This window comes from Lissotriton helveticus, chromosome 2_1, assembly GCF_964261635.1.
Source record: "Lissotriton helveticus chromosome 2_1, aLisHel1.1, whole genome shotgun sequence".
NCBI classification, from domain to species: domain Eukaryota; kingdom Metazoa; phylum Chordata; class Amphibia; order Caudata; family Salamandridae; genus Lissotriton; species Lissotriton helveticus.
In genome coordinates this window covers 373028670-374017863 of record NC_136059.1, presented here as the reverse complement: position 1 = coordinate 374017863, position 989194 = coordinate 373028670, and the positions used below count along the sequence as shown (strand labels likewise).

At 45.2% G+C, this 989194-nt stretch overlaps 1 protein-coding gene across 4 annotated transcripts; it reads left to right on the top strand.

Annotated features, from left to right (window-relative positions):
• The first annotated feature begins 220664 nt into the window (after positions 1-220664).
• Positions 220665-931017, top strand: FYB1 (FYN binding protein 1). Of its 4 annotated transcripts, none has more exons than XM_078674989.1 (19): positions 220665-220720; positions 568063-569140; positions 663269-663458; positions 711190-711224; positions 711952-711980; positions 768299-768342; positions 783324-783435; positions 790976-791132; positions 792541-792682; positions 804612-804637; positions 807406-807472; positions 813434-813553; positions 820015-820052; positions 824416-824485; positions 833351-833459; positions 873637-873799; positions 890770-890797; positions 919166-919206; positions 930144-931017. In XM_078674989.1, the coding sequence occupies exons 1-19, from the start codon at positions 220718-220720 to the stop codon at positions 930164-930166; spliced, it is 2475 nt and encodes an 824-aa protein (XP_078531115.1). In that variant the 5' UTR covers positions 220665-220717; the 3' UTR covers positions 930167-931017. The 4 variants fall into 4 exon arrangements, with proteins under 4 accessions (XP_078531115.1, XP_078531113.1, XP_078531117.1 ...); XM_078674987.1 differs by lacking the exon at positions 220665-220720 and adding an exon at positions 237169-237247; XM_078674990.1 differs by lacking the exon at positions 220665-220720 and adding an exon at positions 523042-523274.
• The last annotated feature ends 58177 nt before the right edge of the window (positions 931018-989194 follow it).

Here is a 989194-nt window from a genome sequence, read left to right as displayed (position 1 = left end):
GAAGCCAATCTGGTGCGTGGGTATTATATTTTCCTCTTCTGCCCATTTTTCTTGGTCGTTGAGTAACAGGCGTGCATATGCCTTGGCCTCTAGGTCAAGCAGGGCAATGAGCCTGTAATTTGACGGCTGTAGACGGTCACCTTTTTTGAAGATTGGAAACAGTATAGAGCCCTTCCAAGAGTCGGGGGTTACGGCGGTCAAATAGGTGTGATTGAAGAGCGGAGTTAATAGTGCGGCCCAGAACTCAGGTGCCTGTTTGAAAGCCGGCGCTGGGATCCCGTTGTGCCCCGGAGCGCCGTCATTCCTCATGCGCTTGATGGTTTTAATGACCTGTCGGGTTTTGGTCCAGGTTGATACGGTATCGTCAGCGTCGACCGGGGACCTGTTACCCCTTGAGATGTTAGCTGGGCTCGAAGTCACGACTTCTGGGTATGTACTAGTCTGTAGGGCTTCCTCGGTCGACTCTGCCTTGACCATCGGTGGGGCTTCGTTGCTGGAGACTGTTGCATATATCTGTTTCACATATTGAGTCCACTCTTTTTCTGCCACCCCGTTTTCTCTCGTTGGTCCTCGGTTGCTCAGCTGGTTGATGTATTTCCAGAGTTGTGCAGAGTTCTTTTGTTTCAGAAGGGTAAAAACTTTAAGCCATTTGCTTTCCGTGTCGGCTTTTTTGAGTTCCCATTGCTTCTTCCTTATGGAGGTCCGCAGTGCGGATATCGGTGGCCCCTCTATTTGGCTGTCCCCTCTTTTCTTTGCTGCGAGAGCCTTACGTAGAAGTTTTTTGAGTTCTCGTAGGTCCTGAGGGCAGCTATTTCTTCTGCTGAGATGCTCATTTATCTTAGTTTTTTTTTGTGGAGTGGGGTTCCCGAGCTTGTTTTGCAGATCCTCAATGATTTGCTCCCATCCTATTATGGGCGGTTCCACTGTGAGCAGACTCCCTTCCTGTGCCTGGGCCAACCATGTTTGTAGCTTCTCTTCTATCTTATCCGTCCACTTGATCCTCCGCAGGACGCTGTGTTTCTCCTCCCCACTTGGCTCCCCAATGAATTGGTAGGGGGTGGCGGACGGGATGACCAGCTGGAATATTGCTCTTAGTGGCCTGTGATCGCTTTCCTGCCGATTCTCAACTTCAAAGTCAGTCATTCTATCCGCCAGTTATCCGCTTATCATGATGTAATCAATTCTGGACACGTTCCGAAAGGTGGGCTGTGGCTGCCAGGCATTCAATCGGGTTTTTTTCAGTGCATATGATGATGTTAATTTGTAACTGAGGAAAAGGTCATGCAGAGGAGCCGCACTTCCTGATCCCCGAGGGAGGCTTACCAATTTATCTAGGTCTTTTAGATTAAAGTCCCCTGCTAAAATGACCTGGTGTGTTTTATATTTATTTAGCAAGTCCTCCAGGTTTTTTGCCAGTGCCTCCAACTGATCTTTCATTAGGGTCTGCGCTGGGTTGATATAGCAGTTTAGTACCAGCAAATGAATTGGGTGTTTAATGAAGCTCAAACCTCTTATTTGAAGAGCTTGTAGACCAAGGGAGTTCACATTAATGGCGGTAGCAACAAGGGCACACTCATATTTTATGAAAATTGACAAACCGCCTGCTGGGCGACCGAAGATGTTCCTTTTCGTTGCTGGTATATGAAATTGGTAATACCTTGCCAGAAGGGTGGAAGTCAAGGCCCAGGTTTCTTGGAGACAGATTATGTCTCCACTTTCCAGGAACTGCTTTAGGTTTTCGTTGTTACCAATTTTGCTAATCCCTGCTATGTTCCAGGAGATTACGGTTAGTTGTGTTTTTGCTGTGGTTCCGAGCCAGGCATCCCCTCTGGGGTGCTCGCATTTGTGGCGGTTAGGAATGCTGCGTCCTCCAGCTTGCGGTTCCCTTTTGCACAGGGATAGGAGAGATGGTACGTATGACTCGTTGATTGTTTTCACATACGATTCTAATTCCCGTTGGGGCCCTTTGACCCGTCTGGCTTCTGTTTGAGGATCCCAAGCTGGTTGTCCCTTGCAGGACCGATAGAGTGGCCTTTCTCCCGCTGTCCGTAGCCAGGACGAGTGGATATTTTGGAGGCGATATTATCTGAACTTCGATGCCCCACTCCACGAGTACGATGGAATTTTTCTCAATGGCTTGTTGTGTTTCTTTATTCTTCAATCCCACCACAGTAGAATCGCCATGAATGTCGCCTTTCAAGGACTCGAATTTCACCCATTCTATATCCCCTGTTTGGGTCTTATCCAGAGTGTCTAGATGTTTAAAGAGACGTAGAAGGTTGCTCCGGTTCAAGATGTCGTGATGTCCCTTGCTGCAAAATCTCGGAGTCAGAACCACCTCATAAACGACTGCTGGTGCACTCTCGAGTTGAACCTCGGCTCCCATTTGTGTAGCTGGTTCTACTGGGGTGGTCACTGACCTGTGACTTCCTTGAGGGGTTGGAGGAGGGCCTCCTTGCCGCCTGATGTGTTGATCGTCGTTGGTCCTGTTAGATGGGTGAATGCTTAATTGAGATATCTGGAAATTAGCCACGTGTAACACGGGTTTAGCCGGAGATGACTTTGTGGGCTGTTTTGTGACTGGTGGGCTTATTCCGGCCGTTGGCTGGTTTGCCGTAGGGGTGTCTGAGGTACTGAAATTCTGAACCCGTTCCATAAAAGTCGTTGTATCATGACGATTTTGGTAGCATCAGACCGAAAATGGCGAGTGTAAGGTGTACAAGTATTTTCGTCATATTCGAGTGACGAAATCACTGTGAAATCAGAGTTTCCGTTCCGAACCCTCGGGTTCCATTTTGTGTACGGCAGCCATTTTGTGGTTGCCCTCACATAGGCCGATGACAGTTGCCGAACAAGTCTCCAAACACACGTACACTTTAGCTGACTTCTGAATGACCTGAGCAAGCGACCCTCTTGCCTGAAGCCAAACTTGTCAAGTCAGTTCCTTTCCCAGTAGCTGATCAAGATTGCTGATCAAGACACAAGACACCATCTGCACCTTTTATTACGCACAGCTATGTCTTATCTTGCTCACACCTGTCTCTGCTCCTTTCTTTATGGTCCGTTTACGATGGGGATGTGCCCATTTTTATGGTGGGTTCGATCGACTTGTCTGATGAAAAATGTTGGGTTTGAGCAAAAATTGATTGTGGGCTGGACAAACTGAAAACTGGGCTTGTCATCATGATTCTGCGGTTTTTGTCGTGAAAACATGTGAATGGCCAACTGTAAAATAAGGAATGTTTGCCTGAAGCATAATATTTGGTATAAAAAGGGATGACTAGCTTTGTAAAGTTGAGCAGTCTCCTGAGAACATACACCGTGTTGTACTTCTAGGATACCTGTTACTGGCTGCAGCCAATAAATTTGAGCTTTGACGTCACCAAGAAGTTTCTGTGTTTCTGTAGTCTGAGACAGGAGAATCCAAAGTCTTAGGGTGTGTCCCCTGGCACCTCTGGGTTCTAAATAACCCGGTACTTCATTTGGCGCCCAGCGTGGGGAGATTTCAGCTGTACCGGTCCAAGCCTGAGGTTCGTGAGGAGCTTTGTGTGAAAATTCTGGAGGAAGGCCAACCACTTCATCGACCCCTGCATGTCGTCGTGGTCCAAAAGTCTTTGCTGCGAGGTTCCCCGCTATCCGACGGCTACGAAGGACTGCTGCCCTGACTATCGCCCTGTCTTGGAGCCTTTGATGATTTGTAGAGCGAGACGATAGACGAGTCTTCTGGTGACGTCATCGATACCTCAGTTAAGTATGAGTGGAGCGTCTCCCAGTCCTTAGTTTTTGTGTATCCCCTTGGGATCTTTGATTTGGAACTTGCAAGTACCAAAGCCGAGGGACTCGTGTGTTCACGAGACTATCGTTTCTTGATATTCCCTTGAAGTTTGAACATAGACTAGAGAGCGAAGATGCCTGGTCTTAGCAGACTTGGAAATTTGTTTTGTTGTGGTCGAAATCGGGATTCCCGATTGGAGGACTCGTGTCCGGTTCCTCCAATTGGAACTCCAACATATGAGCTCTACGTAAAACATGGCGTGGGTCCTATCATGTATAATGAAGTGTGGATCCGCTACACTAGGAAGGACGGTGTTTTAAAGTGGCCCCAATATGGTAGCTACGACACCGAGATTTTAGATAATCTAGAAGTTAGACTCTTCAAGAAGAAAGCCCGGCCGGCGATGTTTGACTCTTTCCGCCTATGGCGAAAGGAAGCCAAACAGAGAGAAATTAAATTAGCGAAGAGGAATGAAAGAGAAAAAGGTATTTCGGTAATGCAGGCTGCTATACAATTTAAAGATAACGAAGAGGAACAAGCGAGTGAGCAGTTGCATAGACAACGTAAACTGGTGATTGATAAGTGTTATCCAGCTTTGCCGCTTCTTCAGCAAGATGCAGCGTAAGGAGCTTGAGAAAGATCCTTTAATGTCACAGTTGTTGAGTTCGCCACCTCCTTATATGCAGAGTGCTACAGCACCTCCGCAACATTTAGTTTCGCAACCTCCGGTTGTTATGCCTCCTGTTATTCCACAGCCGCCAGCTCCTCTTCAGTTGGCTCCTACTCCTTTGGTGCAGCCTCCTCAAGGCCTACCACCGACTTTGATACCTGCTCCGCCTTTACTTCCTACGACTTTTTCGCCTGTTCTCGCTGTTTCTTCTGTTCCTGCTCCTACATTAACCTTTTCTCAATCTGCTTTATCTCCTGTTCTGTCGACTTCTCCTTCTGTTCGACAGAGAATGACTGATACTGTTACCAGTCTTTTATCTCCTTTCTTTGGGTCATTAAGTATGACCTCTGTTTCAGAGCGTAAACAGTTGCGTAGTCAACTGCCTGATTCTAGAGAGCGGGAGGTATTGGGTCATATGGCGCATAAATGGGTTACTCGCCCTTTAAGATATGACGTAGATTCTGTCATGCATGTCTTCCGTCAATGGGAAGCACCGAAGCAGAGATATGTTTTTGATAAGATGTGTACTTTTCTTCGTGAGGAATGGGAAGATGGTGATTTGGGACAGACTCCGCCTGAGTTGTACCGTGTACAGTCCGAGTTTGCGAAGGGAACTATAGTGGGTTCCGATGTTGAGAAAGCGGTTGCGACATTGTTGTCATTTAGAAGTGAGGACCCTTCTCAGTCGTTGTTTGAGCCTGATCCTTCCGTTAGGAGAAAGGTGCGACAATATCCAATGAGAGAAGTTCCCCCAGTTTGGAAAGAAGGGGATCTAACCGCTAATCCACCTGTTCAGCCTAATTTTCAGCGTGTTTGGGTACATGTTCCATGGAAGCGAGCTGAAGTCTTGGCTCTTAAACAGACCTTACCTGACCCCCGTAAAAATCCTGCAGGTTATTATAAGGAATTATCACAGACTGCAGACTCATGTGTTATGAATTTAGCTGATATAGACATGTTGTTTGGAAATGTGGTCCCACAGCCTTTGTGGGGTTTGATTCGTCATACGGATCATGCGCAAGAGCTAGGTGATACTTGGATTAATATTGCTGCTGCAGATGCGCTACAAGTTGGTGGTACTAAACCTGAGCCTTTAGTAGCAGAACTCCCTGGTAAGATCGTTACTTACATGAAGACTATAATGCCTGCAATGCGTGTAAATTCGGATAAATTGTCTGCATGCAAGCAGAAGAAAGAGGAAACCGTGTCTGATTTCTTCACTAGGTTTGCAGAAACGTTTATCGACCACAGTGGTCAAGACATGAGTACAGAAGGCGGTCAAAGGTTGGTTGTTGACAAGTTTGTGCACAATTTGCTTCCCGAGTTGTGTAAGAAATTGAAAGATTCAGAGAGTTCTTGGGCCGTTTCCTCTTCAGCACAGATATTGGCTACTGCACAATACTACAAAAATAAGGATAAGGATGAGAAGGACAGAGCAGACAAGAAAACTAAAGAGTTAAAGACGAAGGTTCTTTTACAGCAAGCGTATCCGCCCGTAGTAACCAGCGTGACTATCAGCAACCTCAGCAGTTTCAGCGCAATTCGCAAAGGTTCGAGCATTCTCAACAACGTTTTCCTGTAGGCCCTAATCAGTGTGCATATTGCAAAGAAGAGGGTCATTTTAAAAGTAGATGCCCTGTGTTGTTGCAGCGCATGAATGGTGTTTCTAGCGCAAGAGGTCGGGGCGTTCCACAAGCTCCTAGAGGTAGAGGACGTGGAGGTTTCCCCCAGAACGCGCGTCCATTTCCTCCTCAAAATTCAATGAATAGTTTTGATCAGCAGAGTAACGCGTCTGGTAGGACAACTCAGTACTATGCTGATGACTACTATGCAGAAGGTGAGAATATGGAAGGTGATGATTGCTAGGACAGCCATAGACAAAGAGAGGGAGTTGTTTCAGTTCCAGTAGATCAGAGTGGACCTTATGTTGAGGTGATTACATCAGGTGTGTCAGATCCTTTTCTGTTGGATACTGGTGCTACGAAGAGTTCTATTATGCACTCTAAACTCCCTGGCGCACCTTTGTCTGGCGAGACGAATGTTTCAGTAGGTTTTTCTGACGCCCCGGTTAGGAACCCGATTTCTAGTCCTATGTCTCTTTCTGTTGGACCTTGTGAATTCGAAGCACCCCTTATTCTGACGACAGGTTGTGGTGAGACCTTGTTAGGATTGGATCTGTTGAAAAGATTGTATGCAACATTGTATTGTTCTCCTTTGGGAGTACAACTCACACTGGGTAAGAAAGTGGTCTCCCCGATGTATTTGTCGAAGGATAAACTTCCGGCAGAATTGTCATCTCTTCCTGATGTTCTGTGGGCTACTGGTCCTAATGACGTGGGTCTTTTGGAAATACCGCCATATGTTGTGACGTTGAAAGCGAATGTTAAAATGCCGCGCATTCCCCAATACAAGATCTCTAATGAAGGTGAAAAGGCGTTGCTAGCGATCATTTATGATTTGATTGAAAAGGATGTGATTGAAGAAACAAGAGGTAATGTTTGCAATAGCCCTGTTTTGCCTGTCTTAAAACGCACTGACTCTTCTTAGCCACCCGTTTACAGGTTTGTGATCGATCTTAGAGAGGTGAATAAAATCGTTGTGCCACAATTTCCTGTTGTTCCTGATATCACTGCCTTATTAACTATGATTCCAGCTTCCGCCACTTGGTTTTCGGTGATTGATTTGCAGAATGCTTTCTTCCGCATCCTGATTGCCGAGGAGAGTAGGGATATTTTTGGCTTCTCTTTAGGAGGTCGAAGCTTCCGGTTCAAGCGCGCTCCTCAAGGCTATTGTGAGAGTCCGTCAATCTATAGTCAGGCTTTGAAAACACAACTTGATACGATTGTTTTACCTGATGGTGCTGCTCTTATTCAGTACGTCGACGATTTGTTAATCGCTGCAGATACTGAGGAGATTTGTAAAGAAGCCACCTTGTCGTTGTTACGTCATTTGTCTAATTTGCATCATAAAGTGTCTCTTTCGAAATTACAGTATTGTCGACAAGAAGTGACCTATTAGGTAATTTCTTATCGAAGGAGGGAAGAAGACTGACCTCAAAACGAATTCAAGCAATTGCAAAAATGAGTGTGCCAGTTACACAGAGAGAAGTGCGTGCTTTCTTGGGTATCACGTCATATTGCAGACAATGGATAACAAATTTTTCCCTAATGGCCAAACCTTTGGTGGCATTAACTTGTAAAGATACACCAAATCCTCTCCCATGGTCTGATGATTGTCAGAAAAGTTTTTCGGAATTGCGCGATGCATTGTGTTCGGCTCCTGTGTTGGGTACCCCCGACTACAGTAAGCCCTTTACACTGTATGTCCATGAGAAAGAAGGATGTGCGTTGTCAGTGTTGACACAATCTTTTGGGGACAAGCAATGTCCATGTGCGTATTTCTCGTCGACTTTAGATCCGGTAGCTAGAGCGTTGCCGAGTTGCCTGAGAGCTACAGCGGCAGCATCTGTTTCTATTCGGCAGTCTGCTGGTTTGGTGATGAACAATATGTTGATCGTAATGGTTCCACATGCAGTGGACACTTTGCTAAACAGGACCAAGACACAGCACTTAACTAGTGCTCGGTTGTCAGGTCATGAGTTGACACTTTTAGCAAGTCATGTGCACATAAAAAGATGCAACACGTTGAATCCAGCCACGTTGTTGCCGATGGTAACAAAGACAGATGTTTCTGAACAGCATGATTGTTTTCTCAGGACAGAAGAAGAAACGAAAGGGAGAGTAGATCTTAGGGACACTCCTCTTGTGAAGTGCGATGGTACCTTATGGGTGGATGGTACGTGCTTCAAGCTTCCGAATGGTGATACGACTGCGGCATATGCTGTTACGACTTTGCATACGATTGTTGAAGCTGCACGTATCCCACATAATTCAGCTCAAGCAGCAGAATTGATTGCACTTACGAGAGCGTGTGTATTATCAAAAGGAATGAAAGTGACCATATATACTGACAGCCAGTATGCGTTTGGTGTGGCTCATAGTTTTGGACGATTGTGGAAAGAGTGTGGGTTTCTGACTTCGCATGGAACCAAGATACAGCATGGTCAGTTGGTGAATGAGCTTCTTGAGTCACTTACTTTGCCGTTGCAAGTCGCGATTGTGAAATGCAGTGCACATAAGAAGGTTACCGATGATGTTGGTCGGGGTAATGCGTTTGCTGATGAAGTTGCAAAAGAAACAGCAAGAGATGTGATGGGTCAAATGTATGTTGCGAGCCCTGCAAGATGGATTGGTGACGTTGGAATGTGTGAAGATACGATAGAGAGTGTGAAGTCTATTCAAGCTGAAGCTACAGAGAAAGAATTGAGTGTGTGGAGAGAGACTACGGGTAAATTGGATGCGAATGGTTGTTGGGTTGAGTTGTCAGAGCATCAGCGATGGTTGTTACCCGATGCGTACGTGCTTGCAGTGGTTACGATGGCGCATGGAATGGCTCACATCAGTGTGAAAGGGATCTGTAAGTTGTTGGCTCCAGTATGGCAAAATGCTGGAATTCCTAAGTGTGCAGAGAATGTGGTTAAAAATTGTATGGTTTGTCTGAAATACAATCCTGGTAAGGGAACTCCAACTCCAGCTGGTGATTTTGCGCCTCCAACGAATCCGTTCGAGGTTTTACAGCTAGATTTCATCCACATGGAGAGGTGCAACAACTTGAAATACGTACTCGTTGTTGTTTGTGCCTTTTCAAGATGGGTGGAAGCATATCCCCTAAAAGATAATACTGCCTTGTCCACAGCTAAAGCCCTTGTCAAAGAGTTCTTCCCTAGGTTTGGTTTGCCGATAATGGATTGGAGTGATAATGGGAGTGAATTTGTGGGTCGAGTGATGAAGAGAGTGTGTGAAGGGCTAGGAACCCGCCAAAAGTTCCATGCTGCAAATCACCCCCAATCAGCTGGTCTAGTGGAGTGCTATATTGGCACCCTCAAATTAAAGTTGGCCAAGATACAAGCGAGCTCTGGTCTTAAATGGCCTGATGCTCTGCCATTAGCACTTTTATCAACTAGGATGACTGTGCATTCATGAGTGGGACTTAGTCCCTATGAAATCATCTTTGGTCGCCCGGCAAACATATGGGGAGTGCCGAGGCCGACAAAATTTAGCGAGATTGAACACCCTGTATTGCTTGACTATCTGTATGATTTGACGGCTAAATTGCGTGTCTTACACCAACAGGTTCATGATACACTGCCTCAGGCTCCTGAAGATCCAGGACACGCAATCGATCCTGGATCGTGGATATTAATCAAGAACTTCCAGCGGACAAAGAACGATCAGCCCCGCTGGATCGGCCCATACATGGTACTTTTGTCCACGAGATCTGCAGTGCGAGTGCAAGGAAAAAAGAACTGGATCCACGGCGTACACTGCAAGAGGGTCCCTTTGCCTCTGCCGTTCGACCGGTGGGTCCAGTAGGGTATTGCAGATTCTGAAACTGAGACTGTGCCTCGTTTTCTGCCTTTCAGCGATGCACGTTTAATGGGGACAAATTCTGAGCGTGAAAGCGACGATCTTCAGTTCGATTGGACACTACTGAGCCTGACCTGTTGTTTCGTGATGAGACATTACCAGGGAAAAAACATTATAATTTGAGGCCGAGAACTATGGACAAATAAATAAAAATTCCTTGTTCTTTGCTATTTTTGAAAGTGCAGCTCTCTCATCTGAGAAACTATTTTGATTTTTGTTTTTCGAACCGCCATCCGGGTTCAGCTGTAGGGTCGCGGCGTCAAAGTCTTTGGAGTGCAAGCCGAAGACACAAGGTCGACGGTTCTGGTTGGTCCATGGGAGTTCCCTGGACTGACAGGCGCATTCCTTAGCACGGAACACCCTACCTCCGCGAGCAGCTAGGTTAGAGGATGGAGTTTTTCGAGATGGAGAGACCTGCCAAAGAGATGAATTTTAGAGCCAAACTGTGTACAATAATGACTAGAAAACGTTTTCTGATATTATGCATTTTCCTGTTGCTTAGCGTAATGATGTTTTTAATGGGATATGTTTTATTCTCTTTTCGAGTGACATTTGCACCCACTACGCAGCCCATACCTCCTTCTACTGTTGCCTCGCATTCTTTTTACCCTCTACCTGAACATGAGTCTGTTAGAAGATTAGAGTTTATCAATAACTCCTTCGTTCAGCTACTGCACCAACACCAATTAGTAGTGAACACGACTAACTGTTGGGTGTGTGGTCTTATGACTCATACTACTGATAAAGGTATTCCTTATCTGGTCCTGCCATTCAGCTACAATGGTTCTGTGTGGGCATACAGAACGATGTTTATCTATGCTCGTGAAGTCCACCCCCTGCGTTCTGTGAAAGACAACCCAAAGAATAGTGCTCTAGTCAAGGGAATAGTCGACATGATAAAGGGAGCTAGTTCCTATGAGGCTATCCCGAAAGATGAGACACTAGCGTATATTGGATGGAACGTGACTGGATATGGAGCGAGTCTGAGCGAGAACCAGCAAGCAAAAAGATCCTCTCTGATTTGGATTGTACCCCATCAGGGTCATCTATGTCTGCAAGGTAATGGCAAGAATCGAAGAGCTCAGTTAGGGAAGAGTATCTGCACTGAGACGTATGTTTTTGCGTCTCAGACTTCCCCATCGTTCCTAGCAGCTAAGGGTACCTATTTCATCTGTTATGACAGAGCATACACATGGTTGCCCCTGATTTCTCGGGCACATGTTTTGTCTCGTTCCTGTTGCCTCCCACCTACACAGCTGCGGCAGATTACCACAAGACAAGGGTAGTTAGAGGTGTCTTCAGTAAGGAAGATACTGCAGGACAAGAATTGGGAGATTTCTTGAAGGGTTTTCTGCCGTTTTGGGGACCTATGGTTAACAGCAGGAACATACGGCAATTGACGAGGGTGGTTGAGTCCACCGTAGTTGAAACTGCCGGTGCCCTTAGTAACTTGACTGCTGAGCTCCAGTCGGATTGTCTTATGACTCTCCAGAACAGAGTTGCGTTAGATGTCATACTTGCAGATCGAGGTGGGGTATGTAAAGTGATCCAATCAAGTTGCTGTGTTTTCATTCCAGATAATTCTCCGACAGTGTACCAGGCCATTTCCAAACTGCATAAGATCTCCGAATCTATACATGTGGATAAAGGAGATTGGTCGTTGATGGGATGGTTCAGGGAATTGTTATCCACGTGGGGATGGAGGATTCTGATGGTCATTGGGACGATCTTAGCCATTCTTTTCCTGTTCTGTCTGTGCATACAGTGTGCTCCTGCTATATTGGGCCTCTGTGCTACATCGTGTGTAAGGAAACCTGTATCAAGAGACGTGCTAAGTAATAGGATGATGCTACAGCAACATCTTGATGACCTGATGAGTATAGACCTGGACTCAAACTGACATGGGTTTAGGTTATTGCCTATGTAAGGGCAGAAGGAGGGTCTGAGGTACTGAAATTCTGAACCCGTTCCATAAAAGTCGTCGTATCATGACGATTTTGGTAGCATCAGACCGAAAATGGCGAGTGTAAGGTGTACAAGTATTTTCGTCATATTCGAGTGACGAAATCACCGTGAAATCAGAGTTTCCGTTCTGAACCCTCAGGTTCCATTTTGTGTACGGCAGCCATTTTGTGGTTGCCCTCAAATAGGCCGATGACAGTGGCCGAACGAGTCTCCAAGCACACGTACACTTTAGCTGACTTCTGAATGACCTGAGCAAGCGACCCTCTTGCCTGAAGCCAAACTTGTCAAGCCAGTTCCTTTCCCAGTAGCTGATCAAGATTGCTGATCAAGACACAAGACACCATCTGCACCTTTTATTACGCACAGCTATGTCTTATCTTGCTCACACTTGTCTCTGCTCCTTTCTTTATGGTCCGTTTACGATGGGGATGTGCCCGTTTTTATGGTGGGTTCGATCGACTTGTCTGATGAAGAATGTTGGGTTTGAGCAAAAATTGATTGTGGGCTGGACAAACTGAAAACTGGGCTTGTCATCATGATTCTGCGGTTTTTGTCGTGAAAACATGTGAATGGCCAACTGTAAAATAAGGAATGTTTGCCTGAAGCATAATATTTGGTATAAAAAGGGATGACTAGCTTTGTAAAGTTGAGCAGTCTCCTGAGAACATACACCGTGTTGTACTTCTAGGATACCTGTTACTGGCTGCAGCCAATAAATTTGAGCTTTGACGTCACCAAGAAGTTTCTGTGTTTCTGTAGTCTGAGACAGGAGAATCCGAAGTCTTTGGGTGTGTCCCCTGGCACCGCTGGGTTCTAAATAACCCGGTAATTCATGCTTTGCATTGCTGGTAGCTTTTCACCCTTTGTGCTCGAGGTACTTAATATTATGGTTTGTTTTTGTTGCTCTTCCTTTGGGAAGGGGTCTGGGGAGATCCTTTTGCCCCAGTTTTTGTCCGTGAATATTGGGTAAAGCTGGGTTGCTTTTGTTCCCTCTTTCAATGGTGGTTGCTTGGACTTCAATAGCTGTGGCTGTCTCACTTTTAGCTTTGTTTTTTTTCTGTTGCTTTTTTAGCTTCTTTTTTGCTTTCCTTGACAGGGGGGGATTCTGTATGTCTGCTGTGCCTGATAAGTCTTCCTGCCTAACTGTTCCGAAGACTTCGCTGTCCCTATGATTTGGGCTTTGTCGGGCTGTGGGTAGTGAGGGGCTGCTGTCTAACTTGATGGGCGTGTGCTCCGCGATTTTGCCGTTGTCGGCTATGTCCTTACCCGATGGGGCCCAAGGTGGCTGTGTCTCCTTCGGGGAATCACTGTTGTGCTTTGCTCGCTCTTCTTTGTTGATTATCGTTGGTGCCGCGGTTCTCCCTTTCGCTATTTCCATTATTTCGGCTAGAAACTCAGGCAGGGAAGCCCATTTCTCGATAAGGACTGAGCAACGACAGGAGCAGGCCCCCTGATTGGAAAGCTCGTGTTGGGTGATCCTATTAGCCAGGGCCTCCACCTTGCAGCTTATATCTGCCAAACGCCCGGCTTTTGCCTGTAGGAGGTCTATCTGTAGTTCCATCTTAGTTGATTGCCACAGGAGTGCTTTGTTGGTGGCGTTGTTTGTCTCCGACTGGGATAGATTCTCAATGGTCGTGGCTGTACTACTGTTGCAGATAAGATAGTCAGCTTTCATTGTGTGAGGCTGTGGAGACTCTAGGGGCCACAATGAGATTGGGGTTAGATCGAGGGTTCTTTCAATCTTTTGTTCTAGATTGTAGAGGAATGGTCCTATAGGCTGCCCAGCAACTGGCAGCAGTGAGTCAGGGGAGTCTGGTTTGGGGACCGTCAGGTTGGGGAACTTGTGCTCATGTTCATATTTGTGTTCATGCTGGGAAGTAATTGTGCCCAAGGTCTGAAAAGATGGAGCTAGGGCTTCAAACTGATGAATTTGCACTGTTGTCGTTTCGATGGGACCGCTTTTAAGAGGTGCTGAATCTGTGGTCTTGCTAGTTGTGATGACCTGCGTCTCGTCTGTGGGCTGGTAAGGAGAACCGACCCTTAATTGACCTGCTTGTAGCTTAGGGTGTAGTTGATCGTAGGCTACACTAGCCTTTTCCTGCTCAATCCTGGGTTCCTTGCGAGGGGGCGTCCCAACTTTGGGGGTGCCGATGGAGTTGGACAGTTGTCTGATGTGCTAGTTTGTACTGCAGTCTGGAACCGGGCTTAGTGTTCCTGGAATGGCGGTCTGGGTGATACCAGGGTTGCTGTTTGGGGGGTCCTTTTAAAAAAAAAAAATTCTAATCGACCCTCTTTGGTCAGCCTCTAGTGATTTTTCGTTTGGGCTGCCAGTTAGCGATTTACTCCTTGTCATCCGTGTTGTCTTGCTGATGGGTTATTGAATCGTGGGGCTTTTTTCCAGAGACGTCGGCTGGCGGCCCTTCCTTTTGGCCCCCATGACCGAGTGCCGAGTGCCCTCCTGGTGCCCTGCTGGAGTTAGCCTTACAGCTACTGGACAGCTTTTTCTTCAGGACCGGGGCTTTTCCGCCACTGTGTTATGGCCTTGCCGCGATGAAAGGACAGCTAGGGCGGCGTAAAGGTTAAGATAGCTGTAGGTTAAGGTAGCTGCTACAGAGCTACTGCAGCTGTTTGCTGTTGTTTGCTGTTTGGCTGCCTAAGGCGGTGATTGCACTCGTGGAGTTCTGGAGTTCTGGGCTAGCCAATTTGAGTGTGGGATAGAGAAGGGTGTAAAGGTGAGGTGCTGACCCACATTCAACTCTGGGGGGGCAGCGGGGGGGCACGAGCTCTGCTGATGTTGCTTGCTCGCGTGGGGGCCCCCTTACTTCCCTTTAAATTTTGAGCGGTCTTTGAGTCTTTGAGTATTTGCCAGTGGGCTAGTTGGTGGTTAGACAATTATAACAGGCTGTGAGGTGATTGAGATGATTGAGGAAATGACGATTACCTCACCTGCCGGGCTGGTTGCTGGACGCTGGCTGCTGGTTGCTGGTTGCCGGCTGGTTAAACTCTGCACGATCCGGTCTGGTCTCAAGTCTCAGGTTGCTCCCGCGCCGTGCCCCTTCACTCCCTGCACCTTGCAGGGAGCGATAAGAGAGCAGGCGGGGTGAAGGCGGGGGGGAGGGCAGGGGCAAGGGCAGAGTGTGCCGCCCTGTCACTTGGTTGCAATGCTCCTGCTCCCCCTCTCGCAGCCCCCACGTGAGGGTGAGTCCGTGAGTCCGTGAGCAATCCGAGGCAGGGCGGGGGCAACATGGCACGGAGCTGCGTAGTGCAATACGGTGCAATGCAGTGGGTCAGCTCCAGGATCTGCCTGACCGTTGCTGCGGGCCGGTAGTGTGGCTCTCACACCTGCTCTCACACTTGCAGAGCCGGTGGCTCTAGCGACTCCTGTCGCCGTCGCGCATTCACACCGCCCTTGATGCCACCCTTGATGTCGCTCTTGGGGGGTGAGAGAGGGTGAGAAGATGAAGCAAGGCGGAGAGCTCTTCTGAACACAGAACACAGAACGCAGGACGCCGAACCGTTCCTTGCTCCGTGCTCCTGCGCGCTCCTCGTTCCTCGTCTCTCTGGCTCACTGGCTCTCTCGAACGTTACTCAGCTACGCCAACTGCCGACCATCAGGGATATGTTACGTATCTTTCCTCCTCCCATCCGTTTATTTAGCTCTAGATTCTTATCATAAGATTGGACTATCGCCTCTCAATCCTTTATTAGCTTGGACTAAGTGAACGATAGATATTAAGGCAGTGGATCAGACTGACACCACATTGCAAGAACATGTTGACATGAACTTAGGTATGTTTTTCGTCGTTGGTCCACCTCTTAACAGTAGGAACATATGAAGACTCACTAGAGTAGTTGCGGCAGTAGTTAATCAGACTAAGACAGCTCTAGGTAACATCACTGAGGAACTCCAGATGGCAAGACTTGTAGTTTTGCAGAACAGTATGGTTCTAGATGTTATTCTTGCAGATCGTGGAGGTACATGCCGAATTATCGGTGCCAGTTGCTGTGTTTATATACCAGACAATTCACCTTCTGTTCATCAGGCCATTTTCAAATTACATAAGATAGCTCCTGAGATACACCAAGACACTGGAACATGGACCTGGTCTAGTTAGTTTTGGGGCATTGTTATGTAGTGGGGATGGATATTACTTGGTATTGCAGCCTGTATAGTAGGCGCAAATCTAGGATGTTGCCTTTGTATTCAATGTATGCCTATTATGTGCCCCCTCTGAACTTCTTTATGCATGTCCTGTATCCCTAAGAAAGTGGATATTCGTGATGCTAATAAGCAGCTTATGCTTCAGCAACAAATAGATGAATTTATGAAAATTGATACAGAAAGCTTGAACGATGCAGATATAGCACCTTCGACTGTGGCAGTATAACGTTGATTTGGTTTTTTAGTCTTCATGTATTCTGTATTCGCAAAGGTTTTTTTATATATATGTTTTTAAAATATACTCTCGATTGGACAAAATGTATTTAGCTGAGGCTAAAAAGAGGAACTGTTAAACGGTAATAAAAATTCTTTCGTTAAATTAGCCACCGCTAATTTTGTTTACCAGCCCCATTTTGTGTTTCTACGGGGATTCTGGTGAAGTCAGAAATTACGTGTTCACTGAAAGCCGGTTGTATTGATAAGGCTTGCGTGTCAGAGTAAGTAGCCCTGCCCTGCCGAAGGGCCTACATGCACAGATGTCTAATCTGTTTGCCTACCAACGCCTGTAACCTCTCTTGCCTATCTACAAAGATGAGGTGGGTAGGCGTTTATCTGGATTCCACTATACAGCATGTAGGCGTTGCGTAAGGGGTTATGTAAGCGTTATGTAAAAATACCATAAGAGGTTTATGTAAAGTGTGATGCAACCATGACAAAGGGGTTTCTGGTAAATTCCTATGGTACCCAAAATATATAAAAGGCAGGGTTGAAACTGTTCTAGTGCGTTCCCTCTCAGGCACATGTAGTGTCTGTATGACAGAGCCATCTCATGAGATATAATAATCCTGTGTTTTGTTCCACTCCAGTGTCGATCCTCATTTACTGAACCCGTAGACAAAGGGTGTCCCTGCACCAGTGAGACAGGAAGGAATCTCACTTTTGCACTAGAAAAATGCTCCGCTCAGGCAAGGGAGTCTGTGGGGGTTTCTCCATCTCTGCTGCTCAATGCAGCCGAGCTGGAGAAACCTAAGTGTGCATGTGTGTTTTTGTTGGCCTGAGAGGGCTGGCCAATAACACATGAACACTTAAGGAGTGCATGTAGCACGCCTAGGCCCTGCCCCTCCCTACAGAACGGGCTAAGAGCTGGCAAATGCAAAATAAAACAATGCAAGAACATTGTTTTATTTTACGTTTGCTGGCTCTGAGCCAGGCAGTGGGGCAAATCTCCTCCGCCATTGCGAAGGAGCCACTAATGGCTACACCTCTTTATATTACCTAGTAAACAGGCTGCAGGCACCAAATAGTTAGAAATAGAAAATGCTAACTTTCTAAACGTCGAATTTACAGAATTGTGGTTTCAAACCCAACTTTACCATTAAAAAGAGCTTTAAATTAAAATTCGGAAACAATTCTGTAGACATCAAACTCAACATACCGATAGGCTCCCAATTGAAAGTTATTGGTCATTAAATGTAATATGTTAACCCAATGTTATCCTAAGGGAGAGGTGGGCCTCACGGTAGTGAAAAATAAATGTAGGAGTTTTTCACTACCAGAACATGTAAAAGATATTGAACTTTTTACATAAACTGCCCCCTGCCCCAGGGCTGTTCTCGGCCTACTCTAGGGGTGACGTACATGTAATTAAAAGAGAGGTTAGGTCCTGGCATTAGGTGCATCTTGCCAGGTCAAAATGTCAGTTTAAAACTGCACGCACGGTTTGTAATGGAAGGCCTGAGACATGTTTAAGGACTGCCTAAGTGGGTGGAACAATCAGTGCTGCAGGCCCAGTACTAGCATTTAATTTACAGGTCATGCGTACATGTAGTTCCACTTTACTAGGAATTTACAAGTAAATTGAATGTGTTAATTGGGTGTAAGCCAATTTCACCATATTTAAAGGAGAGATAGCACAAGCAATTTTGCACTGGGTAGTAGAGGTAAAGTGCTCAGATTCCTAAAAGCCAACAAACAACGGGTTCAGAAAACAGGAGGGTGAAGGCAATATGTTATGGGATGACCTTACAGAAAGGGCCAATCCAACATGTACCAATTCGTTAATTTCCTTTCCAGAGATTTGAGATCAGAGATGTTCATCATCTGTAATCATTGATGTACCAGACTCTTGAATCACTATGTGATCTTATTGAATCTTTATTCTCCTGCTCTTCTGTCATATGGTTGCTTCTGTTGTTTCAATTTCACTGTGTGCTCGTCTACTTGCATTCTTGTTCTGTTTCCACTGTATCTCATTGATTCTTATTTCCTCTTTAGTCAGTGTTTTCCAATTCAGTCCCAAACTCAATCTGGGTCTGTGCAGAGCAAAGATTAGTTTTGTTTATAAATTTGCCATTCTTTTTTTTAACATCTCAAATTAACACCTTTGTCTTTGAAGAAGCTGCATATAGTCAGCAAATAGCAATAATTCAGTATTTGAATCCTGATAGTGCCTATCATCCTTGCCATCTGTAGTATATTGTCTCCTTCTTTTATAACTCAACTTTCGGCAGATTATTGCTCTCTGTGTTGCTCCTGGTTTTGGCACTATGACCGGTGCTCTATGTGCTTTTTCTACAAAGAACTTTGTGATTAACCCCTTCAGTTTCAACTTATTTACAACCCATTCCTTCATGAAGAATTCCACACTTCTCCTTTCAACCTCTACTGGTAGTTCCCTCAAGTGAATGTGATTCCTTCGTGAACAGGCTTCTTTATCTTGTGACCTTGCTTTCAGCTTTCTGGCCATATTCTTTTTGCTTCATTTCTAAGACTTCTTCTGTGATCCTTTTCAATGTGTTTTCCATGTTTTGCATTTTCAGATGCCTTCCAAATGTCTGTTCACAGCAAGTCTATTGATACTGCATCTATTCCGGGCTCCATTGATGATCCGGTTTCCTTAGTTGCTTCAAGCTGGTCCAGATGGTGGGTTCCACTGTTGTGGCAGTCTCGTTGAGTGCAGTCTTGGTTTCATCTAAGGATCTCTTATTTGCTTCCTTCCTCGTTAGAGGATCTTTGTGTAATTTTTTATTTTGTTACTTTGGCCATTTTATTTTTCACAATTTTTGCTTGGTATGTTTACTGATCAACGCACACTGCTTTTTGCCTTGCTTGACTATCTTAAGCCGCCGTAGTTCTCTTAATGTGAAGCAGTACTCGCAGCCAATGTTTGTTTTCAGCCAACAAAAGCTCATTCAGCTGAGTATTTTGTATGCAAGCTGCTCCTAGTGTTAAGTTCTTAGTTTCTAGGAAGTTTAGTATCTCACCATTAATTTTCCATATAATAGTGTTTAGTTGGAGCTTAATTCTTGACATTGAGGCTTCTTTAATAACCTACGACATGCAGTTCTACTATCAAGGTGCCTCAGCACCCACCGCTTGATTCGTGTTCTCTGATCGTGGTCAGCCTTTCTCTCTTTACTTTTGCTGCTTGACTCTATTGACTCTATTTTGCTGTTTATTCTCTCTTACCTTAGGGATTTCGTTGTGTGCAACAGGAAGGGCAGTCGGTCATTACATGCTCTATTATATGCGGCCCTTTACTCCATTTCAGTTCGTACCACTCACATCCATAGTGTGTAAAGCGTGAGCCGTGCTGGGGTCTCCTTTTAGGTCGAGCCTGGGCAGGGCATGCACTGCTCTGCGAGGCATGCTGTATTGAGAAACAGAATTAAAGCTCCACCCATTTCTCCGCCCATATTTTCAGTGGGCTCCTGTTACAGTCCTTTCACAATCATTGCTTTTCATTCATGAATAGGCTTACTAGTTCCTCCTTGGTACCACCATGTATGCATTTGTAACCTCACATAACGAATGGAATTTTTACTTGTGGTCTTACAGAGTCTGGTACATCTACCCAGTGAGCACTATTTCTTTATTGGTAATTAATGTAAAGAGCATGGAAGGCACAATAGCATTAGCAATGGCAAGCATTTTTGGGGGTTGGGTACTTGCAGCACGCTATGCGCGCTTTCCCTTTCGCTTAATGGGCGTCGGCTATAACTATGCCCCCAAACACTCTGCGCAGACGACATGCAAAGCGGGCGCTGTTAATTTGGCAAAACTGTTTTTAGTAAGTCAGCGCTATAAGTTTGAAATATGCTCCTTTACTTGCCCCCTCCCTCGTTACACAGACGCCTGCATTTATTTTTTTATCTATTTAACTTTTTGGTTGTTTTCAAGCACCCCCTGCTGCGCTTTCACATTAATAGAGGCCACGCCCCTTTTTTTAGACGAGCCATGTCTCAAGAAAGTTTTGTGGGTGCTCTTAAGGTGAAACCTTAGCATGGGGTGCTTTTACCAAAAAAAAAGCATTTGTTTGTCAACTTGACAAATAAATGCTTTGGTGTCTAAAAGTGCCCTATACCGTACTTTCACTTTATAGCAGCCACTGACCTTTCTTTAGGCACGGCCTCTCTAAAGAAAGGGGTAAGGCCTCTATTAACGAGAAAGCGTGGCATGGGGCGCTTGTAAATAAAACATATTTGCAATGCAATCGGTCTCGAATTTGGGAGAATTTAAGTTATTGTCATTTAAATTGTCAATAGATTAAACACTCATAAATGTGAGATCTATTGCATTGCAGATGCTTGTTCCCTTTCTTTCCAAGATGCTCTTGTGTTGTGCAAGCCCAATTTTCAGTCTCCAATCTCATTGTTCGCGACCTTTTCTTTTCCCACCAAGGGCATCCTCCACACATTATTCATGATGGTGGATTCCATAGTAGTGCTCAGAGCATTCGTTAGGATTGTTTTAGCTACTTTCTTATTTTTTCTGCCCAAATACATACATTTCTATAGTGTCTGCAATCTCTTCTTTCTTATGCTACTTAATTGTGCTCTTTTACTTATTTCTGTTGGATGCTACGGATTTCTCAGCCAGAGCTTGCCCTTGCTCCAATAGCGCCATGGGCGAAAAGAAATGTGCTGCCCCTACTAGTGCTGATGAATAACATGAAAAAGACACACAATTGATGGACGGAATGTAGAACAAACCAAAACATTCACCCCCAGTCAAGAGATCTGGGTTAAATTAATCATTCTTTTGCTTACCATGCTACCCCAGTTTAGACCTGGCCATATGCAAATCAGTCTATACCCTGTGCCTCATAGGAACAGTCCAGCCCGAACTGCCAAGCCAAGTCCTCCCTGGACCGGAAACAAGCATCCTAGGACTGGTTTCGGGGTTTCACCCCTCTTCAGCCAGGATAGATTGATTCCAGTGGCACAGTAAGCCCAGGACCCACATCTGGGCATACCTGGTGCACTTGGGGCGAGAAAGCAAAAGACACACAATTGATGGACAGAATGCGGAACAAATCAAAACATTCACCCCCATTCAAGAGATTTGGGTTAAATCCATCATTCTTTTGCTCACCATGCTACCCCAGTTTAGACCTGGCCATATGCAAATCAGTCTTGACCCTGTGCCTCATGGGAACAGTCCAGCCCGAACTGCCAAGCCAAGTCCTCCCTGGACCGCAAACAAGCAAACCAAGACCGGTTTCAGGGTTTCACCGCTCTTCAGCCAGGGTAGCTTGATTCCAGTGGCACAGTGAGCCCAGGACCCATGTCTGGGCATACCTGGCGCCCTTAGGGCTAGAAAGCAAAAGACACACAATTAATGGACGGAATGCAGAATAAATCAAAACATTCACCCCCAGTCAAGAGATCTGGGTTGAATCCATCATTCTTTTGCTCACCATGCCACCCCAGTTTAGAACTGGCCATATGCAAATCAGTCTTGAGCCTGTGCCTCACAGGAACAGTCCAGCTCGAACTGCCAAGCCAAGTCCTCCATGCACCGGAAACAAGCATCCTAGGACCAGTTTCGGGGGTTGACCCCTCTTCAGCAAAGATAGCTTTATTCCAGTGGCACAGTGAGCCCAGGACACACGTCTGGGCATACCTGGCGCACTTAGGGCGAGAAAGCAAAAGACACACAATTGATGGACGGAGTGCAGAACAAATCAAAACATTCACCCCCAGTCAAGAGATCTGGGTTAAATCCATCATTCTTTTGCTCACCATGCCCCCCCAGTTTAGACCTGGCCACATGCAAATCAGTCTTGACCCTGTTCCTCATGGGAACAGTCCAGCCTGAACTGCCAAGCCATGTCCTACCTGGACCGGAAACAAGCATTCTAGCACCGGTTTCGGGGTTTCACCCCTTTTCAGCCAGAATAGCTTGATTCTAGTGGCACAGTGAGCCCAGGACCTACGTCTGGACATACCTGGCGCACTTAGGGCGAGAAAGCAAAAGAAACACAATTGATGGACGGAATGCAGCACAAATCAAAACATTCACCCCCAGTTAAGAGATCTGGGTTAAATCCATAATTCCTTTGCTCACCATGCCACAACAGTTTAGACCTGGTCATATGCAAATCAGTCTTGACCCTGAGCCTCATGGGAACAGTCCAGCCCGAACTGCCAAACCAAGTCGTCCCGGGACCGGAAACAAGCATCCTAGGCCGGTTTCGGGGTTTCACCCCTCTTCAGCCAGGATAGCTTGATTCCATTAGCACAGTGAGCACAGGACCCAACCCACGTCTGGGCCTACCTGGCGCACTTAGGGCGAGAAAGTAAAATACACACAATTGATGGACGGAATGCAGAACAAATCAAAACATTCACCCCCAGTCAAGAGATCAGGGTTAAATCCATCATTCTTTTGCTCACCTTGCCACCCCAGTTTTGACCTGGCTTTATGCAAATCAGGCTTGACCCTGTGCCTCATGGGAACAGTCCATCCCGAACTGCCAAGCCAAGTTCTCCCTGGACCGGAAACAAACATCCTAGGACCGGTTTCAGGGTTTCACCCCTCTTCAGCTAGGATAGCTTGATTCCATTAGCACAGTGAGCACAGGACCCAACCCACGTCTGGGCCTACCTGGCGCACTTAGGGCGAGAAAGTAAAATACACACAATTGATGGACGGAATGCAGAACAAATCAAAACATTCACCCCCAGTCAAGAGATCAGGGTTAAATCCATCATTCTTTTGCTCACCTTGCCACCCCAGTTTTGACCTGGCTTTATGCAAATCAGGCTTGACCCTGTGCCTCATGGGAACAGTCCAGCCCGAACTGCCAGGCAAGTCTTCCCTGGACCGGAAACAAGCATCCTAGTACCGGTTTTGGGGTTTCACCCCTCTTCAGCCAGGATAGCTTCATTTCAGATGAGCTGGTGTGCTGGTGCGCAGGTGAGCAGGAAGGGAATTGAGTGGGCGATAGTGTCCCTGTGTTCCTGCACTTGGGGCCCCCGCCCTGCCTAGCCCTGACCATCTCAGCTCAGAACTGCGCACCTTGAGTAAAGCCTCTACTCAGATTTTGCATATTGTTATATTCCCATTATTTCTAATGGCGGCAGGAGTTTTCAATTGTCATTGATTTTCAAATAAACACAGCAGCAGCAGAAAATCGCGAGCTGATCTCCTTAGCATTGTCAACACGGCTGATAGCCTTGGAACTCTATCGAGGCCATAGTTTTGGGAACTCTGTATGCTCTGTACGCTGATCGGGAACTCCGCATGTTGACTGAGCGGCAGGTGGCGAAAGCGTGCGATAGCGTGCGAGACAGCACGGTGGAGCAGTAGAGCAGCAGAGCTGAGCAGCACTACGGAGCGGAGTGGTGACTTCTGCCTATCACCGACTACCAATCACCATCATCGACACAGGAGGGCCAAGCAAGAGGTTAAGTAAGAGGGGTTGGCTGACCGAGCACAGGGCGTGGGCAAGGACTACAACACGAGCGTGGACGCCGTTAGAGGCGGCGGCTAAGTAAGGGCCAGGGGGGCAGCCCAGGCCAATTTGACTAGGTCTAATTGGCTGGAGGCTCCTCCCGAGCGCTCCGCTCGTTTTTTTAAGATCTACCCCCCTACCTCTCAGTTAAAAGCCCATCCTAAAGTAAAGCGCAGCAAATAGAAGTGAATAGTGGCTATACACATAATACGCGTGTATCGGCGGTCTTACCCCCCGAATTACAATCAAGCCAACAGCTAAGGAGGCGAAGAGAGACAATAACTTACTCGTGCCCACTTCTCTCGTTTCACTTGGGATACCCACGGATCGACATGTTAGGAGAGAGCTTGCAGCTTGCATTCCATAAACCCATAAGACCATAAGCTGATTGCGTACTTTTAGAGCATAAGTCAAACAAACAAGTCCGCCAGTGTATTAGTCAACCAAAAAAAAAAAAAAAAGTTATAATCAATCCACAGCCTCATTATGGTGTCCAGCAAAGTAAGGAAAGCACCTGGAGAGAAGTCATCTGCCCCAAAAGGGCCGGCTAAGCGGAGAAGACATGAGAAAATAACAGCAAATAAGGCAAATATTAATCTGAAAAATCCTTTAATCTCGCCAATAGCTTCGCTCTTTGAAAAATCTGCATTAAACAAAAACAATCAATCGGACTCACGTTTTCAATTTTTGAAGGATCCAGGGTCAGCATTGTTCTCCCTAACAGGGGACGTTGTTGGCCTATGGATACCTATAGTTCCCGCAATAAACCACGCAGTAAACGAGACGAGGCAAGAAGACGACGCCTTCCACATACCCACTTCAGGGAAATCAAAGTTTCAACACAATTTAATTGATAAACTTATAGGCACAGATCAACCGGAGAACCCAGATAGCAATAAAAATCCACTTAAGGAAAAGAATAGTCTAACTACAACTGCTACAATACATTTTCCAGCTGAATATCCTAATACAACATCTGCTCAACAGTCATTTACGACAAGTTCAACAAATCAAAGCCAAAGTACAGGAAAAATTCACAATATCAAACAAAATAATTTGTATTTATTGCAATCTAGCACTGACGAGCTCTCTCCAACATGCCCTACCCAAAATAATCTAACTGTTAGTAGTAAAGCGAATGATTCCTTGGCTGACTCAAGTACCGTCCAAGCAGGGGGGATAGCAGCAGATGAAAAGGGCAGTTACGGTGAGTCTCAGCAATCAGTTACCTCAAGTAACCTGGAGAATTTACCGAGATTGACCGATAATGGCAAAATTTCATCATCAATCGCAAATGCTAGGCGGAAAACAACACCGTGTAAAGAGGACAAGAATGTACTTTATGGCGAAGCAGGCCCTTTGGATTTAGTTGCTCCTCTTTTACAAGCATTGCAGACTTACACAGCAACCTTAATCATGCAGTCTGATAAACTGGACATCCAGATCGATCTGATGAACGTTATTGCATCCTGTATAGCCGGGATAAACACCAAACTAGATAATTTGAATTCTCTAATTAAAAGAGCACAAGCGGACTCATGCTATTTAGAACCTATCTGCACCTGCGGTCCAGTCCTAGAAAAGTTAAGCTCATTACCGACTGTACTAGAGCGGATACTCACGTTAAACAAGCGCTTTATCAGCCACAATATGTGAGTCAGATCAAATAAGCTCACCCATAATAGAGCACCAACAACCAGCAGAAAACACGCTCAGGGCTGGTAGTGCTATTGCAGTTGACGATTCAAATGCTACAATTCCAACTGAGGTAAACTATTAAGAATCAACAAAGGCAGGATTATCAAAGCGACAAAGAAAAAAGGATAGGAACAAGAAATGCGTAAATGACCCAAAGACGGGAACGGGATTCTTCCCCATCTTTTTAAATACAAAGGCAAGATCAATAAAAGAAGAGGATACTTCGGAGATTCAATCGAAAGAATTTGAAAAAGACACCAGTTACGCTAACGGCCAACCATTGAACAAACAAGAAATCAAGAACTCCCAATCATTAGGAAGAGCGAGACCATCCTCACACACAGGCAAAAATCAGCAAGATGGGTCTCCAAGGGTGAACTTCTTGCCTGATACCGGCCTTAGAAATAAGACCATTAAAACTGTAAATTTGACAATAAATAGTAACACTCAGTTCAATGAAATTACACAGCTAAAAACTAGCCGACCAAGTAAGCACCAAGAAGATACCACTCTAACACCGGAACAAGACAACACAGAGGGACCAATAAAAACTAAGGCAATAGATACTGAATCAACGCTACAAATTTTGCCAACAACAAATCAAATTGTCTGTAAAGCAGGGGCCTCAGCCAGCGTTATCAGCCTACAACACACGGAGCATCAAAGCGGAACGGGACTTCAATTAAACTACCTCCCTAACACAAACTGGGTTAGGAACAAGCGATAAGGGTACGGCTGAAAATAATAGAACATAAGCAAACAGACCAGAGAGCAATTCGACTCAGAGTAACCTAAGATTTAACATAACGAATAAGTACAACAGGCAATTAATTCAAACAGATTGCAACGAGCAAATGTTAGATTCAGCTAAGCTCGATCTTGAGAGTCATCAAATTATTTGGGCACCGGAATATAAGACACAGGGTCGTCATGACATTTTGAACAGATGCAACGTCCTGAAACTAATAGCGGAAATTAGCGACTTAAGAAATATTGGAACTAAAGATCTTGAACAAGTGGAATTCCTAGCAGGACCTACAAACTCAAACGAACAAACACTGACAACATGGAAGCCCCCGGGATTGCACAATCAATATTGGAAAGATCAGACTCATTTCAAAAATGGGGCATTCGACTATCACAGCCTGTAACGCCCCGCTACCCGTTTCCGTTAAAAAAAACTAGAAGCCAGCAAATTATCAAGAACTTGGCCAAAGCGACTCTCCAAAAATCAGTTTATTCAATTCTACACAACGCCCAAGGAAGAAGCACTGAAGTATTTTCCCAGGAAGAGAAGGACGAGGAAAGAGGGGGAGAACTCCGATCTCCCACAGAGGATTGGAAATGGCTCCCCAGTTTGTTAAACGCGAAGCGGAAAAATTGACCAAATAAAGACACTGCGAAGCTAACTGACAAAAAAGGAATACATATTGTATCATGGAATATCGCTGGAGCGAAAAAACTGTTGGAGGACGGAATAGCCCTAGATGAATGGATGAATTGCGATATAATCGCTTTACAAGAGACTTGGCAGCAAGAAGAAATTGCATTGGTAGGCTTTACACACTACTGGGTAGCCGCAGAGAAATGTAAATCCTACGGTAGAGCGATTGGAGGCCTCTCAGTTTACATATCATCTGCCCTACAAATTAACTCAGAGCAACTTGATTCTCCAGACCCTAGTATCCAAATAATCAAATTATCAGGACTAACTGCATATAATAAGGTGACAACCATTCTGATCAATTACTACACGCAACCAAAAATACGAGTGAAAAATACAAAAAACACTTTATTATGCGAGGTAATAACTGACTTTCATAGTACGAAGCCAGCGTGGAACGTTATAATAACCGGTGATTTTAACTCCAACTTGTTACACTCCCCGGAGGAGGACGACATCCTAACAGCGGAAAACATGCACTGGAGTGTGCCAGAACAGACTCAAGGTGGGGCCAGGACTAAAATCGACCGAACAGGAATAAAATTGGTTACAGAGTTAGAATATCTGGGCATGCGTGTCCTGAATGGCAGGACCGACGAGGATCGACCTCCCAAAAAAACCTTTTACGGCCCGCACTCCCAATCAACTCTGGATTACACAATTGCAAGTCTTTCGCTATTTCCTTTATTAAACAACTTCTATATTGAATACTCGCCCATGAGCGACCACGCAATGCAACACATTAAATTCAATCTGTGCGTAGAAAGATTTCAATCTTCACATACTATGGAAGGCAAACTAAGTTCATCTAACCAAAAACGAATAAATTGGTGTAATTCAAATAAACTCGAATGGTTTTCGATAATAGTGGACACGATGAACAATTTAGGTGATATTCCAAAGAATGCCATAGAAGTATGGTCTCTCTTTTTAGAGAGCCTAAAACTGAAAATGAAATCTCCAGCCACGAAGGTCAAAGGAATGTATCCAAACAACACACTGCCGAAAGATTTGAGAGACTTGAGGAAGGAATTGAGAAAAACACATAAAAAGCTGCGAACGTATAATAAAGACTCTAGTCAAATGGACGTTTTTCTGGCCCTAAGGAAGCGCTATAAAAAGAACGTCTGGGAGCACAAAAAAGCTACCAAGGAAAAATTCTGGACCAAGTTGCTCCACAGCGCTAAAACCTCGAACGCAATTACATTCTGGAGAATTATAAACCAACTAACCAGACCGCTGAACATTCTTACATCAAACGTGCAGGAAACTGAATGAGTTACTTTCCTCCAGTTAAAATTTAAAGGAAATATATTAAACATTCCAGGGAATCAATCCTGTGAGCAACATCATAAAAAAAAGACAAGCGAGGTGAAAAATAGTACCCAACAGTCGTCAATCAACCCAAGCAAAGCATCAACTTCGAATATATCAGCTGGGACCTATCCTTCGGAGGAAATTACAAAAGTAATTAGTAAGGGCAAGAGTAACGGGGCCCGGGGCAAAACGGTATTCCTCAAGCGGTATTCAAACACGCACCTGAATACTGGAGCCTTTCTTTAGAGACCCTCTTTTCTGACGTTCAAACATTCAGTCAAGTACCTAGAAGCTGGCACGGTTCCATAATAACGCCTATATACAAAGGAGGCGATAGATCCAACCCACTTAACTATCGACTAATAACACTGCAGGATGTGGAAGCAAAATATTTTGCATCTCTTTTATTAACAGACCTGGTTAACTGGTCAAGCGACAGAGATTTGATCCCACTCAATCAAACGGGGTTCAGAGCTGGCATCGGAACTATTTCAAATATTCTATCAATAAGCCTGATAGCTGATAAATGCCAGCGTAACAAACAGGAGCTGAACTTATGTTTTATTGACCTGCAAGCGGCATTCGATAGCGTGGAGCGGGACCTACTATGGGCTAAATTAAGATCATGGGACATTCCAGAGAGCTTACCATACCAGAGGGCCTGTTGCTATTTTATACTGATACATGGACACAAGTTAAACTAGGCGATGGCATGCGATTGTCGAGAAAAGTGTCCACAGAAACCGGATTACAGCAAGGATGCGTCCTGGCGCCTCACTTGTTCAACCTATTTCTTTCTGACCTTTCCGGCAAATTAAACACCTGCAATGCTCACCCTCCGAGACTAGGTAACCTGCAACTCTCACATCTTGCATATGCGGACGACATTGTACTCATGAGCCTAACAAAAGTCGGCATGACTAGATTACTAACGGAACTTTCACTTTTCTTGTCTGCTAACAAACTGACTTTGAATTTATCTAAAACCAAAATAATGTTAATTTCCAATCGGCGCTCAATAGATTACAATATCTGCATAGAAGGCAAAAGGCTTGAAAGGGTCTCAAATTATAAATATCTGGGATATTTTGTTGACGATAAGATGACTCTAAAAGCCCAGAAACACAAACACTACCTTACGCAACGAACTGGAGCCTTGATCTTCGCATTTAGCTCTTTGTACAAAAACTAGAGGGCCCCTCGCTCAAACCACTACTAACGGTAATTGCAGTTAAAGCCCTTCCCACACTAACATACGCAAGCGCAGCAATGCACGGTAAGGATGGTGCCTTGTTGAATAGCCTGATTAGCAAAATTTATAAGAAAGCCTTTCAACTTCCTCGCGATGCTTCACCAGCGCAAATTTGCTTAGAATTTGGTCTCATGAACGAGTCAGTGGGAAGACTATACACGTGCATTAAAACCTGGTACCGTATCAAAATGAACGCCACTGATAACAACTTAAACAAATTCTTGTGGCAAGAAGTCGAAATGGGAACAAGATCAGAGGCAACCAAATTCCTGGTTAAAGCACTGGAATTAACACGTACCGCCCAGCTATGGGATAAAAATTTGCCATTTAAAACATTTAAACAGGTAATAAACAAAGCCGCTAAGTTACATTCTCTACTTATTGATAAGGAAATCTTTTCCCATCGCTCACATTCTTGGGCTATAATTAACAGCTACAAACTACTTACTCCGGCACTCTATTTGGACTCTACATACTCAGTTTTTACTAAAAAAAGGTTGATGGCTCTAAGATTCAGAAAATACCCAACGCTGGCTGATGCACCAGCCTGGAAACACACTGGATCTATTGCCTGTCGGCTCTGCGATTACACCAAAGAGGATATAATCCACATTATTTGTCACTGTACAAAGTTGAAACAGGAGCGAATGCTTCTTTTAAAGAATCATTTTCTGACTAAGGGATTACGCACCTGCAGGTCAGCTATTATAGGTTGTTTGGAATCTACGGACACACAAATTAACTGTAAGATTGTAAAGTTTCTGCTTGCCTTTGAAAAACGCTTGTTAAATAACTAATACCTCTAACACTGTACTGTGACTTTCTGAAACTACATTTTCTTTGTCCTTTTAAAATGATTATTTGAATTTTATCTTGATGTAAATTTTGAAGATGTATTTTAACTAATTTTAAATTTTAATATTGTGTCACAAGTGCAAAGGAAATTTTGTTATGGTTTTAATTAACTGAACAATTAAGTTTAAACAAACAATAAACAGTGACACAGTGAGCCCAGGACCCACGTCTGGGCCTACCTGGCGCGCTTAGGGCGAGAAAGTAAAAGACACACAATTGTTGGATGGAATGCAGAGCAAATCAAAACATTCACCCCAGTCAAGAGATTTGGGTTAAATCCATCATTCTTTTGCTCACCTTGCCACCCCAGTTTAGACCTGGCTACATGCAAATCAGGCTTGACCCTGTGCCTCATGGGAACAGTCCAGCCCGAACTGCCAGGCCAAGTCCTCCCTGGACCGGAAACAAGCATCTTAGGACTGGTTTTGGGGTTTCACCCCTCTTCAGCCAGGATAGCTTCATTTCAGTGACACAGTGAGCCCAGACCTGGCACACTTAGGGCAAGAAACCAAAAGACACACAATTGATGGGTAGAATGCAGAACAAATCCCATGGGGCATATGGCTGGGTTCAAACTGGAAAGGCATGATGAGCAAAAAATCGATGGATTTAGGCCCAGATCTCTGTACTCGGGTGAATGTATGACTTTGTTCTGCATTCTATCCATCAACTGTTGTTTTTGCATTTGTCACCCCGAGTGGGACGGTTATGCTTAGACGTGAGTCCCATGCTCTCCATGCCACTGGAATCAAGCTATCCTGGCTGATGAGGGTTGAAAGTACGAAACCGGTCGTAGGATGCTTGCTTCCAGTCCAGGGAGGACCTGGCTTGGCAGTTCAGGCTGGACTGTTCCCATGGGGCACAGGGTCAAGACTGATTTGCATATACCTGGGTTCAAAGTGGAAAGGCATGGTGAGCAACAAAACGATGGATTTAAGCCCAGATCTCTGTACTGGGGTGAATGTATGACACTGTTCTGCATTCTGTCCATCAACTGTTGTTTTTGCAGATGAATACAATGAAGCAGCAGCCTCTTTTCAAAGGTCAGGCTTTGGCTGGCTACATCAAGGCAGTGGCTTAGCTCTGAACACACATCTCTGCACCCCCTTCCCCCCCCTCGGCTCCCCCAGCTCACCTGAATCACCTGTAACTTAGCTCTGTCAGACTGGTTCCAAGTTGTTTGTTAGGGTGGTGTTGATGTGTGGCGGCTAGGGGACCCCAATAGATGGGAGACCAAGGTAGGGGACTGATAGGGTTCTAGAAACAGCAACTGCAGTATTTTAAAAACAATTGAAATTGAAAACTCCCACAGGTGTGCGAGCACCCCATGGGACTTCCCGCCGTTCACTTTCCCCATAAAATCATGGACCTTTGTGGTGTTAGAACGGCACCAGTTTATTCACATCACAAGCTAGTACATAATTCATCACGATTGATTGCATTGGTTATTAACATGCTCAGCTCTTTGCTTATCTTGCATTTAAATGTAAAGCATTATGATCATACTGGTCCTACAGTGTAATCTCTATTTCCATTAATACCATAACTTGCATATATTCAATGTACGCTCCTTAAAGTCATACCGTCTCTTTAATGGCAGCCATTAATCACTGTATGTCAACTGCAGTGACAGCTCTTCTCCTGTCACTTACTTAGTACAGTGGGTTGCAGCTTCGAGGCTTCCCTTGCTACCGAGTGTCCAGGTGCGGCTGGTCCATTTGGGTGGAAGGGCCCCGCCCCGCCCCCTTTTCCCCAGTAGGAACAGTGTCTGTCAGGCTGAACAAAAGTCAGTCTGACAGACACTATTCACTTTCAGTTTAAGCAGCCAGGAGACACACATGCGCATTTAGCGCTGACTCCCGGCTGCCTAAACTGAACTTTGCTGAGCTGAGAAAGTCACAGCTCCGTTGGGCGTGAGTTTCTCAGCTCAGCAAAGGTTGCTGAGGCCCTCCCCTCAGTGACGAGGGATAGCGTCACTGATTGCCTCGCACCTCGGTGTTTCAGTTTTAAGCCCTGAAGCGACCAGGGTCGAGTGTCAATCAGTGACACTCATCACAGAGTGGGGTGGGGTCAGTAGTGTCCCTGACCCCATCCCACTCTGTGATGACAATAGGACTGCTGCCTTCCCTCATGGGTCAGCCAATGAGGGAAGGCAGCAGTCCCAAGCCTCCTAGAACCTTCGAGGCACAGCAGAGCTGGCTGAAGGTAAGTGTTATTTATTTTCATTTTACATTGTTAGGTGCGTGCTTGCATGTATGAATGTTTGGGAAAGAGTGTTGTGAATGAATGTGTGTGTGTGTGTGTGTGTGTGTGTGTGTGCGCGTGCGCGTCTGGTTATGAGTGTTATGTGTATGTAAGCGTGTGCATGTGTCCCGTCCACCCCCTCCCCCCAAAACTTACCGGCCGCCACTGCGAGTGTCTGGCGTTCGTGGCCCAGTGGCCATGCCTGGGTTGCAAGTTCTGTGTCCACCCAGCACTGACCATTTCTTACCCATTTTGTTTGCACTCAAGTGCCCTGCTGTGAAGCATCCCAAGGACCTTGTTCGGGCAATTGTCCTTTTATGTCCTTGTGAGAAGATATTTTTTTGTTTACGCTTGTACTTCCTTGCCGTGGTCCACATGGCTGCAACGCCCGTGTTAGCTGGTGTAAGTGGGTGGGTCTCCGATCTTCTTCCTCAAGGCGAAATTATGCTAGCCGCCACCACTTGTCGACTTCTATGCTGTGCTTGTGGACACACCCCTCTGCCAGCATTGGGCCATTTGAAACAAGCTTGTTTTGTCACTCAGCTGACCACTGTCTTTGTGCATTTTTACGCCTTTCCCATTGCCGTGCCCTCTGGTGCCATCCACAGAGGGGGTTTTCCACCATCCCTTTAGGGTCGGCTGTGTGTCCTGGTCTGGTAGGACATCACTGGAGCTAAGGTAGAGGGGAGTTTCTGTTTGCAGGACCTACAAACAGTTTTTTTCGCTCCTCTGAAGACTGGCGCCCAGCCCTGGCCTAGCTCGCATATGCCAAAAGCCAGCCCTTTTCTCAGAGCACAGTGAGAGCTCGGGAATCTTATCTTTCCTATGTGATGGATGCCCACCTCGCTGTCTAACCCTACCACCCCCCTCAACCCACCACAGATCACCCGTATGTTTCAGTATTTTAAAAATTTGCCATTCGCCATAGCGAGCAAGTAGCAGGTGCTCTGCGCTTTGAATTATGCCTATCTGCCCCTCCTTTGACTTTGATAATTTACAGTCAGTTGTTAAGATAATCAATCATATGTAGTTTTTTATTAAAGTGATTAGAATTCTCTGTTTGTTACATGTTTCCCTTGCTATAAAAAATGCAAAGCATATACATCGTTTTTGGTTTTCCAATACGAGGCTGTAGCTCCCATTTCACAGCATAGTGTTTGCACAATCGAAAACGGAGAACTGTCTCGAGATGCCTATCTGCAGGAAGTCAAAAGAGGAAACTAATTGACAGAGGTCCATATTTAACACTAACACTCTGAGAGCTCATCGTTTTCCTGGGGTTTCCAGAAGTCAGGGCTGTAAATATACAAGTTCCGTTTTTTAAACCAATTTCCCCAGAAAAGGCTAACTTTGTCATTCTGTATTTCGATCTGGGCATTTTGTATAATGTGACTTTTTGACCAAACAAAAATGTGCTCTAGAGGAACAACAGCCATTTCACAACCCTCTTTTAGTGCTCTTCCTTGCTGAAATCTTGCTCTGATGTTATATTTAAATACAACTTTTAAATCAACTGGTCAGAAACAAGTAACACTTAAAAAAAGTATCTTTATTGTGTACAGTTTTTGAAGTTGAAGTGGATGAGTTAACTGAGGATCAACACATGTAAACTGAAAATATGGGCATAGATGAGCCTCGTAAACGCTGGTTATCATTAATACCCCGATGTTGAATATTTCTTAATGGTATGAGGGTATGGTGAAAGTTATACACATTTGAGTGCGACCCCTGATTTTTTAAATTATTTTTATTATTTAGAGCTCAGGAATTCAGTTCTCTGCTATTGTCTGGGGGCTGTTAAATGGGCTATGCTGTCATCTTCCCATAGCACACCCTATCCGGGCAAAAGTCCACTGCACTGTTTTAAGAGGTCCCAGAATCCTGTCTTCTGTGGTGTTCTGGCTAGACTTGTGTTTTATCTTCTGCCACCTTGGCAATTTTAGGAGTCCAATGGAGGTGCTTTATCTTTAGGTCTCGCTACAGTCAGCTTTAGCAGTCAACTATTTTTTCCCCAGTGGGCCATGGGCTCTTATGCGGCTGGGGAATCAGTAGTCATCTTTGATCTTCAGGTATAACTTTGCTTGTGGTGCTTGGTACCCTTGCTAGGCAATATGTGCTACAATGTTGTCAAACCTCACAACACGGTTGGTGATTTTTAAGCATGAAAGCCTTTAGTTTTCTACGGACTTGACTATGAACATTTTAGCTCTGAGAAATATGTTGAAATCGTGTTTGATTTGTAAATGAACTTCAAACTATTTTTGCATATTGGTATGATTTATAAAGACTGGTAGTGGTATGTTCTACAATTCCTCCTGTGACGAAATAGGATTGAATCTAAAAAGACATGTCATGCGTCTAAAAATGATGATGCACAACTGTATTAGAAACGCTAATATAGAGAATCACAGGATGCTGATGTCATTCTGTTTTCCGTTTACAGGCGTCCATTCGAAACTTTATTAATCTTCCACTGAAGAGTGTATAGTGATACAGCTGGAGGAAGATTCTCCAACAAAAGTAGAGATGAACATGCATTTGTTTCTAGGAAGATATTTAGGTCTCTTTATGTTTAGCTTTCACGAATTCATAGTACCCTGTCGTAAGTTGGTTATATGGAGATATCACTATGTTATATAATTTTACTGTTAGTAATATGTCCAGTGTTTCAGTAACAAGGTAATGAAGGTCCATATTTGACTTATTAAGATCCTCAACTACCCGCAACCCTCCTTGACCCCAGTAGTGACAAGACAAGGTGTGAAATCTTGTGTCTCTGTTTTATCTCCTATCCCATTTCTCTTTACCTCTAGCTTTCCTGTTCTAGTATATGTTTTCACTGATGGGGATGATGAGAATTTGAAAGGAACTTTGGATTGTTGGATCTTGCACACAAACTTAGTGCAAAGCCTGACAGCTGTTTATAGTTCAGACTGTGAATGGCAGCAGCGGCTCCACAGAATACAGTGCTGGGACAAGGGGGTCAAACTTGGGCTTCTTCTTCGCCTCCCAAGTTACCCAGGCTTTCCAGGAAGAGGACATTGCCAAGACTTAGAAGGGAACCTTTCCAAGATGGTGGTCAGTCCTTGGGTGTTGTTATTGGATTCCAATTCAAGATGAAGTAAGGCCTTTTTTATGTAATGTCAGTTCGAATGTGTCAAATCCTATATAAGGAGGCATTTTAAGCTGAAACACATTCTTGTCATTATTTTTTGTTGCATTCTTCATCCTTTGTTTCTATTGTTGTCACCAATTTGCTGCTTGCAGTGGATTTTCTCTTGGATTCATCTCATGACATTTGGCCTGGCTCTTTTCTACTTTCTTTTCACTGAGGGTGACTTTGCCATTTTTCAACATTTCTATTTCAGTAAGTTAGTTTAATTATTTTATTTAGGTCATTCATAAAACTTTTAAAAACATAGAAATTCAACTATTTCATATCATCACAATAAAATCCTAAATGAATCCAAATCTGAGCTGTATCAGTAGATAATCTGTCTGCCAGCGTATGAACCCAGCACAAATAGGGCTCTATCCCCTAACCTGACTTAATCAAGGCGTAGCCCTTCATTGTCCGCTTCCTTCATTCGTTCAATCGCTTTAAACTCTTGCATAATAAAGTTGTAAAACAAGTCAAATATTTTATTTTTAATAGGATAAGGAATATTTTCTGGTTTATGATGTATCCCCCCACATCCGATTGCTTCTATTTTATTTTATCTTCTTCAATAAAAATTCATGCGATTGGCCGAAGCTTTTTTCCCACTGTGGGTTTTTCTTCCCATTCCCATTTGGAACCATCTTAACGAGACACCTGGCACCTCTCTTATCTACTATTATGTGTAGGGTAGTATTGTGTCTTTTTCGAGGAGACACTGCTTCTTTTGGCTATCTAAAATGGGACTTAAACTGTTTAAGTGTCATAAAGTCCCAAAGGCTCGACTCCAGTTTGTACCGGACAATTAAGTTAGACTGTCTACCTTTCATCCAGATACCGTATGACATTATCCTTTGAGGAACCAGTGGAAGTGTCAAATCATCAAGACAGTAACTTTGACAAACATCCAAGAAGACACAAGTCTCTGTTTCAAGGTCAGACAGTGAATGCATAAAGTAAACATGTAATCTGAATTGAAGCACCTTTGTCATACTGGTTCATACCGGTTTGTCTTGATCTGTCAGGCTAGTTCATAAAGGTTATGCCTGGAATTAAGTGTAAATTCCCCAATGTAGGGTAAAGGTCAAAGGTCATGTAAGAAATTAGGTTGCTGGTTGACTGGGGTGTGAGCCCTAGTCAAGAAACAACCACAGTCCTTGTCAGGGTAAGACACGAGCCAACCCTAAATGTGCTAAACCCCCTGGTAGCTTGGCAGAGAGCAGACAGGCTTAACTTTGAGGCAGTGTGAAAAGTATGTTATTTGTGCAACACTTGAAACAGTATTAAAGTGAAAAATAGCACACAAAAAGAATCCCACATCAAGTTAGCTATTAAAGAAATGTTTAATAAATAAAGCAAGACCAAAATGGCAAAAATCCAATCATTAGAACTGGTGATTAAAGATTTGAGTGAAAATAGCATCAAAAACCACATAGCCCTAACTGTTGATATCTGGTTGCGCTTGACCGGGACAAAATCACCAGTTCAGGCCGACCACGATGGAGCGTGGGTCGGTTACAGGGACACCGTCAGGCTTGTTGAAATAGGCACCTTAAATCCTGCTTTGCAGAGCTTTACGAGGATGAGCGTCAAAGATGTGTCATGCAGCTGAAGCATGCGTCTGTTCCAAGGTACAGCGAGGCTGGGATGTGAGTGCCTACATCGTCAGTGAGGATCCCGTTGGCGAAGGCTTGCGATGTGAAGTCCATCATAGTAGATGCCTCACACAGTTGGGGCGATGTGTCAGTTTCAAGGAGGTGCTGAGCTGCAATGCGTAGTCTGGTGTTGTTGTTGAGCCTGCCATTGACAAGGGATGCAAGGGCCTGTGTTGAGGATGGGTTGCACAGCGGCAGTTCTAAAGAGGATGCGGAGGCAATGCGGGTCTCTGCATATGGGTTCAATCCACATAGCAGCTGTGATGCATCAGCTCTGCTTGGGGCTGCTCCGCACAACAGAAGAGATGTGTTGGTTCCGCTTGATCCACAGAGGCTGGCAGAGCACCATCGGCTCACTCCACTTGTAAGGGTCCAGGAATGAGGTGGCACCACTTTGTAGAATAGACTCATATATGGCAGAGTCTAGGTGCTGGGTTCAAGGTTGTTGGAACCTTCTGTCCCTGAGGCTCAAGTCATGAGGTCAGCCAACTAGCCATTGGAGTCACTTTGGGGTCCTGGGTCTTACAGATGAAGTTCATGTCCTTCACATCCAGACAGGAGGTCAGCACAGCAGGACAACAGTTCTTCAGAGCAGCAGTCCAGCAGGGTGGCAGTGCTTTCAGCAGCACGGCAGTCCTTCTTCCTGGCAGAGTATCCACAGGTCCAGAAGCGTACAGAAGAGATGGTGTCTGAGGTCCAATATTTATACCTAGTTGTGCCTTTGAATTGGAGAGAAGCTTCTCGAGGCATGACTTTGAACTGCACAGGTGCCCTGCCTTCCAAGCCCTGGCTCACAATCGCACTAACCTGCAAAGCTCATGTTTTCCGCAGGAGCAAGGAATGTCCACCCATTTCCTCCAGAACAACTCTCAGTGAACACTCAGCTATGCGGGCACTGGCAGATGTTTGCAAAGGGAAAGGGGGCTTGGGGAAGAGAGACAACTTTTCCTTGAAGCTGGAGGCTTTTTACGAGGCATGCGTTGGGGAATGTAGGCTCAGGATTCTATTCTGCTTCTAGTGGTTGATTTTTCTGCACCCAAGAAATACAGCAAACTGTTAGTATCACATTACAATACCATAACAATACAATGCCATATCAATACATGAGTTCTCAGATCTGACAATTACGAGTGCACAGTACTGAAATTGAGTGACCTGACAGTTCACTTAACTCACCCTAAGGCTTTTTGTCTGTTTAGTTTTTCTTTGTAAAGATCTGTTGCCTAACAACTCTGTTAGAAGCTTGCAGTAGTATGCTCGTTGTTTTTCTCAGTCCAAAAAATCACAGCAATCCAAAGAGAGTGTCTTCAAAATCCACAAAAATCACAGCACTCACCTGAGGGTCATCTTTCTTTTCTGGGTAGGTTTCACCGAAGAGCGCTGTTGTGCATTTTGAGACTCAGTTGCAAGATGATTCCATAAAAAAAGATGCAGGTAAATGAGGCTAGGCTTCAGGGTTGATCGGTGGCGGCTCTAAGTCACGCGGGTGCAGGTATATGCAGACTGTGTCAACATGAGCTCGCGAGGAAGATCCTTCTTCCTCAAGAATCAGGAAGGCAAGCACTGGTTTAAACAAGCATTTGCAATGCAATAGGTCTCGCATTAGGAAAGTTTGAGCTATTGGTATTGTAAATGGCAAAGTTTTTATTTATGTTTTTTTTTTTTTTTAAATAGCTAAATTAATAGCTTTGTCATTTACAATGCCAATAGTTATAACTTTCGCAAATGTGATACCTATAGCATTTGTAATGCAATATGTTTTGTATTTACATGACTTAGATGTATTGATATTACAAATAACAATGGCAATGAGTTGTCTCTATGTAGAAGACACTGAGTAAGTCGTCTACTGGTTTGTGGTCAATGCTCTTAGCTCACGAAATAGACTCTGTAGAGCAGTCTTTGGGCTTTTATTTGTTCGCTGATGTTTACTGTAAGTATATGATTAAATCTATTAAAAAAAAAAATCTATAAAAAAATAAAAACGACCACCAGCCAAGACAAAGTATTGTTCCAAAATAGGGAGCGGTAGCTAGCATTTGCCATGTGTGAACATGTGCCAGCAAAAACGGCAATGAGGATTAAGTGTGACAGGCGCAGAATGTAGTTAAAAGTCTCTCACAACTCTTTGGTTTCGCGTAGCACAGGCCGTCTTAAATGAGGACTGAGTGTGTCGGGTGCTGAATGTCGTGAAAAGTCGCTCTCTACTCTATTGATTTCGCGTAGCACGGATAATTTAAGATTATGGCAGCCTGTATGCATGCATTCTTGTCGGCTACCCACCCATGCCCAGCCGCCATCAGCTCTCACCAGTATTGAAAACGCAGCACGGGCCCGGTGTAGAGAGGTACGGCAGGCTGCCTCCGTAGCTCGCGCGGTTCCTCTCTTTCTGGCGTGACCACATTTTCTTTGGCCATATACATGTCGCGTAGGGTCAAGGCGCTGAACAGAAGCACAGACAGCAGGGCTTTAAGTGGTCAGATAAAAAGTCAAAACGAAACCTAAGAGCCGCGCGCGTGAGCTTCTACCGTAGACAGCTCACGTCGCGCGGCTCTTAGGTTTCGTTTTCCAAAGCGCATGGCAGAGTCTCGCTCGCACACATGCGCGCTCACGAGGTCAAATCCGAGATCCGAGACGGAAAGCGCGTGCACCTCCCCTGTCCCATTTACAAAGTATACTAAAGTATACTAGAGGTCCCTTCGCTACGCTCGACCTAAAAAGGTTGTGGTATTTGTATCCACCTCTTCAAAATGCCTGCCGATCACATGGCCATGCTTGAAGTTTCTCAACTTTGAGCGTGATTTCAGAAATGGCAGGAGACACTGGGGGGAGGCAGTGAGCAATTCAGGAGTCACTCTATGGTTCTTAAATATTAGTGAGCCCAAAATTAAATTCTTTAGTAAATGGGGGCAACAGGGAATACATCATTATTATACCCAAAACAGAAGACTAGTGACAAAGGTGTGCACAAAGGGGGGCTCAGGGACTACTTGTGGAAACACCGTTTAAGAAAAGAACCAGGGCACAAAGTGCTGCCCAAGGCGGGCGAAGTTGCGAAGGGCAGAAACAGTGCAGGCTTGGACCGTGGAGATAGTGACAACAACCACTAACTACAGTTGGTATGCAGCCCTTTGTGTGGAGGCAGGACACAGCCTATTCAAGTGTAAGTGGGGTTATGCCTAACTCAACTCCTCCCTCACATCCTGCCAGTGTGGCACACCTAAGCTCCCTATTGTGGGTGAATGTCTAGTAAAAATACGCGAAGCACAACTGTCAACTACACCCTGTCATGTGACCCAGAGACAGACTGCAGGCACCAAATAGCCACAGCTGGAAAAGGAAACTTTCTAAACGTGCCATTTTCAAAACTGTAATTTAAAATCTAACATCAGCATTAGCAGGGCCACTTGAATTATGCTGCAGGGGAGGGCCAAATTATGCATCAGGAGTTAGTCGATTATGCAGCAAGGAAAAGGCAAATGATGTGGCATGATGCAGTACATTTCACGATATTTACAATGTATTTGTCATTTTTACCCTTGTTAGCACTGTCTGGGCATTGGTCCCACCTAAATAGTACCATTTCAACACCCACATATAGCCATAAGCAACAAAATGGTGACCAGAAAAGCACTGTATGAGGCCTTCCACTGTGCAGCAGCACTCATCACTGCATATTTAGTAACTTCTGCACTGTTTGAGCTAAAAACAATTTTTTTTGTTAAAATCTGCAGATTATGCAGCAGATGATGGGTTCTGGGGCAAATGTACAAAAACTATAACTGTGCACAAAATGCCACAGTCACACAATTGCATAATTCCAGTGCCCTGACCATAAGTTAGGATTCTTCATTACAATTCAAAGACACTAAACACGAAACAGTTACCTGCTCGCTTTTGGAAATTGCAGCTTATTAAATGTAATAAGGCAACTCCAAGGCAATCCTATGAGAGCTGTAGGCCTTGCAGTAGTAAAAAACTAATTTATAAATGTTTCACTTCCGGCACATGTAAAATTTAAAAGTATATGTCCTGCTATGTTTATACATTGCACCCCTGCCCTCTGGGGTGTTCAAAGCCTACCCTAGGGGTGACATATGTATTAAAAAACAAGGATTGGGTCTGACAAAAAGTTCCCTTTGCCAGGTCAACATAGCAGTTTAAAACCGCACACAGAGGCTGCAATGGCAGGCCTGAGACGTACTTAAATTGCTAATTAAGTGGGTGGTACAATCAGAGCTGCAGGACCACTTGTATCATTTCATTTACAGGCTCTGGGAATAGGTAGTGCCAGTTTACTAGGGACAAAGAAGTAAATAAAATATACCAATTAGGAATAAGCCAGTTCTACCAAGTTTTGAGGAGACAGCACAAGCACTTTTACACTGATTAGCAGGGGTAAAGTGAACAGTGTCCTATAGCCAGCAAATATGAAGTCAGCAAACAGGAGGGTTGAAAGTTAGGGGGCAAACCACGCCAAGGATGCCAGGTCCAAAAGGTCAATACTATTAAATCCCTATGAAGTGACCATGATTCAGAGAGGACTTTAACCCATATTATTGCAAGAGGTCCTGCCAGGCTGCTGTACTGCTGTATCATCCATTTCTATGCCACACAGAATATATTTATAACAGCTCTAATAGATGCCACTAACAGCAAGAAAAGCGAGAATAATATTAACATTTCTAACATGGCTGGAATATCATTGGCAAACTAACACCCTAAGTATTACTTCTATGTGCTGCACTATGAGAGCATGAAGTAGATAACTTGACTCTAGAGTTTCTTGGGATTGAGTGCACTGCATACCTGTTCACAGTGGAGAATCTGTAGTTATCAGACTGTGGCTAGGAGAGAGTGTTCCCTCGAAAGGAAAATAGACATCAGCTGGGCTCAGCTTCTCTCCTCTCGGAATTGGCTCAGTATCAGCACTCAGCATAGGAATGGATGATACAGCAGTCTGGCAGGACCTCTTGCAATAATATAGGTTAAAGTCCTTTATGAATCAGTGGTCGCTTCATAGGGTTTACCTTTTGGACCTGGCATCCTTGGCGTGGTTTGCCCCCTAACTTTCAACCCTCCTGTTTGCTGACTTCATATTTGCTGGCTATAAAAAACAACTTTGTGCTTCTAAATTGTGAGTACAGTCACACCAAATATGGGTTTCCCATCTCCTCTGACTTGGAAATTGCACTTAGAAAATGTAGTGAGGCACTCCCATTGTTATCCTATGGGATAGATAGACCTTGCAGTAGTTAATACAAATGTAAGGGTATTTCACTACCAGGACATGTAAGTCCTACTTTTGAAATGCACTACACCCTGCCCATGGGCTCTTCAGGGCTTATCGTAGTGGTGACCCATATGTAATAAAAAGGAAGGTTTGGGCCTGGCAACTAGGTTAACTTGATAGGTCGAAATGGCAGTTGAAAACTACACACACAGGCTGTGAAGTGGCAGGCCTGAGACATGTTTAAAGGAGTACATAAGGGGGTGTCACAATAAGTGCTGCAAGCCCACTAGTAACTTTTGATTTACAGGCTCTGGGCATATGTAGTGTACTTTACTAGGGACTTGTAAGTAAATCAAATATGCCAATTGTGGATAACGCCAATGCTACCATGTTTAAAGTAAAGAGAACATGCAATTGAGCACTTGATAGCAGTGGTAAAGTGCTCAGATTCCTAAGGTCAGCAAAAACAGTAGGTCAGATGGCAAAAAGCCTAGGGAAACCACGCCAAAGATGCCAGGTCTAACAAATATATAGTGTCTCTTCTTAGGGCAGTACTTGTGTGTAAAATTCTAAAGCATGAAATTGGGTTTGTATGACCACTGCATCGCTGACCCCTTTATGGGAATGTTAGTAACCCAGAAAGCACCGACACCACACTAACAAGTATGGCAAATGGATTTTTGACGGTACAACAATCCGGACCTTCATGCTCAATCATTGGGTAACTGAATTTAATTCACAGCTGGAAAGCCAAACCCATAAGAACTAAGCCAGATCCTCAGTTTACAGAACATGCCACCCAATGTCAGTTTTCAGATATTTGGGACCTTTCAGTAGTGTTTGAATTTGAACACCCAAGAAAATCATCATTACAAATATACGGAGATGTCCGTAGTCCAGAGTAATCATGGTTAACTCCTACAGGGAATAAGGAAGCATCTATTAATATAGGTTTCTCAAACTTGACTCTTAAAAGGTTATTGAATTAGTTCAATTAAAATGGTGACTCCTGTTGCTATAGGAGTAAATTACTGAGAGGCAGTCTTACAACATCACAAGAACAAAGGTGTCCCCGATGCAGGGGCAGATACATTTGTAATAGATGTACATGCAGGGTATGCCTTTGAAACATTTTAATCAAGGGTGGAGATCAAGGTTATAGAGTCTGCCTCAGGGAAGTTTCAGGGTTACAAACCGGCAGCACCACTTGTACACTATAAGGCATACCAGTGTCTCGAAAATCCCTATAATTTACCAAGAGCAACAAAACACACACACACAAACGCAGACACACACACACACATACGAATGTTAGATTGAGTCCCCTAAGTAAAAGGAGGTGCTACATGGCCAATACTAGCTGGATATACACACTTTCTATGTCCTGAGACCCTACCACTTGCTGATGTTGTAGGGATAATTATTTACACAGTTTCCCTATACAGGAAACTCATACAAAATGTGCTACGAACCATGAGCACTAGACCAGCTCTAGCAGGACTAGGTTGCTGTATAAGCAATCAATCCATAGACAATAAATGATGAAATTGCCTTCTGGATTGCTCGCAAGAACAAAACAGTTGGAAGACGGTTTACCCTGACACGACACCCCAAGACAAGCATAGAATGGTGAGTGGAATGGTGCCGAATGAAGAGAAGTGCAACACCTGGAGAAGTATATTTCCCTGCACACACAAGTATTCATAAAACACCCTCGATCACAGTTCTCCCTGAGGTATTAAAACAAGTGCAAAATTAGCAAAGGATTGCATTGGCTCTGGACATAGGTATGAAGTGAATGGGAAACTTCACATCCGGTGCCTTTTTTAGGGGTAGGCACAGATGCAACCGGAGATCCCGGAGAACGCAGTACAACAGAGCAGCAACGTCCCATAGCACAGTCAACGAGGAGTCACAGAACCTAATCATCAACATTTCAAGAACGACCATTTCAACAACTCAAAATAGAGTTTTACAGAAGGGGATATCGTTTGTCCCGACCTACAACTTGAATGACCTTGAAATTCAGACCAGCCTGTTCAAATTTATGCGAAATTTGCGGTTAAGACATTTTTTTTCTAACATTTGTCCTACTCCCTCCAATACAGAGGAACATACATCCTTGGACTTACGTCCCAAAAGCAACTTCATGGCTCCAGTGAGCCACAAAACGTTGGACCTGTTCGAAACTTTGGTACAAAAAGACCTGGACAAAATTTGTAAATTGCCCACAAGACACAAGCAAAATCTGAATAAACAAGAGAAAATGGTTTTAAAACAATTAGCTACCAATCATAACATTACTATCTGCCCTGCAGATAAGGGCGGATCCTTGTTCATTATGGACAGGCAATTTTACCTGGACAGCGTACAAAAACATCTTTCAGAGACCAACATCTAAATGGAAATTCCATCAGACCCTACTAAGGAGTATGCTGCTATTCTTCAGACAATCGTTGACAAAACTGTGTCCTCAGGAACCATTACCACCAGAGATCGCAACTACCTCATTAAGAGTCATCCCAGTGTTCCATACCTATACATGATTCCCAAAATTCACAAGCATCCGACAAAACCACCATTCAGACCAATTGTTAGCACCATAAACTCAATCCATGAACCCATTGGAACCTATATTGACCGTCATTTACAACCATCAGTCAAATCCATGATCAGTTTTTTACAAGACACCACAGATTTCCTAGCCAAACTCAGTCAAGTCACCATTGATCCTCAAACATCCATCCTGTTGTGCACGATTGATGTAAACTCTCTTTACACTTCTATTCCCCATAATCTCGGAATACAGGCAGCAGAAGCGGCATTGTTGAAAACTGATAAACCACAAACTTTGCAAATTTTACTAATGGAACTCATTGAATTTACCTTAATGCATAGCTATTTCAGATACAACAACAAATTTTACAGTCAACTGTCCGGAGTAGCCATGGGCAACTGTGCTGCTCCGGCATATGCCAACCTGTTCATGCAGGACTTTGAAAATGAACACATCCTCTCAGTACCACATTGGAAGAATCACCTGCAAACTTACCATCGTTATATTGACGATATCTTTCTAATTTGGACAGGTACAGAAGAACAACTCACATTTGCCATTACCGATCTGAACAACATTGATGAAAGAATTCAATTCACCCACCAATACAACAGTTCCAATATCACTTTCCTGGATGTTAACATCACCAAGATAGATCACAAACTTGAAACATCCATGCACATCAAATCAACCGACCGCAACAATTATTTACATTATTCCAGCTTCCATCAATCCAGTCTCAAAATTCATTTACCATATTCTCAACTCCTCAGAGCAAAAAGAATAGCTTCCACTGATGAATCATTTGTACGGGACAATACTAACATCATGAAAAAATTTACCAAAAGAGGGTACCCTCAAAGGATTATCAACAACGCTTACCAACGCGTTAATTCCATTGTTCGTTCCACACTATTGCAACCCAAAGAGAAAACAAGTGTGGATACACAACCTAACGTGTTTGTCTCCAAATTCTCCACCAAAAGCTATCTGATCAAAAAATCCATCAAAACCCACTGGCAAATGCTACAACTAGAACCAGACTTCAACAAGATTTTCAAGGACATGCCCATATTTGCATATCAAAGATCTAAAAATGTACGATCATTCATCAAACCACAGAAGAATGAACCCATAGTATTCAAAGGAACCATCCCATGCCATAATTGTCAAAATTGCCACAACATCATCCCAGGGACAAACATTAACCATCCTAGTTCTGGCAAACTGATCTCATTGAAAACCAATGCCACCTGTGATTCCACCAACGTGGTATATCTTCTAAAGTGTCCTTGTGGATTACCATATGTAGGAAAGACAGAGCGCAAGATAAAAACACGCCTCAATGAACACAGAAGTAACATTAGGAATAAAAATGTGAAATCTTGCGTGTCTGCCCATTTCACCCAACAAAATCACACGAACAGCCAGATTCGGTTTTTGATTCTTGAAAATGTCAACAAACCGGAGGGCATGGACCCCAAAAAATATCTTTTACAAAGAGAACTGTTTTGGATCTTTAAATTGGGAACGACCGTCCCCAATGGTCTCAACGAACGCCTGGAATTTAGCAGCTTTATATGACTTTGTGTATAATAGTTTGAAGTTTTCTATCTCGCTGGTTGATCAACTTTTTTGCGCATGTTCTTACATGTATTGTACTCAGGATGCATCCTAGTTAATTTCTGGTTTTTCCTTTCTCTATTATTCTCGTCTATGCCACTTCATCTTCCCACCACTTTTTCTTCTAACTTTTTTTCTCTTCCACTATTAATTTTTTCCCCTCTATTTTTTTCATGTCCCCCAACATTTCTCACACACGTCCTGTTCTTTTCATTTGCATCTTAAGCAGATTTCTCTTCGTCTCCAGTTACACACATCTTTTTGTCCTCTGGTGTGTTTACGCTAGTCTTTTGTTTATGTTCATTTGTTTAAACCTCCGTGTTAGTCCGTTTTTCATTGCCACCTTCCTAATTCTTTAAACGCCACCGTGGTTTTCTAATCAGTTTCACTCGCGCATACCGGCGTCTTCACTACTGGTTCATTCGCGGAGACTCGTCTTTCTGTATGCTAATCCTCGGTAAGCACATTTGAAAACAAGTTTGTTATCGCGCAAAATTTGTAGGACACACGGGGTACTTCCCTCTACTAATTTTATTCTTTTTGGTGACGGGTGTATGCGTTACCTTTTTACGCAGTTAGTTAAACTTTTAAGGGTAATAGGGTTCACCGATTTCACCTATTTTTCAGACACTTTTGATTTCACCCGTGTAGCTCACTCTGATTTATTCATTTGTGTAACATGTGTACCGTTACCCGATGCATCCTTTTATGAGTTCACAGCACTGCATGTTAGTAGCTTATCACCGAATCTTGTGTTTGTTAGTTTTCACCCATTTCCGGTTCACATACTGATTCTACTCTTATTTACTTGATTTTCAGCTTATACCCCCTGACGAAGAGCCTCCGGGCTCGAAATGCATTGGGGTGAGGACATGTATATATGATGTTACCGCATTGAATGGAAATATTTTGGATAAGCTCCATCTTATGAACGAAAATGTGTTCATCATTTGACAATGATTTGAAAAACAGTTTTTGAGCTATATTTTGAACTCATTTACCTCAAAAAGAAAAAAGTGAATACAACTTTCTGGAACAATATTTTTGGATTACATTGGCTCATTATAGCAGATAGGTGTGCTCAGGTTCAACCACCCTGTGCCTACAGGGTTCTCTCACATTGTCTAAATTAGCAAGGTGACATTAACTAGGGTATCGACCCACTCGAGGGTGGAAGGGAGTAGTAAAGGTGCACCTTGGGTAATGTAGTGAGGATGGTGAGTTTAGAGTTAACTGAAAGATCGTGATAGGTTCAGCGTTAAGAGGCGGGGCAACACACCAGGTGTTTTAGTAGTTGAAAACTCAGCGTGCAGTTAACCGCCGATCGAGTGAGTAACAGGCTGGAGTGAGCAAGAGCATCAAGTTTTAGTGCCAAGGTATGAGTTTTTAACATACTATTTCGGGGGAAAGTAAAGCTGAACACAGGAAAGGGTATGAGAAGCGTTATGGTGGGTAAGAACTGTGACATTACGGGTAGGAACGGGAGGTTAAAGACATCCGGTACCATGGGGCGCCAGAGCATTCCTTAAGTTTGAACATGGAGGCAGTAGCCTCTGGGTCTAGAGGGAAAGCGTTGTAAACAGTAACATAGCACTATAGTTGCTCGAATGTCCACATGAATTGTGAGAAGTTGTGAAGGTAGATTGTAACATCCACGTTTTTTAATTTTGCAGAAAACCCCTGACGAAGGACTCAACAAAGTCCGAAATGCATTGGGTAAATTATGAACTGGCAACCAAGGATGTTTTGTTAAAATTTGTGTACGGAAAAAGGCCTGGATGGGCATAGCCGATGCATGAGAAGTTGTAAAACAGACGCATATCACGTGCAATAAGACCTATGAAAATAAAATGGTTTGATTTTAAAAAAACTGTCGGATTACATGGAGTATTTGTTACGAAAGTGGAAGAGGCATTGAAAAGGATTGGAGATTTCCGCAATTGCTGTGCACCTGGTCGGGAGTGCAGTCCCGCTCCCTTTATAATTATATTCTAAAGCACAACATTGAGTTTGAATTGGATTAAAATAACCTCCGAATCTCTCTCCCCTTCATGAGCACCACACCAAGAAGAATGTCAAGTGGGGTCATGTGGGGCCACAACAAACTGCAATTTTGTGCTCAAGCATTAGTGAATTCAACTAGGTTCAGGGGAAAACATGAGTGAGAAAGCCATATCTTGTAGAACTAAAAGGGAGACTTAGTTTATGCAACACAAGCAATACCTACTGTACCTACCTATCATATATAACTACCACACTTAAACTACTTTACCTAACCATACCTAACAGACAATACCTTTCATACCTACATAATTTATCATACTCAATCTATTTACTCATTCTAACCTAACCAACCTATTTGCCTTACTTAACAAACCAACATACCATGCCTTCTTACCTTACTAACCTACCATACCTACCAATCCTACCTATTACATCACACCTAACATAACTATCATATATATCGACCTCCCTACTATATCTACCTCTCTATGGCGCTTAAACTACTTTACCTAAAGTAACTAACCTACCTTTCCTTTGATACCCATCATATCTACCAATCATATTTAAGCTAACACATCTCCCTTAAGGTCCATACCTAACCTAACATACCTACCTACTCTAATTATCAAACAAACATACCATATCTAAATGCAAAACCTACCATCCTTATCATATATATTTACCTAACATTTACCTAACTCCCCTACCTAACATTCCATACCTAGTTGCCATAATGACCATACATTCCTACCATGCCTAAAATACTTTACCTATCATAACTTACCTAGCACATCTAATTTACCATACCTAAACAACCATACCTACCTATTAAACCTCCATACTTAACCTAACCATAAATAGCCTACCTAACGAACTATACATAACTTGCCTACTTTACTGCATAGCTACTTACCTTCCATAAAATGTATACCTTACCTGCCATATCTACCTAGCATAACTACCAGAGATACCTATCTACCAAAGCTAGCATTTCACCTTACTGAACCTTTTTCACCTACTACAACTAACATACCATATCTTCCACACCTCCAAATACCTATCCACCTGAACTAACCTATCATAGTATCCTAAAGAGGTCACTATATAGACAAATTTGTGATGAAATACCAGTTCCCTCCAAACTGTTTCAAATGAAATCTTTATTGATAAAGTGAATTCTTCCAATACTTTATTCTTTGCAAATCTCATGAAATAAGTGCAGAAACAGTCAACACATGTTTCAAGGAATCTTCTCTTGTTCAAGGCTGTAAATAGACATAAAAAAATGAAAAAAGAGTTCTCAAATTCAATGCATAACAACCAAGAAAAAAGAAAAACAGCACTTCATACTATAATCTAATACTGAAAATTCTTATCAAGTTTCTCGAAATTAAAACATGTGCTATGTAGGGTTTCTTGAAATAATAGGCATGAAATTAAAAGTATCCACTGTGTGATAGTTGTTGCACCTGGGTCCCGCCCTTTCAGAACAACTGAATTTTTTGCTTTTTGGATCACCCTGTTTTGGACTTTTAACTGTGGGTGAATCTCACTACATGTGTCTCATCCACAGTAATCACATGGCAAATGGATTGCACATGTTTACCACCGGTGTCCGCTTTTTAAGATGCAGTCACTGTGACACAGTTAGGGTAAGGGGCACTCAGATGGTGACACATGAATATGTGTGCACATGTGTGTGTACACGTGAGGGCTGCGTGTTCGAGACTACTGTTGTGTGCAGTGTGGTAACTGCACACACGTAGCCTGGCACAGAGGAGACTCTGAGGTAGGCCTTATTATGTTATTGTACACATAGGGGCCGATTACGATCTCGTTAGGAAAGGCCTCCATAGGACTCTGATCCGGAGGGCTTTCCTAGCGAATTGCGCTCCATGATCCGTGCGACCGATTCCCATGCACCCATATGGTGACGGACTTGGTTCGCTCGGACTCCCATTGAACTCTATTGGAGCCTGTATACCAAAGGCTCCCATAGCAACAAGCATTTACAATGCAATAGGTCTCGCAGCATTAACGTTTGAGTTACTGGCATTGTAAATGACAACGCTTTGCATATTTTTTTTTTTAATTTGCAATTGGATGTGGTGGTGTCCCAGAGTGATGTGGTGGTGTCCCAGAGTGATGTGGTGGTGTCCCAGAGTAATGTGGAGGTGTCCCAGAGTAATGTGGAGGTGTCCCAGAGTAATGTGGAGGTGTCCCAGAGTGATGTGGTGGTGTCCCTGAGTGATGTGGTGGTGTCCCTGAGTGATTTGGTGGTTTCCCTGAGTGATGTGGTGGTGCCCCTGAGTGATATGGTGGTGCCCCTGAGTGGTGTGGTGGTGTCCCTGAGTGATGTGGTGGTGTCCCTGAGTGATGTGGTGGTGTCCCCGAGTGATGTGGGGGTGTCCCCGAGTGATGTGGTGGTGTCCCCGAGTGATGTGGTGGTGTCCCTGAGTGATGTGGTGTGGTGCCCCTGAGTGATGTGGTGTGGTGCCCCTGAGTGATATGGTGTGGTGCCCCTGAGTGATGTGGTGTGGTGCCCCTGAGTGATGCGGTTTGGTGCCCCTGAGTGATGCGGTGTGGTGTCCCTGAGTGATGTGGTGTGGTGCCCCTGAGTGATGTGGTGTGGTGCCCCTGAGTGATGTGTTGGTGTACCTGAGTGATGTGGTGGTGCCCCTGAGTGGTGCCCCTGAGTGATGTGGTGGTGCCCCTGAGTGATGTGGTGGTGCCCCTGAGTGATGTGGTGGTGTCCCTGAGTGATGTGGTGGTGCCCCGAGTGATGTGGTGGTGTCCCTGAGTGATGTGGTGGTGCCCCCGAGTGATGTGGTGGTGTCCCTGAGTGATGTGGTGGTGCCCCTGAGTGATGTGGTGGTGCCCCTGAGTGATGTGGTGGTGTCCCTGAGTGATGTGGTGGTGCCCTGAGTGATGTGGTGGTGCCCCTGAGTGATGTGGTGGTGCCCCTGAGTGATGTGGTGGTGGCCCTGAGTGATGTGGTGGTGCCCCTGAGTGATGTGGTGGTGCCCCTGAGTGATGTGGTGGTGCCCCTGAGTGATGTGGTGGTGCCCCTGAGTGATGTGGTGGTGTCCCTGAGTGATGTGGTGGTGCCCTGAGTGATGTGGTGGTGCCCCTGAGTGATGTGGTGGTGCCCCTGAGTGATGTGGTGGTGGCCCTGAGTGATGTGGTGGTGCCCCTGAGTGATGTGGTGGTGCCCCTGAGTGATGTGGTGGTGTCTCCGAGTGATGTGGTGGTGTCCCCGAGTGATGTGGTGGTGTCCCCGAGTGATGTGGTGGTGCCCCGAGTGATGTGGTGGTGTCCCTGAGTGATGTGGTGGTGCCCCCGAGTGATGTGGTGGTGCCCCCGCATGATGTGGTGGTGTCCCCGAGTGATGTGGTGGTGCCCCCGAGTGATGTGGTGGTGCCCCCCGAGTGATGTGGTGGTGCCCCCCAAGTGATGTGGTGGTGCCCCCTGAGTGATGTGGTGGTGCCCCCGAGTGATGTGGTGGTGTCCCCGAGTGATGTGGTGGTGTCCCCGAGTGATGTGGTGGTGCCCCGAGTGATGTGGTGGTGTCCCTGAGTGATGTGGTGGTGCCCCCGAGTGATGTGGTGGTGCCCCCGCATGATGTGGTGGTGCCCCCAAGTGATGTGGTGGTGCCCCCGCATGATGTGGTGGTGCCCCCGAGTGATGTGGTGGTGTCCCAGAGTGATGTGGTGGTGTCCCAGAGTGATGTGGTGGTGTCCCAGAGTGATGTGGTGGTGCCCCTGAGTGGTGCCCCTGAGTGATGTGGTGGTGCCCCTGAGTGGTGTGGTGGTGTCCCTGAGTGATGTGGTGGTGTCCCTGAGTGATGTGGTGGTGTCCCCGAGTGATGTGGTGGTGTCCCCGAGTGATGTGGTGGTGTCCCCGACTGATGTGGTGGTGTCCCTGAGTGATGTGGTGTGGTGCCCCTGAGTGATGTGGTGTGGTGCCCCTGAGTGATGTGGTGTGGTGCCCCTGAGTGATGTGGTGTGGTGCCCCTGAGTGGCGATAATTCACCGAACTTCTCTTTCCCCACATTGCCTATTTCTTCTGGAGCCCAACAGCAACAAGTATTCCCAGCTTACATCTGTCGAGCAACGCCTTGCACTTCTCCTTGAGGCTTTGGGTCAATTACAGCTCGTCAGAGGCAGATAAGTGTTCACTGCCTTAAATTTTCAATGCATTTTCGAGTGGTGGGCCTAATGTTTCTTTTGCAGGTACTATATCCTGGACTATGCCAAGCACCTCCCCTTCCCCCCCATTCACCCCCTGCCATTGGGAGGCTGCATTGCAGCTCTGGGAGAAGGGAGGACCAGTTAGCCCACAAGCAACCCCCCACACGGGTGATCCCCTTTACTGTTTTTGACTTTCCTTGAATCTATTTGACTTGGACTGTAATGTTACATTTTTTTGTGCGTCTTGGGTGGGCAGTGGTCTGCAGAAACCTTACAGTAAAGGGATTGGAAACTGCTCAGTAACGCGTACCCGACCGAGCCTGCACAGAGAACGGGGCTGCAGTAACGGAGCCAACAACTTGAGGGGCTGGTTACTGGATCTGTAACGGTCACAGCCCACTAACTGAGCAGGAGAGGGTGGGGCGCACTACAGGCAGAAGGGATGCTCAACTTAAGAGGAGCAGCGCAGCAGGTGCTAGAGTAGCGGCTGAGCCTCCAGTGCCCCTCACTTTGATGCTCACACACTAAATACGCACTGACCGGGCAGAGCAAATGGCAGGGGTGGGTAATTGGCAGAGGGGGCGCGGAGCACAAGAGGAGGAAAGGTGCAGCGCAACAGAAACAAAGACAGGGCGGGGCACACAGTAGCGGTCATGAAAAGCAACTTTACGATAAACAGTCGCACTTGTGAAAAACACTCATAAATATTTTCCAAAGTAGTCCCTAACTCTGCTCAAGTAGTACAACGCCATTGTACGCTTTGGTACGGTGCAGTGTGGCATCACACTGCTCTTTGGGCGCTCACACACAAGGGTGCAACTGTTTTACCTAGGAGTGCAGGGGGTGTACTACCCGGTCCCCCAGCAACACGCCGACAGAGGCTGTAGATGATTGGGTGCACCGTCTCATGTTTCCACGCCGTTCTCTGCTTGCTCACCCTGCCTTGTAGCAAATCTATGTACACATACCCTCTGCTTGAAGAGAAAGCATCTAACAGAACAAGTCTACATATAATAATCTGCATAATTAACTAGATAACAGAGATTAAGAATAGAATATAAATGAGTGAGTTTTTAGCTGCGCTATAAACCAAAGGAGCAGTTCAGTTCTGAGGAAGTCACGATCGGATCAGCGCCGCGCGCCACTCTGCAGACTCCCCCTGCATTCCAGAGAGGCGCGCGTCGCGGTCCGGTCTGCATTGGCATGCTGTGGAGACAAGACCTGGCCGCGCGCACAACGTTATCCTATGGGGAAATGCTGCGTTACTAGCCGAGATCTAAAAACGAGTGAGTGGAGAAAAGCGTGCACCCTGTGGCGGGCACCCTATGGTGCCCACCACACTGTGCATGCATGGAAAGGGGGGACCCCTGGGTACCCCCACTGGACCGATTCGGAAGGCCCCGGGTGAAGGGGGTCCAGCTACAGTCCCCTGAAATCCGATTCCCACAGCTGTTTTATCTTGCTGAGACCGAGTTGATTCGGCTGTCCAAATTGTGCATCGTACTCGCTACCTCAGAAGCTGGCTCCATTGCGTGGTATGATTCGGCTGCAAACAAGTCGGACTGACGGGATCCAGTTCGGAAACAATCCGGTTGATGCAGATGAGATCTTCTCATCGTACTTGGACACTCGGAACGGGTGGAGATTCGGTTGGAAACATATGTTCCGAATCGGATTTGCTCGTTCCAGAACCAGTCTGGAGGCCTTCCTAACAAGATCATATCTGCCTCTAATAGGGAAAGTCAGTGTGATTTACTGTTTTGTCTGTAGTGACACTTTGTTATACACATTGGGGAAATTGCCTAAGATTGCAGGTTTTCTTCCCTTGGCCTACAATAAAAATGGGTGGAGCCTGTGCGAGAAAATCAAATCTACGAGCTCCAGGAGGATATCTATACAACTTATGGGTCATCCAGAGTTGTCATATTTTTTGGCTCAGCTCAGGATCAGAGTCCAAGCCTTTTGTCACTCTGCTGTGCCATGTTCATTACATTTCCCTCCAGAAGCAGGAACAAAGACTTTCCCGCAAAAAAGGAGTAATTAACAGTGCTTCTTTTTGTCCTGAGGAGGGAAGGATAGAAATAAAAAAAAATCTGATCCTGTTAATTACCTGTCATATTGCACCAGGGTTGGGGACAGCTCAGGCCCACTAAACAATGGAGGAAGCGAAGACAACTGATTCCAGCACAGGAGGGGGGCTCCTCTTTGACCTTTTTGTGGGAAAAGCCCTGGTGGTGATGTCAGTGAGAGGCGGAGCTGAGACCCCAGGAGGAGATGTGACCAGTGACTCCTGGATAATTCCATCTTGGGTTGCCCATAATGTTGTGCAGGATGGTTGGGCCAGGAATGGAGAGTTGATGTGGCACCCTTGGATTGACAGAGATGCCTGTCTTCTAGAACCTTCCATGCCCCTTTAAAATTGTTGCACATATGTGATGTTTTGTGATGTTTGCTGCTGGATTGTGGGACTGTGACAGCCAAGAACAACTGGAGGGAGGAACTCCCTGGTGTCAAAAAAAAGGCTAAGGACTCTACCCCAGTTGATCCGGTATTCAGACAAAATATCGAAATAAATATCCCCAAACCAAAATATTGTGTTTTAAATATCGTGATATGGAAATATCGTCAGCAAGAATATCGCTGTCAAGAATATAAATTTTAAGGTAAGTAGTGTTGATTTTTAAATATCAAAGTCATTAATATCGTTTGCAAAAATATAGTTGTTTAAAATATTGTTTTTTAATAAGGAAGTATTTTAGTATATATTTTAAATGTATAGGATGTAAATTTTTTGTATATTCTTGTTTATATTTTTTAATATATTTGTTCAATTCTTTGTAGTTACTAAATTTCATTTAATTACTTTTATCAGGTTGTGGGTTTATGGGGGTATGGGGTGGGAAGTAATTACATTAATGATTATTTTTTACTTAATATTATTTATTTAATTGATATTTACTTTTGTTAATTGTGCTATTCATTTTTTTAATGTAAATGTTATGTGCGGATTGTGGAGTTTATAGGGGTAAAGGGTGGGAAATAATGTTTTTTTAATTAATTAATGAGTTGTTAATTACTATTAATTCATTGATAAATAATTCTGTTAATTGCATAATTATTATTTTTTTTGGCGCGGGTTGTGGTGCTTATATTTGTTAAAATATAATACATCTATTTATTTTTTATAAATTATTGTTACTATTTGTTATATTAAATTTTTTCTATTTTAATTTATATATATTTTAAAAATGATATTTAGTAGAATGATATTCATTCCAACAATATTTTTTCTTCAATATTTTTGTTCTTACCATTATAAGCATAGGATGACAATATTTTTGACAACAATATTGTGGTCACGATATTTTGGCATGAGGATATTTTGAGGTTCAGTGAACCAGTCGACCCAAGGACCAGTGGGTCTCCCCATAAACAAAGGCAAGTAGGAAGGCTGCAGCCCTGTAAAGCAGGAGAACTAGCTCCCTGTAGATTACACCACTTTGGAGTTGAGGTGGTCTGCTAAACCTACTCCTGGTGGCTAGAACTCACATCCAGGAGTAAAATTAGCCCAGATAGTCCGAATCAGCCCACCATGACCTGAGATATGGAATTTTGAAGATTGGTGACCTGCAACCTTTCTTTCAACAACGGTGCATGTATGACTCCGCCACCCGGTCACTAATTACCCCCGGGTTGAGCCAAGGCCCGGGGTCGGCACACAATTTATTTATTTATTTATTCTGCTCCTAGGTCCCTGGCACGCCGAGATTCTCTGCCTCCACCAGAAATCTCACTTTTTAATGCACAGTAGATTGACGTTTTGTGGTGGTGTGCTTTATGACAGTTCAAGTTGGATTCTGGCTTCAAATAGTAGCCAGTTAAGAGCCTTCAGATGACTAAAGATGTGGTCAATATTTTTAGACCCTGAGAAGAGTCTTGCTGCAGCATTTAGACGTGCTTTTAGTGGGGCTGTAGAGATCTTGGGTAACCCTGAAAGAGTTGTAGAGCCATGTTCGATCCTATAAATGAGCAAGGCATGTGCTACTAATTTTAGGTTTTTTAATGTAATTTAAAAAAATCCACAAGCATATATGGATATGCGGAGAACATCTAAGAACCAGGAATTGAATTGATTCTAACTGAGAAACGAATCGCTAGAGAGGTTCCAGATCTTCTTATATGGGCACTCTAAATTGGTCACTACCTCCGCTTCAATTTCATTTAATTTATCACCACATTAGAAACACTCTATCGCATTTAATTCTCAAATAATTATTACACTCACTCACACAATCACATTTATGAATACGTTGCACGAAAATGTGCTTATTCCAGATGTAGGGTGACAATCCAATGAGGAACATTGGGTACACTACCCGATAGTAGCAGAGATAACATTGGAATATACGCTATGACCTATTTGGTGTATAGACTTGTGATCCTAATTGAATACGGGAGAATGTTGCCAGCATTAATCATGCTAATTGAATTGAATTCTTAACATATATGATATAAAAAATCAGTTGTTATTATGACACTAGTATCAATAATGTCAATTAAAGCAGTGATTATGGCTATTACCTAAGCAAATGAAATATCATTGTTTATTTCGAAGATCGATAATTTTATATATTAGGTTTATTTGAAATATCCAACAATGTGATTAAATCTCTGATGCATTGACCAGAATGCTAAGGGGCAAACTGTGCTGGGAGGTGAAGCAGTGTGCTCTCACCCCTTCCTGTTTGAAAAGGCTCCCATGAGCCATTGTGCTGACGAGCTTGTGGAGATGCACCTGTGCGCCTGTGAGAGGTACTGAGACCTGAAAAGATTGTGGCAGCCTGATCAGCAACCCCAAATAAAATGTGTTTTGATCTGTACTGATGATGGATGATATCCAGAAACACATGTCTACAGATTTACAGCACTAACCTGCACAAACTTTGGTGGAATACTCCAGTGAATTTTGTAGTAAGCATGTACCATAAACTGCATTGACCAGCATGCTAAGGGGCGAACTGTGCTGGGAGATGAAGCAGTGTGCTCCTACCCCTACCTGTTTGAAAAGGCTACCTTGAGCCATAGAGCTGTCGAGCTTGTGGAGATGCACCTGTGTGCCTGTGATAGGTACTGAGACCTGAAAAGATTGTGGCAGCCTGATCAGCAACCCCAAATAAAATTCGTTTTGATCTGTACTGATGATGGATGATATCCTGAAACACTGTCTACAGATTTACAGCACAAACCTGCACCAACTTTGGTGGAATCCACCAGTGAAATTTGAAGTTAGCATGTACCATGAACTGCATTGACCAGAATGCTAAGGGCCGAACTGTGCTGGGAGGTGAAGCAGTGTGCTCCCACCCCTTCCTGTTTCACATTTATGGATACGTTGCACCATAATGTGTATATGTGGATATGCGAATAACTTCTAAGAACCAGGAATTGAATTGATTCTAAAGGAGAAACAAATATCTAGAGAGGTTCCAGATGTTCTTATATAGGCACTCTAAATTGGTCACTACCTCCGCTTCAATTTAATTTAATTTATCACCACGTTAGAAGCACTCTCTCACATTTAATTCTCAAATAATTATTACACTCACTCACACAATCACATTTATGGATACATTGTACCAAAAAGTGCTTATTCCAGATATAGGATGACTATCTAATGAGGAACATTGGGTATATTACCCGATAGTAGCAGGGATAACATTGGAATATTCGCAATGACCTATTTGGTGTATACACTTGCAATCCTAATTGAATAAGGGAGAATGTTGCCAGCATTAATCATGAAAATTGTATTATTAACATATTATGATCTAAAAATCTGTTGTTATGATGACACTAATATCTACGGTGTCAATTGATGCAATGATTATGGCTGTTACCGAAGCAAATGAAATATCATTGTTTATTTCGAAGATCGATAATCTTATATATCGGGTTTATTTGAAATATCCAACAATGTGATTATGTCTCCGATGCTTATCATGCTCATATAGATTGAAAGCTGCAGGATCTCATCTTTATTGCTTTCTTCTACCGCAAACACGCTGCTCTGAGTTATAAGTCATAGCGTGGCTTTCTGTTTTTTCTAAAGCTTTTGATCAAGTAATTTTATTGACTACTATGACCACAACATTGTTAACAAACATGAATAGCCAAAACAAATAATCAAATGGCCACAATGTAAAAACAGTTTTATAATAATATGTACTGTAATCCCTGATTAATGTTTGTAACAATAACGAGGATTAGCGCATTTGTTTTATTTGTTTATTCAAAATATTACAGAGCCATACGTGAAGTATTTCCTCACTTTCCATGTACCATGGGTTGTACTTCTAAAGGAATTTGCACTATGTGCCGTTTTGTTTTCTCTCCAGAGTTCTGGAGGAGAATACGTGTGGTAAAGGAACATACATATATAAATAAACGAATATTTTAAATATGAATATAATTTTAAAAAATCGTTGATAATATATTATCATGCATTTATGTGTGTGTGTGTGTGTATATAAATATATTTTCGCCAGCAGCAGCCACCCCCCGCAACTGATTAGGAGCATTCCCTATGGAGAGTTACTCCGCATCCGGAGAAACTGCTCGAGATCGGAAGATTTTGAAGTAGAGGCTACGAAATGTGTGAGTAGATTTGTTGCCAGAGGCTATGGAGCAGTTCTACTTAATGACACCTTGAAAAGAGTGAGGGCTATTCCAAGAGATTCCTTACTGACACCTAGATCTACTATGAGTAAGGATCTTAAGACATCAACCGTTGACAGTGGAAAGTTCAGATTAATAACCCCTTTTTCCGCTGGAGCTGAGGATTTGAGAGCCATGCTCCGTAGAAATTGGCATATTCTCAAAACAGATACCACACTTAAGGATGATCTACCTACCCACCCGCTTGTCACCTTCAGTAAAGCCAGATCTCTTGGGGATCACCTAGTGACTAGTCACTTAGAGAAACCTCCTCCTAAGAGTAATACCTTAAGGACTATGAGTGGGTTTTACCCCTGTGGTAAATGCAAGGCCTGCGCAGGGAGCAAAAGGGTGCTCTCTATTGAGGTGCCCGAAACCGTGTGGCCTCCGCTACATAGGGAGCACCATAAATATGCTAAAACTACGGATCCTGGAACATCTAAGGGCGATTGATAAAGCCGATCCTTCTTATCCAGTTGCCCGGCATTTTGCCGAGAAACATAATAGAGACCGTAGCAAGTTGCAATATTTTGGCCTTGACACCATCAGATATAACGTGAGGGGAGGAGACTGCCTACGACGACTACGCAGGCTCGAATCACGCTATATTATAGATCTTTCCACAAAATGGCCTAAGGGTATGAATAGCGGAGAGGAGATGGTAGTTCACCTAGGCAAATGATGTATGTACTGTTTATAAGTCTCCATATAGGACCGGTTTTAGTCTGTTGAACCTTTGTGGATCTACTGTATGAATTGAATACACCTAAGACAATTGATAACTTAGACTGGAGAACTGTTGCCACACTGAACCTAGGCACCTGAATGAGGACTTTGGTTTAAAGCAATTGTAATGATAACTTATAGGTTCAAAGGGCTCTTTGATTCCTAATAGCACTGTGCATTTCGGCCAATTTAGATAGGGCGCATTGTCTTTGTTGACCTTTTCTTAGTTTATACATGCTGACACAGATTCCTTCCTTTATTATTTTGGTTACATATTCTTGCAAGTGTACGAGCTGAACTCACCCCCAATGAGCTAGAGTAATTTTGGAGGACAATTGCCGATCCACGGCTTTATTTCTCAATGCATTTTTAGCATAGTGATAGATGTCACCTTCTCCACTATAGCGGGTTGACCTATCTATAGGTTAGGTAATGCCTTATTACATCCATTATGAGTAGTGTATAAGGTAGATGTTGACCATTACAAGATGGAGTCCGCAATTGTGGGGAAGAATGTAGTCCTCTGTCTATGCTCATTAAGGGGTGTACACTTTACACAATTTGAATGCTTACTAAAATATATGTACCCGGTTGGGTGTGTGCACACACACACTGATGAAGGCAAATCGCCGAAACGCGTCTGTGGTGTAGCTAGCAACTGAATAAACTACTCCGTGTGAAGGAACCTCCCGAGTGCTGTTTTCTTTCCTGGGGATTGTTGCCGGGATTTGACGAGCGCAATATATATAGATATATATATATATATATATATATATATATATATATATATATATATCTATATATATCGTGCTCACTTGTCCATCTTAATTCCCCTGCGATCGGGTGCTTCTCTAGCATGGTGACGGGCACAACGCGGTCTGCCAGATCCCAAGCTCGCGGCACAGAAATGCACCAGAGCTCACAGGAACGCTTTAACTCCCAGATTTTATTTGTATTGAAACATACACGACCAGACGCGTTTCAGCTGCCGCCTTTGTCAACAGTGGCCGGCGCCGCCATGAGGCAAGTTTAAAAACAACAGTACTGGTAACATAAACAAAGGACACCTAACTTACTTCAGAAAAGGTGTCGGCCATTTCTAAACATGTTAATCAGTGAAGAAAAGCATCAAAAAACATCAGTCACATCTTAAACATAAATATTAATCAACACAAAAGTTAATAAACACATGACACCTGGATGGGCTTTCCAATCTATTCAACAAAATGTTATTTCATGGATAACTTATGAACTCAATTTAAAGTCACTCTTGCCCTGGATGGGCTAATCGTATGGCCAATTGTTATCCACTCCACCTGATGTACAAAATCCTTATCTAACCTTCTTGCCTAAGCTTCTGATATGATCTCAGTCACTTACACATGCCAGTACATACAAGAAATCCAGAATTACATATTGTTCAGAGAGTCAGAGTCAGAGTCAAAAATACTTTATTCGATTAATTAAAATCATAAAAGTATACTACACACATATTTATAAATAATCAACATAAATTCACAGATAAAACTTTAAAATTCACAAACAATTGTTAAAAAGCAGTTAAAAACAGTTGAAACAGTTGTGTGGGAAGTAATCAGGCACAGTTTAAAATTTATAATACCCTGTAAACCATCAGATTGATTATATAACTAATTTCATTGTCTTGTTACTTCTTGTTGACGGTGTGAACAAGCAGGGAAAAAATGAAAATGAACCGCTCATGATGGTAAAAATTAATCAGACCAAACTTTAGCTACTCCAAAACACATTCCATCATTGTGGTGTTCAACAATCTTTTACGTTTGGCACGCAACGCCGCTACTAGAAAGTTGACAACCCCAAACATTACAATAGGGGTCTCCATAAGCTGTAAAAACAACAACGCGGGTTTCACTTGCATAAATCCCTTGTCCCTCAGTAGTGGTAAAATATATTTTTTCCTCCCTTCGACAAAAAAGGGACAGAAAAATACAAAGTGCGTCAAGTCTTGGTCATTAAAGGCATCACATTTACACGGGGCATTGTCCCTTGGCTTATTCCATTTCAGGTATTCACCCAAAAGAAGATGCATCTGATTAAAACGAAATTTCGTCAATAGCCAACGATGATATGGTCTATTGACTACAGTTAAGTATGGCTGGATGGTCAAGATAGAAATTACCATGTAGTGAGCCCTTACTGTAATTTTTTCATTTTCCATAGCTTCCCGGTTAGTATTTCTAAAGTTTAAAAAATGGGCTTTCATCCATTTAACATCATCTTTACTGAGTCTTTCAGGGTTACAATACAATTCTGGACGACCTAATTGTGTAGCTAAGAATTTAATATGTTTCAGCCATTTAATGTCCATTGCTCTATCTCTCCCCATGCAGTCGGTGATAATTTTTCGATTCAATGACAGAGTAGGGTTCAGCCATACTTTCACCCATAGCAATAGTGGAGCCAAGTTAAGGGCATCCTCAATATGACCTTGCCCCAATTCCAAGTGGGCAGAGAACGAAGGAGTGGACTGTGGTAAACCCAATAGAGAACGCATAGATCTGTTCTCCTCTTTTTGAATTGGGGCTAAGTTCTTATAACCCCAAATCCCGGCCCCATATCTGGCCAGAGCCAGGGTTTTTGCTCTATATAGGGAAAGAATGGCTTCAATAGGTTTCCCTCCCAACCTCTTGGCGAAACTTAGTATGGCTGCAAAAGATCTTCGTACAGCTATCGCTTTGTTAGCAATCTGGGGGGTCCAGGTGACTAAATTATCAAAAATTACACCGAGGTAAGTGAATGTCTTTACTTTAGACAATGTCACACCGTTGCATCTCAAGATTTTTGTATTCTCCTTGCCTTTCCCAATTGACATAACGTGGGACTTTTCCATGTTAACAACCAGATCCAATTTCTGCATAAAGGCCCCAAAAGTGTCAAGGAGTAACTGTAGTCCATTGGGGGTTCTGGCAATGAGGACCGTATCATCGGCATACATCAGTAGGGGCAGAGGGGACCCACCCATACTAGGTATATCCGGTGTGACTGTTGATAGAGCTGAATACAGTGAATTTATATACAGTGAGAATAACATGGGTGCTAAAATGCACCCTTGTCTTACCCCTCTGGCTGATCTAAACCCAGCAGTGCATTTACCATCGGATGACATACGCACTGAGGCGGTCAGATCACTGTGCAAATAGGCCAGGAAGTTAACCAAAGCAGGGTCCAAACCCATCTCCAAAAGTATTGTCCACAGTTTCGACCTATTGACTAGGTCGAACGCTGTGGACAAATCCATAAATGCCAGATGGATTGCCCCCCTAGCAGCAACAGTATATTTACAAATGGTCATATACAGGTTAAGACACTGTTCCTCAGTACCCCTCCCCACCCTGAACCCATATTGGGTATTACATAAAATTTCATTTTCCTTTTCCCATTTATTAATTTTGTTTAAGATGACTTTGCCTAAAATCTTGAATGACGAGTCGAGCAACGATATCGGTCTATAACACCTTGGGTCACCCCTTTGACCCTTCTTAAAAACTGGTATAATAATCGAGTGTGACCAAGAAGTAGGAATGTTAGAGTTATCCATACAGACTAAGTTAAAAACATTTGCGAGAACTACGGACCACACATGAGAGTGTGTCTTGAACATATCGGCGGGAACCCCGTCCGGGCCGGGGGCCTTCCCACCAGCCGTGTTTTCTATGGCATTTTGTACTTCTTTCACCGTGATTCTTAGTGGGGTGTCTGAATTTATAAAATCAATAGGGGTGAAAGGAGTTATAAGGACCTTACTGCCATAGATAGTTTCAAAATGGTCCAGCCATTGTTTCTCGGTGATGTTAGCCTCCAGTATTTCATTATCTCTGCCATTAAACAATGGAGAATTCACTACAGCCCAAAACTTAGCACTGTCCCTCAGTGTAAGTTTATCATATAGTGATTCCCAGGCCTTGTCTTTAATTCCTCTTTTACGTGCCTCAGTTGTGATTTTGTATTCCTTCCTGCATTTTGACACTTCTGCTCTGTTACGCGGTGTACATTTCAAGGCTTCTAATAAGTTTTTATGTGCCTTGGAACAATCAGCGTTAAACCACCCTTGCGCTTTACGTGTCTTGTTGTTAGGTTTGCACGTAAGTGCCATGGCAACATTTTTGCAGATAACTTCAAAGGCTTTAATAACATCCCCTCCTGATGTCAATGGGTCTCTGCAGATGTTTAATTCTAGACTTACTTTGTCTCACAAATCATTAAAAAAATCATTGGGAATAACTCTAGACCATTTAACTCGTCTACCTTGATCATGAGCCCGGATTACAGTAGGATAAATTAAATGTGGTCCGGTAGTTATTATGGTAGGATTTGTGTTAATTAATTCCATAATAACCGGATTGTGGTCACTAAATGCCGTCTGTATTGCATTATAAGAAATAACATTTTTAAGTATACTGGGTGACCCAAAAATAAAATCAATGATAGTGTTGCTCCCACTAGCACTATATGTTGGAACTCTGTCTTTATTATTCACAAAAACGGGTTCTGATATGTCTAAATTTATCAGCAGTTCTTCTAAAGCTCCCCCTTTAACAGAGTGTTCAAAATGCGGGTGGGTCAAATAATCATCTTCCAAACAAACATCATGATAACAATTAAGATGACATATGTGTGTATTAAAATCACCAAGAAGTATATAATGAACAAATGTAGTTTGACTCCTTTTGTAATCATTTAAAAAATCTGTCAACATGAGGATATTTTCACTGCCTTGTGTACCCTCTATGGAATTATAAAAATTTACGTAAAGGATTTTGTCCCCCGAATTGTTCAGAACCTCCAATATTAAACAGTTGGGAGAGTTAACATTTAGCATTTTCATCACCCCCATATGTTTAACTGAGATTAAGAGCGCGAGGCCTCCCTTGCTCCTACCCCTAGACGACTTTTGTGCAGCTACAAAAAAAGATGTATAACCTTCAACCCAGAAATTGCATTCAGTGTCCCAAGTTTCTTGTAACGCAACCACATCATGTTGCTTAATAATTTCCAGCCAAATCGTGTCTTCCCTTTTGGCTTGAAGACCAGATATGTTCCATGTCATTAGCTTGACGTTTCGAGTGTCAATGTTATTTCCGGGCTGATCCTCCACCCCCTTCTGCGTGGACAGTCAGATGTTTGCGTCAAGGTTTGATAGAACATCAAAACTGTTTCTGAGTTCCGGGCCTGAAGACAAGGCCGCAGGGTTGTTATTATTGTGAGTCAAAGGGGAATTTAGAGGTTCGGTAGCCCAGTTAGCTAAATGCACATTGGATCGTGGTATAATGTTCTTGGTGTTTTTAATCAACCAGGGACTTTGTTGAGCAGGGCAGGGGTAGAAGAAACCTAAAGGAACCGCACGGATTTGCCCATGAGCGATATTTGTTCCGTCCCAAAATAACCTTGTGCAAACATGTGGATTTTTAAAATTAATGATGACACAGTCGTCAGAAAAGCGTTTTGCGGACGGACCCAGCCAGGAAACTCTTCTCGCTAGACTTATGAATGTAGAAATGTCTCTAGGTCCTGAGCAGTTATTATCGCACCAACTCTTTACATTTTCCATGAGGGTTAATTGTGTTTCTGAGTCTCCTTGTTTAAGCCTTGGTACATTGACCAGTACTGCCACGAATGGTGTTGCCTCTGGGGGTAAATTGACCATAGGTTTAAGGTATTGACCATTACTCGTTCTAGGGCAAGCTGTCTTTACGGCACCCTCTTCTCTGGATTCTGGTCTGGGGACATTTATAGGGTCAGTGCTATTCTGACGGGTTAAGTGGGGGGTTTTATCCGCAGGTTTAGACGTAAGGGTAGAAGTTGTGACACTTGTGGTGGGCTTAAGCGGCACAAGTACTGGGTCAGCACTACAGGACACCTCCATATGTTGGTAATGGTGTTTCAAAGTCTGTTGTGGATCTAAAGCGAGGTGGTCCGTCACCTTTTGGAGCACCAATGAGTTCATTCTCTCGCATTTATTTAGGATACCAGATACACAATCTTTCAACGTTTCTACTATGTCACTGGAGATCTTAATCAGCATAGTTTCAATGGTATCTGTGAGTACCCTTTCTAGCATATTTTTAATTGAACCTTCCAGCTTGGTAGAGAATTGACGTGCTTTGGTGCTAGCTCTATACCGTATGGTTTGTGCCTTAATGAGTCTGCCTCTTTTTCTGTTTTTATAAATTTTGGCTTCCACCTCCGGTATATGAGAACACTCGCGAGTCTCAGGGGCCACTGTAGGGTCCTGGTGTATCACTATATTTTGGCAGGTAGAAGCGATATCGTGTGTAGTGGTGATGATTACATTTGGCTCTAGGGGTATCCTTGTCTCATTAGAGTCTATAATTACGCCTTCCAAGCCCAGTTCCCGTTCTGTCTCAGCAATTTCTTTATTGAGCTTCCCCACCGCTGATGTTAAGTACGTCAAAATGCTTTCAGAAGCATGAGATTTGCGAGCAATTTTGACTTTGCTGGTACCCCCTGTAATCGAAGTCTGGAGTTTTCTCTTACCCATTTTCGTGTGGTGAATCTTAGGGATACGGCCTGTCCTGTCCTCTGCCGTCCCCTGACGGCCACAGACGGCCCGCCCTCTGCCCGGGCTCCGCCCGCGCGCGTCCGCGACGCGGAGGAAGCTGTTCCCTTTTGTGCGCCTCCTGGCGCTTTCCACAGGAAGAGGAAGCGGTGTGGTTGCAGAGCAGGCAGAGCAGGCTGGGGGCTGTAGTCCAGTTACAGCATCAGGAACCCAGCGGCGCTGCGTGGTTTTTCCCCTCGGCGTGCAGCAAGCAGTAAAGCGCTGTGACCCCTCCTGGAGCCGGTGTGCGCTCAGCTATGATCCCTGCTGTCAGGTCAGTGCAGCGTGCAGCAGTAAAGCGCTGTGACCCCTCCTGGAGCCGGTGTGCGCTCAGTAATGACCCCCGCTCCTCTGTGGAAGCTGTTCCCTTTTGTGCGCCTCCTGGCGCTTTCCACAGGAAGAGGAAGCGGTGTGGTTGCAGAGCAGGCAGAGCAGGCTGGGAGCTGTAGTCCAGTTACAGCATCAGGAACCCAGCGGTGCTGCGTGGTTTTTCCCCTCGGCGTGCAGCAAGCAGTAAAGCGCTGTGACCCCTCCTGGAGCTGGTGTGCGCTCAGCTATGATCCCTGCTGTCAGGTCAGTGCAGCGTGCAGCAGTAAAGCGCTGTGACCCCTCCTGGAGCCGGTGTGCGCTCAGTAATGACCCCCAGAGAGCAGTGTAGGTGCACGGCCATCTTCTAACCACCATTGAGACCTTCCGGCCTCTTAGTTTGGTTATCAATGATGTACCGTGATTCTAATCTACGTAACTGTAATTGTCTGTTTCCTCCTCTCACATTTAAGGGCACTTGGTCCGTACAGAAGAAGCTCAAAAGATCCCAATTACTTTGATGGAACATCTCAAAATGCCTAGCCACCAGGTATGATGGGTCCTTATTCTGTATGGCCCTGAGGTGTTCCAAAATTCTTATTTTTGTGGGATGGAATGTGCTTCCAATGTAGTGCAAGACACACGGACATATCAAACCGTACACAGTGTAGCTTGTGTTACAGGTCATCAGGCTCTTGATCTTCCTTGGTTCCTTCATGCCTGATACTTCATATTCTAACACTTTCCTGCTGTTCTTACATGCCCTGCACTTGAGACATGGGTAGAACCCCGCCAGTTTGCCAAATGGAGGTGCTCTACTTTCCCTTTCACAGTGACTCTGGACTAAGCTGTTAGGCAGAGATCTTGCTCTTCTGAAGATTAACAGAGGTGCCCTCGGTAGATCCTTCCCTATTACTGGGTCTGACCTCAAGATATGCCAATTGTTGGCAAAGATCCTCCCAATATCTGTAGCGTCACCGGAGTAGTCTGTTATCATCTTCAAGCTGTTAGCAGTGGCATTTTTTGCTTTCTCTTTCAGTTTGTTAGATCTTCCTACAGCTATCAAATCTTTTCTGGGCTTCCTTTCAGCTTTAGATTTTGCCTCTTCAAGCGTTTCCTTGCTGTATCCTCTTACCTCAAACCTCCTCATGCTATCTTTAGCAGCAGTCTGGAAATCACATGGATGCGTGCAGTTCCTTTTTATTCTTAAAAGTTCGCCATACGTGATACTAGCTATTGTTTTCCCTGGATGGCAACTGCTCGCGTGTAGCAAGGAGTTCCCTGCGGTCGGTTTTCTGTGCAATGCCGTGCACAGTCTGCCCTCTGCAAGGAACACCTTCAGGTCCCAAAAATTGACCAATTCCGCGCTGACTTCACCTGTGAATTTGAGGTTCAGATTGTTCATGTTGAGAATCTCAATGTATGCTCTGGCCGATTCCTCCCTGCCTTTATAGGCGATAAATAAATTGCCTATATACCTATTCCAGCTTACAACCCTACGGGTCCATTCTGCGTTCCCATCTGCCCGGGCCACCTGCTCTTCCCACCAGCCCACAAAAAGGTTTGCGTAGCTGGGGGCGAAGCAGGTGCCCATCTCAGTACCACGTATTTGTTTGAAGAGCTGTTCCTGGAAAAGGAAGATGTTATTTCCTAGGCAAAATTTAACAAACTCCAATAGCATTTCATTGTGCTCAGCTAGGTTCATAGGTTTAGTTCCTAGAAACCATCTCACTGCTTCAATTCCTTGGAGATGGTCGATGCTAGTGTAGAGGCTTGAAATGTCAAGTGTTATCATGATCATGTCATATCAGCAACACTTCACTTCACCAGCATTCAAAGACGAGAAGGCAGACTCAGGTATGATGTGAAAACGGGTTTATTCAGAGAACGCCTGCACCACCGCCATAACGAGTTTCAGCCTCCTCCGAGGCCTTGATCACATGACTCGTTTCTGAAGCATTTTTTTAAAATGACAGTGCAATAAACACACATGGAAAGTCCATGATAGACATAAAAGTTACACTGCAAACTGAAGTAGTGAACCTGATGCCACAAAGCCTGTAGATAGTTGATCCCCACTGTGGGAGTACAGTACATTAGTGCAAAATACGCAATAAATATTCATGTAGTCATAAATATTTAAAACCAGCATGGCAGCTTAAATAAATAAATGATTAAAAAAGTTAAGGTTTTGCTACATTTGACAGTATTCTAAAAAGCATTAGTATGAAATTGTTATAAAATAGGTTATACAACAATATATACAAACTCCTATTAATTAGTTAAGATTCTACTACAAAATCTGTCATAAACCCCCAAGACGACCCAGTGGTACATCTGATCATGCTGACTCCAATTTAGCCTACAAACTGGATTTGCACACTGGCTCTGTCAATTTAGACATCATAGGTTCAAAGGTCCTGCCTCAGTGGGCCAATATTCATGAGTAATGTGTAAAGTGCTAGTGCATGAAAAATATATAAAAACGTGCACTAACCCTCTTTGAATCACAGCCGTCATTCAAAGATGTGAAATCATATTTTTTTTTAAAGAGATACATTTTCTTACATTTAAATTCAATAGAGGCGGGGCTGATGCCAACTAAAAGGTACTGGATGTGAGAACAGTATTAATTAAAGGCAGGTGAAAAAATTCTCACTGATATTGGAACCATGTGGTGTTTTACAGTTAATCTCCAAGATGTATTTGGTTTGAAGTTTCCTAAGGAGGTATTCACGATTGCCACCCCTTCTGAGGGGCAAGACAGTGTCTACAGCAAAGTATTTCAGATGTTGTATGTTGCTATCGTGGTGTTCCTGGATGTGTCTTGCCACAGGATAAGTGTCATCTTTGTTAGTGATAGCCCTCATGTGCTGGAGTACCCGTTTGTGGACCTGCAGCTTCCTAATCCGCACATAGCGCAGGCCACGTGGGCACTCCAGCACATATACTGCAAATTCTGTTTTGCTGTTCAGGGACTTGGTGATGGCAACAGGTCTGGGTTTAAAGGGAGTGGTGTACGTTTTTGTATTCAGACACTGTTTACAGGCTTTGCAATTAGCACACTTGTAAAAGTCGGTTCTTCTGCCTAACCAATTTTTAGTCACTGTTACCTCGGGCTGCTCTTTACCAGAGCGTTGCTCATCGAGCACGCTTTCCTGTAGGAAATACTTGGAGTAGCTGTCAAACATCTTCCTAAAATTGGGTTATTAAGTACCAGTGGAAAGTTTTTATTACCGATTTGCTGAGGGTTTTATGTTGTCGGTTGAATGTTAACACTAGTCTGGTTGGTTCTGCTATAGATTCATTAGTAAGATTTACCCTGGGTGTTTTGGGCATTAATGTCGCTGAGCGCTTTAGTTTGTTTGCCTTCTCAATGGCCATCTTAACCACCCCTTCTGGGTACCCCCTAGCCATGAACCTTTCCCTGCTCTCCCTCTGGGCCTGTGTGCAGTCTAGGTCCGTGCTGCATATTCTTCTGATCCGCAACATCTCCCCGTAGGGGATGCTTTTGATCAGATGGCACGGGTGGTGGCTGGAGGTATGCAGTATAGTGTTGCCTGCAGATGGCTTCCTGTGTAGGCGAGTCTCGAACTTACAGTTCCTCACATCTACCTCTCTATCGAGAAACACTATGCTGACTTTGCTCATCTGAGCTACAAACTGCAAGTTCAGGGTATCATTGTTGAGTTCTGATACAAAGACCTGCGCATCCCTTTCACTCCCCTTCCAAGCTAAAAACAGATCATCGATGTACCCATACCAGAAAAGTACATGCTTGCCTAGGGTATCACTGTGTGTTGCCACGAGGACCCGCTCCTCCCACATGCCCATATGCAGACAGGCATAGCTGGGAGAAAAGCAGGCCCCGATGGCAACACCCCATACCTGTTGAAAGATCTAATTGAGGAAAAGGAAGAAGTTGTTTTCTAGGCAAATGGAAATCATATCAATTAACATCTTGTAGTGCGCATATATATATATGAACATACACATATCTGTGTTTACATTTTCAAAAGTAAGTATATTTGTTATATTTATTCAAATATAAATTTAAATATATTTTATTTTTATAAATTATTGTTAGTATTGAATATGCGTTTATTTTAATATTTAAAAATCGATATTTAATACAACTATATATTTGTAAACTAAATATTTTTTTCAATATTTTTGTGCTTACCTTTTTAAGTATAGGCAGTTGATATTTATGTATTTTATAGTTTTTTACTCTATAATTTTTTCATTATTCATAAAAAGAGCCCCTGGAAAGCACCACTTTCTGATCACATAAAATGCAACCACAGATTCATCCTCTAGAGAGCACTTCTTTACATCGTCATTACACACCTTCAGGACACATTAGATGTAGCCCTCAGACCAGACCCTGGAGGACACTGCACTCCCAGACATAAATCAATCAATCAATCAATCAATCAATCAATCAATCATATCATTTGTAAAGTGCACTACTCACCCGTGAGGGTCTCAAGGCGCTAGGATGGGGAATGCTGCTACTGCTCGAAAAGCCAGGTCTTGTGGAGTTTTCTGAAGGTCAGCAGGTCTTGGGTCTGGCGTAGGTGGATGGGGAGGGTGTTCCAGGTCTTGGCGGCGAGGTGGGAGAATGATCTGCTGCCGGAGGTCGCTCTTCGGAAGCGTGGGACCGTGGCAAGGGCGAGGTCGGCAAAGCGGAGCTGGCGGGTGAGGGTGTAGAAGCGGAGTCGTCTGTTGAGGTACGTTGGTCCGGTGTTGTGGAGTGCCTTGTGTGTGTGCAAGAGGAGCTTGAAGGTTATCCTCTTGTTGACCGGGAGCCAGTGCAGGTCTCTCAGGTGGGGTGTGATGTGGCTGCGGCGAGGGATGTTGATGATCAGGCATGCAGAGGTGTTCTGGATGCGTTGGAGCCGTCTCAGGAGTTTGGCCGAGGCTCCTGTTTAGAGGGTGTTTCCGTTGTCCAACCTGCTGCTGACGAGGGCCTGGGTGACCGTTCTTCTCGTTTCAGTGGGGATCCACTTGTAGATCCTGCGGAGCATGCTGAGGGTGTTAAAGCAGGAGGAGACAGCGTTGACCTGTTTAGTCATTTAGAGGGTGGAGTCGAGGATGACCCATAGGTTGCATGCGTGGTCGGTGGGTGTTGGGGCGGTTCCCAGTGCGGTCGGCTACCAGGAGTCATCCCAGGCCGAAGGGGTGGATCCGAGGATGAGGACCTCCGTCTTGTCCGAGTTCAGCTTCAGTCGGCTGTTCCTCATCCATTCAGCGATGACCTTCATTCCTTCGTGAAGGTTGGTTTTGGTGGTGTGGGGGTCCTTGGTGAGGGAGAGGATCAGCTGGGTGTCATCGGCGTAGGAGATGATATTGAGGTTGTGCCGACGGGCGATGTGGGTGAGCGGTGCCATGTATATGTTAATCAGAGTTGGGCTGAGGGATGAGCCCTGGGGTACGCTGCAGATGATCTCAGTGGCTTCGGAGCAGAAAGGGAGAGGGTGGACCTACAAACTGGATTGGCCCTGGACTGGACCACCTCCTTCCTCTCCAGCAGAACACAGAGCGATAATAACCCAGAACTTACTGCTGCAGGGCCGATTCAGGCATCAGCATGTTAAAAACGGTGATCCTCAAACCCATCTCCATTTACACTGATATTTAGACCAATTGAGCAGTAAGACTCACTGGGACGGCAGCATGCCTACCCGGCAGAGTCCGAAAAAGCAGCACTCGCCCCAGCCTCTCAACAGAGAGTCGACCTCTCCTAGCTCTGCTCTGAACCCGGAAGGCAGGGATAACAGACACCAACACCATGGTAGCGATGGCGCATCTGGGTTATTATCATTCAGAGGCCTGTTGAAGCTGTTTCTTTTGGTGCGTGGCAGACTTCCTCATGTTGTTTTTATTGACCCAGCCATCTTGCCCTCCTTCTTGCTCTTCTCTCTGCCTTTCATCCTCAAAATGGCAGACACCTGTGCTAATCCTCTTGCTATAGTAATGGAGAGAGGACTTGACCACAACTGATCATGAAAATAAAGATAGGACTACCTAATTGTGGCTGGTCTCCACTTTGCAAACAGGCAGTTACTTTGTAACATTGGGACTGATTACGATGGCGGGCGGACATGCCCTATCACTGACGGGACCGCCCGATAGGCTGTTGCGGTCCTGTAGTAGGCATTACAATGCGGCCACCACCTTGGCAGTCACAATGCCTATATTTTGCGTTGCAGCTGGTGCTGCTGGCTGCAGCACCCATTGCAATGCAAAAAAGAGACACTGTACATATCATTTCACTATGTGGCAGGCACCATGCGGTGCCTGCCACATGATACAGGGATATTTAGGGAGGGCTCAACAGCTTAGGGCCAGGGAGGAAGGGGGGGCCCGCTACAGGCCCCCGAAGTCACTTTCCACCTGCCTGTTCATGGCGGGTTAACCGCCATGAACAGGCGGGCAAAAGGGACATCGTAATCCCTACAGTGGTGCCTGATAGGCATAGCCACCATTGTAGGCTATGCCTCTGCCTCACCCGCGGCCTCAAGAAGCCTGTCGGATGTGTGGCAGTCAGTCTTTCCGACCACCACCCCTCCACCCACCATCCTAACGTGGCAGGCGGTAAAAATGGTTCCGATGGTGATGAGACCTCCACCGACAGCCTGTCGGTGGCGGTCTCACTGCCATCCTAGTCAACCCATTGTCATTGAACTTTCCTTCGAACAGAACAATCTGATGCTAGGGTCTGTTCTTGGGTTTTTGTTCCATACTACTTCCAAGGTAATCTTTTAGTTTGATGTTCCTTGTATACATCTTAGCTGGATCTTCCTTTGTTCCCATTGTCTTCTTTGATAGACAAAAGGCAGTGAGGGAAACAAATTATAACCGCACTTGTTATAATATCACTTCAAGTTGATTTATACTACAATCTGGCTCATGCCCTCCTTTGTAAGTTCACTGCCCTGGAACTTAATTTAGAAATATACACAACAATTGCACAAAGAGGCATGAAAAACAGCATATAATATGCACAATATAACGACACAAATTAATGTGAGAAACTTGAATTCTTGAAAAATCTTCCTTTATTCTTCATTCATACAGCCAACGCGTTTCGCCCATGCGGGCTTTGTCAGGGCTGTCAAAAAACAATACATCATTTGTAATTTAAGACCACAAGATCATACATAATATGCATAAAATGCAAATAATACCATATTAATTTTCACCCAGCCATCACACATGAAAGACAAGTGTAATGCAATGAAAGGTGAGATTAAAAACAAATAAAACACTCAAATGTGTAAACCACATAAAATTGACACAAAATTAGTGAAGACAGAGAGACCATAGACCCAAAGGAAATATAAGTGTACGGCATGAAGCATATTGTAATTTAGAAAGGGCATGCCGTTTGGTACCGTTAAAATACGGCACTGCGGGAACATGCTTGCTTTGACAGTGCAGATATATGAGAGGCACTGGTAAGGGATTACCTTGGTCTTTAAAAACTCTTGACAAGCAATTTTAAGATCAATATGTAGTATAATGAAGTTGTTTTATTTGTGTGCGTTACAAATAACATATTTATATAACAAAATATTTGTTACGTTTGTTTTCAGAACTCGCTGATGGTCGAGTTCTGGTTTTCTTTTTCTCTCTTGTTTCGAATTGGGTGACACACGAATACGGGACCCGATACCACGGACCACTTGAGGGATTAAATGAGACTAGGAAGCTATACGTTTCATTAGCTTATCGGTCTGGGTGCGGTATGCTTGTTATGTCTTGGACTCGGGTTCTGGCATTGTTCCAGGCGATCCAACAGAGACTTCGAAAATCATTAGTGTTACCTAACCTGATGCTTTTTGCCATAGGAATTGTCTGAGAAGAAGAATTTTTGGATTACGTCCTGTCAACTTGCCAAGACATGGTTTTTGATTCTCCTGAAATTAGGTATCTGTCTTTGCAACAAAAAAAGTTTGGGGAACATTTTCCACTTTTTGGATTAATGCTCATGGGTGTGGTAGTGTGGCCTGTTTTCACTGTGTGGCTTTTTTCTATATTGGTTCTATCTACACATAGGGTCAGGTTTCCTCTCTCTACGGTTTTATATCTGTAATGACTCCTTTTTGAGATTTTTTTGGTTTCTGGATTAAATCAGCTAATTCTGTTTTGGATAAGAAAGGCCAGATTTATAGCCTGAAGTGAGGTCTTTTGTCAGCCAAAAAAAACAAAACAAAAGGGGATATGCTTCATGCCGTACACTTATATTTCCTTTCGGTCTATGGTCTCTCTGTCTTCACTAATTTTGTGTCAATTTTATGTGGTTTACACATTTGAGTGTTTTATTTGTTTTTAATCTCACCTTTCATTGCATTACACTTGTCTTTCATGTGTGATGGTTGGGTGAAAATTAATATGGTATTATTTGCATTTCATGCATATTATGTATGATCTTGTGGTCTTAAATTACAAATGATGTATTATTTTTTGACAGCCCTGACGAAGCCCGCATGGGCGAAATGCATTGGCTGTATGAATGAAGAGTAAAGGAAGATTTTTCAAGAATTCAAGTTTCTCACATTAATTTGTGTCGTTATATTGTGCATATTATATGCTGTTTCTCGTGTCTCTTTGTGCAATTGCTGTCTTCTTTGATGACTGATTTCATTTAGTTGTGAGAGTTGAGGCTTCTATTTGTAGGTCCTGCTCAGGTTCGTAGCTTGGGTAGACATTGACAGAGTTTGTTCGCTGGTAATTTATGTCAAAGCGAAGGATCGTATAGAAAATCTGGCATTCATCCGTGACTACCCAGTGAGTGATACATATCATTATTAATTCTTATCCAAATATGTCCGGAACCAACCTGACACCAGCAGGTAGAAACTCCTACTCCATAATATACCCTAGCAACCTTTCCTGGACTGCTACCAGAGACTTCAAACACAATTTACTGAGGAATTACCCTGAGACATTGATCTTGGATTCCTTGTTCAACCTTAAAAAAGGCATTATTGTTAATGAGGTGATATTTTATTCCAGAAAAATTGCAAAATGGTGCTCCGCCATTGCCAAGATATTCACCACACAAAAAATCTAAAACATTCCCTATGGTACTAAGATCTTGGTTGCTCCATCGCAAAGATTAAGAGCTGATCTATCTACTACCATGTACAAAAACTGCATCGTTCTTATTCAAGCATCCAATAATGACGATAAGATATTCAACGACTACTTTGTCACTGAAAAAGTTCATGTGCTTAATAACCCGATCCCTAGATCCGCTATTACACGAATTGTCCCTGAGTCCAGCAGACTGCCAACTAGGACTGACCTTTCTATCTTGGAAGAGTACCAGCAGCTTAACCCTACCCCTAGAATAAATATATAATTAATTAAAATATAATACTACAATGTACTATTCTCAGTACAATTAACACAACAATAAATATAATTAACAAAATCGAAATTAATTATATTCCCACTTCAGTCAGTGCAACAGTAAGGAAAGTGTTGTGTTGCGGAGGGGTAATATTTACTAATCCCACTCCAGTCAATGCAACTGTAGGGAAAGTGTTGGATTGGCGAGGGGAAAAATGTAATATTCCCACTCCAGTCAGTGCAACTGTTGGGAAACTGTTAGACTGCGGTAACGTAACATTTACTATTCCTACTCTAGTCAGTGCAACAGTAGGGAAAGTGTTGGATAGCAGAGGGGAAAAATAACTATTCCCACTCCAGTCAGTGCAAATGTAGGTAAAGTGTTGGATTGTGGAGGGAAAAAATTTAATATTCCCACTCCAGTCAGTGCAACAGTAGGGGAAGTGTTGGATTGCGGAGGGGTACAATTTACTATTTCCACTCCTGTCAGTGCAACAGTCGTGAAAGTGTTGCATTACACAGGGATAAAATGTACTGTTCCCACTCTAATGATTGCAACAGTAGTGAAAGCGTTGGATTGCAAAGGGGTAAAATATACTATTCCCACTCCAGTCAGTACCACAGTAGGGAAAATGTTGAATTGTGGAGGGGTAAAACTTACTATTCCTAAACCAGTCAATGCAATAGTTGGGAAAGTCTTAGATTGCGTAGGGGTAGAATTTACTACTCCCACTCCAGTCACTGCAACATTAAAAAAAATTTAAATATCTTAAACAAAATGAAAATAATTAAAAAACACTGAATACATCAAAAATATTAAAAATGTAAAATGAATTTACTTCCCGACCAATACCCCTACTAAACCCACAACCCACATCTAAATTTAAAAAGTTTTCTTGCACAATTAGCATAATTATTTTTCAATTAAATAAGTATTATTAATAAAAACCTAAATCTAAATTCATTACAATTAATTAAAGTCCCAGTCTTTACCCATATAAACTCCACAACCCCAAACTAAAATAAACTAATTAAACAAGCAATAACACAATTAAATTAATTCATTTACAAGTACATAATTAGTATTTCACAAGAAATTAACAAATAAAAAGAAAATGTTTACTCCCCACCCTTTATCCCATAAACCCCACAACCCAAACCTAAAAACCATTTAACGAAACAATTAACAACATTATTAATTAATTAATTAATATTAATTAAATTATTTATTCATTCTTACAAAATAAATTACTTCCCACCCTTTACCTCTATAAACCTCACAACTTAAAAACGTAATTGCCAAATTAACATAATTACTTATCAATTACTTAATTATTATTAATTAACAAGTAATTATTATTAACTCAAAAATAAATTACTTCCCAACCTTTACACCTATAACTCCACAACCCGCACCTAAAACAAATTACACAATTAACATAATTAACTATCAATTAATTAATTGTTATTAATGAGCAACTAATTATTCATACATTAAAAATAAATTACTTCCCATCCTATACCCCTATAAATACACAACCTGCTAAAGAACTAAAAAACACAACATTTAATTAAATAAAATGTCATAACTACTAAAAATTAAACTAATAGGGTAAGAATCAAACAATAATTAAACAAAAAAATAATGTCATATACATTCAAAATGTATACTTAAGAACATAACAATGATTTAAAAACAATATTTTAAATAACTATAGTGCGTCTTCACTATGTCGGATGGACTTCATTCCATCCGCCATCGTATCGTATTTGGGACCGCCCGCCTACAAGGCGGCGGTCCCACAGGGCAAATTACAATGCAACCGCCACTGTGGCGCTCGCATTGCCCATGTTTTGTATTACGGTGGGTGCTGGGCTCGGCAGCACCCGCCCAAAGACAAAACAGACACCCCACATATATCCCTGCACTACGTGGCAGGCACCATGCAGTGCCTATCACATGGTGTGGGGATATGTAGGGGGCACCATAGGTGCCCCCCAGTCCCTGTCCTGGCCCATGGGGCCTGGGGGGCCTGTTATGGGCCCCCAAATCCGTTTTGGCCTGCCGTTTTGCAGCGGGTTGACCGCCGCAGAATGACCAGCAGAAAGGGATATTTTAATCCTTACTGTGGTGCCTGACAGGCACTGCAAACCTGGTAGAGACAACAAGCCCCTCCACTACACCAGCAAGCTTTAGGAGCCCGTCAGATGCGTTGCGGTCAGACTTTCCTATCACCATCACCACGCCTGCCATTGTAATAAGGTGGGCAGGAAACATGTCTCCAATGGCGGGGAGGCTGCCACCAACAGCCAGTCAGTGGCGGTCACCTCGCCATCATAATCAGCCCTTATATTTTTGCAAACGATATTAATGACTTCTCTGTTTTTAAACTTGATATTACTTACCTTGAAATCAATATTCTTGACAACGATATTCTTCCACTCAATATTTCCATTCCACAATATTTTCCACTCAATATAATTTTAGTTCGAATTTGTTTACTCAATGTTCTGTCTCATCACCGCGATTGCATATTATATGGCTTGAAAGTATATAAAAAGCACACAGACATGTTTTGCTCATTTTAAAATGCTATATTGATTTCATAATATTGAACCTTTGACCAAGCCAAGAGACTTATCTTCTATGCTCGTATGACCCTTTAAGGGATCAATGATGATTATGCAATGTCATCTATGGGATTTTGAATCTGCCCACTGTATATATTTGTAAATTAATTTGTATCATATTTAGTAATGTGCGTAATAAATGTTCTTTTTCTTTTTCTAAAGAAAAAGCACTGACTCGACAATAATTTAGTATAGAAGGCACCTGCGCTCTTGCATGCCTGTTGCCAGCTCCTGTTGCCAGTGCCAGCTTCTCTCTGCAGTTCTCTTGCTCATTGCACCTCGTTGCTGCCTAATTTCACCACGGCTTCCAGGTTTCTGGTGCTCCCGTTCCTGCTGTTCTGCCGAAGCCCCACCCACCCCAGGAAGTACTTAATGCAAGCTGCTGCACGACCGCATTGAGAAGGCACCTGAACATTTGACTGCCTGTTGACTGCCTGTTGCCCGCTCCTGTTGCTAACACCAGCTCCTCTCTGCAGTTCATAATCTATTCAGAAAGGATGAAAGTGGAGTGTGGATAAACTACCTAATCGACAAACCAGTATTACACACCAGTACGCACACCTCCAAGCCCTCTCCGCCTATCAAGTTGGATGAATCCTCTCTGCAGTTCTCTTGCTCATTGCTGCTTGTTGGTGCCTATTTTCACAGCCTCTGCCAGGTTTCCTGCTGTCCCATTCCCTACTCTACTAGAGCCCCACCTACCATAGAACCTACTTAGTGCAGGCCGCTGTGCGATTGCACAGTGGGAGTGCCCAGTGGGCATGCTGGTAGTCTTCGCCCCTACGTGCCAGGACTGCATCCAGCAAGCACAAGGAACCCTGGCACTCTACACCATCCGTCGCAAAACCATTTTCACAGCTGCATTAGAGCCAATTAATTCCCACTCTACACCACCACCATCCTCCACGGCCTCAATACCACACAATACCACACAATGGCCTTCATGCTGCTACTGTGCATCTCCCTGCACCACTGTAGGACCTTTCATCTGCGGCCACAGCAATTTCAACTGTGACACTTCAAACGGCAACCCACCGGCCCCAAGCAACCAACACAGTCCACCAAAACACAGATGCATGACACCATTGCCTCCCCACATCATCTGTCCTCTATGCTCCTTAATGACCGCTCACTCTGGAAACACTGCACAGAAATGTCATATCTCCTAATCAGTAATGCACCCGACCTTCTCTTCCTGACCGACATTTGGCTAAACCCATCATCCAACCCATACATCGCCACAGCCATCTCACCCCGTACAAAATCATACACCAAGACCGTACCCAGAAACCTGGAGGAGGACTCACCTACCTCATGTTACACTTCAAAATACAAACATACAACAACATCACCCTAAAGGGAATCCTTGCCTATCATCCACCGGGCACCCGAGCGGAATTCTGCAACCACATTGTGTTCTTCATCTCTCCCCTCTCCGTCAAATCAAACAACTGCATCCTCCTTGGAGACCTCAACTTCCACAGGGAAGATAACACAGATCCCAACTCCACAGCCCTTCTCAAAAGCCTCAGCAACCTCGGACTCTCCCAGCTATTCCATGGACCAACCCACACAGCAGTTCATACCCTTGACCCAATCTTCTCCTTCAACAACAAGATCACCACCACCCACATAACACCGCTTACATGGTCAAACCACTACACTTAAGGAGAAGGGCCCACTGAGTCACCCCCCAAAAAAATTGCACACCTTCCCGGCATTGGGGTAAAATACCTGAAGAGGAATGGACCTAGACTCTATAGGAACACCCTTCGGCCACACCGGAAACCTGATGTTAACACTAAAATCTTCAATGAGTGGGTCGCTGACAGCTCCAATCACATCAACCCCCCCCCCACCCCCTGTTATAAACACCAAAAAGATCAACAACAAACCTCCCAATTGGTACATGAACGATATCAGGAAATCCAAATGCTGCTACAAACAACTCAAGAGAAAATGTAGCCTCAACAAAAACACTACCGCAAGACTCACCTACAAAGTCGTCCTCACCCTCTACCACAAACAACTGCTAGAGGCAAAGCAAAGAACCCTAACCCTCAGACTCAAAGCCAGCTGAAACAATTGCAAATAGCTCATTACCTCCACCAAAGAGTTCCCCAATACCGCAGCAGCCAAAGCGGCATCACCCCATCCAAAACACTCTGTGATGACCTCTCAAACTTTTTTGACCAGAAGATCTACAACAAATTTGAGCCTTGGGCCACGACCCAAACCTTCTTGACTACCCGGATTCCACTATCACCGCCAAACAGAAGATCAACAACTGGAAGCCCCTCTCGAACAAAGACACCACAGTTCTGATGAAAACAATCCACTCATGAGCCTCCTTGGACCACTGCCTCCACTTCATCTACAACCTAAAAAGCACCATCATAACCTCTATTCTCACTACAATCATTAACTCCTCCCTAATCACCGCCAGCTTCCTGGCAAACTGGAAAAATGCAGAAGTCACCACCCTGTTGAAGAAGCCATTGAAAGTCCTCAACATCCACAGCTACTACAGACCCATCTCACTCCTACATTTCCCAGTCAAAGTCATACAGAAAGCCATCAACATTCAAATCTCTGAGTACCTAGGGCACCACCAACTCCTCAACAGATCTTTCCCAACCACAGCACTAAAACAGCACTCATCGTAGCCACAATGACATCATAAGCATCCTCGACCTAGGAGAAACAGCCACCCGTTTCCTCCTCAACCTCTCTGAAGCCTTCAACAGCGTCTCCCACAACTCACTCATCACGATGCTTCACCTCCTGAGCATCCGTGGGCAAGCCCTTCAGTTGATATTTTCCTTCCTCACAGGAAGAACACAATGCATGATACTACTACCCTACACCTCAGTACCCAAACATATAATCTGCAGGGTCCCTCAAGGTGTACCTCTCAGCAGTAGTGTACCGAAACTTGAGGGGGCCTTCCTGCAAGGTAAATGGAGGGGCCCCACTCCTGATTTATTCAGGAGCAGTAAGGCCAGAGTACGCTGCTGAGGGGGCCCCCCTACAGCTCGGGGGCCCCACCACCACGAGGGCTGCAGGGGCCTGTGTTTCGCCACTGCATCTCAGACATTGTCAGATCGCATAGCATCAGTATCATCTCATATGTTAATGATACACAGCTCATTGTCACTCTAACAGGCAGACCCAGCTCTGCCTAAACCAACTTCGCCAACTACTTGAGCAGCGTCACATTATGGATGAGAAACAACTGCCTCCAGCTCAACTTATACAAAACCGAAGTCCTGATTTTCAGAAACAACCACTCCCCCTGGGATCCCTCATGGGGCTCCTCCGAACTGGGCCCCCTGATAATGTCATTAATTCCATTCACAAGATAATTTGTGATATTTGTAAAAAATATATGATTGGAACAAAACACTTTATAAGTAAAGATTTCATTTGGAACAGAACAAAAGTTGGATGGGACCAGTAATTTTATAACTTATTGGTCTGCATCACAATCTCCATATGTAACTTAGAGCACCAACCTACCATACCTAACCTATAATACCTACCTTATTTTCATAAGTACCAGTAATACCTACTATATCTACTATTTTTAACCAGCAATCAATACCTAAGCTAACATACCTAACCTACCATACTTATGTACCTATATACTTACCACACCTGCTTACCTACCATACCAACCTATCATATTTATCTACCTACCATAGCTAACTTAACTAACATAGATTCCTATTGTACCTACCTACCTACCATACCTACCTGTCATAATTAACCTACTTTACTTACCATACTAAACCTACTACAGTTCCAGACCTAAGACACCTGCCTGCCATAGCTCGATCATCATACCTAGCCTGCAGTCCCAGCCCAGACTTAACCATACATTCCTACCTAATGTAATTACTAACCCATCATACTTAAATTACTTACTTACCATACCCACTTGCTTAACATACCTAATTACATAAGTTATCCTAATTACCATACCTATCATACCTTCCCAACAAAACCATCATACATACATACCGACCATACACACAAATAAGAGAGCAGTAATAGCCCAACAGTACTGCACAAGTGATGGTAATCAAACAATTTAAAATGGTCCCGCTTCAACTCATAGGGTCCTACTGCTCATGAAACCTGACCATTTGTAATCAATACTAACCAACATAGGGGGCAACTACACAATATCAGATAAGCAATCAGTAATTCATTGTAACTAGTATCCAAATAGTGCAAGGCAGTCCATCAGGATAGAGGATTCTTCAGCCCATTAATACACAGGAAGTACAATGTTGAATATCACACTTTTTATTCTTTAAACATATGTTTCCAGCCCAGCCAACAATGTTGAATATCAAATTTTTTATTCGTCAAACATGTTTCCAGCCCATCCAATTTCAAGTGGAGGACTTAATCAAGGATAAAGATATTCAGCAACCAATCACAATCTTCATACTTTTCTAAAAAATCAGTCATTTTGGATTCGTTAAAAGGTTTCCATTAAACTTTACATAACCTTTATCATCACTGAGTTGTCTCATGATTTCATTACTGTAATCAGATCTTTACATAGTACCAATATGTCCAACGTTCTCACCCTTTCGTAATACAATGGAAAAATCAGTACCCAAGTCTCTCAAAACATTTTCTTACTCATGTGACTATCACGCCTGTCCTAACCTACTATACCGAAATACCTCACCACCCTACCTTACTTATCATACCCCCACCATACCTACTATTGAGTCATTATCTATCATGCCTACAATCCCTTACCAACCATTTCAAATGCACTATATCTGACCTACCATACCGAACATTCTATACCTAACCTGCCTACTATAAAGAAAACTACCATAACTAAATCTCCCTCCACTTCTGCATTAACTGTGTCTTATACCTGCCTTGACATAGCAGTCTTCTGAAAAAGAGCAAGTTATGCATATGGAATCCCCAGTAATTGTTGCTACAAAAGCATGTGCCTCGTAAATGAGAGAACTGAAGTAAAAATCCTATGGTACTGCATCATACATCAGGAAGTTGCTGATTTCAGATGTTGCGGGCTATGAAAAAGTGAATTCCATTGCTGCTTCAAAAATAATGGCACCTTCTGGCTTTTCCAATACTCAATTTAATTTTCTATTCATCAAGCAACTGTGCTCTGATGACCGAGGATAACAGAGTGAGGGAGGCTTATGTCTATTCAACCGAGGCTAGAAGGTGACATGGGATGAAGGCAGCAAATCTGTAGTCCGGGGCACATGTCTGTTTGCCAGTATGCAGTGGGACACCTGCATATGGGCTGTACCCAGTTAAAGGTAAATCCAGCTCTAATAACTGCCTTGTTTTTCCTTTTTGTGCATTTATTTGCCTCCAATCTAATAGTGCCCTGGTTGCGATTGTGCCGAGAACTACTGGAGGTGTTTGAGCTTGTCAGCCTGATAGGTGAAGGTGCCAGTTGTGATGGCTCGGTAAATAATGCAGCTAGGTTTTCAAAATTCTATGGATCAGCAAGGGAAGTGCAGTTCCATTTGTATGGGGGGTTATATGGTCATATTTATTCAGGCCCTGATGCAACATGCTGCACATTGTTCTGCAAGGTGGCCAGTGTGTAGTCTGGGAGGCTATAGAGGCTATGGAGCAGGATATGGCCACCATCCAGATGTGAAGATGATGGTTAGCTTTGTAGTCTGAACCAGTTTCAGGGAGGCATGGCTTAAGGGGGATATTCTCATGAATGTGTGCTAATCGCAAAATTAGCTTAAAGCAACCTTTCACATCGCTGTCTATTGCAGCAAAATAGCACTGTGTTAACGTTGTATTCTCAACATGGCGGTACCATGCGATAGTCTCACCATAACGCGTGAAATGACTGCATTAAAATTAACGCAACGCCTAAAAAATGCGAAACACGAACGCGAAAAAAGGAGCGGTGTCCCAAACCGCGATACAAAAATCACCAAAAACCAGCGACAGGCCTGCAATTCTCACACGTCATGCGGGAAAATGCACCATAAAAGCAGATGAAAAATGCTGTGAGATAACAATGTACGAGTACAACCACACATCCGTGATGGAGTACAAATGTCCACTGTCCCGCATCAAATAGGCATCTCCTCACAAACAGTCATAATGTAAATTGCCATGCAGTCTGTATTTAAACTTCACCAATGCGTAAACATACATGGAACACACCGTGAAATCGAGCTCCCCTTTACATTGCAGAGGGACAATCGACACCTCCTGCAGCGCAGACCAGATATCACATCAGTGATGATGGAGACGAACTCCAGGACAACGACTACGACGAACACCAACGGTTCATGGACATCCTCTGCACCCCACCTCCAGTAGCAGGGCAGCTCAGCACCATCGAGGTGAGCCCACCCCCTGCACAGACCACACAGCAGATAGCACCCACCACCACGTCTGGCACCCAGCACCTCACCAAAGAACACATGGCATTCCAATGCCTTGTGTTAGACCGCCAGAAGGAGCTGGCTGAACAGGTGCGGGTGGGGTTTGACCTCATGGCAGCCAAATTAGATGCCATAAGTGGGTGTCTAAGTCCCATCAGGGACCACGTACACACCCTAATGGACACCCACAGTCTACACCATCCCCTCCAATAATCTATGGCGGGCGTCGCTGGAGTCATGACTCGGAGACAACAACAACTGTCTAGTCAGAGTGACCACAGCGATGTTATCCGTGATTTGGGAAACATAAGGAGGGTCATGGAGAACATGGAGTGGATGCAGGCACAACGAATGGCTACCAGGCCTGCACATGAGAAAGCTGTAGATGGGAACATCCATGCCCTGCAGATTCTCATCATGGGAGTGATGCCACAAGACATATGCGCAGATGAATGCTGCTGCTACTTCTACATCCACATCTCCTGCCCCTGATGTGTCAGTGTCACACAGTGCTGCAGACCAAACACCACCACCCACATGTGAGGCACATGAAATGTCAGAGGAAGAAGATCCGGATGAATATGCCTTAGTGGTAAGAAGGAAGCAGTAGCACTCATCTCCAGCACATGGCTTCTTTCTGCTTGGTTCTGCCCTCTGCATCATGCCCTGGAATAACACCTACCAACGTCCCCCGATACACTCTGCAACACTAACTTGGGCCTCGACATGGACTGCGATATTTTGTTTGCTTAACAATGACACAGCAACCAGCCTGCGGAATGGACTCTTCTCCTTCCAAGTAACTTGTCAATCCCTAAAGTACTCTGGCTGACCCTCCGCATTGCACTCACCAGTACGCACGCAAATTAATAACAATGATGACTAAAATATGGATAAAAGCATGAATAAGGTGTGCATCCTGCCCCCTAATGTGATGATTTTTCAAGAATGCCCAACCGGGATTGCACCCACAGTTAAAACGGTTTCAGCACGAAGAAGATTGTTTACAACCGATTCCACACATCTGGGAATTACAACGTGACTCATAATGGACAGAGTTTTATGATCTAGAAATGAATGTTAGATCAATTGGAACATTCACAAATAGAATTTTCGAAAGTATCAGTTGTTTTATTTAATGAGAATCACACTGGATAGTCAGGCTGTTGCAAAGTGGCTTATGGGGAATGTAGTTTTTCCCTAAGTAACCTTATCAAGTGGTAACTAGCATGCCGCAGAACTAACGTGATTGGTTTGTTTAACTGGGCGGGAAGCAGGATGGTTTAAAACAGAGAGTGAGGGTGGGGCGCATAAACGATAGAAGAGCAGCTGTGCAGAGGACAGAAAGTTTTAATGGCTTAGGGCAGGTACGTGTAAATTTAACCAACAGGGATACGACCGAAGGAAATACATCGGCAGCATTTTTGAGTTTAAAAGTATAGCGAGGAAACTGACAGAAGTGTTTGTTTAGCCCTGCGGTGGTTTTCAAAGCAAGGTTATGGCCAGAATATGGGCGGATTTTAGAGTTGTGAAGGGAAATGCTAGATGTTATTGTCGAATTGTTTTTGATAACTGAGGTCGTGGGAGGAGCTGTGAGACCATATAGATCGTATAGAGGCTGTCAGTAAATGGAGACAAGCGTAATCTGCATTAGTTTGGGGGTAGAGAGCAATAGGCGCAGTAAGGTATGAAGGTTTATTCTTTGACACGTTAAAGTACAAGGGACAAGATTTTGCAGGTGTGACTAAAAACGGTTGTTATTGTTGCATTCTAAATAGAAATCAAATAAAATGTTTAGCATAAAGTGACAACATGTAAGTAGTGATAGTCATCATATTTATTGATGAATGTTTTTTATTCATTGTAGTGACCCCTGAAGAAGTGCCATCAAGCACGAAATGCATTGGGTTTTTTAAGAATAAAACACTGCCCTGAATGAAGTTTGCCTCATTCGTGTTCTTTTACGGAGGTCCGGACGGACACAGTGGGAACACCAGAAACTTGGGAAATAGCATTTACACTCCACGTGTGGAACTTTAATAATGTTGACAAAAAGAATAATAGAGACGATATAAGTATAACGTTTAAGCAAAGAGAAGCATATAAACAGGAGCATATCGATGATGATGTTACCAATGGAGGTACAACACAGCAGTGCGACTGGTTGGGGTGAGATGTCGCCCCAATGTCAATGTGTTACAATTGAGTGCTTTTGGGCATTGCACTCACCAGTACGCATGCAAATTAATAACAATGATGACTAAAATATGGATAAAAGCGTGAATAAGTGACCCCTGAAGAAGTGCCATCAAGCACGAAATGCATTGGGTTTTTTAAGAATAAAACACTGCCCTGAATGAAGTTTGCCTCATTCGTGTTCTTTTACGGAGGTCCGGACGGACACAGTGGGAACACCAGAAACTTGGGAAATAGCATTTACACTCCACGCGTGGAACTTTAATAATGTTGACAAAAAGAATAATAGAGATGATATAAGTATAACGTTTAAGCAAAGAGAAGCATATAAACAGGAGCATATCGATGATGATGTTACCAATGGAGGTACAACACAGCAGTGCGACTGGTTGGGGTGAGATGTCGCCCCAATGTCAATGTGTTACAATTGAGTGCATTTGGGCATTGCACTCACCAGTACGCACGCAAATTAATAACAATGATGACTAAAATATGGATAAAAGCATGAATAAGGTGTGCATCCTGCCCCCTAATGTGATGACCCTCCACAGGGCAATATTGTAAAGTGTTGTCTGCATGGCCCAGTACTAAGACAGCTTCAACACTACTCTGAACGTGAACAATACATACCAATACACACAGATGTGTCATGTCTATGATCAATCAAGTATGAAAGCATGGACGAATGCAGGGGCAGCGATTTCTCTTACGTCCATGTTGCTCATGTTGTGGGACATGAGTCACAGGGTGCATCCCTGCATCATAGATGTACATATTTAAGCTCAAAAGAAGGCCTGTTGTCAATTGTAGATCACAAATGACAGCCAATGTGTAATGATTTGTGACATACATGAAACGCTGATGAGTGGGATTCCGTACTACCTTTTACACACAGAAATGGCATTTCAAATATGTGACACCCTAAACACCCTCTCTGTACAGAGGTGACACACCCACCAACTATTTTCAAATTATGAGATTGTTAGCACAACATGTTGCACTTACACTTGTCAGAGTGATGTGCTTGTACAGAGGAGTGACATACACTCAGGTGTTGGGATATAAATTCGATAAACACATGTTATTGGCCTAATATATACAATATAACCTTATAAACGTATAACTGTATGATTAGATTTCATGGTGCTAATATAGAAACACATGATTCACTTTTAGAGCGCCTTAACCTATTGATATGACCGGAGCCATTTTGTTTAGTTTCTCTATGTGCCAGTACTGTTTCCCTGAAATCACGTGGTCATGCTTTCCGCATGAAACCGCGATGGCTGACTTAGCCATCTACTTCATTGGTTAGCTTGTAGTTCAGGGAAACCCAAGCTCACAACTGCCCTTCTTGTGGGATGCGCACATTCTAGCAGAGCCCGTTCTTGTACTCCCCGGGCTACAGATAGACAGGGAGGCACCTTACTGACCTACCCCCGTAATAGCTAAGGCCTAGGCTATTTGCAATCAATTGTGCCTTATATAGGTATTCCTGCTGGCTCACTGACAAGTTGTATCTTTCCTAGTAGGGCGAATCTGTGGTGTGGGTGAAACGTATATATGCCTTGTATCTTTTGTATGTAACCAGTCTCCTCTGCGCACCTCCGAGGGTCGTGTAGACTGAGGCTCCCCTGTCAGGGCTTGTATTTGTATTGAATAAATGATTGAACTTTCTCCATTGCCGACTGAATTCTTATTAGTGCTATTGGTATATGGGCTATTGGTGAGTATGGTCCATTAGAGATATCTTGAATCCTTCAGTTGGCGACTCCGCCGGGACTCCGCGATAGGGTCGTCCCCTCCTGTTAACAGGAGTGACAGGACAAGGAGGAGTTCTGGCCGAGTGGGTGGACAGAAAGAGGATCCTGATTCAAAACACCAGTTTGGGGTACGAAAACAAGCCGTTCCACTCTCGAGCCCAGTATCCCTCCCAGCTGCTGAAGACCCTACGCCGGAGTCCTACGGGCTTAACCCGAGAAAAGAACACACTGTGTCGGTCTGTTTTAGTGTCGGCAGTGGAGAATTCGCAATCAACCTGAGTGCACCAGGTGAGTGACTTTGTGATTGAATTGGATAAGGAACACTCGAAGGAAGTGTTTTCCCTTTTGGTAACAGTTAACTGTTTTTGACGGTGGCCGGGGAAGCCGGACCACAAGGGAATCTGGGGTTCTGACGTTACAGCGAAGTGGCTGTGCGGGTAGATACCTCACGGACTTGTTTTCTGAAATTTTGAGACAACACCTGGTGCCTTAGCGGGGTACGGAGTTACTCGCTCTGCCGAATCTCCTTCGGGAAAGCCCTGGGAGCAACTGGGTAAGCTAGGGTTCTGGTGCCGAGTGCCCAGATGCCCGGCCCAACTAGGACAGGACCATGGGATTGCCTGTAAGGGGGTTTGCGGTACGCCTGCCAGGTGATCTCAGACCAGTCTAGTGACTGTTCCTTTTGTAGTGGAATTTTTGTTGGTCCGGAATTCTGTTGAATCGATTCCCCGAGCAAGAGTCGATGGGCTCTGTTCGTTACGTTCTGAAGATGTCATTTGTATTCATTGGGGGTTGCCTTGCACTGTTTTACAGCACTTTCTGGTGAACAATTGGAAGAAAGTAAGAGAGTGAATGATGAAAAGGACGCGTCTGAGTATGAGCGGGTTTTGATGTCTGAAAATAAGATTGTGTGATTATTATCATAATGCCTTGTTTTAGTAAAATATTTTTCGGGTGCTGCTGTCGACGAGGTGCACGGCTGGAAGAAAGACAGCCTGCCCCTCCCGAGGGCAGCCCCTGTTTTGAGATGTACGTCAAACATGGTCTACAGCCAATACTATTTAACACCCTGTGGTACAAATACACCAAAGATAATGCTAGTTTACAATGGCCTCTTACGGGGTCTTTTGATGAGAAAAAGATTAATTATATTCAAAATAAATTGTTCATGAAGAAAAGGTGTCAGTCAATGTTTGATTCCTTGAACCTATGGTTAAAGGAAGCAAAAAGACGACGGATCAGAGAAGAGAAGTTGGGAAAGATCAAATCAGGACAGACAGTCACTCAGAAGGCCGTGGCGTATGATAAGGGGAAGGTGGAAGAAAATATTGAACGGATGGATAGACAGTTTCGTTTAGAAAAGGACAAAAGTTATGTGGCTCGGCCAGAGACAGGAGACAAGTTAGAAGATTTACTGGAGGCTCGACCACCACAAACTTATGCCCCACAGGGTTTGTATCCAGCCGTTCCCTTGGTGCGAGCTGATCAATTAGGAGCTGCATCGATCGTTAAAGCATCGGTAGGACCGATCGCCACGGCCCCAACTGATGGATCAGGACATAATATTTTACTTTCCCCTCCCTCCCTTCGACAAACTACCTCACCCTTGATATCCCTTCAGCCAGACGCAGCTGTCCCTTCTCCTTTGCACCCTGTGTTTCTCTCCCCTCCAATTCAGACTGCTTTAGAGCCCCGAAATGCAGTTGCCACGCCCAAACGACCTTTATCTGACTTGAGTGATCAACAAGCTTATACTCGGTCATTGTTGGGGAATGAAGAAAAGATAGCCATAATAGTTCAAGCATCCCAGTGGATGCGGAACGCTATTTACACTTTAGAAGACATATGGAGCACCATGAAAGATTTCGAACCAGTTTCACAACAGCTGGCTTTAGAGAGCATGGCGATCCGATTGATTTCACTATGGGAACAGTGCTTCGAGGAAGGACTCCCTCCTCAGGTACTGCGTGATATAAGGCATCGAGCTCATAAATTTTACTTACATACTGATGAAGTATATGAAAATGAAACAACACTTTTGCATTATCGGGAACGACTGCACCGAAAGAGTGCCGAGTGGGGAGCACAGCACCCCATGAGAGAGGTGCATCCTCTCTTTTTCCCGGAAGTCCCTGAACTAAGGGATAACAGGGGCAATGTTACAAGGGCCCGAGTGGACGCTAAGCTTCAGGAACAATGGGTCTATACCCCTTGGAAACAAAGCGAGGTCCTCACTTTAAAAGCTCAGCTCCCCGACCCCCGTAAAAATCCTACAGCTTACTATAAGGAATTGACAGAGGCCGCTAATTCCGCTATTATGACAATAGCTGACATCGAGTTGTTTTTCGGTCTCTTGATCCCAGTAGATATTTGGAGACAGATACATGACACGGACCACATTCCCGAACTAGGAGGAACATGGGATCAACTAAAAACTTGGGATAAGGAACGGAAGCCTGGAGAGAAACCTAGGGATGAAGTCTTAGCAGTACCAGATTGAATTGTTACGTTCATGAAGACTCTTCTCCCTCCTAGAAAAGTCGATTGGGATAAATTAACAGCATGTAAACAAAAGAAAGATGAAAGTGTGTCAGATTTCTTTACTAGGTTTGAGAAGGTGTTCATAGATTTTAGTAGACAGGGCCTTTCTACGGAAGGGGGAATACGGTTATTTGTGAATAGACTAGTTACGAATTTACTCCCTGAAGTGATGTCCCGTCTCCAATCGGCTGAGAGCACGTGGACTACGGCTGCCCCGTCTGTAATTCTCAGTATGGCTCAATATTACAAACATCGTGAAAATGAGAGCAAGGAAAAGTCAGAGAAAAAGACTAAGGATTTGAAAACTAGAGTGCTGCTGCAGCAAGTCAGTAGAGGAAAAGCATCGGTAGGACCGATCACCACGGCCCCAACTGATGGATCAGGACATAATATTTTACTTTCCCCTCCCTCTCTTTGACAAACTACCTCACCCTTGATATCCCTTCAGCCAGACGCAGCTGTCCCTTCTCCTTTGCACCCTGTGTTTCTCTCCCCTCCAATTCAGACTGCTTTAGAGCTCCGAAATGCAGTTGCCACGCCCAAACGACCTTTATCTGACTTGAGTGATCAACGAGCTTATACTCGGTCATTGTTGGGGAATGAAGAAAGGAGAGCCATTATAGTTCAAGCATCCCAGTGGATGCGGAACGCTATTTACACTTTAGAAGACATATGGAGCACCATGAAAGATTTCAAACCAGTTGCACAACAGCTGGCTTTAGAGAGCATGGCGATCCGATTGATTTCACTATGGGAACAGTGCTTTGAGGAAGGACACCCTCCTCAGGTACTGCGTGAAATAAGGGATCGAGCTCATAAATTTCACTTACAAACTGATGAAGTATATAAAAATGAAACAACGCTTTTGCATTATCGGGAACGAAAGAGTGTCGAGTGGGGAGCACAGCACCCCATGAGAGAGGTGCATCCTCTCTTTTTCCCGGAAGTCCCTGAACTAAGGGATAACGAGGGCAATGTTACAAGGGCCCGAGTGGACACTAAGCTTCAGGAACAATGGGTCTATACCCCTTTGAAATGAAGCAAGGTCCTCACTTTAAAAGCTTAGCTCCCCGACCCCCGTAAAAATCCTACAGCTTACTATAAGGAATTGACAGAGGCCGCTAATTCCGCTATTATGACAATAGCTGACATCGAGTTGTTTTTCGGTCTCTTGATCCCAGTAGATATTTGGAGACAGATACATGACACGGACCACATTCCCGAACTAGGAGGAACATGGGATCAACTAAAAACTTGGGATAAGGAACGGAAGCCTGGAGAGAAACCTAGGGATGAAGTCTTAGCAGTACCAGATAGAATTGTTACGTTCATGAAGACTCTTCTCCCTCCTAGAAAAGTCGATTGGGAAAAATTAACAGCATGTAAACAAAAGAAAGATGAAAGTGTGTCAGATTTCTTTACTAGGTTTGAGAAGGTTTTCATAGATTTTAGTGGACAGGGCCTTTCTACGGAAGAGGGAATACGGTTATTTGTGAATAGATTTGTTACGAATTTACTCCCTGAAGTGATGTCCCGTCTCCAATCGGCTGAGAGCACGTGGATTACGGCTGCCCCGTCTGTAATTCTCAGTATGGCTCAATATTACGAACATCGTGAAAATGAGAGCAAAGAAAAGTCAGAGAAAAAGACTAAGGATTTGAAAACTAGAGTGCTGCTGCAGCAAGTCAGTAGAGGAAAGAATTCAGAGCGAGGAGTGCAAGGCTCGTTTCAGAGAGGTGCAGTAGCAGGGAGAGGTAGAGAAGGTCCTCCGAACATTGGGATAAATCAATGTTATTATTGTAAACAGGAAGGCCATTGGAGGGCGGATTGCCCTCTGTTGCTGGCACGGAATGGTCCTAGTAGAGGGCGAGGAGGGGGTCGAGGAAACATCGACCGAAATAGTATGCGGAGAGAGGATTCGCAACATGAAGGTTCTCGAAAGAATTATTTTGATGACCCCCAGAATAGACAGTACTACAACGAAACTTATCAGGATGATAGGTATGATGGGCAGGATTATGCATGAGACAGCCATGGACAGAGCGGGGGCCATATTACAGTACCAGTTGACCAAGAGGGACCTTATGTACAAGGAGAACTGTTGGGTACATTGGGAAAGTTTCTAGTGGATACTGGAGCAATGAATAGTTCAGTTGCCCATACACTGGTCCCAGGGGCTGCTCTGTCTGGCCAAAATAATGTATCAGTAGGATTCTCTGGAATACCGGTGGTAAGCCCCGTTTCGAAACCCCTGCCTTTTACCATAGGCCCCATTTCCATGCATACGCCTTTCCTTCTGACTTCTAATTGTGGCGAAAATCTTTTGGGTTTAGATATCTTGAAAAAATTAAATGCACATATTTATTGTTCCCCTGATGGTATTTTTCTGACTATGCAGAAACCACCAGTGACGATAGCTCAATACTTTGCCAATAATGAAACCCTTCCCCCTGAGTTCTCTACAATTCCCCGGACACTGTGGGCTACGGGGGACATTGATGTTGGTCTGTTAAGAATAGCCCCCGTGTCAATAACCTTGAAACCGAATGCCCAGCTGCCCCGCATTCCTCAGTATAAGATTTCACCAGAAGGTGAACAGGCCTTGTTGCACATTATTCGGGACCTCATTAAAAGAGGAGTGGTGGAAGAAACAGCTGCTAACATTTGTAACAGTCCGATTTTGCCGATTCTGAAGAAGACACCGATTGATGGTGCTCCAGATTATCAGACCACATATCGTTTTGTAATTGATCTTCGAGAGGTCAAAAAAATAGTGGTCCCGCAATATCCAGTGGTACCAGACATTACAGTAATTCTCACAATGATTCCTCCTACGGCTAAATATTTTTCAGTAATTGACCTCAAAAATGCTTTCTTTAGCATTCCGATTCATCCTGATAGCAGACATATCTTCGGATTCCCATTAGGTGGTCGAAGCTTTAGATTTACACTTGCACCCCAAGGCTATACAGAGAGTCCTAGTATATATAGCCAGGCTCTGAAGGCAGTTCTTGATGAATTAATTTTACCAGCAGGGAATGCGATCATCCAGTATGTGGATGACATTTTGGTGGCCTCCGATACAGAGGGAGGCTGCAAAGAAGCAACAGTGACATTGTTGACTCATTTGGCTGACAAAGGAATTAAAGTCTCCCTCTCCAAATTCCAATATTGTCAACAGGAAGTGACCTACCTTGGCCACTTGCTGTCAAAAGCGGGGAGACGAATAACTCCAGAACGTATATCTGTAATTACTAACATGTCTGTATCTCGTACTCAACGTGATGTTCGTGCTTTTCTAGGCATAACTTCTTACTGTCGCCAATGGATTCCTAACTATTCACTCCTCTCTAAACCCTTGTTGTATTTGACTACCAAAGATGTGCATGAACCCTTACCCTGGACGGATGAATGTCAGGAAGCCTTTGATTCTTTGAAATCTGCTCTATGTTCTGCACCTGTCTTGGGTACCCCGGACTACCGGAAGCCTTTTTCACTTTATGTGCATGAGGTGGACGGTTGTTCGCTTTCAGTGTTGACACAGGATTTCGGTGGAAAACAGAGACCCTGTGCATTCTTTTCATCGGTCCTGGATATCGTTGCACGAGCCCTTCCAAGTTGTCTGAGGGCCACTGCGGCAGTAGCGGTGGCTATCCGACAATCGGAGGGTATAGTCTTGAACACGGATCTCACAGTCATGGTACCGCATGCTATGGATATCCTGTTAAACAGAAGTAAAACCCAGCACCTTACAAGTGCTCGTTTAACGGGATTCGAGTTAACATTGTTTGCACCACATATTACGATCAAAAGATGTGCTACATTGAATCCAGCGACATTGCTGCCTCTCCCCTCCAATGATAAGAAGGATGACACCCATGATTGTATGTTTAGAACTGAAGAAGAAACAAAAGGGCGTGTAGATCTTACTGACACTCCTTTATCATAACCCCAAGGAGAGCTATACGTAGATGGTTCTTGTTTTAAGTTGCCAGATGGTACTGCAACAGCTGCATATGCTGTTACAACATTGAAGACAGTGGTGGAAACTGTTAGGATTTCCCATCACTCCTCAGCTCAAGCAGCTGAACTAATAGCCTTGTTACGAGCATGTGAATTGAGTGAAGGACTGAGGGTAAATATTTTTACAGACAGCCAGTACACTTTTGGCGTTGCCCATAGCTTCGGGAGGCTGTGGAGGGAGAGGGTTTTCTTTACCACACATGGCCAGAAAATTCAACATGGTCCTCTAATTGATCGATTGTTATTTGCTTTGACACTTCCAGAAAAAGTAGCCATAGTTAAATGCAGTGCTCACAAAAAAGTCACTGATTATACTGGAAAGAGAAATGCTTTTGCTGATTCAGTAGCTAAAGAAACGGCACATACTAAAATAACTCCCATGTTTCCTAGTGCTTCGGCTCGATGAGTGGCGGAAACATCTGTGTTTGATAATACCATTGAAAGTGTGAAAGAACTACAGAAGGAAGCTACTATAGACGAGGCACAGAGATGGGAACGGGAAGTAAGGATATTAGATAAAAATGAATGTTGGATAGATAGAACTGAGAAGCAGCGATGGTTACTCCCTAATGCATTGGTATATGCTGTAGTGACCATGGCTCACGGCCCAGCCCACATAGGAGCAAAAGGTATTTGTTCCGTATTGGACCCAATCTGGAATAACCCAAACATTCCCAAGACCGCAGCACATGTAGTTAAATATTGCCCTGTGTGTTTGCGTCACAACCCTGGGGGTAGAGAATCTGTCCTGAGTGGAAATTTTGCACCGCCATCTCTCCCCTTTGAAGTAATACAAATCGATTACATACAAATGGAGTGAGTTAATAATCTGAAATATGTGTTGGTGGTGGTTTGAGCTTTCTGTAAATGGGTTGAAGCCTACCCCACCAAAGAAGCTAATGCAGTTGCAACTGCCAAAGCCTTGGTTAAGGAATATTTCCCACGTTATTGTTTGCCCCAAATTATTTGGTCCGATAATGGGACCCATTTTAATTCCTTGTTGGTTCAAAGTGTTTGTGATGGTTTACAGATTAAGCAAAAGTTTCATGCAGCCAGACATCCCCAGTCGGCTGGTCTGGTTGAAAAATATAACGGCATTTTGAAATTGAAAATGGCCAAGATTTGCGCAAGCACTGGATTAAAGTGGCCTGACGCACTCCCTTTACCATTATTGTCTCTGAGAACAACGCCCCACACTAGAACAGGCCTATCACCTTATGAAGTAATTTTTGGCCTTCCTGCCAATGTGTGGGGAGTCCCCAGACCCAGATCTTTTAGAGATATTGATTATCCTTTGATGACAGATTATTTGTATACTTTGACTAAAGATGTGCGCTCTATTCATCAACAGGTATCAGACACATTCCGGCCGCTACCAGAGGGTCCTGGACATCGATTGGAGCCGGGTCAGTGGGTCCTGGTGAAGAACTATCAACGGAAATATAGTTTGGAACCAAAGTGGTCCGACCCTTATCAAATAATCCTGGCAACGAGGTCGGCGGTGAAAGTGCATGGGAGAAAACACTGGATCACCTCAGTCATTTGAAATGCCTGCCGCTACCTTTGCCCTTTGATTTGCAAAACCGCGAAGGAGTTCTGAGCCAAGAAGGAGAATTGCTCGAAAGCTTTGTGCCCTTCTCAGACGCCCAGGAAAGAGGGCAGCCGAGTGAAGTATTGCCCCCAAGTGAAAAGTCGTTGGCTCAACCAGCGGAGGCTGCTGTTTCTGGTACATCACAAGGCTCGAATGCATCAGATGCCCTTGCAACAGAGTTGTTTTCTGACCAGGAGCAGCCTGGTCGCAGTAAATACGACCTGCGGCCCCGAAAACAGCGCGGTACCCCAGATTCTAATGCTAGGAGTTAGACAGAGACTGGAGTTGAGGAACATCGGATAGATCTGCTGGGGTACTGAGCGAGACACTGGACTGAACCTGTTGAGAGCTTGGAACACTGTGTTAAATAGCTCTGTTCGGAAAGAAAGACTGAGTTAAGGGCTGCGGTCGTTCTCCTGGAGGAGGAAAGTTGTTTCCCTTTTGATGAACGATAGGAGTCTACCTGTGAGGCTCTAAAGGGACACAGGGAGAAGATCCCTTAGTGGGAAGAAGAACCCCTCTGGTGGCGTGCGTGCTTTGTGGATACAAAGTTAGTTTGGACTTATAGATAGGGACCGAGTTAGATTTGGACTTTTAGAGAGCATGTTTCCTTTTGCTCGATTTGCAATGGAGGATGAAAGACCACTGGCCCCTCCACGATATGTTGATAATATGCATTTGTTTTCCGGATGGTCCACCAGAGTGAAGGTGGCATTCGTTGCTTTCATTGTTATAATCACAGTGATTTTGATGTGTGTATTCGCATATTTAGAATTCCAGCATCCTGTACAGAAACTGTTAGGAACTACTGCTGCTCCGGAGGAACACCTCTTTTATTCTTTGTACCCTCATAAGGCGCGACATAGAAAAACTTATGTGAAAAATGCTTTTATTGAAATGTTGCATCAGACCCATAGCACCACAAACAAAACAAATTGTTGGGTTTGTGGGTTACTTCCATCAGTAATGCACCAGCATAAATTATTCATTTCCCTACCGTTATCTTACTTAGCTAGCTGTGAAGCCTGGTTCCAATTATTATCATTGATGTATTCTCATTATGTAGCTGAACCTAAGATATATACTGAAAGAGATTATGAGGCCATTTTGAAGTATATAGAACAGCATCAAGGATTTGATGCCGAGGGAAATGGAGGAGAGGGATCCCTGGATCCAAATGCTTGCATGAATGTATATACAGATTATAAAAGCATGACTTGGTTACAAGAAGAAATGCAGGATTTTGAACTTTTCAATTACACCATGTATTTTCAGCATTTTAAGGAACAAAATGCCACGAATGACAAAGCTTTGCCTATCCCTATTATTAACACCACCTCCCCTTTTTGCATACAAGGACGGGGTCATGTTAAAGTAAATGTAATTACACTTACACACTGCAGGTATATAGTACTCCACCTATGATTACCCCTCCCGATGTATATTTTGTGTGTGGAGAGAACGCGTACACTTGGCTCCCAAGGGGATGGGCCAGATGTTGTTATCTCTCATTCCTCTATCCTTCAGTTTATATTGCCCCACCTGATTACCACAGAACACAGCAATTGGTTCGTAGGGAGGTAGTGGTTAACCGAAACACTAGGGGCCAGATGTAGGTGGCCAATTACCGGTCGGTAACGGCCGAATTCACTGTTACCGACCGGTAATTGGATTTTGAGATGTAGGAGCATGCTTTACAGAATCGGTATTTTACCGATTCTGTATTTACAGATTCGGTAAAATTACCGAATCGGTAAATACAGACTCGGTAAAAATACAGAGTCTGTAAAAGCATATGTAGGTAGCACATCTTTGAGTGCCGCAGGCCTTTCAGATTCGGTATTTTACCACCCAATCCAATTGGGTGGTAAAATACCAAATCCAGGTGTGCATGCACATGTGTGCATGTACACCTGTGCCATGTGACACACAGACATGCCCTTAGGGCATGTCTGTGTGCCACATGGCGCACATGCCTATTTTTGGGGTGCCAGAGGGTGTCAAAGTGACACCCCCTGCACCCTTGCAAAAATCGGTATTTACCGATTCTGTAATTACAGAATCGGTATTGCCCGTTGATTCCTATGGGCTGCAAGGCCCATAGGAATCAATGGGTAATACCGATTCGGTATTTACAGAATCGGTAAATACCGAATCTTAACGATTCGGTATTTACCGACCCTGAAATACCTACATCTCCCGACCTCTATTTTACCACCTCTTAAATACCGATTCGGTATGAATCGGTATTTAAGAGGTGGTAAATTAAAATTACCTACATCTGGCCCTCGGAGTTTTGATACTGAGAGTACCGACCAGACAGACACCTCCCTGCAGCAATTCGAAGATTTTGCTAAAGGTCTCACTCCTTTTTGGGGACCTATATTCAATAGCCGTAGTATGAGACGTTTGTCTAGAATAGTGGAGAACGTGGTTCAGACCACAACTGGGATCCTAACCAACATTACTGTGGAGCTTCAGGCGACGAGGCTTGTTTCGCTTCAGAACCGGATGGTTCTTGACGTCATCCTCGCAGATAGGGGCGAAGCCTGTCGCGTGATCGGCAGCTCTTGCAGTGTGTTTATTCCTGATTCGGCCCCGACCATTCACCTTGCAATACAGAAACTACATCGATTCGCTAGCGAAGCACATGTGGACAACGGTACCTGGTCTCTTAGTAGTTGGTTTTGGGGTCTCTTAGCTACTTGGGGTTGGAAAATATTTATGGTACTTGCTGGAGCTTTTGGAGTCATGTTTACTTGCTCTCTGTGTCTCCAATGTGGCCCAGCTTGCTGTTCTTTCTGTGGTACAAGAATAACGTCCGCTTTAAACATCTCTCGTCAGGCCAAAGCCGAAAAGCAGATGATTCAGAAGGCAGTTTCAGATCTTATGCAGATCGATGAGGGAGTATTCGTAGAATGAATCTAGTTATATTGGCTATAGTAGGCCAAAAGGGCCGTCTGTTGGGATATAAATTCGATAAACACACGTTATTGGCCTAATATATACAATATAACCTTATAAACGTATAACTGTATGATTAGATTTCGTGGTGTTAATATAGAAACACATGATTCACTTTTAGAGCGCCTAAACCTATTGATATGACCGGAGCCATTTTGTTTAGTTTCTCTATGTGCCAGTACTGTTTCCCTGAAATCACGTGGTCACGCTTTCCGCATGAAACCGCGATGGCTGACTTAGCCATCTACTTCATTGGTTAGCTTGTAGCTCAGGGAAACCCAAGGTCACACCTGACCTTCTTGTGGGATGCGCACATTCTAGCAGAGCGCGTTCTTGTACTCCCCGGGCTACAGATAGACAGGGAGGCACCTTACTGACCTACCCCCGGAATAGCTAAGGCCTAGGCTATTTGCAATCAATTGTGCCTTATATGGGTATTCCTGCTGGCTCACTGACAAGTTGTATCTTTCCTAGTAGGGCGAATCTGTGGTGTGGGTGAAACGTATATATGCCTTGTATCTTTTGTATGTAACCAGTCTCCTCTGCGCACCTCCGAGGGTCATGTAGACTGAGGCTCCCCTGTCAGGGCTTGTATTTGTATTGAATAAACGATTGAACTTTCTCCATTGCCGACTGAATTCTTAGTAGTGCTATTGGTATATGGGCTATTGGTGAGTATGGTCCATAAGAGATATCTTGAATCCTTCACAGAGAATGTGTGTTGGAACGAACTTATTTGCACATGCTGTGTCTGTGGTAATTTTGTACTGTCACATGATTGCAAAGGACTGTGACAGTGTGATATGCTCATGTGAAGAAATTGCCAATTATGGTGTTCCTACTGGCTATTCCTGCTACAGCAGGTGTGGTCCACCTGCCTCATCTTCCTCATCATCGTCCGGTGGATCTGGCACATTTATCCATGGGGCATTGGTGCGTACACATATGTTGTGCAACACACAACATGCAACGATCTTCTTGCACACGATGTCTGGGATGTACAGGAGCCTTCCACCTGTGATGTCCAGGCACCTGAAATGTGACTTCAACACACCAAATGTGTGTTCCACAATGCCCTTGGTGCATTTGTGGGCTGCATTGTACTGTCTCTGGGCCTGTGTGTTTGGGGCTCGGAGGGGTGTCATAATCCAAGGGCACAGACATATCCTTGGTCACCTGTGACAGTGCAGAGAGACATGAGTCAATAGTTGGTTCTATATGATGTGTTGGCAGGCTCACTGGTTCTTTGTTGTGTGATATGTGTGACATAGTGACTCCTGTTTGACATGCACTGCTTGTAGCAAATGAGCTGCATCAATGTGTATTACGTAGCCTCACTGCTGCTTCCCCCTCCCCCGGAGCCTATTTACTAGTGTGCGCAGCGTGGTTGCATCACTTGCACTCCTACGACATAACATTGTCATGCCTGTCTGCGCATGTCCACAAGCCTGACAACGACACTGTGATCTTGTGTGTTGAAGGTGGGCAGCCATGTGTGTGTAGGCCGATGGTAAGGATAGGGCGGACACTGATGTAGAGTTCATGACTGGCTGAACACGCGATGCCGCTGAGGGTAGACCTTTGGCTTATGATGCGGTAATAGCGACACACATAACAGTTGGCATGTATGGTCCCGGACCACGAGCGGGCTTGCGCTCCCTCATTTACCCCTTCGCCCGAGCCCGCACCCCTGGTTCATGCTACATTGCAACACTGTCCATTGCGGGACGGGTGGCGCTGACACTACAACAGAGACACACACATTAGTTACTTTCTTGGATTGATCAACCACACCCCTACTCTGGACTGCAGTACGTTCGTCCACTCCGCTTCCTCATACAGAGGGGTACGACACCGCTACATGTCCCATGTCTACCCCACTGCCTGAGGTGACATGGTTGCATCCGCTGTACACAGCACAATATTATGTGTTAGGGCCCGGGGCCCTCATGCATACATAATGACTACACGGACACACTTAGATAGATTGTGGAACTGCCTATGGGCACGTGCGCCCGGACCCTTTTATTGCCAGGGTCACATGTCCAGTGACGCCTAACCTGGATGGGTGTGGGGTGAGTGTAAGCCAGCCCTCAGGGAGTGGTTGGTGCTGGCAACAACTACAACAGTGATCAGTCAATCATAAGTTCAAAGTTCAAACAGCAAAGGTCCATGACTAGAGCTGCACAGAGTTAGTGGACCCGGATGCACTGCAACCAACACAGGCACACTGCCAGGGAACTGTGATTTGCTGTGCCTGAGGTAGGGCCACAAGAGAGCTGAGCGGGTCCTCATCGAAGTCCAAGGTGAATGTCACGGAGTGTTTCGGGGGATAGTGGAAGGTATTCTTCCAGGGCATGATGCAGAGGGCAGAACCAAGCAGAAACAGGCAATATGGAGAAGATGAATGCTACAGACTCATTCTTAACACCAAGTCAGTATCAGCTACATGGTGATGAAGATAACCCCCAGGCATATACTCAGATGCCACCAAAGTTCAACCAGTGAGTGTCCATGAATGTCGGGCCACAGACTTAGTGGCACCGGGGCTGAAAGGGTATGCAGACTGCAATAAGGCCTGTATAATAATATAAACTCTTTGTAATAATATGGCCAAGTTCTCTCATGAAAAAATTAAAACTATCATTGATGAGTTGAGGGGATCGTCAGCAAGCGGCCTCTGGAACCATTGATACCATGGGTCTCAGCGATATTGTGGCGAGTGGCACTGATGTTTCTACTACCATCTCAGAAAGCTTGGCTGTTAATCATTTCACTGAGTTTGTACCTTTGACGGTGGAGGATTTCTGCAAGGTAGCATGTGGTATTTCCTCTGGTTCTCCTTTGGACCCCGTGCCACACAAAATTTGGAAAGAGTTTGAGGCAGAGCTGTTTCCTACTCTTCAGTCAATCTGAAATAAATCCCTTGCCAGTGGGCTAGTGCCATCCCATTGGAAACAGACACTGGTGACTCCTTTGTTAAAAAAGCCTTCTCTTGACCCGGAATGACCTAAGAATTATAGGCCTATCTCTCTTCTACCTTTTCCGGCCAAAATTACAGAACGAGTGGTCAGTAGGACTCTCTCTGATCATCTGGAGCAGCAGGAATTGCTGGAGGAGGCTCAGTTTGGTTTTCGGCCTGCTCATGGTACGGAGACGGCCTTGGTGACCGTGATGGACGAGCTTTGGATGCGGGCAGACAGGGGTCAGGCAGCTGTTCTTATTCTGCTTGACTTGTCTGTCGCCTTCGACATGGTTAACCATGGGACTCTGTTGAGTAGGCTGAGGGAGGTGTGGGTGATGGGCTGTGCTCTTGAGTGGTTACAGTCTTTTCTCTCAGATTGAAAGCAGGCAGTGTCCCTCTCCCCATATCAATCTGCCTTTACTAACATCACACATGGCGTGCCACAGGGCTCGGCAATCAGCCCTATTTTATTTAACACTATATGAAACCCCTGATTGTGGTCATCAAAGAGCATAATATTAACATCGTAAATTATGCTGATGACACCCAGCTTATTCTCCCCTTGGAGGGAGAGCAGTAAACCTCATTGGAAGAGTTCCATTGCTGCTTGTGTGATACGGCTCTGTGGCTGAATGGAAATTTACTGCAGTTTAATGCAGACAAGACTTGGTCCTCTACTGTTCAGCTGATATGGTTCCTTCTGTGATGCCCAGTAACTTCTGGCCAAGCCATATGTCAACTGTAGCTAGACCAGTTGATACAGGCCGTAACCTGGGCATAATATTTAACAATAAGCTGACAAAGGAGGCTCAGGTTACTAGAACGGTGGGCAGGTGCCTAGCAATTATTAGATCTCTGCGGAAAATCTTTCCCCTGCTGCCTCCCCAGGTGCGTGCGCTAGTGGCACAGAGCACCATTCTAAGTGGATTAGATTATTGCAATGCCCTTCTGTTAGAGTCCCCACAATTTCTTTTGGATAGACTTCTTAGGATTCAGTCCACGGCAGCCAAACTAGCCTTGGGCTGGCCTAGAAGGTCTTCTTCCTCTCAGGCCCTGGCAGAGTTGTATTGGCTCCCGCTGGGACAGAGAATTCAGTTTAAGTCCCTCTGCTTAGTGTTTGAAGCCCTGCATGGGCTGGGACCTGTTTCTTTGCAGAGGAAGTTTGAGTGGTACATTCCAGTTAGAAGCCTTCGTTCTTCTTCGGTGAGACTAGTTACGACTTTGAGGTTCAGGAAAGTTAAAGCGGGTGGTAGAACCTTTGGTGTAGCAGCTGCTAGACTTTGGAATGGACACCCACTGGAACTGAGACAAGTCAGTGATCTCCTTCTTTTTAGGAGGAGGCTAAAAATTGGCTGTTCCCCAAAGTCTAGGTGGCCTTCTGCCTCTCTTCGCACGCTCCTATACTGTACTCTGAGTTTGTCAGCGCCAAAAATAAATCAAGACTCAGTTCCAAAGGTGTGACCTACTCAACCGCAGTGTAGGCCGGAGGATGCGGTCAGCAAGGGCCCACAGCCATGTGTCGTTGGCTTGCAATGCACAGAGTTAGTGCAGTAGAGCTGAAAGGGGATGCAGTCTGCAATGAGGCCTGTACAATGATATAAACTCTGCCATAAATAAATCAAGACTCAGCTCCAAATGTGTGACCTACTCGACCGCAGTGTAGGCCGGAGACAGCAGTCAGCAGGGGCCCATAGCCACAAAGCTACGCCACGCCGCTGAATATGTTAACAGTTAACGGCAAGCATTTAAGCTGTGGCCTAATTAACTGCAGATCACTTATTAAACACTACTCTGAGATATCTTGTGTGGTAGAAGATTTAGGTCTCGACATGATGTTTTTAACAGAAACTTGGACCAATGATAATTCCTCATTTGAACTAGGCCTGGTGTGTCCACCTGGTTATAAATCATTGCATAACCCCAGAGTGACGGGCAGAGGTAGAGGTATGGGGATGATCTTCAAGGAGAAATGGGATTGTATTCCCTTAGTTCTATATGAAATTAAAGGAACCGAACTTTTGGGATTCACTATACAGGGAACTAAGGGAAATGTATTCTCAGGAGTAGTGTGTTATAGGCCTCCAGGACAAGCTACACACTATCAGCATTTTTATGAGACTATTACGAATCTTGCCCTGACTCATGCTAGATTAATTATACTGGGGGACTTTAATCTCTGGGAGAATGGGAATTTGGGGAAACACCAGAGAGACTTACAACAGACCTGTGCGAATTTGAATATGCAACAGTTGGTACATCAGAGCACTCATCAAGGGGGGCATATATTAGACTTAGTACTTGCCAATGAGGCTGGAACATCAATACGAGACATCCTACCCCAAATATGGACTGATCATTATCTGGTCCTTTTTACTACTAGTATAGGTGCTCAACAGGAAGGAGAAAGGGCTGCGAACACATATAGACTAGATAGGAAGTGGGCCAGATTGGACAATAATATGGCGCAAGCTCTGGTCGAAGAGCATGATCATTCGACCTCCATTGAGTCGGTGGAGGAGAGCTATCAAAAGTACTGGAGCACCATGGTTAGGAATCTAGACCGCCTACAACCAAAGGGTAAAATTAAAAATAAGGAAAAGCTCTCAGTCCCCTGGTTTAATGTGGACCTAAAGGAACTCCGTCTCCTTCGTAGAAGGGCAGAAAGGAATTGGAGAAGACAGTTTGAAGATTCAGATAAAAAACACTTTAAGCTAATCCAAATTAATTATAAAGCAGCCATTGCTAAAGCAAAAGCTAACTTCTATGCTACCACAATCCTGAACTCTACGAATAGCACAAAAACTCTTTTTAAGATTTTTAAGGATATCACTCTGCCCCCTAGTCAATGTAATAAGGTAACCGCCTCACAACAGCTTTGTGATGATATTGCATGTTATTTCCAGGAGAAGATTAATAACATTGTTCGGAACTTAGTTTCCCATAACACCCAGCCTATAGATACTGAATTGGGTGAGCCAAGAATTGAGCTAAGCGACAACTCTTTGCTAACTTCGTTTCAATAATTTACAGAGGATTCTTTTGCTAGCATGGCTCATAGCATCACCTCAGGCTCCCCGTTAGACCCTGTTCCCCACAGAATTTGGAAACAATTTGGTAAAATTCTGTTTCCACAGCTTCATAAAATTTGCAATCAGTCTCTGGAAGAAGGTGTGGTTCCAGCTGTATGGAAGCAAGCAACGGTTTCTCCGCTGCTAAAAAAAACATCGCTGGACTCCACACTACCAGCCAGTTTCAGGCCAATTTCTCTCCTCCCCTTTCCAATAAAGATTCTGGAAAAGACAGTTAGCAGAACCCTATCAAAACATCTTGAGGATAACCAGCTGTTGGACGCATTCCAGTTTGGTTTTCGACCAGCGCATGGTACCGAAACGGCATTGACCACAGTGATGGACAATCTTCAACTGCGCGCCGACGGAGGGGACGCGTCGATTCTCGTCCTTCTAGACATGTCGGCGGCTTTCGATACTGTGAGTCATACCGTGCTGCTGCAAAGACTGTGGAACAACAGAGTGAGAGGAAGAGCTTTTGAATGGTTGCAATCCTACCTCCTGGATCGCCAACAGACGGTGACCCTAGGACAGTTTACATCAGAAGTTTCCCCCGTCCATTATGGAGTCCCACAGGGATCATCAGTTAGTCCCATTCTATTTAACGTGTATTTGAAACCCTTGCTGTCCATCATTAAGTCTTTTGGTATCAGCGTCATAAATTACGCGGATGATACTCAACTGATTTTTTCCCTTGAAGGCAAGCAGGAGACATCGCTAGAGGCTTTCCGGGAGTGCATGAGGAAAACGGCTGGCTGGCTTAGGGCTAACTCGCTTCAACTGAACGGGGGGAAAACGGAGGTGTTGTACTGTTCAGCTGCAATAATTCCAAAGTACCCTACGACTGAGTTCAGACTCTCTCCAGAGGAAGACTCTCTTAGCCCGGCTAATACGGTACGAAACCTCGGAGTGCAAATGGACGCCAATCTTCAAATGGTGTCGCAGACTCTCGAGCCATGGTAGTGAGGAGTATAGTGTTAAGCAGGTTGGATTACTGCAATTCCCTGTATTTGGGGGCACCTCAGTATATTATTCAAGGGCTGCAAAGGGTGCAGTCGGCAGCAGCTAAGTTGGCTTTGAATAGACCATGGAGCTCCTCCACAACTTTGGCAGTGAGGGATCTCTATTGGTTACCAATAAAAGAACGAATTAGCTTTAAGTCACTATGCATCGTTTTTAGGGCAGTTCATGGACATGGACCACTACCTCTGCAGAATACATTTAATTGGTATGAGCCCCCTGAACATCTACGCTCCGCAAACACCAGCCTAATTTTGGTTCCCAGATTTAAACGGTCCAGAATGGGTGGCAGGGCCTTTAGTGTGGCAGCTGGACAACTATGGAACGGGCTGCCACAGAATCTTAGGGTAGCCGACTGCCTGCTGGACTTCAGAAAGGGCTTGAAGAACTTACTGTTTCCTAGGAGCTAGCCTATCCGTTATCAACCTTGAGCCGCAGTTATAGCTGTTACATCTTTGTCTGAGCGCCAGAATGCCCGTAGGGCGATAGTAGCGCTATATAAAAACGCATTACATTACATTACATTACATGTCATTATCTTGCCATGCATAGAGTTAGTGCACCAGAGCTGAAATGGGATGCAGTCTGCGATGAGGCGTGTACAATGATATAAACTCTGCCATAAATAAATCAAGACTCAGTTCCAAATGTGTGACCTACTCGACCGCAGTGTAGGCCGAAGGCACCGGTCAGCAGGGGCCCATAGTCACAAGTCGTTGGCTTGCGATGCACAGAGTCAGTGACACCAGAGCAGTTGTTGCTAGTGTTTGATCACCTCCATAACGATGATGCTTTTTTCCTCAGGACTGAACCACGTCTTCCTCTTACGCCTCTCCTTGCATACAATTATATTAACTCTGCCATTGAGAAATCAAGACCCAGTTCCAAATGTGTGACCTACTTGACTGCAGTGTAGGCCGAAGGCCGTAGTCAGCAAGGGACCACAGACATGTGTGGTTGGAATGCTATGCACAGAGTTGGTGGCACCACATTGAAGGGAGTACCGTGATATAAAACGTCCCGTTAACATGTCAACTCGCCCATCAGGATATCAAGACTCACTTCCAAATGTGTGACCTATTAGTTCGCAGTGTAGGCTGGAGGCAGCGGTGGGGTACATCAACGAGTAACGGTGCTTGGGGCCTGTGCCGCGGAGACCAGCGATGGTCTGAGGAGGCTGCCAAGGTCGCGGGCCTTGGGCTTGGAGCTTGCACCGGCACACGGTGGGCCCTCTTTGACACACGCCGGTGTCTGCTGGTGAGCAGTGAGGCCTGGGTGCGCAGGGGCGGGCAAGACGGGTCTGGGGAGCAGCAGGCCGCTCACGGCGTCGGCCTCGTGGCGGGGTGAGAGTCGCCGCCCTGGCAGACATGTCAGCCATTCCAGAAGAGAATCACGCCCAGAGCGAGGTGCTTTTTATTCACGCCCCTACGCTGGTCTGGCATACGCCAGACCAGTCCACTATGCTCACGCTTACAGGGGGGGACGTATAAAGCTACATTTCCCAAAAAGTGACACAACGGCGGCGCAAAAGTGATTCAATTGGCTTGTAAATCTGCCCCAAGGAGTTTTAGAGGACCATTTAGTACTTGAGCTGTGGTTGTCTCTGTGCTGAGTCCATAAACACAATTTCCCAACCTGAGCAACTCTAGAAATTATAAATGTCCATATCAATAAAAGCCTTTTACAAACTGATATGATATTCCGTGTCTTCTTTTATTTGTTCCAAAGTAAATTCTTTATTTCAGTCCAATCACTGGGTACAGATCATCAAATGGTTCTTCAATAATACAGATAGCCAACAGAACTTGCCAACATGTGTTTCGTCTAGGCTTTCCAGCCAAAAGACTTCGTCAGGGCTAAAGACAAGCAAAACGTTGTACTGAATTAATATGATTGAACCAAACAAATATTATAGCTCAAGTCAAAGAATCCTCCAAAGAAGAGGAAGAAAGAAAGAAAGGAGGAGGGGGGGAGAAAGGAAAAGAAAGAAGGAAGGAAGAAGAAAGAGGAAGGGAACCTACAAGAGAAAAATGTGTAGTGACCTAACAGTCGTGCTCTAGAAATTGAACGTGATAGAAATATACCATTCATAAGAAGAGATAAGTGAAAAGATAAAATATATATGTAAGATATATATAAAGAAGAAAAGAAAGGGAGTATAGATGAATACCTACACATATTGGCGTCGATTCCGATCCGGTAAAAAGCGCTCTGAATTGCCGTTCGGAGCGTTTTTCCCCGTACGAATCGTACCCGTATGCGTCCCCGTACGAACCAGCAAGTACGATCCCAACCAAAAGCGTCACTCCGTACGCCTCGTAAAAAACTCCGTACAAATCGAAAGTCCATACGAATTGAAGTCGGATGACGCTCCACGCTACGTCCGAACGTAAATAGACCGCGTCTCCCGAACCAGGAAGTACGATCCGTGTAGAACACACTCCGTACGGCTCTTTTTCTACGAGAGCTGAAAACTACAGTAAAACCAGATTCCGGCACAACCGCACCACAGTACGCGACAAACAAGACATGAACGCCATTGTCCGTCTCATCCCAATCCTGTACGGCCACCACCTCGTACATAGAAACCGACGACGGCGCAGACGGTGAGTACAACGAAGTCCAACATACCTGTACGTGGTGCCACACGCGCACCTCTCCATTGCATGACTGTAATGTCTGGGTACGTTGCGCCACACACTCCCGCACATCACCAGTGTAATACGGAGACGTGTCGCACCTACGTCATCGACCTCGGGGTACGGTACGCCACTGCACATCACCAGTGTAATACGGAGACGTGCCACACCTACGTCATCGACCTCGGGGTACGGTACGTCACCGCACATCACCAGTGTAATACGGAGACGTGCAGCACCTACGTCATCGACCTCGGGGTACGGTACGTCACCGCACATCAACAGTGTAATACGGAGACGTGCCACACCTACGTCATCGACCTCGGGGTACGGTACGTCACCGCACATCACCAGTGTAATACGGAGACGTGCCGCACCTACGTCATCGACCTCGGGGTTCGGTACGTCACCGCACATCACCAGTGTAATACGGAGACGTGCCGCACCTACGTCATCGACCTCGGGGTACGGTACGTCACCGCACATCACCAATGTAATACGGAGATGTGCCGCACCTACGTCATTGACCTCGGGGTACGGTACGTCACCGCACATCACCAGTGTAATACGGAGACGTGCCGCACCTACGTCATCGACCTCGGGGTATGGTACGTCATCGCACATCACCAGTGTTATACGGAAACGTGACGCACCTACGTCATCGACCTCGGGGTACGGTACGTCATCGCACATCACCAGTGTAATACGGAGACGTGCCACACCTACGTCATCGACCTCGGGGTACGGTACGTCATCGCACATCACCAGTGTAATACGGAGACGTGCCACACCTACGTCATCGACCTCGGGGTACGGTACGTCACCGCACATCACCAGTGTAATACGGAGACGTGCCGCACCTACGTCATCGACCTCGGGGTTCGGTACGTCACCGCACATCACCAGTGTAATACGGAGACGTGCCGCACCTACGTCATCGACCTCGGGGTACGGTACGTCACCGCACATCACCAATGTAATACGGAGATGTGCCGCACCTACGTCATTGACCTCGGGGTACGGTACGTCACCGCACATCACCAGTGTAATACGGAGACGTGCCGCACCTACGTCATCGACCTCGGGGTATGGTACGTCATCGCACATCACCAGTGTTATACGGAAACGTGCCGCACCTACGTCATCGACCTCGGGGTTCGGTACGTCACCGCACATCACCAGTGTAATACGGAGACGTGCCACACCTACGTCATCGACCTCGGGGTACGGTACGTCACCGCACATCACCAGTGTAATACGGAGACGTGCAGCACCTACGTCATCGACCTCGGGGTACGGTACGTCACCGCACATCAACAGTGTAATACGGAGACGTGCCACACCTACGTCATCGACCTCGGGGTACGGTACGTCACCGCACATCACCAGTGTAATACGGAGACGTGCCGCACCTACGTCATCGACCTCGGGGTTCGGTACGTCACCGCACATCACCAGTGTAATACGGAGACGTGCCGCACCTACGTCATCGACCTCGGGGTACGGTACGTCACCGCACATCACCAATGTAATACGGAGATGTGCCGCACCTACGTCATTGACCTCGGGGTACGGTACGTCACCGCACATCACCAGTGTAATACGGAGACGTGCCGCACCTACGTCATCGACCTCGGGGTATGGTACGTCATCGCACATCACCAGTGTTATACGGAAACGTGACGCACCTACGTCATCGACCTCGGGGTACGGTACGTCATCGCACATCACCAGTGTATTACGGAGACGTGCCGCACCTACGTCATCGACCTCGGGTTACTGTACGTCATCGCACATCACCAGTGTAATACGGAGACGTGCCGCACCTACGTCATCGACCTCGGGGTACGGCACGTCACCGCACATCACCAGTGTAATACAGAGACGTGTGGGACATACGTCTGCCATGTCAGTGTAAGTGTAAGAGGTGTGTAGAAAACACACCCAGCAGTGCCCAGCATTAGAATGTGTGTGTGGCTAAGACTGCTACCAGTGCCCACCAGTGCCCAGCCTCAGAGTGTGTGTGTGGCTAAGACCCCCACCAGTGCCCACCAGTGCCCAGCATCAGATTGTGTGTGGCTAAGACCCCCACCAGTGCCCACCAGTGCCCAGCCTCAGAGTGTGTGTGTGGCTAAGACCCCCTCCAGTGTCCAGCCTCAGAGTGTGTGTGTGGCTAAGACCCCCACCAGTGCCCACCAGTGCCCAGCATCAGAGTGCGTGTGTGGCTAAGACCCCCACCAGTGGCCAGCCTCAGGTGTGTGTGTGGCTAAGACCCCCACCAGTGCCCAGCCTCAGAGTGTGTGTGTGGCTAAGAACCCCACCAGTGCCCAGCCTCAGAGTGTGTGTGTGGCTAAGACCCCCGCCAGTGCCCAGCATCAGAGTGTGTGTGGCTAAGACCCCCACCAGTGCCCACCAGTGCCCAGCCTCAGAGTGTGTGTGTGGCTAAGACCCCCACCAGTGCCCAGCCTCAGAGTGTGTGTGTGGCTAAGACCCCCACCAGTGCCCAGCCTCAGAGAGTGTGTGTGTGGCTAAGACCCCCACCAGTGCCCACCAGTGCCCAGCCTCAGAGTGTGTGTGTGTGGCTAAGACCCCCACCAGTGCCCACCAGTGCCCAGCATCAGAGTGTGTGTGTGGCTAAGACCCCCACCAGTCCCCAGCATCAGAGTGTGTGTGTGGCTAAGACCCCCACCAGTGCCCACCAGTGCCCAGCCTCAGAGTGTGTGTGTGGCTAAGACCCCCACCAGTGCCCAGCCTCAGAGTGTGTGTGTGGCTAAGACCACCACCAGTGCCCAGCCTTAGAGTGTGTTTGTGGCTAAGACCCCCACCAGTGCCCACCAGTGCCCAGCCTCAGAGTGTGTGTGTGGCTAAGACCCCCACCAGTGCCCAGCATCAGAGTGTGTGTGTGGCTAAGACCCCCACCAGTGCCCACCAGTGCCCAGCCTCAGAGTGTGTGTGTGGCTAAGACCCCCTCCATTGGCCAGCATCAGAGTGTGTGTGTGGCTAAGACCCCCACCAGTGCCCACCAGTGCCCAGCATCAGAGTGTGTGTGTGGCTAAGACCCCCACCAGTGCCCACCAGTGCCCAGCATCAGAGTGTGTGTTTGGCTAAGACCCCCACCAGTGCCCACCAGTGCCCAGCCTCAGAGTGTGTGTGTGGCTAAGACCCCCACCAGTGCCCAGCCTCAGAGTGTGTGTGTGGCTAAGACCCCCACCTGTGCCCACCAGTGCCCAGCCTCAGAGTGTGTGTGTGGCTAAGACCCCCACCAGTGCCCAGCATCAGAGTGTGTGTGTGGCTAAGACCCCCACCAGTGCCCACCAGTGCCCAGCCTCAGAGTGTGTGTGTGGCTAAGACCCCCTCCAGTGCCCAGCATCAGAGTGTGTGTGTGGCTAAGACCACCACCAGTGCCCACCAGTGCCCAGCAGTGCCCAGCCGTTAAATCAAAAACATACCATTGTTAACCTCATTACCATCAGGAGATAGACACAAGTTAACATACCCAAATTTGAACATCACACCAGCTCCCAGGCACATAGCAGTCACAGACATCATCAGACAAACTAAAGTTCAGAAAATGAAATGAATAGCTTTATTCAGCTGGTTCAAAATTGAAAACGCAAATAAGAGTCCTTGCTCATAAAAGGCCAATGGCCAGTCCAAACAAGTCAGAATAACAGTTTGTGCCTTCATGGATGTGCTCACACCCAAACTTGCCTGCACATGTAGTTCAATCCGCTGTGGTAACTCTGGGGGCATCATCTGTGGAATCCTCTGGCACCGCATGGACAGGAGAGGGAAGGACAGGTGGAGTGGGATCAGGTGTTGTGGATTCATCCACACTGGCGGTGCATCGCTGAAAGTAGCAAGATAAACTTGGCTGCACACTTCAGCCAGTTCGGAAAAACTACCACATGAACCCGGGGACACATTGGGGGTGGAGGTAGAGGGCTGTGAGTCTGTTCTCCTGGGTCTGTGGATGCGTGTGTGAGCTGTGTCCCCTCTCCCTGTGGGTGTGCCTACATTCCCTTGAGATTGGGTGCGTGGAGCTTTGATCTTCTTCTGCCGTGTGGGTGTGCTGGGTGTGTCTGGTGTTGTGTCTGACCTGTGGCGTCTGCGTGTATGTTGGGTAGGTATGGGAGAGGCAGAGGTGGATGCGTCTGAAGGATGGGGGGGGACAGATGCTGCTGGGTGTACAGAGCTGCCGTCAGTGTTGACTCTATGGCAGCCACACTCCGACGTAGATCAGACATGGCAGATGACATGCCCTCCATGAACGACACCAACTGTGTAATGAGTCGTGTATGTCCATGGAGGACAGTCAACATTGATGTCTGACCTACTACAAGCTGCTGGAGTAGGTCCACAGACTCAGCACTGAGGGAAGCAGGGGACACAGGGGCAGGGGCTGCGGTGCCAGGAACAAAGGAGACACAGGGGCTAGCATGGACCCTAGGGACACTAACAACTGGGAGGGTGGAGATGGTACTGGAGGAGGGGAGGCCAGCCAAAGATGAAGAAGTGACCATTGCTGCATATTCCCCCTCCTCCGGAGAGTCTGATTCGGAGCCGTCCGCATGGTAGGATGTGTCAGTCACATGTCGTCCGGCCTGCAGACTCTCCTCACCCTCCGTGCCACTGCCTCCCTCTGACACCTCAAAGCAGGTGGCACTGTCGCTGGGTCCCTCTGCCTGGTCCGCGCCTGTGTCTCCTCCAGATTCAGATGATGATGCTGTTGGCAAGGAGAATAAGAAAAACATATCAGTCACCTGTACACATCAGACATATCAGCTAAAAATCCTTTGGGCACAACTATAAACATGGCATGCATCATGAGTCTCATGCCACAGAACTCTGCACAATGCTAAGTCTCGTTTTGGGCAATTGTAAGAGAGACAACGCTCAATGTATAGTAGGATACAAGCAACAAGCAAGTCAAAAACTTGTATGAGAGACACAATGATGAGCCACTGCCTGACAACAAGATAGCTGATGATGCATCACAGTTCATTTGCCCACCCTGCCACCCAAAGCCAGACCTGGTCATGTTTGTTTTGCTTTGACCTTGTGCCACATGGGAAAAGTCCTGCCTGTGTGGAAAATGACTAAAATTAGGTATATATAAGCGGCGTTCATTCATGTTCACTACAGCCATTGTTGAAAGTAAAGTGAAAATCGTGAAACAGTGGCCACGCCATCTTGTCCCTTTTAGGCCCCATCATGCACGTAAGTGGCAGCCATTTTGTGTGCCTTGGCCTCTCTGCCCACTGCCAATAGCCTGCACGTCTCTCCCCCTCACTCCCTGGCCTCGCAAGCATCCCCCGCGCCCTGCCGGCCCCCGATCTCTCCTGCCTGGGCCATAAATGCATCTCCAGCGCGACCCTGCCTCAGAGCCACATCCCGTGCTGAACCCCCGAACTCCTTTCATCTCACTCCTTTTGATAACCCCCTTCCCCTGTGCCAGATTGTCCGAGCTGATCCCAGGCTGTCACCTGGCCCTGCGGATGCAGTTTATTGCCCCCTACAGTGGGAACTCGCCTCTCTTCAAAGGGGGCCGAGATTAATCAATGTCTTCCCACCACAAGAACCGACTGATCGCCCATATTCCCGCTCCCAGCGGATTGTCCAGCTGCGCGATAGCCATCACGCTGAGATTGGGGTGGGAACCTCTACTGTAGATATGTGTGGGAACGGGCCTGAAGTGGGGATTCCGGGGATGTCTTTCCGTACATCAAAGCATTGCCAAGAACGTGTTGTATGCAATAAAGTCATAAACCTGTGTATAAGAGGCCAGGCCTCAGAGATGTTGTTAGAGCACCTCGAGAAGATACCCTGTTGTCTGATCTGACGTGTTCTGCTCCGTCGGAATAAACTCCTGTTTCCTGCCTTCCTGTCTCCAGCGCCTGCCTCTTTGTTTGGTAACCTCGAATGGTATGAGAGGCGGCTAACGCCGGGCAAATACTGAAGGGTTCTTGGTCGAATTCGGCCCTACCTTTTTACACCTGAACTGCCATGTGATGCCATCCTGGGACCTGAACCAAGTGTCCCAACACCTCACACTGGCACCACAGCTGTCTACACCCAAAGCCACATTGTGTGGCTGACCATCATATTATTTACAAACTACATGCAACATATTTAGAGAATATGCACACACGCACTGCCCAGTGTGAGTATGCACAAGCTAAATTTAGTGCACTTGTACAGTGTGCACCTGTAGCTAACACATGACAATTAGAAAATGTACCATGGAGAAAGGCCACTGAGGCTGACTTGTGGTGAAAACACATGTTGAGACCCAAGATCAGTGCCAAAATATGAAGAAGGGCTGACACAGTGCACATGTGGAGGTACATGTAAGGTATCAACAGGTGTCACAGACCCCCCTCCAAAATGATGATGTGCAAAGGAAGATGCATACTAAGACATTGCACCATAGGAGTACATCTGAAAAACAATCATTAGTCAAAGTGCTGGTCAAATGTGGAGTAGGGCAAGGCATGTAAAGAAGCAGCTGATGAAACTGGGACATTCTCATGCCAATGCATTGAGTGCCTGTCTGACCACATGACTCCAACTATGGGAGTGTTACCATGCCTCGGAGCACTGCAGGTAGCATGTGACACACATGACAACAAACAGACATGTACCTATCCCCTTCTTGCTGCTGTCCCTGCTGCAACTGCCTATGGAGGTCAGGGAACACCACCTCCAGGACCCGGAGCATGTGGGGGGTGAGGTGGCGGGTGCCGCCATGCCGGCCTGGATCTTCCAGCTTCAGCTGTACTCTGGCGATGCGGCGGGTCCAGCACCGGATGTCCTGCCACCTCTTCTTGATGTTTCGGAGCCTCCTGCGAGGCCCCCCCTCACTCCTGACAGCCCTGGCGATGGCCACCCAGAATTCACCCTTCTCATAGGCAGATACCTGTCACAAATGTAAAGTAAAAGAACATCAGTACACCTGGTCCATGTTTCAATGACACACATATGAACACACAATACTTGAGGACAACAGGGCATCGGAAGCTCCACACATTTGCATCATTGTCCAGGAGTATGTGGCCTGTGAGTAAACACAACTGCATTACATGCCATTTAAAGGCTACAGATGACATGAGGGGGGCAAACCACTCTTTGAGCATGGCACTCACTGAGCAATATATGCTACATCTGGGTGCACTGCAGCACGTGACATGCTGTCACACACCCCACTACAACAAAGAACTCTCTTGAAACAACACTGTACACCCTGGCACTCACTCCTAACAACATAGCATCTATCCGCTATACATACACAGTGGCTATAATGTCACACACACAACAGGTGCACACTCCAAGGTATTGCACACATCACTCACCTGATCCTCTGGTCTCCCATACAGCTTGCTGTAGTTTGGCAGGAGGGCATCCAGCAGGGCCTTGTTCTCACCATCAGTGAATGCAGGTGCCCTCTCCATGCTCAGCTAATCAGGGTCCAGAGGATAAAGAGACAGCAGCTGTGGTTACCACTACAATGTTGTGCAGGCAAGTGCCCTCCCATAGCCACATGCTGCCTTATATTTGTGCTGCAGAGGTCTGTGAGTCCAAGGAGTAGTGTGTGATAGGCCACTATAGTCTGCATCCTATGTTTCATCCAATCACATCACACATAAGGCCATGACACACATATGCATGGTTTAAAAACTGAGCCAGAGATGAACAACAACTTTTGCAACATTATATACTTTTGCCCAACTGAATTTTCCAGGATTCCTGTAGGAGGCTCAAAACTCTCTGTATCCATGACAACCTGGTTGCATTCTGATCATTCCACTGTTCCCCTAGATGTTCCCTATGTATTTATTTGAATACCCACACAAGTACTGTGCCATTGCCATTGCAAATGCAACCCATTCAATGATGTAACGAGGCGTACACACGCACGTACCATTGGGGTACGCTATGCTCGCGTATGGCTAAAATGCAATTGTGAAACGAGGCGTACACATGCACGTACCATTGGGGTACGCTGTGCTCGCGTATGGCTAAAATGCAATTGTGAAACGAGGCGTACACACGCACGTACCATTGGGGTACGCTGTGCTCACGTATGGCTAAAATGCAATTGTGAAACGAGGCGTACACACGCACGTACCATTGGGATACGCTGTGCTCGCGTATGGCTAAAATGCAATTGTGAAACGAGGTGTACACACGCACGTACCATTGGGGTACGCTGTGCTCGGGTATGGCTAAAATGCAATAGCGAAATGAGGCGTACACACGCACGTACCATTGGGGTACGCTGTGCTCGTGTATGGCTAAAATGCAATTGTGAAACGAGGCGTACACACGCACGTACCATTGGGGTACGCTGTGCTCGTGTATGGCTAAAATGCAATAGCAAAATGAGGCGTACACACGCACGTACCATTGAGGTACGCTGTGCTCGCATATGGCTAAAATACAATTGTGAAACTAGGCGTACACACGCACGTACCATTGGGGTACGCTGTGCTCGCGTATGGCTAAAATTCAATAGGGAAACGAGGCGTCCACACACACGTACCATTGGGGTACAGTGCGTCAGACATGCTCAAGTGAACGCTTGTGTAGGCTGTGTTCCTGACCTCCTTCATGTCACCATTGGGAGAGTGACTCCAGTAAATCACATTGCAGGGCTGTAGTCTACACTCATGTTGGCGATGTGGAAGCATACATCAGCATGGCATCATCACATCAGCATGCCCCAGGTGTGGCAGACATTGAAGAAGCACAGGGACTGTGACCTTGTGGCTCAGTTGATGTGTGAAGAGCTGTTGAGACATGTCAGTAATCAATTTGCACATGTGTATCACATACATTCAACACTTCGCACCTGAGTAATGTCTGCAACATATCGTGATGCACATCAACACTGGAATGACACACCATTCAGTACAGGGAACTGTCACATGATGACAGCAACATGCCCACTGTCACAGAGGTCGAATTTACGCACAGCATGACCCTGTCATGTGTGAGCCCTCTGCGACATTGTGCATGCTGTTTGCATATGAAACAAACAGGTCAGTATTATATTCCTCACCTTAGAATATCCCCAAGTGTCATCCTGGATATGGCAATTTCCGCTTAGCAGTACACTTGTGTGTCGGTAGGCATCTCCTGCGGCTCCGCGTGTGTCATTGGCGTTGTGTGCGCCGTGATGACGTTGTCTGAGTACTCATACGGCGCCTCTGCGTGCTCACGTCAGGTCCTCTATTTTCACACCACCAGCGCTGTTCCCGTATAAGTGTAACCGTACTCATTTTTCTTTTTCAAATCATAGTACGATCACTTCTGACCATTTAACTTGGATTGTCCGACTCAGAACGGTGCCAATAGGGATGGCTATTTCCAAGCCTGTGAGGATTGCGACCGACTCATGTCGGTGACTGACCCTCTGCGTCGGTGTTTCCACTGTTTTGACGTCAAGCACGACAACAAGAGCTGCTCCGACTGCCGGGACCAGACATATGAAGCTAGGTGTGAGTGGTCCCACAAGCCGCTCGGACTCCAGAAGTTGGCCCTGCACCACAATAGCTCATGGTCTGGACGGAGGTCAAGTGCCTGGGCGTGGGTGTTGAGACATCAGAGCCCCGGGATTTGACATCAGTCCTCCAGGGCAAAGTCGTCAGGTAACCACAAGAAGTCAAAGAGACGTCATCGCAATTCAAACTCACCACAATGCACGTGCAATGCTGCATGGGATTTGGGTAACACCGCCCACGCGGCTCCGTCAGATTTTCTGCCGTTGTAGCCTGCACCACGACCTCCGGTCCCTTGCCAGCATGCGACGCAGGAGGACTAAGTGCGCTTCCTCATGGCCATGATGTCCCTCACTCCACCGACGGCCTATGCCGCGGCTTAGGGCCCAGCGGACCCGTCTGGGGGCACTAGCGGGTCTGGTGCTTTGCCCCCGCCGCCGTCACTCGCTTTGGCTCTGACGCTGGCGGCGCCTTCGTCCCGGCCCCGCTGGGACAGACAGGATCTGATTGGTGATCCTGGTCGTAGCTGGTTCACCTCACAACCTCACCGGCAACAGTCCCCCAGGTGTCACCCTTGTCGCCGTCCTCGGGTTGTGCTGTCCCCGATACCACACACTATACGGCTCTAGCGTGGGAACTGTGCAGCAGAACACCGCTTTTAATGCTGCATGGGGAGGTAAACTTCAACGAGCCGGGCACAGCTTATGACAACCCTGATTATCAGGGAATGGGTGATAAGGAGTATTGGGAGGGTTCAGAAGACCCACTGACACGTGAGTGTCAGTCCCAGATGACAGGACAGGTGGACTGGGGGATGTGAGTGGTCTGGACACCTCGTCAGACACTGGTAATGTCTCTACTCCAAACGTGTCTTTGGATGAGCGGGCAACGTACAGTGTTGTGTTTACGTGGGCGGCCGAAGCCTTGCCCCTTCATCTCCCCGTTGTGGCCTTGAGGAGCAACCTCCTCACTGAGCTCCTTAAATGTCAGTCAAGCTCTGCAGAGCCTCTGCAGCCATTTCATGAGGAATTGACTGATGCTATATTGGCCACCATGCCCAGGCCCACTGCAGGTTTGGCTGTAGATAGGCACGTTGCCAGACGCCCACACCCCTCCCCGGACGACCCATGTTTCATGTCCTCCCACCCCAGAGAGCATGGGCATCCAGGCCTCCAAATCACATACCGCATTCCCGCTTGCTCCGCTGGACAGGGTATCCAAGAGGTATGAGCAGTACGGAAAGATAGGTATCATCCTCCCTGAGTCTGGGACTGAGGTCTCCCAAGATCACATGCCTCTTTGTCCGCTACACACACTCTCTGTGGGACACGGTTGTGGAACTGCTGGCAGAGTGTGCTTTGTAGGTACAGGCAATACTTGGCCAAGCCCTTGTCGAATGCCAATCAGTGACACGGTATTTGATCCGGTGTGTGCTGGATAGCACCGACTCACTGGGCAGAGCGATGGCATCCACGGAGGCAATTGGTTGCAAAGCCTGATATGTATTCCAAGTTAGGAATATGGTACTAACTACTGTTCCTTACAGATATTTCGTTACAAAAGGTAAGTAACTAGTTCATACTGTTCAGTATATCTGCTGTAGGAGCATCTATGTTGGGTCCTTGCCGTGATGACAGTGTTTCTAATGTACGCACACCATGCCATTTGTGCAAAATAACCGCTCATATGTGTGATGGCATCACAGACCATTTGTCTCAAATCTCACATTTATGCTGTCTGATGATGTCCATGTAATAGTTGTGGAAATGTCAAAAGGTAGGGCCGAATTCGACCAAGAACGCTTCAGTATTTGCCCGGCGTTAGCCGCCTCTCATACCATTCGAGATTACCAAACAAAGAGGCAGGCGCTGGAGACAGAAGGCAGGAAACAGGAGTTTATTCCGACGGAGCAGAACACGTCAAATCAGACAACAGGGTATCTTCTCGAGGTGCTCTAAACGCATCCTTGAGGCCTGGCCTCTTATACACAGGTTTATTGCTTTATTACATAAAACAAATTCTTGTCAATACTTTGATGTACGGAAAGGCATCCTCGGAATCTCCGCTCCAAACCCGTTCCCACACATATTTACAGTAAAAGTCCCCACCCCGATCTCAGTAGGTGATGACTATCGCGCAGCTGGATATCCCGCCGGCTCCCGGAATGTGTGCGGCTGATCGGATCTCATGGGGTGGGGGCTTTTATCAGTCATAGATTCTTTGAAGAGGGACAGCTTCCTACTGTAAGGGGCAATAAACTGTATCCGCAGGGCTAGGTGATGGCCTGAGATCGGGCAGGACAATCGGGCACAGAGGAAGGGGGTTTATCAAAGGATGCGTGATCATTAAAGCTACGGAGGGAGGTGTTAGTCGGGTACGGGATGTGGCTCCGAGGCAGGGCCGCGTTGAAGGGGTGGTTTATGGCCCAAGCATGTGAGAACGTGGGCTGTCAGCGCGCGGGGGATGCTGGCGGGGTCAGAGAGGGAGAGAGAGAGACGCGCTGGCTATCGGCAGTGGGCAGAGAGGCCATGGCGTTCAAAATGGCTGCTACTTACGCGCACATTTGAGCTAAAAGGGGACAAGATGGCGCCGATAATGTTTATGTCGCAATCTAGATTTTAACAGTCCTCCCTTTTCAACATATCTAGCCAGCTTGTCAATTTATGTCTATCCCCATCATATTACGGATTTCTACATCATACAAAGCTTTCATGCGTTCAGCTTCAAAGTTCGGAGTCTTAGGGCAAACACAGTTAGCAAATAGTGAACACAGAGGTGGCAAGCATTGAATACCCAGGCAGAGTCCGCATATTACGACGATTGGTATCAGTACAATCATGAGCAACCTCCATCCCCAGTCCTTTACAGTACTCCAGAACCAACTCCCGAGCGACCATCCTTCTTGTTCCTGATGAACTTCTGAGGAGAGTCTGTGGAGGTGTTCGATGGCCTTGTAAACGGAGGGTGAATTGTCTGGTATGTAGGTACAACAGCTGGACCCGATGATACGACATGCTCCTCCACGGTCCGCCAGAACCACATCTAGAACAAGGCGGTTTTGAAGAGCCACCAGACGGACCGCCTGAAGCTCGGCTGTATTGTTTGTGAGGATACCAGCTGTAATGTTCATCGTTGTCTCGACTGCCTGGGATAAATGTCGAATGGCACGACTGTCCGCCATCGGACCCCAAAGTGGAACAAGTCCTTTCATTGCATCCAAGAATTGTGCTCCAGTGGAGTCGGCCTGCTCGATGTCCTTTGCTCGTCTCTGTCGGTGATGGTTTGCCGGAGCCACATAGGTTGGAGGAAGGATGAAGGCTATGTAGCAGGTACCTCCCCAGCCCTTTGGGAGCTAGGTGTAGGCTTTTGTACCACAGACGAAGTACATGTTTGGAGAGGTGACAAAAGAGGGTGGGTCGGTTGAGTACAAAGTTCTGGTGATGCGGCAAGTGCTGTGGCCCACCATTTGTGTCCCATGGCCTGTGATGCATAAGAGGCCCGAGACATTGACGACAGATAGGGCCACAGTCAGGGTGGCAGCTGTTCGTTTCCGGAGGTAGGAGAAGGTGGGTCTGGCTGGATTGTTGAATATTTGCATCTCCACCATTTCTTTAGCGGGGATGTCCATGTGAACAGAGGCATTGGAGGATAGAGGGCAAAAAGGAGCAGCAGCTCTCCCGGTTTTGTTCAGCCAGACTCCATGATAAAAGTGTGACATAGTTTTGCTGGAAGTGGCATTGTCTCTGTAGCTCTCTTGCAAGAGGATCAGCCAGGCAAGGCAGGAGCCATGAACAGGGAAAGGTGAAGGGATGAAGGGGATGGAATGTCCGGTGGCATGTGGTATCAACCCACAGATCCAGCAATTCGTGGCATTTGCAGCAAGGTTGTGTTGGTGCAGCAACTGTACGAAGGAGTTGTTCCAGAACTCCTTACGCCTTTCTTGGATTTGAGGTGAAAGAGAGACCAGGTAGTGTTCTTTCATGGTGGTAGGCTGTGCAGTCGTTAGAAATGTCTTATGAGCCGGTGCGTTCTCTTCCACGATCCAGAAGGTAGTCATGAGGAGGCGGCAAAAGTGAAGAGTGATAAGAAGAGCACTAGTCTTTGAGCTGTGCAAACTGTCAGTTTTCGGGTTCCTGTAGCGGGTCTTCGGATGTCCAGTTGCTTCCATCATCTTCGTACCGGGCGCTTCCATCATCTTCAAGGTGCTCAGTAGTGGGCAGAACCACAGACTTCGTTTGGTTTCTCTCCTGGCAGCCTTTGTAGTGTTAGGCCGCCGCTCTGAGAATGATAACTAAGTCAGTGGTCTACTTAACCGAAGCTCCCTCCTTTCGTCGCAGGTTATACCCTTCTCTGGATGGCACAGTGGGATCAGGGAATTTCGCGAATTCGAGTGTCTTTGTTTCAGGGTAGCAGCTCAGGGATGGTCGGTCTTTGTTCAGGAGCTCTTCCTGGGTGCTCACGTCTTCGGTCGACGTCAGGGCCGGAGAGATTTTCTTGCAATGATGTGCATGCAGCCAATTTCGCTTCCCCTCCACTCGAAGAGCTGTTCGGGTGGTGATCAAGACTTGCCAGGGGCCCGTCCAGCGGGGTTCCAGACTCTTATCCCGCTGGAAGTTCCGAATCAGGACGAAATCTCCAGGCTGGATGGTATGTCTGGGGCCCCTGAAAGCATCGGGGATGGCCTGCAGCACCTGATGATGAATAACAGACAGTGTTTTAGTTAGGTTATACAGGTAGTCAGACATTAGGATGTCCGAGAAGTCGTGAATAGATGTCGGTTTGGGTGCGGACCAGATACTCATGGGCCGTCCGAAAACAACCTCGTAAGGGGTCAAGGGGTGTTTGGTGGGGGTGGAACGCATTGACAGCAATGCTAGGGGGAGAGCGTCTGGCCATTTTAGTCCTGTGGTAGCCACTATTTTCGGCAGTTTTAGTTTCAATGTGGCATTGTGCCGCTCGACCAGTCCAGCAGATTGGGGGTGAAAAACTGCGTGGAATTTCTGTCGTACCCCCAGTCCTTTCAGGATGAGCTGGATAACCTCGGCTACAAAATGGGGGCCATTGTCACTCCATAAAATACGGCAACGGCCGTAGCGAGGGAAGAACTCTTTCAGTAGTACTTTTGCAGTGGCAATAGCAGTGTTGTCACGCGTCAGGTAGGCTTCCACCCATTTGCTAAAAGCGCACACAACAACAAGTACATACTTCAGTCCTTGACATCTCTCTAACTGGATATAGTCCATCTGTAGGACTTCAAATGGATGGCTGGGGACCCCAAACCCTCCCCGGGGTACGACAGTTCCTTTCCCAGGGTTGTGTTGTAGGCAGACTAGACATTGCTGGACTAATCGTTTGGCTGAGTCTGTAATTCTATCGTTATGCCAAACTCGGGAGACAAGTTCGGCCATAGGGGCAGATCCTATGTGTGCAGGGGAATGGGCCATCGTCAGTATGGGGATCAGGTACGAGTTGGGTAGCAACCATTTGTTCGTGTCTTTTGTCCGCCAGCAGCCTTCATCATCCTTTAATCCCACCCGTGCCCATTCAGTCAATTCTTGTGGTGAGCTGGCCATTTGGATGTCCCTAATAGTTTCCCTAGCGTCCGTCCATTTTTCTGCTTGTGACCTAGTCATGTACATGCAAGTCGTCGTCCTGTTCTCGGCTGTGGTTCGGGCAGTGATGTCGGCCAGTGCATTTCCCTGCCCAATGATGTCTGTCACCTTTTTGTGTGCATTGCATTTGATTACGGCAAGTCGTTTGGGGAGGGGAACCGCTTCAGTCAGAGCGGAGACTAGATCTCCGTGCAGGATGGGTGTGCCATGAGATGTCAGAAATCCCCTCTCCTTCCATAAGAGCCCAAAATGATGAACCACCCCGAAGGCATACTGGCTGTCCGTGTAAATGTTTGCTGTCGTCCCCTTTGCTAGGATACATGCTCGTGTGAGGGCAATCAGTTCTGCCGCCTGGGCGGATCGTTGCGTGATGCGGGCGGTTTCAACTACAGTTCGGGCTGTGGTAACTGCATAGGTGGCTGAGGTGGTGCCGTCGGGGAGTTTAATGCAAGAGCCGTCTACCCATAGCTCTCCGTCAGGGTTTGGGAAGGCAGTGTCTCGGAGGTCAACTCTACTCCTAGTCTGTTCGTCCGTGAGGGTCATACAGTCATGTATTGGGGGCACATCGGGATCATTTTCAGGCAGAGGCAGCAAGGTGGCTGGGTTCAGTGTGGTGCATCGTTTCAGCGTGATGTGAGGTGCGAGCAGTGTCAGTTCGTACCCAGTCAGTCGCGCGCTGGTCAGGTGTTGTGTCTTGGTCTGGTTTAGGAGGGTGTCAACAGCATGAGGCACTAGTACCGTGAGGGAATTCGAGAGCACGATTCCCTCACTTTGTCGGATAGAGACAGCAGCAGCGGCTACTGCTCAAAGGCAGGCAGGCAAAGCTCTTGCTACCGGGTCAAGAGTGGCAGAGAAATAGGCACATGGTCGTTGTTTGGGGCCAATGGACTGAGTCAGGACAGACAAAGCGCATCCCTCCCTTTCGTGAGTGTAGAGAGAGAAGGGCTTTGTATAATCAGGGGTTCCTAGGACGGGCGCTGAACAAAGGGCGTCTCGTAGTTCCTTGAAGGAGGATTGACATTCAGGGGTCCAAGTGAGCGGGAAGGGGACATCTTTAGCCAGTAGGGAAAGTAGTGGTTTCACAATGAGGCTGAAATTTGGCAACCATTGTCGGCAGAAGGAGGTGAGGCCTACCAAAGAGCGGACTTGCTTCGGGGTTTTAGGGATAGGGGTCTCTAGAATAGCCTGTATTCGATCGGGTGTGAGCTTTCTCCCGTCTTTGGACAAGAGGTGGCCTAGGTAAGTGACTTGAGGTTGGCAGAATTGCAACTTCTTCTTGGAGACCTTGTGGCCATTTTCCACGAGGAAGTGCAGGAGTTGGATGGTGGCTGTGACTGCAAGTGGAGTGGTGTCGGCCGCCAAAAGGATATCATCGACGTACTGTATCAACACCACTCCATCCGGCAATTGGACTGCATCCAGCTGTCTCTTGAGGGCCTGGCTGTAGATGCTTGGACTTTCAGTGTAGCCCTGGGGTGCTTTGCAAAATCTGTATGAGCGGGATTTTAAAGTGAAGCCGAAAAGGTAGCGGCTGTCCGAGTGAATGGGGATGGAGAAGAATGCGTTCTTGAGGTCGATTACCGTGAAGGTGGTGGCAGTGGAAGGAATCAGGGTCAGAATGGTGGTGATGTCTGAGACTACAGGGTACTGGGGTACAACCACTTTGTTGACTTCTCGTAAGTCAATGATGAAGCGGAACGCTTTTTCATCTCCCTCACCCTGCTTCTTCACAATGGGTAGGATAGGGCTGTTGCAAACATTGCTAACTACTTCTTCTACCACTCCTGCCTCTACCAGGGACTGGATGATTTTTACCAACGCCTTCTCGCCTTCGGGCGATATCCGATACTGTGGGAGTTTGGGGAGTACTGCGTCCTGTCGAACAGTTATGTGTACAGGGTCTATCATCATGCGTCCTATGTCCGAGTCAGTCTTTGCCCATAGGTACAGAGGTAGGGTGTCGAGTAAGGACAAGTCAGTGTCAGTGATAGAAAACATGCGTTGTGTGCGACAAGATCTGAGCAGTGTTGGGTTGTCGTACAGAATGACTCGAACTCCGTCTTGTGAACACCTAATAGTAGCTCGAAAATGTTTCAATAAGTCAAGTCCCATAATGGCGTCGGGGGTGTTGGAGGAGAGCAAAAACGTCGTGTCAGTGGTGTTATTGTCCAAGTTAAAAGAGATCGGTGTGGACAAGGGATTAGTGGAGGGTGTTCCATCAAAACCTATTGATGTCACATGTGAGCCAGACAAGGGTGCCCTGGGAATCAATCGTTTAGACAACGCACTACGTGTTGCACCAGTATCTACCAGAAATGGAGACTTCGTACCTAGGACCTTAGCGGTGACATAAGGGCCTTGCTGGTCAACATAGAGCTCGACTGGATCCCTTCCTTGCCCTTGGCAGTCCTATGCAAAGTCGTGGGCATTGTCGCAGTCAGACTGTTGGCACTGATTCTGTCGGGGACGGTCAAACGTGTTCGGTCTACCAGGTCTGTCATTGTTGGTGTCGCTTGTGTGCCCTCGTCCCTGTCCTCTATTTCTCGGCCCACCCGCTACGTCTCTCGTGTCTTTATTTCTGAGTGCTTCTTGCAGAACTGGACATTGAGACTTCCAGTGGCCAAATCTTTTGCAAAACGCACACTGGTCCTCATCGAGGTCTGTTCGTGGAGCGCCGGGTGCGGGTGTGCGGTCTCTAGGGGGTGGATTTCTAGGAGCATTCGACTGGTAGTTTCCTCTATACTGTTCCCTTCCTATAGTCACCCCTTGCAACTGAGCAATCATCACCCTCTCTTTCAAGTCCTTTTTCTTCTTCTCAGTCGCTTGATCGTTCTCGTTCTTTTGTCGCTCATAGTATTGAGCCATCTGAAGGATAGCTGCGGGCTTGGAGGCCGCCCAACTACTCTCGCTAGTCTGTAGTTTCTGCGAGACTTCTGGTGTCAGGCCTTTCACATAGTTCTGGACAAACAAGTGATGTCCGGTCGCAGTGGTCATGTCCTGGCCGCTGTAATCGGAGAACACCGTTTCAAACCGGGAGAAGTATTCTGATACGTCTTCCTGGGGTTTCTGGCGACAGGCCGTTACTATCGACCAGTCCACCTTCCTTTCTGGAACTAGGGTTTTTAATTTCTGCACAATCTTATCCGGTAAGTCTAGAATGGCCTTCAAAGGTTTCTGTCCTGGCTCCCGTTGTTTGTCAACATTACCGAGTTGTATCCAGGTATGTCCGAACAGCTCAAGGTGGTCGACTTTCCGGATTTGCTTCCACACATCAGCTGGCAGACATAGCCCGAAAAACAAATCGATATCCGCTAGGGTCATAATCGTTGAACCCAGAGCGGTGGCTAATTCTGTATAGAAGGCTGTGGGGTTCTTTCGCAGATCAGGCAAGGACTTTCGGAAAGTCAGGATGTCTTGCCGATCCCATGGTTGGTAAACCCAGTTGTAAACTACCCTCCCTCTCGCATCTTGGTGGTTAATATCGTCGTGTGTTCCCTGTCCTAGTGGGGGAACCCAATAGGGAGCAGCCTCCTTTATGGGCATCATCGTGTCAATTTTTTCTACTCCGGCCTCAGTTACTGCAGGAGTCGTGGTGTTAGTCTCTGGTTTCTGTTCCGTGAGGTGGCGGAAAACTTCAAGCGTACGCGTGAAGAGGTTCGTCACATCACACTCGTCCCCATCTCCGACATCAACTTTTCTATACAGAGTCGTTAGGTTTTCAGGGCCTTTTCCTTGGTAGCGGTCTTCGTAGGCATTAAGGGTATGGTAACAAAGGCGTACGACAAAGTGTCGCCTGTGGCTATTGGCATATGTATGGTACATATCCGTTATATAATCCTCACTTTCCTTTCGCACCACCAGTGTCTTTACAATCTTATCGATCCCAGCTCGTTCATCCTTACTTAATCTATTCGATCTCGCAGGGTCTTTCCTCCCAGCTTCGGGATCATCTGAAGTCGCTGCTCGTGCTGCGCTGGGCACGAGGGGTTCGGTCGGCGCAGAGGCCATGGGGACCGAGGCTCCGGCACTACTCTCGCCTGTCGGTGGGGGTTGCGGGTTCTGCGCTAAGGGTTGGGAAGGGACGTATGGAAGGGGCATGTAGATGATCGGGGGACCTAATAGTAAATCATCGTTCGTTCGCTGTTTCGAAGGTAGCTCGGGGTAAAGTGTAGAGGGTGTCCTGACGGGACACTGGCCTGATGATTCGGAATCTTGTTTTAGCTTGGTTTCCTCTCTTTCTTTTATTTCTTCCCTTAATTTGTTAGCGGCCAGGTGAGCTGCCTTGCGTAATTCCTTTTCTAACCTGACCTCATTTCTCTTCTTTCGCTGTTCAGTTTCTTTGCGCCACATGCCGAAGCTATCGAGCATAGTGGGTGTTGTCTTATTGTTATAAAGGGCTGTTTCCAGCGCCTTTATTTTGTCGTTATCAAAGGATCCTATCAGTGGCCACTGACTTCCCCGATCCTTTCTCGTGTATTTATGCCACAGCTTACTATAATTTACAACAAGGGGTGGTGATGGACAGAGTCTCTGAATTAAGCAGAATACTCTCACCCAGTCAAGAGATCAGGGCTAGATCCAACACCGTTTTTTAGCTCATTGCACCATCCCAGTTTCAGAACCTGGCTGTATGCAAATTAGTCTGTCCCTGGCCCAGTGCATCATGGGAACAGGGCAGACCAGACTACAAAAGCCAATTCTTACACTGGGAAGGAAACAAGCTTCCGGGGACCGGTTTCTGGCATTTCAGCCGTCTTCGGCCCGGCTTGCTTGAATCCTGATGGTGCAATGAGCAAGGGACTCACATCTGAGTATACCCTTCCACGCTTAGGGTGGACAAAATTATTTACAACAAGGGGTGGTGATGGACAGAGTCTCTGAATTAAGCAGAATACTCTCACCCAGTCAAGAGATCAGGGCTAGATCCAACACCGTTTTTTAGCTCATTGCACCATCCCAGTTTCAGAACCTGGCTGTATGTAAATTAGTCTGTCCCTGGCCCAGTGCATCATGGGAACAGGGCAGACCAGACTACAAAAGCCAATTCTTACACTGGGAAGGAAACAAGCTTCCGGGGACCGGTTTCTGGCATTTCAGCCGTCTTCGGCCCGGCTTGCTTGAATCCTGATGGTGCAATGAGCAAGGGACTCACATCTGAGTATACCCTTTCACGCTTAGGGTGGACAAAATTATTTACAACAAGGGGTGGTGATGGACAGAGTCTCTGAATTAAGCAGAATACTCTCACCCAGTCAAGAGATCAGGGCTAGATCCAACACCGTTTTTTAGCTCATTGCACCATCCCAGTTTCAGAACCTGGCTGTATGCAAATTAGTCTGTCCCTGGCCCAGTGCATCATGGGAACAGGGCAGACCAGACTACAAAAGCCAATTCTTACACTGGGAAGGAAACAAGCTTCCGGGGACCGGTTTCTGGCATTTCAGCCGTCTTCGGCCCGGCTTGCTTGAATCCTGATGGTGCAATGAGCAAGGGACTCACATCTGAGTATACCCTTCCACGCTTAGGGTGGACAAAATTATTTACAACAAGGGGTGGTGATGGACAGAGTCTCTGAATTAAGCAGAATACTCTCACCCAGTCAAGAGATCAGGGCTAGATCCAACACCGTTTTTTAGCTCATTGCACCATCCCAGTTTCAGAACCTGGCTGTATGCAAATTAGTCTGTCCCTGGCCCAGTGCATCATGGGAACAGGGCAGACCAGACTACAAAAGCCAATTCTTACACTGGGAAGGAAACAAGCTTCCGGGGACCGGTTTCTGGCATTTCAGCCGTCTTCGGCCCGGCTTGCTTGAATCCTGGTGGTGCAATGAGCAAGGGACTCACATCTGAGTATACCCTTCCACGCTTAGGGTGGACAAAATTATTTACAACAAGTGTCCCTCACCACCCCTTGTTGTAAATAATTTTGTCCACCCTAAGCGTGGAAGGGTATACTCAGACATGAGTCCCTTGCTCATTGCACCATCAGGATTCAAGCAAGCCGGGCCGAAGACGGCTGTAATGCCAGAAACCGGTCCCCGGAAGCTTGTTTCCTTCCCAGTGTAAGAATTGGCTTTTGTAGTTTGGTTTGCCCTGTTCCCATCATGCACTGGGACAGGAACAGACTAATTTGCATACAGCCAGGTTCTGAAACTGGGATGGTGCAGTGAGCTAAAAAACGGTGTTGGATCTAGCCCTGATCTCTTGACTGGGTGAGAGTATTCTGCTTAATTCAGAGACTCTGTCCCTCACCACCCCTTGTTGTAAATAAACAGCTTACTATAAGCCACGGTGACTAGTCCATATTTAGTAAACATGTCCTTATTAGGGGTGCCCTCCAGTGGAGCCGGATGGTTCACCTCTAATAAGCGGTCCGGGCTGAACCAACTACCAACAAACGGGGCAAAAATAGGCATGACGGGTTACAAAGGGGACAAAAGTCTGCACTACCTATCCTTCACTATTCACAAGGACTAAACAGAGTATTGCGACTCTGTGCTTATTTGTAAATAGAGAATAACCCAAAGAGAACCAATTCCGAACGATCAATGTTCGGACAAACAATCAATCAAATGAGGGATAAAAATAGGCACGACGTATTACAACGGGGGCAAAAGCCTGCGTTACCTATCCTTCACTATTCACAAGGACTAAACAGAGTATTGCGACTCTGTGCTTATTTGTAAATAGAGAATGATCCAAAGAGAACCAATTCCAAAACAGTAAATTCTTGGATAACAATCAATCAAATGGAGAGGGAAGTAGGCACGACGGATTACAAAGGGGGCAAAGGCCTGCGTTACCTACCCTTCACTATCTGCAAAGACTAAACAGAGTATGGCGACTCTGTGCTTGTTTGCAAATAGAGAATCTCTCAGAAACAATCAAATGAGTAATACTAGTATTTTCAAACAATCAAACAATCAATTCGCAATTCGTCGTGTTACACGACCTTACCCGGACCGCATGGACAGTTTCTCGTCTTCCGCTTCCAGCGCCTGATCGTCCTCTGTTCTCCGTAGTTGCTGTGGCACGCCTGATGGTTCCCAGTCAGGACCGTAGATCACTCGAGAGAGGTCTGCTCGGAACCGGTTAAGTTCGGATGATCGGCTGCCAGACGAGGGTCTATCGGGCAGGAGCTCTTCCCGATCGTTGCAGTCGTTCACTCTGTCGTTGGGACCTCTCCCACTGGATCCATGCGTCGCTGATGGGCCCCACGTTTGGGACGCCAATTGTCGAAAGGTAGGGCCGAATTCGACCAAGAACCCTTCAGTATTTGCCCGCCGTTAGCCGCCTCTCATACCATTCGAGATTACCAAACAAAGAGGCAGGCGCTGGAGACAGAAGGCAGGAAACAGGAGTTTATTCCGAGGGAGCAGAACACGTCAAATCAGACAACAGGGTATCTTCTCGAGGTGCTCTAAATGCATTCTTGAGGCCTGGCCTCCTATACACAGGTTTATTGCTTTATTACATAAAACACATTCTTGTCAATACTTTGATGTACGGAAAGGCATCCTCGGAATCTCCGCTCCAAACCCGTTCCCACACATATTTACAGTAAAAGTCCCCACCCCGATCTCAGTAGGTGATGACTATCGCGCAGCTGGATATCCCGCCGGCTCCCGGAATGTGTGCGGCTGATCGGATCTCATGGGGTGGGGGCTTTTATCAGTCATAGATTCTTTGAAGAGGGACAGCTTCCTACTGTAAGGGGCAATAAACTGTATCCACAGGGCTAGGTGATGGCCTGGGATCGGGCAGGACAATCGGGCACAGAGGAAGGGTGTTCATCAAAGGATGCGTGATCATTAAAGGGACGGAGGGAGGTGTTAGTCGGGTACGGGATGTGGCTCCGAGGCAGGGCCGCGCTGAAGGGGTGGTTTATGGCCCAAGCATGTGAGAACGTGGGCTGTCAGCGCGCAGGGGATGCTGGCGGGGTCAGAGAGGGAGAGAGAGAGACGTGCTGGCTATCGGCAGTGGGCAGAGAGGCCATGGCGTTCAAAATGGCTGCTACTTACGCGCACATTTGAGCTAAAAGGGGACAAGATGGTGCCGATAATGTTTATGTCGCAATCTAGATTTTAACAGAAATATCACACCGCAATAGGAATAGGTCTGATCTGTGCAAATGATGGCATACGTGATGTGGGTGTGTGTATTGCTGTCAGCTGTCTGGATGTGCAGACAACCTCCTTATGCAATTTACGTGACGTGTGTCACTGACATGATACATTGTCATGCTCACTCAGACCTTCCCATCAGATCATTTGTATGCATGTCATATCCATTCCACAGACCACAGGTATTTTACTCTTCACGGAGGAGTGGCTGGCAGATGTTTCCTCAGTGTGTATCCCACGGCACACTCAAAATTGCCTAGATTTGTTGAAGCAGTGTTGCTTGTGCCATGTACATTGTTATTGTCTTTGTCTGAGAGTTGTACACATTTTCTACTAATTATGGTTTGCAGGGCACCCCCTCTGGAAAGGCCGTTGCCAGACTTGGAAGCCATGAGGGAATGTAATTGCATATGGCGTTACCGCTTCGGCAGACAGTTGATCAAGGACCTGACGGACAGGCTGGAGGTACACCTGCAACCACGACATAGGTATCCAACTGCGCTGACACCCAAGGTAAAGGTGATGGCAGCCCTACATTTCTTTGCCACAGGTACGTTCCAATTTACCATAGCTGATGTGGGAGGGATGTCTCAGACAATGTTCAGCCGTGTATTGACCGATGTATTGGCAGCTATGTTGCTGCACATCGATGAATTCATTACATTCCCTACTCCAGAACAGTTGACACATGTCAAGGGGGAATTCTATGCCCTGGGACGCATGCCACATGTAATTGGTGCAATTGATGGATCACATGTTACTCTGGTGCCACCACAGGCTCAGGAGCAAGCGTACCGCAACAGGAAACACTACCACTCGATAAATGCCCTGGTGGTGTGTCTTGCCAACATGATTATCTCACATGTTTCTGCACATTTTCCAGGATCGTGCCACGATGCTTTCATCATGAGGCGTAGGAGGGTGCCACAGATGATGCTGCAGCTGCACAACCACCGGGCATGTCTTGTTGGTGGGTAAACTCTGTCAGCTATGTATGTCAGTATGTCAATTGTTCATGGACTGCATCATATTACACACTCATTTCCATGATGTCAATTTGCAGGAGACGCAGGATATCCAAACATGCCGTGGCCAATGACTCCGCTACGCAACCCCAGGACAGCTGCAGACCAGCGGTACAACAATGCTCATGGGAAGACCAGGCAGGTGATCGAGCGAACATTTGGACTCCTGAAGAGCCGGTTCAGGTGCCTGGACAAGACAGGCAGAGCCCTCCAATACACCCCACGCAAGGTGTGTGACATCTTCACCGTGTGCTGCATGCTACACAACATGGCAGTGGAGAAGGCCGTGCCACTCTACCTTGATCCTGATGAGCTGGAACATCCGCCCGGTGATGATGAAGGCCTTGCCCAGGATGCCAGTGACGAGGAGGATGAAGATGATATCCGGAGTCACCTCATCCGCAACTTCTTTTCATAATGGTGAGTCATAGGTGCTTTTTGGTTAAACATGTACTATAGAGTTGGATGGGTAGCATGCTCTGTATGCTACTGACTGCATGCAATGTCACTTGGATGTTTGTTGTGCAGTGTCACACAGGTGCAGATGTAATGCAACACACATACGTGCTATGTGTGTACTTGGAATGTACAGGTGTACTACAACATCAGGCTATTCAACAGGACAATGTCAGAAGGACATTATACGGAACTTGACCCCTTGTGTGCCTCTCATCCCCAGGTCGCCCTGCATGTTGTCCGTTGGGGTCATCGTGGTCAGCCTGCTATTGCTCATTATGATTGCAACGTCAGCCGAATCAACGGAGCATGCATGGAAATGTTGAGAAGTCATTTTGGGTAAGGACTCATATGAGGCTGTTTAACGTTGGTATGGTTTCAAATGTGTGGTACATGTTCATGTGCATGTAGTTAGACCATGCATACATGCAACAACATAATGTTTCCTATTACATGTATGCCCACTCCCATGACAAGATAGTCACCCCATCTGACAGTCATCTGTTGTAGGTTTAGATTCGGGTGAATGCATCAATGTGTGTAGACATTGACACTGCAACATTGCATATACCATGGTTTGACATTGTGTTAGAGGTCACAACCACGGACTCTGTGGGGGATTGCTGCCTCACTGTGTGCATTAGAATGTGTCTGGTTCTTCACCTCCACCTTGTGGGCCAGTCCACTTTGTTTACCACTAAACCATGTCGTGTAGGTGTGGCCCAGTGTATGTTCCACATGTTTAGACAACTGTCCTGTGATTCTGTTCGCCTGGATGCATTGCCCCTTGTTGCAGTATGTCATGTCACTGTCATGTCGTTGCCTCAGTGCAGGTTGAGAATTCTGCAACACCAGCCTTCACAGTGAGTAGCAGTTCTGTTTTAATTCACATGATGCCATGTATGTTTAGCATTAGACATGACAATGTTGGGCTGATGTATACGTGAATTATTGTGTTGCACCAGTGAAATGCGGTCATTGACATGAATCTCTTGTCCCGTGCAGCATTTCTGTGCAATGGTAGGGTATCATTATGTGGCTTGGATCAACATCACTTGCTGTTGAGATATTTTCAACCTGCTTGTCATGTTTAGCATAGTGATGCTAAGTTGATAGAGCAAAAGACTGGCTACAGAGTGCCTTCATTGCATGTAGGTCATTAGCTTCCTCATCATATGTGATTCTTACAGCTGTTGTGGGCGTTGTCAAGTTTGCCTACATGGCCCTTACGGGTACACATAATCAAATACAGATATTACACTTTGCGTAAATAGCATTGCCATATGTTTTAATTTGTTTGTAGGGTCCACATCATCAGAGACAGTGAAATATTTTTTGTCCACATAGATCTCATTGCATGGTAGCTGACTTGTGAGCATTACACAAGACTCAAATAGATGACAGACTGTCCTAGGTTTTATGTGTCCGTGTTACAGCATCGGATCTCATGTGATAGCATTATGACTGATCTCTAATTGGCTACAGTCGTTACACTTCACAGGTGTGACTGGTACAGTGTATCTCATGAGGTATTTTTAGTGTCAGTGATTGAAAAACTACTCCTAATGGTTATTTGCCTCTGTTTCAGGTTTCCCTCCCTGCAGTTCCCATCCTCTCCTTCCCTCGCCTGATCACCCTTTTGTGTCTGTCATTTGTACTCAGACCAAGGGGCTATTTGGAGGTGGAACCCTTTGAGCATCACACCACTCTGATGAGGAAAGGTAAGGCCAGTCCCTGGCAGGCTTGTAGCAAATCGTTCTGCTGCATTACAGGTGAAATCATTCATAGACTTTTTTCGTCTTCTTGCCAATGCCAATGACCATGTATGTTTGATAATGCTTTATGGGCTCACAAGGTAAATCATCATGTTATACATGACGTGTGATTTCGACTGAATATGTCCTACTTATGTGCATGTATACTATATGGCATGAAGTAAGCTCATGCTTGTTATGTGTTTACGTGTACAGTGACTATATGCATGGTGTTGGTTAAGGCTAAAATACTATATTGTGTGTGAGATAGATGGCTGTGTAGCTGCTGGTTAGCTTGGAACACACTAGCTGTAGTCTACACCTGCTGATGCTGTGTGTCCTGTGCCCCACTTGTCCCTAAAGGGCCTGATCCCGTGACCGTGATCTTTGATGATTACTGTGCCATATTATTTGCTGTGACCCTGAGTGAAGCAGACACTCCTGCATTCACATGCACATGTCACTTTGTGGCTTGCCAATGCCCTTGTGGTATGTGCTTGTTTTGCTAGTTGTCACACCCCTCCTGCCGTCATGTCTTCACTCATTCCTGGTGCTTCATACACAGCCACAATGCAGCGCACACTATCCAGGACCACACACGCCTACTGGATACCCATCCTTCCATCCATCTATAGAGCATGCTCCAGCCACCCTACACACAGAGAACACCAGACAATCATCCTCCTGGTATCACGATGCCTCAAACTCAGCCATTACAGCTTCTATGCCTGTGTGTGCAACACATACTGTCAAGACTATGCTGAGCCACATGACATTGTGTCTACGTACCACCAGGTCATGTGCCTTGTACAGCACACACACACCTTCCATAGGCACAATATTGTACAGTGTTACCTTGTCAACACCACAGCAGGAAAAATTGGCTTCCTTACAGTCATGTGGCAGTACACGACCTGGTCACACCACTTCAACATAGCCGTCACAGTCAGTCAAGTAGCCACAGAGGACACACACCATGACCACGTCTCTTGTGTGTGGGGTGATTTGGACGTTCTGGTGTAGATAATTGTCAGACGTGGGTAGTTGTTCTGGATGCGTTGCACCCATCACAGGAGTATAGTACTTGTAGCTCCATAGGGGGAGGTCACCTCATCAGGTGAGCTTGGGTAGAGTGCTACAGGCCATTGCCCACAGTCTGTCCTGTCACCCTTGTCCTGTGCTCCATTCATCACATCAACAGTACAGCATCATGCTGATGATAGTTCACATACCTGATGACACAGATGTAGGTACTCCCTACGTGGACAACCAGTTTTGTCACACTGATCTATACACCTCAAAGTGATTCTCCTGGGCCTGGCTGTTATTGCAGTTTTGTGATCCAAACCCCCCTCCAGCATTTACTATCCCTCACAGGTGTGTCTTTCCATCCATATATCTAGTTGTTAGGAATTTGTCACCAATGTGTGTCCTCACCCAGATTCAGATCCAAGTGTGTGGATGGCTGCAGTTTGTTGAATAGCCTTGTATTTTATACATTTGCAGACACATATCATTTTATACTGTGGGTACAAGATAAGTCACCAAATGCGTATGATGTTTAGAATATTTATTGGGTGATCTTGTGCAGGAAACGTGAAGAGGTGCGGTACAGAAAGGGGGGGAATCCAAAGTTCACTGCTGGAGATGAGATGCCTTACATTTTGAATCAACAGAGTCCAGGTCACAGTGGTTGGCATCATTGGGCATACTGTGACCAGCAAGTTCATGTGGGAGAGTCTCATAGGTGATGCTATTGCACCCAAGGGCAATATGCCAGGTCCGGTGTCCTGGGAATTGTGCATGGCCCACTGCCACTCAACGTCTTAGCCGTGGATGACCCACCTTCCTTGGGGGACCCTCACGTGCAGGCATGGACGATGCATGGGAAGCTACGTCAGACAGTTCCTCCTCCTCCTCATCCCTCCCTGTGGCTGGTGTTGCACTTTGCCTAGATGTAGCTGGCCTGGTGACACAGGGAGGGTGCTGCATGTTGGCAGCAATCTGACGTAGCGATTGGCTCATTTCCCGATGCACCGTCAAGAGCTGAGCCAGACTTGCCTCCACCCGTCCATAATGTTGGTCTTGCCTGGCTATTTGCTCTGCCTGCTGTTCTTTCACCTGGTTGAGGGCTTTCGCTAGCTGGTTTACCTCCCTGGTGTCCCGCCGGTATGCCTCCAGGATGTTAGTCAGTTCAGGCATACCGGGGCCTGCAGCTGACTGGCCAGAATCTCGCCTCTGCCTTGCACCACTCCCACCACCCTGACCCACACGAGCACGCCCTGCGCTTGTGGGCACATCCGATCGATGGGCCCCCCGAGTGCTGGCAGGGTGGAGGTTGTCTGCCACCTCAGGGGTGCCCGACAAAGGGTGTCCCTCATTTTCAGACAGGCTCTCTGGTGGATCATGGGCAGGGCTCTGACCTGTCTGCTGGGATGTGGTGGGAATGGTTTTGGTGGTTGGCACAGATGTTGCTAGTACAGTTGCTGCAGGGGTTTGGGATCCAGAGGAGCCAGGTTGGTTGGGGTCATCCACAGTGCGTTGAGTGGCATCGCTGTCGGTGGGGTCAGGGTCCTGCTGAGCCTGGGACTGGGATCCTTTTCCCCACTGGTTGGGGGGGGGCTCCACACATTGCCCTGTGTGTGGGAGAGACAGACACTGTTAATGCACTATCAATTGACATCTTAATTATTTAGCCATTATCACCATCACAGTTCCACAAGCTTTACATTGTTGTCATTGTTCAGTTGTGTATGTAGTGGTAGTAAATTGACATGTACTCTGGGGTATTTCCTTCTTCCATTCTCTTGACAATGACTGACACAGCCATTGCTGTGTCTTGTCTTGCCGGGACAACACATATACAGCAGTGCTCGGGTTCACGCAACATCCAGGATACGGTGTAAATCCTTATGTCTGCGTCAAGCATGCACAGAGTCTAGATGCAGCATGTCCATGTAAGAGACAGGGCATCATTTTTTTGGATACATTCCTCTACTTTGGATAGGTGTTGCTGTTCCGTGATGGCCAAACAATGCCAACACCCCTGGACCTGTACACACACATCTAGATCATGGCTTTGGAACGTGGCACTTCTCTAAGACGCATCACCTTGTCAATGTCCATGTTGGTACTTAAGTGCATCCACAACGTTCATGAGATGGGGCACGTGCATTGTGTGAGAGGCACAATGGACAGGAGCATCTGCAATGTGCATGTAAAAGTTGTATGCGTATTCATATGAGTGAGTGTTTAGTTGTGGGACATGACAATTGTGACAGTGTTGCACTCCATTGCCTGTCCCCAGGGGATGAGTTTCTGTAAGGGGGTGTATGACAGGCCATGCTAGTAGTTTGCGTGTGATTTGCAAGAGTCCATCCTTTATGATTTGGCAGTCCCCTCATGTAGCATGCTGGCACAATCGTGGTTGTGTGTTCCTGCACAGGATGTGTGACCTTGTCCTGGTGTTTGTGTTTGCAATGATCACAGGAGGGACCAATGTGTACTACAGAGCTTTCCAACTGTGTGTCCTGATACAGTACAGTGTCGCATGCAAATGGTGGGTGTGTTGCAGGCACTTAGTAGATGACTGCTGGTAATTAGGAGACATCCCTAAACACTCTGCTCTATGGTCTTAATAAGGCCTGTGCAGTGCTTGGGTGCAACTGTGTGTGTGCCCAGGGAGCTGGGGTGAGGTGACAGAGGGAGGAACACTGAGGGATGGATACAGAGGGAGGGAGGGACACAGAGGGATGGAGGGAGTCAGAGGGATGGAGGGAGACAGAGGGAGGGAAACATAGGCAGAGGGAGACAGAGAGAGAGGGCGACAGGGATGGAGGGAGTCAGAGGGATGGAGGGAGACAGAGGGAGGGAGACATAGGGAGAGGGAGACAGAGAGAGAGGGCGACAGGGATGGAGGGAGTCAGAGGGAGGGAGGGAGACAGAGGGAGGAGGGCAACAGAGGGATGGAGACAGGGATGGAGGGAGTCAGAGGGAGGGAGGGAGACAGAGGGAGAGAGACAGGGATGGAGGGAGTCAGAGGGATGGAGGGAGACAGAGGGATGGAGGGAGTCAGAGGGATGGACAGAGACAGAGGGAGGGAGACATAGGCAGAGGGAGACAGAGAGAGAGGGCGACAGGGATGGAGGGAGTCAGAGGGATGGAGGGAGACAGAGGGAGGGAGACATAGGGAGAGGGAGACAGAGGGAGGAGGGCAACAGAGGGATGGAGACAGGGATGGAGGGAGTCAGAGGGAGGGAGGGAGACAGAGGGAGGAGGGCAACAGAGGGATGGAGACAGGGATGGAGGGAGTCAGAGGGAGGGAGGGAGACAGAGGGAGAGAGACAGGGATGGAGGGAGTCAGAGGGATGGAGGGAGACAGAGGGATGGAGGGAGTCAGAGGGATGGACAGAGACAGAGGGAGGGAGACATAGGCAGAGGGAGACAGAGAGAGAGGGCGACAGGGATGGAGGGAGTAAGAGGGAGGGAGGGAGACAGAGGGAGGAGTGCAACAGAGGGATGGAGACAGGGATGGAGGGAGTCAGAGGGAGGGAGGGAAACAGAGGGAGGGAGACAGGGATGGAGGGAGTCAGAGGGATGGAGGGAGACAGAGGGATGGAGGGAGTCAGAGGGATGGAGGAATACAGAGGGAGGGAGACATAGGCAGAGGGAGACAGAGAGAGAGGGCGACAGGGATGGAGCAAGTCAGAGGGATGGAGGGAGACAGAGGGAGGGAGACATAGAGAGAGGGAGACAGAGAGAGAGGGCGACAAGGATGGAGGGAGTCAGAGGGAGGGAGGGAGACAGAGGGAGGAGGGCAACAGAGGGATGGAGACAGGGATGGGGAGTCAGAGGGATGCAGGGAGACAGAGGGAGGAGGGCAACAGAGGGATGGAGACAGGGATGGGGGAGTCAGAGGGATGGAGGGAGACAGAGGGAGACATAGGGAGAGGGAGACAGAGAGAGAGGGCGACAGGGATGGAGGGAGTCAGAGGGAGGGAGGGAGACAGAGGGAGGAGGGCAACAGAGGGATGGAGACAGGGATGGAGGGAGTCAGAGGGATGGAGGGAGACAGAGGGAGGAGGGCAACAGAGGGATGGAGACAGGGATGGGGGAGTCAGAGGGATGGAGGGAGACAGAGGGAGGAGGGCAACAGAGGGATAGAGACAGGGATGGGGGGAGTCAGAGGGATGGAGGGAGACAGAGGGAGGGAGACATAGGGAGAGGGAGACAGAGAGAGAGGGCGACAGGGATGGAGGGAGTCAGAGGGAGGGAGGGAGACAGAGGGAGGAGGGCAACAGAGGGATGGTGTTAGACTTGGCCCTTCTGGCAGGTTCACCCCTAAACTTTTTGCTTTGTGAATGTGAATTGGAGGTAGTGATGTTTGATTTTGCACACTTTCACTGTGTCCCAGTGGAAAGTGCGTGTGCACTCTTGAGTGCGTGGAGTAAGGTTGGCCTGCCCTCCCATAGGAATGCATGGGGAATGTATGTGTCCCTGGTAGTTCCTGATGCGTGGGGTGTACAGGCTCGAGTCTGGTATGTGCGGACTCGTGTGATTGAATGCTTCGCAATGATGTAAGTGGCATGATTGTGTCGTGTGCGGAAGTGCCACTTCTAGGAGTTAGTGTAAAATGTGTCTGGCGTGTGATTGGCTGGAGCTGGCTGGGATGCCAGGCTCCATGAGTCATGATGGGTCTGCCCGGTGGTGAGTGTGGAGGTTAGCATGCTGATGGCTGGGGAGGATTGCACCTGTGTCCTGAATGAGGCTGGGTTTTCCCCACACAATGCTGGCTCCACCCCCTGTGGTGCGACTGATGACCCTAGTCCTGCCAGTGAATGAAAAGGGTGATTGAGCACATCAAAGGTGCTCACCAACCAGCTACGACTGGTTCTTCCCCTCACCCTGTGACAAAGACAAAGGAATGTGGTGTATAAAAATGGGGCTGTGTCCCCACCCAAACTGTTCTCTTCCAGGATCCTGCCAGAGGGGGCTGCTGCTGTTGCTGGGGCAAGGAGGACCGCCACTTGGACTGTCTCCCTGCCTGGAGACCCAGTGAGCTGGCTCTGGGCCCAGCCTTGCCCCCGTGCCTGCCTCCAGACCCTGCTGAAGCTTTGTCCTTGCCACTAGCGCTTGGGAGCGCTTTTCCTTGCCCCTGGCGCCTGGGAGCGCATCCCTTTTACTGCTAGCGCTGAGGGAGCGCTTTGTAGAGACAGAGACTTTCTTTTATTCCTACCCTAGCGCTGAGAGTGCTTTACTTTTACCCCTAGCGCCTGGGAGCGCTTAATTGCCTTTATAGCGCTTGGGAGCGCTTTGTTGCAGAAGGCCGGTGACCACCCGGCATTGGCCGCGGGATTCGCCTCCCTAGGGATTGAGAGCGCTGTATTTGCCGTGGGAGCGCTTGGTGCTCCAAGCCGGAGCCCACCCGGCATTTGCCCCAAATTGCTGCGGATTTCCATTTGTAGCGAGTGTCACCTCGCTTTATAATTAAATTCTGGAGGGAGCCTACCCCTTGTGTGTGTCCCCCGCATCACCGCCGCAGCCCGGGACAAACCGAACATCGCCGCCGGCCCACGAGCAGGAAGTCAGGCAGGCCAGCAGCCTACCCCGCCTCCCGCAGAAGAGTCGCGGCTGCACGAGCACCGGGGCAGGCAGGACCCGGGGATCGCCGGCCAGAGACCGGTGAGTGGGGCTCTGAGTGAGGCGGTTGGGGGGGGGTGTCGGGCATGCTTTCGGTGCCGCCCCCTTGACCTGGGCCCCCTTCTCCCTTCCCGCTGAACAGTGACCAGCATCAGCACCTAGGGCCTGGTAGTTGTAGAGCCACGAGGGCTCTAGAGGAGCATTTCTTTCTTTATCAAGCCACAGAGGCTTAAGAAGGCGCCACAGTTGTTTGCAGAGCCACAGAGGCTCTAGGGGGCAATCAGTGTTCAGAGCCCCCAGAGGCTCATGCTGCCTCCAAGTTTAGCCTTGCTGCTCGCGCCAAGTTACCTAGAGGGTGAGCAGGGGTTATCTTGGCGTGTAACTCCCTTGCCCTGACTTGGGAGTGGTGGTCTCTGACTGACTTAGGCGCAAGCCCTGGCCAGCCAGGGATCCCATTTCTAACAGATGGAGACAGAATGGAGGGAGTCAGAGGGAGGGAGGGAGACAGAGGGAGGGAGACAGGGATGGAGGGAGTCAGAGGGATGGAGGGAGACAGAGGGAGGGAGACAGAGGGAGGGAGACATAGGGAGAGGGAGAAAGAGAGAGAGGGCGACAGGGATGGAGGGAGTCAGAGGGAGAGAGGGAGACAGAGGAAGGAGGGCAACAGAGGGATGGAGACAGGGATGGAGGGAGTCAGAGGGAGGGAGGGAGACAGAGGGAGGGAGACAGGGATGGAGGGAGTCAGAGGGATGGAGGGAGACAGAGGGATGGAGGGAGTCAGAGGGATGGAGGGAGCCAGAGGGAGGGAGACATAGGCAGAGGGAGACAGAGAGAGAGGGCGACAGGGATAGAGGGAGTCAGAGGGATGGAGGGAGACATAGGCAGAGGGCGACAGAGAGAGAGGGCGACAGGGATGGAGGGAGTCAGAGGGAGGGAGGGAGACAGGTTGTTTGTGCTCGCTCGCTTGCTACACTGCCTTACTGTGTCCCAAAATGATGCATCTCCGAAAGGTGTGTCAGCAACATGAAATAGTTTATGAGCTGTGGTCTACTATTTTGTGTGATATTTCCCTATCCCTGTGCATTGGGCATGGTGCTTGGGTATGTCCCTGGGACATATGGGATGGGAGCAGCCTCTTACCCTATACCTTCCACCCTTTGTGCCTCCCCCTTGCAACTACCCCCATTTGGTTGTGTACTCCTCGGACTCATGGCCACCCACCCCATGCTGCTGGGCACTGTTGTAAGTCCACCCATGTAACATGTGTTTTTTTTACACTCACCAGACTCAAAGGCTCCTTCAATTCCGTGTACTCCCACCGGTGGCAGCAGGGCCATGACTTTCTCCTCCCAGGGATGGTATACAGGAGGTCTGCAGGGACCACCACCTCCAGTGTAGTGTGCATTGGCGTAGTCCTGGTCCATTTTCTTCTTCACCATCCTCCGCAGCTCATACCACCTGGACTGGCATTCCCCCCTGGTGCGCCTGATGGGTGCAACAGCATTGACCCGGTCTATGATCCTCGGCGACAGGGATGGAGGAAGTCAGAGGGATGGAGGGAGACAGAGGGAGGGAGACATAGGGAGAGGGAGACAGAGAGAGAGGGCGACAGGGATGGAGGGAGTCAGAGGGAGGGAGGGAGACAGAGGGAGGAGGGAAACAGAGGGATGGAGACAGGGATGGAGGGAGTCAGAGGGAGGGAGGGAGACAGAGGGAGAGAGACAGGGATGGAGGGAGTCAGAGGGATGGAGGGAGACAGAGGGATGGAGGGAGTCAGAGGGATGGACAGAGACAGAGGGAGGGAGACATAGGCAGAGGGAGACAGAGAGAGAGGGCGACAGGGATGGAGGGAGTCAGAGGGATGGAGGGAGACAGAGGGAGGGAGACATAGGGAGAGGGAGACAGAGAGAGAGGGCGACAGGGATGGAGGGAGTAAGAGGGAGGGAGGGAGACAGAGGGAGGAGTGCAACAGAGGGATGGAGACAGGGATGGAGGGAGTCAGAGGGAGGGAGGGAAACAGAGGGAGGGAGACAGGGATGGAGGGAGTCAGAGGGATGGAGGGAGACAGAGGGATGAGGGAGTTAGAGGGATGGAGGGAGACAGAGGGAGGGAGACATAGGCAGAGGGAGACAGAGAGAGAGGGCGACAGGGATGGAGCGAGTCAGAGGGATGGAGGGAGACAGAGGGAGGGAGACATAGAGAGAGGGAGACAGAGAGAGAGGGCGACAAGGATGGAGGGAGTCAGAGGGAGGGAGGGAGACAGAGGGAGGAGGGCAACAGAGGGATGGAGACAGGGATGGGGAGTCAGAGGGATGGAGGGAGACAGAGGGAGGAGGGCAACAGAGGGATGGAGACAGGGATGGGGGAGTCAGAGGGATGGAGGGAGACAGAGGGAGACATAGGGAGAGGGAGACAGAGAGAGAGGGCGACAGGATTGGAGGGAGTCAGAGGGAGGGAGGGAGACAGAGGGAGGAGGGCAACAGAGGGATGGAGACAGGGATGGAGGGAGTCAGAGGGATGGAGGGAGACAGAGGGAGGAGGGCAACAGAGGGATGGAGACAGGGATGGGGGAGTCAGAGGGATGGAGGGAGACAGAGGGAGGAGGGCAACAGAGGGATGGAGACAGGGATGGGGGAGTCAGAGGGATGGAGGGAGACAGAGGGAGGGAGACATAGGGAGAGGGAGACAGAGAGAGAGGGCGACAGGGATGGAGGGAGTCAGAGGGAGGGAGGGAGACAGAGGGAGGAGGGCAACAGAGGGATGGTGTTGGACTTGGCCCTTCTGGCAGGTACACCCCTAAACTTTTTGCTTTGTGAATGTGAATTGGAGGTAGTGATGTTTGATTTCGCACACTTTCACTGTGTCCCAGTGGAAAGTGCGTGTGCACTCTTGAGTGCGTGGAGTAAGGTTGGCCTGCCCTCCCACAGGAATGCATGGGGAATGTATGTGTCCCTGGTAGTTCCTGATGCGTGGGGTGTACAGGCTTGAGTCTGGTATGTGCGGACTCGTGTGATTGAATGCTTCGCAATGATGTAAGTGGCATGATTGTGTCGTGTGCGGAAGTGCCACTTCTAGGAGTTAGTGTAAAATGTGTCTGGCGTGTGATTGGCTGGAGCTGGCTGGGATGCCAGGCTCCATGAGTCATGATGGGTCTGCCCGGTGGTGAGTGTGGAGGTTAGCATGCTGATGGCTGGGGAGGAGTGCACCTGTGTCCTGAATGAGGATGGGTTTTCCCCACACAATGCTGGCTCCATCCCCTGTGGTGCGACTGATGACCCTAGTCCTGCCAGTGAATGAAAAGGGTGATTGAGCACATCAAGGGTGCTCACCAACCAGCTACAACTGGTTCTTCCCCTCACCCTGTGACAAAGACAAAGGAATGTGGTGTATAAAAATGGGGCTGTGTCCCCACCCAAACTGTTCTCTTCCAGGATCCTGCCAGAGGGGGCTGCTGCTGTTGCTGGGGCCAGGAGGACCGCCACGTGGACTGTCTCCCTGCCTGGAGACCCAGTGAAATGGTTCTGGGCCCAGCCTTGCCCCCCTGCCTGCCTCCAGACCCTGCTGGAGCTTTGTCCTTGCACCTAGCGCTTGGGAGCGCTTTTCCTTGCCCCTGGCGCCTGGGAGCGCGTCCCTTTTACTGCTAGCGCTGAGGGAGCGCTTTATAGCGACAGGGACTTTCTTTTATTCCTGCCCTAGCGCTGAGAGTGCTTTGCTTTTACCCCTAGCACCTGGGTGCGCTTTATTGCCTTTATAGCGCTTAGGAGCGCTTTGTTGCAGGAGTCCGGTGCCCACCCGGCATTGGCTGCGCGATTCACCTCCCTAGCGCTTGAGAGCGCTGTATTTGCCGTGGGAGCGCTTGGTGCTCCAAGCCGGTGCCCACCCGGCATTTACCCCAAATTGCCGCGGATTTCCATTTGTAGCGAGTGTCACCTCGCTTTATATTTAAATTCTGGAGGGAGCCTACCCCTCGTGTGTCCCCCCCGCATCACCGCCGCAGCCCGGGACAAACCGAACATCGCCGCCGGCCCGCGACCAGGAAGTCAGGCAGGCCGGGCGGGACAACCAGAAACCGGAAGTAGGAGGGCGGGAGCCTACCCCGCCTCCCGCAGAAGAGTTGCGGCTGCACAAGCACCGGGGCAGGCAGGAGCCTACTCTGCGCCCCTGTGCACTCGCCCAGGAGAGAGAGAAGCCTTCTGTCCAGCAGCGGGGCCCCCGTGGTGTGGGGAGAGCCCCGCAGCTGCCGATGAAGAGAAGGAGCCTGGAGACCCAGTGGCAATCTGGCCCTGTCTTGCAGAAAGGAAGAGTGGAGAGTGGCTACTATGTACCCGGGGTTACTACCCCCCACTTTGTGAGTAGTCAGGAACCAGTGGCACCTGGTGGCCTAGGGCCTGGTCTTGGCCGCGGACAGCTGGCGAATACCACTGGGGTAGCCCAGTTAGTTCTTACAGTAGCTTTAGAAAGAACCCTAGGGGTTCGCCGTGGCGTAGAACAGGAGGGTGTCCCTACAGTTGCGGGCCCGCGTCCGTGTTCTATCGCCCAAAGCAAGGAAGTCCATCACGGTGGTGATTGGTCTACCCTGCGTTTTGGCTGGAAGGGGGTTGTGTTGGACTTGGCCCTTCTGGCAGGTTCACCCCTAAACTTTTTGCTTTGTGAATGTGAATTGGAGGTAGTGATTTTTGATTTCGCGCACTTTCACTGTGTCCCAGTGGAAAGTGCGTGCGCACTCTTGAGTGCGTGGAGGAAGGTTGGCCTGCCCTCCCATAGGAATGCATGGGGAATGTATGTGTCCCTGGTAGTTCCTGATGCGTGGGGTGTACAGGCTCGAGTCTGGTATGTGCGGACTTGTGTGATTGAATGCTTCGCAATGATGTAAGTGGCATGATTGTGTTGTGTGCGGAAGTGCCACTTCTTGGAGTTGGCATATTAGTGTAAAATGTGCATGGCGTGTGATTGGCTGGAGCTGGCTGGGATGCCAAACTCCATGAGTCATGATGGGTCTGCCCGGTGGTGAGTGTGGAGATTAGCATGCTGATGGCTGGGGAGGAGTGCACCTGTGTCCTGAATGAGGCTGGGTTTTCCCCACACAATGCTGGCTCCGCCCCCTGTGGTGCGACTGATGACCCTAGTCCTGCCAGTGAATGAAAAGGGTGATTGAGCACATCAAGGGTGCTCACCAATCAGCTGCGACTGGTTCTTCCCCTCACTCTGTGACAAAGACAAAGGAATGTGGTGTATAAAAATGGGGCTGTGTCCCCACCCAAACTGTTCTCTTCCAGGATCCTGCCAGAGGGGGCTGCTGCTGTTGCTGGGGCAAGGAGGACCGCCACTTGGACTGTCTCCCTGCCTGGAGACCCAGTGAGCTGGCTCTGGGCCCAGCCTTGCCCCCGTGCCTGCCTCCAGACCCTGCTGAAGCTTTGTTCTTGCCCCTAGCGCTTGGGAGCGCTTTTCCTTGCCCCTGGCGCCTGGGAGCGCATCCCTTTTACTGCTAGCGCTGAGGGAGCGCTTTGTAGAGACAGAGACTTTCTTTTATTCCTACCCTAGCGCTGAGAGTGCTTTACTTTTACCCCTAGCGCCTGGGAGCGCTTAATTGCCTTTATAGCGCTTGGGAGCGCTTTGTTGCAGAAGGCCGGTGACCACCCGGCATTGGCCGCGGGATTCGCCTCCCTAGGGATTGAGAGCGCTGTATTTGCCGAGGGAGCGCTTGGTGCTCCAAGCCGGTGCCCACCCGGCATTTGCCCCAAATTGCTGCGGATTTCCATTTGTAGCGAGTGTCACCTCGCTTTATAATTAAATTCTGGAGGGAGCCTACCCCTTGTGTGTGTCCCCCGCATCACCGCCGCAGCCCGGGACAAACCGAACATCGCCGCCGGCCCGCGAGCAGGAAGTCAGGCAGGCCAGCAGCCTACCCCGCCTCCCGCAGAAGAGTCGCGGCTGCACGAGCACCGGGGCAGGCAGGACCCGGGGATCGCCCGCCAGAGACCGGTGAGTGGGGCTCTGAGTGAGGCAGTTGGGGGGGTGTCGGGCATGCTTTCGGTGCCGCCCCCGTGACCTGGGCCCCCTTCTCCCTTCCCGCTGAACAGTGACCAGCATCAGCACCTAGGGCCTGGTAGTTGTAGAGCCACGAGGGCTCTAGAGGGGCATTTCTTTCATTATCAAGCCACAGAGGCTTAAGAAGGTGCCACAGTTGTTTGCAGAGCCACAGAGGCTCTAGGGGGCAATCAGTGTTCAGAGCCCCCAGAGGCTCACGCCGCCTCCAAGTTTAGCCTTGCTGCTCGTGCCACGTTACCTAGAGGGTGAGCAGGGGTTATCTTGGCGTGTAACTCCCTTGCCCTGACTTGGGAGTGGTGGTCTCTGACTGACTTTGGCGCAAGCCCTGGCCAGCCAGGGATCCCATTTCTAACAGATGGAGACAGAATGGAGGGAGTCAGAGGGAGGGAGGGAGACAGAGGGAGGGAGACAGGGATGGAGGGAGTCAGAGGGATGGAGGGAGACAGAGGGAGGGAGACAGAGGGAGGGAGACATAGGGAGAGGGAGAAAGAGAGAGAGGGCGACAGGGATGGAGGGAGTCAGAGGGAGAGAGGGAGACAGAGCAAGGAGGGCAACAGAGGGATGGAGACAGGGATGGAGGGAGTCAGAGGGAGGGAGGGAGACAGAGGGAGGGAGACAGGGATGGAGGGAGTCAGAGGGATGGAGGGAGACAGAGGGATGGAGGGAGTCAGAGGGATGGAGGGAGACAGAGGGAGGGAGACATAGGCAGAGGGATGTGATGTATTCCTATAGGTTCTGTATCGATCCCCCTATTCCTGACCCTGTTCTGGTTAATAGTTAACTAGCAGCCATCCCACGGTACAAAAAAACATTATCTGATTAAGCCACACCACGGCACATTAACGCGTTATCTGATTAGGTCATAACGCTTGCCATCTAATTAGGCAAGCACTATTCCTCCAGCCCCTGATAAGGCATACGGAGTTCTCAAAACAAATCAAACCTATGACAACCTGGGAAAATCCCTGCAGCCATTGTTTTGATTTCACCGAGAACTTCAGCAAAAGAATGTGCGAACAAGCCCGTTCGTATGACATCCTTATTGTCGTATCCATGTCCATCCTTACGTCAATCTCGGCACCTTACAGGTATAAATATTACCGACATTGCCTTAAGCAAACACACGTGGTGGTGACGAGATCGGAGCAGCAAGACGCGCTGAGGAGCCCAGCAGAGAGCGAAGCCCACACGCGCTGCCCCGCCTTCCTGACGCGCTGAGAACGAGACGCTGCTTTTCTCCTGCCGAGAAATCCAGCTCCGGCGCTTCCAAGCAGCCCTCGCAGGCAGCTGGAATATCAAGACCAGAGACGAGAGATACCAGCCCTCAATCATTCTAGACCTCAGGTACAGAACTGAACAACCCCTTGCAGAGAATTCTTGAGTCAGTCCCTTGGCAAAACAAACTTAACTTAAACTGCTACTTATCTACTCCCGCCCATGTATTAGGCTTAGGTCAGGTACACTGGGGTAGGCGTGGTTAGAAGCACCAGTTGAGTACGATTAGTCAAATGTATATATGTATGTATCTATTTTATCAGTTTTAAATATCATATGGCTTAGAAACCATATCAATGCTTCTGCAGTATTATTTTATTCTCCTGCTTTTATTGTATGCACTTTACTTAACCATAAGTATCGAAATAATATCGATTCATTTCTCTTGTACGAGAAAAGAGACTGATCAATAAATACCATCTTTTATTGAACACGCCCGTCTCTTCCTTTTCTCTACAATCTGGTGAAACTAAGAATGCACGTACTGACTGAGTAAAATAAGTTGTCTTTTGTTTTCACACGACTCTAGAGATACACTCTTGATTAGGGGAGAGCAAAGTTGTCATGTTCTATGGTTGTCAGAAACTAAATCCCTTCTTGTCTATCCAGGGAGGTTAAACTCCTCCTTGCCTATTCGAGAAAGTTTCTAGTGAACTCTGAGCTAGCTGGCAAAACCAAAAACTTTAAGTCTAATATCGTCAGTAGAAGACCTAGTTAACCTCTGCCCTAGGTCTATACTATTGAAGATATTATTCCAATGCGCAGAGCCTATTGGGATAATAGGAACTACACTACATGGTGCCCAAACGTTTGGATAGGCGATAAAACTAACGCAAGACATTAGAGTAACTCAGTCGTGCTTTTTCACACAGAACCCCTTTTTTCCCATAATACTCCAAAGACGTCTGGAGTGGGTGAAAGGTCATATCCGCCAAACCTCGCAGGAGGAGACTCCTATGTATGGTTCTTGGTTTAGTCAACGTTGAAGGATACACTGTTCCAAAATATTGTGCATCTAATCTTTGTTTCCATAGAAACCTGATCTGCAAACAAACAGAATAACCTTCCTGTCGGTAAAATGATAGACAGTGATGAAGAAAGGGAGACAGCTAGAATAGCAGCTGAACTCCTAGTAGCAGACAATACTCTGCTGGAAAATGACCCAAAGCAATACTCATCCCGGTCAACATAAGGAAATCTATAACCTTAAAACTTATAGAAAATGGACTGACATCGAGAGGTGGTACAGTCATATTCGTAATTGAGGCACACGAATATCGGCAGACAGAGGTATTCTATTCATGGATAAACTTTCCAGCAGCAAACGCTGTAACAAAAGAGTTCCACTATTATAAAATAGAGGAACCACCGGATACCTACACTCCTTTCGAGGAGGTGGAAGTACCACTTAAATTCCAAGAGCACCTGCTCTTGTTTAAAGGCGCCCTAAAACATAATAATCACATCACCAGGCTCGGTCCACTAGGTAGACCAGGAGCAACGTGGCCGGTCCTAGCCGGATATACACCACATCCAGACATTGAAGAAATGCCTGCACCAGATCTGTTAATACAGCTAAAACAACTAATCAAAATACATAGACAATTAGTCCAATATGTAATGCGGACTTCAACAGTCCAACCAGCAAGTAAAATTCCACAGCTGAACCCTCATCAGGGTAACACAAATAAAATTACACCACAGAACATACAGTCCTGTCTGGGTAAAGTACCCGCAAAACGGGAACAAATACCCTTCTGGCTAGCACAAAAAATCACTCAAATAGAGGCGGTGTTTCCAGACACCACCCCGGTAGAAAAACACAGGATTCTGACTATCTGTCTTCCAATGGGAATCGCACCACACGTGGAGGACTGTGACACTTGGGGTACAGTCTTTGCTTCCATATACACAAAAACACATGGTGTACCATCCATGTCAGTAATACCAGATGTGCTAAAACAGATTCAAGATGAATATGGTCCAGAACCCGCTTTAACTCTTGGTATGAAATTACTGAAAGACTTCAAGCAGGTCTCGGCTATATTATTAGCCAACATAAAGGGAGAAGCAGCAAACGTGGCGATCCGCCAAAGGTTAAAAGAGACAGACATAGCAGACCAACCAACTGAAATTGCCAGAATCATAGAGAAATCCTATGAAGAACTAGGAAGGGATAGTCTGGGTGGAATACCGGTAAAACCTCAACTGATTGAAAGTCCTGAAAAGGCATTTATTAAAAATAATTTAAACACTCAAAAAAAGAGCTGGGATGGAAACAAACAATCCAATCCTAAAGAAAAAAGATTCCAGTCCAGAGGAAGGTCTCCTCGGCGGAGAGAAAGATCTCCGAACCAAGGACGCAGGTCTCCCCAAAGTGAGCCCTCTGGGAAAAAATACAACCTTAGAAATAGGGATAATCTGAAGAAACCTGATAGATATCAAGATAATGATACACGTCCCTCTCAATCTTTTCAGACTTCCTCGCAGAAATCGGAAAGAAGAGGACGATCTGAACACAGGGAAGAGCACGTCAAGTCCAAAGACAAGGAACCTGCTCATCCAAATAAAAAGTTACAATTTCCAAAAAAGAAGGTAGCCAGTATTAGAGTAATCAAAGATGCCGAGAATACTGAGAACACAGCTGAAAAACGGAGAATGTGCTCAGACAATGCTAGACAGCATAGCTCGCAAAGTCCTTATGAATCATCTGGAGACAGTGGACACGAATGAATACATTCAGGTGGAAACTGCAGATACCAGAGTTAGCAAACCTCATAACATATATGAAATAACATTACGTATAGAAGGGGATAAGACTAGAAAAATAAGGGGACTATTTTGGGATAATCTCTCCCAGGGCTATGACATCCTTCTAGCTGAGAAAGACTGGCCACCAGAGTTTGTCAGGGAGTGTCCTCATGGCGAAGAAATAATTATGCCTGCCTTCTCAAATCATATTCCAATTCATAAAAAATATACACTTGCTAGAAAGTGGGCAGTAGCTCAAGCTCCTGCTTTATATAAAAATCATGTGGGATGGGATGAGGACTCACCTCCTCACAAAATCCAGTTAAAATCACAACCTACTGCACAGAGGCAGAACCCAATTAAGCAAGAAGCTAAAAAACAGGTAAAAGAGATCCTAGATCAACTTGAATACCAGGGGGTGATTGAAACTTGCACCTCACAAATGAACAATCCTTTGTTTCCTGTCTCCAAACCAGACAACTCATATCGTCTAGTTTTGGATTACAGACACCTTAACTCATGTTGCAAAACCTTTGCAGTGCAAAACTCGCATAGTGCTGCACTAATGAATAACATAGTGCGCAAAAAATACAAAACAACATTAGACATCTCTAATGGATTCTTTTGTCAAAATATAGCACCAGAGAGCAGATATTTGACTGCGTTCTCGGTAAATGGCTCGCAAAAAAGTTTCTGCTGTTTACCCCAGGGGCACAAGAACAGCCCAGGATTATTCTCAAAAAGAGTAACAGAATTACTACAAACATACGATGACGAGGCATTATCATATGTCGACGACATTTACCTAACAGATGATGACTTGGATACTCACTTGAAGAGAGTGAACACCATAACACTTGGGTTCGCAGCAGAGGGTTACAAATTCAACTTTAAAAAATCAAGAATTGCCCATCTAACAGTCCTGTTTTTAGGATATGAATTATCAAGTGAAGGCAAAAGCCTGGCTGACAATTTCCTAGAGAAATGTGCTGTACTCCAAGCTCCTAGAACACTAAAAAATTTACAATCAATTCTAGGCTTCCTAAACTTCGGAAGAACATACATTGCAAATTACGCAGAAAGGGTTAAACCCCTTTATGATCTAATAAAACCAGATTTTAAAAGAATCAATTGGACTCAAAAACACACAGAAATTTTGAGATCTTTACAAACAGACATGTTAATTAAAACAAAATTAGAAACACGTGACAACACACGCAATCTTGTGATTCGAGTCATCCCAGGAAGATGCGGATTCACATACCTGACCTCTAATGAGGGAGAAAAGGTACCAATTGCATACAAATCACACTTGTACACAGAAGCTGAAAAGAAGTTCAGTATTAAAGACAACATTGTTCATGCAGTTCAAACGGCTATAGCAAAAGAAAAAGACAACGCTGACGGTAGACGTATCACAGTCAGAACAGCGGAGTCAGCCTTTGAGGCATTAACAACCCCATGTAATTTACCAACAACAGCGTTGAATCCAGAATGGATACAATGGGTGAATTCAATTACAACGGACAGAGTAAAATACTACTTTGATCCAGAATTAAAGGAATTAAGATATCTATAATATGAAATGACATACCCTCTGCCAATCGACATTCTGCCTTTACGACAGTACGCCTGTGAAATACATACAGACGGGCATGCTCAACCCTCAGTTTGGGGAGAACTGGCTTACAAGGCTGTAGTATTTAATGCTTCAGTTTCCAGTGCTTGTTTTCCTCTGCTTGTCTTTACCGTGTCACTTGGTTCTAGATCTCTGTGCTCGTGTGCCAGAGCTGTGCTGAAGGTTCTACTTGGGGACAGTTGGGAATCTGTTATATGACTGAATGACAAACAGACGTGTTCTCCCCTTGGGTTGTCAGCTTGACAATAAACTGACTTTAAAACTAACAGATGTTTGTGTTCTTCACTACATCTATTTTTGGCGACGAGTGCTGAACAACCCACACGGACCCACGATCAGCCTGAAGCAAATTCGGCGAAAAGCGGCACTCTTGACAAAAAGAAGACATCTCCTGTCACAGCAGTGCAACCTACCGTTAGAAATCTCACCTCGAACTGCAACCATCCCGGCTTACGCGGAGAAGCTGGTCCATCGTCTCTCACTCACGGTTGGTGCCGCTTCCCCTTTCCAAGTCTACAAAACATACGGTGAGCCGCGCATGCTGTGTACGAGTGCCTGTCTTCGACGTAGTGAGTGGAGAACCGTCCAGTTTAATTGTGCTTTGTCGCACTTTCTGCCATCGGCGCTGGAACGCAAGACAGCGATGTGCGTTCCAGCAACAGCAAGATGTTAACGTGGTTCACGCGTTGTCGTCACGTTTACAGTGGCGCATGTGTTCCAGCTTCAAACGCATCGGCTGTACGTCTTGATTGTGTCATCACGCTTGCGCTTCAATAGCATAGACGCTTTCTACCAAAAGAATCATACGTCACAAGGGCACCGTGACTGTGAGAGTTCTTTGAAGGAATGTGAAGCGTCATAGAGGCATTGAGGAACAGAAAGGAAATTGATGTCACAGAAACTTTGGAAATACATAAGGGAATCGTAGTCACAAAGACACAGTGCATAAGCAACCTACTAAAGATGCTCAGTGACAGTAAAAGCATTTAAAAAAAAAAAACTTTATGAACACAGTGTTAGCAACGACATTAATTCACATATTTAGTATTTCCCTTCCTACTAGATTGTCATCCTTCACGACTTTATTCCTCTTCCTGGTGACCCTAGACATGTCTTTACAAGGGGTTCTGCCACCCGCCCCATTCTTAGAAACACCCGGAGATCCACCTATTAAATGGCGCAAATGGTTTGATGGTTTTGAAACATATATTGGCGCTATTGGGGCAATGAGGTATCGGGCAGAAAGAAAAAAATACATTTTATTACATTCCATTGGTTTTGAAGGGAGGGAAATATACAAACATCTTCCAGATCCTATACTAGCTGAAGGTGAAGTTCTAGATGAGTATCAACAAACAATAAAGAAATTGGAGACAAGGTTTGATGTTCAACCCAGCTTAGTTGTTTTACGGCACAATTTTTTCAAACGTTCACAGAACACTGGTGAAGATGTGGACAATTTCATAACGGCGTTAAGGAGTCTTGCTTCAGACTGTCTGTTTGAAAATTTCACAGATCAATTAGTGAGAGACCAGTTCATAGCAAAATGCACGGATCGAGCGATTAAACAAAAATTACTCTCCTTAGGGAATCCCACGCTAGAAGAAACGATCAGAATAGCAAAAGGTATAGAGACGTCACAAGTATCTGTGAAAGAATTGGAAGAAAAGAAGAATGAGGCTGTCACAGCTGTAAAACTAAAAGAAACAAAAACTTTATTTAACAGAGTCGGAGAAGGACAACAGTCCTATGATAGACAAAATTAGTTCTTTAATAGATTTAATATCTGTTTTCGTTGTGGATATAAGCCACATGGGCAGAATGGGAAATGTCCTGCAAAGTTTGTTACGTGCAAAATTTGTAATAAGGTGGGACACTTTGCTAAAGTCTGTCAGACAGGGAAAAACAAAGTATTTCAAAAGTCTAATCCTGTAAAATGTGTTGTGGATACTGACACTTTCCAAACAGATGAGGAGTACGTAACTAAAGAATTGTGTGATATGGTTGTTGTCGTAAGAGATGATGGAGTCATCATTGGTGATCCTGACTTGTGTGTCGACCCATATGTGAACATACAGGTCGGAGATCGTGTATTAAATGTATTAGTAGATTCTGGTGCACGAATTTCAATGATCACCCTTGATCTCTTTCGTACAACGTGGCCTAATAAGGTTCTAATTCCTCCCGATCGGAGGGCAATTTCATATGAAGAACGTGAAATTGCTGTTACAGGATATTTTGAAGAAATTTTAGAGTTCAAAGGAAGGAACATTTTTGGGAAAGTTTATGTGGCTGAAAAGGGGCTGAATATCTTAGGCTGGTTTCACCAGGGCTTGTTTGGGATGCAACTCAGGCCCGGTACAAAGAACCAAGTAGTTGCTGTGAGAGACAGTCCAGAATTAGAAGAGCTAATTAATGATTTTCCTCATGTTTTTTCTGGAGAGTTAGGAAGGATAAGTAATTTCCAGCATAAGATAATTCTGAAAGAGGGCGCTTGTCCTGTGAAACATAAACTCAGAAGCATACCTTTTAGCATCAGGCAGGATCTGAGAAAAGAATTAGAGACTTTGCGTGATAAGGGCATCATTGAGCCAGTGGAGTCTTCCCTTTGGTTGTCTCCATTGGTTGTTGCGAAGAAACAGAATGGGGAGCTAAGAGTCTCTGTGGACTTGCGTTGCCTGAATAAAGAGATTTGGGTTGACTCATTTCCCCTTCCCAACATTAATGAAATGTTATCCAGTTTAAAAGATGCTAAGTTCTTTTCTAAATTAGATTTGGCTTCCGCATACCACCAGATTGAACTTACGCCTGAGTCCAGACCTCTCACAGCATTTGTGTCACCCTTTGGAACATTCCAGTATGTACGCATGCCATTCGGACTCGCCTCTGCGGCATCTGTGTTTCAAAGGGTCATGACAGACATGTTAAAGGGCATTGATAGATTGCTGATTTTCCAAGATGATGTGCTTATACATGCCCCTGATAGGAACACTCATGATGCCATTTTGAAGGAGGTTTTGTCTCGGTTCCAAGAGATTGGAGTAGTACTACGCCGAGACAAATGTGTTTTTGCCACCAGTGAAATAGATTACTTAGGGCATATGTTAAATCAAAAAGGAATCCTTCCTAAAGCTAGTTTGGTGGATTCTATCACTAAAGCCAAAGCTCCCACTGATAAAGTTGGTTTGAAATCCTTCCTAGGGTTATGTGAATTTTACTCAAAATTCATACAGGACTTTGCAACAAAACTCAGGCCATTGACACGCATGCTGACGAGAGGTGTTCATTTCGAGTGGAACAATGAGTGTGAAGAGATTTTTTTGTGGGTGAAACAGCAACTCAGTTCCCCTACTATTCTGAAACATTTTGATCCTTCCTTAATGTGTACCCTTACTGTTGATGCCAGTAATGTGGGGTTGGGGGCTGTCCTTTCACAGAACAAGAACGGTGAATTCAACACACTAGGTTTTGCATCGAGAGTGTTGTCTAGTACAGAAATGAAGTATTCTGTCATCGAAAAAGAGTTACTGGTTTGCTGGTGGGCTGTTACAAAATTCAAGAATTTTCTATGGGGGAAGAGATTTTGTATCAAAACAGATCATAAACCTCTCGTGTTTATCCTTAGTGGCAAGAATGTGAGAGGGTTCACGTCTAGGATTGCACGTCTGTCGTCTAAGTTACTTCAATTTGATTTTCTGGTGGAATATATTCCTGGGAACAGGAATGGGTGTGCGGATTTTCTTTCCCGCTCTTCTGATACTGTTGACAAAAATGATGATGCGGATGAAGAAGACAAAGATCAGTACTTGATTGCCGCGATAGAACTTCCTCAGTTGTGTGCTGTGTCTGAGGATGAGTGGAGACAGGCTCTACTTCTTGACTCGACTTTGCAGAAGGTCATTACCTTCATTAAGAATGGATGGCCCAGGGAAAGGAATCTTGCCTTTGATCTGAAAACGTTCCTTCAAGTTGCCGATGAGCTTACTATAGAAAGTGGGCTAGTTCTAAGAAATGATAAATTAGTTCCTCCGTTGGCTTTGAGAGCTAGGTTAGTTAAATGTGCACATGAAGGCCACTTAGGTGCGACCTTAACTAAGAGGAGAATAGGTCTTTCTTTCTGGTGGCCTTATATGGATAGGGATATTGATGAGTTCGTTAAGGATTGCGTTATTTGCTCTAGTTGCGATAAGTCTGTGAAACTGCGTACTCAACCTTTGTCTCCCATTGAGTTACCATCTGCACCCTGGGTGAAGCTGGGGTTGGATATCGTGGGACCTTTCAATACGCTTGATTCCTCCTCTAGATTTGCTATGGTCCTTATGGATTACTACTCAAAGTGGCCCGAAGTTAAATTTGTCAGGGAAGTTTCTACTAAGACTGTTGTCGACTTTCTCTGTGATGTGTTTTTGAAAGAGGGATTTCCAGAATTTTTGGTCCCGGATAATGGCTCTCAATTTGTTTCTTTGGAGGTTGAAGATTACTTGAACGAATGTAAAATCAAGCATTTGAGAAGTTCTCTGTACCATCCGGAAACTAATGGTCTTGTGGAACGGATGAACAAAGTCTTGGGGGAATGCATACAGTGGGCTCTGAAGAATAGTTGTGTTGTGAGCAGTTCAGTGAGGAGCATGCTTTGGTTCTACAGGACTACACCACATTCCACCACAGGGGTTTCACCGTTCGAGTTGTTAAGAGGGCGGAGAGCCTCTACCTTATCTTGTCCTGGTTGGATGTCTAAGTGGGTGAGAAGTGGAAAGTGGAGTGATGATGTTGTTCGGTCTAAAGTGAAGTCTGTCCAAAACAAACAAAAGGAGTATTTTGACAAAAGAAAGAATGTAAAGGTGGTTGAAATGATTACTGGAGATTATGTCTCTATTAAGAAACCTATTCATGTAAAAAAAGGATTGTCTAAATTCACTTCCCCTATTGAGGTGTGTGAGGTTAGAAGGAATTCTGTTAAACTAGTTAATGGAAATTGGTGGAACAAGAACCGGTTGGCGAAATGTTCATTATATAGTGATCCTTGTTCTTCCTCGGTTATTAGCCATAATCAAGATTGTACGGGACATCAAGTCCAAAGCCCCAGTTTCCCTGTTAACAATAAACAAGATTGTTCGGGACAATCTGTCCTGAGGCGTAGTTCACGTACTAAGCTCTTTTGCTACTTTTCTTTTCTTTACTTCCTGTCTTCTGCTTTCTCTCGAGTTCTCTTCTTTGTTCTCCCCTTCCTTCTCCTCTACTGTGTTCTTCTCTTAGTTCAAAACTTGTTTTCTAAAAGGAAGACATATGTAGTAGGATGTATGACGTTACAACGCATACTTTTACTCCGCATACCATTACAACGCGGTATTTACAACGAATACCGTTACAACGCATAGCGCTTTGGGGTGCTGGATAGTGGTAAGTATAATTTACTATTCTAACTCCAGTCCCCGTGGACCCTAGGGAAGGTGTTGGATAGTAAATTAAACTTACCTCTTATCCTAGAGCGCCCCCCAGCGCAATGCGTTGTAATGTCATGCGTTGTAATGCCCGCGTTGTAATGGTAGTGCGGAGTAAAAGTTGCGTCGTAACGGGTGTATACCATGTAGTATTTAATGCTTCAGTTTCCAGTGCTTGTTTTCCTCTGCTTGTCTTTACCGTGTCACTTGGTTCTAGATCTCTGTGCTCGTGTGCCAGAGCTGTGCTGAAGGTTCTACTTGGGGACAGTTGGGAATCTGTTATATGACTGAATGACAAACAGACGTGTTCTCCCCTTGGGTTGTCAGCTTGACAATAAACTGACTTTAAAACTAACAGATGTTTGTGTTCTTCATTACAAAGGCCACATGCGAAATTGTAAAAGAAGTGTGGCGCGGAGGTAAATTAAGACCTCTACTTACAAAAACACACTCTGTAGAAAATAATTCAGAACAAGAAACTGAAATAATAGCGTTAAAAATGGCACTAGATAATGCCGATCGCGAATTCCCGACACTTATTGTGTGCGATTCGTATTACTGCGTCAAATCATACAATAACGATTTACAGAAATGGATTCAAAACGGTTACAAAGATGACACAGGTGCAACAATAAAGCAAAAAGTGCTTTGGGAACAAGTAGTTCATTTGCAAAAAGAACTACCAAAGACTCACGTGATACATACACTGAGTCATCAACGTGATGGCGTTCACGTTGCAGGGAATTCATTGGCTGAGAAAGCCACAACGGCAGCAACTGAATCGGCTTCCGTAGTCAAGAAAAAGCGTGCAGTAAAACACATTGACGGTGAAACTATGCTGGCGGTGAAAACGTCATCAAAAAGCGACTGCTCAGCACTACCGATCAACTATCCACTCAATTATACATACATAATCGATGCAAACTCAGTCCCTTTTGCTCGAATCCCTGGAGTGGGGGATAGAGTGATTCCAAACACGGACAGGAGAGGCTTGTTAATAGCAGACGCACATATGGGTAAAGGTCTCAGACACCTTAAACAAAAAGATTCTCTGGAAGAATTACAATCAGTGTACTGGTGGCCAGGCATGAGCCTGCATCATCAGATTTTTGTAAAAAACTGCCCAGACTTCAATAGAGATCGCAGTGGCGAGCGAGGAGGACTATTACCATGGCACATCGCTCCAGAAAAACAACAACAATAGTTATATACCTATCACGAAAAAGCGTTATATTAACATAAAAAGACTAATTTCCACTTATGAAGTAAGACCCCAGCACTCGGCTGACGTCTGGACTGTTATAAAAAGATTTGCGAGTCTATAATGGCATATACGCTAGAGGCATGCTACGTCTGGCTGAATGTTTTTTCTTCTTGCCCTAAAGCGTATGAAAAAACATGGCCAAATGAGCATAGCATAGCGGGACTCTTCTCACTTCCTACCTGAGGGAACGGGATGGTGTAAAGAAAAAACCAAAGGCATAAAGCAATCTATAACAGCGAAGGTATTAGGTTCGGGAGCTGGGTGGGTCAAACATCTAATAAGTGTCCAACGTAGTCTAAATAACCTGCCAAGAAATTCTCTGAGGGGATTCAGTCCGTACGAATTATTGTTTGGAACTAGAATGATGATCTTAGATCTTGACAGTCAGACTTCAGTGGTTAAAGAAAAAAGCTTTGATATCAAAGATCATTTGGCTATTTTACAGGACTTAAACGAAACAAGGAAAGACCTGAGCAACATAAAGTTGAAACAACAGCCAACGACCACTGAAGAAAAACCACCTGTCCCAGCAAGACCTGTCTGGATTCCAACAGTCGGGGATCTAGTCAGAGAAAAGATCGCGGTAAAGAAGGAATTTGGGCCTTCTTACAGAAAAGCAGTTCCTGTCTTGTCTATCAACGGGACAAGATCAGTAGTACTACCGCCCCTTGCTGGTAAAAAGGAGAACAGGGTTGTATCAATCGACCTGATAAAACCACAGTCATGTGGCCGATAACAAACAGTAGGCCAAGTGGACTCCCGATAAGTAGCAGAACACCAAGGTTTGCTACAAACACAGAGGTTCAATCTAAGAGGCTACTCACATTTGAAATGCCAACAGAACAACAACAAGGACTATGCAACAATGCTATGGAACTTAAACCTCTAAAAACCCAAATAAAAACATTTAGCAGAGACACACCAATCTACAATGAAGTAACAAATGACTATGCTGCTGCAACAAAACACACTAATAAAGCAAACAGCAATCCTGAAACAATAGGAACAATAGACAGAACGGCATCCGGTTACTTCATCAACTTCAGTGATTCATCTGAAGACCTGAGTGAATCAAAGGAACAAACATCAACAAAAACCTTTAAAGATAAAGCTAAGGAACTTTTTCAACATCTGAAAGAAACCTATCTGATTTCTCCGTGGATAGAATTCTGGGTGGCCTTAGGTGCACTTATCCTCATACTTTGGCTCATCATGGTACTATGTTTGGGACACTTCATTGAGGGAAAATATGCTAAAATGGACACAGCAAGCCAGAAAATCAACCTGGTCCTCAAACCACACACGTCTTCACACGTCGAGAAAAGAGAACTTTCTTCAGTCAACTTCACAGCCAATCCTATACCCGGTGGGGTAGCATGGGACAATACTGATTATGAAATCTATGGTCCGGTTGAAATCCTGAAGTATCCACATCAAATCAAGATCTCATTGAGTGACTTTGTAAAACCAAGCTCATTTGCTGATGATTGGGACGTTGAAAGCATTAATAATATGATGTCTGACCTAGTGATGTCTGCTAAATTTACAAAACATGATTATTTGCAGGGTTCGTCTAATTATGATAAAATGTTCTGCTATAATCACTATAGTAATCATTATCTGCATAAATCTGCACAACCTAGAAATGTTTTGAATTATAATCAATGGGAACACTGTGCAACCCCTCCAAAAGGTAGCTCAAGAACTTTTTATGACAAATATTCATATTTTTCAGGGTTCAACACAAGCAATGCAGAAACATTTTATTTCAAATTATCAAATAAGACAGGTACAAAGACCATGCTTACAAACACTAAATTGATATATTCAGACTCGTTTTTTGAGCAAATGAGTACATTTGGTTTTGAATACTGGGACAAAAATGTTGAAGTAAAAAGTGTTTGGGGTACAAAGGAATGGCAAGTACAAGGTATAGAATCATTGTTTAGAGCCTGCATGATCCCAGAACAAATTATATTTTTGAATGACACTGTTCAACAAACTACCTGTCTTGGCCTAGCCAAAATCAAAGACTTAAACAAACTGTCTATTCCAAAGCCATCAATGAACAGTAATAGCTCTATAGATGTTGAGATAGACGTAAACCATATATTAAGCCAAAACAGAACACATCCTGATTGGAAAAAGTGGTTGATCTGGCCCACAGATACAAATAACTGTCAAGACAGATTCCTGAACAAAATCCAAGGGTTGACATTGACCAGGCCAGACCCTAGATATTCCCAAAGACAACACCCAGGGATAATTACCACGTACAGTGTGGGCAAGCTCTGCCTTCAATGGCTACAAACATCCACACTGGCAGAAATTAAGCAACACCTGACTTTACTTACTGATGGTGCTGACTTGCGTGATTTCATTATGGGACCGCGCAAACAGCGTCAAAAACGCTTCATAGCAGCCTCTCTATATGCAGCTTATAACGAAGCCTGGAAAATAACTCAAATTGAAACATCAGAGAGAATGCGGGAAATTGACCGTATTCATTTGGAAAAATCACTTTCTGTAGTGGACAATGGGTTAATGACTCTGTCCTCCAGAATATACTCTTTAGACAGCATTGTGTCTTCAGCAATCGACATAATATCGCAAGACTTACTGTTGTTACAACACGGTCAGTCTCAATTGCGTTCTATTGTACAACTTGGCTGGACGTTACAAAATCTGCGTTCAGGCTATGTGCCTTGGCGTTTAATCAACACAACGTCACTGTTCAATATCTTTAACCTTACTGATAAACAAATCAGTATGGCACAGAAGGGTGCTGATTATACAATCCTGAGCATTGAGAAACTCAAGAGATTACCATTGACAATGTCAGAACGACCTGTCAGTGAATGGATAATACATGGAATAATTAATATTCCAATATCTACTTTCAGGTTTCAATATTGCCAAAAATATATACAGGCTGGCATGTACGAAAAATTGGGTAAAGGGTACATTAAGTCAACATGGAACTTGCCCTATTCACATGCTTGTGTCAGTAATAAAGGCCGGAAAGTGTTTCTTAGTGGCAATAATTGTGCCATGTCACTAAGCGGTACACTTCTGTGTAATGGTACTAGTTTACACGGAGCCTGTGAAGGGTCCTCAAATAACCTTTCATGTCACCAGCTAAGCACACCTGCGACACAAATAGAACCATTCTTTAGGAGACTATCGAACGGGAGTTACATTATAATCGTAGACCGCAGATGTTGTAGCTTGGTGCCCGGAATAGCTTATCTCATAACTACGACTGCGAAGGTTATGTGCTGTGAACGAGTATTGTTCCCCAGCGCAATGCCAGACAGGGAGGCAAGGTTATGGCCGAATTTGAAAATTGCTTCCATTCGAGTTGATACTTTAAGCAGAATGAAAACAGTGCTCCTTCAGACGCCGACCAGGCTCACGTCATCAAAAGAAACGTATGATCTCCAAGTTGCAAGGACAACGGCAGAGATTAATTCATTGTTATCAACTAATTCCCCCATACATTTCGCAGAAATCCTGAACGAAATCTTAAATATTTCTGATACCAGTGGAGTCTCAAATGTATTTAAGACAGTGTTTTCGGGGGCTTTAACACCATTTAAAGCCATTTTGGGTATTTTTCCGGACTTTGTCCATTCCATCTTTGGTGGACTTCCTCTCCTTTTGGGACTAGTGGCAGGAATCCTATTTTTGATTCTGTTATTTCGCTATGGCAAACCGTGTCACAGACAAAACACCTGCGACAAGGGAAGAAACAATCCTAGCCATTAGATACCGGGACCGGATATCTAAAATCCTTGGAATGTCCCGGCTTAGAGACCTAAACATGACTTGGTTTCTTTCATTTAGACCAATGTGGCAAAGCTGTGTTTTACCTGTATTAAGGTGCTTGCTATGCGGAGAAGAATGCGTGTTAGACACCTGTCTGACGCTACAATCGGATGCGCCGATGGATGCAGAAACTTTGTTGGGTCCGGTCACGGCTCATGCATTGTGCTGTCCCCTGCGGCTACCAATCCTGATGACGGCATTCGTGGAGACTTCACCACTACGATTGAGGGGTAGTGAGGTTCAAGATGAAAGCAGCATCGATCAGGTACGACCTTCTGTCAGCTATGCTGATCAAAACATCAATGAAGGCAATCATGCTCATGAATGCATGGTAACATCTTTTTCCGAGTTAATGGAACTTTCGCAGGAAGCTGTTGACAGTTTTTTCGAGAGTCTAAATGATATGATGTTCTCACCAGAGCAGAAATAATGACTTTTGAGCAGGCTAGCACACGGCGTTCCCAACACCCTGAATTTGGCCTTCAACTTTGATAATAAAGTATCATGAACAATTTTTTCCAGTTTACGGACAGCGGAACATAATTTTTTCAGCGGTCCCCAAAAATATTTTGCAGTTTTTCGGGACACTTATCTTCTGCTTAAAGTAGAAACTATTCTTAGGGAACTACATTTCTATTTTAGGAACTTTAGAGACATTAGCTGCCCTCTGGCATGTTCAAATATATTTTATTTTGTGATGAAATGGTCTCGCATTTTTTTCTTCTGTCTTAAGAGCCATTTCATGTGTAATTTTCATATTTTATTAATAATGATGTATGAATATGCGTGATTTATTTAGCATTGTTATACTGCTTGAGTGCATATAATGCATATATATATCTTTTCGTATATTTCATGTTTTCAAAATGCATATGGATGTATTTTGGGGTGGTACGGTATACACATGCTCTACTAGTATATTTACTATGCCTAGATTTGTAAAAATGGACATAGTCTGCGTGGAGTGGGTGTGATGTATTCCTATAGGTTCTGTATCGATCCCCCTATTCCTGACCCTGTTCTGGTTAATAGTTAACTAGCAGCCATCCCACGGTACAAAAAACCGTTATCTGATTAAGCCACACCACGGCACAGGAACGCGTTATCTGATTAGGTCATAACGCTTGCCATCTAATTAGGCAAGCACTATTCCTCCAGCCCCTGATAAGGCATACGGAGTTCTCAAAACAAATCAAACCTATGACAACCTGGGAAAATCCCTGCGGCCATTGTTTTGATTTCACCGAGAACTTCAGCAAAAGAATGTGCGAACAAGCCCGTTCGTATGACATCCTTATTGTCGTATCCATGTCCATCCTTACGTCAATCTCGGCACCTTACAGGTATAAATATTACCGACATTGCCTTAAGCAAACACACGCGGTGGTGACGAGATCGGAGCAGCGAGACGCGCTGAGGAGCCCAGCAGAGAGCGAAGCCCACACGCGCTGCCCCACCTTCCTGACGCGCTGAGAACGAGACGCTGCTTTTCTCCTGCCGAGAAATCCAGCTCCGGCGCTTCCAAGCAGCCCTCGCAGGCAGCTGGAATATCAAGACCAGAGACGAGAGATACCAGCCCTCAATCATTCTAGACCTCAGGTACAGAACTGAACAACCCCTTGCAGAGAATTCTTGAGTCAGTCCCTTGGCAAAACAAACTTAACTTAAACTGCTACTTATCTACTCCCGCCCACGTATTAGGCTTAGGTCAGGTACACTGGGGTAGGCGTGGTTAGAAGCACCAGTTGAGTACGATTAGTCAAATGTATATATGTATGTATCTATTTTATCAGTTTTAAATATCATATGGCTTAGAAACCATATCAATGCTTCTGCAGTATTATTTTATACTCCTGCTTTTATTGTATGCACTTTACTTAACCATAAGTATCGCAATAATATCGATTCATTTCTCTTGTACGAGAAAAGAGACTGATCAATAAATACCATCTTTTATTGAACACGCCCGTCTCGTCCTTTTCTCTACAATCTGGTGAAACTAAGAATGCACGTACTGACTGAGTAAAATAAGTTGTCTTTTGTTTTCACACGACTCTATAGATACACTCTTGATTAGGGGAGAGCAAAGTTGTCATGTTCTATGGTTGTCAGAAACTAAATCCCTTCTTGTCTATCCAGGGAGGTTAAACTCCTCCTTGCCTATTCGAGAACGTTTCTAGTGAACTCTGAGCTAGCTGGCAAAACCAAAAACTTTAAGTCTAATATCGTCAGTAGAAGACCTAGTTAACCTCTGCCCTAGGTCTATACTATTGAAGATATTATTCCAATGCGCAGAGCCTATTGGGATAATAGGAACTATACTACAGGGAGACAGAGAGAGAGGGCGACAGGGATAGAGGGAGTCAGAGGGATGGAAGGAGACATAGGCAGAGGGAGACAGAGAGAGAGGGCGACAGGGATGGAGGGAGTCAGAGGGATGGAGGGAGACAGAGGGAGGGAGACATAGGCAGAGGGAGACAGAGAGAGAGGGCGACAGGGATGGAGGGAGTCAGAGGGAGGGAGGGAGACAGGTTGTTTGTGCTCGCTCGCTTGCTACACTGCCTTACTGTGTCCCAAAATGATGCATCTCCGAAAGGTGTGTCAGCAACATGAAATAGTTTATGAGCTGTGGTCTACTATCTTGTGTGATATTTCCCTATCCCTGTGCATTGGGCATGGTGCTTGGGTATGTCCCTGGGACATATGGAATGGGAGCAGCCTCTTACCCTACACCTTACCTTCCACCCTTTGTGCCTCCCCCTTGCAACTACCCCCATTTGGTTGTGTACTCCTGGGACTCATGGCCACCCACCCCATGCTGCTGGGCACTGTTGTAAGTCTACCCATGTAACATGTGTTTTTTTTACACTCACCAGACTCAACGGCTCCTTCAATTCCGTGTACTCCCACCGGTGGCAGCAGGGCCATGACTTTCTCCTCCCAGGGATGGTATACAGGAGGTCTGCAGGGACCACCACCTCCAGTGTAGTGTGCATTGGCGTAGTCCTGGTCCATTTTCTTCTTCACCATCCTCCGCAGCTCATACCACCTGGACTGGCATTCCCCCCTGGTGCGCCTCCTGGGTGCAACAGTATTGACCCGGTCTATGATCCTCTCCCACAGGCGTGTTTTTTCAGCCATGCTGGTCTGTCTGACTAATGCGCCAAACAGCTGTGGCTCGACTCTGAGGACTTCATCTGTAAGTATCTCATTCTCCTGGTTAGTGAACTTTGGATTCTTGGGTGTGGTCATGGTGTGGGGTGTAGGTGATTGAGGGGGTGATGGTTTTTATGGATGAGGGTGTGTGGGTCTGATTGTGAAGGGGGTGGTGTGGGTGTAGATGAAATAGGGTGTATGTGTGAAGGTGTGTGGCTGCAATTGTTGGTGAGATGTCTCTGTCTTCGCAAGTATGGGTATGTTGCAAAGGATGATGAGTTGTATGTGAGGACCCTTTTATTGGTCAAATAGTGGGTGTGGCTTAATTTGAATTGGTTGTGTTTGTTATATGGGGTGGGTGTTAGTGTTGACCTCTGTTTGCCTGTTTGTCTGTGACCAGGACATTGATTCTCAATGGTGTGTACACAGGAGACATGTTCAGTGTTGTTGTGCGACTCGTTAGAAAAGTCCCTGTGCTGGTTTCGGTTTTGGCGTTATGTGTGCGTGTCGTACTTGTGCATGTGATTGACTTGTAAGGGCCATTGGCGGGGTTCGCGTAGGCTTGATGGGGGGTGTGCGTGTCGTACTTGTGCGTGCGATTGACTTGTACGGGCCGTTGGCGGGTGGGGTATTCGCGTAGGCTTGATGGGGGGGTGTGCATGTCGTACTTGTGCGTGCGATTGACTTGTACGGGCCATTGGCGGGTGGGGGTGTACGCATAGGCTTGATGGGGGTGTGTGCGTGTCGTACTTGTGCGTGCAACTAGACTTGTACGGGCCGTTGGCGGGTGGGGCAGTTCGCGTAGGCTTGATGGGGGTGTGCGTGTGATTGACTTGTACGGGCAGTTGGCGGATGGGGGTGTTCACGTAGGCTTGATGGGGGGTGCGTGTCATACTTGTGCGTGCGATTGACTAGTACGGGCCGTTGGTGGGTGGGGGGGTTCGTGTAGGCTTGATGGGGGGGTGTGCGTGTCGTACTTGTGCCTGCGATTGACTTGTACGGCCGTTGGCGGGTGGGGGTGTTTGCGTAGGCTTGATGTGGGGGTTTGCGTGTCGTACCTGTGCGTGCAATTGACTTGTACGGGCCGTTGGCGGGTGGGGGGGTTCGCGTAGGCTTGATGGGGGTGTGCGTGTCGTACCTGTGCGTGCAATTGACTTGTACGGGCCGTTGGCGGGTGGGGGGGTTCGCGTAGGCTTGATGGGGGTGTGCGTGTCGTACTTGTGCGTGCGATTGACTAGTACGGGCCGTTGGTGGATGGGGGTGTTCACGTAGGCTTGATGGGGGTGCGTGTCATACTTGTGCGTGCGATTGACTAGTACGGGCCGTTGGTGGGTGGGGGGGTTCGTGTAGGCTTGATGGGGGGGTGTGCGTGTCGTACTTGTGCCTGTGATTGACTTGTACGGGCCATTGGCGGGTGGGGGGTTCGCGTATGCTTGATGTGGGGGTTTGCGTGTCGTACCTGTGCGTGCAATTGACTTGTACGGGCCGTTGGCGGGTGGGGGGGTTCGCGTAGGCTTGATGGGGGATGTGCGTGTCGTACTTGTGCGTGCAATTGACTTGTACGGGCCGTTGGCGGGTGGGGGTGTTCGCGTAGGCTTGATGGGGGGATGTGCGTGTCGTACTTGTGCGTGCGATTGACTTGTACGGGCTGTTGGCGGGTGGGGGGGTTCGCATAGGCTTGATGGGGGTGTGCGTGTCATATATGTGCGTGCGATTGACTTGTACGGGCCGTTGGCGGGTGGGGGGGTTCGCGTAGGCTTGACGGGGTGTATGCATGTCGTACTTGTGCGTGCGATTGACTAGCTTGGGCCGTTGGCGGGTGGGGGTGTTCGCGTAGGCTTGATGGGGGGATGTGCGTGTCGTACTTGTGCGTGCGATTGACTTGTACGGGCTGTTGGCGGGTGGGGGGGTTCGCATAGGCTTGATGGGGGTGTGCGTGTCATACATGTGCGTGAGATTGACTTGTACGGGCCGTTGGCGGGTGGGGGGGTTCACGTAGGCTTGATGGGGTGTATGCATGTCGTACTTGTGCGTGCGATTGACTAGTTTGGGCCATTGGCGGGTGGGGGGGTTCGCGTAGGCTTTATGGGGGATGTGCGTGTCGTATTTGTGCGTGCGATTGACTTGTACGGGCCATTGGCGGGTGGGGGTGTTCGCGTAGGCTTTATGGGGGGGTGTGCGTGTCATACTTGTGCGTGCGATTGACTTGTACGGGCCGTTGGCGGGTGGGGGTGTTCGCGTAGGCTTGATGGGGGTGTGCGTGTCGTACTTGTGCGTGCGATTGACTTGTACGGGCCGTTGGCGGGTGGGGGTGTTCGCGTAGGCTTGATGGGGGGGTGCGTGTCGTACTTGTGCGTGCGATTGACTTGTACGGGCCGTTGGCGGGTGGGGGTGTTCGCGTAGGCTTTATGGGGGGGGTGTGCGTGTCATACTTGTGCATGCGATTGACTTGTACGGGCCGTTGGCGGGTGGGGGGTTCGCGTAGGCTTGATGGGGGGTGTGCGTGTCGAACTTGTGTGTGCGATTGACTAGTACGGGCTGTTGGCGGGTGGGAGGGTTCGCATAGGCTTGATGGGGGGGTGTGCGTGTCGTACTTGTGTGTGCGATTGACTTGTATTGGCCGTTGGCGGGTGAGGGGGTTCGCGCAGGCTTGATGAGGAGTGTGCGTGTCGTACTTGTGCTTGCGATTGACTTGTACGGGCCGTTGGCGGGTGGGGTGGTTCGTGTAGGCTTGATGGGGGGTGTGCGTGTCGTACTTGTGCGTGCGATTAACAAGTACGGGCCGTTGGCGGGTGGGGGGGTTCGCGTAGGCTTGATGGGGGTGTGCGTGTCATACTTGTGCGTGCGATTGACTTGTAGGGGCCGTTGGCAGGTGGGGGGTTCACGTAGGCTTAATGGGGGGTGCGTGTCGTACTTGTGCGTGCAATTGACTTGTACGGGCCGTTGGCGGGTGGGGGGATTCACGTATGCTTGATGGGGGGGTGTGCGTGTCGTACTTGTGCGTGCGATTGACTTGTATGGGCCGTTGGCGGGTAGGGGGGTTCGCGTAGGCTTGAGCGAGGGGTACATGTGTGGTTTGTGTTGATGCAGCTTGCTGTGAGGCGAATCATCCCGTACAAATCAATCTTCATGCGCAAAGACTTTGGCCCGTACGAATCGCAGACAGGATTTTCGTACGGGACCGTACTAGTGAGTTTGTACGGCCTGGTTACCAATCGTACGGTAGGATTCACGATGCTTATTCGTACGGGTCACCGACTATGGTTCGTACGGTTCACTGATATTCGTAAGGAAATCGTTGGAAATGAATCGGAATTCGCAGGTCGGACGGTAATTTTCAATTCGTACGGATTCGGATACGAATACGACTCGTACGGTGGAATATTTTACTGGATCGGAATCGGCCCCATTGTGTCTAAAATACCAAATTCATAAAGAATTGAAAAGAAGGAGAAAAAGAAAACATATAGCTCCTACACCCAATATTGAAAGTGACATTAATTCTATACATAATATACATACTAAAGAACCTATCTATAGCTTACCAATAGTATAGGTTTATTTTCAGAATCGAAATAGAGCGAAGTTGAATGAAATCAAATATCTATAAAAGGAAATTACATAGTTGTTATAATACCGGTCTACTGAGAAATCAGTCTCAATATAGCAATCAAAGATGGCCTTTTTGCTAAACAATATACATATAGATATAGTCAGATGCAAACCATAATATAGACAATTATATTGATCTGAGATACTCGAAAACGAGAGTTGATATGTTTTCAAGAATTAGATACCATTCGTATCATCTTATCATATTAGCTGTGTCAAATGTAATATTTTATCGAGTATTTATGACCGGTATTGCTTTATTAAATTACCAATGAGGATAAAAACTTGACCTCAGGATCTCAACATAACGGAATCTCCCATTTCCTATTATTAGTCGTTCGACAGATTGAACGCTATATTACTGACATAGTTTACAGAGGGGTCGTGATTTACCTATTGGTAAAATTCATCAAAAATCATGTCTGCAGGACTTCAGTTCTAGTAACCAATCTCGTACGTATTGACCCGAATCTGTATTTAATATTGGAACAAACATTCAAGTAAAAAACGAGACAGCATATCGCATGATTCATGTCCCAAAATTGTATTGTGGATATTACCTCAGCTAGAAGGGAAATCTTCTCTAGTTGATAAGTATATAATCCTCTTGATCTTCTTGGTCTCGTTATTTAAAACCTAAATGGAGACCAAAGTGTTACACTTACATATTAATCCTATTTAGTTAGTTCCATCTAAATGCTTTCTCTAATACTAAGACTTCTCGTATCGGGGCTTGCAAGACGGGTCTGGGGAGCAGCAGGCCGCTCACGGAGTCGGCCTCGTGGCGGGGTGAGAGTCGCCGCCCTGGCAGACACGTTGGCCATTCCAGAAGAGAACCACGCCCAGAGCTAGGTGCTTTTTATTCACGCCCCTACGCTGGCCTGGCATACGCCAGACCAGTCCACTACGCTCACGCTTACAGGGGGGGGACGTATCAAGCTACATTTCCCAAAAAGTGAAACAACGGCGGCGTAAAAGTGATTCAAGGGGCTTGTAAATCTGCCCCAAGGAGTTTTAGAGCACCATTTAGTACCTGATCTGTGGTTGTCTCTGTGCTGAGTCCAGACAGGAAGTTATTGAGGAGGTTATTGGATATAATAAAGTATTGACAATGATAGCAACAGCAGTTTTGAGATTGGTCTCAGATTTTGATAATGCCGTTATTTGTCCAGTTTAGATAGAAGAGAGAAAAGTACTTTCATCAAGAGAGGCGTTTACAATTTTGGAAAGGAGGGTGCTCTGTCTTTCCGGCAACGTTTGGGTAAGACTGATTGTGGAGTGCCATTTCCATACAAAGAGGGAGTTGTGGGAAGGGATCATTTATGTGACCTCCTTCGGATTCTGATATGGAAGTTTGTGACATGAGCAGTTGCCATGCACCTTTTTTAAAGGCAGAGAATACTGCCTACTGCACGATAAATGCACCTCATGAGCGAGTAAAAAACATAGAAGAGCAAATCAAGTTGTCAACCTGAACAGAAACAACACAATCCAGAAACAGATTGAACCTATTTCTGCTAGGCCGAATGAAGCCAAAGCTAAAATAATCAATCATGGTCCCACAGAGATGCTGTGGGCATGAGGTCTCTCACTTAAAAGCTGTGGGGCCAAATGAATCAAGATAAACATAGCAATTTATAATTAGCAAAAATTACTGAATTGCTAATCCTATTGCATCATTAGTCACAATATGTAATAAACTATTCATTATCATAAAAAAATTATTTAAGCGAATCACAAATTACAATTCTGTAAATTGTGAATAGCATTCACAATTTGCAAATGAGTTTGCAAACAGGGGTGTAGCTTGGTCATTAAGATTAGCGGGGCGTGAGCTTTAGGTGCAGAATGTAAGGGGTAATTAGAATACAATATTTTGAAATATAAGCAACATTCTGTAAGACTTTTAAAACATAGATGCGAGAAAGATTAACAAAGAGCCTCTGCAGTCGTGGCTTCGCAATGAGAAACTGCTGTGTGGTGATTGTGTAGGGCCTCCGCCATGAAAGTGGAGACTCTTTGTGAGTTGGTAGGGGTGGGGGGTTCTTTGTGTGTAGGTAAAATTCCCAGGTGAAATCTGACAGACTCCTCACCATACGAGACTTAAAACACCAGCAGCCAACTATTTTCTAGAGAATAGATAAATTAAACGGGGTGTAGCACCCCAAACACCCCCCTGAAGCTACTCCCCTGTTTGCAAATTGTGAATGTCGCTCTAGCAGCAAGTTATGCCATCATAATGAGGAAGTGCCAAAGCGCATGTAAGAGTAGCGAAGGATACAGCATTGCAGAGGCACTGTGGGAAGATAGAATCAGTGTGCATCATGTCCAGTCAGGAACCATCTGGGGAGGCAAGTGCATGAAAGTGGAAGCACAAGTAGTGTTAGTGGTGGAATTAAGGTAGCCTCCATAATGAAGAAGATTTTGACAAAAGCATTCCTGAATTTTCCACTGGGCTTTAAACACAGGAGCTACTATATGCTGCTGGGGTGACAATGTGCCATAGAGGTGAAATTTGGAAAAGGTGGTATGACCTTCCATACTGGACAAAATAAATATTTGACAAACGACAAAGTGAGGCAACTGGCACTAGTAGAGGCCCTCAACAGACCCACCAGTAATACACATGGAAGAACTAATTGAAACTTCTTCTTGACCAGAATTAATGTAAGGGAGCAGCATCAACAGGTGAGCACCACTACCGACCCCATCAGATAGTTAAATTCACCCTATAAATAAATGTTTCCTTCAGACATAGAAACTAATGATGATGTGAATCCAGAAGGGATGCAAACACCACCAGCTGATCCGCACCACCAAGAAGGCAGCATTCAAGGACCGACTGGACAACAACGCCCACAACAGCAAGGAACTCTTCAACATTGTCAAAGAGCTCTTCAACCCCAACGCCGGAAACAACGACATCACTCCCTCGCAAGACCTCTGCGACTCCCTCGCCTCGTTCTTCCACAGCAAGATCAGCGTTATACACAACAGCTTTGACGCACAGACCACGCTCCCCACCACCGAGCCAACGCCCCCCACCACCACCCTCTGCGCCTGGACTCTGATCAGCACCGAGGACAGCGCCCGCGTGATGAACACCACCCACTCCGGATCGCCAACCAACCCCTGCCCCCACTACGTCTTCAACAAAGCTGACTCCATCATCGCACCCAAACTCCGGGACATCATCAACACCTCCTTCAACACCGCCACCTTCCCGGAAGCACGCCAAAAACACCGCCCTGCTGAAGAAACCAACGGCGGACCCCACCGACCTGAAGAACTACCGTCCCATCTCGCTCCTCCCTTTTCCCGCCAAGGTCATCGAGAAGACCGTCAACAGTCAACTGACCACCTTCCTCGAGACGAACGGATCCCTCGACCACTCGCAGTCCGGCTTCCGTGCCAACCATAGCACCGAGACCGCCCTCATCGCAGCCACAGATGACATCAGAACCCTGCTTCCCAATGGGGAAACAGCGGCCCTCATCCTGCTGGAACTCTCCGCGGCCTTCGACACGGTCTGCCACCGCACCCTGGTGCAGCGTCTCAACAACATCGGAATCCAAGAGAAGGCACTGGAATGGATCATCTCGTTCCTCACCGGAAGAACCTAGGGGGTCCGCCTGCCCCCGTTCAGATCCGAGGCCACCGAATTAATCTGCGGCGTACCACAAGGATCATCACTCAGCCCCACCCTCTTCAATGTCTACATGAGCCCCCTCGCAGCCATCGCACGCCAACACAACCTGAACATCATCTCCTACGCCGACGACACCCAGCTGATCCTCTCCCTCACAAACGACCCAGCCACCGCCAGAACCAACCTACACGAAGGGATAAAAACGTCGCCGAATGGATGAAGAACAGCCGCCTGAAACTGAACTCAGACAAGACGGAAGTCCTCATCCTGGGATCATCACCCTCCGCCTGGGACGACTCCTGGTGGCCCCCTGCCCTGGGCACCGCTCCCAAGCCAACGGACCACGCTCGCAACCTGGGCTTCATCTTGGACTCCTCCCTCTCGATAACCAGACAAGTCAACGCCGTCTCGTCGTCATGTTTCAACACCCTGCGGATGCTTCGAAAGATCTTCCGCTGGATCCCCACCGAAACCAGGAAGACGGTCACCCAGGCACTCGTCACCAGCCGTCTGGACTATGGCAACACCCTCTACGCTGGACCCACAGCCAAACTTCAGAAAAGACTCCAACGAATCCAGAACGCCTCCGCACGACTCATCCTGGACATCCCCCGACACAGCCACATCTCCGGACACCTGAGAGTCCTGCACTGGCTCCCCGTCAGCAAGAGGATCACGTTCAGACTCCTCACCCACACAAGGCTCTCCACGACCTGGGCCTCAGGTACCTCAACAACCGCCTGACCTTCTACACCCCCACCCGCCAGCTACGCTCCACCAGCCTCGCCCTCACCGCCGTCCCTCGCATCCGCAGAGCTACCACCGGAGGAAGATCCTTCTCCTACCTGGCAGCCAAGACTTGGAACTCCCTCCCCACCCACCTTCGACTGACCCAGGACCACCTTTCCTTCAGGAAGCTACTCAAGACCTGGCTCTTCGAGCAGTAGCAGACACCCCTCCCCCCCAAGCGCCTTGAGACCCCTCCGGGTGAGTAGCGCACTATACAAATGCTATGATTGATTGATTGATTGATTGATTGATTGAGTTTGAGATACTGTAGATGGCAGTGGGTAGTAATACAATACCTTGCACATTTCCTGGGCAACGGAAAGTCTTTACACATCCCCAATCAGTGAGACTACCAACAGAAACCACAACACTAGTCACAAGTTAGCCTCAACCTTGACAGTCCAAGTCAGTTACCAGTGCGAGGAAACTAAGGGGCATATTATCAAGACAGGCGATAAAATTAACGCCGTTTTAGGGACAGAAAACTGCCGCTAAAACGGCGATAATGGGTTTGATAATATGCTCTATTGAATTCCAATTGAAGCCCATGTTAGATTTGAAGGACATCTAACATGGGCTTCATTTGGAATTCCATAGAGCATATTATCAAGCCCATTATCGCCGTTTTAGCGGCAGTATTCTGCCGCCAAAACGCCAATAATTTTATCGCCTGTCTTGATAATATGCCCCTTAGATCAGTAATCCTGAGCAGACATCAAGCATGCTGCAAGAGAAAGAGACACTTCAGATGTCAAGGAAAAGGGCTGGTGCAGAATAGTATGGGCCCCTTTTTTGAGCTGACTGTAGGAGTGCGTTATAATCACCGGGCCCCGGGAAACAGGATCGCCCGCAATGCGAGCGGCGGCCTCGCACCTACAATTAGGATGCACGCGCCACACTTGCGGGCGCATCCTGCATTTGTTACATTGCGGCGGAGAGGTGCTGAAAGCACCGCCCGCCGCAATGCCACAAATGCAAGTTGTGCATTTCAATGCACAAAGTGACAGGCACAGCACGGTGCTTGCCACGTTGTACATTGAAATGCAGGGGGGTACCATAGGTACCCCCCATGTGCACCCCCCACCCCACAGGATCCCTGGGGGCCCATTACAGGCCCCCAATGTTGAAGACCGCATGCTTTCTAATATGGATGGCGGTGTCTACCAGACACTACCACCATATTAACAGTTTTACCGCCCGGTCGACTCATCGACCGGGCAGAATACCGGCGCACGGTCTTTCCGTCCGGCGGGGACCCCCCCCCGCCATATTAATGCAAAAGGGGATTTTGCATGCGGGTGGGGGAATATGTCGGGCGGATTGCCTCCGCCATGCGGGTGGTGGCAATCGCCCCGACATACTAATGGGCCCCTTAGTTGGGGATAACAAACTGAGGGGCATATTATCAAGACAGGCGATAAAACTATCGCAGCTTTAGCGGCAGAAAACTGTCGCTAAAGCTGCGATAATGGGCTTCATAATATGCTCAATGGAATTCCAATCGAAGCCCATGTTAGATGTCTTCACATCTAACATGGGCTTCGATTGGAATTCCATAGAGCATATTATCAAGTCCATTATCGCCGCTTTAGCAGCAGTTTTCTGCCGCTAAAACGGTGATTATTTTATCGCCTGTCTTGATAATATGCCCCTAGATGTATTTGCTACTTTGTTTAATATTACACTTTTGACCCTAATATTTTACAATTTGCTATTTGCAACTGCTATGGTACATATAGAAAATACGGTTTATTTGCATTGAAGAAGGGCGCACATAATGGAACCTGTGCGTTGTTAATTTAGCCTAACAGTTGGCCTGTAATGCATTTATGATGTCGTTTCCAGCTAAATGTTTGAATTCGCATTCTGCTTTCATCGTGGAATGTTGCATATATCTTGTGTTCCCACTGCAGGTAGACAATACTTCATTAGTTTAGAGAAAGGGTTATTGTTCTTACTAGATAGAGAGGCCTGAGAAGGAGTAAGGCAATAACGGATAGGTGATGAGTTCTCGTGGGAGAAGATGGTTCCAAGGACATATGAAATATCTCAATGCTTGAACATGGAGGCAGTGAAAGAAAGCTAGAGGAGTGCTGGAATAATGGAAACATATAAGTCCAACTGTGGGAGGTGTCTTGATTTAGCGATTGCTTATGTTGTAACGTAGTTAGGGACAGCTGACATTTTTGCTTTAGGACGCCTTGAGGAACAGACCTCAGACCTAATTTATGAGATTTTGTAGTAGGGCAGCAACAGACATCTGCGCTGACATCTGTCAAAAGAAAAGGGCAGGAATGCTCTGTATCTTAAAGATACAGCACATTCTTAAGCTTTTCCCCTGTGCTGATTCACAATGGGCTGCCATGCGCCAACGCAGGCTCCCTTGCACCCTGGTGCAAGGGTGCCTGCATTGCAAGGGTAATTGATTTTGTGCAAGCAGGGAACCTTCCTGCACAAAATAAGCAATTCAGGCGATTTTATCTTTCTATGTGTGTTGCAGTATGCAGCACACATAGAAAAAGGAAAAACTAGGAGAAATGAAAATATTTCTCCTTGTTGCGCCTTCTTAATGCTAACCCTGGGGATGCTACAGATCCTGACGCATTACCAGGTTTACAATGCCTCGTAAATCTGGTAATGCTTCAAGTTCCATGGGTGTTGTGTGGGAACACCCACAGCAAGACCCATGGAACGCACTTTGACACAATTGTCTGTGTGAAAGGGGCACATATTTACAAGGCCATGAAAAGCCACGTAAAGTGGCGTAATGTGGCCTTGTACATATTCCTCGGTACATTGCGCCACTGGAACGTCAAAATAGTGACGTGCCGGTGGCCGAAAAGTGACGCAGGGCCTCATAAATGAGGTCCCTCATATGTGCTTTTCTGTGGCTTTAAGCTACATGACCTGACTGGAGCTACTTCTTTGGAAGCCTCTCTGACGGCTGACACCTTTTTCTCCATCTTTACTGAAGCTTGCCTTAGGTTAGGGATTTCACTCTAAGATAGTGTAGGTACTGTTAGGGACTTGTAGGGATTTCTAAATGGAGTTTTGAGGCAATATCGTGTGCATTTATGTCTCCTGATAACTTGCCTGTTATAGAACTAGTCATTGTCTTTTTGTTATATAGGGGAAATCAGTGCTAGAGATTTGGCTTCACCCTATTCTCTTTGTATTTCTATACCATAATGCTTAGCTTGGTGTACATTAGGCTGTTTGCAATAAACAGATTAACCTGAGTTTAGCTGTTAACTTGAGTTATTATAGTAGTTTGGATACTTTGGGTCCCATTAGGATGTCGGGTGGATCGCCCGCCACCCACTGAGAGCGCTGTATTTGCCGTCGGAGCGCTTGGTGCTCCAAGCCGGTGCCCACCCGGCATTTGCCCCAAATTGCAGCGGATTTCCATTTGTAGCGAGTGTCACCTCGCTTTATAATTAAATTCTGGAGGGAGTCTACCCCTTGTGTGTCCCCCCCGCATCACCGCCGCAGCCCGGGACAAACCGAACATCGACGCCGGCCCGCGAGCAGGAAGTCAGGCAGGCCAGCAGCCTACCCCGCCTCCCGCAGAAGAGTCGCAGCTGCACGAGCACCGGGGCAGGCAGGACCCGGGGATCGCCCGCCAGAGACCGGTGAGTGGGGCTCTGAGTGAGGCGGTTGGGAGGGGTGTCGGGCACGCTTTCGGTGCCGCCCCCGTGACCTGGGCTCCCTTCCCGCTGAACAGTGACCAGCATCAGCACCTAGGGCCTGGTAGTTGTAGAGCCACGAGGGCTCTAGAGAGGCATTTCTTTCTTTATCAAGCCACAGAGGCTCAAGAAGGCGCCACAGTTGTTTGCAGAGCCACAGAGGCTCTAGGGGGCAATCAGTGTTCAGAGCCCCGAGAGGCTCACGCCGCCTCCAAGTTTAGCCTTGCTGCTCGCGCCACGTTACCTAGAGGGTGAGCAGGGGTTATCTTGGCGTGTAACTCCCTTGCCCTGACTTGGGAGTGGTGGTCTCTGACTGACTTTGGCGCAAGCCCTGGCCAGCCAGGGATCCCATTTCTAACAGATGGAGACAGGTATGGAGGGAGTCAGAGGGAGGGAGGGAGACAGAGGGAGGGAGACTGGGATGGAGGGAGTCAGAGGGATGGAGGGAGACAGAGGGAGGGAGACATAGGGAGACGGAGACAGGGGGCGACAGGGATGGAGGGAGTCAGAGGGAGGGAGGGAGACAGAGGAAGGAGGGCAACAGAGGGATGGAGACAGGGATGGAGGGAGTCAGAGGGTGGGAGGGAGACAGAGGGAGGGAGACAGGGATGGAGGGAGTCAGAGAGATGGAGGGAGACAGAGGGAGGGAGACATAGGCAGAGGGAGACAGAGAGAGAGGGCGACAGGGATGGAGGGAGTCAGAGGGATGGAGGGAGACAGAGGGAGGGAGAGAGACATAGGCAGAGGGAGACAGAGAGAGAGGGCGACAGGGATGGAGGGAGTCAGAGGGATGGAGGGAGACAGAGGGAGGGAGACATAGGGAGAGGGAGACAGAGAGAGAGGGCGACAGGGATGGATGGAGTCAGAGGGAGGGAGGGAGACAGGTTGTTTGTGCTCGCTCGCTTGCTACACTGCCTTACTGGGTCCCAAAATGATGCATCTCCGAAAGGTGTGTCAGCAACATGAAATAGTTTATGAGCTGTGGTCTACTATCTTGTGTGATATTTCCCTATCCCTGTGCATTGGGCATGGTGCTTGGGTATGTCCCTGGGACATATGGGATGGGAGCAGCCTCTTACCCTACACCTTCCACCCTTTGTGCCTCCCCCTTGCAACTACCCCCATTTAGTTGTGTACTCCTGGGACTCATGGCCACCCACCCCATGCTGCTGGGCACTGTTGTAAGTCCACTCATGTAACATGTGTTTTTTGTACACTCACCAGACTCAACGGCTCCTTCAATTCCGTGTACTCCCACCGGTGGCAGCAGGGCCATGACTTTCTCCTCCCAGGGATGGTATACAGGAGGTCTGCGGGGACCACCACCTCCAGTGTAGTGTGCATTGGCGTAGTCCTGGTCCATTTTCTTCTTCACCATCCTCCGCAGCTCATACCACCTGGACTGGCATTCCCCCCTGGTGCGCCTGATGGGTGCAACAGCATTGACCCGGTCTACGATCCTCTCCCACAGGCGTGTTTTTTCAGCCATGCTGGTCTGTCTGACTAATGCGCCAAACAGCTGTGGCTCGACTCTGATGACTTCATCTGTAAGTATCTCATTCTCCTGGTTAGTGAACTTTGGATTCTTGGGTGTGGTCATGGTGTGGGGTGTAGGTGATTGAGGGGGTGATGGTGTGTATGGATGAGGGTGTGTGGGTCTGATTGTGAAGGGGGTGGTGTGGGTGTAGATGAAATAGGGTGTATGTGTGAAGGTGTTTGGCTGCAATTGTTGGTGAGATGTCTGTGTCTTCGCAAGAATGGGTATGTTGCAAAGGATGATGGGTTGTATGTGAGGACCCTTTTATTGGTCAAATAGTGGGTGTGGCTTAATTTGAATTGGTTGTGTTTGTTATATGGGGTGGGTGTTAGTGTTGACCTATGTTTGCCTGTTTGTCTGTGACCAGGTCATTGATTCTCAATGGTGTTTACACAGGAGACATGTTCAGTGTTGTTGTGCGACTCGTTAGCAAAGTCCCTGTGCTGGTTTCAGTGTTGGCGTTATGTGTGCGTGTCGTACTTGTGCATGCGATTGACTTGTACGGGCCGTTGGCGGGGTTCGCGTAGGCTTGATGGGGGGTGTGCGTGTTGTACTTGTGCGTGCGATTGACTTGTACGGGCCGTTGGCGGGTGGGGGTATTCACGTAGGCTTGATGGGGGGTGTGCATGTCGTACTTGTGCATGCGATTGACTTGTACGGGCCGTTGGCGGGTGGGGGTGTACGCATAGGCTTGATGGGGGGTGTGCGTGTCGTACTTGTGCGTGCAATTGACTTGTACGGGCCGTTGGCGGGTGAAGGTGTTCGCGTAGGCTTGATGGGGGGTGTGCGTGTCGTACCTGTGCGTGCAATTGACTTGTACGGGCCGTTGGCGGGTGGGGGGGGTTTGCGTAGGCTTGATGGGGGGTGTGCGTGTTGTACTTGTGCGTGCGATTGACTTGTACGGGCCGTTGGCGGGTGGGGGGGTTCGCATAGGCTTGATGAGGGGTGTGCGTGTCATACATGTGCGTGCGATTGACTTGTACGGGCCGTTGGCGGGTGGGGGGGTTCGCCTAGGTTTGATCGGGTGTGTGCGTGTCATACTTGTGCGTGCGATTGACTAGTTCGGGCCGTTGGCGGGTTGGGGGGGTTCGCTTAGGCTTTATGGGGGGTGTGCGTCTCGTATTTGTGCGTGCGATTGACTTGTACGGGCCGTTGGTGGGTGGGGGGTTCACGTAGGCTTGATGGGGGGGTGTGCGTGTCGTACTTGTGCGTGCGATTGACTTGTACGGGCCGATGGCGGGTGGGGGTGTTCGCGTATGCTTTATGGGGGGTGTGCGTGTCATACTTGTGCGTGCGATTGACTTGTACGGGCCGTTGGCGGGTGGGGGTGTTCGCGTAGGCTTGATAAGGGGTGTGCGTGTCGTACTTGTGCGTGCGATTGACTTGTACGGGCCGTTGGCGGGTGGGGGTGTTCGCGTAGGCTTGATGGGGGGGTGTGTGTCGTACTAGTGCGTGCGATTGACTTGTACAGGCCGTTGGCGGGTGGAGGGGTTCGTGTAGGCTTGATGGGGGTGTGCGTGTCGTACTTGTGCGTGTGATTGACTAGTACGGGCTGTTGGCGGGTGAGGGGGTTCGCGAAGGCTTGATGGGGGGTGTGCGTGTCGTACTTGTGTGTGCGATTGACTTGTATGGGCCGCTGGTGGGTGGGGGTTCGTGTAGGCTTGATGGGGGGGTGTGCGTGTCGTACTTGTGCGTGCGATTGACTTGTATGGGCCGTTGGCGGGTGGGGGGGTTCGCGTAGGCTTGAGCGAGGGGTACATGTGTTGTTTGTGTTGATGCAGCTTGCCGTGAGGTGAATCATCCCATACGAATCAATCTTCATGCGCAAAGGCTTTGGCCCGTACGAATCGCGGACAGGATTTTCGTACGGGATCGTACTAGTGAGTTTGTACGGCCTGGTTACCAATCGTACGGTAGGATTCACGATGCTTATTCGTACGGGTCACCGACTGTGGTTCATACGGTTCGCTGATATTCGTAAGGAAATCGTTGGAAATGAATCGGAATTCGCAGGTCGGACGGTAATTTTCAATTCGTACGGATTCGGATACGAATACGACTCGTACGGTGGAATAGTTTTTCCGGATCGGAATAGGCCCCATTGTGTCTAAACTACCAAATTCATGAAGAATTGAAAAGAAGGAGAAAAAGAAAACATATAGCTCCTACACCCAATATTGAAAGTGCCATCTATTCTATACATAATATACATACTAAAGAACCTATCTATAGCTTACCAATAGTATAGGTTTATTTTCAGAATCGAAATACAGCGAAGTTGAATGAAATCAAATATCTATAAAAGGAAATTACATAGTTGTTATAATACCGGTCTACTGAGAATTCAGTCTCAATATAGCAATCAAAGATGGCCTATTTGCTAAACAATATACATATAGATATAGTCAGATGCAAACCATAATGTAGACAATTATATTGATCTGAGATACTCGAAAACGAGAGTTGATATGTTTTCAAGAATTAGATACCATTCGTATCATCTTATCATATTAGCTGTGTCAAATGTAATATTTTATCGAGTATTCATGACCGGTATTGCTTTATTATATTACCAATGAGGATAAAAACTTGACTCCAGGATCTCAACATGACGGAATCTCCCATTCCCTATTATTAGTCGTTCGACAGATAGAAGGCTATATTACTGACATAGTTTACAGAGGGGTCTGATTTACCTATTGGTAAAATTCATCAAAAATCATGTCTGCAGGACTTCAGTTCTAGTAACCAATCTCGTACGTATTGACCCGAATCTGTATTTATTATTGGAACAAACATTCAAATAAAAAACGAGACAGCATATCGCATGATTCATGTCCCAAAATTGTTTTGTGGATATTACCTCAGCTAGAAGGGAAATCTCCTCTAGTTGATAAGTATATAATCCTCTTGATCTTCTTGGTCTCGTTATTGTCCCAAAATTGTATTGTGGATATTACCTCAGCTAGAAGGGAAATCTCCTCTAGTTGATAAGTATATAATCCTCTTGATCTTCTTGGTCTCGTTATTTAAAACCTAAATGGAGACCAAAGTGTTACACTTACATATTAATCCTATTTAGTTAGTTCCATCTAAATGCTATCTCTAATACTAAGACTTCTCGTATCGGGGCTTGCAAGACGGGTCTGGGGAGCAGCAGGCCGCTCACGGCGTCGGCCTCGTGGCGGGGTGAGAGTCGCCGCCCTGGCAGACACGTTGGCCATTCCAGAAGAGAACCACGCCCAGAGCTAGGTGCTTTTTATTCACGCCCCTACGCTGGCCTGGCATACGCCAGACCAGTCCACTACGCTCACGCTTACAGGGGGGGTCGTATCAAGCTACATTTCCCAAAAAGTGAAACAACGGCGGCGCAAAAGTGATTCACGGGGCTTGTAAATCTGCCCCAAGGAGTTTTAGAGCACCATTTAGAACCTGATCTGTGGTTGTCTCTGTGCTGAGTCCAGACAGGAAGTTATTGAGGAGGTTATTGGATATAATAAAGTATTGACAATGATAGCAACAGCAGTTTTGAGATTGGTCTCAGATTTTGATAATGCCGTTATTTGTCCAGTTTAGATAGAAGAGAGAAAAGTACTTTCATCAAGAGAGGCGTTTACAATTTTGGAAAGGAGGGCGCTCTGTCTTTCCGGCAACGTTTGGGTAAGACTGATTGTGGAGTGCCATTTCCATACAAAGAGGGAGTTGTGGGAAGGGATCATTTATGTGATCTCCTGCGGATTCTGATATGGAAGTTTGTGACATGAGCAGTTGCCATGCACCTTTTTTAAAGGCAAAGAATACTGCCTACTGCACGATAAATGCACCTCATGAGCGAGTAAAAAACATAGAAGAGCAAATCAAGTTGTCAACCTGAACAGAAACATCACAATCCAGAAACAGATTGAACCTATTTCTGCTAGGCCGAATGAAGCCAAAGCTAAAATAATCAATCATGGTCCCACAGAGATGCTGTGCGCATGAGGTCTCTCACTTAAAAGCTGTGGGGCCAAATGAATCAAGATAAACATAGCAATTTATAATTAGCAAATTTACTGAATTGCTAATCCTATTGCATCATTAGTCACAATATGTAATAAACTATTCATTATCATAAAAAAATTATTTTAGCGAATCACAAATTACAATTCTGTAAATTGTGAATAGCAGTCACAATTTGCAAATGAGTTTGCAAACAGGGGTGTAGCTTGGTCATTAAGATTAGTGGGGCGTGAGCTTTAGGTGCAGAATGTAAGGGGTAATTAGAATACAATATTTTGAAATATAAGCAACATTCTGTAAGACTTTTAAAACATAGATGCAAGAAAGATTAACAAAGAGCCTCTGCAGTCGTGGCTTCGCAATGAGAAACTGCTGTGCGGTGATTGTGTAGGGCCTCCGCCATGAAAGTGGAGGCTCTTTGTGAGTTGGTAGGGGTGGGGGGTTCTTTGTGTGTAGGTAAAATTCCCAGGTGAAATCTGACAGACTCCTCACCATACGAGACTTAAAACACCAGCAGCCAACTATTTTCTAGAGAATAGATAAATTAAAGGGTGTGTAGCACCCCAAACACCCCCCTGAAGCTACTCCCCTGTTTGCAAATTGTGAATGTCGCTCTAGCAGCAAGTTATGCCATCATAATGAGGAAGTGCCCAAGCGCATGTAAGAGTAGCAAAGGATACAGCATTGCAGAGGCACTGTGGGAAGATAGAATCAGTGTGCATCATGTCCAGTCAGGAACCATCTGGGGAGGCAAGTGCATGAAAGTGGAAGCACAAGTAGTGTTAGTGGAGGAATTAAGGTAGCCTGCATAATGATGAAGATTTTGACAAAAGCATTCCTGAATTTTCCACTGGGATTTAAACACAGGAGCTACTATATGCTGCTGGGGTGACAATGTGACATAGAGGTGAAATTTGGAAAAGGTGGTATGACCTTCCGTACTGGACAAAATAAATATTTGACAGATGACAAAGTGAGGCAACTGGCACTAGTAGAGGCCCTCAACAGATCCACCAGTAATACACATGGAAGAACTAATTGAAACTTCTTCCCGACCAGAATTAATGTGAGGGAGCAGCATCAACAGGTGAGCACCACTACCGACCCCATCAGATAGTTAAATTCACCCTATAAATAAATGTTTCCTTCAGACATAGAAACTAATGATGATGTGAATCCAGAAGGAATGCAAACACCACCAGCTGATCCGCACCACCAAGAAGGCAGCATTCAAGGACCGACTGGACAACAACGCCCACAACATCGTCAAAGAGTTCTCCAACCCCAACGCCGGAAACAACGACATCACTCCCTCGCAAGACCTCTGCGACTCCCTCGCCTCGTTCTTCCACAGCAAGATCAGCGTTATACCCAACAGCTTCGATGCACAGACCACGCTCCCCACCACCGAGCCAACGCCCCCCACCACCACCCTCCACGCCTGGACTCCAATCAGCACCGAGGACACCGCCCGCGTGATGGACACCATCCACTCCGGATCGCCAACCGACCCCTGCCCCCACTACGTCTTCAACAAAGCTGACTCCATCATCGCACCCAAACTCCGGGACATCATCAACACCTCCTTCAACACCACCACCTTCCCGGAGAGCTGGAAGCACGCCGAACTCACCGCCCTGCTGAAGAAACCAACGGCGGACCCCACCGACCTGAAGAACTACCGTCCCATCTCGCTCCTCCCTTTTCCCGCCAAGGTCATCGAGAAGACCGTCAACAGTCAACTGACCGCCTTCCTCGAGACGAACGGATCCCTTGACCACTCGCAGTCCGGCTTCCATGCCAACCATAGCACCGAGACCGCCCTCATCGCAGCCACAGATGACATCAGATCCCTGCTCGACAACGGGTAAACAGCAGCCCTCATCCTGCTGGAACTCTCCGCGGCCTTCGACGCGGTCTGCCACCGCACCCTGGTGCAGCGTCTCAACAACATCGGAATCCAAGAGAAGGCACTGGAATGGATCATCTCGTTCCTCACCGGAAGAACCCAGAGGGTCCACCTGCCCCCGTTCAGATCCGAGGCCACCGAAGTCATCTGCGGCGTACCACAAGGATCATCACTCAGCCCCACCCTCTTCAATGTCTACATGAGCCCCCTCGCAGCCATCGCACGCCAACACAACCTCAACATCATCTCCTACGCCGACGACACCCAGCTGATCCTCTCCCTCACAAACGACCCAGCCACCGCCAGAACCAACCTACACGAAGAGATAAAAACGTCGCCGAATGGATGAAGAACAGCCGCCTGAAACTGAACTCAGACAAGACGGAAGTCCTCATCCTGGGATCATCACCCTCCGCCTGGGACGACTCCAGGTGGCCCCCTGCCCTGGGCACCGCTCCCAAGCCAACGGACCACGCTCGCAACCTGGGCTTCATCTTGGACTCCTCCCTCTCGATGACCAGACAAGTCAACGCCGTCTCGTCGTCATGTTTCAACACCCTGCGGATGCTTCGAAAGATCTTCCGCTGGATCCCCACCAAAACCAGGAAGACGGTCACCCAGGCACTCGTCACCAGCTGTCTGGACTATGGCAACACCCTCTACGCCGGAACCACAGCAAAACTTCAGAAAAGACTCCAACGAATCCAGAACGCCTCCGCACGACTCATCCTGGACATCCCCCGACACAGCCACATCTCCGGACACCTGAGAGACCTGCACTGGCTCCCCGTCAGCAAGAGGATCACGTTCAGACTCCTCACCCACACACACAAGGCTCTCCACGACCTGGGCCCCAGGTACCTCAACAACCGCCTGACCTTCTACACCCCCACCCGCCAGCTACGCTCCACCAGCCTCGCCCTCGCCGCCGTCCCTCGCATCCGCAGAGCTACCACCGGAGGAAGATCCTTCTCCTACCTGGCAGCCAAGTCTTGGAACTCCCTCCCCACCCACCTTCGACTGACCCAGGACCACCTTTCCTTCAGGAAGCAACTCAAGACCTGGCTCTTCAAGCAGTAGCAGACACCCCTCCCCCCCAAGCGCCTTGAGACCCCTCCGGGTGAGTAGCGCGCTATACAAATGCTATGATTGATTGATTGATTGATTGATTGAGTTTGAGATACTGTAGATGGCAGTGAGTAGTAATACAATACCTTGCACATTTCCTGGGCAACGGAAAGTCTTTACACATCCCCAATCAGTGAGACTACCAACAGAAACCACAACACTAGTCACAAGTTAGCCTCAAGCTTGACAGTCCAAGTCAGTTACCAGTGCGAGGAAACTAAGGGGCATATTATCAAGACAGGCGATAAAATTAACGCCGTTTTAGCGGCAGTAAACTGCAGCTAAAACGGCGATAATGGGTTTGATAATATGCTCTATTGAATTCCAATTGAAGCCCATGTTAGATTTGAAGGACATCTAACATGGGCTTCAATTGGAATTCCATAGAGCATATTATCAAGCCCATTATCGCCGTTTTAGCGGCAGTATTCTGCCGCCAAAACGGCGATAATTTTATCGCCTGTCTTGATAATATGCCCCTTAGATCAGTAATCCTGAGCAGACATCGAGCATGCTGCAAGACAAAGAGACACTTCAGATGTCAAGGAAAAGGGCTGGAGCAGAATAGTTTGGGCCCCTTTTTTGAGCTGACTGTTGGAGTGCGTTATAATCACGGCCCCGGGAAACGGGATCGCCCGCAATGCGAGCGGCGGCCTCGCACCTACAATTAGGATGCACCCGCCACACTTGCGGGCGCATCCTGCATTTGTTACATTGCGGTGGAGAGGTGCTGAAAGCACCGCCCGCCGCAATGCCACAAATGCAAGTTGTGCATTTCAATGCACAACGTGACAGGCACGGCGCGGTGCCTGCCACGTTGTACATTGAAATGCAGGGGGGTACCATAGGTACCCCCCATGTGTACCCCCCACCCCACAGAATCCCTGGGGGCCCACTACGGGCCCCCAATGTTGAAGACCGCATGCCTTCTAATATGGATGGCGGTGTCTACCAGACACTACCACCATATTAACAGTTTTTCCGCCCGGTCGACTCATCGACCGGGCGGAAAACCAGCGCACGGTCTTTCCGTCCGGCGGGGACCCCCCCGCCATATTAATGCAAAAGGGGATTTTGCATGCGGGCGGGGGAATATGCCGGGCGGATTGCCTCCGCCATGCGGGTGGTGGCGATCGCCCCGACATACTAATCGGCCCCTTAGTTGGGGATAACAAACTGAGGGGCATATTATCAAGACAGGCGATAAAACTATTGCCGCTTTAGCGGCAGAACACTGTCGCTGAAGCGGCGATAATGGGCTTCATAATATGCTCTATGGAATTCCAATCGAAGCCCATGTTAGATGTCTTCACATCTAACATGGGCTTCGATTGGAATTCCATAGAGCATATTATCAAGTCCATTATCGCCGCTTTAGCAGCAGTTTTCTGCCGCTAAAGCGGTGATAATTTTATCGCCTGTCTTGATAATATGCCCCCAGATGTATTTGCTACTTTGTTAAATATTACACTTTTGACTCTAATATTTTACAATTTGCTATTTGCAACTGCTAAGGTACATATAGAAAATACGGTTTATTTGCATTGAAGAAGGGCGCACATAATGGAACCTGTGCGTTGTTAATTTAGCCTAACAGTTGGCCTGTAATGCATTTATGATGTAGTTTCCAGCTAAATGTTTGAATTCGCATTCTGCTTTCAACGTGGAATGTTGCATATATCTTGTGTTCCCACTGCAGGTAGACAATGCTTCATTAGTTTAGAGAAAGAGTTATTGTTCTTACTAGATAGAGAGGCCTGAGAAGGAGTAAGGCAATAACGGATAGGTGATGAGTTCTCGTGGGAGAAGATGGTACCAAGGACATATGAAATATCTCAATGCTTGAACATGGAGGCAGTGAAAGAAAGCTAGAGGAGTGCTGGAATAATGGAACCATATAAGTCCAACTGTGGGAGGTGTCTTGATTCAGCGATTGCTTATGTTGTAACGTAGTTAGGGACAGCTGACATTTTTGCTTTAGGATGCCTTGAGGAACAGACCTCAGACCTAATTTATGAGATTTTGTAGTTGGGCTGCAACAGAAGGAATCTTGCTGCGCTGACATCTGTCAAAAGAAAAGGGCAGGAATGCTCTGTATCTTAACCGCATGCGTGCGGGCGGAATTCCGCCCGTACGCTGGGTTTTTAAAAATCGCATGTTACGTGACGAGCTGGGCTCGTCATGAGCGTGCGAGGAGGCTACGCCATGACGAGCCCAGCTCGTCATGAGCGTCGAAGGGGTTAAAGATACAGCACATTCTTAAGCTTTTCCCCTGTGCTGATTCGCAATGGGCTGCCATGCGCCAACGCAGGCTCCCTTGCACCCTGGTGCAAGGGTGCCTGCATTGCAAGGGTGATTGATTTTGTGCAAGCAGGGAACCTTCCTGCACAAAATAAGCAATTCAGGCGATTTTATCTTTCTATGTGTGTTGCAGTATGCAGCACACATAGAAAAAGGAAAAACTAGGAGAAATGAAAATATTTCTCCTTGTTGCGCCTTCTTAATGCTAACCCTGGGGATGCTACAGATCCTGACGCATTACCAGGTTTACGATGCCTCGTAAATCTGGTAATGCTTCAAGTTCCATGGGTGTCGTGTGGGAACACCCACAGCAAGACCCATGGAACGCACTTTGACACAATTGTCTGTGTGAAAGGGGCACATATTTACAAGGTCATGAAAAGCCACGTAAAGTGGCTTTATGTGGCCTTGTACATATTCCTCGGTACATTGCGCCACTGGAACGTCAAAATAGTGACGTGCCGGTGGCCGAAAAGTGACGCAGGGCCTCATAAATGAGGTCCCTCATATGTGCTTTTCTGTGGCTTTAAGCTACATGACCTGACTGGAGCTACTTCTTTTGAAGCCTCTCTGACGGCTGACACCTTTTTCTCCATCTTTACTGAAGCTTGCCTTAGGTTAGGGATTTCACTCTAAGATAGTGTAGGTACTGTTAGGGACTTGTAGGGATTTCTAAATGGAGTTTTGAGGCAATCCCGTGTGCATTTATGTCTCCTGATAACTTGCCTGTTATAGAACTAGTCATTGTCTTTTTGTTATATAGGGGAAATCAGTGCTAGAGATTTGGCTTCACCCTATTCTCTTTGTATTTCTATACCATAATGCTTAGTTTGGTGTACATTAGGCTGTTTGCAATAAACAGATTAACCTGAGTTTAGCTGTTAACCTGAGTTATTATAGTAGTTTGGATACTTTGGGTCCCATTAGGATGTCGGGTGGATCGCCCGCCACCCATTTCCCCCGCCATATTACTATGGTGGGGGTACCACGCCGCTTTTCCGCTGGGGTGAAAAGGGCGGAAAAGAGTTTAATACGGTGGAGGTGTCTGCTAGACACCGCCATCCATATTATGATGGGGGTGGACACATGCCTTTCCGTGGCGTTGCCACCACGGAAAGGAATGCGGGAATCTCTTGCGGGGGCCAGTTGCGGGCCCCCAGTGATTCTAGGGTGTGGGGGGGTGCACATTGGGGGGTTTCTATGGTACCCCCCTGCATTTCAATGTACAACGTGGCAGGCACACCGCGGTGCCTGTGACGTTGTGCAATGAAATGCATGACGTGCATTTTTAGCATTGCGGCAGGTGGTGCATTCAGCATCGCCCACCGCAATGTTAAAAATGCGAGATGCGCCCGCTAGTGTGGCGGGTGCATCCTAATAGCCCCCACGGGACGCCCTCCCTTATGGCGGGCGGTCCCTTTTTACATCGGGATGGCGGGCGGAATGACCCCCTTTGTGATTTGAATATTGTGCAAGGAGTCTCCCTTTACCTCTCATGCTGCGCAACAAAAACCATTGACCAAACTATCAAGGAGGTTGAGTTCTAGCTTTCCCAGATGATAGCTGCAGAGGATGGTTGTGCACTTGCATAAAGGGATAACTTAGATCCAGACCTAGAATTTTGCTAAAGCCCCATCCTAGCATCCCTAGTCTAGAACCCAAAATCGAGAATTGGAGGGCAAGCAGAGTTCCAGCGACGTGCGGCGAAGCCAGTGGCAGAGGAAAAGTGAGTATTAGTAGGGTTGTGTGCGTGTGGCAGTTGGATCAGTGATGGAATATCGAGGGACACAATATCGAGTGTCCATAATATCGAAGTCAAAATATAGTGGGACTTAATATCGAGTCCCTATCTACAAACAGGTAAATACTAAAATATAGAGTACAAAATATCATTGTTAAAAATATAGATAACTAAAATATCGATATTTTTAAATGTATTAAAACTGATATAAAAGTCAATAAACAATAAACACAATTAAGTAAAACATAGTTAAAATAATATAAAACAGCTTAAAATGTAAAAGTAATAAATGTAATGTAAAAAAAACTAAAATTAATAGTTTTTTAACAAATACATATTAACTTAATAATATTAAAATATAATTAATATTCTTAATGATAAAATAAATATAATTACATATATACATATATAAATATATATTATCTACTGGTGGTCACTTATAGTTAGGACCTATTATGCATAGGAAATCTGCAACATTCTATTGCCAATAACTTTGGCGCCGATTGATGAATCTTCTCATAATTTTCCAATCTTTTGGCCAGCTCAGTCCAGCTCCTTCCATGAAAGTTTGGGGGTTATTCGACAAGAGGGGCCGAGAAAAAAGGGGGTCCCAAAACGTGTTTTCCCCATGCAATTTCTCATAGGACCTTTAGCCACTACTACAGCCCGAACGGCTGAACGGAATTACACCAAATTTGGCAAAGAGGTAGTCCTCAGTTCAGACTTGTGCCTTTTGCTTAAATGGTGTTAATCTGTTCAGTAGTTCCTGAGAAATTGACGGTTAAAATCATTTATATATCTATGGGCATCGGCGATCCGCGGATTGTGGGAGGATTGGCATCGTATCATAAGCGCACCCTGCCGATCACGCACTCAATCCTAATTGGCTGTTAAGCGATTGTAAACATTCAAAACCAGGAACTGTTGGCAGCCATTTTGTGCCTCGGTAGAAGCGAGGCTGAGGAAGTCAGTGGAATATGTGTTCAAAACGGAGAAAGGGGGCAGGGTAGAAATAATTGTACCCTCTAGACCAGCTTAGGGGGTCCTAGAAGGACCCCCAGGGTCTACATTAAAAAAAAGAACGTCAGGTGCATTTAGGGTGCGTGGGCTGTGCCGTAAAATAAATAAAATAAGACAGAGGTTTTTCTGATAATTCGTCTCCGGGGGATTAAATACCGGGGGCAAAATTATTAAATTTTATGTGGGGCCCTGAGGGGCCTCCCAGCCTCGGGGATCGTCAGCCCCTGGGGCTAAAAAGAAAAAAATGGCGGGGGAGGGGTCGAAGGTCCTCAAAGCCGCGGGGACCATCACCCCTCGGGGGTTTATGTATTGTGGGAGCGGGACTATGTTGCCCCCCTCCTGGAGCACTCTAGGGCCCTGTTACCCCCCCCCCCGGGGCTACAAAAAAAATCATGGTTGGGGAGGGGGGCTCTAAGGTCTCCAAAGCCCCGGGGACCACCACTCCCCGGGGGCTTTATGTATTGTGGGAGGGTCAGCTTTTGCAGTGTCCCGGGGTGCCCATCCCTCCCTCTCATAGCAAGGAAATCTGTTCTCTCTTTCAAAATCTAAATCAGATTGCTTTTCCAGATGGGGAGCTGCTTGTTAGTAGCTCGTGATGTGGAAAAGTAATGCCGGCTCCCAAACACGTAGAAGTTGCGCATCAAAGGTGCTGGAGTCGCGCACCCTACAGATTATGAGTCTGGCATCAAGGGCATGGACACCAGGGGGCCGCACTGAGCGCTGCACTGGGTGAGCAGCTTTTACTTTTTCCGTAACAATATAGCCCCTATCAGTACTTTCTAATATTTCCGGGGATCGTATCCTTCGGGTCTTATAAAAAATGTTGGGGACCGTGACGGGAGCCACTATGCCCCCACGGTCCCTCCGGCTTCCCGCATTCTTCGGGAGCTTGCATTGCTTTTTCGCAAGGGGATATGCTAACTTGCACGTGGAAAAGCAATCTGCTTTGGATTTTGAAAGTGAGAACAGATTTCACTGCTCTGTCTTTCAAAATGCAAACTATGGGGCCGATTAGGATCGCGGTTTTCCCACATCCTCCGGGCTGGCGGAAGACACTGCCGGCCTGGAGGATGCAGGAAAACCGCTGGGGAGGCACAAAAGACCCACCGCCAAATTAGGATGGCGGTGGGTCTCAAAATCGGTCCGCAGCTTTTCCGCCGCGGTCGCCTTCCGACCACGGCGGAAAAGCTCTAACATGGCTGGCGGTGTCTCTCAGACACCGCCAGCCATATTAGGATGGCAAAAAACGGATGCCTTTCCGCGGCGGATTCTCCGCCGTGGAAAGGCATACGGTGAATTCTTTGGGGGCCCGTTGCGGGCCCCCAGGGAGAGTGGGGGGGTGGGGAGTGTATGCAAATGCTAAGCATGCATATTTAACCTTGCGGCGGGTGCTGCTTCAAGCAGCACCCGCCGCAATGTTAAATATTGGGGATGTGACTGCCAGGCTGGCGGTCACATCCTAATTGCACTAGAGGGACCGCTGCTGCCCCTGCGGATGGTCCCTCCTCCTCTAGGGTGGCGGACGGACGCAGGTCCGTCCGCCATCCTAATGAGCCCCTAAGTTTGCTATGGGAGGGCGGGAGCTGTGAGAGTCCTGCCCTGTCAAAGCAAACAGTAGTGTCCCGGGGTTAGGCACCCCAGGACACTGCAGGAGCAGGCTGTGGGCGTGGAGCCTACCTCCCACAACACACAAATCCCCGGGGGGTGGTTCCCGGGGCTTGAGGGTGTCATTGAGGCCCACACACTTCTAATTTTGTAGGGGTGGGCCATGGACGCGAAAGTGATGTAAGGGGGTTGTAAATCTGGTACACAGTGATTTGTTTTACTTTGCTCTCCTTTTCGTCTTGTAGAGGATCCAGGGTTAATATAACGGTTTTTGTACAGCCAGTACCTTTCAACCCTACCCCCATTAATATCATTTCTATTGGGGACCACTACCCCCCTCCAAAAAAGACGTATATACTTATTTTTAATTAACTTTTATTAAAACAATAAATAACTGAAAACGTAACTTAAAAATAACAATACAATAAATAACTAGAAACATAATTTTAACAAAACAATATAATAAACAAAATGTGATATGGACTCCAATAGAAGTACGGTAGGTAATCTGCAAACCAAAAAACAAAATTAGTGTTTAAAATTAGATCGATGTGACTAAATGAGGTCAAACATTAGAAGTCAAAGTAACACTTGACGATATTTCCTTATTTTTACATGTGCAGTGTGCCTGATACATTTCACTTGTCTTATAGGCCTGCGTTCAAGCGGTGTCTGTATGGAAGTGCCTACTGAGTCAGATTTACACTATAGATTAACAGGTCTTTAAAATGATTCAGAGATGAGACAGAATTAGGTGAGAGATCAAGTCATTATGCAGGACAATATTCTTTAGGGCTTATTTACAAGACTGTTGCGCCACTTTTGTGTTACTTTTCTCATGTTGAAAGTGACGCAAAAGTGGGGAAAGGGGCTTGTAAATAACATCTTTTAATTCTAATGCATTTAATTAATAATCGGAGTGATTGTATATGTAAGCCGCTCTGCTTACCTTGTGTAAACACTGTGACCAACAGAGTTCACAACTTGAACTCAGCTTTGGTTCCACACGTCAGAGTGGACAGCAGCGTCCATAACTTTAAAAGAGAGAGAAACGATGTGAGAGAAAGTGAGCGAAGAAAGAGGGAAAAAATAACATTCAAAGTGTGAGAGAGAGAAAGTTATAGATGGAGCAGTTAATACTGGAGAAAATACTCGTAGCTCACCTTTTGCTTCAGTTGTGTGTCCAAGGACGTGCTGCTTCATAGTGCATCCTCCAGTTTAGTGATCTGAAAGATAGTGTATAGAGTTAGTAATAGTATAGTACATGCAAATGCATACGTACATTTGTGGTTTATTTTTTTGTACACTCAGGATACTATATTACAACAAGTTCCACTGTATGGAGGTGTCTGTGCGCTGTTTTTTTCCAAAGTACTATATCCCAAGCATTCCCACTGCATAGCGGTGAGTTCTCAGTATTGGGTATCTAGACTGTTGCACCCCATTGACTCGCAGAGTCCAGAGGTGAGTATTTTTCTTGGGAAGTCAGAGGCAGATTTAGAAGCTCCTTGTGCCACTTTTTCCATGGTAAAAGTGACACAAAAGTGGCGCAAGGGGCTCGTAAATCTGTCCCTTAGACTGTTGTAACTTATCTATTCTCACTGCTCGGAGGTAATTGTACATTCCTACGCAGTGAAACTGCTGCTCACTACCCACTTTCTCCTTTCACTGATGATTTGTGGTTGTTTCGGTAACAAGCTTTTGTTCTCACCTTGTGCCATTGGCCTGATTCAACGAGGGTGCACTACGTGTCGAAGCAGCTGTCTCAGAAGTTGTTACGATGGCCACGCATCATTGCAGAATCCTCGTACGTTGAGTTTTAGAGGTGTTGTGGGGGGATGCCAATTTGTGAAACACAACCTGTAAGATAAAAAGCAAGTTAACATTGTGTGTAATTTTTTTTATCAAAGGAGAGAGGAAGTGAGAGAGTGACTGCAAAGAATATTCGCAGCTCAACTTTCTGTCACCAGTGTGTTTTTCACCACGTGCTGGGACATAATGCACCCTGAAGCTCTACATCTAAAAGATAGTAAAAGAAACATGTTATGATTGGTAATTGTTACTATATGGAGTCGAATAACATCGCCCTTTCACACACGTTCCCTCTCATATTTTAAAGAACTATTTGTATAGTTTATATTCCGGAGGTTTGCGCGATTATAAAAACTTTCCTGCTATTGGAAAAAAATATACATGTAATTTGATACACTATATAGGACTGTGTTCGTCTAAATCGCTGCATTGATTTTTTGTATCGAGTCTGCTGTACTCCATCCACTCCCTCCGATGCGCACTCAGGCCTCACTGCTCCCCTTTTTGTGGACAGCACACCTTCTACATCATTTAGTCCCGATATGCCACTAAGGTATCTCACATACGGTGCTGAGTCTTGATATCGGTATGGCTAACAACATATTCGTGCTCCCATCATCATCGCAGGTTCTTCACCCGCTCAGTCCTTCCTGTACCACTAATTCAGTGACCAAAGAGGCCACGCACATAGTGGTGGACCCACTGTTTGGTGGTTCGGGCCTATATGAGTCGTCCGAACCACCAGGATGGGCCATCACAGCGCTTGTGATGGGAGCAACTCTAAAATGGCGTAGAGCAAGTGCGCCCCGTCTTTTTTAAAGGTACGGTCACGTGTGTAGTGGCACATGTGCTGGATGGCTGTGGTGTGGGTGTATACCAGCCATGAGGGAGTGTGTGTGCTGTTCTGACAACTATACCTGGAACTAAGAAATCACTACAATGGAAATCTGGGCCATGTAGCATTGTTGTGTTTTCCTGGAAGCGTAAATGCAGTGGGCTGGCCTGTTGTATGCCAGTGCTGCGTGAGGGTCTGAACCATGACTCCGGAGCTATGGGCGTGGTCCCGTCATGAGCTATATGAGAAATTCAGTTATTCAGGTGTCTGTTTTGTAGTGCTGACGTCACTCGGGTCTTAAAAGCAAATGTGTCATTATATCTGTAAAGTTCCACAACTTGGCCAACATGGAAGGTACGGGGTATCACTGACTCTATATTCATTCATAGTTCACACAAAGTCCGCCCGTCATCCCAATGGCCCCTCATGTATTGCCGGTGGAGATGGTACATTTTGCCACAATTTTCTACATTCTTTGTTATCATAGTTCACAGAATGCAATGATTGAAGGAGCTTGCGCATACTAGGAGTGCTACAGCAATATTTTTTTCTCTGCTTTAAATTAATCAAAACTGAATTTAATTCTGTCTGTAGTGTAGATGGAAAGGTAAATTCAAGTTGTGAACCCTACTGTGCAGAGTGTATATGGAAGCTAGTAGCCAGACAGTTATAGAACAATGCTTTTTTCACTTGTTTAAACATAATCTTAATACATACTGTATAATTGTCTCTGCATTAAATAAATCAAGGTTGAATTTCTTACTGTCTATAGTGTAGATACAAAGGTGAAATGAAGTTGTAAACCCTGCTGTCCACAGTGTACATCTTAGGGTGGAGAGCATCATCAGCAATCATAGTGGAAGCAGAAGATCGAACATGTATGCAGCGTGCATTTGATTATTCAACTAATTCTATAAGTGATATAAAAAAGAATTTGAAGGAAGCATACTAAAGGGATATTGTCTCGGTTTTGATAGGTGTTATACTTATTTTGGTTTCCACTGAGTTAGAGGTGCCTGAAATAATAAGGTTCTGTGGAGCCGGCGATGATGTGTGGCCTGGGCAGGACGTACTGATAGTAATGTTTTTTGTCTGGTGAATTCTGGCTTAGTAAGGGCAAGTGGCTATTTTGTGTAGGTTTCAGGGAGGTTACTGTATTTGGTACTGCACTTTATACATAATGAATGAAGAATCAGTTCAATTCTGCCTGAATACAGCCATATGGTGATGAATTATGGTGCACTGAGTTAGTAGTACCTTTGGGACCGAGCGTATACGTAACCTACGATGATGCGTGCTCTGGATAGGCCGCACTGGGGATAAGTTTTTTTTACTAGAGAATTTTACATTAATAAAGGCTTGTGTTGATTATTTATGGTGCACTGAGTTAGTGGTATGTCTGGTGTTTTGCGTGTGCTCATCCTTTGATGATGAGTAGTCTGAACGGGCTGCATTCAAAGAACTGAATGTTGCATACTGGATTGTATGTATTTTGAGTAGGAAAAAAAGTGCTATTGATGGTTATGAATTCTTCAGCAAAAAATTATCAGAATCAGATGATTCTTCCAGTGGTGTAGCCATTTCTGTCTCCAAAAAAGAAATTCAGGCTTCCAATGAAGAAAAAGTGAGGTTCAAATTGTGACCTATGTTATCCACAGTGTAGACTATCATTAAGTGTACCTTTGCACTTGCAGCGTGAAATTTATTATTCAAGAAAATCTATATGTGATATAAAAAAAGTTGTTAAAGGAAGCATAATAAAGGGATATTGTATAGGTTTTGATAAATGTTATACTTAGTTTGGTATTGTAGTCTGCAAATAATAAATCAACAGTGTAACTAATTGGAAGCTCTGATGACCGCAGTGTAGGCAGGAGGCAGCGATTAGCAAGTGCCCACAACTACGTGACATTGATTAGAGCTGCACAGTATTGGTAATTTAGTGTGTGTGCAGCCAACAATGATAAATGGTGCAAAGAGTTAGTGGGCACCTGAAGCAACACAGTTCTGTGGAGTCTGCGATGATGCGTGGTCCAAGCAGGACGCACTGGTAGCAAAGTCTTTAAAATCAAGTTTTCTTATAAATATTGGTTGTCCATTCACAGAAGTAAGTTGAAGTATATCTCCAAAACTATGATATAGTTTCTTCTAAATAAGTCATCTCATTCAATACGGTCACGTGGCAATGATTTCTGGTGCACTGAGTCAGTAGTACCTTTGGCACTGAGCTTGTACGTATCCTGCGATGATGAGTGGTAAAGGGGGGCCGCATTCTGACCAATGTCTTTTCTCTATTGAATTTTTTTTAATACGGACACGTGGTGATGAATTATGGTGCACTGAGTTAGCAGTACCTTTGGCACTGAGCCTGTACGTAACCTGCGATGATGCGTAGTCGGGGCAGGCCGCACTGGGAGCAATGTTTTTTGCCTAGTGAATTCTACCTAATAAGGCCACGTGGAGATGACTTGTGGTGCAGTGAGGTAGTGGTACCTGAAGAAGTCAGTGTGTGCGCACCCTGCGAGGATTCCTGGTTCGGGCGGGTCGCACTGGTACAATGTCTCTTGGCTATTGGAATGCGTCATGTGCAATCATCATTCCACCTGAATCGTGAGCCCTCACAATGTAGATCGAAGGCAGTTGTCAGCACAGATATCGACAAATGATTTTTGTGACTTATGTAAAAAAAATCTGAACATATACAGTAGAATTGTCTCTACATTACATAAATCAAGGCTGAATTCCCTACTGTTCGTAGTATAGATGGGAAAGTTGTGAACCCTGCTGTCTGCAGAGTAAATTTTGGCAAGAGTCCACAGAAACATCGATGAATGCTTTTTGACACATACGTTAACAAAATCTGACGACACAGTAGAATTATCTCTGTCTTCAATAAATCCAGAATCAATTCAATGTTGATTGTACAGACATAGATGAATATTTGTTGTGGCATCCATTTAATAAAATGTACTCTTCCTTTCATAAATCAAGGCTAACTTGCATGCTGTCCATAATTGTCTCCGTATTAAATCACTGAAGGCTGAATTTCCTACTGTTCAAACTTTAACAAAATCTGAGGACATAGTGCAATTGATTAAATAAATCAAGACTGAATTCAATGTTTTCTGTAGTGTTGATGCGTAACTGGTATCAAGTTGTCAACTCTACTGACCGCAGAATAGATTGAAGGCAGTTCTCAGCACAGATACTGTAGACAAATATAGATCCAAAGTTGAATTCAAGTTGTGTACACTGCTGTCTGCAGTGTCGATGGAAACCACTAGTCGATACAGACATAAGTCTGCAGTGATGTGGCGCTGAGTTCGCAATCGGCCTGTATCGAGAAAGCACGCGGTCATGGCGGCAGCCACGTGGCAGGGTGGGGACCTTCGCTGCGGTGCAGTCTCTTCTCTTTGCAGAAGTGACCCACGCCCAAGGCGTAGCCTAATTATTTATAGTCTTACGTTGACGTTGTTTACGTTGGACTAGCCCACTCTGTAAAAACCTGAGTCGGGTCGGGGACAATCGATATTTGCCCGGCGGTATTGCCTCTGTGACCCTCTAGTTATTTAATCAAATGAAGAGGCAGGCGCTGGAGACTGGAAAGCAGGAAACAAGGTTTTTATTCTCTCCGGAGGAGAACACAACGAAACGGACAGAAGGTATCGTTCTGAGGTGCTCTAACTTACGTTTGAGGCCTGGTCCCTTATATACAGTGTTTGTGGTTTTTATTATAGTTTACATACATGTGACAAAGCTTTGATATACGGAAAGACATTCCCGGAATCCCCCTTTGGGGCCCGTTCCCACACACATTTACAGTTGAAGTCCCCACCCTAGTCATAACAGGTGATGAGTATCACGCAGCTGGATATTCCGCCGATTCACGGAATGTGGGGGGTTTGATCGGATCTCATGGAGTGGGGGCTTTGATCAACCCGGGGATCCTTTGATGGGGGAAGCTTTCTATTGTACGGGGAGGGGCAAGGAATGGTATCGGCAGAGCTGGGTGTCGGCCTGGGAACGGGGAAGACAAAACGGGCACACGGGAAAAAGGGGTTTGCATCTAAGGGCCGGAGATCATGAAAGGGAAGCAGGGAGGTGTCGCGCTGGGAACAGGATGGGGGCCTGGGGCAGAGCAGCGCCGAAGAGGGGTTTATGACTCAAGGCAGGTGCAAGCAGGGGGTGGTCAGCGTGCAGGCTTAGTGAAGGCGAAGGGCTATGTCAGGGGCCAGCGGCATGCAAAAGGGTTCGTTCTGATCGGGGCATCTTAAAAAAATGGCGGGCGCGCACTACAAAAGTGTGGCATCAGGGGAAGAGGCAAGATGGCGCAGATAATGTTCACCAAAACGGACTAATTTTCAACAGTCCTCCCTTTAACATATTCAAGACATCTTGCTGGTTCAGTTTCTACTCGGTTCTATTGTGGTGGGCATGAGAAAGAAAACGGTAGGAACCCTAGAGGAAAAGAGTTGTAAACAATACATTTTAACATTTCTAGTTTTTTTAGGAGGTGGGCCTATTTGATAAACTTTGATAAAACTTGTTCAGCAGGAAAGTCATAGGAATGTAATACAAAAACGATTCTGTAGCGTGAGCAGCAAGTACATTTCATACTGGCAGGTGATTACATATATTGGAGCATGATCAATACAATGGCGGCTGGGAGAGAAATGAGGTCTAGTAGAAACGGCGATTGGGGATGTCAAAATGTTCTTTGCTGCCTTTCGTTGGCGCTGTTGAGCACCGGCGGTGGAACTACGAGTCCAGCTCTGTTCTAAGTTCTGCGTTGCAGGGCACGACCCTTTCCTCGCGTTTCTGGTCGGAAAGGTCCTTTTCGCCCTGTGTCCTTTGAGGTGATTGTCAGAAAGTTCAAATGGAAGAAGAGCGTACAAAACAGTCCATAGGGTAGGTCAGAGGAAAAAGGGGGATGGAGCAAGGCCAAATTAGGAACAAACTAGGGGAACGAGAGACTTCGAATAGGCGGGCGTGTGACCGAATTCAGAGAGCGGGGACTTGTCGACAGGCACTGGACATCGAGCAGGGGCATCAGGTCGACCCTTTCTTCTCATGTTGTCGAAAACAGTGCCTCGTCCTGCAGCTCTTTTCAGTCGTGGTCTCGCCTTGGCTAATGTCGCAGGTGTTCCTTAGTCTGCAGTCGGGCCTCGTGCTCCCACATCCGGTCCTTCTCTCCTCCAACAGCAGTACCCTTAAACAAGTTTGAAAAGACAGTCTTTAGTGAATTTGCAGATGAAGATAATCAAAAAGTCTATTTCTCTCCCAGCTCCAGGCAAAGAATGAAAAATGCCCGTTATGTTAGTGTTTACAACTGGCATATGAATGACCGGTGACGGGTTTGTTGGATTTACTATGACTTTCCTTTACAATTAGTTACTACACAGGTATTTTGCTGAGAGACGAACATGGCTGAACATTTCCTTTCTATTGATGCATCCTGCTTTTCAACTACTACGGGGTTCATTTTGATGATTTCTTTACCTTGGACTAGTCTGTTAACCTTGTAAAACATCATTCTGGGTCCTACGTAACCTTTTATAGCCCGATTACTTAATTAGGAAGGACAGGGGTTTTATGGGAAACAACCAGGGACATAGGAAACTTGTGGTAAGGGCACAAATCGACCCATCTCTCACAACCGGAAATGGGGGGGGTAGTGTCATAATTCCAGTTTTGGGCGGCTGATACAGGGGAGGTAACAGGGGTGATCATTTTTCCGGTTTGGGTATTGCGACAATTCGGGGAGGGGAGGGTCGCGTATTCTGAGGTCCTTGTTTTATACCATAGGAGCCGTTGACATGTAGTTCCCTTATTTCGGGTCAGATTAGGGAACTTCTGTCGTTTTACCTGTCCTTTCCCTTACGGCCCAACCTTGGTTCATTGACTTCTAGCGGAAAAGGAGAGGTAACGATGCGGCCTCAGGGTGATTGTATTAAAGACAAGTTTTTTTTGCAAATACTGACGGTATTTGAAGCCAATTAGGTGGTGTGCTAGGGGTGGCAGTCTGCCAATTTCGGGGCTAATCACTCGGAAGAGTGGGAGTGCAAAAATAGAGGGAGAGAGAGAGAGAGAGAGAGAGAGAGAGAGAGAGAGAGAGAGAGAGAGAGAGAGAGAGAGAGAGAGAGAGAGAGAGGGAGAGAGAGAGAGTGCAACGGCAGACTAAATAGTACACGTGCAACAGAGAGGGTGGCAGTGTATTCAAGAAAGGCTATTTAGTGCATTACACAGTAAAAGGCATTCACGGGTCTGCGTTAGAATCTTGTAATCATGCAGTTTGAGCATTAGACAGGGTAGAGGGGACGTGCTTTGCGAAAAAAGGGAAAGAAGAAAGGAGGTACCATTTTGCCGCACTTCTCGCATTCTTGGTCCTTCGACCAGTTGGGTCAACGCCTCAGTCACACACACACATTCCCTCATAGTTTCGCATCATACGTGACATGGGTTCATTCATCCGGTCTGGTTTAAGGGTGATCACTTTTTATCAGGTTGTGCTAATTTCTTTCGGGTTTGTTCGATACGTGAGTAGTTTGCAGGCGTGCTTAGACACCACCTTGCGGCACCAGTCCGCTTCGTGTATTAGACATGGCGAGGCTTCAGCTCTTCGCCACACCTCGGCTGTAATCTCTGATGTAACCTGCAGAGGGAGGAAAAAGGGGGGGGGTGGGGGAGACAGCATTCGCGCGCATTCAAATACATGGATTCATAAGTCCTTTACTTACCTCTTACTCGTCTTTCCTCCTTGGGGCAGGGTCCCCGGGGATATGGTTTCTGGAGTCGAGGGGGGGTAGTGGGTCCATATAGGTCGTGTGCGGGGAAAGGAAAAAAAAAAAGGGAAACCAGAGGTGCCTAGTGCGAGGTATCTAGTCAAAGGATGTATCTCACTATCGGGGTCCTTAAACCTCTTTCAACGCTGTGGCGTTCTAAGGTTCTTCGGTTCTTGGGTCCCTGATACTTTGGAACGTGGTACTTTATAACATTTATATTATTTCATTTCACCCTCCCTTTACATTCCCTCATTTACACCATTCGTTTTACCCATCCTTGGAAGTCAAGGTCTTCCTCTACGCGAGGGTTCATGGGTCAGCCGCGTACTTTGAAGGCGGAGTGTCGTGTTGTTGATCCGATCCGTCCTCCAGGGCTGGGTAACCATCTTCTTTTAACCTTGAAGAGAGAGCAGAGTAGGGTGCACAGAAAAGAACTTTCCCACCGATCCCACATTTTTAAAATAAAGCATGCAATACCCGTCCATAGTTTCAAAAACTTTATTTTGCAAAAATTATTTCAGCATGTGGATTATGAGGGTGCGGTCGTATTCGGCCGGTCGTGGCAACGGCTAAAGTGCATACAGTGGGGGGTGTCGCTTGCAGCAATAAAAACATCGGAAAGTGTTACTCATTCATTTGTAAGAAACTAAAACGTCTATTAATTGGCTGGGGGTTCGGGGGCATTTATTTTCATAATTTAGAAGCATAATCACAATGGTTGTAATCAGATTTTCTATATGCATACCGTACGTGTGCGTCGTAAATGAGGTTTACATCAGTTATAAAAATATAATACATTGTACATTTGTAATTAACATTTGTATCGGGGATTCTTTCATACTGTTCGTCGAGTGAGTTCTCCTTGTCTTTTCTAGCCAAGTGTACAAAGGATCATATAAAATCTCAGAACATCAAGTTTATATTAGTGCGAAGGAACACCACGAGGTGTTCGTAAGTTCCGATTGATACCAGCGCCATTTTGGGCGGGGCCGGCTCAGTCCGGAAGCAGCATCAGGGGAAATGTTTCCCATTACTGGCAGTTTGGACCAGAGTCCTTTTCGGCAGTTCTAGAATTCATGCTAACAGAAGGAGTGGCAATGTCATGTTTGTTTCGTTGGCGATCAAGGCAGCCGTCCCTTACCGGAAGCCTGCAAAGGCCGAAGGTTCCGTCGGGGACCTTTGTAGGATCTTCAAGGCTGCGGAGATGCTGTCGGAGATGGGGGTTCGTGCTCCAGGGGGCAAATGTTCGAGTTATATGGCTGGTCAAAGTTACTCTAGTGGCCGGGGCCCGTCTTCCAGCGGACCCAGACGCCATTTTGAGGCCCTACCGGGGCCACTCTCGTCGAGTTTGCAAGAGTGGAAGAGACCCTTCGGAGTGAAAGGAAGAGGTCCCTGTTTTGTGAAAGCGGGACGTTCGGCTGGGGTGCAGCTGTGATGCCCCCACCTGGGGGGCGAGGGAGACTGGTTCGCATCGTCTCCTTCTCCCGGTGCACTCCATGCCGCTCCTTTTCATCGCCCCGCATGAAGGTTTCTCCACATCCGGTGTTCCCCAAGTCCTGTGCTCGGTGCTGTGGGAGTACGGCCACCATTGCACGTTCGGTGCTGCGCAAGTACTGGGGTGCCACCATGGTGTGTTCGGTGCTGTGGAAGTATGGGCACCATCGCCTGACTGGGGGGGTGTTCGGCGTCGGGCCGGGGGCTGGGAAACCTCCTACCGGTGGAGGTGGGAGAGGCTCGTCCGCGTCGCCTCTCCCTCCCAGCCCAACTTGGACAAATTGTTGTGGAGGTACGTGCAGGACATCCCGCCGTCCAGAGCTGCTGCGGCTGTTACGGAAGAGAAAAGGAAAAAAGGTGCCTTGTTCTCCTCTGGACATGTGGCGGGACTACCTACAACAGCCCGGCTGCTGGCTCCTGCCTCTCCTCCGGCTCCCCCATACGTTAAGATTTCCTGACCAAGAGTTGGCGGCCGGGCCCGCCTTATATGGGTTGCCGTTGGTTGGGCGTAGCCGTAACCCTGCCCAACTTTGGAAGGTTCCAGAATGGGGGGGGGGGCGAATGTTCTGTTTGACTTTCATTTTTCTACAGTTTTACCGTTATTATTCCTTGTTTGTTGTGCTAAATTAAAAGTTCAAGTTCATTAATGGTCTACGGATTTTGTTTTACCATTTCTTTCTTTCAAGGTTGCTTTTATGCTAAGTTTCTGCTAACAGAGGTTGAGTAACACGGAAACACGTGTAGAGGGATGACGCAGATTTGTACATTACATACACACAAACTCAGACGGGGGACAGTACAAGTACGACATACAAAGACCCAAGACGAATATAAAACAGTTATTGGTCATAATTATCTCTTTCCGTCTGTGAATTTAAAACGAGGCTGGGTTCCTGTCTTGACATTGCCCGACCTAGGAGAACTTGAGCATGCCGCTGAGATTTTCCTGGCGAAATCTGTGCCATCGGGCATAATCAAACGTGGTGGTTCTGTCTGGTCTGTCTATGTAAGTCGGGTTCTTCTTTGTCTCGCGCTTTTTTCCGTACTGCCGGTCTGTCGTTCCTGTCGGCCCTTTGCCTTTACTCACGCTCAGTAGAGTCGGGCATTGGGCTTTCCAGTGTCCGACATACCTACAGAAAGCGCATTGGTCTGGCCCTAAGTCTAGTCGTCTTTTGCACAGTGTCGGGGGATAAGTTGTGGGTAGCGGTGTCCTGGGGTTGTCCTGTCGGTATATTTCTCTACTTGGTTTGTCCTCGTCTTTTCTCTGTCGTTTCGTAGCCTCTCTGCGCCACATACCGAGACTGTCGAGCATAATTGGCGTTGTCTTATTATTTCGAAGGGCTATTTCTAACGTTTCTATTTTATCAAGGTCAAAGGATCCTGTCAGTGGCCACTGTTTGTCTTGACTCTCTTCGGTATACTTGTGCCACAATTTATTATAGGCTATGGTGACTAATCCATAGTTTATGAACATGTCCTTATTAGGGGTGCCTTCTAATGGAGCTATATGGTCCACCTCTAATACGCGGTCCGGGCTAAACAGGCTATTTATCAGTGGGGAGAAGACAGACATGACGGCTCGTAACGAGGGACTAAAAAGTCAGCACTGCCTATCTTATCACTAGGTGCAAAGACCGTACAGAATATTTCTATTCAACGTTGTTTGCAGGCAGTGAATACCTCATGGATCAAAAAAATAATAATAAAAACCAAACGACCAATAAATAACAATGGGGAGAATGAGTAGGTCCGCAAAGATCTGCGTTACCTACCCTTTTCACTATCTGCAAAAAGGGTGGTCTCTTCCCTGTTTGCAGACAGGGAATCTCCAGGAAACAATAGTTTGCGAACAACAGTTCAGTTTCAAGTAATTATTGAGTGGGGGAGAAAAAATAAGCACGGCTACTGCCCTACCTATCCTCCACTGCTTGCAAAGAGAGAGCCCGTTGTTTCTCCGTTTGCAGACAGTGAATCTCCAAAATAAAATAAAAAGAGCAATACTAGTATTTTTAAACAAACAAGCAATCAAGCAATTTTTCGCAACTTGTCGTGGTAACACGACCTTACCCGGACCGTATGGACAGTTTCTTGTCTTCCGAATCCAGCGCCCGATCGTCCTCTTTTTCTCGTATTTCTCACGGCACTCCTGATGGTTCCCAGTCAGGACCGTAGATCACTCGAGAGAGGTCTGTTCGGAACTAGTGAAGTTCGGATGATCGGCTGCCAGACGAGGGTCTATTGGGCAAGAGCTCTCCCGATCGTTGCAGTCGTTCACTCTGTCGTCGGGACCTCTCCCACTGGATCCACGAGTCGCTGATGGGCCCCACGCTTGGGACGCCAATTGTAAAAACCTGAGTCGGGTCGGGGACAATCGATATTTGCCCGGCGGTATTGCCTCTGTGACCCTCTAGTTATTTAATCAAATGAAGAGGCAGGCGCTGGAGACTGGAAAGCAGGAAACAAGGTTTTTATTCTCTCCGGAGGAGAACACAACGAAACGGACAGAAGGTATCGTTCTGAGGTGCTCTAACTTACGTTTGAGGCCTGGTCCCTTATATACAGTGTTTGTGGTTTTTATTATAGTTTACATACATGTGACAAAGCTTTGATATACGGAAAGACATTCCCGGAATCCCCCTTTGGGGCCCGTTCCCACACACATTTACAGTTGAAGTCCCCACCCTAGTCATAACAGGTGATGAGTATCACGCAGCTGGATATTCCGCCGATTCACGGAATGTGGGGGGTTTGATCGGATCTCATGGAGTGGGGGCTTTGATCAACCCGGGGATCCTTTGATGGGGGAAGCTTTCTATTGTACGGGGAGGGGCAAGGAATGGTATCGGCAGAGCTGGGTGTCGGCCTGGGAACGGGGAAGACAAAACGGGCACACGGGAAAAAGGGGTTTGCATCTAAGGGCCGGAGATCATGAAAGGGAAGCAGGGAGGTGTCGCGCTGGGAACAGGATGGGGGCCTGGGGCAGAGCAGCGCCGAAGAGGGGTTTATGACTCAAGGCAGGTGCAAGCAGGGGGTGGTCAGCGTGCAGGCTTAGTGAAGGCGAAGGGCTATGTCAGGGGCCAGCGGCATGCAAAAGGGTTCGTTCTGATCGGGGCATCTTAAAAAAATGGCGGGCGCGCACGACAAAAGTGTGGCATCAGGGGAAGAGGCAAGATGGCGCAGATAATGTTCACCAAAACGGACTAATTTTCAACAACTCTGCTTCTGTTTCAAAGGAGGGGGGTGAACACAAGTACATGACTGTAATATTCCCCAGTGTCTGAGATAATATGGTTGCGCCCACTAGTCAGTACACTACACATATCAATGGAATATGTACTAGGGTGGGCGGACATCTCCGTTCCGCCCATGGAATGTGCGGAGATTTGCCCTTGCGCAAAGAAGGTGGAGATTTGAGCAAATTTCCACACATTCAGAGGCGGAGCGGAAGTTGCTCACCCGCCCACCGCCCGCCTCCCGCCCACCTCCCACCCGCCGTATTAAATTATACTTAAAACAAAAGCCTAAAATGAAACTTAAATAAAACTTACCTTATTGCGGCCGCATCCTTCCCCATCGCGGCTTCATCTAGAAACTGCACATGCGTGGGAGCCTGCACGTGTGCAGTCCTGGCGAGGAATGCGCATGCGCAGGCTCCCACGCATGTGAGTGGAACAATAGGGAAAGTGTTGGATAGCAGGCGGGTACAAATTACTATTCCCACTCCTACAAGTGGAACCGTAGGGAAAGTGTTGGATAGCAGGTGGTTACAAATTACTATTCCCACTCCCACAAGTGGAACAGTAGGGAAAGTTTTGGATAGCGGAAGAGTAAAAATTACTTTTCCAACTCCAATGAGTGGAACCGTAGGGAAAGTCTTGGATAGCAGGTGGGTAAAAATTACTATTCCCACTCCAGTGAGTGTAACAGTAGAGAAAGTGTTGGATAGCGGAAGAATAAAAATTACTATTCCAACTCCAGTGAGAGGAACAGTAGGGAAAGAGTTGGATAGAGGGTGGGTAAAAATGACTAATCCCACTCCTACGAGTGGAACAGTAGGGAAAGTGTTGGATAGCGGGAGAATAAAAATTACTATTCCCACTCCAGTGAGTGGAACAGTAGGTAAAGTGTTGGATAGCGTAGAGGTATAATTTAATAGACCCAGTCCTACCATTTAATTCAAATTAATTAGAAAATAATTAATTATTTACATTTTATTTACCTCCCACTATTTTCCACTATAAACGTCACCTCCAATAGTCTAAAATGTTAATACATTAATATAATTAATTAACGTTTAATTATTTAGCTAATCACAGTTAAGAAAAAAATAATAAAAATGATATCTAAATTAATTAAAAAATTAACAGTATAAAATAACTTTGATTAAATATTATATAAATATTAATAAAAATGTATTTTCAATTAATTTAATACACACCATACTCCCCTATAAACACACAACAAACTCCTAAAAAATAAACATAATGAACATATTAATACAGTAAATATTAATCATTAATATGTAATAAATTACTAATTAATAACATTTTACATAGTTTACATAATTATCAATTAATTAAAAACGTTATTAATAACTTTTTAAATATTTATTAATAAGTGAATTAACTTAAATACCAATAATAATTATTTACTAAAGAATTATCTATACTACTATTATAAAGAGAGAACTTGCACCTTTTGGCCAGGTAAACTCGGGAACCACAGCGCCAATCTACACACCGGATACATCTATGAAAATGTCAGGGTGTGTAGATGGACATAGGATATATAATTTTTTTTTTTAAATGTAAATTAAAAAAATTAAGTTTGTAAACAAAGTAGTCCCCTGAAAGTAGCGCCGGCCGGGACCTAGCGCTGGCCGCGACGCGACGTGCGTGATGACGACGAAGGATGAGGGCGGTGCAGTGACGAGCGGCTGTGCAGTGAGGAGCGGCAGCACAGGTAAGGAAAGGGAAAGTGAGACTGTGTGATGCAGGGGGAGGCAAGAAGGAGGCAGCAGTAAATGAAAATGTCGGAGCGCGAGTGAGTCGGGGCGGGAGGGGGGCGCGAGTGAGTCGGGCGGGAGGGGGGCGCGAGTGAGTCAGGGCGGGAGGGGGGCGGGAGTGAGTCAGGCGGGAGGGGGGTGCGAGTGAGTCGGGGCGGGAGGGAGTCGGTGCGGGAGGGGGTCGGGCGGGAGTACTGCCCCTAGCCCCTTTCTGCCCCAGGCAACGCTGGGGCGGGCTGCTAGTTAATTAATAAAAAAAGAATGTAATTTAAATTATATTACTTCCCACCCTATTCCCCTATAAACCCACAACCCACTACAGAACTAATATATGCAAAAATTAATTACCAATATTAATTAATAACCATAAAATTATTAATTCATTATCATTTTTTTAAATTTAAATTTAATTACTTCCCATCCTATTCCCCTATAAATCCACAACCCGCTACAGAACTAATATACGCAAAAATTAATTACCAATATTAATTATTAAACAATGAATTATTTATTAATACTTTTTAATTAGATTAAATTACTTCCCACCCTATTCCCCCATAAACCCACAACCTGCTACAGATCTAATATACGCAAACATTAACTACCATAAAATTCATTATCTTAAAAAAATTGAAACATACATTAAAAATTATTATTTATAAACCATAAAATTATTAATTAATAAATTATTATTTTTTTTAATTTAAATTAAATTACTTACCACCCTATTCCCTTATAAACCCACAACCTGCTATGGAACTAATATATGCAAAAATTAAACAATAATAATAATTATTAAACAATGAATTATTTATTAATCATTTTTTCTTTTTTTATTAAATTAAATGACTTCCCAGACTATTCCCTTATAAACCCACAACCCGCTACGGATCTAATAATCGCAAAAATGAATTAACATAAAATTAATTATCTTTAAAAAAATGTAACATACATTAAAAAATATATACTTTTAACACATATACTAACATATAATACAATTTAAAAAAATCTATATAATGACATTCTATATAATGACATACTATATATTGACATTCGATATAAAGACATTCGATATTACTTACCTATATGTCGATATAATTTCCAACTATATTATGTCTATTCTATATTTTGTCCTCTCTATATTTTTTATTCAATATTTTGTCCTTTCGATATTTTTTATTCTATATTTTGGGTGTTTACCGTGGTAGGTATGCTACATTGTGTTGAAAAATTGGTTCTATGATGTATGGCGAAGGTGTTGTGAGAGTTTTGTGAATGTGGTGAAAAGTTATTGTTAAAGTTGTTATCGGGCCTGACGTGTCCTAAGATCTCAGCGATATATAGTAAGGTGCAGAAGATACTCTGTTCTATTTGTCTGTTGAGTTTTGTGCGGTTTGTTGGAGAAGTCATCAATGGTACTTATTCAGGTGATTCCCCACTACACAAGATTTCATTTTGCGAGTGCATTGTTTGTGTGGTTGAATTCTGTTGATTTTTTTAGTGCAGCAGAAAATTGTAGTTTGAAAGGAATCATGTGTATGTGAAGAAAATTGTGAAAGAGGGTGAGCTGTTGGAAAGGGTGAAGGTGACGTCAGAGAGTACCGCGCTGGCATAGGTTGGATCAAATATTTGACATTGTCTTGTTAGAATTTGGAGAATTTAAAGATGAATTGTGTACTACAAAGTAGAAGGGCAAAATGTGGTGTATTAAAGCAATAAGAGAAATATTTAGTGGAGATGAGCATGCTCCTACTAGAATGGGTAAAGAGGCACCCCTGGAGGATACGCCAGCTCATTATATGGCAACTAAAGTAGGGCTTCACACTATCATTTGGGTTAAGAATTGGCATAAGATCACAGAGAAAAAGAGTGCATTGACATTTCTACACTATGACACATTTAATCTGAGAATAATTCACCATTTGAGAGAAATGTTGTTTGCAATTAAACCATTACCTAGACCTACGCAGTTTGAAGCACTCAATGTGCGGAAGCGAGCACCACATGTCAAAATAAGGGTCCAATTCAAAAGGAAAATGACGAAAGCGATGCAAGCATATTCAGATGCTAGGTGGGATGATCAACAAAGAGGTGGAGAGTAGACATGATTGAGGGAGCGAGATTGTACCCCATATTAGTTACTGATGGAGACGATATGGGGGAAGAAGGAAAGAGAGGATGGAAGGGTAAAGAAGGCGAGGGACGAGAGGACAGCGACAGTGATATTGGTGATAGTCTGTTTGATGGGTTGTTGGCAGAACATTCACCTCCATATAGCCAGTCAGGAACAGGGAAAAGTCTGGATGCCACTAATAACACTGTAAGTGCGTCAGCTCCAGTGGCTCCCAACTCGATTGTCGTAGGGATTCGTTCAGCAGGGAAGTCCTAAGCTGGGAGGAGATATGAACAGGAATTACAGAAGCCCCTGGATGTTGTAGCTCTGGCCTACTTCGAGCATTCCGAATGCTCTCACAGTGCCGGTTACCATTGGCCTATCGTTCCCCTATATGATCCGAATCCAATTGGGAACGGGGACCAGGGGAAGTCCAGAGTAACAGACTGGGGAGCAGCACAGGAAAGAGTAGAGAGTCCTCACACAAGGTACGTTACCTAAACACCGATGAATGCAAGCACCCCTTGTGTAGCAACTGTAGATACTTTGGCAGTCCCAATTGGATCAGGAACGGTTAGGCCCTTTTCTGAATTAAAGGGGTTAAACTCATCCGCATGGGAGACACTTCCCAGAGGGCGAAACAGCATGCCCCAAGAAACTGTGAATACACAGAGATCAACTGAGAGCCTAAACGTATTTGATGTCCTGGATTTAGAGAAATGGTTGAAAGAATGTAGTAACTCTAATGAGAGGGCCAGGGTACAGAACAAAGTCAGGGGACTATTAAGTCCGCCATAAAGGTGGATTTGATGGATGTGCTCATGTTGAAGACTGAGATGCATGCAATGATGAATGGAACATTGGCGCTTTATAAAATAGACTCTTACCCATGCGCGGCTTGTGCAGGTAAGAGCGGTGCAGTAGGGTGGGCGGTTTGACAGACGACAACGAGGGAAACTTAAATTTAAAATAAAGAAAACCACTTAACTTGCGCTCGCCGCATCACTGACTTGGCAATGCGGCGAGCACAAGGTAAGTGGTTTTCTTTTTTTTTATTTAAGTTTCCCTCATTGTCATCTGTCGACTCCCCCTGCCCGCCCCACTGCTCTTACCAGCATGGGCCATGCCTGCTTGTATCACCAAAGATGTTACTAGGAGGGCAAGCGAGGCTCATGCAAAGCTATCTGAATTAGCCAGTAAGTTTGAAGTTGACATGGAATGGACTAAGGCATTACAGAAAAATCATCGACTTGCCTTTAGTGATCAAGACATAGAGAATTTGAGAGTGCCAGGACTTAAAACCCAAATTTGGGAACTGATAATATGCATTCGGGTTTGGAGTACTCTGGATAAGTGGGAAGAGAGATGGGTGAAATGGAAGTCTTCTAAAGAAAAGGGAGCAAGTGTTCAAGCTTTCCCTATATAAGAGGTGTCAAGTGGAGGATATGTGCATATGCCTTGGAATAGGGGTGATCTAGACAAATTTACAAATGACTTCCCGAGGATGAGGGAAAAACCTGTAGAGTGGTACAAACAGGTGGATCATTTTGTGAAAATCTCGAAGGTACTATTGATTGATCTTAACACGCTGTTTGAAATTGTGGCTCCAAGTGATCTGTGGTCTGTATGTAAAATTGCTATAGAGTAGCCTGACGGTGTGCCTTGAAGAGATCCAGTGAGGCATTGTCTGTCTCTGGTGGTAATGAAAAAATATGATCAAGTGATCACATGGCTGAAGACTAAGGTAGCTCCTCAAGATGTTGACTGGGTTAAGAATGACAGAACCATAAAGAAGCCTAAGGAGACAGTACATGCCTATTACGAAAGGTCATTGCAGGCGTTTAAGCATTACAGTGGGAAAGATACTCTTTTGACGAAGAATATGAGATAGTTTATGTCTAAATTTGTGACAGGGTTGCAAACTGAAATTAGCTTGATAATTCAACAACATTTAATATGCTGGCAGAACAAGTCTATTGACGAAATTCTGTGTTATGCCAAATATTGTAGTGATGAGATTGACATGAAACACAAAAGGATGAAGGAGAAACTGATGTTGGAGTAGATGAAGGCTATTCAGAGAGGAGGTCAGGTTCAACGCTTCAGGGAAACATTGTCCCTAAACCGGAACATGCTCACAAGGAGTTTAAGTGCAGTAGGGTGGAGATATACATGGGCAAGAAAGAGGTAGGGGTGTACCAGTAGATCCTAAAACCGGAGTGGATGTGACTACTTCAAAGAAAACCCGCTCATGTCACTATTGTAATAGGTTGGGGCATTGGAAGCGCAAATGTCAGCTAAATCCTGCAAATCAAGATCAGAATGGGGGGTTTAATCAGCCACAGGGAAGCACTTTGCAGTCTCAGAGTATTTCTAGGCCAAGATTAAAAAATATGAGAGGACCCTAAGTCCCTGTGATGCCAGTGCTGCAGCCTCCGATGACACCGCAAACTTTGCAGAGTGTCTCTTCTGGTAAAGTTCCATTCCAGCAGTATCCCATGGTGGAGGCTTTCAATGACTTAGGCACCGATCAGTTTTTATGATGGTGCCTGAGGGGAAAGGAAGACTTATACTTGGCGCAGTCTTAGAGGTTGACAAGAGTGGACCTTATGTCGATGTTGATATAGATTGTCACAATGTCACCATTTTGGTCCACACCGGTGCTACCCGCTCTACTGTGAGAATAGCAGACGCTCCCAACCTACCCCTCTTGAGAAAAACAATGTAAATTGTAGGTGTTGCAAACAAGAAATTGCCCAACCCCTTGGCTAGGAAAACCCCTCCAATTGTACTTTTTATGAGATTCTTTTTATAGTTTTTGTGATTTATTTTCAAAAGTTATACTAATTAATTGTTTTTGGAGCAATACGTTTTTTTATGTTGTTTTAATATTTCAATTTTTATAATGTTTGTTATCTCCTGTGTGTAATTACAATCAAGCACTGGTATTTTTATTTATTTGTGTTTATTTATTCAAATTATTTATTTACATCATCTTTATTATTTTTTCAATTTTTGTGTAGTATATACTTTTTATTTTTGATATTTTTTTGTTTGTTTGTAAATAACATTTGTTATATATTTGTGATATTATTTGTATGTTTTTAATGTAATATGTTAATATATATTTTAAATTTAATATAATATTAAATAATTAGATTCAATATACGTACCTATTTTAAGATGAATTATTGTTCTCTATATTTTTGCAGTCTATGCTTTTATAGTTTACATAGAAAATATGTAAAGACAATATGTTTGTCTCTAATATTCTGGCATACTACCTCTCGCTGAGGTCACAGTGAGAAACTGAAAGCAGTCTGTTTTCAATTTCATAAGGATGGAAAAGGGTCACAAAAAAGAAGACAATATCCTAATTCCAGCTCTACCTCTGTTTAGTCTATCCCTGTATGGAAATCCACCCCAGGGGACAGCTCGAAGCATGGATCTATCCACTAGGCACGAGGAGAACAGCCTTCTCATGCATGCGGCAGTGCTCTCCCAATTAATAAAACCGCCCTTCTTCCCCCAATGGGGGGCGATTGAAAGATTTACCTCAAAATGCACCCCGGGAGGTGGTCAAAAAACCTACTAGACTCCAGGGAAAAATGATTTAAAACAGAAGGAATGAGAATGCCCCATCTAGGCATCAGTCTATACCCCCTCAGCAAAATGGCCAATAACAGTCTTTCAGGTAAATCCCTTGAATCCAAAGCTCACTGATCACATTGGAGTTTATTTAAAAAAAAATAAAAAAAATAGATGCAGTGTAGAGGTTTGCCCAATCATTGGAATGTGCCCCCACTCCATAACAATCCCCAGCAGTCTTTTTGTTCCCTTGTTGGGCAGATTGAGGGGTTTATGGTGGTCAGAGAGCCAAACAGCCCACTACACCTATGAATGTTTAAAAAAAATAAAGGGGGTCGGGGCTACCCTATATCGGTCCACACTTCCAATCCCTTACGCCCCAACATTCATTCTCTTCTCTTCCTTAGGGAAAGATTAGAGAATTTGCTCCAAATATCTCCCAGAGTACAGAAAGCATACTGAATGCAAGTGATATTTTTTTAAAATCGGGTGGGGAGTAACCTGTCCTGTCATCAGGCTGCACCCACACCCCTGAAGTCCATATTTGCTTTCAGCCATCCTTGGGCTTAGAGCATTCACATAGTTTTGATAGGTCGGCCACCAGAGCGGGAGAAAATTATTATTTTTCCTAATATTGCTGTGAATGATCATTTCGGAACTTGCGGGGATCAACAAAATTTCTACCACCCTGCACTCCCATGTATGACTGTTCAGCGGAATAGCACTTTGTAGCTTTTGCGCAAATATGATTGTTTTGTCATTTTATATAACGCACACTTGGCCCATGTGCATTAGAGTATTTTACATGCACACCAGATTACATTAAAGGGGACATATTCTTTTGTAGGGGTGTTAGAAAGGGGAGTCTCGAGTTGGCTGTGGCTTGCACCCTGCCCAAATAGGGACCCTTCCTTCTAGCCAGGGTAAGGGAGTTACACACCTTAGATAACCCCTACTCACCCCCTTGGTAGCTTGGCACGAGCAGTCAGGCTTATCTCAGTAGCAACGTGTAAAGCATTTGTTCATAACACAAACAGTAACAGAGTGAAAACACTACGAATGGACCTACACCAGTTTAGAAAAATACAGTATCTTTATCTAAACCAAACAAGATTAAAACGACAAAAAGGCAACATACACAACTCAAAATAATATTTTTAAAAGGTTTAAATCAGTTCAGTTCAGAGAAAACTATGATGCGTCACTTTTGGTACAAAGTACCTGGGATGCGTAAAAAAACACAAGATGAATACAGGCGCAGGGGGAGGTGAGGCGCTGGAAAACAAAGCAATGTGTTGGTTCCTTATACGCAAGGAAGGTGATGCGCTGATTTCTTACTGCTACGCATGTTGCAATTTGGCTGGGATCGGGGTTAGCATTTAGCTGAAGCCATCTTGTATTCGGCAGCCATCTTGTCTGCCATGTGCTCACCATGTGCTCTGTCCTACCTTGCTGTCGTGTGCTCTTCTACTCTGCTTAGAGACAAACTATATTTAGGGTTTGCCACTCTGCACATGCGCAGAAGAGACTGTGACTGTCCATGCACCTGTCCTTAGTGTGTAACTGTCAGGATGTGTTTACTAGAATTAGCAATTGCTAGCTCCTCCCACTTGTTGACTTTGCATTTCTGTATGAGCTTTTATGTATGTAACCTTTCTCTTCTGTACTTGTACTGCCTTCTTTTGAGCCCCTGTGTGGGTATAAAAGGACAATGCTTCTGATGTTCAGGGTGCTACTTCATACACTACCGAAGGGTGTTGTGTGAATTGGCTCCACCTCATGAGATTTAATAATGAAAGCTTTGTTTTACATTCCAGTTTCCATGCCAACTTCTTTACTATTGGTCTGAGGACTTGTCCAGAGAAGGGCGAACCCCTAGCACTGACACGCAAGGGAGGTGATGGGTTGATTCCTTACTCCCAGGGGAGGTGATGCATCAGTTCCTTACTACTACATAAGGGAGGTGATGGGTCGGTTCCTTACTGTGAGAGGAAGTGATGGGTTGATTCCTTACTGTGGAGGTGATCCATTGGTTTCTTACTGCGTGGAGAGATGACGCATCGATTATATGATTATGCAGCCTCAGTTACTTACTGAGACCAGCGCTGATGTAAATTTGACGCACAGGTGCGATGTGTGGAAAATAAAGGTGCTGCGGGTCAATGCGGTGCCGATCCAGGCGTTGCATCAAATTCCGCAGCCACATACAGGGGATACAAAGTTTCTTTAGCTGCACAGCAGGGCCTGCGTCGGAGTCAGTGCGGTGGTCTGAGATTGTTGGAGACACAAATCGCTGAACTTGCGCTGCGGCGATTTCTTTAGCCGTGGGCAGGTGCTATGTCGATTTCTTTAGTTGCACGGTGGCAGTGTATAGAAATTCTTCTCACACGGCGGTGCTGCGCCAGAAAAACAGGCGCTGGAAGGGTGATGTGTGGGTTAGCTATTGTGATTGGCTTTGTTGAATGCTTTTTAGAAATGTTGCATGGCAACGCGGGCTGCTGTACAACATGGCTTAAAGAAGAAAAGCCATAGGACGTGGTAAATTCTGGCCACAAAATTGTATATATATTTTTTTTACATTAGGCCATGTTGTACGGCGGCCTGCACTGATGTGCAACATGTCTTAAAATCATTGACAAAGTCAATAGATATTGCATAGGCAAAACATATTGGCTTGCGAGTGCTTGTTTGATAGCAGTAACTTACACTCGTAAACTTTGACTCTATCCCCCTTTTTCAGTGGGCAGAGTTGTGTGTCTACACTTCTGAATAACTGCACACTCATATCAAAAGTAGTAAAGTTACTAAAAACTGTAAGAGTAAATCACAAATGTAAATTACTTATAAGTGTAATTTACCTTGATGAATAGCCTATCAGTGATCTTGAGCCTGGTGCTCCAGTTCCAAAGCCAGCAACACTAGCCATTAAAAAAAAAAAAAGGTAAGTGCTCGTTAGAGCGCGGAGTGAGAGCATTTGCTGAAAAGAGCTTCACATCGGAGGACATGCTGCATTTCAGAGCAGCTGAACACTAAGTGCCACAAGGATGGTAAGTGCAGCGACTTTCCTCATTTGCATTTCTTGGGCGCAGTATAAGTGCAGTGCCCACTGTGCTTGCGAATAGTGCATGCCTGCTTGAAATCACAGTCAGCAGAACACCTGCGGAATTCTGCAGCTCCATTTACAGCAGCCACAATACTGTGACGTTTAGCGTGCACACACAACTGCGACTTTACAAAGGTGCCACAGGCCCTAATACAAACATTGGGTAAGGTAGCAGAAGGCGCCTGTCCAGGAGTGAATATGGCTGTTTCTGATATCATTCCATATATTAGGAGTTTACAAAGTTTTTAATTGAGTTAAAATGGCAGCGCTGGGCATTAATAAAAAAGGAAGTGGTTCCCTCTATGGCTAACCCATAGCCAGATTCATTCTGCTAGGGTTAGTGAAGTGGTCCAAAGACAGCAACGCTAGCCATTGGGCCACATGTCCTCTGATCATAATATAGCACTTCATAATTCACTTATGCAGTTTCTAGGCTACCCAATTTATTGGTACTCAATTTAGCGACCTTGGAGGGATGATAGGCTGATTGTGCCCTGCTGGATTCGAATGTGTCAGCAGATTGGAGCATATTTAATTGGCAAGTGTACAGCTATTCTGCAAGATTGGCCTTATTTGTTATTATGCACAGAAAAACACAAAGGTTTATGCACACCAGTTTAAACAATTTAACCCAAGTGTTCTTCAGAACACAATTTTTCTTTCACTGCTGCAAATGCCACATCCACAATGAAAAGATGCACTGACATCCATATCTCTGGTGTGCTTTAAGTGTGCCCAGTGGCATTTCAATAATGAAAAGTGTGCCAGCAAGGAAATTTGTTTTGTAAGAGTTAATCACAGATTATAGACACATATATTATTCACATCTAAAAGTCTATCCAACCCAATTGGTATCTGTTTGCTATTATTTGAGTCTCACTATTGAAGACAAAGAAATGAACCAAGATGAAAGAAGTTGCTACACGGGAAATTAGTTTTATGAAAAATTGGTTATTTTTATGTATTTTTGAGAAGGGTGATAAAGATCAATTCAAAATGGTCAGGCGATTTAGTTGATGTTTCCTAGGTTAAATTTGCCCGGCGTAAAACGCCTCTAATACCATACAAAGTTATCCAATAAAGAGGCAGGCGCTGGAGACAGGAAGACAGGAAACAAGTTTTATTCCGACGGATTGGAACACGTCAGATCGGACAACAAGGTATCGTCTCGAGGTGCTCTCTCAGCCTCTCTGGGGCCTGGTCTTTTATACACTGGTTTAAGACATGTGAACGTTCTTTATTACAACAAAGACATTGTGAAGTAAGAGGATGACATCCCCGGCACCCCCCCAGTTCCGGCCCACTCCAACACATGACAACAGTAGAGGCCCTTACCCCTCATACAATGGGAGGGGGCTATCACGTAGCTGAGTGTTCTGCCGATTCCTTTGGAATGTGTGCGCCTGATCGAATCTCAGGGGTTGGGGAGGTCATGATCAATAGTGGCTCCTTTTCAAGAGAGGCGAGTGCATACAGTAGTGGGTAATAAACTGTATCCTCGGGCTAAGGGATGACCAGCGGTCCGTGCAAACAATCGGGCTCAGAGGAAGGGGTCATCAAAGGAGAGATATTCATGAAAGGAAGGATCGGTGTGGACAATCGAGCGTGGAGGAAGGGTTTATCCAAAGAGGGGTATTCATGGAAGGAAAGGAGGTGTTGGTCAGGCGCGGGGTGTGATTCATTCATGAAAGCGTCATGCAGAAGGAGAAGGGTTCATGACTTGTGCATGTGAGAGCGGGGGCGGTCAGGGTGCATGGGGGATGCTTGCAGGGTCAGGGAAGTGTGCTGACGGGTGATCGTGAACAGGGAGGCCATGGTACCTAAAATGGCTGTCGTGTATGTTCATACGTGAGTCTGCAAGATGGCGTAGATGATGTTCAGTACACGAACTAAAATTCCACAGTCCTCCCTTTTAACATGTCTCGCCAGCTTGTCAGTTCGGATCGATCCCCATGAGACCACGCACCTCTATCTCGTATAGGGGACTCATGTGCTCAGTTTTAAAGTCCAAAGTCTTAGGGCACATACAGTTGGAAACGAGTGAACACAGAGGTGGCAAACATTGAATACCCAAGCAACACCCACATAGCATCATGATTGGTATCAATATAAACGTAAACAATTTCCATCCCCAGTCCTTCAAAGTGTCCCAGAACCAGCCTCCAAGCGACCATCCTTCCTGCTCCTGGTGAACCTCCGAGGACAGTCTGTGGAGGTGTTCGATTGCTTTGTAGACTGAAGGTGAGTTATCTGGCACGTAGGTGCAACAGCTGGAGCCGATGATGCGGCATGCTCCTCCACGGTCGGCCAGAATCACATCTAGAACAAGGCGGTTTTGGAGAGCCACCAGGCGGACTGCCTGAAGCTCAGCCGTGTTGTTAGCGAGGATGCCAGCCGTGATGTTAATGGTTGTTTCTATTGCCTGAGTTAGGTGTCGGATAGCGCGGCTGTTTGCCATTGGTCCCCACAGAGGAACAAGTCCCTTTGCAGCATCTAGGAACTGTGCTCCGGTGGAGTCGGCTTGTTCAACATCTCCGGCGCGCTTTTGCCGGTGGTGGTAGGCTGAGGCCACATACGTGGGAGGACGAATGAAGGCGATGTAGCACGTACCCCTCCAACCTTTCGGGAGCCAGGTGTAAGCTTTGGTGCCACAAACAAAATACATATTCGGAGAAGCAACAAAGGAAGGAGGATCAACTGAGACCAGTGTTCTGGTGGTGCGGCAGGAGCTGTGACCCACCAGCTGTGTTCCCTGGCCTTCAAGACACACAAGTCCTGTGACATTGATGACAGACAGAGCCACGGTCAGGGTGGCAGCTGTTTGCTTCCGTAGGTGGGAGAAGGTGGGTCTGGCTGGATTGTGGAGTACTTGCATTTCGACTCTTTCTTTGGCAGGAATGTTCATAAGGAAGGCGGAACCTGAGACCGCAGGACAAATGGGGGCAGACGTTCTTCCTGTTTTGTTCAGCCAGAACCCATAGTAGAAGTGTGACACTGTCTGACCAGAAGCGGCGTTGTCCTTGTTGCTCTCCTGCAAGAGGATCAACCAGGCGAGGCAGGAGCCGTGAACTGAGAAAGGAGAAGGGATGAAAGGTATAGAGTGTTCAGTGGCATGCGGGAGCAACCCGCAGATCCAGCAGTTCGTGGCATTTGTAGCAAGGTTGTGCTGGTGCAACAGTTGCACGAAGGAATTGTTCCAGAACTCCCTACGCCTCTCTCGGAGCTGAGGCGAAAGGGGGATCAAATGATGCTCTTTCACGGTGATTGGCTGTACAGTGGCCAGCAATGTCTGGTGAGCGGGTGTGCTGTCCTCCAAGATCCAGAAGGAGGTCAAAGAGGAAAAGGATGAAGTAGGCGATTGTCTTTGATTGGTGCAAATTGTCAGTCTTCGGGTTCCTGTAGTGGGTATTTCCGGTTGCTTCCGACGTCTTCTTATCTGGCGCTTCCATCATCTTCTTATCTGGCGCTTCCATCATCTTCATCTTCAAGGTGCTCGGTAGTGGGCAGAACCACAGACTTTGTTTAGTTTCTCTCTGGGTAACCCTTGGTTGCTTTGGGTCACCGTTCTGAGATTTTTAACTTAGTCAGTGGCCTACTTAGCCGAAGCTCCCTCCTTTCGACGCAGGAAATACCCTTCTGGGGATGGCACAGTGGGATCAGAGTGTTTTGCAAGTTCAAGTGCCTCGGTATCAGGATAACAGTTCAGTGATGGTCGGTCTTTGTTCAGGAGCTCGTCTTGGGTGCTGACGTTTTCTGTCGTGGCCAGGGTCGAGGAAACCTTCTTGCAGTGGTGTGCGTGCAGCCAGTGCTTCTTCCCCTCCACTCGAAGAGCCGTCCGAGTGGTGATCAGTACTTGCCAGGGGCCCGTCCACCGGGGTTCCAGACTCTTCGCCCGTTGAAAATTTCGGACTAGGACGTACTCTCCCGGTTGGATATCGTGACCGGGACCCCTGGAAGCATCGGGGATGGCCTGCTGCACCTGTTGATGAATGACAGACAATGTTTTAGTTAACTTGTATAAATAATCTGACAGCAGGACGTCAGGGACGTCGTGAATGGAGGTCGGTTTGGGGGCAGTCCAGAGGTTCATTGGTCGCCCAAATACAACCTCGTAGGGGGTCAGGTGGTGCTTAGTGGGAGTGGAGCGCATCGATAGTAATGCCAGTGGGAGGGCATCTGGCCACTTAAGTCCTGTGGTGGCCACTATCTTTGACAGTTTCAGTTTCAGTGTAGCGTTGTGTCGCTCAACCAGGCCAGCGGATTGGGGGTGGAAGACTGCATGGAATCTCTGTTTTACCCCCAACCCCTTCAGGATCAGTTGGATAACTTCAGCTATGAAGTGAGGGCCATTGTCGCTCCATAAAATTCGACAAAGGCCGTAGCGAGGGAAAAACTCTTTCAGTAGTGCTTTGGCAGTAGTCATGGCAGTGTTATCTCGGGTCGGATAGGCCTCCACCCATTTGCTGAAGGCACATACAATGACTAATACGTACTTCAAGCCTTGGCACCTCTCTAGCTGGATGTAATCCATCTGGAGGACCTTAAAGGGGTGGTCGGGGATCCCAAACCCTCCCCAGGGTACTACAGTTCCTTTCCCGGGGTTGTGTTGTAGGCAAATAAGGCACTGCTGGACCAGGCGTTTGGCTGAGTCGGGGATCTTGTTGTTGTGCCAGACTTTGGAAATGAGTTCAATCATGGGGGCAGAACCTATGTGTGCAGGGGAGTGTGCCATGGTCAGTATGGGGATCAAGTATGCATCAGGCAGCAACCATTTGTTTGTATCTTTTGTCCGCCAGCAGCCCTCATCGTCCCTTAGACCCACCCGTGCCCACTCAGTCAGTTCGTGAGGTGTGCTGGCCGACTGGATGTCCTTAATCGTTTCCCTAGCGTCAGTCCATTTTTCTGCTTGTGACCTAGTCACATACATGCGTGTCGTTGCCCTATTCTCAGCTGTGGTTCGGGCAGTGATGTCGGCCAGCGCGTTTCCCTGTCCAACTAAGTCCGTCACCTTCTTGTGTGCCTGGCATTTGATTACTGCTAATCGTTTGGGGAGGAGAACTGCTCAATTAGGGCAGAGACTAGATCTCCATGAAGGATGGGCGTGCCGTGGGACGTCAGGAATCCCCTTTCCCTCCACAAGAGCCCAAAATGATGAACCACCCCGAAGGCATACTGGCTGTCCGTGTAAATGTTTGCCGTGGTTCCCGCTGCTATGATACATGCTCGTGTGAGGGCAATTAGCTCTGCTGCCTGTGCGGATCGTTGTGTGATGCGAGCTGTTTCAACTACTGTTTGAGCTGTCGTCACCGCATAGGCAGCAGAAGTGGTGCCGTTTGGGAGTTTGATACAAGAGCCATCTACCCATAGTTCTCCATCAGGGTCTGTAAAAGCAACGTCTCGGAGGTCCATTCTACTCCTGGTCTGTTCGTCCGTGAGGGTCACACAGTCGTGTATAGGGGGCTCATCGGGGTCATTTTCAGGCAAGGGCAACAGTGTAGCAGGATTCAATGTCGTGCATCTCTTCAGGGTGATGTGGGGTGCAAGTAGAGTCAATTCATACCCTGTCAATCGTGCACTAGTCAGGTGTTGAGTCTTGGTCTGGTTCAAAAGGATGTCAACTGCATGGGGTACTAGTACCGTGACAGAGTTCGAAAGTACAATTCCCTCACTCTGGCGGATAGAGACGGCAGCAGCGGCTACTGCTCGAAGGCAGGCAGGTAGAGCTCTGGCGACTGGATCAAGAGTGGCAGAAAAATAGGCACAAGGGCGTTGTTTGGCGCCGATGGGTTGAGTTAGAACAGACAATGCGCATCCCTCCCTTTCGTGAGTGAAGAGGGAGAAGGGCTTGGAGTAATCTGGTGTTCCTAGAACGGGTGCCGAGCAAAGGGCATCCCGCAACTCCTTAAAGGATGCTTGGCATTCGGGAGTCCAAGGGAGTGGGAAAGGGGCATCTTTGGTCAACAGGGAAAGTAGGGGTTTTATGATGAGACTGAAATTCGGTAACCATTGTCGGCAGAAAGAGGTAAGGCCCACTAATGAACGGACTTGTTTCTGTGTTTTGGGAATGGGGGTGTCTAGGATGGTTTGGATTCGGTCGGGCGTAAGTTTCCTCCCTTCTTTGGACAGGAGATGGCCTAGGTATGTTACTTGGGACAGGCAGAACTGCAGTTTCTTTTTGGAGACTTTGTGGCCATTTTCCGCAAGAAAGTGCAAGAGTTGGATAGTGGCTGTGATTGCAAGCGGAGTGGTGTCGGCCGCCAAAAGGATATCATCGACATATTGGATCAACACCACTCCATCTGGTAGCTGGACGGCGTCCAGCTGTCTTTTGAGGGCCTGGCTGTAAATGCTGGGACTTTCAGTGTAGCCCTGGGGAGCTCTACAAAATCGGTATGAACGGTTTTTTAAAGTGAAGCCGAAGAGATAGCGGCTGTCTGGATGGATGGGGATAGAGAAAAATGCATTTTTAAGATCAATAACGGTGAAGGTGGTGGCGGTGGACGGGATGAGAGTCAGAATGGTGACGATGTCTGAGACTACGGGGTATTGTGGTACCACCACTTTGTTGACTTCTCGCAGGTCGATGATGAAGCGGTATGCTTTCTCATCTCCCTCACCTTGCTTCTTAACAATGGGTAGGATAGGGCTATTGCAGACATTACTAACCACTTCCTCTACCACTCCTGCATCCACCAAGGACTGAATAATCGCTACCAATGCCTTCTCGCCTTCGGGCGATATCCGGTACTGTGGGAGTTTCGGGAGTATTGCATCTGGTCGAACAGTTATGTGTACAGGATCGATCATCATTCATCCTACATCTGAGTCGTTTCTGGCCCATAGGTACAGGGGTAGGGTATCGAGTGAGGATAGGTCAGCATCTGTTATGGTGTACATATGTCTTGCAGGGTAGGGTCTGGGCATGCTCGGGTTGTCGTACAGGATGACTCGGATTCCATCCGGGGAACACCTAATAGTGGCTTGGAAATGTTTCAGTAAATCAATACCCATAATGGCGTCAGGGGAGTTGGAGGAGAGCAGAAATGTTGTGTCAGTGGGGTTGTCTCCTAGGTCAAAGGAGATAGGTTCAGACAGGGGGTTGGTGGAGGGCGTTCCATCGAAACCTATCGATGTAATGTGTGAGCCAGACAAGGGTGCCCTTGGAATCAGTCGCTTTGATAATATACTACGTGTCGCTCCAGTGTCTACCAAGAATGGAGACTTTGTACCCAGGACCTTAGCAGTGACGTAAGGACCTTGCTGGTCAACACAGAGCTCGACTGGATCCCTCCCTTGCCCCTGGCAGTCCTATGCAGAGTCGTGAGCATTGTTGTAGTCGGACTGTTGGCACTGATTCTGTCGGAGGCGGTCAAATGTGTTTGATCTGCCAGGTCGGTCATTGATGGTGTCGTGGGCCTGCCCTCGCCCCTGCCCTCCAGTTTTGGGGCCATTTATCATGTCCCTTGTCTCTTTATTTTTAATCATTTCCCGAAGGGCCAGGCATTGGGACTTCCAATGTCCAAATTCTCTGCAAAATGCACACTGGTTCTCATCGAGGTCAGTTCGTGGAGCACCGGGTGTGGGGTTGCGGTCTTTAATGGGTGGATTCCTAGGGGCATTCGACTGGTAGTTCCCCCTATACCGTTCCCTTCCTGTAGTCACTCCCTGTAATTGAGCAATCATCACTCGTTCCTTTAAGTCCTTTTTCTTTTTCTCATTCGCCCTCTCGCTCTCGTTCTTTTGGTGTTCATAATACTGAGCCATCTGAAGGATAGCTGCAGGTTTGGAGGCTCCCCAACTACTCTCACTCGTCTGTAACTTCTGGGAGACCTCTTGCGATAGCCCTTTTACGTAGTTTTGCACGAATAGGTGTTGTCCGGTTGCGGTGGTCATGTCTTGGCCACTGTAGTCGGAGAACACCGTTTCAAATCGGGAGAAATATTCTGATACGTCTTCCTGGGGTTTCTGACGGCAAGCCGTGACTACCGACCAGTCTACCTTCTTCTCTGGGATCAATGTCTTTAGTTTCTGCACTATTTTGTCTGGGAGTTCCAGTATGTCTTTTACAGGTTTCTTTCCGGGCTCTCGCTGCCCATCTAGTTCATTGAGTTGTTTCCAGGTGTGTCCGAACAGATCCGTGTGGTCGGCTTTCCGGATTTGCTTCCACACATCGGCCGGCAGACACAACCCGAAAAACAAATCAATGTCCGATAGAGTCATTATAGTTGAGGCCAAGGCTGTGCCTAGTTCGGTATAGAATGCTGTAGGGTTCTTTCTTAAATCGGGCAGGGTTTGCCTAAAAGTTAAAATATCTTGCCGATCCCATGGTTGGTAAACCCAATTATACACAACCCTCCCCTTTGCATCTGCGTGGTTGATATCATCGTTTGTTCCCTGACCTCTTGGGGGAACCCAGTAGGGGGCGGCTTCTCTGATAGGCATCATAGTGTTGGCTGCTACTACTGAAGGCTCAATCGTCTCAGGGACTGTGATCTTGACCTCTGGTTTCTGTTCCGCGAGGTGGCGGAAGACCTCAAGCGTTTGCATGAAGAGGTCCGTCACATCGCTCTCAGTCCCATCTCCAACATCGACCCTTCTATATAGAGTCGTCAGTTTTGCAGGACCCTTATTCTGGTACCTATCCTCGTATGCGTTCAGGGTGTGGTAGCTGAACCGCAGAATGAAATACCATCTGTGACTACCGGCATGTGAGTTGTGAATATTCATCGTATATTCTTCGCTCTCCTTCCGTTCTACCAATGTTTTTGCTATCTTGTCGATTCCATCCCGCTCATCTTTGCTCAACCTATTTGGTCTGGCTGTTAGCTGTTTGCCAGTCTCGAGTTCATCTGGTGTTGCTACCAATGCAGCCGGTGCGAAGGCTTTAAGAGTCGGGGCACTAGCGCTATGGTTACCCTCAACTGCACTCTGAACTGGTGAGTGTTGTGCTAGAGGCTGGCAGGGAGCATAAGGAGGGGGCATGTAGATAATTGGAGGACCGAGCAGTAACTCGTCATTTGCCCGCTGTTTGGAGGGCATCTCCGGGTAGAGCGTAGGGGGGGTCCTGACAGGGCATTCGCCTGCCAGTCCTGATTCTTGTGTTTGTTTAACTTCCTCTCTTCTTCTTATTTCTTCATCTATTTCGTTTGCGGCCAGATGGGCTGCTTTTCGTAACTCTTTCACTATTTTTGCTTCTTCTCTTTTCCTTCGCTGTTCTGCTTCTTTGCGCCACATGCCAATACTATCGAGCATAGTGGGCGTTGCCTTATTTATTTTTACAGCTGCTTCTAACGTTTTTATTTTATTTTCATCAAAAGAACCTATCAGTGGCCACTGACTTTCGGGATTCTTTTTTGTATATTTATGCCATAACTTACTATAAGCTATAGCGACTAGTCCTTGCTTAGTAAACATGTCCTTATTAGGGGTGCCTTCCAATGGAGCTGGATGGTCCATCTCTAATAAGCGGTCCGGGTTGACCCAACTACTAACCAATGGGGAGAAGATAGGCATGACGGATTACAATGGGGGGCAAAAGCCTGCACTACCTATCTTTTCACTATTTGCAAAGGCTGGACAGAATATTCTATTCTAGGCTGTTTGCAAACAAAGAATACCTCCAGAAGGAACCAATTCCAAACAGTCAATGTTTGGATAAACAATCAATCAATGAGGAATGAAGTAGGCACGACGGGTTACAATGGGGGCAAAAGCCTGCGTTACCTACCCTTCACTTTCTACAAAGGGAGAGAGAATATTCCTATTCTTCCCCGTTTGTAAGCAGAGAAGATCCTTAAGAGAACCAACTTCGAACAACTCAATGCTCGATTCAAACAATCAATCAATGGGGAGAAAAATAGGCACGGCAGAGTACAATGAGGGACAAAAGTCCGCGTTACCTACCCTTCACTATCTGCAAAGACTAAACAGAGTATGGCGACTCTGTGCTTGTTTGCAAATAGAGAATCTCTCAGAGACAATAAAATGAGTAATACTAGTATTTTCAAACAATCAAACAATCAATTTCGCAATTTGTCGTGTGTCACGACCTTACCCGGACCGCATGGACAGTTTCTCGTCTTCCGCTTCCAGCGCCCCGATCGTCCTCTACTCTCTGTTGCTATCGCGGCACTCCTGGTGGTTCCCAGTCAGGACCGTAGATCACTCGGGAGAGGTCTGCTCGGAATCAGTGAAGTCCAGATGATCGGCTGTCAGACGAGGGTCTATCGGACAGGAGCTCTCCCGATCGTTGCAGTCGTTCACTCTGTCGTCGGGACCTCTCCCACTGGATCCACGTGTCGCTGATGGGCCCCACGTTGGGCGCCAATTGATAAAGATCAATTCAAAATGGTCAGGCGATTTAGTTGATGTTTCCTAGGTTAAATTTGCCCGACGTAAAACGCCTCTAATACCATACGAAGTTATCCAATAAAGAGGCAGGCGCTGGAGACAGGAAGACAGGAAACAAGTTTTATTCCGACGGATTGGAACACGTCAGATCGGACAACAAGGTATCGTCTCGAGGTGCTCTCTCAGCCTCTCTGGGGCCTGGTCTTTACAACAAAGACATTGTGAAGTATGAGGATGACATCCCCGGCACCCCCCCAGTTCCGGCCCACTCCAACACATGACAACAGTAGAGGCCCTTACCCCTCATACAATGGGAGGGGGCTATCACGTAGCTGAGTGTTCTGCCAATTCCTTTGGAATGTGTGCGCCTGATCGAATCTCAGGGGTTGGGGAGGTCATGATCAATAGTGGCTCCTTTTCAAGAGAGGCAGTGCATACAGTAGTGGGTAATAAACTGTATCCTCGGGCTAAGGGATGACCAGCGGTCCGTGCAAACAATCGGGCTCAGAGGAAGGGGTCATCAAAGGAGAGATATTCATGAAAGGAAGGATCGGTGTGGACAATCGAGCGTGGAGGAAGGGTTTATCCAAAGAGGGGTATTCATGGAAGGAAAGGAGGTGTTGGTCAGGCGCGGGGTGTGATTCATTCATGAAAGCGTCATGCAGAAGGAGAAGGGTTCATGACTTGTGCATGTGAGAGCGGGGGCGGTCAGGGTGCATGGGGGATGCTTGCAGGGTCAGGGAAGTGTGCTGAAGGGTGATCGTGAACAGGGAGGCCATGGTACCTAAAATGGCTGTCGTGTATGTTCATACGTGAGTCTGCAAGATGGCGTAGATGATGTTCAGTACACGAACTAAAATTCCACAAGGGTACAATTCAATATTTAAAATTTATTATACAAAATATTTCAAATGAACAGGAATTAAATCAATTACTTCATTAATCCATCTGAACTCAAGTTCAATCCAACATAAATTATAATCAACGACACCTGTATTACAGCAAAAGGAATGTCGCTATCAAAATTCAATCAAGGTGTAAAAGATATGGACATTTTAGTCGACGTTTCGGTCTTGTACTTGTTGAATCCTTAAGACCATCTTCAGGACAATCAATATTTACGTAAGGATGAGACCCCCTGAAAAAGATACAATGTGAACATTGTTATCTTTTATACAATAATCAATACATCAAGTTATAAAAACCCGGGTGCAGAAAAACAGTTTTGACCTTAGCTGAGTTTTGAAATATTTTTTGATACATAACTAATTCTTAGTACCAAACATCAGTTTCAATAGTGCTCGGGGCACATTATGGGATAAGTTCTTTCACTTGTTAGAACCCTCTTTTTCTTCAATTGTATTATGTTACATAAAAGAGATCTAATGATACCACTTTGTATTGTAATCGGACTTAACAAATGCTTTTTTCACATACTTCTTTGTAGAACAACATTTCTTGAAAATTTAAAACAAACTGTGAACCTCAACATCCAATATTAATGATGGTTCCTTATGACAATGAAATCATGCCTGTATTATATCAAATGTACCTGGTCAGTTCTCTTAATGCTTCGAACTGATAAAGAATTACTTGTGATTATGCCTCTGTCTTCACGATTCTTTCAAACCTGAGAAGACAATGATTAAAATCCATTACTTTGCGCAAAAGAACTAACCCCCTTCTTCTAGTATAGGAGTTCGAGGGCAATTCTTTTTCAACGTTCCATCACTCAGGCAGATTTATTTTTTTTAAACTTGGTACCTCTTTAATCTGTTTTGTCACTTAAGGCCTGATTGACGAATGTTCGTTTTATGCTCTTCGTAGATTATCGAACACCTACGGAAACAATAGTAAGTATCCTTGTCATTTTGGTTATATCTTGTTGCTGATGATCACATTTTATTTGACTGAAAAAGCGACTATTTACGTTTGTAAAAGATCTTATCTAATAGTCGCTTCTACAGTGTTCACTGTCTCTACACGTCTGTGGCTGCCCACTGCGTGTAAGTGGTTACTTTAACTGATTTGCGCTAGTCATTTTACATACATTTCATGATTTATTCGAGCACTTAAAGACAATATGAGAGAAGTGTTGGCAACCTTTTAGAACTCGGGCAACACCTGTACAAAGATGATAAAGGCAAATTTGGTTTAAATGTATGTTCGAACTCGAATAAATCATGAAATGTATTTTAAATAAAATTAAAAAGAATGCAACTATTAATTCTTGAATGGGCATGAACCACTTTTCATTAACAGTAAAATGACTAGCGCAAATCAGTTAAAGTAACCACTTACACGCAGTGGGCAGCCACAGACGTCTAGAGACAGTGAAAACTGTAGAAGCGGCTATTAGATAAGATCTTTTACAAATGTAAATAGTCGCTTTTTCAGTCAAATAAAATGTGATCATCAGCAACAAGATATAAACAAAATGACAAGGATATTTACTATCGTTTCCGTAGGTGTTCGATAATCTACGAAGAACATAAAACGAACATTCGTCAATCAGGCCTTAAGTGACATTACAAATTAAACATGTAACAAGTTTTTTTTTTAAATCGGGCTGAGTGATGGAACGTTGAAAAAGAATTGCCCTCAAACTCCTATACTAGAAGAAGGGGGTTGATTCTTTTGCGCAAAGTAATGGATTTTAATAATTGCCTTCTCAGGTTTGAAACAATCGTGAAGACAGAGGCATAATCACGAGTAATTCTTTATCAGTTCGAAGCATTAAGAGTAACTGACCAGGTACATTTGATATAATACAGGCATGATTTCATTGTCATAAGGAACCATCATTAATATTGGATGTTGAGGTTCACAGTTTGTTTTACATTTTCAAGAAATGTTGTTCTACAAAGAAGTATGTGAAAAAAAGCATTTGTTAAGTCCGATTACAATACAAAGTGGTATCATTAGATTTCTTTTATGTAACATAATACAATTGAAGAAAAAGAGGGTTCTAACAAGTGAAAGAACTTATCCCACAATGTGCCCCGAGCACTATTGAAACTGATGTTTGGTACTAAGAATTAATTATGTATGCTAAATATCTTGGATGGGCATGGACTATCAGACAGAGGGTCTTAGGCAGCTGATTGTTTTTATTGTTCTCAGGGATCGTCTGTATTTTATTTATTTGTATTTCATGAAAATTTTATATATGTATTAATGTTTTCTGAAGGTATTGGTGCTTTTTAGCGATGTTTTTTATATTTGTGATTGTATGTGTTTTTATGAGAAAACTCGAATAAAGCATCTTTGACTTGACTTGATTGTCAGGCCATGAGACTTAATTATGTATCAAAAAGTATTACAAGACTCAGCTAAGGTCAAAACTGTTTTTCTGCACACGGGTTATTATAATTTGATGTATTGATTATCGTATAAAAGATAACAATGTTCACATTGTATCTTTTTCAGGGGTCTCATCTTTATGTAAATATTGATTGTCCTGAAGATGGTCTTTAGGAGTCAACAAGTACAAGACCCAAACGTTGACTATAATATCCATCTCTTGTACATCTTGATTGAATTTTGATTGCGACATTCCTTTTGCAGTAATACAGGAGTCGTTGATTATAATTTATGTTGGATTGGACTTGAGTTCAGATGGATTAACGGAGTAAATGATTTAATTCTTGTTCATTTGAAATATTTTGTATAATCAATTTTAAATATTGAACTGTACCCTTCTCAAAAATACATAAAAATAACAAATTTTTCATAAAACTTATTTCCTGTGTAGCAATTTCTTTCATCTTGATTCATTTCTTTGTCTTCAATAGTGAGACTCAAATAATAGCAAACAGATACAAATTGGGTTGGATAGACTATTAGATGTGAATAATATATGTGTCTATAATCTGTGATTGACTCTTACAAAACAAATACCCTTGCTGGCATACTTTTCATTATTGATTACCAGCCCGAGCCTGCAAGGGTATATTGGGTAACCCACTGTCCTTTACAATGGCATTTCAAACATAGCTTACAGAAATATGTTTATGCACAAACCGCAAAATTCACAAAGTTGGTTCTGGGAAACGGAGGAGCTTACTGGCAAAAATGGCTGAGAAATATGTAAATTCCATTCTGTCCTCATATCTTGAGGACAATGATCGCCTTCACCCAACACAGACAGGCTTTAGACCCCATCAGGGCACGGAAACCGCTCTGGTGGTCGTAGTTGAGGAAGTTAGAAAAAATATGGATGCAGGAGGATCAGCAGCAATAATCCTCCTAGACCTCAGTGCGGCCTTTGATACCGTCAATCACCAACTCCCTATTTCTAGATGTCAAGAATTGGGGGTGACAGGAACCGCACTGAGGTGGTTAACATCCTTCCTGGAAGGACGATCTTTTCAGGTGTTCGAAGACGACACAATTTCCAAGATCATGCCATTGAAATGCGGAGTGCCACAGGGCTCCTCATTGAGCCCCACCCTTTTTAACGTTTATATGCACCCCTTGGCAAAAATTGTGGAACCATTTGGCGTACAAATAGTGACGTACGCCGATGACACACAATTAATTGTATCCCTTAATCAGTTGGGAGACGATGTGCATAATCTCCCCAGGTGCCTTGAGGAAGTCTCAGCCTGGATGAAAAGCTCCTTCTTACAACTGAATGGAGAAAAAACAGACCTTATGATAGTGGGCAAAACTTTGCAATCAGGCCCGACACTCAAATGGCCCAATTGTATGGGGAATCTGCCCACACCTAAAGACTACATAAAGAGTCTAGGTATCTGGCTTGATAATAAACTTAACATGAGGCTCCAGGCAAAGAAAGTTGCAGGGTGTTGCTTTGGAATGATGAGAATGGTGAGAAAAATTCTTCCTCTTTTATCCTTCTATGCAAAGAAGCTGCTTCTCCAGGCTTTGATAATGTCACGCCTGGACTATGCAAATGCGCTTTATCTTGGAGCACCTAAGTACACGATAAACCTTCTTCAGAAGGTACAGAATTGTGCAGCAAGAATGCTTCTACATATCCCCCTGAGAGAATCAGCGAGGATAGCGTTAAACCATCTCCACTGGCTTCCAATTGCTGAGAGAATTCAGTTTAAATCTCTCTGCATCACGCAGAAGATTCTAACTTCCAATGGTCCACCAATACTTCTGTTGATGGTTTCCCCATACTGTCCTAAAAGAGCTCTTCGATCTGAAAGTAGACGCATGGCCATAGAACCTAAAATTAAGAGGACCAGAAGTGGAGGTCGACGTTTCTCTTATGTTGCCTCCAAGAAATGGAATGATCTTCCGGAACATATTCGGTTGGAACAAGATCATCTTTCCTTTCGAAAAATGTTGAAGACTCATCTATTCCCAGCCAGATAATCGGTCCATATCTTTTCTTAGCGCTGGGAGGCCTACGGGTAGCCATGCGCTTTACAAATGCCTCTTTCATTTCATTTCATTTCATTCATTACACAGTTACCCATATTCCATGGAACAGTATTTCTGTGCCTCTCCACGCCTTCCACAGCATCAGTTTGGAGGGGTTTGGGGGGGGGGAATAGGGATGGGGAGGGGGGCATTGAAAGACACTTACGTAGGAGATGCAGCAGTATTTCTAAGTTTCCCTTCCTTCCTTCCTTCCTTCCTCCCTTGCTTATGGGCAGAAATGTGGGCACTGGTACTCATTCAATCACAAATTAAGCACTGTTTGTGGGTATTAATGCGGGATTCTGCGTGGGGCTCTAAGTAAAGCAGCCAATCGTTATCATTACTATTACATAATTTAAAGTTACTCATTGTATCGGCGTCGGGCGGATGAATGTGCGAGAAGGGTCTGCACAAAGAGGTAACCAGCTCACTACGCGACGTCACTGGATATATGCTTGTGAACGTGGCCTGCTCACTTTGTTTGTGCACAGACTAGGGCACGTTGCTAGCTCTTTTGTTCGACTCTGGACAGGGATGCAAAGCAGGGCTTTTTGTGCTGAGACATTTCCATGAGAAGGGCTGATAGACCGCAGCCATAAAAAAAAAAAGAAGAAAAAAAAAGGGAAGTGCCCGTTAGAGCGCTGAGAGCATTTGCAGGGAAGAGCTTCACATCGGAGGACATGCTGCATTTCCGAGCAGCTGAAAGCCAAGTGCCACAAGGATGGTAAGTGCAGCGACTTTCCTCATTTGCATTTCTTGAGTGTGGTATAAGTGCAGTGCCCACTGTGCTTGTGATCAGGGCTGATCTGCTTTATATTACTGTAACAATCAGCGGCACACTAGCGGAATTCTGCAGCTCCATTCACAGCAGGCATCCTGGCACTGTGACGTTTACCGTGCACACACGCTGTGACGTAGCAAGAGCGCCAGGGGCCCTAATGCAAGCGCCAGGAACCGTAGCAGAAGGCGCCTGTGCAGGGGAGAAAACGACTATTTCTGATATCATTCCATATTTTAGGAGTTTACAAAATGTTAAATTGAGTTACAATCACAGCACTGGGCAGTAACAGGAAGGATAGTGGCTTACCTCTATGGCTAACGCATAGGCAGATACATTTTGCTAGGGTTGGGGAGGTGGCCAGTGGGCTAGCCACTAGATGGTACACATAAATATTCTATGACTTGCCCAGAAATGCACTGCTAGGACATGGTTAAATATTTGCTCACTGTCCGTGAAGAGTTTACTTTTGTTACTTTCACAAATATTCATATAATACTTGTTCTGTGCATTTCTTTGGAGCACTGCAAGTAAATAAAGCTGCTTTTGGGTTAGTATCTACAGGATGAAGGTTCCTTGACATTGGGCCTCATTACGATGGCCGAAGGATCGCCACCGACAGGCTGTCAGTGGTAGTCCTTCGACCATCTAACCAGAGATCTCTGTCCACCATATTATTATGGCATTTTGTCAGACCTCCCTCCCTGTATTCCCTGACTGGTGGCATCAGGCACCACCGTGGGGATTACAATATTCCTTTCTGCCGGTCGTTCTGCTGCAGTCAAACCTTCAGGTGGAAACAGATTTGGGCGCCAGTATCGGGCCCCCTAAGCCCCTGGGCCGGGGACATAGGCCCTGGGGGGGGGATCTATGGTGCCCCCTAAATATCACTCCACCATGTGGCAGGCACCACATGGTGCCTGCTACATAGTGCAGGGATGTGTCTGTTTTGTCTTGCAGCGGCTGCTGCAGAGCGCAGCACCTGCTGCAATACAAAACATGGTCACTGCAAGTGCTATGGTGACTGTTGCTTCCTAATTTGGCCTGTGGGACCGCCGCCTTGTAGGCGGGCAGTCCCAAATACGATACGATGACGGACGGAACTGAAGTCTGACTGTCGTCTTTATGACCCCCAAAGTTTTCTGAAGCAAAATCCTATTACCAGTCTTTCTGCAGGGGGCATTAACTGCTGTTAATGACCTGCCCCACAACTATACACCTGAGCCAAACGGTGGGGGACAATTAACAGTTGTTAACGCCTGATGATAGCATACGAGCAGTAAGTCTGCTAACACCCCCCCCCCCCCGAACCCAGAGGTCTACAAATTATGGGGAGGTGCCTTAATTGATCTCAGGGGGTCAGCAGGCTCTGGTCAAGAGGAGCATATCTGATGCTTTGGGGGAAGAGAGACAAACACCATGAAAACAATGAAAAAAAAGAACAGAGTAGTAGGGAGACCCTTTGTAACGGGATGGGCCGAATTTAGGGCAGTGCGACTGGTGCGGCTGCACTGGGCACTGACCTGTGGAGGAGGCGTTGTGGCCTCAGGGGGGCGCTATATTTAGCAATAACTTTTGATAGGAGAGATGAGGGGAACTTTTGCAGGTGGTAGTGAGAGAATCTCAGGAGGCAGTCATGGAACGTGGGGGCGCCAAAAGTGCAACAGGGCACCACCAAATCTAAAGCCGGCCCTGGTAACGGGCCATCAGTAATGTCCTTATTCACTCGGGTCATGGGGATAGGAGAAGGTGTCAAAGTGTGTGGGGGCCTTAATAACTCTCAATGTCCCTCACTCATAATAGAGGGTCACACTTTAGATACTTTCAGAGTTGGAGGGACATCTGACTACCAATAGTATGTTGTCACTCGTGAGCTGCACACACCCCGTTTGACTGAGCCATTCTCATCATGTTTGAAGATCATGTGACTCTGAGTAAAGCACAGAGCACCAACCTGAAGGAGTAGTGAGCTGTATCATTGGGATACATTTGCAAAGCAGCTGAAACAGAACTGTAACAATAACTTGGAAAATACAGATTCATCATAAGTGTAATACAACCTACGAAAATACTCTTGTCCCATCTGCACACAGGTCAACCGCTGGTGCATAGGCTGCACTTGGTAACAAAACATGTTGCGCATACTTAGTAGCAAAACACGTGTCATTTCTAGTTTAAACAAATGAATCAGTTGTTAAAACAAAGTCTGCAGAGTCAATTCCATACCAGAATGTGCAAAAACTCACGTTTTCATTACAGACTTTGTTCTCAAATCAACCATTATTTCAAGAAGGTAATTTAAAATCGGCATTTAAAACAATATCAAACATGTGGCATCTCTCTTTCGTGTATGACTACTTAAATCCTGCAGAGTCTCCTATTGATTGGCATATATGATAAACATACAACACGGTTCTGCAGTGCTTTTTCCTAATGGAAAGAATTGTTTCCAGAGTCTATATAATGTGAACAGAGAGCAAACCCGAAACAGAATACCCGAAACATAACTGGAATCTAATGCTTAAAAGAGGCACACATTTTACCAGAGACATTTTAAGGCATGGGCAAAGTGGGCTTTGGCCCAGGGCCCCAGCCTTTCAGGGGGTCCCCTCAAAGAGCCAGCTCTTTTCTGCAGAGTCTTGCCCTGGTGACTTTGAGTAATTCTTAGAGAGATTGTTTTACATACCGTTTTCCTTTAATTTATTTTTTAATGTGGGTGATGCGTGATGTGTGAGAATGTGCGCTCATAACCAGCAGATTAGATTACGGCAATGCCCTATACGCCGGGATCAACAGAACCCTACTACGCAGACTCCAGACCATCCAGAACACTGCTGCCAGACTCGTCCTCGGGTCCCCGCGACACGAACACATGACCCAACACCTGCGAGACCTCTACTGCCTCCCCGTCGAGAAGAGGGTCACCTTCAAGCTCCTCACCCACGCCTACAAATTCCTCAACAACATCGGCACCTAAATACCTCAACGAAAGAGTATCCTTCCACATACCCAAGAGGAACCTCCGCTCTGCCGACCTCACCCTGGCAGAGGTCCCCCACATCCACAGAAGCAGAACAGGTGGGAGAGCCTTCTCCTACATCACAGCCAATACCTGGAACAAGCTCCCCGTGAACATCAGACGCTCCCCAACCCTGCAAACCTTCAAGAAGGGCCTAAAGACCTGGCTCTTCAACTGATCCTTTGCCACGGCTGATCCGGAGCTGCCTCCCCTTCTTGCGCCTTGAGAAACCTCATGGGTGAGTATTGCGCTTTACAAACCCCTTGATTGATTGATTGATTGATTGATTGATTGAATCTATTACAGACATTTTGCAGAGAAATGTTGTGTTTATGTTTCATGCAACATCAATTAAAAAAAGGTTCTTTTAGATCAAAAGAGGATCTCAAATATGAGAAATGAGAGGGTGTCACTGAAGTTATTTGCAATAATGTTAGTGAGCTGCTGCTGTGTTACAATATTGAAAACATGTCACTATCTCTGAATGTAAGATGTAAACACATTTAGAATTTGCACTAGTGTGCCTGTGCAGTGTCAGTGACCTGGCCAAAGAGGGCACGAAAGAGCTGAAATTGTATCATAAATTCAAAGGTGTTCCAAACAGGGCCCCCAAAATATGTATGGCCCAGGGCTCCCTAAATCCTTAAGATTTTAGGAGCCCTGGGCCAAACGTATTTTTTGGCCAGGGCCAAAATACGCCTTTTACTGTGAAACCCGTACACGTAGGGTTCTTTTCAGCTGAGATGAGCATCGTATATGTTATACACAAACTACTTTAGTCTGGAAAGTGCAAAGGGCCGGGACATTCATGTTTTCCCATTTTCAATTTATTTAATTTTCTTAAGAAGCTCTAAGTTTTCTAGAGCATTCCGATAAATTTGGTGTTGATTTGTGTTAAAATATCAATATAGCTAGATAATAATATTCATCACAGAATATGCCTCATAATGTGTCTTCTCTCATCATATTATTTGCCTTTTCTTTGCTTTATAATTTAGTTATCATAATGTATAACATGTTTTTCTTCATTGCTTCATAATTCCAGTGACTTTATTTTGGGAGCTATTCAGACAATACGGTGAACAGATTCGTACTGTCTTTTTAGGTCACACCTACTAGACAGTGTATGTGCTGTCTGTTGCAAGATGTATTGTCAGCTTACAGTGGGCTTAGCGCCTGCACTTTGCTTACCATTTGCTGGCTGCAAGGCCATTGCCGACTTCATAGCCCCCTCAATATCGACTCTGAACACTACATCTTCCAGGGATACCTGAATTTGCATCTAGAGGACCCCAAGTACACCAACTCAACCACACTCCTGGAAAATGTGGACAACCTCGCACTTCTCATCTAGTCTCCATCCCCATGCACAATGCCGGAAACACCTTAGATCCGATCTTCTCCTCAAGAGTCAAACTCTCCCACCCCACCATATTGACCTGGACCGACTACAGCAGCATTCACTTCACCCCTACCGGCATAGCACACTCTCCAACCAAACCCCCCTCCCAACCCGCAGGAAATGGATTGGAGTAACAGAAAATAACTGGATCTCTGCCCTCAAAGATACCTTACCTGTCCCCACTGACAACATCAAACTCCAAACCCAAAACCTCTCTCAGTGGATCTCTGCCGCCGCAGACCCCATTGCCCCCATGAAAGACTCCTACAAGGACAAACCCGTCAAAGGAGCTAGCTGGTTCACCCCTGAACTTCAGAACCTCAAATTCCGCTGCAGAGCACTGGAGAGATGCTGATGTTCCAGCAGGAACCCCCTGAACCACAACACCTTCAGATCGGCCCTCAGCAACTACCACCACAAACTGAAAGAAGCCAAGAAAACCAGCCTCAATGACCTCATGGAAGCCAGATCCAACCAAACCAAAGATCTCTTCTCCATTGGCAGGGAATTCTGCCACCCATCACCACAGAGACCACCATTCACCCCTCCCAGGCACTCTGCGACTCCCTAGCTGACTTCTTCCACTAGAAGATCTCGGACATCTACAGTAACTTTGACCCCACAGCCCTCCAGCCTCAACCATCTTCATGCCTACATTGACACTAGCAATGCCCCACAACTCACCGACTGGAACCAGCTCTGCACCTAAGACACCTACACCATCATGATGACAATCCACTCCGGCTCATCCATGGACCCCTGCTCTCACCACATCTACAACCTAGGGAGAGAAGAAATCATCTCCCACCTCACCAAAGCCCTCACAGCTCCATTAAGACAACCACAGTCCCCACAGCCTGGAAAAACTCAGAAGTCAAACCCCTTCACCAAACTTCGCAACCTAGGCATCCAACACAATACTTTCAACTGGATCTCCTCCTTTCTCCACGGTCAAACCAGATAATCCACCTTCCTCCCTTCTCCTCTGACCTCAAGAACATCATCTGTGGGGTTCCCCAGTGCTCCTCCCTTAGCCCCACCCTTTTCAATGTGTACATGACACATCTCGCCAACATCGCCACACCCACGGACTCAACGTCATATCCGACTCCAATGACATCTAGCTCATCCTCTTCGTCACAAACTACAACAACACCGCCAGAACCAACTTCCAGAAAACCATGTCCGACTAGCAGACTGGATGTGGGTCATCTGCCTGAAGCGCAACTCACCTTTGGACGCAACCCCTCCCCCTGCAATGACTCCTGGTGGCCCCCGTGCATGCACAAAACCTTGGAATCATCCTCGACAGTGAGCTAACTATGAAGAGGCAAGTCAACAGCGTCTCTGGCTCATGCTTTCACACCCACCGCTTGCTCTGCACGATCTTCTACTGGATCCCCACCCACACCAGGCTTCTAAAGGATTCCGCTCCGCCTACAGTGCCCAGGCCGAAACCCGCCACATCCGACGGAGCCACTGCTGAGGTCTTTCCTTCTCCTACATGCCGCAAAGTCCTGGAATGTCCTCCCCCTTCCACTTGACCACCGGCCCATTCCTCCAAGAAGAAGGCTCAAGAACTGGTTCTTCGACCAAGAGTAGAACCCAGGCACTTGGGGATCCCCCGAGGTGACACACCACACTATTGTATTGTATTGTATTGTATATTGCACTTATATAGCGCAGGCTGCCACCCTACGGGAATCCTGGCGCTTTTTTTTAGGAAACCTAATTAGATGGAAACGGCAGAAAGCAGGGCTGAGTATAGGGCACAGGAGTCTCAGATTTTAGCGACTAGCCAGGTCTTTAAACTCTTTCTGTAGCACATCAGAGAGTTGGCTTGCCTGATGTTCTGGGGCAGCTCATTCCACAAGCGGGATGCTACTGTACTGAAAGCCCTGCCTCCCATCCTGGATTTCTTGAATCTGGTAGTTGTTGCCAGACTAACACTGGAGAAGCAAGGAGCCTAGTGGGCTTATACCATGTAAATCTTTCCTGCATTGATAGGGGGCCCATACTGTGCAGTGCTCTGTATACAATGCACAGTGACTTAAAGGTAACTCTGTCCCTTATCGGCAGCCAATGGAGATCTCTCAAAGCCATTGTGATAGAGGAACTGCGTGGTCTGTTGAGTGCCAGCTTAGCCGCTAAAGACTGGATCTTTGCAGCCCCTGTAAGATGTATAATGGGGCACCTAAATATAGGGAATTGCAGTAATCCATTCTGCACAAGATTATGCTCCTCACCACCAAGGGTCTAGCCTCATTAGGTAGGGGAGGGAGGATCTGTCTAAGTGCTTTTAGCAAGGCAAAGCATACGCTGATTGTTTTATTAGTTGGCGATACCATTTGAAGATTTTCATCAAACAGTACTCCCAAATTACGCACTGTTTTAACTGGGACAAAAGGATAGGTCCCCGCGGAAAACCTGAGCTCACACAGAGGTTGCTGATTCAGTTTGGCAGTCGAGCAGTAGACTACCTCCATTTTCTTCTCATTAGATTGCAGAGAGTTTGCATTGAGCCAGCTGGAGACCCGACCCATACATTCCTGAAAGGTATCCATAGACACCACATGTTTCCCTTCCAGGGAGAACACTAATTGGGTGTCGTCGGCATAATTGATCAAGTCGATCCCATAAGATTTTATGATAGGGATCAGGGGCCGCAGATATATATTAAAAAGAATAGGACTAATAGACGACCCCGGTGGCACTCCGTGATGAACCAGGGACTTGCGGGAGGCATACGGAGTCATATAAGAACTTCCTGATTGATAGATTTATTGTCACACTCATTTGATTGCATACTATTTCTTAGCTTGTGTGGGTTTGACTTCCTCTTCTGGTGTTTGTTCCTACCCTGGAGCATATATGGATTCCTTAAATCCTTCCCCTACTTGCTTGTCAAGTTCTACTTCTTTCATGTCGGTTAACCACTGCACCGGAGTGCATGTGTTTCCTCTCTCTCTCTTTTGTGTACTTCTTCCCCCTGCACTCCATGTTGCTCCTTGTGCCTTTGTGCTTTTCCTGTACTTTGCTCTGTGATGCACACATCAGTGAATGCCCCCCCATGGTTTCCCCGTCTTTGTGCTTCTTCCCCCAAGCTCCATGTTGCTCTGTCCCTCTCACCCATTTGCTTTTCACCCTACTCCCTCTGTTGTCCATGTTGTACTCTCTTCATGTCATTTTACACTTTCTTCATGTCATTCACTTTCCACAACCACGGTTGACTGTAGGGTGATGAGACCGTTGCCATCATAGCTGGTACTGCCCTCAGCAGGCACCATGTTTAGAACTAACACAGGTTTAAAAAGCACCTGCTGCAGAGTTCCTTGTGTGTCCAACAGTTTTCAGGCAACAATACAAATGTCACAGTAGCTCTGGTGATTAATGTTCCTGCTGGAGAGAGATCTTTTGTCCAGTGGCAGTTTCCACTCATGATGAAGTAGTGCAAAGGGGTAATATTCCCGCTGCAAAGACCGTGTACCATGCTAATCACCAAACTATATTTTATGTAATGTTATGTAATTTGGTACTTGTAAAGCGCCGTCACTCCGTGAGGAGTATCATGCGCTGACTTGGTTGGAGGTGAGAGTGGGCGGTGAAGATACCAAATAAGAGAGAGGCATAATTTGTCTGGGGCAATAAATACCCAACTCTTCAGAGCCTTCCTGAATTGAATTTCTGATTTAAGTAGCCTTAGGTGAGGTGGAAGTAAATTCCAGGCTTTGGTCCTGAGGAAGGCCACTGTCTTTCCTCCTTTCAATTTATACTTGAAAGTGGGGGTAAGAGCAGCTTCGCTGATGATGACCTAAAAGACCTAGTTGTGGTGTATGGAGCAAATCGTGCTGCAAGATACTTAAGTCCCAAGTTGAGCCTGGCTCTATAGGTGATCAGGAGAATTTTATAAAGGATTCTCTTGTGTACCGGAAGCCAGTGAAGACTTTTTAATGCTGCAGATGCCGAGGATCTTCGTGGGAGTTTGAACACTAGCCGTGCCACCGCGTGCTGCACCACCTGTAACTTCTTTAGAATTGCTTTATTAGCTCCTGCGAGAAGGCTGTTACAATAATCTAAGCGCGAGAGAATCAGGGCCACTGCCACTGATTTCCTTGCGGCTAGTGGGAGAAAATTGAAGAAAAAACATTTGCGATTTGATAAGGCTGAAGCATGTCCCTGCTTCAGCTGTGGCATGTGGGAGGAAAGAGAGTGTTGTATCAAATTGTACTCCAAAATTCTTAGCCACCTTGACGGAGGATTTCCGTTTTGTGTCTGCTCTAGTGAAACTGGTTCAAAGATTCGAATAGAGCAGGCGACGTCCATTGGAACTTGATCCAGAATGAAATCCTGATCATTAGCAGGAGTAACTGGAAATTCTTTTTGAATTTTTTAAATGTTTTCCTCGGAAAATACTGAGATATTATCACACAGATTTTGCTAGGAGGGAAGCTCTTTCTGTTCCCCTTTGGGGTTTGTAAATGACTTCACTACCGAAAAGATAACTGTTTGGTCTTGATTAGCTTCCAGTATTTTATTAGTGTAATATATTTTTTTAGCCAATTTAATTTGATGATGATAGAGCTTTCTACTCTTTTTGAATGCTATTTTATGTTCAGCGTTATACAATTTTCTCCATTGCCGCTCGTGATTTCTACATAGAAAATCTGCTTGTGCCAACATGGGCGCAAACCAAGGGGCCTTCTGAGTTTTTAGTTTCCTATGCTTGCCAGGCTTCTCTGGAGGAGTAACTTCTGTGTATACATTGGTTATCCAAGAGTGAAAAGGCATGAATCGAGCTCTGTGTTCCCTGTCAAAGCAGGGGTATTGGCCAGGGCCAAGGTTGCTAACTTGGGATTACCAGCTAATTATGTCCATTTGTGCCCTCGTTGGGGTTCGGAGGATGACTTGTCAAGGTGGATCTTCTGAGGGATTCTAAGTGCAAGGGGGACATAGAAATGGTCTGACCATAACTGCGGGGCGGGGATGTCGACCGATAACCAGGCCAAATTAGAACAGACCCCATCCAAGGTATGGCCAACCTGGTGTGTTGAACCCTTCACCAGTTGGTGCAGTGAGAGGAGTTCTATGGTTTGAAGAAAGTTATCTGTTCCCGGATCAGTTCTGCCTTCTAAGTGGAGAATAAAATCACCTAACAGAGTGAATTTGGCATATTTAAGCAAGAGATGACTCAAGGTATCCCCAAGTGAATCTGTAAAGGTGGTGCTCTGACCTGGGGGACGGTAAATCATGGCTCCTGAGAAAGAATGGTGGCATTAAGGGAGAGAGAAAAGCCAAGACTTTCTGCTCCTTTGATTTTATCTACATCAAAATAAGTACACATAAACGTGTCCCGTTGGATGATGGCCAGACCCCCTTCTCTGCCAACCCTTCTATGGAAAGGTTAGTCCTGCAATAGTAGCATGAGCAGGCCCCCATTATTTTATCCGGTGGTAATAAACATTTACAGTGTCCCCTGCTATTGAGATGCTTAAGAGCCTCTGATGTGTACACAAATTTTGTGGGAGTTTGGGCAGCATTTCCCGCCCCTGTCCCAGCCTTGGCGCAGATGGGCGCAGACGGGCTTGCCTTTGGCGCGCCGGCGTGAAAGATCTGAGCTCCGCCCTCCTCCCCGGAAGTCAAACCATCCGGAGGTCACATTGGGCCCGAAAGGGGGTGTGTCCGCTTCCCTCCAATTAAAGAGAAAAATGCCGGCGTTGGACCGGGGAAGCGGAAACTGACAGTGCAAGCAGAAAACACAGTAAGAAAACGCTAGAAAAATGTGCAAAATGCAAGTTCATTGCAGGTAACAAGTGCGCACTATGGCTGAAGCCTAAGTTAATTAAAAAGAAGGTTCTGAAGCTCAAACCCCAAATGCGGATAAAAACAATAAAAATAGTCAGGGTTTAAAAGTTGTGCCAAGAAATGTAATGTCATGCTGCGCCTCCAGTCCAGCATGAGATTAAGTAGCTGGCCGGGCGTGTGAAAGATCTGAGATCCGCCCTCCTCCCCGGAAGTCAAAGCATCCGAAGGTCAGGTCCGGACGGAAAGGGGGTGTGTCTGCTTCTCTCCAATCAAACGGCAAAATGCCGGCATTGGACGGGGAAGCAGAAAGTGACAGTGCAAGCCCTTATAAAACACAGTAAGAAAACGTTAGACAAATGTGCAAAATGCAAATCCAGTGCAGGTAACAAGTGCCGGCTAAGGCTGAAGCCTAAGTTAATTAAAAAGAAGGTTCTGAAGATAAAACCCCAAATGTGGATAAAAACAATAAAAATAGTCAGGGTTTAAAAGTTGTGCCAAGGAATGTAAAGTGAGGGCTCCTCTCACCTCACGCTCTGCTGCGCGTCCGGCCCAGCATGAGATTAAGTAGCTGGCCAGGCGCTTGAAAGATCTGAGCTCCGCCCTCCTCCCCGGAAGTCAAACCATCCGGAGGTCAGGTCGGGCCGGAAAGGAGGTGTGTCCGCTTCCCTCCAATCACCCCTCTTCAGCCAGGATAGCTTGAGTACAGTCCAGGGAGGACCTGGCTTGGCAGTTCAGGCTGGACTGTTCCCACGAGGCACAGGGGCAAGACTGATTTGCATATGGCTGGGTTCAAATTGGCAAGGCATGGTGAGCAAAAAAACGATGGATTTTGGCCCAGATCGCTGTACTGGGGTGAATGTATGACATTGTTCTGCATTCTGTGCATCAACTGTTGTTTTTGCATATGTCACCCCGAGTGGAACGGGTATGCCCAGACGTGGGTCCCATGCTCTGCTTGCCACTGGAATCAAGCTATCCTGGCTGAAGAGGGTTGAAACCCCGAAACCAGTACTTGGATGCTTGTTTCCAGTCCAGGGAGGACCTGGCTTGGCAGTTCAGGCAGGACTGTTCCCATGAGGCACAAAGTCAACACTGATTTGCATATGGCTGGGTTCAAACTGGAATGGCATGGTGAGCAAATAAACGATGGATTTAGGCACAGATCTCGTAACTGGAGCAAATGTATGACATTGTTTTGCATTCTGTCCATCAACTTAATTTTTTGCAACTTTCTAAAAGTGGCATTTTCAGACCTGTAATTTAAAAATCAACTTCACTAAAAGGTGTGTATGGGGATTTACTCATAGTAGAATGTTAAGCTGTTGCTAGGTTAATGGAATGTTGTTCTTTGAAGTGGAGCAGATGAGACATTGGAGCTGGAGATGTAGCTGGAGGTCTTGTTATCTTTGTACTACCAATAAAGAGTACCAACGTATTTCCTGTGTTAGAGACATCTTTACATTGGCGACGAGGGTCATAGTCTGTGCAGGGGACAGACATCAAGAACCTCAACCCCTGGATGATACCTGGATTTGGTATACATTTCAAATATTCAAGAATTTCAAGAATATTACGAGATGCTTTTCTACTGGTATGTACTTTGTATCTAATGGATATTCTTTTATTCTACTACTATTCTAAAATAATTATCGACTAACTAGAGGAAATTCTACTTTTACATTTGTTCTGGGCATTTGATTTGCTTCTTACATTGACTTTTTTTATTCCTGTGCGAAGATAATGCTTTTAACTGCTTCATACTGTGCTGTGAATTATTTGCTTTATGCACTTTAAGAGTGAACCTGGTGCATCGTGAGAAACAGAAAACAAGAAAAGTAAAGGAAACAAACTTTGTGTGCTGTGAAGTAAATTATTGAAAACGCGTTAAAATTTCCAACTTGTGCGCAAATTGGAGGCTTTTGAAGACAAGTAAGTGTTTACCGTTACGCCGCATCTTGTGAAACTCGTAACGAACAAAATCTGTAGGAGTCTTCATCTTCTGAATGCCGCGGTATCCTGGTAACGCTCTACACGCGCTGTGCCCAATGTGCCAAATAGCCTGCTGAAAGTAAATACTGCATGTACAAGGAGCATGAGGTCAAGGACGTGACCTGTGCCGTTCGGCCATTTTGATTGGTCGGAAAGCAGTTACACCACAGTTACACCAATTTCCTTACAAAATAGAACGAAAAACTCTTCCTACACAAACAAGATCGATGTCGTCCTCGGCAAAACTTAAAAAATAATTTGCCGTTTTGTGCTGCAACAATTGTCATAACAACATCGTCAACGCCTCAACAAATCTAAAGGGAGCTGTTCCATGTTATGATTTCTTATCGACATTTTTTAAGTGAATCTCGAAGTAATTTGCAAGAAGGCTCATCAATTCAAGTACTGGTGTTCTTCAAGATATTTCAAGGAACTCTCCATGACAGTAATTTGTTATTTTAATTAATTATTTTCTTTAACATTGTTATCCTTTCAGGTTATTAACATTGAATTATAATATTAATTCTGTTGAACCCCTTCCATGCTGATGACGGCCCCCGGCCGTCATGCATCACGGTGGGCATGCGCTAATGACGGCTGGGGTCCGTCATGAACCCGCCCACTCATTAAAACGGCTGCACAGGTGCAAAATCGCGACCGCGCCCAAGTGGTTAATGGCTGATCAAGGGTTAGCAGCCCCTCCTTCCTTTCTTGTGACCTCCGGTGTAACCTGCCATACCCTGTAAGGAATGGAAAAAAATAGTTTTAACCTACATTTTAGCAACAGGGGCAGATAAGTATGGTCCTATTCGCAAACAAGCAATTTTGCTTCATCACTTAGGTGTTGAGGGGTGTCGTTTATATGAAGACTTACCTGAAATATCCCTAGGAATAAGAAATGGGCAACCAACCAATGTTTACGATATGAGCATGCAAATGTTAGAGAAAAGATTTATTGCCAAGATTAATACAGTATTAGAGAGGCAGTGTTAAAAAAAATGATGAAGATATTGCAATCTACATAGCTGCGTTAAGGCGCTGTCTTTAACATGCCAGTTTGAGAATCTAGGAGACTCACTTATACGTGATCAAATTGTTAGGTGTACTAACAACAAAAGGGTACAAGAGAAACTGCTTATTAAATACTCTACCTCGGAAGAAGCTATACAAATAGCTAAGGGTCTAGAGAATACAGATCTATGGATTAAGGAAATGGATAAGTGTACTAGCTTCATAGTATCGAAAGACGTAGTATCAAAAGTTCTGAATCGAAAGATTTAGGTTCAACAGGATCACAAATCCATGCATGTGTTGATGAGACAAAAGTAGTAAAAAATGGGGGGAAATTTCAACCTAAGTCCTTTAGTAAACCTTCTGGAGTGTCTCGTCCTACTAACATACCTTCACAATCTAATTTACAGGTTTTCAAGTGTTATAGATGTGGAGCTCCAGAACACATTGTTTCTAGTACCAAATGTATGGCTAGATATGCGATTTGTAGAGCGTGTGGGAAAAGAGGACATATTGCTAAAGCTTGTAATGCTAAAACTCAGTATGTCCGTGAAATTGATGACACCTGTGAAAATATTCAAGAGTTCATGTTATGCATTGATGGGTTATCAATCCAAAGGGATGATAGTCCAAAATCTGTTTGTATTGTTGATGTGGCTACTGAAAGCTCTGATAAACTCGAGAAGCCACACTTGCTTATAAACTTTGAGACTAAAAATATCAGAATGTTGGTTGATTCGGGTAGCTTGTATACGTTGTTATCCAAAGAAATGTATCTTAAAGTTTGGGGCGATGAGAGTGATGTGGATTCTTGGGATACACTTGAAATTAAAGCTGTTGGCTACAGGGGAAAAACCATAGACATTTTGGGACTTAAATGGATGATAATAAGTTTTTCAGGCCGGAAAGTTTATGGACGAATATATCTGACGAAACAGGGTTCCAATTTGTTAAGTTGGCACCATCAAAAAGATTTGGGGGTTATGTTCAATCCTAACGCATCTCAACCGGTTAAATCTTTACCTATTCTTAATGTTGAGGGATATGAGGCTGATATTATGGAAAAGTTTTCCAATGTTTCCTCTGATAAATAGGGAAAACTTGTGAATTTTTCACATAAGATCATCCTCAAGAAAATGCAGTACCAGTGGTTCATAAAGTGAGAAATGTACCTTATCTAATGAGAGGTCTCTTTCAAGAAGAACTCAATAAATTGTTAAAGCAGAACATAATTGAACCCACAGAAGTTTCTGAGTGGCTCGCACCCATTGTAGTCGCGCCAAAAGATGGTGGAAACAAAGTTCGTCTATGTGTGGACTTGCGCGATCTTAATAGAAACATTTGGGTTGATAGACAACCACTGCCGAATATATCTGAAATGTTAACAGCTATGGGTGGAGGTATGATTTTCAGTGTTATAGATATGTCTGCTGCATATCATCAAATCGATTTGGACAAGGAATCTAGGCACCTCACCTAATTTGTAACATCGCTGGGGGCATTCCGTTACTGTAGGATGCCATTTGGTTTGGTGTCTGCCTCAGCTGTGTTTCAAAGGGTCATGCAGCAGATTTTTGGTGATATGGATAATATCTTGTGTTTTCAAGATGATGTGCTGATTGTAGGAAAGAGCTGTGAACATCATGATAAGATTTTAACTGAGGTTTTGAAACGTATGGAAAGTCATGGGTTGACTATAAAAAAAGAAAAATGTTAATTCAAAAGAGATTGTGTGACCTATTTAGGACACGAAATATCAGGGCCAGGAATAAAACCAAAGAAAAATATTTTCTCTGCAATTAATGATTCCCCCACTCCTCTCAACAAGGATCAGTTGAAATCGTTTCTGAGGCTTGCCGAGTACTGTTCTAAATTCATTAGTGGGTTCTCAGAAATAGTGGAATCTTTGAGGTTACTGATGAAAAATGGAGTTGCATTCGAATGGAATGAAGTGTGTGAGAAGGCGTTCAGATCTGTGAAGAGTGGCATTTTACATGCACCTACCCGCGGACATTTCAATGTCAAGGCTAAAACTTTTGTCACTACCGATGCTAGTGTGGTGGGTTTTGGGGCTGTATTCTCTCAAGTTCATGATGGAGTGGAATGGATTATCGGTTTCACGTCTAGAAGGCTTCAGGGTGCAGAAACCTCATACTCTGTGATTGAGAGAGAAGCTCTCGTGTGTTGTTTGAGTATTAAGCATTTTGGATATTTTCTTTGGGGTTTGCCATTTAGGGTTCGCATTTATCACAAACCCCTAGTACACTTGTTTAAAGGTGGAAGAGGATTGAAAGGCAATGTGACCCCCAGAATTTCTAGGTGGATTTTGTCGGTACTTGAGTACAATTTTGAGATGGAGTATATGAAAGTTAGAAAAATGTGGTTGCAGATTGTCTGTCTAGAATGCCAGTGGATGTTGCCGGGGAGGATTTGGCAGACGGAGTGGATGTGATTAGATGCAATGAGGAACTAGCGTTTGATAAAGGGGAATGGGACAATGCTATGTCGGATGATGATGTTCGTTTTAGAAGTTTTTATCACGTTGATGCTGAGTTGAGTGTAAGTGAAGGAAAGTTATGGAGAAGGAACAAACTAGTACCACCGGCTAAATTGAGGAGTAAGATAATGAATATAGCACACAAAGGGCATTTAGGTATGACCAAGAGGCGAATCCGGCAATCGTTTTGGTGGCCAGGAATGGACAATGATATTGAGGAACTTGTTAAGGAATGTTGCACGTGTGCTAGGAGTGATAAAACAAAGGTTGTTAGACAACCTCCTCTTGCTTGCATAGAATTTCCCACACGTCCAAGGAAAAAAGTAGCAATTGACTTTCTTGGTCCATTTCTAAGTTGGGTTCTCAAAGCAAGTTTTTGATGGTTCTTGTGGATTACCATTCAAAATGCTTTGTTGTGGAGTCTACTGATTGTATTGAAACAGGAAAAGTGATTGGTTTCATGGAAAGAGTGTTCATGAATGAAGGAATACCAAAAACATTGGTGTCGGAAAATGAAGTTCAGTTGGTTTCTAGAAGAATGAAAGAGTTTTTATGTAAAATAGGAATTAATCATGAGAGGGTTGCCTTGTTCAGGCCGCAAGCAAATGGTTTGGTTGAAAGGATCAACCGTCTGTTAATTTACAACATTCAACTTTCTTTAGCGAATGGTTTGGCATGGTCTGAGGAACTTAAAAAGTTAGTGTGGTCATATAGAGTTACACCACATTCTATAACTGGGGTTTACCCGTTTGTTTCTCTTATGGGGCGTGAGCCGGGTCTGAAAGAAGTTCCAGGGTGGTTAAAGAATAAACAATGTGTGTGGGTGGATCGTGCTGCAGTAGAAGATGGTGTAAAGAAACAACAGAGTGTAGCCACAAGTCACTACAACTTAAGAAAAGGAGTTAAGGATTCAGATATAAAAGTGGGTGATTGGGTTGTGGTGAGAAGAGGAGGAATTGTTACTAAGGGAGAAAGTAAGTTTACTCAACCTATAGAGGTAAAAAATGTAAAGAAAAATATTCTTATCTTAACGTATGGCTCTGCTTGGAGTTGTGGTAATGTTTCTCCTTAAGTTATTTCATATTTTGTGTTTACTGTATGCAATTTGAAGATTTTGTTTTCTTCATTATGTTTCCATTATTGTTCTATGTAAGGGGGGAGATACGTGGGGATTTACTCATAGTAGAATGTTGAGCTGTTGCTAGGTTAATGGAATGTTGTTCTTTGAAGTGGAGCTGATGAGACATTGTAGCTGGAGGTCTTGTTATCTTTGTACTACCAATAAAGAGTACCAACTTATTTCCTGTGTTGGTGACATCTTTACAGTGTGTTTTTAAATTGTGAGTCCAGAGATACCAAACTCCAATTTTCTATCTGCTCCCAATTGGAAGATACACTTGTAAAATGTTACAAGGCAGCGCCAATGCTGACTTATGGGAGAGACAGGCCTTGCTGTAGTGAAAATGAATGTAGCTATTTTTTACTACCAGGACATATAAACTTTAAAGCAGATGCCCTACCATTCAAATACAATTCACCCTGGCCATGGGGCTACCTTGGGCCTACATTAGGGGTGCCTTATATATAAAAAGTGAAAGAGGAAATGTAAGGCCTGGCCAGTAGGTGAACTTACCAGGTCGACATGGCAATTAGAAAACTGCACATACAGGCTCTGTAGTGGTAGGCATGAGACAACTTTGTAGAGCTACTCGTGTGGGTGGCACAATCAGTGCTGTAGGATCACTAGTAGCATTTGATTTACATGCCCTGGGCACACACATTGCGCTGTACTACGGACTTATTAGTAAATCATACAGGCCAATCATGGAGAAACCAAATGCCAATACACTTTAGCCACAGAGCACATGCACTTTAACAGGGTTCAGCAGTAGTAAATTGCCCAGGGTCCTAACACCAGCAAAAACGAAGTTCAGCACAGAGTCAAAAACAGGAGGTCAGAAGCAAAAAGACAGGAGAAGCCCCGCCAAAAGATGCTGGTTCTAACAGATACGGATTTTCAAAATTACAATTCAGTACAATAATTGCAAACTGTGAACACTCGAATGGCTGCAAAGATTTTGATCAAATGTGCATTTGTATTCTTTTTTGGTTAAAGAATTTCACAACTTGATTTTCCAGCAAAAATCACCCAAAACAATAGAATTATGTAGAGAACAGGAATGGCAATTCAACCAATTTCAGGTGGCCTTTGCCCCCCCTTCACAACTAATTGTCTCAAATGAAAGGAATTAACCCATGTTTATCACACACTAAGTAATTGCACATGTTAAGAAAAAGGCAATGGGAACTTTTATGCATCGCATTAAAACCAATGTGCAACAACTGACAACAGTATCAACTTCCTACCCGTGCCACATAACTTTTTCAGAGGTACCAATTAAATAATGTTAAATAAATGTATGAAAAGCATTAATTTCCTAGTGTGGTTCAAACTCATGATCCACTCAATCCATTGGTTCTTTGTGAGTGTTTTACTTTCAGTATTTTGTGATCATTGTATTCTAGAAATGTATGAACCTGTTGAGCATTCTTTTGAATGGTATCTCTTGATTGAAATAGATTTCAGATAAGTATCATGATGGACCCTAAACTACTACTATCATTGTGGGTGAGTTAGAATGATGCAAAAGTCTTGGTAGTGGGGAACCCGTTGGAGCTTCGGCCTCTTTGCAAAGTTTGCTGGGTAAATCAGAACTATACACTGAAAATGTCTTACCTTCTGGGGCATATGTATAAGCCCCTATCGCTACCACAACCTCACTTTTTCTGACGTTCCTGTGGCGATAGTGGCTTAGCTTTATTTACAGGGCAGCGTTAAGCCACTTAGCATGGCTTAATGCTGCCTTGTAAGTAAGGCCCCCTTTCACGCTATGGTTAGCATGAAAGGGGTGGGCAGTGGGTGTTGCTGTGGGCGTTCCACTGCAACACCCATTTTGATGCTGCTCCCAATGCATACATAAACAATCTGTAAAAAAATGCAATTTCGTGACTTTCATGTTTTCTGCATGAAGCAGCACACATAATAGTGACAAAATTGCATTTTAGGATTGTTTATCTATAGGAACGGACACTTTCCTACACATAAAACAATCCTCATCTGCACGCAGACACCCTTGTACTATGGTGCAAGGGTGCCTGCGTTGGCGCTACACTGCTAAGTGTAGCGCCAGCATGGGGGGAAAAGCAATGCTGCACCATATCCTTGTAAATATGGTGCAGCCTTATGTTTCAGAAGTGGCGGAATGAGGCGTGAAGCCATGACGGCTAACACCTCACTCCGCCACTTCCTCGTACAAATGCCCCTCAGTGTCTTAGTGGGTAGTACGCCTGAAAAAGTCTGTGCGGTAGCCAGGGCAGCAGACATACACTCAAGGGTGGTTGGTGAGCCTCGAAAGTGGTGAGGCATGGATGCCTGCCTTGAACTGAAGAGAGCGAGCAAAGTAAAGTAAGCAAACCCTGTATTCATGGTGTGACAGGAAACCGTACCCTCCTTAAGACTGTTTGTGGTTAACCATCCCTAAGAACACTTTCAAGAAATGATGGCAAGGCAATGTGTTTTAACACAGTTTCCCTATGCATTATATTTTTTAAGCTTACCCAGGTTAGAAATATTCATGCCCTGCTTCTCCCCACCAATGATTATGCCAGTAGTGTGAACAAAGAGGCAAGTCAGTTGCCATGCGCACCCTAAATGTGCTTACGTTGTCATGACATATGGGGCAACATTATGGCTTATTAAAGAAAAGAAAGGTTTTTTTACAGCACCCCCCTGAACTCATGTTATAAAATGTTCTTATATGTGGTGATGAGGACAAAGGAGGCATGTCAAAATAAAATAACTGCATAGGATCACACAATTTGGTTAAGCACAGGCCAGGATTGATAACGGTTTTCAGGTTTGACACTGCTATCCAGCCACTAGATTGCTATCTCGATTTCTCCTATTTTACATCAATAGTTAAAGCTCAATCTTTATTTTTGGGACATAAGGTGATAGCATTGATGAGACGCAGAAGCCACTGACTGTTTTCCCTGGCTGTCTCTAAAGGGCTTTCCAATTAGTCTTTCCCCTCACAGTTACACAGCAGATACAGTGAGATAACTTTCAGAATGGAAAGCTTCGCCGCACATTGAGTTCATGTAAAAATGTGTCTTGTTATTTTTTCACTGAAGCGCTCTGGTACCATTTTACCATTACCTGCATAGTTGCCTCAAGCGGCAACCTTGAGCCGCGGGGCACCCGCAAATACCAATCTGCACTGTGATCAGTTTACATAACGGAATTAGGAAGGGGAGCCACGAGGTGTTGTTTTTTTATTTTTTAAATCTGATGATAAATGTTGAAACGTCTGACGTCATCCATATGACGCAAGCCTCTGGCATAACAAAACTTGAGGGGCGCCCATAAGGCAGGTGTAGGGGCCTCTCTAGACTCAAACAAGAGATCTACGGCCGGAGTACTGTGCTGAGGGGGTCCCATGGAGCTTGCCCCCACCCCACAGCAACACAAAGGAGTCCATTAGGATGGCGGACGGATCGCCACCGCCATGCAGGCGGTGGCGATCCATCCGCCATCCTTGCCCGTCCACCACCTTTTTCCCCCCGCCATATTACAATGGCGGAGGGACCGTGGCGGACGGAAGACCGTCCGCCGCGGTCGGCTTGCGACCGTGGCGGAAAAGCTCTAATATGGTGGCGGTGTCTATCAGACACCGCCAGCCGTATTAGGATGGCCTGAGGGGAATACCTTACCGTGGAGGCAATGCCGCCACGAAAATGCATACGGTTACTGCTTTGGAGGATAGATAGAAGGAGAGGAGAGGGACCCATGTGAACTGGTTGGTAGTCTGAAAATTGAGGTAGAATGTGAGTCTTATGTCATGTAGCAGGATTGAAGGGACCCGTTATGGGTGTTACAAGTTATGAATGAAGATGTCCATTGTTTTCCTTATGCTTTGTGATCTAACAGGATTGCTCTTATCATGCGACTGGGTTGTGTGTGTGCTTCTAAGGTAAGTAACGCACTCTCACTATGTATGGTAAGAGACATTGCTAAAGAATTTTCAGTCAATCAGTATCACCTTAAGAGCAACAGTGAGCAGCAGATCAAGCTGAGCGAAGTCTGAGCCTGGGAGCTCGATGGGTGAGTCGGCTGTGTGCGGCTCAAGTGTTACCATTGTGATGTATTCCTATAGGTACTGTATCGATTCCCCTATTCCTGGCCCTGGTTTGGTTAATAATTAACTAGCAGCCATCCAACGGTGCAAAAACCGTTATCTGATTAAGCCACACCACGGCACAGAAGCGCGTTATCTGATTAGGTCATAACGCATGCCATCTAATTAGACAAGCGATATTCCTCCAGCCCCTGACAAGGCATACCGAGTTCTCAAAACAAATCAAACCTACAGCGACCTGGGAAATTCCCATAGCCATTGTTTTGATTTCACCGAGAACTTCAGCAAAGAATGTGCGAACGAGCCCGTTCATATGACATCCTTATTGACGTATATATGTCCATCCTTACGTCAATCTCGGCACCTTTCAGGTATAAATATTACCGACATTGCCTTAAGCAAATACATGCGGTGGTGACGAGATCGGAGCAGCGAGACGTGCTGAGGAGCCCAGCAGAGAGCGAAGCCCACAGACGCTGCCCCGCCTTCCTGACGCGCTGAGAACGAGACGCTGCCTTTCTCCTGCCGAGAAATCCAGCTCCGGCGCTTCCAAGCAGCCCTCGCAGGCAGCTGGAATATCAAGACCTGGGATAAGAGATACCAGCCCTCCATCATTCTAGATCTCAGGTACAGAACTGAATAACCCCTTGCAGAGAATTCTCGAATTAGTCCCTTGGCAAAACAAACTTAACTTAAACTGCTACTTATCTACTCCCGCCCACGTATTAGGCTTAGGTCAGGTACACTGGGGTAGGCGTGGTTAGAAGCACCAGTTGAGTATGATTAGTCAAATGTATATATGTATGTATCTATTTTATCCATTTTAAAGTATCATATGGCTCAGAAACCATATCAATGCTTTTACAGTATTATTTTATAATTCTGTCTCTACTGTATGCACTTTACTTAACTACAAGTATTGCAATAATAGCGATTCATTTCTCTTGTATGAGAAAAGAGACTGATCAATAAATAACATCTTTTATTGAACACGCCCATCTCTTATTTCTCTACAAACTGGTGAAACTAAGAATGCACGTACTGACTGAGTAAAATAAGTTGTCTATTGTTTTCACACGACTCTAGAGATACACTCTTGATTAGGGGAGAGCAAAGTTGTCATGTTCTATGGTTGTCAGAAACTAAATCCCTTCTTGTCTATCCAGGGAGGTTAAAATCCTCCTTGCCTATTCGAGAAAGTTTCTAGTGAACTCTGAGCTAGCTGGCAAACACAAAACTTTAAGTCTAATATCGTCGGTAGAAGACCTAGTTAACCTCTGCCCTAGGTCTATACTATTGAAGATATTATTCCAATGCGCAGAGCCTATTGGGATAATAGGAACTACACTACACCATTGGGAAGTTCAGTGAAATGGAGGTTTAAAAAAATTATAATTTGGTTGAGAAGAGATTTCCTCCCAAAAAGGGGTTAGGCAGGGGCACATATGTTCAATATCACCAGTTGATGATTTACAGAATGAGCAAGTGCCAGATTCTATGGGGCATATTATCAAGGAGGGCGATAACAAATTATCGCCGCTTTAGCGGACGTTTTTGGCCGCTAAGCATTTATAATTCTATCGCCCTATTAGCAAGCTGTCGCTAACAGCAGTTAGCGACAGCTTTTAGGCGATAGCGAGCGGTTTGAGGCCTGCTTTGCATGTCAGCGATATTTATCGCTAATAACATGCAAAGTGGGCGTACCCAACCTGTTAGCGACTGAAAGCAGTCGCTAACATCGCTATCGCCTATTATCAACGCAGGCGTAGCGATGGAAATATTCGCGCTAAGCGGGAATATCTCCAAAACCTAACGCTGGCTCAGACCAGTTCTTAGCCATTATAGCCAGGGAGGTGGATATTCTGGCTAAGTCCCCATTGGCAAAAAAGCGTGAATATCTCTGGATTACCAGAGATATTCACTCATTTCGCCGCTAACGCCAGAAATTTGATCGCATTTGAGATAAACGTTGCTAATAGCACGTTATCTCTGCGATAAAATCCGGCGATGCACGGCGATAGAAAAAGTGTCGCTAAGCTTAGTTAGCGATAAATATCGCTACTTGTTGATAATATGCCCCTATGAGTTTTAATTCAAATGGTTCAGTAGGGATCCAATAGAAGAAGTGAGGTGCAAAGAACGTTGTTTGTAGAAGTAAGGTGACTCATTTGTTTTGAAGCAGTCGATGGCAAATCTTCGACCAGGGATGATGAGCCTTCAGAGGAGAGGTGTGGACCCATTTGGTTTGTAGGACAGGACTTCGTAGGGGGTTGGCTTCATTAAGTATTTTGTAGATCTTGGTTGCAACGTGACTTCCTGCTTGAAGGAGTTAATTAGTGGGGAGAAGAATAGATTTCTGAAGTGGGCCAACTTGGAGACTTTCTCTTTGATTTGTAAGAATGCATAGATATCAAGTTGGAAGGTCCACGTTTCATCTGAAGAGCCACAAAGGATAATGGTTCAGAATCTGTATACAGATCTGCTACTAAAGCAATACCCTTGCTAGCCCATTTTGGGCCGATGGTCGGGGAATTGGCAATCTGCAGTCTGTTATTGTTCTAAAGTGATAGGGAGAAGGATTTCTCTAAATTGGATGAAAAGGCTTTATCTACTACTAAATAGGCTACGGTTGCATCTCTGAGAATCCTGACAGCGTGTGGATAACAGTGGTGGGACATAGTCAAATTTGCTTCAAAAGAGAAGGGGTAACTGATGGTTTGCTCAGCATTGAGATATTCAGGTTTTTTAATGGCCTCAACTTCAAACAACGCACAATAAATTTGGAGATAATGTTATCAATATTAGAGAACAAATGCGGGGACATCCGAATGCTAGCGAAGACGTTGATCAATGGGGGCACCATCATTTCTAGCCTGCTCCACTATGAGATATGTCTAGGGGGTCCACACTGCCAGTTAGTCTCAAATTGTTTTGATAGTTTTTTTTTTATTCTGAGCTACTGATTCTGAGGGGGCATTGCAAAATCAGATGCCTAAATACTTGATGAATTCAGACTCCAATTTGAAATTGGAATTGCTGACAGGTGACAGTGAATATTCAAGGGTAGGACTTCAGTTTTATCTTTGTTCAAAGAGTATACAGAGAAACTATAGAACTCACTTTTCAGGATTGCCGGATTACTATGTCCGGAGATTCCATAAATATTAATATGTTGTCTGCATATGCAGCTGTTTTGTAGATCACTGTCTCAGAATTGTATGCCTGCAATGTCTGTGGATTATTTAGCATTAATAGAAGGGGATCCACAGCCAAAAGAAATAGAAGGCTTTATAGTGTGCAGCCATGGCGCGTACCCTGTTGTAAGGCAAAGGGTTGTGACAGGACACTGTTGGTTTTAATTCTAGCTGTGGGATTAGAATACAAAGCCATATCACTTTTAATGGTAACAAATGTAGGCCTTTCAGAGCTGGCTTATATTTGGGGGGGAGGTGAAAGCCCTCCTCAAGAAACAAGCAAAATGCTTATCAGGGTGAACTGCAAAAGTCAGGGCTACCTTAAGTGAGTGGCACAATAAGTGCTCCAGGCCCCCTAGTAGCATTTAATTTACAGGACCTGCGTACATGAAGTATTATTCTAATAGCGACTTATAAGTGAATTAAATGTCTGAATTTGCTATAGGCCAATTTTACCATGTTTTAACGATTGAGCACAAGCACTTTAGCACTGGTTATCAGTGGTAAAGTGCACAGAGTCCTAAAGCCAACAAAAACGAATTTCAGAAAATAGGAGGGGGAAAGCAAATCGTTTGGAGTAAGACCACCCTAAGGCTGGCAGGTCTAACAGCACAGTCCTTATATATTCTTCTCAAAGGTTGGAAAAATTCTTTATAGCAGTCCTTCACAAGTAGTACTGAAGTAAACAAGCATGAGCTGACTATGGTCGGCTAATTTCAAGGTGATAAAGAAGTAAGGGCGGGTGGAGAACTCCGCTCCGCCAGTGTAGTGTGCAGACATTTGCCAACTCCACGCACCAATGAGAACGCGGAGTTTAGGGCAAAACTATGACTACGCAGCGGAGCAGCTCTGGTCGTAACGTCACATCCTCTCTCGAAACTGTAGGGACTGCACTAGCACTAGGGTGGGGAGTGATGGGGCACTGAGTTGAGCGATATTAGGAGCACGATGAAAGCACATCTTTGGCCCTTTCAGTGTATAATTGTATTTCAAAGATCATGCAGGGTTCCATAATTTACTAGAAGATTTACTCGGTGACTAGTGGATTAACCCTATATTGCTCATATGGTCCTGGGAGAGCAAGCAGTCTGCTACAGCCCTCTGCGTGGTTGGAGGTGCTCTTAAGAGAATTGTTGGTGACCTTGGCAGTATTGATTCTCTAGTCAAAAGCAGCCATGTTTTCATGATTGGCTTCAAGAGATATGTTCAAATTCTGATGTATGCTTGTTATGACCAATGTAAGAGAGCATTACCTATAAGTCATATCCAATTTGTGGTTGATCGGTTAGGTCAATCTAAATGTTTGAGCCCACGAGGAGGTATCTAGAGTGTACTGCAAGACAATGGCGCTAGTGGTGCCTCTAGTGGGGCAACAATAGTTGGTAACAACGACAATATCTGTTTTCAATTCAATTCAAAAAAGCTTTATTGCAGCTATTTCAGCCATTAAAACACATGTAAATTTTTTACAAGAGAATAAAATATAATCAATGGCAACATTAGGGAATACAATTTCATTATAATACTGGCATATATATTAGTGCTGGTATCAGGGAAGAGTGACATGGGAGTCAGTTGTACTAGTTAAAACCTAACATTAAAAGCATAATTTAGAGTTAAAACCATATAAGAACTTTCTTAAAAGAACCTTAAAAATTAACATCCGTTATTAGTAAGGCATCCTACTTTAGTGGGCTATAGGTGGCATCCAAAGGGAACTCCCCGGATATTGTAATTGGCTGATAGCCTAAGAAGTCAAAAAAAGAAAAAAGCGGCCGCTAATAACTAAATAGCATTCTTTAACAGAAACATACGTTTAAGCCACATGGCGAAAAGAAATTTTGAACACGCCACAACGTTTACTGGTGCTGTATCAGATTTTAGGATCCTTAAGAAGTCTCGATAATTTTTTAATACCCATGTTTCTGCACAGTTGAATTATCCATTTTGACCTAGACAACTTATATGCCGGACAGAATAACATTACATGGGTCACTGTTTCCTCCTCCACCATGCATCCTGGGCAAGAAGACTTACTTAATAACCCCCGCCCACTTGTTGGTTACTGCGTAGAGCGGGAGTGACCCATATCTGAATTGCAAATACAACTTCCTAGCTAGGGGCGGCTGAATTTGATCTAAAACCTGTTCAAATTGATATAATGACCTAAAATCAAGGAACCCATATGTTAGGCTAGTAGATTTTACTGCCTGAATTAGGCTGGTGGGTTTGTGGTCTTTCACAGCTTTAGCTAATTTTTTTTAGAAATAGCTGTACATGATTCCTCAGGGGTAATCCATAGGTCCTCCCTACCCATGGCACGAAAAGAATCCCTGACGAACGACAGCCAGGGTATACTGCCTGCAGCCCCCAGTAGTGACAGTACCGCTTTCAATTCTTCCCTATAGTGTCTCAGCTCGGGTGTGCTCCACAAGCGCCGCCAATATAGCAGCGGTCTTGATGAAATTAAGTCCACTATTGGGAGAATATCCAGATCCATTCGTAGCGGAACTAGGGGCGTACTTACTGGCATATCTGCTTTATTGGGGGAGGCTTTGACCACAAACTTTTTTCATCTGCTCTTTGATGACACAGACGAGGAGGAAATTCTCCCACCTAACGGGGCCAGCCCTATAGGGACACTTAGCAGATGTGTGCATTAGACATCTGGGTGGGTGTACTTCCAGTTACAGATGAGGTAGGGGCACGGCTGGTGAGAAAGGGGACTGTGACTGTATTTTGTTTCTGAAAATGTGTGGTCAATTTTAGCCCCTCTGAAACTGCTCTATAAGAGGAGCTATAGTTGATGCAGCCATTTGGTCTGTGCAGCTGGGAAAACTGGGCTTGTGTATTTACTTAGTGCCGAAGTCAGCAATATTCATGTGACTTCTTTCTGTTTATTATTTCTAAATCTCTGGTAATTTTGTGACCTGGGTCACAAGTCTTAAATGGCTTTTTTGTATCAAAGCAGAATGTAAAGAATTAGGGCTAGGGAAGATTGCGCCTGCCAGACAATCTGGCTATGCAGTCTTTCCATAGAGCTGGTATTATTGGCCTTAAAAATGAAGAGGCTGTTGATGTAGCATGTACCTGACCATTTACTTATCCCTTTACTATTTCACCCTGACACTCTTAACATATCACAATCAGTCGTCAGACATAGCTGAGTTTCAACACAACCATGCCCCTGGAATCCGGTGCAAACTCCACACAACAGCTGTGGGATATGTAGATCTTAAGATGCAAACCATGCATCACTGCATCCCTTCAAAACTGTCAACATTTTACTGTCAGCATTTTTGCTTAGCAAGTCAGACTATTGCACAGCTTACTAGCTGATCTTCCTTCTATTCATTTCCAACTTTGGACAGGTACTAAACGTTGCTTAAAGATCTTATATGACCTTCCCAGGTACTGCTCCACCTCTCAAAACTGACATCAAATAGAAAGTCTGTCACCTAAACTATTCACTCTTGTCTAAATGATTATCACCAGGAATCCTTAGATTCTCAAACCTAACTCACCCCTACACCTTCATGTGCCACCCCAGACCTCGCTCTTTTCGTACTTATCTATCTCTTTTTATCTGCTTAGAAGTCATCACTTGAAGCAGGTCCTAATTGAGATTTGCTCTATCTTATTTCTCCGATCTTAAACTTGGGATGAAAACTCCTTTCCCTCATCTCAAATTCTTTTTTCTTTCCCCTCATTCCAAAGTAATATACTATCTATGGTTTACTGCCAAACTTTGTCATGTCTCTCAATCATTACACCGGAGTGTTTTCTTAACGTTGTAGCAATAAATATTTACAAAATTGATGCTCCTAGTATGCACCTTGTTCATGGTCAAAGGTACATAACTGCAATCTGATATATATATAATTACCTACTGGCGGTCGCCAGTAGGTATATATAGTTAGGATTGATTTCCATAGGGAAATCGCAACATTCTATTGGGAATAACTTTGGCGCCAGTTGAGAAATCTGCCTGAATTTTTCAGCAACTTTGCCTCGCGGCGCTCCGGTCCTTTCCTCACGGGGGATTTGTCAAGCGGGGGCCGAGATAAAAGGGGGGTCCCAAAACGTGTTTTCCCCATGTTAATTTCCATAGGGCGGTCGGTCGCACTTTTAGCTCGAACGGCTGAATGGATTTTCACCAAACTTGGCAAAATTGTAGGGACTGGTAGCCCGATGAGCCTTTGCTATGTCTCAAGATATGTGCTCCAGAGGATTTAGAGTAATTTAGGTTAAAAAAAATGTATATATCTATAGCAGCTTACCCGTGAGCTTACCCGTGCGCTTACGGTACGCGCACGTACGCGTACCGTATGCGTACCTCTAGTGCGCGAGCTGCATTCTGATTGGCTGCCAATGTCTGTCAACACTCCAAAACAGAAACTGTTGGCAACCATCTTGTGCCTCGGTAGACTGAGGTACAGGAAAGCAGAAAAACAAACGTGTAGAACTCAAAAAGGGGGCAGGGTAGAAGCATCCTGACCCCATAGGCCTGCTCAGGGGTCCCACAAGGACCCCCAAGGCCCCAAAAAAAAAAAACGGAAAAACGCGGGGTACGCTTACGGTAAGCGTACCGGTACGCGCACGGGGTGCGTACCTCATTTTTTTACAAGAAAAAAAAAGATTTGGGGGCCTTGTAGAAACACTCTGACCCCCCTAGGGCTGTACAGGTGGTCCCATACGGATATTAACATATATAAATGTTATCCGCTAATAGAATTAGCATTTAAAAAACCTTGCGAGTTCACTGAAAAAAACAAAGGTTTCAGGCCTTATATAGTTAGGAATTAGCATTTAAAAAACCTTTGAAATTCACTGAAAAAACCATAGGTTTCACACCAGTTATAGTTAGGAATTAGCATTAAAAAAACCTATGAAATTCTCTGAAAAAAACCATAGGTTTCACACCAGTTATAGTTAGGAATTAGCATTTAAAAAACCTATTACATTCACTGAGAAAACCATAGGTTTGACACCAGTTATAGTTAGCTGAACATTTTACTCATACACACACACACCCCACACACATACCCCCACATACACACACCCCACACCCTCCCCTCCCACACACACCCCCCACACATACCTCACACACCCACACCTCCACCCACACCCAAACACCCCACACACCCACACCCACACACACACCTTACACACCCACACCCCCACCTACACCCACACACCCCACACACCCCTACCCACACACACCTCACTCCCCCCCACACACACACACCTCACAGACCCACCCCACACATCCCCCACACACACCTCCCCCCTCCCCCACACACACACACCTCTGACACACACCCCACACACACACACACACCACACACACACCTCTCACACACACACACACACGCACACACACACTCCTCACACACACACACACACCCACACACACCCCAACACACACACCCACACACACCCCACACACACACCCACACATCCTACACACACACACCCCACACACATACCCCCCCCACACACACACCCACACACACACACCACACACACACACACTTATTATATTTTTTTATTTTTTTGAGGGGGTGCCCCACACACATACCCCCACACACACACACCCCACACCCACCCCCCACATAAACCCCCACACATACCTCATACACCCACACCTCCATCAACACCCAAACACCCCACACACCCACACCCACACACACACCTTACACACCCACACCCCCACCTACACCCACACACCCCACAAACCCCCACCCACACACACCTCACCCCCCCCCACACACACACACACACCTCACAGACACACCCCACACATCCCCCACACACACCTCACCCCCCCACACACACACACCTCTGACACAACCCCCCCCCCCCACACACACACACACACACCCCACACACACACCTCACACACACCCACACACACATTCCTCACCCCCACACACACCCACACACACACCCCCACACACACACCCACACACACACCCCACACACACACCCACACATCCTACACACACACACCCCACACACATACCCCCCACACACACACCCCACCCCCCCCACACACACACACCACACACACACACACACTCATTATTTTTTTTTTTTTTTTTTGAGGGGGTGCGCGCCCCGGTACACGTATCGGTACACGTACCGGTACGCGTACCCTGGAGAAAAAAAGAAAGACAGAGTTTTTTTAAAATGTAGCATTTTTATATAAATTGGAGGTAGTTCTGAAAAGAACTGTTTTTTATTCTTATTGTTGTTTTATATTTTTTTTATTTTTTTTTGTACCCCACGACTTTTAAGAAAATATATATTTATTATTTTTGCCTTGGGGGTCCTTGTGGGACCCCCTCAGCAGGCCTAGGGGGTCAGGGTGTTTCTACTCTGGCCCCTTTGCGAGTTTCACACCTTTGTTTCACTGCTTTCTTGTGCCTTGGTTCTAACAAGGCACAAGATGGCTGCCAGGGACACCCAGTATGCAAGGGGAATTAGTTTCCCCTCTTCAAACATGCACGGGGGCTGCATTGCAGAGAGGTGTAAAAAAGGGTGTGGCCTCATTACACCTCTATGCAATGCAGCCATCTGGCGCATTCTGGAGGCTCCTGGTGGGCTAGTTGGCCCCCAGGGACCCCCATTATGCAAGGGGAATTAGTTCCCCCTCTGCAAACGCGCCAGGCGGCTGCGTTGCAGAGAGGTGTAACAAGGGGCATAGCCTCATTACACTTCTGCATTGCAGCCCCCTGGCGCATACTGGAGGTTCCAGGTGGGCTAGTTGGCCCCCAGGGGCCCCATTCCCCCTCTTCAAACGTGCACGGGGGCTGCGTTGCAGAGAGGTGTAAAAAGGGCCGTGGCTTAATTACACCTCTCTGTAATGCAGTCCCCTGGTGCATACTGGAGATTCCTGGTGGGCTTTCAGGTCTTATATAGCTAGGAATTCGCATTTAAAAAACCTTTGAAATTCACTGAAAAAACCATAGGTTTCAGGCCTTATATAGTTAGGAATTAGCATTTAAAAAACCTTTGAAATTCACTGAAAAAACCATAGGTTTCAGGCCTTATATAGTTAGGAATTAGCATTTAAAAAAACCTTTTAAATTCACTGAAAAAACCATAGGTTTCAGGCCTTATATAGTTAGGAATTAGCATTTAAAAAAAACTTTGAAATTCACTGAAAAAACCATAGGTTTCAGGAGTTATATAGTTAGGAATTAGCTTTTACAAAACCTTTGAAATTCACTCAAAAAACTATAACTTTTAGTGGTGTTATAGTTAGCTGGACATTTTACTCATACAAAACAATTGAAGTTGCTCCTATATAGTTAGTTGTACTAACTATATTTCGCGCACCCGCAATCCACTGCTGATGATGTCACATATTAGATCATTCATGACATGGTCAGTGACATCACTGATGACATCTCAAATGACATCACTGATGACATCATCCACGTGACAATCACATACACCTTTTCATACACTATTACAATTTTTCATCACTCTTTGTAAAATACAGAGTATCATATTTAAATCCATTGTCACAGCAATACAAGTATCTAAAAATCCACTCAGTGATTCATACATGTATACACACATCTAATCCTTACCAATGGATTCACTTATACATGCTGTCAATGAACAATAGAACACTATCAAAAATACTTATACATCTATATCGACATAAAACAACAGCACGCATCCTATTCACATATGAAGTCAACGTACTCACTTATGCAAACAATGGATCATACTTACATATTTACCTAGCAAAACACTTATACAAACAACACGTCTTCTATTCATTTAGATAGTAAGTCATACTAAGTGAATTATAAAATCATTATTACAAGTATACAGTTATCCATACAGTCACTCACACAATCATTGTGTCTTATGTATACTTATTTATATACAACAACTGACACATACACTGCCTTTTATTTTTCTAGTTTGTTGGACCTGTACCTTTGAAAAAATATATTTGCTCGTCACCACACCCATAAAGAGATTCCCTCACCCAAACTGTTAGAACATGTAGTTTTAACTTCATATATCTACTGAATAAACTATTCACACATCTTTGGACAGTCACACACTCTCCACCGAACCACACACACTTTCACACTCCCATACAAATACTCAGTTAACTAATCAATAACTAATATAGACTTTCACATAGCTAGTAACCAACTGTAGAATCAGTTTACACAACAACTGACAAAGTGATACAGATATTCACACAGTTTAGTCACTATCCACTATATTTAGTGAGACATTATAAATTAGTCAAGTAAACAGTCAATTACACTGCTACTAAATCCTCCATCCAAATATTTATTTATATATATCCACTCATTCTTCAATGCAAATTGCTATATATATATAATGCATATTTAAATAATGAAGCAAACCACATTCACTGGATGATGTCATCAGTGATGTCACTGACATGTCATGAATGATCTAATATGTGACATCATCAGCAGTGGATTGCGGGTGCGCGATTTATACTTAGTACAACTAACTATATAGGAGCAATTTCAATGGTATTGTATGAGTAAAATGTCCAGCTAATTATAACACCACTAAAAGTTATAGTTTCAAAGGTTTTGTAAAAGCTAATTCCTAACTATATAACTCCTGAAACCTATGGTTTTTTCAGTGAATTTCAAAGGTTTTTTTAAATGCTAATTCCTAACTATATAAGGCCTGAAACCTATGGTTTTTTCAGTGAATTTCAAAGGTTTTTTAAATGCTAATTCCTAACTATATAAGGCCTGAAACCTATGTTTTTTTCAGTGAATTATATATATATATATTATGTTTATATATATATATATATTCACTGAAAAAACCATAGGTTTCAGGCCTTATATAGTTAGGAATTAGCATTTAAAAAACCTTTAAAATTCACTCAAAAAACTATAAGTTTTAGGGGTGTTATAGTTAGCTGGACATTTCACTCATACAAAACCATTGAAATTGCTCCTATATAGTTAGTTGTACTAAATATATCTCACGCGCCCGCAATCCACTGCTGATGATGTCACATATTACACCATTCATGACAAGGTCAGTGACATCACTGATGACATTTCAAATGACATCACTGATGACATCATCCAGTGAATGTGGTTTGCTTTGTTATTTAAATTTGCATTATATGTATAGCAATTTGCATTGAAGAATGAGTGGATATATAAAAGTAAATATTTGGATGGAGGATTTAGTAGCAGTGTAATTGACTGTTTACTTGACCAATGTATAGTGTCTCACTAAATATAGTGGATAGTGACTAAACTGTTTGAATATCTGTATCACTTTGTCAGTTGTTGTGTAAACTGGTTCTACAGTTGGTTACTAGCTATGTGAAAGTATATATTAGTTATTAATTAGTTAACTGAGTATTTGTATGGGAGAGTGAATGTGTGTGTGGTTCGGTGGGGGGGGTGTGACTGCCCAAAGATGTGTGAATAGTTGATTCACTGGATATATGAAGTTAAAACTACATGTGCTAACAGTTGTTTGGGTGAGTGAATATCTTTATGGGTGTGGTGATGAGCAAGTATACATAAGACTCAATGATTGTGTGAGTGACTGTATGGATAACCTTATACTTGTAATAATGATTTTATAATTCACAAAGTATGACTTACTATCTAAATGAAGAGATGAAGTTGTGTTTGTATAAGTGTGTAGCTAAGTAAATATATAAGTATGATCCGTTGTTTGCATAAGTGAGTAGGATGACTTCATATGTGAATAGGATGTGTGCTGGTGTGTAATGTTGATTTAGGTGTATAAGCATTTTTGATAGTGTTCTATTGTTCATTGACAGCATGTATGAGTGAATCTACAGGTAAGTGATTAGATGTGTGTATACATCTATGAATCACTGAGTGGGTTTTTAGATAGTTGTATTGCTGTAACAATGGATTCAAATATGATACTCTGTATTTTACAAAGAGTGATAAAAGATTTTACTAGTGTATGAAAAGGTGTATGTGATTGTCACGTGGATGATGTCATCAGTGATGTCATCAGTGATGTCATTTGAGATGTCATCAGTGATGTCACTGACCATGTCAAGAATGATGTAATATGTGACATCATCAGCAGTGGATTGCGGGTGCGCGAAATATAGTTAGTACAACTAGCTATATAGGAGCAATTTCAATGGTTTTGTATGAGTGAAATGTCCAGCTAACTCTAACACCCCTAAAACTTATAGTTTTTTGAGTGAATTTTAAAGGTTTTTTAAATGCTAATTCCTAACTATATAAGGCCTGAAACCTATGGTTTTTTCAGTGAATTTCAAAGGTTTTTTAAATGCTAATTCCTAACTATATAAGGCCTGAAACCTATGGTTTTTTCAGTGAATTTGCAAGGTTTTTAAATGCTAATTCCTAACTATATAAGGCTTGAAACCTATGTTTTTTTCAGTGAATTTCAAAGTTTTTTTTAATGCTAATTCCTAACTATATAAGACCTGAAAGCCCACCAGGAATCTTCAGTATGCGCCAGGGGACTGCATTGCAGAGAGGTGTAATGAAGCCACGCCCCTTTTTACACCTCGCTGCAACCCAGCCCCCGTGCATGTTTGAAGAGGGGGAACCAATTCCCCTTGCATACTGGGGGCCCCTGGGGGCCAACTAGCCCACCTGGAACCTCCAGTATGCGCCAGGGGGCTGCATTGCAGAGGTGTAATGAGGCTATGCCCCTTGTTACACCTCTCTGCAACGCAGCCCCCTGGCGCGTTTGCAGAGGGGGAACTAATTCTCCTTGCATTCTGGGGGTCTCTGGGGGCCCCTGGGGGCCAACTAGCCCACCAGGAGCCTCCAGTATGCGCCAGGGGGCTGCATTGCAGAGAGGTGTAATGAGGCCACACCCTTTTTTACACCTCTCTGCAACGCAGCCCCCGTGCATGTTTGAAGAGGGGGAACCAATTCCCCTTGCATACTGGGGGTCCCTGGGGGCCAACTAGCCCACCTGGAACCTCCAGTATGCACCAGGGGGCAGCATTGCACAGAGGTGTAATGAGGCTATGCCCCTTTTTACACCTCTCTGCAACACAGGCCACTGGCGCGTTAGCAGAGGGGGGACTAATTCCCCTTGCATACTGGGGGTCCCTGGGTCATATCTGCCCAAACGCCGATATTCCGAATGATTGAAAATTACTTTTCTTGAGAAACATTTGGATTATCATGTCCTATACTTTGGAATTTTTGAAAGGGGATGCTATAAATTACTCAAGTCTGCCCGAATTGTGTGGGTAAAATAGATACCTAGTCACTTTAAATAAGAATGTACTTATGTCTCGTCTAACATTTGGAAGAAATATCTAGTTATATGACAACAGGATACCGACATAACTTGAAGGAAATAAGAACGGCCTGAAGAAGTTCTGTTGTACAGAACGAAACGCGTCGGCTGGCTGTGGTACATAAACTTAAGGAAAATAAAAGCATTTGAATATACACCAAGATTCAGCGCTTCAATAAGGACTCTAAGTGATATGATTTGATTCGACTTATTGTGCAAGTGGTGCTGAGCCAAACTTTGGAATATTCTCCACTACTCTCTACTACTTACTCTCTACTACTCCACTACTCTCTAATGCTCACTCTCTACTACTCTACTACTCTCTACTACTCTCTCTACTACTCACTCCCTACTACTCACTATCTACTACTCTCTACTACTCACTCTCTACTACTCTCTACTCGCTACTACCCACTCTCTACTACTCTCTCTCTACTACTCACTCTTTACTACTCACTCTCTACTACTCACTCAATACTACTCTCTACTACTCACTCTCTACTACTCTCTACTACTCACTCTCTACTACGCACTCTACTACTTACTCTCTACTACTCTCTACTACTCACTTTCTACTACTCTCTCTCTACTTCTCTCTACTACTCACTCTACTACTCACTCTCTACTACTCTCTACTATTCTCTCTCTACTACTCTCTACTACTCACTCTCTACTACTCTCTACTACTCACTCTTTACTACTCTCTACTACTCTCTACTACTCACTCTACTACTTACTCTCTACTACTCTCTACTACTCACTCTCTACTACTCACTCTCTACTACTCTCTACTACTCACTCTACTATTCATTCTACTACTCTCTACTACTCACTCTCTGCTACTCTCTCTACTGCTCTCTACTACTCTCTACTACTCACTCTCTACTCTCTATTACTCACTCTCTACTCTCTACCTCTCTACCTCTCTCTACTGCTCTCTCTACTAGTCTCTACCTCTCTACCTCTACCTCTCTACCTCTACCTCTCTACCACTACACCTCTACCTCTCTACCTCTCTACCTCTCTCTACACGCACACATATACACATATATATATATATGCATATATATTCATATGCATTTATATATATATGTATGTGTGTATATATATATATTTATATATATATACATACATATATAAACATATATAATCTGCATATCTATATAAATAAAAATATAAATGCAAGCATACATATACATATATGCATACATATGCATGTTATTTACTTGAAAGTTTTAAAAACACTAATGAAAGCAAAGCTAAAAAGCCACCTCATTACAAACAGAATGGCTTTAACTTAAACGAGGGCGAGATCTATTGCATTTTCAATGCTTGTTTACTTTGGTTCCATCATGAAGGCATTCAGATGTGTCACACATTTGCCATAAATTCTGAATGTTAGCACTCTAGTTGCTCATTATATCACTGTAGTAAAGCTACTGCTCACCAGGGAAGTCTGCTGCTTGTATTCAAAGTGCATGTTTCAGTCTGCATGTCAGAATTTTTTTAATGAAATAGAAGAGGATTTGAGAAGTCACTCAAAATGTGCCCTAATTTTTCTTTCTGAAGCACTAATCATACTTTCTATGGCAAAATGAACTCCCTCATTTTGTTCATTTTTAAATTAAATGTTTTCAGACTTACCACTTCATTCCAATCAAGATGGCTTCTGGTGTGCCATACTTTTGTCATAAGTAAGACTGTTAGCGCTCTAGTTGTTCTTTAGAACACTATGGGACATTCTGTCATTGGGCTATACTTGGGCTACATCTGGGTGATATTTGGGCTACATTTGGGCTCTTTTGTCTCTGGTGGCCATCTTGGGAGACTGCATGTCAGAATTTTTTAATGAAATAGAAGAGGATTTGAGAAGTCACTCAAAATGTGCCCTATTTTTTCTTTCTGCAGCACTAATCATACTTTCTATGGCAAAATATACCCCCTCATTTTGTTCCTTTTTAAATTAAATGTTTTAAGAGTTACCACTTTATTCCAATCAAGATGGCTTCAGGTGTGCCATACCTTTGTAATAAGTAGGACTGTTAGCGCTCTAGTTGTTCTTTAGAACACTCTAGGAGGCTGCAGTAGAACACAAATTCTGTCCTTGTTGGATGTACATGTTTTACTGAGAATGTCAGACTTCATTCTCACATGACTGAGAAAGATAATGTGAATTTACAGAAAATAAGCTTTCAGTTTAGCTTATAGATCCCTTCCAAACCACTGTTGGAAAAGCATGAGATAATAGTTTTCTTTCAAACACGATTCATGATATCCCAGCAGAAGGCTTTTTCACATGGTAAAATCACCTTAGAACACACCACAATTACTAAAATGAGTGTGGTACCATCAACAAATGATTTATAATGTAACTAAAGTCCTAAAACCCTCTATTAACTACAATGCTTTTTAATGAGGTGCTATCATGTATATTGGTCCCAAGATGGCTGCCAACACTTCTTGGATGAAGTGCTGACAGCCTATCAGATCTCACGCGTACCCCGCGATTTTTCAAAAAATTGGGGGCCTGGGGGGTCCTTGTGGGATTCCCTGAGCAGGCCTAGGGGGTCAGGGTGCTTCTACCCTGCCCCCTTTTTGAGTTCCACACGTTTGTTTTTCTGCTTTCCTGTGCCTCAGTCTACCGAGGTACAAGATGGCTGCCAACAATTTCTGTTTTGGAGTGTTGACAGACATTGGCAGCCAATCAGAATGCAGCTCGTACTCGGGAAGGTACGGAGTACAGTAAGCTTACAGTAAGCTTATATAGATATATATGTGTTTTTGAAGTTAATTTTCATAAAAAGCACTGGAGCAATTTTCACCAAATATAGAAAAGGCACTTCTGCGTACCAGCCCCTAAAATTTTGCAAAGTTTGGCGTCATTCCATTCAGCGGTTCGGGCTGTAGCCGTGTCTGAACGTCCTATGGAAATTAACATGGGGAAAACACGTTTAGGGACCCTCCTTTTTTCTCTGCCCCCGCTTGACGAATCCCCCCAAAACTTTCAGGGAAGGAGCAGAACTGAGCTGGCCAAAATTTTGGAAAATTTCACGCAATTTCCTCAATCGACGCCAAAGTGATTCCCAATAGAATGTTGTGGATTTCCTATGGAAACTAGGTCCTAACTATATATACCTACTGGCTATTGCCAGTAGGTAATATATATATATATATATATAACGCGATTTCCAGTGACGCGTTTCAAAAGACCACCGCATCGCAAGCGGCTTTGCTTTCCCACTGGTTCCACTTCGGTGTTTTCCTCTCCTGGGTACAGGAACAAGCACAGTCCACCTCCTACACTCGGGACGAACAGGAGCGGTGTAGGTGTCATCCGACATCACGCTGGGCGAGGTGATTATGTACCCTTGTCCCCGCTTTAATCTCATCCTGAGATAAGGAGGTTGTTGCGGTTGGGGACTCGAGGGGGCACCTGACGTTGGGACGGCTGGACATTGGGGCTCAATGCAAAATTGCTCCACCCCACGCATTTCCTACCAGCATAGCAAGGTGCATGCTGGGTCCTGTAGGTGCTGTACATTATGGGGCCGATTAGGATGGCGGACGGACTTGCGTCCGTCCGCCATCCCAGAGATGGAGGGACCGTCCGCATGGGCTGCGGCGGTCCCTCCGTGCAAATTAGGATGTGACCGCCACCCTGGCGGTCACATCCTGGATATTTAACATTGCGGCGGGTGCTGCTTCAAGCAGCACCCGCCGCAATGTTAAAAGTGCATGTTTTACATTTACATGCACAAAGCGGCAGGCACCGCGCGGTGCCTGCCGCTTTGTGCATGTAAATACTGGGGGGTACCATAGGTACCCCCCATGTGCACCCCCCACCCGCCTACACCCTGGGGGCCCGCAACGGGCCCCCAAAATCAAAAGTACACATGCTTTTCCACAACGGAAAAACCGCCGCGGAAAAGCATGTTTAAAAATGCATCCTAATTTGGCTGGCGGTGTCTGATAGACACTGCCAGCCAAATGAGAGCTTTTCCGCCGTGGTTGTAATCCGACCGCGGCGGAAAAGCAGCGGACAGAAACCAAGACCCACCAGCCATCGTAATGCGGCGGTGGGTCTTTGGTGACTCCGCAGAGGATTTTCCGCCTCCTCCGGGCCGGAGGTGGCTTCCACCGGCCCGGAGGAGGCGGAAAATCCTCCATCCTAATCGGCCCCTAAGTGTCCACATGGAGGTCAAGGCGTTTTTGGCATTGTCCCTAGGGGGCGGAGCAGTTTCCTCAGAAGCAGGAAGGGGCAGGACATATAAACTCTGAAGATACTCACCTGCTTTTTGAGAGCTACACCCACGCCGCTGAAGAAGGCAGATAACGCCGAAATGCATTCGCCACAGCGGGTGTATTTGAACTCCATTTTGCCATCTGTTTCCTGATTAAAGGTGTCTCCAACGTCTCCCCTGAAGCTGGTCTTTTCTTTTCTTCTTGGAGGAAAGTGGATGAAGATTTATAACGCGATTTCCAGTGACGCGTTTCAAAAGACCCCCGCATCGCAAGCGGCTTTGCTTTCCCACTGGTTCCACTTTGGTGTTTTCCTCTCCTGGGTACAGGAACAAGCACAGTCCACCTCCTACACTCGGGACGAACAGGAGCGGTGTAGGTGTCATCCGACATCACGCTGGGCGAGGTGATTATGTACCCTTGTCCCCGCTTTAATCTCATCCTGAGATAAGGAGGTTGTTGCGGTTGGGAACTCGAGGGGGCACCTGACGTTGGGACGGCTGGACATTGGGGCTCAATGCAAAATTGCTCCACCCCACGCATTTCCTACCAGCATAGCAAGGTGCATGCTGGGTCCTGTAGGCGCTGTACATTATGTGTCCACATGGAGGTCAAGGCGTTTTTGGCATTGTCCCTAGGGGGCGGAGCAGTTTCCTCAGAAGCAGGAAGGGGCAGGACATATAAACTCTGAAGATACTCACCTGCTTTTTGAGAGCTACACCCACGGCGCTGAAGAAGGCAGATAACGCCGAAATGCATTCGCCACAGCGGGTGTATTTGAACTCCATTTTGCCATGTGTTTCCTGATTAAAGGTGTCTCCAACGTCTCCCCTGAAGCTGGTCTTTTCTTTTCTTCTTGGAGGAAAGTGGATGAACATATATATATATAGCGCTCAAAAGATCCCTCACAAATACGGAAGGAAACAGCACTCCGGCAAGTACAGGTTCACAGTGCTTTATTATATTAGCAAACAAACGTTTCGGAAATAGCCTTCGTCAGTGTTGTTACCGAGACCTGAAGAAACATGATTTAAATACATACCAGGTAGAGTAAGGTGGACATCAACAAGGGACTAGCCCCACAGACGCCTACACGAGTGCCATCTTTAAACATGTTTCCATTCATGAAGGATAGTACATGATGTCAACGTAAATTCTCATATTTACATGACCAAAAACGTGGGGCTTTAAACAATAATGCCGTGGATCGGCTAATGTCCCTATACAGATGTACAACAAACAGTCATTATCTACAGATGGTGTGTTGTCAGGACTACAGAAGAGAAGAAAAGAAAAAGTTGTTACATGTCAAACAAATCATTATAAAAGGCGATATAGCCAATGGGTGGCAGAAACTACCAAGTCTCCTGTAATGGGTGGTGAGATTCAACCCACCTGATGAGCAATTCATAGTTACAAACATATATGTTAAAATTCATAAAGATGTCATCATACTTATATAGTAAATAAATCCTGAAAGGTAGTAACACATGATCAATATTCGGCCCATCAAGACACCAGAGAAACCAAATTAATACATGCAAAGAACTTTGTAAAAATTAAAACTGTTTTCACGGATCTCATATACTCGTCATAATGCAAGGAAAAAGCGCATATTCAGATTCAAAACGCTAGTCGGTATTTTTCTCCTTTCTATTTTCCAAGATGCACTGTCAATTCCTCCCCACCATTCATGCCTTTAGGATACTTAGTTGACAGGTCGATTATATATCTCGATTCAAGGCGTCGCAGCCTCCTAAGTCTGTCTCCACCTCGTGGGTTTTGCGGGACATGATCTAACCCAAAGAATCTCAGTTTGCTTTTATCTTTATTGTGGTATTCCGCAAAGTGCCGGGCCACTGGGTACGAGGGATCTACTTTATCCTTAGGTGCTCCAGCACTCTCAGCTTCAACTGGTTAATAGTGCTGCCGATGTAGCGAAGGCCGCACGGGCATATTAGACAGTACACTGCATAGACAGTACTACACGTGATGAACTTACGGATTTTGTTAGTTCTGCCAGCATTCGGGATGTCATATTGTAACACCCTACGGCTGTTGGCACACGACTTGCATTTTCCACAGGGAAAGAAACCACTCATTTCCCTCAGGGTGTTAGGTTGTGTAATGGGAGCTTCCAAGTGGCTGTGCACCAACTTGTCTCCCAGAGACCTAGCCTTTCTAAAGGTCACTAGGGGATGTGGTGGTAGATCCTCTTTCAACACCTCATCTGTCAGCAGAATATGCCAGTTTTTTTGCATTATTGATTTCAGTTTATTGGCACCTGAGGAGTAAGGAGTTATCATCCTAAAAGTGTCCTTTATGGTGGTATTCAACCCTTTCTGTTTCTTTTTGAGTAGATCCTCCCTTGAGATCTTTTTGACTTTGTTTAGTGCACTTTTTAGGAGTGGTTCCTCATACCCTCTCATTCGGAAGCGGTCTAGGCAATCCGAGGCAGCCGCCTCGAATTCCCGGTCTTGAGTACTGTTCCTCTTTATTCTCAAGAGTTCCCCATAGGGTATACTCCTTATGAGTTTCGGTGGATGTTCACTATTCGCAAAGAGGATAGAATTACCCGGTGTTTCCTTGCGATACAGTGCAGTATGGACATGGCCATTTTCAATGTACACCCGGAGGTCCAAATAGTTGGCTGCCACCCCGCTAATTGTCCCCGATAGGTGCACATTATAGATGTTATCATTCAGAGAGTCGATGTACCTCTCTGACGTGTCCCTGGTACCCTGCCACACGATGAACAAGTCATCAATGTAGCGGTACCAGTATACCACCTTACCGCACTCCTGGCCTTCCTTCCAGCTCCTGGGCACCCGCTCCTCCCACCAGCCAACAAATAAATTTGCATAGCTGGGGGCGAAGCAGGTGCCCATCGCTGTCCCAGAGATTTGCCTGTAGAATCTGTCCTCAAACAAGAAAATGTTATGAGTTAGGCAAAAATGCACAAATTCAATTAGCATGATGTTATGTTGGGCAAAGCGAATTGGGCGTTTGCCCAAGTAGTATTCAATGGCGGCCAGTCCATGATTATGATCAATGATAGTGTAGAGGCTGGTGATATCCATCACCAGAAATAGACAGTCTGATTTCCACTCCATTGTAGACACTTTACTCAGAAAGTCTTTGGTATCTTGGATATATGACTTCAGGTCTAAGACAAGGGGAAAGATATAATTATCCACAAATTTGGGCATATTTTCTGTCAGCGCATCAATAGAAGCCACAATGGGGCGGCCTGGTGGAGTGACACTGTTTTTATGCAACTTGGGTAGATGATAAAAAGTCGGTATTATAGGGTTATTGCTCCGCAGAAAAATGTGTTCATCTTTTCCCAGCATAGAGCAATTGTACCATTTCAGAACCAAATCATACCAAATCTGATGCTAGAGTCATAAGCATTCCTGGTGGTAATCATGTAATACTTTGCATCAGAGAGTTGCCTCATAGCTTCACCATGATAATAATCTCTAGTCATTAAAACGACATTCCCCCCCTTATCCGAGGGTTTAATGATGATTTTCTTGTCGCTGGTGAGCTCCTGTAAGGCTTTTTTCTGGGGTTCTGTGATGTTGCTTTGTTCAGTGTTGGTGTTTTTCCTCTGTTTCACAAGTTCCATAGTTATAGCCTCTGAAAAGGTGTCAATGGCATCCCAAGGTGACTGGGGGATGAAAGTAGACAGGGGTTTAAAATGGCTTTCATCCCTCTCTTGCTCAATCCCCTGTAATGCAGCCTGCTGCACCATATCTCTTCCTGTGATGTCCTCAGGTTCCAGATCGCCCCTAAGGACATCCAAGGCTTCAATACAAGACATGTCGTTGCCTACCAAGGCGTCGGTAGCTGTCAGTCTTGTCCCGTGTTTCGTAGGTCCCTTGATGTGTGGTCTTAGCTTGAAGTGTTTATGCAATTTTAATTTTCTGGTGAACCGAAAAAGATCGATCTTGGCATGCGTGAATTCCAGATTGGTGGTTGGGCAGAAGGTGAGTCCTAATGCCAGGAGTTCGTGTTGTTCATTAGTGAGGGGGCGATTGGTAAGGTTCACTACAGTCAAGTTGGTCGCCGTAGTCTGTGTTATGCCCCTTACTTCTTTTTGTTGCGGTAGGATCGGTTCTGGGTCTTGGCTCTGCCCCTTCCTCTTCCTTTTGCCGCCGCCCCCTGATCTCCTGGTTCTTCTTCTTGTTGTTCTGGGGGCTTGTTCTTCCCCCCTCTCAGCCAGTTCTGTCGAATTAATTGGAACTCGGTGTGAAAAGGGACAGCCACCCTTCTGCGTTCCGTGGCACGGTCTCGCTGTTCCTCACCTGATTCATCTGCTGTTATTTCAGATTCTGAGGTTGCTATGCGAGAGCTCGGAGTGACCAAGGTGCCCTGGTTCATGGCTTTTCTCGGGGCATCATATTTTTTGGCGAATGTTAAGACACGCCCTTGGCAATAGTCGTTTTCGTCGCGTTCGAATTTTTCTTGTTTGCGCGACATTATTTTTTGTTGGTACCTAATTAAACGTTTTTTCATAGCCTCTTTTAATTCTTGTACTTTGGCGATGTCTTCCTCTTTATCCATATCCTCTTCCAGGATTTTGATTTCAGCCAATGCCTTATCACGGTCACTCCATGCATATGTGACCATATACATATGAAATCAGCTTCTCCTTCCCTCCGGGTGAAGAAATCAAAGGACGCAGCGGGGTTTCAGGGAATGCTTTTATTGAAACCTTAGCATAACCAGGTTTCGGCGTGTGCCTTCATCAGATGCTGGGGTTGAATGGCGTGCTCTCCGGTTCTTTGTTCTTTTGTAGGCTCCTCCTATCCATCGTTCAGGAGCCTCACCTGCCTCAAATTACCCGTGGTGCCAATTCGGGGGACTACCAGTCCCACAGTGCAACAGTCAGGATGTTTGAAGCAGACCGGGGCCGCTACGATCTTTCTGCAATTTTCTTCTCCTGTCCCCTTCTCTCTGCCACGCATTCACCTGCACCAGTGTCGTAGACGCCAACAAATTGCTCGCATCTCCCCAAGCAGTCTTGGTCCACCGAACTTCAGTGGCTTCCCGGTGTCAGGTTAGTGAATGGCGGGTCACGGTCAAATTTCGATACCTCGAATAACATCAGTCTTTCCTGTATTCCGTGACACACTTTTACGAAAGGGTCCTTTGTACGCCTCACAGGTCGGCGTTAGATATGAAATCAGCTTCTCCTTCCCTCCGGGTGAAGAAATCAAAGGACGCGGCGGGGTTTCACGGAATGCTTTTATTGAAACCTTAGCATAACCAGGTTTCGGCGTGTGCCTTCATCAGATGCTGGGGTTGAATGGCGTGCTCTCCGGTTCTTTGTTCTTTTGTAGGCTCCTCCTCTCCATCGTTCAGGAGCCTCACCTGCCTCAAATTACCCGTGGTGCCAATTCGGGGGACTACCAGTCCCACAGAGCAACAGTCAGGATGTTTGAAGCAGACCGGGGCCGTTCTTAGGATGGCGAAAGGACAGCCACCGCCGGGCTGGCAGGGGCAGTCCTTCGCCATCACTAAGCATTTTACCCACCGCCCAATTATGATGGCGGTTCGTACCGCGGTGGATGCAAAGTCCGTCCGCCGCTTCACCGCCAAAGGCAATCGTCTCGACGCAGCCTGCAGCACCGTCCGCAATGTTGAAAGCCCTGGATTCGCCCACCAGTATAGCGGGCGCATCCTAATATGTGTGGTGGGACCACCGCACGTCTGGCGGGCGGTCCCAGCACTGCAACAATGGCAGAGTGACTGATGTCCGCCTGCCATCGTAATGAGCCCCTTAGTGAGTAAATGGGACTGACTACTTAGAAATTATTCCAGCATCACTGCTACTCAAACAATTGTAAGCAGGGTGCAAGAGAAAACAATATTAGGAATTAGAACATAAGAATATGAAGAGACAATCTTGGAGCACTTAGTTTGAATTCTAAACATAGACAAAATTCAATGTATATTGTTCGTATTTCATATTGTACAATGGTAAACATTATGATAACTCAGAGTGAAGCGGAAGATGAATATCAGGTGGGAACAGAATTACAAAACTGTATGCTCCACTTAAAATGCAATACCAGGCACTATTTCATGGGAGCTATATGGTGTACCAACACAGACATTTGTAGAATATGCTGAGTCATTAGTCGTTTCAAATTGGAGTGGAAGTATGTCTTTCATCCACAGTGTTGAGTCCTTTTGTGTTTGAGCCAAAGTATTGTCCCTATCAGCATTCCTTTTTGAGACCTAATAGTAGGCCAGCTACTCTTGGTGGTAAGAAGACACTTTCTAACACTTTTATTTAGATGATTATTTTTATAGCGCGCAACTTTACCTTGAGGCGCAAATCACAATTTATGTAAAGTTGAAGTAAAAAAACTGGGGCTAGAGATCAAGCAAGATGGGTCAATTCCGCAGTGGGTACAAATGCAAAGCTCTAGATAATTCTTAATCTAAATTTATTTTAAATAGGGAAGTTATTATGCCCCTTATGAAGAAGAGTAGGTCCAGTTGCTATCTCAGGTAGGTTGCTATGGAGTTCCATACACAGATTGCTGCTTCAGCGAAGGCTTGTTCTGTGCTAGCTTTGTTTTGAACTTCAGCGGCATTAGGAGTAGTGTGTTTTTAATTCTTGCATCTTTGAATCCACCAAAGAATGTCAGAGAATGGCCAGGTATTTAAGTCTTCTATGGTGGTTGTTTTTTTGAGTTAAGCAGACAATCTTGAATTTTATTCTGTCTTCTAGTAGAGGCAAAAGGACGTCTTGTAGAATTAGCATAACGTAGACACATTTTTTTTTGTTCTCGGTTAATTTTGCTGTTGTATGGAATGCTGCTCTGATGGGAGCTAGGTAGCTAGATGGAATTCTGACTAACATTGTGTTGCCATAATCAGTTCATGAATTTATTAGAGCATCTGCTGCCATGTTTAACTGGTTTGATGAGACTTTTTTTTACTTTATTGAGTGCACGTAAACTGCAGTTTGCTGATTGAGTAGATGTAGGTTGGAGTTGATGGTCAATTCTAGTGACTTCACAGATGGCGCCAGTGTAGGTGAGAAACCATCCAGATAGAGTTCTTGTGTCATTTTACCTTTATATTTCGATAATATTAGTATGAATTCTATTTTCGGTGTACTTAACCTTTAAAATGTTTTTTTCATTCATGTTTGTTTTTTAGACATATTGATTTGATGTATTGCATAGTGGTAAGCTTCACATATCACAGGATTTGATCTGCATATTAATGTATTTTGAGACCTGTGTCCACGAGGTGCCGGCTTAGAATATTCTTTTTACAATTTTAAGAATAAAATTGAACCTCGTGGGACTCATTGGGGCAGGTCTTGTATTTCTTCTGTATATTTGTCAGTATTCACTAGTTGACTCTGAGGAAGCTTTTGTCCATTAATCAAAATGTGCATTATTAACAATGTACAAAATAGTATTCTACACTCAAATTCACATGTGTACACTGATATGATACCATTGTCTTTGAAACAATTTTGATATCACCTGTTAAAGTATATTTTCCTGGCGTATGTAACTTGGCCTCAGCTAGGCCTCAACGCCATCTTGTGCTAAATAATTGCACTCATCATGTTTCTTTTCTGTTTGACGATTTTTAATGTCTTATTTCTGATCTGTTGAAAATGTATTTCTTTGCTCACACCATGATGATTCTATACTTTCCATGCTTTCCTATTAGAAAATCTCAAATATAAACCCTCGAATTTGGCAGTGAGCCAGGTCATTTTTGGGTGCTACCAGGAATGCTGTCCGATTTCCTACTGATTTTGCCGCACATTTGGGACTTGGCATTTTACTTTGATTTTGTCATTTCTTTGTACTGATGAGCTTTATTGTTCCTGTAATGTCAGCATTTAATTAATCCGTAGTGCATGGGTACTCACAAACTTTCTCTCGGGGGCCAAATTTACAGTGTGGTTTGTGGCCAAGGGCCGCACCGGTGGAGGCGGGGTCAGTGGAGGAAGGGGCTATAAAGAAAAAAACTGTGACCATGAAGTTGAACACAGGCCCCTGCAGCTGACGCGTTCATCCACTGAGCCAACAGACCAGCATACACACACATCTCTCTTTCTCTCACCCAGGCTCTGACTCCCTGCTGCCCTCCCACCTCCCTCACCCAGGCTCTGACTCCCTGCTGCCCTCCACCTCCCTCACCTGGGCTCTCACTCCCTGCTCTGCCCTCCACCTCCCTCACTCGGGCTCTCACTCCCTGCTCTGCCCTCCACCTCCCTCACCCGGCTCTCACTCCCTGCTGCCCTCCACCTCCCTCACCCGGCTCTCACTCCCTGCTCTGCCCTCCAACTCCCTCACCCGGCTCTCACTCCCTGCTCTGCCCTCCACCTCCCTCACCTGGCTCTCACTCCCTGCTGCCCTCCACATCCCTCACCCAGGCTCTCACTCCCTGCTCTGCCCTCCACCTCCCTCACCTGGCTCTGACTACCTGCTGCCCTCCACCTCCCTCACTCGGGCTCTCACTCCCTGCTCTGCCCTCCACCTCCCTCACTCGGGCTCTCACTCCCTGCTCTGCCCTCCACCTCCCTCACCCGGGCTCTCACTCCCTGCTGTCCTCCACCTCCCTCACCTGGCTCTCACTCCCTGCTGCCCTCCCACCTCACCCGGCTCTCACTCCCTGCTCTGCCCTCCACCTCCCTCACCTGGCTCTCACTCCCTGCTCTGCCCTCCACCTCCCTCACCCAAGCTCTGATTCCATGCTGCCCTCCACCTCCCTCACCCAGGCTCTCACTCCCTGCTCTGCCCTCCACCTCCCTCACCCAAGCTCTGATTCCATGCTGCCCTCCACCTCCCTCACCTGGGCTCTCACTCCCTGCTCTGCTCTCCACCTCCCTCACTCGGGCTCTCACTCCCTGCTCTGCCCTCCACCTCCCTCACCCGGGCTCTCACTCCCTGCTGCCCTCCACCTCCCTCACCCGGCTCTCACTCCCTGCTCTGCCCTCCAACTCCCTCACCCGGCTCTCACTCCCTGCTCTGCCCTCCACCTCCCTCACCTGGCTCTCACTCCCTGCTGCCCTCCACCTCCCTCACCCAGGCTCTCACTCCCTGCTCTGCCCTCCACCTCCCTCACCTGGCTCTGACTCCCTACTGCCCTCCACCTCCCTCACCCGGGCTCTCACTCCCTGCTCTGCCCTCCACCTCCCTCACTCGGGCTCTAACTCCCTGCTCTGCCCTCCACCTCCCTCACCCGGGCTCTCACTCCCTGCTGCCCTCCACCTCCCTCACCCGGCTCTCACTCCCTGCTCTGCCCTTCAACTCCCTCACCCGGCTCTCACTCCCTGCTCTGCCCTCCACCTCCCTCACCTGGCTCTCACTCCCTGCTGCCCTCCACCTCCCTCACCCAGGCTCTCACTCCCTGCTCTGCCCTCCACCTCCCTCACTCGGGCTCTCACTCCCTACTCTGCACTCCACCTCCCTCACCCGGGCTCTCACTCCCTGCTCTGCCCTCCACCTCCCTCACCCGGGCTCTCACTCCCTGCTGCCCTCCACCTCCCTCACCCGGGCTCTCACTCCCTGCTCTGCCCTCCACCTCCCTCACTCGGGCTCTCACTCCCTACTCTGCACTCCACCTCCCTCACCCGGGCTCTCACTCCCTGCTGCCCTCCACCTCCCTCACCCGGGCTCTCACTCCCTGCTGCCCTCCACCTCCCTCACCCGGCTCTCACTCCCTGCTCTGCCCTCCACCTCCCTCACCCGGCTCTCACTCCCTGCTCTGCCCTCCACCTCCCTCACTCGGGCTCTCACTCCCTACTCTGCACTCCACCTCCCTCACCCGGGCTCTCACTCCCTGCTCTGCCCTCCACCTCCCTCACCCGGGCTCTCACTCCCTGCTGCCCTCCACCTCCCTCACCCGGCTCTTACTCCCTGCTCTGCCCTCCAACTCCCTCACCCGGCTCTCACTCCCTGCTCTGCCCTCCCACCTCACCCAGCTCTCAGTTCCTGCTGTCCTCCCCCCTCCCACCCCCTCTCCCCTGTGTGTCAGCCTGGCTGACACAGGCACCCAGTACTTAACAGGTCTTTAAACGACCATTTGTTTGTTAATGAGGCTTTGTTCACCTCTTAGCGCCCCTGCAGCTCCACTCTTGACTGTGGCTGGAATCGCCCGGGCCCCCACAGAGCAGTGTCTCTGACTCGCACTGTTGCTCCCCGAGGTGTTTGCTGAAGTTAAAAAAAAAAACACTCACAGGTGCGATGTCTCAAGCCCCGCGCGGGCCGCCACTGAAGGCTTGCGGGGCAGCTACTGGCACGCGGGCCGTACTGTGAGTACCCATGCTGTAGGGTATCTTTTAAATTTTGCAATATATAATTATAAATTTCTAATTCCACCCTAGAACTCTCTTACTGAGTCAATCCCTTCTTGACTGTAATTTTTGGTATGCTGATTTACACCTTATCTTGGACACATTGCCTCATGAAATTAAGGTTTAACACCACCCCCAATCCACCCACCCATCAGCGTGCTATTGAGATGTCATTTGAGGTGTAACATTTTAGAGGTACGGCACGCCCACAACTTTATTTCGTGAAAAAGTATGCAAACCAGTTGAAAACTTGCTTGCAAAAACCCATTATGTGATGAAAAACATTCAGTAGCGTTCCTTGATCTTGCCACATTAAATCATTTTCAGAATGTTTGAATTTAACAAAATATGAAACAATTGATGCTGTGAGAACTTTACCACATAGAAAACCATATCAAACATATTTTCTTCTATTTTAAAGTAGGGTGGTACTGATGCATTGGAGTGTGTTGGTATGAGGTCTCCGAGACACCGAAAGCTACCATTAGCTGTCTGTAGGCTCTCTCTTATAAAAGAAACCCAGGAAATGTAAATACAGTTTTGAAAACAAATATTGCATGGAAATATCATTTTGAAATAATATTTTAAAATTAAGAGTCGTGGCTCTTAACCCCAATAACTAACCCCGGTCTCCAGGTAATTATCATTTAATTGGCCTCTAATGGAATACTATAGCTCCATTTACTCCTGTTGTTATGTAGCTTGCACTTCACAGTATTAGTAAAGAACTTTGCCTGTGACCTGTCACTGCATGTTTGCCAAACAAGTGATGACACAACTCTTAAAGGACAAGTTTATTTAGTGCAAATCCACCCCTAACCTAGCCATACAAATGGGAACCTACACCAATCACTTATCATTCTTTAAATATCTGTTTACACTCTATGGCTTATGATACACTTAAACAATGATGATGAAGTTAAGAGAAGACCAGAGGTTGAAATAAACTGACCCTTGTTACTAGTAACTGGAAAAATTCTGAAAAGGCAGGATGCCAGCGTTGCAGCTCGTTGATATCATTCAGTTTTAAGTGAGTTCATATTTAATTAATGTTTTAACTTTTTGGTCTTTATATGATGGAAGGACGTGGAATGACAGAATTGCATGAAAAATATACACATCGGGAAGATTGATTAAGGTTTTGCGTTGGTGTTGTGTCAGTTTCGTGGCGCAGCACCGACGCAAAATCCTTTTTGATATTTACTAAGCCACGCAAAACCTGATTTGCTAAATAAAAAGTAATGAAAGGCAGCTTGTGCGCTGCATTGCGTTACTCTACTTCAGGGAGGTGTTCATGGGCGTTCCTGTGGGTTTTGACGCATTCCCAGATTTACTAAAGCTAGTAAAATTGGGAATGAGTCAAAATGTTACCCCTTCCCAAGTGCCGCATATCAAGGAAAAATATCTTTATTTCTCCTCGTTATTTCCTCTTTCCATGTGTGCTGGATTCTGCAGCACATGTAGAAAGAGGAATCGGCCTCTAAGGATTGTTTTTATGAAGGAAGGTATTCCTTCCTGCACAAAAGCAATTCTACACATGATGCAGCCACCCTTGCACCATGGTACAAGAGCGCCTACATTGGCGCTAGGCAGCCTCAAGAGCGCCAGCGCATGCAGATGAGCTGAAGAGCGCCTTATCACAGGAGATTAACAGCCTGATTCATCATTCTCCCGTTTTGCGAGCCCCTAATAGCGATTCATAACGAATCGCTATTAAGGACTTGCAAAACGGGATTCATGTAGGAATTGCAATAAATATTGCGATTCCTACATGTTCCTTATTTGCGAGTAGCAAATTGCTAATCGCAAATAAGGAATAACTCCCCATTCATTCCTATGGGCCAAAAGGCCGATAGGAATGAATGGGGAGTATTCCTTATTTGCGATTAGCAATTTGCTACTCGCAAATAAGATAGCGATTTAAAGGGTGCCAGGGGTGTCCAAAGGACACCCTGTAGCACCCCTTAAATGCAAATTGAAACAGGTGTTGCGCACACACATGTCCAAAGGACATGTGTATGTGTGCAACATGCAACTTAGAAAAATGCTTTTAAAAGCATTTTTGTAAGTTTTCGCTATTTACCACAAGGTTTGACCTCGCCGTAAATAGCGGGCCGAAATTGCGAATTCGCAATTTTAAAATGGATGATGAATTGCATTTAAGGAATCTCAAATAGAGATTTCTTAAATGTAATTCATCGCAAAATAGCGAAATCGCTATTACCGATTTTTGCATTTGGGATGATGAATCCCAAATGCAAAAATAGCGCTCGCAAAGGGGCAAGATTCTCAGAATCTGGCCCTTTGCGAGACGATTTCGGCTTGATGAATCAGGCTAATTGTCCTATTCAACAAACTCCCATTCATGCAATACAGCACAACAACTTGCCTTGCCGCGTTGCGTGAATTCTATGTAAATCTGCCCATTATGTCAACAAACATGGAAAAGGGATTATGTTCTTTATTTTAGAACTAAAGCTTGTCAGAATTTGATCCTGCACTTTGACCAGAAGCATCCTGACAAGGGGCCTTCTGAAACCTGCTCTTCTAATCCTTCCTGGTATGCAAAGCAGTGGCTGAATGGGTATTCTAAATAACGGCGTCAATAAGGACGAAAAAAACACTATTGTGCAATTCTATGCTGTTATGTGGAGAAACATGCTCATGTAAATTAATACCAAGAAATAGAAGACACATTTTTCTTATTAGCAAGTGATGTGTAACACACAATTTACTGTTTTCTAGCATGAAGGACAACATTTTGCAAAAAATATAATTATATCTGAAACCACCATGTAACGTAAACGCACACAAACTGTAGGAAATGTCAGGTGTGAGAAATTCAGTTGTTGATTAACTGGGGTTTGAACCCTGGTCAAGTAGCACCCACACTCCTTGCCAGGGTGAGGCACAAGCCAACCATAAATTAACCTGTGCTCAACCCTCTCGTAGGTTGGCACAGAGCAGTCAAGCTTAACTGAGAGGCAATGTGTAAATATGTGTGCAACACTTCAGACATTAATAAAGTAAACAACACACAAAAAGGATCCCACACCAAGTTAGAAAAATAGTATTTTCTCTAATAAATAAAACAAGACCAAAATGACAAAAATCCAATTAGAAGGCCTGGGGATATTCAATTGTAAAGATTTGAGTAAAAATGATGCCTAGAAACATAAGCACCAACTGTGGATATCTGGTCGCAACTGACTGTGACAAAGTCATGACTTCAGGCTGACTGCGATGGAGTGCGGGTGAGCTATAGTGACCCATTTAGACCTGCTGAACAAATCACCTAAATTCCTGGTTTGCTAAGCATTGCGAGGATCTGCGTCAAATATGTGTCACACAGCAGAAGCGATGCATCAATTCCAAGATGCATTGTGTCTGTGATGCGAGTGCCAGTGGCGTCAACAAGGGTCCTCTCGACAGGGCTTGCGATGCGAAGTCTGGCGTTGAGGAAGCAGCGCGCAGTCGGGGCGTTGCATTGTTTGCAAAGAGCTGCGAGGCTGAAATGCCAAATTCGACGTCGTCGTCATCGAAGCTGTCATCAAAGAGGGATGCGAGGGCCTGCATCAAGTATACGTCATGCAGTCAGGGCAATGTGGGCCTTTGCAGTGAATCCAATGCATGCAGCAGCAGCTCCAAAGCGTCAGTTTTGCTTGGGTTTGCGCTGCACAGTAGAGGAGGTGTGTCGGTTCTGCTGGATCCATAGAGGTTGGTAGAGCACCTTAAGCTCACCTCCAATGGTCCAGGACAGGGGTAGCACCACTTGACAGGGTAGACTCGCAGATGACAGTGTCTAGGTGTAAAGTTGTTGGAAACCTGTTATGTACATAACGCTTCACATCAGGAGGACAGCCAACAAGCCCTTGGAGTGACTCTGGTTTCTGGATTCAAGAGATGCAGATCTATTCCTTCTCACTAAGGCAAGAGGGCCGCAGGTCAGCACAACAGAGCAGTAGTCCGGCAGAGTGGCAGTCCTTGTAGCAGCACAGCAGTCCTTCTTCCTGGAAGAGTGTCCAAAGGCCCAGAAGTGTACTGACGTGGTGGTGTCTGAGGTCCAGTATTTATTTATATACATGTGTGTCTTTGAAATGGGGAGAAGCTTCTAGAGGCTTGCCTTTTAAGTGCACAGTTGGCCTGCCTTCCTGGCCTAAACTCCAGACTAACTAAGGGGGTATGCAGCCCTTTGTGTGGAGTATAAGAGGGGCTGGGCCCAGTTCCTCCCTCCCATCCAGTCACACCTAAGTGCGTCATTATATGTGGCTGTCTAGAAAGGATACATAAGCCCAACTGTCATCTACATCCAGTCATGTGGACCAGGTACAGTCTAAATGCACTAAATGGCTAAAGCAGGAAAATGCTAGCTTTCTAAAAGTGTCAAAGACAAAAGTGTAATTAGAATTCCGACTTCATCATGGGTTATGATTTCTCACTACAATTCCAAAGCATGGAGGGCTTACCTGTTCACTTTTGGAAATTACAGCTTATCAAATGTAATAAGGTAATTCCAATGTTGAAAAAACCTACCCTTGTTACTGCAAAAACAGGAAGTCTGAAGGCAAAAAGTTAGGGGAAATCCACACCAAGGATGCCAGATCTAACAAAAAGTAACTAGCACTCTTGTTAGTCCTCATTTTACAAACTTCAGAAAGTTTGTGTTGAATGAGTAGCTTTGTTTTCAAACTTAGTCATTGATTGACAAGCGTTTCAGGGGTGCGACTCGCGGCTCGAGGTTTGCCGTGTCCGGGTCCTGCGGGTGGTCCTGAGGATTTAACAGCCCACTTGGAGTACCTTGCTGCCTATCGTCTGTTGTGGGGAATCGGCGGGTGCGGCGGCCAGGGACTGCGAGTACCAGCATTCCTGATATTACCAACAGCTGGTACTCTTCCCCTGCCGGCCCCGCCTCCTGCTGCTGCCCTTGCAAATACCTCTCGCCGCCCCCGCTTCGCGGGAGCGACTCGCGGCTCGAGGTTTGCCGTGTCGGGGTCCTGCGGGTGGTCCTGAGGATTTAACAGTCCACTTGGAGTACCTTGCTGCCTATCGTCTGTTGTGGGGAATCGGCGGGTGCGGCAGCCAGGGACTGCGAGTACCAGCATTCCTGACATTACCAACAGCTGGTACTCTTCCCCTGCCGGCCCCGCCTCCTGCTGCTGCCCTTGCAAATACCTCTCGCCGCCCCCGCTTCGCGGGTGTGACTCGCGGCTCGAGGTTTGCCGTGTCCGGGTCCTGCGTGTGGTCCTGAGGATTTAACAGCCCACTTGGAGTACCTTGCTGCCTATCGTCTGTTGTGGGGAATCAGCGGGTGCGGCGGCCAGGGACTGCGAGTACCAGCATTCCTGACATTACCAACAGCTGGTACTCTTTCCCTGCCGGCCCGCCTCTCTGACCTATTTATACAGGCCTCGTTTCTGTCCCGCGGGACGCGCGCGGGTCAAAACGCGGGGCTAAGCCCGGGTAAAGGGCGGGCCCTCTGTGGCCCTCAGAGGCCCGAGAAGGACGGGACGGGCCACCCCCCTTGGTTCCGCGACAAGAGGAGGTACATCGTTTATTGAACTATATATGGACATTTTATGAACAGCATTATTGCCCTCTGTAAGCCATTATCATCGTACTACACTGTACTATGTCACGTAAGGGGACCTACAAGAATTCTCCCTTACAGCGTAACCCAGACCAGGGGTCCTTAAACTTTACTGTGACCAGTAGATCACTGCCCACATGTTGTGAAGATGTGAATGACATGTGCCAATCCATAGTTACTAGGGAATCTCCCCCACTGATCCCTGATAGTCCGCAGAACTTGCCTTTTTGGGAGGAAATAAACGCTTTATGTGGCACTAAGTATGCCCTAGTGGCATCCCCATCCCCCGTAACAGGCACCAGCACCATTACCCCAATCAGGAAACCTTGTGACCCATCTTTACCATCTCTAATAGACATAACCCAAGGTATTGCATTGTTTCAGGGTCCAAATGCCAAAAGGAAGCTTGACGGGACAAATGGTAGCGGCAATAATCCAATAACACCAAAATTGTGTGTTGGGCATACATTGCCAGTCACTAATCACACATTAATTACGGTAGAGGGTGGAAAATTTGGCGACCAAGTATCCTCTCCCCATTTTTCTCTTCTGTCCCAGTTAGAGCTAATGCTAAACTCCATCGTATTACCGTTGGTAGAAAAAATCAATCTCCTGGGTGATAGACTCACAGGTATCGAGAAAATCCTTCAAGCAAACTCTTTGCCAATCATTAAAAGTCCATCTAATAGGGGAAGAGTCCCCTCACCAACCATCATAAGAAAAGAGATATACGCTAAAACTAAAACCAACTCACTGGCCACTACTAAGAAGGTTACACCCAATGGCTCTGACCTATTTATTGCCCCCAATACTCCTTTGCCTATTAACAAAAGTAAATATGCCCAAACTTCTCCACAATTTCCAAATAAAACTGCTACAACTGCCCCTAAAGTCGCCCCTAAATCTGGGTTTACTAAGTACATTGCTACCAGAGTGGATCCAAATAGAGCAGCATCCATACACTTACACCCAGAAGCCGCCCCATTTGTTCTTGTTCTCTCGGGAATACCAGCACCCTCCAACAGGAAACCCGAAAGACGCAAGGAACTTTTAAATAAGGTCATTTTCTGGCTATCTAAAAATAGGCCACTGACACCCAATCACGATGGTGGAATCCTGTGTGTAAGAAGGGTGGGCTGGCTAGGGTCCTTAACCAAAGATATCAGTGGAGACCTGGTCCTAGTGAAATTTAGAAATAGGAACATTGTCCCATATCTCCGATCCAACCCGCCCCAAAAAGGAGACGGCTCCATCTCTGTGTGGGACTTACATGATTTCTACCCAATGCACCCAACATATCTGGTCAATAAAATCAAAGGTAGATTATACCCATTTGCTGGGACGGGGTCCCCACACCCTCAGTGGTAGTAATTTTCTTGCATTTAAGAGACTTGAATCACGGTATAATATCTGTAACTGCTGATGAAATTGTATAAAGGCACATGTTCCTTAATTTTTTGTTCTTTTTACCCTGTGGATATATGACTGTATTGTATTACTGTTTGTATGTTTGTTGTCCTTTTATGATGATTGTTTTTTTTTTATTTGTACGCTTTTCTGATTTGAAACAAAATCGAATAAAGCATTATCTGACAAGCGTTTCCATCAGCTTTGGCAACAGCCCATGGCTTTAAAAACTATTTGAGATCTACATTAGGTTGTGTCCATCACTACAATAGGCCCTCCTTGACCCTTAAACTAACGCTGCCCTCTCTTTGGTCCTTCTTCATTCTACTTGTTTGAGACATTCAAAGCTAAAGCAAGGGCTCATTTGCAAGACAGCACAGAAAGCATTGACCAAAGCCAGCTGGACTTTCATAATTGACTAGATCCATGCATCTTGCCAATGTCAACATGGCGACACTATGAAGCTTCTTCAAAATGAGGCTGATTCACAAGTTATTGGAAGTCAGGAGTCTGTGGCCAAGCTTAGGCTTAGATAATTTCCTGCCTCGATCTTCATGCTTAGGCAGTCTATCTCACACCTTTCTGTTCTAAAATCAAACCATTGAACCAGTGTGCACCTAAGGGCTTCTCCCTGAGTCCTATGCTGCTTAATCTGTATGGACACCTGCTGGCTTAACTGATTTGTTCCTTAAGTTCTAGGTTAATGAGTCATGCAGATGACACTCAGATCCCAATTAACTTGGAATATAGCTCTTCTCAATCACTGGACAGTTTTCAAGTTGGCAGTGGCTGGGTGGATGGTAGACAATTCTCTGAAAGTAAATTGAAACGAAATGGAGGTTCCCTATTTTCATAGTCGGAATGCTCTAAAAACTCTTCAGCTGACTGTTGACCACTGCAATTCTTCTCCATTGCAAAAGGAACCGTTGATGGACGGAATACTGAACAATATCAAACACTGACCCCCAGTTACGGATCTGGGCCTAATCATTTGTTTATTTGTTCACCATGCCATTTCATTTGTCTGTCAGGATTGCTTGAAACCAGTGGCATGGTGAGCTCGGGACCTACATCTGGGCATAACTGACCCACTAGGGGTGACAAATGCAAAATGAACAAATGATGGAGGGAATACTGAACAATGTGAAACACTTCATCCCAGTTAAACATCTGGGCTGAAATCTTTCATTCTTTTTGCTCACCACACCATTTCAGTTTGGACCCAGCCATATGCAAATGAGTCTTGATTCTGCTCCCCATGGGAGCAGTCCAGTCCATACTGCCAGGCCAGGTCCTCCTTGGACCGGAAACAAGCATCCTAGGACCGACTTTGGTCAGGTTAGCTTGAATCCAATGGCATAGCGAGCATGGGACCCACGTCTGGGCATACCCGTCTTAACTTGAATGGCACGGTGAGCAAATACATTGATAAATTTAGGCTCAGATGTCTGACTGGGGGGGTGAGTATTTGATATTGTTCAGCATTCCATCCATCATTTGTTATTTTTGCTTTGGTCACCGCGAGTGGAACAGGTATGCCCAGACATGGGTCCCGTGCTCGACATGTAACTGGATTCAAGCTATCCTGTCTGCTGAGGGGTCCTGGGATGCTTATTTCCGGTTCAGATAGAACCTGGAATGGTAGTTTGGAGTAAACTGTTCTCATGGGTGAGCAGGATCAAGACTAACTTGCATATGGCTGGGTCCAAACTGGAATTGCATGGTGAGCGGAAAAACAATGGATTTAGACCTGGATCTCTGAATGGGGTGAATGATTGACATTTGAGCATTCCGTCCATCAACAGTTCTTTTTGTATTCTTCTCCAGTGGACACAGTTTGCAATCTTAGGTTTCTCCAGTAGCCATGATTTGCAAGTTTCGATTACATTTTGAGGCAGCTCTTTCCTTAAATGGACGGGTTGACTATTTTTATTCACCTTTCTTTGGTTAATAAGATTGTTACATGAAATTCTCACAGCGCTTCCCCCTCAAGGTCATCCTTTGGTTGTTCGCGTGGTAATCCTGAGCTGACTCGAGTATTGCAATTCCCTGTTTCTGGTTCTTCTGCAGGCCTGATGCACCGCCGGCTGCACATTTCAAATGCTGTTGCCAGGCTTGTGTTTCGGAGGTACTGCAGGCAGTCAGATTCAACAGCCTTGGATCCTCTGCGTTGGCTGCCAGTTTAAAAAAATCTAATTTAAGATACTCTGCAGTAGAAGTTGTGTAAATAACTCCCATAGTGTTTGGACTTCCCCAGGCAGTGGCAATTCAAATTGGATGGTCTTGGTTTCTGAATGCTTGCATCTAAGCTTTGAAATTATTTGCCTGCCCAGCTGCGATTTTAAAAGCAGCTACTGTCTTTCAGGAATGCATTGAAACCCTTGCTTTTTGCTGTTCTTTTGGCTATATTCACCTGTGTTCCTTTATCATCAGGATGTCTTTCAGACAGCAGTGTGCTGTATACATTTTCTTTTACATTACATATGCGGAACCAACTGAAGGTTGTGACTCAGAGGATCTGTTGTTAGAAATATTTTCTATTTTTTGGGGGAAAAATAGCAAGGTTATTGGAAAGGTCTTTTGAGAGAGGAATAGCTGATTTCAAGCTCAACAGAATAGAAAGCAGGGTTACAACTTAAAATTGAGCATTAATGCAATTGGCAGTGGAAATAATTCTGATTTATCATTGATAAAACAGTAAATAATGGAGTGTATCTGATCAGAATACGAGTAATACCATGCTCTTTACGCCTGTTATTTAAGCATTTCATATCCTAGCGCACAAGAGAGCCAATGCTTGCTAATATCAGAGTGAGTGTTCCTACCCTTATTAGGCGAAAAGACTTGGTTAAAGGTATCAGAAAGGCAGGTACAACATATGTCAAACAGGGCATCAGGATTCAGAGGGAAAGGCAGCTCAGCCACTTCCTGATTATTACTTTACAAGCTCTGCTGACGGATTTATTCCAAGGATGAGCAGGACCTAAAAAAATATGAGTCATTGCTTGGTCAATGACATAGGCAAGCCAGTAACTAAACTCTGATAGAGTGGGGTTTCATGACTCTCAATCTCTTGGTAAAGCCATCAAAAACATCCTCCAATTGGTCATATGGACCTATAATTATCGACTTGAAGTGGGAAAAAGGAGTTAACATCAGCAACACATTGCACATACAGTGGCACCAACTCCACAAGAACGACAGAGAGGATAGTATCCAAGACATAAGGGTTTTATTAGCAATTCAGTTCAGATGACAAGTTAAATCAATCAGCAAAATTAAAGAAAGCATACCATAGGAGTGTACATTTAAATGATCATGCAGTCTGAGTTTCTATATTATAAGACAGCAAATGCAAAATAGCATCACATACAGCAAACAAAATATCACCCAATCAGGTTCCGTAAAGGAACTTCTCTATTCTAAATAAAGTATTGAAAGTGGCATGAGGAAATTCTAAGAGGAGAGTGTCAGCCTCAGATGAACCAAGTTTAAGATTCAAAGGAAAGAGTATCCAAGCATGAAGCTCAACACTCCTCACAGGGGAAATCAGCACAGGGTTTAATAAGCAATTAAAGCATGAAAGAAGATTCTAGAAGGTTTCTTCATCTCAGTTTTCACCAAGCAAGCCAATCAAAAGACTGTGTTCTCGGGGAGCAGGAAGATTCCCTAGCTTCCCACCTCTCAACTAAGGAGCAATCTTCTGGACGACCCTGGGTGTAAAATCGGTTGGGTCTACCTGGTACAGGCTGGTGTCTCCCACCATTTCAGTCTCCATACCCGATGAAAACTTCTGATTTAAAGTTCAATCACCCTCTACTCTGACACGCTAAACAAGTCTAATATAACTTAAAAAGCATGTTCATAAGACACCTGCACAGGAAAGAAAAACAAGAAATGTGCAAATGAATGTATGAAAATATAATGTGTGCACTTGGTCCTGGTTACAATTAGGCCAATATTAAAATTTAGAACAGCTTCTAAACCAATACAGTTAGCATAAGTGAATATATACAATGCAATGTAATAAAATAATGCATTTCTTTTATGGTGAATGCATTCATTATATTTCAGCTAAACATGCAGGTGGCTCTCGTTAATATGAATATATACAAATAGCCACTTACTACTATTGATTCATAAAACTGCACAGAGATGAATACAGTGAAACACACGTTGAGTGTACAAATTGCATGGAAAGGATCAGGTCACTAAATTATGCTGCGCCATCCGCTTCAATGGTGATAGAGAGAAAATAAGGTCTGTGTTATGGTCTGCCATATGGGTGGGGCCAGTCACTTGTTGGGAAAAGGTCAAGTGTGACATAGATTCCAGCAAATGATAACTAGGTCTATTTTTAGGGTCATCTACCTAGAAATTAAAATTTCAGAGGACAATGGTTCTATCTTCCAAGGGGATTACACCAACCCGGTCAATCAAGTGTTCAAGAAAAGAATTTGATGCTGAAAGAGCACAAATAAGTTAACACAAAATAGATGGTAGAATAATCTGAAATAGTGCACCAGGCTGCTAGTACTTCTTTTAGGTTTATAGCCTTCTAGAAGCTCCAGTGAGATGTTCATATGTGTCTTAAATACTAATTAGAATTCACAAATATTTTTGTAGGCAATGCATTCAGCAATACTTCTAGAATGTTTGTTAATTCTTGAAAGTCCTAAATCTTTAACCATGCAAGGTGCTAGGCCTGCAGATGCACAGTTACAACTTGCAATGGCCCTAGACTGTTCAACCAGATTTATGGCACATAAACTGACAGTTACCGACCTGAAAACCCTGCAGCAAAACCTTTAAATGTAAATTAGTACAACACACATACATGTTTAAAGGTAAATGTGACTTAAATTATGGTTGGTAAATACAAAAGCTGCCTATGGTTCAGTATAACTTACCATGTCAGTATAGTAAATATAAAATATAGAGATTTGTGTGAATCTAGTTTAAGTAATTTTATTTCCTACTGTATATGCATGCCCCTGGATAGTGCTACAGACACCATCAAGTAAATGATTTCACAACCGATATAAAAATTCCAAATTATGTAATAAAACAAAGCAACATTCTAGAATGATTATCCTCTTAGTGATAGAGTATTGGGTAAAAAAAAATATTTTTGTGCTCTTCACTATTTTGCCCCTTTAAATTTCTGCACACGGGATTTCTGGTTTAACCAATCAATTGTGTTAAATACATATGCAGTGTATTTAACGAAGAGTTTACCAGTCTTCCCCAATGTCAATCAAGGCTCCTGTGAGAAATTGGGATAATGATTGAGGGAGATGTTAACCTTTCTCAAGCAACAACTACAATCCATGTCACTGTAAGCCACGAAAGTCACTAATTCAACCTGTGCTTAACTCTCTGGTAGCTTGGCACAAAAGCAATTAGGCTCACTCTAGAGGCAATGTGTAAAGTATTTAAGCAGCACTCAAACAGTAAAAAAGTGAAAGCAAAACACAAATAAAATCCCTCACCAATTTAGGAAACTAGAGTAAAATGTAATACATTATTTGACACCAACATGATAAAAATCAGTAGACCATGAGATTTGCAATTTCAAATGTTTAGTTAAATATAACCCAAAAAAGCACTAAGTGGCACTCAAGGTTATCTGGTCAGGGGAGAGTTACAAGTTTAGGCCAACCGCGATGGAGTGCAGGCCTCATACAAGGACCAGGTGAGTCCCACTGAAAAAGTTACTGGTTTTAAGTCATGTGCGAAGAGTTTAATTCGCTGTGGAGGAGTCCGCGATGAGCAGACTGTAGATTTTGTAGTGCGAAAGGCTGGCCTGGTGTCCATGACGATCATTGCTGTAGCTCAAATATCCTGTCAGGCATCACAGACAGTCATAGCTGGAGCTTCATGTTGGCGGTCACAATGGGCTGTCGATGCTGTAGTGTGAAGGACAGATCTTGAGTTTCTGGTCATTGCTGGCAGTCGCTGTAGTGTGAAGTGTCAGGTCCACAGAAGCTTTGCATTGGTGGTCATCGCCTGTTCGTGAAGAGCCCAGGCAGGTCCAGCTGTAGGTCCAGTGCAGCAGGCCAGCTGGGCAGTTGCAGGGAGGCATCTGAGGTTTGGTATGTCAATGTAGCTCTGAACAGGAGGCAAGCCAAACTGACTCTTGTAGTCACTTTGTCTGGGATAAAGGGAGCAGGTCGAGTCTCTGTTCTCAGAGAGCAGGATAGGTCTCAAGCAGCAGGGCAGTCCTTTGACAGCAGGCAGTGCTTCTTCTGTAGTATCCAAAGATCCAGGGGTGTGCTGAAGAGTAGGTATGAGAGTCTATTTTTATGCCTGGTGCCAGCTTTTAACTGTGGAATAGCATATAATGGAGTAGCGTATAGTGGAGTGGTATACAGTGGAATAGCGTACACTGAAGAGACGTAGAGTGGACTTGCATACACTGTAATAGCATAGAGTGGATGTCATACAGAGGAGCTGTGTGCTGTGTGCGGTGTAATAGTGTGGTGTGGAGTGGAGTAGAGCAGAGTGTTGTACAGTGGAGTAGAATGTAATAGTATATCGTGGAGTTGCCGACAGTGGAGTGGTGTATATTGGAGCACTATAAACTGGAGTGGCATGCAATAGCGTGGGGTACAGTGGAATGGCATACACTGGAGTGGGACCCAATCTCACAGCGCAGAATGAAGTGGTGTAGAGTGGAGTGCGGTACACTGGAGTGGCTTAGAGTGGAGCAGCATGCGGTGGAGTGCCATACCATGGAATAGCATGGAATGGAGTGAATGGAGTGGCAGAGACTGCAGTCTTGTACAGTAGAGTATCATAGAGTGGAGTGGCATAGAGTGGAATAGCATATATTTGAGTGGCTACAGTGGGTTAGCATTCAGATGTATGTGACCTTTAGCAGCAATGTAGATTATGGTGTGCAGAGTAACCCACAACAGCGGATTGTGCTCCCTTGCTTTTCTCCATATTTACCAATCAACACAGCAACAATGCATGGTGGCCTTGCATTCCTTTTTAAATCTAGCTTAAGTATTCCATTGGCCATGCTACACCCTGGCTGTGTTCACTATTAAGGCCTTTAGATATAGCCAAGTAGCAGGTCTCTACCTATTACCACTTTAAACAAGTGGTAATTGGTAGGAAGGTGTTATTAAAGTGGTAATTAGTAGGAAAATGTATTTACATTTTTTATAATATTTCTGAATAGATTTACACCCATGTACTGAGGTAGTTTCACAAATGTTTGTGAAATTCTGCTAAAGTACCACTCTGACAGATATCAGGAAGTTTATAGTAAGGGTAGGCGGAGTTGGCAGAGTGCCACTGCGCGGAATTCCACAAATGTGCCTAAAAACTCAGTGGAATTCCGCTCTGCCCTAACCTTCATGCAGACAGCAGATCTGGAGGATTCCTGACCCCCAGACTGCCACCTGCTTGTCTTACTTGGATCTGGCATTCTATGCCGTGCCTGGGCTGTCCTCCTCCTCCTGTCTCTTCATCGGTGCAAAACCCCTATGCTGTACGTCTTGGGAGGACTGCGCAGAGGGCAGAGTTGGCAAAACTCCCTATCTCTGCCGACGGCAGAGATAGGGAGAACTCTGCTGACGGAGCAGAGTTTGCCACCCACCCTCAGTTTAAATGCCTTATAACTTCAAAACAAATCATCATCTCTGCATCATAATGTATAATCCTGCCAAATTTCATGCAAATCCATTACGTCGTTTTCATGCTACGTCAAATGCAATAGTCTATGGAAAATGCATTGGTGGAAAAACGCGTTTTGGGACCCCCCTTACATGTTTGCACCTCCTTAACGATTGACCACAAAAAATGTTACATCATCTCAAAATGTAAAAAATGCCATAGGTCCGAAAAGTTTTGTAATGATTCATCAAACAGGTGGAAAGTTATTAGGGAGCTAATCTTCGAGGAATTCCTATCCTTCGGAATACCAACTATAACTACAGAGTGGCAATCTGATTTAATGTGATTTCTTTCTTTTTATTTTTTGTATTTGTTATGTATTTGTTTATTGGTTTACATAATCATGTGAACATATATGTGTCTTTTAGACGTTCATGTAGTAATTCTGAAACTTTACATATACAGTCTACTTTATTTTTTGAGCTTCTTTGCTACTTTTAGTAAGATTGTGCTACATATGAAGCCCAAAGTGAATGAGAACCAATCACTGTTTTTATAAAAATTCTGATTTTATTTTTTCCAAATGGCCAGTTATCATATCCTCCATACACTACTTTGTGTAGCTCACTACTAAGTCACTTTTCCATTTTGTTGCATAGGAGTATATAAGAAAGATGTTTTTTGTTTGGCTTGTTGGACCAGTTTTATTTTCTGAGCCAGGGAGCAAGCAAAGAAAACGTATGTGATGTATTCTCTTTGTTATGTATTGGTTATAGGTTTCCATTAGCATTGACCATAAATGTAGTAAATCTGAAACATTAAATTTGCAGTCTAGTTTATTTATTGGGCTTTCTTGGCACTTTTAGTAGTATTTTGCAACAGGATATTACTAAATTGAAAAACCTTATAACTTAAAAAAAATACTTACTCTAATTACCTGCAGTACCCAAAAGAATCATCGGCACAGCCTAATGTCCAATGCTGCCACATTTCTACAAATTCCGACTGCCTGTTTTCACACTACACAAAATACAAATGCCTATGTAAAATGCATTGGATTTCAAGTCAGTTTTGGACCCCCCCTTTTTTTGTCTTTACACTCCCTTGACTAAACACTGCGAAACTTTCAGTCCTCTGACAATGAAATGGGTGCAACAGGTCTGCAACATTTCGCAGACATTTGATAAACAGGTGCAAAGTTATTAAGGGATAAAACATCTCTCAAATTCCTCTTTCTGAGGATGCTAACTCTAGCAACAGAGTGGCTACTTTCACTATGTAGTTTAAAATATATATTCACTGCAAAATCCAAAGGTTACAGGGATGTTATAGTTGGGCTCATATGTCACTTGTACAAAGCCATAGAAACTAACTATAACTTACGCCCCCACAATGCACTGCTTATAACGTCACATATTACATCACTCATGATATGGTCAGTTACATCACTGATAACATCACAGATGACATCTCAAATGGCATCACTGATGACATCACTGATGGGTGGGTACATGACTGAGTGAGTCTGTGAGTGGTTGTGTGAGTCTGAGTGGATCTGTGGGTGAGTGAGTGTCTGAGTAGGTTAGTCAGTGCATGTGAGAGTCTCTGAGAAGATCTGTGAGTGGGTGTGCCAGTGTCTGATTTGGTCTCAGTGGGTGCATGAATATCTGAGTGGGTCTGTGAGTTGGTACATGAGTGTCTGAGTCAGTCTGTGAGTGGGTGCATGAGTCTGAGTGGGTCTGTGAGTGAGTGTGTGAGTCTCTCAGTGGGTCTGTGAGTGGGTACATGAGTACTTGAATGGATCTATGAGTGGGTGTATGAGTGCTTGAATGGATCTGTGAGTGGGTGCATGAGTGTGTGAGTGTTTAAGTGGGTCTGTCAGTGGGTGTGCTATAAATAAGTAAGGGGGCACAAGGGAGCAGGTCCTTGTGCCAGCTCCCCATGTGAAGGTCCTTCCTGTCCAGCTTGCCCGCAGTCCGCTACCCTCTGCTTCGGTTTTGAGCCTCCACTGGTCATTTTTCTGCCTCTTTGCTGCTCGCCTCTGCCCTCTATTGTGCCTCTTTCTGCTCGTTCCTTATCTTTATTCTGCCTCTTGCTGCTCTTTTCTGACCTCTATTTTGCCTGTGCTGCTCATTTCTGACCTCTATTATGCCTCTTTCTGCTCCCTTCTGACCTTTGTTCTGATTCTTTCTATTTGTTTCTAACCTTTATTCTCGCTCTTTCTGCTAGTTTCTGAACTTTATTCTGCCTATTTCTGACCTTTATTCTGCCTCATTGTGTTCATTTCACACCTCTATTTTCATTCTTTATGCTCATTGCTGACCTTTATTTCTCCTCTTTTTGCTAATTTCTGACCTTTATTCTGCCTCATTCGGTTAGTTTCTGACCTTTATTCTGCACCTTTCTGCTTTCTTTTCTCCCGGGCCTCAGGGCCCTTGCGGCCCAGACTGGCTCCCCATGCCCTTGCTCTTGCACAAGGGGACCTGCTGGAAAGGCAGCTCCCTCCATATAGGCACAAACTTTTCATCTCTTTCCCTGCCCACATGTCTGCAGCAGGGAAAGAGATGAAACCTCTGCTTCCAGTGGGCAGGAGCATTTTGAAAGCTCTTGCCCACTGGAAATGGCATGTTTGCTTTTGCTTGACAGGAGGAGCTTTCAAAGCTCCTGCCAAGCAAATGCAAACAGCTATGTCCAAGGGGTGGGTATCCCGGGGCATAGTAGGATCAGGCTCTGGGAGGCGGCGGTCCCTGGGACCATTATTGCCTCCAAGAGAAGGACCATGCGGCCTCCCTCCTTTGGGACCACCACCTCCCCAGGCCATGGAGGGGCGCATGGCCCCCCACTTTTATTGATTTCATAGGCCACGGGGAGCAGGTGGTCCATGCAGCCCCCCTCTAATTGTTTTGACACTTCCCGGGGAGGTGGTTGTCCCCTGGGCATTAAACAGCCATAGGAGGGATTCTGCTTGGTCCCCTCTTTTAAGAAAAATAAAGCCCTGGGGAGGTGGTGGTCCCGGGGCTTTCTTGAATTCATGGAGGTGGTTCTGCGTGCCCCCTCCGTTATAATAATAAAGCAGTGTGGAGGTGGCTGTCTCCAGGGCTAATAAGAGCCCAGGAGGGGGCCGGGTACACCCCCTCCTTTTCTTTTTTAATGCCCGTATGCCCCCAGGACTTGGAGCCCCGGGGGCTATAGGGTATACAAGCACGGAAGACCACACATTTAGTTATCTCATTTTGCCACACATTTGCAGATCCACCCTCGAATTTGCGGTAAAATAATGCTTTTAATTCACAGCGGGATTCCTGTGAGGCCCCACCACCACACCTAGGGGGTCAGGATATTTCTGCCCTGCCCCCTTTTCTTTTTTTTAAACTTTTTTGGTGGGACTTGGTGAAGCCATATCCCAAGATGGCTGACAACACTTTGTGGTTTGAAGTGTTGGAGCCAATCACATCTCAGCACGAGATCGGAAGGGGCCATGGATCCTCTGCGTCCCTAGATATACAACAGAAAATGTACTTAAATTACTCCACAACTACTGAATGATTTACACCAAATCACGAAAAGGGGGCTTTCTGGACCAACAGCTACCTTTCTACCAAATTTAGTGTAATTCCATTCAGCCCTTCGGGTGTAGACTTGTCTAAAGTTCCTATGGAAATTGACATGGGGAAAATGTGTTTTTCTCGGCCCCCTCTTGACGGATCACCCTGATTTTTTGAGACGGCAGCAGAAGTGAGCGTCAAACTAGATTTGAAAATTTCATGAGAATTCCTAAAACAACATCAAAGATATTGGCAAAACAAAAAACCCTCTTCCTATGGAACTAGGTCCTAACTATACCTACCTACTGGCGACTTTACCACGCATATAGCTTTCTCACACATGCCTTTCCAACCCCTAGTGTCTCTCTATATATATATATATCTATATATACATATATATATAGAGAGAGAGAGAGAGAGAGAGAGAGAGAGAGAGAGAGAGAGAGTGAGAGAGAGTGAGAAAGAGAGAGAGAGAGAGACTAGGGGCTTCACTCTTAATTACATGGCTATGCGTAGTAAAGGCATTGCATGGTAAATGTTACATGGTAAAGGCATGTGTTGTAAACACATGGGTTGTAACCTGATAAAACTGAGATAGAATACCAACAGATTATACTCACTTTTTGATGCTCAATACTGCTCGATCTGGAGGTGTGGGGTGATCATAACATTTAGAAGACGATATTTGAAAGAACAGTGTATAAGGTAGATTTGCATGAGCATAAACAGCCAATAGGTAGAGTATGCAGCAATATTTTTCCTTCTATGGGCCTTTAGTATCAAAAGGAGACCAAGCAGGGCTATATTATTTCTCCAATCCTCTTTACATTTTCCATTTAGGCCCTGGTTCCTAATATAAAATAATAATATTAAAAGACTTGTATATCAGAAAATGGTATTAACACAGTTACTTTGAAAAATACCTACATTCTTGTTGCAAATCTCAGTTCACAAGGCAAACACAGTAACAACCTGTACACTCAATTCTCAGTCACTTTTTCTACTATTCAGTTATCCAAAAATGATGTTGACATTGTAGATATGAACAATATGGCAGGTTTATTTAAATTCACTGCTGAATAGGTTTATTAGTGAAATTACAAGCCATGTGATATTGTTCTCTTTCTCTGAACAGTGGCTTGCTCCCAACATGAGTAAGAATCTCCCATCATGCACTGTGGACTACTACGTCCGCCTCCCAGGAGGAAGGCCAGCATCTCCAATGTCTCTCTCTCCATCAGCTGGATCATCACTGACAAGCTGCTAAACTGCCCTTATTACATAGCAAACCTTCTGCCTCCAACTGCATCTTTATCTCACGTTATCAATAATACTCTAGGTTTACTCACCGCACTAGAAACCTGGTTGAACCACTCCTCTCAACCCCTTATGGACAAAATCATAGCTTACAACTATTCTATCATTAAGAAAGACTGACCTCACAAATGTGAAGATGGAATAACAATCATCCTTTATAGTAACATCTAATGCTACATATTTGCGGCAGAATAATTTCAGTCTTCCTACTCCTTTCAATTCAGATGTTCATTTCACCCCTAGTTAACCTGAGACTGATGACCATCTACCAACCTCCAGAAAATAACTCCACTTTCACTAATGGAATTAGAGAACTTGTAAACTTATAGATATTGCTTCGTGCCAACTCTATGTTACTTGGTGGTTTCGACATTAAATTTAATTATCCTTAGAACCATATCTCGGTCTTCGCTCCCTTCTTGGCTGCAAATAATTTTATATGACATTGGAAATATTCCATTCACTGCAAAGAATTCTTTCTACATGTCAATTACTGAACAAAACCAAGTACAATCACAGTATCCTATCCATTTCAACTAGTCTAATTATATCCTTGTACCATTTCTCATTTTGTTTCATGTATCACTTCCAAACATTTAACTGATTACAAAATACACTTGGGGTACAGATTTCTAAAAATATTGACAAGTAGGAATTAATGTGCAAGATTTTATCCTTGCCGGGTCTAGATTTTTGATTGACGATACTTGATCTACAGTCCACTCATAAAAACGTAAATGAGGTAGCTCACACATCTAAAAAGGCAGTCGATAAGACCAAAACACCAATCAGTTCTCCCAAAATCTCACCTATGAGAGACACATGCTTAAAAGGTTTGAAAGATCTTGGCAAAACATTTCCAATACTGACCTTCCTAATGTCTACAGCAGAAGAAAAGTATTAACAAATTGTCCCTGCCAATAGATCATATTGTGACACTCAAATCAACAGGGCAATAAATCAACCTACATTTTTATTAAACCTTCTATAGCAACAAACCCAAATCACAATGCCTGAAGACCCTGACCTATCTGGATGTGATGAATGTGCCTCCTTGTTTGAGTTTGTATTCACCTTATTCGGCTGCCAACTAAAAAAATAATTTGTCTCCCTAATTGCCAGTTTTGTTACCATAGATCTAGAGAACCAATCAGACAAAGCACTAATGGATCTCTTACTCACATCCGTAATAAAATGTGTCTTAAACAACTGGAAAGACACACACAAGGCCTAATTCAAATGTTGGATTACCTGGATCACACATATAAGGGTTGCAGACAATATCGCTCTCCAACAGTCACCTCGGAAAGCTCCAGTCAGACACATCTGGAACAGGTTAGACAACTACTTTGCCTCAAACAAACCGCCTTGACATACTCACAAGCATACATTATCTGAATTAGTTTCCAACGCAATCACCCCCTTACACTTACTAGTTTCCGTCGGTGGATTTTCCCCCTACATCCACTCATAAGACTCGGTTGACTAATGCTCTTTTGGTAACACACATGGGAAAGTATCGATTATATCTTCCCTGAACTTATTCTCTCTATATTCTCGAGTAGAATAGCGAAACCTATCCAGTATATATACTCTCAGGCCACTTATTGCTTCATATTGTATTGCATTGCTTCATATTATTATTAGTTCGTATTATTAGTATTATTATTATTATTATCATTATTGTCACAATTATTTTCCTCATTATGTCTTATTATGTCTTATTGGTTTATATTTTGGTTGTATCATACTGTACTTCATTACTGATGAGTCTCATTGCCTAATATAAGCAAGTTTGTATTATTAATTCACAATTTGTTTTTTGAAAACTAATAAAATCATTTGAAATAGTTAGAAAATGTACAATAAAAAAATGCTCACATCCAGATGTCACTTGGAAAATTTCCACAAAGACCTGTCCTGTTTTTTACACCACCACCTTTAGCCAAAAAACTTTCATTAAATATGCTTTAACAATTGCTTAATGGGAGGGGCGTGGCAAACTGCAGAAGATGGTGGATGCATCTCCACAGAGCTCCCACCAGGTGCTGGGAACCTATACATCATTGGCACCATCCAAGCTCTACATTAGGAAATACCTCTGCTCCTGTGATGGGAATCTCTTTATGGCCCTCAGGGGCCTCCCTGACTTCGTTACTTGCTGTGGGGTCCGACGAAAATGAACGGCCCAAGTAGGCTGCTTGGATGACAACCTGTTATAAAACAGGGGTAGACCCAATATAGTCAAAGGACCTGGGTATTCATTAGTATAGACAACAAATGGTCCTCGACATCATTTCACTGGTAAAAATACTCATAACATTTGATCAATCTTATTAACTCCACAATCAGACTTAATCTATAGTCTTTCTGACATGAATGATGTTAGCCCACAACTTCAAAGAACATTTACAGTATGTGCCAATAAATCAATAAACTCGAAAAAAGAGGAGGTTCAGCTGACGTAAGTAATTTAATATATCATGTATTAACAAATGGAAATCAATATTTCTATGTACATATATTTACACAAATCCTAAGACGAAATACATTTTTACTCTAAAACAGGAAAAAGGAGAGAACGTGCACAGAGATAGATAAAGCGTGTGCTCAAGTGGATGATCAAGAAGATCAGGAAAACAGTGTAGATCATTTATATACAGGGAAACATTGAGCCTGTCCTAGGTATAGCTTGTAAAAAATACTTCTTTTTTACTCGCTAAGTGCTATCTACAATTCCTTGGTCCTTGAATTGCCCCGTTGGCAATAGGATTACCAGGGAGAAGGGGATGGAAGGTGGACTGGGGACAGGGGTCACTAGGTACAGGCTCCCAGAAGGGAATGTCGTCGACGTTTCGACCCAAAAGAGAGTGGGCGGTTTAAGTCCTCAACAGCGGGTCTTCATCAGGACGGAGTGACAAGGGATATCTCTCAAAGTGCACATCAATTAAAACCATTTGTGTGGCACCTGTAATGATAAATGAATAGATGGGCTAAGTATCACTGTATGTTTTTATTTGTCCACTAATGACCATTGTAAAAAAGCACTCACCCTCCCGTGGTGCCTTGATACGTCCAAGTGCGACGACTGGTCCGCACTTGTAATATGCAAGTGTCCAAAATGTTACTATAAAATATAAAGGAAAGGTAGCCATTAGTGCTACACCGCTACTGGTCACCTATGAGTGACTGCTTTTCATAGAGAAAATCATTAATGTTATGACAACCTGGCAGCTAAATGGTGGGACTCGCAGGGCGGCTGTCCTCCTCACACCCTGCCTGGTTGGGCCCTAACGTGGGTCCAGAGATGCTGTTCCTAATAGAGGAGGCTCTTTGCCTCTCCACCAGCCCCGAGTTCCCTGAACAATTAAGGGACCAAGGCAACCCTCAAGTCCCTACATGCTGCTATATAGGAGGTCTTGTGGCTTACGGTGAGACTGCCCCTGGGAGATTCTGCTTGCCTGATACTGTGGTTGCCAGAGGGGCTGAAAGCGCTGTGGCCTACTGACTTGGGGCATATTATCAAGAATATTATCGCTGCTTTAGCAGCCATTTTCGGCCGAAAAGCGGTGATAATTATATTGCAGTATCAACAAGGGCACGCTAACACGTGTTTCCTTGAGTGTGCAGCACTTTAAACTCCACTTTGCATGTCAGCGATGAATATCGCTAATGACATGCAAAGTAGGGGTTCCCTTACATTTCTCCCTTGAAATCCGCACTGACACGGCAGCGCAATATTATCAAGCCTCAAGCAAACCCGCAATGAGATAAAATAAACCACGCTAACCGTTGTTATCGCGGGTTTGCAACGCCTGGTCAGAAACTGACTTAGCCATACTTTTAATGGCAGGTGGATTGTACGGCTGAGACAAAGGGGCATATAATCGAGGAAACGCAATAAATATTGCATTTCCCGCGATTCTGTTTCAAGCCACTATCGCTGGATTTAATCGCCATGGAGATATGCCTTGATAATAATGCGATATCTTAGCGACTAAATCCGGCAATATGCGGTGTTAAACAGAATTGCGCAAAGCGGGAAATGCGATATTTATCGTGTTTCCTTGATAATATGCCCCTTAGTTCCCCCCTCCCCCCGGCTGCCCTGGCATAGCACGGGACCAAGATCACCACTCGGGTAATCGCAAACAGTGTCAAGTAGCCGGGAGGCCCGCAAAACACACGCTGAAACGCTGAGACAAAGGAATGAGCCGGACCTGTGAGACTCTGCTTACTGGCTGCTGTGGTCAAAGAGGGCGCTGGCTGCTTTCCTCTCCCACAGCCCGCGCTGTGGTGCTGCTCGCTCGCTCCGCAAAGGGTCATGCAGATAAGAGGTGAGCTTAGCTGCTGGGGCCCTGGGCCATTTGATCGGCCGTATTTAGCTATCTTCTCCTACCCTCAGATCAGTGTTAAGACTTTTCTGGGGCCAAGTGACGTGGGCGGCCCGAGTGGGTACCTCAGTGACAGGAAACAGTCTTTGCAACGCGATTTTTACATTGCAGAATGTTTACCACGCATTTGTTACCCCACATTTGTTTATCACGTATAGGCCTTTACCACGCATTTACGGTAAGTATGAAGGTTTAGGGGGTCTCCCCCCAAAAATATTTAATATAAATACACACACACACACACACACACACATATAAATATATATGAGCTGAGTTTTCTATGCTACAAGCTGAGGCAAACCCTCCGACCAAGAACCCAAAAACAGATGCTCAGCAAACAGGAACTACAAGCGAAACCAAAGTAGGAAGGCAAATAGGAGAAATTACAAATCAAAGAAATCAAATTAGAGGCCGGAGGAACAACAAAAAGTAGTCAACAGCGATAATGACACTGATATGTATTTATCCAACATGCCTCTAACCAAATCAGAAGAACAAATCCTCCGCTTAGGATTGTCGTATTGCCCCGATAACAACTTTAATTATGTGAATACGCGATTGGATATTCACAAGAGTGTCAGAAAACTGAAATTGAAGAAGTATCACACACTTGTAAATAAATACTCAAGACGACAACTCGCTACTAAAACAATGGAATCAGATTTACCCTCAAATTTGACGTAAACTGACTTACCCATTTTGAATGAGTTGCAGGAATTATGGGACAACAATGACTCCAATCTCCTTGACAGTGGCCCACTTGAGAATACAGAAATCGAAGTCACCATTTCGACAACAGCAATAAAGGACCGCAATATTGTTTCCATTCCCTTTAAACCAAAGTCGACGTTTACCCCATTGCCCCCAGAGACTCAATTGACATTTTCCGTAAATTGGTTGTGTGGCAAATTAAGAAATTAAATCATAAAGTCCAGAGAACAAATACAACATATATCTGGCGGGGCCAAAAATATAATGAGCTTATGACCAAACTACAAGAGAACAACCAAACAGTAATAAGAAACTCTGACAAGGAGGGCTCTATAGTACTATGGTCCAAGGAAGCATATACCAAAGAAGCTTATGCTCAACTCAATGACAGATCATGTTATCTCAAAAGCAGTAAAAAACATGTCCACTGAATTTTATTACAAACTACAGGCATGGAAAATGAAGGGGTTAATCATGACACAAGAACACAGATTTTTGAAAAAAGAGAATCCCACAATACCGACAATTTATTTAATCCCTAAGGTGCACAAAGACCCTTCAAATCCTCCAGGCAGACCTGGCAACTCAACAAAGCACAACAAAATGTTGATTGAAATGGTTTTATTTTGCCTTAATAATAACATATCTATGTTCAACAACATTCTGTACCAACAGAGGAATGGCAATGGGGGCCAGCTTCTCTCCCGGCTACAGATGTCTACACATGGGCTGGTGAGAGGAGCTGATCCTCAAGGTCAAACACAATGAATTTGTGCAAAGTAACATTAAGTTGTGGTTACGCTATACAGATGATATATTTGTGGTCTGGGAGGGAACTCAAGATCAAGCCAATGAATTTGTGAAAGCTATCAATGCCAATGACATTAATTTACACTTTACTGCAAACATCCGCAATACTACGGTCAATTTTCTCGACACACAAGTATACATCAAAAATAACAAACTTGAGACTAGGCTTTATCGAATCGAAACAGCAGGCAACTCAGTGTTGCATGCCAGCAGTTCTCACCCACAACACTTGATAAATAGCATACCCTACAGTGAGATGCAGCACCTTAAGCGAATCCATAGTGACAATGCAGATCTGATAGAAGCCCAGGCAGCTAGCAGAGTTAGATTTATTGAGCGTGGACATTCTTGCAAGACTGTAAACAGGGCCATTTTGAAATCTATGACCAAACATATGGACGATCTACTCAGGGATTTGCAAACTAGCTACAACTGAGGGCCCAGAAGAAACATTTGTATCAGATACCAGTACCACTACTGAATTCAGGATTATAATGGGATACAGTAAACAACATAAGAGTATCCAGTCAATCATTAAACATAATTGGCCCTTTTTACTTAATGATGCAGTCATCAGGCCATCACTACCTCCAAAAGCTTCTATCACAAACAGTAGAGGTCGGTCCATGGGGATAACTTGGTGAAAACCAGTCCGAAGGTTATTGAAGGGACTAGTTGGCTACACACCCACAAAGGCTTTTACAAATGCAAGGTCTGTAAGGCATGTCAACAGGGGTAGAACAAGAGTACATACCAAACCCCATTCAGTACCAAAGAGCATAAGATAACCAAACTCTTTACATGCAAGACTGAGTATGCAGTTTTGGTACTGATATTCCCAGGTGGTCTACAGTACATAGGGAGCACTAAGCTACAAGTACATAAAAGAGTGCTCCAGCACATGCGTGCTACAACCAACCAAGATAATACCAACCCAGTGGCCAGGCATTTTAAAGAGTGGCACAAATTCAATGAATGAAAGAGGGGATTTGTAAAGCGCAGGACTCACCCCAGCAGGGGTGTCTCCCTCTAGCAGCAAAACATAAAACAAGGGGGTGAAAAGATAGGCGGGCTAAAAAAGTTTGTTTTTTAGTAGTTTTCTGAATTTAAACAGAACAGAATGCGCACGTATCACATAGAGAAGTTTGTCCCAGAGGCGCGGGGCAATATAGGCAAAAGCTTTGCCCCCGCACGATGCTTGTTAATCTGGGGTACCACAAGCAGAGCCTTTCCACTAGAACGTAACTGTCTGTTGGGATGATAGGGAACAAGACGATCGGTCATGTACCGGGGGCTATTGTCATTGAAAGTTTTGTGAATCAAACAACACATTTTTAACTTGACTCGACTCTGAATGGGAAGCCAGGGTCTGCTTTTTAGTAATGGCCGGGAAGGAGTTCTGGGTGGTTGATTTAGAGTCAATCGAGCTGCCGTATTCTGCACTACCTGGACCCTATCAAGTATTCCCTCGTTCACTCCACCCAGAAGTGCATTGCAATAGTCCAGTCTGCTAACCACGAGGGCTTGTAGCAGGGTCTTGCATGCCGATAGGGGGAGATGAACCAACACTCTCCGTAGAAGTTTTAATAAACCAAAACAGCTACCAGACAAGTGTCCTGCCACCTGCTCCTTCATAGCTAGGGAAGGGTCCAAATATACTCCTAAGTGTTTTGCCTTGTTGGTAGGCACAGGAGCAGGGCCTAATTCTGGCGGCCACCACTCAGGGTACCAGAGAAGTTGAGCTTTGCCAAAAAGGAGGATTTCGGTTTCGTTGGCATTCAACTGGAGAAAGTCCTTTGACATCCAGTTGGAGATTGCGCGCATGTCTTCTGCAAACCTCTGTTTGGTAGCATCCGAGTTGTTATCGAATGAGAACAGAGCTGCATCTGATCTGCATATGAAAAGGGGACAAAGCTGTGATCTCTGATGATCTATGCCAGGGAAGCCATGTATACATTTAATAACGTGGGACTAAGGCATGATCCCTGTGGTACCCCTTTCTTTAGAGGGTAAGCTCCGGAAATAAATTTCCCAAGGTTCACAGTTTGAGTGTGTTGTTCCAGGAAGCTGAAAACCCACTGATAGGCAGACCCCACTACACCGATTTCCGTTAATCTTTGTAGCAGTCTATGATGTGCCACAGTGTCAAAAGCTGTGGATAAATGCAGCAGGACCAAGGCTGTAGCTTTGTCCATATCTAGGGCCAGCTTAATAGCGTCTGTGACACCAAGCAAGGCCGTTTCGGTTGTGTATTTAGGTCGAAAGACGAATTGTGAGTGATCCAAGCATGTCTGTGCTTCAATGAATTTCATCAGCTACACATTGATATGTCCCTCCATCAATTTGCTCATAAGAGGAAGAAGGGAGATCGGGCGATTGTTGGACAGTCCTGAAGGCGCTAGATTTTTTTGGGGGGTAACATTTGTGCAGCTTTCCACGCCTGGGGTACTATGCCCTCACTCAATGAGTAATTAATAAGTAAGTAAAAAGAAAGGGCAAGAGGCCGCGCCAATAGTGCATACCATTTTGCCGGCATTACATCACTAGGAGATCCTGATTTTGCTGCTTTCAGCAATTCCTCTACCTTGGAGTCCTGAAGGGGAGGAAAATAAGCCAGCACGTTTCCTGCTCCCGGACTGTATATTGGGTGCAGTGAGAATATCACTGACACCTAGCCTACTAGGTAAAGTATCATTAATTTTTTTCAACCTTATCAAGAAAAAAGTGAGAAATATTGTTGCATAAGGTCTGGGAGGTAGGGATATTAATATTGCAGGCCTTAGGAGAAGTAAACGGTTTTAGAATAGCATATAGCTGTTTCCCTGAGTTCCCAGCTTCAGTTAATTATGCCAGGATATATGTCTTCCATGTCTTCCAGGCAGCCCCGGCCCGTGGAGGGAGTTGCGGTGGGGAAGGCAGGCGGGGCGGGGGATTGGCAGGGTGGGGGGTGATAAGCACCGGAATCTGGATGATTGCAGGCAAGTAAACAATTACATTAATAAAACGAATTTCGTTCCGTGCCCTGCATCGCATTTTGCGTTTTATTAATGTAATTGTTTACTGAGAATTGAGAATTGAAGTCGTTTTCTGCTTCAACATTTCTTCACTCACCTTCGTCACCTTAGCCCCACGGAGGTTTTCGACACCTGCAATACTGCAAGGAACACCAGAAGAAAGAGATAAGTGAAAAGGCATAAAAGAATTTGTTGGTGTAATGTTTCCTGAATATTGAATTACAGAGAGAAATGTTACGAGCATAACTAAATAAATAAAGACTTACCAGACATATCGATGTCAAAGAAACCTGAAAGTGAAAGAGAATTTAGTTAATGGAAATAAAACGTTAGAGTAGGAATACATAGTTAAATACATTAGATAACACAAGTAGTGAGGTACATCTTAGTTATCTAAATAGAATAGGGTTAGGATACTTTAAGTTAGACTAGATAGAGTAGGGAAGACTTAATAAACCAAGAGAAGGTTTGGAGAAGTATCAAGAAGAGTTATTTCTGGAGTAAAATAAAAGCAACCTCAAGAGTTGAGATGGTAAGAAGCAAACGCATCAGATAAATAGATAGATTATCCAAGAGACTGATAATATATTAACCCTTGTCTTGTTTAATAGGTTTAATCTCAAACTGAAGAGGTCTAAAGACTCTTAAAAAAACTAAATAAAAGAAGAGGAGCAAGATTACTGCTCCTACTAAGCTGTACCTCAAATAGTCTGTAAATGAACTGACAAATAATATAAATCAAAGGGAAGACCACCTGACCAACAAACACTTCACCGAAAGGAGACACCAAACAAACGAGGGACACCAAATTACTCCGTCACCATAGTAGTCACACTGTGAGCACATATGATCCATACCATGTCTTGTGTTAATAGTTCGGAAATAACCACCAGACAAAAGCAATGGTAAGTAGGTGAAAAATCAACATATATTTTACACTAAGGCCCAGATTACAATGTCGGTTGGAGTTGCCTCTGACCGGCATCGCTGGGATGGGGAACTGACAGCCCACAGCACAAGCTCCCATTGAAAAATGTAAGTTTTTGCACATCCCTGCACTGTGTGGGAGGCACCTCACAGAGCCTGCCACACGGTGCAGGGATGTGAAGGGGGGGCCATTGTGGCCCCCAAGGGTCACGTGCATATGGCCAGGGGAGAAGGGAGCCCTGCTAGGGGCCCGAAAGACTCTTTCTGACAGCAGTTCCATGTCAGAGGTGCCGACATGGAAATGCTGTCGGAAAGTGCCATCATAATCCCTAAGGCGGAAATGCCGTCCTGTAAGGATTATGAGGCCTTTCCGACTGGGCGATGGGCTCCGAGTCAGAATCCCCCTTTAAACTCCGACCCCATTCAATGTAATACGGCTGTCAGAGTTTGAACCTACAATGTTGGTCGGAAAGCCTCCGACCAGCGGACGGAGTCTTTCCGACCAACATTGTAATTAGGCCCTATATGTGCCTACCTACCGAGGAATGGAATCAGAAAATGTTTATATAGATCATGATGACATAAGTACCAGGCCCAAACTGTCTACAAGGCAAATACAAAATGGGAACAATATTATAGACAAGAATCGGTATAGTACGTTGACTAATTAAAAGTCTTCGGACATAACTGACTTTACCTGTATAGCTCCTCCAAACTTGATGGCGTAAGGCAAATCCTGTCCAAAGTCATATTTTGGATGCTTTGTCTTTTGAGTTAACTCTGAGCCCCATTACAATGTCGGGCGGAAAGCCATCCCACAGCTAGTCAGAGGCATTCCGCTCGACATCAACGGTTTCCGTCTGACCACCGTATTACAATACTGGCGGTCAGAGGGAAACCCGCGGGGGATTCCATTCCGTTTCTGACGGGCTCACAGAGCCCATCGGGGCCACAGGTGGAATGGGAATCGCATAATGACGGCAGAGCCAGCCTCGGCTCTGCCGTCGGGATTTCGCTTTCAACCTGCCCTTTCATGGCAATCAATGCTAGAGGGTGTACATTTGGATGAAGGTTATCCATATGAGCCCGAGTGACTCACTACATCCCTTCCCAACTCAATCATGAAAATGACAAACATCGGATCTTACAGTCCTCAAGACACTCACTAGGTTGCGAGTGTGATTGGAAGTTGCAACGCTGGCGTTGTGAGCGGTAACTTGAGTAGTTTGGGAGTTGTTTGTTGTTCTGTTCTCCTCAGCTGATCAACTTTGTCTCCCTTCACGGTGAGTGGGCTCATTCGACCCTTCACCTTCAGGCCAGCGGGTTCATCAGCATCAGAAAAGTCCTGAGTGGAGATATCTATCCTTTTGAACCATGACACGTTTCTTGTGACTGTCTTGCTTCCCTTGCTTGCTATGATTCATGGTTCCATTAGCTTGCAGAATTGTCCATACTCCTGGTTTGAAAGGTGTTCTGAACTTCCACCCTGGTTGATGATCTTTAATGATGACCTAATCACCAGATGACAATACTTGGGCCTTCGCTCCGCACTTCTGGTTATGCATTTGTTGTTCCATGTGCGCCAAGCATAAGTTCCATATGGGTTGTATGGCATTGGAACCCATTCTGGGTGTGCAGGCATGGTGTTCCGCTGGGGCACATTGAACATTGGAGTCCAGAGGGCTTGTTGGGTGGTGCAAAGAGGCTGTGGTATTCAAGGAGGAACCTGGAAGGCTAAGTTCTGGGTTGGCACTTTCTGCAACTGCAATTCGGAGTATCTTGTTCATAGTACGTATAAATCTCTCAACTTCGCCGGATTGATGCGGCCTTGGTGTATCCCTAGTCGGCTGAGATGGCTTACAAATTCAGAACAGTGAAAAGGTGGACAGTTGTTAGTCTTAATCTCAGATGGCAACTCGAACATTGTGAATATCTTCTCTAAGATAGGCACTACATGTGTGAAAGCAGTCGACTCGATGGCCTTCATGATAGGATACTTTAAGTAGCTGTTTATCATTACCATTGTGACTCCCATCCGGGAAGCTCCCAAAATGAAGACTCAGTTTGGACTTCGGGCAGTGCAAGGTTCCAAAAAGAACAATTGATGGACAGAATGCAGAACGGTTCCTCCAGGATAATTGGTGCTGGGGCTTCTGGAGGGCTTGTTCAGTTGACACACAGGGCATTGTTGTGCCACTTGGTCCACCATGGCCTCTAGTCCTGGGAACAACACCTTTTCTCGCGTGCAGGATTTAATTTTTTAGTGCCTTGATGTCCGCCATGGGCTACCAGTGTCACTTGGCGTTGGAATTCGACAGGGATTACCAGCCGGTGTCCTCTTAGTAGAATACCATCTTCGGTGTTGCTGAAGTCATCTCGTACACTAAACCTCTTGACTAAGCAATCTCTCTTTTGGCTGGCCCAGTAGTCTCGCAGGATGTCCTGCCAGGAAACCTACTGTACTGCGGTTTTTACGTTCAGCATTACTGCATGCCTTGCTGTGTTCTCTTTGATGTCGCTAAGACTAAGTGCTTTAGGACAGGCAGTTTGTGAGACCATATAGAGATAGTCTTCTATTGCATAGGCACTGTCAGTGCTCTTGTTGTCCATTGGAGTGGAGTGACAGGAGAGGAAGTCCACGAATTTTTGGCCCCGGGTCTGTACATCACTTTCATCCAGTAGTGTAGTTGGATGGCCCAACTTTTGATTTGTTGTGGGGGACCTGGGGCTGAGCCTCAGAACAGTGGGACGAGTAGTTGGTGATCCGAAATGGCCTTTCAAGGGCCTGCCGCTCAAGTATAGGTAAAAGTGGCTGCATGCCCACTTAATAGCAAGTACTGCTCTTTCAATTTGCGCATAGTGTGTTTCAGTCTGTCAGCACCTTGCTAGCATTTGCTAGCAGAGCCCATGTGCCAGGCTCGACTTCACCAAGTCCTACCAGATTTGCATCTACAAGCAGCTCCGTCGACTCCCCACGACCAAAGTACTCCATGGTGGTATTATTCAGGAGGGCATCCTTGATCTTCTGAATGCATCATCTTCTCTTCTGCCCCATGTCCAGCTGGCATCTGCCTCCTGTCTGTGCTGTCAGTGGTTCCGCGAGGGTTACTAAGATGGGGATAAACTGGCAGCAGAACATGGGCATGCTAAGGAAACTGCATACCTCTGATACCTTTGTTGGTGCCTACTTAATAACTTGCAACTTGCGCAGATCAACTTGCACCCCATCTTGGTTAAACACATATCCAAAGAATTTGATGGACGGCTGAAAGAATAGACACTTTTCCTTGTGCTGTGTGACTCCATGCTCCCAAAGATGCTTTAAGGTGGCTCGTAAGTGCTGGTGGTGGTCTGCGGCTGTTGCATAGTGAATGAGAATGTCATCACTCACATTCATAACACCTTAAAGTTCAGGTAGCATTTCACTGATTGCATTTCAAAAAACGTTGACGGCTGATGATATGCCAAATTTTAGTAGCTTGTACTGGCAGAGTCCCAAGTGAATGCTGAATGTTGTGATGTAGATTTAGACCTGAACTTGAACAACTGACATGTTTCATTGCCCAAAGGATTTTTGGCAATTTCATCAGGTTACATGGATTCATCTCCACCTCAATGATGCAAAGATGGATCTGTAGTGGTTGATAGAGATAAAAGAAGGAGTGATAGTGCCAGATCGTAATGTGCATATGTCTAATTCACAGTTATATTCTGTCTACTGCATTGAGTTCCATGGGGGTGGCCAACCCTTAGAGTCCGCCTTTCGTAAGTTACTGGTAGGAGTCCACCTGGCAACCACCCGGTAACTATGTTACATTGTGCAGATACAAACATGAAATGTGTCGCAAATTGAATGTGTCAACACATGCTAACTGTTTACAATATCTGTTCTGTTCGTGTCTAGCACTATCACTCTTTTTTTATACGTAGCAACCACTACAGATCCTTTGCATCATTGAGGTGGAGATGAGTCCCCGTGCTCTGATAAAATTGCCAAAAATCCTTTGGTCAATAAAACATGTAGGCTGTTCAAGTTAAGATAGTATAAAACATGCTGTTTCTTTTAATCGAGTGTGAACACTATTAAACTAAAGAATGTGTGGGAAAGTTGTTCACAACTCAATTTTAATTAGGAGATCGATTCACTTCTGTACACATTAAATGGCTTAGACGGTAGATAGTTAACACCATTGATGTGTTCGATTTAGATTCTGTATGCATTTCCTGATTCATGCCCTTATATAGGCATATAAATCCAATCCTTATTTAGGCATAGCCCATGCTACCCAAATACAGGCATGGCTACTTACATCCGTTTATCTACGTCACAACGACTTCTTGGAAAACCAGACTCTTAAGCTTTCGGGACTTCCCCTTGCCTGTATATTGATTTCTCCAAGAACTTATTTATTATGCATGAACATCTATTCCTTAGGGGTTCATTCATAAAGTTCAAATGCCCGACTTTTACGTCACTACTGGCATTCCTAAACACCTTCAGGGTATAAATATACCTTCACTTGCTATGGCAAAGCACGGTAAGGTTCGGTGCAGTTCGTCTACCTACTTGCACGACGAAACTCGCTACAGCAAGTGCAGCAGGAAGCCAACTCCCCAGCTGACGCACTGACCAAAAGCTGTCATCCTCCTGCCGAGAATCCAGCTCCAGTGTTTCTGACTCCCCTTGCAGGGTGTTGGGAAATCGAGTCCCGGGAAAGAGATACTAACCTCTCTCATTCTAAGTTATGAAGCTGATTAGAACCTAAAAAACCTTTGGCAATTCTTGGCAAAACTAAACTATAGCTAAAGACAGCACCTACTTCTTCCCTCATACTAGACCATGGTTAGGTACACTGGGGTAAGCATATTTTAGAGGCACCAGTTGAGAATTTTAGCCTCTGTTATTTATGTATGTATTTTTATATATGTCATAGCACAGACAATGTTATTACAGTATTTTTTTATATTACTGTTTACGCGTTATACTTCGCATTCTGTCTAATGATTGTAGCAGTTCTCCTCTCTTGCATTACAAAGAAGACTGTTCAATACACCCTTTTTTTAAATGCCCGTCTCTCTATTTCTGTGCAACTCTGTAGAAACTAAGCATGCACGATTGACTGAGTGAAATAGTTACCAAGTGTTTCCACGACTCTGAAGATATTGTCCTGACTCTAAGGGAAACAAAGTTGTCATGTTTATGCGGTTGTCAGAGACTAATCCCTTCTTGTTCATTCGAGAAAGTTTCTAGTGACCTCTGAGTTAGCTGGCACACACAATTAAGTTTAATATACTCAATAGAGACATACTGACCTCAGTCATATGTCAAACCTAGAGTGTATATTATTCCAATGCGCAGAGCCTATTAGGGATATTGGAACTACACTACACCATCCTTTACACATTATTTTTTTCCCTCTTCACATGAGTCTAAGAGTTAGGTCACACGTTTATTTCTGTCAAGAAAGTGCAGATGATGACAGAACGAGCAAACTGGTGAGTAAATACCAGTAGCTCTATGGATGGTGCTTACGTGAGGCACTTTCTGACTTTTCTCATAATTTTTCTATGTTGGGTGTGAGAACAGTTGTGGATGGTGAACAACTTTTTAACAATAAAAAACAACTTGTAGATGGGCATGACTTGATAATTAAGCAGAGCCATGCCTAGGAGTAAAATATAATACCCACCTGACAGATTTTTCAAAGATTATAGTATTTTCTTTATAACCAGATGTTGTTATTGTGTAAAATTCGTGAGTGGAGGGCTACCTGGTTATTTTCCCTCTCTTGCTCCTTATTTGATTGCTGATTGTTAAGAGTGGCCCTGCGGGATCATGGATGATCCACAGGGGTATCAAGATGAGATAATGAAAGCTGGTAAAGAGCATCTGCCTGGAGGAAGGAGAGAGGTGTGCTCAGAGACAGTGAAGTGTGGCTTTTCAGCAGGAGGGAGGAACAATGGGGTAGCATGATGGCACAGTCGGGTGCTGAAATACAAAGGTTAGCCCCACATGAAGAAAAATACATGAGGCTCCAAACTCCATAAAAATCCAAAAAATAAATCTAATAATAAAATGAGGAAGTACTTTTTTGCCCTGTCACGCTTCAAGGGCTGGATGCATTCTTAGGAAAAGTATTGGCTGATAGATATATTGTATAATAAATACCATTCACCAAAATATACCACTGGCAGTATTAACTTCAATGAAAAAAAACTTTTGTAAGTAATATTTAGGACACAATCTTTCTGTCAGACTGTATTTTAGTTTCAGCACTCTGTATCATGCCGGTTTTAAGCTCAAACTGCTTACAATTTTTCACATCTATAAAATACCATGACGAAGCCAATGGCTGATGAGGAATGCCCACAACCCCTTTCTGCATATTGTACAGTTTGTTGTTTGCGTAGTGGTAACATCAGTCTAAAGCTGTCTGCAGAACCGCCAACTCACATAGTGCCCCCACCGTGTGTCACACAATTTCAGCTCCATTCAAAGTGTCACCCAGGGAGGAGCCGAAATCACACACAAGCAGAGAAAATAGGTTAAAACCCACAGTAAACAGTGGATTTCCAGCTTGTTGTCCAAGGCAGTGAACAGCCGATGTTCATTACGAGATGTGAAAACACTCCAAGATTTTGGCGGCACCCTCAATGACCCTTTGGATTTTGGGGGGAATAGCTGGCGGGTGGGGCTTGGTGAGGGGAAGAGTGCCTCTTAGGTAGGCCTCTTCACATGGTGAAAATCATTTGTGAGGGGTGGCCATTATGTGACTGTATCCTTACCTTAAAATGGAGAGCAATCTTTATGGACAGGCGTTTACGATGTCTTCTGTAGATCCTTGAATACAGGTCGCATTAATCCCCTAACAAATATTTTCATCTCCTGTAGCATGTTTGACTTCATGTCAAATTAATAAGTATTGTGAAATTGTTTAGCTTTTATTCAGTATTTTTGCACATTAAAGTATGTAGGGCTTAATCAATGGGAAAGAGATAGAATGCTGTTTGGGATTATAATGAACATACTTCTATAGCACAGTCTTCTGCATTCATAGTTCCCCTTGTACTGCTGCGTCACTGTGTAGTTTACATTTCCTTTCTTATATGAGAGCGTTTTGTCTGAATATGATACATATGTAAATACATTCTTTGTATTCAGCTTGCACCGTTTTCATCCCGTACGTGTTATCAAATACCAAAACCACAGTGAACTATTCACAAATGATAATGCTTGGGGGTTAACATATGCCAAGTGATCAAATGAGTCTTTCTTGCCAGCCATGATCTTTCCAGGTCACTGCACAAAATTTGTAAAGCTATAGGAGTGTGCTTGCCTTCTGTGTTGCCACATCTGGCCATCCTGTTATCTGTAAACAGAGAGAGGTGTGCCATAAATAGCGCAGCAAGGATGACATGGGCCCTAGTGGAAGCAAAGAACTACTTTTAGGGTATAAATACAGCAATCATCAGGGTTTATTGTGGGGGGGGCGTGGCTTGGCGCCGATGGTGGAGGTCGCCTGAGTGCCGAGCCTCCAATTATCCTGATCCACTTCGCCTTTGAACCCCTGTCTCCCCTTGAAAGTCGGGTGACGGGGTTCTCCTACCTCGGAGCGCTAAAACGCTACTTTGGCGACCCTGGGGACCCGAGAAGGGATGATGGCGCAGTGCCCAGGGTGCCTCCAGAGCCGTATCCAAAATGGCGCCTAGGGGAAGGACTTGAGACCCCGAGCGTCTGAAGCTGTGTGGGGACCTGCGGAGCCCTGATTTCCCCACCGACGGTACCGGAGCTCACTGGCTTGGTGGCAAGCCGGCGGGACCTCGGAGGAGCCGTGACGGTGCTCTGCAGAGCGGGGGCGGACGACGTATTGCCACCAGGACTGTCCCCCCCCCCCAGGACCCATTACAGTCGGCGGCGCTGCTGCCGAGGAGCGCCTGTAGTGCAGCCGAGGTTACCCCTGAGGTGCCTGGACCCCACCCAAACACCGGCGGCAGAAGCTGTGAGTTGCCCTCCCTCTCCCCTGAACTTTGATACAACCCGAGGCGGGGGCGGACACTCGGTATATTCCCGAAGGTATACACCGTTTACTACCTGGCCTGCCCACGACTGGGGTGTGCGGCCCGGGGCAGTGATACAGCGCAGCATCGTGTGGGGCCTCCCTGACCCCCCCTGACTACTTGCTGGCCCCGGTGGGCCCCCTAGAGGGTCGGATCTGGTGCGGCTGCACTGTGCCAGCGGAACCCAGAGCGCTGGGCCTTGACTCGGAGTGGTGATCCTTCTGGCCCCCCCTTGGATCCAGCACCGGGAGTGAGAAGCGCATCTTGTGGGGAGGCACTCTGCAACTTGCGGAGTGTGATGGAGACTGTTGAAAGGTCGTCGGGGAGCGATGGGGCGTGGGTCCCACGCGGCGCCACAATGCAGCTGACCACAGGGGGCTCCGTGGAGGTGCGCCACGAGCAGGCGGAACGCTAAGGGGCGAGGAACGAAGAGCGCCCTAAGAGACTTGAATGCTGGGGTGAGGCATAGGGAGCTGGAAGCGAGCGAGTGCCCTGGAGTGAACGCTTCTGTATGAGGGACTGGAGTGGGACCAGACTATGGATATAACGGAGGGAGAACGCGGACAACAGTCGCCTCTGACTAGCCCCACCTAGGGTCGGTGCACTGTGATACTACTGGTGGCCCCCTATTTTCGGCGCGCCAGAATTGTCACTTGAATAGCGGAGGAAGGGAGATCTGCTGACCGACTAATTGGGTGGAGTTTCTGGAGTTGGGACCCCACTGGCCTCTCCACCAGCGGTGGATTGCTCGACGAGCCCCCAGTATGGGGAAGCCTAGGGGGACCAAAGGTGGCACCCAGTCACAATCGGACACCGAGGCTCCCGATAAGGGGGACCCATCTGAATCCGGACAGCTGCGGGACCCCCAATTGCAACTACACCTAGATCGCATCTTGATCGTGCTGGCAGACACTCGCACAGCGTTACAACAAGATATAGCACAAGTGGCCACAGGACTGGGATTATTGAGCACCGACCATGGGAAACTCTCTGATAGGGTTAAGGTGGTGGAGGATACAATCTAATCCCTCGAGCCGGAACACAAAGACCTCAAAGCTACCATGTCCAGTGTGCTAGACCGTATGGACGCGCTTGAGAGAAGAGCGGAGGAGGTTGAAGGGCGCAATCGGCAGAACAACATACTGATAGTCGGGCTGGCGGAGAAGGTGGAAGGGCAGGACATGGTATGCTACCTTGAAAACTGGCTCAAGATGGTGGTGGCCCCGGAAGGTCTCTCCACGTTTTACACTCTGGAGCGGGCGCATAGGGTTCCAGCTAGGCCCCCGCCACAGGGTCATCCAAACAAGGTACAATGACCAACAGTAATAAGGAAACGAAGAAGCAGGTTCTTTGGTGTAATTCTTCTTGTTACAGCAAGATGTTTAATTTTCTCCAGACTTAAGAATGATATCAATCGCCGATATCAATCGCCGACACGTGTTTCGTCGTGTACGGTTGAGTCAACACGACTCTTCAGGGCTTCCACTCCCAATCCACTGTGTGGTTGGAGTAAGTCTGGGTCTTTTTAAACTCAGTTTCAAGCAATGGGTATGATTGATATCATTCTTAAGTCTGGAGAAAATTAAACATCTTGCTGTAACAAGAAGAATTACACCAAAGAACCTGCTTCTGCGTTTCCTTATTACTGTTGGTCATTGTACCTTGTTTGGATGTAAATACATGTAGTTGCGAGAGCTTATTTTTTGTTAAATTGTCTTGTCTCTTGACTTGTTAGACGGTTAAGGGTGTTTTGCCGTCTGCTCTTTACGCACTACACAACGATACTCTTGCTCCTCACATACCTCGTAACGTTTTAACCCAGGCAGTGCGCCCCCTTAGTCCTAATTTTCTAAAAAACCCCTTGCTTAGTATCCCCGCCACAGGGTCGGCCCCCGCGCCCGGTGGTAGCCCGATTGTTGCACTAACGGGACAGAGACCTACTGCTCCAGCAAGCACGAGTGAACGGTCCCTATCAGGTGGAGAATAGTAGAGTCCATATTTTCCCTGATTATACGTATGAAACGCAATGACGGCGGACCTCCTTCCTGGCTATAAAAAGGGAACTAAGGGCTGAGGGTCTGCAATACTCCCTTCTCTTCCCGGCTAGGCTACGAGTGATAGTGGACGGCAAAACTAGTTTCTTCGACACACCGGACGGCGCCAGTGCCTGGTTCGAACTTTACAAATCCGGCATGACTGTCCGGGAACGAGATCCGGGTATGAGCTCTGCAGGCTTACCACCGAGGAGGTCACGACGGATCCGCAATCGACGGAGAGGACTGAGAAGGCCTTCACTATCGGAGACGGCAGCGGTGAGAGGTACTGGAGGTGGTGACGTCCCTGTCAGGTGCATACAACTCCCCATCGCAGGACGAGGTGGAGTCGGACAAGGGCGACGATTGTTCGGACAATGTGGGTTCGGAAACGGGCAGTGTGCCCTTGCCTGTGGTCACCCCGGCGACAGCGGAGGGAATGTTGGATGAAGGATAGAAGCACCTGGTGAGCTATATGTGGCTGCTATACGGACTGGGGCGGACTACCTGCTGCGAACTTTGGGGGGTTGGTCCGGGTTATGGATGGGGGATGGGCGGTCATGGCAATGTTTCTTATTTAGGGCTCGATCGTTCAGCGGGGGGCTTGGGGATTGGGCGGCTGCCCGTTGGCGACCAACCCTTCCTCGGTGGCCTTAAGACACTCCCACAGTGACCACTGTTGGGTTAGTCAAAAGTTGGTATTTGAGTGTGTTTGGATGGGAACTAGTCGGAGGGCACTAGGACCTGTTCTGGGGGGGAGGAGGAGTTGGGGCTGTTTGGGGGTTTTCGTGGGGAGGGCGCATCATCGATGTTGACATATTGACACGCTTACGAGGTATAGTGAGCGGCTGGAGGGTGGCGCACAGGACATTATGGGACAATGGGTGATTCCGCTAATTTGAGATGTATAACCTGGAATGTGAGGGGGCTGCATACCATGACACGACGCCACAGGATCCACGCTTATCTAGTGCGTAGGGGGGTACAGGTCGCATTACTTCAGGAAACACACTTGATGAAAGCTGAAGGGCTAGCATTGCAGCGTAGATGGAGGGGTCAAGTTTACAACACTACATACTCGGCGTTTGCTAGGGGCGCGCTGATCTGGATTAGAGCGGGGATCCCATTTCAAGTAACCAAGCAGGTCATAGACCCAGATGGCACGTTTGTAGCCATAGGGGGGAAACTACGAGGTAGGGACATTGCTTTCTGTAGTGTGTACGCAACCAATGTAGATCAGCTGACTTTTCTAGCGAAGTTATCCGGGTCCCTGGCACATTTCCTCACCGGACCATTGTTGATGGGTGGTGACTTTGATTTGGTGACTGACGTCTCCCTAGATAGATCGCACCCCCCTTTGGCGAACTCCCCGACATGCTGCACGGCTAAAGGCAGATTGGACTGGCAAACAAGATGGGGCCTGGTGGACGCCTCGCGTGCACAGCATCCGCATGGTCGTGATTACTCTTATTTCTCAAGTCTACATGAGCTCCATGTGCGACTGGACGCGATGTTGTGTTCCCCGGTATTGATGCCAGCAGTGGTCCGGACTGAATATTTGGCAAGGACAGTATCGGATCATAATCCTCTCTTACTCGCTTTGCAGTGGCAGCCTGGCGTTTCAGCTGTCCCCACTTGGAGACTGCGCCCAGAATCGTTAGAAGATCCCCTTTTTCATGATGCTCTAGAGGAGCGGATTGTACAGTATTTCGAGGAAAATGCTGGTACGACTGCGGCAAGAGCTACGGAATGGGACGCCTTCAAGGTGGTCATAAGAGGGTTTTGTATAAGGAAACATGTGGGAGTACGGAAGGTGCTCCTAGATGATGTAGACAAGGCTGACAAGGCAATCCGCGAAGTAGAACTCTTGAGACTTGGTCACACTGAGCTGCAAGAGAAGGTTAGTGCCGCGAAAGAGGCAGTGGCGGCGGAAACGGAGCGCTTACGTAGCTTTGACTACAAAGAATAAACGGCGCGGACCCTCACAGAGGGCGACAAAGCAGGGACCCTATTGGCTTGGCTTGCCAATCCTGTGAAAAGGGGCTCCCCCATGGTGTCCATGCATACAGCGAGCGATGGAGAGGTCTTTACCCAGGATGAAATATCGCAGTGCTTTGTGAGATACCATGAACGCTTGTATACAAGTAAGTTAGCGGCTGATGTCCCGTCCATGGATCTCTTCCTAGAGGGGCTCTGCTTCCCAGAATTGTATCACGAACAGGCGAACTCACTGGGTAGGGACATAGAGCTAGGTGAGTTAAGAAGCGCCATAAAACGCATGGCACGCAATAAAATCCCAGGTCTGGACGGATTGCCCGTAGAATTCTATGGGACGTACGCTGATCTACTAGCGCCCAGACTGTTGGAAGTTTATAAGGAAGCGAACCACTTAGGGAGGCTGCCACAATCTATGTGAGAAGCCTTGGTAATCCCATTGTTAAAGCCAGGGAGAGAGAACGACGACGTGGCGTCCTACAGGCCACTGTCGATGCTGACCACTGATTATAAGCTCCTGAGTAGCGTCCTAGCATCTCGACTACTGCCATTCATGACCACATTGGTCCATGAGGACCAAGCTGGCTTCATTCCAACGTGTAATACGACCACGAACATACGCCGGTTGATGTGATTACTGGAGGGGGACCATGTAGAGGCTCGACAACCGATGATACTATCGATAGACATAGAGAAAGCTTTCAACTGCCTTGAATGGGAATATCTTTACAGGGTGATGGGACGCTTCGGAGTGGGAGAAGGATACCTGAAGTGGACGGCGGTCCTTTATACATCGGCGGAGGCCAGAGTGAGAACGGGCACGCTGATATAGCCCCAGTATCGAGTGGAAAGAGGTACAAGGCAGGGCTGTTCATTGTCTCCATTGCTGTTTGCATTGGCAGTGGAGCCTCTCGCGATGTCGATCTGGTCGGGAGTCCACTATGGGGGACTGCGTAGTCGGGATGGTCAACAATATATCTCATTGTATGCGGATGATCTCCTACTTTTCCTTGAAGACACCGACGAGGCATGGAAAGGAGCCAAAAGTTTACTCACGGGCTTCGGTGAAATATCTGGCTTATACGTGAACTGGTCCAAAACGTGCTTGTTCCCGGTGCGACGTGGGGAGGCCCAACCCTCCGTGACCCGAGAGGTGAGATGGGAACCCTCCTGCCTGAAGTACTTGGGCGTATATATCTACCACACGGCGGCTGACTTGTTGGAGGGTAATATTGGCCGCGGTATAAGGGCGATGAAAGGCAGTATAGCATTCTGGGCTACTCTTCCACTGTTGCTCATGGGCCGGATAGCGCTCCTAAAGATGGTGGCGCTACCTAGGCTCTTGTACTACTTTAGGACGCTGCCAGTGTGGGTACCTGCCGCTACCTTCAAATTGTTAAAGTCAATGATAGTGTCCTTCCTCTGGGGACGGGGCGCTGTTGAGTCGCACAGGCAACGTTGACCAGGCCTAGAACGGAAGGCGGATTGGCGGTACCAGACTTTGAGCTATACTACCTAGCTGCTCACCTCCAGGTCTATACGCAGGAAATAGCGCCCGAATTCAGGGGACTGGAGCATAAAAGGGGCCAGGGTATGCCTCGCCACGTCATTTCTTTCATAGCGCTGCAGCAGAGGCTAGACCTCAGAGAGCTAACGCAGGAAGAAAGAACGATCAGACTGTGCTGGAACCGCTCACAGCGTAGAGCGGGCGTACTTCACCCGTATGCCCCAGAAATCCCGATAGGGATGCTAACGGCGCTGCCACATGGGGGCGACTGATCGCAGCTCCAAGATTGGGAAGAGGCGGGAGTCCAAGTGCTGGGGGACCTGTACGAAGATGGAACACTGTTGCCATATCCGACACTATCGGAGAGGTTTGACCTGCCTAGAGGGGGTTTTCTGCTGCATGCGGCACTGACACGAGCTATACAGGTGCATTGGAAAGAGGGCCTGACGGAACCAAGAACAACAATGGCCTGCCAATATGCTATGATGGCTGCGGGAACTTTTAAGACGGTTACGTGCCTCTACTCCTGAATGATCAATGAAAGGCTACTGCCCCTGGAGACGCTGAAGGGGAAATGGGAAACGGACATAAGAAAAGAAATCCCCGAAGCGGCATGGGCGCAAATAGTGCAGAGTGCCTGGAAGAGCACACGGAGTGCGTGATTCCAGCTAGTGCATTTCTATATCCTCCATCGAGCGTATCTGACTCCGGGGAAAATCAAGAAATACTTTGAAATGGAGTCCGCGGCGTGCCCCAGGTGTGCGAGACTCGGAGCAGAACTGGGTCATATGTTGTGGACATGCCCACTGTTGGAGCTATATTGGAAGGAGGTGGGAGACACTCTCAATGCGGTAACAGACAGGTGCTTGGACTTTGATATGGCCGTGGGTGTTCTGCACTGGTTCCCCCATACCCCCAAGAATAAGATCACAAGTAAATGTATTGACATGGGGCTAATACGAGCAAAGCGCGAAATTACACGACATTGGAAAGCGACAGTGGGGCCTAGTAGTGCGAGATGGAGGAAAGAGTTCCTCAAGTGGGCTGGGGCTGAAAGCAACTTACGATTACGAAATGCGCGTAGGCAACACAATGAGAAGGCACTAGAAACAGCTCAGGCGTGGGATGCGCTAGTGCAGTCACTGCGCGATTACAGGACACAAGAGGATGAAGAGGAATAGTAAGGGGACTGATGTCTCTCCCCGAGACATGACAGGCACATCAAGCAGAACACTACCTAATCATTCCTGTGCACACATTTTACACCGACTGACATCACACGCAGGTGTCGATAATGGGGCTTCAGGGTGGGGGGTGGATACAATGGGGAGTTCATCAGTATATCGTGACAGGGCAAGTTGGGGTCGGCCCTTAATAGGGCTTTTTGAGCATAACCTGGATTGCGACCTAGCTCGCTGCTGAGAATGCAATTAGGGGACCCATTATAGTGGGCTGGGGTAACGTAGAACTGCAATTGATTTGTATGATGTGTGCAACAAAAACCCAATAAAATTTGTTTTAAAAAAATAAATCAGGGTTTATTGTGCTCCTCAGGGCTCTGTGCTCTGGTGCCACTGCACCTGATGCACCAATGCCAGGGTATTTCGACAAATTATTGGGAGACAAAGCATTGTGATACAAAAATTGAGTCAAGAATATTGGGATTTTAGAAATATCGTCGACAGGAACATTGAAGTTTAAAATATTGTTTTTAATATAGCTGTAAAAATATCCATGTACAAAATATTGTTGTATGTAATAAGGTTTGTAAGTGTTAATTTGAATGTAATTTATTGTAGTGTGTTTAGTAGTATATGTTTGTTACGTTTTTTATTTGTGTTTTTAGTAGGATCATTTATTAGTTTTGTAATTGATGAGATTTGTATTTTTAGTTGTATTAAAGTATATAAATAATGGTTTTATACTATTTCTTTGTACAGGATATTGCTTTTTGGGGGGATAACGGTGGAGAGATTTTTAAAAAGTGTATATTTTAAAGCAAAATGTATGGAAATAATTTTACTGATTATCAAAAACTATTAAATGTATTTTGTTTCTTGAATGTTTTTAATTAATTTTAATTTAATATTAATATATATATATATATATAAATATATATATATATGTATGTATGTATATATATATATATATATATATATATATATATATATATATATATATATATATATATATATATATATATATTAATGACATTAAGGGCCTGATTACGATGTCGGGCAGACTCACATCCGCCCGAAATCAAAGCGGTCTCAGGACCGACTGACTCTGATCTGATCTCTGGTCCGACACTGCCATTACAATGCCACCACACATAATGCGGACACATGTTCCCATTTCGCCATGGGAGCTTGTGCTGCATCCATAAACCAGTTGTAGCACAAGCTCCCATAGATAAATGTGAGATTAGAATCTCACATTTTGTGGTGCCTGCCACGTGGTGCATGGGTTAACAGGCAGGCAACATAGGTGCCCCTAGGAATGGGGGCCCTGCTAGGGGCCCGAAAAGTCACTTTCTGACAGGTATTCCATGATGGAAAACCCCACATGGAAGGGTCTGTCAGAAACCGACACCGTAATCCTGACCACAGAAAGGCCGTCCTCAGGGATTACACGTTGGGGCTTCCGACTGGCCAACTGGCTCCTTGAGCCAATCAGAATCAAGCCGGAATGACTGGCCGGTTTCAATTCCGACCGCCTACATTGTTATTGGAAGGTCAAAATTGAAACCAGAGAAGTTGGAGGGAAAGCTTCCGACCTATGGTCGGAGGCTTTCCAACCGACATCATAATCGGTCCGTAGGAGTATTTTTTTAATTTAAAAAAATATTTCATTAAAATAATTTACAAACTAAAAATATACAAACAATTATTTCATTGAAGTAAAATGTTTAGAGCTTTTTTTAAATTATAGTTACAAAATGTTTACATTTTCTGGAAATTTTATTTTGATATTAAATAAAATATAGATTAGTGGTATTACACCACAATGGGAATGTCACAAACAGTTCCTGCATGGCATGGACTGTAAAGTCCATGCCATGTAGGAACTGGGGTGTATGCACACAGGGGGACACATGTCGTGCTCCCCTGCATGCACCCCATGGCCCTGAGGTTCCTCTTCGACACAGTTTTCATGGAGGAGGAACCCCATGAAAACCATGGCCGAGAGGAAACTTGTAATATCCTTGGCGGGACAGCAGCAGTCCCACCAAACATATTGCTGCCTCTGTACCGCCGCACCACCGCCAGGGAATGATGGCTCCCTGGCGGCTGCTGTGTGGAAATGGCACTCCAACCACCCTAATTGCAATAGGGTGGTTGTAAGACTGCCACTGCCGTGCCCCAACGAGTCTGGCTATCCGTGGAACACCAGACTCTTAATCAGGCCCGGAGTGTCCAACACCTTTCCCCAATATGGTTAGATTGGAGTGGAAATAGTAAATGTCAAATGTTTAGTTGACAACACCTTTCCCCAATATGGCTAGACTGTAGTGGGAATAGGAACTGTCACCCCTTTGGTGCCCAACACCTCCCCCCAATATGGATAGAATGGAGTGAGAAAGTAAATGTCAGACAGTAAATGTCACCATGTTAGTGTCTAACACTTTTTAAAAATGGTTAAGTTGGAGTGTGAATATTTAAGTTTATAATTTGAGTCTGAAATTCCTTATTTTAATTGTATTTCTATGTAGTAAAAACCGTGTATGTTATTTTATTAATATTTTGGGTGTTTAGGAATATAACAAAGACGTAGGGCCTTATTATTACTTTGGTGGTGCGGGCCGTCATGCCAGCGTCCCTTCTCGCACAGCACCAAAGCCATAATTAGATCGCCCGCCGGATTCCGACAGGAATCCAGGTTGGGCGGTCTTGTGGCATCTGGCCCACAGCAGTGCCTGTCTAAAGGCTCATAGGTGAGCCGTAACAGGCCCCGCAATGGGAATGCCACTGTCAAGAGCATGCCCTTCAGGAACAGAGGATGCACGCAGACAGGGGGCGCACCATGTGCCCCCCTGCATGCATCCCTGGCACAGAGGCAACAGAGGTCACTGTAGGACCCCCTTTGTTCCCTCTCCTTCACACTTTTCATGGCGGGCTCAATGTCATGAAAACCCTGGCAGAGAGGAAACGTGCCCACCAAGCATACTGTGGGCTCAAGACTCAAGAAGTTTATCTATTGTATACTTTTACATTTTTAAAAATATATATGTATATATCAACTTAAAAATAAACATTTATGTAAGGGTAATGGTACATATTTTTCTCTTTTTTCTATTTTCTAACAGTTTTTTTTAACATTTAATATGTTGTTTTATATACATTATTTTGACCTATTTATCACAGTATATATTAATTAATTGTATGTATTTACAACTAATATTTATACTTTACAATTTTGCAACATGTGGTCAGCATGTTACTTATAGTGTTGTGAATGGGGATTTTGGTTGTGTATTAATACTTTTGTTTTTGTTTTTGTTTTTCATTAGTTAGACGTTTTGGGTTTTCATAATCTATTTTAGTAAATGTATTGTTATGTTGTGTTAAATTGTGTTCTGTTATTTCTTTTTTGATGGTTAAATGTGATGTATATGTATTTTGAGGGTTCAATACTTTGCTTTCCAGAGTTTTTGTCAACAAATGTGTCCTATGGGCATTAGGAGTTTCCTTTCTTTTTTTTAAAAAGAAATACATTTTGGTTTAAAATATACCAACTCTTTTTACACTGATTTCCTTTTTTGGTGGGGGGAGTTCCTGAAGCGTTCATTTTAAAAAAAAAAAACATTTTCAAATTTTTTATGATTTCTAGATACTTTAGATTGCTTCGAGGGATTTGCATCGACCATGTAGGATGTATATCTGAGTGAATGGTTTGGGACACATTTTGAAGATTGCATCCATTAACCACGTTTGACACTGCCTAAGGTTTAATAAAATTTTTACTGTGGAGAATATTATTATTTGTTTCTCGTTGTTTAGATTGTCATGTAAAAGGAAAGGTACTTCATCATGTGTCATTGTTAAATGTTCAGGTATTTGTATGTCTTGATATCTTTTAGGGGCAGGAGGATTATCACTTGTGGCCATTTTAGTTGGTGCAAATAAACATTTTATGGTAGGGATAGGTAGTAGTTGGGCTGTGATGTGTTTACGGGGACTCATTACGATGTTGGGTAGAAAGCCTTCGCCCTACACCAACTCAGAATCGGGACCCACCAACTTGTGATCGGTGATTCCTACTGCCAGATTACGATGCGACCGAACACTGTTCAGCCAGAGTCCCATTGTTCCCTATAGGAGCTTGTTTTCTGCCAGACAACCGGCCATAACACAGGCTCCTATGGGGAAATTGGATGTTTGCGGAAAAACCTGCACCCTGTCGCAGGCACCCCACGGTGCCTGCCTCACAGTGCAGGGTTTTATAAGCGGGGTCCTAGGGTACCCCCTCGGCCATTAACTGTCGGCCGCAGGGCCAAGGGGGCCTTGCCAGGGGCCCCTAAGTCACTTTCTGACATCCTTTCAGTGTCGGACAGGCAGATGCAGAAAGGTTGTTGGAAAAGGATATTGTAATCCCGTGGGCGGAAACACTGTCCATAGGGGTGTACGATGCGGCTCCTACCCACACTAATACTCCGCGAGTCGCTCGGAACCAATTCGGAATGACCGCAGGGTTAACATTATGACCACAAACAACATAATCAGGCGGGCGGAATGTAAACCGACTGAGTCGGGCGGAATGGCTCCAACGCAGTCGAGGAGATTCCGACTGTCGGGAGGAGGCTTTCTGCCCGACATCGTAATAGGCCCCCATATCTTTAAGGATTTTGGTGGTGAGTTCCTGGGATCTAGTGCTTGCCTCTTTTTTATCCTGTAATATCTCCCCTACATCTATTTCTTTCACATTTGGGGGGTGGTTGTGTTCTTTTACATGAATTACAACATCATCTTTTGTTGTTCTCTTGCCATATTTGCATGCATTATAATACTACTTGCCATATTTCCAGTTAATATTTCCTGTTGATGTACTTTCATGGCTGTAGGTGTGACTCATGTGATTTAGTAAATGCTGTCCTTTCTGTGAAGTTATGCACTTTGCTGCCTCTGTCATTGTGTCTAAAAGTGTTGTAATAGTAAAAATGTAAGTCAAAATAACAATTTCCCTTTGGGTTGTTTAAGCACACACTATTTTTACCTCATACCAAATACATTCCAAACACACTTATATCACCAGAGAGTGTCACAAAGTCTCCAAAGATAATATATAATCGTTTTATTCAATTTGGTTCTACTAAAAATATTTGTTTACAAATTACATTAATAAACAGATCCAATATTACACCAGCAATTAACTACAAATATGAAAATTCATATACACATATTGATACATATAAATTCAATACGGGAGAATGACATAGACATTTAAAATGTGTCATTAGATGCACTACTCCAGTTGACATTTCATGATCAAACCATATTTATACACAATTTTTCCTTTTGACCATGATTAATTAGATGTAGTGCGTTTATTGTAGCAGCGCGACGCGTTTCGTTGGTTACTGCCGTTTCAACCAGGTATCTCCCAATTATCTCATCAAAATTGGTCACGTGATTAAAATCAGTTCACTTAAAAATCTGGCTCCTCAGAATGGACGGACCATACATACAACGTCCCTTATGGGGCCGATTCCGATTTCGGCCGGAAGGGCTCCAAATCATGTTTGGAGCCCTTCTGACCGAATAGGTCAGTGCTGGCCGGATTCCTTCTCGACCGAGCCATTCCGATGGGCTTGGTTGGGAAGGAATCCGACTCGGATTTGCGGATTGTGGACGACAGGCTCAGAGAGCCTGTTCGCAGTCCGGAAATCCTGCAGTACCTTCCCGGTCGCATTTGTGCGACCGAAGGAGTATGATGGCAGCTTTTCATTGCCTTTTCGTGCCGGTCTTTCCGGCACAAAAAGGCAGTCAGAAGCTGTCTCTGGGGGCCCCCAGCAGGGCCCCCATGGGTGTGAGGCTGCCGGATGGCGGCCTGGGGGCACTTACGGTGCCCCTCCGTTGATCCCTGCACCCAGTGGCAGGCACCTTGGGGTGCCGGCAACAGGGTGCAGGAATGCCCTGCTTTCTACATTGCAAGCATGCTTTCCAGTCGGAAAGAATGCTTGCATTGTAAGGTATACGAATGCGACCAAACCCTGTTCGGTCACATCGTACTAGCAGGGCTGTAACCGACGACAGCAGGTCGGTCGGTTACAGCTCCTGCCCGATGTCGGACGGACTTAGGTCCGTCCGACATCGGAAGAGGCCCCTTAGTTGTGATAAACTGAACTCTCACAGAGCCTGTAGACAAATGATGCAGGAGAGATCTATCATATCTACAATTCAATTGATCTGTGCTTGTGGGACAGTCATGTCTCCAAATCTCAAATTTCTTTGCTGCACCAATCTTCTTAAAACCAAGTTGCATATTATCGGAACTGGAAAGTCTCCACCACCCACTCTTCTGACCTTCTTTAGCCGAGCAATCAATCAGAGTGATAGTATAAATATATAGAATATTTTAAAGTTTGTATTTTCGTTATAAACATATACAATTATGCAACTACTTCTATTATGTATACTTACATGTATGTTCTATTGATAGGTTTCACACCGTTTTGCAGCTTTTCAGTTGGGGGTGTTCTACTGTGGAGCAGGTGCTTTTTTTCTGTTGGATAAAAAAAAGTTAGGTTCATTTTAAATGTTAATAATAGCTTTTAGAGGTTGAGGTAAAGAGGTTTATTTTTACTCGCTATTTGGGGAGTTTACAATTTTGTAAAAATATATGTATACTTACATTGGTATATCATTTTGGTGGTTTGTGGCAGTCGTTTTTGCTGGCATTTTATCGATTTTTCAAGTTGTGATTTTGTCTTTTAGGAAGTATATGTAAAGAGATAGGAGTTTGAGAGTACTTTAGGTTTAGTAACAAGTGTGTTTTAGTTTAAATATAAGTTTTACTGACGGTTAGGTAGTTGTTGAGATGTATATATTTTTTCTGACAGACTTTCCTCGTCTTGCAGCGTTTGTCATTTTTTAAGACTTTATTTGTTTAAACTAGTGTGTCTTTTAGATTGTTGTTTAATTGTCTGATTTTTAGGGTTAAAGTTGTCAATACTACTATTGCATTGGTTAGTTTGATTTTAGTTTAAATTGATTGATAAAATCTTTTACTGCAAGATTTATCAGTTTGCTGCATTTTTCTTCCTCATTTGAAACTTGAGGTCTGATTTACAAAACTTTCTGGCACTTTAAATTAGTCAGGCAAGTATACTTTTTCGCAAGTCCCAAACCATGTTGTTAAAGTCACAGATGCTTGCATGTGTAAACATATTTAATCTTGTTGAGATTTTTGTGAGTAAATCTATTTATAGTGATGTGGAGTAACTATCCCAGGATTAGAATCTACCATATTTCTTTACACCTACCCAAGCTTATGGGGTTAGTACTCACAGTCTCCTCTCTGAGCAGTTTCATCCTGGGAACATGTTTGAAATATACTCCTGTATCTGGAGCTTCATTGTACAAGTAATGTTTTACCAAGTCGGGTTTTCTTTGGTTAATCCAGCATGTTGTTGTGACTTCTTTTCTCAACATCCCCCAGGAAGGTGCAGCATTTTTCCAGGTATTTGGTGGAGTAATGTCTCTCTTCCCCAATTAAAACTTTAAAACCTTTTGCAGAATAGAAAGATTCATCTGTAGGAAATCTCCTCTTCTTTTAGGAAGTCCGCCTCTGGGTTCAAAGTCTTATGTTCTGCCAGGGGAATGCAGGATATATTGTGGTATATCTGAAGCTGCGCTCCATTGTTAGAAAGCTTCCCACCAGGCAGTACCTTGCCAATGATGGACTCTTTGAACTAGACGGAATGTCAGACAGGGTGTTCCCAGCTAGTTTCAATGGGGCCACTCAGTGAACTTTGTCTAGTTTGTTCAGGATTCCCTCTTGACTGTACAAACTAGGTACTGTACATATTTCTTCCCTCTCTCTCTTGTGACTCCATGAATTCTAAATTGTCACACCTAGACCTGACAACATATTTTTCCACCAGAAGTAAATCATATGCCTCTAACAAGAGCATTTAAGCCATTATCTGCTCATGCTTCAGCGAGCTATCATCTACGGTTTCCTACAGACCATTAGCCATGTACCTGTGTTCAGAGACATTTTTCAAATCCACTGTGAATTCAGTTTTGACAGAGATGATCTCTAACACAACTTAATAATTTCTGCTCTTGTTGGAAAAGGCTTCTGCTCCGGAGCTGATGGGGCTCCAGGTCACTTTCAGTGTCTCATTTCTGGTACATTTCCTATATGGAAGAGTCCTTCCTGCTTCTCCCTATTGTAATGGTAATGGTAGAGGATCAAGCGCATCAGGGCCTCAGTCTGACACATAAGACTGCTATCATGCCAACTCGATCTGCGGTGAACGAGCCACTGCCCGTCATCTATCAAGGTCAATTTTTCTGTGATTTGATCTAGAAGCATTGACTTAGGGCAAATCAGACTCTTACTGTGTGGGTGTGTTGCTGCACGATGGGAACCAGTGAGCATAAGGTGCATCAAAAGCCCCAAGTATCTATTTTTGAGACATGCTGACCACAAACTCAATCTGTATTTGACTCTGACTTAGTTACAGCGGGGTTTACTGGCCCTGATCTCATCAGCAAATCTCATGCTGTTAGGCTGTCCTCTTTCATGTTGCTGTCCAAGTCAGGTTAGTACCACAGACCCCAGCAGCCGTTCCCACACTAATAGTATCAATCCCTTGTTACCTCCAGATTAGAATCACCTAATATGTGTCTGAACCTCTGATTTACGCCCCCTCCGGCGCTTGCCTCTATATTCTCTTGCCCAGAGACCATTGTGGATACCCTCCACCTGCTCTTTCATGCACCATCTATCACCAACTTTAGCTCTGATCTTCAGCCCTCTCTCCTTGAATGCAATTCAAATAGTCCTGTCCTTCTAATGCCTCACGCCTCAAACAGAATTCTGCAGGCTGAAATGTTGGGGGTATGCCACCCTCTCTGGCCTCACAACATTCAGCAGTTCTTTTCTCAGCATGCCAGCAGACAAGGCCCTACTAATATGATATTGTCATATGAATAAAGGAGAGTGCATGGTCAAATGTGGCAGCACGCAGAAGTACAGACATTAGAACAAAATAGTTGGGAAGCTGGAACATTTAGAGATCTGTTATAAAATCCTGGGCCTTATTTATGAAGGACTTGCACCGCCGGTGCGTCACTTTTAAAATGGGAAAAAGTGACGCACCGGCGGCGCAAGGCCTTCATAAATAAGGCCCCTGCTGCCCTTGTAAGTGCACAGCTCACATCCATCTGCCAACCGCATGCCACAGGGCCCGCCCCAATCACCTCCTTGCTCTGATGACCTCTCTGTGGACAAGAACTGACATTTAAATACAAATAAGGCTCTCAGTATGCCACACAGAACTGCTAAAGATATTCCACGTTCTCGAGGGATTGCACCGTTGTTTCTTTTCTTTATGTTAGATGAGATGGGCACAGTTAGACCAGGTCCAGTCACTCACCACAGTCACAGCCCAATATCAGTCCATCCATCCATTATTACCACACCTCTCCCTCAGCCCACAACACCCAGGGGACATCCCACGCCACTCACATCTGCCACTCACCACAAACACTGCAGTGGTCCTTCCTTCTATTGCTTTTGCTCAAATAGGAAACAAATTAGTAGGAGTGAGAATTATGTGTAAGGTTTTACCCTAAGCTTCCCTTTTCATATACAACAATACTTGAGGAGGGTTGCCTTATTTTGTTAGATCCTATTACTATCCACAAGACAGAATGTTACGTTGTCACTGTCTGACTTGGGTGTAGGATTGCTAACCCAGGTAAATTGGTAAAAAATCACTGTGCCCAGCTTCCTCCAAGGCTTTCTTCAGGACCTTTTTTTGTGCTAATCCCTATAAGTGTAACTGGCCTTTATTGCAATGTATATCCATATTTTTTATAACGTTTTTAAGAAAGGCATGCACACAACTTATACAGACCAGTATTTTGGATTTTTCTTTTTTTGCATTGGTGTAAATTGGCATATTTAGTCAATAAGCCTTCATAGGGTTAATCTGGGTTGGCGGTGTGCTCCTTATAGTCTCACTTTCAAGCTTGATACAGGTTGTGGTGAGCCGAATAGGTAAAGAAGAGGTGGGTGATATCTTTTGAGACAAGTGTGACTATAAGGAGCGCCCCTGCCAGATTAACCCTATGAAGCTTTATTGACTTAATAGGCCAACTCAGACCGATGCAAAAAGGAAAAAGTTTAAAAAACTGGTCTGCATGATTTGCGTGCATGCCTTTCTTAAAAACTTTCTTAAAAAAAACAAAAAAAGACGGATATACACGGCAATAAAGGCCAGTCAGACTTATAGGGATTAGCAAAAAAATAAGGTCCTGAAGATGTCGACCTCAGATGTATAGGCAGTGGCGTAACGAAAGTTGAAGGGGCCCCCTGCAAGGTACATGGAGGGCCCCCCCTTCGGATTTAATCTGGAGCGCTAAATCCTGAGTACTGTGCTAGGGGGCCCCGCTGCACCCCTCTCCCCCACACCGCAGGGTCCTATGTTATGCTGCTGGTTTAATTTCACTCTGTAAAATAAGATGAGAACTTTGGGGATAGAAAATATTTTAGCTGATTTACACCCTGGTCCACTGGAATTATGCAGCAGGGGAGTGGCAATTATGCAGCAGCGTTGACTATATATGATGCAGCAAGAAAAGGAAAATATGCAATGTGATGCGACACGTGTGATAGCATTACTTAATTATTTTGTTATGTTTGCACTTGTTAACACTGTCTGGGCATTACTTGCTCCTCATTACCTTCAGTTTAACACCCAAATGTAGCAATAAGTAACAGAACGGTACGGTAACCAGTCAACCTTTCTGAAGGGTCTTCCACTGCACAGCAACACATGATGCTGTGTTATTATTAACTTTTGAACAGTTTGAGCTAGAACCATATTTTTGTTAAAAACTGCAGATTATGCAGCAGACAATTGATTATGTGGCAAATGCTGCAAATCCATAAATATGAAACAAAATGTTGCAGCGGCACAACCAAATATTTTCAGTGATCCTGATTTAGACCCTGCTGCTGATGTGGGGTGGGTGAGGTTGTTAGCTCAGATTTTGGAAGAAGGTTGGTGGGTGAATCTGTTTCAGCATTGAGGCTCTCGATTTAAATGTTTTACTCAAGCATGATTTTTTTCCCTTTCAGCCTCCTATAAGACCCACTGCATAAACATTAAGTAAAGTGTGGCAGCATATATAACCTGTCAATATTGTTTTTATATCTGGGCTGAGTAGAAAGCAGTTCTGATTTTTAAATCCTTGTGCGACTTTGTAGGTAAATCACTTTTTGATTTGCACCATTGGTGTTGAAGGGAACACGTTTTCCTTTTTATCTTTTTTATGTTGTCATTCATCCTTGGAGCTTTTGTTGGGTAGGGAAAGTGTTGTTCATCCAAGCATATAATCTTTCTACTGTGGTTATCTTTTCACGGTTTAAGCAAGTTGAAAGGTGGATGTTAGGTTCTTTCTTGTCAATTTGTTCCTTTTTCCTTTTATTGGGATGTTTTGGGGGTTTGTTCATAGGTCTTTTGATATCTATAAGCAAAATGAAAGATATGATGGTTTTTCAAGGAATGAGAATATATTTGATGTTGACTGACTCTGGGTTGTTGAAGACTGCATCAAGAGTGTGTCCTAAATTATATGTAAGTACTGAGATGAGCTGGGGGAGTTTGTGAGCTGACATACCTGTTGTCATGCTATTTTTTAGGCATTTTTTAATCTGACAAAAAATATGTTGAATTCTCTAAGGATTTCGAAGTTTGAATATTACATGGATACGTCTGATATGGTGTTTATGAATTTGTCTATGAATGCACTATTGGTGGGGGCCTATACAATAGGAACATGTAGGGAATATGTATAAAAATAAATTATATTAGAATTGATTCACAGTTTGAAAGCCATAAATCCTCAATGTTGATGGCTGCAATTGATCTTTGAATATAATTTTTAATCCTCGTCTGGTTTTGCCTTATGAATTCTGGTGATAAGCCAAATATGGTGGGATTGCCTCGGGGAGCACTGGTGCTATGGCATTGCATCCTGTCCCTGTGTTTCAATAATGAAAAACATGTCTAAGACTCACTCACTTATTGTAAAAACCCGGTGTTTGTAAAGCGTGAAGTAATCACCTGTAATGGTCTGGGGGCCGTCAGGGAGATTCAGTGAGCTATTGCCCGGAGTCATATGGTGCTGAGCAGATCTGCCTCCAGCAATGGGCAGTGTTTTCTTTACAGTTTGAGTGCGCCCCTGTGAACCGATTAGTTCTAATCAGTAACTGTCACAAGCCAAAGCAAGCGATCCCTTTAAATCGGATCTATCATGTAGTACATGATACATTCGTGTCGTGCATCGGCTGTCGTTTAAAAGCCCTATTTTTTAAGTAAGTCGCTCAGATTTCACCCGGTATGATAAAAAAATTGAGACAAAGTGCAGTGCTTGTGCAAAGTGCAGAATACCCTGACCATGACCAAACCATCCCACTCCCTCCCCTTATTATAAACGTCCTAAAATCCTAGAGATAAACTTGCATGAAACCCATGTATGTGCCAGTATAAGATATCGACAAGCTCAGAGATGACACAGCAAAATTCCTGGCAAAATGCAACATTTAAAAAAGGAATAAAGCAAGGTCCAGATATAAAGCCAAAAACAGCTGGCAACATTTGACAATTTAAGCCACCAAAATGACCAGCGTTGAAGCAACATCTTACTTAACAGCATTTGAGTGTACAAGAAACATAAAACGTACAAACTTATAAATATAATTGTATACCATGAGACAGCGTAGGACAGTGCACGACACCCAAAATGATAGAAGCAGACATGACAACCTGAAAATAGTAGAGCCATTTATAAATATATATATCTATACATATATATATGAGCAATGCAGCAATTTCTTTTCACTAAAAATCAAGTCCTAAATAGGAGGCCCTCGTGGAAATACTTGCACATGTAGTCACGGCGAAAAGGCATGAATATTCAGTACCACATCATTTGCATTTTGTTGTTAGCTATCCTTTGCATTGTGTATATATTTACCTTGTATCACATTGCACTGTAATCTTTTTTCCTCCATTGTTTTGATTATGTAGTCTTTCCTGCCCTTTTCATCATTGAATAGATTTTGTGTTCAGATTTCCCCAGCTATTTAAAGGCCCATTTCCATGAGATTCCATTCAGGCAACAGACATGCTCCTACAAAACACGCTGTCCAGCAGTGACAGTCAGAACAAATAATACTCTGCCAGTATCTTTAGACCCTTGACAAAAGGACATATCCTGCCTCGTCACTTACTGGTGCCATTAAACAGGGAGCAGCAACCACACTAAGGTCTGATCTGGGCAGCAGGGCAGGGCTAATCCAATAAACTGTCTCGGCTCTTTGCCGAGCTGCATCTGTGAGGGGGCCCCCTGCAGCGAGGGGGCCCCCCTGCACTGCGGGGGCTGCAGGTGCCTGTGTTACATCCCTAAGAATAGGGTCACTCCTCTCCTATGACATTGCACTTTGTTTAACCTTGTCAATGGACCAATCATCAAAAAAGTAATAGGATCTGGCAGGCAATTTTAATTTCTTCTCACAAATCCTAAAACCACATAGCCAAGCAACTCCATTTACAAACGTGTTGAGCCCGTCCACCCACACTAGGTGAGCGGCACGAGGGTCCGATGATGAAGCACACCAAAGGTGGTACCTGTGGGTGAGTACCCTAATATATATCCCACAAGGTCAAATTAATTTACCTGGGTGAACAATTCTACACCCGAGTGAGATAGTGACAATGCAACACTGTGTCTTGTGGATAGTAATAGGTTTCAACAAAATAAGGTAACCCTCCTCAAGTATTATTGCTTCTGCTCCAATGCCAGGAGCTAATTCACCACCTAAAGTACAGATTATTACTGAACTTTAAGCCAGCCAGTTGCTTTTTTGAGTATATGCACTGCAGTTCTGTGCACCTACAGCCCCAGGGCACTCAGCCTAATGACCCCCAGGCAACCATCAAACTCTCTGCAGTTCTGTGCACCTACAGCCCCAGGGCACTCAGCCTAATGACCCACAGGCAACCATCAAACTCTCTGCAGTGATGTGCTTTCCAGCTCCAGTGCCTTTCCCATTCCTGCGCACTTTGGGGGTGCTGTTATGGGTCTGTGTGCTGCAAAATCTACTTTCTCTTTGTGACTGACAGGAGCCAAGTGACTACATGCCCATCATATGTCAAATGTGGCCACACCCTAGATGCCACTTTTATATCTCATATACCCAATGAAATAAAAATGTTGTGATCATTTACATGGAAAGGCTGAATGATCAAATAGTAACACAGATTCTGAAATTTTCGTTGCATTTGCAACTTTTTATACATTTTGTATTCTATTTTGTTGTATTTTTAAATTTACATTTTGTAGATTGTTGTTTGTATGGTTGTTACATGAAAGTAAATACCAGATAATAAATAATTGAAAAACAGCGCTAAGGACCTGGACTGTGGTCCTCTTCTACATTTAAAATCTAAGGGGCAGATTTATGAAGGCCTTGCGCCGCCGGTGCGTCACTTTTTCCCATGTTAAAAGTGACGCACCGGCGGCGCAAGGCCTTCATAAATCTGCCCCTAAGCATTTACCTTGAACTCCCACCCATGCTTAGCATCTGACAGAGTTTTCAATCAATCACTAACAACCAAGTAGTTAAGATAACACTCATCAACTGTCAGAAAAAGTAGCTCATTTTTGTTTTCTTGATGTAATTATGACTTCTTTTTCATATTTTTTATTTAGCAAAAATGCTGTTATTATTTACACATGTGTCCAAAGATACAGAATGGGTAAAACCCATTGCTACTCCAAAAATTTCCAAGAGTGAATTTTTGTCAGGCAAATATCAGAAATGTAAAAGGAGGTAGGTGTGATCCAATCCACTTTATTCTTCAGGAATGCCTAAATAATGTGCCATTCTTTAGGTCTCTGTGAGGATAAGCCTGTGGATTTTAAAAGGGCCATACTAGGTAGGCTCATTTAGTTATAACAAATAAAAGAATTCACATAAATGGTATAGGGTAATATAAATGAGAATGGGTTGGATTCTTAAATGAAGAATCTGGACCCAGTAACAATTCTTAGTCCTTGCATGGGCAGAGATTTACTATTTTCAAGAGTTCATAAATGTTTTAAGCAGTTTTCTGCTTTCTTTAAGGAAAAATATATTTCACAATTGAAAAACCCCTCTTCCTATATCCCAAACAAATTTGACAGTGTTCCAGTCCCCTTTCCACCCTGTGAAAATTCAAGAGAACCAGTCATAACTGATCCATCACAAGCGTGTAAATGGCTGTGAATTCTCTAGAAATAAAAGACGTTGAATGAGTAGCCACAGATGCTTGCCTGTACTTAATGTTCAGTTAATGTTCAAGGTGTGAGTATTCTTTGTGTGGTCCCGGTAGATATTTTCCACGCTCAGAATGGGTATATTGGTCTACTAAATCTCAATGGACTGTAAAAAAAACTTCTCTCTTTATCCGTTGCACTCTTGCAGCCAGGGTGGTGTTTGTGATAGTTTTTCTTGTAGAGGTGGACAAAAAAGTGTTCTTGGTAGTTTCGTTTTGGAGTACCTTTGAAGCAGGGTATCCAGCTCACTCAACATCATCATAGAAACTGTGCCCAGTCCACAGCGTTCCTCTCACTGGTGATCGCTGTCAGGTGATTACTGAACTACTGAACATGTAGCAAACCAAGACAACAACACCCAGATTGCATTAAATTGACAAAAGCTAGCCCTGAGCTGGAAAGCATGTTTGTGATGACTTGGAGAGAAGTAGTCACCTTACTTCAAAATGTTGAGGTTTTGTTGTAGGCCAAGGTGACCACATTGACGTTTATAGTCATTGGATTAGTTGGGCTCAGAGTAACTACATAAAATCTCTGAGTCGTTTAGAAGCCACCTAAGCATTTTGTAGTGTAGCTCCTATTTTCCCAATAGGCTCTGCGCATTGGAATAGTACCTACAGCAGTAAAGGCCTAGGCCAGACGTTAACTAGGTCTACTACTGTCGATACTAGACTTAATTTTTGGGTTTGCCAGCTAAGCTCCGAGTTCGCTAGAAACTTTCTCGAATGTTCAAGGAAGGAATTAACTCCCCTGATTAGACAAGAAGGGATTTAGTTTCTGACAACCATAGAACATGACAACTTTGCTCTCCCCTAATCAAGAGTCAATCTCGAGAGTCGTGTGAGCACAAGGCAATTATTTTACTCAGTCAGTACGTGCATTCTTAGTCTCATCAGAATGTAGAGAAAAGGAAGAGACGGGCGTGTTCAATAAAAGATGTTATTTATTGATCAGTCTCTTTTCTCATACATGAGAAATGGATCGATATTATTGCAATACTTATAGTTAAGTAAAGTGCATACATTAAAAGCAATAGTATAAAATAATACTGTAAAAACATTGATATGGTTTCTGAGCCATATGATGTTTAAAATGATTAAAATATATTTACATACACATATACATTTTGACTAAACGTGCTCAACTGGTGTTTCTAAATACGCCTACCCCGTGTACCTGACCTAAGTCTAATGCGTGGGCGGGAATAGAAAGTTACAGTTTAAGTTGAGTTTGTTTTCTTCCAAGTGAATAACTAAAGAATTCTCTGTGAGGGGTTATTCAGTTCTGTACCTGGAAGTTAGGATGAATGAGGAATGGTATCTCTTTCTCTGCTCTCGATATTCCAGGCTGCCTGCGAGGGCTGCCCGAAAGCGCCGGTGCTGGGTCTCTCGGCTTGAGATAGCAGCGCGTCTCTCAGCGCGTCAGGAAGGCGGGGCTGCTGCCAGCGGGGTCTGCTTCTGCTCTCGGCTTCGGCAAGTATGGCTGCTCCGTCTTGTCACCACGTGTGTGTTTGCATAGGGCAAGGTCGGCAATATTTATACCTTAAAGGTGCCGAGATTGACGTAAGGATGGACATAGATACGTCAATAAAGATGTCATACGACTTGCTCGTTAGCACATTCTTTACTAAAGTTCTCTGTGAAATCAAAACAATGGCCGCACGGATTTTCCAGGTTGTCATAGGTGTGATTTGTTATGAGAACGTCGTATGCCTTATCAGGGGCTGGAGGAATGTCGCTTGTCTAATTAGATCTCAAGCGTTATGACCTAATCAGATAACACGTTCCTGTGCCGTAGTGTGACTGCGTCAGATAACGGTATCTGCATCATTGGGGTTTTCTTGCCTCATGGGCTGACTGTTAGTTAACTTGATAGTTAGTTTAACCAGAATAGGGTCAGGAATAGGGGGACTGATTCAGAACCTATAGAAATACACGACACCCACTCCACGCTAACTATGGTCATATCTACTAATCTATGCATAGTATAACATAGTACAATATACTATAGAGTATAGTGTATACCTTACCACCCCAAAATACATAAATGCATTTCGAAATTTTCAAATATACTGAAAAATTGCAGTCATATATATTGTATGCACTTAAGCTATGAATTAAATGCAAATTAAACACGCATTGTTATGCATTATTGCTTATTGGTATATGAGAAATACACATGAAATGGCTCTTAATATTGCTATACAGAAAGGAAGTTCGAGACCATTTCATCACATAATAAAATATTCGTGAACATCCCAGCGAGCAGCTAAAGTCTATAAAGTATCTAAAAATAGAAATTTTAGTTCTCTAGGAATAGTTTCTTACTTTAAGCAGAAGATCAGTGTCCCGGGAAAAAAATATGTAGAAAAATATTTTAAGGGGCTTGCTGAAAAATATTGCTGTCCGTGAGCTGGAGTGAAATTGTTCATGTGACTTTATTTTTAAAGTTGAAGGCCGAATTCAGGGAACGCCGTGTGCGAGTTTACTCAAAAGTCTCTATTTCTGTTCTGGAGAGAACATCATATCATTCTGGCTTTCGAAAAAACTGTCAACAGCTTCATGGGAAAGTTCCACTAAGTCGGAAATAGGGGTAACCATGCATTCGTGCGCATGATTGTCTCCATTGACATTCTGATTCGCATTGCTGACAGAAGGTCGTACCTGTTCGATGCTGCTTTCATCTTGAACTTCACTACTCTTCAATCGCAGTGGTGAAGATTCCAGGAATGCCGTCATCAGGATTGGCAGCCTTTGAGGGCAGCACAAAGCGTGAACCTTGGTAGGAACCAACAGTGTATCTGCATCCACTGGCGCATCCGATTGTAGCGTCAGACAGGTGTCTAACACGCATTCTTCTCCGCATAGCAGACACCTTAGTACAGGTAAAACACACCTTTGCCACATTGGTCGAAATGATAGAAACCAAGTCATGTTTAGGTCTCTAAGCCGGGAGAGTCCCAGGATTTTTGATATCCGGTCCCGGTATCCAATGGCTAGGATCGTATCTTCCATTGTCGCGAGAGTTTGATCTGTGACATGGGTTGCCATAACGAAAAATAAGGACTAAGAATAGGATTCCTGCAATTAGTCCCAGGATCAGGGGAAGTCCGCCAAAAATCGAATGGACGAAATCTGGAAAAATACCCAGTATGGCTTTGAATGGTGTTAATGCCATCGAAAATACTGTCTTAAATACCCCTGAGATCCCATTGGTATCAGAAATATTTAAGATTTCGCTCAGGATTTCCGCGAAATGTACGGGGGAATTAGTTGATAATAATGTATGTATCTCTGCAGTCGTCCTTGCGACTTGTAGATCATACGTTTCTTTTGATGATGTGAGCCTTGTAGGCGTCTGAAGAAGCACTGTTTTCATTCTGCTTAAAGTATCTATTCGAATAGAAGTAATTTTCAAACTGGGCCATGCCCTTGCCTCCCTGTCTGGAAAGGAGCTGGGGAATAAAGAACGTCCACAGCACTTGACCTTCGCCGTCGTAGTGACTAGATAAGGAGTCCCGGGCATAAGACTACAACATCTGCGGTCTACAATAAGAATGTAACTCCCATTATAGAGTCTTTGAAAGAATGGTTCTATTTCAGTTGCAGGTGCGCCTTGCTGGTGACATGAAAGGTTGTATGAATTCCCTTCACAGGCTCCATGCAAACTAATTCCGTTACACAGAAGCGTGCCGCTTAGTGACATAGCACAATTGTTGCCACTAAGAAACACTTTCTGTCCTTTATTACTGACACATGCATGTGAATAGGGCAGGTTCCAAGTTGTTTTAAGGTACCCCTTTCCCAATTTCTCGTACATGCCAGCCTGTATATATTTTTGGCAGTATTGAAACCTGAAGGTTGAGATTGGAATATTTATGATTCCGTGGATTATCCATTCACTGACAGGTCGTTCTGACATTGTCAACGGTAATCTTTCTAGTTTTTCAATGCTCAAGATTGTATAATCAGCACCCTTTTGCGCCATACCGATTTGTCTATCAGTAAGGTTAAAGATTTGGAATAGTGACGTTGTGTTGATTAAACGCCAAGGCACATAGCCTGAACGCAGATTTTGTAACGTCCAGCCAAGCTGTACAATAGAACGCAATTGTGACTGACCATGTTGTAATAACAGTAAGTCTTGTGATAATATATCGATTGCTGAAGACACAATGCTGTCCAATGAAAAAATTCTAGAGGACAGAGTCATTAACCCATTGTCCACTACAGAAAGTGATTTTTCCAAATTGATACGGTCAATTTCCCGTATTCTTTCTGCTGTTTCAATTTGAGTAACCTTCCAGGCCTCATTGTATGCTGCATATACAGAGGCTGCTATGAAACGCTTTTGACGCTGTTTGCGTGGTCCCATTATGAAATCACGCAAGTCAGCACCATCAGTAAGTAAAGTTAGGTGTTGCTTAATTTCAGGCAGTGTGGAAGTTTGTAGCCATTGAAGGCATAATTTGCCCACACTGTAGGTTGTTATTATCCCTGGGTGATGTCTTTGGGGATATCTAGGGTCTGGCCTGGTCATTTTGAAACCCTGTGTTTTATTCAGGAATCTATCTTGACAGTGATTTGTATCTGTGGGCCAGATCAACCATTGTTTCCAATCAGGATGTGTTCTGTTTTGGTTTAGTATATGGTTTACGTCTATCTCTTCATCTGTATCAGAGCTATTGCTGAACATTGTTGGCTTTGGAATAGACGGTTTATTTAAATCTTTGATTTTGGCAAAACCAAGACAGGTGGTTTGTTGAACAGTGTCATTTAAAAATATCATTTGTTCTGGGATCATGCAGGCTCTAAACAAAGCTTCTAAACCCTGTACTTGCCATTCTTTTGTACCCCAAACACTTTTCAAATCAACATTTTTGTCCCAATAATCAAATCCAAAAGTATTCATTTTTTCAAAGAATGAATCTGAATATATCAATTTTGTGTTGGTTATCATGGTTTTCATCCCTGTCTTGTTTGACAATTTAAAATAAAATGTTTCAGCATTACTTGTGTTAAAACCTGAAAAATATGAATATTTGTCATACACGGTTCTAGAGCTCCCTTTTGGAGGTGTAGCACAATGTTCCCATTGATTATAATTTAAAACATTTCTAGGTTGTGCAGATTTATGCAAAAAATGGTTACCATAATGGTTATAGCAATACATACTATCATAATTTGTAGAACCTTGCAAATAATCATGTTTTGTAAATTTAGCAGACATTACTAAGTCAGACATCATGTTGTTAATACTTTCGAAGTCCCAATCATCAGCAAATGAGTTTGGTTTTGCAAAGTCACTCAAGGAGATCTTGATCTGGTGTGGATATTTCAGGATCTCGACCGGACCATAAATTTCATAGTCAGTGTTGTCCCAGGCTACCCCACCAGGTATAGGATTGGCTGTGAAGTTGGCTGAAGAAAGTTCTGAAGAAAGTTCTCTTTTCTCGACGTGTGAAGATGTGTGTGGTTTGAGGACCAAGTTGATGTTCTGACTTGCTGTGTCCATTTTAGCATATTTTCCCTCAATGAAGCGTCCCAAAGTAAATACCATGATGAGCCAAAGTATGAGGATAAATGCACCAAAACCCACCCAAAATTCAATCCATGGAGAAACCAGATATGTTTCTTTCAGTTGTTTCAAAAGTTCCTTCGCTTTGTCTTTAAAGGATTTTGATGATGGCTGTGTCTTTGATTCACTGAAGCCGTCAGAGGAATCATCGAAGTTGATGAAGTAACCGGATGCAGTTCTGTCAATTGTTCCAATTGGTTCAGGATTTCTGTTTTTTGCATTTTCACTTGGTACTTCAGTATAGATTGGTGTGTCTCTGCTAAATGTCTTTATTTGGGTTTTCAGAGGTCTGAGTTCTATTGCATTGTTGCATAGTCCTTCTTGTTCTTCTGCAGGCGTTTCGAATGTGATGAGCCTTTTTGATAGGACCTCTGTACTGGTAGCAAACCTTGGTGTTCTGCTACTTATTGGGAGTCCACTTGGCCTACCGTTTGTTATCGGCCACATGGTGTGGTTTTACCAGGTCGATGGATACAACTCGGTTCTCCTTTTTTCCAGCAAGTGGCGGTAGTACAACTGATCTTGTCCCGTTGACAGACAAGACAGGAACTGCTTTTCTGTAAGAAGGCCAAAATTCCTTCTTTACCGCGATCTTTTCCCTGACTAGATCCCCGACTTTTGGAATCCAGACAGGTCTTGCTGGGACAGGTGGTGATTCTTCAGTGGTCGTTGGCTGTTGTTTCAACTGTATGTTGCTCAGGTCTTTTCTTGTTTTGTTTAAGTCCTGCAAAATAGCCAAACGGTCTTTGACATCAAAGGTTTTTTCTATTACCACTGAAGTCTGACTATCAAGGTCAGAGATCAACATCCTAGTTCCGAATAATAATTCGTACGGACTGAATCCCTTCAGAGAATTTCTTGGCAAGTTATTTAGACTACGTTGGACACTTATTAGATGTTTGACCCACCCAGCTCCCGAACCTAATATCCTTTCCATTATAGATTGCTTTCTGCCTTGGTTTTTTCTTTACACCATCCAGTACCCTCAGGAAGGAAGTGAGAAGATTCCCGCTGGGCTGTGCTCATTTGGCCATGTTTCCCCCCAGGCTGGTATGCCTGAGTGAAAACAATGGTCGAACGTAACATGCTCTTAGCTTATATGCCAATTAGACTCGCAAATCTTGTATAATAGTCCGGACGTCAGCCGAGTGCTGGTGATCTACATTATAAGTGGAAACTAGCCTGTATATGTTAATCACAAGCCATTCTTTTTGCTGGTAATATTATCTGCCTTGATACGACGAGGTATTAAACTGCTTCTCTCCCCACTGCGATCTCTGTTGCAGTTTGGGCAGTTTTTTACAAACATGGTGTAGTGCAGGCTCATGCCTGGCCACCAGTACCGTGATTGTAATTCTTCCAGAGAATCTTTTAATTTAAGGTGTCTGAGACCCTCGCCCATGTGTGCGTCTGCGATTAACAAGTTTCTCCTGTCCATGTTTGGAATCACTCTATCCCCCACTCCAGGGATTCGAGCAAAAGGGACGGAGTTTGCATCGATTATGTATGTAAAATTGAGTGGATAGTTGATCGGTAACGCTGAGCAGTCGCCTTTTGTTGACGTTTTCACCGCCAGCATCGTTTCACCGTCAATGTATTTTAATGTACGCTTTTTTCGATCTACGGGAGCCGGTTTAGTGGCCGCCGCTGCGGCTGTTTCAGCCAATGAATTCCCTACAACGTGAACGCCATCACGCTGATGACTCAGTGAGTGAGTCACGTGAGTCTTTGGTAGTTCTTTTTGTAAAAGAGCTATTTGTTCCCAGAGCAGTTTCTGCTTTATTGGTGCATCTGTGTCATTTTTGTAACCGTTCTGAATCCATGTCTGCAAATCCTTGTTATATGCTTTGACGCAGTAATATGAATCTGACACTATAAGTGTCGGGAATTCGCGATCCGCATTATCTAGCGCCATTTTCAAAGCTATTATTTCAGTTTGTAGTTCTGAATTTGTTACTACTGAGTGTGATTTTGTTAATAGAGGTCTTAGTTTACCTCCCCGCCACACTTCTTTTGTAATCTCACATGTGGGGTTGTATGCTTGTTCTCCCCAAACGGAGGGTTGAGCATGTCCGTCTGTATAGATTACACAGGCGTAATGTCGTAGAGGAAGAATGTCGATTGGCAGAGGATACATCTTTTCATATTTTAGATCTTTTAATTCTTCTAGTTCTGGATCAAAGTAGTAGTATACTTTGTCCGTTGTGATTGAATTCACCCATTGTATCCATTCCGGATTCAATGTTGTTGTTGGTAAATTACACGGTGTTGTTAGTGCCTCAAAGGCTGATTCTGCTGTTCTGACTGTGATATGTCTGCCGTCAGCTATCTCTTTTTCTCTAGCTATTGCGCTTTGAACTGCACAAATGATTTTTTCTGTATTACTGAATTTCTGTTCAGCTTCTGTGTACAAGTGTGATTTAAATGCAATTGGTACCTTTTCTCCCTCATTAGAGGTCAGGTATGTGAATCCGCATCTCCCTGGGATGACTCGGATCACAAGGTTGCGTGTGTTATCACGTGTTTCTAATTTTGTTTTAATTAGCATGTCTGTTTGTAAGGATCTCAAAATTTCTGTGTGTGTTTGAGTCCAATTGGATCTTTTAAAGTCTGGTTTAATTAGATCATAAAGGGGTTTGACCCTTTCTGCGTAATTTGCAATGTATGTTCTTCCGAAATTTAGGAAGCCTAGAATTGACTGTAGGTTTTTTAGTGTTTTAGGGGCTTGGATTACGGCACATTTCTCTAGGAAATTGTCTGCCAGGCTTTTGCCTTCACTTGATAACTCATATCCTAAGAATAGGACTGTCAGATGGGCAATTCTGGACTTTTTGAAGTTGAATTTGTAACCCTCTGCAGCGAACCCAAGTATTATGGTGTTCACCCTTTTCAAGTGAGTCTCCAAGTCATCATCTGTTAAGTAAATGTCATCGACATAAGATAATGCTTCATCATCATATAGTTGTAGTAATTCTGTTACTCTCGCTGAGAATACCCCCGGGCTGTTCTTGTACCCCTGGGCTAACCGACAGAATTGCTTTTGAGTGCCATTTACTGAGAATGCAGTTAAATATCTGCTCTCTGGTGCTATGTTTTGACAAAAGAATCCATTGGAGATGTCCAAGGTTGTTTTGTATTTTTTGCGCACTATGTTATTCATTAGTGCAGCACTGTGTGAGTTTTGCACTGCAAAGGTTTTGCAACATGTGTTAAGGTGTCGGTAATCCAAAACTAGACGATATGAATTGTCTGGTTTGGAGACCGGAAACAAAGGATTGTTCATTTGTGAGGTGCAAGTTTCAATCACCCCCTGGTATTCTAGCTGATCTAGTATTTCATTTACCTGTTTTTTAGCTTCTTGCTTAATTGGGTACTGCCTTTGTGCAGTAGGTTGTGATTTTAACTGGATTTTGTGAGGAGGGGAGTCCTCATCCCATCCTACATGATTTTTATATAAAGCAGGTGCTAAGGCCACTGCCCACTTTCTAGCAAGTGTGTATTTTTTATGAATCGGTATTTGATTCGAGAAGGCAGGCATAATTACTTCTTCGCCATGAGGGCACTCCCTGACAAACTCTGGTGGCCAGTCTTTTTCAGCTAGAAGGATGTCATAACCCTTTGAGAGGTTATCCCAAAATAGTCCCCTAATTTTCCTAGTCTTATCTCCCTCTATACGTAATGTTATCTCGTATATCTTGTGGGGCTTGCTAACTCTGGTGTCTGCAGTTTCCACTTGAAGGTATTCATTCGTGTCCACTGTCTCCAGATGATTCATAAGGACTTTGCGAGCTATGCTCACCTCTGCTGCGCTGTCTAGCATTGTCTGAGCCCATTCTCCGTTTTTCAGTTGTGTCCTCAGTATTCTCGGCATTTTTAACTACCTTGATACTGGCTACCTTCTTTTTTGGAAATTTCTTTTTTAGTTGAGCAGGTTCCTTGTCTTTGGACTTGGCGTGCTCTTCTGATCGTCCTCTTCTTTCCGATTTCTGCGAGGAATTCTGAAAAGATTGAGAGGGACGTGTATCAATGTCTTGATATCTATCAGGTTTTTTAATATTATCCCTATTTCTAAGGTTATATCTATTCCCAGAGGGGTCACTCTGCGGTGACCTTTGTCTTTGGTTTGGAGATTTCTCTCTTCGCCTAGGAGACCTTCCTCGGGACTGGAATTTCTTTTCTTTAGGATTGGATTGTTTGTTTCCATCCCAGTTCTTTTTTGGTGAATTATTATTATTAAAAAATATTTTTTCTGGACTTGTAGTCAGTTGCGGTTTTACTGGTATTCCACCTAGACTATCTCTGCCTAGTTCTTCATAGGATTTTTCTATGATTCTGGCAATTTCAGCTGGTTGGTCTGCTATATCTGTCTCTTTTAACCTCTGGCGGATCGCCACGTTTGCTGCTTCACCTTTTATGTTGGCTAATAATATAGCCGAGACCTGCTTGAAGTCTTTTAGTAATTTCATACCAAGAGTTAAAGCAGGTTCTGGACCGTATTCATCTTGAATTTGTTTTAGCACATCTGGTATTACCGAAATGGATGGAACACCGTGCGTTTTTGTGTAGATGGAAGCAAAGACTGTACCCCAAGTGTCACAGTCCTCAATGTGTGGTGCGATTCCCATTGGGAGACATATAGTCAGAATCCTGTGTTTTTCTAATGGGGTGGTGTCAGGAAACACCGCCTCTATTTGGGTAATTTTCTGTGCCAACCAGAATGGTATCTGTTCCCGTTTAGCTGGAACTTTACCTAGACAGGATTGGATGTTCTGTGGTGTAATTTTATTTGTGTTCCCCTGGTGAGGGGTCAGCTGTGGAAGTTTAATCGCTGGCTGAATTGTTGAAGTCCGTATTACATACTGAACTAATTGTCTATGAATTTTTAGTAATTGTTTTAGCTGTATTAACAGCTCTGCTGCAGGCATTCTTTCGATGTCTGGATGTGGTGTGTATCCGGCTAAGACCGGCCACGTTGCTCCTGGTCTTCCTAAAGGACCGAGCCTTGTAATGTGATTGTTATGTTTTAGGGCGCCATCAAATAAGAGCAAATGCTCTTGGAATTTGAGTGGTACTTCCACCTCCTCGAAAGGAGTGTACGTTTCAGGAGGTTCCTCTACTTTGTAATAGTGGAAGTACTTTGTTACAGCATTTGCTGCCGGAAAATGTATCCATGAATAGTATACCTCTGTCTGCCGATATTCGTGTGCCTCAATTACGAATATGACTGTGCCACCTCTAGGTGTCAGTCCATTTTCTATAAGTTTTAAGGTTATAGATCTCCTTTTAATGACCGGAATGAGTGTTATATTCGGGTCTGGTGCTTGCATGGTAGCATCAGCATCTGCGAGTTCAGTTGCTAATCTAACTGTTTCTCTTTCATCATCACTGTCTCCCATTTTACAGACAGGATGGTATTATGTCTATTTGCAGATCAGGTTTCTTTATGGAACAAAGATTAGATGCACAATATTTTGGAACTGTTTATCCTTCAACGTTGACTTGACCAAGAACCATACATAGGAGTTCCCTCCTGCGAGGTTTTGGAGGATATAACCTTTCACCCACTCCAGACGTCTTTGGAGTTTTTGGGAAAAGGGGTCTGAGTGAGAAAGCACGACTGAGTTACTCTAAATGTCTTACGTTAGTTTTATCGCCCTTTCCAAACGCGTTGGGCGCCATGTAGTGTAGCTCCTATTTTCCCAATAGGCTCTGCGCATTGGAATAGTACCTACAGCAGTAAAGGCCTAGGCCAGACGTTAACTAGGTCTACTACTGTCGATACTAGACTTAATTTTTGGGTTTGCCAGCTAAGCTCAGAGTTCGCTAGAAACTTTCTCGAATGTTCAAGGAAGGAATTAACTCCCCTGATTAGACAAGAAGGGATTTAGTTTCTGACAACCATAGAACATGACAACTTTGCTCTCCCCTAATCAAGAGTCAATCTCGAGAGTCGTGTGAGCACAAGGCAATTATTTTACTCAGTCAGTACGTGCATTCTTAGTCTCATCAGAATGTAGAGAAAAGGAAGAGACGGGCGTGTTCAATAAAAGATGTTATTTATTGATCAGTCTCTTTTCTCATACATGAGAAATGGATCGATATTATTGCAATACTTATAGTTAAGTAAAGTGCATACATTAAAAGCAATAGTATAAAATAATACTGTAAAAACATTGATATGGTTTCGGAGCCATATGATGTTTAAAATGATTAAAATATATTTACATACACATATACATTTTGACTAAACGTGCTCAACTGGTGTTTCTAAATACGCCTACCCCGTGTACCTGACCTAAGTCTAATGCGTGGGCGGGAATAGAAAGTTACAGTTTAAGTTAAGTTTGTTTTTTGCCAAGTGAATAACTAAAGAATTCTCTGTGAGGGGTTATTCAGTTCTGTACCTGGAAGTTAGGATGAATGAGGAATGGTATCTCTTTCTCTGCTCTCGATATTCCAGGCTGCCTGCGAGGGCTGCCCGAAAGCGCCGGTGCTGGGTCTCTCGGCTTGAGATAGCAGCGCGTCTCTCAGCGCGTCAGGAAGGCGGGGCTGCTGCCAGCGGGGTCTGCTTCTGCTCTCGGCTTCGGCAAGTATGGCTGCTCCGTCTTGTCACCACGCGTGTGTTTGCATAGGGCAAGGTCGGCAATATTTATACCTTAAAGGTGCCGAGATTGACGTAAGGATGGACATAGATACGTCAATAAAGATGTCATACGACTTGCTCGTTAGCACATTCTTTACTAAAGTTCTCTGTGAAATCAAAACAATGGCCGCACGGATTTTCCAGGTTGTCATAGGTTTGATTTGTTATGAGAACGTCGTATGCCTTATCAGGGGCTGGAGGAATGTCGCTTGTCTAATTAGATCTCAAGCGTTATGACCTAATCAGATAACACGTTCCTGTGCCGTAGTGTGACTGCGTCAGATAACGGTATCTGCATCATTGGGGTTTTCTTGCCTCATGGGCTGACTGTTAGTTAACTTGATAGTTAGTTTAACCAGAATAGGGTCAGGAATAGGGGGACTGATTCAGAACCTATAGAAATACACGACAATTTTACTTGTGTTAGCGATGTTTCGGTCAGACCGATGCTTTTTGAAGTTGTTGACTGCCTATTTTCTGCTAACTGAAGCCCACATGATACCCAACAAACTTTCAGAAGTGGGGTTTACACAAAACAGTTGAAATTTGCCTTTCCAGGGCCCCTAAAATCCTTAATGTGACACTGGGAAAAGAGAGAGAGACTCATAGGTATAGGTAGGCAGAGGAGGGAGGCTGTGCTATAGAAATAGACAGGGGTCAACTAGATAAAAAGGAAGTTTACTTGCCCGAGGGTGGGTGGGGGTTGGGAGGCGGGGGCCCTGGGCAATTGCCCTGTTAACACATAACTTAAACGCCTCTACCTCCAATGTTTGGTAGAAGAGATTCAGAAAGACAGACAGAGTCATTAGGAACTGGTGAATCAGGAACCCCACGGTTTCAACTTGACCTCAATTATTCTTAGTTTTATTTATCAACTATATAATGGTTGAGGTAAGACTAACATCATCTTTCTTTAATTTTTATTTCCCCTGAAATAACATCACAAGATGACTTGTATTAATGTTAATAAGGTTTGACGATGTATTATGCTTGTGCATGTTTGCTCAAATAAAAAATGGTAAATGAAGAATATTAATAGTGATATGGCTAAAAAACTGAAAAGATTAAAACAAGACATGTGGGCACTGTGCACTTGAATATGGTGCCCAACAGGAGAGTCAGGCACCCGGGCCGTGTTCATGTTCTCTTTGATGGATCAAGTGCTATTCTTTAAAAAATGGCATATCTGGAGAGGCAGTCCCAGAAAAGCGCTGCCAATGAACCTGCATACATTTTACGTGCGAAAAACAAGGCAGTTACCGATAGAGTCTCAAGTGAGTCTATGCAGTCTGCTGGGAACAAATAAAAAAGCTAATTCCTGAATGGGCCGAGAGTGTGTTGTGGAGCTTTTTGGCATGTGAAGTAAGGCAAGGTAAGCCCACGAGCCAATGAAATAAGAAAAGGTGGTTGAGCATCTTAAATTGTGAACTGCCATGCTCTCTGACATCCTACGCCCCGGAGGCATGAAAGTTTAGGATTGTACAGCAGACTCTGCATTAATGACTCTGATAAAGACTGTATTCAACCATCTTCTTTATGTCGATGCAGGATTCAGCACCTTCGCTGTTGTCACAAAGTGTGCTACTTGCCTAATCTTTCATTGTTGCTGATGGGAGACCTCCAGAAAAGAACATTGAGTTCCATCAGTTCTACCTTTCTCTTGTGCCAGCTCTCAACATTACTTTTAGTGTGATCACTTCATTTTTCATTGCAAAGGGGACCATGTTATATAAAACTAGTCTTCCTAACCTCTAATGACAGAAACCTGGTGGAGTTCTAGGACATTTTGCCTAATGTACAACCAGAGTCATTGTTGTCTTCACTTATAACTTATAACTTATCTTGCACCAGACCTGCTATTCCTTCACCTGCATTACTTGTAATCTCATAACTGTGCATGCGCATTTTTATGCCTCCTAGAACCCATTTAAATTATTCAAATTAAACACTGCAAACCTCATGCAAGTTCACATTGCAAAGTCTACTCCCACTGACTCCAAAACTCAGTTGAAATGCATGCTTCTCAACTGTACATCAGCGGTGAAACATGCCGCGGACATCGCTGACCTCATCCTGGATCAGGGACTCGACCTAATACTCATTGAAACTTGGCTTAACATCTCCTCTGGAACTGTACTTTGACATCCTAGTCCCGCCTAGCCACAACATTATCAGACTTCACAGAGCTAAGAGAACGGGTTGAGGTGCTGCCTGTATTTACCATAACAGTTTCTCAGTGAAACAGTCTCCCTCTGCAACTCTCTCTTCTTGTGAATACCTGAGCATCAACATCTTATGCAACCTGCACATTTTCTACAATCCACCAGGAGACAACCTCCATCTGTTCGAACAAACCATGGAAATCATCTCATCCAATCTAGGTCTCCATTGCCCCCAGATCTTCCTGGGAGACTTCAATCTACATTGGAATGACCCGAACGACCTGGCCGTGAAAAATCTTAAAAACTTCCTACTTGAACTGAACCTGACTCAATTCTGTGACAGCCCAAGACACAACTTGGGCACGACCCTTGATCTAATCATTTCCAACCGCAACACCATTCAGATTGAATTGATTGCCCCATGTGACTAGTCAGATCACCACTTTATCACTTACCTAATCTTAGAACAATGGAACGAACAAAGACTCCAACCCAAGAAACTGAGACATTGTAAAAGATTGTTGCAAAATGCAAACGTGAACAACCTCATATCATGCACCAATTTGTCCCTGCCTCCTCCCACATTCCTGACAGACGTCAATGAACTCACAGAGCACTACAACAGCTCCATGCTAAAAGTTCTGGATGCAATTGCCCCCCTTCAACTAAAAAGAAAATCAAACAAAGGCTCCAAGCCATGCTTCAATGACGGTTTAAACGCAGACAGGTGCAACCTGAGACTAGCAGAACGGTTATGGAGTTCCTCTCCATCTATTGAACTCCTTAAACTTCTAAGATTGAGAAGGAGTCTGTACAACAAACAAATCAGATCTGCAAAAGCAACCTTCTTCAGAAGCCAACTGGACAAAGCCAGGAATCGCCCCAAAATGCTGTTTGAGCTGGTCCAACGACAATCCAACAACACACCTACTCAATCGCCAATCACCGCCAGTCCCCAACCTACCTGCGAGGACCCTGCTGCCTTCTATCTGGGAAAATCCAACAAGATCGAATCTGATCTAAGGTCTGCACTAATCGAGCTATCATCCTTACCAGACTCCCACTCAACAACCCAATCCCAGCCTCCAACCTACCACATCCCTAAAAACAATGACCATTGGAATCAATTCTCAATCTTCAACGATACTACCTTTCTCAACATTGTCTCTACTCTTAAACCCACAAATCACTTCAACGATCCCCTTCCCTCATATTTCTTTAAAGAGATGATAAGGTCTCTAGTTCCGCTCTGGACCGAGATTCCCTACTTCAAGGTGACATCCCTGAATGCCTAAAGTCCGGGCTGGTTCCTCCTATTCTCAAAAACAAACCTACGGCTGACCTAGAGGATCTGAATAACTTCCGACCAATCACAAACACCCCTACTCTGGCTAAGCTCATTGAGAAATGTGTACATATACAACTATGTAACCATATTGAGGAATTCCAGCTGCTGGATCAATTCCAACCTGGCTTCCGTCAAGGCCACAGCACCGAAACAGCTTTCACTCATATAGTCGATGACGCTCTTACATTGCTTGACAAGAACAAATCCTGTCTATTTATCCTGCTCGACCTCTCATCAGCTTTTGATATGGTCAAACATGACAATCTCTTGAGCCTTCTAGAACATAGGATGGGGCTCTCAGGCTTAGTATTAAAATGGTTTGCCTCTTTTCTCCATAACAGAACACAGAGAATTAAAACCAACCAATCTCTCTCCCATCCCAGTCCTTGCATCCTAAGGGTGCCCCAAGGCTCCTCGCTGTCGCCCACACATTTTAACATATTAATTGAACCTCTTACGGAAATCTTTAAAGCATCTAACATCCAATACCACATGTATGCAGACGACACTCAATTGTACAAGAAAATCTTGTCGCCTGATAACATCAAGACACTCAACAGAACCCTGCACAAAACAAATTAACTTGTCAACCCTCAATCGTCTCAAATTGAACACCCTAAAAACAGAATTCCTCCCCATTTCCCCGCCCAAGCAAGCCACCATAATTGCGGAATATATTAAAATCTTTCTGCTCTCAACCGTACCCCACATATCATAGATTCTACGAAATCCCTGTGAATAGTGTCGGATAGGAACCTGAACATCCAAGAACACATCAGCACATCTTCCAAAGGTGCGAACTTCCAACTTAGCACCCTTTGCGATTCCTTAAATGCAATCGCAAAATTTCCTTATTTTGCATGCAGATTTGCTTAATACATACCATTTGGCTAAATTGCATTCGCAAGCGCCGAAATTCTGCGAATTTTGACGTTTGCGAATGCAATTTGGCTTGATACATATGGTCCCAGGAAGCAAATAGGGCTCCGATAGAGCCAAGTTAATGTTCTGTTTATACGACCTCTTGCCCCATCCTTCAGCAGCTAAAAAAGTGGCCTTTGAATGTTAAGGGTTGGACAAAGGGTGGGAACTTTAGCACTGTATCACGACCCTAGACTCTAGAGGAATGGAGAGGTCTGTATGTGTGCCGGTGGGCACCACCTGCACTTTTTACAGCAGATTGCCTCGCGGGCCACAGTTCAGTGCTTAATTTGAGCCGCTGTTTTTCGGTACTCAGCAGATACAACATACAAAGCCTTTAGTCATTGTGTTGTTCTTGAAAAATTGTATTTGATTCAAATCATTTTTTGAAAAAAACGTTTGTTAATCATTTTCAATGCATTGCTAGAATACACATATCATTCTGTGTTATGTACTTTTGTGAACTCTTTACAAACATATGTGCATTAACTCATAACAGACAGATTAAATTATATAAACAATAACAACAAATCATTTGATGTGGATCCCTTGTAGACGGGAATGGACTCTAGTGAGGGTGTCGTATGAAATATACCCCGAGAGAGAACCTCCTAAATAGGTTTATCCCTGTAGCATGTTTGTCTTCACGCTCTATGTATAAAGAAAATAATCTTAGCGCTGATAGACAATTTACAATATTGACTGGTGTAATTCGATGATTTGTTGTTATTGTTTATATAATTTAATCTGTCTGTTATGAGTTAATGCACATATGTTTGTAAAGAGTTCACAAAAGTACATAACACAGAATGATATGTGTATTCTAGCAATGCATTGAAAATGATTAACAAAAGTTTTTTTCAAAAAATGATTTGAATCAAATACAATTGTTCAAGTACAGCACAATGACTGAAGGCTTTGTATGTTGTATCTGCTGAATAAATTAGCAGCACATAAACTGGTGGCCAGGTAACCTTTTTGTGATAACAGTAGTAAACGTCCTACCCGGCCCCCGTAATGGACGTAACCCCTATAGTTTAAAACAGTTTTTCGGTACTCAGCATCGGCAGATGGCCTTGTGGGCCACAGTTCAGTGCTTAATTTGAGCCGCTGGTTTCCTGTTCTTAGCATCAGCACTTAATTGTCAACACTTATGCTTGTGACAGTCTGCCACAAGGTGGTGCTGTCTGGCTAATTAAGAGGTGACCACAACAACAGTTAATTATTCATTCAATATACATTAACAAATTACTGTTACCTGCTGCCCGAGCCATTCTCATAGCTTTGGGGGCTTGAGATTGTCACACTTGTAGGAGTGAGATGATAAGTAGTTGTTACTATCATGTGTAGTGCAACCAGCAGTGGCCTCCTGATGAGAGTTCTGGCACTTACTGTTTTTCTAAATTAAGCACTGCTACAGTCACAATCAGGTTTTAATTGCTGTTTTTGGCATTGTTGGAGGCCCTCCTAGTTCACTTTCTACTCCTATGCTTTTGTTTTTTTTAAGTATGACATGCATCTGAGTAAGTCTTGCATTTCCACGTTTTTTCTGTTAGGGCCTTAGAGCCTGGCAATGGCCTACACTCACTAGCCTGAACCGTTTCAGATAGACTGACTGTAAACTCGGCTAGGAAGGGCCATCCATGCATCTTGCTCAGGCTTTTCTTTGCCTCCTGTATTGGTCGGATTCTGTGCACCGTCTGGCCTTTTCATCCCAGTACGGCAATGTGCTCATTTTCTCCCTATCACTTTGTGGCAGGAATTCAGCTGCATTCGTATTGGCTGCTGCAGGCTCAAGTTCGTGGTCTGATGTTGCTGTGAGGAAAGCAACTGAACAAACAGCCTTGGTTGAGTGTTGCGCATCACTTCACCATTGCCAGTAAGAGCTGCTGTAGACAGTTGTATGATTGAGGCACGCATGGCTACACCACACGTGCCTCTACCACGAAGCCTGAACCGCGAATGGGTCTTAACCTTGAATTCCTTTACCACGCATGTCTTTACCATGTATTTTTGTGGTAAAGGCTTGAATGGAAAAGGGGTATGCGTGGGTCAGGTCGGGCCCTTCCCCACCCCCGCCCTAAGCCACAAACCCCCTACCTGCCCATCGCCCTGAGGCCCAAATAACCTGCCCCATCCCACCCCCCATGATATCCCACACACTTAATCTACACTACTCCGACCTCCCCGATGTCCCTAAAACAACCCCAACCCCTTCCACTGCACTTAGGCCTAAAACCCTAACCCTTATTAAAAAAAAGACCCCAACCCCCAGCCCCCTGAGCCCTAAAAAAAATCACCTGTTCTCCCCTAAGCCTTAAAAGCTACCCCAACTAAACTTTCTCCTCCCCCTGCCCTGAGACCTAAAACCCTGTCCCTTAACATTCACTAGAACGACCTCCTACCACCCCTCACACTGTCCCTAAAACTACCCTCTTACCCCCTACAGCCCTTAGTCCTAATACCCTAAACGCTAATTTAAAAAAATTACCGGACCCTCCACCAGTCCTGAAAACTACCCGACCTTACCACAAAACTGAAAACTACCTTCGAATCACCCCAGCCCTGAAAACTACTCTGATCCCCTGGCCCTATAAGCGACCCGACCCCGCCAACCCTACCCCCAACCCACACAAACTACCTCCCCAAAACCCAGCCCCAACCCCACTTACCTCACTGCGTCCTCTCTTCCTGGCATCTTCCTGCTTCCGCTGAGCTGTAGCCAGCAGCTAGACTGCACACTGCCTAAACCACGTATATGCAAGATTATGTGGAATTACGTAAGGAGCATAACCCTGCATTTAGTACTATTTTCTTACAGCAAAATACACCCTTGCATTAAAAACGGACCAGAAGATGCATTTTGTTCTAAAGAATAGCGCTAAATGTAACAGAACAGGAACAGAGGCTCACACTCTCTTTCTGTGCTCATGGGTAGGGATTTTTGCCTGAAATTACACAAAGTTACTGAAACATGCATATTTGAGTAATTTTCTGTGCTTTTTCGTCACAAGAGTAACACGAAATTAACAAAATTACTCTGATTACTCTCCCATAATTACGTCCATGCCTGCTGTCTATCTAGCTTTGCACATCTATCTATCTATCTATCTATCTATCTATCTATCTATCTATCTATCTATCTATCTGTATGACCCTATCTATCTATGCAACTTAATCTATTTTATAATTACAACCCTCTCTATTCAGCCTCATGTACCCTATCTATACAATTCTATCCATCTATACCACACTATCTATCTAGCTATCAATCCTATCTAGCTAGTTAGACATTTCTATCTATCTATACAACTTATACAACCCTATCTATCTTTACAACTCTTTCTATCAAGCTATACAGCTCTATTATATAACTCTATCAATCTATTCAACTCTATCTATGCAACTCTATTTATCTATACAACACCATTTATTTATATAACTCTCTTTATCTGTCTATGTCCGTCAATCTGTCTACCTATCTATCTGTCTGTTTGCCTATCTGTCTAGCTATCCATCTATCTTTCAGACCCTATCTGTCTTTGAAAAGCTCATTATCTTTCTGTCTTTGCAAGCTTCTCTATCTACCTTTCTTTGCAAGCCTCTCTATCTGGCTTAGCAAGCCTCAATATTTGCAAGAAAGTTTTACAAAAATATTACAAAAAAGCATCAGGGAAGAGGCTGGCAGCCAACACAGAACGATTCGATTTGTGAAGGTCTGATGTTAGCTGAGACCTTTTGATTTTGACTAAATTAGGTGTGTTAGACCTGACTTCATTGGCGTGAGTCTCCCTTCCATTTTTGAGGAATTGCCTCCTCTGTTTTGACCTATTTTTGCTGGTTGTATGTTTTGGGCCCTGTGCCACTGCTAATCAGTGTCACAGTGCAAGTGCTCCCTATGTTAAATTGATATACTGATTGGATTCCATGATTGGCTTATTTGATCTACTGTCAGCCCCTAGTAAAGTGCACCATGTGTGCCCAGGGCTTGTAGAGCAAATGCTGCTGGTGGGCTTCCCGCACTGGTTGTGCCACCCACAGAAGCAGCTTGTAAAGTGTGTCTCAGGCCTGCCATTGTTATGTTATGTTATGTTATAACAATTTATTATGCGCACAGCGACCCCAGCGAAGGAGCATCCCGGCGCAGCGACAACGGAGCAACATAACATAACAAGGAGACAATGCCACAGAAAAAGAGGCTAAAACAGGAAGCTCTTGATGGCTCTACGGAAAGACAACAGGTCCTCAAGCAGCCGGATTTCAACTGGAAGGGTGTTCCAGATTAACGCTGCTTTCACCCTAAAAGAACGACCCCCCATCCTGCTGAGCCTAAATCTAGGGACAACAGCAAGGGCCTGACCTTGAGATCGGAGGTTGCGGGTGGGGACGTAAAAGCAAATAGAGTTGGCCAGAATCTCAGGGCCTATGCCTCTTAGGATTTTGAAGGTCAAACACAAGACCTTGAAAAGAATACGCTTCCTGACCGGGAGCCAGTGCAGGGAGCGAAGGACGTTAGTCACCGGGCAAAACCTAGGTAAGCCAACAATGGCTCTCGCCGCGGCGTTTTGCACCCGCTGCAGGCGGGTTAACTCAGCCTGGTTAGCCCCAGCCAACTAAGAGCTTGCATAGTCCAGACGGGAGATGATGGTTGCCTGGACTACAAGCTGTCTGGTGGGGGCATCGAAGAACCTAAGCACTGGCCTTAAGCCTCTTAAGAGTCCAAAGCAACAGGCTGCAGTTTTTTTGGTGTGCCCTATGAATGTGAGACCGGCGTCTAGCCAGACCCCTAGGTTCTTCACCTCCGACACCGGGGTCGGAGTGGGGCCCAACTCCGGAGGCCACCACTGATCGCCCCAGAGCTCCACTCCCTTCCCGACAACCATGACCTCTGTTTTTGTGGCATTAAGCTGGAGACAGTTGCCTGTCAGCCAGCTGGCCACCGCCTTCAGTCCAAACTGAAACCTGGGGGCGTCCTGTTCCGCATCCCCGCTGAGAGTAACCGCCAGCTGTGTGCCGTCGGCATATGAGACCAAAGTTAGGCCCCACTGCCTTGCGACATCAGCCAGCGGTCTCACGTAAAGGTTAAACAACGTGGGACTCAGCGAGGATCCCTGCGGAGCCCCCATGGCCAGAGGCTGGAACCTGGACTTGAAGGGAGGGATGGCAACACAGAAGGAGCGGTTGTCTAGGAAGGAGCGGAACCATTGCAGCGCCTGGCCACCGATAACGATCTCCTCGAGCCGCTGGAGGAGGATGCTGTGCGATACAGTATCGAAGGCGGCGCTGAGATCTAACAAAATCAGCGCCGCCGTCTGACCAGCATCCAGCCTCGCACGGAGATGTTCCACCATCACAAGAAGGGCAGTCTCCGTGCTGTGGCCAGCACGGAAGCCATTCTGTGTGGGATCGAGGGCATTGGACCGGGCAAGATGTTCAGACAGGGCCAGGTTGACATGGGCCTCTGTCAACTTAGCTGGCCAGGGTAGCAGCGAGATGGGACGGTAGCTTTCCGGCTTAGACGGGTCAAGAGAAGGTTTTTTAATAATCGGAGACACCACCGCCTGCTTCCAACTAGTGGGGGCTACCCCCGTCTCTAGGGAAAGATTGACCAGGGAGCGTATAGCCATGCGTCCCAAAAAGGTCTGGTCTCGAAAGAGGGCAGGCCTCACTGGATCAGATGGGGACCCAGATTTAACTTGCATGGCAAGTTTGTCAAACCCTTCCAAGGTGAGGGGGGGAAATGAAAGCAGAGTGGTCTGAAGAAGTGTCTCCTTAGGGCTACCCAGCACATTACCAGTACTAGGGAATGTCCGATATATAGCCTGGACTTTTCCCAAAAAATAGGAAGCGAGGGATTCACAGTGTGTGACAGAGCTCTCAGCCGTACCGGTAGACCGCTTAGACATAAGATCTTTAACCGCCCTAAAGATGGCCTTCGACGGGTTAGTGCTGTTCCGGAATTCCTCGGCATAAAAAGCCGCTCGGGCACGACAGATGGCCCGGTGGTAGAGCTTGACGGACACGGCATATGCAGCTTTTAGCTCAGCCCCATATGTCTTCCGCCAGGCCCTCTCCGCCCGTCTACAGGCTCCCTTTTTCTACGTTGTTCAATGGGCCCAAAGGTGCCACTGACAAAAGATGGTGAAAGTCTTCCAGCCTAAGTTTACTCCAGGGTCTCCTGGGTACCCGTTTGGCAGAAGCAGTAGAGGTAGTGGCTGTCATAGGACAACAAATGGACACCAAAGAATGGTCAGACCACTCTACAGGAGCAATCGACGTGACTTTATCCTCTGTCAGATTAGTATAAAAAGGGTCAAGAATATGTCCCCCAGAATGAGTAGGCTGGGAGACCAGCTGAGATAGTTGAAAGGCCTCTAAGTCCATAAGAATACTACGTGCTGTCAGACAAGATGGTGTGTCAAAATGCAGATTTAAATCGCCCAGAATGGAAAAATTGGCGCAGTCAGTGACCAAGGTGGCAACAGTGTCCGGGAAAGCATTCCTGAACGCCACGTCACTGCCCGGCGGACGATACACCACCATCCCAGAGAGTGTAAATTCTGGGCTAACAGAGACTTTAAAGGAGGCACTTTCACAGCCCGCAGTCTTAAGGATGGTCCATACACAGGAAAAGCTAGATCTCACTATCAGGGCTATACCTCTCCCTCTAGAAAGCCTATTCGCAATGTACATCGAATAGCCAGGAGGGCATACAAGATTGGGGATGGCAGTATCGGCTTCCTGAAGCCATGTTTCGGTTAGAGCAAAAATATCCGGGGCTTCATTCTCAATCAGATCGTACACGTTCTGCTGATGTTTCAGGAGCGACCTGACATTAAGATGCATAATCCGCAGTGATGAAGGCAAGCCTCTACTACGCAGGGCGGCGGTAGAACTACGCCGGAAGAGAGGCAGCGGGGGGCCGAGCACCAAACAATTGCAAGGGCAGCGGTAAGGACCACATAAGGGAAAAACGGGCTGTAGAGTGCAATAACAGCTCACCTTGCCGATGGAATACAAATGCTCCCTAGAGTATGTTATCATGGCGGTAATAGGAGGCAAAACCGGACCAGAGCCCGCCACGTCCAGCGCGTCCTTAGCGCGGACGGGCGCAGACGGGCAGGACTCTGGCACGACTCCGGCCACGCGAGGACACGCCCGCTGCGCGATCCCGCTGCGCTAGGGGAGGAGCATTAAATACGCGTTCCCCCGCTGGCGCATGCGCACTGAAGCGCTGTCAGGTGTAATGGGCCACTCACCCCAAAGCAAGATGTCCGCCACCCCTGGAACCAACCCGCCAAGCGGCGGTGCAGGACACAATTATTGTGCAGGTAAGGGGTTGGAAAGAGCGAGGGTCTAAGCGACCTAAAATCAATCAAAATAAGCACAAGTTAAGCAGTTAAAAACAGCAGAGCAGCAAGCGCCGTCACGCTCCTGTCTGCAATGCGCTCCGTGTCAGGGGAGAGAGAACGGGGACTCGCGTTAAATACGCGTTCCCCCGCTGGCGCATGCGCACTGAAGCGCTGTCAGGTGTAATGGGCCACTCACCCCAAAGCAAGATGTCCGCCACCCCTGGAACCAACCCGCCAAGCGGCGGTGCAGGACACAATTATTGTGCAGGTAAGGGGTTGGAAAGAGCGAGGGTCTAAGCGACCTAAAATCAATCAAAATAAGCACAAGTTAAGCAGTTAAAAACAGCAGAGCAGCAAGCGCCGTCACGCTCCTGTCTGCAATGCGCTCCGTGTCAGGGGAGAGAGAACAGGGACTCGCGTTAAATACGCGTTGCCCCGCTGGCGCATGCGCACTGAAGCGGTGTCAGGTGTAATGGGCCACTCACCCCAAAGCAAGATGTCCGCCACCCCTGGAACCAACCCGCCAAGCGGCGGTGCAGGACACAATTATTGTGCAGGTAAGGGGTTGGAAAGAGCGAGGGTCTAAGCGACCTAAAATCAATCAAAATAAGCACAAGTTAAGCAGTTAAAAACAGCAGAGCAGCAAGCGCCGTCACGCTCCTGTCTGCAATGCGCTCCGTGTCATGGGAGAGAGAACGGGGACTCGCGTTAAATACGCGTTCCCCCGCTGGCGCATGCGCACTGAAGCGCTGTCAGGTGTAATGGGCCACTCACCCCAAAGCAAGATGTCCGCCACCCCTGGAACCAACCCGCCAAGCGGCGGTGCAGGACACAATTATTGTGCAGGTAAGGGGTTGGAAAGAGCGAGGGTCTAAGCGACCTAAAATCAATCAAAATAAGCACAAGTTAAGCAGTTAAAAACAGCAGAGCAGCAAGCGCCGTCACGCTCCTGTCTGCAATGCGCTCCGTGCAAGGCCTGTGTGTAGTCTGTGACTACCATGTCGACTTGGCCAAGTGCACCCACTTGCCAGTCCCTAAACCTTCCCTTTGCTTCATATTAGACACCCCTATGGTAGGCCCAAGGGCAGGGTGCATTGTAAGTACAAGGTAGGACATGCTCTGATGTGTGTAGCATGTTCTATTAGTGACTTACAGCCATTTTCGTTTTTCACTATTGAAGGCTACCTATTCTCATAGACTAGAATGGGCAGTGAAGATTGTTAGATCCCTACAATCCTACCTGACTCAGGGAACATGGTAGAAATTCGAGTTTAGTATGCCTGAACTCAGAATAATAAAATACATATTTTAATAAAGTTTATTTTAATATTCTGTGTTTGCAAATACCATTTTTAGAAAGTAGGTATTTGCTTGCCTAACCATTAGAGCCCGCCTCTGCTGACTTATGTATTCCTTGTCTGGGTTTGTGTGTAACAGGGCTGGGGAAATTCCAGGAGACAGTCTGGGACAGCCCAGTGGTGAATAGGGAGATTTACCTCCAGATGGGAGGGGGAGAGTGCACCTGGGACCTGAATAGGGCTGGGCCTTCCTTCCACAATGCTGGCTCCACCCCCTGTGGATTGTCTGATGTCTCTGCCCTGCACAGTGAAAGGAGAAGGGGAATCCTGTCAACAGAGTTCTCCAGAGCTGCATCTTCCCTCCCCTGTGCTGGCTCCACCTCCTGTGGGGCGTCTGATGTTTCTGCCCTACACAGTGAAAGGAAGAGAAGAGTCATGTAAACACAGTTCTCAGGAACTGGGTTGAACAAGGCAGAGGCCTCTCTGCCTTCAGAGAACAAAGGATTTTGGGGTATAAATATTGGGACCCAGTCCCACAGGCTTTAGATCACTTCTGGAACAAGAAACCTTTCTGCCAAGGAGAAGAACCAAGGAAGCTGCAGGAGTTTGGACTGCCCCTCTGCCAGTGTGCTGTTTGCTGGGTTGGCCTGCAGTGGTTACTTCATTGCCAAGGGAAAGGAGAAGGAACTTTGTAAGTACTTTCATCTACAGAATATTCTCCAAGGGCTTGAACTGTGCTTGCCTCCTGCTGAAGTCTCAGGGCCAAAAGACTTCACCCCCAGCTCCCTCCTGAATTTCCTTGCTGGGAATTCTTACTCCAGTCACTTGCGTGCCGCTGGGAGCTGGAAGTGCGACGCATCGGAAAGGAGCGTGTCGCCGCCGCAGCTAAAATCATCGCAATGCCGGTGAAGCGAGAGTTCGTCGCATCTCCCTGGAAGCGTGTGTTCATCGAAGCTGTCTACTGTCGCATTGCCGGAGAAACGCAACGCATCGAGAGAGCTGTCATCGCATCACTGGAGAAGCGCATCGCAGGGCCTGTCGCGGCTCCAAAGTACAGAGTCGTCGCAAGGCTGCCAGGGCGTCATCGCATTGTCATCGCATCGCCGCATCAAGGGCGCCATCTTCTCGCATCGCAACTGGATTATCGCATCGGCATCGCATCACATCAAGGCGCCATCTTGCGCACCGCAAAAGGTCGAGAATCTACGCATCACCTCCACACCGGTAAGTCTCACGACGAGTCCCCTACTCTGCGCAAGCATTGAGGAAGGACGCAACCGTTCCCCCGGGTCACGGAACCGACGCATCTCCCCTTATGCGAGCCTTTTGTTTACTTTGCGTGCCGCATCCAAGAACTTTGTTGAGAACTTTGTCGCATTTACCAACAACTTGAACTAAGAGACTTTTATCATCCTTTAAGTAACCTTTAGTATAGTATTGTGAATTTTTGTCGTTTGTTATCTTGTGTTTAAGTCTATATAAAGAATACCTATTTTTATAAAACCTGTGTTGTGTCCATCTGTAGTGCTATCACTGTATTACTGCGTATATTCACAAATGCTTAACACACTGCCTCTGAGATAAGCCTGTTTGCTCGTGCAAAGCTACCAAGGGGGTCAACAGGGGTTATTAAGGAGAGTAATCCCCTTGTCCTGACTTAGAAGTAAGGGTCCCTATTTGGACAAAGGTGATAACCATTGCCAACTAGAGACCCCCAGATCTAACAATGTGTATAGCATAATTACTTATAGGGGTTTTCAACCAGGCTTCATCCATTAGTCTGTTGTTGTGTCATTCAAATGTTTCATCCAGCCACTTCATCATGTACCATGTGGCAATTGCACACCACACTTCAGCCAATGGCTGACTTAATTTTGAGTTACAGCATGATGCCCTTTCATAAGGAGCACATCCATACCTAAGTAGTCCCTTTCTGTGTCAGGGGTGACTATAGTAATGTGTGTTTTTTTAAAAGCGCAAAATATTTTTGCCTTTAGCCATTGCTGTTTTTCAGATTTGTGAGAGCCTGCCTGCTTCCCAAACAGGACCTTAATACATCGGGGGCACATTCTGAGCCTCACCTGCCGCTTTCCCTGACTGCCGCAGCTGTCTCCTGTCTCCCCTCCTGCTGCCGCAGCGCTTACATCCACCAGCGGCCGCAGTGAGGAGGGGGGCTCAGGGGCATTGGGACTACACATCCCAGACCTCTCCGCGGCGGAAGACGCCGCCACACGCACTTTCTGCGCCAGGAGGCGCACAAAAAGGATCACAGCCCCGCGTCGCGGGATCGCGCGCGGAACTGCGCCGGGCTAAGCCCTGGCAAAGGGCGGGCCGTCTGTGGCCGTCCGGGGCAGGAGGAGGCAGGACTGGGCCAGCCCTCTAACAACCAACTATGGGTAAGCGCAAGAAAGTAACAAATGCCGAGGAGGGGGGGGGAGAAGGCCAAAGTACCAAGACATTCAGAGTCCATCATCTCCTACATTCATCAGCTGTCGGGGCCCTCTCAAAGGAAATTGTAAATGCCGAACAGAACCTGGGTTTGGCATCCCCCCTCCTTAAATAGATCTCATGTTACTGACATTGTCCAAGTACCGCACATTCCACTAGAGCCTGAGGTGGTTGTGCTGAAACCCAATCCCACTGTAGCCACTACTGCCCTTCTTTCCCCTGGCAATCCTGGCAATAGCCCTGCTCTGCCTTTGTTACAGCGGACCCAGGCGACCGGTCACGAGCCAAAGACGAACTCAAAAAGGAGGAAAAAGGTAGAACGTGTTTCAAATACTGCATCTGTGTCGAAGGACAATCTTGGCGACCAGTTAGAGGCTCTGTTTATTGCCCGCATCGAACCCTTGTTAGTGGGCATAGCAAAAGACATCGTGGAGACACTGAATACTTGCCTTGCTGGACTATTAAAGAAATGTGCCCTTATTGATACCCTGGTCAACAAACAGGCCCAAGCCCAGGAACTCCTCAAGGTGGCCGCGGCCCCCTTAGGCAACAGAGTTAATGATGTAGTTAGACCTTCGGACCCATGCTGACCAACAATGGAATGGCCGTAGATAACCTCAGGATCCGGGACCCTTGCACAGCTCCTAATAGTCTAGATATTATTCATCCCAACTCAAGCCCACTAGACAGCCATGTTCATTTACACCGCCCACCCATCAGTACACGGGTAAGGGGTTGCCAACTAAAATTAGACTTGCCCCTGGAGGCCGCTCCCTTAGTTGCTGAATTCATTGGAGTTGCCCCACTCAAAAAGGGAGAGTCCGAACCCGTGTCTGACCTAATACATAAGGTTAGACAATGGTGTGATGACTCCTGTTGTGGAGGGACGAATATCTCTAATAGGATAATCATGGCAAGAAGGGTGGGCTGGATCAGAAATCGCACCAAGTTCATAGAGGGGGACTGTGTTATAATAAACTTCGATAGCTCTGAATTGGACGATAGATTGTTCTGGGATGACTCGGAGATCTCAGAAACTGGTAACATTAGACCGGTTCCCCTGGGTTTTTTCTATCCGCCTCCAGATACCTTCTACCCACCCTCAGATACTTACTACGGGGCACGTCGCCCAGCTATGGCAGGGAGGGGTTGGAGCTCAGCATTAGGAGGTGTTAGTTCAGGTGGGAATCTATGCCCGCATTCCACAAAGGGGGGCCAAGGTGTCCCGATGGCACTCCACCTTCAGACAGCTCATACATCTGGCGCAGGGTGTGGGTCGGTTCTCCCCTCTCTCAGATATAGAGGAAATTGACTGACAGCTAGCCACAATGACGCTTGCCACATGTGGGGCTTCTGACCTCGATGTGACAGTGGCCTGTAAAATCATTAGTTGGAACGTTGCTGGGATCAGAGCAAAAAGGGCAGATACAGCTTGGGTAGATTTTGTCGCCAGCCACGACATTATAGCCATCCAGGAATCGTGGGACCCTTCCCCTAGTTTTTGGTTGGACGGCTTTACAAGTTTTGACGTTCTGGCCATCCCAAGCATTGCGGGCAGAGCAAAGGGTGGCCTCATTTCCCTCTTTTCATTAAAACTCCTAGGGACACTAAACCCGATTAAGGTGGGTTCTCCTAACCTTCTAATTGTGGAATGGGTAGTTTCCCCTACCCGCAAATTTATCTTTATCAATTTTTATAATTCCTGGGAAAGGGGCAATGGTAACGAACACATGGCCTCCCCGGAAAAGTTTTTATCTAACCTCATTCTAAATAACTACACTAATTTCGAGCTCATTTTAATGGGCGATTTTAATATCCATCCCTGTAGCGATCTATGCTACACAGGAGAGCATGAGGGACCATCAGGTACGACGATCCCCCATTTTGAGCACACTAAGTCAGGAGAGGCCCTTGTAGAGTTGCTGGCCAATTTTAATATATTTGAACCGACTAACACAGATGGCGAGACAAAAATAAGTACTTATAAGGGCACCGATCATGGCTCAGTAATAGATTATATCTTTCTGACCCCTGGTATCTTACATAGGGTTGTGAAATATAAAGTAATTGTCTCGATATACAGCGATCACAACCCGGAGTTGCTTGAGTTGTCCTGGGGAGACCTCATGGGTGATAAGTCTTTCTCCTCCCAAATGGAGGCTGCCCTAGAACCCACAGACCAAGGGAGAAGGCTTAAGTGGGCAATGGTGGTCCCCGAAAGTTTTACTGAAAAATTACTCCCCAAAATCGAGGGTAACATAGCCATCTGTCAGAACCAAAAAGCTACCAACTTAGAAATCATGGTGCCTTTGAGTCAATATGCGCCCAAATCTCTAATGATTTGACGACCAACCCTAGTCAGAGAGGTAATAAGCCACATAAATGGTTTGACTCTAATTGTTTAAAAGGCACTTAAACAGGCATTGACACGTACCCCGAGAGATATGGTTGCTATCGTCAATCTGAGGAAGGAATATAAGTTAACCATTAGTGGTAGGAAAAATGCCATACAAAAGGAAGCATGGGCAAATTACTTTCAATAGATGTATTGCGCGATAGCAGCCAGTTCTGGGCCACAATTAATCAGCCCTTTTTTTCAGACCTAGATAACTCGGTCATGGACTGTGCCATCCCTGACGTTAAATGGCTTCTTCACTTTAAAGAAGTCTATGGCGATTCAGACACCAGTGCTCAAGGTTGTTCACCGGCGGCCTCGGAGTTTGCTCCTCTACTCTACAGTCATGACGAAGTGGAGAAAGCAATACTAGAGACCTCGAAAAACAAGGCGCCGGGGCCGGATGGCGTACCGGCTGACCTTTACAGACATTCACCGAAACTTTGGGCAAAGATGTTAACCAACGTCTTTCGTGCCGCTAATGGTAAAAATTTTCCTACAACCTGGGCCACCTCAATTATTGGGCCAATCTTCAAAAAGGGGCAGCGAGATGACCCTGCGTGCTACAGACCCATTTCCCTCCTAGACTCTGCGATTAAGATACTAGGCAGAGTTCTATTGCTCAAGCTAAGGGCCAACATACAGAGCAGTGGGGGCCTTTCAAACATACAATATGGGTTTAGAGAGAAAAGAGGCACCCTGGACCAATGTTCCAACCTGCACCTCTTAATTTCTAAATACACGGTAGCCAAGGAGGGGTCGTTATTTTTGGCATTCATGGACCTCTCCTCGGCTTTCGATCTAGTAAACAGGGCTAAGTTGTGGTCAATCCTACTTGAAATTGGGATTGATCCGTCACTTGTTAACTTTATGGCGTCCCTTTACCAGGAGCTGTTTGCCTCGGTTAGGGTCACCAAGGAAGGTAGGTGCAGGAGTCGTTTTAAATCAGTGAAAGGAGTGCGCCAGGGCTGCATCCTGGCCCCCCTTCTTTTCACCATTTATATTAACGGTCTGGGAAAGTATCTAGAGGTAGCAGGGGTGGACGTTCCGCATGTAGGAGATGTTACAATACCGGCTCTCCTATACGCGGACGACGCAGTATTAATAGCGCATACTGGTATCGGACTCCAGAGACTGTTGGACCTATTTGGGGCTTTTATGGATCAGCTAGATCTAAAGATAAATGCAAAAAAATCCCATTCGATGGTGGTTGGCCACCATAGATGCAAGTCCAAATCTAAAACCTTTGTCTGCAAGGGTGAGGTGATTTCAAGGGTTGCTGTTTTCCCTTATTTGGGGGTCCTCTTCGATGAGAAGGGGTCGTGGGCCCCCCAAATCAAGGCTAAAAGCATATCCATGGCCCGATCCACATCAGCCCTTATGGGTTTCGCAAAAAGGCTAGGGGCCAGGCCCATAGAGGCTCTTTTAAAAGTCTATAATACTAAATGTATCCCAATTGCCACCTATGGTTCACCTTTGTGGGGCTATGCATCTCAAGACAAGATTCAAAGAGTGGAAAATGGGTTTTTGAGATTCCTTCTGTCTGTTCCCAAGTCCTCCCCCACCTTTTCGATCCATTCCGAGGTGGGCCTGGAATATGTAACAGATAGGTTGAAACTGGCCCCACTAATATTCTAGGCAAAAACATGGCTTAACCTTGAATTACCTCTGAACCACGCTATCCTGACTGATGTCATGGCACTGGATTACGCAAAAAAAATACCCTGGTTGGATTATCTGAGAAATGCTTTTACGCAGTTGGGACGCCCGGAGCTCTTTCTGTCACCATCTAGCATTAGGAGGGAGGACGTTAATTGGACCAAGATTCATTTTCTAGATAGGGCGAGAGTGGCTCGTGAGGAGCAGGAACTTGTGAAACCAACAGTTAGATCGCACTTCATGTTAACAATCTCCCCCTCACTCGAGCCATATCTCAAAATCGTAACCAAACCCTTTCATAGATTCTTATTCTCCAAATATAGATTCAATTTGATCCATTTTACCTTGGGTAGCTACCAATCATGGGCCAAACCAGAATGGGGCCCACCTTGTAACTGCGATAACTTTTCTCAACAAGATACAATACATTTTATCATGTTTTGCGGGTTTTATACGGATATAAGGAAAAAATATTTGTTACCAATCCTGAGAGAGGCCGGCTTTTATCAAGTCAGGCCCGCACTAATTTATCTCAAGTTGTTGAGTAACACCCGCTTCATCTATTGTGTGGCCAGTTTTTTAGTGGCGGCATGTAGAATTAAGACAAAAATTGTGTCACCATATGCTTTATCTTAATCAATTGCATTTTTTTCGCTACCTTATCCCTGACTAATTGCACAGTATCTGTTTACAAGGGTTCTGCACTGTTTTGTAAATATATGAATTGTTTGTTTTTATGCATGTATGTAAATTTTATGCCTTTTATGATTTTAAAAAATCAAATAAAGTGTATTTCACTGGCTGACTGATTAAAGATTTGCACTACCCATATCAGAACAAAACAAGAATTGCCAAAGGCTGGCTGCCAACACCAGAAATATTGGCTTTGCCAATGCTTGTTTCTATTGGTGGATATGTTTTTCACTAAACTCTTGTAAATTGTTTTACTGGATTTTCTGTTATTATTGTACTCCATATGTGCTCATCTGCAACGGATTCCCGTGTATTTTCTGTGTGATCTGATATACAAAATGTTTTGCAGTATTACTTACAACCAAAGGAAGTTGGATTTAGATTTGGAATTCCCATTCCCTGAATTGCAGACTCAGTAACTGGGAGTTTTTCCGACTTGTAATTCCACTTATCCTCCCGCACTGCAATAGTATTATGTAATCAGTACAGGGCGCATGCTTGAAACAAGGCTTTTTCCACTGGTAGAGGTAGGACAGATCATAGCAAAATTCGTGCAAACCATTGCATAATCACACAAAGTCGACAGCTTTCCTAAAACCTACACACAACTGTTGGACTTGGCCCTCTCTATGTTGTTACCCCCCAAGCGTTTTCCTTTTACCCCTTCTATTTTTCTGACTTTGGTATTGTTGGCCTTAGGACTCTGTTCCCTTTAACGCTGCTATTCAGTGCTACAGTGCTTTTGCTCACTTCCTATAACATGGTAAAATTGGCTAACATTTGATTGTCATATTTAATTTACTTAAAAGTCCCCAGTAAAATGGTATAGCTCCGCCTGAGCATAACTGCACAGCCAGTTTCATTTCCTTCTATCTGCTTCTGGAGGTGTCTGGCTTGGGCACCATCTTAAAGGGAGTCACGTCCCTTTTTATTCATTTTATGCCTTTCGTTTTACATTGTTATTAGCTAATTTTAATTTACCAGTATTCAGCCCTGAGTATTCCCTGTGAGTATTCAGCCACTCACAGGGTAGCCTGTGAGGGCTGAAGGGGTTGCTGGACCCAGGTCAGAGTCCCTTTTACTTATCCCTGCATTTTTACGATCGCGCTTTGGTGTCAATAATTCAGGACACGACCCCCTCCTCATGGAGGGGTATATAACGAAGGCAATAGTGCGTCCATGCAGCAGACACGTGCAGTACGCGCGCCGCTGGCAGGCCCGGAATGGCCGCTGCAGGCACCGGGCAATCCCCCGGTCGGCCGCATGGGTGGGGGCCGGTTTTGGGCCCCAGGGGGCCGTTTTTGTTAGTTCCACCCAAACACTTCCACACAAATAGAAGCAAACGCTCAGCCCCTTGGTTCACCGAGGCACTCAGATTGGAAAAACAAGCATGCAGAAGGCAGTAAAGACAGTGGTGCACGCATTATGATACCCAGGAGAAAAACTCTTCCAAACTAGCACTGATGAAATACAAAAACCTCCTTGTAAAAGAAAAAAGTTACTTCTTTATTCAACAAATGGAAGCAGCCAAAGACTCGATCAAGGGGTTATTTAAGGTGTTGACTACGCTCACCACTGTCCCTAGCAACCAGACAGCTGGCCACAGTCAACAGTTCTGCAACAAACTCGACTCTAGCTTCAGGGATTTTCAAAATTCCACTCTTAACAAAAGTGGATGCCAAGGAGCAGTCTGTCTTGGCAACCACGACCCCCCACTCTTCACAGAATTTCTCTCTACTTCCCCTGAACTAATTGTTGTGTAGTTCCTATAAAAACTTATACAGGATCTGCACGTTCGGACAGCATACACTGTAGGACTGGTGTCAGACTGATTCTAACCACCCCACTGGGTATTTTGGCCTTCTGTATCAGCTAGCTCACAGCGCCACTAGAATCTACTCTTACCAAGGAGAGAATAGTTCTTGGCAACCCTGATCCCTCAGGACCGTGGATAGAGTGTACTACTTTTTGCTCATTCACTCGTGCTCACTTAGTCTCAGAGAGATACACAGAATAAACGGTCTGGATGTTTTTCAATAAGCATTTATTGAAGAGTCATTATTCTAGTGTAAAATAGATGAGCTGCAACAACCACTAGACAGTAGCAGATGTAAATGTTTAGAAGCACTATGAAAGTAAAAGGATGATAGAGTTCTACCATCTTGCAATAATCTTGAATACATACGAGTATATCATATACATGATAATAAAAGGTGCATACTCCTACGATACCTCCCTAGCTAGACGTACCTAAGTGTACCTAGCATGTGTGTAGGTGTTGAGTCAAGAATCCCTCTAGGATAAAGTCAATCCCATTACCTGAATTGAGCGACTGTTGTACCCCATCTTGGTTTCAAGTTCAACACCCCGCAAGGGATGTTAGACCACTGCGAACTGGAGTATTTATATGCAAGAACCTTAGCTTCTTTGGGCAGTGTGTGTCGGCTGGGAAGTCGTGGTCTCCTCTGCCTCTCTTAGCAAGATGTGATGTATATATACCCATAGGTCTCCCCAAGGGTTTTACCTTGCTGTATTACTTTGTCGGACTTAGGATGACGTCTGGAATTAACTTTGTACATAGATATTATACAGGAGATGGTAGTCCTGCTGTGCTTCAAAGAATCCTCATGCATAATGTATGAGGCTTTTACCAGGGAAAATCCTGTGTTCTGTATGCAGTGCCATATCTAGGTAAAAGGTCAGTCCCTAAGAACCGTTATGTATGTAATGTAGGGGAGACTATAAGTGAAGGGTTATGCTGGTACCTGAGCCTACATCAGGGTACCTATATGGAATATAACATAATAACTACTATGCTTAACAGCTCTAAGTTCGGATCTCCATCAAACCCCTGCTCCCGGCAATGCTGAAATTAGCTCCCTAGTTGACCGTCATTAACCTTTCATTGTTCTTAAACTACATGTTTACCACCGGTATCTTTCCTTCCAAATGGAAAAAAGCTTCCATAATTCCACTTATAAAAAAACACACAGTGAACCCTGCCGACCCAGGCAGCTATCTCCTAATCACTCATCTTCTCCTACCTGCTAAAATTGTAGAAAAAATAAAGAATACACAACTCTCTCAATACATTCAAGACAATCATTTGTTGAACCAGACGCAGATCGGAATCAGATCTGCTCTAATTAAAGCCACCAAGGAGATAAATGCTGCACTAGATAGAGGAGGTTCTACAGCTCTTACACTCCTATATCTATCTGCAGCGTTCTGGACAGTGGACCACAAGACTCTAATCAATTGCCTGGCTGAGTTTGGAATTAGAGGCAAGGATTTGTCCCTCCTAACCTCCTTTCTCTCCCAGAGACTACAAACTATTGCATTAGGCCGGTATGAATCCTCCCCTTTCTCACTTCTGTGCAGGGTTCCTCAGGGATCCTCGCTTAGTCCCACTTTAATTAACATTATGTTGCAGAATTAGTAACCCTAATCAAGACTTTCAACTTTTATATAACATCCCATGCTGATAACAATCAACTAGTGGTATCAGCGTTCAACAACGACCCCAATCTTCTCTCTAATTTCCATAGCTGTATGTGTGCTATCAGTTCATGAATGAATAGTCATGGTCTGTAGCTCAACTCAGAGAAAATGGAGGTGGTAATCTTTGGGAAACTCTCTACATTCTGGACCCCTGCGTGGCGGCCAGAAGATCTGGGAACTCTTCCAACCCTGTGGACAAAACCAAGAACCTTGGAGTTCAGATCGACAACAGGATTAATTATAGCTCCCAAGTAATGGCTGTAGTTTCATCTTCCTTTTACACTCCCAGATAATACTAAAAAGACAAACATCTCATCCTTAGTTCAACCCAAACTAGACTACAGTATCGGACTCCACATGAACCTACAAGAAAAGTATATAAACAAACTCCAGATGATACAAAATGCGGCCGCCAGAATCCTACTAGGTATCCCTAAATTGCATTCCATCTCGCATGAGCTATAGAAACTTCACTGGCTTCCGGAGAGAAGTACGATAAAATTCAAGACACTATGCATTGCCCAAAAGGAAAAGTACAAATCAGGCCACGACCACCTAAAATGCATCTTCCAATTGTATACACCCAACCAAACTTTGTGCTTCTTAGGAGCCAAGATGCTAATCTCCTCCAGATTCAGGAAAATTAATTGGGGTGGAAGTAGCTTTGTCACTGGTACCACCAACCTCAAGAATTGCCTTCCTCCCCACATCAGCGCTATACTCACTCTGCTCGCCTTTAGAAAGGAGTTGAAGACCTGGCATTTTAGAAATTAAGAGTGGTGTATTTGTGGTCTAGTGCAGTCGGTGCCAAGACACCTCAGGGTATAAGTGCGCTTTATAATATAATTCACATAACATACACCATATACCCTGGGCCTGTAATTTAAATGTTACTAGTGGGCCTTCAGAACTTATTGTGCCATCCACTGAAGTAGCCCTTTTAAACGTGTCTCAGATTTGCCATTTCAGCCTGTGTGTGCCATTTTAAACTGCCATTTCGAGCTGGCAAAATAAACTTTTTTGCCAGGCCTAAAACTTCCTTTTTAATGCATATAACTATTTTCTATTTCTATTTAAAACATTTATAGAGCGCGACAGCTGCCACAGCCAGGAGGCGTCCCGGCGCTAACAGCAAATAGGCCATCAAAACGCAGGGAACCAGAGCAGGCTACACTGTGGGAAAGAGAAAAGTTTTAATAGCTTTCCTAAATTCAAAAAAGTTGCTGAGGCCTCGAATATGGGGAGGCAAAGAGTTCCAAAGAATTGCCGCTCTGTACCGGAAGGAGCGGCCTCCAGCCCGGGTTCTCCTGACCCAAGGGACCACCAGCAAATGTTGGCCCATACAGCGAAGCTGACGGGAGGGAACATAAAAAGATAGCAGATCCGTCAAGATATTAGGGGAAGCAAGCTTCAAGATCTTAAAGGCTATACAAAGACCCTTGAACTCAATCCGTTGAGCCACAGGCAGCCAGTGAAGGCGACGGATTGTACTAGTCACAGGGCAAACTCTGCGCAGGTCCAAAAGAGCTCTTGCTGTGGCGTTCTGTACTCTCTGTATTTCTGCCTTGTTAGTCCCCAGGTACAGAGAGTTCGCATAATCAAGCCTAGATGTAATCAAATCTTGAATGATGATCTGTCTGGTCGGGGCATCAAGGAAACCTAAAATAGGTTTACGCCCGCATAATACACCAAAACAGGTGCCCGCCACCTTCTTCATTTGAGTCTGGAAACTGAGAGAGGAGTCCATCCAGAACCCCAAGATCTTTACAACCTGTTTAGGAGGGGGGTGCCTAGATTCATGGGCCACCAATACTCATTCCATAACCCATGATCCCTTCCCACCAGCAACACCTCTGACTTGCTGGCATTCATCTGGAGGCAGTTAGCTGTCATCCATCTGGCAACTACCACAAGATCACCTTGAAACTTAGCGGCGTTGTGCCTAGAGTTGCTCGAGAGGGCTACCACAGGCTGAGAGTCATCGGCATAGGAGACCACCGTCAGTCCTCTGCTCTTGGCAATTGCAGCCAGAGGATGTACGTAAAAATTAAAGAGCAGTGCTCAGAGAGGAACCCTGTGCCACTCCGTGCTTGATGGGAAAGGTAGCTGAGAAAAACTGGGGGCAATCACCTGATTAGTCCTATCAGAAAGGATTGACGCTAGCCACTTCAATGCAAGGCCTCCGATACCAGCCTATTCTAAACGGCGCAACAGGATTGCATGGGACACAGTGTCGAATGCGGCACTGTGTTCCAAAAGGATCAGTGCCGATGTCTGTCCTGTGTCCAACTCTGTCCAAAGATGTTCTGTCACCACCAGAAGTGCCGACTCAGTACCATGGTCAGGGCAAAAGCCATTTTGCGAGGGCTCTAGCTTATTGTTGATGGTCAAGTGCTCGGAAAGAATGGAATTGATATATGCCTCCGCGATCTTAGCAGGCCAAGAGAGCAATGAAATTGGCCTAAAGTTCTCAGGTTTTTTCTAATCCAAAGAAGGTTTTTTGAGCAATGGTAACACTCTAGCCTGTTTCCATGCTGTGGGCACAACAGCCGAGCTGAGTGATTTATTGATCACTTGACTTAGGAGAGGGGAAATAATTGGTAAGATTTTCTTGAATATGTCAGGTTTCAGTGGGTCGGTTGGTGAGCTTGACTTGATTTTAGCTGAGAGGGCGAGTAAACAGTCCTGCTGCATCTGAGGGAAAGCCTCTAAGATGACCATCGTACCATTATTGGTTATCTCAGGGCAGCCCATATGGGCCGTGGGAAAACATTTATAAATGTCTTCTACCTTTTTTGAGAAGAATAAAGGCCAGCTCCTCGCATTGTTTATTTAGGGTAATCAGTGGACCAACAGCCCTCTTCTGATTTTTAAGGCCTGAGACAATAGAGAAGATACTCTTTGCAGGATTGATGCTATTACTAATTTCCTTAGCGTAATAGGCCGTGCGTTCAGTATGGATTGCTTTGTGATAGATCTTTACTGCATCCCAATACCGATCTTTAGATAACAAATCAAGGTCTCTTCTCCAGGACCTTTCACATTTTTTACAAATTTTCCTCAGCATCGCTAATTTTTCGTTGTACCACGGATTAGATTTAGACATGCGATTAGGGGACACCTTAGCTGGGATCAACTTATCGAACGGCTGATTTATCCAATCTGAAAAGGCAGAGTTAGCCTTATCAGGGTCCGTCGGCAACACCGAAACGGAGGCTAAAAGATGAACTTGGAATTGGTCCCAGTTAAATTTATGCCATGGATGTTTAAAAGAGGGGGGTTGTCTAATTTGCGCATAGGAGCGATGCCCTGGATAGTCAAAGGGACTAAGAAGTGGTCCAACCAGGCCATAGGAACCAACGGAAGAACCGTAAGGGACAAAATGTTAGTAAAAACAGAGTCCAATAAATGCCCAGCCAAATGTGTGGGGCCAATGACACGCTGATCAAGCTGACAAGCAGCTAAATCCGCCATCAGGTTGGCCACATCCACATCTAGGTGGTTGTCAAAATGTAGATTCAGGTCTCCCAGGACTGTAAGGTTAGAAGTATAGACTGCCAAAGTACAGAAGCTTTCAACAAGCGCTTCCCTGAAGGCTTTGGATGGACCTGGTGAACGATATACCAGTAAGCCAGTCATGGTGTAGTTGGAGCTAAAAGCAATTTTAAAACAGGCAAATTCCCATCCAAAATGGGGTGTTTAGTAAAGGTGCAGGAACAGCCGGTTTTGACAATAGCCGCAATACCACCACCTCTCGTGTCTCTATTAAGGGTACGGATACAATAACCCTCCAGGAGTGCCAGCCCTGGGTTTGTCACCTAGTCTTCAGAGAGCCAAGTCTCAGTTAAAAACAAGGTATCAGGAGATTCGGATTCCAGAAGGTCATAAACATCAGCGCAGTGTTTGACCAGAGAGCGACAGTTCAAGTGGAAAATAGTCAAACTTTTACCTGGGGGACGAAGACAATCTTTTGAGACTGCAGGAATGGTGGATGTAAAACCACAGCATTTACAACTGAAGGGACCCTCTAGACCCCCTAACCCGTGGACAAGGCATTTAACGGACATCGTCCTGACTGCTAGCAGATCATATGATGTGATTCCCTAAAATTTGGCAGCATGTCTGGCGTCTGGCGATGGCATGGGGTGGACGGGCGCAGTCGGGTTTACCTTTGGCGCGCGGCCGATCAAACATGCCAGTTAAATATGCCCCGATAGCTGAAATGAGGAGAGGAGGGCGGAGCCACGTCCCTCCACACAAACAGTACACGCTGCTGTGGTTCGGGGACTGGCGATTTCCGTGCGAGGAGCAGCACACAGAAGTGAAGGTATTTAAAAGCAAATAACACACTATTTCAAAAGTATACAATGTACGCTAGAAAAACACCCCTCCAGTAGAACCTAAATAGTCCACAGGGCACGGTGCACTGCATTCATAAAATTAGACATGTTGTTTTCAGTTTTACATGTCTTAGTAATGAAAAACTCACAAATCTGTTCTTCACTACTGTAAGGCTAGACTAGATCGACTAGACAACAACGCTCATAACATCAAGGAACTCTTTAGCATTGACAAAGAGCTCACCAATCTCAACGCCAGCTAAAACGACATCACTCCCTCTCAAGACCTCTGCGACTCTCTAGCCTCGTTCTTCCACGGCAAGATAGCAGACATACACAACAGCTTCGGCGACCAGTACACTCTCCCCACCACCGAACCGAAGCCCCCCACCAACACCCTCCACGCCTGGACCCCGATCAGCACTGAAGACACCATCCGCATGATGAACTCCATCCACTCCGGATCTCCAACCGACCCATGTCCCCATTACATCTACAACAAGGCCGACTCCGTCATCGCACCCCAACTTTGGGACATCATCAACTGCTCATTCGACACAGCTACCTTCCCGGAAATCTGGAAACACGCCGAACTCAGCGCCCTCCTGAAGAAACCTACAGCAGACCCAACCGAACTTAAAAACTACCGCCCCATCTCACTCCTCCCGTTCCCCGCCAAAGTCATGGAGAAGACCGTTAACAGTCAGCTCGCCGCCTTCCTTGAATCAAACCATTCCCTCGACCCCTCACAATCCGGCTTTCGAGCCAACCACAGCACCGAGACCGCCCTCATCGCAGCCACAGACGACATCCGGACCCTGCTCGACAACGGAGAAACAGCGGCCCTCATCCTCCTGGACCTCTCCGCAACGTTCGACACGGTCTGTCACCGCACCCTTGTACAACGCCTCAGGGACGTCGGGATATAGGATAAGGCATTAGCTTGGATCATCTCGTTCCTCGCCGGAAGAACAGAGCGAGTCCGCCTCCCCCCTTTCAGATCAGAGGCCACCGAAGTCATATGCGGCGTTCCACAAGGATCATCGCTCAGCCCCACCCTCTTCAACATCTACATGTGCCCCCTCGCATCCATCACACGCCAACACAACCTCAACATCATCTCCTACGCAGACGACACCCAGCTGATCCTCTCCCTCACCAAAGACCCATCCACCGCCAAAACCAATCTACACAAAGGGATGAAAGACGTAGCCGAATGGATGAAGAATAGCCGCCTAAAACTGAACTCTGACAAGACGGAAGTCCTCATCCTAGGCACATCTCCCTCTGCCTGGGATGACTCATGGTGGCCCCCGGCACTAGGCAACGCACCAAAACCAAAGGACCATGCTCGCAACTTGGGATTCATCCTAGACTCTTCCCTCTCGATGACCAGACAAATCAACGCCGTCTCCTCATCATGCTTCAACATCCTTCGCATGCTCCGAAAGATCTTCCAATGGATCCCCACCGAAACAAGGAAGACAGTCAACCAAGCACTCGTCACCAGCCGTTTGGACTACGGAAATACCCTTTACGCTGGAACCACAGCCAAATTGCAAGAAAAGACTTCAACGTATTCAGAACACCTCCGCTAGACTCATCCTAGACATACCCCGCCACAACCATATATCCGGTCACCTGAGAGACCTGCACTGGCTCCCCGTCAACAAAAGAATCCCGTTCCGTCTCCTCACCCACGCACACAAGGCACTCCACGACCTAGGTCCCAGATACCTCAACACTCGCCTGACCTTCTACATCCCCACCCGCCACCTTTGATCGTCCAACCAAGCCCTCGCCACGATTCCACGCATCCGGAAAGCCACCATGGGAGGAAGATCCTTCTCCTACCTGGCGGCCAAAACCTGGAACTCCCTCCCCACCCACCTCCGTCTCACACAGAACCACCTCTCCTTCAGAAAGCAACTCAAAACCTGGCTGTTCGATCAATAGTGAGCTCATCTCCCTTAAGCGCCTTGAGACCCTCTGGGTGAGTAGCACGCTATACAAATGTTTAACTTGAACTTGAACTTAAGACCTACCTCTCCCATGGGATGTCTTAGCAATGAAAAACTCACAAATTCGTTTTTCACAACTATAAGACCTACCTCTCCCTTAGGATAACATTGGGTACCTTATTACATTTAACAAGTGCTGACTTTGAATGTGGGCAGGTAGGAATGTCAATTTTGGTCAAGTTTGGTGTCTGAGGAATTGTACTTTAAAATCCTCTTTAATGGTAAAAGTCAGATTTTAAGTCACAATTCTAAAAATGACACTTAAAGAAAGTTGACATTTTTGTGCTCTAACCATTTGATACCTGCAGTCTGTCCCTGGGTCACATGATTAGGTGTGAGTGGCAGCTGGCCTTTGTATATTTCTCCCAGATAACCACACAATACAGGGTCTAGATGTGCCTGAATAGGCCATTACTGGCAGGTTCATGGGGCAAAGCTTACACATCAATAGGCTGGGACCTACTCACACACAAAGAACTTCATACTAACTTTTTGTGTGTGTAACCACGCTAGAGCCAGAGCAAAGGAAGCATGAAATGCCAGACACTTCTGTAGTGGGAAGCCTCACGAAGTTTCTCTTACTTCAACCAATGCACCAGGTATAACAAAGGGATCCTCAGACTCACACTTTGGATCACTTCTGGACTTGTGGATGACTTTGAAAGAAGCACAGCTATGTTCCTCTGCTGCAGGAAGGACTGCTCTGCTGCCCTACTGCGCTGCTGCCCTACTGCCTGAGTAAGAAGGACTGGACCTGCTCCTTGAACCCCGGACCACCAGAGTGACTCCAAGAGCTAGTTGTTTGCCATTCTGGTCAGGGACAGAAGAGACTTCAAACATTTTAAAACCTGCCCTTGGAATCTGCCTGCTGTGAGTCCTAAGCACCGCCCAATGGCACCTCTCCAGTCCTGGACCCTGGAAGTGGAGATAACAGTGCTCTATCCAGCCCATCTGTACTGAAACAGTGCGATGCAATCCAATGCAGCCCTCAAACCCCTAATCAGAACAGATGTAGCATGACACAACTCAACACGGACCTCACATCGCAGATCTCACAGCTGTTCTTTGAACTAACACAGCATGACACAACTTGAGGCAGACCTCACACCACAGCTCTTGCAGCTCCTCATCGTAACTGAGAAAGCGCAACAAAACTCGAAATGGACCTCACCTCACAGCTGTTCATTGAAACTGACTCAGCGCGACACAACTATGTGTGGGACCCTACATCAAGGACAAAAGGTACAATTCTCAACAAGCCTAACCTGCTCCTTGTGTCCAGCCCCCTGGCCTTCGTGGTCAGCCTAAACTTGTGACTTTGTCCCTGTCTGGTGAAACCAGATAACCACAGTTGAGGTGTTGTGCTTTAAAGCACTATTTTTACCTAAACTTTTAAAATTGCATATTTCCAGTTCTACTAATTGGATTTTTGTCATGTTGTTTTCAAATAATTTGTGAAAATTGGCAAAATTATTCTAAATTAGTGAGGGATTTTTTCTTGTGTTGCATTTTCAATGTATTACTGTTTAGGTGCTGCATAAATACTTTACACATTGCCTCTAAGTTAAGTCTGAATGTTTTTCTGCCAAGCTACCAGACAGTTAAACCTAGGTCCATTTAGTGACTGTTTGTGGTTCACCCTGACAGGGATTGTGGCCGTTGCTTGATAAGGTTGGTTGGTTGGTTGATAGCTTTATTTCGATATGCATATATCATAAAAGCATTACACAAGGATATATAAAACAGCACATCGCAAAACATAGACTGTACATTAGAAACAACAGGTAAAAATATCTATAAACATAATAAATAAGTTTAAAAAGGCATTAAATCGATATAGACAGTCTTTTTAGGCGAATCAACCAGGCCCATTTTAAAAATTTGGAAACAGCACAAACAATGGGAGGAGCTGTATTGGTCAGTAAAATGCGTAAAGCCACCGAATGCTGGCGAATACCCATCTCTTTACAAAGTGGTTTGAGCCAGTAAGTTCCTGGGCCTTTGCTTGATAAGGGTTAACACCCCCCTCGTCCACCAACCCAGTTTCCCACAACAACTAAACAGAGAGCATACCTTTTAGTGCTCACATACGGTTTTAAATGTGCAGATAGGATCTACAATATTCCAAGCACTTCCATAGTTGCACCGTTGTAATAGAAGGAATTTCACCACACTGAAATGTATATCCCATTTGTGAAAAAAGGGAACATTCATGCACACTCCTGCAAACTCCCTGGAATGCATTAAGTCCTGCAAAATGTTGAAATCTATATTATTTATAGATTTCTAAATTGTTTATGAATCAAACATTGCGAGTCTGTAATGTATTGCCATTTCAGCTTGACGATTCCTCATTCCTTCACTCAGGTCTCTTTCTGGATCACTGACAGCATTTATATAGCACAGCACCAGGGCAGAATGGGAACCCAAAGCAAGCCTGGCAATTTTGCCCTGGCAAAGCATGGCTGCTATTGTTACTGGAGGCTGATATTGCAGCACTGCTTCAAAATCGGTCTCCAATAAACAAAACCGGCCCCCATCGCTGCAAAACCCCCACCCTACCAGCCTCCTGGGGAAATGCCTGATGCCTGCTACGGCCAGTCCGGCTCTGCACCGCAGCAGACTTGGGGGCATATTACCAAGCGGCAGCGATAATTATCGCTGACCGCTGTTAGCGTGAGAAAATCTATCGCCGGCTATCGCTGGTGATAATCTCCATGTTAGCGTTGTATTAACAACGCTTAACGCCATGGAGATAAAAATCCCAATTATAGCGGGGATTATCGCTGTTTTCAATGGAATATCACTGGTTTTCCAGGGATATTCCATTGAAAATGGCGATAACCCTGTTGATATGGCTGATATGGCTGGATAATCTTAGCCATGTAACCCACCTCCCATTGGATTACATGGCTAAGTCAGGTCACAAGCAGGCGTTAGGAAAGTAGAGTTAACAGTGGTTAGCTCTACTTTTCCTAACGCTCTGCTTGTTAGTAGCTTGATAATAGGAGAAATGTCGCTTAGCGACATTTCTCCTAATATTTTGTTCTGGAACGCCTACTTTGCATCTCATTAGAGATGCAAAGCTGGGCGTTGTTGAAAGGCTCACTAAATCAGCAAACCACGCGATAGCGTGTCTTTGCTGATAAGGCGATGAAATTATCGCCGCTTTTCGGCCGAAAACGGCTGCAAAAGCGGTGATAATTTCATATCGCCTCCTTGATAATATGCCCCCAGGTCTCTAAGCACTGACTTTATATGACCTGCTGAACCAAACACAATAGTTACCAATTTTTTCTTGAAGTCTTAGACCCTGATTTAATTATTGACAGACGGCTCACTGTACCGCCATGGGTACAGATTAAATGGCTCCATCTCCATTGTGGAGGGACCTTCCCTCAAATTTACAAATGACGAGTAAGCATGTGGTAATTTATAAAGCATTGGCAGGAACTGTTTGGTACAAAGCTGCATCAACATGATGCAACTCTGCAACAAACTGTTTTATGTTAATTATTTTTTTAAGAAAATCCTGCAACAAGATCTTCTTCTTGAAAATTTAAAAAGAAGTGCTCTCTTCTCCATGGGATTCATCTCTCATTGTGGAGAGCATCATTAGTTTTTTTTTGGTTTTTACTGTCCCTCACTGCCAGAGTTTGCCTGGTGATAATGGACAGTAAAAAAAATGTCCACATGTCCGCTCTTCCTGATTGGGTGGGCGAACATGTAGCCATATCTCTGACGGCCCTTACCTCTTTGGATTGTAGGAGAGGATTGGCTATGGCAGTGACGGACTAGTCACCGCTGTAGCCAAACAGAAGGTTCACCCGCATTTAAATGGGGCCCATCCATTGCAACAGAGTACATACGGCCAACATTTAAATTGGGCCCATAGTTCTAATAGCTTGGTAGACATCCACCACAGGTAGTAAGGTCAATCTCTCTAGCTTCAGCAGGGTACAACAGTGGCTGCAGGCTCATGAGCAGGGACATATTCTGCTGGTCTGTCTAGTAGACTGTCTCTAGCTGATGGAGATATTTCGGTCTCCAGCGGTCTCCCTCCATAATAACTCTCTGGACCACTTCCCAATGTTGCACCTTGACACCCTTGAGACCTTAATAAACCAAATCAAATCAGGCTCACCCTGTGACCCTGCTCCCCCTGAGATGCTGACTCTAGTCAATAAAGCCATTCTTCCCAATTTAATGGAGCTGCTGAATTCTTCCATCACGAGTAAGACAGTTCCACAGTCCTGGAAACACGCCATGGTCAGAGCATTGTTAAAAAAAACACCCTTGATCCAACTAATTTCAACAACTATCGCCCGATATCACTGCTTCCCTGGGTTACCAAGATCTTAGAGAAACACATCAACATCAGTGTAACCCAGTTCTTCGAGCAAAACCATCTGCTCGACATCTCCCAGACTGGCTTTTGCCCAAAACACGGCACGGAGACAGCCATGTTGGCAGTGACAGAAGAGACTAGGCGGATACTCGATCAGGGAGGGTCAGTGGCAGTGATCCTCCTTGACCTGAGCGCCGCCTTCGATACGGTCAACCATAAAATACTTCTGGAACGCCTCCTCGACATGGGAATCTCGGGAGAAGCCCTGGAGTGGCTCAGGCCTTTTTTATCAGACCGAACCTTCCAGGTCTTTGAAGGCACTTCGGTCTCTTCGAAGAAGCCTCTGGGATGTGGGGTTCTGCAGGGCTCTTCTTTGAGCCCTACGCTCTTTAATGCCTATATGAGACTGCTGGCTGGAATAGTACGTCCGCATGGTATTAACATCATCACTTATGCGGATGATACCCAGCTAGTGGTCTCTCTTGCACAAAGGAGTACCCCACTACCGCAGTCCAACCTAACAACTTGTCTCGAGCTTGTCAAGAGTTGGATGACTAAATCATGTCTGAAGCTCAACGATGATAAAACTGAGCTGATGCTTCTAGGCTCTCCAACTCTTTCCACTTTGGAAATGTCATGGCCTCTAAGCATGGGCACAGCTCCCACCCCCAGAGATAACATCAAAAGCCTGGGGGTGTGGATAGATAAATCGCTGACCTTTGACATGCAGGCAACTAAAATCTCTGCGACCTGTTTTGGCCTCCTAAGGATGGTAAAAACAATCTTACCACTTCTTCCCTTCGAGGCAAGACAGATAGTCATTCAGGGCTTAATTCAATCCCGCCTAGATTTTAACAATGCTCTGTACCTTGGGGCCCCGGAATACACCTTACAAAAATTACAACGCATCCAGAATTGTGCTGCTCGCACCTTATTTGGCACCCCTCGGAGAACCTCAATAAAAACTGGCTTAAGAATATTACATTGGCTCCCCATCAGGGAGAGAGTCAAGTTTAAATCTCTGTGCATTGCACATCAGGCGTACTGGAAATCAGGCCCAGAGATCAATCACTCGCTGGTATCGCCATATGAACCCTCCAAAGCTCTTCGATCCTCACATGCCTTTCTAGCCCAAATCCCAAGAATTTATAGAGCGAGGGCCGGATGTCGATCCTTCGCATATAATGCCCCGAAAATTTGGAATACTCTACCACTTCATCTCAGAGCAGACTCTAGCCTCCTGAGTTTCCGCAAGAAACTTAAAACTCTTCTGTTCAATCAATAGTTGACTCACCCCCCCTTCTTCTTGAGCACTGATGGTAATTTTTTAGCGCCTGGACGCCTCAGGGCAGCTGCTAGCGCTTTATAAATATGCTTTTCATTTCATTTCATTTCATATGTAAAACAAGCAACCTTGATGTGAACACGTTCCATGAAAGGAAACCAATGACGCCAGGACAAAATTTCCTACATTCTGGCATAATATGACATCATTTCTGGCATTTCACGTTAAAATTGTTACACATAACTCCTACAATTATGGTATTGCACATCATGTAAACGAGATTTCATTCAGTATAAACCCTATTGTGGGAGCATGGTAACAATGCAAACATATCAAATGCTAACGCTGTTGTTTGCATCACTCACAATTTTGTGCTATTTTTTTGTAGAAAATGCCTCCTCAAGTCTATTTTGGACATAAGGTGCCAGACTTGCTTGATGCATAATAACACATATTTTTGCATTATTCTTTGGCTTTTTAAGTAATTTTTTCAAAGCAATTTCGACAAGTTTCATGCAGGGTTAGAGCCAATATAGTTACCATAAAATCGCTATGGTGTGATTCCTTCTTTTAAGGCTAAATAGGTCATGGCAGCTTCAACCTGTACTCTTTGTAACTGCAAGGGCAAGAGTCCTGGATGACTGGTTTGGATGTAATTGCAGTAGTCCAAGTGGACTATTATAGCTACACCAATCAGAATAATGCAAAAGGGACAGTGGTGTTGTTTCTTCCTTGGGGAAAATAAGGTTCCCAGAGTCCCCATTGACCCCATGCCCTGGGTGTGCTATGTGAGAGACCCAGATTACGCATGGGTAACACAACCCAGAGTAAGACCAGCACAAATGTAGTCTGTTTCCCTGTCTCAAAATGACCTGGTACACAAATATCTTGTGGCCCTCCTTTATTGCTCTGAAAGTAAGTAATATAATTTACAGCAGGTTAGTTGGTTAAAAGCAAGTTCAGTGGGAACTGGGAGTAACTAATTGGTACTTTGCATATGCTTCAATTTACCACATAAGCCTTTGAAATTGCCATAATTCACTGCAGTAGTGACATAAAACCCTCTCTCTAGATAATTACATGTTTATGCTTGTTTTTATCCAGTGGCAAAAGATGGGTTCTATAATTAAGAGATTTTCTAGCAAGTCATTTGTATTTGTTTGTGAGATTGAGCGGTAAGGTGTTTAATCCAGTTTCATCAGAAGACGGTTGCATTATGTTATGTTATGTGAATTATATTTATAGAGCACAACGGTTACCCAAGGGTGTCCTGGCGCTGGTAGCTCACTCTACTGAGACTAAGTTTGCAGGAAGGTGTAGCTGGAAAATTCAATGTGTTAAATAGCCAGGTTTTAGGTTCTTTCCTGTATGCGAGGAGTTCAAGGAGTTCCTCAGATTCCAAGGGAGAGCAATCCAAGCTTTGGCTGCACCTGCAATGAAACTCCCCCCCACCCTTCCCCTCATGTAGCTTTCTTCGTGGGTGGTACGCTCACTATTTTGGCCCCTAGTGAGCGCAGAGTTCTTTTGGGAGTGTACCATTGAAACTGGTAAATCAAGAATTCAAGACCCTGGCCATGTAGTGCCTTGAAGACAATACAAAGAGACTTTAAATGCACCTGTTTCCTGATAGGCAGTCAGTGTCCTTTTTTTTTATTTCCTTGGTGACAGAAACAAATTTAGGGGTAACTGTCACCAGTCTTGCTGCCGCATTTTGCAGGGTCAAAGGCCCCACACTCTTTCGCGGCCTGTGTTTATGCTGCAAAACTTTACAGTTTAAAACCAAACTGTCTGTTTATTGGTAAAACAGCTAATAAACAAGAACATACCACTAGAGGGTGCAAGAAGCAGGAGCTTTTCATGAAACAGCGTTAACAACGCTGTTTCCACAATGCATGGCCTTACAACGCAGATGTTACAAAAACCGCGTTATTTCCGCATGTGCCATTACATCGCAAGTAGTAACAAAAACTTGCTGTAGGGGGCGTGCAACACCAGGTAATGTGTTGGATTTTAAATCCAACATTAGCCCTCTTGTTGGCACAAACTGGAGTAGGAATAGTAATTAATACTATTCCTAAATCCACCGTGCCCCCTACAGCAAGTCGTTGTTACAACTTGCGATGTAATGGCACGCGTGGTAAGAAAGCGGTCGCTGTAACGACCGCGTTGTAAAACCATGCATGGTGAGTGTGTGCGTAGTAACGTCATACATTCAGCTTTTCTCATGAAGGTAGTTTGGAATGAGCATGAACGGGAACCCAAAAGTTGTTTTAATCGGGGCCCTGCATAAACTGCTGACACAACAGATTCATCCTCTTTTGAGCAAAACATCAGTCATGTGTCAGGAGCAGTTCAACTTCCGTGACCTTGTGTTGGGTGACTGAAGACAATAGTTCAGCCTGCGGCGGCTCCTCCGTAATGGCAGAGGAGCATCACCCCACTGCGAGCCTGCAAAAATAAAATGATAATAAAATTCTTCTATTATCATTTTATTTTAATGACTGAGCCAATGCCAGTCTGGGGCAGGGCCATAGCAGGGAAGAGGAGTGGTGGGCACTGTAAGCGCGCATTTTGGTTTGGCCTGCTTAGGACGGCCAAATTGACATGTACATTTAGGTTTCTCCAACCCAGCTGTATTCCACAGACGGATGGAGAAATGGCATAGACTCCCTGTGCCTGAGCGAGCATCAAACCAGCTCGCTCAGGCCAATCCTGACACTTCTCTCATGCTTGGTGTAGCATGAGAGCAGCGACGAGATTGGATGGGGGAGTCTGGGAGCCTATTCTGTGTGCTGAATGGAAAGAGGAGCCCCGAGGCAGCCGGCAGAGTCAGGTAAGTCTTTTTTAATTTCTTATTTTATTATTCCCTCTCGCACCCCTACTTTATATGGCCGCAGCCGTCACTGAGTTTAGCTAAATGAGTTGTAAAGTTAAAATTTCTTCCTAAGATGTATGTTTGTAAGTGTCTTAATGTAAAATTTTCCCAAGCAGTGATGTTGCCAATTAAACACGCATCATCGAACTTTGCCACATACTTTAATTATTTTAACCAAGGCAGGATAGTGATAACTGTCACCAGAGTCTCTTAAATCTGTCAGAAGTACTGCCTCAGAATCTTTTCATAACAGCCTAATTGTGATTATTAAAAGCCACCGGAGTCCACGTTTTCTGTAATATGAAGGAATTCATTCTGTCCAAAGGAATCATTCTGTCCAGAGGTTTGAGGGTAAAGGATGGAGTAGATGACTGTGTTTGAATGTTTTTCAGACATCTCCCTGCTGAACATGTATCATGTATCGGGTTGTGGAAGTCTACATGTTTATGTGAAATCATTAGTTTTGATTGTGCACATATATATTGACAATAGCAAAGATCTAACATACAGCATACATTTGTTAAACTCCACCTAAATCCATCTCTTGGCAAATTAATTTGCAACTACGGACTGTCAAAGACATTATTAGCAAGCAATGCTTCTTGACAAAACCTAGGGTCGAGCTATTGAAAAGTTGTGCTTTCATCTTCTTTCCGTTGTTCATCAACACCCTATTTTCCTAAGTACTACAATCCGGCAAATTAAAATTGCTTCTAGCCAGTAAAACTGCCGTTATTGTGCAAAAAAGCAATGAGCACGGGTTGGTTACATAGTACAAGCAGTTGCAGAAAATTAGATCAAGCATTATTTTAATTCTGTGCTCCATTAAAAATAACTCAAATGCTTTCTCCTAAACAGATGACAATCGAAAGTTAATTAGAAAAAAATGTACACGCTTTCATTTAACGACTCATAACCAAAATAGTTGGAACTTGATCATTTCAACTCCTTTTTACACATTAGAAACAGAATCGTTCTTTTTCATATCTCAAAGTACATTGTTTATGGAGTAGCCATAACTGAAAAAGGATATTCAGCAACTAAACACCCCCAAACAGCCATTTTTGTTTCTTTTCAGTGAATTAAAAACAAAAAATACAGAGGCATATTGACAAGAAACTGGGGAGGAGTGGTGTTATGCCAAAATTGGTAAAACCATGCTATGACAGTTTCGAAAAGCAGGGGTGCGGCGTAGTCACAAGAATGTGCCGTATCCCTACGTTACACCTAGCGCTGATGCTAAAAAAGCTCCTAGCGCCAGCGCAGGCACCCTAGCACCATTAAGCTAGGGTTCAGGGGCTGCAGGGGCAATTGTTTATGTGCAGGAAGGTAAACCTTCCTGCACATAAACAATCTTCACAGGCGATTTGCTCTATCTATGTCTGCTTCCGAATGCAGCACACAAGGAAAGAGCAAAATACAAGGAGAAATAAAACATTCTTCCTTGTATCACCATCCTAAGACCAAATATTCCCTGGTGGTATTTTTGACGCTGCCCCATACCTTGTAAATATTGGGCAGCATCAAAAAGCAGTGGGTATCACGCCGGAACGGCCACTGCAACACCCATTGTACACCCTTTTCACTCTAAGTGCTGCGTGAATAGGGATCTTATTTAGAAGGCGGTGTTATACCAATTCAAGTGGCTTAACACTGCCTTATAAATAAGGCGAAGGAGTTAAACGCCGCCCGAACGTCGGAAAAAGTGACGTTCTGGTGCTGTTAACTCTATAAATATTCTGCATAGTTCACTAAGTTTATGTTTCACATTTCAAGACAGTTGTGTAAAAAGTAGGTCAGTTTAAATGACTGGCTAGCTTTCACTTGGTTTTTCTCAGTGGCACGCCCTCCGCACAACCTGTTGAGACATTTATGCTTGAAAGCAAAAAAATGCAAATGTGGTTGGGAAGTACCGATAAAAAAGAGGATCTAAGTTAATGCTGAGTTAATCATTTAGGTTTGAAGTATTTGAATAAAAAGAGGTGTTCGACACTTCAGCCGGGGGCACAGCTCAGAACATGGTAAACTATCACTTTGAAAGTGCAAACCCTCAGACCACCGGAGGACCTGGGGAAATGCATGAGGGGTGATATTACTGAGCAGCCATATTATAAGACATGGGAGACCATAGCTTTATCCAGCACACTAAGAAGAAACAACCATCCGCAGAATTAATTGAGAAGAGAGCAACTCCAGCAACAGGTTAGATGTGGCTTTGATATTAAGGTATTAAAAGTAAGAACTTGCCCCTAATCACAAGCCATGATGACAGACTAATAGTAGTCATGGATATTTTAAAAGTGAACTATCAAAGTAGGAATCAAACACAATGTGCCTTCAAATATTGCTGTTTTATTGCACTTTCATAAAGCTACAAGCTGCTGAAACCTCCTGCCTCAAGAGCGCCAGCAGAGCCCTTGTTCGCATGACATTCACGGCTGGGCGTCACTAAGTCACACTTAATTAAAGCTAATTGTAATTCACCAATCTGCACTTTCAGAAGACAAGCAGAAGTACCATGTGTATTGTTTTGAAGTTCAAATCATGTAAACTGCTTAGGCCAGCAGTCCCAGCTTCCAATAATGACTCAGTGGGGTCCCCAGATTCCAGGAATGATTAACTGGTGGTCCACAGAAGTCAAATGGTTAAAAAATACTGCCTTAGGCTATTGCTAAGGGTCCCTTGTAAAAGGCTGCAGTACCTTAGGCCGCCACTAGGGGTTGCTTGTAGCAAGTTGATGTACTTTAACCTGCGATTGTCCCTTTAGCAGGCTACAGTATGTTACAGGAGTGGTAGAGGGGAGATCGAGAAGGTTTCATTTTGATGAAAGCAAAAGGTGCACTGCAAAAACTCAACTGTGTTTCATTTTAGGCATGCAGGTTATGTAGTGTTTGAGGCTTCAACAAATACATTTGCATTTTCACTTTCACAAGTCTAAAGATTTTAATTTGTTATGCTCTAAATCAACATTCAAATGGATTGCTATGATGACGACTGCCATTAACAAGGTTGTAGGGCTTAGTCTACATAGATTTTAAGAATCCCCCAATATTAACGTATTAGACATGTATATATGCAAATTGAACCAGCTAGTTAAAAAAAAATTTCAACTCATTTCTTAATTGCTCGATATAATTGAGGTTATGTCTTTATTGCTTGTTTAGACGTAAAAGAGTTAACTTACTCTATACAAATTGTGAGTGTCTGCTGTATAATGGGGATAAGGTAAGCTCCAGTACCCTAGGCTGGTACTAGGGTCCCTATAGCAGGCTGCAGTATCTTAAGTGATTAGTAGAATCCTCATAGGCTTCCATCAGTGACCCCTCAATCCTTGTACACCAGAGAATTCTAAACAGACTAAAATGCCTCCTTCTGCTGAAAGCAGAACGGTACAATGTGAAAACTCCATAGAACTTATATTTTAAGGACGCATTGGGGATGGGTCGACATATTTATCAGCATCTTCACTTTCATGAGGCAAATGATTTTTGTTCTTCTATAGCTTATATCAATGGCCCCCAATGTGTTGCTCCTGAGCATAATGTTGTTCACAGCATCCTAAATTGTTGCTCAACAAATGGCCCAACTAGATTGGTATTTTATCAGTTTGCTTTTGAAGGGAGTTATCACACAGCTTTCCTGTCTAGATTACCCATGTGTGACTGCTCTCTTGGTGCTTCTTCCCCTGGGCATTGTCTGATAAAAGCACACATTTCAGAAATCCCAAGATCTGAGGTGCTGAGACTATATGTGTGTCTTCGGATAGTAGCCAGCCCGTCTTTCTCTGTGCAGGTGGTAATGCTGCCAGGTTAGCAAAGGGCTACAGAGATCCCCCTGCAGGCAGGTGCAGTAAGTGACAGCAGCTGCCTGTAGGGGAATGTCTGGAAAGGACAATGGACCCTCCTTTCCACCCTTTGAAAGAGCGTCTTTGGGAGGGTGCACTGACTACCTCTCCTATTTACTTTTGAAGATGTCTCCCCACATAGATTTAGAGAGACAGAGAGGCAGACAGACAGACAGACAGACAGACAGACAGATAGATAGATAGATAGATAGATAGATAGATAGATAGATAGATAGATAGATAGATAGATAGATAGATAGATAGATAGATAGATAGATAGATAGATAGATAGATAATATCTAAATTTCCATTGAAAAAAAATCAGAAATTCACACCTCAGGACCCTCAAACATACATGAGGTAGAATACAAATATTTCAATATAATACAGTACTCGCAGGCTCACACATAGAAGCAGACACATACGCACACATTATTGAGCTCTGATATTCAGGGGAAGATTTATCATTTTTTAGGCCAATAAAGCACAGCAAAAAATCAGTGTTGTATTTTGCGCAAAGGGGAAGAAAGCACTTCAGAACCATATTTATTAAAAATGGCCTGCTGCTGCTCATTCCCCCAACTCTGGCACACAAACGTGCTGCCTAACGCCACACAAACCTTTAGACCCTGGCGCAAGGGGTTCTGCATGCTGTCTGGCAGAGAGTTACACTGGAAGCATACCCTTCCAGTACAAAATCCTTTGCCTAGACAAACTCTTCAGCATTCCAGGCTTTGTATGTGTGCTGCACAGTTTAGAACATTTGTAGAAATGAAATCATTTCGCCTTGTTAGCCCTTCCTTTTATGGAGGCTTTATTTTGTGATGAAAAGCCTGACTGACTATCTTATTTTATCCAACTTTGAATCAAAAATTATGGGGGCTTGCTCTGATCCACCCAAGTAAGTAAGTAAGTAAGTAATGTTTTTATTTGTATATGATTAATAAAAATCTTTACAAAGTTGAAAAAAAAAAATGTCCATAGTTATTGTTGCTTAAACGTAACAAAAGTTAGGGTGCATAAAATTACAGGTGCATAAAATTACAGTGATATTACGAGTTATATGGTTAACATCATTGAATTAAAAAGTTCATCTAGCATGGTTTAGTCTCTTTCTTATTAGGTCAAAGAACTTCACCACTTGACAGTTCAATTTAGTGTCGCTAGTAGAAAAGCACAATATGGCTGCCTGTCTGCAGGTCCGGATGGCATAAAGGTTAAAAAAAGGACGTAAAAGATTGGACCTCAGGTCCTTTATGCTGGGGCAGATGCAAATCACATGAATTATGTCTTCTTTGCCGTTTTTGCACATGCGACACTGATGTGAAGGATTGTTTCTCTCCCAAGGTGGAAGATGTGGAAGTATGGGAAGTACACCAAGTCGTAATTTTAGGAATTTTTCTTTAACATTTATTTTCATGCCAATACTGAAGCACGCTTGTGGCCGCAGTTTCTCATAAGCTCCCACCGTTAGCCATCCATGTGCTCGGTTTGCTAGGTCTTTCTTGTCTTCTATCGCTGAGATGATATTAGCCGATTTTTTAGCTACTTTTTTAAAGGACAAGAGATCGATTGATGTTCCCCAGGTATCAATCAGGCCTAGAACTTTGAGCGATTCATATAGGTAGGCTCTCGGCGCGAGGTTGCGGTGCCGAAGTAGTTCTTCCCATAGGTTTGCACATAGAGATCCTGCATCTGCGTTGCGAATTTTATGCCAATTTGTTGCATATACGCTCCGCCTCTCTAGAGTTTGTTTCAGGATACCAAATTCTAATCGAATCTGAGCCGGAGAAACGTACTTGGGGAGGTTGAAAATAGCCCTGTATGAATTGGCAATGAGTGTGTCCAGTAATGCCGCATCCTTGCCGTAGTGTGATTCACTCCCGTATGTGAGAGTCGGTTTTAATTTGGCACTCAATAGATCAAGAAGAGGTTTAAGTGTCAGATCAGGTAGTTTTCCCATCAATGATTTTAGAGCCATATAGGTCATTGTAGCCTTCCCTCGCAAAGATTTAAACTGTGCCCTCGAGGTGTTATTGGAGTCCAGGATTACTCCCAGGTACTTATATGTGGTGACCTGGTCAAGCTTTTCGCCATTCAAGTTCCAGCAAGGGTTCTTTTTTTTCTTATAATTCACAGTCATCACCTTTGATTTGTTGAGGTTTATTTGTAGTGCATTTTTTTCTGAAAAGGCATTGGTAATGTCCAAAAGATGTTGGAGACCTATTGGGGTCCGACTTATCAGCAACAGATCATCTGCATATAACAGGTTTGAAAGGATGATTTTCCCTAGTTTCGGTGCATGGTTAGAGCATTTGTCTAGTTGCCCAGGTAGAGCGGCTAAAAAAAGATTAAATAAAATCGGGGCAAGTAGGCATCCCTGTTTCAGTCCTTTTGTTGTCATTATGGGTTTTGAAAGGTGTGTTCCAGCCCCAAGTTTAATTTTGATTCAGGTGTTTGTGTGGAGCAATATTATGGCGTCTAATAGGTGTTTAGGTATTCCCAGTTTGTCCAGTTTCGTCCAAAGTTTGTTTCGGTCCACATGGTCGAAAGCAGCAGTATAATCAATGAATGAGAAGAATAGAGATGACTTGGTTTCTCTTGCTGCTTCCATCAGCAGTGATAGTGCCATTAGATTGGTTGTGGTCCCTTGGCCTTTACAGAAACCTGTTTGGTTAATTGGCATGATGGAATTCTCAGATGCCCACGATGTTAACTCCTCCAGGATAAGGCCTGCAAAGTATTTTGCCTCCACGTCTATGAGAGCAATAAGGCGGTAGTTGTTTGGAAGCCTCTTGCTGCCTTGTTTATGTTTCGGGCTAATGATTGAACCGTGCCAGGACTCAGGAAGGATCTGTGTGAGTCTGATACTGTTAAACACTGGCGCTAAGGCTGCGCTCCAGAATTCGGCATCTGATTTATAGAGCATAGGTGGTAAGCCATTCGGCCCAGGAGCTCCGGTTGGTCGCCCCCTTGATATTTGTCGTTTGATGTCTGATGGGCGAATTGGCTTAGGGCCTGACTCTGGTGGTTTTTTAAAAGTTTTTTTCCAATTTGGGTTTATCAATTTTTGGTATGTTCTTGGCAGTGTATTCCCCCATTTCACATAGGTTTGTGGGGGTGTGGTGGTTGAGGTTTACTTTTTTATTATGCTTTGTAGATGTTAAGGAAAGTTTATTTGTAGTAGCTTTGTCTATGGTCCCGTTGTTATTGAAGTGTTCCAGTAAATATTTCGACCATACTTCTTCAGTTATGTGTGAGTTCTGACCTGGAAGGTCAGGATTCTGTATTCTTTTAACCATTTGCCAGAATCTGGAGCTGTTCTTTTGCTTCCCTACGTGCACCAGTTTCACCCATAGATCTTCGTTCCTTCGCTGCTGGTTGCCCCATTTCGTCCGTTTCAATTTTGTTTTGGCTTCCCGTAGGGCAGTTTGCAAGCTATGATTTATAGGGTCCTTTCGCAACTGTCTCAGTAATTGATTTACTAGTCTTTTTTGTAGTTTCATTCCTGGACATGAATGTATCCCACAAGGGGGCAACTGTTGATAGTGTAGCTTGGTGGAAACCTTATTTACCATTTGCTCCCTAATGGTTTTGATGAAAGTGTCCCAGACGTCCGATCCCTTGAATGCGTGGCTGGTGGCTTGGGAGAAGAGGTTTGTCGCCATGGAGCTAATTGAATCGATGTTCCCGGCGGTGCAGCGAAGCCGCCTTAAGTTTGGAGCGATGTGTGTGTCGAGGCCTGTGAATGTTTCAAGTCCCAAATGGGAGGTGGCATTTATTGTGGCCTCTTGTGGCAGGTGATCACTGAGGTCTGTCGTACCTATTCTAAAAGACTTTACCCAACAGAGCATGTTTAAGGATGTGAACATATAGTCAAGATGGGAGGATTGATTATTCGCATGAAAGGTGGCAACTGGTGGTTCATCCCCAGGGTAGCGGCCATTCAGGGCCCTTAAGTTAAGTTGTTCCAAATTTCGAAGTAAGAGTTTTGAATGCTTCGTTGAGTTCTTGTTTTTGTGTGGCCCTGTGTCGGTACGGCCCATGCAACGTTCAGGTCCCGGGTGAGGTCGCTAGGTTGCTCTTTATTAATTAGAAGCATGTTGAAATCCCCTGTCAGGATGAATGAATCAGACACGCTTTCCTCCATTGTTTTTTTCATCAGTTTGGCTAGGTCTTGCGCACCTTTTTGTTTGTCTTTGGGATGGAGGTATGTATTAATTATGGTAACAGTTTGGGGCTGCTTCTTTAACCGAAGTCGAATCTTTACCACCTGAATGACACATGGGGGAGGGATTTGAAGATCCATTGCCTCGGTTTCACCTATTGTCGATATTGACGCAAAAAGCATCAGGCCGCCTGATCTTCGGCCAAAGGTTGAGTTTTTGTTTGCAGGAATACAGCAGGATGTGAACCCTTGGAGCTCGAATGCTTTTTCTTCCCAAGTCTCTTGGAGCAGGATAAGATCAAATGTGGTCAGATATTCTAGAAACTCAGGGTCATTTCTTTTGGACGCCAAACCGTTGATATTCCAAGAGCAAATTCTAATGTCCGTATTTCCCTCTGGTGGGTTGGTGAGCTCTTTCCCTTTCTGTCAGTTATTAATGGTGGAGTTTGTGAGAGTGCGTTGAATTAAGTTCCAATTGTGACCAGTTTCACGCGGTGAACCCCTGCTAAACTTTTGGTTTTGTTCAGAGTTGGAATTTTCTAGGTCTCGGGGACACTGCCTAGGCGAGCTGCTTCGCGCTCCTTTTAATATTGAAGTGGTGCTTTTTTGTGCTGAGGGTCTGTCTAAAGGAAGAAAAGGAGTAGGATAGCGGGGTCTTTCTTCCAGTCTCAGCTCTATTCCCCATAGCTGAAACGTCGCTATTTCTTCCATGATTTTGAGTGCTGTCTCAGGTGAGAGCCAAGTTGCTTTTGTGATTTCTGGACAATGAGGTTCGATGTTTGACTGGAATTCTATTTCCAGAAGATCAGATGAACTGATGTTTGATAGGTTTGGTATCGAATGCATTAGCCTTATAATGTTACCCCTGTTGAGTATGTCACTCCTGCCGCGAGATGTATATTCTGGGATGAAGAAGATTGATGTTGAACTGTTCTCAACCTGTGGCTTGATTGAGTCCGACAGTGGTCTCTTGACACCCTGTTGTGTTAAATGAGAAAGGTTGCTTTGGTCTGATATGACTGAAACATGTGATTGCTCGCGTTGATGATTGGCCATGTGTGGTGTTGGGCTGTTTACAAGCTGTGGTTTGACTGGATCCGACAGTGGTCTTTTGACACCCTGTTGAGTTGATTGAAAAAGGTTGGTTGGGTCTGGTATGACTAATGCATTTAATTGCTTGCATTGTGTATTAGCTATATGCGGATTCCCGATGGTACCAACCGATGTAGGTGTCGAATGTAGGGAGGGCTCGATGTTGTTAGCCACAGCGGTATCCACTCTTCCTCGTTTTGGTTCAGGTGGTGTAGGTTCTGGATTAATAGAGTTTTCTGCCACTTTAATTTTTGCGAATTGTAAGGTTTTCTGCTTGAGTTTTTTTTGCGCAGGTCTCGTTGAGACCATACTTATTGCTTTTGAGTGTGCCAATGGAGATACTGGTGATGCAATTTTGGAAGTCTTATACTGAGAGGGTTGTGCTACATTGGCTGTCGGAGATTCTGTGGCAGTCGCTACTAGAAGGGAGGAATTGGAATACATTACCGTCATCTTATTTGAGCTTTTTTGAGCCCGATTCCTTCCTTTCCTTTTGTTCTTTCTACGGGACTTAGAAGATTCCTGAACGACTGTTGAAAAGGGTGTGACTGTAGTGGCAGTCATGATGTTCTGCTCAATTACCAACGGTCTGATTGGTAATATCTCAGTTGAAGATGTAATAATGTTTAACCTCCGCTCGAGTGGATGTTCAACTAGGCCCGTTGGTGTTGTTGGGACGTCTGAGGGTGAGTTGGAGGTTTGTGGTGTTTGGGTTGGTAGGACTACTGATTTTAGATCACTTATTAGTGCCCCCAACATCGTTGGTAAGGATGATAGTTTATCTAAAATTGGATCACAAGATGGTGATTGTGATAGAGTTGGTTGGGCCGCAAAGACGGCTTCTTGACCCCTCCTTATGAGGCCATTTAGTTCAGAGATTTTCCAGTCAATTCCTGAAATTGAATCAGCCATTGTCTGTAAAACACAAAGATGTATGTCCATTTTTTGTGATTGGAATTCCAGGGCTGTAGCCGAGAGTTGCAATGTGTTTAAGATTGTCGCCCAAATTGATTCAGGAGCTGTTTTACCTGGGCTGTGGCTTCTCTCGGAGCCTGGCAAAGCATCGACAGTGGACTTCCATTCAGATGGATGACGATTATAGGTGGCCACTAGTTCTTCCCACTCCTGTGCGGCTATAGAAGACATGTCATTGTCATTGTCTGGGAGGTTTTTTGTGGGCAAGGAATCATTGTCCGATAATAAGGTACCGTCATGAGTAGCCCCTTGCACTGTAACCTTATTGATCGCCGTAGTTTGTTCGGTGGTGCTACTTAAAGTTAACTGGACTGACTTGGATGTAGCCGGACAGATGGATTGCGTTGGCGATCGTTTAGTACCGCGTTGTTGCTCTTCAATTTCTAATGGTGATTTTAGTCGAATCGCTCTGATTTCTTTTATGGGGTTTGGAGAACTACTAACTGGTTGGGGCGCTTGTAGAGTTTCCCTTTCATCCTCTTTATGTATCAAAACCTTGATTTCCATTGTAGCATCTTGTTTGGCGAGGTGATGGCAACTGGTTTTGCTAGAGTGGGTTTCACTCTGCTGTACTGGATATGAGTCGGCCACTGCGTTTAGAGACCTGGCCTCAGTTGGTATACTCCGTTTTTTTTCGAAGGTTTGACTAGCGGACGTCAGTCCCCACGTTTTTGAGGGGGTTGATTTGGGATCTTCCTGAGGGATGGATACAACTGGTCTTCTTATTTTCGGCGAGGTTGGTATGGAAATGACAGTCGCTTTCTCCTGAATTGATTGACACTGAATTTCCACTGGGGTGGATAAGCCTATTTGGCTACTGATCATAGGACTTGAATCAAGTTCGTTTTTTAAAAGTGGGGATTGAAGACCTCTAATGTTCCCAGTCATAGAGAATATAGCTGTTCCCGGGTCTTTAAGAAAGGCGAACTTTGTGTCAATCTTGGGTTGATATGAACATATCCTTTTCTTCGCCGGTATTCTGTCGATCGTTACAAGGTTAACTGGGTCCATTGATAAGGATTTTTCCATTTGGGATACTTGAGATAGTCTGACCTGTTTTTGTTGCTGTATTCGTAGTTGTTGTTGTTGTGGCTGGAGGGCAGTAATTAAGGAAGATGAGGCGGCGGGGACCTTGGCTTGACCGGCGGCGATTGACGGTTGAGTTGGGGTCAACTTAGTTGTTTCCATTACTGTGAGAGGTGAGACCTCTATATTATTTGTGTTTGGGTATTCTCGGTCACTTAAGCCGGGTTCCTTGGGATTATTCAGGTTTGCTGGGAGTGTTGGCTCAGATTTCCCCAGTTTTCTTTTCCGCGATCTCAAAGTTGAATTAGGATTAACGTGTTGCCTGATCAATCCGGATCTCATCGCGCTCCCTTTAGTTTGAGCTTAGTACGATATATATATATTAGTACGATATATATATATATATTTTTTTCCAGTAGCTAGGAGTAGCTAACAAGGTTGCCGAGTAGACTCGCGGGGGGCGGGCCTCTCCCCCCACGCCCAGGCTCTGCCTCTACCTCCGATCTCAATGTGATAGTTGAGAAGGAATTGTTGTGAGTCTCGGTTCTCAAAAGAGGAGATTAGCCCTGAGTCCCAAGGGTTCTCCTCTATAATACCTGCCAGTAGGTTCTACAGTCATTCTACAGTCAGTCTATCTTCCACACCGAGTCTTTCCTTACAGAACCCACGCTGGGGCCCCACTTCACCCTACTTCCTCAGTTCTACTCAGTTATACCAGCCCACTTTGCTGTGCCCAGGACTGCTGACGCCTTTATTCTCCTCCTGCTCTCATTGCCAATCCTTTGACAGTCCTTGCGTGTCCCGCACCTCACCTCATGTGTCAAGGGTGAGGGTGAGGGGTGGGAGTGGGGCGAGAACAGGACAGCTTGAGTCGAGCAGATAGTGGCTTGGCACATGCCACTTCCCTGCCCAGATGGGGAGAATTTCACTGCGCTCCCCCCTTTGTGCTCACCATCAGATCAGCTCGATCCTCTCCGCCGCCGTACCAAACCTCCGCCTCCTCCCTGCCTCTGGGCTCCGGGCTCCTACACACACACAGTCCCAGTCCCAGTCCCAGGGGGGAGACCCGTGCAGGAGGCTTCTCCGCTTATCCGTGGCTTCTCTAGGTTCGAGTGGCTTCAGGGTACGTCAACGTCGCCTCAGCACGCAGCCCGCAGCATTCCCCGGCTTCTCCCGGCTTTTCGCGGCTTCTCCCGGTTTTTCGCGGCTTCTCCCGGTGCCGGTGCCGGTGCCTGGAACCGGTGGCCGATAACCAAAGCCCAGTGCCCTCCGAAGCTTAGAGCCTGAAGACCGGGCTCCCTGGGGTTCACGGCTTGTTCGCGGCTTTTTCCGCGGCTTTTCTCTGGCAGACACGACTTGCAGCTACACCGAGGCAGTGCTCCGACGATTCTGGCGAATGACTGGCGATTCAGCTCTCTGGCACCCTCTAGCGGCGACAGAATGCTCTGATCCACCCAAGTTACATTCAAGCCTCCTGGACACAAAGTGCTGCAAAGCACTATTTTGCATTGAGAAAAGGGCACCTTTCCTGCTCAAAATAGCATTTGCGCTGGAAAGTAAAGAACCTTGTATGAGTTTGTGCCTATTTGAGTCACTGAGCTTGATTTTGCCCCAGCGCAAACCTAAGCAAACCTGACCCATACTGGGTCGACAGGTGCAAAAGCTAGGGCTAGGATTAGACACTAGCACCAGTATGTTACATTGGTATTTCTTGTTTTATCTACCCTTTGTCACTGTTGCTAAACCTTAGTGTACCATCTGCAACATACAAAGTCCTGTTTCAAGTGGGCATCAACATAAATTTGCTGTTACTGATGAAAGAATATTTCTGGGGCAAATAGTGGATAATTTCATAATTACTAACCAAGAGCTGTCTACTAAAGTGTTCATTATTCAGTTAATGTTTTTCCAAACATTACCTTTAAAATTGAGCTGTGACATATCATTGGTAATGCTCATTGAAGGAGAACCCCCTTCATCATTCCTCCTCCCCTCATGGTAAAAAATAATGGAGATGCCTAGTAATAAGGATTTCTTCGTAGGCAGAACCCTCATATATGGACCTCAGGACCCCACTCCATTATTGCCAGTGACATCACAGACTTCGTCACACATCTCATCATCAATAACAGCACGTTCATCCTCTCTGGACTTCAATCTAGAAGACCCTACTACAACTCTACTCTACAACCCTACTAGAAAACCTTGGAAACCTTGGTCTCACTCAGCACTTTGCTGAACCAACCCACACCACTTGACACCTTTTTGGATATGTTATTCTCCTCAATCAGCAACATCAAACTAATAACACTCAACAAGTCAGCATCTATGACCAAGACAGAGCATGCTTTTGTCAGGTTCAGCTTATCCATTCGGTATGGCCACAGACCTACCAACTCCAGCTCAGCCCACTGCAGTTGGAAAAGCATCACAGTAGCGGACGGGGCTTCTGCTCTCTTCGCGCACCCGCATGAGCAAACCAGCATCTTTCAAAAAGCCATCAACAACCTTAACATCTAGATAACAGCATGCACCAACACAATGACTCCCCTCAAGTGCAAGCTAACGGCAACAGCTAAACCTGAGGCCAGCTGGTACACAGAGAAACTCAAGCTTGTGAAACGCCACTAAAAGCAACTAGAGCAGAAATGGAAAATAAGTCAAGACTCATAAACACTAAGAAGGAGAGAGAGGTTTGTACAGGGTGAACCCTCAGGCTTCCCAAACTCTGATATAAAAAATACAAAAAGAAGGGTTAACCCATCTGTCTTAAATCCCGTCTTGTACTGGGTTGTATGTGTGATCTTTCCAATATCTCAAGCGAGTGAGCGGTAAGCACCCAGGTAAGCTAGTAATCCTGCCACATTTCTTGGATATATTGGGTGCTAACCCACAGGTACCACCTGCTTCGTCATTGGACCCACACCCACGTTACCTAATGTGAGTGGCTGGGCTCTACGCATTTGTGAGCAGAGGCAAGGGATTTCGTGAGTAAATTAAAAGTGCCGCATAGATCCTTAAATGATGGTTTAATGAGTAAAGTCTAGGGGAAGGTTAAAAACAGTGGGATGTCATTAGGATCTAATGGTCCTTGACATCAAGAGGTCGACATGTTTCAGCCATTTCACTGTCCCAGAGGTCATTCGGCTTTTCTCAGGATGAAATGTTTGCGGTTTTGTTAAATCCCTGCGTGGTGTGGTTGAACTTTCAACCTGTTTTCATAACAATTTCAAAGAGGCCTGCATGCAAACCCGGCACCCAGGCGAGACTGTGTATGTTTTGTAAGAGTAATTGTGGCTTTTTTTTGTGAAAAAAGAACTTCCTCTACAGATGGTTGCTGACAAGTACACCTCTCTGCCCTCAGACTCGATTTCCTTCTTGTTACCAGATCTGCTAAATATATGATGAAGGAACCCTTGGGTCTAGGTTGCAAAGGTCTTGTGGGGGTCTATAGCAATGTTCATGGTGCAAAATACAATTAATCCGGAGCCTCATTTATGAGACTCCTTGCACCTCCAGAACATCACTTTTTGTGATGTTCCCTGTTGCAGAAGCCTGCGTGATATTTATCAGGCAGCACTAAGCCACTTTTTTGGCTTCATTCTGCCCAATAAATATCAGTCCTTTTAACGCAGTGTTCTGCATTAAAGGGGCGTGCAATGGGTGTTGCTGGGGCCGTTCCCAGCAACATCCATGGCCTTTTGACACTGCTCCAGATTTACGGGAAATAGTAAATCTGAGGCAGTGCCAAAATCTTACTCCTCCCCAGAGGAGGCGCAAGGGAGGCAGAACGAGGAGAGATATCTTTATTTCTGCTCGTTTTTTAGGTCTCGGGCCTAGCGTACACTGCGCAGCAGTGTCGCGCAGCCAGAGTCCTTTTCTCAGGGGTTTTGAAAATGGACCTGGAAATTCCACGCAGCTCATGCGTGTTATTTCCTAGGTCCATTTTAATTGGCCTTTGCGTGCGTGTACTTTTAAAACAGAACACACAATAGGCCATGGGCGGTCGCGTAGCTCCGCCCATGGCCTACTGGTGTCTGTTACGTGCACCAAGGGCCATATGTCTTCAATAATTGAAGACATATGCTCGCAGTGGCGCGCGCCCGCGCGCACTACTCACAAGCTTCTTTTTTTTGTTGTTATTCGCAGGTTACAGAGTCGATTTAGGAGTCGCTCCTTTTTGTGGGTGTTGTTAATTAAATGATTTGTGAGGGCCCATCGGAATACTGGACTGTGTGTCCACGTGCGTCACTGGCGTGCACAGGCTCCGGGGGCAGGGCAGTCCTCAGCGTGTTTGGAATGTGCTGCAGGAAGTACTGACTGGCTGCCGGCAGCAGAAGCATAGACTATTTTGGTAGTTTAAATAGCGTGAGATGAATCTTTCTCTGGAGGAATATCCTGTTTCCCCGCAGCTGAACTGTGGATCGAATTTGATCTGGATGACCGGGTGAATTTGGGTGTAAAAATGAGGCTGACATTTTGGAATTGCCCATGCACAGCATTTTCCGTTTAACCTGAAAAATATGTGTGTTTTGTAATCAATAGTAGATAGTGACCGTCTTCAAGCTCTCCCGGCAATGCTCTGTCTTCTGTCTTCTGTACACCCCTCTCTCTCACTCTCTCACACACACACTCTGTGACACACACACACACATATATATATATATATATATATATATATATATATATATATATATATATATATATATATATATATATATATATATATATATATATATATATATATTGCAAAACGCAAAACCCCAAATCCCGGGTTTGACATCCCGGGTTTGACAATGAGAGCACTCCAAGCCAGTACGGCGTAGGTTCGCCAAGTCTTTTATTAGTCAAAGACCTCCTCAGCAATCAGTCTACAAACGCGTTTCGGCGTTACCGCCTTCGTCAGTGTAAACTGACACTGTTTTCAAAAATGTATTTAAAATAGAAGCCGTGATTGTCATCAGTCACGTGTCCTCAAACACAATATACGTAAACATAGCAAACGGTACTTGAAATAATTCATACATTACTAATGCGGCAGCCATCTTTCAATGAATAGTCTGCTCATTCTAATATGTGCATTCATAAGCATAATAGGAGAACCAATCAATAATTGAACACAATTTAAACAAGAAATCACATTTCATTCAATATTTGTCCCCTATACTTATTGTCTCATGCACAGTTGGCATTTATGCCGCTAGTACCTATATGAGTGATTTTCATACTCAACTCTTGTTGGAAATCACTTTTAACCCAAAAGCAGCTGATGGAATCAATATTGAAGGAAGTGATCCCTTGGCATTAATAACAGGCAAAGACTTACAGGCTATTGCGGTAGCACAAACATTGATTGGAACAAGCCACTCGCAAGACTGGGATATTCAACCAACACAGACTTTGGAGGACTGTGGAATTATTCAACAAGGGTGCAAAAGTCAAATGACTATCAAATCTAAAACCAATCCAAGAACACCGCATGATGGAATAGACACTTTCCAGGAAATTGTCATTGAAGAACTAAAATATCTCCAAACTGAAAGCTTCAATCGCAATAGGAGAAACCTGAACAAGGAGGAATGGGCAGTGATTCAAAATCTCAAAGATGATGAGAGCATTATCATCAAACCCAGTGACAAAGGGGGGAACATTGTCATCCTGAAACGAAGTCAATATGAGGATGAGGCCCTATCCCAACTGAACAATAAGGAACACTATGTGGAGATAAAGAGGATCAAATATACAGAAAGCATAAAATCCTTCAATGCCTTGATTGATCAATGGAAAGACAAAGGAATACTTGATTTCAGAGATTGGAAAAACCTGAAGTGCTATTTCCCTCAAATTGCAACATTCTATCACCTGCCAAAGCTACACAAGAGCAAAATCTGGCCTCCTGGTAGACCAATCGTGTCTGCTAAAGACAGTTTACTGGAAAAAACATCGAGCTATATCGATAGCTTCATTGCCCCATTCGTGAAGGACCTCAGTTCGTATCTTAAAGATACGAAGGACTTTTTGAGAATCATACAGGATGTGGTATGGGAAGAGGATATGATCCTAATTACTTTAGACATTGCCAGTTTATATACGTCCATAAAAAACGAAGACGGTCTAATGGCAATGAAGAACTTCCTAGAACTAAGACCCATCAAGTATCGAAGCCATAACTTAATGTTATTGGAACTCACAGACTTCTGTTTAAGAAATAATATTTTCTTATTTGCAGGTAAATTGTATCTACAACTGCAGGGGACCGCGATGGGCACGTGCTTCGCCCCCAGCTACGCGAATCTCTTCGTGGGCTGGTGGGAGAAGCACGTGGCCTGGGCGGGAGAGAACGAGCGGTGGATGGATAACATTGTCCTGTGGACCCGCTACATCGACGACTTGTTTTTGGTGTGGCGGGGTCCACAGAAGGAGGCTGAAAAATATATCTCTGAGTTGAATAAGAACAATCTGAATCTCAGCTTCACGAGTAATTTGAGTCAAAGAGAGGTTTTCTACTTGGACCTTCGGGTCTTTGTGGAAAACAACAAAATTCAGACCGCTGTTTATAGAAAACCTACGGCGGGTAATACTATATTGCACTCACGCAGTTACCACCCCCGCAGTGTAATCAATAATATCCCCTTGGGAGAGTTTTTGCGAATCAAGCGAAATTGCTCAACCTCACAGGAGTTTATGAGAGCCAGGGAACAGTCTAAGAACAGATTCTCTCAGAGAGGTTATGGGAGAGGAATCCTTAAACAAGCAGAAGTGAGAAGCAATTTGGTAGAAAGAAAAGACCTGCTGATTGACAAACCCAGGCCTTCAGATACTAAGATCAGACTAATTACCGATTATTCGGAAAAATCTCCAGAAGTCTTCAATATAATGCGCAAGAACTGGAAGATTTTGAAATCAGATTCCGTAATCGGAAAGTCATTATCTGATTATCCTCTGGTTACTTACAGAAAGGGGAACTCTTTCAAAGACCATCTTGTGGACAGCCACTATGAAAAAAGAAGGAAGAAAAAAATCACTGTTTCAGGCTTCTATCCTTGTATGAAGTGCAAGGCCTGTAAGAATTCCCAAAAAGTCAAGGAATACTATATTCCAGGAAGAAAGAAGAAAGGTAGAATAACCAAATTGGTGAATTGTAATTCTGACTATACTGTCTACTGTCTGACATGTCCCTGTGGGAAGAGGTATATAGGGAGCACAGTGAAACCCACCAAACTCAGGGTCCTAGAACATATGAGGGCTATCTCATCAAAGGATTCAAACTATCCAGTAGCCCGCCATTTCGAGCAGATGCATGACAGTAACAGTAATTTATTGACTTATTTCATTTTGGATCAACTAGTCAGAACAGAAAGAGGGGGAAACTGGATAAAGAGACTAAGAACATTAGAGTCAAGATTCATTATCCAGTTACAGACCAAGACCCCGGGAGGGATGAATAATGAAGAAGAGATGTGGACTCACATCTAAAATAATCCCTTCTTGTTTCCCCATCTTCTTTCTTAGAAATCTGGAAAATAGACATGTGTAGAGCTCCTTTAATATACAGAGTAGTCTGACCCGTCACCACAAATGGAATTTATATGATTCATTGTTTAGATAATTTTTTGATACAGCACAGTGATATAATGTATAACAATCATCTATATGTTTATAAGTAGATCGTTATGCCCATCCAGGGCTAGATTGTTTACAATTCAACTGTGTCATTCTTTTTGGTGACCCAAAACTCTGTGAACTAAAAGTGATTTCCAACAAGAGTTGAGTATGAAAATCACTCATATAGGTACTAGCGGCATAAATGCCAACTGTGCATGAGACAATAAGTATAGGGGACAAATATTGAATGAAATGTGATTTCTTGTTTAAATTGTGTTCAATTATTGATTGGTTCTCCTATTATGCTTATGAATGCACATATTAGAATGAGCAGACTATTCATTGAACTCCCATTCCCAAATTCCATGTCTGGCATGCATATAACTTAACCGGGAGTGCCAACAGGAAATGGAGGACCCAGTAAATACAGCTCGCCGACCCAAATTGACCGCTCAGCGGAGGGCTGCAAGTGGACACTAGTTATTTCCATGGTGTCTGTTCTTTGATGAAGTATGTGAAAACCTGAGAGAGTGGCAGTATGATTCAGACGAGATGGCGAGTGTGACGCATGTGGTATTCACTTGGAAATGCTACTGGCATATAAAGGTACCCTCATAAGGATCAGATGGTAACCCCACAGACATCCTTTATTCATATATTTATAATTTGTTTTGAGAGTACACCTTTTAAAAGGGGATTATTGCCATCATTGAATATCGGAGTATATGAGACGGCCTCTGGCGGGAGCTTTCCTGAGGCATTTTTTAGAAATTAATGAGAGAGATCGGATCACAACCGTGAACGAAGGCTGACCTACACCACGCACATACATATTTATTATCCACGGGTAACGACTTGTATCGAATAAATAATCAAGACTTTGAGAAACACACTGAACACTTATGAATATTTCATACGCGCATTCTGACATTTTACTACCTTGTATAAACACAATAAATGTATAACTGCTGAATCAATGATGGTCCTATTTCAGAGTGGGCAGGTACAAACATCTCTCCTTGCACTGACCACGCCACAGTGCTTACTCTGTACCACTGGGACACCCCCTGCTCAGACAACGTAATACAGTCAGTCCTCACAAGAGGAGAAGAAAAGGTGCCACCCATGCCCAAATGCTTGCCAGTGTGCCCAGGGAACAAGATCACAACTTGTGGGCTGTCTACGCACACACACACTAATCCCATTTACCCCCATGCGCACACACACACTCATCCCATCTACCCACCACACACACACACTCATCCCATTCACCCGCCACGCCCACACACACTCATCCCATCTACCAGCCACGCACACACACACTCATCCCAGCTACCTGCAACGCACACACACACACACTCATCCCATCTACCCACCACGCACTCTGGTAGGTTTCCACTTCTTAGAACCAAGACCCATCTTATACATGGGGATCTTGCAGAGAATAGTGTTTACTTTTCAAACCTGCTGGCCCAGCTATCGCTGCACAGGATTTAATATTTCTATAGTGTGCAAAAGGGGGCTCGCTTTTGGTACTGGAGTATTAATTTCAGGCTGGAGGCAGTGCTGCTGATAATTATATTACAGGATAGGTAATATTTAGCTCCATGCTTAATTTGAAAATAAATAATTGCCTGAGACCTAGTCATGAGGCCACTGCAGCTTGCACCACCCATGGCCTCTGCCAGCGCTGCCAAGTGTGACAATTCAGACTGTTCCCAGCCCCATAAGGTATAAGAATGGCTTGGGTGAGGTGTAGTCTTTTTCAATGCACATTCAATTAATAAACAACTGTTTACCACACACACATAAATACACACAACCACACCTAACCAAACAGACACAACCACACGCAAAACGACATGCACAACCACACAACCACACCCACAACCACAGGCATACAACCACACGCATACACACTACCACACGCATACACACAACCAGACGCACAAACACTCCACATAATTTGACATCAATCCACATAATTCAACTCAACAACACAATAACACAACACACCACATACAACTAATTCACACTACATAATTCCACATCATGCCACAAAATTCTACAGCACACCACATAATTAAACTCCACCACATACCATTCCACAACCCTAAATACCATTACACGTAATTGCACTCAATAACACACAATCCCACTCCACAAAATTCCAGTAAACTCAATTCCACATAATTACTACCCACAACATTCTACCATGCCACATCATTTCACTACACAAATACAATCCACACCACACAATTTCACGCCACACAATTCCACAACTAATGATACCAATCCAAACCACATAATTCCACTACACACCACATGCATACACTCCATAACACATGGCTAAAAGACATTGCCATTTACAATGCCATTAGCTCTAACTCAAATAAATCAGAGACCTATTGCATTTCTAATGCTTGTCTATATGTGCTGCGGAATGCAGCACACATAGAAAGAGGGAAAAGCCTCTTGAGATTATTTTTGTACAGAAAGGTTTCCCTTCCTGTACAAAATAATCATCCCCGCAATACAGGCACCCTTGCACCATGGTGCAAAGGTGCCTTCGTTGGCGCACGGCAGCCCATTATGCGCTGGCGCAGGGGATAAGGACAGGAATGCACAGTATCTTCTAGATAGGGCGCATTCCTGCCCTTTTAGTTTGCCGTAGGGCAGCGCAGCAGGAAGGCCTGCTGCGCTTCCCTACGGCAAAACCTCATAAATGAGGTACCAGGTGTGTAATCCACATAGATGTTTCTGAACAGTGTTGTGTTCTACGGATGGATATTCGTGATCAGCATTAACCACTCCTTCAAACACAACTGTGTATACAAAAATCTAGGCAAAATGACAAGAAACGTTTGCAAAAGCATTATTGACCTTCTGCCTCTAAGTGCACTGATTGTTAAATGTCTTCTCTATATGGTCAGGGACTACCGTCCATCCCCCTTCCCTGCCTTGTGCACCCCCACATTTATTAGAAATTGGACATGAGAGAGGAGTTTCTTTGGAAGGCAGGGGGTCTTACGACATCCCGGCATATTTATTAAAACATGAAAACAAATTACATTGTTTTTTTTAAATAAACAATATTTACACAATCATTTATGCAGAAAAACACCATCGACATTAGATTAAAATCCATGTAGACAGGTATCTAAGGGCTAACCTTAACATATTTCTAATACAGAATATTTCCTATCCGAATCTAGCATTTTGGATCATAATCACACATTATTAATTTTTTCTGCATATCCTATTTTTGGCCCTACAGCAAGGTCTCTAACCCGTGTCATCCTTATCAAGCAGCCTCACCCTCACGTCTGAGTGCGCATTTACCGAGAGGGTACTTATCCCCCTCCCGGTTACCCCTTTACGCTCCATGAACTCCATTAACCAAAAGGGGCCCCTTGCACTCTGCGCTGTTTAATGACGTCATAGTGCACTTGTGGGGCAACCAGCCTAAAGAAAGTGTGACTCCCCCCTCCCCCGCACCCATCCAACCAAACGGATGTACTGCCCCTGGAGTTCTAGGAGAGACCACTAAAAAGTATTTGTTGCCCGCGCTAGTCAAATGAACACCATCTTGTAAGAAGCACTGTTCCCCCCTGACAGACCCATGTGGTATGTTTTGTAATTGAGGTGACCGAAACAAGATATTGTTGATCCTCTTTACCGAGAAATGTAACGCTTTGACTAAATCTCCCCCCCTCCATATGAGTCTAGGAATTATCAGGACCAAACTATGGTGCAGCCATGGCATGTTTTAGCTAACCAACCTACCCCCGAGATTTTCTCTTCCATCAGGACCCTTCTGCTGCCCAATTTTGCCAAGTCATTCCCGCCCAAATGTAAGATAACAACTGTGGGTGGCGGGGTGTGTCTGTTGAGCAACTCCTTAACGAACCCCCTCAACTGACTGAGGCAGAGACCCCCCCCTACCATGAAAGGAGACCCTGAAACTTCCCTGTTCCTCCCTCTGTCTGTAGTTACTGGTAAGAAAAACAGATTTAACACGTTTCACATAAGAATGACCAATAACCCATACAACTTGTGTCTCCTTTTCCTGTGCATGGGTCCGCTGTGATGAAGATACTTGCTGGTGATGTGTTGACTGCAGTTTCCGCCCTGCGTGACAGGTTCAGGAAACTGAATTATAAGCAAAAAAACAAGACAGGCATCAGCGTAATTATTCTGCCACCTTCACAACATGTGCAGCCGCACATAACGCTTGTAAAAGTTGGAATACCATCTCCCAATTCTCCTCACACTGCTATTGTGTAACCCTCTAGCAGTTGCTTCAGTGACAGCCCCTATACGGAACGAATGTGTCCCAAAATTCTTCGGATTTAAGCCTGCCTTGTCAATTACCATAGCCAACACTCTTTTGAATTGAAACCTGGTAAGTGGGGTACCATCTGCATGCATCAATAATGCCCCCCCCTACTGCGCCTACTCTCTGCTTGAGGAAGGCTTCACGTGCCTCACTGGGCAGCATGCATTAGTTTGTGCCTGATGGAGTACTAGCCCCTCACCACGGGCTTCCTGGCCAGTCTTTGATTTGCTGATGGTAATTAGCAGTGTATCACCTACTATCCTTGTGTGTTCAAACCGAAATCCACCTAGCAGGTCCTGCCTATTGCTAGCCACCAGTTCCCCTACCCGGAACGCCCCATAAAAGGCTAATGTAAAGGCCCTCTGAACAATGGAACCTCCCCTGGTGAACTGCAGATGCTACACAGGGCATTTAATAGTGATGCCAGCCGCTCTAATCCTATGGGTTGCCTCGTGTCTGTGACGGTTGCTTGGAGGCGCTGCCACCCCTTTAGCGCCTTCCTCACAATGAAACTATCTGTGGGATCTTTGGTATCCCTAATCTGTGCAAAGAAAGAAACAGCTGCCACGTGCCGGCTGCGCTGTCGCTGCGGAGCGCCTTTCCTTGTGTAATGCATCTAGGTACTGAGTGAAATTCCCTGCCTGATCCCATTTCTCTGCCCAACCTTGTCCCAAAAAAGTGCAGTAAGACAAAAAAGCCCATTCATAAGCGGTTCTGGTCCTGTACTCCCGGTGTCCCCTGGTCCGCCGCGGCTTGTGCCGTTTGAGCGGAGGGGATTAACACCATCCCTACAAGCGCCCTCACTTCCTGGATTTAGCAGGGTCAGCGCTCTAGGGCCATCCTACCACTGTTGCGGTCCCGCCCACTTTACCTTTATCACCAAGTGCGCCAAGCTGACGCGCGCAGCGGCGCGCCAAAGGCAAGCCCGTCTGCGCCGTCCGCTCCAGACCGACTCCAGACGCCAGGTACCCTGCTCTTTCTTTCTTTTCTTTCCTCTTTTTACCCCAGCCCTTTACCCCCTGAGCTGCGCACTTGCAATGGGCATCATTCGCTATACTAACCAGGAGCTCCACTCCTTAAACACAGCTAGTGAGACTACTATAGCATCCCATTATGCCAGTAACCGTACTAGAGGGAAGGGAATTAGGGCATCAGTGGTAAAACATCCCGCTCCCCGGCCTCAGTCAAATCTAGTTTGCATGTACTGCAACGCTAGATCTTTACCCAAGCATGCCTTGGAAATATGGGCGCTCCTGGACTCTGATAAACCGGATATATTATTTATCACAGAAACCTGGTTACAGGAGTCCTCCTCGCCCGATATTTCAGTTGCTTTACCTCCTGCCTATAAAATACACAGGCTTGACCGCCCAGGAAAAAAAGGAGGCGGAACGGCTATAATCTATAAATCTGCTATTAAGCTTCACACTAATGACTCCTATTTAGAATGCTGGGGCGAAATGTGTATTGCCACCATGACCTTAGGAAATAAAGAGTCATGGAAGGTGGCTCTTATCTATAGACCCCCAGGAACCAAAACCCATTTTGTGGATAAGCTCGTTGAAGCAATAGCGCCCTACGCTCTAGCGACAGAGAACTTCCTCTGATTATCATCTGGACCAAACTCTTGACCCCTATACTGTTGACCTTATCGTGAGTTTTGATGCCTTACAGCTACGCCTACTCCTGACAGGCCCAACGCATATTGCGGGACATACATTAGACCTTATATGCACGAACTCCCCTAAAGTCAAAATTAAGCAGATTGCTCCAGTTCTCTGGACTGACCACTTTGTTATAAAATTTGACATCAAAGGCTCCCAGGTCGAACCCCGGAAAACCACTCAAGTAAAACTGAGCAGACCATGGAAGAAGATCACTTCAGACTCCTTTGCTGCGCATTTCTCCCCTCCCACCATCACCGATAAAACTGACCCCAACACAGCAGCCAGGGAGCTGGAATCCGCAATTGCTTTGGCGTTAAATTGCAGTGCCCCAGCACGAGCATCCAGACCTCCTACAAAAAACTCACCCTGGTTCACGCCGGATCTGGAGCTAATCAAACACGCAGTCAGGGTAGTAGAAAGGAAATGGCGTCAAACTAAAGATCTGAGAGATAGGGAACAGTATAAAGCAGCACACAGACAGTATATGAAAGGAATCGCCGAGGCAAAAAAAGTGTACCTTAGTAATAGGATAACCCAGGCGGCTAACTCACAAAGAGAGCTCTACAGTATAGTCAAAGAATTCACTAATCCCCCTGCTAGCCAACAGCCACTCAGCGAATCAAAAGAATGGGTGGATTCTGTGGCAGCGTACTTCCATGAAAAAGTCAATGAAATCCATAAACTTTTTCCTCAGCTACCTCCCATATGTCAGACCATAGTCTCGCCCACTAACAGCTGTAGGGACCCCAACAGTTGCATTTCTACACTAAGGGAATTCTCACCATGCTCAGAAACAGAGGTTGAGTTAACCCTGCATAAAATGAAGTCTGGAGCCCCTGGAGACCCTGCCTCTCCTCAAATTCTATCAAAAATAGCTCCTGTTCTGATCTCTGCCTTAACGAAAACCTTGAATCAGTCCCTACTCCATGCCTCTGTCCCATTACATTGGAAGGAGGCCGTAATAAGACCTATCCTAAAAAAAACTTCAGCCGATCCTAAATTACTCCCTAACTATCGGCCCATCTCCCTCCTCCCCTTGTTCGGGAAGATTATGGAGTCCCTAATAAATAAACAACTCAAATTACATCTGGAGTGGGGGGCGACGGAGTTGCCATCGCTGTCGCAGTGGTGTAGAAATATGGATGCGACTATGATTACGGAGCGGGCAGTATATCAGATGGGAGCGAATCCCCGCAAATGGAATAAGATATGGCTGCCGTGGAACACCTACAGGGGCGATCTCTGTGACCCTTTAGAGGAAGAAGATATAGATAGTTCGGGGGATGAGATGGAGGATAGTTGAGTGCGTGGGGTTGTGGATGGCTACAGATGATGGAGGGAGGAGGGAGGCCTGGAAGTGGACCAGTTTCCTCACACAATACCGGATCCAGGAGGGCAGTGTGAATGATGAATGTGAGGGTAGCCGAGAATGCCATAGGGTTTGACGGTAACTGGACCATGGATGAGGTCACCCATTTAATTACTGAGTCATAAGTTGAGTTGTGTTATTTAAAAATGCAAAAGCAGGACCACAATTATTTTTTGAATATAAGAGTAATGCGCATAAATGCCATAAATGTTTGGAGATCCGCTGCCGGACCGTTGGTTGTCGGCTGAATAGCTGTGTAATTAATTTTTTTATTTATTTATTTTATTTTTTATTTTTATTTTTTTACTTGCTATATACAGTTTTGGGAACAGCCGGCCCCAGGGTTGTAGGCGACATACTGTAAGTTAACAAACTGTCAATAAAGTCTTGCTTTTAAAAAAAAAAAAAAAATAAAAAATTACACCTGGAGACTAACAAGCTCCTGGACCCATCACAGTCTGGCTTTAGGGTATTCCACAGCACCAAAACTGCCCTGCTCGAAATTGTCGATAATATAAGAATGACACTGGATTCCAACCAGTCGGCCATATTGGTCTTGCTCGACCTATCCGCTGCCTTCGACACCATCTCGCATCTCATTCTTTTAGAACGCCTTGCGGAGGTTGGTGTCGAGGGCTCCGCATTATGCTGGATAAAAAGCTATCTGACAAATAGGCGGTCTAAGGTCCAAATTGGTACTTATTCCTCCAACTTCTATGACAATGATAAGGGTGTCCCTCAGGGGTCAATACTGAGCCATACGCTCTTTAACCTGTATGTGTCCCCTCTCGCAAAGGTTATACGAGCACACGGTTTTGAAACTGTGTCCTACGCAGATGACACCCAAATATTGATCACAATCGAGCAGAACCCAGACGAAACTAAACTGAGGTTCAAAAATTGCATGGTAGACATTCATGACTGGATGACCAGGAACTTTCTAATGATGAATGCAGGCAAAACGGAGGTCATGCTGTTTGGAAGGGCCGAAAAAATCTGGTTCGAAGATTGGTGGCCAGCCTCCCTTGGCCCATGCCCCTCGCCCAAACCTTCAGTCAGGAATCTTGGGGTAACAATCGACAATAAGCTGTCCATGTCTGATCACATAAGTAAAGTAGTATGCACTAGCTTTGGCCTCATGCGCAGTCTGAGGAAAATCTTTAGATGGATTCCCCTCTCAGCTCGCATGCCCATAGTACAGGGACTCATTGTCAGTAGGATTGATTATGGGAACGCACTTTTGTCCTCAATAAACACCATGCTCTTGGCTCGCTTACAGGTTCTTCAGAACACCGCGGCAAGGCTGGTGCTCGACCTTCCTTCCCGCACCCCGTCACTGCCCTGCTTAAAAACCTTGCACTGGGGGGGCGTGGTCAAGATGGCGACGGAGTAGGACGTGTTGCTGAGTCCCTCCGGTGCCGCCAACTGCTTAGCATTGTTTAAAGCTTCTAAATCGATCAACTTTGCCACCTCACCTGCAGCGGAGTGCCCCGGGGCGGCATAGCGAGGTCCGGTGCGGTGACCTGCCCAGCAGGGCTGCTGAATTTGCTGCTGCAGCCGCGACGCGGGACCTGCGGGGGAGTGAGGCCTGGGAAGCCTCGGCCTGGATTGAGCAAGTGGCCTGGGGGCATCGCGACCGGGCGCGGCCCACCGGCTATCGGGGCCTCCGACTGGAAGCAGGAAGTGAAGAGTGGGGAGACATCTGCGGCCTCTTACTGGGGGGCCCCTGAAGGGACTCGCGGGCCGGTCCCGTATGAGCATTGCTTTGCCCGCAGACGAATCGAGTCCAGACTTGGGGACTTTTGCAAACGACCCCCGGTGGAGCTTGGAGTGGAGTACAGACGCCGACTGGGGTGAAGGGGAGACCGGTGAGACACGCTGCTAGAGGCAGGGGCTTCTGGTCCTACGCGAATCGCCCTTCCCCTGGGGCCGGAGCTAGTGGCCGCGGACGCCCGTGATACAGACCCTCTGAGGTGTGCTTCCAGCGGGCCGATCCCGGTTCGGAGGCCCTTAACGTACCTATGGTGCAGCGGGAATTCGCAGGGGCCGCTCGGCTTGAACAGGAAGGGGCAGTAGCTGGCTACTAAAGCCATGTGAGGTGAGAGGTGAGGAGAAGATAGCCGCTGAGAGATTGCGTCCTGCTCCCAGGGCCGGTTCTGGGCGCAGTGAGAAGCTTGGGTCTGAGACGCAATTCTTGTGGCATACTGCGGCCCCTTGAACTCGGCGCCGACTACTGAGCGTGCACGCTGGGCCCGAGTGGCGCTGCCTGGCCACACCACCTGGACCGAGCAGAACTTAGACCTCCAGTCCCATGCGGAGGACTTGGAGAACCGGTCCCGTCGGAACAACATCCGCATCCGGGCTGTGCCTTGGGACGGGGAGGCTGGAGACTTGAGGGGATATGTAGAGGAGGACTTGAGCGAGATTCGGATGGACAGGGTCCACAGAGTCAGATTGCCAAGGCGCGGAGGGGCTCCTCCCCCCGATGTTCTGGTCTGCATCCATGACTTCCAACTGAAGGAGCGCATACTCCAGAAGGCCCGGGAGATCCCTTCCTTGCAGTCCTGGGACCATCGACCCCAGCTGTTCCAGGACCTGGCTGCATCGACGCTCCAGAAGAGGCGTGAGTTTCGCCCAGTGATCACCTTCCTGCGTGAACAAAACGTGTCCTACTCCTGGGGTCATCACTTTCGGCTTATCTTCAGATGGCAGAACAGGTTGGTGCAGGTCAGATCCCTGCAGGCTGCCAAAGACCTCCTGGGTATAGATGACGCTGCCCCTTCCTCGGGCTGCGGCGGCTCCCCGTCGAGGCGGAGACGACGCTCCCCGTCTTGGCAGAGAGTGGGCCGGGAGACTGCGCCGAGGAGACCTGATCCTACGACTAGCCTACAGGAGAGAGGAGCGGCGGTTGCCTCAGTGGCTTCCGTGACGGTGGCGCCATCGCAGGATGGCTCCGGGGCGGCTTGAGCCCTGGGGAGACGACTAGTCATCGGGTACCGTGGGTAATTTTGTACTTTTGGGAAGACACCCCGGACCGGGACCTTGGGGGTACGATCAATGGTGCCTCGACCCTCACCTCCTGGGGGAATCAATAGACGTCCACACACTGGGACTGTCAGGATCGTTGTTTTCTCTTGTAATTTTGGCTCTCCTTGTTGTCCTTTTCCATCCTGCTAGTTCTGGGCGGGATTCACAGTTCTTGGGAGTGGGGGGGTGTCAAAGGGATCTGTTGTGGGAGGTGGGAGGGTTGGGTTTGGGGGGGCGGTGGTGGTGACCAGGTTGTATGGTGCGGTGCAATTTTTGGCTTATGGTGTGTTGTGTGTCTGTCTGCTGCTTGCTCTGCATTGATCTCTGAGGCTTTATGTGTTTGCTGTTCTAAATGCGTAGAAGGGATGGTACCGCTGGGCTGGCCTCCCGATGCTCTTGGAGATGAGGAGGCAGGGAGGAGTCTGTGGTTCCTCCGGGTTGGGTCATGGCAGGCTGTCCGGGTGGTGGATAATGGAGGAGAGTCGCTGGGGAGTTGGCTAGAGTGTGTTCTCTCGACGGGTGGCCCACTTGAGTGTCCTAGTTGTGGTGCGCCAACACGGGATGCCCTGTGGCGTCTCTGGGTGGGAGGGGCGGGGAGGTCCTATGACGGTGTGCAAGTTGCTGGGGTGAGGTCACTACTTTGTAATGCCACTTAGTATTGGAACGTGGAATGTGAAAGGCTTAAACTCCCCGCAAAACGCCAGAAAGTTTGGAAGTATGTGAATGATCACCAACTGGATGTGGTGGGACTCCAGTAGACTCACCTGGCGTGCAGGGATGAACTCCGCCTTAAGCACAAGCACTTCCCCCTTATATACAGATCATCTGCTTCCACGAAACACAGGGGGATGGCTTTTCTCTTCCGTTCGACCCTTCATTTTCAGCCTATGCGTGTGCGCAGCGATAAGGAAGGCCGTTGGCTGATGGTCAAGGGTCTGATGCATGGCAGATTATGCACCTTTGTGGTGGTATATGCCCCAAATGCGGGCCAAAATAGCTTCCTCCAAGACCTTCTGCAGGAAAGTGGAGGGCTTTGTTGAGGGGGCTCTGTTTTTGATGGGGGACTTCAATTTGGTGTGGCATTGGGAAATGGATAGCTCTCATATTCAGAGATCAGATACTGGCCTGTTCTCTACTGAGACACAGCGACTTATAAGTGATTTAGGACTGGTGGATGGGTGGCACTTTCTCCATCCCCACTCTCGGGACTACACCTTTTTCTCCCATGTCCACCACTCCTATTCCTGACTAGACCACATTTTCTTGAGTCAAGCACTTAGAGGGGATATCCGCGACTCCAGTATATTCCCGCTCTCTGTCTCTGATCATAGCTTGCTCTTGCTCGGGCTGCGGTGGTCGGCGAAGGGGGACGGGCACCGCAAGTGGTACTTCCCGGCCTCACTAGCCCGGGATGAACCCTCGTGTAAGGAACTGCGGAAGGCCATCCGGGAATTTTTTACTCTTAATCCCGTGTCCGACACATCAGTGTTCACCACCTGGGACGCCTTTAAGGCGGCACTAAGGGGCACCTGCTTGGCCCTCAATGCTAACCTCAACAAACTGCGACGTAAGGAGCGGGAGGAGCTGGAGGGAGAGCTTGTTGCTCTTGAACAAGCACATAAACTGAACCCTTCCAGATTGACCCTTCGACCATTGACAGCAGTTAGGGGGAAGCTTAGGGCACATTACAACAACAGGGCGGAGTTTACCCTGCTTAAACTACGGCACCTCTCCTACTCCCAAGGGAACAAGGTGGGGAGACACCTGGCTCGCCAGCTTAGGGACAAGAGGGAAAGGGACTACATAGGGGGTATCCAGGATGCGGCGGGGACCCTGCACCATCGGGACGAGGCCAAAGCTGATCTCTTTGGGCGCTTCTATGCCGCGGTCTATGCCGGGGAGGCCCTGGACTCCGAGGACCAACGGTGTATCTAAGTGGTCTTCCCCTACCCGGGGTCTCTGAGGAATGGAATGAACTACTCGCGACCCCATTCACCAGAGCGGAAGTATTAGATGCCATTAAAGCTCTGAAACCCAATAAGGCACCTGGGCCAGATGGCTATACCGCTCTTTTTTACCAGACGTTCGCGTCGGAAGTGAGCGACTTTCTGGTCTCCCTTTTTAACGACATGGCAGAGGCCGGGGAAACGTCGAGCTCGAAGGCCGAAGCCGTGATTACGATTATCCCCAAACCAGGGAAGGACCAGTCTAAATGTTCTTCATATCGCCCGATAGCCCTCCTCAATATAGGCGCCAAGTTGTACTCCTCCATCATTGCAAGTAGGCTTCAGGGCCTGATGCCGGCACTCATTCATCCGGATCAATCCGGATTCATCAAGGGCCGCCAGACCCATGATAATACGAGCAGGGTAATTCACTTGATTGAAAAGGCTAACAGATTCCGAATACCGGCGGTCCTGGTGGGCCTTGATGCGGAAAAGGCCTTTGATCGGGTGGATTGGGGCTTCCTGTTTCGCACCTTGGCCGCCTTCGGCTTCTCGGCTTAGTTCCTTTCGATGGTGAGAGCAAACTACAGCAGCCCCCGTTCTAGAGTAGCTGTAAATGGCCACCTGTCAGCGCCTTTTTCGCACTCCCGGGGCACCAGACAGGGGTGTCCCCTCTCCCCCCTACTCTTCGCCCTGAGTATTGAACCATTGGCGCTAGCTGTGCGAGAACATGAGGGAATATGGGGTCACCCCTTTACCGGAGAGCAGCACAAAATTACCCTCTTTGCTGATGACGTTCTTCTATCGGTTATGGATCCGGCTCACTCTCTGCCACACGTCCAAACGGTGTTACTGCGCTTCGAGGAAGTGGCCGGCTTCAAAGTAAATTACGATAAGTCTTATGTTCTCAATCTTACGCTTTCCTCTGCAGAGGTGGACCGAGTGCAGCCACTCACTCCACTGTCTTGGGCCTCCAATTCCATCCTGTACTTGGGAGTCCAGTTGACGCCCTCGATAGGGAAATTATATTCCGCGAACTTTCCCCCGCTGCTGGCGAAGACTGGTGCGGACTTGGACCGCTGGAAGCCGAAGTATCTATCGTGGCTGGGTAGAATTCACCCACTTAAAATGGTCCTCCTTCCTAAGTTCCTGTATCTCTTCCAGGCGCTTCCTATTCCTCTGGATGTGGACTTCTTCCGGCGCCTAAAAACCCAGATGCTTTGATTCATATGGCAGGGGGGACGGGCGCGGTTCTCCTTTGCTACTCTGCGTCGGCCGCGGGGGGAGGGGGGAGTGGGCCTTCCCGATATGCACTTGTACTACAAAGCTGCGCAGTTAAGAGTCTTGGTGGAGTGGTCCCAACAACTCTCGGAAAAACACTGGCTACATATGGACAGGAGTGTAGCGGGGAGATGAATCTGTGATTTGGTGTGGAAACCCAAGGGAGATAGGCCCAAGAATGCATACATCAGTACTCCCACCAGCACAACCCTGAAGGTATGGGACACAGTGTCCAGTGATGACCGCTGGACTACGTTCCCATCTCCCTTTACACCGATACACTTTAACCCGACCTTTCCGCCGGCGCTGCAGGAGGGCCTTTTCGAGGTATGGAGAGAAGGGGGCTGTAGGACTCTCACACACTTGTTTCATGGCTATACTCCACTTACCTTTGATAACTGTATGCGGGACTATGGAGTTCCCCCGTCTGAGCGATTCCACCACTTCCTGCTGCTTCACTGGGCCATATCACCTGTGGTCAACGACGCGGCCACGAGGCCTCCCTCTCCATTTGAGGCCTTCCTCTTACGAACCACCACCATGAAGGGCGCTATTTCCTTTCTTTACAACCTGCTGCTTACCTCTGAGTGTCACCTCGTCCCCGCTATATGGGACACTGGGAGGAACTTCTCGGGTGTGATATTTCGGACGGGGAGTGGTCGTCCCTGTGGCGGGATATCGCTACGCACAATCACTCGGTTGAGTTAAGGGAGGCCCATCTTAAGACTCTCATGGACTGGTATTTGTACCCGGCCAAGTTACATCGCATCTTCCCGTCCTCTTCTGACAGATGCTGGAGGGGCTGTGGTCTGCTTGGGGATTTCTGCCATATCTGGTGGGACTGCCCGGTCATCCGCCCTTACTGGGAAGAGATCCTATCCCATATCAAAGAGATTCTCGGTTACCCCGTTGCTAATTCTATGGCCCATGTACTGCTGGATCTTCGAGATCCGGAGCTCGAACATCAAACCCGTGCAGACAAAAAGATCCCATGGCTGTGTATTGGGGCTGCCAAACTCACTCTAGCAGCGGCCTGGAAAAAAAAGGAAGCCCCGGCGATTTCCCTATGGCATGCGAGGCTGTGGAAATTGCTGAGCATGGAACGGGTGGCGGACATTTTCCTGGGCAACTTCAAAAACGTTATGTTCCGCTGGGGACCCTTGGTCCGCTTCCTCTCCAGGGGATTGCCATCTGCAGTCTGCCCGTCCACGGTGCGGACTCTTCATCTATTTCAGGTCTAACTGTGGAGTCAGGATGTGTGAATGAGTGTATGTTGTCACCACCACTGGAGGGAGGGGAGAGGGGGGGGGTATGTTCTCTGTTAGTTCGCTTTTTGTGACACCCTCAATAGTAAAAGAGGCATACTAGAGGCCTGTGCACCAGACGGCATGTATAAGTACAGCTACTCCTACCTTGCAGAGCCTCCCACTCCGTAGAGTCTAATGGACTGTGGTGCAGCTTTGTCCAATATTTGAACTATCCTTTGCTTCATTGGACTGCCCTTTTTAGCTGAAGTGTGGGAACCCTCCAGACACTCAACGCTTTGCTCCCTGCCTCTACCTATGCCCACTGCATGGGACGATGTGCGGGATTGTCGCTTTTTCCTCTTCTGTTTTTTTTCGAATAAAACAAAAATAAAGATTTTTTTTTAAAAAAACCTTGCACTGGCTCCCAATACAAAAGCGTATAAAGTTCAATTTGTGTTGCCTGGTCCATAAATCCATTAATGGTCATGGTCCAACATACCTAGAACAAAAGCTTAAGGTCTACCACCCGTCGAGAACGCTTAGATCATCCAGCAAGTCTCTTCTAAGTGTCCCTAGGGTACGTACGGCCAGAAACGGTAACAGGGCATTTAGCAAAACAGCTCCTGAAGCCTGGAACTCCCTGCCCCTCCAGATTAGGACAGAACCCGATTATCTAAGATTCCGCAGACAGCTAAAAACCTGGCTCTTCTAGCCCTGTCCTCTGCCCTGTTCTGGGTTCTCTGTCTGGAGGTTTCTCTGCAAGCGCTCTGAGACTTTCTGGTGATTTATGCGCTATATAAATGCACAATGGAAATGGAAATGGAAATGGGCGCTAGACTAGCTGCCACAAGGTTCTGTAGCTGGGGGCACCAATCTGCCAGAGCGTTGCTGGGAAGTGTGTAGGTGTTGCCTCTGCGGATGGTAGATGTTCCCTGAATACCTGCATCTTAAAGCAAGAGAGTGCGTCAGCTGCATTATTTAACACCCCTGGGACATGTTTGGCTAAACTGTATGTTTAGTTTCATGCATACCAGCACTATTTCCTTCAGTAGGCGAAGTATCATTTTACACTGTGCCGCCTGCTGGTTGATACATTCCACTACTGTCATGTTATCAGACCAGAAAATCACAGATTGACTACACAACTGATTAGGCCAAACTGTCAATGGAACCCAGATCGGAAATAATTCCAGGAAACCTATATTAGTAGTCAGACCACTCTCCTCCCACCATACCGGCCACTGTTGTGCCACCCACTTGTTTCCAAGTATGGCGCCAAATCCCACACTACACGCAGAGTCAGTCCATCAACCTAACTCTGCAGACGTAGTGGGGGGACCGAGCCACATTACCCTGCCATTGAAGTCCTCCAGAAATGCGATCCAAATACGCATGTCCTGGCAGACCTCGGCCGGCAGTCTCGTGTGATGGTGCTTCTTCCGCAGACCTGCAATGGTCTGCGAGATTGAGCGGGAGAATGTTCGCGCCATGAGTATCACTCTCAGTGCGAAATTCAAGTGGCCCACAGTCTGCTGTAGTTGGTGTAGTGTCACTTTGACCTTTGCCAAACATTGCTGAAGGGCTGCCCTAAATTTCATGATGTTGTCTTTAGGTAACCTAAAACAACCTTCCACTGAGTCTAATTCAATGTCTAGGAATTCCAATGTGGTTGCTGGACCCACCGTCTTTCCCGGTGCCAGCGGTACCCCAAAAGCCTGCATGAGCACGCAAAATTCCTGCAATGCCCACGCACACTCCTGCGAGCCCGCCGACCCGAGAAAGAGAAAATCATCCAGGTAATGCATGACATGTTGTTGTCCAGTCATCTGTCTAAAAACCCATTCCAAAAAAAAAATGAATTTCTCAAAGTAGCTGCAGGAAAGACCCATGGGCATACACTTATCCATATAGAATTTACCTTGAAATGAGAAACCTAGCAGATGCTGATCTAGAGGATGAACCGGCAGTAGCCGAAAAGCTGACTCAATATCCGACTTTTCTAACCAGGCTCCAGGTCCTCAAAATATCCACCGCCTGGTCAAAGGAAGCATACTTCACACTACAAATGTCTTCATTGATGGCGTCATTTAGTAATGCGCCCCTAGGTGCTGATAGATTATGGATCAGCCTGAACTCACCCTCATCCTTCTTTGGCACCACGCCAAGAGGTGAGCAAACAAAATTGTGCACAGGGATGTGATCAAAAGGACTCGCTATCCTGCCTAGACGCAGTTCCCTTGCAATTTTTGTCGCTGCCACCTCTGGGTTGTTCCTAACTGATAGTTGGTTCCTACATTCTGCCTTTCCGGTGTATCCCACTGCTGGGATCCTAAAGCCCAGCAAAACCCCTTCTTGCAACATCCTAGCAGAGTCATGGTCGGGGTACCTGTTCAGCCAAGGAGTCATAGACAGAACGTCAGTGGGGGAAAGCGACACCAGCCATACTCTCTCCCTAGTCCTGTTTCTTTCTTCCCCTGTTTCCAGAGGCGTTATTTCGGCATGTTGTTCCTGGGTGGTAAGGTTGGTTACAAATGGAACATGCGTGTCTGAACTTGCATGTACCTTGTGCCCTGGTGCATGATCGCTTATTAAAATCCCAGCACACCCCTTCCGCCCACCACTGCTCCCTGCCCTAGGGTCCGTGCCACCGCCCTGAGCTGGCCGAAAGGGCTGTTGGTATTTGGAGGGGTAGCTTCTGTTCCAACTCGGCCCTGCACTACCAGGTTGCCCTGCTGTAAACTGGCCATACCAGGAAAAAGAATCAACCTGATCCCAGGAACGTGAGGAGTTAAACTCTTTCACTTTCCTAAAACTCATGTCATAGTCTTTCCATCCTTCCCCACCATATTTATCATGGAAAGTTGTGATCCTACTCTGGTAACACGCCATTTCTGCCTGCAAGTTAGGGGAACGCTCGGCTGTAATCGCCATAAACACAGAGAAGGCTCCAATCCAGTTATTCAATGTCTCTTCTACCCTGACTGCTTCCTAGCATACTCCATTTCCCTGTTATCCATAAGCAAAGAAAACATATTGACATATTTGCCCGCCCAAATTAAATCCTTCACTTCTTGTGTCACATGTTGAGCCAAATGTTCCCTCCTGGAGAGTACTGTACCCTCACCCAGCACTGGTAATGCCACCTCCTTACCATTTTCTCCGGCGCGTGTTGGTTCTACCATCTTGTCCTTTCCGGAGTTGCTACCTGGACACTGTTCGTGGAGGAATAGGCATACTTGGCACCCCCCGCTACTCAGGGCGGTCATGATCCTTGCCACTATCTTATACGCCTCCGCGAAAGGATCCTCCCCCACCTCCTTCATGCCTACTGAAGATGATAACATCCCCCCTATTCCTAGCCAAGGGAGAACTGCCGCTATCTGTGCCACTAGCTCCGGTGGGACCTGACCAACCCCTGCAGGTGCTGCTACCGGGATGGGGGCTGCTGGGCTTGGGACAGGACTCCCCAGGATAGGTGTGGGGTTAGACATGGTTTCCATCGGGACTACCGTTGGGACCACCAGAGGCACTGAGCTCGGTGTTGGCACCGGCGTGGGATGAGCCGGTGTTACAGGTATAGCTGCCGGGATTTGAGGAGTAAGTATAGGGATCACCGGTGGCACCAGCCCCCCTTCAGGGTCCCCCCCCAGAAGGACCCTCTCCCCCATGTTGCTTTGGGATTCGACCATTCTCTCTCTTGGCCCTGGCACGCTTGGGTAATGGATCCAATTCCCTTCTGGGCTGGTGGGGTATTATTGTTTGCTTGGGCCTTCCAGAAGACCCAGCTTGATCATCCAACCTCTGCTTGAACTCAGCCACGCTCTTTCCTATCTGATCAACCTTCCCCCATCTCCTGTTCGCATCATACCTTGCAACATATGTTCCATGCGGGAACGTTTGGCGCCACACCTACTGGCCATCTTCTTTCACCTCGTAACTGTGAGGCCACCTGCACCTGTGATAACACTGCAAGCACAATGTATCCCTGCTACCACCAGGACCTAACCCGGCTTTTACCTGCACAAAGTTGGGGGTACACAGACTGGCCGTAAGCACCACGAAACTGGGACCACGCCACACCAGCTAGCCTTGGTGTTGGGCGAGCGCACTCTAGCCCAGCAGCCCACCAGAAGCAGTGAAGTGCAGGCCTACCTGTGTCCCCGACTGCGTTGCCCACCGCTTCGCTCCCTGTCGTCTCCTCAAGCAGTGTCCCCCTCAATGTAGTCCTACGATGAAAACACGATTACCAAGAAAGGTGTTCAAATGCAAGGCGAATTACCTCTAGACTGGGTATCCAAGCCCTTTACATGAGCATCAGTTAAATCACGCAAGAGTTAAAAAAACAAGAATATTCATAATTCTTTAACCTTCAATGCCTTTGAACGCCATCAATTTTTTACAACTGTGCTTATTAAATCAATGCCATGCGAAAGTCTTCTGTACGCCACACTCACATTAAGATTGTCCCCAGCAGAGTAAAATCAGCCTCGCTGCGCCTGTGTAGCCCCCCTCACGCCCCTCTTGCGAGATGTGGTCTTTGCATGAGTGCCGTGCAATTATTTATAATTCTACAGTGGCTGGTATTTCACAAGCGGTCTCCCGTACTAACCAGGCCCGACCCTGCTTCGCTTTTAAAATCGAGCGTGTCACATGCAGTCCACCATCCAAGTGCTAACCAGGGCCAACCCTGCTTCGCTTTTAAAATCGAGCGTTTCACATGCGGTCTCCCATCCAAGTACTAACCAGGCCCGACCCTGCTTAGCTTTTAAAATTGAGCGTTCCTGCTGCCGCCCGCTCTTTATAAATTCCTATGTGAGAATAATTGCCCCCGAGTGCCCAGCTCGACCCGGGCCCTGAGCTTGTAACCCCCCGCTGCCTTACCGCATTTTCGCAGCGTTTACCAGCGTTTATCAGCTGTAGGCACGGGCTGGTGCGACGCGGAGCTGCCGGCGTTCTACCTCTCCCGCCACACTCCCGATGTCCCAACTCTCATGCCCGCTCCTCGGCTTTCCGCCCGACCTGCAAAAGAAGAACCCAAACTCCGACGTGCTCCGGGTCGGTGTTCGCCCACGTGGGGCTTCTCGGGCTGAAAGAGAAAAAAGAAGAAAAACCGGTCACAGCCTCGAGAGGCTGGGGGGGCAAAGGGTAGACCCGGGGAGCGCAGGAACAAGAGAACGCCTCCCGCGCTCCTGGCCTTTTAAGCCCTCCACAGCAGACCAGTCACAACTGGTCTGCCCCTTGGCTCCCCCCTTTGACCCGGAAGTGATTCTATCGCTTCCGGGTCAACTGGGGAACCGCGCACCAATCAGTGGTGGGGCGCGCCGGCCGCGTCATCTGATGCGGCGGGGGCGCGCCCCACCATGGTTGCTGGCAAGGGCAAGGGGGGGCTGGCGCCCCGCCATACGTGCGGGGGGGCCGATGTGGCCCTCCCCTTTCCTTTCGTATATACTCTTGTCAAACAATATAATCCTCTACAGTGGACAAAATGCTAAGTTGTTCATTACAACCCATTCAATAAGTACACACACTCAGTTGAAATATCTTACTAGTTTTAATTCAAAATGTCCCTTGTTCATACAGATGTTCACCATGGGAGTACCATGAGAACATTTTAATCGAATAACCCCAAATATCAAAAGATAAAGGGGCATATTATAAAGGATGGCATTAAAATTATCGCCGGTTTAGCGGCAGAACAACTGCAGCTAAAGCGGCGATAATGGGCTTGATAATATGTCCTGGAGAATTCCAATAGAAGCCCATGTTAACACCAGGACATGGACTTCTATTGGAATTCTCAAGGGCATATTATCAAGCCCATTATCGCCGCTTTAGCCGTAGATTTCTATTCTTGATAATATGCCCCTTCATTCCTCTGAAATAAAGACAGTCCTCGAGTCACGTTTTATGATAATTTGCTCTCCGAATGGATCGCCATGGCCTTAGTGCAATGCACATTATTATTTAGGTATATTTCCTATCAAGCCATTTAAAGAGGAGATTGAAATGTGGTTATGTACTCAGTTTATGAAATGGCATTGGTCAGAGGTAGGTGCATTTCCATGTTGCACGTTGAAGACCTGGCATCGGATCACAATCTGCCAAAGAGAAGGAAAAAGTTTTCTTTACCAAACTTCAAGATCAGCGACATAAGTATCTGATCCTGAAGTTTGGTAAAAAAATGTTTTCCTTCTTTTTGGCACTTTTTTCTTCGATGACACCATTTGAGTGGAGATTGATGGTAGAAGCTTTTCTTCTCATGGGAACTTATTCTCGATTTGCTTTTTCCTTTAACATTTTAATAAACCATGGAGCACTATAAATTCAATTATTTTATAAATATTATGATTGTGGGACATCGCCAGATAATACTGTGTCTCATTATTTCAGATCCCACCTCTGCCCGCCTTTATGTTTAAATTTGGTGGTCCTGAAGAAGGTGGCCTTAAAGCAATTACATGCCACTGAAACATACGTTGACCTGGATGTCAGATACCCAACCTCAACCCAGCCATTGAGACTGTTCGTGATCTGGCTTCACTGTGACTTCTTGACGAAGCCCTCTGGCGAAACGCGTCGTGTGCTGTGAGGTTCCCCATTAAAATCTTTTGAGGAATCACCCCCTGCGTGTGCTGCTTTCTATACAGACTTACCGTTTGTGGATGCTTGGAGCTTTGATATATATATATATATATATATATATATTACCTACTGGCGGTCGCCAGTAGGTATATATAGTTAGGATTTTTTCTCTATGGGATTTTTGAAAATTCTATGTCTAATAACTTTGGCGTTTGTGGATGGAATTGGCTGAAATTTTCAGGAAAATGGAACATTTTGTTTCTGAGCAGCCCCTGAAAATTTGGGGGGGGGTTTGTCAAGGGGGGGCCGAGAAAAAAGGGGGGTCCCAAAACGCGTTTTTCCCATGTTAATTTCCATAGGGCGGTTGGACTCTCTTTTAGCTCGAACGGCTGAATGGATTTGCACGAAACTTGGCAAAATTGTAGGGACTGGTAGCCCGATGTGCCTTTGCTAGGTCTCAATATATGTGCTCCAGTGGATTTTGAGAAATTAACGTTCAAAAAAAGATATATATCTGTGACAGCGCTCCGGGCAGCGCTCCGCTTCGCGTACTTTTCGCGTTACGGAGCTTTGCGAAGCGAAGCTGATTGGTTCTCCGGCGTCTGTAAACATTCCAAACAGTCCGTAGCGGCCGCCATCTTGTCTCTCGGTAGGATCGAGAGACAAGAGGAGGCCTAAGCGAAGGGGCAAATGACCATAAGGGGGCATAGTAGATCCTCCCTGACCCCCTAGGTTTGATGTGGAGGTTTTAAAAGGGCCCCGCGGGGCAAAAAAAAAAAAAAAAATCGAACGGGTGAATGGATTTGCATGAAACTTGGCAAAATTGTAGGGACCGGTAGCCCGATGTGCCTTTGCTGGGTCTCAATATATGTGCTGCAGTGGATTTTGAGAAATTAACGTTCAAAAAAAGATATATATCTGTGACAGCGTCCCGGGTAGCGCTCCGTTTCGCGTACTTTTCGCGTTACGGAGCTTTGCGAAGCGAAGCTGATTGGCTCTCCGGTGTCTGTAAACATTCCAAACAGTACGGAGCGGCCGCCATCTTGTCTCTCGGAGAGACAAGAGGAGGCCAAAGCGAAGGGGCAAATGACCATAAGGGGGCATAGTAGATCCTCCCTGACCCCATAGGTTTGATGTGGAGGCTTTAAAAGGGCTCCGCGGGGCAACATTTTTTTTTTAAAAATCATTTTTTTTGGTGGGGTACGCCCGGTTAGCGTAACGGGAAGCGGACTGGGGAGCGTACTACAAGGAAACAAGAATGATTGACTTTTAACTTATTGTATGTTTATAGACTTTTTTTTACTTTTTTTTCTGCTGAGTGACGTCTCGGCCTATCTCCACGGGATGCAGTCCCTACCATCTCGGCGTTTAAGCCCAGGGGGACCGGTAGTGTGGGAGAGATAACGTCTGTTAACGTTCGATTCGAAGGAAATCAGGAAGTGTTGAAAAACATTGTCTGCGCCATCTTGCCTTTTTTCAAATGCCACACTTTTGTCGTGCACGGCAGCCATTTTAGATGCCTTGACCAGACCCACTCTCTGCACGCTGTCGATCCTTAGCATGGCTCCCCATCCTCGCAAGCATCTCCCCCAGGCACTGGTCACCCCCGCTCTCTGTCTTATGCATGGGCAATAAACCTCCCCCCATCTGCGCTGCTCTTCCCTGAGAATCACACTCTGTGCCCGCCCGACACCTCCCTTTCGCCCTATTCACTACCGCACCCTCTGACACTCCTCTTCCTCTGTGTCCGATTGTCCAGGCTGGTCCCAGGCTATCAGGTAGCCCTGCAGATGTACTTTATGGCCCCAGCTGTAAAGAATCACCCCTCTTCAAAGGAGTTACAGTAGATCAAGGCCCCCACCCGATGAGATCCGTCACACCACACGCGTTCCTACTATCTGAAAACCATCCTGTATTGTGATTGGGGAGGGGACCGAGCCTGAAGCGGAAGATTCCAGGGATGCCTCTTTGTACATCAAAGTTTTTACAATTATGTGTCACATTAAAAATATATAGCACTCCAACAAAGTAGTAGGATTATAAAACTTTAATAACTTATAAATATAAACAACGCAACAAAAACAGTAAAAACATTTAAACATTTTTAGGAAAAAAGAAGGAACAATGGTCAGTAGCGGTCGGTTGTGCGAATAGTCCCAAGGCAGCACAACGTCCTGAGTTCTGGACGGCACCCAGGTGATGTTGCCTGGGTGCCGCACTGGTTTTGGGTATCCTACAATGCTGCTCCGAATAACGGCGTGGGGCGTCCCGGGGGGTGGCTCGTCAGTAGCGGTCTGTTGTGCGAATAGTCCCAAGGCAGCAGAACGTGCTGAGATGTGGATGGCACCCAGGTGATGTCAAGTAAGTTGCCGCACTGGTTTTGGTATCCCACAATGCTGCTCCGAATAACGGCGTGGGGCGCCCCGGGGGGGGGGGGGTGAGGCGGCGTGAACGGGCCTCCCCAGGTGGAGGCTCGTCTGCTGTAGTGGGGCGCCCCTTTACCGTTTCAGTTGCCATTCCGCCCGCTTTTGGTACACTGTGTCAAAATCCGCCATTCAGCTGAGTTGCGCCCACTCTTGCGGTGCAGCGATAGGCGGCTGCCACAGGACTCTCAAAATGGCGGCAGGCTCTTTCCTTTTTGGGCCTGGTCCACTGAAATGGCCCTGGGACACCTTGGAAATTGGACGCTTGTCTGCTAGGTCTTGGACCCCATTCTCGAAAGCGTCCCCTCAGCCTTGAGGATTCTACAAAAGTCTTGGGGGCCCCCGACTCCTGCAGGCTTCCGGTGGGGAGCGGCTGCCATGATTGCTCGCGGAATGACCACGACGGAGCCACGAGATGGTGGTGCTCTCATGCTGACGCCAGCTTCAGTCTGAAACATCCAGAAACAAGGTGGGGCTTTCATCGTTTGGGAAAAAAAAAAAGTTTTCATCCAATGAAAAGTGTTATTTTTAGGTCATATGATCAAGCCTTCCATCATTAGGAAACCAAAAGTAAAATGAACCAATGAAAAGTTTTATAAACAAGTCACATGACCTGTTATGCGGCATAGGGTATAAAAAGCGTAGAAAATCCGTTGGCACGTGAGGCGGCGTCAGTAGCGGACCGATGTGCGAATAGGCCGAAGGCAGCACAACGCGCCAAGATCCGGATGGCACCGAGGTGGTGTCTAGCAAGTTGCCGCACTGGTGTGGCCATCCTACAATGCTGAAAGTCGGCGTGGGGCGCCCCGTTGGCCTGTGAGTTCGCGTCAGTAGCGGACCGATGTGCGAATAGGCCGAAGGCAGCACAACGCGCCAAGATCCGGATGGCACCGAGGTGGTGTCTAGCAAGTTGCCGCACTGGTGTGGCCATCCTACAATGCTGAAAGTCGGCGTGGGGCGCCCCGTTGGCCTGTGAGTTCGCGTCAGTAGCGGACCGATGTGCGAATAGGCCGAAGGCAGCACAACGCGCCAAGATCCGGATGGCACCGAGGTGGTGTCTAGCAAGTTGCCGCACTGGTGTGGCCATCCTACAATGCTGAAAGTCGGCGTGGGGCGCCCCGTTGGCCTGTGAGTTCGCGTTAGTAGCAGACCGATGTGCGAATAGGCCGAAGGCAGCACAACGCGCCAAGATCCGGATGGCACCGAGGTGGTGTCTAGCAAGTTGCCGCACTGGTGTGGCCATCCTACAATGCTGAAAGTCGGCGTGGGGCGCCCCGTTGGCCTGTGAGATGGTGTCAGTAGCGGACCGATGTGCGAATAGGCCGAAGGCAGCACAACGCGCCAAGATCCGGATGGCACCGAGGTGGTGTCTAGCAAGTTGCCGCACTGGTGTGGCCATCCTACAATGCTGAAAGTCGGCGTGGGGCGCCCCATTGGCCTGTGAGATGGCGTCAGTAGCGGACCGATGTGCGAATAGGGCCAAAGGCAGCGCAACGCGCCAAGATCCGGATGGCAACGAGGTGGTGTCTAGCAAGTTGCCGCACTGGTGTGGCCATCCTACAATGCTGCGCCGAAAGTCGGCGTGGGGCGCTCCGTTGGCCTGTGAGTTCGCGTCAGTCAGTGAGGGTTGTTTGAGGATCTGACTGCATTGGAAAGCAATGTGATGCTGTGCGTCGCCCCCAAGATGAAGGTTCCTCGGCTGCAGTGGGGCGCCCCTTGGTGTTTCACTCGCTATGCAGCTGAGTTGCGTGCGCACTTGCGGCGAATAGGCCGAAGGCAGCACAACAATATTTTCTGAATAGAAGACACCACAAGGCGCTGAGATTCGGTTGGCACCGAGGTGGTGTCTAGCAAGTTGCCGCACTGGTGTGGCCATCCTACAATCCTGCTCCGAATAACGGCGTGGGGTGCCCGAAGGGGGGGGGGGGAGGCGGCGTGAACGGGCCTTCCCAGGTGGAGGCTCGTCTGCTGTAGTGGGGCGCCCCTTTACCGTTTCAGTTGCCATTCAGCTGAGTTTCGGCCGCTCTTGATGCTACAGCGACAGGCGGCTGCAACAGGACTCTCAAAATGGCGGCCTGTTCTTTGGATTTGGGCCTGGTCCACTAAAATGATTCAGAAAAGGGGGTGGTGATGTCCATCACCACCCCTTGTTGTAAATAATTTTGTCCACCCTAAGCGTGGAAGGGTATACTCAGATGTGAGTCCCTTGCTCATTGCACCATCAGGATTCAAGCAAGCCGGGCCGAAGACGGCTGAAATGCCAGAAACCGGTCCCCGGAAGCTTGTTTCCTTCCCAGTGTAAGAATTGGCTTTTGTAGTCTGGTCTGCCCTGTTCCCATGATGCACTGGGCCAGGGACAGACTAATTTGCATACAGCCAGGTTCTGAAGCTGGGATGGTGCAATGAGCTAAAAAACGGTGTTGGATCTAGCCCTGATCTCTTGACTGGGTGAGAGTACTCTGCTTAATTCAGAGACTCTGTCCATCACCACCCCTTGTTGTAAATAATTTTGTCCACCCTAAGCGTGGAAGGGTATACTCAGATGTGAGTCCCTTGCTCATTGCACCATCAGGATTCAAGCAAGCCGGGCCGAAGACGGCTGAAATGCCAGAAACCGGTCCCCGGAAGCTTGTTTCCTTCCCAGTGTAAGAATTGGCTTTTGTAGTCTGGTCTGCCCTGTTCCCATGATGCACTGGGCCAGGGACAGACTAATTTGCATACAGCCAGGTTCTGAAACTGGGATGGTGCAATGAGCTAAAAAACGGTGTTGGATCTAGCCCTGATCTCTTGACTGGGTGAGAGTACTCTGCTTAATTCAGAGACTCTGTCCATCACCACCCCTTGTTGTAAATAATTTGGTCCACTAAAATGGCCCTGGGACACCTTAGAACTCGGACGCTCGAATTTTTTTTCCTTTCCTCTACATGCAAAAAAGGTAAATGCCGGGTACGTTACCTGCCTCATCTGCCACGATGTACTCTCCAGAGGAACCGAAAAAAAATATAGTTATGGTAACTATACCATGCATCGTCATATGGAGAGGTGGCACCGATTAATTATAGTGCTGCACAAAAGAGAGATTTGGAGGAGAACCCCCGACCTGCCAGTACATTCACCAAAGAAGTGGCACTGACAGCATCAGAGGCAAGGGAAACGGTCCCAACTATTTAGAAGAACTTTGGAAAGATTAAAATGACATGTTTAGATTGTGGCAAATTAATTTCATGTGGACAGATGAGTGTTACTCTAATAAATACAGCATATGAACATCATCATAGTCGATGGTTGGTAGAGACATTTTGGCTATATCCTGGACCTGCCCGTCCTCGCCCAAAATGGCGCCGGAATAAATGGGACTCGTAACTCCTTGTTGTGTACTGGTTGCTGAACCTTGAAATCACGAGATACGTATGCAGTTTTGAAGCACATGGCGGGCGGGGACGAGAATTGATTGAATATTTCGACATCCCTATTGATATTAAGTTCTGATGTGTTATTGATTACTGTACTATTGAAAGTTCGAATTAACGTCACCCATGGTACTTGCCCGCAAATGTATATCTAGATAATTTTATTGTAACTGGCTCTGTCGTATTTTAATTATAAAATGTACGTCCACCGATTCCGCAACTGTTAGACACCTTAGTTCTTGCAACCTAATGGCCCGCCCGTTACGTTCCTCTACAGTGTAAATGTCTACTCATCATATATGATTACAGTTTGCTCCGTGGCCGGCCCACGTGGTTATAGGCCCGTATTTGTATACTGACATTTTCACAATAAAGGTTTTTAAAAGAAAACATGGTAGTAGTATTTACATTGGTAAAGTTTTTAATAATAGTCACTGTTTTAGAATCAGTAAAAGGCAAGTGAAATAAAGCAGTCCAATTACATGAAGGGTAAAAGGTATAATACGCAGGAACGCAGTAAAGATAAATGGTCAAGGGCTGTTGTGTTTCTACTTCTGCAACATAAAGTGATCGATAAGAATCTGATATTCAGGCGTATCGGCGACTAAGACAGCAGGCCGAGCCTCTTTTGCTCAACGGCTCCGTCATGGGACGAAGAAACGCCCTTTTTCTCGAAAAAGGAATATATTTTACTTGCAGGACAGTTGTAAATTTTCCGGGAAAGTACATTAGCCTGGAACATTATAACATATGTTTAAGAAAAAATAATGTTCGAAAGTAATAAAAAGCGTAATTTTTAGGTCATATGACCAAGCCTTTCATCATTAGAATAAGAAAAGTAAAATGAACCAATGAAAAGTTTTATTAACAAGTCACATGACCTGTTATGCTTACGTTACGCGCTGCGCGCCGTGCCCCAGATCGCTTCCGGGAAGCTGCGCTTCGCGCACCGGAGGACTTCCGGATGCGCTAACGCGGCGCGTCATATGACGCATTACGCGACAACGCAGGTCCAGAATATAGTCAAAATGTCTCCACCAACCAGCGGTCGGAACACAACCCCTTTCAGCAGGCTAAATAGTTCTGTTAAATGACAACAGAAGGGACGGGCAACAAGAACCATCAGTCAAAGAGGGGAGGGCAAGTTCTTCTCTACCGGGTCACGTTGGGGCGCTACCGGAACTGATCGAATTGGTAGTCTACAGTGTTTCTGGATGTTTCAGACTGAAGCTGGCGTTAGCATGAGAGCACCACCATTTCGTAGCTCCGTCGTGGCCATTCCACGAGCAATCATGCTAGCCGCTCCCCACCAGAAGCCTGCGGGAGTCGGGGGCCCCCAAGACTTTTGTAGAATCTTCAAGGCTGAGGGGACGCTTTCGAGAATGGAGCCCAAGCTCTAGCAGACAAGCGTCCGAGTTCCAAGGTGTTGCAGGCCCATTTTAGTGGACCACGCCCAAATCTGAAGAGCCAGCCGCCATTTTGAGAGTCCTGTGGCAGCCGCCTATCGCTGCACCGCAAGAGCGGGAGCAACTCAAGTACATGGTGAGCGAGACGCTGTAGTCAAAAGAGCAGGCGGTAAACAGCTGAATAGCGGAAGAGGCACAGTGTAGCAAAAGCGGGCGGAATGGCAACTGAAACGGTAAAGGGGCGCCCCACTACAGCGTGTCTTTAGGTGAAACGGATTGTGGGACAAGGTCAAGAATGGAAGAGTCACCAAAAGGCAAAAAGTTCCGCTTGACCCCGGGAGCCGGCCACCTATGTCGGGGGCGATCTCAGGCCACACCAGGGCAACACGACTTGCGGAGGGGGCCGGAGCCAAGCGCCCCCTCCGAGTCCGCGCCATGACACCGACCCTCGGGGGCCTCCGTCAAGCGGTTCAGGGTGGCACCGCATCACATTGTTTTCAAATGCAGTCACGTCCTCAAACAGCCCCCACTTACATTGAGAATAGTGAAGCTGTAGCAAGTGCAAATAGGCTTCAGACAGTGTTACAAGCACTCCTCAAAACTTTGAATTATCAGAGTGCATGAGTTTCATGCTCGATCGATTGAGCTAGCCGGATCGGGCAACAAAAAGTATAAAATAGTTATGTAAATAGTTATTTAATAAAATGTTTTACCCTGTTACTTTGCTGGTGTGTTGTATATATTTGTAATATTTGCATAGAGTTTATCGTTATTTTGGGCGGGGTGGGTGGCGGAGCCGAGCTGTCTTGCAGCCATCATGGTGTGGAGCTCAGTTCATCTCACTAGTTTCGTATTTCTCATGAGGGGTTGTTCCTAATGTTTCTATTTTAGCGAGGTCAAAAAGAGATCCCATTAGTGGCCTACTGATTTTGCTCGATTCCTTTTGTTTTTTAACACGATTTTTCACTATCTGCAAAGACTAAACAGAGTATTGCGACTCTGTGCTTGTTTGTAAATAGAGAATGAACCAAAGAGAAACAATTCTAAAACAGTAAATGCTTGGATAACAATCAATCAAATGGAGAGAGAAGCAGGCACGACGGATTACAACGGGGGCAAAGGCCTGCGTTAACTACCCTTCACTATCTGCAAAGAGAGAGTACTCCTAATAGAAATGAGGGGGAGGGTGGGCAGCATTCAAAGCAGATCAGTGTGCATAAACACGAAAATGTTTTTACTTACCACGTACTTGACATTCAACAGCTTATGATATTTGCTATTAAAAAACCATTGAAATTCACTGAAAAAACCATAGGTTATAGACCATATATAGTTAGGAATTAGCATTTACAAAACCTTGAAAATTCACTGAAAAAACCATAGGTTATAGACCATATATAGTTAGGGATTAGCATTTAAAAAACCTAATTTTACTCACACAAAACCATTGAAATTCCATATATAGTTAGTTGCACTAACTATATATCGCGCACCCGCAATCCACTGCTGATGATGTCACATATTACATCATTCATGACATGGTCAGTGACATCACTGATGACATCACTGATGACATCTCAAATGACATCACTGATGACATCACTGATGACATCTCAAATGACATCACTGATAACATCTCAAATGACATCACTGATGACATCTCAAATGACATCACTGATGACATCACTGATGACATCTCATTTGACATCAATGACCACATCACTGATGATATCATTCATGTGACAATACAATGCATCTCCTCACACTTTAATATAACCTCTGTTACACCCAGTGTTAAATACAGAGTATAATTTTTGAAACCATTGACACACCAATACTAGTTACTACATACGCACTCAGTGATTCCTATGTTTACACACACATTCACTCATTTACCCATACAATCATTCATACATACAATCACTCATCTTTACAACACTATCATATGCACTCATACACCTATACAGACTCTCACACTCTGTCACTCATCCATGGAGTTACTCACACACCTAGTCAGTCCTGTAAAGAATCAATCACACTTCCATTTTCTAATCTATACAGTTAAACATAGAGCACCTTACATTTTGAAACATATACTAACACATACTTACTCTCTTATACAATCATTGATACAAGTACACATTGATCTGCACAGAGTCACACACCTCCCAGCCAGCCACACACACACTCAGTCTCCCATACAAATACTTGGGCAATCAATCAATAACCCATATAGTTACTCATATAGCTACTGATCAACACATGCAGCAGTTTACAGAACAACAGACATAATGATGCACAAATTAAGACAGTTTAGTCACTAACCCATGCACTCAGTGAGACACATTTAATCACTCACTCATACAGTCAGTCACGCACCTACTAAATCCTTCATCCAGACACTTCTACATCTACTCATTCTTCAATATGTAAAACATATTTAAACTTTACAGAAACACACAGTCACTGGATGATGTCATCAGTGATGTCATTTGAGATGTCATCAGTGATGTCATCAGTGATGTCACTGACCATGTCATGAATGATGTAATATGTGACATCATCAGCAGTGGATTGCGGGTGCGCGATATATAGTTAGTGCAACTAACTATATATGGAATTTCAATGGTTTTGTGTGAGTAAAATAAGGTTTTTTAAATGCTAATCCCTAACTATATATGGTCTATAACCTATGGTTTTTTCAGTGAATATATATATATATATATTTACACTGAACACGTGTGTATATATATATATATAAATATTGTAGTATATGGAGGACTAATAAGTTCAAGATGCCAAATTTCTCTGTAGTCCATAAGAGGAGAATTATCGAGGTGAAAACGTGGCAATGTACATATTTTAACAACATTGTTGATGATTGGTACAGATATGCATAGTTTTGCCAAAGTATTGAAATCATTGTGGATAAGGCTGAAGTCTGTTGTTTATGTCTACAGGCCCAGGGTCAGGTGACCCGTGTATGCACCTTAAAATCACGAAGAGAAGCTGACCATGTCATGTGATCAAGGGCTTCAGGGCCCGAAACGCGTCATGGTGAACAGAAGGTTGCACGAAAATAAAATTTAGCAAACTCACCTGATTGGGTCCGATTAGTTCTTTGTGTCCAGTGATACGGGATATCGAGACGAAGTTCTTGGAATATATATATATATATATTCAACAGAAACCTCCGTATGGAAGTAAATGGTCGCACTCCAGCGGTATTCATCCAAAGCTTAATTTATTCTTAAATAATTTTTTTCATTCCTTCAAAAGCCAACATAAACCAACCTCCATACGGAGGTTTCTGTTGAATATAATTGGTGGTTTGGTTCAATCGCGATGGTTACGCCCCTTTCAGGAGCACCTGAAACCCAGGAAAAGTGAACCACCCTGGTATTGATATATATATATATATATATATATATATATATATATATATATATATATGTATATATATATATATATATATATATATATATATATATATATGTTTTTTTTAACCCACTGAGATGGACAAAGCTGCCCAGCCTTGTGGGTTGGGGCTTGTGTGCAGGCGCTGCAGCTTGAAATCTCCCAAAGATTCTGCACTTGGATGAGTGAAAAGAAACAAGCCACACCAATCGATAACTTAAAGGTATCTTTAATCCGGCAGCTACAGATAACGCGTTTTGACCATATCAATTGGTCCTGATCACATGGTTTGCAGTGTTACACACTAGGTTTTTTCAACCATTCTGTCATGTAGTTAAAACAAATGAAAGACTGCGACATTGTATCCATGTTGAGCTTCAACTTCAAAAGAAAAAACATCTCGTTATGTGATAATAAATGCCAGAACATTGAGCACATTCTTACTCAATCTCACTTCAAGTTTCACAACAATGTACTACCTAGACAATGTAAATAAATAGTATCTTTACATCTGCCTATCATTTATGAGCGGAGACTCTGCCACAAGTGTGGAGACTCTGCAGTCATAAAAATACTGCTGGTAACATTGCTTTGTGAATTATAAAAAATCATAAATTTACACAAAAGTTAAAGTTTACCTTTGTGAATCAGGCCCTCAGATTTCCGGAACTGGACTATGAAGTGGGGAAAAAGGTCTAGCTGCCTTACCACGTTTTGCCTACCAAGGTGGGTTCAACAAAGTTCAGGCCACAGTTTTGGAGTTCCTTCACTATTATCCAGAAGATTTCCCATGTAGCTGTTTGTCTAAGGATGCCATCTTCCTGGAAGATACATCCCACTTTCCATGTATCTCAATTAAAACCTTGTGTTTTTAAAGATTTATGTAAGAATCCTGCTCCATCTCCACCAATAGATATTAAAAGTCAACCAGAATATGAAATCGCTGACATTTTCAAATCTTGATTTTTTTCAGGGTAGGCTCCAATATTTAACCCCTTGCGTGCTGCCGTCGGCCAACGGCCGTTAGCAGCACTACCTCGCTAGTGCTGCCATCGGCCAACGGCCGACGCAGCCCCGCACACCTAATAGAACGCCCGCACCGCGGCGGAAAAACCGCAGCGGTTAAGGCGTTAATGAGGTGGAAGGGATACACAATTTTAGATCAGTACTGTGGTACAAACCCCTAGGTTAGTTTAAAGGTTTTTTCTTAGTCATACGGGAAAGCATGGAGCTCTGAGGAAGGGGTTTACTGTTGGCCACCAACGCTCTGCCGACCTGGCTCGTGCATGCATTTATTTTGCAGGGCTCGATCAAGGTCGGTGCTTACCACGTGGGTCCCTTGGTTCTTGGAGCTGGTGGCTGGTAGGATGATTCTTCTCCCCAGCATGAGGGGAAGTTCTGGACTCACTGTGTCAGCGTTCCAACACGAGTACAGGCGCCATCTTGAATTAGTCTTCATATTTAGTCCAAGATGGTGTCTTTCATTCTGGGGTGGTTTGGCCCAATCCATTATGGAGGAATTAGGTCCTGCTTTAGGTTTCTTTACTTCCAGGTCAGGTAGCACTATTTAAGTGGAGCCTGAGGATTGGTGTGTGCATTGCAACACTCCTGTTATCTTGGAGAGGTGTCTTTATATGACACTCATGTCCTTATGTTTTCCTGATTTGGGATCCTTTGGTGTTGCTCAGGATATTGGTTCCCTGCTGTTGACATTGGAGGACTTTTATTTCTGCTTCTTCCACTCCACAGCAGTGGTTTCATTCCGTGGAGGCTTGCCTGCTGCTGTTTACTCTCCCACCAGTCGTTACAGATGCTACAGAAAGGAATTGCACATTCCTTGGTGTTAAATCCTGGAAGCTACGAAGACTTCCACTGCGTTCGGACTTTAACACAAACAATCAATCAATCAATCACAGGCATTTATATAGCGCACTACTTACCCGGAGGGTCTCAAGGCGCTGGGGGGGGGGGGGAGTGCTGCTACTGCTCGAATAGCCAGGTCTTGAGCTTCTTCCTGAAGGAGAGGTGGTCTTGGGTCAGGCGCAGGTCGGTCGGTAGGGAGTTCCAGGTCTTGGCGGCCAGGTAGGAGAAGGACCTTCCTCCTGTTTTCGTTCTTCGGATGTTGGGGACGGCGGCGAGGGCGTGGCTGGCTGATCGGAGATGTCGTTTGGGAGCGTAGAAGTTGATGCGGTTGTTGAGGTAGCTAGGGCCTTGATCGTGTAGGGCTTTGTGTGCGTGGGTGAGGAGGCGGAAGGTGATTCTTTTGTTGACGGGGAGCCAATGAAGGTCTCTCAGATGTCCGGAGATGTGGCTGTGTCGTGGGATGTCGAGGATGAGTCTGGCTGAGGCGTTCTGGATCCGCTGGAGTCTTTTCTGGAGCTTGGCGGTGGTTCCGGCGTAGAGGGCGTTGCCGTAGTCCAGTCGGCTGGTGACGAGGGCCTGGGTGACCGTTTTCCTGGTCTCGGTGGGGATCCACCGGAAGATCTTCCGTAGCATGCGCAGGATGTTGAAGCATGACCAGGAGACGGCGTTGACTTGTCTGGTCATGGTGAGGGAGGAGTCCAAGATGAAGCCCAGGTTACGTGCGTGGTCTGTCGGTTTGGGTGCGCTGCCTAGGGCGGGGGGCCACCAGGAGTCGTCCCAGGTGGAGGGCGAGGAACCCAGGATGAGGACTTCCGTCTTGTCTGAGTTCAGTTTCAGGCGGCTGGTCGTCATCCACTCGGCTACGTCTTTCATCCCTTCGTGGAGGTTGGCTCTGGCGGCGGCGGGGTCGTTGGTCAGGGAGAGGATCAGCTGGGTGTCGTCAGCGTAGGAGATGATGTTGAGGTTGTGTTGGCGTGCGATGGCCGCGAGGGGGCTCATGTAGACGTTGAAGAGGGTGGGGCTCAGCGAGGATCCTTGAGGGACGCCGCAGATGACTTCGGTGGCCTCTGACTTGTACGGTGGTAGACGGACTCTCTGTGTTCTTCCGTCGAGGAAGGAGATGATCCATTCCAGTGCCTTCTCCTGGATTCCGATGTTGCTGAGGCGCTGCACTAGGGTGCGGTGGCAGACAGTGTCGAATGCCGCGGAGAGGTCTAGGAGGATGAGGGCCGCTGTTTCTCCGTTGTCCATCAGGGCTCGGATGTCATCGGTGGCAGCGATGAGGGCGGTCTCGGTGCTGTGGTTGGCTCGGAAGCCAGACTGTGAGGGGTCGAGGGATCCATTCGTCTCGAGGAAGGCGGCCAGCTGCTTGTTGACGGTCTTCTCGATGACTTTGGCTGGGAACGGGAGGAGCGAGATGGGGCGGTAATTCTTGAGTTCGGTGGGGTCCGCTGTAGGTTTCTTGAGTAGGGCGCTGAGTTCGGCGTGCTTCCAGCTCTCCGGGAATGTGGCGGTGTCGAAGGAGGTGTTGATGATGTCCCGCAGGTGGGGTGCGATGACCGCGTCGGCCTTGTTGAAGACGTGGTGAGGGCAGGGGTCGGTCGGAGATCCAGAATGGATGGAGTTCATCAGGCGGATGGTGTCTTCGGTGCTGATCGGAGTCCAGGCGCGGAGGGTGGTGGTGGGGGGCGGTGGTTTGGTCGTGGCGTGCGTCGGTTGAGTGCTGAAGCTGTTGTGTGTGTCCGCGATCTTGTTGTGGAAGTAGGAGGCGAGGGAGTTGCAGAGGTCTTGCGATGGGGTGATGTCGTTGTTTCCGGCGTTGGGGTTGGAGAGGTCTTTGACGATGTTGAAGAGTTCCTTGCTATTATGTGCGTTGTTGTCCAGCCGGTCCTTGAAAGCAGTTTTCTTGGTGGCGTGGATCAGTTGATGGTGCTTTCGGGTGGCAAGATTGAGGGCGGTCCTGTTGTCCGGTGTTGGTTCCCTTCTCCAGGCTTTCTCGAGGGCTCGGCAGTTCTTCTTGGAGCTCTTGAGTTCGTCGGTGAACCATGGGGCCTTCTTGCTGCCGGGTCTGCTAGGCGGGGTCCTCAGTGGGGCGAGTTCGTCCGCGCAGTTGCTGATCCACTTCGTGAGGTTGTCGGCGGCCTGGCTGGGGTTTGCTGAGCTGGCGGGGGGATGCTGGCTCAGGGAAGCGGCGAGCTGGTCGGCTGTGATCTTGTTCCAGCTTCTTCGCGCAACCGGTTGCTGGTGGTGGTGGATCGTCGTTCTTCTGAAGGTGAAGTGGACGCAGCTGTGGTCCGTCCAGTGGAGTTCAGTGGCGTGGCTGAAGGCGATGTCTTTGCCGGATGAGAAGACGGCGTCGAGTGTGTGTCCGGCGAGGTGGGTGGGGGTGGATACCAGCTGCTTGAGTCCGAGGTTGGCGAGGTTGTCGAGCAGGGTGGTGGTGTTGCGGTCGTTGTTGTTCTCCAGGTGGAAGTTGAGGTCTCCCAGGAGGATGTAGTCAGCGGAGGGGAGGGCATGCGGGCTGACGAAGTCGGCGATGTCCTCGCTGAATTGTGTGCGTGGTCCCGGTGGTCGGTAGATCAGGGTGCCTCTGAGGGTGGTCTTCGGGTCGGTGCGGATCTGGAAGTGTAGGTGTTCGGCGGTTTTCAGAGTGTCGTCGGTGTTGGTCGTGATGTGGATGGTATCCCTGTGGATGATGGCGATGCCTCCTCCAGTCTGTTTGACGCGGTCTCTTCGGGTGATCTTGTAGCCCTCTGGGATGGCGATGTCGGGCGCTGAGGAGTCGTTCATCCAGGTTTCCGTGAGGAAGGCGACGTCAGGGGCTGTGGTGTCGAGGAGGTTCCAGAGTTCGATGGCGTGCCTGTGGACGGAGCGGGTGTTGAGCAGGATGCACTTGAGGTGGTTGCTGCTGGAGTTCGGCTTGGTCAGTGCTGGTGTGGTGCAGGTCGGATGCAGGTGAACTTGCAGGAGTGGCAGCTGAAAGGTCCGTGGGTGCGTCTCGGGGTGGCTCGGTAGCATCCAGGGATCCCGCCGGTGTTGAGTGCGATGAGTTCGGTGGCGTTGTAGGATAGTCGGGTCGTCTTCCGTCGGTGGGGGCCAGGGGTCCTGGCGCTGGGCGCGGTCCAGGCGCGGACGGGCGCAGACGGGCTTACCTTTGGCGCGCCTTCGGCGCACAATCGGCACGCCCGCTGCGCGTGACCGCTGCGCGTTCGCACGGTCGCCATATATGGCAAAGTGCGAGGGTGGGCGGAGCAGCTGGGAGGCGGGAGCGGGGAGGGTACTGAAAGAAAAAAGGGGCGTGGTTAGCGGCGGTGGCGGGAAGCGGGGAGCGGGTAGGGAGGAGACGGGGGGTGATACAGGCAAGCAGGCAAACAGGCAAAAAACCCAAAATAAATACACAATAAGATACAATAAAGCAGAGGGGCACACGGCGAGATAGCGGGGAACAGGAGCCTGCAGGTCAGGCGAGCAGAGCGCTACACCGTAGGAGACCACGCCACTCGGTGGCAGGGGGCGTGGTCACACGGCGGTGGCCGGGGCAGCGAGGCAGGCAGGCGGGAGGCACACGCAGCAGCTGGTGGCCGTGCGGCGCGGGGTGTCCTAAACTAGGTCACACTCACCTGCATCGCACGGTCGCCATATATGGCCAAGTGCGAGGGTGGGCGGAGCAGCTGGGAGGCGGGAGCGGGGAGGGTACAGAAAGAAAAAAGGGGCGTGGTTAGCGGCGGTGGCGGGAAGCGGGGAGCGGGTAGGGAGGAGACGGGGGGTGATACAGGCAAGCAGGCAAACAGGCAAAAAAAACTAAATAAATACACAATAAGATACAATAAAGCAGAGGGGCACACGGCGAGATAGCGGGGAACAGGAGCCTGCAGGTCAGGCGAGCACAGCGCTACACCGTAGGAGACCACGCCACTCGGTGGCAGGGGGCGTGGTCACACGGCGGCGGCCGGGGCAGCGAGGCAGGCAGGCGGGAGGCACACGCAGCAGCTGGTGGCCGTGCGGCGCGGGGGGTGTCCTAAACAGAAGAGGTAAAGGCAAAATATTTAGTGGATACCACCTCAAGGATATCAGGTCTAACAATAATCTTTAGATGATAAATATTTTTTTATTTGCTTAAGAACTTATAAAATGTGACGCACGCACGCCCCAGTTATGTAAAAATAATTAAAACAACATAAATGGTTTTCTATATTACAGTATCGAATGTTTCCGTTTCGTAGCACGTAACACAAAAGGCGTAACTGTTTTCCAGCTTCATAGCACGTATTTTATCAATCTGAGTAGGATGAACAGCTAGGGCAAACCTACCCGGATTCAAAGCTGTGACCAGTAGGCTACATACATGTAACAGAAGCGAATGATTAAACTCTCGATAGGGTAAGGGCAGAAAAATGTACATAAATTAACAAACAAAATAATATTGCATTAGGCCGTTTCTTAGCCGTGACAGCTTGAGGAACTGTTATTATGTTTGTCATTTGTGGTTACCAACAAACAGTTCTAATACTAACTAAACGCTGAGGTTGCTAGTTGATTTCACGCTGCGCATATTTCAGTCGAGCTTCTTACAAGAAACTTCCTCTCTACAACACCCAAGGCAGAATTTGATCTTATTTGCATCAAATGTTTTTCAACCCTCATCCTTTTATGGACACGTTTATATGGTTTTGGCTCAAACTCATCAGCAGAAAATCTGCCCATGACATCCCATAGTTTCCATGTTTAAAAGTACAAAGAGGCAAATAAACATACAGAATCCAGTGACCCATATCTATGAACAAAAATTAGCACATTCTTTTTACTTGTAAATTGTTAAATAATAAAGGAATTGCTATAATAGAGGAAGAGCAAAAGGTATTGCTACGCCTGCGGGAAGTGCAAGGTCAATATGATGTGGGTACAAGAAGCGATATCTAGTCTGAATGCATACGTGTATATGTATGGGATATAAATGTAAACAACTTCTCTTGAAGATGGATGGGGCAGGTGTGGGGCATGCAGAAGAGGTCATCAGATACTGATGAGGGGGTACTTGGAGGAGTTTGCAGTATGAACAGAGAGGCTTGCAGTTGAGCATGGAAAAAGGCTGTATTGGAGGTGAAGTGGAGACAGAGGGCAAGGTTGCACAATAGGGAGATGGGGATAACTGGGAAAAATAATGAGAGGCGTTGGAGAATGGAGGAAGGAAGTCTGCCGGTGTAGGAAAATAAAAGTGATTGTGGCAGCAGTGTGGTTGTACGATGAGACATTGTTAAAAAGATGGTTCTTCAACTCTTTCTGAAAATGTAGAGTGGGTGGGGCTGGTGTGTATGTTCTAGGATAAAGTGTCATACATTTGGCGAGTAGCAGGAGAATGAAATGCTTCTTCGCTGCTCCTTTCTAGATTATATCTTTTCTAGAATAGCAATGCATCTGGCGCATGCCTTGCATGTTTGGTAGGTATAGTGGGGATTTGACTGCCATATAGATTATAATGGAGGTCTTGAAGGTGATGTGGGCGGTTCTGCATGTAGGACGTTCTTCATCAGTGTCAGATGATGATGAATAAGATTTATCACGCATTACCCAAATGGGTGCCCCATCATTAGAAATTACTGCATCAAAGGATTCAGAGTTGAGGCCTAAGCAGAGCCCTGGAATAGCCAAGTTTTGATACGTTTTCAAAAACAGCTATGGTTCAAGGTGTTACGAATGGCTGTGGGGAGAGAATTCCATAGATTTGAAGCCAAAAAGGCAAAGGTTCAATCCCCTTGTTTAAAGAGTGAATTTGGTGAGTGTCAGCAAAAGGCCAGTGGAGGACCTGAGAGAATGGGTTGGAAGATAGCAATATACCTTCTCCCAGATGAATAGAGGACCAGAATCATAGACTACACTGTGAGTGATACAGAGAGTTTTTAAAAGGATACACTTCCATATGGGGAGACAGTGCAGATGATCTTAGACTGTATTTTGCCTGGAAATTTTAAGACTCACACTGCTGCTTGCTGCATTCCTTGTCGGCAATTGATGCAATTATTTGGAAGACCCTAATGCAAAGCGTTCTCATAGTCTAATCTGGAAGGAATACCGGAGTCTCATTCACAGTATAATCATTATAAATGGACTGAGAGTGCTAACAGTCAATATCTGCCTTTTATGATTCATTCGCTGCTCCATAGCTAGTGTAAGAGGCTGGTTTAACAGAAACATGTGAACATGTGTGTGCACACATGTGCAGGCTGCGCATGTGAGACTATCATCTTGTACAGCACCTTATCTGGACACAGGTCCAGCCTAGCACAGAAGAGACCCTTCAAGGATTGGTACTGACCTGAGGTAGGTCTTATAATGTGATTCGGCGGGGAGACACATGAGCATGCGATTCCAAAATGGCAGCCGCTTAGGAGTCTCGGAGCGTTTTTAGCCCGTTTTTCTTCATAAAACGACGAATTCTGTCAGAAATATACACTACAGGGGGTCGCTAGATTTCTGAAGCGCTTACCTGCACTGTGGAGCAATTTTGTTTGATTCTCTGCAGCAGAAGTGGGTCTATTCTTCGCCTGGTTCCTGCTCCCTGCACAGCAATAAGGTACTGCCAGGGTTTCTGTCAAGGGGGCGGAGTGAACTGTTAGGAAAGGGCCTGGCTTGGGCCTAGCCACTCACCCAGCCCATTTTAGCTGCTGCACCAGTCATTTTTGGGGTATTTCCACAGTTTTTGATTTCCCATTTAATATTTGACATCTGCAATTATAATTTTGTCACTTCAATATGGAAAATAAAAGTTCGATTAAATAAAAGGAGGCAGCAAGTTTCTCCTCCTCCTGCTAAATCTAAGGTAGTGGAGTCTTCTGAACCCTCACTGTCTCTAATATTGGAGGAAATTCAGGCTCTTCGAGTCAATACAGATAACATTGCTTCTGAAGTTAAAAATGTGCGCAAAGAAATGGCTAGCATGTCAATGAAAATATCGGATCAAAATATTCCATCAAAATTCAGGATAATAAGATCAAACTTGATACATTTACTCCACTTGTAACAAAAATCTCGCCTATGTGTTCAGCACTACTGGATTTGGAAAATTGCAACAGACAATACAATTTAAGCATATTTGATCTGCCTGAAGATGTTGAAGGAAATAATTGCAGATTATATTTGGAGAATGTATTGCCTGGTCTTATACAAATTAAGTTCCCAGGAAAGTTTGAAATTGATAAAGCTCAAAGGGATTCCTTCACATAGGAACCCTCTACACACAAAACCGCGACAAATGATTTTTAAAGTTCTTCGACACCACCATTTGGTCTTAATTAGAAAAACAGCTAGAGCAATTCCTTCATTGATGGTAAAAGGAAACAAAATATTTATTTATCAAGATTTCGCCAAGGAAACGTTCTCAATTTGCAAAGAATTCTCTGCTTTTCGTCCTCAATTACGGAATTTGGGCTACGTATATGGTCTTTTTGATCCGTCGACGATGCGTATTCGGAAGGATAACTTCTTGAAGTCTTTTCAACGTCCAGAAGATTTGAGAAATTTTTGGGAACATCAGTCTCAGCATTCAATTGATACTAATGACTCTGCTACTTGATTGTTACCAGTTCTACTTCTTCTGACACAATACTGAAATTTCTTTATAATGGGCTCCAACGGTTTTGGTCATGCTTGTAAAGCATGTGTGCTTTTCAATTCTTACATTTATGTCTTCTGTTTGTCGTTTTTTCCATGTTTTTTCATTTTTCCTTTCTTTCCTCTCTATTTGGAGCTACCTTTTTCTCATTCCCTTGACTCTTCTTTATATTCCTCTTCTTGATCTCTTTTCTCCTTTCTTCTCTTATGGCTAATTCACACAATATTATAGTAGTTTCATTAAATGTAAAAGGTTTACGCCATCCAGTTAAGCGTACAAAAATTCTAGATTATTTAAGTAGTTGTAAAGCGGATGTTTGTTTTATACAAGAGACTCATAGAGATGATAAAACTTTAGATTATATGGAAAAAAAATGGGTAGATGCTGTTGTCTCTTCTCCTGCTAATGGTAAGAAAAATGGTGTTGCTATTTTATTTACAAAAAACTATACTCAAATTTTGAGTAAAACTTCTGACAAGGATGGTAGATATATACTTGCTAAAATTAAAGTTCATGACACATTTTTATTTTTATTAAATGTTTATGGTCCAACAGCAAATGACCCATTTTTTTGGACTACACTTACTACACAGGTTCTAAAGATAGGTAAGGCACCTTTAATTGTTGGAGGTGATTTTAATGTTATCTCTGACCCTTTTTTAGATAGATTATCTCGTTCTAAGTTTCACCCATCTAAAGTTTATTTTGCTTTCAAGTCATTTATTCAGACCACCAAGTTGGCTGATATTTGGAGATTACATTTTCCTACAGAAAATAATTTTACGTTCTTCTCAAATCCTCATAATTCCCATTCTAGAATTGATTGTTTTTTGAATTCTAGGCAACTAATTGGTTCAATAACTACTCCTACTATTGGTAAGATTGATATCTCAGATCATGCTATGATTTGTTTGGTTTTGAAATTGGAATCAAATTTGATTAAACAATCTAGATGGCGAATGAACACTGGCATAAATGAATATAACAAGCTTAAACTCTTATCTGCCATTCGAGAATATTTTATACTCAACCCTGAAGGTTCTACTTCTATGATTAATAGATGGGATACCTACAAAGCTTATATTAGGGGTGTTACTATATCCATTATGGCCCATGAAAATAAAAAAATTCACACAACTGCTAAAATTCTTCAAACACAGATTGCGAAATTTGAGCTACTTTTTATCTCATCTAACAATCCTCAATATAAATTTAAGCTACAAAAATTGTGCTATGAATTTAATTCAATTCATAGTAAAAGAGCTGGTATGCAAATCTTGAATGCTAAGGCCAGATTTAGCTTTAATGCCAATAGATCAGGTAAAGTTTTAGCTAATTATTTGCGTATAAAAAAAGATAAAACTCAAATCACTTCAATTCACAGTCCCCATGGTAGCATTGCTCTTTCCCACAATGAAATTGTTAATGAATTTTTGAATTTTTATTCTGCATTATATAACAAACCTGATTTTAATGATGTTTCATTAATAGATTCCTTCTGACATTCCTGTAATTTGCCCAAATTTCACAAACTGATAAAAATTCACTTGATGCACCTATTACTAAAGATGAAATCATATCAGCGATAAAATCCCTTAAAAAGAACAAATCTCCTGGTCCAGATGGGATTCCAGCAGAATTTTACAAAGAATTTCAGTCACACCTGTTACCTTTTTTACACCAGCTATTTCATTTTTTTGGATCCATAGGAACTACCTCGGGCTCTTTTACAGAAGCTGTAATTATAGTACTTCAGAAACCAGACAAAGATCCCACTCTTGTGTCTAATTATCGTCCCATATCCTTAAATAATCAAGATTGTAAATGATATGCTAAAATACTTGCTACTAGATTGGCCCCCATATTATACTCTATCATACATCCTGACCAATCCGGTTTTATGAAGAATAGATATTCTGCTAATAACACAAGAACCTTGCTACATATTATTGAACAAAGTTCTACCTTAACCTTGCCATCTGGAATTTTAGCCTTAGATACTGAGAAAGCATTTGATAAAATCCATTGGCAATTTTTATTTTCTGGACTAACCTCATTTAATTTTGGGGATATTTTTATACGCATGATTTTAGCTTTATATTTTGCCCCTACTGCTCGTTTATTCATTGATGGCCAAGTCTCAAATACATTTTCGCTTTTTAGAGGTACAAGGCAAGGAATGTCCTCTTTCTCCTCTCTTATTTTTAATTGGCATTGAACCCTTTCCTACATCTATAAGAAATTGTGATAATATTAAAGGAATTAATATTAAAGCTGTTATTATTAAAACCCTTGCTTATGTGGATGATGTGCTTTTATTTGTTAGTGACCCTATATCTTCATTCCCATCCTTAATGGAAATTATACCAAATTACTCTACTGTTTCAGGTTATGCTTTAAATACCACCAAGTTGTTTCCCTTAAATGTTTATTGCACTCCTGATATGCTTCCCATGCATGGAATTGTTTGGCAAAAGAATAAGTTCAAATATCTTGGAATTTTATTTTCCTCATCTACAAAATCAACAATACATTTGAATTGTGATTTTATCTTAAATTATATTAAAAATAAAAGGGGGTCATTAGGATGGCGGGCGGACTACCTATCAGTTATTGGGACCGCCCGCCATAAGGGCGGGGTCCCGTGGGGGGTATTAGGATAAGCCCGCCACTGTGGCGGGTGCATCCTGCATTTTTAGCATTGTGGCGGGCGGTGCTCTCAGCACCGCCCGCCACAATGCTAAAAATGCACATATGCATTTGCATAAACAAAGCGACAGGCACCGCGCGGTGCCTGCCGCTTTGTTTATGCAAATGCAGGGGGGTACCAGAGGTACCCCCCTGTGTGCATCCCCACCAGTCCTTCACTCCGGGGGCCCGCAGGGGGCCCCCGATGCCGCCACGGAAAGGCATTTGTTTTGGCCCATGGTAATATGGCTGGCGGTGTCTAATAGACACCGCCACCATATTAAACCTTTTCCGTCTTTCTGTCCGCCGCGGTCCCCCCCGCCATAGTAATATGGCGGGGGAAATGGGTGGCGGGCGGGTATGGATGTCTGGCGGATCACCACTACCCGCATGGCAGTGGCGATCCGCCAGACATCCTAATGGGCCCCCAAATGTCTAAATGGGCATCATTACATCTTACAGAATGGATTCCATCAAAATGACTATTGCTCCCAAAATCTTTTATACCCTTGCTGTGCTCCCTTCACAATTTCCATTAAAGTTTTATAAAGATGTAGATACATTTTTGTCGCAGTTTTTATGGAACAATAAATCACCTAGTATTAGTTATAAAAAATTAAAAGTACCTAAGTGTAATCCTGGATTTGGTATTCCAGACTTTTTTTCTTTACCATAAAGCTTTTTATTTTAAAACAAAGTTCATTATGGTTTAACCATTCCTTTTTAAATAATCCTCCTGCGTGGATAAGTATTGAGAAATCAATAGTATGTCCATTTCAATTACCTACTTTATTCTCTATGTGTAATAATGCTACATTCTTTCAAAAATCAGCTAATATTAAATCTACTAAAATGTTATCTAATGATCTTGACTTAATTTTCCTTGTTCCTATGAATAATACTGATGTATTATCTCTATGTAATAGTAGTATTATTAAATTGAATAGAAACAAAAGGGGGGGGGGGAAACAACATTGTGTTAGAACGGAACAGGGGGGAAGGGGGAACAGAGGGGAAGCAATGAGCAGGCAAAGGTAATGTGAGGATTAGTGGCACAGTAGCTCATGCATTTCAGGTCACCACAGTGCCCAGTACAGGACTACTAGGGCCCCCAGATAGGCTACCTTCCACTAATCCGGAACCTATCTTTAGTAGTGCACCACACACACCTTAGTTCCTGAAGAAGTGCCAACCGATTCCTCTAGGAACACAATGGCACGAAACATGTCGACCTCACACTAGCGATTGTCCACCGGGAACATTACTTCCCAACAGGACATCCACATGTTTTACTTAGGAAGGGACTACCGTGAACATTAAAATTTCTTGTACTGGACTGTCCCCTACCTATTTTAAAACCACCGCCTTTGTGCACACACTACCTTATTGCCCCCACACCCGCACGCACCCTACAGCTTCCTACAAAGATCTCTGACAAAGAGCCCCGGAAACGGTGAGCCCGTCAAGCATTGCAGCGCCAGCTCGACGAGGAGCAAGGCCCAATGATGAAGCATGACACCTCTCGGGGTATGTGAGGGCAACAAGACAAAAGTTTTGTCTTTCCCATCCCCATCCCTCCCTTAGGAACTGCATCCTTCTTGCGTCACATGCTCTATTGGGGCCACGTGTGCAGGACCTGCTTAAATAATTGGCTCCCGGTCCCCAAACCCTCTTTTTCTAACTAGTATTCAATTAGCATCATGGAACATCGCAGGTATATCACCTAAATTATATAACCTAGATTGGTGTCAATTCATGGCTCATTTCGATATTGTTTGTTGTCAGGAAACTTGGACAGTTGATTTGTTCTCTGTTGATGGTTTTCATTCCATTTTGTAGTCCAACTTAAGGGTCACATTCTGCAGGAGCTAAAGGGGGGTGTGCATTCTAATATCCAATATTAGTGCAATCTCTAATATGAAAATCATTGCCTCTCTGCCTTATTATCAGTTGCTTAGTACAATCTATAAGATATTGTATTAATTAATTTATATTATAACAACTTTGACCCCAGAAGCAACACATTCATAATGAATGAATAGAGGATGAAATTAGCAAATTCTTCACATACTGCAGGAGGGCGGTCAATATTATATCGGAGGGAGATTTTAATTGCTGTGTGTGTACTCTACTGCCAGCAAACGTCTGCAGGACAACAGATATATATGGCATGGATCTTATGCATTTTTCTCATCACCATTATGGTGAGGCTCTTTACCACCTGTTGATGAAGTACAATCTTCTATTTGATTTGGTAATTTGTGCTAAGGGCGATCATTTATCACCTTCCTTCATGGGTGATGGCGCCTATAGCACCATTGATTGTATCTTATTTTCTAATGTGATCTCTCTGTGGATGTTTTTTGGTAGTATCTTGCCAAATTTATTAGGTGACCACAATCCGTTGTCCATTATATTAAATCTGAATCTAGAAGAACCTTTAGCTGAGATTAGCTAAGCTATTCTAACTTTCTCTAAAAAGAAAGGTGTGGTGACAAAATGGAATAACCTAGCTCCAAATTGGGGGATGCAAAGATTGTTGGAAATAAATATGAGGGCCTGCAAGATAGTTCTTGATCATACGGCAGAACCTACAAAGATTATTGATTCTTTTTCTCCATTCTGTGAGTCCTTAACAAAATTGATGACAGTGAATATTAAGTAAAGAGGCGATAAGCCTATTGATGGTATGATAATGCTTACTCTGTGGCCCATAGGAAACTACAGTTTGCTTTGAAAAGAAACCATGGATTTGGATGTCAGAGAGTGCAGGAGGGACTACAAGGATGTGATAGAGAGAGGAAAGAAGACCATTAGAAATAATACCTTTAAAAACTATGGCCCAGATGTAGGTGGCCCATTACCGGTCGGTAACGGACGAAATTAACGAATTTCGGCCGTTACCGACCGGTAATAGGCTTTTCTTATGTAGGGGGCCGAAATTAAGGATTCGGTAATTTACTGAATCTGTAATTTAAGGAATCGGTAAATTAACGATTTCTTAAATAACGATTCAGTAAATTACCAAATTACTAATGTAGGGAGCACTTAAATGAGTGCTTATCCCATGTTAGGATTCGTTATTTACCACCAACTACAAGTTGGTGGTAAATAACGAAAAAAAAAAAAGCAATTTAATGCAAATTGCTTCAGTGCCATGTAGCAGACATACATGCCCTTAGGGCATGTATGTCCCTTAGGGCATGTATATCTGCAACATGTGCACCCATAAACAATTCAGGGGTGCAACAGGGTGTCAAAGTGACACCCTGCCACCCTTCAATATTTTACCCCTTTTACTGAATCGGTATTTACCGATTCGGTAATTGACATTCATTTCTATGGGCCTCCTGGCCCATAGGAATGAATGGCAATTACCGAATCGGTAAATACCGATTCGGTAAATACCAAATCTTAACGATTCGGTAATTTTTACCGAATTTTTAGCTACATAGCATTTACCGATTCGTAAAAACCAAATCGGTAAAATTCGGTATTTACGAATCGGTAAATACTATTTACCTACATCAAGCCCTAGGTTGAAGCTGTGGTTACAAGGAATAAGGGCACCTTTTGAAAAATTAGCAACTTACCTTTTTTTTTTAAATACTCCACAGATGGAAACTTTGATTTCACTAGAAAGCTGGGTTGACTACTTTATTTTGCTTTGTTCATCCACCCAGCCTAATGGTAAGAGAATGGTGTTGGAACATGAGTTTGACGAACCAGGCAAGGGGCCTTTGTATCCTCCTTTTGAGGTTGATGAGATAGCTGCAACAGTTAAGGATAGCCTGCGTGGCAAAGCCTAAGGCCCAGATGGAGTCCCTATGGATTTATTAAAAAATAACATGAACTTATTTAGCCCAATATTAACTAATGTCTTCAGGGCCCTTCCAACTATCCTCTCCCTGCCAGATGGCTGGAGGCCACATTTGTACCAATCTTTAAAAACGGTGACAAGAATAACATTTGCTGTTATTGCCCAATATCTTTGCTAGACTCCACCATTAAGGTTCTAGGGAGAGTTCTCTTGGCAAGAAGGGAAACGTGGGCTGAACAGAATTCTGTTTTATCAGTTGTACAGTATGGCCTTCGACATGACTAGGGAACAATAGAGCAATCACTTAGTTTGTACCTTATTACTGCAAAATACACTAAAGGCAAAGGGTGCAACTATACATTTGGGGTCTTATTTACAATAATTTAACGTAGCGCGGGGTTGCAAGCCATTTGGCTGTGCTGCGCTATGTTAATTCCAAAGCACAGGGATGTGTCATATCTACAAGGATATGACGGATCCCTTTGCTCTCCCCAGCGCTGGTGCACAATTAGCTGCCAAGCGGTGACGCAGGCACCCTTGCACCATCGTGCAAGAATGCCTGTATCATGTGGATGATTGTTTATGTGCAGGAAGGTGTCCCTTCCTTCATATAAACATGGTGTTTTTTAACTTCTATGTGGGCTGTATTAGCACAAATAGAACTTGCAAAACGTCAATTTTTTAATGATTGGTTATGTGCAGGAAGGGGTACCTTCCTGCACATAAACAATCATAAGAGGTGATTTCCTTGTTCTATGTGTGCCGCAGAATGCAACATGCATAAAAAGAGAAAAAGAACAAGGGAAAATAAATACATTTCTCCTCGATGCGCCTCTGTATGCTTCCCTTGGGGAGGCATAGCATTCAGAGGCATTTTCAGGTTCACGAATTCTCGTAAATTTGGAAATGTGTCATGGTCCATGGGTGTTGCGTGGGAACACCCACAACAACATGCATAGAATGCCCCTTTCACGCACAGTGCTGCGTGTAAAGGGGCTGTATTTACAAGGACAGGAAAAACCACACAGGGTGGCTCTTTGTCTCCTTGTAAATATGGGCCAGCAAAATGTGCATCGGGTGCGTCACAAAAAGTGATGCACCAGCGGCGCAAGGGTCTTGTGAATAAGCCCCTTGGCATTTATGGATTTGACTGGTGAATTTGATACAGCCAAATATGTAAAGCTTTGGTCTATCATGTCTAAGAGGAGGTGGAGGTGACACTGATATTTTTTTTTAATATCTGCATAGGAATGCCTCAGAGAGAGTACACTTTGGCTTGAATGGGAAAGACACACAGCCAATTAAATCTGACTGACGGGTTTGCCAAGGTTGCAGTGGCCCCTTTTGTATTTACACCTTATATTAACGGGCTGGCGTTAAGTGGCCCGTAAGCACGTTTATATAAAGGACTTCCCACTTGTAGGTAAGTGCCCAGTCCCCGTCCTACTTTATGCAGACGATGCTATTCTGCTGTCCAGAACTGCAAATGGTCTACATGGTCTTCTAAATCAATTCAGTTATTTTATGAAGAACTTGGACTTTGCAAAAATCTAACTAAGTCTTTTCTATGATTTGTGGACCAGGGAGCATGAAAAAATGAACATGAAGAAGCTTGCCAATGTAATAGAGGATTCGACGGAGGGTCGGGTTAAGACCTTTGCATACTTAGGCATTCCTTTCCACTAATAAGTTGCTTGGCGTCATTTAATTAATATCAGACCTCAACAATTGGCCAGATCCATAGAGGTGATTTACAGGCTTGCAAAGAGCCTTACCGCTGGGCTTCTTTAACAGACCCGAAGAGTGCACAACACATAGGAGGCGACTGGAGGGGTTGACATCAGGGGACTTTTGCAGCCTATGTTCAATGTAGATAAAAGCAACTGTTTTCTGCCACTTGAAGCTGTGGAAGAGATTAACTGTTCTGATGTTCTGATGTGGACAGGCTGTTAGACCCATGCATACCTTACTCCTAGTTTAGAAATCACAGATTCAACATTCAGCTTTGAGAGTAGCTAAAAGTATCCAAAGAATTTTGAAGGCAATAGTTATTTACTGTGCTTTCATAGCTATTTTCTATCTGAGCAAAGATATTTGACTGACTAGTAGCAGACAGTTTTATAACCTGGAACCTAGAACGAAGCACCTCCAGCCTCCTTGTAACTTACATTTTGATTGCAGGACCACAAGGTGTGAAAATTGTGCTAAACGCAATAACCTATTGGGTCAAAATCAGTGACGTAGCTGGACGGGGAGAGGGGGCGGTTGTGTTGTGGTCTGCCCCCAGTATCACTTTTTTTAGGGCAGCGGCGAGCCACAAGGGCAAGGAATTAAAAAAAATGTTATTCTCCCTCAATGGCGTCACTAAAAGCAACAACCCCCCCCCCCACCCCCGTTGTCACCTGTCGTCTGCAACCCCCCCCCCGGTCTTATCGGCTCTGGGCGGCAAAAAACGGAGTTATTGCCCCAAGCTTCAAAAGCCTTAGCTACACCACTGGTCAAAATGAGGACATTTTTTGCACCTGGTCAGGTCTTTCCATTCTGTAATCAGAATTTAAAAACCTTCTTTGGCACTCACTAGTAACCAATAGCACTTTTCCCTGAAAATAATTGAGTGGGACCTAAAGCAACTTAAATCAATACTCCTAAATTACATAATCATTTTGATGTTTTAGAATACTCACGCTGCCTCCACGAAAGAGACCATCGGCCCTTTTCACAAAACAAAAATGGAAAAAGTACGTGTGGAAATTTACATATCGAGATACATTTACTTTTCAGTTTTATTTCCAATTTACAAACATTCCCAGAGGCCAGCCTGAAAAGCTGCACCAGACACAGGTTTTGTGACATACTTGTGAAATCTGACTTTTTTTAGAATCCCCTGTTTGCCCCGTGTGGAGTTCTCCATAGGAGTTCTGCCTGCAGCAACAATACACTTTTTTCCACATCCAGACCTTTTTTCACTCATGGAGAAATCCATTCACCTATATTCCTATCAAATATGTGGGTAATCCATTCCACTTCCCATCCTGAAAAGGAAGTTCCTCCAGCCTAGAGTAAATCTCCGACCATTTCCATGGTAGGATGAGTTTGAGAATGCCCCAAAATCAACATCTTTGTGTGCACTCCCAAATGTTAAAGTCAAACCACACCTTCAAATTTCCCACTACCCATCCCTGGAGTGAGACTAAATACTGCAGATCTCTTTCTCCACTATGAAGCAACATCATCCGTCCCTGTAAAATCATACCTGCCTGCCAGAAATCCACTTGTGAAATTCTAGCACGCATAAAAAACTACATTTGGTTGTAAACTTACATGCATTATCAAATTTAACTTTGTGAATAGGGCCCCATGTTTTTACACTCTTTGTAATTATTGGGGAAGTGTCCACCAGGCTAGAGTGGCAAAAGCAGAGCAGAGGGGAAGAGAATAGTATTACTCCCAGCTCAGTTTCAGGCTACTGACTTCAGCTGGTCAGCTTCCCATTGAATGGTATACTCACTTCCTCGAATATACCTGCTGAAAAAGAACCGAATTTAAATCTTGTTGTCATCTGCATAAGAGTGTAAATTTAGCCCTTCCTCATGGATGAAATGGAGCAGTGGTCTCATATAGATTTTAAGTTCTAGGGAATTTAGAGTTTGAGAACCCCACAGTTGATAATCAGGAGGGTTGAGGTGAAAGGTCCCAGCTTCCGACATCTCTGCGCTTGAGAAGAAAACCATCTTAAACTCATTAGTAACCTTAAGATCTCAGAAGCATTGCATGATCAATGGCTTCATACACCATCACATCACACAGCTTAATGAGGAGAGATAGGCTTCCTTGATCATTAACCTGGAGCTCAATATCTCTGACATTAATTAAGGAAGTCTTAGTGTCCTGTTGTGGGTGCAAATCTGATTGATAGGTACCATGGGGATAATGGTGCTCTATGGATTCCTGTAGCTGATAACAGGCAGCCTCTTCCAGGACCTTCCCTAGCCACAAAAATACTAAAGTTATTTGGATCCGTAGAATTGAGTTATTTTACAGCACAGTGTGAAATAGGAACACGTACAGTGAAGTGTTTATTAGTTCAGTGATGAAGGGGACAAGTGCATTATCATTTCGTTGTGCGCGCTACATCGCATTTGGCAATGCAGCTCGTGCAATGAAATTCGTTTTATTTATTTATTTGTTTACTTACCTCTGTTTGGCTGTATTCCGGATTTTACTACCCCCCACCTTGCCCCACCCCCGCCCCACGTCAGCGCCCGGCAGCACTCCCACCACGGGCCGCTACTGAGTGAAAGAGACATTTTCTGATGTTCATGTATTGCTAAATGTTCCTCCTTCTACCGAGTGCAGAATTTATACTTCTTTAGAAGTTGCTGCTACATATTGAACAGTTTTGTGATAAGAAAAAGTTAAAATCACCCTTTCTGTTACAGGAATGACCAGTGTATGAACTGATCTTACAGAAAAAAAGGAAGAAACAAATATAATAATTAAATGCTTCCATTATTACTGACAAGTACAAATCGGTTCCAATTAGCCTTGGATAGACGAAACATTGAGTCATCTTAGCTACTAGTACATCTTGCAGCTTACATGATAAGTGTAAATTCAGTAGCTAAACAAAAATCACTTAAGGTACATTGGCCACTGCAAATCCTGTTGTGTGTACTGGCCTGCGATATGGGTGATGTTCAGCTCTAGTCTCCCTCAGTGACGAGAACTTACAAAAGAATGGCAGAGAAATGTGCCTCAGAAGTCAAAGCCTCTGGGGTTTATTGAGGTTTCTAGACACTGGGATCTTGCTGTGCCTCTTGAACTCTCGCTCGAAGAAATCAAGAGCGAGAAAAATGCAGTTCTGAAGAACCTAACACTGTACCCAAAGCTGCACCAAATATCCCACTATCCCAGTGTAAGTAGCCACCAGAAACGTGATGCATAGGTAAGCCGCACACACACACTGCTGTAAGGTGTCCGCAACAATTTCTGTTATTCAGGTAATTAAGTGGCTTGTCCTGAAGAAGGCGCTGGTTCGCCGAAACGCGCGTCGATAAATTTCTATTACGGCACATGTGTTTTTTTTATATATTGTGCTATATATTGTCATCTATTGTATGGTTTGACAATTTTTTATCTTTGATTCATTAAAAAATCTTTTTTAATATATGGTCTGATGATGCTTTGACAATAAAAACAGTATTCTAAATCTTGGAGGTGGTCCCTTTCCCCATCTATCATCGAATAGACAAGTAATCACAATTGCCTAGGTCTGTTTTTGCATATAGGTGTCCGCAACACTGAACAGAAGAGTGCAGTTACATAATTTATCTCAAAATGCTTTCTCTAACTCCAACAAAAAAGAGCAATTTCTGTCAAAGAGATGCTCTCTGAGTCAGCGTTTTTCTCTAAAGCAAGGGGGTACTTACATATGACCTTCAGCGCTAAACGTTGCCCATTCTGTTTTAAGAGGCAAGCAGTTCTCAATGCCTGAGGAGTAAAAGTCTGATTACAAGTTTGGCGGTCCATTGTACCACAAAACTCGTGGTGGAGGTGTGGTGACAGTCAGGGACTGCCGCACCAGCAGTCTGACTGCCCTATTACGAGTACGGCAGAAGGAGAATTTTGGGACCCCCGCAACTGCCAGGCATCTGTTATCCATGGTGGTGCCTGGCACGACAGTCTGGAGAAACAATATGCATGGCGGTGCCACTGTGGTACCACCATGTATATTACGAGTTTCCCCATCGCCAGCCTTTTCATGGATGTGAGCCCGCCATTAAAGACTGGCAGTGGGAAAACAAAGGGGGCACTAGAAGGCCCCCTGTTGCCACTGTGCATGTGCCCCCCTGTGTGTATGTAACCCTGTTCCTGCACGGCATGGACTGCTCAGTCCATTGGCAGTCCCACAGCAGTGCAATTATAAGGCTCGCAATGAGCCTTTAAACTGCACCATGGCAGGATCACCACGGCGGGTTTGGCCGTCAAACTATTACTAAGACCCTAAAGGTGTCTAGACAGCCTCTATTTATGCTTTGTTTGCCTTCCCAGCACTTGGATTCTTGTTTCAGTCTCAAATTTACCATACTTACATCAACTTGGGTTTTCAGTTGCACCGTGGGCCCAGCGCAGTATTTATGGATATTTATATAGCTCTAAGTTCACAGATTTTTTTCCAAAATCTTTAACCTTTGACATTTAACAAAAACATAGGAATGTGCACATTTCATTGGCAGGTTTTTGAGCACCACCTAGTCAAGTACTCTGTTAGTGCTGCAGTTAAGAAAAAAAATAAATGTTATTACATTAATCTAAGTTACTGGTGTGCGCCTTTACCTCTCTGCAGACTCAGGAAAATATTGGCCAGCGAACATACCCACAATGAGCGTGAGAAAATGTTACAGAAGCATTTCCTTAGAACAGTAAGAGGAAGTACAATTTAGGCTCGGATGATAATGCAAACACAAGCACTAACAAAGCCAATATTCCTTTTAATTTTTATTTTCGGTTTTGTGAAGTGCTTGTCACCACTAACCTTTGACCATCTGAGAGTGCTGAGGTAGGGACATAGTACTTTGGGGAACCAAGTGATGAAAAACTAGGGATTTTATTTGGTAAGAGTGAGGTGGATTGCAGACGCGAGCCATTGAATATGTCCAAAAAGATTCCACTATAGAATATCGACCACCAAAAAAATGGCTGTATATACATATATCGATTCAAAAACATTGAGAGCCACAATATCAACTTCGCATTAACTCTATGTAAACACTAAAATATCAAAAACCATTTAATCGAACATGTGAATATTGCAAACAACAAAATATTGATAGTCAAAATATAGACATGTATGATATTGTCAAACCAGTCTCTGTTCTAAAACCATACCAAAATATAAAAAAATGAATATTTGGGAAATTTGTTATTAACAACCCTATGAGTGTTTTCCATACAAGGAAAACACAAAGAAAAAAAATTACCAATCTATTCAAAACAAAAACTGTTAGCTAATGAAAACAAAGAAACAAGTAATAAAATATTATGAAAGAAATAACAACACTATCACATTTGTTTCTGCACCTTGCAGAGAAGACAGAAGTCTTCCATCTTGTCCTAATAAATACAGACACCTATACAAAAGTAACATTATTAAAATATTATAACAATTTTTTAAAAAGCATTTCTTCATACATTCAGGACTGGATAAAAGAAGAAAATTGAGAGAAATTTGGTTTTTGGTTGAGGGGGTGAAACCCTACGTAAGCAGCCAGGGTGAACTGCAAAACATTACACGCCCTCATAGTGTTTGGATGGCCCATCCTGCCAACACCAGTCCCTTTATTATGTAGCTGTCTGGGAGGAATACACAAAGTCCAACTGCCAACTCACCTAGTCAAGTGACCCAGGAAATAGGCTGCAGGCATCAAATGATTAGGACAAGAAAATGCTACTTTCTAAAAGTGGCAAGTTCAGAATTGGACTTGACCATTAAGGATGATTTTAAACTGCATTTCCTCAGACATCAATCATGACATTTCCACCAGCTCCCAAACAAAAGTTACCACTTATTAATTGTAATAGAGGATCCAATGTTATCCTATGTGAGAGGTAGGATACACAGTAGTAAAAACTGAATTTGTGAGATTTTCACTACCGGGACATGTACAACGTAAAAGTATCTATCCAACTTTTTAAATACACTGGCCATGCCCTATTGGCTGTTTAGAACGTATTCCAGGGGTGGCATATGTATTAAGAAGGGAGATTCTGGATTGGCAAACTGATTTTTTTTCTAAGTCAAATTGGCAGTTTAACCACTTCCATGCTAATGACAAGGTCAGCTCGTCATGCAGTACACTGGAGCTGTGCTTATGACGAGCTGACCTTGTCATGAACAATGGGGTTCCCCATAAATCAGCACCCAGCGGGAATTGCCTTAGCATCCAAGGTGTTAAAACGGCACACAGGCTCCAATGACAAGCAGGAGACATATTTTAAAAAGTTACTTAAGTGGGTGCCACAATACGTGCTGCAGGCCCACTAAGAGCCTTTAATTTACATGTCCTGGGTACATGTAGTATCACTTTAATAGGCGCTTATATGTACATTAAATGTTCCAACTGGGTGTAAGACAATTTTACCATGCTTAAAGGAGAAACCACACACACTCCAGCATTGGTTAGCCAAGGTAAAGTGCACAGAGTCCTAAGGCCACCAAAAACAAATTCAGCAAAACAGGAGGGATGAAGGTAAAATGTTTGGGGGTGACCCTGTAAAGAGGACCAAGTACAACCAAAATAATATCCAGACAACATAAACTAACAAAACAAAAGGCCCAAACTATAAAGATACCAACACAATAACAGAGAAATCAACTGACAAATGTAAGTGACAATGACCACAATAATGTGCTGCATCTAAAACAATAAAAAACTAAAGTAATGCAAAGAAAAACGTATGTAATATTCTGTGTATATTTTAAATTAAACACAGAAATCAACATTTCCAATGAAGCCACTTTCATGTACTCAGTGGGAAACCCCTGCTCCACCTTCACTGAAAAACGTAGCACCAATGAACGTGGTAAATGGAAATGTACAAAATAATATTCTAATCATTGCTTATGAAGGGCCATCACTGTAAATGACTAAGTTGAAAACAAAACTGAACAAAATCACCCAACAAATATGGAAGAAATTAAGGTCTGCAACATAATTCAAGTCTTAAGATTGGCCACAATTAGTTTCACAGCTCCAATTCAAACAATGCTTAAAGGCTGAGCCCAGAGAATACCCACACATTGTATAGTCAAATTACTGTGTGCATTAAATTTAAAAACAATTTTGAGAAAAAGAAGTAATTAAATAATAGCTAACCCAGCACCAAAAACATTTTCATATATGGATATCCCAGCACAACTGACTCTAACCTCACAAAAGAGAATGCCATGCTGCATAGTAACTTAAAAAATAAGAAAGATTGATCTTACTGGCTACTGCAAAACAACATGCAAGCACTAATACAATGCTCCCTATAGCATATGGATGGAGCTTTTAATACATGCCCACCTTCTATTTACCAAATATACATCATCCATGGGCAATTGCAAGAAAACAACACACTTCTCATATACTCACTTCCAGCAAAGAAAAAGTGCACAAACTACATTGAATCACGGAACTTCAATAAAGAGAAAACTAACTAATAGTCACCAGATAAAATAGTGATATAGTTTACATTTACCGTGATACACACCAAATAAAATAGTGATAGACTTTAAATTTACCATGATACATACAATAGCAAAAGTGCATCCACACAGCCACATATAGGGTTACCTACTTCCTCTATGACAGAGTAATGTGGCACCACCTTAAAAAAATGGACTCCAAGTATATAATACTCAACAAACAGCCCATTGCAATTCAAACAAAAAAAAATATTTGTCTGCCCTTTATACCACCAAACGATGCGACCAGATACTATGACTTATTAATAGACTTCAATATAGGTGTGAGGCGCACTCCTTTATTTACTACCTCCTGATAATGCTATTTTCCAATTGTGCTACACCACAACGAATGCTGTCAAACATACATCTATCATAATCAATTGCTATTCTCAAGTACTGTACATATGGGTATCTCTATCAAATTAATCACCTCACTAAAATTTCATTGCGTTCCTACTTGTTATTTTCTTTCAATTTTTACCATAATTCACAGTTGTGTAATTCATTCACATTCATGAATATACATTGTGTTCATTATATTATATACAAATGATCCTCTATCATATACATTGTGTAGTTACATAAACATGTTACAACCACATGACATTTTTCATGCCCAATGCATTTCAGGACTCTGGGCCCCTTCTTCAGGGACAATTCTGCAAGAGAAAAAAATAATACAAAATAATGTACCACAAGGGTAGATCTGTATGTAAAAACACTCTAATGACCTGATCATATTCGAAGTGCAACTCCAGTAGTGGATTGTGCTTCGATTTCGTTGGTTCCCTTGTGCATTGCATCCTGTATTTCAGGTGATATAGCGTAAGAAACCAACAACATTGTCTTTATCAAACCTCTGTGCTAATTTGAAGTGTTTTTATTGCTATTAGTCCTGCTAATGTCGAAGTAAGTGATAAACATATTAGAATCACCATAATGTGTAATAAACGTGATTTCTACAGTAAGTTTTATTAGAATCACCATAATGTGTAATAAACGTGATCTCTACAGTAAGTTTTCTCCACAGAATTAAGAGAATTTGTTCAGATCAGAGCATCAGCACACAGAGCATACTGGTTCAGAAACAAAGGTATGAGAACAGAGGATATACGGTGAATATTTTGGCAAATTGCATACAACGAACGAGTCAGTTGGAAAGATCAGAGTTGCTCATTTAAAGGTTTAAATCCAAGGGGAATCAACCTATTTTTGTTTCTAGATACTCCACAAGCTCCGTCGTGATTAAAAAGATTATTAATACCAGCTGGGAATTGTTGTAAAATGAGCCTGATTTTAACAATATCTTCAAAGAGAAACACATGCATGCGTACACAAGAGCAAAAAACCTCAGATAGCTTTTGGCCTCATCGACAAAGCAAGATGATACACGATGGAAAGGCACAAGGAAATGTTAAAATTGCACTCACTGCAATAATGCTATAATAGGGGCCAACTTAACTCACCCAAATACGGGACAAGTTACCAAATTGAGACACACTTTGGATTGTAACGCCAAAAATACTACATATTGCATTAAATGACCTTGCCGTAAGGAATATGTCAGAAAAACAAAAAGGAAGGTGTTAGAAACGGGGTCTCTAGTTGGCGGGGGTATGTACCCTAGTCCAAGTAGGGACCACCGGTTCCGACAAGGTGAGTATCCAAATACCCTAGACCGCACAGGTGCCCCATCCATCTCACGAAGTGTGCTTTCCGGGATGGGTTTCCCACGCCCTCGGGTTTTTCCCTTTTTAGCAGCTGGCTGGGCCATTGTTCCCGGCTCCAGCCCTGGTTGACTCCCTTTCCGGGCAGCCATAGACCGTGTGGTAGCACAGATCCACTCTGGTAACCCCAGCATCTCCACATGCACCTTGAGCTCTACCTCTTTCCAGGCAGTGTGCTCAAGGTCATTCCCCAACAGACAGTCCACTGGCATGGCAGGGCTTACAGCAACTCTTAGAAGTCCTGAAACCCCTCCCCAATCAAATGAAACCTGGGCCACGGGATAGTGACCCTCCCTGTTGTCAGCCATCACAACTGGGTGGAATGCATCAGGAATTACTTGCTCTGGGGACACCAGCTAACTCCTTCTCATAGTCATGCTGGCGCCTGTGTCCATCAGGGCTTCCACCTCCTGACCATTGATGGTGACCCACTGCCAATACTTGGTAGTATTTGAGGGCACATGGGCACTAGGGTCAGCCCTGCCCACTCACCCCCATTATCAAGGGGCAGCTCCTCCCCCAGCTCTACACTAGCCACCCCGGGGTTTTTACCTTCAGTTCGAGGGGGTGCTCTCTTTAGACACTTGGGATCCCCCATGTAATGTCCAATCACACCACACTAACAGTACCGGACAGGTTTTGGCTGCTGACCTTTGTCAGGATAGGTAGACTTTTGGTGGCCAGATGGGGTTGGGACCCAGATCCTTTCCCTTGTGAATTGTTTTGGGGGCCTTTGGAAAACTCCTTCTTTTTATCTCCCCCTCTTCCTTCTGGTTGGAACCCTGACCACCCTTTTGGTCAGGGTTCCAACCAGATCCCTTGTTGGACACCCTGGTACTGACCCAGGAGTCAGCCTCCTCCGCAAGCTTCCTAGGATTGGTCAACTTGCGGCCAATCAGGTGTTGGCACAGCTCTGGAAAACATTTTTCTTCTCTAGAAGGTGCGCTCTCAAGAACAAGTTATACAACCCTTCATAATCAGTTACATCGCTGACCCGCTCCCAGCCCTTCTATGCCTTACTAGCATAATCCAGGAAATCTACCCAGTTCTGTGTGGGAAGTTTGTGGCTGTTCCTAAACTTCTGCCTATACCTTTCAGGGGTAAGAACAAACTTTCCAACTAACACTACCTTCATAACAGGATAGTTGGTCTGGTCTGCCTTGTCTAGTGTAAGGAGTGTGTCCCTCCCCACCGGAGGCATGTACTTGTATACGTTACCCCCCTAGTAACTCTGGGGGACTCCATGGGCTCTTAAAGACACCTCATAGGCTGCTAGCCATTTATCAATATCATCACTCACATTAAAACTGGCCACCACATCTTTAGGCATATAGAACCTGGACTCACGTGAAGCTGCAGTAGTTACGCTCCCACCATTTGTGTTGCTGTTGGCCAGCCTCTTTTTTTCATGCTCCTTCTCTAACTTGGCAAGCTCTAGTTTGAGCTGTCTCTCCTGTCACCTGTCCGCCAATTCCTCTGAGGACAGGCTCCTTGCTGAGACACCACTGCCTGCCTGGAAGGTATTCTTGTCCCTGGCAATAAATTGTCGATTTCATCGGTAGGCAGTAGGTCTAGATCTCCTGTGGCGTTGTGCTCTGATCCCTCCTCATCCCCCTCTCCTTCTGGGTGGGCCAGTGCCCATGCCCCCAAGGTTTTTATTATTTTCTTTGATTTTTTTTCTCCAGTTTTTATATAGCGCGAACTAGACCCGAACCGAATCAGGTGTCAGAGCGCTTTACATAGCACCAGTTACGTTACATGAGGAATGACACATATTCATTTTAGGCACACGGAGATTAAGTGATTTGCACAGAATCACAGGAGGTTTTGGCGTCGTTACCGAGACTCGAACCCAGATCCCCAGGTCCGAGGTCGAGTGCCCTAGCCGTTAGGCCAACTCCTCTCCCGTAAGGTTATTTGAAACTCTGCCTTCTTGGTGCCTCGCTTGAAGAACACCCCTTTCTCCTGGCAAAAATCCTTGAGCTGCGCCACTATGTAAGCTTCCAGGTTAGCCAGCTCGAATTCTATTGTGCTAGGTAGTACCTCAGACATTCGCAGAGAAAACCAATGGGACTTAGGCAGAAAGGACTTTGAAAAAGGGCGGCTCACAATCGTCAGTGGGGGAAAATGTTTGAAAAAAACAAAAATGTGAGTTGGTGAGGACAGAAAAAAAAATGCAGTCAGAGAGAGGAAATTTTTTAAAGATGCATTAGGTGTAGGATTGTGGCGCAAACTGAGTCACTGTAGGGTGTTACACAAGCACAAGTCCAATCCCACCGGTGAACACCAGTGTTAGAAACAGGGTCTCTAGTTGGCGGAGGTATGTACCCTAGTCCAAGTAGGGACCATCGGTTCCGACAGGGTGAGTCTCCAAATACCCTAGACCACCCTCTGGTAGCTTGGCACAGAGCAGGTAAGCTAAACTTCAGGAGACAATATGTAAAGCATTTGTGTAACACCCACCCACCATAACACAGTGAGACGCCACAAATAGACACCACACCAGTTGTTTATAAAAATATAGGTATCTTTATCTCAAGTTTCAGGAACGACGAATAATTAAAAAAAATCACATATGCCAAGGACTTTCCTTATGCAGTATAACTATGGAATAGACGTGCAGGTTATGTGAGTCTTTTGGGACAATGTTCATAAAATCAGTGGGAAAAGTCCAGTCGGAAAGCGAGTTGGGGGCTCAGGATAATGAGGTCCTTTTATGTTGGATCTGTCCCTTGTGCGCAGGTCCTCTCACGCTATATATCCGGGTTTAAACTATACTGCTGAGTCCCCGGAGGCGCTGTCAGCTCCAGCGCTGCCTCCGCTATTAATATCTGCTTGAGAATAAATCACAATAGTGATATGCCACAGATATTCAGTGTTTGACGTCACGTGCAATTTATATTCCACTGCTGTACTCACAGCCACTCGCTACCTGCCAGAAAAATGGTGTCCCTAATGCTAACAAGCCCACATATGGCAAAGCCCTGCGGGGCACGTACGGGCCAAGATCGTCCCAGACCCCACTGTCAGGCTAGTGTAGTCCCTGGCAGCCCACCTCCAAGATTGCTGCATGTGCAGCCTCTGGCCCGCAGCCCTTTCCCCGCCTGCAGCGACTCAGCGTGCCACACTGGGTATTTCCTGGGGGACCAGTGTGGGAGCTGGTATGAGGCTCCTCCGGTCTCCAGATCGCATGGCTTCTTCTCTGAGGGCGCTGCACGGGTGACAGAAAGGCTCTTGTGCTGGGGGCAACTCCTCTTCTTGACACTGGCACCTGCTGGTCAAGGAGACGGGCCAGCCTCAGCGTGGCTTCCCCGATGATGCTCTCCTGTTGCTGGGCAACTCCCGGTGCCGGCACCAATCCTATCGTGGCTCCCCGCATATGTCCCAGGCCAGCGGCGGTGATTCCTGGCTCCCAGCGCTTTGGATTACAATGTGGTCAGATGCCCGGTGATTTTGGGCCACAGCGTTTCTTCTGCAGTGATTACAGTTTATAGCCCGTTCGGGGGCCGGGCAGCAGCAGTGATTTCCGGGTCACATCGCTTCTCCTCCGCAGCGCTCTACAGTGCATTAAGGGTCCCGGGCGACGGCGGTGTTTCCAGGTCACATCGCTTCTTCTCCACAGCACTTTACAGTGCATTAAGGGTCCTGGGCACTGACAGTGATTTCAGGGGTGGTAAAAATAGCTTCACACACCCAGCGCTGCAGAGGCTGTTTATGAGGGGAATAAAGCATTGTTGCCTTTAGGAATCCCCCACTAGGCAGGTGATCTGTCAGCAGCAGATTCTGGAGACACTCTGGAGATGTTGCTTCAGTCTCCTGGCAGGGCAATCTCAGTAGGCAGCAGGGCAGCTCAGCAACTTGGGGCAGCAGTACCTGGGAGCAGTCAGCCTCAGCACTGTGTCAATCCTCCTGGCGCAGCAGTCTTCACTCCAGCAGAGATTCTTCAAAGTCCAGGAGTGTGACAAAGAGGAGTGGCCAGGACCCTCCCTTTTATACCCTGAGCCTCAGTCACTAGAAAGGGGTAGAAGCTTCTGGAAGGGTCTAGGTGTTTCTGGGGTGTTCCCTCTCTTCCCTGACCTGGCTCATGGCTGTCTACAGTGACAAAGGCAGGGTTGTTAAGTCTATTGTGAGGCAATATGGTGTGCCCTTTGTCTGTATGCACCCCCTGTTCCTGGACGGCATGGACTGTACAGTCCATGCCGTTCAGGAATGTGCTTTAACAAAACATGTATTTCTAAAGTGCACCTTCACTCGTAGGCATCTGGGTGCTGAAGAACAGGTGCTTATTTTTACCCAACACACTGGTACTTATTTTATCCACCTCAGATGGGTGAAAGGCTGAATGGACACACTGGGATTTGAACCTGTGACCATAAGGTCAAACACAGTCCCCTAAAGAGGACGCTTTAGTCTAGTAAGATACCAGATCCAGCTCTCCTATTGTGGTGCTATGCCATGGGACCAGCATAGCACAGCCCACCAGAGCAGGATTAAACTCTTAATATGGCAGGCAGTGTGCAGACGGCTTTAGTGGTCTCGCAGCGGGGAGCTGGCGTGGAGGCAGAGACATTTTAGGTCATGATCAAAGAGGGCTCTGCCCATGGCCCCAGCCTTTATGGGGGACCCCTGTTAGAGCCAGCTCTTTTCTGGAGTCTTACCCTGATGATCTTGAATCATTCTTAAACATATTGTTTTAAATAGCATTTTCCTTTAATTTATTTTTATTGAAGTGATGTGTGAGAGTTTACTACAGACATTTTGCAGACAAATGGGTTTAAGTTTCATGCAACACCCATAAAAAAGGTTTCTTTCAGAACAAAACAGCACTGAACATACGAGAAATGGGAGGGTGTCACAGAGAATATTTGCAGTAATATTAGTAAGCTGCTGCTGTGTTACAATATTGAATACACACGTCACTATCCCTAAATATTAAATGTCAACACATTTAGAATTTGGACCAGTGTGCCTGTGCCCTGTCAGTGGTCAGGCCAAAGAGGTCATGAAAGAGCTGAAACTCGATCATAAATTCAAAGCTGTTCCGAACAGGGCCCCCCAAAATACGTTGGGCCCAGGGCTCCAAAAATCCTTGAGATGTCCCTGCGTGGAGGCCCGCTCCAACACCATCAAAATCGTAATCAGGCCCTTATCCATATTGTGGAACCTTTTGGACTCTGAAGGGGGCAGGTTTACTTTTCTTACTCAAATGTATTATTCCCATTCCAAACTATGCAACAGTGGGGAAAATGTTGTACACTGAAGGAGTATAGTTTACCATTCCAACTCCAACTGTCAGGGCTCAATTTCCTCAAGACTAGAACCCTTAAAATGCATACCATCGTCCTGCACTGACTCTGCAAATCTGTACCATCACTACTACGTAGCCAGATTAGGATAAGAGAATTAGGGCCAGATGTAGGTAAATACTATTTACCTATTCTTAAATACCGAATCATACCGATTCGGTATTTAAGAATAGGTAAATAGTAATTAGGTAATTTTGCGGTAAATTTTACAGAATCTTTAAAATTCGGTATTTACCGAATCGGTATTTACCGATTCGGTAATTGCTATTCATTCCTATGGGCCTGGAGGTAATTTTGACCGTTACCGACCGGTATTGGGCGACCTACATCTGGCCCTTAGGGAGGCGACTCCGGGGAGGGAGATCTGAAACAGAAGATGATCACAATCAGCTACCGTATAGAACTGGAATGAAATATAGTGATTCATAACCACAACACAGATAAAATAGTAATCACCTGTAAAAGAAAATAATGTTCCTTTAAAGGTTTCTCAGTCTTTTTACAAAAGCCTTTTTTCTGTAATTTCTATTTTTAACAGTTATGTACTGAGATTATTAACAAAGTTATTTAAATCCTGCTTTCCTAGTATATTTATGCTAAAACATGATTTTAAAAGTGCAGAAGTCTTTTAACAAAGCACTCATAAAATAATTCAAACAATGCACAATTACCATGGGAATAGGAGCAAATAAGCTATCATCGAAATTTGTTTTTCCTTTGCACATTTTACTGCTGTGCACAAGCTTGTTCGTTATCTAGTTTATTTATGTTTTAATCAAGTTAAATGTTCAATCAAAGTAAACAGAAATTGCAACTCACCATCATTCAAGAATGAGTTAACACTCATCAACATGGAATTCTCTCACCTGGCTCAGTATTTCGGGCTGTACTCTTAAAATAAATGCTTTTCTTTACTGACTAATATCTGTGCAGCAGATACGAAGTTGTCATGTTGTGTCCAACCATTCTACTCGCACTCGCTGCTTGCATAATGAATGATGAAAATGGGACGCGATCTCGTTATCATCAGTCGTGAAGTGCCTTTGTTCTCGCTCGCTCTCTCATCAGTTTTATTTTACAAAAAGCCCACACCTCGATAATACTGGAGTCATTTTTTTTCAATTCTAAAAACTTGTTTATCCAGTCTGACATTGTCATACAAATACCAGCAAATCAGAAATTGAAAATTTCAATCAAAAATTCACATGAAATTAGGAAATAATATATATTTTACAGCTATAAATGTAACTACTTTTATTTAAACACTACCTTCCCAAAACCTATGAAAATCAACAACCCAAACCGTAAATAATATGACAGAATTTGTAACATTATCATCAATACTTGATACAAATCCCAAAAATAAAAACAAAACTAACAAAAAAAAACACATTACCGACCCAACAACTATACAAAACCAAATTACTAATATAACATTTTAAACTAAAATACATAAAAATATTTTATAAAAACATTAATACATTTTCTTTAGAAAACCTACTGACCTAAAAAACAATATTAAACCAACAATCCTTAAAATAGTTTTCAATAATTTGAAAAAGCTTAATGCATTCCCAATATTAAAACATAAAGCCTTACAATGTACTGTAGTAAACTACCAATCCAAAACCCCATAAAAAAGCAAAACAAATATATTATACAACAAAAATTATTAATTGTTTTTAAACTCTATAATGTATATTATAAAATAAAGGCATTTGAAACAAAATTACTAAATATCCTTATAAAACCCGACCTGCAAAACTTTATTTTTACAGATTTTACTAAAGTAAAATAAACCAAAAAAGTATATAACATATAAAATAAAAATACTATAACTTAAAATGTAAAACCAACATTAAAAATTCCAAAATTATACCTTTAAATATTATTAACATAAAAAAACTAAATATGATATTAAAGATATATTCTTTAAACTTTGATAATATTTGTTGAAAAAATATAAGCTTACCATATATATTAAATTTCTTGACATACTTGTGCACCATATTTAGGGGCCGATTAGGATGGTGGACGGACTTGCGTCCGTTCGCCATCCCAGAGGTGGAGGGACCGTCCGCATGGGCTGCGGCGGTCCCTCGGTGCAAATTAGGATGTGACCGCCACCCTGGCGATCACATCCTGGATATTTAACATTGCGGCGGGTGCTGCTTCAAGCAACACCCGCCGCAATGTTAAAAGTACATGTTTAACATTTACATGCACAAAGCGGCAGGCAGCCATCTTAAACCATATACCATAATGCTACATGTTTCAACATAAACATAACCTACCCATAACCACCCCCCCCCCAGTATATTAAGTCTTTGATAATAGGTACCATCAATACAAATCCACACCATCACAAAATTGTTTGTTACAAAACATGAGTGGAAGGACCTGCGGACATAATCTTCTAGGCCTTCTCCCACACTCCCACAGGCTGAAGAGGCACACATTTAATTCTTACATTTGCCCTTCGAGACCTGTTTTCAAGGTCCTCCAGCTGGTAGTGTTGCTCAGTGTTTCTATCCTTCAACTCCAACAGTTCACGGCGATGTGAATCAAGTTCCTCTAAGTGTGAGTCCTCATTTTGTATAAGGTTGACCGTCTCGCCCAGCTCACCCACTTCTTTTGTGCGTCCCTTGATGTCTGTTGTGATTTCCTCTTTAATGTTAGCAATTTGCCTCCAGGATGACAAAAAGAGTCTCTAAGAATGTGCAAGTGACCTGCACATCCCCACTTATGTGTTCAGAGCTGGCTCCGTCCCCTACAGACAATGTTGAGGGGGAGGTCTCCTTATGATGTTCTGGTTTTTTGCTCACTGGCTTTGTCCCTATTATTACATGGGCCCGTCATGGTTGTGCCAACACCAGGCACAGGTACATTTCAGCTCCCTAAGGTGTGAGAGGTTCAACCAGGAGGGATCAAGTGTCTGCCACTCTTTATTTGACAATGTTCCAAAAAGGTCCACCTCAGCGAATGGGGCTCCAGCTATCCAGATAGGGATGAGGGGTGGCAAAGGCCCGACTGCCTTCTGATTGAGCAGAGAGGCACTGCACCCCTAGGCCCCAGTGGGCCAGATGTCCCAAACTGGGGAGGCACACCCGTGATGCGACTGGGCCCCAGCACACCCCACAAAGTCAAACTCACCACCCAATCAAGCCCTCAAAGCCCAAAAGCACTATGACAGGGTCCCCCTGCCTCGTGGAGTACCCCAGAGCATTCCAAGGCATCAAGGGCAAGGGGGGTCCTGTGCACAGGCAAGAGGACTAGAGCAGTCACACAAGTAGAGGGCACCCAACATACAGTGCTGTGTTGCTGGGAGGGGGAGGAACAGGGTTGTCTCCTGCTCACCTTTATGCCAAGAGGTTATGCTGTTTGTCTTTTTCCTGCCAGGACACCTGGAGCAAGGTGAGTACAGCACCCCACCTATGATGAGCAGCCTCAAGCTCTGTGTTACTTCATTATCCAGCCAGCCAGGCTTGAAGAGGTCGCGCAGGCCCAACTCTTATGGGCGGTCGTGCTGACTGCACCCCCCATGCAAGGAACCAGTCACCAGCCTACGATGGGGCCCCGCGCCGCAGGTCCAGGGACACCTTCGGAGCCCACCGTACACTGCTCTCCCGCTCCTCCAGGCCAGGCGCCGGCCTGCTCACTGCTGGCCAGCCAGCCAGCCATGAGGACTGTGGGGATTTCAGCCAAATTCCCCCAGCGCCACACTCTGTATGCGCTCAACTGCGCTACTGTAGCCTGCCTAGGGGGGTCGATCAATGGTGAAAAGATGTACAGCGTGGTTTGCTGTGGCACGGACCAGGCCCCTCTGTCGATCATCTCTGGATGGCAGCCATTTTGAAATTAGTCAGGCCGAGGCGCAGACCATCATAGCTGCTACAACAGTGCAGGGGTTTTGTGCAGCCATCAGCAAGGCATTCCCCCATGATCCTGAGACTCTCCTGTGGGCTTACGGGGGCTAACTGTTGGTCTACCAATAGGAGCGGGGCAGGCTGAGGTGCTCCCCAGGCTTGCTACCGGTCGGGCGCCATCTTGGATATGCCCCCTGACCTTTTCTTTTTAAACACAATCCCAGTGGTGGCTGGTGACATTTGAAAGTGGTGGGGTGTAAAAGCTAGGGAAGAGTGCCCTGAGGCGGGGGAGCGACCCTGAGAAGGCAAATGGTGCACTTTCAAGCAAACGTGAGAAAGCAAGGTGGTCACCAATGCACTTCTGAGTTTCAACTCCTCCACAGCTCCTCTCTCATCCACCTCAGACTCTGCTCTGCCCCAGCCGCTCTCTCCCTCTCCTCCAAGCTTCCACTCTCCCTCCAGTCTCTCTCTTCTCCATCTTCAAGTATCAGCCTCTCTCTCTCACCTGCAAGGATCGGCTCCCTCTCTGTCTCTCCCCTCTCCACCCTCAAGCCTCTGCTCTCCCTCAGTCTGTCTCACTCCTCCTCTTCCAAGCCTCCTGACTCCCCCAGCCTCCCCCTCCTTCTCCTCCAGGTCTCCAATAGATAAGCCAGCCAAGGCCAAATGTAGACTTTTCAACACTTCAAAGGCACCCACAATGGAGTAAGATGCAAGAGCCCTACAGAGGCACGATCATCATCCCTACAGATGCGAGCCTTGCCGAGGCACGATTAGCAGTGAGCACCGGGGTCACTTCTTCTCTCCATGTGGCCAGGAAGCCACTTGTGCCTGAGTGTCCCTGTTCCGGTTCCAGATGATTGCCATCAGGTACGTTCATTCAATGCAGCTATACTACAGCGCCGAAACGCCGGCTCCCAGAATGCATTAGGCTGTTAGATTAAAACTCAAGCCTTAAAACACGCGGCCCTGACGATATGGAGCCAGGTGATAGCCCCAGTTAGTAGCACTGGATCTGGTTTAATCCCTCGTAAGCAGAACAAGACCCCTCAAAACTGCGGTGCATGAACTGAAGCACTTTTAGTCTCAACTCCGGATATTGCCCTGCGTTTGGCTTCTGTAAATTCTGCGAAGGGGCATTAATTGGCACAGATGCCCCTGCTGCAGGGCCTAGGGCAATCTTTACACAACAAAACACAGGGTCTAGTGTGTGGTGGGGTTGCTATGGAGAATAGGGCGGTATCACCTGGGTGAGAGATCGTGGCACAGAAGCTTGCCACTAGAACATAGTGTTGTGATTTATCCTGTGTTTGAGAATGTCACTGCTGTAAGGCAATAGATAAAACACTACGGGGAATTTAGAGTGGTCGAAGAGAGGGCACAGGGGAGGACATCCGGGTGGGTAAGGATTGCAGCTAGAGCACGAGATGGGCAGGCGAGGTAGGATAGGTGAGATGAGATGGAGGGACAGGGAAAGCCAGAGAGGCGCGGGAGAAGCGAAGAGAGTCCCACGCAGATCCATGCTAATGAAATCCCTGGCAACCTTATTGACTGGTCAATTTTATCACTGCCGCGCTAGCCCCTGCCGTTTCACTCTCACTGAGCCGAGAGACTGCTGCTGGCTGCCCACAGCTCTCCGGCTCTTCAAAGCCCCATGGCACCACATCACACCCTCTCACTGGCTGCCACCCCGGCAGCTCGGCAACATAACCTGCCGTGCAGGAATGCCTCGGAAAGTACAGTCCTAAGTGCTGACGGGAGGAAGTGTAAGTGTCTCATGGCATGGATCATCGGAAGGAGAGACTGCGTCCCCAGTCTGTGCGGGGTTACATGACAGCATGGAGGGAGGGTCACATGCAACTTTAACAGGAAGAGAAGGACACAGAGCAGCCACGGCCGGCATGCTCGCGGAAGGGAGGGGGTGCAGGGGAATATTCAAAATAAAAAATTAAACTGACCTTACAGCTGGTTACCGTACTACCTCCTCTCCTGGCTAAGCCGATCGGGTCAAGGTGTAATGGTGAAGCTAGCTCGCACTCTCGTGTGCTTCTCCAGCAGGAAAAGGAAGCAGCCAGCAGGCAGCTTCCCTCCCCTAGGCAAGCCAATCACAGATAGGTAGGCGCATCAGGACTGCGCCCCAGCTGGGACATTTTCTCCTGCATAAAGAACAAGGGAGAGTGGGCGGTCCTGCTCAAGGGCGGGGGGGGAGTGCCTTACCCACTGTTGTTGGTACTGACTGTTTGGTCAGCTCCAGGGCCGACCAAACAGTCGTCGGTACCCACAACAGTTGGCAAGCCACTCCCCCCTGCCCTCGAGCAGGACCGCCCATCCGCACGCCCCCAACCAGGCACTTCTGCTTTCTCGCAGTGCGAGAAGCAGAAACATAAAATGGTAGTTTTACCATTTTATGTTTCTGCTTCTCGCACTGAGAGAAAGCAGTGGGACGATGCCCAAACACCCCCATGGAAGAGGTGCCACTGCACATTCCTGTTTCAAAATGATCTGCATTAAAAAAAAGGTTTATTTTATTAAAAAGTAATCACAGATAAGGTGGTCTGCTGACACCAACCAGCAGGCCACAATGTCAATGTTTTCCTCAATTGTAGTGAGTCACAATTTGCAACCAACCTTATAAATACTGAGGTAGAACGGAATCCGACCCACTACCATTTGGATTTTTAAGAGCAGAGCTATTAGTACGTAGGTTGGTTATTAAAAACTTTACTGGTAGCAAAGCAAAAATACTGGTCACAGTTTCAAACCAGTATTTTTGCAACCAGCTATTCGAACATCTAGCCCACAGTATCATGTGAATTCAAAACTACGAGTCTTGTAAACAAAGGTTCTGCTAGCTAAAAAAACACAAACTGGCTCAAGGTATCACACGATATGGCCCACTTGGCAGCTTTGCCCAATCACAAATCAATACATGAACATATGAAACATAAAGAAAACAGTAATTTACTTAATTTATGATGAAAATATAAATGTTTTGCTTCTTTGAAACGCAGTAACGTATGTGCAGCTTTTCAACTCTTTCATTCTGCTTGGTTATCAAACTTTCTTATTATTTATACATTTTGTTGTTTCGCAAAGCACTACTTTGTGACAGAGAGCTACTATATAGTGCAATAAATTGGTTAATGGGACAATAGGGATTCCTTTTACCTTTCAGTCACTGCATTGCATATCTTCCGAAAATACACCCGTTTTTATTAGGTCTCGGCTAGCGTAGGCTGCGCACATGCGCAGTCTGGCTGGCGAGATTTAATGACTCTGAGTAGTGAGGTTAAGCCACGCCCCTCTTCTCCATTGGCTGGCCTCCTAAACGGCGGCCAGCCATTGGAGAAGAGGGCTCAGTGACGTCATTCTTTCGAACTAAACCCTGTCTTTTTCGGATTGGGGGGGGTGTGTTTTTGACTTTCTTTCTACCTAGAGTCGTTCTCAGTCAAAAACACGCCCCCCTGTCTGAAAAGGACGGGGCTTAGATAGAAAGAAGAACCATTTGTCTGTAAACCCCATCCTTTTCAGACTGGGGGGTGTGTTTTTAATTGTTGTTTACATCCTAGAAAACACGCCCCCCAATCTGAAAAGGACGGTGCTCAGACACAAATGGCGATTGCTCGAGCGCTTGTTTTTTTTTGCCTCACGGTGACCTCACACGTTCCTGCCAGAAACCCGTCCATACAGTTGCTACCATTGGTGAGGGCGGATCTCAGGTTTTGCTTCATAGTCCACAGCATGGTTACCTTCTTTATATGTCCCTCGTTTACATTGGTCTATGAGTCTAAACGTAAAAATTTTGGGTATAAACCTATGAGCCAACTTCCGGTAGTCTCTGGTCTGCTTTGGTCATGCGGGAGAAATGTGTTCTTCAGAGCATGATAGAAGTATCCAGAGGGGCTTTCACGTGATTTGTAGATTACAGTAGTTTGTGTCGTGGGTTGCCTTCTTTAAGGATACCACGCATTGCCTCGGTACATACTGCTTCCAACCCGCACATCCCTTGCCCCGTCAAAGCCCCCAGTTGCCTCGTCTCCCGCTGCTCCTGCAGTTGTCAGACCTCGAAGTGTGCCTTTGCTGCGGTGACTGAGTCCCAGCTGTCATCGCCGAGCATGCTTCCAAGATCGCTTTCACTTGTGCTGCCGTTCAGACCCACAACCCCCGCCTTGCACAGAGCTTCTTGTGCAAGGAAAGAGCCCGCAGCTTGCAGGGTGAAGCAAGCAAGGTGCAAAAAGTGCGAGCTGTATCTGGCACTGCCCCCTGCTAATGAATGACCAGAGAAAGCCCGTGTTGACACTGTGCGTCGCTGCTTCTGGCTGTTAAAGATTTGCCAGGGATCCGCAGAGCTGGACTGTCAATGGTCTGTACAACTAATGGGGGCAAAGAAAAAAAAAATGTGACGGACTCTGTGTCTACCTGTAAGGTGTGTACAACAAAAAGGAAATGAATCCCATCAGCCCACCCATATGGCAAAGCTCAATCATCTGGGATAGAACCAAAGATGGTCCGGTTAAGGAGCCACACACCTGTTGGAATTATGTGCTTCTCCAAACCCAAGGAACCACCAGTGATGGATCGTACCAAAAGTCAAATCAGTTTGAGATGGTGTGGGATATTAAATTGCAGTGAGAAAAGAATCAAAAAGTGAGATGTAAAATTGGCTACCATGATTTAAGGAAAAGTTTATTTGGGAAAATCATGGTGTCAAGATTAAAATGAGTGTGAGACAATTTGAAATAATAACTGTCTGTTAAGGATGGTATTTGGTCAACATGTTTCAGCCATTGTAGAAACGTTTAAGCCTACCCGGCTTTCGTCAGGACCTCTTGAACACTACTGCAATAAAGCTTGACCTAAGCTTTAGTGAAAAAAGCAAAAATTAACACATATTACTGATACAAAACATCCTACCGTACAATGGATTTTCCAGACGGGGGATATCTGTTTCATAAAGTATTTAGGATTCTTTCCTAAAAAGGGATATACACAACAACAAATAGGTAGAACACAGACACACATTTTAACAGTTTTTGCGCCATATATTTCTTGTTAGCCGGGTAGGCTTAAACTTTCCTACAATGGCTGAAATATGTTGACCAAATACCATCCTTAACAGACAGTTATTATTACAAACAGACAAAGAGTCTATACTTTTTTCCAAAATTGAAATATTTCGTAAAGAGCTTACATTGATATACTGTTAGAATCAGAGATCAGTTACTAACTGTGTCTCACTCTCACGGCAGCCCTTGCATTTGCTGTCTGTCATGTACTCAGAAACAATGCCAAGGTTTTTGGCACTTTGTGCCAGTGAATCATTAGTATGGATGTGATCTAACCAGACACCCACTATTTTTTTTCACAAATTAGAGCAGGGTCTCCAAGCCTGAGCAGTGGCCAGGAAGAGGTGAGGCTTTCTCCCAAGCATTTTTGGGTGAGTAAAAATTTATAAAAAAACATATCTCTGTAAGAGCAGTAAAAAAGCTCTTCGAGGCTAGCTGATAGCGAACCTAGTTCATTTAGTAATAATAATACATAAGGAGCTCATCAAACTCCGCTTTATAATTGTAATCCAACAGCCTGTATGTTGATATCCAGAGCGCTCTCCTAAACGCTCTCCTAAGCAGTTTTGGGTGAGTAAAAATAAATAAAAAAACATATCTCTATCGTTTTGGAGAATGACCTATTGGCATAAAGAAATATATGGCGCAAAAACTGTTAAAATGTGTGTCGGTGTTCTACCTATTTGTTGTTGTGTATATCCCTTTTTAGGAAAGAATCCTAAATACTTTATGAAACAGACATCCCCCGTCTGGAAAATCCATTGTACGGTAGGATGTTTTGTATCATTAATTTGTGTTAATTTTTGCTTTTTTCACTAAAGCTTAGGCCAAGCTTTATTGCAGTAGTGTTCAAGAGGTCCTGACGAAAGCCGGGTAGGCTTAAACTTTCCTACAATGGCTGAAACATGTTGACCAAATACCATCCTTAACAGACAGTTATTATTTCAAACTGTCTCACACTCATTTTAATCTTTTTTAAGTTCAAGTAGAAGTTTATTGAGATGAACAGATATTGGTATTACAAAAAACAAAGTGAAAACAGCATCAGCAATATGGATAATAAATTAGGACATCATAAAAAGTATCATAAGATAAAATAGGGAAAAACGGAAAAAGAAAGGGAAGAGGGGAAAAAGAAAAAGGGAAAGAAAACGGAGATGAGGCTAAATATTTAAAGATTACAATCAATGAGGCTATATAACATGGGAAGCAATGCACAAATATGCAGAGAAGTAAATACTAGTGAGAAAGAAGGAACAAAAGGTTATTCAAGGGGGTTTCGAAACTTCTTGCTGAATTGGGGGTAAATGAAAGGATCGTTTGGCACAAACATCCAGGTAAAGGGTGATGGGGAGCCATAGCGCAAGTCTTTTCGGGGCTAGGGTAATGGGATAAACAAATGCAGTATCCAGTCTGTGATTATAACATACATTGAACCACCAGGCTTTAAAAGTAATGCCCTTGGAGTCTTTCCAGTTAACAGTAATTTGCTGAAACGCAACAGCTAATAACAAATCAATGATATGAACATTTGCTTCAACATCAATCCAGGAAGAGGAAAGTGAGCCAAGGAAAATGTCAGTGATAGAAAAGGGGGTAGAGGTCTGGAAGATAAAATTGATTTGATTCCAGACTTTAGTCCAGAATGCGTGCGTGAGAGGACATATGAAAAGCATATGAAAAAGTGTGGCGTTAGGGGCGGAGCAAGACCAGCAGAGATCCGGAGTCAAAGGGAATCGTTTGTGAAGGAGAGATGGCGTATAAAGAAGTCGATTGTAAAGGAAAAAAAGTGTTTGTGTGAGAGAGGCAGCCCTGGAGGACTTGCGAAGCTTAGTCCATATTTTATCCCACAAGGATGTGGGCCAGGAGACAGCGAGATCAGATTCCCACTGCTCTTCAACTGTGGTTTTAGGCCTAGGTGATGGAGGATTGTGAAAGGAATGATATATGGAGGACGCTGATGAGTTGGAGCGCAATTGGGTGTGTAGAGAAGAAATGGGAGTAGTAGAAATCGCAGGTGAATTAGAATGAGAAAGGGAGTCATATGCAGACATAACTGCATTCTTGAGTAGGATGTATTTGTGGACAAAGGAGGAAGGGAGAGAGAAGAGTCGACTAAGAACTGGAAAAGGTGTGAAGACAGATCCAGTGAAAAGTTGGGAGACCCAGATTAAACCTCGCTGCCTCCAAGTTTTCCAATAAAAGGGTTTCAATTTGATAAGAATGCTGTTATTGTACCAAATCGTGGTGGCGAGAAGTTCTGTAATGGAGGAGGGAGGAGCAGGAACAGTGGCTAAAAGTAGTTTCGCAGTATACTTGTGAATTGGAGTGGATAAAAATTGGGGTTTGCGGGAAAAGGAGAGATACTCAGCAAAGGAAAAGGGAGAAAGACAAAGGCGTTCGAGTTCAGCCCAAAGAGGAAGAGGGTCAATAGGATCTTTAAGCCAGATGGCAGCCTGTTTCAGGAGAAAAGCTTTATGATAAGCGGGAAAATTTGGGAAATTAACTCCGCCTTCTGATTTGGGGAGGCGTAGGCGCGATAAGGACATGCGCGGCTTCTTTCCAGACCAAAGAAATGAGGATAAGGTGGAATTAATTTTAGCAAAAAATTTGGCAGGGATGGAAACCGGTATATTAGAAATGGTATAGAGGACGATTGGGGACAGCATCATCTTAATGGTGTTGAGACGGCCCCACCAGGAAAGATATAGGGGATGCCATCTAGAGGTGAGGTCAGACAGCTTCTGAGTACATTTAGTAAGGCATAACGAGATAGTATCTGAAACAGAAGGAGTAATATGCAAGCCGAGGTATTTTATATGGGATGGACTCCATTTGAAAGTAGATGCAGCAAAATCAGGTTTAAAGGTGAATTTGGTGAGAGGTAGGATTTCGCATTTATCGCCGTTTAGTTTATATCCAGAAAGATGGGAATATGTATGAACTTCGGCAAGGAAAGCTGGGATGGATACAGATGGATTCGAAATGAAAAGTAAGATATCATCTGCGTAGGCAGCTAATTTAATTTGCGATTGAGCAAGAGGGAAGCCATGAATGTTTGGGTTTTGGCGTAGTTTGGATAAAAAAGGTTCTAGGGCAAGATTAAAGAGAAAGGGGGAGAGAGGACAACCTTGTCGTACGCCTCTACCAAGGCCAAAAAATGAGGAAATGAGACCATTGGCACAGACCGCTGCTCTAGGATTTGCATAAAGAAAGGAGATGAGGGAAATAAAATTAGGGCCGAACCCAAACCATTTTAATGCGGAGAAGAGGAATGGCCATTCTACCCTGTCGAATGCCTTCTCGGCATCTAGGGCGATTGCGGCTAGGGAACCATTAAAGCGTGACGACTTAGATAAAACATTAAAGAGGAGTCTGGTGTTATCGGAAATGAAGCGGCCCTTAACAAAGCCTGATTGTTCAGGGCCAAGGAGATCTGGGAGAAAAGGATCTAATCTGATGGCTAAAGATTTAGCATATATTTTATAGTCAATGTTGACAAGTGAGATCGTTCTGTAATTCTTGCAATGTTGGGGATCTTTGCCCTCCTTTGGGATAACGCAGATATAAGCATCTGAAAAAGTGCCCAAGGAAGCACCACTGGTCTTGAAGGAATCAAGAAGGCGAAATAGTTTGGGCAATAAAAGAGTGGCGAAGTGTTGATAAAATTCGACGGTAAAGCCATCTGGGCCGGGGGCCTTGTCCTTCTTAAGTGAGTGAAGTGCAGTATGTAGTTCGCGAATGGTAAGGGGAGTTTCAAGGGAAGCTAGGTCAACAGGAAAGTTGGGAGGAGGGTGTATGCTGGAAAAGAAAGTGGAAACAGAGTGATCAGAGGGTTGAGTGCCGGAAGAGTAAAGTGTAGAATAGAAGCGAGAAAATACCTCCAAGATATCAGCATCTTTATGTTGCAACATTGAATTCACATCAAAAACAGACTCAATATTCGATTTGTTTTGTTTGACTTTCAAATAATTAGCAAGTACTTTCCCCGCCTTATTTTTCCCACCATAAAATTTCGAACTGGATTTCAAGAGGTACAGTGAAGCATCATCAGTAGACTGTTTGTTGTAGTTCATTTTTGCATTAACAAGAGCTGTCAAACTTTCCTGGGTATGAGAGGTATAAAAGGAATGCTCTAGGGTTTTGATCTGAGATAAAAGATCAGTGGTACGCTGACGAGCAAGTTTACGCTTTGCCGAAACATGTCTGAGGATAAAGTCTCTGGCTGCAGCTTTGTAAGCGTCCCATACAGTGTGAGTGGGTAAGGAGGGGGTATCGTTAATAACAAAAAATTCGGTAGTAAACTCAATAAAGGTGGCGGTAAATTTGGGATCAAGAAGGAGGGTATTGTTGAATCGCCATCTTTTAGGACCAATGGATTTAGGTAAAAAGTCAATGTTGAGTAGGACTGGGGCGTGATCAGAGAATACAATGGGGCCAATCTCAGATTGGGTGAGGGATTGGGAGAGATGATGGGAGAGAAAGATATAATCAATACGGGATTGAGAATGATGGACCGGGGAATAGAACGTAAATTCTTTATCGGTTGGGTGACATAATCGCCAGGCATCAATTAATTTATGTTGGGAGATGGCGTGAGTAAAAAGCTTGTGGGATTTATTAGGAACAAAAAGAGATTTGGAATGCCTATCCAAAAAGGGGTCCAATGGTAGGTTACAATCGCCTGCTAAAATGAAATTATCATCAATACAGTCAGTAATACGAGAGGCAAACGCACTCCAGAAAATGGGACTCCCACCTGCAGGGGCATAGACATTGAGCAGAGAAAAAGGGACACCTTTAGAGGAAAGTTTGACAAATAACCATCTGCCATCAGGGTCAGAGTCAGAGTGCAACACTGAGTGAGTAAAAGATTTTCGAATTAACAAAACAACACCATTTCTTTTGCCATCACCAGGAGCTGAAAAAACCTTTCCCACCCAACCTCTTTGGAGCTTAGCAGCCTCACTGTCAGATAAATGGGTTTCTTGTAAAAAGGCAATGTCTACATTGAATTTAGCTAAATGAGAAAGTATCTTTTGCCTCTTTATGGGCGAATTTAAACCTTTAACGTTCCAAGAAACAATGCGTACTGACATCAAGAACGAGTAAAAAGGGAGAATGTAGACAGGAAATGGAAGAAAGCCTCATAAAATTCGAGACGGGAGAAACTAGAAAAGAAAGAAAAAAAATAAGAAAGTACGAAAAAGAAAATAGCCAGAGAAACACTAATAGGTAATAGCATGAAGAAGAAAAACTTTGTGAGAAGAGAAAAAAATCGTAGTAGGAAAATAATATGAAAGTGGGCGAGAGAGAAAGCAGTAGAGAAAGAAATCGATAGAAGGTAAGTGAAAGATACTGTGAAGAAATAACCTGAAAAGGAATGCAAAGGAAATAGAAAAGATGCCCGAAGGAAAATGGTAAGAGAAGACAGAAAAAGAATGGGAAGGATAAGAAAATACCAGAGACATGGATATGCCAAGAAGATAAAAAATAGGAAAAAGGTAGTAGAGAAAGGTATTAGAGAAGAAAAGCATGGAGTTAAAAAAAAGAGGGCTAGCATATAACAATTTAAGGAAGAAGGGAGAAAAGAAGAAGTGGAAGATAATTGCAGAAAAGAGCCAAAAAAAGAGAGAAACAGTTGACTGACAATAGGAGAAACCGGTAGTAAAAATAAAAAGCAGATCAGGAGCGATCCAAGAAATAGTGACCTCATAAGAACCAGCAATAACAAGGAAACAATCAAGACGAAAACATGCGGAACAATAGGGATCATGTCAGCAATAGAAAAGGAGAACGTAGGGCAGTACTTACAAAAAATGATGGGGGATGGGTATGTTCAAAGGGCAGGAAATAGAAGGGGAAGAGTGGAGACGAGAGGAGGCAGGAAAGGCCAACCAACGGAGGACAAGCAGACGGGGCCACGGGACGTCCCACCGGAGAGATATGACGGAACACAGGGAAATAATCTGTGAGAAAAAAGAAAAACAACGAGATTAGAACATGCAAACGACTAAGTAACAGGGGAAAACGTAAGATTAAATATTTGAAGAACAAGTAATAAGCCAGCATGGGCGAATAACGGGTAAATTATGCAATAGCTGAGGAACCTGTGGAGAAAAAAAACACAACGTCATGTAAGCAACAGGGAACCAGGAATATCAGGAAAATCAAGAAATATTAGTAACAAAGTCAAGGTGGAAATGAAGAGGAGGGCCCAGAGAAATCCATGTCAGCTGGACCACAGGAATTCAGGAAACTGCGGAGCCGAAGAGGATCTTCAAAAGTCATGGTCTTGTTGTTATGAGTGACTTTGAATAAACAAGGGTGAAAAAGTCCATATCTGGCCCCAATGGAACGCAATTCTGCTCTCAATACAAGAAATGCTTTGCGTCGGGAGGCAGTAGCTTTGGCGTAATCCTGGGCAATAAACAAGGTGGAATCCGACCATTTAAGATGAGGTATAGCTTTAGCCGCAAAAAGAACCTTCAGCAGATCTGTATATTCGAGAAAATACATTATTACACCTCTAGGCTTCGTCTCAGGGGAAGTAATGGAAGGAGCTCGACCAAGCCTGTGTGCGCGCTGTATGTTAAGAGAGGTGCCTTCAGGAAGATGCAGAAGCTTGGGTAAGAAGGACTTAAAAAAGGCAATGGCATCATTCCCCTCGCAACCTTCCTTCAGGCCGTAAAGACGTAGGTTGTTGTGTCTATTCCTATTTTCAAGGTCCTCCACCTGCTTCTGGAGAGTTGAGATTCGCGTATCCATGTGGACCGTCTTGGTAGCGGCTTCCTGAAGAGATGACACAGTCTTTTCCACCATGGAGACCCTGGTATCCATTAATGACCAGTTATCAGTTAGAGTTTGCAGCTTTGAATTTGTCTCCTCCATAAAGGGACGTAGTGCTCGTATTTCCTCAAGGAGAAGCTCCATGGAAATGGCTGACGGTGACTTTGGGGGAGACGGAGGGTTGTGCTTCAATCTCTTAGGAGTGGTTTTCGCACCTGGCTGAGGAAGAGTGTCCATGGTGAGAGATGGTTCGCAACTAGAGGAACCTGCAGAGGCTTCTAATTGAGCCAACGCAGTAAATAGCTTTGAGTTCTTGACAAAGTTGCGTTTAGAGGTTTTGCCAGGACCCTCCGCCATGGAAGTAACAGGTAGGGGTAATCCCCAGTAATGTATAAACCAGATGAGCCTCATCGCCGCCACCGACGACCTTCGAACTCTGATGGACAACGGAGAAACAGCGGCCCTCATCCTCCTGGACCTCTCCGCGGCTTTCGACACCGTCTGCCACCGCACCCTAATACAGCGCCTCAGCAACATCGGAATCCAGGAGAAGGCACTGGAATGGATCACCTCCTTCCTCGACGGAAGAACACAAAGAGTCCGCCTACCACCGTACAAGTCAGAGGCCACCGAAGTCATCTGCGGCGTCCCTCAAGGATCCTCACTGAGCCCCACCCTCTTCAACGTCTACATGAGCCCCCTCGCGGCCATCGCACGCCAACACAACCTCAACATAATCTCCTACGCCGACGACACCCAGCTAATCCTCTCCCTGACCAACGACCCCGCCACCGCCAGAGCCAACCTGCACGAAGGGATGAGAGACGTGGCCGAATGGATGACGACCAGCCGCCTGAAACTGAATTCAGACAAGACGGAGGTCCTCATCCTGGGCTCCACGCCCTCCGCCTGGGACGACTCCTGGTGGCCCCCCGCCCTGGGCACCGCACCCAAACCGACAGACCACGCACGCAACCTGGGCTTCATCCTGGACTCCTCCCTCTCCATGACCAGACAAGTCAACGCCGTCTCCTCGTCATGCTTCAACATCCTGCGCATGCTACGTAAGATCTTCCAGTGGATCCCCACCGAGACGAGGAAGACGGTCACCCAAGCCCTCGTCACCAGCCGTCTGGACTACGGCAACGCCCTCTACGCCGGAACCACTGCAAAACTCCAGAAGAGACTCCAGCGGATCCAGAACGCCTCGGCGAGACTCATCCTCGACATCCCCCGACGCAGCCACATCTCCGGACACCTGAGAGACCTGCACTGGCTCCCGGTCAACAAGAGAATCACCTTCCGACTCCTCACCCACGCACACAAAGCCCTACACGACCAAGGCCCGAGCTACCTCAACAACCGGATCAACTTCTACACTCCCAAGCGCCTCCTCAGATCAACCAACCACGCCCTCGCCGCCGTCCCCCGCATCCGAAGAGCGACAGCAGGAGGAAGATCCTTCTCCTACCTGGCCGCCAAGACCTGGAACTCACTTCCGACCAACCTGCGCCTGACCCAAGACCACCTCTCCTTCAGGAAGAAGCTCAAGACCTGGCTGTTCGAGCAGTAGCGGCACCCCCCCCCCCCAGCGCCTTGAGACCCTACGGGTGAGTAGTGCGCTCTACAAATGACCTGATTGATTGATTGATTGACAAGTGCGAGGAAAAACCAGCAAAGTCAATAGTAGGAGGAGGTAATGTGAAATCCAAGATGAGCCAGATAGAAATGGGAAGCAGGCGTGCGAAGGCTGAGCAATACCAAGTTGATATTAGAGGCAGTACACAAGCTGATTTAGTAGGAAGCCTAAAATGGCCGCCAAGGCTGAGGAGAGAGCTATAATTCAAATAAAAAAGGAAAAAGACGATTCCAAAGGTAAAATAAAGTCACCTGTAGAAGTTGTTATGGGTCGCCTTCATTCCCTGCAGGTTTATGCCATTTTCGAAAATGCGCCCGCTGCAAGAGGCAATATGCGTAGCAGACGCGCTCCTCAGGCGAGCGCCGTCTGAAGAATCAAAATGGCGGTCGCGGCTATTGCAAAGCCGCGACTGGAGCAAGACTGGAGCTGCTGGGCGAGGACGAGGAACTCGGCGTCAACATGTGTTCCTATGGATGCCCGGAGTGTTCCGTGGTCGTTCGCTGCGGAGCATGTTGAAAAATGAGGGCTGGAACCGCCATAAATCTCCGGTGAAGACGGAGCCTTACCCCGGTGCGTCCATTCGTCTCGGGCGCTAAGCCACGCCCCCCCACTCATTTTAATCTTGACGCCATGATTTTCCCCAATAAACTTTTCCTTAAATCATGGTAGCCAATTTTACATCTCACTTTTTGATTCTTTTCTCACTGCAATTTAATATCCCACACCATCTCAAACTGATTTGACTTTTGGTACGATCCATCACTGGTGGTTCCTTGGGTTTGGAGAAGCACATAATTCCAACAGGTGTGTGGCTCCTTAACCGGACCATCTTTGGTTCTATCCCAGATGGTGAAGCTCTGCCATATGGGTTGGCTGATGGGATTCATTTCCTTTTTGTTGTACACACCTTACAGGTAGACACAGAGTCCATCACATTTTTCTTTTCTTTGCCCCCATTAGTTGTACAGACCATTGACAGTCCTTTTTGTATTGTTATACTTTGAATAGGGGTTTGTCTGTCCTTTGGTCTTTAAATAATTTTCCCCTTAGACCCTCAACCAACCTTGTTTTTGACATCCACGGAGCTGGTCCAACCGGACTGACGCCCTCGGATTACTGGTTTGCTTGTCTCCTTAGATGCACTCGCTGGGCGTGCATGGCCAGTTTGCACAACCCTTCTTTTACGTTTTCCCTATAGTTCTCATTACCCCTTCCATACCCCCGCTGGCATGTATGCCCCTTCCCCCTCTCAATTGTCCTAGGCCTCCAGTTGAATCCGCACGCTTCTCCTGGAAGCTGCCTGTGTGTGCTCGTTTGTTTGGCTTTCTTGGCGGCCGCCAGTTTATTTCGCAATGACGCTGCATGTGTACTCGCTCCTCGTGGGCTCTTTAATACCCCGAGGGGCCTGACCTGCTTTGTTTTCCTTATACCAATGACCACTTTACGTTTGCGAGGCGCCGTGGTGGTGAAGGAAGTCTGGGGGTGCGTAGAGGTTTATTGGAACACGGGGCCTGGTGTGCGCGCCCGGCCAAACAGTGAAATCAAGAAGGGGCAACCATTCCTAGTGCTGGGCACTAACACTATGCTGTAGTCTCCTCTGTTGAGGCCACGTGGGCCACGCGGACATCTGCATAAATCCCTTTGTGGCTCACGTACATCTTAAAAAAAAAATGTGATCTTCATTAAATATCCACTCTTGCTTGTATTCTGCCCATGGTGCATCCTTGCTTTGTCAGTGGGTGGGGTGGCTCTGTGTGTGTGTGTGTGTGTGTGTGGCTCTGTGTGTGTGTGTGTGGCTGTGTGTGTGTGTGTGTGGCTCTGTGTGCGCAATAGGTCTCGCATTTGCAAGAGATTAAGCTATTGGCATTGTAAATGACAATGCCATTTATTTATCTGTTTTCAAAATCAACACATAAATAAAAATGTTGTCATTAACAATGCCAATAGCTCTAACTTTTGCAAAGGCGAGACCGTTGCATTGTAAATGCTTGTTAATGTTTTCATTTTTCAAGACATATTTTTTCTAACAGTAACTCAATGAAAACATAAGAAATAATGAAAAAGCCCAACTCTGAATCCGAACCACTATGCTTAAAAGCATTTCTTGCTCATCCTATCACACAGTTGACAACTGCACTTAATGCATCACAGTGCCTTCCTGTTATTATATTTCCGGGTGTATTAGTGTGAATGAATGTTACAATGTAAATTGAATAAGTCAATCCTAAAACACCCACATAAAGTGTGCTTTGGTCCTGATGAAGCTGCCAGGAAATTTAAAAAACGAGAGGTGGATATCCTGCTGTCTGCACAAAAGGCACTGAGTGGATGTTTGATAAAGGACTCTATTGCAAGCTATTGCTGAAATGTCGGCTTGAAAACCGCAGAACCTACAGAGGAGTAGGGTTTAATGAAAATATGATAATGGCACATAAAAGTAAGATGATAAAGTAAAAGGAAAACTGTAGCACCACATGAAGACATGCTGAAATAAGAACGGTTGGTTGGATGCTTGGAAATATTGTGTGAGCTTATATCTTACTGGCAATGATGCGGCCATAATGACGTGGGCATGTCTATGTCCTCAGAGAGGCTGCTTTCATCAGCCATGCCAGGGACAGGACAGAGGCTTAGGCGTGGTAGTACAGCATAGAGGCTGCTGAAACAGGAATAACATTAACAGCAAAAACACCGATGAGCAGACAGGGAAGGGGAAGTTATAAAAAGAATAGGCAGCAGGCACGAAAGGGAAGTGAAACGAAATGCAGCAGTAGGGAGAGAACAAGTGGCTAGTGGGGGGCGGGTATACATTTGAAAATCGGTGGTGAGGATTGCAAATACTCTCCAGTGCCTCATCGCTGAGGATATATATATAAGGATTGCACAGGAGAATACGCCTTAAAGTTGGTCTGGAGTGCCATTTTTGCTTCCGAACTTGCCAGTTTAATAAGTATAGGATTAACCTTGCCAAATCTGGTGAGAAATATTCAGAACATATTATCTACATGGACATATTTTTAAGGCTAAGAGCTACCGAATAATTTATTAACAAATGTTTAATACCATCATTTTAGTTTGGCACCTTTCCATCCGGAAAACATTATATATTATGAATGCTGATAAATATAAAACATCTGCAAAAAATCAAGCCGCTTTTTATGCTGAAGACTTAAGATTGTCTCTTGGGTTTCATAATTCAAGTTCAATTTATCTTTATTCGGTTTTTCATAAAACCATAATAGGCAATGCAATACATCACTACCAGTATAAAACACAGTTAAAACAATCATATTAATCCAAACAAGACAAAGAAGCAATATAAACAGGAGATAGATTCCTAAATGAATCCTCATTGATTTCCTAATTCTTCTGACCGCTTTAAGAAATAAACATACACTGACATGCATCTAGACTTCCAAAACGCTGTAGATAAAATAACGCATCAGTGGCATAGCTAGACCTTTGGCCGCCCATGGCAGCCCTGGCGTTTGCATGTAAGAGCCGGGGTTGCTGGCGGATTCCCGCAACAGCCACAGGTAAGGGAGGGGCTTGCGATTCCCGTGTTTCAACCGCCCTGCGACGGCTGCAGGTTCGAGCGGGGGTAGATCGCTGGTACCTCTGGCATTCTAAGAACAATGTACTCCCTGACTGTGCTTTTATTGGACTCAGTGATACACAGTGATGCAAAGATTTAGGCCCAGATCTCTGTACTGGGGTGAATGTATGACATTGTTCTGAATTCTGTCCATCAATTGTTCTTTTGCATGTGTCACCCCCAGTGGGACAGGTATGCCCAGATGTGGCTCTCCATGCCACTGGAGATAAGCTATCCTGGCTGACGAGGGCTGAATGTCCGTAACCGGTCCTAGGAGGCTTGTTTCCAGTCCAGGGAGGACCTGGCTTGGCAGTTCAGGCTGGACTGTTCCCATTGGGCGCAGGGTCAAGACTGATTTGCATATGGCTGGGTTCAAACTGGAATGACATGGTGAGCAAAAAACAATGGATTTAGGCCCAGATCTCTGTACTGGGGTGAATGTATGACATTGTTCTGCATTCTGTCCATCAATTGATCTTTTTGCATTTATAAGACTGAGAGCATAATCTGTTAAGAGTGGCAAAAATTGTGAAATCTGGCCTTAGCCACTTTCTTGGCAGATTTTGATAAAGTGTTTGGTGCGTGAATAACGTAGCGAAGGCATAGACTGGCCCCTATCTAGTTTGAGACAGTCTAAAATAATGTCCCAGCACAGGCTGGCCCCGCATTACTCCATATGCTAACCCAAAGTAAGTGTCGGGCAAATTTGATTTTGTCTGTAATGAAGGGTTGGTTTATCTCCGAGTGACTAACAAAATAGGAACTGGTCGGGCAGCAGTTGCGTAACATAGGTCCCCGCAGCCCGTTCAGTGCAGGGGGGCCACCGAGCTCCAGGGGGCCCCCTCAGCGCAGTACCCTGGCCAGAGAGCTCCTAAGTGAGTCCGGAGGGGGGGGTCCCTCATTCTACTTTGCAAGGGGGCCCCCCTCAAGTTTAGTTACGCCACTGGAGGGCAGATGGAGCAATCGTCTGCCAATATGTTTCTCCTTCAACTGTATGGAGGAAGAATTAAAATAGCCCCAAACCCCTGCACCATACAAAGCAGCGGGAAAACACTGTGCGTTTCACATTTTTAAATAAGGTGCAATTGAACCCTAACCTGCCACCTGAGGAAGAGTGAAAAGGGCCCAGCCTTAAAATTGTTTCTTGGGTATCAGAATTCGAACTATATTCACCATTAGTACACCAACAAAAGAGAGTTATGTCTAGATAGCAATTTGGAAGAGTAAAATTTGACTTTTTAAAATTAAAATTATTGTATATCTCAATCTTGCAGCTTGTAGGTGCATGTCATGAACTTGAAAATCTAATTGTCTGCTTATGCTTTAATACTGGGGAAACACTAGGACAGAGAATATAAAGGACATTTCGTTTGCGTTTGCTCAAAGTTATTAAATGTAAGGAATTTTGTATGCCGATATTTCCAAAAAGGAGAATGTAGGACTATACGAGATGCAGTCTTGCTTTGCTTTAGCAGTAAGTCAGGTAAATTCATTGGCTTTATTATAATTTATTTTTGATTGGCTTACTCTTGTGTGCAGTCTTCTAAAGAATTATTGTGAATCTTTGTGCTAACAGTGATGTTTAATTTACCTTGGTTTAGTGTGTTCTAGGGGGTATATTATTTTAACTATTTATGTATTCTAATGAGGATTATAACTGTGTATTGAGAACTTATAAGCTCCCCAATTTTTTTACTGTATTTGTCTATTTATATAGTGCTATTGTTTCTAACCACATGCATATATTGATTTTGCGTTTCTTTCTGAATTTGTTTTAATTGCTACCCAAATGATCTACTGCTGCTACTATAAAAAAATTCAAAATCAAACAGAGGGTGGTGTGTCATGGAAGGATCCCTTACATGTACAACAAGCATTTGCAATGCAATTGGTCTCCAATTTATTGGCATTGCATTATTAGTTGCACCGTCAATAGCTCAAACTTTCAATAATGTGAGACCTATTGCATTGCAAATGCTTGTTTTGAGAAAGCAGCTGCAGGCAAAATACCTATTAATTAGATCTAATTCTGATGGAAACAAAGTGGTAAAACACGAGAAAATGTAGCAAGTGTTAAGCGTTCACAACTCTTTGTTAAATATACGGAGCTGCCCCAGGATGGAGACAGGACTGCTGTGCTAAGCTAGAGGATTTAAAGGCTCTGTCTGGTTTGCATGCTGCTTTTGATACAAACCCAATTACTGGTTTGGAGACAATGTTGAATTGTAAAAGTTGCCACCTCAACACGAACCCTTGCTCCTACAGGTTACACACACTTTACTGCAGCAGGTGCTCAACTCACTAAGGGGCATATTAACGAGGGCCATATCTCCGCTTTTTTGGCTTTAAAAGCCAAAAAAGCAGAGATAATAATATTGCACTATTACCAATGCGGCGCTAACATGCATTAGCGCATGTTAGCGTCGTATTCCACACGCCTCGCATTGTATCTCTAATGAGATGCAAAGTAGGCGTTCCCTGCCAAAACTATAAGGAAAATATAGCAAACTGTCCGTATTTACAAGACGGCCTAGGACACACGTTGCGTTACAAAAAGCCACGCTAACTGCGGTTATGGCCAGGAATTAACGTCTAAGAAAATCCTGACTTGCCTATGTGTTACATGGGAGGTGGATTGTATGGCTCAATCCACATCTCCCTATTAACAAGGATTCCCCTTACGCTGCTGGTTTCCTGCCGCTAAAGTGGCGATAATTTTAACGCTGTTCTTGATAATATGCCCCGTAATACTTTTAATTGCAGAGCACCGGCACTTCTCAGAAATAAGCAGGTACGTTAGTACATAGTAATAAATATAGTCCTAAAACAGAAACTAAGAAATGAAAAACAAGCTGCAGAGAATTCGTAGTCGTGCCTTAAAGTTCCTGGGATGATGTCTGTTTTTAGCAGGGGACAAAAACAAGGTGTGGGATAAAAACGAGAGAAAGGAGAACAATTTAAAGAAACAGGCACGTCTACAGAGACATAAGTGGTTGATGTGTTGGCATGCCTGTAATGAAGCTCAGGGTTTCATAATTAGCCGTTCTACTTGACTTATTTTCAAAACTAATCTGAAAATCAAGTTTCAGGACAAATGAATCCTGATAAACACAATCCAAGGATTTCCATAAATACAGAGTGAATTGCATGTGCCACTTGGATGTTTCTTCGTACTGAATTCTCACGTTGTTTTACAGAGCTTGTCAGCTGCCCTTTCTCACCACAAATAGATGCTGCTAGCTATCCCGAGTTCTGTCACACTCCGCTCGTTACCGTTTCGAAATCTGCTGACAATAAGCATGCCATGACTCATCGTGTTTAATTACGTGCCTAGAAACTTCAGGGCTTTGCATATCTATTCTCCCTGAAATCAAATAAAACAAGCATCAGCCACAAACTCCCACGGCCATACTCTGCGCAACACTCCACAGTGTGGTGTGTTGAGGAAGGATATGCTAGTGTGACCCGCCCGGATCCTGCCTGCTCACTCCTCCATGCTGCTGCGGACAGTCAGGGAAGCGTTGGTGCTGCCTGCTGCCCGCCTCCTCCATGCTCATAGACCGTGTACCGCAGGAACAGGAGTCAGTGCCCCTCTGCCGTACCGGGGTACGCCGCTGAGGCTGTCCTGCAACACACCTTGCCCGCAGCATACAAAACCCTTGCGGGTGTTTAAAAAGCATGCAGCCGCCATTGTCCAGCCTCAATAAAGAAAAAGTTCATGTATCAGGTAACAAGGAAGTAAAGGGGCCAGTAACCATGGGAGGATACAAATGATGACATGACCGTAATAAGGAGGGACTAACGAGCCTATAAACTAATCCGAAGACAACATTTACAAAGGGCAAACACACAAGCCAATGAAAAATAAGGGCGGGGGAGTGGGCTCAACTTCTCTCCGTACTCAACTACTACAGCTCTTTGCTGAGCAGCACTTGCGCACTGGCTCACGCTCGAACTAAAAATGTTCAATGGAGCAGCAGGGTGTGCCAAACCAGCTGCATCAATACGGGGTCTGTTGTAGAATAAAATAGCACTCTCATGCAATCATCACATATGTCAGGAAACTAGATCAGTAACACAAATTAATGTGTGTGGAAAACTATTGGACTTCCATTGGTCCCCATTCTTGTGCAGTACAGTTATTGTGCATGTGGAGATGCTGATCTTGTAAGATTACAATTAGGCCTGGGCAGGATTCAGACTTTGCTGGAATAATCTGAGTAATTTCAGTAACTTCATGTTACTCTTTGACACGGAATTACAAATAAGTATGCGATTACTCGTCCTTGCGTAATTAAGAGTAACTTGGGGGAATACTACTGTGAAAACATATTTAGTGAATGAAAGCAGGCAGTCAATATTCGTATTCTGCTGCATTTTGCGCTGAATGCAAAATGCATCCTCATGTCCATTTTGGACACAAGTGTATTTTGTGCTACGTACATAGCAATGAATACCGGTAGTAAGTTGGGAACAAATCCTACTCCAACAGCACATTTAGCAAGTGTGAACACCTGCATGTACTCACTATTCATGGTCTTTTGCAATTAGCACTATTATTTAGTGCAAAATGCATCCTCGCATCTATTTCGGACCTGAGGGGTGCATTTTTGCTCTAAGAAATAGCGCTAAACGCAGATTTACTCTTCTTGCTTAATTCAAGCGTAATCTTACAGAATTCTTTAGTAAATCCGTGTGATTATGCTACATGGAATGGCGCAAATAATGTCCACTCCTAATTACAATAAGACTCAAACTTTCACTACTTTATAGCTATTGAATTGCCTCTGTTTTTCATTAGTGCTCATGCACGTCTGGCTGCCACCAATGCATTTTCTTCTTGCATCTCATTTTAGAGACTCTGCTATCTATTTTGACCAGGGGTTCATTATGCACACTGTATATCATGTTTATGACTGTCTCCTCTCAAGATTCTTTTTCATCTCTAGATCATCCATCCTTCTGTTCCTACTCTAGGCTGCTCTGAACTGAATGAGTACATCTTAACTTTTGCCCCCTTGAATTTCTGAAAATGTCTGTAGACCTTAATGTTCCTTCTTTTATACAATTTCACTCTATGACTGCTTACTCTGCAATACATAAGTAGTCCTCAAAACCCATCCAACCAACCACACAAAATGCCTCACTATCCCCCATACACTCTTCCTTCTCCTATTCTTTTCCAACTCACAAAGCACACACCACTCCACATAATGTGTCAAACACCCCATTCTTTTCTGTTCTTGGTCAATATCCACTGAATTGTTACATTAGGTATACACCTAAAATAATTTTAGTTCTGCTAAGTATTTTGTGTTCTAACCTTTAACCCTTGCATACACATCTCTACTTCTGTTAGCACTCCTCTTGTCTCTCAGTACAGGATCTCTTTTTACAGGCTCAACCAAGAACAATTATTGGTTTCTATCAACATCCATTCTTTTTCCGTCATCCTCTCAACATTTTTTTTTAATTCTTTTTTATTAATGCACACAAAATGAAATCATAAACACATACAATAAATACACTGGGTTGCATCTGACACGCATTACATATATAATTGTCCTCCTGATCAAAGAAATACAGCAGAAATAACAACATACAGGTTCAGGGGTCCTCCGACATTGCAGGATCGTCCAGTTCGGCAGGAGGAGCACATATATCACCCCAATACGTATTCCAGGGCCCCCAAATTTTGCCCCATTTCTTGGGTCTCCCCCTGGCCACATACACCGCCCGCTCTCTAAACATACACCAATCCAAATCTTCCATCCATTTCCCAACAGTAGGTGGCTGATTCGCCCCCCACAATTGAGCGATATTACGCTTGGCAATACCGCACACCAACGTGGCCCACACCCTCCATGGGATAAGAGGTCAGTTGGGTCCCAAACATTCAGGAGGCACCGCCGCGCCTCCAACTCAAAGCTCACTCCCCACACCTCACGTACCGTGGCATGAATAGCAGACCAATACTCCGAATGAAAGCACAGTCTCATAACATATGAAAGAACGTTCCAGCCTCGCCACATCCTCTGCTGCACGCATCGCTGGCAGCCAAACCCATTCGCACCATCTGTGGGCCAGTAACATAGCAGCGATGGAGGATCTTTAACTGAACCAGTCGGAGCCTCATCTGAATTGCAACGACCCTCGGAGAGGCCACGGCCTCCCTCCAGTCTTCATCATCTAGGATCAGCCCATCAGCTGTCAATTGGTCCCTAAGCACCACCAGAGGATCCTCCGTGTGATTAACTCGTTTTTTGTATATCTAGGAGATCGTCTTCGTTGGACGATGACCGTCCAACACTCGATCCTGCGGAAGCGTCGTTCCCCGGGGAATACCAGAAAGCAGCGCATGCCGAATCTTGGGGTAACGAAACTGCTCACTCCCTTGCAATTGATACCGTTCCTGCAAAGTTTCAAATGGGAGGATGCCATCCTTACCCCAGAGATCTCCTACTCGGGAAATTCTGATGAGGTCCCATTTGTCAAAACCCCTAGACTTCCATAAACTAGCCAAGCGTTCTGAATTCCAGAGAGGTGTAGCCAGTGTGATCTTTCCCTCCCATTTAAGGGAGCGGTTAGCCTCGTGCCAGACCTGAACAGCAACCGCTTCCGGTCCCACCAGGGGAAAACGTCCACGCCTCGCATACAGTGCCCTAGTTAATTCTCCCCCGGGTACCTGACCGCGGTCCATAGCATAGGCGGGGTCCAACGGCGACCATAAATGGCCTGATTAACCGCCGCCAATTGTGACGCCCAATAATACTTACGGATATTAGGCAGGCTGATACCCCCGTCATACCACGGCAACGTCAATTTTGCAAATGCGATTCGTGGCCTACCGTCCCAAAGAAGCTGTCTCTGGAGAGACTCAACCTCCCAGAAGTACAACGGGGGAACCGGGTCCATGGAGTTCTGGAGCGCGTACAGGAAACGAGGAAGAGCCATCATCTTAAACGGAACAGCACGACCGAGAAGAGAGAGCGGAAGCGATTTCCATCGAGTCACATCGCGTCTAAGCCGAGCCAGGGGCGGCAACAGGTTATTGGAGTACCTGCTCTGAGGTTTCAAGGATATAAAAATACCAAGATATGTGAATCCCTCCGTTTCCAGTTTAACCGGACAACCTGGAGAAACCTCCGGGGGATCGCCACTCAAGACAAAAAGGACCGACTTCATCCAGTTAATGGCGAAGCCTGAATATCTTCCAAACACCCCCAAAACGTCTAAAAATGCTATGAGCGAAGTCCGAGGAGAGGTCAAATACAACAAAATATCATCCGCATAAAGCTATATCTTGTCCTCCCATTCGGACGTCCATCTAAGCACCCTGATCGACCTGTCCCATCGGACCCAAGCCGCAAGCGGCTCGAGCGCCAATGCAAATAACAACGGGGAGAGAGGACATCCCTGTCTGGTGCCCCCCCCCAAAGCAAAATCAGCCGATCAATGGTTATTGACAACTACTCGGGCCAGTGGACCTGAGTATAAAAGGCGGACCCAAGAAACAAACTCCGAGCCTATGCCCATTTTGCCCAGGATGGCAAAAAGATAGGGCCATTCCACTCTGTAGAAGGCCATGGTGGCATCCAAGGATAACAAAATCGTCGGCTCGTGAATTTGTGATGCTTCTCCGATAACCCCATGCAACCTGCGCAGATTAAGAGCCGTATTCCGGCAGGGCATAAAACCTGACTGATCCGGGTGAATCAGTGTCGTAATGACCTTCACCAGGCGGGTCGACAACAGTTTTGCCAAGACGTTTGGTTCAGCATTTAACAAGGAGATCGGCCGGTAAGAAGAACACTCAGTCTTCGGCTTGCCTTCCTTGTGCAGGACTATAGTATTCGCAACACGTTGATCATACGGAAACTGACCCCTCTCCCTACTCTCTACAAACATGTCCCTGACGAAAGGAGCCAACTTATTCCCGTTTACTTTGTAAAGCTCAACTGGGAGCCCATTAGGGCCAGAAGCCTTACCAGAACGAACCCCTCTAATCGCCAACGCCACTTCGTCATTTGTAATGGGAGAGTCAAGGAACTCCTTGTGCTCGTCCGAAAGAGTGGGCATCAGGATGTCACGGATCAAGTCTGCATTCTCGGACTCCGAGTATTTACATTCAGCTGCATACACCTTCTTATAATAGCCAGCAAACACGTCCACAATCTCCTGCGGGTTCGTGATTTTATCTGACCCAGCGGGCTGCAGCACCGGAATCAACCGCGTCGCCCAATCCCCTTTCTCCAACCAGGCAATCAGCTTCCGGCCTTGGCCCCGAGTTCGTACACCCTACTCTGGGTATCTGCCAATTATGTCTTCGCGTTATCCCGGGCCAGGCTCTGATACTCATCCTTAAGGAGGCGCAAACAATGCAGTCCCTCCGGTGTGGAAGCAAGCGACACCTCCCGCTCGAACGCAAGCAACTCTGATTCCACCCTATCAATCTCAGCACGCCCCTCCTTCTTCTTTCCGGAAATATACGATAGCAGTTCCCCTCTAAGGACAGTTTTATATGCTTCCCATAGGAAACATTTGGAATCCACCGAGTCTACGTTCTCTTGAAAATATCTATCGGCCACACGCCCAATCTCCTTCTTTGCCGCTGGGTCTCGGAACCTCCAAGCGCTAATAGGTGCAACCCGGGCCACATCACGCCCCCAAGGTCTAAACTGATCCAAATAGGTGAGTAATCCGAAACCCCCCTAGCTAAGTGCCGCACCACCCAGAGCCACGCAGCCTGGGCTGCAGGCACCAGTACATAATCTATCCTGGAAAGGGATTTGTGCGCAGATGCTCTCAACATTTTAATGTCAACCTTAACCAAACAAACTCTTTTCTCAACTTTCCTCTATTTTCTAATGTCCTTTTATTATTATCTGTGAAATTTCAGAATTCATCTCCATCCATAAACTCACCTTATGCAAGATAGCCCATTTTTAGAGCTCTTCCATGTGTGACACTTTAGGTGATGTATTGCTACTACTTCGAGGAGTATGTGCAGCCCAAAAGAATTATAATGAACAAATCAAAGACGTTTACAATGATATGCGGTAAGCAACCAAATAAATGTAGGCCCTTAATGTATCGAAGGCTCCCTAATCAACATAGTGAATACATTTTGCTACCTGGGGGTCCAGTTTACAAGTAATGGCACATGAGCTCAACTTAAAATGAGCAGGAATTGTGAAGGGATTTTTAATTTTTTATCGAAATTGGGTCAGCGCCCTGTTAAAGAAATTATCGAGCTTTACCTGCTGCTACATTTGGGCCTGGGCTGTGGGGGTACACTACTAGCAAATCTGTTCAAGTTGAAGAAAACACTTTTTTTAATTGGCTGCTTTGTGTGCCTACCTCAGCCCCATCCCTAATTGTGCATGAAGAGGTGGGTTGTTTTAGCTGGAGGATTCTCTTTAAATGAAACCATTGTTGCTCCGGCTCTTCATCTGGATGACAGAAGAAACTAGCTTTACCAAACTGATTATACTTGATTGTTTAAAATTGGATTATGCCTTTCGCATTCCATGACTGGCCTATATAGTTTCCACTTTTAAGACTGTGTTCCATTTAACAATGGGGGAGCAGCCAGCTCAGGTATTAGCATTAACTAAGAGTCACATTAAAGCTACTTTCTGTCTGTATAGGTCTGTAGCTAGACTTCTTGCGGCGTCAAAGAAAACGATGGTTGCCATGCATATGTCCTTGGAGGAAAGAGAGAGATGTCAGGAGTATTTGATGTGTGATAAAAACAGCCAACCGGTATGTCCTAACTAGATTTAGAAGTGGTATGGTGCACCCATTGGATGCATTTCCAAAGATGAATGCCTATACCACTGACAAAACTCCTTGTCCCTGTGATGAAATGAGTAAGCAAAGCACACAGCACGAAGCACTTTATTTTATTCTGTAATTTTTATAAGGAGCTGAGATGGCAATATTTGATACCCCTTTTTATTAAGCAGAATACAAGAAACTATAATGATGCACTGTCATTTCTTCTTGCACTAAATGATCAATCTGTGTGCTTTAGTGTTGTCCTTTTTATTTTAAAAGATTTTCACCTCACGAAAAGTATTGTGTAGATTATGTTGAGGGTCTATGATTGCTATGTGAAGACATCTCAAAGGATTTTATTGTTCTATGATTTATATTGCTTGAATTTCTTTTAAATTGTATGTACTTTTATGGCAGTTTTTACTCGCCAAATAAAGTTATTGAAAATGGAAATTGAAATTGTATTGCTCCTATTTTTTGTGATGGTGACTACAGGTCCTGCCACTAAGCGGGTGGGCCTTGAGCTATTTCTGCAGGGTTCCGGACCCTAACACACAGGATTACCATCACACTGGTTTGACATTTATGTGGCAGCATCAAAGGAGGATGCTTGTAGGCTGGCATAGATAGGATTGAATCCACTCGTGAAGAAAGCTAACACACAGTGGCTTTCCCAGCAGTTCACCAGAAGATTGTCTTCATTCTTTCCACATCCCACATCTCAGTCACACTCGTCATTTTAATTGGACAGTAGAGTCCTAGAAGGCTTTTGGTCTCAGTGATGTCTGCAGAACATAGCTTTTCACACCAATGCATTTGATAGCTGAATTCTAGGATGCAGTAAGACAGACACTTTACAAACCAGGCAGTGTAGATCCTTGCCTTCTCAGTCTTACAGTTTAATATGTACTCCTTAAGAGAGACAACCAAAGACGTCTGCCTTTTGTATTAGCCTCAGAATAAGCAAAAGGTGTCTGGCTTATATTCAGGACCAGTGCCAGCCCACGGAGCTCTAAGGCTTAAAGTTGTCTCCCACGCTCTAGAGGAAACCAATAATTCAAAACTGCATTTCCGGCAGGTTTGATGCATTTTGATGGCAAACAGCTACCAAAATGACCTGTCACTCTGTTTTTTAGATTGAGCTCAGACGATCTCTGCCCACTCTTGGGCTGATATTGGCCCGTTTTTTTTTGTGCCAAATATTAGAAAAAGATGCTGCGCACCAGCAGGATAGGTTTGCAGTTTTGGCTATGTTCTTGGCAACTCTTTATTATTCCGATGCTGGACATCTGAGGCCACAAGCTGACCTGCTGGAACTAATTTGGTCAAGGGAGCATGATCAGAAAGGATCCTTATTACATTTTAGGTGATTACAAAACAGACTCATACACTTTGTTTTACATTGTTTATTCGAAGTGGATGGTGTGGGGGGGTAAGAGAGCCGCTCATGGGGCAGGACATTAAAAGGAAGACAGCCACCCGGGCTACAACCAAATCCCTTGAAGTATTCTACATCCTTAGAGAAGATACTTTTAGCAACTATATGTATACAAGGAAGTCCCACAAACTACGGGTTCCTAATTTTCAGAAGTCACTGTCTTCACAGGCTACTCATATTTACACAGGGAGAGACAATTTGCAGACTTCACACTGAAGTAGAGATAAAAAAGTTTGTGCTCTTCAACCATAAATCAAATGCTACCAACCTTTAGTCGAGTAATGGCCTGGTCATGGGAGCAGTAGTTATTCATGATAATCATAAAAGAAGTGCCGCTTTAGGAACGCCCCTGTCACCCAACAAAATGTTGTAGCATCATCCGAAAACAAGTAGGGGACCAGTCAGAGACATTTTGGAATAAATCTCCTCCATCAAAATTAAAAAATGAGGTTCAGGATAGCTGTTGCTACAGTCCCAGCTACCTTGGATCATACACCCTGTGCTGTCAAAATCAGACATGCCAGAAACTACTTCTGTCCATTCAACATCTATTCAATTAATTGAAAATCAATACCTCAGATATTTGCTGGGGGTTCCTAAATCCTCTGCAAACTACCTTACTCACATCGAACTGGGTCTACCCTTCATTTCTGACGCCATAAAGATTGCGCCTATCCTCTTATGGCATAAGGTGTGGGTCACCCCGGAGACAGCTTTTAATCGTAAACTAATCAGACTGTCTCACTCTTGACAGTGTTAGGAACATTAAATGGCTGTCTTATGTGAAAACTTTGATGACCGAGCTTGGCCATCCTGAGTTTTTTTCGAGACCGTCCAGTATGGAAGTGATTACCAGGAAATCACTGAAACAACTGCCATGGATCATCTAGTTAACAAAAGATGGTCCGTAGAATAACTTAAAAACTCAGTCTTAAGGAGCTACGCTAGCAACCAAGATGGCCGCATAAGCTCCCGGCTCCGCCGACCTCCGCCAGATGCTTATGAATCCTGACTTTTATCCTGATTTCCCACCGGACTCCCGTGCAGCTGAAGTGCGCCTGACTCTAAAGGTGCAATCCCGGAATTTCTAACTGCTCCACTGATGAAGATACGCCGTGTGCCATTCTCGGCCTAACCCGGAGTTGAAGCCGGGGCCTCGAGTTCCAACCCAGCTGGGTTGGAGTTGAACAACATCGGCCGCGGGACGTGGGTGGTTCCGGTCTCCCGAAGTGGTGTCTTTCTTTCCATTTTGGATGATGATCCGGTGGCAGCTTTATCCCGAAACTGCGGCGACTAGACTTATTGACTGCTTTGGTCGGGGATCCGCTGCCCGGAGGCCCTGTTGAGCCCCCGGGGTCGATGGGCTCGGTTCCTCGCAGGCGGCGACGGTGCTGAGATCGCGCTTTTGAAGTGCTCGCAGTTGTCTTCTGCATTGCCTATGCCTGGTGCCCCGGAGTAGTCGACCTCCGGGGTTCAGATACCCGCCCGGTCGCTCACTGAGGGGCGATGGAGCGGGCCGACAGTACACCGTCGCTGCGTACTATAATGGCCGCCATTGGGGAGCTCCACATACGAGTCACCGCCACCGTCCGGAGGATGGTTGTGACTGTTGATAACATCTGCCGGAGACCGGACTCCGACCCTCTGTTGGTGTTGGACCAAGATGCCTTACCCGCGGAGCGAGCTCCGATAGCTACCGAGGACCCTGCGCGGACGTCGGACATTGAAATTTTTTCCGACCCCCAGATGCCAGCGAGCGAGCCCGAAACTATCGGATGTGTGTTTTGCCCTATGTCGATATCGCCCGAGATGGATGTGACTATTTCTGTACTTCAGTGTGCATTTTCGAATGAATGTCGGATTAATACCTCGCCCCTTTACTTTCTGAGTGCTCAAAAATGCTTTGCTGACTTCAGTGAACTTTGCTTGACTTTTGGACTTTGTAAACGTCTATCCTGGTATCACTCCTTTCGTGTGGACTTTGAAACTTTTCTATCTCTGGATATCCTTTCTGTGATGGCGGTTCAATTGGACAGGGCTCGCATGAAGAATCGTAGCGGCCAGGGTTGACTTTGACCGTATGGGTTTGGGAAAAGACTTCATGTGCTACGGGATTGTACCTCATGATTGCACGGGAGGGGGGTGGGTCTTTTACATGCTTCCCCCCCTGTTGGATTCTACTTGTTACGTTTTATTATCCTGGAGACTTATGGGGTGGGTTGCGGCTGGCGGGGGGCAAAGGGGTCCGGGGGGGCATGTTCGATATTCCCTCCTCCACTTTCTTCTTTCCTTCTTTTAGGTACAAGTTCCGGGGCGACAGGCACGCTGCTAGTGGGGATGGGCCGTAGCCATTGCAGAGGTGTAGGGTGGGGGGATTGGGGAGGGATTTATTGTTTTATATTAGTTTAGTTCTATGGCCTTTTTTCTTCTTTCTTTCTTCTTTACAAGAGACGGGTTGATCATCCTGGGTCGTTTTTCCTATTTTTGAGGGGTCTGCTTGGCTCTTCATATCCTGTATCGTGGGTGGGCGGGCTTTGTGGGATACTGTTTGTCGGATTGCCGTTTATTTTTTCCCTTGCAGTACATATCGTTGCCACAATTGCATCCGTCTGTAAAAATTGTTTTCTATGCATTGTACCCACGCTCACCTATTGATGTATCGTTCTGGAGTACGACACCTGATTTATGTATATTCTCTTGTTTTTCTTCAATAAAAACCTTTAAAAAAAAAACTCAGTCTTGGCCTTCCAGGAAATCACCACTAATCCAGGGCCCCAATTGTACCTTGTAAGTGATCTAACTTGCTATTCGAGAATGCTACTGTCACGGTTCGGGTTTGGAACTTTTTTTCGTATAATCACCTTTCCAACCTGCAATAACTGGTCGAGGGAATTGCCCACTTGCCCTTGTGATGACTTATCTACCCAATCGAACTTACACTGTATTTTATTTTGTAAATTTTACATTGTTCCACGGAGGATTATCCTGAAACCTATCCTCAAAGCGTGGGGCTCATGCAGAATAGCCTATGTTAGACTGCAACAGTTTGAAAACGACACTGTGGCACACGCTAAATCTAGCTTTTTGAAATTACAGGTTAAGTTTAGAAACTCTATGTAAAGAACTCTATTTTTGTACATATCAGTATTTTAGAATTGTTAACAACCTGATTTATTAATTTGGAATTGCTTTGATTGTAATAACAATGATTTTAACGTCTTGTACTTACTTGGCACTTTCTGATTGTATGTTCTTTTTTAACTTGTATGCTTTTATGAATTTACTTTGAATATCGAATAAAGCTTTTTGAATTTGAATTTGAATTTACTTCTGTCCAGAGGAATCTCTATCATCTAATGAGGTCTCTATTCAAGAAAGGTCATCAATATTCCCATGGGAAAATCCAACTTTATAAATTTTAATCCTTGCAAAAAAACAGACCATTAAAGCAACTTTGAAATTTCATTTTTTATGGCCATTATCCACCTTGAGGGAGCGGGTTTGAGCAGGAACGTACTCTCAATGTAAGGTGGATTTGTAGAGCGCTGCTTGTCACCTGTAAGGGTATCCCGGCGCAGAGTAGATGAGAGGTGTGTGGAGATGCTGGGCCTGAATACAGGCAGTTTCGATAATCCCACAACAAGACTAATTGAAAAGCCTAGGTTTTAGCTTCTTGCGAAATTCAAGAAGTGATGAGGATACCTGATGTGTTGGGGGAGGTCATTGCAGGATTAGGAGGCTTGGTAGGAGAATAATCTACCTCCCATTCGGCTTCTGTGAATCCTGGTGTGAGTGCGAGTGTGAGGGATGATGAGCAACGTTGTCTGGTGGGTTGGTGGAAGTGAAGTGATTGATGTATGTGGGTGCCATGTTGTGTAGTGTCTTGAATGCATGTGAGAAGTTTGAACTGGCACCACTTTTGGATGTGGAGCCAGTAGAGCTCTTTGATAAGTGGTTGGTGTAGGATTGGTGCAAGAGGTCAAGGACAAGTCTGGCAGCAGTGTTTTGAATGGTTTGAAGTCTGTGCAGAATATGAGTTGGGATGCTGGTATGGAGGGGGTTGCCGTAGTCCAATCTGCTTGTGATTAGGGCATGTGTGATGGTACATCTGGTATTCAATGGGAGCCATATCAAGATTGTACATAACATGCAGAGGATGTGAACACATGAGGAGGTGATGGCATTAGCCTGGGACTTCAAGGGTAGGTTGGTGTCCAGGATGAAGCCTAGGTTCCCAGCATGGTCGTTTGGGAAAGGTGCAGGTCCGAGTTTGAGGGGCCACCAGGTGAAGTCCCGATGTGAGCTCTTCTTCCAGAACTTTAGCACTTTAGTATTGTCAGTTGGGGAGCAAAAACTGACAAAAGAGATCAAATGGCGCAGTAAGAGAAGCAAAATATGTAGAAGGATGAAGAAGGAGCAATTAAACAGAGGCATGCACATAGATCAAATGAAACAAGTAAAAAAAGAGTAATAACCAAGTCGGACTCTGAACAAGCAGCTATCAGGAAAAACAGCAGGAGACAGACACTAACATGAGTCAGAAGGGCAAGGTGAGGTCAAGGTCACATTGTAGCAGAAGAGAGATGTCTGGGCATCAATTCAATGGATTTGCGCTGTAGCCTCCATTAAGTAGGGCCTTGGGGAGTGGGAAGAAAGCAGGAGATGTTGGGTGGGCTCAGCAAGAGTGAAAAAGTCTGTCTGGGAGAGAGGGAAAGCCTACTGGGTGCAGCAAGATGGGAAAACACAATTTGTGGAGCAAGTCGGGGGCAAAAACTAACAGAAGAGACCAAAATGCAAAAAGAAGCAGTAAGAGGAACAAAAGATGCAAAAAAGGGCAGTTGAGAGCAACAAAGGATGCAAAAAGGAGCTGTTAAACAGAGAAAGGATGTAGATTGAACAGAAGTATAAATGAGAATTTTTCCTAGGCCACAAAAAACCTGTCTGAAATCAGGTTGCACTTAAAGATGGATAAACAACAGCCTCAATATACTAACAAACAATGCAATTGTAGTAAAAATATATTTATTTTTATTATTAAAAGTTACATAAAAAGAAGGAAAATAATTGTATAAAAAAGGAAGTGTAAGAATTACAACTTAAACCAGCCACAGTATGATTCTAAAAATTTTTTTTAAAAACCCATAAATGTACATAAACAAAAGCAAAAGCTCTCCTGAAGAAGGCGGTTCCACGCTGAAACGCGCGTAGAGACTGTCACCGTTTCTACTTGTATTGTTAAAAATCTCTGTCAGACTTTTGTTTATGTACATTTATGTGTTTTTAAAAAAAATGTTTTAGAATCATACTGTGGCTGGTTTAAGTTGTAATTCTTACACTGCCTTTTTTATACAATTATTTTCCTTCTTTTTATGTAACTTTTAATAATAAAAATAAATATGTATTTACTACAATTGCATTGTTTATTAATATATTGAGGCTGTTGTTTATCCATCTTTAACTGCAACCTGATTTCAGACAGGTTTTTTGTGGCCTAGGAAAAATTCTCATTTATACTGTTGTTACCCTGTCCTAGGAACTGTACCTAGACTCAGGGGGTCCCTTTCCTATAGTAGATTGAACAGAAGGCACAAGCAAAGAAAGAGTAGTTACCGAGTCGAGGTGATAACAAGCAGCTAACACAAAAAATGATGCGGTCAGAAGGGCAAGGTAAGGTTACGGCTGCACTGAAGTACAAAATAGATGTCTGGGCACCTACTCCTGTAGTTCCTGTCCAGGCTCATCTGCCATGTCCATGCTCCATTTTCCAACTGGCTGGACTTCAAGCAAGGAATGCACTGTGTGTGGTCCTGGCCACAGGATCAAGACAATTTGAGCTCATTGATGGGAGTCCAGCAATATACAAGAATTCACCACAGCATATGGTGGGTTCCTGGCCTCTGACCTCCACCCTCTGATCTATCCACGTGGAAAGATGTTTCATCTGGTCCACAACAGGCATCGGATACTCACAACTAAGTCTCACCCTATTGTGCTCACACAAGAGACCCAGAAGGAATACTGCTCACTGGTGTTGAGTATTCAATGCTGGTGCACTTTCATACAATCCCCTCATCCCTATGAGAGTATTTATCTTTCCCTCAATGTGCACTCATATACCCTTCTACTGGAGTAGAGATGAAACTTTTTCAAGAGCCTTTGGGGGCCAATGCAAACCTAGAACATATATTTTGAGATTAATTGTACATGAGGGAACCACTACTTCAGGGTCACTCCCTGGCAAAAAATGATAGCTTTGCAAGTGTTGTAGTCAGGGAGTAAATTATTTTCTTAAGCCTTCACATCAAAAGAGAGCAAAGGCGTAGATGCCAAGCCCTCATCTATCTTCCATTTGGCTGGCTAACCTTGCAAATGGTTACCACTATGGAAGTATCACAAGAGCCCTGGTGATCTTCAACTTAGCTATCAAGTTAGGTTCCATAAATGGTCTAGTGGTGATAATGTGCCCTACTGCCTCCATATGAAAGCACCTAACCTAACCATCCTGCCCTCTGTAAGGTGGGCATCCCAGTAGCACATCTTTCCTTCTGCAACGAGAGGACCAGGGGCAGTTCCTCTCTCCAGGTGCCCAGCCAGAGAGGTGAAATCCTTGACACCCATCACTTTCAGGATTGGCAACCTGGGAATACTACTGAGATTGTTCAGACCTTCCAAACATCTGGGGTGGGTGATGCTGAAAACTAAGCGTCAGGCAACCATTATATTTCAAATTGTGCCAGTGCATTCTGACACAACCTATCCAGAGTAAGACACTCTTACTGGGTTTTGGTCAGCTTTAGCAGCAAGCACATTTTGGAATTCTGGCATGCTCTGCAGACTTAATATCTGCCCCATAGTGGACAGCTCTAACTCCTCCAACAGAAAGATAGGCAACTGTGTCTGCAGCACAGGATCATCTAATGTACTTAGATCTGCCTCAGGTCTGGTGTTGGAAGTATCCTCTTCCCTCAAATATGCACCGCTGACGGCTTCTTGTCTTCTGATCCCGGCTTATAATTGACTCAAACCCCTAAGGCCATCCCTCACTAGGCAGTCCATGCTGGAGATTAACGCTTCTCAGCATCTATATTCAGCTCTACATAGCTTAATACCCTTGACAGATACAGTATCTCCACAAGATTAGATTCAGACATCTACTACCTCAAGCACTGCCTGCACATCATCCAGATCTGGATGTTTAGTGCCTATCTGAAGCTCAGCCCAATCAAGACAGAATTCTTGTTATTTACCAACAACAACAAAACAAGAAACAGTACAAACTTGACTCAATGGCATGAACCTTGGAGACTTCGAACCTCAACTTTTTTCTGAATGCCAAGTCACTTGGATTCACTCTGAACACCAACCTCACCCTTGAGGAATGTGTTGTCAAAAAATGAAGACGGTCTGCTGGTACCAGCTGTCTCTTCTAACGCTGATTTTACTGTTTTTTTCAGAAAGCGATTTCAGAACTACTGTTCAAGCCCTCATACCCTTAAATCTGGATGGTGATAATGCCCTGCTCTATGGCTTCCTGAACTCCACATTGGAACCCCTTAATGGCATCCTATGCACCGGAGCACATCTCATCCAGAGCCTGAATAAATATAATCACATCACTCCATCCTGATGGAACTTCATTTTCTCACCTTGCTGGCCATAACATCTTCAATACCAGCTGCGTAATTTACGAGGCAATAATGACCGGCACACCTGAAGCAAGGACACCATGAGACTGCAGACTAAGGAGTGTAAAGAAGACAAAACAAGGCCTCGGACCTTTTACATCTGTGCACCCAGGATCTGGAACAACATCCCATATCCATCACGACTACTCCAGGGCTTAGTAAAAGGGTTGAAGATTCCCCTCTTGAAAGAATACTACATCACAATGCATTAACCATCCACAACCCTGTTCCCTCTCCTATTACTTGTTGAATTTGTGCTTGCCTTTCTCACTGCTATGCTGCCTTTTTAATAGGTTTCCACTATAGAACTACCAAATACACAAAATACGTACATAGATGTCATCTCAGAAAGATTCATTGATCAGCATCAACCATAGGCTGAGCAGTACAGATGCTTCTCATGCAAGACAACGTGGTTCAACCAACCCAGAGAGGTTCCAGATAGTCTTGTTAGGAGAGGTTTGAGTTTTGGTGCCTTGCTTACCTTTCAGCGGTTTGAACATATGAACACAACTTCTGAAGAGCTGCTAAGTCAATCATCATTCAGACGGGACAGTATGCACCTTGTTTGTTAATGCATGTTACATGTCACTTGGGACCTGGGATCTGTGTGTCAGACAAATACTGAGAAAGCGCTACCGGTAAATCACACAAAATTTGTTGAAGAGTCTATACGTAGTCTTTGGCAGTAGTGTGGTGGTGAGCCTCAGCAAGGCTTACCAGTGCAAGGGGTTCGCCCTTCACTGCACAAGTCCTCATACCAATAGGATAGAAGTTGGCACAGAAACTGGAATAGAAAATACAAAGTTTATTAACCTCATGAGGTGGAACTACATTCACACAACACCCTTCGGCAATGTATGAAGTAGCACCCTGAATGGAAGGAGCGTGGTCCTTTTATACCCACACAGGGGCTCAAAAGAAGGCGGCACAAGTACAAGAAGTAGGTTTTAGGCACATATAAGGTCCTATAGAAAATGCACAGTCAACAAGTGGGAGGAGCTAACAGTTACTAATTCTGGTGAACACATCCTGGCATTTACAGACTAACAGCAGCTGCATGGACAGCTGCAAGCTCAACTGAGCATGTGCAAAGTGGAAGAGGCTAAATATAACCTGCCTCTAGGCAGATTTCAAGAGCAGACAACAGCAAGGTAGGACACAGCACATGGCATACATGTGGTAGCACATGGCAAACAAAATGGCTGCCAAAAAATACAAAATGGATTTAACAAAATGAACAAGATAGCCTCTAAATACAGGATGGCTTTTGCTGATGCTAACCCAATCGCTGCCAAATTACACCAGTAGGGGATCCTTTATATATACATAATACAGAAGAAGGATTACTCTTCAGGTGACTTGGTACAAGAATCCAGTGCACAAGCAAGAATAGGGTACTCCTTTCCAGTAGCAGCTGCTACCGGACCTGGGTGGCGTGGCGGGTGAGGGGGGAGAAGGGAGAGACGACAGAAAAAAAATACTTACCTGTAATGGCAGGCCACTGCCTCTCCTCCATGTTCTTCCTTCTCTTCCTGCATCCAGGCCGGCAGTAGGAGGCATCCGGGCTCCCAAGCTTCCCTGAGATAATCACAACGCTGCAATGAAGCGGTATGATTGGTATGACCGCCGTGGTGCGGCGCTCAAACAGGGAAAGGGAGGCTTTGCATGTTCCTCACCAGGCTGTGTATTGCAGCCTGGTGGGGAAGATGCAAAGTGTGCAGGGCTGTTTGGCCGGCCCAAGAGGTTGTGCACACTTAGGTAGTGTAAACCACTCCCCCTTTGCTCTGGCCAGCCCCACCCGAGTGCCACTGATGAAATAGGAAAACTAAAATGATAATAACAATAGTTATTTAAATTTTTTTTTTCCTTTTGTTGCGCCTTAACAGAGGAGCCGGCACTGCGAGTCATTTCAAGAAAAATGCATGGGAACCCAAAATGGTATATAGGCTACAGACATCAGCAGAGTCTAAAATTCAGTGTGGAGAACATGCAAACGGTTACTAGGTCAAAACAAGACCGATTCCTTGCAGAAACCTTACCCGCTTCACTGCAGCCAGAATTTCCCCATGGTGTTGAGGAATTTGACGCGTGCGTGGTTCGGACGGCCCCTGGCTGTCCTCCACACACTCCCACCGTGACGCAAAGAAGAAGTTAACCATTATTTTTCTAAGTTACGGGGATGTCACACACTACTGAATGATGCATTATTTTACACAAATACAAGTTTTCCTCAATATTTCTGACTCCTATCATCTATGCCCATGCAGAGTTAAGATTGATTATGAACACCGCACGGAAATAGCTTTGCTTTGTCTGTCTTTTACATACACACTTCTGCCAAATGTGCAAGTCTAAAAATATCGAAAGTTTAAAAAACAGCTGTGACACTACTATGTAGTTGTCAAAACTTCAGAAATACAAAGTGGTCTTTTCATGAGTTATCTTACTTCCTAATTCACGAATACAGCATAAGGAACACACAATTGCAGCTTCGTAAAAAAACTGTTCCTCAATTTGGAATGTCATCATATTAGAACGTTGTTCTGCCTAGAAAAGGCACTGTTTAACTGCTAGATTAAAGGGGTGTATGTATGTATGTACGCCGTTTACATCTATTCATTGAAGCTGCATTTGAAGTCGTTGATTCCCCCACTTTGAAAATATGAACTGCTTCCAAGGTAAGAGAATTGCAATTCACATACTGACTTAGACTTGTTTATTACAGGGTTGACTCTGACTTTTGTTTCAAATAGATGTTTTATTGTTTTCTTTTGTGGCTGTAATTATTTCTAATCTAAGAGGAAAATAATTTCAGAAACATTTCCAAAACCACAGAGAGAAGGAGATGCATGAAAACTAACAGACGGCCAGGCAGAGGTAGATAGATAGATAGGTAGATAGATAGATAGATAGATAGATAGATAGATAGATAGATAGATAGATAGATAGATAGATAGATAGATAGATAGATAGATAGATAGATAGATAGATAGATAGATAGACAGACAATATGTGCCAGTAGAGTTGTAAAATGTATATATGCATGGGCCTCTGAACAAAGATAAATTACAGGTGTGAGTAGTTTACATGTGTAATTTATACTTTTGAGTAAGTGTATTATTTTTAGCTATTCAGAACCTAAATTACATTTTGATTATGCATTAATAATTATAAAACGCAATGTACAGAATTCATCAAAAGTAGTTTAATTATATTTTATTAAACATCAATGTTAAATCAATGTATTAATTCAAAAAAGGATGATTTACATTTTTTCTTACATTGTTATATTTATTTATATTTTTAACTATTTTAAATAATGCAATTTAACTTAACTTTATTTCCTACAACATTTTATTTCAAGTCCCTACCTCCATTAATTTCTATGGCAGGGACTTGCAGTACCAGTCGTTTGTCTTGTGTTATACAGGACTTACTACAGCTTTGAGGTGGTGTAATTTACTACTGTTTTGGGTCACTTTTGGCCTCAGTAACTTTAAAAGTACAGTTTGGGTATAGCAATGGGTGTACTCTTTTGTGGGTGGGTTAATGCCCCTCCTTACACCCCTCCCTAATCCCTCAAATCCCCTTGTTACATCTCCCTATATCCCTCCCATTTAATAGTAAGTATTCCCCTTTTTCCAGCAACCCTCCGAAACCATTCACCTTTAGTACTAAGTAGTAAACTTACATGTGTGAGGATTTCCCACAGAAAAAATAGGAAAGGTGGAAGTGGAGATTTACACTTGCAGGGTTGTGAATATCATGTTGTATTACTTTAGTAGCACTGCTGTAGTACTACAAGATGCAGTCTTTGAATAGGCCCTCTTGTTATGTGAATCACTGGGTTAAAGCTTGTTGTAAAGCTCCAGCAAGGAAGGTACAATGAAAGAGACTGTGTCCGATACACAACATCATCATACATTTTGCAAGTTGATGCACTGTGTATGCGTTGTGAATGCCCACTCTCTATCAACAGCCAAGGATGCTGACCTCCTTGGTTCAGCAAGGATCATATCACAAGACCACCATGCAAGACTAGATGGTTTTTCAAGTCAGTTCTTTGCCTTTTTCTACAACAAATATCCCACGAAAGTCAAGGGAAGCAATGAGAACTAACTCGAAGGTATCCCACGTTTATCTTTTCCTACTGTCTCCAACCTATCCTTGCTGCTTTGTTACTCCCTTGATTTTTCTCAGGCATTTATGTAACCATTAGTCTCACCAATTTTAGTACAGTTGTAGCGACTGTACTTTAACTTCCTCACCTTTAAAAATCCAGGCTCTTACTCAACTGCAGCACAGTAATGTAATGGTGTACCCAGCCTTATACAAAACCACTAAATAAATAAAGCTGTCTTTTTTACGAGAGGCAACACTGCACATGTTAAAATACACTACTGCATGAGGACACAGTGGCTTGCTGAATTTATTTATAAACATATTGGACTAGTTAAGCAGAAGTCCAGAGATGTGTTAATGCATGGGCAAAGTGACCTCCTGCCCAGGGCCCCAGCCTTCTGTTCTGCAGAGAGTCTTGCCTTGATGACCTTGACTAATTCTAAAACAGATTATTTCAAATACTGTTTAATTTATTCTTAATGGGGGTTGATGTGCGAGAGTCTATTACAGACATTTTGCACAGAAATGTTTGTTTCATGCAGCATTCTTAAAAAAAAAGTTTCTTTTAGATCAAAACGGCACCTCACATAAGAGAAATGGGAGGGTTTCAAATTGATTATTTGCAGTAATATTAGTGAGCTGCAACAGTTTTACAATATTAAAAACACACACCACAACCCCCGAATATTAGATGTAAGCACATTCCGAATGTGGATGAGTGTGCCTATGCCCTGTCAGCGACCTGGCCAAAGAGGGCATGAAAGAGCTGATCCTGGATCTTAAGTTCAAAGCTATATTGAACAGGAGTCCCCAAAATACGTGTGGCCCAGGGCCCCCAAAATCCTTAAGATGTCCCTGCATAAGTCACAGGGTTTTAGGGCGCCTTTGCTAGCTGCCTGCCAATGTGAGGTGGCATGCTGCAGCGAGATATCGTGTGTGCATGCTGCTGACTTCTGACAGCGGCGCGTGCCACTTCCTTTCCGGTGCTGGCTGCACGAGCGAACATGTCTTCACCCGAATGTTCAGCAGGCAGCTGGCGCAGCTGCGGTAGCTGCAGAGCAGTAAATAAGTAACAGCTCTGTGGCTGCTTTCCCCTTGCCCTACATATTCAGAAACTTGTGTATTGAGCTGGAGCGGTATCGTGAAGCCTGTGTTCACTCTTGACATTTGGAGGTTCACGAGGGTTTTGGGGTCAGAAACAGACGCAAGTTCCAGCTTTACGGTGCATTTAGCAGTCTTGGTCCATAAGATTAACAGAAATAAAAGAAATACGTAAAGGTCAAGTCTGCTCGAGCCGAAGATTTAATTGACCATCCTAAAAAGGTAAGCACACAAAAGAATCCCCTGGAGGAGGAGAATTATCAATAATCTTTTTGCTCGCGGAATAGCAGTAAAGATTGTATCTGCTTACCTTGTGACCTGCAACCACTAGCAGAACATAGAAGGATAGATCATGTGCCAGGCGCACTTCAGTCTATATAAACATCAAATACAATTTATTATATACGATAATCACACAAATAGATACTGATTACTAATGTCGAGTCAAAAACAATTAAATCAATGAATTGCACTTGCCCGTGGCAACAATTTGTTCAATATTGAATAGTCCAAACCAAAGAGCTCCAAAGTACCACGGGGATCACCCAGTTTACAGTCCTTGAACTACACAATAATACTCCTGAAGTAGAAGGAACCCTTTTATCATTTAGATAACTGTGGTGATCGCTACGTCGAAGTTTCGGTCCCAACTCGTCGGAAAGGCCCACAAGACCATCCTGAAAGATCATAGGTCGAATTTACAATTCATAAATTGTATTTATACCCAGTATCCTGGGGGTGATTGGGTTCCCCTAGAGAGTTGTAGCATCCTAAAAAGGCATCAGGTGTGCGCCAAATTGTTCATAAAATGGACATATGTGGAAGGGTTTGAGTTTATGTGTGATATTCTAGATGGACTTCTAGGTTAAACATGAAGCTCACACACATTAATGCTACAGTTGTTGCTGTCTCACAGCATCAACACTGGGCTGTGCGGTGGGATGCAGGACATAATAAATACGTTGATCACTCTGAAGGGTTCATCCAGAGTCCATATTTGAGATATATGCATGCACCAAACAGTAGCAGAGGCAGGGTTTTCTGCCAGAGGAGGCCATTAGGGTATTTAATGGGTGTGATGATCAGTTGCAGGTATTCAATAGTAGGGACTGGAGAAGTCTGACAGTGGTGTGACTTCCAAGCCAGGTATGAATTGCACACAGCGAGTAAACCAAACAAGTCATAACTGTTTGAGGGGGCCTCGGGAATGGTGAGCATAACTTGCACTTCCTAAATTTGCAAAATAAATAGCCACAGTTGCTGGAGTGACACTCATAATATAGGCCATTGCCTTCACGCCTGACCCTCACCAGGTGTGTTTGGAGTTTAACCTTTTAGAAACTGTAGCACAACAGCACTGTTTTTTTGCACAAAGTCAGTAACATTTGTCTAACATTACATCAGTATTAGAGACAGTTTTAAAAAACTGCACATCCAATTTCACCCAGACTATTCATTTTTAAATTCTATATAACATCTTTCGTTTCTTCATTTGACTTTGTTCCAGTCTTCCATCCTGTATTTTCTCAGTCATGCGTTATGATGGCAATCTAATTGTAAGGACCATGTGGGGAAATATAAAGTTATACATAACTCACGATCTCAGGCTGGCGACTGTAGCAGTAGAGCTAAACCTATAGCAATGAATCATACAGGTCTAGAACTCACACAGCAGCAGTCATTATTAATGTCATTACATCTCGGCAAAGTTAGAGTTACCACATAGGGGTCAGAAGGCCAGCATTAGTAAAGCAGAGGTGTCCTGGTGCTGGGGGCCATTGGGAGGATTAAGCAAGCTATTGCCCAGAGTCACATGGTGCTGGGGCAGCTGGGCTAACCTGCCTCCGGTGCCGGGTATTGAACCGTGAATCCTGTGGTCTGGAATCAGGCACCCTGGCCGCTGCGCCACACCTCTTCCACCAATCTCTAGCTATTCAGGTACTAACCACTAAGGACGCAGGGCGTAGGGTGGTTTGGCGTTCAGTGAACATGAACAGCATAATGTCCCAGGTCATGCCGATTAGTTCTGCCCTGGTGGATAGTTGTAATCGCATGCCATGCGTGCCTGCCCATATCCTTTGCAGTTGTGCTATTTTATTAGACAAAATCAAACTTTTATTTGTTAGACCCATCGGGCCCATTCCTGGTTTGATAAAGCCTGTAGAGAAGCAAACGACACCTTACGCAGGGCATTAAAGCAAAATCCCAGAGATTAGACAACGATCAGGGAAAGTAGGATGCTGTATAAGCTTGCCGTAAAAAAAGAAAGTCAGCCTTGAAGGAGGAGAAGTGGGACTCTATAGTGGGAGCCTGTCATTCCAAAGTTGCCCAAGCTGTTCGTTCAGTTCTATCTCCCACCCTACCAGCTGACAAAGTAACCTCCATATATCTCCCGAGACATGGGTGTCGCACTATGCTAGTTTTTACTCTGCTGATCTTTGTGCCGCGGAGGCCCCAGTACAGCGGAATTTAGCATGCCAAAACCTTGTTTTTAATGAAGGGGAAGTCCGGAAAGCAATTGACAATAGTAAAGGTAAGAAGGCGCCGGGCCCAGACGGAATCCCAGTGGATTTATTCAAGGAAGACCCAGTATTCTGGTTCCCGGTCCTCGTCGCAGTTTTTAATTCAGTCTGTAGTGAGGGAGTGCCAACGTCCTGGCGGTCACCTGTTTTAGTGCCTGTATTTAAAAAATGTGACATGCATAGCACGATCCTAAATGTTATCGACCGATATCCCTTTTGGATTCTTCCGTTAAAATAATTGGGAGAGTCATGTTAGACCGCCTATTGGACTGGATTAATGCCAACCACATCTTGTCCCCCAGTCAGTATGGGTTCAGGAAGGGGCTAGGCACAATTGAACAGTGCCTTAATCTTCACCTCATCTAGGCTAAATATAAATATGCGATGGGCACCTCTACCCACCTGGCATTTATGGCTCTGACAAGCGGTTGGCTTTGTCTCACGCTCTAAGCTGTGGGACATTTTAGTAAATATGGGAGTTGATGCGGGTTTGGTCTCCTTTTTGAGGCTTCTCCATCATGATCTCTCGGCTTCAGTGAGGTATGGCAATGCGGGAGAATGCTCAGAGTCGTTAAGGATTAAGCGAGGGGTGCGCCAAGTTTGCGTTTTCGCCTCAGTCCTATTCTTCCTTTATACCAACGAATTGGAGAATCCCCTAGTTACAGCTGGGGATGAGGTCGCGCAAGTTGAGAAAAAGGCTGTGCCAGCACTACTCTATACGGAGGACGCAGTCCTTCTGGCAAGGACTGCGAATGGCCTACAAAAACTCATTGCCAGTTATGTCAGTTATATGAAGGACCTGGGGCTGGAGCCTAATTATTAGAAAACATTCGTAATGATTTGTGGCCTTAAGAATACCAAATCCTGCAGTTTGAAGATAGAGGGCAAAAAGTTGGATAAGATTAGTTCCTTCCCATAGCTAGGCCTGGAATTCGATGAGTGTTGTACGTGGCATTCCTGCATGAAAAACAGAATAACACGATTTACACATGCAGTTGGTACCACTTTTTCCCTTGCTGCGTCCATAGGCAAAAAGCCTCTAGCCCTTATTTTAGAGATTTATAATTGCAAATGTATCCCGATTTTACCATATGGCATGGGCATCTGAATACAGAGTTTTGGGTGTTACCCCTTCCTCGCCGCAATTCTCCCTCCATCTGGAGTTAGGTCTTGATTACATGCAAGGTACAATAAAAGCGGCACCTCTAACAACATGGTGTTCTATCTGGACAAATCAAGACACTGATCTCAATTAGGATATTATCAGAGACTGTCTAAATTGCACTCAAGGCCCCTCTAATCCCTGACTCCAATATATCAAAACCAGCCTCACGGATCTTGGCTATACCCCAATGTTTGAGCACCCAGATACTATTGGGAAAGGAGATCACCAGAGGGTTTTGGATAGTTTTCGAAAGCACAAATAATTGCCAGGTAATTACTTGAAGTATCTAAACCCTCTGTTAGGGATTACTGTCTCATTCAAGTACCTCCCTCCGTTGCCCCATATCTTTTATATGTAAATAATCTGCACAAAGCAATTTGTTAACAATATTTAAGCTGGGGTCATTCCGTTGTATGATATGTTTCCCCTTGGACTAGTATTCTTTTGAATCTATTACCATTTGACCTTGTGATGAACATTCATGCCAAACCATTTTACATTTTGTATTTTTCTGTCAATTTTATTTTCCATTCACTAGGAAATTTTTAATACCACTTTTGCGCAGGCACAAATTGTTAAAGTGTAAAGCGGCTCTGTTTCTCCTCCAGCAACTCCATGATCGTGATGTTTGTTTTGCTGTTGTGAGTTTTCTGAAGTGCACCTTAGCAAAGAGAAGGAGCATGCTGCTTTAATATCAATGCACTTTATTAATTTCTGTATATATTACATTTGTATTGCTGCTAAAGTGTTTACTGCTGCTGCTAACTCGTTTATATGACTGATTTTAACCTCTAAATGCCATTGGAAAATAATTGCTGCTATTTTCGGATCTAGTCTATTTGCACCATCACTTTAGTTGCAATCTAATTACCGTTTTTGTCTGTAATCGTACTTATTTTAAATGGAAAATGTGGTTGTATTTTTTTGCGATGAGTTTGATCTTAATGATGTCTGTTATCATGTGTATCTTTTATGATCTGTCTTCGGAAAGCCAAATAAAGAAAGAATTGAATTGAGTCATTACAAGCTGAAGAAATACAGTGGATAAAATGCTGCCACTAACTATGAAGAGACACTGTTGGACATTGCCCTTTCTGCAAGGTTATCCCCAAACTGTTTGCCTTCCTCTGCCTGTGTTTTTGACCTTTGTTTTGTTGATGTTAGGACTCTGGGAGCTTGACCACTGCTAACCAGTGCTAAAGTTCATGTGCTCTCTCCCCTAGACAAGGTATGATTGGTTTACACCCGTTTGGAATATTTGAGCTACTTGTAAGCCTCTTGTAAAGTGGTATCCCATATATCCAGGGACTGTAAATTAAATGCTACTAGTGGGCCTGCAGCACTGCTTGTGGCACCCACAGAAGTAGCCTTTCAAACCTTTCTCAGGCCTGCCACTACAGGGCCTGCACGCACAGTTTACTGCAACTTTAACTCAGCATTTGTAACTACTTGCCAAGCCTTAAACTCCTCTTTCATTACACATAGGTCAGCCCTAAGGTAAGGTAGGCACTAGGTAGCCCTGTTGGCAGGGTGTTGTGTAAGTAAAAGCTAGGACATGTGCCTTTTATGTGTGGTATGTCCTGGTAGAGACAAGCAACCTATTTTGTTACTCACTACTGTGAAGCCTACTCCTTTCATAGGCTAGCATTTGGAATTCCCAAATATGTATTTATGTGGTCATTCCTGATTAGAAAGGAGTGGCGTTGCCATGTTTGGTATGTTTAGAATGGTAGTGGTAAATCCTGCTTACTGGTGTAGTTGGATTTTACATTACTGTTTCAGAAATGTCACTATTAGAAAGTGGAAAAGGGAAGACAAGGGAACCCTACTCACTACGGAACCAGGGTAATTAAGTATTTTAAGAAAATCAATGGTTCCAGTGGGACTATATACTTAATATTGATTCAAAAATAGAATTGCTCAATTGCAATAATCAGGGGTTAGTGGTGATGTCAGAAAGAAATGAGCCACAAACATTGACTAGTTAGTTCAGTATTTATATTAAATAAACAATTATAAACAATTACTCAAATATATGCACAGGAAAAACAAATTTTCACAATTGTGTAAAGTGTCCCAAGTGAAATATGAACCTAAAAAATGGGTGACATGTGTAGTAATATTTACAAGGTTTCTAAGACATTTGTTTTATAAAAGGCGACCAATTTTCAGTTACTTTCACAGATATATGGCCCCTAAGCAATCATAGTATGCAATTTTAGGGTTCACTTTCTTCTTTACTGTCGACAGCGTTTCGACCCTATTCTAGGTGTAGGGTCTCGTCAGGACCTATAGTATTAGGAACATCTAGGAAGAGGAAAGGGATATATTTTAAATCCTTGATTTGGCCCATATGCCGGCTCAATTGCTGTGGTTGGGATTTTGATTTACCTGAACGTGGACTTGCTAGGTTATTAGAGGGGTGTGTGTGCATCCCGTGCAGTAGTGAAAGAAAAAGTACTCACTGGGAAACCCAGCCGGGCGTCTGTGTGAGATAAAATTAATAAAATGAATATTAGGCTAGAGCAATAAGGGGAGAACAAACAGTAATGGATAATTTCTCTTGCAAATAACTTTTTTTACTTACTCGCAGTGAGGGCGTGACCCTAGCAATCCAATTAGTAAGGTAGCTCGATGGCTGTAGTCTGGGCTTTGTGGGTGGGTTGGAAAATCTATGAAGGGATAAGTGGTGGTCGCGTATTAATAATTCCAATAAATGGGTTTAGGGAGTGAATCCTGTTTGTTTTAAATTGGTCCTTACCAGCTCTTGTTATCTTTCTTTTAACGAGTGCGGGTACTCCCTGGCAAAATACTCTGCATCGGTAGGGAAGGAATTCTTGTAAGTGTAATCAATATTGTAAGAATGAAGCTTAGATCAAGAAAGGGATTAGCCATGTCATTCCTATGTCTCATGGCATAGCCCAGAGCCCTCAATACTTTGTATAAGAATACTGCAGCAGGACCGCTTCGTCTACCTGCCGATTCAATGACAGCGAGCGAGTGCGCGTTGTCTTCTTTTAAAACGAGTTAAGAATCCTGTCGAAACCGGATTTCTCAGACGTCCTTGCGAAATGCCGCATCATGGATCTGACTGGACGCACGCAGGTGCGTCGGACGTGACCTTGATGTATCTTAATTGGCCAATAACCTTTCTACTGCTAGCTGTATTCAAGCGTCATGGTGGTCAATGGAGGTACGTCAGACATTACTGTAATATTAACAATCAAGGACCTCATGTATGCGGTAGCCTATGGAATCACTACATAAACATGTGGAAAGGAATGAGAAATAAGGTGAAATAAGATGAACTAAAATAAAACAAAATACGTAAGGGGCACACCATACTTGCGTTCTAACTAGCATGCTTACAGGCTATTGGGGGGATAGTTACAAGTGTGTTACCAATGTGTACTTACGTTGACTTGTGTGTACACATATGTTTTTGTTGTAAGGGGGATAGAGAGACGATTGCTCTGCAGTACAGTGTATTATATCAGAAGGATGCAATGTCAGTCCAGTCTAGACATGCGCTGGTTTCTCCAAAGGGGGTAGATTCCCCTTCGCACATATTGCAAGGATACTGAACCATGATAAAATATACATGTAACATCTGGTCATTTATACATATATTTCTAAAACCATTCTTTTGTTAGGGGAACACAATCATATTGTGGACATAGTCGTTGTACCTTTATAAAAGCTATATCTTGGATCCATTTTATGAGCTTTTATAATTAAAATTGTGACTAGGTTTTTCATAGGAGTGTTGTCATCCATGTCTCACAAGTGTAGATCACATATCTAGTACATGTCAATCCCACGCCATTCTTCAGAAGAGTTCAATCCCTGGTGATAGCCACTGTGAGAATAACATGGACTGGGAGTGTGAGACTGAAGTGGAGGGTGACAGAGATTGATAAGGTGGTATAGCTTAGTAGTGTGACAGGCAGCCTAGTAGTGTGACAGGCATGGTGAGGGTTTGAAGAACTAGGACAGTGACCAGGCTGGGGAAAGGGGCAGTGATTTGGGGCCGACAAAGACGGGATGGGTGATATGAACTGACAGGGATTGGCAGTGCAACATAAATGATGAGGTTGCATGGACAGGGAGTGTGACAGGGACTTGGAATGTTCAGAGACAGGGTAGGGATTAGGGATATTGAGGTTGACAAGGACTTGGGGTGCAACAAGGATTGGATGGTGACAGGGATGGGGAAAGTTGAAAGGGATAGGATGCATGACTTTTAGACCTGACAGCCTTTGGAGTGGTCTTCCCTGAAACGTTATGCCTTCCCCCCTCCTGTTTGCTGAAATTCATTTTTATTGGACTTAGGACTGTGCACTTTACCACTGCTAACCAATGATAAAGTGCTTGTGCTCACTCCTCTAAACATACTGAAACTGGCTTCCACCCAATCGGCACATTTCATTTACTTATAACTCACCTGTAAAGTGGTACAACCTGTACCCCAGGGTCTGTAAATTAAATGCTATTAGTGGACCTGCAGCACATGTTATGCCATCCACTTAAGTAGCCTTTTAAAACAGGCCTGCCATTGCAGACTGTGTGCAGTTTGAAACCTCCGATTCGACCTGGCAAAAAAACCTTTTAGCAGGCCTAAACCTCCCATTTTTACACAAATAAGTCGCTCCTAGGGTAGGCACTAAACTGCCCATAGAGAAGATTGTATTGTATTTAAAAAGTTGGACATGCAATTTTAATGTTTTTAGGTCCTGGTAGTGAAAAACTCCTCAAATCATGTTTCACTAAAGTGAGGCCTACCTCTCCATGGAATACCATTGGGTTACCTTACTACATTTAATAAGTGCTAACTTTTGACTTGGACCAGGCAGAAATATCATGTTTGGGCTCAAATGAATTGTAATTTAAAATCCTCTTTAATATAAAAATCGAATTTAGATTACAATTTGGAACATGACACTTTTAGAATGTTAAGCAAGTGTAAATGAAGGTTGACTGCACGTGTCTACGTTTAAGCCAGGATTGGCAGCATATGGCATCTGAAAATGCAGAATAAAGTATTCTATTTCAACCAAACTGTCTCTGGAGTGATCTCATAAACATTTAATACATGGATTAATTGACAGCTATGAAGTTTGTGGATTGTTATAGAGTACCTTGGTTAATAGAGAAAAATTTGGTTTACTTCAAGAAGAAAAGTTCCTCACTTCAGCAGTGCAGCAGCTGGAGCGACAGTATCGCCCTTTTGGCATTATCACTTTTAGAATGTTGGCATCTTCCTACACTAAACTGTCTGAGGCCTTCTAGGAATTTCCTGCTGCCTGGGGCAATTAATTGCTTTCCCGTCAGGAATGTACATTGGGCCAGACAGTTAAAAATAGGACCTGGGTATAGCTGGGAGAAGGCCATCCTGCCAGGATGAGAGGGGCAGAGCTGTTCGCTGTCCCACTTATATTTCAGAAAATGCCTCCAGCACACACACAAATAATTGACACTAGTCAATTGTTACCCAAACCTCATATACCATGGGCAAGGAGGAAGATAATTCAAGAAACAACACTCTAGAAGTTTGTTCCACTTTAAAGCTGGCACCAGGTATACAAATAGAAACCTCAGACCCACTCTTCAGTACACTCCTGGACCTGCAGAAGTCTACAGAAGTCTAGTTGTACTCTTTGTACCGCCCTTCTGATTGAGGCCTGCCTTGTTTCACATAGGACTGCCCTGCTTCTTGAGGCCTGCTTTGTTCTTCAGAGGACGGACCTGCTGTTGGAGGGCTGCCTTGCTGCTTGAAGGAGAGAGGACCATTTCCTTGAGCCCAGGACTACCAAAGTGACTCAAAGGGTCAGCTGGCTGACGTCCTGTTCTGAGCTACAGGGACACAACAAGCTCCAGATGCCTCCCTGCAACTGTCCAGCTGATCTGCTGCAACTGGTCTTGCCTGGACCTGAAATTGAATCTGCCTGAGCCCTGCTGGCCTCTGCTGGAATGGGTTCCTTATTCCTGGACCCTTAGCTGGCAACAGTTGAGCACTTCTTGTGAAATCCCAAAATTTTGAACTCTACGCGCCGGACTTGAAATAGTAACTTTTTCAGTGGGACTAACCAGATCCCTGTATCCTGCCCACACTCCATTGTGGTCCACCTAAACTTGTGACTTTGTCCTGGTCTAACACAACCAGATACCCAGAGTTAGCCTTTCTGCTTCATGGAGATATTTTTACTTAAACGTTTAATATTGTATATCTCTGGTTTCTACTGAATGGATTGTTGTCACTTTTTTTCAGTCTATTAGATTTTACTCTATTTTTCTAAGTTTGTAATGTTTATTGTGCTTTGTTTTCACTTTAATGTTATCACTGTGTTGCATACATGCTTTACACATGGCCTCTAAGTTAGGACTGACTCCTATTGTGCCAAGCTACCAGATGGTTAAGTACAAGTTAATTTATTGACTTCTGTGGTTCACCCTGACAAGAATTGTGGTTGTTGCTTGAGATGGATTTTCACCCCACTCAATCAAAAACCTAATTTCTTACAATCGCAATAACCGGGAAGGTATAGTAATTGGAGGGTGACAATGATGGGGTAAAATACTGAGATTGATATGGTGATGGGGTGGGAACGGTGATAGAAATGTGGAAGTTGATAGATACTGGCCTCGTGGCAGAAACTGGGAGAATGGCAGGCATAGGCAGGGTGGCACATACTGAGATTGTGGCACAGACTGCGATGGTGGCATGAAAAATGAGGGTGACTAGGACTTAGTGTGATAGTGACAGGGGCGTGGATTTAGAGGGTGATAGGGAATGGGGGAGTGACAGAGATGGGGAGACCACAGCAACTGAGATTGTAGCAGGGATTGGGATTATGAAAGGGACTAGGACGGTGACAGGGTGTGGGGTTTTTACAGTGACTGGGACGTTGAAGGTATATGGTGGATGACAGATACTGAATGTGACAGTGACAGGGAAGTTGACAGATATGCAGAGCATGAAAGGGTTGGGAAATGTGGGAAGGACATAGAGGGAGGAAGGGAATGGGAGTGTGAACAGGGATAGGAAGACTGATAGGAACTGGAAGCGATAGTGTCAGGGTTAGAGTGGGATCGGAAAGGGGTGGGCAGGGTGATATGTACTAGGATTGTGAGGAAGATTGAGATAGTGACAATATTAGGGTGGTTACAGGGAATAGACATGCGACAGGAATGTGAGGTGTGGCAGGGATTGCGAGGGCAACATGGACAGAGAGAGTGATCTGGATGGGGAGAGTGGCAGGGTTAGGAAGATGACAGTGATGGAGAGAGTGACAGGGACCTTGACGATGATGGGGTGGGTGACCGAGATGGGTAGGATGGCTGATACTTTCAACAGGTTCTGGTAGTATGATAGTGATGGGAAGGTGGAATAGATGGTGAGGGTCACTTGCATTAAAAGGATGGCAGGCATGGGGTGGTGGACAGGTATGGGAAAGATGGCAGGTTTAGGAAATTGTCTGGGATGTGATTGTGACATGTATGGGAAGTAAAAAGGATTGGGAGTTAATAGTTTACCATCACTCATGCTAGCCCCACAATCGATTAGTGTATTTGTGAGGGAGTGGGTGCAAAGACAGCAGGATCCTCACCGCCCAGGTCCACAAACGGCCAAAAAACTGGTCTACACTCTGACCCCGTTAAACCAGCCTATTGGGCGGTGCCTGATTGAGATATAGGCCAATCTGATCCTGATCACTGGCACCAAACTAAGGCAGCACCTTGGTTTCATCTCTCATCCACTTAAGCAAGTGTTGTGATCTATCTATTCAAGTGAAGGTATTGTGAAATGGGATTTTGTACACACTAGCAGGGCCAGACAACCAAAAGCAACCCTGGTAAAACTGCTCAAGCAAGCCTACCTCCCCTCATCTCCTCACACAGTCAGTCACTTTCCATCCATTCTTATTCTTTTCTTCTCTGCTCTCTCTTCCCTCTATGATCACTTTCTCTCTTCCTCCACCCTCCCTCTCATTCTTTCCCTAGAATTCCCTCCTCCCCGCGGTGCCTGCTGCAATTAACCTCGGGGGCTGGGGAAAGGGATAGAAGCACCAGCACTGAGGGTGGGCTTTCAAAACCGGCCTGCGGCCCACCAGGGGAATGCCTGGTGGAATAATAGGCCTGCCAGTCCAGCCCAGCACCCTAGCTCCAAGCAAATAACACAGCACTTTAATGGAGGAGGAATTTGGGCTTTTACCAATTCATGCTCACCCCACCTCCACACCGAGATTTCTTTAAAAAGGCAATTTTCGATTCTTGACCTTGTTAGGTAGGTCGCTCCCCCACCACACAGCTCTGCCTGTGTGTCCTGCTGAGAAGTTGAGGCCCTCCTCCACCCGCTGACTACCACCTGCGCCTCATCTCTGGTGGCCAGTGGTAGGCCTTAGGTTTGTATCACTGACGCTGTCTTCCTTGTACTGCCCTTACTGTCTTCTGGTGTCTGTGACCGCTGTTGTCTGTCTCCCCCCCTGTGCCTGCACTCTTTTCTGTGCCCGTTTTTGGTGCCTTCTGTTCTCCGTGTTGCCCCCTAATCTGTCCCCGGTTGCCTTCGGTGCCCTCGCTGCGTCACCTGCAGCCCCGCCCCACTCCCGGCCCATTCGCTGCCCCTGTCTCCTGCCTCCCAGCTGCTCCTCCCACCTACACTTATATGGTGGCGCTGCGTGGCCGTCATGCTTTTGGCGCCCCAAAAGCGTGCCTAAGGCAAGCCTGTATGCGCCCGTCCGCGCCCAGTGCCAGAACCCCTGGCCCCCGCACCCGCCATGACGACCACCGCCGCTATGATGCCAGCAGACTCCACGCTCTCAACTACGGATGTACCCACACCTGCTTCAAAGCCGCCCCAAAATGCTCACAGGGTCCCTTCACCTGCCGGAACTACAGCTACACCAGCCTCAAAGGCGCCGAACCACCTGCCAAGAAAGGACACAATCACCTCCGATGCATCCTACTGAACACCAGCTCCGCACGCAAACATGCCTTCGAGCTCTGGGACCTGCTCAACACTTCATCCCCGTACGTCGCCTTCCTGACAGTGACCTGGGTGAACAACTCCTCCGCACCCGCCATTGCCATCCCAGACAGCTACAAGATCACCCGCAGAGACCGCTCCAACGGAGTCGGAGGAGGAATCGCTATTGTCCACAAGAACAGCATCAGGGTCTCGACCCGCATCGACGACACTCTCAGCACCGCCAAACACTTGCATTTCCAGATCCACACAGACCCCAACTCCCCCCTCAGAGGCGCCCTCGTCTACAGACCCCCCAGACCCTGACCCTAGTTCAGCGACTCAATAGTCGACTTCATCAGCACGCACGCCCTGACCTCCACACACTACATCCTCCTCGGAGACCTGAACTTTCACCTTGAAAACAACAACAACAGCAACTCCACCACCCTGATCGATAACCTCGCCAACCATGGACTGAGACAACTCGTCAGAATGCCTACCCACTCCGCCGGCCACACGCTCAATCCCGTCTTCTCCTCAAGCTGCCACGTCTCCTTCAGCCACACCACCGAACTCCTCTGGAACGATCCCCGCTGCATCCACTTCACCTACCAGAAACCCACCACTCACCACCGCACCCAACAGATCCCTCGCTGCTGCTGGAGCAAAATCACCAAAGATCAACTACACGCAAACCTCGCTCTCAGCCCACTCACCGAACCCTCCAACATCGATGACGGTGCCCACAGCCTCAGACGCTGGATCGAAGACTGAGCCAACAACCTCGCCCCGCTGAAGAAACCCTCCTACAGAGACACCAGCATTAGGGCCAGCTGACTCACCCCAGAACTCCTAGCCGCCAAGCGAGCCTGCAGGAAACTAAAGAAGACATGGCACAGTGAGCAGACTCCGGACAGCCACGCAGCCCACAAGGACGCCATCCGCAACCACCATTACCTCATCTGGACTGCCAAGAGGACCTCCTTCAAAGACTGCCTCGAAAACAGCGCACACAATAACAAGGAGCTCTTCAACATTGTGAAGGAACTTTCCAACACAAGCTCCAACACCAACGACATCCCGCCGTCACAAGCCCTGTGCGACTCTCTCGCCACGTGTTTCCACCGCAAGATAGCAGACATCCACGACAGCTTCAACACCCAGACAGACCCAACAGACATCAACACAACCGACTCTCCGCACACCATCGACCATGACCCCCTGCTAGCCTGGGCCAACGTGAGCATCGATGCCACCATCAAGACCATGAGCACAATCCACGGACAAGACGGAGGTCCTGATCTTCGGCTCCAACCCTTCAACCTGGGACGACTCCTGGTGGCCGGCGGCACTGGGGGCAGCCCCGACACCCACCGACCATGCACGCAACCTGGGAATCATCCTCGACTAAATGCTCTCCATGACCAAGCAAGTCAACGCCGTCTCCTCCTCCTGCTTCAACACCCTCCGCATGCTCCGCAAGATCTACAAGTGGATCCCGACAGATACAAGGAAAACAGTCACCCAGGCCCTAGTCAGCAGCAGACTCGACTACGGAAACACCATCTACGTGGGAGCCCCGACCAAGCTCATCAACCGACTGCAACGCATTCAAAACGCATCTGCCCGACTGATCCTCGACGTACCACGCCACAGCCACATCACCCCCCACCTGAGAAACCTGCACTGGCTCCCCGTCAACCAGAGGATATTCTTCAAGCTCCTCATCCACGCACACAAGGCACTCTACAAGACCGGCCCAGCCTACCCCAACAGACAACTTTCCTTCTACATTTCTAACCGCCAGCTCCGCTCCGCCGACCTTGCACTCACCACCGTCCCTCACATCCAAAGAACAACCACCGGCAGGAGATCCTTCTCCCACCTCGCCGCCAAGACCTGGAACACCCTCCCACAGAGCCTACAACAGACCCAAGACCTGCTGACCTTCAGGAGGCTACTCAAGACCTGGCTGTTTGACCAGTAGCGCCCCACCCTCCCAGCACCTTGCGACCCTTGCGGGTATGTAGTGCACTCTACATATGATTGATTGATTGAATTTTCCAGATGTTTTAGCTAAAACATAGCATTGCGTACAGGCAGGAGGCCTTGCCTCAAGTTTCTGCCTAACCAAACATAAGAGCTACTGCCGTGTTATGTGTTGACATGTATATAAAATGCCCATGAGTGGTGCTGTTCATATGTATTAGTTGTGCATATGTCCTAGAATGTAGAGATATCTTTGTGGGCCTGAAGTTCTCCTCCATGGATATCTTTATAAAGTGAGGGAAAAGCATTCACATTTGCAGGACACTGAGACATTGATATATATCTATTTTTTCTTTACATTTTTATTTATTTATTAATGTATTCAAGGTATTTATATAGTGCTGTCCTCATCACAAGGGCATCAGAATGGTTTACAGAGAACACAGTGATACAAATAACATGAAAAAGTTAACAAGAGATTAGGAGAGGGAAGGGGAACATATGATTAAAACAGATCATGAAAGGGAGGCCGTTTTCGACACTGGTCGACAATGTAGATTTATAAAGGAGTTTTAAGAACTTGCATTAATCAGTGACATTGTTCCAAATATGATTGGCTTTTGAAATTGCTTTCATGTTAGGCAGCGGGATTTCGACCAAGTACATTCTTAGAAGTGAATTACATAGCAAACCAACCCTGGGGCACTGGTCTAAAGCCTATACTATAGAATTTAAAGCCTAGTTTATAATGGATCTTAGGATTCTGCCCTAAAAAATATTTAGAAAATAAGGCCAAAACAGACCATATTAAAGCACACAGGTCTTGTCACATTTGTGGAACCTAGATTTCTAAACACTACATCATGGTGAGGTTTCCCAAAAATACATTTCTAGGATCTTGCTGGTAAATGTGTCACCAAAATAGAACAGTGAAAAACATACATCTAACAATTTTATTATGAATTCGACCCTACATTTTAATAGCTTGATTTACAATGGTGCAGAGACTCTGCAGTCGTGGCTTGATTTTTAGTATTAAATCTTTTTATTGAAAGGTGACAGCACATACACAAAAAACGTTTGTCGATATAGCCCCCACATCAAGTAGTGTAGCAGAGTCCAAAGCTCAAAAGGGACAAACAAGTCCTTGTGCCAGTGCGGGATAAAGCTTGCTGAAAAGCGCTTGGGATGTACCCACAGTAAACAAACAACAACACCCCCATATACAACCCCCCCTACCCCATTCCACCCTCCCCCACCCACCCCCCGTTTTCGAAGTTCACTACTCATCTCGTCCAGGCGCCCACAACCACTAGCCTGTTGTCGGCCGCTCCGTATCAGAGGTGCAGTAAGCGTAGGTATCTGGGACATGTGACCTCTCGGAGTTCCGAATCCAGCAAAGACAAAAAGGGCTGCCACAGCTCTGCATATTTAGCTCCCTCCGCTGCCATCGTCAATGAAAGCTTCTCCATCCTCAACACGAACCACAAACGGTGAAGCCAACCATGGAAGGTAGGGACATATGCCAGTGGGTGAGTATGTTTTGTATTGCAGAGCCTAGCGCGATTGCAATCAAGCAACCTTTGTGCGAGAGCAACGGGTATGTTAAAGGATTCAGTAATCCCAGCAAGACATAGGCGGGGAATTGTGGAATCTCCGTATCAAAATGCGCATCCACCTCGTCTAGTATTTGCTTCCAGTATGGCTGGAGATGAGCGCAATCCCAGAGTAAGTGCACAAGTGTTCCCACTTCACTGCAACCCCGCAAACATGTCGCCTCTCTAGTGTGGTCCATCTCATGCAGCCGCTCAGGAGTATAGTACCAATAGGTTGCAATCTTAGTGAGGGTGTCAGTAAGCCCCATGTGATATGCAGAGTGCCTGGCTCTATAATATGTTGTGATGTATTCCTATAGGTTCTGTATCGATCCCCCTATTCCTGACCCTATTCTGGTTAACAAGTTAACTAGCAGCCATCCCATGAGGCAGAAAACCCCCATGATGCAGGAACCGTTATCTGATAAAGCCACACTACGGCACAGGAACGTGTTATCTGATTAGGTCATAACGCTTGCCATCTAATTAGACAAGCGATATTCCTCCAGCCCCTGATAAGGCATACGGAGTTCTCAAAACAAATCAAACCTATGACAGACCTGGGAAAAACCCTGCGGCCATTGTTTTGATTTCACCGAGAACTTCAGCAAAAGAATGTGCTAACGACCAGGTCGTATGACATCCTTATTGACGTATCTATGTCCATCCTTACGTCAATCTCGGCACCTTAAAGGTATAAATATTACCGATATTGCCCTATGCAAACACACGCGGTGGTGACGAGATCGGAGCAGCCAGACTTGCCGAAGCCCAGAGCAGAGCAGACCCCGCTGGCGCAGCCCCGCCTTCCTGACGCGCTGAGAACGAGACGCTGCTTTCTCCTGGCGAGAAATCCAGCTCCGGCGCTTCCGGGTAGCCCTCGCAGGCAGCCTGGAATATCGAGACCAGAGACGAGAGATACCATCCCTCATTCATCCTAGATTCCAGGTACAGAACTGAATAACCCCTTGCAGAGAATTCTTGAGTCAGTCACTTGGCAAAACAAACTTAACTTAAACTGCTACTTTCTACTCCCGCCCACGTATTAGGCTTAGGTCAGGTACATCTGGGGTAGGCGTAGTTAGAAACACCAGTTGAGTACGATTAGTCAAATGTATATGTGTATGTATCTATTTTATCCATTTTAAACCATCATATGGCTTAGAAACCATATCAATGTTTTTACAGTATTATTTTATACTTCTGCTTTTAATGTATGCACTTTACTTAACCATAAGTATTGCAATAATATCGATCCATTTCTCTTGTATGAGAAAAGAGACTGATCAATAAATAACATCTTTTATTGAACACGCCCGTCTCTTCCTTTTCTCTACAATCTGGTGAGACTAAGAATGCACGTACTGACTGAGTAAAATAAGTCGTCTTTTGTTTTCACACGACTCTAGAGATACACTCTTGATTAGGGGAGAGCAAAGTTGTCATGTTCTATGGTTGTCAGAAACTAAATCCCTTCTTGTCTATTCAGGGAGGTTCAACTCCTCCTTGCCTATTCGAGAAAGTTTCTAGTGAACTCTGAGCTAGCTGGCAAACCCAAAACTTTAAGTCTAATATCGACAGTAGTAGACCTAGTTAACGTCTGGTCTAGGCCTATACTATTGAAGGTATTATTCCAATGCGCAGAGCCTATTGGGATAATAGGAACTACACTACATGGCGCCCAACGCATTTGGAAGGGCGATAAAACTAACGTAAGACATTTAGAGTAACTCAGTCGTGCTTTTTCACTCAGACCCCTTTTTTTCCCATAATACTCCAAAGACGTCTGGAGTGGGTAAAAGGTAATATCCGCCAGACCTCGCAGGAGGAAACTCCTATGTATGGTCCTTGGTTTAGTCAACGTTGAAGGATACACTGTTCCAAAATATTGTGCATCTAATCTTTGTTTCCATAAGAAACCTGATCTGCAAACAAACTAAATAACCTTCCTGTCGGTAAAATGGTAGACAGTGATGAAGAAAGAGAGACAGTTAGGATAGCAACTGAACTCGCAGCAGCTGATAATGCACTGCAAGACACAGACCCGGATATAATACTCATCCCGGTCATCAAGAGGAAATCTATAACTTTAAAACTTATAGAAAATGGACTGACACCTAGAGGTGGCACGGTCATATTCGTAATTGAGGCACACGAATATCGGCAGACAGAGGTATTCTATTCATGGATACATTTTCCAGCAGCAAATGCTGTAACAAAGGTCTTCCACTATTACAAAACAGAGGACCCTCCTAATGAGTACACTCCTTTCGAGGAGGTGGAAGTACCACTTAAATTTCAAGAGCATCTGCTCTTATTTAATGGCGCCCTAAAACATAATAATCACATCACCAGGCTCGGTCCATTAGGTAGACCAGGAGCAACGTGGCCGGTTCTAGCCGGATACACACCACATCCAGACATCGATGGGATGTCTGCAGCAAACCTTTTAATACAACTAAAACAATTAATAAAAATACATAGACAATTAGTCCAATATGTAATGCGGACTTCAACAATCCAACCAGCAATTAAAATTCCACAGCTGACCCCTCATCAGGGGAACACAAATAAAATTACACCACAGAACATACAGTCCTGCCTAGGTAAAGTACCAGCTAAACGGGAACAAATACCATTCTGGTTAGCACAAAAAATCACCCAAATAGAGGCGGTGTTTCCAGACACCACCCCGTTAGAAAAACACAGGATTCTGACTATCTGTCTTCCAATGGGAATCGCACCACACGTGGAGGACTGTGACACTTGGGGTACAGTCTTTGCTTCCATCTACACAAAAACGCACGGTGTTCCATCCATTTCGGTAATACCAGATGTGCTAAAACAAATTCAAGACGAATACGGTCCAGAACCCGCTTTAACTCTTGGTATGAAATTACTAAAAGACTTCAAGCAGGTCTCGGCTATATTATTAGCCAACATAAAGGGAGAAGCAGCAAATGTGGCGATCCGCCAGAGGTTAAAGGAGACAGATATAGCAGACCAACCAGCTGTAATTGCCAGAATTATAGAAAAATCCTATGAGGAACTAGGTAGAGATAGTTTAGGTGGAATACCAGTAAAACCACAACTGATTGAAAGTCCTGAAAAAATATTTTTTAATAATAATTCAACATCACAAAAAAAGAACTGGGATGGAAACAAACAATCCAATCCTAAAGAAAAGAAATTCCAGTCCAGAGGAAGGTCTCCTCGGCGGAGAGAAAAATCTCCGAACCAAAGACACAGGTCACCCCAAAGTGACCCCTCTGGGAAAAGATATAACCTTAGAAATAGGGATAATATAAAGAAGCCTGATAGATATCAAGACATTGATACACGTCCCTCTCAATCTTTTCAGACTTCCTCGCAGAAATCAGAAAGAAGAGGACGATCAGAACAAAGAGAAGAGCACGCCAAGTCCAAAGACAAGGAACCTGCTCATCTAAAAAAGAAACTACAATTTCCAAAAAAGAAGGTAGCCAGTATCAAGGTAGTTAACAATGCCGAGAATACTGAGGACACAACTGAAAAACGGAGAATGGGCTCAGACAATGCTAGACAGCGCAGCAGAAGTGAGCATAGCTCGCAAAGTCCTTATGAATCTTCTGGAGACAGTGGACACGAATGAATATCTTCAAGTGGAAACTGCAGACACCAGAGTTAGCAAACCTCACAAAATATATGAAATAACTTTACGTATAGAAGGGGATAAGACTAGAAAAATAAGGGGACTATTTTGGGATAATCTCTCCAAGGGCTATGACATCCTTCTAGCTGAAAAAGACTGGCCACCAGAGTTTGTCAGGGAGTGCCCTCATGGCGAAGAAATAATTATGCCTGCCTTCTCAAATCATATCCCAATTCATAAAAAATACACACTTGCCAGAAAGTGGGCAGTAGCTCAAGCTCCTGCTTTATATAAAAATCATGTAGGATGGGATGAGGACTCTCCTCCTCACAAAATCCAGTTAAAATCACAACCTACTGCACAAAGACAGTACCCAATTAAGCAAGAAGCTAAAAAACAGGTAAAAGAAATCCTAGATCAATTAGAATACCAGGGGGTGATTGAAACTTGCACCTCACAAATGAACAACCCTTTGTTTCCGGTCTCCAAACCAGACAATTCATATCGTCTAGTTTTGGATTACCGACACCTTAACTCATGTTGCAAAACTTTTGCAGTGCAAAACTCGCATAGTGCTGCACTAATGAATAACATAGTGCGCAAAAAATACAAAACAACATTAGACATCTCTAATGGATTCTTTTGTCAAAACATAGCACCAGAGAGCAGATATTTGTCTGCGTTCTCAATAAATGGCACTCAAAAACAATTCTGTCGGTTAGCCCAGGGGTACAAGAATAGCCCAGGGGTATTCTCAGCGAGAGTAACAGAGTTACTACAAACATATGATGACGAAGCATTATCTTATGTCGATGACATATACCTAACAGATGATGACTTGGATACTCACTTGAAGAGAGTGAACACCATAATACTTGGGTTCGCAGCAGAGGGTTACAAATTCAACTTTAAAAAATCTAGAATTGCCCATCTAACAGTCCTGTTCTTAGGATACGAATTATCAAGTGAAGGGAAAAGCCTGGCTGACAATTTCCTAGAGAAATGTGCCGTACTCCAAGCACCTAGAACACTAAAAAACCTACAGTCAATTCTAGGCTTCCTAAATTTCGGAAGAACATACATTGCAAATTACGCAGAAAGGGTCAAACCCCTTTATGATCTAATAAAACCAGATTTTAAAAGAACCAATTGGACTCAAATACACATAGAAATTTTGAGATCCTTACAAACAGACATGTTAATTAAAACAAAATTAGAAACACGTGATAACACACGCAATCTTTTGATTCGAGTCATCCCAGGAAGATGCGGATTCACATACCTGACCTCTAATGAGGGAGAAAAGGTACCAATTGCATTCAAATCACACTTGTACACTAAGGCTGAAATGAAATTTAGCCCAACGGAAAAAATTCTTACTGCAACACAGACAGCTATAGCAAAAGAACGAGCCCTGGCACAAGGTAAACGAATAATAATCGTGACACCAATACCAGCCCTAGAGGCTGTAACAAAAGCAAGCATTCCAAATGCTAAAGCGCTCCATCCGAGATGGATACAATGGGCTAATTCTCTTGCTGCAACAGACGTGGCATACGAATTTGATCCTAACTTAAAAACACAAGAATTTCTCCAATATGAATTTGAATGTCCTCCGCCGACCGAGATTCTGCCTCTAGAACATTACGGCTGTATAATATATACAGACGGATCAGCACAACCCGCAGTAGGGGGTAAACAAGCTTACAGTGCTTACAGTGCTGCGTGCGCGATTGTTAAAGGTCGCTGGCACGAAGGAAAATTCAAACCAGCTATCACTAAGACACAATCTCTAGGAGATTGTACAGCTCAGCGAGCTGAACTACTGGCGTTTAAGATGGCGCTTGAAAATACCGATCGATACTCATAGTGTGCGATTCGTATTACTGCGTTCAGTCTTACAATGAATACTTGCAGATCTGGCTTCAGAATGGCTTTAAGGATGCAAAAGGAGGCACAATCAAGCATAAGATGCTCTGGGAACAAGTAGTTCTATTACAAAAAGAACTACCAAAGACTCACGTGATACATACGCTGAGTCATCAACGTGATGGCGTTCACGTTGCAGGGAATTCATTGGCTGATGAGGCGGCGAAGGCAGCTGTGCAAACGGCTTCCGTAGCTGCCATCACACGGTCAAAAACAAAAATAGACAGCGAAATATTACAGGCTGTCAGCGCTACAGAAAAGGATTCGATAGAAACACTCCCGAAAGGCTTTCCAGTAAAATACTCATACATAACTGATGCAAACAATGTTCCTTTTGCTTGAATCCCTGGAGTGGGGGATAGGGCAATTCCAAACATGGAACATAGGTTAGGACTGATAATAGCGGCACACGAAGGGCTTGCTTCTATACATGCTGGCGTCTCAGCCACAGTATCATTATTAAAACAGAGATACTGGTGGCCACAAATGAGAAGACAAACAAGGAACTATGTTTTAGAATGTGAAATATGTCAAAGAATGAAAGTATCAACGGTGAGACGTCCAGCGCAGACGCCCCTTCTAATCTCGGATAAACCATTAGCCTGTGTTTACCTAGACCACTGTGGTCCCTTACAAAGGGATGGTAACTATAAATATATCTTGGTTGCAGTGGACTCATGCACGAGATTCATATGGATGTGGCCCCAGCTAAAGGCTGACGCCAGAACTGTTATAAAAGATTTGCGAGTCTTTATCGGCACATACGCAATTGGCATGCTGCATTCGGACCATGATCCTGCTTTTAGCTCTAGAGCTTATAAGGAGGCCATGGTCAGCATGGGCGTTACATTGCGGTACTCTTGTCCATTTCACCCTGAGGGGAACGGAATTGTTGAAAGAAAAAACATGTGACATAAAGCAATCTATAACGGCAAAGGTATTAGGTTCGGGAGCTGGGTGGGTCAAACATCTAATAAGTGTCCAACGTAGTCTAAATAACCTGCCAAGAAATTCTCTGAAGGGATTCAGTCCGTACAAATTATTATTTGGAACTAGGATGTTGGTCTTAGACCTCGACAGTCAGACTTCAGTGGTGAAGGAAAAATGCTTTGATATCAAAGATCGTTTGGCTATTTTGCAGGACTTAAACGAAACAAGAAAAGACCTGAGCAACATAAAGTTGAAACAGCAGCCAACAACCACTGAAGAACCACCACCTGTCCCAGCAAGACCTGTCTGGATTCCAAAAGTCGGGGATCTAGTCAGAGAAAAGATCGCGGTAAAGAAGGAATTTGGGCCTTCTTACAGAAAAGCAGTTCCTGTCTTGTCTATCAACGGGACAAGATCAGTTGTACTACCGCTGCTTGCTGGTAAAAAGGAGAACCGAGTTGTATCCATCGACCTGGTAAAACCACAATCATGTGGCCGATAGCAAATAGTAGGCCAAGTGGACTCCCGAAAAGTAGTAGAACACCAAGATTTGCTACAAACACAGAGGTTCAATCTAAGAGGCTAATCACATTCGAAACGCCTACAGAACTACAACAAGGACTATGCAACAATGCAATGGAACTTAGACCTCTGAAAACCCAAATAAAAACATTTAGCAGAGACACACCAATCTATAATGAAGTAACAAACGACTATGCAAGAACCAGTAATCCTGAAGCAATTGGAACAATTGACAGAACTGCATCCGGCTACTTCATAAACTTCGATGATTCCTCTGAAGGCTTCACTGAATCAAAAACACAGCCATCAACAAAAACCTTTAAAGATAAAGTTAAAGTACTTTTGAAACAACTGAAAGAAACATATCTGATTTCCCCATGGATTGAATTTTGGGTGGGTTTTGGTGTATTTATCCTCATACTTTGGCTCATCATGGTACTAACTTTGGGACGCTTCATTGAGGGAAAATATGCTAAAATGGACACAGCAAGTCAGAAAATCAACTTGATCCTCAAACCACACACATCTTCACACGTCGAGAAAAGAGAACTTTCTTCAGTCAACTTCACAGCCAATCCTATACCGGGTGGGGTAGCATGGGACAAAACTGACTACGAAATTTATGGGCCGGTTGAAATCCTGAAATATCCACACCAAATTAAGATCTCGTTGAGTGACTTTGTAAAACCAAGCTCATTTGCTGATGATTGGGACTTTGAAAGTATAAATAATATGATGTCTGACTTAGTGATGTCTGCTAAATTTACCAAACATGATTATTTGCAGGGTTCGACAAATTATGATAGTATGTACTGTTATAACCACTATGGTAACCATTTTCTACATAGATCTGCACAACCCAGAAATGTTTTAAATTATAATCAATGGGAACATTGTGCAACCCCTCCAAAAGGAAGCTCAAGAACCGTTTATGACAAATATTCATACTTTTCAGGTTTTAACACAAGTAATGCTGAAACATTTTATTTCAAATTGTCAAATAAGACAGGGACAAAGACCATGATAACAAACACGAAATTGATATATTCAGACTCATTCTTTGAACAAATGAATACTTTTGGTTTTGATTATTGGGACAAAAATGTTGAAGTAAAAAGTGTTTGGGGTACAAAAGAATGGCAAGTACAGGGTATAGAATCTTTGTTTAGAGCCTGCATGATCCCAGAACAAATTATATTTTTAAATGACACTGTTCAACAAACTACCTGTCTTGGCTTAGCCAAAATCAAAGACTTAAATAAACCGTCTATTCCAAAACCAACAATGAACAGCAATAGCTCCACAGATGAAGAGATAGACGTAAATTATGTATTAAACCAAAACAGAACACATCCTGATTGGAAACAGTGGTTGATCTGGCCCACAGATACTAATAACTGTCAAAACAGATTCCTGAACAAAACACAGGGGTTCCAAATGACCGGGCCAGACCCTAGATATTCCCAAAGACAACACCCAGGAATAATAACCACCTACAGTGTGGGCAAATTATGCCTTCAGTGGCTACAGACTTCCACACTGGCAGAAATTAAGCAACCCCTACTTTACTTACTGATGGTGCTGACTTGCGTGATTTCATTATGGGACCGCGCAAACAGCGTCAGAAACGTTTCATAGCAGCCTCTGTATATGCAGCATACAACGAGGCCTGGAAGGTGACTCAAATTGAGACAGCAGAAAGAATACGGGAAATTGACCGTATTAATTTGGAAAAATCACTTTCTGTAGTGGACAATGGGTTAATGACTCTGTCCTCCAGAATTTTTTCTCTGGACAGCATTGTGTCTTCAGCAATCGACATAATATCGCAAGACTTGCTGTTGTTACAACACGGTCAGTCTCAATTGCGTTCTATTGTACAGCTTGGCTGGACGTTACAAAATCTGCGTTCAGGCTATGTGCCTTGGCGTTTAATCAACACAACGTCACTATTCAATATCTTTAACCTTACTGATAAACAAATCAGTATGGCACAAAAGGGTGCTGATTATACAATTCTGAGCATTGAGAAACTCGAGAGATTACCAGTGACAATGTCAGAACGACCTGTCAGTGAATGGATAATACATGGGATAATTAATATTCCAATATCAACCTTCAGGTTTCAATACTGCCAAAAATATATACAGGCTGGCATGTACGAAAAATTGGGAAAGGGGTACATTAAAACAACATGGAACTTGCCCTATTCACATGCATGTGTCAGTAATAAAGGACAGAAAGTGTTTCTTAGTGGCAATAATTGTGCGATGTCACTAAGCGGTACACTTCTGTGTAATGGAATTAGTTTGCATGGAGCCTGTGAAGGGAACTCAAATAACCTTTCATGTCACCAGCTAGGCGCACCTGCAACAGAGATAGAACCATTCTTTCAAAGACTCTATAATGGGAGTTACATTCTAATTGTGGACCGCAGATGCTGTAGTCTTATGCCCGGGACTCCTTATCTCGTAACTACGACTGCGAAGGTCAAGTGCTGTGGACGCTTATTGTTCCCCAGCTCCTTTCCAGACAGGGAGGCAAGGGCATGGCCCAACTTGAAAATTACTTCTATTCGAATAGATACTTTAAGCAGAATGAAAACAGTGCTTCTTCAGACGCCGACAAAGCTCACGTCATCAAAAGAAACGTATGATCTCCTAGTCGCAAGGACGACTGCAGAGATTCATTCATTGTTATCAACTAATTCCCCCATACATTTCGCAGAAATCCTGAATGAAATCTTAAATATTTCTGATACCAGTGGAGTCTCAAAAGTATTTAAGACAGTATTTTCGATGGCATTAACACCATTCAAAGCCATACTGGGTATTTTTCCAGATTTCGTCCATTCGATTTTTGGCGGACTTCCCCTCATTTTGGGACTAATTGCAGGAATCCTATTCCTAGTCCTCATATTTCGTTATGGCAAACCATGTCACAGACAAAACACCTGCGACAAGGGAAGAAACAATCCTAGCCATTGGATACCGGGACCGGATATCAAAAATCCTGGGACTATCCCGGCTTAGAGACCTGAACATGACTTGGTTTCTTTCTTTTCGACCAATGTGGCAACGATGTGTTTCACCTGTATTGCGGTGCTTGCTATGCGGAGAAGAATGCGTGTTAGACACCTGTCTGACGCTACAATCAGATGCGCCAATGGATGCAGAAACATTGTTGAGTCCAATAAAGGCTCATGCTTTGTGCTGCCCTCAACGGCTACCAATCCTGATGACGGCATTCGTGGAAGCTTCACCACTACGATTAAGGGGTAGTGAAGTTCAAGATGAAAGCAGCATTGATCAGGTACGACCTTCTGTCAGCAATTCTAATGAAAACGTCAATGGAGATAATCATGCGCACGAATGCATGGTCACATCCTTTTCCGAGTTAGTGGAACTCTCCCAGGAAGCTGTTGACAGCTTTTTCGACAGTCTAAATGATATGATGTTCTCACCAGAGCAGAAATAGAGACTTTTGAGCAAGCTCGCACACGGCGTTCCCTGAATTTGGCCTTCAACTAGAATAGCAAAATACCATGAACAATTTTCCCCCCAGTCACGGACAGCAATTTTTTTTCAGCAGCCCCAAAATATTTTTACGAATTTTTCGGGACACTTATTTTCTGCTTAAAGTAAGAACTATTCTTAGAGAACTAAAATTTCTATTTTTAGATACTTTATAGACATTAGCTGCCCGCTGGTATGTTCATAATTATTTTATTCTGTGATGGAATGGTCTCGAACCTTTTTTCTGTATAAAGAGCCATTTCATGTGTAAATTCTCGTATACAAATTAGTGATAATGTATAGATATGCGTGATTACTTTAGCATTATTCTACAGCTTGAGTGCATATATTACATGTGACTGTTTTTTCCGTATATTTGATAATTTCAAAATGCATTTATGTATTTTGGGGTGGTAAGGTATACACGATGCTCTACAGTATGTTTTACTATGCATAGATTCGTAAATATGTCCATAGTTAGCGTGGAGTGGGTGTGATGTATTCCTATAGGTTCTGTATCGATCCCCCTATTCCTGACCCTATTCTGGTTAACAAGTTAACTAGCAGCCATCCCATGAGGCAGAAAACCCCCATGATGCAGGAACCGTTATCTGATAAAGCCACACTACGGCACAGGAACGTGTTATCTGATTAGGTCATAACGCTTGCCATCTAATTAGACAAGCGATATTCCTCCAGCCCCTGATAAGGCATACGGAGTTCTCAAAACAAATCAAACCTATGACAGACCTGGGAAAAACCCTGCAGCCATTGTTTTGATTTCACCGAGAACTTCAGCAAAAGAATGTGCTAACGACCAGGTCGTATGACATCCTTATTGACGTATCTATGTCCATCCTTACGTCAATCTCGGCACCTTAAAGGTATAAATATTACCGATATTGCCCTATGCAAACACACGCGGTGGTGACGAGATCGGAGCAGCCAGACTTGCCGAAGCCCAGAGCAGAGCAGACCCCGCTGGCGCAGCCCCGCCTTCCTGACGCGCTGAGAACGAGACGCTGCTTTCTCCTGCCGAGAAATCCAGCTCCGGCGCTTCCGGGCAGCCCTCGCAGGCAGCCTGGAATATCGAGACCAGAGACGAGAGATACCATCCCTCATTCATCCTAGATTCCAGGTACAGAACTGAATAACCCCTTGCAGAGAATTCTTGAGTCAGTCACTTGGCAAAACAAACTTAACTTAAACTGCTACTTTCTACTCCCGCCCACGTATTAGGCTTAGGTCAGGTACATCTGGGGTAGGCGTAGTTAGAAACACCAGTTGAGTACGATTAGTCAAATGTATATGTGTATGTATCTATTTTATCCATTTGAAACCATCATATGGCTTAGAAACCATATCAATGTTTTTACAGTATTATTTTATACTTCTGCTTTTAATGTATGCACTTTACTTAACCATAAGTATTGCAATAATATCGATCCATTTCTCTTGTATGAGAAAAGAGACTGATCAATAAATAACATCTTTTATTGAACACGCCCGTCTCTTCCTTTTCTCTACAATCTGGTGAGACTAAGAATGCACGTACTGACTGAGTAAAATAAGTCGTCTTTTGTTTTCACACGACTCTAGAGATACACTCTTGATTAGGGGCGAGCAAAGTTGTCATGTTCTATGGTTGTCAGAAACTAAATCCCTTCTTGTCTATCCAGGGAGGTTCAACTCCTCCTTGCCTATTCGAGAAAGTTTCTAGTGAACTCTGAGCTAGCTGGCAAACCCAAAACTTTAAGTCTAATATTGACAGTAGTAGACCTAGTTAACGTCTGGTCTAGGCCTATACTATTGAAGGTATTATTTCAATGCGCAGACCCTATTGGGATAATAGGAACTACACTACAATGTGCCCTCTCAGTTCTTATGGTCGAGGGTCCTCCCCAGTTCTCTCTCCCAGCGTGCCTTACACGAGCTATAAGTGTGGGTATATTTGACCCGCAGCATCCTGTACAAATCAGAAATTCGTTTTTTGTCTGATTTGCACGTGATTAGCCAATGCTCATATGGCAGCAGCCGCCTATCTGCCGTCGGACGTACCTGCTCGCTAAGTGCCCAGTGTCACACTTGCATATATTAAAGCCTCTCTGATTCTGGCATCCCATACTCTAGTCTAAAATGAGGGAAGGGGATAACTCCCTCTGCTGCGTACAAGTGGAAGAGGCCTGGCCTCCACCTCGCATAGGCCACCGAGTCCATGCCCGGAGTAAAATTAGGGTTATCCATTAAAGGGGTAAGTGGGGATGGGAAGGTAGTAAGCTCCTGTTTAAAATTAGTGTGGTCCCAAACCTCCATGGGGACCCTGGTGATGTATGAGCCGTACAGATTGGGGGGTCTGTGCTGCCTACAGAGGAATGGAATTTCTTAGAGAGGACGACCAGCCACTGCCTGATCCTGAAAAAGCCAATGCTTCCCAGACTCCCATCTACTCCACTCCACTAGAAGGCGCAGCTGAGCAGCTTGAAAGTAGAGCTGCAAGTCCATGAGCCCAAGCACCCCCCTCTGGGGGAAGTGACACCAAACGCAGTTTTAGATGCGGCTTCTTTCCATTCCATATAAATTGAGCTAATTCTGATTGTGTTTGTTGTATCCAACCTGGCGGCGGTCGGAGAGAAATAGTGCAAAGCCCCAGTTCCCGCCTAATCTTCTGTCGTAACAGGGTGTAATTGACATTTACTGTGTCCGTAAGCGAAGGAGCCAGCTGGATACCCAGATATGGTATCGCTCCTGTCGTCCAATGGAAGGGAAAGAAGCCCTGTAGAAAGTCTCGAGTGGATCTCTACAGGGACAGGTCGAGTGCCATCGACTTACCCATGTTGACCTTAAAGCCGGCCGCTTGCGCAAAGAGCTCTAGGTCCTCAAGACATGCGGGCAGCGCCTCTCGCGGGTGGGACAAGGAGAGTAGGACGTCATAAGCATAAAGACTAATCATATGCACGTAGCCCCCGAACTTGATGTCCGTCACTCTCGGGTTAAGCCGCAACTTCTGTGCCAACGGTTCCATGTAGACGGCGAAGAGAAGGGGCAACAAAGAACACCCCTGCCTCGTGCCTCGTTCAATGTTGAACCGGGGGGAAGTGCAACCGTTGGACCGGACAGTTGCTGTCGGGAATTTGTAGCAGTTCAAGACGTACGTACGAAACTTTACACCCACCCCACCCTATCCAGAACTTTCTCTAAATAGGGGCAATGGACCCTATCGAACGCCTTCTCGGCGTCGATTCCCCTGGCATACGCGTGGCTTTTTCGATAAGATGTAAGGCCCCCTTAGTATTATCAGAGGTTTGGCGCTCCGGGATTAACCCGCCTGATCCGGGTCAACCAGGCCTCCCATGGCCAAAATTCCTGTAAATAGATTAAGATCAGCATTAAGGAGAGAGATAGGGCGGTAAGCCCCGCACTGCGTTCAATCCTTCCCTGGCTTGGGAATGACCGCAATAGAAGCCTCCAAAAGGTCCCCCGGGATCGCCCCAGGCCCCGAGAAGGAATTTAAAAGTCTTGTAAGGAGGGGGCGATCAGTGCGCAAAATGTCTGGTAGAAGCTCGCAGCGAAGCCATCTGGTCCAGGCGTCTTCGCCAATTTAAGATGTGAGATGGCGGCGATAACCTCTTCCGGCCAAATGTCACGTTCAAGATTGTCCGCCTGATCCTTCGTTAGGGCTGGGAGGGAAACTGAGTCAAGAAAGGCCTCTCCGGCTAGGTCCCCCACCGCGGAGCTGGCATAGAGGTCTGCGTAGAATTCGCTAAAGGCACAAGCAATAACGGTATCCTCCGTTACGCGCCTACCGTCCCCTCGAAGAATCTCCTGCACGCTCTGGTGTTGTCTAGCTCCGCGTAGCATATGTGCTAGTAAGTGCCCACACCTATTCCCACCAGTGTAATAGGCATGCCTTAGCCACAGCGCAGCAAATTCCGCCCGGTCTTGATCTAAGGCCGCTAGTTGTTGCCGAACCGCTTTAACTTGCCTCCAAATTTGAGGGCCCCCCGTTCTCTGGTGCATTTACTCCAGCTCCTTAGTCTGCTGAGTGAGTTCCTCCCGCTTACGTGCACGTTCAACATTATCTGCCACTGAAATCACTATGAACTACACCCCTTATGACGGCTTTCAATGCTGCCCATTGTGTCGCAAGTGTGGTATCAGTATTGTTATTGTGAGAAAGATGGTCAGTAATAACACCCTGTATCCGAGTGACCGCCGCCTTGCGATGTAATAATGTCTCCGCAGGCGCCTGGTCCTTATCGTGCGTTGGCTTGGTGGAAGGGGAAGGACAACTGTCACTGGTGTGTGATCCGATAGGGAGGCGGTCCCTATTTCTACCGCAGTCGTCAGCGCATGCACAGATGACGAAGCTAGCAAGTAGTCTAAGCAGGTATATGTTTTGTGTGCACTAGAACAATAGGAGTATTCCCGACTCTGGGGGTGAAAGCTGCGCCACAAATCCAAGAAACCTAACTCGCGCAAGCGAGACAATCCCTCTGCTGAAAGAGTGCCTGTTTGAGAAGTGCGTTGGCATGATCTGTCACTCTAAGGTGTTGTCAAAGACCAAATTTAGATCACCCCCCAACAGAATGTGGCGATCCGGCGTGTTGGAAACCTCAGTTATGGCTGAGTGAAAAAACCTTTCCTGACCTTTATTGGGGGTGTAAACTGACTCAATAGCAGCCACGTCCGGTAGTAGGTGTAACTGCAGGGCGGTGACGTGGGGAGGGGGAGGGGCAGGGTGGGGTGTAGTAATGTATGGATTATGGACTCTAACAGGTAAGTAAACATATAAATAAATAAAACGAATTTCGTTGCGCGCACTGCATCGCATTTGGTAATGCAGTGCACACAACAACATTTGTTATATTTATTTATATATTTACTTACCTGTTAAAGTCCGTAATCCATACATTACTACCCCCCACCCTGCCCCTTCCCCTCCCCACGTCACCGCCCTGCAGTTACACCTACTACCTGCCGCGGCTGCTCAATAATAAACGTGGAAGCGCCCAAGGAGAACCTGTAGGTTAACAACCTTCCCTTAATCCCCGCCTCTTTGTGCAGTACCTTACCACTGAATCGCTGCGCAACCAGAACGGCGACCCCTGCAGTCTTTGTGGGGCTGGAAGAAAAAAACTGTATTGGGAACTTTCGGGACCGGAGGTGATGGCAGTCCTTCTGTAGCAGGTGTGTGTCCTGTAGGAGACAGATATTAGCCTTGGAGTGCTCTAAGCATGAGAGGACCGCCTTGTGCTTGACTGGATTATTCAGCCCTCTAACATTTAGCGTAAGGACAGGAGAATGCCCTAAACATGGGATGTATCTCTTCCCTGGGATGCCTCGAGAAGGGGCACCTACCGCAACCTCTAGCGCTCGGTGGACTTGGAACACCGGATCCCCCCCAAAACTCCCCCACCCCAAAGCAAATCCCCAAAACAAAACAAGATAAGCACAAATATAGTGTCCATCATCCGTAGGTGATTGGCAGAATAGTAAACCGGGGTCTTTCGTCTAACTCACAACAGCCCCCCTCGCGCAAACGGCCTTAGAAACATTACAAGCAAACATTAGGCCTTACGAAACGTTAAAGTCAGCCTGTTGGAGACGAGCTCCGATCTAATGCAACCCCTTCCACTGCAGCACGTTGGACCTCCACAATCTCAGCTTCTGGGGGTTTCTTCACATAGCGCCATCTGCCCTACTGGCGCCATCGGGGCCTAGAGTCGTCTGTGTCCACGGCATGACTCGTTGAGGCGTCCTCTTCAGTGGGTGGGTTAATGCCCAGCAAGCGGCAGGCCTCAGACAACGATCTCAGCTGATAAAGTTTGTTGCCCAGTTTAAAGAACTAAACGGAAAGGGTGGCCCCAGCTGTAAGAAAAATCACGTTGTTGCAAATGGGTCGTAACAGGTTTGAAGGTTCTGCGTTTTTGCAACATGAGGGCTGATAAGTCCTGAAATAGAACCGGCGACTGGTCCTGGAAGGACAGTGGATGCATCTGCCTGGACTTCTGGAGGATCTCTTCCTTGGTGCGATAGTCCTGTAAATAGACCAGGATGTCTGGTGGCGGGGCTGTAGCAGCCCGTGGGGGACCCACCCTGTGCGTCCTATCCAGGCGGAGCTCTGATCCCATTTCGTCTCATCTGCCAGTGTCACTCCTCGAATCCTAACATTGTGTCGCCGGGAGCGATTCTCTAAGTCCTCAAGATGGGTATGAAGGTTGACCTGTTGGTCGTGTAGCCGGAGGATTTCCTGTTGTAGTGTCGCTATTTCTGTGTCTTTCCCGTGACTCTTATTTTCAAGTTCAGTGACGCGCTCACCTATTCCATACACATCCCTGCAAACCTCCTTAATTTCCTCCGTGAATTCCTTCATTAAATGTATGGATGTCCTCTCTCAGTGACATAAACCGAGACTCCAAAAAAACTTTGGTGATTGGTTTCGAACCGGTCCCTTGCTCCGGGGCGGGTTGCATAGAGCTGGAGGCCATGGCGGCAAGGTGCTGGCTTGCCTGTACCTTCGCGAACAGATCCTTGACAGTCTTATCATTCCGCCCTCTGGAGGTGGACATTGCGTGTTCCAAGCACTACCGCCTCCACGTGTCTAGCGTGCTCCCCAGCCTGCTGTGCCCTAACATCCACAGTGGGCCTAGTCATCTGCTGGTGGCTCGCGACGAGAAAGTCAAACCACGGTGGGCTCACCAATATAAGCCGTTGCACCTCTGTGCTGTGGAGCACCAGCTGGACCTCAAGGTGGATTCCCCAGTGAACGTAAATTGTCCCTCAGCTGGGGCTTGAACAAATCAACTCAAGAGCAGGCCTCCCGTCAACCCCAGCTGTGATCACAGCGTGTCTCACCAGGTCCCACTCTTTGCCAATAAACTTTGGAAGATGCCCAGCCCACCTCTACTGCTCTTGCCAATCCGCCGCATCTGGATCCTCCCAGTCTCTCCTCAAGGTGGCTCACCGCCGGTCCGCCGAAGACGGGGGCCCTGTATCCCAGCGGCTGTTCTCTTCTCTGTGACCCTGTCTCAGCGGATCACCAGTCGCCGCTAATTGTCGCCCCCAATCCCAGACTCTCTCCCCAGCACATCAGGGCCACCCGCCGGTTGCCCCCACCACTCCGGGAGGGAACTTCGCCTCAGTCGCAGGCCGCAGCCACAATCCCCTGAGCCTGAGCCCAAAGGAAAGTATCTCCACAAGATGGTGATCCCTGTCACCTCGCCCGATTGCCTCCTGCTTCCTACCAGTGCTGTACCACAGCTGCCGCCAGCAACCAGGTCCTTCTCACTCCTTCAGTCCAAGAGGGCCCCCGGGCCTGCATCACGATGCTCACCACCTGCTCCATCAGCAGCCGCCTCTCCCCCAGAGCCGCCAAGGAAACCACAGCTCCACTCGCCAGCAGACTGGGAAGCACCAGCACCACCACCAGTCCTCGCCGATTCCAGGTAGGCCCAGCAGGGTGCTCCAGCTGTGCAGCTCGTCCCCCACTGCCTCGTGCTCCGCCGATGTCCCGGTGCTCCTCACACCCTGTGCCGCTCTCGTCGGGGGGCAGGGGGTTTGATCAGCCCAGCTACCCCTCGTCACTGCAGGGCTGCACTCCCGTCCGATTGAGCTCCGCTGGTCCGCCCTCTCAGCCCCGCAGGGCCTGTGCTCTCCACAAGATGGCGGCCCGGGCTCAGCTTCCCCGTGTCACTCAAGGCCCCGACTGTGGGGGTCCGTCAGACCGCAGCCCTCCAGGCGACCACCACCAACGCTGAGGCCCCGGTGTCCGCACCACTACGCCCAGCTCTACTGGAGCACCCCACTGGAGTCTCGCCACCAGCCCGGCGTCTGTGCTTCTTTGCTCTGGCAAGGCCGCGAGGTCGGCCGATTTCAGGTTGCGGCAGCGAACATCCTCACTGCAGCCACCCCCGACCCTGAAAACTGCTCCTGAGGTTCCTGGGCAGCGCTGCCACAAATGCTCCGGCAGACGTTTGCTTGATCGGCCCGAAAGCCGGTGCTATTATAGGCCGTCGGCGGGAGCTTCGGAGCCTTCCGTCCACTCACGCCGCCATCTTGGCCATGCCCTGCGGCTTGATTTTTAATAGAAATATTCTCCAAAGGGACGGAACTCCTCGATGGTTATTCAACTGAATGGAGTATGAGTACTACTCTATCTTGATCAGTAACTACCAGGGAGTGCCCTCACCCTTGGGTAACATAGCTCAACAGTCTTGCCAAGATCAGTCCCTTTACATCAATACTCCATTCATTACCATTAGAAAAATCTACTGAATTGACATCTATCAGCATACAAGATTACTGGATTCCAATATTAATCCTATATTATGTGTGGGAAAGAGAGTGTGTCAGTCTTACTACGCTGGACTCAATAATAATCGAATGCTATGATACAAAACTCTGGATCATAAGACATAAAGTGAGCAGTGACAGCGTACATGGTTTAGGGATGACTGGTGTCTTAAGTGACTGAAGGACTAGAGCAACACTCTTTTACCATCTCAGAAAGTGGTGAATGGTTACTTACCACATGAACTTTCAAGGCATGTGCTGCTTTTGGTGGGAAATATAGCAGATTGTTGTTGATATATCCCACGTAAACAACTAAGCATATAACATTAACATACACAAAGCATCATAACACCACAGTTAAAACATAACAAGGCACATAAACAAAAAAAACTGTCAAAACAAAATGTAAAGCAAAAAACAGCAGTGCAACACAACAAAATTACTTTGCAAGAATACAGTACAAATAGACAGCAGCAAACAAAACACAGAACACATCAGCAACACAACAAAATACCACATTGTAAATTAGCACAAATGTTCTCCTCACACATTACCTCCTCCAAAATCCTGTTTTTATAATATGATGATAAAATGTACTTAGAGAAAGCACTAGCTTAAAATAGCCAGCCAAGGATGTTTCATGATTTGCCCTCGAGCTCTAATATAAAGAAATTGTGTGCCAAGACTTTGGGCACCTCAATAGGATTGGAGACTATAACTAATGTATTCATCAAACCAGACGGTTGATAAAAAAATTAAAAGAACCAACCAAAAAATACTGTTGTGCTGCCGAAAGAGCAAGACCACTGACTCATTGTCAGTGAAATTGCTCCCCCTCCCTCGCAGCAACACCATTAAGTGAGGACTGCCCCTGCACTTGCACTCTCGTGTGTGCTGGTGTTCGAGGCCTCCTCCACCCGCAGGATCTCCTGCGCCTTATCCCTGGTCCGTTGACCTCTGTTCTCCTTTGCCTCGCTCCGCTCTCCTTTCTGTTTTTTCACTCATTTTTGCTTCTCCCTCTGTATTCTTCTGCCTTCTCTCATTTTTTCCGCTTATTTCCTTATTTCCCTTAGCCTCCCTGGTGGTCCATTGAAACTCTGTTCTCCTTTGTCTCGCTCCGCTGTCCGGTCCGTTTTTCACTCCTTTTTCTCCCTTTTTCAAATCGTTTCTGCACTTTTCTGTTTTCTGTGCTTTCCCTGCTCTCTGCCTTATTTCACTCTTTTTCTCCTTTGTTTCCCCCTTGTTCCTCTTTTCCCGCCTGTTTTACCCCACCGCTGCTGCCCCTGCAGCCCTTCCCCCTGCACGACCAGCGTGACCTATCCTGCTCCCCTTCCTGCTACCGCCTCCCAGCTGTCCAGCCCTCCCCGACCCCTGCTTAATGGTAGCCTTTGGCGTGCCAAAGGCAAGCCCGTCTGCGCCCATCCGTGACCCGACCGTGACCAGCGCCAGGAACCCTAGATCTCCGCACCTCCAACGCTACGACACTGGGGCACTCCACGCACTCATCCCAGGCAGCAACAACAACTGCAAGCTAGCGTCACCACCCGACACCCACGGACCCTTCAGCTGTCACTGCTGCCAGCACACCTGCAGCACCGCAAAGACCACGGACCCAGCGCAACCCACCTGCAAGAACACACCCGAAATGAAGACCTTGCAATGCATCCTCCTCAACGTCCGATCCCTCTACGAACACACCACCAAAATCTGGGGCCTACTCGACAGCACCACCCCTGACGTAGCGTTCCTCCCCGAAACATGGACCAACACCTCCTCGGGACCGGACATCGCCATCCCCCAAGGATACAAGATCTCCAGGAAGGACCATCCCAACTGCCCAGGAGGAGGAATCGGCATCATCCACAAATCCACTCTCTGCCTGAGCACACTTCCCTACGAGCCCACAGGCCTGATGGAACACCTTCACATCAAGATACTGGCCAGCCCCACCTCCACCCTCCGAGGAACCCTCATCTACCGACCCCCTGGACCTCGTGGACCTTTTGCCGAATCCATCACAGACATCATCTCCCCGCAGGCCATCGCATCCACCAACTACACCCTGCTGGGAGACCTCAACATCCACCTCGACAACCAACAGGACTCCAGCACCACATCCCTCCTGGACAACCTCCACAACATTGGACTCCGCCAGATCGTGACCGAACCCACACACTTATCAGGAGACACCCTCGACCTCCTCTTCACAACAGGATACTCCATCACCTTCAGCCACATCATCGAACTCCCATGGACAGACCATTGATGCGTCCACTTCACCTTCAGAACACCCACCATCCACAGACACCAGCACCTACACCCACAAAGAAATTGGATCAGAATCACCGACGACCAGCTAACCTCATCACTCAGCAACTCCACCCCGACCGTCTCGGAAAACGATGACCCCAACACGGCAGCCCGAATCCTGCACAGATGGATCACCGACAGCGCCAACACCTTAGCCCCCCTCAAGAAAAACTACAACACCCACGCCAAGAAATCTAGATGGTTTACCACCAAACTTTGAAAGTCCAGATGCACTTACCGCCACCTCGAAAAGGACTGGAGGAACACCAAATCCACATAAGCCCACAACAACTTCAGAGCCGCCACCAAAGTCCACCACCAACTCATCAGAAAAATTAGGAAAAAAGCGATCGAAGACAGAATCTCCACCCACGCACACAAGAGCAAAGAACTCTTCAACATCATCAAGGAGTTTGGCCAACCGACCAGCGAGTCCACCGAAATCCCACCCTCACAAGACCTCTGCAAAAAACTCAGCACCTTTTTCCACCACAAACTAAAGAGAATCTACAACAACTTCAATGAAGACAACCAACACACTGAACCCTCACTAACCACCCCCGACACCATGAAGCCAACGATCGACAACTGGACAGCCCTCACCACGGAAGACACACTGAAGATAATGAACTCAATCCACTCTGGGGCCCCTACGGACCCCTGCCCCCACCACATCTTCAACAGAGCTGCCAACACCATCGCACCCATGCTCTGCCACACCATCAACCGCTCCCTGGCAACCACATCGTTCCCCGATGACTAGAAACACGCCGAGATCAACCCCCTCCTCAAGAAACCCTCGCCGGACCCCACTGACCTAAAAAACTACAGACCCATCTCCGTGCTCCCCTTCTCAGCAAAAGTAATTGAGAAAGCCATCAACAGTCAACTCGCCACATTCATCGCAGAGCACAATATCCTCGACTCCTCCCAATCCGGCTTCAGAAAAAACCACAGCACGGAAACCGCCCTCCTTGCCGCAACAGACTACATCCGCACCCTACTGCACAAAGGAGAAACAGCAGCCCTCATCCGCATCGACCTCTCAGCGGCGTTCGACACAGTCTCTCACTGCACCTTAATACGCAGACTCCACGATGCAGGGATTCAAGACAAGGCCCTCGACTGGATCCGCTCCTTCATCTCTCACCTCCTACGCAAAACCTTCAAATGGGTCCCCCTCGAACACAGAAAGACGGTCACTCACGCCCTGGTCACCAGCAGACTCGACTACGGCAACGCACTCTACGCCGGAATAAACAGAAACCTCACACGCAAGCTACAGAACATCCAGAACACCACCACAAAACTGGTCCTCAACCTGCCAAGACACTGCCACATCTCCCAGCACCTGGGCACACTCCACTGGCTCCCCATCGAAGCTAGAGTCACCTTCAAGATGCTCACAAGGCCCTCCACGACACCGGACCAGCATACCTGAACAGCTGACTCAAATTCCAACCACCCCAAAGAACCCAACGATCAGCCAATGCTCTCCTACGCCGTGGTCCCCCGCACCAGAAAGACCAGATCAGGCAGCCGCTCTTTCTCCTTCCTCGCGGCCAAAGCCTGGAATGCCCTCCCTCTCCACCTCTGACGGACAACAACCCTCCCCCCATCTTCACAAGAAACCTCAAAAACTGGCTCTTCGACAGACCCACTCCTTTATTGGTTGGAACCTGTGAAACCCCCCTCCCCAAACGCCTTGAGACCCTCACGGGTGAGTAGTAGCGATTAACAAACGTGTGATTGATTGATTAAAGGCAATTAAAAAAAATGCCATTAAAACGTTCGCTTTTTGTCTGCTCCGGTGTTTGATGATAGTATTCACTCAAATTATGACATTCGAACACACAGCAGAGTTGTCTGCAAGCAAACTACTTTTTTCCCGTAAATATGTTTGTGTCTCCGGCAGCCAATGTAAATCCCGCTTTTGGCTCTTATTTCTTATGCAAGGTACTCAAAAGGGTAATGAACTGTAGCTTCCTCATACATCTAAAGAAGACCATAGTTGGGTTAGTTCAGTGCATGACTTTTTTATTTAAATATTATGAATGTATTTACACAACTCAAACAGACTTTAATAAATCATGGACATATCTAAAAAAAAATATTTATATAGTTTTCCCTCTTCTCTGATGTTCCACTAGGGGTGACTGAAAATTGTTTGGGTTCTGAAGAAGTTCTAATGGAACATTCCATGTTGGTAGTGCTCAGTTAATGTTTAGCACAATTTATTTTTGTCCCTTGCATGCCACTGTGAGGGCAAAGTAAAGGCAGTGGGAATAGATGTGTGTAGTAAATGTCTTCTTCACTGTTCTTCTCTGCCTAGACTGTACTATGATGTATATGACATCATAGAATGCCAGGGTGTCACTCTAGCTCACTGTGCCTTTCTATTACTTACTGTGGCAGTTGGTCATCTGAGGCTGAGCTACCAACAACGAGCTCCTGGTGGGGTCTTCTTTACAATCATAACTTGTTTATCTAACCTGAAAGGAACTATAAAAAAAAAAAAAAAAAAAAAAGATTTACTCCTTTTAGGGCAAGTTGGGTACTTGCGGGTAGTCCATTCCCCATGTCTATTGCCAACATTTCTGTCCTGCGTTGTACTCTTTAAAGGTTAAGTATTAATGGGTAGTCTATGCCCCAATTTCCCAGAAATATTTTGCTTACTCTGTGGTGTACCCTTTTCAAGGGAAGTTGTGCGTTTTTGGGTAGTCAACGCCCATGCTGTCCTACAGTGTACCCTTTTCAGGGGAGGTTGTGCGTTTTGGGTAGTCAACGCCCATGCTGTCCAGCAGCGTACCCTTTTCAGGGGAGGTTCAGTGTCTGTGAGTAGTCCATTCTCCTTATTATACACTGTCCCCTGTTTTTGGGTGGAGATTGTTTGTACACTATGTTTTTGTCTGAGTCTACCTTCTTGCAGCTACTGGCCAGGGCTTCATTTAGGTAAGATTTTGAAATGTGTTTTTATCATACGTTTGGTGTCGACATATCTTCATCAGGGGTAGTTTGTTTGTTAAAAAAAATATATATATTCTCTTTGGTGAATGCTTGTCAAAGGAATTTACTCTCTAGTGTTAACTTAAGAGAGTTCTAACCCATTCTCTCTCTCCCAGAATACTCTCATTCTTGTTTATAGGATGTTTACCCTGAGGTGTACCTATATGTGGGGTAGTTATAAGTGTCAACATCTAACTTAACTATTAGTCTTGGTTTTGTTTCAAAACCTTACTCTTTCGTTAAGGGAGGGGGATGTGGCATACTATGACATAATATTGATTTTTGTTCTCTTCTCTGCTAATGATACCTCATGCTAAAGTCATCTCTTGTTGTAAACTACTACTTTTGGTTCTTCTTATTTGTGTACTTCCTTGTTGATTGGAGCACTTTAGGTATTGTAGCTGATTATTCCTTTGTTCTGCTATTACTCCATAAAGGGAGAAGATGTGTAGTAAATGTCTTCTTCACTGTTCTTCTCTGCCTAGACTGTACCATGATGTATATGACATCATAGAATGCCAGGGTGTCACTCTAGCTCACTGTGCCTTTCTATTACTTACTGTGGCAGTTGGTCATCTGAGGCTGAGCTACCAACAACGAGCTCCTGGTGGGGTCTTCCTTACAATCTTAACTTGTTTATCTAACCTGGAAGGAACTAGCAATAAAGGATCTTAACTTATCAAGTGGACTCTGCAACATTCATTTACCACAATGTGCTTGGTCCAACTTCCTACATGACCATGGGCCTGGCACACAAGATGTCATTACTCTAAAAAACCTGTATGGACTCCACAGTTTGTGCAGTCCTAAATAAAAGTTGTTGAGTCGAGATGCAGCAGGAATCATTTATAACTCAGAGAGCAATGATTTAACATTGTTCATTAACATGTGTAGTGTTGGCGCAGCTCTGAGCTGGAGTGCATTTACTACTGTTTTAGGTCCTTTTTTGGCATTAGTAACTATAGAAGTGCATACCGTGAATAGGAGTGGGATTACTCTTTTGTGGGTGGGTGCATGTCCCTTCGTCTATTCCTCTCTAATTCTCCTTTAGCCCCTCCTTACTCCTTCCTAAACCCCTCTCCTGTTGTTTTCAATATCTACATTTTCCATCCATGTCCCTGTCAAATTCACTACTAAAATATATACATGTGCATAGACTCTGCAGTCGGGGCTGCAAACTCAACACAGAAAAAACATAGAACAGTCAAGGCGTAGGCCTCAGCGCGTAGTTTGTGAATAGCATTTTGTATTAAATTTGTAGCACTATTAAGTCAAGTTTGTGAATGGGCCACTAAATGTTTATTACAAGATGTTTTCTGTTTTTAGATAGATACATAACCTTGCTGAATTTTATATGGAACTGGATTGCCTTATGGATTGTGTTTCGCAATCTAAAACAATAATAATACTAATAAATAAAATAAATAGCGAGTTTATTTAGAATTAGAAAACATGGCCTTAACATACCATCTTGAGGCATTTTGAAGATCTTAAGAACCCTGTTTACCTCCTCGAGGTGTTGTATGTTTGCTTTGATAAATTCACTAAAAAATATATATAACTCTAATATTTATATGTGTTGTTTTCAGGCTCCTGAAAATTCTGATCTCTCGAATTCTGAACCCTGATGCAGGTTCATAATTTAAGTAATAGAAAAAGCAAAATATGAAACATTGACATTTACAGAGTACGTAAACCGCGACCAAAGAAACAACAGAACGAATGTATTTTAGACACACAGGAAGCGAAATGTTACGATATCTCTTCAGCCAGTCAGGAGGGCAGCAAGCCTCAGAGCAGGAAGCTCTTTCATGTGCTGTAGCATGTAGCAAGACTTCTCATTTTCAGCTTTTTTGTTCTCTCTTCTTGCAGGGTGAGAGGGGAAATGTGAAGACACTCATGGAGAGGTTCAAGAACGGCAGCACCGCGACGGAAGATGCTCCCCCACAGATCAGAAACTTCAAAGCGCCGGGTCAGTACTCGACAACACAGGTACCCTCGGCATTGGCAGCAAGGAAGGCCGCGCTCGAGCACTTGGGCAGCCCAAACACCACTTCCGGGGCTACCGCCCTCCAGAAGGGTCTGAAACCTACCATTGGAGGAGTGAAAATCCCACCCGAAGAAGAAACGGGAAAGGACTCAAAACCGCCGTATGCAAAGCCAAATTCAGCTCTCAACAGATATGTTGGGTCTATTTCTGCAGCGAAAAAAGAGGAGGGACATTCAGGTTTTCCAAATACTGTTTTAAGACACGTAGAAGCGAAAAATGAAGATACAAAACCTGTCTTCCTCAAATCAGCTCAACACAAGCCGGGCAATGGGCATGAAATTGCAGCACCCAAAGTATCATTTCCCCTGGCCCAACCAAAGCCCTTTGTACCCAAAACACCATTCACTGGTGCGCATGAAGAGAATGGGCCCAAAGATGTGAATGTCAAGAAACAAGCTGTTGGGCAAAAGCTTTCCTTAACGACAAATCCCTCTCAAAATGAAGAAAGTGCAAGTGTAAATAATTTTTTGCCAAGGGGGCCAACAGTGCCTAAAACATCCAAACCAGCTTTTCTAAAGCCGATAAAAGACCCTGTGGAAAGTGCCAATAGTCCAGAGCACACGTCTCAGCCCTTCGGTGTTGCTTTGAGAGCGACAACAGGACCTAGAAGTATCCAAAGCCCTTTCTTACCCACCAAAACTGATGAAAGCAATGGAGGGAAGAAGAACGTGCCTGAAGACAACTCAACCACAACTGCAAACATATTTCCCAAACAAGCTCCCAAGTTTCGTGCAGAGTCAATGGCCAGCTCACAAAAGAAGCCGCAACAGGATAAGGGTTCTGCTGTCCCTAAGCGGATTCCATTGAAACCTCTTTTCATGTTAGGGACAGCACCCCAAAAACCCAACAGACCACCCAATGTGGACCTTGACAAGTTTCGTAATAAAGCCACTGGAGACAGTAAGTTACCTACTTTTAAGTTGTGATACTTTGTAGCATCTATACCAAAAGGTTGAGATGGATAATGATGTGTCCATAAAAATTATGTTTGGAAAATAGCATGAAATGGCTATTATGTGGGCCAGCAGTTGGCTGTGCTAGTTAATATACTCACAAATGAGGTGGGGCCATTGTAGAACCTGTGGGTGGTGATGTAATTGATTTGAATCATACAAATATGTAATGAGCAGTGTTTCATGTGTGACTTAATTATGGGAGGTCGAGTCATTGGATCAGAATTGAAAGACAATGAATGAAAAGTGTGTGGAGTTCTATCTGAATCAGTATTCTAGTGGCCCACCAGAGTATGTATATATAAACATTGCCTTGATTCACAGCAATATATATATATTAGTGCCAGTATGGTTATGGTTGACTCTGAATTGTCATAAGGAAAGCTTTTTTTGTTTTCTCAATAACTTTGGCACTGTTTGTCGAATCTGCACAAAACCAGTCAAACAAATGACATCCACTTTTGCTTCTTCATTCCGTGTTTTGTGCAGATCCGTCAAGCAGAGACCAAGGAAAAGGGGGATCGCAAAAGTGCAATTTCCCATTTCATTCTAATAGGAATCTTTGTTTTCCGATACAGAAAACAAATCTGAACAGAATCACACCAAATATACATGAAGGTAGAACTTAACTTAAGGAAGTGCCTTAGGTTGGTTTAGTGTAAAGCTGCCAGTAGTTTTGGGGACTTTAACATTCAAAAATGTGCTCCGGCAAGGCATGAAGAAGTTACATTTTAGAACTATCTGGGCCTCTCATTCATGGAGAATTAAGGATACCAGTATCAGGCCTCTGCAGACCCAAAATGAAAACAAAAATACTGATGTGTAGATCCAGTGTTGGGTCCTTGTATGCAAAAGGATCTGATTGACAGGCAGCAAAACCAGGAGAAATGTTGCAGCCACCATCCACTTGGTCCCCGTGTCCTGAAAAGAAACTGTAAGGACACATAATGGGGTAGGGTGAGCTCGCCCCAAACCGACGACTGATGTTATGAGGCCAAAAAGGGACACCCCTATCTAAGTTTAAAATGATTAAAAAATATATTTTGTTGCACGATCTGTGGATCTAACAGCTAGATTCACAGACGCCAGCAAATTCCCCCTGGTTCCACGGTTCTCTAAGTGGATCTGAGACGCCTAGGCAAGCATTGTGGGATGATATAAAAGTCCTGTGAACTTCGCTTCCTGGTTCCAGTTCCGTGGCTTAGGCATCAGGCAGTGAAGCTTGCAAGGGACAATGACACCAATCTATCAAGCTTGCCATGAGTCTGCGGATCGTATTTTAGAACTGCAGCATGAAAACAGTGAAAGAAAGAAGGATCTGGGCTTAGACGAGAACTTGAGGCCAGGACCTGTGACCAACATTGTGGTGCATAGCCAAAGACAGTAGGCAGTGTAGGTTGGTTGCTCAGGATGCATGCAGGGACTGGCAGAGAGTTGAGCAAAGAGCCTCGCTGGAGGCCAGGCTCTGTGGCCACTCCACAGCACTCCGCCGAACACCATGCACAGTGGAGGTTGGCTGTCTATAGCAGGATTGGTGAAAGATCTGACCAGTGGCCGTGCACAGCAGGAGGGGGGCACCCGCCACAATTTGCAAACAGTGCTTGGTGGGCCAAAGGCCAGGGGTCGTGGATGTTTGCCGCCCACGGCGAATTGGGTGCAGGGTCTGACCAGGCCGTTAGCATCCATAGCTAAGCATGGCCAAAGCATAGTGGAGGTTGGCTCTCCACAGAGGGTTGGCCTAAGGAACTCTTGGATGTGGCATTTGATAAAAAAAAATAGTCACTGCAGGGTTTGGCCGCTTGAAGGCCTGCACAGAAGGGATTTATAGCATGCGAAGATCTGGCCGCAGGGCCGAGTCCTTAGTTGTAGCACCAGTGTACAACTCTATCCTTGAGATCCTACAGTTGCTGGTTCACAAATCTATTTTATCCTGTGGAGCATGAAACATCACATAGAGCTTCACTTAAGGCAAAATGCTATAGTAGGGTCCTCTATGGCAGGACCCACATCTATAACTGCAGGTTCAGCAAGATAAGATGTACGCTTAGGTTGAAAAAGTTGAAGACTATTTAAGCCGGCTTAAACCACAATGTTCTGATGTAGTGCCTTCAGTGGCATGCTCCAAAACAAAAATTGACTGTTCTTCATGAACACCATTTCCCCTTTCCAGATCTGAAGGTGAGTGTAAAGATGATTGGTCCCTGGGCCTCGAGAAGCTGCCAAATTAATTTAAATTGATTAATGTTGATTTTGATCTTTCTGCCTCACTGCTGTTAAGAGAGATTGATGGTTGTTATCAAAAGGTTCCCTGGCTGTTAATCCAAAGTAACGTGCTCTGTCTGTGATGGGGTGATTGATGTTACTGCTATCCCGGTGTGAGATGCCTTGCTGTGATAGCTCATACATTGGCCCTTAATGCATGCTGGGGTAGGTGGAAGAAAAGGTAAATGTCGCCAATCACAGAGTAATGGATGAAGTCTGGCTGAAACCCATATAAGTAATCATGTTATACACATCATTTTTGTAAAATCAAAAGATCTTGGCTAACACAGACCTAAAAAAAGTCAATCAGTCTATCCTTAAAAAATAAATGAAAGGAAGGAAGAGAGAAAGAAAGAGTGAGAGAGAGAAACGTGAAAGAAAGTAAGAAAGAAGGAAGACAAGAAAGAAGGCAGACAAAAAAGATGGCAAGAAAGGAAGAAGGCAAGAAAAAAGCCAAAAATAAGGAGGAAAGAAAGAAGGAGGGAGAAAGAAAGAAGAAAAGAATGAACAAAAGAAATAGAGAAAGAAAAAATTAAAAAGAGCATAAATTAATATAGATATAAAGCAGTGTCTCATGATTAAGGTACATTTGGCACAACACTATTCCCTCCAAAACCGAATCCCATGGTCTGATTAAAAAATAATCGGTGTCGTCCTATGCAGAGGTAAGTATTTATCTTAGTGTTCTTCACATAAAGTACTTGGTATGACATTATTCCATTATCTAATCAAATCCAGTAAGATTCAAAACGTAATTCTTCAATAAAATTATTCTTTGTTGGATTCATCACTATGAGTATAGACAACCAACACGGGTTTCGAGGTGCGATCCTCTTCTTCAGGGCTGTAAACTTCATTAAAATGATACAATTACAATGATTCTAAAGTTGAAAAATATTGAACCACAAAATAACAATCTTAAAATTCTGAAAACAGAAGAACCCATAATATAGAATCTGCATTGCTTCAATCCTTTCCATGATTAAATTAATGCAATCCTTCATATCTTTAGTGACAGTAAAATAGAAAAACCTTTATTGCTAAATACGCAAGCTTTTATATGTTGCAGTTTCCTCAAAAATCTAATTGGTCATGAATCATTCATCAACAAAATATATATGAAGTATATAACATACACTGACAAATAAGGTCTACCTTCTCAAACATCCGCTGTAGTGCAATTCCATTCTAGAGCTCATGTTGAGCTCTACCATGTCAACATCTATGTGAAAAAGGTCAGCAAAATATGGTTATAATTACAGCCTTCCCAATATATGCATTTCTAAGAAATCAGGTGTTACGTATCACCACTTCAAAGTTCCATTTTCAAAAGTCAAGTTAAAGAGAGAACTCAAAACTTCAAATATCCTTCCGCACTCCCCGAACTTAAATACACATAGTCTCATCCAAAACCATTTCACTTGATTCTAACAAAACACGATCTCTCATTAGAAGAGAAGAAACCCATTCATGTGTACTACAGCTAAAATGAAAGAAAGGCAACCCATATTACGAAAAGCTCTTCATAAGAAAATGTCATACATCCCTTCCACACTCCCCGAACTTGGGTAACAATTCCACATCTAGAAGTGTTTCACTCTTCACCCGAAACTGAACTACAAGAAATGTGGGCTTCTTACAAACAAGTCAGCCTAAACAGCCCATATCCTGCCTCCTTGCAAATAAATGCAAATGCCATTTTGTTAGCTCTATTTTTACCCTTATGGGAATTCCATCCCACCTAAACGCTGAAATGCGGTCTGACCAGGACGTATAAGTGCTCTGCACATGAAAACAGAGTAAGTCCTACGTCTTTTCTCGTACATAACCCAAAGCAAAAAAATACCAGACACCCTTAAAAAAATAAAACAAAACACATATTTAAAAACTGAACCGTTTTCTTGCAACAAACCTGTTCAGATACGGTCTCTCACTAAATAAATCTATTTATGCGTACCAGAACTGAAGAAATAGAAAAAACACTGACCTAATCCCACACAATGTGCCAAAACACAATATGAAAACCCTTCATAACAGACAACAACAGAACCACTAGAGGTCTGAACAGATATTCTAAACTGAAATTATTCGAACATAATAAGGATCATAAATAGACAAAAAAAGTTTAAAAGAAAGAAAAAAATATATAAATCAAAAGAGTACTTCTACTGACCGCATTTGTAAGCCTCAATTCATTAGCAGCAAATTATATTCTGATCTCAACATTTTGAGATTGTTTTCTTTGTTTTATGTTTCAATATTTCAATATTTCAGAATGCATGAATTTTCTAACTTTATAATCATTGTAATTGTATCATGTTTAATGAACTTTACAGCCATGAAGAAGAGGGTCACACCTCGAAACACGTGTTGGCTGTCTCAGAGGATTGTGATGAATCCAATAAAGAATGATTTTATTGAATAGTTAAGTTTTGGATCTTACTGGATTTGATTACATTATGTAATAACATTACACCAAGTACTTTAACTTGATATAGAACAGTTTCAAATGGACACTATCTGGTATGCTGCGAATTAGCAGCAGTTAAAAAAGCAAAACATTCAAAAAGGAATTTACAACACAATTGGCAGGAAATGGTATTTGATAAAGATGGAATGTGCCCTGTGTTCACACCAGAAGAGCCCTACTATCACATCAGACTCTTACCACAAAACCAACACTATAGTAATTATAAAGCAAAAGCAACAACAGCACTGGCACTGAAGGGAACTAGCTTGTGTGTGGATGTGCTCCTTGTGGGAGAGCAAAATGCAGTCACACAAACTTAAGTTAACCCCTTGACCGCGGTGCAAATTCCGCCGCGGTGCTGGGGAATTAATGAGTGGGCATGTTTCGGACAGCCCACTGTGACGTTGAACGGCCGGGGGCTGTCCGAAGCACCCAACAGGTTAAACAGTGGCTTAAGTAGGTTGACCCACTGCTCAATGCTATATGCTGTTGTAGGCGGAAGCAAAATGTGAAACAACAGAAGACCAGTGGCTATAGAGAGGTGTCTGAATGTCCCTATATGTATGTTATACATATTTTAGTAAAATCAAAAGGTCTTGGCTAATGGCAGTCAAGAAGCAGATATAGATTATTTGAAATGAATTATCACAATAAATGGCATGAAACAGGTGTATTTACCTAGGGCAACGAAAGTTTAGGAGAAAGGCTGCATTGATTTCACTGGACATAGAAAAGCACTATTTTTGTCTAATTACAGTTATTTCCAAGGATATGTAGAGCAATTTTAAAATAGAGCATCAATTTGCCACCTGGAGGAGGGCTATGCTGAACCTAGAATGCTGTGTAAAAAAGACATCGACCTTAAACTAAGGCCATGACAACTCTGAGGAAAGTTACCCTTCTAGAAACAAAACAATGGAAGATTTTTTAAATCTTTACTTTCCAGTAGGAAGAGCTTCCCTATTTAGCCACTCTACTTGAAATTAGGGATTTCTTGAGCCTACTTTAATACTTAGAAATAAATGGGCGCAAGGTGGTATTTGGTAGAGCCTGTGAGGGTGGCATTCCCGTATTCCAATCTAGACAGCACAAGCGCTTGTGTGGCAGATTTGACATCTTCCTGCGGAAGGTAGGGTTTGATTTTGTTTAGATGTTTCAGGTTGGAGAAGGCACGCTTCGCATTGTTCTTAGTATGATCTTTCATGGTCAGTTTGGAGTCCAGAGTGATCCCTGGAGATTTGACAGAATCAACTAGTGAGAGAGAGAAGTTGAGACCATCAATGGAGTTTATTCATTCTAGCATCTGGGTGGGCTGCTCTGTATTTGATATGAGTAGAATTTCTATCTTGACTATCTTGTCTTAGTTGAGCTTTAGGTGGTTGTAAGAAAGCCAGCGTTGGAATCCTTTGTGGTTGCATTTAATTGATGAATGACTTTAAGCAAGGAGATTTCCATCAGGGCTCGAAACATCCACTCGCCCACTCGCTATGGCGACCCAGATTTAATCAGGGTGAGCTACTCTTAGGCCTACTTGCCCTTTCTGGCGAGTAGGCAGATAAACTGACTTTTGACCTCTGTCTCTGAAAGCAGAGAAAATGTGACAAGATAACAAGATCTAAAGGCTTCTTTATTGCTCACAGAGTGAATGAGCAATAAGGATCCCTATAAACCCTATTATCTTGTCACATTTGCTCAGCTTTCAGAGACAGAGGTCAAGTGAATTAGTTAGGTCGATTGATTTTTCAAGTTACTAGACCTTCAGGTCTAGTAAAAGTTTTATGATTTTTCGATCCCTGTCCATGTAGAGCTGGGTGTCATCCACATATCAATGGAAGAGGATCTTAGCTTGTTTGAGGATGGCAGTGAGAGGTTCCATGTAGATAATGAATAATGTGGGCGAGAGGACAGATCCTTGGGAGACCCCGCATGTTATTGCTGTCGTATTCGAGGTCTGATAGTCTATTTTTATTTTTAGAGCGCGGTTATATAGAAAGGATGAAAAATAGTGTATGACACCCCCATCCGCACCAGTTCTTATCTGGAGGGAATCCAAGAGAAGCTTGTGGTCTAGGCCACCGATAGGTTTAGGAGAATGGGTGGGCAGCATTGGCCTGCGTCCAGGGACTTGTGTAAGTCATCTATTATGTTCAGAATGGCTGTTTCCATGCTGCATCCTTTTCTGAATTCCGATTGGTGGAGGGTCAGGAGATTGTCGTTTTCGATGTGTTGGTCAAGCTGTGAGAGAACGCATCTCTCCAGAGTTTGGAATAGGAAGGGGAGATTGGAATCTGGTTTGAAGTTATTCAGGTCGTTCAGGCCTCTTCCCGTTTTTTTTATTCATGGCGTTAGTTGACAGAGTTTGAGACAGTCTGGCATCAGTCCAGTTTTCAGAAACCTGTTTATTATCTTAGTCCAGTGAGTATTAGGGCATAGTTGAATCCCTTTGCAAGGGAGGCTGGATGTGGGTCCAGGAAGTGGGAGTAGGGTTTGGACGTAACCAACAGAGAAGATATGTTTTCCTCCGTGAGTGGGTTGAAAATCTTCCAGCTTCTTTGGTTTATGTGGGACCCTGGGGTTTTGATGCTGTCAATGTTGTTCTGAGGGGTGATCATTGTTGAGGAGGTTTTGGAGTGAGATGGTGGGTTGTTATCTTAATTTTTGGGGCAGGGTTCCCGTTGAAGGGCTGGTTGTGGTTGATAGAGAACTCGATCTTTGTGATTTTATCATTTAAGAATGTGGCACATTCTTCACATTGTTCTTTGGGTATTTAAGTTTTTTTTAGGGCTGGCTTGAAGGTTTGTTGATTGATGATGTTGTAGATATCTTTTGGGTAGGTTTTGGCCTTGTATAAAGCATTGCAGAAAAAGGAGGCTTTGTCATTCATTATGTGTTTTTTGTAGTTTCTGCATTCCCTCCTTAGCTGGTCCAGGTGTGCTGTGGATGGATTTGTTCGCCAGAGTCTTTTTGACTGCTTTGAGCTGTCTGCTTTCAGTGTTCAGATCTTTGTTGAACCAGGATTTCGAGGGAGTGTTTCTCACCTTTTTCAGTTTCAGAGGTGCTAATTGGTCCAGGATGGAGGACATTGTTGAGTTTTAGTGGGTAGTGAGTTCAGTTGTTGAGAGGATTTCTGATGGGGGGCAGTGGATACGCCATTTTTTCTTCAAGGTCTTGTAGAGGAACTAGTCTAAGGTTTCTCTTCCATTGGAGGGTTTTTTACACACAAGTTGGGAAGGGATATACTTTGTTGAAATAAGATGAGGTGGTGAGCCGACCAGTTGACAGGGAGAATGTTGGCGAGGTTAGAATATCATTCTGAGCTATGAGGGTGTCTGTCCACGGTTGCACCTTTAATGTGGGTACTACCTTTGCGATGCTGGAAGAGGTTGTTGCTGAGTAATAGGTCAGTAAGGGATTGGATTAGGGTGTTGCTTTTATCATTCCAGTGAAGGTTGAGGTCACCTAGGATGATGTTGTGGGAATGTGAGAGTGAGCAGTGTGCAATAAAATCTGTTAGGTGTTTGCCAAAGGATAGTGTGTTACCTGGTGGGTGGTAGAGAAGGTGACAGTTCATTGTTATATTGTCTTTCATCTATATGGTGGAGCTGAAATGTTCAAATGTATTGCAGGAGAAGGTGTCTGTTTCGCTCACTTTTATGTTGTTTTTATGGATAATGGTGATGCCTCCACCGTTGTGGTCCTTCCTGTCTTTCCTTATGATAGAGAGTCCCGGTGGAACTAGCATGTCTATGATCGGGTAGAAGGAATCATTTAGCCATGTTTCTGTAATGAATGCGATATCAATGTTGTGATTTAAGATTGTTTCTGCTAGTTCTGTTACATGTCTGGTTGCAGATCTGCAGTTTATGAGCATGCGTTTAGTCTCTCTGAGGTTAGTCAGATCTTGGGGGAAGAAGGTCAGGGGAGTATTGATGAGGTGCACTGGTGGTCTGGTCATTGACGTTGGTGTGGGGTTTCTTTCTAGTCCAGTGATAACCAGGATTTTTGTTGAGGAGTTGTGCCTATTGTATGTCGGGCTGTAGGATTTGGCTAGCTCTTCCGCCTCACTTAGTGACATCATGAGGCTCATTGTTTTAGGCCTCAGAGCTTTTTTGTTGAGGGTTTTGTGGTCCAGCTGCCTGGTTGTGTCTTTGCTCATTTTAAGAGTTGAGTGCTGTTGCGTGTAGGGGGGGTGAGGCTGCTGGGTGGAAATTGAACCAATGTTAAGGTTTTTTATGATGATGTTGAGCCTCTGGAGTAATCTTTCTAGTTGGATCTCTATGCATGTTAGCTGCTCATGTAGTTTGGAAATGAACATTAGCTTTTGTGCAGAGGCAGTGCTGGTGGGTTGCTTCTTGATGTGAGGGGTAGTCTGTCTCTAGTCTGAGTCACTGAATGGGAGATTCACTTTATGTTGAGGAGGGTGGGGTTGATCAGAATCCTTGAGTGCATGCTGGTGTGAGATGGGGTCAGGTAGCCAGTGGGGGATGAGATGGAGGTGTCCCTTAGTTCTTTGTTAATGACGGTGGGACTGGCGGGTGAGTCACGTTGGTTCCTTCAAGATGATGTCGTCAATGCATTGGTGTGCACAGAGGCTAGGCAGTGAGGGTTGGGGTGATGGTCAGCTTGTCTACCTCCTGAGAGGTCTTTGAGAGAGGGGAAGAGAGTGAGGACTTTAAGGAAGAGTTGAAGTGTTGGAGGTGGGATTGATGGAGATGATCTGACCTGAGCTGCTTTTGTGATATGGGCTGTTGAGTGTGTTGGTCCACCATATTTTACACTCTGGGGATGGTCATGCAGATCAGTCACCTCCCGTTATATTGGTTTCTATCCTGACTGGGGTGGGGGTAAGATGTATTGTGAGGGAGTGAGTTGAGTTTGTGGCGTGACTCGTGAGTGTTTCATTGAGGGGAGGGTAAATGGTAATGGAGAGAGTGGACTTTGTGGCGGGACACAGGAATATTTTATTTTGTTGTGTGTTCTGTGAGGGAGAGTGGCTAGAGGGAGAATGGATTTGCAGCCTTGATATGTTTTTGTTTAGAATGGGGATTATGGATTCATGTGGAGTATGTATGTTGGCATCATTGGCTTGCATCATGATGGTCAAGTTTTTGAAAATGGTTGTGGTGGCCTTGCCTTTAAACATGGCCAAGTTAGAGATTGCTAATTTGCATCCATGCGAGGTGTTAGTGGCTTCAATAATGTGAAGGTATCTTGCTAGGGTTGCGGTCCATTTCGCAGGACTGGTAGTGAAGACGGTGAGGCCCGTTCTCTTACATCTTTTGAAGCATTGTGGTAGAAGTCTGCGATGTGTGCTGCAGGGGTTACTTAATCAGTTTATGTTTGAAGTTTTTGGCTGCTGTGGTAAAAAGGTTGGGGGGGAGGGTGAAGGAGAAGAAATTTGAACCGTGAGGATTCAGGAGGGAAGGAGGTGTAGGGGAATTGCAGCACAGCAGTGTTGTGTGGTATGGTATCAGAGCTCGATCAGGGTGTCCGGGAAGAGTATGGTAAGTTAGATTAGTCATTGACCAAAGGAGTCCAGGGCAACGGGAGATTGGGAAAATGTTAGCAAACTGGTTTGGTAGGTGTGATGGGGGTAAGGAGTGTGTTGTTCCGACCTATATTAATTATGATAGGGAAGGCCCCTCATAGTAAAGACGAGTGGGGGAGGTTTGGCTTGTATACTACTCGAACCATTGCAAGATGGCTGCTCTATTAAATGTTTGGGGATCCAGCTTTCAGACTGAGTGGGAAGTCCTTCTTTTCTTTCATTGAAACTGTGCTTTTAGTCCTACATCAGTTTTAAAACTGGTGCCATTTTGTAAGAGGGCCCTCATGTCAGGGAAGGGTGAGGTAGCTCAAAATGGAGGGTAGACCCCCTTTGAGAGAAACGTCCCTAGGATCGAGTGCACCAGCCGCAGAGGAGTGAAATGTGCCCATGCAGCAGTGGAGAGAAGCAGCGTGATTGCCACCAATGTGGGTGGGGCTTAAGGCACTGCTGTGAAGTGTTTGGTGCTGGAGGCTGTCAACGAACGTCATGCCAGAGGTGCAGGCCTGTTCCCACTTCTATTCACTTTCAGCTGGCCAGCCTGCAACCAACAGGCTTAGTATCGTCTTGGGGGCTGATGACGCCGCTATGCATGCGGGCCTGCGGAGCTGCAGCGACGGTCTGGAGTGGTGGTGAGTAGGGCACCAGCCTCCCGCATTGGATTGAGGATGGCGATCAGGGGGCTTCCAGCACAGGGCCTAGAAAGGTGCACTCACCCGCTTTCCTGCCTCACTGCTGTATGTTGGTTACGGTCATAGTCAGTCCGCTGCCCGGCAGCAAACATGGGTGGCAGACTGAACAGTTGCTTGGTGTGGAGGCTGCTTTCAGGACACAGCCTGTGCAGGCCTTGACAGGAGCACCTATCTCAAGTCCTTGCTGGGCATGTCAACGGGTGATCCTCAGGCCAGCAGCAAGTGTGAGCAGCAGTCTCTATTGTGGGCATCAGCCCGGAGCGGCTTCATATTCCTGCGATGAGGGCTCTTAGGCACCATATTTGGTTGTGAGGTGCCGGGTGTCTCTCTCTGCCTGGCGTGAGTGAAACACAAAGGCTTCTCTGTTGAAATGAGTCCATGAATACAAACCAGATTTGTTTGTGGGAGGGCCGGAATGTTCATTGTTACAAAGGCAGTTTTTGGTGAGTGTATGGTGGGGTATAAGCAGGGATATACACCGATTGGTGGTCCCAACCGGGAGCTTCTTCCTAGGGAGCCATCTCGGCGGCCATCTTGCATGTTATGCTTGAATTGTGCTTTTATATCGTTTTGTGTAAGTTATTTTTTATGCATCGCTCTTAATTTAGACATATCAACTAATGCTGTTATACGTTAGCCAAAAGCAGCACTTGCCTTTGTAATACCTGTGACAAGCAATCCACTGTCTAAGGTGGGAAAATAGCTGTCTTCTAGCTCGTTAACTACTTTTACTGAAGATACCAGTCTTCAGCCACGGCCTGTGGAGGGAGTTATGGTGGGGCGGAGATGCGGGGCGGGGGAGGGGCAGGGTAGGGGGTGCTAAAAACCGGAGTATGGATAATTGAAGGTAAGTAAACAATTTAATAAATAAAACGAATTTCGTAGCGCAGCGATTCAGGGTGCGCTACGAAATTTGTTTTATTAATTACATTGTTTACTTACCTTCAATTATCCATACTCCGGTTTTTAGCACCCCCCCACCCTGCCCCTTCCCGCCCCACCTCTCTGCCCCACCAAAACTCCCTCCACGGGCCGCGGCTGCCAGTCTTCCCAACACTGTGGCAGACTCTGTATCTTAATTTAGGATTTGCAGAGCTCACTTTATGTGACATGGCCTAGGTTTGATTCTGCTGTGTAAATCAATGTCTCACCAGAGACCCCGACACCGCCAGAACCTGCCTACATGAAGGGATGAAAGACGTCGCCGAGTGGATGCAGGACAGCCGCCTGAAACTGAACTCGGACAAGACGGAAGTCCTCATCCTGGGATCTTCGCCCTCCGCCTGGGACGACTCCTGGTGGCCCCCAGCCCTGGGCACCGCACCCAAGCCAACCGACCACGCACGCAACCTGGGCTTCATCCTGGACCCCTCCCTCTCGATGACCAGACAAGTCAACGCCGTCTCCTCATCGTGCTTCAACACCCTGCGTATGCTTCGCAAGATCTTCCGCTGGATCAAGACCGAGACCAGGAAGACTGTCACCCAGGCACTCGTCACCAGCCGACTGGACTACGGAAACGCCCTCTACGGCGGAACCACAGCCAAGCTACAGAAAAGACTCCAGCGCATCCAGAACGCCTCCGCCCGACTCATCCTGGATGTCCCCCGACGCAGCCACATCTCCAGCCACCTGAGGAACCTGCACTGGCTCCCCGTCGACAAGAGGATCACGTTCCGGCTCCTCACCCACGCACACAAGTCTCTCCACGACCTGGGCCCCAAGTACCTCAACGACCGCCTGACCTTCTACACGCCCACCCGCCAGCACGGTCCACCAGCCTCGCCCTCGCAGCCGTACCACGCATCCAAAGAGCCATCGCCGGAGGAAGATCCTTCTCTTACCTGGCTGCCAAGACTTGGAACTCCCTCCCCATCCACCTTCGGCTGACCCAGGATCATCTCGCCTTCAGAAAACAACTCAAGACCTGGCTGTTCGAGCAGTAGCATACCCCTCCCCCCAAGCGCCTTGAGACCCTCCCGGGTGAGTAGTGCGCTATACAAATGGCATGATTGATTGATTGATTGAATGTCTGGCCCATTTGTGCTCGTTAAATGATTACAAAAAGAGAAGATTATTTTTTAAACATAAAGGCAGTGTGTTACTTTTGAGAACTAAGCTGGCAAATTGGAGGGGCTAGTCTGTGAACATTTTGTCTGCCCCTTCCATAATCATGTTTTGTAGGCTTTGGAACACGTTATGTTCATCTGCACAAACTTATAGCGCTGTCCTAAATGGTTTATCTGATTAATGTTTATTAATACCAGTGTTAGAGACGTGAACAAATGATTTCATACTGTTTTTCTAAATGGAAAGTCTGGAGCAGGTTAGATAATCCGAAGACCAGAAACCTTTACATAATTTCAATTTGCACCTGCCCCCAGGTACATAAGGTAACCAGGCACCTGTTTTTGAAGAAATTGATCAGCCTACAGTCCATACACTAGTTAGTTATTGTAAGCGAAGCATACACCACAGCTCAGAACAACCACTGGAGAACCCAAAAGGTCTGGGCTTTTGTAGGTGAATATGGCCCTTTTGTATCAAGGCATTCCCCATAGACAAGGATAAACACTTTGATACATCAGACCCATTGTTCTTTATTAGTATGCCAATATGTTGTGCAATGTGTAGATAGATGCACGAATAGGGCACACATGCTTAACAGAAGGTAACAGCTTTCAGAGCATTATTCAAAGCACAAATGCAGGGCTCATATTGCGGAATAATATGGATTTTTCCTTTTACCTCCTTCCTCAAACACAAAAAATTAAGGTAAAGCTAAAGCCCGAAATATGCATTTTTGTTTTTAGAACTTCACCTCCTGTATTTGCGGATTGCAGAGATTGTACACTAACAGTTCATGCTTATGAGTCTTTCAATTGGCAGCCATTTTTATCTCTTGGCAGAGTCCAAAACCAGTGGCGGCCGGCACATGTAAGAGTGATGAGCATTTGGGCGGGCCGTGGCAGGGTGGGTTAGGAAGTTGAAAGACGATGGGATAAGTAGAAATAAAATAAAACTTCTTACCTTGAGCTTGCCGCATCGCTGAGTCGGCGATGTGGCGAACGCAAGGTAAGTGGTTTTTTTTCCTATTTATTTCTACGTATCCCGTCATCTGTCGACTTCCCCATCCCCACCCTGCCCCGCCTCATGCACCGCTCTTACCTGTGCAGGCTGCTACTTACCAAAATGATAGAGGCATGCTACGTCTGAAGCTGCAGCACATACAAGACAGTGCCTTGGTAAATGCAGCAAATGTTCTGCCACTTTGTGTGCAGGGACAGTACAGCACATCTTCATAGGCATTTGCAACTGTACGATCTTTCTATTCAATCACAGTGTAGTAGTCTTCCAAATGAGCAAAATACCAGTTACCACTATAAGTCCCAGGGGGTTGTGGCAGCAAAGTAATCAAAGATGATGCACGTGCCAGCTCAGTTAGTTCAGCATTGCCTCAGTAAGCATGACCACAGAATCATATGTGCAATCAAGTGTAACAGCCACAACGTAAGCTGTACAGTAGTCTGCAATCTTGTCACTTTCCCTTTTAACTTTGGCTTCATAGTTCACATTAACTACAACTAGAAAAGGAGAGCCCACCATTTAGTGACCGCATTGAAAAGTATCTTTCTATGTGGAATACAAAATAATTTGCTGTGTGGAATACTAATAAATTAGTCAGAAAAGATATATTCCACATAAAGGTGCCATACAAAAATAATGTCACTTGATTGCCAGTTCCAGAGTTCACCATTTAAAGATTACACTTGCCAAAATTGTAGAGTAATTTTTAGAAGTGCCTGTGGCTAATTAGTTATATTTCCTCTCTGGAAGGAGAGTTGGTGGATGCCATAGAAAAAGATGAGGTGGCTGACTTCAGCTACTTTAAGGTTCATTTATCGCAAAAGAAAAGCTCTGAGCAAACAATGTTTGCAAACCAATAAATGTGATTATGTGAAATTTTCATACCAGAAGGAAACCGGGCATAGAGCTTCATTTCCTCCGTATATTTATTCAAAATCAACTAGTCAAAGAATTTCAGTTTTTTTTAAAGATTGTTTCATTTGTGTAGAACGAGTTAATATATGGGCTATTGTAACTTCTGACCTTTGTCAAAAAGGACTAAGGCACCAGTTTTAAGAATGTGCCACTGAAACGCACCATAATATGTCACTAGTTTTTGCATAGGAGAACATTCATGCAGGATGCTAAATACCATTTTTACAGAGCATAGTGTCATAGGGCACACACTAGGCTTCGTTACGAGCGCCTAAGGATTTGGCTACACAGGTCCGCGTCAAAGGCCCAGAGCAAGCTGTCACATGGACACTGCACATACATTGTTAATGTATGCTTGCAAGCAAGAATTTCTGAGGGACATTTTTAAGTGGTGCTAGCTAGCATGTGATACAGCACATTATTAAAAGCTCAAAGTCATGTGTATCAACACAATATACTGATGCTGCCCCCACTTCATTGTTTGGTATCACACTTTCAAACAGTGTACCTTTTCATGGCCAAAAAATATCAATCACCAAAACCTGACGTTATTGTGTGAGATAAATGTAAATAAGAAAAAGGAGTGAAGAGGTTTAATAGGTAGTGGACTCACCCTCCTGTGTAAATCATGAAAAAACAAACAATGTCCACCCTTAACAACTGAAATAATACTATCCTTCCTAGATCAGTACTTGAGAGAACTGTTCGGTTTTCCTAAGTTTGTATAGGAAAACACACTATTTTGTTAAAATAACCCTCACCCACCAAAAGGTCCCTTGGAGGCATGCTTCATCATAGAGTTCTTCAAGCTGCGGGATGGGCGTGCTGCGACCGACGACGACGTGGGAGCACTGATTAGTGAAGTGATACTATGTTTGATCTGAGAGTCGAAGGGTCTGAGTGAATATAGCGGGATTAAAAAATACCTGGCTGAGTGGAAACTAAGATGTAATACGCCCTGCAGCTGGAACTATTAAAAATGGGGAGTAGAGGTTGTATGCTATAATGGGCTACTACCTCCCTAGTCTACATGTTTCGAAGCCATCCCCCTGGCCTCCCTTCAGAACCAGAAAGTGATCCCTGTACCACTCTATGTTAGAAAACAACCATGTGGTTTGCCTGCTCAATGTTGCAGATTTTGGTGCATATAAAAAACATGCACTGATACAATACCCAATTGGTATAATCATACGAGTTAATTCTGAAAGGATAGAAAAATACATGGTTAATTACAGTAATACTATAATTATAAGACCACATCACCAAACTCGTGGGAGGTCCAATAGTGCTATATTTTTCTTGTGCATGACAACTCAGGATTCAAGTGGGTGCTGTGCTGCCCTTGATTATCACGTACAACACATTTAATAATTCTTTTTTTTTTTTTTTAATCCTCATTTGCCTGGCCCACTCTTATTCAGCCTCCAACTGCCATACGTGTACTCATAGTGCAAGGTATCCCCTGCCCCTGATAACACTATTGGTGGGAACCGGCAGGAGATGGCCCGAAGAGTATCATGGGTAGTGACTCCGAACTTGATGTTTTGTTCAGTTGAACTAGCCTTCGGAGCCAATTGAGGGGGCCTAGTTCTTGGAGTTCCAAGGCATAATCATAGGACCGGGGAAAAAAAACAAAACCCCGGTTACTGTCTCCAAAGAACTAAAAAATTCCAAAAAGCCCGACTGCGTTCGCCACCTGATCTCGACATGTCTGTTTTAGAGGTTGCATAGAGAGATGATAACCAGTTTGCGTGTGTTGGTGCTAGATTTTCAGTCCAGACCTTGCAAATCTCTCTTCTTGCAAGCAATATAGCATAGAACAGAAATGTCCTTGCATGGCCCTTTATGCTGTTGTCCCATCCAAATATAATCAAGGAAAGTGTGATGGAGATCGAGATGTTAAGAATAGAGTCCAGGGTTGCTTTCACTTCGTTCCAAAACTGTAATATGTTGGGGCATTCCTTAAACATGTGGATATCTGAAGCTGCGATATGGCCACATTTGTTACATTTCTTACCTGGGATAAATTTAGATAGCTTTAACGGTGTAAAATATGCTCGATGCATTGTAAAAAAATGATTACGCCTGAGCCATGCAGGTTTGACACACTTATATAACAAGGTACAGGAATTCTGCCAGGTTTCGATACTCTGAGCACCAAGTTCTGTGCCCCATAGTTGTTCCGGGAGGATGAATTCTCCATCTATCTCTTCTAGCAAGCACCAATACCACTGCGAGACCTCTTTGCCCCCTACTGATTGCACTACCAGTTTCTCTTCAGTGATGCTGTGCTTCCCAAGTGTTCTCCCTGACCTGTTCGATGCTTTGACCCAGCTATCTAATTGTAAAAACTTAAACCTCGAAAGCTCTATACCCCGCTGGTCCCGCAACTCCTCCCAGGGCCTCAGTGATTCGCCTGCCAACACATCTCCCCATGTTGATATCCCTCCTGCTCTCAACGGAGTAGTAAGCCTGTCATCCAGGCAAGAAGGCAGCCCTGGAGATTCCCAGATGGGTGCGAAGTTAGAGTAGTATGACAAACCCAGGTTCCTCCTTATATGTGACCATAACTTCGCTTGGGACATAAGAATCTTTAATTTGACTTTTTTAAAGTATTTCTGATCTCCAAACTTAAACATGTAGCCGTTAGTTGGTAATCCAGCACCAATCAGCATGGCCTTAAACATGAGACCTATTGATGTATTAGATGGCACTTTTAAGAGCATTCTCGAATGCAATAGTTGGAATGCCCACGCATAGTATTGCAAATCAGGCAGAGATAGACCCCCCTTTTCCCTCCTCCTTCTCAGCTTTTTCCATGATATTCTTGCCGATTTGTAGCCCCAAACGAAAGAATTGAGCTCTCTCTGACATTTCTCTAATACTGTTTTGTCAAATGCGAGAGGAATAGTGTTAAATATAAAAGTAAATTTAGGAAGGATTGACATCTTTATCAGACTTACTCTGCCTAGGATAGTCAATGGAAGATTAGACCAAGATTTTAGTAGTTTCTTGATTTCATTGAAGATTCTCTCAAGATTAACTTGAGCAATTTGGGTGACGTCTTGCACTACCCGGATTCCCAGATATCTCATTGAATTGGTTATGTTTAGCCGTAAGTCGGGGATGTTCCATGCCATGATGTCAGTTTTGCTTGAGTTAATCTCATAACCCGAGATGCGGCCAAACTCTTCAGCTCTCTTTATTACTACTGGGAGTGCAATCTCCGGGTCTGAGGTAAAAACTAAGATGTCATCTGCATACAGAGCTACCCGTTTTTCCCACTCCCCGAACCTAAAAGATGGAATAGAGCCTTCCCGTCTTAGAACTTCCGCAAAGGGTTCTATGTATAGGTTAAAGAGGAGGGGGGAAAGTGGGCAGCCCTGTCTAGTACCTCTAAAGATCCCGAGTGTTTCAGACAATGTGCCGTTTATTAGAAGCCGTGCAGAGGGTGATTTGTACATAAGCTTTATTGCACGGCAGAATTTCTCCCCTAAGTTGAACTTCCTTAAAACGTCATTTAGAAAAAACAAAACAAAAAAAAAACACATTTAATAATTTTTATTTATTTTAAAAGTTTTATATAGCGCGAACATGATCCCGAGGGATACCAGAGCGCTTTACAATTGTGGGGAAAGGAAGGTAACAGTTGCAGTGTGTCAAATAGGAATACAGACAGAATCACATATAAAAATAGAACTCACAGGACAAGAACGGTTACAGGTACAAGGGGTCAGCAAAATAATAAGAAAATAACTGGTATATAGTTATGTTTCTTTATTTTATTCTTGTAGCAAATTTCTCTTGCGTAGAGCATACTTTTAACTAAATCACCTCCAGGTGTTTAGAACCAGCCAAAATTGAGAGTCCTGGAATAGAGACTCCCATTGTTTTCAACACAGACAGAGCAAATTAATTTTGTGGGAGCACCACCCTACCCTACCCTCAACCACTTCTTCACCTGCCCTACTTTGACTCTCCTTCACCCGTATAGCTCACTCTTTCAACGTCTTCTCTCACTGCTGCAACGCTCTTTTATTCATATGCATCTCGCCAATAATAACCTCAAGAAGTGTAAATTAAATTACTCTAAATCTGGAAGGAAACAAACGTCAGTATATGTAAATAGATTTTTAAGTTTGTTGAGTAAAACACTTACATGTAGAAACTGAACATCTTGGATTAGTTCCTGGATAAACATCCAAGATAGCAGCCGAAATGTGCAATGTGCAAGCAAGAATGAAACTTAAGAGTACAAATATATATCATCAAATGCCTGGGGGAATTTCTCCTTGATTCATTACCAGACATTACCACATAAAACATAAAACACACACTCAAAATGCTTCGTATCATAGTGTTCGAAACTGTGTCTGAAGCTCTTGTTGCCTCTTTTATGTCTCTATGCGGGAGAGAATCATACTGCGATGTCTGGTGAAATACTCAATAAAAATGTAGTAAAGAAAAAACAGAAAAAACGTGAAGCAGTGTTTACATACACTAATATTACCAAACTATATCCCCACGAGCTTTTTCAAAGGATGGGAGGATCGCTTGTAGTCACATAGCAAGTGACGACCAAGCATATGTGCTTGGTCTTCAGCAGATAGATTCTTCAACAGATGACCACCCTTCAATTGGCCGTTCTTGTTCCCAGTAGTAACATGTATGGCGTGTGGCTGTGCTTCTTTTCCATCTAGCTCACTGTAGACGCATACTAATGATTCATACGTCAAAAATCCAGCATGTACAGCCATAAAGTGATCTAAGGTCTTTTGCCCCCTGTTGCCTTTTAAAACCTACGTCCTTGTAAATAGGGCTAATACTTCACAAGCATCATTAATTATCTCAAGCGTTTTGACATGATGGAAAAAGAACCTCATAATAAAGTCCCTCTCCTGACTAGCATATGATGCCAATCCCATAATGATGCAGTGATCTGATAACCTGACAAATGATATACTGTCTTCATCCCCCTCAATCGTCAAAGGAGAAAATACATCGCACCCGCGATACAACGTCCAGCTCACCCTGATGGTGTAACTGCTCAACTGTATTGATGGTCCTGAATATGGTATAGTCTTATGACACTGGATTGTTGGGGCTTTAAGTTTGTGTTAACGTCGTGAGTAAATGATGGGAAATCAGGGGTCACTGCCACCTCTCAATACTAGTGTGGAAGAAAAAGGCAGAATAGTTGTCAAAAAATTCTGGGAGAACCAAGAGTTCCCGGCAAACCATATTGTTTCAGTTGTCCCCATAGGATGTCATCATTGAGTCCTGTGACATGTGTGCCTAAATGAAACACCCAGCACTGTTCCTTCTCGAATAGTGTCACCTCGTTGTGTGCATGCTATATGACTGTCCATTGTATGTCATGTTTAGTATGGGTAGCCTCCAGGTATAGTGATGACATTTTTGTAGTAGTTCTTTCACATTTGATATTGCTCTTGTGCTCACCAATGCTGTTTTTACTGGGCGTGTGGTCATCCCAATGTAATGCTTCCCACATGGACAGGTGATCATGTAGATCGCGTTCTTGCTGTTGCAGTTGGTGAAGCGGCGTTGTTCCCACTCTGTGTTGTTCTTGAATGTGATATTTTTTATCTTTTTTGTCAAATGGCACACGCTACACTGTCGCATGGGTAGTGTCTCCTCAACGCTGGGTGCCGAGTAAAAGATGATTATTCTTGTGCAGTTGTACGTAGCCTAGTTTGAACCAACATGTCCTGCAAGTTTTTTCCTCTCCTGTGTGAAAACATAGGTTTAGGTAGATTCAGGTGGCCGCTGTTCAGTATGCGCCAATGTTTGTTTATTATTTTAGTAACTGGGTTGGAACCTGTGTTGAATGTAGTTATACCTATCGGTCTTTCTTCTTTTGGTTTCTCTGGTGCTGGTTCCAAAAGGGCATCCCTGTTGTTGTTCCTGGCTCGTTTAAGTGCTTGTCCATCACTTTGGTCGGATAATTTCTTTTTGACAATTTCATGCATAAATCATCAGTCTGTTCCTTAAAGTCTCTCACATCAGAACAGTTCCTTCTCAGTTGTAAGAATTGGCCGTATGGGAGATCATCCCGTAAGTGCCGCGGATGAAAACTGTCATACAGGAGGGGGCAAAGGTGCTGCCCATACTGGTCCCATGCTTTTGCAAGTACAATGTGTTTTGGTATTGGAAGAAATTCTTGGTGAGTGCTAACTTGCAGAAGTCCATCCCAATAATGCGAGGGGTTTTGTATTCCCAGTCTGTAACGAAAAGGACGTCCTCTATGATGTGTAAGGGTTCGCCATGCGGGAGACTCGTGTTGAGGCTTTCCACATCCAGACCCTTCAGGAGTTCCTTTGTGGGGTCAAATTCCATATCATGTAGGAGCCGTAACACGTCTTCCGTATCCTTTAGGTACGTGTTAGTCTTTTGTATTAGCGGGCAAAGGAAGGCGTCAGCAAATCTAGACAATGGTTCCAAGATTGATCCCGAGTCCAACACAATCAGGCGACCCAGCAGCTTGTTCAAATCCTTGTGAATTTTGGGGATCGTGTAAAAATAGGGTATTCTGGGTGATTTGTTGGTGGGAAACTCCCCTTCCTTTGCCGAGATCAGGTCGTGTGCGAGGGCTTCCTCTACTGTGTTAGAGATCTGTACTCTCAGTGCTTCAGTGGGGTCACATAGCAAGACCTCGTAGTTTCTACGGTCTTGTAATAATCGTTGACATTCCTGATCATAAGCCTTTGAAGTCTGGATCACAATCGCTCCCCTTTTGTCAGCTGGCTTTATGATTAGATTCCTGTTGTTAGCCAGTTCCCTGATGGCTTGTTTCTGTTCTCTTGTCGTGTTGTGGAAGATGCGGTTGTTGTCCAGGTTGATGTCCTCTATTTCCTTCTTGACTGCTTTTTGAAATGCAAGTAGCTCTACGGGCAGCATGGTACTGGGGGTGTAAAAGTAGACTTCACTCTGAGTCCCATATCATCCTCTTCTCTGATCTGTGTTTTTTTCCACTGAACAAAACCTTGAGTTTTAATCTTCTCATAATCTCATTGACCTCCTTCCAAAGTTTGAATTTATCAAGGTTCTCAGTCGGTACAAAGCCCAGACCCTTCTCCAAAACACTGATTTGTGCTGGAGTCAAAACTTTGTTGGTCAGGTTCTCCACTAAGTGTTCTTTTTTGTGCTGGTTATCGGTTGGGTGCTCAAGGCCCCTGTCATGCTCCTGTTTGACAATCCTGATCTCTCTTCTTCCGTTGCCCAATGAACTTGACTTCTTTTTCTGTTCCTTCCCCTCCTTGGTCTCGGGTGAGATCCTAAAAAAGGGTTCTGTTGATAGAAGAGGAATACTTGCTGTTGAAAATTCCACTGGTTATAAGGTACAGGTGGTCCTTGTGTCATTGGTGGGCCATATGGGTACTGAGGGTCTGCAGGGGTCCTTGGTAGGGACCCCACCTTCGTGATACTCTGAAGTGTGCTCTCCTGCCATGGCCTCTCCTTCCTTGGTATTCAGATTCACTGTGTCTGCTGTTTGCCCGAAACCGGTACCAGGATGCTTGTTTCCGGCCCAGGGAAGACATGAATTGGCAGTTCGGGCTGGACTATTCCCATGAGGCACAGGGTCAAGACTGATTTTCACATAGCTGTGTCTGAACTCGGGTGGCGAAGTGAGCTAAAGAACGATGATGGATTCAACCCAGATCGGTGACTGGGGGTGAGTGTCCGAAAAGTTTCAGCTCTCTGTCCATCATCTCCTTGTGTTTGCTTTGTTCGCCCAAGTTGGCAGGGTATGTCCAGATGTGGGTCCCTTGCTCACTTTGCCAACGGATTCAAGCTAGCCTGGCTGATGAGGGCTGTTAACCCGAAACCGGTCGAAGGATGTTTGTTTCCGGTCCAGGGAAGACATGGCTCGGCAGTTCGGGCTGGACTGTTTACATGAGGCACAGGGTCAAGACTGATTTGCATATAGCTGTGTCTGAACTGGGGTGGCGAAGTGAGCTAAAGAACGATGATGGATTCAAACCAGATTTGTGACTGGTAGTGAGTGTCTGAAAAGTTTCAGCTCTCCGTCCATTATCTCCTTGTGTTTGCTTTGTTTGCCCTAAGTTTGCAGGGTATGCCCAGACGTGAGTACCTTGCTCACTTTGCCACTGGATTCAAGCTAGCCTGGCTGATGAGGGCTGTTAGCCCAAAACCGGTACCAGAATGCTTGTTTCCGGCCCAGGGAAGACATGAATTGTAAGTTCGGGCTGGACTATTCCCATGAGGCACAGGGTCAAGACTGATTTTCACATAGCTGTGTCTGAACTGGGGTGGCAAAGTGAGCTAAAGAACGATGATGGATTCAACCCAGATCTGTGACTGGGGGTGAGTGTCTGTAAAGTCTCAGCCCTCAGTCCACCATCTCCTTGTGTTTGCTTTGTTTGCCCTAAGTTTGCAGGGTATGCCCAGACGTGAGTCCCTTGCTCACTTTGCCACTGGATTCAAGCTAGCCTGGCTCATGAGGGCTGTTAGCCCGAAACCGGTACCAGGATGCTTGTTTCCGGCCCAGGGAAGACATGAATTGGCAGTTCGGGCTGGACTATTCCCATGAGGCACAGGGTCAAGACTGATTTGCACATAGCTGTGTCTGAACTGGGGTGGCGAAGTGAGCTAAAGAACGATGATGGATTCAACCCATATCTGTGACTGGGGGTGAGTGTCCAAAAAGTTTCAGCTCTCTGTCCATCATCTCCTTGTGTTTGCTTTGTTCGCCCAAGTTGGCAGGGTATGCCCAGATGTGGGTCCCTTGCTCACTTTGCCAACGGATTCAAGCTAGCCTGGCTGATGAGGGCTGTTAACCCGAAACCGGTCGAAGGATGTTTGTTTCCGGTCCAGGGAAGACATGGCTTGGCAGTTCGGGCTTGACTGTTCCCATGAGGCACAGGGTCAAGACTGATTTGCATATAGCTGTGTCTGAACTGGGGTGGCGAAGTAAGCTAAAGAACGATGATGGATTCAAACCAGATTTGTGACTGGTAGTGAGTGTCTGAAAAGTTTCAGCTCTCCGTCCATTATCTCCTTGTGTTTGAATAATAAATATAAACAAGAATAAGGAGTGAAGAGGTTCAATAGGTAGTGGACTCACCCTACTCTGTACATCATGAAAAAACAAACAAAGTCCACCCTTAGCAACTGGAATAATACTATCCTTCCTAGATCAGTACTTGAGAGGATTGGTCGGTTGGTATAGGAAAACACACTGTTTTGTTAAAATAATATTCACCCACCAAAAGGTCCCTTCATGGCATGCTTCATCATCGGGTTCTTCCCGCCCGCTGCGGGACGGGCCTGCTGCGACCGACGACGACATGGGAGCACTTATTAGTGAAGTAATACTATGTGTGATGTGAGAGCGAAAGGGTCTGAGTGAATATAGTGGGATTAAAAAATACCTGGCTGAGTGGAAATTAAAATATAATACTCCCTGTAGCTGGTATTATTAAAAATGGGGAGTAGAGGTTGTATGCTATCATGGGCTACTACCTCCCTAGTCTACATATTTCAAAGCCGTCCCCCTGGCTTCTCTTCAGGACCAGAAAGTGAGCCCTGTACTACTCAATGTTAGAAAACAATCATGTGATTTGCCTGCTCAATGTTGCAGATTTTGGTGCACATAAAAGGCATGCACTGACACAATACCCAATTGGTATAATCATACGAGTTAATTCTGAAAGGAATGAAAAAATATGGTTAATTACAGTAATACTATAATTATAAGACCACATCACCAAACTCGTGGGAGGTCTAATAGTGATATATTTTTCTTGTGCACTACAAATCATGATTCAAGTGGGTGCTGTGCTGCCCTTAATTGTCACGTACAATACATTTCAAGACATAAAACATAAAGCACACACTCTAAATGATTTGTATCCATAGTGTTTATTCTTCTCTCCGCTATGTGCAAATACCCAACAGATCTAAAGGCTGCATGGGAGACAGTGTATGGCTTAAATTGGTGGACACATTTGAGGCTTCATAAGGACAGAGTTATTCTTTTTGAGATGTACTGTAAGACTTTTACCAGCTGAGTATGGTGTTCCCCATTCTGATAGAAAGTTATTAAAACACATATTTCCACAAGGTTAGGTACTTCCTGGTTGCAATTTGAAAACATTTGTTTAATCGTAAACACTGAAGCTTTATGAAGCTTTATGTGGTAGCTTATTTTATACTATGTGTCATATAATATTAAAATCACGATTTGCATAGTTAAAGTTCTTATATTCGCAGGCTGGTACTTTGTAGCTTTATAAGGACACATTTTGCTATGTCCCACTGCACTAACTGGTTCAGTTCTGTGACTGGTTACACAAATAGACATCTGCTGTGATTTCATTAACAAACTGTCCTTCATGAAGTAAGAATTAATTTTCCTCCACTAGTTACTATAATTTGCATTTACTTTTCATTTAACTTGTATGTGTGTGTGCATGTGTGTGTCAATCTCCATCTGGAGCGAGTGCCTTCCTCTCACCTTCTCAGCGCCTCTGTAGAGCACACAATCAATCAATGGCTTGTGTAGTACGACTACTCCCCAAAAGGGTCTCAAGGTGCTGGGGTGACGTAGGGAGAAGCCGCTGGTCTGTCGATGGTGCTGTGATTCAGTCAAAGAGCCAGGTCTTGAGGTCCTTCCTGAACTGAGGCAATGACAGAGATTGACTGAGGTGGAAGGGCAGGGTGTTCCAGGTCTTTGCTGCGAGGTAGGGGAAGGATCCTCCTCTGGCTGTGTTCTAGCGGATTTGTGAGACGGTAACCAGGCCAGTTGGTCAAAGCTGAGGTCTCGTGGAATGTGGGCCGGTAGTTGAGGCCCGAGACGTGTAGGGCTTAGTAGGCGTATGTGAGGAGCTTGAAAGTGATTCTTTTGTTGACTGAGAGCCAGTGGAGCTCTCTTAGGTGGCTCGACATGTGGCTGCAGCGGAGGATGTTGAGGATGAGTTTGGCAGAGGCGTTCTGAATGTTCTGCAGTTTCCTGAGGAGTTTCTGGGTGATGCCGGTGTAGAGTGCGTTGCCGTACTCAATTCTGCTGTTGATAACTGCGTGGGTGACAGTCTTTCTGGACTCAGTGAGGATCCATTTGAAGATCTTTCAGAGCAGGTGTAGCGTGTGGAAACAGGATGATGAGATGACATTGATCTGGTGGTTCATGGTGAGCGAGGAGTCCAGGATGATGCAGAGGTTCCATGTGTGGTCGTCCGGTGAGAGGGGAGCTCCAAGTGCAGCAGCCAATCAGGTGTCATCGCAGGTGGAGAGGGTGGAACCCATGATGAGGGCTTTTGTCTTGTCTGAGTTGAGCTTAGGGCATCTGTTCCTCATCCAGGTGGTGATAGCCTTCCCTCCGTCATGAAAGTTGCTCTTGGAGACTTTATATTCATTAGTGAGGAAGAGAATCTGCAGAGTGTCGTCGGTGTAGGGGACGATAATGAGTCTGTGGTTCCTGACGATGGCTGCGGGTAGGGCCATGTAGATGTTGAAAAGTGTGGGGCTCAGGGAGGAGCCATGAGGTACTCCAAAGCTGATCTCTGTGGGGTGCGAGAGGAACAGAGGTAGTCTGAATCTCTTTGTTCGGCTGGTGAGGGAGGAGCGGATCCCCTCAAGGGCTTTGTCATGGATGCTGGCGTCATGGAGTCTTGTGCATAAGGTGCGGTGGGAGACAGTAGTGAAGGCAGCCAAAAGGTCCAGGAGGATGAGGGCTGTAGTTTCACCTTAGTCGAGGAGTGCGCGGACGAGCTGCGTTTTCACTTTATTACTGTTTGAAGTGACGGAAAAATACTGTAAACATTGCCTCTAAGTTAAGCCTGACTACTTTTTTGCCAAGCTGCCAGAGGGTGAAGCACAGGTTAATTTGAGGCTGCTTGGTACTTCGCCATGACAAGAATTGTGATTGATGCTTGATGAGGGTTTCAGCTCCCCACTTAACCAGTAACCCAATTTCCTAGAGCTACCTAGACTTTTTTGGGGAATTTATGTAACTGTGAAATAATTAGTAACAAAAAATGATAATAAAAAAATGCATTCATTAGATTCTATTGTCAAACCTATTTTTAAACAATTGTTGTTCTCAAGCTACCATCAAATCATAATAAACATAATTTTAAGCATATTTGCAGCAAGTATTAACACAACCGCAGCCTACCAAACAAACGCATGCTACTATCAATCACATTAGCAGCCACATTATGAGGTCACATGTACATTCATGCTCTCCTGTGCTGATGACACCCAAATCATCGTGCCTTTCTCGAGGAACATCGATGCGACTGCCTCCAACTTGTTAAGGCAGTGGCCATATGGATGGAGAGAAACGACCTATGACTGAATGGGGGCAAGACGGAGGTCCTGATCTTTGGCAGTCAACCTTCCGTGTTGTCCAATCTGTGGTGACCGGACAGGTTGGGGGCCTTTCCAACTCCAACAGACTCTGCAAGTAATCTTGGAGTACTGGTCAATAAAAATTTAGTGTTTGACTTACAGTTAAACAGGACAGCCTCTACCTGTTTTTGGATAATTAAATGCCTGAAGAAAGTGTTTCCCTTCTTCCCTCTTCATGCACGCAAACAAGGGGCTCTGGCACTCATCATGTTCAGGTTAGATTATTTTAATGGCCTCTAACTGTACATTACAGTAGCTAGTTCAGAACGCTGCAGCAAGACTGCTTCTTGACATCCTGAAATTTCAGTCGGTTTCTGAGGGGATTTGGAAACATTTCTGGCTTTTCTGACTTTTCACCTTTAAGGCTATTTGCATGGTTCATAATGCCCTTGACAACAGAGGCCCTAAACAACCCAGGAATCTTTTCCAACGGTACACTCCATCTACACAGTTGTGATCCTGTGATAGACATCTCTTAACTCTTCCTAGGTATTAAATATCAAGGTGGGGTGGCAGAGCTTTCTCAGTGGCTGTGTGCAAATTGTGGAACTAGCTTCCCCTTCGAATTCCAGTCTTCAATCTCACCACCTATTCCACAAGGCATTAAAGACCTGGCTGTTCACTCTGTAATGGGCAACAGTTAGCTCCTTCTCACCCCCCCACCCATCAAAAACTAATCTGCTATCAGCGCCTTGACGCCTTTGACAATTGCTGCACTCTGCAAGTCTGTTTCATTCATTTATTCATTCATTCATTCATACTGTGCATATCACTGCAAATATCAGAAACGCAAAATGTCAAGCAACTCTCTTCCTTCTCCATCATTCCAAATTGTGGTAACCTCACTACTTCCAGATTTAAGAAAATTTCCTCGCGCATCCCCACCTGCACACTACCTCTCCCATCATCATGCACCATCATCATGTGTCAATCCAAGTCTCACCAGATTCCTTTTGACAACCATGAAACCCAGATTATAGAAAAGGCTATCATATTTCAAGCATATGGAATCTCCATGTATGCCCAACAGCTCCACCCTAGGGCCTACTTCCTTACAATAGCTAACTACTTCAGCACTTCTCTCCTGGAGTCCCTTATCCTGGGACAGTCATACAATATATGAAGAAACATAACTTTCTGTCCACATCCCCAAAGACATAGGATGTCTTCTCCCCACCAAATCTTAACAATGAATTGTGTCATTGTGCAGTGGACATGATACCATATTTTAAGATGGACTAATTGGAAAACAGAGGCGATTATCAACAAGTGGGAAAACTTGCATGTCCCAGATCCACTTCCACCTTGTCATTTAGCTTTCCTAGATCATCCAAATCATTATTTGTTGGGGGTCTATATATTTGTGAGATTGCCTTGTCTAGGAGTTCAAAAGAAAGTAACCTCTATTCAAAGAGAGAGCTATCCTAAACCTCAGTAGATCCTCAATTTCCTTTAAGAGGGCGCGTTTTCGCTGCATACTTAAACATTTGAAAATCCATCCGCCTATATTCAGATTTAAGGGCATCAATTGTTTCATTACACTCTCTTCCCAGAGGTTGCTCAATTTTAATATGTCTACCATTTACTGAATGCCCTAAATCCAAACATGTCTTTAGAATTACACAAGGGAGCTTCATACATTATTGCCTTTGTCCATCCGATTGACTAAAAGGCCACCTTCCCTGTCTTCTGCCTGTATCGTATGTAGAAGATGCTCAATCTTCTTTTTTCCCATAGAGCTTGCACCAAAATCCCCTGACCTCCAAAAAAATCTATCAGTGTGAACCAATGGTTCCTCTATATCTGCTCAAAAGCCCATTCATTTACCGTAATGATTGTGAGGTCCCAGAAATACCTCCTTGATTCTAGTAGTGCAATTCTCCATCACATATTCCCATGCATAACTTTCCAAGAGATATTCTGCAGGTCCCACCATCCCACAGCGAGGCACAAAGCTGTATATCCAACGTTCTGAAAAGAATCATCAGGAACCTAGCAACGCACAGTTGTAGGTATAGGAGGGTAGGCACTGTAACCATTTTACAAATGCTTGTCGTGTTTCGATATAGGTTACCACTAACCTGATCAGCCGGATACAGCGGGAGTGATGAACAAGGCTAGTTCTCCTTTTCCCTGTATATGGAACCACCTGCGAGTACTAGCAAACTCAACAGACTGTACCACAACCGCGGAAGGGGTAAAAAGGGACAAAAGATACAATAACGTTGCGGCAGCTTGAATGATCAGCAGAGAGCTGGTTGTGAGTTGTGTGGACCGCACTCCTAGATAGCCCGTGAATCCTGCAGAGGAGATACAATACGTCATACATGCAGTAAACACTTCCTATAGTAGATATCAATATATATATATATGTGTGAGGATATACACTTACATATTAAGCTGCCACAAGTATACTTCATAAAAAAAGGCACAAAATGTAAAAATAATGGAAAGAAGAAAATCAGCAATTTTACTATCACTTAAGCCAGTGATAGGTATTCTCAAAATTACTGAGAATGTTGGTTTTGTAGTAAAACAAATCCTTGGACTTATCTGAAACCAGATGGCCTTCTGGTTACTGTGGTCCGTGTCTGTGTGAACCCAAAGCAATCCGAGCCTCTCAATAGCTCATATTCCAAGATCCACAAAATTCCAGTGTATTCCTTCGATTAATCTCCCCAAAACAAGCCTCAGTTTTTTAGGACGCACTCCGTGCGTGTTGAGTGAAGAAATTCAATACAGCCCATAAATGCGCGGAACAATAAGGGCTCTCACAATCCGCTCCTATTTTGATAGCGGTCCTTTAGCGATCAAGTTACCAACAAAGTATTATGTCTTTGACTGAAGAAGCGCTTCCGCGCGCTTTCGACAATTCAGTCTGACAAAAAAATAAAAACAATGCTTTCAGCGCTGCTCGGCACTGATATGACAGAGTATGCGATATCAGCAAAATAGAAACACTGCGCTCCGTGTAATCTTCCCAAGTTACGTCTGAGCTCAGCCAAGCTCAGTAATTCAGGGCGGCAATGCGCTTGCAGGAAGAAAGGCTTCCAAGAGTCAGATAGCTCTCACAATCGGCAAATCAGATTCAAAGGTTTTCGAATGTTTAGCGGCTTGGTTTCTGAAAGTACTGGTATCCGAGAAACAGGAACTCCGATGTCAGGTGACAAGCACCTGATGTCTGACAAGGAGGGGTTATGTAGGATAGAGAGAGAAAGGACAGGAGAAGGAAAACGCCTATTCTTCAGGCAGTTTGGGAGATGTAGTGCAAGACATTCATTCCCCGTTCATACTGTCTAATGCATGATATTTCTTGCGTGAAATGTGACAGAACCCCCTCTCCATGACCGACGTCCCGGCGGTCCACCAGGTTTACCAGGAAACCGTGAATGGAAACGCCACAGAGGCCAGGGCAATGTAGGTAGCTACGAGACTCCCATGAGCGGTCCTCCGGACCATGCCCTTTCCATTCGATGAGGTAGCGCACCCTCCCTGTACTTATTTGAAATGTAGTATGTTCTGTACTTCATATTCCATCTCCCCCTAAATTTCCACAGGAACAGGTTTCAGAAACACCCTGGTCCCAAGGAGACATGGCTTCAGCAGTGACACATGGAATACAGGGTTGATATGCCAAGTAGAAGGGAGAATAAGCTTCATGGCTACAGGGTTTATTATGCGGTGTATGGAATTCGGCCCTACAAACTTGGGTTGCAGCCTAGTGTTTCCCTTAAACTTCAGGTATTTTGTATTAAGCCATACCTTATCCCCCACTTTATAGGATGGTTCTGGCGTCCTCTTCTTATCTGCGTGGTGCTTGTCTCGAGCTCTGGATGTTTCTAAATGTGTTCTAGCCTCTTGTAGTACTGCCTTAAGATGTGCATGATGCTCTTGTATGGTAGGATGTGTGGAAGTGACTGGTTGTTCGAATGGTATCATATTAGGGTGATATCCGTTGAGACAGTAGAAAGGAGAACATCCTAACGAGGCATGATCAGCATTATTGTATGCAAACTCTACAGTCCATAAGAGAGTTCTCCACTCCTCATCATGTTGTAAAGTGAAGTATCTGAGGTATTGCTCTAAAGTCTGATTCAGCCTCTCAGTCTTGCCATCTGTTTGAGGATGGTAGCTCATTGATAGCTTGGCGTCTATTCTCATGACAGTACATAAAGCCTTCCAAAACTTGGAGTTGAATTGAGTTCCCCTGTTTCTAATCAGGACTGAAGGGAGACCATGTAACCATACAATCTGCTGCATGGTAGGTATTCTCAAAATTACTGAGAACGTTGGTTTTGTAGTAAAACAAATCCATGGACTTATCTGAAACCATATGGCCTTCTGGTTACTGTGGTCCGTGTCTGTGTGAACCCAAAAGCAATCCGAGCCTCTCAACAGCTCATATTCCAAGATCCTCAACAACTCATATTCCAAGATCCACGAAACGCCGGTGTATATCTTAGATTAATCACCCCAAAACAAGCCTCAGTTTTCTAGGACGCACTCGGTGCGTGTTGAGTGAAGAAATTCAATACAGCGCATAAATGCGCAGAACAATGGGGGGCTCTCACAATCCGCTCCTATTTTGATAGCGGTCCTGTAGCGATCAAGCTACCAACAAAGTATTATGTCTTTGACTGAAGAAGCGATTCCGCACGCTTTCGACAATTCAGTCTGACAAAAAAATAAAAACAATGCTTTCAGCGCGGCTCGGCGTGATATGACAGAGTACGCAGTATCAGAAAATAGAAACACCGCACTCCGTGTAATCTTCCCAAGTTACGTCTGAGCTCAGCCGAGCTCAGCAATTCAGCGCGGCGATGCGCTTGCAGGAAAAAAGGCTTCCGAGAGTCAGATAGCTCTCACAATCGGCAAATCAGATTCAAAGCTTTTCGAATGTTTGGCGGCTTGGTTTCTGAAAGTACTGGTATCCGAGAAACAGGAACTCCGATGTCAGGTGACAAGCACCTAATGTGTGACAAAGAGGGGTTATGTAGGATAGAGAGAGAAATGACAGGAGAAGGGAAACGCCTATGCTTCAGGCAGTCTGGGAGATGTAGTGCAAGACATTCATTCCCCGTTCATACTGTCTAATGCATGCTATTTCTTGAGTGAAATGTAACAGTGCTGCTTGGCCTAGCAACAACAGAGGTAGCTTCTTCCAGTTCAACACATCTTGCCTAAGCTTTAAAAGGGCAACTGTAATGTTAATGTTCATAAATAGTCTTATGTCTAGGGGCGTATATCACAAAGTATTTAAATCCCCAGGGCAGTATACGAAATGGAACATGATATACACCCATCGGTGTCCAATCAGTAAGTGAGTAAATTATGGACTTCACCTTGAACCCAGAGCAATCCAAAATACTCGAATAATATCCAGGATTCTGCCTTGGGAGATTTCCAGATCTTCCAAATACAAAAGCAAGTCAACAGCATTTAAAGAGATATGTTCCTCCCCATCCCTGTGCCACCTAAGACCTCTTATGAACTCAGCATGCCATTGGCACCCCTGACTAGTACCACCTCCCAGCAAGAAGAGTCTGGAGACCAGTGCATCACCTTAATCCATGTCACTGGGAGCTTACGCAGAACCTTCCCCAGTCACAGAAATTGGGGCCAAGCCTTTTTTTGTTGAGAATTTCCAGTCGGAACTGTCATTCTAAGGAGTCAAAGGCCTTTTCTACATCTAGGAAAACTCACTGTGGTGAGCCCAGGCTATTTTGTTTTAACTCTACACACTAATAGAAAGCTCTTTTGATACAAACTGAGTCACTAGCTTGTAGCTATGCAAATATAAGAAAAATGTCCAGGAAAAAGCACAGTAAGAGCTATGCTTCTAATTTTCACAAGCGACTTGAGGAAGCTTAAACGAGAACACTTTTTTTTTGCAAAATAGCAAAGGAAGCAAGTGGTTTGCTGCAACTACTGATGTTTTGTTTTAGCTGCCGTTTGGAAGCCCCGAGTGCAGCTTCCTGAGAAGAAGTAAAAACAGAGGCTTAACACAAAACAACGAGGCCCCTTCTGCATTATGTGGTGAGGGACCTCTGACGCTCCTGCCTCTCACAGATATTTATAGGGTTTTAGAGTGAATGAGGACCCCTGCACAAAACACCCCCACCCCCAACGCAGAAGCTTCCTGGCCCATGTGACATCCCTGAGTCATATGTGTTATTCTAGTCACATTTATTAAGATTAACAAAATAAGTTAATTTTCCAATGCATAATTGTTATTTAGGGCAAGCTAACTTTTTTTTATAGTGAGTGAAATGTGTTTGTTCTTTCAAAATACAGTGTACAGTCGCATATCCAGAGTATGCTTAGCTCAAAATATGTGTGCACAGTCTCCAACTGACACAAAAAAAATATGAAAAATGGATGAAAAACGAGAATTGCTGGCATCAGGCAACCAAGAAAGCTTTGACTTACCCATTTTAAAAATGTACCTTTGAGTTTACATTTTGAAAATCTATTAAGATTTTAGAAGTGTTCCCTACACTGGGTTTAAATTGAAAGCTAGAAGCAGAAAGTTCACTTGAAAATCATACATTTAATTTGGTTGTGAATGATGGGAATTATTTTCTAGAAAATATGACTTAATACTGAAATAAAATAACGGACTCGATACACAAACACAATTCATGCATTTAGACCAGTAGATGTACTCCTGCACACAAAAGTAAATGTCGTTATTGCTTCCCAGTAATCTCATATCTCAGAGACCTACCCGTCCTTGTTGCATTCTTTACATAGTGAGAATGAGGTGAGTCATCACCAGGGGACATGTAATCCACTTGTCCCATTTGAAAAAGCAAAACAAAAAACTTTTTAGAATCTTTCTTAAAAATGTTGACTCCTCCTAAAAGAATCCCAAGGACTCACAAGACAACTTGTTCACTACCAAGCAGAAGCTAATCTTTAGAGGGAGGGGAACCCATGGGCTGTGACAAACAAGACTTAGGGGTTGATTACGAGTTCGGTGGTCCGAGACTATCGAACCTGTGGTGGTGCCTGCCGCAACCCGGGATCATGGATCCTGCACTGGTGACACAGAGGTGAGAGGCCCTAACATCCTGGCAGCGCCTCTGCTGCACTGCCTAGCATATTGTGAATTTCCTCACCGCCACAGTTTTCATTGTGATGAGACTGCCATGAAAACTGTGACAGTAAGGAAACATTCTGGTGCCTTCTTAATGGACACTGCCATGGAACCGCCAAACCACCACCCACCTGGCACGAGGAAATTCATAATCTGGTGGTGTCGGTACGGCTTGGGAGCAGGGTAGGCCCGCTCCCACACCGCCAAACTCGTAATTAGGCCCTCAGACTTGGAGTAATGTGATTTACTGGTTAGTAATCAGGACATTGCCACCTTATCAATCTTACTTGTTACAGCCATTATATATTGAGGATCCGCCATACACTGCACTACCACAGACTTTACAGTTGACTCCTGAATTGAAAAATCGGCCCTGTAACAAAATTGGCCGAAAATCGGCCCTGGCAAAGAGCGCGGTCGCAACCCCAGGGGGCCGGCCGAGCACTTTGCCAGGGCCGGTTTTGCTTCTCAGTCCGGCCCTGTATGGAGCCACCAAGTGCTGAGCATGCGTGGAGCTGTGACCGCGGACCCTGCTGCCTGGACCATTCCCCTGTTGCGGACATGCTTTATTGAGGGCTGCCGGCCACTGCTTGAGGCCTGCCCCGATACCACTACCCCTGACCTCCGGATTCAGCTCCTGACCCCTCAACATTGGCCAAATGCCCTCTCTGAGGTTAACAGATAAACAAGAAACAATTCCTTTCTGTGCTATTAGGCTTTAAAAGAGTGACCTAAGGGTCTACATAGAGATCATGGTTGGCATTTGATACCATAATACTGACACGAATATATAATTTGCCACAACACAAGTAATTACTATTTAGTTCTCAGTTTTTATTTTCATTTTAAAGCTTTTCTTTTTTTTTAAATTAAAATTTAAAAGCATAAACTCATCACACATTCAAATAGTATCGTGAACGGGACTCAATGCTCTGGTACATCCAAAAAAAGACCTATCTAACAATTCCACTTATGGTAACTAACTCAGAGACATTGGTGCAGATGTTATTCACAATGTTTCAATCAAAATTACAATTTGACGTGCAATTCCCAAAATTATGATAAATTAAAACATAATGCGTGAAAAAATCCTTTAGTCACATACAATCCCAATATAATGATTAATTAAAACATGATACGTGAACAGTCCTTTAGTCGACGCGTTTCGGTGTTTGTGTGGTAATATTACACCTTCCTCAGGACGGACGTGGTTAAAAACAAGTTTATTCTTCTTTCTAAAAGGAGGGAATACGTATAATTAGTTTGAGTTTATTAATGAGAATTTATAGTCTTACTGGTTGCGTGCTGCTTGTGTCAAAACATGTTACTCTATAAGAGTAAAGAAATATCTTTAGCCCTCTAACTTTGCTTACATTGATTTAGTTAGCTGTTGGTCCCTCTTATAACTTGGGGTCAGGCACAAATCACTGTTAAAAAGGGGAGCCACTTTGTTCTTTGCTCCAGCGGAATCTATAATTTTTTTCACTGATTTTAGTTTGCTCGTAATATCAAGTATCGAGTCAATTTAACTTCCAACTTACTTAAAAGCAGGGAGAATCAAATTTTTCGGTGTCTAAATTGTGGCTGCGTCTTTAAATCTGCGCAAAACAGCTGATCCTGTTAATACACCTTCCACCTGTATGAATGGGTCAGATATTATTGTCAATGATATGTGGTCGAAACCTCACTACAGTTCGCGTCAGATGTAATTGCTTTACTCGCCACCTACCTATTGGTTGACGGTATATAGCTTCCTCCAGTTGATTTTCTTCTCTTGTGGAGTTGCTTGTTTTTAATTTAATATCACGCTTTCTTTGTATTGCGTCCTAAATAATAAAATTTTACTTATTAGGTGTGAAAAACTAATTTGAACACTTTCTTTATTCAATGCCATCCTTAACATGTCTATGGCGCCCCCAACCGTGGTCATCCTGAATTGTTTAGATTATGTACGGTACTCTTCTGTTTAATAGAAGATTGGTTATGGCGATCTACCTTCTCTGTAGTTTTAATTAATATTATGGATCGCACTGCATTTCCAGACTGTTGCCCCAAACTAAACTATCGCGTGTTGGCAGTTCAAGTACCAAACCTCATTTTGCTGACAGACATTATAGCTTACTTAGTTAAGACAATTTGTATAGCTTTATGTATGGGCCTGCGCCATATGGACGCGGAAAAGATCGAATTAACGTTTTGGTAAGTGCCGGCAACCCCCATCTTCTATTCTATTTTGCTGCAAGGCTCCCGCATTAATACTATTTAAATTGCTTGGATGAAGCAGTACCCGGGTGGAGCAGTACCCGGCTCCTGGTGCTCTAAATCTTTCTCTCATCCCGGCTTACCGTATTTTCGTGGACCGCTGTTTGTCGACACCTTCCTTCTCCCTGCACTCGTAAACAAAATGTGGTCTGGCGGAACCGTATATATACCGCCTGGGTCTTTGGACAATTATTCAATTGCGGTGTTCATGGAGGATATCGTTTCCACCTGTCTATTCCGCGGCACACCATTTTGGTAGTTTTTGTAGTTTTAACGCCTGACGTCGACCCGTCACATATTAAAAAACCTGCGCGCCATCTTTGTAGTTTTTTTTATAGTTTTTTAACACGGGCAAGTTTAGACAAAACTCGATTTTGTTAATTAAGATCAAACTACGCCTGCACGTGTTTACTTTGTAATTCTTAAACCGCGCAAAGTTTGAAGCAACGCGCATATTAAATTATATGCACGAAAGAACCTTCTTTCGTTGCTGATATTTCTTCGTGATATGTATAACTGGTTACGTTTGTCCACTGTGCCCGGAAAGTGTCTTACTGTTGCCAACCTATTTATAGCAATGCCCCATGATTGTAAATCAGATTCAAGGGTGGATTCATGATGATCGTACATATTTCAATGAAATTCTATTATGTTGTGAGTACTGCTGATATATCCTTCTTCTAATGCCAGTAATCTACGTACAGACACATGGTTTAATACTGCACATTAGAACATTAGAATATTCTTACTGTGGCCTCATATTTTGTCAAAGTTGATAATTTCAAATTTTTTTTAAAAACTCATATCCACATACACAAGAGCACTAGTAAATGAAGCACTGAAATTACTATGTGCACATTAAACATACAGAGTATCAACAGTCTCAGCCCAATTATAAGACCCTTATTACAAATGGCTGCAGTGAAATAATCTGTATGCAACTTATTATTAAAAAGTTATACTGAATAATCTATATTTTTTATTTTTTAATTTGTGCACTTGGAAAGTCATACATATGGATACGCTTTTGTTGATACAACTAGAATGACATTTTGTTCATAGAAAAGCTTTGTTATTTCTTTTGGTCTCTATATTTAGATTGATGCAAAATGTATTTATCAATGCGGCTGACTTTTCACAACACAATTTGCCTTGGACTTTCAGGTACTTATTTCATCACTTTTTATTAGTCTACTTGATTCAGAGGACTGAGGTCAGTTATCTTATTATCCTATCCCATTCTTCACGCCCATTAAGTCCTAAATAATAGGACTTGAACTTAGACATGAAGAATTGTTCCCTCTGTTTCCGTTTTTTATTGAGGTCTCCTCCTCTGATAGAAACCTTTATTTTTTCTAATATGAACCATTTTATGTCATCTACGCCATGTTTTTCAGATAACCAGTGTTCAACCAGCGGGGCACTTCTTTTCTGATTTTTTATGGCTGATCGATGTTCAGTGAGGCGGAGGCGCATTTCACGACCCGTCTCGCCAATATAACACTTTTTGCATGGACAAATAATGGTGTAAATCACGTTGGATGTGCGACAGATGACATGGTCATTCATCCAATGTGAGACACCATTTACCTCAAGCTTGTCTGATTTTATGATGTTTTTACAATGTGTGCACGTTCCACATGGCAAATTACCTCTAATTGGAGTGTTCTTTAAGACATTTCTCTGTAGTCCCACTTTTGGTTCTCGAAATGTCTGTACCAGGTGATTTCTAATGGTTCTGTTTCTTCTATAAGCGTAGATTGGTTTCGCCAAAGGTGTGACTCCTGTTTTATTTAGGGTAGACCAATTTTTATTGATCAAGTTTTTGACTTTGTTACTAAATCCATTAAAGTCTGATACCATGATGATTCCATCGTTTGCTTCCCTGACTCTCGTCTGATTATCAAAAAAGCTGTCCCGATTGTAGTACTTTGCCCGTTTATAGGCTTCTTTTATTAGGCGCTTGGGATAGCCTCTTTGGGTGAGCTTGAGTTTAAGTTCATCTGCATGTATTTCAAAACTCTTTCTGTCACTACAATTACGCCTAATGCGTAAAAACTGGCTAAAAGGTATGCCATCCTTTTGGCACTTGGGATGGTAACTAGTGTGGTGTAATAGGGTGTTCCTATCTTGTGGTAAATAAATAAATAATACCCTATTTTTGACTAGACTTATAGCATAACAGATAGCTCAATAAATAAGAGTCAAGATTCGAGGTAGTAGGAGTTTTCTGCAGGTTTATTACAGCATAAGGACAGGATCAGGACAACCTGCATAGGAACAGAATGACAGGGCCCAGCAGGACAACTGGGGCCCAGCAGCTGCCGGGGCTTGGTCTGGGATGAGCGCGCTAACATTCAATAACAAAACATTGACTTATATACATAGCGCAAACACATAGCAGTACATTGCAGTAGGCGTAACAGTAGGTGGAGTAGAAGGCGTGACGCGTAGCAGTCGCGAGAGATAACAGTAAAAAGAGGTGTAACTGGGTGTATACATAGACATGTGGTGCAAAACGTAACAGAATATGTCATGAATGGGCGGAAACATTGGAGGGGGCTACCTAAGGAGCCGGGACCTCTAACCTAATGGTGCGCGAAAACTGGCAATGACGTGTTACTAGGAGAAGCTGGGGGCTACGAACTCTGTGCTAGGAGCAGAGACTAGAGTCTGGAGGGTCGGAGCGACATGTACCTAAACCCTATCTGGTATCTAATGTTTAGGGAACATGTTGATATAAACTAGAAGTCATGAGGGGAAAGGCTAACTTGATTCTAAGACTGGACCATGCATTATTCTACATGTAGTGCGTGAAGAATATTAAATGACCATTAAATACAGTATTTCTCTAACGTGGAGACGAGAAGGCTAGACAAATGACGGAAACTATTGATGCAGTTCAGTAGCTTAGGAATGCAGAGGAGGAGGACTGAACTGATAGCAGGAACTATAACATACTTTTGGCAGACTCAGAGGCAGAGCCGGGGTGCACCGGGCACTGCAAGGCAGGAAGTAAGTGAAGGGTCGAGGATACAGGTGGGGGCTGTATCGCTCCTCAGCGAGGCTTTCAGGAGACAGGAGCTGAATCTGTGGTCCGGGCCCTTTTGAGGCCTGGAAACGGAGACTTTATAATTGAATAACGTGCATACTGAGAAACGTGGCAACATTACTTACATAGGCCTGATATTCGTAGTATTCACGAGGACTGGAAACTAACATACCAGAGGTGGACACAACTGTAATTGCGTCTTTAATCAGAAATGGGGAATAACATATGCATATTGGTCATGCACACATAACATATGATGGATGAGGCGTAGGGACACAGAACATGGCAAAATTTACTTTTCCACATTCCCTCCTTGTCACTACGTTTCCATCAGGAAACATCAATATTCATGATACCGTCTATCATTTCATACAGTACCATTTGCTCGTCTCGAATTGTCTTGGAACGGGATTTAGAACGGGGCTTGGGACTGGGAATACAAGAGGTAGCACACATGCTGCAAATCGCAGGGCCACATTGTATACAGAGGCAGCAGCTAAATATGATCGCTACTGCAATACCTAGAAAGGACAGGACTTTCCAACCCCACGCGGAAATTATATTCCAGAACCAACCGGACCATGTCCAGGTGCCTGGATCTTGGTGTAACAGATGGGCAATTTTATGGAGTCTGGTTATAGCTGAATAAACAGACGGCGCGTTATTTGGAATGAAAATACAACAACTGGATCCGAGAATTCTACAGGCCCCGCCCCTGTCGGCCAGTATGACGTCAAGGACGAGACGATTCTGTAAAACGACAATTCTCATAAAGGATTGCTCTTCAGTTAAGTTACCTAGAGCAGAGGCAGTCTCATCTACTACTGCTTCAAGGGTTCTTGTTAACCTACGGATTAGCTTACTATTTACAACTGTGCCTAAATAAGGGAAAACACCTTTATCTATATCAATGAATTGCTCTGCGGCGGTTTCAGTATAATCGACAATCGGGAGATTTCTCTTGTGTCTAGTGTGTACTAAGAAAGAATTCCTATGATAGTCAGGTGGGGCTAGAAAAACAGGTGGCAGTAGGAAAGCAATGTAACAGGTTCCCTCCCAATCGAGGGGCAGACGGACATATGCAGTTTGGCCACAAACAAAATAAGAATGACGTGAAGCTTTAAAAATAGATTTCCTACTGTCACTATACTCGATAACAGTAGTACATTCACTATGACCTATATGTACAGAACCATAACTACGGACACATAATTCGCCTTTGACTGGTAGTACTGAAATAGCGGGTGAGTCTGGAGTAGTATCAGACTGAACATTCAGAACCATGAAATTCGACGAATAATTTCCTAAATTATATACTTCATTTTCTAAATCTAAACCTGTTCTGTGGGGAAGACCTTGCTTGTCTGGAAAACATGTACTGTTAAGAAAAGACATATCTGTTGAGGATGACGTTAACGTGGACCATGCTCCACACGAACCATTGTGTGAGAATGGATAAGGAAAGAGTGGCAGAACTCCCTTCGGTGTCTGGAAAGGGGGGAGTCGACCACACACCCAACAATTAGTGGCATTGCTGGTCTGGTGTGAATAATGTAACATACGGATAAATGTGTTATTACGCATAGCGAGGCGGTATGCATATTCGTGAGGAGGCAGATCACTAAACGTGTGCTCTACTGTAGCATGAGCAGACATATTTACATGAGGAACTGAAAAACACAGATAGAAAGCATAGCTGGTGCAGGAAATCATTATGCTGAGAAATAATATGAAACTCAGAAAAATGATACATTTGATTGAGCTTTGACTGACTCTCTCACTATGGGGGTCTATTTTATACATGTCAGAAACAGTCTAACCGTTTCACCTAGGGGAGGACTTATACAATCAAACTGGCTGACTTATTAGACCTGAGCTTTAACTTATACTCCTGTTGCGGAGTTTTCTCTAACAAGGGAGGGGTTGTAACAATGTCTTGTGCGGGACAGTCCTTTAAAACAATGTTCTGGCAATCCTTCGAATCCTGGGAAATGTTCTTGGGAATGTTTTTAAAGACTGGTTTCGGTCCTTTGAAAAGTTTTACATGAGAAAGGTGGACCCACCCCTTCCTGCCTTCCAACTTGACGGCAGTTCGGGTGGTCAAGAGGACCTGACGTGGCTCCTTCCAACGTGGTTCCAGCGGACTTGATCTGTCGAAATTTCTGATCATCACTAGGGAGCCTGGAACGATCTCGTGCGGTGCCACCTCGGTATTGTCTGGAAATGCGGCGGCAACCTGTGAACGACATGAGTTGAGGGCAGACATCAAGGAAGCTAGGTAATCTGTCAACATATTACATGAAACATCGGTAATACTTCGGGGTCTAGGAGTACCCCACATGTTAGGGGGGCGGCCGAAAACGACCTCATACGGGGACAGACCTGATCTGGAATGTGCGACCATACGCATGTAAAACAGAGCGACTGGCAAAGCTACTAACCAGTCCACACCCTTGTCTTTACAGACTTTTGCTATACGGATTTTCAGAGTCTGATTATGCCTTTCGACTAGTCCAGCTGCTTCTGGATGGCGTACACAATGGAACTTCCACTGGTACCCTAACAAAAGGGAAACGTGTTTCATGAGTTCAGATGAGAATGGCTGGCCGTTATCAGAATATACGACTCTAGGGAGTCCATATCTAGGGAAGAATTCACGAACCAACTGCTTGGCAGTGGTCGCGGCTGTGTAATCTGGGACTGGATATGCTTCTGTCCATCTGGACAAGGCGCATACTACTACAAGGACATACTTGAAACCTCGACATCGCTCCATTTGAATATAATCCATCTGGAGGACCTCAAAAGGGTGGTCAGGGGGCTGGAAACCACCTTGTTCCACCGGGACACTTTTACCTGGATTAAACTGACAACATATCATACAGGTACGGACTTTCTGCTTGGCTGCAGCTCGTAAATGCTTGTTGAACCAAATGTTCTGGATACTATCTAACATAGCTTTTTCTCCTAAATGTGCTGGACTATGTGCGGTATTGATAATGACTTGAACCATAGAATCGGGGAGAAACCATGTGGCTCTACCCTTCGTTAACCATCCTTGATCTGTCTGGACCCCTCCTTGTACAGACCATTTCTTGATTTCATCGGGAGTAGCATGTGACTGGATATCTATGACATCTTGAGTAGGGTCCTTAACTGTCATGCATGTAATCGGATCTGGAGTATGTGTCAGATTGACTGGAATGTCTGGAGTCTGTGCTGTAAGCTTGGCTGTGCGGTCTGCTAAATCATTACCTTGGGAAATAATGTCAGTGACTTTCGTATGTGCTTTGCACTTCATAATAGCAATAGATGTCGGTAAATGTATGGCATCTAACAGGGCTTGAATAAGGAGACCATGCTGAATCTTGGTTCCATGAGAAGTCATAAAACCTCTCTCCTGCCAGAGCACTCCGAAGTCGTGTACAACTCCGAATGCGTAACGTGAATCTGTGTAAACATTAACCTTCAGGTTTTTGGCATGTATACAGGCTTGTGTCAGAGCGACTAGCTCTGCTGCTTGAGCGGACAGAGTATCAATACGGTGTGTTTCAATAACTTCAGTGTCAGTAGTCACTGCATATGCGGCGACTAGTTCTCCTGTACTAGTTCTCATACATGAACCATCCACATAAAGTGTCAGGTCAGGATCTGGTAACGGAATGTCTGTCAGGTCTTGTCTTGTCTTTGTCGTAATGTTAACTACTTCCACACAATCATGTGTGTCTGGATTTGAACTAACTGATGGTAACAGTGTAGCAGGATTCAGGACGTTGCAGCGTCTAATTTCTATGTGTGGCTGGAACAGTGTCAATTCATAACCTGTTAAACGTGCAATTGTCAAGTGCTGAGTTTGTGTTCGGTTTAAAAGAACTTCTACTGAATGTGGGACCTGTACTGTCAGGGAATGTCCTAAAACTATAGAATCACTTTGTCTGATAGCTAGTGCTGTGGCTGCAACTGACTTGAGGCACGCAGGCAACGCCTGGGCGACTGGATCTAATGTGCTCGAAAAATAAGCACAGGGCTTGTATTGACCTGCTTGATCTTGTGTGAGGACAGATAATGCTGTACCTTCGCGTTCAGTAACGAAAAGTGTAAAAGGCTTACTGTAGTTCGGTGTAGCTAGAACTGGAGCTTGACATAGGGCTTTCTTTAACTCGTTGAAACTAAGTGTATGGTCAGATGTCCAAGGGAGGACAGTCGATACGGCTGCCTCCTGTGTCGTTAACTGTATCAGTGGCTTGGCTAGGAATGCATACTGGGGAATCCATTGTCTACAATAAGAAGTAAGGCCGATAAAGGCACGTACCTCCTTCTGGGTTCTTGGCTGGGGAAGACTCGCTATTAACTGGATACGGTCGGGTGTCAACTGCCTACCCCTCTTGGACAGCAAGTGTCCTAAGTATACCACTTGCTGGACACAGAATTGAAGCTTCGAAGGTGACACCTTGTGCCCCATCTCGGCTAGAAAATACAGAACTGTAAGTGATGCTCGCTCGCAGTCACGTTCAGAACGGGCTGTGATCAGTAGATCATCGACATACTGGAGCAGGGCAGTGTCAGTTGGCATGTGAATGTTGTCTAGTTGTCTCTTGAGTGCTTGACTGTAAATACTAGGGCTTTCTGTGAAACCTTGAGGAGCGCGTGTAAACATATAGCTCCTTCCATTTAAACAAAATCCGAAAAGAAACTGGCTGTCTGGATGAATTGGAACACTAAAAAATGCATTCTTGAGGTCAATAACAGTGAAAAACATGGCTTCGAAATCAATGGCTGTTAACAGGGAAGAAATATCTGGGACAACTGGGTACTGAGGAATAATACATTTATTAAGCTCTCGTAAATCAATCACTAATCGATATACTGGGGGTGCATTTGGATCAGTACGTTTCATGACTGGAATGATCGGAGAATTGCATACATTGGAGTCAGTTTCTACAACTACTCCTTGAGCCATGAGCTCGTCAATAATTTTGGATAAGGCTGCTACAGCCTCAGGTGGCAATCTGTACTGCCTGATTCGTGGTAACACTACACCTGGTTTGAGAGTCACACGATAGGGTGTGATTTGCATGTAACCTACATCAGTTGGACCTTGCGCCCATAAATGCTGCGGAACATTAGACAATCTTGAATCAAAATCTCGTAATACATAGTGACCCTTAAAGTCACGTAGGAACAGACGTATTCCCTCTGGGGAACAGCAAATAACTGCACCTAATTCTTTCAGTGTCTTAATACCTAATAGATTTTCTGGACATGACTTAGTAAGTAACAGATCAGTAGTACGGGACAATGGACCTACTTCTAGAGTAACTGGCTTAGATATTTCATTAACTATGGGTTTTCCTGAAAATCCAAGGGAAACATTTCTTGAGCCTGAGAGCGGAGCCCCTGGAACTTCGGCGTGACTAATTGTGGTCCTACTTGCCCCTGTATCGATCAAAAACTTTCTGTCTTTCCCTAATACTTGACTATGAACATAGGGACCCTCTTGATCTACAGGAATCTCGATGAGAGGCAAGCCTACCTCCCTCTCTAGGCTGTTTCATGAATATGACTGGTACTCTGGATACTCAGACTGTGCATACTGGTACATCTGCGATGTAACGTGCTGTGTTGCAGCAATAGGCTGCGGTACTGTAACTGTCTGTAGTGCATTCTGTGACTGAGGAGTCTGTGAAACTTGTTCTTGTCTCGGCGGACGTGGTCTTTCTTTAGTCTTACCAGTAGCTATGTTGTGTTTCAGAACTGCACACTCGTTTATAAAATGACCTGGCTGTTTACAATAATTGCAGTTCCCTTTAACGGGAGCCGCAGGATGACTGGCTTGATTCGGACCCCTCTTCTGACTGTCTTGAGGAATAGACTGTGCAACTAGCACTTTCATTTTCGTGTCTTTCATACGTTTTCTTTCGTGTTCTTGCTCTTCTCTGATTCTATTCTGGTGATACTGGAGCATCTGGAGCATCTGGGACGGAGTATTTGCTTGCCAGGTGCTTTCGACTTTCAAAACTCGGTTTTTAATTTGTGGACTTGAATTCTCGACTAATTTGGTAACGAAAAGATGAGGGTATGACTCACTACTTGTCTTGAGACCACTGTTAATACTAAAACATTTCTCAAATCTAGAATAAAAATCACTAATATCCTCTTCTTGTTTCTGTTTACAGGCTGAGATTGCATCCCAGTCTTCTTTTCTAGTTGTCAATAATCTGGGTAAAACTTGAATCAATAATTCTGGTAATTCTTTACATTTATCTCCAAGACCGGTACCTGGTACTCGTGCCTTGTCTTCAGCTTCTAGAGCTGTCCAATCGATCTTTTTCTCTCCCACCTCCCATTCTTTTTCCTTTAACTTTTCATACACCCCTGCGGGTAACAGGACCTTTAACATTTTAATTATATCTGGGTACGTGTATTCTCCCATACGGAGCATGTCTTTTAATTCTCTATGGAACCCCGCTGGATCTTTGTCATGACAGGGGATTAATTTCTTCATTTCAAGAAGTTCCATCTTTGATATCGGAGTGTATACAAACACTCGTTGCATTACGCCACCCGCCCCTTGGACTGGGTGGACTTCTCGTAGCGGATTCTGTCTGTCTATGTAGAATGGTTTACTTTCTGGGGGTGAGACATGAACAAAATGCGGGTTCAGGAACGTTCTATACTTGTGGCGCTGTTCTAGAATGACACTAATTAAATCGGTACCTAGACCTCTCCATCTGTACTGGAGTAACTCGTTCAGGATATCATGTAACGGGCCTGGATCAGAATGTTGACCCTCATACAGGGTAATGAGGTGCTGGATCATATACATACCCACCAGTCGTTGCTCGGCTGGGGGCAGTTTCAGAAACATTTGTGCCACTATTTCGTCTGGAAAAGTGGTAGAATCAGTAATCCATCGGACTGCTGATCGGGCTAGTTCTTGTTCGTGCATGGTACTTAATTCACTGTAACCGACTCGTGATTTCAGAATGTGATCGGTAGCTTGAAATACTTGTTCTAGGGAACCTTGTTCTGGTGCTGGATGTTGAAAAATAGACTTAGGTTCTGGACGTAAATGGCGATCTGGAAATCTGGATTTTCCTACATACGCTATTCTGGCGGGATTCTCGTTCTCTTCCTCTTCAGGATCAGAGATACTTTCTTTCTCGCTTACTTGTGCTGCTTTACGCTGTTCGTGTAACCTTATTACTTCTTTACGAATTTTCTTGTACATACTTTCCATGGCACTAATGGTCTTGTGCTTACCCTCGGCTATATTATCACTCCACCTTGTTAGAATTCTCATTTCGGCGGGATCTTTAGACGGGTAATCTTGTTCTCTTATTAAACAATTGATCAGGAACTTTAATATCATGAGCTGAATCTCGGCTTTCCTTTGGGACATAATTTCGCCAATACTTTCTGGATCATCCCCTGTACGGATGAAACGATATATTCTGTCTAGATCTTCTTTCATATTTGGTAAGGTGACTAGATACTCGGTCACCCTTCTTACGCGTACGGAATATAAAACCATATTATACTCGCCTGGGACTGTGTCATAGACACATTCGGCAAGGGCTTGTCTGATTTCTGTAACAGACTTATTACTTTTAGGAGTACGCTGTGATGCTTGAGCATGTAATTCGAGTGCTGATAGACGCTTGTGTGGCGGTGGGGTTTGAGGAGGACCTCCTCCTGCGGCCTCTAGACTGGAATCGTCGACTGACATTCTTCGTGCTTGCAGGGTCGGTAATTGTAACGTGGGCTGAACTTGTATGACAGGCTGACCCGGGGGTACCGTAACAGGTACTCCGGTGTCTGGAGAAACGGGAAGTGCCTGATTTACAGGGACAGGTGGAGCGCGAACTGGATTGGCATATTCTGGAACTGTGTCGTCCAAATAGGACGAAATAAAAATATCAGCTGCGGTCGGTTTGTGACGTAGCTTGGTCGGAACTAATGGTGGCGGGAAATTACTGGGTGCCTCTGGGGTCGCTTTTGGCAAGCCTTCGGCAAGGAGAGGATACATACCCTTAATAAGGGCATGCCTCTGTCTGTCTGACTGTTCGACTTTGACTTGTTCACCTATCTCGATTAATTCTCTTTCTTGGGCTCGTTCTTGGGATTCTCTACTTAACTCTGACTTTCTGACTTCCTTTTCCGTTCTTCTATGCGCTTCCTTACGCCATAACTCGATGGCATCTTTCTGTGACTGTCTGGCTTTCTTTTTCCATAATGCTTCTTCTACTCGCATGATACATTCGGCATCCCATGTACCCGATACGGGCCATCTATACTTTTCTTCTAACTGTTTGGTATACTCTACCCATAAATCTAGATACAATATGGCGCTTATGCCATGTTTCTGATACATAAAGTGACCTGGACTGTCCCTAGGCGGAACAGGAACTGCTGCTTCCAGCAGACCCTTTCTAGTTTTTAACTGACGTAACTTGGAAAAGAGCGGCATTCTAAACTTGAATCGGAACACAATACAATACACGAAAAACAATAACAATTGGGAAAACAATTCAGGCATACCACGACATTGAAAATACATTAAACAACATTATAAATAACAGTTCGAACAGAATACTACCTGAAAATACTGAAAACAGAAACAGAACAGAATTCTCGAGAACGGAACAGACTAGAGTTACTGGATGCACTGCTATAACAGTACGGAACATACCGGTCCCATAAAGGAACGCATCAAGACCCGTATCCACCTAGGTGAATACTTCGTTTGTGGGCTTGGGTACCACCAACCCACGGACCAGGAGTCAATTTAGACTGACCCTGTCTAGACACTACCCCAGCAATGGTACTCACCGGGCAGCACGGAACGGAAGGCCTCGGACGGGACTGGACTACGACGACGAACTTCGGACTTCGGACTTCAATTACGGGTGGACCTCCGGATACCTCGGACCTTGGACTCTCGGCTTGGGCTCTGGTCGGGACTCGCCGCGTTCCTCCACCGTCTCGTTCGGATGCTGGACCGCCTCCTCCGTCTCCTCCGTGGGCCTGAGGGATACTTGAAGCAGAAATATCTGCACTTGGCCAGTATGGTTCCGTCACGACTGCAGAGGGTCAGGGGGTCGGCGTGGCTTCACCGACGCGTGGGGAAAGGGCAAGTCCCTATTCGGGCGCCATTATGTGGTAAATAAATAAATAATACCCTATTTTTGACTAGACTTATAGCATAACAGATAGCTCAATAAATAAGAGTCAAGATTCGAGGTAGTAGGAGTTTTCTGCAGGTTTATTACAGCATAAGGACAGGATCAGGACAACCTGCATAGGAACAGAATGACAGGGCCCAGCAGGACAACTGGGGCCCAGCAGCTGCCGGGGCTTGGTCTGGGATGAGCGCGCTAACATTCAATAACAAAACATTGACTTATATACATAGCGCAAACACATAGCAGTACATTGCAGTAGGCGTAACAGTAGGTGGAGTAGAAGGCGTGACGCGTAGCAGTCGCGAGAGATAACAGTAAAAAGAGGTGTAACTGGGTGTATACATAGACATGTGGTGCAAAACGTAACAGAATATGTCATGAATGGGCGGAAACATTGGAGGGGGCTACCTAAGGAGCCGGGACCTCTAACCTAATGGTGCGCGAAAACTGGCAATGACGTGTTACTAGGAGAAGCTGGGGGCTACGAACTCTGTGCTAGGAGCAGAGACTAGAGTCTGGAGGGTCGGAGCGACATGTACCTAAACCCTATCTGGTATCTAATGTTTAGGGAACATGTTGATATAAACTAGAAGTCATGAGGGGAAAGGCTAACTTGATTCTAAGACTGGACCATGCATTATTCTACATGTAGTGCGTGAAGAATATTAAATGACCATTAAATACAGTATTTCTCTAACGTGGAGACGAGAAGGCTAGACAAATGACGGAAACTATTGATGCAGTTCAGTAGCTTAGGAATGCAGAGGAGGAGGACTGAACTGATAGCAGGAACTATAACATACTTTTGGCAGACTCAGAGGCAGAGCCGGGGTGCACCGGGCACTGCAAGGCAGGAAGTAAGTGAAGGGTCGAGGATACAGGTGGGGGCTGTATCGCTCCTCAGCGAGGCTTTCAGGAGACAGGAGCTGAATCTGTGGTCCGGGCCCTTTTGAGGCCTGGAAACGGAGACTTTATAATTGAATAACGTGCATACTGAGAAACGTGGCAACATTACTTACATAGGCCTGATATTCGTAGTATTCACGAGGACTGGAAACTAACATACCAGAGGTGGACACAACTGTAATTGCGTCTTTAATCAGAAATGGGGAATAACATATGCATATTGGTCATGCACACATAACATATGATGGATGAGGCGTAGGGACACAGAACATGGCAAAATTTACTTTTCCACAATCTGACGGTTTTACATATAGTTCCACATTTAGGGTACCTCCATTGTCATAAATCCGGATATCTAAGAAGTCTACTGTACTTTGGCTCTTACTGTGTGTGAATCTCAGATTGGGATCTCCACAATTCAACCAATCCAGAAATTTATTGAGGTCATCTTCCAGTCCGTCCCAAATAAAAAAGATGTCATCTATAAATCTAGACCAGTTTTTCACATTCTCAAAAAACGGGCTTAACTCATTGTATATATGTTTAGTTTCAAATTTGCCAACATAAAGACATGCCAGGGATGGAGCACATGTTGCTCCCATGCTCGTCCCTTTAATTTGACAATAATAGTCCATTTTGAACAAAAAAATATTGTTTTTCAGTATTATGTCAACACACTCAATGATAAATGTATCATGGGTTGTGAGATCACAGGAATCGCCTTTCAAAATTTCCTCTATCATGTTGACTGTGTCCTGTTGCGGAATATTTGTGTACAAGGCTTCAATGTCAAGACATACCAGCCACTGATGATCTCTATCAAACGGTATACCTTCTACTTTAGCAATCATATGTGTCGTATCCTTGATGTAGGAAGGTAACTGTGCTACCAGTGGTTGGATATGATGATCCACATATTTACTAAGTGGTTCTGTTATTGAATTGATCCCCGATACTATAGGACGCATAGGGGGGTCGTCCATACTCTTATGAACCTTTGGCAACCCATACAGGGCCGGTATCTTGGGGTGGTCATTGATTAAAAATGTATATTCGTCATCACAAATAATGTCATCTTCTTTTGCCAGACTGACGATATGCCTCACTTTCTTTTTAAGGTTATCCCAGTCTTTGGCACTGCTGGGATTGTAGTGTTCCTGATTCTCTAATAACTTAAACATTCTCCTTTCATAATCATCAGTCTGTAAAACCACTACACTTCCTCCCTTATCACCCGATTTTATGGTGATTTCTTCACATGCAGACAAATTCTTTAATGCCTCTCTTTCTAGTTTGGACAAGTTGTTATTTGTCCATACCTTGGTGTCTAATAGTTTCTCCAGACCTATAGTGACTGTTTTTTCAAATGCATCTACCTCTTTCCCTACCATCCCTATACTTGGTGTCCATGTTGAGGTTAACACTCTACAAACTTGTAACCGTCCTGGGCTGCCTGACTCCCTTGTAGGCTGAGAACTCATAGCTGCCAAGGTTTCAGATTGCTATGTGTGACATTTTCATAATTTCAGTGCAATTATGAGTGACATTTCAACGACTATGAGTGACACTTTCTCAAGACGACAGACGACAGCAACATATAAATATCAGAAATTACACCCATTTGAGCAACGAGAAACTCTAAGATCTTACAACTGCTGCAAAGTCCTAGGACTAGAAGGGCAATGAGGGCCCGACTTTACCACACAGGATGTGAGAGGCCAAACTGCCTGCAAATGAACCTCACTGACTCACAAAAACAGGATAGATCTCCCATGGGTGGACTTAATCAGAACCAGGTGCCTCATCCTCCCTCTGCAAGAACTGATCAAACTGTGCTGAGAAGCCCCAGAATGTACCAGCACAGTGTATCCACCTCCCGTACCATGTGACCCTCAAAGCCATTTTCTGACACATCACCTCATAAATAGCCTAAGTCCTTAATAATAATAAGTGACAACCCGGCCAGGTCTGGCTCAAATGCTGTAGCAAATTCTTCTCAGTCTGCACATTCATAATCCTCCCAGTAATAAACACCAGTGTCTGAACAGGGCTGGACTAGCCTCTCTGGATTATTGCCTTTATTAACTGCAACAGGTCACAGGTATGTCCTCCTGAACTGGCTACTTACCAGTAGAGTTACCAGTAAAAACAAGAAGATGAAATCACTTTGCAATATTCTGGAGCTGCCAACTTAATGATCAATGCTAGTAATTAAAGTAAACAGACAGAAAGGTGATCTATAAAAACTAATCAACTTTATAAACACAATTTTTATAACATTGTATATCATTTTTGACTCTTAAATCTTAAAACAAGGTGAACAAAGGTATTTATTTGTAAAAGGTGTCAACCCCTGGTTACTATGCTACTTAGGCTTCCACAGTACGGAAGGCAGGGGCACTATCGGAGGCTGTCTCTCACTGTCTTGGAGCACAGAACAGGTCTAACTCGCCGCAAATCATGCCTCAAAGCAGTTCACAGCTTGCTGGCCTTAGGCATTGCTGCTGGTGAGCTGCTACTGGCTGAGGGTCTCTGGGCCGAGGCAAAGCAGCCCGAGTGCTGGCAGAGTGGAGTCCAGTCACTGGCTCAGTGAACCTGGCAGGACCAGTCAAGTGTGCCTCGGCCCCTCGCACCCTTACAAGTGGGCAGATTGTTTTCTAGGTCAGGTGGGGGAGCTGAGAACTGCCCTCCCTCCAACAAGTGGAAAGCTGGTGCCGCTCGCAGCCGTTTTTCATTGCTGGCACTTTCTGCTGGGAACTTCTGCCTAACACGGACTTTGCTAAAAATTGTCAGGAGAACAATCCACGCAGGTGGGGAACGCTGAGGGGAAACCGAGAACAGCAGCACCAGGGGTCGGGACTGCGAGATCCAGCATACCAAGCGCTCTCACAACTCAGCGCAGCTGGTGTCTCTTCCCGCCCCTGCCCCTCCCCAGGCTATTTACAGCTCGCGGCCCCCGCTCCGTGGGAGTTGCTCGCAGCCGTTTTTCATTGCTGGCACTTTCTGCTGGGAACTTCTGCCTAACACGGACTTTGCTAAAAATCGTCAGGAGAACAATCCACGCAGGTGGGGAACACTGAGGGGAAACCGAGAACAGCAGCACCAGGGGTCGGGACTGCGAGATCCAGCATACCAAGCGCTCTCACAACTCAGCACAGCTGGTGTCTCTTCCCGCCCCTGCACCCTCCCAATATATAAACACGCCCTCCCCCGCGGATCGCGGGACGTGCGCGGGACGGAGCACGGGGCGAAGCCCGGGCAAAGGGCGGGCCGTTTGAGGCCGTTCGAGGACGGAAGAGACCGGACCGGGCCACCTCCCTTTTAACTATCTACCTGGAATTGACTGATTCTTACCGGGACCAACGATGACAACGATGGAAACAAGGAGCAAAAGCACGCAGGCAGTAACAGGAGCCACAAAAGGTACTCTGGACAATTATTTTGTAAAAGCTGGGTCATTATTGATCGATGAAATTACTATTCTCGAAAGAAGCATTTCCCAAGAAATTGACTGGGTGAGAAGGTCCCCTATGGGCCCCCTCGCACACGCCAAGAGCCCAACCAATAGACCCAATTGTACTGAGCTAACTGGCATTAGCAACGGGGTAACTAGTGACAGCGAGCACGCTGTGAATTTAGATGTGTCCATCTCTAGCTCGCACACAAGTGTACAGGAAGTAAGTGACCTTGATGACATGAGTTTGCTAAATCTTCCACCAGTCCAACCAGTCCAAACCCACCCAGTTCAAATCTCCAATTCTGACCACGTTTTAGACGTGGTAACTACCAACGATAGAGTAACATTGCTGGGGTTAAGAGAAGGAGCAGTCCCCAAAGTGAAAAATAGGGCACAAAAAAGAGGTGGGAGGAAGACAAAAACCCCAAAGAATAATCCCACCCCGAAGACAAACAGTCACGGACCAAGCATAATGGGGATCACGCCTATTGAGAGAGCCGAGGCCACACTACCAGAGCCTCAGACTGTAGCGTCTTTGGAACATACCAGCACTAACTCCCATGACACCTCGGGCGAAGACATTACTCTGGCCGACATAGGATCACTCCTGAGAACCTTATTATGTCCTTTAGAAGCACGGCTAATTAAAATGGAAGCCAGGCTAGTGAACATAGAGAAATCTACGGCCTTACTAGCCGACAATCCCAAAACAGACAGTAAAATAGTTGACAAGGGTGACAGACCAGGGACAGAGACTAAGAACAAGAGGGGTGCCCCAGCTAACAGCAAGGCGGGGGAAAGCGCAGGTCCCCCAGTACATCAGGACAAACCAACTGCACCCTCAATTAAGATCATGCAACCCAGCACTAATACAGCTACTCCCAACCACACACAGGTACCCCCTCCCAAAACTATTTCTAACCAGCCTAAGGCTAACACTCCTGCCCCTAGCTTACCCCAAAAAGTACTACCACTGACAGATGAGACTCTAGGAAACATTAAAAAGCCAAGAGTAGTGAACTTGCCGCCGGAGGCCAGCCAGTACACAGTAATCTTAGCGGGGGTGCCAGAGTTAAAAATCACTCTGATCGAATCCACCGCCTCTCTTAAGAACAAGGTGATGGACTGGTTATTTATATACAGACCTCTACTGCAAGGTATTACAAGTGATGTCCTTATGGTAAGAAGGGTCCCGTGGGTGGGTAGTACTAGAAAAACTATTAAAGGAGGCTGCGTCCTGATCAGCTTCAGAGACCCCATGACCGTCTCCTACATCTGCGCATGGCATCACGAGGACCAGGGGACCAATATTCAGTCCCTACCTCTCTCCTTTTTTTATCCCCGGCTGACACATGCTTACGAGGAGGAGGGATGGGGGAGTTTCCCTGAGGCAGGTGGGAGAGGAGACTTCTACTATCCAAGTCGCCACCAACCAGTGTGTTATGCACCAAACCCCGAAGAAGAAGGATGGGAAATCTGTCACAGAGGGGGAGGCGGATGGAGGAGAAGAGAGAGGGTTGATTATCGCCACCCCAGATCCCAACACCACACATATTATCCCGTGTCCAATAGGTACAGTCACTAGGACATGGTAGATTGACAGTCCAGGTACAACTCGCACCCCAGGGAGGGCGTGGAGGCAGATTTCATTCCCCCTGGACCCACATTTGATCCAATGTTAGATCTGGGTCAGCCAGTTGAGAAAAACCAAATTAACGCAGACACGCCCCCCCCACAAATTCGGAGGTAGGGGAACCTAGGGGTGTTCGGTCTCCTAGGGGTGATCGGACTCCCGCGGTAACATCATTGGACAATTTAAGTAACACTGTTACGTCCCCAAAAGTGGTCCTGACTTCAAAGCCACCATCCATGAAGATAATTTCGTGGAATGTGGCTGGCTTGGGTAACAAGCTAGACCTACAGGAATGGACTGCTTTTGTGGATACCGGGGATGTATGTATGTTCCAGGAAACCTGGGCGAGGGAAGAATATTCCCGACGGGGTTACCTGGCATTTTCCATTCCCGCAAAGTGGGTGGGAAGGGGCCGTCCCTCTGGCGGACTCACAACGTGGGTGGCGACCCATTTGGGCTGCCAGGCAGCACTTCTTCCCCTGGCTTCTGAGGACATATTAGTGGTTTTGCTCGAATGGCCGAACTCAGTCAGACTTGCCGTGATAAATGTATATTCAAGGCCGGTTAATATAACACGCGAATCACCTACTATTGAGGAACTATCAGCTTACCTCAGTGAAATTCCTAGGGGCACCCCATTCCTGGTCGGTGGGGACCTGAATTCACATTTTGAGCCCCTAGCAGGCCTCTTGGATGGTTTTTCCATGGAAGAGGATGCAAGGTGGGTGGTTCCCTCCGCAGTGGCACCCCCTCCCAGAGCCTGGACACCTCTAGCCCTACAGATTACTGCCCTAACTCTCAAGCACGGAGTTAGAGCCTGTAACGGGCGTATTAAATCTGATATACCGAGCAGACATACCTACAACAGAGTGGGCAGGGAGTCGCGCTTGGACTACGTCCTTGTACAACTTTCTTGATGGTCGCATATCATCGACTTTAGGATAACAGAAAGAGCTGATAGCGACCATAATGCTCTAGAACTGGACTATGCCCTGGCACGGACGTCAGTGATCACACCACGGCGGTGACTAAGCCTGGGCTTCTCCTTGAAAACAACAGAAGGAGAATTAGGTGGGAAAAGCTAGCTGCTAGCCGAGAGAAGCTTCCAAAGCTTTATGCCGGAATAATCCCGATTTTGGAAAAAGTGGGTAACTTAACTGATGAAATCCGCAATGAGGATACCCACAAACTACTTTATCTGGCTCACGAGGATCTCATTAGGACCATGGCGGATGATCTCTTCATTGAAGGTCAATGCAGAAGGGGCGGAGCACATTGCAAGTCTTCATGGTATAATGCAGCATGCCGTAAGGCAAAGGGAGAACTCCTCTCATGCATTAAGGAGGGCAAAAGCAGAGCGGAGATACAGGCCAGTAGACGGGCATACAAGAAACTAGTCGCCCAGGCCAAGGTTGAATGGGAGCAGGGCAAGTGGGAGGAACTCTCTAGTTCCTTAGCCACCAGGGATTACCGTAAATTCTGGCGAACTGTGAATGCGGGTTCTGGGCACTTACTTTCAGCAATTGAACCAAATATCGCAGCCGGGGCATGGCAGGCGCACTTCCAGTCGCTCTATACCTCGGATGCTGGGGCCACTTGTAATCCACCCCCAAGCACGCCTATCCACTGTGAGGGCGACTTGTTTACATTAAAGGAGGTGCGAGCCGCTATAGCGGGACTGGCATCAGGTAAGGCCCCTGGGTTGGACGGTCTCCCAGGTGACCTGTTTAAACAAGAGCCTGACGTATGGGCCCCCTATCTTCTGACAATATTTAATGCCGTTTTCTTGGGCATGGAGATCCCTAGCACTTGGCTGGGGGCAGAGGTGGTCCCTATGTTCAAGAAGGGCTCGCCTCTGCTCCCAGCCAACTACAGGCCCATCAGCTTAATAGATGTGTCCCAGAAGCTTTTTGGCAGGCTTGTATTAGATCGCCTCCAGATCTGGCTAGAAGAAACTGACACCCTGAGTCCATACCAGGCGGTATTTAGAAAGGGGGTGTCCACAATAGATCAGATTTTCCGCCTAAACCTCATCTATTGAAGGACCGCACTAATCGAGGGGGGCAGCTTGTACACGGTTTTCGTGGACTTGCGAGCCGCCTTCGATTTGGTGCCCAGATCGAGACTGTGGAGTGTGATCGCTGAGATGGGGGTTCCACCTGAAATCCTTGATATTCTACAGAGATTGCATCGGAACAACTTTGCACGTGTCAGGTGTGGAAGAAATGGTAAATTAACAGACAGATTCCCCGTTGACGGAGGGGTGAGACAGGGCTGCATGCTTGCACCGACCCTGTTCTGCCTCTTTGTCAACGGGGTAATCGCCCACCTGAACGGGATCGAAGACATCGATGCCCCCAAATTGGATGGCAGCAGGGTGCCCACCATCATGTTTGCGGACGACACCCTGCTGCTGTCCAAAACTCCCATGGGGATTCAGCGAATTCTTGACTCTTTCTTGGTATTCTGTACGGAGAGGGGCTTAGAGATCAACGCTCTAAAAACAAAATATATGATCCTAAATCCCACCCCGAAGACACGTCCCAATCCACTGCTTGGTTCATCAAGCCTAGAGAGGGTGTCCACATTTGAATATTTGGGTGTAACCCTAAATGAGAACATGACATGGGGGACACACCAGACCAAGGCAAACTTGAAATTGGTGCAGATCGTGGGAGGTATCACAAGGATGATGACCAAATCAACATATCGTCCACTGGGCCCAGTCATCCAGATCTACAAAGCCCAGGCTCGGGGGCTGTCACTTATGGGGCTGAACTTTGGGGTCACACTTCGGCCCAAAACATGATGTCAACTGAAAATAAATTCATCAGACAATTAGTTGCACTTCCATTAAGCACGCCGCTACTCCCGTTGAGACTGGACTTGGGACTTAGACCAATCACAGAAGGAACTGGGTCTTAAACCTTTGATATTCTGGCGGAGGCTATGGAGCAGTCAGGAACTTATCAACTACAGGTCTGAGCTCAAGGAATTTTTAACCCAACCAAAAGCCACCCAGATTCCTTGGTTAAAATACATAAAAACATCATGCGAGAGTCTAGGGTTCACAGAACTATGGACCGACCCAGCAAACGCATCTACCAGGATACCACGCAAAGTTCTGTCAAAAGCTTATTATGATCTAAAGCTTACCATTGCTCTAGACAGCAAGCGTGAGGGTTCTCTGACGAATCTATTCATTCAAAGTAAAGACTCCTATTGCCGGGAAAGTGTATTGGATGGGATGACTCCTGTGCTAACCAGGAAGCTATTTCTCCAGTGGAGATACGGCACACTGCCCCTTAGGTCTTTCACTAGTTCCTGGACATCGCCACCAACCACCAAGCAATGCCCGGCATGCGCTCTCTCTGACGAAAGCGATCTACATGTGGTCTTATTTTGCAAGGCCTACCAGGGCATCAGAAAACACTGGCTCGTCCCCCTTCTCAAAAACTTCGGTTGCTGACAGTTCTCCCCCGTGTACAGAATTTTAAAAACTGATGTCTCTCCCCTAACTGTCTTTGCACTGGCGAAATACCTCACAGCTATGTGGTTTATTCGTACCCGCATCTTGAAGGCGGAGCTGGGCCCATAACAATCTTATTTTATTTTATTTTATTCATGTTTTTTAGCCTCCTGCTGATGGACTACTTATATATTGCCAGCCGTATTTTTTAACTAATGTTTTATAATGATTGTAATTATTTGTATATCTTTGATGGTCTAATTGATTAAAATAAAGATTGAAACTGAATGTGGAAAGCTGGGCGTATGAAATTTGCTTCCATCCATTAGGTTCAGGCCTCCTACCGGACAGTGGCGATTGCCAGTACCTCAGCACGGGAGGCCGGGTTTCACTCAGTATTTAGGACATTTTACAATAAACATCCCCGTTATCGTGTCCAATGCTGGCGAGTCTGAGTCATAAAATTTGAGCGGCAGGCAGCTGATGGCGCTGTAAGCAATAATAAGCACATGTGTAGGTTAACACGTGGCTGCAACTTTCTCACTGACATTTTTGTCATAAAGTCTGCGCATTATTTTGATTACTAAAAAGCCACACTATCTACAGACACGTGGCTGGAACTGGCATCAGACACAGGCGGTACTTTGAACGAAGGTAAGGTTTTGTTTGACTTTCTAATTTACTCTCACTGCTACTACCTCCGCTCCTTTCATCATGCACGGCAGGCAGAGAATACATAGTACAGATTATGCACATTCTGCACTGCCCGGAGAGGTCGATGGTGTTGACAGTCTGTGTAAGAATTTTAGTAGATACTACAGCACTGCAGTCTGTGCATGTTAGGCTAAATGTGTACATCAAGTGGGGGTCGTGTGTCGTGCAGGGACTTTGGAATTCAAAGCTTTATACATTGCCAGCGCGCCGCCGAATGATTTATGCCCCTCACTGTTGAAGGCACAGCAGCGCTAGCGCTATCCAGTGACATGTGTAGGTCAAGCAGCAGAGTGAGAGAGTCCACACTCCAGGCTGCACTCACTTTGCTTTGAGGCGCGCAGCAATTATTTGCACAGGCCGCCTCAACACACAGTTACACTGCCGGCGGCCCTGCGGCCACGGCGGTGAACCACACGGGGTCACCAGACTCTCCCGCAATCTGGAGGATCACGATACCTGATGCACGGGCCCATTGCTGAGACTGTAGACAGTAGTGACAGTCAGTGAGGGTCGCGGCGGGGCGCCGGTAATAATATTTAATTTTAAATTATGCGGAGGCTGAGAGGCAGCAAGCACTCAACTCACTTGTCTGTCTCTCTCGAGTCCCCCGCCGCTTTAAACGACCAGGGCCCTCACTTCCTGTGCAGGCAGCCGGATGAAGTCTCATCCAATTAATAATCCCCACCCACGACGCCACAGCAGCTAGTAGCAACCTCTGCTGAGCTGCGTGAGGGGCAGGCCTGTTTCCCGGGCAACACAGGAGTCGGACAGCGTGCAGCTCCTGGCAGAGACTAAGATACATTGTAGCGCGCCGCAGCCGCTCTACTGTCTCTGCAGTTAACTGTTTAGGCACTCAGAACAGCATAGAGAGCCCGGTCACAGGAGCGCCACTGGCGCGCCTGGCACAGGTCGAAAATGCGTGACAATGCATTTCAGTGCGGTGATGCGGATCACCGCACTGAAATGCGTGAGCGTCACACCTGTTGCGTGACGCTTGGCAGGACTGAGAACTGTGGGGGTGCGCATCGGAGGGCGAGAGCTCCGCCGCCCGCGTTCCGCATCTAGCTGAGGTCCCCCACACTGTTCCTAATAACGTGTGCGCATGAGCGGGCACCTCTGTTAAATGTAGGGTGCAGTGCTGTGTGTGGAGCGCACACAGCACATCAAACAAGAAAGTTTGCGCCGCTGCTTTTAATAAGCGAGCGGCGCAAAAAACGGGTGTTTCCATCATGTAGAGCCCGTCGGCGGTGCATACTGTGTGCTTTTGTTTGAATATTCATGTTCTTTGCAGCTCTGCCACGAGCTGCAATTAACATAAATACTTTTAAAAAAGCACACAATCTGCCCATCACCCTGCAGCTGCGCTCTATCAAGAAAAGAAATTCAGTAAGTCTACAAATAGGGCGTGAAAAGCACACATTGTGTTTGTAGACTCGCTGATTTTCTCTTCTTAACATAGCTGGGCTGCAGGGTAATTGTGTGACTTTGTTAAAGTTTTCAGGTTAATTGCAGCTCCAGACGGGCGCTGTGCTTAACCTGAAATCTTTAACAAAGGCCTACAATCACCCTGCAGCCCAGCTCTCTTAAGAAAAGAAATGCAGCAACTCTACAAACACGGCGTGAAAAGCACAAGTCGTGTGTGTACACTTGCTGAATTTCTCTTCTATAATAGAGCACAGCTGAGGGGTGATTTACACTTTTCTGTGCTTGGCATAGTGTGCCACCCTACTTATATTTTCCTGTTTCTGTCATTGCTTCCAGGTATATGATACAACAAGTAACATCATACCCAGGGCTTTAAGTGGGATGAAAAAACTGGGGGGGTCTCACAAAGGGGCGTGGCCAGTGTAATTAAGGGCATGGCTTAAGACACATAAGCTAAAAATATGTACTTAGCATAGTGTACCGCCCAACTTGTATTTTGCTGTTTCTGTCATTGTATCCAGATATATGATACAACAAGTAACATCATACCTACAAGTCAGGACTATTGGCTTAGTCAATGTTTTTTAGTTGCATAAGATAAATAAGCAGCAACTATGGCTTGTATGTAATATTGAAAAGGCTTCAACTTAAAGCCCTGGTGACACCACGACAATGTTGCTGCTCCTGAGTTTCAAAAAGAGAAGGGAAATCCAGAGAGAAAATGACTCTCTTTAAAGGATTTCCTATCCCCTATAAGTAGGGTGACTAGATCGTGTAACCCAAAAACCGGGACATTTCACAAAAATAGAGAATGGACTACAAATTTGCATCAATAAAGTGGCAAATAATGACAGTCCTCATCCTCATAGAAACACGGAACAGGCACTAAGAAAATAAATAAATGTAATTTTTAAAACCAGCATCATGCCTGTTAATGAAACTGCTTACTTATAACAGCCCTGCTTTGGAACACCTAAAAGAAATGCCTCTCACTGTGTTTTTAGTTCAACCTCTCAAAAACAGGGACATGAGCCACTTTTACTGAAATCTGCTGGGACAACTGTTGAAAAACCAGGACGGTCCAGACAAATCTGGGACTCCTGGTCACCCTACCTACAAGGCTCACTTGGCATGACGTCATGCCCTAACTTCTCTACTAGTGAGAAGTGAGCAGTGTGAGCACGTGCACATCGATGTGCCTAGTGTCACTGCAGTCTGGAAAAAAACGGACTGCCTGTGCCAGGGCACAAAACAGAAACCGGTAGAGACCTGTTTCTAAGACCCCTTTAAAAAACTGCCGGTGCTCAGCATCGGTGAGACCCAGCCCACTTGAAGCCCTGATCATACCTACAAGTAGGACTATTGACTTTGTAAGTGGTTGCTAGTTGCATAAGATAACTACGCAGCAACAATGGCGTGTATAAATTAAATCCATCTCAATTTGAAAACAGCGAAAGTCTCCAGCCATCTTTCTAGTTGTGCTGAGGCTGCCAATGACAGAGACTTGCTTGAGTGTCTGTTATGGTCACGCTGGTGGTACAGTTTTAACAAGCTCTTTTGACAAAATGTGACATTTTAACAAGAAGCAGTTTGACTGTCCATGAGATTCGCTTTTTTGTACTTGCATATTTTAGGGCGAAAGGGGGTGATCTTCTGTACAAAACTCAGCTCTGATATTCATCAGGTTAAGCAGGCTGTCTTGTGATAGGAGTTTGCCATACATCGAGTAGTGCAGCTTCCGTACTGTGGTTGGGACAGAAAAGTGACTAATGGGAATTCAACAGTTGGCTTGCTTCTAAATATTTTTCAAATTGTAGGGTGATTATTCGTTCCAGGTTTAATGGGGTAGGAGGAAGGAAGAAAGGGGAAATGTTTGTGGTATTTCTCTATGTTTTTAATGTAGGTGCTCATTCTGGCAAGCCTGACGAATAAACTAAATAAACCTTGACCCAGTGAGACACTGATGATGGTAACAGTAGTCTCGAGCAGTGGAGGAGCAGAGTCTTTTAGGGTCTTAATTATTGTTTTATTATTGTCTTGAGAAACTGATATCTTTTTTATGCATGATGATCTGTGACCTGAGCATTCCACGGGACTAGGTGATGTACCCGTGTAGTGATGGTGCAGGTTTTCACAGATCTCTTGTCAGCGTTGTAATGTTGGTCTAAGTTTGTATTTTTTCAAGGATTTCAAGGATTTGAAAGTTGCGTAGCAGTGCAGTGATCACTTTTCTCACCTACAAAAGCCTCTCCTAGTCATCCCGTTTCACTTCATCTGAAAGTTTTCTTCTTAATTGCAGCTCCAGACGGGTGCTGCGATTAATCTATAAACTTTAACAAAGGCACACAGTCACCCTGCAGCTGCGCTGTATTAAGAAAAGAATTGCAGCAACTCTACTCCCGACAGATGGATCAGTCATTTACACACTTGCAGCTGCCATCTGCTCAGACCTGCATCTTGGCAAGATTAAAAATCTTGGCAAGGCCTAACCAGCCTTCCACCCTTCTTAGTTAATTCAGCTGAGCACGGTTACATAGAGCAAGCATTTAGAAATGACAAGATGGCAAAAAGGCTCCTTATAGAACCCCCCAACGTCGATATGCAGAGACGCTACTTCTGAAGCATTGCCGTACCACACTCGCTGTCTTCTCTGACATATGTTAAATGTTAAATGTCGTATACTTGTAAAGTGCACAGCTGCCCCAGCAAAGGGTCGTCCCGGCGCTGTATACCGCTGGGGAACCCGTCCTGGCTTTCCCTGTGGGATGGTCCCTACTGGGATTCCCCAAGGTGGAGCCAGGCATCCCCGGCGTTGATGGGGCCGTTGTGGAGATTAGGCAAGCTAATGCCCAGAGTTGCCGAGTGGGACCCCAGGTTAGAGTAGGCACCGAGGCGAGAATTGTCGAGTCCGCTGACCCTGGTCCACGACCCTGCCGCGTCGGGAATTGAACCCTGGTCCCGGGCCGACTTCTGCTCCCGGGTCTGCCGCCTCTAACCAGTGAGCCACACCACTCCACATGACTCCATATCTTTTGTCCTTTTTTCTTCCACTCCCCAGCTGCTCTCGCCATCTCCTTCTCTTCTTTTTCTTCTTCTTCATGTCAGTCCCGCTCCACGTTTACCCACTTTCCCCTTCTCCCCATCCCATTCTTGTCTCCATTTCCCTCTCACTGCCTGTTCTTTGTTTCTCTCTTACCAGTTTTCCGTTCTCCAGTCTCCCTCCCAGTTCTCCAAAGCCTCTGGCTGCCTTTCTCTTTCCGTCCCTCTCTTACCAATTTCTCCATTACCCCTTCCCCATTTGTCGTCTTTGCGTCCTGACTTTCTTTCTACTTTGTTCCTCTCTCCCCCTTTCTCTGCCACTAAATCCTATTTCTCACTATTCTCCTCTCCTTTTCCTTCAGGCTATGATACGATTTTGAAAACACATACCACTATCCCTAAATGTTACATGGAAGCACATTTAAAATTTGGACCAGTGTGCCTCTGCAGTGTCGGTGACCTGGCCAAAAAGGACATAAAAAAGCTGAAATTTGATCATAAATCCAAAGCTGTTCTAATCATGGGCCCCGGAAATAAGTTTGGCCCAGGCGCTCAAAATCCTTAAGATGTCCCTGTGCATTTGTTAAAGTTTTCATGTTAATTGCAGCACGCATCATGAGCTGCAATTAATACAACGACCTTAGCAAATACACACAATCACCCCGCAGCCCAACCCTATTAAGAAAAGAAATGTAGCAACATAGCTGCCAAGGTTTCAAATTGCAATGTGGGATGTTTTCATAATTTCACTGTAATTATTAGTGCCATTTGAACAGGGTAGTACTGGTGGCGCCTGGCGTGACAATGTTTGTTGGCGCCCAAATGACCACCTCCACCACGGATACTCTCATTACCAACCTTTAACAGTGACCCTCAAGGCTCCATAACCCCTCTCTCTTTCATATTTATTTTGTTTGATAGCGCCACTCATACCAGTGTAATGTGTTAAGCACTTTACATCGCAGACACATTGCACAGCGGCACTGAATCATAGTGTGTAAGTCAATGTATCAGAAATGTTACATCAGACAGAGGAATAAAATGTCTCCTCTTAACAGAGCTGGACTGCTAGGGTTTTAAACAAACGTTTGGAGTGATATTTGGCGCAGCACACATGCACGGTATTGTTCCTGGCACACATAGCCATGTCTGCAGCGCACAAAGACCCTACACTGCTGGACACAGAGGAAAAAACACCATCGAATCCCTACCGGCTGGTCTCCAGGATCAGCCCCCTCCATTAACGCTCCGATCATTGACCACCTCTTTCCCTGCTTTGTCACAGGTCATTAAGTGTGGTGGGATTCACCTGGTGCAGGACTGCGTTCACACTGTCTTCCAGCCTACACCCCACTACCAAACGCTAGTTCTCTCTTTCCACTGTGTATGCCGCCCTGGGCCAACCCTGCCGCTAGAACCTGACAGACTTTGGCGCCCTTATATATATTCTTCACTGTGCAGCGCTTTCTGATCCCTTGGTTTTCCGTGATATTGCCGCACTGGCGGATTGAGGCACCCTGCCTTCTGCCCTGACCCTTGTCTCAGCCAGAATTATTTCATTTTCGCGCATCTGGGAAACTCAATAACAAGAGACACCTCGCTGGGCGCTGTGTTACAGGCCTGCAGACTGCCATGTGAGTGGTACATTCTTCTTGCTCACTGTTATACTTTACCGCTGAAAGCTTGACTACCACGCACTTACTCCCACTGTCCGCTACGCCGATGGGCCTCGGCCTCTCTTCTTCTGGCTGTAGTGGTGCTGACTGCCAATCAACACTTGACACTGCGTTGTCCGATACCCCCATGAACCTCGGACTGACAACGCTGTTTACACAATCCTGTTCTGCGCCTTACTTTGATGGACACCTTCTCTCGCTGTTCGCCCTTGCTCACGACAACCATGGGGAAACCAGATGGGCGCTACCCTAAGTTGGTCTATGATGCCAAAAGGACTGACACACACTCTAATTCAGTGAATTCCATCCATCCAAGCGAGGAACAGCCACACACGAAATCCTCCACCTCTGGGGATGAGGTCAAGACGCTCCTTCTGGCTATGCAACACAGCCTCACAGACCTCCCCGGGAAAATGGACACGATGAACAATTGCCTAGATTTTCTAGTCCAGAAGGTGGACAAGCACGATGGGCAGATCAAGGAAGTGGAGCGTCATATATCAGACACTGAGGACACCACAGCACAGCTGCAGCTTCAAGTGTCACAGATGGACAAATTGCTTAAAGTAATCGCGGTAAAAAATGAGGACCTAGAAGCCCGCAGCCGACGGAACAACATCCGCAGTATTGGCATTCCGGAGAGCACCAACACGGGCCGTATGGAGGACTTAGTTGAACATCTTCTGAGGGGTGCGTGCTGTGCCAACGCTTTCTCCTCGCAACTCATCGTGGAACGGACACACCGATCCCTGGGACCTCGACCTCCACCAGGCAGTGCACCTCGCCCCATTGTGGCCCGCCTCCTTAATTACAGGGATCGAGACACGGCGCATAAAATGGCTCTTGAGAATAAACCCCTACATTACGAGGGCTTGGAAGTCACCATCTTTCTCGATTTATTATGAAAACTAAGCAAGGAATCTGAAATACTGAAACCTGTGTATTGGAGGAAAGGTGCTGAGAAACACCCCATCCAACACAGATAAACCAGAAAGCCACAGGTACAATACGAGGAACCTGAAGAGCATGACTCCTAAATGCAACAATCCAGCATCATCATGGGCAGTCTCACCATCTCACCATCTCACCATCAAGCATGGATGTATCTGACATACAACTTCCTTTGCAGGAGAAGACACCGTATGAAGGCCAGCCACTTTACATGGCAGACCCCAATCCATAAACCTTCATGTGAGAAACTGGGTTACTGGTTGACTGGGGTGAGAGTCCTGTTCAAGTAGCAACCACAGTCCTAGTTTACCTTCTCAAAGCGCCAGGACGCCCCTTTGCTGGGGCAGCTGTGCGCGGTACAAATAAAAATAACATAACATAACATAACATAGTTGCAGTTAAGGCACAAGCAAACCGCGAAATGCTGCCATCATCACTGCTGGACTCTGCCTGCTTGGCCTTGACATTCATCTCCTTAAGGCTCCTCTCATGAGCCAATCTCCCCAAAGTGATTCCTCCAAGGCCAGTTTCTTCTCTTTCGTTCTCAACTGGGCCATCTGCAGTTTAAACTCTCTACCCTCCCTCCTCTCTGTAAGCTCCTCTAGGGACAATTTGTGAGAGGACACATTGCTTCCTGCTGAGGGAGGGATCTCCCAATCCTGGGACAAGTCATCCCCCCTTCAACAGGCTGAATTCCAAAACCCTCCTGAAGGTCCCACTCTGATCCCTCCATATCATCTTCTCCCTCCTGATCATGTGCTGTGACTAGAAACTGATGGGGCCACGGCCATGCCCTCAAAGCCTTTTGGAGCTCTGCCTTCCTGGTGCTCCTTTTGGCAGAACACTCTCCTGGCAAAACACCTTCAGCTCAGCCACAGAGTAGCTCTCCAGGTTGGCAAGCTGAAACTCCACTCTTGCAGGTAGGGCCACAGACACAAACAGTCAGGTAAAGTAAAAATTAATAAAAACAAAAAGGGCAATCAAGGAGAATTCTAAACTCAAATTGGTCTCGGATATGGGATGGTAGTGTACACCAGTTCACTGTATGGCACTGCACAAACACAAGTCCTGATCCTCACCGCTGACCACCAATGTGAGAAATTGGGTTACTGGTTGACTGTGGTGTGAGCCCTGGTCAAGAAGCAACCACGGTCCTTGTTAGGGTAAGATACAAGCAAACCCCAAATGAACCTGATCTCAATCCCCTGGTGGATTGGCACAGAGCAGTCAGACTTAACTTAGAAGCACTGTGTATATTATTTGTGCAGCACTCCAAACAGTAAAACAGTGAAAACACTACACAAAAAAGATCCCAGACACTTTGGAAAAATAGAGCAAAATGTAATAAATAAAACAAGACCAATGCGAAAAAACATCCAATTTTTAGAACCAGAGTTATGAATTCTAAAAGAATATAGTGCCAAAAAGCACAAAAGACCAACTCAGAATATCTGGCCGCACTGGAACAGGTCAAATTTCAAAGTTCAGGCTGACTGCAATGGAGCGCAGATCGGATACAGTCCCTGGTTAGTCCCGCTGAAGATTTACCTTCTCGAGTTTGGTGCCAAGAGTCCTGTTTGCGTTAGAGAGGGCCGTGAGGAGCAAGAAGAGCTTCGGGGGAGTCTGTCGGTGTGGCAAGAAGAGCAGGCTAGCGCCGCAACTGGACGTGCTGGAGCTTCGTGTTGGCAGTCCCCCATGAGTGGTCAATACTGCAGTGTGATGAGATGGAATGGCGGTGCTTCACACTGATTTCCGGTGCAAGCGGTGCAGTCTCGGTGCGAATGGGCCCGCTCACAATCACAAAGAGACTAAAAGCTTGATTTCGCACTGGTGAGCCACACCAAGGGTCCAGGACCTGAGAGGCATCACTTGGAGGTCAAGACCTCACTGCAGCTGGGTCCAGGATGTTGGGGAGCCTTTTATGTCAATGAGGGTCAGATCAGGAGGCCAGCACACTAGCCCTAGGGTTCACTCTGTGGTCCTAGGTTCAAGATGAAATTGCCGATCTAGTTCTCCTTCCCCAGGCAAGAGAGCAGCAGGTCAACACAACAAGGCACTAGTTCATTTAGAGCAGCAGTCCAGCAGAGTGACAGTCATTGTAGCAGCACGGCAGACTTTACTGGCAGAGTATCCACAGATCCAGAAGTGTACTGAAGAGTTGGTGTCTGAGGTCCAGTATTTATACACAGCTGTGCCTTTGAAGTGGGGAGAAGCTTCTAGGGGTATCCCTTTGATGTTCACAGATGTGTTGCCTTTATGGCCCTGGCTCCAGACAAGCTTTATGCAGTATGCAACCCTTTGTGTGGAGAGAGGACCCTGCGTATTCAAGTGTAAGTGGGACTGGGCCTAGCTCCTCCCACCCATCCTGTTAGTGATGGCCCATCTAGTCACACCTGTGCTTCCCATTGTATGTGGGTATCATGGAGGAATACACAAAGCCTAGCTGTCATCTACACACAGTCATTTGACCCAGAGACACACTGCAGGCACCAAATGGCTAAGGAAAGAAAATGCCAACTTTCCAGGTCGAAATAGTAGTTTAAAATTGCACTCACACACTCTGCAATGGCAGCCAGAAACATGTTTAAAGTGCTACTTAAGTGAGTGGCACAACTGTACTGCAGGTCCACTAGTAGTATTTAATTTATAGGCACTGGGCACATATAGTGCCACTTTACTACGTACTTACAAGTACATTAAATATTCTAATTGGGTATAAGCCAATGTTACCATGTTTTATGGAAAGGGGGCAAGCATTTTAGCTCTGATTAGCAGTGGTAATGTATGCAGAGTCCTAAGGCCAGCAAAAACAAGATTTGCAAAAACAGAAGGTCTAAAGGCAATCGTTTAGAGGAAAACCATGTCAAGGATTCCAGGTCTAACTGAATTAGTATGCGGTATCACATATGAAAGGGAATAAAAGGCAATTTGCCATAAAGACGCTCCCTGTAGCCAAAGCCCAATATTGCGTTTCTGGATAGTATAGAATAGGCGCAGTCCCTCTCATCAGTTTCTCTCAATTTCTTAAAAAGAGAGTAGTAGAGAAACCGCTGTAATCCCCTTGAATCAGGTCGATACAGCAAACAAGTGGAATAAATAAGTATATATAAAACATCAAGCCTATGAACCACACCACTGGAAATGAAGCCCACGTGACTTAAATGTCACAGTGTGCCTACTTGGAGTTTGCCATCTGACAGAATGAGAACACTGGAACAATGCTGATTTGCAGCATCAATGTCACCTAATAGAATAGCATCCCTGTCGACGAAGTTGGAGCACAGTAGTTTGAGCAAGCCAACTACCAGACTCCAGTACACAGACACCAATACCTGCCCATCGGGCAGTCAAAGGGAGCGGCAAAGTTGCTCAACAAAATCACTGGAAATAGGTGGGGCAACTCTGTTATCACACCAAGAGTGTTCACATTTTGACAGTAACTATCCCCATTATGCTAGGGCTAGCGGTGTATAGTTGTTGGGCTGTATCCTCCCAAAGATGCTTATATTATGACAAGTGTTAGCAACCTTTTTGCAAAATTATCATAATAATGCTAGGGTCAACATATTTTATACAATCAGGTCAAGAGTGGCAGTGGAGCTATTCATTGTGTTATAAGTCAAGCATCCTGCCCCTGCACGCCAGGGTGGAATTTGATCTCTCCAAGGCTTATATCCCAATAGAAATGACCCTGCTCCATTGCCCCAAATCCTCCATGTCAACCATGTACCTTTCTACAAACATGAGCAAAATAAGGTGGCCCCAAATCATGCGTGAGACTTTTAGTCAGTGTTGGTCTTTTAGCTAACAGCACATTGTTTTCAGTGGCTTATAATGTAGCTTGGTTTTTGAGTTTAATGTTGGTACGGCAAGTAAAGGAGGCGGGTTCCACGTTCTAGATTTTACCCTGGAACCCTAGGCCGATGTCTCTTTTTTGTCTGCATGAAAGTGTTGGGGGGATGAAAATCGTTAAAAAATCAATCATTACTGCTCTGATGAACTATGACTCCCAAGAATCACAGACTCCCAATCAAGTTTAGTAAGTTTATTTCAAAGTCAATAGCAATTGAATTGAATGAATGAATGAGCAATTTGTATAACGCAAACTAAGCCCAAGGGCGGCAAGGCGCTTGTGAACAGATCGCTCACAGACAACTTCTGAAATCATGCTTAGGCCCTGCTCTTAGGAAACAACCAGGTCTTAAGGGACTTACAAAAGACAAAGTGTTCTTGTTGCCCCGAAAGGGAGACCGGGAGAGAGTTCCACGCCTTGGCCGCAATCAGCGAAAAAGCTCTCCCCCCCCCCACCTCAATCTTTTGAACCTCGGGACCACGAGAAGATTACGATTTGCTGACCTGAGATTCCTTGAGGGCATATATCTTTTGAAGATTCCTTTTAGGCCAGATGGGCCCCGGCCATGATATGCGTTATGGGTGAGGCAGAGGGTCCACCGGGAACCAATGAATGAATGAAATGAATGAATGAAATGAAATGAAATATAAATTTGTACAGCGCGATTGCTGCCCTGAGGCGTCCAAGCGCTAACAGCAAATGAGGTTGCTTGAAAAAGAAAGAGTTGATAAGGAATTAGAGAGGTATGTTAAAAAGGAAAGTTTTCAATTGTTTCCGAAAGGAGGACAAATTCGGGTTGGACCTGAGTTGGACAGGAAGTGAGTTCCAGAGCTTGCCGGCATTATGTGCAAACATCCTGCCGCCCCATCTTGCCTTTTTAATTCTAGGGGCTACAGCCATGAAAGCCTGGCTGGAGCGAAGATTCCTACTGGGTTGATACTGAGTGGTTAGATCACGAATGATGGCTGGTCCTGTGTCCCAGAAGGCTTGGTGCGATATACACATAGCCTTAAAGGCGATTCTTTGCCGTATCGGCAGCCAGTGCAGACTGTGCAATGCAGCTTTGACTGACTGTCTACGCGGCAGCTGGAGTAATGTGCGAGCTGCACAGTTTTGCACTATTTGCAGCTTGCGCAATGTATATTCAGGGGCACCGAGATATAAAACATTGCTAAAATCCAGACGGGACTGAATCAGACCTTGAATAGCCACCTGCTTTGCCTCCAAAGGCAGAAGAGGAAGTACTTTCCTCAACATCCTGAGCAGACCAAAGCAGGTGGCAGAAAGTTTCATGGCCTGTACGTTGAACGATAAAGTTGTATCCAACCAGACCCCCAGGCTTTTTATACTATCCTTGGGGGCTGGTGGAGTGCCTAAACATGGGGGCCACAAAGAGTTAAAGGAGGTGGGGTTTGTGGGACCCAGGAGCATCAGCTCTGTTTTGTCCCCATTAAGTTTAAGGGCGGACAAGGTCATCCAGGACTTTACCTCCTCCAAGCACCTCCTCATCCCCACTGATGCTGGGCGGCCACCCTCCTGCGCCAGAGAGACCACTAGCTGAGTGTCATCCGCGTAAGAAACGATCTTAACACCGAACGGACGGACAACTTCAGCCAGTGGTCTCATATAGATGTTAAAAAGCGCAGGGCTTAGGGCGGAGCCCTGTGGGACTCCACACCTCAGCGGCCTGCTTGAAGATACCGTATCTCCCTCGAAAATTTGGAAGGACCTATTGCTCAAAAATGATTTAATCCAGAGCCATGCTCCGCCTGTAATTCCGACATCCGAGAGGCGGCTCAACAAGATATCATGGCTCACCGTATCGAATGCCGCACTTAGATCAAGGAGGATCACTGCCACTGATCCCCCTTGATCCAAGATCTTTCTGGTTTCCTCTGTGACTGCAAGCAGAGCGGTCTCCGTCCCGTGTCTGGGGCGAAAGCCCGTCTGGGTGGCATCTAACAGCTGGTTGTTCTCAAGATATTCCACCAGATGGTTATTGATGTGCTTCTCGAGAATCTTGCTCACCCAGGGGAGCAGGGAGATTGGACGATAGCTGCTGAAGTCACCCGGATCCAAATTAGATTTTTTTAGCAGAGCACGGACCATGGCCCGTTTCCAGGCAGGAGGGACGGTACTAGAAATGACTGAGGCGTTCAGGAGGTTCATGATGGTGGGGAACACAAACCGAGCAGCCAGCATCATAACTTCTGGGGTTGCAGGATCAGTCGGTGACCCATTTTTTACCTGGCGGGCTAAGGAGTCCAGAGAGTCAGGGTCTAACAAAGGAAAGTGATCAAGGGTTATCGATACTTGGACTGTAGTATCCCCCAGGTTTATCTGTCCCTGATCTATAAGTTCTGGGGCATTGGAGTAAAAAGAGGAGTAAATTTGGTCAACTTTATGATGGAAGTAGTCTGCCAAATCATCACATTGGGCTGAGGTTTTGCCCAAGTGCATGACCGGAGAGGAAGGTTTAGTGAGACTTTTTACTATTTTAAAAATCTCCTTAGGTTTAGACTTCGCTCGAAGAATTTTTTCCGAAAAATAGGTGGACTGGGCAGATTTAACCCCTATCTTATATGATTTGATTGCTTCTCTGTATTGGGTTTTCTCCTCCAATACATACCCCATACGCCACCGTCTTTCTAATTTCCTACAATAACGTTTCTTTTCCATGAGATCCTCCGTGTACCAAGGAGCGTTTTTTTTGGGAGCGTTTCGGAGTGAGTTTACGCAGGGGAAGCGTGGCCTCAAGGGATTGTGCAATCCAATCTTCATATTCCTGATTGGCCACACATGGATCCCCGTTGTAAGAAGGCTGGGCAATCGCGAGCCTGTTCGTCCAAGAATCAACAGGTAGTCGGGACCAGATTCTGGCATTTCTTGCAGTGACGCTAAGAGGAAGTGGCTTGTAAGTAGTCCAGGTAAAAGGAACTAGTAAATGGTCAGTCCAAGGAATAGCGATTGGTAACCCCACCGCCAACTCTGCACAGTTGCTAAATACTGGGTCCAATAAGTGACCCTTAATGTGGGTGGGGGCTTGGACTCGTTGGCTTAACTGTAACGCCGCTAAATCATCTGTCAGCGATACGGCGATGTGATCCAGGGTAGCGTCAAAATGAAAATTCAGATCGCCTAATACAGTATAATTCGAGGTGATTGTAACCAGGTCGGCTACAATGGATGGGAGCAATTTATGAAATTGTTTAGAGAGTGCCGGGGGGCGATATACAATAACACCTGAGAAACAGTTGGTCGGGGAAAATTCTACGCTAAAACCTAGGCTCTCGCATTCTGGAATTGGTTCGGGAGTTACTCGGCAGTGATACTGATCTTTATAAATGATGGCTAGACCTCCTCCTCTCCCTTCAGAGCGGTCCTGCCGAGTAATTTGATAGCCTAAGGGAAGGGCTGTCACGATGTCTGGGTCCGAGTCTTTCGTAAGCCAGGTCTCTGTGAGGAAAACTGCATCTGGCATACGTTCTTCTAACAGAAGAGCCAGTTCCATCCTATGTTTTGGTACGGATCTACAGTTTAACATAAACATGTTATAGTCCCGTTTTGAGTCGCACAGTTGCATGGGTTTAAGGATCTGTTGGCACCCCAGGCAAATCGTAGGTAACTCAATCGCATGGTATGAATGCGAACAGCCTTTCATTTCCGTGGGCTTTATGCTCAAGAGGACTTTTGCACTATAATGTCGACTTTTTTGCGTCGGAGCTATAGGGGGTATGGCCCTAGGCCCGGTCCCGGCGTGGACGGGCGCAGTCGGGCTTGCCTTTGGCGTGCCTTCGGCGTGCCACCGGCGCGCCCGCTGCGCGGACGGGAAGTCGACGTCTCTTTATCCATTGTAGAGGAGGGTGGGAGGCGTCCTACAACTGGAGCGCTACCCTTTCCTCCCAGCAAGATGGCGGCCACCCTCTTTGCCTCCCGGTGTCAGCACCTCAGTTGGCTGCTCCGGTAGAGAAAGCGGGGGTAAGGAGCCTCGGTGCGACGCAAGTCTCACACCTAGAGGTCCGCGGTATCAGGTAAATAAAATGAGCAAGTAAAATATTTACACTTTTAAAAATAATTTTACCCTTAATTTTCAGTGCTAAGCGAGAGGAATAGAGTAAAGAACCCCCGGCTTCCGCCTCAGGGGAGAAATAAGCAAAATCTGTGCACTAGTAGAGGCTGGCCCTTAAGTATTCTGGAAGGGCGGGAGGCGTCCTACAACTGGAGCGCTACCCTTTCCTCCCAGCAAGATGGCGGCCACCCTCTTTGCCTCCCGGTGTCAGCACCTCAGTCGGCTGCTCCGGTAGAGAAAGCGGATGTAAGGAGCCTTGGTGCGACACAAGTCTCACACCTAGAGGTCCGCGGTATCAGGTAAATAAAACGAGCAAGTAAAATATTTACACTTTTAAAAACAATTTTACCCTTAATTTTCAGCGCTAAGCGAGAGGAATAGAGTAAAGAACCCCCGGCTTCCGCCTCAGGGGAGAAATAAGCAAAATGCAGCAGGCTGAGGGAAGATGAAGCCGAGTGATGCTTCGGGAGATTCAGAACCAGCCTAGCAGCGGCGTTTTGAACCAGCTGCAGGTGGTGAAGCTGACCCTTGTTTATTCCCAAATAGAGGGCGTTACAATAGTCTAGTCTGGCTAGGATTAGGGCCACAACCACCTTTTTTCGGGCTTCAAAAGACAAAATCTGGGATATTTTTCTTATGATACGTATAATCCCGAAACAGGTGGACTCAGTCCTTGAGACCTTCAAAGTCATGGAGATGGAATCATCAACCATGACTCCAAGATTTTTCCCATGAGAAGCAGGAGTGGGACAGGAACCTAGGGAATCCGGCCACCACTCACCCGACCAAATGTCCGGGCCTTCCCCAAAGACCAGGACCTCCGTCTTTTCGCCATTCAATTTAAGATAGTTCTGAACCATCCAAGATGAGACTGCCACCATACAGTCTTTGAAATGTTGCGCAGCGTTCCTGACCTTTTACGTAATGGAGACCATAATCTGGGTGTCGTCCGCGTAGGACAACACCTCAAGCCCAAATGCTTTCACCACCCTTGCCAGCGAGGCCACATAGATATTGAAAAGGGTAGGGCTCAAAGAAGAGCCCTGGGGCACACCGCAGGCAAGGGGGAGGGCTCTGAGGAGAAACTAACCATTCTGACTAGTTGGGACCGTTCACTAAGAAAAGAGGCAAGGAGATCCAGTGCCCGGCCCCCGACCCCTATCTCCTCAAGGCGTTCCACCAGTCTGTGAGGGGACAGAGTATCGAAGGCGGCGGTGAGGTCGAGTAAAATCAGGAGGGTGGTATGATCTGCATCCACCTGGACTCGAATATTATCCAGCACCATTGTCAGTGCAGTCTCAGTACTGTGAGAGCTTCTAAAGCCATGTTGGGAGTCATCTAAGATCTGATAGTCCCTCAAGTAGGCGCTCAAATGCAAATTAAGATGGGATTCGAGAATTTTTGCAGGAAGAGGGAGAAGGGAGATAGGACGGGAGTTTTTAAGGCTGGAAGGATCTAGCAAGGGCTTCATAAGTATGGGTCTAACCACAGCAGCCTTCCAGATGAGCGGATAAAGTCCTGAGGATATGACTAAGTTCAAAACTGTCATAAAGTGGGGGATGAAAGCTGCTTTTGCTCTTTTCCCGACATTAAGGGGACAAGGGTCCTGAAGGGACCCTGATTTAATCCCTTCAATCAGCAGTTCTATGGCCTCAGTCGTAAGATTGGGGAAAGAGCAAAAACTCCCTGAAGGGGCGGCTGGAGCCGCTATTAGGGAGAGTATCTGACGTAGTATACGGCATCAAGGTGGTATTCTGAAACTCCAACTGGACATAGATGTCATCTATCTGAGAGTGGAAAAAGGAGGATAAGCTGTCACAGAGAGCCTGTGAGGTTTCCACCTTGTCCGAAGTAAAAGGAGCAGCAAGAGCATTGAAGATGTTGAAAAGCTCCTTGGGGGAGGTAATGCCCCCGACAATGTTGGAGAAGTATCTTTCTTTTTCCTCCAGTATGGCTGCTTTGTAAGACTTCAAGGCTTGTTTGTGGGACTCCCTGCCTGATGGTGCCAGGTCCTTCTGCCAGAGTATTTCCTTCCTTCTACACTCCTGCCTCATTTCACGTAACCGATCAGAGAACCAGGGTGCGGTAGGCTTAGACCTAGCAGAATGGTAAGATTGTTTAGGGCAAGGGTGGATCATGGATGAATGGTAAGATTTTTTAGGGGCAAGGGGGGATCATGGATGAAATTCTCTCAACAAGGTCAACCGCGGCAATATCCGCAATTAACAAGTCCAAGGTCTGAATTGGACATACAAGCACATCCAGACGAGGGTGTAGAAATACATTGGAACTAATACAAAGCCAAACCTACGAGCAAAGTTGAGACGGTGCAGCATGCACATAATTATCAATTCCAAAATCAGGATACAGAAAAGAATGGCTCCTATATCTAAATTCCCCTTCATTGGGGAATTCCCAGGCAGGCAAGTTCTGTAAAGTTCGGTAGGAGTCGCCTTGGCTTTGTAGGGGTAAATATTGAGCGATGTAACGTTTTCTGCACAGTTGGTGTACTACACCTTGCAATATAAGTCTGTGTGGGCATTTGGCAAAGGAGTTTTAATTGTTGTTTGTTTTTTGACAGTCAAGAAGAATGGTGTGTCCAGCAAATTGATGCAGTGGTAAAAAATCATTTGCCCTGAAGAAATTGCCTAAAAGCCATATGGCTATGAAACATGTTGGCGTGTGGTATGTGGTTATATAATTAATAGCCACGCCCTGCTTTTTAATTGAGAGGCTGCACTAAGAAGGAGAATAAAAGTCATATATAAGTGCAGATCCTATCTCGTCGCATTACACTGTCTGTCTATTTTGTGTTTTGCACTTTCTTTCACTGCACTTTAAATTGCACCTACACATTGATTTGGACACTATACTTCAAAGCTAAAGCTTGATGACCGCCGATGATGATAACAGGGCAACACTGGTGAGTACCTACCAGGGTTCCCGTTTGGTGGTTCGCCCGTGAGGGGTCATCTCGCTTCTTCACATTTTTTCACCACACATTGTGTTTATTTTCCGTTCTTCGTGACTGTCTTAGAAGGGATGGAGGCCTTTTAACTTGGCATGGCAACATTGTACTTTCTACCCATGGTTGATAAATTAAGGGGAGACAGTTGTTAAAGTAGTGCAACAAGAAGTACATTGCTTGAAAAATATATATAGCCTATTTGGACCTGGTCATTGTTGTTTGCATATCTTTATGAGTGGAGGGCGACCTGTGTCTTTATTTTCCCTCTATGCTCCTTATTGTGTACACAAGTTCAGTAAAGGTGTCAGCATGGGAAGGCTTCCTAAGAAGTCCATTCCCGTTAATTGGGTCAAGTAGCCTAAAGCTACAGAGCTCATTCTAAGATGCTCTCTCTCTCATGGTAAGGCAGAAGTCCCCAGACTCTGTTCCTAACTTCAATACATGAGCTTGCCGGTAGTATTCCAAGATGCAACGAGACATCACACCATCCAAGCAAAACCACCTACTTGTAGGTAACTTTCCATGCAGCAGCGATACTCCCAGGCCTTTGCTCGGTGATCTTGATTCCCAGGCTCTCTACGATGAGAAAGTACACTGTCCCTCGCTATCAGTGTAGGCGTTCAATGTATCTTTGCCTCACTAAGCCTAACTCCTAAAAAAAAGACATTATTCTAACTAACAAGGAGGAATTCCTCCACCTGCAACAGAAACGTGAAAAAGAACAAATTCCAAATGCACATGAAATTCCCTAGCGAGTTTAATACAAGAGCTTCTCGGAAAAATAAAATTCAAGCCTACAAAAATCGGCAAACAGAAAAAAAGGCACATAATTTCATAATACACACATATAAACGAACATTATTACTGAGCAGGTTCAAATCAACACATTACATAAGCACATTAATTGTGAGAATTTTCGTTAGCTACATATATGAACCCTACACGTTAAGGTTTTCGTCTAGCCACATATACTTGCAACGTTAATTTCTTTACATTTACACTGAAATACCTCTAGCACTTCACTTTTCACGTTATTACAGTACAGGTTCTAATGACCCAATGTTAACACCGTAAAGGATTATATGCGGGCGCAGACTGCCCATGATTATAATGCACCCCTACATTTGGAAGAGCAAAATCGCGCTCTAACACAAGCGTGGGCCCAGAACTCTCAATATGAACAATGCTGTTTGCTAAAAGCCAGAAGAGGCTGAAAGCGTCACTATGATATGGGCTGGATTGGCAGCTTAGCATTAACTCTAATGATGTTATTCCGCCGTATAAAACGGAAATTAAATCGCAATTTGAGTGCCCATGCAAATACATTTTATCACTTTGCAATGATTGTATATCCAAGTTATTTCAAGAGCTGCCCGTAATTTCCTCTTTGTCGCCGCAAACCCTATCCTTGCTCCCTACCAAACTCATGTCTCTAGTGGTTGTTTAATTGTGTTATGACAGCCTGAGATCAAAGCGTTCGGAAACGAACATCATCTGTTGTCCTTATTAGCCTGAAAGCCGAACTGAATTTGAAAATGTTTGCCCGAGCGAGTACCTCAGAAAGCTGCAAAGTGCAAAGTCACCAAATGTCACAAAATATATATCCGTGCAACATTTCTATGTTTGCAGTGCGTCTGCCTGTGACATTTACATCTCTCGTCCATGAGCAGTTAAAGAAGAAAACAGCGATGCAGAAATCTGCGGTCTTATTGCATTCTTTGCTGAGTTATCGCGAGTGGTTCGTTGCAGTGTGAATTGTGGAACCAGCACAAATAGAACTGATGGGGAAAAGACAAGATTTGACTGACTACAAGATAAGGTAACCGTAGGTTTGTGAAGCAGTGAAGACGATTTTCCTCTTGGTGGTTTAAGTCTGAGCTCTCAGGTTTTACCAGTTCTCTGCAGTGAGTAATAACTTTCTGAGTGGGTGACATGACAGGAATTGACATCACAAGATATTTAACTCAAATGGCACCTCTGAAAGTAACGTCATATCACTATTACCTATATAATAGGAACACAATAACAAAATTGTCAACAAATACGTAATACATAAAGCTGTCCACATTAAATGTGCGATGCATTACCTTATAATAAACAAAACTAATCTAAGGCAGTACAATTTATAGGAGTCTCTCATAGATGTATGCATCAATGGGTTCGAACAGTATATCGATTAATAGTTCATATAGTATATCCAATATACAGGCAGCACATGCATATGTAACCTCATGCAGCCCAGAAATCAGTGACCTCTGACATTATAAACCTCAGTGGTTCCAGTGTATGCCTCAGAGGCCGTAAACCGTAATAAACATCAATTGGTACAGATAACAATATACATCAATGGCCTGAGACATTTATAAGCGTCAATTACCCCCAAACAGTGAGTCTGGGTAGTATATCGATCAACTGTGCAATATAGCAATAAGTGTAAAATGCCTATGAAGTAATATTCACAAATGGCTCAATATAGTAATGTGTCTTAATGTTTCTAAACAGTAGTTTAGATCAATTATTCCACGCAGTCATATGCATCAATGGGACCAGACAGTAAATGGATCAAAGGGCCCAGACAAAAATAAGTAGCAGTGGCCACAGACAACAATATGTTTAAGTTCCTGGTAACAACAATAGCCATCGATGGCCCGGGCAATAATATGTATGAATGACAAAGCAATAGATATAGCATGCATGACCCAAAACAGTGAAGAGTATTAATGGCCTCAGACAGTAATTAGCATCACCGACCCCAGGTAGTAACTAGCATTGATAGAGCCACAGACTACATGCAGTAATGTCCCCACACAGTAATATTGTTTAATAGCTCACTGTCAAGGACTATACCGGCTGTTAAAGGCCCTGAACCCGAGTTATAGGCTTGAGATACCATCTGTGGTCTATAACGAGGGAGAGGGACTTTAACAACTTCTATAGTCCGAGGCAGAAGAGCTATAAGGCTATTAGAACATACCACGCACTAAGGGTAGAGTATTGTAAATGAAAATGGGCGAAACAGAAAGGAAAACATTGAATGTTGGAGCAGAAGGCTTATGGCAGCCATTACAGTCCTGATCCACTCTCCTGTCTTCAAAGGAGCACTCAACATTCCAATGTTCTAATTAGCAAACAAGCCCCTTGCTATACATCAGCGGCCACAAGCAGAATACACGTCAATAGTGCAAGGCCGCACATGCATCACTGATTATAAGCATGGCATGTATTTAGGGACCCTAATACTAGAAGAATCCATAATCCCAGGCAGTACAAGCATCCATAGCAGTCAGGCCTGTTCAGTGACATATCACCCACACTACAAAGGGACAATCGGTCAGTGGCTGCTGAGCAGGGCGCCTTTAGAGGTGAGCATTACTACGGCCCAGGAGCACCTTCGTGCCACAGGCAGGGATGTACGTTGTTACAACGCATGCTTTTACCACGCATGCTGTTACAACGCAAGTTTTACAACGCAAGCCTTTACAACGCATTGCTTTGGGGGGTGCTGGATAGTGAATAGTTTAATTTACTATTCCAACTCCAATCCCCGTGGATAGTAGGGAAGGTGTTGGATAGTAAATTAAAACTATTCCCTATCCTAGAGCGCCCCCCAGTGCAATGCGTTGTAATGGTTTTCGTTGTAAAACCTGCGTTGTAAAAGCACTGCGTGGTAAAGGATGTTTCCCCACAGGCAGTCCAGAACTCCATGCCGTCAAATATGTGCCAGCTGTCACGGAATGATTCACAAGAGCTAAGACGTGACTCAGGGCTTGAACGGCACCCCGTCCGTAGCTCCCAACAGTGGGGATCAGTGGCTGAGGAATGAGGATCTGAGGGTGAGACCGAGGCAGGGCTGAGTGTGAGGAGGAGAGCAGTCTCCTGGGATCCCACCAGCACTTCGCTGCACCAGAGCTAGCTGCTCTCCTGCTTCCACAGAGGTTGAGGGTCACGGTGAGCTCCAGCATGGCTGAGCGTTGGCAGGACCCCGAGCTAGAGATTCCAAGCCCCAGCAGTACTGACTAAAATAAAAGAGTGTGCCTGTCCTGCCTGTGCAGCAGGGATGGGACTATAGCAAGCCCAGGAGCAGTCTGATCCAAAATATGAATGGCACTTGTAACAACCAATGGGCCAGAAGGACTTGTGTAAAGCTCCTCTTTATCTGTATTGTGTATTGATGATAGACAGGCTGTCGCTATCAGAACCTAAAAAAGCTTGAATAACATTGAAAAACTGTAAATTGTCTAAGCAAAATCAGGACTTTGAAAGTACAGTTCGTATTATGTAAAGGGGTGAATTGATATGGACAGGCCTCCAAAATACATCTGTTCCAGGCACAAAGCCATTTGTTGCACGAGCTCCATTAGCCTCAAAGTGAAGTTAACACATGAAATGTAAAAACCTTGACAGGGAGTAACCATACCGCTATTACTCAATAATACGTCCGGATGCGCACGCTGAATCACACAAGGGTGTGTGTGAGTTTTCTCCCCATCCAAACATGACCGCATTTCATAATCCTGATGTCTGCTCCTGGTGAAGTTTCACAAACCTACTAATCTTGTCAACACCTGTCTGATGCAAGCAGCAGCAAGATTAAGGGACCTGCAATATTTACCATGAAACAGTCAGTGTAATTATAACAGATTCATGGATTGTGTCTACTGGCATAACTATCCGTAGTGCAGCAGGAGCAGTGGCACCAGGGCATAAGGATGTTAGGGGCCCAGTGAACCGACATTATGGCTGTATTGTGCTGTCCAGCCACTGGACAGGGGTCTATTAACCTTCCTTGCACGAGTGCCCATGACATTATAACTACTCCTCTGATTAGGGTGGGGCCAACTCTTCACAACCAAGAAAGCATAGTCACATCTCTGTTTGGAGGGGTCTGGAAATGACAGCAGGCTTCACAGAATAAGCACTAAATCGCTCACATCAGACTTAAAGAGCACCAGATTTCTACTCCTGGTTTATTGTAAGCATTATTCACACTTTGTTGCATCTAAATTGCAGCAAGCATTTTTCTTTTACCCTACCACTTTATTATGCCTCGTCTCTCCAACCTCTGGAAACCAATTACTGTCTCAGCCTTTAAAAAGAACTTTAATAGACATTTCTTACTTCTCAGACAGTTTTTAAGCATAATAAATGAATGCAACATGTTTACAAAATCATGTATTCACCAAATGATGCACCATCACTAACGCTAATGTACAGTATTAGGTTTATTGTGGCCATTTCTCACATTGCTTATTCCATAACTTGAATAGGGTTCAGTGCTGTAGAGAGCCACCCGGGCTCTCCCCAACAATGTATCAAGCATGCACTCATCTGGGTGGGCTCGACCCGAGGAGGTATAAAAAACAGCGAGAGACCGCTGGAGGTCTTCCCGACCCCTGGTCCGCCGCCCAACATTGGCGTCGAGGCCGGTCGGATTCTGGTCCAACGCTGTGTCAGCTGCTAAGTGCGCGGAGCTCACCCGCGACACTCCCTTACCCGAGAGACGGTGGAGCATTGCCCCCCTCTCATGCCTGATGTCGGCGGCCTATGCTGCACTTCCTATACCCTGCGCTGCCATCCTGCTGTGCCTCGCCTCATCTCACCTTGCCTCCGGCACGTCTGGTGTCACCCTGCTCTGGCCGCAGTGCACTCTGGCCTTGCAACGCCGCCTTCCAGTGACTGCTCCGCGCCCTGCCCTGAGCGGCACCTGCAGACACGTCCAGCACCCTGCTGGCACACTTACCAAATGCGACGGGGAGCGTGCTCAAGTCGGCGGTGCACACATCGGGAGGAGATGCACGCTCTGGTGAGTCGGCCCAGCCACTGGAAACGCACGGCAGGCCTCAGGCTCCAATTGACTTTGAAGAAGTCACCCCACGTGACCAGCACCTCCCTCTCTGTGCAGCGGAGGACAGCTAAGCTCAACAGAGAGCCAGTCAGGCCCAGCTGGCCTTATTTATTGAGGAGCGCTCAGCGCGCTTTCAGCCCACTCCAAGGGTAAGCTCTCCAGGCCCAACAGGCCCCACATCACCCAAACAGGCTGCACACTGCCACAGCCCAGGGAAGGACCACGCAAGGGGACACCCCCCTTTCTACCACATAGCCTACTGTGCTACAGTGCCACCTCACCAAGGAAAAGAAGGCCAAGTGCATCGTACTTCCTCAGGCCCCCCAGGCAAGTGGCCACCCGCCACCTTATGCCACGTGCCCAGGGCCCCTAGTGGAGATGCCACACCACCGCAACTGCGCTCTAGCACACTGACGCCATGAGCACGTCGTCCACAACCGGCACAGATGGCCAGCAGGCCGTAGCGACCAGACCGCGCAGAGGGGATGGTGGCGCGCTATTTTAGGGTTACTAGGGAGATGGACAGCACTGTGAAAAGGTTGCTGCTCTTATACTACAGCGGCGCTACGATCTGTTTGAAACATTGCCCAACACAGGGAATAAAGATGACTAAGAAGCGGTGCTCGCCACGCTGAAGAGGCATTTCGACCCCCAGCTCAACCCTGACTTTGAGCGTTTTAAATTCAGACATGCGTCACAGTCAGACACGGAGTCTGTGGACATGTTTTAATAGGCTGCACAGGCTGGCAGGCCCGTGCGCCTTAACGAAACCAAAGGGAAGAAATACACGGCCAAGTGATCCAGGGATGCCGCTCAGCGTTGCTAAGGAAACTGATCCTTCGACAACCGGGAATCTCTCTTAACGAGATCCTCATCTTGGCTAGGTCCCACTCTCAGATGCATGGGCGGGCGAGATGGAAGCCGCCCTGCATAGAACCCCACAGCACCACAGACACTGAAGTACACGCCCATTAAGGACGAAAGAGTCGAGGCCATACAATGGCGCCCAAACACGGCCCGCCCTGCACCGCGGCCGTCTACGAGTGGGGGGTGTGGAACACCGTCAACGGCAGTGTCTGGAGCAAAAGGGAATACGTGCTTCCACTGTAGAAAGGTGAATCATTTTGCCATGGTGTGTAGAAGTAGCCGGTCTCGGCAGACCTACATCAGGCCCCAAGGAATGACGCAATGTCTGCGCCAGGTGTTGCTCGACGATACAGTCGCAGGATGATGACTCAACGCGGGGGCACTGCCTTGCGCTCAAAGAAGATGACGACGAGGTGTTTGTCGTATTCTTCGTAAGCAGGTCAGACAAATAACAAAGGCCACCGCTGATGTGCTCCATCCTGGTAGGAGGGTCTGCAGTCCAAGCGCTCATTGATACAGGTGCATCAGTCAATGTCATGGACTCAGAGCAGTACGACCGACTGTCACCATGGCCCCCTCTTGCCCCTACCAAAGCCTGGATCTACACCTATGGAGGTACGCACCCCCTGCCCCTCGGAGAGGTCATCGAGGTGGAAGTCACCAGTGGTAAACACGTCACGAGGGCCTGGTTCCACATCACAGAAGGGATAAAAGGTACCCTTCTCAGTTGCCACACCGCAGAAGACCTCGGTCTGGTCTTCCTTGCTCGTCAGATCCATGACTCCCACGCTGACGCCATCTTACACGAATTCCCGGCACTGTTCACATGGCTTGGCAAGCTGAAAGGGAAGCAGTTCAAGCTCCACATTGACCCCACCATGAGGCCTTCAGCCCTGAGACACCGGAGGGTGCCATTCAACCTTCGCCTGTAAGTAGAGGTGGAACTGAAGAAACTAGAGGACCTTGAGTGGAGTGGTGTGGCTCACTGGTTAGAGGCAGCAGACCCAGAAGCAGAGAACGGCCCGGGACCAGGGTTCAATTCCCGACGCGGCAGGGTCGTGGACCAGGGTCAGCGGACTCGATAATTCTCGCCTCGGCGCCTACTCTAACCAGGGATCACACTCGGCAACTCTGGGCATTAGCTTGCCTCATCTCTACAACGGCCCCCCACATTCGCCGGGGATGCCTGGTTTCACCTTGGAGATACCCAGTAGGGACCATCTCACAGGGATAGCCAGGACGGGTTCCCCAGCGGTCTACAGCGCCACGACGCCTCAGGGCAGCAGTGCGCTTTACAAGATACATACATACATACATACATTGACGTCACTGAGAAGGTGTTAGGTCCCACTCCGTGGGTGTCCCCGATGGTCGTGGCTCCCAAGCCAAAACAGCTGTGAGCCATACGGATTTGTGTAGACATTAGGCTCCCAAATGTGGCAGTCAAAAGGGAATGTCATCTCACCCCCACCATGGATGACATTGTGGCGGACATGAACGGAGCCAAGTGGTTCTCCAAGTTGGACCTGAACGCAGGGTACCACCAACTGGAACTTGAGCATGAGAGCAGGTACATCACCACGTTCTCTATCCACGTCGGCCTCAGGAGGTGCAAGAGAATGAGCTTCGGTGTGTCGTCTGCAGCAGAGGCCTTCCAGAATGCCATCCAGGAAGCACTGTCCGGCCTGCAGGGAGTCATCAATCTGAGCGACGACATCCTGGTGTTCTCAAATGCCTTGGTATTTACAGTTGCGGAGAAATCCTCACACTTGGCAGAGATCTCTGCATAATTACAAATGGGTTTATGGCAGTGGCGTAATGCAGGCCCCCCAAACCCCCATGGTGCAGCGTGCCCGCGAGCTGCAGGGGGGCCTTTCAGCACACTACTTAGGCCTGAGCGCTCTGGATTAAATCCCGCGCGGGGCCCCTCCTTGTACATTGCCGGGGGCCCCCTTAAACTTTCGTTACACCTCTGGTTTATGGCTTCCTCCCTTTGTGAATTCCTGGCAGGTGGAAACAGTTTAATTTGGCCATAAGGTTATATTTACCAATTAAGTTTTCTTTGTGAATGAGACCCAATGTTTATTGAAATACATCTCTCTATTTTGCAGTGTATGTGTTGGACCAAAAAGCTAGTCTAACATGTGAGTGAGTGAGTGAGTGTGACTGATTGACTTACTGAATGATGTGCTACAGTGAATGAGGGCTGAGAAGGTGAGAGAATGACTGAGCAAGTACTAGATGAGCCAGTGAATGAATGAGACCCAGTATAGGACTATACGTATAATATAGATAATTGAGGTGCACTTCGAAATTGCTTCAGTACCTCCAATACAGTATCTACAATGTCACCCAACTTTGCCTGTATGTCCCAACAAAATATTATCCGACTTGTGTTGAAAAAATAAACACTTGCCTTTAGTGGTGTATCCTCAAACACTAAAAGTGATTAATATACTTTCCCACTAAATATGGGATAAAGTACCCCCTGTCATAAAGTATGAGTATGTTACAAAATACTGAGGCAATACATAACCATACAGAGGAACAAGGTGGAAGGCCAAGTTCCTTTATAAGGTCATGGAACTTTGAAGTGACTTGCAAAATACTTATCATTTACATCCGGGGGTATTTTATACCATATGATACATGGTCACACCATCACCTTTTCCACAAACCACTTAAAACAATGCATAGATCTTTTAAATGAAAGAGAGAGCATGTTTGAAAATATGAAGAATAAGAATAAACCTTCTAGCTAAAAACACATCAAAAACCTCTTAGATATTTGTTGCAGGCAGAGATTAGAAATAGTTCAATGCAAGTCAGTTATAAAAAAAGCTACAGTAGCTTGGAATGTGTAGGAACATGCAGAAATATTTTAGCTTTTCTCTAACTGTCTCAGGAGTGCACAAAATAAACATGTTCTGTCTGCATGACATTGTAATCTAGAAAAATAGAGCAGAAGAAAGAAATGCAATGCTCAGGTTTTCCTTTCTTTAAACGGTTGCCACAATTATGCTCTGTGACATGGTCAGCATTTCACCTGGGCTGCTGGCTCTGGCAATAGGCACTGTGACAGTCATTGTGACTTCAGAACTTAACTATAATAGTCCAGTTCTGATGTATTTTCCTTATAATCAGGGACTGTGTGTGTCCCACTCATTTTAAAGAAATTAGAGACTGACATTTAGACAGGGATTACAGATTCCCATTTATTATAATTACATTTAAAAAAATCTTGGTCAGACCCTCCAGCTTTTCACATTTTGCTCAATAATCACCAAATTAGCTGTGAAGCCTGACCCCTGTGTTTTTCCTGACATCTGCCCCCAGTAAAAGCACAGAAACCTTGCAGTCTGTTGAAACAGTGGCAAATGTAAAGGAAATGTGCTATAAAACTATCAGCACATTTTCTGCTTTGTCTAAACTTATGATACTTGAAAGAAATCAATCATGAAATGTCACTTGTTAGTTAAATGAATAGGTTCACTACTGCAATTGTTTGATTTTTTGTCAATTAATTATATTTTCCTGTATGTAAACATTTTAATGTGTATGCTTTATCTAATATATACCAAAAAGACATGTTTGCAAAAAAAGTAAATATCTTTTTATGAACTCCAATTTATTGACAACTTGTTATATTACAGAACCTTATAACACATCTCAAGTTATTTGTCATACAGTGAAAATTGTTTAGCATATTAGTTAGTTTAGTTTAGTTTGAAATGCTTTATTCGATTTTGTTTTTTAAAATCATAAAAGCGTACAAAAAAAAGACAATCATTAAAAATAAATATGTACATTCAAGAATAACATAACTTCAATTTCAAAAAAAGACATAACCCCAACCTCGGAGTTCAGTAGTGTAACATATTATTCAAGGGGTTTATCCCTATCTGGAGTAAAGATACACGGGTTTGTCCTTTATGATGAGTAGACTCAAGAGTTGCGACAGTTGTACAATGGATCAAATCTGTTGGAAACAGAAAAACTAATAGCACTGGGTACCTGGACTTCCCCACCCAACGCGTGGTGGTAGGCTATTGTTGGTCCTGACCAGGGGATATTTGGCATACAGGGATAAAAATCAAATAGATCCCAAATATGTATTGGGCCATCCCCTTCTTGGGGCGGACAAGATCTTAAGTAAGGTGCGATGTTCCGGTTCCTGAATCTAACCAGTACCAAGTCCCCTGAAATGTTTTTTGGTAGTGGGCCCAACCAGCCTACCCTTCTCACACTCAGGATTCCGCCGTCTTTGTCCGGTGGTAGGGGTCTATTTCTTCCCATCCAGAATATAACTTTATTCAAAAGATCCTGCTGTCTTTCAGCTTTTCCCATCGCAAGTGCTGGTACTCCTGAGAGGACGGACACATATGGCGCGGCTTCTGGCGGGAGGTGTATGTGTGATACTTTGCGTACTGTCTTGACCTCTGAGGGCCTTGGTATAACAGATTTGAAAAGAGCTTTGGGAATAGTTGAAACTGGGATTTTAGGGGATTGTAGAGTGACTTGCATGCTTTTATGGATGGCAGTTGACTTAGCTGTTGGAAAAGTGGTAGATGGCTGGGGTCGGTTTGATGTTGCTGAGTTATCGATGGGTTTCAGGACAGCCGTGATTTTATTCTCTAGACCCGAGAGCCTTTCTCCTATAGCGTTGATTTTTTTCTGTTAGTGGGGAAATGATGGTTTTAACAAGCTGTTCAATCTGAGTCAATAGAAGGATCTGGGAATAAGATATTGATTCATCCAGTTTGACATCAGTCTCCATGGTGATAGGGAGATTATGAACAGACCATGCGGGGCTTACAGATGGTTTATGGAATTTGGATTGAGTCCTTTCGGCATTGTCCTCATCATGCTTTCTTTTGACGGGTAATAGCCATGGAAGTACAGAGGCTTGTGTATTGACTTTGTTCAATAAAAAGGGGGATTCCTGTGTACTGCCTTTAGTATTTATAGTACCGGTGCCTTTGGCAAGAGAGGGTGCATCCAAGTTGACATACTTTGTTTTGGATAGACTGTTTAGTTCATCCCACAGGGACAGGTTATGCTCTCTTGGGGAGTTTAGTGGAGGAGATAGCGTACTAGATGGAGAGTAACAAGGACAGTTTATGTCTATCACATGAACAGGAGGCAGAGAGCTTGTGGTAATCATTTGGTGCATTTGCGCAGCTGAGCTTGTTCCCCCCGTGCAGGGCATAATCAGAGTGGAGATAGTAATATTGCAGAAAAGAGTCACAATAATGTGTGTACACTATACCTCCTTTAGCAGAAGTAACAAGGGGGGTGGCCCGTCCCGTCCTATTCGGTCCGCTGAGGGCCACAGAGGGCCCGCCCTTTGCCCGGGCTTAGCCCGGCGTTGGTCCCGCGCTGCGTTCCGCGCTGCGTCAGCCTGTTGATCTCTTGTGTGCCGTGGGCGGGTGGGCGTGCCTCCACGCTGGGCTGGTCCTGCACGGGCTCCTGGGCAATGGAGTCCCGTGCTTCTGTCAGGGGATCAGTGCGGGGCTCCTCCTGGAGCGTGAATAGCCTCTCTGGCTGTATGCCTCTACCGGCGCTGCGGGACCCACGCCAGCGGGTCCGGCGAGGTCTCTTGTGCGCCGGTGGGCGGGCCTCCACGCTGGGCTGGTCCTGCACGGGCTCCTGGGTAATGGAGTCCCGTGCTTCTGTCAGGGGATCAGTGCGGGGCTCCTCCTGGAGCGTGAATAGCCTCCCTGGCTGTATGCCTCTACCGGCGCTGCGGGACCCGCGCCAGCGGGTCCGGCGAGGTCTCTTGTGGGCGGGTGGGCGTGCCTCCACGCTGGGCTGGTCCTGCACGGGCTCCTGGGCAATGGAGTCCCGTGCTTCTGTCAGGGGATCAGTGCGGGGCTCCTCCTGGAGCGTGAATAGCCTCCCTGGCTGTATGCCTCTACCGGCGCTGTTTAGCATATTGTTTTTACTGTTTATCATAAACCCATAATCCTTACGACAACTTAAAAAAATAATTGCTGTGTAATTTCTGTACAATCTGTACCAAATTTACAAAGAATTCCAGCAACACAGCGCAGCAATAACAATTGCTGTGCTGGATTGCATGAAAGGGAGAGACCAGAAGAGCACCATAAGATACAGCACTATTTTTGTCTCTCCCTGCGCTGGTGCACTGTAGGCTGCCTTCCACTAATGCACACACCCTTGCACCATAGTTCATAGTTCAATAGTGTGTGTGATGTCAAGCATAGGTTTTGTATTGGAATGGGACCTTTCCAGTAGAAAATACTGTGCTTTGACATATTTTAACACATTTTTAATGTTTTGAATTTGTGCTGTACAGTACAGAGTAAATACAAATTTAGAAAACTTTTCTCTAACATTACACCTGTCTCTTGTCAATGTTAGTAGCTAGGGATTATTTTTCGAAACCCCATGGGTGGTTGCACTGGACTGCTTTTTGTTACTTTGAAGCTACTTACTAGTTCAAAACTTGTTTTGCGCTAGAAAGAACATTTGAAAATCAAAACGTTGTGCCGGGCTTACATCACAAAAGATACGCAAACCCTTGCAAAGTGTTGCTAAATGTGGTCCTCTGCCTTTATAGTTACTTTCTCACCTTTTTCCTTCTTTAAATTGAGGAACCCAAAGTGCTAACCTTCTGTGGTTGCAATGAGGTGGGAGCTCCCAACCATTCAGCTGTACCAACTTTTCAGCTTAAAGAAATGTTGGATCATTCTGCCTTAATGTTGTGTATGCCATCTATGGCATACACAGCGATTGGGATGTGCCCTTTAATTGTTTAAATGTACTGTCTCCTACAGTTTGGGAATAGTCTTGGTAGGAGAGTACTCCAGTGGGAGCTTAATTCGTACACGATGTGCAGGTTACCAAGTGTGCAAAATTGAGGGGCCAAGTTTCATTCTTTTACCTTCACTATTCATGCCTTAGGATCATATGGTGTGCATTAGGGAGGATTAGGGAGGATTATTAAGATTGCTGCTTTGATTGCACCACCCACCCCATATTGTACACCTATGGCCAGATACGTCTTAGCTAGAGTCAGCTTGTGCTGATAAGCTATCCTGCTAAAAAAGCAATGCCAATAGTACTTCATATCACTGATGTGAAAAGTTTGTTTTCTTTATGACTTAAGGTTCTTTCCTATGCAGTGTCATGCTTTCAGTGTTTTCCCATTTTTATGCCCGTTTGCTTCCTTTGGCTGAGAGATGGGACTGTGGGAGATTTCCAGCATGTAGACAGCAATCGTTTGCCAAAGGTTTTAAATATGGTACTCGTTTTTTTTTAGGGTTGGGACGCATTAAGTGGCCGAGTAGGCGTTCTCCGGTATACTCAGATTTACTCTCCCTGTTAAGGCTTCAAGCTGCTCCATTAAGCCCTCTGAATAGAGTCTAAGTTCAGCGCCCCCCAATACCATGTGATAAAAGCCAGTGTCTGTAAGCAGCTAGAGAGTGTCAGTGAGATTGTCTAAGATATCTCCTGTAGGTGTTTTGGTAGTTGAGTAAGTGCAAAGTAGGAAATTAAATGTTGTACATTTAAAGCTAATATTTCATGATACTGTGTGCATATATCCTATTATTCATCGCCATTATCTTTTGTCGAGGTCCCTATTCAAGTCTATTTCCCATTTTGCTTTCTGGTAATTTAGGTTAGTTTTGGTCATGTTTATTAGGGTTTTCCTGAATCAAATCACAGGTCTTTTCATGTTCTCTATTGTGTATTTTATTGTAAGAACTCATCTGTTTATGGCTCAATATCTGTGCCACCCAACTCTAGATAGCCCCCCATAGTTACAAGATAGTACATGGATGGAGGATCTACTTGTCGAAGGCGGGTGACATTTCCATTCCCAAATGATACAACCAGATAACAGAAACGTCCGCCAATGCTCTGATACTATCTCAATTAGACTTAGGCAGTGCTGTTCTAGAAGGGACTTCTCAGCTTGCACTCACTTCTCTAAAAGCTATCTTTCATGCAGCAGTAAGGCTACTCTCCTCCACAAACAAAATCGATCACATCTCCCAAATATTGATTGATTTGGAAAGGCTCTTTTTCGAAGTCAGAATCAAATTCATGATGGGATGTTTAGCCTTCAAAGCAATCCATGCAAAGGCTCGGTCTTAGTTGGCCAACCTTCTCAAGACATCAGGCAATTTGAGGAACTTGAGAAGTAGAGAAAACCTTCTGGAAACACCTTTATTCCGAACCTCTCATGCTTCACAACATTCCTTCTCTGTAACCCTCCACCTTCTGGAACTGCCTGCCTACGGTCATTAGGGATGCCCCAACCCTAGTTTTGTTTTGATTTCTGTTAAAGACTCGATTGTTCAAGCTTTACCTGGCCCTCTAATCCCCGCAGTTCATGCAGGATCAACCAGAATTCCACCATACAATCAGAACTGATTGATAGGATAAACTGTAATCCAGGTCCCGGATACCCTTGCAGGTGCTTTACAAATACACATAATATAATATAACATAATCCTCACCCCTTCCTGTACTTTTGCATTTGTCATCAGCTTCCTTTCCCCTACTCCGCTTCTTACTCCAGCGAACCCTCCACCCCTGTTTCCTCTCCCCTGCTTCTGCTACTACTACTCCCTTCTCAAGTCTTCCCCTCTCCTTGCTCTCCTCCAACTCTCCTCCTCCCCGCTTACCTGTACCTGTTTATGTTAAACATATGTTGATCTGTTGGATTAAAAAATTACCTGTTATATGTAAGACTATGTGTCACGTATATTATTAACCCTGGGAAACCATGCTCTATAGAAATCTGCAATATAAATAATTAATGAAATAATTCTGGAACATGAATCCCTTGATATATTAGAACAGGATAAAATCTAGATAGAAAATGGAGATGCCATTACTCACAAACAGCTGACTTCATTCTGGGAGTCACCCAGAGGGTCAAGATATATTAATAATTATTGAATAACATATTTTGCCGTAATTGTCTTTATCAGTATAGGTCACAGAATTAAGCGAAATAGATACTTTTGATAAATGCCTCCCACCCTTGCCCGCATGCCCAAATGTGTTAATTCTTCTTGAGACTACGCCCGCACCTGATAAATAACTCATGTACAATAAATGATAAAGGAGCTGATCCGCAGTGAAAGGTGCACACTTTGCTTAATGTGTTAAGGGGGTGGGCATCGTCACTCATTTTCGGGGCTGATACCTATTTTCCATCTTCAGTCTTTGACCCAGAACAGGGGAGGGAAAGGCAGAAAAGGGAAAAGAAGGGGGAAGCAAAAGATAGAAAAACAGTAATAAATGGAGATAATAGGAATGAAAACAAACCCTTAAGAGGGATAAAGAGAGACATGAAGTGTAGGGTGGTGGAAGAAAAAGGCATCCTTTGTATTTGTCAACCGTGGCATTTGGCTGCACCAGCAGCGGGATTCAGGGTGGCTCCTCCGTAATGGCGGAGGAGCGTCGCCCCACTGGTCACAGTCAGTCAGTGAAAAATAAAATGATAATAAAACAATATTATCATTTTATTTTCCGCTGACTGACTGCGCCAGGGATTCTTGGGCTGGGCCGGGCCATGGCAGGGAGGAGGAGTGATGGACACTGTAAAGTGCGCATGTCAGTTTGGCCGGCCATCTTAGGCGACGAAACAGACATGTGCACTTAGGTTTCTCCAACTTAGCTGTGTTGACAACCATGTTAAAGAAAAGTTGCAGGATCCCTGTGAATGAGCGAGCATCAGATCAGCCCACTCAGGCCAATCCCCATACTGCTCTCTTGATTGGTGTAGCATGAGAGCAGTGTCTGGATTGGGTGGGGATCTTATACTTTGTGCCCCAGTAACTGCTGGGAGGAGAGAAGCACCAAGACGGCCAGCTGCTTCAGCGGCAGACCAGGTACGTTTTATAAAAAATTATTATTCCCCTAGTCCACCCACCCACCCCCAACCCCACTCCCAACTTTACTTTTGCAGCAGCCTCCACTGGTGCGATTATTTTTATAAACTGAATACTGGGTGAACAGCAATCAATAACCCTTCTTTTAATATGTGATAGATTCAGAGTTCTTCAGAAACAAGTGGGTATTTATTCCTATTTGCCATCCTCTGTGAGTGGCATCATACTTACAACCCTTATTTTGCTTTGTTATGCTCCAGTATAAATATTCCAGAGACATAATTGATGAAAAGCGTTATAAACACAATTGCCATGTTCAGAGCATGAGAACATTTCATAGATGGGTAATAGAAACGGATTTATTTTTAGGCTCCAGCAAAGGAATTTCCAACATATCAAGTGCCTCCCATTCCTCAGCAAATGCAGCCTTACCTCCGCCTCCACTGCCTACTCATCCTACAGCACAAGCGATTGCTCCTCCTCCACCTCCGCATCCAGCTGCGCTGCCTTCGGTTCCAAGCCTGCCTCCCAGAAACTTCCCGCCTGCAACAGAATCTCAGTAAGTACTAGAACGTGTGTACTCTGTGCGTTTTAAAGAGATCTTAAGGATCTAGTTAGACAGTGGACTCTCATTCTTTTTCTCAACAGCTATTGTTATAAATTAAGTCAACATTTGCCTACTAAAAGCATAGCATTCACAGAGAAGGTCATTTTTCTCAGACCTATGCATGGACATCAGTTAGGAGTATTTTTGTTGCTCCGACGGCTTGCCTTTTGATTCCTTTCACTGCTGCTGATCTCAGGGACTCAAGATGGCAGTGATGGGACTAGAAAGTAAATCTTTACCTTATGTAGGGCCTCATTTAGAGTTCGACAGATGAGTTACTCCCATCTCTGATGTTACAAGTGCCATATGATATGATATGCTTGTAATATAGTGGAAGGGCTTTCCGTTATGTTTGTGATGGAGTAACCAGTTTGCCGAACTCTGAATTGTACGCCTCTGTACTATTTGCAACATCACTGTACACAATTATACTGTACAGATGTAATAAATGTGACGTCTCATGAATAAGCCACACCCAAACAATGCTCTCTCACTTTGGAGGCAAATATACCACTGCACCTTTAAATAATACGCGTTTGAACAGCACTCCCAGAAGATGAGGCAAAGACACAGCACTCCCTTAAGGCGAGGCAAGAAAACAAATCCAGGTACATTTAAAATAACACACACAAGTTTATTAATGCAACATTTTAGAACGGTAGGCCAAATATATCAATAAATGCAGATTCCCAAGTATCAAGTGACTAAAATGAACAATTAGAATAAAATACAGAATACACATGTAGCAAAGAGTAGAAAATATATAAATATATAATGGTTAGGAACACCTCACCGATCGATTAAGCAACATCCTTGCCAACTCAAGCTTGGGAAGCCCGTCAACAGCCCAGGAAGGAGTTCGATCAGTACCCAAATTCCGTTACTTCCACAGCAATATATCTATTCTGTGATGAACTTCCACCTGGACCTAGAAGGTTCCCAGCTTAAATACCATTACTAAACTTGAGGCGAAGCTTCTAGAAAACCTCACCCCTTTCTCATTAGAAAAAACCGAGCTGGCTGTACCAGTCTGTGTCAAGGCCAAGACGGAGGCTGGCCAAGCACCCATATTTTGACTTCGACAGATAATATCCAGTTCACTCTGGTCAGAGCGAAAAACAAGTTAGGAGCAGAAACATGCCCTCCCCACTTTGCAGCTACGTGCGAGCACCGAAATTGGCATCAGTTCAAAAAATGGAGTCAGTAAAAAGGATGACATGAGTCTATATCAAAGCCAATAGTAAGCATAATTCTCATAGCCCAAACAACTTGCAAGCAATGTTGTGCACACACAAAAACTGCACCAAGGCAAAGTCAGAAAAAAGGATGACATGAGGCCATGTCAAAGCAAATAGTAAGCACTCATAATTCTCATAATTGTACAACACAATACACATTTCTGCAGAACTGCTTATAGCATCCCATACTTTATCGCTCAATGTACAACACCGAGCACATGTGTGCACCACCGCTCACAACACTGCACTTCGACATTCCACACCTCTCTCTCCCTCTCACACCTTCAAATGCACATCCCAAACCCTCTGCTCTTGGGAAGGCTGTCCACTACATGACAGCTACCACTGAAAGACAGTAAGATTACAAGAGAGAAGAGAAGCACGCGTATGCTGGACCATCATATATATCCAGGCATGGGTGAAATAACACACTAAAGTCATTTAAAATGATGGTAGTCAAAGGTCATCAGAGGGTGCCAAATCACAAGAGTACCTCTTTCACTACAACGTACTATACTAAATGCAAATCTAGTGTACGCCATTCCACTGTACACCATGGGATTCTACTCTATTCCACTGTATGGCACTCCACCATACACCACTCAAATGTACGTCAAACTAATCTACGACACTCATTCTTCGCTATTCCATTGGACGCCACTCCTTTGTACATGATTCCACTATATGGTAATCTACTTTATCACAGTGCACTGTGCACCACTTCAGCTATGCCACTCTACTGTATGCCACTCCACTGTACCCTAGTCCACTGTACTCTACTCCACTGTATGCAAATCCACTGTGCACCACTGTACTGCACTTCATTACAACGTACGCTATTCCAATGTATGGCACTCCACTCTACGACACTTCAGTCTATACTATTTGACTTTATGTCAATCATTATTCTACACTCCACAGCATACTATTAGACTGTAGAGTATTCGATTGTATAGTACTCCACTATAAGTTACTCCACTGTACTTTACTCCCACTTCACACCTCTACAATGTATGCCACTGCACTCTGTGAAGCTCCACTGTACTACACTCTGCTCCACTCTCTAGATCTGCATTCTATAAAACTATACTGCACTTTATGGCACTCTCCGAGACTCTACTTTACTCTATCCCCTTACACTGCACTGTCTAACTATACAGTCCAATCTATGTCCCTACACTCCATTGTACAACACTGTATTCCACTAAACAACACTGTTCAATACCCTACGATGCAGCACTCCACTCTACTCTGCTATGTTATGTTATGTTACAGTTATTTCTATAGCGCGCGACACACCCGGGGGCATCTCGGCACTTGACTAGAAATTTTTGACCAGAGGCTAGAAACCAAGAGTGTGCTTAAAATGGAAATGCCTTTAGATGTTTCCTAAATAGACTATAGATAGAGATTTTTCGAAGGGGATCAGGTAGCTCATTCAAATATCTTGGAGCTAGATACGAGAAATATTTTCCTCCAGTGCGACTTAACCTTATGCGCTGTACTTGTAAAGGACCAAGAGCCCGGACTCTGTGAGATGCAACTCCAATTTATAAGAGTTTACTCAACTTTATGCTGTGCAAATAGATTATAATCAACCCCACACAATTCTACCCTTTGACATGCTAATGCATTGTATTATGAGGATGAGGTAAAGGCAGCTATATCTGATTACTTGCTGGCCAGGGAAAGTGCCACACTAGTCGGGATAGTTTTTAGCTTTTATTAGGACCTTCAATTTGCTGCTAGCGTTTTTTGCACAGCGCGTTTGCGCTTCTTTTTAAAACTGTTTTATTGTCATATTATTGTTTTTAATACCTGGAAACTCCTTTGGGGCTTGAGAAATCCACGAGTGACTCCCCGGTCCACCACAGCTTTTAGAGCTGCTTGATGTGGAGGGAGGTGCACTTCCTAACGTCATGATTTCCGGATTGCCATTAAATAACGGCCATCTTGAAGTCGGCGGTCTAGTTCTTCACCGCATTAGGGGGCAGACATTATTTAAATCGGGCATGACACGGACGCGCGAAGCGGGCGTGCCGCTGGCGTGCCAAAGGCAAGCCCGTCTGCGCCCGTCCGCGCCCAGTCGGGACCAGGGGCCAGGACCGCTGCCCATGTCACCTTACCCCCAGGTAACCTATATACTTATACTAGCGCGGATCTCTTAACCCTAAATACATTAGTCCAACCACTATGTAAACATACCCTGAGTCCAGATCAATCACTGTGCTGCACGACTTGTGGGTTCATGGGAACAGCAAGGGTGCATCACGGTCAGGAACCTAATCTACATATGACTCAATGTAAAGTTGAGAAAATGGGATTCATTAACTGTAGGCCCTACCCAAGCATGTGGTGGAAATTAAACTTTTAATAGAAAACGAAGACTTGGATGTTTTGTTCCTTACTGAAAGCTGGCTTAAGGAAAGCTCTGCACCGGAAATAGTGGAGGCTCTTCCCTTGGGATATGAAATCCCCCGCTTGGACAGGGTTGAAGCTAAAGGGGGAGGCTTAGCCATCATTCATAAAGCACAGTTCGGATGCACAATATGCCCTGAGAAAATTGCAAAAACAGAAGCCCTCTGCTTCCGAATATCTCTCTCCGCCTCTAGTTCCTTTTCAGGGGGATTGATCTACAGACCCCCAGGACCCTATGGCCAGTTTTTGGATGCTGTCCCGGACTTAGTGGCCAGCATGCTCGTTGAAAAGAGTTCCACCGCTATGTTAGGTGATTTTAATATACACCTAGCGGATCTTAATGTTCTCACAGCTAGGAGATGTATAGCGGACATGGAAGCCTTACAACTTAAACAACTGGTATTGTCGGCTACCCATGAGAAAGGTCATCTTCTGGACCCCATTTTCTCAAATGACCTGAGACTGAGGGTACTAGATCCCACATGGATGCCATGGACTGACCATGCCCTTATTCCATTGCATCTCCTAATGCCTTTGGGAGAAGTTCAAAAGAAAGAACACACAATAGTAGGAAGAAAATGGCCCAGGATTGTTCCGGAAGCCTGGATCAGCGATCTTTAGCGTCCGGGGGCACAGAGGAGTGCCCCCGGATGCTAAAGATCCAGAAGAGGCTTATGGGAATTGGCAGACATGGGTAAACAGCTCCATTGATAAGAATTTTAGGAAACCAGGCCCTCTATCTAATAAAAACTCGAACAGATCATCTTGGTTCTCACCTATGTTGGTCGCTCAAAAAGAAATCTGTAAAAGATTGGAACGAGACTGGAGGAAGTCATATGACCCAGAACTTAAATGAGCTTATAAAACTGCAATACAGCTCTACCATAAGAGCATTAGGAAAGCTCAGGCTGTTTTCTTTTAGGAGCTTTTTAAAATTGTTAAAGGACTCACTACGGTAAAACAGGGAGCTATCAGCCCGCACTATTCTAAAGAAAGGTGCAATGGATTGGCCACTTTCTTTAAAAGTAAAGTAGAAAATATTTATAACTCTCTACCCCCAACTCAACAATGACACCAGGAGCATCGCTCCATGAAGAATCACAATGTGAACAAAGGGATCCAGATGACCCTATTGGTCCTGTGTTTATGTCTATTCCGCCGGTAAATACAGATCTCACATCCACTTTACTACAGCAAATTAAATCAGGTTCCCCACGGGACCCAGCCCCACCGCGTATTCTCGCACAGGGAGGAAGATCAATGCTTACTCAACTATGCAACTTAATTAATCTTTCCTTTGAAAAAGGTAAAGTTCCAAGAGACTGGAAACATGCTATCATTAAGCTCCTGTTGAAAAAAATGGATCTGGACCCTGCCGATGAATCAAACTATCGTCCAATATCACTATTGCCGATAGTGGGGAAAATTGCAGAAAAGCATGTGAATACTGCAATTTCTTCCTTTCTTGAAAATAACAGTGTCATCCATGAGACCCAGATAGGGTTTAGACCTAAACATAGCACTGAATCGGCCCTGTTGGTGGTCACCGAAAAACTTAAGTCAATTCTAGACCAAGGCAAAACTGCAGCTGTGGTATTCTTAGATCTGAGTGCCGCTTTTGATACGGTAGACCACTCAGTGCTGAATCAGAGGTTGGAAAATGCTGGAATACGAGGAACGGCGAAGAAATGGGTGGCATCATTTCTGAGCGACAGGTACTTTCAATGCATGGAGGCAGGATTTCAGTCAGACCCTCTTGCAGCACCATGGGGAGTACCACAGGGATCCTCCCTGAGCCCGACGTTATTTAATGTCTACCTTAGTCCTTTGGCCCACTTAATACAGGAGTTTGGCATCTCCATCGTGTCATATGCCGATGACACGCAATTAGTGTTTTCAATCTCGGATTCTCTTAATTCAGATCACCGTTAACTTGTCCCCTGCCTCGAAAAAATTCGATCATGGATGTCGAATTACAGGCTCAAGTTAAACGGAGATAAAACAGAACTAATGATTCTGGGTAATAACACTAATCCACGATTGGAAATTTTCTGGCCAACAAGCTGTGGGTCTTCCCCTCCCCACAAAGCAGCCATTAAAGATCTAGGCGTATGGCTGGATCAGAACTTAACAATAGAGGTTCAGGCTAATAAACTGTCCGGAACCTGTTTTGGAATGCTACGTCTGATTAGGAAAATCATATCCTTGCTCCCAGAGAATGCAAGGAGAACCATAGTTCAGGCCCTGGTTACATCAAGACTTGACTATGGCAACTCCCTCTTTCTGGGATCGCCCAAATATGTCATAAAGAGATAACAAGTTGTTCAGAATGCTGCCGCTCGAATGTTGCTGAGCATTCCTAGACGTCAATCAGCCAAGCAAGGACTGCGGAAATCGCATTGGCTCCCGATCCAAGCCAGAATTAATTTCAAGTCTTTGAGCCTTGCTCACAGGGCCATGCATGGGAGAGGCCCTGTTCTCATCCAAAAATTGATTACTCACTACTCTCCACACCGACATCTTAGATCTAGCTCAAAATTTCTGATGAAAGCGGTCACAATTAAAAAAGCCAGATGGGGTGGAAGATCTTTCACCCATTTGGTTCCGATGCTCTGGAACAGCCTAGATCCGGAGATTCGACTCATTGAAAATGAATTGTCTTTTTTCCCGCTGGAATAAGTGTTGACTGTCTTCACCTCTGTCTTTCAGCACTGAGATGCCTAAGGGTGGTCACGCGCTTTATATTTCCCACAAACATAAACTTTACTCCACACTACGTTACGCAACACCAATGAACTCTGCTCCACTGTGTGAGACTTTACTTCACCCTGCGCTACTGTACAATCATCCATTCTACGCAGCTCTACTGTACAACATACTACTGTACTCTATATAACTCCCTCTACAACACTCTACTACACTGTTTCACACTCTATCCCACTGGATTGTTCTATACTGCAGTCAATGCCACTATAAAATACTCTACTCTACGATACTTAACTGTACGACTCGCTCATTCACTTTACTGTATGACACTGAAATTACCAAAAGCTTCATAAATAACACTCAGAACTACGATGTGCTCAGAGGGGGGCATTCTGCGTCAAGACGTGCGTAAACGTCTGAATGTACCTGACACACGGCTTACGCTGCGTTTTGGAGTATTAACCGCACCAGTGGGGCACTCTGGGATATGGAGTTTTGTGATATATGCCTCTCAGGGAGATGTTGCTTAGTACCTCAATATAAGAGCAGATCAAAGCAAGCTGTATATATATTTTTTTAAGTCGGCCTCATATGCCTGCTGTGGGTGCGCATATTACAATACTTCAAGAACCAGGCTTCAATCTAATATGAAGATCAGACCGTCATATGAGCCTAAGATTTATTAGATGACACCTGGAATTGGTAAACGGGCTACCATCTTGTTGTTGTTATAAATCTTTAACGTCCATGTTGTCAAGTGCGTCGGACACTTAAACTTGCTTTTAGGGCAGTGCTGGTCGTTCTCATCAGGTCATGGTGTTTGGTTGGTCTTACTGCCAGGGCTGTATGCACCTGTCGCCGTAGTAAGTATGTGTGTTTCAAAAGTGGTTATACAGGTACATTCATAGGTTTAGTTGGTGCCATGGAATTGCATCATTCAGCCCTACTGTATTTGTCAGTAATCTGTAAACCCACCTTTGTTCCTTCTCAGGGGTCACCTTCTCAATTATTGACCATCTCAGGTCTAGATCTGAGTGATTATTTTCACTAAAGTATGCTGTTAGTTTTGTTTCATTTAAAGTATGTTACCACCTGCTTTTGGAGCTTTTGGGATAATTTTCGGACAGGGGGTTAAAATTTAAATCTTAACACTGATATGTGATTTGTGCAATTTGAAGCGTAACTGTTCTATCGATGCAGGTTTACATAGTGTTTTGTTTGAAACTGTGATGTTTGAGTTCTGAAACGGTTTGGCCTAGCTCTGAGCCATTTTTCCTATCCCCACTACAGTGGCTAAGAACCTTAGAGTGAAGTTTGACAATAATTTGTCCTTCAAAGCAAAGGGGAAGCGCGTATTTGGGGCTTGTTTTGACCTTCCCAGGTTCTTGAGGACGTTCTTGTTCCTTCTTCCAGCTACTCCTTAATATAGAATAGAATAGAGTTCTTTATTATACAATTACTTAATATCATTACAATAAAACCATTGGATCATGTATATACATTTCTGCAACAAGGAAAATTGTGTGATTAAAAGGCGTAAAAATAAACATAAAATTGGTCGCTGTGTGTACAGCAAGTAAGCTTATCTAAAATCCATATGTGGAAAGTGCCAACGTGCTCCTAAAGTGCGTTTGTCGCTCCTTGCTGAGCTGGCTACGTGGAGGTTCCAGAAGGCCGCCCAGATGTGATTTGGCGAGGCCCCTATTGTATTACAGTCACTAAATGGTGGCATTTGTCCGGATGTCTGCCTCGCAGTGCGTTGTAGCTTGATGGGGAGGCAACTGTAAAAATGTTACTAAAGATGTTAATCAGGGTTTCGAACCTGACACTGCAGTTGAAAGACTTCCAAATGTTTCACAGCATAGTGTTGCCAAGCGGGCAGTTCGATGGAATTTTTAAGGCTTTCAGATGAAGTGCCTGAGGGCCTGTTTTGGTGGAGCTGGGATTTTGTTGGTAATATTCCATAGACCCAATGCGTATGGTTCAGGTCTTAGTGGGAAGCAGACGGGCTATTGCGGTGTGCTGTCATGCTCCTCTTGCAATGATACAACCGATCTCATGTACTTTAAGAATCAGTCAGAAGATGATTGTCCATGCCTTTATAACATCTTGGCTAGAATGCACCCTTTATATGTACTTAACCTCTTCCGTGTGTCAGATGGCCCCTGGCCGTCCGACATCACGGTGGGCGTGTGCGGAGGACGGCGGGGGGCCGTCCGAACCTTGCACCCGTCAAATTCTTTAGCACAGCGGGGGAATTCCGGCCACAGCGAAGCAGTTAAGAGACTCCAGTTGATACAGAAAGCTGCAGCAAGACTCCTGCTGAACATCCAGAGGAATATTTCAGTTCAGGTACACCTTAAGGAGTTGCATTGGCTTCTCGTTTGGGCAAGAGTGAAGTTTAAGTGTCTGGTGCTAGCCCACAGAGCTTTCTATGGACTAGGCCCTAATATCTAACTTAGCGACTCCCTCATTATCATCCTTTCATCCTTCCAGAACATTACGATCAGCTGTAGCACTGCTGGTAGAAGTGCCTGAGACGAGGAAGAAATGGGGAGGTAGCACGTTTTCTGCACTAGCGGCTGCTATCTGGAATGCTCTTCCCCTATACCTCCGTGCAACTAAGGATGCAAGCTCTTTTAAGTGTAGCCTGGAAACCTGGCTTTTTAATGAGGCTTTTTAGACCATTCCCCTTCCTAGTGGGAGTAGCGGTTAATAAACCTGTAGCACTGGGACACTCTCGGAGTAGCTTTGTGTTTTATAACTTCCTTGATTTGATTTGATTTGGTTTGATTTTTTTGAGCGGCACTCACTTCCCCATAAAGTACAAACACTGAAGATCAGCATTGTTGCAGATGTGCTCTGGAATGTACCTTCAGAAAAAAATAGTTTGGGTAAGGGATAAGTGGATTTTAGTACCACAGAGCAGTCCAGGGGAAACACAAAAATGTATTTCAGATAAAAAAATCAATTCCAAAAGAATATTTTCTTCTAAATTGTTTAACTACCCTTGCTAGGTGTGCCCGACCATTTGGACTATGTATTTGAGAGTGAAGAAGTAGTCTAGTCAAATTAGTTCAAAAAATGGGCTAACCTAGAACTAATTGCAATACAATTTCTGTGGGTGGATTCTTATTGAAAATTTTCCGTAGAAAACGATGGTGAAAAGTCTACCACTCTATCATGACGCGTTATTCCAATGTGGCGGATTTTTCAAACTGGATGCCCATTATTTGAGCTATAGGGTATAACTGTTTATATGCCCATGTGTGGTATCGTTTTATATGTTTTTAGGGACGGGAAAGTCAAAAATAACATCAAAAATTGTTTCTGATGACTATAACATCAAATTGGGATTAATACAATAAACAACGATAATTATATGTTAATATACCAAACATAGTTTTTACATTATTTTTTATTTACATTTTTTTAACATCATTTGAAAAGGATAAACAAATTTCAACTAGATAATATAGCACTTCTCAACATGACACTGACAAATGAAAATTGTTAAAGAGATAAATTCAAACAGCACTCCTTAGTATAAGAATAGTATGATTTCAATCATCGTCCATGTCCACTTCCATGGAATTGCCAGAGCTTATTCCTCAACAATCAGTGCACGCATCTGTGCACACTATTCCCCGTCTTTTGCATATAAGTTGCAGAGTCGCACATTGACTCTTGATACAGCCACATTTCACAAATTTTAATAAATGATCTGGTGCCGGTGCTTGACTCATTCTAGTGGGTGCCAATCTTCCAAATGTCACTTCAAATCCCCACTGTAATAAATCCATATGAATACCCATCCACTGCTGCACCTGATGATATACTCTGAGCGAATGACATTTGCAGGCATCCCCTGTAGGAGGCAAGACTTCCGGTTTCACATGTATTGTTGATTTTGCTGCCTTTGAGGTGAAAGTTCGAAGTCTCATATCATGTAGTGTGCTGTCTCCTGTTATTCCTCCATACAACGATATAATAGCATTAAGACCAGCATTTTCAATTTCTTCTGTTGATTTTTGTGAAGTTTGGAATACGGCAGCACTTTCTTTGAAGCTGCCTGATTTTCTTAGCAACTTTATAGAGTCACGGGGGGTACTAGATGGCGCACTGTGGGATGGCTACCAGTTGAGACATCTCCGCTGGTCAGGAGCATAGATCAGATAATATCACCTTACTGCGGACTCTAAAATTCGAAATTTTGGCAGCAATGTGCATCGGAAGATGGAGGGATTAATCGGTACATACTCGAAAGCTGTAATGATGGGCCATCAGGACACAGTGAAAGGTACAGCCGTGCTGGTACTGCCACGTGCTGACTTGAGGCACTGGGACTGGCCACGGAGTGAGGTGCTACGCTGCGGGGAGTTTCTAGAGCGTCTCGACAGAGCGGCAGCTGGCAGAAGTGTATCTGGGGAACAGTGCGCAGGGCTGCGGTGACATGGCGGAGCCTTGCACGGTACAGGCCCCGACATCAACACATAACAGTGAGCAGGGGAACGCACGGATGGTACACACCAAACGCCTCAACTTGCGAGTGGAGAGCACAGCTATTCATATTATGCCCCTAGCTCTATCAGAACTTTGTGTGCACCTGAGCGGTGATGGGGTGGCTGCTGAGGCTCACGGAAAATGCGCGCGAAATCCAGTGCAAAATGGCGGCGCCCCATGTTTCAGTCTGCTACTAAGCAAAATTTGCGATGGATTTGCTGTCAACAACGCTAAACTGAGGCGGGACTGTAGACCTCTGCTTTGGCAGTCGGTAGACAACGTGTGCTCTGACAATGGTGCAGCGCTGTGGTGCTACTATGTGCTGAGATGCCAGGAGCAGACGGGAGTGAAATGGCGGTCAACCGGGCGATGTGGTGAGGAGGGCGAGCTGCGGCACTAAGACGCTTCCCGACAGCGAGTGGAGGTACTTGGGGCATGACAACTTTTGTACAGCAATATTTTTTTCCCGATTGTCATACTGCGGGACCAGAGGAGACCCGTCTTGTACGTCATCTGTCAGTCCCGAGGCCCGGTGTTAGCAATGACAAGGTGCTGCGATACTAATACACCTGACCAGCTCGCTTAAAGTGCATTCCTGTTGTGGGTGCAACGCTTCCAGAGGGCTTTTGATGCGATGGATGTCAACATCGTAACAACAGTACCTGGCGAGTTGCTGAGAGTAGGTGCTGGTGGAGGGAAGACTGCGGCTCAGAACTATCTCCTGGCATATATCTGTGAGCTGCCCGGATTGTTCCCACTACGTGTGTGCATGAGCTCCTCCCTGACTGACAGCTGTGCTGGAATGTAGTATTACCCAGAGGTGGCATAGGTCGTAAGTGGAAACGGCCCTTTTTCTTCAGGTACGGGTGGCATACAGGGCACCACTTGGATCATTTTGGGCTGAGGCCTTTCTTATCATCCGCTGGCAGCACTGCCCTTGATCAACATGGGCAAACTAGATAAGCAGCAGCCTAAGCTCTCATTTGACTCACGCAGGTAGACTAAGGGTGTAACTGCACAGTCGGTTACTGAATTAGAGACTGAGGCTACAACTAGCAACGCTATGGAATCCGTTCTTGAAGCAATTCAGACCAGTCTTCAAGATATTAACGGGAAACTGGATCACCTCACTCAACGAGTGGACCATATGGCTGCGAAGCTGGACAAGCAGGGGGAGCGCCTGGATGATGCTGAAACCCGAATTGTAGCAGTTGAGGACGAAGCACATTCCACGACCAGTAAATGCGCAGGGATGGAGAAGATACTAGAAGTTATAAAAAATAAAGCAGAAGACTTGGAAGCAAGATCTCGCCAGAACAATGTTCAGATCGCGGGTGTACCAGAATCCACCAACACCGGCCAAATGGAAACGTACGTTGAGGAGATGCTTCGCACTGTCTTCGGGGCAGAACACTTTTCACCGGTCCTCATCGTAGAGTGTGCGCATAGGTCACTGGCGCCACGTCCGCCGCCGGGCACCTCTCCCAGGCCTATAGTGGCTTGAATCCTGAATTACAGGGATAGAGACAGTGTCCTGAAGATGGCTCGTGAAAAGCAACAGGTGTCATATCAGGGTAACAAACTGGAGTTCTATCCGGACTTCACGATGGCTGTACAACAAGCTCATAGGGAATTTGCGCAAGCCAAGGCGAAACTGCGTGAGCTGAATGTGGAATACGCCATACTCTATCCAGCGCAATTGAAAGTGACATGGGATGGTCGCTCAACAATCCTCCAGACGCCAAGACTTTATCAAGAAAATTGTCACTAAACGCAAGGAACAGAAACGCAATGACCAACACCAGGATTCGGACTAGGATATCACCATAAAGAAATATCTCGCTGGACCGTGCTGGCCGCGTGGAGGTTATTTCCGGTGCACACTAATGCCCTTAGACCACGATGACCTGAACAATGCGGACTTACTGTGCGCTGGTGTGGCTCCGTGCGGTGAGTACAGTGCATGAATGATGGATGTGTCATACATCCCGCTGCATGGTCATGTGCTGTTACTGAAGGATGATGTCTGATAGCAGGATCTTGCTACCAAAAGGATGGTTGGTGCACTGTTGTCTGGCTACTGTGAACAATATCTGATGACCCGACTGGCCTGGACACTCGCTAGGAAACCTGATCACAAGTGGCACGTGCAGAAAAGAAGTGCCCGCCATCGGGTCCCTGTAAAGAGTTGGTTGGGGTGGTAACCGCTGTACAGCTTACGAACACTTTTCATATTCTTTGAGAACTCGCGAACCTCCTCCAGCGGTGAAAGAACCTTACATGAAACTACCTGATGCGATTGCACCACTGGTATATACTCTGCAATACCATGGCGGAGCGGACTGGGTGAATGCACATAGAGTCGTGATGTATGAACAGTTCTCAGCTTCTCACATTTGAAACGACTCGCATACTATGTTCCTGAACTAAGCCAGGGAGACAACAAGGCCATACTTAAATTCCAGAGAAGCAAGCTCCTTGCCTTTCGTGGTGAACAGTCAGGGGGTCTTTTGAATGGCCATCTACCCAACGACAGGCCGTTCCTTGCATTATGATTTGTACTTGTGTTGAACAGTTCGTACTTATGTTTGCTATGTGACTGTACGACGGTGCTATGTTTCCACTGATGCCTGGGGAGAGATCCTCTAATGTTAGTTAACTGAGCTATCAGGATGTCAGTACGGAAATGAGTACTAGACAAAATACGACATGAGGCCTCATGTAAGGTTTGATTTGCTGTCAGGCTTATCACAATGTGTTTGATTAAGATTAGTCTGCACTTACAATAGAGTCCTGACCACATCCATCAGTTTGGATGGTGATGTGTGACCATGGCAGACCCTCACACGGGAGTTCCCCATGACATTTTTATTTGGGTGGGGGGGTTTTATTCTAGGGGTTGTCTTTGGCATGATTGGGATGCTAAAGTGGGTGGTGGGGTAGGGGTTTGGTATTGGTTTGCGGACCAGAGTACTTGAGATGCATCGCTGAGATCCGAACTGATTGTGTTCTTCGTAATATGTTTCATATTTCTTCCACACAACAGGCATCACACCGGGGTCATACACTTGATAAAGTCACAATCTGCCGGAATAGAATTTCCTATAACCGAAATGACTGCCACTGAACCGAGGCCTACACATTTAAACTTGATCACGTGGAATATCAGGGGGCTCAACAACCATAAAAAAATTAGACAAATGTTTGCATATTTTGATAGATTACATATTGACATTGCTCTCATCCAGGAAACACATATCGCTCCGCACGGGAGTAGTCGATTTGGTCGTAAATGGGCTGAATCAATCCACAATGCCGCATACTCCTCGTATTCTAGAGGGGTCACTGTTTTAGTAAAAAAAGACACTGTAGCCGACACTCAAGTTCGATATATCATTGTTACAGGCAAACTTCGAGGGCAGCCGATTGCGCTCATCAACACCTATGGCCCAAATACAGATGAGCTTGATTTTTATCATGAGATCTGGCAGAAACTGCATGGGGTGTTGGGTAAGACCTTGCTATGGGGAGGGGATTTTAATCTCGTACTGAATGAGCGCCTCAACAGATCTGGCACCACTACAGAACCACACCGGGGGGCAATGGTTAAGTTACAAGATATCATGTCAGAAATGCAGCTACATGATGTATGGAGAACTCAAAATCCGGGGCGTAGGGAAGCAACACACACATCAGCAGCACATAACAGCTGGTCACGTATTGATTACTGGATTGGGTCAAAAGAAGTACTGCTTTGGACCAGGGCTGTAACACACCTACCTAAGACATTGTCCGATCATAGTCCTGTACTACCATCAGTTAATGTGCCATATTACGTGCCACCCCTTATAGCTGGAGATTCAATGCAAAAGCACTGTCGGACCCTACATACAGAGACACTATCACCATAGCTGTTACAGACTACTTTCTGTTAAATGAACCCACTACTGATGACCCTAGCTTATTGTGGGAGGCGTTTAAAGCTACATTCAGAGGTGTATGCATAAGTACAAATGCAGGAATCCTAAAGGATATACGTGGACAGCTTTCTAGGTGCGAAAGCCAGTTAAAATCATTAGAACGCGAGTACGAGCTTACACAATGTGTTAGGGGATATTAGATCTGTCATGACGGAGTATCAGTCATATGCCGAGGACGAGCTTAAATACATAGTGAAGCGTACTACTGCAAGGTCTTTTGGTGAAGCGAGAAGACCGGGTAGAGTGTTAGCATTGAAGATTTGTGAAGGCCGTGCCCCCCAGACTGTACTGCAAACTAGAGAGGATGACGGGTGTGTGAGAACCGACGCGCAGGGTATACTGCAGGGATTTGTAGAAACATACGGCGCGCTATATGAGTCTCAGCCTACGGACCCATCAGCAGAGATCATGGAGTACCTGGCAGACATGACCATAGCATGGTTATCGGATGCACAGCGAGAATATCTGTCATTGCCAATTACTGTAGAGGAGGTCCCAGAGATCATTAAGTCACTACCAAATGGTAAGGCCCCAGGCCCAGACGGGTTCACGTGTGAGTTTTAGAAGACCTTTGTGGACCTGATAGCCCCACATCTGGTCGCTATGTATGGTGATGCGTTTGATAAGGTGGTACTTCCTCCCTCTTTAAGAGAAGCCGTACTAATTGCCCTTCTTAAGCCCGCTGAGGACCCCGAGTGTTGCTATTCCTACAGGTCACTCTCACTTCTTAATGTAGATTCAAAAATACTGGCTAAATTACTGGCTACAAGATTACAGCCCCTCATGACCAACTTGGTCCTCCCGGATAAGTCAGGTTTCATACCGACTAGGTCAACCGCGCACATCACTAGGACACTGTTTGCCCTCTCCCACTATCTGATACCTAGCACGAAAGCAGCAGCAGTTATGTTAGATGCTGCCAAAGCATTTGATTCTATAGAGTGGTCGTATCTGCTGACGGTGCTATGGAGGATGGGGTTCCCCCCTATATTTCTGCAGTGGGTCCAATTACTGTACACAAAACCAACAGCACGCGTTCGGGTCAATGGATACGTATCTGATACCATATCCATAGCACCGGGGACAAGACAGGGATGCCCTCTGTCCCCTTCATTATTTGCACTAGCGCTTGAACCATTGGCGTGTAAAATTAGGCAAGGGCATAATTACTTAGCTTGACAATTCCCGCAACGACCCCTACATATCTCCTTAAATGCGGACGATATGATACTTTATGTACGGGACCCAGAGCACCACTTGGCCCCCCTATTGGGTGAATATATTAAATTCGGAAGGCAGTCAGGTCTCCACATTAACTGACAAAATCATTAATTATCCCACTCACACACCCTCACCCCACAGAATTCCCTTTGGAATGGCAAACGGAGCCAGTAAAATACCTAGGGGTTTGGTACCATCGTGATGCGGAGGTCATTGTTAGAACTAACTATGGCAGAGCGATAGGTACGCTAGAAGAAAAAATTGGTCGCTGGATCCAACTGCCCTTATCTTTGGCTGATAGCTAGCTATAGTGAAAATGGTAATCTTACCAAAATTCCTCTACCTTTTTAATAATATATCAATCCCCCCCCACAGAAGTTTTTCGACGATTATCATTATTAGTGACTAGACTAATCTGGGCGGATAAGCAAGCCTGCATAGAACTACGAGCTTTAACACTACCATACTCCAGAGGTGGCTTTAAGGTGCCTGATTTATTTATTTATTACCTATGCGCACAAGTGCAATACGCACACTGCTGATACCATCAGAACCCCTATTTAACACATACAGCTATAGAGGAAGGGGACGTACTACCAGTCCCATTGTCAACGATCATTACTCACCATAGGCCGCCACTACATTCTAAAGACATTAACACTATTGACGCAACAAATGCAGCCTGGAACAAGTTAGGAAGCTTAGCGCATAAACTACCTTTATATGCTCCTGCATTACCATTACATCACCACCCTGAATTATCTGTCACTAGAGAAGAGGTAGGCATGGCACTGCTGCAACAGGTGGGCATTGATACTATGGGAGATCTTTACCAAAACTGGGTATTTAAACATCAAATGATCTGGCTTACGTCAGCAACCAAACACTACTGTTTCGCTTTACATAGCACAGGCTTCAGGGGGCGATTAAGAAATGATATCCCACTTACCCGGCGGAGCCCCCGCAATTAAACACGCTGCAAATGATAATAAACACTCCTAGTAGCAAACATTTAGTATCTCGACTGTACAATAAAGCGCAAGAGGAAATTCCCAACACAACGGGCAGAGCACTTGCAAGATGGAACGAGGTGCTGGATGATTTACTCACAGAAGAAGAATGGCAGATAGCCTGTTCCCTTACAGAAATGCTGACTCCCAATGGCAACTTGAGGATACTGCATTAAAAATAACTCCATCAAACATATTATACCCCAGCTAGGCTTTATAGATATGGTTTGCGTCAGGATGCACGGTGCAAACGCTGTGGGACTGACACAGCTTACTTTATACATCTCACGTGGTGCTGTCCCCATGTGCGGGAATATTTGGAAAAGGTTACTAAGCTATTGGGTGAGATGTTGGGTATTGAAATTATTTGTTCCGTTGACACCTGCTTGCTGGGGCTCCTGCGTGATGTCCGGGCAACTGAATTTGCATGGTTGCTTTGCTCCTTGCTAAACACAGAATTTCACTATGTTGGGATAGTAAGATACTCCTAAAATTAACCAATGGCTTCGTGACATGGCATATTGTCAAGACACTCTAAAAATGTATGAGGAAGAATTGCCCACTGGGTCATAGGACAAAGGAAAATATCTAATTGGTTTTCTTGAAAATGATGAAGGAGCAGTATGAGAAGATCGATGCCCTCGCCAACAATGGCTGTAGGATGAGTTTTGGCAGACTCATTAACCTCCAAAACGACCATGAAGTCTGCATCACTATGAGCTTGCGTTGTTTTACACCCAGCTTCTTGTAACCTTTGTGATAATTGAGCAATGAAGGCTTGTTTATTTTCATTATTACTCAGAAATAATTGTTTCTGGATGGCGATGGAGGTAGAAGTTATGAAATGTACTTTAGGTCCTACACTACCTCGGTTTCTTTTTAGATGGGCTTCTGATTTTGTAGAAAACGTATCTCCATATCCGTCGAATACTATTATTGCCTGGCCATACTTTGTTAGCATATATCTCTCATAGGCACAAAGCAGCTCATGGAATTTTTGATTCAGACTCCAAGGAAGGCGATGTAGTAACCACCCACCATCAATGACGAACTGCATATTTTCGGGCATGTTAGCAACGGCTGGTACTTGCTCTTTAATATAATTGGCAAGCTGTGACTTCCCATATTCCCTCATAAGTCCATACTTATTTAATAAACTAGCTGGGTATGAGCAAAGCTCATAACGAAACACCTCCTGCAAATCCACGCCACTAGTCTGAGCACAAAGCAACAAGCGCTGAAACAATAGTTCAGGATCCATAACAAAGGTTTCTTCTTTCAATTTAACAGATTGAACTGATTTCATTACCTTCACCTGGTTGCTTTTTCTGAAAGAGAACTCAGAGACTCTTTTGTCTGTCATCTCATTAAGCATTCTATTTCCAATTTCTTCTTCAAGTTCAGGATTAACATCACTGCCATAAGTAACTCCTGTGACAATGTTACGCAGGTTGCTGTCTCGCTCAAAAACATTGAGCTGTTCTACATATGCCAGTACTTTCTGTGTATCTCCTTTATCGCGTTCAATTCTTGAACTGGTCAAAGTAACATGTTGCTCACTTGCTGCATGCTTCACTGAAGCAAAGTCCTGCATGCATTCATTCAAATGGGCGCAAATAGGGCGTAACATATCCAAGACAAGCTGCTGCTGTTCTGTCATACCTTTTCCATGGGTCATTCCGCCGAATCCTTTTATATTCTTCATTAGAACTTGTTCAATTACCAAATCAGTGGAAAGGCCACCCCAAAACCTATCACTTCTTCGGACAACATGCGGACCATTTGTAAATGCCGTGTATACATCAGGAGGTTCAAATTCAAGCTCAACCATTCTCTTATAATACAGTCGTGCAGAACGGGCATATAAATAATGGCCGCATGCTGCAAAAAAAGGTAGCCTCTCCTTTACCATTGCAAGATGTAGATGCCAATTTCCTGTTCTTTCAGCTTTTAAGAATTGTTTCAGGATGTTGACCATCTCCAAATATTGCAACCAAAGTCGAGGAGTCCTGTAAAATTTAAGTTCATCTTTGGCCTTCAGCAGTTTGGTTGCAATTTCGACAACAGCATTATGTGTAACATCCTCAACAGAAAGCTCCCCATTAAGAAGATTAATAAACAATGATCTAGCTGCCTGTAAATCGTCGTTATCATCTAGGGCTTGCGTTGCTAAAATCGTATTTAAAACTGATGAAACAATAAGATGACCACAAATCGCTCTTGCAATAGCTTTACCAGAAAGCATGTGCCTTACAGCCTTTCCTGCATATATGATCTCAAGTATATCAACCAAGCCTGCTGTACTCATCAAAAAACCGAAGCATCCAAGAAAACTCATGATTTTGTGCAGGCCTCCTAGTCCCAGAATGACATTCTTTAAAGGACTATCCTGTGATTCATTGGCTATGATGTTAAGTGCTTTGTGGAAAAGAGGCTGGTCGAATATTATAATAGGGGTCTGGCTGTATCTCTTGGCATGGTCAGAAACAAAAAGCAGAGTTGAGAGAATACACGACTCATTTGTTGGATCCATGTTAATCATTGGCAGAAAGAGGACAGATGATACACCGGGATGGTTACCTTTATGTAGTAGTTGGCATACCCCTTGACATCCTGGAACACTGTTGCTGAGTAGATGTGAGATGTTCAATAAAATATCCAGGTTTGCAGATGGGTCACTGTACGCGATTTTCTTAATGGTATTATACTTTAAGAAACGCATCCTACTGGCCTGTGAGTGATATGTTTTTATTGGGATTTGCCCCAACCTCCTCAGTTCTTAAAATGAAACTTGACATTTCTTATTGACATTTTCCAGTTGGAGTCACAGTGGCGATAATGCCCATCCCATGAAAAGTACCAAGGCCATCTATTGTAATAATATTGTGATCAATATTATCAGCTGCATATTGAACGAATTTCGGAGGACTTTCAGAAGGTTCCACAAGGACAGGTATAGTATTTCCTCTTTCTGCTGCAGCTGAACGTTCAAAACGAACAACTTCTGAATAGGAGCTGCAGAATCCCATATGATTTACTGCTTCAACTACAAATCTCGAGCTTGTGTTGTCATGTAATTGAACTGCCAGCCCTAACTGCAACGGTGCAACTAAGACTCGTTGGCGCATAGCTTGCATAATTGCCTGTCCTATAGAAGCTACTTTTCTCTCTCTGTTGGTTTTATCAGAAACAAAAACTGATAATAAGAGCCTTAACAAATCAGGAATATAGCTCACATTATAGTCAACACTACTCATGTTTTCAATGGGTGGAAATATTTCTGGTTCTAAAGGGATGTCTTTAATACCATTTCTTATTATTTCAGCAGCTGCCTATAGGAGATTGTTTCGATCCTCTTCAACATCTTCATGGCTATGACTGTGGTGCTCTTGCAATACATGAGCAGCTGTACTTTTAAAAGTAACGACATCAGCAGTCCCTGCAACTGTTCCTATGAAGATTTCATCTTCAAAATGCTCTTTGAGTTTTTGTTTCATATACTTCAAACTGTATGGTTCGCTATCTTCTGGCAGTAATCCTCGCATTTTATTAACAAGTTCTTTAACAGTAGTTTGTTCTTCATCATTTTCCTCCATGTATTTAACTACTTGAAGAAAAGTTTCCTGGCGAACTGAGTCCTCTAGTCGACCTGAAGATATTGGAGGGTTATCAGTGAACTGCCCGGGAATGAATTTTCCAGTATAAAAATTGACGTAACACTGTTTGTGGTAGCATGCATCTACAGCATGTAAATCAGACACATTTTGGATATGTCTCTTAACTTTGTCTGCCCATTCTTCATTGCGTTCATTGCATTTTTGTAAAACTGATGATTTGAATTCAACTGTTCGTGCATTAAAACACGCATTTTGTTTCCTCTCCCTGAAGTATAAACTTAACCCAGTACCACAGAAAAAGCCCCGCCCCTTTGTCCCGGGCCGCGCTGCGATTGGCTGCCGGCCCGGGACACCCCCGTGACATAATTCCCGGGCCGCGCTGTGATTGGCTGCCGGCCCGGGACACTCCCGTGACGTCATTTCCCGGGCCGCGCTGTGATTGGCTGCCGGCCCGGGACCTGACTTGTTGTACCTGGTCACCCTATGACACTTCAACTTGTGTTTGGCCTTCAGCCCGTCACTGCACGTAACGTCCTGACATCACTTCCTTGGCACCCGCCGTTGCTGGGCGGTGCAGAGCTTTGACAGGATAGCAAAGATGGCGACGGTGGCAGCCTCAGGCTCCCCGAAGCCACAGAGTCCCGGACCGGGGGCCGTCGAAGGCCAAGTTACGGCCTCCATGGACGAGGAGGCGGAAGCCCCAGGCGGGGCGGAGGCCGAGGCGGAGGAACTGCTCTACCCCCGGCATTGCGCTGAGCTCTCGGCACGGCAGAATGAGCAGCGGCGTCAGGGGCTCTTCTGCGACGTGACGCTGGCCTTTGGAAAAGAGAGTCGCGAGTTTCGGGCGCACCGGTCCGTACTTGCCGCAGCCACGGACTACTTCAGCCCGCTGCTGTCTGGCCACTTCCAGGAGGCGCGTTCCGGCCGCGTGGAGATGCGCAAATGTAGCTCCGAGACTGGCACCGACATGGAGACAGTTGAGGCCGTCATCCAGTATAGAGGTTTCAAGAGACGGGGATAGAGACCGAAAAACAAAGGCTTGGAGGTGGAGGGTAAGAGAGTGCCAGATGGGGGAGAGAATCCATTGACTGAGCCGGGAGTAATTGCAGGACAACGATCACAGCGAGGAGGGGAGCGGAAGCGCGGCAACCGGGGGGGGGGGGGAGAATTTGTGGAGAGAGCCGTCTGAAGAGCGCATGATCCCAGGGACACGCGTTTTACTTTTAGGGGTGTCTTTCCTTTCCGGGCACAGGAAGTTCCAGCCTGGAGACCGCTGTAGTTCCCCACCCCCTCCTTCTCCTGCAGGGGCTGATGCTGCCCCCTCCTCTGCGGCAAGAGCTGGCTGACACCAGTTACCCTCCGCCATCAAGAGCTCCCGGCACCCTGCCTCTTACTGTGAGGGCTGCCACCCCTCTGCTCCTACAGCGGCTTTCAACCGGCCTCTCTCGCCACTGGGACTTTTACTCCCCCTCTCCCACTGCAGGTGCTTCCCTCACCTCTCCCTCTGCAGCAGCTGTCAGTCTCTCTCCCCTTGGTGTGGCTGTCACCCCTCGCTCACTCACTTGTAGGGGCTGTCATTCCTCTCTTTTCTTGCAGAGCACTGCCAGCAGTTGCCCCCTTACCCTCCAGCGGCAGTTCACCCCCCCACACTCCTTCTGCGATACTCTCTATGCCGCCCCCTCCATTCTCTTTCTCTCTCTGCGACAGGACCGACAGTGGGTCCAGGTGAGCGCCGCTCCGTAGAGCACTAAGCCCAGGTGAGTGTTGTGTAGCAGGGAAGCGTTGTGATGCGTGCGACTTTTCTGGGGATGTTATATGGAAAAGGAAAGTTGTAGATGCAAGAGTTAGGGCGCAGTGCTGTGAAGGTCACCTCTTTGGCGCAGAGGTGTCGCGTGGTAGAAATAAGAGATGTAGAGTTGAGGGCTGTCTCGGTTAGAGCTGTGGGGGTGAACGGTGTACTAAATAAAGGTGAGCAATATTCGTGTGGCGTAAGAAAGTGTGTGGTGCGGAGTTTGGCGCAGTAGAGCCGAGTAGAGTGGTGCAGGTCAGGTGTAGTGGAGCGTTGAGATGTGTGACGCAGGAGAGTGCTGTTGTGGTGTTGAGCAGTGTGATGCAGGCGAGGTACGAGGGTGAGTTGAGCAGTGGTATGTAGGTGAGTAGGGTGATGACGTAGAACAGTGTGATGCAGGTGACTGGTCTGTATATTTGAGCACTGTGATGCATGTGAGTGGTGATGTGGGGTTGAACTGTGTGCTGAAGGGTAGTGGTGTGGTGGTGTTGAGTAGCGTGATGCAGGTGACTGATGTGGTGGGGTTAAGGTGTGTGCTGCAGGGTAGTTGTGTGGTGGTGTTGAGCACTGTGATGCAGGTGAGTGGTGGGGATGAGGTGTGTGCTGCAGGGTAATTGTCTGGTGGTGTAGAGCTGCTTGATGCAGTTGAGTGGTGTGGTGCTTTTGAGCACTGTCATGCAGATTGATTTGAGCGGCGTGAGGTATGGTGGTCAGTTGAGCTGTGTGAAGCGGAGTGATGTGGTGGAGTTGAGCAGAGTGATGCAGGTGATGCATGGGTGAGAGCTTAGCTTTGTGATTCAGCTGAGTGGTGTGGTAGAGATGAGCAGTGTGACGCAGGTGAGTGCTGTGGGGCATTTTAGCCGTGTGTTGCACGTGAGTGGTGAAGTGAACTTAAGCATTTTGTTCAGGTGAATGGTGAAGCTTAGCAGTGCGATGCAGGTAAGGCTTACCTGGCCCCTGTCTATTGGAATGGGCTTCCTATGCACCTTCCTGTCTGTCTGAACTACAGCCAATACAGGAAATGAGTGAAAGCCTCCCTCTTCTAATGGTGACCTCTGTTGGTAGATGTCTGTTACTATCCAGTAGCGCCAAGATACCTATTGGTGATTTGAGCTATATATGAAGTATAAATAACAGAACACCAGACGTGTTGAAGCGTTCAGTTGTGTGATTCAGTGGAGTGGTGTAGAGTAGATAAAATATATGAAGGTGGAGATTGTTGTGGTGCATGTGAGTGCTATAGTGTCTAACCGTGGTGTGGTGGAGGATAGTTGTGTGATGGATCCAAGCACTGTGTTAAGTGGAATGTTTTGCTGGGTAGATAAGTTGGTCTAAGTGATTGGTGTGGCAGTAAACCATATGTTATAGGTCAGTCAGGGTCGGACTGGTCAATAGGGCAATCGGGCAGTGCCCGATGGACTAGTCTGGCAGATCACTGTGTGGGGCAGTGCTTTAAATTGGCCGGTACTCACCAGTATTAAGTACCAGCACTTATTAGCTTTATCACTCTGAGTACCAGTACGCCTCTGCTGCCAAGGAGAGTACGGGTACTCATGAAAGGGTAGGCTCATTGGCTTGGAGTGCTGGTGAGCAGGAGTGGAAGCTGTCTCTGGCACCCAAGGGACCGCTTCTGTTACCCTGATCTGAGCCCCAGCTGAACTATTCAGCAAGGCTCATTTGCATAATGTCCGTATGCTCACCATCCTGTGTTTGATAGAGCAGGGTCCATTGAGGCCCTGTGCTTTCAATCACATTCACACTATCGTGTGCATTTGTGCAATCATTCGAATCAAGGCAGTCTGCTGACAGTGTCAATTAAGAAAGCCATGGGAGGTTACGAGTTCAAAATGGCTTTTAATCATACCTGAGTCTTTTGTGTGTCTACTTAAGTCTCTGTGTCTGACGGCGGAGGAACTGCGCTACCCCCGGCATTGCGCTGAGCTCTCGGCACGGCAGAATGAGCAATCACTTAATCTACATGAAACTAAAAAAAATATGTATATATGACCCTATGTAATGTTTTCTGGTACTCACATAAAGCGCTCCAATGCCTCTGGGCCTAGACCCAGCTTTTTAAGAGTGCATAAAAGGATTGTGACACTATTTTTTTTGTTTCTTTTTGAATTTTCACACTAACTTCATTCCTTTTCTCAGAACGTACATGTGATGCTAGCCGCAAGTAAAACAAACAAGCATTTACAATGCAACGGTTTCGCCTTTGGAAAAGTTTGCGCTATTGGCATTGTAAATGACAAACTTTGCATTTATGTGTTGGTTTTGAAAATGGATAAATAAATGGCATTGTCATTTACATTGCCAATAGCTCTAAATTTTCCAAAGGCGAAACCGTTGCATTATAAATGCTTGTTTTGGAATTCCAGTCACTCCTCTTTCAGTGAGTACAGGTACATCGTCATCTTCTTGAAACACCACATCACAAATGAAACACTTTTCTACGTACATTTTCACTGTATCTCACAGCAACTAGCAAGAACCTGTAACACATAAATAAAACATTTTTGATTAACAAAAAAACAAACAATAACAACAAAGTTGCAAATCAAAACACAAACAATAGCAAACTTTTTATTTCAAAAGTTAATTGTAATATTTACGTTCCTTCACACTTTGTCATATAAGTCAACAAAAAAATTAAACAAACCTTGTCTATCTGACATATTCCACGATTATTTGATATTATGGCCATCAGAAACAATTTTTGATGTTATTTTTTACTTTCTCGTTCCTAAAAACATATAAAATGATACCACACATGGGCTTATAAACAGTTATACCCTATATCTCAAATAATGGGCAGCCATTTTGAAAAATCCGCCATATTTGATTAACGCGTCATGATAGAGTGGTAGACTTTTCACCATCGTTTTCTACGGAATTTTTTTTATAACAATCCACTCACAGAAATTGTATTGCAATTAGTTCTAGGTTCCGCAACAAATTGACTAGTCTAAAGACACTGTTGTTTTCTGCTCCAACAATTTCGAGTTGTGTCTGTCTCCATTCTGATGCTTTTAAGCAGCTATTTTAGTTTTATTGAAAATAATTCTCACTCTAATTAACTATAGAGAAGTATGAAAGCACTGATGCACATATTTTTCCAACTTTCCAAATGGATTTCAAGGGATCAAAGATATAGTTTTATGTTGTATAAATGAGAAAAATATCAATTGGATTAAAAGTTACTGTTTTATAAATATATGTTTCAATGTTTTTATTTTATAGAAAATTCAAATAACAGAAGGGTTAACGCTTTTATATTGGTTCACAGTCAAAATGTTAAATTTTAAGGCTAAGTTTGAGTTAATATCAATGTATGTTCCCAAGTTGTTTATATAGACCAATGAAGAATATAGAAGGAAACAGAAATAGAATCTTCCACTTTATTTCTTAAGAAAGCCTACATCAAAACTCAGCATGTGCAGAAAGGTGTTAGAGTGTAAGTTTTATGCAGGACTGATCAGTCCTACAAAACCTTAAACTGCATGTTCCAAATATAGTAGAACAGATCTCAAAGCATGCTGCAACACCAATAGTAATCTTGCCATTGAATCCCTTTCAGCATAGAAGGGGTTCCGAGGGCTGGGCACCGACACTTAATTGTCAACACCTGCACTTATGACAGCTGCCACATGGTGGCACTGTTTGTGTAATTTAAAGATGAGCAGCACAACAATTGTTTGATTATTAAGAAGAACTATTACATGTCGCCCACGCCATTCTTACAGCCTTTGGGGCCTCAAACAATCTGAATTGTCACACTTGTAGCAGTGGGATGGTTAGTAGTTGTGTAGGTACCGTCATTCGGAGTACAGGCAGTGATAATGGGTGGTGCAAGCTGCGGGGGCCTCCTGTTAAGGGCCCGGGCACTTATGTTTTTTACAAATTTAACACAGTTTTTTCTTGAAAAGTGTTCTGCTGTGGTCACCAGTGTGGGTTATTTGGTCCTCAATCAGTGTTCATACAGTTTATGTGCCCTTCATTTGTAGTACCAATGAGATCATCGTTTTTCTATCTTTTTTATAGTAAAAAGACTTAATTGAAATATTATGAATTAAGTTCTCTGGGAAACCCAATGATAGTAGGCTTGTTTTAGTGACATATTATTTTTTAATCCCACAGAAATCCACTTTTCTGATACTGATCCAGTTCCTGTCCCTTTCTTTTCTATTTTTCCTATATCTATACTTCATTTACCTATTATTAATCTATATATCAATCCTTCTTTTGCTTATGACTTCCACAGATCTTTGAACGATGTTCTGGCATCTTAATGATCAGTCCCTACATTGCCTTACCTTACATTACCTAACCTCACACAAATGAGTGGCTAGTTATTAATTTTGTTAGGAAGTGTCTTAATGTTTCATATTGAACGGGTATGATACTAGAATATTGAGTTTTAAATATCGACTTACAAAATATTGTTATTTCAATTGTTGACCATCAAACATTTGTCAAGGTAAATAATATATATGTAAGTATTGGTTGACTATACTTAACTCCACATATATCCAACCTATATGTAATTATCTTCAAGGTTGGTCAAAGTGGAATTAGGAATTGTAAATCTAGGCTTACCAATTTATAGTAAACTGCACAATATTATTGTTGTCTATATTAGGACCACGATGTTTGCATGTCCATATTTGTTTACTTGCTATTCTGACGTACAAGCATTGAATGTCTTCAGCGTCCTTGAAGATACATTGTTTTAAAAAAAGGAGCCAACTCCTTCATCTTTGCTGATGTCTTAATTTCAGAATTGGCTATTGGTGTCAGTAAGGAGTTCATTGAGGATGGGGCTCGGTGAGCCTGAGAACCAGAAGGAGAAGGTAGTTGGCTTAATTAAATATTGGATTTCAAAATCGTTGTTCAATCTCTTGTCCTATCCAAGATTGATTATGGTAACGCCACTCTGGCCGGCATCCCTAAAGCACACCTGGCACCGATCAAATCGGTCCTCAACTTAGCCGCTAGACTGATCGCTGACTGTAGAAAATTTGACCACATCTCCCCTGTCCTCAAAAATCTTAAATGGCTCCCAATTGAAGGTCGTTCCACATAGAAGATAGCCTGCATTACACACAAAACGCTTCACCAAGAAACCCCCTATTACCTCTCAAACAAACTACATAAAGCAGGGAGTACTAGACCCTTGAGAAGTACCAACTCCCTTGTCCTTATCCCTCCCAAAATCAAATGTAAAAAGACCCAATCTCGTGCATTCTCAGGCAATGCACCTACAATCTGGAACTCTCTTCCCAAAGACCTTCGCTGCAACCCCTCCTACCCTCTCTTCAAAAGTAGACTCAAATTACTTCTCCTCAATAAATAATGGGGAACCTAATCTGTCTCTAATCTTTATCTATCCTGAATCCCTCTTCACACCCCCATCTCTATGCTCAACTCTCCCTTTATCTCCTTTTTCCACTCTCCTGACCACACTACTTACCTTACTGGTTTTATTCTCTTTCCTTCTTTTTCCACTTAAATTTTTGTTAATGCTCATGTACACTTTAAAACTTCATTTTGTACTTAATCTGTTCCTGTTTATGTAAAGCGCTCTGATACTCTAGGGTCTAGCAGCGCTATATAAAACCTTTTAAATAAATAAATAAAATAAAATAAATAAAGTGTTTTGTTAACTGAGATACATTTAGGACGATACCTAATGCTGTGTTTGTCATAGAACATAACTTCTCATTTGTAGCTAGGCTATACTCAATCATTTTGGAGATAGTGGTTTACAAGAAGAAAGGTGATGGTCTGTTCTGGTACTAGATGGCATTTTACCAAAGATGAGGACTATGGGTATGCATTCTCTGGCAAACTCAAGTCCAGGAATGTTTTAAAAGGAGTAAAATGATAATGAGACCTGCCACATCTCTTGGGGGTAAGCCATTGTGGTATGTCAGGGCCTGTCCTATCAGCTCACCAATTCCCAGGTGTGCATGTAAGAGCGTATGAAACAGTTTGAGTTTCAGATGATGTGAGTTTAAACGGTCTGTGTAGTTGGCACAATGCCTGAGGTTTAGAATCAACTGCAAGCATTGTCTGCACTCCAGGCTCAAAGAAAGGGTTGAGTAATGGTAATGCTGGACCTGTCATCCTTAGGGTGGTCTTCCCCCAAACATTTTGCTGCTTACCCCATCTTTTTGCTGTATCTGTTTGTTGGCCTTAGGACTCTGAGCATTTTACCACTACTAACCAGTGCTAAAGTGCACTTGCTTTCCCATAAACATGGTGACATTGGTGTACACATGATTGCCATATTTAGTTCAGTTATAAGACCCTTGCATAGTGGTAAAACATATACCCAGGGCCTGTAATCTAGATGCTACTAGTGGGCTTGCAACAGTGGTTGTGTAATCTACACAAGTAGCGTTTTAAACATGTCTCAGTCCTGCCATTGCAAGGTCTGGGTGTGCAGTGTACAGCTACTTTGACCTGGCATTGAAAAACTTTGCCATGCCTTAAGCTCCCCTTTTATTACACACAAGTCGCCTTATGTAGCTCTAAGGGCAGGGTGTGGTATAAATAAAAAGTAGGACATGTACTTTTACGTTTTACACGTCCTGGTAGTTACAAACAGGCAAATTTGTTTTTCAACACTGTGAGACCCACTCTTCGCATAGGCTAGCATTAGGAATTCCTTAATACACTTTTAAACTGTAATTCGTAATTAGAAAGGAGTAGCTACATCATATCTATAGAATAGTAATGAGAATGAGAAATCCTTCTTAGTGGTAAGGATGTATTTAACATTACTATTTTAGAAATGCCACTTTTAGAAAGTAGACATTTGTCTGCTCTTTACTTAGCTGTGTGTGCTTGCAGCCTTGTCTCCAATACACGTCTGGAATGGGTGACAGCCACACTTTATGCTTTTCAGCCACAAACATAGGAAGGGTAGGTGTGACAGAGAACTCATCTGCATTCATATGCATTGTGATAGCTCTTCCTGGGAAGGAAGAGGGAGAGCTGACACTTACGCCTGAATAGGCAGTGTCCTGTTTCACACATAAGGGACTGATTACCACCCACAGATAGCCTGGCAGATAGGGCTGGGATGAAAGGAGACATGTGCACTTCAAGGGCCCGCTTTGAAGTTACCCCCACTTCAAAGGCACAACTGGGTATAAGTACTGGGGCTCTGACCCTACCATGGCAGTACACTGCTTGTCCCGTGAAGAACTCTGCCTGGAGCAAAGACTGCTTTGCTACAAGGACTGCCACTCTGCTGGACGGCTGCTCTGGGAGAAATGCTTTTCTGCTTTGCTGTGCTGCCCTGCTTCCTGCTGATATCTGCCCTGCTGAGGACAAGTACTGGACCTATCTCACTTGAACCCAGAGTGACTCCAAGGACTTGCTGGCTTGCCCCCTGTTCTGAAGTCTCAGGGCCATCAAAGACTTTCTTCAACTCTGCAACAGCACCTGGACTCTTCTATATGTGAATCCTACCCTGCCAAGTGGTGCCACTCCAGTACTCGCCCCTGAAAGGTGATTTCTGCTGTCCAGTACCATCAAAATGAACGCAGTGACGACTGTGCACCAGTCGGAACCCGAAGCATTGCCCTTTGATACTGATGTAGGAGTCACTCAACGACATTGATTAGATCGACTGTGCGGCTCGATGACAACAGACAGTGAGGCTCAATGGCGACGCAGTGCCTGCATCGCTTGCACAGATCGGAACCAGCACATCAAGTCTTTGACATCGGCGCTTTGATCCATCCAAGTTACTTTTTCAGCCGGCCCCACGTAAGTCATGTAGCCAGCCTGCCCTCGATTGTACTGAACTTTGGATTTACCACGATCCAGTGCGACCTCAAGTAACCCTTAAACTCTATTTGACTCTAAGAACTAGATTTTGATTTAACCTTCAAAAATTCATAACTCCAGTTCTACTTGTTGGAATTGTGTCACTTTGGTCTTGTTTTACTCATAATAAAATGATAGGCTATTTTGCTAACCCTCTGTGGAGTATTTTTGTGGTGTTTTCATTGTGTTACTGTGTGTGTGTTGCACAAATACTTTACACATTGCATCTTTAGCCTGGCTGCTCTATGCAAAGCTACCGGCTGGTGAGCACAGGTTATTTTTTAGTGTATTTATAGCTTACCCTGCTAAGATTGTCGTCCCTATTTGGACAGGGTGCATACTTCTGCCAACTAGAGACCCAATTGCTATAAGTTGTATGCTGGTATCTGCTTACCAGTTTCAGATGGCTAACTGTGGTTTACAGGATATCCCTTATGATGGTTTCACTGAGTATGGTGAGCAGGTGGATACATGTATCCGGGTAGTCTTTGTTGGCTTGTAGCACCAGCTTCCCATTACTGTATCAGTTTCTGATGAGGAATGTATGATATCTTGAAGGAGGTGTCACACACCTGGTGCTCCATGCAAGGAACAGTCATAGGCATGGGTATAGATTTAGCTGATGGAAATTAATTGTGAATATCAGTAAATACACATTCCACAGAACAAAACCACTGATGAGTTCTCTAGTTCTAAGCAAGCTGTATTATTTCAATTGGACCTTGTTGGAAAATGACCATCTCTGAAGGGTCACCTCAAATGTTTTGCCTTTTACCTCCTGTTTTTCTGACCTTCTTTTTATAGGCCTTAGGATTCTGAGCACTTTACCACTGCTAACCAGTGCTAAAGGGCATGTAAATGTAAATCCAGTATTTGTAAAGCGCACAGCTTTCCGAAGGCATCCCGGCGCTGGGGGTAGTTTGGAGGATTAAGCAAGCTATTGCCCAGAGTCACATAGTGCTGGGCAGACCCCTGCCACCAGAGATCGAACCGTGAGCCCCAGCGTCCGGTGTTAGTCGCCCTGGCCGCGGCGCCACACCTCTTCCCTATGTGCTTCTCTCTTAAACATGATGACATTGTTGTATAACTGATTGGCAAATTTGATTTACTAGTAAGTCCCTTGTAAAGTGGTAAACCATATACCCAGGACATGTAATTTAATTACTACTAGTGGGCCTGTAGCACTAATTGTGCCACCCACATAAGTAGCCTTTCAAACCTGTCCCAGGCTTGCCACTGCAGCCGATATGCATGCAGCTTACTGCCACTTTGACTTGGCATTTAAAACTACTTGCCAAACCTCAAACTCCCCTTTTATTACTTATAAGCCACCCCTAATGTAGGCCCTAAGAAACCCTATGGGCAGGGTGCCATGCAAGTACAAGGAAATTCGTTGGTCACTATTGTGAGGCCTATTTCTCTCATTAGCTAGCATTGGGAGTTCCTTAATACACTTTTGTAAGAGCAGAGAGGAGTAGCTTTGTCATGTTTCATATGTTTGGAATGTTAATGACAAATCCTCCTTACTGGTGAAGTTGGATTTAACATTACTGTTTTAGAAATGCCAGTTTTAGAAAATGGACATTTCTCTGCACTTACTGCCCTGCGCCTGATGGCCTGTCTCCAATACATGTGTGGAATGGGTGACAGCTACACTTTATGCATTCCCTCTAGACAGCCAGAACACAGGAAGGATACGTGTGTCTGAGTACCCATCAACATACATCTGCATTATGATGGCCTTGCCTGGGCAGGATGGGGCTTACACTACACTCGAATACGATGTGTCCTGTCCCCACACAAAGGACTGATTACCCCCCACAGATAGCTTGGCAGATAGACACTGGGTTGAAAGAGATACGCATGCACTTCAGAGAGCTGCTTTGAAGTCACCCACCACACCAAAGGTACTTTTGTGTATACGTACTGGATCTCTGACCCCCTAAAATCAGACATCTCTGTATCTTTAACAGAACATGTCATATGGACTGCTGTGCTGCTTAATGGACTTATCTTTGCACTTAGAAGGCCTGATTTTCTCTTGTGTTGCCCTGCTGCCTACTGCTCCCTGACTTCTGAAGGACAACTGGACTCTGCCTTCCCTCCAAGTGATTTCCATGGGCTTGCTATATTGCCTCCTGTTTTCTGAAGTCGCAGGGAGACAACATATGTCTTGTAATTCTGCTGGTGCTGCTGGGCTCTGCCATATGTGAGTCATGCTCTTGCCTGAGGTGCCCTCTCCAGTTGTGGGCATCAGAAGTGGGGTCTGCAGCTGTTTAGCTACGAAATAGTCTGCTACAGACCTCCAGGATCAAATACCCAGTACCAAGCACTACTTGACACCATCACTGACCTGACCCTAACCCACTCCAGAATGGTCCTATTAGGGGACTTCAATCTATGGGACAATGGGATTTTAGGCAACCATTTGAGAGACCTAAAGCAAACATGTGAGAATCTCAACCTACACCAACTGGTACAAAAACCAATGCATCAAGGAGGGCACGTCCTAGATCTCTTATTTGCCAACCAGGCTGAGACCAAGGTAGTTGATATACTGCCTCAAAGCTGGTCTGATCACTCTCTAATTCACTTCCATATATTAATATCCGGGCTAGAGGATAATAACAATCGCTCGACAACCTACCGAAAGGGAAGATAGTGGGCTAAGTTAATAAAAAATAAGATACACTTGACACTCCCGAATCAGAATCTTTTGGTCCCCTCAAACTCCATTGGGGAAAACTATCAAACATATTGTAATTATATAGTCAGCTCCCTGGACAATTTAGTTCCAATAAAAAGACTCAAAAACAGAAACAAAGCCTCAGCCCCTTGGTATAATGAGGAACTGAAATCATTATGATCGATTTGTAAGAAGGCTGAGAGAAAATGCAGAAGGGCTTATCTGGAGACAGACAGAAAGGAATTGAAATTAGCACAGGCCAGGCATAAAGAGTCTATAGCCAGGGCAAAAGCAGACTTTTATGCCAAATCTATTCTGCATGCCCTGAATAGTACAAAAGCACTTTTTAAGGCGAGCTAGAGTTGTGCATGCGTAGCATGCGGTCTAGCTTGCTAGGGCGAGCTAGAGTTGCGCATGCGTAGCATGCGGTCTAGCTTGCCAACTATTGTTTTCAGTTTCCTGGGAATCTGAGACAGGGTTCGGACACGCGCACCGATTGCACCTCGTGGGCGCGCACGCCCACGCCGGCGCCGTGCACATCCCCTGCCTTAGATTGCCAGGAAGCCGAGAACACATAGACACACGCACGCACACAGACACACCACCACACACACACACACGCACGCACATCCCCCCCACCGCTCACGCGCACACACACAGCCACGCACCCCCCCCCACCACTCACAGGACAGGCTCACGCGCACACACAGCCACGCACGCACAGCCCCCCACCACCACTCACAGGCTCATCACGCGCACACACAGCCCCCCTCTCCCCCACTCACCGGGTGTCTCAGGCTGCTCTCGTCCCCGCGGTGGTGGCGGCATTACACACGGACACATTCATTTTTGGTAGGCACCGGGTGATTAAACGACTTGCCCAGAATTCCAGGATGTAGAGCTGACGCACTACGCCGCATTCAACGTCTCTCTAGCACAACAAGGATTTCCTGGAAGTCCGCCTTACGTCACAGAACGTACTCGCTCTCCCATTGGGCGTCCTTTCTGTCACGTGACATTGTTCAAAACCTATCCTTAGCCGTGTTCTCGTAGGACGGGAGTTGGACGGCGAAGCAAATACATTCTGGCACGAAAGGAGAACCCTAACTCGACATAAGTTATTTTTATTTATTTTACTGTGTGTGTGTGTGTGCATCAGTACAAAACATTGTAAGGCAACAGCAACCAGCCAAGAACTGGGGTGCCCGCCGAGGCATCTAAGCACACATCCAGTATTATAGCGCCTAATTCACCTCTCCTACCTATTTCCGCTATCTCTTCCCTCCTCACCTCATCTCTCCCGCCAACCATTTCCTCCCAGTCTCCAAACAACACTGGCCGTTTCCTGTTTGCTCTGTTCTTGTGCGATTCCAATTGTCATATGTCAAAAGCTGCGCAGCGCTTTCTTAATACTTATCTTCTGATAACATTGAATCCGAATTACAGGAAGAGGACGTCCAGTCTGAAAAAAAGGAAGTGCAGCCTAGTTAGGGATGGCTTCATCTAGCGAATAGGGGCCGCTTGCCTGGCAATAATAAGAATTCCTAATACATTCCAAGCGCGTTTCTTGTTAGTGGCTCCGGGCCTTTTAAGCACGAAAAAATGGGACCCTTTCACTGTTTTTGAGGGTAACATACATTTTTTCTTCATTTTTTTCTGTGATGTTAATACTAAAGTTGTGTAATGACCTGCCATTAAAATTATACCTGGTTATAGCTGTTCCTAGGGTGCACAAACATACTTGGAGCCCGATTCAGAGATGCACAGTACAAGAGCCACAGGAATACTGGCCCAAAAATTACAATTGCCAGCCTCTGTATCATGCAATTGTGGTACAGAGGGAGAGGATGTGGCCTAACGGCTAGAGCGGTAGCCAGTCAGGGACCTCAATGTCCTGTGATTCGGGGCAAATCACTTAATCTACTTGCGCCTGACAAAAACATTTGCCTGCCCGCGGTCGCTTTCAGTTTGCCAGCTTTGCAGGTAAGGCGCAGACCACACTCTTTCTAACTTTTTAGGGGACACGTTAACTGTTAAGATGGACCGTATTCCCGCAGCGTCGTACATTTTTGGGGCCCACATTGTAACATGTTGGCCTAGTGAGCATGTTTCTATGTGAATGTGTGTTGTTTGTCTGCTTCCTCCTGTTTGTTAAGATGTGACGTCCCTTGCTCATTGCACCATCAGGATTCAAGCAAGCCGGGCCGAAGACGGCTGTAATGCCAGAAACCGGTCCCCGGAAGCTTGTTTCCTTCCCAGTGTAAGAATTGGCTTTTGTAGTTTAGTTTGCCCTGTTCCCATCATGCACTGGGACAGGAACAGACTAATTTGCATACAGCCAGGTTCTGAAACTGGGATGGTGCAATGAGCTAAAAAACGGTGTTGGATCTAGCCCTGATCTCTTGACTGGGTGAGAGTATTCTGCTTAATTCAGAGACTCTGTCCCTCACCACCCCTTGTTGTAAATTATTTTGTCCACCCTAAGCGTGGAAGGGTATACTCAGACATGAGTCCCTTGCTCATTGCACCATCAGGATTCAAGCAAGCCGGGCCGAAGACGGCTGTAATGCCAGAAACCGGTCCCCGGAAGCTTGTTTCCTTCCCAGTGTAAGAATTGGCTTTTGTAGTTTACTTTGCCCTGTTCCCATCATGCACTGGGACAGGAACAGACTAATTTGCATACAGCCAGGTTCTGAAACTGGGATGGTGCAATGAGCTAAAAAACGGTGTTGGATCTAGCCCTGATCTCTTGACTGGGTGAGAGTATTCTGCTTAATTCAGAGACTCTGTCCCTCACCACCCCTTGTTGTAAATTATTTTGTCCACCCTAAGCGTGGAAGGGTATACTCAGACATGAGTCCCTTGCTCATTGCACCATCAGGATTCAAGCAAGCCGGGCCGAAGACGGCTGTAATGCCAGAAACCGGTCCCCGGAAGCTTGTTTCCTTCCCAGTGTAAGAATTGGCTTTTGTAGTTTAGTTTGCCCTGTTCCCATCATGCACTGGGACAGGAACAGACTCATTTGCATACAGCCAGGTTCTGAAACTGGGGTGGTGCAATGAGCTAAAAAACTGTGTTGGATCTAGCCCTGATCTCTTGACTGGGTGAGAGTATTCTGCTTAATTCAGAGACTCTGTCCCTCACCACCCCTTGTTGTAAATTATTTTGTCCACCCTAAGCGTGGAAGGGTATACTCAGACATGAGTCCCTTGCTCATTGCACCATCAGGATTCAAGCAAGCCGGGCCGAAGACGGCTGTAATGCCAGAAACCGGTCCCCGGAAGCTTGTTTCCTTCCCAGTGTAAGAATTGGCTTTTGTAGTTCAGTTTGCCCTGTTCCCATCATGCACTGGGAGAGGAACAGACTAATTTGCATACAGCCAGGTTCTGAAACTGGGATGGTGCAATGAGCTAAAAAACGGTGTTGGATCTAGCCCTGATCTCTTGACTGGGTGAGAGTATTCTGCTTAATTCAGAGACTCTGTCCCTCACCACCCCTTGTTGTAAATTATTTTGTCCACCCTAAGCGTGGAAGGGTATACTCAGACATGAGTCCCTTGCTCATTGCACCATCAGGATTCAAGCAAGCCGGGCCGAAGACGGCTGTAATGCCAGAAACCGGTCCCCGGAAGCTTGTTTCCTTCCCAGTGTAAGAATTGGCTTTTGTAGTTTAGTTTGCCCTGTTCCCATCATGCACTGGGACAGGAACAGACTAATTTGCATACAGCCAGGTTCTGAAACTGGGATGGTGCAATGAGCTAAAAAAACGGTGTTGGATCTAGCCCTGATCTCTTGACTGGGTGAGAGTATTCTGCTTAATTCAGAGACTCTGTCCCTCACCACCCCTTGTTGTAAATTATTTTGTCCACCCTAAGCGTGGAAGGGTATACTCAGACATGAGTCCCTTGCTCATTGCACCATCAGGATTCAAGCAAGCCGGGCCGAAGACGGCTGTAATGCCAGAAACCGGTCCCCGGAAGCTTGTTTCCTTCCCAGTGTAAGAATTTGCTTTTGTAGTTTAGTTTGCCCTGTTCCCATCATGCACTGGGACAGGAACAGACTAATTTGCATACAGCCAGGTTCTGAAACTGGGATGGTGCAATGAGCTAAAAAACGGTGTTGGATCTAGCCCTGATCTCTTGACTGGGTGAGAGTATTCTGCTTAATTCAGAGACTCTGTCCCTCACCACCCCTTGTTGTAAATTATTTTGTCCACCCTAAGCGTGGAAGGGTATACTCAGACATGAGTCCCTTGCTCATTGCACCATCAGGATTCAAGCAAGCCGGGCCGAAGACGGCTGTAATGCCAGAAACCGGTCCCCGGAAGCTTGTTTCCTTCCCAGTGTAAGAATTGGCTTTTGTAGTTTAGTTTGCCCTGTTCACATCATGCACTGGGATAGGAACAGACTAATTTGCATACAGCCAGGTTCTGAAACTGGGATGGTGCAATGAGCTAAAAAACGGTGTTGGATCTAGCCCTGATCTCTTGACTGGGTGAGAGTATTCTGCTTAATTCAGAGACTCTGTCCCTCACCACCCCTTGTTGTAAATTATTTTGTCCACCCTAAGCGTGGAAGGGTATACTCAGACATGAGTCCCTTGCTCATTGCACCATCAGGATTCAAGCAAGCCGGGCCGAAGACGGCTGTAATGCCAGAAACCGGTCCCCGGAAGCTTGTTTCCTTCCCAGTGTAAGAATTGGCTTTTGTAGTTTAGTTTGCCCTGTTCCCATCATGCACTGGGACAGGAACAGACTAATTTGCATACAGCCAGGTTCTGAAACTGGGGTGGTGCAATGAGCTAAAAAACGGTGTTGGATCTAGCCCTGATCTCTTGACTGGGTGAGAGTATTCTGCTTAATTCAGAGACTCTGTCCCTCACCACCCCTTGTTGTAAATTATTTTGTCCACCCTAAGCGTGGAAGGGTATACTCAGACATGAGTCCCTTGCTCATTGCACCATCAGGATTCAAGCAAGCCGGGCCGAAGACGGCTGTAATGCCAGAAACCGGTCCCCGGAAGCTTGTTTCCTTCCCAGTGTAAGAATTGGCTTTTGTAGTTTAGTTTGCCCTGTTCCCATCATGCACTGGGACAGGAACAGACTAATTTGCATACAGCCAGGTTCTGAAACTGGGAGGGTGCAATGAGCTAAAAAACGGTGTTGGATCTAGCCCTGATCTCTTGACTGGGTGAGAGTATTCTGCTTAATTCAGAGACTCTGTCCCTCACCACCCCTTGTTGTAAATTATTTTGTCCACCCTAAGCGTGGAAGGGTATACTCAGACATGAGTCCCTTGCTCATTGCACCATCAGGATTCAAGCAAGCCGGGCCGAAGACGGCTGTAATGCCAGAAACCGGTCCCCGGAAGCTTGTTTCCTTCCCAGTGTAAGAATTGGCTTTTGTAGTTTAGTTTGCCCTGTTCCCATCATGCACTGGGACAGGAACAGACTAATTTGCATACAGCCAGGTTCTGAAACTGGGATGGTGCAATGAGCTAAAAAACGGTGTTGGATCTAGCCCTGATCTCTTGACTGGGTGAGAGTATTCTGCTTAATTCAGAGACTCTGTCCCTCACCACCCCTTGTTGTAAATTATTTTGTCCACCCTAAGCGTGGAAGGGTATACTCAGACATGAGTCCCTTGCTCATTGCACCATCAGGATTCAAGCAAGCTGGGCCGAAGACGGCTGTAATGCCAGAAACCGGTCCCCGGAAGCTTGTTTCCTTCCCAGTGTAAGAATTGGCTTTTGTAGTTTAGTTTGCCCTGTTCCCATCATGCACTGGGACAGGAACAGACTAATTTGCGTACAGCCAGGTTCTGAAACTGGGATGGTGCAATGAGCTAAAAAACGGTGTTGGATCTAGCCCTGATCTCTTGACTGGGTGAGAGTATTCTGCTTAATTCAGAGACTCTGTCCCTCACCACCCCTTGTTGTAAATTATTTTGTCCACCCTAAGCGTGGAAGGGTATACTCAGACATGAGTCCCTTGCTCATTGCACCATCAGGATTCAAGCAAGCCGGGCCGAAGACGGCTGTAATGCCAGAAACCGGTCCCCGGAAGCTTGTTTCCTTCCCAGTGTAAGAATTGGCTTTTGTAGTTTAGTTTGCCCTGTTCCCATCATGCACTGGGACAGGAACAGACTAATTTGTATACAGCCAGGTTCTGAAACTGGGATGGTGCAATGAGCTAAAAAACGGTGTTGGATCTAGCCCTGATCTCTTGACTGGGTGAGAGTATTCTGCTTAATTCAGAGACTCTGTCCCTCACCACCCCTTGTTGTAAATTATTTTGTCCACCCTAAGCGTGGAAGGGTATACTCAGACATGAGTCCCTTGCTCATTGCACCATCAGGATTCAAGCAAGCCGGGCCGAAGAGGGCCGAAGACGGCTGTAATGCCAGAAACCGGTCCCCGGAAGCTTGTTTCCTTCCCAGTGTAAGAATTGGCTTTTGTAGTTTAGTTTGCCCTGGTTCCATCATGCACTGGGACAGGAACAGACTAATTTGCATACAGCCAGGTTCTGAAACTGGGATGGTGCAATGAGCTAAAAAACGGTGTTGGATCTAGCCCTGATCTCTTGACTGGGTGAGAGTATTCTGCTTAATTCAGAGACTCTGTCCCTCACCACCCCTTGTTGTAAATTATTATGATTTTTTTTTTTTGTGACGGCCAATAAAGGCATGCATGCAGTGCATTTTTCAGTCGTTTTGCGTTTGTGGAATATCCACAGCTGTATTTGCTTTTTGGTAAATGACTTATTTGTGGGCTTTGTTATAACTTTACACATTTTTGTATTACCGCTGAATTGGCAGAAATAGCACATTTAAAGTATATATTTTAATAACAGATGGCATTAACAGATCTAAATCGAGTCGATTTAATAGCATTTGTTCTCGTTTTAGCCATAGTGCCTGTTTGGGGCTGAATACAAATTGCCTTCGCTTCTACTGTAGTCACGTACATGCCTCCAGGTGGTAGCTAGTGCTAAAGGCTTGCTCAGAAAGACAAACAAGCGATCTCAAATCATCCGCACATGCAGTGTACATTCATTGATTTATTTCATTGATTTATTTCTTGATGTCAGTTCCTCTACCGCTGACATTTTGTTGAATGGACGTCTATTGTTGAGCTAAGGGCTGGATCACAAATACAACGATAATCCTGGTCTGGACTAAACACCCTTTTCTGCCTAAAAGGGGATTTAAAAAGTCAATGTTTTACCGCCAAGGGGATTACTGGGAGTGACACAATCCAAGCACAGATCTACTGCAGTTGCAACAAATCTCAACTCACTCTACCAGGGCACTTCTGTAATGCGATGCAATGGAATGACTTGAGGACCAGTGGGAAACAGCAACGAGTATACAAACATGTACCTCCTGTGCACTGTTGATAATGCACTAGCACAAAACATCTCCGACGCAGAGTCCTCCGGCAGCAACACCACATGCCATAATGTAAAAGAAATAATAATCTACGCACAGCCGCGCCCCTCACTGGCCAGCCCATCATGTCAACCACCCAAGAACCGCACAGGTCGCTGGGAGCCAGAGTGAGGACTGAGTGTGCAAAATGCCTTCGGAGGGCCCTAAACATGAAGGTACCCTCAGCCTAGTACTGGTTTTCATTTATGTGTACATAGTGTAAAGTGTATGGGGACTGACAGACCAAAAGAAACCAGTGGCTGAAGAGGGCTGACCCAAATCTCACAGTCTGAACATCATTCGCTTCTCTTTTTCATTGCACTTGCTGTTTCCATCTGCTGCATTGTTATTTGTAATATTTATACATCTAAGTCATGTAAATACAACACATATTGCATTACAAATGCTATAGGTGCCACGTTTGCGAAAGTTAAAACTATTGTCATTGTAAATGACAAAGCTATTAATTTCGGTATTTTCAAAACCAACACATAAATAAAAAAATTTTCATTTACAATACCAATACTTCAAACTTTCCTAATGCGAGACCTATTGCATTGCAAATGCTTGTTAATATTGTTAGGGATCTCTCTCACCCAGCCTGCACAAGCAGCAAGGTGGTTGCATCGCAGAAACTCTGTGATGCGATTGCCGTACATTTTGAAGAAAATATTACTAAAATCGTTGGTGATCTTCATCCCAATAATATCAAAATCAAGATGATTTGCCTGGGAAGCCAGGGGAAGGGCCCAGGGCAGATACTTGTCTGGAATATTTTCAAGCTCCCTAAGAGGACCTTTTTAACAACTTAGCCCAAAGCATCACCTCAGGCTCTCCTCTGGATCCTCTTCCACACAGAATCTGGATAGTATTTGGGCAAGAAACCCTTCCTTGGCTGTGACAAATTTGCAGCCAGTCCCTGGAAGACGGAGTGGTTCCGGAGGCATGGAAGCAGGCAGTAGTAACTCCTGTGCTTAAGAAACCCTCCCTAGCCCCACAGCCCCGGCAAATTTTAGACCCATATCTCTCTTGCCATACCCGATTAAAATCCTAGAGAAAATAGTTAGCAAGACTCTGTCATGCTACCTAGAGGATAATCATCTGCTAGATAGGGACTAATTTGGCTTCCGCCTGGGCCACAGTACTGAGACTGCCCTGGCTACCGTAATGGACAATTTACAGATGCGTGCCGACAATGGAGATTCTACTGTTCTAGTGTTACTAGACATGTCGGCCGCATTTGATACAGTGAACCACACAGTACTGCTGGAAAGACGAAAAAATATGGGGGTAAAGGGACGAGCCTTGCAGTGGCTGCAATCCCATTTATCAGGGAGGCAACAGGCTGTGACTATGTCACCGTTCACGTTCAGGAATTCCCCAGTACATCACGGGGTCTGCGATAAGCCCCATTCTTTTTAATATCTATTTGCGCCCTCTCCTCTCCCTAATTTAATGCTACGGAATCGACCTGGTTAACTATGCAGACGACACCCAATTGGTGTTCTCCCTGGAAGGGAAACAGCCAGTGTCTATGGATACGTTCCAGGAGTGTATGCGTCAGACGGTAGGCTGGCTCAGGCAAAATTACCTGCAATTTAATGAGGGGGGAAACAGAGGTGATATTTTGCTAGCCCACCAGCCTGCCTCAACATCCGACGCTGGAGTTTAAGCTTACCCGAGAGCATTATCCCCTGGCCCCTGCTAAAACAGTGCGTAACTTGGGGGTTCTGGTGGATGGTAATCTCCAAATGGAGTCCCAGGCAAACAAAACTGCTAACGTCTGCTTCTCTATGCTGCGGATGCTACGACAGATCCTTCCCCTGCTGCCCAAGAATACCCGCTCTCTTGTAGTGAGGAGCGTAATTCTTAGCAGACTGGACTACTGCAACGCCCTGTATTTGGGAGCACCACAGTACATCTTGCAGGGGCTGCAGAGAGTCCAGTCCATGGCAGCAAAGCTGACGTTGAATAGGCAACGCAGGTCTTCTACAACCTTAGCCCTGCCAGATCTACACTGGCTGCCTATCAAAGAGAGAATCTGTTTTAAAACTCTCTGTATCGTGTACAGAGCAGCACATGATTTGGGCCCTATTCCATTGCAAGAGAGGTTTACCTGGTATAATCCTAAAGGGCAGCTCCTCTCCTCTAATGCAAATCTGATAAGGACCACCATATTCAAGAAAACCAGGATGGGGGGCAGAGCCTACGGCGTGGCTGCCGCACGACTATGGAATGAATTGCCCCAGACCATTAGACAGGCCAACTCTTTGACCTGCCTAAGAAAGAATCTGAAAACCTGTCTGTTTCCAAGGGCAGAAAAACTAGACCTTCTACTGCCATCTTAGGTTTGTTTACGTGCTGAATATTATTACGTCTAAGCGCCAGGATACCCGTAGGGTGACAGTCTGCTCTATATAAATCCACAATACAATACAAAATCGATGCATCGTCACCACTGCACCGATCAGAACCGTCGCAGTGCCCTCCGTCGCCGATGCAGTGCTCGACGACGATGCGGGACCCGACTGCAAGGTTTGACAATAATGCAGTGTTGATCCAAGGTCCCAACCAAGAGGCTCGACTGCTACGTATAAACCAGTGCATGGATCGGAACCGATGCATCACTTGTTGCCTCTCGACTCCGGCACCCATCTTCAGAACTGACAGACCGCCTTCACTGTGTGGAGAAGATTGACTCACTTCATTGCTTGTGACAAGGAATGGTACTTTGTTCATCGCAGGCTGCGCTGGTCCTTTAGCAGGCCTCCACTTCCACAAACTCGATCCAAACTTTGACTTTGTCCCAGTCAAGCACGACCTAAAGTAACCTTTTTAGTGCTATACTGCATTTATTCCTTTAAAATTCAATATCTCAACTTCTATACACTGGATATTTGTTGTTTTGGCTTTGTTTTGTTCAGAAATTATAATCTATTTTTCTAAACTGGTGTGGTGTCATTTTGTGGTGTATTCATTGTGTTACGATGTGTGTGTGTGTGTGTTGCACAAATGCTTTGACCCAAAGCCTTATAATCCATGCAGAGGGCTGTTACACTAGATATTGATTATTCCCTATGTATCAGGTTCCAGCCCCAACGCCACTTTACACAGATATGTTTTTTTAACGACAAAGTGTAGTGTCTTTTATTTCTCCCTTCTTTATTTCCTTTGTAATCAATGTTGTTTGTCTGTTAATTTATGGTGTGATTTTTTTGATTTAGACAAATATGAATTATGCATGATTAATCGTTCTTTTGTTTATAACTTGCTATATTTGCTTTATATGTTTTTATAAATTGATATATAATATTTTCAATATTTTTTGTGTGTTGACACACTGCCTTTTCAATGGTAACTGTGTCCCCCTGGTTGAATATGTGTGATAGAGATGGTTGAATGAATAAGGGTTTTCTTAGTATTGGTGGACCAAAGGACACATTGCTGCTTTTTCTGCACAAATACTTTAAACATTGCCTTGTTAGATAAGCCTGACTGCTCTGTGCCAAGCTACCAGAGGGTGAGCACAGGTTATCTTTTAGTGTCTATTTAGCTTACCCCAACTAGAGTGGTGATTAATGCCTGCCGTGGGTGCATTCTTCAGCCAACCAGGAATCCCCTTTATATTAGACCTTGTCACTGAATCTCTATTCCTCCTATCACCAAGGCCAGGCCCTCCATCTAGAAATTAAAATCAGCCTTAAAGTAAAATGAAGCCACACTGTAAATATACACATTTCAGTTACTCCTCACTCATTTGTATGCCTGCCTGTTCTTGTGCTACGTATATAAATGCTTATACAGATGATCAGTTGCAAGTCGCTGCTTGGGTTAATATGTGCTTTACATCCATTATTCCACTCCTGAGGGTCCACAAAGAAGAAGAAGATTGCCATAAGAATCAGTAATTCCTGGTCCGATTAATATGGTAATTCCTCATTTTCCCTCCGCACTTCTATAAGGACATATCAGTTGTTTTCAGCAGCCGACATCTGCGCATGAAAGTCAATAGATCTGCAGTGCTCTCTCAGATCTCATAATTGCAAGGGGCCGGTAACTACTGCTACCTACTGTTGGACTTGGCCCTTTTGGCACGTTCACCCGAAATTTTTTGCTTTCTCCTAGCCTTTTTTAGTAACCTGGTGTTGGTGATTTTAGGCCTCTGAGCACTTTAGCCCTGTGGTCCAGTGTAAAGTTCATGTGCGCTCTGTGTATGTGTGGTGAGATGGGCCTGCCCTCCTATAGGAATGCATGGGGGATATGTGTGTCCATGGTAATTCCTGGTATGAGAGGTGTGCAGGGGCGAGTTTGGTATGTATGAACTCGTGGGGATAAATGCTGCGCAATGGTGTGCGCAGATTTATGGTGACTGGTGGAGAAATGCCATTTGTAGAAGTTGGCATTTCTGTGTACTGTGTGTCTGCCTGCCTGATGTGAACTGCATGTCTGCCTTGTGATTGACAGGAGCTGAGAGGTGTGGCGGCTCCAGGAGACAGAGGGGAGTCTGCCCAGTGGTGAATAGAGAGATCTGCAAGCAATTGGGAGGGAGGAGTGCCCCTGGGACCCGAATAGGACTGTGCCTTCCCTCCACAATGCTGGTGCGACCCCCTGTGGTGCGTCTGACCACTGAGACCCCACCTTATAAAGGAGAGAGGAGCTGAGCAAAACAAAGTGCTCCAAAGCTCCCCTGAACCAGTTGCATCTGGTTCTCCCATGCCCTGCACTTTTACACAAAGGGAAAATGTAGTATAAATATAAATGTTGTAACCCCATGTACATGTTCAGTTCTTGGTTGCAGGCCCTGCTGGGGTGTTCTGCGGCTGGGGCCCAGGGTGGGGGCTGCCATGAGGGCTTGCCTCCCTGTGCCCTGCCTTGCCCCTGGATGCCTCAAGGACTTTTTGGGACCATTTGCTTTTTTCTTTAACCTTAAAAGGACTTTGTGCTCTGGCCTCTAGCACCCTGTGAGCGCTTCTACTTGTATTTCCTAAAAGTGCTTTCCATAGCGCTGTGCTCCCTGCAGCCGAGGAGGAGCACTATGATCCCTTCTTCGAGGGATTCCCCCGTATTACGGCCCAGCGGGAGCCTACCCCGCTTTATGCGTAGTTATGCACCCGGGAGCCCACCCGCTGCATATTTTAAAATCGGAGGGAGCCTACCCCTCATTGCCGCATTTTCTTTATTATTAAAGCGCGAGCCGCTTTTGAACTTTTCTCTGGGCCGCTCTAGCACAACCCGGAAGACGGGCGCCGTGTCTTGGGTGTGGGTGGGGCTGGTGAGCGCGACCCGTAAGTGACCAGGCGCTCCCATGGTGAAGAGGGAGCCCCGTGTGCCGCAACAGGGTGGCCGGATTCCCGGGGAGGCTCTCATCAGCGGAGAGAGGCTCGTGTGTTGCTGCCCGGTCGAAGTGCAGAAGTGGCGCGCAGGGCTCCCGTGATTGAAGAGAGAGCCCCGCGTCGCATTGACCGTGCCGAGTGAGCAGCAGTTGTCCACCCTGGTGAAGAGAGGGGCATCCGGTTTACCAGCGAGGCTCTCATGAGCGAGAGAGTCCCACCTGCTGCCGCGGTGCCCGGAGTACAGAGGTGCGCCTCCCCAGACCAGTCTGGTGAGTGGGGGCTCAAGGGGGCACAATGTTGGTGCCGATTGCGGCACCCTGATGGCAGTCCAGAGTCAGAGCGGCCCCGGATGGCAGCGGGCCGCTCCAACGTGGCCACCATTTGTTTTCAAAGTCCCCGTGGGGGCTTGGGGGCATTATTTGTTTACAGAGCCCCGTGTGGCTCCAACGTTTGGCATGATTATTTTCAGGGCCCCGTGTGGCTCCAACAAAGGGGGCATATTTATTTTAAGGGCCAGAGGGGTCCGTATTTGCTCCAGTTGTGGCCATGATTGTTTTAGAGCCCCGTGTGGATCCAACGTTGGCACATTGAATCAAAGGGCACAGTGGTGCCAGGCCTCATTGGATATTTACAGCTGCTCAGCAAGTAGTGGGCAGCTGCAATGTTTAGGCCATTTGTTTCTTTGGGGGACATGTCTGAGTTAGGAGTGAGATGCACTCCTCTGCCCCTGACATTGACAGCTGCGCAGCACTTAGTGCCAGCTGCAACGTTTAGGCCTGCACAATTGCGCACCCTTGACTTTCGCTGCTTTGGCAGCACTCCCTTACTGTTGGAGATAGGGCATTTGAGACCCATTTTGAGATGGTTTGTAGGGCGCCAGGCCCTAATGTGATTATGTGGTGCTAGGAAATGTAATGTATGTAGTATGTTTTATGCACCGTGTGTTATACCTCTAAATGTGATTTTCGTGATTATGAGGTTATTTTGCATATTATGGTTTATGCTAGTGAGATAATGTTTCACTGTGTGATTTATGCCCCTAATGTGAGTTATGCTTAGGAGGTTAGGGTCTAATGTGTTTAGACTTGTGAGAGGATTGCAAAAGGTGTTTATGCTGGTGAGGTTGGCGCAGAATGTAATTCGCGCCTGATGTGATACTGTGCATAATGTAGTTTATGTTACAGGCTGATGCTAAGTTCAGTGACTACCAGTGGTTACTGGTTGTACGGTTATGAGATGTATTACTTTTACTAAGTTCACTTTGTGATGGTTCTGACAGTGGTCCAGTGGGCCCTGTCAGTTGCATATAATCCCTTGTAGATATGACCTAGTGCCAGGTGGCACCATGTATGTTATGTGTTTACTAGTCTAATGTGTTATGAGAATACAAAGGCTATTTTTTGATGTGAAGTTCTTTTTGTAGTGTGCCTGGGATGTTGTTGCTGTGTGCGTGCACAAATGCTTTACACATGGCCAACGGGATAAGCCTGACTGCTCGTGCCAAGCTACCAAGGGGGTGAGCAGGGGTTATCTTTGGCGGGTAACTCCCTTGCCCTGACTAGAGTGGTGGTTTCTGCCTGGCTTTGTCTTTTGGTAGCAAATGTATTTTTCCATGCCTATTAATGTAAATTCCATAGATATCCATGTGTTGACGATTATCATTTAATAAAACCATATTCTATAATATTTATAATGAATAAGGATATTTTTCTTTGGGGTTTCAGTTACCATAACCCAGTACTAAAATTGCATTCCATGAAAGTGAATGCTCCTCCTAGAGAATGCCCTTGTTTATTCATTTAATTTTGTGGTATTCGTTTTTACCTACCCATAATGTAATACCTGCTCATTATAAGCTAGTCTTTACGTTACATTACTACTTAATTTCTCACGAGTGTTTTACTTTTTTTATACAGAGCAGAAGAAAGTTACGATGATGTTTTATTTGAAGGTAAGAATGTACAATATTAATCCAGACATATAAAATGTTTCTTAAAGAACAATCAATTTATAGCAAATGTGGGTGCATTGTCCTTTAAGGTTCATGGTAAACACAGGCCTAAGATCATTTCGTAAATTTGGAGGTGTGTCGGGCTAAATCTTTACCTGTATTTTGATATGCTGTTCATGCATAATGCTCATTAAAATGCCTAAATTAAATATTAGGGGCCTCATTTATGAGAAATGGCGCATCGCTGTGTGAAAGCAGCGATGCGTCACATCTCAGTGCACACTCCTTGCGACATACCTGATGCGTCATATTTAATGTATGGCGCATCATGTCGCAAGGAGTTACAAATACGTCAGTATTTCTGACGTATCTGTAAGCGCAAAAGTGACACTGCTGGAGTGTGTCACAAAAGTGACGCAACTCCAGCAATGCGTCCTTTCACATGGGGCAAGCCCCATGTGAAAGGGCCCGTGTCAGTCTTATGCCTGTTGTGAGGCAGACGCAATATTTAATAATCAAGAGTGTTTTGAGAAAACATTCCTAAACTTTAAACATCTGATAATACCAGTTAGTGTTAAATTCTGTGGTGCCTTCCTTGTAAAAGATAGATGGTGACACAACAATAAAGTGTTGCTACAGGCCAGGAAGAGACTTACTGTAGTGCTGCTGGTAACATAGGGTGATGGTGCACTCAAATTTGTTCACTCTGTGTTTTGTCTTTTTTTAGGTAACTCATTCAACAGCACTGGAGATGTAGTAAGTTACATTTTGTTTTTTTTCTCTAATGGTAACAAATCAAACAAAATGTAAATACAAAAAGTGTAAACTTTGCTGAAGTTAAAGTTAAGTTCCAAATATGTAAGTTGTCTGGACAGAAATTCTAGAAGGACAGCAGGTTACCTCCTCAAGTAAACTACAAAGTGCAAGTGTTTCTAGGATCTCACAATGGAACTGCTCTCATGGAGCAGTGAGAGCCCGCGGGTAACACGGTGCAGGCCATTTCACTCTTGCTCAGTCAGGGGGGAACCTACCAAGGGCTTTATTGTTCACCCTCACATGTGCTGTGCAGGGTGTCAGCCTAGCTATGATCCAAGCCATGATCTGACTGGATTGCCTGACTGGTGCTTGTTCTTCTTTGGGAACCTTCAGGAGCATGAGAGGAGCTTGGGATGCAAACCCCTGCTTAAAATGTTTGTTTCCTTCAGCCTAGCCGGGGTAGGTGGAACATGTTCCTTTCAAAGGTTGTGTGGGTTCTCCTCTGGTTGCCAACCCTCATTCCTTATTACTCTTCCAATTCTTTCCTCATTCATGAGGTGTATTTGTATAGTAGTTGGCAGCATCCCTGCCTTTGGGAAAAGGTGCATGGCTGCTTCTCAAGTCACCAACTCCTACCCTTACCCATTTGTAATCGTTTGACTCATTTCACACCATTTCTGCCGTGGACATGTTGTGATGTGTGTCAGTGGGCCTTCTCTGATTATTCCACTTTTCTGCTAACCACACACTCAGCACCCTGCTGTCCCTATAGCTAGGCCAGTACTGTATAGCTGCCTGTATGTCCCCGCCCTGACTACATTTATAATGTGTTTGTCTACCTTGCACACCTTCCCTTCACACTGATAAGCACTGCCCCTCAAGACACGATAATCGCACCTGTCTGATCACTCATGCATGACAACAAAGACCTCCCAACTAGGATCACAGTACCTACACTCTCAACCAACCATGCATTCCCTCATGTTATGGCATGCTACTCATCTGAAAATGCACTACAGCGCTCCACATAGGGGCTTGAAGTGCTGTATAAATGCAATTACACAAATCAAGACTCTGACTATGTGAAATGGTTCTCAAAACATCAAAGTGCACCCCTTACATATAGGCTCTTAATAGACCTCTATCTAACTTACTTAATTTATCCCTAAAGGTCTCATAATGCATGCAGTGGTTATTGACACATTGTACATATTTGCTTCCAAATAATTTCATTCTCTTGGGAATTTCTCTCTCCCTAAATGCATATTAGAATAGTGCAGCAAACTTTTCATAAAGGAAGTGCATGAGTAGTTGTTGCTTCTCTTCATCCTCCACAGTTCCAATCCTGTGGCTGTACTTTGGCCCTCGCCTCAAATGTCGTAGGTTTCGATCAAAATATGACACATTTAGGATACCTTGGAAAACTACAAATAAACAGTTGAAAAGCATTGGGTGGAAAAGTACACAACTGAAAATGTGTATGGTGGTCAGCTAAAGGCGAACCACTAAACTTTCAAACTGATAAAAATGTTGTAGTGAAGACACCGATGCAAGAGTGGTGAAACTATATAGTTGCTTTATTGAGCGCCGCACTCGCCCGTCCTTTTTTGATTTTGACCCAATCTCTTAATTCACTGTTACCCTTCTTTGAATCCAAATCACAAAAATCATCTTTTACTGCCTTCTCACACATTTGCAACCATTCAGGAAATAACTTAGGGCCCAGTTTCCTTTCCTTCAAACTTTCAAACAAAGAAACTTTTGTAAGTCCATTTTCAGTGGTACGACGTGCCCACACAAGATCATTTACCATACCTTCTGCATTCACACCACTCTGAACAGCCATCAAAATAGCCACAATCACCAGGCAATTAGCCCGCTCCACAAGTCCATTGGGTTGAGGGTTGTAAAGTGCTTTGTTCTGATGTTTAAAACCATAACTTTCCAAAAATGTTCTCATTCCATGAAAGGTATGTTGCTTTCCGGTATTTGTTATGAGTATAAGAGGAGAACACTCCTCCTTAAAAACTCCTTCTAGAACAGATATGGTACTCTTAGTCGTCACCTCGCTCCTAAATATGCAAATGCACCATTTCGAATGCACATCCACCATAACTAGGGAATATTTCAATTTGCTTCTCACATCATACAACGGTCCAATAAAATCCATGTAAACACGATTCCAGGGTCTTCTCGGGGTTTCAATGTGACTAAATATCGTCTGCACACCAGCCTTAAGTCTCTTTCAACTATCTTTGCAGTTACAACAATCCTCAACCCAACTTGTAATCTAATCATACATGCCATGCCGCCCAAAAATTATTTCACTTTCCTTGGTTAAAGTTGTCCAAGTTCCTCTATTCGTGTGCTAGCCAAATGATTATTTTTCTCTACCCTTGGGGAGACAAAAAAGTTTAATTTCTCATCACAGCATCCTGACTATGCAAAGTTCATTCTTACAACATCTTGATGAAAGGCCTGACATTGGGAGAAACAGTACTTTCTCTCCTCCCTCCTTCCACCATCATTTCTATTACCTCCTTCCAAATCTGGTCGCAGTCCTTTTTTTTCCTCCAATCATCTGACGTAAATGCACCATAACAGCACTCTTCGATATCTGACATCCAGGCTACAGCATCTTCATGTTCTTTTGCTATCACAGCTTCAGTATCATTTTCATTCCAATTTAAGGATAAATGAGATAGACAGTCAGCCAGGGCATTTGTCTGCCCTTGAATTTATTCCACACAGTAGCGATATTCTTGCAACCTAAAGGCTAATCTTGCCAGTTTTGCCAAACCTTTGCCTGACCCCCTGGTGTTAAAACTTTGACCAAAGGCTTATGGTCCGTATGCAGTATAAACTTCACACCCCACAAATATGTCCTAATATATTCAACATTCCACACTGGAGCTAGTGCCTCATGTTCTAAGGCTGACTAATTATGTCCTGTATCAGTCAAGGAACAGGATGCAAAAGCCACTGTTTTCTACACTGTCATGTAATTGGGATACAATAGCACCAGTACCAGAGGCACTGGCATCCACAGTTTGCAGGTATTTTGGTACCGTTTGACACAAGTATGAAAACCATGCTATGCAAATTTCTTCCACAACGTGGTCAAAAGTGTCTTGTTGCTTCTTTCCCCGCATGAACATAGATCCCTTTCTCAACATACCCTTCAATCTCCCAGTTTTCTCAGCAACATTTTTAACAAATTTAGAATAGTATTTGATGAGGCCCATGAAGGAACATGATTGATCTTTATACTGTGGAGTAGGACACAAAAAACCTTCACCTTAAATGATGTGACCCAGATATTCAATTACTTTAACTAAGAATGCACATTTGAACCTTCTCAAGGTAAGACCCTCTTCTGATACCCTCCTTAAAGCTTATTTCAAAGCCCAATTATGTCCCTCTACCAACCCCCAAAACAAGATTTTGGGGGGTTGGTAGAGAGTAATTTAAATGTCCTTTCCACAGTGATAAAAGCTGCGATTTTTTTTAGTTTTCATGTAAACCGATCTGGTGGTACGCTTTCTTCAGATCTAATTTTGAAAAATGTTTTCCATCATTCAAAAAGAAGATCATTTCATTAATGTTGGGCAAAGGAAAGCTGCCTGTGACGATATTATGATTCACTCTCCTCAAGTCTACGCAAAACCGCTAGCGCCCATTAGCTTTCTCGTTATAAACAGGGGTTAAACCCAACTAGTAGGCTCTGCTGGTTCAATTATGCCTTTCTTTAGCATGTCTTCCGACATGTTCTTTATTTCAATCCTGAGTACATGAACCCTCCTCATCTTATGTTTGACAGTCACAGCTCCTTTCTTAAGTACTATATCATGCACATATCCACACAATAGACCCAACTCATCCCTGAAAACCTCCTTGGCATAATTTATAATATCATCAATACTGACATAATCCACCACGATAACTTGGTTAGGGGCTTTTGGGTTGATAATAATATGCAAATCATATTGATTCATCCAACCCCAGAATATTGTGCCTCCACTTCTCTCATAAGAAACCTAATGGGGGGCAAGAAAATAATCTCAAATGTGGATCTTCTCCCCTTGATAACATCCAGGGTTTATATAATTCAGAGATAAGTCAGCCCCCGGTCACTACCCCTGTAAAAAAGAATTGGGAATTATAGTTTACATTGAACCTTAATTTAAAACAGAGGTCTGGGTTGAGTTCTTCTTCCCTTATCATTGCCATCCTGCCCTATACTAAATGAGCTGAACTTAGGTATTTTCCTCTAATGTCACATGGTGTGATGAATCATGACAAGTTCCTAGTAATAGCTCCTCCCACCAGTACTATTACGCTGCTCTGTGCTGCCATTCGATTTCCTGGTAGTGGCTCTTCCCACCAGCACGCTCTACTGCTAAGTGTTGCTGTTGGATTGCTGATGTCTTCATGCCACCATGTTGCAACGTGAAAGGAAAACACAAAATTCCTTCAGCATTTGTCGTCCATGAGGCACAAGCAGTAAAACCTAGTTGATGTTTTAGCGAGCATTCGCTGAAAATATGTGGCTGATATAGCTTTCAGGGCACGTCTTGGATTGGAAGCGCATGGGCCGCTTGTTAGACATGGCTTCCTGCTGTGCTTGAAATGCGTGCTTGACACAGCCTCCTGCTACGTGCTTGATAGAACCTCCGTCCACGTACCTGAAGCAGCCTCGTCTTGCACATTTGTTAAGCCGCTCCACTTAAAGTTTAAAAAGCGATGTAGAAAATGATGACAGTACTGTTCTCACTGCTGTCTCCTAGTGGTGTCAGACCACCTGTCAGAGTGGAATCCTCGCTCAGGGAAGCAGGTGACAGAACACAAACAATATAAAGGAATGGCTTAATGGTATAACAAATGTTTTGCATGCAATATAATTTTAGGTAGTGGTAGAACAAGCTGGATTGATTTCCATTTGCACCATTGGACAGCAATTTTGAAGTGTGTACAACTTACTCTGTAATTTCAAAGAAACGTATATGTTATAGAAGTGAATTATCTATGGTTGTTTTTTGTGGAAGTCATATATTAGAGGCCTTACATGGCATGTCTAAATGTGCACAAGCTTAACTTCCCATCAGGGTTCACAGCATCCACATCCAGTGTTGTAAGACAGGACTCCCTCCGTAGCCATACTTGTAGAACTGACAGCATGGATGAGGAATGGCAAATTTTCATTTGAATCAATGTGCTGCTCATGACAACCCTCTGGCACACAGGGGGAGGAAGAATTCTGATTACCTATGTATTAGTGTAGGAAAAGACCTCTTTTTGCATGATCACCACCATTGTTATGGTCTGATGCTGCTGTCATTTTTTCCTGTGTTCTCTGGGACTCGCCTAACCAGGTCCTCTTGCATGTGCTATGACCCCTGTAAAACATGTCACAATTGGCTGTACTCCTAATTGGCATATTTAACATACACAGTATATGGTACATAGTGTACCCAGAGCCTGTAACTTAAATGTCACTAGTAAATTGCTGTACTGTTGTACCACCACAAGAGTGACAGTGCAAAACATGACTGCAGGGTTACCACTCCAGCGTATCTGTGCAGTTTTAAAACAGCCAATTCCACCTGTCAAATTAACTCTTTTTGACAGACCAAAAACCCTCCTTTTAAATAATATTAAGTAACCCCTAAGTAGGCCTTAATGCCCTTAAAGCAAGGACCATAGTGTTTAAAAGTATGAAATATAAACATTTAGGGGACGATTACGATGCAGCCCTTAAAGGCTTCGACCTGCGGTCGGAGGCTTGAGGGCCGCATTGTAATGGGCCTCTCAGTTTCCTTTCCTACTACCTCATTATGTTGGAAGCAGTCAGGAAGGAAACTGGCCGGTCATTCTTGCTGGCTTCCGACAGGCTCGGAGAGCCCGTCTGCCAGTCGGAAGCCGGCAAGTAATCTCAAGGGTGGTTCTTTCCGCCCTTGAGATTACGATCACGGTTTCCCACATGGGTTCCTTGCCAGTCTGTGCGACATGAAAACCATGTCGGAAAGCATGTTTGGGGGCCCCAGCAGAGCCCTCTTTGTTGCACTGCCTCCGGTTGGAGGCCGAGGGGACACCTATGGTGCCCCCCTGTTAAACCGCACCACCCATTTTACTATGGGAGCATGCATTACAGCTGGTTTATGGCCATATCACATGCTCCCATAGTGAATAAAAGAATGCTACCGAACAGTGTTCGGTCATATCCTAATAGGTGGTCGGGACCGCCGAATGGGTGTCGGTCGGTCCCAGGTCCAAGTTGGTGTTGGGCGGAAGTAATTACGCCCGACATCATAATGAGCCCCTTAATGTTAAACAGGTCCTTTCAGTGATAAGGATCCCAGAGCTATTTTCACTGTAGCAAGGTAAGCTGTTCCATAGACAAGCATTAAAATACAATATTACATTTTAAAATGTTATCTCCACCTAGAAAACAGATACAAGTATATTTTTTGACTTTTTAAAATATCTTTTACCAGTCCAACCATGTCCAACAGCTGTCTGGCCTGGTGGAGCTCTTCTCGGCCACAGCCTGATGCCTTGCTCTGCTAAAGATATTTGACTTCCTTTTCAAAGACTAAGTCAGAAGGTAAAACTTCCAACCAGAACAAACCTGGTTTCCGTATTTAAACAGTGCCCCATCGAGGTCAGATTTAATTTGCGCCTATGTCTCGGTCAAGCGCAACCAGCTGATAGCGGTTGGCACTTAGCATATTTTGCCTCTATTTTCATTTTACAAATTCATATCTCCTGTTCCCCTTATTGGATTTTTGTCATTTTTGTGTTGTTTTGTTCATAAAATGATTCTCTATTTTTATAATTTAGAGTGGGATTTGTATTGCTTTCAACTATTTTGGTACTTCTGATTGTTTTACACATTTTCTTAAGTTGTAGTGTAGTTCCTATTATCCCAATAGGCTCTGCGCATTGGAATAATATCTTCAATAGTGTAGATCTAGGGCAGAGGTTAACTAGGTCTTCTACTGACGATATTAGACTTAAAGTTTTTGGTTTTGCCAGCTAGCTCAGAGTTCACTAGAAACTTTCTCGAATAGACAAGGAGGAGTATAACTTCCCTGGATAGACAAGAAGGGATTTAGTTTCTGACAACCATAGAACATGACAACTTTGCTCTCCCCCAATCAAGAGTGTATCTCTAGGAGGAGGAGCCTAGCCAGCAACCGTGATGGCCGCCTGAGCCCTCGGCTCCGCCGACCCTTCCGCTTCCCTCCCGTACCGCTTCTTCTCCTGCGTGCTATCTTGTTCCTGTGGTGCGGTATCGGGTTTGGGAAGTGACGCTGTTTCCAACGAAGTGCTCCCCGTTGGTTTCTCTGCGGTGGAAGTGATAGGACGCCCTTCTATCCTGCTGGTGTTCGAAGGAGGGGACCGATCCTTTGTTCTCGGCTGTGCCCGGCCGGACAACAACAACGTCGGCCATTGAAGACGGGCGGCATCGGCTGGCGATTCACAGCGGCGGTCCTAGGTCTTTTGCTGCGGCGCAACAGTATTCCCTTTGGTTTCCGCGCTCTCGAAGGCTTCTTCGCTGGCGCTGCAACATTTGTATCCCTCTCCCCTGACGGTTCCGTGAATCTTCTTGTTTTGGAGCGGAGTGGTGGGGGCCATTTTGTGCGGAGTGATCAGCGCCGGCATTGCCGAACTGTTCTTTGCCGTGGATGCCTGCTACAACTGACATTGTATTGCCATCATATGCGGGCTGACATGGAAGGTGCTACCCTGGTCCCCTCGCCCTGGCTGTGCTTGTCGGGGAGCCGAATTGATGACCGACGGCTGGGAGGTTGCGCCAGCGATCGAGACCGGGGGTTGCCACGCGTCAGTGAACCCCATGTGCAGGGGGCTGTAGTATCGCCCTTTTTCGAGGCGCCTTTGAATATCGGCACTGTTCTTAGTGCTCTGGCAGACTTGCGCGAAGCCCTGAGTGATAACGCCCGTGATTTGGAGGGCCGACTGCGTGACATTATGTCCCCACTCTCCTCGCCTGACCGAGCTGGCGCTCGCGTGCGGAGCGTTTTGCCACATCCTGGGCTCGACTGTTGCGAGCCGCCTCGTCAGAGATGCGATGTGAGTCTGAGGTTGAGGGAGCCAAACGACATCGCGACTCTGCCTGTCACTACAATGGTGGATGGTTTGCACCCTGCGCTTTTACGGATGCTGGGGGATCGCCGTTGGAAGCCATGTCTGATGCCTCCTTCGAGATCTCTTGGCGAGACTGACACTCTTCTTCTGGACATGTTGCCTGCGCCTGGGTTTACTCGCTTTGTTGGACTGCTGCTGTGTGCTGGCCCGTGCTGTGCCTTTATGGATTGCATTGCCTGGAGTCGGATGGATATAGGTGGATGGTTCCTCGTCTTGCTGTGGTCATTCTGGCTGCCCCCCTGCTTCCGTGGGGCTACTTCGCTACTGTACTTTATTGGCACACTGTATCGCAAGGGACAAGGTTGACTCTGTTTTTCCCCTTCTTACTTACCGATGATGGATAGACAGGGGAGCTGGACGTTGGCTTTGTTTTGATTAGGGGTCGGGGGTGGGGTGGCCGATAGTACTCCTGCTGGCTGTTCTGGGTGCATGTGAATGGCCCTCTTCCGGTAATAAATGTTTTTCTTTTCCTTTCTTCTCTTTTCTTTCTTCTTCATTTCGGGTACTCTTTTGGGGCGACAGGCACACTGCGAGGGGGGGGTAGGCCGTAGCCTCTGCATGCGTGTAGGGTGGGGGGCTGTTATTTTGTCCTTTTTGGTTTCTATGGGCCTTTATTTCTCTTTATTTTATATTCTTTTTCTTTCCCCTTTTTTCTTGGGTCACTGGGTTTAGTTTTTGATGGGTGGGTAGCAACTGGCGCACAACGTGTTCTGCGATTATCTATCCTTATTTGCTGTCTTAGTGCCGCCATTTTGATGATGTCTCCATGCTTGCTGGATTTCTTGCTGTGCGTTGCCCACTTCCATTTTGTTTGATAGGTTTGGTCTTTGATCCTTTCTAGTCTCTTCCAGCTTAATATTCTTCATTTATAGCATTAAAAAAGTAAAACCTTTAACGATGACTCTTCTCCTGCTCCCCAGTAGTACGTATTTTTCCAATGTAACTCGAATCGACTATATTTTGTTTTAAGTACTACTGCGATGTCGTATTGTTTGCGGGTGTGCTCTAAAATGTTTTTGAGGCCGGCCGGATGGTTGTAGGCCCGTATTTGTTTCTGATATTGCGCAATAAAGGTTTTTAAAAAAAAAAAAAAAAAAAAAAAAAAAAAAGAGTGTATCTCTAGAGTCGTGTGAAAACAAAAGACAACTTATTTTACTCAGTCAGTACGTGCATTCTTAGTTTCACCAGTTTGTAGAGAAAAGGAAGAGACGGGCGTATTCAATAAAAGATGTTATTTATTGATCAGTCTCTTTTCTCGTACAAGAGAAATGAATCGATATTATTGCGATACTTATGGTTAAGTAAAGTGCATACAATAAAAGCAGAAGTATAAAATAATACTGCAGAAGCATTGATATGGTTTCTAAGCCATATGATAGTTAAAATTGATAAAATAGATACATACATATATACATTTGACTAACCGTACTCAACTGGTGCTTCTAACCACGCCTACCCCAGTGTATCTGACCTAAGCCTAATACGTGGGCGGGAGTAGATAAGTAGCAGTTTAAGTTAAGTTTGTTTTGCCAAGTGACTGACTCAAGAATTCTCTGCAAGGGGTTGTTCTGTAGTGTAGTTCCTATCTTCCCAATAGGCTCTGCGCATTGGAATAATACCTACAGCAGTAAAGGCCTAGGCCAGACGTTAACTAGGTCTACTACTGTCGATACTAGACTTAAAGTTTTGGGTTTGCCAGCTTAGCTCAGAGTTCGCTAGAAACTTTCTCGAATGTTCAAGGAGGACTTAACTTCCCTGATTAGACAAGAAGGGATTTAGTTTCTGACAACCATAGAACATGACAACTTTGCTCTCCCCTAATCAAGAGTCAATCTCGAGAGTCGTGTGAACAAAAGGCAAATTATTTTACTCAGTCAGTACGTGCATTCTTAGTCTCATCAGAATGTAGAGAAAAGGAAGAGACGGGCGTGTTCAATAAAAAGGTGTTATTTATTGATCAGTCTCTTTTCTCATACAAGAGAAATGGATCGATATTATTGCAATACTTATAGTTAAGTAAAGTGCATACATTAAGAGCAGCAGTATAAAATAATACTGTAAAAACATTGATATGGTTTCTAAGCCATAAGATGTTTAAAATGAATAAAATATATTACATACACATATACATTTGACTAAACGTACTCAACTGGTGTTTCTAGATACGCCTACCCCGTGTACCTGACCTAAGTCTAATACGAGGGCGGGAATAGATAGTTACAGTTTAAGTTAAGTTTGTTTTTGCCAAGTGAATAACTAAAGAATTCTCTGTGAGGGGTTATTCAGTTCTGTACCTGGAAGTTAGGATGAATGAGGAATGGTATCTCTCTCTCTGGTCTCGATATTCCAGGCTGCCTGCGAGGGCTACCCGGAAACGCTGGTGCTGGATTCCCGGCAGGAGAAAGCAGCTTCTCTCAGCACGTCAGGAAGGCGGGGCTGCTGCCAGCGGGGTCTGCTCTGCTCTTGGCTTCGGCAAGTATGGCTGCTCCGTCTCGTCACCACGCGTGTGTTTGCATATGGCAAGATCGGTAATATTTATACCTTTAAGGTGCCGAGATTGACGTAAGGATGGACATAGATACGTCAATAAAGATGTCATACGATTTGCTCGTTAGCACATTCTTTTACTAAAGTTCTCGGTGAAATCAAAACAATGGCCGCAGGGTTTTGCCCAGGTTGTCATAGGTTTGATTTGTTATGAGAACTCCGTATGCCTTATCAGGGGCTGGAGGAATATCGCTTGTCTAATTAGATCGCAAGCGTTATGACCTAATCAGATAACACGTTCCTGTGCCGTAGTGTGACTGCGTCAGATAACGGTATCTGCATCATGGGGGTTTTCTGCCTCATGGGCTGACTGCTAGTTAACTTGTTGGTTTGTTTAACTAGAATAGGGTCAGGAATAGGGGGATCGATTCAGAACCTATAGGAATACATGACACCCACTCCACGCTAACTATGGACATATTTACTAATCTAGGCATAGTATAACATAGTACAACATACTATAGAGTAGTGTGTATACCTTACCACCCCAAAATACATAAATGCAGTTTGAAATACTTCAAATATACTGAAAAATTGCAGACATATATATTGTATGCACTCAAGCTGTAGAATAATGCCAAAGTAATCGCATTTGTATACATTATTGCTCGTTTGGTATATGAGAATTACACATGAAATGGTTTCTTAAATACAGAAAAAAGATTCGAGACCATTCCATCACAGAATAAAATATTTATGAACATACCAGCGGGCAGCTAAAGTCTATAAAGTATCTAAAAAATAGAAATCTTAGTTCTTTAGGAATAGTTTCTTACTTTAAGCAGAAGATAAGTGTCCCGAAAAAATGAATTGGGGCTTCTGAAAGAGTTGCTGTCCGTGAACTGGAGTGAAAAATAGTTCATGTGACTTTATTATTTAAAGTTGAAGGCCGAATTCAGGGAACGCCGTGTGCGGGCTTGTTCAAAAGTCTCTATTTCTGTTCGGGTGAGAACATCATATCATTTAGGCTTTCGAAAAAACTGTCAACAGCTTCCTGGGAAAGTACCACTAACTCGGAAATAGGTGTAATCATGCATTCTTGTGCATGATTGTCTCCATTGACATTCTGATTCGCATTGCTGACAGAAGGTCGTACCTGTTCGATGCTGCTTTCATCTTGAACTTCACTACCCATCAATCGTAGTGGTGAAGCTTCCACGAATTGTAGTGTAGCTCCTATTTTCCCAATAGGCTCTGCGCATTGGAATAGTACCTACAGCAGTTAAGGCCTAGGCCAGACGTTAACTAGGTCTACTACTGTCGATACTAGACTTAATTTTTGGGTTTGCCAGCTAAGCTCAGAGTTCGCTAGAAACTTTCTCGAATGTTCAAGGAAGGAATTAACTCCCCTGATTAGACAAGAAGGGATTTAGTTTCTGACAACCATAGAACATGACAACTTTGCTCTCCCCTAATCAAGAGTCAATCTCGAGAGTCGTGTGAGCACAAGGCAATTATTTTACTCAGTCAGTACGTGCATTCTTAGTCTCATCAGAATGTAGAGAAAAGGAAGAGACGGGCGTGTTCAATAAAAGATGTTATTTATTGATCAGTCTCTTTTCTCATACATGAGAAATGGATCGATATTATTGCAATACTTATAGTTAAGTAAAGTGCATACATTAAAAGCAATAGTATAAAATAATACTGTAAAAACATTGATATGGTTTCTGAGCCATATGATGTTTAAAATGATTAAAATATATTTACATACACATATACATTTGACTAAACGTACTCAACTGGTGTTTCTAAATACGCCTACCCCGTGTACCTGACCTAAGTCCAATGCGTGGGCGGGAATAGAAAGTTACAGTTTAAGTTAAGTTTGTTTTTGCCAAGTGAATAACTAAAGAATTCTCTGTGAGGGGTTATTCAGTTCTGTACCTGGAAGTTAGGATGAATGAGGAATGGTATCTCTTTCTCTGCTCTCGATATTCCAGGCTGCCTGCGAGGGCTGCCCGAAAGCGCCGGTGCTGGGTCTCTCGGCTTGAGATAGCAGCGCGTCTCTCAGCGCGTCAGGAAGGCGGGGCTGCTGCCTACGGGGTCTGCTTCTGCTCTCGGCTTCGGCAAGTATGGCTGCTCCGTCTTGTCACCACGCGTGTGTTTGCATAGGGCAAGGTCGGCAATATTTATACCTTAAAGGTGCCGAGATTGACGTAAGGATGGACATAGATACGTCAATAAAGATGTCATACGACTTGCTCGTTAGCACATTCTTTACTAAAGTTCTCTGTGAAATCAAAACAATGGCCGCACGGATTTTCCAGGTTGTCATAGGTTTGATTTGTTATGAGAACGTCGTATGCCTTATCAGGGGCTGGAGGAATGTCGCTTGTCTAATTAGATCTCAAGCGTTATGACCTAATCAGATAACACGTTCCTGTGCCGTAGTGTGACTGCGTCAGATAACGGTATCTGCATCATGGGGGTTTTCTTGCCTCATGGGCTGACTGTTAGTTAACTTGATAGTTAGTTTAACCAGAATAGGGTCAGGAATAGGGGGACTGATTCAGAACCTATAGAAATACACGACACCCACTCCACGCTAACTATGGTCATATCTACTAATCTATGCATAGTATAACATAGTACAACATACTATAGAGTATAGTGTATACCTTACCACCCCAAAATACATAAATGCATTTCGAAATTTTCAAATATACTGAAAAATTGCAGTCATATATATTGTATGCACTTAAGCTATGAATTAAATGCAAAATTAAACACGCATTGTTATGCATTATTGCTTATTGGTATATGAGAAATACACATGAAATGGCTCTTAATATGGCTATACAGAAAGGAAGTTCGAGACCATTTCATCACGTAATAAAATATTTGTGAACATCCCAGCGAGCAGCTAAAGTCTATAAAGTATCTAAAAATAGAAATTTTAGTTCTCTAGGAATAGTTTCTTACTTTAAGCAGAAGATCAGTGTCCCGGGGAAAAATATGTAGAAAAATATTTTAAGGGGCTTGCTGAAAAATATTGCTGTCCGTGAGCTGGAGTGAAATTGTTCATGTGACTTTATTTTTAAAGTTGAAGGCCGAATTCAGGGAACGCCGTGTGCGCGTTTACTCAAAAGTCTCTATTTCTGTTCTGGAGAGAACATCATATCATTCAGGCTTTCGAAAAAACTGTCAACAGCTTCATGGGAAAGTTCCACTAAGTCGGAAATAGGGGTAACCATGCATTCGTGCGCATGATTGTCTCCATTGACATTCTGATTCGCATTGCTGACAGAAGGTCGTACCTGTTCGATGCTGCTTTCATCTTGAACTTCACTACTCTTCAATCGCAGTGGTGAAGATTCCAGGAATGCCGTCATCAGGATTGGCAGCCTTTGAGGGCAGCACAAAGCGTGAACCTTGGTAGGAACCAACAGTGTATCTGCATCCACTGGCGCATCCGATTGTAGCGTCAGACAGGTGTCTAACACGCATTCTTCTCCGCATAGCAGGCACCTTAGTACAGGTAAAACACACCTTTGCCACATTGGTCGAAATGATAGAAACCAAGTCATGTTCAGGTCTCTAAGCCGGGAGAGTCCCAGGATTTTTGATATCCGGTCCCGGTATCCAATGGCTAGGATCGTATCTTCCATTGTCGCGAGAGTTTGATCTGTGACATGGGTTGCCATAACGAAAAATAAGGACTAGGAATAGGATTCCTGCAATTAGTCCCAGGATCAGGGGAAGTCCGCCAAAAATCGAATGGACGAAATCTGGAAAAATACCCAGTATGGCTTTGAATGGTGTTAATGCCATCGAAAATACTTTCTTAAATACCCCTGAGATCCCATTGGTATCAGAAATATTTAAGATTTCGCTCAGGATTTCCGCGAAATGTACGGGGGAATTAGTTGATAATAATGTATGTATCTCTGCAGTCGTCCTTGCGACTTGTAGATCATACGTTTCTTTTGATGACGTGAGCCTTGTAGGCGTCTGAAGAAGCACTGTTTTCATTCTGCTTAAAGTATCTATTCGAATAGAAGTAATTTTCAAACTGGGCCATGCCCTTGCCTCCATGTCTGGAAAGGAGCTGGGGAATAAAGAACGTCCACAGCACTTGACCTTCGCCGTTGTAGTTACTAGATAAGGAGTCCCGGGCATAAGACTGCAACATCTGCGGTCTACAATAAGAATGTAACTCCCATTATAGAGTCTTTGAAAGAATGGTTCTATTTCGGTTGCAGGTGCGCCTTGCTGGTGACATGAAAGGTTGTATGAATTCCCTTCACAGGCTCCATGCAAACTAATTCCGTTACACAGAAGCGTGCCGCTTAGTGACATAGCACAATTGTTGCCACTAAGAAACACTTTCTGTCCTTTATTACTGACACATGCATGTGAATAGGGCAGGTTCCAAGTTGTTTTAAGGTACCCCTTTCCCAATTTCTCGTACATGCCAGCCTGTATATATTTTTGGCAGTATTGAAACCTGAAGGTTGAGATTGGAATATTTATGATTCCGTGGATTATCCATTCACTGACAGGTCGTTCTGACATTGTCAACGGTAATCTTTCTAGTTTTTCAATGCTCAAGATTGTATAATCAGCACCCTTTTGCGCCATACCGATTTGTCTATCAGTAAGGTTAAAGATTTGGAATAGTGACGTTGTGTTGATTAAACGCCAAGGCACATAGCCTGAACGCAGATTTTGTAACGTCCAGCCAAGCTGTACAATGGAACGCAATTGTGACTGACCATGTTGTAATAACAGTAAGTCTTGTGATAATATATCGATTGCTGAAGACACAATGCTGTCCAATGAAAAAATTCTGGAGGACAGAGTCATTAACCCATTGTCCACTACAGATAGTGATTTTTCCAAATGAATACGGTCAATTTCCCGTATTCTTTCTGCTGTTTCAATTTGAGTAACCTTCCAGGCCTCATTGTATGCTGCATATACAGAGGCTGCTATGAAACGCTTTTGACGCTGTTTGCGTGGTCCCATTATGAAATCACACAAGTCAGCACCATCAGTAAGTAAAGTTAGGTGTTGCTTAATTTCAGGCAGTGTGGAAGTTTGTAGCCACTGAAGGCATAATTTGCCCACATTGTAGGTTGTTATTATCCCTGGGTGATGTCTTTGGGGATATCTAGGGTCTGGCCTGGTCATTTTGAAACCCTGTGTTTTATTCAGGAATCTATCTTGACAGTAATTTGTATCTGTGGGCCAGATCAACCATTGTTTCCAATCAGGATGTGTTCTGTTTTGGTTTAGTATATGGTTTACGTCTATCTCTTCATCTGTATCAGAGCTATTGCTAAACATTGTTGGCTTTGGAATAGACGGTTTAATTAAATCTTTGATTTTGGCTAAGCCAAGACAGGTGGTTTGTTGAACAGTGTCATTTAAAAATATCATTTGTTCTGGGATCATGCAGGCTCTAAACAAAGCTTCTATACCCTGTACTTGCCATTCTTTTGTACCCCAAACACTTTTCAAATCAACATTTTTGTCCCAATAATCAAATCCAAATGTATTCATTTTTTCAAAGAATGAATCTGAATATATCAATTTTGTGTTGGTTATCATGGTTTTCATCCCTGTCTTGTTTGACAATTTAAAATAAAATGTTTCAGCATTACTTATGTTAAAACCTGAAAAATATGAATATTTGTCATACACGGTTCTAGAGCTCCCTTTTGGAGGTGTAGCACAATGTTCCCATTGATTATAATTTAAAACATTTCTAGGTTGTGCAGATTTATGCAAAAAATGGTTACCATAATGGTTATAGCAATACATACTATCGTAATTTGTAGAACCTTGCAAATAATCATGTTTTGTAAATTTAGCAGACATTACTAAGTCAGACATCATGTTGTTAATACTTTCGAAGTCCCAATCATCAGCAAATGAGTTTGGTTTTGCAAAGTCACTCAAGGAGATCTTGATTTGGTGTGGATATTTCAGGATCTCGACCGGACCATAAATTTCATAGTCAGTGTTGTCCCAGGCTACCCCACCAGGTATAGGATTGGCTGTGAAGTTGGCTGAAGAAAGTTCTCTTTTCTCGACGTGTGAAGATGTGTGTGGTTTGAGGACCAAGTTGATGTTCTGACTTGCTGTGTCCATTTTAGCATATTTTCCCTCAATGAAGCGTCCCAAAGTAAATACCATGATGAGCCAAAGTATGAGGATAAATGCACCAAAACCCACCCAAAATTCAATCCATGGAGAAACCAGATATGTTTCTTTCAGTTGTTTCAAAAGTTCCTTAGCTTTGTCTTTAAAGGATTTTGATGATGGCTGTGTCTTTGATTCACTGAAGCCGTCAGAGGAATCATCGAAGTTGATGAAGTAACCGGATGCAGTTCTGTCAATTGTTCCAATTGGTTCAGGATTTCTGTTTTTTGCATTGTCACTCGGCACTTCATTGTAGATTGGTGTGTCTCTGCTAAATGTCTTTATTTGGGTTTTAAGAGGTCTGAGTTCTATTGCATTGTTGCATAGTCCTTCTTGTTCTTCTTTAGGCGTTTCGAATGTGATGAGCCTTTTTGTTAGGACCTCTGTGCTGGTAGCAAACCTTGGTGTTCTGCTACTTATTGGGAGTCCACTTGGCCTACTGTTTGTTATCGGCCACATGTTGTGGTTTTACCAGGTCGATGGATACAACTCGGTTCTCCTTTTTACCAGCAAGTGGCGGTAGTACAACTGATCTTGTCCCGTTGACAGACAAGACAGGAACTGCTTTTCTGTAGGAAGGCCCAAATTCCTTCTTTACCGCGATCTTTTCCCTGACTAGATCCCCGACTTTTGGAATCCAGACAGGTCTTGCTGGGACAGGTGGTGATTCTTCAGTGGTCGTTGGCTGTTGTTTCAACTGTATGTTGCTCAGGTCTTTTCTTGTTTTGTTTAAGTCCTGCAAAATAGCCAAACGGTCTTTGACATCAAAGGTTTTTTCTATTACCACTGAAGTCTGACTATCAAGGTCAGAGATCAACATCCTAGTTCCGAATAATAATTCGTACGGACTGAATCCCTTCAGAGAATTTCTTGGCAAGTTATTTAGACTACGTTGGACACTTATTAGATGTTTGACCCACCCAGCTCCCGAACCTAATATCCTTTCTATTATAAATTGCTTTCTGCCTTGGTTTTTTCTTTACACCATCCCGTACCCTCAGGAAGGAAGTGAGAAGATTCCCGCTGGACTGTGCTCATTTGGCCATGTTTCCCCCCAGGCTGGTTTGCCTGAGTGAAAACAATGGTCAAACGTAACATGCTCTTAGCGTATATGCCATTTAGACTCGCAAATCTTGTATAATAGTCCGGACGTCAGCCGAGTGCTGGTGATCTACATTATAAGTGGAAACTAGCCTGTATATGTTAATCGCAAGCCATTCTTTTTGCTGGTAATATTATCTGCCTTGATACGACGAGGTATTAAACTGCTTCTCTCCCCACTGCGATCTCTGTTGCAGTTTGGGCAGTTTTTTACAAACATGGTGTAGTGCAGGCTCATGCCTGGCCACCAGTACCGTGATTGTAATTCTTCCAGAGAATCTTTTAATTTAAGGTGTCTGTGACCCTCGCCCTTGTGTGCGTCTGCGATTAACAAGTTTCTCCTGTCCATGTTTGGAATCACTCTATCCCCCACTCCAGGGATTCGAGCAAAAGGGACGGAGTTTGCATCGATTATGTATGTATAATTGAGTGGATAGTTGATCGGTAACGCTGAGCAGTCGCCTTTTGATGACGTTTTCACCGCCAGCATTGTTTCACCGTCAATGTATTTTAATGTACGCTTTTTTCGATCTACGGGAGCCGGTTTAGTGGCTGCCGCTGCGGCTGCTTCAGCCAATGAATTCCCCACAACGTGAACGCCATCACGTTGATGACTCAGTGAGTGTGTCACGTGAGTCTTTGGTAGTTCTTTTTGTAAAAGAGCTACTTGTTCCCAGAGCAGTTTCTGCTTTATTGGTGCATCTGTGTCATCTTTGTAACCGTTCTGAATCCATGTCTGCAAATCCTTGTTATATGCTTTGACGCAGTAATATGAATCTGACACTATAAGTGTCGGGAATTCGCGATCCGCATTATCCAGCGCCATTTTTAATGCTATTATTTCAGTTTGTAGTTCTGAATTAGTTTCTACTGAGTGTGATTTTGTTAATAGAGGTCTTAGTTTACCTCCGCGCCACACTTCTTTTGTAATCTCACATGTGGGATTGTATGCATGTTCTCCCCAAACGGAGGGTTGAGCATGTCCGTCTGTATAGATTACACAGGCGTAATGTCGTAGAGGAAGAATGTCGATTGGCAGAGGATACGTCTTTTCATATTTTAGATTTTTTAATTCTTCTAGTTCTTAGAAAATTGTCAACCAGGCTATACTTGATAATTCATATCCTACGTACAAGACTGTCAGATGGGCAATTCTGGACTTTTTAAAGTTGAATTTGTAACCCTCTGCAGCGAACCCAAGTATTATGGTGTTCACCCTTTTCAAGTGAGTCTCCAAGTCATCATCTGTTAAGTAAATGTCATCGACATAAGATAATGCTTCATCATCATATAGTTGTAGTAAGTCTGTTACTCTCGCTGAGAATACCCCCGGGCTGTTCTTGTACCCCTGGGCTAACTGACAGAATTGCTTTTGAGTGCCATTTACTGAGAATGCAGTTAAATATCTGCTCTCTGGTGCTATGTTTTGACAAAAGAATCCATTGGAGATGTCCAAGGTTGTTTTGTATTTTTTGCGCACTATGTTATTCATTAGTGCAGCACTGTGTGAGTTTTGCACTGCAAAGGTTTTGCAACATGTGTTAAGGTGTCGGTAATCCAAAACTAGACGATATGAATTGTCTGGTTTGGAGACCGGAAACAAAGGATTGTTCATTTGTGAGGTGCAAGTTTCAATCACCCCCTGGTATTCTAGCTGATCTAGTATTTCATTTACCTGTTTTTTAGCTTCTTGCTTAATTGGGTACTGCCTTTGTGCAGTAGGTTGTGATTTTAACTGGATTTTGTGAGGAGGGGAGTCCTCATCCCATCCTACATGATTTTTATATAAAGCAGGTGCTAAGGCCACTGCCCACTTTCTAGCAAGTGTGTATTTTTTATGAATCGGTATTTGATTCGAGAAGGCAGGCATAATTACTTCTTCGCCATGAGGGCACTCCCTGACAAACTCTGGTGGCCAGTCTTTTTCAGCTAGAAGGATGTCATAACCCTTTGAGAGGTTATCCCAAAATAGTCCCCTAATTTTCCTAGTCTTATCTCCCTCTATACGTAATGTTATCTCGTATATCTTGTGGGGCTTGCTAACTCTGGTGTCTGCAGTTTCCACTTGAAGGTATTCATTCGTGTCCACTGTCTCCAGATGATTCATAAGGACTTTGCGAGCTATGCTCACCTCTGCTGCGCTGTCTAGCATTGTCTGAGCCCATTCTCCGTTTTTCAGTTGTGTCCTCAGTATTCTCGGCATTTTTAACTACCTTGATACTGGCTACCTTCTTTTTTGGAAATTGTAATTTCTTTTTTTGTTGAGCAGGTTCCTTGTCTTTGGACTTGGCGTGCTCTTCTGATCGTCCTCTTCTTTCCGATTTCTGCGAGGAAGTCTGAAAAGATTGAGAGGGACGTGTATCAATGTCTTGATATCTATCAGGTTTTTTAATATTATCCCTATTTCTAAGGTTATATCTATTCCCAGAGGGGTCACTCTGCGGTGACCTTTGTCTTTGGTTTGGAGATTTCTCTCTTCGCCTAGGAGACCTTCCTCGGGACTGGAATTTCTTTTCTTTAGGATTGGATTGTTTGTTTCCATCCCAGTTCTTTTTTGGTGAATTATTATTATTAAAAAATATTTTTTCTGGACTTGTAGTCAGTTGCGGTTTTAATGGTATTCCACCTAGACTATCTCTGCCTAGTTCTTCATAGGATTTTTCTATGATTCTGGCAATTTCAGCTGGTTGGTCTGCTATATCTGTCTCTTTTAACCTCTGGCGGATCGCCACGTTTGCTGCTTCACCTTTTATGTTGGCTAATAATATAGCCGAGACCTGCTTGAAGTCTTTCAGTAATTTCATACCAAGAGTTAAAGCAGGTTCTGGACCGTATTCATCTTGAATTTGTTTTAGCACATCTGGTATTACCGAAATGGATGGAACACCGTGCGTTTTTGTGTAGATGGAAGCAAAGACTGTACCCCAAGTGTCACAGTCCTCGATGTGTGGTGCGATTCCCATTGGGAGACATATAGTCAGAATCCTGTGTTTTTCTAATGGGGTGGTGTCAGGAAACACCGCCTCTATTTGGGTAATTTTCTGTGCCAACCAGAATGGTATCTGTTCCCGTTTAGCTGGAACTTTACCTAGGCAGGATTGGATGTTCTGTGGTGTAATTTTATTTGTGTTCCCCTGGTGAGGGGTCAGCTGTGGAAGTTTAATCGCTGGCTGAAATGTTGAAGTCCGCATTACATACTGAACTAGTTGTCTATGAATTTTTAGCTGTATTAACAGCTCTGCTGCAGGCATTCTTTCGATGTCTGGATGTGGTGTGTATCCGGCTAAGACCGGCCACGTTGCTCCTGGTCTTCCTAAAGGACCGAGCCTTGTAATGTGATTGTTATGTTTTAGGGCGCCATCAAATAAGAGCAAATGCTCTTGGAATTTGAGTGGTACTTCCACCTCCTCGAATGGAGTGTACGTTTCAGGAGGTTCCTCTACTTTGTAATAGTGGAAGTACTTTGTTACAGCATTTGCTGCTGGAAAATGTATCCATGAATAGTATACCTCTGTCTGCCGATATTCGTGTGCCTCAATTACGAATATGACTGTGCCACCTCTAGGTGTCAGTCCATTTTCTATAAGTTTTAAGGTTATAGATCTCCTTTTAATGACCGGAATGAGTGTTATATTCGGGTCTGCTGCTTGCATGGTAGCATCAGCATCTGCGAGTTCAGTTGCTAATCTAACTGCCTCTCTTTCATCCTCATTGTCAGACATTTTACTGTCAATAAGGTTATTTTGTTTGTTTGCAGATCAGGTTTCTTATGGAACAAAGATTAGATGCACAATATTTTGGGACTGTTTTTATCCTTCAACGTTGACTTGACCAAGAACCATACATAGGAGTTCCCTCCTGCGAGGTTTTGGAGGATATTACCTTTCACCCACTCCAGACGTCTTTGGAGTTTTTGGGAAAAGGGGTCTGAGTGAGAAAGCACGACTGAGTTACTCTAAATGTCTTACGTTAGTTTTATCGCCCTTTCCAAACGCGTTGGGCGCCATGTAGTGTAGCTCCTATTTTCCCAATAGGCTCTGCGCATTGGAATAGTACCTACAGCAGTAAAGGCCTAGGCCAGACGTTAACTAGGTCTACTACTGTCGATACTAGACTTAATTTTTGGGTTTGCCAGCTAAGCTCAGAGTTCGCTAGAAACTTTCTCGAATGTTCAAGGAAGGAATTAACTCCCCTGATTAGACAAGTAGGGATTTAGTTTCTGACAACCATAGAACATGACAACTTTGCTCTCCCCTAATCAAGAGTCAATCTCGAGAGTCGTGTGAGCACAAGGCAATTATTTTACTCAGTCAGTACGTGCATTCTTAGTCTCATCAGAATGTAGAGAAAAGGAAGAGACGGGCGTGTTCAATAAAAGATGTTATTTATTGATCAGTCTCTTTTCTCATACATGAGAAATGGATCGATATTATTGCAATACTTATAGTTAAGTAAAGTGCATACATTAAAAGCAATAGTATAAAATAATACTGTAAAAACATTGATATGGTTTCTGAGCCATATGATGTTTAAAATTATTAAAATATATTTACATACACATATACATTTGACTAAACGTACTCAACTGGTGTTTCTAAATACGCCTACCCCGTGTACCTGACCTAAGTCTAATGCGTGGGCGGGAATAGAAAGTTACAGTTTAAGTTAAGTTTGTTTTTGCCAAGTGAATAACTAAAGAATTCTCTGTGAGGGGTTATTCAGTTCTGTACCTGGAAGTTAGGATGAATGAGGAATGGTATCTCTTTCTCTGCTCTCGATATTCCAGGCTGCCTGCGAGGGCTGCCCGAAAGCGCCGGTGCTGGGTCTCTCGGCTTGAGATAGCAGCGCGTCTCTCAGCGCGTCAGGAAGGCGGGGCTGCTGCCTGCGGGGTCTGCTTCTGCTCTCGGCTTCGGCAAGTATGGCTGCTCCGTCTTGTCACCACGCGTGTGTTTGCATAGGGCAAGGTCGGCAATATTTATACCTTAAAGGTGCCGAGATTGACGTAAGGATGGACATAGATACGTCAATAAAGATGTCATACGACTTGCTCGTTAGCACATTCTTTACTAAAGCTCTCTGTGAAATCAAAACAATGGCCGCACGGATTTTCCAGGTTGTCATAGGTTTGATTTGTTATGAGAACGTCGTATGCCTTATCAGGGGCTGGAGGAATGTCGCTTGTCTAATTAGATCTCAAGCGGTATGACCTAATCAGATAACACGTTCCTGTGCCGTAGTGTGACTGCGTCAGATAACGGTATCTGCATCATGGGGGTTTTCTTGCCTCATGGGCTGACTGTTAGTTAACTTGATAGTTAGTTTAACCAGAATAGGGTCAGGAATAGGGGGACTGATTCAGAACCTATAGAAATACACGACAGAATGCCGTCATCAGGATTGGTAGCCTTTGAGGGCAGCACAAAGCATGAACCTTGATCGGGCTCAACAATGTTTCTGCATCCATCGGCGCATCCGATTGTAGCGTCAGACAGGTGTCTAACACGCATTCTTCTCCGCATAGCAGACACCTCAATACAGGTAAAACACATCTTTGCCACATTGGTCGAAATGATAGAAACCAAGTCATGTTCAGGTCTCTAAGCCGGGAGAGTCCCAGGATTTTTGATATCCGGTCCCGGTATCCAATGGCTAGGATTGTTTCTTCCCTTGTCGCAAGAGTTTTGTCTGTGACATGGGTTGCCATAACGAAAAATAAGGACTAAGAATAGGATTCCTGCAATTAGTCCCAAGATCAGGGGAAGTCCGACAAAAATCGAATGGACGAAATCTGGAAAAATACCCAGTATGGCTTTGAATGGTGTTAATGCCATCGAAAATACTGTCTTAAATACCTTTGAGACCCCATTGGTATCAGAAATATTTAAGATTTCATTCAGGATTTCCGCAAAATGTACGGGGGAATTAGTTGATAATAATGTATGTATCTCTGCAGTCGTCCTTGCGACTTGTAGATCATACGTTTCTTTTGATGACGAAAGCCTGGTAGGCGTCTGAAGAAGCACTGTTTTCATTCTGCTTAAAGTATCTATTCGAATAGAAGTAATTTTCAAATCGGGCCATGCCCTTGCCTCCCTGTCTGGGAAGGAGCTGGGGAACAATGAGCGTCCACAGCACTTGACCTTCGCAGTCGTAGTTACTAGATAAGGAGTCCCGGGCATAAGACTACAACATCTACGGTCTACAATAAGAATGTAACTCCCATTATAGAGTCTTTGAAAGAATGGTTCTATTTCTGTTGCAGGTGCGCCTTGCTGGTGACATGAAAGGTTGTATGAATTCCCTTCACAGGCTCCATGCAAACTAATTCCGTTACACAGAAGTGTGCCACTTAGTGACATCGCACAATTGTTGCCACTAAGAAACACTTTCTGTCCTTTATTACTGACACATGCATGTGAATAGGGCAGGTTCCATGTTGTTTTTATGTACCCTTTTCCCAATTTTTCGTACATGCCAGCCTGTATATATTTTTGGCAGTATTGAAACCTGAAGGTTGAGATTGGAATATTTATTATCCCATGTATTATCCATTCACTGACAGGTCGTTCTGACATTGTCACTGGTAATCTTTCGAGTTTTTCAATGCTCAAGATTGTATAATCAGCACCCTTTTGTGCCATACTGATTTGTCTATCAGTAAGGTTAAAGATTTGGAATAGTGACGTTGTGTTGATTAAACGCCAAGGCACATAGCCTGAACGCAGATTTTGTAACGTCCAGCCAAGCTGTACAATAGAACGCAATTGTGACTGACCGTGTTGTAATAACAGTAAGTCTTGCGATATTATGTCGATTGCTGAAGACACAATGCTGTCCAAAGAAAAAATTCTGGAGGACAGAGTCATTAACCCATTGTCCACTACAGAAAGTGATTTTTCCAAATTAATACGGTCAATTTCCCGTATTCTCTCTGCTGTTTCAATTTGAGTAACCTTCCAGGCCTCATTGTATGCTGCATATACAGAGGCTGCTATGAAACGCTTTTGACGCTGTTTGCGTGGTCCCAAAGTGAAATCACACAAGTCAGCACCATCAATAAGTAAAGTTAGGTGTTGCTTAATTTCTGCCAGTGTGGAAGTTTGTAGCCATTGAAGGCATAATTTGCCCACACTGTAGGTGGTTATTATCCCTGGGTGATGTCTTTGAGGATATCTAGGGTCTGGCCTGGTCATTTTGAACCCCTGTGTTTTGTTCAGGAATCTGTCTTGACAGTTATTAGTATCTGTGGGCCAGATCAACCACTGTTTCCAATCAGGATGTGTTCTGTTTTGGTTTAATGTATGGTTTACATCTATCTCTTCATCTGTATCAGAGTTATTGCTAAACATTGTTGGCTTTGGAATAGACGGTTTATTTAAATCTTTGATTTTGGCTAGGCCAAGACAGGTGGTTTGTTGAACAGTGTCATTTAAAAATATCATTTGTTCTGGGATCATGCAGGCTCTAAACAAAGCTTCTATACCCTGTACTTGCCATTCTTTTGTACCCCAAACACTTTTCAATTCAACATTTTTGTCCCAATATTCAAAACCAAAAGTATTCATTTTTTCAAAGAATGAGTCTGAATATAACAATTTTGTGTTGGTTATCATGGTCTTGGTCCCTGTTTTGTTTGACAATTTAAAATAAAATGTTTCAGCATTACTTGTGTTAAAACCTGAAAAATATGAATATTTGTCGTAAACGGTTCTTGAGCTCCCTTTTGGAGGTGTTGCACAATGTTCCCATTGATTATAATTTAAAACATTTCTAGGTTGTGCAGATCTATGTAAAAACTGGTTACCATAGTGGTTATAGCAATACATACTATCATAATTTGTAGAACCCTGCAAATAATCATGTTTGGTAAATTTAGCAGACATTACTAAGTCAGACATCATATTATTAATGCTTTCGAAGTCCCAATCATCAGCAAATGAGTTTGGTTTTGCAAAGTCACTCAATGAGATCTTAATTTGGTGTGGATATTTCAGGATCTCGACCGGACCATAAATTTCATAGTCAGTGTTGTCCCAGGCTACCCCACCCGGTATCGGATTGGCTGTGAAGTTGGCTGAAGAAAGTTCTCTTTTCTCGATGTGTGAGGATGTGTGTGGTTTGAGGATCAAGTTGATTTTCTGACTTGCTGTGTCCATTTTAGCATATTTTCCCTCAATGAAGCGTCCCAAAGTAAGTACCATGATGAGCCAAAGTATGAGGATAAATGCACCAAAACCCACCCAAAATTCAATCCATGGAGAAATCAGATATGTTTCTTTCAGTTGTTTCAAAAGTTCCTTAGCTTTATCTTTAAAGGTTTTTGATGATGGCTGTGTCTTTGATTCACTGAAGCCTTCAGAGGAATCATCGAAGTTTATGAAGTAGCCGGATGCAGTTCTGTCAATTGTTCCAATTGGTTCAGGATTTCTGTTTCTTGCATTTTCACTTGTTACTTCATTATAGATTGGTGTGTCTCTGCTAAATGTTTTTATTTGGGTTTTCAGAGGTCTGAGTTCTATTGCATTGCTGCATAGTCCTTGTTGTTCTTCTGTAGGCGTTTCGAATGTGATGAGCCTCTTTGTTAGGACCTCTGTACTGGTAGCAAACCTTGGTGTTCTGCTACTTATTGGGAGTCCACTTGGCCTACTGTTTGTTATCGGCCACATGTTGTGGTTTTACCAGGTCGATTGATACAACTCGGTTCTCCTTTTTTCCAGCAAGTGGCGGTAGTACAACTGATCTTGTCCCGTTGACAGACAAGACAGGAACTGCTTTTCTGTAAGAAGGCCCAAATTCCTTCTTTACCGCGATCTTTTCCCTGACTAGATCCCCGACTTTTGGAATCCAGACAGGTCTTGCTGGGACAGGTGGTGGTTCTTCAGTGGTTGTTGGCTGTTGTTTCAACTTTATGTTGCTCAGGTCTTTTCTTGTTTTGTTTAAGTCCTGCAAAATAGCCAAACGGTCTTTGATATCAAAGGTTTTTTCTTTCACCACTGAAGTCTGACTATCAATGTCAGAGATCATCATCCTAGTTCCAAATAATAATTCGTACGCACTGAATCCCTTCAGAGAATTTCTTGGCAAGTTATTGAGACTACGTTGGACACTTATTAGATGTTTGACCCACCCAGCTCCCGAACCTAATATCCTTTCCGTTATAGATTGCTTTATGCCTTGGTTTTTTCTTTACACCGTCCCGTACCCTCAGGAAGGAAGTGAGAAGATTCCCGCTGGACTATGCTCATTTGGCCATGTTTCCCCCCAGGCTGGAGGGCTTGAGTGAAAACAATAGTCAAACGTAGCATGCGCTTAGCGTATATGCCATTTAGACCCGCAAATCTTTGTATAACAGTCCGGACGTCAGCCGAGTGCTGGTTATCTACATTATAAGAGGAACTAGCCTGTATATGTTAATCGCAACCCTTCCTTTTTACTCCTGATTTTTCCTGGAGTAGAACGACGAGGTATTAAACTGTTTCTCTCCCCACTGCGATCTCTGTTGCAGTTTGGGCAGTTTTTTACAAACATGGTATGACGCAGGCTCATGCCTGGCCACCAGTACCGTGATTGTAATTCTTCCAGAGAATCTTTTAGTTTAAGGTGTCTGAGACCCTCGCCCATGTGTGCGTCTGCGATTAACAAGTTTCTCCTGTCCATGTTTGGAATCACTCTATCCCCCACTCCAGGGATTCGAGCAAAGGGACGGAGTTTGCATCGATTATGTATGTATAATTGAGTGGATAGTTGATCTGTAACGCTGAGCAGTCGCCTTTTGATGACGTTTTCACCGCCAGCACTGTTTCACCGTCAATGTATTTTAATGTACGCTTTTTTCGAACTACGGGAGCCGATTTAGTGGCTGCCGCTGCGGCTGTTTCAGCCAATGAATTCCCTACAACGTGAACGCCATCACGCTGATGACTCAGTGAGTGAGTCACGTGAGTCTTTGGTAGTTCTTTTTGTAAAAGAGCTATTTGTTCCCAGAGCAGTTTCTGCTTTATTGGTGCATCTGTGTCATCTTTGTAACCGTTTTGAATCCATGTCTGCAAATCGCTGTTGTATGATTTGACGCAGTAATATGAATCTGACACTATAAGTGTCGGGAATTCGCGATCCGCATTATCTAGCGCCATTTTCAATGCTATTATTTCAGTTTGTTGTTCTGAATTAGTTTCTACTGAGTGTGTTTTTGTTAATAGAGGTTTTAGTTTACCTCCGCGCCACACTTCTTTTGTAATCTCACATGTGGGGTTGTATGCTTGTTCTCCCCAAACGGACGGTTGAGCATGTCCGTCTGTATAGATTACACAGGCGTAATGTCGTAAAGGCAGAATGTCGATTGGCAGAGGATATGTTTCTTCATATACTAGATTTTTCAATTCTTCTAGTTCTTAGAAAATTGTCAACCAGGCTATACTTGATAAATCATATCCTTCGTATAGGACTGTCAGATGGGCAATTCTGGATTTTTTAAAGTTGAATTTGTAACCCTCTGCATCGAACCCAAGTATTATGGTGTTCACTCTTTTCAAGTGAGTCTCCAAGTCATCATCTGTTAAGTAAATGTCATCGACATAAGATAATGCTTCATCATCATATAGATGAAGTAATTCTGTTACTCTCGCTGAGAATACCCCTGGGCTGTTCTTGTACCCCTGGGCTAACCGACAGAATTGTTTTTGAGTGCCATTTACTGAGAATGCAGTTAAATATCTGCTCTCTGGTGCTATGTTTTGACAAAAGAATCCATTGGAGATGTCTAAGGTTGTTTTGTATTTTTTGCGCACTATGTTATTCATTAGTGCAGCACTGTGTGAGTTTTGCACTGCAAAAGTTTTGCAACATGTGTTAAGGTGTCGGTAATCCAAAACTAGACGATAAGAATTGTCTGGTTTGGAGACCGGAAACAAAGGGTTGTTCATTTGTGAGGTGCAAGTTTCAATCACCCCCTGGTATTCTAGCTGATCTAGTATTTCATTTACCTGTTTTTTAGCTTCTTGCTTAATTGGGTACTGCCTTTGTGCAGTAGGTTGTGATTTTAACTGGATTTTGTGAGGAGGGGAGTCCTCATCCCATCCTACATGATTTTTATATAAAGCAGGTGCTAGAGCCACTGCCCACTTTCTGGCAAGTGTGTATTTTTTATGAATTGGAATTTGATTTGAGAAGGCAGGCATAATTACTTCTTCGCCATGAGGGCACTCCCTGACAAACTCTGGTGGCCAGTCTTTTTCAGCTAGAAGGATGTCATAACCCTTGGAGAGGTTATCCCAAAATAGTCCCCTTATTTTCCTAGTCTTATCTCCCTCTATACGTAATGTTATCTCGTATATCTTGTGAGGTTTGCTAACCCTGGTGTCTGCAGTTTCCACTTGAAGATATTCATTCGTGTCCACTGTCTCCAGATGATTCATAAGGACTTTGCGAGCTATGCTCACTTCTGCTGCGCTGTCTAGCATTGTCTGAGCCCACTCTCCGTTTTTCAGTTGTGTCCTCAGTATTTTCTGCATTGTTAACTACCTTGATACTGGCTACCTTCTTTTTTGGAAATTGTAATTTCTTTTTTAGTTGAGCAGGTTCCTTGTCTTTGGACTTGGCGTGCTCTTCTCTTTGTTCTGATCGTCCTCTTCTTTCCGATTTCTGCGAGGAAGTCTGAAAAGATTGAGAGGGACGTGTATCAATGTCTTGATATCTATCAGGCTTTTTTATATTATCCCTATTTCTAAGGTTATATCTTTTCCCAGAGGGGTCACTCTGGGGTGACCTGTGTCTTTGGTTCGGAGATTTCTCTCTTCGCCTAGGAGACCTTCCTCTGGACTGGAATTTCTTTTCTTTAGGATTGGATTGTTTGTTTCCATCCCAGTTCTTTTTTGGTGAATTATTATTAAAAAATATTTTTTCTGGACTTTCAGTCAGTTGCGGTTTTACTGGTATTCCACCTAAACTATCTCTACCTAGTTCCTCATAGGATTTTTCTATGATTCTGGCAATTTCAGCTGGTTGGTCTGCTATATCTGTCTCTTTTAACCTCTGGCGGATCGCCACGTTTGCTGCTTCACCTTTTATGTTGGCTAATAATATAGCCGAGACCTGCTTGAAGTCTTTCAGTAATTTCATACCAAGAGTTAAAGCAGGTTCTGGACCGTATTCGTCTTGAATTTGTTTTAGCACATCTGGTATCACCGAAATGGATGGAACACCGTGCGTTTTTGTGTAGATGGAAGCAAAGACTGTACCCCAAGTGTCACAGTCCTCTATGTGTGGTGCGATTCCCATTGGGAGACAGATAGTCAGAATCCTGTGTTTTTCTAGCGGGGTGGTGTCAGGAAACACCGCCTCTATTTGGGTAATTTTCTGTGCCAACCAGAATGGTATTTGTTCCCGTTTAGCCGGTACTTTACCTAGGCAGGATTGGATGTTCTGTGGTGTAATTTTATTTGTGTTCCCCTGGTGAGGGGTCAGCTGTGGAAGTTTAATCGCTGGCTGAATTGTTGAAGTCCGCATCACATACTGAACTAATTGTCTATGAATTTTTATTAATTGTTTTAGCTGTGTTAAAAGGTTTGGTGCAGACATCCCATCGATGTCTGGATGTGGTGTGTATCCGGCTAGGACCGGCCACATTGCTCCTGGTCTACCTAAAGGACCGAGCCTGGTGATGTGATTATTATGTTTTAGGGCGCCATCAAATAAGAGCAAAAGCTCTTGGAATTTGAGTGGTACTTCCACCTCCTCGAAAGGAGTGTACTCATTAGGAGGTTCCTCTATTTTGTAATAGTGGAAGTACTTTGTTACAGCATTTGCTGCTGGAAAATGTATCCATGAATAGTATACCTCTGTCTGCCGATATTCGTGTGCCTCAATTACGAATATGACTGTACCACCTCTAGGTGTCAGTCCATTTTCTATAAGTTTTAAGGTTATAGATTTTCTTTTAATGACCGGGATGAGTATTATCTCCGGGTCTGCATTTTGTAGTGCAGTATCAGCTTCTGCTATGTCAGCTGCTAATCTAACTGCCTCTCTTTCTTCATCACTGTCTGCCATTTTACCGACAGGATGGTTATTTTGTTTGTTTGCAGATCAGGTTTCTTATGGAAACAAAGATTAGATGCACAATATTTTGGAACTGTTTATCCTTCAACGTTGACTATACCAAGAACCATACATAGGAGTTCCCTCCTGCGAGGTCTGGCGGATATAACCTTTCACCCACTCCAGACGTCTTTGGAGTATTATGGGAAAAGGGGTCTGAGTGAGAAAGCACGACTGAGTTACTCTAAATGTCTTACGTTAGTTTTATCGCCCTTTCCAAACGCGTTGGGCGCCATGTAGTGTAGTTCCTATCTTCCCAATAGGCTCTGCGCATTGGAATAATACCTACAGCAGTAAAGGCCTAGGCCAGACGTTAACTAGGTCTACTACTGTCGATACTAGACTTAAAGTTTTAGGTTTGCCAGCTTAGCTCAGAGTTCGCTAGAAACTTTCTCGAATGTTCAAGGAGGACTTAACTTCCCTGATTAGACAAGAAGGGATTTAGTTTCTGACAACTATAGAACATGACAACTTTGCTCTCCCCTAATCAAGAGTCAATCTCGAGAGTCGTGTGAACAAAAGGCAAATTATTTTACTCAGTCAGTACGTGCATTCTTAGTCTCATCAGAATGTAGAGAAAAGGAAGAGACGGGCGTGTTCAATAAAAAGGTGTTATTTATTGATCAGTCTCTTTTCTCATACAAGAGAAATGGATCGATATTATTGCAATACTTATAGTTAAGTAAAGTGCATACATTAAGAGCAGCAGTATAAAATAATACTGTAAAAACATTGATATGGTTTCTAAGCCATAAGATGTTTAAAATGAATAAAATATATTACATACACATATACATTTGACTAAACGTACTCAACTGGTGTTTCTAGATACGCCTACCCCGTGTACCTGACCTAAGTCTAATACGAGGGCGGGAATAGATAGTTACAGTTTAAGTTAAGTTTGTTTTTGCCAAGTGAATAACTAAAGAATTCTCTGTGAGGGGTTATTCAGTTCTGTACCTGGAAGTTAGGATGAATGAGGAATGGTATCTCTCTCTCTGGTCTCGATATTCCAGGCTGCCTGCGAGGGCTACCCGGAAACGCCGGTGCTGGATTCTCGGCAGGAGAAAGCAGCTTCTCTCAGCGCGTCAGGAAGGCGGGGCTGCTGCCAGCGGGGTCTGCTCTGCTCTTGGCTTCGGCAAGTATGGCTGCTCCGTCTCGTCACCACGCGTGTGTTTGCATATGGCAAGATCGGTAATATTTATACCTTTAAGGTGCCGAGATTGACGTAAGGATGGACATAGATACGTCAATAAAGATGTCATACGATTTGCTCGTTAGCACATTCTTTTACTAAAGTTCTCGGTGAAATCAAAACAATGGCCGCAGGGTTTTGCCCAGGTTGTCATAGGTTTGATTTGTTATGAGAACTCCGTATGCCTTATCAGGGGCTGGAGGAATATCGCTTGTCTAATTAGATCGCAAGCGTTATGACCTAATCAGATAACACGTTCCTGTGCCGTAGTGTGACTGCGTCAGATAACGGTATCTGCATCATGGGGGTTTTCTGCCTCATGGGCTGACTGCTAGTTAACTTGTTGGTTTGTTTAACTAGAATAGGGTCAGGAATAGGGGGATCGATTCAGAACCTATAGGAATACATGACAGTTCAGTTCTGTACCTGAGATCTAGAATGGTTGAGGGCTGGTATCTCTTGTCTCTGGTCTTGATATTCCAGCTGCCTGCGAGGGCTGCTTGGAAGCGCCGGAGCTGGATTTCTCGGCAAGAGAAAAACAGCTTGGGGCGTGGCTTAGCAGGCCACGATGGCGGCTGTGTCCTGCTGAGGCTCCGCGATCGGGCTAGCATCCAGCCCAGTTCCCGAGATCGCCGGGAGCCTCAGCCTACTGGAAAAGCACCTGGGACTCCCCACGCGCATTGGGGTGCCGCTCCAACGACCTCTGACAGCGGCGGACGGGCGACACAGGCCGATTCTCCGAAATCGGAGCCGGGCACCTCAATTCAAGATGGCGGGCGCGGCTCCGTCCGGCGGGAGCGTACGCCGCCAGGAGCCGACCCAGTGACCGAAGACTCCAGGAGGCGGGACCGGCGACCGCCGGCGGGAGATCCCGGCGCAACAGCGAGACCGACCCCCCCGAGGTGCACACCAGACGGCACCTTCTCCTGATCCACCACCCCGGTGCGCAAGATGGCGGCCGCCGCACCAGGGCTCCACCGCACTGACGCTGCGACCTCACCGGGTGCCTGAACATTCTCCGACATCACCCGCTCCGCCGCCGCGAGGCGCGGAGGACCGGCGGACGTGCTGCCAGCGTGGTGGTGGGCCATTCCAGGGCCGGCAAACGTACCAGCACAGCGGCGGTGAGTGGCCGCCTCTCTCCCCCCCCCCTTCCCCCGAGACACTTGGTGCCTATAGCCCCCCCTGCGACCTCGGGGGCTCAGCAAATTGATAAGAATCACACCGCTGGCTAACTCGGGGACTCAGGGTGCCCCCGCGGCCCCGCAACGACCATCGGACCCAAGCGCCTGACCCTAAGATGGCGCCCGCAGAGGCCTGAACACCGCGAACAGCGCGAGCCTCACCACTGGGACCCCCCCGAACTTTCACCATCTGTCCTCTGGCCCTACCGGCTGCTACTGACGCTGGGCCACACGCCGAGGGAGACCCGCACGCCTTTGTCGCCCTGATCTAGCGCTCGTCCCCTGAGACGAGGGGAGGCCGCCCCAGACCCTGAGGGGACAGGAGAGACCGGCAGATGTTAAACTGCCCCCTGACCCAGCCACGTTGACCTGCTGTGCCCGGAGCACACGACCTCACCCCACGGAGCAGAGAGGATCCTCACGTGGTCAGAGCGGCCGGCTCCTGGCAACCACAAACCTCCCCTGACGCCCCTGGTGGGGGCTCCCCGAGGAGGAACAGACCTCGCCTTGGGCCTGGAGAGGACCGAGGGAACTGACCAGCACCCGACTGCCGCCACCCGGTAACACTGCGTGGCGACGACCTATCTCCCCCGGGACACGCAACGACCAGGGGGAACCCCCCCTCTCCCTCCTAGCAGCACCCATGGGGAAGCCGAGAGCCACACAGATGACGGCGGTCCCGGAAACAGCCGCCGAGAAGATGCCACAGACGAGAGCATGGACGCAAACCAACACGTCGCAAGCCGACCCTACGCTATCAGCGAAGCTGGACCAGGTGTTGGCAGCAATAGAAATGTCTCGCCTCTCGATGGAGGAGAGATTGGGCACCCTGACGACAGACATCAGCCTAATTCGGGATGAACACCGTAAACTGGCAGACAGGGTGAAAGAGGGTGAGCGGATTGTGACTGAACTACGACCAGCGGTGAAATCGCAGGAGGCAGACATGCAGGAGATCCTGCGCCGCGTGACGACCCTGGAGGAACGAACAGTGGATTTGGAGGGGCGCTCGAGACGCTGTAACATTCGTGTCCTGGGCCTGCCGGAGGGGATTGAAAACTCGGACCCCCTGACATACATGGAATCCTGGACTAAATCGTTCACCCCAGACTGCGACCGATCGCCGTTCTTCTCCATCGAGAGGGCCCACAGGGTCCCAGCCCGGGCGCCCAAACCTGGTCTTCCCCCACGACCCATGCTGGCCAAGTTCCTACACTTCCGAGACCGGGATGCAGTGCTCCGCGCGGCCCGGACGGCGGGCCCCCTGCGGGTGGAAGACCAGCACGTCATGGTGTTCCCGGACTATGCCCGAGAGGTCCAACAGCGACGATCCACGTTTCTGGAAGTCAAAAGACGCCTCCGCGCAAACGATCTTCAATATTCCCTACTGTTCCCCGCCCGCCTCAAGGTAATCCACAAAGGGAAAGCCCTCTTCTTCGATACGGCGGCGGACGCGCAGGATTGGACTGAATTTCATTGCCCACTGATCCCTAAACCCGGACCCCAGAAGACACGCAACAATGACTCCAGACGACCCAGGAGACGGGGCGCGAGCCATGGGCGATCTGGACACTCCAAGAGCCGGGCGTCCTCCCAGGCGGGCTCACCCGACCTCGCAGAAATCATACAGGAGCGGCGAGACGCCCTACGGGCGGCGACCGGACTGCATTCGTCGCCCCCGGCTTCGGACCTGGAGGGTCAGCCGCACCTATTCACTCCAGAGAAAGACCGGGACAGTGATGGAACTATGTCGGGATTTGGCCCAATCTCTTCCCCCCTCGTGGTGACACACACATTGGACGCTGCCCTAGCCAGCCAGCCTACCACCTCTTCGTGAACACCTGAACTGTCAACTGACATATCCTTTCCATGATTGCCTGCTGTAATGCGCGACATCTGGAAGCCTAGACTACTCTACTAGATAATTGCGAGCTCCAGCGAGCGATACACACTTCTCCTGCTAGAGCCCGACCCGCGCACAGGCCCAGCAGCGACACATGCTGCCACCCCCGCGAATTTCTGTTGGTTTTCTCCCCTAGTGGGACACTAGTTTGGATATGCCACCCCCAGTGACGTATCCTCTGAATTGGGACAGTTGCCCACCCAAGGTTCTAGTTGTTGTTAATTCCCCCAGTCCCCCCCCCCACGTTTAAGGAAGCTTGGCGCGCAGGAACACACACGACACGCACACATGGGCGGCACACGGGAACTGTAGAGGTGCCCCTCCCCCGACCACGTCACCCTAGGAATGGCTGTCCCCCACTCTGACGTTAGTATCCTTACACTAAATGTACGGGGCCTACACACGCCCAGCAAGCGCTACTCCGTATACTCCTACATACGGCGCATGGCGGCCAACATTACGTTCTTACAAGAGACGCACATTAACGCTACTGAACTCATTCGCCTACAGGCCAAATGGCGAGGGACCATCTGCGCCACACAATATTCAGCGTTTGCACGCGGCGCATTAATCTGGGTGAGACCTGGTACTCCCTTCCGGGCGCTCCGGCGAGTAGTAGATAGAGAGGGCAGATATGCGCTACTGGAGGGAATTCTTGATGGGCAAGGGGTACTTCTGGGCAGCATCTACGCCCCTAATACAGATCAGGACCGGTTCTGGGATCACCTTACGGGCGTCCTGGCCCAGTTCACCACAGTCCCATGGGTGCTGGGAGGCGACTTTAACTGCACACTAGACCCCTCGCTGGACCGCTCACATCCTCCCCCCACGCACTCCCCGGCCCCCCGGCAGGCGGCCCTCTTCAAGGCATGGACCACACACTGGGCGCTCACTGATGTATGGCGACACCTACACCCACTGGCTCGCATCTACTCCTTCCACTCGATTCCACACAACCTTCGGGTCCGCCTAGACCGTTTCCTCTGCTCTGCTCCGATCCTCCCTAAGGTTACATCTACAGATTACCTGGGACGGATCCTCTCAGATCATGATGCCCACATAATACGGCTTACCTGGCGCCCCCCACATCCACCGGTCCCCACCTGGCGCCTCCCCAGAGACTGCCTGGCGGACCCGGTCTTTCAGGACGCGCACAAAACCTGCATACGCGACTACTTTATACACAACGAGAACACAGCGTCATCGGTACTAGTGGAGTGGGACGCGTATAAAGTGGTGGCGAGAGGAGAATGCATCAAACAGATAGTGGGGGTCCGCCGCACCTTAGAACGATCGCTCTTAACGACGGAACAGGCTCTAGCTGCTCTCACCAGACGGCCTGACGACTCGGAGGAACACGCCGTACTCACGGCGGAGGCCAAAACGGAATATCAAACTGCCTGCGCTGACCTCCGTAAGTATAATTTCAGGGCATACGCCTCTCGGGTGCACAAAGACAGAGACAAAACCGGGGCGCTTCTGGCCTGGATGGCGAAGCAGGACACCGAAATCAAGCCGATCACGGACATTCTCAACCCGGAGGGTGTACTGGTGCAATCACAAGATGAGATTCTCCTAGCATTCCAACGCCATTATGCACGAGTGTACGAAGCCCCGGCATGCTGTACCCTGTTTACCGCGGATCAGTTTTTAGACCCTCTAACGCTGCCCACGATATCGGATTCCGACAAGCGCACATTAGACGCCAAGATAATTCCCTCTGACATCACCCAGGCGATGCGTGCCATGTCCCGAAATAAAGCACCGGGACTGGACGGCTTCCCACTAGAATACTACGCTACATTCTCTCCCCTGGTGGTTCCCCGTCTGTCACGGATGTTCGGGGCGTCACTCCACCTGGGGAACCTACCCCAGTCGCTACGGGAATCCGTGATTGTCACCTTTCTTAAGCCCCACAGAGATCCGCTTCACATGGGGTCATACCGGCCTATCACCCTCCTGTCGGCTGATTGTAAGATACTGGGGAAGATCCTAGCTGAACGTTATGCGCAGATCATACGCCCGCTGGTCCACCCCGACCAATGCGGCTTCGTCCCCGGGAGGAATACCTCCCAGAACCTTCGCCGAGTCTTCCATATCCAAGATCAGGTACGCGACAGATTTCCCCGCGCTGCCTGCCTCATTATGGACCTGGAGAAGGCGTTTGACACCCTCACCTGGCCCTACCTGTTTTCGGTCCTACGTCGCCTTAATCTCGGCCCGACGCTCATGGCATATACCCGCCTCCTATACACCGACCTCACTACTCGAGTTCGTATCGGGAAACGTATCTCACCGGCGTTTGCAGTCCGACGAGGCACAAGACAAGGTTGCCCCTTGTCGCCCCTCTTGTTCGCGCTAGCGGTCGAGCCGCTGGCGGTTCGACTGCGTCAGGAGGGCGTGAACTGGGGAGTACCGCTTGCAGATGGGACCCATTGTGTGTCCATGTACGCGGATGATCTCCTCATATATGTCCGGGACATTGAAATGGACCTAACCCCCATAGGGGCCACATTGGCGGACTTTGCAACTGCCTCGGGTCTACAAGTCAACTGGGACAAGTCCGTGGTTTACCCCCTACACCCGGACCTACCCCCCCGAGACATCGACCTCGGACCACATAGTCTTTCATGGTCCGCGGAAGCTCCCCGATACCTTGGCGTCCGCTTATACCATTCTCCGACGGACATCCTTGAAGGCAATCACCGCGCGGTACTCGTGAGTCTGCGCCCGACGGTCGCCTTCTGGAATAAATTACCACTGGCCCCGATTGGACGGATAGCCCTTGCTAAAATGGTGATGCTCCCCCGGCTCCTCTACCATTTCACGAACCTGCCGGTGATACCACCCAGGTCCTTCTTTCGCGACGTTGATTCCCTCTTGGGAACTCTCATCTGGGGAGCCGGCCGCCACAGAGTCGCCCTGAAAACTCTTCAACTCCCCACAACACAGGGGGGACTCGGAGCTCCATCCTTCGAGGCATATTTCCTCGCAGCACAGCTCCAGTGGCTGTCCTACTGGACAGCGGACCGTTACCCTCAGGAAACGGTTACTCCTACTGGTAGAATCACAACCCCGGAACTCACCCGTCTGCTCCTTCCGGGCACCAAGCCACGGCGCACTTACCCCCTTCAGGTGACGATAGCGCGCCGATGTATGCTGCGGATACACCGGCTGTCCTCCGCTAGGCCCCCATACTCCCCGCTGCTGCCGCTAATAGGCGGCCCTAAGCAGGAGTCCTACTTTGCGGCCCCACTACTCGCCGACTGGTCCCGCTGTGGTATCACAGACCTGGAATCACTCTTCGTGGAGGGTCAACTGAAACCGCTGGACCGCCTGATCGCAGAGTACGGGCTCTCCCCAGGCCAATTCCTTAGGTATAGGCAATTACTCGACGGATACCGACCCCATTTCAATCTTCAAAATGGCGAGCCAGACACGCATCCAGTAATACATACTATTCTACATATGGGGGTGGGTCGCCACCTGGTCACATGGCTCTACAAATCCATCCGGGAACTCTCATACACCCCCCTGGCGACCCTACGAGCCACTTGGGAAGAGGACATAGGCCGTATTTTGCACGACTCGGAGTGGACTAAAGCTCTCGAGGCCCCTAAACGCGTCTCTAGGAACGCCCGCTTCAAAAATATTCAATATTATATATTACACAGGGCATATCTCACCCCAGCGCGATTACAGAAGTTCTACCCCTCCACGCCTTTCCTGTGCCCCAGATGCTGTATCCCAGCTGCGAACTTCCGTCACATGTCCTGGGACTGTCCCAATCTTCAGCCTTTCTGGCAGGGGGTACACAACACACTACGGGAACTCACGGGTCTTACTACACTAGCCACCTGGGAGACCAGTGCATTAGGCATCCTCCACATCTCTAAGCGTGAACCGGTGCGACGGCGCTTCGTGTCCTTAGCGCTCCTACTAGCCAATAGATGTATAACCATGCGCTGGCGATCCCCAGAGGGTCCCCCCATAGCACAATGGAAGGGGGCGGTTAGCAAATGGGCGGCAGCGGAGGAAGACGCTTTAAGGGAGGAAGAAGCCAAGGGCGCGCGCAAACTTCCCATTTCCATGGAATGGGCCATGCTCCTTCACAGCTTCCGCCAGTCCACGCAGGCTGGTGACCCGTCTGACCCTTCCCCTCCCCCCACCCAAGAAGACCAGTAGCCTTCACCTGAAGTGAGTCACCCCAGAGTCGGACCCCGATAACCCCCTACGTCCTGGGCGACCTCTTGCATGTCCGGCCATCCGTGGGCTTCTCCCCCCCCCCCCCCGCCTCGACACCCGCTGCCATCCTCCCCCTGCTTAGACCCTGCTAGCGCCTACATGCTTCCCTCCCACAGTTCTGTTACCCCCCTGTTCACTGGTAACACTGTTATGTGCACAGTACAGATCCAGCTCCAGTGCTGTTATGGCATGAGAGTGCCCATTTGATCTTCTTCATCGCCCCTATGGCGATACCGTCCCATCACCGCTCAGCCTGCAGGAGCCTTTACGTGATTATAATGCACTGACTCATCGAAGTCATGTTTATGTGTACCAGTTCTATATAGCAAGAAAATGTTGCGCACATAGCTGTTCGTGGCTGAATGTTGAGGCCACGTCGGCGGACTGTTTATGCTGTACTGAGATACTTTACTGCAACAATAAAAACAAATTTAAATAAAAAAAAAAAAAGAGAAAAACAGCTTCTCGTTCTCAGCGCGTCAGGAAGGCTCTCTGCTGGGCTCCTCAGCGCGTCTCACTGCTCCGATCTCGTCACCACCGCGTGTGTTTGCTTAAGGCAATGTCGGTAATATTTATACCTGTAAGGTGTCGAGATTGACGTAAGGATGGACATGGATACGTCAATAAGGATGTCATACGAACGGGCTTGTTCGCACATTCTTTTGCTGAAGTTCTCGGTGAAATCAAAACAATGGCCGCAGGGATTTTCCCAGGTTGTCATAGGTTTGATTTGTTTTGAGAACTCCGTATGCCTTATCAGGGGCTGGAGGAATAGTGCTTGTCTAATTAGATGGCATGCGTTATTACCTAATCAGATAACACGTTTCTGTGCCGTGGTGTGGCTTAATCAGATAACGGTTTTTTTGCACCGTGGGTCGGCTGCTAGTTAAGTATTAACCAGAACAGGGCCGGGAATAGGGGAATCGATACAGAACCTATAGGAATACATCACACCCACTCCACGCTGACTATGTCCATATTTACAAGATCTAGGCATAGCAAATACACTAGTAGAGCATGTGTATACCGTACCACCCCAAAATACATCCATATGCATTTTGAAACATGAAATATATGAAACGATATATATATATACATTATATGCACTCAAGCAGTATATTAATGCTAAATATCACGCATATTCATACATCATAACTAATAAAATATGAAAATTACACATGAAATGGCTCTTAAGACAGAAGAAAAAAATGCGAGACCATTTCATCACAAAATAAAATATTTATGAACAGGCTAGAGGGCAGCTAATGATTCTAAAGTTCCTAAAATAGAAATATAGTTCTCTAAGAATAGTTTCTACTTTAAGCAGAAGATAAGTGTCCCGAAAAATTTTAAAATATTTTTGGGGCCGCTGAAAAATAATGTTCCGCTGTCCGTAAACTGGAGAAAATTGTTCATGATACTTTATTATCAAAGTTGAAGGCCAAATTCATGGTGTTGGGAACGCCTTGTGCTAGCTTGTTCAAAATAATTAACAACAAGGGGTGGTGATGGACAGAGTCTCTGAATTAAGCAGAAAACTCTCACCCAGTCAAGAGATCAGGGCTAGATCCAACACCGTTTTTTAGCTCACTGCATCATCCCAGTTTCAGAACCTGGCTGTATGCAAATTAGTCTGTTCCTGTCCCAGTGCATGATGGGAACAGGGCAAACCAAACTACAAAGCCAATTCTTACACTGGAAAGGAAACAAGCTACCGGGGACCGGTTTCTGGCATTTCAGCCTCTTCGGCCCGGCTTGCGGAAAAAGATGTTACCATGCTTTCGTGAGCATGATTGCCTTCATTGATGTTTGGATCAGCATAGCTGACAGAAGGTCGTACCTGATCGATGCTGCTTTCATCTTGAACCTCACTACCCCTTAATCGTAGTGGTGAAGTCTCCACGAATGCCGTCATCAGGATTGGTAGCCGCTGGGGACAGCACAATGCATGAGCCGTGACCGGACCCAACAAAGTTTCTGCATCCATTGGCGCATCCGATTGTAGCGTCAGACAGGTGTCTAACACGCATTCTTCTCCGCATAGCAAGCACCTTAATACAGGTAAAACACAGCTTTGCCACATAGGTCTAAACGAAAGAAACCAAGTCATGTTCAGGTCTCTAAGCCGGGACAGTCCAAGGATTCTAGATATCTGGTCCCGGTATCCAATGGCTAGGATTGTTTCTTCCCTTGTCGCAGGTGTCTTGTCTGTGACACGGTTTGCCATAGCGAAATAGCAGGATCAAAAATAGGATTCCTGCCACTAGTCCCAAAAGGAGAGGAAGTCCACCAAAGACGGAATGGACAAAGTCTGGAAAAATACCCAGAATGGCTTTAAATGGTGTTAGAGCCCTTGAAAACACTGTCTTAAATACATTTGAGACCCCACTGGTATCAGAAATATTTAAGATTTCGTTCAGGATTTCTGCGAAATGTATGGGGGAATTAGTTGATAACAATGAATGAATCTCTGCCGTTGTCCTTGCAACTTGGAGATCATACGTTTCTTTTGATGACGTGAGCCTGGTTGGGGTCTGAAGGAGCACAGTTTTCATTCTGCTTAAAGTATCAACTCTAATGGAAGAAATTTTCAAATTCGGCCATAACCTTGCCTCCCTGTCTGGCATTGCGCTGGGGAACAATACTCGTTCACAGCACATGACCTTCGCAGTCGTACTTATGAGATAAGCAACTCCGGGCACCAAGCTACAACATCTGCGGTCTACGATTATAATGTAACTCCCGTTCGATAGTCTCCTAAAGAATGGTTCTATTTGTGTCGCAGGTGTGCCTAGCTGGTGACATGAAAGGTTATTTGAGGACCCTTCACAGGCTCCGTGTAAACTAATACCATTACACAGAAGTGTACCGCTTAGTGACATGGCACAATTATTGCCACTAAGAAACACTTTCCGGCCTTTATTACTGACACAAGCATGTGAATAGGGCAAGTTCCATGTTGACTTAATGTACCCTTTACCCAATTTTTCGTACATGCCAGCCTGTATATATTTTTGGCAGTATTGAAACCTGAAAGTAGATATTGGAATATTAATTATCCCATGTATTATCCATTCACTGACAGGTCGTTCTGACATTGTCAATGGTAATCTCTCGAGTTTCTCAATGCTCAGGATTGTATAATCAGCACCCTTCTGTGCCATACTGATTTGTTTATCAGTAAGGTTAAAGATATTGAACAGTGACGTTGTGTTGATTAAACGTCAAGGCACATAGCCTGAACGCAGATTTTGTAACGTCCAGCCAAGTTGTACAATAGAACGCAATTGGGACTGACCGTGTTGTAACAACAGTAAGTCTTGCGATATTATGTCGATTGCTGAAGACACAATGCTGTCCAAAGAGTATATTCTGGAGGACAGAGTCATTAACCCATTGTCCACTACAGAAAGTGATTTTTCCAAATTAATACGGTCAATTTCCCGTATTCTCTCTGATGTTTCAATTTGAGTTATTTTCCAGGCTTCGTTATAAGCTGCATATACAGAGGCTGCTATGAAGCGTTTTTGACGCTGTTTGCGTGGTCCCATAATGAAATCACGCAAGTCAGCACCATCAGTAAGTAAAGTTAGGTGTTGCTTAATTTCTGCCAGTGTGGATGTTTGTAGCCATTGAAGGCAGAGCTTGCCCACACTGTACGTGGTAATTATCCCTGGGTGTTGTCTTTGGGAATATCTAGGGTCTGGCCTGGTCAATTTGAACCCCTGGATTTTGTTCAGGAATCTGTCTTGACAGTTATTAGTATCTGTGGGCCAGATCAACCACTTTTTCCAATCTGGATGTGTTCTGTTTTGGCTTAATATATGGTTTACGTCTATCTCCTCATCTGTCGAGCTATTACTGTTTATCGTTGGCTTTGGAATAGACGGTTTGTTTAAATCTTTGATTTTGGCTAGGCCAAGACAGGTAGTTTGTTGAATAGTGTCATTCAAAAATATCATTTGTTCTGGGATCATGCAGGCTCTAAACAATGATTCTATACCTTGTACTTGCCATTCCTTTGTACCCCAAACACTTTTTACTTCAACATTTTTGTCCCAGTATTCAAAACCAAACGTACTCATTTGCTCAAAAAATGAGTCTGAATATAGCAATTTAGTGTTTGTAAGCATGGTCTTTGTACCTGTCTTGTTTGATAATTTGAAATAAAATGTTTCTGCATTACTTGTGTTGAACCCTGAAAAATATGAATATTTGTCATAAAAAGTTCTTGAGCTACCTTTTGGAGGGGTTGCACAGTGTTCCCATTGATTATAATTTAAAACATTTCTAGGTTGTGCAGATTTATGCAGATAATGATTACTATAGTGATTATAGCAGAACATTTTATCATAATTAGACGAACCCTGCAAATAATCATGTTTTGTAAATTTAGCAGACATCACTAGGTCAGACATCATATTATTAATGCTTTCCACGTCCCAATCATCAGCAACTGAGCTTGCTTTTACAAAGTCACTCAATGAGATCTTGATTTGGTGTGGATATTTCAGGATTTCAACCGGACCATAGATTTCATAATCAGTATTGTCCCATGCTACCCCACCGGGTATAGGATTGGCTGTGAAGTTGACTGAAGAAAGTTCCCTTTTCTCGATGTGTGAAGACGTGTGTGGTTTGAGGACCAAGTTGATTTTCTGGCTTGCTGTGTCCATTTTAGCATATTTTCCCTCAATGAAGTGTCCCAAACATAGTACCATGATGAGCCAAAGTATGAGGATAAGTGCACCTAAGGCCACCCAGAATTCAATCCATGGAGAAATCAGATAGGTTTCTTTCAGATGTTGAAAAAGTTCCTTAGCTTTGTCTTTAAAGGTTTTTGTTGATGTTTGTTCCTTTGATTCACTCAGGTTTTCAGATGAATCGCTGAAGTTGATGAAGTAACCGGATGCCGTTCTGTCTATTGTTCCAATAGCTTCAGGATTGATATTTGCTTTATCCGTGTGTTTTGTTGCAGCAGCATAGTCATTTATTACTTCATTGTAGATTGGTGTGTCTCTGCTAAATGTTTTTATTTGGGTTTTTAGAGGTTTAAGTTCCATAGCATTGTTGCATAGACCTTGTTGTTGTTCTTTTGGCATTTCAAACGTGAGTAGCCTCTTAGATTGAACCTCTGTGTTTGTAGCAAACCTTGGTGTTCTACTACTTATCGGGAGTCCACTTGGCCTACTGTTTGTTATCGGCCACATGATTGTGGTTTAACCAGGTCGATGGATACAACTCGGTTCTCCTTTTTACCAGCAAGGGGCGGTAGTACTACTGATCTTGTCCCGTTGATAGACAAGACAGGAACTGCTTTTCTGTAAGAAGGCCCAAATTCCTTCTTTACCGCGATCTTTTCTCTGACTAGATCCCCGACTTTTGGAATCCAGACAGGTCTTGCTGGGACAGGTGGTTTTTCTTCAGTGGTCGTTGGCTGTTGTTTCAACTTTTATGTTGCTCAGGTCTTTCCTTGTTTCGTTTAAGTCCTGTAAAATAGCCAAACGATCTTTGATATCAAAGCTTTTTTCTTTAACCACTGAAGTCTGACTGTCAAGATCTAAGACCATCATTCTAGTTCCAAACAATAGTTCGTACGGACTGAATCCCCTCAGAGAATTTCTTGGCAGGTTATTTAGACTACGTTGGACACTTATTAGATGTTTGACCCACCCAGCTCCCGAACCTAATACCTTCGCTGTTATAGATTGCTTTATGCCTTTGGTTTTTTCTTTACACCATCCCGTTCCCTCAGGTAGGAAGTGAGAAGAGTCCCGCAATGCTATGCTCATTTGGCCATGTTTTTCATACGCTTTAGGGCAAGAAGAAAAAACATTCAGCCAAACGTAGCATGCTTCTAGCGTATATGCCATTATAGACTCGCAAATCTTTTTATAACAGTCCAGACGTCAGCCGAGTGCTGGGGTCTACATCACAAGTGGAAACTAGTCTTTATATGTTAATTGGACGCATTAGTTTTTATTGTTGATCAATTCTGGAGTGAAACGCCATGCTAATATACCGTTTCTTTCGCCACTGCGATCTCTATTGCAGTCTGGGCAGTTCTTTACAAAGATGTGATGATGCAGGCTCATACCTGGCCACCAGTACATTGATTGTAATTCTTCCAGAGAATCTTTTTGTTTAAGGTTTCTGAGACCCTCACCCATATGTGCGTCTGCTATTAACAAACCTCTCCGGTCCATGTTTGGAATCACTCTGTCCCCCACTCCAGGGATTCGAGCAAAAGGAACGGAGTTTGCATCGATTATGTATGTATAATTGAGTGGGTAGTTGATCGGTAGTGCTGAGCAATCGCCTTTTGATGACGTTTTCACCGCCAGCATAGTTTCACCGTCAATGTGTTTTACTGTACGCTTTTTCTTGACTACGGAAGCCGATTCAGTTGCTGCCGTTGTGGCTTTCTCAGCCAATGAAATCCCTGCAACGTGAACGCCATCACACTGATGACTCACTGAATGTATCACGTGAGTTTTTGGTAGTTCTTTCTGTAAAAGAGCTACTTGTTCCCAAAGCACTTTTTGCTTTATTGTTGCACCTGTGTCATCTTTGTAACCGTTTTGAATCCATTTCTGTAAATCGTTATTGTATGATTTGACGCAGTAATACGAATCGCACACAATAAGTGTCAGGAATTCGCGATCAGCATTATCTAGCGCCATTTTTAACGCTATTATTTCAGTTTGTTGTTCTGAATTATTTTCCACTGAGTGTGTTTTTGTAAGTAGAGGTCTTAATTTACCTCCGCGCCACACTTCTTTTACAATTTCGCATGTGGCCTTGTAAGCCAGCTCTCCCCAAACTGAGGGTTGAGCATGCCCGTCTGTATGTATTACACAGGCGTACTGTCGTAAAGGCAGAATGTCGATTGGCAGAGGGTATATTATTTCATATTCTAGATATTTTAATTCCTTTAATTCTGGATCAAAGTAGTATTTTACTTTGTCCGTTGTAATTGAATTCACCCATTGTATCCATTCTGGATTCAACGCTGTTTTTGGTAAATTACATGGGGTTGTTAATGCCTCAAAGGCTGACTCCGCTGTTCTGACTGTGATATGTCTACCGTCGGCGTTGTCTTTTTCTCTTGCTATAGCCGTTTGAACTGCATGAACAATGTTGTCTTTAATACTGAACTTCTTTTCAGCTTCTGTGTACAAGTGTGATTTGTATGCAATTGGTACCTTTTCTCCCTCATTAGAGGTCAGGTATGTGCATCTTCCTGGGATGACTCGAATCACAAGATTGCGTGAGTTATCACGTGTTTCTAATTTTGTTTTAATTAGCATGTCTGTTTGTAAAGATCTCAAAATTTCTGTGTGTTTTTGAGTCCAATTGATTCTTTTAAAATCTGGTTTTATTAGATCATAAAGGGGTTTGATCCTTTCTGTGTAATTTGCATTGTATGTTCTTCCAAAATTTAGGAAGCCTAGAATTGATTGTAAGTTTTTTAGTGTTCTAGGAGCTTGGAGTACAGCACATTTCTCTAGGAAATTGTCAGCCAGGCTTTTGCCTTCACTTGATAATTCATATCCTAAAAACAGGACCGTTAGATGGGCAATTCTTGATTTTTTAAAGTTGAATTTGTAACCCTCTGCTGCGAACCCAAGTATTATGGTGTTCACTCTCTTCAAGTGAGTATCCAAGTCATCATCTGTTAGGTAAATGTCGTCGACATATGATAATGCCTCGTCATCGTATGTTTGTAGTAATTCTGTTACTCTCTTTGAGAATAATCCTGGGCTATTCTTGTGCCCCTGGGGTAAACGGCAGAAACTTTTTTGCGAGCCATTTACCGAGAACGCAGTCAAATATCTGCTCTCTGGTGCTATATTTTGACAAAAGAATCCATTAGAGATGTCTAATGTTGTTTTGTATTTTTTGCGTACTATGTTATTCATTAGTGCAGCACTATGTGAGTTTTGCACTGCAAAAGTTTTGCAACATGAGTTAAGGTGTCTGTAATCCAAAACTAGACGATATGAGTTGTCTGGTTTGGAGACAGGAAACAAAGGATTGTTCATTTGTGAGGTGCAAGTTTCAATCACCCCCTGGTATTCAAGTTGATCTAGGATCTCTTTTACCTGTTTTTTAGCTTCTTGCTTAATTGGGTACTGCCTCTGTGCAGTAGGTTGTGATTTTAACTGGATTTTTTGAGGAGGAGAGTCCTCATCCCATCCTACATGATTTTTATATAAAGCAGGAGCTTGAGCTACTGCCCACTTTCTAGCAAGTGTATATTTTTTATGAATTAGAATGTGATTTGAGAAGGCAGGCATAATTATTTCTTCGCCATGAGGGCACTCTCTGACGAACTCGGGTGGCCAGTCTTTTTCAGCTAGAAGGATGTCATAGCCCTGGGAGAGATTATCCCAAAATAGTCCCCTTATTTTTCTAGTCTTATCCCCCTCTATACGCAATGTAATTTCATATATTTTGTGAGGTTTGCTAACTCTGGTGTCGGCAGTTTCCACTTGAATATATTCATTCGTGTCCACTGTCTCCAGATGATTCATAAGGACTTTGCGAGCTATGCTCACTTCTGCTGCGCTGTCTAGCATTGTCTGAGCCCATTCTCCGTTTTTCAGCTGTGTCCTCAGTATTCTCGGCATCTTTGATTACTTTAATACTGGCTACCTTCTTTTTTGGAAATTGTAACTTTTTATTCGGATGAGCAGGTTCCTTGTCTTTGGACTTGACGTGCTCTTCCCTGTGTTCTGATCGTCCTCTTCTTTCCGATTTCTGCGAGGAAGTCTGAAAAGATTGAGAGGGACGTGTATCATTATCTTGATATCTATCAGGTTTCTTTATATTATCCCTATTTCTAAGGTTGTATTTTTTCCCAGAGGGCTCACTTTGGGGAGACCTGCGTCCTTGGTTCGGAGATCTTTCTCTCCGCCGAGGAGACCTTCCTCTGGACTGGAATCTTTTTTCTTTAGGATTGGATTGTTTGTTTCCATCCCAGCTCTTTTTTTGAGTGTTTAAATTATATTTAATAAATATCTTTTCAGGACTTTCAATCAGTTGAGGTTTTACCAGTATTCCACCCAGACTATCTCTTCCTAGTTCTTCATAGGATTTCTCTATGATTCTGGCAATTTCAGTTGGTTGGTCTGCTATATCTGTCTCTTTTAACCTTTGGCGGATCGCCACGTTTGCTGCTTCTCCCTTTATGTTGGCTAATAATATAGCCGAGACCTGCTTGAAGTCCTTCAGTAATTTCATACCGAGAGTTAAAGCGCGTTCTGGACCATATTCATTTTGAATTTGTTTTAGCACATCTGGTATTACTGACATGGATGGTACACCATGTGTTTTTGTGTATATGGAAGCAAAGACTGTACCCCAAGTGTCACAGTCCTCCACGTGTGGTGCGATTCCCATTGGAAGACAGATAGTCAGAATCCTGTGTTTTTCTACCGGGGTGGTGTCTGGAAACACCGCCTCTATTTGAGTGATTTTTTGTGCTAGCCAGAAGGGTATTTGTTCCCGTTTTGCGGGTACTTTACCCAGACAGGACTGTATGTTCTGTGGTGTAATTTTATTTGTGTTACCCTGATGAGGGGTCAGCTGTGGAATTTTATTTGCTGGTTGGATTGTTGAAGTCCGCATTACATATTGGACTAATTGTCTATGTATTTTGATTAGTTGTTTTAGCTGTGCTAAAAGATCCTGTGCAGACATTTCTTCAATGTCTGGATGTGGTGTATATCCGGCTAGGACCGGCCACGTTGCTCCTGGTCTACCTAGTGGACCGAGCCTGGTGATGTGATTATTATGTTTTAGGGCGCCATTAAACAAGAGCAGGCAGGTGCTCTTGGAATTTGAGTGGTACTTCCACCTCCTCGAAAGGAGTGTAGGTATCCGGTGGTTCCTCTATTTTATAATAGTGGAACTCTTTTGTTACAGCGTTTGCTGCTGGAAAGTTTATCCATGAATAGAATACCTCTGTCTGCCGATATTCGTGTGCCTCAATTACGAATATGACTGTACCACCTCTCGATGTCAGTCCATTTTCTATAAGTTTTAAAGTTATGGATTTTCTTATGTTGACCGGGATGAGTTTTGCATCCGGGTCATTTTGTAGCAGAGTATTATCAGCTGCTACGAGTTCAGCTGCTAGTCTAGCTGTCTCCCTTTCATCATCACTGTCTACCATTTTACTGACAGGAAGGTTATCCTGTTTGTTTGCAGATCAGGTTTCTATGGAAACAAAGATTAGATGCACAATATTTTGGAACAGTGTATCCTTCAACGTTGAATAAACCAAGAACCATACATAGGAGTCTCCTCCTGCGAGGTTTGGCGGATATGACCTTTTACCCACTCCAGACGTCTTTGGAGTATTATGGGAAAAAGGGGGTTCTGTGTGAAAAAGCACGACTGAGTTACTCTAATGCATGGGTACTCACAAACTTTCTCTCGGGGGCCGAATTTACAGTGTGGTTTGTGGCCGAGGGCCGCACTGGTGGAGGCGGGGTCAGTAGGGGAGGGGCTAGAGAAAAAAAGAACTGTGACCATGAGGTTGAACACAGGCCACTGCAGCGGACGCCTTCATCCACTGAGGCACCAGACCCAGCATACACACATCTCTCTCTCTCTCTCCTCCCTCTGTCTGTCTCCCTCCCTCTGTCTGTCTTCCTCCCTCTGTCTGTCTCCCTCCCTCTGTCTCCCTCTGTCCCTCTCTCTCTGTCCCTCTGTCTGTCTCCCTCTGTCTGTCTCCCTCTGTCTGTCTCCCTCTGTCTGTCACCCTCTGTCTGTCACCCTCTGTCTGTCACCCTCCCTCTGTCTGTCACCCTCCATCTGTCTGTCACCCTCCCTCTGTCTGTCACCCTCCCTCTGTCTGTCACCCTCTGTCTGTCACCCTCTGTCTGTCACCATCCCTCTGTCTGTCACCCTCCCTCTGTCTGTCACCCTCCATCTGTCTGTCACCCTCCCTCTGTCTGTCACCCTCCCTCTGTCTGTCACCCTCCCTCTGTCTGTCACCCTCCCTCTGTCTGTCACCCTTCCTCTGTCTGTCACCCTCCATCTGTCTGTCACCCTCCCTCTGTCTGTCACCCTCCCTCTGTCTGTCACCCTCCCTCTGTCTGTCACCCTCCCTCTGTCTGTCACCCTCCCTCTGTCTGTCACCCTCTCTCACCCTCCCTCTCTCTGTCACCCTCCCTCTCTCTGTCAACCTCCCTCTGTCTATCACACTCGCCTCTGTCTGTTACCCTCGCCTCTGTCTGTCACCCTCGCCTCTGTCTGTCTCTCTCTGTCTGTCAACCTCCCTCTGACTCCCTCCCTCTGTCTCCCCCTCTCTGTCTCCCTCCCTCTGTCTGTCTCCCTCTCCCTCACTCCGTCTCCCCCTGACTCCCTCCGTCTCCCTCTCTCTGTCTGCCTCTTTCTGTCTCCCTGTCTCTCCGTCCCCCGTCCCCCTCACTCTCCCTCCCCCTCCCTTCCTTAGTCTCCCTTTCTCTCCCTCTCCTTCCCTCTGTCTGTCTCCCTCTGTCTCCCTCTCTGTCACTGCCTGTCTCTGTCTGTCTCTGCCTCTATCTGTCCCTGTCTCTGACCCTATGTAGCTCTGTCTGTCCCTGTCTCTATCTGTCTCTATCTGTCTCTGCCTCTGTCTTTATATGTCTTTATCTGTCTCTATCTGTCTCACCTCACCGCGCTCTCACTCCCTGCTGCCCTCCCACCTCACCGGCTTTCACTCCCTGCTGCCCTCCCACCTCACCGGCTTTCACTCCCTGCTGCCCTCCCACCTCACCGGCTTTCACTCCCTGCTGCCCTCCCACCTCACCGGCTTTCACTCCCTGCTGCCCTCCCACCTCACCCGGGCTTTCACTCCCTGCTGCCCTCCCACCTCACCCGGGCTTTTACTCCCTGCTGCCCTCCCACCTCACCGCGCTCTCAATCCCTGCTGCCCTCCCACCTCACCCGGGCTTTTACTCCCTGCTCCGCCCTCCCACCTCACCCGGCTCTCACTCCCTGCTGCCCTCCCACCTCACCCGGGCTTTTACTCCCTGCTGCCCTCCCACCTCACCCGGGCTTTTACTCCCTGCTGCCCTCCGTCACCTCACCACGCTCTCACTCCCTGCTGCGCTTCCACTTCACCCGGGTTCTCATTCCCTGCTGCCCTCCCACCTCACTGGGCTCTCACTCGCTGCTGCCCTCCCACCTCACCCGGGCTCTCATTCCCTGCTGCCCTCCCACCTCACCGGGCTCTCACTCGCTGCTGCCCTCCCACCTCACCCGGGCGCTCACTCCCTGCTGCCCTCCGTCACCTCCCCCGGGCTCATTGGGTAGAGTCCACAGAAGTGAGGCTATGGTCGTGTAATTCGTTCTAGGTAAAGTAGTACAGAGTGATGAGCAACACTGTTGGGTCTGAGAATTGGGAACAGTAGTGAGCAGGAGGGGACACTTATTGTATGTGTGCACACATGGTGGACGTGTGCACACATGATGGAAAGCGTCGGGTGGCGGTGTGCACTATCAATCTGTGCAGACGGTAGTGTTCGTGTGCAGGCTATCGCTCTGTATGCACAAGTGCAGGGCGGTATACAAAGTCAGGATGGCGGTTTGTGGACAGTATTACAACCTGGGTGTACATGGTTCTAACTGCCGAGCATAGACAGCTGTGATATTGTTGACTAGTGTTTAGTGTGCAATGAGTCTGGATATTAGCATGACATATCAGGTATGCACACACACAGAGTGCAAACCCTCACCTACTTCGCAGAACCAGTTGCAGGAGCCTCTCGTTAGAATTTTATTATGCACATATACACACTGTGCGCGAAATTCTTAAAGTGTGCAGGGTGATACATGCTGCTGGAGTTGGTATCCCTCGTGCAGGAGGTTAGTGTGTACCATGGCATGTCATATGTGCACAAGCGGCACGCAGCCCCTCAGCTCGCAGGACTTGTCGCAGGGGTGTAGAGGGCGGCTGAGGTGGTGCATGCCACTGGTGTTAGTGCTCCGTGTGCAGGATGTTAGTGTGCAGGAAGCCACGCGTGCACACGCAGCCCCTTATTCAGCTCGCATGACTTGTTGCAGAGTGTGCAGTGGGTGGCTGGGGTGGTGCATGCCGCTGGTGTAAGTGCCACGTGTGCAGGAGGCAGTGTGGTGCACACAACTTGTGCTGCCCCTTACCTAGGTCGCAGAGACGGCTGAGGTGGTGCCAGAATGACATAGCAGTTACAGTGCTCCTTTGATTTCAGTGTTGTAATTCAAAGTTTTTTATCATCAGCTAATAGGCCGCAATAATCTAAACATTTGAGCACATGGCAATGCCTGCTATATCATGGCTTACTTAGAGTTATAGGACTGCTTTATAGATTCTACTTTTAATTGCTCAATTTCAGATGAAAACACTATTTTCGTTAAGAAAAGGTGTAAAGAAAAAGAACATGCATTTTAAGCAGTTCTCACTTGTGTTTCAAACGTCAAAGAACCTAGAAGAGATTGAGTTTGAAGACCAGAAACATAAATGTACTCCATCCTTTCATTTTTGTATAATAATGGTTTATGCATGCAAGCTCTTCTAATCTTCAGAATTCGCTACTTCCTGGAACTAACTGCCTATTGAATGCAGACACTCCATAAAGGTTTGAGGCCAAGCTCTCACTCCCTGCTGCATCCCCCTCTCCCACCCCCTGCCCCCACCCCCGCCCCCGTGCCCACAGCTTCCCGGCCACACACACAGCCGCACCCCAGTGCTTCGAAGGTCTTTAAACGACCATTTACATGTTAATGAGGCTTTCTTCACCTCTTCTTAGCGCCCCTGCACTCTGACTGTGGCTGGAATCGCCCGGCCCCACAGAGCAGTACCGGCGGTGTTTGCTGACACTTGAGAAAGAAAAAAAAAAGAACACAGGTACGTCTGTAAGGTCCGCGGGCCGCCAAGGAAGGCTTGCCGGGCCGCTGCCGGCCCGCGGGCCGTACTTTGAGTACCCGTGCTCTAATGTCTTGCGTTAGTTTTATCGCCTATCCAAACGTTTGGGCGCCATGTAGTGTAGTTCCTATTATCCCAATAGGCTCTGCGCATTGGAATAATATCTTCAATAGTATAGATCTAGGGCAGAGGTTAACTAGGTCTTCTACTGACGATATTAGACTTAAAGTTTTTGGTTTTGCCAGCTAGCTCAGAGTTCACTAGAAACTTTCTCGAATAGACAAGGAGGAGTTTAACTTCCCTGGATAGACAAGAAGGGATTTAGTTTCTGACAACCATAGAACATGACAACTTTGCTCTCCCCCAATCAAGAGTGTATCTCTAGAGTCGTGTGAAAACAAAAGACAACTTATTTTACTCAGTCAGTACGTGCATTCTTAGTTTCACCAGTTTGTAGAGAAAAGGAAGAGACGGGCGTATTCAATAAAAGATGTTATTTATTGATCAGTCTCTTTTCTCGTACAAGAGAAATGAATTGATATTATTGCGATACTTATGGTTAAGTAAAGTGCATACTATAAAAGCAGAAGTATAAAATAATACTGCAGAAGCATTGATATGGTTTCTAAGCCATATGATAGTTAAAATTGATAAAATAGATACATACATATATACATTTGACTAACCGTACTCAACTGGTGCTTCTAACCACGCCTACCCCAGTGTACCTGACCTAAGCCTAATACGTGGGCGGGAGTAGATAAGTAGCAGTTTAAGTTAAGTTTGTTTTGCCAAGTGACTGACTCAAGAATTCTCTGCAAGGGGTTGTTCAGTTCTGTACCTGAGATCTAGAATGGTTGAGGGCTGGTATCTCTCGTCTCTGGTCTTGATATTCCAGCTGCCTGCGAGGGCTGCTTGGAAGCGCCGGAGCTGGATTTCTCGGCAAGAGAAAAATAGCTTCTCGTTCTCAGCGCGTCAGGAAGGTGGGGCAGCGCGTGTGGGCTTCGCTCTCTGCTGGGCTCATCAGCGCGTCTCGCTGCTCCGATCTCGTCACCACCGCGTGTGTTTGCTTAAGGCAATGTCGGTAATATTTATACCTGTAAGGTGTCGAGATTGACGTAAGGATGGACATGGATACGTCAATAAGGATGTCATACGAACGGGCTTGTTCGCACATTCTTTTGCTGAAGTTCTCGTGAAATCAAAACAATGGCCGCAGGGATTTTCCCAGGTTGTCATAGGTTTGATTTGTTTTGAGAACTCCGTATGCCTTATCAGGGGCTGGAGGAATAGTGCTTGTCTAATTAGATGGCATGCGTTATTACCTAATCAGATAACACGTTTCTGTGCCGTGGTGTGGCTTAATCAGATAACGGTTTTTTGCATCGTGGGTCGGCTGCTAGTTAAGTATTAACCAGAACAGGGCCGGGAATAGGGGAATCGATACAGAACCTATAGGAATACATCACAAAGTTATACCTGTCTGCTCTGTGCCATAGCTAATAGAGGTTGACCTCAAGTTTACATTACTGAGATCTTTAATGGACCTAACAAGAATGGTGACATTATTGCTTGTGGTGGACTACCATCCTCCCCAAATAATATTCCACTTTCTCATAATTAGGAGCAATGAAATGTAACTACAAATGGGTGAAAGGAAGTACGCTGGGCTCAAATGTCTAGAATTCTCATCTATAGGTCCCACAAGCCTTCTTCCCAAATTTATTTAAATTGTTCTAAACCCTGATATTCTTTTCTTTGATATTTTCAAAGAAATTAAGTTGGTGTGTCTTGAATTCATTCTAGATTTGGCACAGAAGTGAATGATATAAGTAGACATAATTCTCTGAGCAAGCTCACTTAGCGAATGAAATGCCCGAAGGAGAAGGGCAACTCTTTTAGTCAGTCCTATCTGTATTTAGTGACAAAGATTCTGATCTGCGCTATGCTCGAAAGGAATGGTGGGAGGTACTGTGCCATGCGATGACAGCCCATGAAGACAGCACTGGAAAGATAGCCCTAGATCTGGTACAGGATCAGTATAGTGCATCTGATATACCACAGAATAAAATGTTGCAACCACTACATCGTCCTAACCACAACATTGCATGATATGTCCATTTAAGTTGATGCGGAGTTCTGAATAGTATAGTGATAAGAGATGTAGGTAATGATCCCCCACTTCAGTTGCCAAAAAACACATCTATTACATCCTTCGGCAACTAGTTCAACATCATTCTGTCGCCCGGGACGTAGCATGTTCTTGATGTAAGACTGCAATGTGTAGGTCTACATGAGTGCTTAAAAAGCCCACAACGAATGGAGTGTGCTACAAAAGGGCATACTGTGACTCAATGAGTATGGTAACCATCCCTCACTTAAGGAGCGCTCATGCCAGAGAGATGAAGCGGAAGACATATAAAGGAGGTCATTATATGTAATCAGGCATTGGATAGCTCTAGAATAATCAGAGGTCCTCTGAGTCTTCGGTTATTGATAGCCTGGATGAGAGTCACTTGTCATAGGGAGGTAGAGTGGTTAGGCAACGCGGAGAAAGTAGGTTGCATCTGTTGCAGAATCTGGCACTGGTCTGAATTTCAACGTTTGTGGCTCAAGAACTTAAATTAATCTGTTCTAAATATTTTTCACCACTCCAATTGCAAACATTGTTTTCTGTGTCAGTGGAGGCATTCAAGTGCTGCTTGCAATCCCCACGATTTGCTGTGCATCATGAACATTTACTAATGTGTGGTGTGTCATTTCAGTTCCTATCTGTATTTTCCGGAACAAAGAATCGAAAATTAATTATTTTATTTTGTTTTATTTTCCTAGAGTGGAGATCAGGATGACGAAATTTATGAAGGGATAGATGAAAGGTAAGCCTTATGTTCATCCATGTGTGTATGTTATGTGCCTGTGCTTGCTTATATAGGTACACGTGTACATTATCTACTTTTAATTACAATTAGCCCCATTTATATCATGATTAAGGGATAGACATCTGCACTATCTGGGCACTACTAATTGCATCAAAAGTTATCCTATAGTTGTGTGTGTCATTATTCCGAGGTTGCTTTGGGCTTCGTGTCCAATCTGACAGTACTGAACACGCAGTTCACAATGCCATTAGAGGGGAGGGCCGCTGGAAGCCCGCACCCGGGGACCGGCTGCTGCTGCGTGGCTGGAGATGGCGCGAGTTAGTGCGTGACCAGCGTCGCATTACCCAGGTGAGGCAGGCGGACCACCGCTGGACTGGGAGCTTGGGGGAGGAGAGCCCCGGCCTTTCGTGCAGCGGCCTACCACCCTGCGGAGTGCTGCCTGCCCCACATTGAACTTTCTGGGAGGGGGGCGGCGCACAGTGCCTTGCTGCGCGGTCCGTGCCTGCACTCCGTGGGGTGCTATTCCTGGGTTCCCGGCTGGCGGCCGGCTGAGTGTGCAGCTGCAGTGCTGAAATTGGCTGCGCTGTTGGGGATGTCGTGGCTGATGCCCTGCTACTGCCCCCGTGATTGAGTGGCTGGAACTGCTTCAGGGTGCGCTGGAGCGCCCCTGTGACCCTGAGTGACGAGGAGGCCCACCGACTGGAGGCGGGCCTTGGGTGCAGTGGACTGGCTCTGTGGTCCCGTGGTCCCGCGGTCCTGACTGGGATTTGTGCCCCCTGCTTGTCCCCTGGAGGGGGTGTTGACCCATAGATTGGAACTGATCGCAGTGAGTACCGCCCGCGCTCTCCCAGGCATCTGCTCCTGCCCATGGCCATGACATTCAGAAAGTCGGTAAAAACCTGTCTGTTCAATCAGTGAGTACGCTCTACAATCTTGCGTTTCTTTGTCTTACAGCGCCGAGACACCTCCGGGTAGTTGTGCGTTATAAAAGTTTCATAAATAAATAAATGGCGGGAATATCCTCCCCCCCTGCCTGTGGCCTACGGACAGCTTCCACGTGAACCGCTTCTGCCCGGTGGTGTGTGGCCCTGGCAGTGTTTGGGGGGGACGACTGCTGTGGGTGACTAGTGGCCCTTCCAATCCCATCTCTTGTAATTGCGCACATTGCCATGGGGCCCCGGCGGGGGAACCACCGAAGGGGCATGGCGCGGAGGACCCATCTCAGGGGGCGGCGGAGTCGGCCTCCCAGGCCTCTCCGATCAGCTGCGTCCCGCTGATTGCTCTGTCGCCCCCCCTGATAAATTGGACCTGATTCTGCAGGAGATACGGGATTCGCGCCAAGCCATTGAGCACCAGATGGGCACGCTTACAACGGGCCATAACCTCCTGCGAGCAGATCGTGGCAACCTTGCACCTACTGTCAAGGACCACACCCGCACACTGTCTGACCTGGTGCCTCAACAAAAAGATCATGCCGCTCAGCTGGTGCACTTGAATAAACAAATGACCATTCTGCTGGACAGGGCCGATGATGCAGAAGGAAGGGCGCGACAAAATAACGTCTGCATTATTGGGCTGCCGGAGCGCTCCAAAGGTGCTGATGCGACTCACTTTGTTGCGCAGTGGCTCCGAGAGAAGGTGGCCCCGGAAGGTCTTTCTGCCTTCTTCTGCGTGGAGCGGGCACAACGTATTCCTACGGGGAGGCCGACTTCCGGCCGGCCGCCCAGACCACTTATTGCCCGCATCCTCAATTACAGAGACCGCGATCCCCTCTTGCAACTGTGCAGGTGCAGTGCCAGAGGGCATCCTACCAGCCGCCCAAGAAGAGGCTCCAAGCCCTCAATCTGAAATACGCTCTCCTGTTCCCCGCACGTTTAAAAATCATCTACAATCAGAAACCCATTTCTTGGTTTACCTCACAGCGGCGAACGACTGGCTTGAGCACACCATGCCTGCTCAGTCTCTGGATGGCATCGACCTGCGGGTGCGTGGGGCGCAGGCGCAGTCCAACCGTCTCAGACCCCGTCTTGACGGTACCCTGCGGTCTCTCCCATCTGCTCGGAAACCAACCCTGGAACAGGCCATGATGGAGAAGGACTCGGCGCTGGAAGTGGCCGCTGCCATGCGGGACCCTACACAGATCTCTTCCTCTCCGGATCAATCAGAGGATGACGTGACGCCGTCGGACTCTGGCAGCAACGACCCTTTGTTCCCCACGATCACTCCCCAGGTGGTCAAGGACCTGTTTGGCTGAGGTGGAGGCCTGTCCTCTACGACACCTTCCTAACTATGACTTGGACTCAGCAAGATGTTGATATTACTTGTGTGGTGTGGAAACAGTTTTCCACGTAATTAACCTTTTTCCTCCCAGGTTCGGCATACCTCACAGTTCATCATCCTACACGGTCCCGGCGGGGAGGTGCTCTTGGGAGTGTTTATGCTGCGAGTGTTTGGTGCTGGGTTCGCCCCTCCTGCAGTTGCATTCACTGCATGGTATAACCGTTTGGACTCGATGTTTGTTAATCAGAGTTTGGACCAGCACAGTTCGATGGCTGGCCCTAGTATTGGGGATTGTTTCTTCAGTGGTTGTTTATTTTGGTTCCTTGTCCACACACTATTCTTTATTGTGTGGTGTACACAATATCATCCTGGGTCGCTCTTCTTTCCAGAAGTGTTGATGCATGCCTGTTCTGGCTAAGTATAAAATACTGACATGGAATGTGCAGGGAATGGGCTCTGTGCATAAGCGACATCGCATCTATGCTCAACTAAACAGGTGCAAGGCCCACATAGCCTTGCTCCAGAAAACGCACATGACTGACTCGGAGGTTGCTAAACTGCAGCGGAAATGGAAGGGGTAAATATATAATACATCCTATTCTGCCTTTGCACGTGGGTCGCTTATTTGGGTGAGGAATGGGGTGCCATTTGAGCTGCTGGAACGGAGGGTGGACACTTCAGGGCGCTATGTTCTCCTGCGGGGCAGGCTGGATGGAACCCCAATTGTTTTGGGTAGCCTGTATGCCCCGAACTATGAACAGACTGCTTATCTGACTGGCCTCAATGCGGTTTTAATGGACTGGGTACACTGCCCCAGGGTTCTTGGGGGGGATTTTAATTCTGTTCTAGACATGCAATTAGACCGCTCTCACCCCCGGAGCAGGGCGCAGTTCCTACTAGGATAGCGGAGTTCCTACATGCCTGGGCGGTGGGTTGGGGGATCACTGACATATGGCGCACACAACACCTGTCTGTCTGACCGAGAATATTCGTTTTACTCCCCCCGCACCAACTGCACACGTGAATAGACAGGGTTTTCTGCTCCCTGTCCCAATCATCCCAGGTGCTTGAATCCACGGACCTCGGGCAAACGTTATCCGATCACAATCCACTGGAGGTGCGGCTCGAATGGGGGAGGGCCCTCCCCCCACTCCCGACTTGGAGACTATGAAGATGGGGTGATCAGGGACACTCTGGGTACCGCTATCGCCAATTACTTCACAGAAAATACAGGTTAGGCATCCTCCTATCTAGCTGAATGGGATGCGTTTAAGTTGGTCATTAGGGGGGTGGCAATAGGGACTACTGTTGGGGCCCGGCACAAGCTACATCAGAGGCTCGTCTCCGTCGAGGACTCCCTGAACACACTGGAAACTGAGGCTCTTGCTGACCCTACCCGGCAGGCGCCACTGCAGGATGCCAGGATTCAATATGCAGAGCTCCTTGAACGACTCTGTCTAATAGATTACAGTACGTAACCCAATATAGTCATAAAGAGGCTGACAAGTCAGGGACTCTTCTGGCCCGTCTCATCCGCGATACCCTGCCCCAACACCGTATATTGGAGGTATTCCTCCCGGATGGCTCTGTGGTTAATACTCAGGCTGATATTAACATGGGGCTCTGCACCTATTATAAGTCCCTCTACGCTGCCCCGCCCGCTATGCCCCGGATCTCCTGACTAATTTCCTGGACGATCTCACCTTCCCTGAACTGACGACAGATGCACAATCGGACTTGGAGGCCCCTATCACTAGAGCAGAAATAATGGGAGCTCTTAAGAGCCTCCCTAAGAATAAGACACCAGGGTTGGACAGACTCCCAGCGGAGTTTTATTTGACTTATGCTGTACAACTCACTCCACCTCTGTTGACTCTTTACAAGACAGCACTAGAAAAACGCACACTTCCTGTAACAACTATCCAAGCACTGGCTGTTTCCCTCCCCAAGCCCAACAGAGACCCTCAAGACATATCAGGATATCGCCCTCTCTCCATGTTAGCTGAAGAGTATAAAATACTCAGTAAAATACTAGCGCAGCGTCTGCTTTCTTATCTCCCCAAACTTATTCACATGGACCAGTGCAATTTCATCCCGGGCCGTATCATTTCTCTCAATATAAGGCGACTCCACTACCGGATGGAACCCACTGCCACTCAAACCGACACCGCCGGGTGCATCTCTCTAGATATGCAACAAGCATTTGACACCCTGGACTGGACGTATATGTTGTCCTCACTTAAGAGATTTGGCATCCCGCGGGGGTGCCGACGATGGGTCAAACTACTGTACTCCTCTCCCACGGCCCGGGCTCAGACAGGCACGTCCATCTCGGCTGCTTACCCTGTAGCCAGGGGCACGCGACAGGGCTGCCCCCTGTCACCAATATTATTTGTCCTGGCGCTGGAACCCCTTCTTCTCAAGACCCGAAAGTAGGCTGTGGGACTGGGGATACCCGTGTCTAACACGACACATATTGTGTCTGCATATGCCGACGACATTATCCTCTATTTTAAAGAGCTCACTACCAGTCTGGAACCCGTGCCGACCCTCCTTAAGAATTTTGGACTGATATCGGGTTTGACGATTAATGCCCAGAAATCCCATGCTTTCTTTATGCGACATAGGGAGTCCCCTGACCCGATACCCTTTGGCGATCTCCTGTTGACGACCGCCCCAGACACTTTCAAATACCTAGGTATTCAAATTTATCGAACTCCCAAGGATCTGATTGAGAGTAATCTACAGAAGACAATACGGTCTCTCCGGAGCCAGATCTCCTTCTGGACTTCATTGCCACTGTCTGTGATGGGCAGGATAGCCATCTCCAAAATGGTGATGCTCCCTCGCCTTTTATATTTTTTTTACTAACATACCAGTTGTTATCCCGCCCAGCATATTTAAGACATTGGACTCCCTATTGTTAGACCTTATTTGGGGAAAGGGACGCAGAAGAGTGGGACTGGCGAAGTTGCAGCTTAGACCTGCTGAGGGAGGCATGGGGGCACCAGACTTTCGGGCATACTGCACGGCCGGTAAACTACAGTGGTTGTCCTATTGGCTGGTGGGAAAGAACACTCATGAGATTGGATACACCGGTCGCCTCCTTGCTCAGGGTACATTACACGCTTTACTTCTGCCACTGGCTATAATCCCCCGAACGGCCCCACCCTTGCTTAGAACCGCGCTGGCGTACTGGAAAAAGTCCCTAAACTACACGCGACTAACCCTCCCTTACTCTTCCAACATTCCCTTCCTTGAAATCCCTGGCGCAGATGGCTTAATAAGGAAGCGGACTGTGTCCTCTTGGGAGCAGGAAGGAATATCCACAGTTGGAGCACTGTTTGTAGACGGCACTCTGGCGGCCCACGACAACTTCACCCGTGCATCGAGTGTCCCTTCGATACTGTTCCTCCTTCACACCACCATTACTCACTACATCAAGCGCCACTGGTCCCCTGATGGGGTAAAACCCCCCAAAAATGAACTTGTGTACTCTACATACTTGATGAGTGCTGGTTGACATCTTACCCGATGGCTTTATAGGGGGATCCGTGCTCACTCAGGGATGTCTCTGGCCCCGCTCCAGGCAAAATGGGAGGCGGTACTGGGAAAAAAACTCACGGACAGGGACTGGACGACTATATTGGAGTTCCCCAAGAAAGTCTCCCAGAACGCTAAATTTAAATATATACAACACATGATCTTACACAGGGCCTATCTGACCCCACACCGACTGACCTGTATCTACCTAGACGCCCAACTTTCCTGCCCTAGATGTCAAGAAGCAGATGCTGATCTCATCCACATGCTGTGGTATTGTCCACGCTTGCAAACTTATTGGCAAACGATAGCTTACAGGGTCCGAGAGGTCACGGGCACGGCCGACTGGACAGCTGTGGATAGCTGTCTACTAGGTCTGCATAAACGCCCCAAGACATTGAAAGTGCAATATAAATTTGCGGACCTAGCCGTGCTGCTTGCGAAACGAGCCATCACATTAGGTGGAAATCTGCCCACCCCCCCTACAGCAGCGGCTTGGCAGGCGGAATTGATCAGGTGGGGCGCCACAGAAAGCGCTGTCATTAGACAGGAAGTATATCGAGGCCTACGCAAAACCCCATTGCTATGGATTAGAACCAAATGCAAGAGGTGCTTAAGGCCCTTGTTACACTCACCCTCCCCCCCGGTGTCGCCACCTGAGCCCCCATATCATCATCTCCACCCCCCCTACCCTGTGACTGAATTGCTTGACACTGTGTAGTCCTTTATTATGATTTGTTGCTGATGCCCAGGATTGTATGGTATGGCCTGCTCCACCTGTTGGAGCTTGATTCTCACTTTAAACTCCTTTTATAATTGCGACGGTGTACACATCCACCCCATCTTTTCCTTTTCCTAAACCATATTGTATTGTGTGGGCTAATGGACCAGGGTGGGGAGGGGGTTGTTTTTGTGTTGGATTTCTCTTTTTTGCCTCTATTATGTTCTGTGGTTCACTTATGAAGAAAACCTGAGTTTTGCCTCTTGCTCTTCGCGGACAGGGACAGCTATAACCGTTTGTCAAGATGTACCGAGAGGTTACAATGTCATGTACTCGTTAACTTAAATTTCACAATACAGTCAGTGCAACAGTAGAGAAAGTATTGGATAGTTGAGGGGTAAAAATAACTATTTCCCCTTCAGTGAGTGCAACAGTAGGGTAAGTGTTGGATAACGGAGTAATTCAATTTATTATTCCAAGTCCAGTGAGTGCAACAATAGGGAAAGTGTTGGATAGCGGAGGGATGAAAATTACTATTCTAACTCCAGTGAGAGCAACAATAGGGAAATTGTTGGATAGCAGAGGGGCAAAAATAACTATTCCCACTCCAGTGAGAGCAATGGTAGGGAAAGTGTTGGATAGCGGAGGGGTAATAATTACTATTCCCACTCTACTACTGCAAAAGTAGGATTAGTGTTGGATAGCGGAGGGGTAACATTTACTATTCCCACTCCAGCAAGTGCAACATTAGGGAAAATGATGGATAGCGAAGGGGTAAAAATTATTATTTCAACTCAAATGAGTGCAGCAGTAGGGAAAGTGTTGGATATCGAAGAGCAACAATTACTATTCCCACTCCAAAGAGTGCAACAGTAGAGAAAGCGTTGGATAGCGGAGGGGTAAAAAATACTACTCCCACTCCAGTGAGAACAACAATAGGGAAAATGTTTGACGTAGGGGTTTAAATGTACCATTACCACACAAGTGAGTGCAACAGTAGAGTAAGTGTTGGATAGCGGAGGGGTAAAATATATATATAAAAAATATAACATTATAAAAATAAATAATATTTAAAAAATAAAAAATCTAATATATTAAATATATAAAAAGAAAACATATTATAATATGTATTACATATAAAAAATACATGTAAATATTATAATAATAAATACATTTATAAAAGATTAGTTTAAACTAAAAAACACTAACGAACAAAAACATTAATTAATATGTATTTATTTTATTTCCTACCCTATAACACCACACCAATAACAACACACTTCAAATTTTTTGAATAAATGTACTTCCATAATTAACATAATTAATAATAAATTAAAAAATGGTATTAATAAATAAAACTAATAAACATTAACTACACACACTTTAACACTATAATGTCCACAACACACACCTAAATTAAACTATAAAATAATAAAATACAATTAAAACGTATTTGTAAATTAAAAACTATTACTATTTACAACTAATTATAAAGTAATTAAGATGGATTTAATACCTGCCCTTTACCCCTTTAAAAGTAAAAACAACAGACAAAAAACAAACAATTACCCAAAATAAATATCAAATAATTAACATTAATTAACAACTATATATTAATTAATTGAACACAAATTACTTCTCACCCTATACCCCTATAAACACCACAACACACACCTATGATCAATTACACAATTACTATAACTAATGTTTAATTAATTTAATTAATGTCAATTCACAAATATTTATTAATAATAAATAAATAAACTACTTAACACCCATTACTCCTATAATGTAGTGTAATGTAAAAATTATTTATAAAGTGCTCGGACACCACTGGTTTCATGGCGCTATAGGACAGATAAACTCAAGAGGGGGCAGGAAACCGGTGTTCAGTCATCATATGCTTGTCGGAACAAGTGGGTTTTTAGTAGTTTCCTGAAGGACATGTAGCAGGTGGTTGACCGAAGTTCGTGGGGGAGAGAATTCCAAGTTTTGGGTGCCAGAAAAGAGAACCCAAGGCCGCCGTGTTTCTTCCGTTTAAAGGAAGGGACAGAAAGAAGGTTGTGGTGCAAGGAGCGCAGGTTACGGGAGGGGACGTAACGATGGATCCTAGAAGTTACAAAGGCAGGGCAATGGCCAGTCAAGGATTTGAAAACGATGCAGCCAAGTTTGAAAATACCACGTTTCGTCACTGGTAGCCAATGAAGCTTTTTCAATATGGGGGAGACATGTTGATGTCTAGGTTGACGAAATACAAGTCTCGCTGCTTGATTCTGCACCAGTTGTAATTGGCGGAGTTGGTAGGCTGGGATGCCAACGTAAAGAACGTTGGCATAATCAAGGCGGGAGATAACCAATGCCATGATAACCAGTACGAGGGCCTCAGTGGTCAAAAACCTGGAGATTTTTAGAATTCGTCGTAGTTGGAAAAAACATGACGAAGTAACTGCCTTGATCTGGGGTGCCAATGAGAGATCTTTGCTGATGGTAACCCCTAAGCTCTTTACAGATTCAGAGGGGGAAGGAGCGGGGCCCCAAGATGGTGGCCAGAAATTGGGGTTCCATGGATTAAGGGGGCCTCCTGTTAGAACCAGCTCCGTTTTGTTGTGATTCAATTTCAATTGGCTTTGAGACATCCATTCTCCAATAAAGGTCATAGTAGACTGAAAATTAGCGATGGATGTGGGTGTGGATTTAAGATTAAAGACCATTTGAATGTCATCAGCGTAGTTGAAAATAGTAACGGGATAGTTATGTAGCGATTGAATCAGGGGTTGCATATATAGGTTGAATAAAAGTGGTGATAGGGCTAACCCTTGTGGAACCCCCCAAGTTAATTTCACAGGGGTGGCCGAAAAGGAGGATAGCCGAACAGCCTGGGAGCGATGGAATAAGAAGGATCTGATCCACTCTAGCGCTGTGCCCCGGATGCCGGCTCTGCCGACACAGTCGATCAGAAGAGTGTGATCGACCGTGTCGAAAGCAGCCGACAAGTCCAGGAGCACGAGTGCCTGGGGAATGTTGTTATCAGCTCCCTTCCTGAGCTTGTCCATCACAGCCACAATAACAGCCTCAGTAGAGTGTCCCGGCCGGAAACCTGCCTGCTGGGGATCCAGAAATTGGGAAGACTCAATAAAGGCACTGAGACAGTTAGTCACATGGGCCTCTAGAATTTTACTAAGAAAAGGGAGTAGGGAAATGGGACGGAAGTTGCTCAGTACTAGGGGATCAGCATTGGGTTTTTTAAGAATTGGCATTACTACGGCACATTTAAAAAAGTCAGGAACAATACCAGTGGTCAGAGAGCTGTTGAGTAATGAAAGTGGGGGATCAGGTCAGGCTTGAAAGGCTTTTTTAAGACCTCAGGGGGGCAACTGTCATTTGGGGAGCCAGAGTTTACTCTATTTAGGAGGGCCAGAAACTCTGGCTTAGAAATTGGGGGGATATGGTCTAACACCAGTGGATTTCCACAAGTGGAAGCAGGGATCTAACATGGGATTGAGGGCGGAATATTGTTTTTAATGAGGGCAATTTTTTCAATGAAAAAGGCATTTAATGAGTTACACAATACCTGAGAGGGAGCCGTCTTGGCTAAAACCCGATCTGGTAGGGTGAGCTCATTAACAATGGAGAAAACATCTTTGGATTTGGACGAGGAATTAATGATTTTTTGAGAAAAATATGTGGATTTAGTTTGTAAGATAGAATTTTTATATTGTTTTAATAAGGAGATGTAGATAGTTTTCTCCTCAGGAGTGTAATGGCGCCGCCAACGGTGTTCAGCCTGCCGCAGGACTAGTTTTTCCTTTTTTAGATCCTCGGAAAACCAGCGCTGAGCGTCGTGAGGGCGCTTAGTTTTTATTTTTTTCATTGGAGCGACTTTATCACATGCGATTCCAGCCAGTTACCAAAGTTAGAAGCTTGGGCGGAGGTGGAAGACAGTTCCTTGGGGGCTGAGGAAATCAAGAGACTGTGAAATTCAATCTGATCAACTCGTGTCCAATTTCGTGCAAAAAAATTGTTGACAGGAGTGGGGGGGACGTAGGGGGTCTGGGTGATGACAAAGGAAATAAAGAAGTGATCAGACCAGGGACAAGGAGAAATGGTGGGGGGAGTGATTTTGGAGGTCCAAGCTTGATCGAGAATGTGCCCCTTGATGTGAGTAGCCTTATCAATGTTTTGGGTGAATTTAGGCCAGTCAATAGATTGGAGAATTCAACCGATAGGTTGCTTTCGCCAGGATCTAGAGGCCAGTAGTTGAAATAACCATTAACAATGATTTTGGCATGATTAAGGGCAAGATGAGATATCTGTTCTCCAAAAAGCTGAGGGAATGAGGGCATATGATCAGGGGGTCGATAAAAGAGGGCACAAATAGAGGCAAACTTAGAGGAGGTGAATTGTAGTACAAGACTATCGACACCAGGAAGGCTGATCCTTTCTAAGGTGGTGAATTTATGCTTATGATGTATAATAGCTGCGACTCCGCCACCTGATTTGCCTTGAAGGCGATTGGAATGGAGTAAATAGTAGCCATTAGGAATTGCAGCAAGAATATCCGGTGCGGAGTCGTCCGTCAGCCAGGTTTCTGTCAAGAGGAGAATATCAGTAGTACCGGCGTCGAGTAGTTGGAAAATCTCCAATTGGTGTTTCACCATTGAACGTGTATTAAGATAGTAACAGTTAGGGGGGCAAGGACCGAGGCGCAAGATATACTAGGACATTGAGGGAGCCCAGGAGGTCTAGCAGGAGGTGATCTTACCTGGCGGTTGAGCCCAGTAGGTTTGGAGTCATAGATATCCGAAGTAAGTGCAACCTGCCTGTCCAGAGGGTTCATAGGGCCATCATGTTGCAAGTTATAAAGCTCAGGCAAGGTATAGGTAATGTGGGGGGCATAGTGCCTGGCCCCTGGGCCCGGGCTGGCGCGGACGGGCGCAGACGGGCTTGCATTTGGCGCGCCCGCTGCGCGGCCGGGGAAGACACATGACTTAAGTGAGGAAAAGGGAGGGGCATGGCCTAGCGTGGAGGGGGCGTGGCCTGACCAGGCTTCCACTGAATGACGTCAATGTGTGGAGCGACCCGCGACAGCGTTCAAAATCGGCTGTGCGGGAGGGTATGCTGGCGAGAATGAGGCCAAGTGCAAAAGTAAGGTACAATTAAAAACACAAGAAATACAATGTTTAAAAATGCTCGTTGCTCCCGGCTTCCGCCTCAGGAGTTTGTTTCTGTCTGTCTGCGCGTAGGTTTGGGCGTGCTATAAGGGCGGGGGCGTGGCCTAGCGTGGAGGGGCGTGGCCTGATCAGGCTTCCACTGAATGGCGTCAATGTGTGGAGCGACCCGCGACAGCGTTCAAAATCGGCTGTGCGGGAGGGTATGCTGGCGAGAATGAGGCCAAGTGCAAAAGTTAGGTACAATTAAAAACACAAGAAATACAATGTTTAAAAATGCTCGTTGCTCCCTGCTTCCGCCTCAGGAGTTTGTCTCAGTATAACTCCCAAAAAACACCTAATCACACAATTACCATAATTAATTGCCAATTAAGTAATTATAATTAATGAACAACCAACTATTTATTCATCAATTAAAAATACATTGCTTCACACCCTTTACACCTATAAACACCAGAAGACGCACCTAAAGTTAATTACACAATTACCATAATTAAATACCAATTAATTAATTACGATGAATTAACAACCAATTATTAATTCATCAATTAGAATTAAATGACTTCCCACTATTTACACCTATAAACACCACAACGCACACTTAAAAATACACAATTACTATAATTAATTATGAATTAATTAATTACAACCAATTACTAATTCATCAACTAAAAATAAATTACTTCCTACCCTTTACACCCTTAAACACCACAACACACACCTAAAATTAATTACACAATTACCATAATTAATTATCAATTAATTAATTATTATTAACTAACCCATAATTCATTAATTAATTAATACTAAATTACTTTACACGTTTAACACTATAACATCTCAATAAAACAAATATTAATAAATAAATAATCAATTAAATTAATATAATTAAATTACTTCCCACCCTATTCCCCTATAAACCCACGACCCGATATGGAACTAAAACGCAAAATTCTAATAAAATAAAGTAATAACTACTAAAAATGTAACACATATATTACAAATGCAAACAATTCTTATCCCAAAAAAATAGATCACATACATTTAAAATATATACTAAAATACATAACATTAATTAAAAAATCGATATTTTTAACAACTATATTTTTGCAAACGGTATTAAACACTTCGATATTTTTAAAATCGATATTACTTACCTTAAGTCGATATTCTTGACCACGATATTCTTGCTGTCGATATTTCTGCACCACGATATTTATAAATCTATATTTGTGCAACTCTATATTTTTTAACTCTATATTCTGTCTGCACACCCTAATTCAGCAAGAGAATAAGATCGTTTTAGTGCCATTGTGCATTTTATTTTGGCATTTTATTTGTGTTGGAGAAATCCTAATTGACCTTCCCTAAGAATGGATTGCAGTACTCCAATAGTTTGTAAAATCCAATGTAATATATGGGATTCTGTAATTCCTGTATATGCCCCTGTCTTTAATTTCTTTATAATCGGCGACTTGTGACACACACAGTCACTGAAGAAAAGAGGTGCAAACCCAACTATTGTAAGTTATTTCAGTTATGATCTGATGTCACAATGACTGCTGCAAGAGCCAGCGGCAGAGGCGAAAGGCAGATCAGGTCACGAAGCTTAATTAGAACAATGGAATGTCTGGAGCTCCATTGGAAACAGTATAGTCCTCTGGGCTTCTAATGTCCAGTAGAAGCCCGAAGCTCCAACATTTTGTGAACAAAAGGCCTCACGGAGCTCGAGGGGATGTCAGTCCCCTCAGGCTCCATGAGGCCTTTTTTTTTTACAAATTAGATCATTCTGCCCTGGAATGTTTTAATAGCCTTAGAGCCCTCCGTAGCTGGCTCTTCCAGCCTTTAAAGTCCAGCTCCCATGTTAAAGGCCTTCGCCTTCGGCTCAGGCTGTTAATGCTAGAGTGGGCCTTTAATGCCCCGTAGAGCCAACTACACCGGGTGTCTAAGTATATAAAAAATCAGCTGTTAAAACAAGGGAATTAGATCTTTGCTTTTTTTTCTTCCCAATTTGTTTAGCTTATAACGACAAGCAGAGAGAATGTTTATTTTCGGCACTCCTTATATAGTTAGAGACAAGTTAGAATCTTTTTGCATGTTTCTACACATTCCGAGCTACATTAGCATTTTTTCTTTTAACTGACTTGTATTGAACTGTTTCCAATGTGTTTGTAACAAATATCGAGTAGCTTTTGATGTGTTTAACTTTGCACTATTTTTATTCTTCATGTTTGCAAACATTCTCACTCTTCCATAAGTAAAAGCTATGCACCAAAGTTTTAATTGTTTTGTGGAAAAGGTGATGGTGTGATCATGTATTATATGGGATAAAGTACTACCCCTGGTGTACATAATAAGGACATTGCACTTCAGAGTTTCATCATAATCTTATACAGGAACTCGGCCCTCAGCCTCGTTTCTCTATATGGTTATGGATGCACTCGGTGACTGGCAATATCCCTAACATGTACGGCAGATGGTACTTTATCCTATACATTATGTTATCATCCATGACTTTTTGACCCAGTATCTCACTACATCAAGTTTGTACTGCTCCCATGATGAAGGTAGACACACCCTGTGTAAATGGCAAGTAACAGTAAAAATAGCAATTAAATATTTTCATCTTCAACTTTCTCCAAATATTTCAAACTAGTTACTCCTTTCTTATGGGAAATATTTGTAGCAGCTTCGGGTTGGGATCTGCGCACTGCAGCAGGGACGTGCACTGATAGCCACAACATCAGACAGTATTGAAGAAGTCCTGATGCATTTGGAATCTTCTGTGATCTTGAGGAAGTTCAGGGCTGGGATTGATCTGGGTTTGAGTTTCCAGGTAATCACATACATTCCTAACGGCTTCCCACGCTCAATGTGCACACCTCAGCAGTAAAATCCTGTAGCCTGCAGATAAATCGGATGTCATATATTTTCAAGTGGGTAGTGGCAGCGGTCTTCCAACTTGTAAACATAGTTTCCATTTGGAGAAAAAAGGAAGAACATTAATAATCCTACCTCAAACTGAAGGATTTTCTGATAGTTTAGAATCAGGCATAAAAATGGAAAGCTACAATTTTCATAGTTTAGGCACACAGGAAAATGGGTTTTACTGTATCTCTGAAACTGAATAACTTTAGAAAAACTGCAGGTGTAAGCACACGACTTCTAAAATTATTATTTTTTGAGAATCAGACGCAGATTTTATCAAATGTGAAACATCTGTGCTATTGACTTAAAAAATGTATATGTATTTTTACTCTGAAAAGCAACTCTTGCACAAAAGAGGATGAGAAGAGGAGAGAGAAGGAAGACAAAAGAAGGCAGGAGCAGGAAAAGAAAGAACAGAAAAAAGAGCAAGAAATACGAAAAAAGTTCAAAGTAAGGACTTGTCTCTATGAATGTTGTTGTAATGTCGTAATTGTAATATAAGCAATTTTTCTAGAGGGGGACTCGGAAAAACAGCCATGCATAATACCTTCAGAAGTAATCAATTAAGGTTCATATTATTTTTTAAACATTATTATAGAAGTAGGATGTGCATATTTTCTTTCTTATTGATCACAGTGTCCTTCCAGACTTGTTGCCACCACGGATGACTGTGAAACACCTCCTCTGGCTCCATGGGCACTTTTGGGTTACTCCTCTTGTGTCACTCCTGGGTGGACTCCAGACTACTCTCGCGGACACGCCTTTGACATCTTATCCCCTTGTTTCATAGGTTACAGGCCAGGGGGGCTTGAAGAAAACAAAGTATGAAATTCAGGGAGGCCAGAACTAAAGACATAGATACATAATTTTCAAAATATCTGAATTCTGAACATGTATACCAGTGTAGAGCTCATGTTAATCAATGTTCATACAAAGAAGAGTGGTGCAACAGGAAGTGAGCTGCTTGGGTGCTTGAGAGGCAAAATACAGTGATAGCTGCATGGAACCGATCATATTTCCATGTACGCTCTGAGTGCGAGAAAAGGACGAAGTACAGTGCAGCTGTGCAGTAACAGGGCCCCATCTGCTGCCAACATTAATTAATTACTGCTTATTTAGTGTTACTTCGTCTCGAATGCTGTCATTTGTATAGCGTGAACCTAGCCAAAAGGCATTGAAGCGCTGTACGGGGACAAAGGCAAGGATACAGCCAACAAGAGATAGGAAATGTACCTGGGTTCTCAGGTACTGGATTTTCGTCTTTTACTACTAACCAAACATGAACATCTACGTTCCAAAAGCGCGACTGTATATAATTCAGTATCCGAACTGGAATTGTAAATGAACTTAAAGAGTTAATGTTGTCTATATGCTAGGTATAGGGGATGTGGCCTAACGGCTAAACTATAGACGATGGAACCTGGAGACTTGAGTTCTAATTTCGGTGCCACCACTTGATTAGAATTTGTGTAGTAATTGGACAAAGCACCTGGTGCCTCAAACAGAGAAGTACATAATGTAAACCCCTGCTCAAACCCTCCATTGAACTGCCGCGCTTTGATGCTCGCCTTGTGCAGTTTGGATGCCATTGAATACAACTTTCTGTATTCTATTCTTTATGAGTTAGTTATTGTTGGACTGGGCCCTCTCTACAGAGTCACCCTCAAACCTTTTGCCTTCATCACTCCGGTTTTCTGAACCCGTTTCTGTTGGCATTTAGGACTATGTGCACTACACCACTGCCAGGGTTGGATTGGGAATGCAAATCGGCCAGGGCAAGCAAAAAAAAGTGGCCCACATTTGCATATTGCCTTTCGCAAAACACGGCTTCTGCGAAATTTTATTTAAAAAGGGGGTAGGTAAAAAAAGTACACTGATTAGTTTACACTGGTGAAATGCACCTGAAAACAAATGAAGCCACTTCTGCTCAGACCCCCTTCCCCCGCTCACTATGCATACATTATTTGGCCGGCCCAGCGGGTGAAAGGGAGTGACACCTCTGCCCTTTGATAAAAGGGAGGTAATGGATGCCCATCTGCCCCCAGAAAGGCCACTCAGGCATCCACTGGGCTGCTTGCAGTATCCAAACAACCAAGGAACCCCCCAAATCGTCCCCCAGGCTGCTCAAAAAAGCAGCCCACAGCTGGAACTGGACACAGGCCCCTCGGGCATTGCCCGAGTGCCCACGTTACCAATCCTACCCTGACCACTGTTATCCAGTGCTAACGTGCTTGTGCTCTCTGCTTTAAACGTGGTAAAATTTGCTTACACCCCATTGCCACATTTAATGTACTTATAAATTTGTAGCAAAGTGGTACTACATGTACCTGGGCCTGTCAATTAGAAGCTACTAGTGGAACTGCAGCACTTATTGTGCAACTAACTAGCCTTTCTAATCTTTTGCATGCATCGGATGGCCAACAGCCATCTGACGACACAAAGGGCGCGTGCGGAGGACGGCCACCGGCCGTTCAAACTGCGCACGCATCATTTTAAGCAGATAAACAAGTCTCAGGCCTGCCATTGCAGCCTGTGTGCAGTTGATAAACTGCCACTTCAACCATATGCCAGACCTAAACCTTCCTTTTTAATACAAATAAGTCGCATGTAGAGTAGGCCCTAAACAGCCCAAAGGGCAAGGGGCTTTGTATTAAAAAAGTGGGACTTACATGTCCTGGAAGTGAAAAACTCTTAAATCCGTTTTTCACTACTGCAAGGCCTATGTCTCCCATGGGATAACATTGGATTACCTTATTACATTTAATAAACAATAACTTTTTGGGTAGCAGGAAATGTCATGTTTGGTGTCTAAGAAATTATAATCTTAAAACTCTCCTTAATGATAAAGTCAGATTTTAAGACAAAATTCTGGAATTGCCACTTTTAGAAAATTTACATTTTCTTGTCCTAAACATTTAGTGGTCGATTCTGATTCTGGAAAAACCGCTCCGAATAGCCGTTTGGAGCGTTTTTCCCGTACGAATCGTACCCTGCAATGTCCCGCGTACGTACGACGAAGTACGATTCGTACCAGGAGCCGGACACCGTACGAATCTTACAGAGACCGTACGACTCGAATCCCCGTACGAGTCTCCGTCGGAACCCGCTGTACGCGACATCTGTACGGCTCGCGGCTGGTTTATATGACCCAGCAAGTACGATACGTGTCGGGTACGCACCGTACAATCCTTTTTTTACAGGAGCTGAAAACAGCCGTAAAAGCAGAGTTGGCACCGAAAAAGGTACTGAACGGCCCCGCCGGGTACAGTGCGTACCCCCCATGATCGCAGGGGTACGCACCGTACCCCATGTACGCTGGGTGTACGGGGCGAACCCCTGCGATCATGGGGAGTAGGCACCGTACCCCATGTACGCTGGGTGTGCGGGGCATACCCCTGCGATCATGGGGGTACGCACCGTACGGTATGTATGTGAATCGACCCCTTGGTGCCTGCAGCCTGTTCCTGAGTCACATGACTAGGAGTAATTGCTACTTGGCTTTTGTGCATTCCTCCCAGACAATGGCTGAGGGGAGGATTGGGTGTTGGCAGGATGAGCCATCCTGACAGGCTGGGTGGGGCAGAGCTGTCACCTACCGCACTTGCACTTCAAAGTAGCTGCCTCAGCACACAGACAAAATACTTCACACTAGCCTTGTCTGAATCCAGACATCCTGGGACCAGGGACAGGAGAAAGAAAATTCCAAAACCAGATTTGTGAGTCTAGAAGTTTCTCCCAATTCAAGCCTGGCGACCAGGTATATTATTGGCTCCTCAGACCAACTCTTTTGTACAAACCTGGACCTGTGGATACTACAGGTTGGCACCCATGTCACTTCATCTCAATAACTCCAGAAAAAAATTGAAGAATGGTATACTGATGACCTACGCAGTGAAAAATCCAGATGTAAACACTATGGGGCTGATTCCGATCTCGGTCGGAAGGGCACCGAATCGGGTTCGGCATTAGCAGATCGGATTCGGAGGCTGAATTTCCGTCCGGTTCGTACACAGGTCTGAACGTCGAAGTACGATGCGAACAAGCGCGAAATCTCCGTCAGAATAGTTTCCGGGTCCGAACCGCTCCGTACGTCTCGGCCGTAAGCTAACCGTGGCGCGCAATGGAGGCGTATTCCGACCGAGCCAGTACAATGCTTGATTCGGACAGCCAGATCGAGTCAGAGCTTCCGGTTCGCAATAGCTCCCGGAGATGGGCTTTGGGGGTCCGCATCGGACCCCCTGTTACCCGCAGCCTTACGACTCGGACACAGGGGGAGACCTATGGGTCTCCCCAACACAGGCAGGTACGGTGCAGATGGCACCAACGCGTACCCACTGTAGGGAGCGCACTTGTTCGCAACGTGCCCTTTCAGTCAATGGCAGCTCATGTATGCATCGTATGATCTGCTCCCATTGACTTCTATGGGAGTCCGACCGAACCGAGTCCGACAGCATACGGCCGCAATGTACTCACTCAGTCGGACTGCAGGAGTCTGGATCAGTCGGAAAACACCCCGGAGCCGGCCCGGTCGGAGTGCTTTCCAACCGAGATCAGACTTGGCCCCTAAGAAAAATCCTGGTGCAAATCCCAGCTGGAGACAGATAAATAAAAATTCAAACTAGCCCTCACTATCTATCATAAGAATTTAAAAAGGGCATGTAAAGACCATTATATAACTAAACTTAATCAGGAAGGAAACTCATCAAAAGATCTTTTAAAATTCTTAATGCTCTTACCCATCCTTCAGCATGTGCACAGTTGGTCACCCCCTCTCAGGGTCTGTGTGGTAACCTAGCCATATATTTTGACGATAAAATAAACTTACTTTTTATTAAAAAAAATCCTCAAAATATGGGCCAGGTGCTACCTATCAAATCTGAATTAATACCACTATTTGGCTCAGGAGAAGGTCTGAAAAAATTTAAGCATACTGATGTTGCACAAGTGGAAGCCATGCTAAAAAAAACAAAATCTGGATCTCCTCTGGATATTATGCCTGCCCATAAGTTTGCCCTTCTCGCCCATTTCTTGTCTGCCCCTATTGCTGAGATCTTAAACTCGTCATTAAGAGAAGGCAGTGTGCATTTAGATTGGAAGGCCGCCCAAGTACTTCCCATCAAGAAGAAAGATCAGGTGCCTACCGAAGTGCTCTCCAACTACCGTCCCATTTTGCTCCTTCCTCTAATGAGCAAAATGGCGGAGAGCCATGTTAACACGCAGTTAATGGACTACTTTGAGACAAACGGCATCCTTGATCGCTCACAGTCTGGATTTAAAACCAACTATTCCACTGAGACAACTCTCATTGGGGTAACGGACTTTATTAAAATGGCCTTAGATGATAATAAAGGAGTGATGTTGGTCCTGTTGGACCTAACAGCAGCCTTTGAAACAGTCTCTCATCAGAAACAGATATTTCAAATGAGAGAGGCCGGTCTGCAGGGGCTGGCGCCTAATTGGTTTGTTAGTTTTTTGGACCAACGCACACAAACTGTCAATCTGGACCCTTTTCGATCTCGAACTGTGAAGCTTAGTAAGGGGGTGCCCCAGGGCTCTTGTTTGAACCTGACTTTATTCAATATCTACGCGGCTCCCTTGCTAAAGTCATCCGAGAATACGGCTTCATGCCATTTTCCTACGCAGACGACACACAATTACTCCTATCCTTTGATAAGGATACGGAGTCAGTCGATCAGTGTTTTGCTAAAGGCATGTCTGCCATAGCCAATTGAATGACTGAACACTTCTAGCAGCTAAATGCGTCCAAAACCGAAATCCTGCTGTTTGGTCCTGCACTTATTTCCTGGTCCACTGCATGGTGGCCGACAGTGTTAGGTCCCGCCCCCTCTCCTACCTTTGTGGCAAAAAATCTAGGGGTTCGGCTGGATGCACGGTTATCGATGAAAGATCAAATAATCACCACTGCCGGGACCTGCTATCATACCTTGAGCCTTTTGCGCAGAGGGTTCATTTGGCTGCCCCTCTCAGATACATAGAACCCTAATTCAGGCTTTGATAATAGGTCGCCTCGACCTTGCTTTACTGGCCTCTGCGAATGAGGCTTTCCTTAGCATATTGCAGATTGTTTAAAATGTGGCTGCACGCTTAGTCCTTAATAAATCACCTTGCACCACCCTTGGGCCACTATTGAAATTTCTCCATTGGCTTCCCATCTGCCAGAGAATAAAGTTCAAGCTCTGTTGCTTTGCTCACAGACCCGTTTTTGGCACAAGCCCGAGCTAAATGGCGGATAAGTTCAAACAGTATTTTCCGAACCGGTGTCTCAGATCGGAAGGCAAAGGGCTGCTGGTGGTCCCTCTTTTCAAGAAAATTCGATCTGGAGGCAAAATGGTTGCTTATCTGGCCCCATAACATTGTAATTTCTTGCCAGAGGAGTTACGTAAATGTTCTAGTTTCGCTCACATCAGAAAACTTCTGAAGACGGAATTATTCAAGGCTTGAGCTATGGAAGTCTGTCCCTGTTTGATCTGTTTTCTATGGTAGCGCGGAGATACCCCTGCGGAGGTGATTCCTGCGCTCTTCAAATTCCTTACATACATACAGAAGGATTGCCCTGCTGCCTGAGGCTTGCACCACAGTCTGAGAAGGCAAACTGGACTTGCTTCCTGCATCCCAGGCTACCTGAAGTGACACCAAGGATCAGCTGACTGACCTCTTTCTCAGAGCTATAGCGACATAATAAGCTCAAGATTGTGGCAGGTGTGGGAGATATAGGTTAACAAGCGAGAAGCATGATGTGGAGCGGAAAATGCACACAAACCATGAGTATAGTGAGATATACAGTTCGACATGTATGTGAGGCAACAGGAGATGGAGGACAGAGTGAGTAAGAACACAATCACTTATGCCGAGTGCTCAAACACAAAGAAAAAAGTAGCTCCTACAATGGGAGCCGGGATGGACACGACAACTTGGTCCATGCTCTCAGGAAGGCTAAACACAAGAATAGGCATGATGAACGCAAACCATGGACAAACGGGGACAAATGATATGAGAGCCACGATGGAGTGAGCAAATTGTAAGCCTGTGGCCAGGCTAAAACCCACAGATGGTAAACGACATGTCTTGTCAAGACAGCGCATGCGCTGTCTAGCCAAGACCTAACAACGAAAGATTTTAGGGTTGCACAGATCATCTGGGACTTTCATCCTTGCACTTATATACTAATGTTTTCATCATACAATCTCAACATGTTTACTACCTGTTTTGACCCCCCAACCCAGTTTTTGGGTGGTTTTGAGGAATCTTCTACAGAGTTTATGGATTATTTTCTTCCTGTGTCCTATTTTCTTTTGTCAAAAAGTCACCCTTTCTGAGTACCCTGTATTTAGATTTAAATGCCATGATGAAATCCATCCACTGTTCATTCCTCATGTGTCAATTTATCTATTTTTTTCTAACAATTTGTTCACTTTGGTTTCCATACATAGGTCATAAAGTAATGTTAACTGTGTATACGTTGCAGCTTCCATTCAGTATGTATTTGCAAAAAATCATTCATTTAACATTTAATCATTTCTCATTACTTTCCATTTCAGTGGCAGTTGCCAGTTGATCCAAAGCACATTCTGGGCCTGACTCACAAAGGTTAACTTACACTTTTGTGTAAGTTTATGGTTGTTTGCTTTTCACAAAGGAATTTACGAGTAATATCTTTACGAGTGATACTTTTATGTGCAGCTACTCTAAACTCGTAAAGATACTCGTAAATCCCTTTGTGAATCGCAAACAATCATAAACTTACACAACAGTGTACCTTTTGTGAATCAGGCCTTTACTGTTTACCGCAGCTACTTTTTTGTTGGTGTTTTTATTATAAAAATGGCAGTTATATACAATGAATATTCTTAAACAAAAGATGAGATGTGTTTAGCAGAGATAAAGCCCTGGGTTAATTTCCCTAGGCTAATCTGACATGTATATGTTTTCTCCTGTACCCCCCTTTAATGCTCTCTTCTCACTTTCCCAGTTGGTGGGACCAATAGAAGTCCTCCATCAGGCAAAGGCTTGCGTTGACTGTAAGGGTGGGAAGAATGAGCTCAGCTTCAAACAAGGAGACTCCCTCGAAATTATTCGCGTTACTGATAACCCGGAAGGAAAATGGCTGGCCAGAAAAAAAGGAACTTGTGAGTTGCATACTTACTTTTATATGATTTTATTAATCACCTTTATTTCTTTGTGACACGTGTATATGTGGGTGGCTGTGCTATTGACAGCAGACATCCATCCTCCCTGTGCCACATCATTTAAGAAATATGCAGCTCAATACGGAAAAGGGGTGCACAACACCTTCCTTGCATCAGAAAACATTCACATTTTCAAACACACTCAACACTTATATGGTCTCAACAAGATGCCTGGAGTGGAGTCCCTGAGGGATTCCACTCAACGCAACTCTGTGTGGTCTTTCCAGACCCAAAACTACTGCATCCATAAACTCAGTACCCGGTGGTTTTACCTGGTGTTGATCAGCTCTTCGGAGTGCTACGGCTGGGAGAGGGGTTGGGGCTGTGGGCAGGGGCACAGCCTAGTTTCCCCTTGCCACCATCTGCACTATGAGAGAAGCAGACACCCCGCCCCCCAGATGCCCTCCCTGCCAACACTTACCTGGCCAAATCATGAACCAACCGCAGATATTTACCACCTGCTTGCAGTAGGTTGTAAATATCAGAGTTAAAGACCCCCGGTTCAGGGAAAATCTATGTAAAGGACACAGTGATCCCATACCGAGCAGGTTATTCCACATTGCAGGGTATTTAGCTGTTGATCCCTGTTGATACACTGGGAGATACCAGCCAGATTACTAACTTTGGCCCTGGTATCTTACCTTAGAGGTAACCTGGAATCAGATGAGAGCCTTACTTTTCTGTAGTGAAAAAGGGTATTTTTATCTTTCTCCTCATCTTCTTTAGACTGAGATGCGACCTAACCTTTGAAATATGAAGTAGTATTATGAAATACCGCGGCCCTTAACTCTGTACTAGGCATATGCCTGCCTTATAGTTCTGTCACCCACCTGCTGAGTGCTTACAAATTTGAACACAAGCAACCCAGGATTGGCTTTGCCCAGTGGCAGAGTGAGCACGGGACCCACGTCTGGGGGCACCGGTCACACTTAGGGCATCAAAAAGCAGTAATGGATGAATGCTTGAAATAATCTCAGCCACTGGTGATTCCTAAGGCCGCATTCCAATCCATTGTTTTTCACCCACCATGACCCAGCCATGTGCAAATCAGCCTTGATCCTGCTTCAATAGGAACAGTCCATTCCGAACTGCCAGGCCATGTACTCCCTGAACTGATGGGGCATCCCAGACAGTCTTTGATAGGGGGCCTGGGATACATCACAGTGTCTAAAGGGACAAGAGACTAATGGGACATTGTTGACAACTCCAAAATGACTTTATGTGAGAAAGTGGTGAAGGTCACAATTGTAGATCGCTTTGTAATACGTTGGATGGATGGATGAAAGGCATTTTATATACATTTACTTCTTAGTATTACAACATTGTAAAATATGTAATATGTGTTTAGATGGCTACATTAAAACAACATCAGTGGAGATTGACTATTCTGCATTGAAGAAGAAGGATAGACATTCGGTTAATGCTCCAATGCCTACAGGAGACGATCAAGATGTCTATGATGACGTTGCAGAACAGGACAATATAAGCAGGTGAGTCTACAATGCATCTTGCTTAACTAAGCTAATCATTTGAGCTACAGATGGTGTAACTAGAAGGTTGGCGGTATTAAAAATATGACGCCAAAGTGAGATAACCGATAGAGATGCTATTCTATACAGATATCTAAAGGGCATAGCTACCCGAAGGCTTCCCAGCACGGATTGAGAGAGGACCTATGCATTCAGGGAACATGTCAACAGGGTAGGATTAGTGAGGGTATAGTCAGGCTTTGATCTGCTTCCTAAAACATGTTTTATTGTCATGTACTGCGGGCATTGGGTTCCACAGCTTAGGTACAAGATGTGAAAAGGATCTCCCGCCCCATCTGGTCCTTTGGATTGGTGGTACCTTCAGGAGTCTGGTATTGGAAGATCTTAGTGTTCTGTTGGGGGTGTGGGGTGTTAGAAGTGCCCTAATCAAGGAAGGACCTTTCGAGTTGAATCCTCTGTAGGCTCTACAAAATGCTTTGAATGTTATTCTTTCCTCAATGTGGAGCCAGTGAAGGATGGCCAAGGCCTTTTCAGCTGAGGTGTATTTATGGATCATACGTAGCAACCTAGCTGCCGCATTTTGAACCACTGGTAGTCTCTATATTTAGCTGCGCCCATGTATAATGAGTTGTAGTATTAACAGTCGGGAGAGAACTAGCAACTGAACCACGGTTCTTCTGGATAGGGTGGGTAGAAGTTCAATGATTTTACGCAGAGTTCTGAGGATGTCAAAGCAGGAGGCCACGAGTCTTTTTGTTTGTGCATCCATTGACAGAGAGCTATCCATCCACATAACGAGGCTTTTTATGGGGGAGGAAGAAGTAGGTGGATTGCCCAAGGACTTTGGTCATTCTAGAGAGTGTTGGGGATCTGGTCTATGCCCCAGGATCATCAGTTCATTTTTTTCCTGGTTCAATTTAAGGCAGCAGTTTGCCATCCAGCTGGCTACTTTTTCTACGCAGGGGGACAACTGCTGGTATTATGATCCTATCCCGGGGAAGATGGAGAGGATCAGCTGTGAGTCATCAACATAGGAGACGATCGACATCCCAAATTCCTGCACAATGTCAGCTAGCAGATGCTTATTTATAGATTAAAAAGTGTGGGGCTGAGGGCAGATCCCTGCAGTACCCCACACTTTAGCGGGAAGAAGTCTGAGTAGCTTGGATTTTTGCATATCTGAAATGACGTATCACTTAGAAAAGAAGTGAGCCAGTTAAGAGCAACATTCTTTATTCAGGCTTCACTTATTCTTTTCATGAGTATCTCATGGTCAACCATATCAAATGCCATGCACAGGTCCATTAGGATAAAGGCAGTGGCTCTCTCCTGGTCAAGCAGCATCCTCCGGGATGGTAAGGAGGGCGGTTTTGGTACTATATTGAGGGCGGAAACCTGTTTGTGTAGGATGGAGGAGAGAATTTTCTTCCACTAATATTAAAAGGCTTTGATTGACATGCTTTTCCAAATCCTTTTCTATCGGTGGAAGCAGTGCAATAGGCCTGTAGTTCCTGATACATGAGGGATTGAGATTGTTGGTCTCATCAAAATGTATATTGATGTCCCCAAGGAGGGAAAGGTTCTTTTTTTGGATGGCTAGGCTGGCAATCAGATCTGGTATGGCCTCAGTGACCTTGGTGCAAGTTTCAGGGGCCTGTAGGTCAGTACCCCTGAGAAGGAGCATGTATTGTTAGAAATTGATGGTGAAGCTGAGGTTCTCGCAAACGGGGTTGCATAGCAGGTTGTACACACACCTATAGAGGTCTTTCTCAAATAATAGCAATTCCACCGCTCACTTTATTCCTGCAGGAGTAGTATCCGGTGGGGAAGGCTTGGTGAATATCGGTTGTAGAGCTCTTTTGTAGCCATGTTTCCATTAGAAACATGACATCAGGTCGTTTTTTCCCCCAACAGCGCAGGTAGCTCCGCTTTTTAGCATGGCGGGGATCTGCAGTTAATCTATTTAGAGATCCTAACGATTCTGAAGGGCTATGGGATACTTCCATGAGTCTATATTTACTAAATCTCAAAAAAGTGCAGTCTAAGCAGCAGACTTACAAAGGTTTTTTCCAGGTAATGGGCAGATTTACATCTGGAACTAGTCATAATATATGCATGCATATGTTAACTGATATTCACAAATCCAGCCATACGTACGACATGGCCCATTTTCCTCAACCCTACTTATGTATATGTGGGTTAGGAAGGACGTTTAAAAAGGTCACTGTTACAGAACTAACCATGCTATTACAGTGTGCTTCCCGTCTTAGCCCTCACACAAATTAGTGAGCCTATACGAGTGGCTTAGTAATTTTCATGGGCTGGTAACAGAGTATTCCTTCCACACCCTCCTGGAATCCTTGGTACCTTCAATGTTGGTAATTCTGGAGAGAGGGTGTTAGAGAGTAAACCAGGAAAAGGGAAGCTCGCCAGGTCACTCTATAGGGCACGGCAGAGTAGGACTTACGAAATAGGGAACAAAGCAGAGAAAATGGTGACCTAGCTAGCACGAAGAGAGGAGGGTCATGGGCTGATGGACTCATGAGAGATTGTGCAGAATTTTGCACATTCCTAGGCAAGCTCTATTCTGCGTACCACTCAAGGGGCTGGGAGAGACCTACACAAGTTCATAAATAGCACCCCGTCAGCATTATAGGGAAGGATCCCAGATAACGTCTGGATAAAGAGATACAAGTTGGGGACATTTTCGAGGCCCTAACTCAGATTAAACACCTACCCCTGGACTTTTTCAAGTGTGTGAAAAGCAGGGTGATACAACCACTCCAGGTCATTTTCTATGAGTCAAGGGAAAGGGGTGAGTAGGGCCGGATTGGGAACGCAAACCAGCCCTATCAATTGAGTTGGGCTGTCCGCGGGAGTGGTGTTGGGTGGTGTGCGTGGAAAACACTGCTGTTACAGGGGGGGCAATATTGTAGCTATGCTGTAAAATCGGCCCCCGGTAACAAAAATGGCTTCCCACGGGTCCAAAACCAGTCCCCACCCTGGTAGCCCACTGGGGAAAAGCCCTGGGCCTACTACATCCAGGTTTGCCCTGGGGGTGAGCTTCCACATGTCCTCTGACAGGTGACCATAGTGCTCATGTATACACTGGGAAACTCGTTGGAATACTGTGCATCCTACAGACTGATATCTCTCCTAAACATAGAATCAAATGTACTGGCTAAGGTCCTAGCAAGTCACCTGATGCAGGTAATAGATGGCTTCATTGCCCCAGATCAATTGGGTTTCCTGCTATATAGGTCTATGAAACACAACTTCTGGTGGCTGTTTGGGTGCCTGGCACGCAGACATAGAGTGATGGAACCAGTTGTTCTCTTGGAGCTGGGCGGTGAGAAAGCTTTTGATTTGCTGGAATTGCCATTCCTCGTGGCTCTGCTCGAATGGATGGACTTTAGGCCCTCCTTCTTGACTTTGGTGCATCTCATTTATCATAAACTTATGGCAAAGACTGGGTGAACTGTGCGATCACAGGGAAAATCAACTGGACTAAGGCACCCAACAGGGATGTCCCATCTCTGCTGTTTCTCAGTAGCAATGGAACCATCGGTGAACTGGATATGGGGTGATGCCCTGTTACGGGGACTGAGAATGCGAAGACATGGTTTTGCTGTATGTGGACAAAAAACTCCATTCTGAGAATCCTCGAGATTCTTAGAAACTTCAGGAATTTCTCAAGCATCAACATAAATTGGAAGGAATTCATTGCGTTCTGAATCTTGAATTGGCCACTCTGCAGCAGGTGGACATGCTCACTGACCTTGGAGGAAAGTGACTTTACCTACTTGGGGATTTACATGACCACAGATTGCAAATTCTTCCAAGACAAGAATTTGGGATGCATATTGGTGGACTTCAAAAAGGATGTGGGCCACTGGTGCTGACTCCCCTTCGCTGCTGGAAGATCTGTTCTATACAACATGACCCTTATCTTCGTTCACAACTTGCGGTACCCGCTTCGCGGGTCCCGCTGCGTTCTACAGCCACCTGGAAGCCTTGACAGTGTCTTTTGGCAAAGCGTGTGTTGGCCAAGGCTGCGAGCGAGTGGGGCCGGACTTCAAGGACCAGAAGCCTCGGTAACCCGCGCCTCCCGTCCCCTGGCCGCTCTCCCTGTCCACCACGCCCCGCCTTTACATTTAAAAGGACTTGAAGGAGGAAACGCTTTGGGACATCCTGCTGATCGTAACTGGTGCTGCTGAGGGTGTTCCTAGACCCTTATCTTCGTTCACAACTGCTTCGCGGGTCCCGCTGCATTCTACAGCCACCTGGAAGCCTTGACAGTGTCTTTTGGCAAAGCGTGTGTTGGCCAGGGCTGCGAGCGAGTGGGGCCGGACTTCAAGGACCAGAAGCCTCGGTAACCCGCGCCTCCCGTCACCTGGCCGCTCTCCCTGTCCACCACGCCCTGCCTTCACTCTACTGGTCCACGTATTTAAGAGAAGGTCTCTTCCCGCGGCGCGGGAGCGTCCCGGGAGAAGCCCGGGACAAGGGCGGGACCGTCTGTGGCCGTCTAGGGGCCGAAGGAGGCTGGGCTGGGCCACCCCCCTTACTTTTGGAAAGTGGACCTGCGGTATAGTTACTACACTTTGATTTTGATTATAGCCCCATACTACTCGTATTGTACTCGTATTATTGATTGTTATGTCCTACATGACCCATTATGCTTAACCGGGTTTGTTATTGACTGCACCCTTAGGTTTCCCATGTATTGTTCTTTTGAACTCTATTTTTACGTCTAAAATGTTTTCACTTGTAATGAATCCCTTATCTGGCACGGCAGGGGTTCCTATTTTAGGTCCACTGGACAAATTATTTTCTAAAGTGAAGAGTGAAGTCGATAGGGAGATTACGCTTGCAGAGAAGCGAGCTGGGCGCCGTCTCTCTATTGAGCTGTTAAAACAAAGACCACTTCCTGCCCAGAGGGTGGATACAGATACTGCATCAGATCTAATTATTTACAAAGAATCTGACGCTGAGCTACTTAGTACAGATGATATTCCGCTTATATTCAAGAATAATTACCTTGCCCAAGACGATATTATAGTCATCCCTTACCATAATTCTTCTGAGTCAAACCAAAATCAGTTAATTGACTTAAGCACTCCGTTACCTAATGATGTAGCACCTCTTCACGACATAAATGTACCTTCCCCTGTGTTTACACCCTTAGGATTTGATTGTCATCCGATTACTGTACCTGACAAAAAGTTTAAAAAACCTCCCATTAAGGGATTTAATAGTGTCTCTCGTTCACCACCGAGAAAGAGAAGAAGGAAGGGTGGAATCAAAAAGGGGAACAGACTTCCCATTAGTAATATGTATTCCCCGCACAAGATTACTAAGGAAGCAGGGAATGTGGACTCAATAGGGCATCTGACTGCCAAATCGATACTTGCCCCAAGTTATGAAGGGCTATTAAAGGATATTGATTGCCTTATCAAGGCTTTGATTCTCCCACTTACCGAAAGGGTCAAAAGGTTAGGAGAGAAAATGGACCAGATCCTGCAAGAGCAAAAGGTAGTAGCTTGTCACAAATCTGGTGACCAAAGTAATATGCACCCGGTAGTTAAACAGCCTCTTAACAATCTACCCAAGCAACAAACTGCTACTCCTACATTAAACAAAAAGCCCGCCGTAGTAAAATCTAATGTATTGGCGGGTACTAAACCCCTCATAGTTACTGATAATACAAATAAGGAAAACCCCCATATAGGCATACTAAAAAGAGGCCATACCATAAATGAACCCCCAAGTAGGTTTACCCAAACAACTAGAATAAAAAACAGAAATGTTGCTGATCTGCCCCCGGAATCCTTAAATTATGTCATCGTTCCTACAGGAGTCCCGGTCATGCCAGCTGGTAACTCAGAACACAATTCCAGTCTTAAAAATAAAGTCATTTACTGGCTGCGAAAAAACAGACCACTTCCAACGCACCTAAACGGAGATATAGTTTCAGTTAGGCGATGTAATTGGGTGGGACCTAGACCTAAGGATATCGAAGGGGATGTGATCATCGTCAACTTTAAAGATCACAGACTGGTTACATATATCAGTGACTGGTTCCCAGGGAGATGTGAGGGAGGAATCTCTACGCATAATTTGAGCTACTTCTATCCGGAAGCTCTTATGAAGCCCCCAAATAGTAACAATCCACCAACGATGAACACAAATCATTTTCCCCTAAATAAACGGAGATTCGAAGGTCTATATAGACCAAATCCAACCTTGAACCCAGCTCATAGATATTACAACGGAAATGACTCCCCTTTTTTCCAACCCATGCCTACTCCCTATCCTCCTAAGATGTATAGACCCCATGCACTATATAGATCGAATTCAATTATGAATCCGGCTGTTCATAACTTTCACAGCAGGAATAATACCCCTTGTTTTTCACCAATGTACCCAAATCAACCATTGCCTAACAACAATAACCTCTATACCAATAATTCCAGGGACAATTTCCATACCTATAATCCTAGGGATAATTGGGACATACCTTTGTCAAATTTATTCCATCCTTTCTCTGGACTGGATGAGAATGAATGACTCAATGTAACACGTACGAGGGAAAAATCGCCTGATAGGTACCTGACGTGTGGTATGATAATAGTGATGATACAGGTCAAGCTGATCCAGACAGCATTCTTGAGGAGCAAAGGGCAAATGAAAAATATCATGAAACTGATAAAGAAAACGCAAAGGATAGCCCAAGGCCACTTCCAACGGCCTTAAACCTGAAGGAAGGCTCAGCGTCGCTATTAACTGGGGAAAATATAAAGAGAACTCCTTTGGATTCTAATTCTGTTTCTTATCAATCCCAGTTATCCCTAAATGATTATAACTCTGCTACCTCCACGATAACAGTGGACACACCACATGCATCCCCCTCGCATGCTCTTAATTCAAATGGGAGACCCGGACACAACCGAGACGATCCTAGCAAGGTTTTTCACTTGCTGCTCTCGTGGAATGTGGCGGGTCTTGGAAGTAAAATTACCTATAAGCCCTGGTTAGACATCATCCAAAATCACGGCATACTTTGCTTTCAAGAGACATGGCTTCTTGAGGAAGCACACTTGTTAGGATACCAGACTTTTCACTCTCCGGCTATTCCATCAATACAGGGACACAACAAGGGGGGACTTTGTATTTATGTCTCAACTACTGAGGATGTCAAAGTACACAAATTCTTCTCTAGCCAGCACTTTCAAATATTATCATTTAAGTGGGGTCTTACTCATAATATTGTATTAGTGAACTTTTATAATAATATGTCAAGCAGTGAGATGGAGCCCACTATGGCAAAAATTATGAGTTGTATTACTCGACTGGCTGAAGAACTTGTAGGGGAAAAAAGGATTGTGTGGGTGGGGGATTTTAATTGTACCATCTGCTCGTTTACTGAAACAGATTTGTGCGGTCTGTCAGATTACGGGGAGGATGGTCCCATACATTTTTCTCACACCAAGATGGGGTCCCTTCTTAATGACATTGTTTTTAATTTTGATTTTTCATTTGTCAACCAGATTTGTTCACCACCTGTCCCATTTGAGCCAACCTTTAATGGCCGAGGCTGCAATTCGACAATCGATTTTGCCTTAATTACCCCTGTCATCTCAGGATTTATAACCTCCTGGGAAGTTGGGAAAGATCCATCGAGTGATCACTACCCACTGATTATTGGTGTAAATGTCACAGGGCTCCACCGTAAGAAAGCGACTGTATGCACCTATCCATATAAGATCAACCTAACTAAAACCAACGGATATGTTGTTAAATGGGAAAAAATTGAGCCCCGAGTGTTCCTCCAAAATGTGCTTACATCATGTGCTGTTGATGTTTCTGCATGTCTAGAAGAACACAATGCCCCAAAGAACGTAATGGCTGCTTTCTCAAAAATACAGTACTACATTAAAAATCTGTTGGTTCGAGTGCCTAAAGGAAACACCAAAAGGTCCGAAGGGTGGTTCAACGGCAAGTGCACTAAGGCACTGAAAGATCTAAAAAGAGCCCTGTCTTTAAAACCGAAAAATCCAGTCCTAATACGCGAGACTAGGAGAGTATATAAATCATCTATTAAAGAAAGAAAGCTGACTTTGAAAAAGGAGGCATGGGAATCATTAATGGAGGCATCAAGGCAGAAGAACAGTTCTCTTTTCTGGAGGGCGGTAAAATCTTTATACCAGTCAAGGGATAGCGATAACACTATGGACTTAGCCATAACGGGTGAAACGTGGGTAAGCCACTTTAGACAATTGTATAATTATACAATCCCCGGAGAAAGTACAACACTACCAGGGGTATGCCCATCAATAGAAAAGGGAGTACATAATAGTGGCACGGAGAATCCCCCAGTCCATCCATTCCCTATAGATCTATTATTTACCGCTGAGGAAGTTCATGATGCCATCAGGGAAAGTGCATCAGGCAAAGCCCCAGGACCAGACTGTATGCCGGTGGATGTTTATAAAGCAGAGCCGGACTTCTGGGCTCCCTTGCTCACAAATGTTTTAAATAAGGGAAACCAGAATGGGTTTATTGATACCTGGACTGATGCTATTGTGGTCCCTATATTTAAAAAAGGTAACAGGGACGACCCTACCTGTTATAGGCCGATATCCCTTTTGGACGGCCTAATGAAGGTGGCTGGAAGAATAATTTTAAAGAGAATGCAACTCTGGGAGGAAGACCATAATGTAGTTTCCCACCTACAGTATGGGTTTAGAAAAGGAATAGGGACAATTGAACAGTGCCTAAATCTGTCCCTCCTCGTCTCCAAGTATACTCACGTCAAACGCGGAGCTCTTTTTATAACTTTCATCGATCTCAGCTCCGCGTTTGATTGCGTTGATCATGATTTTCTGTGGGCAACACTGGGTGAATTGGGCATTGATAACCGCATCATTACTTTCATTAAAGAGCTCTATAAAGATGCAGGGGCAAGAGTTAGGTATGGCAAACAGGGGGAATGTACGGAGAAATTCCCGATTACTAGAGGGGTGAGACAAGGCTGTATACTGGCCCCGCTGCTTTTTACATACTATATTAACTCAATTGGACAGCACCTTTCAACCCTACCTAATGATTATCCAACTGTTAAGGGCTCACCGGTTCCAATTCTATTATATGCCGACCATGCGGCTATAATTACTCAGACTAAAGTTGGTTTACAAAGGGCGGTAAATAATTTTGCGTGTTACATGAGGGATAGAGGCCTCAGAGTCAACATCTCGAAAACATTCACGATGCCCTGTACCCGGAAGATTAATAGAATTCCTTGTACCATATTCCTAGATAACCAAAAAATTGTAACTACAGATTAATTCTGTTATCTAGGTGTTTTGTTTGATAGACGGTGTCGTTGGCAGGCAGCGATAGCCGCTAGGAAGCTGGCTTATAGCCGCACCATGGGCGCCTTGCGTGTTTTTTCCAATAGAACTGGCGGTAAGCCTGTTAAGGAGCTGATCCAGATTTATCGGGCTAAATGCGTTTCTACGGCTACCTATGGCGCGGGCATATGGGGAACTGAGAAAGACCACTCCCTACAGAGCTGTGAAAATCAATTAATTTGCCATCTTCTGGGAGTGGCCAAAAGTACCTCCACGTACATGTCGCACATCGAAGTAGGAGTTACATATCTCAAAGATATCATTAAGATGTCCCCCATTTTGCTTTGGCATAAAGTGTGGGTTACACACGAAGCCAGTTTCAATAGAGACCTTATCGAAGACTGTCTAGCCCTAGATGGGGCAGCTAATGTTAAATGGTTATCTTACGTGAGATCCACACTTACCGATCTAGGCCATCCAGAGTATTTTGATAACCCTACAACCCTGGATGGACTATCAAGATCAGCCCTGAAATAAATGATAACCATCCATCTAGAAACTGCCAGATGGAATAGCGAAAAATTAAGGCGCACAGTATTAAATTAACAGGAAATTACACCAACTGAGGGTTTGCAAACTTACCTCGTTCTGGTACAGAGCCCATATCTTCGAATGTTGTTGACCCGCTTGCGTCTGGGCTTCTTTTTTCGCATGGTCACCCTACCTAATGTTAATGATTGGTCTTCTAACAAACTAATATGCTCTTGTGATAACACTTCGGTGCAGTCTAATATTCATATTATGTTTTTTTGTAAACTATATACGAACCCCAGAAAACAATTTTTGATGCCGTTATTAAAACGATGGGGGTTACGAAAATGTAGACCAGCATATCAAAACATTTTACAGTTAGAAGGAGATCATATCATTTACGCCGTCTCATGTTTTTTAAAAATGGTAATAATGTATTGAAAATCTTTGTATTAAATTATCTTCTTGTGGTACATTGCTGTTTGCCACAAATGAAATGCTTGTATTTTACGGTCTTATTATGAATTTTATGAAATATTTTCAATGATCAAGTAAGCGTCTATTTTGTACCGATTATGCACACGCCACTTTTAAATGTTGTATGTATAAATGTCTTTGTAGTGCTTTTATGATTATATCTGAAAAATCGAATAAAGCTTACTTTACTTACTTACAACATGACATATTGTTTATTTCTGCTCTAGATAACTGGCTGTTCGAGGTCCCCAAACAATTCTTGAAGTCAGTAGCGGCTAAATGGGGGGACTGTTGAATAGGGAGACACTGAGAATAGCTCTTGCCACCCTGACCAGAAAGCTCCCATAGGAGCTAGGGGGGCATAGCACTCCCTGGCTTGCGATCACTGGCTTACCCAACTGTTGGTGGTCAACAACTGGTTCTTTGCATATCAGAGGGAGACCATCCTGATGGCAAACCGATGAGCTCTGGACACACGGGGCTACGTTAGTCAATTATATGTTAGGGGAGGCTTACACACCTCCCACTGCCGATGGCATTGCGGTTAAGACTTGGAGGAGGGCTATATAAAAATTGGAATGGAAGGACAAAGTTACGTTAGAGACACCTCTATCGGCCTTAGAAGACATAGCAGACATGCGTGGGCTGGCTGAGTATAGACATTGGTATATAATGGCATCTCCAAACTAGGTGTGAAGAATTTTTAAATTGGGAATTAAAAAATAAATTGGCATCCTTAGCTTGATTTAAGGGTATAGCACAAGTACAGCAAACAGTAGTAATGATGACTAGGGGCCACAATTGATGCATTGCTAAGCGTCTACAAAAAGGGAGGGTGCAATAGGAGTAATGGCTTTATCTTTTAGGAAAAAAAACACATTTTGAAAAGCTCCAACATTCCCCTTAATATTAAAATTTAGATTTTTTTAATGTATTTTGGGTGAATTAAATATTTCTTAGATTCTGTGTATTTGTTTAATATATGTTTGTTCTGCAGTTTTATGTCTTTTACTGAGGTTGACATTGTTGAAAATGCTTATGCAGGGACCCCCTGCTTTCAAAAGTGATTTAGTGGGGGTTCACAGAAGTCAGAAGATTAAGAACCGCTGCCATAGTCCAAGCTGGAATGCATGAGGGCATAAACTACTGACTTGTGAAACAGGTGGTCAATTAATGGAGAAACACGTTTGATGGTTTTAATGAGGACAAACAAGCGTGTCTAAGAACAGATTTATGTCGCTATAGATGAGAATCTAAATAATCTCTATTTATTTTGATTCCTTCACTTGTGAAAATGATGTACACAACAAAAAAACTGTCTGAAGTTGGAAGGGTTTTGTTGCTTATATAAGTAATCTGACACACTCTGCTGGTGTTACATTAGGTTTCAGAAAGTATTCTCTTACCAGAGAACTGCCTTTGAGTAGCATCGCCCTGATAGCTACTTATATTTCACTTACATAGACGATAGGTTGGGTGGATTTATTCTTATCTCGTTTTGAGTTTGAGTTTTTCATAGGACAAAAAAGTATGAGTCTGCACTCACCTTATGCATATTTTTTTACTTGCAGGCATCTTCCTGGAAATTCAAGTGGATGTAAGTATTTAACATGTTGGAAACATTCTACATTCTTACTTGAGGACATCTTAAGATACAGAGAACTGTAATTACTGCATAGAAAACGGGATGTCAAAGTGCACCACTAGAAACGTAACATCGTTCAGAAATTTAATAAGCATATTTTTGAAGTTTAATTATGTAATCATTGTAAAATACTTAAAATGCTTCGAAAGCACTTAACCCAATGGCAAAAATATAGAAACCCATTTAAAAATCATAGAATTAACAGAAAATAGATAAAAAAAATTACATTTCAATATAAATGAAAAACAAAATAAAAGGAGGGCAAAAACATTGAAGCTACACAACTTACTAGATGATTCGAAAAATGTCAGTAACGCAGTGAAAGCATAAGACAAACTATCGTTTGATTAATGTTTTTTAATTGCCGCAATCCTAGTACCACTGTTTTACCTAAGCATGTCATTCTGGTCCAAGAGGTACAAACGAGAACATAAGACATATAGGAGACAAACCACAAAAAGGCTCATTCTGTAATGGTAAGAAAGAAAATGTTGACCTTACAATAATATACTTAGATTACCTCTAAAATAGAGCATCTGAAATTTAACTCCTGAAAATGTGAAATGTCTCTGTAGCCATTCTGAAAAAAATGAGAATTCCTGAACAGATTGACCCTTCGTTCACCAAACGGAACATGAGTGGCCTAAGCATATTGAGTTACATAACTTTTTTAAGTTGTTCTCACCATTGTGGATATTATTTATGAGCCATAAATGTACCAGAAAACTGGCACCACAGCACAGTATAAAATAACACAAATCAAGGTAACGCATTAATACATCACATATTTCAAAATGTTAAATATTCCCTGATTTCTGCAGCAGCAGGATAGTTTAATCACACCCCCCCCCCCTTAAGGTTTTGGGGACAGCCTGTAGATTTTTAGACATATTCTTCCTCCCTGGTGCAGCAGTTCATCCAGTAGACACATCCCTGCAAAGGCGATGCCCTAGTGGAGCACCGGTGTCGCACTATAACTCCTTTGGCTAGTAAGATTCCGAGTGCCAGCAGAGTTTTGGTGGGCTGTGGCACGGTGGCACCTCCTCCCTCCGCCCCCCATTCATTCATTAGTTCTAAACGTGTGGTTGTTTCTGGGGTCGGTGTCAAAAGTTCTGCCTATCACTTCGAGAGTGTCGAGTGTATTCAGGACCATTATCTCTTTATATTAGGACATGTACACACTGTGTAGAAATTGTCCTCGGTTCAGTTTTGCCTCGAGAACTTGGCAACTTGCTGCATTTTTCTGAGCCTTGAGGGCTGAAGTAGAGCCTGTGTAAATTAGTGATCTCCCGGTGCCACGTGACTACCTTCTTAGAATGGCTCCTAAAAATGCAACATGTCAATTACTTGTGATTTGATACTTTATGATGTTTACAAACTGCGGTTGTAAGGTGGCCACGTCATCGGGACACGTTGTTCTTCTTTCCACTTAGTTCACACAGAGTGAAACAGTAAGTCGGCAATTACAGAAATACGAGATATAATGACAAGATCACTTTAACAGATTCAGTACTTAAATCAGATCTTAGACTTTGGAATTCAGCAGGGTCACAAAATAATTTACATGTTAACTGAGCCGTTTGCAGGTGCAGCCGGCACAGATTAGAGTGGTGGTGCGGGGCGGGTGCGGGTTGACAGACGACGGGATAGGTAAAATTGCATTCAAAAATGAATAAGGCCACTTACCTTGCGCTCACCGCATCGCTGAGTCTGCGATGCGGCGAGCCTAAGGTATATGGCTTTATTTTAGTTTTGTTATCCCGTCGTCTGTCGACTCCCCTCCCAGTTCGCCCCACCTCTCTTATCTGTGCCAACCGCGCCTGCCCGTTTGTCATGGGAAACACAAAGGAGAACTCAGTTGCATTGGTGAGCAAGTTTCATTTTGCATGATGACTTGGACAGATGTATGATTTTCCAAAAATTATTATGATTTTACATTTTATACAGACTATGATTACTGAAGTCCATTTAACCACCTAGCTCTCCTCCTACTAGTCCCTGTGACTAAGCAGATACAGCCTTGCCCTCGCGCTAAAGGCACTACTTGCCCCCTTATTTACTACATGCTCGACTGGCACTTAATGGTCTTCAGCTTTACCCTCACTGTCCCACTTCTGTTACCCGTCTGTGCATGTCCAAAGTCTTATTTTAATGTGGTTACTGGTATGCCCTTCGACAGTACCTTCTTTTCAGTCAATTTCCTTCTAGTAAATGAATAATGGTCACCGCACTGGAGGGATTCTCAATTCATCCAACTGAGAGTCCAAAAACGTGTCATTTCTCACTAAAAGCAGAAGCATATTATACCCTGTACCAGAGGCGCAACTAGAGCCAAATTTGGGGGGGGGGGCGCTCAATCTTGAAGCAATAGGCAGAGTGGAGCTGCAGGGGGTCTTAGAAGGGGTGAAACAACAGCAAGGCCTCATTAACATGCACATTGTCTTTAAAAGACCTGTGAAGTGCTCGGGGGCGGCTGTGTGTGTGCCCGGGAAGCTGTCTCAGCCTGGGCTGATCCACGGGGGTGGGGGGGTTGTGGGGGGGAGGGGGTTGTTGAAGCCCTTTGAGTCCAATGGGTGTTGCGCGCCTGCCCTGATGCAGTGTAAAAAAAGTTGCAATTTGTAGTCTGCTGTTGGTATTTTCTATGAAGCTATATATTTAAACAAGTCTAAAATTACCAAAGTATTGATGAGCAATTAATAGTATATTTCACTTTTTCTAAGCAATGCTCCCACCTCCGCCAATTGATGACGACATTTACGATGGGATTGATGAACCAACAGACATAAGGTAGGTGAACTATTCCACGAAAGTATCTAAATTGAATGACAACATGTATTTATTATCTGCCTGCCCAATAGCACAGGCCTGGAAAATTATGTGTCCATGGCACACATACGTGAAATGTACATGACTTATGGGCAAAAATTCCCTGATCCTCATTATTACATTTAGTAGCATTTTTCCATGCAGGTTGGCTTTACGAATACAGACCTAGTATAGGATTTGTTTTTCAATTTCCTATAATGTATCACTTACAAAATACTATGGCTTTTGTGTGACGCATGTTTTATACCCTACTGTAAATTGTGATGTTAATTGACCACCTGTATTTCTGTCTAGCTTCACTGCAACTCCTATGGTAGCGCTCTCGTATAACTTGCTGTTTTTCTTTTGTATTTTTTTCCTGGTTATTATTATTATTTTACATAATTTTTGTGATCATTATTATTTTATTACCGTGTTTATTATTTATTTGTACTTTTTTGAAAATTCAATAAAAACGATATGAGTTAAAAAAATGACGATTAGCCAGAACCGTAATTTTAAGGATGGGATGAAATAGATGGCGTTTTGTGGCATTGCAAAATGTGATGAAGACTAAAAAAATGTATGAGTATTCACATTTTATAGATAATTTCCTACTTAAAAGAGGACACAAATTTACAACTTTAAAAAGCTGGCGTATGTTTTTTTCGAGGGTGAGAGTAAATTGTATAGTCCCATATTTCACAGGAGTGTGTTTTCATATTTCCACCAGGCATTGGCCAATGTCGGGCATATAGTCTACTGAAGTGTGCATGGCAAACAAAGTGTATGCTTGAAAATGTAAGATTAATGCAGATGTATTTTCGAAATTACCAACAAATCATGTGCGCACTCAAATTGTAGTCATAGTCTGAGTTTACTCACTTTAGGTGAATTAGGCCCCATGTCCTTATCCATATTGACAACTGTGAATGTCATTTTTTTGATGGATGGGAGTTCAGTGGCCCATAATGTACAAACAAATGCATAGAAAGATGTGATGCCCCCAGGGCCGAATGGTAGGCTAAGGAGCAGAAAGATACCTGAGTTATCACTGGCGTATTTCATCCTGGATTTGACCCGCTGAGGTTGCTGTTTCCAATTGAGCTGGTCATAATAAGCGTAAATGCTGCAACCAGTGTTAGGTCTACGGAAAAACGTAAGAAGTGGTAATAAATGTTTATTATACGGCAGAGAATGTCAATGTGAGACTTCACACGTGATAAGTGATATAGCACATTAAGGGCAGCATAACCCACTGTGTAGGATCCAACAGGGATATGCCTTGACTGATTTGGATGGCTGATTTGGATCTGCCATTCACATCAGTCAAAGATTTGGGATGCTGAAGTACGGTTTGGTTATCAATAATAGTTATTTAATGAAGCACACGTATCCTGTCAAGGAGTGTCTTGCCACAGTTAGATCGAGAACTGCCGTGATTTAAGAGGCTTCCTTTCTTTAAGAAGTTCCAGAAGCACCTGAATCTCAACTGGAAGGACAGTCTATATCTATAGGCTGCCCGAATCCTGAAAGATCTGAAACTCTGCATCTGATACTTAACTTTGGGGACAGAGAATAATGGGAGGGAAGACGATCTGGGAAGACACAGACATGGATACATGGAAATGTTTGAGCCAGGCATTTCGGACCATGAGCATGGTAAATACTGTGCATAATGCAGGTGTCTGTAAAGTGGGTTAACTTGTGAACAGGGAGCCAGTATAGATGCCAAAGATGATTAGAAACATGATCAAGTTTCCTGACATTGCAGAGTGCTCTAGCAGCTGTGTTTTGAGTCTGGTCTGTATACTGAGGATGAACAAGTGACATGGGTAAGTCCTCCCTCACCCAGCTCCTCCATCTGGGCTCCCATACCCTCCACTTGGGGGTGGTACCCCCAGAAAACTGTACAGTCAGGGACCACTGGACGGCAGCCCTTCCCAGCTTTCCTGACATTGGGGGAAACTCATTCCCCAGAATGCAGTCTATGGGCGTCTGGGGGCTAACTATGACCCTCATCTGAGTCACCTGCCCAACCCACTCCAGGGATACCAAGGCTTTGGGGTGGAAATAGTCCTGCCCCTGGTAGCCTACATACCTAACTGGTGGAGTGCTCTGAGGAAACCAGCCTTTCCACAATCATGGTGTAGCCCCGGCGTCCCTCAGAGCAGTGACAGGGATCCAATTTAGTTTCACCTGCTGGAAATACCAACTCCCACCCTCAAGGATCACAAGCTCACCCTCTGAGTCTATCTCTCAGTTTAAAGAGATTATGGTCGAAGACCTGCCCCTGGGGGCTACTTCCCCCTGGGTCCACCTTGCCTACCTCTGTAGAGGTCCCACCAGTGGGTGGTTTCTTAGGGCAGATACAGTCTGCCTGATTGTGTCCTAACTGGGAACATTCAAAGCAGCGGAGTTGGAAAAGTGGCACCCTAGGCCACCACCTGCTAGATCCTCCCCCTGTTTCTCAGGAGGGGCTTGGGAACCTGTGCCGCCACCCCCTTACTCTGGGACTTGTCTGTGTCACTTTTAACCTCCCCCTCACTCTGCTGGGGAGAACCTAAACCATCCCCTCTTGGGGTAACTTCCATGTATTTTCTTTTGGACCCTGGTGCTGAGCCAAAGGTCCGCCTTCTTAGTTAGCCCCCTGGGTTCAGTGAACTTGCTATCAACCAGGTATTGGTGTTGCTCTGCAAAACAAAGACTGAATATGTGCTCTCTTGTCACCAAATTGTCCAGTCCCTGGTAATCTTTTACTTCACTGCCCTTCACCCAATCATCCAGTGCCTTGCAAACGGAACCTACACAATTCACCCAGGACTGATGGGGCAGCTTTTGGCTGACCCTAAACTTCTGCCTGTCCTTCTCTGGGGTGAGGCCATACTTCCTGACAAGGGTGTCCTTCTTGGGGCATACCTCATCCTGTCCCCCTTCTCTAGGGCCAGTAGGGCACCCTTCCCTTCACTAGATATGTGCCTCCAGAGACTGGCTCCCCAATCCTTCTGAGTCCCTATTCATCTATAGAGCAACCTCATACGCTTCAAACCACTTGTTGATGTCATCTCCCACAGCAAAGTTAGGACCTGATCCTTTGGAATGTAGACTCTCTTGCCTTTAGAAGGCACTGCTGGTATGTTGCCACCATTATTACTGGACTCCACTTGCCTAGCTCTTATGTCCAGCTCTCTGAAGGTCCTTTCAAGAGCAAATTTTCTTTCCTCTGACCCCATGACCAGTTTCTTTCTTTCCAATATTCTCGCAGACGTTCTCTTCTCTGCTTCCATGGTGAGTTTCTATCCCTCCATCTTCAGCTTGGATATCTGCATTCTAAACTCCCTGTCAGCCTTCTTGTCCTCCAGCTCCTCTGGGTGAAGACCTTGGGAAGAAGCACCTCTCTGCGCTCTGGCAGGGAGGACCCAATTCAGGAGACAAGTCATCCCCCTCAGCTGAATGCTGAGTCTCAGGACTGGTACCCAGGTCTTCTCCCTGCCATCATCCCCTTCTGTTGCTGTAACCAGTGACTGGTGCACATCCGCCCAGGTTCTTAGCGCCTTTCGGAACTCCAACATTATGGTATTGCACTTGGCTAGATATATGTCACAATGTAGGCATCAAAGTTGGCAAGCACAAATTCCACCCTTGCATTTGCAGTTTCAAGCACACCAGTCAAGTAGAATGACAGGGGATTTGGAAAAAGCAAAGGTAATTTAAGGAGAATTTAATAGAAACTCTAAATGTTATCAAGTTATTGATCTGGGATTTTAGTGTAACACAAAATCAGTGTATGAAACTGCACTAACACAAGTACAAATCCTCACCTCTGAACACCAGTGTTGGAAATTGGCCTTCTGGTTGAGGGGGATGAAACCCTACTCAAGCAGCATCCACAATTTCTGTCAGGGTGAAGTCACTAGCAAACCCCAAATTAAACTGCTTAACAATATGGCATGAATGTAATTTGGGAGTTGTCTACCTCCTTGAAGACAGGGGTCAGAAAGTAGCTGGAGTAGCAGTGAACAAATGAGATGTCAGAGCTCTGACCCTGACTACTCCCAAATGACGTCCATGCCCTCTGGTAGCTTGGCACAAATCAGTCAGGCTTAACAATGTCAATCAGTAGAACCGTAGACATGCAATTTCAAAGATTTCAGGTAAGTAAAGTACCTAACAATGCAAAGCACCACTCGCGGTTATCTGGTCTTGGAGACTGGGTGAAAGTCACAGGTTCAGACCGACCGCGATGGAGTGCAGGCCAGATATAGGCAGCGGGGTAGTCCCGCTGATAGATTTACCTTCAAAGTCCAGCACGAAGAGTTCCGTTTGCGGTGGAAGAGGCCGTGAGGAACAGGGAGAGTGTCACGGATGGCTGTCCATATCGTGGCCAAGAGCATACCAGGCATCGCGGACTGCCTGCTCTGCACGCAAATGAAATATATTTAAGGTTACATTATATTTTCGCCATTTGGAAACATGGCTTGTAGCAAAGGCAGTCTAAAAACACGTCATGTTCTCGGTCTCTTCCCGCATCCTGAACCTGACAAAGCTACTGAACGTTTATTGACTGGGCTTTATTGTTGGCTACATGAACTGGAAAAATGCTCGTCCTCCAGCTACTATCGGATAGCCCTCAACCGCTATTCAGAGGCTGGAAGACGAAAGTCAGAATCTACACAGAGAAGAACTTGCTCCACTTATATTTTATCGCTCGAAGCTGGGATATAATGTTGGAAGCTCTGAAATCACATAACAAGAACGATGTACGTCTGCCTTGAGTCACCGATGAGTCCCCGGAGAGACTCATGCTTGACCTCTGCACAAATGTGCTACTGTCTTGATTGTGTATCATTGACAATTGTCATTAAACGGGGGGCTGAGTTGTTGCTGTCATATATTCCATAAAATAACACAATTGCAATGCTTATGTAGTGTGTGGCACTGAGGTGAACTAACTAGCAAGCATAATGGGGTACCAACAGGGCTAGGATGGGGGGACTAGTTGAATATATCACAGTTCTGTAGGCGTTGATGTGCTATGACAATAAAAGAAAAAAATGGCATGTAAACGTACTAGTTAGTGGAACTACCTGCATTTTCGAGCAGTGGATGAGTGAAACATTCATTGTATGCTTACGATGTGCGTTAGGTATGTTTTATAAGTAGTAGGCACGCATACATGATGCCCTCCTACATTACATAACTCTACTCTGTGCAACTGTGTAAGGACCCTGTGCACAGCCAGTTGCCTAACTAAGATTACAGTTTTGTTAATTTATAAATAAATCACAATGAAGATGTCCAGACTACTGTGGGAGAGAGTTGCAAAAAGTGGATTTCCTTGCACTGATGAGATCTCTCTCAACAGTACCATAGCATCCCCTGGCTCATTCAGACTGGCGTAAATGGCACCTTGGACGAAGAGAAGGGGAACATGTTAGATGGGGTCATGATGTTGTTGGTCATCTTTGGTTGAGTGATCTGGAGAACATGCCAGGCTAGCACGGAAACCCCTCCCTCCAGCTCCCACTTAGAGAAAACCAGCTGAAAGATGTTAGGACTTTGTTAGACACTTTTGTCCCTCTCTGTACAAGTCAATGTAAGGCTAGGCACACTGAGATCTGGGGTGGAATTTGTTAAGCTGGTACCCTCTCACCAATCTGTATCAGACGGAGTCACACAATTTAGGCACAGTTCTCTATGTATCAAAAAATACTGCACAGTAAAATGCTTAGAATGCATTGGGCAACATAGATGCTTATGGACGAAATGAATTGTAGAAGCAAAACAGTATCTTATGCGTTCCTTGATCATTTTGTAATTGGAATAAAGTATGGTCTGCGTTGAAAAGGTTATCAAATGCATTTTGCCCGATTTCGAAGCATGAAGCCAAAATGCTTTCAGCGCTTGGTGTACACTTGAGTGACCACTCTACCCGCTCCCAAGCTGTGTGCTACAGGAGGAAGAGAAGTCCTGGACGCAGACCCTTCTGAAGAAGATTAAAGGACGGGATGACAAGGGGAAAAGTGCTAAGGATAATGCGTCTGTCGATAACGAAGCCTTTGTGTAAGACGCCATCTGTACCACTGAGTGCACTAATGCTGCTGTTGATTGTGCATTACTAACACACTGATGTAACCAGCTAACCACTCACCAAGGATAATCACATCAATGGCTGTTTTTTATTCTGTTTCACGAATGTGAGCACTCACTGTGCATGATATTAAAGTGCTGTGGGGATAAATGTGCTGTCACAGTAGAAAGAACCTATGCAACATAGGCTTCTCCAATTAAAAGGCATTTTGTTGTGATAAAAACATTTTAATGATTTTATCGCAGATTCAATTAAGAAATAAGTTGTCTTGTGAAATAACGCACCCAATTGCATATTCCAGAAATATGTCTGCATACCTTTCCCACTTAATGCTATTAGTGCACATGGAGGCAAATTCGCTACAGTATGGACCAGATGTACAACGTTTGTAGCGGTCGAAAACGGAAAATTGGTCCGTTTGCGACTGCTAAAAAGGGTTGTAGCGCGTACAAACCCTATTTTGCGAGTTGGTAACCTATTAACGACTCGCCAAATAGGGTTTACGAATCGCTTTTAGAAAGGGGGGTGCCAAGGGCGTCCCTTGCTAATAGCAAGTTGCAGGGGGATTAACGATTGCAAACCAATCGCAGTTACCACCAATTTCCTCTTCCCCTTTGTGTTTGGCAGCTAAAATATTTTTTAAGAGCAGGCAGTAGTCCCACGGACCACTGCCTGCCCTTAAAAAATGAAAAGAAAACTTTTCATTTTTTTCTTTTAAATGCATCTAGTTTTCAAACGGGATGCATTTTTTTAAAAAAAAATGCTTTATTTAAAAAGCAAACAGACATGGTAGTCTGCTGTCCCCAGCAGGCCACCATCCCTGTGGTTGTAGCCACAAATTACGACCTGCCTTATGAGTACTGATGAGGCAACTCATTTGCGACGCCATTGGGAATCGCAAAATGTGTTTGAGACACATAAGTACAATCCGTTTTGCAAGCCGCAATTTGTGGCCCTCAAGCAGGATGGTCATACATATGGCCCTATGTGTGTGTGCTTTTGTTTCCTTTCCATGTGGATTGATGTGTACGCTGGGCTAAAAGCAGCAGTCCACATCTAGCGCATTCCTGACGGACAATGACCTTGAGGTTCATTCTACCTGTGCGTGCTGGGGTAGTCTCAAACAAGATGGTTAGGATTTTACTGATGTATTTACAACTGCAGGAGCTAAGGGCATTTTATGGGATTCATGATCTGTGCATGCACACATCCCAATGGGGTTACAGGGTGCAAGCCTATTGAAGCCAGCACTTCTAGAATATGTAGATGTAATTAGCTCCAGTCACCAAATTTCTGAATTTGTTTTGATTCTTTCTTGAGTAGTTCACTCCCTTTTGGTGCTACCAGGATGCAGGGATCTGTAGACCTCAAGGTCGAGGCAGGTTTGGAAGATGCACAGAAAGGCTGGACTTTTTCCACAGGTTCCTGATAGTCAAAGCAGTGGACCGTAAAATCAAAACCCCTGTTTACTGGCAGCCAATGGATTTAGGAAAACTCTCTTTTGCAAATTACTTACTAGGCTTGCAGTGTAATTCTGGATCCGTTGAGCTCTCTTGATTGTACAAGTGATGTGTGAGGCACCTGACCCAGAAGTTCATGCCAGCCACAAAGGAGAGGCCTTAGACAGCCATTAATAAAGGATCGTCATCATAGCATCATGCTTGCCTTAGCAAGCTGTTCAGTGAAAGAGTTGTTAAAGAGCTTCAGTTGCAGACAGTTTCTACATCACATTGGTGCAAAATGGCAGTCCACATATATCACTCATAGAGATATATTGACCAAGTACACCAACAACACCGCATTCCTTGCATCACCTGGAGGTGACTGCAGCCGGGCCCGGAAACTAAGCGCCTGCACTATGGTTGTACAAAACATGTGGTCCCGGCTGCATAAACCATTCATAGCAAACAATATAATGGCACCACCCTGTCCATCATCCCATCGGCATTGGAATGAAAGCAGCATCCTGAGTCTGCCTTGCCTGTGTCTGAGAGCAGTCTCGGAAGGTGACAGGTGTCTGATGCAGCTCTCACCTGCCTTGATCATGAGCAACATGGAGGTTAGGCAAGAGGCTGGCCTTCTTGTATGCTTTTGAACATAGACACAAGAGATGATATCAGGAATGGCTAGGTGTTTGACCTCTGGAACATGGAAGGAGCTTCAGGGATACCGAGTGGGCTTCTGACATCAGTTAGTATGGATCACTGACATAATATCAACGGACAGAATATCTACTAGCAAAAATATCGATGACATAATATCGACTGACAGAATATCGAGTTTGTATCTACAAACAGGTAAGTACAAAAATATCGAGTACAAAATATCGTTTACAAAAATATAGTTTATAAAAATATCGACTTTATGAAAAACAGTGTTAAATTAAATTAATAGTAAAAAATAATTACTAACATATACTTAAAAATACTTAAATTAACTTATAATAATTAAAAATTAATAATAGTTATAAAAAAATTACAATCATATTTGTTAAAACATATATATATAGTAACATAATATAATTAAATAATATCCAATATTATTACCGTACCATAGCAGAAGTGTAAAAAATACTATTCCCACTCCAGAGAGTGCAACAGTAGGGAAAGCGTTGGATAGCGTAGGGGTTAAAATTACTATTCCCACTCCAAAGAGTACAACAGTAGGGAAAGCGTTGGATAGCGTAGAGGTAAAAATTACTATTCCCACTCCAGTGAGTGCAACAGTAGGGAAAGCGTGGGATAGCGTAGGGGTTAAAATGACTATTCCCACTCCAGTGGGTGCAACAGTAGGGAAAGCGTTGGATAGCTTAGGGGTTAAAATTACTATTCCCACTCCAGTGGGTGCAACAGTAGGGAAAGCGTTGGATAGCGTAGGGGTTAAAATTACTATTCCCACTCCAGTGGGTGCAACAGTAGGGAAAGCGTTGGATAGCGTAGGGGTAAAAATTACTATTCCCACTCCAAAGAGTGCAACAGTAGGGAAAGCGTTGGATAGCTTAGGGGTAAAAATTATTATTCCCACTCCAGTGAGTGCAACAGTAGGGAAAGCGTTGGATAGCGTAGGGGTAAAAATTACTATTCCCACTCCAGTGGGTGCAACAGTAGGGAAAGCGTTGGATAGCGTAGGGGTAAAAATTACTATTCCAACTCCAAAGAGTGCAACAGTAGGGAAAGCGTTGGATAGCATAGGGGTTAAAATTACTATTCCCACTCCAAAGAGTGCAACAGTAGGGAAAGCTTTGGATAGCGTAGGGGTAAAAATTACTATTCCCACTCCAGTGAGTGCAACAGCAGGGAAAGCGTTGGATAGCGTAGGGGTAAAAATTACTATTCCCACTCCAGTGGGTGCAACAGTAGGGAAAGCGTTGGATAGCGTAGGGGTAAAAATTACTATTCCAACTCCAAAGAGTGCAACAGTAGTGAAAGCGTTGGACAGCGTAGGGGTAAAAATTACTATTCCCACTCCAAAAAGTGCAACAGGAGGGAAAGCGTTGGATAGCGTAGGGGTTAAAATTACTATTCCAACTCCAGTGAGTGGAACAGTAGGGAAAGTGTTGGATAGCGTAAGGGTTAAAATTACTATTCCCACTCCAGTGAGTGCAACAGTAGGGAAAACGTTGAATAGCGTAGGGTTTAAAATTACTATTCCCACTCCAGTGAGTGCAACAGTAGGGAAAGCGTTGGATAGCGTAGGGGTAAAAATTACTATTCCCACTCCAATGAGTGCAACAGTAGGGAAAGCGTTGGATAGCATAGTGGTAAAAATTACTATTCCCACTCCAGAGAGTGCAATAGTAGGGAAATTAAATACTTCATATATTATTTCAATAAATATATATTAATATCTATAAAAAATTAATTAAAAGTAATTACAAATTTAATATAATATAATAATTAATCAATGCAAATTACAAATTAAAATAAATTATTACAATTATTTACCTATTAATACAAATTAATTACAAATTAACAATTAATAATTTAACATTTAAAAATTAATTAACAATTAATTCAAATTAAATACAATTAATAAAATTGATTTATTTAATTAATTATACATAAATTACTTCCCACCCTATTCCCCTATAAACCCACAACCCACTACAGAAAATAAATTAGTAAATTTAACATAATTAGCAATTAATCAATTAATTACAATTATTTGCCAATTAAAATTTAATTAATTACCAAATATAAATTAATTAACAATTAATAAAAAATGAATACCAATAAATAAATGTACATATTTAATTAGTTATAATTAAATTACTTCCCACCCTATTCCCCTATACACCCACAACCCGCGACAGAAAATAAAGTAGTAAAATTAACATAATTAACAATTAATCAATTAATTAAAATTAATTGCCAATTAAAATGGAATTAATTACCAAATAAATTAGTAAATTTAACATAATTAACAATTAATCAATTAATTAAAATTAATTGCCAATTAAAATTTAATTATTTACAAAATATAAATTAATTAACAATTAATTAAAAATGAATACCAATAAATAAATGTACATATTTAATTAATTATAATTAAATTACTTCCCACCCAATTCCCCGATAAATCCACAACCCGCGACAGAATTAAATTACGCAAAAATTAAAAAAACAAATGTCATTAATTAAAATAAATTATAACATAAATACACACTTTTCACACATATAATAACATAAAAAACACTATAAAAATTCGATATTATTAAAAATTCTATAATTTTAATAAACTATATTATATACTTCGATATTTTAACTGTCTATATTTTTAACATTCGATATTACATTACTTACCTTAAAAACTATATTTTTGATGTCTATATTCTGTCTAGTCGATATTTTGTCCATTCTATATTTAAAACTCGATATTATGTCCATTCGATATTTTGTAGTCGATATTTTGACTGTTTACCAGTTAGTATGAGGTCCACCATTTTTTCTGGCAAAGTTTTACTGAAATTGATACAGGTCATTGTTGAAAAACACTTGGTAGAGACACCAGGCTTCTAAGTCCCCTCACGCGGGAATCTACTGTGTATAACCAAAGAAGAAGAGGGACTTCCATAGGATGATATAGGAGCTCCTTCAGATCCTAATTAAATCTTGAGTGTCATCTTGGGGCAAAGGAAGGCACAAGAAGAGGCACAGCTCATCTTTCCTTGCTTCTTCATGACTTTTTTTTCAATGGACGCCCCTTTTTTGTCTCTTCCTAGCTTTGTCTGAACTATGATGAGGAGGCCAGCACTGACCCAGAGACTGACTCTAAGGAGAGGTATATCCTGAGTTACTGCCGGTGGTGGGTCAGTACATGGCCGTAGAAGGGGAAATGACAGTCACCACCTGCCTGTTTCATCTCAGTGTGTCCCCTTTGTTGATGGTTAACAAAGAGGAAAAGTGCTACTTCAGAAGGAATGATAGATGATTTCACTTTCTAAATATGTGTGCCAGTTGGGCGGATGGGTTTTGGCTCTCACATGAACCTTTCCTTTTCCTGATGAAGGCACCAGATCAGTCTTCAGCCTTTCAAACCTTTTTGAATGTCTCTCTAGGATCCTTTTCATACACTTCCTAGTTAAAGTAGTTTTTACTGCTTGAAGTGCGGAAATTGTGAAAATATTTTGAACACTCCAATCAAAATAGACTTTTTCCAGCTAAAGCACAACCTATACACTGAAAAAAAATGATGGGCTTTTTTCTGTAATTTAGTGCCCCTACTAGGAGTTGACCTAACGCTCCTTCCGTACATCCCCTTGTGGAAGCTGAAGATGCTACACAAACCGTCCCCTCAATCCTCTCGGTCCACATCTTGGTACCATGACTGCTATATCTCAGTTACAAAATCTCACACACCTGGCACTTAAAGAAAAATCACTATAATTGTGCAATAATGTCATAGAAGTTAAGACTGTACCAACAATCCGATTCGACCGCAGTTACGGGGGTCTTTGCCGCCTTCTTCAAGGACCATAGTATGCATTAAAATGGTTTCAATACTTGTATTATACCAACAGTAGCACTGGGTGGACCGAATACTGATATGTGATTGGCCATTCTACCGGGGCGATCCTGAGTCAATATATACTCCAGCCAATTAAAATTAGGGCTATCAGAGATTCAGTGAGGCCAAAATGTTGTACTGATGCTGCTGTCCCTCCCCTTCATAAAGAAACCTCTGATAGAAAACAGTGCTCGACTGCCCAGGAACCTTTTTAATAAAGGTTTTTGGAAATTCAGAACAGTTTTTTTCTTCCAGGGAAATTTGAACCCGCTTGCTGAATATATATATTTTTTATTGGTATGTACAATGCTTAACAATTTCTTCACACAATTAACACGATTTCCTTAAATGAAATAATAATTGTATAACTATATTCGAACAGTGTTCTTTTATCTTACAAATAACAAACCTATGACATGTTTTCCAGCGTACTGGCAGGACCCCCACCACCACCTCCATTGAAAGGTAAGAAATGCTAAGAAAGAAGGGTATGAAATCAATATTGCAACAATAGATAAAATCACAGCACCCTTTACCATAATATTTATGATTTTGTTTTCACATTTTTTATACTTACATATATAGTAGAATTTCAATATCTAGAAACAATATATAAATATATTGTGGCGCTTGCGTGGCTTTGGTCTATGCATTTTGAATGTAATATGAAACCTACAAAGGTCCCTGTAACGTAATATAGCTTTCCACTTCAATTGCATTCAACCCATGCTCTCCCGGTGGAGGTTTTTTAAAGACCATTGTGGCCTCTGCGTAGATGAGGCTTTTGTGCTGCAAATGGGAGTGAGGAGGCAGTGGCATTCCCGAGGGGGTTAATGGCCGGTTTCAATGTTGCCATTCCTGGCCCCTAGTGCGTCTCAGCCGGGGGAGTGAGGAATAACATGGCACTGTACACTGTTTCTAGGCCTCTTGGTTCTTAACCTTTTGACTGCTGCGGGCCTTCACTGAACTACTAATGGGAGCCTTGGACCCCGGTCTAAGCAGTTTCTATCATTGGAACCTGAAAAAATACACACAAATACTGAAACGAGTGTACATCAAATATACACATTCTGAAATATGTTATTCAATTTACAAAATCGAAGTTTTAACTTTAATCTGAAGTTTGGAGTTTGGTGAAGCGTTTTGCTGGACTGTAGCATATTTCTTTGTCTTTTTTGCTCTTTTTTGTCAGCTGCCAATTACATTACATTTTGGGTTTTTTATGCATATATACTATATTAATCAGCTAATACTATTTAATTTTCTATAGTCAGGGAAACCCCCTTAGAAGGGGCAGCAGAACCGTAAGAGTCCCTGGTCCACAGAAGAGATCCGCGGTTACAGACCTTAGTGCCCAAAGCAAGTGCGGAGGCGGCCGGTCAGCATTTTTACTGCCCCTTCTCTAGAAATCATCCTTGGACAGTAACCAACATGTGGGTTCGGAAAGTGTTGCAGCGAACACACGTATGTGACAGGCCGCAAGTAGATATGGGTGATGTATCATTGCCCATGTAGGCACCTAAGCCTAGATCTGATTGTTCTGGAGGAGTGGAATTGCAGTAGCAGCCCCAACTTTAAACAGAAAACAAGCAAGCATTTACAATGCAACGGTTTCGCCTTTGTAAAAGTTAGAGCTATTGGCATTGTAAATGACAAATTTAGTATTTATGTGTTGGTTTTGAAAACAGATAAATAAATGGCATTGTCATTTACAATGCCAATAGCTTAATCTCTCACAAATGCGAGACCTATTGCATTTGCACACACACACAGAGCACAAACACACACACAGAGCCACACACACACACACACACGCGCGCAGGAGGCAAGCATGACTGACAACATGGGCGCGCAGGAGGCAAGCATGGCTGACAACATGGGCGGCAGGAGGCAAGCAGGACTGACAACATGGGCGCGCAGGAGGCAAGCATGACTGACAACATGGGCACGCAGGGGGCAAGCATGACTGACAACATGGGCACGCAGGGGGCAAGCATGACTGACAACATGGGCGCGCAGGGGGCAAGCATGACTGACAACATGGGCACGCAGGGGGCAAGCATGACTGACAACATGGGCGCGCAGGGGGCAAGCATGACTGACAACATGGGGGTGCAGGGGGCAAGCATGACAGACAACATGGGCGCGCGGGGGCAAGCATGACTGACAACATGGGCGCGCAGGGGGCAAGCATGACAGACAACATGGGCGCGCAGGAGGCACGCAGGACTGACAACATGGGCACGCAGGGGGCGCGAAGGAGGCAAGCATGACTGACAACAGGGGCGCGCAGGGGGCGCGCTCGGCATCACACGTCAATCACCACAAACTGTTACCACGTACAGGCGGCCGGAGTACCAGATCAATCAAAGGCAAAGAAACCATATTTAAAGACCGCAGAGATCAGACCACTGTGCGGGCACACCCAAATACAGATACGTTTACCCCGTACACCCAGGTAGCATTATAGGAGCTATAACGTGCACACGCAGCGCTACAAAACAGGGGATTACTATTAAACGAGGAGGTACTGCTGAGAGGGGGCAGCAGAAGTGGCGGGGGGGTGGTAAGCACACGGCACAAGGCTGAGGACAGCGGTCAGAGGTGAAAGGGCACCCAGTTTTGAAGAAGGGCACGGGTGCGAGGTCCAAGAGTGAAGGGTGAAGAGAGAGTGGGTAGGCCACGTTAGAGAGACTACAGCACAAGCAAGGTGGGGTGGACTCGTCAGTGAGACAGCAGGACAGGCAGGGTGAACACGTCAGTGAGACGGCAGGCAGGGTGGACACGTTAGTGAGACTGCAGGACAGGCAGGGTGGACACGTCAGTGAGACAGCAGGGCAGGCAGGGTGGACACGTTAGTGAGACAGCAGGGCAGGCAGGGTGGACACGTCAGTGAGACAGCAGGACAGGCAGGGTGGACACGTTAGTGAGACAGCAGGACAGGCAGGGTGGACACGTTAGTGAGACAGCAGGACAGGCAGGGGGGGAGGGTGGGGTGGGACAGCAGGACAGGCAGGGTGGACACGTTAGTGAGACAGCAGGACAGGCAGGGGGGAGGGTGGGGTGGAACACACAGGAGTGGTGGAGTGGGAGTGAAAGATGACACTGAGAGCACCAGAGCGAAGTCTGGCCGGGCCTCACGCCGGGCCTCCCCTGTACTGAAGAAACAATGGCGCCACTGACTTACCAAGATCGAGTCACTGGTCACTTCAAAGCACTTGGCATATAGGGAGTAATGAATGCACAGGGAACCATTTCTGACAGCGGAATAAAGAGGTAGGGATTTGGTGTGGGTGGAGGATAGGTTTTACAGTCTGCAATGAAAGATATTGCGCGCACAAAATCATCCGAGCCGTCTTCAGCATCAGAGTTTAAAATGAGAATAGGAAAGAAACGTTCAACAACAAAAACGCAAATCCGCAAAAAAGCCATCTTTTCAATGCCATAATCACCCCATCTTTCAATCCCATAATTGTGTAGTCCTGCCTAATCGCTACAGGAATCCGATTCCACAATGTAAGACCCAAAATAAGGAACATTCATAGCTGCCCCCTCCCCCGACCTCCCGCTTTTGTCCGAATCCTCATTAAACGAGACTTTCAGGTATCGGAGAAAAGCAGGAATAAATAGTACAAGAGGAAGGTGCTCATCCTATCAGGCTGTCCTAAAGATTGATTATTCAATGCCCATATATACAACCTGTCCTCGCCGCGTTTCTTTCCCAAGAACAGTGTAAACAGGACCAGTGTGATTGCGATTGGTATTTCTGTTTAAGTAGAAGTCTCGAGGTGTGCCAAGCCACACTGTTGCAGGCTGCCTGTGAAGACAGGACATGGCAGGGGCTGTGGGCAACCAATGGAACACTGGGGACACTTTAATGAGCACAGCTCGTTGTTCACGGTGGGTGTCCCTTCCGAAAGAAAAGTACCAACTCGTGGGCAGGGCCACCGCCATTCATTTCCCCCAGAGAAGAAACTGTTGTGCTCTCCTTGTTGCACAAGTGGTGTCTAGACCACCAGCATACAATGGGGGGGGGGGGCGGGAAAGGAGACACGGTCAGCGGGAGGGGGGGCGGGAAAAGAGACACGGTCAGCGGGAGGGGGGGCGGGAAAGGAGACACGGTCAGCGGGAGGGGGGGCGGGAAAGGAGACACGGTCAGCGGGAGGGGGGGCGGGAAAGGAGACACGGTCAGCGGGAGGGGGGCGGGAAAGGAGACACGGTCAGCGGGAGGGGGGGCGGGAAAGGAGACACGGTCAGCGGGAGGGGGGCGGGAAAGGAGACACGGACAGCGGGAGGGGGGGCGGGAAAGGAGATTAGAAAGAAAATGCTCCTTACCTGATCGCTTCGTGGGAACTTAAATCTTGCATCCAACTCCAGCAACAGACACGTCTAAAAAGAACAAACAGGCCGACACGAAAAAATAAAAAATAAACACGCCCACCGCCGCATGACGTTGTCAGAAGGGGCAGGATGAGTAAAAATGGCCGGAACGCCCCCGAATCTGCTCCGCAATTGACGGACAGATCTCTGTTCCAATGGCTAGCCTCCATTTATGGAGCTAGCCAATGGAACAGAGGGGCGGATTCCCAGCCACACTGTAAGACATGAGATTTCGCCTGCGCGAATCGCTGCTTGCGCAGCTTTTCGCCAGGTCGAAACCTAAAAAGGAAGAGATCCAGAGTTTTTTTTTTTTTTAAACGTTTGCACCAACATTTTAATGGAGGGCGGGCTTGAATGGTTTCACACGCTTGACTACTTGCATTGCATAAGGCGGTGGTCCAACCATATTGTGATGAAATCGGAGTACTGATTACATTTTTTTTTTCAGATTCAGGGGAAGGTGAGGTTTATGACGATGTAGCATCCCAGGATTTCCCTCCAGCACCAAAAGAATTTAAGTAAGCAAAAAAGGAGTGCACCTTTCTCTTTTTCCTTATATACATTATCAACTTCAAGAGATACAGTTACAGTGCAGGAAAATAATTGAATGGATGGATGAGTGGTTTGGTGGGTGGCTGTAACTTCTACAGTGCTGGGCCATAATATTCGTTGCATTGCAGATGTTTGTCCATAGGTTAACAGTTTAAGTCCTACACAGTGAGGCAAGCAAAGGGTATAGGTTACCATTTGCTGGACAGTTGATGAATTTGTTTTGCTTTTGTATTTTAAAGCAAGAGTGTTAAAGTACAAGCCTGAAGCGTCCATTAATATCCAGTGTGAAAACTTCACTTAATAAAGATTTTTCTTTAATTTGGCTGAAACACTAGGATATTCTTTTTCCTTGGAAAAACAAAAGAGCGGGAATCAGTCGCACTAAATTCTGCCAGTATTTTTCCAGGAGAGACTAACAGAGATGTGTAAGAAACTTGAAATGGAAACTTTGTGCACTGCTATCGTCAAATCAATTGATGTTAATTTACCTACAATGTTTTACATTCTCACATTTATTTACCTGCTGAAGTTCAAATTAGGAGGAGAAATTACTGTATTTGAAACACATTTCTCGTTCTTTAATCAACAAATCACAAATTATGGGATTTTTCTCTCACAAATAGTATGTGCTCACACTGAACATCCTATCAATAAAATAGAATTTTAATGTGTGTAAATATACATACAGGGCATGTTGATGGGCATTTTCAGATGTGTCCACCCACCAAGGTTAATGGCAAAACACAAGCAGGCACCTATCTGATTATTTACCAAGCTTTTGCACATAATTTCCCACCCTGTTCAATCTCTTTAATTAGCTGCACTATCTGCATTATTCATGGGAAAAGAATATCCTTGAAACTGATGGGGGATGTTATGTTATGTTAAGGGGAGTTTTAGAGCATCCTGGCACTAACAGTTTGCCGGGCTGACAGGACATGCAGAAAAGTACCTGGGTATTAAAAGATCCAGGATTTAAGTTCATTTTTGCAATACAGAAAACAGCTGGCAGTGCGTAGTGTAAGATGAAGTTGATTCCAGTGTTTGGCTGCCAGGTAGAAGAAGAAAGGTCCACCTGTTCTGGACTGAATTATGAATTTGATGTGGGCTAATTGGAGTGATGAAGAATGAAGGCGCCTGGAATGACTGAGGACAGAGACTCTGTTGTTTAAATAGACTGGGCCAATGTTGTTAAGGGCTTGGTAAGTATGGCAGAAGAGTTTCCAGAGTCCATGTTTGTGCACAGGGAGCCAGTGAAAGTTGGTGAGTGATCGATAAGTGTGCTGGAAGATTCAGGGCCAGTCTGTCTGCAGCGTTTTGCACTACCAGTAATCTTCAGATATTCTGGAATGCCAGCATAGAGGGCATTGCCGTGATCTAGTCTGCTGGTCAATAAACGGAGTGTGGAAGTCGCACTCAGGTTTTGAAGATTGGGTGCTCTGAATTTAATTTGTATGGTAGGTGGTGCACTCGAAGACAATAATATGAAGTATGAATATTACTCACAAAGAATAAAGACAATCACTTCTCAATCAAACATATTGACTTTTATTGAAAAAACACAGGAAATTTTCTTTCTGAGTGCATCGAGGAGACGTTACTCCTAAGGGTTCTAGCGCTATCCTAGTCTGCTGGTGATCATGGCTTGGGTAATGGATTTATGTATATGCATGTGCAGCTAGTAGAAGGTTTAATTGAGAGGCTTCAGGATAACTAAGCAAGTGACTGAGACTGCCTTGAATTAGTTGGCCATCATAAGTTGGCTGTCAATGAATCCTCGATTTTTAGCAGAGCTGACAGTAAGATGAGTGAGATCAAGCACCTTCACACGAGCGTATTATGTTTTATTTGAACAGGACAACCTCAGTCTCCTTTTTGTTTAATTTTAGACAGGTGTCTCACATCAAAACGGCAACCTCTAACATACATGTCTTAAAGCTAGTTTATGCGATGCAAAAATCATCGGATATAGAGAATATGAATTGAGTATTGTCAGCACAAGAGAGCATTCTTTATTCGCCAATAATGCCATAAACGCTACTAACACAGTAATATAAAAATGTCATAAAAGTACATTAAAGATGGCTTGAAAAGTACACAACCAGTTTTAAGGATCCACAGCACAACAACCTCAAAGCCAAAAGATCTTATCATATCTACAAGAGGAGCTAGCTATGCATTGAAGTGTCAGGACTTAAGGAGGAATCCTGGGGGCACCTCAGATGATTTGGGGGGATTGGGGATGGAAAGGCACGAGTCAGATGGAGTGAGAGCCAATGTAGGCCATTGAAGCAAATGCGAAGTAATGGAGGTGTTTAAGCAGCGTGGCATGTGAAGCCATGTCAGATGCCACTGACAGGTCTAATAGGAGCAGGGCAGCGGAAGCTCCCTGGTCTAGAGTGCGATGTATATCATTCGTTGGTGCAATAAGGGTGGCCAGCACACTGGTAGCTGTCCAGAATCCTGAATGTAAAGGGTCTAATAATTGATTAACTACCAAATAGTAGGATAGCTGTTTTTTGATTCGTTTTTTCAAGACCTTGGGTAGGTCAATAAGACATAGGTCTGCAGATGGTGTTAGGGTCTGCTCAGCCTGACTCGACTTTAGGGTAGTTTCGGTGACTGCTTGAAAATTGACTAGGGCAAAATTGGAAAGAGATGCTCCAGTAGCAGAAGGAACATTGATAAAGGGAAAAGGTATCAGGGAAGGTTCGGGGCAGAAGTTGTCTTAAAGATTTTGAATTATGTTGGAAAAAAGTCAGCAAAAGCTGAGCGTAGGTTGGCAGAGAGGGGAATGGATTAGGTCTTTACAGCTGGTTTGGAAAACACTTTGACAATGACAAAGATCTCCTTTGAGGAGTTGGAGATTTTGTGAATGCAGGTAATGGCATTTGCTCCTCTGGCACTATACGATGCACGACTTTCTCTAAAGACATGCTTCATTGCACACTTGAATTTACTTGTACAATGGAGTTGAGTGGCTCCGGTCTCACACCAGAATGATGGTATTAACTTGAACTATAATTTGATTTGTTCACATGTTTTCATTAGTTTTATTTTGTTTTCCAAGTAGCACCAGCACTTGTGTCCCCACAATGTCTGAGCTCCTGTTAAGTATTTACTTTGGCTATCTGTTTTAATCAAATTGCGCAACACATTGGTGTTTGCTCTAGCTGTTTGGGCACCACGTCTCTCGATTGTGATGGGCTATTTAAAACATAAAGCTGGACATCCACATGCAACAGGTGCACCAGGGGTGTGCTAAAGGCGGACCAAAGACAAGCCTGTTTCCATCCATCCAAGTCTCAAGTGTGCCAAGCACCAGCAGCCAGGATCTCTTGACCTCCGACCAAAAAAGGTGTCCTTTCTCCTATATCAGAAGAAAGACCTTCTCTCCCATCAACTTCAGAATAAGTGCTCTAATTCCCACAATCTCGAGCTCTCTTTCAGTAATGGACCTGATCTATATCTCAACTGCCATCACTTCTTCCCTTTTTGCTCTGGGACAGACACTGATCCCTTGGCTGGTCGACAATCCACAAATGTATCTACAATAAGACTCCCTCGAACCGAACGACCCACGCTTTTTTTGTGTACAAACATTTGGCTTAATGCATCTTCCTGCCCTGATAGTGCCTCCATTATTGCATAAAATTATCTAATTCAGCGACTTGATAGACTTCTTAAATATGGAGGTCAGCATAGCCATCCATCATTTACTGCTCTGCCCTCCAATGCACTATTCAAGCATGTAATACCTAGGTCCCAGATGAAGGTCTGTTCTTCTCTGTCCAGGCGTCACCGTCTTTCTGCATGTCTTGTGCCCTCATACACCGACTCCATGTTCCTGAACCAACTTTTAGTGACAAACTGTCAGAGCAGCTCTCCCCTCAGATACTTAAGAATACTAACTTTCGCTTACAGAATAAGAACAATCCAGACCCTAAAGCTTTAATTGACAGCCTGTCCAATCTCGGTCTTTCTTTACTCAACACACTCCCCACTCATCTTGAAGGTCACCTACTTGGAGTGCACTACATGTTGGTAGAAAACCAGAAACTCAATTGACCCAATATTAAAATTAATGTTGCTCTCTTGAATAACAGTCCTGTAGCATTCACTTCTGTTCTTACTAAGGCTTCTTTTAACACTTGGAAATCTACAGGACATGATGTTCTTGTCCCAGTTAAAACCTTTCATTCTCACTGTCAACAACCATCTCTCGCGTGATATAATGTAGAGCTTTGTAAAGCCAAACAGAACTGCAATGCAGTTAAAAGGGCCTGAAGGAAGACCTATGATCCATCAGCAACAAACGGCATATAAAACTGACATAACCTACCTGCATCTGGTCAAGAAAGCCTGCATTATTTACCACTCCATATTCCTTGAAACAGAGGGAAACAATCACAGGGCCATCCTCTTCCTTGTTAAATACCTTCTGCATCCCTACTCTGAGAATAACATTATTACTCCCTCACTTTCCTTCTGTGACAATCTCTCACTTTTTCTATTTTAAAATGACTAAGATCTACGCAAACTTTCAGTCTAACCTAGCTTTTCCCATTGTCAATTCCTCTGCAGAGCTGGACCTTAGGTAATACGGGCTCCAATTGAAAGAGTTTCAAACATTATTGTTCCTATAATAAATTAAACTCCCCAGAATAAAGAATAACTGTGCAGACCCAGATTTACTTGGTGAAACTCAGCACGGGGTTCCTAACTCTCTATGATTTAATATATACACATGTATCACCTGCTCTGATCAGGTGGTAAATGTCTGTAAGCGGACCTGTGTAGGTGGAGGAAAGGGTGTAGGAAGGTTGGGAGAGGGATGGGGAAGCTTTATCCTGGTAGTGGAAACATTACATGCCCCCTCACCCCCCTGCTTTGGCAGAAGGTCGGGGAGAGCCAAGGCTGGGTTCAGACTGCAGTGCGGTCCTTACCAATGAGATCTTTACCGACCACACTTTCCGATGGGTAAAATCGGGCGTGGTGTTCCTGCGCCGAGAAATTTCGGGTTTGGGAGCACACACCTACTTATAATTATGTTCAGTGGAATTCCACACGTGGATTCCGCTCCGCACACCTTGCAACCAAGGCACAAATGGATTAACTATAGGAGGTCATAAAAAATAGGAAGAATGTGAGGCCTACGAGTGAATGACTCAGGAGTACTGATCTTATCTTCCACTTAAGGATACTGTGGACTGACCTACAGTGTGACTGACACTCTAACGAAACATTGGCTTAAGGAGGCTTACCCTAAGCCTCTTTCTATAAGTAGCATTAAAAAGGATATAGGGTACTAACTTTATAGATAAAAACGGAAGGCAAGACTGCTGAAGCGATGTCTAGTCCAATCTTAAAGACTTCATGGCTCCATCTGGTGCTTTTCGTTGAGAGTGGTGTATTGAGCATGCCCAGGTTAAGCCTCTTTGTTGACAAACATCTGGAAAATACAGAAAAAAGATTTCTGAGTGGCTCTATTTTTCAAAATCTTCTCGAATAGTAAAGAAGGTGATTGTCTGACACACACTTGAAACATTTTTAAAGGGCCTGAAGCCCTTGGAACGCATACGTGGGTGGGTCTCGGCCTGCCCACTTATACAGTTCTGTTTCGAGTCATATAATATGCAGGGGAGAGATCCAAATTACAATTTAAACAGGACCAGGGGATTAGAAACACACTCCAACATATAACAGGAGAGTGTTGTGTTGCTTACGCCCGTTATATCATCCCCTTGCGTTGTCCACGGGACAGATAATAGCTGCCCCAAATCTCCTTAGCCTTTTGTGGAATGGGTGGAGCTGCTCTATACCAGACCGGCTGCTAGGGTGCTAATTAATGGAGTGTTATCACCTCAGATGCTCATCACAAGGGGTACCAGACAGGGGTGCCCTCTTTCCCCGCTGCTATTCGCCATAGCGATCGAACCATTGGCATGCCGCATTCGCCAACTGCACAGGGATAGTGCTTTCAAATGTTTCCAGCGTCAGATAGGGGTATCACTCTATGCTGACGACGTCACATTGTATGTCAAAGACCCGCAGCTCAACCTTAACCCAATACTGCGCGAGTTTATAGTCTTTGGCAGGATATCGGGAGTGCTTATTAACTGGAAGAAGTCACAATTCTTTCCACTTACACCTGCAGTCACGAGGTTCCAGTTGGATTATCCACTTGAATGGTGCGACTCAGATGTCCGTTATCTAGGTATTGAGGTGTCTCTCAATAAGGAGGAGACACTTAGACTTAATTATGGTGTTGCCATTACGAAATTGGCCGACAATGTCTCCCGATGGAAGTCATTGCCATTGTCAATGGCGGGCAGAGCGTCACTCATAAAAATGGTGGTGTTGCCTCGCTTTCTTTATTTGTTTCAAAATATACCTTATTATCCTGGTGCGTATTTTTTTACTAAGCTACGATCGGAACTACTTCGACTCTTTTGGGGCGGTAAACAACCGAGAGTGCGTTGGTCGATCCTGACTCTACCCTACGAGAAGGGAGGATTCGATGTGCCAGATTTTGAGCTGTATTACATGAATGCTCAGGCGCAATATGCATACCACTGGGTGCATCCTACGCCTTTTATGCCACAACTGGCGGCGGAAGATTGGATCGCGCGACCTCTTCCACTCAGCGGGATGATTCTGGGAACGGTGGCGGTAATAGACACACCGGCCACTACAGTGACGTGCACGATCGATGCGTGGCGTAGATTAGCGAAGGTCCTTCACGCTTCGATGCTGTACTCCCCAGTTATGCCACTCACCTATCACCCCCAACTATCGCTGCTGCAAGAGACGGGATTTCAAATATTGTGTGGTCGTCTTAAAGTGGCCATGTGGGGTGACTTGTTCCTCAACGGGCAATTTCGCACGAAAGAGCAATTTTTTCAGGGTACACAGCCAACCCCCCTTGAGATATTTTATTACATCAGACTGCGTCAGGGGCTGAAGGACGTGTTGTCACGATTTCCGCATGAGCCGGAGGTAGTGTTGCCATTACACGCTATGTTGCTGTCAGATGGCCGCCATCTTGTTTCTAGACTGTATAATAATACCAGGCTACAAAGCGTGGGGCTGTTAGACGCGGCGCGACAGAAGTGGGGTTTGGAATTGGGCAGAGACATTACTGACGATCAGTGGACCTACTGTTGTACTATCACAGCTAATATCTCTTCTAGCTGTAGGCTCAAACTCTTACACTACAAGTTCTTGCAGAGGTTCTACTATACCCCGGTTCGGAAACTGCGATTCCGCCTGGCGGATGATGATAGATGTGCTAGGTGCCGCGCAGAAGGGGCGGGATTCCTTCATCTGGCGTGGGAATGTCCTGGGGTGTATAGCTATTGGTCACAGATACATGAGGCATTGCAGCTTATGACGGAGAGGGTACTGGATAGGGATCCACTGGTTATGCTATTGGGATATACACAGCATGTACCTAAACCCATCAGGAGATTTGTGGACACTGCTCTACTACTTGCCAAACGGAGAGTCGCATGCAGGTGGGGAAGGGGTAGAGCCCCTAAGTTTAAGGAATGGCTGGATGATTTAATTTATTGTCAGGATCAGCACAATATCTATGCTGATTTACTACCGGTCCGTAGCAAACCGAAAGATATGTGGGGTCCTCTGCTGATGTATCTGATGAGAACTGCTGAGTCACATGATGGGTCGGAGGATGAGGATCAGGATGCTGAGGTGTAGATGCACAGCTCTCGTGTCCCCTTTTCGTGGTACTGCTATAGGCACTTAACTAATCATCTTATATATCTGATAATGTGTGACATTCATGATAATCGAAGGGGATCCTTGAATGCTGCTCCCTTAACTCTTATGTGCTGATGACTCTATTGCCCTGATTGATCTCAGATATGTGACCTTTGCGCACCCTTTCTGTAAATGCAACAAGAAAAAAAGCACTCTTTCATATATGTACTTGATTACTCCTGGACTTCGGACATTGCGCCACTTCATCTGTACTATGATTGTTTCTTGTATGATTGTATCCACTGTCACTATGTATGTTTCCTGAAAATCGATAAATAAAAGTTTTAAAAAAAATAAAAAATAAAAATCTCCTTAGCCTTCACCAGTTCGTAGACTGAGGAGGCGGACATTTCACCAGGTGAGATGTGGGATACCACAAACCTGCTTTTTTTCTTATGGCACAATGCCCCGTGATTTGGGGCATGGGGGTGGGTGGGTAGACAACAAATACACTATGGCATTGGCCAAGGATGGGGAACTACTTAAGACCCCTTATCCTTAGGCAAGGTGTTGGGGGAAAGGGGGCAAACCATTTCTCCCTTTGGCCAATGCAATAGGGATGACTAAAAACCCACCACCCTTGACTAAGTTGGGGGGCATGAAAACTCCTTTCTTTAGGTAAGGGGGATAACAGAGACGCCTGCCTCCCTTAAGCAAAGCAAGGGGATACCACAAGTCGCCCTGCCTTTGGACATGGCAGGGGATACAGAGTATCTCCTTGCTCTTAGGCAAGGTGTGGGTATAATTGTACAAAATATCCTCCTGGCCCCTGCCTATAGACGGGCAGCTACCACTCTGAGTTTGAACCCTGTGTATAAATTACAAGTTATCCACGTGAATCCTATCAGGTTGAATAAGCGTTCCTACTTCCATTTTCATAAATGTTGTATTGACTTTGGTACTACTATCACCAACAAATTGCTGTAGCAATTAGTATGTCAGAAACAGGTTATTAGCATTCGCAATAGACAGTATTAGAAGCTAAACTGTGTTTCTGATGCCTGCTAAAGATTCTTTTTTTTTTTTACACATTTTGACTACCAATTTAGTACAGGGTTGAACATGAAACATCTTTCCTTCAGAAAAAATGAAGACAAAGATCCCAAGAAGATGAAAAAGATGGAAAAGGAGGAAAAGGAATTCCGAAAAAAATTTAAGGTACATCGCATTTTTTCTCATACTTGTAAAAAGTGGATGAAAGAGAGTACATCTTCTGTTGACCTGAATATTTTATTATAGTCACAATCATGCCTTCCTTAATTGGCAATGTGTAATGGCTGTAGTGTTGTATCGGATTATCTGTGTATATGTGGTGGAATGAGGTTGTCGACAGAGGGAACCACAGAATATCAATGATTTATTAAAAGAAGTTACATCATTTCTTCAATCAGGATATCCAGTTTACTCAGTAAACTTCCATATTTAGCCACACTCTCAATAAATCGTTCAAAGATCCAGGAGAAAACTGATTTCGTGACTGATCCTCCAGTGGTAATCAGTGCCTTGTTGATCCAGGAATAGATTTCATTCCCTGCTGCTCTTCTGTAAATAAACTTCTCATTCGTGTATAATAGTGTGAACACAGTAAAACAAAGATCCCCGAATTAGTTGGCATTATCTTTATTATATCCTTCACTCTGCTCATTGGTGATTGGTTTGGGTATCAGCTTTAGCGGTTAGTCCACTTAAAATGATCCCTTTCATTTTTTGCTCAGTTTTCATTATATGAATATGGAAAAGGCCTTGATGTTGTCGTTTGGTAGTTGGCCTTGGTCTTTCCTTTAATCCTGCCCTCAGAGGACTTCCTTTTCCTTGTGAGAGACCCCACCGGGTCTTTTCTGTCCTCCAAAGATAATTGTCCTGGGAAATAGGGCCTTAATTAATAAATAGAAGGCCATATGAACTACTGGTAGAAGCCTAAGTCTGACTTAGGGCGGTACCTTCAGGAACAAGATGGCACCTAGGAAGATTTCCCACTGGTCGGCCTTCACTACCGTCTCTGCCAGAGGTAAAGAGTAAGCAGGGGATGGAAGCCTGAGCTCCTGTATGGAGGGTAGGACTGGGCTGTACTAGGCTGGGATGGTTTGAACTTTGATGGAGAAGTCCATGTTCAGTCATCCCTATTGGGAGACTGTATTCTGCAGGGGCTGGAGGTCGATTTTCCACAGTATTAGAGAAAGCTGAAATTGGCTTTAAATCCGTATTTCTACCTTGAGTGATGACTCCCTTTTTATATACCCACCCACTCAGCTGCGTTGAGTTTGGGGCATTTGTGTCTAGTTCCTATTTAGTATAGGATGTATACATTAGTATGCAAAGCCCCATCGACAACTCTCACAACATCAACGTCCTCTTCTGCACCAATGGCATGCAACTTATTCTCTCCCTCACAGACAAGATACCCATTACCCGGATCGAGTTCAATGCCTGCATAACTGAAAATGCCATCTTGATGAAGACCAACTGTCTAAAGCTGAACATCAACAAGTCCTAAATCATGATCTTCTGGGAGATCACATCACCTTGGGTCTCAAAATGGTGGCCAATAGGCCTAGTACCGACAAAAGCCAAGCACCTTGGGATCATCATCGACAGCAAACTCAGCTAGACTGCTCGAGTCAATGCCATCACCACCTCATGCTTCCGTGTCCAGAAAATGATGAGTAAGATTATCAAATAGCTCCTGATCAGCATATAGAAAACTGTCATGCACACCCTTGTCAGTAGCAAGCTGGACTACAGAAATGCCCTCAATGCAGAGATCAACAAAAAACTCTTGCTTTCTAGCCCATTTACCACACATTGATGAATCACCAATGTGTTTAATTATGCAAACTGATGTTATGGCAGTTGCAGTGGTAGCCAGGTTAGAACGACCTGTGGCACTTGCTTTGCCAAAATGTGTCTACTAAAAAATGTCTTTCAATGGCTCCCCTCCTCATCAAGAAAAACCCTAGTTCAAGCATAGATCATGAGTCGTCTGGACTATGTAAATGCACTGCTAGTGGCAGCAAATTTATACACAGCTATCTAAGCTTCCAGTTGTGCAGAATGCGGCGGCTTCTTCCTCCGTTTCCAATTTCAAAGCCCTGCATTGTCTGTCAGTCACAAAACACGCCATCTTTAAACTATGTTGCTTGACTCACAAGGCACTAACTAACTTGTTACCAACTTACCTGTACACCAGACATTACCACTACCAGCCCACTAGACTTTCCAGGTATGCAAATAAAACTTTATTAAAGATCCCTTGTAGCTGCACTTCCAGATTCAGAGGTAGATCCTTCTCATATCTTTCCCCACTTCACTAGAACAAACTTCCTATGCAAATTCGAATGCGCCCAGATCCATTCAAGTTCAAAAGACTTTTAAAGACATGGATTTTCTAAGTGCACTGTGCCGATTCCAAGTAGCAAAGCGCTGAGATATATCTTCCTGTGTGAGTCAATGCGCTATAGTGAGTGCGTTAAACATAACACTATGAACAAAAGGGGATAGGTCCATAAACAAGTGGTGGGGGCTAGACCCTTTATGGAATATGTAACACAAATTGCCCGAACCACAATATCTCCACAAGCTTCTTGAGAGGAAACAATCAATTTATTGTGATCACCCTCGACACTTTACTTAGTGTCAATGTTTTTTTAAATCTTTTTCAAGTTATAACAAGCTACATGACAGAAAACGAACAATACATTAAATATTTACACAGCTATAAATACTTTGTACATACATGAAAAACAATTTCTTCACACAATACAAAAAAGAAAATTCCTTGCATCAAACATTACAAAAAAACTAAGAATACATAGCAAACAACATTAGAACAAACATTACAATCAAAAAATGAGAAAAATATAGAGAAAACCAATCCAAGGGGGAATTATAAGCAAATGAATGGCTCTTAAACAAATCAATACTGGACCAACCGGTCCTAGTATCGTGAAGATTACATTTTATTCCACCCTATGAAAGTGCCGACGCGTTTCGAGATCAGGCTCAATGTCGCTGATCTCTCATCAGGGCTGTTTTATTCTTTGTATCTGCAAGAGGCAAAAAAAATATTTTACTCATCACTCCTCAAAACCAAACTTCTTTTAAGGCAATGGGCTGAGAAAGAAAATTGCTACATACCAAACTTGTTTGTAAGTAGAGCAGGGCATTAAGGCGTAAAGGGGTTTCAAAACAATTATTTTAAGCGTGGCCAGGCAGGACAACCTACAAGAAATTTTGAGAAGTTTTTATATTAGTAATTCAAACCAGCTCGTGGTTTCATTACTAAAGCGTAACCCAGTACTACATGAAGCATACCTTGCTATTGTCGACTGCCGCCAACCGGCGTACTTATATGTAGTCTACCACCATGCGGATAAGCTCCTAAAACAATAGTGAAAGTTGTTTTAGTGGTGGGCCTGATGATTACATTGTTTGCATAGTGCATGCATTATTAAAAAAATATACCAGAATGGGCAGGAGTAATTTCGCCTACCTTAATGGTGTATTTCTGTTCCCTTTTAAATTTCTAAAATTTTAGAAAAAATGCTCTCAATTGGCCGTCCTGTGTTAGCAAAAAAACGAAAAAATGAGTGTGAGCGCTTGTAGCTAAAAGTCTGAGCATTCAAACAGATTCTGAGCGTTAAGTGGACCAAAAGCATGTCCCGGCATTTACCTGCTCTGAAATAACAGCACGCCACTGGTGTGATCAAAGTTTTCTCCCAAGACATGGCCGCGCAGGCACTTCCTGTATTTAAAGCCCACCTCCAAAAGAGGGCATGATGGGACTTGTAGTTTACTCGAACTTACACTACAAGAAAATTATATTTATTAAATGAAGTGCATATAAAGTCAGGGAGCGCCTATTGAGTAGTGTCATTTTCAATGAATAGATGCAGAAAACCTATTTTGTGACTATTTTAATTATGCGCTGAGTTTGAGATAAAAAACCTCAAAACTTTATTAGCAACTCGTATCTGAACACTAATATTAAAACAGGCCAGTTTATTTGAACGCTGATTTAAATCGCATATATGTCACAAGTACGGCGAGCACATTAAGGGTCATTATTGTAATCATGTATTGTATGCACTCTAAACAAACTTTAATAACAGAGCATGTGGAGAGTCTGTAGGTGCCACTACACCCATTCTTAAGATTGCATATATCTACCTGCCAGGCAGAGGCCACGCTTATTTTTTATACGCGAGGTGTATTTAATGAAAAGAGGTCGTAAGGCTACAGATTAAGGCCAGGGATGTCTGACAGATGCCAGTCCGCTATACTGTGTGTCTGTGCCAATTACATGTGGGCTATCTCGGACAAGCTATTAAGGCCTGTTTGAGTGCTATTGTATTTCAAAATGAGATAAGCCTCTTTCTGCAGTAAGGCACGCTCAATATCGTGGCATTTTGTCATTGAATTTGCAGTGAATAACACCGACCATTTAAATTCATGTTCATTATGGCCTTTATCAAAGAAAGTGTTCAACCAGCGGAGCGGTCATTATTTTTTTCTTTATGCGTGATCGATGCTGGTTGATCCTTTGGTTGACTTGTTGGCTAGTCTTGCCTATGTAAGTTAGTGGTCACGGGCAAAGTATTCCGTAAACGAAATTTTTCGTTTTGCAGTTGGAGAATTCTGTATGTCTTCACTTAGTGCACTGATGGACAAATTCATTGCCCTCAATTGTGGTAGAACAAGCAACATAATTGCCGCACCTGTGATGACCTTCCACAGGCTTTAGGTTCATTGTGACAAAAGGTCACTTTTAGGTTTTGGGATGGTAATATGAGCTCTAATCAATTGTTCGCCAATACTTCGATTTTTTCTATAAGCGAAGATGGGCTTAGGAAATGGGCAATTCAAACCTTCTAATAGATGCCAATTCTTTAAAACAGCTTGGCTCAACTTGTGGGTGTCGGGACAGAACGTTGTGACACACACCATTTTGTTAATCGGTGGACGTTGCTTAAGCTGCAGCAAGCATTCTCTCGGCGTATATCTAGCACGTTTGAATAAGTGCTTAAGGAGCTTCTTAGGGTAGCCCCTGTCTTGCATGCCATGACAAAAAGATCTCGCATGTCTTTCATAACCAGCCACATCCGAACAATTACGTCTAATTCTGAGCAATTGCCCATAGGGCAGATTGGCCTTTAGATTGCGTGGATGGGCGCTTCTGTGGTGCAGAATGGTGTTCCTATCAGTCGCCTTTTTATGGAGCGATGTAACCAATCGTCCTTCCTCACATCTCACTTCGACATCCAAAAACGTCATGTGGCTAGTGCTGTTTTCTATTGAAAATGTGATGTCCCTGTGTCTTGCATTGAGCCACCCATGGAAAGACATTAGCTCCACCTGGCTCCCCTGCCACAGGAGCCAGACGTCGTCAATGTAACGATACCACTGTAAAATTCGATCTCTGAATGGGTTGTTAGCTTCCACAAACTTCTGTTCGTATTGCGCCATGAAGAGAATCGCCATTTCTGGGGCATAAGGACACCCCATGGCGGTCCCCTTCACTTGCATGTAGTACTCAACATTGAAGGTGAAATAGTTTTTTTCTTAAGTGCTATTTCCGCCAATTCTAAGATAAAATTTAGACAAAAAGGGGGGGGTTGGCCCAGGGGGACAGGAGCGGGGTAGGGCCTAAGTATACAGGAGAAAAGTTTTACCCACACCTCCCACAGTTTGGATCTAATTTATGATCACAAAGCAGAAGATAAACACCAGTTACTATGCTTATCTTGGCAATGACTTATGCCTCTTCACTATTTTTATTTTTACAAAAAATTCTTGTTTTTTTGTCCGAACAATGGACACACTATCAACTACACAAACATCTCACATTGATAAAGAAATGATAAGAAAATTAAATTGTGCTGTACATGACTCCAGGACACTTATTTACAAAACATTTAACATATACAGTGGAACACTAATACATTCGTAAATCCTATTGCGTAACATTAAGTATGTCAAAAACAATTTTTCTACACATCAACTCAATTTCGAGGAATTAATATCAAGAACACAGTCAAAAAGTCAATTATTGTCGATGGAATCAAGCAGTTTTTTCACGAATCCCAAGCTCAGAGGGCAACTCATTAAAGTACTCTGAGCATTCGGAAATGAACACGAAGGATTCAATCCCACATAGCCGACGCGTTTCGAGTTATGGCTGTGTAACTTGCCAAACTCTCCTCAGGGCTGAATTAATCTGAAAGGACTGTTTCTGACAAAAAACAAAAAACGGAAAATCTTTTTAGTATTGTGCTTCCAAACGACCCTTCAGCCCTATTTATCAGTAACTGAATTAAAAAGGATTGTTATGTACCTGTGATTTGCAGACATCAGTTCAAAACTGTGAAATACATCTAAGCGCAGTGGCTGCCAGTCTGTAACAAGGGAGAATTGAATGTAACCTCCGGTCAGCACTGAATGAGATTAGTATTACGCACAAAAGATTTCCAAAATTACCTTCATAGGTGGCAAGCCGCTCACTTTTGAAGGATGGCTCTACTGGTTCCTCAATTCTGAAACACGAGTAGTGCCAAAGTTATTATGGAACTTTTAAGAGTATATGGCATACCAAGAATTCTCTTTGTGAGCATGTAAACTACTTACTCGGCTTACAACGCATTTTTGCAATGGAAGGACGCAGTGGGCTGTTGTCCCCAAAGTCGATGTTTTCTTAACCCGCAGTAGCTGGAAGAAAACAACACAGTCTGTGTTTAAGCGTCACAGCGCGGTGATAGTATGAGCGGGCTAACATTTGAAGCATTGTTCGCAGAAACTCACCGAGCTATTGTCTGTGACTCTTTAATTGTAGTACTCGAGCAAGTCCGTGAAATGCTTCGTTATGGCAAAACCGGCAGCCGGGCTTGGTTCTGCATTACTCAAACCGGACTGATGGAACACGTGGGTGTCACATGTACCAATGAGCGTGCAGCGACTTCAAACGTGTAACCAGGTGCATTCTGGTAGTTGTATTTAGGTGGAGTCGCCCGGAAAGTTTTTAACAAAGCAGGAATCACCAGGGAAAGGTCTTTATAGTGCATAAGTGTGGATTTATGTCCTATTGAGCTCGCTCATACAATTTAACCCATTGTTGATACTGTCAAATTTCATTATAAGGTATGCCTCCTTACGTAACAGTGCGCTTTCGATGTTAGGAGATTGATGTTTTGAATCTATCCCTCCTAAAATTGTCCAATTGAAATCATTTTCGGTATGGTTGGTGGACACGAAGTGATCCACCATTGGTGCAGTCAGTACTTTGCGCTTAATGCGTAATCGGTGCTGTGTGATTCTCATGTTAATTTGTTGGCAAGTCTTGCCAATGTATATCTTGTTACACTTGCAAACCACTGCGTATATAACGTTTCTTGTCTTGCAATTTGTAAAATTATCGTGTCTCCATTTGGTCCCGTTATGCTCAAACACCGACCCCTCCAACGTGGTGGGGCAAGCCACACAATTGCCACATTTGTGGTGCCCACACACTGGTTTGAGGTTCCACTGTGTGATTAAATCACTTTTAGGTTTTGGGATATAGCTGTCTGCTCGTACCAGCTGTTGTCCTATACTCTGATTTTTCTTCATTGCGAAGATGGGCTTCGCCAATGGATATTCCAGAGACTCCAACAGATGCCAATTCTTCAAAATGATCTGGCGGAACTTGTTAGTATGAGCACCATAGGTTGTCACACAAACAAGTTTACTCATTTCAGCTCTCTCTTTTTTCTGCAGCAGGCTTTCTCTCGGAGTAAATCTGGCTCTTTTTTTGCAATGATTCAGCAGTTTTTTGGGGTATCCTCTCATCCTCATTTCCCCACAAAAGGATTGAGCATGAGTGTCAAAGTCAGGCACTTCAGTGCAATTTCTCCTGATCCTTAACAGTTGGCCGAATGGGAGATTCTGTTTTAAACACTGTGGGTGTGCACTGTTGTAGTGGAGGATCGTATTTCTATCTGTCTCCTTCTTTTATAGTGTCGTGTTGAGTTTGTGATCAACAGGGCCCACAGAAACATCGAGGAAAGTCATCTTGGATATGCTTGATTGCATAGAAAAGTCAATATCAGGGTGTCTAGTATTGACCCAATCTAAGAACTGATTCAACTCAGCCTGGCTCCCCTGCCACAGGAGCCAGACGTCGTCAATATATCTCAACCACTGGATGACATTCTTTGCAAATGGATTGTTATTGTAAATGAACCGTTCCTCGTATTGGGCCATGAACAGAACCGCCATTTCCGGCGCATAAGGACACCCCATTGCTGTGCCCTTCACCTGTACATAGAAGTCATTCTCAAACTTGAAGTAATTGCTACGGAGTGATATTTCAGCCAATTCAATGATGAAGGATGTCGGTACCCGATGCGGTCTTTCTCTCCGTTCCAAGTATAATTCCATTACTTCTAATGCCTCATCTTGGGGAATTTGGGTGTATAAGGATCTTACATCCAACATGGCCATGATTTGTGTGTCTTCATTAAAATCAGTGCCCTCCACTTTGACGATGAAATCAGTCGTGTCTCTCAGGTATGAGCAGACACCCCCAATGAAGGGTTTTAGAAAAAAGTCTATATACTTTGACACTGGCTCTAGAACCGAGTCTCACCCCGAGACGATTGGTCTCCCTGGTGGTGTTTGACTGTTCTTGTGTTCTTGTGAATCGATTCGAAGGCTTTCAAAATTGAGCAGGTGTATCCATTCATGAAGGAGGACTATTACACTGCGGCTGACTCTAGAAAAGCTCTCACTACCTACCAAGGTCGATCCAAGAACAGATTCATAGGGTTTTCGGACACCTCATCATCCGATTCCTCACCAGAGTCTAGACCTGGGAATTCGAAACAACAAGGAAATTCCAATCAGTCTTTTTTAGCAAAGGGAGGCCAGTCGAGGGTTTGCTTCAAGCAACCCTGGGAAATGAGGACACGCAGCAGGTACTACAACAACTAGATCTGTCCACCATCGTGAACCTCTCGGATAAACAACTAACCTCTGATGAAAAAATGATACTCAGTTTAGGGCTTAAATTTGTTCCTACCCGACGCACCGACTTCACTAAGTTGAAATTAGAAGCATTAGTCTTTTGCCGCAAGATCAGGCTTAAATCATATTTTGCAGGGAGTGATTCAACTTCTATTGAAGAAACAACAGGCCTCCGAGTTAAATCGAAATTCACTCCCACTCACAATATACCGAAGCAAATATATGCCTTCGAGCAAACGGTGCTATCATCGATTAGCAAACTTGAAAAATCGAAATGTTTTTTGAAGAACAACTTAGGGAAGGATCATATTAAAGCGGTTCAGGGCCTAAAAGCTGATAATTCAATCATAATAAAGCAGGCTGACAAAGGTGGGGCGGTGGTGATCTGGCCTCGCTCGATGTACTTAACTGAGGGGAAATCACACGTTGAGAATCGTGAATGGTATAGACCAGTTAGGGAAGACCCTGTTCGAGAGATACAAGCTAAAATAACAGGAATTACCAAGATAGCCTTTGATCAAGGTTTTTTGGGTCCAAAGGAGTTTGAATATTTAAATAGCAAACAACCAAGGACACCCTTGTTGTATTTTTTGCCAAAAATACACAAGAACAGTCAAACACCACCAGGGAGACCAATCGTCTCGGGGTGTGACTCGGTTCTAGAGCCAGTGTCAAAGTATATAGACTTTTTTCTAAAACCCTTCATTGGGGGTGTCCGCTCATACCTGAGAGACACGACTGATTTCATCGTCAAAGTGGAGGGCACTGATTTTAATGAAGACACACAAATCATGGCCACGTTGGATGTAAGATCCTTATACACCCAAATTCCCCAAGATGAGGCATTAGAAGTAATGGAATTATACTTGGAACGGAGAGAAAGACCGCATCGGGTACCGACATCCTTCATCATTGAATTGGCTGAAATATCACTCCGTAGCAATTACTTCAAGTTTGAGAATGACTTCTATGTACAGGTGAAGGGCACAGCAATGGGGTGTCCTTATGCGCCGGAAATGGCGGTTCTGTTCATGGCCCAATACGAGGAACGGTTCATTTACAATAACAATCCGTTTGCAAAGAATGTCATCCAGTGGTTGAGATATATTGACGACGTCTGGCTCCTGTGGCAGGGGAGCCAGGCTGAGTTGAATCAGTTCTTAGATTGGGTCAATACTAGACACCCTGATATTGACTTTTCTATGCAATCAAGCATATCCAAGATGACTTTCCTCGATGTTTCTGTGGGCCCTGTTGATCACAAACTCAACACGACACTATATAAGAAGGAGACAGATAGAAATACGATCCTCCACTACAACAGTGCACACCCACAGTGTTTAAAACAGAATCTCCCATTCGTCCAACTGTTAAGGATCAGGAGAAATTGCACTGAAGTGTCTGACTTTGACACTCATGCTCAATCCTTTTGTGGGGAAATGAGGATGAGAGGATACCCCAAGAAACTGCTGAATCATTGCAAAAAAAGAGCCAGATTTACTCCGAGAGAAAGCCTGCTGCAGAAAAAAGAGAGGGCTGAAATGAGTAAACTTGTTTGTGTGACAACCTATGGTGCTCATACTAACAAGTTCCGCCAGATCATTTTGAAGAATTGGCATCTGTTGGAGTCTCTGGAATATCCATTGGCGAAGCCCATCTTCGCAATGAAGAAAAATCAGAGTATAGGACAACAGCTGGTACGAGCAGACAGCTATATCCCAAAACCTAAAAGTGATTTAATCACACAGTGGAACCTCAAACCAGTGTGTGGGCACCACAAATGTGGCAATTGTGTGGCTTGCCCCACCACGTTGGAGTGGTCGGTGTTTGAGCATAACGGGACCAAATGGAGACACGATAATTTTACAAATTGCAAGACAAGAAACGTTATATACGCAGTGGTTTGCAAGTGTAACAAGATATACATTGGCAAGACTTGCCAACAAATTAACATGAGAATCACACAGCACCGATCACGCATTAAGCGCAAAGTACTGACTGCACCAATGGTGGATCACTTCGTGTCCACCAACCATACCGAAAATGATTTCAATTGGACAATTTTAGGAGGGATAGATTAAAAACATCAATCTCCTAACATCGAAAGCGCACTGTTACGTAAGGAGGCATACCTTATAATGAAATTTGACAGTATCAACAATGGGTTAAATTGTATGAGCGAGCTCAATAGGACATAAATCCACACTTATGCACTATAAAGACCTTTCCCTGGTGATTCCTGCTTTGTTAAAAACTTTCCGGGCGACTCCACCTAAATACAACTACCAGAATGCACCTGGTTACACGTTTGAAGTCGCTGCACGCTCATTGGTACATGTGACACCCACGTGTTCCATCAGTCCGGTTTGAGTAATGCAGAACCAAGCCCGGCTGCCGGTTTTGCCATAACGAAGCATTTCACGGACTTGCTCGAGTACTACAATTAAAGAGTCACAGACAATAGCTCGGTGAGTTTCTGCGAACAATGCTTCAAATGTTAGCCCGCTCATACTATCACCGCGCTGTGACGCTTAAACACAGACTGTGTTGTTTTCTTCCAGCTACTGCGGGTTAAGAAAACATCGACTTTGGGGACAACAGCCCACTGCGTCCTTCCATTGCAAAAATGCGTTGTAAGCCGAGTAAGTAGTTTACATGCTCACAAAGAGAATTCTTGGTATGCCATATACTCTTAAAAGTTCCATAATAACTTTGGCACTACTCGTGTTTCAGAATTGAGGAACCAGTAGAGCCATCCTTCAAAAGTGAGCGGCTTGCCACCTATGAAGGTAATTTTGGAAATCTTTTGTGCGTAATACTAATCTCACTCAGAGCTGACCGGAGGTTACATTCAATTCTCCCTTGTTACAGACTGGCAGCCACTGCGCTTAGATGTATTTCACAGTTTTGAACTGATGTCTGCAAATCACAGGTACATAACAATCCTTTTTAATTCAGTTACTGATAAATAGGGCTGAAGGGTCGTTTGGAAGCACAATACTAAAAAGATTTTCCGTTTTTTGTTTTTTGTCAGAAACAGTCCTTTCAGATTCATTCAGCCCTGAGGAGAGTTTGGCAAGTTACACAGCCATAACTCGAAACGCGTCGGCTATGTGGGATTGAATCCTTCGTGTTCATTTCCGAATGCTCAGAGTACTTTAATGAGTTGCCCTCTGAGCTTGGGATTCGTGAAAAAACTGCTTGATTCCATCGACAATAATTTACTTTTTGACTGTGTTCTTGATATTAATTCCTCGAAATTGAGTTGATGTGTAGAAAAATTGTTTTTGACATACTTAATGTTACGCAATAGGATTTACGAATGTATTAGTGTTCCACTGTATATGTTAAATGTTTTGTAAATAAGTGTCCTGGAGTCATGTACAGCACAATTTAATTTTCTTATCATTTCTTTATCAATGTGAGATGTTTGTGTAGTTGATAGTGTGTCCATTGTTCGGACAAAAAAACAAGAATTTTTTGTAAAAATAAAAATAGTGAAGAGGCATAAGTCATTGCCAAGATAAGCATAGTAACTGGTGTTTATCTTCTGCTTTGTGATCATAAATTAGATCCAAACTGTGGGAGGTGTGGGTAAAACTTTTCTCCTGAATTCTAAGATAAAAGCAGTGGGGACCCGGTGTGGTCTTTCTCTCTGGTCAAGATAAATCTCCATCACTTGTAAAGCCTCTTCTTGGGGAATTTGAGTATATAGCGACGTGACATCCATCGTCACCATGATTTGCGACTGTACATCAAAGCTGGTTCCTTCAACTTTAACCAAAAAATCAGTCGTATCTCGCAAATATGACTTTACCTAACTCAAAAAAGGTTTTAAGAAAAAGTCCACATACTGTGCGATCGGCTCTAGACATGAGTCGCACCCCGAAACTATGGGGCGGCCAGGGGGCTCTTGCATGCTCTTGTGGATCTTCGGAAGAAGATACATGACCGGAGTCCTAGGACATTTCTTAAGAAGGTAGTCGTGTTCCTTGTTTCCCAAGAAGCCATTCTCTTTGCCATATTCTAAAACTTTGGCAATTTGTCCCTGAATGTCTTTAGTTGGATCCTCCGATAATGGGCGATACCAAGTGGTGTTCTTAACTTGTTTCTCGCCTTCAGCCAGATACATCGGGCGGGGCCAGATGACTACTGCCCCGCCCTTATCTGCTTGTTTGATGCCGATAGATGGGTCATCTTTAAGCAAACCAATTGTCTCTCGTTGTTTCTTACTCATGTTCTGGTGGGTAAAGCTCTTGCTTTTCTCCATCTTATTGATAGAGGAAAGCAGTACCTGCTCAAATGCCAACACCTGTTTAGGGATGTTGGTATAGGAAACAAATTTTGACTTGTTTCTGAGGCCTAATTCAAGCAAGCTAATTAGATTGCGTAAGAAACACGTCAGAACTGAGCTACATGGGCACTTCCTCCTGAGGCACCTCAAGGGTGGTACAATCCCTTGGGGCCTTCAGGTTAAGAACATCCCGGTTATTTTTACGGAAGATCTAGAGTATCGTAAGGGCTTCAGTTATATTAACACCAAGTGTAGCCGTGATTTGATGGTTCACACCATCGAAACGGCACAAAGATTGTGTAAAAAAGAGGCAGAAGAAATAGAGGAATTAACTAAGGCTATAGAGACCAGCCAGGTGGTCACAGATGCTAAGTCGCTTCTGGATAAGATCGAAAAAGATATTCAGTCCTTTAGGGACAACACTATTAACGATAAGAACAACAGGTACGAACGCGACATAGAGCAGGTATATCCTTTTCTACGTGAGGACTACTACTCGCAGTCTGACTCTCGCCAAGCCTTGTCAACGTATCAAGGCAGGTCCAGGAACCGATTCACTACTTTTTCCAGTACATCTTCCTCTGATTCTTCGGGATCAGACAATTGGAACCAAAAGAAAGGGGTGACTTTTTTAGAGAAGGGCAAACAAGTAAAACCTAGGTACAAGGTACCATGGGATATGCGAACCAGGAGCAGCAACAACAAACCGTAGGGAGATCTACAACGATTGTTAATTTGTCCTCAAGACCCCTATCTAGTGAAGAGGAAACAGTACTTAATCTTGGCTTGAAATTCGTGCCAAGTAAGAATACCGACTATACTAAACTCAAATTAGAGGCGATACAGTTTTGCCGCAAAATAAGATTGAAGGCATTTTTTGCCAATAATCCACCTACTAAGAGTACAGAAACAACAGGCCTCAGAAACAAGTCAAACTTTGTTCCCTATACCAACATCCCTAAACAGGTGCTAGCATTTGAGCAGGTACTGCTTTCCTCTATCAATAAGATGGAGAAAAGCAAGAGCTTCACCCAGCAGAACATGAGTAAGAAACAACGAGAGACAATTGGTTTGCTTAAAGATGACCCATCTATCGTCATCAAACAAGCAGATAAGGGCAGGGCAGTAGTCATCTGGCCCCGCCCGATGTATCTGGCAGAAGGCGAGAAACAAGTTAAGAACACCACTTGGTGTCGCCCATTATCGGAGGATCCAACTAAAGACATTCAGGGACAAATTGCCAAAGTTTTAGAATATGGCAAAGAGAATGGCTTCTTGGGAAACAAGGAACACGACTACCTTCTTAAGAAATGTCCCAGGACTCCGGTCCTGTATCTTCTTCCGAAGATCCACAAGAGCATGCAAGAGCCCCCTGGCCGCCCCATAGTTTCAGGGTGCGACTCATGTCTAGAGCCGATCGCACAGTATGTGGGCTTTTTCTTAAAACCTTTTTTGAGTCAGGTAAAGTCATATTTGCGAGATACGACTGATTTTTTGGTTAAAGTTGAAGGAACCAGCTTTGAAGTACAGTCGCAAATCATGGTGACGATGGACGTCACGTCGCTATATACTCAAATTCCCCAAGAAGAGGCTTTACAAGTGATGGAGATTTATCTTGACCAGAGAGAAAGACCACACAGGGTCCCCACTGCTTTTATCTTAGAATTGGCGGAAATAGCACTTAAGAAAAACTATTTCACCTTCAGTGGTGAGTACTACATGCAAGTGAAGGGGACCGCCATGGGGTGTCCTTATGCCCCAGAAATGGCGATTCTCTTCATGGCGCAATACGAACAGAAGTTTGTGGAAGCTAACAACCCATTCAGAGATCGAATTTTACAGTGGTATCGTTACATTGACGACGTCTGGCTCCTGTGGCAGGGGAGCCAGGCGGAGCTAATGTCTTTCCATGGGTGGCTCAATGCAAGACACATGGACATCAAATTTTCAATAGAAAACAGCACTAGTCGCATGACGTTTTTGGATGTCGAAGTGAGATGTGAGGAAGGACGATTGGTTACATCGCTCCATAAAAAGGCGACTGATAGGAACACCATTCTGCACCACAGAAGCGCCCATCCACGCAATCTAAAGGCCAAATCTGCCCTATGGGCAATTGCTCAGAATTAGACGTAATTGTTCCGTTGTGGATGATTATGAAAGACATGTGAGATCTTTTTGTCATGACATGCAAGACAGGGGCTACCCTAAGAAGCTCCTTAAGCACTCATTCAAACGTGCTAGATATACGCCGAGAGAATGCTTGCTGCAGCTTAAGCAACGCCCACCGATGAACAAAATGGTGTGTGTCACAACGTTCTGTCCCGACACCCACAAGTTGCGCCAAGCTGTTTTAAAGAATTTGCATCTATTAGAAGGTTTGAATTGCCCATTTCCTAAGCCCATCTTCGCTTATAGAAAAAATCGAAGTATTGGTGAACAATTGATTAGAGCTCATATTACCATCCCAAAACCTAAAAGTTACCTTTTTTTCACAATGGAACCTAAAGCCTGTGGAAGGTCATCACAGGTGCGGCAATTGTGTTGCTTGTTCTACCACAATTGAGGGCAATGAATTTGTCCATCAGGGCACTAAGTGGAGACATACAGAATTCTCCAACTGCAAAACGAAAAATGTCGTTTACGGAATACTTTGCCCGTGTCCACTAATTTACATAGGCAAGACTAGCCAACAAGTCAACCAAAGGATCAGCCAGCATCGATCACGCATAAAGAAAAAAATAATGACCGCTCCGCTGGTTGAACACATCTGTGATAAAGGCCATAATGAACATGAATTTAAATGGTCGGTGTTATTCACTGCAAATTCAATGACAAAATGCCACGATATTGAGCGTGCCTTACTGCAGAAAGAGGCTTATCTCATTTTGAAATACAACAGCACTCAAACAGGCCTTAATAGCTTGTCCGAGATAGCCCACATATAATTGGCACAGATACACAGTATAGCGGACTGGCATCTGTCAGACATCCCTGGCCTTAATCTGTAGCCTTACGTCCTATTTTCATTAAATACACCTCGCGTATAAAAAATAAGCGTGGCCTCTGCCTGGCAGGTAGATATATGCAATCTTAAGAATGGGTGTAGCAGCACCTACAGACTCTCCACATGCTCTGTTATTAAAGTTTGTTTAGAGTGCATACAATACATGATTACAATAATGACCCTTAATGTGCTCGCCGTACTTGTGACATATATGCGATTTAAATCAGCGTTCAAATAAACTGGCCTGTTTTAATATTAGTGTTCAGATACGAGTTGCTAATAAAGTTTTGAGGTTTTTTATCTCAAACTCAGCGCGTAATTAAAATAGTCACAAAATAGGTTTTCTGCATCTATTCATTGAAAATGACACTACGCAATAGGCGCGCCCTGACTTTATATGCACTTCATATAATAAATATAATTTTCTTGTAGTGTAAGTTCGAGTACACTACAAGTGCCATCATGCCCTCTTTTGGAGGTGGGCTTTAAATACAGGAAGTGCCTGCGCGGCCATCTCTTGGGAGAAAACTTTGATCACACCAGTGGCGTGCTGTTATTTCAGAGCAGGTAAATGCCAGGACATGTTTTTGGTCCACTTAACGCTCAGAATCTGTTTGAATGCTCAGACTTTTAGCTACAAGCGCTCACACTAATTGTTTCGTTTTTTTGCTAACACAGGACGGCCAATTGAGAGCATTTTTCTAAAATTTTCTGAAATTTAAAAGGGAACAGAAATACACCATTAAGGTAGGCGAAATTACTCCTGTCCATTCTGGTATATTTTTTTAATAATGCATGCACTATGTGAACAATGTAATCATCAGGCCCACCACTAAAACAACTTTCACTATTGTTTTAGGAGCTTATCCACATGGTGGTAGACTACATATAAGTACGCCGGTTGGCGGCAGTCGACAATAGCAAGGTATGCTTCTAGTAGTACTCGGTTACGCTTTAGTAATGAAACCACGAGCTGGTTTGAATTACTAATATAAAAACTTCCCAAAATTTCTTGTAGTTTGTCCTGCCTGGCCACACTTAAAATAATTGGTTTGAAACCCCTTTACGCCTTAATGCCCTGCTCTACTTACAAACAAGTTTGGTATGTAGCAATTTTATTTCTCATCCCATTGCCTTAAAAGAAGTTTGGTTTTGGGGAGTGATGAGTAAAATATTTTCTTTGCATCTTGCATATACAACGGAATAAAACAGCCCTGATGAGAGATCAGCGACATTGTGCCTGATCTCGAAACGCATCGGCACTTTCGTAGGGTGGAATAAAATGTCATCTTCACGATACTAGGACCGGCTGGTCCAGTATTGATTTGTTTAAGAGCCATTCATTTGCTTATAATTCCCCCTTGGATTGGTTTTCTCTATATTTTTCTCATTTTTTGATTGTAATGTTTGTTCTAATGTTGTTTGCGATGTATTCTTAGTTTTTTTGTAATGTTTGATGCAAGGAATTTTCTTTTTTGTATTGTGTAAAGAATTTGTTTTTCATGTATGTACAAAGTATTTATAGCTGTGTAAATATTTAATGTATTGTTCGTTTTCTGTCATGTAGCTTGTTATAACTTGAAAAAGATTTTAAAAAAACATTGACACTAAGTAAAGTGTCGAGGGTGATCACAATAAATTGATTGTTCCCTCTCAAGAAGCTTGTGGAGATTTTGTGGTTCGGGCAATTTGTGTTACATATTAAACATAACACAGCATGTGTGATAGATTTTCAAATGTAGTTGTTGTAAAGACGTCAAGCGTTCTCATGGCAAAGTGGTGAAGTGGTGCTTGAAGAGAAATGTAAATAAATATATAAACCACCATGTTCCTACGATAGAAACAAAGCTTAAATAAGTCTACCTTTGCATACATTAAACACCAAATGAGTGACATGTTTTGCTTCAGATTGGGTGTTGTTTTCTCATCTACACCATCTGATTTTCTGTTTACCACTCTCCTGAAACAGCAGTTATTCTAGAATTCATGGCTCAACCAGAGTTGTTTGGTCTTCACCAGGGTTGCAAATCCATATTTTCTTAAAGGCTATTTGCTCCTGCGTGAGGTCGCTGTCCTTTTTACCATTGTTTTACATCTCTGTTCGCAATAATAATCATATTGAGCACTGAAGGGCAGGCTGTGGCATGATGCTTGTGGAAGACTCACCAAATATGAGGTGTTTCTTATATTTAAAGCTTGCAACCAGGCAACCTCGAGCTGGCATAGGGTGGCTCTGAGTTGGCAGAGGAGAGAGGCCAAACTGAAAGAGGTAAGAGAGAGAGAGTCAAGCAGGCTCAGAATCTCTCCCATTCTGGATGATGGCGTGTTGAGGACTCGCTCATGCTGATTGGGCCTGAAGGCAATATGTGGTTAGGACTCATAGCCCCTAAATAGAACAAACAGTGTGGCATCAGACCTAAAGAGGACTTCTTCCCAATATAGGCCCAGTCTGGCAGGCCTCATGAGAGGCAAAACTGGAGGATCTCGGACAGCTCTCAAGAAGGGGGAGGTCTTGAAAAGAACTGAAATGCACTGAAATGCACATCCTAGGGAATAGATGCATGGTTAGCCTCAATTGAGGGAACCATAGAGGAGATTAAAGGTTGAGTGGTGAATACAGAGCATGCGAATCAGCAGATAAATTATGTTGAAAAATTAATGGATGGCCAGAAGGAGCTCTTGCAGGAGTACCACACATTTGAGGACTGTGTTGTGGCATCAATTTAATCATTGGAGACTAAGGTGTTAACACTGAAAAACGAAGCGAAAACCAGCAAGATTAGAATTCTGGCCTTCCTTTACGCATCATGGTCTGTACATTTGTGAGCAGCACTGCAGCAGTTATTGAGGAAGGCTGTTTTGGCTGCCAACATAAAGATGGACCTCTTGGTCGTTAAGACCACCCGCTTGTCATCCGGTAGAGTGTTAGGCAAAGATGCATGTATAGTAGTAGGTAGTGGTTGAAGTGGCTGACCTGCAGAAATGTGAATTGGTCTCCAAAGTGGCTGCTAAAAATAAAGAATTGAAATTGGTGACTCAATGGTTCATGTTTTTTTCAGATCTTTACTTTTTTACCCTGAGACTAGACAAGACCTGCAGACCATTAAAATGAGTTGATTGCATGAGGGCTTGAAGCCACTTTGTGGTTCCCGGAAAGACTAAGGAAAGTGTGCATCTTCAGTTATCAATAAGCAGCATGGGAAATTTTGTCTTCAAAGTGAGTCGACACAGCCCGACCAGTGTGAAGTCCAGGCTTGCAACTCATTGCCCTAAGTTCCACCCAGTATTCTGGGAGATCTCAGACTTGTCTGATAATGTCACCTCTGTTCAGGCAAGAGAGGCTGGAGGTTACAGTAAAAACAATTGTAGGTAATTGTGATCAATGCCAAAAAACACTTGTGTCATTCAACTGACCTGCTATTTTATTAACATCATAATATGCAACAGAGTAGGGAGGGATATTTACATAAAAGATAGCTTAGTAGAGCAGGCCTGGCTGTGGCAGTTGGAGCTCTTTGAAGTACAGCGACACCCCAATCCGGACACCAGTCACTACTCCTTTTATTCGCCTACGCATAGGGTGCATGCGCAGCTGGACGGCATGGTTTGCTCTTGCTCCCTTTGCCCCTTTGTCACAGCTCCAGGCTACCTCTGTAGGGAGTTGTCCGATCATAGCCAACTGGTGTCAGAACTCCACTGGGGCCGAATTTCCTCCCTGATTCCCACAAAGTGGCTCATCCCCAGGGTCCTTGAGGATCCCCCATTTCGGGATACACTTCAAACTACGATCCAAGAATTATTTGACCATAATTGGGGCACGGTTGCTTCCCCACGTGTGGAGGGGGAGGCCTTCAAGGTTGTGCTCTGGGGTGAGAACATACAGATGATGGTAGGGGTCTGGCCTGTTATCCTTTGTGAGTCGAATGTGGCTGAATGCGATTACATCTATGCGGAGTGAAGGGCCACTGAGGAACTCCTCCTCCTACCCACCCTGGCCCCATCCAGAAGATGGAAGTCTGGCTGTTAGAATGTTTTTGTTGTTTAGATTTTGCAGTCTACACCACCAGGACGCTTGCCAATGGTGACAGATCAGGCAAGCTATTGACATGGCTGGCTAGCAGGGATACCAAACAAGCGCAGGTGCTTGAGGTCTGCTCTTCGGACTGTAGCATCCTACGCTCTCAGCAGAAGATTTGTGAGGCCTTTACAGTCTACTATTACAATGTTTACAGCCCATCGCCAGAGACCCCTCCACCAGTCCTATAGGAGTTTGTGGACCCTGTACAGCGCCCCAGGCCTACCCCAAATGACTGTGTAGACCTTGATGCCCCCCTTGCAATCCAGGAGATACAAGCAGCAATCACTAACTTATCATCTGAGAAGTTGCTTGGGATTCAAGGCCTCCCATCTGAATTGTATAAGTCTTTCCCAAGTGTGTTTGCCTCGCTGCTCCTCCAGCTCTATGAAATGAAATGAAATGAAAGCAGGATTTATATAGCGCATGGCTGCCCGTAAGCGTCCCAGCGCTGAGATTGCAACTATACCTGAGGTGAGGAAAAAGAGGAGTACAAAGAAAGAAAGAAAGGAAATATTATTGTGGGAAGAGGTGCGTCTTAAGCAATTTTCGGAACTTCATGTGGTTGGGTTCGGCCCGGAGCTGAGTTGGAAGCGCATTCCAAAGGGTAGCGGCTGTAACCGAGAATCGGCGTCCTCCAGTGCGGGCTTTCTTTACTCTGTGGACCGTAGCCAGGTTTCTTTGAGAGGAGCGGAGGGACCTGTTTGGTTTGTAAGGGTATATCATGGTCTTCAGCATTGGTGGACCTAGGTTTTGCAGGGCCTTATGGGTGGTACATAGGGCCTTAAATGTAACTCTTTCTCGAATCGGCAGCCAATGGAGTACTTTTAGTGCTGGTTTGGCCGAGAGTCTCCGAGATGTTCCTGTCAGCATCCGAGCAGCGGCATTTTGTGCTCTTTGGAGGACATTAAAAGTGGCCTGTGGGGCTGCCAGGAAAAGGGTGTTGCTATAATCTAACCTCGATAGTATTAGTCCCTGTATAAGTAGTTTTTGAGATTGTACAGGGAGTAGAGGGAGGATTTTCCTGGCTGAGCGGAGTATGCCGACACAGGTGCCAGCAGTTTTTCTGGCCTGTGTCTTCATAGATAGGTCCTGTTCTATCCAGAAGCCTAAACTCTTTAGTTCCGTCTTGGGCTGAGGAAGGGGACCTAGGCAGGAGGGCCACATGGCGGACGGAAGAGGTGACGATTGGTGACCCAGCAGCATAAGCTCGGTCTTGGAGCCATTGAGTTTTAACCTTGATTTGGACATCCACTTGTAGATTCCCTCAAGACAGTCATGAAGGTTTTTTATTTTCTCGCCTTCAAGGGAAAAAGACACCACCATTTGGGTGTCGTCGGCATATGTTACCGCTTTTATCCCAAAGGGGGTTACCACATCCTCCAGGGGGGCCATGTAGGTGTTAAACAATGTAGGGCTCAATGAAGAGCCCTGTGGAACCCCACACTGGAGGAAAAAAGGGTCAGATTTTATATTGCCTTCACAGACCTGGAAAGTTCTGTCCTTCAGGAACGAAGAAAACCAGCTGAGTGCTTTGTCTCTCACTCCCAGGTTGAGTAGTCGCTGGATCAAGATCTTATGGTCCACCGTGTCAAATGCAGCGCTTAGATCCAGGAGGATCAGTAAAACCGATCCCCCTGAATCCAAGATGCATCTGGCTTCCTCGACTACCTTTAACAGGGCGGTCTCTGTCCCCTGGCCGGGACGAAAACCTGTTTGTGAAGCGCGTAGGAGATTGTTGCTTTCAAGATAGTTAGATAGTTGCTGGTTGACTAGTTTCTCTGTAATCTTACTCACACCTGGTAAGAGAGAGATTGGGCGCAGGTTCGAGAAATCTGAAGGGTCCTGGCCTGGCTTTTTTTGAAGGGCTTTGACGATCGCATGTTTCCAGTTTGGGGGGACAATTCCTTGGGTGAGGGAGGCATTGATAAGATTTGTTGCTAGGTGTGAAATAACAGGGCCAATTTGTTTAAGGATACGGATGGGGGCAGGATCAATGGGTGAGCCACTTTTCATGCTAGACAGAGTTTTCAAGAAGTCTTCATTAGACAGTGGATGAAAACTATCTAAGGTTGGACCAGTTATGGGGGGCACCTTATCCTCCGGGGGATCATGGTTTGTTATGGGTGGGAGGGATTGTAAGATGTTGATGATTTTATTCTGAAAGAAGGATGCAATTTGATTGCATCTGGAGATTGTGGGTTGTTCAGAGGGAGGTGGGTTCGGGGTTTTGAGTAACTCTTTAAAGATTTTATAGGTCTCTCTAGAAGAGTTGGATGCATTTTTTATTTTTTCATTAAAGAAGGATGATTGTGCTGATTTTCGTGCTACTTTGTAGGTTCTCATAGCTTTTTTATATTCGTCTTTAATGATAGGATCCCAATTTTTCCTCCAATTCCGCTCCTTGATCTTACAGATTTTTCTAAGATTTTTCAATTCTTGAGAGTACCATGGGGATTTAAAGGTGATGGTTTTTTTTGTGATGATTTTTTTGGGGGCAACTGTGTCCAGAGTAGATATGAGCCATTTAGTAAAGTTTTCATCAGCTTTTATGGGGTCGGGAAGAGCAGAGGGGGCCGAGCTGATCAACTCTTGAGTCCAACGTTCAAAAGAGAGTTTGGACCAGATTCTGTCACATTCTCTGACTGATGGCGTTGGAGGGGTATTAGGGTCAATTTGCCAGGTAAACGGGATAAGGAAGTGATCTGACCAAGGTAGTGGAAGAGTTGGTCGTATTTCTATTTTCGGCAGGTTAGAGAAAATCGGGTCTAACAGATGACCTTTAATGTGGGTTACCTCAGAATTTAAGAGGTGTATGTCCAGTGATTTGAGTTCGGAAATAATATCCTTTACGGTGCTGTCTGAACTATCCTCAAAGTGGAGATTCAGGTCACCCAGCATGATAAAATTAGGGGTTGAGATGCAGGATGATGTCATAGCCTCAAGAAGAGAGCCTGCAAAATTACCTAAATTACTAGGTGGTCGGTAAATGAGGAAGCCCGAAAGGGATTTGTTAGGAGTAATTTGGAGGGAAAAGAGTGTGCTTTCGCAGTCATCGATTCCTCCGTCTTGTATTCTGCAATTAATGGAGTTACGGTAGATAATCGCTATCCCGCCTCCTTTTCCCTTAGGTCTGTTAATATGTAGAATGAGATAGCCATTGGGTAGCATATTCACCATGTCAGAATCAGAGTGGGGAGTAAACCAAGTTTCCGTGAGGAAAAGTATGTCCAAGTTAATTTCTTGGATTAGGATATTAATTTCTAGGGAGTGTTTACAGGCAGATCTACAATTAAGAAGGGCAAGGCTCACAGTGTAAGGAGAGTAGCAAGTGACTGTCTGGGGGGGTTGGCACGATGTCGGGGGTGAAGGGGTAACAGTAGGTGTGGCTATGTCGAATTGTAAGAGGTAATCCCGAGAGTGGACAATTCGATCTTGATGGAAATTGGTCATAGTGGATGGCCCTGTGCCCGGCCTGGCCCGGACGGGCCCAGACGGGCTTGCCTCTGGCGCGCCTCCGGCGCGCCATCGGCGCGCCCGCTGCGCCCGCCCGCTGCGCGGACGAAGTGAGGACTTCATTTTGTAGTGGTTGGGGCGAAGTCGCCCAGCCACTAGAGCGCTGTCCAATCCCCCTTCCAATATGGCGCCCGTGGAGTGAGTGCCTCGAGGGGTGTTGCTAAGGGGAGACCGGGAGCCTAGAGAAGCTTCAAGTCATGCAATTATTCTGCATGAGAAAGCGACTCGCTCCGGTCAGAAAGTGCTATTTAGCTTCTGCCACAAGTTTAACACAGTAAATTACAGTGACACCATAAAACAACAAGAAAGTGATTTTAAAAGGCGCTAAGCGCTATTAAAAGCGGCGCTTGTCAGTTTCCAATAGAAGTTATTAAATGAGGGGGTTGCTGGCTGCCGGAACCCTTCTGGCCCTGATACGCGAGGCCTCTACAGCCACGTTGCTCAAACCGGGCAAGGCCCGTTTGGACCTTTCGTCCTACCGCCTTATTGCAATCCTAAACTTGGACTACAAGATGTTGAGCCTAATGCAGGCCGACAGGGTACAGTCGATCCGCTTGATCAATAGCTATCAAAACGTAAACATCCTGGGAAGGAGCACTTCCCTGTGTGTCTGCCGGCTATTCAGGATCATGGAGGTGGTGCAGGGCCAATGGCCTTGAATGGCGGCTCTAGTGCTGGATATCTGAAGGCTTTCGATTTCCTCAGTTGGAATTAGCTTATGCAGTACTGAAGAAAATTGATCTTGGTCCTTACATCACCAGGCGCATTTGGCTTCTATTTACCTCCCCCACAGCTAGGACCTGCTTGGGGCCTTCATGATCAGGCGTTGCACCCTTCTGGATGTCACTCCCCTTGTTGGTGGATGGCCGGTTGGCGATCTCTAAAATGATGATCCTCCCCCGCCTCCTTCCTTACTTTGTAAATCTCCTCCTTTCCCTCCCTCATTCCCTATTTTGGGACCGTTATGCCAATCTGGTGGATCTCTTTTGGCACGGGTCATGCAGATGGCCTTGGGGCACCCAACCCACTATTATCTGGATGCCCAGTTGTGGTGGCTTTCCTGTTGGTTGGTGGGCCTCTTCTTGGAGGGCACAGGGACGAGTTGTTCCCCCCCACCCCTCTCGAGGGCACCTTTATCTCCTCCATTCCCGAGTGAGAGCCCCCCTGCTTTGCAGCTTCTCCTGACAGTTGCTCTCGCCTGCCTGAAGCGCATGCTTCACCTTACCAGACATGTTCTCCCATATGCCCCGGCAATTCTGTTGCTTTGATTCCCTGCTCCTGGGGGCTGCGTCACCAGTGACCGCCTCTGGAGGTGGAAGGAGGCTGATATCTCTTGTGTGGGTGATATTCATGCCAATGGGCACCTACTGCTATTTGAGAAGCTGGTGGAACAGTATGTTCTTTCTGAGGCCTCCCTGAGGGGGGTGCTGGAAGTCACGCGGTGAGTGCGGGATTCGTAACCTGACTCACACCAGCTACTGCAAACACTCCACACAATGGGTGTGGGCCGTAGGTTAATCACCTAGCTTACTAAAGCCATCCTTAAGCACATGTAAATCTGCCTCCAGCCATTGTGGGGGGAGGGAGGAATAGTGTGGTAGAACACTATGAGATGTTGAATGGGAGAGGACGCTGGCATATCTACAGATGGTGTCTCGCAATGCCTGCCTCAAATGTATTCAGTTTTGCATCCTTCACCATGCATACTTTTCCCCTGAACAGATTGCACGCATCTTTCCCAGCGCCTCCGACTCCTACCTTGGATGCAACACCCTGGCGGACGGCCTGAAGCATATCTTATGGGACTGCACACATTCGCATACTCATTGGCCGTCTGTCCTTACACAGCTGAAACACCTCACAGTTATACCAAATCTTTCCACCTGGAAGGTGGGTGCCTCAGACATTTATCCTAGACCACACAATCGCAGGGTCGTTACCCATTTCCTTGACATGGCTTCCATATTGTCTAAGAAGACGATCATATCCAGATTAAAGTCTCCCATCCCTCTGACCTCTGCTCAGTGGTTTGCGCTGTTCACTCGATGGATGAAAGCCAAGGCAGTGGCATTACATAGGGAAGACGTGTGGGCCTTAGTAGGTGCCCACTGGCCCCTGGCTGGGAAGGCCATGCGCTCTAAATTGACTGACCCGCAGTTGGGGTCCTCCTCAGATTCTGACACCCTCTCCCCTTGAGAACTGATGCTTGCTCTTGCTGTCCCCACTTCCCACATAGAGCCTAACCTCCTCCCTCATCCCAGACCTCACAGACAAAAATCTTGATCTTCCTCACGTTCCCCCTTTCTTCCTCCTGATCCCAGTCATCCCTGCTCTCCTCCTCCAAACCTCGTTTGAGATCCCCTGGATCGCTGACATGGCACCCCTCCACGCCCGGAGTGATGGAGCCCCTGGAGTTCATCCTTTGTACTCTGTATGACCACTGCCACAATTGCATTATGGCATTATGTGTTGTGGTACTACCATGTTGTATGGCTGATGAAAATACCTTCATATAAAGACGTGTTTTAAAAAAAGATAGCTTGGTAGAGGTTGGTGTGACACAGTGGGTTTTCCCTTTCACAGCACTCCACAGTCCACACTATGAACATGAACTGGGAAGTGGGGCCTATGACGGACCAATGTTTGTTTACGTGGTAAATATGACGAAGGAGCTAAAGCACAGAGCATAACCCATAGCGTGCAGCAGTATATCATAAAAGGAGCAAAACCTGGTGCCTGGTCTGTACAAGCAAAGAGCATGCGCACAGTATGGAATGGCAGGAGCACAGAGCATGCGCATATTATGGCACGGTAGGAGCTTAGAGCATGTCGCTCAAGGAGAAGCAAGTGATGCACCGCTAGGATTCTGGTGAATACTAGCTGTCCAAAAACGTAAACAGTTTCCAGCTTTAAAAGTGCAATTCATGAAAGATCATGGGCACACGCGGGGTGTTGTTTGGTATTTGCAAACATGGAATTATACAAAATGGCTTTGGGAGGGATGAAGGGGGCAATCAAGACCGACTACCATTTTTTGGTGTGTAAAAGGCCGCTTTATTTGAAACAGGTGCACATCACATACCTTAAAACTGGCAACCGCCTCACAAAACTAGAACCTCTCTAAACATCGAGTTACCTGACCCCTTAGGTTTTCTCTCCCCCACCCCTACGATCCCCACATGATACAATCCCCCCACCCTGCATATACAAATATACAATTCAATTACATCCTCATAGTATCCAATTTTCTCCCCTACATCCTAACTCCAAAACCTGCCAATACCTACAGCCTATCTGCCTTCTTGCAACTGTACCCTCTAATGTAACTCCAAAACTGTTTACCCTTTCCCCGCTCCCGTTCCCCAAATCCCCAAACATAAGGATAAAGAACCGAACTCCAGCCAAACTTGGCCAACATCCCCCCAACTCCGCCTGCACCTGTTCAAAGCGACAAATACTTACAAAGGTCCCCCTTTTGTGCACCTGTCCCAAAATGCCGCCTTCACAGCAAAAATTACCCCGAATTGAACCCTCCAGCACCCCCCATTCCAAGGGTGGGTGGGTGGGACAAGCTAATTCGCGCTCCCAGCCACCAGGTTTCAATACCTAAAATGGTGGCTGGGAGGAAGCGGAAACTGGCTATAAATCCTAATTGGACTATTTTAGTTTGTAATTGGGCTGCCTTTGGGCTAGTCCCAGGCAGCCCAAAGCGGCAAAATGGCCGCTCTCATGTTTTCCCACTTCCCCCTCCCAAACCTGCCCGGGGGGCAGGCCTCGCGGCTCGGCTGCCCCCCAAATCCCCCCTACAAATATACAATTCAATTACATCCTCATAGTATCCAATTTTCTCCCCTACATCCTAACACCAAAACCTGCCAATACCTACAGCCTATCTGCCTTCTTGCAACTGTAACTAAGTACCCTCTAATGTAACTCCAAAACTGTTTACCCTTTCCCCGCTCCCGTTCCCCAAATCCCCAAACATAAGGATAAAGAACCGAACTCCAGCCAAACTTGGCCAACATCGCCCCAACTCCGCCACCCAGGGAAAGTGGGTAAGGTGCTTACACCTCCTCCCCTCTTTCCCTGCCCCCCCAATCCCCCCCCCTTTCCGGCACAACCGCTCATCCATGAAGATCCCTTACTCCCGGCGAACACCCAACAACTTCGCCAACACTTCCCAAAGCTCCAACAGATATAAATGCATTCCAATGCGGGAGAGGTGTACCCCGTCCCCCCTGAACATTTCCGGCGCATCGTACTTGATGTCCCTGTGCCATATGCGCGCAAAACCCAAATGCCGGCAGAAACGCACCATCTCCACATTCAATTTCCGCCTTGCCTTGTCCACCACCTGTGGTTTCACCGCCCCCCGCCACACTCTATGCGGCACCAGCTCGGTCCATATCACCGCACAACCAGCCCAACACCTGCGCAGTTCCGCCAAATCCCGCCGCATCGCTCTCATCAGTACCAAACCCGACTCCTCCACTAGGTCGTTTTCCCCCAGGGGGAGGACCAACACGTCAGGGCAACGCCCCCCGCACACCAAATTATTCAACGTCGTGATCAATTCCTTCCATCTCATGCCCCCCTCCCTGACCAAACCACCTGGAACAAAGCCGGATTGAAACCCAGGTTATCCCCAAAATAGCTTTCCTGCGCCTGCCACTTCGCCCTCTTCACAAACGAATGTCCCACGATCCAGACCAACATGTCCCGGGCCGTGGGGCCCGCCACCGAACCTGAAATGAGAAACAAATGGCAATCAACACTGTTTCCCCATCCCCAGATCGCGCGGCCCTGTCGGGTCTGCGCTGCGCACATACCGGCGATAGCAATCTGAGGTCCATCTACCCAAGCGCATGATGGCCCCCCTCCCGCACCCCCGACGATGCGCCTCAGACGCCGCCCCTATCCGAAAAGAGTGCGTGCCAAACTGTCGTCCATCCACTCCCAGCCCGGCCAAGGTCTTCCGAAAAACTCCCAACAGCTGTGCCCCTGTAGCACCTTTCCCATTTGCGTGCCGAAACACCAAACCACTCACTGTGCCCTCACCCCTCCATTTCCTGCCCCAATGCACCGGGCACTCACCTCCTTCCTCTCCTCCTCTCAGGACCACCCAGGCACCAACACCCCTCTGATCCGTCTTGGACTTACGTAACCACAGGCGCACCTCCGACTGTCCCACATGCACTTCCGACCATTCCACACCCCGCCCGGCCTTGGAGCCCAACAGCTCCGACACTCAGAATGCCCCCCTGAACATCCACACCCCCGTACAGGCAAGCCTCCCTTCCATCCCTGCAAACGCGCGGCAACATACTCACCACTCTGCTCAACAGTTCTTCCGACACCGGCCACCGCACCGCCCCCCCGCCCGCATTCCCGCGCCCACCCCTTCAACATCCTGGTTCCCAATTCACCTGCGGACGGTGCGTAACCCCAAAACAGTTTCCCCATGAAACTTATCCCCGCCATCTTACCCGCTATCGTCACTCTCGACAAACCCCTTCCAATCAGGTCCAGTAAGTATTGTACCACCTCTTCCCGTCTGTCCCTGCCCAGCGGCCGCCAACGCGCCCCGGTGACCACAAACTCCCCCCATGCTGACACATACGCTGTTCTGGTTGACTCCGCCAAAGATCCTAGAACCAGCTGCAACATCCGGAGTTGCCTATGTCCCACAGCAGCGCCGGCATTGGTGTCGGGTCCCGTTCCGCGTCCTTGGCTAACCCACGGAATCTCCGCCACTGCGAACGAGATAGAGCGTCCGCGATGTCATTGTCAATTCCTGGTACATGCACCGCGCGAAAAGCAATGTCATGTCGCAAGCAGCCCAGCACCAACACTCTCAGCAGTTTCAACACTTGCTCATCCCTAGCGGACTGGCGATTCACCACTTGCACCACCGCCATGTTGTCCACATTGAAGGTCACCCGTTGATGCGCCAGCATTGCCCCCCACAGCCAGATTGCCACCACCAACGGAAAAAACTCAAGGAAGGCAATGCTCCTCCCGCCCCCTGCCCACTCCGGGGGCCACCTCTGTGCGCACCACTTCCCGTCCCAGTAGAGACCGAAACCCTCGCTGCCCGCCGCATCTGAGAAGATCTGCACATCCCAAACCAAGTCCACGTCCCGCTGTAAGGGCACTCCGTTGAACTGGTTCAGGAAAAACCGCCACTTCCGCAAATCCTCCCGCACACCCGCCGACACGCGCACGTGGTGGTGTGGAGGCCACCTCCCCGCCAATGCCCTGCCCAGTCGCCTACAGAACGTCCTTCCAACCCGCACCACCCTGCACGCAATGTTGAGATGTCCCAACAGCACTTGCACTTCCAACACCGTCACCTTTTTCTTGGCCACCATCACGTCCAGTAGTCCCAGCATCTGCCGCTGCTTGTCCACCGGCAGCCGTGCTTCCATTAACCTTGAGTCGATCTCAATGCCCAAAAATGACAGCGCCGTGCCTGGCCCCACTGTCTTCTCCGGTGCCAGCGGCACCCCCAGGTCTACCATGATCTCCTGAAACCTGTCCAGTGCCACCTGGCAGTTCGCGGAGTCCGGTGCCCCGACCAAGAAAAAGTCATCCAGGTAGTGCGTGACTTCTTGGTGACCCGTGCGGTCCGTAAAAAAACACTGCAGGAACGTGCTAAAACATTCAAAAAGTGCGCAGGACATCGAGCAGCCCATCGGCAGTGCCTTGTCCACATAGCAGCGGCCGTGAAACTGGATTCCCAGCAGGCCCCAGTCGTCTGGGTGAACAGGCAGCAACCGGAATGCCGACTTGATGTCGCACTTGGCCATCACCGCACCTCTACCTTCTTTGACCACCAAGGCCATTGCCGCCTCCACCGAGGAGTACACTACCGATGCCTCCTTCTCATTGATATAGTCGTTCACCGACCCGCCGTCCGGCCAAGGCAAATGCTGTATGAGCCGGAACTGCCCTGCCTCCTTTTTGGGCACCACACCTATGGGGGACACTATCAGTTCTGCCATTGGCCAGTCCCCAAAGGCCCCGCCATGCGGCCTTCCTGTACCTCCCTGTCCAACTTACTCTGTACCACCCCCGGGTGTTCCCGTGCCGAACGCAAATTGTCCGCCCACCGTCGCACCCGAGGACCCTCGTACCCTGGAGACGTTCCGCGGCCCCCGCGTCCGGGTAAGTGCGCAAGGCCGCTGTCAACCTGTCCAGTCTAACCGGCGTACGAGCCCTTTGGCCCAGGCCCTCTTCCACCCCGGCCGCCGCCTGACAGCTGTCCGCTCCCAGGGCGCGCAGCTCCCGCCGCCGCCGCATGTGTACTGTTATGCTGCTGCCCGTTAGGGCCCCAACAGCACAGCACTGGGTGTCCGTATCTGCCGCACCCCGAGCATTCGTGTCTAAAACGGCAATGCTCTCTGGCGCATGCCCCTTTATTAAAATCCCAGCAAGGCCCTGCGGTTCCGGGCTGGCTCTTAGCTCCGGCTCCCACCCCTCCCCGGGTGGGGCACCCCTGAAAGGGCTGATATATGATCGGAAGCCCGCTGGCCGTAAAGATAGTCTTACCTGACCCCGCCAAGCCCATCGTGCGTTGCCACAGATCGCAATCTAGCTCGCCCCACTTCGCCTCCGGATCCCACGCCATCCTTGCCCTGAACTCCTCGTCGTACTGCCCCCACGCAAACCTCCCTCCCGTAATCTGTGCCTTCCGGATAACATCCATGTATTTAAAAAGGGACACCGATCTATCCGGGAATCTCTCACAATACACACTCGCGAAAATCAAAAACGCCGCCGTCCAATTCTCAATCGTCAGCGGCACCCTCGGGCGCTTCTGCAGCTCATACTCTTCCTCTTTCGACCCTTCCTTTGACCGAACCTCGCGGTGCAACAACTTCAACAACTCCACATATTCTCCCTTCCATATCCTCTCCTTAGTGGCCGCCATCAAATGCGCCCCAGTGGCTTCGTGACCCCCATGTAAGGGAGTTGTTTAAACTTCAATTCCTTACTCTCAGGCTTCGTCGCGCTCCCATCCGCCGCTGCCGCGCTGCCCGCACTCCCCTCTGGCTTTGCAACCTTGCCCTCCGCCGGCAACCCCTCCGGGCCCCCGCTCCCAGGGCCCCTGCCTCCTTCCCTCCAGGGGCCGGCGCTGCCACATCCATCCCCACACCCCGATCCTCTACATACCTCCCCTTGCATAGCCTACCCTCCCCCCCGCCTCCCCTCCCCCCCCACCCCTACCGACACCATCCGCGGCGCCTCCCTGCCTTTACCTGTAACCAAAGTATCCCCTCGCCGATCCTCGCCTCTCCTGTCCGGCGCCGGCCTGTCTCCCGACTGTGTCCGGGCCGCCGCAGCACCCAGGCCCCGTGACACCTGCAAAAAAGGAAGGACACCATTACCGGACCCCCGTCCGCCCGGCCCATCCCTCACTTCCCCTTCTTCCGGACTGTCCTCCTCTCCTTCCGTCAACTCAACACCTCCCCACCAATACTTCCGGCGCGCCGGTGGCGGCGCCGACTGAAACCTCCCAGAGGCCCTCTTTTCGCCTCTGCCCCCACTCAAATCAAAACAGTCCTCTTTGCCGATGCTCCAGGATCGCTGCTGTTCCCCAGGCCGCTGGGGCCCTGTGGGTGTGGGGGCCGGCGAGCCCGCCCGGGGCCTTCTTGAGCCAGCCGCGCCATGATCCCTCGTGGTCTCTAGACTCGCCGCAGGAAGCTCCGCCCTCCCTTCTCCTTGGCGTCGCTGGGCCACCCCAAGCCTTACCAAGTCCGCTCCCCCGCGCCGGCCTTCCCCCTGCAAGAGAAAAGGTACTGCTGGTGTGCCGGGTCCCTGCCACTGCCCGCCATCGCCCGCCCGATGCCAATCCCCCCAACCCTCCCCCGCCCCATCCTCGTCCTCCTCTTCGCTCCAACTAAGCCCCCCTACCCCTGCCCCCTCATCCACCACCAAACCCAGCCCCTCCCCGGCCCCCCTTGCCCCCTCCAGCTCCCCGCCGCCACCCTGCCCCGTGCCTTCCTTCCCCCGCCCGACGGGCCCGCGTCTTCCCCCTCCTGTTCCGCCCTTCCCGCCGCCGCCATGCGTGCCTCCCTGAGGCTCTCCTCCCACGACGGGAACACATCCAGCCCCTCCCACTCCCTCTCACTGCCTTCAGAATCAAACAACAACGGGGACCCCCCCCAACTGTTCCCGCTCCCCCCCTGCACACGCCCCAAAACCGTCCCCTCCTCTCCCCGCCCCCTGCCGCCTGGCCCCGCCCCTCCCCTCCTCCCCCCTTTCGCACCTTTCTTCCCATTGCTCCTGCCCCTCCCCCTCATCCCCCCGCCCCCTGCCGTGCCGGTGAGGGGCTCTCATAGTGCTTCCTCGTGGCCTGCCCCCTTTCTCATTCCCCCGCCCCTCCCCCCGCTCCGATCTCGCTCCTGCCTCCTTCTCCCTCACCCCACCCCTCCTCACAACCTGTTCGTCCTCCCCCCTTTGCCACCTGTTCCCCCCCGATGCCTCGCGTCTTCCCCGGTCCCCCCCCGCCACGCTCCACTATCTCCGGCCGGCTGCGCGACTGCTCGGCCTCGGCACCATGCCTCCCGCCCGCCGCCCCGCCTTCCCGCCCACCCGCCCCCAACGGCACCAGAGAAAAACGGCGAGGCGCCCCTGCCATCGCGCCTCGCCCGCTCTTCCACCGCCCGTTCCTCACTGTCTCCCGGGGCCGCGCTCCTGACACTGGCGCTGCCCCGGAGACTCACCTGCAGTCGTGGGGCTTTGCGCGGCGGTGAGCAGGCCATAACTGCCGCCGCCACGCCGAAGGACGCCTGCCTCACCGGCCGCGCCGCCCGCGGCCCCACCAAGAGGTCCATCCGCCCTGCTTCACTTAGCAGGCGGATTGCCTCCAAAACGCGAACGTCTTCCCCCACTGCCATACTCCTGACAAAAACCGTTATCCACAACGCAGGACAAGCTAATTCGCGCTCCCAGCCACCAGGTTTCAATACCTAAAATGGTGGCTGGGAGGAAGCGGAAACAGGCTATAAATCCTAATTGGGCTATTTTAGTTTGTAATTGGGCTGCCTTTGGGCTAGCCCCAGGCAGCCCAAAGCGGCAAAATGGCCGCTCTCATGTTTTCCCACTTCCCCCTCCCAAACCTGCCCGGGGGGCAGGCCTCGCGGCTCGGCTGCCCCCCAAATCCCCCTTCTTTACTTCGTTATATGAAAATAAGAGAAATCTTAACAAAGTGCGAGTATTCATTCGCTATCTTTGAGCCATTACATCCTCCGTATGAGGAGTTAGTGGGTCTGGCTTGAACAGAAAGTGGCTAATCTGGTCTGATTCAAGGCTGTGAGAATTATGCATTTTACGATACGTTTTTGCAACTAAAAAAATACCCGTTTTAAAAATGTTGCTGGATTCTCATAAAGACTTGTCACTAGGTGGCAGTATCGGAATACACTTCGAATAGAACATCCGCTGGATCCCCCTCGACACAAGAAAGACTGTCACCCATGCACTGGTCACGAGTCGACTGGACTATGGCAACACACTTTACGCCGGAATTACAACAAAATTGCAGAAAAAGCACCAGCGCATCCAAAACGCGTCAGCGAGACTCATATTGGACATCCCGCGCCAAGAGCACATCACCGGACACCTAAAAAACCTCCACTGGCTTCCCGTCAACAAAAGAATTACTTTCCGCCTCCTTACCCACGCACACAAGGCCCTCTATAATCTAGGACCCGAATGCCTCAACACCCGACTGTCCTTCTACAATCCCACCCGCCAACTAAGATCATCCAATCAAGCCCTCGCCGCAGTCCCGCGCATCCGAAAAACCACCATGGGTGGCAGATCCTTCTCCTTCCTGGCCGCCAAGACCTGGAAGTCACTCCCCACCCACCTCCGCCTTACTCAGAACCACATCTCCTTCAGAAAAGAATTGAAAACCTGGCTATTCGACAAACAGTGAACCCCTCCCTCTAGCGCCTTGAGACCCTCTGGGTGAGTAGTGCGCTATATAAATGCCCAAACTTGAACTATACGAGCATGCCGTGCACAGCATTCACAGATAGTTTTCAACAGTGAGACCGATTTACGCCTGGCTAGAGGAAAAAGTTACACCCAGAGCCGCCTTTGGTAAAATAGCGCCCTGGGCGTCTAAGGAGAGAAATTTGGCGCCCTTGCTGATGGCAGTAAATTAAATGAGGCAGCATGGGGCCCTCCCCCAGCCGCACATTAATCTCCGATAGCTAAGCTATGTTGATGTGTGCCAGCAGGGGTCAGAGAGTGAAGACAGGGCAAGGAAGGAGTGTTAAAAACATCGCCCGCCATATGATAATGTAGGACTAAAACCACTTTAACCTTACAGATCAGACTGAAATGGACACGCTGGGCAAGGCGGGGCGCTGTTGTTGACACAACCTTATATCACCTCTCCGCGCCTCTCAGAATATTTTCGCCCTGGGCCAGCTCGTTCATGCTAAAGGGAGGCCCTGCCCTTATAATTTACATCTGAAACTGGTGAGAAAAACATGCGATATGGGACGGTGTAATTTCTGTTCGCTCATGAGTTAACTTTAAGTACACTGTGGGACCTCTCCTAGGTGTACTCAGGTCTATACTGTGCCCCGGTGGTAAAGGCTTACCGCTTCTGGCCTCGGTGGTGGTTCATGCCCGTCTTAAAGTTGCCAGTAGCCAGCACTTGTTCTAGCCATGCGCGAGTTCTGCTAAGAGCCTGGGGCGGTGCACCGAGTGCAGCAGTTATCACATCGGATGTAAGGAAGGGGCGGTAGGGAAAGCAGGGAAGCAAACTGGTTAAAGGGAACAGAGGAAGGATAAAAATCAAAATAAGTTAGTTCATATTTCCAAACTTGGTCATGCATATTTTCTGTGCATTGCTTTACACCTGTTATGAATTGAGTCTAATTTCCTAAAAGGCTGCGGATTAACTATTTGTGGAGACACAATCAGCTTCCTGACTTCTTCTCGGCTGCGGATCCAGGGGTGTAAGAAAGGCCACTGAAGCCACTGCAGTGCAGGGGTCCCCACCCTACAAGGGCCCCTATTCCATACATGCCAACATTTCAGAAGAGCAAAGTGGGAGAATGAAAAAAAAAATCGGGAGAATGGGGCCTTGGATCGGGTTACTGGCATGTATGGGCTTTGGAAGTGTGCTGCTGCAGGATCGGCCATTTGAAATGCAAAAGCACGTTTTTTTTTTACCTTTCAGATGCACGGAGCGCAATGGCAGGCAGAGAGAGGGTGATGCAAGTGTTGTGCACTGGCCTGGCAGGTTGCTGGCAGTGCATGCACTCCTCCCCCTCCTGTGTGGCATCCCGGGCTGCAACAGCTTCCCGACACACACAAAGCCCCCCCCCCAGTACTTCACAGGTCTTTAAAAGACCATTGCCTTGTAATTGACGCTTTGTTGGTTTTACACCCCTTCTTGAGCCCCTGCATCGCCACTCTGAATACTGCTGGAAGAATTAGCACCTTACACAATACCAAGCCCTGTCAGCTAAAACCCCAGAGGAATCGGGTTTTTGCTTGCAGGAATCGGGAGGCGGGAGACTAACCTTGAAATCGGTAGTCTCACGCCTGAATCGGGAGGGTTGGCATGTCTGCTATTCAGACTAATGACTATTCATATCTGTGACATATGGGAGTCTCAGGGGCCCCTCAGCACGTGCTGCGTTATTCCAGTGCTTCAGGAGGAGGTGGCAAGCGTAAGGATGGCGGGTCCCGTTTTTTAAAATGTTATTTTATAAAGTTTTATATAGAGCGAACTTGACCCAAGAGGGTATCAGAGCACTTTACATTTAGGATTGTTACGATAAAAGTTACATCAGTTACAAGAGCATAGAAAGGTACAGAACACAAAAATAATGTTGCAAGAATTCGTAGGAGGAAGGAGTCAGTAGCGGGCAGACGATGAACTGTGCTCCAGCTGGGTAGGTGACGGTCAGGGGAAAACCAGGGCCCATCTCCTCAATAGCTGTCTAGCAGCTCCACCAGATATCAGCCATGGTGCTCAGGTCTCAGCGATCAGGGGAACCAGTTTTTAGTTTATAAGTTTATATAGCGCTGGCTAGACCCAGAGGTATCAGAGCGCTTAACCAAAGGATTGTTGTATTACAAGGTACATCTAAAAAGATTTTATATAGCGCTGGCTAGACCTGAAGGTTTCTGAGCGCTTTACCAGAGGAACCTTGTGTTACAAGTTACATCAGCTACCATAGCGTAGTAACGTAGTAAGGTACAATAGACAAACAATAAGTTTGAGAGAATACGTAGGAGAGGAGGGGAGGATAGAGCCATAACAGGGAGATGAGGAAGAACTGTGCCCAATGTCCGGCTGGGTAGGTGACTGTCGAGGGGGAAACGACGGCCAATCTCCTTATTAGCTGTCTAGCAGCTCCATCCGGCATCAGCCATGTTGCTCAGGTCTCAGCATTCACGATTAAAATAGCTTAGACCCGAAGGTATCAAAGCGCTTTACATGATATCCTTATTGTTCCAAGATTACATCAGTTATATGTTACAACGGTTGCATGGAGAGCATATAGACATCTTTGAGGACGAGGTCAGAGGAAACGTAGAGGGGTAATGGGTGGGGTAACAGGGTAGGGGGGAGATACGACAGAAAGACAAAGGGAAAAATCTGCCCAAAGTATATCCCTCTTACTCTTCAATTAACAATAAATTAGCCACAACAAAAATGATGACAGGTCTTGAGGAGCTGTTGGTTGAAAGGCAGGTGGGTGTTAGGGGTATATGATTTATATAGTGCTGGCGAGACCCGAAGGTATCAGAGTACTGTACATGAGGTTGCAAAAACGTTAAAAGATTGACATCAATTAAAAAATGACATCATTTACTAATAAAGCGGTACAAAAGGGGGTGGTGATGGACGGAGCATCTGAACCAATTACACACTCACACCCAGTCAACAGATCTGGGTTGAATCCATCACCGTTCTTTAGCCCACTCTGCCACCCCAGTTCAGACATGGCCATATGCAAATCAGTCTGACCTTGTACCTCATGGGAACAGTCCAGCCCGAACTGCCAAGCCATGCCTTCCCTGGACCGGAAACAAGCTTCCTAGGACCGGTTTCTGGCATTTCAGCCGTCTTCAGCCAGGCTTGCTTGAATCCAGTGGCAAAGTGAGCAAGGGACTCACGTCTGAGCACACCCTGCCAACTTATGGCGAACAAAGCGGAGCAAAAGGGGATGGTGATGGATAGAGCATCTGAACCAATCAAACACTCACACCCAGTCAACAGATCTGGGTTGAATCCATCACCGTTCTTTAGCCCACTCTGCCACCTCAGTTCAGACATGGCCATATGCAAATCAGTCTGACCCTGTGCCTCATGGGAACAGTCCAGCCCGAACTGCCACGCCATGCCTTCCCTGGATCGGAAACAAGCTTCCTAGGACCGGTTTCTGGCATTTCAGCCGTCTTCAGCCCGGCTTGCTTGAATCCAGTGGCAAAGTGAACAAGGGACTCACGTCTGAGCATATCCTGCCAACTTATGGCGAACAAAGCGGTACAAAAGGGGGTCGTTTAAAGAAAATAGATGCATAACTGCGAGGATGCAGAGCGGCAGTGGCCGCCTCATCCCACGTCATCATGGACACTGTCTCCAGTCATAGGCTTTCTTGTGACAACCTGATGCATTCTGGGGGTTAATAGTGATTTGTTTTCATTGAACTAATTAGAATAACACACCTGATAGTAATGAATAGGTTAAAAGCCCAGAGACGAAGACAGAGTCTATGAATGGGCCACCACATTCGCACAAGTGGAGCTGTTTTGTTTCTCCAGCAAACTGTGCTGTGTTGATGGTGTAAAAGGTTTTCAGGGAATGACAGGAGGCAAATGTCATTCAGGATGGAGAGTCGGGAGTTACAAGGTCCTTCCCAAATGACATTGCAAATCTACTCTTCTAGTGAGTGTCTTGTTTACTGTGGGAGTATAATGCCAATGCTTTTACGCCTCTTTTTAAAACGTTAGCTGAAAGGACATTGTTAGAATACAATAAAACAAATGTTATGGGATCTTTTGGACCTGGTGTTTTTGCAAAATTATCTTCAATCGTTATTTTTACACAGAATCCAAGTGGTTCAATGATAGTGAAACCAAGTGTCCGAGAACCTCCAAGGCTCTCCAGGTTTCAGAGTATTCCATTTGACATGGTTTGGTCTCTATTCACAAAGGCACATAAGAGCATGTCAAATAGTTCTACACAGTGCTTTAAGTGCTATGAAACAACTAGGGGGTCTCAAAGGGGCGTGGCCAATGTAAATAAGGATGTGGCTTAAATATTAAAAAAAGGCTAAAAATCTGTGCTTCTCATGGTGTGACGCCCAACTGGTATTTTGCTGCTTCTGTCATTGCATACAGATATTTAATACTGATGCAACAAGTAACATTACACCTACAACAAGCGAGGGCTATTGGCTTTGCCAATGGTTGTTGTTTGTGTAAGATAAATCAGCAACAACTATGGCTTTGTTGTATAGAATATTGAAAATGCTTCAGTTCTGAACTGATGAGACTGTGAAAGTACTATAGCAAGTCTCTTCGAAGGTACCTGAAAGCAGTAAAGGGTGGTACTGCTGCAGAAGTAAGATTTTTTTTTTCACCCTGAGGGTAAAAATGGAGAGCCCGATAGAGACCCGGTTCGGCACCTACTTTATAGAACTGCCGTTGCTGAGCTCTGACAAGACCCGGCCCACTTAAAACCATGGTACTACAGCTGTAATACTTTATGTACTCCGGAATGCCTTTGTGAATAAGCCTCATTAACACAAACATATATAAAAACGTAATTGTTGAAATTCTTAGCATTGCTCTTTTCCCAAATAGCATTAGATCAACTATATAAAAGTTAAAGTTTACATTATGTCAACTTTTTAAAAGTTGAAGACTACATCTAATTACTATAATTAAGTAAAGTCCAAAATTACACCAAATTTTCTCTATATCTGCTCAATCAGACATTTTAAAGAATCTTTAATTGACATCTTTGTTAAAAATGTTCCTAAGGCTTTGTGTGTGGCTTTGGTGATAATTTAAGCTGCAGGGGTAAAGGAATGTTGGGGGATTTTTGCCCGGCATCAAAATACAAATGAAACTATCGTCGATATCTGTTGTTTCATTGATGTATTATGTGGCTGTACTTAGCAGGCCAAAGGAATGGTGCTCCCAGCGTGAAGTACATTCTAAACAGTTGTGTGAAGTGTGACAGCGTGTACTGGAAAATATTTACATGGCTTTATTTGTGTACAGTAACACATTAAATGAATTGTATCTTGGTTTGTTCTTGGTATACATATATCAGGCACTCCTGGGCAGGAATCCAATTAGTGTTTGCATTCCTGTATTTTTAGGAAGACTCGTCATGCATGTCAGTGAGCAGTGCTGTTCATCAGTTTCATTTGATCCTTTCTCCTATTTGAATCCACAGTATGATGGTGAAATCAACGTCATCAATTCTGCACATGTGAGCGCCTCCATGAGTACCAAGAAATGGGGCGCCAAAGACTTGCCTGTGAAGCCGGGGGAACTTGTAGAGATCATCCAAGATACAGATGAGAGCAAAGTGCTGTGCAGGAATGACGAAGGGAAATGTAAGTGGACTTGTTGCGTAGTGTGGTTTATGCAAGATCAAGAACACCAGACATCGCATCATTTTACCATTGTATGACCGCCAGCAATTGGAGACACTGCAGTCAATTAACAATGCAATATTTGCCTTTTAATTAGATTTATGTCTGGCTGAGGTTGAATTTTACAAATTTGGTTCAGTGACATTGAGGAATGCATCAAGGTATCGAATTATAGATGGGTAACTGAATAACATGGATGTTTTGCACTGAGAGGTTCTTTTTTTGTGTTCAAAAAAGTTTATTGGCATTAAAAAGGTATATGAAGAAATAAATACAGTGACAAATGATACAAGGGATGGAAATCAGGGTTGATGCAGTAAAGCAACAAATCAAGAAGCAAGCATTTCATTAAAAACATGGGAAATATGGTAAATATGGTAATGGAGCGGTAGGAAGGTAAAACCAAACAAAAGGCAGTGGAAGCCATCCAGCATATCATTGTAATAACAAATGCAAAAGAGAAAAAGAATGAAAGGAAAGAACAAGATATAGGAAGGAAGAAAGGAAAGACGGAAGAAGAGTAAAGAAGAAGGAAAAGAAAAGATAGAGAGAGAAAACGGGAAAAAGAGAGAGAGAAATGACCCACTGTAGTGCACCATAAAAAGAAAAAAGAACACATCAGACATCAACAGACTCCACAAAGGGATATTGATCTACCAAACCGTTCTTAGCAAGCTCCATGTAAGTATCCAAGGCACCCCAAACACCACTAGAAATAGCGGGGGAGAGATGAGCCTCCGTCACTGAGGAGTGCGCACTCCGTAGAAAGGACACCCATGCCCACCAAGTGTGATAAGAGATAGAGGAGAAAGATTTCCATTCCATAAGAATTACTTTAACCGCTACAGTTAGAAGAAGATCCAGTAATTGCAAGTCTAAAGAGTCTAAAGGTATTGGGAGACGGGAGACCAAAGGACCCAACAGGATCATGGGGAAGGAGAGTTGGAACTTAATGTTAAAAATCAACATAAGATGTTTGTGTATCAAATCCCAATAACTTTGTAAAAGGGAGCATTCAAAAAACATATGAGTAAAATCTCCAGGGGATATCCTACAGCTCCAACAAAGATTATCCTCCTTCAGGCGTAGAGCATAAAGGCGAACTGGAGACCAATGGAGCAGATTGATGGAAAAGAGTTTAGATTGGATTAACGAAGGGGAAATTTTGTTACGTAAGGAAAGCTTGCCAATCAATTGCCAGGTGTCAAAAGAGATGTGATTCATGAGGTCCTGATTAAAGTGACGTGACCACTTTTGCTGCGTAATAGTAGATGAGATAGAAGGGGTAGAAGATAAAAATGTATAGATATTAGAAGCCACATGACCAGATCTAAGCCATATATGAAGTAACTTAATAGTAGGAGAGTCCGGAACCAAACGTAGTTTAGAGATAGCCACTTTAATTTTTAAGAAAGTGTAAAAATCCATATTAGAAAGAGAATAGTGTTGGGCCAAAGACGAAAAAAGGCAAAGGATCATTATTGGAATGGTAGAAATGTTTGACTAAAGTAATCCCTTTGGAAGCCCAATAGTTCATGGAAGCGGAATCTATAAGAAGTTTGAGGCGAGGGTTACGCCATAGGGAAGACCACCTCGACTTATGGATGGGAACAGCAACTTTCTTATCAATGGAGCGGACCGCCGCAATGGTGTCCAAAATGATAGTACGAGAAAAAGGTATAAATAAAGTGGAAGAAGTCAGAAAAGACAATGGTGGTAAGGGAGAGGAAAGACTTTGCTCAATCAACATCCAGGAGGGTACATGTGCAGGGTTAGAAGAGAACCAGAGAGCCCCCTGTGAGGCTAAAAAGGCAATTTGATATCTTTCCCAATCAGGAAAGTTACAACCCCCTCCATCATAGGGTTTGCGCAAATACTTGTATGCCAATCTAGATCGTTTATCATTCCATAAGAACTTAGAAGTGAGGGAATCAATGTCATGAAAAAAGGAAGGAGAAAGTTTAACCGGGAGCATAGAGGACACAAAATTAATGATAGGTGTGACCATCATTTTCAAGGTTTGAAGGCGCCCCCACCAAGAAATATGTTTGGGTGACCAGGTTTCCAAAAGGTGACGGACTTTAATGAGAGTTTGTGCCTCATTATAGAGAACCGTATCATGCAAAGTGCTGCAAAACCAGATCCCTAAATATTTAAGGCGTTTGGATTGCCATTTAAAGCCAGCAGTACCTATATGAGCTGGGAAACAATACGCATTTAAGGGGAACAATTCTGTTTTGTCTTTGTTAAGGGTATACCCAGATACCTTAGAAAAGAGATCAATAGTGCCTGTAATAGCGGAAATAGCCAACTCAATGTCGTCCGAGAAAATAAGGACATCATCCGCATATGCAGCTGTCTTAATACAGGAGGAACCAAAGGTAAAACCCTTGACATTCGGATGTTGATCAATAAGCTTAAGGAGCGGATCAATGATAACAGAAATAAAAGTGGGGATAAGGGACAGCCCTGTCGTGTGCCCTGACGAAGATTAAAAAACGCCGAGGTAGCCCCATTAACTCTAATATTTGCCCTAGGTTGGGAGTAGAGAGACATAACCATAGTAATAAAGGAATCACCAAAATTATGAGCATGAAGGACGGCATGTAAGAAGGGCCAGGAAACTTTATCAAAAGCCTTCTCGGCATCAAGGGCCAGAGCGGCTGCAGGCAGGGTAAAGAGCTTTGCAGCGCCCAAAATATGACAGAAGGTACGAATGTTATCCCTAGCCAGCCTAGTTTTGACAAACCCGGTTTGAGAAGGATGAACTAGCTTGGGGATAAAAGATTCCAGACGCTTGGCAAGAATTTTTGCAAAAATCTTAGCTTCCGTGTTAAAAAGGAAAATGGGGCGATAATTTTTGGGATCAGAGTGATCTTTGCCTTCTTTCGGTACTACCACATTTGTAGCGTCAGCTGCTGACCCCGAAACAGAGCCATCAGAAATAAAAGTATCAAAAAGGGATTTAAGGTGAAGGATCACAGAGGATAGAAAAGTTTTATAGAACATAATAGGAAAACCGTCTGGACCAGGGGCCTTGCCAGAGCGTGTAGCAAGAATAGCAGAAGAAATTTCCTCCACCGAGATAGAGCAACCTAATGTAGCACTATCTGCGGAGGAAACCGTTTGGATCGGAATGGTTCGTAAGAATGCCTGACATTGGTCAAAAGAGGCTTGATTAGTAGGGGTGTATAAATTACCATAAAAATCCCGAAAAACTTCAAGAATCTCAGACGTCTGAAATTTTGGAGAGCCGGATTTATCAGTGATGGAAGATATCTGAGAAGATTTAAGATTGGAATCCTGGTACTTTAAGGTAGCAGCTAGAATTTTACCAGCCGTGTTTTTCTGCAATAAGCGTTTAGATTTTTGGGCTTGAACTCCAATATGTGCTCTTTTGGTGACTATAGAATTATAGGAGTATTTCAAGTTCTTAATGGTTTGCAAGAGTTGGGGATCCTTCGAACTACGAAAGAGAAGTTTGTTTTGTTTAATGGAGACCGCTAAATCGTGCAGATCTTTCCTGATGTCTGCGTTTCTCTTCGCCATACATTGGATAATATGACCTCAAAGTGTGCACTTAAAAGCATCCCACAATACAATGGGGGAGCCAACCAAACCTACATTATCAGAGAAGAAATTGGCAATTTCTTCCTGTAAGGCCAAAACTTGAAGAACATCATGAAGAATCTCAGTATTCATCCTCCAAGAGTGAGGGCGCTGAGAAGGGGCCAGATGTAAGAGAGAAGAGGAGACAGCGGCATGATCAGAAATAAGAATGGGATGAATAAGTGGGGAGGACAAGATCGGCACAAGAGACGAGTGAACTAAAAGATAATCAATACGAGAAAAACTAGAATGAGGAGAGGAGAAGAGAAGAAAGAGAAATCACTACCAGTAGGAATATGAAGGCGCCAGATATCCTGGAGAGAATGTACAGAGCACATATTTAGTAATTGTTTGTGAGCTTTAGGAGGGCGGAATGAGACAGTTGAACTTCTGTCTAAAAGGGGGTCTAGTGGTAAATTAAAGTCGCCTCCAACAATTAAGTTGCCTTGATGTGGAGTATCAGCTAATTTCTTGGTAATCCCACGCCAGAAGGAAGGATCGTCACTATTTGGAGCATATATATTCAGAACATAGAGATCAGTTTGTCCATTAGAAAGTCTAGACAACAACCATCGACCTTCTGAATCATGTTCCGCTGAAATCACTGATAAGCCGGATTTTTTAGAGATCAACGTAAGCACACCGTTTTTCTTACCCATAGCATCAGAACACACTACATCCAGAACCCAATCTTTCCTCAGAAAAAGCGCCTCTTTATATAAGATTTTCATTTCTTGAAGGAGCATTAAGTCCGAGGAAAGGGATTTACAGTAATCCAAAATTTTGGCACGTTTTACCGGATGGTTCAACCCTTTAACATTAAGGGACAAAACGTTCAAACCAGGCATAGTTCCACAAAATTCCAAAGTCCATAAAACATTGATGAATGAGGAAGCAATACACATATTAAAAAAAATATAGACAGAAACCATAAAGACACCATAAGATAAGAACACCAGCAGAAGATCCAGGAAACAAGAGAAGAGGAAAGAGAGAGGAGAGAAAAGAAGAGCGAGAGAAAGGAGAGAGAAAAGAGAGAGAGGAAGAGAAAGAGAAAGAAAACAAAAGCAGCAAGGGGAGGACCATGAAGGACCAAATTCATACGCGGGGGGCGTGAAAGGACAAGCAAGAGGGGCAGCCAGGAAAAACATAGAATAGATAAAGAAGTCCCCAAAGAGAGATAAAGATGGACAGAAAGGCATAAAACATCAAAGAATTCAGGAACCCAGATAGAGTGAAAGTAAGCAAATGAAAAATCTGAAGAATAAGAAAAGGTATAAGGTAAGAGAAGTAGATGAACAAGAAAAGACAACAAAATCGCGAAAGATAGGAAGTGAATGATGAAGGAGGATAAGTTGAGCAACGAAGAGCATCTGAAAAAACAGGAGCATGTAAACAAGTACATTAGCATATGAGCCGACTAGAGCCAAAAGGCAGAAAGCACAGAATCAAGCCTATATAGGCGGTCAAAATAAAACTGTATACTAAGCAATCAGTATAAACAATAGCAGTACGATATCCGATGAGAAAGCGTATAACTAGAAATATGGAAAATACATCACTAATAAAGAAGTGGGTATAGAAGAAACACATGCAAATATAAAGGTGAAATATTAAATAACTACTAGTAAAAGTATCACAGTATCAAGAACATCTGCAAGAACAGCAAGCATGTATACTGGTATAAAGTATATGAGATGTACATAGCCAAAAGGCAGAAAGAACATAGGTAGACGTATGTAGTCTCTGAAAAGTAAACTGAAAATGAAAGCAAGAAGTATAAACAATAAGAATACAATAGCAGATAGGAAAGGGTATAGATAGAAAGACATATAGTACAACACCATTACATGAGCGCATAGAGAAAAAACACATGCAAGCAAGAAATCGAAATATTAAATACCTATAAGTACAAATATCTCAATAGCAAGAAAAGAGAACATTCCTAACAGGAACAGAAAAAACAACCTGACAAAAGCTTAAGAAACATTCTATAGAACAAGCCTACTAAAGACAAGTGCCAGAAGTAAGAAGGGATAAAGAGCATAGGGAAGTTTGAAAAGAAAGCTGAACATCCTGACAAGAAACAGAAAAACATCGTGACAGGAGCATAAGAAACATTCTATAGAACAAGGCTACGAAAGTCAAGTGCCGGAAGAACCAGAAGCTGGAGAGGAATCCATCTGGACTTCAAGCTGGTTATCCAGAAAGGAGGAGAGCTCAAAAGGTTCCTCAAAAAGTCTGGAGCGACCCATGAAGGTAATACGAAACTTCGAAGGACCAACAAAGGAGAAGGGAATATTCATATCTTGGAGGCGTTTGCGTAGATTGAGCAATCCTTTCCGACGGATAACAGTATCTCTGGCAAAGTCTTGTGAGATAGCAATTCGATGACCCTCCCAAGTGACCGCCTTAATCTTCCTCATATGTGCCAAAATCTGCTCACAGTGTTGATGACGCAGCGGTTTAAAAATGACTGCCATGGGTGAGCAGATGACTTGGAACGGAAAGTGGGCACACGGTGGGCTCTCTCAATTTCAAAATCCTTCTGAAAGGAGATTTGAAGGGCCGAAGGAATCCACTGATACAAAAAGTCAATCATAGAAGAGGCCGATTTCTCTGCTTCCTCAGGGAGACCGAAAATGCGCAGATTGCTCCTCCGATTTCGATCTTCTTGCGCAGTGAGGTCTCTTCGTAACGCCGCCATAGAGCGTTCCATTTGATGAAACGACTTAGATTGACGTTGCGCATTGTCCTCCACACCACTAATGCGTGTCTCAGCATTGGTAACTCGAAGAGACAAAGCTTTAAAATCATTACGAATAGCTGCCACTTCAACTTGTAGTAGGTCTGTATTGGTTTTTGTAGATTCCGCAATATCATGAACCGCATTCAAGCAGGATAAAATAGTGTCCAAGGTGGAAGTGGAATCCTTCTGTGAGGACTCAGGTGTAGGAGATGTTTGCTTAAGCCTCTTCAAAGCACTCTTAGAGTCCTTTGCGTTAGGAGAAGGACCCATATTATCAGCCATATGGAGAGGTAGCCAGAGAATGCAAAGGAATGTTCGTATCTCTTGCAGGGACACACCTCGCGCTAAAAAGCGAGCAACAGGTAGATAAAGAGCGCTAATATAGAAAAGAAGCTGATCCAAAGAAGCAGGCTCAGAGCAATGTACCAGTGATGCCCAAAAAAGGTGTCATAAGTGAATTACGACATTAAGGTAAGGAAAAAGCAACACCAAAACATCGAAACTATAAAGACACTCACCAGACGGGCGGGCCACTGATAATTAGTATCCAATGATGAAAAAAAGTGAAAGTCAGCACCATTAAGAACACCAGTCGTAATCACCAGTGAATAGAAGCAGGCTCTGAAGAGAAAAACGCGAGCGACGTCACCAAGCACAAAATGGCGGACGCCCGCGAAGTCCCGTGAGCTGCACCTCCGAAGGCAAAAACAATATGTTCCTGATATCAAGGATTGGTGAAGCGCCTGTCAAATTGGTCTCGGCATAATCCGAAATCGAAAATGCCGGTTGCAGAGAAGAAATGCCGCCTCTGGGGTTGAAAAAGACGACCTGACAGCTTCAAGCGTCCCGGAGGTCAAGCACGGACCGCCATGTAGCAGCGGCGCACCTTCCACTGAGAGGTTCTGATCGACATGAAATGTACAAGAACGAAGCTCAAGTTGTCTATTCAGCCACTCAGAGTAACAAGGTGCAAACATCCCCATTATGCAGAGAGACCATCTACATGTTTAGGTTGTGTGTGAGTTCCAACCCTTTCCACTATTGTGAACAATGTGGTGGTTTAAAAAAAGAAATAAACAGGGACTAAAGGAGGCAGGCTCCGGTTGCAGAATTGAGTAGTATTGCGTCACATCAGTTAAAGATAAGCTTTGCTTCTCATGCTGTGATATAGTTGCAGTGGCTAACAGCATTTTGAAGAGACAGTTCACAATACTATATGGATCTGGGCTTCAATATAATATGTAGAATTATAAACGGGTAACAGTAAATTACAGGGATGTTTTTCACCAAAGAGTTGTGAGTGACATCATAGACAACCTAAATAATTTATAAGATGTCACTTAGAACCCCTAGGTGAAAAGCATGCATTACTCACTTTTTTACCCAACTATAATGTTATACTATGTATGCTTCCCCCAGGTCGTCTGCCCTGATTTCTACAGCAACAAAAGGGCAGAGGAGCAATGGGGGAGTCATACATATCATGGCCTTTCCCCCTAAAAGACAAAGAAAATGGTCTCCCGCTATCCACTCCTACATCCTTCTCCCAAATGAAGCTGTGCTCTCTGCTCTCAAGTGCTGTGCTGACAATCTCTCAGAGAGCCCTGTAAGTGCAGCCTGGAATTCCCTTATGACGTAACAACAGTGGCAACAATTTTTATTTCCTACTGTGTCATTGTTCTGAATAAAAGGGTTAGGAATCAGTTTTTTTACGCTAAAGGTTTCCAATGGAAAACGTTGATATACCCAAAGAGGAACCCCTTTTAAGCCAAAGGAATTGGGCACTATACAGTAGAGAAAAAACAGAATCCTTTGGACTCAATGCAGCTAAATTGTGATGTACAATCAATAAGCACTTACCATGCCACCTAATATCTATTCACTCATCCATCATATACACATAAAACGGGATTATACCATGTAATTCCCACAGAGTCATAAACCATAGAGGGACCACAAATATAGATCGATTTATTTTAAAAAAATCTTTTTATATAAAGATGGTATTAAAAAGAGGGGGGTAACACAGACCCTATATTTTATAAGCACAGTACATAATACATAATATTGTAGAATTAACAATAATGTAAAAAATGAAATAGACAATCACATATTAAAATACAATTAATTAAAAAAACACAATAGAACAAACTAAAAGAGAGTACATAACACAGACAGACTCAATTTGTCATTAGTTTCCTACACATCTGTTTTCCACCAATAGTTTGGGCATGAATCCTGGTATCAGCTACTCGTTGACCCACGCCTTTTGTACAGATTGTGTATTATGAAGAGCGTTGATGGTTTCAATGGTAGTTATTGTTAAACCATCTTTCTCAAAACCAAACAGTGTTTACTCTCTTTGTTTTAAGATATGTTTGTCCTTTTTTAAATAAAATCACTTTTGCCACCACCTCCAATGGGCCGTGATAGCCGTCTCAGTACTACTAAGAAAATCTAGAGTAATGTAGTATTTTTCCTATATGGTGTATTGTTAGATACTACCAAAGGATCTGAATAAAAAGAGTTTTTCAACCCACGGGCTATATTCATGCCCAGCATTGGTTGATGAATAATTTATAAACTTCTTATAGAATCTCGGGTACACCTCATATGTGTGCTCTGCCTCAAACCACTTTCTTTAAATATTAGTCGGGTCCGGAGAACTTTTTCCTCAATGTGGGGTGAATTTCTGCTGTTATCTGGCGACTTGTTCCAGTTAAGTCGTCCTCAGTAAGTCCCTTTTAAACATTAGGATCTCTGAAAGGGCATCCAGCGTTTCCTGTATTCACCGTCCTCGAGCAGCTTGTTAGTCCTATGTTTTCCAATGGAAAACATACATAACTCGTAGAATTATAGATGGGTACCAGTGAACAACGGATGTTTTCCGCCAGAAGACATCAAATAGACAATGAGTGCAAAGCTCAAGTTATATAAAATTTCACTCTGAACTACGATGTGAAAATCACCTGTTATTCACCTTATACCCAACTTTAGTTTTGTTTAATGCATCCCCCTCACTGGTGCCTCTGGTTTCAACAGAGTGCCCAAGTGGCCCTCCGAATCATGTGCCTCTGTTTTCAACATCTATGCATGGGCACAGGTTTAACAGGGGAGCCATAACTAACACGGGCTCCCCTCCCAAAAATGTAAAAACCTGGAGACAGATTTATCCTAAAATCACTACAAATTATTCTGCACTGTCCATATTCTAATAAGTACCTCTACACTTACACTGCCAACATCTGTCTGTGTTTAGTAGTTTTAGGTCGTAATTCTGCAGAAAAGTTCAAAGCAGATCTTTTGTTGTATTGTATGAGCCAGCGATGAATGCGAACATTCTCCTTTGAAATAGCCAGCAGTTATTCTAGCCCCATAGTTGTTTTTATATCATACCTAAATTCTAACTTTTAACTCCTCAAATGTTTGTTAATATATCATGTATTCTAGATTATCTAGATAAACAGATGTATATATTTGTAATACATGGACACCTTTAATCTCTGTATAAAAGCTTGCCTCTAATTTCCTAATTATAGGTGACTTGTGACAGATCTAGTCATGTGTAATAAAGAGATGACATAGCCGATCAACTTTAATAACTTGTTACATTTGAGTTCTAGTGTCATATGTTGTAGTGTAGTTCCTATTATCCCAATAGGCTCTGCGCATTGGAATAATACCTTCAATAGTATAGGCCTAGACCAGACGTTAACTAGGTCTACTCCTGTCGATATTAGACTTAAAGTTTTGGGTTTGCCAGCTAGCTCAGAGTTCACTAGAAACTTTCTCGAATAGGCAAGGAGGAGTTGAACCTCCCTGGATAGAAAAGAAGTGATTTAGTTTCTGACAACCATAGAACATGACAACTTTGCTCTCCCCTAATCAAGAGTGTATCTCGAGAGTCGTGTGAAAACAAAAGGCAATTTATTTTACTCAGTCAGTACGTGCATTCTTAGTCTCATCAGATTGTAGAGAAAAGGAAGAGACGGGCGTGTTCAATAAAAGATGTTATTTATTGATCAGTCTCTTTTCTCATACAAGAGAAATGGATCGATATTATTGCAATACTTATGGTTAAGTAAAGTGCATACATTAAAAGCAGAAGTATAAAATAATACTGTAAAAACATTGATATGGTTTCTAAGCCATATGAAGGTTTAAAATGAATAAGATATATTACATACACATATACATTTGACTAATCGTACTCAACTGGTGTTTCTAACTACGCCTACCCCGTGTACCTGACCTAAGTCTAATGCATGGGCGGGAATAGAAAGTTACAGTTTAAGTTAAGTTTGTTTTGCCAAGTGACTGACTAAAGAATTCTCTGTGAGGGGTTATTCAGTTCTGTACCTGGAATCTAGGATGGATGAGGGATGGTATCTCTCGTCTCTGGTCTCGATATTCCAGGCTGCCTGCGAGGGCTACCCGGAAGCGCCGGAGCTGGATTTCTCGGCAGGAGAAAGCAGCATCTCGTTCTCAGCGCGTCAGGAAAGGCGGGGCTGCGCCAGCGGGGTCTGCTCTGCTCTGGGCTTCGGCAAGTCTGGCTGCTCCGATCTCGTCACCACCGCGTGTGTTTGCATAGGGCAATATCGGTAATATTTATACCTTTAAGGTGCCGAGATTGACGTAAGGATGGACATAGATACGTCAATAAGGATGTCATACGACCAGGTCGTTAGCACATTCTTTTGCTGAAGTTCTCGGTGAAATCAAAACAATGGCCGCAGGGTTTTTCCCAGGTTGTCATAGGTTTGATTTGTTTTGAGAACTCCGTATGCCTTATCAGGGGCTGGAGGAATATCGCTTGTCTAATTAGATGGCAAGCGTTATGACCTAATCAGATAACACGCTCCTGTGCCGTAGTGTGGCTTTATCAGATAACGGTTCCTGCATCATGGGGGTTTTCTGCCTCATGGGATGGCTGCTAGTTAACTTGTTAGTTTGTTAACCAGAATAGGGTCAGGAATAGGGGGATCGATACAGAACCTATAGGAATACATCACACCCACTCCACGCTAACTATGGACATATTTACTAATCTATGCATAGTAAAACATACTGTAGAGTATCGTGTATACCTTACCACCCCAAAATACATAAATGCATTTTGAAATTATCAAATATACGGGGGAAAAAAAGCATTTACATGTATTGTATGCACTCAAGCTGTGAAATAATGCTAAAGTAATCACGCATTTGTATACTATCTAAAAGTAGAAATCTTAGTTCTCTAAGAATAGTTCTTACTTTAAGCAGAAAATAAGTGTCCCGAAAAATTCGTAAAAATATTTTGGGGCTGCTGAAAAAAAATGTGCTGTCCGTGAACTGGAGGGAAAGTTGTTCATGGTATTTTGCTATTCTAGTTGAAGGCCAAATTCAGGGAACGCCGTGTACGAGCTTGCTCAAAAGTCTCTATTTCTGCTCTGGTGAGAACATCATATCATTTAGACTCTCGAAAAAGTTGTCAACAGCTTCCTGGGAGAGTTCCACTAACTCGGAAATAGGTGTAACCATGCATTCATGCGCATGATTGTCTCCATTGACATTCCGATTTGGATTGCTGACAGAAGGTCGTACCTGATCGATGCTGCTTTCATTTTGAACCTCACTACCCCTTAATCGTAGTGGTGAAGCTTCCACGAATGCCGTCATCAGGATTGGTAGCCGTTGAGGGCAGCACAAAGCATGAGCCTTTGTTGGACTCAACAATGTTTCTGCATCCATTGGCGCATCCGATTGTAGCGTCAGACAGGTGTCTAACACGCATTCTTCTCCGCATAGCAGGCACCTTAATACAGGTAAAACACATCGATGCCACATTGGTCGAAATGAAAGAAACCAAGTCATGTTCAGGTCTCTAAGCCGGGGTAGTCCCAGGATTTTTGATATCCGGTCCCGGTATCCAATGGCTAGGATTGTTTCTTCCCTTGTCGCTTGCCCTTGTAATTTCTTTTTTAGCTGAGCAGGTTCCTTGTCTTTGGACTTGGCGTGCTCTTCTCTTTGTTCTGATCGTCCTCTTCTTTCCGATTTCTGCGAGGAAGTCTGAAAAGATTGAGAGGGACGTGTATCAATGTCTTGATATCTATCAGGCTTCTTTATATTATCCCTATTTCTAAGGTTATATCTTTTCCCAGAGGGGTCACTTTGGGGTGACCTGTGTCTTTTGTTCGGAGATTTTTCTCTCCGCCGAGGAGACCTTCCTCTGGACTGGAATTTCTTTTCTTTAGGATTGGATTGTTTGTTTCCATCCCAGCTCTTTTTTTGTGATGTTGAATTATTATTAAAAAATATTTTTTCAGGACTTTCAATCAGTTGTGGTTTTACTGGTATTCCACCTAAACTATCTCTACCTAGTTCCTCATAGGATTTTTCTATAATTCTGGCAATTTCAGCTGGTTGGTCTGCTATATCTGTCTCCTTTAACCTCTGGCGGATCGCCACGTTTGCTGCTTCTCCCTTTATGTTGGCTAATAATATAGCCGAGACCTGCTTGAAGTCTTTTAGTAATTTCATACCAAGAGTTAAAGCGGGCTCTGGACCATATTCGTCTTGAATTTGTTTTAGCACCTCTGGTATTACCGAAATGGATGGAACACCGTGCGTTTTTGTGTAGATGGAAGCAAAGACTGTACCCCAAGTGTCACAGTCCTCAATGTGTGGTGCGATTCCCATTGGAAGACAGATAGTCAGAATCCTGTGTTTTTCTAACGGGGTGGTGTCTGGAAACACAGCCTCTATTTGGGTGATTTTTTGTGCTAACCAGAATGGTATTTGTTCCCGTTTAGCTGGTACTTTACCTAGGCAGGATTGTATGTTCTGTGGTGTAATTTTATTTGTGTTCCCCTGGTGAGGGGTCAACTGTGGAATTTTAATTGCTGGTTGAATTGTTGAAGTCCGCATCACATATTGGACTAATTGTCTATGTATCTTTATTAATTGTTTTAGTTGTACTAAAAGATCTGCTGCAGGCATTCTTTCGAACTCTGGATGCGGTGTGTATCCGGCTAGGACCGGCCACGTTGCTCCTGGTCTCCCTAAGGGACCGAGCCTGGTGATGTGATTATTATGTTTTAGGGCGCCATTAAATAAGAGCAGGTGCTCTTGAAATTTAAGTGGTACTTCCACCTCCTCAAAAGGAGTGTACTCATTAGGAGGTTCCTCTGTTTTGTAATAGTGGAAGTACTTTGTTACAGCATTTGCTGCTGGAAAATGTATCCATGAATAGTATACCTCTGTCTGCCGATATTCATGTGCCTCAATTACGAATATGACTGTACCACCTCTAGGTGTCAGTCCATTTTCTATAAGTTTTAAGGTTATAGATTTCCTTTTGATGACCGGGATGAGTATTATATCCTGGTCTGCTTCTTGCAGGGCAGTATCATCTGCTGCGAGTTCAGTTGCTAATCTAACTGCCTCTCTTTCATCATCACTATCTACCATTTTACCGACAGGATGGTTACTTTGTTTGTTTGCAGATCAGGTTTCTTGTGGAAACAAAGATTAGATGCACAATATTTTGGAACGGTTTATCCTTCAACGTTGACTAAACCAAGTACCATACATAGGAGTTTCCTCCTGCGAGGTTTGGCGGATATTACCTTTCGCCCACTCCAGACGTCTTTGGAGTATTATGGGAAAAGGGGTCTGAGTGAGAAAGCACGACTGAGTTACTCTAAATGTCTTACGTTAATTTTATCGCCCTTCCAAACGCGTTGGGTGCCATGTAGTGTAGTTCCTATTATCCCAATAGGCTCTGCGCATTGGAATAATACCTTCAATAGTATAGGCCTAGACCAGACGTTAACTAGGTCTACTACTGTCGATATTAGACTTAAAGTTTTGGGTTTACCAGCTAGCTCAGAGTTCACTAGAAACTTTCTCGAATAGGCAAGGAGGAGTTGAACCTCCCTGGATAGACAAGAAGGGATTTAGTTTCTGACAACCATAGAACATGACAACTTTGCTCTCCCCTAATCAAGAGTGTATCTCGAGAGTCGTGTGAAAACAAAAGGCACTTTATTTTACTCAGTCAGTACGTGCATTCTTAGTCTCATCAGATTGTAGAGAAAAGGAAGAGACGGCGTGTTCAATAAAAGATGTTATTTATTGATCAGTCTCTTTTCTCATACAAGAGAAATGGATCGATATTATTGCAATACTTATGGTTAAGTAAAGTGCATACATTAAAAGCAGAAGTATAAAATAATACTGTAAAAACATTGATATGGTTTCTAAGCCATATGAAGGTTTAAAATGAATAGGATATATTACATACACATATACATTTGACTAATCGTACTCAACTGGTGTTTCTAACTACGCCTACCCCGTGTACCTGACCTAAGTCTAATGCGTGGGTGGGAATAGAAAGTTACAGTTTAAGTTAAGTTTGTTTTGCCAAGTGACTGACTAAAGAATTCTCTGTGAGGGGTTATTCAGTTCTGTACCTGGAATCTAGGATGGATGAGGGATGGTATCTCTCGTCTCTGGTCTCGATATTCCAGGCTGCCTGCGAGGGCTACCCGGAAGCGCCGGAGCTGGATTTCTCGGCAGGAGAAAGCAGCGTCTCGTTCTCAGCGCGTCAGGAAAGGCGGGGCTGCGCCAGCGGGGTCTGCTCTGCTCTGGGCTTCGGCAAGTCTGGCTGCTCCGATCTCGTCACCACCGCGTGTGTTTGCATAGGGCAATATCGGTAATATTTATACCTTTAAGGTGCCGAGATTGACGTAAGGATGGACATAGATACGTCAATAAGGATGTCATACGACCAGGTCGTTAGCACATTCTTTTGCTGAAGTTCTCGGTGAAATCAAAACAATGGCCGCAGGGTTTTTCCCAGGTTGTCATAGGTTTGATTTGTTTTGAGAACTCCGTATGCCTTATCAGGGGCTGGAGGAATATCGCTTGTCTAATTAGATGGCAAGCGTTATGACCTAATCAGATAACACGCTCCTGTGCCGTAGTGTGGCTTTATCAGATAACGGTTCCTGCATCATGGGGGTTTTCTGCCTCATGGGATGGCTGCTAGTTAACTTGTTAGTTTGTTAACCAGAATAGGGTCAGGAATAGGGGGATCGATACAGAACCTATAGGAATACATCACAATGTCTGCTGTTAGAACCAGCAGCAAAGGTGAAAGGTAGAACACAGAGTATGCTTGAAGCTGTAGTTTAAAAAATGAAAACTAACCCTGGGCAAAGCATTACGCTATGCTCGCGTGGTTTGCGAAGTTAGAGCAAATTCGCACTACGCGAACTGCACGTAGCACAGTGCAAGCATGCGTAGCGTAGCGTAGTGCAGCGGTCTTTTTTTGCTTGCTCGCGGTCCTCAACGTCAAGTTGGCGACCGCGAGCAAGCAAAATGACATCTTCGCCAGACTTTTTCCTTGTTCGCGATCAGCAACATCAAGTTGCCGATCGCGAGCATGGAAAATAAACCTCCCGGCGAGATTCTCAACGCGGGGAGGTCAGGTTTCTCATTGCGAGTGGTCGCGACCACTCACGATGAGAAACTACCAGTCCGCGTTGAGAAAGCTGCAGCTCGAGTAAAAATCTACTCAAGCGGCAGAAAAGTACAGCTCACACACTGTAGAAGATGCCGTTTTCAATGTTTGCACAGTGATTGTCGGCACTGTGCAATCATTGAAAACTACATTTGCACAGTGCGAACATGCTACGACGCAGTGCGCGTAGTGCTACGTGTAGCTCACGTAGTGCGAAGTGCACTTTGCGTAGCTACACGTAGCGCTACTTCGCAAACTACGCCTACCCCTAGTGAAAACGAAACCTGGATTTTCCTGCTTTTGCACTCTTTTTATAGATGAACAACCATCAGCAGAACATAGATATTTTCGGCAATATGTTTATTTTTTTGCAGGCTATAGGTAGTTATGGGAACGATAGAATCTCTCTGTGTGCTTCTACACATTCTGAGATACATTTTTAAAAAAATTTGATTTGTATTAAACTTATTCGAATATATTTTGCAACAAATATTTTTAGGCGTTTAATTTTGGACTATAGATTCTACTTTTATTCTTCATGTTTACAAACATTCTATTTCTTTCATATGATAGAGCAACACACCCTGATTGCAGCAGTCTGTGGGAAGGGTGATTGTATGGTCATGTATTATAAGGAATAAAGTAAGCTCTGTCGTGCTTTATAAGGAAATGGAAAGTCACCTTGGAGTTCCATAACCTTATAAAGGAACTACTCTGTGACTTGCAATGTCCTTATAATGTCCGGCGGGGTACTTTAGCCCATCTATAAAACATCTAAGGTATGTCCCCTTCAGACTTAATTTGGGTGTAATTTCCCATTGGCAAACAAATCGGCAATACCTGGACATATAAAGAGGGCTTACCTCTAGAACAAAGTTATCATAATATGAATTGAACTACAAATGATAACTTAAATCAAATGAAGATACCAGATCTGACATATGTTATACAGACATTATAAGCAAGGGCAGAATATTCTTATGCAAAGTTTCAGAAAGGAATTTCTAACTTTTTACACTCACAGTTTTAGTTCATTCTAATATGTTTTGATTTATCTTACAGATGGTTACGTGATGAGGAGCAACTTAGTGTAAGTATGATACAGTTTTACTTTAGTTATATTTTTTTAGTTGCACATATGACCATATAAGGTACTAGGGAGAATGGCCAGCCCATTGTCTTGAAGGATAGTTTGCTTTTACTTTTATGCTTCAGGTCTATTCCTGGTAAACGTTGGCTGGACACCATTAGATGTTTTCAGCTCGCAAATGTAGAATTGCACATGGTTGTGAGCAATAAATGTGTTTTTCAACAAGGGTTTCCAAGAAACTGCTTCAATAACAAGAACGCAGGATGGATTAATACCACATGGTGATTACTTCTTGTTACCAGTAAATACACATCCACAACACATAATCACAACGAATATGTGATGTAGCAACGCAATCAAAATGATTGCGGTATGTTACTTCGCAGTCTTTACAACGTAAGTCTTTACAATGACTTACGCTGGAAGGCGCTGGACTTAGAAGTAGTAAGATTTACTATTCCAACACCAGTCTACGTACAGTAGGGAAGGTATTGGAATAGTAAATCTTACTATTCCTTAGGTTATAGCGCCATCCAGCGCAAGTCGATGTAACGCTTGAGTTGTAACGGCTGCGTTGCAACTGCATCACGGTGTAACCACCGCAATGTAAAGGATGTTTCCCATCACTACCGCATAAGCAACATTGTTATAGTATGTAATATTATATTGATTTGTTTGGTGCTCTAATCACACAAGATAGTATCCAGCCCTTTGAGCCAGTGAGTAGGTGTGTGGTCCCCAGATGCTTATACAAAGAGCCAGGACTTCAGCTTCTTGCGGTACTTAGGAAGTGAGGAGGAGGCTCCAATTTGTTGAAGGATGTTGTTCCCTGTCTTGGGTGCGATGTAGGAGAATAAGTGACCTCCAGTTTTGCTTTTGCGGATGCAGGGATGGGTGCGAGTGAGAGTGAGGCAGAGCATAGGTGTCTGGTGGGTTGGTGAAAGTGTATGCGGCTAGTCAGGTATTCTGGTCCTGTGATGTGTAGGGCTTTGAATGTGTGCGTGAGAAGTTTGAATTGGCTGTGCTTGTGAATGAGGAGCCAGTAAAGCTTCCTGAGGTGTGGTGTGATGTGGGTGTGGCTTGGGAGCTTGGGTATGAGTCTTGCAGCAGTGTTCTGGATGGCCTGGAGTCTGTGTAGGAGTTGTTTCGTGATTCTGGCATTAAGTGTTGTTATAGTCCAGCCTGCTGGTGATAAATACTTGCGTGACAGTCAATCTGGTGTTCCTGGGCAACCATTTGAAGATTTTTTGCTGCATGCGTAGGATGTGAAAGCAGGAGGTGCACAATGCGTTGACTTGAGCCATCATGTTGAGCATGTCATCTAGGATGATCCCTAGATTTCTTGCATGGTCTGTGGGTGTGGGTGTTGGTCCTAGCTGCAATGGCCACCAGGTGAAGTCCCATGGGAAAGTCTTGTTGCCGAAGAGCAGTACTTCCATCTTGTCTGAGCCGAGATGCCGGAAGTTGGTTTGCATCCAGTCTGCTACCACGGTCATGCAGTTGGTACATTTGGTCGAGAAGTGGTTGTTTTGTCCATCAGGGAGAGAACGAGATGAGTGTCATCAGAGTAGGAGATGACAGTGATGGCTTGTGGTCAAATGATGTTGGTGAGTGGTGTCATCTATATATTGAATAGGGTGAGGCTGAGGGACAATCTCTGTGGAACTCTGCATATCAATCAAAAGAGGCAATGGAGAAGGGACTACTCCCCCTTATTGAAAACCCATTATCTTACACTATTAAGTGACTACAAAAAAGCTATTATTGAAGCCAAAACCGCCTACTTTTCAGCTAAGATTTTGGTGGCAGAGAACAAAGCAAGGGAGATTTTCACTATTGTTCATGATTTAGCTTTTTCTGAGCGGGCTATACCTAAACCCCTCCCCACCCAGTCCTTATGTGATTTGTTGAATTATTATTTTCTGGACAAAATTATTAAAATCAAGACCAATATCCCACTCCCCCTCCTACTTATGTTGCTCCTCTCCCCTCCATGGTTCAGTGCTGTCTTTTTTCAATCCCCCCCTCTTACTGAAGAAGTATTTTTGGAAACACTTCCTAAAGTAAAGTCAGGTTCTCCGGCAGACATTTGCCCGGCCCGCATTCTTCAACAGATTTATTCTGTTTGCACCCAGCCCCCGATCACTCTTCTCAATAGTTCCCTGGCGCAGGGGGTTGTGATCTCAGCTTTCAAAACTGCTACAATAGTGCCTATCCTAAAGAAACCTGGAGCAGATCCTTCCGCCCCAGTCAATTATCGCCCCATCTCCTTGCTGCCCTTTTTGGCCAAGGTGCTTGAGCGCCATGTTACATCGGCACTTAGTGCCCACGTAGAAGCAACTGGGGGCCTGGCGTCTCGTCAGGCGGGTTTTCGACCCAGGCACTCTACTGAGTCTGTCGTGGTGTCGGACCTGGATAACCTCAGGGAGGGCATGGACCAAAACAAACATCAGGCCCTGGTGCTCCTCGATCTCTCCGCCGCTTTTGATAACGGTGGACCATTCCATCTTGCTTTCACGTATCAGAGCGGCGGGAATCGGGGGCTCAGCCTTGGTCTGGCTGTCGTCCTTCCTGAGGGACCGCACCCAGGCTGTCCGGCTGGGAGATTTCACGGCAAGTCCACTCAACATCACTTGTGGTGTCCCTCAAGGCTCTTCCCTTTCCCCTCTTTTGTTTAATCTCTACATCTATCCTTTCATTTTTGCTCTTCAGCAGATGGAGGTCACCGTATATAATTATGCGGATGACCTCCAGCTCATCTTTGACCTTTCTCCTTCGTCCCATTCTCTTTCTAATTTTCAGTCTATTATGATTTTTATCCGGGACTGGATGAGCCACAACCATTTGAAACTGAACCCCGATAAAACCGAGTTGGTTCTCACCGGTGGCTCTTCCAGTCCCTGGAATTCTTTATTCTGGCCCTCGTCTTTAGGTCTCCCTCCCACCCCCTCTCCTATAGTTAAGACTTTAGGCATTAAAATGAACAATCACCTTACCCTTCACTCACAAATTAGTTATGTCGTCTCTTCTTGTTTTCTCACTCTTCGCACTACTCCCACTGTCTCCCGATTTTTCTCCCCCCTTGCACTCAAACTGATTATGTCTGCTCTAGTGATCTCCCGGCTGGACTATGCCAATGCCCTGTATAACGGCACCCCAGCCTACAGTTTAAGAAAGCTCCAACTGGTGCAAAATCAGGCGGCCCGGCTTGTGTACGGCCTGTCCCGATCCCATCACTCCACCCCGTTATTGAAGGCGCTCCACTGGCTGCCTGTCAGGGAGCGTTCCCTTTTTAAAACCGGTTGCATGGTTTTCCAGGCCCGTCAGGGCTCAGCTCCGGCTTTTATTGTTTCCCTGATAAAGGAATACGCCCCTGCCAGAGAGCTCCGGTCTTCCTCTCAGTCCCTGCTGCAGGTTCCCCGTTACAAGTGGAAGAAATGGGGAGGGGCCAATTTTTCTTTCTTGGCACCCACCTTTTGGAACTCCCTTCCCGCCCACCTGCGGTCGGCCAAACACTACTCGCTTTTCCGCAAAGGCCTAAAAACCTTCTTGTTCAATCAGGCATTTCCGCAGTAATATATTCTCTGTTCCCCTTCTGTTAACTTTGCTTCCACAGCGCCAAGAAACCGTCTAGGTGAACGCTGCGCTTTATAAGTATTTTAAATTCAAATTCAATTTCTTAGTCTCTGATGTGAAGGATGGCAGCCTGACCCTTTGGGCTCTTCCTGTGATGAAGGAACAGATCCATTTGAGAGCGGATCCTTGTATGCGAATCTTGTGGACTCTTCTGATGAGGGTGGTAGACAGTGTCGGAGGCTGTAGAGAGGTCGAACAGGATGAGGGCTGTTGTTTCTCCTCAGTCCAAGATGATTCAAATGTCATCGGTGGCCGTGATGAGTGCTGTTTTCAGTGCTGTGGTTCTTTCTGTATCCTGACTGAGTGTTGTCTAGAAGATGGTGAGGTCCGAGGTGAGTTGTGAGTGGCTAGCTGAAGGCCTTCTTAATCACTTTGACTGAATAGGGAAGCAGAGAAATGGTTCGGAAGTCACTCTATTGATTCTAGTCGGCTGTGGGCTTCTTGAGCAGGGCATTGATTTCTGCAAGTTTCCATTTATCCTGGAAAGTGGCGGACATGATGGAGGTGTTGATGATGTGGGTCAGGTGGTGCTGATTGGTGATGTTCCCAGGTTGTAGTTGTTGTGGGGGCATGGGTCTGTTGGGGCTCCTGAGTGGATGGTCTGCATGATTGCCGCTGTGATGTTTCTGGTGAAGGTTGTCCATTCAGTCAGGTGACCTTCTTGGTTGGAGTTTGGTAGGATCGTGACAAGTTCTCTGAGGTTGCGTTGGTGTGAGAAGTTACTGTAGATGTTAGAAATGTTACTGTGGAAGAAGCTGTATAGTTGCTGGGAGGCAGTGATGTTGGTGACAGTGGCTGAGGTGAGGTGAAACCTTTTAACATCGAGAAGATCTCCTGTTGGAGCTTCCTTCAATATAGTCCTTTTTTCTGGGTGGCTCTTATTTGCTGGTGATAGCTTCATAGTGCAGCCTTGTAGGTAGTTCTTTCGGTGGTGTTGTGGCTGGTTCTCCATTTAATTTGGTGTCTCTGACGTCTTGCTTTTATGATCTACTATGCTTGTTGGGTTGGATGGGAGTCTTCGCAGTTCTTGATCCAGCTATTAAACTTGTTGATGTCTTTGTCGGGGTTGTCTGTTGGGCTAGGTTGATCCGTGCTGAGGACGCTGAGCCAGTCTGCTTCTGTGATTTTACCCCAGCTGGAATGCTAAACCTGGTAGGGATGTTGACTTGAGGTATGTTGATTTGGAAGTGGATGATGGAGTGGCCAGTCCATATGAGGGGTGTTGTAGAGTTTTATTTAATGGTATGGCTTGCGGTGAAGATGGGATCCAATGTGTTGCCTGTGGTGTGTGTTGGTTCTGGGACGAGCTGGGCTAGTCTGATATTGCTCATGCTTTTGCTGAGTGCTGTGGATAAGGGGTCCTTTCGGTCTTCCATTGTCACTGGAACTAAATAGCAGTATACAAAGCGGTCTCTGGGAATACCTAAAAAACATGTACTTCCAGTTACTGTGCAGAACATGATGCCAAGTAAAAGAGACACCGTAGCTGATACTTCACAGAGAATAAGGAAGAGGATGTGATGGAGAAGGCTTGTGGGTATATTGATCTTTTATAAGTTGTTTGCATCTCATCAGCCGGCTGTGCTTTATAGGTAGCCAACCTTTGGCATCTGTCCTACATGTGGCAACACCCTGACAAGTCATGAAAACCTCTGAACCAGAGATCAAGAGCCTAGCTATGTTATTATAATCATATTCACAACACTCATTGGGGTTGGAATAATGTGTATAGTAGAAGAAAAGGAAAACAAAATCTTTTTCTTAGTGTCCCCTCACTCACCAGGGTTGCCCCACGGTGACATGCTTCATCATGGGGGGCATCCCAGTCCTCTACGGGCTGGGGCGTGCTACGACTTGCGAACTATGTAGGAGCACTTAAATTAGACTATGTGTGGTGCGAGAACTGTGATGTGATGGAGTGGGATATGTGTAAGTGATTTAAAATACCTGCCTAGTTAGCTATAAATGATTCATTCTTGCTCCTAGGTGGTAGAATTAAAAACGGGGTAGAATAAATAAGGTGCCTAAAGAACAATGAGTTTAGGTGTACCTATTAGTTCCTATCTGTCAACATGTTTCGAGCGTCCCCCAAGCTTTTCCTCAGGACTACACAGGGACCAGCCCTGTGTTCGCCACTCCTAATAATGCCCACATGAGCTAATAATGAAAAAATAGAAAATAAATCAATTCAATGCTGCAAGTGAATAAAGCATGCATCCAGTACCTACGTAAGAAAATAATCACGTGGTATCTGTAAGAAAGAACACAACATTGTGGTTAAGGGGTAGCAAGACCCCTCCAGGTATGTACATATATTTCACACACAACACATAAAACATATGATATATGCGCCATCTTATCCATGTGTATAAACAAACGTTTTGATGAAAGAAACGTGGTTAGCACCTCGTGAAAAAACCATTCATATTTCATACACACAGAACTGTTCAATTTACATATATTTTGCAGGGCCTAACTTTGCCCCATGGACTCGGAGGAATTGTATCCCATCAATCTGGTGGTTAAAAAGAAATGGGAAAAATTGGAATAACATCGAGTTAGTGGAAAAAGGCTAATTGTGGAGGCAGCGGTCCCCCTGGACCTCCGGGGTCAGCAATCCCACTTACTTGATTACAGGATACTAGAGGCCGATTCACCTACTCTCTAGCCTCCGGAGCGAATGTTAGAGAAACGGTGCCGGGAGGTTGCTTTTGTATTTTATTTCCGCATTGTCATTGTCATGGAGTAGACCGTATGGGTAGCTAAATGTTCGTGTCTCTTTCGGTGGCCATCTTGGGTGTATACCGCGCGCTGCAGTTAAACTGGCCAAATCATGGACCAAAAATAAAAATGATTGTACCATCATTTATTTCTCTTAAGGCACATTTTGAAGGGATAATGTAGAAAAAAAGTTTACCCCGTGTGCTTTTGAATGTTTCCATCTGGGTGACTGGGTGCAGTGTCGGCCATTTTGGTATTTTTTTGTGCAAAAACCATAAGATCGATGTTGGTTCGTTACTGGTAAGCTGCCTTCATAGAATTACAATATATATATTGCTTTCTACTGTGATTTTATGATCTTTAATATGGACAAACTATTTGATTTGTAGCCGTCAGCGAGTTTTAACAAGAGGATTATATTTACAGACATAGGTGCCTGGTAGTGCTTCATTGTGTGAATTGCCCCCATGGTATATCATCATTGATGCCATGAATATGAGAGCGCAATTTAAAAACCCAGCGTTGCTCTTTCTCAAACAATTTATTTTCCATGTTTGTGTGATTCTGCATGGATTCTAGAACCACCCACTGCATGTCATTGGGAGTATGACCTTGTTCCAAAAAATGTGTTGTTATTTTCGTGTTGGAATGTTTACACCTGATGTTACTTCGGTGTTCCACAATGCGTGTGCTGACCTTCCTTGTGGTCATACCAACATAGTGCAAATTGCGCGTACAGGTAATCATGTAAACCACACTTGTTGTGAAGCAATTGGAAAACGATCTAAGGTCCCAGGTGACTCCATTGTTACAAAGTACTTGTTTTGTTGCTGTGGTCAAATGACAAACACTGCAATCTGTGCATGGGTAGTGACCTGATGGTAAGAGATGTAGGAGGCGTACAGATCCTACAGAACCCATCACTTCCTTTGGACGTGTATGGACCACAAAATCTCTGAGATTTTTACCTTTTCGGTGGCTGAACATTGGCTGCGTGAAATTGAGACCACCACTATTCAGTGTTCTCCAATGTTTTTTTACAATTTTGGCTACTTGGTCAGAGGCTACATTGTAAGTTGTTATACAGATTGGTCCCCTGTTTTTGTCAGTTTTATCAGTAGTCTTGTGTTCCAAAAGGGCGTCTCTGTTATTGTTTTTTGCTCTTTTTTTAGCTTTTGATACAATGTGTTGGGGATAATTTCTCTGTAGTAGTTTGGTACTCAGGTCTTTTGCTTGTATGTTGAAATCTTGTTTCTCTGAGCAATTGCGCCTCAGGCGCAAAAACTGCCCAAAGGGCAAATTTTCCCTCAGTTGTCTAGGATGAAAACTGTTGAATCTAAGTAAACAGTTCCTAGCTGTAGGCTTAAAGTGTGTAGTTGTAGTTAATTTGCCATCTTTGGCTTGGATGTCAAGATCCAAACTGACAAAATCAAACTGTCACTTCTCTTTACCGCAGCAGTTCCTGGTACCATTTGTGAAGACCTAGTCAATCATTTTTTCCAATATTATACCTCCTTAGTAAACTCTTCGCTTACACAAGTTGTATTTCCAGACTTTTTGAATACTGGTCAATTCTCACCTCTTTTGAGAAACCATCAACTGACACCCATGACCTCAACAACTTCTGCCTGTTATGAGGTCTATCTTTCCTGCGGAAGATGATTGAAAGTTGTGTTGCTCCCCACCTTTGTTTCCACCTCTAATTGAACAATTACTTGGACACTTTTCAGTGTGGATTCAGACATGGCTGTAACACTGACATTGCACTTCTGCTAGTTGTGGATGACGCATTCCATTTCCTAGATTCCAATCAGTCCTGCTAACTTGTACTTATGAACCTCTCAACTTTACTTGATATGGTCAACCATATCTCCCTGATCAACATTCTGAAGAATTTCATGGGCATTGAAAGAGTGTTTTGAAATGGATTCTCCCCCTATCTGTCCCACCAAATTTAAATGGTTAAGATTAGCAACAGATAATCTAGCAATGCCAGTCTGCAAGAAGGGGTCCCTTGAGGCTCCATCCTTTGGTTGACTCTCTTTAATCTGTATATAGAACCACTTAGGCACAGCCTAAAAAAACTCTGGGCTACTGTGTCATCAATAAACTGATAATACCCAGATTTACCTAAAAACCATGTCCCCATCTGACAATGATGTGCTCTTTAAAACTCCTGAAAATGTTCAAAGGTGGATGTCAACTCATCACCAGAAACATAACCACTCAAAGACTGTGTTTCTAATACTCTAATCCAAAAGGTCAGTCTAGACATACAATCTTGTATCGATTTCTGTATTCTTCTCAATTGCAAACGAGTAATCATGTATTATGCTAAATCCCTGGGTAAAATCCTCGACAGCAAGCTCAACCTCATGATTTAGAGTTTGGTGATGGTTACTCCATCACACACGTAACAGATATCCCGTCCACCTTATTGCAAGTGCTTCATATCCTATGGCACTTGTAATGAGGCAGACCAGATATTTGTCACCTTTGTGATGGAGTAACCCATCCACCAAACTTTGAATCAGGCCCTTACTCTTCACTCAGATTCTTGTTTACCTGTGTCTCAGGCTCCCCTACACTACAGTAGTTGGCTTCTAACCTTCAGCCATATTATTTTAGTCTTTATTCACCTTGCATTACAACCTACTTTTATTCTGTTCTGACCCTGGCTATGGCTGGTATATTGATTTATGTTTGACTTGTTTATTTGTTAGGGTTTAATATTCATGTCTCCTTGTGGGTTCTTTTGTAAAGCGCCCCAGCGCCCTTCGGCCAAGCTTGCACTATGAAAAGCCACATATATAAATACATACTTAAATAAATAAATACATGTATTTACCTTCAGACCTGTTCAGTTGAATGAAAGATTCTCAAGCAAACAACCTAAGAGTATACTACCAGAATATTCAGGATGAAAATTTGTCCTACAAAACTAATCTGACATACAACCTTCTGTAGGTGTGCTAAGCACCTGCAGTAGGTTAATTTGTGAAAAAAGTTATTAGGAGTCCCAAAGCTTTTCTTTGGAGTCTACAGCCAGCACTGCCCAATGCCAGAGTTGCCGAAAACCAAGATTGCCCCTTGCAGCGGCTCCAATCATTCTACTTCTATCTCTTGCATGGCTTCTGGGTCAGCACCACTTTTATGTAAAGCCTTAAAAGTTTCCAAATGCAGCTTTACACTAATGCGAATAAGATCAATCCCTGCGCCATAGAAGCGCCTCGGATTAATCATGCGTGTCTGTGTTTAGAAGCCATACAGTGGTGAAGTAGAACAATGTCCACCGGCAGCCTAAAGACCCATGTCAATGCCCTTGTGGCAAAAAAAATTCCCTTTATGCCTTATAAACATAGAGAGCGACATGTACAACTCAGCTATCAAATTAAAGGCATAACTTATATTTGTAGCATCTAGAGCATGGGTACTCACAAACTTTCTCTCGGGTCCCAAATTTACAGTGTGGTTTGTGCCCGAGGGCCGCACCGGTGGGGGCGGGGTCAGTGGGGGAGGGGGCGGGGCTAGAGCAACAAAAAAAACTGTGACCATGATGTTGAACACAGGTCCTTGTAGCGGACACCTTCTTCCACTGAGCTACCAGACCCAGCATACAGTCATCGCTCTCTCTCGCTCGCTTTCTCGCTCTCGCTCTCTCCCTCTCTCTCCCTCTCTCAACCTCTCCCTCCCTCTCTCAACCTCTCTCCCTCCCTCTCTCCCTCCATCTCTCCCTGCATCTCTCCCTATTTCTCCCTCAGACTGTCTCACTACCTCTCACTCCCTCTCTCTCCCTCCCTGACTCCCTCTGTCTCGCTCACTATGACTGTCTCACTCTCTCTCTCTCTCTCTCTCTCTCTCTCTCTGTCTCCCTCTCTCTGTCTCTCTGTCTCCCTCTCTCTCCTTTTCTCTCCCTCTCTCTGTCTCCCTCACTCTGTCTCCCTCACTCTGTTGCCCTCCTCACTCTGTTGCCCTCCTCACTCTGTCGCCCTGCTCACTCTGTCGCCCTCCTCACTCTGTCGCCCTCCTCACTCTGTCGCCCTCCTCCCTCCGTCACTCTCCCCCTCCCCCTTCAGTCCCTCTGTCTGTCACCCTTCTCCCTCCCTCCTCCCTCCCTCTGTCTGTCACCCTCCTCCCTCCCTCCCTCCCCCCTCTGTCTGTCAACCTCCTCCCTCCCTCCCTCCCCCCTCTGTCTGTCAACCTCCTCCCTCCCTCCTCCCTCTGTCTGTCACCCTCCTACCGCCCTCCTCCCTCCCTCTGTCTGTCACCCTCTGTCTCCCTCCCTATCCCTTTTTCTGTCTCTCTCCCTCTCCCTTTCTCTGTCTCCCTCTCTCTCCCTTTCTCTGTCTCCCTCCCTCTCCCTCTCTTTGTCTCCCTCCCTCTCCCTTTCTCTGTCTCCCTCCCTCTCCTTGTCTCCCTCTGTCTGTCTCCCTCTGTTTCCCTCCCTCTCCCTCTCTTTTTCTCCCTCTGCCCTCTGTCTCCCTTTGTCTCCCTCCCTCTCTTTGTCTCCCTCTGTCGGTCTCCCTTTCTCTGTCTCCCTCTCCCTGCCTCCCTTTCCCTCCCTCCCTCCCTCGCTCTCCCTCTGTCTGCCCCCCTTTCCCGCCCTCCTTTCCTTCCCTCCCTCGCTCTCCCTCTATCTGCCTGCCTTTCCCTCCCTCCTTTCCTCCCCTCCCTCGCTCTCCCTGTCTGCCTCCCTTTCCCTCCCTCCCTCGCTCTCCCTCTCTCCGCCTCCCTTTCCCTCCCTCCCTCTCCCTGTCTGCCTCCCTTTCCCTCCCTCTTTCCTTCCATCCCTCGCTCTCCCTCTGTCTGCCTCCCTTTCCCTCCTCCTTTCCTTCCCTCCCTTGCTCTCCCTCTGTCTGCCTCCCTTTCCTTCCCTCCCTCGCTCTCCATTCCCTCTCCCTCCCTCTCCCTCTGTCTGTGTCTGCCTCCCTTTCCCTCCCTCCCTCCCTCTCCCTCTGTCTGCCTCCCTTTCCCTCCCTCCTTTGCTTCCCTCCCTCGCTCTCCCTCTGTCTGCCTCCCTTTCCCTCCCTCCTTTCCCTCCCTCCCTCGGTCTCCCTCTGTCTGCCTCCCTTTCCCTCCCTCCCTCGCTCTCTCTCTGTCTGCCTCCCTTTCCCTCCCTTTCCCTCCCTCGCTCTCCTCCCCCTCCCTTTCCCTCCCTCGCTCTCCCTGTCTGCCTCCCTTTCCCTCACTCCTTTCCCTCCCTCCCTCTCCCTCTGTCTGCCTCCATTTCCCTCCCTCGCTCTCCCTCTGTCTGCCTCCCTTTCCCTCCCTCCCTTGCTCTCCCTCCCTTTCCCTCCCTCCCTCACTCTCCCTCTGTCTGTGTCTGCCTCCCTTTCCCTCCCTCCCTCACTCTCCCTGTCTGTGTCTGTCTCCCTTTCCCTCCCTCCTTTCCCTCCCTTCCTCGCTCTCCCTCTGCCGCCCTTTCCCTCCCTCTCCCTGCTTTTCCCTCCCTTGCTCTCCCCCCTCAATTTCCCTCCATCCCTCGCTCTCCCTCTGTCTGCCTCCCTTTCCCTCCCTCCCTCGCTCTCCCTCGCTCTCCCACCCTTTCCCTCCCTCCCTTCTTCGCTCTCCCTCCCCCTACTTTTCCCTCCCTCCCTGTCTCCCTCCCTCCACATCCCTCCTTCGCTCTCGCTCCCTCTGTCTGCGTCTGCCTCCCTTTCCCTCCCTCCCTCGCTCTCCCTCCCTTTCCCTCCCTCCCTCGCTCTCTCTCCCTCTCCCTCCCTCGCTCTCCCTCTGTCTCTCTCCCTTTCCCTCCCTCCCTCCCTCCGTCTCCCTCCCTCTACCTCCCTCTGTTACCCTCTTCATCTCACCCTGCTTGTGTGTGCCCGGGCTGAGACAGCTTCCTGGAACAAACACACACAGCCGCACCCGAGCACTTCACAGGTCTTTAAAAAACCATTTGTATGTTAATGAGGCTTTTGTATTTCACCTCTTAGCGCCCCTGCAGCTGAACAATGACTATCACTGGAATGCCCGGCCCCCACAGAGCAGCAGAGTCTTTCAGAGTCACGGTGCGCAGTGTTTGCTGACACTCTTTATTTTTTATGTATTTTTTTTAAAACAAAGGTAAATTGTCTGCAAGGTCCGCGGGCCACCAGAGAAGGCTTGCCGGGCCGCTGGCAGCTCGCAGGCTGTACTATGAGTACCCCTGAGCTAGAGACTCACGACCTGGCTCTTCGACGGAGACACAGCACCCAGAAACCCCTGGGGTGACAGTTGTTGCGCTTTACAAATGCTGTTTGATTGACTGAATGATCTTCAAATATAGAACAAACTGATATATTAACTTTGTAATATATAAAACATATTGTTCTTGCTTTTTGTTTTTCAGTATTAGTTGTAATCAGACATACATTATAGCAGCTTATTACATTTAAGTGATCCATAACACAGACATATACAAAGTCTGAAGATATGACATCAAGCCTCTGGTGCTACAGCTGCAGATTTAAGTAGTTTAGGTTAAAAATACCACTGAAAAACCAAGCGAAACATGTTTTATTTATAAGTAAACATGGGATCACACAATGGCATGTGTAGGATTACTTTTCACCCACTGTAGCAGTCAGAACCTTTGCACAAGGCATACATGAACCCTTACGGGAACAGTACAAACAGCTGCATTTTGTGACTATTATACCACCATAATGACATCCAAAGAAATGCCCATTTTCTCTGCATTTATAGACACCCTATGGCTGAAAGGAAAGGAGTACCACATCAAAGGCATTGAAATGTCACACATGGGCCCGCTGGGAATGTATAAATGCCATTCTAAGCAGAATGGAGCATTGCCAGCTATGGGTGCATAAATACTGTTGTCTTTCTGGTGGAGGCGTGGTGGAGGCAGGAAGATGACAAAATACCCTCTGACTGGGTATTGGGTGGTGGTGTGCCATGGCCTGTCACATACCTGGGCATTGTTGCATGGGTGACCACTTTCACACTGAAGCGGCTAAGGACTCTCTCGGCACAGGTGTTAATTGTCACAGCAGAAGGATGGACTGACGCTCTGTGCATCTGCAGGGCTGTGCTTATGCATCTGGAATCGGCAGCCTGTTGTTTCGTGTTCTGTGTAGGAGCCAGACTGGAGCTGAGGTGGTCCACCCTGCATATTGTGCGGCATGCACACCTGCCTTGACAAAGAGAGAGGGGCACTTGGACTGACCAGTTCCATGCTACAGTGGCCTCAAAAAGAACTGACTGGGGTGGCTCCGATGGGTAAAGCCAGGCCGATGCCACAGCCCCCTCAGGCGACGAGGAGGTTGAGTGACAGGCTGGTCGGTCTCCAGAGTTTTTGAGAAAAAAGAGATGAGAAGCTTGATTAATGCTACTGTTACCACCATGGTACTCAGGAAAGAGCGCTCCGCACCAGACAACACCTGAACCGTTTCAGAGCTATAACCAGCAGTCTTGGACAGGTATATACAACGCCACAGCGTTTTCGTTACGCCATCTCTGGCGACCCCATTCTGTATTGTGTCTCATTTTTAGCCCTCAGCTGCAGACAGCTGTAGCTGCATGTTGAAGACCTATTGTTGCCAACACATTACCTGTACATAGTGTTGGCTTTGGGTCAGCGGCACGTTCATGATTGGACAGCTTTGTTGTCTATTTCAGTTCCCTCCTCCTGATTCCATGGTTTTCCTCCCTGCTCTTGTGTTTGTCCCGCCCAGGAACATTACGGTCTCACACTATTTTCAATGGCTGGTGAATATTTCTATTGCTGTTGGTGTTTCCTTTTATTGCTGAATGCAGTGCATTTGAAGAAGTATTTTGTCTCCTTCTCTCGGCTCCTGTTCCCTCTCTCTTTTTTTACCCTTTCTCTTATTTAACCCCGTACCCTTTCCTACTCCCCACTCCGTTTTTCTTTGCCGCTTCCGAATCTATAATGTTGTCCTCCAGCCAGGCTGCTCACAGGCATCCATCTTAAAATGCTTTTTCGTAGGCACATGCATAGTAGGCATATTTTGAAAATGCATTTTTTTATTTTTACAAATCCCAAAGACGGCAGCCATCTTTAAGTGTGATTTGTAAACATAAATGAAATTGCTTTGAAAGCTAGGCCACATTATATTTTATTTTTGGGAATCACGTTGAAATGTCTGCTGCGGATTCAAGAACCTTGGCTGTGGGGTTTGCCAGTGCTGAGTGTATATAACAGATTGCTTTTGAAAAATCTGGGCCTCCTTATTCCTTGTCCATATTCCTCCTCAGTGTGAGCACCGCGTACTCTTAATGACTAGCTCGCATTCACCTGTGTTGTTTGGCAATGCTTACACGCGTTTAGCTCATATGAATTAGCATTGCGAAAGTCGTAGACCCAAGGTTTCAGACCCCATATGTTTTCGTAAATCAGAGGATGTATAAAAGCCATTTGAACAGGTCAAAATGCACATTAAAAAACAGCAAGACGGTAAGCTGGACATTCTAGAACGTATGTGAGTCACGGGAGTGAGCTCGTTGAATAGAAGTGTGCCGTTTCACGTGCAGGTCAGATTTTATTGTTGTGGATCGCATTGGACCCAGTGGAGCCCTTTCGACGTCCAAATCATACAGTTGTCCAATGCAGCTAAATTGTAAGATGTACCAGCATAGAATACAAAGGCTGAAACCCACGTTCTGGCGCGAGCACCGGCACTTGTTCCGTAAACCCAATGTTGGCGTTACGGGTAAATGGCCTTCTACCATGTGACACCATAATCGATCCATAGGCCTAGAGTCGGCAGCACCGCACCTTTAATGGTTTGTATTTTGGGGTTCCGCCGTAGATAAAAAAGACCCTCTGTTTCCGACTTGATACGTTCTGTTTACTGACTACAACACGGGGTGCAAAGTCTCGCTTGTGGCTTATGGTCATTTGCCAAGGACGTTTGTAATTTTTAAGGAAGAATCTACCTTGTTTGGTGTGCAAATATTTTACAGTTCTACTGACGTCACATACTTGCCCCTCAGGCTTCAAAGTCTAACATTTTAAAGTTTACACTTCCGCATTTGAAATTTACAATCAGTTCAAGTTCAACAAATCCATTTTAGAACAACAAAGGGTTGCATGTCCTTTCCTTCTCAGTGTATGGGACCACACGCAGCATATTTCATATCCCACCCACCCCACATGAAAAGCTGCCGTACTGAGCTTATCGACTCTGTCTTTCCTCTCTTATTACACCGCTCCTTATTAACTACACATCGCCCCTCAACTGGTTATTTCCCTCTAGCCAGGACTCGCAAAGTGGTCTTTGTGGTGAGGGGCTAGGTTTGTTGAAGCCTGATTTGTTTACCCCCGCTTGTCGTTTGGGGTTTACATTAGATTGGCTCTGCCCCATCTGACCTCTCCGGATGCCATCCTATAGTATTGTGCAGGAGGTAGGCTTTGCTACCTCGTGTATTTAGCATCCCGATCACTCGGGGTTGTTAGTTTGTGGCTGTTGTTACAATGAAGCCATCAGAGGCTGGGTCTGGTGGTTCTGGGGACTGTTGCGTCCACTCCAATGCCTATCGTTTCACCCCATGGGCACAGGTTCACCTATCAGCAAGCCCACTTAGGGTTTCATTCTTCTGGAGTTTGATTTAACGAGTTCCTTGGAGCTATGTCACTATGAATACTTTTCGATGAGTGTCCACTTGCCCCGAGGGGTGAATGTGCAATTTCTTTGGGCCATGTTTATGGCTGCGGGCTGTTAATCCCAGGCATCCACCACTTTGGGTCCCCAAGCGGGATGTGTTTGGCCTTATGGGATTCATGGGGCGGTGACCCAGAGGTGGTCTGGAGGGGTCCTTTTGTTTAGGGTTCTGCTCTGGCTGATCTGCTGTGGCGTCTTAGTGGCCTCTGGTCTCCCCTCATCTTGCGCATCGGCCCCTTGCCTCGTTGCCTGGCTGTTTGTCTTTCCTTCTTTCTCTTTGCAGAGGAGGTGTGTGGGAACTGTCATCTTCTGGTTCTCCCCTCTGGTAGTCCTCCCTGCACCCCTCTCACTCTGCTGAGGTTGTTTTTGATTGTTTTATTGCCTGATTTCGACTGGATTGTGCCTGAGTGTATGCCCTTGCATTCTGCTGTTCAGGCTGAGTCTGGCGGATGGGTGGACTTATGCGACTCCTGTAAAGACCTGTATTTGGCTCCGGTCCCAGGATCTCATCCAGGTGAGTCCCCTCAGCCTTTTTATTCTTCTGTGGTCAATCTTTTGAGTCCCATTGTGTTGGGTTGCGATAAACTTCTGTTGTTTCGCACATCAGTGCCCTTCTGGGTGTATGTGCTCTTTGCGCTTACACATGTTATGTTGTATGGGTGCTTTCTCATGTATGTCAGTTGGTGGACAATTCCTTTTACCCTTGATTTAAGTCACAGCATTTTCCTGTGGATGTATTTTCAGCTGTTTTTCCATTGGTGGTGTCTCCAACATTGGGTGCACCTGCTCACCAGGTTTGGCATGATGAGCAGTGGTGGCTGTAGCCAGACGCCCTCCCCATGGGTCCTTAGTTGGGTCTGCCCCTCCTGCAAGGGGTTTGGTGCAGGAGGGGGTCTCTCCTTTTTCCTTCTGGTAGCCATTGGCTGCAGTTCGAGCTTTTGTTTCCTCCCATCTGTCGGGGGTCAAGGGGTGTGATTTCGATGGACGCCCTAGTGCCATGGTTCTTTAGTGTGTTGTCAAGGGGGGTTGTTGGTTTCTTTCTTTTTTGTTTGATCCCTTTCTGGGCTCTTCAGTCTTCGTATTGGAGGGTTTTGATGGCGTTGTTTAGGCACTGTCTTTGTTTCGCTCCTCTCTTTTGGCCTGTGCTATCTGTGTTCGGACAGCCATCTAGGTTATTCATGCCTCAGTCGACCGGTCTCTGTTTTCTCTTTTCTCGAGGGGATTGGCTGATTTGTGGGCCTTGAGGAGTCTCCTCTCTCTCCTGGCGGTCTCTGTTCCAGGGCTGGTGAAGGGGCCTGCGGTTTCTTTTCGAATGGGTATGCCTCTTCTCTTTCGGTCATTTCTTTCCTGGTTCGACCTTCCCTGGTTGGGTCTGTTTGGCTGGACAGAATTGGCCCTTCATCATCTGTTTGCAGCCTGATTCCCTCATGGTTAGACCTGGGTGTTCAATGCTTTCCTCATCCCATGACCCTTGCTTTCCCGGGTCCTCAGGGAATTTAGGAGGTTTTGGTGGCGGTTCTTCTGATTGTTCTTTATTACTTGTCTTGAGACTGTGGTTTCCCATTGTCAAGGGTTTGACTGCTTTTCTGCATTCACGAGTTCCCATACACCCATCTCTGCTGCTTTCTCCTCTTTTCAGCCCGTCCTCTCTCCCTTTGGCTGGGTGTTTGGCTCTTGTGAGGTTGTCCCTGTTGGCGCGGGGTTGTTCACTTGCAGTGACTCAGACCATCCGGTTCTCTCATGGATCTTCGACCATGGTGTCTTGCAGTCGTCATTGGTAGAGCTTTGGTTCTTGTGGTTCTTGGTGTTGGGGGACGGATCCGTCTCCTGTTTTCTGTGAGGTTTTCTGTTGGGCCTGCCGACCTCCCTTCTCCGTACCCGGTGGGTCTCCATTTTGGCTTTCTGGGGCTCTGTTATGTCTTCTTTCTCTCTGTTGGTGGCTCGCTTTTTGCTGAGTTTTTTTGCTTCTGAGTCCTGTCCCCTCCTCTGCGGTCCCCACAGGAGGTCTTCCATTTGTGCTTCTGGCATTGCCTGGTCCTACTTTGCACACCTGGTTTTTTTAGTCTTGAGGGATTTGTCCTTTTGGTGTTTTTTCCTGCCACATCTTCTCCAGAGGTTGTGGTTCTCCGTTCTCTGGATGAGTTGTAGGCCCTCTGCCTCTGCTTGGATTTCCTGTGCATTTGGGTGGTGGCTTCCTTATGTGTTGCCTGTGGTCTCTCTGGGTGGGGTCTTGTGCCTCCTTTGTCCCTTTTGACTTACTGGGTGTTGTATTCCTCATCCTTGGCATTGTTTCAGGGTGCGTCACTGCATGTCATTTGTACTGCTCCTTTGTGGACTTTTCCTCACACTTTGGTTTCCCACTACAGTCTTTGGTTGGGGATGGCTGTATCAACCAGTTTGCCGCTCATGTTTTGTCGGCTGCAAGTGATCTGGGGTTTATGCTTTTTTTTGCATTGCCTTTCATGTCTGTTGCATCATCCTTGGTTTCAATGTGGATGAATCACCATGCGCTTGGGTATGGGCTCATGCATAAAGAATGGGATGGGAAGACAGATGAGGAGGTAATGCCCAGTTACTCCCCAGTAATGTTCAGTACTCTGAGTCCTGGTCTTCCCATTCCATTCCCAAGCCCTTCCCTCCCTCCTTGGTTTCTGTTTATGGTGACAGTTTTTTTGTTTTTCTTTCTTATGAGTTTCTTTGGTAATCTCAGGATGTCCTAGTGACATGCTTCCCCCTTTATGCATGCTGGGTAGGCAGTGCCATATTGGGGAAAGTATTTTGATCTCAGCTAGGTAATAGTTTCTGTGGACCAGGCCAACTGCTCATGAGTAAGGCAGGGAACGGAAAGACCAGGACTCCGAGTAATGAAGATTACTGGTGAGTGGTGAGTAACCGGGCATTCCTATTCTGACTGCACTTGCTGTAAGGCCTAGTGTGTTAGAGAAACTTACACTGTTTCCCCCTGTCCCTGGGTTATGTGCGATAGCAAATATTAACTCCCATTGACTATATAATCACTTGTGCACCAATGTTTGTTTGTAAATTAGGACGATGTGGCTGTTTAGTTATACCTGTTCCAATATAATTTCATTATACCTTCAGGTATACCCTGGTAACTTCTGTTATCTCCTTTGAAGTGAACTATGGGCAACATAAAACGTGCATTCTAAATTCAGGCAGATAACACACATAGATAATCTGTGCTATAATTTTAAAGGGTGAATTAGTGAAAGTGCAAAATTATGTCAAATGATGTAGCTGTGCATGATTTCTCTGATGTTAATAGCAGATGCAAATTTCATTTGCTCATATTTTGCAAGTTTTGGATGAAAAGTACTCATAATGCTTTCACAACCCCTTCCCGTCATGCTATGTTCTGCGTATTTGTATAGTGGATTATCACATGCTAGGGTATACTGGCATTGAGAAGTTGTGTGTGCCTACCCTTGCCTATGTCATGGTGGTTATTTGAATAGGCAGATCTTCAGCTTCTTGAGGAATTCAAGAAGGGAGGAGGCGGCTCTGATGTGTAGTGGAAGGTCACTCCACCCTTTAGAAGCATCGAAAGAGAAGGCCCATCCTCTGAATCTGGTTCTGTGTATGTGTGGGATATTTGTGAGTTGAAGTCCCGCAGAGTGGAGGTGCCTGGGTGGTTGGTGGCACGAGATGGAATTATTCAGTTGGAATGCGCCTAAGTTGTGTAGTGCCTTGAACTTGTGAGTTAGGAGTTTGAAATGGGCACATTTGTATATTCGAGCTCCCTGAGGTGCTGTGTGATCTGAGTTCTCCATTGAGGGTTGAGTATGAGTCTGGCTGCTGTGCTCTGAATGGTTTGTAGTCTTCTAATGAATTGCTTGGTGATACCAACATAGAGGGTGTTTCTGTAGTCCAAATTGCTGGTGACTAGGGCGTGAGTGACATTTTTTCTCATGTTGCTTTGCAGCCGTTTGAAGATTTTTCGTAGCATCTTCAGGGCAGGAACAGGATGCAGTAATGATGTTGACTTATGTGAACATTAAAAGTGTGCTGTCAATGAGGATTCCGAGGTTCTGGGCATCGGTGTGGGACTGACCTCAGCCAGCAACCAATTGGAGCCCTAAGGCAAGATGTTCTTAATGAAGATCACTGGGAAACAGTGTTTACAACGCTGGTAATACCATGCAGGTAGATAACAACGCGGACTTTACATCGTCCGCTTTGTTACCACGCATGGCATTACATTGCAAGTTGTTTCAATGACTTGAGCTAGATGGCGCACAGCACCAAGGAATGTGTTAGATTTAAAATCCAACACATTCCCTGCTGTTGCGCTAACTGTAGTAGGAATAGTAATTTATCCTATTCTTAAGTGCAGCGCGCCATCTAGCGCAAGTCGTCGAAACGACTTGCAATGTAAAGCCATGAGTGGTAACAACGCGGACGATGTAACATCCACGTTGTAACCTACTGCGGGGTAATAGATGGCGTAGTAAAGTCATATATTCAAGATCACTACTTCTGTCTTGATAGTGCTGAGCTTGAGACAGTATGCTTTCATCCAGTTAGCAATTTTGGTCAGGCGGGCAGTGAACTTGTTCAACGTGTTGTAGGTCTTGTCTGAGACACATAAGAGAGGATGTTGATATTTTATGACGTTGGTCAGAGGGATCATGTAAGCATTGAAGAGGGTGGGGTTAAGAGATTAACCTTGAGGTACTCCACAGATGAGTTTGTGGGCTTCCAAGGAGTACAGTGCCAGGCTGACAGCTTGTGTTCTGTCTGCTAAGAAGAAGCAGTTCTAGATCAAATTGGGCCCTTGGATGCCACAGAGAGGTCAAGAAGGATGAGGGCTGCTGTTTCTTCTGGCTTGGACCATGATGATGTCACCTCTGACAGCAGTGAGTACTATTTCTGTACTATAAGGGCCTGAAACAGAACTGCATTGTGTCAAGGCGCTTGTGGTTTCTGAGTTGATGAGCTTCTCTAGTACCTTGGCCGTATATAATAGGAGGGAGATCGGTTTCCAGTTGTTGAGTGTGACTGGGTCAGCAGATGGTTTCCTGAGCAGGGGAATAATGGTGGTGTGTTTTCAGGTTTCTGGGAATTTAGCGGAGTCGATGGAGGAATTGAGTTTGGGTGATAAAGCTTTGCTAAACAGAAGAAGTCTTTTGGTGAAGGTGTGGTGGGGGCAGATGGGGCCAGAAAGTAGATAGACTTTGTGGTATGGACTTCATGGTAGCAGCAGTTTCTTCAGTGGTGATATCGGTCATGAGGTCAGTGTTTGTTATTTGGCTGCAATGGAAAGTTGAGTTGCCAGGGTGATGAGTATGGTTTAGGGTCGAAGTTGCTTTATATGGAGGTGATTTTGTAACAGAAGAATTCATAGAGCTTGTTGCAGAGGTTTTGGGATGTGGTGATATTACTGGTCAGAGGCACAGTGAACTCTTTGACAATGGCAAAGATCTCTCTGCTGCTGATCATGCTGGCGTCAATGCGGTCTGCAAGAATTTTGCTCTTGGTAATCCAGATCTGCTGGTGGGATCGTTTTAGGGCAGATTGGAAGACATAGATATTTGTCTGAATATCTTGGCTTATTCACCACTTATATTCCAATTGCTTGCAGTGGCATTTCAACATCCTACGTTCGTCTGTATACCAGCTGGTGTGGTCAGGCTTCTGCAGCTGGGTTGCACTTGGGGGGATCAGGGTTTCGGGTCATGCCTTGATCTAGCAGTTGAAGTAACTGATGGCTTTCGGCATGCTGCTGGTGTGCTCGGGCCAGTATGCAGAAAGGGTGGAAGCCCAGAGCCCAGTCCTTTTCAGTGATATTTTTCCAGGGGGAACATCCGTTACAACGCGGATGTTACACCGCAGTTCCCTTACGACGCAACTTTTACAACGCAAGTTGTAACAACTAATTGCGCTGGGGGGCGCTCCAGGATAGTAAATAGTTTAATTTACTTTCCAACTCCTTCCCTACTATCCATGGGGACTGGAGTTGGAATAGTAAATTAAACTATTCACTATCCAGCCCCCAACAACGCAAGTCGTGTTAACGACTTGCGTTGTAAAACATGCGTCGTAAAGTACTGCGATGTAAAACATCGCGTTGTAACAACGTACATCCTTTTCCCAGCTGTGACAGTGGTGGGAGATCTGTGATGGTGCAGGACTGGGACGCTGGAGCTGATGAAGGCATGATCTGTGCAGGTCATAAGCAGGTATATAGCCCGCCCCTCCCAACTCCGCCCAGCCTTACTTGTGCCTGGTCCTCCAGCCTGGCTAGGCCCTTTCGAATTCGGCTCATGCACCCGGGACTGCCACCTCAATCCGCTCCTGCTTGCTTTCTCTCTCTTTCTTGACATCTTTCCGTCTGTCTCTCCCTCTCTCAGGCTCTTTCTTCTCACCACTCTTACTGTGCCTCTGCCCATTGTTTTTCGCTCTCTTTTGTGTTTTGCCCATTGTTTTATGTTCCTTTGTTTGCACCCCTTCTTTGCGACTGTTATCATGTGTGTGCCTATTACTTTCTGTCTTTTTGCTCCTCTGCACCTTTTATTGTGACCATTATTTTGTTTGTGTCAATTGTTTTTTCTGTCTTTTGCTTCCCCCCCCCCTTAGTTTTGACTGTTCCTGTGTGTTTTTGGCAATTGTTTTCTGTGTTTTTGCTCTCTTCAACCCCTGTAATTGATGACTATTCCCATGTTCGGCCGATTGCTCTCTCTTGCTTTTGTTCTTGTGTGCCTCTTAGTTGTAACCTTTTATCTTATGTTGCTCATTTGTGCTTCTTTTGCTGTGTTAGTGCTATTCTCGTTGCCCCTTTCTTTGCCTTATTTCCCACTCTTTCTCCCCAGCACAACTCACCTTTCCCACCTCCCACTCTCTTGCATTCAGCACACCTCTCTGCCCCACGCACCGCCACCTGCACTCCACCCCCCTCCCAGGACTTACTTATTGTCAGTTGCAACACGCAAAAGGCAAGCCTGTCTACACTCCTCCATACCTGCACTGTGCCCAGCGCCAGGAACACTGCTCCTCATCCCACCCACTGATACCCTGCCACGTTCCTCCATGCACTCAACCCTGGCTGCCACTTGCCACACTGTTGCTGCATTGTACCACTAACATCGAGGGAGTTTTTACCAGCATCTCCTGCAAATTCTCATGCACTCTCCCACAATCATGCACCCACAGCACCCATCACTCCACTCGCTCATACTCCCACAAACCAGCCAGCACCCCCCCAGCACTCTACACTCGCTTGCAAGCTCGTTAAAATCGCTTACCAAACACTCCACACAGATATGGGGCATGCTGCACGACCATGCCCCGGAATTGTTCTTCCTTACAGAAAAATGGCGAAACCAAACCCTGTATCAGACATCACTACATCCATCCCCGCCATCTAAAAGATTCTCCACTAGCTACATGGAGCATTTTACGTTCAAGCTACGTACCACAAACAACTTTCCCTGTGCTGACCCTTCCTCTACAGACCCCCGGGACACCACACCAGCCTTACCAGCAACATCACATACTCCGTCACACACCTCATCATTGATATTGACAGTAGTGCCTTCATCCTCATCAGAAAGCTGAATGCACAGACCCAAACTCCATGGCTCTGCTAGAAAACCTCAGCCTCATCTAGCACATTGCCGGCCCAAGCACTCTGCCAGAAACCTATTGGACCCAATGTTTACCTCCTTCAGCAACATCAGAGTCAAAAACCCATCACAAATGTAAACTCTAAACCTCTGGCCGAATATGGTTCAGTAACATGTTTTTCTTCTTTTTTGTTGTGTGGCTAATTTCTGCAGTTCAAGGAAAGTTTTACACCTTCCCTACTCAGTCCCACAGGAGCAGATTCCAGATTAGCTTGCAAATGTAGTGATATTGCACGAACGTGTCCCTATATTCTCTCTAGTCCTCTGTGCCCTGCTTGTTGCCCCCTTTTGAGCGGGGATTGCTTGTGCAGTTACTTCATTAATCATGCCTGACGTTCTTGTTTTATGAACCTTGTATGGCAAATACATAAATTAACAGTACATACAAAAAGGGGCTTTGTATAAGCCCTCTTCTTACATTTGTCTGTTCAACTGTCATTCACAATTTGATTTCACCCGCTACAACATACAGAATGCAGTCATAGGTCAGCCCATTTCAGCCTTTCTCTCTAGCACTGTGAGTGACCCAATTGTACCTGATCACATCTGCTTAAAACATGCACTGCAGTGCCATGGCTGGTGGGCCAATATTTAATTGCTACTTTGTCAATTATTTTGTCTTTCAATTCATAATTCTTTCTTTGTTTATATTTTGCGGCATCCTTAAATTTTGAACTATGTCTACATATTACAGTAACTGAAAGTCAACAGTACAATTTCTCAATGCCAATAAGAAACATTTTTCGTCTGATGTGCATTGAAACTAAAACAAGTTTTAATATCTGTTACGTTTATAAGCCTGCTAGAAAGCATGCACAGGCTTCTATTAATATTTATATCCAAATGGTATTTTTTAAATAAAAAAATTGTTATTGCAAGCATATGGTGAGCACGTTTAAGCAACAGCATACTATAATTTTTTATGGTGGCATAGGCTTGCAATAAAAAAGTACAAAATAACCACCATACCATCAGTTTGTTAATCTATTGACTTTGACAATGCTTGTTTCTTTTGATCTCACTTCACAGATTTCTTTTTACTTTCTCTAAATGGCACTGTTGATTTTCCCAATCCTTTTTTTAGGTCTTGGCTATAGATAGCAATAACTATCTCTTGAAGATCTATTGTTTCCAATATATTACATGTATCTAGAGCAATCTTTAGGTCAGCCACTTCATTATGATTGGATGACGTTGTTGTCTATCTCCCTTCGCCTTCCCATATCCAGTGGTTTTCCTCCCTAATATGGCGTTTGGCCTGCTGAGAAGCAATCATATGCTCTGTGTAAATTGTTATTATGGATTGGTGTTTCCATGATTGGTTTATTTCATTTACTGCTAAGTCCCCAGTCCAGTACACTGTGTGTGCCAAGGGCCTGTAAATCAAATGCTGCGAGTGGGCCTGCAGCACTGATTGTGCCACCCACACAAGCAGCCTTTCAAAGGGGTCTCGGACCTGCCACTGCAATGTCTGCACGAGGTCTATACTGCAATGTCGACCTGGCAAGACTTGCCAGGCGCTAACCTGCCCTTTTATTTCATGTAAGTTACCACTAAGGTAGGCCCAATGTTCCCCTGTGAGCGGGGTGGAGTGTATGTGAAAGGCAGAACATGTACTGATGCGTGTGACATGTCCTGATCTTATAAGTGTAACTTCCCATTGGGACAAGATAGAAAGATGGAGTTTAGTATGCCCAAACTTGGGATATAAAAATGCTTCTTTTAGTAAAGATGATTTTTAGATTGTGGGTTTGAAAATACCACTTTTAGAAAGTAGGTATTTATTTGCTTAGCCATCCTATCCTGTATGCCTCTGCTGGTTTGTGGAATCTGGACCAGAGAGGACAGAACTGGTTTTGACTGAGCACAGAGCCTCTCTGCCACAAGCAAACACAGAGAAATGCTGTATAAATATTGGGGCCCAGAACCCAGGACTTTAGATCACTTCTGGAATTCAAGAGGAACCTTTGCCAAGGAGAAGAGCAGGAGAAACAAAAGAAGTAGTACTGGCCCTTTGCTGTGTGCTGTCTGGGGTTGGCCTGCAGTGGTTGTTTCTGCCAAAGAAAGGACAAGGACTTTTCTGTGTGCTGTGTCCCCTGATTGAGTGTAAGGAACCAACGCATCACCTTCCCTGCAACCCTTTTTGCTTGTAGTTTTGACGCATCAAAGGTATTTTGTGTTGAAAGTTTTGCATCCATAATTTTCTATTGACAGAACTGTTCTTACCTTGTAAATGTCATACTTTCATTATGATACGTTGGATTTTTATCTTTTTGGTCTTGTTTGGTTTAGATAAAGTTAACTTAGTTTTCTAAACTGGTGTGGTATCCATATATAGTGTTTTCACTGTGTTACTGTAGGTTTGCACAAATGCTTTACACACTGTCTCTGAGGTACGCCTGTCAGCTCTTGCCAAGCTACCAAGGGGGTGAGCAGGGGTTATTTTAGAAGTGTATCCCCCTTACCCTGACTAGGAAGAAGGGTCCCTAATTGGCCAAAGGAGCAAACCATTGGCAACTAGAGACCCCCCATTTCTAACACTCCCTTGTTAATTTTGGGCTGCTTGCTATCAGTAACCACTATCTGTTTAAGATGACTGCGGGTGTGTGCACGTTCACTGCTGGCATATTTCAGTGACAATATTACTTATTTTTTATAAGTCCTATTCAAGCATGACTGTAAAAATAAGAAAAAATACTTTCAAAGATGTCTGCATGAGCAACCACTACAACCATCTTTGAATACATTTTTTTGGTTTTTATTTACATCAAAGATTGCTACAATGAAAGCACGCTGATTCACAGCAGCCATCTCACATAAATAAAAAGCATTAGCAAAAAAATATAGATTTCATGGCTGTAGTCTATTGACTTTGCCAGTGCTTGTTTACCATGTTGGAAGAATGCAGTCTCATCACTCCAGCACTCTGCGCCTAGAGAAACACATGGTTAATCACTCCATTGAATCATTGGTGCTGTTCAAAGTAGCAGGTATAAGAAACCACTGTATCAATTTACTCCATGTGCTGAGCTTGTACTCAGCTACAATGTCCACCACACAACCAGAACACAATATGTGTGCTTTATTCCCTTTGTCAGTTTAACTGTAGCATTTCAATGCGCCTAGCAAATATAAACTTCTCTTTTCAGCAAAATTCATCTTTAACTTCACAACGGACCGCCTTTATTTCAAGATTCTTTAGAGCCCTGTTAGGAGTTCATGTGAGGTATAAACATTGTAAGTGAAATTTCTGTATAATATACTGGATGAAATGTACACGATCAACATTCCAAGGGGCACAACGAGTGCTTTAATGCACAATAAATATTCCTGAAAGGAATTTATTCTCACCACGCAGACGGATATCTACCACATATTAGCCAGGCCACTCTACAATGGCCATGTGCCACTGTACAGACTGGGGGGGGGGCGAGGAGGGGGGGCTGCGGAGAGCACCCAGGCGGAGGCTTCAAACTTTTGCTCTATAAAATGCAACTTATGGTGTGGAAATAGGAGCTGCCATGAAGGATTTCGTTAGAAACAATGAGAAGGAAATGGATTCTGTGCTGACAATACGGGCGGAATTGACAGCAACTACAAGAAAAGGTGCATGGCTGCCATGGAGGAGTAAATCCATAGTAAACACGTGCTTATGGTTGAAAAGGCCTTACTCTGCTCCTGTCAGAAATTAGTGAAGTATTCCTGACTGGCATACATAATTGTAGCACTTCTTCGTCACAAATGCGTAAAATAACACAGAAGTATACCCCTTGTGAGTTTGTGGCTCTTTCGGACCATTTTTACTGTTTTACTGTAATAATAATCATTCGTATTTATAAAGCGCAAACATATAGTACCGCTGGAGAGTTTCAAGGCTCTGGTGAGATTAAGTGAGCTATTGCCCAGAGTCACCTGATGCTGAGCTGATCTGCCGCATGGAATCGAATCGCATAACCTGCGCTCCGGAGTGAGCGGCTCCGGCCGCTGCGCCACACCTCTCCTACTTGACTGGAGTAACTCTCGTTCCATGGGGAAATGAAAAAGAATCACATCGAGGCTTTCAGATTACAATGTTTCTTCACAGGGAGAATGTTTTGTACGTGGGGGAGAAAAGGAAAGAAAGACGTGCATTTGCACATAGGGCTGCATTTCCCCAGTGCTTAACTGTACCCGGTGTATAAATACGCATTGGGTATATGTGAGACCGAGGTATATGTCACATTCCATTCCAGGCAGCATTCCTGGGAATCAGAAGCTAGTGAAGCTTACGGTACATGCTGCTGGGAATGTAGTGAAACCTTTGCCCAGAATATATTAACATGTACAAAAAATGTATCGCATTTCACAGAATAATTTACCTTTCCGTGCTGCATATCTGAGTCAGTCCTGGTGTATAATTTTGTCTTCCGCTGATGCGTAATTCTATCGCCTGAGGAGGAGAATCTCGAACTGGAAAGTATGGATGACAGAAGTTATGTCCTTTTTGAGCAAAGGTAGCGGAGCTGAATTGAAAGTTTGAATAAAGCAACTTGTTTATGGCATTACAGTGGTCACGAATTCCAGAGGAAGAGGCAATTACAATCTACGAAAATAAATTAAATGAAATATATATATATATATATAACTATATATATGCACCAACATCTTAGTAGCCTATTGCTTGATATTATTAACCGTTCTACCCTTGAAATGCAAACTGACTGCACATGCAGGCCATACTAACAAAACCATTCTTTGTTTGACAGCTTTGGCAATGGTGGAGAGATATATGATGATGTTGACGATGGTATGTATCACTGTTTACATTACTATCCATTTTCAGATAGCTAATTTGGCACCATATTTAATCACTTAGGTTAAAACATAAACTATATATATAGTGTGTGTGTATATATATATATATATATATATATATATATATATATATATATATATATATATATATATATATATGCACACTATGGCAGTGAAAATAAATATGGCTAAATAACACATTATTTAGAGCGATTGAACTAAGAAACACACATTCACACATGTATTACTACAGTGTTGAGGTAAAATTCGAGTTTATTAGCACTGTGCAGTAACAGTGACTTGAGAAAGTATTTTTACTGCCTCATAGATTGATTACCAATTGCTTTACAGATAGAATCCTAATAGTGACATATCTCTTGCATGTAAATTTACTGTGCTGCACAAATTAACCCCCATGCATCCTGATTTTGGTTAAATGCGTGTGTTGAAACAAATGCACTTGAAATAATGTCTTGGCATAAACAATATATGTAGTGCACATAATAGTAAACTATTAATTGCCGAAGGAGGGGAGGGGCATCATGACTATAAAGAATCAAAGTGTGGGGAGAAGGAATGAGTGATCCTATCAGTTTCCTTAAGTTTGAGATCATATAATCAATAGAGAAAGATCACTTGTCTTGCATTACTAGGGTATGCAGTGTTCCTTCTTACCAGTCCCAATAGAACCCTCATGCACGTGTTTCAGATGGCCGTTCAAGCGGTATATCTTGGTTCTCTGCTTTCCCTCACACGCGTGTGCATAATCATTGGGTTTAGTTGTTTTGGCACCCTCCACCAGGAGGTTGTACCCTTAGTTAAGAGCAGTAGTGATCAGTGATTTGTACGTGATAAAGTGAGGTGAAAAAGTGTAAAAATCTCTTGTTACCAGATTTGTATGTTTATTGGTTCTGGTTTGGAGACAAAATTAATTTAAGTGACAGAGAGTGATTATGACTCTCTCACATTGTAATGCGTAAAATAGGTCGACATGTTTCAGCCCTCAGATGCCAAAAGGTCAGTCGGGCTTTCTTCAGGACCAATGTGCAGGATGTGGAGAGGCCAAAGGCGTCTCTATGTGTAGTGAGCAATATAGGTATTTCCTAGTATGCTATTTTTCAAAATAGGAGGCGTCATTTATTCTGGCTCCTTGAAGGTCACTAGGTACCTGTAATAAAAAACGTATAGACTAGACAAGGGGATGGGGGAGGTGGGTTTACATTCAACTAGTATACTGGTTTAAATTCACCAGGAACATTTTTCGCTAATTGTAGCGTAGCAACTAAAAAATAGCAATACTTTAACTGACCGTCCCTAACTCGAGGTCAGGGTCAACTCTCGCATCAATGGTGATATATTCTTAAACTTGGCAGATATGTTAGTCTTCTAACTGGTATCTGTACCCCTGTATGGTAGTATAGTATTTGTTATAATTCACACCGCTTTTTTATTACATCAGTGCACCTTTCATTAGTATTGTATGCCGTCAGGTTACGTTGCCTAGCTTGAAAACTATGCTGTTCGTACATCCATTCATATTCCATTTGTCATTGCCTCTGGTTTATATCGTTGTTGGTAAAGCAACAATCATATGATTTATTATATCGCTCAAAGTCACATTCATAACTCATGCATGCGTTCTCAATGTGAATCGTCACTCGCTATAGCTTTTCAGTCTACATGCCCATTCGAATGTCTTAGATTGTTGCCTCTAAATCGTATTTTCAAAAAACAGTGAACCCGTGTGACCCGTGCTCGCATTGGCAATAAAGTGACCCCATGCGACTATAAATGTTCTGTCCCCGTTTTGTCAGTGAGGCAGTCAAAGGTCGGAAACTACCGGGATTATGGCGCATTTTCACGTACCTTTTATTCAGGTTATTATTACCTCATCGGGAATTCCAGTGGGTCAGAGAGGCCTTCTGGGAACAATAACGAGTTATTTAAAATGAGTTGAGAGTTACGGATACTTTACAATTTTCGTCGGCGTTGGTTGCTCTCCTCATGTTACCTTCGGTCTCTGTCAGCACAACTTGTGCTGACTCTACCACCTGGGCCCGGATCCTAGAATTCAGTTCCGGGTTCGCGTAATATTCACAAAACAAGTGGAGTGGCCATTGAGAACAGACTGTATGTGGAGGTCGTAGTCTGTTTTTCATTGTGTGATTTTTCTCAAATTCTTAAATGCTTTTCGTAATCTAAAGCTGTTAATTTCTTTATTAGTTCACCGGTATCATGTGTGACTTTGATACGAAAGTAAGCTGTTTTTGGATGTGGGTTTCTGGTAAGTAAGTAAGGAACTGAATTCTAGGATCCGAGCCCAGGTGGTAGAGTCAGCACAAGTCCGACCTACCAAGCCATGTCTTTCCCAGACCGGAATCAAGCATCCAAGGACCGGTTTCTGGCTATCAGCCTTCATTCAGCCTGGATAGCTTGACTCCAGTGGTGTGGAGAGCCTGGGACTCACGTCTGAGCATACCCAGCCCACTCGGGGTGAAAATTGCAAAAAACACAGTTGATGGACAGAATGTAGAACAATGTCATACATTCACCCCAGTACAAGGATCTGGGCCTAAATCCATCGTTTTTTTGCACTCCACACCAACCTGGGTTAGACACTGGCTATATGGAAATCAGCTCTGACCCTGTGCCTCATGGGAACAGTCCAGTCCGAACTACCAAGCCATGTCTTTCCCAGACCGGAATCAAGCATCCAAGGACCGGTTTCTGGCTATCAGCCTTCATTCAGCCTGGATAGCTTGACTCCAGTGGTGTGGAGAGCCTGGGACTCACGTCTGAGCATACCCAGCCCACTCGGGGTGAAAATTGCAAAAAACACAGTTGATGGACAGAATGTAGAACAATGTCATACATTCACCCCAGTACAAGGATCTGGGCCTAAATCCATCGTTTTTTTGCACTCCACACCAACCTGGGTTAGACACTGGCTATATGGAAATCAGCTCTGACCCTGTGCCTCATGGGAACAGTCCAGTCCGAACTACCAAGCCATGTCTTTCCCAGACCGGAATCAAGCATCCAAGGACCGGTTTCTGGCTATCAGCCTTCATTCAGCCTGGATAGCTTGACTCCAGTGGTGTGGAGAGCCTGGGACTCACGTCTGAGCATACCCAGCCCACTCGGGGTGAAAATTGTAAAAAACACAGTTGATGGACAGAATGTAGAACAATGTCATACATTCACCCCAGTACAAGGATCTGGGCCTAAATCCATCGTTTTTTTGCACTCCACACCACCCTGGGTTAGACACTGGCTATATACAAATCAGCTCTGACCCTGTGCCTCATGGGAACAGTCCAGTCCGAACTACCAAGCCATGTCTTTCCCAGGCCGGAATCAAGCATCCAATGACCGGTTTCTGGCTATCAGCCTTCATTCAGCCTGGATAGCTTGACTCCAGTGTTGTGGAGAGCCTGGGACTCACGTCTGAGCATACCCAGCCCACTCGGGGTGAAAATTGCAAAAAACACAGTTGATGGACAGAATGTAGAACAATGTCATACATTCACCCCAGTACAAGGATCTGGGCCTAAATCCATCGTTTTTTTGCACTCCACACCACCCTGGGTTAGACACTGGCTATATGCAAATCAGCTCTGACCCTGTGCCTCATGGGAACAGTCCAGTCCGAACTACCAAGCCATGTCTTTCCCAAACCGGAATCAAGCATCCAAGGATCGGTTTCTGGCTATCAGCCTTCATTCAGCCTGGATAATTTGACTCCAGTGGTGTGGAGAGCCTGGGACTCACATCTGAGCATACCCAGCCCACTCGGGGTGAAAATTGCAAAAAACACAGTTGATGGACAGAATGTAGAACAATGTCATACATTCACCCCAGTACAAGGATCTGGGCCTAAATCCATCGTTTTTTTGCACTCCACACCACCCTGGGTTAGACACTGGCTATATGCAAATCAGCTCTGACCCTGTGCCTCATGGGAACAGTCCAGTCCGAACTACCAAGCCATGTCTTTCCCAGACCGAAATCAAGCATCCAAGGACCGGTTTCTGGCTATCAGCCTTCATTCAGCCTGGATAGCTTGACTCCAGTGGTGTGGAGAGCCTGGGACTCACGTCTGAGCATACCCAGCCCACTCGGGGTGAAAATTGCAAAAAACACAGTTGATGGACAGAATGTAGAACAATGTCATACATTCACCCCAGTACAAGGATCTGGGCCTAAATCCATCGTTTTTTTTGCACTCCACACCACCCTGGGTTAGACACTGGCTATATGCAAATCAGCTCTGACCCTGTGCCTCATGGGAACAGTCCAGTCCGAACTACCAAGCCATGTCTTTCCCAGACCGGAATCAAGCATCCAAGGACCGGTTTCTGGCTATCAGCCTTCATTCAGCCTGGATAGCTTGACTCCAGTGGTGTGGAGAGCCTGGGACTCACGTCTGAGCATACCCAGCCACTCGGGGTGAAAATTGCAAAAAAACACAGTTGATGGACAGAATGTAGAACAATGTCATACGTTCACCCCAGTACAAGGATCTGGGCCTAAATCCATCGTTTTTTTGCACTCCACACCACCCTGGGTTAGACACTGGCTATATGCAAATCAGCTCTGACCCTGTGCCTCATGGGAACAGTCCAGTCCGAACTACCAAGCCATGTCTTTCCCAGACCGGAATCAAGCTTCCAATGACCGGTTTCTGGCTATCAGCCTTCATTCAGCCTGGATAGCTTGACTCCAGTGGTGTGGAGAGCCTGGGACTCACGTCTGAGCATACCCAGCCCACTCGGGGTGAAAATTGCAAAAAACACAGTTGATGGACAGAATGTAGAACAATGTCATACATTCACCCCAGTACAAGGATCTGGGCCTAAATCCATCGTTTTTTTGCACTCCACACCACCCTGGGTTAGACACTGGCTATATGCAAATCAGCTCTGACCCTGTGCCTCATGGGAACAGTCCAGTCCGAAATACCAAGCCATGTCTTTCCCAGACCGGAATCAAGCATCCAAGGACCGGTTTCTGGCTATCAGCCTTCATTCAGCCTGGATAGCTTGACTCCAATGGTGTGGAGAGCCTGGGACTCACGTCTGAGCATACATAGCCCACTCGGGGTGAAAATTGCAAAAAACACAGTTGATGGACAGAATGTAGAACAATGTCATACATTCACCCCAGTACAAAGATCTGGGCCTAAATCCATCGTTTTTTTGCACTCCACACCACCCTGGGTTAGACACTGGCTATATGCAAATCAGCTCTGACCCTGTGCCTCATGGGAACAGTCCAGTCCGAACTACCAAGCCATGTCTTTCCCAGACCGGAATCAAGCATCCAAGGACCGGTTTCTGTATCGCTTTGTTCGCCCTAAGTGTGGCAGGGTATGCTCAGACGTGAGTCCCGTGCTCACTTGGCCACTGGATTCAAGATAGCCTGGCTGATAAGGATTATGAATCCGAAACCTGTCCCAGGATGCTTGTTTCCGGTCCATGGAAGACATGACTTGGCAGTTCGGGCTGGACTGTTCCCATGAGGCACAGGGTCAGACTGATTTGCATATAGCCATGTCTGAAATGGGGTGGCTGAGTGGGCTAAAGAATGGTGATGGATTAAACCCAGATCAGTTGACTGGGGGTGAGTGATTGATTTGCTCAAACGCTCCGTCCATCATCCCCTTTTGTATCGCTTTGTTCGCCCAAAGTGTGGCAGGGTATGCTCAGACGTGAGTCCCTTGCTCACTTGGCCACTGGATTCAAGATAGCCTGGCTGATGAGGATTATGAATCCGAAACCGGTCCCAGGATGCTTGTTTCTGGTCCATGGAAGACATGGCTTGGCAGTTCGGGCTGGACTGTTCCCATGAGGCACAGGGTCAGACTGATTTGCATATAGCCATGTCTGAAATGGGGTGGCTGAGTGGGCTAAAGAATGGTGATGGATTAAACCCACATCAGTTGACTGGGGGTGAGTGATTGATTTGCTCAAACGCTCCGTCCATCATCCCCTTTTGTATCGCTTTTGATAGGTGTGTGAGCTGGTGTCTGAGTGCCTGTATGGGTGGGGGAGTGGATGTATGAGTGGTGTATGGTTGAGTGAGTGGGTTTCTGAGAAGCTGTGTGGGTGTGTGAGGGGTCGTATGAGTAGTTGTAGCAGTGTGAGTGGTTTTGTAAGTGGTTTTGTGTAAGTGAGTGTGTGTGTGTTTGTATGAATGTGTGAGTGGTTGTGTGAGCGGTTGTGGGGTGTGAGTGGTTGTATGGGTTTGTAAGTTGGTGTGTGAGTGGTTGAATGGGTGTGTGACTGGGTGTGTGAGTTGTGGTGTGAGTGGGTGGATTAGTGGTTGTATTTGTCTGACTGGATGTGTGGGTATATGAGAGAGTGTGTTAGTGCTTGTGTGGGTGTCCATGTGTGAGTAGTTGTATGGGTTAGTAAGTGGCGTTATGGGTGTGTGATTGTGTGTATAAGTGCCTGTGTAGGTGAGTGAGTGGGTCTGAGTGCCTGTGTGGATGAGTGAGTGGGTGAGTCAGTATCTGTATCTGTATGTCTGAGTAAGTGCTTCTATGGGCGAGTGACTGCATGTGTAGGTGGAGGTATCGATGTATGAGTGGATGTGTGAGTGGCTGTATGACTGAGTTTGTGGGTGGCTCAGTGACTGTATAGATGAGTGAGTGGGTGTGTGACTAGTATGGATCTGTGAATGGGTGAGTGCTTATGTGGACATTTGAGAGGGTGTGTGAGAGACTACATGTGGGTGTGTGAGGGGGATGTCGATGTCATCAGTGATATCACTGACCATGCCATTAGTGATGTAATATGTGAGGTCATAAGTAGTGGATTGTGGGGGCGTACGGTATAGTTAGCTCAGGTAACTATAACTGCTTCCATTACTATGCTTTTGTATGAGTGAAATCTGAGCCTAACTATAACATCCATATATATATATATATATAATTATATCATCAGTAGGTAGTTATAGTTAGGACCTTGTTTCTATTGAGAAAGCGTTTTTTCTTTTGCCAATATCTTTGGCGCCGTTTGATGAATCTTCGCAAAATGTTCGTAACTAATGGCCCGCTCCAGTCAGCTCCTGTCTTGAAAAGTTTCGGGGTGATTTGTCAAGCAGGGAACAGAGAAAAAAGGGGGTCTCAAAACGTGTTTTCCCCATGTTAATTTCCATAGGAAATATTGGAACAGGCTACAGCCTGAACTGCTGAACGGAATTACACCACATTTGGGAAAAGGTAGCTCTTGGTTCAGAAAGAGACCTTTTTTTAATGTTGTAAATCCGTTCAGTAGTTCCTGAGAAATCAAAAAAATAAAAGTATTGTTATCTGAGCATCAAGGAGGGTTCGCGAACCCTCCCAGGCACGAGCTTCACTCTGATTGACTGTCAACTCTCCAAACCAGGAAGTGTTGGCAGCCAACTTGTGACTCAGTAACCGAGTCAGAAGAAATCAGTAGAAAAAAAAGGTGAAAAACAAGAAAATGGGGCAGAGTAGAAACGGCTGAGTTCGCGCTGGGTGGGCGAATCCTGCAGAGAAAAGAAAAAGACACGAAGCGCGGGCTCCGCGCTTCATTATCTGTAAGCCCCCGGGTGGGCCTGGTCCCGGGGGCAATGCCAAATTATATAGCGGGGGTCCCCGTAGCCCCGGGGACCGCTTCCTCCCCACATACACAACTTTCAGTGGAGGTCTTCTATATGGCTACATTCCCCACTTTCAAGATAAAGCAAGCAGCTGAGATTAATCAGTTTGGTCCTCTTAGATGCATGCATTCAGTCCTCTTTTAGCAAGGATAAACTACTCATCAGTGGGATTGATGTGAAGGTCAACATTCCTTACAACAAAAATGCCTTCCATCAATGCAATAAAGTATACAAAAAGTGATGGCTGGAATGCTTGAATTAATCGCTCCCACTGGTAATCACTTGGGCCTCATCCCAGTCCACCACTATTTTGCACACCATGCCACTTCAGTTTTGAACCAACTATATGCAGGTCCTCCCTGAACCCGAACACAAGCAACTAAGGTCCGGTGTTGCCATACTTAGGGCTCATCTGCCAGGTATAGCTTGGTTCCAGTGACACAGTGTGCACAGGACCCATATTTGGGTATGCCTATCCCACTTCGTGTGACACATTAACGTATACAAAAAAGTGATGGGGGAATCCTTGAATTAATCTCAGCCACTGGTCATTATCTCGAGGTAGGGTCCCAGTCTCCATCGTTACTTCACACACCATGCTGCTTCAGTTTGGACCCAGCCATATGCAAATTAGCCTTGACCTTGCTCCAGTAGGAATAGTCTAGCCCGAACTGCCAGGCCAGGTCCTCCCTGAACCGAAACACAAGCAACCCAGCACCAGTTTCACACATATATGATTTGTTCCATGTAGAGGCAGTGATTACAGCAAAGCCTAACATATCATGCTTTAAATATGGCAGGTGCATTTTAGAATCTCAGTCTGTTTTATATTACTGGTAATCATGTACAGAAATCTGAAGCTTTTGTAGCCCAAAAGGGGTGCCGGTCTGGGTATGCACTGTTTGCTTTTGATTTGAGTCCAGACAAGATATAACCAAAACCTTCCATTAGTCTGGGAGATGTTACATAGGCAGAACATCTGTGTGTCTCAGCACACCTTTCCCACAGTCTTCTCTGTGCTGCCATTCAGCAGGGCACTTTGAATGAGGGTATGTAAAACCTGCTGATCTTGGAGTAAATCAACAAGGTCTCAAGCCCTGAGAAGTTAGAGTCAGGATCCGGCACCACTGCTGTTACTCGTGCACAGGTTCGAGGTTTCAGAGTGGGCATTGACATCCCAGTAGGTGGTGTTTGGTGGCGTATTTGAGAATAAGGATTACAGTATGGCTGCCAGATGTGAGCACTGCTGGGAGTCATAAATACTCCCTATCAGGAAGCTATGTTGGGAAGGTCTTCAAATCTGTGGAGCATGGCAACAGCATCCTATAGCTTCATTGTTTTGGTGTCAGAAGGGGAATGGAGGCATACTGCAGCAGCCCTCCTAGGCAGGCAACTACATTTCAAGGAGAACCATTTTTGCTCATTCAATAATGCAAAAGTTGATGAAGACAGCCCACAGAGCAAATGCCTGAAGGGGCTCACTCTCACAAGCCAATGAAAGAAGAGGGATGACCCAGGGACCCTTTCTACATGTTATGAAAATGAAAACCTGAAAGCAAAATGCAATTTAAACAAGCTGTCATTTCAAATATGAGCATGGTAGTTTGCCCATGTGTTTGACCACCTGCTCCGAATGAATCATGCAGTTCAGATTCTGTTTGACTATCTTTAAAACCTAACAAAGGACCACCTTTCACCCAATTTCTTGAACAGGCAAAAATGGGATTCATATTCTCGCTCTTTCTCTCTCGACCACTGCTTCGATTTTAATAGATATTTGTCCAGTGGTATTTCATTTCATTCTGTTTTTTAAAAAGATGCACTCCAATTATCTCATAATAAAATTGTCGTCTTGTTGTGAAACAAGAAATGGGTATAATCACCAGTCTGCTTAAAAAGATTACAAAAAGTGAATTCTTTAAAGATGACGAGACGTGTAATATTATTTCTGGGTTTTTTGTCTCGTACATAAAACTTAGCTTTATACTCTCAATATTGAAATGTTTTAAAAAAAATCTAATATTGGCAAATAAGCTGCTTTATGCTGAGTGTGTGTATGTGTTTCCACCTGTGTGTGTGGGTTGCATGTGCGACATTCTTGCCATGCTTTTTTTCTGATCATCAACTAAGAACAATCCTTATGTTAAAGGAAAAATAAAAAGGTAAAATGTTTTATTTGCAAAAAAAAGTCATTATAAGCATATTTATTTAAAAAGTATTTCTTTTGGTTCAGAAAATAAAATTGCAAAAAATTAAAATATATATTAAATTCAAATCCCTGAGACCTCATATAAAGAAAAGTTAGACAGGTAGCCACATTGACATATTACATAGTTTTGTGGGTTGATGTGTTAAACATGCACTATCGCCGAAGGAGAAATAAATGAAATGTCATTCAACGAGACCAGAGTTCAAAACAGTTTCAATGCACATTCTTTTAAAGATTCCAAAATACGCGGGCCGTATTATCTACAACGGAAGAAGGAATGTTTATTTCTGCAGTGACCTGTATGAGAATTTCCAAGCCTTTTGTAGTTTTCTGACGTGTTAGCGCCTGAAGGTGTATGATGCTTCTGATTAGATTGTGCATGTCTGTTCCTTTGACATGTTGTCCTATGTGGACAGATTCTCCTTTCTCATTTCACGAGACTATGGGCCTAATTACAAGTTCGTCTGTGTATTCCGACACATGCAGAAACCCTTGTTTAGGTAGGGTTCGGAATCACGAGTTTGGTTGTATTTAATAAATCTGATAACTATCGGGTGTGTTAAATACCTTACCGTTGGTTACATTTTTAGCAAGTCAAACCTACTGAAATTTAACAGAGCCATGCATTTACCGTACCATGCAGATTTGAATGCGTTAAACACCCAAATTAGTATGTTATTTAAAGAAAGATGTGATAGGTGCTATGTAACACACCCCGTGGTATCGTTATTTATGAGGTGTGATAAATTGCTCCTAGTCTCATAATCATGGTCTGTGTCTTTTTAGCCGGCTAATTAACTTAGCACCATTTCTTTATTTCTTGTGCAAACCTGATTGATAAGCTTTAAAAATTCTTCGAAAATGAAGGTTCGCATGCAGACTGCTAGCAGACAGGCCCTCGCTGCACGTGTTTGGGAGCAGGGTTGTTTGCATTCGCAGTGTGACAAAAATAAAACCAGTGAATGTATTATGTTACAGTTAGTTGGGAAGGGACTGAACAAGTCTAGATTGAGGGGGGTGACGGGTGAGCTGAGCAATGAGCTGTGATACAACCCTAAATGTTCTATTTCTTCTCCCCTTTTCCATTGCAGGGTGCATTTATGATAATGATTAATGGATGGTGTCTGGAAACAAAACATATTCTTCTGAAGCCTTGTCAATGAACTACGAACCCCATACCCAACAGAGACACGAAAGCCAATATTAGATTCTTACCTTTGATTTTTCACAATATTTTGATGAGACAGTTCAACAAATCTGTTTTTATAATGTGCATACATCGTTTTGATCCCTAAACTTGTGACTTGTATATTATCTTTTATTAAGGCAAGACCTAAATATTTAGCTTCATCTACGCTGTTAAATATCTTCCTCGCTAATGGACTGTTTCCCCTCTGTCCTACTTCAGAGTTGTCCTAAGTAGGTTGGCTTTCACACCAGATTTTCGGGATAACTGCTGCCTACGTTAGAGAGTTTTACTCAAATTCACTGCATTCACATTTTTCATATGTCCAGAAAACCTGACATAGCTCCATCCCTATTGGCCCTACATTGAACACCCCTGTATTAAATACCCTTAGAATTTCAACACACCAGACTAAACCTGGTTTCAATTAAGGTGTCCAATAGGGAAGAACATTTTATTCCTAACTCAGGAAGTTCGGGGAATAACCCAAAGAACTCAGAGTCCAAGTAGGGAACCCGAAAGCTTGCAGAATGCACAATACCACCACTTGAAGCAGAGCAATTTGTGATTTCTCAAATATGTGGCACCTGCCAGCAGCGTCCTGATAGTTCCAGTTAATGTCTGTAATAGTTACTAATAAAAGCAAATGCTTTGTATCCTGGTACATATTATTAGGCTAAATGAAAAGCTGTGCACAGATGGCGCAGGTGAGTAAGATATAAAAGCTGCGCAGCTCCGTCCTCAGGCTGTACTGATACAAAAATAAATTTTAAAAAAAAGAATATATAAATGAAATAAATACACCTACCTGCCTCTGCCACCATGTTCACGGATAAGCCATTAATAAGAAAGGTAAACTTGTTGGCAGAATCCGACCTATGACCTTTTCCCCCCATCAAGTGTTCAAATACACTGTCTAATATGTCATCTTCTTTTTTTTTAAAGGAGACGAAGGCGGTCAGATGTAAAGTTAAATTTAGTTTACATTTTTTTCACTGTACGGTCCATTCTCCAAATTGTTGCAATAAATGCACATGTACATCCACCGTGAATGATGATTTACGAAGCCCAACAGAAAGTGGCACAGTTCTCGATGAGGTTAGACGTATGCTGCTGAAGTGCAGTGGGACGAGTAAGGAGAAACATGACAAGGGAAACTCTTAGGGCTCTGTACATAAAGTGAACAGGGTCCTAAGACCCCTGTTTACTTTCTGTTCTTGCTGCTGCCCTGATGATCCTGATATTGGAGGCAGCAAGCACACCAAAGCAGAAAGCAAGAGACACATTATTAAAAGACATGCATGACCTGCCTTGATGTTTCCAGAAAGAAGAGACAACAGCAAACTAGAGAGAAAAGACGGCAGTGCAGCTCATGAGCAAGAACCACTCGAGCTGAAAAGAGAGGGAGGACACACATTAACACTTTAGAGTGTCCTGTTTAGCATGCATTCCCTCAGTTAACTCACTGCCATTGCATCAATCAAATACAAAATGCAACACAAAAAATATCTGGACTTGAAGATAACAGATCACTAAAAGGTCTGAATCCTAAGTGAAATCATAAGTGAAAATATCCTCTAGGAATCACAAGTCCGAGTATAGATGTGTGAGACTTTTGGTTCCAAAGACAACGCTTTACCCCTATTGTCCTTTTAGACGTGCTTGGGAGGGATGTGTTCCTGGAGCGTCAGCATTGCAACACAGTTCCTGTATTGCAGCTAGTGTCACAGGATTCAGTGGCCTAATGAACCCCTGGCACATGGATAGGGAGCTCTGAGCGTGAAGAACAAGGTGCACCGGTGATCTGCTCTTCTTAGTCTAATGGTGAGACCTTTTCCCAAAGTGTCGCTTGGTAAATCCTGGTGGGCCACCACATCTTCCACTGCCTGTGAATCCAAGATGGCTCTACGAATCACCTTCAGAGGCCCAGTAGACCTGGCTTCGAAAGGAGAGGTGGAGTGGGTTTCATGGTAGTAGGAGACTATTACGTACAATGGTTACTTTTGTGTGAACCTTCCTGAGGCTCAATGATGGAGGAAAGTCTATGGAGACCATCTAGGAAAAGGGTCATAAGGAGGACCTGTTTGTCGTACCAAAAACAAACATAGAGATGTATACATTTGTAGTCTCATCAGTCTACGCAGATACAGCATACTTAGTCTTATAAACATGCATGTATACAGATATGGTATTTGTAAAGCACAAACTAGGTAGATAGCAACAGGCACTTGAGCATGAGTGTAGGCCCTTGTGAAACAATGTATGATCATTAACAATACACTAGAATAGTCAAGGGGTGTGATTCACATCCCATGGTGACCTTCTGCACCCTAAAAGGTTGAGTAAACACATGTGCTCTAAATTGCAAAAGTGTCAGGACTGCACTGACATTAATGGAGATGCTGTTTCAGATTCATAGATGGAGAAGGTCTGTCTTCAGGATACCTCTTTGTTTGATTTTGTTATGTTTTCGGTCTGTAATGTCTTGAAATGTAATGTGCTACTGTCCATCCAAGATGATTACATTCTGAGCCAGGTATACAAGGATGCAGTTCACGGTGGCTGCATATAAGATGTTGCAGGCTTGGAGGAGGATCCAGGATAGCTCCCTTAATAACTGTAAACCTGTTAATCAAAATCTTGCTTTTTCTTCCATGCAGTAAAACATCATAAAAAGACTGCTTTCGGAATTATTTTGTAAGTGCAAAAAAGTTGGATCACATTCATTAGTTTTGCTCAAAGAAATCTTTTTAAGTGTTTGATTTAATCTAGGAAAGACAGACAATATACCTCGGGGAAGAACTTTATACATAAATGTCCTACTCGTGAAATCAAGTCTCTTGTTGCATTTGCATGATCACTCAATTCTTGGAATGCCCATTGCAATCCACCCTTCCTCTCATGCCTCCTAATGTGTTTGAACATTTGTGATTAATGTTAAGTTATATTTTTATTGAGGAGAACAATGATTACTAATATTATTCATAATTAGCATTTATTTGTTTTATGTGTAGATGTTTATTTTATACAAGTGCATTAAAGACACCATGTTGAAAGGACACTTTGTTTTGTTCTTGCTGTGCCAGTGATAGTATAGACCAAACAGACATCTCTCAAGGATGTGTAGGAACCAGAAATGACCTAAGCCATTGTTTCGGCTCTGGGAGCAGTTTTCACAGCTCATTAAGGGGATGCACTGACCGGGTCTAGCTGTTGGCAGGTTAATGCTAATTGGCCTACTGGTGGTTCAGACAAAGTGTGATTTTATAAAAGTCACATTCCTAAATATTTATTTAAAAAACTACTTACGCCAGTGAATTGCATTTCTAATAAACATTCAAAAATAGCAGGTGAATAATGCCGGTAGCTGGTCACAAACCAAAGATAGGAGAATTATTATTTTATCTGAACTATTCCTCATAGAGCAACTACAGCCTTGTACAGTCAAAATTTCCTTTGGGGGCTTGTCACCATAGGTACATGTCAACACTCAATTCTTCCATCTACCACTTTAAACACTAGGCACCCTATATTGTGGGCCAAAGGCCTATATGGGGGTGATTTATTTAATATTTAAAAGTAGGGTTTGTTTCTTTTAAAAACGGTTGAAATAAAATTTGCATTCTGCATAAGTTTATTAGAAACGCTATCTATCTAGCTACCTAGGTTATATAACGCACGTAAAAGGTCTACTCAAATAATTTGCAAAACCCAGGAAACGCATGTTAGCCTGCTAGGAGGGATCTCTGACACAATATTGAAAACAACAATATTGTGATACAAAAATATTGTGTCAAAAATATCTATTTAAAAATATACAACATTAATGTGTCATTTAAATCAATTTAACTAAAATGTAATACTACATATATATACTTATATAAACACACATATATGTGTGTAGGTTTATATATACATATATATAATGTAACACTTAGTAAAAATATATATTTCACATTATATCGATCTTTTGGAGATATTGTTTTTAATTTACAACAATAAAGCGAGCCCTACCCTTAGCACATGGAACACTCTGGGTGATTGTTATACTTTTCACTTTTATTTTCGTCAACTAGTAGAATTATTATATGAACAACACATGTCATATTTTCTTGCCTCCATCTTTTGACGACCCTTGTGGGACACTATCCCCTGTGCTACTTTGTCTGGTTAGATCTTCACCTAGTGGCGTTAACACTGTGTGATTAGGGACTTTTCCAGAACAATGGCCAATTTCTTAACAACCTAGTTGGATGTTATTCCTGTTTTCCCAGAGGCATTCAACCTATCGAAGACTTCACCCACTTGAGCTGTATTCCTGTACTCTGGGGTCCATGCAGTAGTAGGTGTTTACACTTTTTGTCTGCCCATTTGGGCAACATCACTGGGTCAACTTTCATAGACTTTACACCTACCGCTTTATTGGGCAGGATATCCCTGATTTTCATGTGGCACTCAGCCTATCAAGGCACCCCGCCTACCTGGGCAGTATTCTTGCATACCTTGGTACTTACGGAATATGGGGTTACCCTATAGGTGACACCGGTGGGTCTGACTTTTAACACCCTGGTCCAAGCTATTGTAAGTCTGTTTTGGAAATTTCCAAGCAGACGCAAGATGACAACCCTCAGTACACTATCCTCAACTTGGATATAATATGCTCCTGGCACAAACCAATAAAACAGGCGCAGAGCTCTGTTTAGGGTCTATACGGTTCATTGCATCAGATTTATTTTTTATATTCATATACATTATATAGAAACCACTAGGTTTGTATGTGACGCTTTGCATTGCTTGATTTACTGTAATACATGGGTTAGAAACTTTGGACTTTATAATGTACGTTGGGTTACCATTTTCGTTACTATTTTAACACTCCATGATGGCGGCTTAGTTTTGTGTAACTTCTGTATGGTGCACCAACTAGTCCTATCTTTCAGTTTATGTTCTTTGGAGAATCCAATTGATTCAGAATCTCAAAGAAACATTGGATGTCAGCCAACACGTGTTTCGCCCATTGGGTCATGTCGACCTGGACTTTTTCAAGGCAACGCAGTATACGTGTATCGGTAGCATAGTCGTGTGAACAAGGCTGAAAGCCGAAATGCATGCCAGGGGCTGGAATCCGTTGAATAAACTCATTGGGTCAATTCGACCTGGACTTTTTCAAGGCAACGCAGTATACGTGTATCGGTAGCATAGTCGTGTGAACAAGGCTGAATGCCGAAATGCATGCCAGGGGCTGGAATCCGTTGAATAAACTCAACTTCACTTATTTTGAGTGCGTGTGTACTCTGGGGTTGCTAGAGACTGTTTGAAAATGTAAGCAGGGGGGTGCACTTGACACCACGCTCCATTCCCGCAGTAGATGCACGGCATCTGCAGCATTAAGAATATATACATATGGTGGGGCGTGGCCAAGCCGAGCAGTAAGATGGCCGCCTAATCTGTCAGATCCGCCGACCGTGCACAGAATCCGCCAGATATGCATTTAAATCTGCCTAAATTGAGGCTTCAATAACGTAACCTGAAATCGGAAGGGCTGCTGCGCAGACTAATACTTCCTGCGGCAAGAAAGGAGGTACGGCACGGAAGCGGCGAGATCTGCGCCATTGGCCCGGATCAAGACGGAGGCGCCGCGTGCGGCTAATCGGTCGAGTGTATCGTCAGCAGTGCACAACCATTGGGATAACCGCCTCTGGCAACTGGGTTGTTGGGCGCCAGTAGACAGCGCCTCACCGAGTCAAGCGGGAAGACCCGGACTGCGGCTGCCACCATCCGCTTGCTGCGATTCGCCGTGGGAATGCTGCCGACACTCCAGTACATAGGAAGCAGTGAGTTGAACGAGGAATCCAGAGGCCGGTAGGCACGAAATAGCAACACCGGCATCGACATCGGCATCGGCCTCCACCGAAGCGGACAGAACGCACGGAGTGACTAAGGTGAGGCGGTAGCCCCGTGCCGGCCGGGAGGGAAGAGCAGAGCCTGGCTGATAAATGGATTGCCAGACAGTCTTCCCTGCGGCTAGATACACCAAGGACATCGCTGAGCGAGGACCGAAGGGCACCTGTGTTACAAGATCCGGTACACAGCAGCGCGTTTGCAGCATATGCGCATAACCAAGGATAAGTGAAATTTGTGGCTGCTCCTTGAACCGTGGGACGCCAAACACGGGCTCACTAGCTGGAACGCTGTGGTAACTCCCCGCGGCTGCCTGGGAACACCGCACTGCCATTCTGCCCTGCTAGCTGCAAAATCGCCGGGCAGGAGAGCACAGACTACCGATGAGAAGCACCTGTGGTGTGGATCCCCCTTAACAGTGATTCTGGTGCAAAGCTGAGGCACGTTTTTGGTGCGGTTGCGGCACGCACTTGATAAATCCCTGGCGTTGGGGGAGTCCCGGATGTGTGAAACTTGAGGCCTGCACTCCTGCTGTTAACAGGCTGTACCGCACTGGAAGGCGGATACTGGTAATCCCACTGCTGACTGCCACATGTCGTACCTTGCACCAACCGTACGTAAACCCCATCCGAGGGATCTGCATACATCATGGCGGGGGGCCGCAGCTCGATGGCAGCCCTCCAGGCCAAATTGACTAAATATGTATGGGAGGGTGGCCCCAGCGCGAGCCCCAAAGGAGGATCAGTCACATCCGACAATTCTGAGCCTAGTGGGAAGCAGAAGAAACCAACGCTGCAGGATATTCTTGAAGCCATTACCTCCGTCCACACGTCATTGGAGTCGTGTATTGACAAAGTGTCCACCGAGGTGTCCCTTATTAGAGAGGATATGCACTCAATGAACTCGCAACTGAAGGACGTCGAAATCAAGGCGACCTCCCTGGTGGAGGACACGTCAGCGCTGCAGAGAAAGATGGATGAACTGCAAACACACGCTGCGAAACTAGGAGCGCAGTTGGATGACTATGAAGGGCGCTCCAGACGCAACAACGTCTGCATAATTGGGGTAACCGAATGAGCGGAAGGGCCATCGGTGGACCTTTTCGTGGAAGAACTGATCACTACTTACCTCAAGCCAAGGGGGCTCTCCAACTTCTTCTCAGTGGAATGAGTGCCCCGGGTGCCAGGAGGCCGACCGAGACCAGGAGCCCTCCGCGTCCACTTCTTGCCAGTATCTTCAATTTCCGCAACAGGGATGTCATCCTGCAGAGTGCCCGCTCCGCCCCGCCAGTGGAATTCCAAAACAGTCCCATCACTTTCTTCCTGGACTTCACCCTCACGATGCAGCGACAACGACAAAGCTTCCTGGAAGTGAAAAAGGTGCTCCCCGACAAGGAATTGAAATATGCTATGATGTTTCCGGCCAAGTTGAGGGTGGAATCAGAGGGGAAATCTTGGTTCTTCACCACCCTGGAGGAGGCCTGGAACTGGCTGGATGGCTGGCGTACAGCGGGTCACCGCAACAACCATGCCCGGGGGGTGAGGATGGACGGAAACGCCCGAGCCTCTGGTGGTGGCTCGCCACTGCAAGACTTGACTGAGGCGGCGGGGGTGCCGAATAACTGGTCTGTATGTTTTTTTCCCTTTGTGGAGGTGGCATGATTCCAATTAGATGGAGGGCTGTGGAGATAGAGTCATCTCTGCCACATGCATCAGACTTTTGTCGTCTTGTATTAGACTGCCATAGCTGGCTTTGTTGCATTGAGATCCTCGAAACTTGCCTGTTCCCCTGCTGACCATGTGGGTGTTGTTGAGTGTATATTAGGACCTTGCTGATGTTCTGAACATATCCATGTCAGGTTATTAAAGTTAATGTTGGTAAAACAGAATTTCTCAGGGGCGGGTGCTCGGTTAGGCTACACAAACCCATAAGTTCTTGGAAGGGTGGGTGATAAGCACTCTGTTAGTTTGGGGGGCGGGAGGTTTTGTTACCGCCGAGCAAGGAGGCAGGGAGGGGGGTTAGGGGAATGTATGTTGGGTCTGTGGGGTGGTTGGGAGGGGACTGCATTTATGTTTTGGTTTTGGTATTGTTTTTGTTCAGGCATGTCATATTTAACTGGTCTCAGATGCAAGCAGCTGCAGCAGATACGGTGTTTGTAACGCTCTCATTGATTACAGTGCTTAGGAGTGTTGCGGAATCCTTCCTTGTCTCCCCCTTGACGTGCTTCTCTCCGAGTTACTACTCACCTTTAAATCTGAGTGATGGGTACTATGAGTAGACAGAAACTCACTTTGCTCTCCTGGAATGTGAATGGACTGGGGGAACAGAATTAAGAGAGGTGGGGCTCTCCAATTCCTGAAAAGACACTCGCCAGATGTCGTGTTCCTACAGGAGATCCACTTGTTGGGCAACTGTTGTAGGGCCCTGTCATGCTGGGGGTGTCAGTTGGTGGCTCACTCTGCTTTTGGCTCTGGTTCCAGGGGGGGGGGCATCCTAGTCCATAAATCCTTCCCCTGGACTATTAATATGGCCCGAACTGACCCGCTGGGTAGATTTGTAGCTCTGTCTGGGATTTGGGAGGGAGTCACCCTCAACTTGGTCTCAGTATACATTCCACCAGGCCTACATACGCAGGCCTGTATTGATCTCGGAGACCTTCTCCTGGGCCTGCCGGACGGGCTGTTATTGATTGGGGGTTACTTCTACTCCATCGTCTCCGATTCTCTAGACCGCTGGCCCCAGAAAGACCTGCCACTATCCAACAAACTGATTCATAGTTTTCTGGGGGCTGTGGGACTTGTGGATGTCTGGAGGTGCCTGCACCCTGTGGAGCTCCAATCCTCACATCTTTCGTGTCCCCATGGCACCCCGTCACATATTGCCTATGTGCTCACACTCACACACCATCTCCAAGCAGTTCTTTGAGTAAGTACTCCTCCATATAAGTTCAAAAAGAGCAAGAAAAAAAGAGGAACATTCAAGTCCTCTTCTGAAGCAGTTTATTCTGTTTATTCTCAATACATCTTCTTTGGAGTATCCAATTGATTCAGAATCTCAAAGAAACATTGGATGTCAGCCAACACGTGTTTCGCCCATTGGGTCAATTCGACCTGGACTTTATCAAGGCTCCGGATATATTATGGATGTGCTTCATGGAGAATGATACATATTTTCAAACAGGTCTTGTCAGTTCAAGTTTCAAACATTTCTTGAGCAAATTGTTATTTTTGTTGGGTGAATCAGGAGTGCACGGTCCCAGGCTAAATCCCGGCTCATTGCTTTAGCTTGTACAAATTATTTTTGAGGCTCAAGAGGTCCCGAGCCTCGAGTAAACCTACTCCGAAACTAACTTCTGAAAAAATTTGGGCAATACTATCCAGCACTGGGATCCAAGGACTCTTTAATTCAATACTTGTCACACACCATCTCCACACTGTCAAAGAAGTACAACACTTGGCCAGGGGAATTTCGGATCACTCTCCCGTTCTGTGTAGGCTGGAAGTAGGGGAGCCCACGATCAGCCGTGTTGCCCGGATTAACTCATGGTATCTCACAACTCCCTCCATCAGGGAAAAGGTTCTGATTGAATCTGACCTGTACTTCCAAGAAAACCTGGGATCGGTTAGCTCATCCGTCTCACTCTGGGAAGCCTATAAGTCATTCGGGGGGTTGTCTTGGGACAAATCACTGGGCAACGCAAGGAGAGGGCTGCTGCCATGATACGTTTAGAGGATGAGATCCTAGAACTGGAGCGGGCAGTCAGACCTCAGGACGCGGAGGAAGTGCGCCAACAGCTCCGTATTAAAACCAAGGAGCTCTCAGACCTAGCCACAGATGTGGCTAAGGCACAATATCGGGCTACCCATAGCAGGGTCTATGATGTGGGTGATAAAGCAGGCAAATTGTTGGCCTGGCAGGACCGCAGAGATGGGGAACGGCGCGTTGTGGTCAAAATTGCCACTGACCCACACTCCCCTATAACCGCTCCGCAAGCCATTGCGGACACATTTGGTAGATTCTACCACTCCCTGTATACCACCAGCACGTCCTACTCAGGGGAGGTAGCTTCTTCCTCCTACGCGATATTCAGATGCCATTTCTTACCGAGGAGGAGAGTTCCGACCTCGACCAAGATATTACAGTAACCGAAGTGGAGAAGGCCATCCATGATCTGCGCAGGGGAAAGCGTTGGGCCCTTACGGGATTCCCATAGAATCATTTAAACTAACGGCAGGCATGACCGCCCCTTTTATCACAGCCATGTATCGGGAAAGTAAAGAGATAGGAATTCTTCCAGAGGATCATACACTGGCCAACATCATTGTAATCCACAAAGCGGGTAAACCCGCCGACTTGTGTTCCTCATACAGGCCCATCTCGCTACATAACTGTGAGGTCAAGATCCTTGTGAAAGTCCTTGCCACTCGTTCGTTACAAGTTCTTCCCAATCTGATACACCCGGATCAGTCCGGGTTCATGCCGGCGAGAAACACGTCTCTTAACATCCGCCGACTCCACAGAGTACTCTGCAGGGCAGATACGATTAGGGAGGATGCTGTGGTGGTATATCTGGACACCGCTTCAGCCTTCGACACCATTGAATGGCCCCACATGTTTGCTGTGCTTCGCAAGCTGGGACTTGGCCCGGAATTTATTGAATGGGTGCGCCTCCTATATTGTCAACCGTTGGCGCAAGTAGTTGTTAATAACCGGAAATCCCCTGTCTTTGTTCTTGGTAGGGGCACCAGGCAGGGTTGCCCCTGTCACTGCTCCTCTTTGCGTTGACCTTGGAGCCTCTGGCAGCATGGATCCATCAGGACCCCGCCATTAGGGGCCTTAAATGGACATTTGGGTGGGAGGACCGCATATCATTGTATGCTGACGACATCCTGCTTTATCTCACCTTCCCGACGGTGTCTCTCAATGTGGTGATGGATATATTTCAATTTTTTGGCACGTTTGCAGGCTATGTGATTAACTGGTCTAAATCGGTGCTCTATGTTCTTATTGGGCATTGACCTCACCTTTCCCAGGGTTGCCAGCTGACGGAGGCCGTGGACGGCTTTAAGTATCTGGGAATCTGGGTATCTAAAGGCCTGTCGCGATTTTATGGCACTAACCTTCGGCCGCCACTAGCACGTCTTAAATCTGATATCCTGCACTGGAAATCGCTCCCCTTGATCCTCCTGGGATGAGCGGCCCTATCCAAGATGATGTCCCTCCCCATCTCTTGTACGTGCTACAAAATATTCCCTTATCGGTCGCAGCGCCATACTTCAGAGAACTGGAGGGCACAGTGCGGGATCTGCTATGGGAGGATAAACTCCCCTGCATCGCCACACATAAACTCAGGCTGGGGTGGTTTGATGGGGGCATTGGGCTCCCAGACATGAAAAGATACTACTGGGCCTCTCAGCTCACTGCCATTAATCAATGCACTTATAGACGGCATGATGACCCCGCATTTCGGATTGATCATTGGCTCCTCCCCTGGGGTGGGTTTGAATTTGAATTTGAATTTTAAAATATTTATTAAGCGCACTTATACCGGAACAGTTTCATGGCGCTAGACAGCGGTGAACCAGTGGAGGCGGAGGGGAAGGCTAGGCTGCTGCAGATCTAGAAAACAGGAAGGTCTTGAGAAGTTTGCGGAATTCCAAGTAGGAGGATGAAGTCCTAAGTGCAAAAGGAAGCGAATTCCAGAAGGATGGAGCTAGCACCGCAAATCTGCCCCCCCCCGGACTTCTGCTTCCTGAATCGGGGGACTGACAAGAGAGCCTGGTGAGCGGAGCGGAGCTCTCTAGTCGGAAGGTAGGATGAAATGGCTTCACAAAGGAAAGCGGGGGCAGTCCCCGACCTAGCCTGATACGTGATGCAGCCCAACTTGAAAAGGGCCCTCTCCCTCACCGGTAGCCAGTGCAGAGACTGCAACAGAGGGGTCGCATGGTTGGTTTTGGGAAGACCATAAATCAGGCGGGCGGCCTGATTTTGTATCAGTTGGAGCCGGCGGATCAGGTAGGCTGGAGCACCATTATAGATCACATTCCCATAGTCAAGGCGCGATAGCACCATGGCCATGAGAATGAGCTTGAGGGCGGCGACAGAGAAGAATCGGGAAACCTTACGGATGGTACGGAGGGAAAAGAAACAGGCAGACACCACTGAGTTAACCTGCGTATGAAGGGTGAGCAGGGGGTTAATAAAGATACCCAGGGTTTTAACCTTGGGAACCGGAAGGGGAGGGGGGCCAAGAGAGTGGGGCCAAAAAGAAGAGGACCAAGGACTGCAACCACCCCCCGTCAACACCAATTCGGTTTTGTCGGGGTTTAATTTGAGGTGGTTGCAGTTCATCCACTCTTGGATGAAAAGCATGACTCTCTGGAAATTCAGGGCAGAGGTGGGGGAACAGGAGAGATTGAAAATAAGTTGGAGGTCATCGGCGTAATTAAACACCGAGACCTCCATCTGCTGTAAAGAAAAAATGAGGGGTGAAATGTATAAATTAAATAACAAGGGAGACAGGGAGGAACCCTGGGGGACGCCGCAAGTCACTCTCCGAGGTGGGGCAGCAAAGTCGGCCAGATGGACGGCCTGCTCCCTATCCGTTAAAAAGGATCGGAGCCAGGCAAGGGCCGTGCCCCCAATGCCCGCCGCCTCGACACGGGTCAACAGAATGTCGTGGTCCACCGTGTCGAACGCGGCGGACAGGTCTAACAGGACCAGGGCCTGGGGGAGGCAGGTGTCAATGCCCTCCCTCAATTTGTCCATCACCGATACAACCACCTTCTCGGTAGAGTGCAGCGGGCGAAAGCCCGCCTGACGGGAAGAAAGGCGGCCCGTGGATTCCACAAAGGAGCTCAGAGTCCCGGTGACATGAGCCTCTGAGACCTTCGCCAAGTAAGGGAGAAGGGAAATGGGACGGTAGTTAGCAGGCAGGGAAGGATCAGTGCCAGCCTTTTTCAGAATCGGAATGATGACTGCCGATTTGTGGGCGCGAGGGACTGTGCCAGTTTTAAGGGAGTGATTGATTAAAGTAAGTGGGGGGGAGTAGCAATTAGAAAAAAACTCTTTCAGGGCAAATGCCGGACCAATGTCCTGGGGGGAACCCGATTTTACCCGGGCCAGTAAGGGGAGGAAGGTTTCTCGTGTCAAAGGGGGGAACTGGGTGAAAAGTGGAGCGGGGGGGGGAGGGGTGAACAGCAGGCGGTACCGGAAGTGAGGGAGGGATGTTGGCCTTGATGAGGGCCACCTTCTCAATAGAGAAGGAGTTAAGGGAGTTACAGAGTGTTTGAGATGGGGGGATTTTGGAGGTCACCCTGTCGGAAGCAGCGAGCTCGTGTACTGTGGCGAATATTTCCTTGGATTGATTTTCCGCTGCCAGGATTCTACCAGAGAAGTACTCAGCTTTTGCTTTTAGTATGTCCCTTTTATATTCGTTGAGTACCGAGCAGTAGCTTGCTTTGAGAAGGGGGCAATAGGTGCGCCGCCACGCTCGTTCGGCTCTGCGTGCCGCTAGCTTTTTATCTCTAAGGGAGGGGGTAAACCATCTGTTGGCCGCGTGGGCACGTTTAATGATCACTCTCTTAAGGGGGACAGTGCTGTTGCACGCCTTTAACAGCCAGTTGTTAATGGCTGTGAGCTGGGTGGGAAGGGATAAACCACTAAGCTCGGGGCTAGATGCTGCAAGGGAAGAGCAGACCGCGGGGAGGTCGGCCTTGTCCCACTTTCTGGCCCAGGTGTTTTTGGGCAGGGGAGGTTTGGGCGTCCGTCCGAGGTCTACTGCAAAGGAAATAAGGGAGTGGTCTGACCAGGAGCAAGGCGAGATGGTGGGAGGGTTGGTAGGGATATTAAGGGTCCAGATTTGGTCGAGTTGATGGCCATGGATATGGGTAGGCATAGTGAGTTGGGAAGAAAAGTTGAGGCTGGTGAGCAGGGCCGTGAATTCCTTAGATCTTGCATCTTCAGCAGGGTAATTCGGCCAATAGTTCAAGTCCCCAAGTACCAGGACTGCAGAATTGTTCACTACTAGAGTGGCCAAGAGATCCTCAATAGAGGTTAGAAAGTCGGGGGTAGACTGAGGCGGACGATAGATGAGTACACAAGTCAGAGGAACCCCGAACGAGGTGGAACGGACTACTAGACAGTCCACAGCGGGAATAGGAAGGGAAGGTAGTGTCTGGAAATGGAAATCAGTGCGGGTAATCAGAGCAACACCTCCCCCAGTCTTTCCCCCGGGGCGATCCATTCTGATGGCCGAGTAAGTGGAGGGCAGCATGGATAAAAGGCTCGGGAGGGAATCATCCCTAAACCATGTTTCCGTGAGGAATAACAGGTCAGGCTGGCGGGAGTCGAGCAGGTGGAATAGCTCAAGTTGATGCCCAACCGCAGACCTAGTGTTAAGAAGGATCGCAGTGGTGGTAGGCTGGGGGCTACCGGGGGTGCGAAGGGGAATGGGGTCGTGCCTTGGTGACAGACAGACAGGGGATGGAGGGGCGTCGGACAGCTGTTGAAATAACACACTAGGCCGTGAATGTGCGGAAGAAAAATTACGTAAGCCAAGAGAGGCAATGCGCTCTAGCACTGTAGGTTGAGGGGGACATGAGTGCCAGAGGGAGTAAATGGTCGCCGGAGAGTACATGATGGGTAAGTGGGCGTGATAACCGGTACCGGGCCCCGGCCAGCCGCGGGTTTGAGGGTGCGTTGTATACGAAATCCCAGAACATCGTCTTGTCTGGCCCGACCAAGCATGCCGTGCAAGTATGTAACAACGCTACTAAAAGCCTGGGCTGGGAGGGCAAGCTCACTCAAGCTACTCCGCTGTGGCATTGTGACCAGCAGGGTTGGCTGTCGCATTCCCTGGGTTTCGACAAATGGGATTCCATTGGTGTTTCCAGAATAGGGTACCTTTGGAAATCGGGAAATTTCATACCCTTCTCACAATTAAGTCAAGAGTTTGAAATGGCCACCTCAGAACAGTTCCGGTACTTCCAAATTAGGCACGCACTGCTCACAGTTCTCCCTAAGGGTACGGTCCTCCCTGATTCCTCCCCTCTGAAACACAGGATCCTAGATGGTGATTTGCCAGAAAAAGCCATATCTCTCATATACAAGAAGCTTATTAACAATATGACGGACCCCCTAACCCACCTTAGAGGTAAATGGGACCATGACGTCGCTGGTTTGGAAGATGAGGAGTGGCGGGCCACAGTCACTTCTCCGCGTGCAGTTGCCATCTCCTCCAGACTCCGACTGGTCCAGCTCAAAATCCTCCATAGGACGTACCCTAGTGTGCCAGATTTATGTCCAGCATCAGCTAGTTGACAGGGGAGAATCCAGGGCACTCCATAACCAATAGGGTAAAAGTTCCCAGAGGCAGTCCTACTCAATTTTTCAGCAGTTTCTGATCGCCTTACAGCCAACAGTGCCCTCACTCTCAAAATTCAAGATGGGGAACCCTTCTCCCCTTGTGCAGAGACTAAAGTGGCCAGGGTAATGAGCAGTTCCCTCCACTGCTATCACTCAAAAATGGTTCTGGTGGTAGTTTTCCTCTTACTGGGTTTTGTGGCAGCCTGAATACAGGCACAAAAGCGGGAGCTTTTCCAGGTATCACCCAATATTTGCTTGTGACATGACAGGCTCCTTTGAAACAAATTAGATGACTAGGCCCACCCCACTTAGGGCCTTATTTTGAGTCTGGTGGTCTATGGACCGCCAGACTCATGGTGGTGGTCTCCCGACCACCCTATAATTACTAGGGTAGTCGGGCCACCCTGGGACCACCACAACCGCCAGGGAACCGCTGTTCCCTGGGAGTTGCACAGCGGTCTTGAGTCCGCAATATGCTTGGCGGGACAGCCGCAGTCCAGCCAAGCATATTATGAGTTACCTCTCTGCCACGGTTTTCATGGCGGTTAGTCTCAAGCCATGTGGATGCACACAGAGGGGCCCCCTGTGTGCATGCTCTTCAGTACCAGTACGGCATGGACTGCAGGACTGCCCAGGGAACGCCAGTGAACCACCCACCAGACCAGGAGAAAACATAGTTTTGGTGGTGCAGGAGCATGGTGGTTCCGCTCCTGCACTGCCAAACTCAAAATGAGTCCCTTAGTCTTACCCGCAGGGGACGAAAACACCGCCTCACTCCCAGGTCATTGTCTCTGCTCCATGCGCAGTTTTCATACATCTTTTACACCTAGTTCAGGCCAAGTACAGGCTGAGCAGTTGCAGGACAGCTAATGCAAATTAGCCTCCAGCAGCTTCAGCCAGAGTAAAGGTAACTTTCTAAAAGTTAAATTTTCAATATATTTAATAAAATCTTTACCATTAGACTAGATTATTAATAAATGTAAAAAGTGGATCAGGATTGGAGATTGTAGATGGTGGAGGTCAAAAGTTATAGATTAAAGTATATAGTCTATACTTTGACTTTTCCTACATGCCAGCTACCGCCTGACCAGTGAATTTGTCCTTTTGGGCCTAGTCACGGGGGAACATACCTTTTCTAATGTCACACATTCCCCACTTATCTATTTCGATGCCAAGAATTGCAGTGCACACCGCCTAAACATTTTCATAAATTTTGCCAATTTCCATTTTCAACTTTTATCCGTTTGCGTGCTCCCTGGATAGCGTGATCTGCCCTAATGTCACGCGCTGACCAATGTATCTTATGGAATGGAGCAAAGTTTCCCTCCAATACCAGGTGCACAGCTTCAATTGTGATTCTCACATGTTTTATTCAATCGCTCTTGCACTTTTATCACTAATTATACCAGGTACTCCAAAGTCTTTTTGAAACTTCATTTATTTTCTTTGCACTTGTGTGACACTTATATGTTCCAACAGAATCTATTATTCACCTTACCTTGAGTGCAACAAGGAATGATTAGGAGTGACATATTTAATATTTAAATCAGGCTTTCCTGCATGTCAAAATGTTGACATGGCGCAGGGTTAAAGCTGCTGCTGTCAAGCTACACAGGGTAGGCCTGGAGTCATGCTTTCACTGACTGCCCACTACCGCTATAGAGAATAGTGCAATAGACGCTGCCGTCCACAAGTGGCATTTAAATTCCCATGCTATGGATGTATTTCTGCACCATATACTATGATCTTGTAAGAAAGTTAAACATGCCAATTAGGTTTTACACTAATTTTAATGTGTAAGGTAAGAGCACATACACTAGGCACTGAATAGCTGTGTCCCAGTGTTAGAATTCAAGATTACCAGCAGATGAGTCCCACAAAAATCAAACACTGAGAGTGACTACCCAAAAAGAGGTCACTTTGCAATAAAGATGGTATCTACAAGCATAGATAGTTTAAACATATATATTTCTACTCTAAATCTCTAGATTATCCACTCTTCCATAATGCATATAAGGCAAAGGGACCGGGGGAGGTCGGGGGGGGGGGAGTAAAGGGCAAACTTGTCTCATGCCCATCCATATTGAAATTCACAAAGAATCTCTCCTAGTCGATGGATTAGCATCGCTAGCCATTACCATAGTCGAAAGGTTTGATCCAAACCCCTTGTCTTCAACACCTCTCTCAGGAAGACCCAATCCATCCTATTGCAGGCCTTCTCCTCTGCATTTAAGTATAACAGCATCTCTCTACCATATCTGTGCACTACAATGATGAAAAACGTGCTTAGTATTATCCACCACCCACCCCTTGCTAGTGTAGCCTGTGTAATCTGGATCGGACAGGGGTGGCATATGATGGTCTAATCTCCTAGCTAAAACCTTGGTGAAGAGCTTCAAATCAGTGTTCAAATAAAAAGGTTAGCCTATGGAGTCCACAACCATTTGGGTCCTTCCCATGTTTAAGAACAAAGGAGAGTTTAGCATCTGACAGTATGGGTGATATCCTAGCTGCGGATGCATATTATTGGAAAGCCTTTTCAGAAGCCCAAGAACAGGAGGGCAGAAACATTTAAAAGAGGTGGGTGTGAAGTTATCCAGCCCAGTACCGACTGTTATGTTCTGTGGTTCCCACTTAAAAATGTAGGACTGCATAGTAGGAGAACAGGACTTCAGAACGCAAGCACTGAGTCCATCTACACCATCAGAGAGTGTTGGCCCACCTCCTAGCTTGCTCACAGTGTCTTACCCGAACCTTCTGGGGTGGCAAGTAATTTTGGCAAACTCAAACCTAACACTGATCTTCAATGGAATTGTGGAAACATATTACTCCTTTTATTGTTTACTCATGCATGATCATGGTAAAAGACAGGAAATATACGAAGAAAGCTTTCAATACATTTATTGAAACAATCGTAGTCTTGCCTAGAAAGAATGTGCTGCAATTATTAGGCAAATAAAGCAAAGCAAAATAACCACCATTGTGAACATAGTGAAAAGAATAAACTGCCCAACCTTGGCAGTCTGAATTCTATATATATCTATATTCCTACCTACTGCTACGCCTATTCTGAGAGCATAGTGGGTGTACCTTCTGCCTTATGTCTTAGGATAGCCTGGGACCCCATACCTGGATGACATTGGTCTGGAGTTGAGTTGACATTCCCTCTCTGTAGGATCAGTGTGGAGGATCAGCACCAGCAGAGCTCCATGTTGATCACAACAGTCATGTGTGGCAGAGGTGTGGTGCAGCGGCCAGGGTGCCTGACTCTGGACAATGGGGTTCAAGGTTCGATACCCGGCACCAGCGGCAGGTTAGCTCAGCACCAGATGACTCAGGGCAATAACTCACTTAATCTTCCCAACGGCCCCCAGCGCCGGAATACCTCTCTGGAGGAAGCTGTGTGCTTTACAAATGCTGGTATTTCATCCCAGGTCCATTGTGGCTGGAGTGACCCCTCTCACCCACAAAGGGACAGTGCACTGTTTATATAATAAAACCACTGTGTTAGAGTTACAGCTCTGAAGCAATGATGTGTCTAGATGTTAGAAGCTGACTCAGAACGGACAAAGCAAGCACTAGGATATCTAATTCTATGCTCTTAGTCTTGAACAAAGAATACAGATTATGTAGCAGGAAAGGCTTTCTAAAAACAAGCAGCGTTACTTAGAATCATATCGTGGAAATACAATATGTAAAAGGTAAGGGCTAAACCAGTCTGCTAAAATCTGTAAAATGTAAAACTAAAAGGAGAACCAAAGTGGGCCCACTAGGTCCTCACTACAGTTGGATGCAAAGCCTTAAGAACCCTAATGATTTCTTCTTTTGAAATTCGTTCTTCTAATTATCCTGGTTAGGTATGAAATATGGTATCTGAGATGAGCTCCCTCAGATATTCTGTGACTTGCTCAATCCATGAATCCTTGGTGGCATATAGCGTCTGGAAATCCAGCTAAAAGTGCCTAAGATTGTCCTTTTCATTCACAAAGCAGCCCCCTTACCATCCCTGCACATAGTTAGGCCTGACAAATTGCACGCTTCGCTCCCAATAATCACCATGCCTTGTTACCCCTTTGTAGGTAGTTAGATCTTTATATAGTGGACCAAAATGAGGGACACTCTGTAAAGAGTCCAAGCAAATCCTAACTGGCTTACAGTGTAGTGAAGATACAGTTCTGCTTGCACATATTGCTATGTTAGCATAAATGAGTTAGTTGCTCAAATGCCATTTTGCCGCTTTTGCACACAACACTACATGCCTCTGTTCTTAAAAGACAAACTGCTTGCTTTTCTTCACATGAGAACGGTCTGTTTTTCACATCTCTAGACTTACACTGTGACCCCAAGTCTGTACAGAGTGTTCAAGCTTAAATAACAACATATAGGGGCCGATTAGGATGGCGGACGGACTTGCGTCCGTCCGCCAGCCCAGAGGTGGAGGGACCGTCCGCAGGGGCAGCAGCGGTCCCTCCGTGCAAATTAGGATGTGACCGCCACCCTGGCGGTCACATCCTGTATGTTTTAACATTGCGGCAGGTGCTGCTTGAAGCAGCACCCGCCGCAATGTTAAAACTGCATGTGTTACATTTACATGCACAAAGCGGCAGGCACCGCGCGGTGCCTGCCACTTTGAGCATGTAAATGTTGGGGGGTACCATAGGTACCCCCCATGTGCACCCCCCACCCCCCGACACCCTGGGGGCCCGCAACGGGCCCCCAAAAGCCAAAGTCCACATGCTTTTCCACGGCGGAAAAGCCGCCGCGGAAAAGCATGTGTTTGTGCAATTACTAATTTGGCTGATGGTGTCTTGCAGACACCGTCACCAAATTGCCCTCCTCACACCGCGGATCAGCGGCGGACGAACCTGCCGTCCGCCGCTGGTCCAACCGCACTCCCACCGCCATCCTGATCTGGCGGTGGGTCTTCTATGTCACTGCGGCGGATAATCCGCATACTCCGGGCCGGCGGTGGCTTCCGCCGGCCCGGAGTATGCGGATTATCCGCAATCATAATGAGGCCCATAGTGTTGATTCAGGTTGATCTGCCCACACTCTAGACATAACATGCACACAACTGCAAATAACTGAAACTCGAGTGCTTTTAATATTGCATTGCATGCATGAGAGAGACACTTGGAGAAAACCTTTCCATCTACAAAGAGCTATGCTGATCTGGGATGTGACTCACTTCACCTGATTTTGGAGGTATGGGGTTCCCCGTTTAAACCTAGAGATCTTCTATTATTATAATAGTTAGCTACTAGCACGGGGAGGGTGGTACACAAGGCGCTATAGACCTGGTTCCACTATCATTATAATATGATTCCTCCCTTTGTATTTTATGGAATTGTAACAATGCTGATAGTATTTATTTTATGCATCTGTTTACTTATGTTGGCAAAGATACTGCATCTTCGAGTACGTAGTTAAAATAAACATTTTAAACTATACTGTGTCTTTGATTACTCACGTTGTGGACTTTCATGAGAATAAAAATGAAAGATTGTTCTTGATTCCCACTATTCCTGAGAGTTCACTAAGTCGCTTGTTCTGGGTTATCTAATTATTGGTAGCTTCTCTGTAGTACGGAGAAGAAATGAGACACTGATGCTAGTCCGATTGGGGTACTGGGCACTGAGGTGGATTTTTGGTACACCACAATACACCGAGGTCCTGTTTTCCTGCGGATAGTTCTGTGCATGAGCAGAATCCCTGCAACATGGCGCACCTAACGTTTGGTCTTATATTCGAGACGCTTTAGTAGTGCTTATACTGGTCCACAAAACCCTCACTCCTGTTTCCGGTTAACAGAAGTGACGGATTAATCTACCTATTTGAATGCATTATAGGTTCATTCAAGCTTGAGATTTGAAAAGGTTCACATTTTGAATTACTACCCTTTTTGTGCTACAATTTATATAAATTGTTTTTCTTTTCTGTGTCCTGATGGGTGATACTGATATAGCTCCGCAAAGTCGCAGCGCTCCGGCGTCATCTGACGCTGTTTCGTCAGTGCCCCGCAAGGACGTTAGCAGCCTCGTCCAGCTGATGGTAAAGGCAAGCAGGACAAGTTTCCACGTCAATGCCCTCAGTTTCAGAAAAAGAAAGTTGCTGCATTAACAACAAGGTATGCCACAGATAGTGAGAACACAGCTTCGAAAGCGGACATGAGCATTAACGCTGCTAGACAACACAGTGGAGGTTACAATAGTGCGGCAATCACTGCGTCCATATCTGAAGGCGGCAGCAACTGACACTTTTATCACAGTGAAAACTGCTGACTAGAGTGGCTCCCCCTGACAGACTATTTGATATAGTACTTTTAATAGAAGGTGACATACAACGTGTAATAAAAAGGATTTTTGGGGAAAACCTGACCTCTACATATGACATTCTGTTAGCTGAGGCAGACTGGTTCCCGCCTTTCGTTTTGGCCGCTCTGAGAGGGGAGGAGGTAATCTTCCCTAGTTTTTCACATGCAGTTCCCAATGAGCAGTCGCAGAATTTTGCAGAAGAGTGGGCTCTGGTGCTTGCACCGGCGTTGTACCGTAGTCAGGTCAGATGGGATAAACTTCCACCCAGACATGAGATTCCATTGCGGTCTATGCCACAGCCACAACCCCAATATCCCATGAGGCGGGAAGCAAAAGCTCCCGTTGCAGAAATCCTTGAACAATTACAATATCAAGGTGTGATTGGGACATGTGTGTCACCCATGAATAATCCTCTTTTCACTGTAACTAAACCTGATGGGTCGTACCACCTAGTTTTGAATTATCTGCACTTGAATTCTCATTGTCGTACATGCGCAGTACAGAATACCCACAGTTCAGCTCTCATAGACCGTCTTGTGCGAAAAAGATTTAAAACCACCCTAGACATTTCCAATGGCTTTTATTGTCATAACCTGTCCTCTCCTAGTAGTCAATGGACAGCGTTCTCTTGTGGCGGCAAACAAAAACAATTCAAGAGGTTAGCCATGGTCTATAAAAACAGCCCAGGCGTCTTTGCCACACATGTCGTCTCTTTGTTAGATGGCATACCCTGATGGGTTCTCGTACGTTGATGATATTTATCTCACGGACGACAAATTATGGCCGCATCTCTGTGGCGTGGATCGCATCATAGTTATGTTTGAGGACTACGGATACAAATTTAACTTTGCAAAATCACACATTGCAGAGTACACAGTGTTGTTCCTGGGCTATGAGCTCAACAATGAAGGACGAGGTCTTGCACTTCACTTCCTGGAGAAATGTGAGCTTCTACAACTCTGAAAAAAACTACACTCTTTACTGGGATTTTTGAATTTTGGCCGTACTTATATTCCCAATTATGCCCAGCGTATCAAGCCTCTATATGCCTTGATACAACCAACTTTTAAGAGATCATGCTGGCTTCCTGAACATTCAGCTATTCTGCAATCTTTGCAGTCTGATATTCTTGAATCTAAATACTTACTGACTGGTGACAACCACACAAACCTGGTGATAAGAATTGTGCCAGGCGCCTTGGGTTTCACATACTTGACGTTTAATGAAGGAGATGCAATACCTATTGCTTACAAGTCACACTTGTACACTTCGGATGAAATGCGATTTTCTTCTGTCGAAAAGGTTTTAACAGCAGTACAGATGGAGATTCTGAAAGAGAGAGCGCTGTCTCAGGAAAAACGCATGTTGGTTGTTACACCTTATCCTGCACCTGAGGCAATGGCAAAAGCCAGTGTACCAAATTCTAAAGCTGTACAGCCTTATTGGATTCAATGGGCCACTTCGCTGACATCTCCGGCTGTCACATTTATTTTTGACCCCTCTTTGCAAACACAGGAGTTTTTACAGTATGAATTTGTTCATTCTGCTCCTATGCCCATGCGCCCGCTGGAGGATTTCCATTATATCATTTACACTGACGGTTCAGCGCAGCCGGCGACAGAATCTAAACATTCTTATTCAGCGTATGCGCAATAGTGGCTGGTACCATTGTGAATGGAGAATTCAAGTCCGATGTCGTGCACACGCAGACATTAGGGGACTGTACCGCCCAGTTGGCAGAGCTATGTGCTCTGGTGCTTGCACTGGAGTTTGCTGATCCTCGTGTGAATACTTTGATTGTGAGTGACTCTTACTACTGTGTTCAGTCTTTCAATGACAATTTATTCTTTTGGACTCAGAATGACTATCGTGATTCCAAAGGTAGCACAATTAAGCACAAAATGCAATGGGTTAGAGTCGCAGAACTCAAAGAGCGTCTGCCTCTCGTAAGTGTAATTCATACTCTTGGTCACCAGCGCGTAGGAGTACACGCTGTTTGCAACAGTCTAGCTGACGAGGCAGCGAAGACAGCAGTAGCAACATACTTAGCAGCAGCAGTTACAAGGTCCAAAAGTAAGATTGATGATGACCTTCTTGGCAGCTGTTGCTGCTACCGAGAAGGATGATAATTGCCCTAGGGTTTTCCTTCAAAATACTCTTATCATTTAAGTCCTGATAAAGTCGCCTATGTGAGAATTAACGACGTTGGTGACAGGCTGATTCCCAACGCGGACCGCAGGCTTTCCCTGATTACAGCCGCTCACGAAGGCATGGCCGCGGTGCATGCAGGCGTCTCAGCGACTGTCTCTATCTTAAATAATAATAATAATCTTGTATTTGTAAAGCGCACAGCTACCCGTAGTAGGTTTCCCGGCGCTGGGGGCCGTCGGGAAGATTAAGCAAGCTATTGCCCAGAGTCACATGGTGCTGGGCAGACCCCTGCCGCCGATGCCGGGGATCGAATCGTGATCCCCAGCGTCCAGCATCAGTCACCCTGTCCGCGGTGCCACACCTCTTCCTATCTTACAGCAATGGTACCGGTGGCTTGGGTTATACAAACAAACTTGTGAAAACGTCCTCTCTTGTGACATATGTCAGCAGATTAAGCCTTCGACTGCTGCACGGCCACCACAAACTCAGCTGTACATATCTAATAGACCACTTGGTTGTGTTTATTTGGATCACTGCGGTCCTTTTTCTTCTGATACTGCGTATAAGTATATCTTAGTTGCAGTGGATTCGTGCACATGTTTTCTATGGGTTTGGCCACAACGGAGTGCTGATGCTCGAACTGTCATCAGGGATTTGCGTGTCTTTGTGGGAATTTTTGCATGTGGCACCTTCTATTCTGACCAAGGTCCAGCATTTGCCTTTAAGGCGTACAAGGAAGCTATGGGGTCTTTGGGGGTGCAGGTAAAATGTTCGTCTCCATACCGGCCTGAGAGCAATTCTGGAGCGAATTAACCGTGACTTATGGCGGACCCCATATGAAATGCTCTTTGGCATAAAAATGTTTGTCCCGGACCTTGATGGTCTAGGCATGGCAGCAGCAGCCGTACCCTTTGACGTAGATAATCATTCTGCTCTATTACAGAACCTACAAGAGACTCGAAATAATCTTGCAAAGTAACACTTGCCCTCCACATCTGGAGCTGAAGCTGCGCTACAGATTCGGTAGTTGGCTGGCTACCACGAGCCATAGACCTGGTCCGTGAGAAGGTGGAGAACAAGGAGGAGTTTGGCCCCTCTTATCGTGCACCAGTTCCGGTGGTTGGCGTGCAGGGCACAAGAACAGTCATTGTACCACCACTTCCTGGTTGCAAGGATAACAGGTACATCTCCATTGACAATGTCAAACTACAACATGTGGCCGATTCTTCTTAGTATGACTTCAGCAGTCTCTTGTCCAGCGATGCTGAGCAATTCCGTTTTGGCCTCGGCTAACACCACACAGACCTGACATTGCCATAGATCTGTCCACAGTTACTAATCCGTTATTAGAACCGCCGGCTGGCGATCCACATGAAGATACTGAGTATACCTATCCCACCGATGTGTCATTGCCTGGTGTGGAAACAAGTGCAGTTGACCAGTCACGTTTTTCATTTGACTCTGACTCCATAACATCGAGTGCACCATCGAAATTTTCTATTTTTGTTTCTTGGTTTAAAAGACATTTTTTAGTTCCACCTTGGATTTACATCTGGTTGGTTCTCATCTCCATTTTTTTGTTCATGCTTATTGGATTTGTGATGGCATTTTTTTCGTCTAGTCAATGGACACTACATAACTGAACGATCAACAATTAGATTAATTGATGGAACTTTGGCCCCACACTCCTCATCACACATCATGAAAAGGGACCAGACTTTTGTCAACATCACTGCTTGGCATGTATCATATGGGACTGTATGGGATGCTGTAAAATTTCAAATTCATGGACCCACAGAGGTGGTTAATGTTCCAAATGTACTTCGTGTTTCAATGGGGGATGTTGTGAAACAAAACATATGCTCTGATAATTGGGATGTCAAAGCCATTGAAGCTCTTTTTCGGATATGAAATATTATGCTGCTTTTGATGCTGAAGATTTGTATTTAGACTCCGCAAATTATGCAGATTTATTTTGCTATCAGCACTATGGCCATCATTTTCTGCAAAAGGCTAATACATTTAGAAATGTGGTTGATTACACCCAATGGGAACACTGTCCTACTCCCATAGAAGCCAGCTCCACTATCCTTTTGAAAAAATTTACATATTTCACTGTCTTTCATCGATCAAACTCGAGCTCCTTTAATTTTAAAATGAGTTCTAAATCCAATTCAGAGGTTAGGCTCACTCACACTAAGTTGCTGTATTCATAATCCTTTCTGGATCAGTTAGCTAAAGGTGGCTATGAGCTTTGGAAAGATACAATAGATCTTAAATCTGTTTGAGGTTATAAACCCTGGCAAGTGCAAGGCACTGAAGCTTTGCATTGTGCGTGTCTTATTCCGAGCCACACGTTGTTTCTGAATAGTAAAATTTCACAAACAACGTGTTTTGGTTTGGCTACTTCAAAACAAATGAATGCCCCTAAAATTCCTAATCTGTAAGCTTACCCTACATGGGACAATCATACAGATATGTCCCTTGATGGTTTGCAATCATTAATTTCAAACACCTCATTTAACATTTTATTCCTGGATCCTAAAGGCTGGGTTTTATGGCAAACCAAGTTCTGACTCTTGCCAACAAAGCTTTCTGGTTCTGGCATCTGGCTTCGTATAGGATAGAACTGATCCCGTTTTGAAACTTTCCATTCAGTTCCTACCTATTCAGTGGGGAAATGATGTCAAAATTGGCTGAAGCATTCCACCTTAGCGTCTGTTAAACATCATTTATCCTTATTAACTGACGATGTGGATTTGACTGATTTTGTTATAGGCCCTGTAGGTGGCAGGTCCAAGATATATATATATATATATTCACAGAAAAAACCATAGGTTATAGACCATATATAGTTAGGAATTAGCATTTACAAAACCTTGAAAATTCACTGAAAAAACCATAGGTTATAGACCATATATAGTTAGGAATTAGCATTTAGAAAACCTTATTTTACTCACACAAAACCATTGAAATTCCATATATAGTTAGTTGCACTAACTATATATCGCGCACCCGCAATCCACTGCTGATGATGTCACATATTACATCATTCATGACATGGTCAGTGACATCACTGATGACATCACTGATGACATCTCAAATGACATCACTGATGACATCACTGATAACATCTCAAATGACATCACTGATGACATCATGACACACCAATACCAGTTACTACATACGCACTCACTGATTCCTACGTCTACACACACATTCACTCATTCACCCATACAATCACTCATACATACAGTCACTCATTATTACAACACTATCATATGCACTCATACACCTATGCAGACAGTCACACACTGCCACTCATCCATGGAGTTACTCACACACCAAGTCAGTCCTGTAAAGAATCAATCACACTTCCATTTCTTCATCTATACAGTTAAACACAGAACACCATACTTCAGTGACATCACTGATGACATCACTAATGACATCTGAAATGACATCACTGATGACATCTCAAATGACATCACTGATGACATCATGACACACCAATACCAGTTACTACATACGCACTCACTGATTCATACGTCTACACACACATTCACTCATTCACCCATACAATTACTCATACATACAGTCAGTTATTATTAGAACACTATCATATGCACTCATACACCTAGTCAGTCCTGTGAAGAATCAATCACACTTCGATTTCCTCATCTATAGTTAAACACAGAACACCATACTTTTCACACATATACTAACACATACTTACTCTCTTATACAATCACTGATACAAGTACACATTGATATGCACAGAGTCACACACCTCCCAGCCAGCCACACACACACTCAGTCTTCCATACATCCACTCATTCTTCAATATGTAAAACGTATTTAAACTTTACAAAAACACACAGACACTAGATGATGTCATCAGTGATGTCATTTGAGATGTCATCAGTGATGTCATCAGTGATGTCACTGACCATGTCATGAATGATGTAATATGTGACATCATCAGCAGTGGATTGCGGGTGCGCGATATATAGTTAGTGCAACTAACTATATATGGAATTTCAATGGTTTTGTGTGAGTAAAATAAGGTTTTCTAAATGCTAATTCCTAACTATATATGGTCTATAACCTATGGTTTTTTCAGTGAATTTTCAAGGTTTTGTAAATGCTAATTCCTAACTATATATGGTCTATAACCTATGGTTTTTTCTGTGAATTTCATTGGTTTTTTAACAGCTAATATCTGTAGCTGTAAAATGTATTCTTCTTTAAATCCAAAAATATATTTTATATGTTTATGAATAATTTTTTTTTTAAATATTTTTTTTTCTTCGTTCCCGCTTCGCGAATCGGGAAGCTTCCCGTTAGCTGACCTTGATGCCGCGAAATAGACCGCGAGCCGGTAAACGTTTCTTTACCGCAAGTGCCGCGTTAGAAAACAACATCGTGACGCCTCCCGTCCGCATGACGTTTCACGTTGTCGCGTGATACGTCATATGACGTGCTACGTTAGCGAACTGGTACGCGAAGCGAGTCGCAAAGCGCAGGTTTCTGGAAGCAAACCGGGAGGCCCTGCAAAGCGCTTAACGTAAACACAGCAAGTCATGTGACTTGGTAATAACACTTTTCATTGGTTCATTTCACTTTTGGTTTCCTAATGATGTAAGACTAGGTCATATAATCTAAAATGAACACTTTTGATTGGTTGAGAACTCTTGTTTTTCCCAAATGATGAAAATCCCTCCTTCTTTCCTCACTCTGACTTTCATCATTGTGAGAGAAAGACCCTTTGTGATCACTGAGCAATGGCTTCTTTAGTAGCTTCAGCTGGTGCTTCCCCACCACCTCCACCACATCCAAGGAAGAGTGGACCACCTGCTCAAGTTATAATTCAACAAAAAGAAAACTTCATTTGGCAATTTTTTTAAATTCCCAAAGGTCAGAAAAAAGTAAATGCAAGATACGTAACTTGCCTTATATGTCAAGATAGACTGTCCAGAGGAACCGAGAAAAAATAGTTTCGGAAACTACACAATGCATCGCCATATGACTAGGTGGCATCCTAACAACTACAGTGCTGCACAGTTTTGGAACGACCTAGATAATCTCCCTATTATGGCCAGAAGATCTGTTGTACCGGAAGTAACGGGACCAGAGGGCAGGGAGATGGTGCCAAATATACAAATGAAATTTGGTGAAGTAAAACACATCTGCGTATTTTGCGATGGATTCATTTCCTACGGAGAAAGAAGCATCACTCTGATCAACAGAGCTATTGACTATCATATGCAAGTTTGTACGAAACGCCCAAAATAATAAATACTTCTTTTTTTGTTTTGTTGCTCCTGTTGAGCCCTTTACAATGAATCGTTTTCATTGCCCCCTCCAAGAAAAACCCAAAAAAATATAAAACTGTTCAGAAAAATTCAAAAAAAGTAAAAAAATGTTCCGAAAAATAATAAAAAAAATATAAAACAACAAAAACAATTAAAAAAAAAGTTCTTTTCAGAACTACCTCCCCGTTATTAAAAAATTGGTACAATATTTGGAACTGTGCCAACCTCTATTTCTCTTAGTTTGCTTCCCAGTTCGCTCGCCGGTACGCGAACCGGAAGCGAACCAAAAACAGTAAGTATAAGGGAAGGAAACAGACACTTATGTTAAAAGAAAGACAGCTATAGGGGAGTAAACTAGAGATACTATTACCCGTAATCCACTGCTGATGATGTCACATATTACATCATTCATGACATGCTCAGTGACATCATCAGCAGAGGATTGCGGGTTTTTTGGCAACGTGCCTTATCCACGGTTTAATAACGCTGCCTTTTGCTTTATATAAGTTTTCAAATTGTATGAAATATATACCAATAGGTCGTTATGAACCTTTAGGTAGTGCTTTTCTTCATGAGGTCTGGTCGCTTCCATACACATACAGATGTTTCAAAGATGATCAAGAAGTTTATCTGAATGGAGAGGAATGCACTGAGACGCCAGATCATTCACTAATGTGTAGGCACATACAGTTACACGGTTCATGCAACAAACACCGACCAAATATGGCTTGCGTGTTGCAAGGCACGCCAGTTCCTGCTATCATCCCCACGTTCAAGTTGTTGGAAAATGGTAGTTATTTGATGCTCAATAATGAAGATTGTTCTGAGTTAATTAAAAGTATTCCTTTTATCGTAACAGTAAGTGAACGGGTTATTTGCTGCAGAAATGTTCTATTTCCTCCCACACATGAACATAGGGAGTTTTCAATCTGGCCACAAATACCAACCTTGGGACAGATTTCAACGGCATGGCAAGAATAAGAGCTCTTTTGTCTCAGAGAGAGGTGGCCTTGAGTTCGGCCCGTGAAACTTTCGTGCTTCACATAGCGAACACCCGTACAGAGGTGCAGACCCTTTTCAATTCAGATTTGCCTTTCAATTTCAGCAAGATGGTTCCGACTATCTTTAACGCATCCTCCACAAAGGCCCTGGCGCACTTTTTTAAAGTTGTTACCAGTGGTCTCGTGACTTCATTTGAGAAAATCTTTGGAGTCATCCCTGCTTCCTTTCATTCTATTTTCTCCACTCTGGTTCGTGGATTGGCATTTTTACTTGCATTACCAGCGGACGCTCTTGTGCTTTTTTACATTTTTAAATATGGATGTCCCTCCTATGCAACCTCCCACCCTGCAGCTGCTGACACTGTTCCGCAATCGCATGCTAGAATATTATGGCACAATGACGTTGGCGATATTAAGCACGGCATATGGATTATCTTTTCGATTCTCCTACTTCACCTGTGTCCAGCCTGTATTTCACTGCCTGACCTGTGATTTCGATTGGGCCATTGATTTGTGTCTCTGCGGACCGGTTTCTCCTGACGTCGACTTTAATCAGCTGATGACTCCTATCATTACTCACGAGTTGGTTTGTCCTGGCGAAAGGATTATGGCTGTGGCATTGATGCATGGACTACTTGGTCCCTGGAATTTACTGGCGGCAGCACAGTCTTTCTTGGAACAGAGCTTTCTTGAAAACCCACCGAGCTGTCCTCTGATGGTGATAGAGGATCCGGTGCTGGGAGAGCACGTATGTTCTTTTCCGCTTTTAAATTGGATGGCTGAACTGTTTTCGGATGAAGACGGTGACTTCCTATTGGAGGCTGTTGCAGCTTATTTTGCATACACAGTTATGTCATAGACCTTTTTCATGTTTGATATGCTGAGTACTAGCATTTCATTGACAATTCATTGACTTATTTGTCAAGTTTTTATTATTTACCTTGCCTATTGGCTTAAGACTCGATAAAGTACTTGGCTGTTTTATTTTTCTTTAGCATTAAATTTTCCTAGTTTTTAATGCTTTACCTTGCGGACCGTCCACATATAAACTTGCAATCTGCTCTCATGAGATGGCACTTCTATTATCTTATTCAGTTCGTTTCCGGATCATGGGGAGGTGTCATCTAAGTCCTGGATATCTTTACACCGTGTTAAGTTAGCATGGGCTCATTACCGGTTTAAACGCCATTTTTCCTTTTTTGCAACTTCTGCACACGACACTTAGTTGTTGCTTTAGCTTTCCACCTAGTAGTTCATCGTGGTTTACATGAGAATAATATGTTATTCCTCTACTATCTGCTTTGCTTGTTAAACTATATCTGTACAGCGAGTGCTAAAGTTTCAAGAACAACACGATACAGAATTGTTATGAGGTCTGATCTCCACGACTTCATACTCATAACATAAGTGCAACTTCTGCCAATTCTGGGCATGAGGCGGGTTTTATATTGCTTTGCCGAACACACATACACAACAGTTGATGCGGTTCACATGAAGAGAGAGCTGGTGTATGCTGATGTGATTCCTTCAAATCTAAGACACTAAAGTATGGGCACGCCCTAAACCAACACAAAGAGACCTTCTTAGCAAATAATATAATATGTGTATTAGGGAGGGTGAGATATAAGCAGCCGCGGGCCGTGGAGGGAGTTAAGGTGAGGCAGGGAGGCGGGGAGGGGGAGAAGCAGGGTGGAGCCCTCTCTACCTTGCCCCTCCCCCTCCCCGCCTCCCTGCCCCACCGTAACTCCCTCCACGGCCCGCGGCTGCTTATAAGTGTTGCTAACTCTTATTCATTTACAGCATGTTAACATACTGTCACCATTCGCTTTTTATGTACTAGTAACTATGCTGGTAATTTTGCTACTGATAATATGTGTACTTGTATTCTCCACCCTGCTTCTCCCCCTCCCCGCCTCCCTGCCTCACCGTAACTCCCTCCACGGCCCGCGGCTGCTTATAAGTGTTGCTAACTCTTATTCATTTACAGCATGTTAACATACTATCACCATTCGCTTTTTATGTACTAGTAACTATGCTGGTAATTTTGCTACTGATAATATGTGTACTTGTATTATCTAAGATACTACGCCTGAGAAGACGGCATTAGTAAATAAACATTTCAAATACACATGTGTTCTTCTTAACTCCATGTTCTGGTTTCTAAGAAATATATAACGACCGACTGTTCATGAGTTCCACGTATCCTGAGGTACTATAAGTTCATATTCTGGATTGTCTAAACATTGAGAGTTTGTTATATCCAATGTGACACTGTACCTAGCTTGCTAAGGAGTTTTTGATTACTAACGTGAGTTTTGGGACACCCTAATTCGCCGAGGTTCCAATCCTCTGTCCACAGTTCTGTGTGAGAACAGAAACCCTGCGACAGGGGCACCCCCGACCCTTGCTGGAGCTTCATCACACTTGCGATACAACTCCAGCAATGCGCCACCTTTACGGCACAGATACATCACGCATCTGTGCTGTTTTTGCCCCATGATGCGCCGCATTGTAAATGCAGCACACCATAGGTGACGGAACAGCGGCACAGAATGACTAACACATCCCTGGTGATGCGCCAGTCATCATAAATGTATCCCTATGCTTCTTATCTTGTTAGAGATGAACCGCCATATGTATCATCAAAGTTTTTTGCATTTCCTAAATAGCGAACTTTAAGGAATAAATAGCGATTCTTTACCATTCCTAGTTTGCGATTAGCTATTTGCTAATTACAAATTACCCATTCATTTCCTTCATTTCCATAGGGCGGTTGGACTCACTTTTAGCTCGAACGGCTGAATGGATTTCCACGAAACTTGGCAAAATTGTAGGGACTGGTAGCCCGATGTGCCTTTGCTATGTCTCAAGATATATGCTCCAGTGGTTTTTACGAAAATTAACTTTGAAAAATATATATTGGGCTACATTGGCCTATATATATGTTGGAGCCCAAATGTAGCCCAATGTAGCCCAATGAAGCCCAATGTAGCCCAATGTAGCCCAAAGATGGCCGCCAGACACACAAAAAAACAAATGTAGCCCAAATATCAGCCAGATGTAGCCCAACTATAGCCCAGTGACAGAATGACCAATCAGCTTCGCAAACCTCCGTTACGCGAAGCGGAGCGCTGTTACAGATATATATCTTTTTTTGAACGTTAATTTCTCAAAATCCACTGGAGCACATATATTGAGACCTAGCAAAGGCACATCGGGCTACCAGTCCCTAATATTTTGCCAAGTTTCGTGCAAATCCATTCAGCCGTTCGATTATTATTATTTTTTTTTGCCCCGCGGGGCCCTTTTAAAACCTCCACATCAAACCTAGGGGGTCAGCGAGGATCTACTATGCCCCCTTATAGTTATTTCCCCCTTTGTTTTGACCTCCTCTTGTCTCTCGATCCTACCGAGAGACAAGATGGCGGCCGCTACGGACTTTTTGGAATGTTGACAGACGCCGGAGAACCAATCAGCTTCGCTTCACAAAGCTCCGTTGCGCGAAAAGTACGCGTCCTGGGACGCTGCCAGGTCCGCTGTTACAGATATATATCTTTTTTTAAACGTTAATTTCTCAAAATCCACTGGAGCACATATATTAAGACCTACAAAAGGCACATCGGGCTACCAGTCCCTACAATTTTGCCAAGTTTCGTGCAAATCCATTCAGCCGTTCGGGCTAAAAGTGAGGCCAACCGCCCTATGGAAAACTCAATGTTAAAAACACGTTTTGGGACCCCCCTTTTTTCTCGGCCCCCCCTTGACGAACCCCCCCCAAATTTTCAAGGGCTGCTCAGAAACAAAATGTGCAATTTTCCTGAAAATTTCAGCCAATTCCGTCCACAAACGCCAAAGTTATTAGACATAGAATTTTCAAAAATCCCATAGAGAAAAAATCCTAACTATATATACCTACTGGCGACCGCCAGTAGGTAATATATATATATATATATATATATATATATATATATATATATATATATATATATATATATATATATATATATATATGTGCTATTTACAATGAAGTTTGGAAACTGTTGCAAATTGAAGCTGCTTCCCATTTAAGGGCTATAGACCAAGCAAAATTAGAAAAGGTGCTTGCTGTCATTGATAATGGCATTAACACGCTTTCTTCCAGGATTGATACCTTAGATAACATTGTTTTATCTATTGTGGATATTGTGCAGGATGACGTGTCTGTTTTGTACCATGGTCAAAATCAATTGCGTTCCATAATGCAGTTTGCTTGGACAAACATTGAAATCTGGAAAAGTACCTTGGGACTACATGAATACTTCGTCATAGCTTTTATCTTTTAATTTAACAGAAAAAAACAGTTCTTGTCCATGAAGGATGCAGCATATTATCTATTGCATACTGAACAATTGGAACCGTTACCATTTTCTGTAGCCGAATCAAATTCTGTTCTATGGCTCTTCCATGGGTTAATAACACTGCCTTTACCTTTGTTTAAATTTAGTTCATGTATGAAACACTATGCCCTGGGTAGGTATGAACCACTGGGTACCGCCTTTCTCCATGAAGTTTGGTCTCTGCCCTTCCCATACAGATGTCTGAGTTATTGCAAAGAGGTTTACTTAAAGAGGGAAGAGTGCACTTCCACACCTAGTCACTCATTCGTGTGTAAGAATATACAATTGCACGGCGCCTGTAACATACAGGCTCCGAATTTAGTTTGCATTTTAAAAGGAAATCCAGTGCCAGCTATTACGCCGACTTTCACACTGTTAGCTAATGGTAGCTATTTACTTTTAAATAATGAAGTTTGCTGCGGGATGTTGGCTGGGATCCCTTACATTGTCACTGTCTCACAGCGCATAGTTTGCTGTAAAAATGTGCTTTTCCCGACCCCGCATGGGAGGCTCGACATCTCCATTTGGTTTTCCATTCCGACCTTGAAAGCAGAGATCAACAAGTTAAACAGAATAAGGGCTGCATTGTCCCTGAGGTACATGCTCTTTTAAATACGGATCTCCCACTACATTTCGGCGCTTTGATCCACACTATCTTTAATGCCTCTACTACTAAAGACTTGGACCATTTTTTTTAAATTGTTAGGTCCGGCCTTGTGACTTCATTCCAAACTATATTTGGTGTGATACCGGTTGTTGATTTGGTTGCTCCGGAATGGCTGCACCGTCTGTGTCAGGAGACAGCCACCCCCAGCTGACCCTGCTGCATGATCATATGCTAGAAAACTAGGGAGTTCTGCCATTGGCCACATTGAGTGCGGCATAAAGATTATCCTTCCGCTTTTCATATTTTACTTGCATTCAACCTGTCTTCCATTGCTTGGATTGCCAATTCGAATGGGCATTAGAACTTTGTCTCTCCAATACGGTGTCTCCTGCCCCAGATTATGATCATTTAATGAGTCCCTCAGTGGCTCATGAGTTGGCCTGTTCTGGAGTCGGGATTATGGCCTGCGCGGCGGCGCACAGAGTTTTGGCAAATTGGGACATATGTGCAGCTGCACATGACTTCCTGGAACGGAGTTATCTAGAAGAACACACTCCTGCTATCGAAGACCATGTATGTTCATTTACATTACTAAATTGGATGGCGGATCTCTTTGCTGATAATAACAATTACTTCCTCTTGGAGGCTGTTGCAACTAACTGTGCATGCACGCTGAAGGATTAAATTGCCAGCGGTCCAGCCGGCGTTGCGTGCAATACAAAAGTTTTTTTCTCTCCCCCCCCTCCCGGGTGACATTTTTTTCACTTACCTTTTTTCAAGACGTTTTTGTTGTTTTTGTCCCTTTCATCTCCTCGTGACCCTTTTGACAAAACTGAACTTATTTCTGTCTCACATTAATTTGAACTCTGCGTTCTTATTATGTTTCCCTTTGTTTGTTGGCTCAATCAGGGGAGGATGTAGTGAAGATACAGTTCTGCTGCACACATTGCTATGTTAGCATAAGTGAGTTAGTTGCTCAAACGCCATTTTGAAGCTTTTGCACTCAATACTACATGCCTCTGTTCTTAAAAGACAAACTGCTTGCTTTTCTTCACATGAGAACGGTCTGTTTTTCACATCTCTAGACTTACACTGTGACCTCAAGTATGTACAGAGTGTTCAAGGTTAAATAACAATGTATATTGTAGATTCAGGTTGATCTGCCCACACTCTAGACATAACATGCACACAACTGCAAATAACTGAAACTCGAGTGCTTTTAATATTGCATTGCATGCATGAGAGAGACACTTGGAGAAAACCTTTCCATCTACAAAGAGCTATGCTGATCTGGGATGTGACTCACTTCACCTGATTTTGGAGGTATGGGGTTCCCCGTTTAAACCTAGAGATCTTCTATTATTATAATAGTTAGTTCCTAGCACGGGGAGGGTGGTACACAAGGCGCTATAGACCTGGTACCACTATCATTATAATATGATTTCTACCTTGGTATTTTATGAAATTGTAACAATGCTCATTGTATTTATATGAATCAGGTAAATACTTTTCGAGTCATGAATTTTTGCAGTTTTCAAAAGTTGACACTGCAAAGTTTGGGAGTGGAAATGTTATCCTCAGGGAAAAACGTGCACTGCATTCAGGCACTTAACAGCAACTTCAAGGACTGTTCTTGTAGATGTAAGGTTAGTAGGAGGCAAGGTCCAAGGCCACACCAACAGGTCACGTCAGGAGGCTCTGGGGCATCCGGGAGCAGAGGTGTGTTACGCCGTCAAGTGCCCCTATTCATTTCAATGGGGAACAGTCCAGTCAGAAAGAGGCTTCAAGCTAGGACTGGAGGGCCAGTCTAGGAGAACCCACAGGGGGGCTCAACCCTTGAGGTGCTAGGGCAAGTTGGGACACTGTTGGTCCACTTCTCCTCTGGTTGTGGGGCTCGAGTGCAGCAGTGTCTTTTGGAGTCAGGTTCGCTGTTGGAGGGGCCTGCAGAAAGAGGCTGCAGGGGGCGACTGGAAGTCCAGTCTGGCCAGACCCAAAGACGGATTCAGCTCTTGTGGGTCTCAGGATCCCAGGGGCATCGTCACCTTCCTCAGACTCGGGCTGTGGGGCACGGGTGCAGAGGCACTTTGAGGTGTCGGGCAGCGGCGGTCGGAGGCTCACTTTTTTGTCTTTGGTTCTGTAAGAGGGGGGAAATAGGATAGCTGTGCCACTCTCGGTGTGGGTGTCACTATCCCTGAAATCCATTGATGTGCAGGTTGGTTATCCTCAGCGTTGTAGTTTGGACTGGACACAAGAAGCCTTGGTTGCTGCAAGGGGTCTTGTACCCTAGGGGAAGAGGTGTGGCGCAACGGCCAGGGGGACCTACGCCAGATGCTGGGGATCACGGTTCGATCCCTGGCACCGGCGGCAGGTCAGCCCAGCACCATGTGACCCTGGGCAATAGCTTGCTTAATCTTTCCGATGGCCCCCAGCGCCGGGATGCCTACGGGAAGCTGCGCACTTTACAAATACTGGACGTACATTTTTTTTAGGTGTTTGTACTGTGCTGTTCTGGTTGATCCTGGTGGAGGAAGGACGGATCTGACCTGTAGGAGCATGGTGACCTCTTTCTGGGTGGCTGCAATGTCAGTAGTCTCAGTAGGTAGCAGTACGGTAAACAGGACCTTGCTTCTTTGGGGCCAGTGCTGCATGGGAGTAGCTCCTCTACTTCAAGGGAGTTCTTTGGCAATTGGTTATGCAGAGGTAGCCCTTTAGGTTTCTTGGAGTCTACACAGTGGAAGGACAAATCAGCTGTTCCTCCAGGGTAGGACGCAGCTGTCAGGCTGGCAGGGTTGGTGCCAAGTCAGTAGCGCTCCTCTGTTCTCAGGTCAGCAGTTTTCTTTGTCCAGGTCTTACATGTGTTCATTGAGAGTCCAGGTATCAGGGGGTCTCCTAAATACTCAATTTATGGGATAAGTGTAATAAGGGTTAGTAGCCCTTCCTACACCCCCTAGCTGCCCACTTCATTTGAGGAGTGGGCATCTCCCTGTCCCAGAATTCCTTATTCTACCACACACAAGATGGTGAAATCCCTAACTTTGTGTGTACAACAGCCTGTTCACCCTAGAAGTGAGTACAGCCTGGTAGTTCAATACGCCTCCTGCACAGCTAATTTTCCCACCTGTCCTGGTGCCAGATGGGCCCAGGGCAGGAGGGTGGCATTTCCCCTGCCTGGGGAAGCCTTGGTTTGCATATCAAAGGCGGCAGAGGCCTTTGAAGCCTCCTGTCTTGATATGCAGATCACATGTCATGCTGCTTGGAGGAGGAGGTAAACACCTCCGGCCAGAGCATGAATTGATTCTGTACACTAAGAGCTGGGCTCTCACTTCCTAGGAGGTCAGAAACTCATCTGTGGTGGCAGGCTCGACTGGACCAGTCAACCAGCACACTAGATGACTAGTTGGGTTCAGGGGGTGCATGTATTATTAAATCCATCACTGGAATCAGTGTGGGCTTATTAATAAGAGGTTTTTGATACCAAACAACATATGTTTGAGTAATGCCATTATGTAGCTGGGTAACTCCGTTTGACCAATGTCCAGTACATACCTTAAGATGGCTTCCCTGATCACTTGCAATATCTAGTATTAGAACTAGACCTCACTTGGGATTAGCCTTATGCCTTGAAAATGTGTCGAGTTGGATGGACAGCTCTTGTCTAAAATTGAATGGAGCTAAGACTGAGCTGATGCTCTTGGGTAACTCCTCCACACTAAGTATAGGATCCTTCTGGCCTAGCTGTCTTGGGACACCACCCTCCCCTAAGGACCAAATCAAGAGTCTGGGTGAATGACTAGACCGTAAGCTGGATTTTAAAGAGCAAGCATGTAAGGGGGCAGCTTGTTGCTATGGGATCTTAAGAATGTTAAGAAAGATCCTTCCCTGCTACCCTTCATGGCTAGAAGACTGCTGGTCCGAGCATTGATCCTATCACACCTGGATTATGCTAATGCTTTTTATATGGGAGAACCACTCACCCCCATCAAAAAACTGCAGATAGTGCAAAATTGTGCTGCAAGTCTGCTTATGAATATGTCTAAGCGCCTTTTAGCCAAGCCGGCGCTTGCATCACTCCACTGGCTGCCCATTCAAAAGAGAGTCCAGTTTAAGGCTTTGTATATTACACACAAAGCACTCTCAGGCAGAGGCCCTCCCACTATCAAATCCATTACTCAACCTTATAGTTTTAATAAGTCTTTAAAGTCTGATAATAAACAATTGGCGGTATTTCCAAAAATAAGAAAAACATGAAGCGGAGAACGTTGCTTCTCATACAATGCTGCCAAATTGTGGCATCTTTTGCCTCTTGGTATTCGCCTGGAGCCATACTACCTGACCATTCGAAAGCAGCTAAAACGTATCTGTTTCCCTAATCACTGTCCGTAGTTGCAGCTGCACCGCTATTAGCGCTAGGATGCCCCTGGCTAGCCATGAGCTTTAGAAATGCCTCTTCTTTCATTCATTCACAGGGGCATATCTGCTCATGCAGATATCTTCTCACATAATGAGGAGCAGCCGAGCCGGACCCCCTCACCTAACTAAATTAGTTAAAAGCGTGTGGCACAAAATTACTCCAGAAAGTCTTACGCGACACTTGGACACTTCAAGACCAGGTCCGTCTTTGGACTTGGATGAGGCCACACAAACCTACCATAATTGGATCACCAATAGTCTTGATTCCATAGCGCCCCTTAAGCATGCAACAATTAAAATGTCCCCCCCTCTGAACCATGGTTTGATGAAAGCCTGAGACAACAGAAGCAAGTCTGTTGAAGGCTGAAAAGGAAGTGGTGCTCGCATTTTGAACTAGATGACAAGCTTGCATACAAAAACGCCCTGGCAGACTACAAAATAAAATTTTAACTAATAAAATACAATAAATATTTTTCTACTAAAATAAGTGCTTCTCTCAACTCCTCCAAAGAACTCTTCTCTACGGTGCAGAAACTGAGCAAACTCCCTGCCCAGAAAATGCAGGTGTAAACCAAGATTTCTGGAACCATCTAGCACTCTTCTTTTAGGTAAAAGTAAAAGCTGTCTCGGACTCCTTTATCCCGGTTCAGGGAGTAGGAGGAGTGCAACCCCACGGTTCCTCCTCTATTAAGACGGAGGCCTTAAGCGAGGAGAGTCTCTCCGTAGACACGATTGCCTGCCCCACAACTTTGGTAACGCAGGTCACGGCTATACTTGGTTAGACTAGATCAGGATCACTTGGGATCCATGTCCCCCTAAAATCCTCCACCTAGCCCAGAGGCTTTGGCCCATTTCCTTACCGGAGTTTTCAATCAGATGTTCTCTGTTGGATATTTCCCAACTGCCAGGAAGAAGGCATCTACTATGCCATTATTGTTAAAAACAAACTTAGATAATCTACATGCGAACAACTACAGGCCTATCTCTAGTCTTCTCCTGCCCACTAAGATCATTGAGAAGGCCATGAACATAGAGCTCACCAAGTTCATGGAGGACAACAAGTTACTAGTCTGCGCGCAATATGGCTTCAGAAGTCATCATGGCACATAGTTGGCCTTAATCAACGTGTCGGAAGAAATCAGAGAGGTCCTGGATAAAGGGAGAAAATCAGCCTTGACCCTTTTAGAACTCTCAGCGGCTTTCGACAGGGTTGACCACAATCAGCTTGTAGCTGCATCTATTAGGTGGGGATCAGGGGCAAGACTCTGGTGCTTCTGAAGTCCTTTCTCTTGGACAGAGAACAATGGGTGGAGCTTGACGGGCAAAGTTCATCCAGGTTTACCCTGCCATGTGGTGTGCCACAGGGTTCTTCACTGAGCCCAATACTTTTCAAACTGAATGTTACCCACCTCAGTTCGCTCGTAAGGTCCTTTGGATTCAAAACAGTGTTGTATGCCGACTACACGCAGATCGTGGTGTCCTTTTTGGAGATCCCACGGACACTGCATTAAGATTCCAAGACTGTCTGCGCAAAGTCAGACACTTGACGTCCCAAAACTGCTTCAAACTAAACTGAGGTGATCCTATTTGGGGCGTGACACCTCTTTCTGGTAACCTAGCTGGTGGCCTCAGGAAATGGGCGAAACTCCCACTCCTGTCTCTAAGGTAAAAAACCTCAACGTCTATTTTGATTCCAAGCTATCCTTCGAGGGGCAAATCAATGCAATCACCTTGTCATGTTTTTTCATGATCAAAACCATCAGAAAGATCCTTCCTTTAATCCCACTAGTGCTTCAGAAATCGGTGGTAACAGCGCTCATATTGTCCAGACTGGATTATTGCAGTGGGCTGTTTCCTAACATATGTGCATGCTTTCTCAATAAAATGCAGGTCCTGCAGAATTCAGCGGCCTGCCTGCTGCTTGATATCCTGAAACATAAATCAGTAGCACTTACCTTACCAACCTTACATTGGATACCGGTTAAAAGAAGGATCGAATTCAAGGCCCTCTGTATCACCTTTAAGGCACATCATGGACTTGACCCTGACTTCTTGGCAAATGAGTTCAAGTGGTATCTTCCAGTGAAGGGAGCTTCGCTCTGCAACTTCTGCAAATCGTGTAGTCTCCAGGGCCAAAATGGCATCTAGGGGGGGGGTCTCTTTGCAGGCACAGTCATATTGTAGAATTCACTCCCAATTGGACTGAAGAAAGAAAGCAACCTCCTGGACTTCTGTAAAACATTAAAAACTCTGCTGTTCAACAACTAGCTGCCCCGCCTCATCGCTTTCACTCTTGGTTTGCACCATGTCCACACAGTCTTCAATGGCATTCTGTGTGGAATTTGTATGCGGGTCCCTTAGGATGGCATAAGATATGCTGTAGCCCTTAGAGACCCTCCTTAACACCCACACCCTAGGTACCTGGTGTACCATTTACTAGGGACTTACAGGGGTGCTAACGTCTTTAGCCAATTGTAGAATAATCAGCCTCACCTTGTTTTAGGGAAGGAGCACATGCACTGAGGTCTAGTTAGCAGACCTCGGTGCAATGTGAGAGCCAAAAAGCAGCACCCACTAGCTAAAAAGGGATCAAAAAGTGGGGGGACAACTACATCAAAAGCCCAGCTTACGACACCCTTCATAAAACATATGCCCTACTCTACTCTTGCCAGTCTATTTTCCTTCATTAAGCTCCATTAGTTTCAGTTGGTCCTGCAGTGTTGATGCTTTGTGCCATTGCTCTAGGGTCTGCTTTTTCTTATGTCAAGCTTCCACTTGACTCAAGTCTAACTGGAGCATAGCTTACTAAATACTAATTGTTTTGAGGCGTGATGCTTTGGCAAGGAGACGTACCTTGACAAATGCTAAGAGGAATTCCCATAGTATCTCTAGCCTACACTTACCACTGGATTTAAAGGTTGGAACTATGCATCTGATATTTTATCACTGCTTAGACCAATGGGTCGCCAATGAGCCTATCATTAAGCTTTCAGGTTATCCTTTCTTGCATTTCTCTTCCCTCTACTCACTGAGCATTGCATGCCACATGATATGATAGAATGTGGATTCCATATCACCTTTTATTAAGAAAGAGTTCAGTCTCTGATTTAGTAAAAGTGGATCTATCCGGGCATAAGATAGGCAGCAAAGCAGTGGGAAAAAAATAAATCTTTACTCGGTGTAGATTGCTCCATACATCTAACAGCCCTACGCTTGCCAACCTGGGGCTGCCTACTTTTGACAAGTCTACCATAACTTCAAGGTAAGAGTTTAATTAGTCTTTCATTAAGATGAGAGAGACCACATTTCAGGTTCTCGTTTCACTAATGGATCAGTGGCAAACAACACAGTCTTTGTAATGCTGAAGTTAAGAATGATCCTTGACCCTTGGTAGGAGCATACACATATACCGTGGTCTGTGAATGAAGGAAAACACAAGCATGACAAACAAGATTTACACTCACGTCCTTTGTCTTTTCCTGGAATCATATGATTGGGTGGGAAAGAATCAAGACCACAACCTCTAAGTGTGTCGCTCCGATAAATCAGTCACCTAAAGAAAGAAAAATATTTCCTCATTAAAAGGAGCATTCAGAACTCTCACATTAAAAGGGACACAATATATTCCTCTACCCATTGGGGCATATGGCATATGATGTAGTTGCTTTGTCTTCCAGAACCTTCTTGCCCTCTAGCGAGGACAACATGAATAGGTTCCTTTAGAAGGTGTGTGAAGACCCCAACCTAGACCAAGTATACACTTCACCCTCCTATGGCTTCTTTAACAGGCACCACAATGCCTAGAGATAACATGTCAAAAAGTAGTAGCATAACTAATAGAGTACATAGATTGTGGCATTCTTTACGACAGGATTGAATGATAGCAAGACGTTCAAGTTCCATCTAAAGAAAAAAGATCCCTCCTCTCTCATGCAGCAATCATAAAGTATACCTGCATTTTAAAATCCTCATCTTGTGCCCTTCAAAGTATGAAACCATCTCTTTTCCGGGCTGCCATCATAATATTTTCTTTCATTTAAAAATGGTGCACTCTTGTTTAAATATCAGTTAGGATTTTTTGCGGACCACCAGAAGCTGTTGTATGTTTTCTATCTGTCTGTATAGTGTTGTTATGTATCCCGATCTAGGCCTTGGTAGCTACACAACCTTTTCACTTCATTTGTCCTACATTGCTCTGCATAACTGTACTAGCACTGACCTTTTACCCATTTGTGTGCTAAATAAATGTCGATCAGTTTGCTTGAAACTATCCTTATTTATTATGCATGAGGATTCTTAGAAAAGTCCCTGCAGGTGACGCATATAACAGGATTAACATACTCTGTATGAAAGTCATGGTCATCTTCATCCTAGGTGAAAGAACTACTTTGCATAATTGCAGATATTGATTTAGGCTTATTTACATAATCATACTCACAACACATTGATTGTGTAAGGAACCCAAAGGCTATCTTTATGGTATAAAAAAAACAAACCAGCACTAGATAGGCTGAAATGGCAGAAACCGGTCCTCGGAAGCTTGTTTCCGGTCCAGGGAAGGCATGGCTTGGCAGTTCGGGCTGGACTGTTCCCATGAGGCAAAGGGTCAGACTGATTTGCATATGGCCATGTCTGAACTGGGGTGGCAGAGTGGGCTAAAGAACAGTGATGGATTAAACCCAGATCTGTTGACTGGGTGTGAGTGTTTGATTGGTTCAGATGCTCCGTCCATCACCACCCCCTTTTGTACCACTTTGTTCGCCATAAATTGGCAGGGTATGCTCAGACGTGAGTCCCTTACTCACTTTGCCACTGGGTTCAAGCAAGAAGGGCTGAAGACGGGTGAAATGCCAGAAACCGGTCCTCGGAAGCTTGTTTCCGGTCCAGGGAAGGCATGGCTTGGCAGTTCGGGCTGAACTGTTCCCATGAGGCACAGGGTCAGACTGATTTGCATATGGCCATGTCTGAACTGGGGTGGCAGAGTGGGCTAAAGAACGGTGATGGATTAAACCCAGATCTGTTGACTGGGTGTGAGTGTTTGATTGGTTCAGATGCTCCGTCCATCACCACCCCCTTTTGTACCGCAATAAATGTAATGGCACTAGACCTAGAAATGTTACAAATAATACAAATGTGATAAACATTAAGGAAAATAGCTCTCGATATAACCGTGCCTCAAACTATAGACATAACAATAACAACGCTTAACCTGACATAAAATGCAAGTCCTTATTTTTGTTTTCGTTTACTGTGTCAATAAAGTTTTGTATAAATACACTAGAAATCCCACAATGCCCCATTAAGGCTTTAGGTGGGTATAAATAAGTGTAATAAACAAAGGACTCGCTAACCGTGAGAAAAGCCGTGAGAGGGCTTAAACGCGTTGGTTTGAGTTGCCAAGAATAAATTGTGCAGAAAATCAGTTCTGGAGTGCAGCGTCCTTTGTTGCAAAATATATGTGTTTATATATATATATATCACCTCCACGTTGGTTCACCACTCGGGATTTTTGCAGCGCTCGTGCATGTGCGTTATCCTGCGGCTGAACCCACGCCGCTCATTTATGCCAACAAACTTTTCCCAAAGGGGAAAAAACGGGTCGCACAACCAGTTCGAGTTTTACAGCAATCTCCTTTTATTGCTTATGGTTACACAGGGCAATAGCGCATATGATCTACGCGTTTCGGTGTCTCACCACCTTGCTCACGATCAGTGAGCAAGGTGGTGAGACACCGAAACGCGTAGATCATATGTAAAACTCGAACTGGTTGTGCGACCCGTTTTTTCCCCTTTGGGAAAAGTTTGTTGGTATATATATATGTATATATATATATATATATATACATATATATATATATATATACATATATATAGAGACTACAGGTACCAGCATGCCATGGCACTACTCACCTGAGAGGCCCACAAGGGTCTGATTATCAAATCGGCATGCAGTTAAATGGCACCAGCGAGCACTGCAGTTTGCAAAAAGCGTAAACCCATGAAGAAGGATCCTATGAGCTCCGAAACACGTGTCAGAGGATTTAAATTTTGTCAGAGCAGAAATGCCGGTTTCTATCATTAAAGGCTTTTGAGAAGCACTCTGCTGGTGCGGTCGCCCTTGCTTCAGGGCAATTTGTTTGTGGATATGGAAAAGCGGCAGCCTGGCCGTGAAGGACGAACCACCATATGAACAGTGTGGGGCCCAAGAGATTGTAATCCCTCTGACCTTAGGCACAGCAGAGTGAATGAAATAAAGAAACTGGCGAGCGTTTTTCTGAAGCCCACTGGGGCAGTGATTTCATTTAAAAAAAGACTCTTGTTACGAACTGACACACTTGTGGGATAATTGGCTCGAGTGAGACTACAGGTACCAGGATGCCAAGGTACTACTCACCTGAGAGGCCCACGAGGGTCTGATTATCAAATCGGCATGCAGTTAAATGGCACCAGCGAGCACTGCAGTTTGCAACAAGCGGAATCCCATGAAGAAGGAGCCTGTGAGCTCCGAAACGCGTCGGAGGATTTTAATTTTGTCGGAGTAGAAAAGCCAGTTTCTATCATTAAAGGCTTTTGAGAAGCACTCTGCTGGTGCCGTCGTCCTAGCTTCAGGGCAATTTGTTTGTGAATATGGAAACGCGGAAGCCTGGCCGTGGAGGACGAACCACCATATGAACAGTGTGGGGCCCAAGAGGTTGGAATCCCTCTGACCTTAGGCACAGCAGAGTGAATGAAATATAGAAACTGGTGAGCGTTTTTCCGAAGCCCACTGGGGCAGCTTTTACATTTAAAAAAAAGACTCTTGTTACGAACTGACACATTTGTGGAATAATTGGCTCGAGTGACACTACAGGTACCAGCATGCCATGGCACTACTCACCTGAGAGGCCCACGAGGGTCTGATTATCAAATCGGCATGCAGTTAAATGGCACCAGCGAGCGCTGCAGTTTGCAACAAGCGTAAACCCATGAAGAAGGATTCTATGAGCTCCGAAACGCGTGTCATAGGATTTTAATTTTGTCAGAGCAGAAATGCCAGTTTCTATCATTAAAGGCTTTTGAGAAGCACTCTGCTGGTGCGGTCGCCCTTGCTTCAGGGCAATTTGTTTGTGGATATGGAAAAGCGGCAGCCTGGCCGTGAAGGACGACCACCATATGAACAGTGTGGGGTCCAAGAGGTTGGAATCCCTCTGACCTTGGGCACAGCGGAGTGAATGAAATAAAGAAACCGGTGAGCGTTTTTCTGAAGCCCACTGGGGCAGTGATTTCATTCAAAAAAAGACTCTTGTTACGAACTGACACACTTGTGGAATAATTGGCTCGAGTGAGACTACAGGTACCAGCATGCCATGGCACTACTCACCTGAGAGGCCCACGAGGGTCTGATTATCAAATCGGTATGCAGTTAAATGGCACCAGCGAGCACTGCAGTTTGCAACAAGCATAATCCCATGAAGAAGGAGCCAGTGAGCTCCGAAACGCGTTGGACGGTTTTAATTTTGTCGGAGCAGAAATGCCGGTTTCTATCATTAAAGGCTTTTGAGAAGCACTCTGCTGGTGCCGTCGTCCTTGCTTCAGGGCAATTTGTTTGTGAATATGGAAACGCGGCAGCCTGGCCGTGAAGGACGAACCACCATATGAACAGTGTGGGGCCCAAGAGGTTGTAATCCCTCTGACCTTAGGCACAGCAGAGTGAATGAAATAAAGAAACTGGCGAGCGTTTTTCCGAAGCCCACTGGGGCAGTGATTTCATTTAAAAAAGACTCTTGTTACGAACTGACACACTTGTGGGATAATTGGCTCGAGTGAGACTACAGGTACCAGGATGCCAAGGTACTACTCACCTGAGAGGCCCACGAGGGTCTGATTATCAAATCGGCATGCAGTTAAATGGCACCAGCGAGCACTGCAGTTTGCAACAAGCGTAATCCCATGAAGAAGGATCCTATGAGCTCCGAAACGCGCCTGAGGATTTTAATTTTGTCGGAGCAGAAATGCAGGTTTCTATCATTAAAGGCTTTTGAGAAGCACTCTGCTGGTGCGGTCATCCTTGCTACAGCGCAATTTGTTTGTGGATATGGAAACGCGGCAGCCTGGCAGTGAAGGACGAACCTCCATATGAACAGTGTGGGGCCCAAGAGGTTGGAATCCCTCTGACCTTAGGCACAGCGGAGTGAATGAAATAAAGAGACCGGTCAGCGTTTTTCCGAAGCCCACTGGGGCAGTGATTTCATAAAAAAAAAGACTCTTGTTACGAACTGACACACTTGTGGAATAGTTGGCTCGAGTGAGACTACAGGTACCAGGATGCCAAGGTACTACTCACCTGAGAGGCCCGCGAGGGTCTGATTATCAAATCGGCATGCAGTTAAATGGCACCAGCGAGCACGACAGTTTGCAACAAGCGTAATCCCATGAAGAAGGAGCCTGTGAGCTCCTGAAACACGTCGGAAGATTTTAATTTTGTCGGAGCAGAAATGCCGGTTTCTATCATTAATGGCTTTTTAGAAGCACTCTGCTGGTGCGGTTGTCCTTGCTTCAGGGCAATTTGTTTGTGGATATGGAAACGCGGCAGCCTGGCCGTGAAGGACGAACCACCATAAGAACAGTGTGGGGCCCAAGAGGTTGGAAAACCTCTGACCTTAGGCACAGCGGAGTGAATGAAATAAAGAAACCGGTGAGCATTTTGCGAAGCCCACTTGGGCAGTGATTTCATTTAAAAAAAGACTCTTGTTACGAACTGACACACTTGTGGAATAATTGGCATGAGTGAGACTATAGGTACCAGCATGCCATGGCACTACTCACCTGAGAGGCCCACGAGGGTCTGATTTTCAAATCGGCATGCAGTTAAATGGCACCAGCGAGCACTGCAGTTTGCAACAAGCGTAATCCCATGAAGAAGGATCCTGTGAGCTCCGAAACGCGTCAGAGGATTTAAATTTTGTCGGAGCAGAGATGCCGGTTTCTATCATTAAAGGCTTTTGAGAAGCACTCTGCTGGTGCCGTCGTCCTAGCTTCAGGGCAATTTTTTGTGAATTTGGAATCGCGGCAGCCTAGCCGTGAAGGACGAACCACCATATGAACAGTGTGGGGCCCAAGAGGTTGTAATCCCTCTGACCTTAGGCACAGCAGAGTGAATGAAATAAAGAAACCGGTGAGCGTTTTTCTGGAGCCCACTGGGGCAGTGATTTCATTCAAAAAAAGACTCTTGTTACGAACTGACACACTTGTGGAATAATTGGCTCGAGTGAGACTACAGGTACCAGCATGCCATGGCACTACTCACCTGAGAGGCCCACAAGGGTCTGATTATCAAATCGGTATGCAGTTAAATGGCACCAGCGAGCACTGCAGTTTGCAACAAGCATAATCCCATGAAGAAGGAGCCAGTGAGCTCCGAAACGCGTTGGACGGTTTTAATTTTGTCGGAACAGAAATGCCGGTTTCTATCATTAAAGGCTTTTGAGAAGCACTCTGCTGGTGCCGTCGTCCTTGCTTCAGGGCAATTTGTTTGTGAATATGGAAACGCGGCAGCCTGGCCGTGAAGGACGAACCACCATATGAACAGTGTGGGGCCCAAGAGGTTGTAATCCCTCTGACCTTAGGCACAGCAGAGTGAATGAAATAAAGAAACTGGCGAGCGTTTTTCCGCAGCCCACTGGGGCAGTGATTTCATTTAAAAAAGACTCTTGTTACGAACTGACACACTTGTGGGATAATTGGCTCGAGTGAGACTACAGGTACCAGGATGCCAAGGTACTACTCACCTGAGAGGCCCACGAGGGTCTGATTATCAAATCGGCATGCAGTTAAATGGCACCAGCGAGCACTGCAGTTTGCAACAAGCGTAATCCCATGAAGAAGGAGCCGGTGAGCTCCGAAACGCGTCGGAGGATTTTAATTTTGTCGGAGTAGAAAAGCCAGTTTCTATCATTAAAGGCTTTTGAGAAGCACTCTGCTGGTGCCGTCGTCCTAGCTTCAGGGCAATTTGTTTGTGAATATGGAAACGCGGCAGCCTGGCCGTGGAGGACGAACCACCATATGAACAGTGTGGGGCTCAAGAGTTGGAATCCCTCTGACCTTAGGCACAGCAGAGTGAATGAAATATAGAAACTGGTGAGCGTTTTTCCGAAGCCCACTGGGGCAGCTTTTACATTTAAAAAAAAGACTCTTGTTACGAACTGACACATTTGTGGAATAATTGGCTCGAGTGACACTACAGGTACCAGCATGCCATGGCACTACTCACCTGAGAGGCCCACGAGGGTCTGATTATCAAATCGGCATGCAGTTAAATGGCACCAGCGAGCGCTGCAGTTTGCAACAAGCGTAAACCCATGAAGAAGGATTCTATGAGCTCCGAAACGCGTGTCAGAGGATTTTAATTTTGTCAGAGCAGAAATGCCAGTTTCTATCATTAAAGGCTTTTGAGAAGCACTCTGCTGGTGCGGTCGCCCTTGCTTCAGGGCAATTTGTTTGTGGATATGGAAAAGCGGCAGCCTGGCCGTGAAGGACGAACCACCATATGAACAGTGTGGGGTCCAAGAGGTTGGAAAACCTCTGACCTTGGGCACAGCGGAGTGAATGAAATAAAGAAACCGGTGAGCGTTTTTCTGGAGCCCACTTGGGCAGTGATTTCATTTAAAAAAAGACTCTTGTTACGAACTGACACACTTGTGGAATAATTGGCATGAGTGAGACTACAGGTACCAGCATGCCATGGCACTACTCACCTGAAAGGCGCACGAGGGTCTGATTTTCAAATCGGCATGCAGTTAAATGCCACCAGCGAGCACTGCAGTTTGCAACAAGCGGAATCCCATGAAGAAGGATCCTGTGAGCTCCGAAACGCGTCAGAGGATTTAAATTTTGTCGGAGCAGAGATGCCGGTTTCTATCATTAAAGGCTTTTGAGAAGCACTCTGCTGGTGCGGTCGTCCTTGCTTCAGGGCAATTTGTTTGTGGAATTGGAAACGTGGCAGCCTGGCCGTGAAGGACGAACCACCATATGAACAGTGTGGGGTCCAAGAGGTTGGAATCCCTCTGACCTTGGGCACAGCGGAGTGAATGAAATAAAGAAACCGGTGAGCGTTTTTCTGGAGCCCACTGGGGCAGTGATTTCATTCAAAAAAAGACTCTTGTTACGAACTGACACACTTGTGGAATAATTGGCTTGAGTGAGACTACAGGTACCAGCATGCCATGGCACTACTCACCTGAGAGGCCACGAGGGTCTGATTATCAAATCGGTATGCAGTTAAATGGCACCAGCGAGCACTGCAGTTTGCAACAAGCATAATCCCATGAAGAAGGAGCCAGTGAGCTCCGAAACGCGTTGGACGGTTTTAATTTTGTCGGAACAGAAATGCCGGTTTCTATCATTAAAGGCTTTTGAGAAGCACTCTGCTGGTGCCGTCGTCCTTGCTTCAGGGCAATTTGTTTGTGAATATGGAAACGCGGCAGCCTGGCCGTGAAGGACGAACCACCATATGAACAGTGTGGGGCCCAAGAGGTTGTAATCCCTCTGACCTTAGGCACAGCAGAGTGAATGAAATAAAGAAACTGGCGAGCGTTTTTCCGAAGCCCACTGGGGCAGTGATTTCATTTAAAAAAGACTCTTGTTACGAACTGACACACTTGTGGAATAATTGGCTCGATTGAGACTACAGGTACCAGGATGCCAAGGTACTACTCACCTGAGAGGCCCGCGAGGGTCTGATTATCAAATCGGCATGCAGTTAAATGGCACCAGCGAGCACGACAGTTTGCAACAAGCGTAATCCCATGAAGAAGGAGCCTGTGAGCTCCTGAAACACGTCGGAAGATTTTAATTTTGTCGGAGCAGAAATGCCGGTTTCTATCATTAATGGCTTTTTAGAAGCACTCTGCTGGTGCGGTTGTCCTTGCTTCAGGGCAATTTGTTTGTGGATATGGAAACGCGGCAGCCTGGCCGTGAAGGACGAACCACCATAAGAACAGTGTGGGGCCCAAGAGGTTGGAAAACCTCTGACCTTAGGCACAGCGGAGTGAATGAAATAAAGAAACCGGTGAGCATTTTGCGAAGCCCACTTGGGCAGTGATTTCATTTAAAAAAAGACTCTTGTTACGAACTGACACACTTGTGGAATAATTGGCATGAGTGAGACTATAGGTACCAGCATGCCATGGCACTACTCACCTGAGAGGCCCACGAGGGTCTGATTTTCAAATCGGCATGCAGTTAAATGGCACCAGCGAGCACTGCAGTTTGCAACAAGCGTAATCCCATGAAGAAGGATCCTGTGAGCTCCGAAACGCGTCAGAGGATTTAAATTTTGTCGGAGCAGAGATGCCGGTTTCTATCATTAAAGGCTTTTGAGAAGCACTCTGCTGGTGCCGTCGTCCTAGCTTCAGGGCAATTTTTTGTGAATTTGGAATCGCGGCAGCCTAGCCGTGAAGGACGAACCACCATATGAACAGTGTGGGGCCCAAGAGGTTGGAATCCCTCTGACCTTGGGCACAGCGGAGTGTATGAAATAAAAAAAACGGTGAGCGTTTTTCTGGAGCCCACTGGGGCAGTGATTTCATTCAAAAAAAGACTCTTGTTACGAACTGACACACTTGTGGAATAATTGGCTCGAGTGAGACTACAGGTACCAGCATGCCATGGCACTACTCACCTGAGAGGCCCACAAGGGTCTGATTATCAAATCGGTATGCAGTTAAATGGCACCAGCGAGCACTGCAGTTTGCAACAAGCATAATCCCATGAAGAAGGAGCCAGTGAGCTCCGAAACGCGTTGGACGGTTTTAATTTTGTCGGAGCAGAAATGCCGGTTTCTATCATTAAAGGCTTTTGAGAAGCACTCTGCTGGTGCCGTCGTCCTTGCTTCAGGGCAATTTGTTTGTGAATATGGAAACGCAGCAGCCTGGCCGTGAAGGACGAACCACCATATGAACAGTGTGGGGCCCAAGAGGTTGTAATCCCTCTGACCTTAGGCACAGCAGAGTGAATGAAATAAAGAAACTGGCGAGCGTTTTTCCGCAGCCCACTGGGGCAGTGATTTCATTTAAAAAAGACTCTTGTTACGAACTGACACACTTGTGGGATAATTGGCTCGAGTGAGACTACAGGTACCAGGATGCCAAGGTACTACTCACCTGAGAGGCCCACGAGGGTCTGATTATCAAATCGGCATGCAGTTAAATGGCACCAGCGAGCACTGCAGTTTGCAACAAGCGTAATCCCATGAAGAAGGAGCCGGTGAGCTCCGAAACGCGTCGGAGGATTTTAATTTTGTCGGAGTAGAAAAGCCAGTTTCTATCATTAAAGGCTTTTGAGAAGCACTCTGCTGGTGCCGTCGTCCTAGCTTCAGGGCAATTTGTTTGTGAATATGGAAACGCGGCAGCCTGGCCGTGGAGGACGAACCACCATATGAACAGTGTGGGGCCCAAGAGGTTGGAATCCCTCTGACCTTAGGCACAGCAGAGTGAATGAAATATAGAAACTGGTGAGCGTTTTTCCGAAGCCCACTGGGGCAGCTTTTACATTTAAAAAAAAGACTCTTGTTACGAACTGACACATTTGTGGAATAATTGGCTCGAGTGACACTACAGGTACCAGCATGCCATGGCACTACTCACCTGAGAGGCCCACGAGGGTCTGATTATCAAATCGGCATGCAGTTAAATGGCACCAGCGAGCGCTGCAGTTTGCAACAAGCGTAAACCCATGAAGAAGGATTCTATGAGCTCCGAAACGCGTGTCAGAGGATTTTAATTTTGTCAGAGCAGAAATGCCAGTTTCTATCATTAAAGGCTTTTGAGAAGCACTCTGCTGGTGCGGTCGCCCTTGCTTCAGGGCAATTTGTTTGTGGATATGGAAAAGCGGCAGCCTGGCCGTGAAGGACGAACCACCATATGAACAGTGTGGGGTCCAAGAGGTTGGAAAACCTCTGACCTTGGGCACAGCGGAGTGAATGAAATAAAGAAACCGGTGAGCGTTTTTCTGGAGCCCACTTGGGCAGTGATTTCATTTAAAAAAAGACTCTTGTTACGAACTGACACACTTGTGGAATAATTGGCATGAGTGAGACTACAGGTACCAGCATGCCATGGCACTACTCACCTGAAAGGCGTACGAGGGTCTGATTTTCAAATCGGCATGCAGTTAAATGGCACCAGCGAGCACTGCAGTTTGCAACAAGCGGAATCCCATGAAGAAGGATCCTGTGAGCTCCGAAACGCGTCAGAGGATTTAAATTTTGTCGGAGCAGAGATGCCGGTTTCTATCATTAAAGGCTTTTGAGAAGCACTCTGCTGGTGCGGTCGTCCTTGCTTCAGGGCAATTTGTTTGTGGAATTGGAAACGTGGCAGCCTGGCCGTGAAGGACGAACCACCATATGAACAGTGTGGGGTCCAAGAGGTTGGAATCCCTCTGACCTTGGGCACAGCGGAGTGAATGAAATAAAGAAACCGGTGAGCGTTTTTCCGAAACCCACTGGGATAGTGATTTCATTCAAAAAAAGACTCTTGTTACGAACTGACACACTTGTGGAATAATTGGCTCGAGTGAGACTACAGGTACCAGGATGCCAAGGCACTACTCACCTGAGAGGCCCACGAGGGTCTGATTATCAAATCGGCATGCAGTTAAATGGCACCAGCGAGCACTGCAGTTTGCAACAAGCGGAATCCCATGAAGAAGGAGCCTGTGAGCTCCGAAACGCGTCAGAGTATTTTAATTTTGTCGGAGCAGAAAAGCCGGTTTCTATCATTAAAGGCTTTTGAGAAGCACTCTGCTGGTGCGGTAGTCCTTGCTTCAGGGCAATTTGTTTATGGATATGGAAAAGCGGCAGCCTGGCCGTGAAGGACGAACCACCATATGAACAGTGTGGGGCCCAAGAGGTTGGAATCCCTCTGACCTTAGGCACAGTGGAGTGAATGAAACAAAGAAACCGGTGAGCGTTTTTCGGAAGCAAACTGGGGCAGTGATTTCATTAAAAAAAAGACTCTTGTTACGAACTGACACACTTGTGGAATAATTTGCTCGAGTGAGACTGCAGGTACCAGCATGCCATGGCACTGCTCACCTTAGAGGACCACGAGGGTCTTATTATCAAATCGGCATGCAGTTAAATGGCACCAGCGAGCACTGCAGTTTGCAATAAGCGTAATCCCATGAAGAAGGAGCCTGTGAGCTCCGAAACGCGTTGGAGGATTTTAATTTTGTCGGAGCAGAAATGCCGGTTTCTATCATTAAAGGCTTTTGAGAAGCACTCTTGGTGCGGTGGTTCTTGCTTCAGGGCAATTTGTTTGTGGATATGGAAACGCAGCAGCCTGGCTGGGAAGGACGAACCACCATATGAACAGTGTGGGGCCCAAGAGGTTGGAATCCCTCTGACCTTAGGCACAGCAGAGTGAATGAAATAAAGTAACCGGTGAGCGTTTTTCCGAAGCCCACTGGGGCAGTGATTTCATTTAAAAAAAGACTCTTGTTACGAACTGACACACTTGTGGAATAATTGGCTCGAGTGAGACTACTGGTACCACCATGTCATGGCACTACTCACCTGAGAGGCCCACGAGGGTCTGATTATCAAATCGGCATGAAGTTAAATGGCACCAGCGAGCACTGCAGTTTGCAACAAGCGTAATCCCATGAAGAAGGATCCTATGAGCTCCGAAACGCGTCTGAGGATTTTAATTTTGTCGGAGCAGAAATGCCGGTTTCTATCATTAAAGGCTTTTGAGAAGCACTCTGCTGGTGCGGTCATCCTTGCTTCAGCGCAATTTGTTTGTGGATATGGAAACGCGGCAGCCTGGCAGTTAAGGACGAACCTCCATATGAACAGTGTGGGGCCCAAGAGGTTGGAATCCCTCTGACCTTAGGCACAGCCGAGTGAATGAAATAAAGAGACCGGTGAGCGTTTTTCCGAAACCCACTGGGATAGTGATTTCATTAAAAAAAAGACTCTTGTTACGAACTGACACACTTGTGGAATAATTGGCTCGAGTGAGACTACAGGTACCAGCATGCCATGGCACTACTCACCTTAGAGGCTCAGGAGCGTCTTATTATCAAATCGGCATGCAGTTAAATGGCACCAGCGAGCACTGCAGTTTGCAACAAGCGTAATCCCATGAAGAAGGAGCCTGTGAGCTCTGAAACGCGTCGGAGGATTTTAATTTTGTCGGAGCAGAAATGCCGGTTTCTATCATTAAAGGCTTTTGAGAAGCACTCTGCTGGTGCGGTCATCCTTGCTTCAGGGCAATTTGTTTGTGGATATGGAAATGCAGCAGCCTGGTCGTGAAGGACGAACCACCATTTGAACAGTGTGGGGACCAAGAGGGTGGAATCCCTCTGACCATAAGGCACAGCGGAGTGAATGAAATAAAGAAACCGGTGAGCGTTTTTCTGAAGCCCACTGGGTCAGTGATTCCATTTAAAAAAAGACTCTTGGTACGAACTGACACACTTGTGGAATAGTTGGCTCGAGTGAGACTACAGGTACCAACATGCCATGGCACTACTCACCTGAGAGGACCGCGAGGGTCTGATTATCAAATAGGCATGCAGTTAAATGGCACCAGCGAGTATGACAGTTTGCAACAAGCGTAATCCCATGAAGAAGGAGCCTGTGAGCTCCTGAAACACGTCGTAGGATTTTAATTTTGTCGGAGCAGAAATGCCGGTTTCTATCATTAATGGCTTTTTAGAAGCACTCTGCTGGTGTGGTTGTCCTTGCTTCAGGGCAATTTGTTTGTGGATATGAAAACGCGGCAGCCTGGCCGTGAAGGACGAACCACCATATGAACAGTGTGGGGCCCAAGAGGTTGGAAAACCTCTGACCTTAGGCACAGCGGAGTGAATGAAATAAAGAAACCGGTGAGCATTTTGCGAAGCCCACTTGGGCAGTGATTTCATTTAAAAAAAGACTCTTGTTACGAACTGACACACTTGTGGAATAATTGGCATGAGTGAGACTACAGGTACCAGCATGCCATGGCACTACTCACCTGAGAGGCCCACGAGGGTCTGATTATCAAATCGGCATGCAGTTAAATGGCACCAGCGAGCACTGCAGTTTGCAACACGCGTAATCCCATGAAGAAGGAGCCTGTGAGCTCCAAAATGCGTTGGAGGATTTTAATTTTATCAGAGCATAAATGCCGGTTTCTATCATTAAAGGCTTTTGAGAAGCACTCTGCTGGTGCAGTCGTCCTTGCTTCAGCGCAATTTGTTTGTGGATATGGAAACGCGGCAGCCTGGCCGTGAAGGACGAACCACCATATGAACAGTGTGGGGCCCAAGAGGTTGGAATCCCTCTGACCTTAGGCACAGCGAAGTGAATGAAATAAAGAAACTGGTGAGCGTTTTTCTGAAGCCCACTGGGGCAGTGATTTAATTAAAAAAAAGACTCTTGTTACGAACTGATACACTTGTGGAATAATTGGCTCGAGTGAGACTACAGGTACCAGCATGCCATGGCACTACTCACCTGAGAGGCCCACGAGGGTCTAATTATCAAATCGGCATGCAGGTAAATGGCACCAGCGAGCACTGCAGTTTGCAACAAGCGTTAATCCCATGAAGAAGGAGCCTGTGAGCTCAGAAACGTGTCAGAGGATTTTAATTTTGTCGGAGCAGAAATGCCGGTTTCTATCATTAAAGGCTTGTGAGAAGCACTCTGCTGGTGCGGTCATCCTTGCTTCAGGGCAATTTGTTTGTGGATATGGAAACGCGGCAGCCTGGCCGTGAAGGACGAACCACCATATGAACAGTGTAGGGCCCAAGACGTTGGAATCTCTCTGACCTTAGGCACAGCGGAGTGAATGAAATAAAGAAACCGGTGAGCATTTTTCCGACGCCCACTGGGGCAGTGATTTCAATTAAAAAAAGACACTTGTTATGAACTGACACACTTGTGGAATAATTGGCTCGAGTGAGACTACAGGTACCAGCATGCCATGGCACTACTCACCTGAGAGGCCCATGAGGGTCTAATTATCAAATCAGTATGCAGTTAAATGGCACCAGCGAGCACTGCAGTTTGCAACAAACGTAATCCCATGTAGAAGGAGCCTGTGAGCTCCGAAACGCGTCAGAGGATTTTAATTTTGTCGGAGCAGAAATGCCGGTTTCTATCATTAAAGGCTTTTGAGAAGCACTCTGCTGGTGTGGTCGTCCTTGATTCAGGGCAATTTGCTTGTGGATATATATCACGCGTTATATATCAATTCTCTGTTTAAGCACGGCATCTTTTTGTGTAATTGTGTATTTCTCTTTTGTTCTCAATCATATCATGATGATTACAAAATAGTTCCAAGTAAACTTTATGCATACATTTAAATTTTATTAATTCATTTATAAAATAGATTTGTTTTCAGCCCGCAAATAATTGTAAAATATACGATGCGGCCATCGTACTGAAATATTTGGAGACCCCTAAATTATCACATGGATGACACACATATTTCCTTGCTTGAAACAAGGTTCCTAGAGTTTAACAGACCGTATTATGTGTAAGTTTGCCATGTCTGGGCCGCAGCGCTCTTCTAAATGGGTGTGCAGTGTGCAGACTAGGTCAGTGCGCCTTACCTGGTGTCCTCAGGACTGCCACAAACCCTGGGAGCAGTGCATTAGTGAAAGGGGGACTGGCTATTTAAAGTAGACAACCTGCCTTTTAATGTGCAAGCAGCATGTGGCCTGCACTTTAAAAGGGACAGAGATCCCAGTGCACTGCAGAAGCCTGAACGGGACCTCTCTTCCCCTCTTTCAAGGGTTATTTTCAGGGGCGAACTGACTATGCACCATCTTTTTGTTGCACAATCAGTGCACCCCCTAAGAGTTCATTTATCTCTGCCCCCACATCTACAATACAACTCAGAGGCAAAACATTCTCTCATTTCCATTGGGTATGACCCCATATAAAGATTGTGCCAGCCCACATATAGTGCTGGCATGATATCTATACTACTATAATAAAGGAAGAACTTTGAACCTTTGAGGCGGGTAAACTCGGGAACCACAGCGCCAATCCACACACCCGATACATCGTTGTAAACGTCAGGACGTGCAGATGGACATAGGCTATATAAAGTGAAAATATATACGTTATTTAAAAAATTTAGCGAAAAAAAAGTAGTCCCTTGGAAGAAGCGCCGGCCGCGACCTGCGTGCTGACGTCAGGAGGGCGGGGAGGAGCGGCGTCCAGGAGCGCGAGGAGGAGCGGCGGACATGGCGCAGGAGGAGCGGCGGACAAGCGGGAGGAGCGGTGAGGAGCGGCAGACAGGCGGTGAGGAGCGGCGGACAGGATGGGTGGAGCGGTGACGAGCAGCGAGGAGCGGTGGAGCGGTGAACTGAGGAGCGCGGGGGGGGAGCGGCGGCTGAGGTAAGGCTCCGGGGGACCCACGGACAATGTCGGGGCAGGCGGGGGTCGGGGCAGGCGGGGGACGGGGTGGGCGGGGGCCGGGGCGGGGGCACTGAACACTCATGGCGGGGGGCGGGCGGGCTCATTCCCTGAACACTCATTTC

Excerpts from the sequence above, each read along its gene's own strand:
- FYB1 (XM_078674989.1), top strand. Across the intron at positions 768,343-783,323 it reads TATGAAGGGATAGATGAAAG|CAACTCTTGCACAAAAGAGG; the intron begins GTAAGCCTTATG and ends TACTCTGAAAAG. Across the intron at positions 783,436-790,975 it reads AAATACGAAAAAAGTTCAAA|TTGGTGGGACCAATAGAAGT; the intron begins GTAAGGACTTGT and ends TCACTTTCCCAG.